Source organism: Oryctolagus cuniculus, chromosome 4, assembly GCF_051225735.1.
Source record: "Oryctolagus cuniculus isolate XC-2025 breed Fujian yellow rabbit chromosome 4, ASM5122573v1, whole genome shotgun sequence".
Taxonomy (NCBI): Eukaryota; Metazoa; Chordata; class Mammalia; order Lagomorpha; family Leporidae; genus Oryctolagus; species Oryctolagus cuniculus.
Window position 1 is genome coordinate 79925077 of NC_142870.1, and position 1146642 is coordinate 81071718.

The 1146642-nt window shown below is 45.8% G+C and overlaps 7 protein-coding genes and 1 pseudogene across 62 annotated transcripts; 3 read left to right on the plus strand and 5 right to left on the minus strand.

Moving 5' to 3' along the window:
• Nucleotides 1-40906: 40906 nt before the first annotated feature.
• CCDC14 (coiled-coil domain containing 14) lies at nucleotides 40907-91005 on the minus strand. Of its 3 annotated transcripts, XM_070072227.2 has the most exons (14): nucleotides 90800-90928; nucleotides 81615-81670; nucleotides 81221-81293; nucleotides 80908-80977; nucleotides 80699-80818; nucleotides 72535-72638; nucleotides 71594-71830; nucleotides 71394-71488; nucleotides 69039-69555; nucleotides 66019-66160; nucleotides 57651-57733; nucleotides 54530-54748; nucleotides 54322-54454; nucleotides 40907-41982 (listed from the first exon to the last, which is right to left on the minus strand). In XM_070072227.2, the coding sequence occupies exons 6-14, from the start codon at nucleotides 72536-72538 to the stop codon at nucleotides 41052-41054; spliced, it is 2361 nt and encodes a 786-aa protein (XP_069928328.1). In that variant the 5' UTR covers nucleotides 72539-72638; nucleotides 80699-80818; nucleotides 80908-80977; nucleotides 81221-81293; nucleotides 81615-81670; nucleotides 90800-90928; the 3' UTR covers nucleotides 40907-41051. The 3 variants fall into 3 exon arrangements, with proteins under 3 accessions (XP_069928328.1, XP_051715211.1, XP_089187951.1); XM_051859251.3 differs by lacking the exon at nucleotides 72535-72638 and having other exon boundaries at nucleotides 90800-91005; XM_089331825.1 differs by lacking the exons at nucleotides 71594-71830; nucleotides 72535-72638.
• A 13162-nt stretch (nucleotides 91006-104167) lies between these two features.
• On the minus strand, nucleotides 104168-157906 carry ROPN1 (rhophilin associated tail protein 1). Of its 5 annotated transcripts, none has more exons than XM_002716547.5 (6): nucleotides 157705-157897; nucleotides 119472-119599; nucleotides 116333-116450; nucleotides 114927-115088; nucleotides 107126-107301; nucleotides 104168-105922 (listed from the first exon to the last, which is right to left on the minus strand). In XM_002716547.5, the coding sequence occupies exons 2-6, from the start codon at nucleotides 119585-119587 to the stop codon at nucleotides 105856-105858; spliced, it is 639 nt and encodes a 212-aa protein (XP_002716593.1). In that variant the 5' UTR covers nucleotides 119588-119599; nucleotides 157705-157897; the 3' UTR covers nucleotides 104168-105855. The 5 variants fall into 5 exon arrangements, with proteins under 5 accessions (XP_002716593.1, XP_089187975.1, XP_089187974.1 ...); XM_089331849.1 differs by lacking the exon at nucleotides 157705-157897 and adding an exon at nucleotides 120460-120935; XM_089331848.1 differs by lacking the exon at nucleotides 157705-157897 and adding an exon at nucleotides 119928-120163.
• Nucleotides 157907-158190: 284 nt separating this feature from the next.
• Nucleotides 158191-936130, plus strand: KALRN (kalirin RhoGEF kinase). Of its 45 annotated transcripts, none has more exons than XM_089331826.1 (61): nucleotides 158191-158484; nucleotides 161596-161703; nucleotides 419788-419862; nucleotides 426317-426431; nucleotides 457631-457823; nucleotides 462931-463443; nucleotides 494911-495033; nucleotides 525121-525312; nucleotides 530021-530152; nucleotides 533148-533378; nucleotides 548528-548650; nucleotides 591268-591459; nucleotides 601912-602120; nucleotides 605355-605529; nucleotides 619998-620193; nucleotides 628346-628512; nucleotides 636858-636977; nucleotides 641638-641856; nucleotides 644899-645048; nucleotides 647344-647458; nucleotides 651552-651667; nucleotides 652169-652291; nucleotides 661126-661308; nucleotides 662550-662668; nucleotides 667025-667091; nucleotides 667676-667785; nucleotides 681716-681785; nucleotides 684051-684140; nucleotides 689265-689357; nucleotides 694145-694256; nucleotides 696673-696863; nucleotides 697301-697402; nucleotides 698023-698165; nucleotides 701091-701193; nucleotides 778949-779195; nucleotides 851587-851870; nucleotides 853085-853189; nucleotides 856817-856912; nucleotides 868271-868401; nucleotides 873055-873121; nucleotides 874601-874704; nucleotides 874894-874963; nucleotides 875667-875753; nucleotides 876996-877088; nucleotides 878168-878218; nucleotides 878961-879038; nucleotides 882424-882609; nucleotides 883682-883853; nucleotides 888385-888623; nucleotides 890257-890516; nucleotides 894252-894375; nucleotides 895489-895548; nucleotides 910144-910171; nucleotides 910603-910774; nucleotides 912259-912380; nucleotides 912821-912952; nucleotides 914436-914600; nucleotides 917125-917203; nucleotides 921885-922085; nucleotides 928744-928882; nucleotides 929387-936130. In XM_089331826.1, the coding sequence occupies exons 1-61, from the start codon at nucleotides 158340-158342 to the stop codon at nucleotides 929930-929932; spliced, it is 9153 nt and encodes a 3050-aa protein (XP_089187952.1). In that variant the 5' UTR covers nucleotides 158191-158339; the 3' UTR covers nucleotides 929933-936130. The 45 variants fall into 45 exon arrangements, with proteins under 45 accessions (XP_089187952.1, XP_089187953.1, XP_089187954.1 ...); XM_089331827.1 differs by having other exon boundaries at nucleotides 890260-890516; XM_089331828.1 differs by having other exon boundaries at nucleotides 853088-853189.
• Nucleotides 715135-727005, minus strand: LOC108177997 (large ribosomal subunit protein eL33 pseudogene; annotated as a pseudogene). The gene has a single exon (XR_016233143.1). The product of XR_016233143.1 is annotated as a large ribosomal subunit protein eL33 pseudogene (transcript).
• Nucleotides 936131-937920: 1790 nt separating the features above from the next.
• UMPS (uridine monophosphate synthetase) lies at nucleotides 937921-956898 on the plus strand. 3 transcript variants are annotated; one of them, XR_016233144.1, is made up of 6 exons: nucleotides 937921-938104; nucleotides 943172-943325; nucleotides 946447-947328; nucleotides 949191-949366; nucleotides 951663-951777; nucleotides 956522-956898. XR_016233144.1 is itself a non-coding variant. In XM_008266762.5 (6 exons), the coding sequence occupies exons 1-6, from the start codon at nucleotides 937949-937951 to the stop codon at nucleotides 956689-956691; spliced, it is 1443 nt and encodes a 480-aa protein (XP_008264984.3). In that variant the 5' UTR covers nucleotides 937921-937948; the 3' UTR covers nucleotides 956692-956898. The 3 variants fall into 3 exon arrangements, 2 of the variants coding, with proteins under 2 accessions (XP_008264984.3, XP_089187978.1); XM_008266762.5 differs by having other exon boundaries at nucleotides 946447-947118; XM_089331852.1 differs by lacking the exon at nucleotides 943172-943325 and having other exon boundaries at nucleotides 946447-947118.
• Nucleotides 956899-965625: 8727 nt separating this feature from the next.
• Nucleotides 965626-1079905, minus strand: ITGB5 (integrin subunit beta 5). 2 transcript variants are annotated; one of them, XM_017347042.4, is made up of 15 exons: nucleotides 1079368-1079905; nucleotides 1066577-1066662; nucleotides 1054319-1054523; nucleotides 1044688-1044937; nucleotides 1035550-1035718; nucleotides 1015448-1015609; nucleotides 1014086-1014181; nucleotides 1012503-1012592; nucleotides 1005124-1005258; nucleotides 994881-995310; nucleotides 973230-973452; nucleotides 969923-970023; nucleotides 967986-968105; nucleotides 966746-966912; nucleotides 965626-966272 (listed from the first exon to the last, which is right to left on the minus strand). In XM_017347042.4, the coding sequence occupies exons 1-15, from the start codon at nucleotides 1079435-1079437 to the stop codon at nucleotides 966177-966179; spliced, it is 2400 nt and encodes a 799-aa protein (XP_017202531.2). In that variant the 5' UTR covers nucleotides 1079438-1079905; the 3' UTR covers nucleotides 965626-966176. The 2 variants fall into 2 exon arrangements, with proteins under 2 accessions (XP_017202531.2, XP_089187979.1); XM_089331853.1 differs by lacking the exons at nucleotides 1035550-1035718; nucleotides 1044688-1044937; nucleotides 1054319-1054523; nucleotides 1066577-1066662; nucleotides 1079368-1079905 and adding an exon at nucleotides 1016443-1016516.
• Nucleotides 1079436-1086209, plus strand: LOC149127021 (uncharacterized). Its single transcript, XM_089331391.1, has 3 exons — nucleotides 1079436-1079444; nucleotides 1079533-1080030; nucleotides 1080720-1086209. Exons 1-3 carry the CDS (start codon nucleotides 1079436-1079438, stop codon nucleotides 1081140-1081142), a joined length of 930 nt encoding a protein of 309 aa, XP_089187517.1. The 3' UTR covers nucleotides 1081143-1086209.
• Nucleotides 1086210-1095539: 9330 nt separating this feature from the next.
• MUC13 (mucin 13, cell surface associated) lies at nucleotides 1095540-1123780 on the minus strand. 2 transcript variants are annotated; one of them, XM_008266761.5, is made up of 12 exons: nucleotides 1123642-1123780; nucleotides 1115429-1117477; nucleotides 1112872-1112994; nucleotides 1110916-1111022; nucleotides 1109596-1109651; nucleotides 1106445-1106611; nucleotides 1104173-1104298; nucleotides 1103737-1103860; nucleotides 1103098-1103135; nucleotides 1101433-1101517; nucleotides 1097737-1097938; nucleotides 1095540-1096677 (listed from the first exon to the last, which is right to left on the minus strand). In XM_008266761.5, exons 1-11 carry the CDS (start codon nucleotides 1123691-1123693, stop codon nucleotides 1097737-1097739), a joined length of 3129 nt encoding a protein of 1042 aa, XP_008264983.4. In that variant the 5' UTR covers nucleotides 1123694-1123780; the 3' UTR covers nucleotides 1095540-1096677. The 2 variants fall into 2 exon arrangements, with proteins under 2 accessions (XP_008264983.4, XP_008264982.4); XM_008266760.5 differs by having other exon boundaries at nucleotides 1095540-1096682.
• Between the last annotated feature and the right edge of the window lie 22862 nt (nucleotides 1123781-1146642).

Here is a 1146642-nt window from a genome sequence, read left to right on the forward strand (position 1 = left end):
CTCCTTTCTTGGGTTTGATAATTTGTTAGAATGGTTCATAGAATTCAGGAACACTCTGAGTCCACATTGACCAGTTTGCTATAAAGGATCAGCCTTTATAAAGTCTGTCATCAGCCTTCATAAAACTCAAGGTTAGCCAAATGGGAGCAATGCACAGGAGGAGGTATGTGAGAAAAGGCATGGCACTTCTAGGCTGTCCCCAGGTGTACCACCTCACCAGTACCTCAGTATGCTCTCCAAACCCGCATTTCAGGGCTCTTATGGAGGTCCCATTACATAGGAACAATTGATTAGATCACCAGCCATTGTTGATTGGCTCAATCTTCAGCTCCTGTCCCTCTCTGGAGGCTTTGGGGGCTGGTGTGGGCTGAAAGTTCCAACTTTCTAATCACATTGTTGGATCCTCCAACAACCAGCTCCCATGCTGAAGGTATGGAGGGATCTATCTGGAGTCCCCTTATCAGCATAAACTCAACTATAGCTGAAAGGGGCTTGTTTTGATCATCAAAGACCCTCCTCTCATTTCTACCACTAAGACAATTTCCTGTTTTAGAAGCTCTGTGCCAAGAACTGGGGCCAAAGACCAAATACACATTTTTATTATATCACAATATCACACTGGCCCTTTACTAGAAAGTTTGCCAATTCATGGATAAAAGAAAAAAATATGATGATCCCAACAGATCCAAAAATGAAAAAACTCACTTGGGAAAAAAATAATTAGCCATTCATGTTTTTTTTTTTTTAAATCCCTTAGCTAACTAAGAGTAGAAAGGAACTTCCTCAACTTGATGAAAGACATCTACAAAAATGCCTACATGACAACAATGATACAAGACTAAATGACTGCCCTGGTATCTATTGCCATCACTCCTGTTTAATTAGAGATCCTAGCCAACACAATAAAGCAAGAAAATGAATAAATACCAAAGAAATTGGTTGGGAATAAAAAGTCTTTATTAAGAGAGGATATTATTATAATCAAAACCTCGAAGAACCTACATAAAAAAGCTACTAGAACTGATCAAATTTAGAAAGGTCACAAGATCTAAGATCAATAAGCAAAAATCAATTGTTTAAAACTTAGAAAAGCTCAGGAAAATAGCTTAAAGACAGATGAGGCTAAAAATTGGTTCTATATAACATCTTCCTAGACTGTTTGACTTACATGTATTTTTTTTGTTAACTACTATTAAATACTAATTATATTACATTTTAAATTCTATAGTTAGATATTTTGCTGTATTTTAATTCTGATTTAGATTTTTTAAAAACATTTATTTATTTATTTGAAAGGCAAAGTTACATAGAGAGAGAAGGAGAGGCAGAGAGAGAAAGAGGTCTTCCATCTGCTGGTTCAACCCCCAAATGGCCGCAATAGCCACAGCTATGCTGATATGAAGCCAGGAAGCTGGAGCTTCTTCCAGGTCTCCCACAAGGGTACAGGGTTCCAAGAACTTGGGCCATCTTCGGCTGCCTTCCCAGGCACATTGGTAGGGAGCTGAATTGGAAGTGGAGCAGCTGGGACCCAAACCAGAACTCATATGGGATGCTGGCACTGCAGGTGGTGGTTTTACCCACTAAGCCACAGCACTGACCCCCTGATTTAGATTTTAAAAGATTAATTAAAAATAATAAATCAATTGTATTCATATATACTAACAAGAAAATAGAAAACAGAATTTTACGAAATGCATTATTTATAATTGCACCAAATATTGAAATTCTTAGAAATCTAATAAAGTATGTTCAATATGTATATGCTAAAAATTATGACACTGATTAAAAAATCAAAATCTAAATTAATGGAGACCTACAGCTTCTTTATGTAACAGAAGACACAATACCAGTAAGACATCAATTTTCCCCAAACTGATCTCTGGATTAAATGCAATGCCAATCAAACTTCCAGTGTAACTGTGCAGAAGCCATCAAAATGATTTTAAAGTTCTATGAAAAGCAAAATATCAAAAGGCAAAAGATTCAAAACAATTTTGAAAAGGAAGAACTAAGTTGAAGGACTCATACTTTCTGGTTCCCAAACTTATGGTAAAGCTACAGCTACAATAATCAACACAATGTGGTATAATTAAAAGGATAAAAACACAAATGAAATAGAATATTCAGAAACAGACTACATGAACATGTTCAATTGATTTCCTTTTTTTTTTCTTTTCTAAGATTTTGTTTATTTATTTGAAAGGTGGAGTTACAGACACAGACAGGGAGAGACAGATAGAAAGGTCTTCTATCTGCTAATTCACTCTCCAATAGGCCACAACGGCCAGATCTGGACCGATCCAAAGCCAGGAGCCAGGAGCCTCTTCTGGGCCTCCCACGTGGGTGCATGGGCCCAAGACTTGAGCCATCTTCCACTGCTTTCCCAGGCACATCACCAGGAGCTGGATCGGAAGTAGAGCAGCCGGGACTGGAACTGGAACTCATATGGGATGCTAGCACTGCAGCAGGCAGTGGTTTTACTCACTATGCCACAGCACCAGCCCCTCAACTGATTTTAAACAAAGGTATAAAGGCAAAACAATAGGGAAAAGTTGGTCTTTTCAGCATCATGTTAGGACAATTGGACCTTCGGAGGCCTCTATCTATACCTTGTACCATGTACAAAAATAAATAAAATTGGATCAGACTCAAATGTAAAACCTAAAACTAAAACATCTAGAAGAAAGCATTGGAGAAACTCTTAATGACCTCATATTAATTAACTAATGACCTCATATTAGGTAAATATTTCATAGGCACAACATCAAAAGTATAATACATTCTTTAAAATTGGTAAATTAGACTTCATCAATATTAAAGATTACTGCTCTGGGGAGGCCAACATTGTGGTATAGCATGTTAAGCTACCACCTGCAACACCCACTGGCATCCCATATGGGTGCTGGTTCATATCCCAGCGGCTCCAGTTCCCTGCTAATGGCTGGGGAAAAGCAGTGGAAGATGGCTCAAGTGCTTGGGTCACTGCTAACTATGTGGGAAACTAGATGAAGCTCCTGGCTTCAGCCTGGCCCAGGGCTAGCCCTTGTAACCATCAGGGGGATGAACCAGCAGACAGATCTCTCTCGTTCTCTCTCTCTGTCTTTCCCTGTCTCTGTAACTTTGACTTTCAAAATAAATAAATCTTTTTTTAACAGAATGAAAAGACAAGCCAGAAAAATTTTAAAAAAGAAAAAGATAAGCCACAGACAGTAAGAAATTATGTGCCAAACATAATTTGGCCTTCCAATATGAGATTAGGTGCCAAACATGAACCTAATAAAAGATTCATGTCCAGAATGTAAAAAGAACTCTTAAATCTCAATCAAAAGAGAACAATCCAATAAAACCTAGGCAAAATACTTAAACCAAAGTAATACTTCATTTGACAAAAAAAAAGTAAAAAGGTGTTCAACAGTATTAGTCATTAACAAAATTCAAGTTAAAACAACAATATGGTGAAATTACATCTATAAAAATGTCTAAGTAAAAAAAAACTGACAATACCAAATGCTGACAAGGATGCAAAAACTATAACTCTCACACTTTATTAGTAGGAATGCAGAACAGAACAGTCACTGTGCAAAAGAGTTTGGCATTTTGTTGTAATACACTTATATGCCACCCAGCAATCCTTCTTCCAGGTATTTACCCAAGTGAAATCTATGTTCATATGAAAACCTGTACACAAACATTCACAGTGAACTTTTCATTAGCACCTCAATCTGGAAACACACGTCCTCCATGAGGGAACAGGAAGACACACTGTGATAGGCCCAAACACTGACATGATAGCAACAAAAAGGAAGGGTGCACTGATGGACCCAACACAGGGGAGAGCCTTCCAGTGCATTATGTTGTGTTCAAGGGGGCACAGGGGAAAAGGCTGCAGAGCACACATTTGCTCCCACATACACGACCTCTGAAAAAGGAGAATCACAGGGACAGAAAACTGATCTGTGACTGCCAAGGCCTGCAGGTGGTGGAAAAGTGAGTTAAAAAGTACAAAAGACAATCCTGGGGGATGATGGAACTGTCCTGTATCTCAACTGTGCTGGTGTTTTGCAACTCTATACTGCTGCATTTCTCAAAACTCACAGTTGTGCATTAAAATGGGTGAATTTTACTTCCATAATTTTTTATCTTTTTAATAAGGAAGGACAAGTCTTCCAAAAAAATTTCAATGATGCATCACTGAAAAGCTATTGTGTAGCCAGAAGAATGCCTAACACCTGTCAAGAAATAACATCAAAAGGCAGTGGAAATTGCTCGATTTATTAGAATAGAGCACAGGCTTTTGAACACTAGGAAAAGTTAATGTGACTGACTCATGACAAACAGATAATTATCTGTGTTCTGAATAATTACTTTTTCAAATCTCCCAGTTAACCTTCAGAAAAAGTTGGTTAACTTTTAGCAATATTATTTACCCATAGAAAAACTGGAACAATAAGAAATGTAGGTAGGCCAGCACCACGGCTCACTAGGCTAATCCTCCGCCTTGCGGCGCTGGCACACTGGGTTCTAGTCCCGGTCGGGGCACCGGATTCTGTCCCGGTTGCCCCTCTTCCAGGCCAGCTCTCTGCTGTGGCCAGGGAGTGCAGTGGAGGATGGCCCAAGTGCTTGGGCCCTGCACCCCATGGGAGACCAGGATAAGTACCTGGCTCCTGCCATCAGATCAGCGCGGTGCGCCGGTCGCAGCGCGCCGGCTGCGGCGCGGCGGCCATTGGAGGGTGAACCAACGGCAAAGGAAGACCTTTCTCTCTGTCTCTCTCTCTCTGTCCACTCTGCCTGTTAAAAAAAAAAAAAAAAAAAAAAAAAAAGAAATGTAGGTAAAGCCCAGCGCATTTCAATATTCCTCAGAATTCATCAGCCACAGGTGCTCAAGGTGCCAATTATGTGGACACAGACAAAACTAGCCAAGGAAAGCCAAGATAACTAATAGAGCTCACTTAGGACTACAGAGGGAAAAGCCCAAATAAAACATTAGAAAACCAAAGCCAGTGGGGTATTTTAAAAGATTATCTATCTATCAACTATCTATTTGGCAGAGTGACACATAGAGAGGGAAAGACAGAGATCTTCCATCCACTAGCTCACTCCCCAGATGGCCGCAATAACCAGGGCTGGGCCAGACGCCAGGAGCTCCATCCAGGTCTCCTGCATGGGTAACAGGAACCCAAGCACTTGAGCTATCATCCACTGCCTTCCTAAGTGCATTAACAGGAAACTGGATAGAAAGCAAAGGAGCTAAGACTTGAACAGGCCTTCCAATATGAGATTGAGGAATCCCAAGTGGCAGCTTAACACACTGTACCACAATGCCCACCCCCAGCAGAGTACTTAAAAAAAAAAAAAAAACTAAACATAATGATGAAGTGTTTATCCAAGGAATACAAAGATGGATCAAAATTTTAAAATCATGAGCACAGGTTATGAAAAATAGTATTTTGTCTTCAAATAGAGTGTAACACTGATAAACAAACCCAGTTTAGAAAGATCTTTATATTTTGATTGTGATAATGATGAATAAACTGGCATGTAATTTTGTGAATAGTGGATAATTAAGAAAAACTTTCTATAATTATGTATATAAACAAGAAGTGTTTTTTTCCTGAAAAACTATAGTGATATGAATCTTATAGCCTATGATAATTTAGAATCAAGAAAATATGAGAATTTCAACATCTTTTACCACACAATTACTACCTTGGCTTTTTCTCTTCAGCTAGCCTGAGCTGGTTTCTGTTAGTTTTGAAGAGTCCTTCTTAATAAACAAGTGAAAGAAATAGTTACATGGTGAAAAAAAATCAACCAAGATTGATTCCGAAATCTGGTTGATGGCAGAGTTTTGTAGAAACAGAATCCCTACCCACACTGAGGCAGGCTGGGCTGGGGCCTGGAGAGCCTGGCTTATTTTTCTTTCTTTCTTTCTTTTTTTTCTTTTCTTTTTTTTTTTTTTTATTTGTCAGGTAGAGTTATAGACAGTGAGAGAGACAGAGAGAAAGGTCTTCCTTCCGTTGGTTCACCCCCCAAATGGCCGCCACGGCTGGTGCTGCGCCAATCCGAAGCCAGGAGCCAGGTGCTTCTTCCAGGTCATCTACGTGGGTGCAGGGGCCCAAGCACTTGGGCCATCCTCCACTGCCCTCTGGGGCCAAAGCAGAGAGCTGGACTGGAAAAGGAGCAACTGGGACTAGAACCCGGAGCCCATATGGGATGCTGGCATCGCAGGCGGAGGATTAACCAAGTGAGCCATGGCGCCGGCCCTGATCCTGGCTTATTTTTCAAACAAGGCTCCCAAATGGAGTTTTATGATCAACTGGTTTTGGACTCACTGCTATAAGGAAATAGAGGCACTAGGCATGTCCTCCATTCAAGTTGTTTCCATGTCATTACAGATATAACTTCTGCATGAGAAGAAATTAAATAAAAGACTGAGACATTCCATTATATATATATGGCTTGTCTCCTTAGAAAGAATTTTACTGGGATTGCTTGCTCTAGAAGTTGAAGCTCAGGAGGTATGAGTCAGCACACCTGTTTGGGGAGCACACCTGACAGGTACCAGGAACTTAACCTGTTCCCTATCCCTGCATCTAAGGTTGGAAGAACTTGCCAAAGAGATAAATGAAGAATGTTCCAGGTGAACGCCCAGTCAAAGCCTGAGATAGGAGGGCATCAGACGGGTTGAGGGACAAGTCTGGCTAGAGGAGTATACTGGTGGCTGCTGTGAGAGTGGGCCTGCAGGTCAGCTGATGGGGGCCCATCAACTTCAGGCCAGGGTTGCCCTGTAAGAAACACAGGCATTGGAGGTTTAGGAAGGTGGAGTGACAGTCAGAGGGTGCTATAAGATTAACAAAGCAATCCAGTGTACAATGTGCTTGGGCCCAGGAGGCCGTGATTAATACTTCCAAGTGTAAGCCACTGAAGGCCTGGTCAGGAGGGATGGCAATGTGAAAGTGAACACCCACACAGGCCTCTACGTGACAAGAAGCCTGCTGGACAGGCCACTGGATAAAGCCGTTAGCCATTCCACTAACTGTATTATGCCCCCCTCCCCACCAAGTCACTACTGAAAAGAAGGAAGCTCTGGTGGCAATCAGGCGCAAGCTGCAAGGTAACCCCTGGGTCCACTCAGGCACACTTGGAAACAATCCGATGCCTCGTCATTAACACACTAATTTCCACAAGGTTAGCAACCAACTGACTGCAAGCAAAAATGATCACGCTACTGGCTCTGACAGGACAATAACGAGCTGGGGACTGAAACCTGGATGATGGGGCAGGTGGAAGCAGCTCTGCTTTAGGCCTGCTGCATCGATAGGCTCAGTTCGGAGCTGGGGAGATGCAGAAAGTTCAGGAGGAAAGTTAGAATGGGGTCATATCTGCCCCTCAGAAGTCATAGCTGAGGAAATGAGATGAATGAGGGAAAGCACCTTCTCAGTGAGCAGAGATACAGATCTCCTAGCATGTTTTCTCCCATCAGCCAGTTCTTCGACTCAGGTGTAGCCGGCACCTGCAGTGGGCTGGCCCAGGCCATGCGTCAGGACACAAAGATGAACATGCCTTTGACCTCCAGGAGCTCATGGCCTGGAGGGACGCCACCTCTTACAATTGTGTTGCAAGTAAAGGTCACTGAGCACTTGTTCACCTCTCCACAGCCTCACCAGATGCACAAGCAGAGACCTGGAATGATGAAGTCATGTAGCAGGGAATAGCTCCGGAGTTGGACCTCGAACCTCAGGCATCCTCCTAGCTTTCCACCCACTTGAGGAAGACATGCAACTTAGTCTGGCTCCAGGAAGGAGAACAGCACCCCCGCCAGGATCAGTAGGCATGGTGAGAGCCCGGAAGTGACCACAAGGGCGAAAATGTCTGTGAAGGATGGTGCGTTCCAGAGGCCGGGCTGAGCCGGAACACAGCATCGGCCACAGGTAGTAAGTCTGGCTATTCAGTGGGATGGGACTTTAAGGGAACATATGTGGGCAGAGACCAGATGCCAGGGCCCTGCCAGCACAGAGGGCATTGCTCATAGTCAGCCCAGATAAAGGAAGGGACACTCACCCTGCTCCCCACGGCAGCCTCAGACTACAGAGGACAGCCTGCAGGGACCAGAGAACAAGATGGAACCAATTTGTATCATTCCATGGCCCAGGTCAGACCATTCACCTCCTCACCCCATGGCCACCCTTGACCAGCACAGGCAGGAGGGAAGAACTCTGGCTGGTTCTGACTCTACTGCCTGGCTTCTTAGGCCAGACTTTCTTCTTTGCACTCAGTCCAGAGCAAAGGTGGACTCGTCTCCTCTGGTCCCAAAGGCCCTGCAATTCCAGAACCAGGAAAATGAGCCACCGCAATGAGACCCAAAGAGAGCACAAAGCCCCAGGAAGCCAACAGCCCTCGCTGGGGACAGGGCTCTCACTCTGGCTGGTGAGTTGTTTCTCATTATTTTTGAGTCAGAATAAAATTTCAACAAATCTGTTCCAGGAATATTCTGGGCAGCAGAGGGAAAACAAACCCAGAGATGAAAGGCACCCCCTAAAAGGTCTCAGGCGAGCAGACCGGCAGGGCTGGGAGTGCAGTACAGGGTCTGAGGTATGCACTGGGTTCCAGCATAGGAGGAGCTGAGAGCCCTGAGGCCAGGAGAGACCTTATTCCATCACTGCAGCCCCCAAATTTCTTGCCACCCTCTTATTCTCTGGAGTCTGTACCACAGGACTTGGGGATTGCGTGCTGTCCCTGTCTTCTAATGTGTTAGTGGTTTCCCCATATAGACCAGTCTCTTGTGTGTAATACCTTTGTTCCCTAACCTTGCACAGAGCTGGGAGGAGAGGAGTCCATCATTAATGTTTCTTGGTGGATGCAAAGGTCATCTCTCAGATGCAGAGAATGCTACCTGATGTGCATAGGAGTAGCTATTCCTTGTTTTCTCCCTACTATTTATAGTCATATCTTCATTTAACTTTTATAGCCACCCTCCTTGTCAGGTGAGCAAACTGAAGCCAGCTCAGGAAGGTTAAGTACCTGCCCAGCACACCCAGCCAATGAGGGAACAGCATGGCTCTGAACCCAAGGTGAACCCCACAGACCACATTTCATCCCACTGCTCCCTCCTGCCAGGAACCTGAAGCCCAGCTGCTCTCTCCCAGAAATGCCCCCTCCTCGGCTAGGAAAGCCCCAGCTGCAGGTGTTTGCTTCCCCAAAGATTCTGAGAAATAACTCACAAGGCCCTAGATTAACACATTAGCATCAGATCTGAGAGCCCAGAGTCAGGAGGGGAAAAAAAAATCAAGCAGCAGATCTGAAAGAAAAGGAAATCCTCTCCTGGGCCCTTTTCTTTTGTCTCCGGAGGGGCTTTCTGTCTCCAGAGAGCTCTGCACTCAAGACCCAGGGGGAGGAGGGAGGGGCATGGGGGAAAGGGGAGGGCAAGGAAGTACCAGCAGTGGGGGGAGGGGCACAACACTGAGAAATTCCCATAGCTCCCTGGTGGGGTGCCCATTGTGAGCACCCCATTGTGAGACACTCTGGGGTGGTGACCAGGACTGGGATGAAGAGGAAACTCAGCCTTCCCCACTCTAGCTACAAACAAGAAACTCTCACCAGTCCCTCTCCTGCCCCAGCCCCATTGGCTGGCTGTGGCAAATTTCACAAAGGCTCTAGCCCTGGTACCCCAGCTGCATGCAACAAGGCAAAAGGGATGCATCTATTGGCCCAGAGTGATAAATGCCAAAGTCCATTCACCTGGAGTGTGTAAGGAGAATGGCCTGGGCTCAACCTTTAGCCTCAAACAGAGGGGAAAAATTGCAGCCAGGGCTAAAGAAAGACACAAGAAAACTGGCCTATGGAATGGCACAGGTGTAAGGGGTGTGGCTCCTAAAGCACACTGCTGCTGGTATGTTCAGCTCTCCATGCTGGTGGAGCAGGAGGCTGGGGATGCACAGAGAAGGGACAGAAGTCCCATGGCATGAGAGCTCACCACGGTGACACTGCTGTGTCCTCACTCAGGATTATTGCTGATGGCTCCTTGATTCCAAGCCCCGTGCCATGCTGTCCACCCATTCTCCATGGAAATGGCCCAGTCCCATGCTGAGCTAGGACAATGTCTCTCTTCTGTTGGGAAAGGTTACTTTTTAAGCATTGTTTCCTAAACTTCACTACATGTGCAGAAAGGATATGGCAGGAAGCTTTTAAGAATGAGCGATTTCACAACCTGTGTGTGTTGGTTTGATTTGGGGGAGTGGCAGCTGGACTGCCAAGTGGCATTGGTGTATATTTTCCAGAACACCAAGGAATGTTCTCAGAAACATACTAAATAAGACTCCCATAGCCACGGAACTCTGGACCCCTACCTCCTGGCAGAGCTGCATTCTCAAATCCCCACCTTAGGCAACTCTTAAAGGCAAAGAGACCATAAACCAACTAATTAGTTGAGTTTCACAGCTTTTAGGCTCATCTTATATTCTGAGGGAAAAAGCAAGGGGTCATTCTCATAGACACTGAGTGCTGGGGGACCCCACTGCAGTAAATCTACGCCTCCAGCGCTAGCTGGTCTCTATCCCTCAAGGTGGGATCAAGACCCCTCCCCTATCTTGGGCCTTGCAAAGGTCGTCCTCCCCTCTGCCTCATCAGGGCCAGCCTCCCTGTAGAACACGCCTTCTGAGCAGACTGCCCCTCGCCACCTGCCATCAGGAAGTCCCAACTCTGTAGTGACTTCAGCTGTCTACCCAGCTCCAGGTTGCTGGTGGGCCCACCTGCCCTTGCCAGTTAGATCAGGAACTTCCCAGCAGCCTGGTCTGCTCTCTCTATGATCTAGACCCTGAGCAAAGAGTCTCCTGCTGAAGGGAGTAGAAAACCTCACAGGAAGAAATTGTACTCCAAGACCTTAGCTACCCCTCCTCTTGCTGGCCAATTATTGCACAAACGAACCTGAGCAGTGGAGGACAGACCAGCAGGAATCCTTCCCCACTGTGGGATGCTTCTCCACTCATGCCTAGTGGTGGATGAAGACCACCATCCTTCTGTCTCATCAGAGAATGAGGGCACAGATCTGACCTCTTGGTGAAAGGCTCTTGTGCATGTTCCCCAGAGGACCCACTACCCAATCCAGCCTCCAGAGCCCAACACTCCCCACCCATGCAGGGCCAACTGCTCAGGCTCCTAGCCACCCTGGCTCGAGGTCTTGGCCCATTGGACATTCTCACCATGGGCAGCACGAGGGAACAGTCTACGCTGGCCTAGGGCACTGCCAGCAGCCTCCCCCTGCACAACCCCTACAGTGTGCAGGCCAAGGTTAACACAGAGCATCAGAGAAGACAGAAGGGAGGGAGGTCAGGAAGTTGAGAACAAAGTCAAGAGATAGTCGAGGGCAAGAAAATGAGAAAAACAAAAGCAGTTCTGGAAGCCAAAATGCCTTTTCAGAACCCAATAAAGTTACTACAATCACCTCCACTTACCCCGGAGAGAACTTGCACGATGGATTCCGGAAGCTTTATAGTGTGTGAGGTTCCCTAAGGGGTCCTCTCAAGCCCCCACCCCACCCCATTTGGCATTAATTTACTGACAGGTTGTGCATTTTGACAAGAAGGACTCCAGACGGCCAGGGAAGATGACAGCCCCACTTGGAAGGGGGCGCAGCTCTAAGGCAGATTCTGGAAGGCGGGAGGCCGGGGACAGTGCAGACACTCTGCTGTTCGCACTTAGGGGAGGACCCATGCTGAGAACCAGTAGCCTGAGCCCTGGCACCATGCCCACTGTCCAGGTGTACCCCATCCCACCCAGCTCCCTGAATCTCAATGGCTAAGTTTACTGCCCCTGGACCCCAAAGGAGTTGAGTGTTTCTCCTTCCTCCCAGGACACAAAAGGTGTCCCGCCCCTGCCTCCCCACGCCCCTCTCCCCAGAGCCTATCTTCCCTTCTGCAATTCCACTCCTAGAAATCCAGCCCTTTGGGTCTCCATGGGCGCTACCTCAATCACTGACAGCTCACGCCTACGGGGAATCAGTTTACCAAAAACTTTGCAACAGCAGCGATCTGCTCACAGGGTCCCTGACAGCGGCACCCCGGTTCAAGGCAAGGAGGCAGCGCGGGCAAGGCTCGGGCCGGGGTGCGCGCTAAGGGCGAGTGTACCAAGCCCGCGCCGCGTCCTGCTGGGGCAGCCAGGCCCCGGCTCCGCGGGCGCTCTCACTGCCCTGCCTTCCCCGGACCGCACTGGGGTGAGAGGGCCCCCTGCCCCGGGCTGGGCGCTGGAAGAAGGGCGCGCTTCTCCTCTTTGGGAGCTAGCGGCGGTTCCCAACTCTCAAGTCAAAGGCACCCCAATCGGACGATTCCTGTAGCTACAGTCGCATCCCTGTCCCCAAGTACCTCACTTGTGGAAAGAAAGCCTGGTTGCCCGGCGTCACAGGGTCGCCCCTTTCTTCCTCAGACTCCTCGCAGCAACTGGGATCCTCTCTCCCACACCGGAGCCTGGGGGCAGCGGCCCTCACCGGGACCCCACCCCCACCCCTCGGACACTGGACTCCGGGGTCCGCGCCGGGACAAAAGCGTCGGGCGGGCTCACTCACCAGCGCAGCGAAAGCGGCCTGGGACCGGGGCACCGGCGCTCAGCGAGGGCGCACCGGCCGCAGGCGCGCGGCGCGGGCTCGGCGCTTGCTGTGCTGCCGGCTGAGGCCCGCGCGGCGCTGGTCAGCCCGCGAGGCGCGGCGAGGCCCGGGCGGGCCGGGTGAGTGACCGGGCGAGAGAGCCTACAAGTGGTCAAGCGAGGAGCGAACCGGCGGGTGAGAGCGAGAGCGCGGCGGCGCTCAGGTCCCTACTCAACCGCGGACTCCGACTCGCACGCGCTTATTTGCATACTATTTGCATAGCGCTCGGGGAATGGACCTGCCGCTCCCTCGCCACGCCCACCGCGCTCGGCCTGGCGCTGCGAGCACTGGACCCGCCGCGCGGCCCTGCGCCAGGCTCCAGTGCACCTGGACCGTCTCCGCGGAGTCCCGGTTTCTCCTCGAGCGCCCCACTGGGTCTGGATCTCGTGGTTTTTAAATTTTATTTTTTATTTTCTACTGAAGACCCGACGAAAGAGGACCACGCGCTGGAAAACCGTGCTCAATTGCAGTGTAAACCTTAAAATTGATTTCTTCTTTAATGTAGCTATCAAACGCAACAACGAGTCCTGAAGATCTCCCCAAATGGTTACCGGTTCTGTTTCCTGGACAAAGCAGAGTAAAAAGCTTGTGGGCCGCCTACAGCACCAGCATCTCGTTATGGGCGCCAGTTCCAGACCCGGCTGCTCTACTTCCGATTCAGCTCCCTGCTAAGGCACCTGGAGAGCAGTGGAGGATGGTCCAAGTGCTTGGGCCCATGTACCTAAGTGGGAGACCCAGAAGAAGCTCCTGGTTCCTGGCTTTGGCCTGGCCCAGCCCTATTTCAGCCTTTTGCAGATGAACCAGAGGATGGAAGATTCTCTGTGTGTGTGTGTGTGTGTCTGCCTCTCCTACTCTGTAACTCTTTCAAATAAATAAAAAAATACTGTTCACATTCAAAATTAAGAATACATACATACAATGTATGAATCCAATTTCTTCTCAACTGAAGAAATATAAAAAATGTATGTGGCCAGGATAATACAGTCCTTAAATAGGGGAGCTCTGGAGGTGAGAACTCTACCCTCTTAGGTTCTAGCTGCAGAACATCAGGCAAGTTCATGGCTTTTTTGGCTCTAAAATGGACATGTCTAAGCAGATCAAGGAATGGGAGGGCTCCGTGCACACAGGATGCGTTACTCTTATATCTGAGATGTGCAGATAGGATCCAAGTCTACCGGAGAGACTTCCCCATCCAGGTGAGGCAGGGGAGGGGCTGCAGCGGGCAGAGGGGGATCACCAAGACAGCAGAGGGCCCCAGAAGGTTGAGACCAGCCTTTCCCACCCAGCCCCACATGCTAACGAGGTCCGGTTCTGTGTTGCCTTTCTCCCCCCAAAAAATTCAACCTTGAATGCCTTCTTTGCAACACTGACTTGGGATGTTCTGGAAAAACAGAACTTGTCCTTGGAAGGAATGAGAGGGAGCGAGAAAGGAAGAGAGTTGAGGTGGGAGGAGGTAGAGTGGGTCACAGTGTAGGAGCTGGAGCTGTTGCTGATGGCGTCTCAGACAGGAGCCTGGGATGTGCAGTGGGTTCTGAGACTATCTTTGTGAGCTGTCATGAGACACTGGGGATCTCCAGGTCTGAGTTCCCCACTGTGTAAAATGACAATGGTCGTGGAGCCAAGAAGCTAAACTTTCCAGAGCTGCAAGATTCTCAATGGATGCTCTTCCAGCATCTTCCAGCTCTGAGACTCGAGTCCCACACTTCCTCTGACATCTTCCCTTTGTTGAGTAACAATTTCTTACTGATTTTGAAGATACCCACATAGTCTTTTTGAAATTCTTTTCTTTTGGGCTTGCCTTATATTGAATTTGCACTTGGTATAAAATATTTGTAATTTCCTGATCTCTTCACTTGGCCCCCCTTTGAACAGCTTACTCAACATTTTTCATATTTATTTAATTATTTTGATGGTAGAGAGATGAAGACAAAAACAGAGTAAGAGCTCCCATCTGTTAGTTAGCTCCCCAAATGCTTGCAACAGCTTAGGCCAGGCCTGGCCATAGTTTGGAGCTGAGAGCTCAGACCAGGTCTCCCATGCTGGGGGTAGAAAGCGGATTCCCGGAGCCATGACTTGTTGACTCTCAGGGTCTGTATTAGCAGGAAGTTGGAGTCAGAAGCCAGAGCCAGGAATCAAACCCAGGCACTGCTTTTCAGGCCTTTTACTATAAAAAAATGTAAGTACATTTCAGGAGATGAAAATGCTAATATGACTTGATAACCACCCACTGAATACATGTATCAAATTATCACACTGTGCTCCATAGATATGAACAACTGAAATAATCTTTTAAATAAACATGAAAGTATAGAAAATCACACAACACAAATATATACACTAGTGAATTACTGTGAAGGAAACACCCTTGTAATCAGTACCCAGGCCAAGAAGCAGACTCTGACATCTACCGCAGAAGTCTTTCCACATGTCCCTTCCCAATCACTGCTCCTTCCTCTTTCCTCTCCAAAGTAGCCACTAACTTGACTTTCATGTAGTCATTTCTGTTAGTTTCTTTACCAGGATTATCCTCATGGGTGCATTGTGTGTGTGTGTGTGTGTGTGTGTGTGTGTGTTTTAACCTGATGTGCCTTTTAAGTCTTTTCCTTACACTTATTTGTTGAAGAACTTAATCCTGTTGACCTGTGGAGTCATCCACTATTTGGGAGTTGCATATTCATGAAGTTCAGCATATTCCTCTGTCCCTTGCATTTACTGAGAATTGGCAGTGGATCCCAAGTCTTCATCTGACCAAGGTTTTGTTTTTTTGTTTTTGTAATATTATAGGTGTAAGTTCTTTCATCAAAAGTCACAACATCTTTGACTTTTGCTCCTCTTTGAGGTTACAGCTATTGATGCTCAATTCCTAGGTCCTTTAATTGAGGGCTTAAAAATGGTGGCACTCTAATCACTTTAGTTTTACTCATTAGGTGAACTAAGTTTATAAGGAGATGTTTCTAATTAACTATGTGATTACTCTGAAATAAGTTCATGTAAGAAAGACAGGATAAATAGTTGGTTCTTTCATTTATCCAGTTTTCAAAATAAGGAATTGGTTCTCTGTCATCCTCAGAAAAATATTTATTGTTTCTTAATGTCATTATAAATTCATGAATTTATATATAGTTGGTGGGTTTTAATCTATAACTCTAATTTTTATTTTCTAACAATTTATTTATTTTAAAGCTAGTGATACAGAAAGATACAGAAATTTACAGAAAGAGGAAGACACACACACACACAGAGATCTTCCATCCACTGGTTCACTCCCTAGATGCTCACAACGGCTGGGGATGGGACAGCCAGGAATAAAATAGTAGATGGAAGATCTCTCTCTCTCTCTCTCTCGGAGTTTCAAATAAATGAAAATAAAGAATAAAATTAAACATACACAGTTTCTTTGGGTGTAATTTTTTTTTGAAATATACAAAATCTAGTGAGGTTCTGGTTCACAGAAGGTAACTTTTCACTCTGCCTAGATCCCTAGAGAACTTTACCTAGTGTTTTGAAATCCAGTAACTACTAGAATGTCTGCTGTCATTCTGGTGTTATTTCTCAGGTACACAGTGTGTTGTTTCAAAATGTAGTTTCAAATACATACATATATTTAATTTCAAGAAAGTTTTCTTCAATTATGGTTTCTAATAATTGTCCTGTTTTAGATTGCTTTAGATTGCTTTCCCTAGAGACTTCTGTTATCTGTCTGTTGGACTCCTTTATCTTCAATATTTAACACTTTTCTGCATATCTTTTAAATCTCATTTCTTGTTGATTTTATAACTTTCCTTCCTCTTTACCTTCTATTTCAAGATTTTTTAAAAAGATGTATTTATTTGTTTATTTGTTTGAAATTCAGAGTGACAAAAGAAGGGAGGAAGGGGGAGAGAGAGAGAGAAAGAGAATGAATCTCCGATTCACTGGTTCAATTCCCAAATGGCAGAAATGGCCAAGGTTGGGCCAGACCAAAACCAGGAGCCTGGAACTGCATCCAGGTCTCCCATACGGGTTATCTTCTGCTACTTTCTAGCAGGGAGCTGGATGTAAGTGGAGAAGCCAGGAACTCAAATCAATGCCCATATGGGGTGCCGACCTTACAGGTGGCGGCTTAACCCACTGTGCCACAATGCTGGCTCCTACTTTTCTCTTATAGTAACTTTGCAAGAAAGTTGACTTCAGTATTTTTCTGTCAATAATTTTTACATGAATTTTGCTTTCCTGAACTTTTAGGTTTGGTTCACATCACAAAGTCCCTGTTTTGTTGTTTCTGAGTAATTATTTTATAAAATATGATGGCTGAATTTCTGAGACCTCCTGTCTGTGCTCTCCTCACCCACTTTCATCCAACCCCTCTTTTCCCTCAACTTTGTCATGAATTTTTCCCACTTTTTTTAATTGTGGCAAAATCTGCATAACCTGGAATTTACCATTTTAATTGATTTTAAGTAAACAATGAAGTGACATTGAGTACATCCACTGTTGTGTAACCATCCCAACCTTTCCTTCCCAGACCTTTCCATTACCCCCAATAGAAACTGCATCCATGAAGCAATAATGCTCATTCCCTCTTTCCTTTACCCCGATAATCTCTATATTATTCATTCTATCAATTTGCCCAATCTAGATAATTATATAAGTATAGTGACACATTTGTCCTTTTATATCTGCCTCATTTCATTAAAAAGCATGTTTTCAAGATTCATTTATATTGTATCAAAACTTTATGTCTGTATAATACTCATGTATAGCACATTTTGTTGATATAGTCACGCATTGATGGACACGTGGGTTACTTTCACCATTTGGCTATTGTGAATAGTGCTATTATGAATGTTGGCATGCATGTATCTGTGGCCATTGGGTATATACCTAGGAGTGGAATTGCTGAATCTTGTCTATTTTTTACTTTTTTGTAAAATAAAATAAACATCTTATAATTCAATTTTTCCATGAACTTAAACATTTTTAAAATTTATTTTTAAGGCAGCAGGGGTGCTGGTGCTGTGGCACAGTGGGTTAAGCTGCCGTCTGCAGTGCCAGCATCCTACATGGGTGCCAGTTTGAGTCCTGGCTGCTCCACTTCCAATCCAGCTCCCTGTGGCTGGGAAAGTAGCAGAGGATGGCCCAAGCACTTGGGCCCTTGCACCCATGGGGGATACCCAGATGAAGCCCCTGGCTCCCAGCTTGGGCCTGGTATAGCCCTAGGCATTGTGGCCATTTGGGGAGTGAACCAGTGGATAGATCTCTCTCTTTGTCTCTCCCTCTAATTCTGACTTTCAAATAAATAAATAACTCTCTTTAAAAAAAATAGATGCAGCAAGACAGATAAGACAAAGAGCTCCCATCTGCTGGTTCACTCTTCAAATGCTGCCTCCTAAGAACCAGGATTCTAATATGGGATGCAGGCGGACCACCTGAAATCATAATTGCCTCCCCCTGTTTTTAAGTTTTTGAGGAACCACCAATCTGTTTTCATAATGACTGTGCCATTTTTACATTCTCACTAGCAATACACAAGTGTTTCAGTTTCTCCACATTCTCATTAATGCTTATTTTCTGCTTTTTGATAATAGCTATCTTAGCTGGTATTCGGCGCTATCTGAGTGATTCTGATTTGCCGTTCCCCGATGACTAAAATTGTTGAGCACCATTTCACATGCTTATTGCTGCATCTTTGGAAAAGTGCTTAATTCCTTGACCCATTTTTTTTTTTTGGCCCATTTTTAAGTTGGGCTGTTTGTTTTTTACTGTTGAGCTGTAGAGTTCTTTATGTATTCTGGATATTAATCCTCTTTGAGATATATGATTTGTAAGGTTTACGTATTTATTTGAATGTCAGATTCACTGAAACAGAGTAGGAGACAGAATCTTCCATCTGCTGGTTCACTCCTCAGATGGCTATAAGAGCCAGGGCCGAGCCAGGTAGAAACCAGGGGTCAGGAGTTTCATCCATGTTTCCCATGTGGGTGGCAGGGACCCAAGCCCTTGGACCATCTTGCACTGCTTTTCCCAGGTGCATCAGCAGGGAGTTGGATCAGAAGTGGAGTAGCTGGGACACAAGCCGGTGCCCACAGGGGATGCCAGTGTTGCAGCCAGGGGCTTTAAGCACTATGCCACAAGGCTGGTCTCTCCTTTTAAAAAAAAAAAATTGGTAAATTCCTTCTTTATTAATACTAGAGCAAGACAGTATTAAGCTAGAAATAGAGGATGTCTGTGACTATCTGCTGATTTTTTAACTTAAAATTTATTTGAGAAGCGGGGAGAGACAAACACAGCTCCCATCTGTTGCTTTAATCTCCAAATGCTCACAATGGCAAGACTGGCCCAGGCTGCCAGGACCTGGGAACTTAATCCAAGTGGATTAAGGAAACCAATTACTTGAACCATCATTACTGCCTCCCAGGGCTTGCATTAGCAGGAAGCTGAAATCAGGAGCCAGGGACTGGATCTGATTTCAAGCACTATGACGTGAGACACAGGTGTCTTAGGACACATGTGTAACCAGGCCATTGGTCCATGTGTCAGTCCTTATGCCAGTATCACATTGTTTTGATTGCTGCATCTGTGTAATAGTTTTTGCATCAGGAGGTATGAGACTTCCACCTTTGTTCTTTTCTAAGATTTGGGGAGAGGGGTACAGCTACTTAAGTCCTTCAAGATTCCATAATTTTAGGATGGGTTTTTCTATTTCTGAAAAACTGCCATTGGATTTTTAATAGGGATTGCATTGAATCTGTGGATCACTTTGGGTAGTATTACAGCTTAGCAACTTAGCAATATTGTCTTTTTTTTTTTTTTTTTCGACAGGCAGAGTGGACAGTGAGAGAGAGAGACAGAGAGAAAGGTCTTCCTTTGCCGTTGGTTCACCCTCCAATGGCCGCTGCAGCTGCGCTGTGGCCGGCGCACCGTGCTGATCCGATGGCAAGAGCCAGGTACTTCTCCTGGTCTCCCATGGGGTGCAGGGCCCAAGCACTTGGGCCATCCTCCACTGAACTCCCTGGCCACAGCAGAGAGCTGGCCTGGAAGAGGAGCAACTGGGACAGAATCCGTTGCCCCGACCGGGACTAGAACCTGGTGTGCCGGCACCACAAGGTGGAGGATTAGCCTAGTGAGCCGCGGCGCCAGCCCGCAATATTGTCTTATAAACCATGAACACAATATGTCTTTTCATTTGTTCAAGTCTCCTCTAATTTCTTTTCAGAAATGTTTTATAGTTTTAGTGTACAAATCTTCCACCTCCTTGGTTAAATTTATTTGCAAGAATTTTGTTACTTTTAGTGCTATTGAAAATGGAATTGTTTTCCTAACTTCTTTTTCAGATTGTCACTGCTACTGTACAGAAATACAGCTGATTTGTATGTGTTGGTTTTGTACCTTTCCATAGTTCATAAATTTTATAGCATTTAAAAAATTTCTCTTTACTGTGAAGTCTTGTCTTGAAAAGGAGCCCTGACTGGTCAGTTTCAAGAGCTCCTGGGGGCTGGATTACACTAGTCCCTTTAAACTCCAGCTAGTGACTAGAGACCAAAAGCATTTACACAGTGTTCCAGGAAATAATAAATTTACCTGGACAAAAATACCGTCAACTTGTGTGTCCAAATTGAAAGTATCTTATATTTAAGACTTTTTATTTATGTAAATTTTACAAACCCAGTTTTCTGCTTAATGATAACCTATAGCCAGATACCATCTATGAAAGATTCCTTGTTTTGCAGAAAAGGAAATGGAAGGTAGAGAGTAAGCTGTACATTTCTACCTCAGGCTCCTTGGGTGGAGCAAGTGCAGTATAGTGGTAAGATCTGCTGAATTAGCCACTTGGTTTGCATTGACACTTTGTCATCAAAGTTGTATGACCTTGGATAAATGACCTAATTTTTTCTGATCTTAATTTCTTAACTTAAAAAAAAGAGATGCAAACAGGATAAATCCAATCCACCCCATAGGGTTGTTTTGAGGGGTGAATAAGAATATACACTGCAAAGTGCATGACATACACAGAGTAGTTGACATACATTTTTATGGAGTATCTCATTAATCAGGCCATGCAAAACTCAATATGTTGGGCCTTGGTGGACTAAAATTCTTTCATTATTCTGTGCTGCCTCTTTTTTGGGAAACTTTACTCATGTGATCTTCATTAAACACCAGGTTGGAGAGCCTGTGAGCTGAGACTCAGGGTCTCAGACCAAGGCAGATTTGATGGGTGGTGGCAGGAGAGGAGAAATAAACCCAGGGGACCCACAGGAGTGGAAGGTTGAGGTGACAGTACAGACTATCTACACCTGCCAGATTCCGATCAGATATGAATGGAGAAATTTAAGTTCAAACCCACAGCACCTGTGAATTTCCCAGTGTTTTTGTGATTTCCTTCATTCATTTTTATAATTATTTATTAAAAAATTCAGAATTTACTTTAAAATATTTTGAGTAGACATGTAAATGGAAAGAACTAGTTTATTAACTTTTCTGATTTTAACACATATTTACTGTTTAATTAGTTTAGATTCCAAATGAAAAACTGAACAGTGGTCCCAAGTGTCATTCTGTTGTAGAAAGCATTCCTCTGTTAGCTTAAGTTGCCCTTGGTAACCGCTGTTGGTTTGGGAGAAGATGAACTAAGCTGTGTATACTCTACTCTTGGATCTACCAATGTCCTAACCTCTCTCACCCACTCACGTGGCTTCAGCTGCCACCACCAATCCCCAAATGTGGATCTCTTGTCTCTCTCTTCCGGGCTCCAGACCCTCACCCAGCTATTGCAGTTCTTTACTTGGAATTCATGTTCAATACTGTCCCCTTCCCCTTGACATGCTCAGCCTTTGGACTCCCAGCTACCCAGGCCAGAAGCCTAAGTCACCTTACTCTCTCTGCCTCATCTGTCGGCCTTCGGATTTCTTACCTCTGCAGATGGCAAACTCTTCTCCCTCAGTTCTCACCTCCACTTGCCTTCGATGTCCATTAGGCTATTGTGGCAGCCTTCCTGTTGGGCTTTCTGCCATCTCTCACCCCTCTAATCCGTAGTCCACAGACAGAGGGACTTCCTCAGCATGATATTGTTACCAGACGTGTCCTCTGGAAACAGCTGCAGTGGTCCAAACTCCTGATCTGTTTCCTGGACTCTTTTCCAGCTACTACTCATAACATCAACTCCAGGGTGTTCCGCATCATCCTCTGCTTGTTCAAGACTCATTAGTCTTTGCTAAGTTCTAATGACCCCTGGTCTGTGAAACTGACTGAATGCCAGCAGTCTGATTTAAATGTCCTCCCTTTGCTCCAACAACCAGTAGTTCATATTAAGCAATGTTTGTGTACCCCAAGCAGACTGCAAGCCTTGAGGACAAAGATTGGGTCTGGCTTTTTCTATATATCCTGACAATGATCTGACAGCTAGACACAAAGAGAGCGAATAAATACATTTATTGTATTAGTTATCTGTGGAAATTACAAAAAATATATTAATTGCAAAAATTTACAACTACCAGACACTATCATAAGAAATCTTTTCTTGTGAAATTTTTGTTCTGGAAGAAATGTTTGCTCTGGATTCCCCCAGCATGTTTTACAATGGTCTCCTATTATCTATGTGCCCACCAGGAAAACTAAGTCAACAGCTCTCATGTGAACAGAAGCCTGACTTGAGGGGCTTGGCTGAAACATCAGTCATCCAGATTCCTCTTTCTCGGGTGTGCCCCAGGGCTCAGCTGGTTCTTGCCCCTCCCTCTCAGCAAGACCACACTTATTACATGGCCACAGGTGCATATCCACCTTTCCTTCCTGGCTGTCCGAGAAGGAGCCTTCAACTCAGTTATGTATTCCAGTGACCCAACAGGGTCTGGAGTGTTCTTTCTCTTGCTTATGGAATTGTGCTGCTAAAAGAAAGTCTATTCAAGTTCTGAAGGTCGCTAGAGGTCTAAGTATTTATAAACATAACAATATAGACTCAGAATCCATATATATATATTATTTTTTGGTGATGTCCCTTGTTAGTGTGCATTTGGCCCAGTGTTTGGAATTGTAGTTAAGATGCCATATTCTACATCACAGTACCTAGATTTATTTATTTATTTATTTTTGACAGGCAGAGTGGATAGTGAGAGAGAGAGAGAGACAAAGAGAAATGTCTTCCTTTTGCCATTGGATCACCCTCCAATGGCTGCCACGGCTGGCGCACCGCGCTGATCCGAAGGCAGGAGCCAGGTGCTTCTCCTGGTTTCCCATGGGGTGCAGGGCCCAAGCACTTGGGCCATCCTCCACTGCCTTCCCGGGCCACAGCAGAGAGCTGGCCTGGAAGAGGGGCAACCAGGAAAGAATCCAGCACCCCGACTGGGACTAGAACCTGATGTGCCGGTGCCGCTAGGTGGAAGATTAGCCTATTGAGCCGCGGCACCGGCCCAGAATCCATATTCTGAAACTAGTAAAAAACTATTTGAGGATACAAAATAGGATTTGAATAAATTGAGAATCATGCAATGTTCCTGGGAGGAAAGACTTAATACTAGGATAAAACTGCTAATTCTAAATTTTAATGTATGAATTTAGTATAGTTCCAATTAGAATTCCAGCAGATTTTTTCTGAGAATTAGATAAAATGAATCTCAAGTTCATATAAAGTATGTAAAACCATAAAAAATGTAAGAAGAGACAGTGTGTGTGTAGGAGAACTTATTAAGGTATCAGTTATACTATGAAGCATGAATTCAAGTCAATATGGTATTGGTAAGGATATACAAAATATACTTGTGGAACAGAATAAACAGTTGATAATTATGTTACAGTGGTTGTTAGAAATGCTTGTGTGCCAAAGTGGTAGTTCAACAGGAAAAAGATTAACTGTTCAAAAAAAATATATGGACACAACTGGTTACCCATCTGAAAGAAAGAAAAGTGACAGATTATTATCTTACAATAAATTAAAAAATAAATGCAAATGAATTAAAGATTTAAATAAAAATAAGGATAATTTTTAAACTTGAAGAAAAATATCTACAACCAATGATTTAGGGAGACTTTCCTTACTAAGAACCAAGGAACTATAAAATAAAAGACAGGCATCTTAGACCATACAAATAAACTTTTTTTTGGGTGGGGGTGTGTCTGGCAAAAATTACCATAAACAATTAGCAAGAGTCAATATGTTTGGAAAAATGTGTGTGCCACTATAATCACACAAAGAATTATTTCAATACAAAACAAACTCAAGGCCGGCGCCATGACTCAATAGGCTAATCCTCCGCCTGTGGCGCCGGCACACCGGGTTCTAGTCCCGGTCAGGGCACTGGATTCTGTCCCGGTCGCTCCTCTTCCTGTCCAGCTCTCTGCTGTGGCCCAGGAGTGCAGTGGAGGATGGCCCAGGTCCTTGGGCCCTGCACCCACATGGGAGACCTGGAGAAGCACCTGGCTCCTGGCTTCGGATCAGCGCGGTGCGCGGGCCGCGGTGCACTAGCCACAGTGCGCCAGCCGCAGCAGCCATTGGGGGGTGAACCAACGGAAAAAGGAAGACCTTTCTCTCTGTCTCTCTCACTGTCCACTCTGCTTGTCAAAAAAACAAAACAAAACAAAACAAAAAACTCAAAATTGATAATGACCAACTACTAGGTAGAAAATCTCACAAAAGATACAAAAACAATTCACCAGGTAGTGCTAACAAATATATGAATATGCTCAGATGCACTAGAAATCAGGGAAATAAAAATTAAAGGAATAAATCACTTGACACCCATCACACTGACAAACATAAGATTTTACTGTAGCAAAATCTCTACTGATCAACCACAGGACACAATACTCATAAGTGTCAATAAAAATCTTGACTGCTGCAGAATGAAATATCAAACAAGTTAAGCCATTACTTCATAGTGATACTAAAAACACAAGCTCCCATTGAAGGAGGCTAAGGAGAGAGTTCATTATTTCAAGGACTTGTAAGTAACAGTGAAGAATCACACATTAGTGTCGCCCTTTATATATATATGAACTGTACCATCAGGTAACCAAATCGTGGAACTGAGGAAGCTTTTCTTTGTAAATACAGCCCACATCACAAATGAAAAGAGGTAGATGGAGACCATCACCACTTTGCAACCCTAGGGAACTAATGGGAATTAGTGGAATGTCTCATAGCACTAAAAAATTAACTCCTTCAACAAATAAATTATGTGGAAAATGATGGATGAAACTACATTAAAAGAGATATTAAAGACTTCAGTTGGGGCTGGTGTTGTGGTGCCATGCATTCAGTCACTGCCTAAGAAGCCAGCATTCCATATTGTAGTACCAGTTAGAGTCCCAGCTGCTCTGCTTCCGATCCAGCTCCCTGCTCACGTGGTCTGGGAAGCAGCAGATGATGGCCCAAGTACTTGGGCCCCTGCCATCAATGTGGGAAATCTGGATGGAGTTCCACACTCCGGGTTTTGGCCTAGCCCAGCGGCCATTTGGAGAGTGAACCAGCAGATGGAAGATCTCTCTCTCATTCTCTGTCTCTCCCTCTCTTGGTCTTTCAAATAAATAATAAATCTTAAAAAAAAACAATAATATGGAGCAGAGAGAAGTGGATAGAGCAGGACTGACCAAGGGTTGAAGATTATTGGATACATGGGAGTTCACTAGATTCTGTTCATTATTTTACACACACACACACACACACACACACACACACAGAGGGAGCCATAGAAACTACTGCTACTTCTGGTGGTTCTTGTGAAAGGAATTCTCACACAGACATCACCTGACTCCTGACAGTTACAAGCTTTTTAGAAGGAAATTTGGCAGGACCTAGTTGTAAAAACACTCATTTCTTGATCCAGCAATCCAACTCCTGGGATTCTATTCCCTAGAAATAGAATCAGAAGCCCCTGAAGCAGTAGACAAGTATGTTTTACACACAGGGGATCTCAAACTGTACATAAAGTGAACCCTCACAGCAGCTTTGGTAGACTGACCCACATCTCTCTGGTGAGGCCCTTTCTGTGTGTTTCTGCAGAGGCTGGGTGCCAAAGACATATTTCTCAGTCTGCCTTGAAGTAGGGGTTCTAGAGTGTGACTGAATTTCAGCAACCAGATGCCCCAGTGCACACCTGACAGCAGATTCAGTGTGGGTCAGGTGTCAAAGATCACCTGCAGCAAAGGTCACATGTTCCAGGAGCCAGCAGCTGGAACAGCCGCTTCCAGGATGTGGCAGAGGTTGCAGTTCTCCCAGGGAACAGGTTCTGCAGGACTGTTGTGGGCATGACTCCTGGAGGCCCAGCCTTAAGCCTGCTACTTGGGCCCTTGCAATGGCTGTGTAAGCCCCAAAGTCCCTACATTAAGTCCCTTTCTAGTTATGGTTACTACTTTGTTCTATAACAGAACTGGACTAAACATGTGAAAAAACCATGCATTCTATTTTCATAGCATGGGATATTAAGCAGCCATTGAAAAGAACAAATTAAATCCACACTAGGTGACTTGCTAAGTCACCCAGAGATTTTCATGAGGTATTTATGAGAAAATAAAAATACAGAAAAGCAAGCATATGATTCTCTTTTTTTGTAAAACAATGACTAGCTTCCTAAAGTTTGATAAATGCACAGATCTAAAAAGGATTTTATGAGTAAGAGAAAATACTGAAATTAACACACTAGATTATGAATCTGGGCTACAGTTCAGTTGTGTGCCTAGGTTGTAGGAAAGGGACTAAGTAGGGGGAGAGAAGGTATAGGGGGAAAGTGCTGATTAAAAAAAAAAGCAATAATTATATGAATCTATATATGTAGAATTACTTATACATGTATGAGGGTACCTCAAAATGTGATTTAAAAGATACATTTATTGATTCAAAAAGTTAATTAAAATCCATTCTAGTTTTTTTTTTAACATTTATTTATTTGAAAGACAGAGTTACAGAGAGGCAGAGGCAGAGAGAGTGAGAGAGACAGAGAGAGATCTTCCATCAACTGGTTCACTCCCCAGATGGCTGCAATGGCTGGAGCTCTGCTGATCCGAAGCCAGGACCCGGGAGCTTCTTCCAGGTCTCCCATAGGGTGCAGAGGCTAAGGACTTGGGTAATCTTCTACCGCTTTCCCAGGCCATAGCAGACAGCTGAATCGGAAGTGGAGCAGCTGGGACTCCAACTGGCGCCCATATGGGATGCCAGCACTGCAGGTGGCAGCTTTACCCACTATACCACAGCGCTGGCCCACCATTCTAGTTTTTTTAAAGGGCATTTTTAAAATAAATTTCTTGAAGATACTTTTATATGTGTTTATTTTAATTTTCTGGCACCAAAATAAACTTATTTATTAATATATTAATTATTTCAGAAGCAGAGAGAGACAGAGAGAAAACACTCCTATTCATTAGTTTACTCCCAAAATGCCTATAACAGCCCAGGCTAGACTAGGTCAAAGCCAGGAGCCAAGAACTCAATTCAGGTCTCCCATGTAGGTGGCAGGGATTCAACTACTTGAGCCATCACCTTATGCCTCCCAGGCTATGCATCAGCAAGAAGCTGGAATTGGGAGCAGAGACTGAACTTGAACTCAGGCACTCTGATATGGGATGCTTTAGAACATCTAACCACTAGGCTAAATGCCCACCCCAAACTTATCTTTTAATCCCATTTTCCACAAATTTTAAAATTTTATTTATTTATTTGAGAGACAAAGAAACAACAATTTTATCCACTGGCTCCCTCCCCAAATATTCCCAATGGCAGGGGCTGGACTGGGCCAAAGGCAGGAGATGAAAACTTAATCCAGGTATCCTATACAGTTAGCAGAAACCCAATCACTTGAGCCCTCACATGGTGCCGCTCAAAGTCTGCACTGCAGGAGGCTGGAGTCAGGAGCCAGAGTTGGATACTGAACCCAGGCACTCCGATAAGACCGGCAGACATCTTAACTGCTAAGCCAAATGCCTGCCCCTCCACAAACTTTCTGAAGTACCTTGTGTAAGGAATGCTTGAAAGAACAACCAATTTGGTAATCTAGGGATGGTGACATTTATTTTTTTATACTTGCATGTTAATATAATGGTCTGATTTTACAAGACCAAGAAGAAAATGAAAGTATTTTCATTGTGGAAAAAGAAAAAAAAAGTTCCTGAAATTTATGATAGTAACAAAAGTGATAGGGTACTTAGGAATAAATTCTATGAAAGTTTAACAAGATCTTTTCAGGCTAAGTAAATGGAGCATTATAAAATATTGATGGATTAGAGGTCTCCAATATAATAAAAATGGCAATTCTCCAAATTAACCTATAAATTCAAGGCAAGCCTAATAAAATCTCAAGAGAACTTTTCACAGAACTTGACAAACTAGTCCCTGAATGCACATAGAAGAGTGAAGGGCTCAACAGACAGGACAATTTCAGAGATGAATAAGGAGAAAAGATGACCCTATCAGATATCAAGATGTTCTAAATCTACAACTCAAACAGTGTGGCTCTGCATAGAAACGGCTAACATACAAGAAACAGACTAGAGAGTGTATAAACAGACCTACAGATACAGGGGAATGTATCTGGTGACAGAGGTGACATCACACATTAGTGGGGGGTGGGCAAGAGAGTAAATGAACATAGCTTGCTGGCCTTCCTTCAGAACCCACTCTGGAAATGCTACACAAGTGACAGGCAGGTGAACAGAAGACAGAATATAATGTAAACACACTGAGGGCAGGCCTTTGGTGTAGTAGTCACGATGCTGCTTGGGACACCCACACACCCTATCAGGGTGCCAGGGTTTGAGTCTTAGCTCCATTCCTGATTCTAGCTTCCCTGCTAATGTGCATCTTGGGAGACACCAGATGATGGTTCTAGGAGTCCTTACCACCCAGGTGCGAGAACCAGACTAGTTCTGGGCTGCCTTTGACCTGCCCTGTCCCAACTATTGAGCACATTGGGAGAGTGAACCAGCAGATGGCAATCTGTTTCCTTGCCTGCCAAATAAAATGAAAGTTGTGAAAATTTTTAATCAAAAAAAAAAAAAAAAAAAAAAAGGTGTTGAGGGGCCAGTGTTTGTGGCCAAGGCTTGTGATGCTGAAATCCTAGGCTGGTTTGAGTCCCAGCTGCTTTCCTTCTGATCTGATTTCCTGCTAATGCGCCTGAGAAGGCAGCAGAGGATGATCTAAGTACTTGGGTCCCTGCCTCCTACATGGGGGACCAGGATGGGCTTCCTGGTTCCTGGCTTTGGCCTGGCCTAGACCTGGCTGTTATGGCTACTTGGGGAGTGAACCAACAGATGGAAGATCTTTCTTTGTTACTCTGCCTTTCAAATACATCAATAAAATAAAAAGCATCGAGAAATCTTTGGGGAGACAGGAAGTAGCCGAGTATCAGTGGATATACAGGAAGTATCAGCATAGAATAGATGGCCATGCATGGGATGGGTTGGCAAGAATGTCTCCTTGTGTTCTCTTTCACATAGGGTTCCAGGTGAGTCACTGCCCACCTCATCTCTGTGGGGCAGAGGCAGAGTACCATCAGCCCTGAGTCACTGAATATAGGAACAGTGTTAGGATAGAACTAGCATCTAGCTGGTAAGGGAGTCAGCTAACAACAGGTACAGACCAGTGTCTTGAACCCTGAACAGTCAGTCCTAACCCCTATTCCAATCCTAAGGGAGAAGTTATGATAAACAGCAGAGCTCAGGAAAAAGATACAGGAAAGCGGGATTGATCAAGCCCTGACTCAAATTACGGAGGTCACCACCCTAAGGAGCAACTCCCACCACTGCAGACATCCCACATCATCACACACTCAATAAACTCATCAGAACAATCTGGATTTCAGTGTCCACTCCTAGGGAGACATTATCTGTGTGGGGAGCTAATACTCCCCAAATCATATGAGCTCACAGGGGGAAGGTGCAATTGTTTAGCAGTCCACACTAAAAGAAGTAGAATCAATGGGCCAGACAGACAGAAATTTAAAGCACATGTAAGAAATGTTTAATAGTATAAGGGAAACAACTGGAAACGTGAAGTAGGAATAAGAAATTATATAGAACAAACAATAATTCAACAGTTGAAATTAAGAACTGAATAAGTGAATATATTAGCAGAATAGATACAGCTGAAGGATAAATTAGTGAGGTGAAAGATCAGATCAAGAAACTTATAGAGGAATTAAGAACAGAAAAAGGAAAAAAATGAAAGTTAAGAGATTAAGCTGAAGTGTAATATAAATCAGAAGGAGAAAAAAACAAATTATAAGGACAAATTTGTAGAAATAATGACTGACAAGTTTCCAGAATTAGACAGAAAAAAACCATTGATTTAAAGAGCTCACAGAGCACTAATAGGAGACATTAGAAACAAACAAACAAAAAACAAAACAAAACCACCTATGCTCCTTAGAGTGAAATTTAAGAGAAATACAGCCAGAAAAGAGTAAAGGCTTCTAGAGAAAACTTGCACCATCTTGAAAGAAACAAGTTTCTGTCTGCTCTAGAAGACTTCACGCCCTGCTGTGAGCTGGAAGACAATGGTACAGAAAATATGGCACAAAAAGAAAACAAATTTGAACCTAGAATGTTAGATGAAAAATACAATTAAATTTGTTTTTGTCTTCCTTTCAGTTTTGCCTTCATGCCTGAGATGGTTCCATTTTTCCTTGTGTTTCTTTCCTAAGCTCTACAGGCTCTTGCTTCACTTCCTCCTCTTACCTCACCGCCTTGTCGCTAAGCTCCTGCTTCTCTGCTCAATGCTTTTGATTTCAATAAATAGCTAGTCATTCAGCTATGAAAATTCCTGGGCATATATTTTGTCACAACTTTCATCTACTCTATGTTAATGTTTCTCTGAAAGTATTTTTTGCATAGTTTTACTTTTCGATTTCTTTCTTCTTTTTCCTCTAAAAATAGTATAGATCTTCTGCTGGTCTTCTTTGATGATTTTTTTTTAAAGCAGATAAGAAAGGTTTTCCTGGCCCAGCTATTTATAGAAGGCTTATGTGTAAGGACTGGAGTTTCCCTTAATATCCAGAGTTGGGCATTAGTATGTTTAATATTTACTTCTCCATGTGACAGTACACCGCTGTGGTCATCTCACCACCACACGAGGTAAAGCCTCTGATCTTCTTCCCAATGTTACAAACTAAGGGTATAAGAAGTTCCCCCTCTGGGTAACCTGCTCATCTTTGAGAACTGAATTATGCTAGTTATTCCTGCTGTCTAGAGCCATAGCATCCCCTCTGTTTTCTCACTTGCACTACTGCTTGCTAAATACTGCTTTTGGCAATCCTTCTAGCTACTTTTTGGCTTGGTTTTAGAGCCACAAATGGAGTTTGTACTCTTTTTGTTGGGTTCTACAAAAGAATGGGGAAAGGGGTAAGTTTATATCTTCACATTGAAAACCAATGTAAACTATCACTTAAGTATGAGGGTGAAATTAAAATATTTAAGTTCTCAGAGGGTTACCACACAAATATATTCTTTGAAATTAACATCAACCAAAAGAAAAAATAAATACAAAAAGGGTATCCAAGATTTAAGTATTAAAAAAAGACAGACAGCAGAAACAGCAATCCAAAGACAGAATTCTGTATGACACCAATGTGGTAGAAGTGTAGGTCAGAGCTATGTGCATCGCTCCTTTGGTGTAGCATTTTGAGCTGGGCAGTCTTTGAGATCATGTCTCCTCACTTGGCAAATGCCGAATCTCTAAGACCCTTAAAAGACCCATTTTGTCTTGTGACTAGATGCTCAGTATGCAGCACACAACAGAAAGCTAAAAAACTGTGAATCAATGAAGGTCACTTCCATATGAAGGCAGAGATTCTTGTTCTTCTGATGCACCAAGTTATTCAAATGAACTTTCCCCTAGACTTAAAACATCAATAACATACCATGACCTTTTCTCAAATTTTGGCCAAAGCCATGAAACTTCAGTTTAAATTCTCATACTCTTCCTGGGTATGTGGTGGTTGAAAGGAGTTGCTTTGCGTGTTCAGCCATCTGTCATTACAAAAATCTGACCAGATTTTTAGACTGGTTGGATGTGGAGGGAAGAGGTGGTAACAATGGACTCTCTGGCAAAAAAACAACACCAAACAAACAAACAAAAAAATCAGTTTATGGTGGGGGAAGGGCAGAGTGGTAGAATAAAGCTCACTGCTCTGAACAGTGAAGACCTACTTATTCAAATTGACTTGCTCTAGTTTCTCTCTCATCTTCCACAACACCATCCAGTCTGATAGTATTGACTGACCTAATAAAAAAAGATTTTTGCTTCATCCACTGAGGTTCTGGGTTTGGAAGTTATTTTCTCTTTTCTCCTTAATTCTCGCCAAACCACAAACAACTACCCTCCAAGAGGGTCTGTTTTTGCTTGTTTTGGAGCTGCACACTTATAAAAATATTTGATTCTGGTCTCCTACCCTACTTTAGACCCAGAGCTCATAGCCAAGTGCAGAATAATCTGGAAGGGATGGTGGGCTGAAAATATGTACCTTGGCTATGTGTTCCCTACTGAGCAGCTGACAACATTCCTTATAAAAGATATGAACAAATGTCAGTCTCCTGGTCCATTTGGGACCAGGCTCTCCTCCCGGATAGTTTGTGATACCTCTGCATGCATGAAGATCTCCCAAGAGAAGGGAGCCCTTTTATCCTTGAGCTGAGCAGAAGATAGCACTGGGGTCCTGAAATTGTCACAATTCACTTTGAATGGTGTCAATGGGAGAAACACACACACACACACACACACACAAAACCCCACATTTTTAGTTTAAAAACAAGTTTCAGGAATGACTTTTGTTGGAACTGGCCAAGTGACAGATGAGAAAGTTGTTTTACTAGCACTATGTCACATGGGAAGTAGAGATGTTAAAAAAATACCATGTGTCTTTCATAAAGCATTCAACAGTGCATGGTACAATGCACATAACACATATATACATAAACCAACTACACATAATTAGTAATCATTATAATCTAGTGTTTATAGCTCACAAAGTATTTTTACATTATCTTATTTAATCTTCACAACAAACCCCAGAGGGAATTTCTTATTAGATCATACTAGTAGAGAGACAATGGCATAGAGCTGGGTTCTGGTGACAGATGTGGGGTTCCAAGAATTCAAGTGGTCATAAGATTTAGCTGTCATCGGGAAGATAATTTAAGAACTGACAAGCACAGTATCTGGTTTTAGGTGTTCAGCTTATTGCCTTGAGCAAGTGTCCTTATTACTTTTTATTTCAGTTTCCACATTCTGGTTTTCTTATTTCCACTGCTAATGGGCTTTAGGAGCAGACCTGGGTTCAAGGAGAAACAATGCTTTTGAGTTGGTGGTAAAATGTGAGCTCCTCCATTAAGGGCAACTGAGACTACTTATTTGGTCAGAACCTTGGTCTTTGAGGAAATGCTCGTGTCCAGCTGGACAGGACCTGAGCTCCTGAGCTGCCCTAAAATGATGCCACTCAACACCAAGAATGACAATGTGAATATTACCTGGAAAGTAACTATAGCCCTAATGTGATCTGTAATATAATATGACGGCAAAGATAGCCAATTCAATCTCGTCCATTTAAAAACAATTATAAAAGATTATAGGAGACAATCTAACTGTATTCTGCTTGATCAGATCACATCTGGAATTCACTGTTCATTGGCATATTTAATTTCAAGACAGTCATTGACAAACTGGCAGCCCTCAGAAGAGAACAATCAGGACTGTGTAGTGCCCTAAGTTTTCAAATGCTCTGCTACATTTATTCCTCCCACAAGATGATGGGATAGATTACTCTGCACTGGTGACTTGGTTTTAAAAAGTTCCTGTCCTGTATTTTTTTTGTTCTACTTAATACCATTGGTTGATCTCTTTAATTAACACACAATTATTCTTAGGCATTTAAATTTAACTGAAAAGTGATCGCTGTTAAATATAAGAGTGGGAATAAGAGAGGGAGGAGATGTACAGTTTGGCACATGCTCACTAGGACTTACCCTTAATGGTTGAGCTAGAAACGTGCCATGGTATACCAAATCCCATTAGTTGCCATGTACCAATGCCATCTTACTAGTCAAAGTGATCAGTTTAAGTTCCTAATTGATCATAATGATAGGATTAAGTGTCAAAGGGATCACATAAACAAGACTAGTGTTTGTTAATACTGATAGAATTAAAAAGGAGAGAATGATCCAACATGGGAAGTGGGATACACAGCAACTCATAGAATGGCAGATGTCCTAAATAGCACTCTGGCCTCAGAATCAGCTCTTAAGGCATTTGGATCTGGCTAAAAAGCCCATGAGCATATTTCAGACATGGAAAGCCAAGACACTGTGGCAAAAAAATAAAAATAAAAAGTGACCTAAATAAAGGATCTCTGTGAGTGAGATCCCAGCGGAAAGAACAGGCCATCAAAGAAGGAGGTACCTTTCTCTGAAGGGAGGAGAGAACTTCCACTTTGACTATGGCCTTGTCTAAATAAGATCAGAGTTGGTGAACTCAAAAGGCTTCCATAGCCTTGGCAGCTCATGATAAGAGCCTCAGGTGATTATTGACGTCATAAATAAGAGTGTCAATTGTTAAATTAACAACAGGAGTCACTGTGCACTTACTCCCTATGTAGGAGTCTGTCCTTAATGTCTTGTACTATGCGAATTAACGGTAAAACTACTACTCAAACAGTACTCTATACTTTGTGTGTCTGTGTGGTGCAGTCTGTTGAAATCTTTACTTAGTATATACTAAGTTGATTTTCTGTATATAAAGATAAATGGATCTTGATGAAGAATGGGATGGGAGAGGGAGTGGGAGATGGGATGGTTGTGGGTGGGAGGGAGTTTATGGGGGGAAAAGCCGCTATAATCCAAATATTGTACTTTGGAAATTTATATTTATTAAATAAAAGTTGGAAAAAGAAGTTCCTGTCCTGTTTCCCTTTCTAAATATTTAATAATCTAAGGTCTATCCAAGCACAAGCAGAAGAGTGTAAATGTCTACTAAAAAAGTGAATTTTGCTCCCAAAATTTGTAAGGAAAAAGACCTGAAGTTGGCACTGTGGCATAGCAGGTTAAGCCAGCTGGCAGCGCTGGCATCCCATATGCATGCAGGATTGAGCCCTGGCTGCTCCACTTCCGATCCAGCTGCCTGTTGATGGCCTGGGAAAGCAATATAAGATGGCCTAAGTGCTTGGGCCCTGCACCCCTGAGGGAGGCCCAGAGAAGGCTTCTGGTTTCCTATCAGCCTAGCTCTAGCCATTGAGCATATTTGGGGAGTGAACCAGCAGATGAAAGACCTCTCTGTCTCTCCCTTTCTGTGCCTGTAACTCTACAGACAATAAATATAAATAAACCTTAAAAAAATAAAATTTATATGGAGGCTAGTACTAGGAACTTAGATATGTGTAATAAAACCATGAAAAAGCTGTTGCATGAACTTCCCAATAACAAGAGAAAATTGAGTGAGGCCTAGATGATCATTTGTCAGAGATTTAGTTAAGTCTACCAATAGTTACTAAGTACTTGCTATGTGATAGCCACCAAGTGTCACAGGTAGAATCAAAGATGAATAAATTCTAGTTCTTGCCTTAAACGCATGCAGGGTAGGAGGAAAGCCTATGTAAACGGATACATGCATCAACAGGGCTATACACAAGGCACAGAGGTAGACCCGTGGGTTTGAAGAATGAGTAAGAATTTGTGAGGAGTAGGACAGGCAAAAGGAATACATGTCGTGTGTTTGTGATCTTACCAGTATTAGGTACTGCTGTGGAAGTGTGTCTCAGGTACAAGAGACGGATGCTTCAGAATTTAACAAGAGTTGAAAATTCAACCTTTAAGACCTTTCACAGCCTCTAATAAGATTGTACAATCTCTGGCGATTCTCTGGAAAGTCCAGCTCAAGCCAACTGCTTTAATAAAATCATGCTCAGTTCTGTACAAATGGAATATTAAAACATCCCAGAAAAATGAGAGACTTTGCAGTTTGTAAGGTGTGCTATAGTCTTAGAAATCACTCGTTTATGCAACATCTAGAAATCATCAGATAAGAAAAATTAACAGTGTTAACCCACAAATCAAATCTATTTTTCCTAGTGGTATGCTTAAATTCTGGACTCCTAATCAGAATTTTTAAGAAGCCTCTTACAATAATAAAACTTAAGCCAATTCTGTCAATAACTCTTCCCTTACCTTGCTTTACTTTTCTTCATAGCATCTATAACTTTATTGTCCCTTGTGTCCCACTGCAAGCTCCTTGAGGACAGAAAATGTCTGTCTTGTTCACTGTTGTATTTTCAAGCCTGTAACAGTCACTATTATGTTAGAGCTTTCATTTCATGTACTGAATGAATGAATGAGTTTTTAGCTGAAGGGCTCACTGTACAATATGTGCATTAGATACATACTTTGTTGTGATTCAGCTGCCATGTCTGTTCTACCTAAGCAGGCTTTGTAATTCTGCCCTTCTTACCATGTAGATGAATCATGGCTTTGTAACTTTCAAAACACTTGACAAAAATAAAATCCCACGACTAATGAAAAGTAAAGATTTTGGGAAGAAGATTATTAATAAATTTCAATGGTAGAAGGAATAAGGGGAAACTGTGTGCCAAGTACTTCTCTGGTTCCTTAACTCAGCCTGTAGGCTCTCTACACCTGGATCAAACAGAATTATCCTTTCATTTTCAATGGTATTCACAGATACAAAACTCATTAAAAAATGTGTGTATCACCTCCATGGACCTGGACAGTAAAATAGTGTCAAAATGCTAGAGCATGGTTCTTTCTCATTCTATACCCAGTATCTATAGGGAGATGTTGAGTTTACTGTGCCAGATATTGGGGATACCCCCCTAATCGGCTTTTCACACTCTGGAACGTCTGGAAGGGCCCCGAGGAGTGGCTGACCTTTGTGACCAGACTGACCCTTCTGAGGCTATGATGAGGCAACAAAACTCCTGGTGTGATGATCTAAAGATTACTGAAAATGGGCACTCTCTCCTCTTTTGATTCCATTCTTCATTATCAGTGCTACTGTCAACCCTTAACTTGGAACTTAATTTAGAAGTCAATCAAGAACTTCATTATGTTTAAAAATTAATTTATTTGAGAGGTAGTAGAGACAAAGAGATAGAAATCAGAGAAATCTCCCATTACTACTTCACTCCCCAAATGAAGCAGGAACCCGTAAAGAACTCAATCCATTTTCCACGTGGCTGTCAGCAACCCAACCTCTTGAGCCATCACCGCTGCTACCCAGGTTGCACATTAGCAGGAAGGTGGAATCTAGAGCAGGGCTGGACTCAGACCCAGGGACTCCAATAGGAGGTGCAGGAGTCCCAAGTGGCTTCTTAACTGCTGTGCCAAATGTTTTCCCTCAGTTTTCATTTCAGACATTGCTCAATCTCTCTCAAACTGGGGATCTTAGTGTCATCTTTAGTTTTTCCTTCTCTTTTATTTCCTATTAACTCATCAGACCTATTTAAAAATGATCTTCAATCTGCCCCTCCTTTTCCACCTTTATTGTCAAAGGATTATCATATGCCTCTCCTAATCCCTCCTATTTATCATCACTCTGAAATTTTAAGAACACCCAATTTCATCTGGTGATCCTTAATTTAAAAACAAAAATCCCAACACCACCACCAAAGATACCCAAACACTTCAACAACTTCCCAGTGTTCAATGGCTATTCCGTGGCACGGAGTTCAAGATATTCTAATTGTGTCATCATTTATTATTACCCCCTCTCCACACCTTTTTTTCAACCAAGGTCACCTATCACCATCCTCTTAATATACCAGACTCAATCAGTCCCCATGTTTTGATCACACTTTCTATGAGGTAAACATTTAAAAATAGTCATTTTTGAAGATTAATTATATTCACATTTGAGGATTATACATTATTCAAGATCAAAATGAAGTTTCTTCCCTTCTAGGTCTTCCTCTACTATTTCTTGGCTTCCTTCTGTTTTAAACTTCCATGAAACTGTCTATTCCATCCATTTGGCCAAGGTCATGCTCTACTTGAAATTTAACCCGATTCTTCCACATTTCTCTTAGGTGTTCATGCCCTGTATCAAATAAACAGTAACTTCCTGGTGAAGGTTACTCAAGGAATTTTTTAGGCTGATTTGTTCTTCAATCAAGTTATTAACTACTAATTAGTCAAACCCATAAGCATGTAAATTTATGTTGCACGGGGCAGACGTTTGGCAGGCATCTTAGGCCTGCATCCCATATTGGAGTGTCTTGGAGTCTCAGTTCCTTCACTTCCTATCCAGCTTCCTGCTAACATGCATCTTGTGGATAGTAGATACTCAAGTGCTTGGGTCCCTGCTACCCACATGGGAGACTCTATTACTAGAGTATAAACTTACTTTATACATAAGATGCCTGTCCTGAATTAACAGGACTATATTCTCCTATTGCTGTTATATTACAATATATGTATGTATTTTGGTTTTGTTCATGCTTCCAGTCTCATAATTCTCATACCCCTTGTTACTGCCTAAATGAAAGCCTATGCCCTTTTGTCCTTGGTTCCTGAAGCAGCTTCAGAGCAATAAAGGTCAAAATATAGTAATGTTGGGGTGCTTTAGGCCTTGGAAGAAAAATCTTCCTGAACCTGTCTTACTCTCAACTGCTTTTTCTTCCCAAGGTAGGTCACAGAAACTAGAATTTCTCTTCCCTAAGGTGTGCCAAAGTATAAAAATATACTCTAATGTCCTCCCACCCCCCTTTCTGTCTTATAGCTGGCCATAAAAAACTTCTATGACCTATCTTGCCTGAAAGTAGATCATGAGACTCCCATTCCAGAAGGGTTCTTGCCCCATACTTAGGAGGAACACATGCTGCACAGAGAGCCCAAGAGGAATCTGGACAGACAGGCCTTGCTGGGTTTTCCCAACCTAGTTCATTAGCATTAGACACACTCCTTCCGTCCAGTCACATTTCTGCACTGTTGTCCAGGCTTCAATCAAATTTATGCAGTGAAGTTTCCATAAAAACCCTGACAGACAGGGTTCTCAGAGCTTCTGGACACTTGAGCCAGAAGTCACCCATATGTACCCCATATGCAACCCAGACCCACAGGGACAGAAGCCCTTGCACTCAGGACCTTTCTAGACCTTGGCCCACATCCCACATCTCTCTTCATCTGGCTGCTTATTTGTACCTTTCAAAATATCCTTTATAATCAACTGGTAAACAGTGTTTCTCTGAGTTCTATGAGCCACTTTGGCAAGTTAATCAAGCCTAAAAAGGGGGCTGTGGGAACCCCAACTGGTAGCCAGCTGGTCAGAAGATCTGCAGGGCTAGACTTACAACTGATGTTTGAAGTAGGGGCAATCTGGTGGGATGGGGTCCTCAAACTTGTGGGATCTGATGTTCCCTTCAAGCAGTGTCAGAATTAACTGGAGAATGCCCAGTGAGGGTCCACTACAGAACTGATCACTTGCTTGCTGGTGGAAACCTCCACATACTTTGGGACCATAGAGTTATCTGTGTTGTGAGTGCATAGCAGAAGAAATTAAATTAGTTTTTCTTCTATAGGCTCAGAATCACCATTTAATAATCTTACGAATTTATTTCTGCATATGAATAACAGTTGCTATTTGGGAGTAGAAAGGTGACATTATTTTCTCCCTTGCTTCATTATTTTCTATTTCTGAACTTAGGAGAGTATGGCCCTATTACCTCAAAATAAAAAGTCAATGAATTAATTTATGAATACTGAAAACAAGAAAATTTTAAATGTCAACGAACAATTCTGTGAAAATACGTTATAATTTATTTTATATTTTTGGACTTCAAAAATCTTTATCTGTAAAACGTGGACATATGAAAGAGAAAGTAACTGGGTCCTTTCAGAAGTTGTGGTACCAGCACCTTAAAAATTAGCTGAAAAAGATCTTAGAACCAGCAGAACACTCATTAATGATGAAATCTGTCCAAGTACTGAATACAAAGACTTAGTGACAGCATAACATTCAGCTTTGCATATGGGTGCTGTTTCGAGTCCCAGCTGCTATACTTCTGATCCAGCTCCCTACTAACAGCCTGAGAAAAGCAGTGGAACATGACCTAAGTATCTGGGTCCCTGCCACATACATAGGATACCTGGATGAAGCTCCTGGCTTGCGGCTATCTGGCGAGTGAACGAGTGGATGGAAGATTTCTGTCTCCCTCTCTCTTTCTAACTTTTTCAAACTAAATAAATAATAAAAATGCCAAAATTTTAAGAAAGTATATGTTAATTTAGGATGTTATGTATATTTTCCTGGACAAATCAGTACTTTTTAAAACTTACTTATTGGAAAGGCACAGTGATAGAGAAAGGTGGGGGGTGGGGGCCTGTGGCATAGTGAGAAAGCCTCTGCCTGCAGTGCCAGCATCCCTTATGGGAACCGGTTCTAGTCCTGGCTGCTCCACTTTGAATCCAGCTCTCTGCTATGGCCTGGGAAAGCAGTGGAAGACGGCCCAAGTCCTTGGGCCCCTGCACTCACATGGGAGACCTAGAAGAAGCTCCAGGCTTCTGGCTTCAGATCAGCTCAGCTCTGGCCATTGCGGGAGTGAATCAGTGGATGGAAGACCTCCCTCTCTCTGACTCTACTTCTCTGAAACTCTGCCTTTCAAATAAATAAATAAATCTTTAAGAGAGTGAGAGAGAGATAAAGACCGATTGTCTATCCACTGACCTCCCCTCAAATGACTGCAACAGACTGATTTGAAGCAGGCCAAAGCCAGGAGCCAAGAACTCCATCCAGGTCTCCAGTATGCATGGCAGGGGCCCAAGTATTTGAGACATCATTTTCTGCCTTCTCAGGCATAAAAGCAGGAAGCTGTATCAGAAATGAAACAGCTGGGACTCAAATCGGCACCCTGATACAGGATGCTGGTGTCACAAGTGGCAATTTAACCTGATGTATAACAACGCTGACCCCCTACCCCTTGCCAATAAACAGTAAATTTTTAAGAGGTAGAGATACTGACATCTTTCAAATGTTTATACATCTCACCCAACATTAGCCTGTAGTACAGAGTAATCCATATAAAAACACAATATTCATTAAGAAACAAATAAGTATCATGAGATAAAAAAACTAGCTTGAATATAATTAACTGAACCCATAGACTATCTTCCTTTATTTGTTAGGACAGCTAAAGAATTTAGGATAGAAACTCTTTTCAACCTATACCCTTAACCCAGCAATTACATTTTAATAAAATAATTCTAATTGCTAAATACTAAATTAAAACATTAGAATACTTTCTTAGTTATCTACAGTTTACTTAAGTTGTTAGTTTCCTAAGCTGATTTGTTTTTGTAAGCTCCACAGTGTCAAAAGAGTTCAATAATAGATTTATTAGTCATATAATTTATACATAATTAATATAAACATTATTTCTCTAAAGAAACTTAAAATATACCTTCAATGTAGCCAAGTTCTAATCTTAAAAAGAGGAAGCACTCAATTAGTTTTCTTCTTAGTTCATTTCTCCAGAAGACCAGACCGTAAGGACTTCTGGAGTCTAGCTATGTTGGCATCCAATGCCGCAAGGCCATTTCTGAAGTCTTGTTCATCAAGAGACGTGAATGTTGAGAAAGAAGAGATGCTCCAGTCAGACATCAAGTCAGAATTGAGAACACTGCCATCACAGGCAGTGCTGCCTTTCACTCGAATGCTGCTTTTGTGACAAGCTGAAGGGCCCTGACAGGTAGCCTCTGGATCCTCCCTGGCAACAGGGATCTTACCAATTGCTTCCTTTATTTTCTTCAGGAGCTGTTTGTCCTCCGTATCAGCTGTTCTGGAAAGTTTTTCATGTGCATCTTCTACTTCTTGTCTTGACGAACAAGTTACTGCATGTGCACACAGTTTCTTTTCTGTTTCAGAGACAAGTCCACTGTTGCCGACGAGTTGTGTGATAGCAACACTCATCTGCGGCTGGGGGGACAGTCTCTTTGAAAGTGGTGAATTCATTTTAGAAGTGCTTCTAACAAAAGGAATGTAAACTGTACTATCCAAGTTACATTCATCTTCTATTACAGTCAAAGTTTCATTCTCTGCATCTGAATCCTGCTTTGAAAGGGCAGAAATAATTCCAGACGCAGGTTCTTCTTCCCTGCCGCTAGTGTTTCTAGGTTGAGGGCCTTTTGATGGCAGAACATTTTCATAAGGTCTATCTGGCTCTGTCGTTTCCTCATTTTTAATTGTAGACAGTGGTTCCAAATGTGCAACACTGTGATTTGTTTCTAACTTATTTAGGTAGCTCATTATGGAAGTGTGAGCAGGGGCTGGATCATGCTGAAGTTGTCTATCATAAATGTTCAGAAGTGATTTGGTGAGGTTATTCCCAGACTTGCAGCGCGCACTGTCCACACTAAGATCTGAGAGCAGCTTGGCCATACTGTTCTGTAAGGTTCTGTTAAGGGAATTTAGCACACCAATTATTTATTTCAACCTGTTTCTTTCATACACACACATTGCTAAAGAAAGGATCTGAGGCAAGTGTCTGGTTCTCAACAAGAAAACAAGCAACTAAAAAAGCAAAACATAACCAAATAAACTTTAGCAAGAGTAAATTAAAAATGACGAATGATTTGGTCTGCATCAAGTTTAATATTATATCTAGAAGTAGAGACTCAGAATGGTCCCTCATCCTCCAGGTATGAAAATGCTTTCTTCTTAGACAACACTACAAAGTGAGTCTTTAAGTGAAAGCCTAATATAGCTAGGGCTAAGATGTAAAGCAAAATGGAAAAGTCTATTAGAAACTAAATCATTTTTTTCTACTCAAAAAATATATGCCAAGAATACTTGAGTGGTTAGCAATAATTATCTTTTTTTTTTTTGAAAGATTTATTTATTTATTTGAAAGTCAGAGTTACACAGAGAAAGAAGGAGAGGCAGAGAGAGGTCTTCCATCCGCTGGTTCACTCCCCAATTGGCTGCAATGGCAGGAGCTGGTCCTACCTGAAGCCAGGAGCCAGGAACCTCCTCCAGGTCTCCCACGTGGGTGCAAGGGCCCAAGGACTTGAGCCATCTTCTACTGCTTTCCCAGGCAACAGCAGAGAACTGTATAGCTAGTGGAGCAGCCGGAACTTGAATAAATGCCCATATGGGATGCTGGCACTGCAGGCGGCAGCCTCACTCGCTACACCACAGCACTGATAATTATCTTTTATAATTAGGTATAAGCAATAGCTCATCACCAGAAGTGTGATAAAAAGAAAACCACAAAAGGTTTGAAAAAAGAAAGAAATGGAAATCTACTGCCAACAACAGCTGTCACCTTGGGTAAGTCATTTAACCTTTCTGAATCCCCATCTCAACCATAAAATGTAGATACTACTTCACACTTAGAATGATTAATTAAGTCAACAAAAGATATAATGGTAAAATGCTTAGCACAGTTTCAGCATAAGCAGGTATTTATTTGATGGCGGTTTTTATGAATGGACTCGTAAAGCCATTTTGCACCAAGTCTTTAGTCTATTTGAATTGAATCATACATGTTCACACAAATTAATGAGAAAAAGATAAATACCAGTTTCTAAAAGATATACAGGGCACCAACAGGTAGTTAATAAAAAATTACAACCAGATACCAGCAGTTTTTAAAAAGATAAATGGAATATCATAGGTAATTAACAAAAAATTACAACCAGAAAATAAGAATGTTTTAAGAATTCAACTTTTAACCAAATAAAATTAAATTTTTTAAAAAATTTTATTTTATTTATTTGAGAGACAGACTTACAGAGAGGGGTAGAGCTAGAGCCAGAGAGAGGGAGAGGTCTTCCATTGGCTAGTTCACTCCCCAAATGACTGCAATGGTCAGAGCTGAGCTGATCTGAAGCCAGGAGCTTCTTCCGGGCCTCCCACGATGGTGCAGGGGCCTAAGGATTTGGGCCATCTTCTATTGCTTTCCCAGGCCACAGCAGAGAGCTGAATCAGAAGTGGAGCAGCCAGGATTCAAACCGGTGCCCATATGGGATGCTGGCACTACAGGCCGGGGCTTTAACCTGCTTTGCCATAGCACTGGTCCCAAGTTAAATTTTAACAACACTTTTTTCCTTCATCAAATTAACATAATAAAATAAGAATAATCTCACTGTTAGGGAAGCTTGGAGATTCGGGTACTGCTAATAGGATTATAAACCAGTATAATTCTTCTAGAGAACAAATGGGCAATTTATGTCAGAAGCCTTAGATTTGCACATTCCACCTCTGTGATCCACCTGTTTTCACTTCTGGGAGTTTATCCTACTGACACACATATATATTTACAAAGATTTTATAATAGAAAATAGATGGACAAATCTTTTTTTTCAAAAAAGTACAATGATCTAGGTAAATTATTGCCTAATAACATCATAGCCATTCAGTCATGTTGCAAAGAATATTTACTGAGGGAAAAATGTTCATTATATACAGACATTAAAAAGAGTAGGCCATAAAGTAATAAGATACGATACTATTTTTGTAATAATACTAGCTTTGTAAAAATGGTAACAGGAAAATACTAAAAGCAAATATCTAAACAGCTAGTAATAATTATATATCTGGTATAGAATTGGGGGAAATTTTACTACCAATCTGGCTTTTACACTGTCACCTTAAACATGCTGTATTCTGATTTCAGATTGCTTTTCAAATGGCAATGGCTCTTCTAATAATGCCTCTCCTACCTCTTTTGAAGAACATAATGAGAATGATATCAGCAAGGTGGCTATACAAGAGTTTCCCAGTTCCTGGCCTCCTCACAGAATTCCAACTAGCAACTATCTTCGAACAAGAATATCTTCATGAACATCCCAGAACTCAGGAATGAGGCTGGGACACTCTTGAACCACAGAACTGAGAAAAGCTGCATTAGAATAAGAGGGGAGCCAGTTCAAGTCCTGGTAGCTCCACTTCTTGTCCAGCTCTCTATGGCCTGGGAAAGCAGTAGAAGATGGACCAAGTCCTTGGGCCCCTGCACCTGCATGGGAGACTGGGAGGAGGCTCTTGGCTCCTGGCTTCGGATAAGTGCAGCTCTGGCCATTCCATCATCTGGGGAGTGAACCAGCAGATAGAAGATCTCTCTCTGTCTGTCTCTGCCTCTCTGTAACTCTGCCTTTGTAATAAATAAATAAATCTAAAAAAAAAAGCAAAGGATAGAAAAATATTCCATATAAATGGAAATCCAAAGAGTGGGGGTACTTACACTTATATCAGACAAAATATATTAAGTGAAAAACCATTAAAAAAGGCCATTATATAAAGTTAACTCATCAAGAGAACATATCTATACATATGTACACCCAACACCAGAGTACCTAAATATATAAAATAATCATTAAATGATCAGAAGAGATAGAATATAACAGAATAAACCTCAATACCCCACTTTCACAATGGACAGATCAGCTAGACATAAAAACAATAAGGAAACATTGGACTTGAATTACACTTTAGATCAAATGGATATAAAAGATATATATATATATAGAACATTCCATCCTACAGCAAGGGTATACACATTCTTCTCTGTGCACACAAAACATTCTCCAGGATAGATCATACATTAGGCCACAAAACACATCATAAGAGGTAGGCATTTGGTGCAGTGGAAAGATGCCAGGTGGGACACCCACATCCCATATTAGAGTGCCTAGTGCTTGGGTTCTAGTCTTGGCTCCACTTCCAACTCCAGCTTCCAGCTAATTTTGCATCCTGGGGGGTACCAAGTGATGGCTCAAGTACTTGGGTCCTTGCCACCCATGCGGGAGGCTAGGATGGAGTTCTCAGCCTCTGGCTTCAGCCAGGCTGAGCCCTGCTATTATAGGCATATGGAAAGTAAATTAGGAGTGAGAAGATAGCTCTTCCTCACTTTCTGCCTCTCATTAAAAAAAAGAAAAAAAAGAAAAATACATGTCTAAGCAAACTTAAGATTGAAATCATATAAAGTATCTTTTCTAATCACGATAAAACTAGAAATCAGCATGAGAATTCTTAGAAAATTTACAGAGATGTGAAAATTAAGCAGCATGATCATGAACAACAAATGGGTAAAAGAGGAAATCAAGGGGGAAATAAGAAATATTTTGTGGCAAATGAAAATATAATAAAACTTATGGGATATAGGAAAGTAACTTAAAGAGGAAAATTTATAGCTATTAAAGAGGAGAAAAATGTTAAATAAGCAATCTAATGTTACACCTCAAGGAACTAGAAAAGTATGAACAAACCAAGCCAAATGTTAGAAGTCAGGAAATAATAAACATCAGAGCAGAAATAAATGAGAGACTAGAAAAACAATAAAAAAGAAATCAACAAAACAGTTTTTTTCCCCACAAAATCAATAAACCTTCAGCTTGATTTAATAGGGCAAAAAATGCAACTAAGGTCAAAAATGAAAGAGAAGACATTATAAGTGACATCATAGCAATGCAAAGGATCATATGAAACTACTATCCACAAACTGGATAAAGTAGAAGAAACAGATAAATTCTATAACACATATTATTTAAAAAGACTCAATCATGAAAAAACAGAAAAGCTGAATAGACCAGATAAGGATACTAAATCAGTAACAAAGTCTCCCACCAAAGAAAAGGATCTGATGGCTTCAGAGCTAAATTCTATCAAACCTTTTAAGAAGAACTAATATTAATATTTCTCAGACTCTTCAAAAAAATTGAAATAGAATTTTTCCAAACTCACTTTATGATATCAGCATTATATCAAGGCCAGAAAGGGGTACAAAAAAATAAAATAAAAAGGCCAATACTCCTAATGAACAATGATGCAAACATCTTCAACAAAATACTAGCAAACTGTACTCAGTAATGCATTTAAAAAAGTCATTCACCATGATCATGTGGTATTTAACTCTGGAATACAAGAATGACTCAATATGGGTAAACCAATGAATGTGATGTCACATTAACAAAATGAAGAATAAGAGCCATATAATCATCTCAATAGATGTAAAACAAGCATTTGACAAAATTCAATAACCTTTCACAACAACAAATAGAGGCTATAGAGGAAATGTACCTAAACAATATAGGCCACACACATATGATAAGCCTAAACATAACATTAAACTTAATGGAGAAAAGCTGAAACTCTTCATCTAGCACCGGGAACAAGAAAAGGATGTCTACTGTCACCACTTCTTTTCATCTCAGGACTAAAAGTTCTAGCCAGAGCAATTCAGCAAGAGAAAAAAAAACACAGGTGCTCCTTGACGTATAATGAGGTTACATCCTGATAAATCTAAGTTGAAAATATCATAAGTTGAAAATACATTTAATACGTCCAACAAATCACATGTGAATCACTGTTAAGCTCAGATGCTCCTCAAGCTAAGATGGAGCTATATGATCATTTTGGAAAAACAATAAAAAAGAAATCAACAATTTTGAGCTATATGCTCAAAAATGTATCATAAAGTCAAAAAATTGTTAAGGTGAACCACTGTAAGTCAGGAACCATTTGTAAAAGGCATCCTAACAGGACTGGAAGAAATGAAATTGTCTCTGCTAAAAATATGACCCTCTCTCTCTATACAGCAAATCCTAAAGATTCCACCAAAAAAAAAGTTGTCAGAATGAATAAACAAAGTCAGTAAAGCTGCAGGATATAAAAAGCCACCTATAAAAAATCAGTAGCTGGGCTGGCGCTGTGGCGTAGTGGGTAAAGCTGCCGCCTGCAGTGGCATCCTATACGGGTGCCAGTTTGAGTCCTGGCTGCTCCACTTTCAATCCAGCTCTCTGCTATAGCCTGGGAAAGCAGTGGAAGATGGCCCAAGTCCTTGGGCCCGGGCACCCACATGGGAGACCTGGAAGAAGCTCCTGGCTCCTGGCTTCGGATTGGCACACCACCGGCCGTAGAGGCCATTTGGGGGGTGAACCTGCAGATGGAAAACCTCTCTTTGTAACTCTGTCTTTCAAATAAATAAAGTAAATCTTAAAAAAAAAAAAAAAATAGAACAGTGGTTACCAGAGGCTAGAGAAGGATGTGTGTGGAGAAGGGAATCAGGAAATGCTGGTATGTTAGTCAAAGGGTATTAAGTTTCAGTAAGATAGGAGAAATATGTTTTGAGTTCTACTGCACAGCAAGGTAACTATTGTAAATTCCAAAATTGCTGAGAAAGTAAATCTCAAATATTTCAACTCTACAAAAAAAGTGAGAGGTGATGGATGCCAATCAGCTTCATTCAATCATCCCATATTATATAAATAAAGCAAAAATCACACTGTATCTCAAAAATATATATAATTATGATTTGTCAATGAAAATAATATTAGTTTTAAGAAAGAAGCTAATAAGCTATCTCAGATAAAAATATGCTAGTGGAACATATCTTCAAAGGAATGCTGTAATGAATAATAACCCACTAATTAATCTGATCAGATTGCCTACTCTAATTTTTTTGCATTAATTTTTTTAAAGATTTTGTTTATTTATTTTGAAAGTCAGAGTTACACAGAGAGAGGAGAGGCAGAGAGAGAGAGAGAGAGAGAGAGATCTCCCATCCACTGGTTCACTCCCCAATTGGCCACAGTGACCGAAGCTGCGCCGATCCGAAGCCGCGCCGATCCGAAGCCAGGAGCCAGAGGCTTCTTCCGGGCCTCCCGTGTGGGTGCAGGGGCCCAAGGACTTGTGCCATCCTTCACTGCTTTCCCAGGCCATAGCAGAGAGCTAGATCGGAAGAGTAGCAGCTGAGACTAGAACTGGCTCCCGTATGGGATGCCGGCACTTCAGGCAGGGTGTTAACCCGCTGCGCCACAGTGCAGACCCCTGCATTAATTTTTTTTTTTTTTTGACAGGCAGAGTGGACAGTGAGAGAGAGAGACAGAGAGAAAGGTCTTCCTTTTGCCATTGGTTCACCCTCCAATGGCCACCGCGGCCGGCACACCGCGCTGATTCGATGGCAGGAGCCAGGTGCTTCTCCTGGTCTCCCATGGGGTGCAGGGCCCAAGCACTTGGGCCATCCTCCACTGCCTGGCCACAGCAGAGAGCTGTCCTGGAAGAGGGGCAACCGGGACAGAATCCAGTGCCCCGACCAGGACTAGAACCCGGTGTGCCGGCGCCGCTAGACGGAGGATTAGCCTAGTGAGCCGCGGTGCCGGCCCCCTGCATTAATTTTTAAAAATAAATATTTATATTGAGGTTTCTTCAAGTCTAACTTCAAGTCTAACAAAACATTACCTTTGCTACAGACAAAATCAGGGACAAGAAAGGAAGGAAGGCACAATAATGCTATTAAGCTTAATCTCTGGAAATGAATATCAATCACTAAGCTTCCAACGACATAAAAACAGAATGTGACTCACCATTGTCTCTGAAATTAAAAGAAAAATCTCTGTAAGCTAAGATATGAGAACATGTTGAAATTTTAAAGAAAGTGTATGTGAGCAATTAACTAGCTACAAAGTAGACATATCTGTATTTCTACTACACAGGATACAGCTCAACACATAATCTGTAATCCTTAGGAAACTGGCACATGTTCATAACAAGAAATACAGGGTCTTTGTAGGCTACTTATAAAAAACAAATTACTTTCAGTAACCATCAGCACATGTAACAGTGGTCTTTGAAGCTATGAAAAAAATTTGCTATTTACTGAAAATGTTAGTTCTCACATTTTAAGCTTATAACATGGTTGCAGTAAAATTTTTAATAAAAGTGATAAAGATGTATTTTAAAATCACTGGCTTGGGAGATGGGAAAGATGGTTTATGATATTTATTTAGGCCTTGTACATGTAACCTCCAGTCAGATATACTCCTCTCTAAAAGTCTGAGTAAGGCATTAAGAAATTAAAAGACACATACAGAGCACATACCTCTATCTGACTAAGGTGTAGGACTGCAGGGAAGGAGGAGGGTGGATAAGCATGCAGGTATCTGTACTGTCAGATGCTGCGCTTTATCCCCTTATTCAAAGTAAAATTAAAGTGGTCACAAGCAGCCTAGCTATAGCACTGGAGATGTACCCAACTGAGTTGTATAGGATGTCACCAAACGTTAACTAGTAATCACTAATGTGGAAGCATTTAGATAAAATTAACAAAAGCTGTTTTAAGTTTTTAATTTAAAAGACAAACCAAGGGGCCTGTGTTGTGGTACCCCATGTGGGCACCGGTTTGAGTCCCAGCTGCTCCACTTCCAATCCAGCTCCCTGCTAATGCACCTGGGAAAGCAGTGGAAGATTTCCCCATTGTTTGGGTCCCTGCACCCATGTGGGAGACCTGGAAGAAGACCCTAGTTCCTGGCTTCTGTCTGGCTCAGCCCTGATGTTGCCACCACTTGGGGAGTGAACCAGTGAATGGAAGATCTCTAACTCTGCTTTTCAAATAAATAAAAATAAATCTTTAAAAAAAATTTTTTTAAAGGACAAACCAAAAATTGACATCAATGAGTATACCTGCATCTTGAAGCTGTTACTGAAACTTCATAAAAGTATATGGCAGACGAACCTCTATAGGAGACACCATGCTAAGCCTGCCCATCATGTTTTTATAATCATTTAAACAGTGCAGTGAATCTAACAGGTGAGCTAGTAGTCATGAGGCAGGATCTGTGTCCAGCATAAAAACTTTAACAGAAATGGGAAAAAGCTGACAGCAAAGTTCTGAGAGTCTTCAGAAACAGAGAGTAAAAAGTCTACATCCAATATTTTTGACATCATCTTTTCTAACTACACATGGTGTTCAAAATTAATAACCTTTTACAGTTCTTATCTACAGCTCTCTACTGGGGTAAATGTTAAAAGGAGGGACCTGAGGCCTGTGCTGTGGTGTAGTAGGTTAAGCATCCACCTGAAACACTGGCATCCCACATGGGTGCCAGTTTGAGTCCCAGCTGTTCCACTTCCGATCCGGTTCCTGTTGGTGGCCTGGTGAAGTAACAGAAGATGGTCTAAGTGCTTGGGCTCTTGAACCCACGTGGGAGACCTGGAGGAAGCTCCTGGTTCCTGGTTGTGGATCAGCCCAAATCTGGCTGTTGTGGCCATTTGGGGAGTGAACTAGCAGATGAAGGACCTCTCTCTGTCTGTAACTCTGGCTCTCAAGTATCTAAAATAAATATATATATATATATTTTTTTTTAAAAAGAACCCTATTACAAGCTAATGCTTTTTAATTCCTATCTATAGTGGAGAAAGTAAGTTTGTGTTACTTTGAAAGAACATGAAAATAAATATGCTATCTGCTACAGAATAGGTAGAATTCCTCAATAATGAGTCATCTTCACTCAAAGAGAAACTATTCAAAACAAGAAGCAGGGGCTAGCACTGTGGTGCACCAGGAAAAGCTGCCATCACCAATGATAGCATCCCATATGGGCACTGGTTTGTGTCCCATCTGCTCCACTTCCAGTCCAGACCACTACTAACCAATGGTCTGGGAAAAGCAGTGGAAGATGGCCCAAGTGCTTAGTCCCCCACCGTCCACATGGGAGACCCACATGGGAGACCCACATGGAGTTCCTGGTCTCAGTCTCTGGCTAATGTGGCCACCTAGAGAGTAAACCAGTGGATGTAAGACCTCGCTCTCTGTCTTTCCCTCTTTCAAATGAATAAGTAGTCTTTAAAACTCACACACACACACACACATACACACACACACATACACACACACACACTCACACGCGCGTGCGTGCCCGCACACACACACAAGAAACAAAGCCGAAGGAATCTGAAATCCTGGCTAAAGTCCCAGCCCAGGTACCAACTAGTTGTGAAAGTTTGGAAGTCAGGTAATTCCCTTTGTTTCTTTGGGCTTCCATTTACATTAACTTCTAGAACTGTTACATGCTGTTTACCTACTCTGGAAGACTATGTTTTTGTTACCAACATTTTTTGGTAAATGCACTGTACATGTTCAATAGTACTTGATCAAGTTTACCCTTAAAAAACGTGATCTCCTTATATACATCATATTCAAGTACTAGAATAAGCCCTCTGCTTGATGATGTGGACATTTTGGCACTAAAATGATTAAATATTTTTATGTGTGCTTTACAAATATGCATTTGTGATATAATATATAATAAATGGTTGCTGAATAAATGAATAAGCAAATAAATTTATTCACTCATCCATTTCTCAGGTAAAACATGTAAAGGTTAACTTAAAATAGGCATGGAGTTGCCACAAGAAATAAAATAGTTTAGCTAAAGCCATACCATGTGATAGAGGGAAAATTCTGGAAGAAATTAAAATACATGAAATCTACTTCAAGCTCCATTATTAATTTTTATTGATACTCATTTTTGTATTTATGAAAATTCAGATAATAAAATCTTCCCTCTTAGGTGAGGACAAGTAAAATGATATGAGAATGAGAAGATTTTGAAAAGAAAATTATTAGGGAACTAGAACTTCCTCTTTGTCAGATTTTCTGTTTGGGGCTGAAACCTTTTAGAATGAGGAAGAGATGCTTGCAGTAATGTCTAACCAACCTCTCACAGCACCTGACCCACTGACCTGCTAACCTCTTTTTCTTTTCTACATGGACTGCAAAGCATACATACTTTCACAAGTTTATTGAGACAGGCTTTGCACACCCTAAAATTGCCCTCCTTTAAGAATACAATTGATAGTATTTGGCATATTCATAGAATTTTATGATAGTCACCATTAGTCACCACTATGTAATTCCAGAATATTTTATGAACTCTAAAAGAAACTTTATTCATGATCATCACTCCCAGTTTCCTTATCCTTCCCTTGAGTCCTTGGCAACCACTAATCTATTTCATGTCTCTATGCATTTGCCTATTCTGGACATTTCATATAAATGATAACACATGGCCCTTTGGTTACTGGTTTCTTTTACCATGAATACTTGATACTAACAAAGTTCTCAACCTCAAATTACTCCTCAGAAAAGAGGTGACACTTTCCTATGGAAATATAACAGGAGCCAGTGCTGCAGTGCAGTGAGTTAAAGTCCTGGCCCGCAGTGCCAGAATCTCATATGGGTGCCATTATGAGTTCTGACTGCTCCACTTCCCATCCAGCTCTCTGCTATGGCCTGGGAAAGTAGTAGAAGATGGCCCAAGTCCTTGGGCCCTGTACCCACGTGGTAGACCTAGCAGAAGCTCCTGGATCCTGGCTTCAGAACAGCTCAGCTCCAGCCATTGCAGCCATCTGGAGAGTGAACCAGCAGATGGGAAGACCTCTTTTTCTCTGTCTCTACCTCTCTCTGTAACTCTTTCAAATAAATAAAATAAATCTTTAATAAAAAAATTACAAAGGTTTTCATAAAGATACTCTACTACTTTATTTTGAACACGAGTGGTACAAGCAATGTTTAGAAACTCAACAAGAGCCTAATAAATTATAATCCTAATTACATACAAAATATATTTTTCTTTCCACATTAAATCAAAGTTTGAAGTTTCTTTGAAAGATAAATGTGAGAAAAAAGCAGTATTTCTATAATAACAAATTAATTTCAAATGTGCTTATAAAATATTATATATATATATTTTGCAACTATTTTCTTAAACATTTATAATTCAAAATGAAGAAAAAAGTTCATAGCTCAAAATGTATCTTCTGAGGCCGGTGCTGTGGCATAGCAAGTAAAGCCACTGCCCACAGTACAGGCATCCCAAGGGTGCCAGTTTGAGTCCCAGCTGTTCTACTTCCAATCCAGTTCTCCGCTATGGCTTGGGAAAGCAGTGGAAGATAGCCCAAGTCCTTGGGCCCCTGCACCTGCATTGGAGACCCAGAAGAAGCTCCTGGCTCCTGGCTTTGGATTGGCTCAGTTCCAGCCGTTGCAGCCATTTGGGGAGTGAACCAGTGGATGGAAGTTGTTCTCTCTCTCTCTCTCCCCGTCTCTGTAACTCTGACTTTCCAGTAAATCAATATTTTTTTTTTAAAAAGTATCTGTTCAGTGGAAATACAAAGGAAACTCTCTCTCTCTCTCTCTCTCCCCGTCTCTGTAACTCTGACTTTCCAGTAAATCAATATTTTTTTTTTTAAAAAGTATCTGTTCAGTGGAAATACTTAGGAAATGTTTTACATTTACAACTATGAATTTCCAAGATCATTCAAAGGCATGATTTTCAGGTTTAAAATAACTAATTTCTCTAGGATTTTAAAAAGCAGTTGAAAATAAAATTCTTAGCAAACATCTCAACAGAAAATTGAACTTCATCAGTGAGTACAGCATAAACATTGAGTGAGGTAATTTTATTTACTGGAGAAAAGACCTGTTAGGAAATGAAGCTTCTTAAGAGCTGCTGTCAGCTCCCTCTCTTTACTGATGAAATGAAGAAAATGAGGCTTATAGAGGCCTAAATGACTTACCAAAGATGATATGGCATGAGGGCTTACCATGCTCAAAGGCTTTTAGTAATTCTTTCTTAGTATCTCTAATAACCTAATTCATTTCTGCACTTCAGGGTAGAGGTTTAGAGAAGTTAAATAATTTGTTCAAAGTTGTTGCACTGATAGTGGCAGAACTGCAATTCCATTAGGGGGCTCTTTGGCTTCAAAGCCAGAGAGCTTAACCATTTGCTAAAGTCTTCAGCTTCTCATCATGGTTTAAAAAACCATTTAGCCAGGTCTGGAATTTCTAAGCTAACTTAACTGGAACAGAAAAAAACACTGTTCAAAATTAGTAAGAACACTGACAATTAGTAAGAACAGGAAAACAATACAAGGTAAAGGTCGGGTCTGACGTTATCTTGGGGTTTATAAGTTCATACAGGAAAAGGTACAGGTAGTATTCAAAGGAAATCAATTTTACCTGGTTAACTCTCTCAGCCGAGCCACCTCGGCATCACGCTGACGTAATGTTATTCCTAGTATCTGATTTTCCTTTTCAGCAGTGTCCAACTTAAATTTGGAGCTTTTCACATCAACTAAGGCTTCCTCTAGTTCTAAAATAACAACAAAAAATCAGTTTCCTTATTCCTTCTAAAAAATGAGACCAGAACTGCAGTTCAAATACATACCAATTTTTATTTTTGTTATCTCAATGTCAAACTGCTGTTTATTTTCAAGTATAGTTTGATCTTTTTCTTTAAATATACTAGTATATTTTTTGTTTTCATCTTTCTGATTTTCAATCACTTTTAGGAGCTCTTCATTTTTACTTTGTAGTAATTCCTGATTCTTCAGTGACTCCTGTAGTTGACTTTGCAGTGACATGTTTAATGACTGAAGAGAAAACACTGTAAGACAAAACGGATAAAACAGTTGCTTCTCAAATTTGAAAAGTACAAACCTAAAATATTTGTTTTTTGTTTTTTTTTAAAAAAGGCTTAGAATTCACTGATTTTGTTAAACGATTATATGTGTGAGCAGTTCTATACAAATACTAAATATATTTTTATAAATCGACTGGCAGAAGACATGCTTTCTTCTCCAATTGATACTAATATCTTTTACCTTTTTAAATGAAAGAATATTACAAACATCACAAAATACCTATGATATCAAATGATTCTTGATGAATGTCTTCCTCTCATCACCTTATCTACTCTCCTACAAGATGCAATCATTATTAATTTTGGCACCTTTCTGGAAAGCACTGCATAAAAGATCTTATAAATAAGTGCTTAAACATAAAACAATCATACTATATCCATGATTTCTAACTTTATGTTCTCCTATGTAAGACTAGATGTATCATAGATTATATTATATTCTTTTTCAAGTCTGTAAAAGTATGTGGCACCACTCATTTAGCAAATGCAGCCTTGAGTGAATGCTTCATATGTGTGGGGCATCCTATATGGGTGCCAGTTGGAGTCCTGGTTGTTCCGCTTCCCATTCAGCTCCCTGCTGATGGGTTGGGAAAACATTGGAGATGGCCCAAGTGCCTGGGCCCTGCACTCATGTGAGAGACCCAGACAAAGTTCCTGGGTTTTGGCTTTGAATCGGCCATCTGGGGAGTGAATCAGTGGATGAAAGATCCCGCTGTCTCTCCTTCTCTGTCTGTAATTCTGCCTCTCAAATAAATAAATAAATCTTAAAAAAATTATCTAGATATACAGCTGTGAACAACACAGTCATGGCCCCTGCTCTCACGGAGCTAACAACAAATACTTTATAAATAGTACGAAATGCTCGCAATGAACAGCAAGATAAACAAACAAATAAAAAAGAAACAATAAAAGAATACAAAGAGAGATGCTACTTAAGAGTGACAACCAGTGATCTCCCTACTTCCCCTACTGGCCTCCTCTCTCTCACCATCCTCCTGTACCCATCTTTTATTCACAGTGGAACCAAAAGTGACCTCTTCAGAAATTCTGGTGAAAGTGAACACTTTTATACAGTGCTTGTAACAGATATTGCTTTGTAACAGATATTCATATAGGAAGAAAAAGCCTTTGGCATGTCATGTAATGTATTGCAAACAATTTTCCTCAGTTTGTTGATATTTTTGAACATATTTAAAATTGTGCTGTGCAGAAATTGAAAACAATTTCTAGGGGCGTATTTTTATCTATCTGTCCCTTTCTGTGGTACTTGAGTTTTTATTAGGCTTAGGAGAAGCTTCTAATAATGCTAAACTTAAAAATCATCTTGCTTTCTAGTACTATTAGTTTTTTTCTATTAAGCTCTGAGATCCATAAAGACAATTTGAAAATAGCTATCGAAATTGCAACTGTATATACTCTGCCTCAGCAATTCTGCTGCTATAAATCTATCCTACAAAAAATGCTTACATACTTGTAAGTGCATAAAGCATGGGTACAAGGAAGTTCAATGCATTGTTTTCACTGGGTAAAAAGACTAAAATACTCAGATATCTATCAGTAGATGACCTTAAATATATTATGGTAGAGCTGCTTAAGCAGAACACCCAAGTGGTTCTTAAAAAGAAATGTTTTAAGTTATTTTGATAGAGAAAAATGTCCACTATATGTTAAATGAATAAATGTAACCTGTGGCAGAGTATGAGGTCTTCAAAAAGTTCATGGAAAGTGGGTGTTGGGCCTAGAGATTCAAACACTGCTGGCAGGGAGTGGGGGCCAGCACTGCAAAGGAGGTTTATGCTACCACTTGGGATGCCTATGTCCTATATTGGAGTGCTTTTTCAAGTCCTGGCTACTCCATTTCCAACGTAGCTTCCTGCTAATTTGCCTGAGAAGACAGCAGATGATGGCCCAAGCACTTGTATACCTATTACCCACTGTAGAAGACCCAGACGGAGTTCCAGGCTCCTGGCTTCTACCTGGCCCAGCTCTAGCTGTTGTGGACATTTGGAGAGTAAACCTGTGGATAGAAGATCAATTTCCCTCTCTGCCTCTCAAGTCAATAAATAAATCTTTTATTTGTTTTAAAGACCCTGAGTGGGATTCCTATATCCCATACCAGAGTGCCTAGGTTCAAGGCTTGACTCTGGCTCCCAGATTCTAGCTTCCCACCAATCAAACCCTGGGAGAAAGCAGGTGATAGCTCAAGTAGTTGGTCCCTGCCACCACATTAAAAACCTGGACTGAGTTCTAGGATCCTGACTCTTGGCTCAGGTTCCAATCCAGCCAGCCATGAGAGATGGCAGCTCTATCTCTCTGTTTCTGTCTAACTGCTTCTCAGAAAAATAAATCAAACAATTTTAAAAGTTTATGGAAAATACATATTATGAAAAGACTATGCATAAATTTAAAAAACTTTTTTTGCTCAAATAAACTTTTAATTCCAGTCCACAAACTTTCTAAGGTACATTGATATAGAACAATCTTACATTTAAAAAGCAAAGTCAATATATAAAAGAATACAAGAAGAGATTACTTGGAGAGCTTCGTACATGGTTGGTTGTTCCTGGTACACAGTATGTACTCGGCATTTGTGAAATTAATCAATTATATATAAAAATTCATATGAACAGAAGATATGCAAAAAGAAAGTCCTTTTTAAAAATAGTATATTATTAGGAAGTGATACTTTCATTTTTGTTACTGTACCATTTTAAATTTTAATAAATAATATTTTTATTTTGTTTAACTTGATTTAAATAAAAAGAAAATCCATTTAGAAACTATAATTAAGAAAGGTCAATTCTTTACCAGCATTTCTAGAACCACAAAGAATTTAATATCAACCCTTAAAAGTCCTTTTACCTACATTCAAGGTTGCATTCCACAGAACCAGTTGTCTTTTTTGTCTTTTCTTGTTCTCTAAGTCTCTGGTTCAAAATTCTCAATTGCCTAAAAATAAATAAATAAATAAATAATAAAATTATGAATGCAAGAATTCTAAGCCCATTTAGCAGTGTACATTTGATAGCACATCAATCAATAAATTACAAATGGCAGAAGTCCATCTTATTCCCCAAAAAAGGACAAAAAATGAAGAAAACCACACTGCTGCTGCTGGGGGCCTGAGGACATTTTTAAAAGATCGTCTGGGACAACACAAAACCTTCCTTCACTTTTCTTTGTTTTCCTTTTTTTGTTTTATCTCCTTTGTTTCTTCCTATCTCTTCTTGCTATTTTCTTCTTCTAACTTCTGTCTCTGTATCTTTGTCATTTAAAAAAGTTTTTTTAAAAAGATTTGGCCGGCACTGTGGCTCACTAGGCTAATCCTCCGCCTGTGGCGCTGGCACCTCAGGTTCTAGTCCCGGTTGGGGTGCCAGATTCTGTCCCAGTTGCTCTTCGTCCAGTCCTGCTCTCTGCTGTGGCCCGGGAAGGCAGTGGAGGATGGCCCGAGTGCTTGGGCCCTGCACCTGCATGGGAGACCAGGAGGAAGCACCTGGTTCCTGGCTTCGGATCAACACGGCACGCTAGCCGCAGCGCGCTGGCCATAGCGGCCATTTGGGGGGTGAATCAATGGAAGGAAGACCTTTCTCTCTGTCTCTCTCTAACTCTGCCTGTCAAAAAAATTTTTTTAAAGATTTATTTATTTATTTGAAAGGCAGTTACAGAGAGGCAGAGAGAGAGAGAGAGAGAGAGAGAAAGAGAGAGATCTTCCATCCACTGGTTCACTCCCCAAATGGCTGCAATGGTTGGAGCTGGGTTGATCCAAAGCCAGGAGCCAGGAGATTCTTCAGAGTCTCCCATGCGGGTACAGAGGCCCAAGGACTTGGGCCATCTTCTACTGCTTTCCCAGGCCACAGCAGAGAGCAGAACAGAGCAGTCAGAACTCCAACTGGTGCCCATAAGGGATGCCAGTACTGCAGGCAGCAGCTTTACCTGCTATACCATAGAGTCAGCCCCTTAATCATTTCTTTATTAGATGGAAAGGTTACTGGCCTCACTTAAATAATGAGAATATTAATAAGCAGCAACTTGTCCCTACAATGAACTTTGTAAAATGTAGGTGCTTTACTACAGACAAAAGTATTTATTTCACTTTTATGAGGTTACTATTAAAAAAAAAGCTTATGTCTGGTATTTTCCCAGAATTATATACCTGAAAATATTCTGCACTGAAATACTTACTTTTGTTACTAAATCTAAAATACTGGCACTTTATCTCACAATATTCACATGTGTTACTTCTGCATGAATTAAAAGTTAAATGTAAGAAATACAAATGAAATCCAACTAAATACCTTTCAAGGAGAAATCTAAATGATCTTAAAGTAAGGAAAGCATTCCTAAGGAAGACTCAAAGTCCACCAGGCAACAAGGAAAAGAGTTAAGGACTTAAGACCATCAAAAGTAGAAACTTGTTCTAGGATTAACAGCGTGGAAAGAAAATACTGACTACATATACAATAAGTAAAGGGTCCAAAACATTTAAAAAGTTCTCACAAATTTAAGTCGACCTAGTAAAAAGTGAGAAAGGATAAGAATGGACAATTCACCTAAGAAATAGAAATGCTCTATATTATATGGAAATACTCAGCTTCACTAACATGAAGAGAACTGTAAACACAAGGATATCTTTTTGCCACAAAATCAACAAAAATAAAATAGCAGTCTTTGTTGGTAAAAATATAAGGAGATGAATTATTTCAATTCATGGGAATCTATTGGTATAACTATTTTGGATAGCAACTTGGCAATATCCAACAAAATAGACAATGTTCATATCTTACAAAAGAATTCTACCTTTGGTTTATCTAGCTTTGGAAACAACTACACATGAGCAAAAGTAATTATAGCTTTGTTTATATACCATGATGTTCACAATAGCTATTACTTAATGATGCTGAATTATAGTACATCTATACTGTGAAGTACCAGTCTACAGGTATTAAAGAGATACTCCTATTTACTGACATAGAAAGCTCTCCAAGACACAATATGAAGTGAGAAAGAACAAACTGAAAAAACAGTATCCATACTATATGAATCCATTTTTTGTTTTGATAAAATTCTTTATTTTCTGAAAGGTCTGCCCAGTATAACAGCACACACATCAAGAAAAGCCAGCATAGTGACCCAGGATTCCAACCAGAATTGCTTTAGTATTTTCCAGAAAAAGAGCAGACTTTTTTCAGAAAAAGAGTAAGCCCTCTTATGCACCAAGTGTGTGACAGAAGTTTCTCTATGGTATAGCAGGTAAAGCTGCTGCCTGCAGTACTGGCATCCCTTATGGGCACCAGTTGGAGTTCTGACTGCTCTGTTCTGCTCTCTGCTGTGGCCTGGGAAAGCAGTAGAAGATGGCCCAAGTCCTTGGGCCTCTGTACCCGCATGGGAGACTCTGAAGAATCTCTTGGCTCCTGGCTTTGGATCAACCCAGCTCCAACCATTGCAGCCATTTGGGGAGTGAACCAGTGGATGGAAGATCTCTCTCTCTCTCTCTCTGCCTCTCTGTAACTGCCTTTCAAATAAATAAATCTTTAAAAAAAATTTTTTTGACAGAGTTAGTGAGAGAGAGAGACAGAGAGAACAGTCTTCCTTCCGTTGATTGCATGTAACAATACTTGCTTTTTACCGTTGAGTAGAATTTACCATCTTTTATTTGTTGACAGACATTTGGGATATTTCCTTTGGGCATTCATGAACAAGTTTTTGTGCATTTCACTTTTCTTGAGTTAATACCTAGGAGTGGAATAGCTGAATCACATGATATGGTTACTGTATGTTTAACTTTTAAAAAAATTTTTTTTAAATTTCCAATGTTTAATTTCTAAAAAACCATCAAACTATTTTCCAAATGAGTCACACCATTTTACATTCCCAAAAGCAGACTATGAAACATTCAGTTCTCCTACATTCTAATACTTGATACGGTTTTCTATTTTATTTTATTCTATTTCTGTTTTATTCTAAATGAGCATACCGTGATATCTCACTATGGCTTTAATTTGCATTTACTGGAAGATAAATGATGACCTTTTTTCATGTTCTTATTTGATATCCTTAAATCTTTTTTTAGTGAATTCTCTGTTCAAATATTTTGCCCATTTTTAAAGTAGAGATTTTAAGAACTGATAGTCTTTATTATTTAGTTGTAATACTTCTTAATGCATTGTAGATACAAGTTCTTTATATGTTTTACAAATATTTTCTCAGACTATTGGTTGCCTCTTCATTTTGAGTAATTATGTCTTTTGAATAGTAAATGTTTTAAATTGTGATGAAGTCTAATTTATTTACTTTTCTAGTTAATTTTTATTTATTCATTTTTAAGAATTATTTGAAAGGTAGAGTGACAGGGAGGGAGGGAGGGAGCTGGGTATCTTTCACCTGCTGGTTTATTCCCTCCCAACTGGCCACCATGGGCAGGCCAGAGCTGGGAGCCAGGAACTCCATCTAGGTTTCCCAGGTGGTTGCAGGGCCCCCAGTACTCAGACCATATTCTGCTTTCCCAGTTTTTTCCCATTAGCAGTGAACTAGATTGGAAGTGGAACAGTCAAAGCCAGTATCACAGGCAGTGGCTTAACCTGCTATGCCACAATACTAGTCCCAGAGGTTCAGCTTTTTTCTTATTGTAGCATTTTAATTGTTCCAGTACTGATTGTTGAAAAAATTCTTGATCCATTTAATACCTATGACATTTTTGTCAAAATTTATTCATCCATGTTTGCTGCTAGATTACTGTGTTTCAATGACCTATTTTTTTGTTTTACACCAATGCCCACACTATCTTGACTGTTTTAACTTTTGTGTCTTGAAATTGGACAGTACCAACTTTGTTCTTTCCCAGAGGTTTTTTTTTTTTTTTTTTTTTTTTTTGGATACTTTAAGCTCCTTGAATTTTCATATGAATTTCAGAACCAGCAATTTACAAAGAAGTCTACTTGGATTTTCCCTGAAATTATATTGAACCTATAGATCAATTTGGGGAGAACTAACACCTTAATAAAAAGCCTTAATCTGTGGATCTGGTTTATCTCACGTATAAGTCTTCGTCTACCAGCAATATTTTGTAGTTTTCAGTGCCTGAGTCTTATGCATCTTTTATCAAATTTATCCCTAAGTTGTTCATAGTTTTGCTGCTACTGTAAATAGTACTTTTTTTTAGATTTTATTTATTTATTTGAGAGGTAGAGTTAGAGACAGAGAAAAAGGTCTTCCATCCGCTAGTTCACTCCCCAAATGGCCACCAATGGCTAGAGCTGAGCCAATCCAAAGCCAAGAGCCAGGAGCCAAGAGCTTCCTCCATATCTCCTACGTAGGTGTAGGGGCCCAACTTGGGTGTCTTCTACTATTTTCCCAGACCATAGCAGAGAGCTGGATCGGAAGAGGAGCACCTGGCACATGAACTGGCACCCCATATGGAATTCTGGTGCCACAGGTAGGGGCTTAGCCCACTATGCTGCAGCACTGGCTCCAGTAGTATTGATTTTAAATTTAATTTTGGGGCCAGCGCTGCGGCGTAGTGGGTAAAGCCGCTGCCTGCAATGCTGGCATCCCATATGTGCACCAGTTCGAGTCCCGGCTGCTCCACTTCCAGTCCAGCTCTCCGCTATGGCCTGGGAAAGCAGTAGAAGATGGTCCAAGTCCTTGGGTCCCTTCACCCACGTGGGAAGACCTGGAGGAGGCTCCTGGCTTTGGATTGGTGCAGCTCCGGCCGTTGTGTCCAACTGGGGAGTGAAACAGCGGATGGAAGACCTCTCTGATTCTTTTTCTCTCTGTAACTCTGACTTTCAAATAAATCAATAAATATTTTAAAAAATTTAATTTCAAATTGTTTACTGCTAGTATATAGAAATACATTTACCTCTTATATACTGATCTTATATCTTGATAACCTCACTTACTAATTCAGCTTTTTGTATAGTCCATATGATTCTTTCTTAAGATTTATTTTATTTATCTGAAACACAGAGTTACAGAGAAAAAGAGAGAATCTTCCATCTGCTCGTTCACTCCCTAAATGGCCTCAATGCCCAGGGCTGGGCCAGGTCAAAGCCAGGAGACAGGAACTTCTTCCAGGTTTCTCAAATGGGGCCCAAGTATTGGTGCCATCCTCTGCGGCTTTCTCAGGTACATTAGCAGAAAGCTGGATCAGAAGTGGAGCAGCCAGGGACTTGAACCAACATCCATATGGGATATAAATATTAAGGAACTGGGTACTTTGATGGTTCTGAACTGGAGGCAACATTACGCTACCCAACCTTCATTCAAGAAATTTGGGCATGTGCCAGGGCTTTAGGCAGTGTCACTGAAAGAGCACTAGATATTTTGTGGCTAGGGACCAGGAAGGCTAAACGTTAGACAGCTCTGTCAGAAGTCTCACATAAAAACTGTCTAGCCAAAAATGTCAAGATGGCATAGAAATATACTAAGCTAGGGACTGGTGCTGTGACATTCCATACAGGTACCAGTTCTAGTCCTGGCTGCTCCTCTTCCCATCCAGCTCCCTGATAATGTACATGGGAAAGCAGTGGAGGATGCCCTACATGCTTGGGCCCCTGCACCCAGATGGGAGACCTGGAAGAAGCTACTGGCTCCTGGCTTTGGATCAGCTCAGCTCTGGCTGCTGCAACCATTTGGGGAGTGAACCAATGGATGGAAAACCTCTCTCTGTCTCTACCTCTCTCCGTAACTCTTCCAAATAAATAAAAATAAATCTTTTTTTTTAAAAAGAAATACACCAAGCTATTTTTTAAGCCACAAGATGGCAATAAGATACTTTTCTGGATAAAAAGAGACATATAGTTTCCAAAGGTATAAACAGGAAAAGAAATTTGATTGAAGATGACAAAAAACTGTTTTGAATGAGCCTATGCACTCCAATTGTTATTTTTAATGGGTGATTCTTTCCAAATATAGATTAAGTGGCATAAAAATTCCTAACTACTGCTAGAAACCTAATTCTGTTAAAAAGAACACATCTGACAACTTGTTCATGTTTCATTAATTTCTTTCAGAAGGTCAAGTAAACATTAGTGGCAAACAGCATGCTATGTAATCATCCTCTTAAGGACAGGCTGATAAAAGAGCTCTGGTGCCAAGTCTGAAGAACTGGATACCAAACTAGTAAGTGCTAACCAATAAAATACTACTTCTCATTTTCTTGAGTGGTTTATAAATTAGCTAAAGCAATTCTAAAATTTCCAAGAAGCGAAATAAATAAGAACTACTGACATTCTCCATGGTGATAATGTTAAAATAGATAACACACTGAGAGGAAGTTCTGATATGCTTAAGAAACCAATTATTTACTAGTCAATACTTTAACTAATATGCTTCTTAATTCTGAAGGGCTTACAGTATTTTCTTTTGTTTCACAAAATATACCTAAATAGTGATGTATAAATAAGTCTCTACTTCCTAAGAGAAACAATGTATAAGTCTACCATTTAGGATCATTCATCCTAAAATCAAATTGCCTAGGTCTGTGTCTGGATTCTGCCAAATCTTAAATATGTGACCTTAGACAAGTTATACAATCTATGTCTTGGTTTCCTCATCTGTAAATGAGAATAATATAATACCTACTTCAAAGGGCTGTTGTAAGGATTTAGAGAGGATATATATAAAATATGCATGGCACAAAATGAATGTTCAATAAATGCTAGTAGCATTTGCTGTTCATTTCCATTATCATTTATTCTTGGTTTTGAAAATTTAATACTGTTAGGGGAATCTCCTAAGTTAAGACCCAGGAAAAAATTACTAGAATTTAAACTCACAACACTATCTGAGAGCATAGTAGCTAAAAATGAATGATTTTGGAGAAATACTGGTAAGCAACTGAATCTCAGTAGTCACACTTCTGCAGGCTCCAGATCTGTAAGCTAAAGCTACTCTCCAGCTAAGAATCCTGTATTTTATTGCATTCCATTTTCTTAAAAAATTCGTCAAAGCCTTATCTTATCATGTCTATAGTTTCTGTAACACTCTTAAGGCACATTGACATTGGAGAGTCACAAGAGCACCTGACACTGTGCTCCAATTCTCTGCAGGCTATTAATAAACAGACACTGAAGTGCTGGCCTTGGTGGTCATCACTGAAATATTCAAAGTTAGTATTGATAATGTAAGAGTGATTTCTTGCATCTTTCAAGATTAGATCCCCTGTTTATAACTTTCCTAAACAAATTAAGAATATGATTCCAGGGGCTGGCATTGTGGCACAACAGATTAAACTGTTGCTTGCAACACTGTCATCTCATATTGCACTACCATTTCAAAGCTTCTGATCCAGCTTCTTGATCATGTGTCTGGGATAGTAACTGATGATGATGCAAGTGCTTTGGCAGGAGGTAGCAGATGACAACCCAAGTATTTGAGCCCTTTCTATACCATGTGGGAAATTCAACTGGAGTTTCTAGTTCCTGGCTTCAGCATGGCTCAGCCCTGGCTATTGTGGCCATTTGGGTAGTGAATCAGCATATGGAAGATACCTCTCTCAGTATCTCCACTTTTCAAATAAAACAAATAAATAAAATCTTTTAAAAAAAATGTATGATTGCGACAAGATGACCAAAATAAAATAAAAACAAAACTGGGAATAAACTGAGGTTTTCTCCTATGTCTACATGTGGTGCAGCTACTACTAGTGCTCATTCACATCAGGTGCTCCTTTCCTTCTTGTATGGAAAACTCTAAGTCTTAGACCTTTATCTTAGGTAGGGCCAGGCGCCTTGTTTTAGCCTTCAAGTATGTAGTACAATGGTCACTTTTGGGCAGGTGAATGTAAGGGTACCCCAATGCTATATCCTGGGGCACACATACTGAGACAGGAGCTTCATAACATGGAGGGAGCCTGGATCCTGAGTCACAGGAGGGGAGAGAGCCTCCAATGAACCACTGTAGTTCTGGCATGAAGGAAAGGCATGTCTGTTACTACAGCATGACCTAGGCTAGCCTGATAAAAACACTGAGTTACTTCACTTTCCTGCCTACACGCTACCAACTAAGCACCAGCAAAGGAAAACGGGTGGAAAAAGAGATGTACTGTGGACAGGAATAATAGAAGTGTTAGGGTATGCTAGAAATCTTTGGAAAACGGGGAAGAAAACACAGAATTACAGTAAGACAGCAAATCTACTTTCCTTTTGAAGTCCTACATATTTTATTTGGTAATTTTCTTCCGGCTATGGGACATCTTTGCATACAGACAAAAATACTTAAAGAGCAACTCTTACCTTCGTAAGTGAGCATTTTCACTTCTTAATGGCTGCATGGCCAATGCTATCTCAACTTGAATATTTGTGTTTCCACTTACAGCTGGAAGCTCAGATACACAGGCCTCCACTTCTGTAATCAACCTCTGAATTTCTGAATCCTCTAAAAAAGGCAGAAAAAATGAGTGAAATTGGCATTGTAAATTGGTTTGGAGCAAGATTATTAGTACATTTTACTGAAAAAGAAAATCTTCATAGATATGTACATACGTGCTATAAATTTAACTCATTTATTTATGAATTTATTATACAAATCCCATTTCCCTCTTTCCTGCTGCCTGCAGGAAAATTCTAAAGAAATTCAATTCAGTAAACAAAAGATAAATTTTAAAAACAGGATTACCGTATTAGTGAGTTTTTGTTTCCATTATGGTCAAGTGGCTTACAATATCAAAGTGGCTTACACATAGCTTCTAGTTCAAATGTATCAAAGGATTACAGTAGACTCCTGTGATTGCTACATGGCTTCCTATACTTCAATACAGTATTAACATTTATAACTTTTGATCCTCACATAAGTAAATATTTATTTAGGTTGATTCATTTGGTAAAATACTGAGTGAAGTCCTATTAAGATAAAATGCTATTAAATTTTATAAAGTAGATTTAATAAAAGCAGCCACACCTCATTTGTTTCAACGTGACATTAACTACAGAGAGTGGATGTTTTTAGAGGCAGGTAGAAAGTAGATACTAGATCTTTTGTTCTTTTATTTTTATCTTCTGGCACCATTCAAATTTTCTGTGGACTATCAGATTACTTAACCCTTTGCTTAAAAATTAACCTTTTTAAATAGTTAACTTTAATTAAATTGATACTATTAAACTTGTATATATTTATTTTGTGTAACATATTGTTTTGAAACACATATATAATGTGGAATGGCTGGATAGAGTTAAACACCTTTTTTTTTGTAGTGAGAACACTTAAAAAATACATTTTTATCAACTAGTCTCCATTTTGTATTGGTACAATAGATCTCCTAAAATTATTACTCTCAGAGTTTCTTCAGTCAAATGGAAATAACAATATCTTATAAGGTTACTGAGAAAAATAAGATACTAGTCTCTAAGTCCCAGTCTCCTCATGTGTAAAATGGGATTAATAATTGTACCTCATGGGGAAGGCATAGTGGGTAAAGCCGCCCCCTGTAGTGCCGGCATCCCATATGGGTACCAGTTCGAATCCCGGCTGCTCTACTTCTGATCCAGCTCTGTTATGGCCTGGGAAAGCAGAAGATGGCCTAAGTCCTGAGGCCCCTGCGCCCATGTGGGAGACCCAGAAGTTGATCCTGGCTTCTGGGTTCGGATCAGCACAGCTCCGGCCACTGCAGCCATCTGAGGACTGAACCAGCAGATGGAAATCTCTCTCTTATCTCTCTCTGCCTCTCTGTAATTCTGCCTTTCAAATAAATAAATAAATCTTTTTAAAAAAACAGTACCTCATTGGGTTGCCACAGGAATTAAATAAACTAATGCATTGAAAATAACACAGTGCTGGGCACATGGTGAGTTTTCAAAAGTGGTAGGGATTATTGTTATTGTTATCATGGTTAAGTATTTGGTTAAGAGAATGGTAACAAGTTGAAGGTGTGAAAACAAAGCAATACTAATACCCTAAATCTTTGTCTTATTGGTACTGTATTCCTATAGCATTTTAAGATTTTTTTTGGCCTGCAAATGTTAGGTATTAAATCATTGCTTCCACAACCAATGACTGTGTTTTCCAAGATGATGGCAAATCTGTAACTCATTCCATGCAAAAGCCATTACTTTAGAATACATGCACGCACGCACGCACACACACACACACAATGGAAACAAATGAACAAAACCTGGCTCAAAAATATTTTTCTTGGGGCCGGCATTGTAGCACAGCAGGTAACACCACTGGCTGTGGTGCCAGCAACCCTTATGGACACTGGCTCAAGTCCTGGCTGCTCCACTTCCGATCCAACTCCTTGTTAATGTGCCTGGGAAAGCAGCAGAAGGCGGCTCAAGTACTTGGGCCCCTGCACCCACATAGGAGACCCAAAAGAAGCTCCTGGCTTCGGACCAGCCCAGCTCTGACTGCTATGGCCATTTCAAGAGTAAACCAGTGGATGGAAGATCTCTTTTCCTATCTCTCTCTAACTCTGCCTTTCAAGTAAATAAATAAATCTTAAAAAAAAAGAGAGATTTTCCTTGATTTAAGGGAGAAGTGGAGAAGTCATAAAAATAAACTGAAAAGCAGACAAGGTTTGAGTTACTTTTTTTTTTTTTTTTTTTACAGGCAGAGTGGACAGTGAAAGAGAGAGAAAGGTCTTCCTTTGCCGTTGGTTTACCCTCCAATGGCCGCCGTGGCTGGTGCACCGCGCTGATCCGAAGGCAGGAGCCAGGTGCTTCTCCTGGTCTCCCATGGGGTGCAGGGCCCAAGCACATGGGCCATCCTCCACTGCACTCCCTGGCCACAGCAGAGAGCTGTCCTGGAAGAGGGGCAACCGGGACAGAATCCGGCGCCCCGACCAGGACTAGAACCCAGTGTGCGGCACCGCTAGGCGGAGGATTAGCCTATTGAGCCGCGGCGCCGGCTTGAGTTACTTCTTAAATTGAGATGTTAAATGTAAACAGTTGGTTATCAGAGAATGATGAGAAGGAAATCTCTGCATTTCCTTAAAATTATCTATTCTAAAGAGTTAATCATCCTTAGGGGTCTTCTAACCACTAAAATTTTCTCTCCACAAATTCTCTTTGAATCCTTTTGAATATACATGCAAGCAAAAGACTAAATATCTGTTATTCCCTAACACATTTCAAAATCACAGGACACAATGAGAGAAAAATCTAAAACATAATACAACAGGCAGGACAATTTTCTATTAGCTCAAGATGCAGTTATATGGAAAACTCCATGTCACTGATTCTGAATTTGCAGGGTGGCTTATGATGTGACACTGCTTTTTAGTGTAACACCACACTATAATAAGAAAGTACTCATCCACCTTGTTCTGCTACCAGGGCCTTGAGCTCTCCCAAAAAATACTTTATAGTTGTAACTTTTTCAGCAGTCTGATTCACATTTTTGGCCTTCTGTACATCCTTGACCATTTTTGCATCTTGTTTATGTATGTTTAAATCCTTTCCTTCACTGGTGGACTCTCCAATTTGTTCTCTGGCATCTTTGTCTTCACTACTTGCCAAGAAAGCTTGTTGTGATCGAGTAGGGCTTTGGTATGTCTGATTGTCAGGATGAGTTTCTTTTCCATGAGATTGAAATAGAGACATATATGTTTGAAAACACTTTAGTAGGTCTGCTTCCTTAGGAACTCCTTGTTGTGGCAGAATCCCATTAGCAAGACCCAGCTGCTGAAATGTTGGAAGAGCTGATCTGTCAGTGAGGGGCAGGCTGCGTGGAAGTGCAGGACTGGTATTCAGTGAATTCCTTGGAACACCACTACAGTTCACAGAAACTGTTCTGCCTTGTGATGTAAACTGGTTGTCACCACAGGTTTGAACTTCCTAAAGAAAGGAAAAGGAAAACAAGTTATCTTTCAAAAGTGTGAGATTTTGCAGGCATTAATAATAAAAATTAATATCAGAAATATCAGCAATATTTAGAAAATAACTGACTTTATACTATTTTTATATTAAAATGAGTAAGCTGGATTTCTCCTAGGCAGAATAAAGATTCTAGTTTTTAAAACCTAGTAAGGCTGGTGTGGCGGCTCAATAGGCTAATCCTCCGCCTGTGGCGCCGGCACACCGGGTTCTAGTCCCGGTTGCCCCTCTTCCAGGCCAGCCCTCTGCTATGGCCCGGGAGTGCAGAGAAGGATGGCCCAAGTCCTTGGGCCCTGTGCCCGCATGGCAGACCAGGAGGAGCACCTGGCTCCTGGCTTCGGATCAGTGTGATGCGCCGGCCGCAGCACGCTGGCCACGGCGGCCATTGGAGGGTGAACCAACGGCAAAAAGGAAGACATCTCTCTCACTGTCCACTCTGCCTGTCAAAAAAAAAAGTTAAAAAAAAAATTAAAAAAAAAGAAAAACCTAGTAAGAGTAAAGCTGCCTGCAAAGCTGACATTCCATATAGGTGCTAGTTTGAGTCCAGCTCTCTGCTATAGCCTGGGAAAGCAGTAGAAGATGGCTCAAGTCTTTGGGCTCCTGCACCCATGTGTGAGACCTGAAAGCTCCACGCTCCTGGCTTTGAATTGACTCAGCTCCATTCATTGTGGCCATCTGGTTCGTTGCGGCCATCTGGGGAATGAACCAGCAGATGGAAGACCTCTCTCCCTCTGCCTCTGTAACTCTGCCTTTCAAATAAATAAATCTTAAAAAAAAAAAAAAAAAAAAAAAAAAAAAAAAAGCCTAATAAGTTGGGTTGGCACTGTGGCCACTGCCTGCAATGCTGGTATCCCTTATAGTTTGTGTCCTGGCTGCACCTCTTCCAATCCAGCTCCCTGATAATAGCCTGGGAAAGCAGCAGAAGATGGCCCAACTACTTGGGCCCCTGCCACCCACATGGGAGGCTCAGAAGAAGCTCCTGGCTCCTGACTCCTGGCATCAGCCTGGCCTATCCCCAGCCATTGCAGCCATTTGGGGAGTGAGTCAGCTGATGGAAAATCTGATTTTCCTTCTCTCTCTCTAACTCTGACTTTCAAATAAATAAATAAATCATTTTTAAAAAATCTAATTAGTTAACTCTGCAATACAGGACCATTAAAAGGCCATGACTAAAACAGAATATTTACAAATACCATACAATGTATAAAGGCATCAACAATTGGTCCACTTTGAGAAACTGCACTGCAAGAAAAGCTCAAACATACAAAAAGCTTTTGAACAAACATACTTTCAGAAAGGGTAGTGAAAAACTGGCTATTATTTCATATCTAGTCATAGAGGAATAGTTACAGACTATGGTATATCCACAAAATACATTACTAACTACTTATTAAAAACTCACCAAAGGTATATATTAATAAATACATTTATAATAAAATGTTAGGTGAAAAATGCAGCATATAAAAAGAAAATTTAACTATAACTCTATTTTAAGAAGAAAGCAGACTTAAAAGTAGAAAACAAAACCCACAGAGAGAACTGAATGACTGAAAAGTGCCCTATGTGTGTGCTTGGGTGGTGGGTATAGTTGATTCATTTTTTTCTACCGATATCTTTTCCTTTTTCTCCCTATTACCTTTACTTAACAAATAGGTAAAATTTTTCTAATAAAAAATAACTTAAGAAACAAGTGGTCTTTATATTCTTGTACACTCAGATACAGTCAGTAAATTTAGTCCTCCTAAGTTGATCATTTCTATCAGCAAATTATTATTGTATAATCTAGAAATTGTACCCACAGCATGAACCACTGAAGGGCATGGTGGCTGCTGAGCTGACCAGACCGGAATGGAGGTACATAAGCCATAATTAGACTGTGATGTTGCCTGGGATTCTAAAAAGAGGAAGAAAAAAATTATTCATATCTCATACTGCTTATACAATCACCAAGTAATTTATGTAGAGCTTATATTCATGCTTTTAAAAACATCATACTAACCAGAACCAGACACAGTATGGCAAGGTACAGCAGGGATTCCTTTTGTGCTGTTCTTTGAGGCCAAATTATTCATCAGTGACATTTGAGTCTGCACATGTTCACAGAGGGCTTGGTATATTATGGGTGAGTATGTTCTATAATGATCCTGCAGTGACCAATTTTGAGGTATGTCTGATGTGTTTCTTTTACTTCCAGCGGAAGCTTCATTGGGTATCTGTTTCTTGTTATTTGAGGATACTAATATGGAAAAAGGAAAAAAAGGTTTTTCCCTTAAAATCTTAGGGGAAAAAGGAATCTTAGAAGTGGTTTAGTTTTTCATATCTTTTACAGAAAGGCTTTATCATTATCACCCTAAAGAAAAGCACTTCAAATTCTTTCTGAAAACAACATTAAATCTTATTTGTAAAATCTCTCTTTTAATCACAATACTTCTGTCAAGGCTACTATAGTTTCCCTATAGTCTAATAAAACTCCTTCACCTTGCCCCTCATCTACTTCAGGCTCTCAGGGGAAAATAGGAAAGATGAATACTTTGCACAACTTCTGAAGCTTTGACAGCTATAATAATACAAAACAAAACAAATCAGAGCTTGAGATCATTACAGAAGTGGACTTAATCTGCACAGGGGACGCTCAGAAATATCTTAGTGTGTCATTTCTTTTTTTTATTGTTTTTTTATGGATTACAATACCTTCCTCCCCACCCCCCCATAACTTCACTCCACCCGCAACCCTCCCCTCTCCTGTTCCCTCTCCCCTTCCATTCATTACTGTGTCATTTTAACTTTTCCAAAGCCCAACCAAAACCTGCTTTTCCAACTGTCTTCCCAGCATCCCCCCAACTCAAACTTTCAGGCTGATTTAGACACCCAACAAGTCTTTCTCACCTTCTTATAGAATTGTGCCTGAGGCACCATTCCTTCAAGTTCAGTTCTACTCACTCATAAAGGCTCATCCTCTGAAAGTTTCTCTCTTCCATGAGGCCTTGTTCCCATCCAATCATTCATTTCCAATGACTGTTCTTTACCATGGCAGAACACACTATCTGTAATAATCATACACTACTGACATACTGCCCTATATAGTTTTTATCTTTCATTCTGTGGTTCTTCTACAAGAACTAAGCTATAAGCTTCTTTATGTAGGACAGTACCTTATATTTTATTATTTTTTCCTCAAGGAGGCTGGTCTACAAAGTAGAAACTGGTAGCAATAAAATAATAAATGAAAAAAAGTGTCTATATAGTACTACCCTATAGATTGTTACAAGGATTTGAATTCTATTTCATTGTCAGATCCTCTTCCTAACCTAAATGTTTTTAAACATTAACAGAAAGGGGAGTGATCTGGAAGATCATAGGTTATCACTGTTCAAAATAAAGTTAGAAACATATATAGCTCTTGGCAGCACCTACCAAAACTAAACATAACATTCTATGACACAATAATTCCACTTCCATGAATATACCTAACACAAATACACATTTGTCTATTTAGAGATGTGTACAATATTCATTTATTAGCTGAGTATCCATGAACAAATTATTGTGCCTCTCTTTTCTCATCAGAAAAATGGTGCTAATGTCTACTTCAAAAGATTGTTGAGAAGTAAATAACACTTGTAAAGTTCTTACATCAATGTCTAGCATACAGGAAAAATAAATAAATGTTCTATCAACAAACAGCAGCAAATTCTTTAAGACAATATTGCATATTCATAAATCTTGCAGAAACTAATATACCTCTATGTCCCCTCTGAGATAATTAAAACAAAAAGCAAAAATAGTTATCTTTGTTATCTGAACAGATGAGTTAATAAATTCTCATAAAGTATTATTTCTTATTGGAAATAGTTTTATAATAAATCAAATAGAATAGTACCTTCTGAAATATTTTAACCCTGAAATCTAAAATGATGGAGTGGGAGATCATTGCTCATGGCCATTCTTTCCTCATCACTCATGCTTTCTTCTCGATTCCTTGGCCTCACTTCTGTTTTTGGATTTCCTTTGGTCCCTTAAGAATTGACTGGTTTGAGGAATTCTCAGATTTCACTTGCAGGTCCCAGGCATTGGGTCTCACTCATCTTCCTTTCAAGGGGTGGTTTTCATGGTCTCTGATAAAGCTGAACTACAATAGTATGCCTCTGCCAGCAGATGTCATCATCCAACATAAATTAACTGAAAACATATTTCTTAAAAGTCAAAGCCGTACAGGACCAACGCTGTAGTGTGGTAGGCTAAACTTCCGCCTGTGGTGCCAGCATCCCACATGGGCACCAGTTCCTGTCCCGGCTACTCCTTTTCCAATCCAGCTCTCCACTATGGCCTGGGAAAGCAGAGGATGATGGCCCAAGTGCTTGGGCTCCTGCATCCACGTGGGAGACCCAGAAGAAACTCCTGGCTCCTGGCTTCAGATCGGCCCCACTCCGGCCACTGGGACCAAATAAGGAGTAAACCAGTAGATAGAAAACCTCTCTCCTGTCTCTCCCTCTGTCTGTAATAACTCTACCTCTCAAATAAATAAAATCTTTAAAAAAAATTAAAATGAGTTATTTTGTTCCTTTATAAAATCAGTCCTTATGACATTCTATTAATGCTTAATATTTATAATTAATGCATAAAGTTTTAAAGCAAATAGTCTAAAACAAATTATAAAAGATTATATTTATATTACTATAATTTTAAAATGATAACATAGTAAGCCTGTGACTATACAAATACAAAAGAATTATATTTTCTTGTTCTTATCAATTATACCAAAGTATCCTACATGAAAATCTTACTTAACAGATCAGGATGGCAATATGTCTAATTGCTGTCAGCTGATAACTAGAATTCATGAAAGAGATGCATTCGTTCAATCAGTCCTCAAGATTTTTTCAGTCCTTGAAGTGTAGCTGCTATATGAGCACTGGCTATTGCTTGGATGTGTAAGCATTGTCTGACAGCTAAGTAATTCCTGCCACCCAAAAGAGAACAAACATCATAGTTCTAAACATATAAGAACACCTGGCCTTGATGGGGGCAACCAAAGCTCAAAGGATTCTGCCTGTAGTGGTTTATTTGCTCAAGGTGAGATTGGCAAAACATATATAGTCCCTATCTTAACTTAGTTGAACTTACAGTTTTTTCATTTGGCAACAGTTCAAAAGACAATATATATTCAATAAATACCATATCTTGTTTTTTTTTATCTTTTCCTGGGTACTCTCTTGTGATGCTGGGCTATAGCCAGCAAGCCACAGATCACAAGAGTAGACACCTGAACTAGATCTAAAGTGTACTATATGTTGCTAAGCCATGGTGTTTGCCAGGCTGGGTATGTTAAATACATTTCTAACAAGATATCTTTAACTTATTGTGGTTCTATCACAAATGTAACCTGCTCATTACTTGAGGAACAGCTGCATATTATCAAAAGCAGAATCCCAAAAGCATTCAACACAGTTATGAAAAAATTGCTTATTTAAAAAAAGTTTCCTGCAGCTGGCGCCGTGGCTCACTTGGTTAATCCTCCGCCTGCAGCGCCAGCATCCCATATGGGCGCCGGGTTCTAGTCCCGGTTGCTCCTCTTCCAGTCCAGCTCTCTGCTGTGGCCTGGGAAGGCAGTAGAGGATGGCCCAAGTGCTTGGGCCCCTGCACCCGTATGGGTGACCAGGAGGAAGCACCTGGCTCCTGGCTTCGGATCAGTGTAGCTCCAGCCATAGCGGCCATTTGGGGGGTGACCCAACGAAAGGAAGACCTTTCTCTCTGTCTCTCTAACTCTGTCAAATAAAAAAAAAAGTTTCCTTTTTTTTTTTTTTTTTGGACAGGCAGAGTGGACAGTGAGAGAGAGAGACAGAGAGAAAGGTCTTCCTTTGCCGTTCGTTCACCCTCCAATGGCCGCCGCGGCCAGCGCGCCGTGGCCGGCGCACCACGCTGATCCGATGGCAGAAGCCAGGTACTTATCCTGGCCTCCCATGGGGTGCAGGGCCCAAGCACTTGGGCCATCCTCCACTGCACTCCCTGGCCACAGCAGAGAGCTGGCCTGGAAGAGGAGCAACTAGGACAGAATCCGGTGCCCCGACCGGGACTAGAACACGGTGTGCTGGCGCCGCAAGGCGGAGGATTAGCCTAGTGAGCCGCGGCGCCGGCCAGTTTCCATTTTTTTAAAGATTTATTTATTTATTTGAAAATGAGAGTTACACAGAGAGAGGAGAGGTAGAGAGAGAGAGAGGTCCTCCATCTGATGGTTCACTCCCCAATTGGCTGCAGCCAATTGTGGGATGCCAGCACTTCAGGCCAAGGCATTAACCCGCTGCGCCACAGCGCCGGCCCCTCCTGTTTTTTCATCTCAGAAACATTCCCAAGTAAGCTCAATGAATATGTTTCTGGAACTGCCTTTCTGCATCCTTACTCCAAAAATGCATCAAGGCAGGCTTATGTAACTCCATAAACATTCAATGAGCAGGTAGGTCCCAGCCAGAAAGTACAATGGAAGTCATGCCTCTGTGGCTGCCACCTGTGGTGCTGGCATCCCATATGGGTGCTGGTTCAAGACCTGGCTGCTCTACTTCCAATCCAGCTCCCTGCTAATATGCCTGGAAAAGCAACAGAAGATGGTCCAAGTACTTGGGGGCCCCTGCACCCACAGGGGAAATCCAGAAGAAGCTCCTTGTTTCGGACCAGCCCAGCCTCAGCAGTTGCGGCCATTTGGGGGGTGAACCAGCGGATGGAAGACCTCTGTCTCTGTTTCTCCCTCTCTCTAACTCTGTCTTTCAAATTAAATAAATAAATCTTGGGGGAAAAAAAAGTCATGCTTCACGCCCCAGAAGACATTTAACAAAAAATAGCAAGAAAATGTGTGTTAAAATTAAAAAATGATACTACATACTAGTTAACATGCTGTAATAGATTCCTTAAAGTTCTATTTATGATTACCTCCCTTGGGAAGAGATGGAAAAGAGAACATGTGCTAAGCATGGGTTTTGTGTATTTTTGAACATTGTGATAACAGGAAAAAAACCTTGTAATCATAAATAGCAGCTAACCACACATACATACAACTAGACAGCAAAATGTTCCATTCTGCATTATTCCGGTGAACTTTTAAAAAAAGAAAAGCAGTTGAACCAAACCTAAAGACCTAAGGGAAGGAGGCTTCTCCTCCAATGAATTAACTTCAGGGAGTAAATAAGCCAGTGATAACTAATTTCTAATATGGCTATCTTATGGCTATCTTAAAGACGACAGTCCTATGGGAATAGGTCTTTCTTTCTGATGATGAAAGTATAGGGGAAAGGACAAAAAGAATATTGTGTCCTGATCACAGGCTGAAACTGCTGATTTGACAATAATCCAAATACAAATTTAGTGCTAGGGATCCAGAATGCCAAATACCTTCCATCTGCCACTCCAAATTCATCCTCTACTGGTCCCCTTGTTCTCACTAGGATGCTGTTCTATGCAATTACATTGTTAAGAGACAGTCCTCCAACAGTCTCTTGCTCCTACACATCTTGTTGTATACCAAGACATAGGCTTTAACCTACATGCTTCCTGGAGCATTTCTCAAGGTTGTTTTTTCGGTTAGCAACTTTGAAGAATGAGGTAATATTTCCCTGAGAAAAGTACAGTCTTGTTTATTATACACTATCAAAACAGCAGACTTCCCAAGGTCAGTATTCCTTAGCTGAAACCTAAACCAACAGTATGCTTAGCATCCCTCTGGGTCCATCACATCAGCCCAAATGCAACTGGGTACAAGGGAGAACCAATGCAAATATACTCTGCTTGCTGTAATATGAATAATTAAGTTCTTTGTCTCTGACCCTGAAATTTTGTGTCTTCTGCCAGCATCAACACAGTATGACCAACTTACTAGCCTGTGAGAATAAAAATCAAATACCAGACCTGATATACATCAATAGGGCTTCAGTTTGTCTTAATCCCATGAGAGTTTTGGCAAATTAAGGAAAGGAAGAAGCATTAAGTCAGAGTATTTATTCCTGCTCCCTATCTATGAGGTCACCTTGGGCTGGCTTTGTCCATTCAATGAAGCTCACTCTTCTCAAGAAAGTCTACAGTATAAAACAGTTTCTATTTCTGAGTCTAGTAACTTCTCCCTCTCCTAATCCCTTAAGCCCTAGTGCTGACAACAGCTCTGCTACTGCTACTAGCACTAGCTAGCACAAACCCTTGTGGTTTTCCTATATCCTATTCATACCTTTGTAATGAATCCCCCCCCCCCTCTCTTTATCTTGAGTAATGCCATCTGTTTCTTCCTGTAACTATAACCGAGGCAGTTCAGTCAGGATCCAGTGAGTTGCTACCATGACACCGTAAGCCATATATATCCCAAATGATAGTTCTCTGAGGAAGGATGCCATGGATAAGAAACTACCTGCCTTGAGACAAAACTGGGAAACTGGAAGGATAGGTGTTACCCCTCATTTATTTGTCTGTTGGGCCCCAATAAACAGGCCTCTGCTTTAAGAGTTAACATCAGGGCTTAGTACACTTCTACTTAAAAGACCAGATAGTAAATATTTTAGGCTTAGCAGGCCAGATGGTCTCTATCACAACTACTCAACACTACCACTGCAGTACAAAAGCAGCTATAGAAAACAGATGAATAAGTTAGTAAAGCTGTATTCTAATAAAACTCTATTTATAAAAGAAAATAACTACACATTATTTATAAAATAAAACTGGCTAATGTGTGCTGACTCCTGGTTCAAACCAATGTTGCTTAATAGAAATACAAACATAATACAAACCACATATGTAATTTTAAACTTCCAGTAGCCATATTAAAAAGTAAAAATAGGTAAACTTATTTTTAAAACATCTTATTTAAAATAATGTTGAAAATATTAGTATCTCAGCATGTAATAAAGATTTGATATTTTTAATATTAAATCTTCTAAATTCAGCATGCATTTTACAGAAAGCACCTCTCAATATGGATGCTAAATTTTCATCAAATACCTCATCTGTATTCAGATTTAACAAAATTTACAATTGAAATTACAGATCTACATATCCCAGTTATTCCAAACACACTTAAAATTTTTATAACTGGATACAGTATCAGTTTTCAAACTTAAATATAAATTCATTAACAATTCAACTCCTGGGTTATGCTAGTCATTTTGAAGTGCTCAATAGCCATATGTGGCTAGAGGCTACCATCCTGAATACTGCAGGTGAGGATGATATGAGGGTAAGTATGATTGGCCCCCAAGATGGGTTATGAAGGACTTAAGTTACGGTCTTAAGTTAGAGAACAATCTCTAGACCTATAAACGCTCTATCCTCATTTTTCTCTTTGCTTGGATCTTGGTCTCTTAATATCCAGGGTTACTGTCCTAGACAATTTTCTAAATCCCATATCTTACCTAAGTGAAATCTAAATATGTACTGTAGTGCTGGCATTTCTGACTCAAATGCACTTTAGAACTAGTCAGTCTAATTCTTGTCTTTCTGAATTTCCACTTGAGCTTTATCTCCATTTGGGTTCATGTTGTTCTACAGGGCCCCTAAAGGGCAACGTTATCAGAACTTGCTTGTTCTAAACTGTTTGCTGAATGATTACATGTAATTACTAGGATGTAAAACATGAACACATTCACTGTCAATCAGGTGCAGGCTCTCTTTCCTTATCTATGCAACTTGAAATTTCACCTTTTGTACCATGTATACCCACTGTATTGTTGAACAAGTGGAATTCCTCAATCAGCTTGGGATATACATAAGGTACTTCAAAGAGTTCAAGGAAAAGCTAAATTAAAAGTAATGTGCATTTTCCACAAACAAAAATCCTTAATTTTATTTGAGAAGTAGAGATAGTTTCCATCTTCCAGTTTCCTCCCCAAAAACCCACAAAGGCTAGGGATTGGGCCAGGGCCAGAGCTAGAAGCCAGGAACTCAAACAGGTCTTCCATATAGGTGACGGGAACCCAATTACTCGATCCACTCTGGCTATTTTCTAGGTCCTGCACTGATGGGAAGCTGGAGTCAGAGCCAGAGCTGTGAATCAAACCCAGGCACACCAATGTGAAGCAAGCACATTCATTTCTGAACCAAAAGCTTGCTCCCCACCACAAACTACTTGAAGTACCCTTGTATGTAAAAATAATTTTAAGGGGCTGGCGTTGTGATGCAGAGGGTAATGCTATTGCCTACAGTGCCAGCATCCCATACGCATGTTGGTTGGAGTCCTGGCTGCTCCACTTCCAAACCAACTCTCTGCTATGATCTGGGAAAGCAGAAGATGGCCCAAGTCCTTGGGTCCCTGCACCCGCGTGAGAGATCCAGAAGAAGCTCCTGGCTCCTGCTTCAGATCAGGCCAGCTTCAGCCACTGTGGTCATTTTGGAAGTGAACCAGCAGATGAAAGATTCTCACTCTCTCTCTCTCTCTGCCTCTCTAACTCTGCATTTCAAATAAATAAGTAAATCTTTAAAACAAATGGCAAAGGAAACAAAAAATAACTAGATACCTCTCAAATGTCATTCTGAGTTTGAACTTTTTCTCAGACAAAACCTCGATATAGTCTCCTTTTCTTCTTAGGAGAGTGATGGTAAACAAAGTGACTATACAGAAAATAGAAGCTGAATACACAAAGAGAAGCCTAGGGGCTTACACTGTGGCATAGTGGGATAAGCTACCACCAGCAATGCCAGCATCCCATACTAGAGCACCAGTTCAAGCTCCGGCTGCTCTGCTTCCAATCCAGCTCCCTGCTAATGTGCCTGGGAAAGCCGCAGAAGATGGCCTGGGTACTTGGGCCCTTGTCACCCACGTGGAAGACCCAGATGGAGTTCTAGGCTCCTGGCTTCGGCCTGGCCCAGTGCCAGCATTGTGGCCATTTGGGAGTGAACCAGCAGGATGAACCTCTCTCCCTCTCCCTCCTAACTATGCCTTTCAAATAAATAAATATTTAAAAAACAAAAGAGAACATAAGCACATATAAAGCCAAATAACCAATATATTAAGAACATAAGCACATACAAAGCCAAATACCCAATACATTATTGAAATGAAAGACAAAAACATAATCTGATAATTCATGAAAGTCCCATAATTAAGAATTATTTTTAAATAAGAAGAAAAAGTACTTACACATTTCTTTCTGGACTAAAGGAATAGTATGTTTGTCCTGTCCTTTTTTTTTAGATCCGCATCTTTTCCCTTCTAAAGTTCTAGAATTATATCTATTTTCTGAATATGCTGTTTCTGTACCTATAATTAAAACAAAATAGTCATTAACATTAAAGAACTACTTAACTGAGAAAAGGTGATCAGTAAAGAAACATCTTAAAAAATAAGACCTGAATCTTCATTTCTCATAATGTCCCGCAGCAAAGAAGCACAGCCGTCAAGCCCTTGTACGGTTTCAGTCTATAAGAAGAAAGTAATTCAAAGTACATTTGCACATAAAATGGGAGTGAAGGGAAAAAATTACTACGGATTTTAAATTTTTTTATACACAAGGAATTTATTGGTAGAAAATGTTTTAAAGCAAATCTTCATATTTCCTTAGGACAATTAATATTTTATCTTTGCATTTTATTCCCATTTCTCAGATTTTACCTGAGGACTAATTAAAATAGTATGCATTCTATCTATTCAATTTAATCTTACCTGACTTTCTGAATCAGAATGGATGGGATAGCCAGAATCTGCATTAAAACGTGCTATTTTTCTTAAATGGGTCCTAAAAAACAAGTTTGTTAATAGTCATGAATACTAATTTTTTTCACAAAATATATTAGTAAGAGATCATCTTCTTTCAAGTAAAGATCAGAAAAGGAAGTTTGTCCAATCATGTATAAGATGGATTTATATAGGACATTATTAAAATTGTTTTAAGACTGTTAAAAACACTAAAATAATTAACATGGATAGATATGAAATATGACTCCCCAGAGCTTGTGAAGGTAAAAGCTCATCTAGTATTCCGGGGTAGGTGAAATGTAGTCCAGCCCAAGGGTCTGAATTGAGATTTCCTTAAGTTACAAACTTTTTGAGTTCTTACCCTTTCCTTCCATTTGTTAATTTAGCAGGTCCAGTGTGCCTTCCTGAAGATGACACCTATGACATAATGTGTTATATTATTGTACAAGTATTTTTCTCATATTTTCTGCATTATCTTGACAAAACATGAAAAGTCATTTTTCCCCCTTCATTTTCTCAACCTGAAACTCTTCATCCCTCAAATGGTAACTTCCTTTACTCCCACCCTCCCTGCTGCTGGTAACACCATTCAACTTTCTATGAATTTATCTACCCTAGGAGACTCATAAGTGGAAGTGCACAGTATTATCCTTTTGTGCCTGGCTGATTTCACTACTAGTGGTGTAGTATGTGTCAAAATTTTCCTTCTTGGGGCCAGCGCAGTGATGCAGCACGTTAGAGCCCCAGCCCGCAGTGGCAGCATCCCATGTGGGCACTGGTTCAAGTCCAGGATACTCCACTTCTGATCCAGCTCTCTGCTATGGCCTGGGAAAACAGTGAAAATGGCCCAAGTCCTTGGGCCCCTGCTCCTGCATGGGAGACCCAGAGGAGGCTCCAGGATCCTGGCTTCAGATTAGCTCAGCTCCAGTCGTGGTAGCCATTTGGGGAGTGAACCAGCAGATGGAAGACCTCTCTGCCTCTGCTTCTGTGTAGCTCTGGCTTTCAAAGAAATAAATAAATCTTAAAAAAAAAGTAGCTTTAGAAAGCAGCATTGCTATATTGAGTTTAAAGAGAAAGTGAGAGTGAAATATAAAGAGGAAAGGTTGAGTTTTTATGTGCTGGTCTTGTCAGACATTCTAAAGAACAAGGATCATTGAAACTGAGTTATGAATTCTTTCCTGTATTTTCAACTGTGTTTCAGAGATTTTGGAGAATATAGAACATGTTTAGGGATCAAATATTATCCAATCTTAATATTAGTAGTTACTTCTGATTTAAAATAATATCTCAATTCCTTTTTCAACTTAAATAGATTTAAGGAACAAATATATATGTTGTTTGCTCAATATTTTATATAGGATAAATTTATTATGAAGGGTTAAATTATAATTGTGGGCTTTAGAATATATCACGTTTATAAAAAATAAACAACATGGTATATACATACAATAGAATAATGCTCAGCCTTAAAAGGAACTGCAGGTGGCAGCTTTACCCACTAAGCCAGAGTGCCGGCCTCACCAATTTTAAAAGTAACCCAAGTTACCTGTTGTGTAGGAAAAAGGAAAAAATATTAATTTGTTCTTAAATACACTCAGTATCTTGGAATTATGGAAGAAACAGTTAAGTGTGCTTGCCTTTGGGGATGGAAAATGACTTCCTGGGGGACAGAGGAAGGCAGCTTTTCCATGGTTTATGTTTTTATATCTAATAATGATACATAAGATAAATATAATCTCTATTCAAAATACAGCTTTTAAAATTTTAAAAAAATATTTATTTATTTATTTGAAAGGCAGAGTTATAGGAAGAGAGGGGGTGAGGTGGGGAAGGGAGAGAGGGAGAGAGGGAGAGAGGGAGAGAGGGAGTGAGGGAGAGAAAGAGAGATTTTCCATCCACTGGTTCACTCCTCAAATGGCTACAATGGCTAGAGCTGGGCCAGTTGGAAGCCAGAAGCTGGAAGCCAAGAGCCAGGAGCTTCCTCCAGGTCTCCCAGATGGGTGCAGGAACCAAGTATTGGGCCATCCTCTGCTGCCCTCCCAGGTACATCAACAGGGAGCTGGATCACAAGTAAAAAAGCCAGGACTTGAACCGGCACCCATTTGGGGTGCTGGCATCACAGGCAGTGGCTTTACCATTTTACCACAATGCTAGCTCCTCAAAATACAGCTTTTTAAAAGACATGATTTCTTCTCAGTAGAACACAGCAAAAATACAGAGTAGAGCAGGCACTAGAATCAGTGTCTCCCTAAACATTTTCAAAAACGTATTTATTCATGCTCCTCTTCCATTTTGCATCATTTTCACCTATTCCAGTTACTCAACAACTTACTAAAATGACTAAGAAAGTTCATCTTTATGGGTTGTTCATAACCTAGCGTCAAAAACAATGGTATCCAAGCAGAGAGAAGTCAATTCATAGGAGTTTGTGGGCTTTAGAATGTGATGGCCCTGGTGTGTGCTCTTGTTCTGCCTTTCACTAGGATTTGAGAAATGCCAAACCTGCTTCTTGAGGCCTCAGCCTTATCATCTGTAAATAGGATTTTATGATTTACGTATGACAGACAGCATTGCATGGGAGCTACCAGGGCAGATTCTGAAACCAGAGTGACTGGAGTTGATTTGCTGCTGCCATTCACAATGCACCTCGGGGAAATTTCCTCCATGACCGCCTCAGTGTTCTCATCTGTAAAGTGGGTCCCTTGGAGGCTTTGCTATGCATTAAATGAGTCAACATTCGTAAAGGACTTCAAATTGTGCCTGGAATAAAGCAAGCGGTCAGTATATTCTAGAAATTAATATGGGCTGATAAATATCTTGACTCCATATCCTTGTGTTAGGATGTGTTGATCTGAACTCAGAGAAATGTCTGTGGCGTAAGGCCCAAAACTAATGAATATTGGTTTACCATCCCCTGAAACTGCTGTGCCAGACAAAAGTTGGATTAACTATGCATAAGCATTGCAGATGATATCTGTGTTTCTAATCCATGATATAAATTGTTGCTCAACCTGCATAAGTGTCTGTTGTGAAGGCCTATGCATTACTATGAGGGTCTTAAGTAACCAAAATGATAGACTTGAGATCCGTGCTCAGCCATAAGGACTAATTCAGTACTAATCTAGTACCTAAAATGTAATGCATTAAAGTGAAATGGACATTTTGAGATTCGATGGTTGTTTATAGCCCTGTCTCTTCCACTGAGGAACAGTGTGTTTTTCTTTTTTTTCTCTCCTTCATACTATTTGTTGAACTCCTACTTAGTGTAAGGTTAACTATACAATCATTAAGTAAACTGAAAATGGATCTGTGTAAAAATTAAGAGTGGGAATGTGGGAGGAAGGAGGAAGAAGGATTGGAGAGTAGGCAGGAGGGTAGGGTGGGAAGTTTCACTGTGTCCCTAAATCTGTATACATGAAATACATGAAGCTTGTATAACTTTAATAAAGTTAAAAAAAAAAGACATGAATTCTCTCTCTGTGTAACTCAAATAAATAAATAAAAAGATGTGAGTTAAAGTCCCCAATCCCTCATTCACATTCCTCTCCAGATGTAGTCAGTATTAGCAGTTTCATTTATGATTTTTCTTCATAGGTTTTACAGATTTCATCCCAAGATAGCTTTTTTACTAACTACTAAAATTTCTGAAATTATGTAACATTCTGTTATTAGCTTGAATAAATACTCCCTTCTTGTAAGAATGATACTGAGAATATGTTTTTAAAAATTGTGTTGGTAAGTGTTATACTTCTTGAGATAACTTGGAATACAATGGAGAGTCATGAAGTCGGAGTAAGAACATAGTAGATATTGTCTAAGATAGTTCCACTGGTCTCTGCACCACATTCTTATGGTCTTTCCCTGTGATATCTTGGTTGGAACCATAATAAAAAATCTAAATCACAGTGCTGATATAACCCAGATTGATCCCCAAAACAACTAGCACGATTACTGTCTTTCAAAAACATTTTCAAAGAAACACTGAGATAAATGCATGGCATGATCATAAGCTTCTAAGGTAGTATTTCCCCAAAAAACATACACATAAGGCACAGAAAATTATCCATGATCAAAGCACCTTGAAATAGTAACTATCATAAAGCAACATTTCCTTCTATTTTTAAAAAATTTTTTGCTTTGAAATAATAGTACAATGAAATCCTGCATATGCTTCATGCAATTTCACAATCCTTGACATTTTATATTTGCCATGTTCTCTCTCAATATATGCTCACAGCGTTATTTTTTGTCTGAACCATTTCAGAATAAGTTTCAGACATAATACTCCTTTACTCCTATATATTTCCTAAGAACAAGGCCATTCTATAAAGTAACATAATTATCAAATCATGAAATTAATACTGATATAGTACTATGATCTATATACAGACCTTATTCATATGTTGTCAATTATCCCAATACTGTCCTTTACAGGAAAAACACTCTAGTCTACGTCCAACCCAGAATCATACACACACTAAGTTGTCAGAGCTCTTTAGTCTCCTTTATTCTGGAACAGCTGTTCAGGCTGCCACTCATTATTTTATAACCCTTACAAATTTAAGGGGTACAGAGTCTATTTAGACTCACATTGCACTTTTGAGGCAGGAATACAAAAACAAGAGATGTTGCGTCCTTCTTAATGAGTAGACACATGATGCCAGCTTGCCCTGTTACTGTACTGGGGATGTAAACTTTCTTATTTAAGGTAGTGTCTGCCAGGTTCTTCACTGTAAGGCTTCTATTTTTATTAAGTATTTTATGGAGACTGCATTATGCAAGATATCCGACTCATCAAACTTTCACTCATGGTTTCAGCATCCACTGATAATTCTTGTCTGAATCAATTCTGTCAAGCGTTGATTGCATTTTTTTTTTTGACAGGCAGAGTGGACAGTGAGGTGGGGGGGTCTTCCTTTTCCGTTGGTTCACCCTCCAATGGCTGCTGTGGCCAGCGCGCTGCAGCCGGCACACCGCGCTGATCCGAAGCCAGGAGCCAGGTGCTTCCTCCTGGTCTCCCATGCGGGTGCAGGGCCCAAGGACTTGGGCCATCCTCCACTGCACTCCCGGGCCAAGCAGAGAGCTGGACTGGAAGACAGAATCCGGCGCCCTGACTGGGACTAGAACCCGGTGTGCCGGCACTGCAAGGCAGAGGTTCAGCCTATTGAGCCGCGGTGCCGGCCCAAGCGTTGGCTTTCTAACTACACCATTCCTTCCATGTTCACATGTTGGCATTCAACTCTAGGAAAGCAATTTCCTTTCTTCCTCATTTATTTATTGGCTTGGATTCACTGTTTTCCAGTTTAAATGCTAATGATCTATTGTTATCACTATTTATTCTGATACTCAAATTGTCTCAGATTTGGTCAGTGGGTGCCCCTTCAAAGTTGGCTCCAGTATCACGTAACATGTTCCTATAATTTTTTGAACTGTTCCTTTCTTCAACAGGTGCTCCAGGAACTTTTTAAATGACGTAAGAATATTTAACATGAGATCTACCTTAACAAAATATAGTATTTACTATAGGCATGATGTTGTACAGTCAGTCTCTATAACTTACTCAGCCTGTATAACTGAAACTTTATTTCCACTGAATGTTTTCCCTCCCCAGCCCTTAGCAATCAACATTCCACTCTTTGCTTCTGAGTTTGACTAGATTAGATATCTCATATAGACAGAATCATGCAGTCTAACTCCTTCTGTGACTAGTTTAGTTAGCATAATATCCTCAAATGGCCCATCCTTGTTGTTAAGGCAGGATTTCCTTATTTTTAAAGGCTGCATAATATTCCACTGTATGTATACATCTATTTTTCTTTATCCATTCATCTGTAGATGAACACTCAGGTTGTTTCCATAGCTTGGCTATTGTGAATAATGCTGCAATGAACATGAGAGTACAAGTATTTCTTTGATCCAGATTTCAATTCTTTGGATAAATACCCAGAATGGTTTGCTGGATCATATATGATAGCTCCAATTTTAGTTTTCTGAAGGGCCTCCACACTATTTTCCATAGCAGCTAATTCTCATTCCCACCAAGGGTTCAGGTGTTTCAATTTTTCTACTCTCATGAAAACTTAAAAAAAAAAAAAAAAAAGGTCATACTAACAGGCATTAGGTGATATCTCACTGTAGTTTTGAGAATTTTTTTCTTATACTTATTGGCTACTTATATGTCTTTTTTGGAGAAATATCTACTCAAATCCTTTGCTCATTTAATTAGGTTATTTTTATTTTGCTATTGAGTTGAGTTTATATATTTTGGATATTAACTACTCTTTCTTATGCTGAGCAGAAACTTTTTAGCTTGATGTATCTGGGCTCATTTTTACAGTTCCCCTGTTTCAGTTTAGGAGTTAGCCATTTTCCCAGGAAGCTATGGTACTTCTAGTGGGCAATGGTATTTAGAAAACAAAATCTAGGCACTGGATACATTTTTTGCTACTACAGCTTCCAATATTTTTACATGCACCTTTTCTACTTAGCCATAATGACTAGTAATTTTGAATACTTATAATTTTGAAACTTGTGGTTTTTTTTTTACTTTTAAATCTTTGTCCACATTAACATTTAAAACTTGTTAATGGCTTCATATTTCATTGGGTGGAATATGCTTCATAATTTTCAAAATTAAACAGTTATGAGCACTTGGTCTACTAATTAAGACATCAGTTAAGACATCTATGTTCCCTACTGGAGTGCCTGGTTTTGATTCCTGGCTCTGCTTCCCATTCCAGCTTCCCACTAATGCAGATCCTGGGAGGCAGCAATAATGGCTCAAAGTAATTGGGTCTGGGCCATCCACATGAGAGACCTGGACTGAGCTTCTGGCTCCAGCCTTGGCTACGGCAGGCAGCTGGGGTATATAACAGCAAATGGGGGTACTTTCTCTCTCTCTGCCTCTTAAAACTAACAACAGACCTGAAACAAACCTTTCTATATACTGAGAACAGCCTTTTCATATCTAGGACTAAATGCACTGGTGAAAGATTATTAACAGTTTAATGGCCATTGATACAAACTATAAAACTTCTCTTCAAATGGAGTATCCCGGGACCAGTGCGCTGTGGCATAGTGGGTAAAGCTGCTGCCTATAGTGCTGGCATCCCATATGGGCACTGGTTCAAGTCCTGGCTGCTCCATTTCTGATCCAGCTCTCTGCTATGGCCTGGGAAAGCAGTAGAAGATGGCCCAAGTCCTTGGACCTTGCCCAGAGGAAGCTCCTGGCTCCTGGCTTTGGATCTGCGTAGCTCCAGCTGTTGAGGCCAACTGGGGAGTGAACCAACAGATGAAGACCTCTCTCTCTGCCTCTCCTTCTCTGACTGACTTTCAAATAAAATAAAAATAAAAAAAAAAAAAAAAAAGGAAGTACCCCAAGGGCTGGCACTGTGATGTAGCAGGTTGTCACTGCCTGTGACATTGCCTTCCCATATTAGCACCAGTTCAAGTCCTGGCTTCTCTACTTCCAATCCAGATCCCTGCTAATGGCCTGGGAAAAGTAGCAGTTGATGGCACAAATATTTAGGCCTCGGCACCCAAGTAGAAGACCCAGATGAAGCTCCAGGCTTCAGCCTGGCCCCGCCCTGGCCATTGCACCCATCTGGGGAGTGAATCAGCGGATGTTCACTCTCTCTTTTCTCTCTCTCTTTCAAATAAATGAATAAAAATCTTTAAAAATACAAAAGGAGTACCCCAGATCATATAAGAATTTGTTTATTTCATACTTCCACTGGGTATTATCCTTAAATTTTGAGTATTGCTATTTAAGAATATAAATACTTCTCAGTAGTGCAAGATATTACTTTTGTACAATTATTTAAATTATACTTAAAGCCTTTCATTTCTAATTAATCTACACCCTTTCAGATGTCATGATTTCTGTGACATGAGAACCTCACAGAAGTCCAAAGAAGGTGGCTTGTGCAAAGTGTTACATTTACTAAGTACGGCAGTGTAGTGTTTAAAAGAAGAATGGACTCCAGGACCAGCTATGTGAGCCTGAATTCTGTTTCTACAGCTAAGCAGCTGTGTAACTTTAAGGAAGCTATTTGAACTCTATATTCCCCAATTTCCCTTTTCATAAAGTGGGAATAGCATTGTTACCTCATAAAGCTACTATTTAGATTAAATGAGTTATTACATGTAATATATTAGAATAGAGTAGTACCTGCCAAACAGTAAGAGCTATCTAAATGTTAGCAGCTATTATTACCATTAGCAGGGTAGCACACTAGCTGTTTCCAAGGGGACTACATTTTGTTGCATGTCTATGCCAGCTGTGTGACAGGCTTTACCAGCTTCTCTCATTTCATCTCCCCAATTCTTGGAGTGAACATTTTATATCTAGTTATACCTATTTTATAGCTGAGGGATGAGTAGTGGTAGAAAGGGAATCTGAACCTGCAGGTGACTGATGACAAAAACCCTGGTTTTCCTCCTTGTTGAATGCACAAATTCTGTTTCACTCAATGGAAGACAAAGATCGGCGAGGGTGGGGTCAGTCTAGAAGTCTTCATGAGGAAAGGAAATATCAAGCCAGGTCATGAAATAACCCCAAGATTCACATTAGTGGAGAAGAGAGCATTACAGATGTGTTGATAAATTAAGGAAGACATGGGAGAGGAGGAGTTGCCCACAGATACGGACAGAAAGACCTCTTGAAGTAGGTCTGTGAGAAATAGTTGATTCATTTATTGAAAATCTATCATGGGCCAGGTGCTTCCCAGGCCTTGAAGATAAGGAGATAAGATAGTCTCCCAGTAGGTAGTTAAATTAAGCAATGTCTCTTGCCTGGAGTGATCTGATAGAGGTTATTACAGGGTGCTAAAAGGGGGAGCACCCAGCCGCTGGAGATGTGAGGGAGCCAGGCAAGCCTTGGAGGGGTGAGCTGGAGAGTGGCGCCATTCGCCATTCGGCACGGAAGGGCACTCCAGGCTGAGCAGAGAGGGAGAAGGCAGGGCAGCAGCAGGGGGCGTGGCACAGCCAGGGCACCTCGAGCAGAGGTGAGCCGTGCTGGGCCTCACTGGAATGGGGCAAGAGCTGACTGTTGTCACGGCTAAGAGCGGGCTTCACCCTGACAAAAGGACGCGTTCCCGTGTCGGATTTTAAGCGGAGCCATTCACTCACAACCGGGGCAAGCATTTGAGAGGGGGATGGATAAATGCAGAGGTACTACCTGGGAGACTTTTAAAAAATGAAACGCAACTGGGGCACCAGTGAGGGCCAAGGCCTGGATCTGACGTATCCGTGTCCTGAAGCCAGCGGTGGATGAGCCACGAGACCCGGTGGCCAAGGCCGGTACTCGAACTCGCGCCTGCCCGAAGGCACCGCTCTGGAGGGCTATGCCGCTTCCAAAATTTGTCCAAGAACAGAGCCAGTATCTTAGAGAGGGAAGATCAAGTGTCTCCTCACGGCCCTGGCCCGGCATTTTCAACGCCGCCGCGTTCGTTTTTATTTTCTCCAAGCAGTTTTAAACGACCCCGGCCCGAGGACTCCCTCAGTCCCTCCCGCACAGAGAGGGCTTCTCGGGCCCGCCGCCCTCACCTGGCCTGCTCGAGTTCCGGACCTGACCATCTCTCGCAGCCTAACAGCAGCCCCGACGCACGGCAGCGAGGACGCACGGCGAAAAGAATTAACCGCCACAGACTCCCGGCCCTCCTCGGCCCGCCCCCCGAGCTTCCGCTTCCGGGAAGGATCCCGCCGCGCTCCGCGCCGCATCTCCTCCCGCGCGACGCCGCCGCCGCCGCCCCCCCCCCCCCCCCCCCCCGGTCTTAGGAGCCGGCCCCGCGCCCGGGCGTGCGCAATAGACGCCTGCGCTCCCTGCCCGTCACACACGGGCCGAGGTGGGAGAAGCCCACCGAGCGTGGGCGGGGCCGGGCGCTAAGGCGTGGGGCTTGGCGGTCGCCGCCTTGTCGCTGAACGCTTGGAAGGAGTGAGTCCGCGGTCCTTGTCCGAGGGCTGGAGGCGGAGGCCCGCTGACTTCCCTCCTCTGGGGATCGGGGGCCGAGGAGGGGAAGGGAGTCCCCGGGCGGATCGGTGTTAAGGAATTGGACGCCAACTCTTGGGCTTTAGCTATTTTGGAGTTTGGATGGCCTTGTTCTTGATACTCCAAGTCGCACCCTGGGGTCCTTTGCGTAATTCCGATGGTGGTTTCACAGTTGTTCACCGTGTCCCCTGGGGCCACACTGCGCTCAGCGGATGGGATTTGGCCGTGCCAGGTGAACCACGCCTCTGCGGAGGTGAGCTGTGTTGGTAAAGAATGACGCTGGCGTCTCTGCTCATCTCATGGGGAGCTGGCGTTGGTTTTCAAGGCACTGAGTTTGAGTTACTGTTTGGGGAGAATTTTTGATTCCACCTTTTTCTTTAAAAAAAAAAAAAGATTTATTTATTTATTTGAAAGGCAGAGTTAGAGAGAGAGAGGGGCCTTTCATCTGCGGATTCACTCCCCAGATGGTCTTAATGGCCAGGGCTGGGCCAGACCAAAACCAGGAGACAGGAGCTTCTTCCAGATCTCTCACGTGGGTGCAGGAACCCAAGCATTTGGGCCATCTTCTGCTGCTTTGCCCAGGCACATCAGCAGGAAGGACCTGAACCAGTGCCCAAATGAATTCCCCTGCTACAGGCTTATTCCTTTACACCACAGCAGCAGCCCCCTATGCTTCCACATTTAAAACAACAATGGAGGAAAAGCTACCTTTCAAGTCCTTATCAAAGACCAGGAACTAAAAATCTGTCTCCCAATGTATTACTCTCAGGTATGGGGTGATTTTAGGAAATTGAATATTTGATAAATCTAGCATTGAATTAGTGAAAACCATCCCATCCTCCCATCCCTCTCATAAGTTTAAGAAATAGTCAACTGGGGCCAGCGCTGTGGCATAGTGGGTTAAAACCCTGGCCTGAGGCGCTGGCATCCCTTATGGGTGCCGGTTAGAGACCTGGCTGCTCCACTTCCGATCCAGCTTTCTGCTATGGCCTGAGCAAGCAGTAGAAAATGGCTCAAGTCCTTGGGCCCCTGCACCCGCGTGGGAAACCTGGAAGAAGCTCCTGCTCCTGGCTTCAGATCAGGGCAGCTCCAGCTGTTGCGGCCAATTGGGGAGTGAACCAGTGGGTGGAAGACTGCTCTCTCTCTCTGTTTGCCTCTCCTCTCTCTGTGTAACTCTGTCAAATAAATAAATAAATATTAAAAAAAAATAGTCAACTGAGATTCCAGGGTTTAACTTCATTTTTTTAGAAGAAATTAGCAATTCCCAACTTGACTCTCGCTGGGATTAAACATGACAATAGGTCTGATCTGATTTCATCATCATTTAAAAAATCATCTATTATTTTTCACTTTATGTTTCTGTGTGGGAGCAAACTGTTGAAATCTTTACTTAATGTATGCTAAACTGATCTTCTGTATATAAAGAGAATTGAAAATGAATCCTCATGTGAATGGAAGGGGAGAGGGAATGGGAAAGGGGAGGGTTGCGGGTGGGAGGGACGTTATGGGGGGGAAGCCTTTGTAATCCATAAGCCGTACTTTGGAAATTTATATTCATTAAATAAAAGTTAAAAAAAAAAGAACCTGGAAATAAACTAAAAAAAAAATGTCTGCCTGATATTCCAGTATCCATTTCTCTACTGTTTGGAATTTTATGTCTCCCCCTCCCCTTTCTTTCTGGTGTGTAATCTGCCAGTATAGATAATGCTGCAGTGAGCAGACATCTGAAAATGAACAGTAGGGAGAGAGTAGAGGGGTGTGTTCCAAACCCATGGGTACAGCGTGATATTGAGTGAGAGGTGTCTATCCAGGGAGAGAGGCCTTTGTGGCTGAGTGTAGATGGTGAGGGTGGAAATGTAGGTAGGGGTCAGACCATGCAGTCCTCATAAGTCACATTAAGAATTTCAGTTATTTCCCCAGGGGGCAATGGGAATGTGTAAAGGTTTAAGGAGGATGCTGTTTCACAAAGATGGCTGGCAGCAGGGTAGAGCAGGAATCTGCAGTCCACCCTACAAAATCCAGTATGCTGCCATTTTGTTGTTGTTGGTATAGCTTGTGGGCAGCCTTGACATTTTTAGTTTTTTTAAAAAATTAGAAAGTGTTCTGTGACATGTGAAGATTACATGGGAATCATCCCAGTGTCTTGAGGTTTTCTTAGAAGACAGTGACACTTGAGTGTTTTTGTATTATTTATGGTTGCCTCTGTAGGACAACTGAAGAATTAAGTCTGTGCAACAGACACCCTGTGGCCTACGAAGCCTAAAACATTTACCATGGGGACCTTTGCTAGGGCGTCTCTGAGAAAGGCAAGCATGGGTGTGGAAAAGTTCTTTATCTGTTTACTCTCTGCTCTTCTTCAGGTCCAGGAACTAACCCCCAAGAACGTCATCACTCAGACTTGCCCTCCAGCATCTGGCTTTGTTCAGCAGATAGCAACTAACCCACAGAAGACAGGAGAGAAGGAGGAGAAAGATTGGGGTGCCCCACCTCAGCAGCATCTGCTTGATAGAATGATAGCTCCGCAGGGGAGCCCCTGCAGCTCCAGTTCTTGCTGAGCTCCAGTAGAATGTTTCTTCCTCTTGAGACTTCAGTCCTGGAGACGATCATGATTTGCTGGTTCCTGAGTTCCTTGTTAGGTTCCTCATCCACATCTCTGTAAATCTTTTAGTTTTCTTCAAGGTCACGGCAGAGTGTCTCCTCCCCACCAGCAGCAGAATGAGAAAAAATCCAGATGAAATATGAGGTGCTGGGGGAAATGAGGGGAGGGCTGGAGACAGTGAGTGAAGACAGACTCAAGAGAGGCATAGGAGGGAAAATGGACAGGACTTGGTGTTATGGGGAAGTAGGGCAAGGGGTTTTATACCTGGAGAAGGGATTAGAGAGGGCAGTGTTTAGGAGGGAAGTTTAAGAATCCCCCCCACAACATTTTGTTATCTAAAAATGAAAACTAGAAAGTCATTTTTTGTCTGTTGAATTAAAGAGTGACTTGGAATCATCTGAGGGAAGAACAAGTCAGCTACTGGGTATTTCAGTCTGTAGCTTGGTGAAGCAACATGGGCTAAGATACACATTTGTAAGTTATCTGTGAAAACCAATGCCATAGGCTTCAGAGTTTGCTCTCAGGTTTCTTCCCCTCAAGAAAGCCTTTACCTTCCGCTTCTCCATCCAACCCCTGCAAGTTAGGCTGTGTGCCTCTAGAGTAAGATGTAGCGCCACTGTTTCTTACAATTACAATACTGTGATTAGTTATGTAACATTTGACCTCTCAAGTAGAATTTAATCTCTGTGAAAGCAAAGACCTTATCTTGTTTAGAGTGGTATTGCCAGTGCCCAGTAAAAGGCCTTGCCCAGAGGAGGAATTTTTAAATTGTTGGGTGAATAAATAAGCCAACCATTGTTTGCTTCAGTGCATTGGAACTCACAGCTACTTGAATGCCTGAGACTGAAGGTTATCCAAGACTAGCACCATGAGCCCAAACTGCAGGTTAGACTCTCTGGTATAATGGGTGCACAACTCTGGTTGGTCCATCCAGTCTTTTGTAATTAGAACATTGGACTGGTGACTTTTTCAATTGACTTACCTTTGAAATAAGACTATCCATCACCGATTATGTTCCACTTCATAGGAAACAACCAAAACTGCAAGTACATAAAGATCTAAATTAAAAGCAGATTAATAGCCAGGGTATAGCATATAAGGCTGTCACATGCAGAAGGCCTCCGCTGAGTTTTGCTTGTAAAGATCTGAGAGGCTGTCCTGTTGCCTTTCCTCAAGACCTTTGGTGCTTTCCAGAGTTACTTCCAAGACAAGGATTCTTGACCTTTTGAGATCCTATGTAACTGAGGATTTTCTAAATTCTGTGTAATTCTAACTCAGAAAAATGCTAATGTGTACATTTCAGAAAAACATTTATAGAACAAATATTGTTTCAGAAGTGTTCAGAGCCCCTCCAAGGATTTCAGGTTAAGATTCCTATTCTAATAATTTAACACCGGCTTCCACTCTGGAGTGTGCAGCTCTTTCTGTTGCAGGAGACTGATCCTGATTCTGGAAGGTGGTGGTCCCCAGTAGAACAGCGCCAAGGAAAGGAAGGGCATGGAGCATAGAGAAAGTGGAAGTAAGCCATGATCTTTGCATTTCCTGCTTAAGCTTTAAATGTAGCTGCAGGCTTTAATCAAAGTAGCTTAATTTAGTAAAGAGCCCACTTTTTTCATGATAAAATCCTGTTTTATTGCTTCCTGAATGTTTCTCTTTTTAAAGGAGAGATACAAACCATATGTTTCAGGAGTCTCAATTAGACAATGTAACTGGGATCATACTAGGACTCAGACATTGCTGGTCATGATAGAAGGCAGTGGGATGGTTTATGCGGTCAGGTGTGGGTTGTAATGCAGCACCGTGTCATTGGCTTACTGCCCTGCAGCTCCCACAGACTTGTGTCTGACCCAAGGAAAGAAACTATAATAGTGATTCAAATATTAAAAATGTGTTTTTATTAAAATCTCGTAAGACATTATGGTAAAGACTGGTGGCTGCTTATTGTGAAGACCTGTGACTTCTTGCCTGAGAACTGTTTTTCTGGAGCAAAAAGAGGGAACTCAGGCAAGCTGCACATGCAGGAGTGGAAGGGCCCCGGAAGCAGCATGTTGCAGGTGGTGATTCCGTGAGGAAGCAGCCCTTAGCCAATGATGGGCAGAGAGATTCCGCACCCCTCCGATTGAGATGACTCTGAGCCGTGTTTTTTGCTGTTCCCCTGAGTTCCCCAGCAGGACTAGGGGCCAAGGGTAACTGGTTGGAGAACACAGCCTTGATTGGCTTTCTTCCTGTCACTGTTCTGCTTTTCCTACTCCCTTTGCACTGTTCTTGGAATTGCACCCCCAAACTGTTGCACTCAAAGCCTTGTCTTGGGAAAAGTTTATACCTACACAAGCATTGATCAGGTTGAGAGTCAGACCTAGATTAAAGTCATTCTCAGTGGTGACACTGAACAATTTTTCCTCTGAGACTGTTGATCTATGAAATGGGGACAGTGGCACTGACTTTATAAAGTCAAGTTGTAAAGAAAAGTTTGATAGGGCATGTAAGGCATGGTGTACCGTGGCTTGCATGTAGTAAGTGCTGATAAATGTTGGCTGTTATTATGAATAGAGTATTTATACTACTACTAACTTGGCATTGCCCTGGTGGACGGCAAAGCTGTTTTCTAGCCCAGGAGTGACTGCTGAAGCAGGTTGCTCTGGCAGGTGTGCTGTGAAGATTTTGTGCCTGCTGAGCATCAGGGCCTTAGCAACTTGGGTAGCTCAGAGGAAGCATTGCCACAGCCAACAGGAGAGGAGAAACATGGTGCTAACCAAGTGGTGGCTTAGAAGATGAACAAATCCCATGCAGTGCTTGTTTTGCTAGCTGTGCTTTGTCTCAACTGGTGGCCACAGTACCATCAATGTCAGTACCCAATGTATGAATACACATTGAAGATCGCAATCTCTTTTAGAAAATGCTTTATTTTTGAATAGTACATAGAGTCATCCCGATATCCAGCCATTCAAAAATATTGCCTTTATTTGGAGAGGAAATATATAGTCACCTTTTAATTGATAAATGCTTTTTTCTAATATATAATATACTTAATATTTATTAAAATAGCTGTGACTTCTTGGAATGTTTTTGTTTCCTAAGCAGTGTTTTAAATTTTTTTAATTTTAATTGACACATAGTAATTGTACATATTTTGGGGACATTTTAATACAAGTATATAATATGTAATGATCAGATAAAAATAATTAGCAAATCTATCATTTCTCTGTTGGGAGCATTCAAAATTCTGCTAGCCGCACCCTTGTACCCGCTAACCATCTCTGTCTATTCCCATTCCCCCCACACTCTTCCTGAGCACTATTTTATTCTTTACTTCTCTGAGAACAATTTTATAGCTTTCACATATAAGTGAGAACATATGTATGTGTCTTTCTGTGCCTGAGTTATTTCACTTAGTGTGATGTCCTTCAGTTTTATTCATGTTACTGCAAGTAACATAATTCAGTTTCTTTAATGACTTATTAATATTCCATTGTGTATATGAGAGAACTTCAAAAGTTAACGGAAAATGGAATTAAAAGATGTGCATTTTGAGGCATTACAGATATGCAGTTTATCTGCATAGAGCGATTCAGTTTTCCCAGTATCATTTATTGAATAGGATTTCTTTTTTTTTGGACAGGAAGAGTTAGACAGTGAGAGAAAGAGAGACAGAGCGAAAGGTTTTCCTTATGTTGGTTCACCCCCCAGATGGCCGCTACAGCAGGCGCCGATCCGAAGCCAGGAGCCAGGTGCTTCCTCCTGGTCTCCCATGCGGGTACAGGGCCCAAGTACAAGTGCTTGGGCCATCCTCCACTGCCTTCCCGGGCCACAGCAGAGAGCTGGATTGGAAGAGGAACAACTGGGACAGAATCCAGCGCCCCGACCGGGACTAGAACCTGGGGTGCCAGCACTGCAGGCAGAGGATTAGTCAAGTGAGCTGCGGCTCCAGCCTGATTAGGATTTCTTTTCTCTAATGTTCTTGGTACCTTTGTAAAAAAAAAAAAAATCAGTTGCTTGTGTGTACATAGATTAATTTCTGAGTTCTATATTCATTTCCATTGGGCTAGTATCTGTTTATGTGCTGATACTGTGCTGTTTTTGTTATTATAGCTTTGTATGTGTTTTGCCTCCAGCTTTCTTATTTTTGCTCAAGATTGCTTTGGCTATTTGAAGTCTTTTGTAAATTGTTCCATACAAATTTTAGGAGTGTTTTTCTGTTTCTGTGAAGAATTTCATTGGTGTTATAACAAGAATTGCGGTAGATCTGTAGATCACTTTGTGTAGCATGGGCAATTTAGCAATATGAATTCTTCTACTTTGTGAACATGGGATGTCTTCATTTTTTATGTTCTCTTCAATTTCTTTTTTTTTAATAATTTTTTTTTGCAAGGCAGAGTTAGACAGTGAGAGAGAGACAGAGAGGGAGTTATAGACAGTGAGAGAGAGACAGAGAGAAAGGTCTTCCTTCTGTTGGTTCACCCCCCAAATGACCGCCACAGCCAGTGCTGCGCTGATCCAAAGCCAGGAGCCGGGTACTTCCTCCCCGTCTCCCATGCCGGTGCAGGGACCCAAGTACCTGGGCCATCCTCTGCTGCCCCCCCCCCCCCCCCCCGGGCCACAGCAGAGAGCTGGACTGGAAGAGAAGCAACTGCGACAAGTACCTGGCGCCCCAACCTGGACCAGAACCCAGGGTGCTGGCGCCGCAGGTGGAGGACCAGCCTAGTTAGTTACGGCGCCAGCCTAAATAAATCTTTAAAGCATTGCTTTTTAAAAAAGATTTATTTATTTATTTGAAAGGCATAGTTACAGAGAGGCAGAGGCAGAGAGACAGAAGTCTTCCATCAACTGGTTCACGCCCCAAATGGCCACAATTGCCAAAGCTGAGCCGATCCAAAGACAGGAGCCAGGAGCTTCTTACTGGTCTCCCATGCTGGTGCAGAGGCCCAAGGACTTGGGCCGTCTTCTACTGCTTTCCCAGGCAGAGATCTAGCAGAGAGCTAGATCGGAAGAGGAGCAGCTGGGACTAGAACCAGTGCCCATATGGGATGTCAGCACTGCAGACGGTGGCTTAGCCAACTATGCCACAGAGCCAACCCCTTCAATTTCTTTACCAATGTTTCACAATCTTTATTGTATAGATCATTTATTTTGTTGATTAAATTTATTCAGAATTTTTTTTTCCCGGCTAGTATGAATGAGATTGCTTTCCTAATTTCTCTATTGCAAAAAGGAATTTCATTATTGGTGTATAAAAATAATGAGTTGTAGGCCAGTGCTGTGGTGTAGTGGGTAAAGCTGCTGCCTGCAGTGCCAACATCCCATATGGGCAACAGTTTGAGTCCCAGCTGCTCCACTTCCAATCCAGCTCTCTGCTGTGGCCTGGGAAAGCAGTAGAAGATGGCCCAAATCCTTGGGCCCCTGCACCCGCGTGTTAGACTCAGAAGTTCCAGGCTCCTGGCTTTGGTTCGGCGCAGCTTCTGCTGCTGTGGTCAATTAGGGAGTGAACCAGCAGATGGAAGACCTCTTTCTGTCTCTGCTTTTTGTTCTCTGTGAAACTCTGATTTTCAAATAAATAAATCTTTTTAAAAAATGAGTTTTATATGTTAATTTTATATCCTGTAATCTTACTAAATTCACTTACCAGGTTTTTATTTATTTATTTATTTTTGTGGGAGTCTGTGGGCTTTTCTGTACTCATATATTAAAATTGTGTCATCTGCAAACTGGGATAATTTGACCTCTTTCTTTCTGGTTTGGATAGCCTTTGTTTCACTTTCCTTATTGATCTGGCTAAGATTCCCAATAGTATATTGCATATGAGTGGTCAAAGTAGACATCCTTGTCTTGTTCCTCATCTTACAGGAAATGATTTCAGCTTTTCCCCATTGAGTATGACATAGGCTGTGTGCTTGTTATAAATGTCTGATATGGTGTTGAGGTATATTCTTTCTAAACTTATTGGGGGTGTTTTTTAATCACAAAGAGATGTTGAAATCTATCAAACGCATTTTCTACATCTATTAAGATGATCACATGATTCTTTCATTTTGTTAATGTGTTATATCACATTTATTGATTTGCCTATGTTGGATCATTCTTACATTCCAGGGATAAATCCAACTTGATAATGATATATAGCTTTTTGAAATACAGTTGGATTTAATTTGCTAGAATTTATTTAAGAATTTCTGCATCTATGTTTGTCAAGGATATTTATAGTATGTGTGTTATGTCGTTGTCTAATTTTTATGTCAGGGTATTGATGGTCTTATAGAATGAATTTGGAGGGATTCCTTCCTTTTCAATTCTTTGAAAGAGCTTGAGAATTGTCATTAGTTCTTAAAGGTTTGATAAAATTTGATATTGAATTCATTCATTCCTGGACATTTGTTTGTTGAGAAATTTTTATTGCTGCTTCAATCTTGTTTCTTGTTACTGAGCTGCTCATGGTTTGTTTTTGATATGTTATATATTTCCAGAATATATCCATTTACTCTAGGTTTTATAATTTGCTTGTATATAATTGGTCACAATGATTCCTAATGATCCTTATATTTCTGTGGTATCAGTTATTACGACTCCTTTTTCATCTTTGGCTTTATTTATTTGGATTTTCTTTCTCTTTTTTTTTGGTTAGTTTAGCTAAAGCTTTGTCAGTTTTGTTTATCTTCATTTCATTGATCTTTTGTATATTTTTTAGTCTCAATCTTGTTTACTTATGCTCTGCTCTTCTTTTCCTCTTGGGATTGGTTTCTTCTTGCATTTCTAGTTCCTGAAGTTGCATAATTAGGTTATTTGAAATGTTTTTTACATGCGCACTTAATGCTATGAACAACCCTCTGAGTAATGCTTTTGTTATACTCCATAAATTTTGGTATGTTGTGTTTTCATTTCCATTTGTTTCAGAAAACTTTTAAATTTTCCTTTGACACACTGGTCATTCAAGAGAATGTTGTGAACTTCATGTATGAGGTACTTCAAAATGTATTTCATGGAAAGTGAAATTAAAATGTTTATTTTGATGCAAAAAGACTTGAAATCTGGGGACAGCACATGGCACAGCAGGTTAAGCTACTTTTGTGAAACCGCATACCATATTGGAATACTAATTCAAGTCCTGGCTCCTCCACTTCTGATCCAGCTCACTGTTAATGTACCTGGGAAGGCAGTAGAAGATGGCCTAGTGCTTGGGTCCCTTCTACCCCCGTGGAAGATCTGGATGGAGTTTCTGGCTCCTGGCTTCAGCTTGGCCCAGCTCTAGCCTTTGTGGCCATTTGGGGATTGAACCATTGAATGGAAGATCTCCGTCTCTCTCTCTCTCTCTGTCTGTCTCTCTCTTTCTCTCTCTCATCCTCTCGCTTCATCACTATACCTTTCAAATAAATTAATCTTTGAAAAATGTTTGAAATCCAGGCATAGTTTTTTCATAACATTCATTATTCATGAAATTTTGAAGACCCTTGTATGCATAGATTTCAGAAATTTTTTATCAAAATAAATTTTTAAATTATATTTTCTATGAACCTTTAAAAGTCTTTTTGTATTTGTATAATTTCTAAATTTTCTCCTATTGATTTCTAGTTTTATTCCATTGTGGTCAGAAAAGATACATGCTATGATTTCAAGTTTCCCCCCTTTTTTTTTTAATTCATTGGAACTTTCTTTGTGGCGTAACATATGGGCTATCCTGGAGAATGGCTCATATGCTGATGAGAAGAATGTGAATTATGCAGCTTTGGTATGAAATGTTATATAAATGTCTATTAGATGTCTTTGGTCTATGGTATAGTTTGACTCCAATGTTTCTTTGTTGGTTTTTTGGTCTGATATTTCCATTGATGAAAGTAGGGTATTGAAACCCCAGTTATTATTGTATTAGAGTCTATTCTCCTTTTAGCTGTAATAATGTTTGCTGTATGTAACTGAGTGCTTCCACATTGCATGTGTGTGTGTGTGTATATATATATATATACACACACATTTACAATTGTTATATCCTATTGAATTGATCCCTTTATCATTATATAGTGACTTTGTCTTTTAGTTATCATCCATTAACTAGTGTAGCACTCCCTTAAATGTTTCTTATAGGGCTGGTCTGGTAGTTGTGAATTCCCTGTTTTTGTTTGTCTTGGAAAGACTATTTCTCCTTAATTTCTGAAGGATAGCTTGGCTGGGTATAATATTCTTGCACTGGATTTTTTTTTTTTTTTTGTCTTCAGCATTTTTAATGCATCATCCCATTCTCTTCTGGCCTGTAAGGTTTTCTCTGAGAAGTCTGCTGTTAGTTTAATAGGGATTCCTTTACATGTGACTTGATGTTTTTAGAGTTGTCTTATATGCTTGAGAGTTTGACCATAATATGCTCTGAGAGGATCTTTTTTGGCCAAAGCTATTAGGGATCCTTTAAACTTCCTGGACCTGGATGTCCATATCTTCCCCTAGATTTGGAAAGTTTTCAGTGGTTATCTCCTTGAATAGGTTTTCCATAGCTTTTCCCTTCTCTTTTCCTTCTTGAATATTCATAATATGAAGGTTTGCCATTTATGATGTACCATACACCTTAAAGGTTTTCTTCATTCTTTTGTCTTACCTTTTAAAAATCTAATTGAGTTGTTTACAAGACCTGTCTTCAAAATCAGAAATTCTTCTGCTGATATATTTTGCAATTGGTGTATTACAGTATATTTTTATTTCATTTATTGAGTTCTTCAATTTCAGGGTTTGATGCTTTTTTTATGATCTCTTTTCTTGCTGAATTTCTCATTCATCTAATGAATTCTCTTCCCAATTTCATTGATTTGTCTGTCTGAATTCTCATATTTCTCATTTCCTTATTATTTTAGTCCTTTTTTCAGACAGTTCACCGTTTTCCTTTTCTTTGGGGCCTGTTGCTAGAGTAATTTTGTTCCTTTGGAGGTGTCATTTTAGCTTGTTTCTTTTAATGCTGATTTTGTCTTTGTGTTGGTATTTGTGCATCTGTTGGGTCATTTGTCTCTACCAATGTTAAAGGATGGCTTTCTTAATAAAAGATTTTCTTTTGACAGTGTAATTAAATAGGCTATGTTGGATTTGGTTCCAGTTAGGTGCTTCACTGTAGCATCTTTGTAGCTTCTTCAGCTACAAAATCGACACTGGCAGTATTTATAGGTGTCTTGGTGGCCTAGGCTTCAGGGATGTGGGACTGCAACACCAGCTGGGATGAAGCCCTCTTAGGCAGGTCAGGTGTACTTATAGCTCAATGTTGTGTGCCCAGCTGCAGATGCAGAGTACTCATTAGTTTCCACAGGTTCTGTGGAGGTAGAGCCAACCCAGTGGGCCCAGATGGATGCATCACAGAATTCCTGGGGCAGAGCAGGGTGCCTATCAGTATCTGGGGGCTGCACAAGGGCCAGGCTGTATCACTGGGCCCTGACAGTTTACCTGTCAGTGTCTCAGATCTGCAGGAGTGGCTTTATGAGGCCTCTATGGGCTGCCCTGCTCAAGGTAGGTTTTCTTTTTTTTTTAGGGTAGGTTTTCTAGTTGCCTTCTAAGTCCCATGCTGGGTAGGTGGGGCTTCCCAGGACTACCTACCTACTTTTAAGGGTCTCAGTTACCCAAATTTTTGAGCTTAGGCTGCTTAGGTGCCTCCTGGAGCTGAGGAGGATGAGCAGGACTACCCAGCAGCTTCCTGGGATTGTAGGTGAGTGGACAGGACCACACTCATCTGCTTCCCAGGCCTTTTGTTGGTCAAGCCAATCAGATCAGGCTGCCCAGGTACTTTTCAGGGCCAGGAATGCATGTGTAAACCTACCTGAATGCTTTCTCAAGGTCTCTGCAGATCAAGCCACTTTGTTTGGGATGCCCAGGTGCTTCCTGGGGCTGTTGAGGGGTGGGTAGGGCCACTTGACTGTTTCACAGGGCTGCTTTGGCCAAGCTTCTGGGGCAGCTGCCCCACTGCTTCACAGGGCCTCAGGTGATGTAGTGTTACGGCACTGTGCAGCAGAAACTTGGGGAGCGGAGAACACAATGTAGGCTGAGCTCTTTCTATAGCAGTGTGGTATCCTGTCAGTTCCACAAACTAGGCTCAGGGCTTGTGAGTGCTGCAGGCTTCGCCAGCAGCAAATGCCTCAGGTGTCTTTGGTGTGAGTGAGGTCTGCTGGGACTCTCCTGCTTACACTTTCCCTGCTGAGTGAAGTTCCCCTTTTCAGGGTTGATTTTGAGAGATGTTGTGTGGCCTTAGAAGGCCGTAATGCATCTCTATACTGTGCAACATCTCTGCCACATCCTGCTGCACACCAGCACTCTGCCTCTAACCCTCCTGTGAAGAGGCTGTCCCCCCCCCCCCTTTTATTTTGTCCTTTTTTTCTGGAGGGAAGTATGCAGGCACTTCTAGTCAGTCATCATGCTTACCTATCTGATGGTTGAAATTTCATTAGCCTTATTCTTGAGAGACCTTGCTTATGGCTAATGAGAATTTGTTTCTGATTTCAATCTGTTTCCCAAAATGCACAGAGGACCCGTTTGCTTTTGTTATGTTTATAGACTTAATTCATTATTAATTTAAGGTCATTCAAATTAGGACTGTTCCCTCTGCCGCCCTTCACACTCCACTCCTAGGCAAGACCATATTTCAATTCTTTGGGCACAGTGAAAGAGAAATTGAGAGGCACCAAGAAACTGAGCATATTGAAGCATTTCATTCATTCTCTAATCCCAATTAATTATAGTGCCAAGTTTCACCTGCAGTGCTGCAGCCTTTTCAAACAGATTCAGGTCCCAGGGTGGATATAAATGAAAGGCCATTTTGGCTGGAAGGGCAGACAGCAGGCAGGTTGACTTGTTATCCAACCCCTGCAGGTGCAACCCAGTGACTGTGGGTGAAGAATTTGTGTCTCCCCTTTTAATGTTTCATTCTAAGCAGAAATCAAGGGCTCAGGGCGACATCCTACCATGATTTCCTTTTGCTTTATTTAGATACTAATGGAAAAATTCTCCCCTTCTTTAAGTAAAGAGCTATGAATGCATACTCATGATTTTTGAATAAAAACAACATTTAAGAAGGAATGGTATTGCAAATAAAAAGGACTAACCCAATGACCTTGGCACACATGGTGTTAAGAACAATAATCATAGCCTGTTAACCTCATCTGTTTCCTTTCAGAGAGAAAATGCTTTAAAATCTTGTCAGAAGGTCTAAGGTTCATGCAGAGGATTTTCCCTTGAAGGTCCCCTTATATCTGTATATGGTTTCAGAAAAATTTGTTGACATCAATATTTGACTCATGAGTTCTGAAACAGTGTTAGTACTTCTCAGGGCTACCTGCATTAAAATGATTTAGGTTCGTGTCATATCTTGATGTTAGACCATGATCTCCTTGAGGACAGAATCCAGGTAAGATTTATTTGTATATGTCCCAAAGCCAGCATAATTGAATGGCTTGGGTTTTCAGGTTTAGCAAAAAAAAAAAAAAAAAAAAAAAAATCGTTGTTTATCTGAAATTCAAATTTAATTGGGCACCCTGTGTTTTATCTGGAAACCTTATTCATTCCTGGCACATAAATATTGTACCAGTTTCCATATTTCTAGCTCCATAAATATTGGAGAGTGAGTGAGTGAATGAATGAATGACTAATATAGTACAAACAAATGGAGAAATGAACTGGTAAACACTTCCATTGACCATATGAAAGATATTCATCCAAGTTATGCCTAATAATCACAAAACATCAACATTATGTCTGGCTAACATCCTGCCTTTTGAAAGAGTCTGACAGAGTAGCTTTGATGTGAGATGCATTTTCTATCCATGCTTTGTCAGCCCGTTTTATTCAGTGTCCATGTGGGAAGAATACTAATCTCCTAGTATTGTAGGTGTTTTGTTCCAGCCATTTTACACCTTAATGCCACACATTTCTGCTTTCATATGTTTGCCTAATTATTTATTAGTGTTTACCAGTTGTACAAGAAAATTGACTTAGGATGGTGTCTGGGATTCAGCCATTCTGAAGCACAATCATCTATGTATCTTCCTCTAAAATGTCAAAATTGTGTCTTTATTCCAGACGAACCCTGGGGTTTTGGGTAAAGTCATTCACCTTGATTAAGCCATCAGGACCGATCCTGTTGGGGAAAAAATATATACCTGGAATTCGTTGTTTAACCTTGAATCTGAAGAAAGGCAATACATAAATAACTCTGTGCCTCCAAATTATTTCTGCTGCCGCAGAATTTTCTCTTAACTTTTGGCTGCTCTTCCTCCTCCCCTATCTCCTCCCTGTACCTCCCTCCTCCTCTTCATCTCCTCTTATTCCTTGTCCCCTTCCATTTCTACTCCACTGATAAAAACTGAGTGTGAATCAGGCACCTTAGGGCTTTCGATCCCAGGGCCCCACTCGCAAAGTTTCTGATTATGTAGGTCCAGGATGCTGCCTGAGACTCTGCATTTCTAACATGTTTCTAGGTGCTGTTGCTGCTGCTGAGGGTCTCAGTAGCACTGTAAGAATCACTGTCATCAGGGCCAGCGCTGTGGCGTAGCAGGTAAGGCTGCCACCTGCAGTGCCGGCATCCCATATGGCACCAGTTCTAGTCCTGGCTGCTCCACTTCCAATCCAGCTTTCTGCTATGGCCTGGGAAAGCAGTAGAAGATGGCCCAAGTCCTTGGGCCCCTGCACCCAGGTAGGAGACCTGGAAGAAGCTCCTGGTTCCTTGGCTTTGGATTGGCACAACTCTGGCCATTGTGGCCAATTGGAGAGTGAGCCAGCGGATGGAAGACCTCTCTCTCTCTCTCTGCCTCTCCTTCTCTGTGTAACTCTTTCAAGTAAAATAAATAAATCTTAAAAAAAAAAAAAAGAATCACTGTCATACATCAGTATCTCCCCTCTCCTTCCCCTTCATTTTCAGGTATGTATTTCATGTTCCTTTCAGTATTTCTTGGTTCTCAGAACAGTGTGATATACAGATGCTCCTTGACCTGTGATGGGGTTTGATCAACCAATCAAAAGTTGCAAATGTTGTGTGTTGAAAGGCATTTAATCCACCTACCCTACCAGACAGTGCAGCTTAGCAGCACAGTCCATCGCAGAGTACTGCAGATGTCTTCCCTAGTGATTGTGGGGCTGAGACAGAGCTTCAGAAGGAATCCACATTTGAAATCCAGATTTGATTTCTACTGCATGCATATCACTTCTGCACCATTGTAAAGATGAAAAACACTAAGTCGATCCATCTAAGTTGGGGACCATCTGTAGTAATTGTACTATATCTCAGCCTGCTACCTTTGTTTTTCCAGTATTCTGTCACCTTCAATTAATAAAATATACTCACACTTCCTGTTCAATGTAGTTTAGCATTCTGCTGACGTGGGATGCCGATATTTCCCCGTCCACTTCAGCAATATATGTGTAGAGAAACTGGAAGGTGCTAAAAGGGATTCGGGGGGGTCCACTGTCACGGTCACATGATAAAACTTCACAGACTATCTCCAGCGTTTTGGCAATGGTCTATAAAACCAGAAGATAAAGTGAGGAGAAAGTCACTCTTTCAAGCTTGACTCCTGAAATCAGTTTAGATATAAGAAAGCAAACAAAAATATTGTTATTCTAAAATGTAGAGGGGATAATTTAAGATTCTAGAAAGCTTGAAGCATTTATACTCAAGCGTCACTTAATTCAACCTGAAAAATATTGAGTATCTACACCAGGTATCTTTATTTTTTCTTCTCTTTCTTAGTTGGAGGGCTATTCTCAAGGAATTAAGTTTATAAAAGTCTAATTTACTTGTTACTTTTTTTCTTTTGACAAGCAGAGACAGAGACAGAGAGATCTTCCATCTCCTGGTTCACTCCCCAAATAGCCACAATGGTGGGGACTGGGTCAGGCCAAAACAAGGAGCTAGGAGTCTCATCCAGGTCTCCAGATGGGTTGCAGGGGCCCAACTACTTGGGCCATCTTCTGCTGCTTTCCCAGGAACATTAGCAGGGAACTGGACCAGAAGTGAAGCAGTCAGGACTCAAACAGGGTCCATGTGGGATTCCAGCATCACTGGCAGCAGCTTAACCCAATGCACCACAATGCTGACCCCATTTGTTACTTTAATCAGAATAACCTTACTAAAGGAGGGGAATTGATTTTTCATTTTACAAAATTGGAATTATCTCTTATTATTATTGCCTTCCAAATCTTATTTCTAAAGGGTTGAGGTAATCAGTTTAGCCTATATACTCCAGCATATACTTGTAGCAATGCCACAGTAGGGGAAGAAAAAGAGACAGGTCATGTCCCTAGGAAGAAAGGAGTCCCAGATGCTGGAAAGATAGACCTTCACATAAAACTCATTCTTCTTTTTTTTTTTTAATTTTTTTTTTTTTTTTTGACAGGCAGAGTGGACAATGAGAGAGAGAGACAGAGGGAAAGGTCTTCCTTTTGCCGTTGGTTCACCTTCCAATGGCCGCTGCGGCCAGCGCGCTGCGGCCGGTGCACTGCGCTGATCCGATGGCAGGAGCCAGGTACTTATCCTGGTCTCCCATGGGGTGCAGGGCCCAAGCACCTGGGCCATCCTCCACTGCACTCCCTGGCCACAGCAGAGAGCTGGCCTGGAAGAGGGACAACCAGGACAGAATCCGGCGCCCCAACCGGGACTAGAACCCGGTGTGCCGGCGCCGCAAGGCGGAGGATTAGCCTAGTGAGCCGCGGCGCTGGCCAAAACTCATTCTTCTAAAACACGTTAATCCATATCATAGATTCATCTAGGACTTTACATTACATAAAACTAATGCTGTTGTTGCTGGGGGAAAATTAACAGATGATGAATGCCAGAAGTTTTAACAGAAAGGTAGCGACAGAAGCAGTCTACAATGAAATTTGAATGTTAAAGGATTGTTAAGGTAGCTAGGTAGATATAAACCTATGTGTATCAGAGAGGTCAAAGAAAATAGGAAGAAAATGAAAATTTTTAAAGAAAATAAATGTATGTGCAATGGAATGAGGAAACAAGCCCTGAAAGCAGAGCAGCAAGCACATCTGAAGTAACCGCTCTTGTTCTACAACCCTATTAGATGGGTTTCAGCCCTCTCCCTGGGGCAGCTCACGGATTCGGGGGCTATTAGGGGCTATTAGGTCCAATAACAACATGCTGATAAGGTCCTGGGAGGATTTTTGGGAACTCCACATCCAGAAATCCCTTATCCACAATTTCTCAGAAAAGGGAGGAGGGGAGAAGAAATGGGGGTCCCACACTGATGTCCATAAAAACTCCAGTCTGAATGCACACCAGGCCCACCTGGTCTGTCCAGTGTACTCTTCGTTATTTCTCTTCATCAAACTTGGCTAGCATGCTGACTACTCTCTGTCTCATGTCTGAATTCTTTCTCGTGCAAAGAGCCCCCGAGCAGCCATCTCCATTAACAGGATCACTTTCAGAACCGAGCCTGTCTTTAAATAAACCTACCCTTTGAATAAATGTCACAAGAGAAAGAGTTGTGGCATAATTGAAGGGAAAGATGGTTTAGTTCTGATTTAGTGAGGATATTTCAGCATAGGCACTTTGGTGGTTTAGAAAAGGGTGATGTGCAGGTCATCCTTACACACCTTCAGGGATCAGTGAAACACTAATCCTGGGTGGTGAACCTGGTGAGGGGGTGAATGAACGAACAGCTACCATATCTTCCCACAACAGAGACCTGTTCTTCCTGTGCCCTTGCGTTTGTTGCTCTGCTGTCGTTCTCTCCACAAATGTAATGGAGGTTGAGATGGTGTCTCCTCACTCATGGTGTGTGTTATCTAGGGGATAGTTCTCCGTCAGGAGGCACGTGAGGAAGTGAACAAACTCAGCCCATCTTCCTGGAGGGACAGGTCTACTTGATGGCAAACAATTTAAACATAATTCACATTAATTATTAACTTGAGTTAATAGTGAAATGTTATTTACAAATTACCAAACATTGACATTTTTGTGAAACAGAATCTTCACTAGTTTTGAAATGATAACATACATGATGCCAAAGAAATATTTGCAGCCAGCCACTTATATTCTCTCCTGTCCCTGGGGCTTCTCTCATGGAAGGCACTGTATGAGGCACTGTTCCAGGGACTCCCACTGAACCAACAGGGGTGAGGGGTCAGTGAGGATAGGAAGGCACACGCATGAAATGCAGCCAGCATGGGAGTGGTTTGGGGTAGATATACAAGCATGAATGTGTGCTGGACTTTATGATTTCCTTCCACAGCTCATCTTCCCTACTTCTCACAAAAAAACCAAACAACAAAAACAAAAACCTACCTCTCCCCCAGTCGCCTTTGTTCTATTGCCCTCTTCCTTGGGGTGCTGTGCTGGGGCTGTATTGTTTCCCTCAAAATTCATATATTGAAGCCCTAAGTCTAGAACCTGATGGTAGGTTTCATTTGGAGACAGAACTTTTAAATGAGTGATTAGGTTAAAATGAGGTCATTCGCATGGGTGATTGCTGTGCCTTGTAAGAAGAGATTACAACCCAGAGAAAGAGACCAGCCATGTCAGCGCTGAGGGACTCAGAAATGGTGGCCACTTATGAGACAAGAAGAGAGGCCTCAGAAGAAACCAACACTGCTGACACCTTGCTGCTGGACTTTGGGCCTGCAGAACTGTGAGACAATAAATTTCCACTGTTTAAGCCGCTCAGTGTGTGGTCCTTTATTCTGGCAATCCTAGCAAACCAATATAGGTGCTTTCGACCCCAAATATCATCTTTTATTGGTCATTCAAACAACAAACATTCAAATTCTACTGCCCTCACATGATCCTTAAACATGTTTAAAGATTGAATATCATGTGTAGGTGAATAGGTTAAGAACTGTTTGCACTGGAGCTTCTTAGGAAACTCAGATAAACCTAAAGTAAACAAAGGATCAGGCATTTGATGCAGCGGCTTAAGTCACTGCTTGAGATGACTGCAATCCCTCTTGCAGTGCCTGGTTTGAGTTCCAGCTACTCTGCTTCCCATCCAGTTCCAGCTAAGGTAGACCATGGGAGCGGGCAGATGATGGCTTAAATACTTGAGTCTCTGCCATGCTTGTGGGAGCCCTGGATGGAGTTCTGAGGTCCTGGCTAGGCCTGGCCCAGTCCTGGATGTTGCAGGCATTTTCAGACAGTGGATGAAACACCTCTCTGTGTTTCTCTTTCTTTTTTTCTTTTAATTCACTTATTTACTTGAAAGGCAGAGTTACGGAGAGAGAGAGAGAGAGAGAGAGAGAGGTCCCCAGATGGCTGCACCAGCCAGAGTAGGGATGGTCCAAAGCCAGGAGCCAGGAGCTTCTTCCAAGTCTCCCATGTGGGTGCATGGGCCCAAGCACTTGGACCATCATCCACTGCTTTTCCAGGCACATTATCAGGGAGCTGGATCAGAAGTGGAGCAGCCAAGACTTGAACTGGTGCCCACATGGGGTGCTGGCACCACAGGCGGCAGCTTTACTAGCCATGTCACAGTGCCAGCCCTCTGGATTAAAAAAAATGAGTAAGAATTTAAACAGATCTTCATTTTTTTGTACAAGGGTTTTGGGTTAGATCAGGATCACAGAGGTTGCTGTAAGTGTCTTACAAGGCTCATTTTCAAAGTTAGAGGTAAAAGGCTCAAACAGTGAATTGTTGCTAAAAAAACATAAGTTTCTTCCAGTGAACATGATTATTTACCAGGTGCACGATCTCTTCCTGTTTACACTCTGGCCCATGGGAACAGCAGTGGGCAGAGGCCAGTGTGAAGGAAGGCAGGCTGAGAGGGAAGAACAGTGCAGGTCTGCATGCTGTGGCATTCTGAATCCTGTGTATTAGATCCAGAGAGCCAGCACAGAGCCAACATGGGATCTGCTGTCAGCTACTGCAGTGAAAGCCACCATAGACCCTTCTCCAAGGAGTAAACTGGCTTTTCTCAACACGGGGATGGTGGCTTGCTTTTGAGCTGGCAAAAGAATGAGGGAATTCCTGGGCTTGCCTCTAAGGCTACATGGAGTAACTGGAATGCAAGGCCTCTGCCAGACGGTGACACCTTGACTGTCTGGGCTGCCACAACAAAGTCTTTAGACTGGGTGAACTACAATCCACAGAAACTCACTGCTCAACGCCCTGGAAGCTGAGAAGCCCAGGGTCAAGTTGCCAGCAGGGTTAAGGTGTGATGAGGGCCCCTTTCTCACAGCGGGTGCCTTCTGTGTGTCCTTATGCAGTAGGGCCTGGAGGCTCCCAGAAGCCTCTTAAGGTCACGAATCCTAATCACCAGAGTGCTACCCTCAAGACCTAGTCACTTCCCAATGGCCCCACTTCCCAGTACCCTCACCTTGGAATCAAAGTTTCAACAACTGGATCTTGAAGGGTTGCAAACATTCAGACTGTAACACTTACCACCTCTGGTATAGGTAGCAGAAAGCAAGCGACGTTGGGTTAGACTTAGGCAGACAGCCAAGGATGGGGGCTACATGGCCAGGAATAAGAGCCAGCTCTTGGGTTACTAAGCAACATGGGGGTGAAAGGAGTCAGAGGGGGAAGGGTTAAAAGGTACAGAGAACAAGGGGCCCCTCGGGTAATGGGGAATATTTTCTTTACCTAGCTGGGAAACAGGCCTGAGCTAGAAAGCAAGTGTGATAATGAAAGAGACAAAGAACTTCGTTGACTAATCAGGAGACAAGCAGGCTCTGCCGCCAAGGTCTTGCAGAAGGCCGAGTGGCTGGAGTTGTCTGTGCCCAGTCTCTCCTGTGTGGTGAAGACAAGGCCCCGAGATAGGACTTTTTGTTCTGTAAAAGTCACAACTAAATGGGAGGAATGGGAGCTAAAAAGGCAGGATGAGCTCACCACACAAGAAACACTTTTCTTAGAAGACTTTGTCCAAACTTTACCACAGGTATAAGACCCTCCCCCCAGACCACTTGCTTTCCTTTTTCCTTCTGAAAAAGCCCCTCTCGCCTGCTTTCTGGGAGCTTTCCCTCTGCTTTTTTAAAATGCCTTTGCTCTTTAAAATAAAACTCATTTGCTAAAAATTGCCTTCTCAGTTTGTTCATCTGTCTTGTACTTCATCACGGATAGAGAAGTCCTGGGGTTCACTATCAGCTGTAACACCCCCACACTGAATTTTCCAGAAACAGTTCAACATGATACAAATGGGCGTACGTAGGTTCCTGGGTCCACACAGCACCTTCTACTTAGAGACCAGATCTCCAGACTGGATTCACCTCTAGGTGTTTTTTGGCATAGGAAGAACGAAGGGCAGAGTCAGATAGAGATCGTGGGATCTCTCAGAGGTACCTGTTATCCAGAGGTAGGCCTGTAGGTGTCTCACTGGCAGCAAAGAAAGGAGAATAAAGTCACAGCCCACGAGAGGTGAAGAAACTCACAGAATTGTTAACCCAGCCCCAGTGTTTTAGAAGCGGAACAGAAAGATACCATTCACTACGCCACAGTTTCCTATGCCAAGCCCAGCAGCTACACAGCAGACTGCGCTGAGGGAAGGTTGGAGTTTGGCTGTCCAAAGCCGCTCTGGACTACCGTGAGGGGTGGGGACGAGGGGAGGGCTCAGACATCCAACATGGAGATCACCCAAGCTGACCAGCAGATGAGGGCCGTGTAGCCGACACTCGGGAGGACGGAGGCGAGCATCACCTATGCCTGGCCCTGGGGAGATGAGAGCGAAGGTTTGTGCTGGAAACAGCTAGTGGCCCCACCCACAGGAGCACTGTCCTGGAGACCAGAGGGGCCATGGAGAACCCAGTGGTGTAGGAACCCCTACTCTTGGCTGCGTTGAGGCCCTCCAGCCACCCCTTTCTCTCTACACTCAACTGCCACCTTGCGGGAGAGACTGGGCAGTTTCCTTGAGGCTGCCCCGTGATTGCATCAGACTAGAACTCCTCGATTGGATCAAATTGGCTTATTTGCTTACTCTGCCCTTTGCTGATAGGGTAGATCAAGAAGACCAAAATGAGCCATAGACAATCAGAAGGTACACTTCTCCAAATCTCCGATTGTGGTATGAATAGATTTGTAAGCCTGCAATAATTTCACAAAATGTGTCAATTTTTATTTTCCCCTTAGTGGTTCCCTCCAAACCTTGAAATCAGCCCTGACAACTCCTCTGGCCTGCTGCCTTCTCTCCTCCTAGGAGGGCAGTAATGTATTCAGCATACAATGGTGCCATAAAGAACAGTGAAGAAAACTAAAACCACACTGACTTGCCCCTTACTCCCACGGTGAACGATGAACGAAGGTTTCTAGGGAAGCCCTGAGGAAAAGCTGGATTATAATATTTCTGCTAAATGTTCTCAGAAACAAAAAAAGTAAAATATGCATTCCAAGCATATTTGAGAGGAAAGAACAAGATCATGTTTAGATATGCTGAGTGATTCAAGCTACCTTTCATACCATTTGGTTTTAGCACAGGCAATGATTCTCATTAAATTTTAAACTTGTATTTATTTCAAAGAATAATTTTTAAAACTGTTTCTGATTCACTTTCCTTTAAGTTACTTAACGTGGGTGAGTGCACATGTAAGATACTTGAGCTTTAAATATATTTTCTGCTTTCAGCATAATTTTCTTCAAAACAAGAAAATGGCTTTCCCAATTGTCATACAAGTCAGAGCTGGAAAAGGCTTGAATCTGTGCAAACCTCCTGCATCCATGGTGATGTCGTGAGTGTAAGTTTAGAAATAACTTCATCTCTCCTTTCTTGGCTTTTGATCTACGATTTTTGTATCCAATTATGTTTATTCAATAGCAGTTTCCTCTTAGGCTGCACCCCTTTCTAAAAGTCTCCATCGGTTTATCTCCAAGTGTTTGAACCCACCAATAAACAAGTCTTATTGACTGTTGGTTATCTCCAGGAGTATGAATGGAGAAAGTGGGGTGAAAATAATTCTGAGGGCAATCAGTGAAACTTACCAATCATCCAAAAACCATATTTGAGTCAATCCTCCCAAGAGCTTGATGAAAATTTCACCCTCTGTCCTCCTAACTCCTGCTTCTGACCCTGGCTGAGAGAGGACCTGCAGCAGAGAGGAAGAGGCCTGCTCCTCACAGGCCCTGGTGAGATGGACTGTCTGTAGAGACCTACTTCCTTTCCAGTCCCAGAGACAGATTTTGCCCTAAGGAGCAAAAATTGCAAAAGCTAACTTACGACTCCAAGGGAGCTGCAGGCAAGGGCTAAGAACTTGAGCCACTCAATCTCCTCTGTGAAGCGCCCCACATTCATCACACTGTTGAACAGGTCTGTGGGGAGATTCAGCACCTTCCATATCTGGGCCAGCTCCTCTGCATGGATGATCAGTCTGCCAGCGACCTACAGGACAGGTGACACACAGCGGGAGGATGAGGGAGTGGATGGAAGAAGGTCTTGATTAACACCAGCCTGGGCCAGGGCCAAGAGAGGGTGTGGGAGAGGTGAGAGAGAACTCTGTCTTAGCAGAGTCTGGGGAAGAGCATGCTGTGTGATTTAATGACTTTTTAACTTCAACTGTCAGAATTATGGGGAAAGATACACATTTATGTGACATTTGAATTTTTTTTTCAGATGCTTCTACTATCTGTTGTTTTATTCCTAGGTTGTCCTTATATGCAGATAAGACAGCCTGAAAATGAGATCAAGGGGCAAGGGACTTGCCTGCAACAACTAATTAGTGGTGAACAAGAGTAATATGTCAGGACTTTTGTTTCCAGATGGCCCAGAGTTCTCTGCACCAGACCTCAAGTACACCCCTTGTACTTTCCCATGAATGATGTGGGGTATGGGGCTGACCTGCAGAGATTTGTTCTGGGTGCCCAATGTTGCTTGAACCCAGGTGCTTTAGAGCTCTGCCATGCTCTGCACAAGGTACTGGGGTGGTTAAAAGGAGGAAATGAATGAATGACTGGCTGTTGGCCAAAACGCAACAGGGGCACTGATGCCCCAAAGCAGTGTTCCAGTACCTTTCCTGACCCTCTTTCTGATCTAGGGAAATGCCAAGCCTCTGGGACCAAGTCAGAATTACTCCAAACCTCTCTGTCCTGCCTCCTAGAGCAGGGCCTGGTGCTGCTACTCTATGCATCCTGGGAGTCAGCCAAAGCACAAACCTGTCAGACCCTCCTCATCTCTCCTGGGTGGCTCTCAGGAGGATGCGGCTCTGAAGAGAGTCAGGGTTAGCCCTAAAAGCCAGGCTATATGTCTCCACCTGGGATAGCAGGGGAACTCTTAGTATGTCTCTCCCCAAACTGTGATTGGCATCCTATTATGGTCTTGATCAGTAAGGGAGACACTTGCTGTCTAAGCCCTATAGACAGAAGGGATTTGCACTGCTCTGGGCCCTGGACATTCTGCCAGCTTTAGGAAATCTGGGATGACTCCCTTGATAGCTCAGCCTGGAGCCTACTTCAAGAGCATTCCTGTTTCCCTAAGGTAAGTTGTACCTTCAGACCACGATGTAGTGAATTTTTGGGTTGTGCCATGTGGCTAGCTGCCTGGCAGGGGCACGCAGTGGGCTTTGGCATGTACCCTGCAGCTTCAACATTGTCCCTTCCCCTCCCTGCTGCCTGCAGTGAGGCCCTTACCCGAGAATGCAGGATCTTTAACAGCTCAGGGGTCAGCTCTGCCCAGTTAGACAAAGAGATTCTCTCAGACGTGTCTCTCACTGGAGGAATGTCTCCACGGGACATAGCCCCGAAATAACTACAAGAAAAACAGTTAGAAGTGGGGGGAGCATCCTGTATTCCAGGGCCCTCCAGCTGCTCTGGGGATCCCCACAACCCTGTTTTTGTTTTGTTTTGTTTTTCTAAGGGAAAGGGGGAAAGAACATTTGTAAGTGGTTTCTGTGTGCCAGACACTGTTTGTTCATTTGCAGGAGAAAAAGTCCGAATGTGTTTGCACACAAGTTTGGTACACAGCTCCTGGGAGCACACTAGGTTCAAGTTTTTGTTTTCTTTCAGTAATCCTTCTAGATATTATAAACATACAAAACACACACACATTTGCATGTACACACCAATATGTATCAAAGGATATATATATATATAAAACAGTGTTTCCCAAAGTTCAGGGCAAATGGAATTAAAAGATAAATTTATTTTGGTATAAAAATTTTGAAATCCATGCACAGGCATGCATATAACTGTATTATGTATAAACATGTATGCATGTGTCCCAGGTAGTAGGCAGGGGTTTGTAAAACTGACAAGAGGAGGTGGCAGAGAACTGAAGGGACTTGAATAGAAAGGGGAAGAGAAGGCAACACCCCAGGGGTGAATCAGGAAGGTTTGTGGCTGGAGGTAGTGAGGCTTGGGGCTTCAAGAAGGAACGGAGAGAAGGTTGGCTGGACACAAATGGAGCTTCAGGAGGGAAAAATAAGACAAAGAGCATTTGAGACCACCTGATAGGGCACTTTGGAAGTTAAACCCAACCCTTCTCAATCTTCTCTCCAAATTCTTGGTACAATCTGCCTGCTCCCCAGGGTTTTGTGAAGTGGATTTTGTTTGGGGGCCATGTGGAGAACAGTCTTAGTTCAGGACTGGCGGCAGATGTAGAGCTTGCTGTAGCTTGCAGCAAGGAGTGGCACTAGCAGCTGACTGTAGGTTACTGATGCGCTATGCCAGCATGTCTCCTTCCAAGGCCTTGGTATCACTAGCTCTGAATTACAAACTCCCACCCTTCCCCACATAACCCTGGCCCCACTCCTTTCTCAGGACTCAGACTCAAGTGCCCCCAAACAAAACAAAACAAAACAAAACAGAAGGAATTTTGTAAAGCTTCATTTTAAGGTCAAGCCAAAACCATGATGGGACCAACCATTGCCCATCTCCAGGCCTCAGAGCAATGCAGAGCTACAGTTATAAGGCCTAAAACAATAGCTTCCTGTCACCCCTGGAGGTCACCAGCTTTGAGGAGGGAAGAAATATCTTTTTGAGCAGGAGAGAAATGTCTGCAGGTCAGCGACAGGATGGCAGTGGGTGCAGCATGGCAGAAGTAGGGTGTGGCCTCTGGGACTTTATGTCCAGACATGGAGCTGGTGTACGTGGCAGGGATGGAGACACACAGCACCTCATTTTACACAAAGCCCGCTGGGATAAGCAAATGACACTCCACCAGCAACGGCACCAGACTTCTTACTGGAATTGGTTAGAGAACATGGAAATGAGGCTGCCATCTGGGATTTAGTCCTCTGGGTTGTGGGGCTTCATTGCAGTGAACAACTGCACAATCATACACATATTTAAAATTTGTGTTCTGTGCACATGCCCACCAGAAGACAAATAAGTGTATGTCCTGTCAATCTGGGTGGTTTCTTCCCTGACAGCACACACGTAGGGGAATTCTTGCTTGAGATGAATTCAACACACACCTCGTCTTGGAAATACGTTGTGGAGTCTTAGCTTCTACAAGGCTACAGGTTGTAAGTGCCATAAAACCATCTGAGAAGTGTTTTCCACGCCTGGTCAGGATGGAGGGTGCTCTTAGGCCATGCTCTTTTTCATTGTAGTTAAACTACAAACTGATTTTTCACGGGTGTCTCAACAATTTATAGCACATCATACAATGTGGGAGCAAGCAGGCTACAACTGTGGAATGTTCTCTGCCATAAACGTCAGGGACAATAGGAGGAAATGTCATTTTTCTTACTACAAAACAGCGGCGCAAGAACAATAAAATGGGGTTTAAAAACTATTGTATGGTATAAAACAAAGTCTGCTCGCCAGTGCCAAAAGAAAATTAGTCTTCTGACGCTGACGCTCAATCTTAGAGGTAATAGGTGGAATTTAGAATGGAAAACGAAGCAAGATTCATCACCAGGCCAAGCCACCCATTCATGTCTCCCAAGCACACTGGCTTCGCTCCTCTCCCGGGAAGCTTGGCGCTCACCTGGCCCGGAAGCACGAGAGCGCGGGCTCAGCGGCCTCAGCGAGGTGAGCCCACCGCCTGCGCAGCGCGCTCTCCACACTCTCGGGCCGGAGGTTCGCCCAGGCCCCGGCCCAGCCCGGCCCGGCCATCGCGAGGTCGGTGGCTCCCGACACCCCCACCCAAACCCCGACTCGGCAGTTCGGCGGCCTCTGGAGGCTTCTCCTGAGGGCCGGGCCCGGCGCGAGGCTCGCGGTCTCCAGCCAGGCCTGCGGGCGCCTCGCCTTAGCATCCTTCCTCGCACGCCACGCGCACGGGGCGGACAACTTTACGTGGCGGGAACAAATCAGTCCCGAGAAACACTAAAGAAGGTAACAATACTTTCCCCCAAGGAACAGATACGGAGTGCCTCTGTTCATTTTAACAGCAGTGAACCCAGGGGTCTCCCCACCGCGCGACCCCGGATCCCGCCTCACGCGCCCAGGCGCCTGCCTCGCCGCCCCAGGTGCGCTGCTGCCACCTGGTGGCGAGACCGTGGGACGCGGCCTCGCGCCGAGCCCGGGTGGACTGCATGTCTCCGGCGGCGGCGCCCACTCTTGCCTCACCTGGGTCGGCGGGGGCGCCGTGCTGGAGTAACTCCTGCCGGGTGCCCCTCCACACGCGACTGTGGCCCTGGCGCCCTCCTGCCTCGGGGAGGGCCCTCATCCCCGCCCAGCTGGATGTCCTTAGGGGCGATTTTAATGTCCCAAAGCAAGGAGAGCTGAAAAGCACACCAGGGTGCTAGTCAGTCTCGCCACCCTGGGTGCAGCCGTGACGACCTCCTGGTGTTCCAGGGCCCTGGCAGGGAGAGGGGACACGTACTCCGAGGCCCACTGGATAAGATCCTGTGGCTGGGTCCGGATGGCGGCTTTGGTGAATTGCTTCAGCAATTCTGGCAGCTCCGGCGGGATGCATATTTGCTTATCTGTCTGAGGCATTGGTTGGTCGACCTATTTGCAGGAAGAAAAAAAGAAAAAAAACACAATCAAGTGGATATCTCCGAATGGTAAAGCAGCGGCTCAGCCTCAACATGGTGATTCCAACGCCGGACAAGCTCCAAAGGTAGAGTGCAGTTTACTAATCCCTGCTTTTTCTTGTAAACAGTTCTTTACATGAATAGCACCTCTTATTCGTTCATTTAAAAGACAGATACAAAAAAGAAGTAAACAAACATATCTCTGAATGGTAACACAAAATATTGACTGTCTGCTTCCAGATTAAGCAAACAAAAGTGTTTTTGAGAGGGAGAGAGCACGTGTGCTCCCATCCCTGATTCACCTGTAGTGGAGCCAGGAGCCAGGAACTCAGTTGAGGTTTCCCTCATGGGTGGCAAGGACCGGCCTACTTGAGCCAGCACTGCTGCCTCCTGAGGCCTACATTGGCAGGAAGCTGAAGTCAGGACTCAAACCCAGGCATTCGATGCCTGCCTCCGGATTCTTTTCAGTATAAATAGATGTGTTTGTATGAATACAAAATGGGCTAATGGAGAACAGCTTGTTTACTCAGCAGCCCATTATGCACATCTTTACAAGCCATGTAACTCTTACCAGTGGATACGAGCTGTAGCAAAATGTACTCTGCCAATCTTCTATGATTTGACATCAAGCTATTTTGAAATAAAAGTAATCATTAAATGGCCATTTGATGAACAGCTTTCTTTATGTCTGCATGTTCTCGTCTACCTAATCGTAACAGAGAGAACTTGTACATTTTCGCTCAAAAAGTTCCAGAACAAGTTAAACAAAACATGAAAATCATAGATAGCGTATACTTCCATGCAAAAATAAGCAACAGCTGAAAAGATTTTTACCTCTTCCAGTGGAGAAAGGGACAGACTAGAAATGCTGAAACACTCTGTTCCCCTCACAGCACCCAGATGTCAGAAAAATTCCAGTTAACAAGCCTTTCCAGTTGCCCTGCTGACCTCTAATAAACGGAGAACTCAAGTGCCAAAGAAAGTGACTGCAGCAGAATCCACAAAGGAGAGCAAATGAAGAAATCAGGGCTGAACCAGAGGCACATGCAGATGCCAGGCACCTGCAATAAATAGGCAGGCAAGGAGCAAAGAGACCAGAGGTCAGGCCCACCAAAACTCTTGAATTCCCTTCTGGCCCAAACTTGAGTCCCTCCTCCCCTACACACCCTGTATCAGAAGCTGGGACAGAACTGTCTGCCTATAAGCAGGCAAAGCAGCAAGGAGGTCTCTCCATTGCCACTTTCTGTTAGCTGAGAAATAGTTCACAGGCTAGGTCCACATGTATACCAGCGTCAGCTTGCTTCAGAAATCCCATGACAAGAAACTATGGTGGCCTCAGATCTGTGTTACTCCATTACCTTTTACTTTGTGTTCTTTTCTTTGGAAGGAGAGGATAAAGATGATGATCAATTTTAGACTTTGTAAAAAGCTGAGTATGCAAAAATTTCATTATACATAGTGACTTTTTTTTAACTAGATATTATAAGATAATCACCAAACTTATAGAGAGGAGAAAAGGAATTTTAAGAACACACACACTCAACAAAAACCCCTTGAGCAATCCAAAAGGTGGGAGGAACAGCATAGTAAAAATGGACAGATAGCGTGATGGAAAACCATCTGTACATATCAGTAATCACAATAAAAGAAATAGACTTAAAAGTGCTTGTTGAAATACAAATGTTGTAGGCTGGAGTTTTAAATCCAGTATATAGACATCTGAAAAAAAAAGAGAGAAAGAAGGGCTGAAGGTAAAAGGATATAACAAGCAAATAGCAACAAAAGGAAAGTTGATGTTGACATGTGAATATCAAAGAGGCCTTAAGGTAAAATTCACTATTAGGAATAAGGAGAGTTACTGTACACACAATGGTGGAAGCCTTTTCATGAAAATAGCAGGTGTGGTAGGTGCTATGGACGTCACCACTGAGGGCTCCCACACCACCGGGTAGAAAAGCAACATACTCTTTAGGGTTACATGTATATGTGTACATGTTGTAGTACATTCATGAAGAGTAAGGGGTGAGCAATGCAAATTCAGAAGGCCGTTATTGCTGGTGAGACGGATGGCATCGGGGAGGTGCAACAGAGGCCTCAGTATTGTTAGTAAGGTGGGTTGTTTTTGTTTTTGTTTTGTTTTGTTTTGTTTTTTTACAGGCAGAGTGGACAGTGAGAGAGAGAGGACAGAGAGAAAGGTCTTCCTTTGCCATTGGTTTACCCTCCAATGGCCGCCGTGGCCGGCACACCACGCTGATCCAAAGGCAGGAGCCAGGTGCTTCTCCTGGTCTCCCATGGGGTGCAGGGCCCAAGGACTTGGGCCATCCTCCACTGCACTCCCTGGCCACAGCAGAGAGCTGGCCTGGAAGAGGGGCAACCGGGACAGAATCCAGCGCCCTGACTGGGACTAGAACCTGGTGTGCCAGCGCCGCAAGGCGGAGGATTAGCCTATTGAGCCACGGCGCCGGCTCCCACTGCCTTTTCTGACAACTGCTCTGTGACTTCTCTTCGTATTGGGGCAAAGAACTTCCAGTAGGTTCTCCAAACCTATTATCTTTTCTCAATTTCAGTCCTTTCCTAACATCTTGTATTTTTTTCTCCTTTTACCATTCAATTGTTTACTTAAAAGTCATCAATTACATCTATTAATTTCTTATATTTGCCAAGTATTGTGCTAAGTATACGAATATACATTTTATCCATTAATCCTCAGAATATCCCAATGAGGTAGACCTGTTTTGTCATCGTTTTCCAGATGATGAAACTAAGAGACCATGGCCAATAAGCGAAAGGGGGAGTTCTTGAACACAGATGGTCTGTTGGGGGAAGTTGGCGTGTTAGATGTGACTGTCTTTTCCCTCTTTAGACTTTCTCCTCCTTTGATGGTGTATACCATTCTTGTGTTTCTATTTTTCCAGGCATCGATCCTCTATCTGCTTATGTAACTCTTCTTTCTCCTGCTAAGCAAGAGTTGGCAATCTTCCCCAAATTCAATCTTCAGCATTCTAAGCTTACGTCTTCCTGTTGCTCTTCTTGGAGTGCTCACCCCTTGCCTCCACCTGGCTTCCTCTGCCACAGAACTTTGCAGATTACACTTGTTGGTCCATCTCTGACCCCTCACCTATGCTTCCACATACTTCCCATTGCCTTCCGGATACTTCTCTACCAAGAGTCATCATCCATCTCTGACAGTCAAGTCTCCTTCACAATTTATTTTCTGAATGATACAACCATTTTCTTCAATCTGTTGAGTCTCACTAAATCATATTAATATTTCCTCTGTGTCTCTGACTCATCCCTTTTTCTTTTTTTTTTTCTTAAAGATTTTGTTTATTTATTTGAGATGTAGAGTTACAGACAGTGAGAGGGAGAGACAGAGAGAAAGGTCTTCCTTCTGTTGGTTCACCCCCAAATGGCTGCTACGGCCGGCACTGTGCCGATCCGAAGCCAGAAGCCAGGTGCTTCCTCCTGGTCTCCCATGAAGGTACAGAGACCCAAGCACTTGGGCCATCTTCCACTGCCTTCCCAGACCAAAGCAGAGAGCTGGATTGGAAGAGGAGCAGCCGGGACTAGAATCCGCACCCATATGGGATGCCAGCGCCGCAGGCAGTCTACTGTGCCATGGTGCCGGCCCCTCATCTCTTTTTCTTATTTCTACTCCTCTTACTGTAATTGAGTTCTGTGTAACCTACTGTGCAGCCTCCTAACTTATAACTGTGTCTGGGGCTACTCTCTGGTCTGTCCTGGCCAGTGTGTCACGCTTTGTCTTCTACACTGCTGTTAACAGGTTAGAGAGCCCTGCTCACAAACTGGAAACCCCATACTGACTTTCCATGACTTGCACACACAATTTTAAACTGTAAATTTTCCATTACTATTTTCCTACACAGTCTACTCTTTATGCTTTCTAAGAATTTACATGTGTATCTTTAATGCTCAACACATTCTATCCATTGTTCATAGTACTCTGTCTTATTTTTCTCTCTGCCTCAGTATGTTGCTAATTCTAGCCAGCCTACTTGAAGATCCTTCATTCTTTTGTCAGTTCAAAATCCCTAAACTGCCAAGGTTTATCTTGAGTACATTCCATGCCATAGGCCAGCCTAGAAAACATAGATATCATCAAATATTGTTTGTAGTGTACATATTACCATTTAAACCTAGCCTGTCTTTTATAACTCTGTTCAGTTGAGCTCTCCATCAGTGGTCACGGCAGAATGGGTTACAGGTGTGCCACGAGACACTGATGGTTGTAAACTTTTAATAGTGATAACAAAGTTTATACCCATTTTACAACTAGTCACAAATTTAAAACAGTTAAAGTTATGTTTGGATACTGTTTGACATAGTCAGTAAACTTCCAGATTTCAGTATTTATTGTTTTTGTGCTTAAGTCTTTATGTATAACACCTGCCACCAAAGATGCTTGTGTAGACTTTCCCTTTCAACTGTCCTGTTAAGGTCATGCCTGGAGTCTGATTGTTGTTTTAATTGCAGTGTATTTATTATCAGTAAACATCTTTGTTTCAAATACTCAGTTATTCCTTTGATTTGATTTGATCTTATTTTTCACACTATTTTCTCACTACAAAGAAGATATATGATTTGTTTCCATCATCATCATCACTTGTACTAATGAAACAACTCATTTTGTTAATTCTTTTTCAATTGTGACTTAATTCATGTGTTTTTTTCTTGGATATCTATGATAGCCAATATTCAAAATCTGGTTCTTAATAGGTGTTTATAATAACTTGTTTATGGTAGCAAAACCCAATGCTTTTAAGAACAAGTAATGAAAAATAATTTAATTCACTAAAGGATATTGTAGGACTTTAATATTTTTAAAACATTTTACTGAAATACATTATACATAACAAGAAATGCACATATGTATACAGAAAAATTGACCATTTTCATCTGGTCACACTCATAACAGACATCCAAAATGAAGAACAGCATTGCTAGTACCCCAAGAGTCTGCTGCTGCCCCCTCGCCATTTCTTTTTTGACATGTGAAATAAGAGTATATTTTCATTTATGTAGCATGATTCAGTGAAGTACTATTTTTAACTATGTAGCAAATGATACTACATGTAATTGTTATACCATATGTATTAATAACCACAAATAAGAGAACACATGATGTTTCTTTTTGGGGGCTGGTTTATTTCACTTAGCATAATGATCTCCAGTTGTACCCATTTGTTGCAAATGTCACTGTTTCATTCTTTTTATGGCTCAATAACTGTCCATCATGTACACATACAACATTTTCTTTATCCAGACATCAGTTGATGGACATCCATGTAGATTTCATATCTTAGCTGTTGTGAATTGAACTGCTATAAACATGAGAGTGCAAGTAACTCTTTCATATGCTGATTTCATTTCCTTTGGATATATTCCCAGGACTGGGATAGCTGGGTCATGTGGTAGATCTATTTTTAGTTTTCTGAGGAATCTCCATACTGTTTTGCATAACAGTTGTACCAGTTTGCAGTCCCACCAACAATGTATTAGGGTATCTTTTTCTCTACAAACTCACCAACATTTGTTACTTTTTTATTTTGGGATGATAGCCATTGTAACTAGGATGAGGTGGTACCTTACTGTGGATTTTAATTTACATTCCCAGATAGCTAGTGACCCTGAGTATCTTTCATGTGTCTGTTGGCCATCCATATTTCATCCTTTGAAAAATACATGTCCATTTCCTCTGCCCATTTTTATTAAAGATTTATTTATTTATTTGAAAGGCAAAGTTACAGAGGTGTGGAGGCAGAGAGAGAGAGAGAGAGAGAGAGAGGTCTTCATACACTGGTTCACTCCCCAGATGGCTGCAACAGGTGGAGGTAGGCCAATCTGAAGCCAGGAGTCAAGAGCCTCCTCCGGATCTCCCACATGGGTGCAAGGACTTGGGACATCTTTCACTGTTTTCCCAGGCTATACTAGAGACCTTTCCCAGGCTATGCTAGAGACTGCTCAGAAGAGAAGCAGCTGTGACTCGAACCAGTGCCCATGTGGGATGCCAGCACTGCAGGTGGTGGCTTTATCCACTATGCCACAGTGCTGGCCACTCCCTGCCCAATTTTTAATTGAATTGCTTGGGTTTTGTTGTTGTTGAGTTTATTGAGTTACTTATATATTCCAGATATTTAGTATCAGATGTATAATTTGCAAATATTTTCTCCCATTTTGTCAGTGCCTCTTCACTTTGTATTATTGTTTCCTTTGCTGTGCAGAATCTTTCTAGCTTATTGCTATCCCATTTGTCTGTTTTTTGCTTTGATTGCCACTGCTTCTTATCCAAGAAGCCTTTGCCTAGCCCAATGTCTCACAGAATTCCCCTTATGTTTTCCTTCAGGAATTTGATGATTTCAGATCTTAAGTTTAGATCCTTGATCCATTGTGAGTTGATTTTTGTTTAGGGTATAAGGTAGGGGTTTCAAACTCCTACATAGGGAAATCCAATTTTTCTAATACCATTTGTTGAAGAGACAGTCCTTTCTCCAGGCAATGATTTTAGCTGCTTTGTCAAAAATTAGTTTGTTGTACATGCATGGGTTAGTTTCTGGAGTTTCTATTCTACTCTGTCCATTGGTCTACGTGTCTATTTTTGTGTCAGTACTAGCCTATTTTGATCATAACAGCTCTATAGTATATCTTGAAATGTGGTATTGTGCTGCCTTTGGGTTTGTATTTATTATTTAAGATTACTTTGGCTATTCAGGGTTTTTGTGTTTCCCAATGAATTTTAGGATTGTTTTTCCTAGATCTGTGAAGACTATCCTTGGAGTTTTGATTGGGATCACACTGAATCTGAAAATCACTTTGGGTAGTGTGAATATTTTGATGGTATTGATTCTTCTAATCCTTGAACATGGAATATTTTTCCAATTTTTATTTGTCTTCTAGTTTTTCATTAATGTTTTAAAATTTTCATTGTAGAGATCGTTTACATCCTTAATTAAATTTGTCCCAAGATATTTAAATTTTTTGTAGCTGTTGTGAATGGGACTGATCTTAGAAGTTCTTTCTTTCTCAGCCAAAGCATTATTGTTGTATAAGAATGTGATTGGGGCTGGTGCTGTGGCACAGTGGGTTAATGCCGTGGCCTGCAGTGCCAGCATCCTATATGGGTGCCAGTTTGAGTTGGGCTGCACTACTTCTGATTCAACTCCCTGCTAATGCGCCTGGGGAGGCAGCAGAGGATTGGAGACCCTGAAGAAATTCTTGGTTCCTGGCTTCAGATTGTCTCAGCTCCAGCCATTCTGGACATTTGAGGAAGGAACCAGTGGATGGAAGATCTCTCTCTGTCTCTCTCTCTGTCTGTCTCTGTCTCTTCCTCTCTCTGCAACTCTTTCAAATAAATAAAAAAAAAACTAAATCTTTTTAAAAAAAGAATGCAAATGATTTTTGTGTGTTGATTTTATATTCTGCTACTTTGCCAAATTCTCTTATGAATTCTAATGGTGTATTAATGAAGTCTTTTGGTTTCCCCTATGTGAAGATCATATCATCTGCAAACAGGGATAATCTGACTTCCTCCTTTATAATTTGTGTCCCCTTGATTTCTTTTTCTTGCCTAATGGCTCTAGCTAAAAACTTCCAGAATTATATTGAATACCAGTGGTGACAGTGGGCATCCCTGACTGCTTTTAGTTCTTAGTGGAAATGCTTCCAGCTTTTCACCCTTGAATATGATGCTGGCTGTAGATTTGTCACATGTTAACTTAATTGTTAGGGTGTGTTCCTTCTATATCTAATTTTTTTTACAGGTCTTGTGTTTTTTATCATGAGAAGAGGTTGTATTTTATCAAGTGCTTCCTTTGCACCTATTGAGATAATTATATGGTTTTTATCCTTCATTTTGTGGACATGAAGTATCGTGTTTATTGATTTGAATATGTTGAACCATCCCTGCACCCCTGGGTCAAATTCCAGTTGGGCTGGGTTGATGATCTTTTTGATGTGTTGTTGGATTCAATTTTCTAGTACTTTGCTGAGATTTTTGCATCTGTGTTCATCAGGGATATTGTTCTATGGTTTCTTTTTTTGTTGTTGTATCCTTTTTTTTTTTATAAGATTTTTTTCATTTTTTCATTTTTTAAAATTTTTTTTGACAGGCAGAGTGGACAGTGAGAGAGAGAGACAGAGAGAAAGGTCTTCCTTTGCCATTGGTTCACCCTCCAATGGCTGACGCGGCCAGCGTGCTGTGGCCGGCACACCGCGCTGATCCGATGGCAGGAGCCAGGTACTTATCCTGGTCTCCCATGGGGTGCAGGGCCCAAGCACTTGGGCCATCCTCCACTGCACTCCCTGGCCACAGCAGAGAGCTGGCCTGGAAGAGGGGCAACCGGGACAGAATCTGGCGCCTGACCGGGACTAGAACCCGGTGTGCCGGCGCCGCAAGGCGGAGGATTAGCCTAGTGAGCCACGGCGCCGGCCTTGTTGTATCTTTCTCTGGTTTTGGAAGAAAGGTATGCTGGTCCCATAGAATGAGTTTGGAAGGGTTCCCTCACTTTTAATTGTTTGAACAGTTTAAGAAGAACTGGGATTGATTCTTCCTTAAAAGTTTGGTAGAATTCAGCAGTGAAGCCTAGCAGTCCTGGGCCTTTCTTTGTTGGGAGGCTCTTTGTTACTGAGTCAGTCTCCATCTTGGTTATTGGTCTATTCAGGTTTTCTATTTTGGTTAACTGTATGGACCCAAAAATGTACCTATTTCTTCTAGATTTTCCAATTTGTTGGTATATAGCTGTTTGTAATAATTCCTAATGAGTCTTTGTATTTCTGTGGTATCAGTTGTACATCTCCTTTTACATCTCTGATTTTATTAATTTGGGTCTTCTTTATTTCATTAGATGGGCCATGGTTTATAAATTTTGCTTATTTTTTTCAATGAACTAGCTCTTCATTTCACTGATTTCTGATTTCTTCTCTAATTTTATTATTTCTTTCCTTCTACTATCTTGGAGTTTGGTTTGTTCTTGTTTTTCTAAACCTTTAGATGTAGTGGTAGGTCATTTATGTGATACCTTTCCAATTTTTTGATGTAGGCACTTATTCCATAAAGTTTCCTCTTAACACTGCTTTTGCTGCTTCCCATAAGTTTTGATACATTATTTGAGTTTTCATTCATTTAAAGGAATTTTTTAAACTCTCTTTTGATTTATTCTATGATCCATTGTTCATTCAGGAAGAATGTTGTTCAATCTATATCTGTTTGTATATTTTCTACAGATCTTTTGTTAATTTCCAGCTTCATTCCACTGTGGTCAAAAAAGATGCATGATATGATTTTTTTTTTTTTTTGACAGGCAGGGTGGATAGTGAGAGAGAGAGACAGAGAGAAAGGTCTTCCTTTTGCCATTGGTTCACCCTCCAATGGCCGCCGCGGCTGGCACGTTGCGGCCAGTGCACCGCACTGATCCAATGGCAGGAGCCAGGTGCTTCTCCTGGTCTCCCATGGGGTGCAGGGCCCAAGCACTTGGGCCATCCTCCACTGCACTCCCTGGCCACAGCAGAGAGCTGGCCTGGAAGAGGGGCAACCGAGACAGAATCCGGCGCCCCGACCGGGACTAGAACCTGGTGTGCCGGCGCCACAAGGCAGAGGATTAACCTAGTGAGCCGTGGCGCCGGCGATATGATTTTAATTTTTTAAAAATTTGATAAAACTTGTTTTATGGTTAGTATATTGTGTATTCTAGAGAGCATACTATTCATTGATGAAAACAAAATGTGTATTCTGCAACTGTGGGATGGAATGTTCTTTTTTTTTTTTTTTTGACAGGCAGAGTTAGAGAGAGAGAGAGAGAGAGAGGTCTTCCTTTCCGTTGGTTCACTCCCCTAATGGCCACTAGGGCCAGTGTGCTGCGCTGATCCGAAGCCAGGAGCCAGGTGCTTCCTCCTGGTCTCCCATGCGGGTGCAGGACCCAAGGACTTGGGCCATCCTCCACTGCACTCCCGGGCCACAGCAGAGAACTGGACTGGAAGAGAAGCAACCGGGACATAATCTGGCACCCCGACCAGGACTAGAACCTGGGGTGCCAGTGCTGCAGGCAGAGGATTAGCCTAGTGAGCCGCGGCGCCGGCATGGAATGTTCTATAGATAACTATTAGGTCCATTTGGTCTGTAGTGTAGATTAGCCCTGTTGTTTCTTTGTTGATTTTTTTGTCTGGTTACTCTGTCCAGTGATGAAAGTAGTGTGTTGAAGTCCTCCACTGTTATTGTATTGGAGCTTATATCTTCCTTTAGATTTACTAACATTTGTTTGATACAACTGAGTGCCCTAGCATTGGGATCATACTCATTTACTATAGTCACATTTACCTGTTGAATTAATCATTACATAATGATCATCTTTGTCTCTTTTAATAGTTTGTGTCTTAAAATCTATTTTGTCTGAGATGGGTATAACTACTCCTGCTCACTTTGATTTCCAGTTGCATGGAATATCTTTTTCCATCATTTTACTTTCCTTCTGTGTATATCTTTATTGCTGAAGTACATTTCTTGTATTCAGCATATAGATTTTTTTAATCCATCCATTCTTATCTTTCAATTGGAAAATTTAGTCCATTTATAATCAAGGTTAATGCTGATGAGTAATGTCTTAGCCCTACCATTTTCCCATAAATATTCCTGTTGTTTGTTTAGAATCTCTTTTGTTGTAGTCGTTTTCTGCCTACATATTCTTTCATGATGCTGGTTGTCTCTGTTTCTGTGTGTATCATTTTTAAGGCTAGCTTAAAAGGTGGTGGCAAATTAATTCAATTTTTGCTTGTCTTGGGAAGTATTTATTTCAGTGTAATTATGAATGAAAGTTTTGTTGGGTAAAGTATTCTAGATGTTGGCAGTTTTTTTTTTTTCTTTTAGGACTTGGATTATATCTCTCTATTCCCCTTGGCCTGTAGGGTTTCTGTTGAGAAATCTGCTGTCAATCTGATGGGAGTCCTATAAAGGTGCCTGGCATTTCCCTGTCGCAAATTTTAGGGTACTCTATGTTTTACTTTTGAAAATTTGACTGTAATGTACTATGGTGAGAATCTTTTCTGATCATGCCTATTTGGAGTTCTGTGTGCTTCCTGTTATTTTAATGTCTGTTTCTTTCTCCAGATAGGGGGAGTTTTCTATTAATTCACTAAACAGGTTTTCTAAGCCATTCTATTTTTCCATGCCTTCAGGAACTCCTAAGGTTTGTATATTTGGTTGCTTGATGGTATCCCATAGAACCCAAACACTGTCTTCCATCTAGCAGATTTCTTATCCTGCTTCCTCTCCCTCTCCTTCTCCTTCTTTGAGATATTTAAAAAGACCTGTATTCTAGATCTGATATTCTTTCTTCTGTTTCACCAAGTCTGTTATTAAGGCTGTCCACTGTGTTTGTTGACTTACTGAATACTTCATTTCTAATATTTCTGTTTTTTAAAGATTTATTATATTTATTTGAAAGGTGAAGTTGGCGAGAGAGAGAAAGAGAGGGAGAGAGGGAAAGAAGGAGAGAGAGATTGATTGATTCTAGCTGCTGGCTCACCCCCTAAATGGCTACAATGGCTGGAAGTGGGCCAGGCTGAAGCCAGGAACCAGGACCTTCTTCCTGATCTCCCACATAGGTTCAGGGGCCCAAGCACTTGGGTCATCCTCCACTGCTTTCCCAACCACATTTGCAGGGAGCTGTATCAGAAGTGGAGCAGCCAGGACTCAAACTGGCACCCATATGGGATGCTGGCATTGCAAGCAGAGGTTTAACCCATTATGCCACAATGCTGGCCTCATGTTCTTTTTTTTAATAGCTCTGTCTCTCAGAATTTCTCATCTGTGTCATGTACTGATAAACTTATTTCATTTAACTGTCTCTGTGTTTTTGAGAACTCTTACAATGATTATTTTTCAGGCATTTTATCAATCTCCCCTTCTTCACAGTCTAATACTAATGAGCTATTGTGTTCCATTTGAGGAAGCATATTGACATGTGTGTGTGTGTGTATGTATGTTTCTACAATGATTTTTCCACATCTTGGGGAATATATTGTTACTATCTCCTCTGGAGGATTTTTTTTTCCAATTGAAGGCTTTATTCCCTGGAAATGTGCATCTGGGGCTGGGTGGAGTGCCTAAGGCCTACACTTGAGTTCCAAGGTTGTATGCTCCTTGGGGCCATATGGACATCAAAATTTTTGGGTGGAGCAAGAGTCTAGAGTAATATCCAAGATGGGCATGGTGGAGCACCTCTGGCTACAGTCAGTGGTGGGAGAGTCTGTTGGAGCTGGCTAGTGTGTTCACAGTCCCAGCCCTTCTCCATGCCAGAGTGAACCAACTGATTCACATCCTAGAGTGAGCTCACAGTGTCAGCACACCCCACCCATGCAGGCATGTACATTGCACAGAGCACTGGCTCACTCCACAGTGTATCTCCCAACCCCTCCATGAGATCCACTCCTAGCGTGAAAGGAGCACTGAGTCTCTGCAGTCGGACTGGGCAAGTGCACAGGAACCAAGCTGCAACCTGTAACCCTTTCAACTCCATGGCTTATGTTTAGAAATCGGGGTCACAGGGTGTGGAGGGACTGCTCTCCAGTCTTCCCTGTTCCTGACCCCAGCAGCCTCTGGCAGTGGCAGAATTTCCCACTGTTCCCCGAGTCAGAACCAGGTTCAGCTGCACCTGCACCTCAGCAGGTTGAGACTGGCACTTTGGTGGGAGAAGGGGAGGGAGGTCATGGTCCCCCCTCCCCCTGCCAGCTTCCCAGCCAGTTTGGACCATGGAGTTCCTGCGCAGTCAAAGCTACCAGTGGCAAGGGCCACAGCAGCCTCCCCTCACCTTACCCTGGGAAGATGGCATGGCCCAGCCAGGAGCCGGCTGTGGAGATGCAGGAGTAGCAGGTGGCAGCATGCCTGTCTTCTCTCCTCACTGTTCCATGGAGTCTATTCTGTTCTGTCAGTTCTTCACTGAAAATTTCTCTCAGTCATGCCCCTGGGAATGTGGCCCTTCCTTTGTTTTCTGATATCTTACTCTAACTGAGGTCAGTGTGGCCTCTTACTATTCAGCTATCTGGAATCCCACTCCTCCTAGGCCTCTAATATCTTTTTTTTTTTTTTTTTTTTTTTGAGATTTGTTTACTTGAAAGGCAGAGTTACAGAGAGGCAGAGGCAGAGAAGGAAAGAGGTCTTCCATCTACTGGTTCACTCCCCAAATGGCCTCAACTGCTGGAGCTGAGCTAATCCGAAGCCAGGAGCCAGGAGCTTGTTCTGGGTCTCCCACAGGGGTGCAGGGGCACAAGCACTTGGGTCATCTTCCAGTGCTTTCCCAGGCCATTAGCAGAGAGCTGGATTGGAAGAGGAGCAGCTGGGACTTGAACTGGTGCCCATAAGGGATGCCAGCACTGCAGGCAGCAGCTCTACCTGCTATGCCACAGCACCTGTCCCAGCCTTTAATATCTTATGAAAAATGTTTTTAAAACATTTTACTTTACTTGAAATGATAATATTTATATTTTATGAAAAATCCAGAATTTTAGTTATTAAATTTAATGATCATATTCTGAAGTTTCCTCCTTTACTTACCTTCAGAAATCCTTGAAACCACACTTGGAAAACCATGGCTTCATGAAACTATTTATAAAAGTACTCATAATTGTGGCTCAATAACAGTTTACATCATTGTTCACTCAAGAAGCTAATTAAAAGTTCACATAATTAAGAACTAAAGCCAAAATGTCTCCCACAATTGCAGAATCACTCATTTTATCAACCTGCCTGCGATATGAACACATGTTGAGAGCCAATGTATCCAAGGACATAAAAAAAGAGCAACTCGGGAATAATGTTATTAGAAAGAGCATTGATGACACACTCCACAGACTAATGAATCACAACATTCCCTCACAGAGTGATGAATCTACAAAAGTAACAGGGTTCAGTTAGACAGAACAACTATTCCTCATATGTCAAGTGTGTTAGAAATCCATTCACATTATTGTAAGAATTTTAGTGATAAAAAGATCAAAATATTCAAATTATGATTAATAGTGAGAAAAGAGTTTCTGTCAACCAGAGAATATGCAGTAAGTATCCTTCCACAATTGGATTTGGTTAAGACTTATCTATGAGGCAAACTTTCTGCCTGATGATAACTATAAGCATTTGAAGAGAACATCATTAAAAATTTTGGCCAATTATTACATGTAGTCATTTTTTTTTTTTTTTGACAGGCAGAGTGGACATTGAGAGAGAGAGACAGAGAAAAAGGTCTTCCTTTTTGCTGTTGGTTCACCCTCCAATGGCCGCCGCTGCTGGTGCGCTGCGGCCGGCGCATCATGCTGATCCGAAGCCAGGAGCCAGGTACTTCTCCTGGTCTCCCATGTGGGGGCAGGCCCAAGGACTTGGGCCATCCTCTACTGCACTTCCGGGCCATAGCAGAGAGCTGGCCTGGAAGAGGGGCAACTGGGACAGAATCCGGCACCCTGACCAGGATTAGAACCCAGTGTGCCAGTGCCGCAAGGCGGAGGATTAGCTTATTGAGCCACGGTGCCAGCCACATGTAGTCATTTCAACACAAAACTTGATATAGAGGTGCCAGCACTGTGACATAGTAGGCTAAGCCTCCGCATATGGCTCTGGCAACCCATATGAGCGCTGGTTCCTATCCTGATTGCTCCTCTTCCCATCTGGCTCTCTGCTTATGGCCTGAAAAAGCAGTGGAGGGTGGCCCTAGTGCTTGGGCCCTTGAACCCATGTGGGAGACCTGGAGGAAGCTCCGGCTCCTGGCTTTTAAACAGCCCAACTTTGGTCATTGTGGACATTTGGGGAGTGAACCAGCAGATGGAAGACCTTTCTCTCTGTCTCTTCCTCTCTCTGTCTGTAACTCTGCCTCTCAAATAAATAAATAAAAATCTTAATAAAAAGATATATAGCAAACTCATAATAAGGAAATAACCTTTATTTTTTTAAAAAAAGTTAAAAATGTTTTATTTGGAAATTTTATTCAAATTAAACATTTAATATCTTCACAATTAGACAGGTAGGTGGAAGAAGCAGTTGCTATCTGAAAAAGGTGGAGTGGAGCCAGGGCTGTGGCATGGCAGGTAAAGCCACCACCTGTGCTGCTGGTATCACATACGGGCGCCAGTTTGAGTTCCAGCTGCTTTGCTTCTGATCCAACTCTCTGCTATGGTCTGGGAAGCTAGTGAGGATGACCCAAGTCCTTAGGCCCCTGTACCCATTGGGAGACCCTGGGGAGGCTCCTGGCTCCTGGCTTCGGATTGGCACAGCTCCAGCCATTGTGGCCAGTTGGGGAGTGAACCAGCAGTTGGAAGACCTCTCTCTCTGCCTCTCCTTCTCTCTCTCTGTAACTCTGCGTTTCAAATAAATCTTTTTTTTTTTTTTTGAAGATAAATGTGGAGTATATGCTATAATTAACAAAACCAGCTGTGGCTATATTAACTCAGGTGCAGTAGAATTAGATATTAAGAAAGTTTATGTCCAAATTAAATGCACACATTCTTGTGGACAAGGGGCACCAACAGCCAACTCCAACTAACAAGTGGCAAAGGATGACCTTCCCTCTATCAGCTGGTTTCTACCTCTCTTAGAACACCTATTGGCTTGTTACTGGTTTTTGGCCCATTTTTAAAACCTTTTTAAGTTTGTTTCCCCTAGAATACAACAATTCCATGTGAAGATGATGGTCATGCAAAGATTCTAACCACTGGCCATTGAGCTGGACCCGATGCCTGACACAACTACTCTACTGCTAGAACCCTCATATTAGGTGTCCAGATAATTCTGTGTCCTGGCTAGGCAGAGATCACAAGTCCGTACACAGCTCTGAAAAATTAAAGCAGATAGACCCTCACCTCTCATCAAACCCTAAGATTAAGGGATGGAATTCTCTGAGGAGGAGAAGAGACAGGGAAATGGATGAAGCAGCTGAGCTGCTTACAGAATGTGGATGTGATTCTCCTTGCCCTGAAGATAAACAGACCCCTGTCTGCACCTGGGTCATACCACTTTAGGGAGTCAAGGCTGACCAAGATCTACCTATAGCTTTTTTTAAAATTTTATTTATTTATTTATTTATTTATTTATTTATTTATTGACAGGCAGAGTGGACAGTGAGAGACAGAGAGAGAGACAGAGAAAAAGGTCTTCCTTTGCCGTTGGTTCACCCTCCAAAGGACGCCGCGGCCGGCGCGCTGCGGCCGGCGCACCGCGCTGATCCGATGGCAGGAGCCAGGTACTTCTCCTGGTCTCCCATGGGGTGCAGGGCCCAAGGACTTGAGCCATCCTCCACTGCACTCCCTGGCCACAGCAGAGAGCTGGCCTGGAAGAGGGGCAACCGGGACAGAATCTGGCGCCCTGACCGGGACTAGAACCTGGTGTGCCGGCGCCGCAAGGCGGAGGATTAGCCTAGAGAGCCATGGTGCCGGCTCCTATAGCTTATTATAATACATTAGCATGCTAAATTACATACCTACCATCCACCATGACAAAATACATTGGACAATATAATGAGCCAAAAGGGACAGGAGCTGGATTCTCGGAAATCTCTATCTACTTCCCAGAAAACCCATGAATATTCCTCCACTTGATTATAGTACACCTCTTCCTTTATTGGAATGTTCCTTCCCTTTATTAAATGACCAGTATAATGTTAAACACAGTTCAGAGACAGGATTACTCCCCTTCAAATAGGCCCCACTTTGTGGAGTCCATGTCATTGCGTTATCAATAAAATATTTGCTGCTTCCTATTAACTGTTCTCTGACTTACTCCTGAATTCTTTCTTGAAGCAAAGTCAAGGACTTGGGTACTGGGCAGGCCCTTGCTGTCTGAAACCAACATTACCCTGTATTTCACTTTTTAAATACTAAATTATTTAATATATAGTCATATACATTGCATTGCATTTCATAAGCCCCATAAAGACCTCCAGTGTTCTCCACAGTTTACTCTGGTGTGTTCTAGAAACATGACATGAAGAAGAGTGTAGAAACTCTGTCCTAAAGTCAAGTATCAAGAACTTCTGCTTAAAAACTCATGTTTGGGACTGGCATTGTGGGGTAGCAGGTAAAGCTGCCACCTGCAACATTGTGTTGTGTCTTGGCTGCTCCACTTCTGATCCAGTTCCTTGCTAATAGCCTGGGAAAAGCAGCAGAGGATGGCCCACATACTTGGGCCCCTGCCACCCACTTGGGAGACCCAGATAAGCTATTGGCTTCAGTCTGTCCCAGCCCTGATCATTGTGGCCATCTGTGGGTGGAAGATCTCTCTGCCTCTTCCTTTCTCTCTGTAACTCTTTAAAGTAAATTAATTAATTAATTAATTAAAAAAAAACCTCATGTTTTGTTTCAGTGTTTTAAAATTATGTATTACATGGGTATTGGTTTGAGTCCTGGCTGCTCAACTTCTGATCCAGCTTTCTGCTAATGCACCTGGGAAAGCAGCAGAGGATGGCCCAAATGCTTCAGCCCCTGCAGGGAGACTCTGATAAAACTTGGCTCCTGGCTTCAGTCTGGCCCATCCCTGGCTGTTGTGGTCATTTGGGGAGTGAACCAGTGGATGGAAGGTATCTCTCTCTGTGTCTCTCCTTCTCTCTCTGTAACTCTGCCAAAGAAATAAATAAATATAAAACAATTATGTGTTACATAAGAGGTTCTGGTGGTTGGTTAGTCGAGGCAATTTACAGTAAAATTAGATTTATATAATCTAAAAATCATGATCATGTTCACTAGACCATTATGCCTGCTTGTGATATTGGAGTACTTTGGTTTGATTCTCAGCTCCATTACTGCTTCTAGCTTCCTACTAATGTGTATCCTGAGAGGCATGAAGTGATGGCCCAAGCCCTTGGGTCTCTGCCACCTATTTAGGAGACCTAAACAGAGTTCCAGGCTTGTGACTTTGGCCTAGACCAGCCCTGACTATTGTGCAGTTTGGGGAGTGAACCAGTGCATGGAAGATCTCTGTCTCCGTCTCTCTGTCTCTGCTTTTCACATAAAAAAGTAAATAATTTTTTTAAGTAAAGTATAGGAGCCAGCATTGTGGTGTGATGGGTAGAGCTGCCATCTGCAATACCAGCATCCCATGTGGATGCCAGTTCGAGTCCCAGCTGCTCCACTTCTGATCCAGCTCCCTGCTAATGTGCTTGGGAAAGCAGCGGAGGATGGCCCAAGTCCTTGTACCCCTGCACCCACATGGTTACCTGTTCAAGCCCCAGTTATTCTACTTTCAATCCAACTCCCTGCTAATGCACCTATAAAGCAGTGGAAGGTGGCCCAAGTACTTGGGCCCTGGTACCCACATGAGAGATCCAGATAAAGCTCCTGGCTCCTGGATGAAACTCTCAAATTAAAAGGTAAAGACTGCCTGAATGCATAAAAGATGACCCATCCATATGCTGCATATAAAAAACACACTTCACCAATAAAAATACACAGAGACTTAAAGGTGAAATGATGAAAAAAGGTATTCTATGCAAATGGAAATCAAAAGTGAGCAGGAGTAGCTATACTCATAAAACACAAAAAAAGACTTTAAGACAAAATTAGTTAAGATGCAAAGAAGATGGGGGCTGGTGCTGTGGCACAGCAGGTTAACGCCCTGGCATGAAGCACTGGCATCCCATATGGGCACCGGTTCGCATCCTGGCTACTCCACTTCTGATCCAGCTCTCTGCTTGGCCTGGGAAGCCAATACAATATGGCCCAAGTCTTTGGGTCCCTGCACCCGCATGGGAGACCCGGAAGAAGATCCTGGCTCCTGGCTTCGTATCAGCACAGCTCTGGCCATTGGCCATTGTGGTCAATTGGGGAGTGAACTATCAGATGGAAGACCTCTCTCTGTGTAACTCTGACTTTTAAATAAATAAATAAATCTTTTAAAAAAGATACAAAGAAGGTCATTATGTAATGATTAAAGGATCAATTCAACAAGAAGCTATGACTAGATTAAGTGTATATGTCAAATACTAGGGCATTCAATTTTCTAAAATATAATGGGTCTAAAGGGATACATAAGCTCCAAAAAAATAATAATGGGGAACTTCAGTACACCATTTTATTCAATGGATGGATCAACCAGACAAAATATAAACAAAGAAACAACAGATCTAATATACCCTATAGACCAAATGGATCTAATAGGTATCTATAGAACATTCCATCCCAGAGCTGCATAATGCACTTTTTAAATCAGTGCATTAGATGTTCTCTAGGATAGAGTATATATTGGGCCATAAAACAAGTCTCAACAAATTTAAAAATTAAATCATATTATGAATCTTTCTGACCAAAATGGTATGAATTCAGAAATCAGCATCAAAAGAAACTCTAGGGTTTCTTTTGGTGTAGAGGGTTAAGCCATATCCTGCAACAATGGCATTCCATATGAGTGCTGGTTCAAGTATCAGTTGCTCCACTTCCAATTCAGCTCCCTAATACACCTGGAAAAGTGGACATGGCCCAGGTATTTATGTCCCTTCCACCCATGTGGGAGACTCAGATGAAATTTCAGGCTCTGGGCTTCAGCCTGGCCCAGCTCTAGCCATTGTAGCTATTTGGGGAGTGAATCAGCAGATGGAAGATCTGTGTGTTTGTGTGTGTGTGTGTGTGTATGTGTTTCCCTTTCACTCTTGTGTGTATTTCAAATAACTAAATCTTTAAAAGAAGAAAAAAGGAAAGAAACTCTAGAAAATATACAAATATATGAACAACATGCTCCTAAATGAATAGTGGATTATAGAAGAAATCAAAAGAGAAATAAAAAAAAATTCCTTTCCTTGAATGAAAATAAAAACATAACGTATCAAAACAGCAAAAGCAGTGTTTAATAGGAAAGTCCCTATAGCAAAAATCTAGAGAGGTATCAAATAAATGATCTAACAGTACATCTCAAGGACCTACAGAAACAAGAAAAAAACAAATCTCAGATTAGTACAAGGAAAGAAATTACAAAAATTAGAGAAGAAATAAACAAATTTGAAATAACAAAGTATACAAAAGAACAGTGAAATAAAGAACTGACTTTTTGAAAAATAAACAAAATTGATAAACTCTTTGACCAACTACCCAAAAAGGGGATAAGACTCAAAATAATAGAGTCAGGGATGAAAAAGGAGATGTTACAACTGACAACACAGAAATACAAAACATCATTAGAAATTATTAAAAACAGCTAAATGCCAACAAATTAGACAATCTAGAATAGATTTCTAGACACATATAATTTACCAAAATTGAAGCATTTAGACATAGAAAACCTAAACAGACAAATAACCAAGATTGAGATTGAATCAGTAAGAAAGAGCCTCCCAACAAAGAAAAGCTAGGACCAGATGGCTTCACTGATGAATTCTACCAAACTTTCAGTAAGGACAAACACCAATTCCTAAACTAGTCAAAGCAATTAAAAGGGAAGGAATCCTTCCAAAGTCATCCTATGAGACCAGCACTACCTTAATTCCCAAACCAGAGAAAAATACAACAAAAAGAGATAACCATAGACCAATATACCTGTTGAACATTGATACAGAAATCCTCAAAAAAATACTAACAAATAGAATCCAACAGCATATCAAAAAGATCATCCACCCATACTAACTGAGATTTATCTCAGGGATTGCAAGGATGGTTCAGTATAATCAAATCAATAAACATGATACACCACATCCACAAAATGATGAGTAAAAACCTTATGATTATATCAATAGATACAGAGAAAGCAGTTGATAAACTACAACATCCTTTCATGATAAAAAGTTACCACAAAATTTTTTACCTTTAAAAAATTGGATATAGAAGCAACATATCTCAACACAATTAAGGCAATATATGACAAACACAAAGCCAGCATCATATTGAACTAGGAAAAGCTGGAACAATTACCACTAAGATTAGAACCAGACAAGGGTGCCCACTCTCATCTTCATTTTTTTTTTTATTTGACAGGTAGTGTCATAGACAGTGAGAGAAAGAGACAGAGAGAAAGGTTTTCCTTCCATTGGTTCACTCCCCAAATGGCCACTATGGCCGGCGCTGCACCGATTTGAAACCAGGAGCCAGGTGCTTCTTCCTTGTCTCCCATATGGGTGCAAGAACCCAAGCACTTGGGTCATCCTCCACTGCCCTCCCGGGCCACAGCAGAGAGCTGGACTGGAAGAGGAGCAACTGGGACAGAATCCGGCACTCATATGGGATGCCGGTGCCGCAGGTGGAGTATTAATCAAGTGAGCCACGGCACCGGCCCCACACTCTCATCTTCATTTATCAGTATAGTTGTGGAAGTTTTAGCTAGAGCTATTTGGCAAGGAAAAGAAATCAAAGGGTTATAAATTGGAAAGGAGGAAGTCAAATTATCTCTGCTTGTAGATGACATGATCCATTATATAGGGGAACCAGAGGACATCACTGAAAGACTATTGGACTCATAAGAGAATTGGGCAAAGATGCAGGATATGAAATCAACACACAAAAGTCAATCACATTCTTATACACCAAAAGTGACCTGCCTAAAAAAAACTTACAAGACCAGTCCCATTCACAATTGGAATAAGAAATTAAATATTTTAGGATAATATCAAGGATGCAAAAGATCTCTACAATGATAATTACAAAACAGTAATGAATGAAATAGAAGAAGGCACACAAAAAAGGAAAAATCTTCCATGTTTATGGATTGAAAGAATCAACATAATCAAAAGCCCAAATGTACCCAAAGCCAATGTACAGATTCAATGCAATCCCACTCAAAATTCCAAGGGTAGTCTTCATAGAATTAGAAAAAAATCCTAAGATTTATTTGGGAACACAAAAGACCCCAATAGCCAAAGCAGTCTTAGACAATAAAAATAAAGCCAGAGGCAGCACAATACCAGATTTCAAGACATACTACAGGGCTCTTAAAATCAAAACAGCCTGGTACTGGCACAAAAATAGACATATTGACCAATGAAATAGAATAGAATAGAAACCCCAAAAATTAACCCATGCATCTATAGCCAACTAATTTTTGACGAAGGAGGTAAAATCATTCCCTGGAAAAAGGATAGTCTCTTCAAATTTACATCTCCACATGTAGGAGTTTGAAACAAAACTCCTACCTTATTTCCCATACAAAAATCAGCTCATAACAGATAAAGGGTCTAAACTTAATAACTGAAACCATCAAATTCCTAGAGGAAAACATAGAGAATATGCTGTGAGACATTGGCCTAGGCAAAGACTTCTTGGATAAGACCTCTGAAGCACAGGCAACCAAAGCAAAAATAGACAAATGGAAGTACATCAAGCTAAGAAGCTTCTACACAGCAAAGGAAACAATTAAACAGAATGGTAGAAAATATTTGCAAACTATGCATCTGGTAAAGGATTAATATCCAAAATATATAAGGAACTCAAGAAACTTAACAACCAACAATTCAGTTAATAGATGGGCAAAGGATATGAATGGGTGTTTTTTCAAAAGATGAAATACAAATGGCCAACAGACACGTGAAAAAAATGCTCAGGATCACTAGCTATCAGGGAATGCAAATTAAAGCCACAGTGAGGTCTCACATCACCACAGTTACATGGCTATCATCCAAAAATAAAAAATAACAAATGCTAGTGAGGATGTGAAGAAAAAAGTACTCTACACACTGCTGGTGGAAGTGAAACTGGTACAAACATTATGGAAGACAGTATGGGGATTCCTTAGAAAACTAAAAATATATATGACCCAGCTATCCCATTCCTAAGAATATATCAAAAGGAAATGAAATGAGCATATGAAAATGTTACTTGCACTCCTGTGTTTATAACAGCTCAATTCACAGTAAGATATGGAATCAAACTATATGTCCATTAGCTAGTGATTGGATAAAGAAAATGTGATATATATACATGATGGAATATTACTCAGTCATTAAAAAAATGAAACCTGACATATGCAACAAAATTTATGCAACTGGAGATCATATGTCAAATGAAATAAGCCAGACCCAGAAAGACTGATGCCACATGTTTTCTCTTATTTATGGAAACTAACATATAAAGAATATAAAGATTGTGTGGGTGGCATATCATTTGTTATTTCATTATAAATATTGCTCCACTGAATCATATCATGCAGATGACAATAATCTCGTCTTTCCCCACATTAAAAGAAAATATGGAGGCAGATAATAGTGCCAACTCTTGGGTTATTAGTAATGGTTTGTTCTTAATTTGGATGTTGGTTATGCTTTTGCTCAGAAGACAAAACACTTATTTACCTGTACAATATATGCATTTTTGATATGTATGCAGTACTTGAATAATATGTTTTAAAACATCAAAGCAAGAACAAATATTGAGATGGTCATGTGATTCTAAGATTAAGCTGAGTGAATTTGAAGAAATGGAATAAGCCTATTAGAGCTAAGCCTACTTATTATATCAATTAGGTTTAGCTCAAGTTAGGGTTAATATAATTGACAATCACATTTTGACACAGGTTATTTCTTAAGCCTCACTCTACTTTTATTTTATAAAACAGTAACAGCATAGCAATCTTTCAACATCATCCACTGCAGCACACTCCAATCTTGTATCACTTCTACTATCTAGCTCCTTTGCTTCTGCCTCTCCTTTAAACTTTGCAACTCCCAAAACAACACTATATTCTGTTCTTATTTAATCTCCAGCCTGCATCCCACCCAACTATAATCCTCAATTTCAGTAGATGAAATTCACTTCCTACCTGAATGAGATCAAGGATGTTGAAATGAATTAACCGTGTCACCCTTTTGCAAATCTCAATGTATGTTTTATTTCATATTCTTTCTTCTGCTCCTTGAACTCCTAGTTCTGGTCCTGTCTCAGAGATGTGGAACATGACTATCCCAAGTATCCTTTAACATTCTCTAGAAAGTTTCCTCTTTGCCACCTCACCAGCACCTTGTTTTCCCTCAAATAGGCAATGCAATCTGCCCTTCTCTCTAAGAACTCTTTATGGTATTGTTACCTTTCCAATAATATAATTCACTTTTCCACTGTCAAACTTTTCAGGTTCTCTAGGGACTGATTCCCTTTTCTCTCCACATGTTGCTTCCTTTAACCTCTTATACAGTATGGATTACATCATGACCATTGCCCTGAATCTACTTCTCAAATACAAGTATCACCAATGTCTCTCTTACTGATAAATCTAGTGATTTTTTTTCCATTATACTTAATTCTTTTTTTCCCAAAGAAACCTTTTATTTAATGAGTACAAATTTCATAAGTACAACTTATATAGTGATTCTTCTCAATATACCTGCCCTCCCGCCCCCACTCCCACCCCACCTCCTCCTCTCTCTGCCATTCCCTGTCCCATTCTCCATTAAGATTCATTTTTAATTAACTTTATACACAGAAGACCAACTCTATACTAAGTAAAGATTTCAAAAATTTGCACACACACACAACTGATAACAAGTTTTACAGTTAATTCTCATAATACAACTTGTTGAGGACAAATGTCCTTCGTGGGAAATAAGTGTATAGTGACTCCTGTTGTTAACTGAACAATTACCACTCTTTTGTATGATGTCAGTGATTACCTGAGGCTCTTGACATGAGCTTCCATGGATATGGAAGTCTTTTGAATCCACAATCTCTGTCAGTATTTAGACAAGGCCATAAGCAAAGTAAAAGTTCTCTCTTCCCTTCAGAGAAAAGTACATCCCTCTTTGATAGCCACTTCTTTCCACTAAGGTCTCACTCACAGAGGTCCTTCATGTAGGACATTTTTTTTTTTTTTTGCCACAGTGTCTTGGCTTTCCATGCCTGAAATGCTATCATGGGCTTTTCATCCAGACCAGAATGCCTTAAGGGCTGATTCTAAAGTCAGAATGCTACTTAGAGCGATTGTCATTCTATGAGTCTGTTGTGTGGACTGCTTCCCATACTGGAACATTTTCTCCTTTTTAATTCTTTCTTTCTATCTATCTATCTATCTATCTATCTATCTATCTATCATTATCAGGCTAATTTTTTTACAGGCAGAGTTAGACAGTGAGAGAGAGAGAGAGACAAAGATCTTCCTTCTGTTGGTTCACTCCCCAAATGGCCACTACAGCTGGCACCAATCTGAAGCCAGGAGCCAGGTGCTTCCTCCTGGTCTCCCATGCGGGTGCAGGGCCCAAGCACTTGGGCCATCCTCAACTGCATTCCCAGGCCACAGCAGAGAGCTGGACTAGAAGAGGAGCAACTGGGACAGAATCTGGCACCCCAACCAGGACTAGAATCTGGGGTGCTGGCGCTGTAGGCGGAGGATTAGCCTAGTGAGCAGCGGCGCCAGCCAAGGCTATTGATTTTTGTGTATTGATTTTATATCCTGCTACTTTTCCAAATGCTTCTATGAGTTTAAATAGTTTCTTGGTGGAGTCTTTTGGATCCTCTATATATAGAATCATGTCATCTGCAAATAGGGATAGTTTGACTTCCTCTTTCCCAATTTGTATCCCTTTGATTTCTTTTTCTTGGCCTAATGTCTCTGGCTAAAACTTCCAGGACGATATTGAATAGCAATGGTGAGAGTGGGCATCCTTCTCTGTTTCCACATCTCAATGGGAATGCTTCCAATTTTTCCTCATTCAATAGGATGCTGGCCATGGGTTTATCATAAATTCCCGTGATTGTGTTGAGGAATGTTCCTTCTATACCCAATTTGTTTAGAGTTTTCATCATGAAAGGGTATTATATTTTATCAAATACATTCTCTGCATCTATTGAGATAATAGTATGGTTTTTGTTTTTCAGTTTGTTAATGTGATGTATCACATTGATTGATTTGCAAATATTGAACCATCCATGCATATCAGGGATAAATCCCACCTGGTCCAGGTGGATGATCTTTCTGATGTGTTGTTGGATTCAATTGGCCAGAATTTTGTTGAGGTCTTTTGCTTCTATGTTCATCATGGAGATTGGTCTGTAGTTCTCTTTCTCTGTTGCATCTTTTCCAGGTTTAGTAATTAAGGTGGTACAGGCCTCATAGAAAGAATTTGGGAGGATTCTCTCCCTGTCAATTATTTTGTAACTTGAGAATAATTGGAGTTAGTCTTTAAATGTCTGGTAGAATTCAGCAGTGAAGTCATCCAATCCTGGGCTTCTCTTTGTTGGGAGGGTCTTTATTAATGATTCAATTTCCATCTTGGTAATGGGTCTGTTTAGGTTTTGTATGTCTTCATGGCTCAATTTAAGTAGGTTGTATGTGTCCAGGAGTCTATCCATTTCTTCTGAGTTTCCCAGTTTGTTGGCATACAGCTCTTTGTAGTAATTTCTGATGATTCTTTTTATTTCTGTGGTGTCTGTTGTTACAGTTCCATTTTCATCTTTAATTTTATTGATTTGGGTCTTTGCTCCTTTTTTTGGTTAGTTGGGCCAATGTTGTTTCAATTTTTTTTATCTTTTCAAAAAACCAACTCTTCATTTGCTGGTCTTTTGTATTGATTTTTGTTTGTTTGCTTGTTTCAATTTTGTTGACTTCTCTTATTTTAATTTTTTTTCTCCTACTAGTTTTGGGTTTGGTTTGCTATTTTTCTAGATCCTTGAGATGCATTGATAGATCATTTATTTGGTGCCTTTCCAATTTCTTGATGTAAGCACCAAATGCTATAAATTTTCCTCTTAACACTGGTTTGTATCCCATAAATTTTGATATGTTGTATTGTCATATTAATTTTTCCAGAATTTTTTGATTACTCTTTTGATTTCTCTGTGACCCACTCCATTACACTTATTCTTCTGTGATGCTGCAGTGCCTTTTAAAACTTGATCATACTTGGGCTGGCGCTGTGGCGCAGCGGATTAATACCCTGGCCTGAAGCACCAGCATCCCATATGGGTGCCGGTTCCAGACCTGGATGCTCTACTTCCCATCCAGCTTTCTGCTATGGCCTGGGAAATCAGTAGAAGATGGCCCAAGTCCTTGGGCCCCTGCACCCACGTGGGAGACCTGGAAGAAGCTCCTGGCTCCTGGCTTTGGATCAGCACAGTTCCAGCCATTGCGGCCAACTGGGGAGTAAACCATCGGATGGAAGACCTCTTTCTCCTTCTCTCTCTCTCTCTCTCTGCCTCTCCTCTCTGTGTGTAACTCTGACTTTCAAATAAATAAATAAATCTTTTAAAATTGATCATATTCTCAAGCTCTATATATGCCAAGAGGTTTACATTGTTCAAACCTCTATATCCTTATTTACTTTTTTGTCTGATTACTGTTAGTCATTAAGAGAGGTGTATTCATGGGAGCCAGTGCTGTGGCTCACTTGGTTAATCTTCTGCCTTGCAGTGCCAGTATCCCATATGGGCACAGGTTTCTAGTCCCGGTTGCTCCTCTTCCAGTCCAGCTCTCTGCTGTGGCCCAGGAAGGCAGTGGAGGATGGCCCAAGTGTTTGGGCCCCTGTACCCACATGGGAGACCAGGAGGAAGCACCTGGCTCCTGGCTTCGGATCAGTGCAGCGCTGGCCGTAGCAGCCATTTGGAGGGTGAACCAACAGTAGGAAGACCTTTCTCTCTGTCTCTCTCTCTCACTGTCTAACTCTATCTGTCAAATAAAAAAAAAAAAAAGCCAGGGTAATGACTCTTGTGCTAGTTTGGTTCAGCTGTAACTGGATAATATAAATCTAAAATACACTGCCTAAAAATAAAAAAGAGGTGGCATTTTAAAAAAAAGAAAAAAGAAAGGTGTATTCAAAATCTGCCTGTGAGGTATTTTTGTCTATTTACTTTTTTAGTTCTGTCAGTTGTTGCTTGATAAATTTTTACTGCAACATGCATACATATTTAGGATTTAAAATTTTTCCTATGAATAGATCCTTATTACTGTGAAATGTTCCTCTTCATGGTTTTTTTTTTTAAAGATCTATTTATTATTTGAAAGGCAGACATAGAAAGAGAAGGAGAGGGAAGGGGAGAGAGACTTTCCATTCACTGGTTCACTTCCCAAATGGCTGTAACATCCAGGGCTGGGCCAGGCTGAAGCCAGGAATCAGGAGATTCTTCCAGGTATCCCCCATGGATGCAAAGGCCCAAGTACTTGGGCCATCTTCTGTTGCCTTCCCAGGTGCATTATCAGGGAGCTGGATCAGAAGTGGAGAAGCTGGGACTTAAACCAGTGCCCATAAGGGATGCTGGCACTGTAGGCAGAGGTTTAACTGTCTACACCACAGCACCGGCCCCCCCTGTTCATTTTTAGTTTATCTCCTATCTTAGAGTCAGTTTGGTCTGCCAATTTTATTTTAATTGTCATAAGATACACACTTTTCCCCCAAACCTTTATTTTCAGTTTTTTGTCCTTTTATTCAAAGTATATCTCCTATAAATAGCTTTAAAATACACTAAAATCTTGTCTACCAATTAGATTATTTTGTCCATTTATATTTAATGAGTATAATTAATGATGTAATATATTTAACATCTTGCTGTTTTATATTTATTTCATCTTTTATTCTTGTCTTACCTTTCTAAAGCAATCAAGCATTTTTAGTATTCTAGTTTTTCTCCTTTATTTTGTAGTTATGCATTATTTTATTATTCCTTTATAATTTACCATGAGGATTATAATGTGCATATTTAGTTCATTAAGTCTATCCTAAATTAAGTTAAGGATAAGGTAAGTACCTTCTAGTAATCTAAATATCTCTCTTCAACCCTTTGCTCTATTACTGTGTATTTTATTTCTACATATATTTTATCAGTATTGACATAAAACATTATTGTTACTTTTAAAGTAGTTGATATTAAATTATTTTATCTATTTATTTACCATTGTGTTCTCCTTTCCCAATGATGGGTACTGTCTCTTTTTTCTTTTCTTGCTTCTTCTTCCTTCCTTTCTTCCTTCCTTTTTCCTCTACCCTCCTCCCTCCCCCCCTTTCTTTTGATTTGTTTATTTATTTGAAAGGCAGTCACAGAGTGAGGTAGAGACAGAGAGAGAGGTCTTCCATCCACTGGTTCACTCCCTAATTGGCCCCAGTGGCCAAGGTGGACCAGACTGAAGCCAGGAGCCCAGAGTTTCTTCCAAGTCTCCCATGTGGGTGCAGGGGCCCAAGTAATCGGGCCATCTTCTGCTGCTTTCCCTGGTGCATTAGCAGGGAGTTAGATTGGAAGTGGGGCAGCCACAACTTGAACCAACACCCATGTGGGATGCTGGCATCGCAGGTGGTGGCTTAACCCACTATGATACAACGCTGGTCCCCTGGGGTTATTTTCATCCAACTTAAAGAACTCTATAAAGTTGAGACCAGTGTTGTGGTGCAGCAGGTTAAACCACCATCTGCAGTGCCAGAATTTCATATGGGTACCAGTTCAAGTCTAGGCTGCCCCACTTCCAATCCAGCCCCCTGCTAAGGTGCTTGGGGAAGCAGCAGAAAATGGCCCAAGTGCTTGCACCCCTGCACCCACATGGGAGATCTGGAAGACGCTCTGGGGTTCCTGGCTTCAGTCTGACCCATGCTGGCCATTGCAGCCATTTGGGAAGTGAACCAGTGGATAGAAGATCTCTGTCTCTCTGTGTCTCCATTCTGTCCCTGTAACTCTGACTTTCAAATAAATAATAAATAAATGTTAAAAAAAACTCTGAAGTTTTCTGTGTTGTAAGTTTGCTGGGTAACAACTCCTTTAATTTTTGCTTGCCTAAATGTATTTGCTTTACCCTATTTTTCAAGCACATATTCACTGTATATAGAATTTCTAGGTTAATTTAGTTTTCTTTTTAATCATTTTAAGAAAGAATCCCATTGTTTTTTGTTTTCTAAAATTTCTGTTAAAAATAAGCAAATTGTCTTGTTATTGTTACTTTGGGGGTAATATATCCTGTTCTCTGCCTGTTTATATGATTTCTCTTTGATTTTTAGAAATTTGATTAATGGTTATGTGTTCAGTATATTATTATTTTATTTATATGCTCAGGATTTACTGAGCTTCTTAGATCTGCAGGTTAATGTCTTTCCTTAATTTTGAAAAGTTTTTGAGCATTACCTCCCTGAATATTAACTCTGCACCATTCTCTCTAGTTCTTGTCTGGACTCTAATTATCCCTATGTTAGGCCATGCAATTTGTTCTGTTTTTTCCATCTGTGATTTACATATTTTCTATAGACCTGCTTCTCCTGCTTTTCTGGCTGCTGTTAAACCTATTCAAAGAATTCTTAATTTCAAATATTGTATTTTGTGTTCTAGACTATCTATTTGATTTGTTAAAAAATTTTATTTAAGGTATACAAATTTCATGTATTTCATATACACAGTTTTAGGAACACAGTGATTCTTCTCACCCTACCCTCCCTTCTGTCTGTGCTCCCACTCTTCCTCCCTCTCATATTCCCACTCATAATTTTTACAAAGATCTATTTTCAGTTTACTTTATACTCATAAGATTAACCTTACAGTAAGTAAGGAATTCAACAAATAGTATGAAGAAAAAACACTGTTCCTCAACAGTAGAGACGAGGGCTGTAAATAATCATCGAATCTCAAAATGTCAATTTAACTCCAATACATTATATTTTAAGTACTTGGATATTAGTTATCATAGATCAGGGAAAATATATGGTATTTGTCTTTTTTGGACTGGCTAATATTACTAAGTGTAATGGTTTCAAGTTGTATCCATTTTTTTTTTTTTTTTTTTGCAAAAGAAATGATTTCTTTCTTTTTGCTGCTGAGTAGTATTCCATAGTGTATGTATATCATAATTTCTTTGGAGATACCTCAGAAAGCTGAAAATAGATCTACCATATGACCCAGCAATCCCACTCTTGGGAATTTACCCAAAGGAAATGAAATCAACATATTAAAGAGTTACCTGTGCCCCCATGTTCATTGCAGCTCAAATCACAATAGCTCAGATATGGAATCAACTCAGATGTCCATCAACTGATGACTGGATAAAGAAACTATTTGATTTTTAATAGATACAATTTCTATGCTGAAATTGTCTTTCACCCATGTTGTCATCTTTCCCTTCACTTTTCCTGATCACATTATTTATATTTATTTTAGAGTCAATGTTTCATGACCTCAAAAGCTGAATCTATCTGCGGATCTGCTCTTTGATATCTATTTTTTTCCTTAATTACTGGAAACATTTTCCTGCTGTTCCCCCACCCCAACCCCACCGAATCAGCCCCAGCTCTTCACATTTCTAATCTGTTCGCCATGGCTGTTCAAATACTAAAAGCCTTGCTGGTTTCTCTTTCTCCTAGTACAGAGACTTTTCAAGGAACAAGCACAATCCTTAGTGCACACCCAGAGTTAGCATATTTCAGGGGAAAAATGGCTTGTGATTAGCTCACCTGGCAGGGATTTTCTCTCCTCCAGGAATTTTAATCAATCCAGTCCAAATTGCTACCAAAGTTCTCTGACACTGTCCCAGTGTTGTTTTTTTAAAGATTTTATTTCTATTTGAAAGGCAGAATTTTACACACACACACACACACAGGGAGATAGAAGAGAGAAGGAGAGAGGTCTTTCATCTGCTGGTTCATTCCCCAAATGGCAGCAACCTCAGGAGCTGGTCTGGTCTGAAGCCAGGAGCTGGGAGCTTCTTCCAGGTCTCTCATGTGGGTGCAGGGGCCCAAGGCCTTGAGCCATACTCCACTGCCATTCCAAGCACATTAGCAGGGAGCTGGATCAGAAGTAGAACGGCTGGGACTTGAACCGGTGCCTATATGGGATGCTGGCATCACAGGCATTGGCTGTATTCACTATGCCACAGTGTACCCCCCAGTGTTTTTAAAAATAGTTTTTCTAGGGGTGGGCAATTGGCACAGTGGTTAAGACTGCCTGGGACACCTGCATCCCATATCAGAATGCCTGGATTTGAGTCCCAGATCTGCTTCCAAATCCAGCTTCCTGTTAATGTAGACTCTGGGTGATAGCAGGTGATGACAGAAGTATTTGGGTCCCTAATCACACGTGTGGGAGACTCTTGAGTTTCTGGTCTAGCCCAGCCCTTGGTGTTACACTAATTTGGACAGTGAACCAGCATATGAAAGATCTCTGTCTCTTCTCTCTCTGTTTCTCTGAACTTCAAATGAAAAAAAAAGAAAATTAAATTTTAAAAAGTGGTAATAGAAATAATTTTTCTAGGTTTCTTTTTTAGTTGTTACAGTGTGAGTCTTGAGTTACTGTAACTTACCATATTCTAGCTTGGAGGTAGATACCTCCTTCTGTGGCTTTAATAGAACTCCATGATGATGACTCCCAACACCAACAGTAAACTCTCAGCCATGCTCCAAGCATATACACAAGTTACCTACTATAAAGTTCCCCCTTCTCATAACAGCAACCAAAACATACTTCTTATATTCTTCAGTTGCCTTATCTGATACATCATGGCCACTGTTGGGTCACCTTTTTCTTCCATTCCTTTCAGTCATTGATAAACTTAATTTTTTTAATTAAGGAATTAAGAGGCACCACATTTTCTATTTTTTTTTTCTTTTTTGACAGGCAGAGTGGACAGTGAGAGAGAGAGACAGAGAGAAAGGTCTTCCTTTGCCGTTGGTTCACCCTCCAATGGACGCTGCGGCCAGTGCGCTGCGACCGGCGCACCGCGCTGATCCGATGGCAGGAGTCAGGTACTTCTCCTGGTCTCCCATGGGGTGCAGGGCCCAAGTACTTGGGCCATCCTCCACTGCACTCCAGGGCCACAGCAGAGAGCTGGCCTGGAAGAGGGGCAACTGGGACAGAATCCGGCACCCCGACTGGGACTAGAACCCGGTGTGCCGGTGCCACAAGGCAGAGGATTAGCCTAGTGAGCCGCGGCGCCTGCCTAGGCACCACATTTTCAAAACAACAACAATGAATGTGACTCATAGCTAAATATCTTCAATTTATAAGTGATAGTCTTGAAGTATAAAGAGGTTAAGTGATTGGCCCAACATAACAGTTTATGTTGGAGCTGAATCAGAAATTTAGGTCTATTTCATTGCTTTTTCTATACTACTCCATACTGCATCCCTCTGAATAAGGCAATTACACATCAAGGATTTTCTCTAGGACAATGCCAATTTCAAGTATTATGTCCTACTGTCCCCATAAATCACTGAAATATCCTGGATATTCCCATTTGCATCATGCAAAATTTATTTTTAGCACCTTGAAATGGAACAAAAATTATTTGTCAGAGTATGTCCTATTTTTTGCCCTGAAATTATGGTCACTGTCTCTTTAACCATATTCTATGAAGTTGGTAAAATTGGGAATGTACACAGCATAAGACAGGCTTAACAGCAGTCATTACACATTCATTATATCATTTATTCCTCACAACAACTTGTAGGGAGATAGATTCTAATATTATAATTGTCTTCCCAATGCCAGCGAATTGAGGCTTAGTTTTGCCAGATAAAATTTCTTAATCAATGATGTTATCATATCACTGTCAAAAATTTTTAATGGTTCTTAAGTTAGTCTTTTTCCTTATCAAAATGCTGCCCTGTTTAACTTTTTTTTCTTAAGATGTATTTATTTGAGAGGCAGAGTTAGAGAGAAAGATACAGAGAGATCTTCCATCTGTTGGTTCATTCCCCAGATGTCCACAACGGCCAAAGCTGGGCCAAGCTGAACCCAGGGGCAGGAGCTTCATCTAGGTCTCTCAAGTGGATAGTACTTGGGCCATCTTCTACTGCTTTTCCCAGGCCATTAACAGGGAGCTGAATCAGAACTGGAGCAGCCAAGACACGAACTTGTGCCAATATGGGATGCTGGTGTTGCTGGTGGCTGCTTTACCCTCTAAGCCACAACACTGGCCCACTGGTTGACTTTTAAGATCTCCACAATTTGTCTTACTCATGTTGGCTTTGCTTCTTCCACTTCATTTCACAGAAGCCTGGATCTTTTTCAGTCCTGAGCCAGATCCACATCACATCAACCCATCACTGGGATGCCAACAGCAGTATTGCTGGGATCAGTCCTACTCAACCTTGTTCTTTTTGTGAGTAGTCATTTTTGGCTATGTTATTAGCAAATTTTCCAAACTTCCTTATAGATCATGTTAGTACCAGCTCTTAGAAGTCATGAGTCCCACACATTTGTTATTTCACAAGTGGACAGATAGTTCTTATTTATCCTAACTTATCCATACTCATATTTCAAGTTTTTTCCACATGTTCACATCACAGTCCACAATCTCAGGGACCTATGGCTTGTTGTTGACCACCACATTGACTCTGCTCTCTAAAGCTGTGCAACGTGGCCTCCTGATTTGGGGATCTGGTGTGTACTCACTTTGAGTCACCTTACTTTTGTCTTGCATAGGTTTATGAAAGTCTTGTCTTTAAAAAAAAATAGCTATTTATTTGAGAGCAGGGAGACAGAGAAACAGAGGCAGACAAATAGACAGAGCTCCAGTCTACCAATTTAGTCCCTAAATGCTCACAATATCTTGGACTGGAAACCAAAACAGGGAACTGGTAACCCAATGTAGGTCTAATATGTGGTGGCAGAGATCCAACTAGCTGAGCCATCATCTGCTTTTTTACAAAGTGTGCATCAGCAAGAAGCTGGAATTGGAAATGGAGTCCAGACTTGAATTCAGGCATTCTCATGTGAGATGCAGGTGACAACCACTAGACCAAATGCCTATGCTCAAAGTGTTTATTTTTTAACAGTGAAAAGTCAGGCCGGCGCCACGGCTCACTAGGCTAATCCTCCACCTTGCGGTGCCGGCACACCGGGTTCTAGTCCCGGTCGGGGCGCCGGATTCTGTCCCGCTTGCCCCTCTTCCAGGCCAGCTCTCTGCTGTGGCCAGGGAGTGCAGTGGAGGATGGCCCAAGTACTTGGGCCCTGCACCCCATGGGAGACCAGGAGAAGTACCTGGCTCCTGCCATCGGATCAGCGCGGTGCGCCAGCCGCAGCGCAAAGGCCGCGGCGGCATTTGGAGGTGAACCAACGGCAAAGGAAGGCCTTTCTCTCTGTCTCTCTCTCTCACTATCCACTCTGCCTGTCAAAAAAAAAAAAAAAAAAAAAAAAAAAAAAAAAAAAAAAAAAAAAAAAGGAGTGAAAAGGTGAAAAGTCAGACTATCCCAAACCACTTTAACCTTTCACTTTTCCTCCCTACTCTGACTTTATTATAGCATTCTTATGATTCATGGAACCAAACAAACAAGGCTCTGAGTGGGTGAATACATCATAGTTTTCAATGCAAGATCAGAGCTAAATTTCTTTCCTGTTTCCATCACCATTCCTGATAATAATCAACACTGCACTGGTCTTCTCCACCACAAAACACTAGGTTGCTGTCCTTCATAGAATAGATGTGATCATTCACCCATCAGGAAGCTGAAGGTCTAGGGAAGAAGAAATGCTCTAAGCTATGAGGCAGGAGACATGGATTCTAGTCTTGGGTCCATCTTTGACTAATTCATATGATCTTGGGAAAATAATTAATGCAATAAAAACCTTTATGTTTTATTGGAGTTGTGCTGAATACTGGAACACAGAAATAAATAAGTCACACATTCTGCCTCCATGGAGTTCACAGGCTAGTGGAAGAGACCGAGAAGAAAAGCAATGACTAAATTAGGGTATAAGTGTCAGGAAGTCTACACTAGATACAGGATCACAGAAGAAAAACTCCTGGAAAAGGCATCTAACTCATCTGGAGGTAGGAGGAGGTGGTCAGAAAAGACTTTCCCAAGAGTGATGATAATCTCCAAAATGAGACCCTGGGGAGCTTGGTTTGTTCATGGCTGTGTTCCCAGCCCCAGGTAGGTCAGGTATTTGCTGAGCATCTGTTAACTGAAGGAGGGAATTCCCTGTGGCCAGGAGGGCTTAGACAAAGGTGTGGAGTTGTCAGAAACATAGGGCTTTGGTGATGGTACTTGAGGCTGGAAATATAGTCCAAGACCAGAATGTAAAGGCATGGTATGTCTGGTAAGACTTTGAACTCAATCTTGAAGACAATAGGAAGCACTAGAGTCACACAATCACTTTTGTTTTTGACCTGATGTGCTCCTTAGCAATAAACCCACCCTGCAGTGCCTCCTCAGCAAAAATGGAACTAGGTCCTGTCAGTGCTTCTCCTTTGCCAGCTGTCTCATGTTGTTCTCAGAGCCGTGCACTGGAGGGACACTGGAGAAGGGAGGGTTTTCTCCTGCACACTCAGGAGCTCTCCCCTTGCTGGACTCCAGGAACTTGCAGTTTCTCCAGCGCTGGAATCCTATAGTGCACAGCTTCTGCAGCAACAGGTCCATACAGGATGTGATCTCTTGTGTACCCAACCGCTGTAGCACATGGTGGTCAGCAGTGCCCAGTGGGTTAACAGCTGGCTGAGGCACCTGTCTTGGGGAGCTCTGTAAGAGAGTTCTGCTAGGGAGTCCCCCTTCTGTGAATGGCTTCCCTGGCATCCTGGAGAGTGAATTCTGCCTCCAGTGGATTGTGGCCATGCCCTGTGCTTCAAGTTCTAGAAACTATCTCACAGGTAGTAATCCTCTGTATCTGTGATTCCCGCACGCCCCTCACATCTCACTAGCCAAACTACCATTATTCTGATTCCATCATTGTTAAAAAAAAATCTTCATATTGAGCCTTCTTTGTTAAAACTTACTAGATGATTTCTTTCTCTTTGTTGGACTTAGACACATACATTAACCGAGCAGGAATGGGGTGGGCTTCAGGCAGTGAGCTCGGCTAGGAGAATGTGGCAGCAGTTTTGGCAACAACTCCTGAGAATTTCATAGCCTTGTACAGTAGTTGCAATAGGGAGGATTAGAAGATAAATATTTAGGCATTTGGACCCACTGGGCTTGGTAAGGAGGAATAGGAAAGAGAAGTCTGGTGTGACTCCCAGTTTTCAAGCTTGGGTGACTGGGAGCATGGTGGTGGCACCATTGTAGAAATGGAAAACACTGAGGAGGGTCAGGTAGAATTCTCCTCCCATGTTCCCATTTACTTCCAGGAGATCCTTGCCACTATTGAGCCAGAAATCTTGGAATCATTTGCATAGAGAAGCACCAAGGCCCAACTTTGCTTGCTCTGGGCAGCACGGTTCATTGGTTCACACCAGATTAAAGAGGGGAGGGCAAGGGCCAGTCTAGTTTAACATTCCGTGATTCCAGTATTTTGTAAAATTCTGTTCCATTCTTAAAGCTCTTGATGTGGTAGGCTGTCTTCAATAATACATCCCGGGGCTCACCTCCACCCTCAACTCTTATAATTCAAAAATTTCCTGAGTAAAATGGAATGGCAAGGCAGCACATGCTTGCTAAGTACTGAAGAACACAGGTCTTATAAAATATACATTATAGGTCTGTTGCTGGCATTTCTCATTTGGTTTTATCGGTGCAGGCTCAGCAGAGCTTGATCATAGTAATGAAAGGCCCCAGCTACATGAACAGATAGCTTCTGTGGAGTGCTTTTGGAACCATCCTTGCTTGGGATTGGCATGGTGGGGTGGAGGGTTTGCACATGTGGCTCCTCTTGCTTGGAATGCACTGCGCCCCCCACCCCGGCTGCCCCAGGTTAATTCTTTTAGAGCTCAGCTTTGCCTGCCCTGACCTCCCTGCCAGTTCCACCATGCCCTTTCAGAGAGACCCCTGTCCACCTTCCCTAGAAGGCATGTAGCTCAGCTCTAGGGTTACATCAGTTGTGTGATTTTTTTTTTTTTATCAACATGTGCCTCTTCCAATACACTGCAGATCCCACTACAGAATTCCAATGCCTAATCCAGCACCTGGAACCCAGCCAGTGTCCAGTAGTTATTAGTAAAAATGACAGACTGACAGCAGTTTCTATGATGCTAGCCATGGCCATTGGTCGTCATGGCAAGCCCCCCAAAGCTATTCTTACACTCACATTACAGATGGAAAAGCAGAAGTCTGGCTCCTCATTGGAGCTCAGATTCCAAGTTCTGCCGTGTTTCCAAATCACTGCCCCTCGTGGAAGAAATCATCAAACAGTAGTTCTGGCTCTGCCCCCGCCCCCCCCCCGCCCCCATATACACAGTTTCTCGGGAAAGCCACACTCCCCACAGTTGGTCAATCCTTTTAAAGATCCCCGCAGTCCCCTTGCTGGGTGAACCAGTAGGGCTGGCCATGCCCGCCCTCCCTCCGCTTCCCCTCTGCGTGCTACCTCAGGCGCGCTCCCCAACTGGCTGGCTGGCTGCAGGCGACACCTCACGCCCGGCCTCAGGCAGCAGGTGTGGGGCGAGCTCCAGCGCCTCGCACCCTTGGCAGGAGAGCAGCGGAACCTGGGCGGGAAGGGCAGCACCGGCCAGGAGGGACCCAAGCGGGGCGCCGCGGGCTTTGTGAGCGCTTCGCCGTCGCCCGGCAACCGGCAGCGCGGCGCGTCACGTCACAGAACCTCCCTCGCCGCCCCTGCGAGCAGAGCTGGGTTTCGGGACCGTGCCAGGGCGGAGCTGCAAGAGACTGAGACCGGATCCGGGTTTTGCGGGCTCAGGATGGGGCGGGGGCGATGGGAACCCAGAGGGACGTGTGGCTATGGACACTGGGCTTCTGTAGGTGAGACGGTGGCGTGGCCGCGCCTCCGAGGATCTTAGGGTTTGGGGCAAGTGGGCAGTTATCTCTGGCGATAACAGCAGCAAACACTTTTTGCATGGTTTTTTGTTTTTTGTTTTGGCGCCAGGAACCTGTCCAAGTGCGTTAGGCATATTAACTGTTTTCAGCAAGTGATAGAGCTGGGATTGGAACCCTGGTTGGGGGTTCCAGATTCTTCACTCCTAATCTTTATAATGCTAAGAAAGGAGGATGGAGCCAAGGTGCATGGGAACAGAGCCCCAGATGCCTGGGGACCACAGGGAAGAAGGAAACTATCCATTGCGTGGAATATGGTCTCTGAGCTGGGACACTATCACAAACACAATGGCATCAAAATCTCCCATTGAGTCTGAAGGTAGGTATTACCTTCATTTACAAATAAGAAACAGGGTCAAAAACTGAGTAACTTGCCTGGGGTCAAACAGCTGGCAGTAGGGGCAAATTGGACTCCAGGTCCTCCAATTTCAAGATAGTTTCTTTTTTTAAGCTCTCAGGGAGGCAAGAAATGCCTCTTCTTGCTTTTCTACATCCACCCCTTGTCAATTCTCAGCCATTCTAACAGTGCCCATTGTACTTTCCATTCTTTCAGTTTATTTACACAGCAGGACGTGTTGGTTAGCTCCTCCCCAGTGCCTCCACCCACACCCTGACCCTGGAGATGAAAGTCATTGTCTCTCCTCAAAGCAATTTCAAGCCTCAGGGAGCAAGCGGGGAGCTGGGTTTTGGTTTGTGTATGCAGAGGGCTTTTCCTAGCCGACTGCCATTCATTTATAATGGTCCACCTGCTAGCATTTGTTAAAGTCCTGCAGGTTCTTATACCCCGGAGAACCCTAGATGACCTGTTAGTAGCCACTTGTCTGTAGTTAAGATCCGGAGCTGAAAGAAAGCTAGTGTGTAGTCATCATTGGCCTTCCTGCTACCTGTGTGGAGGGCCGGCCAGGGAATTGGTGAATAACCTGACAAGCAAGGCTGTGCTTGGCATGGGTGGGGAGGCTGGAGGTGTGAGGGCTGTGGGTGCATCTCCCAGAATGAAAAGAATGCTCTGGCTATGGGGGTCTGTGTATGCACATGGAAAAGTATGCTGGTCTCTTCCTGCTTTCGTGCAGAGTAAATAATACAGAAAGGAATGAATAACAGTAATCTTCATGGAGAAGAAGGTGTTTTCAGGCAAAGCAGTGGTCCTTGAATTTTGGTGTGCAGATCGATTTTAGTGTGGGAAGTTAAATGCAAGACAGAAATTTCATCTCGACTGAGGTGATCTGATGTATGTAGGAGGTTTGGTGGAGAGGCAGAAGTGAAGTTATACTTGATCTTTACGTCAGCGCATAGAACAGGGTACACACAGAAAATAGGACTCCGCAAGGAAATGGTAATCACAAAATCAAGAAAGCAGCTTTCTTCTAAGAGGGTCAGGGTAGGAGAAAGAACATATATGTAGACGTGATTGGAGGTGGTCTTGTTCGCACAGTGGGTGGTGGGTTCGTGAGTGTTCATTATGTTTTAGAATTATCTTTCCTTTTTCTTTTATGCTTAAAATATGACATTAAATGTTTTGAAGTAAATCCATCAAATTCATCATGCTCGTTCCTTCGGTTTTTTTGTGTAATAGAGAGTGGACTGTACCCTTTCCATCATTTCACTTTCTGTTCTCTCCTGTATCATTCCCATCAACACATAAGCCTACTGGCGTTTCTCCCACCTTATTTCCCCCCAGCTCAATCCCACTCCTCTGCTCCCCTGTATTGCAAAAATTCTTTAAAAGAGTTGTCTACACCTAATACTGCTGGTCTCTTTCCTCTCAATCACCCTTGAGTCTACTCAGGTCAGGCTTTCATCCCCATCATACCACTGCAGCTACTCTTGTCCAGGTTGTCATTGACATGTCACTAAATCCAAAGTCATTTTGCTAAACCCAAGGTTATCTTGTCACCTCAGCTCATCCTGTCAGTGGCATTGGACCCTACTGGTCACTTTCATCCTTGAAACATTTTCTTGCCTTGGGTATCAGTTTCTTGTTTTCTCTCCTTCCTCATTGGTTGTTCCTTCTCAGTCTCCTTTGCTGGTTCTTCTTCCTCTTCTTGATACTTCAACCTAGGAGTGCCCTAGGATTTACCCTTGAACTTCTTCTGTAGCTGCACTCACTTTTTTTTTTTTTTCTTCTTAACTCTCAATCAGTCTTGTGTTTTGAATACCAGCCCTAATCCCTACCAAAATGCACCTCAGAGTATCCAACTGTGCTGAATAGTATTGCTGGATGTCTCACAGCCTTCTCAGACTTGATGTGTCCCAATAGTTTCCCCAATATTTATCTGCAAACCAATTCCCAGTCTTTCCCAGATCATCAAATGACAAAAGGATATTTGTAGTGCTCAAGCCAAAAAGCTTGGCAGAATCCCTGGCTGCTTTTTCTCTTACACCATGCATCTGATCAGAGCTTTTGTGTTTTCAAAAGGCATCCAGAATCTGAGTATTTCTCTCCACCTGCAGCTCCAGATGAGAGCAAACCTCATCTCTCAGCTAGACCACTGCAGTGGCTTTCTAACCCCCTTCTGTGTTCCTGCCCTTGCTATCCTGTGGTCTGCCTATTCTCAACACTACTGCCAGACTGACCCTTTGAAAAGTAAGACTGACAGAGGGCTGGTGCTGTGGCACAGTAGGTTAATCCTCTGCCTGTGGCACTGGCATCCCATATGGGTGCCAGTTCTAGTCCCGGCTGCTCCTTTTCCAATCCAGTTCTCTGCTGTGGCCCAGGAGTGCAGTGGAGGATGGCCCAGGTGCTTGGGACCCTGCGCCCAAGTGGGAGACTAGGAAGAAGCACCTGGCTCCTGGCTTCGGATCAGCACAGCTCCAGCTGTTGTGGCCATTTGGGGAGTGAACCAATGTAAGGAAGATCCTTTTCTGTCTCTCCCTCTCACTGTCTGTAATTCTACCTCTCAAATAAATAAATAAAATCTTAAAAAAAAAAGTAAGACTGATCATGCCAGCCCTCCATTTTAGTGACCCCTACCATACTCAGAGTAAAAGTCAGTGACTTGCAAAGCCCTTTTCTCAGCCCATCATTTTCTCCCTTCTCCTTCCTCAGTTCCCACCAGCCACACTGGCTATCTCATTATGCCTCAGTAAGGCCAGGCCCACTCCTGCCTCAGGACATTTGCATTGGCATTTCCTATGCTGGAAATCCCCATTGTTCACTCATCAGCCCTCTCTGACTCTTCTGTTTCGGGTTGTACGCTGGCACCCCTTCCAACTCCTCTGGCTTTACATACTATATATTTTTTGCAAATTTGCTTTATTTCTCAATGGAACACAGGGGTTTGTATCCGTCTTACTCACTGCTGTGTTTTTGGGGCCTTGAAGAGAACTGTGCATGCAATGGGAATCCTAAATGTTTGTTTACTAAATACAGTGCTTGCTTCCTTTTAACTCTCTCCTTCTACTTTTCTTCCTCGTCCTTCTTCCTTTCAAGACGTCCTTCTGAGAAATGACGCTTCCATGTCCATTCAGCTTTGCTGGTTCAGTATCCCAGGTGCCAAAGCTATGTTTGGCGAAGCAACGATGGGCCTGGCGCTAGAGGGTAAGAATTCCACTGGCCCCAGGGCCACTACCGTCTCAGCTGTATTATAAATATCAACCTTTGCACAGCAGCTCTGAGCTCAGAAAGCAAGTTCTGTCCCTCTTCTGTGAAGTTTAGAGTGTGACTCACTTTCCCCAGATCTAAAGGGTGCCCCTTCATAGGAGGAATGGAAGGCGGCCCCATCCTACTGCTGCTTACATCACAGTGAGATGGGACAGAGCACGGGATAATGACCGCACAGTAGTCCAGACTTTGGCTCAAGTGTCAGGTGCTTCTGGTTTGGTTATGAACAGTGTTTGTCCGTGTCCTGGCGGAGCCAATCCACTGTGTATGCACACACTCCCTTCATCTGCGCACCAGTTTTGCTTGCTGCATAGTGAAAGAACACAAGTTTAGCAGCTTAAAACCACACAAATGTGTGATCTAAATTTCCATGAGACAGGAGTCTGGGTGACTGGGTCCTCTGCTAAGGATCCCAGCAGGCTCACACCCGATACCAGCTGGCCTGTGGTCTCATGTGAGGCTTGGGCTCCTCTCCTGTGCTCGCTGGTTGCTGCTGTTGGCAGATCTTGATTCCTTGCTGTTTCAGGGCTGAAGTCCCTTCATACCGACTATTGGCAAGTAACTGCCTTCAGCTCTTGGAAGGCCACCTAGGTCTCAGTTTCATGGCCTTCTCACAGCCATTCTCAACATGCTGTTTTCTTCCACGTCGGCACAGGCACCCACTCCTGCCTCCTACTTGTTTAACAACTTCTGCCGGGGGCAGGTGTTCGGTGCAGAATGCCGTATCAGAGTGCATGAGTTTGAGTCCCAGCTTCACCTCCTGTTCCAGCTTCCTGCGAATCAGTACCCTTGGAGGCGGTGGTGATGGTTCAAGTAGTCTGGTTCTTGCCATCCACGTGGGAGACCTAGATTGAGATCCAGACTCGGCTTCCCCCTGGCATAGGCTTACCTGTTGTCGGCATTTGGGGGATGAACCAATGGATGGAAAAATCTCTCTATCTTCCAAATAGATAAAAAGTAAAGAAATAAAAAATTTCACAAAACATAAAACATTCATCTGATTAGGTCAGACCCACCCAGGATGACCTCCCTTTTGACTGACTCCAGGGTGACTGATTAGGAACCTTAATTGCATCTGAAACTTCTCTTTGCCACATAATCTCCACAAGGGAGTAATCTCCTATCGTATTCACAGTCCCACCCATGCTCTCAGGGAGAGGAACACCAGTGGCGGGAATCTTGAGGGCCACCTGAGAATTCTGCCTCTCGGTGAGAGAAGATGACAGGAAGCTCCATCATCCCTCTGCAGGGAGTCAGAGCCAACGAGACAGCAGCAGCCCTGCTGCCCTTTGTGGAGCTACAGCTCTCCGCTGTCCTGCCTCTGCCAAGAGCCTTTTCTCCAGGGAGCCATGCCTCCTATGATCTCACCTATGAGGGACACGCTGGTTATTCCACATGAGCCAAAGTGTCTGCTTAAGCAGGCTGTTTCTTTAAGGACTCCAGTGACAGCGAAAAGAACCTTAGCCGTTGGGTGGAGGGGTGGGGTGAGGACGAGGCTCCTCCCTTCTTGACACCCCGGTCTTCTGTTGTGCTCTGATGAGCCACAGCCTGTACTCGTGGGGTGCGTCTGTACATGTTGGGAGGCAGCCCTGCGGGACACATACAGCCCTTTGGCTGTGTGGTAGGGCATGTGGTCTGGCAAGTGGGACAGGAGCTGGACTTCAGCCCACTCTCACCCCTCAGAAAACTGCGTGGTTTTCCTGCCTCCAGAGCCTTCTATTTCTATCCCACATTATTCATCTTCTAAATATGTCCAAACTCCCTTCCTCCCCTACCCCCCCCCAGAAAAAAATAAGGAAAGGAAAGAAAAAAAATAAAACCACAGCCCTTGGTTTTCTCTACCTTTCCTTCTGAGTGCTGTCACCCTTCTCTGGGTGGAAGTTTTCCAGCTGGGTCTCTGTGCAGATGACTCAAACCTATGCCTCTAGTCCCAGCCCCTCCTCAACTGCTCTCAGTTTCTGGACTCCCTTCGAGCAAGTTCATGAAAGACACACTGTCTTTTCCCAAGGCCAGCCTCAGGCATTCTTAGTGCTGAGTGTGGAGACAGCCTTCTCCCCGTTATCCTACTGCAAACCCCAAAATCATCCTCAGCCACTGCCCCCGTGTCTCCCCTGCTTCTCATCTGCAGGGTCTATAGCGTGTGTGTCCTTTCCTTGCCACACTCTCTGCTCCACACTGATCGACTCACTTAGCATCAACTGTTTTTCTTTTTTAGTGATTATTTATTTATTTATTTATTTGAAAGCCAGAGTTACAGACAGAGAGGGAGATACAAAGAGAAAAAGAAATCTTCCATCCGATAGTCCACTACCCAAATGGCTATAATGGCCAGGCCTGGGCCAGGCCAAAGCCAGGAGCCTGGAACTCCATCCAGGTCCCCCATGTGGGTGCAGAGGCCGCAGCACTTGGATCATCTTCTGCTGACTTCCTAGGTGCATTAGCAGGAAGCTGGGTCAGGAATGGAGCAACTGGGACTTGAACCAGTACTCATATGGGACGCCAGGGTCTCAGGTGGCAGCTTAACCCACTGCCCCACAAAGTCAGCCCCCTCAGCTATTTTCTGATCATGGTTTCCTTGGGCAGTTTTCACCCTCGGGGGGATATTTGGCAATGTCTGATGATTGTTTTGCTGATCACAAAAGTGGGTTTGCCTCTAGAGCATATATTGGATAGAAGCCAGGGATGCTGCTAAACATCCCCAAAGCAAAGGACAGTGCCCTACCCCCCTCCCCCAAATAATTATCCTACCCAAGATGTCTCTTGTGCCAGAATGGAGAAATTCTGAGCTATGTCTTCTCCTCCAAGCTTCCTGAAAGTGACAGGGTGCCTCTTCTTAAGGACATGCTTTTTGCACAGGTCGCCTCCTTGCTGAAAAAGAATTACTCCTCTTGTCCACTACACACATGTGTGCCTCTGCTGAAGATGATCTCCCCTTTCCTTTTCTGTGCCAATTGGTCTTCCCTTCCTCCTAAGGCCCAGAGCGAGATCTCCAGCCTGTGTGTGGAGCTAGTCTCCATTAGCCCCTTTAGGTCACTCTCTTGTCTCCTCTCTACCTTGTGTATGCCCCAGAATTGTACCTCTTGGGCTCCCTTGCTCTCCCCATCTGGCCAGGTTTGGCCCAAGGGAGGCATGAGCCGGTGATGAGATTGCCTGTTTGCTCCTAACCCCCAGCCTGAGCTTCCTGCCTTGCCTGTACACCTGCTATCATCCCCTCTTCCATGGCGCCAGTTCTCAGGGGGCTCCAGTGACACGGCTCCTTCCCTTGCCCTTTCAGACCTAGGTTCCCAATATTACTCGTTCCAGGGTCATTATTGTGATTAGTTTACTTAACTCTACCCGCACCTCAGTAAATATTCCCTTAGTTACACTCTTGAGTGTGCCGTGTGCTTCCAGCTGGATCCTCAAGGACACTCAGTCCCTTTAATAGACTCGCTTTGCTCCCATGTGGAACTTACCATCGGGAGCACTCCCCTGCCCTTCAGTACATAAGCCCTGCTACTGCTGTGATCTGTTTACATCTAGTACAAGAATACTTGAGACAGTTCATGGACAAGCGGAATTAAAAGAGAAGTTTGTTTTGGTACAAAGAAATTTTGAAATCCGTGTGTCATTTTTTCCTAATAACCTTTTCCATGGATGTTTTGAAAATCTCTCATTTTTCCAATGTTTCCTAATCATTTTGCAAACTCCTGTGGACTGGGTTATTTAGTACTTATTTATACTCTCTTGGAATAGCAGCCATAACACTTATGATTTGTAAGGAAAAGTCACCTGATTTCTTTTTTTTTTTTTAAAGATTTTATTTATTTATTTATTTAAGATGCAGAGTTAAAGAGAGAAGGAGAGGTCTTACATTTGCTGGTTCATGCCCCAAAACAACTGTAATGCCAGAGCTGAGCAGATCCAGGAGCCAGGAGCCTCCTCCAGGTCTCCCACATGGGTGCAGCGGACCAAACACTTGGGCCATCTTCTACTGCTTTCCCAGGCCATCAGCAGGGAGCTGGATTGGAAGTGGAGCAGCTGGGACATGAACTGGTGCCTATATGGGATGCTGGTGCTGCAGGCAGGGTCTTAGCCTGCTACACCACAGCACCAGCCCTATCACCTGATTTTGTAAAGTAAGGGAACTTGGATCATTTTCTCCTGTATCACTGTTATTTGAACTTAGGAACTTTTCCATGATGTTTCAAGACCATCCAAGGCATAGGCTTCATGATTTGAGTTTGGCTGCTGGGGCTGTGGGTTTTGCTCACATCCTGGTTCTTAATGGCATTCTGGGTATTAATGATTGCTGAATAAGGAACTTCAAGTAAAATTGGAGTCTTTTTACAAATATTCTCCCAGGAAATCAATATGCTCTTTTTTTTAAAAAAAGATTTATTTATTTATTTGAAAGTCAGAATTACACAAAGAGAGGAGAGGCAGAGAGAGAGAGAGAGAGAGAGAGAGGTCTTCCATCCAATGTTTCACTCCCCAGTTGGCTGCAATACCCGGAACTGCGCAGATCCAAAGCCAGAAGCCAGGAGCTTCTTCTGGGTCTCCCATGCGGATGCAGGGGCCCAGGGTCTTGGGCCATCTTCCACTGCTATCCCTGGAGATAGCAGAGAGCTGGATCAGAAGTGAAGTAGCCAGGTCTTGAACTGGCGCCTATATGGGATGCCGGCATTTCAGGCCAGGGCATTAACCCGCTGCGCCACAGCTCCAGCCCCCCAGTATGCTTTTATGCCTTTTTTTTTTTTTTTGACAGGCAGAGTGGATAGTGAGAAAGACAGAGAGAAAGGTCTTCCTTTGCCGTTGGTTCACCCTCCAATGGCCGCCGTGGCCGGCGCACTGCAGTCGGCCCACCGTGCTGATCCGATGGCAGGAGCCAGGTACTTATCCTGGTCTCCCATGGGGTGCAGGGCCCAAGCACTTGGGCCATCCTCCACTGCACTCCCTGGCCACAGCAGAGAGCTGGCCTGGAAGAGGGGCAACCGGGACAGAATCCGGCACCCCTACTGGGACTAGAACCTGGTGTGCCGGTGCCGCAAGGCGGAGGATTAGCCTGTTGAGCCGCAGCGCCGGCCCCAATATCCTCTTCATTCAAAACTCTGAGCTGGATTATTCTATTGTAAAAAATATTCTCCTTGCTCCTTAAGTCTAAAGACTTTGCTAAAGTGCGCCCAAATATGTGCTTAAAAATGCCTTTTTTACCCATGATCAGCTTTGATGAGTTTTTATTTTAATATTTAATGATGTAAAAATGGGTGTAAGTACCTCCTTTGGGAATCTTGAGAAAGCATATGGATGTAATCAAATGGTTTGCATACTGTCTTTATTTATTTATAACTCTAATTTCAAAGGACTAGCATTATGAAAGGAGATATTCCCGTTTCACGGAAACCTTTATCCTAAGGAGTGAGGGGGAACCATTCCTAACAAAAGGGACGGCCAAGTCATTTCCTACTTAGTTTCTTGTCCTCTCAATGTTGTAATGGTTATTTACGAGGGCAATTAAAAACACTTTGTTCTGCTGTCTGCTAATCAGGCCTGCATCTGCCAAAGGCTACTGTAGGGGCTCAGTTTAACCTCCTGGCTCTGGCTATGGCCACGCTATCCATGCAGGCCCAAGCTCTTTTCCTCTGTTCAGAATGATGTAGAAGATGAGCAAAAAGGAACCATGGGCATTTTAATCCACAATTCACCTTGATGACTTCAGGGAAGAGCCTGGAAAATATGAAGCTAATACAGGCTCAGGGGTCATGGCTACATTTTGATTTTTGTGGGCCCATGGCACTTTTGCTTCCACAGGTTTCTCCTCCATTAAAAATAGTAAAACAACCAGCGCCGCAGCTCAATAGGCTAATCCTCTGCCTGCGGTGCCGGCACACTGGGTTTTAGTCCTGGTTGGGGTGCCGGATTCTGTCCTGGTTGCCCTTCTTCCAGTCCAGCTCTCTGCTATGGCCCGGGAGTGCAGTGGAGGATGGCCCAAGTGCTTGGGCCCTGCACCCGCATGGGAGACCAGGAGAAGCACCTGGATCCTGGCTTTGGATCAGTGTGATGTGCCGGCCACGGCGGCCTTGGAGGGTGAACCAACGGCAAAGGAAGACCTTTCTCTCTGTCTCTCTCTCTCACTGTCCACTCTGCCTGTCAAAAAAAATAGTAAAACATATTTTCTGACTGTGTCAATATAATGACAAACACATTAGTATCATGTATTAAAGCATTTTTGTGGACCCCTGAAAGTATTTTAGTCCCTGGGCTCCGCATCTCCTATATCTAATGGCTGAGTCAGGCCTGTAAGTGAGCAATGGGAAGAGGCAGCTTGAGGCCGGCACTGTGGCACAATGTGTTGCACAATGTGTGACTATGCCAACATCCTATATGAGTGCTGGTTTGAATACCAGCTGGTCCACTTCTGATCCAGCTCCCTGCTGAAGTGCCCAGGAAAAGCAGCAAGAGATGGCCCAAGTGCTTGGGCCCCTGTCATCCATGTGGGAGAATTAGAAGGAGCTCCAGGCTCCTGGTTTGGTCTGGCCCAGCCCCGGCTATTGTAGCCACCTCGGACATGGACATGGATCATAATATGGAAGATTCTCTCTCTTTCAAATAAATATTTTTTTTTATTTTTTAACAGGCAGAGTGGACAGTGAGAGAGAGACAGAGAGAAAGGTCTTCCTTTGCCGTTGGTTCACTCTCCAATGGCCACTGCAGCTGGCGCACTGCGGCCAGCGCACCGTGCTGATCCGACGGCAGGAGCCAGGTGCTTCTCCTGGTCTCCCATGGGGTGCAGGGCCCAAGGACATGAGCCATCCTCCACTGCACTCCCTGGCCACAGCAGAGAGCTGGCCTGGAAGAGGGGCAACCGGGACAGAATCCGGCGCCTCGACCGGGAGTAGAACCCGGTGTGCTGGCGCCGCAAGGTGGAGGATTAGCCTAGTGAGCCACTGCGCCGGCCCTTCAAATACATCTTAAAAAGAGAGAGAGCAAGCTTACCTCCTTTTTCCAGGTAAAGATACCTCTGTGCCCAAGAATGCCTGGATTCATGATCACAATCAGGTGGGCTGTGGGCCATGAAGCTCATCACCTCCTAGAAAGGTGCTGCTTACCTCTTCACCTTGTGCTTGGGTGATGTCATCCAGCCTCCATTCTGGGAGGGGCCGGGATGAGTGTCCCATTTCACAGACGGGGAGCCTAAGGCATGATGAGATGAACCTGGCGGCCTTCTCCTACAGCTGATTCAGATTCTAGTGCCTTGCTGTTTTCTTGACAACAGAAGGAGGAATGTGTTTGAGGTATTTTTTTCTGGCTCTAAAGGTATACTGGCCTATTATGAAATTTTGGAAGATATAAGAAGCTGAGAGATCTTTTTAAAAAGAAACCTTGTGCTTCCATGGCCTTGGCAGCTCATGACAAGAGCCTTGGGTGATCACTGACATCATAAATAAGAGTGTCAATTGTTAAATCACACTGTGCACTGTGCACATGGAGGACCTCTGTCCTTAATGTGTTGTACTATGAGAATTAATGGTAAAACTAGTCTTCAAACAGTACTTTATACTTTGTGTGTCTGTGTGGGTACAAACTGTTGAAATCTTTACTTAGTATAGAGTTGATCTTCTGTATATAAAGATAATTAAAAATGAATCTTATAAGATTGGGATGAGAGAGGGAGTAGGAGGTGGGATGGTTTGGGGGTGGGAGGGCGGGTATGAGGGGAAGAACTGCTATATTCCAAAAGCTATATGAAATTTATATTTATTAAATAAAAGCTTTTAAAAAAAGAACATATGTTCACAAAAATGTGGAGCTACTGGAGCTCTTCTACACATGCGTTGGGAATGGAAGGTGACCCAGCCACTTTGAAAACCAGTTTTGTAGTTTTGAAAGAAAGAGAGAGAGGGAGGGAGAAAGAAAAAGAAAGATAGAAAGAAAGAGAGGAAGGAAGGAAGGAAGGAAGGAAGAAAGAAAGAAGAAAGAAAGAAAAAACCTTGCTCCCTTAATTCTATGTCCCAGAACCAACTGCTGCCATGAAGTTGTCTAAATGGGTAAATGATATCATCGGGTGAGATAAGAGTATTCAAGCTCCTAGGAGCTATCCTAGTGGCACTTGCTGTTGCTTCCATTCATGCCTAAAGTCTCTTTCAGCTGTGCAATGCTGGATTTTTACCAGAACACCTTCCTCTGAAATGTTTATAAACTACAGTGTTGACTGAAAAGGGCAGATTGCAAAATCTATGAGCAATATGATCTCAATTGTTGAAAAACAAGCATAAAAATTGAGGAAGGCAATAATTATGTCAACAGCAATATGAGTTGACCCACAACATGGCATCTGCTGTGGGAGGAACAGCTTTTTCAGAGAGTAATAGTTTTGCAACCCCGTATAACCCTCCCCTGGAGGGAGTTGTCTCGTCTTCCTCTGACTACATGACTCCTGCTTGCAATCCTCGGCAGAGAGCAAGAGACCATGGTCTCGGCACTCCTAGGCCTAGACCTTTGGAGGTGGTAGTGCTCGCTCATCTCTTCCTGAGCCCACCCATGAAGCAGCGGTTTCTGCAGGATCTTATTTGTATGTCAGGCTGGCAGTGAGTTTTCCCAGCTATCCTCTTGGGAACACGATTCTATTCTCTAGGCAAAAGCAAATATACAATTAAAGCTACGCATCAGAAAGCAATCAGAGGAACCAACAACCCCACATTACCATGGAGAGGATGCTATTGAACTGTGTGATATCAACAAACAGCCTCTTCTTTCCGTTGCCACAAACCCAGAAGAGCTACAACCACTAGAGAGCTGATATCTACAGACAAAACATTTAGCCTTCCTCAGTGGCTTGTCCTTGTCTATTATCAGGGTTCCTTTATTTGTCACTTAAATCTTGCCTGCTAAGATGTAATCCCACATCTATGTTGTAGACACAACCCTGGCTTGTGCATCCTCCTCTGACAACCTTCCAAAGCTTGATGCTGCGTTCCCTCTCAAGTGTCTATAACAAAGCTTGACTATCAGAACAATATCAGGTTAAGAAAGTTTGGGTCTAAATGATATGTTCAATAATTTAATTTAACAAATATTTGTGCTCATACAGTATCCAACAGGAAAGAAATTGTTGAGGGGAACACAGATGGAACCAGGGGTCATCAATATCTATTACCTTAAGTCCTTTTTAGTTTCTATTTTTAAATATTTATTTATTTATTTATTTGAAAGGCAGAGTTAACAGAGAGATAAAGGCAGAGGGAGAGAGAGGAAGAGATCTTCTATCCACTGGTTCACTTCCCAAATGGCTGCAGTGGCCAGAGCTGGGCCTATCCGAAGCCAGGAGTCAGGAGCTTCTTCCAGTTCTTCCATGGAGGTGCAGGGGCCCAGCGACTTGGGCCATCTTCCACTGCTTTCCCAGGCTATAGCAGAGAAGTGGAGCAGTCAAGAATTGAACCGGCACCTATGTGGGATGCCAGCACTGGAGGCAGCAGCTTTACCCACCACACCAAAGCACTGCCCACCCCCTTTTTAGTTTCTAAAGTGAGGTTTGAAGTCAGATAAACTTGGATCAAATCTGTCTTTCCACTTATTGCTTATGTCACCTACACTAAGCTGCTCACCCAAGCCTTAGTTTTTTTTTATTTAAGACTTTCTTTCTTTCTTTCTTTCTTTCTTTCTTTCTTTCTTTCTTTCTTTCTTTCTTTCTTTCTTTCTTTCTTTCTTTCTTTCTTTCTTTCTTTCTTTCTTTCTTTCTTTCTTTCTTTCTTTCTTTCTTTCTTTCTTTCTTTCTTTCTTTCTTTCTTTCTTTCTTTCTTTCTTTCTTTCTTTCTTTCTTTCTTTCTTTCTTTCTTTCTTTCTTTCTTTCTTTCTTTCTTTCTTTCTTTCTTTCTTTCTTTCTTTCTTTCTTTCTTTCTTTCTTTCTTTCTTTCTTTCTTTCTTTCTTTCTTTCTTTCTTTCTTTCTTTCTTTCTTTCTTTCTTTCTTTCTTTCTTTCTTTCTTTCTTTCTTTCTTTCTTTCTTTCTTTCTTTCTTTCTTTCTTTCTTTCTTTCTTTCTTTCTTTCTTTCTTTCTTTCTTTCTTTCTTTCTTTCTTTCTTTCTTTCTTTCTTTCTTTCTTTCTTTCTTTCTTTCTTTCTTTCTTTCTTTCTTTCTTTCTTTCTTTCTTTCTTTCTTTCTTTCTTTCTTTCTTTCTTTCTTTCTTTCTTTCTTTCTTTCTTTCTTTCTTTCTTTCTTTCTTTCTTTCTTTCTTTCTTTCTTTCTTTCTTTCTTTCTTTCTTTCTTTCTTTCTTTCTTTCTTTCTTTCTTTCTTTCTTTCTTTCTTTCTTTCTTTCTTTCTTTCTTTCTTTCTTTCTTTCTTTCTTTCTTTCTTTCTTTCTTTCTTTCTTTCTTTCTTTCTTTCTTTCTTTCTTTCTTTCTTTCACAGATAGACGGTGAGAGAGAGAGAGACAGAGAGAAAGGTCTTTCTTCCGTTAGTTCATCCCCCAAATGGCTGCTACAGCCAGCGCACTGCACTGATCCAAAGCCAGGAGCCAGGTGCTTCCTCCTGGTCTCCCATGTGGGTACAGGGCCCAAACACTTGGCCCATCCTCCACTGCCTTCCAGGGCCACAGCAGAGAGCTGGACTGGAAGAGGACCAACTGGGACTAGAACCCGGCACCCATATGGGATGCCAGCGCTGCAGGCGGAGGATTAACCAAGTGAGCCCTGGCGCCGGCCCAAGCTTCAGTTTTTTTTACCCACAAAATGGGGATGATAATACCCATTTCAGGGGCAGCATTTAAAACGAAATCATGGAAATAAAGCGCAAGTGCTAAAATGGAAGGTAATGTAACTATAATAGTTCTTTCTTGCAAGTTTTATAATGATTTGGTGATATGGACATCAAATATGTTGAATATAATAAGAAATTGATTGTTAAGTTTAAAATGTTAAATTTTTACATGTATTGTTCACTTTGTGGATTAACTATGATTCCAAATTGGCTTCCCACAAACTCAGTTTATGATGCTCCATTTAACATACCAGCATTTATTCATTAACTCATCAAATATTTCTTACATGGCTTTTATGGTACAATGTATGCCTGAGAAATAAAAACAGCCTTTAATAGAAGCTTGGTCCAAACACGATCAGGAAAGGATTGAGCAGGAAGGAAATCCTGTATGAAAGGAGTTTCCGGGACCATGCAGGATGGTTAAGAGGAGCACAGGTGTCAGCAGAGAGTCTCCTCAGCTGCTGGCAGAAGAAACCCTAACAAATGCTCGTCTGCAGAGAATCCTGGGAGCCCGGACTTGCCTTGCATTCTTGAATTGCATTTATTCTGGGAACCAAGCAGAGTGCTGTGTCAATCTGCTACGAAGGAGGCAGCCTTATAAATAGAATATATGCTAGAAATAGGAAATAAGATGAAAGATGGCATTTGGGGCTTTCACGGCTTTCCCCCACTTCAGCAGAGGGATTGAAGCCACCCAGGTCTGGCGGAGGCAAGGCACCCAGGAGCCACCATTCCCAGAGAACTGGAAGGGAGGGGAGCAAGTGGAAAGTATGAAAGTGGAGAGGTGGGGAGAATTGAGTGAGATGTCAACAGAGGGGTGGTAGGGTAAGTAGGCCCCCTGGGCAGATGAGAGGCAACCAGAGAGAGAAAGCAGTGCTGTGACAAAGAGTAAAGATTTACCCAGCTGGAGAGAAACTTGAAATAGCAAGATAGTAATAACATATGGGCAGATAGACTGGGCAGGAAATGAATTAAAAAGCTTAAGCCATAAAAATGGAATTAGGTGGGAAGTCTGGTAAGGACTGTGAGATAAAAGTCCCAGGCCTGAGCCAAGCATTCCCAGGTAGACCCGTGCTGGGACTGCGATGAGGTTTGTCCCCCATGGGTTCATGCATTGGAAGGTGTGCTTAGTGTGGTGGTGCTGTGGTGCCAAAGTTCTCTGACACCATCCCAATGTTGTTTTTTAAAAGATTTATTTTTTATTTGAAAGGCAGAGTTTTACACACACACGCACACACACACACACACAACGCACAGAGAGACAGAGAGACAGAAAGAACTCTACTTTACTAGTTTGCTCTCCAAAGGCCTGCAATGGCAGGGCTGGACCTGTCTGAAGCTGGGAGCTGGGAATTCCATTCGAGTGTTCCACATAGGTGGAAGGGACCCAGTACTTGAGACATCACCACTGCCTCCCAGGGTGTGCATTAGCAGGAAGCTGGAGTCAGGAGCAGAAGTGGGACTTGAACCAGGCACTGAGATGGGATATGGGTGTCCCAAGTGAACACCCACTGAACACCCACTTCAAACCTCTTTATAAAGTACCCAACTTCGGGTATTTTGTGATAGTCACAGAAAGTGGACCCATATGCTCACTCCTTTTGCCCTTTCTTTCAAAGCCCTTGAGGTATCTTTACCCTCAGTCCTTGAGGTATCTTCAGAGGTACTTTTGAATTCATAGTGGCGTACCCTTCCATCAGGTATGAGAAAGAGTATTCTATCTCTGGTTGAGGGATGCTGTGGTGAAAACAAAGTCTTGGAGTAGGAGGTGAGTTCCAGTATGAGTTTTGGCATCAAATAGACATGTCATCTTGATTAATAGACTTGGTCACCTTGAACAAGTGGTCTGACCAACCCCCGTGATCTGGATTTGAATACAGACTTCTGACTGCTTGCTCTATCTTTATCCATATCCTTTTTCTAGACCACATTGCTTATATCGTTACAGCGATGAATATGAGACTCCACGTCTTAAAAAGCTGCTCTCTGGTACAAAATTCTACACTTTACTATGTGGATGAGCACTTAGGGTGGGGGAGAGGAGTGATCACTAATTTAATTCTGTAACAGGGAGCAACTCTCATCCAGCTAGATGCCGGTTGAACTGAGAGCTTCTTGAAGTCCTGGTCCAGCCAGAGTGATGTCTCCTTTTGTATGGCAGAGGTGAATGTCTTCCACCATCTTTCGCCAGTGCAGGGGTGCCAAGTTGGGATCTGTATTGCTTGAGTGGGAGGCCCCAACAGTGTTAGGCCACACATGAGCAGTCTTAGCAGTTACCCACCCACACTAAAGGGGTAAGGAGGCCTGTAGATGACATGAAATGGAGGTTTCTCAAGGAAGCTTCAAAGGAAATGTTATCATAATAGCACTGCCAAGGAAGTGAAATGCATTTAGATGTCATATAGTAAAAAAGGTAGGGAACTTTCTTCCGTTGGTTCACCCCCCAAGTGGCTGCTACGGCCGGTGCCGATCCGAAGCCAGGAGCCAGGTGCTTGCTCCTGGTCTCCCATGTGGGTGCAGGGCCCAAGCACTTGGGCCATCCTCCACTGTGCTCCCGGGCCACAGCATAGAGCTGGACTGGAAGAGGAGCAACGGACAGAATCCAGCACCCCAGCTGGAACTAGAACCCGGGGTGCCAGTGCCACAGGTGGAGGATTAGCCAAGTGAGCTGCGGCGCTGGCCATAAAGGTAGGGAACTTTCAATACGGTTCTGCTTCATCAGTCTTGTTGAGGCCATGACAGGATTTTTTTTTAAAGATTTATTATTTTTTTGAAAGTCAGAGTTACACAGAGGAGAGGCAGAGAGAGAGAGAGGGAGGGAAGGAGAGAGAAGAGAGAGAGAGAGGTCTTCTATCCAATGGTTCACTCCCCAATTGGCTGCCATGGCTGGAGCTTCGCCGATCTGAAGCTGGGAGCCAGGAGCTTCTTCTGGGTCTCCCACATGGGTGCAGGGGCCCAAGGACTTGGGCCATCTTCCACTGCTATCCCAGGCCATTGCAGAGAGCTGGATCGGAAGTGGAACAGCCAGGTCTTGAACTGGCGTCCATATGGGATGCCAGTGCTTCAGGCCAGGGCGTTAGCCCACTGTGCCACAGCACCAGCCCCATGACAGGATTTGGAAAAGTCCTAACTCAGTGTATATCCAAGTTCATCGACGTGCAGATATATACTCTGCTTTTGAGTTTTCTGTCCTAAAAAAAAAAAAAAAAAATTCTTGCCTAGATCAATGTCATGTAGCATTCCTCCTATGTTTTCTTCTAGTAGTTTCATAGTTTTGGCTCTTGCATTTAAGTCTTCAATCCATTTTGAGTTAATTTGTGTGTGTGGTGAGAGACAGGGGTCTATAAATGAAAGATCTCCACGAGTGGGAACCCAGTGGAAAGAACGGGTCATCAAAGAAGGAGGTACCTTTCTCTGAAGGGAGGAGAGAACTTCCACTTTGACTATGACCTTGTCTAAATATGATAAGAGTCGGTGAACTCAAAAGGCGTCCATAGCCTTGGCAACTCATGACTGGAGCCTAGGGAGATTATTGATGCCATAAACAAGAGTGTCAAATTGTTAAGTCAACAACAGGAGTCACTGTGCACTAACTCCTCATGTAGGATCTTGGCCCTTAATGTGCTGTACATTGAGATTTAATGCTATAACTAGTACTCAAACAGTATTTTTCACTTTGTGTTTCTATGTGGGTGCAAACTGTTGAAATCTTTACTTAATATATACTAAACTGATCTTCTGTATATAAGAGAAATGAAAATGAATCTCGATGTGAATGGAAGGGGAGAAGGAGCGAGAAAGGGAAGGGTTGTGGGTGGGAGGGAAGTTATGGGGGCGGGGAGCCATTGTAATCCATAAGCTGTACTTTGGAAATTTATATTCATTAAATAAAAGTTTAAAAAAAAAAGAGAGATAGGGGTCTAGTTTTGTTGTTCTGCATGTAGATAGATATCCATTATTTCCAGCACCATTTGTTTAAGAGATTGTTCTATCCCTATTGTGTGTTCTTGGCACTTTCTCGAAGACCAGCTGGCTGGAAGTGCCTAGGTTTATTTCTGGGCTCTCTATTCTGGTCTATTGGTCTAGGGATCTTTTTTTAATGCCACTAACATGCGGTTTTGATTATAGCTTTGTGTAGTATATTTTGAAGAAATTGTGATATCTCCAGTTTTGCTCTTTTTGCTAGAGATTGATTTGGCTATTTGGGGTCTTTTGTAGTTCCATGTGAATTTTGGAGTCAATCTAAATGCCCACCAGTGGATGAATGAATAAAGGAAATGTGGTATATGTACTCAATGGAATACTATTCTTCCCCACCCCCACCCCCCAAAAAAGGTGAAATACTCTCATTTACAGCAACATAGATGGGTCTGGGGGGAATCACGTTAAGTGAAATAAGCCGGGCATAGAAAGACAAAGAACAACATGATCTTAAACATATGTCTGAGTCAACGAAGAGATGTGAGGAGGTCTAGACAAATCCTTGCTAGCTTTGAATATGGAAGAAAAGAGTCCTGAGATGAAGAAAATCCCAGGAAATAGGTTCTCCCAGAAGTCCTTCAGAGAGAACGCAGTCCTGCCAATGTTTTGACTCTTGCCCAGAGGACATTTGTTAGATGTCTTATCTACAGAGCTGCATGACAATAAATGTACATGGTTTTAAGCCACTAAATTGGTGGTAATTCAGTATAGCAGCAATAGGAAACTAATGTAGCAGGGATCAGTTCATTCTTTCATTTCAAGTTTGAAAAACAGACAAAACACAAGAACTATTTCTAATTTTTTCTCTTTTTTTTTTTGTAATTCATTTGTGAGGGAATTTTTGTAATTCATATGTGAGGGAATCCTGCTCCTTAGTTCATATAAAGCCATCAGCTACCCATGGAAGGATCTCTTTTTAGAAAATGTTTTAAAATGTATTGTTTTTCCTCTTCATTTGTTTTCTAATCCCACTGCTCTCCTCCCATGGGCGTGCTATGGACATCCTACCTGGCCACTCTACTACATTTAATGTACTCCTTCCCATCCTTTCAACAGATGCTTACTTACACAGAATGGCACCCTTACAAAGATATACAAGGCTGTTTTATGTGTGTGTTTAAAATATAAGTGGAATTATGTCATAAGCCATGTTCTGCTTTTGCTTTTTTCTCTCCACTCTGTTTTTGAGATCAACCCAGGTTTCTATGTGGAAATCTAGTTTTCTAGCCTGTTGTATATGTGCATCAATTTTACCTGTACATTCCTTAGAGATGAACGTGTAGGTTGCTCCCAAATAGGGTGGCAGTGAATCTCCTTGCCATACCTCCCTGGGGATATACCCAGGAGTGCTTCCAGGATCTAGGGTACTCACTCGTTCTCAGAATGGTTGCATTAGCAGTGAATGGGGGTCCTCTTTTGCCAATGCATAGTAATTAGTATGTTTGATCCAAAAAAACAATATTTGGGGATTTTGGAATCATGAATAGTTTCTGCATAAAAAGCATTTTCCATGAACTTTTTGAAGATCCTTTGCATGCATGGATTTGAATTTTTTTTTTTTTTTTTTTTTTTTTGACAGGCAGAGTTAGACAGTGAGAGAGAGAGACAGAGAGAAAGGTCTTCCTTCCGTTAGTTCATCCCCCAAATGGCTGCTACGGCCGGTGCACTGCGCTGATCCGAAGCCAGGAGCCAGGTGCTTCCTCCTGGTCTCCCATGCGGGTGCAGGGCCCAAGCACTTGGGCATCCTCCACTGCCTTCCTGGGTCGCAGTAGAGAGCTGGACTGGAAGAGGGGCAACCGGGACAGAATCTGGCGCCCTAACCAGAACTAGAACCCAGGTGCTGGCGCCACAGGCAGAGGATTAGCCTAGTGAGCTGCGGCGCCGGCCAGATTTGCATTTTTTTTTTTACACCAAAATAAGCATCCCATCTTTTGTTAACTTTTTGAAGTACCCTTGTAGCTATGGACAACAGCTACTATGAAAGGAAATGTAGAGAATTTAGTGGAAATCATGTGGCAAATGCAGAATGGGCAGGGATAAGTGAGGAAATAATTTTGGAGGAAGAGTCTTACAAGAAGTGGCAGATGGGACTGGAAGGGGAAAGCCTTCCAGGCTGCAAGGGTGTGTGCAGGGCTCAGAGGAGCCCTCACTGCTCACCCTCTAGGAGGTCCCTTCGGGCAGGAAGATGGCTCTTCTCCTGACGCTTGCTATCAGGTCTCCAGTGAACTCCCTTGGAGAATGGGAGGGACTCTCTTCTTTCTTAACTTCAAACTTCTTATTTTCTTTAACTCCCTCTTTGTCACTTTGCCAATTTGTACAACTTGATGAGTTGGAAATAGTCCTGGGAAACCACCACAATCAAGCACAGGACATTTCCACCATGCCAAGTTACCTTGTATGAGTTTACAGTCCATCTTACCTCTGTCTGTAGCATCACAGAATTACTGATCTGGTCTGCCACTTCAAGTTTGCATTTTCCAGAATTTTACATAGTATATACTACTTCATGTCTGTTTTTTCCACTTAGCATAATTGTTTCTGAAATTCATTAATTTTATTGGCATATCAATAATACATTCTTTTCTTGCTGAATACTATTCCATTGTATAAATATACAGCATTGTATGTATTCACTTTCTGAGGCACATGTAAGTTGTTTTCTGTCTTCAGCTATTTTTGTTAAAACTGCTTTGACTACTCATGTACAAGCTTTTTTGAGGTATATGCTTTAAATTCTGTTGGTTAAATGCTTAAGAGTTCAATGGTAGGTCATCTGACAAGTACGTGTTTGACATTTTAAGAAACTGTCACATTTTTTTTTTTTTCAAAGCAGCTGTACCATTTTACATTCCCAACAGCACTGTAGCAGAGTTCTGGTTGCTTCCACATTCTAGTCAATGATTGATGTAGTTGCTCTTTCACATTTCTTGCCATTCTAATGGGTATATCATGATATTTCATTGTGGTTTTAAGTTGCATAATGACTAATGCTCAACACCAACTAATAATGATAAATATTTTCCAAGTGATTATTAGCCATTCATATATCTTCTTTGGTGAAATATCTCTTCAAATCTTTTACCCACTTTAAAACTGCATTGTATATGTTCTTATTATTGAGTTATAAGTGCTCTTTATATATTCTGAATATGTCCTTTGCCAAATGAATTGTAAATATTTTCCCCTGTGATTTAACTTTTCAGTTTTGAAATTGCATTGTTCAAGGAACATGAAAAAAGTTTGATTAAGTTCAATTTACCAATTTTTTGTTTTATTATCTGGTTTTTTGCATATTGAGAAATTTTTGCCTATCCCTAAATTTCAAAGTTCCTCTTTTATGTTTTCTTCCAGAAATTGTATAGTTTCAGACTTTACATCATTTGTGTATTTTTTAAACTTCTTCCTTTGATCTCTGTAATCCTTGGTTCCACAATTTTTAAAAATAATTTATTTTTATTATATGATAACAGATTTCATGTAGTTCATAGATACAATTGCAACAATATGATGCTTCCCTCCCTTCTCCTTCCTTCCTTCCTTCCTTTCTTCCTTCCTTCTTTAATTTTTGTGATAACATATTTTAAATTTACCTTGTAGATATAGGCTTAATATAAAGGGCTTAACAGGTAAAAAGTAGAAACACCGCTGTTCAGGAGGAATATAGACAAGAATTATAAACAAGAATAAAATTCTAAGATGTTAATTGCACTCTGATACATTAATTTTTTGAACTCTATATTAGCTACCACAAATCAGTGAAAACATGTGATATTTGTCTTTTTGGGTCTGGCTTAATTGGATTTTTTTTCTGGACATGTCAGTAGTATCTGTTTTTAACTGTAATGAGTGTAATTCTTAAGACCTAACTGGAGTCATTTGACTGGGTCATTAGTCAGTTGTGCTCATAACCATATAAACATAGAGAAGAAAACTTTTAACATTTTACAGAGTAGTTTTCTCCTACTTAGGTACTATAATGAAGAATACGGCCAGTTATATCCCATCAGGACCTTGAACGAGATTCATGTGCTTCTGAAGGAAAGTAGGGAGGGATGCTGGGTGCTTACTTGGCTAAGGAAGAGGAGAGGTGTTCTTACTCAGGTGCCTGGGGAGATTACGGGAATCGGGGGGGGGGGGGCAAAGTGTCCGCTCTAGACGTTCATGATGGACCGAGTCATAGTGACTGAAGCAGAAACTGGAGAATGTGCTTTCACAACTGGTGCTGTGAAGCAGAGAGTCACAAACAGACAGGGGAAGAAGATCATTTATCCCCATCACATAGACTCAGCAAGGTTTTCATTGAGGAATTCTAGGGAGTATATGGCCCCAGTAATGCCAAGGGCTCTTGTGGCTCTGGTGGCTGCAAGAGCCACCAACCTTGGTACAGATGTCAGAGTGGTCACAGGAAGAGGAAAAGAGATGAAAAACAAGAGGCGGTTTCTTCAGTGGAAAGAAGATTCTTCTGGGCAACTCTTAGAAATGAAGAAGTAGAGATTATAGCCCAAGTCTGAGTTATTGCTGATAATAAGACACGAGGCCTGAGTAAGCTCTGGGTGCAGTTAGGATGGAAGTGACTGGTGAGTGCTGCTGACTACTTACAGCCACAGGTGCAGGGAGAAGAAAGGCACATCCTCTATTGCAGACATCAAAGAGGAAAGGGCTGCAAAGGCAGCCTTTGAGGCTCTAACTGGTTGGTTGTTATCTTCAGTGCTGCTCTGTATGTGTTGGCTAACTGATTTCATGGCTTGATGGTATTTACAAGGGTATTCTGGTGTCAAAATATCATCTCATAAATTATTTAGGAATTGCAATGACAAATGTAATTTATAATCTAGATATCTGTCAATCCACACTTTAATCAGGTAAGCAAAGTCAGCACCACTAATAGTAGAACAACTAGATATTACATGCCTCTTGCTGTGATACATAATGAAGCACACAAATTCTTACCCAAAGTGTTTAACCTGAATCTAATTAAGCTTCTGGGCAAGAACCGCTCAGTAGAAATATAATGTGAGCCAGATGTAATTCTGAAGTTTTTAGTAGCAACCCAAAGCACAGGAAACAAACAAATGAAAATACAGATAAAGTATACTATATCAAGATTAAAATCTTTGAAGGATGAAATCAAGAGAGAGAAAATGCAAACCTCAGAGTGAGAGAAAATATTTGGAAATTATATATCTGATAAGGGATTGATATCCAGAATATCAGAGTTCCTAGAACCAAACAAAAAAAACTAGACTATCAAAGGTGACAAAGGACTCGAATAGACATTTCTCCAAAGAAAATGTACAAATGATCCATAAGCACATGAGAGATGCTAAACATCATTAATCATTAGGAAAATGCAAGTTAAAACCTCATTAAGATCACACTCACTAGGATGGCTATTATAAAAAAGAAAGAAACAAAATAAATATGGGTGAGAATGTGGGGAAATTGGAATACTTGTAAGTTGCTGGTGGGAATGTAAACTAATGTCACTGTGCAAAAGGGCATGACTATTCCTCAAAAATTATAAGCATAGAATTAACCTATCATCCAGAGATACCATTTCTTCGTATACATTGAAAGAAGTGTAGGCAGAGTTTCAAACAGATATTTGTACACCCTAGTTTATAGCAGCATTATTCACTCTAGCCAAAAGATGGAAACAACTCAAGTGTCCATCAATAGATGAATGGATAAGCAAAATATATTATACACATATAATGAAATACTGTTCAGCATTAAAAAGGGAAGAAATTCTGACACATGTTCAACATGGCTGAACTTTGGAGACATTATAAGTGAAATAAGTCCATCACAAAAGGACAGATATGTGTATTTTCATTTATGTAAGGTACCTAGCCTTGTCAGATTTACAGGAGCAGAAAGTAGGATGATGATTCTCAGAGGCTGGCAGAACAAGGAGATGAAGGGATATCTGAGTATAGAGTTTCACTTAGGATAAATGAAAAAAGTTTTGGAAATGGATGGTGGTAATGGTTGCACAACAGTGTGAGTACACTTAATGTCACTGAACTCTATACTTGAAAATGGTTAAAATGGTAAATTTTGTTATGTATATTTTATCACAATGAAAATGCTACATTCTTGGAACTGAGGATATTTGATATTCTGGAATTATTATTATTTTTCTTAGGTGTTATCGTTTGTATCGTGGACATACAAAAGCAGGACAATATCCATATTCTTAGGAGACACATTCTTAACTATCTGGGGATAAAGAGTCATGATAGTTATGAGTTACTTTCAAATGAGTCAGAACAGTTAAAACAAATAAAAAATCCAAACATACAAGTAAAGCAGATGTAGCAAAAGTTAACAATTAGTGAATTAGATGCAGGGTATACAGCTATTCATTGTTTTATTCTCATAAATTTCTGTGTATTTGAGAATGTTTATAAGGGTAGGAGGGGAGAAAGTGGTCAGGAGACCTCAGGAAATGCCCAAATTCTATCCTTAACCGGGGACATAGTCTTCTCTGTCCTCCTCATAAAGTTCCCACGGATAATACAGGAAGCAATGACAAAGGAAAGTAGCTCTTTTTTATAGAAAGCTTTTATTTAATAAATATAAATTTCAAAAGTACAACTTCTAGATTATAGTGGTTTTCCCCCTATACCTGCCCTCCTACCCCCAAACCATCCCACCTCCTACTCCCTCTCTATCCCATTCTTCATTAAGATTCATTTTTAATTATCTTTATATACAGAAGATCAACTCTATACTGAGTAAAGATTTCAGCAGTTTGCACCCACACAGACACACAAAATATAAAGTACTGTTTGAAGATTAGTTTTACCATTAATTCTCATAGTACAACACATTAAGAACAGAGGTCCTACATAGGGAGCAAGTGTACAGTGACTCCTGTTGTTAACAATTGACACTCACATCAGTGATCACCTGAGGCTCTTGTCGTGAGCTGCCAAGGCGATGGAAGACTCTTGAGTCCACAAACTCCAATATTATTTAGACAAGGCCATAATCAAAGTGGAAGTTCCCTCCTCGCTTCAGAGAAAGATACCTCCTTCTTTGATGGCTCCTTCTTTCCACTGGGGATCTCACTCACAGAGATCTTTTATGTAGGTCATTTTTTTTTTGCCACAGTGTCTTGGCAGGAAAGTAGCTCTTTACTGAGCTTGTATTTGAAAGTAAAAGTACCTCTGTATTTGTCAGGTGGCCTAGAGCAAATGGCCCAAGCCAGAGGCTTACCTGTGTGTCTCCTTCGCCCTGATCGTAAAGTTTGGGACTCTTCACAGAATAAGATCCCAGAGACATGAAAGCACTGTAGCAAATACGAGAGCACAAAACTGAGAATCAGATACTCATTTTCAGCAGTGCAAAGGGAAGAGGAAGAAAGAAGAGAGGTAGAAAAAGGACTACCACCCATTGCCAAGCAATACCCACTCAGTATGTGAAATGTCTCCTTCAAATTGATATGGTGGCTGGTGCCGCGGCTCACTAGGCTAATCCTCCGCCTTGCGGCGCCAGCACACCGGGTTCTAGTCCTGGTCGGGGTGCCGGATTCTGTCCCGGTTGCCCCTCTTCCAGGCCAGCTCTCTGCTGTGGCCAGGGAGTGCAGTGGAGGATGGCCCAGGTGCTTGGGCCCTACACCCCATGGGAGACTAGGAGAAGTACCTGGCTCCTGCCATCGGATCAGCGTGGTGCGCCGGCCACAGCGCGCCGGCCGCGGTGTCCTTTGGAGGGTGAACCAACGGCAAAGGAAGACCTTTCTCTCTGTCTCTCTCTCTCACTGTCCACTCTGCCTGTAAAAAAATAAAAAATAAAATAAAAAATAAATAAAAATAAAATTGATATGGCCTCTTTTTGAGTGAGACACAAAATGAAGAAGGGGAGAAGGGAAGTGGCCTGAGTTTCTTCTCTACCAATGGCAAAGTGGAGGTGGATTGGGGCTGTTGAATAGCCAATCTGTGATGTCTACCCTCCCACCCTGGTAAGTGACTAGCACTGCTGTGAATGTTGTAGAAGACATTGTTTTTAGAAAAGCTGCAAGATGGGCAAGTTCTAACTTGGAGAGGTAAGTAACATGCAAAGCAGGGCTGTTGCTGTATTTTCTGAAGCTGGGTCCAGCAACAAAGACTTCAACCAGAAGAGGAAGTGTTTTGATTTAAATTGCTTAGGAGCTCAGAGAAAACATTATAATTGCCAATAATAGCTTTTACTAGGGGCCAAAGTTAGTAAAAGAAGCTTAACAGGAGTAAGCATTCATGTCTGACTCTCTCAAAGATACTAACTTTCCTTATTTTTAACTGGTTTTCAATAACCTGACAAAATAGTTCAGACCATCAGCATAATTCATAATACTGTGGAGAAAAAATCTGTTTGTTGAAAATTATTTGCATAGTTATTCTCAGTGTAGCCACTTCTGTAAACATTTTATAATAGAAATGAATTCATGAGAAGTTTAACAATAGCCAGTGAGGAAATAAAAGTAGCAATCGCTTGAAAAAAGCTGGGAAACCTCTGACTCCCAGTTTAATTGGGTATTGGATGATAGTCACATGTGGAACCACAATAAATTGAGCCACCTATACATTTTTTTGCAGCTCCCCCTAAATTCTGGTCTTTTGCCAACTTCTTGCAACAATCAAACCATCCTTGGCTCATGGTGAAAATGACTTCCTTTGGTGTTTCATTGTCTTTTGTGAATGTTGAGAGAAGAGGCGATGACTTTAGATGACATAGTTGCTTGTTTCAGAAGATACTGGAATACCTACCTGATTAGAAATTAGCTCATCAGGCTGGCACCACGGCTCACTAGGTTAATCCTCCGCCTGCGGCACCAGGAACCCGAGTTCTAGTCCCAGTTAGGGCACCGGTTCTGTCCTGGTTGCTCCTCTTCCAGGCCAGCTCTCTGCTATGGCCTGGGAGTACAGTGGAGGATGGCCCAAGTGCTTGGGCGCTGCACCCGCATGGGAGACCAGGAGAAGCACCTGGCTCATGGCTTCAGATCGGCGCTGGCTGTAGCGGCCACTTGGAGGGTGAACCAATGGGAGGAAGACCTTTTTCTCTGTCTGTCTCTCTCTCTCTCACTGTCTAACTCTGCCTGTCAAAAGAAAAAAAAAAGAGGAATTAGCTCATCTTGTGTTTCTAAAGCCAGTTTTTATTTAATGAATGCATTTTTTTCATAGATACAACTTTAGGAGTATAGTGCTTCTTTCTTCCATACCCACCCTCCTCCCCAACTCCCATCCCACCTCCCTCTCCCTCTCCCATCTCCTTCTTCATTATGGTTCATTTTTAGTTTGATTTTATATACAGAGGACCAACTCCATGTTTAGCATAGATTTCAACAGTTTGTACCCATGCACACACACAACATGTAGAGTACGGTTTGGGAACAAAATTTGCAGTCGATTCTCATAGGACAACTAATTAGGGAGACAGAGGTCCTACATGGGGAGCAAGTGCACAGTGACTTCTGTTGTTCCTTTAACAATTAACACTCTTATTTATGACATCAGTGATCACCGGAGGCTCTTGCCATGTCTAAAGCCACTCTTTACAATGACTTTGCACCATTGGCCTTGGCATGGGAAGGAAGTGAGACAGGTGTAGAGATTTTAAATATAGACTCTGCTAATTAAGGTCAGAGTTTTTGAACTCAAGAGTCTTCCATAGCCTTGGCAGCTCATGACAAGAGCCTCAGGTGATTACTGATGTCATAAATAAGAGTGTCAATTGTTAAACCAACAACAGAACTCACTGTACACTTGCTCCTCGTATAGGAACTCTGTCCTTAAGGTGTTATAGTATGAGAATTAATGGTAAAACTAATCTTCAAACAGTACTTTATATTTTGTGTGTCTGTGTGGGTGCAAACTGCTGAAATCTTTACTCAGTATAGAGTTGATCTTCTGTATATAAAGATAATTAAAATGAATCTTAATGAAGAATGGGATAGAGAGGGAGTAGGAGGTGGGATGGTTTGGTGGTGGGAGGGCAGGTATGGGGGGAAGAACCACTATAATCTAGAAGTTGTACTTTTGAAATTTATATTTATTAAATAGAAGTTTTCTATTAAAAAATATAGACTCTGGAACCCCTGGATTCTCATGTTTCAACTCTAAGGGAGTGTGATTTCCCCAACATCTTCTCAAAACATTGTTGTGAATCACTGTAGTGAGAAATTTCACTGAGATAGAGCCATAAAACAGTCTGATAGCCGCTATATCAGGAGGATGAGTAAGAGGAGCTGTGTGTGTCCTCAGCTCAGTCATCTTCTGGGCTTGGGGCTATAAACTGAAGTTCACATGCAGCATAGTCCCACGTCTCAGAAATACCTGGGACAGCTGCTCAGGGAATAAAGATGCAACTTCCTTCCAAGTTGTATTTTCACCATCTTGAAATATGGAGCAAGTATGAGAGACATTAAGGCAGACTCATGCACCTTAGGCCTTACTATTTCAGTGTCTTCTAGATGTTCCAACTGCCAGTGCAAGTGTACTTCAAAAAGCATGTGGAAAATGGAATTAAAAGGCAAGTTTATTTTGATGCAGAAAATATTGAAATCCTTGTGTAATTTTTTCACAATGCATGTTTTCCATGAGTTTTTGAAGATGCTTCCTATTTGCATGTTCGTGAGCGAGGACGTTAACTGGAACTCCAAAAGGTCACTAGGCCCAAAGTGCAAGGCAGTTCAGTAGTGCTGGAAAATTAACTACCATATCCCCGAGGGACATCCTTCAACCAATGAATGATGGGAGATGATGTATAAATATCCCAGCAACCTCATCCCTTGGGTGAAATATTTCTGAGGTGTGAGTTTCACACTGTTTCCTAGAATTTCCCTGAAGAATTAAGCTATAGCTTTCCCCTGTGTAGTTGGCTTAATAACTCACTTTTTATTATCTGTCTTCCCCTCCCTGACTCACTTCCTCACTCTCTTGCTGGTATCTCCTTGGATTATCTCCCCAATAAATCACTTGCTCTCAAATCCTTGTTTTAAGCTCAGCTTCTGAAGGACCCCAAACAAAGGCCATCTTCCAGTGTGACTTAGCTTCATGACACATACATTGCCACAGAGCTGCTAAGTCAGACATTTCCCTTTTCTGATCCAAGGAAGAGGGACCTGCCCCTGAGGTCTGTGGACACAAGCCTTGGAGACTCTCCTCACTGTGAATTGTTGAATGGAGGATTATTGATCACAGTGGAGGGGCGGGCTTCATGGGTCAGAGGACCTACCCTGATTGGGTGTGGCATCTCCCAAATTGTGTTCCATGGTGTTCTGGGAGATGCTGATAGAAGGAAATCCAAAGGTAAAGTTCCTGTGATAAAAGTTTGGGAATTGCTAAATTAAGCAGAGATAATTTTATGGTAGAACCAAAGGACTTGTAATAATACCAGGTATACTGTGATTTTCTGAGACAGAGATCCCATATGTGGTATTTTCCAAATCTCTGATCATAGACCTTTGGAGGAAACAGCCTTTAATACCCCCATTGAAGACAATTTCAAATGTGGTGCGAGAGACATACATTTTTCTTCTCCCAAATGCATATCTTTTAGTCAGGAATTTTTGCACTTTTAAAAAACTTATTTGAGAGAGAGAGAGCACACTCCCATCTGCTGTTTCACTACCCAAATGCCTACAATAGCCTGGGTGGGGCTGGAGCTGAATTCAGGAACTGGGAACATAGGCTGGATCTCCCACGTGGGTAATGGGTGCCCAATTACTTGAGCCATCACTGCTGCTTCCCAGGGTGCACATTAAGAAGCTACAGTTAGGAGTCAGAGCTGGGAATCAAACCCAGGTTTTCTGATAATGGACATGGGCATCTTTTTTTCTTTTTAAAGTTTTATTTATTTATTTGAAAGACTGAGTTACAGAGAGGCAGAGAGAGAAAGAGAGAGAGAGAAAGGAAGAGAGAGAGAGAGAGAGAGGAGAGAGAGGTATTCCATCTGCTGGTTTACTCCCAAATGCCTGCAACGGCTGGAACTAAGCTGATCTGAAGCCAGGAGCCAGGAGCTTCTTCCGGGTCTCCCATGTGGGTGTGGGGGCCCAAGGACTTGAGCTATCTTCTGTTGCTTTCCCAAGCCATAATAGAGAGAGCTGGATCGGAAGTGGAGCAGCCAGGACTTGAACCAGCGCCCATATGGGATGCTGGCACTGCAGGCAGTGGCTTTACCTGCTATGCCACAGCACTGGCCCTGGACTTGGGCATCTTAACTGCTAGGCTAAACACCTGCTCCAGTCACAAATGCTTTGAAATGTGTTCTGACTTCTCTCCCTGTGATTGAAATACCTTCTTTCCTCTCTCGTCTCTGTGGAGCTAGATGTTCATTAGTGGAGGCTTTACTCCTCAGAAAACCTAAAGCTCTCAAATCATCGTAAGACTCAGAAATCACCTTATCATTGCAGTGTCCATACTCCTTCCCCACACAGTAACCCTCACAACAACCTCAAAGATAGATCCTTGTTTAATAGGTGAGAAAACAGAAGTTCAGAGAATTCCCCAGGTCATTTGCAGGCCAATTGCGATTCGGAGCAAGTGACGCAAGCTATGGACTCTGATTTTCTCTACAGGGACTGAACTTTGAGTAAAGATATGGTTCAGCCGGCGCCGTGGCTCACTAGGCTAATCCTCTGCCTAGCGGCGCCGGCACACCGGGTTCTAGTCCCGGTCGGGGCGCCGGATTCTGTCCCGCTTGCCCCTCTTCTAGGCCAGCTCTCTGCTGTGGCCAGGGAGTGCAGTGGAGGATGGCCCAGGTGCTTGGGCCCTGCACCCCATGGGAGACCAGGAAAAGCACCTGGCTCCTGGCTCCTGCCATCGGATCAGCGCAGTGCGCCGGCCGCAGCGCGCCGGCCGCGGCGGCCATTGGAGGGTGAACCAACGGCAAAAGGAAGACCTTTCTCTCTGTCTCTCTCTCTCTCTCACTGTCCACTCTGCCTGTCAAAAAAAAAAAAAAAAAAAAAAAAAGATATGGTTCACATAGTAGATGTGTCCAAGGCCTTGCTGTTTGAGAAGGCTAAGAAGAGGAAAGCATGCCAGTCCTTGGAGCATACTGTGTGAGATTCTTCTGGCTGGGCTATAGGCTGGGGCTGCTGCACCATGGGGGTGGGGAGGTGGAGAGGAAGGGGAGCAGGGGTCCTTTATAGGACCAAAGTTTCCAGCAGCAAATTCTGGATTTGAGTTTTGCTGCCCTATTCATCAGCTTTGTGACTTTGGGCTAATTACTCAAACAATCTGAACTTTAGCTTCCTCATCTGTTAAAAATGACACAAGAATAATTTTTCTCATGGGACTGCTGTGAATTAAAATTAGAACATGTATCCAAAGCTCTTTACACAGATGGTGCCCAGTATAGAGTAGGAATGAAGAGGAAAATATAGCTATGATTAGCAGAATGGTATCCCTAACTTTTATTTTTGGTATGAAGTAATAACTGAACAAAACCAGACATAATTTTTGTTGGTGCCTTACTAAAAATAGTTGTATTTTCTAATGACTTCTGGTAGTAGTTTGTTGTTATTTTTCTTTTTGGTTGTATTTTTTGTAAAAATGGGACTAAGATAGGTGTTAGCAATTTTTTACTTTCCAACTAAACAGCTGGCCAGTGCTCCTTGCATCTGACTCGCACCTCGGAAAAAAAAAGGAAAAACAACAGATTGAGAACGTATGGAACCACAGCCTAGAAACTTGAGTATTTTTCATTTTAGCTTTTTTTGGACAATTTTGATGAAAAATCTGCATTGTGGTTTTAAATGGTATTGGGCTGCCCATCTTCTGCCCCTACCTCTCAGCTCCTGAATGTGATTTATATTTCCCAATTTTAAACCAGTGCAGATTTATGGGACTTTAAACACCATAGTTGAAGTTATTGGAGGTTTAAAGGGATTAAGCAGGTCCAACAGCACCTGGAGGTGTATAGTTGTTTAAAAGATTTATCAGCATTTCCATGTTAAAACCCACTTTTCAAGAATTCTCATAGCCTGGATCTGAGTCTATTTATTTTGGGCAGAGGAATGAGTTTTTAGGATTTCTCGTAAATGGAAAAAAAATCCATTCCTCTGTTGCGTCTTGCTTTGTTTTTTGGGCTGCCTCTGCCCCTTGCCTCTCCATCATTCATGTCTTACTAGCTTTGTCTTCCCTGGGATTTTCCTACTCGAAAGCTGGTCCCCTCTGTGTTTGCATATTCACAAAATTCAGCCTCTGACCCTTGAACCTAACTGCAGCTGGAAGGAGCCCAGAGCTTCCCTCCCTGCCCTTGCCTTCTTGCTGTCAGGGAAGGGCAGCCGCGGAGGGGAATGCCTCGTGGCAGCGGGTGACAGAGCTCCATGTTTACACCAGAGGGAGCAGTGACTCCGCGGCTGAGAGGGGCTGGCCAGATAGAGTCCAGAGTTTCCAAAGTGTCCATTCAAGGCAAAGCACCCACAGTTGCCAGACAGTTAGGTTTAGGAGAAGCCCTATTGAGTGTCCTTGAAACTCGGCTCAGGGCACAAGGCGGGTGCCTGCTTTGTCGTGTTCCACCAATGCTGGGAAGAGCCAACATGCTTCTCATTGCGATAATTATGCTCTTCAGCCTCCGCGTCTTGCCTCTCAGGTTTCTTCCAAGTCCCAGCTCTGCCCACCCTGTCAAATCAGCGTGGGTGTAGGGAACATGAACTCATTTTAATATCAGCCTGAACCAGACATCTCTGGGAAGGAAATCAGAGAAGCCATTCCAAAGTCAAGTAAAAATAACTCTTGTGAGTACATGCTCTATAACTCCGTTTAGTGGAAACCCCAGGAAAGACAAATCTAATCTAGAGTGGCTGAAAGCAGCTGGTGGTTGCCTAGGGCCAAGGTGGAGGCAGATGGACTGAGATGTGGCACAAGAACATTTTCTGGGATGCTGGACGTATGCTGTGGGTCTTGACTGAGGTGATGGCAGCACAGATATCTGAAACTGCAAAAGCTTGTTAGAATGTACAGTTAAAATGGGTATAAACTATGCCTTAATTTTTGTGGTGCCCCCACATTCCTCCCTTCTTCCATCAGCGCAAAGACAGCTGACTACGAATCTTAGAAGCCTGCACAATCTGTGGGTGGTTGTTCCAGCAGCCTTTGCTGTGGATCCATATGAAGAATGGATGCTCCAAAGCAGCAGAGCAAACACCTAATCAGTTATGATTGGCTTTGGAATGTTGTCTGTACGTTTCGGTTCCCTGCACACAACCTGACTGACAAGGGCAGGGGGAGCAGGCAGCCAAAAAATGCAGTAGGGGAAGCCAGAACAAATAGCTACAAGGGAGACACCAAGGGGTGACTGACTACACAGATGATCAGGAAAGGCTGGCTTCGTAATGTGAGTGGCGCGTTGTATGAAAGTGCAAAGGGATTGGTGAGGTGGAGCAGATATGCTCGTTAGACATCAAACCGACCACATGGACAGTCCTGCATCTGGACGACAGGAGAGACTCATGAACTCCATCTTCTCCATATCTCTAATTAAAATTCGGATATTACTAAGTCAGGCGTAATGCCCTATTCATTCTGATTTCCAAATATCCATTTTAAAGTTGGCCGGGCTCTCCAAGAGGATGATGTAAATAGATCAGGAGATGCAGTTAAGATTAGAACAGTGAATTTTTGCCTCAGTGTGTGACCTTCTGGAAAGTCACTTCTTTTGTCTCTTGCTTTGTTCCTTTTTTCAATAGAGTTATTAAGCACATACTGTAGGGTGGGCAGTTTGGGAGACTGGGGGTGCATCACCATGGGCTTCACCTTCTCTGTTTGGAAAAGCTCATTCTGGGACCCCCACATCATCCTGACCACTGTGCCTATGGCTGATGTGGACAGTGATGTGGTCAGGCTTTCCAATCTTGAGTGCTATGGCTCAGTGATAACGCTGCCTAGGAGGCGTAACAAAGATAAGACTCCCAACTGATCTGGTCTGTATCTTTCCAAAGGGTAGCTCTGGGCCACTTACAGCGTTTTTGCCATTAAAATTCCATGGAAATGAAATTAAGCGTTTTAGTTTTGTTTGTTGAAAAACTGCCCTTAAAAACCCTTCTAAGGCAGTTTTTAAATTAATTCCTTATTGCTTTCAAGCACAAACTCACATATAGTTATAAATTAAGTTAACATTTGATCTCACGCAGGGCAGTAGACCAAGGATTTTTTTGTGTGTTTGTTTTGTTTTGTTTTTGTCAAACCTTTCTTCCTGGCTTGCAGTATCCCTGTCACACTCACCCCTACCCCAAGCAAAATTAGAAGTCAGTAGACACAAATCTGCCTGTCTTCTTGAAGTTCTCCTCACATCTATCTTCAAATATCCAAGATAAACAGGTTCTTTTCAAGCAGACAAGATCTGTTCCTGCATCAAACCAACTCTCAGAAAATGTCAGAATGGAATTCAAATTCCTACTCATTCATTGATAATGTGTGCCAGAGAAGCTTTCCTAACCTCTCAGACCCTCAGTTTCTTCATCTGGAAGCTGGTATGATAGTATCTACTCTGAGTCGTGCAGCTTAGATAAGATAATGGATATGAAATATCTAGCATGGTCTAGCATGGTGCCTGGTCACCAGCAGAACACCAACTGTGGCTGTTAAAGACTGGCAGAGGTCAAGGCTGGACACTGAAGAGAAAAAGTCCACCATAAACTAGGAATAGTCCACTGGCTGATTCTTGGAATCAAGCACCAGGACTTTCAGCCTTTGTTGAGTCGGTGGATACTGTGGGGAGACAGGACTTTTGGATTATTATTAAAAATAGTTTAAAGCTGTATTTAAAATTTTATTTGAGAGGCAGAGTGACACTAAGTGAACTCCTATCTACTGGATTACTCCCCTAAGTGGTCACAAAGGCAGGGGTTGCCAGGCCAAAGCCAAGAGCTGGGATTTCAGTCCATATTTCCTATGTGTGTGGCAAGAACCCAATTATCTGAGCCATTACCTGCTGCCTCTCATGATCTGCATTAGCAGGAAACTGGAATCAGAGGCTGGAGCTGGACCTTGAACACAGGCACTCTGATGTGGGGCGTGGGAGTCTCAACCAGCATCGAAATCACTGAACCAAACGTCCACCCGAACCATTGGATTATTAGGCTCTGAAATGTGCATTATCTATCTGGGAAAAGTGACATCCTGAGAGGGGAGTTACCCATATGCACTTGACTCAAGAATGGGGAGCTTTTTCTCTTTAACCCAGGGCACCAGATGGGAGCAATGCATATAGAATGATGATGGAGAAAATTCCATGCCCCAGCCAGCTGGGATGAGCACAGTTGGATTATTTCCCCACTTCCCCAGGAAAGGCTGACATCACCTGACCCTTTCCAAAGAAGGCACTGTTCCACCAAACAGGTCAAAACCAGTGTCAGAAAGAGGGCTGAGAACCTGAAGAGGGAGCATGTCCGCTGATCCAAGAACAACAGACAACTGGCTCAGGCTGTGATTCACGCTGGTTGGAATTCACAGTCAGCAGAACAATGACCACATTCATGAACTGAACTCCTGCTTACTCTCCTATTCCAAGTCCTTCATCTTCCCTCCACACAGATGGCCAACTGTGCTGCAAGGCTTGTGTGAGCACCTGCAATTGTTGGATAGACTTGATTACTTTATAATGAAATCTAACATGAATGACTTCAAAGTACAGTTACAGGAAGGAAACCTCTTTGTAATCACTAGGAACACCAAATAAAACCCCATAGAGAGGCAGGCATTGTGGTGCTGTGGGTTAAGCCACTGCCTGCAACACCAGCATGCCATATTAGCGCCAGTTCAAGTCCCTGCTGCTCCAGCTCCTTGCTGATATGCCTGGAAAAGCAGCAGAAGATGGCCCAAGTACTTGGGAACCTGCCACCCAGACCTGGATGAAGTCCTAGGCTCCTGGCTTTTTCCTGAGCCAGCCCTGGGCATTGTGTGACCATTTTGGGAGTGAAGTAACAGATGAAGATTCTCTTCCCTTCTGTAATTCTGCCTTTGAAATAAATTATATATATATATTAAATTCCATTAGATTATAAAGTGAAACGGGAAGAAAGCATGTACGTCTTTTCCATTGCTTTCTATCTAGTGGCAGAAATGGAGTTTCTTGGGTGATCAATCATCATGGCTTACCTAGGATTCTCCTAGTTTTAGCACCAAAAATTCCTGTGTCTCAGGAAACCCCTCAGTCATAGGCAACTTAAACTTGGCGTATAATAAATGGCAAATAAGCCTTTGTAAATCAAAGGAAATACATTCAAAAAGCCAAAGTATAAGTGGAATTATAATGCAATAAATTGGATTAGTTGTCATTGATAGAAGTCTTCCTGTAGGGCTGGCACCGTGGCTCACTTGGTTAATCCTCCACCTGGGATTGCACCAGCATCCCATATGGGTGCTGGATTCTAGTCCCAGTTGCTCCTCTTCCAGTGCAGCTCTCTGCTGTGGCCTAGGAAGGCAGTGCTTGGGCTGCTGTACCCGCATGGGGGACAAAGGAAGAAGCACCTGGCTCCTGGCTTTGGATTGGCACAGCACCGGCCATAATGGCCATTTGGGGGAGTGAACCAACGGAAGGAAGACCTTCTCTCTCTCTCTCTCTCTCTCTCTCTCTCTCTCTCACTGTCTATAACTCTACCTGTCAAATAAAAAAAAAAAAGAAGAAGAAGAAGAAGAAGTCTACCTGTAACTTTTGGTCTGAGATTGAGTTTGGTGAAAACAGTATACTAGTTTGATTATTATAAACTCAGTTTGGGGATATTAATATTTTTCTCATTTCTGTCCCTTCTTTTGACCTCAGTTTACACATTTGGACAATTAGCAACAGGCTGCCCAAATTTTAAAACTGTCAAAACATGACTAGGATTTCTACAGGATATTTTCCTAATTGTTAACTTTCCCATCCCCTCTACACAGGAACCAGGTGTTTTACTATGATCCATAATATACACTTGGGAAGGGGGGAATATTGGTGTAATCAGAGAAATTCAACAATCCTTTATTGAGTGGCTGCTCCTGGCAGTTTGTTGGGTGCTGCAGGGCATTCAAAATGAGTGAAATGGGATCCTTGCCCTTGGCAGTCTCAAGCTGGGTGGGGGGAGGCTAACGTATGAATAAACATACATGAATATTTATGACATGAAGCAGGTTTGATACACATATGCTATTTTAATAATTTTAGTTGTGCCCCATGTGACTGTGGGAGAGATGGAGATTGATTTTCAGATGTTTACAAAAGGTTTTCTTGAAGAAAATGGAATTTAAGGAAGCATAGTTGGCTGTGGGGGTGGAGAGAAGGTGACTTGTCAGGTATAAGAGAGAGAATGGGTGTGGCTGTTAGTTGTCATAGGTCACTTCTTGCATGAAACTAACCACAAGGCCTTAACTAAGCAGAGGCATAATGTGAACAGCAAGAAGTCCAAGGCTGATGGAGCAGCCTCAAGCTTTCTTCAATATCCCATGCTCCTTTTCTCTTTCTGCTACACCATCCTTACTTTTCGGCTTTTTTTTTTGCCTCATGTTACCAAGATAGTTGCTCCGTTTCAAACTTCATGTTTGGACCAGGCAGGAAATAGAAGAAATAAAGAAAGGCATTAAAAAAAGAGGAAGGGTAGGGGAAAGACAGGACCTGTGTGAGGAGGGCAAAGACTGTCCAAATCCCTAGCAGACTTTTTGCTCAGTTCCATTTCATGGCAAGAAATGGGCTACACTGCTGTTTCTAGCTATGAAGGATCCTGGGGAGGTGAGCATTGTACCTGGATCCATTGCCTTCCTGAATAATAGCACAGTTCTCTTAGTGAGGAGGCAGGGAAGAATTGGGCTGGGGACAGGGAGCCAGCAGGGCCTGCCTGTGTACTTGAGCAGAAGCCTAAAGATAGGGAGAGAACCAGCTAGGGATTGCTGGATAAATGAGAGAATAAAGGATATACTTTTGTGGGGCCAGCACTGTGGCATAGCAGGTAAAGCTGCTGCCTGCAGTGCCAGCATCCCATATGGCCACCGGTTTGATTCCTGGCTGCTCCAATTCCAATCCACTCTCTGCTATGGCCTGGGAAAGCAGTAGAAGATGGCCCAAGTGCTTGGGCCCCTGCACCCACATGGGAGACCTGGAAGAGGCTCCTGGCTCCTGGCTTCAGATCGGCGCAGCTCCAGCCCTTATGGACATCTGGGCAGTGAGCCATCACATGGAAGACCCCTCTCTCTTTCTCTCTGCCTCTGCCTCTATGTAACTCTGCCTTTCAAATAAATAAATAAATCTTAAAAAAAAAAGTAAAAGTCATGGCCACAGTTGTTTTTTTTTTTTTTTTTTTTTTTTTAAAGAATAGATTTTTGTGCCTGGAATAAGGTAGGTGTATTACGTGTGTGTGTGGGTGGACTGGCGGGAGTGGGGAGGGAAAGGACAAGATAGTGTGGGTGGCTGAGCTGGTAAGTGCATAGGAGGAGTACTCTGGAGAGGACACTGGGAAATGTGAGCCCATTGCAAGAGGTATGTGGCCTTCACCTGTCTCTGATTCCTCTGCCAAGGTTCCAGAACAGCCTAGCTGACTGTGTTTCACATTCCTCCCCCCACAACACACATTCCTCATCTATAGTATCCTTTTTAAAAACATTTTATTCAAACACGGTACACATACCAAGAAATGCACATAGGAGTGTTTTGGTCATTTGATCACACTCATAATCAACACCCAAATTAACAACAAAGCATTATGAATAACCCAAGAGTTATCACTGTCATCAATATTCCCCTCATTTCTTTTTTTAAACATGAAATAAGAGTATTTTGTCATTTACATGATAGGATTCAGTGAAGCAATATTTATAACCATATATAAAATGATCTAATATCCATACAATTTTTATCTTCTCTTTATACATTAACTACCACAAATAAGAGAAAATATGTAATATTTTTCTTTTTGGGTCTGGCTTATTTCACTAAGCATAATGATCTCTAATTGCATCCATTCTGTTATAAATGTTGGGATTTCATTCTTTTTATGGCTGAATAATATTCCATGCATATATACCACATTTTGTATACCTGATAATTAGTTAATGGTCATTTAGGTTGGTTCCATATTTTAGCAATTGTGAATGGAGCTACTATAAACAAGGGAGTGCAGATAAATCTTTCATATGGTGATTTCATTTCCATTGAATATATTCACAGGAGTGGGACAGCTGGGTCACATTCTAGATATATTTTTAGTTTTCTGAGGAATGTCCATATTGTCTTTTATAATGGTCGTACTTGTTTACATTTCTACCAAGAGTATTAGGGTACCCTTTCAAAACACATCCTAGATGGAATGGGACAAAATATTTGCAAAATATCTATCTGATAAGGGATTAATGTCCAGAATATAGAAAGAGCTCAGGAAATTCAACAACAGCAAAACAAACATTCTGGCTAAGAAATGGGAAAAGAGGGGACCAGCACTGTGGTGTAGCAGGTAAAGCTGCTGCCTATAATGCCACCATCCCATATAGGTGCTGGTTGGAGTCCCATCTACTCCACTTCTGATCCAGCCCTCTGCTAATGTGCCTGGGAAAGCAGTGGAAGATGGATCAAGTGCTTGGGCCTCTGCACCCACATGGGAGACTCAGGAGAAATTCCTGGTTCCTGGCTTTGGATTGGCCCAATTCTAGCCATTGCAGCCATTTGGACAGTATATCAGCACATGGAAGATCTTTCTCTGTCACTCTCCCTTTCTGTCTGTAACTCTACTTTTCAAACAAATGAATAAATCTTTAAAAAAAAAAAAAAAAAAACGGGCAAAGAGGGACCGGCACCATGGCTCACTTGGTTAATCCTCTGCCTGAGGTGCCAGCATCCCATATGGGCACCAGATTCTAGTCCTGGTTGCTCCTCTTCCAGTCCAGCTCTTTGCTGTGGCCCGGGAGGGCAGTGGAGGATGGCCCGGGTGCTTGGGCCCCTTCACCTGCATGGGAGACCAGGAGGAGGCTCCTGGCTCCTGGCTTCGGATCGGTGTAGCTTCAGCTGTGGTGGCCATTTGGGGGGTGGGGGATGAACCAACAGAAGGAAGACCTTTCTTTCTCTCTCTCTCTTTCTCACTATCTAACTTTATCTGTCAAAATAAAAAAAAAAACTAATAAAATAAAATTAAAAAATGGCCAAAGGATATGAACAGACATTTTTCACAGGAAGAAATAAAAATGACCAAAAGACACATGAAAAAATGCTCAGGGTCACCAGCCATAAAGGAAATGCAAATAAAAAACCATAATGAAGTATTACCTCACCCCAGTTAGAATGGTTGTCATCCAAAAAACAAAACAACATAATTGCCTTTTTGACAATCAAGTTTGCTGTTCTTCAGTTTCGTGATTTCTTTTTTGTCTTTGGGAAATTTTATTTTACTCACTCTCAAAGCACTGGTCAGGGTAATTTTCCCATTGCTTAGCTCCAGCCTTGGTTTATTTCAGGGCAATGATTTCTGAAGATATTTTTAAACATAAAGAATAGTTAAAGAACCACGAACACCCTGTTAGTGTTAGAAGTAATAATGTCATTACTCTAAGTTAAGAATCAGCAAACTTTTTTTAAATTTTTATTTGACAGGTAGAGTTATAGACAGAAAGAGACAGAGAGAAAGGTCTTCTTTCCGCTGGTTCATTCCTAATGGCTGCTGTGGCTGGCGCTGCGCTGATCCGAAGCCAGGAGCCTTGTACTTTCTTCCAGTCTCCCATGCGGGCGCAGGGACCCAAGCACTTGGGCCATCCTCCACTGCCCTCCCGGGCCACAGCAGAGAGCTGGACTGGAGGAGGACCAACCGGGACTAGTTCCTGGCACCCGAACCGGGACTAGAATCCAGGATGCCGGCGCTGCAGGCAGAGGATTAGCCAAGTGAGCCATGGCTCCAGCCAGCAAACTTTTTTTTTTTTTAAAGATTTATTTTATTTATTTGAAAGACAGAGTTACAGAGAGAGGTAGAGAAAGAAAGAGATGTCTTCCATCCTCTGGTTCACTCCCCAAATAGCTAAAATGGCCAGAGAGGAGCCGATTGGAAGCCAGGAACCAGAAGCTTCTTCCAGGCCTCCCACATGGGTGCAGGGGTGCAGCAGGCTAGGGCTTTAACCTGCTGTGCCACAGTGCTGGCCCCAGCAGCAAACTTTTTTCAAGTGCCAGATAGAAAAGGTTTTTTTTTTATTTTTATTTTTATTTTTTTACTATACAGGCCATATGGTCTTTGTTCAATGACTCTAGTCTGTCCTTGTATAACTGAAGGAAGCAAAGGCACTAAGTTAGCTAATGAGCATGCCTGAACAGCAGAAAGAGATCCTCTCCTTTGCTCTTCCCCTCCCTTTCCTGCCCTCCCACATACACACATGTACATGTGTATATCTTTGCTCCCTATTTTGTAGTTTTCACTATCTTTCTTCCACTTTTGTCTTCATTCCTTTCTTTTCTAACCTCTCTGTTTCCCACTTTCTTTCCCCATCTTGATTCCTTTCTTGTCACCTGCTGTAACACATATACCTGAGAGTTGCTTAGCAGATCCTCCTAGCTTCTTGAGATGGCATCAGAGAGGAATCCTTATTTTCTTTTGGGCCCACTTGATGGACAATGACAGAGAGGCTCCTGAGCTTGCTGGATTAAGTGTTAAGTACACATAGGTCTTCTTGGATGTCTTTTAGTTTACAAGCTGTGGAATCCCTTCTGGCTCCCTTGGACCTGAACCTCTGAGATGGCTAAAGGTCTTTTTCTTAAAGTGTCAGTGGATGCTGAGGCATATTTGACTTTCCTGTAGTCCTTTTCAGTTTCTCTGTCTTCAGGATGGGTGAAGGTTGACAGGGAATGTGGGTGTGCAGACTCTAGGGGCAACTTCCTCAGGATCTGTAGGAAACCTGTAAGACTGTGTTCCCTGCCACTTTCCTCATGCAGGCAGGTTTTGCGCTCATCACATGCTTCCCCCAAAGACAGGATAAGAGGGAGTGGCTTTCAATGGCAGCAGGAAAGATTAAGAGTAGAGGTCAGAAGGAACTTCGGGGCTGTCCCATCTGTGTATCGAGCAAGGCCAAGACCAGGGGATGTTTTGGTGTGCCTTTGGAACTGTTAAAAGAACAGCACAGATTACTTCCTATCTTCACTCTAAACAGAAAATGGTGTGACAAAGGAAACAGCCTTCTGTTAGAAATTTCCTATGTAGTACGGACTGGGGGTGGAAATGAAGATTTGAAGCTCAAATGTCTTTCATCAGCTTCCTCTATGGAGACTGACCCTTGGGGTGCCAGCTGCTCATGGCATCAGGGAAAGCTGTCCACTGATGACCACCCAGCTTCAGAATTTTCTGTCTGCTGCTTTTTCTCTCTGCTCTGTCTTTCCCACAGCTTTTTAAAAACTATGCACCACTAGCTTCATTTACAAAAACAAAACAGAACAACGTTTGGAAACTTGACCACCCTGTCTAGCTACTGTCTTTTCGTTTTTCTCTGCCAACGCTTTGTGCACAGATGATGCTCTCGGCTGCTCCCTTTCCTCGCTGTAAGCTGGCTCATGTCCTGCCTCCAGCAGGCTTCCATCCTCTGCCTTGCGCCCTCCCCACCTATCCTCTCCTACAATCATGCTTGACTTTACTCTTCCTCTCTTGGAAGTTGCCCATCAACTGTCACTCACCACAATCCTGTCACCATGTCTCAGTTCTCAGTGCTCCTCAGTCCACTGTGGGCCCAGACATTTTGGACCTCCATCTGCCTCCCGACACCCTCTTGTCCGTTCTCCATGGCCAATATGCTTGTTTGGCTTGTTTCTCTGGCCTATCTTTTCTTCCAGTCATTGGCTTCACTTCCTCACCTTGCCTAGGGAGGCCAATTAGCAAGCTGTTGTAGAAATTCCATATCACAGAGCTGAAGACCGGGCTAGGATGGTATTGGTGTTAGAGGGGAAAGAGGGGGGCAAGATGATCTTTCCAAGGAAAACACTGGCTTATCGAGGAATGGGTGTAGGGGGAAGAAGAGGGGGAGGAGTCTAGTAAATCCATCAGGTGAGCTTGGGATAAGGAAGGCAGGAGAGTGGGAAGAGGTGCCGGTTCTAAGGGAAATTTGATTTGGGTAGAAAGCAGGACACAAGAATGGATAATACATTCAAAGAGGAAAGTTAATGGAAATGGACAGAAAACTTGTTATCTCATTTGCTCTTGCTGCCTCAGCCAGCTCCTAGCTCCTTCATCAATATTTCTAGCTTCCAGGCCTCTCCCAGGCTCCATGCTGACAGTTCTAATTGTCGATTGGATGTTAGCACCTGGATGCCCATCAGCAGCACTTCGGACCTTTCAGGTTACAGAGGAAATGAGTGTTGCAGGGAAACAGCATGGAACAGGCCAGGACTCATGAGCTCTGGTGTCTGTGGTGTGACTTTTGGAAGTCACATTACCCTCTGGTTACAGTTCCTCATTGATGAGATGAGGGTCAGATTATATAATAGCTTTAACCACCTTCCCATGTTTCCCCAGATGGGTTTACTCTTCATATTTTATATTCTCCATAGCCCAGGAGTGTCTTGGACTCTGCTCACCACCCTTCCCTCTTTTTTGCCTTTACCTGCTCCACTCCACATGAAAGCCATCAACACGTGCTATTGCTTTTTCCTTCCTGCTGCCTTCCAGAGCTTTTTGTTTCAGTCTACAGCACACCCTCATTTAAATGCTTGAGCACCTACCCCGAGACTATTTCTATGGACGCTGTCTACCAGGTTAAATTGCCTTCCTATACTATCTCCTCTTCCCTTCTTAAATCTTTAAAGAAAGGTTGAGAGAATGGAGTGTCTGCCAAGAATACTTGAGAGCTTTTTCTGAATAATGCACCTGAATGTCTCCCTTCCTCTACCCTGACATCTTTGTAAAAGATTTATTTATTTAATTGAAAGGCATGGCCACAACAACCAGGGCTGGGTCAGGCTGAAGCCAGGAGCTCAGAACTCCGTCAGAATCTCCCATGTGGGTGGCAGGGGCCCAAGTATTTAGGCCATCATCCAGTGCCTTCCCAAGTGGATTAGTAGGAGCTGGATCAGAAAGGGAGCATCCAGGACTCCAACTAGCATTCGAATGGGATGCCAACATTGTAGCCAGCTTAATTTACCCACTGTGCCATAATGCTGGTTCCTATCCTGACATTCTTATGCATCCTGTGAAAAAGTTTCTCCAAGTGATCTCTCTCTCTCTCTCTCTCTATATATATATATATGAATTCACATTATGAAAATTGAAATATTTAAATATTATATATACATTTCACAAGCCATGAAACCCTCCCAAGATAACTGGTATGTTCTTAAAAGTACATGAAGCTTCATCTCATTTATTTAGGAAAATTGTCTTTTTTTAAGATTTATTCATTTATTTGAGAGGCATATTACAGACAGAGAAAGGGAGAGACAGACAGAGAGAGAGAGAGATCTTCTATCTGCTGGTTCACTCCCCAAATGGCTGGCACAGCTAGAGCTGAGTAGATCTGAAGCCAGGAGCAAGGAGCCTCCTCTGGGTCTCCCACATGAATGCAGGGGCCCGAGCACTTGGGCCATCTTCCATTGCTTTCCCAGCCATTAACAGAGAGCTGGGTCAGAGGAGGAACATCAGGACATGAACCGGCCCCATATGAGATGCTGGCACCACAGGCAAAGGCTCAAGCCACTTTATCACAGTGAAGCCACGTATTAATTGTTTTCTCTTTTTAGAAAACAGTTTTATTACCATGTACTTGATATTTGGGAAATTACATGTATCTAAGTGTATAATTTGATTATTTTTGACATAAGCAATTACTCATGAAAACCATCACTATAATCAAGAACATGTCTATTACCTCCAAAAGTTTCCTTGTTCCCATTTGTAATCCCACGTTCTCACCATTTTTTCCCAGTCCCTGACTATGGACACCTCCAGACAACCACTGATCTGCTTTCTGTCAGTATAGATTACATCACACTTCCCAAAATTTTATAAAAATGGAATCACTTAGTATATACTACACTTTGACTTCTTTCTCCACAGAAAATTATTTGAAATTCATCCAAATACTGAGTAGTATTCTGTTATATGGATATATCATAATTTGTTTATCCAATTACTTGATGGATTTTTGGATTGCTTCCTGGTTTTGGCTATTATACACAAAGTTGCTATGAACATTTGTCTTTGTATGCATATGTATGCATATTTTTATTTCTCTTGGGTAAATACCAAGAGTGGAATGGCTGGGTTGCATGGTAGGTGCATCTTTAGCTGTTGAAGAAACTGCCCAACGGTTTTCTGAAGTGGTTGCACCATTTCACATTCTCATCTGAAGTGTAGCAGAATTCCAATTCACGTCCTCCTCCACATCCTCACCAACAAGTTCTGTGTTTAGTCTTCAATTTCAGAGAATGTAATAGATCAAAGTATCTCATGATTCCAATTTGTTTCTCTAATGACTAATAATGTCAAACATTTTCTCATGTGCTTAATTTCTGTCTGTATTCTGCTAAAGTGGATGTCTATTCAAATCATTCACCCAATTTTAAAAAATGAACTGTTTGTTTTCTTATTATGAAGGTTTGAGAGTTCTTTGTACATGCTGGACACAATTCTTCATAAAATATATGATTTTCAAATATTTTCTCCTAGTTTGTATCTTGTTTTGTCACTCTATCAATATGTTTTGAAGGGTAGAATGTCTTAGTTTTGATAAAGTCAAATTTATTGTTCTATTTTGTTTAGGAATTATTCTTTTGGTGTCATATCTAAGAAATCTTTGCTAACCCTACAGCCACAATGATTTTCTTCAATGTCTTCTAGAAATTCTATAATTTTAAGTTTCACTTTTAGGTCTGTGATCTCTTCTGAGTTACATTTTGTTTATGGTGTGAGATCCAGATCTAGGTTCTTTTTTTATACATGGACATTATGATAGGCAGAATAACCGTCTGCTTCTCAGAGATGTTTCTGTTCTAGTCCCCAGAACCTGGACTATATGTGGTCACATGGCAGATGGAATTAAGATTGCTAACCAGCTGACCTTAGGATAGAGGAATTATCCTGGATTTATCTGGATGAGTCCAATGTAATCACAAGGACTCTTAAAAGTGAAAAAGGGAACCTAAGAAAAGAAACAGAAAGGTAGCAGTATAAATGCACTTGACCCATGGCTGCTTGCTTTAAAGGCAGTGGAAGAGAAAAAGAGCCCCAGATTCATGTGGCCTCTAAAATCTGGGAAAAGCAAAGAAAAGGATTCTCTTCTGGATCTTCCAGAAAGAATATTTTGATTCTCTTTGATCTTTTCTTGAAAATCATTTAATGATAAACATGCAGACATGTTTCGGAACTCCTCTATGTTCCATTGATCTATTTTTAAAGATTTATTTATTTATTTGAGTTACAGACAGAGAGAGAGAGAGATCAATCTTCCATCTGCTGGTTCACTCCCCAGTTGGCTGCAACTGCCAGAGCTGCGCTGATCCGAAGCCAGGAGCCAGGTTCTTCTTCCCGGTCTCCCATGCAGGTGCAGGGGCCCAAGGACTTGGGCCGTCTTCTACTGCTTTCCCAGGCCAACAGAGAGCTGGGTCGGAAGTGGAGCAGCTGGGACTTGAACCTGTGCCCATATGGGATGCCAGCACTGCAGGCGGCAGATTTACCCACCATGCCACAGCACCGGCCCCTCCTTTGTCTAGTTTTACATCATTGCCACATCGTCTTGATTACTGTAACTTTATAATTAGTATTGAAATTGGGTAGTGTAAGTCCTCCAGCTTCTTTTTTTGTTAGTTTCAGCTTTTCTGGGTTCTTGCATTGAATCAACTTGATGCTTTTTACAAAAAACCTACTGGAATTTTAAATGGGATTGCAATGAATCCACAATTCGATTTGAGGAAAATTTACACATTATAATTTTGAGTCTCCTGGCCCATGACACAATTTACTTCACCATTTTCTTAGGTCTTTTTACATTTTTTCATAATATACTGTAGTTTACAGTTTATGAGTCTTGAATATTTAAAAATCAATGAGGTCTTCATATTTCATATTTTTTCATGCTAATTTGGTGACGTTTTAAAATTTCAAGTTCTAGATCTTCATTGCTAGCATATAACAAAACAATTTTTAATGTTGAAATCTTGCTAAACTCATTATTACTTCCAGTAGTTTTTTATGTATTTTATGAAAATTTTCTATGATTTGTCTATGAATAAAGACAGTTTTACTTCCTCCTCTCTAAATTGGATGCCTTTTTCTGTTTCTTATTGTGCTGGCTAGAACATCCAGTACACTGTAGAATAGAAGTGAGAGTGAACATCCTTGTATTGATCTCAAGTGGAAAGTACTCAGTCTTTCACTATTAAGTATGTTAATCATAGGTGTTTTGTTCCTCCTGAGTGGAGGAAGCTCCTTCTATCCCTAATTTGCTCAGTTTTGATCAGAGGCAGATGTTGGATTTCGCCACGTTTTCCCTGTGTCTGTCTAGATGATCATATGATTTTTCTTTTTAAATATTGTTTTCCGGGGCCGGCACCGTGGCTCACTTGGTTAATCCTCCACCTGCAGCGCCAGCATCCTATATGGGCGCCAGTTCTAGTCCTGACTGCTCCTCTTCCAGTCCAGCTCTCTGCTGTGGCCCGGGAGTGCAGTGGAGGATGGCCCAAGTGCTTCAGCCCTGCACCCGCATGGGAGACCAGGAGGAAGCACCTGGCTCCTGGCTTCGGATCAGTGGCGCACCAGCCGCAGCGTGCCGGCCGTAGTGGCCATTTGGGGGGTGAACCAATGGAAGGAAGACATTTCTCTCTGTCTCTCTCTCTCTCACTCTTTATAACTCTACCTGTCAAATAAATACAAAAAAAATATTGTTTTCCTATGGCTGCTTGAAAAAAAATACCCCCAATTGGATATCTTAAAATAACAGAAGTTTTTTCTGTCACAGTCCTGGAGTCTGGGTGTCGGCAGGCAATCATGTTGCAGCAGGGCCATGTTCCCTCTGAGACACAGGGTAAAAACTTCCTTCACCTCTTCCCGGCTTCTGGTGGTGACCATCAACCCTTGGCATCCTTAACTTTCAGCTGTATCACTCTAGTCTCCGACTCTAATGTCACGTGGCATTTCCCTGTGTGTGTGTCTGTCTTCACATGGAGTTTACTTCTCTTTATAAGGACAGAAATTGATGTATTGGATTAGAGGCCACGCTTATGACCTCATCCAAACTTGATTACATCCGCAAAGATCTTATTTCCAAATAAAGTTGTAGACTGGGTACCAGGGATTAGGACTTTAACACATCTTTTGGGAAGACACAATTCAACTCATTATATATGGTAAGTTACACTGATAGATTTTCAAATGTTAAACTAGCCATGTATTCTTGGTTTAAACCCAGCTGAGTGTGATGTATTATCCCTTTTATATATTATTCAATTTGATGATTTAAAAGAACTTTGCCTGTGTGCATGAGATAGTGGTCTACAGGTTTTTTTGTTTGCTTGTTTGTTTTAAAAGGCAGAGAGAAAGAGACAAACAGAGAGATCTCCCATCCACTCTTTTACTTCCCAGATGTCTACTGCAGCTGCGGTTGTCTGGCTTAAGCTAGGAGCCAGGAATTCAAGGAGCCAGGTCTCCCATGTGAGTGGCAGGGACCCAGGTCTTCAGCCAGCACCTGATACCTCCCAGGGTGTACATTAGCAGGAAGCTGGATTGGAAGTTGAAGAGGCAGAATTCAACCAGAGCTCCAATGTGGGATGCAGGTTTCCCAAGCGGTGTCTTAACTGCTGTGCCAATGCCTACCAGAGTCCATAGGTTTTTATTCCTTATATGATTTTTGTTCAGTCTTGAAGTCAAAATCATGTTGGGTTCATACAAATAGTTGGAGAGTATTCCCTTTTCTTCACTTTCCTGGAAACATTTTGTGGAATTATTATTAATTCTTCCTTTTATGTTTACTGTGAAGACATCTTGAGAGTGTTTTTCTGGGAAGCTTTTTTTTTTCTTTCTTAAATATTTAGGTTTTCTTTTTTTTAATGTGGAATTACAGAGAGAGAGAGAGAGGGAGAGGGAGAGGAGAGGGAGAGGGAGAGGGAGAGGGAGAGAGAGAGAGAGAGAGATCTTCCATCTGCTGGTTCACTATAATGGTCAGGGCAGTACCAGGCCAAAGCCAGGAGCCAGTAGCTTCTCCTGGGTCTCCCACATGGGTGCAGGGGCCCAAACACTTGCACCACTTCCTGATGCTTTCCCAGGTACATTAGCAGGGAGCTGGATCCTGGACACAGCCTGGCTCCCATATGGGATGCTGGTGTTGTAGAAGATGGTTTTTACCTGCTATGCCACAATGCCAGCCCCCTCTGGGAACTTTTTAAACAGTACATTTGATTTATTTAATAGATACATGGTCATATAAGTTATATAGTTAAGAATTTATATTTTAAATATCATTCAACTATTGAATAAGCTTTATAATTTGTTTTTCTTTAAGGAATTTGATCATTTAATGTAATTTGTCACTTATTGGCATAAAGTTGTACATAACATGTGTTGCCTTACTATTCTTTTTACATTGATGTCACCTCTGTCATTTCTCCTATTTAGTATTTAGATAGTATTTATTATTTAGATAGTAATTTGATTTTTCTCTCTTATTTCTTGATAGGTCTGGATAGAGGTTTACCAATTTTATTGATCTGTTCAAAGAATTCACTTGGTTTTATAGATTTTTCTCTTTGGTTTTCCTATTATCTATTTCATTGCCTTTTTCTGTGCTGTTTTTATACAATGCTTTTTTTAAAAGATTTATTTATTTATTTGAAAGTCAGAGTTACACAGAGGAGAGGCAGAGAGAGAACGAGGTCTTCCGTCCAATGGTTCACTCTCCAGATGGCCGCTCCGGCCAGAGCTGCGCTGATCCGAAGCCAGGAGCCAGGAGCTTCCTCTAGGTCTCCCACTCGGGTGCAGGAGCCCAAGGACCCGGACCATCCTCTACTGCCTTCCCAGGCCATAGCAGAGAGCTGGATTGGAAGAGGAGTAGCTGGAACTAGAACTGGTGTCCATAAGGGATGCCGGTGCTTCAGGCCAGGGCGTTAATCCGCTACGTCACAGTGCCGGCCCCATCTGTGCTGTTTTATTATTTCAGTTCTTCTACTTTGATTTCATTTTCTCTTAAAGTAGATAGAAGGTCACTTATTTGAGGGATTTCTTTTTAAAATAGGTATTTAACACTATAAATTTAATTCTAGGTACTGCTTTGGCTATATCCCATAAATCTTTATATCATGTTCTCATTTTTATTCACTTAAAAATTCTTTCTAGTATCCTCTTTAAGTTCTTAGATGGCCAAAGATAATTTAGTTAATACATAATTTCCAAATATTTGGGTGATTTTGATATTTATAAATTTGTTTCTAATATAATTTTCTCTGGTCATGAAGCAAACTTTGATGCTTATAAAACAATTGAAGTGTAGTTTGTATACCACTTTGAATTATTTTAATCCTTTTAAATTTATTGAGGATCATTTATGGCTCAGTATATGGTTTATCATGATGTTACTTTTGCACCTGGAAAACAAGGGTATCTACTGTTATTGAGTGGTGTATTCTATGCATGTTAGTTGGGTTAAGTTGGTTGATGTCATTGTTTAAATCTTACATATTTTAACTGATTATTTAACTCTTTACTCTATCAATTATTGAGTGGCACAGACATTGAAATCTAACTATAATTATGAATCTGTCTGTCCTTGCAGTCATACCAGTGTTACTTCATGTGTTTTGAAGCTCTCTCATTAGGTGCAGATACACTGATGATTCTTAGGTCCTCTTGATGAATTGAAGAGTTCCTCTCTATCTATGCTAATATTCTTTGCTCTGAGATCTTTGTCTTAATATATTAAGCTATTAATATAGCTATGACCATTTAACACTTTAATAGAAATTGTCACATTTCTTCTAAAAAAAATCTGTATCATCATATGAGGATACTTCAAAAAGTTAATGGAGGGGCTGGCATTGTGGTGTAGTAGGTAAAACTGCCACCTGTGACACTGGCATCCCTTATGGACGCCAGTTCAAGTCCAAGCTGCTTCACTTCCAACCCAGCTCCCTGGTAATGTACCTGGGAAAGCAGTGGAGATTGGCCCAAGTGCTTGGGTCCTTACACCCATGTGGGAGACATGGAAGAAACTTCTTGCTTCTGGCTTTGGTCTGGCCCAGCTCCAGCCATTGTGGCCATTTGGGGAGTGAATCAGCAGATGGAAGATTTTTCTCTGTCTCTCCCTGTGTATCTGTAACTCTGCCTTTCAAATAAATAAATCAATCTCAATACAAAGTTAATGGAACAATGGCATTACAATTAAGTTTATTTTGGAGCAAAAAAAAAAAACCTTTTGAAATCCACAGGGAATTCTTTTTTTGTTGTTGTTGTTGTTTTTAGAATGCTTGAATAAGGTGCTCTCCTGTTCCAGTTCACTCTTGAGATTTTGACAGCAATCTTCCTCTAAAGAAGCTATCACATTGCTGGGCCTCTGGTCCTGCATCTGCACAGTGAGGGTAGTTAACAGCAGCTCTGAGGTCATGCACATGTATGCGTGGGCAGGCCAGGGGCCAGGCATAGGGTTAAGGGGAACACTTAGAAAAGACAGATGAGAAATATTTTCATTGTCAAAGAATGTGGTGGGTAGGGGGCATCAGGCTGCACTGAGCCACTTTAAGAGATCAGGGCCAGGTGAATTAGATCTCACAGCAGTGAATTTGTGAACTACTGGGGTCTGATAGATGTCCCCACAGTGGGAGACAGTAAGTACTTACTATTCTTTTCTTTCCCATGGATGCAAAAGAAAATAGAGCATTTGTGAAATTCAGCAAAGAAAGTGATGAGTACAGGGAGCTAAAAAGCATTCACTAAAAACTTTAGGTGATTCATTTTATTTGCTATTAGGGTTACCCAGCTGATGGATAAAGGTCCTAGATAAAGAAGGATAAAGGCCCCAAAGAAGTTGGCCCCAGTAAGTTGCAGGAGACAAAGAGATTTGGGAGACTGTGACTGAGGGGTTGGGGACCATCAGCCTCTGGCCAACAGGAAACCCACTGGATGTTAGGTCAGACCACCAGCAGGCAGCCCTCAGCACACTGCAGCAGGCGCCCACCTCCAGACCCTCTGTGCGGTGGGCTCCGCACTCACACCGAACTATAAACAGACTCCTGGCTAATTATTGTTTAATGATTGCCTAAAAACCGATTGGCACAATACAATCACTGCATTAATTACCCCATACAGCATCTGCTTTCTCTTCTGCCCTCACCGCCCCCCCCAAAGCCCCTCTCCCCACTTTAATTGAAATTCAGCTTGCTGTAACACCTCCTCCCCGCCCCCTCCCTCCGCCAACTGGATCTCTCCATTCACACGAAGGAGAAGAACAAAACAGAGAAGGCCCCGGGGATTAGGGAGTTTTGACAGCTGTCCAAGGGGAGCGTGAGATACGGGCCAAGTACGGAGCCAGGACAGAGACAAATGAGAGACAGAAGAGGGTGACAGAGGGAGGCAGAGACAGGCAGGGGGGGCTCCCCAGAGGAGGCGGCCGACAAAGAGTGGCAGAGGCGGGCAGAGACGCTTCAAGGGGCGCTCCAGAGGGCAGAAGGAAGGGCAAAGCCAAAAGAAGGGGGAAACTAGCGAGCGACGGTGAGGAAAAATGCCAGAGGCTGTGGAGGGCGAGGAGGTAGGAGAGAACTTGTCAGGAAGGAGGGGAATGAAGTCCAGCCTCTAGAGACGGGGCAGCCCGGCTTGCGGAGCCCGCTGACGGTCTGAAGGCGGCGGGAAGGCGGCGTGGGGTGCCCCTCACACACCTGGGCGCGGGGCGGGGCGGCGGCGGGCGCTGAAGGGACCGCACCGAGCCGGGCCGCGGAGCAGCCCCGGCGAGCCTGGCGTGCGCCCGGCCGCCCCGCCCCCTCCTGGCCGCCTCCTCGGCCCGGGCTTTTCCTGCGGGGCTCAGGAAGCCGGCCTGGCGCAGCCCCGAACAATAGCTCGCGGCTCGGGCTCGGCTCCCCGAGAGCCGGCGCGGGGCCGCCGGGAGCCAGGAGTCGGCGCCGCCCGGGGCCAGCGGCGATTCCTCCGGCCCGCGCCGGAGCTGCAGTTCAGCTCGGAGCTACCCGGGTCATTGTTAGTCAGGACTGAGGGAGCGGGAGCCGGGGGAGGAGCCGGGGAGGCGGCGGCGGCGGCCGCGGCGGCGGGAGCCAGAGGGGGAGCCAGAGAGCGGGCGAGCGAGCGAGGGAGGGAGGCAGCGAGCTAGCGAGCGAGCAGGCGAACGAGGGAGGGAGGGAGGAGGTAGGGAGACAGGGAGGGTGGGAGGGAGGAGGAAAAATAAAGAGGAGAGAGCCGAGCAGGGCTGAACAATAGAGACAGGCGGACGGGCGAGGAGGAGAGCCAGCTGCCGCTGCTGGGGGACAGCGGGCGCCCAGGCAGCCTGGACCCCGGCCCCGGGCCCCGGCCCCGGCCACACAGCAGGCGGCCAGCGCCCTGCGCCCGGGGGAAGGGGTGCCATGGGGGAGCCGGCGGCAGGCGCCCCCAGCCCGCCGCGTGCCTCCGTCTGAGGGAGGCTTGGCGTCCTCTGCCCCAGCCCCGCCGCCCGCCGCCCGCCCTCGAAGCCCCGCGGCCGCCGGTTGTGCGGCCGCGGCCGCTGTGCCCAGCGCCCTCCGCCCACCGGGCGCCGAGCAGCCCTCGGCCCCAGGCTCTGCCGGCCCGCAGCTGCCCGCGGACGCCCGCCCCCAGTCATGAACCCCCCGGAGGGGGCAGCGGAGGAAGGAGGAGCAGCGGACTCGGACGTGGACGCCTTTTTCCGAACAGGTAAGCTGGGCAGGGCGCGGGCGGCCGGCGGTGAGGGCTGCTGCCTGGACGCGGCGTGTCGGACAAGTTTGGGGAAGGAGGGCTGTTGCAGGGGCGTGCGCGTGGAGGGCAGTGCCCCCTCGTCGTCGGGGCTGGAGTTGCCGAGATTCGCGTTGCTACGGCAGTGCTGCCTGCGATCTGGGAAGGGCGTGGGGGCTGGGAGCCGGCGCCCCTCGGCGATCACCCCAGTTGCGGGAGTCTGTGGCGGGGAGGCGGGAGGCAGTCCCCTCGAGCCGCCTTCTGGCGAGCGCGGGGATGGGGCGATGTTGGATCACTTTGCAGCGCGCCGCTCGTGCTACCGGCGTCCCGGCCCCTCCCTGCCCCCCCCCCCCCCCCCGTGCCTGTCAGCGGGGCTCCAGCCGCCCTGGGCCAACAGCCCTCCTCCCGGCCGGGTCCGGAGCCCGGGGGAAGCACCGGCTGCGGGCTGACTGACGGTCAGGAGCGGGGCGGACAGAGGACGATCGTGCCGGGCGCGAGTAGGGAGCAGGCGGCTCGGGCTGGAGAGGCAGACCCGGCACTTGGGCGGTGGGCGCCTCGGACCTCCTCATCATCCTCCTCCTCTCTAGTTCTGGGAACGGATGAGCTTTTCATAGGAATCACTCCTCCCTGGAAGAGTGAGTTAGCGTCCCTCTCACGCACACCCACCAAGTCTTTGCTCGGCCGTGGTGTGTAGAGCTCTGAAGTCTGTCAGCGCTTTGCTGTCCCCGCCACCTCCCTTGCCCCAGGTCTAGCTCCTCCGGGTCACTGGCCACACGGTCTCTTCCCCAGCACAGACCCTGACCACCTCCAGTCTCCAGCCACCTGTGGCCCCCCTGTTTCTCTAATGTCCAAAGAGTCCCCACCTCCCCTGTACTTGTGGCTTCTGCCAGCTCCACAGGTGTAGCTCTGCATCTCCTCACATGCCTGGAACCATTTTGTCTGGAATCTTTGTCCCAAGGAGCCCTATAAGTTATAGGGTCCCAGGCATCTGCCCTCCCTTTTGGAAAAGTTGGGTTAGAAGACATGAACCTGCGGGGTCAGGGGTCAGGTTTGCTGTGGAGGCTTTCTGCACATCCATCTGTTTCCTAACCCGGCTGCCTAGCACTGGAGGTCATCTGTAGGGAAGGAGGCGGGATGCTTTGTTGAGGAGACTGTGGCTGTGGAAATCAAGACTGGATTTGCCCATATATTCATTCTCCAGTTCAGCTACAGGGAAAGGGCTGAAGGACAGGAGCTGACACCAGGGCCTGGGGAAGTGGGAGGGGGCTCTGTCTTCCTGTGCTGCTTCCCCCCCACTCAACCTTCCCAGCCACCCTCCTTCCTCTCCCCAGACATGGATTTTATATACCCTTTCTCTCTCTCTCTCTCTCACACACACACACACACACACACTCACTGCCCAGCATCCAAAGCATGAATTCTAGAGGTGCCTGATCAGAGTTTATAAACTGGAATCTAGGCAAGAGATTCTGGGAGCAAAGTGATACCCCAAGAACACAGCAGGAGGACCCAGCTGGCCAGCCCTGCCCCCCTTGCTTCTCAGCTGAGGCAAAAGTCTGTGTTTTCTTAGCTCTGGAGGAAAGAGTCTTAAAGTATGAGCTTTCCTACCTTCCTTTTCTGGATCCCAACTCATCCTTTGGAGTCTACTTCTTATTTTTTTTCCTACCATCCAAACACTAGGTGCCATCCATTCTCTGTCCCAGGTCCCTGGAGTAGGGCTTGGTTCCTGGAGGTTTGCTTATTTCGGACAAAGAAATTCCCACAGTGTTAATATGTTAATAGCCTTCAATGTCCCAATGTCTCCTTTTCCCTTTCAAAATGCAACCTTTGGCATATATTGTCTAACCCTGGCTCAAGTCACAAAGTAAGCAGCAGATGGGTTCAGTCTCTTGTGGAACTCCTTCCTTCTGGGGATATTCTCCTTCTGCTTGGGCTGCCCTGTTGGGGCTCAGGGGAAGGTCAGTACTGGTGTGCACTTAGACCCAGATAAAAGTGAAATCTTCAATGCATAAACCTTGGAATGACTGATGCCAGGTAACAGGTTGTCAAGAAAGAGTTGATCCAGACCACCACCTACCCTATGGGGTCCCGTGTTCTCTGCTTGGCTCTCTGCTGTTTCCTGATGCTCATCTTAATTTCAATCTCTAGCCTAGGCTCTTGCTGGGGATTCCTAAGCCTGGATGAGCCATGTTTTTGAACCTTCCTCCTTCTGATTCCCCATCTCTGTGGAACATAACAGTAGGCTTGGTAGGATGAGTAGATTATAAATTTATTCAGCTGAACAATTGGGAAGGCGTCAAACAAAGTTTCAAAGTCTCTAGCACCAGGCTTAGTTCCTTCTTTCTGGTGGAAAGTCTTGCATGCATAGAAGTCAGATGGGCAATTGCTTTGTCAAACTCTGGCTAACTGTGCCTCTAATTAGGCATATTTCAAATGATTCTGTCATTCTGCTTCCTCACTTGTACTCTTCTGATTATTTGGCATTTCAGTTTTCTTGACCAAGTGATTAAGCTAGGTTTTCTAAATCTCACTTCCTGAATTCACCTCATTACAGACACACTCACACACCCAATCACTGTTCTTATAGATTGGCAGACTTCAGATCATCTTTCTGGGAATTTTTCTGTTCTAAGCCTGAGAAAGTATGTTATGATAATTTTATTGATCATGATTATAAGGTTGAGGAGGGGGGATAAGGGAATTCAGAACTGGGACTAGAAACCAATTGACCAATTAAGAATGATCTTTCATCCCCTACTAAGACGCTTCTGCTGTCCAGGGTGCTGTGGAATACAAAAGAAATATTCAAAGTGGTCCCTGCTCTAAAAGAACTTTTAGAAGATGAACGATTACTGTTCAATTAGAGATTAAGTAATTGCTAAGCAATATAGTTCCATGAGTTAAAAAGTTGACAAAACTGTAAAGGAAATGAAACCTGGAATGGTCCTTGAAGGGTGGGTTTGGGGGCACTGAGCAGCATGGGGTGACAGAGGGGAAGGTGTAGGTTAGTGAGGAATGGGAAACAGGGATGGATAAGTGTAGGGAAAAACAGGGAGAGTCTTGAAAGCCCAAAAAAGGAATTTGGATTTCACTTGGGGTCAGTAGGGAGTCATGATAGACTCTTGAACAAGGGCACATTATGAAGAAAGTGGTGTTTGGAAGGGGTAATCTGGGGGTAGTATGATTGGTAAATTGTGGAGGAAGAAATAACATTGGAGTCTGAGAAGATGCAAAAGAGATCTAGAGCTGAGGAGGAGGGGGCTTGGTCTGATTGGTGGCAGAAACTCTGAGAGGGCTCTTTAGATGTAGAAATTTTGGGATTTGCTGACATACTAGTTATAGGGGGTAAGACAATGAAGCCCACCAGGAAACTAAAGTAGCTGGGTTGAGCCCCTAGAAGACTGATAATATTCTTACTGACTGATGTGATCTGATTGAGGATGGGAGCTGGTTTGACAAAGCAGGTAATGATGTTAGCTTCGGACATGAAGAATTGGAGGCAACCCAGGGACATCCAGCTATAGTTGATTTGTCAGGAGTTGGAAGTATGGAACTCAAGATAGGAGCATGGGCAGGGAGTGAGGGCTGGCGACGCTGACTCGGAAAGCTGAAAGAAGCTGAGGCTTCATGAGTGGATCAGCTCTAGAGGAAGAAGGGGAAGGACTAAAGTTAGATTTTGGGAGGAGGACTCCTATTTTAGAAGTGATAGCAATGGGGACTTGCTCCTGAAGAACCCAGCGAGTGAGTGTGGGCTCTGTTGTGATGATAGGCTGCAAACAGGTTGAGCAGGAGGAGTCCTAGGGCATCTGTGAAGAAGATCCCTGTGAGCGCCTGGAATCACAGCATTAGAAGAGGCATTAAGAGTAGGGATTTGGGTTGGTGAGTGGGAATCAGTTACTTGAAAAGCTTATCAGTGAAAGGAGAAAGAAGGGTGTGCTAGCCAAAAGGGGTGTTAGAATCAAGGAAAGGAGTTTCTGTTCTTGTTTTTGACAGAGTTAGAACAGCTTTGGAGGGACAGGAAGAAAACTTGTGGAGGGGGAAAAGTGAAGGTACTAGGGTGATTTTTCTTAGATACCTGAAAAGGTGAGATAATAGTGGGTTTCCTAACAAAAGTAACAGCTTAGCTTCGGTGAGCAGAGGAGAAACTTCTTTCTTTAGACTCAAAGGAAAAGAATATCAAGAAGATAAGTAAAAAGAGATTGATGCGGCGAGAACTACTACTGTCTTTCTGGTGAGTTTGGTCCTGTGAATCCAGGCATGTTCAACTGGAATGTTAGCTGTTTCTTGGGCTTTGGCCAAGCTCAAACTCCATTCTGTATGTCTTTCCAGCTCAACTTTTAAAATTCTGTAGGTTGCATTTATTCTCTTCTAGTCATGATATTTCATGTGTATTGTCTGTGAGGAACCTCTCTCTCACAAACCCTGTTTTATCTTTCACAGCTAGCCCTTGTGTTCATCCTCAGTGTCCTGCCACTGTCTCAACATAGACTCCTTTCCTGGCCCTCGTTCTCCCTTGAAATCTCTACTCCATATTGTACATGTAGGAAGATTATACTTCCAACACACTACTTTCATCACATCACTACTTGCTTTATGAATCTAGAGGGACTTCCTGATGCCTTTAGCATCAAGTCTATCCTCCACAGCTCAGCCCCAGGCACACTGCTCTTCTCACCGTCCAAGGACACATTGACTTATATTCTTCTTGAATCATCTGCCTTTGTACTACCATGCTCCAAATCCAACTATTCTTGAGGACTCAAGCCTACCTTCTTTTGGGAGCTTTCAGAGCCTACCAAGACCAAGTCTAAAGCACTCACTGGTGATGAACCTTTAGCCTAAAAGTTCAGATGCAGTTGGGATGCCCACATCTGAGAACCAGATTGGATTCCTAGTTTTGGCCGTGCCCAACCCCAGCCATTGTAGGTGTTTTGGGAAGTGAGCCAGAGATGAGAACTGTCACACCATTTCTCTGTCCTCTCCTTCTGTCTCTCTGCCTCTCAAATAAACAAACAAAAATTTAAATAGCCCACTCACTTTATTCATTTTCTCACTTCATTAGTGGTATTATATTTTTATTTAGCCCTTTTGTATATGTAGGACTTGCCTCCCCCATTGAAGTTATTTGGTCTTTGCAGGTAAGGACAAGGACTTTTAAAAAGATTGTGATTCAGGGTAGGCATTGTGGCGCAGAGGGTTGAACCACTGCATGGGATCCTCACATACCATGTCAGAGTGCCAGTTCAACTCTTGGCTTCTCTGCTTCTTTTCCAGCTCCCTTCTGAAGTATTCTGGGAGACAATATATGATTTGACCCTGCCTGGCCAGGATGGTGTTCTAGGCTCCTGGCTTTGGCGTGGCCCAGTCCTGGCTGTTAGAGAGTGAATCGCTGGATGAAAAGTTGATCTCTCTCCATCTCTTTGCCTTTCAAGTAGATGAAAATAAATAACAAACATTAAAAAGGTTATGATTCATCAAAAATATTCCCAATATAGATAAAGCAAACAAGCAAAACATAAGCAGTTGTTGAATCTAGGTGATGGTATGCGTGTATTCATTGTATGATTCCTTGGATTTTCTTTCAAATAGTGACTCCCATCCCACCTAGACAGGATAATTGAAACTATTGTCATGTACAAATCATAGAGAGGAGAGATATTTGGAATAACAATCTATGCGTGCAATTCTTTGAGTAAATATCACCACCCAGTCTATGCACTGCCGGGTACCTCATGAGCTCTTTTTTGCAGCAAAGGAAAAACATGTCTTTTTGACATTGTGCTTGATGCTCCAGTACATGATACTTAATTCAGTGTTTGTTGTTCCTTCTTGATTCCTCTCTACTTCCACCCATCATTAAATGTGTTTTTGGTTCAACCAATTTCCAGGATCTTGGGGGCGGGTATTGAGTGTACTTTGTGGTTCTAGAGAGGCGTATCTGACATTTGATTTATATAGGCTTTTCTGCATTCATATGTTTTAGAACATATCAGTGGCATCCATCCAGGTCTGCCTTTCTAAGATTTGGGAGGTTTTGCTTCATCCTTGTGTTACCAGTCATTATTAACTTTATTATTGGCACATTCTGCCCATTATATTTGATAACCCTTTGGATGATGAACTGTTATAAAAAACAAACTACAGAAAGAAATTAGGTGAGCAATAAGAAAAATCTTGCTGACTGTAAATATCAATAAAACTTTAGAAAATGTGAGTTAGGGTCCTTCTTAGATGTTGGAGGATGAGCACTTTTACTTTTCAAAATTTTTTCTGGTTCTGATACTTGACAGTTTGCTTTTGGAGGTAGGTAGTATGATATAGCCCAGTGTTCTCAAGAATTGCTCCTGCCCAGAGAACATTTGGCAATGTCTGCAGACATTTTTTGTTTGTCATAACTGGGTGCAGGGGGGTGGGTGTTGTTACTGGCATCTAGTGGGTAGAGGTAAATGGTGATGCTAAACATCTTACCATGCACAGGACAACAAAGTCCCAAAGTGCCAATAGTGGCAAGATTGAGAAATCTTTCTATAGCCAAAAGATTATGGGTTTTGGATCAGATAGGCTCAACACTAACTAGGAATAGGATCTCTCATCCTCAGTCTTCTGCAAAATGGGACTCATAAAGCTTGTTTTCCAGCATGTGAGAAAAAAATGTGTATGAAGTCTCTAGTGGTCTTCAACACACAGTAGGAGCGCAAGGAATCCTAGTCATCCCTGTTGTTTCTGCTTCATTATTAAGTGAAGGTGTTGGCATAGAGGCTGTTGATCTGTGGAAGGGGTGCAGGGCAGGGATTTTGACATGGATGGGAGAAGGAGTCAGAGAGGCATTATGGTAAAGTCAAGGGACCTGAGTGTAGAAGGTTGGGATTTGGGTCTCAGCTTTCTGCCATTCATTTAATCATGTGTTTGATTCACTACTGAGGTAATATACTGTGCTATAGGAGTGTAGGAAACCATTAAAAGAAAGAATATAGAGCAGGAAGGGAAATGGATATAAATATACCCCCTCAGGGAGCACTTGGGTTTAGAAGGAGGAGAAAAAGTCTGTGAAGGAGACTGAGGAGATCAGGCAAGAGAATGAGATGGACACTTCTCTGTGCTTTCCAGGAATGATTTGGATAAGCAACTTTAACAAATAAGATAAGGATAATAGTCTCACTGCACCCCCTTCCCTTATAGAGCTGTGGAGAGACTCAAATAAGACACCGTATGTAAAAAATCTTTGTAAGTTTTTAGTACTGTCCAAATATATGTAGATAGTTCCTTCCAAATAGAACATTCTGTTACTCTAAGTGTCTCTTCTGACAAGTATTATCTTATTTAACCTAACCTTCATGGGACCTTTCCAGTCCAGGAAGAGATGCAGTCCTCATTTTGGTGCCCCAGCACCAAATGGGGTCCCCTCTTACAACAGGTCAGAGCACTCCAGTTCTCTCCTCCTTCACAGAAGTATAAAAATGCCAGCCCTCCCCCACTATATCCCAAGCTGGTCTACATGGCCTGGTGCTATCTGGAGTTGCTTGACCAGAATGGAGTTCTTCCTTCCAATGAGCCTCAGGTGGGTGCAGGGGAGTGCGCCTTCCTGCTCCTTCTCTGCATTCAGTTCAGACTCATTCTGCCACTCCTTTGTGCCTGAATGACTGGCAGCAAAATAACTAGGAAATGACTGACAGCCACAGAGCTGTTGGATCAATAGAGCTGCTTGAAATCGTGTCTGCCAAGATGTGAGGGAACAGAAAGAATCAGCTGGGAAGACAGAGGAATTAATTCAGGAAAGTAAAGTAGAAGCTGTTGGAGAATTAGTATTGTCTCCTCCTTCTACCCATGGCATTATTAAAAGGGGGCTGGACATGAGTAGAGAACATGGATGCAAGCAGAAGATGAAAAGGGGTTCATAAGTGTTCCCCTTAAGGGAGTGGTTACTTCCCCTGGAGTGGGGATTTGAAGGATGGATAGGATTTGGATGGAAAAGACACAAAGTGTTGTGTTCCCAGGTTGGAATAGTGTTAGATGGAGGTATGAACATTCATGGCATGTTTGGAGGCAGTAAACTGTCCAGTTTGTGTGAATCAGAGGATGGAGTTGGAGGATTAATGGGAGATGAGACTCAGGAGGGGGTGGGGGTCAGCTTGACTGATTTCTTCATTTATCAAACATTTACCCAGCTCCTACATCATGAAGGCTTTGAATGGAAGGCCAATGAATTTAGTCTTTCTGCAACTGGCTTTGGGGAACTGCTAAAAGTTTCTAAATAGAGCAGTGACATGATCATGAGGATAAATCTGGCAGCCCTGTGAAGGGTCAGCTGGAGTTGGGGAGGGACTGCTGACCATGGACAGATTAGAAGACCACTGCCATAAGCCAGGGGAGTTTGAACCTGAGTTGCCACAGTAGAAATGGAGAGGAAGTGATGGATATGAGGGAGCTTGTGGAGATCAAGTCTATAGTACATAGTGATCTGAATTCAGAAGTTTCAAGGAAGAGGTAGGAATCCAAGATTATTCCAAAGTTTAGAGCCTAACCTGCTGGGAGGATGGAGGTACCTTTAATGAAAATCAGGAATTGGGAGGAGGAACAGCAGCTGTGGGGAGGCAGGAGGAGAGGAAAGACTTGGAGACTTTGCTTTGGGACATGTTGCTTTTCAGGTGTCAGTGAAAAAGCTAAGGGAGGTGTTGATTCAGTAGGCGGATAGCAGAGGGAGTCTGGAGCGTTGGAGGTAGGCCAGAGCCGGATATATAGATTTGGGAGGTATCTGAAAGAAGTTATGGCTGGAGCTATCAGAATAGATGAGATAATAAATGAAAAACCTATATAGACTTAAGGGCAGAGGGCCAAGGACAGAACTGTAGGTTTAAGTGAAGGGCTGGAGGAGAACCAGGAGACAGCAGTGTGCGGAGAAAAACAGGTGGTCAGCATGTCTAGTGCTGCAGAAGGTAGAGGGAGATGGGGACTGAGCAAATGCCGTTGGTTCTGGAAACTGGAAGATCGTTGGTAACCTTTCAAACGGCAGTTTAAAGTACTTGAACATGGGAGGTGGAATTCAAATTGCTGGAGAATTGAGGAGTGAGTGGATGGGGAGGAAGTGGTGGGAGTGCATATAGATGACTCTTTGAAAAGGTTTGGCTGTGCAGGGGAAATTAAAAATAGTAAGGGAGTTGGAGATGGGGAACAGAGTAGTGGGAAGGTATTTTTTTTGGGTAGGGAAGATATGAGAATACCTAGGAGTGGGGAATAAGCGCAAGCAGGCACAAGAAAGAGAAAGGATATTTAGGAAAGAGAGGAGTAATTGATGGAGGAAGGTCCTGGAAGAGTCTGGGGCAGTGAGTCTCAAGATAAGCTGATGAGTCAGCCTTGAGCCAGGGGAGGATGCTTCTTTCTTGGAGACTAGAGGAACGTGGACCTTAGTGAAGTAGTTGGTAAGGACCTGAGGGTTCAATGTACTTGATTGACAGGTCTAGTAGAGAGCATGTCATCTGGCTAGAAGACTCAGAAATAGTAGTGCCATGCTTGGGGAGGGTAATACAAGATGAGGACAGATAAGAAATGAGTGGGCTGGGTTGGTATGGCCCCAAGGAGGCCCTTGGATGGACAGAGAGGCTGGGAAGCAAAGCTGGGCCATTCAAAATTAGCACTCCTTTTTGAAATGCTGGTAGCTTCCTTTTACAGGCTGAAGTGGAACTGCTCTGGGCTGTGGTGGGGTCTACAGAATCACCTCCTACGAAGTATGAATCAGAAAGGCAAGTGAGGGAGGCAGTGAGGGGGAGGAAAGAGGAAGGGGGACTGAAACTGGAAAGTGTCTGGATAGCTTTCTGAGGAGAGGTCCGTGCCTTGCCATTTAGGTACCAGGGGATAGAACTCGCACAGTCAAGGAACTAGTAAGTCCCTGTTCTAAGATTCTCTGCCTGGGCCCCTCCTAGGAAATTCTCACCTCCTTCTGCTCTAGGGACGATAAGCTCTGTACTCTTATAGCTCACCCTTTAACAGCAAAGCAGTACCTGGGTTCCTACTCCTCACCCTTCCAGAGAGTGGTATGAGGGCCTTGCACAGCCTTTGATGGGATAGGATCTCATTATGAATTTCTGATATCTTTAATGCCCTGGAAACCCTAGAAGAAAGTGGAAGCAGACTAGGGATTATGGGAGAGCTTTTGCCTATTCTTTTCCAGAGAGAGGGGCCCTAAACACAAGAGGGAGGATGTAACCCTCTTTCTGCTGGCCCCAAAGCTCTCCTTCCACCCTTTGTTTTGGGGACAAACCCAGAACTGTCAACAAGTGAAAAACCCCGTTTCATGCAAAGCTTTTCCAGGGCCTCACACAACATAGAGGGGTTGAGAGCAGGATTTTGGAGGCTGCTGCTATGAAAGAATGGGCTGTGGGGACTGGGCCTATCTTCACTAGAGCACAGTGGGAATTTACTGGCAGTGTGATGGAGCAAGTTACAACCTCTCCAAGCTTTAGTTTTTCATTCTGTAAAATGGGTGAAAAGTATTCTTGCCTCTCAGGATTCTTGATGTTTGTAGATATGTTGGTTGTTTGTTATGGTTATAGTTATATTCATATTATAAATAGTAACAGCAATTGAATGATATTACTAGTAATATAATAGAGTTATATTATTACATATGTGACATTATGATTGTATTAATAGTGAATCCCTTTATTTTATAAATTATGAAATTTATGATGCTTAAATAGGTTTTTTTTCCTCACTCCTTCCTCACTTTTTCACATTACAGAATAGGTAGGGTATGATTTTTAAACTTGCAGATACATCTATTCCAGGGCATAATAGGCAGGGACTAAGGATATGGCTAAAATCTGCACCTGTTACATTCTTACCCTGCAGCCTGGAGACAATGGGCATCTATGGGGGAGGGTTGAGTTGCCAGCTGGATAGTGGGCCTAGAAGGAGACCTGGGAGAATGACAGATGGCTAATTGGATATGACAAAAAGGGGCTAGAAGGAGGGGTCTGGGGCTCCTGGGGGATTCCTGTTCTGCCTGCTTACTGTCCTCGAAAGGAGGTTATGGAGAAAGGGAAGAGTTGCTCCAGAAACAATTGTGGAAAAAGTTGGCAGGACTCCACATTGGGAATATGGCAGTGAGAAAGGACAGAATACCATTGGTAGTAATATCAAAATTTTAAATCTCTTTTCTTAGCTCTAGTACAGTGGCACATAGCATTCTCAGATACTTGGATGCAAAGAGATGCTTAACTATGTATTGGAATAATACAAGTTCTAGTAATTCTTTGCGATCTCACCACCAAGTGTTGATAGCCAAGTAGCCTTACTTTTGATGGGACCCAGACAAAGAACTAACTAATTTTAGCAGAGGACTGGATTCCAGTGAGTGATTTTTTTTCCATTTACTTTTACACTCATTCAAATGTGAAACAGAAGTTGTGTACCTAAGTTCTAGACACTCGAGCACACAGACAAACTAGAAATAATCTTTCCCACAGGAGAGTGACCATCTAGTGGGTTTGCTGACCCATAAGTAGGTGACTGCAGTGTAGCATGAAGAGGCTTGTCACTGTTCAATGAGAGTGTGGGGGGAGAATGAACAACCCCACATGGCTAGGTGTAGAGAGGATTTATTAAAGAAAGATGCTGAAATGAATGTGAAGGTGGTGACTGAAAACGAAGTCATGGCGTATAAATCACTGTTCAGGAAGTTTGGTAATAAAAGTAAGGAGAAAAATAAAATGGTAATCAAAAGGACATTTTAAAGATACTGCTAGTGTTCCCTTTCTTGATACTAGGTGTGTTCTGTTTGGGAAATTTCAGTGAGTTGTAGATTTATATGTGTAATTTTATGCATGGATTTTAGACTTCTTGTCCCTGGCTGTTGGGGCCATCTGGGGGAGTGAATCAGCAGATGGAGAAATCTCTCTTTGTCTCTCCTCTCTCTGGGCCACTCTGCCTCTCAAATAAATAAATTAAAAAAATTTAAAAGCTTGTCAGTGAGATTATTGTACCCCTCTTCCCCAGAGAAAGGAACATCTTTGAATGTTTGAAAAAAGTCATAAGAGGAGACAATGATAGAGACTGGAAGGGTTAGGAAGAGGATAATGTGAGTGAGTAGAATACCAGCTTCCTCAGAAGTCAGGAAAAGGTGAAATTCCCAGGCAAAGAGATTACCTACCTCTGGGATGGGTGGTCAGTTCTTCTGTGGCTGTGTGAAAAGACCATGTGGTTTCCAGGTCAGATGCTAGAGCTTTTATTAAGCTGACCACAGTCATCTTAGTGAATGGGAGCCAATATCATCTGCAAGCACTGAGAGATGCTGGGAGCCTGAGAAGATAGAAGATGGACCAGATCCATTTCTGGAGAGTAAGTGAGAATTACATAAAAGAAATCTGTCTAGTTGAGTTAAAATGCGTCTAGAATGCTGGGCGCTGGGTTCTGCATCTTGCTCAGCCCTGGAGGCTCAAGTGAAGTTAAAGTCAATAGGCTTTGCTTTGGACTTGTCTTCATTATCTTCAACACCAGTTCAGTGCCTTACAGATAATACTTACTTGGTTAATATTTATTGTTCATATATATTTTCTCTTTGTAATAAGAACTACTTATTGGTGTAAGGCCATTTGGGAGTTTTATAATGAAACACTGTACTAAGGGAATGAATCATTGTTTGTAGATAGGCAATTATACCTTAAATAAAATAACTTATGAGGTCAACATTGACTGTGAAATATAGCTATCTGTTGAGTCTGGATTAATTCAAAGAGACTCCTGTTCTCATTTGCTTATATGTAGGGTCTTAAAGTTTATGAAAATTTTGCAAAGCCTTTTAATTCTATTTTTCCACAGCTTTATGAAATCTACTTGTAAATATTCACATATCTCATAGGCACTGGAAAAGCAAATAAAGATGTACTCTTACTTTAGAAAAACCCAAATAGGAAAGTTCAAAGATGCAAATTGTCCATCACATCAATATTGAGTGTCTGCCATGTGCCTAATGTTGTACTAGATACCAAAAGTGTTAGTAAAAATGGTCTTGTCTTTGAAGAGTTTAAGGGAGAAAAAAAGGCTATTGGAGGTCAATCAGAAAGGGATTTTCATTCATTCCTAGGCTCATTTAATATGTGTTTATTGTCTAGATGTTAAAAGGTAATTTAAATAAGTGATAAACCAAGGAATCATCATTTAGACAAATTCAATTTTATGTATATCTTTATAGAACATTTGCTTTTTGGGGCTGACATTGTGGTGTAGCAGGTTAAGCCACTGCCTGTTATGCTGGCATCCTGTATGGGTACTGGTTTGTGTCCTGGCTTCTTCACTTCTGATCCAGTTCCCTGCTAATGCACCTGGGAAAGCAGTAGAAAATGGTCAAATCCTTCACCCACGTGGGAGACCCAGGTGAAGCTCCTGACTTCAGCTTGGCCTACCACTGGCCATTCTGGTCATCTGGGGAGGGGAGTGAACCAGTGGGTGGAAGATCTCTCCCTGTCCCTCCCTTTCTATGACTCTGTCATTCAAATAAATACATACATAATAAAAAGGAGTATTTAATTTCATATTGATTTTTATTATAAAGAATTATTGTAATGCTGGTTTATCATAAAGCCCTTGGAAAATATACTGAATTGTCAAGGAAGGAAAAGGCATTGTATCTATATTACCCAGAGAGAACTTCTGTTTGCTGATTTGAGTTATTTCATTTCATCTTTAGTCCTACGTGTACCATATCTCTTGATCCATTGTTTGCTTTTTGATTATTGAGTTAAGGTAAAAAACCAAATGGGGTGTGGGTAAAGTTTTTTCTAAATGAAGCCATGTTTTCCAGTTAATTTAAATGTATAATATACTAGTATACATATATCTTTTGAGCAAAGTAAGACTTGCATATTGGCAAAGTCAGCTGATTAACCTTTATGTGGGTATAATGTAGAAGACATAAGATCCACTGGATACTTACAAGGGTGAGGACATTGACGCTTGTAGAAAATCTTTACACAGAACAGAAGTTCAGTATGTATGATCAAAAGTGAATATTCTTTCTTCCCCTCTCATGTTCAGATAAATACATTAGATATATATACCTTTTGTGTATACAAGTACACTTTCATACAACTGCGTAACTTTCCTATTTTGTTTAACAAGAAGAGAATCATGCTATATCTGTTATTCTGCAACTCGCTTTTATCACTTTTTAATCTTGGACATTTCTCTTTGTCAGTATATATAGCTCTACCTCATTTGTTTTGAGAGTTGTGTTACATCCTGTCATGTGGATGTGCTATATTTTATCCAACCATTCCCCTAGTGATAGACCCAGATTTTCTGTGGACCAGTGTTTGTTCTTGAATGTTATTTGGTCCAAATATTAGCAAGAAGGGCCATTCATTTCTTTGAACCTTTTCAATGGTGACTGTGGGACAACTCTGGGTTCAGGATGTTTCCTCTGTTTTGATCCTCAGGAGAGATGGAGAAAAGCCAATCTCTGCTCTCTGAAGGATAACTTCTATGCAATGAAAGTTTAAGGGCATATTTGTGAGTGCATTTACATAAATGTAGAGGCCACTTTTGGTTCACCTTTAAGTGAATTTGGAGCCAGATTTTCAGTCACAATTAGCCCCCAAATCCACAGGTGTTCTGTGGGCTGGTGCATAAGTTAGTCTGACAGCACAGTTATGTGTGGAAATGCTTTAAGCTGTGTGTGTAAAAGGCATAGAGTGTGCTTGGCTAGAAGAACCCGAGGATGTGATTCAGAAGACCTTGGTTTCCAATTCTACCTAAAACCATAAAGCTCTGTGACTTGGCCAAGCCAGTTACTGTACGTGTTTTTGCAGATGGGGCTTCTCTTTCCCCATCTGAAGAAAGAGGTAGACATACTTGCCCTGCCATACCTCAGAGGAATAGCATAAGATAAAGTGAGATGATAGAAAGAAAACGCTTTAGAAAAACAAAATTGCTGACTAAATGAAAAGGGATTTTGTCAGCTGCTTCTCTGGGGTCTCCTTTGGTTTTGAGTGTGGTTGAAAGCTGAGCTGGAGGACTCAGAGGGGAGTGACAGCCCATATTGCACTTGAGGATGGTGCATTTTTTCGTGTCTGGTAGGAAATCGGCAGCACTGGGGATGGAGTGAAATGGTTCCTGATATGTTCCATTTGCTTTTGGAAGAGACCTGCGAGAGAGTGGAAGAGCAGCTTGTCTAAATGCCCAGAATGGCTGAGGGTTTCCTTTGATGAGTGGCAGTGCAGTTCATTTGTACACTTACTTCTTATTATCCAGATGTGCAAAGAAAATGCAGCTTTTAAGATTTTTCTAAAGTGGAGCTAATCCATTTGGTAAGGACCCCAAATTTTGCTGGTTTATGGTATATTGGTGTTTTTCTTTTCTGGATTAGCCACTTTTAGATGACAACATTTTAGTTTTAGGTGAATTTGTCAGCTTGGATTTTTCTCCTGTTCCCCCACATCACTTTAGAGTGGGGTCTGGAAACGTAGAGATGCTCACATGAACTTGTGGTGGTAGTGGCAGGGAAGAATGAATGGTGTTTCGAATCAAGATGCCATGGTTGGATTCCCTTGGCTTTTGCTTCATGGGAGCTGATCTGGTCTGATACCTTTATGGGTATTGGCAAAGGTTTGGCTAGATCTATTTTGCTTTTTGGAGTATTGTGCTGATACCCAGCTCTAAAATTCATGTTGTCATTATTTTCCTATGAGGTCAAAATCCCTGCACATAGCAACCCCTTTTTCTGACTCCCGGCCTTCGCCTGGTCACTGGCCATCTGGGTACCATCAGCAGGGAGCAAATAGATATGCAGATTCCCAGCTGGCTCAGTGCCAACTGTGAGAAGATAGAACCTCTGCACCTGGCTCTCCTAGCTAGACACTCACACTGGGTAGTGTTGTGTTTTCATCTGCTCACCCCCTTTCTCTGTACCATGTTGCTGGTGATGTTGGATGGAAAGGTAGGCATTTTTCTTTTCTTTCTTTTTTAAAAAAGATTTATTTATTATTTGAAAGGCAGAGTTACAGAGAGGTAGAGGCTGAGAGACTGAGAGAGATCTACTACGTGCTGGCTCACTCCCTAAGTGACCACAATGGCCAGAGCTGGGCTGATCCGAAGCCAGGAGCCAGGATCTTCTTTTGGGTCTCCCATGAGGGTGTAGGGATTCAAGGACTTGGACCATCTTCCACTGCTTTCCCAGGCATATAAGCAGGGAGCTGGATCATAAGTGGAGCAGCCAGGACTCAAACTGACACCTATATGGGATGCCAGGATGCCGGCACTGCAGGTGGTGGCTTTACCCACTGTGCCACTGCGCCAGCCCCAGGTAGGTATTTTTCTAGAATCCTGTAGCACCTCAGGGCTGCCCTTAGGGTTCTCAGGTGTGGTCACTGTCGCTCCCCCTCTTCGTGGAGGAACGACACAGGACCCTGCGCTGTTCTTTCGTCTGCTCGGCCCTCCCCGGGTTTGCTGCTGGTTCTTCCCGGGTTGGCTACTATCCCTTCCACCTCCGTGGAAGGGCAGTTCCCCCTGGCCACATTCCCCACTTCCGCAGGGGAGCGGCACACCGCCGGCCGGCTTTCTCGGGGGCTGCACGGGTTCCCTTAGATGTTCCCCATAGATGTTCCCGGTGCATGCCGTCTCTCTCCTCCTTTATAGTCCTCCTCCGCCAATCCCAACTCGGCTGCCCACACGCCGAGTACGCTGCTCTCCAATCAGGAGCAAGTCCTACAGTTAATTGGTTGAACTGGAGGCAGCTGTGCGGAAGCTGTTTACTTCTCTCCCAGCGCCATATTGTGGGAGAGCAGATGCATAGAATAAGTCTTAATTCCAGTAACAGTCCAGTCCGGTTTGCTCCCCACAGTCACATCTATTGGTGTATTTCTTTTTCTTTTTCTCTTTGACAGGCAGAGTGGACAGTGAGAGAGAGAGACAGAGAGAAAGGTCTTCCTTTGCCGTTGGTTCACCCGCCAATGTCCCCCGCGGCCAGGGCAGGAGCCAGGTACTTATCCTGGTCCCCCATGGGGTGCAGGGCCCAAGCACTTGGGCCATCCTCCACTGCACTCCCGGGCCACAGCAGAGAGCTGGCCTGGAAGAGGGGCAACCGGGACAGAATCCGGCACCCCGACTGGGACTAGAACCCAGTGTGCCAGTGCCGCAAGGCGGAGGATTAGCCTAGTGAGCCGCAACGCCAGCCCTATTGGTGTATTTCTAAAGCTACTCTTCTCAAATTTTGTTTGGGCGTCAGGTGGGAGTACATCTAGTATGAGGCTGAGACCCTGCTCTGGTGTTGATTGAATTTCCTCAGATGCTTGAGGGAGAGGGCTTTCCCTCTTTCTTCTTACACCACAACTTAAGTACACTCTATCTTGGTAATTTTGGTGGTCAAATCTACTCAGCTTGTATCTTGGTATTTTAATGGGAGCTTGAGAATTCAAGTTGCATACTAAAAAAACCCTATCCTGACTGTTAGCAGCTGAACACTGATGCTTTCTCTTTGCTTGGTGTTATAACTATCTTAAACCTTCCTGAGGCAAATAAATGCTTTTTGCAGAGTAAGGAGGAGGTTAAATATATGTAGGGACATATGAAAGAGCAAAGTACATTTTATTTTATTTTATTTCTTTTTCATCTGCTTGAAAGGGTGAGAAAGAGCATGACACATACAGAGAGAAAGATATTTCCATCTGCTGGTTCACTTTCCAAATGCTTGCAGCAGCCAGGACTGAGCCAGGCTGAAGCCAGTAGCCTGGGAGTCCATCTGAGTCTCCCACGTGGGTGGCAGGGGCCCAAGCACTTAAGCCATCATCCATTGTTACCCAAGACACATTAGCAGAGAACTGGATTGAAAGTGGAGCAACCAATTCTTGAACCAGCACTCTGGTATGGGATGCTGGTGTCCTAAGTAATGGCTTAACATACTGCCCCACAGCACCTGCCTTTACAAAGTATTACTGTGGATAAAAAATAATTTTCAGGAGCAAAGGTTTAGAAAGAAGGCTAAGACTGCCTTTCTTGGGATTGCATCTGTATGTGTTTATGTGTGTGTAGATATGTGAGAGCATGGCTTTGTTGATTCTGCTCATAAACATTTTGTGAGTGCTTGTTGCACCATGCACTGAGGTACAGGGGGCTGCAAGGTGATCTCTGTTTTCAAGGAGCTCCTGGTCTTAAGAGGGCAACAGAGTAGATGGATTAATCCAGGCTGCACTGCTGAGCCCTGCTTGCTGAAAGGTTGGCATGTGAGTCTGGTACACTTGACTAAAATGCTTCAGAGAGGGGCCTTTAGTGCATTTGTTTCCCCCTTGACATTGCTAAGATCTCCTTGCTCATTCTCTTTAGCTTCCTAAAATGACGAGTTCTGGTGAGATTTGCTTCTTTCAAATGAAGCTAATTTCTTTACCATCAGTCTAAGTGTCCATAAACATGTATTCTATGGAACATGGGAAATGAGATGAATCTTAATCAGTAACAAATAAGAGAAAAATGAGGCATGAGGGCTGCTCTTCTGCTCCTGTGGTGGAGTTTGTTTGTTGTTTTTAACCAACATTCTTTCAACTTTTTTAACACAGGGAAATGTCTGTGTTCTATACATTGTTTTCACTCCAGGGCTCTGGGCTCCAAACAGTGCTAGGAGCTATGAGCACTGTTTCTGGTTTGTGGGAAATGGGTGTGTACCCCTGGGAAAAGTGGTAGAAATGGGGAGACTGGCAAAACAGGCCGACCAGGTGAGTGGCAGTGTCAGATAGTTGGGTGCAAGTGGAACGAGCAGTGGGCTGTCAGAACAGTGTTGTTATCGCTCAGCTTGGGCAAGTCCCTTTCCCTGCCTGAGGACAATGTGCATGGCGAGCTAGGTGGCCTCTGGTGCCTGTTCCATCTACGTTCAGAGCTGAGTGATAACAGTGGGGAGTGTGGAGACCAAAGGGGAAGAGGAACCAGGTCTCAGGACTTTTGTGTGGCTCTGGAGACTTCTCATCCGTCTGAGGCCTTTTGTCTCTGTGGCTCAAGACTACTTGGTCAGACCCCCTCAAGCGGGAACTCACAGATGATCCAGCATCCTTGTTTGGTCAAGAGGGGCCACTAAGCTTGGGGAGAATCATTCTGAAGGTCGTGAGTTGGCCTCAAACTCTTTTAGCCCTTAGGATCTTTTGAAAGAAGGACCCTGTCTCTGGGATTTCTGTGCCTGTGTTGGAAACCTACACACCCCCAACTTGGGTTATAAATCTGCAATCAGGGATGTATCTGAACACCCTGGATGATGCCGTCATCAGGCACTGCCTCTCTGCCAGCTTTCTTAGGGTCCAGTGAAGACCGATCTTCCTGTCAGCCCATGCCCTTGAACTATTCTTTTTTGTCAGATGAAGAAGATGGTGAAACTTCTTTTCCTAGGGCATGTGGAACCCCAGCCCAACTCCATCATCTCAAAAGGGAAATGGGTTGTCCAACTGCTATCTTGGCTTTCTCCTGCCTTTCATCCACCCAGAACACTATCTGCTTCTTCCCACACTTTCTAGACCTTCAGAGAACTCACATTTTGGTAGAGGGAAGCATTAGACCTATAAAAAGTATACTAAATCATTGCTGGTATATAATAGGACTGCACTAGTTGAATAGCTAGTACATAAACAGGTGAGTGGTGAAGCCTGTTTTGGCAGACTTGGGGTTGGTCATAGGATGGAGATGCCTGAATGACATTTTGAAGATGGGATCGTAATGCAGAGTGGTATGATAGGGAGGGACGTTCCTAGCAGGGGCAGAAGAGTGGCCGAAGGCAGAAAGCTGTATGAAGATCATGGAGAATTAGAGAATTATAAGGTGAGATGGACTGGAGATGCATGTGGGACCTTGGATTTTCATTTGCTAGGATTTGGATTTTATATTCTGGGATTTGGATTTTATCATGTAAGCAGTAGAGAGCTATAAAGGATTGTAAGTATTAAAGTGATGGAATAAAAATTATGATTTAGAAAGGCCAATATTGTGTTGAAAGGGGCAAAATTTGAGAAAGGAATTCTAGTTAGGAAATACTGAACTACATACTTGATGATACAAGACATGTAATGGCATGAGGATCTGTGGGGTTTAATGTCCAGTTGATGCCGGTAGAAGAAGGCAGTTTGAAGTCTCAGATACTCTCCAGGTCATCTTAGGTGGGTGAAGGGTAATGGTGCTTTCACCAAGTCTGATCCCACATAGGACAGAAACAGTTTCATAAGCTTCAATAGCTTTCTGTTGCAAAGGGGTTTAGCATTGCTCTGTTATTCATACTCTTTAAACATTTTGAATACAAAACATGAAAAAGTAGTGACTGATGTCTGGGCAACTGTATACTCAAACAAGTTTTCCCTCAAGAGTGGCAAGTCTGCATAGCTGTGTGTGCATATATGTGCCACATGCATGCATGTAATGTTGCTCATACCTTGGATGCAAAAATATATGTGTTCCTTTTATTGCACTGAATTTTTGACACAGTATCATTTTTCAGCATTAAACTTTCTACTAGCTCCCAGAAGTGCTCCCCTCTAGGATCCATTTCTGCTTGGGTTGGTGAGTGCAGACATTCCAGTGGGATTGATTGCTTGAGTCATATTAATTTTTTTCCTTCTCAGGGAGTGTCTGCCATGTACAAAATGGGGAAATCCTCATGCAAAACTCAGATAGAAGGGTCAAGTAAGGCTTGGGTCAAGAAGTGTCCTAGATAACCCACAGAGCCTGCACCTGAGACTTTAACCTTCATAGCATGCGTCTTGACTGTTCTTAGGGAACAGGAACAGTCAAAGCTGAGTGCAGATGGCTGCCTGTGAGATGCTGGGGTCTTTTCAGCATCAGCTATAGCATCACTTCCTGTTCTATGCCCTGTCTTCCTGTTACTACTTTACTTAAAAGGTCCCAGAAGCCTCTGGAGGCAAATGGAAAACTTGCTGAACACCCTCTTTCCTCACTTGGCTGCTGTGCAAACTTCACAGAGCTCTGGGGTGGTCCCCCCCCCCCCCGCCAGCCTCAGTCCTGATGTGTCCCTGTGGTGAACCATCCAAAGGTAACTCTCAGGTCTTTCCCCCCAGTTTCATGGTGCCCAGTTAGCCAGCACTACCACATTTTCTCTGACTCCAGACAGCAGACAAGGGACCTTCAGACTGTGTTTCCCAAAGCGGGAACTATTGGCCAGCTGGCCCAGGGACAGCAGGGTGGCCTGAACAATACCATCCCTGATGAACTAATTTATATCTTGGCAGTGGGAGCTTTGTGAGCTGTATAATAGCCTCCCTGAGAATAGCTATGTATTCTTTTCCTTTAACCTGAATTTTGGCAAGTCCTGATTAGCATTTATTAACTTTAACTCAGAGTTCAGCTTTGTGGTTTTCAGTTATCAGTGGTTCCAACCAAAGTTTCATTCTGGGTTTATTGCCTATTATCTGGGTGAACACAGTTCTTTAATTGGTGGGGTTATGGCAAATAACTTATTCAGTTAACTGTTAACCTCCAGGGCCTTCGAAACTTTGAGACTAGAGCTGTTGAGTTTCTTATCCCAAAGGGTAAAATGCTGAACTTCCACAGTGCCTGGTGTAATGATTAGTTTTTTGAGGAAGGTGATATGGTCGCATTTTTCAAAACCTTTTATGTAAGTTGATAACAGAAATGATTTTTAGCATTTCCCAACAGATTCTGTAGCACATCACTTCTAGCAGAGGGCATGCATCTGACTAAGTTCCGCAAGCTGATTCTCTGACGGTAAGGTCTGTTTTTTGAGCCAGGACAGCTGTACTGCTGGAGGGGTACAGGGTTCACAGAAGCCTGCTAACTCTTAGAGTGTTTCTGCTTCCTTGCTCCTGGTCTCACCCTCCGTGTCTCTTGAATCTTCTGTCAACCCTGCTGCAGTTTCTAAGCTCTTACAGCCATTCACTCTGTTCTAACAAGTTTGTTTTGATTTGTGGTACGTAAAGATTAAGTCTCCGAGACATATTTTTGGAGCACTTTAATTGTTTCATGTGTCATGATTGTAGGTGTTGAGTAAGTGTGTGATTTTCTCATAGGTTTTGAGTTTACTGTGAGAAAGACCCAGGAAGTTCCTGGGTGAGGGTCTTTCTGGCAGACCCAGGCTGAGTGTGTGATCCAGTGTCATATTACCTTCCCCAGAGGCTCTAGAACTATAAACTGTGGAGCACTACACACACTACAGAGGAGCACCATCCGTGCAGCCCTAAATCTTATCATAGGACACAAGGGCAATCCTGGTACAACTCTGTCAAGTTAACTTCAGTGGATACCATTTTTTCCATGATAAAACTCTTCCATTCTTTTTTTTTTTTTTTTTTTTTTTTTTGACAGGCAGAGTGGACAGTGAGAGAGAGAGACAGAGAGAAAGGTCTTCCTTTGCTGTGGCCAGCGCACTGTGCTGATTTAATGGCAGGAGCCAGGTACTTCTCCTGGTCCCCCATGGGGTGCAGGGCCCAAGCACCTGGGCCATCCTCCACTGCACTCCCTGGCCACAACAGAGAGCTGGCCTGGAAGAGGGGCAACTGGGACAGAATCCAGCGCCCTGACCGGTACTAGAACCCAGTGTGCCAGCGCCGTAAGGCGGAGGATTAGCCTAGTGAGCCGCGGCGCTGGCCCTTTTCCATTCTTAAGCATTGGATTCTGCACCCAGGTATGCCAGGTATCTCATTCCTTCCAGGACCTTCAGAACTGTGTCTTCATTCTCAGGACTTTTCCATTTCTGGACTGTTGGATTCCATTTGACCTTCCCATGTATGGTTGGAATGGTGAGAACTTTGTGAATTCCTGGGGAGTCTTTGTGCAGGTTAAGAACAAAGAAGGCAATTCATCTCTTCCAGTGTAGGATCTTTCTCCCTGTGGTTTCCATTCTCCCTTTCAGGGTTGTTTAACTTGTTTCCAATCCTTTGCCTTTCAGGTCATGTAGATACTGTAGTTGGGGGTTGTACTTTGAAGGTATTGCTCGGTTTTTAAAAGAAAATTTGTGCTTGTCTCTGCTGTTGTTGTTTTTGGTGGTGATGGTGGTGGAGAATTCCCAAAAATATGATAAGTGGAAGTCTGTCCTTCCTTGTTTGTCAGTAGGGACCTTCTCAAGTCTTCTGGCTGACATGTAGGGCAGTCCATGGCTGCTTTGTGGTACAAAGGGGTGAGTCTTCAGTGTCTACACCTGTATGCTGTTCTCAGTTGTGTGCTGGGCTCCTTTCTGGTCTTGGGTAGGCCACTGCATCTCTCTGAACTTGAATTTCTTTACCGTAAAGTGAAGGTGCTGAAATGGAAGGTTGCTGAGTTTCCTTCAAACTCTAAGTAATTTTGAAAGTCTGTACTGCAGGGTCTTTTTGAGAATGTGTTTAGGAGAAAGTCCTCCTCTGCTTATTTTAACTCTAAGAATAAGCCAGTCTTGAAATGATGATACCTGAAGTCCACAATAAACTGCCACTGGCTTGTGTTGGTCCTAAGTCAATAGGCATCCAGGAACACCAGCCTCCGAGTATAGCTGGTCTCTGGAGGAACTGTGCAGGGTAAATTCTGAGTCAGTTATTATATGCTTTGTTTTTACTTTTATTGAACCCGCCAAATAGTTATGGGCTTCCCATGAAAGTGCAGTCGACAATTTTGGGATAGCCATAACCTATATGTAACAACTACTCTTCAACATGATTTGTTTCCTCTCCTGGTCTGTAAAGAGGATTTTTTTGAACAGAGAAAAAGTTTTGTTTGGATTTTCTGAGAGCCTCTAAGTTCTTAAAATTGGATATTTGGCAAATCTTTTTCCCCAGAGTTATCTATCTTGGCCCTGCCAGATCTTTTCCCTCCCGCTTAAAGGGAGTTTTAACTTGCACTGATTTATCCCTCACCACAGTTGGCTTTGTGAAGAGCTGGCGGGGAGGACGAGCCTCAGATGGCCTCTTCCTCTGGAGATTAAGTCTCCAGGACATGTCCTGCCTGTTCTGAGCACCCCCTCCCTCACACACTACCCTCTCTCTGCCACTTTGTCTTCAGGTGTGAGTATCTTGTTTTGGAAGCTAGGCAGAGAGTGAGGACCTGGGAATGAAGAAATAGAAGCAAGATTAAAAGGTTAAGAAATTCTTGGGACTTTTAGAAGGACCAAGAGTCAGAACCAGGAATGGGGGAAGCCAAGCCAGAGTGTACCCCAAGGCCACATTCAGAATCAAGACAAAATGGGACCAGGGATCAGGAGGGTAGATAAAGACCAGAAGATGAAATGGTAAAGGGTCCATCAAATTAGGCTGTGAAAGATACATCCAGGATCCAGGGGGCAGAAGGAGAGAGGGGAAACAGATGTGCAATCTAGTTACTACCGTCTTTGTTGATCATGGTATCTCCTTGCATGGGTTCTGCCACCCGCATTTGCCGATGCCAACTCTCAAGCAGGAGGAGCCTGGAAAGAGCAGCTGGCTGAAGCATAGTTCTTGGTGTTGCCATACCTGTCTTTGGATCAAGTCACCCCATAAGACTCCACTATTTCTGGGGTCCAGAAACCCTCTGTTCTCTCCCTTTAGGAAGCTTGTACATGCCCAGGCTTATTCCCTAAGCCTGGTGTTTCACTGTGAAGGTTCAAGCTATCTCTGTTAAAAAAAAAAAAAAAATAAGAGTGTCCAAAGTCCTTAGATCATTATCCGTTAGCCCTAAGATCTTTATATATGTAAGTCCCTGCTTTGGTTTATGACAATAGAGCTACCTGTATATCTGTCTCTGTCTCTTTGGCTAATGCCACATCTTTGTGTTCTTGAGTCCTTGGGCTATGCTAACATATTTTATTGGGTGAGCCAGATGCTGTTTTTGTCCTCAAATAAAACAGGTTGTAAATTGTAGAGGCCCATTCATCTTTGTGCAATTATTTGTTTTATTTTATTTGAATGATGGAGAGACAGATCTTTCTTCTGCTGGTTCATTTCCCAAATTCCCACCAAGACCAAGGTTGGACTGGAACAAAGCCAGCAGACAGAACTCTATCTTAGTTTCCTATGTGGGTAACAGGGACCCAAGTATACTTGAGCCATCACCTGCTGCCTCGTAGGGTAAGCATTAATAAGAAGCTGGATTAGAAGCAGATTTGGGATTGAACCCAGGCACTCGGATATGAGATGTGTGCATCCCAAGTACTGGCTTACCTTTTTCCCTTTTCTCAGACTTGAAAGTTTTGAAGCTACGTACATCCCTATGGTACCAGAGAGCATCTGGGGCTTGTCTCAGGACTGCAGGCTTCATAGCCTCGACCTAAGAGTGGATTTTTCTGGGAATTTCTTATTAGATCTAGCCCAGTTAACTCAGATAACTTCCCTCTAGTACCTGTCTTTGCATCTTTCACTCCTGGATTTAACATCCCCTTCACCTTTATGCAATCAAAACATTATCCTCCAGGCTGAAGATGAAAGGGTCTAGGTTTATTGTGTGTGTGTGTGTGTGTGTGTGTGTGTGTGTGTGTGTTTATGAATTTTGGAAGTGTCTCCTTAAAATGTAATGTGGCGGCCGGCGCCACTGCTCACTAGGTTAATCCTCCGCCTTGCGGTGCCAGCACACCGAGTTCTAGTCCCGGTCGGGGCGCCGGATTCTGTCCCGGTTGCCCCTCTTCCAGGCCAGCTCTCTGCTGTGGTCAGGGAGTACTTGGGCCCTGCACCCCATGGGAGACCAGGATAAGTACCTGGCTCCTGCCATCGGATCAGCGCGGTGCGCCGGCCACAGTGCGCCGGCCGCAGCGGCCATTGGAGGGTGTACCAATGGCAAAAGGAAGACCTTTCCCTCTGTCTCTCTTTCTCACTGTCCACTCTGCCTGTCAAAAATTTAAAAAAAAGTAATGTGGCATTTTTGTAAAAAGTTTCATGGTTAATCAGTGCTGCTCTGGGGAAATGCTGGTTTATACCTGGTGGAGTCCAGCTCTAGGTATGTGCTTCTTTGTAATCCTCTTCCTTGTTTTCCTCTTCTGAAGCTGTCATCATATGAAAGAAGGGAGCTGTGAGTGCAGAGCTTCCCGAACTTTCTTGGTTCACTATCCTTTAACATCTCTAAAGCTGAACAAAGTACTTAGTCTGTTGAGGTGTGAGGTCCAAATAATGTAATAAGTACTCGTGTCCCAACAATGTAGTAGCCATTTATAAAAATGATACACATAAATTGAAAGAAATTTTTTTCTGCATTTATTTATCTTTTGATAAATATAATTGTATATGTTTATGGTATACAGCCTGCTGTGAAATCTGTATACATTGTAGAATGGCTACATTGAGTTAATTAAAATGTGCTTTACTTCACATATTTGTGGTGGGATTGTCAAATATATTCTCAGCAATTTTCAAGCATATGATACATTGTTATTAACTAAAGTCACAATGTTGTACAATAGGATACTTGAATTTTTTCATCCCGAGATTTTGTATCTTTTGACTGAGATTTTTCCAATGTCCCCCAAGAAAAGTATTTTTATTAAATTCTTATCTAACCACAGTCACTACTAATGAGACCTTTGTGCCTGTTGGGCTGCACAACTTCTTAGATGTTGGAGTCCGATTGGCTTTTGCTCTCCTTATTTCCTGTTCTGTGCAATGCTTGCTTTTTATCACGGCAACTATCCCAAGTCTAGTTTTGCAAAGATGTGATATCATTGAAAGGAATGAAGTATGATTTAACATTTACACTAAGGACTGTCTTGTGCTGGTAGCTCCTGTGGTGACTGACAGATGCTAAGTGTTGATGTGTTTCTCTCACATGTTTAAACATCGACAGAGTTCCTGTGAATTTACTGTAGTGCCCCAGGGCACCTTGGTGTTATAGTCTGGGAACTGTGGGGATAGTGGAATAGATGTTGGGGAATTTTTCTGTTTTTTTTTTTTTAATGTAAAATATTATTTGTTTGTAATTTTATTTGAAAAGGAGAGAGCGAGAACAAGAGCGAGAGCGAGAGAGAAAGATCCTCCATCTGTTGGTTCATTCCCCGATAGCCTGCAATAGCCAGGGCTGCACCAGGATTCTGGAACTCAGTCTGGGTCCTCCACATGGGTGGCAGGGACCTAAGCACTTGCTATCATTTGCTGCCTCCCAGGGTGTGCATCAGCAGAAAGTTAGATCCGAAGTGGAGATGGGACTTGAACCCAGGGACTCTGTTATGAAATGTGGTATTCCTAGCAGTGTCTTAACCACTGTGTCAAATGCCCATTCCAAGGGAAATCTTTCCTTGATGGTAACATTAATTCTTTGTTATCAAGATGTGAGGAAAAGACCTTGCCCTGCTCTAGGTATTTCTCAGCTTCTAGGTGGCCTTGATTACCAAGGGACTTCTCCTCTCCATTATATTCTGTGGCTTTGCTCATTCTTTTTGAGACAAACTAGTCCATTAAGAGTCTGTGTCAGGGATCTGACTGCCCCAGACATGAGGTGAAGGGGAGACTAAAGCAGCACTGAGCAGAACAGTTGAGGTGGGCCTGTTGCTGATGGTCAGGACCAGCCAGTTTACAGGCCTCAGGCCACAAAGAAAATGGGAAGCCTCTTGTTCAGAACTACCAAAAAAAAAAAAAAAAAAAAGTGTTAATATATAGGTAGGTCGCTTGAGTGATTGGATCCCTGCCACCCATGTGGGGGACAAAGATTGAGCTCCAGCCTCCTAACTGCATCTTGGCCCAGCCCCATCTGTTATAGGCATTTAGGGAGTGAACTAGCAAATTGGAAATCTCTTGTCTTTCTGCCCATTTTCCTTTCAAATAAGTAAATAATAAATAAGTTATAAGTTAATTAAAATCTGTTAATATGCAAAGCCTTTTGCTTTCCTCTAAGATTTTTCTCTTGACCTGATAGAATTTTTAATTAGCCATTTACTATTTTTGTGGTGCTTTAGCACAGTCTACTGAGGGCCCAGTGCAGAGCCTCACAAGGGGCTTGTAGGATTCCCTCTCCCACTAGTTGTAGGACTTTCTCTTGGCCAGTGGCAGAGAAGTTGAGGCCTCTCCCTTTCCCAACAGCCCTGAGGGGGTGACCCCAAGGACACTGCAAGCACAGGGGGCATGCTGGCTTCCAGGATTGCAGGCGGCAAGAGGCTGAGCAGGCTGTGGTGTTGCCAGCTGAGGAAAAAGATGGCTGCTACCATGATCTGCCTGGAGACATTGTGGGTGTACATGCCCACCTTCACCTTCCCTGTGTTCCTGTCCATGCCCCTGCCAGGGGACAGGGATGGCAAGGCCAGACAGGGCTTGATACCTCATGGGTGGCAGAATGGTTGGCCCAGAGCTTGTCTCAGGTATGAGGCTGGAGGTAGACTCTACAGGGAGCCAAGGGCTCCAACCCCTAGCACGTGCTACATTGTTCTATCAGATTTCACTGACAAAACACAGATTCAAAGGTTAAATTTCTGAAAATTCTGAGACAGTGAACACAGAGCATTAACTCCTGAATGTAAGGAACAGTGGAGCAGTGGGCAACTATACACCTAGACACTGGCCCTGCTGAGGGGAGGCTTGCCAAGGGCCTGCTAACAAGTCCCCAGGCATGACGGACTGACTTCCCGTGTCCCGTCACATACCATGTTCCCACACTTGACATGCCCCAAGATGCATGGAAGAGACTTTGCCAGTAACTTTGTGTCTTTTCTCCCCCGGAGAAGGCTTGTCTGCCTTGGGGAAGCAGGTACACTAGCGAATTCTACTTCAGTCAAGCTGGGCTTCCTTTGGCTGAGAAATCCCCTAGACTATGGTTCGTTGGCTGCACTCACATCTCTGGAAATACTTACAGCAAATTTGTATTGAGTGTTCTACATGTGTTGGACACCATACTGAGAGTTCTGTCTGTGGTAACTCATTTAACTCTCCCTAGTTTACAGATAGGGAAACTGAGATGCAATAACTTGCCCCAAATCCCATGGCACGTTAGGGGAAAGAACCAAGTTTTGAAGCCAGGCATTGTGGTGCTAGACACCTCCGAGCCAGTGTGCCTTGTTCCTGCTGGGTGCCTACCAGCTTTTCTTTGTAATAATGGCACTAAGTGCATCTTTACTTCCTGGTTCCATATGAAGCCTTTTTGTTTGGTTCCACAAGTATTTCCAGACAAGGACATTTATTTTTTAATTTGAAAGTTTCCTTCAAAATGAAATAATCTAATTTCCTAAAGATTTTTTTTTGGTCTAGAACACTATGTGACTGCAACTTTTTAAATGCCCAGTTCTCATCCTCTCATCACACTTTCTACAGGGAGGTTTCAGTAATAGTTAGAGGCCACAGTTTGAGGCCAGTGAGTGCCCCTGTGTTCCCAGCTCTGCCTCTGCCGCCTGTCATCAGGTGGTTAGTGGGCTGAACCCAGAGGCAGCCAGTCCATTCACTTCACACACAGCCGACTGAGGACACCAGGGATTTTCTGCTTTCTGCCACACAAGTGCTTGTTGTAAAGAAATAGATCATTTATTTAGCACAACAGAAGAGCAGCTTTTTGCTACTCAGTGAGTGGATGATGAACCAGCGGCATCAGCATCACCCAGGAGTTTGTTGGAAATGCAGGATGTCAGGTTCCCTGAATGCTGAGTCAGACTCCATATATTAATAAGAGCCCCAGGGAATTCATTTATACATTAAACTGTCATTTTATACATTAATGTATAAAATTCATTTATACATTAAGCCTGTGAGTGCATGTACATGTGCTTATTTTGTTTACTGTGTCTGTGGACAAAGATCATCCATTTGACTTAAGTTATACATTCTTTTTAAAATTTTTAATTTTTTATTTTTATTTAATTTGAAAAGGAGAAAAAGAGAGAGAAAATATCTTCCATTTGCTGGCTTATTCCCCAAATGCCCATGCAGTGAGGGCTAGGCCAAGCAGAAGCCAGGAGCCAAGAACTCAGTTCAGGTCTCACACATGTGTGCCAGGGCCATCATTTGCTGCCTCTTAATGTGGTATGCATTAGCAGAGAAGGTGACTCAGAAGTGGAGCTGGGACCTGAACACAGACACTCTGATATAGCATGTGGGTATCTCAACTGGTGTCTTAACCACTGTGCCAAATGCCTGCCCCCCAGATTAAACATTCTGCTTTGGGCTTATGTGAGTTAAAGTAGCCAGTTAAACTTTGGGCTTCAGTTTTTTTTTTTTTTTTTTTTCTGTCAAATGAAGAAGTTAGGATAATCTCCATGGTCTATACTGGTTTATGGTTTTATAAAAATCCCTAAGCAACAATGCTTTGTAACAGTTTATTGCTTCTACTTAAAACCACCTTTGGGCATTTACAGTTTTAGCCTTGTCTACTTTATTCTATACCCAATTGCTAAAACCCAGCCTTTCCCAGAATGTGATTTGTGACAACTTGCATCAGAATCACTTGGTGACATTTTAAAAATACCGATTCCTGGGCCCTACCTCAGCCTTCCTGAATTGGAATCTCTAGGGGCAAGTCCTAGAAATCCACGTTTGAAACATCTGCATTATAGTATAGGTGTTAACACTTTCCTGCTACTTTCCAAATACAGATATCTCGCCTCCCGTGTGTGCGTGTGTGTGTGTGTGTGTGTGTGTGTGAAGCATGGAACAGGGGTGGACATGGGGAAAGGAAGCCAATTTGGAGATGGAAAACACTGACTTTCTGCAGATAGCTGGTGATTAAATGCATTTGTCTAGAAAACGTTAGGGGCTGTGGGGCTGAGATACATGATAAACAAGGGGAGTGAGCTGTGATTTTAGGGACCCTGATGTAGGATTGGGAACTCAGTCACTTCAGGGCTTTGAGGGATGTAAAACAGAAAGAATGAGTTAGTTATATTTCCCGGTGTCTTATGTTTCTGAGTGGGAGTGCCTGACGAGTCTGAGAAGGGAGCTGTGTGGAGTTCTTATGGCTTCATTTTGGGGACTGCTCCAAGTGTGTGGGGGTGGGTGAAGAGGCGTCAAGGAGGCATCCCAGGAGAGCCTGCAGAGGTGGGCGAGAGCCAGGACAGCCCAGGGTGAATGCACCAGAAAGAGGAGCGTGAAGGAGGCCGAGCTCTGTGTCCAGAGGGATTTGTGCCCTTGGAATCAGGGTCCAGGGTCTTTAACAATGCCATGCAGGTAGATTTTATGTGATGTAAGAGGGTAATGTGAAGAGCAGCTGATGAGAGGAAGGTGACAGGACCTGACTGCTACGATAGTATTATTGGCACTTCCAAGGGATGGGAGAAACACTGGCTCACTCTGACCTTGGCAAGGAGGTGGGCGTCTGCTCTGGGTGCCTGCACAGTGCTTTCACAATGGTGCCTGTGAAGTCACCAGCTCAGGAAGGAAGTGATGTGGGTGCGATGGGGGAAGACGGTTGGTAAAGAAAGACACAAACATTCTTGGCCAGTTGGCAAACACTGGGAGCAGCAAGATGGAGGCAAACAGATGTCAGTATTTAACAAGATGTTGGGACATTTTGGAAGCAAGAAAGCCCTTTGCTCAGCCCACTCCAGGAGGAATTGGTAATTTTCTTCCTCATTTGAACTTTGTCAGCTACTTAACATAATTCAAACACACTGTAGCTGTATTTGGCAGATGGTCAACTTCTCCAGGGAGCTGGGATCATGGACACCATCAGGTCAATTCAGCAAGCATTTCTCGAGGGTGTGTCATATGTAAAGCACTGACTTTGGTTAGGGAGGCTCAAAAGAGGCGGGCCAACCATGCAGGAGTCATGGTATAAAGGGATTGAAGTACAGAACCTAATACAAGGCAGACTTAAACTCCTTGTGCACACAGACACAAGTTTTTGGGATATATGCTGTTTTCCAGTTAATTCAGTTATCAAGAGAGCTACTGAGAAGCAATGGGGAAATTTTTTTTTTTTTGACAGGCAGAGTTAGACAGTGTGAGAGAGAGAGAGACAGAGAGAGAGAGTTACAGACAGTGAGAGAGAGAGAGACAGAGAGAAAGGTCTTCCTTCCATTGGTTCACTCCACTAATGGCCGCTATGGCCGGCGCTGTGCCGATCCGAAGCCAGGAGCCGTGTACTTCCTCCTGGTCTCCCGTGAGGCTACAGGGACCCAAGCACTTGGGCCATCTTCCGCTGCCCTCCTGGGCCACAGCAGAGAGCTGGACTGGAAGAGGAGCAACCAGGACTAGAACCTGGGGTGCTGGAGCTGCAGGTGGAGGATTAGCCTAGTGAGCCATGGAGCCGGCCAAAAATTTTTGTTTTCTGAAAGAAAAGAAAAAAATAGATACTCCCATTGTTAGAATGACACAGAAGGTAGTTTTGGAAGAAGCGTTAGGGATCATTTTGGCCAGCATTTGTTAAATGACTGATGTTTGGCAGGCCCTGTGTAGAGGGAGGACAATACAGAGATAAGACCTGGTTTTGGCCATGAGGAGCTGGGAGCCTAGCAAGGGAAACCACCAAGGAGATGGGTAATTACAGCTTATCCCAACACATCCTGCAGTTGGACCACCACTGGACGCTAAGGAAGCGTAAGTAAGGAGGTGGTTTCAATTAAGTCTTAAGAAGTAGAAGTTTAAACTGCTGAGACATTTTTGTTTAAATCAGTCGATGATGTGATTCCTCTCTGGCAACCGTACAGAGCCAGGGCCTGTGGCTTTGTTATTTGGAGATCTATTGGAGAATTTCAGTTTCTGAGTAGTAGACACGGCAGCCTTTTGTGACACGGTGCTTTCTTCCTTGTCCCCCTTTGCCTCCGCTTCTCTCTTCATTGTTTTTCTCCTGCATCAGAGTTCTGAAATAGGACGAAGAGCAATGGTCACCACCCATTCTCCTCACTAACCCTGCTGCAAGCACTGCCTCCGGAGGAGGGGGAGAAAACCCAGGGGTTTTCGAGAGGATGCTCAGTGACAACATTTGACCAGGGTAGGAGCTGATTAGCTGGGCACTGAGGACAAGAATGTGGTGTGCTCGTCAGGACTGCTCTACGATTCAAGGTCTATCAGGGTGGAGAATCTTTTTTCTGTCAAATAGCCATTTGGATATCTGTGGGCCATACAAAATTATCAACTTAAAGTTAGCCTGCTAGGAGGTGTAGTGGGTTAAGCCTCCGCCTGCAATGCCGGAATCCCATATAGGCACCAGTTCAAGTCCCAGCAGCTCCTCTTCTGATCCAGCTCTCTGCTATGCCCTGGGAAAGCAGTGGAGGATGGCCCAAGTGCTTGGGTCCCTGCACCCACACAGAAGACCTGGAAGAAGCTCCTGGCTCCTGGCTTCAGATCAGCACAGCTCTGGCTATTGCAGCCAGATGGGGAGTGAACCCAGGATAGAAGACCTTTCTCTTTGTCTCTCCCTCTCTCTCTAACTCTACCTCTCAAATAAATAAATAAAATCTTTAAAAAAAATTGGCCTGCTATAGATTTATTGAATTTAGAGTCCCACCTGATGTTGGCTTGTCAGGACCAGACCAAATGATTTCATGGGCCTCATGCAGCCCATGGGCTGGATGTTGGCCCCACACCCACCCCGGGGAACCTCCAGGGTGGCTCTCTATATCTGGGAAGATCCAGCCTTGCTTTTCTTTTTCAGTGGACACTACTTGAGTTACACACATTACTTCTAGAACAAGAAGGTCTAAGATAAAGACATGGAGTAAATTTGATAGTGCTCTCACCCCAGGAACTCCCCATCCTCCTCTTTGGGGAACTTCCCTCCTTTCTCCTTTCCTTGAGTTGTTCACAGAGGTCTTGTGTGTGTTCTTTACTCTTGTCCCTCACGTAGTTGTGACTGCAGTAGGCTAGTAGTTTTGTTGGGAAGGTGGGTCTTTTCCCCTCGGAAATGACTGGTTTGCATTAGATTTATACCAGACAGAGTGGAAGGGGGATTGGAGTAAGAGGATTTTCTTTTCAAGGACTATTTAAGAAGGAAGAGCACAGCAAGGAGCATAGTGCATAGTGATGCTGGAGGCGGGTTCTGTTGTGGCTTCAGCAGCAGTAGCATATGAACTAACACTGGAACCACATGGACAAAGTCAGCCTGGCTGTGTGCAAGAAGGAGCTGTAAACTTATGAAGGTTCTGTATTTTGGGAGATAGTAGCATAATTTGAATTTAGGCAGGTTATTAGATGCTATTATGGACTTATTATTAGGTATGACAGGGGTATTGTGACCAAGAAAATGCCCTCATATTTAGAAGGTGCATATTGTAATATTTGTAGCAAAGTATCATGAAGTCCATAATACACTTCAAAATATTCCATAAAAATGATGAAATGAATATGACAGAAAGCTACTAATTTCTAAATCTAGGTTATGAATATATAGATAAGTTATTTTATTTTGAAAGGATGATTCTTTCTGTATGATTAAAATGTTTGTGTCTGATTAAAACATTTTCCAGTAAAATATTATAACAAATTGCAGACTTTGGAGCCAGACTGCATGGGCCAGAATCCTGGCATGAGGTTTTGACTTCTGTGTGCCATTTTCTCTATCTTAAAATGGAATGGGATGATAAAATCCTTCTGCGTAGGGTTGTGTGAAGATTGAATTGTGTGGCACATAAGATGCTTAGATTGGCATCTGGTGTATAAACACTCAGCAGCTGTTTTATTCCTATTACTGAAGATAAGTCCCTGTGGGAAGTTGAAATGTCAAGCTTGGACTAGGACTGAGAGAGAAATCACCTCTCCAGGGGACAGAGGCATCCAACTTGGGTTGCCTTCAGTTTGCAGCGCGCCAGCCCAAGGAACAGGGGTAGAGTTGGGCTCAACAGGGAGTGTGGGTTTCTGAGGACACCTGGTTCTCTGGGAGGGTGGCCCTTGGGCTGTCAGGGAGTGGCCTGTGAGTAGGAAGATGCTGCCATGAGGTATGACAGGTCATCTCCAGGGAGAGATGTTGAGTGGCCAGGTTAGGGAGTAGAGGGTACTGGACAATGGCATGAACATGGTGGTGCTCATCCATGTACACAAATGAGGTTTTTATGCTGTTGTGTGTATGTTTAAATGTCAAGAGGAACGGGAAGTTTTGCAGGTAGGTGTGTAGAGGGCTACAGATAAAAGGGACTGTTGGGAATTAAAAAAAAAAAAAAAAAAAAAAGAGAATCTGAAAAGTAAGCTGCCCCAGAGAAATCCCTGAATGTGTTGAGTTACATAGTGCAGACATTTTCAGAGTGAATCATTCAAAGATGGGACTAGGGAGAACATGGGTTCTTTAGATGTACCAGTCAGTTTCAACAGGAGGCAGGTGGCCCAGATGTGTTGGACAACCTGAGGAACGTTGAATAAAGGGAGTCTGTAGAGGTGAGGGCAGGGGTTAGAAGTGGGGGGTTTAGTTTCCCTAGACTCACAAGAGGGAAGGGAGAGTCTGTGCGAGAGCTGCCTCAGGAGCTATGACTTTGCGCTGGCCCATCAGGCCCTACAGGGAACCTGTGGGAGGTAGGGGACATCCTGGGTTTGCACTCCCTGCTTCCTCAGATATCCTGCCAAGGCTTTCTTGGGGCTGAGCTAAGCAGGGAGACAGAGCCCCAGGGAGCCTTGATGTAGCCCATACAAGTGAGCATCCCAGCACAGAGCAGCCTGGAGAGGGAGGGAGGGAGGATGGAGAGAGGTGTAGGGGGCAAACAGGAGACATCTAGTCCACTAGGGAATAGACAGCTTTTAGGAAAAAACGTTTTTCCAACCTCCTTTTCATTTATTTCCCCATGGTTAATGCAGGTTATACATCCTAATTTGAAATCTGAAATGCAAAATGCTATGAAAGCTGAAACTTTCTGAGTGTCTACATGATACTAAAAACTTTTTATATTTCAGAGTATTTTGGAATTTGGATTTTTGGATTAAGGATGCTCAACCAGTAAAGTCTGCACAAATATTCTAAAACCTGACAAACTCTGAAATCTGCAAAATTTTAGGTCCAAAGCATTTTGGATAAGGGATACTCAGTTTGTATGGGAGCCAGGTGACCCCTGTCCTCTCCAGAGCTCCTGGTCTCTGACTTGGCTGGAGATAAGGTCATGATTCAAGCTGAGGTCCAGGGCAATGTGAATGCACACCTCATTTTCTAAGAGTGCAGTGTTCCCGCTAGAAGCAGACTTTAAACACCAAATGGGAGACCCAGAAAGGACACAAGGGATGAATTAGTGGATCTGAGTGGCAGAACTGGAAAGAGTATTCTCATATCCTGGCTCCCAATAGATTGATCTTTCCTTGAGGCCCTAATTCTACTCTGACCTCAGATATGAGAATGACATTTTTCCTCTTTTTACATCCCCAACCTTGACTATTCTTCCCTGTCTTATTCCACCCATCCCAGTTGTGTTGGGAAATTATCTTCATGCCATAGTGTCCCCTAAATATGCTTTACATGTAGTTGGTACCCTCGCCAGAGGTCATGAAGCAGAAAGCTGAGAGCAAAATAGGATGCTCAGGTTACTTAGTTTATTGAATCAATTTCAAGTGTACTGCAAAGAAACAAAAACAAAATGCAAGAGGAAGGATATAGAATAGGTTTATGCACTTAGGAGAGGGTACAAGTAGGTGGGAGGACCATACACTTGATGTCTATGTTATATGCAAGAGTCATTTGTTCTGTCTCTCTGCCACATCAGCTTTGTCTGCCAGTGTTGTGGTTATGGAAACCAGAATTGGCACATGCGTGAAAGGGCACAACAGGCAGTGGGTGCTTGTGGGCAACACATACTTGCTTTTTCAGAGGGATACTGGGGCTGGCGCACCTGGCCAAGAGAGAGTAGTTCACCAGTGTGCCCTATGAACTCCTGTAGACTTTGTGTGCAAGGCTTGGGCAGAGGACTCTTGGGGACTGAATGAGTATCATGAATGTGCAGTTGCCGTCTAGCATGAAAACAGGATGTCTGCTTGGTCCTTTCCTCCCCTCCTAGCTTCTATTCAACACATGCTTGCTCTGCTTGTGCTACCTGTTTCTAATGTGTCTCGTGAGCTACCTGTATCCTTCTTGTCAGTACTTAGTTGTAGCTTCTTTTATTTCAGTTGCTTTCTATATGGAAAAATTGAGCATTCTTTAATAACAGCAAACATGGATCACACCTTCTGTGTATTTAGGCTGAATGTTTATGTTTTGTACCTTATTTTCTCTTCTAGGCTTTGGAGGTTAAGGAAAACATTTTAGGCTCCTTCTTTTCTTTCCAAAGATAAAATGAGCTACAGAGCCCTCGTGTGGCTTTTCCCCACTGAAATTACCCCCATCTGCCCATATCCCTGGATCTCAGCTTGAATCATGAGCTTATCTCCGGTTAACTCAGACACATGAAGACACAGCCTGGGAGGCTCCCAATATAGTCTCCAGCTCCTACCTGCCTCCTGATGTGCTTTACCTGTTTTCTCTAGCCTGCTGCTAGTAGCTCAGCTGATTAGCAATGATCTAAAGGGGGTCCAGCCAGGAGCTGGGTTCCTGTGAGTTCCAGCCAGTGTTGCACTGAGGGAAAAATGACTTATCCTCCACAGACAGTGCCTCCTTTGTACCTGTGTGGCTGTTCTGAAAATCTCTTCCTCAAGGGAGCGTGATGACAAAATTTGGTTAACTCAACACAACCAGACTCCAATTTGAGGACTGACTGGAAGCTGAGACTGGGGACATGGTCTTCTTTACAGAGGGAGACCATTTATCTCCATTGTGGCATTCAGGTGGACTTGCATGGGGTCTGGTCAATCTCCACCTTTCCCTAGGTAGCAGCTTCTGTGATATTTCAGTGAATGGTGGAATAATGAGAATGGACAGAAGCATTTGGGACATTTATTTATTTTTAAATATATTTATTTATTTGAGAGACAAAGTTATAGACAGGGAGAGGGAGAGACAGAAAGATCTTTTATCCACTGGTTCACTCCCCAAATGGCCACAATGGCCTAAGCTGAGCCAATCTGAATCCAGGAGTCAGGAGCTTCTTCTGGGTCTCCCACATGGGTGCAGGGGCCCAAGCTCTTGGGCCATCCTCTGCTGCTTTCCCAGGTACATTAGCATGGAGCTGGATCAGAAGAGGAGCAACCAGGACACGAACTGGTGCCCATATAGCATGCTGGTGCTGCAGGTAGATGCTTAACCTACTATGCAATAGCACTGGCTGCTGCAGTGATGGAGTGGTCAAGGCCATACCTGCTGGTGTCTGTGCTTGTGCATGTGTTGTGTGTGTGTGTGTGTGTGTGTTATTTTTTTAAAAGGAAAAAGAACCATGGCACTTGGAAGAATTGTCAAGGGGTGAAGGAGACCTTGCTGAGTGATGGTCTGAAGAAGCACTCTCCTTATGGATGAGTTAGCAGTGCAATGTGTGCCATGAAAGGGGCCCCCAGTCCCTGGCAGTACCTGTGCTGAGACTGGAGACCAAGGCCATGAAATGGGAGTCCGACCTCCTGCTTTGGTCATCCAGAACAGGGAAATATGGATGACGATGAGGACAGTGATGACTCACACTTGTACCTAGAATGGATTGAGCACTTTTACCTGTTTGCAATGAGGCTGAACATTTTCATACCTACATTATTTTATCTTGAAATAACTATTGTGGTCTTATTTTTAAGGTTAGGAAACTCAGTAATTTGCTTAAAATCACGTAGCTATTAAGTGGCAGAGCTGGGATTTGAGCAAAATGGTCTAGACTTTGTTCAGATACTATGGCCTACTTCCTTAGCCCATGTTCTTTCCATTGCAGCACCCTGGTAGGGGGGATAAATTCATAAAAACCTAGTAGGAGGAAGAAATACAAAGGGGTCTCCCATAGCTGAGTCCATGTGTGTGTCTTCATAGTGTACAGCCCAGGGACAGTGCTGGGGAGGAAAACACAGCATCTTCTCCCTCTTGATTTGTAGCAGGGAATAGGACATGCTTGAAGGAAGCAAGCAGCTTGCAATATTTAGGTGTGTAGGACAAAAATAGGAAAATAAAATAGGGGTGAACTGGAAGTAAAGTGAGAGGGTCCTTCATTGTGCAGCACAGAGCTGTTGAGTGTTTTTGAGTGAGGAACTGACATGATAGGACTGTTTTGCTTCAGCAACATTTATTTTTTAGCAGTACTTAGAGCAGATTGAAATGTGGAATAGGGTGAGTGCTGTAGCTGGAACTCACAGTGGAGGGAAGTGATTGGTTTACTTGGGGAAGTTAGTAGGTTGCTCACAGGAAGGTGACATTTGGCATATGCTTGGAAAGATGAATGGGGAGGGGAGGTCAGTCACAGGAGGCTGATATTCATTGAGAGAGCAGAGAGCTTGTTTTGTCAGGTTGCTCTGCAAAACAGGCTAGAGTAACAGGCATGTATCGCTTCAAGAAGAAATGACAACAACTTATAAAAATATGCCCTAAAACAAGGTAAAATAAGGAAGTGACAAAACAGAGACAGATAAAAAATTAAGGTAGAAAATGTGAGATGAAGGTGGGATTGATATTAGCACAGTTCTGCAGACTTGCTCTCCAAGGCTTACGGACAAAAATTGCTATGCAGCATAGCAGGTGTGGCGTGAAGGCAGAGATTGTGAAGAGGCGGAAGCAATACAGACTTCAGCCCTGTGGGTAGCACCAAGAATAGCTGGGCAAGCTTTTGTGGAGGGTAGGAATGAAGGCTGCTGCAGTGATGGAGTGGTCAAGGCCATACCTGCTGGTGTCTGTGCTTGTGCATGTGTTGTGTGTGTGTGTGTGTGTGTGTGTGTACATAGCTCAGTATCATGGTGCTTGCTGAGAAACTTTGGGAAATCAAGGTCTCTGATGTAAGTTTCAAGCTCTAAGAGGCAAGAGGTCCAGGAAGCGTTCATAGTTAGCCAGGTCTTTAGATAACGTGCCGAAGCTCTCTCTTCACTGACTTGAGAACTTATCATGCTTGGTCTAAACTTGAGTATCTTTTCCAACCTAGACATTGACTACTCTGTCCATTTGTGAGGCTCCAGCATGTCCCACTGCATGTAGGAAAGAGGTCTTTTGTAAACTCACTCTGTTCCCATTGCTGGTCCCAGAGAACATTCCATGGCTTGTTACTATGAGCCTTTCATTATCACTATCTCACCCCCCATCTAAAGGACAGATGAAACTTTTTCTGAGTTTTAGTGTCTATCCCAGTGTTGCTTATACAGTAGTAACTGAATAAACATATGCTTGACTTTCCTTACTTATTGTGTCCATTTCACTGGTTCTGTGCAGTTTTGAACTCAAACCAGTCAGGAGGTCTTGGTTTTTGGGATCTGTTCCTTTTCCTTTCTAGGTCTTTATTTTCTACCAATAAAATGAGTGCTGTACCCATTGATTGCTAAGGTCTCTTCCACGTGTATAATAATTGTACATTTGAAATTGTTTTAATTAAGATGTTTTTTGCCTGTCTTGCCCTCTCCAACTACCTATTTTTTTTCAGGTGCACCAATGTATCCCTTCCTTCCTTCCTTCCTTCCTTCCTTCCTTCCTTCCTTCCTTCCTTCCTTCCTTCCTTCCTTCCTTTCTTTCTTTTATATATTTGAAAGAGTTACAGATAGAGGTAGAGTCAAAGAGAGAGAGACAGAGAGAGACAGACAGACAGAAAGAGAGAGAGGTCTTCTATTCGCCAGTTCACTCCTCAAATGGCTGCAACAGCCAGAGCTGAACTCTGGGTCTCCCATGTAGATACAGGGGACCAAGCATCTTCTGCTGCATTCCCAGGCCACAGCAGAGAGCTGGATTGGAAGTGGAGCAGCTGGAACTTGAACAGGTGCCCATATGGGATGCTGGTGCTGCATGCCAGGGCTTTAACCCTCTGTGCCACAATGCCAGCCCCACCAATGCATTTCAATGAAGTTTCTATTCATATTTGAAAAATGTGTTTAAGATTCAGGAAGACAGCATTCCTTGTGAATGATGATCAGGAAAGGGAGGGAGGCAGTCTTGTGCTTGCTTGGATGTAATGGTTTGCATGATACTCCTGCCAGCTTAGGTGTGCTCGGATGGTTGGTGATCTGAGCCCAGCCAGGTGTGGCCCGTGGGTGACTTCTCTTGTAGATGACAAGTATCTTTTAAATTAACCCATAATAAAAGCAGTACTCAACAAAGAAATTTCTGCATTCCATCCTCCCAACAACTCTGAATGCAGTAGTTACCTTTTATAACTAAGAAAATGGGTTCAAAGAAGTTAAATGATTTGTCAGAAGTGGTCAGAACCAAGGCCCCCAGGTAAGGCTGTCTGGTTCTAAAGCTTGGGCTCTTTCCATTAATATTGCCTTGCAACCCAGGTAAACACAGAATAAGAAAGCAGGAGATATCCATACCACCACTGTGCAGGAAGGCAAGGCTCTCCCAGACGGCAAGGTGTTTCCTTTGCTGAGTTTCTCTCAGGGACATCAGTTCTTGAACCAGAGAGATTATTGAAGTCCTCTTAAAGCTCTCTTCCACCCTAAGCCATCTGACACTTGAGAAATAAGACATAATTCTATGCCAGGTTTCAACTTTCTTTCTCTTGAGGACTAAAGCTGAATGTTCTGCCATGGTATGTTAAGACACCATGAAAGAAAAATAGGATATTGGCCAGGATAAATGTAGTGGGAGAGGAGCTGTTCCCTTTTTAAGTATTGATATCGATTTTCTAAATACAACCCAAGAATATGTTACTTCCTTCTGTAAGTCCTTGTAAAGACAGCCAGTGCACCCTTATTCCTGGACTTGTTCTGTTCTGATCTGCTCCTGAATCTGCTCTCTCTGTCTATTCAGCCAATACTTGAAACATGGTTTCTTCCTATTAATAAAGCAAATCTGAAGTTTCTCCTGCCAAGCTAATGACATTGATAAGGTGCCTACTAGTGAATTCCTATTCTGCTTGCTAAAGGACCATGAAATAAAATAGGAGATGGGGATCCTGTTCTAGGGGGATTTTGCCCATAGAGGTTTCATGTAGGTGAACAGTGAAGCCCATCCCCCACCCACCCCAGGAAACTGGAAATAGAAATGAAGCCTCCTCTGAGGATTAAATCAGGCCCATCCATTCATCCCACATGGATGTGACCTACCATCTGTAGTTGTGGGCAGGAGATGTTCTGCAAATGTGTGAGGGAAGAGAAGAGACTCTGTTAGTGTGACCTGGAAATAATCTGAGGGATGCTGGGTTGGATGTGACTGTCATTCAGTAATATGAAACCTAATTAATTGCCCTGAGTGCAGTCTGGGAAGGCTGTGTATAGAAGGTGCTTGTCAGCCTTTCACACATGCCGCTTCATTTCTGAAAGGCAAATTAAAGAAACAGAAGCTGGCGGTACCTATTCAGGCCACAGACTGGGGCATTTTGGTTTCTGGCAGATTTTGCCCTATTCTTGGGGCAAATACTCAAGCCCATCATGGTCTGCTGCCACTGAGCCATGAATTGCTGTGTGGACTCATTGATCATACGGGCCTGAGTGCTCTAGACTTGTACCAGTTGTGTTTTGTACTCAGTACATAGAGCTTCTGGCTTACACATCAGCCTTCTGAGCTTAATTAATATGAGTCCCCATGCAGTAATGGCTCTCCTCTCAAAGTACTGACAAAGTCTAGTTTGAGAGAGCACGCCTTTTACCTTGGTGGGCTAATCAAAGACAGTGTTGTCTGTGGAGCCTCGAGGAGTTGTTAATCACCCACTCCTGGTAAAACTGCAGGCTTACTGCCTGTGTTCTTGCAGACTTTAATCAAGAACAGGTAGAAATGACATTGGCACATAGAAGGGTCAGCACAGTTTATGAAATGATATACAGACAGGTCTAAGCAAATATTATACAAGACTGTATATAGGAACAGCTGAGAGCCAGGGGTTTGTAGAACAGAGATAGCATCACTTACCTTTTTGAAAAAGTACCTTTAAAAGCTTTATCTAGGGGCCGGCGCTGTGGCGTAGCGGGTAAAGCTGCCGCCTGCAGTGCCGGCATCCCATATGGGCGCCAGTTCGAGTCCCGGCTGCTCCACTTCCCATCCAGCCCTCTGCTATGGCCTGGGAAAGCAGTAGAAGATGGACCAAGTGCTTGGGCCCCTGCACTCATGTGGGAGACCCGGAAGAAGCTCCTGGCTCCTGGCTTCGGATTGGCGTGGCTCTGGCTGTTGTGGCCATCTGAGAAGTGAAACAGTGGATGGAAGACTTCTCTCTCTCTCTGCTTTTGCCTCTCTCTAATTCTGTCTTTCAAATAAATAAATCAATCTTTTAAAAAAGGCTTCATTTAGATTAAGAGAAAACCAAGAAAGGAATAATCTTCTGTTTCATGTGGTGATACTGAGAGAGATACTGTTAGTTCTGGGTAATAGCTACTGATTAGTTTTTATGCACTAAGTACTGTATCAAGCTCTTTATAAACCTTACTGCAATTGATCCCTATAACTGCCAATTGAAGTAAGGAAACATTATTACAGCCATTTAACAAATGAAGATGCCAAGTACAGAGTTCACTTAACTAGTAATTAGAAGAGCCGGCATTTGAGCCTGTGCACATAGCCACTATATTATGTTAGAATAAGCTTTAGCAGGTGACATGAGTTAAAACTCTTTTGTTTCTGTGTTCTTCAACAAGGTACTGATCTCAAGCCTAAAATAATACATTTCAAGGTCCCATGATGATATTGGATGACTGTGGGGATAGGTGATGCTGCTCCTAGTTTTGAAAGTATGAATGGACTTGGATAAGCAGAGATGGATGCTGAGAAAATTTTGTTTGGTCTCTTTCCATGTGGCAGTCACTCATGTCAGAGATGGTGGGAGAAGCAGAATAGGTGGATGGGATAGATTATGCTAAATGGGGGAGAGGGGAAGGTGGGGATGCTGAGCTTACTCAGCTTTGGATTTCTCCAGTCAACTCCCTGCTGTATACCCAAGATAAAGATGCATCTACAAAAAGTAACCAAAAGAATGCATAAATCCAATATTTTTAAGGTTTATTTTATTTATTTGAAAGACAGAGTTACAGAGAGAGGTAGAGACAGAGAGAGAGAGAGAGATCTTCCATCGCTGGTTCGCTCCCCAGATGGCTGCAATGGCCAGAGCTTCGCTGACCCGAAGCCAGGAGCCAGGAGCTTCTTCTAGGTCTCCTATGTGGGTGCAGGGGCCCAAGCACCTGGGCCATCTCCTACTGATTTCCCAGGCCATAGCAGAGAGCTGGATCAGAAGAGGAGAAGCCGGGATTAGAACCAGTGCCCATATGGGATGCCAGCACTTTAGGCCAGGGTGTTAACCTGCTGTGCCACAGCGCCGGCCCCATAAATCCAATTATACTCTCTTGTTCATTCTAGTATTCTTGGGTCATAGCATCAGATTGGCTTTTGTAAGAATGTTTGCCCTGGATTTATAAACCTGGAGTTCCATGTATTGAAATGGGTATTTCATGGGAAGTGAGAAGGGCTGGCTCATGGCAGGCCTGATCAATCAAGGTTTAATAAAATACAATGGACAACCTCCTTGATAGTCTAGTCTGTGAGTTAAATCTGGGTTTGTTTCTATTTTCCTGGTTTTGTTGGTTCTGGAGCCCGCAATCATAAGCTCCCAGTAACAGAGCCCAGAGTTCAACTTACCTGGAAAAAGGAGACTGAGGGACTGTCATGAGATAGATCTCATCACACTGAAACTCAGTTACCTCTTCTACATCAACTCTTAGAACCTGAAGAGACCTCCCTATCGTTTCTCTCAATCAGCATTTCTTTTTCATGCCTGGAAGAGGATAGCTTACTGTTTACTTCCTCCTATAGAATGGAAGGATGTTATGTAAGACCAGCTCTAGTACTGAAGGCTGAAGACCCCACTTTTTAATTATTTGTTTCAAGGAATTTCAGATTATTCTTTCATATTTTTAGTTGGTATTCAAGTCAATCACCTGAAAAAGTGTCTTCGTAAGCATGTGGTTATTTACTTAAAAAAGAAGTCTGTAGTATCTTGCTAATAGTTTCTTGGAAATTTGTGTAAATTATACTCGCACATTCTGTTTAGCTCATTTTCATATTACCCTTTCAAACCCTTCTATGTATATGCTTTGCCTAGAACCAACTCTCTTTTTCTCTGAAAGGTCATGACTGCTTCCATGGCTAGTAGCCCTGTTCCTAATATATTCTGCCCTCTTTCCTGGTATGAAACTGAGAATTCTCTCTGACTCCTTCTTATGAATGGAGGCTACAGGGGCACTTTGCCAATTCTAGAGCATGAGTAACTTTGTAATCAGAGCTCCACAATTTCACCCTTGAATTCCTTTAGGAACTCCCAGGTGGATGCCATATGGACCTGGTGATTTATTTATACCTCATTTGTCACTTAGGTTCCTGCTTTCACCACAAGTTCAATCCTGACTTTTCTCCTATTCATTCTCAAGGGCACCCCTCATACAGGGACTGACTGGTTCTATGATTCCCCATTCCATTGCCTTCCTCTGGTGGAGTGAAATAATCTTTGTGATGGACCTTGGCATTGGCATCCTTCAGTTTTATTTTGGGCCTGATTAATTTCCTAAGTTGTTGTTCCATTTTTATGCCTTTTCTTTCTCATAATCTCTTTGAAATTCCTATCTAGTCATGCAGGGATGCTTTCCTCATTCAGGGTCTGCTGTTTTGGGTCCTGGTCTTACCCTATGCATGCTATAATTGTAATACTGAATTTCAAAATAGTCTCTAGGTTTCTGTGGACTTGTGACTTTATTAACTTTTATTTTGAATCTCATCTTAACAATGTCTCTCTGAAATTTGGTATTTGGCTTTTAGGGCAGAGCTTGGGAGATGGTTTGGATGCAGGAGTAGGCCAGGCTGAGTGAGGGGAGTACTGTGCATTCTTACTGAGGGGCACACTGGCCATGCAGATGGAGATCTGAGCATGCTGTCTGGGTCAGGATGAGTTCCATTCCAAGGCTTATGCTCTGAGTTGGTATTTGTACCAGATGTCCCCAGGCTGCCAGCCTTGTGAATGTACGCCTGTCCCTGCAGTGTGCTTATATGCAGGCTTCCCTTCCACACCTGACTCCAAATGGCCAGGGAAGTGACTGGCTGGAGCATACGGTCCTGAAACACATCCTGTGATGAGGCCAGAAGTGCTGCAGGACACACTGAGAAGAGAATGGGCTGCAGTGGAAGCAAGGAAAACTGATTCTGGGTGCAAGGAGAATGTCTAAGGAGTCCAGTTGGGAGGCCCAAGGAGGGGTGGAAGATATTTAGAGATCTGTGTGGGTAGGAGATGCAAACCCAGGTGAGGCAAGGGCAGCAGGGGTTCTTCTGTAGCTGCTAGGCCAGGGCTGCTTGAACGGGATCACTTCTCTGCCCCAACAGAGAGTTCCTGACCAGGTTCTTAAGCTAATTGTTAAATTAGAGTGGCAGGGGAAGCAAATTGCTTCATGATGGGGTTTCTCTGCCTCTGTCCAAGGCTGATGTCATCTGGCCTTGTGCCTCCTTGTTGGGGGTTGGGGACTGTAGGCAGGTCTGATGCAGGCATTGATGAGCTGCAGCAAGCCCCCTCTTCTCAGAGAAGCCCACACCTCCACTGTGGGGAATTCCCTGCTGCTCCTCTGCGTTTCTGCTTACTGTCCCCAATCCATAAGGCTCCCTATGAAAATATTTTAGATCATCTTCTCCGTGTTGTGAACTCAGGTGCCTACAGGAGCCACACTATTAGTATAAAGATCAAAATGGCCCAGATGTAGATGATGAGTGGTGACTTCCAAGGGGCAGTAGGGAGCAGTGGGGTCTATGGCATAGTAGAGAGCAGTGCCCCATCTAAGGCTGGCAGCAACTACTTGGCTGACACCATGAAGAAATGTTGCTAGGTCCTCCTGTTTCTATAAGGATACGTGCAGATATGTGCTTTGTAAAATGGCCTGATTTTTAAATGTTGAGGGTAATGCAGTTAAAAGGCATTGTGTTGATCAAAGTTCATTTGCAGGATGAGTTACTGCCTCCAGCTTGCAATTTCTGATTCTGGTCCAAACTCATTATTTTACAGATGAGGAAACTGAAATCCAGAGAAGTTCTGGCTCAAGGCCTTAGGGAGTCAGTTGAAGGAGTCAGAGTTCCTACCTGAGGCCTTTAATTCCTATCCAGCACTCTTCCACTTCTTGGTGCTGGTTTGGGATAAGGCATTCTTTGTGCCAGAGCAGGCCAGCCAGGTGAGAGTAGACCTCAGTGGACATGATTGTGTTGCCCCTCTGCTTTTGTGTCGCCAGGACTCAGATGTCCCAAGTGAGTGGTTTCTCAGATGTCCAGGCTGGAGGTTTCTGCAGGAAGCATCAATGTCTAGGCGAAGCATCAATGTCTAGGCGAGGTGGGAGTGAGGAAGAGAGGGGTTAGACTGCCCCCTGGTTTGAAACTCCTGAGAATTTAATGCCATTCCCACTCTTTCCCATGACATGCACACAAGTAGAGCCACTGCCAAATCCTCTCCCTTCCAGTTGATCAGATACACACCTTGGAATTATCCTCAACTGTCCTCACTCTTCTGAAATTTCTCAACTCCAACATCCCTTGTCAGTCCTGCTGCCACTTTCCTGGTTCAAAGGTATCATGATAGAACATATGCAGCAGGCTTCAAGCCTGATCAGCCCCAACCCATTCTCTCTATTGTTACCTGATGAGTCTTTCCAAGCATTAGCTTATTTATTTATTTATTTATTTGACAGGTAGAATTGTAGACAGTGAGAGAGAGACAGAGAGAAAGGTCTTCCTTCCGTTGGTTCACTCCCCAAATGGCCGCGACGGATGGAGCTGCGCCAATCCAAAGCCAGGAGCCAGGTGCTTCTTCCTGGTCTCCCATGTGGGTGCAGGGGCCCAAGCACTTGGGTCATCCTCCACTGCCCTCCCGGGCCACAGCAGAGAGCTGGACTGGAAGAGGAGCAACCGGGACTAGAACCCGGCGCCCATATGGGTTGCTGGTGGCACAGGCAGAGGATTAACCAAGTGAGCCACAGCACTGGCCCCCCAAGCATTAGCTTTGACCATGGCATGCTCCTGCTCAAAGTGGCTCCTTGTTGGACAAAGCTGTACCTCCTTGCTGTTATGGCATCCTATCATGTTGCCGACGTTATTGTCAGGCTAGTCTGGATGTGCTTCCCAGTCCTGGCACTTGGACATTGTGGCACCCTGGGCCACTTTTCTTGACTTCTCTGAACCTGTTTCCTTTTCTGTGACAGGAACATTTTAGGTAGGATTGTTTCAAGGAATAAATGAGATCATAAAGGCAAAGCACTTAGCCTGGGGCATACTGACTATTCAGTTAAAGGTATAATCCAAGAGCCTCCAGGCCATAGCCCTCCTGTTACCTGTCTCATAACCTTAGGCACAGTTACTTGAACTACCTGGTGATCTCTGTGCCTTTCTTTCCATTCTCTAACACCTGTCCTTTTATTGGTGTTTCTGTGTATACTCTGTAACATAGGTACTGGATACTTGTGTTGACTTCTTTTTCCAACTAGTGCTCTTTGAGGGCAGGATCTGGGTTTGACTCATCCTGTACCATACGTGGCAGAAGAGACACTCACAGAATGTTTGTGGAATGGATAGTAACCACAAAGCATAGCTGCCTGAATTTGGGCTCCACATTTATTATTTAATGTATAATGTTTATATTTATCTTACTGATGTTTATTTGGTTCTACTATGTTTAGGGGATTCAGGGTAAAAGCCCCAGGCAGAGCCTAGGCCTTCAGGGATCCCACAGTGTAACAAACGGTCTGGTAAAGCAGTCACTGAGGTGTGTACAGTGAGGACAGTGACGAGGCAGGGGCAGGGCTGTGGCTGGGGAGGTACAGATGCATGACAAGGAAGGTACAGGGTGCTACTGGGGCACACGACAGAAGCAACAAATAGAATCCTAACATCCTGAGGGCTTCCTGGAAGCAGAGGTGTTTCACCTGAGACCTGAAAGATGAGTGAGTAAGACGTTGACACAAGTACGAGGTTTATTATGATGAAGCTGCCTTTATATCTCAAATTTAAAATCTTGTTGTATTTGCATTCAGAAATACAAGGTTTTTTGAAGTGCTCTGTAACCAAGGCAATTGTTACCAGTTGAAGGTTTCTAGGAACTGGGACAAGGGTTGTTGATTGTATTTAAATTTTAAGCAGCACCCAGGCCCACAGCTGTGGCTAGAGTAGGAAGGTTTTTTTTTTTTTATTTAAAAGCTGGGTGGGAGATGATTCTTTTCTATTTGGGAAAAGATAATCATATACTGTCATGCTGTCAGGGTGGGCCTATTCTCTTGTTTGTTGCTTGCTTGTTCTGTGGCTTCAGCTGTATAGATACAGGGCCCAGAAGCTAGAAGCAGGAAATTGGTGGGGTGCTTCTTTGACCCTCTTGATGGGTCTCCTCCTGGGGTTGGGAAGAAAGACTGTAGTAGCAGAGATGGTCTGCAGCTGCAGAGGAAGCCGGGGGAATGTTTTGCACCGAGAGGAGACACAGAGATCAAGAACTGTGTGCAAGTTGGGAAAGTTGACACCTGAAAGAGGCGGCCACAGAAGATAAGGGATCTCAGACCCTGTCTCAAGTGGACTGAGAGTTCTGTTATGGGATAACCAGAAAGATTATGAAGTATGTTCACATATTTCTTTTAAAGGGGTTACATTTTAGCTTGTGTTTTCTTCTTCAAGTTGAATTAGAAAACTGCTGTTTTTTTTTTTGACCACACCTAACAAGTAGGACCCAAAGCCCAAGACATCTACTGCCACCTGGTGGCAGAGTATACCATCTGTGAGATTTGGAGTAGAAAGGGGCATACATATACTGATAGAAAATTGATTCTGCGGCTGAAATATGGAATCATAGGATATTAGTGCTGTTAGAGATCTTAAAACTTACCTGGTTTAGTTTCTTACCTAACTATAACTACCAAATGATACTAGACATTTTTTTCATACCATTTCTTACTTGAATGCCTCCAGTGATCTTACCTGACAGACTATTGTCATTCACTCTTATTGTTAGAATATTTTATTTAATAGAAAAATAATTTGAATTCATTTGTCTTAGCATTCAACTCTGGGAAGACCCATAGTAAGTTTACTGCTTCATCTGCATAACAAGCCTTCTAATATTTGAAGGAACCCATTTGTCTCTCCATGGTCTTCTTGTTTGGATGTTAAGCAGTCACAGGTCCTTCAATCACTGCTCTTATGTCATGATTTTCAGAATGCCCTTGGCCATGTCTTTCCTCTAGTTTTATTCTGTGTTGCCAGTGTTCCTGCCTAATTGTGCTGCCAGAATCGAATCTAATGCAATGCTGCAGGCACAATCAGCTTAGGAACCCTTGCTACTTGCAGGCTGTCTAACCACAGATTTTCTAATGCATTCGAGTACTCTGAGTTAGGTTTCTGCTGTCTTTCCATAATGCTGACTCCTCTCAGCTTTGTGGTGATTGAAAGCTCAAGAATTTGTGACTTCGTCTGTATTTAAGAATTTTTTTAAAGCTAAAATTCAGAGTTTACCTTCAAAGGGCTTAATTACACAAGGTTAACACAAATCCATTTTGAATTTCAGATGTTACAGGTAAAGCCAAAACCCTTTTTGAACTCTGTACCAATTTAGTTTCTCTCTGGAGATAGATCCTAGTATCAGTTTATTAGGAGTCCTTCCAGACCTTTCTGTACCTTTACTTATACGGGTAAATATGCATCTGCAGAAATGTGTGTGTGTGTGTGTGTGCATGTGTGTGTGTCTGAGGTTAACCTATCATGCCTTACATATCTTTTTTCAACTTTTCTTCATGTAGCAGCATGTCCTGGAAATCTTCTGCACAGAGTATTTATCAGTGTCAATAGTCCATAGTTTTCTTAGCAGTCTTCTATTGTTTTTGTTTTAAACCATTATAAACAGTGCTGTAGTGAACAGTTGTGAACATGTATGTCATGTAAAAGACAGGACTTGATAAGTGAGTGATATGCATATTCTGTATTTTAAAAATTTATTTATTTATTTATTTGAAAGGCAGAGTTACAAAGAAATATGGGGAGACAGAGAAGGAGTGGGGTAGAGAGAGTGAGAGAGATCTTTCATCCACTCATTTACTCCCCAAATGGCCACAATGGCTGGGGGTGGGCCTGACTAAAGCCAGGAACATAGAACTCCAAGTACTTAGGCCATCTTCCACTTCTCTCCCAGGTGTGTTAGCTGGGAGCTGGAGTTGCAGGCAGTGGCCTAACCCACTGAACCACAATGCCACCTCACATTCTTAGTTTAAAATGTAGGTCTCAGATATAAAATACGCTCTTGCTAATTTTGACCTAGTGTTCAAATATGCTGAATTTTGGTCATCTTAATTTTACAGCTTAATTTTGGTTATCTATGATAGCAGTAAGTCCACTATTCCAATTTAGTATCATATGCCCATGTTGTAAACATATTTTTGACCTCTTCATCTAGGGAGATTATCTTCAAAGTCAAGCACAACAGTCAATGGGGGAGCTCCGTGGCCATTGCCAGAGATCCACAGCCCACCTGAAGCTTACTTTATTTTCCTAACAAATACTTTTGAGCCATGCAATTTGTGTGTGGCAAGTCCACCCAACTGTTGTCTTATCCCATCCATTTTCCACCATCTTCCTACGAGAATATCCAGAGGATATTTGTCAAAGGTTTAGTGCAAGTCCAGACACATGTCCTGTGACATTGTCCTGCTCTTTCTAGTGGGCTTGTTCTGGAGGGAATGAGGACAGCATATATGGCCCCAGGGCAAGTGTCATTCAAATCAGATCTTGGTACCACATTAATGAACAGCGTGTTGTTATAGCTCTGCACAAGAGAGCATTGAGGCTCAAGGATATCAGAGAAATTAAGCTGTGTGTTTCCAGTTGCCCTTATCTCTATGTTCCCAATCCATTTGATCTCCCAGGGAAACTATGCCTGATGGCTAAGACACAGCTGCTGTAGTGGCCAGTGCCACTGTTACATTTCCATTGTTATTCAGGCAAATTTGTTATGCCTCTGACACACAGACAGAGGTGTATTCACAGCACACCCACAGGCCTTTGTGCATGTATGCACATTGACACATGTTTTTGCTTTTTAGTGCTTGTGGTGAAAGGACACTCTCCCCGCCACAGGCCTTACTATTTTACTTAGCATTTTCTATAAGAAGAATAGAAATCATGGGCAGATAATCTCACATTTATCTGGCATTGAACTCTGTTTAAGGCATACCACAGATGACCTTCAAGATAGTGGTGATGAGGGGACCCAAGTCCTGAAGTGGATGCTGGGGGGTGGAGGCAGTGCAGCCTCCCTTAGTCATCCTCCAGGTCAAGTAGCCGCCACACAGCTGTGACTGCACAGGACAGCATGCTCCCAGTCCCACTGCTCCCCAGTTTTGCTTTGGGAGCCCCACTGCCCTTCTGCAATGTGGCCAAGCTTGGACTTTTAATTGAGGAAAAGATTCTCTGTTCTCTAATTTTTGGGGCAACTGGGATGGAACACATAACCTGAAGTATCTATGATGTAATCTCCAAGGGAAAAGTTGCTTCAGCTTTTCTTACTATAAGTAGAAAGTCTGTTTCCTTTTTTCCCTTCAGTGAGTCTGAGCTATCAGAGGCTCCTGGCAAAGTAACAGCTAAGTAGATCTCAAAACCCCACGGCCAGCTTTATTTGGGGGTGGTGGTGTCATTGTGGTGCCAGTTCTGCTTCAGAGGAGAAATGAAAAAGAAGTAGCAGCTACTCCTTTAACTTCTGACATTTCTTTTTTTTTTTTTAAGGCAAATAAGCAAAATAAATCTAGAAAACACAGGGAAGAATGCAGAAGGGAGTTAGATGATACAAAATGCATGGCTTTGGTTCTGCTTTTGCATTCTGCAGCCTCTCTCTACTTTAGTGTGTTAGGCCCTTGGTGCCCATGGCAGGCCGGGGTGGAGAGGAATATAAAGATGCAAAACTGTGACTTCTGGTGCTAGAAGTTTCCACAATGTGGTGAAAACAGCATAGAGGCAGAGAACGGACCAGGGTTTCTCTTGACACTTGGGTAAATGAATCATTCTTTTTTGTTTTGTTTTGTTGTTGTTGTTGTTGTTGTTTTGACAGGCAGAGTTAGACAGTGAGAGAGAGAGACAGAGAGAAAGGTCTTCCTTCAGCTGGTCACCCCACAAATGGCTGCCATGGCCAGCGCTGTGCCGAAGCCAGGAGCCAGGTACTTCCTCCTGGTCTCCCATGCGGGTGCAGGGCCCACGCACTTGGGCCATCCTCCACTGCCTTCCTGGGCCACAGCAGAGAGCTGGACTGGAAGAGGAGCAACTGGGACAGAATTCGGCACCCCAACCAGGACTAGAACCCCGGGGTGCCGGCGCTGCAGGTCGAGGATTAGCCTAGTGAGCTGTGGCGCCAGCCATGAATCACTCTTAAAAAGAAGAGTCAACTTTTGCTTTTCAGAGGTGCAAAGTTGCATATATTCTTCACACACAGGGGTAATAAACTCAAATCAAAGTGTCTACTGCTTTGTTCAAGTTCAACAGACCCACCCTAGGGAATCCTGTGTTCTCCCCTGAGAGCCATACCTTCCTTCTATATCCTGTTCACCTCTTGCCTTGAGCAGGCCTATATCCATCTTCTTCTTTTTTCTTGAGTTACTGCTGGAAGGCAGAAACTCTGCTCATCAGACTGTGAGCTCTTGCAGAGCAGCCTGGATATTCTGTTCCTTCACATTATTTCCAGGCAGAGTAAGGATGCGAAATAGAATAAGCATCTAGGAATGCTTGTCCAGTAAATGAAAGCTGTCCTTCATTCATTCCCTATTCTTGAGTTCGGTACATATTTTTTGAGTGAGTTCTCTGTGCCAGACACTAGGGATACAGCAGTGAACAGGATCTGGTTGGGGTGACAGATGTATATTATAAACAACTGGAATATAGTATGGCACTGAGGAAGAGCAGAGAGTGATGGGTGCATGGTTGACCTGGGCAGGCTTCCTGGGGAATTGACTCAGCTGAAGGCAGGGAGGGAAGCAGAGTTCCAAAGAGCATATGCAGTAGTCTAAAGGGAATAGACAACTTACCATGGAAAGTGACGGCTGACCACATCATCATAGTCATAATCATAAACGCACATGTAATTCTATATGCCAGATGTTTTCCTGAGACCTTGCCGTTTATTAACTTATTTAAGTGCTCTTATTATGATCATTGTTTTATAGAAAATAGATGCATGGTCTTAGTGTGTATGAGCAGCATTGATTCCCAGTAGGCATCCTGGGATTCCCAGTAGGCATGCTATTGTATAGACATGGGCCCTGATGTTAGTAATCAACTTGGAAGATGTCTAGTAAGACTGACAGAGCTTCCAGTATGCCTTAACAGTATACCTTCATTGAGCAGATGATGCCTTGTCTCAGTGGGTGGTTTTGTTGTGTCTTGCCCTATGTGAATGAATGGCAGAGGACGGGACCTCCAGCTTCCTCCTGGGAATGGAGTTGATATAACAAAGAATGGTTTAACTCTGGGTGACCAGATCACATTCTCCTCTGTAGAGTCCCATCCCTAAATGGGGAGGGGCAGAAGGAGAGAAAATGTTTTAAAGACCACTAACCAGAAACTGGCCAGCTTCTCATGGTGTCTGGCTACTGTGTGTGAAGGTTGGGGACACAGGATGTGAGGGGTGGATGAGGAAGAAGAGTTTGGTTGATTGCCAACTTGGCCCCTAGCCAAAGGGCCTGAAAAGGGGCCTGCTTTCCCTCCCCCCGACTTTGGAAGCAGTTATCCAACCCCAAATAGCCAGGGCCCTCACAGACATGGTGTAGCTCCACCCTGTGGCAGGTCAGGGCTGGGTCTTGGCCCTGCCTTCAAAGGTCCATCCTTCCCCCAAGGCTCACCACCGCCGCCTCCTCTGATCTCCTGTGGCTGCCATGGCAGACCCAGCGCTGAGGGGCCTCCTCAGCAGCTTCCTCACCGCCTGCTGCCGCTCGCTTTGGAAAAGCACACAAGCTGCACATCAGTCTTTGGAAAAATTAATGCTTTCAAGATGAGCTCCACACAGTCTTAGCACGTCTGCCTGCCTCTCTCTCTCTCTTTCGCTTGCTCTCACCAGCTGAAAGAAAAGCATTCTTAGACAATTACTCCCCAAGGGAGCCCAAGAACTGGCTTTGTTTATTGAGTGTTTTTAGTTACAACACGTGAAGTCCTGGAATTCTTTTGGCTTTTTTTTCCTGGTTTTGGTTATAGGGATAGGGAAGATGGGTAAATTCCCAATTATCGGGGCACTTGGAGGTTTCACAATTGTGAAGGAGGTATTCCTACATGAGTACAATTGCTGAGTCTTCAGGATAAATAACTCAGTAATACGTGACATATGGAGCCCAGGCTCAGGGCTCACCTCAAGCCAGCATTGCTCCCAGATGTTCAGATTCTGTCTGTAGCTGTTTGGAACCACATCTCCTCCTGTGAGAGGTCCCTCCCCCTTCCTCAGATTACCCACACCTTCATACTGTCTTATGAGAGATGTACCACGTAATGACACAATCAGCCTTCACCTTCCTTCACCCTGAGCTGCCTCCCACTACCTGCAGCATTGCCCATCTGAAGAGTAACACCCCAGTAGGGATGGCTGATTTTTTACAAAAATATTTATTTCACATATTAAAAAGGCAGAATTTAAGGGAGAGTGAGAGAGCGAGAGCGAGAGCAAGATCTTCCACACATTGGTTTACTCTTCAAATGGCCACAACCACTAGGGTAGAGCCACACGGAAGCCTGGAACTCCATCTGGGTCTCCCCTGTGGGTGGCAGGGACCCAAGTACTTGGGCCATTTGCTGTTTTCCAAGGTGCATTAGCGCAGAGCTGGAATGGAAGCGGAGTAGCTGGAACCTGTGCTCCGATATGGGATGTGTAGCATTGCAGAAGTCTACTTAGCCTGCTCCACCACAATGCCAGCTCCAGGATGGCAGAGTTTAAAGCGTGAGTGCTGGTGGACCCAAGCCCACTTTACAAGGGCTGGAATGGCCAGCTGAAAGCCCAGGTGTTATGGCTCTTCCTGCTGTCTCACTGGCAGATGTCGCTAGTTGATGGTGCTCCTTTTTCCCCACCCCTCCTGCATGTGGCTTCAGAATCTTGAACCGTGAGCTCTGGCCAGTCACTTCCCCTTGGTTAGAACTAGAACTTGAAATGAAACATAGTTGTCATTACTGACCAGAGTCCCATAAGATATCTAAGTGACTGACAGATGAATGGTGTGAGAGGGGTTAAAGTTCTTCCTGAGTGCTCATTGGGTTCATGGAGAATCCATCTGGACTTGGGCAAGTAAGGGGCATGGAGCGAGTTGGTTCTTCTTCCCTGTGGGCTTCCTAAGACTATCTCCCATTCCAGATTCTGCAAATAAGGAGGTAGAGAAGGAAACACCTGCTCTGGCCCATTTATCAGAAAAGATCTGAGCTGCTGCTCCAGTCAGCCTGACTACTTCTATGCATTAAAAATTACTAAAGTAACAAATGCTTATGGTCAAAGTGTATGATGGCCTGAAATTATATTAAACATAGTTCTCTAACTGCCCTCCCCTATCCCCAGGGATAACTATTGTTAACAGTTTGGTGTCTCCTGATTGAAATAAAGTCAATGTGTGTGTGTGTGTGTGTGTGTGCACGCGCACGTGTGCATGCACACACGAGTGTGCATGCATGTGTATAAAAGTTTATTTGGTTTTCATTTGAGAGGCAGGAGAGAGAGAGAGAGAGAGAGAGAGAGAGAGAGAATCTTTCATCTTCTGGTTCACAACCTAAATGCCTATAATAGCCAGGGCTGGGCCAGGCTGAAGCCAGGAGCCACAAACTCCTAGGTTGTTCATGTGGGTGGCAGGGACCCAAGTACCTGAGCCACAGCATCTGCTGCCTTTGAGGGTATGCATTAGCAGGTATCTGGATTGGAAGAGGAGGTGAAACTTGATCCCACAGACACAAATGTGGATGTGGGCATCTCAAGTGGTAGCTTAGCTCACTGTGCCATAATATCTGCTCATATATACTTTTTTTTCACAAAAATGGGATTATGCAAAATATTTCCAATTATTTTGCAAATCATGTTCTCCCATCCAACAATAGATCATGGACATCCTTTCATGTGACTTCATATAAAACATCATGTCTTTGTTAATGGTTTGTAAATGTGCCAGTAATGTAGATTATATCTTAATTTATCTTACTAATTTCTTATTATTGGATGACCTGTACGTAGATGACCTTCAAGGTGTTTTTGTTAGTTTGTTTTTGCTATTAAGAATATACTGCAGGCCGGCGCCGCGGCTCACTAGGCTCCGCTTTGCGTCGCCGGCACACGAGGTTCTAGTCCCAGTCAGGGCGCCGGATTCTGTCCCGGTTGCCCCTCTTCCAGGCCAGCTCTCTGCTGTGGCCCGGGAGTGCAGTGGAGGATGGCCCAAGTGCTTGGGCCCTGCACCCCATGGGAGACCAGGATAAGTGTCTGGCTCCTGCCATCGGATCAGCCCAGTGCGCCGGCTGCGGTGGCCATTGGAGGGTGAACCAACAGCAAAGGAAGACCTTTCTCTCTGTCTCTCTCTCTCACTGTCCACTCTGCCTGTCAAAAAAAAAAAAAAAAAAAAGAATATACTGCAAAGTATGTTTCAGTGTAGGTATTTCAGTAGGTGAGAGTCTTGGAAGTAGACTAGGTTGAAGGCTATGTAGTTTAGAAATAGTATACACAAATATAAAACATATGTATGTTTGTATATGAGTGCTTCAAAAGGTTCACAGAAAACATAGGTGAAAGACAGCTTCATTGCAGTGTCAAAATTTGTGAAATCCATACAGTTTTTTCATATGTATTTCCATGAACTTTCTGAAGACCTTTCTTTTTTTAAAGATTTATTTATTTATTTGAAGGTCAGAGTTACACAGAGAGAGAATGAGAGGCAGAGAGAGAGAGAGAGAGAGGTCTTCCATCTGCTGGCTCACTCCTCAGTTGGCTGCAGTGGCTGGAGCTGAGCCGATTCGAAGCTAGGAGCTAGGAGCTTCTTCCGAATCTCCCATGTGGGTGCAGGGGTCCAAGGACTTGGGCCATCTTCCACTGCTTTCCCAGGCCATAGCAGAGAGCTGGATTGGAAGTAGAGCAGCCAGAACTTGAATCGGCGCCCATATGGGATGCCAGCACTGCAGGTGTTGGCTTTACCCGCTATGCCACAGTGCACAGTGCCGGCCCCTGAAGACCTTTAATATGTATATGTGAATGTACATATATTTTTGGTCAATCTGTGGTATTCTATTGCTTCAGTTTTACAGATCATTTCTAGAAGTCAGTATCTTTTAACTATTTAACCAATTATTTGTGTTTTCTAACTTGTTCATATTCTTTACTTATTTTATTCCAGTTTATTAACTTTGTGTATGTGTGTCCTTTTTATTTATTTTTATTCATTAACATTTTATTAATGGTTTTTAGGAACTCTTTGTAAATTAGAGCTATTAATCATTTGTGTGATGCATTGTTGAAATTTGGCAAATATTTGCATCCAAGATTATCTTTTAACATTGATCATGGTTTTGCAATTTTTGGTGCAGACTTAAAATATATGCAAATGTAATTCACTCAAAAATTAATATAATATAAAGATTTTTATATGACCCCTCTGCCTGTTAAGAAAGCCACATTTCCTATAGATAACCACTAGTATTAGTTTCTTGTGAGTCCCCCCATTGTTTCTATTTTCGAATATAAGGAGATCTGGAACCACACATATTTTAGTCTTTATCAAAAGCAGGTGAATATGAACTATAGTGTTCTCTGCCCTGCATTTTTGAAAAGATTTATTTATTTGTTTTAAAGTCAGAGTTACAGAGAGAGAGGGAGAGATTCAGAATGTGTGTGAGAGAGATCAATCTTCTATCATCTGGTTCACTCCCCTAGTGGCCACAACAGGCAGGGCTGAGCCAGGAGCTTCATCCAGGTCTCCCACGTGGGTGGCAGGGCCCAAGCACTTGGACCATGTTCTGCTGCTTTTCCCAGGCCACTATTGGAGGAGCTGATGGGAAGTAGAGCAGCCGATATATGAACCAGCACCTATACATGATGCTGGTGTTGCTGGCCACGGCTTTATCTGTTACACCATAACATTAGCCCCCATACCTTGCATTTTTATTTTAAATTCCAAATTCTATCTCTCTCTTTTTTAAAAAATGTATTGATTTTATTATTTGAAAGACATGGTTACAGAGAAGCAGAGGCAGAGAGAGAGAAAGAGGTGTTCCATCTGCTGGTTCACTTCCCAAATGGCTGCAAAGGCTGGAGGTGGGCCAATCCAAAGCCAGGAGCCAGGAGCCTCCTCTGGGTCTCCCATGTGGATGCAGAGGCCCAAGGACTTGGGCCATCTTCTGCTTCCCCAGGCCATAGCAGAGAGCTGGATTGGAAGTGGAGCGGTTGGGACACTAACCAGTGCCCATATGGGATGCCGGCACAATACCTTGCATTTTTAACACAACAAGATGTCTTAAAGATCTTGTCAACTCATTGGAAGCCTTGTTCCTTTTTAACAGCTGCATTGTTTTCTGTTTTGACAGTATACCATAATTCAGTGGACTCCATGCTTTTTTTGCTTCTGTATACTCAAAAAGAATATTGATAATTCTGTGCCCCTGCATCATACATTTGACATTTAGCATTTTTAGCGTAAGTTTAAGTGATTTTAAATAATATATTTTATAATATATATATATATAAAGGCTTTAAGCATATTTTCCTCAGAAACTTGGAGTTTCACATTTATATGAATTGGAAAAGACAAGTCTCATTGTCAAAGCAAGCAGCCAGATCAGACAAAAAAAGTCTTGTTTCTTTTTAAAATTCAAGCCAGCATGTTAATTAGACACCCTTTATGACAATTCTAATTCTGAGGTTGGAAGATAGGTAGATAATAGAAGTGGTCCTGAGACTAGCCATGTATTTTGTCACCTAGATGAGACAAGGTGCATCATTCTTGGTCCTTCCCTGGTATTCTCATCCATTCTGTGGCTTTGCCTGCTCTCCATGCACCCATCACTCCTGGTTTCATTTGTCTCTCACATTGTAACAAGAACCTTAAGTTTTAATGGCTTAGGATAATGATTGGTCATTTCTCATGGTTATGAGCATTGACCAGGTAGTGCTTAGACTCCTGCCATGTATCAGCAACCCCGATGGAGTTCCTGGCTCCTGGCTTCAGCCAGGGCCAGCATGACCATTTTGGACATTTGGGGAGTGAATCCATGGATGGATGTTGTCTCTCTCTCTCCGTTTCTCTTTGTTACTCTGCCTTCCTGATAGAAATAAATTGTAAAAATAAAAATACTTAGACCCTTCTTCAATACCTAGAAGGCTTATAAATTAACAGTCTAAACAAGATTATAGAGATTTATAGAGTTTTTTAGTAATAAATTTTTTTTTTTTTTTTTGACAGGTAGAGTGGACAGTGAGAGAGAGAGACAGAGAGAAAGGTCTTCCTTTGCCGTTGGTTCACCCTCCAATGGCCGCCGCTGCAGCCGGCGCACCGCGCTGATCCGATGGCAGGAGCCAGGATCCAGGTGCTTTTTCCTGGTCTCCCATGGGGTGCAGGGCCCAAGCACCTGGGCCATCCTCCACTGCACTCCCTGGCCACAGCAGAGGGCTGGCCTGGAAGAGGGGCATCCGGGACAGAATCCGGCGCCCCGACCGGGACTAGAACCCGGTGTGCCGGCGCCGCTAGGCGGAGGATTAGCCTATTGAGCCGCGGCGCCGGCCTAGTAATAAATTTTTAAGAACCAAAGCAGAATTCATTTGCTGAAGAGTAAAGTAATCATTGCAACTGATTCCTTTGATTTTGAAAGCAAGAGCCAAGGAATAGAGAATTCAAACTGACTAGTGTGCAGCTAATCTTGTTATCCAGGCTGGTATCTGTACATGTACGGGGCATCACGGCATTCAGGTGAATCAAGTATAGTGAGCTGCCTTATGGAACATACACAGATGATCAGTTTTCCAAAAACGGGAAAAATCCCAAGAGAATATAGAAAAAAAGCTCTAATAGACATATATTAACCTAAAACATTTCTTTGATGACAATAGTGGCATCTTTTTGATCCTGGTGAACTTTACATTCATTATTATTGATGCACAGTCTTCATAGTACGGTACCTGGCTTTACTGGACAGTGTGGAGGGTGGCTGTTTAAAAAAGTTCTTGGAGGGAAGGGAGAAGGGCTTGGGTTGGAGAAGAGAGAGATTCTGCACAGGAGGCTCTACTGAGCCTGGCTTGAGTTTCAGCGATGGGGTCTAGCAACTCAGGACTTCCTGACTGTCTGACGGTGAGCTCTGAGGTGAGAGATACAAGGAACGCATAAGAGAAACAAAACCTCTTGGGGATGAGCAGCTCCCTGGTTCCGGGTGTCCTCAGGCCATCGAGTCATGTCACCTCCTTTGATGGGTAAAGAAACCGCTCTTAGTGGAAGTGAGATGGAGAGGCTGCCTTCCTGGCTGTGAGGGGAACAGAGGAATTAGCCATGGGCTCTCTGGAATACAGAGGCCCCTTGGGAGGAGTTCTGAGGTGGTTTCTCCAACTATGTAGCAGCAGTTTTTTCTTCTTTTTTCTTTTTCTTTAAGAACTATTTGGGTGCTCTGGGGAAGGCAGCCAGTCAGCTGGTCATGTTCTGAGCAGTACAGGGGAAGCCAGGAGGATGAGTTAGGGAGGGTGGGTGAAGCATTGTGAGTTGTCATCCTTAGGATGGCCTGACAGGGATATGCCTGTGAAGACCCAGGGAAGAGAGTCACGGACCCTGCTCCTCAAACCCCAATAGCCACCCCACCTCTGCCTACCTAAGGCCTGGTCTTCACTTGCCTTCCTTTGTCCTAAGGCTTTTTTTTTTTTTTTTTTTTTTTAACAATGTGACTGTTTCCTGAGGGTCTAAATATTAAGCTCTCATTATGAATTCCTTATGAGGGGGGATAAGGTTATCATAATATACCATAATACTTTTCTTTTTTTTTTTTTTTTTGACAGGCAGAGTTAGAGACTGAGAGAGAGAGAGACAGAGAGAGAGAGAGAGAGAGTTACAGATAGTGAGAGAGAGACAGAGAGAAAAGTCTTCCTTCCGCTGGTTCACTCCCCTAATGGTCGCCATGGCCGGCGCTGCGTGCCGATCCAAAGCCAGGAGCCGGATGCTTCCTCCCGGTCTCCCATGCCGGTGCAGAGACCCAAGCACTTGGGCCATCCTCCACTGCCCTCCCAGGCCACAGCAGAGAGCTGGACTGGAAGAGGAGCAACTGGGACTAGTACCTGGCGCCCCAACCGGGACTAGAACCTGGGGTGCTGGCACCGCAGGCAGAGGATTAGCCTAGTGAGCCACGGTGCCGGCCATCATAATACATTTCTTTTCTTTTTTTTTTTTAAGATTTTATTTATTTGAGAGGTACAGTTACAGACAGAGAGAGGGAGAGCCAGAGAGAAGTCTTCCATCTGTTGGTTCACTCCCAAATGGCTGCAATGGCTGGAGTCAGGAGCCAGGAGCTTCTTCCAGGTCTCCCATATGGGTGCAGGGGCCCAAGCACTTGGGCCATCTTCCACTGCTTTCCCAGGCCACAGCAGAGAGCTGGATCAGAAGAGTAGCAGCTGGGACTCAAACCGGCACCCACATGGGAGGCCAGCACTGCAGGTGGAGGCTCAGCCCACTACACCAGAGCGCCAGCCCCCATAATATATTTCTTATTCAAAAGAGAATAGAGCCAAGATGGCTGAGCTTTATAAGGTGGAGAAAGAGGGAAGAGGTCTGGTTCTTGGGTGAGGGGGTGTGTGGGGTTGGGATGGCATGCTGTGTGTGGCCAGAGATTCAGTGAAACTTGCGGATTTTGTTGATTGCTAGGAGAGCTAGAAATCTCCAGGGAGGAGGTAAAGTGGGGATTAAGTTCCACCCATTTAACCATATGGCTTCAAGCCCACTGCAGGGAAAGGTGGTGTGAAACCTTTGAGGAACTGGGCCTTTTCATCCAAGGGAGAGTTAAAGATCTCACCAGAGGTCAGAGGTGAGCAAGGATGAAAGCTACACGAAGCCAGAGCAAGGCGTCTAATTAGTTTCTGCCTCTCTCTCCTGCTGCCTGGCCTGGTATTTGAGGTGACATTTAAAGCCATTGTACAGATATACAATGGAACTTCGGTGGACTGAATGCTTTCTGGAGCTTGTGGAGGGGTGAGGCTGATTTCTCGGTCTCTCAGCTGACAGCTTCTCAGCCCCTGTGTATGGGGCCCTCTACTGGGCCTTCCTTTATCTTCCAGGACACCAGAGTCTACTGGGGGACTCAGAGTGCCCTCCCCTATGGAACTCCTAGGGAGTGTGGACAGATGAAGTACACTGTAGAATTCAACTGAAAGAGTTAAATGAAGTTGATGCGGAGGGTGAGAGCAGAGCAGCAGCAGCAGCAGATAGATCAATGTTTCAGAATCTTCTGGGGAGCTTGTTAAAAATGCAGGCCTTCAAGTGAGGCCTGGTTATCTATGTGGGCAAGCAACCCTCTAAGGTGATTCTTCTGCCCATTAAACTTTGAGAGCCTCTGAGATAGAGCATGTGTGATGTTCATTGGGAAAGGCCTCTTGGGAGAAGTGGACTTGAATTTCAGTGACTGGGTGATGCTCGTTTTGGATACTCTCCTCGGGTGTGGGCCTAGGGAGCCTGTTCACCTGGGGACACCAGGCTCTCACAGGAGGTACTGGCAGGTATCCCTCCCATCCCCTGGCTGCCATTGCTGATAATGTGTTGCCACAGGCTTCATTGCACTAGTTGGGTGCCAATCACCAAGGGACAGAAGTGCTGTGGGAGGTGGCTGAGGATGGTGTCTGCCGGAGCGTTTGAATCATGTTGCAACTGAAGCACAGCTTGCAGGGCAAAATGGCAGCCTGGTGGAGCCCACATTCCGAGGTGGGGTGGGAGAGAACACCAGGTCTGTGTTCAGCCTTCCCTGTGGTTTGCAGACACCAGCAGCTGTGCCACATTCTGTGTGGTCCTCACTTTCAGACAGTTCCGCATGTGTCCGCAGGGATGGCCAGTGCTGTGGAGGCAACAGTGGTCACTGTGGTCCGAAGAGGTGAATGGGAAGGATTGGGACGAGACTGGCTCTCTCCTCCCTCAGTGCTGCTTGCCTTCTGCTCCCTACACTTGTGCAGGCTCTATCTGCTTGGGAACACAGTGTTTTCCTGTTGGGGCGGGTTGAGAGAGGGAGAAAGAAATGGTGCCAAAGAAAGAAGAAATAATGAAGAGAAAGGAACACATCTATGTAATGATATTAAGTAAACCAGTGAGCATCTGGATGGGCATTGGCTCTCTGGAGGAGATGGGCTGTTGCTGGCCTGTGGACACTGCCTGTCCCCATTGAATGTTTCTGTGCAGCCAACTGAGTGGGCTGGAGGAACCAGGCCAATGGGAATAGATGTGCTTGCTTTGACCATGATGAAAGAAGGAGCCTCTGTGGATGGTTGTTTAAGGCAAAACAACAACAAAACCTACTAATAAGGCTCTCTGTCCTAGCCAATATCCTGTCTTTTCTAATTGCACTGCCACTAAAAGGCAACTCTATCGGTCTCTTGGAACATTTCATTCAACTTCTAGAAGGACTGCATTTAAACTAAGTCTCAGGAGGCTCTGTGGGAGTCAGAGAAATGAGCAGTGGTAGGCTGGGGAGCTGCAAGGAACACAGCTTGATAGGTTGAAGCCCATCTTGAGTAAGACTCCAGGCTGAATGGGGTCACCCTGGGCCTGACCCAGCGGGTGATGCTTATGTTTTTGGGTTCACTGTGTGTGGAGGAAGTGCCTGCACACATATTGTTCCTTACCAGTCCTTATTCCCTTCCCTCTGGAAATGAGGCTATGTGAAATGTTTCACTCTTGAAACCAAGTGGTATTGGGGGTGAGGGGTGGGGCGGCGGGGAATAGAGGATAGAATGGAGCCGACTTCTTTCTCCAGACCCAAGAATGGGACCTGGATTAGTGGCATTAACACCATCTCCAAACACTGTGGTTTGCATAGGATCCACATGGTCACTGTGACTTTCCGCCTCATAGTCAGGCACTCCTGCAGGGCCTCTCTGTGTAGGTCTCCTGCCCTGGAAGGCCCCCGCCCCCCACCACCAGTTCAGATTTCTCCTGATTTGTGTTAGAAAAAGCTACTTTGGCATTCTTAGGTGGGAATGGACTCTCTCTGAACCCATATCCAGGGACCAGAGTAAAAGATGAAAGGCTCTTAATCAACAAGTGACCACACTCAGACTCTTTTCTCACTCTCTACCATGGCACATCAGCACTGCCTACAGGGGCCTCCTGTGTTTCTCCAGGTCCTGCCTGACTGAAGGCTTCTATCTGTGAAGATGTCACATTTTTCCCAAGAACATTTCAGAAACTCTATTAGGGAGGGAGAAGATTGTGCCTACATGTCACTTGATCTCACCTAAGTTGTTTAACCTCTTAGAATTTGCATTTTCTCCATTATTGACTATGGAAAGTGAGCCCCGTATCACAGACCTTGCAGGGCTGTTATGAGGCATGAAGGAGATGATGGATGTGAAAGTACTTTGTGAACTGAAAAGTACTGGCCACATATGAGCTAGGGATTCTTATTACTCACTATGTAGGAGATGCTGGGTCACGTCTCTCTGGATGGTGAAGAGGGGTTGCATTCTTGTGTTAACTACCTGCTAGAGTCTTGTCCACTTAAGGTCATACAAAGTAATAGTAACAGAGCCTGAGATACAGTGTTGGTGGTGGCTCTGCTGTCCCAAGGCTGCCCTTTAGGAAGGAACCATGAGGCAGCAGTGCTGGGGCAGAAGCTGGTGGGTAGAGATTATAGTTATGCCAAATTTTGCCCTCTTCCTCATAGCTCCTGCCCCTGGACATGCCTCTTTCCCAGTCTTAGCTGTCTAAAAGTCTGTGGCCTGTCTCATCCTGGAGGCCCACATCCCCAGGAGAGCCCGATGCTCAGGGAGGCCTGCTTGCACCTGCTGCTAATGGAGACCAGGAGGCCCTGGCATGTGGGGGGGGGGCATCATTCTGCTAGGACAGTGAGGAGGCATTGCAAGCTTGGCCTGGGATGAACAAGAGCTGTGTGATCAGTGTGCACATGGCTGCTGTATTTCAGCTTAGGGAACATGGCTGTCCTAGACCTGGGGTCCCCTCAGCATTCACTTCTGTGAGTGAAGCACGACCTCAGCATGTGGGTGGCCAGCTCACTGTAAGAGTTTCTGTGCAGGGCAGGGGTTCCCTTGTCATCCTTCTACAGGCTTTAGACAGTGCCCAGGGGCTGAGGTCCCGCAGACTTTCTCACTGCCATAAGGTGAAATTGTGATGGGATATCCAGACCCTTTTGCTCATTCATTTGTCAGTTAATAATTACTCAGGTTCTTGCAAAGTTCAAGCTCCTATATTAGGTACTTTGGGGGACACAAAGGTGATTATAAAGATCTTATCTTCACGGAGTCTATAATTAAGCAAGGGAAAAGGGCCATATAAAAAAGAGAAAACACAAAGGAGAAAACATCAAGGAAAGCTGCCTACCTTGTGGCCCTTGATTAGACACTGGAAAAATTAGGAGGGATTTGGCCATGCTGGGGCTGGGGAGTTGGATGGGAATGCTCTTGGTAGAAAGAGGAGGGGTGAAGACATGGAGGTAGGAAACCATGGATGTATGGGCACATGGGGAGCTGAGGGTTTGGCAGGGGAGAAGGGCAGAAAGGTAAGGGAAAACCCTCCATCTGCCATTGCCTACCAGGTGCTCTGCCAGAAACATTGTATTCCTCTTTGGCTTTGAGCTTCAGAATACCTCTCTGGGCAAATACTCTTCCTGCCCATTTACAAGGCCAGGGAAGTATTGAGTGGTAAACAGGATTTGAACCCATGACATTACTGTGACAGAGAACCTGTGAAGAGACATAGGAAAAAATGGTCTGTGACTTTTTCCTGGTCATGTGGGTCTAGTAGTCTTGGGCAAGAAGAGCATGTGGGCTTCTCGGTGAGTCAGTGAGTCTCCCTGTCTTTTGGATTGGCCTCAGAGGCCAGGGTGGCTGAGCATCTGCCTTCCTACCCCAATCCTATTGGAGGAGGAACTGGCCTCTGCAAAGTGGGAGGCAGGGGAAGCCAGGAAGACGAGAGATACTGGAGTGAAATTTAGGATGTGGCCTTGACTGTGGGTTTTCACTCCCAAGGCCTCTTTGCAAAAGCCCTTCCTGCCTCCCTCCTCTGCACCTCTGACCTCCCCTTGGGTCCAGGCAGGCTCTGTCTGCACACGGCGTTTTTCTGCACTTGCTCCTTTGTTGCTGTGAAACGGGCTCCCAGCACAGTCAGCTTCTGTGTGGGAGGACTGGTGGCTGTCTTTGCAGGCAGGCATTTGCTTAGAGCAGGCTGCGTGTGAGCCCAGCATCGAGTGATTCTGGCCTTCTCGAGTCGGTGACGGCGGTGGGATGAAGCTCTGCCAAGGGGACTGGCTGTGAAGGATGAGTTCAGGGTGGGATGACGGACCGCTTCTGGGACCAGTGGTATCTCTGGTATCTCCGCTTGCTCCGGCTGCTGGATCGAGGTATCCTCAGTGTATGAATGCTTGCTTGTGTGTGTGTTTGCATGTGTGTGTGTATGTGTGTGTGTGTGTTTGAGAGAGACAGAGACAGAGAGACATGAAAACAGACACACACACACACACACACACACACACACACCGAAAGACACAGCAGAGAGAAGAGTAGGAGTAAGAAGGGAGAGAGAGAAGGAGGAAGGAAGGAGATAGAGACGAGTAGCAAACCCATGCAAAGTAATGAATGGCTGCTTGTTTGGGGACATGTGTGACCCAGCTGGGAATCAGGGTACAAGGCCATTTGGGGAGCATCTGTAAAAGAGGATTTCATTTCTTGCTGGATTTTTCATCAAGCTTGGTACTGTAGTCAAAGATAAGTTCAGCTCAGTCTTGCAGGGCTCTCGGTAGAACATCCTGAGAAACGATGTGAGAGGAAGAATAATCCCTGCCGGAGGAAGCTACAGGCTGAAGTCTCAGCTCTGCCACGGCCAGCTCTGTGACCTTAGGCTGATTTATGTGATCTTTCTGAGCTTGTTTCCCCATCTGTAAGATGGGCATGATAAAAACCTATTTGGCATGGTTGTTGTTGTGGAGTTGTTATGTAGCTTATGTATGTGTATAATGTCTCTCTTGGTATGCACAAGTAGGTGCTTAATAAATGATGCACACTTCTCCACAACATAAAACTATAGCACCTTTTGTCAGCTATTTGTAGATTGAGCCAGTAAATTGAGTTGTAAAAGGAAAAGGAAAGTCAGTTTTATTCCTCAGGTTAATCTGACCTTCGTACATTTCACCATCAATTATTAATATGATTAAAATCTCCTGATAATGTGACACGAACTGAGACATCCTATTGTAAAGAAAAGCCACTGTGACTTTGTTCAGTAGTTGATTTTTTGGAATGTTGAATGTTATTTTTAAAAGCTTTGGCTCCTTTAAGAAGTTCTAGCAGGAATGAGATCAAACCCCCAATGAGAAAACTGATCCTGAGGAAGTCCTGCTCCACCAAAGTGTGTTAATCTGCATCAGGGGCTGTCTCAGGTGTGCCAGGAGGTCAGTGGCACTCTATGGAAACAGAGAGCTTCCCAGAGCAGGGGGAACCAGGACCTTTATCCAAGGAGGAATCAAAGATGGAGGAAACCTGACAAGCATATGTGAAGAGCAGTCTCTCGCTGCACTGAGAAACAGACCAGTGGGAGCCCAGACTTCAGATGAGATGAGGATATTAAGGAGGGAGCCAGAACTTCATACTGGTAGAGATCACAGGCTGTGGGAAGGGCAGCGAGATCACCCACCTTCCTGTTTCCTTAGGAAAGTTACCTAGCCTCTCTGTGCCTCCTTTCCATTATTTGTACAAAGTGATGATGATGATGAAGACAACGACAATGATGACAGTACCACCAACTCAGAAGGTGGCTGTAAGGGTTAAGTAAAAGCTATAATTGAAATACTTATCCCAGTGTCTCCCCTGTACAAAGCACCCCTAAATTTTAGTTTTTTGTTACCAAGACAGTTAATTCATACTCTCCTACAAACATCTTGGAAGACAGGAACAGGTGGTATGTAATAACTGGGAACTGGGAAAAGTCCAATTAAGAATTGTTAGAGGCTTAGAGATAATTTATACTTATGGGAATTAAAGCAAGATTCAAACTGGCATGTGATGCTTAATTATAAGAAGAAAGCCTCAATGTTAATGTATGAGCTATAATAATACTAATTTATTTGTTTTTTTTTTTTAATAAAATGCTTGAATCCATGAATTGCAAATTTAGGTTCAAGTTCTGGCTTCATTACTTCCTATCTGTTCTTGAACAAATGATTTGCCCTCAGTTTTCAACCGAAAAATGGGTATTAATAATAATACTACCTATGTAATAGAATCTTGGGGAAATTTATTATGCTAATGTTCATGTAAAATGTCAGGCATAATGAATTTATGGATTGACAGATTAACCTGTGCCCTGAATTGCAAAAGTTTATTACAAGACTTGTCTGTTCTTCCACGCATGTTTGATTACCACATATGGCTGCAATTTGAAAGTTTATGGTCTTTCATAAACAGTGTCTCTCGAGATTTGCTGAATGTGACGCTTTAGATTAGCAGCTCCTGACTGTGGAGGGCATCTGATTTCCAAACCTTTGGGACTTGGGTATTGATTATATTTCCCAGTTGTAGTTAATGGGCAGGACACTGTTATATGAAGGTACTTCAGAAAATTCATGGAAAATGAAATTAAAAAATAAATTTACCTTTGTGCAAAAAAATTGAAATCCACACACAGTTTTTGCACAATACACATTTCTATGAACTTTTTGAAGACTGCTATATGCATGGATTTGAATTTTTTCTGCACCCAAATTAACTTTTATCTCATTACTCACAAACCTGTTGAAGTTCTCTTATACCTCTCCGTATATGAATACTCGCATTCATATTCAAGCAGAATTTGGGGGTATTGCAACTTTAGTAACTAATGTTAGCTAATATTGTATAGAAAATGATATGCTTTAAAGTGGCATGCTAGACTAAGCTGGATAATAGGGGGTGCTCAATAGCTACTTGCTGAATGAATGAATGATGAGGAGCAGTGAACAAATTTTCCTTAGATCTCTCTTTAATATTTCAGAATTTAACATCCTTTATCTGTTTTAAGATTTTATATCACTCTTATCATTGTCATAGCTTGTGTCATCTTGAAAGTTATAGGCCTCAAAAAATGAGGAGGGAGTAAGATAAAAGAAGTGGAAAACGATGAGTTTGGGCTAGGAAATTGAAATAATTAACAAGCCATGTGCTAACCTGAGTCATTTGGTTGGCTGTGACTAGAGGATAAATGAGTCTGATTTGATATACCTAGGAAAATGGAGGAAACATTAGCACACATCGTGAAGCAGAAAATAATCTTTACAAAGAAATAACAGTGCATGCTTGTTGATTGCAGACTAATGGTTGGTCTGTCCCATTGTAGTTCAGCTAAGGGTAAGGATTTAAAAAATAAAATATATTGTTTTCAGGGCTAACCTTAACTCTATGCAGAGATTTATATGATCATGGACAGCCATCTTGCTCACATGTTACATTTTGGTGATTCATTTTCATTGATAGCAGATGCTGTTTTTACAGTGTTTGTTCCTGGGCATTTGTCAGCTCTGCTGATTGCATTCTGTGCTTACAGACGATGACTTAAGGAGATGGTTCCCATGCAGGGGAAGAGCTCATACAGAAAAGGAAAAGGAGGTGTCCATAAAAGAAGTAATACTGTTTTTTTTTGTTGCTGAGTTCTGGTGAATTCATAGGTACCTGAGAAGTAAGGTGTGGTTTACATTCCTTGTTTATGTGTATTTTGGGGAGGCTAGTGAGAGAAATGTGAAAGACTGAGTGAGGCTCTATACTCAATGGGCATCAGGTGGTATTTCCCTGTATGTGGGAATGTCCACCACTGGTAGTAGGCGAGGTGGTTTTAGGTGACTTACAATGTTGCTTGGGCCTTTCTTGCTGATCACTGCTGACTTGGTCAACACCTGTTTCTATTGGGCTGTCCATCTCCTGTCCCCACCCCATCCAGCACAGGTCCTCCTTATCCCCAGCCGTTCTTCAGCTGTCCCTTTGTTCTGACCTCTGACCTCTCTCATACCCTCCTACCAGCCCTGCTTGGGCCTCATGTTTTTCCTTCTTTGCTTCTGGCCCCAGATGTCTCTCCTCCTTGTCCCCTCGGCTCCTATGCCTCATGGTGTTCCTCCTATGCCTGCTGCTCTTCTCAGGGCACAGCCTCATACTGCCTGCTGCTGTCATCTCATTCCCTGGCATTCTTCTACTGTTCTCTAACCCATCTCCAATCTTGTATCTCTTTCCACCTCTTTACTGGGCCAGTGTGCCTTGTGGCTTGTGGGTCTCCAGCTCCACAACCACCCTGTGACTTCCCTGCCTTCTAACCCTGAATTCCTTTTCTCCTGTTGCTCTTACCTCATTATGTCATTACCCCCAGTCCACTATTTTCTTTTAAAAATTAAATTCAAAAAAAAAAAAAAAAGGCAGAGTTGACTTAAAACACTACCAGTAGGCCGGCACCGTGGTGCATTGGATTGATCCTCTGCCTGCGGCACTGGCATCCCATGTGGGTGCCGGTTCTGGTCCTGGTTGCTCCTCTTCCAGTCCAGCTCTCTGCTGTGGCCTGGGATGGCAGTGGAGGATGGCCCAAGTGCTTGGGAGACTGGGAGGAGGAGGCACCTGGCTCCTGGCTTCGGATTGGCATAGCTCTGGCCATTGAAGCCGTTTGGGGAGTGGATCAGCGGAAGGAAGACCTCTCTCTCTGTCTCTCACTGTCTGTGACTCTGCTTGTCAAATAAATAAATAAATAAACACTACCAGTGACATCGCAGTGTGGGAGTTACATGGCGGTGATAGAAGTACAGAAGTGACTGATGTTTGGGGAATGTAGGGGTATGCTGGGTTTACAACACAGGTTTTAGACTGCTGACCTGTTTGGTGCTTTGTCTACATTCCTGTAACTACCAAAAAGTACTTAGGACTTGGGATCAGAAATCAACTGGTTCTCATCCTTCAGTGCATTGGAATCATCTGGGAGCTCTTAGAAAACACAGTGTTCAGTTCCTTCCAACAGTCCCCCCTCCCCAGCCCCCACCCCGCTGAACTAGAACTGCTGGAAAGGGGACAGGATATGGATATTTTTAAGATTCTGTAGGTGATTCTAGTGGCAGCCAGGGTGGGGAGCTGCTCCTTGCTCTCCTTTAGTAAGAAAGCCAGAGCGAACAGGCAGGAACGACTCTTGGGAAATGTAACAAACAAAAGAGACAATAAGTGGATGTAGTAAACACAAGAGTAAACATAAGGATGTACTAAGGTACAGAATGCGAAAGAACACAGTCCTTTGGGAACAGTTCATGTAAACTTCCTTCAGAAACCTCAACTTCAACTGTTTTCTATTACTACCTAAGTAAACCTTGACTTTCCTTCATATTACAAGGGAAAAAAAATTTGCCCATGCTCCAGGAGGTTGTCTGGCCCCAGTTTGCTTTGGGTTTTTCACTTTAAGTTCTAGCTGTATAGAGTTTTGCAGATGGAGATGGTGGTTAGCCACTGTAGGTGTCAAAAACCTTTCCTTGGCACTGGTGCTGTGGCGTAGCACGTAGAGCTGCCACCTGCAGTGCCGGCATCCCATATGGGTGCTGGTTCAAGTCCTGGCTGCTCTACTTCCAATCTAGCTCTCTGCTATGGCCTGGGAGAGCAGTGGAGGCCCAAGTCTTTGGGCCCCTGCACCAGCGTGGGAGACCTGGAGGAAGATCCTGGCTCCTGGCTTCAGATTGGCGCAGCTCCGGCCGTTGTGACCAGTTGGGGAGTGAAAAGATAGAGACTTCTCTCTCTACCTCTCTCTGCCTTTCCTCCCTCTGTGTAACTCTGACTTTCAAATAAATAAACAAATCTTAAAAAAAAAAAAAAAAACAACTTTCCTCACCTGCCTAGTATGACTCATTCTAGACAAGAGACTCTGTCCCATCATCATTAGGGGAAGAAAAATCTCTCTTCCTTAAGGAAAGATGGGAGGGGAGGAGAGTAACTGCCCACCTGCCTTCATGGTGCTGGGCTTTTCACTAAAGTTCACTTCTCCCTGACTGGCCATTCTTTGTTGTCTCACCCTTCAGATTTTCTAAAGCTCCTAATCCAGTGGTTGATTCTGCCCGGGGACAGTGCGGGATCAAGAGGCAGCTGGGCTGTGTGGCCATGGTCATGAGGGTGCCCTAGTCTTTGTGCTTGCTTCCTCTTTGGTCTTAGCCTTAATGATGCCTGCAGCCTTCTTCCTGGCCATTGGCTTCCTGTCAGCAACAGATGTCCTGCCTTTGGCATGTTTGCTGCTCAGTCAGATGTGCTGTCTCTGTGTTTACCATCCACTTGTGGCTGGTCCCCAGCCTGCCGTGGACTCTGGGTACCACCTTTGTGTGGCCTGCCTTGTTCTTGTTAGCTGCCATATATGTGTGCCTTCTGAGGCCAATCTTTATGACTTGTTTCTTCCCTCCTGTAGTCAGTAGCAAAAAGAAGAGAAAAACGCACAGTAGTATGTGTATGGGAAGTATATTGGGAGATTCTCCTGTGCTGGGATTTTTCTAATTAGAGGCGTTTAGGCTGTAATCACCTTCCCATTTGAGCTGAATATTCATTTAGTACATAAAAAAGTCACTTTAACTTAGCCTTTTAAGTCACAAATATATACCTATTATAGCTATTTAATTGACTTTTGGCACAAGATCACTTTCCTGAAGGGACCAGGCTTCTTGTCTAATAAACAGTTTCAGCACAGGACTGCTTGAAACATGATCACAGAACAGTTCCTTGTTGTTCCACACCAGAGCCCTCCCAGCAATCTTCATCTTTTCTGGGTTTCCTCTTCAATTGCCTAAAGCCTCCCTTCTTGCAGTTAATCCACATTCTTCACTTTTCAAACCTCTTGACCCCTATGTCCACTGGAAAAAGCTCCCCTGGCTAATCATACCTGCTTCTGTTCAGGGACACATGGGGACTTAGGTGTTAAGACTAGTGTTAATAGTACACATCTCATGATATTATAAGCATTGAAGGAGTTGGTATGTGTGACTGGTGCCTGGCACCAGTAAGTACTCAGTAAATGTGTGCTTGTCCTCAGGATTTCTGTGGTTATTGGAGAGCTTAGTTGCTTCTGATGGGTCATTTCTTTCTATTTTGAGTGGAACTGCCCTGAGGGCAGGTCCTTTTTCCCACCATCCAATTGTATTCTCACCTAGGAATCTAGTTCAACATTGTATCCTAATAAATGACTTTGGCTAGCAGAGTATCTGAACTCTCCAGGGAAGAAGAGAAATGTAATGATTTGATAACCAAATATCTTACCTGCTTTGGTCCTCATTATGCCTCTCTGAGGTAGGCCACATTAGTTACCATTTCACAGACAGGAAACAGCTACATAGAGGTTAAGTATGCTAAGACAAAAATCAAGATTCAGGACCCTTGGCTCCTGTCTATATGCTGTTTCCTGTTCCTGTCACCATATCAGTGGGGAGACCCCTCATCCCTCTTTTCTGTATATGTGTTAAACTGGGTACCCAGCCACAGTCTCTGCACTCCCTCTCCTCCATGAGCAGACAGTAGAGTGTATCACGGAGGTGTCTTATCTGTAGTGTGAGATCACCAGACAGGATGTATCTAGGCCAAGTCCTGGGGGAAGGACACTGATAGCTGCTCTGTGAGGTCTCGGTGTGGTGTTTCCATCCAGTGGGGTGGAGGTTACAGTGATGTGAGAACAGTAAAGCAGCACTTCCCTGCATGTGGCATGGCCTCCCAGGACCTGTTCTTCTATTGTGACATATTCAGTGATTGCTGAGAGCTGAGGGGCACTGGGACAACTGTGTCCCCGGACAGTCAGAAAGCCAGTTCAGTTCCCAGGATAAGTGAGACGTTTGTTCTTCCTCTTGTTGGTGGAGGTGGCTTGTTACCAAAGAAACTGTCAAAGCATTAAGTTTGTTTGTTATTATTAGAGACGGTAGTGCTAATATCTACTTAAGGCCCAGAAATTGCAGGGAGCATTAAGGGGGTGAGGATAGGATTCTTGCCTGCAGGGGGCTTACAATTCAAACTCCTGAAAGGATCCTGAAACACCAAGAACCAACAGTAACCTCTGATTTCAGTCTCTTTTGGTCCCTCTATTAAATGAGGGAGGACTTAAAAAAACCTATTCTAGCTCTCATTTCATGATTCCATGTAGATAACACCAGCAACACCTACAATATATTAATGTGATGCCACAAGATACTATTACATGTTGAATTGCTAAATGAATGCTATGAATTCACAAGAGGGAGAAATAATTGGGTCGGAATGAAGGAAGAGATAATAATTCAACAAATGTCTTCTGAGGACCTACTCTGGTTTATCCTATTCAGGGCTCTGAGAAGGCTGTACTGAAGAAGAGGGTGTTAATTTGGTGGAGCAAACAGACAAAACCAGGTAATACAATAGATAATACAGTAACCGACTATATAGGATAGAACTGAGTTAAGCTTTAGTAGTACTTAAGAATAGAAGAATAGAAGTCAGACAGTACAGGGTATACTTGGGAAATGATGACTAGATCAGATTTCCTGGAGCATCTTTTGTGGTAAGGGTTAAGTACAGAGAGAAGTTGGGACTGCTTTGTGAAGATTCTTGCTTCTATGTCAGGTTAAAAGCAAATAGTGGCAGGGAAATAGCGCTTAATTTTTAAAAAAGGTAGTGACTAATACCCATAGAGCAGGCAGTATAGTAGGTACTGGGAATACAAAGAAGTATAGTATGAGATGCTTATAAAGAGGACACTCAGATGTATTAAGAAATACAACACAACTGGCAAGTGCAATTACCTAGGGCTGCATCGGATCACATAGGATGGAATACTAATTGCCTGGAGGAGTTGGGAAATTATGTGTATCTTCCCAGAATATCTTATGCGGGATGAACAGGAGTGTGCTTGGAGAAGGAGTTGATATCAGACATTCTAGTAGCTAAGGCAAGTGCAGAGGCACAGAAAGGGTTGAAGGGTATGGGTAGCTAAAGAAGTGGGGTAAGTTCAGTGTATTAGGGAGGTGAGGCACAACAATTGACACTTCCATGCTTAGGTTTTCCTGGAAGAGTAGCAAAGTTACATTAAACGTCTGAAAGGGGGTTGGATTGGGTTTTGTGTGTAAAAGTCTGAAAGGAGGTTGGATTGGGTATTGTGGGTAAAGGGATTTAGAAACTTTGAGGTTTAGATGATCACAAGTGTCCAATTCCTTCCTGCAGCTGAAGCATGTCTATGATCCTAGGGGAAGTGAGGGCAGGAAATGCATGATTTTGGGTCATCTGCCTAGAAGTGATAGTGAAACTGATACTAGCCCAGGGAAGACAGTATAAAGAGAAATGAGAATAGGGTAGACAGTGCTCAGAAAGGGTGACCTAGGGAGACAGGTTCAGAGGGTTGAGAAGAATATCCCAAAGGGTAGGAAAGAGGAGAGCCCCAGGTTATGGTAACTCATGATAACTTCATGGAACAGAGGAGAAGGAACAGTTAGGGATCTCCATCTTTCGGGAGATGGGGCAGTGTTGAGGATTTTGGTGACAGAAGGCATTAGTGACTACTTACAGCATTGTTTCAGTGCCTCAAGGGGAAAGCAGATTGCAGTGGGAGGAGGTGGTGAAGATGAGGCAGCAGCGAGCACATATTGTTTGTTTGAAAAATATGTCAGAAAATGCAAGGTAAAAATAGAATGGTGGTTGGTGAAATCTTAGGGTCAAGTGATTTTGTTAAAGAAGAGAGGCCTGAATGTATCTGAGACTGGGGGAGGGGATCAGGGACAGAAGCTTGAAAATGATCAACAGCAATGGATTTATTAATCTATTCAATAAATATTCATTGGGTGCTGACAACGAATCCAAGCATTCCAGGCACTGTGCTATTTGCTGTGGATACAACATGAATAAGGCATAAAGACTTCATGAAGTTTACATTCTGGAGAGTGAGGCAGACAATACACAAGTCAAGCAACAGTTGATTTATAATAACAGCTTGTGGTAAGTGCTGTAAAGTGCAGCAATGGCCTGGAGGAGGTAGGAATGGTTGAATAAAGAGCACAGATGGAAGTGGTAGACTGGAGGAGGAGGAACACTTCCTCTGTGAGGAGGAAGGAAGGAGGAGTGCTTAGAAAATGATTTGTAAGTAGATACAAAGGCAAAATGAGGAAATACAGTTCAGAAGATCAATGTCATGGGCTGAGACTGAAGGGTGTGATAGTTCAAGACCTTCGCTAGGTCCTCCTCTGCTGTATTCACACTTCCAGACACCTTGTGACGTACAGGGTGATATTCTCATTGATGGATGAGATAATTGAGGGAACAGAGAGGACTCATGATTAGAAAGCACAGGGACAAGAGGGAGGATCATCTGGATATGATCTCACTGACTGCATCACCAAGAGCTACCAAGAGAGGACCAGTCTTTTCTCCCTCATCATAGGCAGAACTGTATGTGGGACCCTGCAAGAGACCCAATTGGAGTGGGCATGACTTTGTAATGCTTTAAGGAATGGTGAGCCAAATGATCGAATGATCAAGGTACGTATTTTTAAGTACACTAACTTTAGGAGTATTGGGATTTTTAAGGATTTATATAAGCAAGAGGAAAGGGCATTCAGAATGAGAGAAAATGCAGTCAATACATTGTAAAGATTCAGAGGAAAGATGTAGTTAAGAGAAGGCTGGGCTTGATCTGGTAAAAGGAGAGTTTACTGGTTCATAAGATAATATTGGGCCCAACAATATTGATGGAAAACAAAGAAGAAGTTTGTGGTTCTTACACTCCTTATCTCAGTCATTGTATCCACAACAAAATAAGAAAGATACATATTTTTAAAAATATTTATTCATTTACTAGAAAGAGTTACACACAGAGAGAAGGAGAGACAGAGAAAGAGAGGTCTTCCATCCGCCGGTTCACTCCCCAATTGGCCACAATGGCTGGAGCTGTGCTAATCTGAAGCCAAGAGCTTCTTCCAGGTCTCCCATATGGGTGCAGGGGCCCAAGGACTTGGGCCATCTTCTATTGCTTTCCCAGGCCATAGCAGAAAGCTGGATTGGAAGTGGAGCGCCAAGACTCAAACTGGTGCCCATATGGGATGCTGGCACTGCTGGCAGCACCTTTACCCGCTATGCCACAGCACCAGTCCCGAAAGATACATATTTATAAGAGACTCTCATTTAAGAGATGAGGAAACTGAAGCCCAAAGAGAGGATATCACTTCCCAATGTCATTCACTTAGGTATTGGCTGAGCCAGATATGAACCCAGAATGAAAAACTCCATGTTTAGGCTGCATCCCATTGTATTCCCCTGTGATTTCAACTCAGTTCTACTTGTTATAATGTGCTCAGCTACTCTGATGAAGTCATTGCATATAGAGGTACGGGCATACAGGAGAATTCAAGGGTTTGAGGGTTGTCTAGTTGGATTCAGCTTTGTAAGGCTCCAAGTAAATTTTCCAAGAAGCCCCCAGCACAGGATTATATTTCTTTCTCCATCTTTCTTTGTTATTGTCATGAAAAATAAATTGTGAAGTTGGAAGTGGCACCTCCTGGCTTCCCTGGGCTACCGTAGAATTGTGCTCTAAGGAACCCAGCCCAGGGTAAAGGTGGAGGAGTGGCTTCCTCATAAACGCAGGCAGAAGAATTGGCATGGGGCTTTTCATCTACATTCATGCTAAATGAAATCTGTTAGATGGAATAATGAGCTCCATATTTTATAGACTATTTTAAGCCTGTCTCAAAATAAAGTGCAGGGCTAGGGGTGGAGGAAGGACGTAAGTCTTGGAGACAAAATGCCATAGCTTACTCATCAGTGTTTTTATTTTAATGATCCCAACCCCAGTACAAGTCCCTCAGTGACACTGTAATGGAAACCACATTTTTTTTTTTCCTGCTGGAAGTTTCAGGATGAACAAGTCAAATACTTCAAGATGTAATTAAGGTTACAAATTCCCATTCCTGGTAATATATAGACCTTTTACCCAGGGGCCCAACTGGAGATAGTGTGGTTGGAAAGCAATTGAGTTTATAGAGACATTTCTTCTGCTAGTCTCTAAGCTTTGCTTCTATGTCCCTTCCCCTGCACCACTGCATCATCCCTAGGAGAAATAAATCAACACATAAATTAGTAAGAACACTGGTGTTGACTCCTTCCATGCCACAGGGAGAGAATCCAAGACGGTTGCTGCTGTGTCTGCAGGAGGCTGGACCAGGCTGGTGGAGGCAGTGCACACAAAGCAGGAAGGGCAGCCAGTGTGCTGGGGATAAGTGCGCAGTGTTATCATTAGGTATGGAAAGAGGCAGGGAATGTTCTTCACGTTACAGGCTGGAAAATCCAGCTCATAGGAAGGTTTTGAGTCCCTAAAAAGCAAGGCAGCCCTTCTGAGTTTGGATGTGATAGGTTGAGAGCTCTTTCAGTTTGGGTCTCCTTTGCCTTGACAGACTTTCTGAACCTGCAGAGATCAAAGTTGAGAAACTTGGCATGGCCAACCTGATTACGTGGGCTTTTTCCCCCCATCTTGAACACCTGGAATACATAAGATAGTGAGGGCCCCTCAAGCATGCATGCACAAACTCTTTCTGACCAATTGTAGTGCAATCTTATGCTTGTAGAGCAGGCTGTAGTTAGGAGATGGAACAAAGGAAAAACCAGGATGTTTGTCTCTGGCTGCTTTGATCCCATACTCTGCCCCTTGGGGTGGTGATGCTGGAATTGACCAGGGTGAGACCCAGCTGGGCACTCCACTTGACTTTTTTTAGCGATCATATCATTGCCACATTTCTCTTCTTACCACCCTACCACCAAGGCCAAATAGTCATGTTAATAATATCTCCTTCAGGAAGATGTATGAGGGAACTTCAAAGAGTCTGTGATAAAATGGAATTAAAATGTAAATTTATGTTGGTGCAAAAAAGTAAAAATCCATGCATAGTTTTTTCATAATACACATTTCCATGAACTTCTGAAGATACCCTTATGTTAGTGCACTTAAAGTTTTTAAAAATTTATTTGGGAGGAAAAGAGGCAGAGAGAGAGCGAGAGCAAGAGCGAGAGCATTCCTTTCTGCTAATTTATTCCCCAAATGCCTGCAACAGTTGGTGCTGAGTTGAAGCTGAAGCTAGGAGCCAGGAACACAATCCAGGTCTCCTATGAGGGTACTGGGAATTCAACTACTCCAGCCATCACTGCTGCCTCACAGGATCTGATTTAGTAGGAAGCTGGAGTTAGGAATCAAAGCTGTGGATTGAACTCGAGTACTCAAGTGGGACACAGACATCTTATCCAATAGGCTAAATACCCACTTCAATTAGTACACTCTTGACTTACCCAGCTAGCAACCAGTTAAATACTTCTTTGAGTCTCAGTTTTCTGGTTCAGAGAGTTAGGGTAATATTTGTCTGTGGTAGTGATTAATGCTATTCAGTACATATTTATAACTCTCTACATTCTGGATACACAGTAAGGTTACACTTTCCTATACCTTTGACCATGTGACTTACTTTGGCCAATAAAATGTGAGCAGACATCAAGCTGTTTCATGTCCAAGTCGAAGCTTTAAAATTTTTAAAGTATGAGAATATGCCATGAAGTAAATAGGAAATGGACATTATGTAAAAATTATACATAGATTTCCAAATTTTTGTACGAAAATAAATGTTTTTAAGATTTATTTATTTGAAAGGCATAGTAACAGAGAAAGCGAGAGGGAAAGGTGGAGAGAGATCTTCCATCCACTGGTTTACTCCCCAAACACCAGCAGTATCCAGGGAGGGGGCCACACCAAAGCCGAGAGCCAGGAAATCCATCTGGGCAGCAGGGACTCAAGCATTGAACCATCATCTGCTGCCTCTCAAGCACATCAGCAGGAAACTGGGATGGAATTGGACTCAATCCCAGGTATTCTGATATAGGATGCAAACATCCCAAGCCACAGGTTAACCATCTTTGCCACAACACCTGCCTTCAAATAAATGCTTTTGAATTTCATTTTCCACAAAATTTTTGAAATGCTTTTTACCATTTAATTTGTTCTTCCACCATTTTATCAATGGTGGAAGCTCTGTTGTAATTAAGCATCCATCAACTCAGAACTCTGAGTGGCTATGCTGATCATTACCCTCTGCTGAACCATGTTGAACGTGTAGCGTAAGCAAGAAATAATCATATTTTCTGTTCAGCTAGTGAGATATTGTGGTGGTTTGTAGCTATAACTTCCCAAGCCTGTTTTGACTGATGTATACTATAATGCTCTGTGGGGAATTACACAAAATTGAAATATATGTACAGTGCATGCCACATAGTAGACACTTAGTAAATGATGCTACTTGATTTTCATCATGAATATTATTTAGGATGCTTTTGACTGCATGAAACTGAATCCAGACTCAAAATGACTTAAACAATAAATACATTTCTCCTCCTCCCCAGCCTCCCACTTCCACTACTCTCCTCCTACTTCTTTCTCTCCTGCATCTCTTAACAAGAAGTTCAGACATTGAGCAGTTAAATCAGAGACTCAACATCATTACCAGGTTCTTATTCATTACATTTCTTACATGTATAAAATGTTGCAGTTATGGGTTTTGAAAAATGCTCAGCTATTATCTCTCTCCTTTCCTTCCCTCCTTTTGGGATGGCAGTTGATTATATGTAGAGATTTCTCACTATTTCTCCTATATTTCTTATTGTTACATCTATGTTTTCCATAATTTTATTTCCATGATGCATTCTAGGTTGTTTCCTCTTATCTATCTGCCTTCTAGTTTATTAATTCTCTATTCAGCTCTGCCTAAAGTGAAATTAAATATGTTCATTGATTCTTAATTCCAATTATTATATTTTCTGGTGCTACAATCTCTATTTAATTCTCTGAATCACATTTTGTGGTTAGTTTCTAGTCTCATGAAAATACTCTCAAGACTTACGTTTTATTTCTTTGAACATAGTAACATATTTGTTTTGTAGTTTGTTTGATAATTCTAATATTTGAAGTCTTTGTGGAGCTATTTATTTTTTCTTCAGAAAATAAATATATTTACCATGTATAACGTGATGTTTTGGTATATAATTAACTCACACATAGGTCTGTTTCTGTTGCCTGCTGTCCCTAATGATTTTGCTCATAGCAGATATTTTCCTTGTGTGTTTGGTTCTCTTTGATTGTGTACTGGTCACTATTTTTGAAAAGTATTTTATGGGAATAAAATCCCTACTGTTTCTTCCATATTGGCAGATGCTCTCAGGGCAGAAGCCACTTTGTGTCTTATGCATGCCTACCTCTGATTTCTCAACTTCTTCTTGGTTTTGGCCTTGGTTTTGTTATCATTTGAGCTTTTTAATACTTTTAAGAAGTTAATCTCAAAATCTCAATTCCTAGAAACCTACAATGACAACTTTCACTTGCAGTGGTTCTCTCTCTCTCTCTCTCGTTCTCTCTCTCTCTCTCTTCTCTCTCTTCTCTCTTCTCTTTCTCTTTCTCAGGCTTATTTATTTGAAAGGCAGAGAGACAGAGAGAGGAAGAGACAGACACATACACACTTTTTCTTCTGCTTTCCCAGGTGTATTAACAGGAATCTGGATTGGAAGTGAGGCAACTGGAACTTGAACCAGTGCTACTAGTGTAGCAAATAGCAACTTAACCTGCTGCGCCACATCCTTGGCCTCCTGATTTTCTCTTAACGGATTCTTGGGGATACTGCCAGTCCAGTTCCACCTTGAGTCAATTTGAATGCTTGATATTTCTTGGAGCCAGATTACAGACAACTGGGTTTCTGATTTGTGGGAGAGTGACTTATTTCTAAGCTACCTTTACCTTGAGGTTAAAGGCTGTTCCCTTTGGGAGGAAGCCTGTCTTAGAGTGGGTATTATTTATGAGAATCTCTTCTTGGGAAAGACTCTAAACTTTGACTTTTTTCTTTACTCCTGCTGGTTGCCAAAAGCACAGCTTAATTTTACTTTTGTTTCTTGCAGGCTGGCAAAATTGTAACTGCTTTGTTTTCTGGGCCTACCTCTGGATTCTCAACTTCTTCTAGGTTTTAGACTAATAATTCTTTGTTATCTTTCTAATGCATTTAAGAAGATAAACACACACCCATTCCCCGCCCCCCCAACACACACACATAAGTTTTCCTCAATGAGAGTGTTGGTCCTAATCACCTAGTCTGTCATTACAAAATGACAGATCAGAGGATCAAAATTCCTTGCATCCTTCCATTTTACCAACCTTATAGTTCCAAATGGCTGCCTTAACTCCCTATGTTACATGCCAACCTGACAACAACTAGATGAGCCTGTTGCTTCGCGCATACTTTTGTACATGTCTATTTAAGATGAAGAAAGCTTTTCCCACATGTCCTTCAGGAGGCGTTTCCTCATGTTTGAAAGGACATAATTTCACCACCAGTTCCTAAATAAGTCATTGGCAGGGGGTGCAATTTCCATGATTGGTGTCATGTAACCAGCATTTACCCTGTAGGGCTGGAATTTGTCTTTGGTTTCCTGGAAGCAAGGAGTGCTTGATTTCTGAACAAAATGTAAGTTCTGTAAGTGAAGACAGGTCACTGGGTAGGTTACCAGTTGTGTTTGTCATACTCTGTGCTCAGCTAGGATTAAGGATTAAGAGGTATAGTCGCTGGCGCCGCGGCTCACTAGGCTAATCCTCCGCCTTGTGGCGCCGGCACACCGGGTTCTAGTCCCGGTCGGGGTGCCGGATTCTGTCCCGGTTGCCCCTCTTCCAGGCCAGCTCTCTGCTGTGGGCTGGGAGTGCAGTGGAGGATGGCCCAAGTCCTTGGGCCCTGCACCCCATGGGAGACCAGGAGAAGCACCTGGCTCCTGCCTTCCGATCAGCACGGTGCACCAGCCACAGCGCGCCAGTCATGGCGGCCATTGGAGGGTGAACCAACGGCAAAAGGAAGACCTTTCTCTCTGTCTCTCTCTCACTGTCCACTCTGCCTGTCAAAAAAAAAAAAAAAAAAAAAAAAAAGAAAAAAAGAAAAAAAGAAAAAAAAAAGGTATAGTCATGGTTCTTGTCCTACTTAGGTACCTAAATACTCTAAATGAAGCAAGAAAATGTAGACCCAAACCTGTCAGTAAGAGTTCAGAAACACAGGGTTATAACTTAAAGGCTAAGAAACTTTGGGAAAACCTGGGATCAAAAGATATTCAATATATTTGATTAAAAATATTAAAAAATGAAATTATATAGTAGAAAGAATGGTCTTATTGGAAATATATTCACAAAACTAAATTATATGACAAATTACTTTTTCTAAGAATGTATATTACATAAAAATGAATGTATCAAAATTAAAAGAAAAATAAGAAAGGAAGCAGGAGGAAGGGTGGGAGTGAGGGTGGGAGGGAGGATGGGGTGGGAAGTGTCATTATGTCCTTAGAACTGTTGTATGAAATATATGAAATTTGTTCCATTTATATAAATAAGCAATAATAAGTAAAAAAACATAAACAAACAAAAACAAATGCATCTGATGGGGTTGTATAGCCCCACCTGGTGAGCTGGGTTCTTCCAAGTATTCACAGCAGAGGTGGGCTTCGGCCTGCCGAAGAAGGACTACTAAAGGCTAAGGCCTTTGAAACATCAGTTTCCCAGTAGGGCTAGAAGGCTGTCCTTGCACTATTATATCTATCCTCGGTACCTAGGAGCACATCCTGCCTTGGGAAAAGAAGCCTCACAGGAAGGAAAATTTATCCTCTGGCCCCTCTATAATATCCACCTGGGGTGAAAAGGTCTGATTGCTGGACAGTAGCCTTCTACAGGGTTGGGATGCATGTTCCCCTTCTCTTTTCCATATCAGTCTGTCATTTGTCACACATTGCTAGTTCTTGGAAGTCCCTCACAGAAGATACTCAAAGAAGAAGGTATGCTAAACAGGTTAAAGATGTGCATGGGGTGATCTAATTGATCATGGTCATCTAACTGTTGCTGAGCTTGAGGGGGGATAAGTGGTAAAAGTAAATTGGAAGGAGAGTTGTAAGCAAATTCTGTCATTCCATCATTCAACCCCACTAGTTAAAGCTATTGATTTACTTGACCTTGTTTCTTTACACCAAAGGAAAAACCTAATAGAGTTTGGTGGCATCAAGCCCAGTAGATAGCTTATTTTTTCTGGTTGACTTACTTATTAGGTGGTGTACTGAATGGCAAAATGTAAGGAGGCTTTGTATCCAAATGGCTTAGTTTACCTCAGAGCTCCACAACATACTACTGTGTGACTTTGGTCTTGTCACTCAGCCTCTCCAAGCTTCGATTTCCTCACTTATAAGTTGCTGGCAATATCGTATTCAACACATAAGTTATTTTTTTTGACAGGCAGAGTGGACAGTGAGAGAGAGACAGAGAGAAAGGTCTTCCTTTTCTGCTGGTTCACCCCCCAATGGCCACTGTGGCTGGCATGCTGTGGCCGGCGCACTGCGCTGATCCAAAGCCAGGAGCCAGGTGCTTCTCCTGGTCTCCCATGCAGGTGCAGGGCCCAAGGACTTGGGCCATCCTCCACTGCACTCCCAGGCCACAGCAGAGAGCTGGACTGGAAGAGGAGCAACTGGGACAGAATCCGGCACCCCGACCGGGACTAGAACCCGGTGTGCTGGCGCCACAGGCAGAGGATTAGCCTACTGAGCTGCGGCGCCAGCCAACACATAAGTTATTATGAGCATTAAGTGATGTTAAATGCTCAAGAAACATTACCTTTTAGTGCTTTACTTGTGTTCCCTAAAATCTAACTTTTGATCCAGAAGAGGAAGATAGAATGATCAGTTGGGGACCTGTGACTTGGGAGTTTAGGAACACAGGTTTTGATGGGGTGGGAGAGACTGGATGTGCATGTGAGGACCTGGGTTTTGATAGAGGAAAGTCAAGTGTTGGGTTAGGGGAAGGGAGTTAAAGACCAGCTTACATCTGCCACGCAGTTTAGCCTAAGGCCCTGAGTAAAACTTCATCTGAGGCTGCCTCATGCACTTGATTGTGACTGGGATGTGTTTCCACCAGGAGTGGAACCACTAGCAGTTCCTTCTAAGGCCTTACCTTCTCACCTCAAGGATATTTGCCAGTTAGCCAAACTGAGCTGCCTCTGAGGGGACAGTTCCACTGCTGGCTCCTACTGGCTCAGTCAGCCAGGCTCAAGGCTTCCAACCTCTCTGGAGTTCTTTCCCCATTATGTAGATTAAGGACTTGAATGATCTAGTCCAGAATAATAGACACAGTAATTGGCATAGATAAATCTGAAGGCCCTGGTCAGTGTCTCCTGAAATCCATTCTTAACAACCACTTTGGAAGAGAAGGATTCAAGGGCAACAGGGAATGTCAGTCTCAACCCAGAGAGTGAGGGGCTGAGGTAGTAGCGTCCTCCAAGTTGCTGGGAGCATAGAGAGTAGGCCCTGGGCAGAAATATTGAAAGAAGGGAGAAGGTTAGAGAAAGGGTTTCCCTCTTTAAATAGAAATAGTGGTTGTAGTCAACTCTTCTGCACCACTTCAGATAGGATGATGGCCCTGGCCTGAAGCAGCAGATTGGAAGAATGGTTATGTCAGAAGTAAAGAAAATGGGGCTGGTGCTGAGATGTAGCAGGATAAGTCACCATCTGCAGTGCTGGCATCCCATATGGGAGCTGGTTCAAGTCCCAGCTGCTCCACTTCCAGTGCAGCTCCCTGCAAATGCACCCGGGAAAGCAGCAGAAGGTGACCCAAGTGCTTGGGTCTCTGCACCCATGTGAGAGACATGGAAGAACTTCCTGGCTCCTGCCTGGCTCACCTCTGGCCACTGCAGCCATTTGGGGAGTGAATCAGCAGATGGGAGATTCTCTCTCTCTCTCTCTCCACCCCCCTCTCCCTCTCTCTCTCTCTCTCTCTCTCTCCCCTTTTCCTCTCCCTCTCTCTCCTCTCTCTCTCTCTCTCCCCCCTCCCTCTCTCTCCCCTTGTAACTCTGCCTTTCAAATAAATACAAAAATCTTGTATTGAAAAAAAAAGAAGTAAAGAAGTATAGCTTCAGTCTTCATAGTAGCCACACTGGGCATTTGTGCATGTCCTGATCATTTTATCAGAGAAGAAAGCACGAATGTTCCTTATTTGTATTATGGATTTGAATGGGAGGAAGGGGAAATGGATATGGAGGAGACCATAAGCCCTCCCTTCTATTCTAGCCAATGCCATGGGGTTGCACCTTTGCCCCACAGAGAGGAACACTGTGCAGAAGTTGCAGGGGCTGTTTTCTTGAGGGCACTGCTTGATGTATGAGCACAGCTGATGGCTGATTTTGTGAACACTCAATGGGGGAAGATGGACTTAATTTCTGTGAGGGTTTGATTCTGGCATAGTGAAGATTCCAGGAACTCAGGCTATTTGGCGCTAGGTATGTGGGGGATTTTAGAGTTTTGGAACAAACAGCCTGGGTTAGATGCTCATGTCCTCACAAGGGCACCTTTGGCTTCTTCCATCAGCAGTGGGCTGCTTGAGCAGGAGAGGGAGGGCAGGTATGGCTGACAGAAAGCTTTGTGAGCAGGGATGAGCACAAGGAAGATGAGAGTGAGGCTCCTGTACATAATGGGTTGAAACTTTTTAAAAAAAGATATATTTATTTATTTGGAAAGCAGAGTGACAGGAACAGAAATCTTCCATTGGCAGTTTCACTCCCTAAATGGCCAAAATTTCTGGGGATAGGCCAGGCAAAGGCAGGAGCCAAGAACTCCATCTAGGTCTCTCACATGGATGGCAGGGGCACAAACACTTAGGCCATCCTTCACCACATCAACAGGGAGCTGAATGAGAAGCAGAGCAGCCGGGACTTGAACTGCCGCTCCAATATGGGATGCCAGTTTTGCAGGCAGTGGCTTAACCCACTGCCCTACAATGCAGGCCTGGGATGAGAATTTTTGGGTCGAGGTGCTACATCAGAGACATCAGGCCAAAGCTTGTGAAATTTGAATTGTCCCTGTTAATGGGGACTTCTGGTCTGGTGAGAACAAGAAAATTCAAGTTACAAAAGGAACTTCTTAGCAGTGGAGCATATTCCTAAGCCTAACAAGTATTTATTGAATACCTACTCCTTGTGAGTAGTATGATGTGTGTGAACAAGACAAGCAGAGTTTTTGTCTTCAAGCAATTACAGGGAAGGGTACTTAGTTAGAAGAGATATGGGAGCAGAGAAGAGGAAGAGAATTGCCTTGAAAGACCATAAGCTTAAGGGATTGGTAGAAACTGGACTTGTGGGATGGAGGAGGGCAGCAGAGGAACGGGCAAGTTGGAGGAAACAGTCTTCATGTGGAGAGCAGGGTGTCTACATGCACTGCAAGGGGATCTGCAACAATGCGAGAGAAAGCTGGAAAGGGAGGCAGGTTGGGCTTCCTGTCTCATGTGACTTACGATTTTATTTCATCATCCACAGGCAGCCACCAGGAGATTTTGAGTAAGGAAAGTAACTTGATCAATCTCTTCCTGTCTCTGGCTGAGGTCACTTAACAGCACTGGCATTAGGCAGGGTTGCAGGCCGTAATTGTTTCAAAATGTTCTCTTCCTGGCCTTCTCACGGGAGCAGTTGCAGTTTTATTTTTACCCACATCACTGTGTTGGGTGTGCGTCAGATTAGCAACCCTGAGCCTGCAGTTGGAAGAGAGCTTCTGTTCAAAGTGCTGTATGGGTGGAGTCTTTCCGCCACTGTCTAAGCCCTGCTGCCCTTCCAGGGTGCTGACCTTGGCGGTAAAGGGTGTGCCCCCTGATTTAATACTATTTGCTTCCCCTACTTTTACAACTCTGTCCTGGTACTTCTGAGTGACCCAGGTTACTGCAGGGAATTTGGGCAAGAGCAGGTGGTGGTTTAGATATTAGCTAAGGACAGCAACTCATAAATGAATGGTCAGTGATCTTGGGAATGTTGGTCTTTGCTTCAGCCAGAATTACTTCTATTTTATCATAAATACCAGAAGCTTCATAAATTTAAATTGGTTTCCAGAAAGAATTCTGGTTCCAGGAACATTTCTCAGTGTAGAAGACAGTGCTGGCAACAAAGACGGGGATATATTTTTTAAGATAAGATCTATTGATCAGAGCATGTAATACAAAGAAGCCAGCTTAGTGACTTAAAATTTCTCTTCTGTATCCAAATGAAGGGGATTGTACAGATTTATCTTAGAGTGACAGTGATGTTTAGAATATGCTTATGGTGCTGTTAGCTTAGTTGGCCTGGGCACTGTGACCCAGCTGTCTTCTCTCTGTGGACAGATATCTTCTCTCTGGTCATTGTTAGTTACAGACCACAACTTTTGTTCCAACAGAAAGTCTCTTAGCATTTTATTAGTCTTGCAAGAACCAACAAAACTGGTATAGACAGAGAACAGAAATATAGTACCACTGGAAAAAGAATCTGCAGAATATGGCCTGTTGATAATGGTTGTATTCTCTTTTAATGTTTTGGGACATTGATTTGTTTACATGTCTTGTGTGCCAGGAACTGTCCTAGGTCCTTATTTCAACCCTCATAATAGTACAGATCCTATTTTTCAGATTAAGAACTGGAAGCTCAGAGAAGTTAAGTGACTTATCCAAGTCATTCAGCTTGTCTAATGGTGTGTATAATCAAGATCTGAACCTAGTAAATCTAGCTTTTCTTTTCTAAACTTCATGTCCTATCCACTCCTTCATTCAGAAACTGTTGAGACCTGTACCCTAGAAGCCTAGAGGCAGAGTCGCATGTTACACTGCTTGATAACATCTTGGGGTCTCCTCTGACCACCAAGTACACCAAAGTGTACTTGGCCATGACTTTAGGCCTCTTTTTTGTTTCAAAACTGAGTTACCTCTATCCCATTTGGAGTCCAAATTAACATCTGTTCATCCCCAAGTGGAGCTCTAGAGACCTCTCTTGTGCTGTCTTCCAGCCCCAGCCCCCTGCTGAACTGGGGAAGCAACAGATGGAAGATCAAGTGGCAGATGGAAGATCAGATTTCAGATATTGTGGACTTAGTTCTGATCTGGTACAGCTCAGAGTCAGGGTGGAGGGCCTGGCTGGTGTGTGGACAAATGTATTCAGTTGACCTGCTGCCCTCAGCTGGGGTCTATGCTCAGGATTTCTTTTATGAGAAACAGTGGTGTTTTTTCCCTTGGGTGGAAAAGAATCTGCAAATTATTTGATATTTTAGTACCAAACATTTAATAGGGGGTCATTTCTGGGGGAGGCATCTTAATTTGAAAGGTGCTTGGAAAGTGTTCTCTTCCCAGAACCATTCTGGCCCTGGCAATGCCTTGGCACATCCAACAGTTCATTCATTCATTCATTCTTCAGGGCTAATGTCACTCAGCTGACTCTGAGTGCTAAAATAATGCACCCTTGTGATAATTTAAGATTCTTGTGGAAGAAGTAGAGGAACACTAAGGAAGTAGGTGTGGGGTGTGGGAGGAGTGGGGTGGTTGGTGTCTGCAGTGAATGGAATGACTCAGACTTGGTGGGAGATATTCTGGGATGGCTTCCTGGAGGAGAGGAGTACTTCGCATAGAGTGGTGGCCAACAGAGCTATTGGCACCGTTGTTTCAGGAGGCATGGAGTGGGACATTTACCATGTTACCGAGCATTAGTTTTCAGTTTCTCAGATAATGGAATTAGCTCTAGTAGTACAAGGTACAAAGCCACTATTAACTTATAAGCCTTTATAATTCCTTTTCAGAGCCCTTTTTGCTTTAGCATAGTAAATCTTTCTACCAGTACCAGGGATTTAAAAATTCTAGCGATGACATTTAATTAATGCAAAAGGTAAAATCCCCTTGGGTTTCAAGCTGTCTTGGAATCCACTTATTCTCCCCTCCCAGAGCTGTCCTGCCTCCTCTTAGGGATCATCCAGGAAGCCAGGGCTGGCATGGGGGTAGATAGAGAGAGGGCCTTCTCTTAGGGTGAATGCTGAATTTTTCAGGCCCCAGAAATGTTCCACAGGGAAACAGGAAAAACTTTCAAGGAGTCTGAGTTGGGGGTCCTCGGCTGGGGGCTGGACAGAGGGAATACAGATGGCAGACGGCTGCCACCTGAGGGGGCCTGTTCTTGGGACTGCACAGCGAGGGTAGCTTAGAGTCCATTCTCTGTGAAGTAAGCAGGGGATGTTTTTCTCAGGGCCTGGGGAAGCTTTAGCAATGACTGAGGGTTACACCGCTTCTGGGGAAGAGACCTTGTTGAGGAGACTGCAGAGGGTCTGTAAATAGGAACAGTTTAAAAGTGTGGCGCACACACACATCCCCAGAACTCCTCTGCCCCTGACATAGGTCCTGGCTACACTTAAGGCCTGTGTATGTCTGCGTACAGGAGTAATGGAAAATGTTCACTTGGGCTACAAGTTAGGCGGTGAGTCCTAAAGAAGTCGTCACTGAGCTGTAATAAAAATAAACAAATTTCATTTATGATATTGTTCTGACTGGCTTATCTGAAAATCTGTTCTGTGCATGCCAAGTTTGTCGTCAACACTGGAAGTATGTCTTACTTAATTTTCACAGCCATGCTGGGAAGTGGTTATAATTCTGCAGCCTGTAAAGCGTGTCCTACTTCTCATTTGAGTCTCACATTTCCCTGTTTTACAAATGAGAAGAGTTCCAGATTAGCGATTTTCTTGAGACTTTCTGTCCATGGAGCAGTGACATTGGAACTTGAACCCAGGACTCTATTTCCACTCCCGTCTCCTTTCACCATGCTGTAATGAGCATATCTCTTGTGCTATGGGGAATTCCTCTGGGATTTTGAGCCTGGGAGAGTGATCTGAGCACATGGGGTTTCTGAGATCTATACAGGGTTGAGAGAAGCAAGGTGAGAGGAGCACAGTGGCGCCTGACCCTCGGGAGCCTGGGGACATGTCAGACAGTGGCATGCGCTCCTCGTGAAGAGGACACTGGAAGGGGAAAATCCCCACTTTGGAGAAGAATGAGACTGTTCCTAGCATCTTCACATCTGTGAGGGGACTGATGATACAAACACTCACTGATGAATGGGCAGAAATTTTCAGATCCAAGAAGATATTAAAATAAATATTTAATTGGAACAAATTATGCTGTGAATCATTAAGACAAACATAAATCTCATGAATAAGGTTTCTCTTATTTCTCTGAATCTCAATGAAATATTTATTGAGGAAAATGAAGTCAGCTCACTGCTTTGCATGACTAAGTGCCCTTGCTGGTTTCCAAGAGCAGATTCTTTGGGACCTGTCCTGGATCATGAGAATGGGGAACAAGACAGGGATACACACAAGCTGACCCAGCATGAGCAGTGACCTGACTGCTCAGATCAGGAAAAACTGATGCAGTCTAGCATTGAATCTGAGATAGAAAAGGGGATTTAATTTTTAGTCATTTAGTGTTGATTTGCGAATACTTTGTAATTTTAGGAGGGGGAAACATAGGCTTCAGGGTAAGTCCCCTGGATTTTCAGATTATGAACCCTGAAGTATCCTTTGAGGATATCCAGAACTTAGAACTCTGGTTCAGATTAATGCCATTGTAGGTGACCACAGATATCTGATGCCATTCCTGGGCTGTTGGCTGAGTGGGCTCTGTCAGTGCTAATGATGTGCTCATCAGTGGTATAGGTGGTAGGACTCACATGTGCCCTTGGGGACTGGGAGAGCATCTTCAATCCACCTGGTTTCTCCTAGGCTGGTAAAGGATATTGCCCCATCTCCTACACTGCCAGCTCTGGCTCACTGACTTCCCTTAGGTGTAGTTATCAGGGCAAAACTGACTATTCCAGAAGGATTACAAGAGAAAGCAAAAGACAGCAGGTGTAGGTACTGGGACAAAGAGTACCATCAAGATCTCTGGCCTCCTTGGGCTAGTTTGGCTGCAGTGTATCCCAGACAGGTTGGGTATCCCAGCCTCCTGGGTTCACAGTCTTTTGCCAGGTAGACCTTCTGTGGGTCACATCACAGGTGTTTCCATGGGTGGTCTTGCTGTCCAAAGTCAGGCTTGCTGCTCCATTTTCATTCTGATTTCCTTCTTGCTGTGCACAGATGGCTTAGGTCAGTCCTCACGAATGAAACATGACTTTATTCTCCCTCACAATTGCAGAGCTGTGGTCGTGGAGAAGGCTTAGCCAGCATGTTAGGGGATTGTTAATTAGGACAGAATATATTGTTTTCCTTGGCCTTAGACTTCTCATTTTTTAAGTCTAGAGTTTGATGAACAGTATTAGAATGGAAGAAAAAACCTCACATTTCTAGGAGAATCACTGAATTCAGCCAAGTCTGTATTGAGAATGAGCAGTGCACCCAGTGCTGTGTTGGATGCTCTGTAAGACACAGAAATGCGAACAGAGAGACACTTGCCTTTGAAGAAACTTAAAGTCCAGATAGAAAAATTAAATATACATAATTTTACTTTCTACATAATTAACTAACTATTCATTCAACATGTATTTACTCAGCACGTACTCTTAACAGTCTGTGAAAGAAATCAGAAATGGTTTTACCTTCAAGCAGCTTAAACAGACCTGCTCATAATTATACTGTGGAGAATAATATGAGTTCTGGGAAAATGTTGTCTGTGAAACACTGTATTGGCTGTGGAGGAATAAACACTACTTTTACGAGTAAATCAGAGGATGGAGCCACCAGAGAGAGATTTTTACTATTCTTATTGTCCTATCCCTACAACCTGGTACAATGTCTGGAACACAACAGATGCTCAATATGTAAATGTTGAGTGAATAAATGATTTTTTCTAGGCTGGAGTGATCAGAGAAAACCTCATGGAAGAAGTCCAGCTTGAGTTAGGTATTTAAAACACTAAAGAGTTTCGGTAGCACTGGAGAAGACATATGAAGTTTTTTCAGGGGAAATCACTGCTATAACTCTGTGATATTTATTTCTTTTTCATGTTTGTAAAATATTGCACAAGCTCCCCATGAGTAATCAGCTATTTCTTACATCCTTTATCAGACCAATAGGTAAGGGTTGACTCTGGGGTCTGTGGCATTTGGTTGTGTGATAAAGTACAAGAAATGGCAATTTATTTCTAGGTTAGCATTTTTATAGTTTGAGGATTCCTTTGGAGCCCTGTTGAAAGAGCTAGTGGATTGGAATTCTCCATAATTACATTAGCTGTTTAATTTACTTTGCTGTAAAACAAAGGGGTTGCTTATAGGTGTCAGCTATTGAAGATGCGGAGTACGTTAGTGTCAGGAGAGTACCCCGAATCACAGGAAGATCTGTGAGCAGAGCTCAGGGAAAAAGACAGGGCACTGTCAGCACCTTGCTGCAGGGAAGATAGGCTATCCATGGCTTCAGGTGTCACTCAGTATCCTTTTCCTTTTGATCTCTTGGGTACTGTCTCTTGAGCAGAGGTTCTAGTTGTGACTGTAAAAACAATTACCAGTGAGAGAATTCTGAGCCTTTCATTGACCAAATGATGAGAGGAGTGGGCTGCAGTAGTTATGAAAGAGGTTCTGCAGGTGGTGGAGCTGAAGAGAAACAATGCCTGGCTGTCGCAGGAGATATTTGCCTCCTGGGAGATGTGGAGTACCAGTGTGCTCTGCTGCCATGACTTTGTCCTTCAGCAGGCTCAGGGGTCCTCATCTGCTCTCCTGTCTTATGTCTAGGAGGGCACAGGGCCAGGCTGCAGGGGCTCTCTTGGGGGGCTTCCTTATAATGATGCACATAGAACCTTGCTGACTTCTCAGTGTGCATGGTAAAGCTTGGGAGAGTCTCTGCTTAGCATTGTAGGAACGAAGAGGGCATTCAGTTGACATTCAACTGAATCTTGTTGGACCTGTGGAGGGGGCTCAAGCATAGTTCAGATCTGGAGTATAAGGAAGAGACATGGTCTCTGTACCAACAACAACAGAAACTGGGTGCTTTACAATTTCCAAAAAGCTTTCATGTGGGTATCTCATGTGAAATAGGATAGGTAGGCCAAGGATAGCATCACCCTTTCACAGATGTGGAAACTAAAGCTTAGATAGAGGAAGAGATTTGCTCAAGGCTGCCTGGGAACTTGGGTTTTAAGTCTCCTGCTCTGTTCTGTTGTTTCCTATCAGTTCCTAAATATGTGAACATATAGAGACACATGACATGACTCAAAGATGTCAATACTGTGATGACAGGAGTATGTGAGAGAAAGGGGAGGCACAGGTCAGAGAGTAAGCAGGAGCCTCTGGAGCTGATGGCCTTGAGATGTCCTGCAAAGGCAAGGGAGTCACGATGTGGTGGGCAGAGGGCCTTGTGCTGCAATCCTGGCAGTGCTGGCGGACACTGTTATTCAGGCCCACTCTCCGTTATTCCTGGACATGCGAGGGAGGCTGGGGCACATTGGTAGGAAACATGAAAACCTCCCTTTAACTTTCAGAACAATCTTCATTTCCTAGAAATACCTTCAACATAATTGTCCGCAGAAAGCAAAGTGACTTGGAGAGAATTTCTTCTCTCACCCTTGATTCCCTGGCAACAGGGAAATATGTAGGAGGAGAAATGAGATGTCAGGAGCCTGGGTGAGTCACATTATGTCAGTTAGGACTGCGCTGTTCTGATCTGGTGTTTCTACCCTGAGCAGTGGTGGCTCTGTGAATCAGAGGCCCCTTTTGGTTTCAGTCTTGACTCTAAGGCAGGTGTGGAGGAAAAGAAGATGATGCTACCGTTAAACCAAGAAAACCTCAACAGCTCACTGCGGGCTCGTCCTGCGAGGCCCACACTGTTGGAATGGTGGGACAACGGCGTTTTTTGACAAGAAGCACCAGAGACAAGTTTCAGTGAACATATCCATTTATTAACAATCAATCACAAGCTTTTAAAGGGCAGGCAAGGAGGAGTAGCTAGTTCAGGGTAACACTAATTCTATAAGATAAAGCCAATACTGGCACCTCTATGCTTTTCCAATCAGCTTGAAGGTCATGTAGCCTATGTAGCCTTCCAGGGGGTCTTTAAGGGTTTGGGCCACATCAGGGAACTGTTTACCTTATTGACAATTACAAGGCCCTTCAATAGGAAGCAGGGGTTGTGGGGGTGGGGGAAATGTGCCTGGGGCTCTTGCCGCCAGCCAGCAATCAGGTCATGTGTGGCTCTCTGTGTGCCTGAGCCCATGACCAGGGTCTTTCCCTGGAGGTATGGTGTGCCATGCCCTCTTAACCTCCTGTACGGGATAGGCAGGCAGTCTCCCAGCCAGGCACAGGATTGCCCACAGCTTACCTACAAACATTGCCTTCTAATGCTAGTCTGCCCTTCAGCAACATCCCTTCTGCCTTCATGTTGAATTTGATGGTCACTATAGAAATGGCTAAAAGAGAATCCTGGTTTTGGAAATTTCTGGTTAACAATTAGGAGAGACTTCCTTGCCTCAAATTAATGACTCTGTTTTTATTCTCTCTCTTTATATATAAAAAATGAAAATATCCAAGCTTCAAAAATAGACATTAGTCAGAAGGATTTTTTTTAACAAAGCCCTTTTATGTTTTCTTCAATATGTTATGTTAAGAAATAATCCACTATTACCCCAACTGTTTTCCCAGCCACTGTTGGTTAGGGTTCTTTCCTTTAACTATTGAACTGTTTCCAAAGTCTGAGCAAAAATATGTGATCCCTTCATGCCACCCTTCCCCCACTGCTGCATCTTTGGAGAGCTAGACAGTGGAACTTTGCCTATTGTCTCAGGATATATCCTGACTACTACTTCCCTTGAGGTGATTTGCCTCCCTGTTCCAAACCCAAGATGGCAGACAAGGATGACATCCAGTCAGACCTTTCCCTTTCTATTTTTTTTTTTTTACAGGCAGAGTGGACAGTGAGAGAGAGACAGAGAGAAAGGTCTTCCTTGGCCGTTGGTTCACCCTCCAATGGCCGCTGTGGCCGGCATGCTACGGCCGGCGCACCACGCTGATCTGAAGGCAGGAGCCAGGTGCTTCTTCTGGTCTCCCATGGGGTGCAGGGCCATCCTCCACTGCACTCCCTGGCCACAGCAGAGAGCTGGCCTGGAAGAGGGCAACTGGGATAGAATCCGGCGCCCCGACTGGGACTAGAACCCGGTGTGCTGGCGCCGCAGGTGGAGGATGAGCCTATTGAGCTGCGGTGCCAGCCTTCCTTTCTAATTTGGGGCATAAAACCAGATTCTCCTAACACAAAGTTGCATGTGTGTAAGAATTTCTCATGATGTAACACAAGACGTAAAGGCTACTTCCTTGCTATGAGTTATGTAAATTTTCTTTTGGAAATGGAACAGCCCATGTCCTGCTATACCATGCTCTGCAAGTGGCAGTTTCATCAAGTCCATATGTTCACACATGAAGGAATCATTGTCATATGGCAAATGGCCAAGGAAGTCCCTAGCCCACTTCTGCATGATTGTCCAAGAGTGCCTGGCACATTCCACCCCTCAATTATTCCCATCAATTGTGAACAGATGGGCACACTACTCTTTTTAAGTCATAGTAAAGTGACTTGTATTTGGCCATTATCCAAGTGAAATGAAAGAAGGTGCTGTTGTCCGTCTGGCTCAGCTACAATATAAGGATTCATAAAATAATGACCCCTGGTTCAGTAGTGACAAGAATCCAAGGCTGTCAGGATGGGCACTTTTATGGCGGCAGCTCAGAGACCGCCATTTGCAAGTTTCAAATTGGTTACAGGTTTGTGGACTAGATTTGCCTTGTTGTTGGCTTCCTTTAATTTCTAGCTCTGTGGCTTCTTTATCTGCATCAACTTGTTATAATATCTGACAAGACCTTCCCATTTCAGTTTGATCTAGGTTAGGATTGTTTACCAACTTAGGAAGACTCTATTTTACTATAAATAGATGGTTCTGAGAATAATGCTGTTGAACTTTAAAGGGTCCCTGATACAATTATAGTTAATTGATTTTTCTGATCCTCCTCCTTCTTATTCTCCTTCTCCTCTTCCCCTCATTAGTGAGGTTTCTGGGTCACACACTCCAATATGTACTCATATGTTAACCTAGGCAAATTTGACATTCTATATCACCTCCTTCCCAATGGGACCCCAAACTCTTCTCTTGCAGGGAGTCTACTTTGCTTACTTCTGTCCACTTTGACCACAGAGTTCTAAATGAGTAGATGAGATCAGAGTCTTTTACCCAATGTTCCACTAGTGGCAGATCCTCTAGAGGATCTCTGATTGGTGGCAGTTCACATAGTCAGTGACAAGGTACTCACAACCCCAAAGACAACTCAGTGCATTATTGAACTGATCAAGTTGTTAGTAAATTACTTTATGTAATTGAAATCTGACTTTCTCTGATTTAGGTACATTGATCTTAGTCTAGAGTAATGCTGCTGCACAATTTCATTTCTACTTGAAGTCCTTCAGATAATTGAGGACAGCAGTTATTACCAGCTCACAGTCTTTTTGGCAATATGTTATACTTTTTGCTTGATCCTTGTGTCTCTAATTTTTTTCTTCCTCTTATGCAACATTTATCTTATTAGATCTATTCCGTGGTTGTAGAGGCTGAACCTCTCCATTATTTTGTGTCTTTTAAGAATTTGTCTTTGATGTGTGCAATATGTTTTAAATTACTCAGTTATTACCTTCATTCATGTATTGCCTCAATTAATATTTATTAAATGCTTTTGTGTGTGGCAGGTCTAAGATAGTTGTCAGGGAGAAAGCAATGACTACGGCCAACTCCCTACTCTCAAGAAATACACTTTCTATTAGGTCATGCTTTTTTTTTAAAGATTTATTTTATTTATTTGAAAGGCAGAGTTACATGAGAGAGGGGGAGAGACAGAGCACATGAGAGAGAGAGAGAGAGAGGAAGAGAGGGAGGAGGGAGAAAGAGAGAGAGAGAGAGAGAGAAATATTTTCACTTGCTGATTCACTCCCCAGATGGCCTCAGTGCAATTCCATTTGGATCTCCCATGTGAGTGACAGGGGCCCAAGTACTTGGACCATCTTCTGTTGCTTTCCCAGGTGCATTAGCCCGGAGCTGGATTGGAAATAGAGCAGCCTGGACTGGAACCTACTCTCACAGGATGCTGACATCACAGGTGGCAGCTTAACTTGCTGCATCACAATGCTGGTCCCATGCTTTAACTTTTGTTAAGTTATTTATTGTACCTGTGGTCATGATCATCGATGCAACAAGATCAGTTCATGAATACAGAGAAGCAGAAGACTGAGATGTTGAAACGTAGATGGTCTCAATTGTTTTGCTTGTTTGGTGGCTGTTCCCATCCTTCACTTAACTTGTTTCTTTTTGTATATTAAACAGTGTTTATCCAGGAGGCAGATGATTTCCTATAGAAATGATTTAGATAACAAACACTAAAGAAGACGGAAACTTCAACTTTCATCCTAAGCCCATTTTACTGATTGGTCATTCAAAGATGGTAGTTTTACTTTGCCGTATCAGGAGGAGAAGGAGCTATTTCCTCTGAGTTAATACTGGAAAGTGGAAAAGCCAAATGTGAATTTAAAACATCTACAATAAGTTAAGGTCCTTCAGGATAGAACAAGTGTACAATGACCCCCCCTAAAAATAAAGCCCTAAATGATATCTGGAGAAGAAATGATCTTGGTAGAGGGGAAAAATGTGATTCCAGCGCTGTCTTTATGTGGATGGCTGCAGTTTGGTAGTGGGGTGTTCTCTCATGGTGCCTACTCAGATGCTGTCTGTGCCTTCTTTAGGTGGTCCTGGGAGGTTTGGGACCTTGTCACTTCATGGTTCTGACTCTTGTGTGCCTATTCCCTGTCCCTTATCCCAGCCACTAATGCTAGCTACGCTGTCAACTTAGTTACATCTCATATTCTGTCAGAAGCAGGTTTCCCATCCAGAAAAGCCATGAAGTTGTTCTCATTCATTTGCATTTGATGTGTAGAGGGTCAAGCCAGAAACTATGAATTGTAAAATTGAGGGTTGTACATGCTAATGTGGAAAAAAAAATTGTGTACAGCCTCATCTAGCCTGCTCATGTGAGAGTGTTCTTAAGAAAAATCCTAGCGGCCGGCGCTGTGACACAGTGAGTTAACGCCCTAGCCTGAAGCTCCATCATCCCATATGGGCACCAGTTCAAGACCTGGCTGCTCCTCTTCTGATCCCGCTCTCTGCTATGGCCTGGGAAAGCAGTAGAAGATGGCCCAAGTCCTTGGGCCCCTGTACCCATGTGGGAGACCCGGAAGAAGCTCCTGGCTCCTGGCTTCGGACTGGTGTAGTTCCGGCTGTTGCGGCCAGTTGGGGAGTGAACCAGTGGATGGAAGACCTCTCTCTCTCTCTCTCTCTCTCTCTGCCCCTCCTCTCTCTATGTAACTGACTTTCAAATAAATAAAAATGTGATTTTACAACTTTGGTCTTCTTTTAGAACAGAACACCAAGCTCTACCTTATTTCTTCTTCCTCCTGTCTCCACCTACCACCACCTTCTTTAAATCTTTAAGATTCTTTGAATTTTTAAAATTAAAAAGATATCTCAGCATCATTGTGGCATGGAAAGCCATTGAGATAGGCTTGTCCTGTCTATTCACAGACCTTGAGAAGGTTTTTACTCTTGTCTTTTGCTCTGATTGGGTACAAGGCACTCTACCACTGCCTCACTGTTGTCTGTCTTATGTCTGATCTCTTTTATGGACAAATTCAAGCCCTCCGTTAGAAGGCACCTTGCATCTGGTGATCCCCATAGATGTGTTCTCTATGACTGATATGTTCTTCAAGGTCAAGGAATATGTCTTGTCTTGGGGACCGCACTTGGTGGTTAGGTGTGATATGTTGCACTCTGCTTCAGTCACTTGGACAGTGACACCAAATAAGGAGTGGCTGGGGAGAAGGAAGGTGGTGGTAGGTGGAGACAGGAGGAAGAAGAAATAAGGTAGAGCTTGGTGTTCTGTTCTAAAAGAAGACCAAGGTTGTAAAATCACATTACCTTCACCCATCCATTAACCTTGCTCCCTTTGGCCCTACAGGCAGGGTTTTGTCCCTGTCTTCCCTTTACATTCCTTCTGGAAGTCATTTAGGACTTACTTTGCTCTCCATGATCAAGGTCATTATTAATATTTCTTTTCTATTTAAAATATTATTTATTCAAGAGGAGGGAGAAAAATAAAGGGAGAAGAACCTCCATCTGATGATTTCTCCTCAAATGCCCACAACAAATTGGCCTGGATCAGACCAAAGCCAGGAGCCAAGAACTTCATCTAGGCCGACCACATGGGTAGCAGGAGCTCAAGTACTGTAGCCATCACTGCTGCCTGCCGGGTAGGATGCCCGAATCAGGAGCCAGAGATGGGAATTAAACCCAAGCACTCCAGTGTGAAATGTGGGCATCTTAATTGGTGTCTTAACCAGGAGGACAAATGCCTGCCTCTTTTTTTTTTTTAAGCAAACTTTTATTTAATAAATATAAATTTTGAAAGTCCAACTTTTGGATTATAGTGGTTTTTTCCCCCATAACCACCCTCACACCTGCGAACCATCCCATCTCCTACTACTTCTCCCATCCCACTCTTCATTAAGATTCATTTTTAATTATCTTTATATACAGAAGATCAACTTAGTATATACTAAGTAATGATTTCAACAGACTGCACCCACACAGACACACAAAGTATAAAGTGCTGCTTGAATACTAGTTTTACCATTAATTTGCATAGTACAACACATTAAGGACGGAGATACTACATGGGGAGTAAGTGCATAGTGACTCCTGTTGTTGATTTAACAATTGACAATCTTGCTTATGACATCAGTAATCACCCGAGGCTCTTGTCATGAGCTGCCAAGGCTATGGAAGCCTCTTGAGTTCACAAACTTTGACCTTATTTAGACAAGGCCATAATCAAAGTGGAAGTTCTCTCCTCCCTTCAGAGAAAGGTACCTCCTTCTTTGATGGCCCATTCTTTCCACTGGGACCTCACTCACAGAGATCTTTCATTTAGGTCATTTTTTGCCACAGTGTCTTGACTTTCCATGCTTGAGAAACTCTCATGGGATTTTAGCCAGCTCTGAATGCCTTAAGGGATGATTCTGAGGCCAGAGTGCTGTTTAGGGCTTTTGCCATTCTATGGGTCTGCTGTGTATCCTGCTTCCCATGTTGGGTCATTCTCTCCTTTTTAATTCTATCAATTATTATTAGCAGACACTGGTCATATTTATGTGATTCCTTTGACACTTAATCCGATCATTATGATGAATTAGGAACTTAAATTGATCACTTTAACTAGTAAGATTGCATTGGTACATGCCAACTTAATGGGATTTGGAGTCCCATGGCACGTTTCTAGCTCTACCATTAGGGGTAAGTCCGAGTGAGCATGTGCCGAACTGTACATCACCCCCCTCTCTTATTTCCACTTTTATTTTTAACAGGTGTCAATTTTCAGTTAACTTTAAACACCTAAGAATAATTGTGTGTTAATTAAAGAGTTCAACAGATGGTATTAAGTAGAAAAAGAAAATACTAAAAAGTATAAAATAGTAAGATGTTCCTCAACAGGACAAGGGCTTATCAAGTCATTGTTTCTCATAGTGTCAGTTTCACTTATACAGGTTTCCTTTTAGGTACTCAGTTGTCACGGATCAGGGAGAACATATGATATTTGTCCCTTTGGGACTGGCTTATTTCACTCAGCATGATGATTTCCAGATTTCTCCGGAGATTTTGTTGCAAATGACTGGATTACATTTTTTTTTACTGCTGTATAGTATTCTATAGAGTACATATCCCATAATTTCTTTTTTTAAATTTTTTTGACAGGCAGACTTAGACAGTGAGAGACGGAGACAGAGAGAGAGTTATAGACAGTGAGAGAGAGACAGAGAGAAAGGTCTTCCTTCCGTTGATTCACTCCCCTAATGGGTGCCACGGCTGACATTGCGCCAATCCAAAGCCAGGAGCTGGGTGTTTCCTCCTGGTCTCCCATGCGGGTGCGGGGACCCACGCACTTGGGCCATCCTCCAGTACCTTCCTGGGTCACAGCAAAGAGCTGGACTGGAAGAGGAGCAACCAGGACTAGTACCTGGTGCCCCAACCAGGACTAGAACCTGGGTTACTGGCGCCGCAGGCAGAGGATTAGCCAGTCTTCTGTTGATGGGCATTTAGGTTGACTCCATGTGTTAGCTATTGTGAATTGAGCTGCAATAAACATTGAGCTGCAGACAGCTCTTTTATTTGCCAATTTGATTTCCCTTAGGTAAATTCCAAGGAGTGGGATGGCTGGGTCATGAGGTAGGACTATATTCAGGTTTCTGAGGAATCTCCAAACTGTCTTCCATAGTATGCCTGCCTCTTAGTGCTTGTTTTAAGCTTACTTCATTTGTGAAAGAGGTTGGGTAGGTAGTGAGAAGAGGAAGGCAGATGATTTATCCTACTTCTCTGACTCCTCAAGGGAAGCCTTGGTGATTATCTGTGTGACTTCCAGAATATCTAACTTAGTAACAGAGTATGTGTTTTATAAATGTGTGTTGGTTGTTTGATAACTCAGTAACATTTGCCAAGCCACATAGAAGCAAATGAAATGAGTAATAACTCATTTATTTATAGACTGACCTTCACCATTCAGGACATAGAAATTGCCTTTCAGAAGCAAGGAAGCACATGCACAACAGAACTTATTAACTGGTGCTAGTCTGTAAATCAGGATTCCCAACTGGGCCATCTTCAGTACTCCTCATAGAAAGACTTGCTGATACCTTAGTGGCATCTACCCATGAAGGATGAGATGGTGAAATCCCCTAAAACTTACTATATGTGCAGAAAGTTCTTTACACATCTCAGTGTGGCCTTGAAGGGTTAGGGTGGTTTACTCTGTTCAAGAAATGAAATTTAAAAGTAAAATTATTAGAAATTTTAAAAAGCTGCTTAAAGATGAATAAACTATCTGGAAATATTCCTGGGACATCTTGTTCCTCAGTGATAGTTTAAACAGTAGTCTCAGGGTAGACATTTGACACAGCTGTTAACTTACCATTTGGAATGCCTGCTGCCTATATTGGAATGTCTGGTTTGAGTCCTAGCAGCAGGAAATGGCCCAAGTATTTGGGCCCTGCCAGCCATGTAGAAGTTCTGGATTGTGTTTCAGGTTCTTAGCTTTGGCCTGGCCAAGTCTTAGAGGTTACAGGTATTTGGGGAGTGAACCAGCAGATGAAAGATCTCTGTCTACCTGTTTCTTTGTGTTTCTCTACTTTTCAAATAAAGTGAAAATAATTAAGAAATTTGAAAAGGAGTCATGGAGCGGACATTTATCCTAGCAATTAAGATGCCTGTATCCCACATCAGAATACCTGGATTTGACTCCTGGCTCTGGATCCTGACTCTGACTCCCTGCCAATGCTAACCTTTGGAGGTCATGGTGATGTCTTAAGTAATTGGGTTCCTACCACCCACATGGAAGACTTGGATTGAGTTCCTGGCCCTTGGATTTTGGCATGGCTCAGTCCTGCCTATTACAAGCATTTGAAGAATGAACAAACAGATGGGGGAGCAAGGTCTCTCTCTTTCTCTCTCTCTCTCTCTCTCTCTCTTTCTGTCTTTGTCTTTCTCTCTCTCTCTCTCTCTCTCTCTCATTCTCAAATAAATAAAAATTTTAAAAGTCTTTACAAGCAATATCAATTGTTATTGAGGACATGGAGTTCCCAGAACTCTCCTTGCTGTTGGGAGTGTATGTTTTTACAATCACTTTGAAAAATTTTTGTGACATCCATTATGCATACCTCATGACTACACAATTCTATACCTGGATATACCCAATAGATAGGAGTGTCTGTGTTCATCAAAATGTGTTCGAGAATGTTCATATCAGCTCAAGCCAGAAACAGTCAAAACATTGTTGCTATCAATAGTAGAATAGGTAAGTTCATTAAATATTGACACAAAAGAGTGCTATACAACAAAGGGAGACAACACACTATTGGCACAACATCAGGATAGAGGAATCTTAGGAGACTGAGCAAAAGAAGCCAGACATAAGAGGATACACATTATGTACGCCCATTTATATGCAGAGACAAACCTAATATGTGGAGCGGAGGTTGGAATAATGGCTATTCTTCACTGGCAGGTAGCTTGAGGGAACTTTCTGAGTGGCTCTAAGTGTTCTGAGCCTTGGTCTGGATGGTGGTTATGTTAGTGTGCACATATGTAAAAATTCACCAGGCTGTTCCCTTAAGATTTGTATGCTTTATGCAAGTTATGCTTTAATAAGGAACAAGGGAAAGGAGATATTGCTGAAGTGATGCTAAGTGATTTGGCCCAGACCTTTGTATCTTCTGTTTGCTTGAAGGTTAGCAGACAGAATACTTACAGTTCTTGCCCCTGAAGCTTCTTCTGAATTTTAGCTTTCAACTCCTGCTTCCAGCTTGTTCTAGAAAGAGCTCAGGTCTGGAAGCCAGGAGGCATCTGCTATAATTTCTTAGCTATTTACTTACAGGTTAAGTTCATCAGGGAACTATGTTATAGACACCTCAATCTCTTCTGTAGCTAAGACCCCTGGGGTTTGATGACCATAGATGTAAGTGAATATAAGATATCAGAATTCTGTAAGAAATCAAAAGGACTACCTAAATACCAAAAATTAATATTGTACTTGAACTAGATGAAATTGATAGCCATTACTGATTTGAATTAAAGACCATGCTGTGGTTTCAAATAAGAGGGCAGTGATTTATGGACCATTTTGGTGCCTGGCCTCAGGGTGCAGGAGACATGAGATAGCCACTGCCAGGAGACCTGCAGGATCCATGTGACATACTGATTGCTACCAAAGGAGGGGGTACTCCCTTCAAGCCAGAGTCAACATCAGGTGTTCAGCATGAGGGTTCTCTTCAAGGTAAAGTCATGTGGCCAAGTGAGCAGTGCTCTGTTCAGACAATCAGGTCTAGTTCTAGTGCTTCCACCACATGACCTTGTGGTAAGAGGAGATCCCTTGGCTTCTCTGGGCCTTCATTCCCCACCTGTAAAGTAGGGGACTAGATGATGTTTCAGGTCTCCCTCAGCTCTAACTTCCTATGCACCTCTCCCATTTAGTCGAATCTCAATTATTTCTACAAGTGTATTATGGGGTTAGTTTTAAATCTGGAATCGACTTCCTCTCTCATGTGGCTGTTTCTCCCCCAGCTCTGAGTTTTTAAGCTGAGGAAATGCAAATACAACCTTAAGAAGGCAATTCTGCTGCCAAGAATCATGTTGTCTCTTAACAAACAGTCTCCTTTATTCCGATGATTGATTATCCATCATTTTAATGACCTAGTATCTCTTTCTACCATGAGGTGGTCAGATGACTGACCACTGCCTGGATTACACCACCATTTCCCTGTCCTTCCAGCTTCCTTCTACCCCACTGGAACCAATATGCATTGACAGGCTCATTATGCGTTGACGGGCAAAGTTGTGTGTTGGTAAATAGCCAGTTTTTGGCCGAATTTTCCTAAGAACAGTGAGGGCAGCTTAATCAGCACTTCTTGAGCCCTGGGTCTGGCATCTGAGCCAGCACAAATATGGGTGAGTAGAGGAGAAATTCAGTGAGGGAGAGCTGCCAGCACCAAGAGGTGAGCACAGAGGACCACATCTCTCTCTTTCCTCTCTCTCTCTCTCTCTCTCTCTCTCTCTCTCTCACACACACACACACACACACACACACACACCAGTTTTTGCCTGGCCTGAGGTTGTTAAGGATGAAGGAGAAAGCAGAGCCGAGGAGTCTCTTGCTCTCCTCTGGCCAGCCTAGGCAGAGGTCTTACTTTGCACATGACAGGAGTTGAGGAAGGAATTGGGGTGGGCCCAGAGAGGGTGACTTTGTGGTGTTTCCAAAGGAATCAGGGGCTTGTAGCTCAGAGAATCAGGGACATTTCATGTCACTTTATTTTTCCTCTTCCTTCACGATTGTCTCTGCAGGAATTTTTGCTCCTGTCTCAACGTTTCAAACTCTTCTATGAGCAATTCCTAGATCAGAGGCAGGCAACTAGGCCAGGACTTGGCCTCTGAAGGTGCCAGTTCTCCCTTGGCAATCCCTGACTCTCTGTAGGATTAGTTGTCCTGGCTCCTGCCACTCCTGTGCCCAAACCCTTCTGAGATCAAATCCATTCTCTTCTCTGACCTGTGTCCCGACCTCCAATTGGTGGAATTTGGTTTCTGAGGCCGTGGTGTGATTTCTTCACTGGCCACTGCCAAGTCAGAGGCTGTTCCCTTCATACAGTTCCCAGGGTGCCACCTACATTCTGACTGTGCGGGACCTGTGTTCTGGGGACTGTTTTTCAATCTGGAGGTATTTTGTTTTTTATATTTTATACTTCTCATTTTTTTTTCTTTTTTAAAAATTTGTTTTATTTATCTGAAAGAGTTACAGAGACAGGTAGAGACAGAGAGATAGAGGTCTTTCATCTGCTGGTTCACTCCCCAGATGGCCACAATGGCACTGATCCGAAGCCAGGAGCCAGGAGCTTCTTCCAGGTCTCCCACATGGGTTCAGGGGCCCAAGGAGTTGGGCCATCTTCTGCTGCTTTCCATTTTTAAAAATTATACTTAGTGGTGATAAAACTTTGCTCTTTGAATGCTAATTTGGTTTTTGGAAACAGCCCAGCTTCATTTGGGGGAAATTTGGAGAAGAGAAACTAAATCTGTGTGAGCTGAGTGATAGTGTTTTAGTTAAAAAAAAAAAAAAAGAAAATACACAAACATTTCCCTATAAAGTAATGACACAATTTTGCTTGTTTTTTATTTTCAAATGACAGCGAAGACTGTTCTCAGAAGGAGGTCAGAAATGAACTTAACCTCTGCTGGGATAAACACAGAGCCCCAGGAGGTAGCTACCAAGGACAATCCCATTTTAATGTTCAATTCAGGAGGCTTTGTGGCAGTGTGGTGGGCCACCCAGGGTACCCCCTGTGCCTTAGGGGAAAGGAGAGGCTAGATGAATTTGGGGCTATTGCCAAGTCCTTTATAGTTCACATGTTGCTGGGGAGGGAGGATGAAATACAGATTCCTCATCAAGGATGTTCTCCTGATGTGCAGAGATCTCACCCTGAGCCAGGCGGCTTGCCTGGAGCTACAGGCACAATGTTTAAGAAGGGGCAGGAATAGGACAACATGTCCCTAGCACAACTACGTAATTCAAGTGGCCATTATCAAATTGTTTTAAAGAGGTTGCAAAGTTTCAGAGGGCCTGGGTCTGCACTGTGAGCTGCCTCTGGGGACTGTCTGGTTTCCAGGGACCCAGACTGTCTTTCATGACATTGACTGGGAATGCTGGGAATATTGAGTTGGTTGCTGAAGACAACTCTTTCCCAAGCTATGAATGGAATGACCGTGAGGTCTGTACTTGGAAGAAAGCGTTCCTTGATAGTGGACTTGTATAGGAAGTATTCTAAACACATCAGCACAGCTGCTCACTCAGTCAACAAGGGCCTCTGTCTGGGGAGAGGAGTGAACTGATGTGGACCCGGCATCTACTAGGTACTAGGCATTTCCATACCTGTTGCACTCCCTATTGCACAGATGAGACAATGGAGGTACAGACAGTGAAACTAACCTCCCCAGTCTCACTGCAGTTTCCCTTCTCAGTTGCCTCTGCTCTTTGCATAATCTTTGTACTCAGCACATTGCATTGGGATGGTTTACCCACTCCCAGAAGTTCTAATGGAATTGGTCTGGGATGGGGTCCAGACTTTGGGATTATTTTAAAAGCTCCCTGGGTGATTGTAATGTGCAGTCAGGGATAAGAACTGTTGTTTTAGATTGTGGGTTTTTCATTTTTTGTATCCCCAGGGCCTAAATAAATGGTTCTCAAACTTGAGCATGCATCAGAATCTCTAGGAGGCTCCTTAAAACACAGGTTGCTGGCCCTACCCTCAGATCTGATTCAGCAGGTCTAGGGTAGGCTCAAGAATTTATCCTTCTCATTAGTTGTCAAGGTGATGCTGGTGCTGCTGGTCTGGGGCCCTCACTAGGAGCAGCATTGGTCCCTGAGAATTAGAGTTGGCACTTAATAAATGCTGACTGAATCTCACCAAATTGCCAAGGTCACCAGTGAGAATGGAATCAGGATTTGAATCCTTTCCTACTTGGGAACAAAGTCTACCTTCTTACCTTGGCACTGGGAGGTAAAGTGGGGTGGGCTTGATATCTGCTTAACCTCTGGGAGGGGTGTGGAGTTTGTTAGTATTTGGGATCTCCTCACAGGAAAAAGACAACACCAGTTTCCTGCCAGGCACTCTAGAGGCTGTTGAAAGAAATTCTGGGTAGAGATTCAAAGGCAACAGGGGCCCAGATTCCTGGTGCAGAGGTTGACCTGGGAAGAGATGGTCACAGATGAAAGCCAGTGACACTGCTCTTTAACATTATGCCTCATTTGTACCCCACAGGAAATTCAGGAGATGCTAGTGATGGAAACATGGCTTAGTGATTTCAAAGTCAGGAACGAAGACCCAAGCCATCCTGGATGAGTTGGAGAAAGGGTGGTGGGGCCAAACAGCTGTGAGAGTTTGGGCGACTTGAAAGAATGTTCAGGTCACAGCACAAAATGGTGTGTCTAGGAGAGGAGGAGGTGGTACTGGTACATAAAGCAGAGAACAGAGAACGGTGGATTATCACTCAAGAGGGAAGAGGTTAGACCACTGGACATTTGCATCTACTCTTTCTGCTGGATAGTGGATTGAAAAAACAAATCCTAAATAAATACTCACTTAAATGCCCAGTATGTACTCAACCTTGTTTTAGATGCCCTTGGGCCACCAAAAAATAAAATGCGGAGTACAGGAAGCATTGAATGATTGGTGCAGACAGTAGATCTTCAAGAGCAGAGAGAAGAGTCCTATTGGTTGCATGACTGGAGAAGGCTTCAGGAAGGGAGAATCTGCTGGTCCCAGCAGCAGAGCAAGAGTGAGATGCACAGGAAGAATGGTGTGAGCAGGTGGGTGGGGCCTCCTAATTAGGGTCTAGCTCACTCTGGGTGCAATGTGGAGTCTGAGGGGAAGAACGGCCAGGATATGGCTGGAAGGGGAAGTGAGTGTAACCTGCCCTGTTGCTCTACCTCTCTGAACGTGGAACCATGCTGGAGACACAGCTGGCCTTGCAGCGAGGCTGCTGCACCTGACTACTACTTTTTTTTTTTTAAATTACTTTTGTTCTTTTTCTTAACTTGAAAGTCAGAGTTACATAGACGGAGGGAGAGAGAGAGAAAGAGAGATCGAGATCGAGATCTTCTATTCGCTATACTACTCCCCAGTTGGCTGCATCAGCCAGGGCTGGACCAGGCTGGAGCCAGGAGCCAGGAGCTTCTTCCAGGTCTCCCACGTCGATGCAAGGGCCCAAACACTTGGGCCATCTCCTGCTGCTTTTCCCAGGCCATTAGCAGGGTGCTGGAGCAGAAGTGGAGCAGCTAGGACATGAACTGGCACTTATGTGGGATGTTGGCATTGAAGGCAGTGGCTTTACTCACTATGCTAGAACGCTGGACCCCAGACCACATCTTTTTTTTTTTTTTTTTTTTTTTTTTAGATTTATTGATTTGAGAGAGGGAGAGAGAGAGGGAGAGAAAGGTCTTCCATCCGATGGTTCACCCCCAGATGGCTGCAACGGCTGGAGCTACGCTAATCTGAAGCCAGGAGCCAGGTGCCTCTTCCTGGTCTCCCATGTGGGTGCAGGGGCCCAAGAACTTGGGCCATCCTCCACTGCTTTACTGGGCCACAGCAAGAGCTAGACTGGAAGAGGAGCAACCGGGACTAGAACCCGGTGTCCATATGGGATGCAGGCACCGCAGGCGGAGGATTTACCTAGTGCGCCATGGCGCCGGTTTCTCAAGAGTCTTCATGGGCACATTTTATGTTATTTTTTTACCCTTTCCAGAAATATTGGAAGTTGTCCAGAGAAGGGAAAGGCTAACAGTGATGCTGTGAGTCGGAGGTGGGGTTTGGGGGGATGGCTGAGATGGCCACCTAACTGTCTGCTGGGGCAGGGCTAGGAGCACAGTCTTCCCTCACCAGCACTGGGATGTGCTTGCTGGGTCTTTAGGGTCTTCTGGTATTTTTATTTTTGTGGGTCTGGAAGGAGAACAAGCCGGAGGCTAAGGCCCTGGACATCCCCATGGGCCTCAGTAACTCTCAGCAACCTCCAGGTTCACAGAGCTTGTCCTGGGTGCCGCGTGGTGGCAGTGTGTCTTCAGGAGTCCAGTCCCACAGTGCATCCCCCAAGCTGCAGCCTACTCATAGACTCCTGCCCCCACTTCTGGGCTTGCTGGGAGAACTGCAAAACCTTCTCTCCCCGCTGGATCACCCATTAGACAGCAACTTAGCTGGCCTTTGGAGGTAGATGGTTTTCTACTACCCATGTCAGAACAAGTCCTGGCTTCCTCACCTTTGGAGTCAGCCAGATCTGAATAAGGATGGGGAGGATGTCTGCTTTCCCATCCACCCATGAGTACTTAGACCTAAAAAGAGTTTTCTGTTGCCTTGGCAACTTTCCTGCATGGGGCCTGGTGCTCAGAATATCTGACAAATCTCAATGTTTCATGCTCAGTGGACAGAGATGGATGATCAGATCAAAGGGTAAATCAACCGTCAGTGCCAGGGCCAAAGATCAGAATGGTGACTTGGGGGAGGGGGGCAGAATGTAAGACAGCCACGGAGGCCCCAAAGGATTCGCTCAGATCCTTCCCCTCTTTTGTCTTCTCTTCCTCTACCCCTCCTTGTCCATTGTCACCTCTCCCTCCAATGAAGTTTCTGGGGCCTTTGGATCCTCTTTGTGTATCCCCAGTCACCAGCATATGGAAGTGCATGAGCGCTGTGTTCCCTGGTTACTGGCTACAGAGGGAGAAAGAGTCAAAGGCCCAACCTGTGGCTCCTAGTCACGGCGTGGGTCTGCAGAGAGCTTCCAGCTCACTGAGGGAGAGCACCTTATTCATCTCCATGGCACTTCTGCTGTTGGGAGAGAGGAAAGAGATTAACGTGGGGACTCCAGAGGCTGGGAGTGCAGTGTTCAGTGTGTGTGTTAAACGGTCCGTGTAATACACATGAGAGACGGCGGAAAGAGCCTGTCACAAAGATAATTGGTACGGGGTAGGGGTCAGGGGACTGCTGGAGGGCTTGCAGCAGGAGGCTGGGGAAAGCCGTCCCTAGGAGAAAAGTCCTTTGCAGCAGAGAAAACCTCTCCATCCTCTCAGGTTCCATCCTCAGGGCCTGGATCCTTTCCTTTTTCCTATGGTGATGTGGTCCTTTGTGAGAACTGGATCTCCTGGGATACGAAAGACCAGAGTAATGAGGAAGCCCAGAGACTCTGAGGTTGACAACACTCCCTTTCAGTTGTGCTCTGGGGAAAACATGCTGAATGGGTGCTTGTGTGTCAGAGTCAGGGTGTATATGTTGAGTAAGGGAAGCCTCTTCAGGAAGAGAACAAAGTACAGTGCCTTCTGTGGCTTCTTAAGACGTGCTCTGCTTGAGTCACAGCAGGACCAGCATTTTAATGCACCAGCTTCCTTTATTCCATCTGCAACTTCTTATGTGCCAGCCTTGTGCCAGGCCCTGAATGGTAGACTCTTTGGAACCACTCCTTCCTGCTTTGCTGAGAACTGCTGGACAGTGGCCTCTCTGCCTTACTAGGGATAGGAGACTGCACACACAGGAGAGAGAACCTCAGGAGGAGAGTGAGAAATGAGTACACAGACAGGTAGGGAAACCAGGACACTGGATGTTTCCTCCCTCTTGCAGGGCATTCAAAGAAGGTGATGGCATCAGAGCCAAGGTGTGGGGAATAAGATAGAACCCTGGGGCTTGGATGTTAGGAGATTGTGGCCATCTCTGAAGCAGCAGTTTCAAGAGTGTGGGGTAAAAGGAAAGCCTTGGTAGGCAACAGAGGATCTCTGCATTATCTGGAAGTGCTTCCTGGTTTCTGACCTCAGTCTCTCCTGGGGCACCTTGATCTTTTATTGTACTTCACGGAAGGTGGAAAAGGCTTTTCTGCTGCATTTTGCAGTGCTCTCTGGTGATACCTACCCCCCTGTACCCTGAAGGTCCTGCATTGTCACATGGTACATCTAATCAGCAGGGTTCTCACTGCTGGGACTGCTTTCCTCTGCTGGCTGGGACTCAACCACAGTGCAGCTGTGACACTTGCTCTTCCCTTTGACCCTCTGGTTCTTTAGTCGCCTCAATGATGCCAGCACCAACATGTCCCTGTCCTTCCTCCTCTCCAAAGCATCAAAATCCTTGCTCACCTAGGCAGCTGATAAATTAACTCATACTCTAATACTTATGATTGCTAACTGCTATAATTTAAAAGGAGCATGTTACATTAAAGAAATTTCTGGGGCTAGCATTGTTGCATAGCAGGTTAAGCCTCTGCCTGTGATGCTGGCATTCCATATGGGCACCGGTTTGAGACCTGGCTGCTCCACTTATGATCCAGCTCCCTGATAATGTGCCTGGGAAAGCAATGGAGGATGTGGGGCTGAGCTTCTGCCTGTGGTGCCGGCATTACATGTGGGTTCTTTTTCTTGTCCCGGTTGTTCCTCTTCCGATCCAGCTCTCTGCTTGTGGCCTGGGAAAGCAGTAGAAGATGGCAGCCCAAGTGCTTAAGTCCCTGCACCCATGTGGAAGAAGCTCCTGGCTCCTGTCTTTGGATTGGCCCAGCTCCAGACATTGCAGCCATTTAGAGAGTGAACCAGTGGGTGGAAGATCTCTCTTTGTATCGTTCACTCTCTGTATCTGTAACTCTACCTTTCAAATAAATAAATCTTAAAAAAAGAAAAGAAAAGAAAAAGAAAGCAGTAGAGGATGGCCCAAGTACTTGGGCCCCTGCACTCATGTGGGAGATCTGGAAGAATCTCTGGGCTCCTGGCTCCTGGCTTTAGCCTGGCTCAGCCCTGGCTGTTGCAGCCATTTGGGGAGTGAACCAGTGAGTGGAAGATCTCTGTCTCTCCACCTCTCTCTGTAGCACTACCTTTCAATTAAATACAAAATAAATCTTAAAAATAAACCAAAACCCACATCTCTAATGGTAGAATTTCTGCTGCCACTGGCAGGCAAGTACAGATATTTTGTGGTCTGTGGGCTGCATTTGCAGAAGAGCTCTTCTCTTTCCCAGTCAGACCTTATCGTTAGGTGGAATGCAGTTCAGGGTGACCTGAACCAGTGTCAGGGAAAACATGGTCAGCATTTAGCAGGTAGGATGGGAGCCTGACTACTTCTTTGTATTCTCTGAGAGCGTAACTGGGCTTTCTGAGAAGAGGTGGAGTGACGAATTGCATCCGTGAGAACTGAGGAGAAATGGAAGGTCCTGCTATGGTTGGGGCAGGAGGTAAATGACGTTTAACTGATGCTGTTGTTATGCCCTGTACTGTTCCAGGCATTTGACACCAGTCTTCTTTACTCTTTAGAAAGGTTGGGTAACTTGCCCACACTCACTCAGATGAAGTGACTCCAAATCTTATCCTTGGTCTTTGCACGGAGATGCGGGGTGAGATTGCCTGTGATCTGATCCCCTGTCCCTGGCAAGGCTAGTCTACCCATCACTGGAACAGAGAGGCTCCTCACTCACACTGTTGATGGGAACAATTAAGTATTGGCTCTGGGATTCTGTTCCATTCTCTTGTGACCTCTCTTATTGGGCCATACAGTGTCCAATTCACAGAGCAGGTGCCCTGCATTCAGGGGGTGACTTGAGCAAGAGAGGGATGCGTCTCACCCTGGGTTAGGGTGACCCCATCCCTTCTCCCTCAACCTTGAGTTTCTTTTCCTGAGTTTGTCATTCATGATTATATTTTTTTGCATATCCTAAGGGAACTATAAGCAGAGAGAGTAAAATGAAACTAATCTGCCTCGTTATTATCACTTTCTGTTTTTTCCCTGGACTTCTCTAATTCTTAATGTGGCATCATTCTCTTGGTTTGAAGCTTGGGTTAGCTTTGAGTCCTTCCTTCTGTAGCTCCCTAGTCACCAGGGCTTGTCTGTGTGTCTTTGGAGAGCCCAGGGAAGCAGCCCTTCCTCACCACCTCGGTGCTGCCCCCCAGGTGAAACTCCATCCCACCCTACTCGTCCCTCCCCTGCTGTCTGAGCACCATGGTTTCTTCACTTCAACTGGTATTTAAACCATCCCTCTCCTTGGCTCAAACACAGTCACTGGTTCTCACTGCTTCTGTTTGAAGATGGGAGTCCTTGCTCTATCAGTCAAGTCTAGCTTTGCCCAACACAGCATTTCTTTTTCTTTTCTTTTTTTTTTTTTTTAAAGATTTTTTTTATTTGAAAGACAGAGTTACATAGAAAGACAGAGACAGAGAGAGAGGTCTTCTATCCCCTGGTTCACTCCCCAAATGGCTGCAATGGCCAGAGCTGAACCAAAACAAAGCCAGGAGCCGGAAGCTTCTTCTGGATCTCCCACAAGGGTGCAGGGGCCCAAGCGCTTGGGCCATCTTCTACTGCTTTCCCAGGCATATTAGCAGGGAGCTGGATCAGAAGCCAAGCAGCCAGAACTCAAACCGGTACCCATATGGGATGCTGGCTCTGTAGGCCAGGGCTTTAACCCGATGTGTCACAGCGCAGGCATTTCTATCCTGCCTCCCACCAGCCCTTGCTACTAAACAAAGTGGTCTTCCACAAAGGGCATATTTTCTCTTTTCTCTTTTGGATGAGATTTTTCCCTTCCTACATGTCCTGACCTCTCTTCCCCTCTCCTCACTCATCCTCCCACTGAATCTTAAAGCTCAAATGCAATCTCCTCCCTACACTGCATCTCCCTTGGCCACCCCAGTTGGAAGCAGCCTTTCCCTTATCTATATTACACTGTGGTTTATTTTTGTATGCCTTGTTTGGCAGTTTCTGTAGCATTTCACTAATTGTTAATTTTCACATTTTGTTTCCTTGGTTGCAAATTAATTCAAGACCCAAACTGTTTTATAGACCATTGTGTTTTGTGTAGCGCTTCGTGCAGAGAAGGGTGTTGGTTGGTGACTGCGTGGTTCTCCCTCTTTCTGCTCACCACCTTATCCTTTCAGTCACAGGTCCTTGACCCAGGAGTCTTCCTGTGGTGAGTACTGGCTGTTTTTAGCCCATCGGTATCACTGCCTGTGTCATTTCTCTCAGACCTCCTACACTCCCCTTTCCTATCCAAATCTTACCATCTTAGAGAAGTGAGGTGGGCCAGAGGAAAGGGGCTTTGGGGCCAGGCAGATCTGGGTTTGAATCTCAGTTCTGCTGTGTAAGCTGTATCTTGGCATTTTCAACTCTGAAAATAGAGAAATTATTCTTTACCACTAGGTGAAAGTACATGAAGGACCCTCGGGAAACCTGTCTTCCTCCTGCACTCGATTCTCAAATCTGCCCTTCTCCATTCCAGTTGATACTCCATGCTGCTCCCACTGAAACTCCATGGTATTTCTATCAAAGATGCAGGATGTGTTGGGACTGGAAAAATTGCTGAGGTTAAAGTCTCTCAATTTTGAGCTCCATTGCCCAGTGTCCTGGAGATATGGAGTGACTTGCCACAGGCTCCTGGAGCAGGCAAGCTGCTGAAACACAGATACCTGCATCCCAGGCAGATATCCATCAGCACCTTGCTGGCTTATCCAAACCCAGCCAGCCAGCCAGGGCTGCCTCTGCCCCACAGCATCCCTCACAGTGCCAAGCAGTCCTGGAGGAGGTGCTTAGTAAAGAATTTTTGGTCCACTGTGTTTTTTTTTTTTTTTTTTTTTTTTTTAACATGTGCCTCCTGCTCCCCTGAAGCGCTATTTTGTTTGGCCTTTATGCTATTCTTTGTCCCTTTTTGGTATTCAGTGCAGGCCTGGTTATAATATCTGCAGGTTAATTTCAGGCCCCAGAACAAGGGTTCTTTAGCTGCTCTTTGTAGGACTGTCCCCACGTACTCTGGCTGTGAAGCATCCATTTGAGCTCAGCTCCATGGGGAGAGCCTGTGTGTAGCCTGGGTGCCGCTGTACACCACTTTGCCTCCCTGCTCCTGCCTCTACCCCCCACCTCCCACCCACTCCCTGCACCATGCTGTTGCTCTCCGTTCTCTGGCTAAGAATAAATCATCATGGTTGCATAGCAACGAGTTTGGTTTCCTTTCCTCCTCCTTCTCATCCTCCTCCCACAAAAGTGCCTCAGCTCTAATTTAAGGTAGTGTGTCAGGAGATGCCACTACCCCACAAATATACCTCTGAGTCCCAGTGTCATCCCCTGTTGCTGATAGCTTTGCAACTGCTTTGTTCACTTTTCTCTTCCCAGCACCTTGCACAGTTCTTAGTATTAGACCACATAGTGGATGTTCTTTGAATATCTATTGGGTGATGAATGATTGAATGGTTGTTTCAGAATCCATACAGTACAGTTGAGAGGTGCTTCTGGGAATGGGGAATGTTATTATGAACTCTGGGATGGTCCATAATTCATCTCTCTTGGCGGAATGCTCCCTCCTGTCTTTTCCCCAGCCACCTAAGAAGCTGACGTAGCAAGAGAAGGCACGTATTTCTTCACATCTCACTGCCATGTGTTTGCCTCTGTTTTGTCTGGAAGCTGACAGTTCAGACAATCCACAAAGTTTATTGAGCCCAGTGGGAAGTATCAGTCTAGAGGGACTTCATGATTCCTGCCCTAGAAATCTCATAGTCCAAAGGGAGGAGGACAGGCAGATGGCTCCTGTGGGTGACAGGAGTAGAAAGGTTGCTTTCTGGATAAGATGAACCTCTGTGAGATGTGGAGTCACGAAGACCTAAGTTTGAATCCCAGTTCTGCAACTTGCAAGCTGTATGATCTTGGGCAGGTCCCTTAACTTAGTATCTGGGTTCTAAGACTGATCTGTTGAATATTTTGAATAGAGTCCAACAGACTACCAGGAAAAACATTCCTGAATAGCATGTTTCCCTTTCCCCTTTAAGTAGGGAGACAGACCCTTAACAGAGAATGCCTATTAGTGCTAGTGATGGGATACCATCCATATGAAGGCAGGCATGGGAAATAAATAAAAGTAAACCAAGTAAAATATAACAATTTTGATGTCCTAAAACCTTCCAAAAAAGACTGAAAAGCCTCTAATATGTATTTGTTCAAAAATAAGACAGTGGCTTAAAATTCTTTTTGGAAATTGGGCATATATTCTAAATAAATACAAAAGGAAGTTTTCATTGTAGAACAAAATAATCTGAGCAGTTGGAAGGTATTAGCCAGGCAGGATGGGGGGGGGGGTGTTGCCAAGGAGTATCTCTTTTGGGGCCAGAGGGAGTACTCTGCCTAGACTTAATGTATTTCTTTTTTTTTTCTTTTTGTGACTGAAAAAATAAGTGTCAGATTTCACAATTGACTCCCCAGCTACCCTGTCTTCATATCCTTCCGTACATCCCTGCAGAGCATCCCAAATTGGCTCAGTGCGAACCTCAAGGAGTAGGAGGCTTAGGTCCAGTGGCAGAATGACAAGTTCAGCTGCTCCTCCAGATCATGGAAATACAGGCTGGGGAGGGGCCTCTGTTCAGCTAAAAATAGCAGAGGCAGTGGCAGCAGCAGCTAATGGAGCAGCCAGAGGTCAGAGGCTAGAGCAGCCCCAGGCACACATTCCTGGCAGAGAATGTGGACCTCAGTTAGGTTGTTCCACATCCCTTGGGACAAAGCAGTGGATGCTGCCTAATGCTGCATGTCACACAGGCCTGCCCACAGTGGGCAGCAGCATCTCCCCTCCCCTCTAGTCACCTTGTCCTCCTTAGCTTCCCCTCCCTCACATCCTTCCTCGGCATGATCACAGCAGTATCCATTTACTAAACTTTTCACAAAGCAGTCCCTTGGACATGATGTCCTTGGGCCGCTGTCCTCTGGAAGTCTGTAGTTTGAGATAGCATCCTGGACTCATAGACCTCCAGAAAAACAATCGAAGAGAAACCATTAAATAAAAACAGAATAGATGAGATAAAGTATTCCCATCCTGTATGAGCAGAGGCCTGTGGGATTTGTGTGGACTTCTGGGTCTGTTTTTAGAGAAATCCCAAGAATTTTTGGCTTGAAAAAAGTGAAGATGAACTAAGTTGGTGCTTACCCATGAACTAATACTCTAGGGGAGAAGCAATTCCTCCTCTTTATTGGCAAGAGGGTGGAAGAAGGATGCTTTCTATATAGAGCCAGAGGTGAGGGTTCTAAGGAGATGGGAGTCAAGATTATTTCCACATTTGCCTCAGACCCATTCTCACCCATGGGCCATTCATCCTTTGACTCATGATCCATCTACTCAACAAACATTTAAGGAATTCTGCGAAGTACACTGAGGATAGGAGGTATTATAAGCAGAGGTTTCTCCTCCTAGCCACACACTGGAATTGCCTATGGCATTCATAGAATACTGATGTCTAGGCGTCACCCCCGGTCGATTATATGAAAATGTCTGAGTCTGAGAAGCAGGCTTGAGTATTTTTTTAAAGTTCCTTACGTTCATCCAAGATAGACAACTACTGTCTCACTGACCCCTGAGGCTCCTTATCATAACACTGCTCCTGGTGGCCCCTCTTTGGTCACCAGCTGCTCTTACCTTCCAAGTGACCTGACTGAAGATAGGACTTGCAGTCACTATAGCTTAGCTGGCACTCTCTGTCCACTTCACACAAATGTTTATTGAGTGCATATCATGTGTTCAGCATTGGAGAGACACAGGGATGAGGCTAACAGCATCCTCAGGAAGTAAATTAATATAAGCACTCTATTTCCTTGAATGTTTATCTGGTGAACCAGCAGCCAGCATTTCTGATGAATGGGATTTTCTGCAATTTGTCCTGTCTTCTTCAAGAGAAGAGAAACAGTGACAATATCTGGTGCTTTCCAGATAAGTGGAGGTGAAACAAGTGGTAAAAAAGACACACAGAAATAAATGGGACAAAGAGGAATCCTAAAGGGACAAAATATTCTCATCAGGCATATTTTTACAACTACACAATCACATTGTGTAGATCATGAAAATGTAAGAGTAAATAATATGCCTGTTAAACTAGATTATCAGGAAGTAATTGAGCCCTTCTGACAGTAGACATGTCCCTGGCACTCAGAGAACATGCAATCTAGCTGGGGAATTAAAATAAATATGCAAAACATAGAGATCTTAAGACTCAATTATGTTTTACTAATTATCAGGTTGTTAGGAGCTTGGGGAAAGAAGGTACTGAACAGCATTCCCTAAAGTGTGGTCCAGGGCATGATTCTGCCAACTACTTGTCAGTAGGTAATGAGGAGTGTAGAAACGGGAGAGAAGCATTGAGAAATTTTGTAGCAGTTTGCCAGAGTAATTTTGTGTACTGAACCTAAATTGTTTTTAAAAATTGGGGCTCATATTTTGTTTTTTAAATTGTACATCTGTAGCAATTCATTTTTATTTTTATTTTACTAAAGTATGCAACTATGATAAATTGGAATAAATAAGGCAAAAAAAAATCAAACCAGTCTTTCACTTCAGATAGTTTGAGAAGTACAGAACTAGAGTGGGTGGAACTCTAAGATATCTAGAAAAATGTCCTAGAGTGGACCCAGAACCTGGGGAAGGGCAGCTGTTCTATCTGAAAAGGGGGTGAGGGAATGTCCTGGAAACCTAGGCCGTCTTTATGCAGGATGTTCTAAGAGCACAGGCATTTGTGGAGTTTTTGGTGGCTGCTGGCACTGTACCACGTGCTTTATAGGAATTGTTGCACTGACTTCCCCCACAGCACCGTGATAATAGTTCTTGTCACATATCCATGTTGCAGAGACTTGAAGTTACACTGGGCCTGCATTTTAAAACCTGGTGTGTAGGACCTAACTGTTGATAACTCCTCACCCTAGGCATCTCTCCAGGGTGACAGGGACGCAGATTCTGTCCATTCAGATGCTCAGAATAGGAATGAGGAGAAGACCCTACAGATTCAGGTCCTAGAGCTCAGGGTTGTGCTTACAGAAAGATGCTCTGCCATCTATCGAGGGGGTAGACCATGGACCTTTGTCTGGCAGGTCCTGCCATCTCTTCTCTGTGCTTACTCTCAGAAGCATTGGAGTAGGTAGAACCACCCTAGTTAGGGCCTTTTATTTGACTTTGAACTGTCCTGTAAGCAGCTTTTGTCAGTGACATCTCACTCATCTGTTTTATTAACTTTTAATTCTAAATATAGCTTCATAGGAGGTTTCAAAGAAGCATGCAAGGAGGTCTTGTGTACCCTTCACCCAGTATTTTCCCACTATTAATGTCTGGCACAGCTCTAGCACAATATCAAAACTAGGAAATCGGGGCCATTGTTGTAGCTTGCTGGGTTAAGCCACTGCCTGTGATGCCAGCATGCCTTATGAGTGCCGGTTCCAGTATTGGTTGCTCAATTTCTGATCCAGCTCCCTGCTGATGCACCTGGGAAGGTAGCAAAAGATGGCCCAAGTACTTGGGTTCCTACCACCCACATGGGAGACCTGAATGGGGTTGCAGGTTCCTAGATTTGGCCTGACCAAGTCCTGGCCATTGTGGTGATTTGTGGAGTGAATCAGCAGATGGAAGCTCTCTCTCTGTGTGTGTCTTTCTCTCTCTCTCTCTCTCTCTTTCTCTCAGTATCTCTGCCTTTTAAATACATAAATAAATCTTTAAAAACCTATGAAATCGAAAGTTCTATAATCCATAGAATTACCTGTCCATTTTTTCTTCCATATCCTAGGCACCGTGTTTTAAGAGTAGCATCAACAATCCATGGTGTATTTGGAGGAGAGAGGGTGGATTGGTCTAGAAGCCACGTCATATCCAAAAGTTCTGTCTAGTGTGAGCTTCATGTGTGTAGATGCCATTTATTATTTAAGTCTCCTGTCTTAGCACCTAATGCAATGTGAGGCACATAACTGATCATTAACAAAGGGGTTTTTTGGACTGAATGTTTAATTCAAAGCATAACTTGTGTGTGCAAACATAATGGCTGCCTTCCATGTTGCTGGGCCTCCAGTGTGGGCAAGGGTTAGATGCATCCATTCCGTTTTAGAGAGCAATGCTAGAACTGGTGACTGGAGGAAGCCAGTAAAGGGAAGTATCCCAGCTGGATTCCTGGAAGTTCTGGACCCATAATGGGAAGAGTACAGCAGGGACCTAGTTGTCTCCCCTATGCTGCAGGTGTTTAGTCAGTAGCAAGCCATAAGGGATACAGTGGAAATGATTCCTGCATTTTTTGATACTCTGCCAGATGGCTTTAAGGGAAGTCTTTTCCAGTTTGTTTGTGAGATCCTGAAAACATGCACTCAGGGACAGAAACAGGACAGTTGGCAAGGGGGACCAATTTATGGATGGAAGATATTTGTAGAATCTGAGATAACAGTGAAAAAATTTTCAGGGAAAAACACCTGTAGATTTTGGAAAGACTGTATTTGTTTTTAGAAGGAAAGTTGCAGGCAGCCAGATATACGGCCCTTTCTCTGTGTTACCTGTGGAATTTATGCTGGGGAACATCTGGAGTTAACATGGCAATCAGATACTCATCTTTCCTTTCAGATAGCATTTGGCAACATCAGTCCTAGAGAAAATTGTGGGCACTGACTTCTGACTATAGGTGACAAATTTTGTCATGTTAATCAATTATTGAAATTGAGGAGAAGATTACTGTAATTTCTGTTCCAGGAAATGAGACATGCACTGAGTTAATCAGATTACTTCCAGGTGAAAAAAAGAAAAAAAAGTAGGTCAAGGTTCTTAAATCAGGCCATCTGAGAAGGTTATTATGTATTCGTATATGATTATTCTGTAGTTATGAATTTAAGTAATTTATGTTTTTGTTTTTTCTAGCTGGCAGGAAAGATATAAACTATTTCATGTTGTATGTTTTATAAAAATCACAAAAAGAAAGCCCATTTATTTATTTTTTTTTAGTTGGGGAATGCAGAAAGGAATTAAAATTTATTGTCTCTTATGTGCTAGGAACTTTACCTATATTGTTTCACAGTGATTCTGATGGGTTGATATTATCATTAATATCTATTTTATTGCCAAGGATACTGAAGCCCAGAGCAGGTAAATAACTTTTTCTGGGGTCCACATCAAGCAAAAAAATAAAATAAAATACAGCTAGAATTCCAAGCCAGGTCTGTTGGACTCCAAAGCGTCCTTATGCTGTTTAGTGTTGGCATACCATCTCTAGCAGAATCAGAGCCTCTTGTATTCCTGAAAGGGTTTCAGAGCTGTGTCTTGTATGTCTCCGGCACACAGGTGTCAGTTCCTTGTCTACAGGAAAGCCTGAACATGCAGACGTCTTTATCATTGTTGATGACCTTTCCGTAATAAAGTCAGACCCAGCATGCAAACATTGCTACACTCAACAGCTGATCATCTCTAGTCCTGGCTCCTACCCACGCTCCCTCCTCCCTCTGTGATATGTGATCCTAGAGAACACTGCCCTTGGACCATGGCGTTTTCCAGCCTGTCTGCTGCCCAATGCTAATAGTCCTAGCCTGATTTTTTTCCAAGTGTTGGGATTGTGTTCTCATCCTTATAAGCAGTTTGGAGAAAAGACAGGGACCTCATGGTACAGGGGACAGAGCACTATGCTGAATAGGCCCTGTCCTTGCCATGTGACCTCACAACTGTGTGTTTTTAATGAATATCTTGACTGTCAGAGCCTCAGTTCCTTCAGCGAGAAAAGGGGATAATAATAACTATCCCTGTTTCCTAAAAAGGGCTGGCATGAGACTCAGATATTAGTATCTAGAAAACTTTGTAAACCATAAGCATATGCAAATGTACAAAAATGATCCTGTCCACTGGAAAAGCTTTCCAGAAGGAGTGAAAGCCAGCACACATGTCAGGCTAGAGAAACATCAGGTCTTTTTGGCCAGCCAGGCTCTGTTTCACTAGAGGCAGACTTGGTCTCTGCGGTCCTTTTTTCCCCCTAAATAGCATGGTTGTGTTTCTTGGCATGGATTCTTGAGATAATTGTTCCCAATCTTCCTTTTCCAATGAGCATGAGGCTGTTAGATCTGAACTACAGCCACTGGCTGTAGTCTTCCAAAGATCCTGATAGGGTGGACTGCATTCGCTTAGCTTAATTTCCTTGCTGGTTATGTAAATATTAGGATTGTTAATCTTCATTAGATGGTGTTAGCCAAGAAAAATGGTATTTTTAAAAACCTATGTACTAACAAGGGAAAAAAAGTAAATGTAAACCAAGCAGCATTGAACACTTTTGATGTCGTAAAAGCTTCCAATGGAAACTAAAAAGCCTCTAATGTGATGTGTTCAATAAATAAAACCATGACTTCAAATTCTTTTGGAAAGTGGGACATAATATCCTAAATAAATGAATGAGCACATTTTTACTTCAGAGCAGTATAACCTGAACAATTAGAAGCTATCAATTTTGTTTTCATTTAATAGGTTTGGATTTGCAAGACAGTTTTCATGTTTTTTTTCCCTCATATAAGCTTGATTTCTAGGCCTTATTTTATGTTTGTATTTTCTTAGTATAAACTTTTTGCTGAAATATAACATAGTACAGAAAAGTGCACAAATTCTAAGTGTTCAGCTCAATGAATTTTCATCCAGTGAATACATCTGTGTGACTAGCACACAGATCAAGAAACAGAACATAGCCAACACCCAGAACCTCCATCTACTGGTCCACTTCTCAAATGGCTACAATGGGCAAGGCTGGACCAGGCTGAAGCCAAGAGCCTGGAACCCCTTCTGCACCTTCCATGTGTGTGGCAGGGGCCCAAATGCCCAAGTACCTGGACCATCACCCACTGCCTTCCCAGCCACATAGTAGGTAGCTGTATCAGAAGCAGAGCAGTGATGACATGAAACAGTACTCCAATGTGGGATGCCAACATGGTAGGAGGCAGCTCAACTGGCTGCTCCACAGTGCTGGCCACAATATACCACAATTTATATATCCATTTTATTGTACAAGATATCTGCATTGTTTCCATCTTGGAGCAACTAAAAATAAAGGCTGCTGTAGACCCTCCTGTTGTATCTATGAAGAATGTGAAGAACACATATGCTCAGTTTTGTGGAATATATATGCCTAAGAGGAATTCTTACTTATAGAGTATGAGTAGCTTTAGTTAAAAAAACAACACCCTGCCAAATAGTTTCCAAAATGGTTGTAATGATTGATTATCTGTCAGCAGATAGGAGGCTTTCTTTTGCTCCACATTTTTGCCAGTTGGGTATTATCTTTTTCATTTTGGGTCTCCTGCTAGGTATGGATATGCATATATAAAATATATTTATAATATTTGCATATATAAACCACAAACATAAATTTATAATATTTTAATATATAAAAATGGATATTAAACATATGTTTATATATAAATATATATATTTTACATTTCTCTAGCAACTAATGCAATCAAGAACTTTTTTTCATGTGTTTGTTGGCCATTTGGATATACTCTTTTGTGATGTGACTTCACATTTTGCCTTATCTTTGCTATTTGCATTTCTGCTTTTTCTTATGGGGTTGCAGGAGTTCTTTTTATATTCTGGCTACAGGTCCTCTGTGGAACATGTATGCTGCAAATATCTCCTTCCAGTCCATGGCTTGCCTCTTTACACGTTTTGGTATATTTTGATGAACACTACATTATTAATTTTAATATAGCTTGATTTATCAATTTTCATTTTATAATTAATGCCCTTTTATCATATTTAAGAAATCTGTCTACCTTCTACTGAAAACTTTGTTTCCCTTTTCACATTTGGATCAGTTATCTATTAGGACTTTTTTTTTGTAAACTAGGTATTTTTGTTTTCCTCTTCCTGTTTGACCATCAAGTGACTTAAAGACATTTGTTGAAAAGACCATCCTTGCCCCACAGCATTGCAACGTCACCCTTGTCATAAATGAATCAAGTAACTATTTATGCATAGATCTGTTTCCATCATTAAAATTTGGAGATGCCACTGGGTAATTGATACTACCTGAGTTTGGTCATTCCAAACAAGTGGTTAGTCTCTTGGCACAATGACTTAAGAAAGGCCAGGGTAGGATCTGAGGCACAGAAAGTTTCCTGATGTACGATCCATCAACTCACAGACTTTATTTAGATGTGCTTCTCCAAGTAAAATGATTTGAATAGAATCGTGTGAACACATAAACAGCTAACAAGCTAGACAGCTAACAAATTTCTCCTCTCTATTATTAGAAGATGGATATATCATGATAAATGGAGTTAAAAGAAATGCAATACATACTTTCAAATTAAATATACTTTTTCCCAAAAATCAACTGAAAGTGACTGTTACTTTGCCTAATGCCAATTCCCATAAGAGGGGAAAGCTTTCTCAGTAAACAGGCTTGGCTTATGCCCATTTTTTGGAGTTGATCATATCTGCCTGGTCTGAGCACTTGGGAAGTTGAAGAGCCTTTCATCTCTTGCTTATTTTAATTGCTGAGTGGAGGGCTTTTGGTTGTGTCAGTCTCTTCTAGCAACCTGAGATCCTCCAGGTTTTCTGAGATTCTAAGGCACCTGAGTCTAGGATGCTGTGAGAGTAGGCTTTCCTTCTGGCTGAAAAGCCCATGAGAGTATTACAGGCATGGAAAGCCAAAACACTCTGGCAAAACAAAAACAAAAACAAAAAACAAAACCCTACATGAAAGATCTCCGCGAGTGAGATCCCAGTGAAAAGAACAGGTCATCAAAGAAGGAGGTACCTTTCTCTGGAGGGAGGAGAGAACTTCCACTTTGACTACGACCTTGTCTAAATATGATCAGAGTCGGTGAACTCAAAAGGCTTCCATAGCCTTGGCGATTCATGACAAGAGCCTAGGGTGATTACTGATGCCATAAATAAGAGTGTCAATTTGTTAAGTCAACAATAGGAGTCACTGTGCACTTACTCCTCGTGTAGGATCTCTGTCCTTAGTGTGCTGTACATTGTGATTTAATGCTATAACTAGTTCTTAAACAGTATTTTTCACTTTGTGTTTCTATGGGGGTGCAAACTGTTGAAATCTTTACTTAATATATGCTAAACTGATCTTCTGTATATAAAGAGAATTGAAAATGAATCTTGATGTGAATGGAAGCGGGGAGGGAGAGGGAAAAGGGAGGGTTGCGGGTGGGAGGGCAGTTATGGGGGGGCGGGGAAGCCATTGTAATCCATAAGCTGTACTTTTGAAATTTATATTCATTAAATAAAAGTTTAAAAAAAAAGAAAGTAGGCTTTCCTCAGGCGGCTCCGCTTTCCCAAGAGCCACATCCAACTTGAACTAGAAGGGCATCCACTCAGGCAGAGCCCTAATCCATGTGCATAACACGGCTCCTTTCTCCTGGTGACATCCAGGCTGGTGGGTGAAATGGAGCCCTCCCTCCTAAGAGACATGAGCCCTGTCCACACCTCCAAGCGCAGAGAGTTGTGCTCTATCCCACTGTCTTCTCCTGAGATGACCTGGCAGTCTGAGCTGCCATGAAAGGGAAACCTCGTTCAGCAAACACCTCATTGGGGTGATGGTTTCTTTTTAAGTTTCCATTCATTTGGTCAACAACTGAAGTTAGGCCCCTTTTATATACCAGCACTCAAGATTTTTTCCCAGTCCTTGAGGGGCTTGCTTTTACTTCTGACATGGTTAAATGACAGTCTCTACTTACATCTAGGGCCTATTGGGAAACTTACCAATGTCTGATTGCCTGAACTCAATGCTTGCTCATATCCATTCTTTGCCATCTTAGATTAGTATTTTGTGATGAATCTTGCCTCCCTGTCCATGTATTATAGCCCACTTTGGACCTGCTTTGTGATTTGAGCTAATCGGTGCTCACTTAACCGGATGACTCCAACTTGGATGGCAGGTTTTGCATAGTTATAACTGGGCACACGTTGAACCCTAGTTGTACTACTCTTGCTTCCAAATATCTTTGTTTTTTAAAGATTTATTTATTTATTTATTTATTTTTTGACAGGCAGAGTGGACAGTGAGAGAGAGAGACAGAGAGAAAGGTCCTCCTTTGCCGTTGGTTCACCCTCCAATGGCCGCCGCGGCTGGCGCGCTGCGGCCAGCGCACCGCGCTGATCCGATGGCAGGAGCCAGGAGCCAGGTGCTTTTCCTGGTCTCCCATGGGGTGCAGGGCCCAAGCACCTGGGCCATCCTCCACTGCACTCCCTGGCCACAGCAGAGGGCTGGCCTGGAAGAGGGGCAACCGGGACAGAATCCGGCGCCCCGACCGGGACTAGAACCCGGTGTGCCAGCGCCGCTAGGCGGAGGATTAGCCTAGTGAGCCGCAGCGCCGGCCTTATTTATTTATTTGAAAGGTGGAGTTACAGAGAGGGAGACACAGAAGCAGAGAGAGAAGTCTTCCATCTACTGGTTTACTCCCCAAATGGCTGCAATGGCTGGGGCTGGGCCAGGCTGAAACCAGGAGCCAGAAGCTTCATTTGGGTCTTCCACGTGGGTGCAGGGGCCCAAAGACTTGAGCCATCTTCTGCTGCTTTCCCAGGCTCATCGGCAGGGAGCCGGATCAGAAGAGGAGCAGCTGGGACACCACGGCCCTTAAGGGACACCGGCACTGCAGATGGTGGCTTACCCTATTACACCACAGCGCCAGCCCCTCAGATATCTTGAGATGCTCCTGAGCTGCCCTGTGGTCTGCTGTTGAGCTCAGGGTAGAGTGGTGCCCCTGTCAGGAGAGAATTTGTCTTTCTCATGTAATTTCATTTACATGTTGGGGTCCTGGGTTCTCCCTCTGTCCAATGACAAAACTTGTAACAGTGACCTGGAGTTGGAACTGTGGTGTCGTGGCCGCATAGTTATCCTAACTTGTTTTAGTCAGGCAAGAATCCTAATCACAAGTCTTTGCAACCCCAGATGTTGCATAACTTTCTTAGTATTTACTCATTGGGATGAGAAGTTAAATAGATTCTATTATTAACACAGAATGGCTAGAGATTTGATTTTAGCTCTTTAATGTCTGTTCTTTCAAAACAGACATTTTAAAAATCTCTTCTGTTTTGTTTCAATTTTTAATTTATCTCTGTACATTTAAAAACCATCATATATTGTAGAAGCACAGATTTTCAGAACCCAGATACTAGCTATCATCTGTACAATCTTATGACTAAATTATATTGTAAGATTTCTCTCACTGAAGATATTTTAAAAAATATTTTACAATCACAGGAAGTCAGAGCTGGAAGAGAACTGAGGACTGTGCAAGGCCAGCAATCTCATTCTATAGACAAGCAGCCTGGGGCCCTGGGAGGCCAGTGCAGAATCACACAGGCAGAGGTGTGCTAAGATCCTGTGTCTCTAGACCCCAGTCCAGGGATCCTTGCACATATAGGCAAGGCTGTGTCTCACTTCTAATTTTATTTCATAATCATTACCCAAAGAAAACCAGGAGTGTCTGCTGGAATCTGTGCATGTGCTTGCCATGAAACATTAATCAGTGCAGGGATTTAAGTAACTTAGAATTGCCAAAATGTCCTTTGGGCTAGAGCCATGAATTCCATTGGGAGTGGGCTGGGATAAGTAGTTATGTTAATAAAACCTTTCCACATCAAAAGTGTGAGTCAGATTCAATATATAAATACCAGTAAGAAGCTAGAGAGAGAGAGAGAGAGAGAGAGAAAGAGAGTTTAATTTTAGTCCAAACAGCTCATCTATTTGCACCCATTCAGAAATGAAGGGGGTGGACATTGTTGTGTCTTTCACATTACACTGATGATCAAAAATGGGAGCAATCTGGAGGTGGGTCATTTTCCTCTTGGACGGTGTCCTTGGACTCTGTCTCTGCCAGACTTGAATTTCCATTGCAATAGAAGGTGTGGAGATGGTGCCTTTTGTCCCTTTTGCTTCACTGCCCTCAGGAAATCCCATTTCTCCCGCCACCCTGGCTCTTTCTTGAGGCCAGCTGCTCTGGACTGAGCTACAGCAGGCAGCACTGGCTGTGGATTTGGGGTCTTTGGGAGCTCCCTGTGACTGCACAAACACTTTTAAGGAGAAGGCAAACATAAGACTCAGCCATTTCTTGCCCCTTGGAGCTACTCTTCTGCTTCTGTTTTTCTTAGGATGACCTGAGGTAAGAAAAGAGGCTCAGAGATATGCCTTGTGGACTTCAAAAATTATTCTACCCATCATACTCTGGGCTTGTTCCTGCCCCCACCCCCTCTTGTCAGCTCCACTTCTTCCTCTGCTCCTTAGGGTCCTGCATAGAGATGCTTGTGGCCAAATGAGGAGGGTGGGGCTGGGGTGCAGGTCTGAGTGTGCTACGGCCTCTGCTGGGTTTGAATCTGGTAGCTGGACGGGCTGGAAGGGGAGCCCACAGGAGAGATGGCCCCACCTCTTCCAGGAAGCTCCCAGTCTGAGGGGGAGATGATAATCATTTGTCTGTGGGGTCTCTTGGTGGCCTCTACCCTGCTAATGGCAGTCCTTGGCTAGTTCACCATGTAGAGAGAGTCTGAGTTCAGATGGTGGATTCTGTCCTCTCTGGACCAGCCATTGTCCTTAAGAGGCATTCGTGTGTTGATTGCAAAGCACTCCTGAGGGCCTCCCTGTGTGTTGGGGGATTTTTGTGCAAAGGGGATCTCCATTCCTGGAATTCACTGAAAGCTCTCCCTGACATGCCCTATGGACTCATCACATTAATGGGAATACAGGGCTGGAGGCCAGCCAGGGTGCCTCCACCCCTAGCTCTGTTGGGATGGCTGTATTGATTGCAGAGTCTGACAGAAGGTTACAGCAACGGATGGGGATTCACTTGGCTTTTCCAAAGCCACTGGTAGTGAAGAGATCAAGCTCTGACACTGGAGCTTGTCTTCCTGACTGGACTGCCAGCCAAGGCTTCCCTGCTGGCCCCTTCTCATCCCCCCCACCCCCAGCCTATCATGCATACTGGACCAGATCTGGCTTCCCCAAACACCACTTAGTCAAACTCCCCAATTGCTTAGAAACCCTCCATAGGCTATCCGCCATATCTTCTGAACTTTCCTCCACCTTCTCAAATCCAGTCTCTCCTGGAGTACCTGGCTCATGCCTCTCCTCCCTTACCATTTGCCCACAGGCTCTTTCACTTTTTGAGTGAAAAGCAATAGGACTTTCCCTTTGGAAGACATTTAGACACACTTTGAAGTCTGTATTCCTCTAGCTGTGCCATAACCTACTTCCTTAAGCCTCCTGAGGGCCAGAGGCCCTGTAACTTCATTCCAGTGCTGAATGTGAGATGAGCCATCGTTGCTTTTTAAATGAGTGGGGAGAGCTAGATACTTGAAATAGTGAACTCTCTGGGAAATTTAGCATTATTTCCTTCTTGACTTGGTATTCATGCATATATTTTATTTTTTAAACATTTATTTATTTATTTGAAAGGAAGTTACAGAGAGGCAGAGACAGAGAGAAAGAAAGAGAGAGAGATCTTCCATCCACTGGTTCACTCCCCAAATGACCCCCACAGCTGGAACTGGGATGGTCTGAAGCCAAAATCCAGGAGATTCTTCCTGGTCTCTCATGTGGGTGCAGGGGCCCACATACTTGGCCATCTTCCACTGCTTTCCCAAGCATATTAGCAGGGAGTTGGATCAGAAGTGGAGCAGTCGGGACTCGAACCGGTGCCTAAATGGGATGCTGGCACTGCAGATGGCAGCTTTACCTGCTATGCCACAGCACCACCCTCATATATAGCTTTTAAAGTAAGGTCCAGAAGTTTTTAATGGAGAAGATGGGAGGTGGGGAGAATGGAAGATGCCTTAGAAAGGTTTCCATTGTGGCAGTGGTCAAGAACAAGCTCAAAATGGAGCAGATGCTAGAGGCAAAAACAAGACCCCCTGTCGCTCCCCGTCTTCGTGGAGGAACGACCCTGCGTTGTTCTTTCGTCTGCTCGGCCCTCCCCGGGTTTGCTGCTGGTTCTTCCCGGGTTGGCTACCGTCCCTCCATCTCCGTGGAGGGGCGGTTCCCCTGCCACATTCCCCACTTCCGCGGGGGAGCGGCACACCGCCGGCTGGCTCTCTTGGGGGCTGCACAGGTGTTCCTTCAGATAGATGTTCCTTGGTGCATGTTGTCTCTCTCCTCCTTTATAGTCCTCTTCCACCAATCCCAACTCTGCTACCCACACGCCGAGTACGCTGCTCTCCTCCAATCAGGAGCAGGATCAGCTCCTGGAGGTCATCACTCAAGTTGGCAAGAGGCAGCTGCGTAGAAGTTGTTACTCCCTTCTCAGCGCCATATTGTGGGAGAGCAGATGCATAGAATAAGTCTTAATTCGAGTAACAGTCTAATCCGAGTTGCTCCCAGTTGCTCCCAGTTGCTCCCCACAACCCCCCCCAAAAAAAAGCACACAACAACAACAAAAAACCCTAAAGAAAATAATAAATTGAATTTGAAATTGATGTACCTTGAGGATGAAAGGTATATGTACTGGCTTGAATTAATGTCTCCCCACAAGTTCATATTTACATAGAACATTGGACTGTGATCTTAATTGGAAATAAGATTCTTGTGATTAAAATTATTAAGGTAGGATGAACTCGTACTGGATCAGGGTGGGCCCTAAATTCAAGGAGTAGTGACCTAGGAAGAAGAGCATATAGAAAAGCATGGGAAGATGGAGGCAGACAGGAGTGACAGGCCAAGGCTACACACCAAGATGGCCAGGAGACTCAGAAGCCAAGAAGAGGCAAATAAGGACTCTTCCCTCAAGTTACTGACACTTTGATTTTGGACTCTGGCCTGAGATGTGAGAGTATAAATTTCTGTTGTTTTAAGCCACCCATGTCATGTTATGGTAATTTGTTGTGACAGCCTTAGGAAATCAATACAGTGAAGTCCAATATACATTTAGGGCATATATATCAGAAATTCAGAGAAAATAAAATGCTTGTATGGCTGTGCATCTCTCTCTCTTTAAAAGATTTATTTATTTATTTATTTGAAAGTCACTGTTACAGAGAGGAAAAGGCAGAAACAGAAAAAAAAAGAGATCTATCCACTGGTTCACTCCCCATATGGCCACAATGGCCAGGGCCAGGCCAGCTGAAGACAGGAGCCAGAAGCTAGGAGGGCCCAAGGACTTGGACCATCTTTCACTGCTTTTCCCGGTGCATTAGCAGGGAGCTGGATTGGAAATGGAGCATCCGAGACTTGAATCTGCACCCACATGGGATGTTGGCACTGCAAGCAGCAGCTTAGCCCACTACACCACAGCACTGGCCCCCAACTGTGCATCTGTGTGTTCATTGCTGAGATTAGCATTGTATTCCTAATTGTGATACGAAATCTAAGCTTGTCCTTCATGTTGCAATTTTGAGAAGTACACGGCAGCAAGCTCCTCTCTGTCACCTGGAAGGAGGTGCCTGTCAAGCACTTGGGCAGTCTGAGCATTGTGAGAAAGCTTGGATAGAGAAAGCCACCTCTTTAACACACGGGGAGGAGAATTCATGCCAGACATGATCTCTTGCATGCCCATGTTATGCAGAAGACATCTTATTAGAATGATCATCATGAATAAAGGACGTGTGTGTAAGGGAGACGCTGATGGGGGAGCGTGCTGGGATATTTGTGGCAAAGTGGATGGGATGTGGGTTTGCTTTGATATGAGTGGAAGCAGAGGAGGGCAGACTGCTAAGCAACCCAGTTGCTTTTCACTTTCCAAGAAAACTGCCATCTTTTTCTGTGTCACCAGGTAGCACTGACTACCTACAGCAGAGGGTGGGGCAGGGGGGACAAGAGACAGTGTGGCCTTTGGAGGACTGCCTCAGGTGCAAGTCCAGAGCTGCCTCTCTCCTGCTCAGCAGCTCAGGTGGTCAGGCATACTGGGATGCAGGCTGGGAGGCTCCCCTGGTGCTACCCATTGTTAACTTCTGTTGGAGCCAGTCCATCCCCTCCCTTTCTGAGCCTTGGTCTACTCCCTTTGACAGGAGGCTTATGAGCTTCTTGTGAGCATGTAAACCCTAAAATGCTGTATAACATTTTATTTTATGGAATTCCCAGGACTGAATAGGAAGATATGTGGAGTCCTAATGCTCTGAGTCTGGGGAGGGCTCACCTAATGTATGAATAGTAATGCAGATTTCAGAGTGAAGTAATAAAGGACTTCTGGAGGTGGAGGGTGGTGATGATTGTACACAACGTGAACCTAATTCCATTGAACTGTACACTTAAAAAATGGTTACAATGGTAAACTTTATGTTTTATGTATTTTTAGAACCACAGAAAAATTACAAGAACTTACCCCCAAAAAAACTGATATTCAAGACAATTTAGCATCCCAGGTATTACAGTGTCATTATTAACAGTTTGTGGAGAATGCAGAGAATGCTTGTATTTGCAGTCATTGTAAGGAGTTAGACCTGTTTACCAGGATTCAATTAACACAGTAGATTATTGTTATTGCTTTTGAATGCTCTAGAAGTTGCCTAGAGAGGGAGTGAATTAGATTGTAATAGAAATAGAAATGAACTGTAAACTGTAATTGACATGTGATCTGAGATCTCTTTGCTAGCTCTACCTGTGTCCTTAAAGTTAGTCTCCTTCCTAGGCACTGTTTTTCTTCATTCCTTCCCTTTGTTTCCCAGTTTATTCTTTATCCCACTAAGTCAGGATGGAAATGGATTTGCATCTGTACCACATAAAAGTGTGAGTCTCATGGGCCTTGTGTACATCACCAAAATAGGTCGCATGTTATTACAGACCTGCTCCTTTGGCTGAGAGTTCACTCCCAGAAGTAAAAGCCATTTGCACATCTCCCAGAGCACTTCATTCCCCAGGCTTGTGGGCATCTACTTCAAAGGCTTACAGGATCACCTCAATTTTCTCCTTCCTCTGGCACCAAGCTTCCTTTGAAGATCAGAGCCACAGGTGTATATGTACTGCCTGATGTGTTCTCTGTTCTTGGAGAATCTACTATAGGCTGAAGGCTCAGAAGAGAACTCAGAAATGGGTTGAAAAGTGGACATATTTTGGATTAAGAAATTGTTCCATTCTAGCAACAAATGAAGTATTTAAAGTTTAATGTTTTAATATGAGAACATGTGTTGGGCCTCCTTTAAACCATCCCTGAGAGTGATTCAGAAGAATATTGTTAAATGTAGAATTGTCCATGGTGCCAGATGATTTTGAATCATAGACAGAGCCAGGCATATCTCTCAAATGTGATGCTTTTTTATTTTTGATGACAGTGAGTGTCCTATGATGGCATTGGAGTTTAGGAAAAATTCAGTACCTTCCTTGTAGGCTGCTGGTTGTTGAATTTTGCTCCATAGGTTGGAGGACAAGTTCTAGTCCTCCTAACTAGGCTTTAAATATCTGAGTGGAGTAGACATCTTCTGGAGCCTGGGAAGATTGTGAAACAAAGAGCTCACAGCCTTATGTGGCCAGAAGAGGCAGCAGGAGGAGCCAGTATGAAGGTGTGAGAGTTGGAAGCAACTTAAAACTCAGTCTTTTTAAAAGAAACATGGTTTACTTGCACAAAACTGATCAGTTTTGAGAGATCGTTAATGCCCTTGAAGTGGTTTTTGTGGGTGTGAAACAAATGGTGAGAATTTGAATTGGTCCCTCTTATTATAGTATTGAAATTAAGTCTACTTAATTTATCAAGTCATGTTCATGCCCTGATTTTATATACTTGTATCTATCAATAAACATTGTGATACTTGAAAAAAAAAAAAAAACTCAGTTCCCTGTGGCTCTTCAATTTGAGATTCACAAAGAAAAAAAATCCGTATCTCCTCTTTGACAGGTCATCTTAACTCTGAATATTATAGTCCATTGTAGCTCCAGCGGCATACTTCCATAATATATTTGTTTGAATTCTCATGAATACAGCCTCTCAGGTAGAGGTAAACAGTCAGTCTTAGTCCTGAGGTGGGGCATTTGGAGCTGGAATGCTGCTTTGTGACCTCTGAAGGGACTATGATCAGACTTTTATACAACGGAGAAGATTATCTAGAACCTAGAGAGGCACAAACTGCAGTCTTACTATTTTTCTCCTTATCAAAATTGACCACTTTCCTACACATGGAAGCCCTTCTCATGTAGGTTATTCCAAGGGAGAAGAACAGGCATAACTTCCAAATATCATCCAGGGATGCATGCATGTTTAAAGGACAGGGGTACCCTAATGAGTTTTCTTGTGTGGCAAGTGTCTGCTGACATTAAATAGCTCTTCATGAGGGAGAGGATGTCCATGATGGGGGTTACACCAGGATCTCCTCTTGGCATTGCAGACTCCTAGTCCGTACTACTGCTGCCTGACACTACAGCATCTTCACCAGGACCACAGAGGGAATAAATGCAAACCACCTCAAGTCCTTGTAGCTGTATTCACACCATGCACTTCATGAAGTTGGTGACATCTAAAGATGAGAAGAAATTTTTAAAGATTTATTTATTCATTTGAAAGGCAGAGTTATAAAGAAAGAGATGGAAGGATAGATAAAGAGATATCTTCCACCTATTTATTCATTCCCCAAAGGGCCACAGCTGCGGCCGGGCCAGGCTCAAGCTAGGAGCCTAGAACACCATCTGGGTCTCCCACATGAGTGGCAGGAGCCCAAGCACTTGAGTCATCTTCCACAGCTTTCCCATGTGTCCTAGCAGGGAACTGGATGAGAAGTAGAGGAGCTAGGACTTGAACTAGTGCCATATGGGATGTTGGTGTTGCAGGCAGCAGCATAACCCACTGTGCCAAAACACCAACCCTGAGAAGAATTTATTTTAAGACATCCTGTTCTCCTGGAGGGCTTGAAAGTTGGCCAGAAGGTTTCCTGTGAGTATCAGTCCTGGGTCTCTGGAAGACACTCTTGGCAAACCTCTTGAGAGTGAGGATGCTGAACAAGCAGTAGAAACATTCCTGAAGGGAAGGCAGGTGCTATAGGATTTGCCAACAGAGCATTGGAAGGAATCATAATTTCCATTATAATGACACTTGAGTTAGTTTTTGTGTTTCCAGGAGCATTGAAAATAGAGGGGACTCACCACATGTAGAGTATATGAAGTCTTACAAAGAGGAGAAAAGTATTTGTTTTGACAGGTTACCCTGCAAGTAGTGTGTGAGCAGACTGGAGGAAGTTGTCTTCATCTAATGCTGCATTAGGGCAGGCATTCCCATTGGCTGAATCAGTTGATGACCTGAAAATGTATTTTTTGTCCAAGTTCTTTACAGATGTTTATAAGCTTCATGCCTTCCAGAGAATAGCTAGCAGAGAAAAATGGGTTCTAAAACACGTACCAGGCTCTAGAATTGGATCTGCATAAAGAAGTAAGAACAAATGCTATAAAGGTAGAAGAAGGAATGTATAAATATTACAAGAGGGTGCTGAGCTATTTTTGGACCCTGACACAGGGATTGAAAAAATGGTTAAGTATAAAAATGCTGAGAGACTGGAGAAAAACTGGGTGTTATAGTGTAGTGATGTCCCTTGGGAAGCTTAAGATAACATTAAATTATTCAAGAAAGAGTAACATCTGAGTACCTTAAATGACTACAAAATATAATTTCACAGGTTAGAAAGGTAACCCCGCAGTGGGAGCTCTTATCTCTTATAGAAAATGGTAGAGTTCTGGCCTGTTTTAGAAAGTCCCGAACAATTTCAGAGGATTTCTGGCTGAAGAAAGCTACTGATGACTGTTGTGATGAGCTTTGCCTCATTAAAGTCAGATGTGATCACTGCTGGGCTAGGTGCCCCCTGACTATGCACCTCATATTTCTCATATGCAGGCTTGCTCTGGGCCAACTTCCAAGTTCTGTCTTCCCCAGTTTCCCTGTGTATAATCTTGCTGTTGGGCTGCCTCACTGATTTTTGATGCCTGGTGATTTGCTTCCACCTCTGAATGACCAAGTATTGGCCAAGTCTGTTTCTGTTACACAGTTTCAACATCTGTCCCTGCTGGGGCTGTCACAGCTTTCATAGCTGACAAACTGTCCAGCTTGGACCTACCTTATTCTGTGGTCATTCTGGGCAGCAGGAAGCACTGTCTTTTGGATTTACTGAGAAATGCTAATGTACAAAGTCAGTTCCTGTAGCCATCACTGCATCCAGATTGGACAGTGACCTTGGCTGAGACATCCCTTATCTCTGCTTCAGATACATTCAGCTGGTATTTGATCCCTCCATGCACTCCCCCTAACTTGTCCAGAAGATAATAAAGTGAAAGACTTCATCAAGAAATGGAGAAGAGCCACATTGTTGGCTACTGCTGCTGCATGAATCTTGGCTGCACGAATCGTGGCTCAATGGTGGCAGAATAAATGCAGATGGCACTGCTGCTACATTTGCCTGGCATACCTTTAAGCAGCATATTTCAAGTCTCCAGTGTTGGAATGGTATTTCCAAATATAGTCTCAAAAAGTCCTCAGGTGTCTGACTCTAGAATAGAGCCATGGATTCTGTTCTGCAGATGCCTTCTGGAGCACAGGAGCAGATCGCATCCTACGTGTCTCTTGCTTCCAACTCTTCCATTTTCTGGAAGCTGGAGAATGGTGTGGGTTTACACCTTGAAATTCATGCATTGAATGAGAATTTTGACCTGTAGAAAACTTGTTTTGAGCAAACTCTCAGTTTATAGAAACCTATGGAAATGTCAAAATAAATCATTAAAAGAAGCAGTGACCATAAAGGTCACTAGCTAACCTGAAAAATAAAGTTCTATGTGCCAAAAACTGTGCTTGATTGTGACTTCTTCCTCCCCCATCCTTTTCCTCTTTTATATTTCTATTCTAAAATTAAGTGATCTTTAACTGTCTGCTTCATATTGTAAAAAATGCCAAGTCCAGAAATTAGAATGGCTTTTCTTATTTGAGTAATAAACAAAAAGCAGCACAGTGTGGTGGGAAGCACTTGGGTTCCAGCCCTGCCTCTGCTACTCTCCCCAGGTAATCTTGTCCTCATCATGGCACCTCTCTGTATTTATCTTTTCACATCTAAAATAAAGGGGCTTCCTGGAGTTCCCTTCTGGCTGTAAAATTCATCAGCTCTGTGTTTCTGATGGCTTCTTCTGTTTGTAGTTTTTAGGTTTTAGGAGGAATGGAAATTTATAGCCCCATTTGTAGCAATGTTCAAAACTTTTCAATGCAAATGTATGTAATTAATTTGTCATCATTGCTTGAATATATTATACTTTAAAATACTGCATTATAAAATAAAATCTTTAGAAAAACAAATTTGTTATGGAAAATAAATAATTATTACAACTTGTCTAAAATATTCAGGGTTCCTCAAACCATCACCTACAGTGGTAGTTATCAACCCTGGCAATGATTAACATCACTTAGCTTATCGATATGCCAATATCTGCCCTCCTTTGAAGTTTTTATCTGATTGGCCAGGTATGGGGCCTGGATGCCAGTATTTTTAAGAATCAAAATTGAGAACTAGTGACCTACAAAATGCATTTGGTCCCTAAGGCTGGCGTGTAAGGCCATCTCACACATAGCTCATGCCTACCTGCTCTTCATGCTGACCTCATGTAATCCCCTCCAGTGTACCATCCTGTTTTTGCACATGCTATTTCACTCTCTGCACCTTGTCTTATAGCCCAGAATGCTGCTGCCCAGGAAACCTAGTTTTCTTGACCCTCAGCCTGCAGGGTATGTTTCTTTATTAGCATAGTTCTTATAATACATTATGATAGCCTGTTTTGTACTCATTCTTTCTGTTTTATAAATATTTGATCCATGAATTATAGAATTATATTCATAAATCTGATCATATCACTTTCAGGCTTAATACTCCCTTGCCACCATCTCAGTGCTTTCCAATGGCACTAAGAACATTATTCACCCCTCTTTTTTTAGATTTTTATTTATTTATTTGAGAGGTAGAGTTACAGACAATGAGAGGGAAATACAGAGAGAAAGGTCTTCCGGCCGCTGGTTCATTCCCTAAATGGCCACAATGACCAGAGCTGAGCCGATCCAAAGCCAGGAGCCAGGAGCTTCTTTTGGTCTCCCACGCTGGTACAGGGGCCCAAGGACTTGGGCCATCTTCTACTGCTTTCCCAGGCCATAGCAGAGAGCTGGATTGGAAGAGGAGCAGCTGGGACTAGAACCGCTGCTGTAGGCAGAGAATTAACCTACTGTGCCACGGCGCTGGCTCCAGTATTCACCCCTCTTACCTTGGCATACAAGGCCCCATGCTATCTTGAACCTGCCTCTTTCTCAGGTCTTTCCTCCTCAGACGTCTCACCTGTTCACTTCACTTCAGCCTTCCTGGGCTTCTGTCCCTGAAACACACCACATACACTGCCATCTCAGGGCCTTTGCATGTGCTGCTCCTCTGCTTGGGGTGTCTTTACCCATTATTTTATTTGTCGCCTTCCCAAAATTCAGACCCTAACACAAATATCATATCTTCAGAGCAACCCTCCCAACCACCTTCCAGTAACACACATCCACCCCCGCCCCCATACCATTCCACCATCAAACACAATTCTACTGCTTTTACTTTCTTTACAGGACTTGTATTATCAGAGGTGATATTGCTGTTTTGTACAGCAATTATGATTACTGTACACCTCCTGTTACTGGAATGTTAGTTCTATGAAGATATGGACTTTTGACTGTCTAGTAGGGGCTCAATAAATATTGAACAAATGAATTCTGTCTCCTGTGTAATAAAATATTCTGCCCAGTGTAATGACTAGAAAGTGTTCAATAAGTGATGAATGAATGGTTGTATTTCACAGATGTCTGTTCTAGCAAACAGGATGACCAAAGAACTCTAAACAACTAATAAAAATTAGGCTGGTATACATTTACTTTTTAAAAAATTTCTAGTTTTAAAAAAATAGAGAAAATAGATATAATTTTCTTTTTACAAAAAAATGATATTTTATTTCTCCATAACTGAAAAATCTTCATTTTTAGGATCCACACCGATGGGGGCCATGTCTCTTCAGGCTTCCATTCAGCAAATAACAAAGGGAGAGAGTATTCTGAAAATAGTTTTGCCTAAAAGCTCTAATTTTAAACTGATACCGCTGCTCTGAGCTAATATGAGAAGAAAATAGATGTTTTTCTGAACATCTAAATTTGGAAGATTTCCAAGTAGGTGGCTGAACAGATGAGGAAGATGGGAGTGGGGATGGAATGAGGGTGTGAACTCTGTGTCCTAACAGGGCTCTGCATGAGAGCCTGCACTTAAGGTTCCCTTAACTTTTGCCCTGTACTTTACCTCTGACCTATGTGCCCTTGTGAAATCTTAGAGGAGACTCTGGTTACTAGTGATGATAGCGGTTCTTGTAATTTTCTCTGCTCAGCTTGGCTCTTGTCCTGGGATACCTAGGATGTAGGGAATAGCTGGGAGGTTGTTAGAGACTTGGTGAACAAGTATGGAACAGCATTGGAGTCTATAGACAACATGGAATCTGCCTGCTGTAACTGAATAGGAAGGTATAGGGAGCCTGTTTTCCTATCTGTAAAGTGAAGGAGTTGAGCTAGATGCTCTTTAGTAGCTCCTCTGTTTCTAACCTGCTCAGTCTGTAAGAATTGGGAAGCATTTTGTTACTGATGTGATCAACATCCCAACCTTGGGCTAAAGATAATCGTGTTAGCCTTTTCATCACATAGTTCTTTCAGCACATATACTAGGCATACTCTGTGTAAAATTCTCTTTGCTCAGTGGGACACCATATAGCACATTGAGGGAGGAAGCAGATTACTATTGCAGCAAGGTCAGATTGCGATGCTATAGAACTGCATTGTGCCGTACAATAACTACTAACTACATGTGGCTATTAACATTACAGTTAGTTAAAATTTAATAAAGAATTCAGCTTCTCAATTGAGTTGGCTGCATTTCAAGTGATTATAATGTACATATCTGTCTGATACCATTCCCAATTGGGCAGAGCAGACATGTGTTTTTCTTTCTTTCTTTTTTTTAAGATTTATTTATTTATTTGAAAGACAGAGTTACAGAGAGGCAGAGGAAGAGAGAGCGAGCGAGCGAGCGAGAGAGATATCTTCCATATGCTGGTTCACTCCCCAGATGGCCGCAATTATGGCTTTCCCAGGCCCTAGCAGAGAGCTGGATCAGTAGTAGAGCAGCCAGGACTTGAACCAGTGCCCACATGGGATGCTGGCATTTCAAGTAGCAGCCTTACCTGCTATGCCACAGCACCAGCCCCAAGACATATGTTTTTCTGACACCACAGGCAAAAAAGTTACATTGCACAGTTCAGGTTTAGAGGGTATCCCTGATCTTAGGCAAGAGATGCACATGTTAATTCAAGGGCTGCCAAGAGCCATACATCTGTGAGGCTGGGAGATTCTGTGGCTTTGTATTAGGAAGATCATATTCCTACTTTTTCTCTGCTAAAATCTTTTAGTCTCAAAAGGTGCTAATGCTGGTGGACAGGAACAAAATAAAACTCTCTGCAGAGAGTTCCTGTCTGCTTGAAGACATTGTTATTAACTGTTAAGAACTGCAGTGAGGCTAAGACAGAATGAGATGATACTGGAATGGTCTGAGAAAGATTGAGGAATTACTGAGCATAAGGCATGATGATTGTTAGCATAGTGTTAAGTGCAACTTGGTCTTGGCTTCTCTTGACTCCATCCCTCCAAGTCAATCAATGTGAAGTTGGATTTGAAGTGGTAGAGTTTGATTTTCATTGGCAACAGATTGTCTCCTTTGTCTAAGCTCTGTGAACCTGGGTTAGAGAGAATGTGGGAGAGTTCAGGGAAGAGCAAGGAGTGCTAGCTTCTGCTAGCATGAGTCATGTTTACCTTGGCTTCAAGGGAGAACCCAGAGTTGTGGTGAGACTTACAAGGAGAGCCTAGACTAAGGTCTCAGCCAAGTTTGAAAACTAGGGAAAGTCCCTTGGGGGAGATGCTTACTGGTGCCACCTTCTTTCCCAGGTGATTACCCATCTCATAGTAAAGGTGACTATCCTTTCTGCATGTCTCCGGGCCAGCTTTCCCTCTACTTCTCATATTTTTCATCATGATTTTAACTCCCATCACAACAACTTGTATTGTAGAAGACATGTGGCAACTACAGGTGCATACCTCTTGTTTATGTTGGGTCTCAGTGGGTCCCTGAGAAAGAAGATTTAGGGACATTTGGAACCCTATTTGTCATCAATGTTAATACTACCTTCAAGTAATTGGCACTGTTGGGAGCTCTAGGAACCAGAGACAAAGACCCAAGTTCTGCCCAAATGCAGGCAGTTATAGTTATAATACATACTAAGAGAGTACAATGCTAAATGTTGATTTGTGGGTTTTGAGCCACATGCACCTTGATCTAAATCCTATTTATTGATTGATATCTTGGGCCCTATCAGCCTCTGTTTACTCACATGCAACCTGGAAATAATGATACCTTACTCATAAGGATGTTTTGTGAATGAAATGATCAACATATACTTAAAAGGATCAAAGTGGAAGACTTTGCACATTGGATCACTTAACAAATTAGTTCATTTCTTTTATGAAGTCAGTACTGTGATTTGGATGGGAATAATAGAGCAACTATTGAGAATCTTTGCTTTCAGATTGGGAATCACTGTATTTACTAAGCTTGTGGGATCTCTGGGCTGTTCAAATGACCGGGTAGGGTTATGGGTAGATTTGGTTTACTGAGTCAGGGAGATTCTCCATGTAGGTTAAGGGCTCACGGGTATGAAGGAACCTATTTCTCTTCAATATTGAGACCGTGTTTGACATTTTTAGCTTCTTTACATTCTTCCCAGATGTGGGCTGTTATTGCACAGATGTTGATACTTGTGGATTATCTACAACTTCTGGTGCAGTGAAATCCTAGGGATTGATGGAAGGGCAGCTTGTATACTTTTAGAGACAGGGGAGGAGGGTCTGTGTTTTCCTGGCGCCGCACATTCAGTGAAGTGTTCCAATCAATGGTATTGACTGATCTCTGATGGAGATTTAGTTCTTTTAGTTCAGTTTCAGAATGTGAGTATATGCATGTATGAGAGAGACAGGGAAGGAGTTATGTTCGGTAGTGGATAATAAGGGAGTAGGTAGGGGAAGAGATGAGGGACAATTCTCTCTGGAACCCTTAGTTTACTTGGATATGAGAGAGTGCCTAGCTGTAGTGGGACTAAGGAAATTAGGATTAGAGAACTTTTGCCACTAAAGAAACTGGAGAAGGAGATAAGAGCAGTTCTTAATGTATGACCAGTGTTCTGAGTATAAGAGCAAATGCCATTGTTGTGCATGGAGATGTAAGGTAGGGAGGAGGGTTGGGTTGCTTAAAAAATCAACTAAGAGCATTTCAGCATCCTTTTCACAGGATATATTATGATAAAGCCTTAGTTGTTTGATTGGTGTGTAGATGTACTTGGGATGTGCATTAAAAAAAAATGACCCGAAGACCTGCTCCATCACTCTGGCCCATTGCCAACCATGTCAAGTTTCAAGATATGCTTTCTTTTTTCCTAAAGATTTATTTATTTGAAAGAGTTACACAGAGAGAGGAGAGGCAGAGAGAGAGAGAGAGAGAGAGAGAGAGAGAGAGAGAGGTCCTCCATCCTTTGGTTCACTTCCCAGATGGCTACAACGGCCAGAGCTGTGCCAATCCAAAGCCAGGAGCCAGGAGCTTCCTCTGGGTCTCCCACATGGGTGCAGGGGCCCAAGGACTTGGGCCATCTTCCACTACTTTCCCAGACCATAGCTGAGAGCTGGATTGGAAGTGGAGCAGCCGAGACTAGAACTGGCGCCCATATGGGATGCCGGCACTTCAAGCCAGGGCTTTAACCCACTGTGCCATAGCACCAGCCCCTCAAGATATGCTTTTATATTAGTTAACTATTAGCTCCTTTCTGGCACCCCAACAAACTTTTTCTTGAAGGGAACTCTTTTCTCTGAGAGTGCTGGAGGGTATTGAGCTGATGGGAGGGAATTTTACCCTTAGTCAACATCCAGTGTGTGCCACCATGTTGTGCCATTTTATTTTTCATAATACTTTATGAATACCCCAGTGTTACAGATAAAGAGATTGAGATCCAAAGATGTGAAGTGTCTTTCCCAGGGCCACATAGCTGGTGAATACTTGGCAGTTTGGGGATTAGAATCCCAGATCTGACTTTAGCACCAGATCACTTAGAGTCCCTAATGGGCAGGTTAAGGAGTATGGAATTCTTTTAAAAGGCAACAGGGAGTTGCTGACTATGACCAACAGCTTGATATATGACAGAAGACATTTTCCTCTTGAGTACATACAGAGAAGTTGTAGACCAATAAAAGCAAGCTCTAAACCTCTCCCATTTTTATGGCCCTTAGGAAACCTCTGGGCTTGGTTCTTTATGCAATCAAAGCTGTGTTTCCTGTTTGGCTTCAGTGTTGGGGTTTCTTGGAGCCAGCAGAGTCTCAGGGCATGAGCAACACCAGATGCCTTGCTTGAGATATAATATATAATCATCCTTACTTCTCACATTCTCTGTGCCACCCCTGTTTTCAGAAGCGATGGATTTGTGTATTGAAGTTATCCTCTGTAAGGTGATTTGGGGCACTGGACCCCAAACCACTTTTTCCGTGCTGGCCATTTCTCACTTCTGCTCACAAGATACATGCTGTTGGTACCCAGCTCAATTGCCCTGTGTTGCCACTCTTTTGAGGATTGGCTTATTGATGTCTCAAAGAGTGTGTTCATTGAGGATAGAGCCCTCAACTTACACATCTGTGAATACCGTTTGCCTGCCAGCACAGTTCTGGGCTGCACATATATATTTGGTACTTCAAAAAGTTCATGGAAGATGGAATAACAAATAAGTTTATTTTGGTGCAAAAAATTGAAATCCACACACACTTTTTTTATTTTTATTTTTTTATTTTTGACAGGCAGAGCTAGACAGTGAGAGAGAGACATAGAGAAAGGTCCTCCTTCCATTGGTTCACCCTCCAAATGGCCTCCACAGCTGGTGCACTGCGCGGATCCAAAGCCAAGAGCCAGGTGCTTCCTCCTGGTCTCCCATGCGGGTGCAGGGCCCAAGCACCTGGGCCATCCTCCACTGCCTTCTGGGGCCACAGCAGAGAGCTGAACTGGAAGAGGAGCAACCGGGACAGAACAAGTGCCCCAACCGGGACTAGAACCCGTTGTGCCAGCGCTGCAGGTGGAGGATTAGCCTAGTGAGCTGCAGCGCCAGCCAACACTTTTTTAATAATATACATTTTTCTTGAACTTTTCGAAGACCTCTCATATAAACAGAATAAAAGTGATGTTGGTAAGAATCTTCTAAGAAAAATGCTTCTCAGGGGTGCCTTAGAACCAAAAGAGACACCTCAGCTGGGTAAGTGGGTGGGCATTGCCTAGAGGAGTTGTTTAGGGTAGGCAGAGGGAAGGTTGGATCTGTTATCTATTGCTATGTAACAAAATGCCCAAGTTAAGTTTAAAACAACTGTTTATTTGCTTACAGTGAGTCAGCAATTTGGGTTGGGATCTGTTGGGCAGTCATGCTGCTGATTTCTGCTGGAGACACTCCTGTAACTATATAATTTGGCAGCTCGATTGAGACTGGATTGCTTCAAGTGGTTTCACACATGTGCCTGTCAGTTGGAGCAGGCTGTCAGCTGAGTGCCTCTGTGTTCATCCCATTGTGGAATCTCATGCCCTATAAGACTGGGTTCCTCATTGGCTGAAGTGTTCCAAGGGCATGAGAGCAGAAGGTCAAGATCATTTAATATTGAGGCCTGGAAGTCACACATGTTTCTTCTGCATTCTGTTGGTCAAAGCAAGTCACAGCCTAACCCAGATTCAGGGAATAGAAAAGTAGACTGTTCCCCTGGGTAGGAGAAGGGAAGCACATCGTAAAGGAGTGTGCACACAAGGATGGAAGGAGTTAATGCGGCCATCTTTGTAATGGACCTGCCAAAGAAAGACTTCTGTTTTCCCGATCTGTAATTCAGTGTGACCCAAAAGGTTCTCTGAGGGATTCCTGCCTGTGGAGAAGGAATTTGAATTTGGATTCTCAGGCAAATGATTTCATAACTGCAAGCAATTTCCATCATAGTCCCTGAATAAAATCATCTTCCTGGGGGTTCTGAGAAAGGCTTTGATAGGCATTCTAAATAGTCCTTCCCCAAACCTTGTACTACCCCCATAGGTTTGGGATATTTGATGAGAAAGGTAGCTTAGTGGAATGGAAAAGCATGGGTTTGTGAGTTGAACAGTCAGTTCAGCTTTACTCTGACTGGCTATGTGGCTTCGGGTAAGTTACTTGACTTCTCTGGATCTTATTTTCCTCTCCTATAAAATGGGTATATCTATTTTCTATGATCAGTTGGTGGAGTCATTCATTTAGCAATGGATGATGATAGTAATTAAAATCAACTTCAAGGGTAGCATGAACTCAATGCCTCTCATTCACAACTCCTAAATCAAGCCTGTCCCACCCCCATGCCACTCCCTTTCAGAGAAGGTCAGGATGAGTCCCCCAAGATTATCATGGCCCCTGCAGTGAGCAAGTGAAGAAATTTGAGAAAGTAAGCAGGAAAAACTATACCAAATGACAACAGATTCTGCTGGAGTGCTAGGTAGAACAGCTGGAAATGATATGCATAGCGTTTGGCCACTGCTTAGGACAATGAAGTAGGATTTAGGAGTAGAAGACCCATGCCCCAGGCCTTTTAACTCTGAGGTCTTGGGCAAGTGTTTTAACTTCAGGAGCCTAGCTTTTCTGAACTGTACAATGGGGAGCAGAATTTTGTTTTGCAAGTTTTTTGAGAATAGGAAAAACGTATTTGTTTGTTTTTTGTTTGTTTGCCAAGAGCCTAGAAGAATTACTTGAACAAAGTATGTGCATAGTCAGTGGGAGCTTTTGATTATTCTCAGCCCTTTTAATGCCATATATCTCTGCTCCCCGTGAGCTGGGGCTGTACTATTTACAGGCATTTTTGGGGTAAGACAATTCAGTGTTTCAAATGGCCTACCTCCTGAGACACCCTAACTGTGTTTCTGAGAAGTTGTGTGTCATATAAATTTTTACAAATTGAATCCTATTTCTGTATTGACTGATCTGATTATTGATCTCAGTGATAGAGTTTATTGGAAAGCAGATGTAACAGGAATGAACAGACCTGTCAGCAGCTTCCATTGTCAGATGCAGAACCAGACTATGTGATCTAAATTTGAAAAAGAAAGAAAGGAAAGATGCATAGCAAGTAGACTAGAAGAAAATACATAAAAATATTAAAGTTAACATATGGGAGATGGGATGAGGTTGAGACATTAGATTATTTTATTTCCTATGTTCTTCAAAATTTCTGAACCTGTGTTTCTTTTATAACAGCTAAAATAAGTTTAATATAGAAAAAATAAATATAAAAAGAAAAATGATGGGAGAGCAGACCGCTGTAGTGGCCTGTGTATAGGTTGTGGACCTGGGTTTCCCTGATTGAGAGGGAATGTAGTACACAAAGGGCAGGCAGAGCTGGGAGCAGGCACTGGCCTCTCAGACTTTGAGATGGAACTATCTTGCACAAGTGATGCTCAGGTTGATTTTAAGTTGGTTGGGGCCAGAGATGAGTGTGAGAGGTCAAAAACCACTGCACTAAAGTTTCCTCCACTTAATTTGTCTTTTGCCTTGGCCTCCTCACCTAGCAATAATTGGGGGAGGAGGGATTATGAAGGAAGTTTTTCCATCCTTTTGATAAGGCCATGTGTCAAGGCCAACTTGATGTGGAGAGACCATGGTAAGGCCTTAGAAATCCCCAACAGGACAGATAAGAGGGTTCACTCCAGGAGCACTGGAAGCAAACATGTAATGCTTGTTATTGTTACTGTGAAATGCCAAATGTCCCACCACTCACTGTCACCAAGGAGCTCCTGATGTTCCCAAAGACTTTCTGCAGCAATGAGGTGGGAACTGTTGGCGTGTTTTATGCACAAGGCTTACTTGCTTGTCAGTTGCCGCCATTCTCTCCTTTGCTTTAGACCCTTCCACCTGAAGCTCCTAATTCAAGCTCCTTTCTTGGAGCCAGCTGGGCCACTCCTCCACCCCCAGGATATCAGGACTTTGGGCAATTTGCCCAAAAGTCCAGAATTATAGCTGTCTCCCTAGAGAAGGGCATAAGTGCAGGATTCTCCCCCAGGCCCCTATGCATGTGGCCTGGAGGTATGTCTCTGCCAGATCCCCGCCCTCCCCTACCCCCAATCCTTGCCCACATAGTAGGCCTTACCTGATGAGGCCCTGTACCAGAGTGTGTCCAGAGGAGAGCTTTCCCACAGGAGGAGGAAGGGGGTGGCCTGCAAGTGTGCAGGAGGTTTCCAACTGGTGGACCTGGCAACAGAGTCATGGGAAGGAATGGAGGATACCATTGGTGAGGTCTGTTCCAGAGCTCAGGCTCATCTCGCCAGATGGCTGGGAAGATTGGTTCAGATTTTGCTATTCCTCTTACAGGATCAGACATGGGAAAGTGGATAATGGAACTTTGCAATGAGGTCCTAGGAGAGATAGAAGAAGTACATGATTGGGAAACAGGTGGGTGTTGGCTCATGGGAGATGTTTGTGTGTGGCCTCACCTGCGTTTAGAAGGGTTTGTGGGCAGAGATGTACTCACAAGTCTCTGGAGCCTGGATGATTCTTTGCTTCCCCTGTCTATCAGAGCTTTTCCTTTCTTAGTTTTAACTCTTAACAATCCTTGGCAAGGAATGATGGCTGTGGATGGCTTGGGTCCTGTGAGCTAGACACCATCTTCAGAACTGAAAAAACAGTAACAAGACTTAAATCACAGAGGGATTTCCTTTTCTGCCCAATGAACCTTGTGTTATCCTCCCAAGAGAAGGTGGCAGCTGGCAGGACCAGTGCCCCTTGATTCTGGGCCAGCTTGACTTCGGTTGTCATGAAGATTAGTGTGGAGAATGAAGCAATTTGTGTGGCCCTGTATCTGGCAGGCACAGCCCAGTTTTGGTTTGCATGTGCAGCCATGGCTTCCCCTGTGCCTTGTGTTGTGTTTGGTGAGGCACTGGGAATAATATATATCAAATTTTCAGCTCCCAAGATGCCTACTGAACATTAGAGATGTTAGATACACATTCCTGGAGAGAATGCCCTGCTGAGTGTCCAACCCCAATCTCCAGGCCCACTGTGGATAAGGCCTCCTTCATCATATCTTTTAGATTTCAGTGTTATTACCAAGCTCTGTGACCCTATGTGAATATTCTATTCTATATGTTTAAACTCAAACTCAATATTATCTCCCCAGATAACATTTCTCCTCTTCCTCAAGATTGAAAACTTTGCATTTCTTCATTGAAAACTTTGCTTTCTTTCTCCCATGGATGATTCATGTTAGTATTTAGATCCAGGTCTTTTAATTTGTTGCTTCTTGTCTGCATCCCTTCCTTTCTACCCATTGCTTCCTTTCTTTTTTTTTTTTTTTTTTTTTTTTGACAGGCAGAGTGGACAGTGAGAGAGAGAGACAGAGAGAAAGGTCTTCCTTTGCCGCTGGTTCACCCTCCAATGGCCGCCGCTGCAGCCGGCGCACCGCGCTGATCCTGGCAGGAGCCAGGAGCCAGGTGCTTTTCCTGGTCTCCCATGGGGTGCAGGGCCCAAGCACCTGGGCCATCCTCCACTGCACTCCCTGGCCATAGCAGAGAGCTGGCCTGGAAGAGGGGCAACCGGGACAGAATCCGGCGCCCCAACCGGGACTAGAACCCGGTGTGCCGGCGCCGCAAGGTGGAGGATTAGCCTATTGCCATTGCTTCCTTTCTTACTTCACTTCTAGGTGCCTTCAGAAGCCCCCGATCAGCTTCTGTGGTTCTGCATTGCTACTTTCTAGCTCCCCAGATCAATCTCCCTAAAGCAGCAAATAGCTTCAGTCGCTCTTTGTTTCTTACAGCCATGACTTAGCCCAGGATTGCGTCAAGATCCCTGGAGAAAATGGAGTGGAATGATTGGAGTTCCAGGAAGCCACCTAGTAGAGTTCAGTGAAGTAGTCATTTCAATACTCAGAAATCTCTTTGTTGATTATACACAGTATGATTTATTTTTGGTAGACTGTAAAATCTTGGGCTGTTTTCTTTCTGCTGCCCAACTGTGGCCATGGCCCTTGTCCTCACCATCTGACTGGTGTATGCTCTATATTTTGACTCTTTAGGATTGTAATTAAATACCTATAAGAATGTGAAGTAGCTTCTGTCACTGAAAGTTGAGCCATATGCCAGTAAGCCAAAGGTAGCTGGTGTGGACTGTGGAGAGAGGTGAACACGAGATGCTAAGAGCCATGGCTCTAACCCAAGCTTAACCCCAGCTGTATCATCCTCTGTGGAAGTTATTTTCCCAGTCTGCCCCCGGTTTCTTAAGATGCATGAGAAGGCCCAATTCCATGATCTGTTTGGAGTACTCAGATCACCGCTTCTCTCTGTTTCTAAGGATATTTGGGAGCTAATTGTATTTTCTCACTTTAGATCAGTTCTCTGCTTGCCTCATGCCGAAGAGGCATCCTTAGTTCTTAGCCAAAAGGAATTACAGTGTTCTTGTTAGGAAGAATGTTGGAGATCAGCTCAACTGCCTTCCTGATGGGCATCCACAACATTTCTTTTCTTTTTTTTTTTTAAGATTTATTTATTTACTTGAAAGTCACAGTTACAGAGAGGAGATGCAGAAAATGAGAGAGAGAGAGAGAGAGAGAGAGAGAGAGAGAGAGGTCTTTCATCTGCTGGTCCACTCCCCAGATGGCCACAATGGCTGGAGCTGCACCGGTCCAAAATCAGGAACCAGGAGCTTCTTCCGGGTCTCCCACACGGGTGCAGGGACCCAAGGACTTGGGCCATCTTCTACTGCTTTCCCAGACCATAGCAGAGAGCTGGATCGGAAGTGGAGCAGCTGGGTCTTGAATCAGTGCCCATATGGGATGCCAGCACCGCAGGCAGCGGCTTTACCTGCTACGCCATAGCACTGGCCCCGCATCCACAACATTTCCAATGCAAAGGAGACAGAAGATTGATTTCCTGTCAGAGTCCTGGGCAGAGAGGCCTGCTGGGTCTCAAGGGTTCAGAGCACTGACTGACTTTCCCTGAGAAGAGACTGAGTGCCTCCATCTTGTTAGAGATGGACAGTATGCCTGAGTGGGCACCATTGCCTGAGGCGGGTGAACTATGGGCTGCCTTTGTTCCCTCTCCCTCTATTTCCATGGGATCCAGGAGTCTGAGGGCTCTGCTTTGGGTAGGATGGAGACCTTTGCATGTGTGCTCTCTAGGGGAAGACCAGCCACCTCTTCGTTGCCTCCCTGAAGCATTTTGAACACCATGAGTATTGAGGGCAACCTTGACAACACCCATAGTCTCTTGGCATCAGGAGTGACAGTTAATTGGAAGCAGTAATCATGAGTCAAGGGTCTCAAATAAGTCAGAAGCTGGGAAAGGGGTCATATGGAGTCACTGAGGAGATGGTTGTGAAGTGCTGGCAAGGGGTAGGTTTGTAGTATGTTAGAAATCATTGTATTTTGGGGGCCATAGCCCAGAAGTTTCTTCTTATCCTTTGCAGTTTTCCTAAATTCTGATTCTGGAGAGCAGCCTCAATCTAATCTGTGTGTTGCTTGGTAATAGGTGTATTTTTCCTGTTTACATTTAGCTATTCAGTCCAAGCCAATGTTTCCTGAAGTGGAGTCTGGCTCACTTGTGTCAGCACCATTTGGGGGACTCTTTCATGGGCAGAATCCTGAGCTCCACCTAGACTTACAGGTCCATGCAGTGGCTGCTAGTACTTCCCTGGGTTAAGAGGTGAGCACGTTTCACAGCCCTCAGACCCAAAATATCTTTCTTTAGTAAAAAGGTGATATTCAAGCAATAAACAAGGGTTCAAAGGAAGGTGATTCTTTCAGAGCAAACATTTTAAAGAAACAAATGTCCAAGAGGTGTAGCCATGTATCCCTCCTTAAGCCTTGATTCCCCTTTGAGAATTTCTCCTATTCGTATCACACAAATTTTGATGAGCATGACACCGAGTTTGAGTTTGGGGTAACTGGTAGTGGTAGCGTGGTCAGGCTTTCCTGGTTCAGCTGCTGACCTTGCCCTTGCACTTCTACCAGGACTGTTCTACTTCTTACCTTCTTTTTGGATGGAGGGCCCTAACTTTCTCTTTTGTACCCTTGAGCAGCTCCAGACCCAGGGACTCCAGCCCTCCAGCTCCTATGTGGAAGGTCATAGAGTTTCTCATGAGTTTCTTCCAGTTTACTTCCCCAGAATTTCTCTACCAGTTTACTCTTGTGATTTGGCCTTGCCTTCCCTCCACTCTCATCAAGAAGAATAGAATACATTCATCCCTCTTTTTCCTAACCTAGAAAAAGATGAGTGTACAGGGAAGTGGCAAGATGGCTGCCTTTTCAGAGAGAGGGGGTCAGACTCTCAGCCCTACTGCTTCTAAGTTGTTTGACCTCCATATAAACCCCCTTAAGAATCAGTTTCTATCTCTGTAAAATGGCAAGTGAAGCTGATCTCCCCTGTGGGACTCATGTGAAGATCCAATATAAAAACATGAGAAGGGGTGGGGATTGTGTCTCAGCAGGTAAGCTGCTATTGGGACACCTGCATTCCATACCCAAGTGCCAGTTTGAGTCTTAGCTACTGCACTTCCAATCCAGTCTTCTGCTAATGCATCCTCAAAGGCAACAGATGATGGCCTAAATGCTTGGGCCCCTGCCACCTATGTGTGACATCAGGATGGAGTTCTGGGCTCCTGGCTTCATTCTGGCCCAGCTGTGGTTGTTGTGGGCATTTGGAGAGTGAACAAACTAGTGGATGCACAATTTTCCTCTCTCTTTTTCTCTCACTTGTACAGAAATAAATGAACATTTAGACCTAAGTGAAAGATCTCTGTGAGTGAGATCCCAGTGGAAAGAATGGGCCATCAAAGAAGGAGGTACCTTTCTCTGAAGGGAGGAGAGAACTTCCACTTTGATTATGGCCGTGTCTAAATAAGATCAGAGTTTGTGAACTCAAGAGGCTTCCATAGCCTTGGCAGCTCATGACAAGAGCCTCAGGTGATTACTGATGTCATAAATAAGGGTGTCAGTTGTTAAATCAACAAAGGAGTCACTGTGCACATAACTCCCCATGTAGGATCTCTGTCCTTAATGTGTTGTACTATGGGAATTAACAATATAACTAGTATTTAAGCAGTACTTTATACTTTGTGTGTCTGTAATCTATTGAAATTGCTACTTAGTATATACTAAGTTGATCCTCTGCATATGAAGATAATTAAAAATGAATCTTAATGAAGAATGGGATGGGAGGGGGAGTAGGAGGTGGGAGGGTGGGTATGGGGGGAAGAACCGCTATAATCTAAAAGTTGTACTTTTGAAATTTATATATATTAAATAAAAGTTTTCTAAAAAAAAAGAAATTTTACCTCTAATTTCTTGGAGAGCCCTGTAGTAATTAAGCAGTAGTTGTGCTGCTTCTTGCTTTGGGCTTGCTCTTTCTTCCACCAAAATAAATACATAAATAAATAAACAAACATTTAAAAAAAGAGAAAGTCTAACTCAGTCACCTCACATTTTTAGTTACTCAAAAAATAATGTCCCTCCACACCCCTGCTATGGCTCTTTTCACTTCCCTCTTTTCTTTCTTTTCTTGTTTTGCAGGACATTACCGTCTCTCATCTCACTTCTCATAGTCTGTCTGTATCTATGACCCCCAATTACAGGGCATTATGTCCAAAATTTCACTAATAAGTCAGATTTCAGAGTTTGTGCTTTTCTAAAAAAATCCACATTTATACATAATGGTTTAACATTCCCAGGCTAGCCCCCAAACAGTTTAACTCATCACATATCATACATTTCCAATGAAGAAGAAAAAACAACAGTTTTAATAGTGAGTGTAGCAAAACCACAGACAATTACAGTCCTAGTCTATTTTATCTGGAAAGCTACTCATGATCAAAAATAGGATAAATTAAATTAGAAGATGAGGAGGTGGAAGGTAGGAGATTTTGTAGAGCTCTGACGTTGAAATTGGGGTGCTTCTAAGGACTTTCTAGTTGCTGACGTTGGTTCTCTATTAGCTCTAATTTCCTTCAGAATGCATGGCTCTCCCTTTTACTTGATGCAGGGTAAATCCAAGGCACTAATCTTGCACTTCTCAGCCATGATTAGGATTATTTTTCGCTCAAAATGGAACAGGGCAAGTAGGAGAGAGTAGAGGGGAGGGAAATAAAATCTTTTTCCAAGGCAGTTTGGGAAGAATTGTAAGTGAAGAAGGAGGGCAGTTAGGAAGGATTTGAATGTGCTGTGCAAACAGCTCCTAGGATGGATACAGGACACAGCATCTTTCCTCTAATATGGAAGAAAGGAGGAAGTAGAAAAGAGAAACCAAGTCTGGTAGGACACTGAGTTCTCTCAAGGGTTTTAGTGCAGGGTACAATGACCTTGTGACAGCAACTCAGTGATGAAACTTTTTATCAACCAAAGTTGGGGTATTTTCATATTGGCTTTTATTATCTTAGGAGTATCTTTATAGTGACTCTATCACAATAGGCAAAGTCAATCTGATGAAAATTATATATAAGGTAAAATTATTCTAAGGGAAATAAGTACATATATATGATGGAAGATATTAGGTGGACAGAAGTAAAAATTGGGCAACAAATATCTGGAGATTTTTAGTGCAGTATACTAATTATCTATTGCTATGTAACAAATTACTCTACAACTTAATGTCTTAAAACAATACACATTTATAGTCTCATGTTTTCTGTGGGACAGGAATCCAGATACAACTTACTGGGTCCTCTGATTCCTACTCTCTCATGAGGCTACAATCAAAGTGTCAGCCAGGACTAGGGTATTGTGTGAAGACTTGACTAGAGATGGACCAACTTTTTTTTGGAAGTGTATTTATTTATTTATTAAGTTATTTCTATTTATTTGAAAGGCAGAGCAAAGATCTCCCATCCACTGGTTCACTTACCAAATGCCTAATACAAATAGAAGTGGGCTGGCCTGAAGCTAGAAGTCAGCAATTCATCCAGGTATCCCATGTGGGTAGCAGAAATCCAAGTACTTGGGCCTTCCAGAGTGTGCATGAGCAATAACCTAGTTTAGAAGTAGAGGTAGGACTTGAACCAGGCACTCAGATATGGGATGTTGGCATCCTAAGCAGTGGCTTAACTCACTGCACCATAGCATCTATCCCCAGACCCATTTTTGGAACTCACATGGTTGTTAGAAGTCCCCTGAGGATTTTTAGATTGAGGGCCTCAGTTCCTTACTATGAGGGCCTTTCTCACATGGTGGCTTGTTTCATCAAAGCCAGTGAGAGAGAGAGCCAGCAAGATGGAAGTTACAATCTTTGTGGCTTAATCACAGAAGGTACACCTTTGCCATATTCCATGGGTTAAGAAAGCAAGTCACTGGGCCAAGTGTACACTCTAGAACAGGGGCCATTCCGAAGTCACCTTGCCATAGTCAGGGAGCAATAGCCAAGATAAGACTCGGGATTGAGGGCTCTGGTTGCATCTAGTGCCTCTTTAATCATCTTGCTGTCAGCCTCCAGTTCTGAAAGGTGTGCATGCTGCCTGGATTCCTTGTGCTTCTCATCCATCCATCCTGGTCAAAGCAACAGCTTCACTATGTTTGTAAAAGATTTTCACGTGGGGAATGGGCTTTTGGCCTAGCAGGTAAGATACTAGTTGGGATACCCACATCCCATAGCAGAGTTCCTGGGTTTGAGTCCTGATTCCATTCCTGATTCCAGCTCCGGGCTAATGTGCACCCTGGGAGACAGTAGTTGATGGCTCAAGAGGTAAGGTTTTGCTCCCTATGTGGGAGACTTAGATTGCATTCCAGGCTTGTGGCTTTGGGCCTGTATCCCTGGTCATTGCAGTCTTTTGGAGGAGTGAACCAGTGGATGGGAGCTGTTGTCTGCTTGTTTTCTCTTTCTCTGGCTCTCAAACAGAAAAAATAAATACGTTTTTAAAAATTAAAAAAGGATATTCATACTGAATATAAAATATATAGGAAGAAAATAAAGTGATGGGAAAGAGGAGCAAGAAGGTTCAAAGTATTAAGTATTTATATATGCAGAGTATTTAGGCTCAATTGTAGCCTCCCCAAATTCTTATATTAATGTCTGAACTCCTTGGTATCCCCAGATTGTGACAGCATTTAGTGATAAAGCCTTTCAAGAGTGATGAAGTTAAAACGGGGTGATAGAGTAGACCCCACTCCAATCTGGCCAATGGCCTTATACACAGAGGAGATTAGAAAAGATGCCTTAGGCTCACAGAGGGAGGGCCGTATAAGAAGGCAGTGAGAGAGGCATCCTCTGCAAGCTAAGGAGAGAGAGAGACCTCAGAGGAATCCAACTCTGCCTACACTTCAATTTTGAACTTTCAGCTTCCAGAGCAGTGAGAAAATAAATTTTTGTTGTTTAAGACCCTCAGTTTGTGATATTTTAGTATTTTGTTATAGTAATCCTAGCAAACTAGTACACAGGACATCTTTGTTTTAAAATGTTCATTCATTGTGTGTACATTTAATAAATACCTTGTTTGTTCCTAGAACTGTGCTAGGGGGAATTGAGGACTTAAAACATGGATCTGCTCCCTCAGGATCTTACATCCTGTAAGTCAAGAAAGGCACATACAGATAAGAATGTAGTGATTAACAACACAGTTGCTATGCACAGGGAGGGACATTTGTGTTGAATAAATTGTGGAAATGACAGATGAGCTGCTTCTTAAAGATGGGATGAGCTCTCAGGTGGAGAAGGCGGAAAGGTGTTCCAGTCTAGACAGATTAGACAGGCGTGGAGGCTGGAAATGCTGTGTGAGCCCCTGCATTCTACGGTCAGGTTCATCTGGATTTGAATCTGTCTCCACCATTTAGGAGCTCTGTGCCCTTGTGCAAGCCATTTAACCTCTCTGTGCCTATATGTCTTAATTTGTAAAATTAAGTGAATGATAATGCTACCTCACAAAGTTGTAAGGATTGGATGAATTAATATGGATGAAGAGCTTAGAAGAATGTAAGGACTATATAAGCATTAGTTATTACAATTGCTTCCAAAATGCAAATCTTCTAAGTCCTTCCTTTGGGTTAAATTCCTCAGTGATTCTGTAGTGAGTCTGTAGAATAAATTCCAAGCTCCTTAGCACAGCCCTGCCTAGCATCCCCACCCCCACCTCTCTGTCTTGCAGAAGGACAGCAGTGCCTAGATCACCTTCCAATCTATTCCCTCCATAGTACTGGAGGGAAAAAAAGCTGCACATTTGTGGATACAGGCCGATTTTCAACTCCTCTTTGAAGCATTATTGACCCTCCTACTCTCACTTCTATGGCAATATTATTTGCAGCACTTATGTTTACATTCTAGTTCTTTTATTTATTTGTCCCAATAGACCAGAGATACCTTGAAGGCTGGAACTCTATTTCCTCCCACTCTGATTTTGTACCCTGAGCATGTGGCATATATTGGGTATTCAGTAAGTGGCTATTGAATGAGTGAACAAATAGTAATTTGTATGTAATGATAGTATGTGTTAGACGTGGGTAGATGTTCTTCACAAACCTGAAGGGTTGTGAAGAACAGATCTGTATGAATGTATTTAAATAAGGAGGAGGAGCTAGTTGGCTATGTCTAGCAGCCATCTTCATGTTCTCATCGATGGAATCTTAAAAAATGCTTCAAAACTCATTCTAGGGAATCCTGCTAACTCTAGATTCCTTGAATTTCTTTGCCTTTCAATTTGGAAAAGAGGCTTTGTTGGGTTACATTTCTTCCTGCTACCTTTGCATCTTAAAGTTCTAATTAAATCTACTTGTGGGACTTCTATGCCAGGTCTTTCACCATCAGTCTCTCGGGCTGAGGGCTGACCCTCCTTGGCAGACCCAATGGGCTCTTGGGTGAGCAGTAGTTGCTCAAATGTTTGTTCTTTCTAGTTCCTGTAGTCAGGTTGTCACCAGGCATAGATGGCACCAGATTCCTTCTGCCTAGCTCTGGCAAACAGTCTCATAAACCCACAGGGCAGGCTAAAGTGAAAAAGAGGAGCATCTGAGGAAGACCAGGATGACCCATGGATCATGAGTCAGCCCCCAGCACTTAGATAGTGGCAGTACCCCATCCCCCTACCCCCGCCTGCCCTCAGCTGTCCTTCTACCTTTCACTGTCAAGGTCACTGGTATACTCATTGTGAGCTGGTATATAAGCAGGTCAATGCCTCAAACAGGTGCTGGGTAGTGCTATTTGTTGTGAGATGGAGGTGAGATGTAGATGTGAGTTGCCCTAGAAGTCATCTAGGAGAGGCAGAGGCAAAGCCTTGCATTGTTAGAGTCACACTGCAGCAGTGACCTAGAATCAACAGTTACATGGTTGAGGGCTGAGCTTATTTATCATGGTTGCTTCATCAGAGGAAAACTATATGCTCAGTGGAGGATATCTGTAAGACTCTGAGAAGTTCCTAAAGAGAAAATACAAGACACACTTCAACAATAGCAATATCATTGCAATAATGCTGCCTTTCAAGGAGTTGCCAATGAGAAGGACAATACTCAAGGGTATTTTGTACTATTGGTCTCTTGAAGACATTTGCTGTAGTGGGTAAGCACATGGGTTCAGTCTTGATCCTTGGTGTGGTTTGCGTGTGTCCCCTAAAAGTTCACGTGTTCAAACTTAATACCCCAAATCATGTTGACAATATTGGGAGATAGAGGTCTTTAGGGTTAGATGAGGTCATGGGGTGAGGCCTCCTTGATGACATTAGTGACTTCATAAGACAGATTTGAGCTGGCAAGCTTGCCCTCCACCATGTTACAATGCAGCAAAAAGGCCATTGCTAAGTGCTGGACATCCCAGACTCCAAAACTGTGAGCCAAATAAATCTCTATTCTTGGTAATTTCCCCAGTGTGTAGTATTTTGTTATAGCAACAGACAATGGATGAGACGGGTCCTTTACTTCCTTTCTCTGTTCCTCTATGTTTCCAACCAACCCTAACATGGGAGTGAAGTGGTGGCAGACTCCATAGGGTTGTAGTTAGGATTAAATGGCTTAGTGTTTAAAGATGATTACAAGTGTGCTTTGCAAATGAGTAAGGTATTATTTTAACACTCTTCTTAATGTGCAACTGCCTTATATGGTAGCTTCTGGAGGAGAGACCTTGTCAAGTATACCACTGAATCCACACAGTGTCCAGTTACTGACTGAATGAAATGTGAGCTCTCTAATGACTTTCCACAGCTTATAGTAGGGTACTTCAGAAAGTTTATGAAAACATGGAATTAAAAGATAGGTTTATTTTGATGCAAAAAAATTGAAAATTCATGCATATGAATTTCAATCTCTGCATGAATTTAAAGCTTTTTTTTTTTGTACCAAAAGAAATTTATCTTTTAATTCCATTCTTCCACAGACTTTTCTGAAGTATCCTCATATGTCCATTTAGCTGGGGCTGAGCCTAATAACCTTGTTCCTTTTCCCTTAGTAAAACCTTCTTACAGTCCCTTAGAGAATCTCTCTGTCCAGGCTTCAACCATGAAACTCACTTCCTTGACAAGATGTTACCCTCTTGAGGCCTTATCAGTCCTCCAAGCCTGAGTGTGTCAGATTCCTCCTCCTCCTCCTCAGTAGGGGTTTTGACAGAAGTGACTGTGGAGAGATTATGAGGACATTCTTCTGGGGGGTGGTGAGGGAGAGACAGAAGAAGGGAATGATACTCTCAAGAGACGGCTGGCAGCTTTTTTCAACATGGCTCTTGAAGGCTTAGCAGCATTGCCTGTATAGCTCACCTTGGAGAGGGTAGGGGGTATCTTTCTGGAGGATATGACAATTAGGACGCAGGGTATGTAAATTTTGCTATCTTTAAAGACAAATTCTGGCTTCCGCGATGTGAGAAAGACTCTGTATCATCTTCCTATTAATCATTATCATCAAGAACAGAGAAAGAGGGGGAGGCAAAACTTCCACATGAGACCTGCTGAACTGAATAACTAAATAGAAGCTTTGGCAGTGCCCTCATCACCCTTCTAGACACAAGGAATGAGTGGGGAAGGTGAGACAAGCACCTGCAACAGCTAGTCATACTCTACTCCATTGGCAAATATCCATAAGCCTCTTATATGAAAGGGTAGCTTCACCTAGGCTTCTGTTCCCCCTGGAGATTTGGATGTTAGGGCTTGGGAGCAGAGGTGAGGGGGGCTATGGATGACAAAGTAATAAGCCAGGAGAAACCCGGTTGTATCTTAAGTTATCTTTAGCAAGGCACATCTGGATTGATGGATAGATGAACTCTAATTGAATTAATTACAGTGCCAACAAGGAGCAAAAGAAAGAGAATAGGCCAATTAAGTCTACACATCAGGGTAGCTTTCTATTTTAGGTGAGTTTTAGAGAATTACAAGGTGGGGGAGTTCTTAAGATTTATATTTGAAAGGAGAAGAACTAAATGACTTTGTTGAAGGACACTAGGGCATTGGAGCAGGGGATAGTAGGGAAAGATCCTAAATATATACATTTTTACCTGGTTTTTGTTTCCAAGGGGATAGATAGATTAGAGGTCCTCAACCCAGACTGTGAATGTAATCTCCTGGGAAAGTGTTAAAAAACAAGAAACAAAAAAAAAGCAAGAATAAAACAAAGCAATAACAACAAGCAAGCACTCAAAGAATCTCATGCTTGGGTCCCTCAAGACAATTGGTGAGACTCTCCTGGCTGGAGTCTGGGCCTAATATTTTCCTGTGCAGCCAGGGTTGAGCCAACGAGATTGAGAACAAATTTTGGCATATGGAGGAATCACTTGGGACACTTTTAAAAATGCAGATTGCTGAGCCTCCCTTCTCATTAAAAGTTCTGTGATGGGGAGAAATCTGCACATTTTAAATGCTCCCCCAAATCACTGAGATTATGCAGTAGAGTTACTGTGTTGGAGAATGTGGGCATTCCAGACAGCAAGAAAATGGTCATAAGGGGGCAGAGGTGGGGCAGGAGAAAAGCTTGGTAGGGAAGAAGATGTTTCTGAAAAGATTTCCCTTCAGAGCAAAAGCTACTGTAGTTAATATCACTATCCCCTCAGCAGGACTGGTTCTGACAGAAATTGGTGTCTAGCTCTTGGCTTAGTCACTTAATTACATTTACCTTCAGCTTTTTCTCAGATTGTGCCTGCACAGGCAGTGAGTTTTATAATTAAGGGTTTGAGGGAAGGAAGTGCTTTGGACAGGACAATGAGAGTCTGGAGCAGGTGTTTCAGAGGGGAAGGCCAAATTCTCTTATGTGGTGTTAGGGACTTAGAAGTGTGAAGGTCTGAAGTTTTACCTACATGCAGGCTGCCTGCTGCAATTCCATGCATGATGGTAGAAGATATGAAACTCCTGGATCAGAGATCAAGGGCTGAAATACTCGTGGCAAAGCAGACAGCATGAGCATCAGAGCTTTTGTGTTGGTATCCGCTACCTCCAAGTCCCACAACGGCGGTATACAGGAACACAGGTGGATGCTGCACACATATTGGGTTTGCATCATAACTGAGGAACCCTGAGTTTAGGGCCTGCCAATCTTTTAAAGGGGTCACAAGCAGATCTGCTCTACCTTTGTCCCAGAAAATAACTTGTCAGTAAAAAAAAAAAAAAAAAAAAAAAATTTACCCTCTGCCTCAGAGGGAAGAAATATATACCTCTTCTAAGACTAGTGACTATTTGAGTATCCTTGAAAAGATAATCTGAAACAAAAGTCAGAGTCTCTGCTTATAAGATGTATGAAAATGTGAGAAAGCTTGGGGAATTGTTTACCAATACCTAATACCTAAGATCTCCCAGCAATGGAAGCTATTAAGACTTTTTACTGTCTATCATATCTTCCAAGCCAGACTGAACATACACTTAGCCTTGGTCTGGAGTGGAGAGTGTTCTGAGACATTAATCAAGTACCTATAAATGTTGAAGTCTGAAAGTATTGCTCTTGTAGGTGTTGTCAGCTCATGCCTTCAGAGCATGCAATAGATTCCAGCAGTTTTGAAAAAGTGACATGATGACAGGAAGCAGAAAATCTCCCTGTGACCACCCAGTTCATGACTCTGGAAAAGTCATATATGGAAGATTGTGTAAAAAGCAATGTACACGCAAGACCATATAAATCAAGCCTTAAATCCCAGTTTTTAGTTTGCAAAGTACTTTCCCAGCTACCTTATTTTCATGTTTTCTATGCTGAGGCACTGCAGAGATGCAGGAAATGTGAATAATTACAACCAGGTCAGTTCCCACTTATTCCAGAAAGCATCTTTTGATCAGAGCTGGAAGGTGGCAAAGGACTAGGATGAAGAAGAGAAGGAAAGGGAAGAGCCAAGGGCCTCCAGGTAGGCAAGAAGATGTATAAAAGCCTAGGAACTGATAAAAGCAGGAAGCTCAATGTGGTTGGCTTTTCCACTGTTCCTCTGAACCCTGCCAGGACCTCTGACGTTCTCCCCAGTGGAGTTATATGTATGAGCATCCCCATTTCTCTTCAGTATTCTGCCTGCCCCTCTTCCCATCATCCTCAGCCCTGCTCATCATCTGTAGGCAGGTTACTGGGAGCACAGTCCTACTTGAGACTGTGGATTGGCCAGATTACTCCGAAGACTGCCCAAACAACTTCTCATTTATCTATTGCTGACACTGACACAACCACCATTTCATTATACTCATGATTCTATGTTCAACAATTCAGGCAGAGCACAGAAGGGATTGCTCATCTCTGCTCCACAGGCCTTGGATCCCAGGTAGGGGCTCCAGCAGTTGAGGAAGGACGGGCTAGTTAACCTAGGGCCATGTGATTGGGGTTTCAGTTCTGCTATTGCTGTAATTGAGACAGGAATAAACCAAAGTGTTTTTCCTACTCTCAAGCAGACATTCAGTATCTCTGGTCTCCAAAATATGTGGGGATTTCTTCTCACCAGCAACCAATAAATTCTGTTCTGAAGGAGACATTAACTGATGTTCAATAGTAGAATTAAATTCTGCTTTGCTTGTAGATGGTGTCAGATCCTACCAGTTGAGATCTCGATCCCATAAAGACCACCCCCTTCCACCCCTCACTGTGTCTGCTGGGACTTGAAAGTCTAAAATGTTTTTTGAAACCACATCTAAAGCCTGGGCTGGAAGAGTTGGGTAGAATGGTCATTCTTTCCTCTTCCTGTTGTCTCCCCACCTGGCTAGCCTGGGCTTCTTTACAACTTGGAGGTCGTAGTAAGTCAGACTTTGTACATGGTGGTTGGCATGTGAAACTGTATCTCCAGGTAAGTAGCCTGAGAACCTATGTGTGACAAGTGACCTCAAGGGACTTTTGTCCCCAAGAGAATGGGAAACACTGGTTTTTAGGACCTAAATTTTGTCTCTGTCAAAATTCATATATTGAAGTCATAATCCCCAGTACCTCAGGATGTAACTGAACTTGGAGATGGGGATTTTCAAGAGGCAAGTAAGTAAAGTGGTGCTAAAATGGGCCTAATTCATTATGACTGGTGTCCTTATAAGTAGAGGAACCTGAATGTTCAGTGAGATACCAGGGATGGGTGTGTACAGAGGAAACACCATGTGAGGACACAAGAAGGTGGCCATCTGCAAACCTCAGAAGAAACCCAACCTGCTGACACCTTGATTTTGGACTTCTAACCTCCAGGATTGTATGAAAATATATTCCTATTGTTTATGTCATCAAGTCTGTAGTCTCTTGTTATGGCAGCTCTAGCAATCTTATTGAGAGCTGACTGTTTAAGCAGACATTGTATTTGCCTTGAATTAATTGTTTATGTGTCTTATTTTCTTCATGTTAGATGAAATACATGATGCAAGCTAACTATGTGAAGGAAAGAGATTTATTTTGGCTCACAATTCCAGAGAGGTGAGATCTATGGGCCTCATCTGTCACTGGCCTTTTTGCTGGCAGAGGCCCAAAGTGGCACACAGTATCACTTGTCAAGAGACAGTGAGTGCATGTCTATTGTCTCTAACTCCTTATAAAGAAGTCAGGATTCAATCATGGGGCTCACCCGATTAACCTACTCTAATCTAGTCACGTTCCAAAGACCTTACCTCTAAACATAATTGGATTAAGTTTTCACCCTCTTAGTACCATTAATCTGTGACTTTGGGGATTAAACTCCTGCCTGAGTTCATAGGGGCAAATATTCAAATCATGGCACTGTTATGAAACTTGTCTTTTCCATAACATTGCCAACCTGTATACATGCATTTTTATTGACCTGTCCTAGAATCTATTCAATATTTGATCTAATATTTACCTCTTCATGCTGATCCTGGGCCAGATTGTCTTCAGATCCATGCTTCCAACTTTTGCCTTGCTCTCATTTCCAAGGCTCCTCACAGTTGGCTTGTGGTTGAGTTTGTCCAGTGGAGGGCACTGGCTGGAGACTGAAGGATGGAAAGAAAGGGAAGCTGGAGTACCTCTCTCCACCCTTTCTGACTCGCACATTTTCTGGGTGAGGAAACGAGGCTCAGCTCTCCTGGTTCCGACGTCCAGTGTGGCCCTGGTTCCTGGTGATCTGTGGGTTTCCTTTCTATCTGTCACCTGAGTAACCAATTTCCTGCTTTGAATTTCCTCTATTTTTAATTCCTAGAGTGATTTTTGTTTTCCTGGTTGGACACTGATTGATGTACTCTTTTAATGTTTTCTCCAAATTTAACCACGTACGCCTCTCCATTCCCAAGTTTACACCCACTGCCTCTGCTTTACAAATAGATTCCAATTTAACATTCATTCCAGATTTCCATTAAGATGCAATTTTTGGTGTTTCTGAAAGACAGACAGAAAATTAAATGAAAAAAAAATCAGTCTTTTGTAGTCTGACCTTCCAATGATAACCCATCTTTAACCTTTGATATATTTCCTTCTAGCCTTTATTTTTCTTTTTTGTTTGGTATATTTTCCTCCAGTATTTTATGCTATTTTACATAGTTGAGCTCACAAAGTATATCTATTTTTCATTATATCTCTTTTAACTTGATTCTTTATCATATGCATTTCTCATTTCTTTAGAACTTTCCATAAGCATCACTTTTTAAAAAAAGCTTTCATTTAATGAATGCAAATTTTATAGATACAACTTTAGGAATATAGTGGTTCTTCCCCCAATACCCATCCTCCCACCCCCACTCCCATCCCACCTCCCACTCCCTCTCCCATTCCATTCTTCATTAAGATTCATTTTTAATTAACTTTATGTACAAATCTAAACTAAATAAAGATTTTAACAGTTTGCCCCCCCCACACACACCGTATAAAGTACTGTTTGAGAATAAGTTTTGCAGTTAATTCTTATAGTAAAACTCATTAAGGACAGAAGTCCTACATGGGAAGTAAATGCACAGTGACTTCTGTTGCTAATTTAACAATTAACACTCTTATTTATGATGTCAGTGATCACCCAAGGCTCCTGACATGAGCTGCCAAGGCTATAAAAGCCTTTTGTGACCACAAACTGTATTTAGACAACACCATAAACAAAGTAGAAGTTCTCTCCTCCCTTCAGAGAAAAGTACATCCTTCTTTGGCCCTTTTTTTCCACTGGAATATCACTCACAGAGATCCTTCATGTAGGATTTTTTTTTTCCACAGTGTCTTGACTTTCCATGCCTGAAATTCTCTCACAGGCTTTTTTTTAAGGTTTTTATTTAATGAATACAAATTTTCATATATGCAGCTTTTAGGGATATAGTGTTTCTTCCCCCCATTCACACCCTTCCACCTGCACTCCCATCCCACCTGTCACTCCCTCTCCCATTCCATTTTCCATTAAGATTCATTTTTAATTGACTTTATATACAGAAGACCAACTTTTTACTAAAGAGGGATTTCAACTATTTTTACCCACACAGTCACACAAAGTATAAAGTACAGTTTGAAGACAAGTTTTACTATTAGTTCTCATAGTACAACTCATTAAGGACAGAGTTCCAGCATGGGGAGCAAGTGCACAGTGACTCTTATTGTCAATTTAACAACTGACCCTCTTATTTATGATGTCAGTAATCATCCAAGGCTCTTGACATGAGCTGTCAAGGCTATGGAAGCCTTTTGAGTTCACAAACTCCGTCAGTTTTTAGATAGGGCCATATGCAAAGTGGAAGTTCTCTCCTCCCTTCAGAGAAAAGTACATCCTTCTTTGATGGCTCCTTCTTTCCACTGGGGTCTCACTCACAGAGATCCTTCATGCAGCACCATTTTTACCACTATGTCTTGGCTTTCCATACCTGAAATGCTCTCATGGTGTTTTCAGTCAAGCCTTAGGGGCTGATTCTGAGGTCGGAGTGCTGTTTAGCATGTTTGTCATTCTATGAGTCTGCTGTGTGGACTGCTTCCCATGTTGGAACTTTCTCTCCTTTGTAATTCTATCTATTGTTATTACCAGGCACTTGGTCTTACTTATATGATCCCTTTGACTGATGGTCCTATGTATATGATCAATTCCATACTTAGTATGATCACTTTATCATATAAGATGGGATTAGTGCCACCCAGTTAAATGGGATTTGCAATCCCCTGGCAAGTTTTTAGCTTCACCCTTAAGGGTAGGTCTGTGGGAATGTGTACTGATCTGTACAGCTCCTCCCTCTCTCATTCCCACTCTTATTTTTAACTGGGATCTATTTTTAGTTGACATATTCTCATAGGCTTTTTAGCCACATCTGAACGCCTTAAGGGCTGATTCTGAGGTCAGAATCATTTAAAGTGATTGTCTTTCTATGAGTCTGCTGTGTGGACTGCTTTCCATGTTGGACATTTACTGCTTTTTAATTCTGTCTATTATTATTATCAGGCACTTGATGCTATTTATATGATCTCTTTAACACTTAATCCTATCTATATGTTCACTTTAATACTTATTATGATCACTTTAACCATGAAGATGGCATTTTTACTCCCAGTTTTAATGGGATTTAGAGTCCCATGACAAGTTTTTAAACTGCACCCTTAGAAGTAAGTCCATAAGACTGTATCATAAGCATCACTTTTAAATTGTGAAAGGGACCAAAATGCTAGAATTAAGGGAAGATTTTGACTTATGAAATTCTGCACTCCAAAAAGAGTGTGCCAACTAGATTTTGCTTGTGTATCTCTCAAACAAGTTGCTCAACAGGCATCACTAAATGTTTATAGTGGTCTTGATGTTGTGAAGAAGTAAGAGAAGGAAATCCCTTGGAGCATGCAGTAGTTGGGAGGCTGAGAAGATACTCATGAGGCAATTAGAAAGCGATGGAAGATAAAAAGAATCAATTGCTAGGCAGAGTACTCCAGGCTATGAGTATAATACAAAAGCAGAGGAAGGAGAGATATGTGCTCACCTGGTCCCCCAAAGTCTCTTCCTCTGATGTGTTCTGAATAGTGTGATCTGAAGGAAAGGGAAGGAATCCCAGGGAAAGGAGGGTATACATCAGGAGCTTTGGAGTCATGTGGCCCTGGCTGTTGCTTCTGGATGTCTCATCTTTACTGGCTGTATGATGACAGGCAGGTTCCTTAAACTTTTACTTCTTGGTGGTAGTGATGGTACTACCCATTTCATAGAATGAGATGCAGTATCCAAAAGAGTTACAATCTTATTTTTTTCTGATCACAGTTTTAAATACTCCCCAGTGAGCATGGGAAGTGAATAATCTTTATGTAAGCACTTGTCATGGATTGCTACCTGTACTTAAAATTCCCTCTCCATGTTACTGAAAGCATACGCAGCCTGTCCTACAAGATCTGGGGAAGTCACTGTCTGAGTTGAGTTTGGAGATGTACTTTTCCTGGTGCAGATGCACCTTCTGGTGTGCCCTCCCCTACTGCCCCTTGTCAGATTTCAGCCTAGTCCTATACTCTTTCTTGGTGGATCCTTACCTGCAGCTCTGTGGAAAGAGGGTTGTGTGTTGGGGATAAACGAGTTATATTTGCTAACAGTGTGTGTCTGAGGACCCTGAGCTGGTATATCTGAATTTTAGGGAGAGATGTTGTAATGGTTAGGTTGGGGATTGGGAAGTGACAAGTATAAGAACATGTGTATGAGGACACTTCAAAAAATTCATGGGAATAGAATTAAAAAATAGATTTATTTTAGCACATTTAAAAATCTTTTTGCAGTTTTTTCATTATATTCATTTTCCATAAACTTTTTTTTTTTTGACAGGCAGAATTAGACAGTGAGAGAGAGAGAGACAGAGAGAAAGGTCTTCCTTTTTCCATTGGTTCACCCCCCACCCAAATGGCTGCCACAGCCAGCGTGCTGCGCCGATCCAAAGCCAGGAGCCAGGTGCTTCTTCCTGGTCTCCCATGCGGGTGCAGGGCCCAAGCACTTGGGCCATCCTCCACTGCCTTCCTGGGCCACAGCAGAGAGCTGGACTGAAAGAGGAACAACTGGGACAGAATCCGGCACCCCAACCTGGACTAGACCCCAGGGTGCCAGCACCGCAGGCGGAGGATTAGCCAAGTGAGCCACGGCACCAGCCTTCCATAAACTTTTTAAAGATCCCTTGTATGGCCAGGAAAAGCACCTGGCTCCTGGCTCCTGCCATCCGATCAGCGTGGTGCGCCGGCTGCAGCGCGCTGGCTGCGGCGGCCATTGGAGGGTGAACCAACAGCAAAGGAAGACCTTTCTCTCTGTCTCTCTCTCTCACTGTCCACTCTGCCTGTCAAAAAAAAAAAAAAATCCCTTGTATGTATGGAGTTTAAAATTTTTTGCAGCCAAATAATCTTTCCATTTCATTTTCCATGAACTTTTTGAAGTACACTTATATGTGGTTATTACAAAAATTGCTGACTTGTGCAAATATCTGTGGCCTCAAATTCCTTTGGAATCTGTTTGCAAAGTTGGCTTAGTACTGCCTGCAGAAACTCAGTGAAAATTAGTGAGAAGGTCAAGATTTAGAGAAAAATCACATACACCCTCTCAGAAGGTGTGAAACTCCATATCAATGAACTTCTTTCCTGGAGCTTAGCCAAGCCTGTGAAGACTTGCTAGACCTCACAGAGCCTCATTCTTCTTCCTGCAGATGAACTATGACTCCAGACCTCTTATGCTACCTGCCTCTTGGGCTGCTGCTGGCTCTAAGCTGATAGACTACCCAGCTCCCATGTTGGAAAGATCAAAGAATGGCATAAACAGAAGTGCTTTTTCGTTGGTGGGAAGCGGGTCCTGGGACTGTGGCCCTGACTTTCTATGAATGGTAGTAAAACACTTAGACATTTTATGGCACCTTGTCCTGGTCTCCCCTGAGTGGGCAGGGTGGGAGGATGGAAGAAATCTTTACCTCCTCCACTCCACAGACCAGAAAGGATGACCCACCTTGCCCTCCCTGCCCCGAAAGGGGAAAGTAAAAATGCAGAGCCTCACTGAGTCACCTCCCCTAGATGTATTATTCCTGGGCACAGAATCAGTTCTACAGGAACCCTTCTTTGCCTCCAGTCTCATCAACCTCTTGACTCCATTGTTTGGATAACAATAAAGAGCCCAGTTTAGCAGCAGATCGTGGGGTGCTTTGTCCATGTCTATACACAAAAGGAGAGTTGTTGTAGGCCATAAAGACCTGCCTACCTGCCAGAAATCTAATTCCAGACACTGGCATCAAAATGACTTGCACTCTTGTGCACTCCTATACTTGTTTTGGGTTTTGTCAAAAGAGTCCTTTTATCTTGGATGGAGGAAGAGCACAGAGTGGAGTCTAGGCCTCGAGGGAACCAGGTTTGTTCTCAGGCTTGGCAGGCTTGGAATTTTTCACCAGCTGCCCACTCTGAAATATGGGAGTAAATAGGAAAGGATTGAGATATTTTTCTTGACTCTGCATGTCTTCACCAAGAACCCCTGGAATCTCTCCTCAGTACTGTCTGCACAGTGATGTGCCCCCTCCCAATGAGCATGATAGAAGCCAACAACCTGCCTTCTCCATTTCTGACCCTTGTGAGACTGGGCATCTCAGACTGAGACAGCTGTGCGGGGGTCCTTCTTGTGGTGGGGGAATTGTTTTAGGTACATGAAGACTTCCTGCAACAGGTCTTGCTGCTGTTATTATTGCTAATAACGGAGACTACTGTTCCTGTCTCTAAGACTGGGAAGGCTCAATCCTCATTCTTGGATGGAAGATGAGAAAGAAGGTCAGAGTGGAGGTGGGGATGGCAATGACAGCCAGGAAAGTTCACATCAAAGGAATTCCTCAGGAGCACATTCCCCTTGGAGCGCTCTCTCTCTCTCTCTCTCTCTCTTTGGGGGGGGATGCTGTATTGAAGTTGGTTTTTCTTTTCCTTTCTGAGGATGTAAGTAATTTCTTATTCTTTGTGCCTATTTATTTCTAAATCTTCATCTTGTATTCTCAATCATCTAAATACATACACCTATAAAATCTACATAAATATAAATATACAAATGCATGTATGACAAAAATTAAGCAATACCCTTAATAATCTTTTAAAAACCTATACATGGGCTGGGAGTTGTGATGCAGCAGCCTAAGCCTCTGCTTAGAACACTCGCATCCCTTATCCAAATGCTAGTTTGAGTACTGACACCTCTGTTTCCAACTTAGCTTCCTGCTAATTCATCCTTGGAGGCAGTAGATGATTGTTCAAGTGCTTGGGCCTCTGCCACCCATGTGGGAGACCCAGATGGAGTTCCAGCGCCCACCTTCATCCTGGCCCAGCCCTGGCTGTTTGGGCATTTGGGAAGTGAACAAGTGGATGGAAGATTACTCTGTCTGCCTCTGGCTCTGTCTCTTTCTGTTACTCTGCCTTTCAAGTAGATGAAAACAAATACTTTTAAAAAGATAAAAACCTAAATACTTTATCTGCAAACATCTTTCAACACTATTATATTTTTTATTTGAAAGATACAGAGAAAGAGGGAGGGGGTGGGAGGGAGAGAGGATGGGAGAGAGAGAGAGAGAGAAAGAGAGAGACAGAGAGAGAGAGAGAGAGACTGATAGCTCTCATCTGCTGGTTCACTCTCCAAATACCTAAAATAGCTGGGGCCAGGCCAAAGCCAGGAAACATGAACTCCAGATCTCCCAGGTGGCCAGCGGGAACACAGCTAATTACTTGTACCATCACTGCTGTCCCTCAGGATCTGAATTAGCTGGAAGTTGAAGTCAGGAGCTAGAATTGGGTATCAAACCCAGGTATTTTGATGTGGGATGCAGACATCTTAACCAGCGTCTTAATTGCTAAGTGAAATGCCCATATCTAGAAATTAATTTTAATGACTCAATAGTATTTTATCTGATGGATGTCTTGATAGTGACAACAATACTACTAGCTAATGTTTATTATATGATTTCTTGCTTTATAGTCATCTAGGAATATATCAAGTACTGTGCTAAGTGATAATAGTATGAGGCAGGGTCTGTCTTATGCCCGTTTATAGATGAGGAAATGGAGGCTTAAAGAATTCAAGTGATTTCCTAAAGATCACAAAATTCTAGAGTAACAAAATCAAAATTTAACCTAAGCTTTCTGATTTCACATCCAACACACCTAGCAATTATAATGTGCTTAGGGCTGGACAATTAGGATTTTTAAGGGGAAAAGTTATAAACTCTTGCATTTATCTTTGCCTGTGTCCATAATGATTTTCTTTACCAGATTTGCCTTAAATTGTTCTAATGTCTTTGAAACACATGGTATCCTGCACACTGATGGCATGTAAGTTTTTTCTTAATGTTCAATGTTAAGTATTTGTTTGGCTTCCTGAGTATCCATGGTGCTGAAGGAAGCATCACCACCTTCTCCAAGTCCTTTATTCTGGTCCATACCTATTGCTCATCAGCCCCTTGCCTCTGGCTTCTCAAAGTTAGCCCTGCCTGCTGGTTGTAAACAAATACTCAGAGCACAATCTTCTGCTTCATCTTGGTTGACCTGAACCTGCTTTCACTTGACTTTGGCATGTGAATTCCAGATTCTACTAAACCACATCTCAACTTCATACCCAGCCCTGACCCCACCCCAGCCATGCCACACTTGCAGTATAGGTGACATCTTTCCTGCATGCTCTCTGCCTGGCTCACTGTTCAGCCTGGCCTCAGCATCTCTCATGGTCATCTTGAGAAGAAAGTCTATTTTAATGCCATTTCCAAAGACCCATCCCTTACTCCAGCGTTTCAGCAGGGACCTAATAGGGCAAGGCTTGTCCTCTGCCCTGACCCTTTCCCTCGGATTTCTATGTATAGCAATTTATCAGGAGCCTTCTTATCTATTTTTCTTGCTGTACAGTTTATCTAGGAAGGTTCCTCACCTGCAGGCCAGGTTTTCAGAGTTGTGCCCCGTCTGCCATTCTACCCCCACTCCAAGCTTTAGCTGCTCTCTTGTTTCCTATTGCAGTGCTACCTACAGCGCCCCCTGGCTGACACTTACGGACTCAGGTGACGGTTTCATGGATTCATTCCCTGCACCTAAAATCACTTTGTGGACACTGTATGATTTTAAAACTACATGTTTTTACAGACCTAAAGAAACAGACACTTAGCAATGAGGCATTGCTTCTCTTTTTAGTTAGTTTTCTGACTGCGGAATTAAAGATTTTGTGCTACATGGAGGGAGAAGGGTAGATTTTGGATGACAAGGGAAGCTTTCCCTTGCTTATTCCTGTAGTTAACCTCACCTTGGAAAGTTTCTAAGAGCGGTGTTGAGAGAAGCAGGCATAGGCCTTGGAGAAGCTGGGCATGAATTTGCACTCTCTAACTCACTCTTTGTGCACCCACAGTCAAGTTCCTTAACTTCTTTAAGCCTGGTTTTTCTCATCTGAAGTGGGGATAATACCTACTTAACAAGTTTATTGTGAAGATTAGATTTCCAGAAAATGTAAATCAAATCCTTTGGCTTTCCACTGCACAGTAAGTGCTCATTTTCCTTCCTTCCTTCCTTCCTTCCTTCCTTCCTTCCTTCCTTCCTTCCTTCCTTCCTTCCTTGAAAACCTTCTGAAGTGGGAAGGATCAAAGACACATTTAGTGTTCTCACTGTCCTAAATGTTTCCCAGAGGGAGGACAAGTTGGGCATTGCCAAGCTAAGCTACCCAGGTCTTCTCCTAGGAGGACAACAACATTAAAACAAAAGTACATGGCCCCCTCTGGGCCAGGAGTTCATATGAGTGGGCCCCATAAGTCTATGAATGGGCTCTTTGAAAGTCTATCCAGATCCCATAATTGCATAGAAATTTTGTGGATGTATCTGTCATACAATTTACTGGGACAAAAGTCTATGCTTTCAACAGATGCTCAGAGAGGTTAGGAATTGCTGCTCTACAGACTCCCTGGGCTTCTGCATTCCCTTCCTCCATCAACAGTGGCTATGAGGTATAGTGGACAGGACTGAAGTCCCAAAACAGGTCTTTGGAATAGACTGTGGGGCTGCATCTAGACTCAGAAAGTCAGAGGTCAGGATTGTATAATGGGTTGAGACAAGGAGAGAGTCAGGGGCAAGGATGATTCAGGTTCCAGAAGTCAAGGTAAGGTCTGAGGCAGACCTAAGGAAGCTGAGGAAGGGCTTTAAAGGAAGGCCAGAGGCTGGGAGACTCTGAAAGCAGGGCCAGCTGTGTGACTGCTGCACTGATATCCTGAGTGCAGGTCCCATGGCCGTGCATCAACACCACAGTGCATGCCTCGCATTCACTCTCACTGCTCCCAGACTGGGCTTCTTCCCACTTCCATCCTTTGCTTTCTTTGCACCAGGAGTCTGGCCTGCCAGAGTTCAGAGCCAGTTCTGTGTTCGCCTCACACATACCCTAGAAATGCAGAATGATCTCCCCCAGTGCTCAGGCCTTTAATTCCATGAACTCTTGCATCTTAAGGAGTTTCTAGTCTTATGCTAAATGCCCTAAATTCTACTATCTCTAGGATCTGTGCATTCCCACTTGGGCCCCCAAGGAATGACTAGTTATTTTCCCCTACTCTGGAGGGGACAAAAAAGTATATAGGTACCATAATAAGAAGGATTGATGTTTCGCATTCTTTATTCAAATACTGCTTATTAAGAACTTACCACATGCTGGGCACCATGCCAGATGCTGACAAAACAATATGGAATTAGACGCAATCCTTTTTTCTTAAGGAGCAAAGAATCTTGTGCAGAAGTCAGAGCAGTGGCCAAGCAGTTACCATGCAGCAGTGTAAATGCTTTGTTGGAGGAGAGTGTGGCTGGCTGGAGCAACATGAGCCGGTGCTGCAGCATGCTTCGGGGTGATTGCAGAGGTTCCAGGGAATGTCAAGTTCAGCTTTGGCTGTTTGCGGTAGGTGGAGAGGAGTGGCTGGAAAAGATGAGCCCTGGGAGGCAACTTCTGTTCTTGAATTTGTTTATTCAGTACCTTTTCTGGGTGAGTTTTGGGAGAACGTCCTTACATCATGCATATTCTGTTGGCAAGAGTAAGAGGTTCTTGATCCTTTTAAACCTTTTTTTTTTTTTTGTACTTTGCAGACTTTTCATGACCTGTCTTCCCTTTCTGCATATGTCTTGGTTTTAAATGGGAAAGAAGCATCACAAACAGGAGGTGGGGGTGGGGTAGGATTGCAGCAGTAGCAGCAATAGTCAGGTATGTAGTATGACGAGAATGACCATTGATGTGCCAGAAAGTCTTGGACTGAGGCTAGACAACTGTGTTCAGAACCTGCTTCTTCTGCTTACAAGCTGTGGGGCATTTGACAAGGAGCTTAACCCCTCTGAGTCTCTCCCTCTTTACCTATAAAAGCAGGATAGGCTGTCCCTGATGTATTAGTCTATCCAAACTTCTATAACAAAACTACCATAGACTGGATAGCTTATAAGCAACAACCATTTATTTCTCACAATCCTGGAGGCTGGCATCATGGCACCTTGCAGAGAGTGGGTGTGGTGAGGGACCACTTCCTCATGGATGGCACCTTCTGTGTGACCTCATGTGGTAGGAGAGGCAGGTGAGTTCTCTGAAGTCTCTCATCAAAGGGCATTAATCTTATTCATGAACACAAAGCCTCATTACTTCCCAGTGTCTCCACTTTCAAATATCACACTGGGGGTTTGGATTTCAGTATATGGATCTTGAGGGGATGCAAGGATTCAGTCTCCAGCACATATCCTAGAGAATTGTGAAAATGCATGAGAGAACTCACATAAAAGTGACTTCGTGTGTTAAATGGGAACTTTTCTGAATGCGGGATATATTTTTTTGCAGCTGTTCACATTCAAAGAGCAGAAAATCAAGAACCATCTGACACTATCTCTCCTGGGAGAGTGTGAGGGTCCTTTTGCTTTGTGGGTCTGTGTGTTTGACATATACTGAAGTTTGGTTTACTTAGTATCTATCCCAAAGACCTCCCTTTCTTGCCCTTACTATAAAAGGTAGGAAATGAAATACTTCAATTCCTAGCTTCCCTTGCCATTAGGGAAGGCCTTATGGCAGTTCTGACTATTGACTTATGGGTAGAGATCAATGGGAAAGTCTTGCTCTTTGCCCTTCTTTCTTCCTGCAATGGGGTTACGATGTCAGGAGGCACTATAGTCATGACCAAGAGTCAAAGGTCACCTGAAGAGATGGTGGATCACAAAGACAGCCACCTCTGGGGCAGCCCAGGATGGCCAGCTCCAGACTTCTTGTGACTAAAGGCAAATAAGCACCTTACTTGTTTTAGCCATTATAATAGAACTCACTGTGACTCTCAGCCAAACATAAACCTAACTAATGCAGGATTCTGAGGTCTAGGAAGTCCCTTCGGAACTTGGGCTCAGAGGGTGGTAGAGGCACTGATGGTGTAGACCATGCCTTCCTAGCAGGGAGAACAATGGCTCCCCTTGACTCTGTCTGGCTCAACTCCTGGTCTCTCCAGTGTCTTGGCACTTCCCGGAAGGACTAGAGTCTGCATCTGTTTTCCTTGTTAGCAGATAGCATCAATTTTCAGAATTTACAGCCTCTTGAAGGAGAATCCTCTGGAAAAAAAAAAGAGATTTAAAATGTCAGCCTCATCAAAAAGCATTTACCAAGTCTTGGGGTATAAAGGTTCTGCTGGGGTCTGGACTGATTAATGGATCTGATCTCTACTTTCCCAAAGCTGCGAGAAGGAAAGGAGAGGTGTCGGCTTGCCCCTGGGAGCTCCTAAGCTAATGGAGGACATCAAATACGAACAAGTGATAGACTTGGGAGTGTTTGCTTTTGTTTAACTTTTAAAAATAAGTGAATTAATTGGATATAAATCGAATCCATAAATGCAGCCAAGGGACTTGCCACTCTAATATGGCTCCTGTTTTGAGGGAGAAGTGGCTTTTACTCAGGCCATATCCTCATTTCCATTTGGCCCTTGAAGCTGGGACCAGGAGCTGTTGGAAATGAGGCTCCTGCGGTGAGCTGCTGGGGCCAGCTGGAGCCTGGCAATGGGGCCCGACTGAGCCAGGTGCTGGGGCGGAGTGGGAAGCATTTCCTGTCACATCTCATCAGTGCCACCCCTTCTCCAACTTCTCCCTCCCGACACTTGCAGGGGAAAACACAGCAGCTTCAGAACTAGCTCAAGTGGGAAGTGTGAAATCCCATGTGTTTGGCATGTTTCATCTACATGGAAGCTATTTGGAAATTTTAAATTAGGGAAAAAATATCAGCATGAAGATCTGGAAATTTCCCTCTCTCTTTTAAATTTTAAATTGGTTGGGGGGGTGGAATATCAGCATGAAGAGCTGGAAACCTCTCTCTCTCTCTCTCTCTCTTCTCACCAAGGAGTGACAGCCACTCTACCCCAGTCTTTTAATGAGAGGTTGGGTGACCTAATTTTCCCTGTACTGTCCTTCCCTCCACCCTCTCCCCTCCACTCACCTTTCTTTTGAGCTATATTTTCTTTCTTTTTAAAAAAGATTTATTTGAAAGGAAGAGAGAGAGAGAAAGAGAGAGAGCGAGAGAGAGAGAGAGAGAGAATGAATGAATCCTCTATCTGCTGGTTCACTCCCCAAATGGCCGCAGCAGCCAGGCTGGACCAGGCTGAAGCCAGGAGCCTGGACCCCTGCCTGGGTCTCCCATGTGGGTGGCGGGGGCCCAAGCATTTGGGCCATCTGCTGCTGCCTTCTTAGGCACATTAGCAACAAGTTGGATTGGAGGCAGAGCAGCAGGACTTGAACTGGCACTCCGAAATAGAGCAGTGACTTAACCTGCTGCGTGACACTGGCCCCTGAGCTACATTTTCACAGACCCAGGTACCATTCCTCCCTTCACAAACCTGTCTTCTCCACTTGTTTCATTTTTTGGTGTCTCCTATGATTATTTTTTGTACTAGATATTAGGGTACTTCAAACAGGTCAGAAAAATGCAATTAAGAGCTACGTTTATTTTGGTACAAACTTTTTTGAAATCTCTACTTTTTTTTATACTAGATATTTTTCATGAATTTTTTTGGAGACTTCAGTACAATTGGGACCCTTCCTCCATACTTTTTCCTCATTGCCTTTTCCACAGGATACCCCTTTCCCCTCTGGTAGAGAGTACCTTGCTGTTCCCTTAAGTCCTGCTGCTGCTCTGGTCCCCCACGGCTGTCCTGCTGCAGTATGGCTGGCCACATCTCCTTTCCAGTGTGTTGTGCCAGCTGGCAGCTGGGCCAGCAGCACTTTCTACTCGTAGCTTTGCTTGTTTCCTTTACTCCCTGACATGTTCTGGTGGTGGCTCAAGTGCCATTAATGTTTTATGCACTGCCCCCAGGAACCTTGGTTGCCATCTCTCTGGGGGAAATTTCACATCCTCCCTCTCCCTCACTGCAGAACTCTGGAGCTGAAGAGATCATTTTGTTTCCTGGAAACCTGGTGTCGTCTGTCATCCAGCCTCCAATTAGCTGACACTCAGCGCAGCTGTTTAGGGGTGCCAATATGCTCCCTGACCAGGGAGGTGACAATGACAAGCTGGCTTGTTATCTGTGAGCCTAGTGTCAACCTTCTCATTAACCTGTTCTTCTGAGCTCTTCATTAGAGCTCTGGCCAGTACAGGCTCTGTGTGTGCCCATTTGGCAGGGCTGCAGAATAAGACCATGGGCAGCAGCAAGCTCATTCAGAGTCATGTGGTGAGATGACGGCAGAGCCAAACTACAGCTGAGATCTTGCTTTCTGTCCACTGGTGCAGTGATTAGCTTCTTCTGCTGTCCTCAGGGGATTGCTAGAGACTGCAATAAGTTGCTGCTGGAGATGGTTGGAGGGGCCCAGGTAGCAGTTTCTGTAGCTGTGTGTGCATTGGCTTGGGGTAATGTTCCCAAAGCAGAGAGGAAAAGAAGAAACATGATAGTAGGACAGTAACTAATGATGACTTCCTCCATGCGGATAAGTGTGTTCCATCTTCTGATAGCCTGGCAAAATTTTTTAAAAGATTTTATTTATTTATTTGAGAGGTAGAGTTACAGACAGAGAGAGGGATAGACAGAGAGAAAAGGTCTTCCATTCACTGGTTCATTCCCCAGTGGCCACAAAACAGCCAGAGCTGGGCCAATCCAAAGCCAGGAGCCAGGAGCTTCTTTTGGGTCTCTCATGCGGGTATAGGGGCCCAGATGCTTGGGCCATCTTCTGCTTTCCCAGGCCATAGCAGAGCGCTGGATTGGAAGAGGAGCAGCCGGGGCACAAACCGGCGCTCATATGGGATGCCAGCACTGCAAGCAGAGACTCAGCCTGCTATGCCACAGGCTCTGGCCCCAGCCTGGCAATTTGTGAGTCTCCCCATTTTACAGATGAGGATTCTGAGGATCAGAAAGTTGAATAACTTGCCTTCAAACATAGCTAATACATAGTACTTAGTCTTTCTCTACATTCTGAGTCCTGCTGGATCTAATTGCAACATTTTCAAACATGGAATCACTTAGAGACTCTCTGTCCTGTTTTTCTCTTGCCTGGCTATACTTGGGTCTCTTGGTTAACATCCTTTAATTGTCATAATTATTGTTTTGCTCTGATACTTTTATGGGTCTTTCACTTCAATTCTGGCAAACACACACATTTCTTAGACTCATTAAATCTAAATCTAAATATAGACACCCTCTTCTGTATTTTAAAAAATCTTCTCAACCAAATCTGATGATCAGCCAGGGTTGGGAATAACTGCTGGGCCACAAGTTAAAGCACGGATTTCTCTATTTTTCACGTGAGGATTATTTTCTATACATGGAATGTTTACTTAAAAAGTAAAGGCTGGGGGCTGGCGTGTGGACGAAGCCACCTCCTGCAATGCCAGTATCCCGTATGGATGCCAGTTCATGTGTGTGTCTCTCTCTATGACTCTGACTTCCAAATAAATATAAATGAATCTTAAAAAAAAAAAAAAAAAGTAAAGGCTGACCGCCTATAACCACTGCAGACTTCTATAGTTCTTTCCCCAAGTATCAGATTGGTATATGTTCATCTGATTAAGATACACTTTGATTCAAAAATGTAAATCTTGTGAAGCTGATCAAAGAAAAAATTCCTATCATTTTTCTTTGGGTTTAGAATGCATCATGTGATTTTAACTTATGCTTTGGATTATCTGTGCCACTGCGTTAGTATGCTAACTACATGTTCTTTTTCTTTCTTTTTTTTTTTTTTAATTTTGTGACCCCTGTTTTAGAACTTACCTCCAGAGGCCTATGAAACCTTTCTCATCCCTTAGCTTAAAACAAATTCTATAAGTTGTTTTTATCCATGATAGTTCTCCACACTGCTCCAGAACCTAACTGCCTCCCCATCTAAAACTAATATTGTCCTTCTTGATTATTTTTAACAACTTATTTGGAAAGATCCTTATGGAAATGTCAGAAGCTTGAGCCATGTTAAGGCAAACAGACTTCTTCCTCATTCCTTTGTGTCTTTGTAACATTTGTCTTCTTTTGTAAGTTTTTATTCCCCAGATCTGCAATCCAGGGATATTTGCTTCTACTTAATATTCCTGAAATTTCAACAGAACACCATTAGGACAGTGTTACCACACTGGTACAAATAGGAAGGTGTAGCCAATGATGCAATGTTTCCAAAAAGGAACAGAAGACCTGCTTGTAGCATTCGCTGATTTGCATATGTAAATACTCCTATCAACTAATTTTTTAAAGACTTATTTTTATTTATTTGATAGAGTTACAGAGAGTGGTAGAGACAGAGAGAGAGTGGTAGAGACAGAGAGAGAGAGAGAAAGAGAGAGAGAGAGAAAGAGCGATCTTCCATCCACTGGTTCATTCCCCAGATGACCACAACGGCCAGAGCTGAGATGACCCAAAGCTAGGAGCCAAGAAATTCCTCCAGGCCTCCCAAGAAGATGCAGGGACCCAAGGACCTGGGCCATCTTACGCTGCTTTCCCAGGCCATAGCAGAGAGCTGGATAGGAGGTGGAACAGCCAGGACCTGAACCAGCGCCTACATGGGTGGTGGTGATGGTGATGCTTTAACCCACTGCACCACAGTGCAGGCCTCTCAGCAGATTTTTAAACTACCAACCTGTTCAACAACCAGCTGCAAAAGTCCTAAAGATCTCAGGAGCCAGAACAAGCAGGCTCCAGCACACCACTAGGTGTAGCTAACTGTTTAAGGGAGCACTCCAATCATTTATGGTGTTTATACAAATGAAAGATCATCACAGCTCATCCTAACCATTTGTGTGGCCTCGGGCAAATCACTTGATCCTAACTTTCCATGTCTGTGAAATGGAGTTAATTATGTCTATCTCAAGAAAGAATGTGAAGGCATTTAATGAAACTGTTATAATGGGCCTGATCTGTGATAGGTGTGAAGGAAATGGTTATTCCATTCTCTGACATGATGGTGATACAACTAAAGGACAACAAATGAGTTTTAAACTTTGGGTGTCATCTAAATGGCACCTACTGGGGGCTGGAGATGCAACTGGAATAGGGCTTGGTAAGCAACAAGAACAAGGATTTAGGTTTGGGAGTCACAAAAATTAATAGTGCTTTGTGTTCAGATGGCTCCTAAAATTTACCTGGCACTTTCATATGTCAGGGGTATGATGAGGGATGGGCTCATTTAGGAGGACTGGATAGCTGGTAGCTGAGTCCTTCTCAAATTTTCCCTTCCCTGTGTTTGTTGTCTTTCTCTTTAGGTTTTACTGCAGTTTTTGTGCCTCAATCACTGATATTCCTGTTATTACTTCTAAAGAGGTTATAGCCCTTTATAGAATACATTAACAGTAGACATAGACTTTGAGATAGAGATGAAAAGTAATTTCTTCAGAGCCTCCACAATTTGCAGCCTTCATATTTCACTAAAAATTATGTCCATGGCAGTACTCTCTGCTTATTAGTCAGCATAGCTTGATGGCTGTAATGACCCACACGTATGAGGAATAAAATAATGGAAGTTTGTTTCTTGCTCAGGTCAAAGTCTACTACAGATGTTCCTAATTGGTGACAACCCAAGACCCAAGATCCTTCCATCCAGTGGCTTTGCTATTATTTAGGGCCTTGGAGTCCTCTACTGGAACCTTTGCATCCAGACATCCAAGGATGGGAGAGTGTGGAGGGTACAGATGTGGAATGATTTCACAGGCCTCTTCCGGTAGTGGCGTCTAACATTCCTTTGGCTAGAGCTCAGTCACATGGCTGCACCTAACTGCAAGGACAGCTGGGAAATGTAGCAGAGCTGTGGGCATCAGGAGAGGGAATGGGCCTGGTGAGCATCTGGCTATCTCCGCCCTAACCTTATCTGGATTGATGGGAATAGTCATCATCATGCATAGATGTCAGTCCAGGTCCCCAGGGCAGACTTGTGCTTTAGCCCCCAGGATCTTCTGGGTAGTGTGGCATTTTGAGAAGTACAACTTTATCCCCACAGATTTCATCTAAGTTGAATTTATAGTTGTTGGATTTGCTGTGCTACATAAGTTCCCAAAACTTTCCAGGACCACCGTGTTTTACTGAGCATACAGGCTGGATTCAAGTCAACACTTGAAGCAGATAATAACGTTCACTCTTGTGTTTATAATTACCATGCCATTTCCAGTCAATGGGGTGGGGAGTTTCATGGGACTTTTCATTTCAATTTAGCCACTTCTGTTGTTGTCTGAAATGCTTCAAACAGTCTTGTATGGATTGTTTTAGTCATTTTCCTACGTGAAGAAAACTGACTCCGCACTTCAAAACAAGATTGGCATTGGCAGTTTCAAAGGGGTTGGCAGAATGCCAGGCTGAGAGCTGAGATAGGGTTGTGCTGGCCTGGCAGAGGTCAGTAGTCAGCAGTGAAATGCACAGGGTTTAAGGGAGCATCACTAGAGCACGTTTCCTTTAGTTCAGCATCACCATCCTAAATGAGGGGTTGGGTGAGGGAGCTGTTGCCAGAACCACAGTGGGAGAGATACTCAGGTCTAGGCAAGTCTGTGGTTCTAAACTGCTGGACTTTCACTGCATTCCTGCAGGCCCCCAGCAGTGACTGGGGGTGCAGGGACTAAGACATCCTTCCCTCTGTCCCCTGCCAGGAAAGGAGCATAGTAAGGGATGGGCAAGGCCTAAATGGATGTGGGGTTTTAGAGCACATATCTACGTGCAGAGTGATAACCACAGATCTCAGTAGTAAACTGAGGCAGGAACCCTGGGGGCTGGCTGCCCTGTGATTCCAAAGAAACCCAGGGGTTGAGGCTCATCCCGGACATATCAAATACTGTGTTTGAGGCTGAACCAAACATGGCCAGATCTGGCCCTACCTTAATCTGACTGAACTCGGAACTGGAGGAGATAGCCACATGTGTGAGGCTCCAGGTAACAACAGGCTTTGGAAAGGGATACACTTGAGTTCCGATTCTGAATTAATCCTTTCCTAGTTTGAGTCAATTACTTGATTTCTCTAATGCTCACTTTTGCATCCATAAAATGTGGAAAATAATATGGACGCCTTCAGGTAGGTGGGAGAATTAAACTACATAAGATATGTAGAGCACTTATGGAGGCTGAGCCTAGGCAGTAACTTTTAACAAATAGTAGCACGCATCTACCACAAAGTTCCACAAAACCTATGAGAACAAAGCAAAAGCCAAAATCAGGAGCTGAAATTTGGCCTCTTGGGAGGTCTGATTTACCAAGGATACATTTTGGGATGTGAGCTGTCACCCAGGGCATGTACTTTGGTTATGCCTGCTGGCTTTATTGGCTGGGCCTTCTACAGACATGGCTTACTGTGAAGCTGGGTACATGCTTTCCCCCAGTTAGCTATATTTAAAATGGAAAGAAGGACTATTAAACCATCCCATACCATGGCTTCTCAGCTCCTTTAGTGCTTTCCACTTCCCAGCTTGAAGGCCTACACTTTCTGCTGGTAGCCTGCAACATAATTGTTTCACATTGTCTTCTAACATGTATGCAATTTGAAGCACAAAGATCCCTGAAATGGTAGGAAGGAGATTTTCCTATACTAGCACTCATACCTTAATGGCTGGAAGGTTGAACATAAATTGCTTTGACCTTGAGCTTCAAATGCTGTGAAGTCTGGAGGACTGCCCATACCTTGGAAGCGTGAATGAATTATGAAAGGAAAGCGACTTCTTCAAGAAGCTTGGTTTTTAAAGGCCTTATGCAAAAAGCCAGTGGTAGGGTAGGTAACTGGACTAAAGCCAGCATGAGGCAAGCTTGTGAATAGTAATGATGGAAGAGGGTTTAGGTTCTCTGCTTAGAGAGAATGGTCTATTGTAAAGAGAGAAGGAAGAGAGGCAAGCATGCAGGTCTGTCCTTCTTCCACTGCTCCCAACCAAGAGAATGCACTTCATATTAGAAAATGTAAAATAGATTGTTCATATAAGAACCAACGGCAGGCCGGCGCCGCGGCTCACTAGGCTAATCCTTTGCCTGCAGCGCTGGCACCCCAGGTTCCAGTCCCAGTTGGGGCACCAGATTCTGTCCCGGTTGCTCCTCTTCCAGTCCAGCTCTCTGCTGTGGCCCAGGAGGGCAGTGGAGGATGGCCCAAGTGCTTGGGCCCTGCACCTGCATGGGAGACCAGGAGGAAGCACCTGGCTCCTGGGTTCAGATCGGCGCTGTGCACCGGCCATAGCAGCCATTTGGGGGGTGAGCCAACGGAAGGAAGACCTTTCTCTCTGTCTCTCTCTCTCTCACTGTCTAACTCTGCCTGTCAAACAAACAAACAAACAAACACCAATGGCCATGAAACGTGAAGGGATAGTAAGATCCCTATGTTAATGTATTTTCTGCTATAACAAAATACCCAATGCTAAGTACTTTATAAAGAAAAGAAGTTTATTTAACTAACAGTTTTAGAGGTTGAAAGTCCAAGATTGGATGGCTGCAAAGTTCAGCCTCCAGTGAGAATCTACACTAAATAGTATAGGGGGAGGAGGGTGTTGAGGGCAGAGATCATGTGGCAAGACAGGAAACCAGAGATCTAGGAGGACCTGGTCTTGTCTTTTTGTAACTTATTCTTGCAGAAATGAGTTTATTCATTGAGACCAGCATTAATCTCTTCCAAGAGCAATGCCCCAAATGACCTAATTACCCACATTAGGCCCTATCTGTTAAAAGTTGTAGCACCTCTCACATTGCCACATTGAGGATCAAACTTCCAGCACGTGGATCTGTGGGGGACACACTTAAACCATATGCAGACATAAGCTCCTTCAAAAGTTATAGCCAAAATAGCACCACCGATTGTCCACTTACTATATGCCATTGTCTCTCTGTGAGGTTGATGTTATTAAACTTATTTTACAAGTGAATGAGCAAAGCACACAGAGATTAAGCATGCTGAGTTCTTAAAGCTAGAAGGATAGGAGCCCAGGTCCAACAGTTCTGTCTACTTCCTCTCACTACTCTGAGAATGCATGCATCTCAGACTTCAGGAATCTGCAATGCTGAAAGAACTTACCTGGCGTGGTCACAGAGAAACTATGAGGAAGTAATATCATGCACAGAGATGGGAGAGTGAAAATATAGGAATGGGCAGATTCTGGAAACTATAGTCTTGCAAGCTTCACCTTATTATCTAGCATGACTCTAGCATCCTAACTTTTGAACCAATTGGCTGTGTAGCTTTGGGCAGATCAGATAACACCTCTGGACTTCTTTGTAAAGTATATGTTGATATATTACATTACCTCTAAGGTCCCTTCTAGTTAAAGCATGTCACTCTGCTGAGTTCCTTTAATGTATTCTGGCAGTTGTAGTGTTTCAGTTGTATCTCTATCAGATAACTCATATTTTACTCTCTGTCAAATACCCCAACCTTGTCTTCAAAGGGTAAAGGGTTAAGAAGATGGAAGTTGGAGTGAGTAGTTACAGACCCAAATCTCACCTCTTCTAACCTACTGGTTAGATGACCTTAAGAAAATTATGTAGAGTCTCTGTAGCCTCACTTTTCACCCAAGTAAAATGCCAGTCTTTCAGACAGTTTTGTTTATATCACAGGGTTGTTTTATGGTTAAATGAAGTAATATGTATAAAACATTTAGCTCGGTGCTTAAAACATAATGAATATCCAGTAAATGCTAGTTCTCTCTCTCTCTCTTATAAAATGCTCTTTTCTTTCCACATTTTGCCATCTATGAAGTCAGGATACATCTTATAGTTTATGGTGTGTAGTAGTTTAATTGGCAGCAGTTTTTTTTTTCCCTTTCCTAGTGGCATGTAAACTAATGATGCATTTTACAACTCATCAAATATGGTATTTCCCCAGCCTGATTCTCATCCCTGAGGTTCTCACTTCTTGTCTGAGATGCTTTCTTCTCTAATCCTTGTTGGCTGTTATCTCTTTTATAGCAAAGCTGAGTTGGGGAATGAAATAGCTGTGGAGAGGACAACCTCAGCCATCAATTTGGCTTGTTTATGTTATGGGTGTTTAAAGGAAGTTCAAAAAATGAAGAAAAACAAGAAAAGGCCACCAGGGGAACTCCAGTCTGCAAACTGCTAGTCCAGTTCCCTTTCTCAGGTCAATAATGTCATTAAAATGGAGCAAGACCGCAGCAAGGACTCAGTTGCTCCATAGATACCTGGGCTCCCTTTTGGTGGTGAACACTTCCAAATCCGCATCTGGATTTTGCTGGAAAGATTTCAATCCTAGAACTCCAAACCTGAAACGATTTGATTATTGACTACTCTTCCCTACTGCACAAACACAGAATCGTAAAATTTTAGAGTTAAAGGAAAGATTTTTTTTTCCTGTGGGAACTATAATGTTCTCACCTTTGTGGTGTCTGAATCTGCAAGGTATGCTCTCCGGAGGCAGCATGTTTCCACGCATTTATTGTGTCTACAATTTCTGTAGCAGATAGCATGAGAATGATTGTGTCTCAGATTGTGAACAGTTGCTGCAGTTTGGCTGCTCCCTGGTTTGTACAGATGAGCCTGGTGGTGAATCAATCTCATGATCCAGACATTTTATCGATTCATTCATTCACTCCATCACCCGACACATATTGGACACCTGCCATCTACCAGCCACAATTTTGTCCACTCATAATTTCAGCCAATTCTCACATTAACTATGAAGTTGATCTCACTCACACTTTGCAGATGGAAAAGCTGAGGAACAATGATACAAAGTTACATTTGGCTTTTTTGAGCTGGACATTGCAAGAGATAATTTTATTGCCATAAGAAAAATATCTTAAAATTGAAATAGTGGTAGGAATTGTTTTATACTACAAGATGTGAAAAAATATACAAATATACCCATAGTTTAGAGAAAAGAAACAGAGTGTTCACTGTGTATTCAGTTTGTTCTAAATACTAATTCTGTCAGCCACTTTTAAATGAGCCAACGGGACTCACAGTAGTTCTTTTCCTTGTCTCATGTACTGTTCAGAAATTCCAGGGGTTGAAAATATCCAGGGGGCCTGGTCTTTTTCTGGCCTCTGTAAGCAGCTAATTTCTCTCCCCTGTGGTCTCATTTTAATGAATGATCCTTGATATGAAAAGAATATCTTTATTGGAGGCTTTATAACCAGAACTTTCTAAAACTCATTTTTATTGGTGGGAATGTTCTTGATCAGGTCATTATTGAGGATTCTGAGTATGTAGAGCAGAATAAAAGCAAACCTGTCCGCAAAGGCTTTCTTGCTTGATGGGAATGTGCACCCAGTCTTTTGGATGACTTCTCACCTTGCCGTGTGTTTGGCTGTGGGCTTCAAAAGCCGCTGGACAGGATGACTCTTTGTGGCTCAGCAGCTGCAGGTATGGTCACTCAACTTTTCATTGGGTTGATAGAGGGACACTATGAGGTAAGCATATGTGCGAGTTTTGAACTATTCTCTGAAAACATTAGGTCTGCTAGCTTTGTGAAGATTTTTCCCCCGTGAGAGAACCTGAAGATTTTGCTTCTCATTTACGCTTCTCACTTAGGCTTCTTGTCCCTCTGGCACAGGCTTCCTCCCAAAGTGACTGAGGCTCAAGGGCAGCTACCGGAGGCTTGGGAGTGAGTAATGAACGCTTTGGTTCCCAGTGGAAAGACTGGTCGTATTTTAAAAATTTATAATCAAATATATATGTATTTAAAAAGGTGAGGAAGGGACCAGCACTGTGGCATGGTAGGCTAAGTCTCTGCAAGCAGCACCAGCATCCTGTGTGGGTACTGGTTCAAGGCCCGGCTGCTCCACTTCCAGTCTAGCTCCCTGCTAATGTACCTGGGAAAGCAGTGGAAGATGGCCCAAGTGCTTGGGCACCTGCACCCACATGGGAGACCTGAAAGAAGCTCATGGATCATGGCTTCAAATCAGCTCAGCTCCGGCTGTTCTGTACATTTGGGGAGTGAACCCATGGATGGATGACCTCTCTATCTCTCTTTTGCTCTGTCAGTAACGCTGTCTCTCAACTAAATAAGTAAAATAAATCTTAAAAAATGGTGAGGAAACAGAAGTCAGTTTTTTCTTTTTATTCTTATTTTTTGAAAGGTTTATTTATTCATTTGAAAGATGGAATTGCAGAGAGGGAGAGGCAGAAACAGAGACACAGAAGTCATCTACCAGCTTGTTCACTCCCCAAAGGGCAGCAATGGCCAGGGCTTTGCCAGGCCAAAGCCAGGATCGATCCAGGAGCTTCATCCAGGTCTCCTATGTGGGTGCAGGGCCCCAAGCACCTGGGCCATCTTCCACTGCTTTCCCAGGAACATTAATAGGTAGCAGCCAGGACATGAACAGGCACCTATATGGGATGCTGGAGATGCAGGCAGTGGCTTAAGTTGCTACACCACAGCACCTATCCCCAGTTGTTTCTTTTTAATAAAAAAAGATTTATTTATTTATTTATTTGAAAGTCAGAGTTACATAGAGAGAGAAGGAGAGGCAGAGAGAGAGGGAGAGAGGTCTTCCATCTGCTGGTTCACTCCCCAGTTGGCTGCAATGGCTGGAGCTACATCAATCTGAAGCCAGGAGCTTCTTCCTGTTTCTCACATGGGTGCAGGGACCCAAGGACTTGGGCTATCCTCTACTGCCTTCTCAGGCCATAGCAGAGAGCTAGACCGGAAGTGGAGCAGCTGGAACTTGAACCAACACCTATATGGGATGCCAGCACCACAGGCAGCAATTTGAATCTTAATATGCATGCACCTGCAGTGGGGTACTCTTTAGACCATGTGGCATAGAGCAGAGAACACTTGACTGAGATTAGAGTGCTCTACTCATCATGTGCCTTTGAGCCCCTCTTTCCACTTCTCTCAATTTCCCATTCCCTGGAATGGCTCTTTGTAAAGCTCTTTGTAAAGCTGTTGGAAATGTTTAGGTGTAATGGGAGAAGGTGCTGAAAGGGGGAAATATTTTCCACTGGGAGGCTGGTTACGTGGCATTTGAAGGCTCTGTCCCCTTCCCAGATGACTTCCTGGATCACTCTAGGTTAAGGACATTCCAAGGATACATTAAGTTGACAGAAGAGAAAAAAATGGGCAGAGGCAGCAGCATGCTACTGGGGCTAGTGTTTCCTGAACCAAAAATGTCTTCTTGGGTCTGGTCTGCCTGAGTGCCCTAGTAGGTATGCTGAGATGGTTTCAGGCATGGAGGTTAAGGGAGCTGCTTGGGTATTCTGACACAGATGTCAGCCACGATGGGAGCCACTCTCCCTATATTTCCCAGCTTATCTTTGAGAAGAGTTCAGGGTTGCAGTCAGCACATTTATATCTTCATATCTGAGACACCAGGATGATCCAAGTAGGAGTGGGAAGACCCAGGCATTCTCTTATCACAGATGCGGAGAACTACCTTTTCCCCGAAGTCAATGGGACTTGGGGTAGAAGGGATTTAGCCAGAGCCTATAATCTCAAGATCTAAAAGTCATAAAACCCATAATGGCTTTCACAAAAAGGCTACAATACAAGGCATCATGGCTAAAACCTTAATTTTATATACAGCTTGGCAGTTTGCAAACTGCTTTTCCTTGAGTTTATTTTATCCTTATTGGGGCAAGGTGGAAATGCCCATGTGCACTTGAGGAAGCTCAGGGTGGAGAGGATGAGTATCCTCCCCAAAGCCTCCGAGTCAGTGCTGGCACTGCAAGGCTGTTCTTTCTGCCTAGAAGTCTGGGAGCTTCATGAAGTGTCCAGACAAGGAGTATTAGGAGGGGACATGTCAACAAGAGGTATGAGTCCTCATTATGTCACTGACTGGAACTCCAACAAACGTGCATCAAGAATGTAGGGCACACAGGGAAGTTAGACTGGGGCAGCTGGAATTACCCTCACAGTCAGCTGTTGCAGGGGGCTGGTAGCCACCCTCTCCCGAGCCCATGGGCCTGTCTTTTCACATGTGAGCCTACCTTGGGACAGGGACAGGAATGCCAGTCTTAGTGTTAGGGGAGTGAGAGCAGCACAAGTGTGCAGGAGGCTGCCTGCCCTGCCATTTCTGTGGCACTTCTACTGAATGAAAGGGTCAGGGCCCTCTCTGGGCACTGAAAATCTCAGGACTCTTGTGTCTTCTGGGAAGGTGTCCTGGAGAAAGAGGGACTGACACCCATATCAGACCCTTTCTAGAGCCCTGCTTCTTATTCTGGGGATTAACTGCAATGAGCAAATTACAGAACATGCAAATGAGTTGAAGAACACACAAGAGGAAGAAGGGCATAGAGATTAAGGGCTCAAAAAGGCATAGGGTTATAAAATCCAGAAAAAGTGGGGAGAGAAGTAGTTTAACATATATTTGAATTTTGAGTGTTTCTTTATATGGCCTCATGTACTTTTTAACAACATTATAATTTTAATACATATTCATGGTAGAAAGTTTGAAAACTATAGAAAAGTTTAAGGAGGAAAGTGAATAGCTTCATAATATCACAACCCAGAAATATATCGTGTATGTACATATTTGAGATCATGCCAAATAACTATTTCAGAAGGTGAAAAAAAAGCAGTTGTGCCTCAGTAATTTCATATGATTCAGCCTAACATATATAGTGCATGTATCGTTAGTATCCTGTTGTGAGCATTCTTCCATGAAATTAAAAATTACTCAATAAAACATTGTAATGGCTGATTGGTTTTCTATTTATACCTGTCTCAAGTTTATCTAAGTTTCCCCCTTCTGTTGGACCTCTAGGCTGTTTGCAGTTTGGGACCTCAGCAAAAAGTGCTGCATGAAATCCCTTGTCTTCAAATATTATTCTCATTTTCCTTTGCTCCCTAGGATAGACATGCAGAAGGGGAATTGCTAGGTCATTTGCTGTACACAGTGTTATTATTATGATTCACACTGCCAAATTGCTTTCTGGAAAGGCTGTAGCGATTTTACTTGTTCTAACAAGGGTATGGGCACTGAGGGGTAACATTAAGCCTTTGCCAACAGTGAGGATTATTCCCTTTTCAAAAGCTTTGAAATTTAATGGATTTTAAAATCTCTCATTGTTTAGTTTGCATTTTTTTGATTCCTAATTTAGTGGACTACTTTTCCTTATGTTTATTAGCTATTTTCCTTCTCTTTCAGAATATATATTTATATTCTTAGCTTGTGTTTTAAATATGGAGTAGTGTTAATATTTCCTCTGTCATATTTGTTATAAGTATGTTCCCCAGATTGTCATTTGCCTTTCTAATTCTGTTTATAATCTGATGTATATTTAAACATTTTATATAGACAAAGCCACCAATATTTTCCTTTCTGATTTCTTCCAAGGCTTTCATGTTTAGAGAACTCTTATTCAGGGATCAAATACTTATATTTTTCTTCAGATTTTTTTTTAAAGATTCATTTATTTATTTGAAAGCAAAGCTACAGAGAGAGAGAGAGAAAAACACGGAGAAAGAGAGATCTCCCATCTGCTGGTTCACTTTCCAAATGGCTGCAACAGCTGGGGCTGGATCAGGCTAAAGCTAGGAGCCAGGAATTCTATCCAGGTCTCCCATGTGGGAGACAAGGGCCCGAGTACTTGGGTCATCTGCTGCTTTCCCAGTTGCATTACTAGGGAACTGGGTGGGAAGTAGAAGAGCTAGGATCCATATGAGAGGTCAGGGTTGTAGGCAGTGGTTTAATCTGCTGTGTCACAACGCTGGCCTGCCTCTCTCTCTCTCTCTCTCAGATTTATTTATTTACTTGAAAGGCACAGTTATAGAGAAGCAGAGAGAGAGAGAGACAGACAGACAGAGTCTTCCATCTACTGGTTCACTCCCCAGATAGAAGCAACGGCCAGAGCTGGGCCAATCTAAAGCCAAGAGCCAGAAGCTTCTTCTGGTTCTCCCATGTGGGTTCAATAGCAGGAAGTTGGATCAGAAGTGGAGCAGCCGGAACTTGAATCAGGGCCCATTTGGGATGCCAGCACTGCAGGCAGCAGCTTTACCCACTATGCCACAGTACCGGCCCCACCAGCCCTGCCAGCCCCTCTCTTAAAAAAAAATTTTAATGCCTTTTTTTAAGTTTGGGTTTCTAAACCATCTAAAATTTATTTTGGTGTATGAGATGAGGTTGTAAAGATTAGATTATTTTTCTTTTCCAATTAGTCCATTTTCTGGTGCTATTTATTGGATATTTCATCTTTTCTCCATTGCTTTATATTCTCTTATTAGATATTTTATAATATGGCAGATCTTTAGGTGACATTTAATGAAAAAAATGGGAACTTTTTTCTACAGTTCATTTGGACTATGGTTCTTTTAGTTGTAAAACAACTTTATCCATGATAAATGATGGTCATTTTTTATTTGTCACAGAATCACATCAGTTAATGAAAAGCTGCATTACACAGTTGTCCTAAATTTTTCAAAAGCTTGTTTTAAAAATAGTGTTTACAGATAGTATCATAACCACAACCTAATTATTAAAAATTTTAAGTGCATAGATGTTTTATAATGTCTTGTACATGAAGGATTAATATAAAAAGGAATGAATTTACTTTTCTCCAATTATTTTGAGAATAAATAAGAAAAATTTGACTTAGAAAAACATTAAGAAATTCAGCCCACTTTCCTGAGATAACCACTGTGTGAATGTATGTATGAATACACTTTTTTTTTTTGACAGGCAGATGGACAGTGAGAGAGAGAGACAGAGAGAAAGGTCTTCCTTTGCCGTTGGTTCACCCTCCAATGGCCGCTGCGGCCGGCATGCTGCAGCCGGCGTACCACGCTGATCTGATGGCAGGAGCCAGGTACTTATCCTGGTCTCCCATGGGGTGCAGGGCCCAAGTACTTGGGCCATCCTCCACTGCACTCCCTGGCCACAGCAGAGAGCTGGCCTGGAAGAGGGGCAACCGGGACAGAATCTGGCGCCCTGACCGGGACTAGAACCCGGTGTGCTGGTGCCACAAGGCAGAGGATTAGCCTAGTGAGCCGCGGCGCCGGCCAATATGAATACACTTTTAAAAGTTCATGGAAAAATTCAACTAAAAGACAATGCATGTTTTCCATGAACTTTCTGAAGCTACTTAATATGTGGTTTTTACACCTACACATACATGCCTACAGACACATACCAGTATGTGTATAATTGGGATGAAGAAGTAGCACTTATTATTTTATAACCTGTTTTGCCTGCTTCACAATCAATTAAATTTCCTAAGGAACTATTCTTTGTTTTTGTCATATGTAATGGCTGCCTTGTGTGGATATATCATGTTTTATTTCACTAGTCCCTGGTGGTTGAACATTGAAATTATTTCTGAGTGTTCACTTATATAAGCCTAAGATAAATGTGTTTACTCCCTAACTTATGTTATTCTGGTGTTAGCATATAAGCTGCGTTCTGAGCACACATGCAAATTCAGCCATGTATAAGGCACCTTCATGGCTCCCTGGTCATGGCAAGACCTCCTCGTTTTCTGGGAGCTAGAAGAGAACAAAGTAGACCAGCTATTTCAGGTTCTTTGAGGTCTTCTGCTCAGAATACTGGGGGAAATGTGAAAACAGTTTCAGAGAGCATGAAGTAGAGAACCTTAGCAGCCTAGGGACATTTATTGTACAAGTAGCAGGTAGATTGTAGGTCTGATTCACCTGGATTTGTATTTACCCTTCCTCTGTACCTCTTTACCTGCTCAGGTGTGTGAAGGGCATTTAACTTCCCTTGCTTTTCTTTCTGTGAACTTCCTGTTTACCACAGCCTAACAATTCCAAGCCAGCCAAAGACAAGACTCACAGAGCATGGAGTCCCCTCAGGCCTCTTATCCTTTCTCCCTGCAGGCAGCCATGGCTCCCCATGGGGCTCTGAAGTCATCTATAGGTAGAGGTTGAAACTGTCTCATCTCAGATGATGGCCCTACTCTTAGGAGGGGTTTTCAGTGCCATACTTCCAGAAATGCCCCCTGGACCTGTATGTCTTTGTGTAAAATCAGTACTCCTAAGGACTGGGAGAGAGATGTTGAGAAAAGAAGGAATGAGGGTGGCAGCTCCTAGCAGAAGCACATATAGACAGGTATGGGAGGGATACCCATGACCGAGCCCTCTCCACATAGGAGGTGGGGCAAGTAGTCAATCTGCTTTGTGAACAGGAAGCTTTCCTTTACCTCCAGGGAACCCGGAGTCGTTGGAATATTCACCAAGCAACACAGATTGTGTAGCAGAGGGAAACAATAAAAATTCAGGGGAATCACACAGATGGGTGCCAGCAGTGTGCCTTACAGGTGTGCAGTTGGAAGGTGAGGAGGCAGTTCTAAGCAGCCATTTTCTGAGTTTATTCTATCCACTTACTCATTCCCTCACTTACTCGTTTATTCACATAATCAGTACTTGTTACTGAGCATCTACTTTGTGCCAGTCCCCATAATGAAGATCTCAAAATGAATAAGGAAGATAGAAGGAATATTAAATTTCTTTATCATCAACTGTGTACCTGGTACCTTCAAATGGATTTTCTCCCTTAATCACTACAACACTGTGTAAAGTATTCTTAACTCAAACAAGGAAACAGGTGCAGAGAGGTTAAGTCAGTTGTCTAAGGGCACACAGCAAACAAGTGCTGGAGCTGGGAATGTGAAACCTGTGCTTGATTCAGGGCTGTAAGCTACCTCTGGGGTGTGTGTGCTTGTCCTGAAGTTACTTGTCATCTCATGCAGAAAATGGCTTGTTGAGGATATAATGGCCAAGCATTCCTTACTGTAGTTGAAACCGACCTCCTTATTAATATTTTCCAAAATTAATAAGCTTTGTGAGTTCTTGCCATGTATTCAGAGAAGAATTCTGAATACTGGCTCAAATAGAACAGACAACATGGTAAGTCTTAAGGATTGTATTCAGTGAGACAAGTGCATAGGAGAGTGAGGGCTTTATCTAGGGGAGAAAGACAAGTCTAGAGGCTAAGTTGGGGTCCATACAAAGAAGAAAGCAGGCCAGGAGCCAGCCGTGTGCAGCAAGCATGCAGGCAGGAAAGCAAGGAGTGAGTGGCTCACAAGCCATGTGCCCCGAAGGCATGAGCAGCAAGGGCAACAAAGGGCAATAAGGGAGAAAAAGGGAAGGGCCCACCCTCACCGTGCTCCAGGCCTTTTATCCACTTCCAAAGGGGAGTGGTTACGTAGCCTGATTGGCAGGTGGGCATATAGGTGAGAGATATCTTCCGTCTGTTGGTTCACTCCCCAGATAGCTACAATGGCTGGGGCTGGGCCACTTTGAAGCCAGGAACCAGGAGCTTCATCCATGTCTCTCACATGGATGTAGGGGCCCAAGTACCTAGGCTATTTTCCATTGCCTTGCCAGACCATTAGTAGGGAGCTGGATTGGAAGAGAAGCTGGGGCTTGAACTGAAACCCATATAGGATGATGGCATTGCAGGCATCCAACCAGGCATCTTCTTAAGTAAGTTTGCAAACTCCCTCTGCTGGCTCTGACCTTGACCTAGAGTCGTGGAGCAAGTTGCCATCATATTCTAACAGGTATATCTTTAAGTTGGGAGGCTTCCAGGAAAGGCACTGTATAAGTGTTTATAAAACTCATTTCATGTATAACCTCAATTCTTCTGGCCTTCAGAAGCTCTATCATGAGAGAGAACCACTTCTGATAAGGGTTGTCCTCAGGGCACAGGTTCCTCAGATAGCTTTCACCTCCTACCATCAGTTTCAGCTTCCTTTTATCCAAGTCAAGGAATTGAAATAATTTCATTGATTTTTTTTTTTTGCAAGCTCAACCACAATCTTGGGTCTCATCTATGCTATGAGAGTGAGAAAGTGGGCATATGAGAGGCAGAGGATGGTGATAGGATCTAGGATCTAGTGGTTAGAATTCAAGGTAACTGGACTAATTTTGGCTTGATCTTAGACCAGTGATTCTCTATTCTTTGGGGGAACCATAGACCCCTGGGAAAATCTGATGAAAATTGAACTTACATTTGTGCTCTTTCAGAAAAATGGATACATATGAATACAGATGCAACAATTTTCATACAGTTTTATGAGATTCCTGGCCCTCCCCTATCACACATAATTGTGAGGCAGAGTTCAGAGGCCTGCCACTGTTTAACAGGTGCTCCAAAAAGAAGTGTGTGGCTTAGCCTGTCCTCCGGGGAGCAGCATAGAGGATTACATAGCCTGCCCTATGCAGATACCTCCCAGCTCCTTGTTGTTTTCCATACTGCTAGGGCAGGACTGGAGCATTATAAGATATTCAGATTGCCACTGGTTTCTCTTTAGCACTTGACATTGTTAGGCTTCTTTCTAAAAAAAAAATAGCAGCATTGTGAGTCAGACTCTTTCCTAATCTTGGCTACTTCTCAGCTTATGCTGAGTCTTGGTTATGCTAGCTTCATGGGAGAAATTTGTTGCTTGTCTCTGAAAAACATTAACTCACCTCTCTCTTGCTCTGGAGAGAGACTAGGTGCTAGGAAACAAACTCACCGTGTTTTAACTACTCTCCTCTGTTCCCGTAGACCGTCCAGGCAGACCTCAGAACCTACCACTATTTTGTCCAGTCCATGACCTTGCTGATGATCCCATAACCTTTTGCTCTTTACCAGTTACTGATCTTTTCACTTTCTAGGTACTTTGTTAAACTGGAGTTTTATGAACTCTTTGGGATTTTCTGTATGTTTTCCCCCAAATGTCCCTCTATATTGTGTTTCTTATATGATATTGAAAGTATATGTTGGCCCGCGCCACAGCTCACTAGGCTAATCCTCCACCTTGCGGCGCCAGCACACCGGGTTCTAGTTCCGGTCAGGGCGCTGGATTCTTTCCCGGTTGCCCCTCTTCCAGGACAGCTCTCTGCTGTGGCCCGGGAGTGCAGTGGAGGATGGCCCGAGTACTTGGGCCCTGCACCCCATGGGAGACCAGGAGAAGCACCTGGCTCCTGCCATCGGATCAGCATGGTGCACCGGCTGCAGCGCGCTGGCCGCGGCGGCCATTGGAGGGTGAACCAATGGCAAAAGGAAGACCTTTCTCTCTGTCTCTCTCTCTCACTGTCCACTCTGCCTGTCAAAAAATAAAAAAAAATAAGAAAGTCTATGTTGATGTATCTGACACACTCCCTAAACTAAGCTTTCAATAAGGTAAGGAACTCTACATTATTTATCTTCATACCCACATGATTGGAACTTTTCCTGGCACATAAGGTACCCAATAAATTTTATTGAGTTGGGTGAATTTAGATACCAAATAATTACACAAGATTCTAGGAATCTTCCCACAGCCATCCCACCCATGTAAGATTTGGCTAGCTAGAAATCTAAGCATGAACTAGAGGAATACAGGGTTAATGACATCTAATTTCCATGGCTGTTATATGTTCTTGTGTGTGAGGGTATGTGCACAGACCTTTCTTTCTTGGTTACAGCAATTGTGTGAGAACAATATCAAACCAAGTCTTTTTATTCCCTTCAGCAACCTCCCCATGTCGATGTCCTCCAGTGCTTCTTTACATGGTTTTTCTCCCTGATACATCTTAACATTGCTTTCTTCTCTTCCTGTTTCTCATCTGGTTTACAGGTACTCTGAGTGACAGTTATGCCCAAGTTCAGGACCAAGGACAGCCGCATGCGTGCCTTTGAAGGGGGAGAGAATGCTTTAGTTTGCTAGTTTATTCCTAACATGACCTTTGGGTGTGTCCCTTCTCACCTGTCAGGCTGAACTTGCAATTTTGCACACCTGGTTATTGCCTTGGCCTTGGTTGGTCCATGTCTTTGGTTGATGGGTATCTGTCCAGTCTGTGTTCAGTATGTCCCTATGGCATTGCTTCTACCAATGGTTATAGCTGCGGCAGGAATGACACAGTTGTGGAATTAGTGGTAGATATGGGTTTAGGGAGAAACCTTGAGGTAGGGTGAGAGGGGCTGCTCCAGCAGCTGCCCATGAGTGTTTCTTGCCCTGAACTGCATCATCAGCCATTGCTGCTTTACTGCCATCCATGCCTCAATTTCAGGTCATGGGAAAGGGGTTGGGGAATAGAGAGGAGAGGTATTGGGGAGATGCCAGATGCCTGTCAGAGTGCCTTCAATAATGGTAGGGCCCAATGCCAGCTTCTCAGGTCAGCAATTTCATCCTAACTAAAGTCTGCATGCACTCATTAAATTAAGTACTATTGATATGCATCTGGGGAAGAGGGCGAGGAACAGAGTGAGGGTCCCAGGAAGGGAGCCTTTTATAAGTCTGAACTTCATAACCCATACCTTCTGCCTCTCAGTACTTCTGTAACTCTCTAATAGCAAATATATTCCTGATGTTCAGCAGTTGACTCAAACTCATCTCTGACAAGCTGTTGTTCTGTGTTACTTAGAAAATTCATCCAAGAGTTATGTTCAATATAATACACAAACTAACAAAAACCCAAATGCATCACCATCACCACCACCCACCAGGCACAGTCACTTTAAATAAACTGATCAATTAGAAAAGAATTAGTTGAAAGAAAAACTGTGGGCAGATGTTGTCCCCTGTGAAGTGGTCACTTTCCTGTGTCTGCATTGCACTCAATGCTGCCAGATTTTCAGGGGAAGGAGGTAGAGAGTGAGTGAATAAGCCTGTGTATATCACAGCTGAGGTCTCAACTTGAGCTAATATTAAATCTTGTGAAGAATAAACAGAAATGGTCTGCTCATTAGCTGGGCTTAGAGAGGTGTTACCCACACGTTTAAAGTGCTAATTATTAGCAATCTTTAATGGAGCTAACTTAACAATGGCAAGTATTACAAATGTCTGCTCTTCAAAAGTAGCCCATTAGCCAGGCCTTTGTATCTAATATTGACTTTAGAAGGTAAATATTGAAATTGGCCACAATTAGAGTTCATATGGAAGCATGATAGAGGGAGAAAGATGAAGATGGAGGTAGAAATATGGAGGAAGAGACACAACAGCTATTAAGCACCACTATTAGTCAATTTTTTTTCATTACAACAAAATACCTGGGGCATCTTAACTTTAAAAGGAAAAAAGATTTATGTTGGTTCATGATTTTGAAGGGTTAAGTCCAAGATCAAGTGGGCCTATTAGCCTGGTCTCTGATGAGGACTGTGGATGGCACTGGTGGAGCAGGGTCACTTGCCAAGCCAGACCCTCTCATGAAAACTACTTTCCAAGGACACATCCCTGGCGACCTAAGGATACCCCACCAGGTCCTACCTCCTAAACACTCACTTAGAATCTTTAACCTATGACTTTGGGTTTTAAATGCCTGCATGAGATTGGGTTCCAATTTGTATTCAAGTTATAGCAGGAAGGAGCCATCACTGTGGATGTCCCTTGCTCACTCATTAAGCACTCATTATGCATTGGAGATTCCCAGATAATAAGCACCTAGTCCCTGCCTCAAGGAGCTCAGAGTATAGTGAGGAAGCCAGTTGTGGCAGTGGACAATAACCCACAGTGAGGAATGTGCTGTGTAATATACAGGGAAGGAGAAACCTGGCCTGGTGGTGATGGATCAATTAGGGAAGGTGCCCTGGGGACTCACTACAGTACAGTTAAGAGAATGCCCACTTTGGGGTGAAGTTCACATGCACATTATTAGAGTCAAGAGAAGTGTAACCTTGCTTATTTGTGGTGTAAAGACTGCCCAACCTGGCTATCATCTCAAGTACCCAGCTTCTGCCTCATGTTGCACAAAAATCTGATGTTTGGTCTGTTGCTTAGGAAAGCTCAGCATTTAGCAGCTGCCAAAAGAGGATCTTCGGGTTTTTTCTCTCCTCTATTATATTTAAATAAGGTTAGGTTACAGAAGCTCCTGAATGTTCCTCATTTAGAAATCCCAGGCCAGGAAGGAAAACTGTTCGGTCTGCATACCTGCCGCCTGGGGAGAAGGATGCTACCAGACCCATTTGAGGCTTATGAGTGGCACTGAAGAGGGACAGGGGTTGTGGAGGAGTGGCCTCAATGTGAGCAGATGGATTCCGAGGTTCAGGAGACACATGTGGGTCTCTGCACTGTGTAGTGTATTCTCTTGCTGTCACTAAGCAGCCCTGTCTGTCTGCCAAATTTATTCCTTCTCTCAGCACACACTTCCTGTCTTGGTGGTGGTTTTAAGGAGAGCTCCAAGGAACATATTATAATTGCTGGAGGAGTTTCCCAGCTGGCAGTTTCCTCAGTAACTCATTAGCGTTTCTGTAAAGAGAGGCGATATTCTCCTCCACTTCTGCACTAACTTGTGTGTGTGTGTATCTTTCTGTCCAGCTTTCTCTCTCATTCTCACCTCTTTTTCTTGTCATTTTCTTCCAGTCTTGCCATCTCCTTCTCCTCCTTTTTTGTTAACATGGCAGGGAAGGAGGAGAGAAGGGGAAATGAGGGTCTCACGTTTCCCCACTCATAGGTTCCCTGGCATCCCCGGTTACACTGACTGTCTTCTCCCAAGGGCTTTGCCCATCTATTCCCTACACAGAAGAGATCATGTCCTAAAGTCTCTTTCATTTATGACTCAGTTCTATATTCTATCTTCTTGGGATTTCACACAAACTACTGCCTGCCTGCCACTGACCTGCCACTACCACTGGCCTGGCAGGCTCCCAGGAGGTAACTCAAAGACATTTTTCTGGATTTAGGAAGAGTCAAAAGAGACAACATTCCAGTGGCTCCTGCCCCCATATTCCACCAGCAGCCTCAGGAGGGGTCGTGTATCCCAACCTCACCTATCCTCAGAGATAGAGCAGAATATCACCTGGATGTTAGAGTCAGAACCTGCCAGACTCCCCTCTGTTCTGAGCCACAGCATTCTCCTAGGACCAGCCAGATTGCCCCCAGCTCTGCCCCTTATTGCAGGCAGCCCTGGCTCTCTGCATCTCCAAAGGCACCTGTAGCCATGTCTACCTACCCAGGAGTCATCATCTTATGGGAAATCAGATGACAGAGCCCACTACCACTTCCACACTCTCTCCTGTTCCTGCCAACTCTGCTTTGTTCAGCCAGTAAGTGCTCTCCATCTGAGGCATGTGGTCTGCTGACCTATTCTTGATACTTTCCACCTTTCCTTGGTACTTCACACCTTTCCTTGGCCCTTCGTTAATCAAAACCTAGATCAAAGATCACCTCTCCTGCCCAGATAAATTACCTCTAATGCACCACACTTACTCTGTGTCTTAGTACCTGTATGTGCTGTTTCAGTATTTCTGGATCCCCTTTTATGTGACATGCACCTGGTAAGTGCTAGAGTAGAGCAATGTGACATGGTCCCTACCCTTAAGGTGTCAGGACCAGTTAACGGGGAGTAATATGAAAACACATAAATACCATCTAGGAGTGACAGAGCATAGGGTACAACCAAGGACAGCTCAACTTGATGCAGAGATCAGGGGAGCTGCACAGAGGAAATCATGGATTTGAGAGAGATTTAAGAGGCAGAATCAACAGAACCCAAAGTCTGAGTCAATATTGTGATGGAGGAAGTGGGGAGAGTCTAGAATGCCTTCAAGATTTCTATTGGCATAATTCAATGGGTGGTGGCACCATCAGGATGTGGTAGATGTAGGATGGTCTTTTTTTGAATCTTAGAATCTTTTATACAGGGTAGTAGCTTTCTGATGTCAGGGGAAATAGGCACTGGGTATTTTATGAGGCTGAAAATTCCCCTCCAAGGGAGAGAACTGCCTGAGATAAGCACTGTGTGCTCATCAAATGTGGAGCTCCACAGAGTGGGGCTGCTTTCCTTCCTCTGCACTTGTCCAGTATTCTCCAATATTCAGGGCCTTGCAACTGTGGGTATGGGATGAAGGGGGGATAAACAGACATAAGTTTGCTTCTCTGTCCTCAAAGCTCATCTCAGAGATGATATCTTGGTCTTTAAATATGATCCATAGCAGCATTTATGGTACTGAGTGTGATTAGAGAAGGCAGAACTCTGAGGGTAGGGAGGAAGATGTGTGATAAAATTAAAGCATCTGATGTATCAAGGAATGGTTTAAGTTACCAAAATTCTGAGCAGCTTGGACATGTGTTATTGATAAACACTCTAACTACCAAAAAAAAAAAAAAAAAAGAAAGAAAAAAGAAAAAAAAACCCAAACAAACAAAAAAACGTGGTCCAATCTCAGTGCCCTCTAGAGGAAAATTCTGTATCTCCTGAATGTCCTTTTCATTCCAGAACTGAATTTGAATGATGGATTGTAGGGTAATAGCTGAATGTCTAGGAAAAAAAAAATCCTGAGCAGTGGTGAGGAGTCTTTCCATGGTGGGGATAGGAGATAGGAGCTAGATGAGGTTCTAAATGTCCTGTTTAGAACAGGCTAAAAGCTGCTTATCTTTCTTTCTGCGCCCCCCGCCCCCCGAAGGCAACTCTGGACTACTAAAGTATACTTTAGTACAGTGCTTTCCAATAAATAATGTGCCTGTGAATCCCCTGGGATTCTTGTGAAAATGCAGAGTCTGATTCTATAGGTCTAGTTTGGGACCCAAGAGTCTATGTTTCCAGCAGGTATCTAGGTGGTAGGTGATGCTTATTAATTTTCCTATGTAGGCTTTAAGACACCCTTTTGGAAGACTTTCCTTGAGCCCCTCTGTGTTCTGCATAGATGCCCTGTCCCATTTACATCCCTGTATATCTCTGCTTAGAAATTCCCTAGAGAGCTGGATCCATTTCTCATTTGTCTTAATTGTCGCTAAAGCCTAACCTAAGGTCTAGCATCTAATAAGTGCTTAATAAAGAACTGATTCAAGAATGACTTCAGGAATAGTAAAATGTCAAAATTATACCCAAACCAAGGTTTAACCAAATGAGCTATCGGAACTTTCAATTGCAAGCCAAATCTTATCAGTCAGTGATTTAGTGATGCTTTGATCAAGGCTTTCAAGCCGGACACCATAGAGATGGAGTAGAAAGAGGAGGCACAACCCAAGCAGTAGGAAATTGGTGTCTTACTGGTAAAACAGTCATTTCTCATAAGTGCAAATTAAGGGGGTGTGACTCAGAGCCAAAGGAAAGAGCAATCTATGGGTACCTTGTCAGCTTAGACCTCCAACAGCTCAATAGATGCTTATTCAGTTCTTTGTTACTTTGCTTGTCTAAGAATCGCTTGTTGGAAGATAGCATACAGCACAAGGTACCCAGCTGCCCTAGGGGATTTATAGTTATCCCAGGTCCACAGAACCATGGACAGGGTCTGCGGCCCAAGGTCCAGTCCTGCTGTTGTCGTATGAGACCCATGGAGGCTGGGAGCCAGAGTGAGAATGATTGGCAATGTCCAATACAGAAAGTGGTGACCAGGAGAAGGGGCTGAGGAACAGAGAGCAGCAGTGTAAGCATTCACATTTGGAGCAAGGAGGAGCAAAAGTGGGGCTTGTAGAAGACTCATGCTGGAGAATCCTGGGGAGATGGCAGTGGCAATTTTTACTTCCCTAATCGAGGCAGAGCATTTAAGCTTTGCTAATTAACGGAACAGCAGGCTTGTAATTCTGACAGCAGCAGGACATGAGTGGGGTTGGGTTAGCACTGAATGCCGACAAAGCATGCCTTTGTCCTTAAGAGGAGGCACAACACCCACGTTGGGTCAGGTCTTTGAGGATGCCGTGTTTTTTACTCCTCCTGCAGCAATTCCAAAGGCTTAGGGTTCTTATTTCTTTTCAGGTTTTCTTTGGAGGTAGAAAAGGGCCTACTGTTTCAATAGGCTTTTCTGTTAAAGGAGGAAGCTGGTCTATGATTGGTCTAGAGTTTATAGTCTAATAATGCTATCAAATGTACCTTGTATCAGAACTTTGATTGCAGAGTAAGCATGTCTCCTTTGAAGTGTGGGTAGCCCACAGAAGTTCTTCCATCACTTATCTCTAACTTTGCTTGGGCTACCTGCAAAATGGGGTGACTTACCCTGATTATTCCAATACCTAAACTGATTCCAGGAAAAGAGTTATTAGGAATTCAGGGAAGTGTTGTTTTATCTTCCTAGGGTTTGCTGAATCTTGTTGGGGAATTTGTTCCCAATTCTTCCATTCAAAGCACATTGATTTGATAATCTGAAAATCATAAAAGTTTATAAATAAGAAGAAAAGGTTCAGAAAGTCAGAATATTGGAACTTAGTGGTACCCTGGGGATTATCTACTCAGATCACCAGTGTGTTGGGTAACAGGTGAGGCTTCTGATCTTGTGTAAATCACTTTAAGAAGGGTTAACATTTCATTCACTCATTTTTTCTTTGATTAAATATTTATTGAACATTTACTATGAGTCTACAGAGACATGTACCTGATAGTGAAAACATGAGACATGTTGCTATTTCATTGGTCCTGTTTGAGTTGGTGTTCAATGAAGTTATTCCTTATTATGTATTCCAACAGCTGTTTTCTCAAAGGCCCCCAGGGAAGTGAGACCTAGGATCTGCAGCCAGTACAAATAGGTTTTATATGCAAGGTCACCCATTTTGGAGCTGCTGAGCTAATTAGTTTAGCTCTACTTGGCTTTACATAATATATATATTGTTGAAAAGTTATTTGCAATTCAATTTTTGGCAAATGAAAAACTAATTCAAACCACTAAGGGAACTTTATTTAAAGAGACTGTGGAGCAAGTCCTTTTATAACATAAAAGTCTTATTGTTGTTGTTGTTGGAAATGACTATCCCCTCATTATGCATTTTATAAATCTGGACATTTTGGGTTTTCTTTATGGTAGGCACACAGCCAAGCAGATAGCCCAACAGTGATCTGCACTGGGTGGGGAGGACTCTGGCCCTGAAAATGGAAGCCCTGGGAGTCTTAGAACAGTTGAGCCCAAGATCCTGACATTTAGTGCAGCCTGTGATTGCAAGGTGCATGGACAAGCTGCCTGGCTTCACTCAGGTCCTTGGCCCTGGATGACAGAGGAAGAAGTGAGTCATGAGGAGTGGAGTGTGAAGGGCAAGATTTGGAGTCCCTCTTCCTCTCCATGGGCAGGAGCAGGGAAGCGATAGGATGCGGAATCTTTGCTCCCATTATAGCAAATTCAAAACTGCTCCTTGAGGTCTAGTGACTGGAATTAGGACTCTTGTATATTTTAACACAGTAGGGTAGGAGAGGGAGAGAAGTGGAAGAAATAGGACAGAAGTTTAGGAGAAAAGACTTACATGAATTCTTGTTATACAATGAAATCTCATTAGGTTGGGATTTGCTGTTTTTTAAAGATTTATTTATTCATTTGAGAGTTAAAATGAGATAGAGGGAGATTGATCTTCTATCTGTGGATTCATTCCCCAAAATGGCTGGGGCTGTTCCAGTCCGCAGCCTGGAGCCCTGCACTCCATCCAGGTCTTCCACATGGGTGACATCTTTCACTGCCCTCCCAGGCACATAACCAGGGAATTGGATCAGAAGCAAGCAGTTGGAACTCAAACCAGTGCCCCTCTATGGGATGCTGGCATTAAGGGCAGCAACTCAGCTCACTGCGCTTCATCACCAGCCCTGGGCCTTGTTAATCTTGAACTTATAAATCATATGAAAGAAGATAGATCTGAAACTTAGCTTCTCATGGTAAAGTTTTTTTTTCTATATAAATTAGTAGTGTGTGTAGTGATATAAAGCTATTTTGATGCAGAAGCATCATTTTACACAAACAACTCATATATTAGTTAAGGGTGATCTTTGACTAGTTGCAAAAAGCCTAATAGGATTCTTCCCTGCCAAGAATATGGGAAAGTTTCCTTGTTGCATGATGGGAAAAAAAACCCTATATATCTATTTGTCAATTCTTTGATAATTTATATTTCTAATTAATCTCCATTAGTAGATTAATTTTTCTATGTTGAAGATAAAGTTAGAGCATAAGTAGCTGTAGAATCTAAGGATAGTCTGTATGAGGCTTATGGTCTTTTAAGTTAGGGCTTTCTTTTTCATGGTGCTGCTCTTTCCTTCTGTTACCCACCTGGTCTTCTCAAAGTGAGCCTCACAGCTGATTACACCAGCATCAGGTACTACGTGTCAATCGTTAAGAGAATCAGTTGATGAATAAAGGACTTACTATCTTCATTTGGTGTAAAATGAAAAGGAAGAGATGATGGGAAGGAAACTGTTTGGGGTTAGGGTTTGCACTCTGAACAAGGGCACTGGCATTTCAGGAACACCTCTATCTCCTTCCTTGGTTGAGTGTCCATTTCCCATCCCAAACCAGTGATCTTAGTCCTGAGTTGCAGTTCAAATTCCAAGGAGGGCCTCTGGAAGCAGTCAATGATTGGAGATTGAGGGGTTGTATGGGAACATCGTGTCCAGCATGCTGCTCTCCTTTGGGGTTTGTCAGATTCGTATGCCAAGAGAGTAGGCCAAATGGAGAAAGGCACTGGATGGGGTCTCCATGGTTTTGTGTTGTCTCACTGAGCTGACACAGAACCCCTTGCCTTCTGGGGTCCACCTGTGTCGAATCCCTGTGTTGATTCACAGCAGAAACACCAGTTACAACTGGGAGGGTGGGTGGATCTCCCCAAGAACACTGTGGAGTACTAAGGCTAAATGATAGGGGTATAGTGAACCAGTCTGGGGCTTTGTGTGTGAGGAGAAGCTATGTCCTCCCTTCCCACACCTCCCACTTGGGGCCAGGTTGTCCTTTGCCTCCTGAAGCTTCTGTTTCTCCAAACATATCTTTATTTCCCATTCTTTGTGAGCCCCAGTACTAGACCAGAAGCCCCCTAACAGGAACTCATCAAGGCCCTAGAGAGGACTTCACAACTGAACAGCAAGCTTAGATGAAGAATGAGTTAAATAGGCAAGTGCATTTCCTTTGTGGGAGATTCCTCTCCCCACCTCCTGTCTACTGTGGCCTGAATATGATGATGATGACATTGAGGAGGAGGAAGAGTAAGGGTGGGGAATGGTAAATGTCATCAACTTTGCTTCCGACTGTGGGACTCCTGTGTTTTATGTTTTCCATTTGTAAAATGAAGACCAACAGTTGTTGTGCCACTCAGAAGAAACGCAAGAAGAATTTAGGTCGTTGTAATCCACCTTGATAGCATCTGACTTATTTGACAGATATTTACTGAGTGCTGGTGCTTACTGAGTACCAAACTCTGTGTTGGACACCAGCAGAGCAAAAACGACTTCCAAAGTTCCCCATCTTCAGACTGCTCAGCAGCACCACGTCTGTCATGGCTGCTTCCAGAACATGGCACTTTGTTCATGGGGTGGGGGTACCTTGTTTTTGAAAAGGGCCAGGAGAGTTGTACCCCTGGTTTCTGTGTGGTCTGACATCATGGGAAGTGTCCTTTCTGTTGTACACCTCTCCTGCCTGGTCCTCAAGGCTGGGCTGTAGGGTCTGAACAAGACAGAACCTGCTGACTGATGTCGGGGTTGGCTGATGGAGGGTGGGAGCTCCAGTTCAGCCTCCTGGCGCCTTTAACCCTCATTCCTTCTGTCTCATTGTCTCACAGGGTCTTTTCGGAATGATGGTTTGAAAGCTTCTGATGTCCTTCCCATCCTAAAGGAAAAAGTGGCCTTCGTGTCTGGTGAGTATTTGTGGAACTTTGCTTTGTAATGGACCTAGGGAGTTTTTAGGGTGCATGTGTGTCCAGACATTCACTGCCTTGGGTTAGTGAGCAAACAATGGAGGTGGATGTTTGTCTTGGAGTGGCTGCTTCCTTTCTGCAGAGGCAGGCAGAGGAGGAAGGAGAATTCCGTCCCAGCTGGAGGTGCTGGAGGACGTTTGCAACCACAGGTGGAATCTTCACGTCCTCCTCACACCCACCTCCTAAATACTCCCTCCCTCGCCCTCCTTGGTGGGACAGGAGCCACCGAGGCCCTGTGAGAGATGCTCCAGCTGCAAGAGTCTGGCCACCTCACATGTTCCCCAAGGTCTCATGTAGGTCACGGACAAGCGATTAAAATGTTATTCAATGACTCCTTATCTCTGCTGGCAAAGGAAACTCAAGTGAGTGTTTATATTTAGGTGGATTTTTTTTTTCCTAAATAATGACTTGCAAATATTGTCCCTGACTTCTCCCCCAACCTCGTCATGCACACCTGGACTTCTTGTGTCTAATTCAGGGGTTTGAAATACGCAGCATTTGGAACAGCCCCTGGTTTATGTAAATAAAGTTTTATTGCAATGTAGTCATGTGTATTTAGGTAGTATATGCATTTCCTATGGTGCCACAACAAATGGCCACAAACTTGTTCCATATAACAGAAATTTATTCCCTCATAGTTTTGAAAGCCAAAAATAAGTTTTACAGGGCTGGAATCAAAGTATGCGCAGGGGCTTTGTGACCACCCAAGTCTGTAAGGGAGATCTGCTCCTTGTCCCACCAGCTGACATTTCTTGGCTTGTGGCTGCATCATTTCCTTCTGTGCCTCTGTGAATGTTGCCTTCTCCTCTGGCTGTGTCAGATCTCCCTGTGTCACTCTCTTAAGCACATCTATAACTGCATTTAAGGCCTACCTGGCTAATCTAAAGCAGTCTCTCTAGCCCAAGGTGGTTAAATTAATCATATTTACATTTTTTTTCCATATAAAGTAACATTTGTGGTTTTGGGATTAGGACCTAATTTGGGGGCCATTCAGCCTACATCACATGCTGTTGATGGCTGCTTTCTCACTGTAACTAAGTAGATGGCCCATGAGCCAAAGATATCTTTGGCCCTTTAAGAAAGGGTGTGGTGTCTCGTTATAATTGAAGCAAGTGATTGTCTGGAGAGAGATGCTAGGGCAACCCTCAAACAATAAGGTGTCCCAGAGTCATTCTGAAGCCCAGAATAGGGCTCTACTGACTTATTTTTTATTTCATTTTAATCTCACTTCCTTTATTGCTAATGTTCATAGTTATTATTTTATTTTTATTGACAAATTACAGATTGGCTTCCTGCTTCAGCATCTCTGGCAGGTCCTGAAATAGGGGCTGGGATAAAGGCAACATGAGTATTCAGGGGTTGCCTCTGGAGAAACACCCAGGCGCCCACGCCTTTTGAGCTGAGCCTTCACTTCTGGGTGGTGTCTACAAAGAGTTGCAGTGAAGTGGTAGAACAGCAACCAGTATGGCCAGTACAGTTCCATGGTGCAGGGGTTCACACCATGGACACTTCTGGCCCAGCTGATGGGTGACTGCCAAAATGGTGAGATGGGGAGAAGGGCACCAGGCTGCAGTGGGAGGACTTCAGGGAAGGGAGGTAAAGTAACGTTTGTCTCCCACCTCCTCAGAGGGCAGTGAGGGAGTACAGGTGTGGTTAGGACAGGCAGGCAATAGGCGTATGTGAAGCCTTTGTTAAGGTCTGAAGTGCTATCTGTACTATAAGTCATAGTAGTAGAAGTAGAGTTTCATTATTACTGTTGCTATTAGACAAAAGTGACCAGGAAGCTGCCTATCCCCATTGGTGCTAGCAGCTGAAGCTCTTGTTGGGTACTGAGCCTCCTATCAGTGAAGAAGTTGATGCCCAGGATGACCAAACCCTTGGCAGCATCAATAGCACCACTTTCAATACAGGGGGGCATAGGTGAGACCAGCCTCCAAGCCTGTGTAAGCTTGCATTCTGGGTGCTTGCTGAGCGGAGGGAAGACCTCCTGCAAAACACTGGACACAGCAAGGCCTCTGACTTCTGCTTCTCAGTGCTTGGCTCCAGGGAAATGACCCACAGGACTCCAGGGAGTCCACTCAGATCTTTCCTCCTTTTTTTAGTCTGATCACCTGGTACCCTTCCTGTCCCCTGGGTTTACTGCCCTTCCTCCCGTTTCACATATGCCTGATGTTTCCTCCCTTGCATGCCTTCCCCATACACTCTGCTAGTTTGAGTCTCTCCTCTCCTTGCTGAGACAGTTTCCATTCTGCCTCCTCCATGAAGCCTATCTGAATTAGATACATCCCTTCTGAGCACCCTTCTATTCCGCATCAATTTGGGGCACGTGAGGACAGACTAAGCACACTCTGACACCGAGACCCTTGTTTGATGGTTCATGTTTTATTTTTCCCTATGTGAATTTAGCTGGAGCCCAGAGGTACAGCTGAGTCAGCTCTAGGAAAGCCCTTCCAAGTGGTAGGGAATGGTTCCTAATGAAGCACACAAGAGCTTTGTTCTTGGAGAGAAACCAGGGATGAGGCAGGGAGGAAGTGTCCAGAGTGAAATGAAAGCCATGCTGTCATAGGACCAGCAGTGTGGACTCACCCAGGGCAGGTCAACAGCTTCGGCACGTGAGCACGTGCACATGTGTGACACAGGATCTGAGGTCAAGGGTGTGCAGCCATTTTCATGTGCTGATATGAGCCCAGGAAGCCTCAACTGGGTGCACCTGGGGTGCCAGGAGCTTTGGGGGTTGGGGAACATTGCCCTTCCATGCTGGGGAAAGACACTGAGGCTGCCAGGGAGATAATGATGGGCTGCATCTAAAAAAAACCCCAGAAACAATCCAAAAACAACCCCTTATATCCTGAGCTTTCAAAAGACAAAAACAGAAATAAAATGAAGAAACTCAGAATTAAAGAATGCAATATACCAGCTGCATTTCTTTCAGAGAAGAAAACACTGCTGAGAGGGTGGTGAGGAGAAAAACTGAACTTTGATGGAGCTGCCCTCCTCTGTTCTCCCCTCGGATTGCCAGGTGAAATGAAAGCCATGCTGCCATAGGACCAGCAGCGTGTACTCACCCAGGGCAGGTCAACAGCTTCGGCACGTGGGCACGTGCACGTGTGTGACACAGGATCTGAGACTGAGCCTCCATTCTTCCAGCCCTGCCCTGCCCCGTGGTACACAACCCATGGACTCCTCCTGGCCTCTCTGGCTCCCTTTGTGCTGCTAAAGCCTCCCACTCATCACACTCATTGTCCCTTTTGTTCAGCCCTTTCATGCAGCGCCCTGTCTACCCCTGTTTCTTTGTGGGCATACATATCTTCCTTTTGGCTACCTCCTGAGGATTCCTCTATGCCTCCTTTAGCTCCCCAACTTCATTTTCTGCTGTCTGCAGGAAAATTCTATGCCACTGGGGTACAGCCTTTTGTACTCTGGACCCACGTTTCTCAAGATGCATTCCATAGAACATCTCTTCAAAAAGAGATTCTACTCTCAAATAAGTTTGGAAAAAGCTGTGTATTGTTGCCCTCACTTGCAACATCTGTTAAAGCACATTAACCTTTTAAGGCTTGGGAGGTCCTGCAATAGAGAGCTCTATGTTTGTTTAATCTGGCATTTCGCAAACTACAGAATAATCTCACTACCCTTAAGAATGTGTGTGTGTGTGTATGTGTGCGTGTGTGTGTGCGTGCGCGTGCGCACACGTTCATGCATGTATTAGAATCTAGGAGAAATATTGTTACATGTACCAAACTCCTGCCATGTTGTTTTTCTTGTCCTTTCTGCAATGCCCCTAATCTTCTTGCCCTAAAGGGGGTCTAACCCCACAAAATATTATCATCATTCCCTCTCCACTCCAGGCAAGAAGCATCAGCTTCTCCCAATTTTGGCCTCATCTCCTCCACCAGCCCTTCCATGCCCTGTCTCCACAGAAGGGGAACACTGCCATTTCTAGAACATCTAACAATATCTCTGTTCCCCCTTCTACTCTTTATGCTCCTATCCCGTAGTTCCTAGCACTGAAGCCTTGCACAGGTAGGCAAATAGCAAGTGTTTGAGCATATGGGTGGTGATTTTGCAGGTCATGCTGTCGTCTCTGTCATGTTCTCAGATCCTGGCTACTTGGCCTGCCACCCTCTGGGATCCTTTTCCACAATGCACACTGACTCTAGCAGGGGATTCTCATTCTTCATCTCTGCTCTCATCTCCTGTTGCCCCTAAGGAGCGGTGTCCCTCAGAAAGGCTGAACTAATCTCCACATACTTTGTCTCTGGTTCCTCTCCCTCTTTGGGTCCTACACCCAGTCTCAGGGAAAGGGGAGCCCCCAGCCTGTGGGATGAACCCTCTCCATGTATCTGCTCTGAGGCTTCACTCCATCCATTATCCCTTCCCTTTCCAGCATCATGATTCTCTTCCTCTCTGCTGATCCCTCCTCTTCTTCCTATAGACTTGCAAGTCTTTTCCTTTCTGGAAAATGCATAACTCAGTCCTACTGCTTCTTCTTGATCCCTTATCCACACTTCCTGAAAGAAGATAATGACTCTTCCCCAGGCTTTCTCATCTCACTCCTCCTCCCCTGCCATCCCTAACCTTCTCCAGACATCTGGAACCTTTCCCAGCCACAATTCTGAAATTGGTGTCTCCAAGGTCAGCACTGACTCCAGCTGGGGAGGGACAGTGTCATCCAGTCCTCCAGGTCTACTCGGCTTGGCAGGTCAGACCATGCTTGGCTCCCCACGTTCCCATGGCTCTACTTGTAAGGTGTCAGTGGAAGCTTAGGAAGAAAACAAACAGCTGTGGGGAAAAAACCACTGAAGAGTAAAAATGTTTATGGTGAAGTCAAGGCTAATGGGCAAGGGTAAGAGTGTTGGAGGGCATCTCAGCTTTGGGGAAGTTTTCTATTTAATATTTTCCTCCTTCAGAAGGCAGTGGGGAGATGGGGACCATTTCCAGGACAGGTGGGATGAGGGTAGTTATCAGTATAAGAATGAGGACTGGTTGTTTACAAGGTCTGGAGCTGGAGTCCAGGGGCCAATTCTGAGGTCAGTCTGTACAAATCTGCCCAGATGGGGCTGGGGCAGGAGGGGTGAGCAAACAGACTTTCATCAGGACAAAATCTCTCAGTGGCCTTGGTTTTCTTTGATCCTCTTCTCTTTGCAGCCTCCTTATTTCCTCTTCAGAAGGATCCTGGATTGATTGATTGACAAGTCTCCCCTCTGACTATAAGGCTTCTGGAACCCACAATCAGAGGAAACATTATTCATGAACTTACACTTGGGTGGAGTCCTGGGAGGGTCTGCCTTCTTTATAAGAGATTCTTCTTCTGATAACTGAGCTTTAAGTTGCTTTTCGGGCATTGGTGGTGGCTTTGCTGACCCCTCCTACCTCCTTAGATGCTGAGGGTTCCCAGGGGTTGTCAAATGGCTGCCTCAAATCATGACACAGAGCTGTTCTTTGTACAATAATAGCCAGTGCCATGGAGGGTCAGAGTTACTACACCTTAGCTTCATCTCTGTCTAATCCTCCTGGGAAACTCAGTTCTGCTTCCTAGTATAGTGTTCACTACTGAGTACATTTTGAAATCATATAATAACTAGTGAGTAGAAAGTCTGGAAAATAGAGAGGGGAAAGCAGCCATCTGAAATCCCAGCCATCTAATAACAGTGAATGCCATTTTGGTGCACCCCTTCTGGCCTTATTAAACATGATGTTTAGAAAATGTGTAATGCTAGCACGTGTACTTAAGCTTTGCAGTGATTAAGACCTTGAGCATCCTTATTTCTGATGAGATTCATGAGCTCCTCCAGCAGGAGTGACAGGTGGCTCCTCAGGCAGGCAGGCTGGGCTGGCCTCTTGTCTGTGTGGAAAACACTTACTGTCTTCTCTATGGGTCTGAAAACCTCGCGGCACTTCTGTCCCCACATGGACAGACACCTTAAAGCCTTCTCAGCATGGTCAACAGTTCATCACAGACACTGCCACCTCACAGAGAGCTGCAAAGAGAAGGGAATTGGGGATTAAATATCCAGAGGACACAGTACTTTCCATCAGCTTGTTTTCTACCAAGAGCAGTTACCACCACCTCCTTTGTTATCTCCCATTTGTAGAGAGCTTTGCTTTCCAAGTGTTCCCCATGTGTCCTCCCATCATTCCTGTAATGGGCTAAAATGCACCCACTGCATTTTCATCTGACTTTTATGGAGAAGGAATCGGTGAAGTCAAAAGACTTGTCCAAGGTCACATGTGCTATGTGTGGCCAGCCCCCTGCCTTGTCCTAAAAAGTGGCCAGATTTCTCTGGGCACTGTATTGCTTCCTGTTCTTCCAGTATTCAGACAGAATTCTTTTTCCTCTGCAGCTGACTTTCCTGGCTGATTTTCTTAAACTCCCTCTTCTTGCTCCCTGCAGGGGGCCGTGATAAGCGAGGGGGACCCATCCTGACCTTCCCTGCTCGCAGCAATCATGACAGAATAAGACAGGAAGACCTGCGGAAACTCGTGACGTATTTGGCCAGTGTGCCAAGGTAAGGTGAAGGGGAATGGCCTGCAGGGAGAGGGGGGCTGGACTGATGCCAAGAGTTGGAAGCAGCCTCTATCTCTGTCAGGGGCCTGGGTGGTTTCTGCCCTTGGAGTGAGTTCTAATTATTCCTGGAATATCACCACCCATTGTTTGCCAAATTCCCATCATTCCCATTGTTACTGCTGGGATTCATGTGAATGGAATGGGAGCTGTGGGCAGAGGTGGTGTCTCAGGCTAAGGTGACCAGCACTGACTGTGCAACAGGAGACAGGGAGGAGGGATGGGAAGCTATTTCCTAGCAAATAGTTCCACTTTGGCTCCCATAATGGAGTATTTTCAAAACCTCTGGCTTGTGAATAAATTTGTGGCTCTTGGAGTTAGGGGTAAATAGCGCCACTAGAATTACTCAGCTAGTGGTGGCCCTTGGCTCAAGATAGGTCATACATTTTCAGTGGGGGTAATATTGCCCCTAAGTGGAGTAAAAACTTGTTCTGGGCAGGTGCAAAAGAGCCTCACTGCTTTCTGTGTTAGCCACCGAAGTATCTATGGTATTGGTGGGCTGTGTTTGTGTGGTATTAGAATTTCACTGAGTGAGGCAATTGGCAGTGGGGGTGGCTCTAAAAAGTCTCTTTTGGTTGGGGGAGGAGCATTTGACACAGCAGTTTCATCACCTGCTGCTTGGGATGTTTGCATCCCTTATCAGAATGCCTGGTTCAAGTCCTGGCTTCCACTTCTGATCTGGCTTCCTGCTAATGGCACTCTGGGAGGCAGCAGATGATGACTCCTTGGAACCCACTTGGAACCCTGCCACCCTTGTGGGAGACCCATACAGAGTTCCAGGCCCCTAGACTCAGCCTGGCCAAGTCTTGGTTGTTGTAGGCCTTTGAGGGAGGGATGATCTCTCTTCATCTCTCTCTCTCTGCCAATAAAATGAAAATAAATGCAAATTTAAAAAACAGAAAGTTTCCTTCAGGTCAGAAGGCAGTAATGAAAGATTGAGAAACCATTCTAGGTGATGCTGGCCCTGTAAGTGGATAGAGGGGAAATGCCAAGAACATGATTTATATCTTTTGAGATGAGAGGGAAGATGCCTTTGCCCAGCCAAAGAATTCTAGAATGTGAGAGCCAAGAAGAGACCACTGAAGCAGTTTAGGCAAGCATGTGTCAAGTTCTGCTTGGGGAATGGGGCTTATTTGGGACTTGAACATTTTGCAGGGATCAGTGGTGGAACTTGGCTTGGAACTCAGTCCTCCTGGCTCTTGCCCCGATCCTTGCTTCTGACCAGCAAGGGTGCTGCTCTGTCTCTTAAAGGAGCTGAAGCCTGTGAAGTGTTTGTTGTGGCAGATAAGAAGTGGAGTTGTGTGCTTGCATAGCATTTGGCTTGTCTGTGTGCATTTTATAGGAAGATTATTGAATTACATAGATGAGCTATATAACTGGCTCTGCCTTTGCCGGGAGACCTGCGATAATTTTTGAATGTGCTGATTAAGTTCTTGAGGCAGGTGTCGAAGGAGGCAAGCACACTTTCCAGGGAGCTATAGGGGAGACAAATATAAAGGGATTGGTGGCTGGTGATGGGCAGGTGGTAAAGTGGATTTCAAGAGTGGTCATCAAATGCTTGGGAGGATACTGAATGGAATGATAAGCCCAAAAGGGCTCCAAGCAAAAGGCTGTGAACAAACAGACGTTGGATTGTGTCTGGTTTATTTTTTCTTTATGATATCCACTGGGGACCAGAAAAAAGATAGAGGGCCTTAAGCTCCAGTGAAAGGGATTTGGGTTATGTCCAAAGACCTTCTAAACTTTGTGTGCATGAGATGATGAACTGAACAAAAGAGAAGAAGGTTTGCTCCCCCCACCCCCAGAGACCTTTGTAGAGAAGAAATATTCCTATCTGTCTCAGAGGCAAGGAGACAGACTAAATAACCTATGATTGATCTGGGTAATTTAGCCATTTAGCCATGTAGGGGCTAAGCAGTTTTTAAAAGTGTCATTTCCAAGTACACTACTAACAGGCATAAAGCCGGGCGCTTTCTGAAGCAATTTACAAAGGAACTTTTCCGAGGGATCCATCACGAACTCTCAGTTCTTTCAGAATCAGAGGTAATTTGGATCCTAGGAGATGTGAAGGGGCACATTTTTCTTTCTTGTATGTTCATTCCTGCAGCTAATAAAGGCTCATCTTTTCTTTAGGAAAAATTGCAGGAATACTTTTCTGCATTCTGACTTGTTAAATGAAGATTGGGACAAAACTGATAGGAAGCAACTTAAAAAGAAAAGATTTCTGGTAGAGTGAAGGGGAATGAAACTCAAGAGGGGTTTGGGGAAAGAAGTGAGGAAGAAGGAGAAACAATACATTATCAATGAAAGAAAATACTAGATAGAGGATCTCTGCCTCTCAGAAGGTGGGCACAAACATTGCATCCTGTGCTCTTGAGAACACAGAAGGTTCTTCATGGGTACTGGCAGGTGTCAGGCAAGAGTCCTGTTGTCATCTTCAGGGGGAAGAACTGATCTGTGATATCAGCTGCCTTCTCCCTATGGACCCAAGGTCACTGGGAGTGTGAGTACTTGGCCGACTGCAGAGTCCACCAATTAGTCTTGTACACTAACCACTTCCTAATTCTGTTGGCTTCAAGCTCACATGTGACAACTGTTAGAATCTGGAACAGAACTGTTCTAACGACAGTTAGCTTGGGTGGGAATACTAAAGAACTTAATGGGTCAGATAGGGTTTGCCACTTTTCAGCCTAACCATAGCTTTGGGAGAAAAGAAGAACTATGAAAAATGAACATATAGATTAGGCAGATGATACTGACAAGAAGAAATTGTTTATTCTGAGTCATGGTCAATGATGCTAACAGGCCAGATTCTAATGGCAATGGAGTCTTCACTACAGACTGGTGTGGTCAAGTTTGCAAGTAACATTTAATATTCATGCATTTATTCATGGCTTACTTGAAAAATATTTAGAACTTCTAAATGTCAGGAAAATTAAGGGTTCATGGTGAGCAGGAACAGACACTGTGAAGAAGTTAGGGAGAACTTGGCTATTTTCCTATCTAGGACTAAATCAGTAACAGTAAAGGCAGCATGAGATATGACTGGACTGGTAGGTAGCATAGGAGTTGCACCAGCCAGAGGAAGACAGACAAAGAGCAAGCAAGTGATGCAAGAGGACCTTGGGACCTAAGGTACCAGCCAGTTTGGTGGCCATTTTTGGGGGGTACCAATCTAGAAACAAATGGTTGTGATAATTTAGAAATGAATAGGAAGAAATAGTCCTCTGTGCAGGGAAGGCCACATCTGGACCACTGCATTCCATTCTGCAGCATTCAACTTGCCAGCCTCGTTTTAAGAATCCAGAGACCGGTGAGAGTGCCACTGGGACCAGCACATTGAGGCACCCACAGGATGTATGCCTGTGGTTGAAGGAATGTTTGCTGGCAGGAGAGAAGTGATTCGTGACCTCAGATTTAGGAGTGCTGCCCCATGGAGGAGGCAACAGGCATGGTCTCTGTTACCCATGGGTAGAAATTAGAGATCAGGACTCAGAAGTGAAGAAAGAACCTGCCCACGGGGAGCTGTCCAACAGTGACTTCTGCCTCTAGAGAAAGATCCGGTGACCCTGTGTCAGTGATGCTGTAGAAAGAATTCCTGCACTGGGGTGGGAGCAGGGTTCAATCATTCTAGATTAGATTCAATCATTCTAGATTAGATTCAATCATTCTAAGACTCTTTCCGGCCCTGAACAACACTAGGATTCTGTGATATTGCAAAGAACATTTATCATAAAATCCAGGATCTCAAAAACAGTTTTACCACTGTGAAAAACAGTCTCACCTGTCCGCTCAAAGGATGGACTTAGACTCGATGTGCAGCAAAAGCAAGACTTGATTGATTACTTTGCAAGACCAGGTGCCTGGTGGGCCAGCACACTTGGGGTAGTTTGCAGCAAGCTATTTATTTTCTAGCACACAGGTCCCTCCCCCAGTTTCTCAATGGCTGAATAATTATGGGTTACAATCGTCCCGTCATTTGTTTCAGCTGTTTTGGCCACTAACATCCTGTGTACCTAAGTACTTTCAGGTGCATGTAACCCAACAGTTGTACCAGCTAGTGGTCTACTCACAAGTAATCATCTTTGAAAATGTACCAAATGTTTGCTTCTCACACTACCACCCCACCAACATACATAATTCCTTCTCAGGCTCCCTGAGTAAGTTAAGGATTTCCCTTGAGATCTTGTCTACCCCTTAAGTCATAAGAATCCCCTTGGACTCTGGGCAGGGATTTGGGGGTGTTAGCAGAGAATAGGGACCATGCTAGGGTGTGACAGTTTAGGCCCATGCTGAGTTATTCTTTAGGAACCCCTCTTTGTCTGAGGTGGAACCCTTCCTCTTATCTTGCTCCTGATGACTTTGATTATCACCTTCTGAGTCTCCCCAGGCCTTTGTCATCTTATTCTGAGAAATCAGAATATCAGGATAGGAAGAGACCTTTAAAGTCCTATAATTTAACCTCCCAGGAACTCCATTCAGTCATTCAAGAAATATTTATTGAGTGTCAGGTCGTGGATATGGGTCTTGCTCTGTTCTCCTATTGTCTTTGTGGACTGTCATCCATCTTACACTTATCTAGCCTTTTTGTCTTCTGGTGTGTTCTCTGCTTGCAGGTATTCGTATGTAAAAGGAGTAGAAAGGAAATACTTAGATATGATCAGCTGATGAAATTCCCTAGACATGAAGAGATAAGGTGGAAAATTCAGGGGCTGGAGCTGTGCTGTAGAGGGTAAAGTTGCTGCCTGTTACACCAACATCCCATATAGGTGCCTGTTTTTGTCCCTGCTACTCCACTTCCAATTCAGCTCCCTGATAGTGGCCTAAGAAAATCAGTGGAAGATGGCCCAATTGTTTGCGCCTCTGCACCCACATGGGAGACCCAGATGAAGCTTCTGGCTTTGGTCTGGTCCAGTCCTGGCCATTGTGGTCATGTGAGGAGTGAACCAGAGGATGGAAGATGTCCCTCTCTGTCTATCTGTCTCTCTCTCTCTCTCTGTACTCTGCCTTTCAAATAAATAAGTATTTTTAAAATGTATAATATTTAGCCTAAGAGCAAGCCAGTACCCAAGCCCAGCCTATAGCATGGATAATCTACCCATTGTAATTTGGGATTTGACCATATGCTTGAAATAGGAGTTTCTAAGTACTACATCTGGAAAGGAAATCCTGGATTATTTTTATCGCATTAAATTCTTCCTTCACATCATCAGTGCCATCCTGCTTTGTCACAATCATCTTTGTGCTGCTCCTAAGGGCACCAGTTGATGTATCTGCCACTTAGGTCTGCTCTTCGCTGTGCCTCTGAGATGCTGAGTGTTCTGTCAAGGAGTGCAGGTGTCATATTGGTGAGAAAAGATGACAAGAAATTAGGATAGGTTATTCTGTAATGCCAGTCAAACCAAGGTGCTTGTATTTGCAGCTTATTATTTGATAACATTTGCTCTTGTTCTACTGATTTCAGCAAAAGATAAGTTAGGCTTATAGCTGGCACTGTCTTTGTGGAACATCACCAGGACCAGAAAATATGAATAAGCAAAGAAGGAGAGAGAGCCAGAAAGACAGTTAATAGAAAGACAAAGTGAAAACTGCAGAGTTTTTCTCCTATTATTTTCAGCAAGAGAGGGTCTGAGCTATCCAAACTGTGTTTTGTTGTTACCATCTTTGAAATGTGCTGTTGGTGCCTTGCCTTTTGTTCTGGGATCACCAATTAAAGGAGGAAGGGGAAAAATCAGGTGATGGAAGGACCAGAAAATAGGGCCAGTGAGTACAGTGAGGTTACATTGTTGTATTTACATTGATTTAACATTTATCCTTTTAGAATCAATTTTAATTTCTTTGGTTGCCTATATAGAGAGGGTTTATCATTTTTATTACAGCTTTCACCTTTAACACACTTTTTTCAGTAATAGAAGCTAAGCACCCCTATTGTTAGTTGTCTGTAATACCAGCTCTGAAGAGCAAATAGTATTCTACTATGCTGCTAAGGAACACCCAAATCACAGTGGCAAGTACCATTGTTAGTAATCACCTTCCTTTGAGTTGCAGGAAAGGGTGGAGAGGCAGCTTCAGACACTGGGCTTTGGGCCCCAGCTTCACCACTTTGCAATCAGGAAACACGTGGCTGCTCAACCAGGGTTGTTTGAGAAGACTTTCACCAAGAACAATTTATAAAGATGTGGGTAGAGAACAGGGCAGCCAGAAAGGTTTGAAACAGCAGAGAAGGGAGACATGACCACTTCTGGAAGGCAAGGGATAGTCCCTTAAGAGAGAGAAGAGAGAAGAGAGAAGAGAGCTGAGTGAGAAGCAACTGACAGGGGCCGTGGGCTTCAGCAGGAGATGCCACCAGCTCAAGGTGACTCCCTGCATGTCACCCTCCTCCCCTTAGCTGATTTCTTGTGGTTTGTTATGGACTGGATGCACCCATTAGCCTCCCAGAGCACCAGGGAGTGGGAGACGATGGAGAATGATTTCAGAGGCATTTTTAAGTGGAGGACACTTAGCACAGGGTGGGACTTTGGACATATAGTGCAACATTTCTCAATCCGCTCTTGTAAGTGTGAATTTGAAAAAGGAATGTCCAGCTCATGAGGGTGTTGTGAAGATATCATCCAGTGATATCGCTGAAGACACTCAGTAATTGTCCATTCCCTTCAGAAGCTTAATAATAGAAATAATAATAATAATGACAGTATGAGAATAAAATGAGCAGTCTAGAGCCCCGCCCCTAATTTGAGGAGTAGACCGTCACCTCTACCCTGAGACACCACCTGAGACTCCCACCACCTGACTGCCCTAGCGACAGTCACTATCCTGAGCTTCATGTTTATTCTTCTGCCTTTTTTTTGGTCTAGTTTAGCACATGTTTTTATTAACAATATATTATTTAGCTTTGCTTGATTTTGAGGTTTATAAAATGGTATTATACCATATGTAGTTTTGTTTTAAAAAATGTTTATTATTTTCATCTGCTTGAAAGGCAGCAAGATAGAAGAGAGAGAGAGTGATCTTTTATCCAGCGGTTTACTCCCTGAACGCCCACAACAGCCATGACTGAATCAAGTTGAAGCCAGGAATCAGGAACTCCATCTGTAACTCCCATGTGGGAGTTAGGGACCCAGGCATCTGAGCCATCATCTGCTGCTTCCCAGGCTCATTAGCAGAAAGCTGGATCAGAAAGAGTAGCCAGGAAGTAAACTGGCCTCTGATATGGGACAGTTAACCTGCTGTTCCACAACACTGGCCCACACATGTGGCTTTCTGTGGCTAGCTGTTTTGAAATATTGTGATGTGCAACAACATAGATGTGTTCAAACATGAATTTGAATGAAAAAGAAGCTTAGCTTTTTTGCTGAAGGCTCATAACCACATTATTAATAGGCTAATGTTTACTAAACTCTCTCTTGAGAAGTTTCTTTTAGCTGACATGAGGAAAATCAGTAGTGATTATTTTCTCAGTACTTTATAATAGGCATCTTAATTGACACCAGTATCAAAGAACAAATGAAATTCTTTCCATTTGTTAATGATTGGTATGAAGGATGTCAAGTCCTTACACAGTACCAGGTGCACTGTAGATTCTCCATCTGTGGTCTGGGGGAGTTTGTCATGCACGTGATTGAGGTAACACCCTCAGATGAGCACTGAACTAGGACTGACTTGTGGACTCACATATCTATGTTGTTGCATATCACAATACTTTAAAACAGCTAGCCACAGAAAACCACATGTGTGGGCCAGTGTTGTGGAATGGCAGGTTAATCATCCCATATCAGAGGTCAGTTCACGTCCTGGCTACTCTTTCTGATCCAGTTTCCAATGCTGTGGACTCACAGTATGAGAAACATCCAGTACCGCTGCTGCCCAGGAATGATAGGGCCTCAAAAGGCAACCACTCTGAGCATTAAAGAAGCCAAAAACACAAGACACAAGGAGTAGGGGCGGTCATAGAAGAGGGAAGGGCTCAAGGAAAGGTAGGGCAAGCATTTGTGATTCCCTGGAGAACAATCGTCTGGGCAATCAGAGGCGGAAACCCATGAAGTAACTCTGTGAAGCAGCCCTGTTTGTCCCAGGCACCAGTAAATGACCACAGGTGATAAATCAAGGTCCCAACCCTGGACAGAGGGAGTCCTGGTACACAGGGAATTGTTTCTCCTTCACATGTGTCTTCCATGCGTCGTCTCAGAGGAGACCTAGGGCATTGCCATGGACTTGGTGGGAGTGGGACATGGACTAGCAGAGAGGGGAAGGATGGGTTTGAGGAAAAATACGGACACCTGAGAATTATGCAGGGAATTCCAGCCCAGGAAGAACGAATCTCCTCTGGGAGGAGAAATTTACAGGCTTTCTGACACATTTCTTCACCTGTAGAATAGGTATAAAGAGGTTACCAAATGTTATCAGTAGTGAGAATTACATGGGATACTGCATATAAGGATTCCAGCCAAGGTCTTAGTGCACTGCAGGGGCTGATGACAAGTGGAAGTTGCCTTCCCTTGAAAGTAGGGATGTTGTTTTTATCATTTGTCCTTCATTGTTCTTCATACTGCTTTGTGTAGTGTTAGGGTTATGCTTAAATTTAGGATTATATCTAAAAGTTTTAGCAGTAATAGCCATAAGGTCCATAACAGTAGGCTTGTGATAAATACTGAATGAAAATGTGTCTATTAGTCTTGGCCTATATTTCAAATTAGAAAATACATTTTTTAAAGATTTATTTATTTGAAAGTTAGAGTTACACAGAGAAAGAAGGAGAGGTGGGGGTGGGTGAAGGGGGAGTCTTCCATCTGCTGGTTCACTCCCCAATTGGCCACAATGGCCAGAGCTGTGCCAATCTGAAGCCAGGAGCCTCTTCTGGGTCTCCCATGAGGGTGCAGGGGCTCACAGACTTGGGCCATCTTCTATTGCTTTCCCAGGCCATAGCAGAGAGTTGGATGGGAAGTGGAGCAGCCGGGACTCCAACTGGCACCTATATGGGATGCTGTCACTGCAGGTGGTGGCTTTACCCACTAGGCCACAGCGTTGGCCCCAGAAAATACATATTTTGTGGAAGATAAGTGCAGAAAAGTATAATAAATTTCTTGTAAAGTATTTGCAGCTCTATTACCTAGAAATAATAATCATATTGATGTATTTCATTCCTGTCTCTTTTTAAAAATCCTTTAAAAACAGAATTGAATCATATTATTTGTTCAATTTTGCTTTTTGTCTTTTTCCACTTAGCATTATACCATAAGGATATTTTCAAAGCACTAAAGACTTTTCATGTATAACAGTGTGTCTTGGGATGCATCATATTTTAATTAACCCTACCATTAGACAACCTAGTAATTTCCAGAACTTCACTGTTATAAATAACCCTCAATAAACATCTTTGTGTATAAACCATTGTCTACATCTTAAGTGGTTTCTTTGGGATAGATTTGTAGATTTGTGGCATTTGTGGACTTTTTTTAAGTCATGTGAAATAAATCACCTCGCTTTCCAAATATCCCAATTTATGCCCCAAGTATGACTTGTCTTAGATTTCCAGTGCTTTATATTTCTCCCAATTTAGGTTTGTTTATTCACCATTTCTCAGGAACCACTGTGCAAACATTGTTATTAACATCATCCAGAAGCCCTAAATTAGGGCCATGTATTATGCACCTAAGGCTGATACTGGCTTTGGAAAGACTAAAGGAATTGATTACAAGGCCTGCTCTCCCACTAGGATTCTTTTGGTTTTTTTTAAATGTCTTTTTAAAAAAAGTTTATATATTTATTTCTATTTTTTAAAAAAAGATTAAATTGTTTTTTGAAAGGCAGAACTAGAGAGAAAGGGAAAGACAGAGAGAGAGAGAGAGAGAGAGAGAGAGAGAGATCTGCCCCCAGTGGCTGCAGGGCTAGGCCAGGCTGAAGCAAGGAGCCTGAAACTCCATCTGGGTCTCCAATGTGGATGGCAGGGGCCCGAGTACTTGGGACAACTTCTAATGCTTTCCCAGGCGCATTAGCTGGGAGCTGGATTGGAAGTGGAACAGTTGGGACTTGAACTAGCACTCTGATGGGATGCCAATATTGCAGGTGATGCCTTAAGTCACCATGCCAGCTGCTATGTATTTATTTTTACTTATTATTCAAAAGGCAGAGCAAAAGAGAGACAGAGAGAGAGAGAGAGAGAGAGAGAAAGAGAGAGAGACGGGAGAGAGAGAGGGGAGAGAGAGAGAAAGAGAGAGAGAGAGAGAGACCTTACACTTGCTAGTTCATTCCCCAAAAGCTCAACACCTGGAACTAGGCCAAACTGAAGCAGGAAGCCAAAACCTCCATCATGTTTCCCATAAACATGGGACCCAAGTGGCAGGGACCCAAGTACTTGAGCCATTATCTGTTGCCTCCCAGGGTGCACATTAGCAGGAAGCTGTGTCAGAAGCAGTGGCAGGGCTTGATCCCAGGTACTCTGGTATGGGATATGGGCACCCTAAGAGACAGTTTAACCTGCTGTGCCACCATGCCCCACAGGCTAGGATTCTTCTGTGAATATTTCCCTAAAGTAATGTGGCCCCTTAACAAGAACTACACATTAGTGTCCAGTTCTGATATGAAATCTAGAAAGTGTTTGGTTGTTTTTCAGCTTTGTTGAATCTTCAGTTTTGCTTCTATACATGTTTCAGCTCCTTGTTCAGCTGTGCAGTCAGTCCCTGGCTTGGCTCCAAGCGTTTGTTAACCTCCTTCTTGCAAAGTTGAATTATAGTCCTTATCTGCCTTTCCTCTAAGCAAGTTAGGCCTTTTGGAAGTTTGTCTCTGGACAGCAGCTATGAATGAGCTTCTAAAGCTTGGGTGTAGTTATTGAATTTCTCTTTTAGGCTGCTGGATTCTGTGGCTTACTGAGAGCAGACTTATTAGGAAGTTGAATGTGTTACCTTGATTGGGTAAAATTCAATATGTCAGGTGAAATACGATACAATGCATTCAGGTTTTTCTGAAGTTCATGTAGGTAATCAGGGTGATCTAAATGTAACTGGGATTAATTTGGCTGGAATGTTAGATATATATACGGGAGTTCCTTGAATATAAATGCTGGAGAGATAGACTAGCATTGGGGAAAATGGATGTTTTTTCACTTAGTGTGTTCCAGCACTTAGTGTGCTCCTTCTCCTCCCATTATATGATCATTTCCAGCATTTTTTGTGTTTCTTTCCTCACCTAAGCTTGGTTAGGTCTTATTGTATGCCTTTCAATAGTACTTGGGGTTGTGTTTATTTTTCAGACACATAACGTTTTAGATACTGACACTTCATGTTATGCCACTTCAGTTTTGTAGTGACTGCCTTCATTGTATACCCTTCTGGCAATTTAGGAACCCTGCCACCAACTAGTAGACTACCTGAGCTAGGCTGCCCAGGAACAACTAGATGAGTTTTGTCAGAGGCTCAAAATGGTAATATTTTGTTTTCCCCTCATTAAATCTTGGTTTTTCCAAGCATTGATTTTTTTTAAGTTTATTTTCATCTACTTGAATGGAAGAATGTCACATACCACATAAACACATAGACACACAGATACACACACACACACACACACACACACACAGATATCTTCCATCTGCTGGTTCATTCTCTAAATGTTCACACCAGCAAGGGCTAGGCCAGGCTGAAGCCAGGATCTCAGAACTCCATCTGGGTCTCCCATGTAGGTGGCAGGGTCCCAAGAATTTAAGCTATCATCCAATGCCTCTCAGGATGCATTAGCAAGAAACTGGGTTGGTAGCAGAGTGGCTGGGACTAGAGCCGGCACTCTGATATGGGATGCAGATGTCCCAAGTTTAACCTGCTGCACCACAATGCCTGTCTCCAGGCTTTAAGTTTTTATAATTATTATTATTATTGAAACACTGACATTTAAGTATGTAGTAAGCAATGATTTTCCTCACCTACAAAATGGATTTAATACTGTCTTTCTCAGAGAACTGTGATAAATATTAAGTAAAATAATGTTTGTGAACATGTTATACCTAGGCATGTAATGATGTCCAGTTGATGCTACTTTGGGGAAAAACAAAATGCCCAAATATTGTGGTGTGTCCATAACAACTCTTAACCTTCTTTTATAAAATCAAATATTTTTAAAAAATGAAAACAAAAAACACCCTTCCCATCTGTTTGTCTTCAGTCTTATGTAGATTTGAAGTTGTAGTGTCCACGTATACCTAAGTCTTGGAACTCCCACTGTCTCCCTCACCATTTCCATCAGCCACAGACATTGAAGATAAAAGTCCTAATCTGTCTTTTCAAACCTTCTCTTTCCAAACTCTATATTCTTTCTCAGAACACAGAAGATGAGAATAAGAGAAACATCACTACCTAGGGCTTTTTGTTGCTGAGAGTATAACTGGTGAATATGCTCACTGGCTGTTGATAATTCCTGAACCAATCTACCACTGTCACTTTTACTGAAAGGGGAATGCCTCCCCCCTGCCTTCTCTACCCCTTCTCAGCTCTTCTTGGATTGCTTTGGAGAAAAAAGCTTTCTTCAGAATGTCTTTCTTAAAAATCTGACATTTCCCAGGCAGAACAAATAATTTAAACAAAATTTGAAAAAAGGCTTTTGAGTCTACAGAACTCTTCATCTGGTGGGGATCGGTTGTACCTGTTGGACAAGATCTCTGATAAGCAGTAAGCCCTTTAGAGGAAGAACTGGGAATCTGGCTTCCTCCCTCTGAGGTTGTGCAGTACCACCTTGTGAATCGGCTGAGTTCTAGTAGACTGGTAGCTCCCCAGGGAGCAAGGCAGGGCCTCACCACCCAGGCTCCTTGGGGCCAATGCCAGGGTCTCCCTTTCAGACATGAAGTCCCTGGGGCCAGAGCTGGATCTTTTTCAGGGAGTCTACAGTCCTACTTGGGGGCTGTCCCTCAAGGGTGGGTGGACTGACTTTTTTTAGGGAGGGAGGTTGAGCCCTCAGCTGGCGGCTGAAGAATGCAGGGGCATGGGAGCAAGCCAACAGTGGACCATCTCACCAAGGCTGTGTGTTCATTTCTAAATTGGGCATGTATGACAGCCAGTTCTCCCGGAACTCAGACGGGAGCGCTGTGTCAGCCGCAGTGACTCAGCAAAGACTAATGTGTTTCTGGAGAATTTACTGACGTAACCCAAGCCCGTGTCTTTATGACCCTGGTCCTTTTTCCCTTTTGTCTCAGCTCTTCCTCCTCTCCCCAGCCCCTACTTGTTCTAGTTCACATAACAACCAGCCATGGGTTTGAGAACCACTCAAAAACTCTAAAGCTGGTATGTTTTTCTCCCTTTCATCTCTCAGGCTGTTCTGTCCTCAGCTGGAATTTTATCTGTTCCCATCGCTAGTAATTCACATGCAGGTCTTGGCCTGGTGCCTGAGACAAGGTCTGAACCTGGTGCTGTGACATGCCCATCCCTAGTTCCTGGTACAGGAAGACAATGTTCTCCAGCTCCCGGCTGTGGACTGTTTTCCTTTGCAGGGAATTCAGACTTCAAACTCATTTGCTGAGGGAAACTCCTTGTTTTGCACTTAGGATGAGGCAAGCCTTTGGTCACTCTGACCAAGCTCTGACCCTGATGGAGCGTTCCTTAGGACAATGAAAGTTGGTCCAGATTTAATTCTCTGGACATACCTGGTTGGTCTCACATGCATACCAACTGGATCCTTTGGCTTTTTCAGGCTACCTCTGAACTTGCTGACTAATGGAGGTGGGAAGACCCAGTTCTTACCTTCAGGAAGGCTTGAGGTCTTGCTGAAGTTCCAGTATCCACAAGACAAAACCAAGGTAGCAGTCAAGCAGGCATACTATGTAGTGGACTAAATCAGAGATACTTAATGGGAGGCAAAATCTGCCCTGGATTGTAGAGGAGTTAGAATCTTGGAACTTAAGGCACAGAAGGGTTGTAGAGGTCAACTGCCTCCCTTTAAAAAGGGCAGAGTCCTGTCCTGAGGGATGTGATGATGTGCCTTGGGCCCCCCAGCTACCTAATGGTGTTGCTGGGGCCAGGCTCACTGCAACCTCACATTGCCCTTTGCATGAGTAGAGCCTGTAGGCCTGCAGGGTCTCCATGGCAGCACGCACAGGCTCAGGGCCCCTGGCCTCAGGAGCAGAGGGATGCTTCTGCCTACACATGAGCTCTCAGCCTCTGAGGTATCTGCACAAAGCCCATTTTATTTTGACTTTGTACAAGTAGCCAGAGACCCCTGGTGCTGACCCATCCCATTCAGTTTCAAGTTCTGAACATACTCCCTTTATAAAAAATTATTTATTTATTTATTGACAGGCAGAGTTAGACAGTGAGAGAGAGAGAGAGAGACAGAGAGAAACATCTTCTTTTTTCCTTTGGTTCACTCCCCCAATGGCCGCTATGGCTGGCACACTGCAGCCAGCGCGCCACGCGGATCCAAAGCCAGGAGCCAGGTGCTTCTCCTGGTCTCCCATGCAGGTGCAGGGCCCAAGCACTTGGGCCATCCTCCACTGCCTTCCCGAGCCACAGCAGAGAGCTGGCCTGGAAGAGGGGCAACCGGGACAGAATCCGGCGCCCCGACCAGGACTAGAACCTGGGGTGCTGGCGCTGTAGGCGGAGGATTAGCAAATTGAGCCACGGCGCCGGCCTGAACATACTCCTATCCCCACCATTGGGGTCTTCATCCTGGCTCTTCTTGACCTCCCCCTGCTCCCAGGTTCCCACTGATGCCTGAGCTGTCACAGGATTGTTTTCTCCACTTAACCAATGAGGACCTCAGCAGTTCCCTTTGCCTGGGCCACCCTGGCCAGGTGTCAAGGAGAAGGCAGGCTGCCTGCAGGGCGAGGCCTGCCTGCCCTGCAGGAAATGGAGCTCCTGCCCTGTTTGTCAAGCTCAGTGGGCGTGGCTTGGAGAGTGACCTCGTGCAAGGAGTGGATTGTCTGTGTAGGTGGGGATGTTCGTGTATGTGCCTGTGTGAGCTGTGGGCAAAGAGTTCTGGGCTTTCAAGGAAGTTTTGACTTTGTAAGGTAAAAGAAAGAGGAGGAGGGGAGGAAAGGAATATACAGGCCACATGGAGGGCTACTTCCTGGAGGAAACGTGTGCTTTGTTAAGGGGGATCCCACCTGCTCCACCCGGAAACCAGAGCCCAGCTGGAGAGTGGGGAATCCTTGTTAGAGCTGGAAGAGGTGGGATGTGGTAAGAGGAGGAGGAGTGGTAATGACAATGGGAGTGGGCAGAGCCCAGGAAAGTTACTGCTGTGGCTCCTGGCCAGGTTATGGGCAGTCTCCCAGCCAGGAGTGTTTGCAGTTGCACCATTGCAGCCCTCTGGGGGGCCCATCAGCTTTCTGCTCTTTCTCTTAGATCATGTAAGGATGGCCAAGGCACGGGCTTGGACAGGTTATGGTCTATGCTGTGTGGACTTTTGATCTCCACACATGTATGAGCAGCGATCACAATGGCACATCTTTTTTAAAGTTAGAAGATGAGTTGCTTTTCACCCAGCCAGATGCTGGGAGGAAGAAGGAGTGAATGCAGAAGGCCAGAGTAAGGTGGCTCTGGTTTGTTCAAGGTGGACCAAGGAAGGTGGGGGTGCTATGTGGGGAGTTTGTTCTTTTCCTTGGTTGCATTGGTTTCCATTTCATTTCTGCTTCATGTACTGAGTGGACCAGAAGGAAAGGGTAACAGCTATGTGAGGGAGGATGGGAAATAGGACAGGAAGCTGCTGTCCTAAAATAGATCTGTCAATTCCATCTCACCTCCACCTGACCCCACCCCTCTGCCACCCTCCCTGTCAGTCTAGCCAGTGCCAGACTTCTCGGAGCAATGGTTCTAGCCCTTAGAGTTCCCATTATTGTCTCGTCTTGTCTAAACGTGGCTCCTTCTGATTGCTGTGCCCCCAGGCCGCTCTCAGGCAGCAAGGGGATTTCTTCCTTTGGTGAAAGAAGTTGTGTTTCAGAGTCTGGAATGCTGAAGGATGACCTTGCTGCTTGACAGACCCAAGCTGGATCCTCTGAGAGGGTTCATCCTTTGGAAGGCTATGCTTTCGCCCCAGGCTTGCTGTCACCATGCCATCCCTGGAATCCTCTGTGGCGTGCTCTTTATCTACAAGATTCCACATCTTTGTCCTTTCTAAGCATATTTTATTTTTAAAATGTGTTTTGTTTAAGAGGAGCATTGAAGACAAGTTAGTATGTGGCTGCAGAGGTCCTGCAGGGTGATTTTCAGTCCCTGGAGCTGTCACCTTGTGGCCACATTTGAAAATGCTGGCCATAACTTTGGTGCCTGAGTCTGTGCTATTTATGCCACATCTTTTTCAGGGGAGAACAAGAGAAAGGGCCACATCCCTGCTTCTTGCATTTGCAGTCAGCCTCATTTGGGTGGGATTGGGTAGTGGATTCTAAAGTGCTGGACATAGCAAGTTCCCTCACTTGGTTTCCAGTTGGGACTTCCCTGGGACCCTGGCTGGGGCAAAGTTGGGTTTGCTTCTGGCACACTTGAGGGTGGGGAATGACCAAGTGGTAGTTTCCAGGTGTGGAAATGGGCAAACGGATCTCTACAACCCTACCTTTAATACACTGCCCCATGGCTGTGCATTACGGCCACTAGGGGAACTTTGAACTTCCCCACTTTAATGGGAGGAATTGAAGGGTAGATTTAAGATAGGCCACCTGGCCCTGACTTCCCAGGTCAGAAGTGCAGAGGCAAAAGAAGGGGTTGTTAAATGGGTAGAAAAGACAGCAACTTTTTGGATAAATAATGACTTATGAAAGGAGCAGCGGGTGTCTTCCATAAAACAAAGCAAAACACATCTTTGGATGAATTAGCATAGATCCTGAGGAGGTTTGGTGGCTGCTGAATCAGAGAGGCACATGATGGGCCAAGGGAGCTTTCCCAACTCCTCCTGCCTTTTGGACATCCAGCCATGCTGGAGACCTCCCCATTATGAAAGACAAGATTGAGAACTGCTTATGCAAGCAATGTTCATTCTTCATCCGTAATACTGCATTCCCTAGAGAGCGGCTCATTTCTCTGTAAGGCATTACCTCCTCCAATGTTCTTTTCACTACTTCTGATTGTACCAATTAGAAAGCTTAAAGCAGGTGCTAATGTGTCTTTAACACTTTTCCTTCGCACTACTGATTTCTGGTGGTTTAAGAAAACAGGTGTGGTCTGGTTTGGGGCTATCAGCAGAGAACTTCCAATGCTTTCAGAATAGCAGTGAGAAGTAGAAAGCAGGATAACACAGATCAGGTGATGGGCAAAGGTTTGGGAAAATTTGAGATCCTGCAGCCCAAGAACGGCATGAAAATCCCCACAGAAATGGGTCAGTGGAATAGTTTTTTCTTCAGGACTCTAGGGACCTTTCTTTTGCCTCAAATTCTGAACTGAGAATTCAGCTCATGAAGCTTTAAGGGAGACCTGGGTCCTGAAACGGTCCTGGCGCAGACTGTGGTGCAGATGGCTTGTCCTGCCTCCCTTTTCTAGTTTCTGTCTACTTGTAGCAAATAGTATGGAGATATTAAATACTGTCCAGGCCCCAAGGCAGACCTTCTCCACATGATTCTTGCAAATTATCCTGCATTCTCAGTCCTGCCTGCACCTGTAGGACCAGAGTTGTGTGGTGGCAAAGCTGGTGCCTCATTAAACAGATGATCCTTAACTCCCAGTGTACTCCTGTCACCTGTTCCTCAGTGAGCAGTCTAGTTCTCTACCCCATTGTTTGATTTGCCACTTTCCCTGAACAACTTGGTGAAGAGATCTGGTTTAAAGGTTAGTTGTGCTCCACCGTGGCCCAGGCACTGGGACTTCCAGGGTTCCCCTGCTGACACCCTGCACCCTACACTAGCAGCCTCCAGAAGCAGCTCCCAGCAGCACACACTGAGGAGGTAAGCAGAGGCCCTCGTCTCCTTGACTGGCTGCTGAAGTGGTGCTCACTGCAGATGCCCTGTCCCTGCCTACCATCAGCATGATTGGTGGTGTATTGATTCCACCAGCTGTTTCAGGAGAGTGTCTGCAAGACAGTGACAGAAATGGGGTAAATCTCAGGTAGCATCCCAGAAGCTAGGGCAAACAGGATCAGACCTTCTCTCTGCTGTCAGAGCCCAGAGGAAACTTTGAGCAGAGTCGTCCTCATTCCTGAGTCTGGGACTTTTATACTCATGCAGGATACCCTGTGCCTCCAAGACAGACTATTTGATGTCTTATTTCTCAAGGTATGATTTTTCCTTACTGTAAATTCTAGGGACCAGCATTGTGACGTAGTGGGTAAAGCTGCCACCTGCAGCACTGGAATCCCATATGGGCAGTGGTTCGTGTCCTAGCTGCTCCATTTCTGAATCAGCTCCCTGCTGAAGGCTTTGGGAAAGCACTGGAAGATGGCCCAAGTGCTTGAGCCCCTACCATTCACTCAGGAGACCCAGAAGAAGCTCCTGGCTCCTGCCTAGCCCACTCTTGGCTGTTGTAGCCATCTGGGGAGTGAACCAGCAGATGGAAGACATCTCTCTGTCTCTTCCTCTATTTCTGTAGCTCTTTCAAATATACAAATAAATCAATGAAAGACCCACAGTGAGACAGTGAAACCTGGCTCAGATGACCCAGACGTCCACCTAGCAGTGTGACCTTGAGCAAGGCAATTCTGCTGAAGCTTGCTGTCACCTGAGGGCCTAGCAAGAACAAGCATAAAGGGTTCTTCAAGCTCCAGTGCTCTGTGCTTTGTGAGGCGAGACAGAAGGGGCTTTCATGCCTAAAGGTTGCCAACAGATCTGGGTTCCACCCCAATATTACCACTGCTTGAAGCAACCTCTCTGAACCTCAGTTTCCTCACTGTAGTGATCAGCACAGTGACTTTTGAGTTTCGTATGAGGAATAAATTAGATAATGCATGTAGAATACTTAGCAAAGAACTTTATGACACAGTAAAAGTTAGCTTTTAACATTAATATGTGAATATGTCCATTTTGCCAAGAGCAGCAGCTCCAAGCTTCAGGAGCTTGGCTCTCCTGTATGTCTCTCCAACTGGAGGATTTGAGGTCCTCAGGATGCAGAGCTTCAGCCCAGCCTGAGCGATGCTTTGCTGTTTTCCTGCTGAACTTCACTGTCTCTGCTTCCTCCTTGCTGTGGAGGCACGGCCAGACACGGGCTCCTTCGCACGGCCTGTGCCTGCTACCTGAGTTATTCCTTCAGGGCTCTCTTAAAGTTCCTTCTCTTGATTTAGGGCCATGTCTGATGCAAATTGAAATGAAGAGGGTAGCCAAGAGAGGCAGGGAAAATAGGGTCTTTTAGTGAGGAGGTCACTCTGACAGAGGGATCAGAGAAGGTAAGGAAGATCAGAGAGGAGAGGGTAGCATATTAATCTGACTTTTTGGTCAGATGATAATGGTAAGTATCCAGGGTGATTCACTAATGTACCAGACCTGAACAAGGACCTGGGGAGGAGTCCAGAGAGCAAGGATTTGAGGTGAGCTGAGAGGAAGTAGTGCTTGGCTCCCAGAAGCCAGACTAACCCAGGGTAAAGTCCTATGCTGGGACTGACCTGGTCCCAAAGCAATCTGTGGCTTGAGGCACTGGTATCCTCAACAGAAACACTGAGTCTTCTAGTACATGAACCAGGACTGGGATAATAATAGTAGCTAAGACAGAGAAAGCAAATCCAAAGGCATACAAACAAGTAGGTCAAATAATCTGTGAATGAGCTGGGAGTGGTTTGAAGAATGAAAGATTTAAGCCTCCTCCCAAAGACACGCGGAAGTGCTAGGAACAAAACAGCAGCAACTGTGCCTAAGAAAACCACTGTGGGAGATGGGGCTGCTAAACTGTGATCTCTGCCAGGCTTAGCAGGCTACCTTGAGTGAAAAGGTCAGTTGTGATGTGCCTGTCCATTCATCTGTTATCCACCTGCTGTGGCCAGCACAACTGGGTTCACAGACCGGGAGCACAGCCCAGTGGGTCAAGAGATAACATTGAGGACATCACATATGGGCAGGACCTAAGAAGTACCTAGAGAGACACCATGAGTTTCTTAGAAGAATGAGGTGAGGCTACTAGGTCAGGCATAGGATAAGAAGCAGTAACTCCATTTTCCAGTGGCCATTTAGAAGTATAAAGGGAAGCCTGAAAAGCAGATCTGCAGTTGCCAAGGCCTCTGGGAGAGGCTCCACAGGCTGAAAGAGGAGGAGCTCAGTTTTTGCTTGGAGACTTACTCCAAGGGCAGAAATCCTCCCAGGGCTATGCTTTCAATGAATAACTTCATTCTGGAGAGTGTGCAACCTTGACAAGAGAAATTCACCAACATTTTCAACAGGCTCCTCCTGTATAGCGTGGCTGTTGGCTCAACTTGCCAGTGTGTTTCTGACTGTGTTTCATTGTTGCTCTGAGATGGCTATGTGTTAGCTGCTATTTATTAATGCATATCCTAATATCTGACTCAGGCAAGGTGAGGCTTCATCATTAAATGCCTAAAAGAGTCATTGTTGTCCTTGGATCACTGGAGGAGTCTCCTGGGTCTCGTCCCATACGTACTTTCATCAGAATATCTGAGAGGTGTCCCCACCATTTTAAAATAAGCATCCTGCGCGATAATGAAAGTCACTAACGTTTGAAAAGCATTGGCATAAAGTGGTGAAAATGCTTTTCTGAGATCGCAGACTTGCTGAGAGCAAACAGCCTCAGTGACATTTACTGAACAAAAGGGTAAATGGTGTAGAATTGAGCACAAGAAACAGCTGATCAATCATCTGGTCATTCATTATGACTCCTGGGCCCTAGAGCCCTAGTTCATGGCTCAGTTTGGAGGGGATGTGATTTATCACACAAGGTAAGGAGCTGACCAAGAGGGACCAAAGGGGGCCTGTGCCCCAGATGGGAAGATTGTGGGGCCAAGTAGGAGTAGAAGGATGGAGCAGTAGCTGCCTTCTCCTTCTCAGGAGTGGGTTTGGGAGATGGGACCAGGGCATCTAAGATGCTAAAAGTGGTAGTTCTGGTCCCAGTTAATGTAGCATTTCACATTGTGGTTCCTTCCTTATTTCTTGGACCTCATTTCTCTCCTGGCTCTCTCTTACCTCTGCGTGTTTTCTTAAGCTCATCTTTCTTCACTCATGTCTTGAATATTGATATTCCTGCCAGTTCTATCCTTGACTCAGAAGATGACTCTTTTCCTCTTCCTGGTTTCTCTTGAATCATCTTATGCACTTGTGTGCATATCAACTCCCACAGGTTCATGGATTTATTCACTGAGCAAATGATCTGAACACTTACTATGTGCAAAGTATAATGTGACTCCCAAATCAGAATTGCCAGCTCAGGTTTCTCTTTTCATCTCCAGACAGTATATCAAATTGTCTTCAGAATTTTGCATATATATGAGATATATATCACTTCTATTTACATATTATTCATAACAATAATAAAAATAACTGTCTTAGGGTATGTTTTGTAGATAGAGATTTAGGTGCAAGTGATTTGGGAAGGGTGTGCTTTTCAGAGAATACTCAAAAAGGAGTGACTGAGGATTGGAAAGGGGAAGAGGCAAGAAAAGATGTGGTCTCAGTTAAAGCCTCCTTGAGTGGGAGCCTGGGAGGGCTCTGGGGCAGCTACTCTCCTGTGAAGTAAAGGAACCAGGCTTTGGCGCACCACACCTGTGTAAGCGAGGTACTGGCCTGCCCTGGGGTGGGGATATAATGCCCAGCTTTCTCTTGGAGACGTGGTACCCATCAGTCAAACACAGTCTCCAGAGATGGTCACAGGCATAAGCATCCCTCAGTGTTGGAGGATGGGCATCCTGGCTGGGGCCCCAACAGCATCTCCTACAGCAGCTGAGGCTGACGTAGGATGGACAATGTGGCTGGCACCATCATGAGTGCCTTACGTGTACTGACGAACTAAAGTGTAAGACAGCCCTGGCATGTAAGCACTTATTGGGCATGTTTTACAGGGAGGGCACTGAGGCACAGGGAGGCTGAAAGTAACTTGCCCAGGGTTCCACAAGAAGTAAATGATGGATCTAGTATTCAAAATCCATCTTAACTGCTTCGTCTACTTCCTCAATTTATTTTGTCTTCGTAAGCATCAGGGTTTTTATTAGGCATGGGGATTCCAACAGTAAAAGAAATATACAAATTCTGGCCCTCATTGAGGTTACTTTCTAGTGAGGGAAGATGAACAATAAATAAATAAAATATATTAACCAGATGGTGAAAATTTCTGAGGAGAAGAGTGAATCAGGGGAGGACCCAGGGACAGTTTCCATTTTAAATAGAGTCATTTTAGCAAGGACCTGCTTCTCTCATCCCAATTTACTCTTCTCTATGGCTGCAGTGTAATCTTTCTGAGTCATCTGAGCATGTTTCTTCTGTGAGTGATACCTGTCAGGGGTTCCTCTCCACCTGTAGGATGCATGCAATCCTTGGCATGTGACTGCGTCCTAATTTGAAGCCTGCTGCCACTGCAGCCTTTTCTCCTGCAAAGCCTAATTCTAACATTATGGTGCCCAAGGCAAGAGTATAAATGGAAGTCCACCAACTGTTTGTCTAGATATTTTAACTTACTGTTATAAGCCAAGAAACTGTGTTATAAAGCATGCTGTGTCCTTCCACCTTAACAAATGTGTCTTCACAGTCACCTAGGAGGCCAGCTTCAAATGTCTGCTTATTACATTCCTCTGAGTCCCATGCTGAACCACAAAGCAGCAGAGGGAGCCCATCCCCCAGCACAGGCTCTGCCTCCCTTTTCTATCTACTTTTCTATCTACTCTGCAGTTGAGCCTGTGTGGCAGGGGGCCTCATGACTACATGTGGACACCTCAGCTCACATATCTATGTTCTGGCCACATACTTGGAAACAGCAACCTTTTGCCACTCCTCAGGCCTAGAGGGGCACGCAGTGGTGGTGTGAATTGACCTTGGGGAAATGACCTTGGGAATAGGTTCCCATAGACCTAGGAAGTAGGTGAAGTGCACTTTGGGTAGAGAGTTTTAGGATTTCAGGTACCAGGAACTTCGTCTAGAAGAGGGGAGGAGTGCATAGCATGGACTCTACAAAGTCCATGGGCCCTGTTGAGGATGATATGCAAGAAGAGGGACGGAGCCCAAAACAGCACTGCATGAGGCCCTCAGAGTAGTGCTGTCTATTGTGCTGCTGCCTCTTGCTCCTGGAAATAAGTGAATTTCTTGAAATTTCTCAATATGGCATTGCTGATGCTTCTTTGGTTTTGTGATCCTTCACTGACTGCAGATGGAAGTCGTCCGGTTAGACTCCTTGTCCTAATTTCCCTTCTTTTGTGAGCTCCCTGACCTAATCCTCTTGTCACTGATCCCCAACTCCTGTCTTCAAGCACAAAAACACCCTCTCCTAATGTCAGTGGGGCAGATTATGGTGTGGTATAATAACCGGGGCAGACTTTCAAGCTGACAGTCCTAGTATTTTTGCTTAACCACTTACTAGGCATGGAACCTTAGGCAAATCCTGTGCCTTGGTGTTATCTTGTCTTAAATGGAGACAACCACACCTAGTTTATAAGGTCATTGTGAAGATGGAGCGAAATAATGCACAGCAAGTGCTAAATACAGTCCTTGGCACAGAAACCAGAAAAACAGCACCTTTGGAGATCAGGCTGTTTTCACGGAAAGATGCCAATTAGATTACTTCTCAGCATCCAGCCCTTGGGCCTTCTTCCTCCTCTCCTGAGTTAGCCAGAACTTCCTAGAGGATGTTAGTGCCTGATTTCTATGTTTAGTTGTCAGGAATTATTAGTTAATAATGTGTAACCTGCTACTGACTGCCACATGGAGATGCTGGGATTGTCAGCCTCCAGCTCGTGGCAACAACACTGAATATTTGTTGTTATGGACAGAGATTTCCCATGTCAGCATTATTGTGACAATAGGGATGGAGCATGGAAAGCAGGATAAAGAGGAAGACTATCCTCCCGGAGCAAAGGCCACTTCCCTTGCAGTGGCTGAGATAGGAGGTGCAAGACAAACAGTCATGCTAAGCTAAGCTGCGCACAATGAGAACACTGATGGAACCCCAATAGAATAGAAGCCCTCATGAGTTAATGCACACAAGAAATATTTATGGGCTGATAAGCTATAGATAATAATCAAAGAAATATGAATTTAGACAAAGATTTCAAAATCCAAACACTGGTGCTGGTGAGGATACAGTAAGCGGCTACTTTAGTACATTGCTGCTGGGCATGTATGGCAAGATACCTTTTTTCTTTTCATTTTCAAATAACTTTATATGCAGAAGACCAATTCTATACTAAATAAATATTTCAACAATTTGCACACAGCACACACACACACACACACAAACTCACACACAACTGTTTGGGAACAAGTTTTACAGTTAATTATCATAATACAAATCATTGAGGAGAGAAGTTCTGCAGGAAAGTAAGCGCACAGAGACTCCAGATATTAATTTAACAGTTAACACTCTTATGTATGACATCAGTGATCACCTGAGGCTCTTGACATGAGCTGCCAAGGATATGAAAGCCTTTGGAATCCACAATCTCCGACAGTATTTAAACAAGGCTATAAGCAAAGTAGACGTTTTCTCTTCCTTCAGAGAAAAGTACATCCTTCTTTGATGGCCACTTCTTCCCACTGGGGTCTCTCTCACAGAGGTCCTTCATGTAGGACATTTATTTCGCCACAGTGTCTTGGCTTTCTATGCCTGAAATACTCTCACGTGCTTTTCAGCCAAACCGGAATGCCTTAAGGGCTAATTCTGAGGTCAGACTGCTATTTAGAGTGATTTTCATTCTATGAGTCTACTGTGTGGACTGCTTCCCACGTTGGATCATTCTCTCCTTTTTAATTCTATCTGTTATTATTACCAGACAATTGATCTTGTTTATGTGATCCCTTTAACATTTAATCTTATCTATATGATCACTTTAACACTTAATCCTATCTATATGATCACTCCAACACTTAAGATGGCATTTTTAACCTCCAGCTTAATGGGATTTGGAGTCCCAGGGCAGATTTTTAAACTGTATCCTAAGAAGTAAGTCCATAAGGATGTATATAGCTACAAACTTCCTCCTCCTTCTCTTATTTCCACTCTTATTTTTTACGGAGATCTATTTTCAATTGACTTTATACACATATGATTAACTCTATGTCAAGTAAAGAGTTAAGCAGTTAGTATTAAGAAGAAAAAAAAACTGTCCCTTGACAGTCAAGACAAGGGCTGTTCAAGTAATTGCTTCTCAAAGTGTCAATTTCACTTCTACAGATTTCCTTTTAGGTGGTTTATGCATTCTCACAAGTCAGGGAGAATATATGATATTTGTCCCTTTGGGACTGTCTTATATCAGTATGATGTTTTCCAGATACATCCATTTTGTCGTAAATGACCAGATTTCATTTTTTTTACTGCTGTGTAGTATTCCATAGAGTACATATTCCATAATTCCTTTATCCAGTCTTCAGTCGTTGCACATTTAGGTTGATTCCATGTCTTAGCTATTGTGAATTGAGATGAAATAAACATGGTGGTGCAGATAATTTGATTTGTTGATTTCATTTCCCTTGGGTAAATTCCGGGGAGTGGGATGGCTAGGTCATATGGTAGATCTATATTCAGATTTCTGAGGTATCTCCAAATTGTCTTCCATAGTGGTTTACATTCCCACCAATAGAGGATTAGGGTACGTTTTTCTCCAAATCCTCGCCAGCTTTTGTTTGTTGATTTCTGTATGAAAGCCATTCTAACTAGGGTGAAGTGAAACCTCATTGTGGTTTTGATTTGCATTGCCCTGACAGCTAGTGATCCTCAACATCTTTTCATGTGTCCGTTGGCCATTTGGATTTCCTCTTTTGAAAAATGTCTGTTTAAGTCCTTTGCCCATTTCTTAACTGGGTTGTTTGTTTTGTTGTTTTGGAGTTTCTTGATCTCTTTATATATTCTGGTTGTTAATATGTTACCAGTTGTATAGTTTGCAAATAATTTCTGACATTCTGTTGGTTGCCTCTTCACTTTCCTGAGTGTTTCTTTTGCAGTACAGAAGCTTCTCAATTTGATGTAATCCCATTTGTTAATTTTGGCTTTAGTTGCCAGTGTCTCTGGGGTCTTTTCCAAGAAACTTGGAAATTTGCCTGTGCCAATGTCTTACAGAGTTTCTCCAATGTTCCCTAATAATTTGATGGCATCAGGTCATAGATTTAGATCTTTAATCCACTTTGGATGGATTTTTTTTGTAATGTGCAAGGTAGGGGTTGGGAAGGCCTTTATTACTGATTTATTACTGATCCAATTTTTGTCTTGGTAATGGGTCTGTTTAGGTTTTCTATGTCTTTATGGCTCAATTTATGTTGGTTGTATGTGTCCAGGAATCTATCCATTTCTTCTAGGTTTCCCAGTTTGTTGGCATACAGCTTTTTGTAGTAATTTCTGATGATTCTTTTTATTTCTGTGGTGTGTATTGTTACATTTCCTTTTTCTTCTCTAATTTTATTGATTTGGATATTCTCTCTCCTTTTTTCGGTTTATTGGACCAATGGTGTGTCAATTTTTTTTTTTTTCAAAAAAACAGTTCTTTGTTTTTCTGATCTTTGTATTTTTTTGGTTTCAATTTTGTTGATTTCTTCTCTAATTTTAATTATTTGTTTTCTCCTACTAGTTTTAGGTTTGGTTTGCTGTTGTTTTTCTAGATCCTTGAGATGCATTGATAGTTCATTTATTTGGTGCCTTTCCAATTTTTGATGTAGGCATCAATTGCTATAAACTTTCCTCTTCACACTGCTTTTGCTATATCCCATAAGTTTTGATATGTTGTATTGTCATCTTAATTTTTTCCAGAAATTTTTTGATTTCTCTTTTGGTTTCTTTTAAATATGCAGGTGCCCTGTAATTAGGTGCATATGCATTTATAATAGTCACACCTTCCTGTTGAATTGATCCTTTAATCATTACATAGTGTCCTGCTTTGTCTCTTTTAATAGTTTTTATGTTAAAGTCTATTTTGTCTGATATTAGGATGGCTACACCAGCTCTTTTTTGGTTTCTGTTAGCATAGTTTATTTTATTCTATCCTTTCATTTTCATTCTGTATGCATCTTTTTGTTAAGATGTGTTTCTTGGAGTCAGCAAATAGATGGATTTTCTTTTTAAATTTATTCAGCCACTCTGTCTCTTTTAACTGGGGAGTTGAGACCATTTACATTTAGGGTGACTATTGTTAAGTACCCACTTTGCCATGACATATTCCCATTAATAGTTCCAATGTTTTACTTTGGGTTTCCTTTGTACTTTTACTGGATCATTTTCTGCATTCATCTTCTTTTGTAGTGATGTTCCTGTTTCTGTGTTTCTCTGTGTAGCACATCCTTGAGTATCTTTTGTAGGATTGGGTGGGTAGTTATAAATTCTTTCAATTTCTGTTTGTTGTGGAAGATATTTATTTTTCCTTCATTCATAAATGAGAGCTTTGCAGGGTACAGTATTCTGGGTTGACAGTTTTTTTCCCTTAAGACTTGGAATATATCTTGATATTCTCTTCTTGCCTGTAGGGTTTCTGATGTGATGTCTGCAGTGAGTTTAATTGTGGTTCCTCTGAATGTGTTTTGGTGTTTCTCTCATGCACATTTTAAGATCTTTTCTTTATGTTTTGTTATGGAGAGTTTTACTACAGTGTGTCCTGGTGAAGATATTTTCTGGTCATGTCTATTCAGAGTTCTGTGTACTTCCTATACTTGGATGTCTCTTTGTTTCTCCAGATTGTGGAAGTTTTCTGTAATTATTTAATTAAGAAGACCTTCTAATCCTTTCTTTCTTTCCACACCTTCCAGAACTTCTAGGATCCATATGTTGTGTCATTTGATAGTATCTTATAAATCTCCAACAGTGTTTTTTAGTTTTCTAATTTTTTCTTCTTTTGGTCTGACTGTAATATTTCCAGAAATTTGCCTTCTTGTTCTGATATTCTCTCTTCTTTCTCACCTATTCTGTTGTTAAGGCTTTCTACTGCATTTTTTATTTGATCTATTAAATTCTTCATTTCTAATACTTGATTCTGACTTCTCTTTACTATCTCAGTTTCTTGGGAGAACTTTTCATTTAGATTGTGAATTTGTTTCTGATTGCTTCTAAGTAATCTGACAATTAATTTTCTGAATTAGAGTTCTGGCATATCCTCAATCTCTTCATCTTCACCTTCTATTATTGAAGTATTGTAGTGTTCCTTTGGGAGGCTCATAGTGTCTTACTTATTCTTATTTAGGATTTTTCCTTTGTTTTTAGGCATTTGTATATTTTTTTCTTTTTTTTTTTGTTTGGTTGCTTCTCTTTTTAATTGTGTCTGTACTTTCAGTGAGTTCCAAGAGGTGTGTGCTGGATGTGGCCTGGGTGCTCTGTTCAGTATTCCATGGTGGAGCAGGTATCCAGTGTAAGACCCTGTGGGGCTTTGTAGTTTTCCTCTGGTTTTTTGGTTAGAGGAGGTTGTGCACTTCTGTTGGTGTGACCCATCCTTTCCCTCACAGTTGTGGGATGCCCCAGAGTTAGTCTCAGGTGTGTTCAGGGTTATATTGTCCTGCTTAATGAACTGTACCTCTAATCTGTGGAGATTTTCTTGTGGTGAGGTTTCCCCCTGTATGAGCTGCTATGGGTCTGTGCATTGCAAGTGGAATCATGGAGCCCCCACCTACTGGAGCCCTCACTCACTTCTCAATTGTGGTGGAAGTGGATACAAGCTCTGGTACATGGAACCCCGCCCATTGGAGCCTGGCTCACTTCTCAGTGGTGGATGGAGCAGGCTCGAGTTTTCAATATTCATTACTTTTCCTTGTACAGCTTGTGTGATGGGGAAGAAATTCTTCTGAAATGATGTGGTCCTTGTTCCCGGGTGAGGGGTGTGCTGGAGTGGCCCCTACTATTGATGTTTGTGTGTGCAGGAGGCATAGGCATCAGTCCCCTTCTTATGTTTGAAAATGTGAACAAAGTGGCTTCTCTCAGCTGGCTGCAGAGCTGGGTGGGGAGAAGAGGGAAGGGGTAGGGAGATGGGCAGGGGGTTGCCCAACCATTCTGTTCATTCCTCTATACCTTATTTTTTTCCCCATATGAGACTTAAAATGCAATTTGCCAAGCTCTCCCTCCTATTGCTATTTGCAGTTCCATGGACCCATGATTTCCCATCTCACCTGGTCCACTGTCCACTGGGGGCTTGCACTGACCTCCCTGGTCCAATCCTCTGTGTATTTTCTCCTCTTTTTAACTATCTATTTTTGCCAGTGTGACTCAGATCATCCTGTTGCTATAACACCATCTTGGGATCCTTCAAGATACCTTTTTTTAAAAAAAAAGATTTTATTTAATGAATGCAAATTTCATAGGTACAACTATAGGAATATAATGGTAAAGATAGCTTTTGGTAAAGTATTAATGACAGTGATTCAATTGTGGTATAGGCATATGGTGGATCATGTATCATTAAATATAATAGTTGCAAGGAAATTTTAGATGTGAGAAAAATACAGTTGAAAGTAGAACACTATATGATATGTAAAGTATATGCACACAAAAAAAGATTGAAAGGAAATAGGCCAGAGTATAATAAACTCCTACCTTTAGCATCTCTTATATAGATGTTTCAATATTTCAGCTTTCTTGTAGTTAACAGGTTATCCTTTTATAAAGGGAAATAAATCCTATAAGTTAAGCAAAAGTCACATTGCTATTGGTTAATAGGGCAGAGAAACTATATGGAAGACCCTGGCCATTTAATTCAATCACTGCTGGAGAAGAGGCAGCTCTTTTCTTTTAGGATGCAAAATTTGGGAGGAAAATGAAGACAGCCTGCCTCCCACACTGCACAGAGTCCCTGGTCTAGAGAATTTCTCATGTAACTGGGAGGCTATGGAATTCTGTTGCCTTATGCTTGAGACCCTCACACAGTCACCTGAGCTGAGCTGTGGTGTCTTCACAGGGCTGTGACATGCTCATCACCGGTTGAGATTTGAGAATGAAGCCTGAAAGGGAGTTTTTCTTCCTTTTGTGACCTAAATCCCCAGTGGTGGTCTTCCCATCAGTAGCTATAAGTGACTGATAAGTAGCAGGCGTGTCTGATGGTCACATACCATTCATAGTGGCTTAAACAAGTACAATCTGGGAATCAGGAAACCGAAGTCATTTTGTGTTATAAAATAAAGATAGATTAAGTAAACCACAAATAAGAGAAGACTCCTAACTACCAAAACAGACTTTCTGCCAAACTGAGATGTTATAACTATTTAACTTTAGTTTTTTCTTTCTATTCTTAGTGTTTAAATAATTTTTTTTCTTAAAAAGTTATATAGCAACATCTTGATTCACTTAGCCTGTTTATTTCTTGGTTTGCAAGATGGTCACTGTCACTTCAATTGGCCTTGATTTCAAGAGTTCCTCTCTTCCATCCCCCTCAACATCCTGAAACGTGCACTTTCTCGAGCCAGCTCTTACAATGGAGGTGCATGAGACAGCTGGACTGCATCCACTGTTCCAACCAGTCCCACCCTTGGGACTGAGTGATCAACGTGATTCAGCAACCTAATATTTCACGATTGACATACATTTTGGGCTACAAGTAATGCATCTTAAATATGGTGGTGGCAAACATGTGTTATTAATTGGCTGTGTACTATCTCTAACCAGTTGGTAGACCTGGCCTAGAACCCTTTGTTGAGAAGGATTCTTTGGTCCAGTCTGGGGTCAGCTGTGACATGTACTGGTGACTGTCACTGATGCTGGCATAGGGAAGAACAGCATTCCTGCCAAGGACTTTCCATCTCAGATTTAAGGGATAACAAGGCCCCTATCTTTAGAGAGCTTCAATTCAAATGAGGAAAACATGACTCATTGTAGGAGCAAGAAAGGGAGACAACAGTTAAAAGAGAAATCAAATACAACTGTGAGTACCCAAAAGGTAAATACCCTGAATACAGTTGTCTGCGAGGAAAGTCAAGCTATTTGCTAAGTGCTGGGAGAAGACAGAATGCCATAGCCCTAGCTCAGATGGGGTTAATCTAGAGAGGTTTTCTGAGGCAGTACCTTTTGAATTGGGTTGGAAGGCGGCTAGGAGATCTGGCGTGAAGTTGGAAGGGTGGTGCAAGTCAAGGGGAAGGCAGGGTTCCAGTGCTTTTTGACTGTGTTCCCCAAAGTCTCAGCTGCCTGCAAGGACTGTGCATGATCTCTGACCTCCCCACAGTGAGGACGTGTGCAAACGTGGCTTCACCGTCATCATCGACATGCGGGGCTCCAAGTGGGACCTCATCAAGCCCCTGCTCAAAACGCTGCAGGAAGCCTTTCCCGCCGAGATCCATGTGGCCCTCATCATCAAACCCGACAACTTCTGGCAGAAGCAGAAGACTAACTTCGGCAGCTCCAAATTCATCTTTGAGGTGAGCCAGACTTCTCTGTTAACACCTGCTTTCCCTTCACCTCTGCCACTCACACATTTCTCATTTCCTCTTCATCTATCTGCATTACAATATGCAACATGTCAAGGGCTGAAATTTTAGGATTCCTTGGCCACCATGACCTTATCAGTTAGAGCCTGGGAAGAATGAGAAGCTCGAGAGATGATTCCTGGGGCCAGCGCTGTGGCTTAGTGGTTTAAGCTGCTGCCTGTAGTGCTGTCATCCAATATGGGTGCCGGTTCGAGTCCCAGCTGTTCCACTTCCCATCTCTGCTAATGTGCCTGGGATGGCAGCAGAGAATGGTCCAAGAACTTGAACTCCTGTACTAACACAGGAGACCTGGGTGAAGCTCCTGGCTTCAGCCCAGCCCCAACCATTGTGGCCATTTGCAGAGTGAACCAGCAGGTGGAAGATCTCTCTCTCTCTCTCTCTCTCTGCCTGCCTCTTTCACTGTAACTCTGCCTTTCAAATAAATAAATCTTTTTTTTTTAAAAAAAAGAGATGATTCCAAATGTACAGCGTCATCAGACAATCCTACACTGTTGGAGCAGTGTAAGTTCAGGGAGCAACTTTACAGTTAGTATCAAAAGCCTTAAAAAGAGTTTGCGTCCACTGATCTAAAATTTCATGTCCTAGGTAAATATTAATACAAGTGCTGAACCAAAAGAAGGCAAAAAGTAACTTAAAATTATAAACACAATGACAAGGATGTTCATCACAATGTCTTTTATGATAGCACATATCACATATGAGTGTACTTCAAAAATTAACAGAAAATGTAATTAAAAGATGAGCTTATTTTGGTGCAAAAATATTGAAATCTCATGCATTTTTTAAATAATACACATTTTCCATGAACTTTTTGAAGACTGCTCCTATGTACATACATATATATGTGTGTATATGTGTATGTGTATGTGTGTGAGTATAAATATAGATATAGATATATGTTGTATCCTAGTTACCCATTCATTTTGGGTACATTAATATAAAAGGAGTCATTAAAGGAGTCATTAAAAGGAGTCATTAAAAATTGCATTAGTAAAAGAGTATCTTCCAAAAATGTTCGTGATGGTACAGTGGTTAAGTCATGGCTTTGGATGCCTATATCACATATTAGAGTACCTAGTTCAAGTCCCAGCTGTAATTCCAACCCAGCTTCCTAGTAGATAATAGCTCAAGTACTTGAGTCCCTGCCAGCCACATGGGAGCCCTGGATTGAATTCTAGGGACCCAGCCTCAGCTGTTGTGGGCATCTCGGGAGTGACCCAGTGGATGGGAAATCTCTCTCTCTCTTTGTCTCTCTGTTGCTCTGCCTTCCAAATAAGCATAAACAAATAAATGATTTTTTTAAATGTTAATGTATTATTTACAGAAAGGCAGGTTATAAAACAAAATAAGAAGTGTAATCTTGAATTTTCAAATTTTTTTGTTTTCATTTTATTTGAAAGTCAACAATACAGAGGGTAAGATAGAGACATACAGAGATCTTCCATCTACTGGATGCAACAGGAAGTCTAGGCTAGGCTGAAGCTAAGAGTTCAGAACTCAATCTGGGTCTCACATGTGGGTGGCCAAAATCCAAGCCATCGCCTGCTGCCTCCCAGGGTATACATTAGCAGGAAGCTGGATTGGAAGCAGAGCTGGGACTCAAACAAGGCACTCCAGTATGGGATGTAGTTGTCCCAAGCATTATCTTAACTGCTGTACCAAATTCCTGGCCCTGGAATTTGCTTTTAAGCACTGAGAAACACAAGAAAATACTAGAAATGGTTTACTCTAAGTGGTTGGATTATGAGTGATTTTTATTTTCTTTGTATTTCTATTTTCTTTCAAGAATGATATATTACTTTTATAATCAGGAAAAACATGTTGTTTTTAAACTGAATTCCAGAGGGCAAACGAGTCCCTGGAGAAGCTTTAAGACAACACATCAGATTTTATCAATGACTTAAACATATTTTCTAGCCAAATTTGAGCTGTTTGCTTTCTCAGAATTCTGGCCCTCATCTGCAGGGGGATGAAGTGGGGGTGGGGTGCCGGGAATGGGAGGCAGAGAAGGAGTACTTAAAAGCAGTGCTGCTTCCCATTACAGACTTGTGTTTCCCAGAGGCCAGCAGCACCTGTGTGTGGGGTGATGGTCCTGGGAGGCTGGGATCTGAGTACAGTGACCTGACCCCTGACGGGGCAGTTCTCACTGTATGTAAATAACACAAGAAATAAGGCTTGGTAGAAAAACTCTCGCAGTCTCCTAGCACCCCTGTGGAACACTGGGAACCCTGTATGGAAATGCTGTCTGTAGTTTTGGTTTCTTTGTGCAGAGGTGGTGACAGGGGGTTATGCATTTGTAACCTGAAGAGACTGCAAAGAGTATTTCCAATAAGTCTTGAGACATCTGCTTCAGTGTAGCTGCCCTGCACATCCCATCGGCCTGTACCTGCCCTCACTCCAGGTTCAGCAAACTTGTCTCTGCCTCCTGAACCTCTTGTTCAGGATGAGAGCTGGGGGCTCCTACTCAGGAGAATATCTTACCAACAGCAAGCTTAATACCACTACAGACTGAGGCAATCGTGAGGCTGGGAGGAGGATGCAGGCTTGTTCAGCAACACATACTTAATGAATAATTGGTGAGTCTAATCAAAGAAGACTTCCTAGAAGTGGTAAATTTGGAGCCAGATTTGAGGGGATTAGTACTCAAGTACTTCACAAAGTTTATTGCATATGAGTTGCCTAGGAATCCTGTAAGTGCAGATTCTTTTTTATTTTATAAAAATTTATTTTATTTATTTGAAAGGTAGAGTTAGAGAGAGAGAGAGACAGAGACAGAGATCTTCCATCAACTGGCTCACTCCCCATATGCCCACCACGGCCAGCGTGTCAAGCCAGGCCAAAGCCAAGAACCAGGAGCTGCTTCTTGGTCTCCCACGTGGTTGCAGTGGCCCAAGCACTTTCCCAGGCATATCAGCAGGGCACTGGATCAGAAGTGGAACAGCTGGGACTGTTACTGATTTGCTTATTAATAATCTGAAATATTAATAAACCATGTGGGGTTTTGCCACATATTCAGAAAAGAATTCTGAATACTGGTACAAATAAACCAGGCAACATGATAAGTTTTAAGCTTTTTATTTAGTGAGACAAATGCATAGGAGAGTGAGGGCATTAATCTAATCTAAGGGAGAAAGGAAAGTCTGGAAATTAACTTGGAATCCATACCAAGCAGAAAGCAATCCAAAAGCCATGTGCAGCAAGTGTTTGATTTTGAGCAGCTATTAACAGTTTATCATGAGCAGCGAAGCAAAGGCAGAGAGCGTGGGCAGCCCAAAGGCGTGGACCAACCAGGGTCCATAATGGCGAAAAAGGGTGAAAAGGGCTGGGCTCACCATGTTTCAGGCCTTTAATCCACTTCCAAAGGGGAGTGATTAATTAGTCTTATTGGCAGGTGGACGCACAGGTGTGGCCAGGTAGGGGCATGAGATCACAGGGGCCGTGGTGAAAACGGGTCTTCCAGCTCACAAATCTAATCAGTTTTATCCTATATGCCTGCCTACATCAGAAACAGTACCCATATGGAAGATGGTGCTGCAGACAACAGCTTAACTTGCTGCTCCACAATGTGGGCCCCTGTAAGTGCAGATCTGACTCATGTAGGGCTAGAGTGGGGCATCAGTTCTGCTCCTGGTGAAGCCAGTGCTGCTGGCCCAAGTGGCAAGGATCGAGAGTGCAGGACTTTGTAGCTGCACATTAGAATTTCCTGGAGAGCTTTTAAACCAGCCCAGGCCCAAGCTCTAGTTCAGGCCAATTAAAGCAGAATTTTTAGGGATGAGTTTTTGTTTGTAAACTCCCCAGGGGGTTCTAAGGAGCAGTCAAGTTTGAGAAAGTTTGAGAACCACTTCTCTTCCCATGCCAGCTCCTTCTTGCATCTTGGGGCAGGGGTGGGGGTGGGGGTGGTACAAGAAAGAAGGAAAAGAGGAGATGATCAAAAAGTAGCAAGACAGACAAACTGATTTTAAGGGTTCAAGTAATGATGCAGCTTTCAGATCATTATGGTGAGCTGTGCTAGGGACTGAACATACACTCAGTGCTAGCACCCTATGTGCTTTAATATGCACTGACACACTTAATCCCAGCAAGCACTAGGAGAACAGTACTATGATCTCTGTCATATAGAGGAGGATATTGAAATTCTAAGACCTTAGACAGGTTACATAATTAGTAAGTAGGGCTGAGACCCAAATCAGATATATCTTGGATAGCCTCTCCTTTAGGAGACAGTGGAGAAGCCTAAGTCCCATGGAAAGGAAAAGCTGCTTGTTGAGATACTGGCAGGGTCGTGGGCATCACCAGTTGCCAGGCATAGTCTGCTTCCTTAAGTCAACCCTTCTCACTCAACTCTGCCTCCAGGAGATTGTAAAGGCCTCACTGAGAAAATAGAAAGCCCGGATTACCTATTGCCTGGTTCTGGTTCAGTTCTCTGTATCACGCAAGAGCATCTGCCACCAGGGAGAGCCTCAGAGCTGGGCTGGAGCTGGCTCAGCTTGAGGCAAGCAGACAGACTAAGAAATCCTAGCTGCCCAAGTATTGACCTACAGTGCCTAATGCAGCCATGGTACTTGGGCCCGTGGGCCTGGGTTTTACAGCTATGGAAAACTGGCCTTCCAGGCACTAGGTCAGTTTTCCTCCCAGCTTCTGCTTCTGGCATCTAGAGCCCTGTTGTGGTGGACCTGGGTTAGGGAAGAGGGAAGGTCAGGGATCAGAGACACAAACGCAGTCTTTCCTTCACTTTGATTTTAGTCAAAAGGCCGAGAAGTGATAAAAGCCGTCTTTCCTTAGATGGTAAGTGGTAGGCAGGTGGAGACGCTTGTTGAAGCAGTCTGCATTCTCTTAAAGCTGCTGAGCCTGGCTGATTGGTGACTCCTGGCTCATGAGGCCCGTGGTCTCCCACTCACCCTTTCCTAGGCAGGCTGAGTTCATTATCATGTGGACTTGTCCCGTCGCTTGCCTTCCCTGCCTCCTGGCCTCCTTCCTGTTTCTGCCCTCCTCCCCCCGCCCCTTTCACTAACTCCCTCTCTCTGTCTGCCCTTTCCAGACGAGCATGGTGTCCGTGGAGGGTCTCACCAAGCTGGTGGACCCTTCCCAGTTGACAGAGGAGTTTGATGGCTCCCTGGACTACAACCATGAGGAGTGGATTGAGCTGCGGCTCTCCCTGGAGGAGTTCTTCAACAGTGCCGTGCACCTGCTCTCGCGCCTTGAGGACCTGCAGGAGATGCTGGCCCGGAAGGAGTTCCCCGTGGATGTGGAGGGCTCTCGGCGGCTCATCGACGAGCACACACAGCTCAAGAAAAAGGTGCTCAAGGCCCCTGTGGAGGAGCTGGACCGGGAGGGGCAGAGGCTACTGCAGTGCATTCGCTGCAGTGATGGCTTCTCAGGGCGCAACTGCATCCCAGGCAGCGCTGACTTCCAGAGCCTGGTGCCCAAGATCACCAGCCTCCTGGACAAGCTGCACTCCACCCGGCAGCACCTGCACCAGATGTGGCATGTGCGCAAGCTCAAGCTGGACCAGTGCTTCCAGCTGCGGCTCTTCGAGCAGGATGCTGAGAAGGTAGGAAGACAGCAGGCCAAACCTGAGCTGGGGTGACCTGAGGGGCATGGCTTTATAAGCAAACTGATAGAGGTTGCTAATGCAACTTTCTGAATAGTGCTCATAGTACTTTCTTTGAAAAAAAGTTTCTTATGTGCCCACTAGTTTTAACTAGTACAATTTTATTTCATTCTTACATTTGGCTGATTACTGTTTTTAAATCTTATTCTTATGTAATTACATTCTTATATATTCTTATGTATTTGTTATGTGCTAGGCATTGTTTTAAGCATTGAGTGTAAATTAGCTCATTTGAATCTTCTTACAAATCCTAAGAGGTAATTGAACTCGTTAGCCCATTTTACAGGTGAAGAAACTGACAAGTTCAATAACTTGGCAAGCTAGTAAGTGCGACCTTGCCCTAGAGTCCATGCTTGACACCAGTCTTGGGCATTGTGCGTTTAAGTGCCTGCAATGAGTAGCTCAAGCCAGCTAACAACAAATGCCATTAGCAGCCACTAGCACATTAATGATTGATTATTGCCCTGCAATACACATTACTGTTGACAAAGTATTTTCACATGTAGAGTCTTACTTAGCTTCCTTCTACCCTTAAAAGGTGGGGGTGTCTCTCTTGACATGCAGGGAAACTGACGCTCCTGCTCTTGGATCTACAATAGCAGGGCTCACATCTGAGTCCCATTTTTCTAAGTCTGGACTTTTTTTTTTTTTTTTTTTTTTGCTGCACCTTTTTTCCTGGAGGTTTCTCCTCAGCTGCTGGGTACTTTCTTGAGTAAAGCACCATTTTTCCGATGGTGAATTTTCAAAGCTTTCACCTTATCAGGGAAAAGTGAGAATGATAAAGTGAAAAATTAAAACCCCTGATATGTGGTGTCTCTTTGTTGACACAAAAGTATCTTCTTTGGATTCTTTTCAAGCTGAAGAGGAGCAAGAATAGAGTTTGCTATTATATGCACTTTAAGAAAAGTAAAGCGGATTCTCCTATCAGTTTTCTGAATATGATTTGCATATTTAAATACAAATGCTATCCCTGAGAATGCCATGACATCTCCCAGTAAATGTACATTTTACAAGCAATGTCTGATACAATGATTCTGTGCTGTTTAAGAGCCCATGCTGAAGACATAGCTAGGCTTTAAGTGATGAAGTTGAGATTAAAAACTCTCAGATCTGACACTGTGGCACTGTGGGTTAAACCACTACCTGCAGTGCCGGCATCCCACATGGGCACCAGTTCAAGAGCTGACTGCCCCACTTCTGCTGCAACTCTGTGCTAATGTACCTGGGAAAGCAGCAAAAGATGGTCTAAGTATTTTGGCCCCTGCACCCATGTGGGAAACCCAGAAGAAGCTCCTGGCTCCTGGCTTTGGCCTGGCTCAGCCCAGGCCGTTGTGGCCATCTAGGCAGTGAACCAGATGATGGATGATATCTCTCTCTCTCTCTCTCTCTCTCTCTCTCTCTCTCTCTCCCTCCTCTCTCTCTCTCTCCTCTCTCTCTCAGCTCTGCCTTTCAAATAAATGTCTTTTTTAAAAAGAATTTATTTAAAAACAGTAAAATCTCTCTTTAATTATGATCTCAGTTTATGTATAACTGGAAGAAAATTACCTCAGTGCTAATACTTTTTATTTCGTTTTAAGGTTTTATTTATTATTTTGAGAGGCAGAGCTATAGAGCAGGAGAGACAAAGAGAAATGCCTTCCATCTGCTGGTTCACTACCCATTGGCCACAATGGCCATTGCTGGACTGATCCAAAGCCAGGAGCTAGGAGCTTTTTCTGGGTCTCCCACATGAATGCAGGGGCCCAAGCACTTGGGCCATCTTCCACTGCTTTCCCAGGCCATAAGTGGAGAGCTGGATTGGAAGAGGAGCAGCCAGGACATGAACTGGCACCCATATGAAATGCCAGCACTGGCCCCAATGCTAATACTTTTGGTTTCTACAAGCCAGGCTTATGGTTAGGTTTTCCGTATAAATTTTCCATTTTCTAATCTTTTATAGTCAAAAAGAAAATGAATATATGTAGTTTATAAAGAATGTGTGTCCCTTTCGATGACTGAATGTTGTTTAAGCAGGTTTTTGTAAAAGATATGTAAAAGGGGTTCCTTGACTTTCCTTGGGAAGCTTGGCCCAGTGGCCTGCCAGCCTGGTCTGACCCCACCCTGGCCTACTCTGGGAGAGGAAACTTGAATAACAGATCCCTGCCTCACTCACCAAGTTGTGAGTTACCAAGTCAGCTGCCAGCCACTTTGTGAAGCCAGAGACAGGCACTTTGGCTCCTGTGGCCAGTGTTGGGAAGGTTTGGAACAGCTCCTTTTTAACCTGGGGTCCTTTGTGCTATGGGATATGGAATCTTCCATAAAATCTGGCCTGGCCTGGGGAACCTATTTCCATGAGCCAAGGACAAGAACAGAGACAAGGCTCCTAGATCTGTGTAGTCATGATTTAAGATTTAGAACATTTCATGGTATCCCTGACACCCAAGGATGTAGGAATCCTGTATAGGGCATACAGAGTGCCTGTCTACAAAATGAAACAGTGTTCTGTAGCTCAGAGGTCCTGAGGCAGGGAAAGCTGCCTTTCTGTAGCCAGTCAGGTTCTGTTCAACTGCATGGTAAATTGCTGCTGTTCTTTCATGCTCACAAGAATTGTATAGCATGTCAGTGTTCCTGTTTTATAGCTGAGTGAACTCAGGTGAAGTGGCTTACCCAAGGTCATACTGCTGCTTAGACAAAGTCAGTATTGTAGTCTGTCTCCAAAGGCCACCCAGACTCTTATCCAGTAGCCTGCTTGTCCATCTGCTCCTGGGACCTGCCTTGCAATACCACTAAGAATCCCTGTGAGCCTGTAAACTCCCTGGCCACACCCTGGTGACCCTACAGAAGATCTGAAATTTCATCTTCCAATGCTCCCTCTACAGCAGGAGCTCTTAACTTTTCTATGCTATTAACCCTTTGTCTAGTGAAACCTATAGGCATCTTCTCAAAATTTATAAGTATACAAAAAATATACATAGGCTTGGAAAGCAATTATTGACAGTTATTAGATTTTCTAAAAGTAGAAGTTATATATATATATTTCTTAACATGTTAAGTACTGAGATCTACTTGAAGTCTAATAACTATCATAATTTTAATCATGATGAGTATAAATGATACTTGAAGACATACTTGAAAATGTATGTTTCCACTGATGCCAAATGTACTGGCATTGCTAACACTAATATAGTCTATTGCCTCTGTTCACATGAATGGGCATGCTCTATTTTTGTTGGAGGTGAGGGAAGATAAAGGCAGGCTTTCTCTCCCTACAAAGTGCATGATCCCTAAAGTCTATCCACGGACTCTAACTGTAGAACCTCTGTTCTTTGGTGTGCTCATGCTTAAAAAAGAAGTGCATATGTGTATGCATGTACTCCTGTGTTTTTTGTGTATGCACATGTGTGTGAGCGATGGGGAAGAGAGGGAGAGATTATAACAAGACAGTGGGAATGAGAAGGATGATTAGAAGAGGGCAGCCCAGGAATAGTTTGATATTGAGTCAGTGGTGAAAAGCCTCAACCCAGCTGCTGCAGTGTGGGGCAGAGAGGAAAACAGGCCTTTTAAGTTGCTTCAGGATTAATTTAAAATATCTGTGCAGCACTAAGAGCCTCAGCCTTTGACTTATTTGGTGTTTTTAGAAGAGGTCAGGAGGGTGATAGTCTAGAATAAGGGTTGGTGTGCAGATCCACATCTAAACAAGGGTGTGAGGGAATAGTTGCTGCGTGAGCTGCGTCTCAGCCTCCTTTCTGGGGGGAGGCTTGTCGGCTGAGACCTCTAATTCCAGAACTGGGAAGCTCTTGGCAATCAGGGGAGTCTGGTGATCACTTAGCTTCTATTTTTGTAAAGGGGGTGGGTGCATAATGTCCCCTCCGGTCCTGTGGGGTGGCAGCTTGTTCCCCAGAATTTGAAAAATGAGTTGGTGTTCCCCATTAAGCAGCTGACCTTGGGGAGTGACACCACCTCTCACCACCTTACCCTGACCCCTGTGATGACCCCTGCATTCCCCATCCTGGAGGAGTGGGAAGGGAGCCATGCTCTCCCTAACTGAACAGCGAGGGATGGGGGACTGTGTTCCACAGGTCATTCATAAAGCAAGTCACCCATTCATTTAATAATGAATGTTGAGTAGCTGTCAGGGGCCCAGATAATCACTTCAATAAAGATGAATAATACAGAAATTCTGCTCCACAGCAGCTTGCCATCTAATAAGGGGGATGCGTAAATGCCTATTTATTTACTGCCTTACTTTTAATTTTTAAAGCGGACATTGAAGTAAAACTGGTACATAATAAATGTCACATATTTACTGTACACAATCTGATGAGTTTGGACATGGGCATTCATGTGTGAGACCATCACCATGATCAATATAACAGACTTTCCACACCTCCAAATGTGGCCTCATTTCCCTTTGCATAAACTCTTGTTTATTAAATTTCCAATGTGTACCTTGCACCATGCTAGGCACAGCCCCTGTGCTTAGGGAGTTTTCAAGAAGTGAGGACACTGCAACTCAGGAGTGGCAGAGGAGCCTTGATGAGCAATTTCTTTGGTAATTTCTCTGGGTAATTCAGAGGTGATTTCAGTAATGCATGGCCCTGTGCCCTCTGGTCTATAAGTAATAGTCCTGTCCTCTACCGTGTTCACAGAACAGGGGCTGGTCACTCATTGGCTGGGTGCAGATCACAGCTCTCTGCAGCCTTGTTTCATAGTGCCCCCTCCCCAGAAACAATGCATCCTGTGCGACAAAGGTGTCTGCCCTGTAACCATAGCCCTTTACCAAGGAGAAGGGAAGGGCCTCTTCCCCACTGGAGGTCCATGTGTGTTATTGAAGGTCATCAGATAGACACAGCTCATGTGCCTTTGGCAACAGGAAGGGTGAGTGCTGCTCAGTGGAGGATCCTTCCCACAACCCCCTTCTTCCCAGGTGCCTTGAGCACCATCTTCAAATGGTAAAGCTAGAAGGGACCTTGACATCAAAAAGTTGAGCTCTCTCACCCTGTAGAAATCCTATCCTGGACATCTAATGACAGCAGTAGAGTCCTCATCATGTCTTCCATATGCTGATGTCATGCAAGGCACCAGAAAAACACTGCCAAACCACCTGCCTTCAGATGTGGGTGTGCCCCACCATTTTCCAGCCTTTTTTGGGGAAGGAGCTATGCTTTGAAGAGCTCTGGTGCTGATTGAGAAACTTTTGCCTACCTCATTTCTGAACAAAGAAGCCTATGCTGATTTCTCCCCAGGAGGCCCATTTTTGGTTTTGTCCAAAGCTTTTCTGGAAAGGAGGATGATATTAATGTGGGGAAAACCCCCAAAGATACCCAGCGGGGCTTCCAGTGTTGGGATCATGCTGATTACTAGTTTATGCTGCCTGTTGCATTTGTTTTCTGAGTAAGTGCAGGTCTGGGAACCAGCTGAGACAAGGTCTCTATGACCATACTTGACAGGGTTCTTTGGCACTCATCTCCTTCATGACCAAAGCATCCTGGGAATATGGAAACCTCTCATTTGTTTTAGGTGCTCAGAGGAGGCTATAGCCTCAGTGGCTGCCTGTACCTGCCCTTACCACATCTCCAAAGGAGAACCTAACTTTTAAATGCCTTCCTGCATATTCATTTTTGCATACTGAACTTCTGTTCATATCCCTGGGTACCACATCCTTGCTGAAAATGGGGGTGTGCTAAGTGCACCTTAGGATTTGACCCCCAGTCGTGTTACTAACAAAACAAAGATATGGACTTTGGACTGGCTCAGTTTCTTCTGACTTTCCTTCTGCCTGCACACTGCACTGTTCTCATGCATAGTACTCATCCTGTATGAGAACATCTTTCAGCAGGAGAAGTGGGGTGGCCATGGCCATGGTAGTGGTAGGTTGTGGTGATAGAGAATACATCCCTAAGAAAGCATATCAGAATCTCCAGAGTCCCTTGATGAAGCTTCCTGCCCCCAATCCAAATGCCTACTGTTCTTTCTCCTTTGAGACCTGCTACACTAAATACCCATGTCCTTTTTTAAATTTTTTTAATTTTATTTTTTTTAAGATTTATTTTTACTTATTTCATAAGACAGAGTTACAGAGAGAGGTAGAGACAGAGAGAAGTCTTCCATCCGCTGGTTCACTCCCCAGCTAGTCGCAACGGCTGGAGCTGCGCTGATCTGAAGCCAGGAGCTTCTTCCTGGTCCCCGACATGAGTGCAGGGGCCCAAAGACTTGGGTCATCTTCCACTGCTATCCCAGGCCATAGCAGAGAGCTGGATCAGAAGAGGAACAGCCAAGACTAGAACCAGCGCCCGTATGGGATGCTGGCGCTTTAGGCCTGGGCTTTAACCTGCTGCGCTAAAGTGCCGGCCGCCACCCCCCACCATGCCCTTTTATAGCTTAACAATTCCATAGTAATTTTTGCTTTTTGCTACTTATTCTCCCCTCACACATCTATAGTGGGTTCTTTTCAGGACTATTGCCTTGTGTGATTATGAAAAATAAGAAACTTTCCTCAGCAAATAAAACCATAATCTCTTGAGTTTTCTTGCTTAAAGAAAAAAGAACTCAACAAGCTGCTGCCCTGGGTTGTTTTGAGAATTAAATGGGATGATGCATGTGGAGGTACCCGGCCCGGTGCCTGTGTAGCTGCTCTTCTGATGTCATCTTCCCCTCCTCCTGCCTACGCTGTTTCACTTGTGAGTTACTCTTCAGTCATCCGGTGCCTGCTGAGACCACACATAGTGTCACTGGTGCTCCCTTTCAATGATCTTGCCCCAAATCATTTTCAATTATTCCTAATGGAACAAAATTAGAAATTGATTTTTGAGAGAAGTTGGACATTATGATATGGATTCATGGGAGCCCTTCAGGTCACCAGGCTATGCAGTGGCCCTGGGCAAGGCACAAAAGAGGAACTTGCAGGTCACACACAGGGTCATCCTTGATGGACCAGGGTTGGGGGAGCCTCTACAGGGAAAGGTCTCTGCAGTGTCTGGCCTTGAAGCAGCCACAGAGGAAAGTGACTCTTCCTGGTGCCCAGGGGAGGTGATTGCTCCTCCCATGCACATCTCTGGCCATGCATTGAAGTTAACAATATGTTTGTTTATTCCACTGCAAACTTCGAGACAGAAATACTACAATCCATCCATGACATATATGTATGCACTTTAATATCCTCAGAAGATTATGCCACCCAGTGCTGTTGCTTTCATGTTAATCACCGTGAGGAAATATACACAAAGCAGCTCTGGGTGAAGGGCCTCATGGTAAGCAGCTGGCTACTGTGCCAGGGGTTGGGTGCTTATTGTGTTTTTGAGGCTTGCATGTCCTGTTAGCCACATTAGCTTTTCAGGACATCCCCAGGATGCCCTATCGCAGGGCAAGGTATCCACTGCTGTTTCCTGCCCTCTGCTTCCAAAGTATAAACAGTTTGGAACACTCCCATTACAGTACCCAAAGTCCCATCACTCTTAGAGTGACCAGAACTGGCTGTGGCAGAGGGGGAGTGGCTAGTTGTAGAGAGATTCTGTGGCCTCTGCTTCTACCCTGGACACTTGCCTACTGTGTCTCCTCTTCCCTATACCTCCAACCCCATGCTCTGTGAGCCAACAGTAAGTGCAACGCCAAGTCATTTGTCAAAGTGAAGTGCCTTTGTAGTTATTACAATACATAATACTCTTTTGAATGTCAGTCTCCAGAGTGTTCTCACACCCATGACCTTAGAGGTTTTCTGGTCCAGCCCTTCCTTTCACATAGAAAAAGTTGACCCTAAGCAGAGACCCACCCAAAGTCATCCAGTCAGTGGTTCATCATTTGGGTCTTCTGTTTTACGTGGCAGGTAGGGTTGGGGGGTGTACCTATGACTATCATCTTTCAAACTCGGGAAGGTTTAGAGTTTTGCCTGGATAGAGGCAGGTAGGCAGCATCAGAAGGTAGACCCTCTGCCCTGAGGCTGGTGGCGTCCCAGTTTGCTCAGTATACACATCCCATCTTTGGAGGCATTTAACCTTACCATAATGTGGTAAAAGGACAGGCACTGAGCAGGCCTCCAGAGGGTTGTACCAAGTTTCTGTGTGATTCAGTGACCTGAGCACTTCTTGTTGAGAGGGAGGCTTCAAAGAGCTGTAACCCTCAGAGCAGCCAGAAGGGCAAGGTCGTTGTTGGGTAGTGTGTAATTTCCTGCTTTTTCTGAAGAGAGGCTCCAGTGCCCTCTTGTTCCTGGCTTCTCAATCCTGCTGAGGGCCTAAGCCTCCGAGCCCCTGCACCTCCTGTTGACTGGGCTCTGGGCAAGGAAGTGTGTCTGTATCCCGCCCCTCTGACACAGAACACAGTGTCCTGAATTATTTCCAGCATGCTGGTCCTGGGAATCTCTACTTACTTTTTCTCATTTCCTCCCTTGAACATTAGAAACATTAGATTCCAAAAATAATCCAAGTCACAATGTTCTGCAGGCTGCCTGTGTGAGTGTTTTCTCCCAAAGCTGTTTTCTCCCTCTTACATCCTTTCTCCCTCTCCTTTCTTCCTGCTCCTGCATTTTCAGCCTCACTTGTGTCTTGAGATCAGCAGCCTGCATGTGGAGTGTAGGTGTGGAGAACAGAGCGGAGGGAGGGCTGGGGGGGATATGCAGGCATGGGAGGCTTGGCTCCCTGCCAAGGTTCTCCCAAGAGGGCTGGAAGGTGAATTTCTGTGTATGAAGAGTCTGCTTATGTGGCCTCTACATATGAATGGACCCCAGAGTGACCCCTGGGAACTACAGTACTTTTCAGAATCCAGATGGTCATACTGATTTTGTCTACAGCAATTTAGCTGAACTAGGGAAAGAAGGTCTGATCAGAGATTAAATGTGTGTGTGTTGGGGGGGGGGGGTGTATGGGAGAGAGATAGAGAGGGGAGGCAGGAATAGAATAGAAACTAAGAAATGTCCACTGGTTCATTTATTCATTAGCATTGTTTGCTTGGTGCTAGGGGCTACAACTCTCCACTCTCACCCCAGGTTTTACATGAGAGGTAGTGTAGGTTTGGCAATGATACGATTTTTAATACCGTCTAAGAAAAAAATGGTTTAGAAATAGAACCTACTCCGGTGATTAGAACTTAGATGAGTTAAGATATCAAGGTCTCTGCTGTCCACTGGGCTGGGTGGGCTGGGCTAGGGGCACTGTGCACGGGCAGGTCGTCTAGGAAGAAAGAAAACACATCAGTTCTGCCCCCTAGGGAAAGTGGAGGAAATGTCTTAAGTACCCTTTTATTTAGTAAAATAAATCAACTAACTGGAGAGGGACGTTTTTCAGGGTTTCTTTCCAGGCATTTCACTTTGAAGAACCCACTCTCCCTCCTTTTCTTCACCTTCTACCCTATTCTCCTTCTACTTCCTTTCCTATTTGAGGATTTTCTCATCCTGCCTGTTCTGCCCTACTCATTCTGTGCATCTTCCCTCTGCACTTACTGCTCTGCTTCTCTTTTGTATTCCTGCTTCCTTTTTTGGCCAGAGGTAGTTAGGCCTCCTGTAGAGGTCAGAGAGAGACCACAGGCCAGAAGACCCAGTTTTTCCAGAAAGAACACGGGCTTTTGGCATCAGGGAGACCTGAGTTTGAATCCTAGCTTGGCCACTCACCATGTGGCCATTCACCCTCTCTTAGCATATCTGCTTACCTAAAATATTTTAATACATGCCTTAGGATTATTATATGTACTAAAATATATGTATATAAAGCATCTGGTATGCTCAGAGCCTAGTAGATGCTCAACACATGGTGGGTTTGTGGAGAGAGATGTGAGCTGGTCCATGCAGGTGAGCAGGGTCAGGAGCAGGAGAGGCACAGTCAGGGAAGTGGGTGAGTACAGCCTCATTCACAACAAGGATATCAGAGCAGACAGTGGGTGGTTCATGGAAGCAGAGCATGGATGTAAGGATGGGGCTTGGTAACTGGAGAAACCAGGAAGAGATCTTGAGTAGGAGCTAGTCATTGAGAATTAGACACGATGTGTGCTGCTGGCAGAGGGAAAGGGGAATGAAAACTTGTGACCAGGCAGCCAGGATTGATGTTGAGCCATTTAAATAAGTACTAAGCACTGAGCTGGGGAAGGGAAAGTAGACAATGAACTAGAGTCAGGCTTTACTTTATTAGAGCAGAGTGCACCAGCAAACAAGTAGCTGTTGTATGGGTGAGTTCACAAAGTACTTATCATTGCTCTGGGAACATAAATGGGGGTGCATTCAGCCAAGGTTGGGGTACAGCGGGAGGGGGGAGTGTGAGCAATCTCAGCAGCCTCAAGATGCAGACTGGGTTCTAGGAACATCCACAGACAAGTGTGGCTGGAACTCGAACTGCCCCAGGGGTATGCAGGAGGTCATGTGCCTTCCCTGCCAGTTACCAGGAGTCAGAGCACAGCACAGGGTTAGCAGTCTGCTGTGTAGCCAGGGGCCACGAGAACAACTAGATTCTGATGAATGGTTCTGGCCCTGCCAGGAGCACCTGAGAATCCTGCAGTCTTTGGATCTGGTTCAATTCTCTACCCAGGGCAGACCTCCCTTCCAGCCTCCCTGACTGATACATGTTGCTACAGACTGCTGAGCATTTACAGGGCTGAGGAGGCCACAGCTTTTTGAGGTAGCCTGTGTCACTTCCACCATCCCCAGCTGTTAGAATGGCCTCCGTCTGCAACTCTCCTGGAGCTTTCACCAGTAGCCCATCTCTGCCCCCTCCACTTGCTTCCTCCACAGGATAGCCCTCCGACAACTCCAGGACGATGTCCTTTCTGCTCATAAAGAACCATGCATTCTTTTAGATTATTTTTGACTTGATGTGGGCTGTGACTCTTCAATGTGGCCTTCCTGGGACCCATTTTTCAAATATAAGACAGGGGGTACAGCTCTTGGTCCCACTTGTACAGGTTAGAAAAAGAGATTTTGTGTATGTTTGTACTTGGCTTTTTGTAGTTGAAGTTAGTCATTCTGAAACCCAAAGAGTCCACTTACCCAGAGAATAGTGATTTCTCAAACAGATACACGGAGAGAGACCATCTCAGACATAAACACAAGAAAATGCCTTGTCACGCATAAGCACAGGGAGCTATACTGATGTTCAAGTCCTTGGTTTCACTATTTCTTAGATAAGATCCCAGTTCAAGAGTATCTTTAGTTCTGGCCCTATCCCTGTGTCTCATTGATCTCCCAAAGCCATTTCCAAGCAGAGCCACAGCCTTGAGGTCTTGTCTTAGAAGCAGTCAGAAAATTTGCAGTAAAGTACTCAGAGGCATATTAGTTCCTGTGGAGGAAATCTGCCTCCAGCTAGAATCCCAGGAGGGTTCTGCCCCTGTGCAGGCCATTCCATGTTCCCCAGGAAATCCTTTGCTCTTCCTGCTCTTTTACTCACCTCCAGCCCCTCCTTGGCAGCCTTTTCTGGAATAGCAAAGACCCTGCCGTGTGTGTGTACAATGTGGTGAGAGAAAGCATGCCCTTCCCTGGCACAGAGGGAAGGGGAATGTGGTTTTCTGCACACAGATCGGGTAGACTTGCTGTCCCTGCTTCAGGGTGCTTGCCCTGCCCTAAGAGATTTCCCTGGGGCACTGACCTTGTCATGAGGTTTCAGGAAGGGAAACAAACCAGAAGGGCTTAGACTGCATTTGGACATTGAGCTCCCATCCCTATGGAAGCCCTCTACTGTACTATGTCCCATCTTTTGCTAAGCCAACACCCTCCCTCTGGGAATGCCTAGTCCATTATCACTGCCTATTAGTACCCCACACTAGCTGAAGGCCTGGCTCAAATGCTACTCTCTCTTTTTACTCTATTGGAGGAGGTCTTTCTGTGCTCTGGGTGTCTTCCTGCAGCCTTTATCCACCAGCCTCATGCTGGCCCTGATCCACTCCCTCTAGTAGTATAAGATACATGCTCAAAAATCTCATTTCCCCAGTTAGGTTGCAAATTCCTGGAGGTCAGGACCAGTGCCTTCCATAACTCTGTGTTTTCCAGAGGCCCACAGTCAATGCCAAACAAATAGTGGACCACAGCACAGTCTGTCCTCTCTGGTCTGCCTGATGGAACAAACTTTCTGAGTTGGCCCAAGAGCACCACCTACTGCTGAATAACTTGTTTCAAGGGGCACTACCCTGATGCTGTCACTGTTGAAAACTGAGAGTCAGCAAGTTCCCTCTTGCAATGAAGAGAGTGATTTGGAGGCAGGAAATCAGTTCTGGTCCTTTTACCTAATCTAACTGAGAGTAGATGACACTGAGGGGATACTATCAAACCCTGCAGGCACTCAAGGAAAGACAAATGGATGACCAACTGGATGTTGGAGAGGAAGGCGAGCCAGATAATGCCAAAGTCTTCATGTTGGGGTGGTGGTAGCAGGATGAGAATGGAAGTGACCCCAAGAACATTTCACAAGAAGCGTGATAACTAAATGAAACTCAAATTAATTTCTTCTAAATCACAGGCCAGGGAGAGAGGTGGTGATGTTGGTTCCTAAAAGCATGTGTGTTATCTGGTTGTTGGGTTTCTACCCTACCATGTGGGTCAACAGACATTATCTAAACTCGGGAATTCACCTCAGTTATCTGAATATGACTGTTAAAGGAATGGACAGCTTTGACAAGTGATTGAGCCCTCCACTCAGGAAATCCTGTCTGAGATCTGTGTGGCGTTTTCTGCCAACTGGGGTCTGGAAGCACCTTTTACTGGATGCTTGGCTCCTTGCATGGCCCCTCATCTGCCCAAACTCCATTGCTGTGGCCGCCATTGGGAGAGGGAAGAAGGGGGAAAGGAAGGTGGAGGACCCTTTTCCTCAGCTCTTCAAAATCAAGCCCGCCCAGCATAGACCCCTCCTGCACAGTGTGTCCCTCTTCCCAGAGAGAGGCTCTGAAGGGAGGGCTGCCTCCTTCTCAGCTCATGTGGAGTTTTGTTCCCAGATGTGCAAGTGATTGGCACAGCTGATTTTAGGATGCGTGGGAGGACTGTATGAGAACATCCAACAGACACTCCATTTTTGCAATAACAATAATGGTTACCGTTTACTGAGTGTATCCTGTATGCCAGGAACAAGCATTAGCTCATCTAAATTAACTTGCCAAGGGCCAGATCTCAGTTCATGCCTAAATTTAGCTCTGGGATAAAGTTGGGCACTATTTTCTCAGCTTGGATTAAATAGAGTTTGACCTCTTTAGTTCTACATTTTGGGAAGTGGATAAAGTACATTCCCTCATTCTGCTCCTGAAAATATTTTATCAGCATTTGTGGTTCAGATGGAAAGAATTTGGCCTTTCAGAATCAATATCCTGGGGCTGCCTGGACTGACTCCTGGCTTGGTGGGTCCTGTTTCTCATCTGCTTGACTTGCTGGCTCCTGGATGACCATTCCTTCCCTACAGGAGGGTAAAAACAGTGTTGCCAGTGCTGCAGGGAATTCAACCCATCCAAGCAAACAGGCTGGAAGTAAAACACACCAAAAAACCCTTTCTTAAATTCTGAAAATATTTTTATTAATAACTCACTTGGTGAGAATTTTCATTACATCACTTAGCATGAGGAGGGCAAGAACAAGAAGAGTGGCCTTTAAAGGTTTAGCATGACCATGTGCTTCTCCAGGAGGAGCTAATCTGTGGCTGATCTGTCAAAAACAGTGTGTGATTTTAGTGCGAAGTTTTGCAGCCTGGATTTCTCTAATCAGAAAGCAACTACTTTCTGTGACTGCCAGTTTATTCTGTCTGAACCCAAGAGAAGTGAGAAGGAGCTAGCATGCATTCTTATCTGCTATGCATCATATGCTACACTCAGCACCTTTCATATATTATCATCCTTATTTCTTTGACCCAGACATTGAAGGATTTTCAAGAAGAAGATGAGGAGGGGGGAAGCAGAGGCAGAGACCATCAATTCTTGAGACATCTACAAGATGCTAGTTGATTTTGTTTGGGAGATCAGTGCTAGCTTGTAGCCACTTTTGCAATGAGGTAAAAGCCTGTGTATTTGTGGAGGAGAATCCCAGTGTAGACACTAATTTAGGGTTAAAAGCAAATCTACCTCGGGGCCAGGACTGTGGCACAGTGAGTTAAAGCCCCCAGCCTGCAGCGCTAGCATCCCATATGGTTGCCAATTCGAGTCCCGGCTACTCCTCTTCCAGTCCAGCTCTCTGCTATGGCCTAGGAAAGCAGTGGAAGATGGTCCAAGTGCTTGGGCCCTGCACCGCATGGGAGACCTGGAAGAGGCTTCTGGCTCCTGGCTTCGGATCAGCTCAGCTCTGGCCGTTGTGGTCATTTGAGGAGTGAACCAGTGGAATGGAAGATCTCTCTCTCTCTATCTCTATCTCTGCCTCTCCATTTCTCTCTGTGTAACTCTGACTTTCAAATAAATAAATAAATTTTTTTTAAAAAAGCAAATCTACCTTACCACTCCCCTTCAGAGGTTCCGTACAGCTGCTGAATAAAAGCCCAGTCCCTTTATCTTGCATCCTTCGCCGCTTTATGGTCTGGCCTCTCCCTATATTGTCTCTTCTCACTACCTCTCACTTCATGCTGATGTCTTAAGCTTCTAGATCTTTGCTTATGCTACTTTCTTCTGTTAAGATACGCTTCTGTACCTTCCTCACCCAGACAAATCCTGTGGCCTTTCAAGTGGTGTTCAGGAAGCCATCCATGTTTTTCCCTACCTCTTCTTCTGCCAAAATAGACCCCTCTGCTGTCCGCCATGTATATCCCTTTCATAGCACTTTTTATGTTCTGTGGAAATTAACAAAACATTGAATGCATTCATCTCTCTTGCTAGACTATGACCTTGATTTTTTAAATTATGGTCTTTAATCCATTGTCTGGAGTATAGTGGATAATCAAGTGAATTAAATATACTAAACATATGAGCAAATGACTATCAGGATGCTTCTGACTGCAAGACAGAAAACTGAACTGAACCTGGTTTAAATATCAAGGAACTAAATTATTTCACAGTTTAAGTGGACCTTCAGATATAACGTGAGCTTTAAGACTGATAAATCAATGCTGTGGTCTCATCAAGAACCCAGGATCTTTCTATTTCACTGTTCTGCTGAGGCCTCACAGTTTTGCCCAAGGCTGTTTACCCTCAGGGTTGTGAATTGGCTGCCAGTGGTAGCTGAGCAATGAGCTTCATTATTTCACCCCATGATGGAGGCGGGAAGAGAGGGCGATAAAAGGAAGGTGGTTCCCACTATACCTGCCCTCCCACCCACAGAAAGAAAGGAAAAACACCAGAATGGAATAAAAAAACTAAGAACTGTTCCTCAACAGTCTAGACAAGGGGTGTTCTGTTACTGCTTCTCAAAGGTGATTTCGCTTTTTTCCTCCTTCCTCTTTTCCCTTCCTTCCTCCCCCTTCTTTCCTTTTAGAAACTTAATTGTGTTTAAAGAAGAACCCAAGGATGGTGCATATCTTGTGAGCTTGTAGACATAACTTCAAATTATGAGACAAAAGAGAAATGATGTCCTTGCCAATATTCTGACCATTTTTCTATCATTCTCCCTACTTTGGAAATAATGTGTTTTTTTTTTTTTTTAATTATTTATGTGATAGAGAGAGAAACAGAGAAAAAGGTCTTACTTCCTTTGGTTCACCCCCCCAAATGGCCACACTGGCCGGAGCTACACTGATACAAAGCCAGGAGCCAGGTGCTTCCTCTCGGTCTCCCATGCGGATGCAGGGCCCAAGCACTTGGGCCATCCTCCACTGCCCTCCCGGGCCACAGCAAAGAGCAGGGCTGGAAGAGGAGCAACTGGGACTAGAACTCGGTGCCCATATGGGATGCCGGCACCGCAAGCGGAGGATTAACCAAGTGAGCCACGGCTCCGGCCCTGGAAATAATGTATTTTAAACATAAATGTGGCTTATTTGCACATTAAATTTGACATTTCTTTATATGTGAGCAATGAAAACTATAAAATGCTTTTGGCTTTTCTTTTTTGTTAAAAAAGGAAGGTGAGAGAAAGAGATAGTTAACCTCTTTTCCCAGGAGCCCCCAAGCAAACCTCCCTTCAATTTTATTGGTTTGTACCAAATAATACCTGCCAATCTCTGAACCAGTAAATTACAAGGAGAGTGAAATACACATAATTGGTTGCGGTGAGATGGAATCAATGTCCGATATACTAAGTTTGCCCCATTTTCTCTTTTTTTCTCTGTGACTCTAATAATAATATTATATTCATATTTTCCAACATGCGACTAATTAAATTTTAAATTAATTAAAAACAAAACAATTTAAAACTTAATTTTCTCACTTGCCCTTGCCACATTTCAAATGTTGAACAGACACATGTACCTAATGGCAACCATGCTGGATAGCACAGGTACAGAACATGTTAGCCATCATGGAAAGTTTAGCTGTACTACACCTTTTAGCTGTCCCATGTTTCTTCTGCTCTGTTCTGCACTTCATTTTTATTATTCTCTGTATGCATCAGTGTGCTATTTTCTGTTGTTTGTCTTCATGTTCATTAATCCTGTTTTCTGCTGTATCTATTATGCTATCAGACACAACCAAGAAGGTTTTCCATACATATATTCTATTTTACTTTTCTAGAGTATCCGTATCATTCTTTGTAAAGATTCTTATTCTCTATTGCAGTGTTCCATCTTTTAATCCATTTTTCCATTTCTCTTCTATTTTCTTAAAGATATTAATAATAGTTATTTTGAAGGCCTTGTCAGCTGATTCATGTCAGAACCATCTCTGAGTCTGCTTCTGTTGACTACTTATCACTTTTTCATGTCTTTCTTTATATGTCTATTAATTTATATTAGATATTGAACATTATAGATGAAACACTATAGAGGCACTTGATTGAGCTTTCTTCCTATAAACATTGTTAATTTTTATCTTAGGATGCAGTGAAACTCCCAGCAGATTATATTAACCCTGTTGGGCCCTGTAATAGCCTCTGCTGTGATAGGTCTACTTTCATCTTTTCATTCATCCTAGGGTATAGCCCTTATTCTGGAGCTTTGGCCTTCTACAGTATGGGTTTTCGGGGGTCCCACCTGAATGTCCAGAGTGTTCATCAATGTCTCTTCACATTGCTTGAATTAGAACTCCAAGCATACCTCCTTTAAATATGGACTCTAAAGTTTCCTTCCAGCTCTCAATTTATACCAGTTTCCCATAGCTGTTGCCTCCCATAGTTCCTGCAGTCTTGTCCTGCATGTGCATTGCTTAGGATTTGGCCAGAGCTCCCTCTCTGCAGCTCCCTCTTCTTTAATGTCGTGGCACCAAAGTCCAACTCTGAACTGTCATCTGTTTTTTACATCTATCAAGACTATTGCTGGTCTCTGTTCAAGTCCCATTTTTCTATTCCGCAGGCTGGAAAATACCCTTAGAGAGAAAGATGAGGTGAATATCATACTTAATAGTGTATTTCCCTTCCTTTGAGGATCATTGGTCTATGTTGGTTGTTGACTGATGCCTTCAAACAGTTTATAGATGTAAGGTCAAATCTGAGTCCAGCTACCATACAGTGGTCAGTAAGTTGGCACCTGAACATTTAAAATAAAAATACAAGGACATCAGATCACCTGGAGAGTTCCTATTGAATCAAAAACTCCAGGGTAAAGCCTAGAAAGCTATTTAGAAATATTTTAGATACTTCTGAATTAAGGCTAGGTTTGTAAACTATGATGGTAGATATAAGAGAAATAAGTTTAGAGAGAAGGTATGTCAATATGTGCTCTTTTAGTCAAGCAAGGCATTGAGGGGGCTGGTGCACTTCCATTTTTTTTAAAAGCTTTATTTTTTATTTATTTGAAAGAGTTAAAGAGAGCGGTAGAGACAAAGAGAAAGAGATCTTTATCTGCCTATTCACTACCCGAATGGCCGGAGCTGAGCCAACATGAAGCCAGGAGGCAGGAGTTTCTTCTGGGTCTCGCGTGTGGGTGCAGGGGCCCAAGGACTTGGACCACCCTCCACTGTTTTCCCAGGCACATTAGCAGGAAGCTGGATCAGAACAGGAGCAGCTGAGACTTGAACCAGTGCCCACTTGAGATGCCAGCACTATAGGCTGGGGCTTTAACCCACTGTGCCAGTGTGCCAGCCCTGACACTTCCGTTTTGAAGGATGGGAATGATCTGGAGATTTGGGCATAGAGCATTCCATGAGAGGAAAGATGTGAGCACAGATATAGGGTGGAGTGAGCAATACAGGGTGTGTTTGGATAGCAGTAAACAAAGCAACCTGGCTGAAAAGGATGCCTGATGTAGGACAGTGGTGTGAAACAAAAGGGTTAGGCAGATTTGGACCAGTCCTAGGAGGCAAGGAAGTCCTGAATGCTGGGCTAAGGAGATGGGATTTTGCATGTGGATACAAGCAACAATAGGTTGTTGATTTCTTGTTTTTGTTATGGCTAAGGTAATGACATGGTAAAAACAATGTTTTAGAGCAGTGAACCTGGTGGGAGCAGTAGCTTGGTATAAGGGATGGAATGGAGTCAGGGAGACCAACACAGAAGCAATCGCAATGATCCAGCAGGAGGGGCTGCAGAATGGGTAACAAAGGGCATATTCCAAAGCTTTTTAAGAAAAGAAAGAACAAGATTGGCCCTGGGGATTGGGTTGAAGATGCAGGAAATCAGAAGAAGGTGATGGTGTGTATAGAAAAGACATAGTTTTAGATGTTGTTGGACTACCAGGAAGATATTTATGCTGAGTCCATGGGTACTATGTATTCATAATAAATCCACAAATACCATGTGACAGAAACGGTCTGAGGTTTAGGTGCATATTTGTGAGGCAGTTTAATAGTGTGTGAAAGGCATGTATTTTGAAGGCATGCAGACCGAGATTTGAGTCTTCATTATGCCACCTTGACTCTGTGATTGAATCTGAATCTGTTCCTTTACCTAGAAAAAGGGTGCATTGATGGTATCTGTTACCCCATAGAGCTCTTATGAGGATTGACAGAATGTGTGTAAATCTCATTGTAGAGATCCTAGCACAGTTTTATTCTTGTCGATTATCTGGGAAGTTACGGTTAGAGAGCATCCTGGAACAGAGGAAATTGCATGGATTTCGGTTCAGATGGGCACTAGATTCTAAATTTATCTTCATCACTTAGAAGCCGTGTGATCTTAGGCAATTTACTTCAGCTCTTAATATAGTCATTCCTCAGTACCCATGGGGAATTTATTCCAGGATGCCCTGTGAACACCAGAATCTGAGATATTTAAGTCCTTTATGTAAAATGGCATAGTATTTGCCTACACACATATCCTGTCATATACTTTAACTCATTCCTAGTTATATCTAATACAATGTAAATGCTTTGTAAATAGTTGTTATACTATAATATTTAGGAAATAATGACAAGAAAATAAAAATCTGTACCTATTCAATATAGATGTAATTTTCTTTTCAAAGATTTTCATTTTTATGGTTTATTTATTTTAGAGACAGAGTTACAGAGAGAAAGGGAGAGAAAGACACACACACACACACAGAGAGAGAGAGAGAGAGAGAGAGCGAGAGAGAGAGAGAGAGAGGTCTTTCATCCACTGATTCATCTTCCAGATGGCTGCAACAGCTTGTAGCCAGGAGCCAGGAGCCTGGAGCTTCATCCGGGTCTCCCATGTGGGTGGCAGGGGCCCAAGCACTTGGGTCATCTTTCATTGCTTTTCCCAGGCCATTAGGAGCTGGATTGGAAGTGGAACAGCCACAACTCCCAACTGGCTCCCATATGGGATGCCAGCATTGCAGGTAGCAGCTTTATTCACTGTGCCACAATGCTGGCCCCCAAATATTTTCTTTTTTTAAAAAGATTTTATTTTATTTATTTGAAAGATAGAGTTACAGAGAGAGGTAGAGAGAGTGAGAGAGAAGTTTTCCATCCGCTGGTTCACTCCCCAGATGGCCACAACGGCCAGAGCTGCGCCAGTTCAAAGCCAGGAGCCAGGAGCTTCTTCTGGGTCTCCCATGTGAGTGCAAGGGCCCAAGGACTTGGGACTTGGGCCATCTTCTACTGCTTTCCCAGGCCATAGCAGAGAGCTGGATCAGAAGCGGAGCAGCCAGGACTAGAACTGGCACCCATATGGGATGCCAGCACTTCAGGCCAGGGCGTTAACCCACTGCGCCACAGTGCCGGCCCCCAAATATTTTCAAACTGCAGGAGTGGAGTCTATGTATGCAGAACCTGCAGAAACAGAAGGCTGATTCTACTGAGATTTCATCATGTTTCAAACGGAAATAACAGTACCTTCTTTGTAGCATTGTTAAAAGGACTACATGAGATACACTATGGAGATGCTTAGTATAGGGTTTGGCACATGAAATAGAAAATACTGTTAAGTGTTGTTGAAGTTGTGAACTGGATGAATTTTCACATGGACAGGGTCTGATGAATTAAGGGCAGAAGCCCTAGGTGTGGTCTTTACATTGTCACAGTAAGGGTGTGAAAAACACAAAAGGAAGCCACGGAGAGATAGCCTTGGAAGTGGGAGGCAAGTTTGGATAAGTTAATGTAAGAATAGAGGGTTGGTGGGCTTTCAGAATTAGGATGTTCCTCTCATTTTTGTCATGCTGAATCTAGACATGATGTGTCAAGGAAGATAATTCAAGTGTGTGGTTCTGAAAGAATTTGGTGTTAGCCAGAGACTTGTGAAATCAGGGGAAGTCTATTCTGTTTGCAGCCAGATAGCTTGCCACCAAAATGACCTGGTTTAGAAGGCCAGACAGGGTGGAGTGTGAGAAATGACTGCATCCAATTCTAACGTGAGATCAAAGGGAATGAGAACTGATGGAATAAAGAATGCAGAAACCAGGAGGTAACTGGTTTTCATTGTGGGTAGACTCAGGAAAGCAGTGAAGGCCAAGTCATGTTACAAGGGCTTAAGGGTGGTGATGGGGAGATAGATGGAGGAAAACAAATGCAACAGCAGCAGAACACAATTCTGAACACTTGACGATCAGGGGCAGGAAAGACCAATTGAAGCTTGAGCTCATGGGACAGGATAGCATCAAGGGTAAGAGCATCAACACTGGAACTAGGCTTCCTGGATTTGAATTATGGATCTGCCACTTAATAGTTGTGTGGGTTTGGACAAGTTGGTTCTGTACCTTAGTTTCCTAATCTATAAAATGGAGATAATGGTACTGGGGAGATGATTGTGATGTTAGTGAGAGGATTGAGTTAAAATATGAGGGAATTTTTAAGAGGTTTGTGGGAAAATAGAATTAAAAGTTTATTATGGTGAAAAAAACTTTTAAAATCTATGCATAGTTTACGTAGCATGCATTTTTCCTGAACTTTTTGAAGACCCCTTGTATATATGGATTTCAGAAATAATTCTGCACCAAAGTAAACTTAACTTTTAATTCAGTTTTCTAAAAGGTTTTTGAAGACCTATCATAAGTTCTTAGAATAGGGCCTGGTACTTAGTGTTTAATAAATGTCAAGAGAATCTGCGCTGGTTTGTGAGCTGCCCAAAGGGTGAACCATATATGGGTTTCTTGGACTTTGCTTTATTTTGCTTTGCTTTAGTCAAATAAATTACCCCCCCCCCCCCACCAAATTGTCAGTTGCTCTGGTTGTTATTGTTATCCTTACCATTATTGCTGTCATGGATAGAAGTTGAAAATGAAAAAGGAGGTTGGAGAAAGGACATGGTACAGTACTATTGTGAGTTATAGTTGCCTGTGAAATATGGGGGTAACAGCTACCAGAGTCTTCTTAGGCTCCACTAAGTGTTCACACTTCCAAGTCAACCGTGGGCTGTCTTTGGCCCTGGGAACCATAGAAGAGGGGGACCAGAGCTTGGCAGCTGAGCTACCCTTGCAGCACTAGCTCAGAAATCCAGCTGAGGTGGAAGGAGACCAAAATCTACACTGGGCAACTTTGGGAGCTGCCATGGCTTAAAATCTCCATGCCCAGTATGACATCTAACAGCTCTGTGGGCACAGCTTCCAGAGTCCTTGCAATGTTCATGCCAGTTTACAAAAGTCACCACACTTGGGGAGCCCCCAATCAGGTATTTAACTCCACTTGGAGTTCCTCCCAACCAAGGTACTGTTTGCTGGTCAAGAGGTATTTTACTGTAAGAAACGAGATTGAGTAGCCTGTTGGCACCCCTCTCTATCTATTGTCAGGGATCCAGAATTTGGATGTCAACTGAAGTCAGATTGCAGTGCAAAAGGAGAAAAGGTTTTGTTAACCCTGTGTTTGCTGTGGGACATTTGGCTGTTTTGCAGAGAATCAGGACTGTTCCACATGATAAACGGGATTGGGGACTTAAAGAATGTGGATATGTGAGGTGTAAGAAATGTGTGACGGGTCAATGGCACATCTCCAGGTCAGAGACACGGCCTGATGGATAAAATTGTTTGTCGTCCTGGCTGATTCTGAGGGTACAGTGATGGTGTCCCCCAGTAACCAGGCTGAGCTCTTCTTTCTGAAATTATGGCAAAAAGCAAAAGTGGCTTCTCTTTTATACAATATATAAAAGTATACAATATATAAAAGTATTCCAACCAACATGCCAAAAACGTAGCAGCAAACACACCGGGCTGAGAGTGCCTTCTCCTTCATAGGTACTGATTTCACCGACAGCCTCTCAGGACCATGTCCCAGCTGCCTCCCCTGTAATGAGTAATGATGATCTCTTCAGAACCTTGAGTCTTCTGTGTCCATGGCAGAGATGAGCTGTCAAACTCTCCACAGCGGGAAATTCTTGGAACTTGGAAACTAGTTCCACATTGTGGAACTTTTATTTTGGTCTCTTTCTCTTTGCCTTGTTTCAAGAAAATAGGAAAGCTCAATCTTGGGTGATGGGTAATTGAAAGCCAAACTGAAGGGTCTTAACAGTGCTGGTCACACACACAGGAGGCCTGTGTGTTGCCCTATTTGTACAAAACATGTGTGCCAGCGTCAGCCAGAATTCCTGTGAAAACAGAGCTTAAGGTGGGGGAAATTTGCCTTTGGCTCCCACCTAATTCTGTTTTAGGGTCTCTCCTTTTCTGTATAGGGCCCCTCACTTCAGGATCTCATCCCTGGGTTGAGCTCACAAAGAACCTTGCTTTCTTTCTGTGTCAGCATACACTAACTCCTGCTGGGGTAACAGGATAAATTGCATTTTAATGGGTGTCTCTCCTATGTGAAAAACTGCTAAGAATCTAAAGGACTGAGTCTCTACTAGAAAGGATTAGGGTGCAGTGGAGAGGGCAGGGAAGGAGGCGTCTAGAAGCAAGGCAGGAGGAAATGGGGTCCCCGGTCAAGTCACCCTGGGACAGCAGGAAGGCACCAGCACCCTCAGGCAGGATCCTGGAGACTGTTTGGGTCTCCAAGGCCTATGTAAGCAAGGACACTGCAAATGTGTGTGGAGGTGAAGGCAGTAGGAAGATGGGTGGGGGTCTCTGGGCTGTGTATGTGCAGCATCCTGTGGTCACAATGGGGTGCATCTCTGGGTGGTGGGCTGTGGACATGTTTGTGTATGAGCTGGAGGTGTGATTCCCATTAGCCCATGGTTATCTTGCAGTAAGGTGAACCCATTGTGATTTTAATTTTTTTTTTTTTTTTTTGATAGGCAGAGTGGACAGTGAGAGAGAGAGACAGAGAGAAAGGTCTTCCTTTTGCCGTTGGTTCACCCTCCAATGGCCGCCGCGGCTGGTGCGCTGCGGCCGGCGCACCGCGCCGATCCGATGGCAGGAGCCAGGAGCCAGGTGCTTTTTCCTGGTCTCCCATGGGGTGCAGGGCCCAAGGACTTGGGCCATCCTCCACTGCACTCCCTGGCCACAGCAGAGAGCTGGCCTGGAAGAGGGGCAACCGGGACAGAATCCGGCGCCCCAACCGGGACTAGAACCCGGTGTGCCAGCGCCGCTAGGCGGAGGATTAGCCTAGTGAGCCGCGGCGCCGGCAATCCAAATCCTTTCCTCTGTTTTGGAAAATGCATGCAACAGAATATAAGCGTTCTATAGATTTAAAAATATATCATAGATGTGACATTTATCAAAGAATTTTCCTATCCATCATTTTATCTGAAACTCCCTGTTATTCTAAACTTAAGTTGTGTAAATTGTTAATCCTGTTTTCCATCAGGAACTAAGGTTCAGACCAGTGATAAACCTTGTCAAAATTTACATAGCAGTCTACAATGATTTGAAATCTCTGTTCTTTGCCCTCTAACACACATAAGGTTTTATTTATTTGGAATGGACTAGATACTCAGTTTCCCTTACGTAAGGTTCACCTGTAAGGAGGCTGTTAGTGCTCTCCAGGGCACAAGCCTTTACTGACGGGTCATGGCAATATACAGCCACAGTGTTGCAGACACAATGGATACTGGGAGGCCCTGTTTAGGCAAAGAAAATCTGTTGTCTTCTATCCTCTTGCTCAGCTCTCCAAAGCTGAATATGAACACTTTTAATACCAATGTAATCTATAATTAGAGACAGTATTAAATGCTAGCAATAGATAGTAAGGTGATTTGAAAGTTAAAACTAAATCAGATGCTATTGCTAAATTTGGCAAGTGAAGGAAAATAAACACAGAATCCTTACATAATATCCTTGCCCTATGAAACAGTTTCTGCTTCATTGAAAACAGAACAATAATAACCTTTTAGCTATCCACATCTTTAAAATGAGAGGAGAAAAATGTTTCTGTTTATTTTCCTAATTTTCATTTAAATAGATTCCTTTTACATTTACTATTTATTAAGAACCAGATTTGTGTATTTTCATTGAATTTTAGCCAGCTTTAAAAAAATACTTTGCTTACCTAAAAACAAAATACCTAAAGAAAAAATGCCCAAGTAGCTTATGTTATGTCTCATTAAAGACAAAACTAAGTTGGTTTCAGGCAAAAGGATAAAATTTCATTATTTATACATGAACTTTCCTCATGGGGGCATTTTTTGATATATTACATTTTTATTGAACCCACCATTTGTAACTTCTCAAAAAAAGAAAGACATATCCAAAAGTTGAGACCATTATTGAGATATTTCTTTAGGGTTTTGTTTTTGTTGTTTTCTTTACATCTTCGGGTCAGTTTACTTCAAGAGCCTTCCAGAGACCAAATCTAAGCAGATAAAGTCACAAAATGCCCTGGCTGTAGGAAAGCTTAGAAAGGGTCCATTTGACTGGAGATGAGCAACCCTAGATCCTAAGGCCAACTTACACATTCGTTTATTCATTTAGTATGTGTTTGTTGATGGAAGTGGAGGTTCGTGGATCAGCTGTCCCTGGGCCTTGTACTCCTTCCCGATGGGGCAGGCACTGGGAATGGAGGAGGCTGGGTATTGGTGAGTGAATGGCCCCACGTGAGGGATAGCACCTTACCTTGGCTAGAGCACCACAGTGCCTTGGCAGCTGCCTCTTGGGGTCTAGCTGTCCTGCGGAACCTAGAAAGAGGGGGTCTTACATCCATAGAAACAGGAGGCATGGCAGTGCTCCACGATCCTGCCTTATGGATACTCAGTGAACATGGCACTGGGTAGAAAGAATGAATTCTAGACACTGGGTTTCAATTCGCTGAACCTGTTTCCCTCTCTGTGAGGTGGGCCTGATGACAGCACTTGTGGGGCTGTTTAGAGGATGCAATGGGGTGATTCATGAGAAATGGCAGTTTTAATTCAAAAGCATCAATCACTGGGCCAGCATTGTGGCAAAGAGGGTAAAGCCACCACCTGCAGTGCCAGCATCCCATATGGGTACAGGTTCGAGTCCTGGCTGCCCCACTTTCGATCCAACTCCATGCTAATGTGCCTGGGAAAGTAGTGGAAGATGGTCCAAGTGCTTGGGCCCCTGCACCCATGTGGGAGACCTGGATGAAGCTCCTGGCTCCTGGCTTCTGCCTGGCCCAGCCCTGGCTATGGTGGCCATTTAGGGAAGTGAACCAGTGGATGGAAGGTGTCTGTCTGTCTGTCTCTCTCTCTCTCTCTCCTCTGCCACTCTTTCAGATAAATAAATAAATCTTAAAAAAAAAAAAAAGCAACAATCACATGTTAGGGCTGAAATGCCATCTTTTTCTGGCTATTTAATTGTGCCAGTTTTCTCTTTCCTTTCTTCAAAAACTTGTAGCTTCTGATTCAGGAAACTCAATAAAACTATTTCTTATCTGAATGGGAAACAATGCATTCCATAAGTTTCTGAATTGAGTCTATTGTAAACCAAGATGCTTACCTCCATTCTAGGAACCACTGCCTTGCAAATGAGTAGAAACTCAGAAATGAGGTGAACTGTTCGTGGTCTCATGGGGAGTTAGTGACACAGCCAGGCTTGGAACCAGCCCAGTCTACTTGACTGCACCCACACCTGCGTGCTCACGCGCACATGCATGGGTGCACATTCACATTCTGTCTCTGCAGCCAGTTCCACTGAATGCAACAGAAATGACTCACCCTCGTAGACAGTCAGCCTTGCAAGGGGGAGGATTTTACGTAAGCAGGCAGCAAGTTTAGACTCAGAGAAGACTTGTGATTATCTTTTAGAAAACAGCCATCTGGGAGAAATTTTGGCTTTCGATATTACATGGGACCATTTAGACTACAGAGCAGATTTTTATCTGCCTGTCCTGGGACATCCATCATCTCTTTGGAACACTGCCTCCAGCACAAGCTGAGCCTTCCCGGAGTGCCACAGCCACTAGAGAGCAACTCATGTGCTCCCAATGCAGAACGTAGCAGCAGGAAGGAAGGCACAAGTGCATACCTCATTCTGCAAGAAGCAGCTGCAGTCATATGTAGAGTTCCTGCCACACTCTACTCTCGCCTGCCTTTTAACTTGATTTTGTATTGCTGTCCACCCTTGTTGGCATCGTTCAGCTTTCCTTGCTCTCAAGAGGGGACCTGGTGTAGAGCAATCTAATCACTCTGGTGCTAGCACATAACTCAGCTGCTCATTTGCATATCTAAACAGTCATTTAACATAAAGTACAGGGAAGGTCACTTCTTGGCCACTGAGATATCCCAGAAAGTGTCTGGAGTGAGAGCTTTTCTCCCCAAGTTCCAAGGACTCTAAGCATTTCCGATTTTCATTAACTTTATTGATTCTTTTGTCAATAAGGAAAGATGAGAAATTACTTTAACATGGAGTTGAGAGAGAGAATTTTAAAGATCAAAAATTATAGAATGAGAATCCTCAAAACTCTTGAGACACCTGTCCCCCCCCCCCTTGTCCTCAACAATAATTTGAAAGAAAGAGGAGTCCTGAGCAAATGCCTAAGAACTGGGGCTGGCTGTGGCTGGTGACACAGGATGGTACACACCACACAGATATCGACCCAGCCTCTACCAGAGCCCCAGCCTGAAATTAACCCTCTGACACTCTGAAGTGAAGAATGATACTTTCGTCCTTTCTGTATTGTCAGTGTGGTTAGATGGCAGTGACCAGATAATTCAAAGGGAAGAACAATCTCCAAATCATGCATGTTTGTCCTCGGAAGGTATTGCTCTTATACTTAGATATGAGCTGTTACAGCCCTGTTGCCTCTCTCCTGACTTCCAGATGCATAAAGCTAACTGCCCACAGGACACCTCACCTGAAACCCTCATCAGCCTCTCAAACCCAGCACGTCTAGAGTGGAATGCACTGTTTCCCCACTCCCAGTTCAGCTCCCTGCCCTCCTTTGGAAGCCATACCTTTTGTATGCACTCAGGGTACATGCCAGAAACCTGGCTGTTCTCCTAGGTCTTCCTCACCACTCCTCACCAATTCCTTCCTTAATCCTGTACCTAGTAGTTCTCAAATCTGTCCATTTCTTGAGGGTGGCATTGTGGCACAGCAGGTTAAACTGCCGCCTGTGACACGGGATATCAGTGGAAGATGGCCCAAGTACTTGGGTGCCTGCCACCTATGTGGGAGACTTTGAGGGAGTTTCAGGCTCCTGGCTTCAGCCTGGTCCAGCCATTTGAATTGGTTGTAGTCATTTGGGGAATGAACCAGCAGATGGAAGCTCTCCCCTGCCCATGTCCTGTAACTCTACCATTCAAATAGTAAGTCTTAAAAAAAAAAAAATCTGCCTACTTCTTAGGCCTTCTACATGCAGGTTTCCAGGTTCTCACATTCCCAGGATTATTGCACCAACCTCCTAATCAGTGCTTCTGCCCCATCTCACTCCCTCCCATTCACAGCCCATGCTGCTGCCAAAAGCTCACTTCACAACTCAGCCTAAGACTCCACTGACAACTGATGGCCAGCAGGGTGTGGTTTGAGTCCTTGGAAGCCTGTGCACAGACTCTACAAGATCAGTGCATCCCACCTGCCTCCCCAGCCATATCTTCTGTCTGTTAGGAGGCTCTAGGAGCCTGAGTGCTTTCAGTGCCCTCAACACACTGGGCTTGCCCTCTGCCCCTGCCCCAGCCCCTGCTTTTGCCCCTTTGCTCACCCTTCTTTGCCTTGAGCATGTATCCCGCTGTCCTTCACCTGGCTGATTCCCTGGAGTCAAGTGCTCACCTTCCCTGAGAAGCCTTCTCTGCTCTTTGCTACCCCCATGCCATCAAAGGTAGATGAGGTCCATTTCTCTGTGCCCCTTCCATAGCCCATATTGGCCTCTTTTGCATTTTTTAGAGAGATTTATTTATTATTTGAAAGGCCAAGTTATAGAGGGAGAAGGAGATCTTCTATCCTCTAGCTCACTACCAAAATGTCTGCAAAAGCCAGGGCTAGACCAGACTAAAGCCAGGAGCCAGAGACTCCATCTGTGTCTCCCACGTGGATATCAGGGACCCAGCTATTTGAGTCATCATCTGCTGCCACCAAGAAACATTAAAAGGAAGCTGAATTAGAAATGCAAATAGGGGCCAGCACTGTGGCATAGTGGGTAAGGCCACTGCCTGCAGTGCGGCATTCCATGTGGGCATGGGTTTGAGTCCCAGATGCTCCACTTCTGATCCAGCTCTCTGGTATGGCCTGGGAAAGCAGTAGAAGATGGCCCAAGGGACCGGTGCCATGGTGTAGTGAGTTAATCCTCTGCCTTCGGCGCCAGCATCCCATATGGGCGACTGTTCTAGTCTCGACTGCTCCTCTTCCAATCCAGCTCTCTGCTATGGCCTAGGAAAGCAGTAGAAGCTGGCCTAAGTGCTTGGGCCCCTGCACCCACGTGGGAGTCCTGGAGGAAGCTCCTAGCTCCTGGCTTTGGATCAGCGCAGCTCCATCTAGGGAGTGAACCAATGGAAGGAAGATCTTTCTCTCTCTCTCTTTCCTTCTCAGTGTCTATAGCTCTACCTGTCAAATAAATAAATAAAATCTTAAAAAAAAAATAAGAAGATGGCCCCTGCATCCACGTGGGAGACCAGAGAAAGCTCCTGGCTTCAGATCAGCTCAGCTCTTGCCATTGTGGCCATTTTGGGGGGGTAAACCAGCAGATGGAAGATCTCTCTCTCTCCCTGTCTCTGCTTCTCTGTAACTTTGCCTTTCAAATTAAAATAAATAAGATCTTTTTTAAAACAAGAAATACAGGGTAGCAGGATTTGAAACAGCATGGGTATATGGGACATAGGTGCCCCAAGTGGTGGCTTAACCCTCTGCATTGTCACACCTGCCCCTGTTTTTCCTTAGCTGTAATTTTAATCATGTTGTATGCCAGGTTGTACTAAAGTTGTATCTGAGTCCATGTTAGCTTCCTATGCTGGCTTTTAAGCCACTTCATCTTGAGAACTACATTTTAGTTGTTTTTGCCTGTTACCTCAGACAGTGTCTGGCACCTAGTAGGTATCCCACAAACGCTGGCTGAATATAAGTGAAAAAGCAAATTCACTCTTAGTGTAAAGAGAAATAGTGGGAAGAGGCTGTGGTTCTGCCTCTAGGAAAGCTGGCATTGTCGTTGCAGCTTCCCCGCCTGCTCCTGTGCTCAGTTCCTGCCTTTCCACCCTGCAGCTGTGTTATGGAAGTGTCAGACCCCAGCAGAGCAGTCCTCTTCTCCAGATGTATCAATTCACACCTTTCCGTTTGACTGCTCTGGGAGGAACACTACAGAACATCCAAGTTAAACCAGCTTTAATGATAAAGAGAGGAGTGGCACACGTGACACAGTGGGTTAAATCTCCACCTGTGGCGCTGGCATCCCATATGGGCACCGGTTCTAGCCCCCACTGCTCTACTTCCAATCAGCTCTCTTCTATGGCCTGGGAAAGCAGTAGAAGATGGCACAGGCGCTTGGGCCCCTGCGCCCATGTGGGAGACCCAGAAGACACTCCTGGCTTCCGATCGGCGCAGCTCTGGCTGTTGTGGCCATTTGGGAGGGAACCAGCAGAAAGAAGGCCTTTCTCTCTGTCTCTCCCTCTCCTTGTATGTGATTCTACCTCTCAAATAAATAAATAGATCTTTTTTTAACTTTTATTTAATGAATATAAATTTCCAAAAATAATAAAGAGAATTTCTTGGCTCAGGTCGTAAGGAAGTATGCAGGGACAAAGTGGAGATCAGATAAGGCTGAGACAGGACTTTGCCTTTTTTCTGCAGTTGCCTTGTCTCTGTTCTTTCTCCTGCCCATTGGTTTCGCCCTTGTGCTTCTAGCAGAATGGCTGCAGCAACTTGAGATCAAGGCCATCCAGGATCAGAGGAAGAGAAGCCATATCTAAAGACTGGAGTTCTGTTTTCCCAGAAGTTTCCAGTGAACTTCTCCTCATATATTATTATATCATACTGAGTCATTTTGTGATTCTGAGAGAATCCCTTTGCTTGGGAAATGTCATGCTATGATTGCATCAGGTCTCCTGAAGAACCAGGGGACAACCCCACCCTCTAACACAAACACACACACACACACACACACATACACACACCCCACCTCCCTCAAAGTCAACTCCCCTAGAAATGTGTGGGTTGCCTGGGGGAGGGGTGGATATTCAAATAAGATCCAAGTTCAGAGATAAGAGATGAAAAATGGCAGAATACCCACTGTACCAGCACAAGGCAGTACTTACTGTACCTTCAAAATCCTCCTCTGGCTCTAGGTGGGTTACAAAAGAAACCTGCGAATTGTGAGGTTATGGAGAAAAGCTGATTCGGTTCAAAACCTTGGTGCAGCGCCATGTGTGACTGGGCAGTATCTAAGCGGGGCAGGGATGTGTAAGGAAGGATGCTTCTGTTCCTAAGAGTGTCTCTCTTCTAAGAGCTCCAATAGCAGTGCATTAGGCCTCTCAGCTTGTCTCCTCAGCTCTTGTCCCTATGGCAAGCATGGAGCCTGTTTGAGGATCTCAAAAGGATTTTACAAATGGGTGACGTAGCTAGGGATATTAGGCAGCTTCCTTCCCCTGTCTCCCTGATTCACTAACTTATTTTCTCTTTTTCTCTTAGGACAGGGCTATTGGTGGGTCCTTAGGCTAAAAGTGAGGACTCTCCTGAGAAACAGATTGTAGCCCACCCAACTCTCAGAACAATGGTGGGTTCTCACCGGGCACCAGCAGGAGGGCTTTCCTTCTCTTCCCCATCTCTGAATATCTTGCCCTTTTAGACTCATGGCCCTCCTGATTGTTCTGTACCTTCTTGTCTCTTCTAGATGTTCGACTGGATAAGCCACAATAAGGAGTTATTTCTGCAGAGCCACACGGAGATCGGTGTCAGCTACCAGCATGCCATAGACCTCCAGACACAGCACAATCACTTTGCCATGAACTCCATGGTGAGTAGAGGGACTTCTCTCAGCCCCACTTCTGGGAGAAGGAGGCTGCTGGAATAGAGGAGGAGAAGCAGAGGCAAACTTGAGTGAGAATGAGAGACTGCACATGCACACCCATGGGCTCTCGTTTGCCAGAGTGGGGACATGTGCAGGGCTCATGGCCAGCTAATTGTTCCTGGAGCAGCAGACTGTGGCTCCATTTCTGCCGCCAGACCCTGCTTTACTTCATCGAAGGAGCATGCTCAGGGTCGCAGGAGGCCTTAGCTTAGCCCCAGACTAGAAGCAGGGCGAGTCACCAGTTCCACTTCGCTGACTTCCACTGACATTGTTTGGTCCCCAGCATGTATGAGTCACTGCACTGTGATGGCGAGGGGCCTCAAGCTATGGCACATTGGAAATGGTTGAGTGAACTGGGGCTGTTTAGACTGGGGAAGAGGAACCCTAAGGGACGCATGACTGCTGCCTTCAAATGTTTGAAGGCCTGCCTTGGAGAGAAGTGAGTAAAATCACTCTGTGTTGGTCTAAGAGGCAGCAATGTGCAGGGGATGACAGTTTGAGGGGAAGGCAGCACATGGCTGGTGGGGGTGGGAGTGGGGTGGTATGCAGTGGGAGTTAATGAGCTCCCCATGATAGAGAGTGTTCAAGCAGATGCTGAATTCAAAGAGGGCTATTTTCTAGCTGTTTAGCCAAAGGGAGTTTACATTACTTCTCTGTGCTGCAGCTTCTTCATCATATAACCGAAGTAATAATAGCTACCTTATAAGGTTATTGTGAAAGCTTGATGAGTTATTTGAAAAGCAGTTGGAATTGTGCCAATCATGTGATAAGTCATCACTGAGTGCTGGTACTGTGTTAACAATGAGGATGTAGGCGTCTAGCGCAGATGACACCTGTGATCTCCCATAAACTGAACACTTTGGGTTATTATTTTTCCCATATGTTTGCCCCAGGGCTTTGTTTTGGAATCCTGTTGGCTCCTTAAAGCTATTGTATTCTGAATGTCTGCAGCATAAGGATGCTGCAACAGCTCTCTCTCTCTCTCTCCCTCTGCCAGCCCTTCTTTCTTACTCTATTGGTCTGAAGAGTAACTCCACCATGCGCTATATATCTGAAACCAAAGACATTTTGTCATTGCAGCTGATGATGCTGGGAGTCAGCTAGTGTAAGAAAAGCATAAACCTGGAGGATCACAGGGGCCACGGAAGAGGATTTCATTTTATACCAGATTGTTTAAGATATGTTATGTGCATATTTAAGAGTTAATACCCTGAAAGAGAAATAATTTTGGCCTTGGGTTGTTCTGGTCTAATTGGAGAGATGAAAACCCAGATAATCATGCTGTGGCAGTAGAGATTTATATCTTTATCCTACCACCACTCATCCTCAGTTTGTGAGACCCCTGCTCATCATAGTAACCCAAAGATGGGAGCTGCTGGAGCAGCCACCAACTGAGATACTGCCAATTGCCTTGCCAGACGAGTGGAGTGAAACACACACTGAGAAGCCTTCCACCTAGAAATGACACAGCCACTCATGTTTCATTGGCCATTGCAATCACATCTCTGCGTCTAGCTTCAAGTGGTGAAAGGAGAGAGCAGGATGGTTGTGAGTAGCCCTGGTGACTGTCACAGACAGAAAGGAACACAGTGAGATTAGTGCAGAAAGATCACCCTGGCTTCTGCAGAGTGGAAGATTGGGAGACCAGGCAGGGGAGTCATCAAAACTGATGCTATCACCAGTTTTGGCCCCAATAGTCATGTGTCCTCATTGAAATGTAAAGACTCATTCCCTTCCAACTGGTCTCCTATAGTTATTCTCATCTCTGGCTCACTTTTGTCCTGGAGGAGCAAAGCAGTTGATCACTGGTGATTAAGAAGTTGAACTCACATCTAGTCAAGTTTTATTATCTGTGTGCCTTGTGGCTTTTCCCTGGTGAATGTTAAAATTCTGAGCCAGAATCTTTACATCACCCAACTGCCTGGCCGTAAGGCAGACAACCTCATTTTAATAAGCAACAAAAACAAACATAATTATGGAGATAAGTCTGCCACTAAGCTTCTTGAAACAATGCACTACAAAGCTAAAATGGAAGAGCCTTTGGCTTTGAACTATCTGCCCTACTGCTCTTCTCTATCAGTATGGATAACTGAGAGTTAATGGCACATCAAAAGCCTTCTCTCTGCCACATTTCCTGTTGAAGTCCCCAATTTTGGGACAAAAATAAGGGAGGGAATTTACTGAAGGGGAGTGTCCTCTGGAGCTGAAAAGAAAGAGAGGGAGAGATTTCATATATGACAGCCAGTTAGTGTGTTCTGGCCCGTCCTGCAGCACTCCCTGCGAACGCACCAGCCTCAGAGGCCTCTTTAGCCTGATGAGGTTGGACCTCCTCCCTGACCACAGGGCAAGGAAAGAAAAGCCCAGGGTTGTTTGATCCAGTTGCCTGAGCACTTGTGCATTATAAATTGCTCTGTGCCTTTGTTAACTGGGAGGTTCACAGGTTTGTTATTAAAAGGAACTAGGGATGCCAGCTTCCTGAAAAGGTGAAAGGAGGGAATTGCTGACTACCCCCTCCCCAGCCCACCCCTGCCCCACCTGTGTGATGGATGTCGCTGCCAAGAAACAGATGAATGCTGGCGGCCACTACTCTAGCCCTGTGACTATAGAAATGATCAGTTACTCAGGGGAATCAGGAATGTGGATTGCTCTGTAAATCCATTGCAGCGTCTGTTTCTGTTCTTGGAAATCACACATACATATATTCATACATCCACACATGTGCCCATGTAAATATGCACGTAGCATACCTTATTTCAACCTACAGCTGAGTTCTTTGGCATTGGATCTTTGTTTCTATTAGCTCAGTGATTCCTTATTTTAGGGGGAGGTCACAGACTCCTTTGGAACTTAATGAAGGTTGTGTGTCCCCTCTCCAGAGAAGTGTATACCTGAACAAACTTCTAAAGACAGTTTCAGGAGATTCAAGGAAATCACAAGGCCCATCAGTCAACCTCCCTGGTTTAAGTCCCCGATAACCTCATGACTTCTCTGTTCATTCATTGAACATATACTGAAAGACTTGATGTTATGTCAGATGTTGGGCATATGCTGGTGAATAAAACAGAGGTAGCCATGTCCTCTCCCCCTCTCCCCCTCTCTCCCTCTCTCCCCCTCTCCCCCTCTCCCCCTCTCCCTCTCTCCCTCTCTCCCTCTCTCCCTCTCTCCCCACTTTCGGAGGGGAGACAGATCTGAAATATATAATGTCACAAATATATAATTACAATTCAGTAAGTCTTACATTGAAAGAGTAAAGAATGCTATGAAAGTATAATAAAAGGGGCCAATTTGGATGAGGGAGAGGGATTGGGTATAATTTTCAATCAACAATAGTATAGGGGTATCAATTTGTAAGTCACAAGGATTGACCCATGCCTTACCTGTTAGGTTTTGTTCTACCTGTCTAGTGTTTACACACTGGTTAAAAACCCAGCTTCAAGAAAGATGTCTATTCCTGAGTGCTGAGTTTTCCAGGGCTGCCATAACAGAGTGCCACAGCCTGGGTGCCTTAAGCAATGGAAATTTATTTGCTTACTGTTCTGAAGGCTGGCAGTGTAAGGTCAAGGTGTTGGAGATTTCTCCCAAGGCCTGTTGTCTTGGCTTGCAGATGGCCACCTTCTCCCTGTTCCCTCACATGGCTTTTCTCTGTCTCTCTCTGTCTTAATCACCTTCATTCTAGGAAGATGCCAGTTATATTGGATGAGGGCCACCCCACAGGCTTCTCTTTAACTGAATTACCCCTTCAATGACTATCTCCAAGAGCCATTACATTTTAGGTATAAGGGTTAGAGCTTCAACATAGGAATTGTGGGTTGATGCGATTCAGTCCATAACAGAAAAATAATTACATATCATTAAACCATGGAAGAAAAATTCGAAGTTTCCTCAATCTGATTTGTGAATTGGTACCAGTAAAGCCCACCAATTATAAACAGTGTGTGGGAGTGAGGCCATAAGTGTGGTATACAAGCAGTTCTGAAAAGGAAAAGTTAAAATTGGTTAATCTTTAGCTTTTTGTCATAACATGCTTTTGCAGTTCCCCCTGGGGAATCCTGTTCTTTTGATCTTTAATAATAATAATAAAACCCACCTACTAAACCCAGTAGGGAAATATTCTCTGGCTTCTTACATGCCTCAGATGGCCAGGTTTCTGGAGCTCTCTGGGACCTGCCTCTATATTAATTCTGCCTTCTGTGGTGGACACCCTTTTCATACATTCTCCTTTCCCTGAGTACGACCTTTTCCCCTGATGGGAGTGCAGGCAGCAAGAAGTAGAATCAGGTTGTAACACTTAGGCAGCCACATTCAGACTCTTCATGAGCGACAGAGGTATGCACAAACATTACACAGCCTTATTTACAATTTTAATTAGCTAATTCTTTGGGAAAAATAAATTGCTAATAGCGTCTAGAGTTTTAAAATATGAAACTGTATTCATTTTCTGCTCTTAGAACTGTAAGGATGCACATTAGTGATAACAATGTGCAGCTGGGTGCTGGGAGGCCTCCCTGCTGCAGCTTGCTGGATAGCTGCTTTAATCCTATTATTCGCTCACCAGAGGCGTATATCACCGCTCGATGGTGTGCAAATCAGGCCAGTTGCAGCAGAGCCTGTGGTGTCCTCTCTTTGTTTGAAGTAAGGTTCCAAATGGCAACACCAAGGCAAGGTCAGATTGATGCAAGAGCAATAAAGGTTCTGAGGCAGGTGGTCTCCTACCACCCATCTGAGAATCCTTGCCCTGCGGTCTCGTGTCCCCTTTGGTTCTTGACCAGCCCGAATCATGATTCTGCAGCACCTCCCTGCCTCCAAACAGGCTGCACTTTCTTTAATGACAGGATTTCTAGATTTTGCTATAAACACACACACACACACACACACACACACACTTTCTATTGTAATGTTTCTGGAGCTAGTGTTTGACTATACCATTGGGGCAAGGACCCTTACTTAGTAGACACAGAATCTGTTTTTTTGTTTGTTTTGTTTTGCTTCATTTTTTAAAAAAAAAGGAAGACAAGGAGACAGCAGAGAAGAAATAAGTCTTCTTTGGTATTCATTAGTCCTTTTAGTACATTTTTTTCCAAAAAATATTATGTAGGGGGCCAGTGTTAATGGCGTAGTGGGTAAAGCATCCGCCTAAGACATGGGCATCCCATATACATGGCAGCTTGTGTCCTGGCTGCTGCACTTCAGATCCAACTCCCTGTTAAAGGCCTTGGAAAAGCAGTAGAAGATGGTCCAAATGTCTGGTCCACCTTAGAGACCTGGGTGAAACCCTTGGTGGCTCCTGGCTTCAGCCTGGCCCAGTGCTGGCCATTTTGGCCAACTGGAGAGTGAACCAGAGGATGGAAGTTGTAACTATTTCAAATAACTAAATAAATCATTTAAAAAATTAAGTAGAGACCTTGTTAAAAATGGAGATTTCTTTTTAACTTCCAACCCAGTCCTAGAAAATCAGTCTCTGAGAATGGAGCACCAGGAATCTGTGGTTTTAAGAAGTTCCCTACGTGATTTATATGTATATTCAGGTTAGGATGGTCATTCTGTGGAAATCTATATGTATCACATTCACTCCCTAAAACAAAACATCACAAGTTCTGAAAGACAGTGGGCTTCCAGCCTATCATCAGGAGGAGTTTTGCAGATAGGCCACTGAAGCTAGTGAGAGTAATTCAAAAATAACCCTTTAAAGTCTCTAGGAATGGGGGTGGATATTGTGGTATAGCATGTTAAGCTGCCACTTGGGACACCCACATCGTATATTGGAGTGCTGTTTCAAATCTTGGCTCCTCTACTTCTGATCCAGCTTTCTGCCAGTGCATCCTGGGATGCAACAGATGATGGCTCAAGTGCTTAGGCCCTTGCCATCCATGTGAGAGACCCAGATAAAATTCCTGGCTCCTGGCTTTGGCCTGGTCCAGCCATACCTATTGTGGGCATTTGGGGAGTGAATCAATGGCTGGAAGATCTCTCTCTGCTCTCTCTCTTGCTCTTGGTCTGTTACTCTGCCTTTAAAATAAATTTTTTAAAATAAAATCTACCATAACTTGATAAGGGCAGTGAGTCTGTGGTGTTTGAAACAAGACTTGCTTGCTCTCTCTACTCTCCTAGCTCAGTAACATAGAAATTCTACTCCAGACTACTGGAACCAAGGACATAGAGCTTCCTTTCTCCCCAGCTCCCTGTTGAAGGACTACCTTCCCAGATAGGGCATTTCTTATCCTGCCCCAAGCTATCTGTTGAGGCTAAGTTCTAGCTGAGCGTAGCCAGAGATGGAGATTCCCTTCTTTTGGCTAGACCTCACCCAAGCAACAGCAGTTGTACCACAGGTACAATACTTCTGAGACTATTAGGGCCCCAATCACCCCTGATTTAGCTCATGAGGCAGTTTCCATGCTGAGAAAGGCAAGCCAAGAAGACCTGAGACTGTTCACCCCATTGCACTGAATGTTCAGCTGCTAAGATGGGGGTGCCACTTAGGAGAGCAAGCATACTATCACTCCCAATTCCAGCTCCAGAGCTGTGCCTCAGAGACTTTGCTTGGGGATAGAAGCAAACTGTAAAAGAGGATACTCCAAACCTTTTCCCAAAAGAAATGACTTACTTGCAACAGAGAGTAGAGAAGTTTGAGCCATCAGTGCTCTCAAAAATGTCCTTACAGAGGGGCAGATATTTAGTCAGCAATTAAGATGCCACATGGGATGCCATATCACATGTCTCAGTGCCTGGATTCTATGCCTGGCTGATTCCAACTGCCTGCTGGTGCGTACCCAGGGAGGCAGCAGGTGGTGACTCGAGTACTTGGGTCCCTGTCACCCACATGGGAGAGAGATTGAGTTTCTAGCTCCCAGTTTTGGCTTGACCTAGTCATGGTTATTGTGAGCATTTGGGGAATCAACCAACAGATAGAAGATCTCTCTCCCTTCTTCCCTCCCTCCCTCTCTCAGATAAATAAAAAAGTAAATAGATTTTTATTTTCTTATTTTCTTTTTTAATTTATTTTTTATTTAGTAAATATAAATTTCCAAAGTACAGTTAATGGATTACAATGGCTCCCCCCCATAATTTCCTTCCCACTCACACCCCTCCCATCTCCTGCTCCCTCTCCCATTCCATTCACATCAAGATTCATTTTCAATTATCTTTATATACAGAAGATCAATTTAGTATATATTAAAGATTTCATCAGTTTGCACCCACACAGAAACACAAAGTGTAAAATACTGTTTCAGTACTAGTTATAGCATTACTTCACATTGGACAACACACTAAGGACAGATCCCACATGAGAAGTAAGTACACAGTGACTCCTGTTGTTGACTTAACAATTTGACACTCCTGTTTATGGCGTCAGTAACCTCTCTAGGCTCTAGTCATGAGTTGCCAAGGCTATGGAAGCCTTTTGAGTTCGCTGACTTCAATCTTATTCTGACAGGGTCATAGTCAAAGTGGAAGTTCTTTCCTCCCTTCAGAGAAAGGTATCTCCTTCTTTGATGGCCCCGTTCATTCCACTGGGATCTCACTCGCAGAGATCTTTCATTTAGGTCTTCTTTTTTTTTTCCCCCAGGGTGTCTTGGCTTTCCATGCCTAAAATACTCTCATGGGCTCTTCAGCCATATCCGAATGCCTTAAGGGCTGATTCTGAGGCCAGAGTGCTATTTAGGACATCTGCCATTCTATGAGTCTGCTGTGTATCCCGCTTCCCATGATGGATCGTTCTCTCCCTTTTTGATTCTACCAGTTGGTATTAGCAGACACTAGACTTGTTTGTGTGATCCCTTTGACTGTTAGACCTACCAGTGTGATCAATTGTGAACTGAAATTGATCACTTGAACTAGTGAGATGGCATTGGTACCTGCCACCTTGATGGGATTGTATTGGGATCCTCTGGCATGATTCTAACTCCACCATTTGGGGCAAGTCCCATTGAGTATGTCCCAAATTGTACATCTCCTCCCTCTCTTATTCCCACTGTTATATTTAACAGGGATCACTTTTCAGTTAAAATTTAAACACCTAAGAATAATTGTGTGTTAATTACAGAGTTCAACCAATAGTACTAGAACAAAACAAAACAAATACTAAAATGGATAAAGTATTACATTGTACATCAACAGTCAGGACAAGAGCTGATTAAGTCACTGTTTCTCATAGTGTCCATTTCACTTCAACAGGTTTCCCCTTTGGTGCTCAGTTAGTTGTTGCCAATCAGGGAGAACATATGATATTTGTCCCTTTGGGACTGGCTTAATTCACTCAGCATAATGTTTTCCAGATTCCTCCATCTTGTTGCAAATGACCGGATTTCGTTGTTTTTGACTGCTGTATAGTATTCTATAGAGTACATGTCCCATAATTTCTTTATCCAGTCTACTGTTGATGGGCATTTGGGTTGGTTCCAGGTCTTAGCTATTGTGAATTGAGCTGCAATAAACATTAATGTGCAGACAGCTTTTTTATTTGCCAATTTAATTTCCTTTGGGTAAATTCCAAGGAGTGGTATGGCTGGGTTGTATGGTAGGGTTATATTCAGGTTTCTGAGGAATCTCCAGACTGACTTCCATAGTGGCTTAACCAGTTTGCATTCCCACCAACAGTGGGTTAGTGTCCCTTTTTCCCCACATCCTCGCCAGTATCTATTGTTGGTACATTTCTGAATGTGAGCCATTCTAACTGGAGTGAGGTGAAACCTCATTTCCCTGATCACTAGTGATCTTGAACATTTTTTCATGTATCTGTTGGCCATTTGGATTTCCTCTTTTGAAAAATGTCTATTGAGGTCCTTGGCCCATCTCTTACGTGGGTTGTTTGTTTTGTTGTTGTGGAGTTTCTTGATTTCTTTGTAGATTCTGGTTATTAATCCTTTATCTGTTGCATAGTTTGCAAATATTTTTTCCCATTCTGTCGGTTGCCTCTTCACTCTCCTGATTGTTTCTTTTGCTGTACAGAAACTTCTCAATTTGATGCAATCCCAACAGTTAATTTTGGCTTTGACTGCCTGCATCTCCAGGGTCTTTTCTAGGAAGTCTTTGCCGGTACCTATTTCTTGCAGGGTTTCTCCAATGCTCTCTAATAATTTGATGGTGTCAGGTCGTAGATTTAAGTCTTTCATCCATATTGAGTGGATTTTTGTGTAAGGTGAAAGGTAGAGGTCTTGCTTCATGATTCTGCACGTGGAAATCCAATTTTCCCAGCACCATTTATTGAATAGACTGTCCTTGCTCCAGGAATTAGTTTTAGATACTTGATCAAATATAAGTTGGCTGTAGATGTTTGGGTTGATTTCTGGTGTTTCTATTCTGTTCCATTGGTCTATCCATCTGTTTCTGTACCAGTACCATGCTGTTTTGATAACAACTGCCCTGTAGTATGTCCTGAAATCTGGTATTGTGATGCCTCCGGCTTTATTTTTGTTGTACAAGATTGCTTTAGCTATTCGAGGTCTCCTGTGTCTCCATATGAATTTCAGCATCATTTTTTCCAGATCTGAGAAGAATGTCTTCGGTATTTTGATTGGGATTGCATTGAATCTATAAATTGCTTTTGGGAGAATGGACATTTTGATGATGTTGATTCTTCCAATCCATGAGCATGGAAGATTTTTCCATTTTTTGGTATCCTCTTCTATTTCTTTAAGGTTTTGTAATTTTCATCGTAGAGATCCTTAATGTCCTTGGTTAAGTTTATTCCAAGGTATTTGATTGTTTTTGTAGCTATTGTGAATGGGATTGATCTTAGAAGTTCTTTCTCAGCCGTGGCATTGCCTGTGTATACAAAGGCTGTTGATTTTTGTGCATTGATTTTATATCCTGCTACTTTGCCAAACTCTTCTATGAGTTCCAATAGTCTCTTAGTAGAGTTCTTTGGATCCCCTAAATAAAGAATCATATCATCTGCAAACAGGGATAGTTTGACTTCTTCCTTCCCAATTCGTATCCCTTTAATTTCTTTTTCTTGCCTAATAGCTCTGGCTAATTTGGGAAGTTCTGGTAAAAGATAATTGGGAGTAAATTGGTAGACTCATTGGAGATATAAGTTAAACTTTAGGTTGGTTAGTTTGCCAAAAAGACTGTGGAAAGAGAATAATAAAGGAAGTTCTTTAGGCAAAAAGCAAGTGAATCCAACAGAAATTTGAGTGCACACTAAAAGCACTAGTAAAGGTAATTATGTTACTACAAAAGACAGAATAAATAAATGGATATTTCTTCCCCTCTCTTCTCTGATATCAAAAGCAATTGAATAGAACAATATGTAATATATTATTAGGCCTATAACATATAGAAATATAATATGTTTGCCATTAACAGCAGGTGGGAGCAAATCTGTATTGGAAACTACTCCAGATGGTAACTTGAATCCACAGGAACAAATGAAGCAATCCAGAAATGATAAATAAAGAGGTTAATATAACAAAAAAGCTATAAATACATACCAACTCTCCTTTATTGTTTCAGCTTCTTTAAAAGACAAAGTGATAATTATAATGTTATGTTTGTAACATTTATAGATATATTATATATAACAACAATATCACACCAAAAAAGTAGAGCAAGGAAATAAAGCTCTCTAGGAGTTACATTTTTAAAAGTGTATTTATTTTATTTATTTGAAAGAGAGAGAAAGAGATAGATCTCCTATCAACTGGTTCACTCCAGAAACACCCATAGCAACCCAGGTTGGGCCAAGCCAGAGCCAGGAGCCAGCAACTCAATCCTAGTCTCCCATGGGTGTGGCAGGGCCCTAACCACTTGAACCATCACCTGCTGGGGCTCACACCCAGGCATTCTGACATGGGTTGTGAACATTCCAGGTAGACTCTTAATGCACTATGCAAAATGCCCTTTCCTAGAAGTAACATTTTTATGTCTCTTAGGAGTTGTTAGTATAAATTAGAAACTGATAGTGAGAAGTTAAGCCCTACAGCAGTAGTTGAAAAGTTGAAAAAAATTGTAAAGTTATTAAAAATGCTGCATTAGAAAGCTTAAACTTAATTCAATAGAAACCAGTATAAGAGGAATGGAGGTATAAAAAAAAAATACAACATATAGAAAAAAAAGTAAAACGGCAGACATAAATCCAACTGTGTCAATAATGACATTAAATGTAAAAGGATTAAACAATCCAACCAAAGGCAGATAGTGTGAGTGGATTACAAAACAAGATCTTGGGGGCAGGTATTATGCTGTGAGTTAAGCTACCACTTGGGATGCCCTCATCCTATATCATCAGAGCCTGGTTTGAGTCCTGGCTCTTCCACTTCCAATCTGCTAATGTGCAGATGGATTCTGGGAAACAACAGATTATGGCTTAAGTACATGGTTCCCTGCCACCCAAAGGGAGACCTGGATAGAGTTCCTGGCTCCTGTCTTCTGCTTGGCCCAGCCATAGCTGTGGAAGGCACGTGGGGAGTGAACCAGAGGACGGAAGGTCTTGATCTCAGGTTCGCTCACACTCGTTCTCTTTCACTGTCTGTGACTTTCAAATAAACAAAAATAAACTTTTAAAAATAAAAAGATCTGGCCGGCGCCGCAGCTCACTAGGCTAATCCTCCATCCGCAGCCCCGGCACAGGGGGTTCTAGTCTTGGTTGGGGCGCCGGATTCTGTCCCGGTTGCTCCTCTTCCAGTCCAGCTCTCTGCTGTGGCCCGGGAAGGCAATGGAGGATGGCCCAAGTGCTTGGGCCCTGCACCCATGTGGGAGACCAGGAGGAAGCACATGGCTCCTGGCTTTGGATTGACGCAACACGCCGGCTGCAATGCACCAGCCGTAGCGGCCACTTGGGGGGTGAACCAATGGAAAAAGGAAGACCTTTCTGTCTGTCTCTCTCACTGTCTAACTCTGCCTGTCAAAAAAAATAATAATAATAAAATAAAAATAAAAAATAAAAATAAAAGGATCCAAGCGTATGCTGTCTTCAGGAGGCACACTTTAGATTCAAAGACACAAATAAGTTGGAAATAAAAGGATGGATAAAACTGTATTATGCAAACAGCAACCACAAAAAAAACCAGAGCATTGCTACACTAATAATAAACTTTTAAGTGGACTTATAAAAAGTTACTAGAGATAAAAAGGACTTTTTTAAATGACAAAAGGATCACTCTACCAGGAATATGTAATAATTATAAGTGTAACACACCCAATAACAGAGTACCAAAATCTGTGAAGCAAAAATTGACCAAAATAATGGGAAAAATAGTTAGACGTTAACAGAGACTTCAGCACTTCACTTTTAATAATGGATACAACAACTTAGCAGGAGATCTGCTTAAGTCTTTTTTTTTTTTTTCCTTGTAGAAGACTATAAACCAAATTTACTAAATAGACATCTTTAGAACATTCCTCTAAGAACAGCAGACTACACATTTCCTAAAGAGCACAAAACATTGTCCAGGATAGGCCATATGCTAGACCATAGAACCATGTCAATATATATAAAAAGGACAAAAATAGACGAAGCGTGTTCTCTGACCACAATGCAATAAAATTTGAAATCTGTAATAGAATTTTTGAAATTCACAAAGTTGTAGAAATTAATATACTCCTAAGCACCAAATAGAGTAAAGAATAAAAGCAAAATTGGAAAATACTTTATAATCAATGAAAATGAAAACACACATAACAAGACTTATGGGATGCTACAAAATTAGTGCTTAGAGACAAATTAATGCCTCCAAATACATGTATTAAAAAAGAGAAAAGAATCTAAAGTTAAGAATTCAAATTTCTACTCTAAGACATTAAAAAAAAGAGTTAACTAAAAGTAAGTAAAAGGAAGGCAATAATAAAGATTAGGAAATTAATGAATCAGAATTAACAAAAGAAAAATTCAATTAAACCAAAAGTTGATTATTTGATATGATCAACAAAATTAACATTTAGCTAGAATGACCAGAGAAAAGAGAACTTACTGGACTCAGAAATGAAAAAGGTGGCATGACTACTAGCCATGCAGAAATATAAAGGGTTGTAAAGGAATATTACAAATCCTTGCAAGTCGTCAAGGTAGAGGGATAAATTCTTAGATACAAACTACTGCAACTTCTATTCAAGAAGGAATAGATAATTTTCATAGACCTATAACAAAGAAATTAACTTAGTAATAAAAGAAACACAAGAGAAGCCCCAGGTCCAGACAGCTTCACCACTAGATCCCACCAAACATTTAAAAAAGAATTATTAATAATTCTTCATAAGCAATTACAAAAAAAGGAAGAGGAAGGAACACTTCCCACCAATATTAACCTGATACCAAAACCAGATAAAGTTATCACACAAGAAAAGAAAGCCAGTATGTCATGAATATGAATGCAAGAATTCCCAATAAAATACTATGAAACCAAATCCAGGAACATATAGAAAAAAACCACATACCATGACCAAGGAGCAGTCATTCCAGGATTCTGAGCCTGGTTTAACAGCAACAGAATAAAAAACTACACACGTAATTATTCAATAGACATAGAAAAAAGCATTTAACAAAATCTTTTTTCCTTTCATAATAACCACACAAGGAATAGAAGACAGCTTCCTCAGTCTGATAAAAAGCATCCACCAAAACCTCACAGCTAACATTGTGGTTAGGGTGAAAGACCGGATACCTCCCCCTTAACAACTCAAACAGGACAAGGATACCCTTGCTACTTCTACTAGGATATTTGAGGGCTTAGCAAAGACAGTTATTCAGGAAAAGGAAACAAAGGGCATCTGAATGGGAAAGAGGTAAGAAAACTGTCTGTTACCAGATGACATGATCATGTGTATGGAAAATTCTAAAGTATCCACTAAAAACTAATACAGCTAGTAAGGGAGTTCAGGAAGGTTGCAGAGTACAAAATCCATATACAAATATCAACTGTATTTCTATATACTTACAATGAGCAATGTAAAATGAAATTAAGAAAACAACTTAATAAGGTCAAAAAGACAAATATTTGGGAATAAATCGAACAAAAAACTATAAAATTTGTATTCTAAAAACTATGAAACATTATGGTAGGGCTGGCGCTGTGGCACAGTGGGTTAACACCCTGGCCTGAAGCACCAGCATCCCATGTGGGTGCCAGTTCAAGACCCAGCTGCTCTGCTTCCTGTCCAGCTCTCTGCTGTGGCCCGGGAAAGCAGTAGAGGATGGCCCAAGTCCTTGGGCCCCTGCACCCACGTGGGAGACCCTGAAGAAGCTCCTGGCTCCTGGCTTCGGATCTGCACAGCTCCGGCCGTTGTGGCCATCTGGGGAGTGAACCATCGGATGGAAGACCTCTCTCTTTCTCTCTCTCTCTCTCTCTCTCTCACTCACTCTGTGTGTGTGTGTGTGTGTCTGCCTGCCTCTCCTTTCTCTGTGTAACTCTGACTTTCAAATAAATAAATAAATCTTTTAAAATTATGGTAAAAATCAAAAATATAAAAAAAGGAAAACCTCACCTGTTCATGGATTAGAAGACTTAATATTGTTAAAATGGCAGTACTCTCCAGATTGATCTACAAATTCAGTGCATCTCTTTCATAATCCAGAATGTCTTTTTGGAAATTGACAAACTGATTCTAAAATCCAAATGGAATTGCAAAGGACCCAGAAGAGTGAAAAAAATCTTGAAAATGGCAAAATTGGAGGACTTACACTACTCAGTTTCAAACCTTCCCACAAAGTAGTAGTAATTAAGACAGTATGGTACTGGCATAAAGATAGATGTAAAGATCAATGGAGTAGAATTAAGAGTCCATAAACAAACCCATGTGTCTGTGGTCAGCTAATTTTTGACAAGAGCACCAAGAGCATTCAATGTGTGAAGAATCATCTTTTCAACAAATGGTGCCGGGACAACTAAGTAGTCCTACTAGATAGTAAGAGTGGAGGTTGGACTCTTAACTTACATTAAATTAAAAATAGGTAAGTTGGGCTTCATCAAAATTTAAAACTTTTGTACATCAAAAGAAATTCAAGAAATTGGAAAGACAAACCACAGAATGGGAGAAAATATCTGTAAATCATTTATCTGATAAGGGGCTTTTATCTGCAGTATATTAACCCTTAAATGCAGTAATAAATAGACATAATCCAATTTAAAATTGAGCAAAAAATTGAAATAGATATCTTCCAAGAAGATATACAAGTGGTCAATAAACACATAAAAAGATGCTGGACATCATTAGTCATCAGAAATATAAACCAACAATGAAATACCACTTTCTACCCGCCAGGATAGTCATAATTTAAAGCTCTGATAATAATAAACAATGTTGGTGAAATTGGAACCTTAAACATAGCTGATAAGAGTATAAAATAGTGTGACTACTTTGGAAAATAGTTTGCTAGTTCCTCAAACAGTTAAACATAAAGTTTCTATGTGACCTTAGTGATTCAACTCCGGGATATGTACCCAAGATAAACAAAAACATATGTCTACACACAGTGTCCATACATTGTATGTGGGTGTTTATAGCAACGTTACTGATAATAGCCAAAAAGTGGAAACAACCCAAATATCTATCAATTGATGAATAAACAAATATGACATACATATGATGAAATATAATTTATTTCACCATAAATAAAAAACCAGTCACCCAAAACTATGAATTATATGATTCCATTTATATGAAAAGACCAGAACAGGAAACTTAGAGTCAAAAAGTAGATTATTTTTTGTTGCCTAGGATTGGGATGGATGGGAATGGAGAGATGATGACTAAAAGGTACAGGGTTTCTTTTTGAGATGATGCAAATGTAAAAATAACCATAGTTTTGATTGTATGCATCTGTATACTAAATACAGTCATGTGCCACATAATGATGTTTTGCCAACAATAGGCCATATATATGATGGTGGCCTCTAAGATTATATTACCTAGTGACATTGTAGCTATCTTAGTTTGTGTAAGTACACTCTATGATGTATGCACAGTGACAAGAGCACCTAATACATTTCTCAGAACATAGCCCTATCATTAAATTATACCTCAATGTGCTACTATTCTAAAAATCAAGGAGGTGGGGAGGGAGGAAAGGAATATCATTATATTCTTAGAATTGTATCTATAAACTACACTGAATCTGTTCTCTTTGTATTAATATTACATTAACATGAAAAAAAGTATCAGAAAAAATAATTTATTTGTATAGATTTTTTAAAATCTCTAAAAATTCTAAAAATCATTGAATTAACTAGAGGTAAGTTGTATGGTATATGAAAAACTATTAGAAAGAGAAAAAACAGGTGGAGAGTGTCTTGTGAATGAGTTCTCACTAGCTTGATGTATAACCTTCTGTGTGATTAAAGAGAGAGACTGTGACAGGGTACAGATACCAACCCTGGTGGTATGGGTGAAGCTGGAGAACCTGTGTGCACCACTCAGCATTCACTCATTTCTGTATTCAACATACTTTTGCTATTTGTATTCTCTTTGCCTTTCATAGACACTGAGAACACAAGAGTCACAAAACACAAAGGCATCTCAAGGAGCTTGCCATTTAGCCATGCTCAAATTCATGGACCTAATTTTGCCTGGTAGAATAGAAGCTCCTCAAGGTAGAGGCTTGTCTGTTTCTTTTAGGGCTGTATCCCCAGGTCATATAACAATGTTTGGTCCCTAGTAGATGCCTAATAAACTGTTGTTGAATTAATAAGGAAATTAAGCATGACACAACATCTGTTACCAATCTTGAACAGTGTGGGCAGCAGAGACACAGAACTGATAAGGCAAAGTATTTTTGAGGAACCCAAGAGGGCATGATACCAGCAGAAACTGAACAACCACCAGTTAGCCAGGGAATGAGAGCACTGGTTTCCTTCAGGGGTGTTCCTGGGAACCAGGACGCTTACAAGGCCCCCAGGTGATGCATGCTAATGTCCAGAGCCTTGAGGACTGGATGCTATCTCAAGTTCCCCCTGAAAAAAAAGAGAAAGAGGCCAGCGCCGTGGCTCACTTGGTTAATTCTCCACCTGCGGGGCGGGCATCTCATATGGGCACCGGGTTCTAGTCTCAGTTGCTCCTCCTCTAGTCCAGCTCTCTGCTGTGGCCCGGGAAGGCAATGGAGGATGGCCCAAGTGCTTGGGCCTTTGCACCCGCATGGGAGACCAGGAGGAAGCACCTGGCTTCTGGCTTCGGATCGGCATAGTTTCAGCCATAGCGGCCATTTGGGGGGTGAACCAACGGAAGGAAGAGCTTGCTGTCTCTCTCTCTCACTGTCTAACTCTAACCAAAAAAAAAAAAAAAAAAAAATGTTACCGCTGACTCAGGGCATCTTTGTTTCTAATAATCTCATCCTCAAGATGGAGGTAAAGCCCTACAAAGTGCCTCTCTCTGACAAGAATAAATGTAACCCAGAGGTTGCTGTGAACACTGGGGTTCCTAAGGCAGATCTAGAGAAAACTGATTGCAAAGTACTGCGCATCTCACCAACCAGAACCAACCTGACCAGTCAAGTTGAACAGTATGCAGCTTTTGTACCTCTAACAGCCTGGTGTGCGGAACTTCTTTCTTTCAACCCAGTAGGAGAAGTAGGTTTTTATTTTCTGATCTGCTCAGGATCCATTTATGACCCTTGCTCTTGGCACCATGGTCAACTTTAGACACAAAAGGGAGGGAAGAGTATGCTTTGTGTTCAGCTGTAGTGAAGCTGGGGCATGTGGCTAAGGCAGAAGACCTCCACTTGGGTTGCCTACTGGAGCCACCTGGGAGCTTTTAAAAAACATCACAGCTAGGCCTCTTGGCCCTAGATTCTAATGTAATTTATTTTACTGTGGTTGGACTCAGGACATCTGTACAAAGCTGAGAACCAGCTTAAGACTCACAGGTCCAGGCTGAAAAAAAAATCAGCCAACTGATGTTAGTGCTGGTATCAAATGTGAAAGCTACCGAATAATCAGCCTGTGGAGATAGTGGTTGAGGACTTCTCTCAATGCTGGGCCTATCCAGGGAGAAAGAGTGCCTATCTTCATTCCCTGCTCTACCCCTTCCCCATACTCCCTGAATGCCACGCTTGGCTTTACCCACTGGTCTCTAATTAGCCACGTTGGGGGATTGACTCCTATTCAAATAGGGAACACACAGAAGCTCCCTGGCTTAGGAAGAGCCTTCTTAGTATCACTCTCCTGTGCTGTGCTGCCCCGCTTTGCCCGCTACCCAGTCATCCGGTCTGGGTCCTTTCTGAAAGGCTTCTCTGAAACCACCCGCAGGGCTCGGCCAAGGGGTCAGGCTTCTGACTTGTGGTCGACACTGGTGTGCTCAGCCTTCTCTCTTGATCATCCACCCCTATCTAGGCCCGATTTCCATTGTCTTCTCTCTCACCCCTGGGTCTCTGTCCACAACTATGGCACCTCTTTTCCGGCTCCCATGTATTGCCCTCTGGGTCCTTCTGTCAACGTGTACCTTACCCCAGGCTATTTGCTCTGCTTTGCAGCTTAGTTTACCCACACACTTGTACATATTCATCCATAGCTACTGCCTGCTCTCTGCCAGTCCTATAGATGCCAAGAATTTAATTTGTCTGAAACTGAGCCAATGCTGACTCATGTCTCTTCCTTGACATCTCCTGGAGTACAATGAAAGGCAGGAAATGACCCATGAAACCTAATGTGCTGGATGAGATAGTGTGCATGAAAGGTCTTAAACTGTAAAGCAGGACACAAGTACAAAGTATTGATAATAATCAGCAGCAGCATTGCATGTACATTTGGAGATGTGGGTGGTAGCCAGCCAGGAGTACCAGAGAGGGACAGAGACCGACCAAGGACAAGGTGTGTGAAAATCAGGGGATAGAGGTGTGAGTGGTCAGGCTTATAAGGGGCCAATGGCAAGTGAGCAGTATAAAAAATAGAGGTCAGAATTCATGATATAACCAGAGGCCTGAAAATGAGGAAGAACTAAAGGATTTCCTTCACCAAGTCCTTTCAGCTGTACTTTCAAGATACACTTTCACAGCCACCAACCTGGTCCAAACTGTCATCAGCTCCTACCCAAACTTGTACAGTTGCTCCCACCTGGTCTCCCTAGTTCCACTTTTGCCCCTCTTCAATTCAATCTCAACACAACAGCCTGGGTGATCCTGCCAAAAGGTAAGAAACATCACACGATGTCATTCCTCTGCTCAAAATGCTCCATCTCCCCATCATTCACAGGGCAAAAGCTCTAGTCTGCGCACCTGTAACCTCTCCCACCTCATCCTCTACAGCTCACTCATTGCCCCAGTCATCCTGGGTTTCTTGCTGTTTCTTGACCCACCTTGTGCCCTTCGCCTTGCTGTGGCCCTCTACTCTGAAACTCTTCCTCCAGGAGCTCCACGGCTCCCTTTCTCACCTCATGCAAAGTCACACTCAGATGTTACCCTCAGAGAAACCTTCCCTGGCTTGTCTATCTTATGTAGTCATATCCCCCAACCCTACCATGCTCTATCCTTTTCCTAGCTGAATTTTATACTGCACTCAAACACATATATGATATATATTTATTAATTTATTGTCTGACTCTTCTACTAAAATGTAAGCCCATGAACAGGAATTCGTCTGTCTCTTTCTCTGCTTGCATAGTACCTTGCATTTTGAATCAATGGATGGATGGATGAATAAATATATGAGAAAACAGAGTTAAGACTTCAGCAATAAAGCAAAATATTGATTAAAAGGGCAACAAGTTGCCTCAATCCTGAGCTTCCCAGGGTTTGCAGTTAGAGATTCTTGCTCCAAGGAGAGAGAGGTAAAGATTAGTCTACCTTCTAAGTCCTTGCTTATTCCAGACCCGGACTATTCTGCAAATTCCAAGAGCAACACAGGAGCCCATTGGGGAGGCATCAGAAATGGAGACTTTTTTATTGACTTATCCCTCCAAGGGCCTTTTTTTAGGGAATGTATTTCTTTGGGAGAAATCTCTTCATCATCTCCCCTCTACCCTGAGAGACATCTTTGGTCAGCCCAACTGCTTTCACATTTATGGCAAGGTAGATGAGCCTGATGGGTAAGAACATGGGTGATAGGTACTAGCTGTGGCTCTGTATTTCCTCCCCAGTTGAGTCATCTTAGACAAGTTATTTAAATTTCCCAGAGCCTCACCACATCATCTGTAAATGGGTATAATGGTCATGCCTCTGTCAGGGATGTACTAAAGATGAGATGTGTTTTAGGCACAACAATTGGTATGATGTTATACTTGGCAAATGTTTAGCTATTCTTGTTGTCAGAGCCAAGAGTACTAGAAAAAAATAATGTTCCTTGTTTGGGGCATCTTCTTAGAGCTCCCAGCTACAGAGCTTCCCAAATGTTAAATGTGCGTACCCAACAGCTGGGACAATTCTGTTGAAATATAGATTCTGATTCAGAAGGTTAGGAAGAGCCCAAGATTCTGCATTTCTGATTAAGCGATGCTGACACCACATACCAAACTCTGAGTGGCAAAGCCTTATAGAAGAAAGGGCGTGATGTTAAAATACTGATGATTGTGCTTCCCTGAAGTCTTATATGTTCTGATCATAACCAAAAAGGCAACCTACCTTACTCCTAACCCAGACGAGCTGCAGTGTTTCTAAGTCACTCCCCATTGGTGTTCCCAAATCTTATTCCAGCTGTACCCACACTATTCTACCATTTTAATCCTGCAGCCATGCCTCATACGGACACCCACCCTTCCAAGGAAGTTCCACTCAGAGTTGAGAAAGGGGAGAGAGGATGGGTTCTGTTTTCTAAAATCTGCTCCTGGGTTTCCTGTGGCCTTGGACATATGGCCAGGCGCTTGTTTTCATCACTGCTTAATGGTTTGTAAAGCAATTGCTGGAGGAAACATTGCTATAGCAAGCCAGGCCAGAGGAACAGAAGGACTCATGAGCCAATGTTATCTTTGCTGAGCACCGGAGCTATTCCAGGTCCTTTCCTGTCTCTGCCTGACAGTGACAGATGGCTTCCACATGGTATGACCTACTGTTCGGCCAGACTTGACCACACAGTCATTCATCAGTTGCCCTGTTTAGCCCCCCAGAGGGCATCCTGCAATTTGTGGGAGGCACAAGTTGGAGTTTTCGTTCAGAACTCATTACATCTCAGAGCTGTTGTGGTCAAGTCTCAAGCCTGGACAGCTCTACTCCAGATGTTACTATCCCTGTGTCCATATGTTTTGAGGTGGGATCAGCAGGTTTACATGGTAACATTAAACTAATTAATCATAAGATGATACTTTAACAGCTTCAGGACCCTAAGTGGGTCCTTGACTAGCAAAGATATTAGTAATGCATGTGGGATTATTAAGTGAGAGAAAGAAGGTGAGGTTGAGCTTTTTCCACTGCTTTGGCAAAGTTTCTATTTTCTTACTGATATTGAATGTTACTTGCAAAGCCTCTGAAAGCTGTATGGGAAAATCTCCAAATACTTCCCTTATGGCTCTCCTTGAGTGTGACAACATAAAAATGTAATATAAGCTGCCGGGCACAGGAAGAACAGTGGTAATTGTCGCTCCCCCTCTTCGTGGAGGAGCAACACAGGACCCTGCGCTGTTCTTTCCTCTGCTCGGCCCTCCCCGGGTTTGCTGCTGGTTCTTCCCGAGTTGGCTACTATCCCTTCCACCTCCGTGGAAGGGCAGTTCCCCCTGGCCACATTCCCCACTTCCGCAGGGGAGCAGCACACCGCCGGCCGGCTCTCTTCTCGGGGGCTGCACAGGTGTTCCCCTTAGATGTTCCCCATAGATGTTCCTCGTGCATGCCGTTTCTCTCCTCCTTTATAGTCCTCCTCCGCCAATCCCAACTCGGCTGCCCACACGCCGAGTACGCTGCTCTCCAATCAGGAGCAAGTCCTACAGTTAATTGGTTGAACTGGAGGCAGCTGCGCGGAAGCTGTTTTCTCTCCCAGCGCCATATTGTGGGAGAGCAGATGCATAGAATAAGTCTTAATTCCAGTAACTCAGTCTAGTCCGAATTGCTCCCCACAGTAATAACAGAGGGGTTGGGGATGGCGCTGTGGTGTAGTAGGCTGAGCTTCTGCCTTGGCACCAGCATTCCATATCAGCGCCAGTTCATGTCTTAGCTGCTTTTCTTCCAATCCAGCTCTTTATGTGTAGCCTGGGAAAGCAGTAGAAGATGGCCCAACTGCTTGGGCCCCTACACCCATCTGGGAGACCTGGAAGAAGTGCCTGGCTCCTGTTTTCAGATGGGCCCAGCTCCAGCTGTTGTGGCCATTTGGGGAGTGAACCAGCGGATGAAAGACCTTTGTTTCTGTTTCACCCTGTCTGTAACTCTGCCTCTCAAATAAATAAATAAACAATCTTTAGAAAAAAAGCCAGGGGGTTGTACAATGCAGGGATCAGGAAGCCTGGGTTCTGTCCCCTTCTGCCTCTTTCTCTGTGACTTTAAGCATGTCACTTGATGGAGCAACATTATTATTATTATTATTCTTTGACAGGCAGAGCTAGACAGTGAGAGAGAGAGAAAGGTCTTCCTTTGTGTTGGTTCACCCTCCAAATGGCCGCTACAGCCAGTGCGCTGTGGCCGGTGCACTGCACCGATCTGAAACCAGGAGCCAGGTGCTTCCTCCTGGTCTCCCATACGGGTGCAGGGGCTCAAACACTTGGGCCATCCTCCACTGCCTTCCCGGGCCACAGCAGAGAGCTGGACTGGAAGAGGAGCAACCGGGACAGAATCCGGCGCTCCAACTGGGACTAGAACCTGGGGTGCCGGCGCCGCAGGCAGAGGATTAGCCAAGTGAGCTGCAGCGCCAGGCATTGAGCAACATTTTTAAGTACTTAGTGTATTCAAGAAATGTCTGGGTTCCTTTTAACTATAAATTGAGATTGTCAGATGAACTTGGCTTCTAAAAAACTTTAGGTAGTTTTATATACTTTTCCTTAGAAATGCAGTATTTGTTCATTAAAATCTTTTTTCACCCTATGTAAATTGTACTTGTTTATAGAAAAGCTTTACCAAAGTCAAAAGAGATTGGGAAACTTGAATATTTATAGCTTTTACAGAGTACAACCTAGAAAATTCTATTAAAGATATATTAAACATTGTAAATTAAAATTAAAAATATCAAATATATTAAAATTAAAAATACCTAGGAATATTTACCATTATTTATGGAAGGTAAGAAACTAGAGTAACCTTTGTGCCTCAATAAATGAATTGCATTGGATAAAAATAGGAGATTGGACATAAATTCCCTTAGCTCATAGATGTCACCTGTAGACAACTGATGTTTTCTTTATAAATTCAGTGGGAAGTTAATATTATCCTTTCTATAGTTTTAAGAGCACTGTTCCCACTGCTTAATAAAAAGATATATGCCATTTCTTACTCTTTACTATGCACAAAAGAATAAAGATGACAAAAAGACCCTCAAGAAAAGTTCCCACCATATTGCATTCTTGGCACAAAGTAAACATTCAATAGTTGGTAACAGTTGGATGTGCTTGCCTGTTATGTTCAGCTTTCTGATTTAACATTCGGTTTTCTTCTGACCTTAGTGATTTTGCTGAGTCCAGTGGCCCTTGGCCCATTGTTTGCCTGGCCTTCCTCCTTTGACTTTTGGATTTGGAGAGTCCAAGTCTGGAGGGCTTGTGGAGAGGACTCAGCCAGCCCCATTTAGAGAAGTAACCCTAAGTGGTAGGCCTCACCTCCTGTGTTGCTCTGACAGGCAGATCACAACTTTCACTGTGATAAGAATGGTTCAAAAGCTGTCGCCCAGCTAACCGGCATGGAATTGAGAACCCTGTGCTCAGGAGTCATTCTGTGCAGGGTTGACACAGTTCTTTGGTGACTTCTCTCTGCCTTGCTGGGTGTGAAGACAAGTCACATGACCCCTAGACCATGAAGTAAAGAGCCCCCACACCCAGCATGGGGAGGAGGCCTCTGTACCCCCTTGCAGTACAGTCCATGGTGAGCAGAAGGATCTGTCCCCTTGTATGGGGATAAGATGTTCCCACTTCTGAGTGCTCTGGGTGTGGCTCACACACCCGGTGGCAGTGGGGGTGCCTTGGGAAGCATGCCCCAGGAGAAAGGTACAGAAGGACACTGTGTGAAAAGAGCTGGAAAGGGGCATCATAAGCTGATTGTGAATTCTCTGGTTGCTCTCGGTCAAAGAAAAACTTGCAAGACAACTCAGGTCACCACACCCTTAACTTCTGGGGCAAGTGTGTCTGCTTGCTGAAGTGTGTAGTGTGTAGGGCACGGCCTATCAAGCAGCTAGGGCAGTTTTGACAGCTGTTGGGCTGGGAAATGTGGCAGACACCTGTGGAAAAGGCCTGCTCCCAGGACTGGTAGGGGTCTTTGTGGCATGTTCTCTGTGCAATGCAATGCAACTTTGCACTACTTATTTTGCTTCTTGTTGGAATAGCTGCTTTTTCATTTTGATACACTTTTCACTAATACTTTGATTTGGTTTGCACAACTTAGGGAACTCTTACCTATCTGCTAGAACCAGATGAAGAAAAAGATGTGGCATTCATTTCACAGTTGATTTAATGCCAGACAACTAGCTGGATGCATTATGTTATCTCATCTACCCACAGAATTTTGATTCGGAGTGGGGAACCAATGACCACAGGAGAGTAAAGTTCACCCTAGCTTTCAGGAGTAAAGTTAATGGGATTCAAATAATGCACACAGTTGACAATTATCTTCTCTTAAATCATCCCTTGACCCAGAGTTTAATGCTACCAAAATGATAGCTTGCATCAAATAACCATTTCTAGAAGAACCAGTATCTTTTCCAGAATATACCACACATACACAGAAAAAACTTTATTTAAAGGAAAACTTAGCTGATTTTCTTATTTGAAAATTATCATGATCTTACAAGAAACTTTGCATGTAGTCATAAGTCTGGAGCCAGGTTCAAAGTGGGAGCACTTTTGGTAGAGCTGAAAACTTTCATCAGGATTCTGCCAAGCAGTTTTTTCAGGAGAATGACTCTGTGCTATGGATGTCAGTTAATCACAGCAGGAGATGAGGCCTCAGGGAAAGGGACCCTCTGTCCTGCAGTCTCCAATGAATGACTCAGAAAATTAACAAGAAAATGGGGAATTTTTGTAGGTAGCAAAAGTGGGGACAGGGTGTCAATTTAGAGAATTGTTTAGTTTGTGAGGTTTTGCTGGAATTTGTTCTTTTTCCTATTTGTGATCAAACAAGATGGGAGGACAGGCTTTAAGGGGAGGTAGGACAGGATGGATGATGCAAAATACCATTCCACAGGCAGGTTGCATTCTGAGAGTTGAATATTTCACACCTTGGACCATGCCATGCTTTGAACAATGATAGTAATAGCAGCACTGTATATACATGGAGCTTAAACTGAATAAATTTGAGGTAGGGATTTAAGAACATACTTCTCAAATCAGAATTATTGAGCAAGTTAGTGCCTTCTGGCCAGGAAGCTGCTTAGTCTGGGCCACTCAGCCCAGGGGGTGGGGCTAAAGAGGAGAAGGGAAGAAGAGCAGCTGGCCCATGGCACCAGGAGCCTGAAGAACTCAGGGTATCCAGCTCCAGCTTTGCTGTGAAACTACAGGGTAATGAGCACAGCCTGGATAAGGTGCGGGGCCCATTGGCATCGCAGCTTAGCTATGCGTGCCTCTGGGCTGGTCAGTACTCCTCTCTTGGCCTCCCAGAACCAATACGGCTCACTCAGAAATGGAAAGTCTGAGGTCACTTAGTTCAGCTCCCTCATTTTACAGGTGAGAAAACAGGTACAGAAGAGTCAAGTGACATCTTAAGTGAGTACCAGAGCTTATGTGTCCTAACTCCTGGCCCAGTTTCTTGGATGTCTGTGACTGACTGACAGCTCTGCAGATGGAAAGGCATTTAAGGCTAGCTGGAAGAATGATAGATCCAGGCATATGGGAGAGGGTGGATGGGGCAGCTGGTGGGAAATAGAAAGGCTATAAAGAGCCAAAATACCCATTCCTGCTGGCCATGTCCCCAGGACAAGCATGACTCCAAATGTTCCTTAGGCATTAGTAGTCACACAAGAAAAACCACACATGGACTGACCAAGGCCATGAAATATCATTAGTGCCTAACGACCAAGCACCCCAAGTTTTAAGACTCTTAAAAATGTATTTATTTTAAAGAGGGAAGGGAAAGGAAAGGAAAGGAAAGGAAAGGAAAGGAAAGGAAAGGAAAGGAAAGGAAAGGAAAGGAAAGGAAAGGAAAGGAAAGGAAAGGAAAGGAAAGGAAAGGAAAGGAAAGGAAAGGAAAGGAAAGGAAAGGAAAGGAAAGGAAAAAAGAGGAGAAGAGATCATACCCCAAATGCCCACAACAGTCAGGGCTAGGTCAATACTGAAGCAGGAAGCTAGGAACGCAATACAGGCAACTCATGCAAGTGGCAGAAACTCAATTATTTGAACTATCACCACTGCCTCCCATGTTCTGCATTAGCTCAAGTGCTAGAATCAGGAACCCAAGCACTCCAGTGCGGGACACTGACATGTTAACTACTAGGCTAAAATGCTTGCCCATAATCAGACTCTTAATCCAGCTTTGGTTTTAACCTCGCCCTTTCCGTTTAAGTTATTGGAGACCTTCCCTGCTATCCCTCACTGCTCATTCGGTTTGTGCCGACCCTTGTAGCCAGGGACAGCTGTAGTTTAGACTCTGCTCATTTCTCTCACTTCTAGTATAAAGGAAAATAAGAAAGATGATGGTGAACTTGGACAGTGTGACCTGCCTGGGTGGTTTGATATTCCAAAAATGGGCTTTTGGAAGAACAAAGAGCAAGTTCATGAGTCAACATTGTATTTATCCCTGTATTGTGAGGAACACTGCCTCTACCTCTTTTGTGAAACACAGTCATTTGTTTTAGTAAGACATTTCTCTGCCCACTGATAAGGAAACATAAAAGCATTTATTTTGCTAATCTCTAGAATGTGAAATGTAAGCTGTGGTCTTTTTTTCGTTTGTTTTTATTTTTCATCTGTGATCACAGGCTTAAGGGTTGAAGGGGACCTTGGAAGGCTGCCAGTCTTCCCACTCTTGAGCAGGAAGCCCCCTTCCAACATCCCTGCCAGTGGTTCAGACCCTCCCTCTGAATCCCCACAGTGAGTTGCTTCTACCTCTTTAGAAGCACTTATTCCATTTTGCTTTAAATTATAGTTATTTGAGGACTTGTCTTATGTCTCAGCTGTGAGCCCCTGAGGACAGGGGGTGGGTAGGCAGGATTCCTGTCTCCTTCCCCTTTGATCTTCCACAGCCCCCAACACAGAGCCTGGCCCATTCTCCATAAATATTTGAATGAGTGACAAGCTGTTAATATTTCCAGAGGCGGCTGCCGTGGGACATCTCTAATAACTAGAACATTCTTCCTAAAAGTAAGCAGGAATGTGCCTCCCCATGCTCCCTGGGTAGGAGGAAAAGTAAACAATTGGTGATGACAAAGAGCTAGGTATCCATAGGAGGTACCTGGGGCCAGGGTAATGCCCTGCTGCTGTTGCCTTTTTTGCATCTCAGAGCCTTTCTTCAGGACAGGAAAAGTCAATATCCTAGATAGATCTGAATAAATTGGGGATGGAGAAGCATGCAGATTGCAGGCTTTGTATCCAGTTTGGAATGACAGCTCTATCAGACATTGTCAATGTCCCACCAGTAACCCCTCAGCCTGCCCTGGGCATCATCTGCAGATGATTCCCATACAAAATGACAACTTTCTGTATCTCTGCCAGGCTCACTCTGGCCTCGGGAGTATTCTTAGCCTGTGTGTGGGTCAGGCTGGAAGTGCCAAGGAGCAATGAGATGTAATGCATAAGTAGCCCAGATTCCTCACTTCTCAGTAGGACAGCTTGAAGGTGTGTTTATATCTTAGAGTCTTCCAGAAGGTATCAGGAAGGATTGAACTCCAGTTGCTCATAGCACTAACCCATCTATCAACACATTCTTTATTTCCTCTCTTTCCTCTTTGATTTCCCTTCTCCCCACTCTGCTTCCTGGTAACATACCCAAATTAACTCTCTGTCTCAAATCCTTGTCTCAGGTCTGCTTTATAGAGAACCCAAATTAAGACAATGACATGAGCAATCAGTTGTGGGGGGGGGGGGGAGGTCTCCATGTTATTCCCTTCAAAAGCAAAACTGTCAAAATATAGTACATGCTTTTCTTCCTCTTTCTATCTTCTTTTTCTCTAAGTTCAAAGTTGTGGGGGTTTTTTCTACCAGTTCTATAAATAGAGCTTAATTTTAAGCAGAATCTGAGTCCTAACTCAGAAAAAAGGGCTAGTAATGGTTCTGAAATCTTTGAAGGATAGTTGTTTCACATGACAGCGGTCAGTAACATTCTAGCTCTATTAAGGAAATGTACTTTGTCAGAAAGGTCTGGGGCCAGACTGAAAACAGAGATGATGCATGCAAGTCATTAGCCATCAGGATGGATTTGTGTTCAAGTACTTCACTTAACCTTTTAAACTTCCACAGAGACCTTTCAAATTAAGAGAGAACTTATCAGCTGGCCCAGGTTTGGGCTGGGAGTGCATGGAGGTTGGGCACAGCCAAGATGAATGGGACCATGAGGGAAACAGGAGAGGCAAATAAAGGACTTTCATTAAATCTATCTAGTATTAATGAGCTACACCTGAGCTAATAGAACCCAGGGAAATGCTGTTGCTGAAGGATATGTATTACCATTTGAGAAGGTTTCTAACAAAGAAAGATGATGTGTAAACGACCTGCCTCCTGAGTCCTTCAGGCAGACTCCATGTGATTCAGAAGACAACCCGTGGATGCCACAATATTACTTGATTGTTTTGACACCTGAGACAATTAATAGGAGGTAGCGGCTAAAAATAATCATCACTGCTGTATTATGTTTGTGGGGTTTGTCGTTTGTCTTGTTCCTTCCTGGAGGGATTTCTGCTGGGCTGGTAGGAAATAACATACATGTTCATGAATTTTTAATTGACAACCAAAGATGGGAATGAATGTAAACAACAGAAGATGAAAGGAGACAGGGGGGCCAAGCGAGCTCCCACAGATGCCTTCTGGGGTCAGGTGGGGAAATGTTCCTAAGTCAAGCAGAGATAAGAAGAGTTCCATTAAGACCTTATTTTTAGCACGGAGAAATGTAGTGGCTTCTAGTATTCTCTTTATTTAAGCCTGATGGATGGTCAGTGCCACAGTTCCTTTGGCATGGGGAAGATGGGTGGGAGGACAGAGGGACTTCTTCATTACATGACAGGAATGTGGAATTATTGTCTTCTTTGCCTTCTTTGGTGCACTTGCACCTGTTGTAGCGGCAGCAATGCCTAGCTCTTTGCTGAGCAAGACAGACATACTTGCCTCCTCTATCTTGTGCCCTAGTCTGAGCCATTGCTTCTTCAAAAACACACATGTATTTGAAAGGCAGAGTTACGGAGAAAGAGATCTTGCATCCTCTGGTTCACTCCCCAAATGGCTGCCCTGATCAGGGGTAGGCCAGGTCAAAGCCAGGAGCCACTAACTCCATTCAGGTCTCCTATGTGTGTGCAGGAGTCCAAGTACTTGGGCCAGGCACATTAGCTGGAAGCAGAGCAGTACTCTGATGTGGGATCCAGCATCACAAAGGGGAGCTTAACCTGCTGTGCCACATCCCTGGCTGGAGCTGTTGCTTCTAACAAGTGCTCTTGGGAGTAGTGCCATCCCCCTGGAATAACCTCTAAGATGCTTGTTAGGATGGTCCATGTAATGTGACTATATTAATGCACAACAATAGTTGGCACAAGGGGTGCGAGTCGTGGCACATTAGCTAAGACTCCACTTGAGACACCCATATTGGAGTGCCTGGGTTCAAGTTCTCTTTTCTGTTTCTGTTTCAGCTTCTTGCTAATGGATGCCCCAGGAGGCATCAGATGATGGTTCTCTCTTTTTCTTTCTCTCTGCCACTCTGTCTTTCAAATACATAAATAGTTGGTACAAAAATCTATGCTGGTTCCCACAATGCAAGCTCTCACTACTGTTCCTGTTATCTGTCATGATTTTGTGTTGCAGATAACAGACAGACTTCCTTTGGGCTGAGAGCAGATCCCAGCCCCCATCCCAAATATCTTGCCCAAAGTGAATTCCTTTTTAGCCTGCCACAGTAAGCAATCACTATCCTTTGCTTCCTAGAATGCCTATGTCAACATCAACCGTATAATGTCGGTGGCTTCCCGTCTCTCCGAGGCTGGCCATTACGCCTCTCAGCAAATCAAGCAGATCTCCACGCAGCTGGACCAGGAGTGGAAGAGCTTCGCTGCTGCCCTGGACGAACGCAGCACCATCCTTGCCATGTCCGCAGTGTTCCACCAGAAAGCCGAGCAGGTGAGCTCCAGTATGTGTTATAGCTGCCAGTGGTGGGAAAGCAAGGGGCTGCGGCCTCGTGGGAGCACACACTCTCTACGGAGAGCACCCGTTATGCTTTGAAAATACCAAAGACCATGCTGAGAAGCGGCAACAGTAACCCATGTTCCACCAGTTTCAGAGCCCCTGTGTACACAAAGGAACAGGCTTTGCTTGTAATGCAAAGAAGAGAGGACCCAGAACCTGTTTATATTCTGCTAGCTAGTGTATTGGTGGGTAGGTGTGTGCATGCTTAGTGTGCGTTCTGTGAGCAAAGACGAAAAGGGTGAGAATGAAGGGGTGGATAACTCGGAGAGCAGAGCAAGCAAATTTTACATGAAGCCCTTGCTATGGATAATAATATTGTGATAATACCACAAGTAGAGATGATGATCGCTTGTTGCCATTTACTAAGTGGCCAGGCATTGGTAAGTGACATTACCAACCCATTTTATAGAGAGGAGCATCGCATCTCAGAGAGATGGGTTAACCTGCCTAAGATCTCAAGGAGTGTTGCAGCCTGGCTTGGACTAGCTCATGGAGGGCTAGTTCTTAAATTTTCGGGAATTTTGTGAGCTGGTTGTCAAATATAATCATTACCTAAATATAATAATTACCTAAAACTCAACTATATACATTTATAATTAAATATGTTGTAGTAAAAACAAAAGTGGTATAGTTGGTTCTCTGCATCTGTTGGTTGTGCTTCCACAGATTCAGTCAACTGTGGATTGGAAATTTATTTTTTAAATCTGCTTCTATACAGAACATGCACAGACTTTTTCTTGTTATTCTCTCCACAACATAGTATAACTATAGCATTTATTTGGTTGTATTAGATATTATAGGTTATCTAGAGATAAATTAAAGTGTATGGGAAGGGTGGTGAATTTTCATATGGAGGTTCCATTTCAAGTGCAGGCTCAATTACCAACTGCTTTGCCTCAGATCCAGTTCCCTGCTAATGTGCTTAGGAGGCAGTGGATGATGGCCCAAGTGCTTCAACCCTTGCCACCCGTGTGGGAGACTTGAATGGAGTTTCTTGCTCCCAGCCTCAGTGTGGCCCAGCCCTGGCTGTTGTGACCCTTTAGGGAGTGAACCAGCAGATGGAAGATCTCTTACCACCTCCTCCCCTCCCCTGCCCCATCATTCTGCTGCCTTTCAAATAAATAAGTCTTTTAAAAAACTATAAAGCCTATGGGATGTACATAATTTATATGCAAATTACATCATTTTATATAAGGGACTTGAGAATCCACAGGGGATCCTGGAACCAAACCCTTTGAAAGGCAGAGAGACACCATACTCAAAAATCATTAATTCCTGACTATATTCCTGTATTTTATTATTATCTACATTCTTGAGATTATTTTTGCCTTTTTTAACATGGTGGGCATACTATACAATTGTGTGCTACTGATTATCTCTTCCCAACTCCTTATTTGGTGATGTCACATTGTAGCTTGAAATAGACCAAGATAGGAATTTTACTCAATGGAAATCATCAAATGCTATGAACGTTCAATTATTGTTTAATTGATTGTCTAAGTCTTAAGAAAATGAGAAAGAAAATGTAGACTAAACTTTAAAAAGAGTCATATCTGTACCTATTACATTGTAAAAAGCACATAACATTGAGGGAATGATATTGTAGTAATCAAAAGCTAGTATTTGATCCAGCAAAGAAGGCACTCACATTACTGATGAATAAATGATGTTCCAACATTAAGCCTTCAGGTGTTTTTCACTTTTATTTTATTCCTTAACATAAGAGAAAATATCAACAGGATTTGTGTCAAAACTGTGCCTATTTGTCGATTTCAACCATAGATTGACTGTGGATTCAAGACTTCAACAAAAGCACCCTGTGAGAATCAACTTGCTATATGTTACTCTTTGTGTTACATACCTTTTATATCAGTAAAATTTATAATGCACTTGTGCATATGTAAGATATACATACATATACATACATACACACTCATTTGTATATCCATAAACACACACACACATATATATATATATATACACACACACACACACACACATATATATATATATATATACACACATATATATGCTGGTTGTTAAATACTTACTAACACCACTCTCTGTTACCCACTCTTACATGGAAGGAAGCATGGGATAACTGAAAAGAGCCTAGACTTTGAAGCCAGATGTGTGAGTTCTATTCTCAGCTCCACTGTTCATTAAGTTCGGCAAGTCACCTCAGCATTCTGAGCTTGTTTGCTCTCTCTCTAATGTGCAGCCAATCATAAACATCACAGGGCTGTTTTAAGAATTAAACATTCGCAATGGCACACATGAGGTGCCCAGTGTGCTTACCAAGTGGTAAACATGTGAGTTATTTGTTCAACACACTATCTTGATATCTTTTATTCTCTTCACCTGTGTTTTTTTCCACTTGCCATCTTCCAATGTTCTACAATAAATGCTTGAATCACAGGTGAACCACAGTCCTACACTTTGACTTTTTGTGGAGATTTTTTGTTTGCTTTTAAGGAGGTTGGTGGTAGTGACTGATTTTTTTTTTGAAAGAGAGAGAACCCCCATCCACTGGTTTACTCAATCCAAGTCTCCCACATGTATGGCAGGAAGCCAATGACTTGGGCCATCATTGTGGAGCCTCCCAGGATCTGCATTAGCAGAATCTGGAGTCAGGAGCCTGAGGTAAGTATTGAACCCAGGCACTCCAGTATGAGATGTGGGCATCTTAACCACTAGGCCAAATGCCCACCTCTGGTTCTTTCATAGGTCTATGAGAATGTTGAACCTCCTGCTCTCTCTTCAACCTTGTCATTTGTTTATTTTATTCAAGATTTATCCACATTGGCATAGAAGATAGTGCTTCTCTTTGTCTCCCTGGCTTTCTTTCCTTGAGCTGTGGGACTCCTCTTAGAGAATTACAGAGAAATTCCAAAGGTCTAGAAGAGATGCTTCTCCCATGACTGATACAAGAAAGTTGGGTTGTTCCCCTGTTCCTCTGTAAAGTAGTTGTTGGCAGAGTAAAGAGGCTTCTGGGATATCAGCAAGTGTGTGCACTCTGATACTGGGTGACACCTGGCATTCTTCCAGAGCCCCTGGGAGCTGGCTTCATGAGTTAGAAAAAACATACAGAACGAAAAACCATCCACAACAGCCAACAGGCAGGGATTAAAAGCTGACAGTGCCGGCGCCGTGGCTCAATAGGCTAATCCTCCACCTTGCGGCGCCGGCACACCGGGTTCTAGTCCCGGTCGGGGCGCCGGATTCTGTCCCAGTTGCCCCTCTTCCAGGCCAGCTCTCTGCTATGGCCAGGGAGTGCAGTGGAGGATGGCCCAGGTGCTTGGGCCCTGCACCCCATGGGAGACCAGGAGAAGCACCTGGATCCTGGCTCCTGCCATCGGATCAGCGCGGTGCGCCGGCTGCAGCGGCGGCCATTGGAGGGTGAACCAACGGCAAGGGAAGACCTTTCTCTCTCTGTCTCTCTCACTGTCCACTCTGCCTGTCAAAAAAAAAAAAAAAAAAAAAAGCTGACAGTGACTCTAAGACAAGCTGTCAAACAACTTGAGAAGGCTACTCAGTGCTAGAACTCAGGATAGCTGGAGGAGTTAACCTTTTCTTGATGTTTCCTGACTTTGATTGGTTTGAATCAGAAGCAATTTTATTTGTATCAATTTTTAAATGTGATTTCCTCAGGTATTACCTGTCCTTCAGGAAACTCATAAACCATACTTCCTTTTAGCTGGAGAAAGAAAATACTGGTCCAGGACTATTCTTTTGCATTTATTTAGGCAGCTCTTTATTGCTCTCCTATGGGCTATTCTCAGTAATGGGTTAAAAAGGTAGTTAGGCCATTAATTGAAATGGAGCAGTGCATCCAGGCAAGAGGAATCACAGACAGACTATTCCAGATTGTTGGTGAAGAATTATTTGCATTTTAAAGGTGTATTTTTCCACTCAGTAAATCAGAGTGATTTCAGATCGCTCACCCTTTGTGCATGGAGACCCATAGTCTTCCACAGCTGTTAATTTTAATTTTCAAATAATTTGATGTGTGTAAAGGTGTGTATCTACATAGCTCATCCCAGGAGCCACTGACAGTATAGGCATAGCAGTCTGTTCCTCTCTGCTGTCCCTCCTACTGCCACATCTCAGGACTCAGTGGGAGTCCTGCTGAGCGCTCACCTCCTTATGCTGTGGGAATGGTCTCCACAGGTTGCCTGAGGCTCCTGATGGCCCTGTGTGGGATGTCCTTTGCTCCTCTTCCCAGCTTAGTGTACGCATCATAAAGCACACGTGGAAATGTCTCATGCCTGTGAGTGTGGGTAGGGCAGGAAGCTCTAAACTGTCCATGGGATAGATTGAGCTGTTTCTATTCCTATACTTTACCATCCACTTGTGGGTGTAACCTGCTGAATATCCAGGAGCCTCACCCTGCCCCCACCCCCCGGGGTTTCAGAATGGTGGCCATTATGAAAACTGCACTTCCTAAACAGATGCCTGGGTCAGACTTCTTGCAAGGGGTTAGTGTTGTAGAAATAAAGGGGGAAACCCCACCTTCTATAGAGGTCTCTGAGAGCCTGCGGAAGTCTTCATGCTTCTTCTAAAGATACGTGACCCTTCATATAACCCACCCTTTCCCCAGCTCGAGAGCTCCCACACTGACCCACCCAGCCTCTTTTTCTAGTTCCTGTCGGGAGTGGATGCCTGGTGCAAGATGTGCAGTGAAGGTGGCCTGCCGTCCGAGATGCAGGACCTGGAGCTGGCGATCCACCACCACCAGTCCCTGTATGAACAAGTGACCCAGGCCTACACAGAGGTGAGAACTGAGCAGGGCAGCCAGGGGTCTTGGGCATGGCTGCATAAGGGAAAGTGGCGAGAGTTCACTGTACACTGTGAAATATGAAATAGCCTGGGTTGGACTGGGAAGAAGAAAACTGACTGTTTTCCCCTTTTTATGGCATTTTTAGGAACTTTGATCTGAATTTGTCTCCAGCTAGGAAGAAGAAAAAATTGGGGCCGTTAGCAGCATCACCTTCTTGCACACATATGTTGTGTGTGTATCTCTGTCTTCCTCTCTCTCTCTCTCTCTCACACACACACACACACACACACATACCCCTACACACTGGTCTCACTGTGTGTGTGAGGATCGCACTTTCTACTCAGGGGAGAGGAGTATAGTGAAGAAAGGCTGTGCCCCTCTGCAGTTTGTTTCTCTGGCTTGATGAGTGGATGTGTACATATTAGTCCTGCCATCCCATTTATGAAGCAGCTAATCAGAAAGTCAAGGTTTCTTGCTAGAAGATTCAGAGGAAGACACACAGGGCATAGATAAGTGTGCAGGAGTGACAAGCTGCCATGGCTGTGAAGGACAAACTAAAAGGCTCTTCCACAGAGAAATCAAGCCCAGTGTCGGGGGACATACTGCAGCACTGCTTAGTTAAGGAGGATTGAAGCTTCCTGACACTGCTCGAGGGGCATCTGTGTAGACATGCACGTGTGAGCAGGTTGGCCAATTGGCATGAGTTCTGAGGGAGTGGGGCTGAGATGGGAAGAGATGGCTGATGAAGGAAGCTGGGTGAAGAAGGGAAAGTGTATGCACAGCCAGCCCATGTACGTCCTCTGGAATAAGGTTAGTTAGAGAAGCATTTGTCCAGGTGAGTTTCTGGACTGCCCGAATGGACCATCAGGGTGGTCCAAGGGGATGAAAACACAGTTGAAGATACAGATTCCTGAGTTCTACCCCTACTGATCTAAATGTCGAGAAGGAAGCCTAAAACCTCCATTTTAATACCTATTGTTCCATGTGAGTCTGTTGCATGTTGAAATCTAAGAACAAATAAGCTTGTTTGTAAAAAGTAAAGGTTTTTGCCATAGTAAAAACCAAATTTGAGGGTCTAGTGTTGTGGCATAGCAGCTAAAGCTGCCACCTACAATGCCAGCATCCCATGTAGGCACCGGTTCATGTATCAATTGTTCCACTTCCAATCCAGCTCCCTGCTAATGGCCTAGGAAAGCAGTGAAAGATGGCCCAAATGTTTTGGCCCCTGTATCCATGTGGGAGACTCAGATGAAGCTCCTGGCTTTGGCCTGGCACAGCCCTGGCCTTTGCAGACATCTGGGGAGTGGCAGTATAATTATACATCTTGCAGTATAATTATACACATAGGCATAGTATTTCCCCCAGTTTATCCTCGAGCCCTAGCATCGTGGGACTTAGATCTTTCCTCTCGGCTCACTGCAGAGGACAGGGGCTGTCCCTACCTCCTACAAATGTAGAGACAAAGGCAGAGGCTGGAAACTCAAGTCGACTAGGATTTCTGGGACTGGGTGCTTCATCTCTAACTGCCCTACCCTGAACACAGCATGATGCAAAAGTCAGCATTTGCTCATCTCTCAATAAATTATGGGAGATGGGGATAGCAGGATCGAGTTGGGGGTGGTGGTGGTTTCCTTTCCAACCTCAGCCATACTCTACCTCAGCACTCCTCTTTATCGTGCCCCAGGCTGAGAGCCTTTCTGCAGGGCTCCCACCCCCCAGCAGGACTATCTGCTGCCTCTCTATTCCCAGACCCCCAGCTGAGCCACTGTCAGGGCCTGAGGGAAGGGTTGGGGCTTCAAGCCCACAAAGGGTGCCTCCCTCATCCTGGTGGGGATGGAGGTGGAAGCACAGCTGCTTCCCTGCCTTGCTGGCTGGAAAATGAGATGTTTCAACTCAAGCCAACTTTGATTTCATTGTGAACCAAGTTAATGTAGGGTCCTAAAATTTCTTTCGATTCCCTGATCACCACTGTTTTAGGTTGGGAAGGTGCATGCCCTATTGGGTTCTCTGCCAAGCACTACAGAGCCACAGGTGTCAGTCCTACCATGCCACTTTCTAGAATTGTTGGTGCCTTTGTGCCAGGTTTCCAGAGAGAGGAATGATAGGATATCAGCCCCACCCCAGCCCCAGTCTCAGCACTGAGTGTTGGGGAGCCTGGGAGCATGGGTGGCATAGGCAGAATCTGAGGATCCCTGCCTTACTCTGCTTGTTCCTGATCTTCATGAGAAAGAAGGGGATTGTATTAAGGAAGAGCAGAATGTTAAAAAAAAATAAAAGAGCATACAGGAGAATAAAGAAGATGGAAGGCAGGAATGATGGTGGAGGAAGGGAAGGTAGTAGGCAGAAGAAAATCCCAGCAGCCACTACTATGTGCTAGGTCCTATTCTACGTGCGCTCCAAGGGTTAGCTCATATCATACCCACCATGACTCTGAGGGACGTACCACTAATCTCTTCCTTTTATAGACAAAGGATTGATGCTCAGAGAGATTACGTAACTTGCCTTTGATCATATAGCTGAAGGTTTGGGGCCAGGTAGAGAAAGTTGAGGAAGAAAGAGTGGTAAAGGCTGATGGTATAGGTGGCTTCCTTTCTGAAATGAAGTTCTGCTGACTGATCTAGTCCATGAGTAAGTAAAAATATTCAGCAGGTGCCTACTGCTTGCCAGATGCTGTGGAGAATTAGCTATATCCTCTGTGGAGAGAGCTATGAGCAAGGCAGAGTCCCTAGTCCTTATGAAGCTAAAATTCAAGAGGAGAGAGAGAATGTCCAGCCATTCTTCTCCCCCAGGTTTCCAGGATGCTCAGCCCTCCCCAAGGCTGCATGCAGGACACTGGGGCACTCTGGCCAGCACATTTCTTGGTTGTGACCGGCCTTGGGAGGATTGAGATACTCAGGCCTAACCACAGACCCAGGGCATACTCTCCTAGCCTCTCTCTGAGCCCTACATGCCTCTCCCCCCTTTGACCAAGGTTCTTTCCTTCCTGCAGGTTAGCCAGGATGGCAAGGCACTGCTGGATGTGCTACAGCGTCCCCTGAGTCCTGGCAACTCTGAGTCCCTCACAGCCACAGCCAACTACTCCAAGGCAGTGCACCAGGTCCTGGATGTGGTCCATGAGGTGCTGCACCACCAGCGGCGGCTTGAGAGCATCTGGCAGCACCGCAAGGTGCGGCTCCACCAGCGGCTGCAGCTCTGCGTCTTCCAGCAGGATGTCCAGCAGGTAAACTGCTCTGCTTCCCTATTCCTTCCCATGAGGCAGGCTGAGCTCGAGGCCCTGACCTGGGCAATGAGACCTTGGAAAGCCTAGGTTTATACAAGGAAGATGGCATTTCAGTCCCCAGCAACTCCCCCATGCTGCAAAAACCTGGACTTGTTATTTGCACCCTACTTGCTTAAGCAGCTTGATTGACAGGACCTTCATAGTATGTGGAGCTGGGAAGGGAGATTCCATCTCAGGAACAGCAGTGACCAGTAGTCATGCAATGCATTTTTCTTTTCCTGAGCTTGACCTTTGGCAGTGAGATTGTTAGGCAATTCAGGGGGTTGGGGGAGTGATCTGAGCACCACAGTTGGGCCCCACAGAAAGTGGGATCACTTTTCAATAAGGGATAAGGTGGCCTGCCAGAGAGCTGTGGGTTGGAAACAGGATTCCTTGGCAAGGTAAGACCTGTGAAGCCAGATTAAAAACATGGGCTATTTATTGTTTACTGTGTGTTCCATGATGAGATGTGATTTCTGGATTCGTCTGACTTTTTGCATGTCAGTCATGGCTTTTTCCTCTACCACAAATAATAAAGAAATGGTTATGTTTCTGACCATAAAAGACAGCCTCACCACATGTGCCCTTGCACATGAAGTAGCCCTGTCTCCCCTTGTACTTTCCCTGTTTCTGTCTTCCTGGGTTCTGCTGGGAAACTTGGCTGGGAGGATGGATAGATTGGTGGGGGTGAGAGTGGCTGGCTGGCTGGGAGCTAGGGTCTGAAATCAAGGCGGAGGTTACCTCCTTCTGAGTTCACTGTGGGAGGCAGGGGTGGGGTGCTTGTGCTCAAATACCAGTTTTCAAGCATTTCTGTGGCCACTGTAATTTCAGCATTACACATAAAGAAACAGTTTACTCTACTTCTGTTCTTCTGCACAGTTGAACAGGTATAATCCCAGAGTGTGGTAAAATGTGCATGGAAGATTGAGAATTAGCTATCCATGTCTCTCTGGGCACACCCTTCCTACCTGTTATTGATAGGACCCCTAGTGCTTGTTGCCTGAGGTGGAGAGACCAGACGAAGGGGTCATCCTTATCACTGACTTTGACATGTAAGGGTCTCTCACTGTGCAGTTAATCCCAAGAGCACAGGGGCCTTCAGGCAATGCCCCCTTCTTGAGCTGCTCTAATTCCCTTGCAGTGCCTTCTCCCAGCTGGCTATCAGTTGAATCCTAGAGGAACAGACACCCCTGCCCCAGGACAGATGGGGACTATTGATGTGCCAGCCCAGCTCGGGGCCTGCCAGGATGGAAAAGCAAATGAATCAGTTGGTTGCCTGCTCCTGCCATCTGGAGCCATCCACATCCTTATATTGTACCCTAACTCAGGAAAACTGGGAGGCAGCCTATGAATGACATACACAGAGTACCACACTCCAAAGCACAAAAGAGTGGACATGGCTGTTTCAGTGAACTCACAGAGATCATGGGAGATGATGAGGGTTGCAGCTTGCACAGCCCCTTGGTATCCTCCTCACTGTCCCACTGTTTTACTTTATAGCTATGCAGCTAGGGTAGACTCTGGAGAGCTGCCAAAGGGCTGCAAGGAGGGTGGCTGGCCAGACTCGACTATTGGGGGGCTGCTGTGGTCACACTTTTCTGTAGTCCCCATGATATTAAAACTAAAATGAACAAAAAGTATACTAAAATGGTGCCTCTGTCTATTCTGCATCCTACTCTTGAAAATGAGAGTCCTTCTGAAATTTAAGACTCTATCCGTTCGCCATGTTGTTTGCATTGTGTAAAAGCACATGGAAGATTATGAGATGGATGTGGTGGGGGCTTGGGTTTTCCTGGAGAACTGGATTCTCAGGAGGGTTAGCTCCATTGTTCTTTTCAGGATATGTGACAGGAGGACCACTGTCTCAATCACTCACTCACTTGCTGGAACAGATGCAAGGAAATCTGTGGAAAAATTAGGAATCTTAAACTCAATGAGGGTCTCAACTGTTTACCTGAGGCCAAGACAACCTATTTAGTTCTGGTGCTTCAGAACACTTGAGGGCTAGAGTAGAGGAAGGACTTGATCTCTGATCTTCTGACTCCCAGCCATACTTGAGTCTGTCCTAGTTTTCAGGATCACACTGGACAAGTAATTTCATGCTCCCACAGTTATATATAAGTGTGTGTATATATAACTTCAATAACATTTTCACCTTTGCATTACATTAAATTTTAAAATTTTGCATGTCTCATCTATTCCAGTAGATGAGAGCAGAAACCATCATTTTCTCTTCTGAATCTTACAGCTCTGTGTCTGGCACGAAACTGGGGTTTTCTTTATATTTGCTGAATTGTGTTGAAATTAGCTGACTCCCAGTTTCTGCTTCTGTGAAGTGCATCTCATGCCATCCTGCTTCCCAACCCATCCAGCAGTTACTTTGCTAGGAAGTAGCTGGAGTCTTCCCATGGGGATTGTGATGTGAGTCTTGAGACTCTGGGTGTTTACAGCCCAGGCCGTGGATGAAAGAACATAACCTCAGAGCTCATGAAGTATCATGGTGCTCGTCAGTTACTCAACAAAGTTGGGCCTCAACCATGGGTACAGCACTGTACTAGATACTGGCAAGATGCCTGCTGGTTAGAACAACACAAGATGTGCACATTGAAAATATACTACCAGAAAACGGAAGACTACCAGAACATGACAGCCTCTGTGCAAGGCAATAGAGTATTGATGGAGTTGTTATAGCAGTTGCTGTCCTGGTGAAGGAGAAAATTGATTGAACCATGTAGTCTGTGTCTAAGACCCCAGATGCACATTTGGGACCCAGTAGCACACATGGGGAGCTTATGAGGGCGCATCGATGGCCAGGATAGTACACATCCCTGGATACAAGCATGGGCTTGGTGTCAGATGGTCTGAGTGTAAATCCTGCTCTGGCATGTCTTGTCGATGTGGCCTTGTGAATCTTCACCTCCTGCTGCTCATCTCTTTTCCTCTAAAACAGGAAGGATAATAATAGGAATTGTCTCATCAGACTGCATGAAATACCAGGACAGTGCTTTGCACCCTGCTGCCTTGTACAGGGTAGAGCCTCAGTCAATATTGGGTTGACAGTCACAACCTCTTTGAGTGGTCCTCGGGCGCCCTCTGGTGCTTGGTGCATTTAGGAGCTCCCAGTCTGATTCTTTATGGCAGCAACTGCTCCTGGGTCAGCTGATTCCACTTCATTCAGTGATAGAATCTCAGAGCTGTCAAAGACCTGGAAAACGCGTCCAATTCAAGGTTAGAGATATAAAGTAGCTTTGCCATGAGTATACTGCTGGTTAATGGTAGTGGTAGAACCAGAAGCTAGCTCTTCTCACTTCCAAGTGTCCTATGGAAAGGCCATTGTGAGAGAGGAGCCAGGGAGACAGAGAGAGAGAGAAGACAAATAGACACTCTCTGCCTCAAACAAGAAGGGGCAGGGAAAGCCAAGTGAGAAAGAGACAGAAACCGGTGCTGCAAATGGAGAGCAAGCCAGCCTTTGCCTGGCTGACTTCTTACCCCTTTGCCATTTCTGGGGTGGCATTTTCCCAAGTCTAAGTCCTTTGCCCTTTAAGGGTCCAAAACACAGTAAAGCAGAAAGATGTAAACCAAATATGGGTGCCAGCGACAGGTTGCATTTGCACCCCTGCAGCTAGAGCTGGCTTGGCATGTCATCTCTGTGGTTCCCTTGGGTCCCAAGAGGGTAACTCAGCTCCCCCCTCCTCCACCGAGCTAGGGGACAGTAGGAAAAAGCCTTAAGGATAAAACTAGATATAGATTCATTGATCTGAAGAAAGGAGTGGATAGGACATACCTGTCATACTACTGCTAATGAGTAATTTTCAGCACTATTATTTTTGCAGTTTAATATAGGATAGTACTGAGGAAAAGCCCAAAAAAAGCACTCCTTATCAGCATCAGCCAATCTCAACTTAATTTTCCCCCAACTCCTCTGATTTCCCACATATGTAAAAAAGTTAATTCCAGGTCCAGATAGACTTGACTTGTGGTCAGAGCAAGATTCTTGTCCTTTCTGGGAAATGCATCTTCCATTCTATTTTATTGTAACCAGAGTGACTGTTTTCAGGAAGCCCCATGCAGGCCATCTTGTTCTTGCCTTCTCTTGCCCTCACATGTTTGCCAGAATAAACCATTAAAGTGTTTTGGAGCACCTACTGTATACAAACAGCTGTGCGAGGAGTTTGAGGTCTCTGCCCTTGATAGGAGGCATATATACTAAGGCTATTTTAATGGCATCCAGTTGTCTGGGTTCAGAGTCAAGAAAGCAAAATAGCAATGAGCTAGTGGAATCAACATAAAGCATCCCCTCTGGTGGGTATGGGATTTGTGCTGGTCCTAGAAGCACAGGCAGAGGATGGGGTGGTGGTATTCTGATGGGAAGTCAAAGAGCAGAGAGCTAAGTTGTACGTGGGGCACAGGAAAGAGGAAGTTGAAATAGACACTCATGAATGGCAGAGGTAGTGGGAGTGAGGCTGGAGGGGCTGGGTGAGCTCTATTAGGTTGAGTGGTGGTAGTGGAGGTGAGGCTGGAGAGGCTGCATGGGCTCTAGTAGGGGTGAGTGGTGGTGGAAGTGAGGCTGGAGGGGCTTGGTGTGCCTCAGCAGGGGTGAGTGGTGGTGGTGGGAGGTGAGGCTGGAGGAACTGGTGTGCTGTAGTAGTCATGAGTGGAACAGTGACACATTTGAGGCTTCTGTATCTTCCCTTGAAAACTATGTCTTGTTTTTAAGCCATCCAGTCAGGGAAAATCACAAGTGCCATGATGGCAGAATTTCTCTGGCTTGGTGAGTTTCCATTATGAATTAATGACAATTAATGTTAATTTAAAATGAATCTCATCTGCTTCCATCAGTTTTTCTGGAGCCTTGTGAGGAAAATTATAGCTTTTACCATGTCAGCTGTTGCTTGCCAAAGAATGTCTGAAAGAGATTTGGGAATAATTTTTTTTTTAACTCCAGGTAATCAATCTTTTACTAGCAGTAGTGACTGTATCCCCTTAATCATACTAAACCAGTTTAGTCATTGTATAATCCAATTGTCAGCTTTATATAATAAAAAATGAGCACTTCAAATTGTTCTCTGAATGCTGTTATTTAAAAAGTGACCAGAATGATGATGGGTCTGGAATTTGTGTCTTTCCATATGAAAGAAGGATTAAAGCATTAGGAGGGAAAGACTCAGAGCATACTCTGCATCCACTTACATTAGGAAAGCACAGATCAGGGAACCATTTTCAAAATTGGAAAGAGACTGGATACTTGGTGGGTCCATCAGAGAGGGGATTTAAACATCAGAAAGATGGTTGGTTCCAACCCTGAGACTCTGTTACTGGAAGTAAATGTGTCTATAAAAGCAGTATCATTCAAGGCCCAAGATTCATCATCTTTATGAGTGTATGTAGTTGAGCATCTAATCCCTTCACTTACCTTTTCTTACTTAAGCTTCCAACAGGATGAGGCAGGTGACAGCTCAGTCCCCAGTTTTCTGAAGAGTAAATTGAAGCTTAGACTAGGTAAACTTGCTGATACATTCCAAAGCCCACCTAATAAGAAAGTCCATTCTCTGGATCTTGCTGTTATTCCCCAGGAATTATGCTGGATAATGGGAATAAAATACATAGCCCTTGACCTTGAGAGATCTATAGTTTAGTTAGAATATCACTGATCAAAGAGTTCTGATAGATACTTGTCTCAAAGGATGGGACTTAGCATCATATAGCCACTGACAGATATGATGGATCCTCAAACTATCTTCCGTTAAGAACCACAAAGACCATCATACCCAAACACCACTTTCTTTATGTCTCACCGCTTTAAAATTGACCTCTACAGCTATTTCTCTCTAATAAAAATTTCCCTGAAACAGACACTATCAATTCTCATTTATTTTTTTCACAATCCTAATTATGTTAGCTCAGCATTGCTGGAGCTGTCCTTTGTGGCATGCATCTTGAAGAATATCCGTTTGCCCATGGTAGTAATTAGCAGTTTAAAGTTCTCAATTAAGTTTGTTCATGGTGATAATCCAATCATCCAAATGTTTTCAAGTGGATAATAGATGATTCTTTGTGTAGGGTGAATGCCTGGAAAGATTGCAGGGTTGAGGCTCAGCTAAGTAGGGGGAGGTAGGGAGGGAATGAAAGAAGGGAGGTGCCTGCTTATCAGGGTGGCTTTCTGATAAGTCTCTTTGGCCTTTTTGGTGTCCCTGATCTGAGAGGGAGCACTCTGTCCCTCTCCCTGTATTAGGAGGCTAGTACTGAAGGCTCGAAGTTCCAGTCCTTGCTCTTTGTTCTTTAGCCTCTACAGGGTTGGGGGTTGAGCTAGAGTCTTGCCTCTGGCATGCTCCCACCCTTCCTACCTGGGCACTCCATGGACTCCTAGTACCTTCTGCTTCCCGATTCCCCATTTCCCACCCTCTTCCCATGCCCACTGTTCACTGCTCTGCTTTCCTGCCTGCCTCTCTTCCCTTCCCCACCGGGACACCATCTCTTGGTGTTTACATTGGTCTTTTCTTGGTTTTCTGAATGCCAACTCTGGTGGCTGAAGAGCCCTTCCGTGATGAACACCTGTCAAGGAAGCATGTGGATACTTCCATTCTGCAGGGGTGGGAGAAAAGTGAGTTCCTGTGAGGCAGTAAGAGAAGAGAGTTCCTTTCCAAGAGTCCTAGGGCCTGAAGGCTTTCTTGATCCATGGCAATTTTTCACATCTTTAATGTCCAAATTCCCTTTTACTTTTTATGTGAACAAGAGTCAGTCACCATTCAGAGCCCCTTTTTTGGATAACCCCTGTACTTAGCATGTTCTTCACCTCAGCCCCTTAATTCTGAAGACCTGAATACCAGCTAAGGGGTAAAGAATTCACACATTGTCACTAGTGGGGAGCTACAGGAGGATTTTAAGCAAACGACATGTGATCAGCGTGGATGGGCTGGGTGGGAGTGGGAAGAGCCTGGAAACATTGTCATGTGGTATATCCATGGGTCATGAACTACCTGGGGCAACTGTAGACTTGAGAGGATTTATGAAAAATAGTCATTAAAAATTGCTGGCCATTTTGTTGTAGAAAACAAAGAAGGTATCAAGTGTTTATATGAAACTGTATTTCTCAAAGTGTGGTTGTTGGCCCTGGGATTAAAATCATATGGGCGAGCCTGCACCATGGCGCAGTAGGCTAATCCTCCACCTGCAACACCAGCATCCCACATGGGCGCTGGTTTTAGTCCCGGCTGCTCCTCTTCCAATCCAGCTCTCTGCTGTGGCCTGGGAGAACAGTGGAAGATGGTCCAAGTCCTTGGGCCCCTGTACCCATGTGGGAGACCAGGAAGAAGCTCCTGGCTCCTGGCTTCAGATCAGCACAACTCCGGCCGTTGCGGTCATTTGGGGAGTGAACCAGTGGACGGAAGACCTTTCTCTCTGTTTCTCCCTCTCACTGTCTGTAACTCTACCTCTCAAATAAATAAATAAAATCTAAAAAAAAAAAAACCCTATGGGCAGAGTAGAGGACTTATGAAAAACACAGACCATCAAGACCCATTCCACACTTTTTGATGCAGAATCTGAGGATGAAGTGATACCTGTAATTTAAAAAGAACCCCAGGTGATTGTTCTTATGCAATGTGAAGTTGGGGAGACTCTGACTTATGAGTGGCACTCAATCACCAGGCATCAAGGCACCTGACTGAGGAACAGACTCAGGAAGCAGCAGCTTACTAGAGCCTCCAGTCTGTTGGGAAGGGGCCAGGGTGGTGGCAGCTCAGACTTCAGGTCTTCTGGACCATCAGGGAGCTTCTACTCAGCCTTGCGTCTGTCAGGAGGCAAGAAAGGAGAGTCTGTACACCTGCTAATGAGTTTCAGCTCAGCTCCCAGAAAAATGATGGCTTCTCCTTCCATAGCAAGACATTTATTTTGATCATACTTGTTCCAAAGAGGGGACAGAAAATGAGTTGCTGGTAATTGGGCATTTCAAGTGGAACCTGTGTGCTCTCTAGTTGCTACTCGACAGGGAGCTGGGGGTACTGGCTGTTCCCTGCAGAACCAATGCTCAGTGTTCTGGGCAAGGAGACAGAAATAATGATTTGATGGACTCTCCTGGGTGCTCTTACACATTGCATGTACTTGAGCTTTAACAGCAAAATGTGTTACAGACACTGGATGGCATGTAAACACTCATCCATGCGCCTCAGAGTAATGACTTTCTAAATAGTGGGGTTGGGAGGGGAGGGGAGCTGAGGGCTAGGAGGTAGGAGTGGAGAGGGAGGAGTTCTTTAGTTTACTTAAAATATCAAATGTCTTTCTGGATCAAATTATGACACAAACTTAATGACCTGTTTTCAACAAGATGATTTATCAGAAAGAGCCAGATAAGGGAATCAGAAGATCGAGATTCTGATTTCATAATTTATTTGCAAATAGTCTCCATTTCCTTTCATATTTTTTTTGGCCACATATGGTACAGAAAGTTCTTAAATCAGATTTGTTGGGCTTGTTCACTCAAATGTTTGTTGAGAACACAACAGTGAATCATATGGGCCCTGCCCGCATGGAGCTTACATTCAGAATGTAGAGATAAAACAACACCAAACAAATATGCAATGTGTCATATAGCAATAGCCAGAGCTGTGCAAATAAAGAGGTGAGTGAAGAAGCCATGGAATATTTCTAAGAAGAGATTCCAGGCTTGTGCAATGGGAACTGCAAAGTCCTTGAAACGAGACTAGTCTCCCATGACCAGTTGGGTTCATGGCTGCTATTCAGAGCTTCTCAATAGCCCTCTTCAAAAGGACTTTCCCCCTTCTTCTTGGCAGCTGGGAAAGACAGTCTCCTGCCCTGAAAGCATTCCATCTTGATTGTATGCTGGTTGGAATAAACACAATTAGATGAGGAAGAAAGGGGGTGATTAAGAAATTATGCATAATGGCTGTTAGATTGCTTTCCAAATCTGGTTCGGGATGTGAGTATCTGTCTTGGAAAAGGCTGTCTGGGAAAGGACTGATTCTGGTTGAAAAGTCAGGGCAGGAGGAAGCCAGGAAAGCTTTACACGTTGGTACGGACCACCTGCCTGCTGTAGCGTCAGGGACCCAGGCTTCCCTGTGCTGTTACTCCCAAAGGTAGGGCAGGTTGAGGCCCCTTCCTCAATAGGGTGGCACAACCTCTCTCAGTGTGAGTGAGGCAGCAAGCCACATGAGGGTACTTCAGATAGACAGATAGGATGCAGTGATGAAACCTTATTTTCCTCTAATTCCCCTAAGAGCGAACTGCTTTCCAGGTGAGGCAGTGGAAAGGGAGGAGATGCACAAAGAGAGAACTTCAAATGCAGACAGCAAGAGGAGCTAAGATAGAGTTACAGTGGGAATGTGGAGCAGGAGCTGTTCACCCACACTGGAGGACCAGTCAGTTCTTGAACACGTATGGAGCAGCTGCTCTCTGCCGAGTACCACACTGTGTCGTGGGGTTACAAAGAGTCAGAGTCTAGTGGAGAGTCAGGCCTGCGGACAATAGTTGTTGATTTGTACAGAATCAGAGAAGAGTAACAGTCATCCTAGCCTGATTGGGTTATTAAAGAATTCAGGATGTCTGTGGCTTAAAAGATGAAGAGGAAAAAAAAAAAAAAAAAAAAAAAAAAAAAGATGAAGAGGAGGCAACCTGGGAAATAAGTACAGGGAGGAAAAGGGTATGGATAGTTCACACAAAGGGAAAATAGTGAGAATAGAGCTCAGAAGAGGAGGAGCTGATGTTCAAGGGTCAAGGACTGAGGTGGGAAAGCCTCCAGGATGGGGTTGAGAGTGTGAGGGGCTGCAGAAGACTTGTTGCTGCGGCAATGGCACCTTACAAGCTACGTTCCACTTTGCAAAATGTGTGGGTAAATTCCATTTAAATTTTAGATTGTGCTTTTTCAATGGATTTGGTGTACCCTCATTTTTCTTTTTTATTATTAGGATACAGCCAGATTAACAGTTTATAGTTGATTTTTTATTTTTTTAAAAAAGATGTATTTGAAAGGCAGAGTTACAGAGAGGCAGAGAGAGAGAGAGAGGTCTTCCATCCACTGGTTCACTCCCCAGATGTGCTCAACAGCTGGAGCTGGACCCATCTGAAGCCAGGAGCTTCTTCTGGCTCTCTAGTGCAGGTGCAGGGGCCCAAAGACTTGGGTCATTTTCTAGTGCTTTCCTAGGCCATAGCAGAGAGCTGGATCATAAGTGGAGCAGCTAGGTAACTGGTGCCCATATGGGATTGCTGGCACTTCAGGCAGCAGCTTTACCCCCTAGGCCACAATGCCAGCCCCTATAGTTTATTTTTAAACCTCAGTATATAAATTACTTCTTTGAAATCAAAGGCACATCTTGCCATGATCAGATTGACAACTATCATTGAGAGTTACTTCCCATTCAAGTATAGAGGCACAACCATTATTTATGAAAACCGGAGCATGAGTATGAAAAGAGAAAGAAATCTTAAGAAAAATCTGTCATCCCTGGCACTTCTCATAACTCATTTGCTTCTGTACCAGCAACAGGCTCCACCTCCTGCCCAGTCATTCAAACCATGTGCCTGGGCATCAGCCTTGCCACCTGCCTCTCTCTCACTAGCACACCCAATCACTGAATCCTCATAGCTCTTTCCCCAATCTGGCCTTGTCTGAGCCACCATCACCTGTTCTCAGAATTTCTGCAGCCTCCTTTTTCACCCATGCTTCCTTTCCTCATTGATTCTCCATAAAGCAGTCAGAGCATGTGTATTAAATACAGATTCGATGATCTCCTTCTCCTCCTTACAACCCTCCTGTGGCTCTTAGGAGGAATGCTGGAATCTCTCATTTGTACGCAAGGGCTCGCCCTGATCTGGGGCCTGCCATCTCCAGGCCCATTTCCTACTTACATTCTGCTCAGGCCATGCTAATCTTTTCAGTATCTAACTTTCCTTAAATCCTACTGTCTCTCAGTCTCACCTAGACCTCATTTTTCACCTTTGCAATTAATAATGACTTGTTTGGATGACAGTGCTTGTTATCCTCATAGGCAGGTCTCCGAGTCAAGGCCACATCTGCCTGTTTTCTGCTGCACCCCACCCCCATGGGCTGTAGTAAGGACTGACACTAGGGTGCAAGAAGAGTAATAAATAAATATATGAATATGTGAATATTCACATTCCACACATGCTTCTTTACTGCCCAAGAACCCTTAGACAAAAACAAAAAAACAAGACCTCCACTGTTGGAAATGCTTAAATGCCAACTCAAAGCCATCAGTAGGTATATGAATAGCTATCATCTTGTACTACTCTGACTATAACTGGTAATTGAGTATGTTAAGTATAATCTTGTAGATGTGAGAACTAAACAGGAAAACATTACAAAGCATTCTTTGATGGGTACTTGTGCTTACATAGGGTTCAAGAGCTGACTAGAAAGTTAATTTATTCTTCAGCCAGTGATATGCAGATTCTGAATCCTGGCTCACATTAACCTGCTCACCAGAAACTGACAGATACTGAGAATTCCAAGGCTGCACATGACTGTATGATGTTCAGGTCATTGCCAGGCACAGAAGTACATTTCCCTGCCCTGCAGAATCTATCTGGGGAGCTGGGTTGTACTCCAGGGTTGGAGAATCTGGAAACAGGGTCAGGAGAGGAGGTGGCCTAAGTGTGTGCCTCAGGCAACAAGGCTCTACCAGTAGATGAACCATCCAAAACAAGGTAGTCAGAATACAGCATTTCCACAATTCCTCAGTGATTCTGTGGCTCTCTCCTCGGGTACCTTTTCAGTCTTTATGTCTTACTAAAGAAAATTTACTCACTTCTTAAATGATTTGCTATTTTTACTTGTTAAATTGATTTCCACACAGTCCCTGAGTCCCGTTCGAGGTTGTGCATGTTTTCCCCACAGCTTCAATTCTGCTGGCAAAGATTGGACTAAACATTGGCAACATAACTTCATAAAACAATCACGGTTGTGTTTAAACCAAGTAAAATATGAAATAAATAGGTTTGTAAGTGGTGAAGGCATAGCTAATTAAGTAAGCTGAGTGTTGCTAAATGAAAATAATTGAAATGTTAAAGAAAACAAAATTAAAAAGAAGCAAAAGGCTTTTCGAATAGTATTGAAAGTTGTGATATCACTTCATGTAGTGCAAAAACTTACCAGGTATGAACAAGTGGATGAAAAATATCCTTTTTCAAACCAATATACTTTAGAATAACCAATTTCCTTAAATCTTGAGCTAAAAATGAAATAAAATGCATGGAAATGTTGCCAGATAAGCAGTTCACACTTAATTGCTTGAAACTAAATAGTAATAAAAGTTATAGTATGAACAATCTGTTGTAAATTCCTAATCATTTTTGAAAGGTTATAAGGCAGCTCTTTTATGTACAGAATATTATCTTAATACTTCAATTCAGGGATGAACATTTGTCCTAGTGGTTAAAATGCAGATTGGGATGTCCATGTCAGAATTCCTGGGTTCCACTCCAGGCTCCCTCTTCTAAGTTTCTGCTAGTGCACACCCTGGGAGGCAGCGGTGATGGCTTAAGTAGTTGGGTCCCTGCCATCCATGTGAGAGACATAGATTGAAGTCCTGGCTCCCAGCTGTTGCAGGAGTTTGGATAGTGAACCAGTGGATGATTGATATCTCTGCCTCTCAAATAAATAAATAAATCTTAAAAGATACAATCTCAGTTCATTCTCAAAAAGGATTAATAAAATATTAAGTAAAAATTCTAAAACATCACTACAGTTGGTACACAGTATATGGGAAACTTTGTGACCAAAGATATTTATGTTTGAAATCACATGCTCATAATCCTTTTTTATGACACAGAACTCTGGGATCTACTTGTGGCAAGCCAAGTAAAAATATACTCTCTTGATTATTTTGGTTGAAATTTCATCTTAAGTAATTCTAAAATCATGCAAAAGGAACATTTTGAGTTCTTGCTGCCTTTCAGAGTTTGCAAAAGATAAAATTCCAATCTTAATATAATTTCTTTTCATAAGTGTGCCTTCAGAATATTTTTAAAATAAATATTGCATAACAGTATATATAGTGTTTAAAATCCCCATGCATAATGTTTAGATAAACATTTTGCAGAAAAGACTTATTTTCTTCATTGTAATAGACAAGTACCTGGCCTTCAATTTAAACTAAGTGGATGTTTGTTAAACTCATTTTTATGTTCCTGGGCATCTTTCTCTGAATACCACTGTTTTGGTGTGGGCTTTATGATACTTTCATCAGAGACTCTGGAGATGTCCATACTTTGAACACTACAGGCATGAACATACCCCAAATGTCCCAGGAAGTGAGTGGATTTCCTCGAGTGAGAACTCCCATGCCTGCAGTTTGTGGAGTGATTGGGTTGCTCTACCTCCGCTTACTACAGGGCAAACCTATGATAAAAAACAAACAAACAAAAAAAACCAAGATAAATTAAAATGCTCTTTTAATCAAACCTCATTCATCTAAGCCATTTTCCAAAATGTGCTTTTGGACTCTGTTTAGCTAATGATTAGTGTAGCAGGAGTGGAGTAGGCTCATCTGAGTCACGGGAGGATCTATAACAGGGTTGTCCATGCTGTAATTCTGATTTAATTGTGACCACTGATTTATTGAGTGCCAGCTCTTCAAAGATCAAAGGATAAACTGCTCCCCATCCCCCTCAAATGCACTCATTTATGTTAAGCCACCTGCAAGAATACAAAATGGACATTAAAGGCTTTGGTCCACCCTGCATTTCAGGGCTCTTACTAAGGGGTTTCCACTCTGCCTCTCAAGTTCCCCTCAGGAAAACATTATGCTCTCACTTTGTCAGCATCCTCCACTCATCCCTCTCCTGCCCCATTTACTTCTGTTCCAAATTCTCTAAACATCAAGGAAAATGTCTTCAGGCCAAATCACTAGATAGATGTTAATCTGTTGCAGTTGATTTCTCAACAATGTTGCAGTGGATTCGTTTCTGAGAGGAGGAGCGTGGTGGGGGCAAGAGGCATGGAGTCACCACACAGACCCCGGGAGTCAGTGAAAGTGGGCTTGAGGCGAGGAGCCTGCAGACTCGTTTATTTCAGTTGGTACAATAGCTTATATAGTCAAGACCAGCCAATCCGGTCAAGGGGCAGTTTATTCCCCAACCAATCACAGCCTGTTGCCAGGCAGTTTCCAAAGCCATCCAATCACAGCCTGTTGCCAGTCAGGCTCTTGTTGCCAGGCAGTTTCTGAGACCAACCAATCATGGCCTGCCGTCAGTCAGGCTCTGTTGTCATGTGGTTTCCTCTGTTATGTGGTTTCTGAAGCCATCCAATCACGGCCTGTTGCCAGGCAGTTTCTGTTGTCAGTGGCCATCTTGGCATGACCTTTTCACCTCAGTGGCCATCTTGGCATGAACTTTTCACTTCAGCGGTCATCTTGATATGACCTTTTCACCTCATCCCACCACATTAACCCAGGAAAAACATGAAGTCTCTACTGCTTCCCAAGAGAATCATAGATACTAAAGGCCTTTGGATGAAAAGACCTTAGTTTGGTTGGTTGGTGTTGCTAGTTGAAGGAGAGTAGTAAGAAGCCAGAGGAGGCTGTTGTCCCAGTGATGGGCTATCTCAACCACCCACTTTGGGATTGACTACTCTGGACTTTGCTCCTACGATTAAGAAGAGAGTCCCAGGGGCATGATGAGTCAGGATCCCAAGACTGGTCACCCCTTCTTGAGCATTTGTACAGTAAAGTGCATGGTGAATGGTAAGGGCCATTGCACTGCCTGGCCTGCCACTAACCTAATTCCTGGCAACATGTCTGATTTTATATGGCTGTTGTACAGGTAGTAAAGGGGGAATGATAGTCTGTGTATCTTGTTTGAAATAATGAACTTGTAAGACAATTAAGACAAAGAAAACTGGAAAAGTACTAGGAGATCATGCAGGAGATTAAAGGGCGTGAGTCAGATTTAGTTAAGGGTGGGACTTTGATCATGCAGAGACAATAATGGAATCTCTTGTATTCACAATGGGTTGGACATTTCCACCTGGACTGCTGTTCAGTGATTGCAATGTAGGGGAGGGACAGGATGCTTGCATTTGTACATGTTGCATATCTTCTGCCTGGAAGTCATTGTTTTTGTCTTCCCTCTCCTGCCAGGTGCTGGACTGGATTGAAAACCATGGCGAGGCCTTTCTGAGCAAACACACTGGGGTTGGGAAGTCCCTGCATCGAGCCCGAGCCCTGCAGAAGAGGCATGATGACTTTGAAGAGGTGGCTCAGGTAAGATGCTATGTATGGGGGGGGGGGGGGGGAGGATGGCCATGACATATTGGATTGATATCTTGTGACTGCTGGGCTGTATTGCGAAGAGACATTTGTCTTCTCTTAGATCACTAGATGAGTGATACACAGATTCCCAAGTTTATGGTCTTCAAAGAAAATCTTCCTGTCAACATGAGCCAAAAATGCCTTGTCCACAAGGTGGCAGTGGTGAGAGAGAATGACATTAGCGCTATCATCAACCCAGGGCTATCACTTATGGTTGTAACCACCAGGGGCTGGAAGCTGAAAATGAGCCCCAGCTCTGCTTGCATGCTGTTTACTTTCTAGGACCTGGAGAAAGAGATGGCACCCATTCACCAGGCATGTACCCACAGGGTTAAATGTACCCAGAGACTGCCTTGATAAAATTTGCACAACATTCAATCTTTGAGCTGAGCTGTATACCCAATCCAAAAGGGCATCATTTTCTGATCTGCATAGATTCTGGATAAGGAGTTCTGACCATTTGTCTAATGATAAAATTATATAAAAGGGTTTTTGTTAAGAGCCTCCACCTGAAAAAAGCTTAGTCTAACTCTGTTATATTTCTCTCTGGGAGAGTTTTCCAAATGGACCCTGAAAAATCTTTGTCTTCCAGTTGAAATACTGCTATCCAGTAGTTTTGTCAGGTGTTATTAGTGTCAGTTGACTATAAAACTCTTAAGGATAAAGCCGGGAGGGAATCCATATGACAGAGGGGTAGGTGCCATGTGACAGTGTTGGCCAGGGCTGGCTCTGATCCCACCATGCAGGCAGCCCTCAATATAGTTATCACTCTGGGCCTTGTTCACAGTCCCAGCCCCCACCCCAGAAGGCAACCTGCCCCGGACAAGGGTGTGCCATGGGTTCAAAAAGAAAAGACCTGCCAAGAACAAAATGAGGACATAAAAATTTGTGGTGCATAGACACATCTTTAGGGGATTTATGGGAGCCAGAAAGACCATCAGCAGTGACCCACACCCAGGGGATGAGGGTGGATTGGACTCTACCTGTGGAGTAAAGAAAGCCTCCTATGGAACCCATAAAGATTGCTGCTGGGAAAATAAGATGGTGCAGTGAAAAGTGGTGAGAAGATTCCTCAAAAAGCCAAAAACAGGATTACTGTAACATTCAGCAATGCTACTTCTGGGTTTATTCCCAAAAGAATGGAAAAGACTTGAACAGATATTTGTATACCCATGTTCATAGCAGCTTAATTCATAATAGCCAAAAGGTAAAAGCAACCCCAGTATCCACTGATGGTTGAACAAAATGTGGCATACCCATACAATGGAATATTATTCAGCCTTAAAAAGGAGGGGAATTCTAACATGAGCTACAGCATGGGTGAACCTTGAAGACATGCTAAGTGAAAGAAACCAGCCAGAAGAGAACAAATATTATGATTCCCTTTATACTGAGAGTACCAAGAGTAGCCAAATTTGTATATATAGAGAAATTGAATGGTGATTGTCAGGGGTTAGGGGGAGGAGAAAATGGGGAGTTATTGTTTAATGGGTACAGAGTTTCAGGTTTGTAAGGTGAAGAATTTGGGAGGTAGATGCTAGTGATGCTTGCACAGCAGTGTGAAGCTAATTGATGCCACAGAGTTGCACACTTAAAAATAGTTAAAATGGTTTTATGTTGTGCATGTTTTACCACAATAAAAAAGGACATCGCATAGCCATATAAGCACCTTCTGCAGAATGAGCTGGACTTTGCCACATGGTATAGACATAGGGCCCAATATTTCCTCTAAAGGATGAGAAGAAGCCCAAATCTAACAAATATAGGTAGCCATGTACCCTAGGTGCCTCTCCAGCATGCTAAGCGCAGAGGATGGGAGAGGACTGCAAGCATCTTCTGCCTGCTGGGAGTGGAGCTGTGGTGCCTGCGATGATCACTTGGTGCACATAGCTTTGGTGCTTCTGCCTCCAAGCTGTCCTGTGGTTCAGTCCCTCTTCAGCTAGGAGGACATCTCCAAAGCCATCCACATCCCTGACCCAGCTCATCCCTCCAAGCTCTTTTCCTGTTGTAGCCTCATGGGCATCACCAGCCTTGGTTCTAGGCCCATGAGGGACCAATAGCTTTTGTCTGTTGTTACAGCCAAGCAAACATCTTGGCCACTCCAACCTGCTTTGCCCAACAGCCCTCCACCTTCTCTATTCCATTCACGTGGAACAATGCCTCTCATTTAGCCATGGAGACACAGCTAACATTCATACTAAAGAAAGAAGGGACACATTTTGGAAACTTTGTGGCTCCAGCCTATATTTTGTCTCCTGCCACTCTGAATAATAATGGTGCCAGGCTTGTTTCGTAGAAGACAGCCTTGAGGCTCTTCAGTGTGCCCAAGTCATCCAGCTTGCCAGTAGCTCTGCTGGGACCCAAACCCAAGTTTTCATACTCCAGACTCACATTCCTATTCCAATTCTGTGCCATCTCCTTATTGAGATGTAGGAACTGGGTATAAAATTCATTTCTAAATGTTTTTTCATGGAAAGTGCAGGACAAAGAGCAATAATGGGTGACAGACCAGTTCTGCCATCCCTGTGACATTTGTTCAACTTTCTGGCCCTGCCAACAAGTGTATGCGGTGATATAATCCAAATCCTCCTGCCTGTGTTTTCTGATAAGACTTTATCTTTTTTAGAGAGAAAAAAGATTTATGACTTTGAAATGACTTAGGCATTTAAAATGTTACGTCTGGAATGGAAAATAGCAGATGTGGACTGAAAAAGGAGCATTTTAGCCAGGGGTCATGAGGCCTTTGCTTCACCCAGTACAAGGCCTCTAGCAATGGATCTTGAGTATGGAGACTAATCCTAACTTGTTCCCTCATACCCACTCAGGTATGGGAATGGGAGAGGACTGCAAGCATCTTCTGTCTGCTGGGAGTGGGGCTGTGGTGCCTGGGATGATCGCTTGGTGCACAACTGTCCCATAGCTTTGGTGCTTCTGCCTCCAAGCTGTCCTGTGGTTCAGTCCCTCTGCAGCTAGGAGGACTTCTCCAAAGCCATCCACATCCCTGACCCAGCTCATCCCTCCAAGCTTTTTTCCTGTTGTAGCCTCATGGGCATCACCAGCCTTGGTTCTAGGCCCATGAGGGACCAATAGCTTTTGTCTGTTGTTACAGCCAAGCAAACATCTTGGCCACTCCAACCTGCTTTGCCCAACAGCCCTCCACCTTCTCTATTCCACTCACATGGAACAATGCCTTTCATTTAGCCATGGAGACACAGCTAACATTCATACTAAAGAAAGAAGGGACACATTTTGGAAACTTTGTGGCTCCAGCCTATATTTTGTCTCCTGCCACTCCGAATAATAATGGTGCCAGGCTTGTTTCGTAGAAGACAGCCTTGAGGCTCTTCAGTGTGCCCAAGTCATCCAGCTTGCCAGTAGCTCTGCTGGGAGCTGCCCAGCACTGTGAAATTATTGTTCCACCCACCCCTAACCACAGTGAAGGGAGAGTGACTGTCAGTAGCAGCCTGCCTGAGACCTGCGTTGTTGTGTGCAGCACAATGGTATACCCAGATGGTAAGAACGTGGCCTGCTCAGAATCAGCCCTTTAGGCATTCAGATCTGGCTAAAAAGCCCATGAGAATTTCTCAGGCATGGAAAGCCAAGACACTGTGGCAAAATAAATAAATAAATAAATAAATAACTGACCTAAATGACAGATCTCTGTGAGTGAGATCCCAGTGGAAAGAACAGGCCATCAAAGAAGGAGGTACCTTTCTCTGAAGGGAGGAGAGAACTTCCACTTTGACTATGGTCTTGTCTAAGTAAGATCAGAGTTGGTGAACTCACTCAAGAGGCTTCCATAACCTTGGCAGCTTGTGACAAGAGCCTTGGGTGATTACTGACGTCATCAATAAGAGTGTCAATTGTTAACAACGGAAGTCACTGTGTACCTATTCCCCACGTAGGATCTCTGTCCTTAATGTGTTGTACTATGCAAATTAACAGTAAAGCTACTACTCAAACAGTACTCTATACTTTGTGTGTCTGTGTGGGTGCAGTCTGTTGAAATCTTTACTTAGTATATACTAAGTTGATCTTCTGTATATAAAGATAATTGAAAATGAATCTTGATGTAAATGGGATGGGAGAGGGAGTGGGAGATGGGATGGTTGCAGGTGGGAGGGAGGTTATGGGGGAAAAGGTGCTATAATCCAAAAGTTGTACTTTGGAAATTTACATTTATTAAATAAATGTTGGGAAAAAAGAACACGGCCTGGTCAGGCTGGAAAGGGCTCTTCTCTTTCTCTCTTGCTGCTGCTCTCCATTACTCAAAGGCCACTGGGAGAAGAGGAGTGGATTTAATCAAGAATCAGAAAATTCTAGCACAATGACAGAGAGCCAACGTATGGACACTTGTTCCTTGTTGCTTAGGGTTGCAGTTGTTGAGATGTAGTCGTGTGTGTTGTGCAGAAGGAGGCTGGGGGCTGCTTTTGAGCAATATTGTAGAGAGTCCTGACTCAGTGAAGGAGCCTGTTTCAACATTAGCATTTTATGATTCTTGAGGTCAATATGAGAAAGGAGTTCTGAGCACTAGTTCTCTGCATTTAGGTTCAAAGCCCTGTCTTGAATCAAAGCAGAGAGAGAGCTATTGCAGCTGTCTCTGCTCCTGGGAATCTGCCTTTCTGTGAGAGAGCAAGCCGTCAAGCGGAGGAAATGATCACCAACCAGAGAGGGGTTGGTGGGAAGCCCCTGAACAAGCAGATCTCCAGTCTTGGGATAGTGGGGAACCTGTGTGATCTTTGAGGTAAAGATCTTTAAGACAGCTATTAAATTAGATATAAATGACATGTGCAGAATTATTGCAGCAGTCTGTTATCTGCCATTTAACTTAAATTTTGTGCTTAATAAGTTGAATACATCTTAAGCCAATTCTCTAAATGTTATTTGGAAGATATGAATTAAGTATGAGTCCTCAGCTCATCCTGCAGATGGCACTCTTTGAATAGCCTATCTACCAGCTGAGCTGCCCCAGAAAGGCACCAGTCCTGCCTCCTCACTAAGGAGGCACCCAACATGTGCTAGCTGAGCTCTAGGGGTAGGGGTGAACCAGAGCCAGAGGTCTTTCTAGTCCAAGCTGCCGAAGTTGCGTGTGAACAAACAGAAGACTGGGCACTGCTGGGACCCCTCCCGGTCCTGGTAAATAATTGACTCAATTTGCCTTAGAAACTCACCAAACAGCAGGTTTTAAGAGGCACTTACATATTTTTTTGTGACACATTGAATGTCATCCACAGTATAAACAAGCGTAAGACAGAGTTGCTGCCTGTAATAGCATAGCTATCAGGGGATAGATGTGTTCATATCTGTGCAGGTGGTGGAATAGAATCTAGTACTGTTAAATTGTCCTGAGATATTTACTATTACTTGGTAGAAGAGTACTCAAGTGTCTGTGGTTTAGTTAGCAGCTGTGACTGCTCTGTTAGTGGTCTGCTTTATGGCCTCATTATCTGAAATGCCAGACTTTCTGTAAGCTAAGTTGGTAAAAATGAGCAAGCATTTACATTCAAATATATATTATCTAAAGTCTCAAAGCACCAAATCACATTTAAGCAGCTAAGAATATTAAGTAGCATTAGTGCAACATTTTTGAAAGAGCAGACAATTTAAAGAAATCCAAAAGCATAGACACGGTTAAGTACTTCATTCAATAATCTCTGGTTGGTTCTTTCCCTGTATGGTCCTTGAATACAATGCACTAAAATAATTATTCTGAGTCTTGGGATCAAAGTAGATGAAAATGGAAGAAAAGCACTTTAGTGGACCTATCAGTGACCTTGCCTTCCAAAGATATTCAAAGTGTAATCAGCAAATGAACCTACCCTAGTTCTAAAGACAAATGGAATAGGATAATCCATAAAGAAGGGAACCCTATGCTCTCAGAGCTGGACAATAGCCCTCATCAGTTCTCATGTCCCATCAAGTGTCTGTGTTGGTCACTGTGGGAAATGAAAGAGATGCATGGTTTCTGTCTTAAGGAAATCCCAATCAAATGAAAATGTGTATCAAACATATCCTACCCCTCTAATGAATTCCATAGTAAGAGAGGAAAAATAACCTTTACTCCTTAGGGTTTTCTATGAGAACTCTAGCAGCATTTCTAGGGAAAGTGAGGAAAAAAACATGTTTTCTTCACCTGGTGATCCAATCAATTCGCCTGCCTCAGGGATGGTCCATTGACCTTTGGAGTAAGTTGTCTTTCTCTTCTTGCCTGAGTTGATGACCATCTATAGCTGCAAGTGCAAGCAAAGGGAAAAGGTGGGAAAGCTTGAATAGATACTTTTTCATACCCCAGCCTCCTAGTAATGATGAGAGGTGCTTAGGCAGATGAAAAAAAATAGTAAGGAAGAAAGCCTGGAAAATGTAGAAAAAATAATGTCATAAAGTAGACAAGTGGAAGAAAGTGTAGCAGCAGAGAAATAAGACAGTCTTGGCCTCTGGATCTCAAATGACACATTTTCTTTCGGGATGGATTCAGGACATTTTTTCCAGGGAGCACTGGAGAGAAGTCACTGGCATGAGCTGATGGGAGATGTGTCCTGTGACCACTCTCAGAAAGAAGAACTACAGTTTATCTGCTGTGGAAAACTCCCAAACAAAGGGTTTGAGGGTCACTTTGTGTAGATCTGACGTGGAAAACTAGGAAGGAGTAGGAGCCAACATCTAAGGTATTGTACAGAGCCCACTACAAGCCCATGAACTGCCCCTCACCTTTGCTGCCTCCTGCAGGGAACAAACGATACCTTCAGAGGAAATCAGGGCTATATTCCTAATGATTCTATAGCTCTGGGTAAGAAACTGAGAGATTGAAAAAGGACAGGTGTGTTTTTGTCTCTTGTTCCCTGTGATGGCACTCACTATGGAAAAGGAGGGAAGCTTTGAGAATAATGGTCTACTGCTATGGAGAGTAGGTTTTTCTGAACTGTGTCCTACAGGGCCATGATGATGGATGTCTGGTAGGGGGGTAGAATGCTTCTTATAGAAGTTGGGAAGAATGTACATTGGCAGAAAACCTTGTTAGTCCCTATAGAAGTATTTGAATGAATTTTGAAGTGGAGGGAAAACCTTGTTGCAGTAAAGCCAAAATCAGACACAGCAGATGACATACAGATGACAGAGAAGGAACACCATGTGAAGGAAATATCCTTAGATCACCTTAGGTTAAAAACAATAAAAACCAATGTTACAAATTGCAAAACAGGTTCATAGCCTCATTTTCCCATAAACCAACAAAGGGCAAGTGTGACAAGTAAACTTTTGACCAAGAAGCTGAATATCATAAATAGTCCTGCAACCTTAGGGTACTAAGCTCACAACTAGAAAACAGCAGAAGAGGATTCTTTGTTTAAAGAAGCTGTTCTGGGGTCTGTATAAAGCCATTGCCTATAACACTGGCATCCCATATAATGGCTGGCTCATGTCCTGGCTGCTCCACTTCCAATCCAGCTCCCTGCTAATGGTCTGGGGAAAGCAGCGGAAGATACCCAGGTGTTTGGGCCCCTGCCATCCACGTAGAAGACTCTGATGAAGTTCCAGGGCTCCAGCCTGGCTCAGCTCTAGCCATTGCCGTCATCCTCAGGAGTGAAGCAGCAGATGGAAGAGTGAGCTCCCCTGACCCCTCTTTCTCTTTCTTTCTGTCTCTTCCTCTCCTGTAACTTTGACTTTCAAACAAATAAATAAATAAATCTTTTTAAAAAGTTGTTCTATAGAAGGGGTAAAGCTTCACAACTCTATAAATTCTCTCTTTTTTTTTTTGACAGGCAGAGTGGACAGTGAGAGAGACAGACAGAGAGAAAGGTCTTCCTTTGCCGTTGGTTCACCCTCCAATGGCCGCCGCGGTCGGCGCGCTGCGGCCGGCGCACCGCGCTGATCCGATGGCAGGAGCCAGGAGCCAGGTGCTTTTCCTGGTCTCCCATGGGGTGCAGGGCCCAAGCACCTGGGCCATCCTCCACTGCACTCCCTGGCCACAGCAGAGAGCTGGCCTGGAAGAGGGGCAACCGGGACAGAATCCGGCGCCCCGACCGGGACTAGAACCTGGTGTGCCGGCGCCGCTAGGCGGAGGATTAGCCTAGTGAGCCGCGGCGCCGGCTAGGACAACTCTATAAATTCTACGAACTTAATACAGTAAGCAATATGGATGAATAGTATGAAGACGACAAAAAAGGCATCATATTATTAGAAAGGACCACAGTCTACTCTCTCACATGGAGGAAATAGAAAATACTATTCTGATATGAGGGATCTTCATAACATTTTTGGAAAGTACATATGATGAAAAATACTATGTATAGATTTCAAATTTTTATACCAAAATAAGCTCATTTTTAATTCTATTTTCTACATTTAAAAAATTTTTATGTTTAAAATTTATTTGAAAAGCAGAAAGAGACAGGCAGACAGAGCTCCCATATTCTTATCCACTCATCGAATGCCCACAGTGAGTGGGACTGGGCCAGATTGAAGCTAGGAGCCAGGAACTCAATCCACATCTTCCATGGAGGTGAAGGGGCCCAACCAGTTTAGGCATCACCTGCTACCTCCCAGGGAATGCATTACCAGAAAGCTGGAATTGGGAGCTGGAGCCAGGAATCAAACCCAGGCTTTCTGATATGAAGCATAAGCCTGTTAACCAGCATCTTCACTGCTGGGTCAAATGCCTGTCCCTTGTGAAGTTTTCCAAAGCTCTTTGTATGATTTCAGTTCTGACTTAAGGGAAATTATCATGAGGATAAGAAGCCTCAAAGTTCTTGGCATCTTCAGGAGATTTTATGACACTATAAATAAAATTAATTAAGTTGGTGAGAGCAGAGTTTTATGTGATGGAAAATGAATCACTGCAGAAAAGCTCAAAAAGTATAGGTTGTGTCTAAATTCTCAAGAACCTTGACCTGTAGATGCAAAGATTTAGACATTATTTTTAGGATAGAGGAACGTTAAAGATATTTGAGTAAATATAAGTTGAAATATAATCTCTAAACTAGAGATAAAAGAATTTCTCTGTACTCTGGCTGTTTAGATCACATATGAAATATTGTGCCTAATTCCGGAAAATATATTTTCAGATAGATACTGACAAAACACACTGTGATTGTTAGAGGCTGCCAGGATGGTGACGTTGCAGTAACTGGATATGTTCCGTTGTGAGTAAATAATGTTTTCTGGAAGGAAGGAGTGGTTGATGTGATTGTGGAAAGCTTTTAGAAGAGATAAAAATGGAAAGTACAGTGAAACCGATTTTAGCTTAATTCAGGTATAACTTTTAGCCCATGGATTGCTTTTTTATTAGCAAAACCAAAATGCAATACCTTGTGGTAACTTCTGCTTCTGGTTCCTGGGGTTTCCCAATAGAGACAATCTTTTTTCTTTAAGAGTTAACATTCCTGGGGTCGGCACTGTGCATAGTAGGCTAAGCCTCCACCTGTGGCACCAACATCCTATATGGACACTGGTCCGTGTCCTGGTTGCTCCTCTTCTAATCCAGCTCTGCTATGGCCTGTGGAAGCAGTAGAAGATGGCCCCAGTGCTTGGTTCCCTGTACCAGCATGGGAGACCTGGAAGAAGCGCTTGGCTCCTGCACAGCTGCAACCATTGAGGCCATTTAGGGAGTGAACCAGCAGATGGAAGACCTTTCTCTCTGTCTCTCCCTCTGTCTGTAACTCTGCCTATGAAGTAAATAAATAAAATCTTTAAAAAAAAAGTTAACATTTTATATCTTAAAAACAAATAAAAATAAAAGTCCCCATAAACCACCTTCTCTAGACCCAGCATTCCCTCTGTGTCTGCTTCCTTTCATATCCCAAGTCCGTGAGAGAAAAAGGAGAAAAAGTCCTATTTGCCATCTCTCCTTCCTCACCTGCTTGTTACCCTTTAAACCCTGGCATTAGGCTTTTGCCCCCTTGCTCCCCCCCCTCACCGAGGTTGGTGTTATGGAACCCTCAACAAGACATTTTTCTTGTTAAATTCAAAGGGCACTTTACATATCTTACTTAGCCCTTCTGAAGCATTTAAGTCTGTCAACCACTTCCTCTTTTTTAAATTTTCTCTTCTTCTCAGCCTTTAGTGTCCTCCTGGTTACCTCATTCCTTTCTGTCAACTCTTCTTAGACTTTTTTTAAGGTCCCCTTACTTTTTTTTCTTTTTGAAATATTTATTTATTTATTTGAAAGGAAGAGTTACAGAAAAAGAGAAGGAAAAGGGGGGGGGGGAGATCGAGAGATCAATCGATCTTCCATTTTCTGATTCACTGCCCAGATAGCCACAATGGCCTGGACTGGGACAGCAAAAGCCAGGAGCTTCTTCCACATCTCCCACGTGAGCGGCAGGGCCCACAGACTTGGGCCATCTTCCACTGCTTTCCCAGGCACATTCTCAGGAGCATCCAGGAGTCGAACTGACATCCATATGGGATGCTGGTGCTGCAGGAACCTACAACACCATAACACTGGCCCCTCTTCTTAGACTGTTCTCCCTTTTCCCCAGTATTTGTTCCGTAGAGCTTTTTTCTCATTTTATACACACTCCATGGATGATTTCTGTTGTATCCCAGCCTCACCTGCCACCACTATTATAGTTCACAAATCCCTGTCTCATCTCTGATCTCACCACTGAGCTGCATATTCTTAAAACTCATTGTCTTTCTGTATACCTCCACTTTAACTTCTCATCAGGTTCTAAAACTCACTGTGCCCAAAGTTTATTATATCATCTCCTTTCCACTTTTTCAGAATATGCTTTTACTGCTATATTCCTCATTACCAGTTGAAGGGCACCTACCAGCCAGTTCCTCGAACCAGAAAGTTTGCAGTCATTCTTGACTCCTACCTTACTCATACTCCTCACTGAGTCCATTGTAAAGTCCTGGTGATTCTAGCCCTTTAATATGTCTCTGTCCCCAACTGCCATTGCCTGGATCAGAGTCTCATTATCTCTTGCTTGGGCTACTACAGTATCCTCCTCTTTTCTCTGATTCTAGTCATCCTTTCCTTAAATCCATCCCCGCCTTGATACATGTCTGATTTTCCTAAAATGCACCACTCATCATGCTACTTGATTGATTGTAGAATCCATAGAGGGCTTCCCATCAGGATAAAGTTTAAATCCTTGATATTGTAAATTCACAAATCCCATGACTTGGCCACTATTTTGTCTCTTTCCCTTTACCCCTCCTGTGTTCCCTCTCCCTCACTCTGTATTTCTGCTGTCTAAAGTTTTCTGGAATATGCCACATTCTCAAGACTCAATGCTGTTTCCTTAATTCTTCATACCCACTTAACTAACCACTTCCTACTCGTCTTTGAACACTCATCTCAAGTATCATCTCTTCCAGGAAGCCTTTGGTGGCTTCGCTGATTTGGATTGGGTGTCCCTTTTCTTTCTCTAGCACCCTCTTACTCTAGTCACAGCCCTATTATTGCAGTTATCATATGATGTCATAATCAGTTTTTAAGAAATATTTATTTATTTGAAAGGCATAGTTACAGAAGAGAGAGAGAAATCATCCACTCCCTGGTTCATTCCCCAAATGGCTGCAGTTGAGAGTTGAGAGCCTGGAACTCCATCCAGGTCTCCCACATGGGTGGTAGGGGCCCAAACAGTTGGGCCATCTTTTACTACCTTCCTGGGTATATTAGCAGGGAGCTGGATCACACGTGGGGCAGCCAGGACTTACCCAGCACATATATGAGATGATGGCAATGCAGACAGCTGCTTAACCTGCTGTGCCACAATGCAGGCCCCATCATAATCAATTTTATGCTATCCTCACTCCCTGGTTGGACTTAGACCTTCCTCAGAGCAGGAATTTTATCTCACTAGTCTTTTTAAACCCAATGCCTAGCATAACAAGTCTGACATGCAGTTGCCACTTAAAAAAAATAAATGAATGTGTTGTATAGAGGAGATTCTGAGGTGAGTATCAGATCAGGTGTTCTTGGAAGTAACCTTCTAATTCTAAAAATAATAAATAGAAGAAAAGTGGATTAGATGAATGTAGGAACATAGGTCCCAGAACCATGTAGCCTAGAACCTAAATAAATCCCATCCTGATAGTTAGTGAGAATGCCCTGAGCTGGAGTCAGCCCAGACAGCCCCAGCCTAGCATCTGGAACCTTGGAAGAAGCATCTTTTGAGTTACATTTTGAATTATTTGGATTATTTTGTATCTTTTAATTTAGAAAACCTAAAAATTAGTTTTAATGAGGCCATAGCAAACATGTCCATGTTCCCAGCTCCAATGAGTTTCCATGATCTTCCAGCTGGGATGGTCACCATCACACCAAGTTTGACCATCAAGGGTGGAGAGGAGCTTTAATTCTATTAGGTAAAATGTGGAGAAGTTCTTTTTTCTTTTTAAAAACTCTCATTTGTTATAAGTAAATAAGATTGGCCTTTTCCCAAGAGGTCTAAAAAGGCAACAACAAAGCAAAATCAGACAAAAGAAGTATACAGTATACAGTCCTGATTTCATATTCAGCATGTTGATTTTGAATCCAAAACAGCTCATCTAGTCATAGACTTCTTTTGATTCAGTCTATTGTGTCCACTGATTGCCATTTTTTTCTTCTCTTTATTGAGGTAACGAAGAGCAGCAACAATAATAATGATCCCATAACACTTGCAAGTACTTCCTTTGTGCTAGGCACTGTTTTATTTTTCTTATTTTAACTCATTTAATCTACACAACATTTCATGCTTCAGGTATTTCTCATTCCTTTTACAGATTAAGAATCTAAAGCATAGAGGTTAAATAGTTGCCTGCAGTTGGCAGAGCTAGGGAGTGGGGGAACTGGCATCCAAGCTTTCGTAGTTTGGCTCCAGATCCCAGGCTCTCAAGCACCTGGCTATAGAGTACCTCCACTCAAAAAAAAATTTGAATATTTCTGGGATCAGGCCTGGTGGGATACTCAGTTCTATTCCAGAGGCAGTTCCTATTTCTCTGTGTGTGTTCCTGATTCATCCTTCAGATAGCTGGCTGCATGTTAGCACTTTGGCCACAGGACTGCTAACTTGTGGCCTAACTTCTCCTAACTTGTTTCTGAAAATTTTTTGGACTATAGGGCCACATTCTTGATCCCCTATGATGCCTTTCAATTTTTAAAGTTTTTATTTTATTTTGGCTTATACATAATAACTATATGTACCTATTGATGGGTATAATGTGATATTCCCATATGCGTGTATGCATTATATGTAGATTGAATCAGGGTAATAGCATATCCCCACCTTAAATACGTATCATTTCTTTGAGAACTTTCAAAATCCTCTCTTTTAGCTACTTGGAAATATATGCTACATTATTGACAATGACAGTTACTAACTCTATAATAGAATGCCAGAATTTGCTCTGACCAATTTGTTGACCAGTCTTTCCCTATGACTCCTCCTCTACCTTCTCCACTGATCTATGTGTGTGTTTTTATGCCAGTACTATTCTTTTTTGGTTACTATAACTTTGTACAATACTTTTGAAGTCAAGATTGTATGATTCCTTACATTTTCTCCTTTTTGCTCAAGATTTTTTTGTTTTTTCAATGTCTTTTTAGTTCAATATGAATTTTAGAATTGTTTTCTATTTCTTGAAGAATATCATTGGTATTTTATAGTAATTGCATTGAATCTATAAATTATTTTGGACAATATGAATATTTTAATATTAATTCTTCCAGGCCAAAAAAAATAAGATAGCTTCCATTTATTTGTGTCTTCTTCAATTTCTTTCATCTGTGTTTTACAGTTTGCTTTGTAATGCTATTTCACCTCCATGGTTAAGTTTATTTCTAGGTATTTTTCTTTGTAGCTGTTTAAGTGGGATTATTTTCTTGATTTGTATTTCAGATAGTTGACTATTAGCATATAAAAATGATACTAATGATACTGGTTTTTGTATGTTAATGTTATAACTTGCAACTGTGCTGAATTCACTTATTAATTTTAACAGGTTTTTTGTACGTGGAGTCTTTAGGTTTTCTAAATATAAGATCATGTTGTCTACAAACAGGGACAGTTTAACATCTCCATTTCCAATTTGATGCCTTTTATTTCTTTCTTTTGTATGGTTGTGCTGGCTATGACTTCCAGATCCTTGTTTTGTTTAGATTTTAAAGGGAAAGCTTTCAACTTTTCCCCATTCAGTAAGATGTTAGTTGTGGATTTTATAGCCTCTGTTGTGTTGAAATACATTCCTTCTACATCTAATTTGTTGAGAATTTTTATCATGAAAGGATGTTGAGTCTTGCCTAGTGCTTTTTCTGCATCTATTGAAATGATCATTTGGTTTTTGTCTATTATTCTGTTAAGGTGGTGTATCATGTTTATTGATTTATATATGTTAAACTGTCCTTTGTATCCTTGGGATGAATCCCACTTGGGCATGGTACCTAATCTTTTTATTGTGCTGTTTGAATTTGGTTTTGTGGGGAGATTTTTACATGTATGTTCATCAGAGATACTAGCCTGTATGTTTTTAAAGATTATATTTATTTGAGAAGTAGAGTTAGAAACAGAAAGGGAGAGACGGGGAGCGGGGGAAGAGATCATCCTTCCGCTGATTCACTCTCCAGGTGGCCATAACAGCTGGAGCTGAACTGATCTAAGACCAGGAGCCAGGAATTTTTTCAAGTCTCCCACAGGGGTACAGGGGCACAAGCACTTAGACCATCTTCTGCTGCTTTACCAGGCCATTGCAGAGAGCTGGATTGGAAGAGAAGCAGCCAGGACACAAACCAGTGCCCATATGGAATGCCGGCGCCACAAGCAAAAGCTTAGCCTACCATACCATAGCACTGGCCCCTGTCGTTTCTGTAGTTTTTTTTTTTTTAATTATTCACTTACTTAAGAGGCAGAGAGCGCGTGTGTGTACACACTCCAATCTGCTGGCTCACTCCCTAAATGCCCACAACAATTGGGGATAGGAGAGGATAAATGAAACCAGGAGCTAGGAACCTAATTCAGGTCTCCTGCATGGGTAACCGAAACCCAATTACCTGAGCTATCACTTGCTACCTTCCAAGCATGCATGCTAGCAGGAAGGTGGCATTGGGATTAGAGCTTTCTTTCTTATTGTGTCATTGTCCAGTTTGGGTGTCAGGGTAATGCTGACTTCGTATAATTTATTTGGAAGAATTCTCCTTCTTCAATTGAAAATAGTTTGAGAGGAATTGGTGTTAGTTCTTCTTAAATGATTGGTAGAATTTATCAGGAAAGCCATCAGATCATAGGCTTTTCATTGATGGGACACTTTGCTATTGATTCAATCTCCTCACTTCAATTTTTGTCTGTTCAGATTTTCTATTTCTTCATGTGTCCAGGAATTTACCCATTTCTACCATATTATCGAATTTGTTGGCATTTATTGTTCCAAATAGTCTCTTGTGATCATTTGTATTCTATGGTTTCTGTTGTAATGTTTCCAATTTTACTTCTTATTTTATATATTTGAATCTTCTCTATTTTTTCCTAGTTAGCCTAGCTAAGGGTTTATCAATTTTATCTATTAAAAATAAACCTACTTGTTTTGATTTTTTTTTTAGATTTCTGCTTCATTTCTGCTATGATTTTTTTTTGGAAGCTTTATTTATTTATTTGAAAGTCAGAGAGATAGAGAAATTTCCCATCCACTGGCCCATTCCCCAGATGACTGAAACAGTCAAAACTTAACCAGGCTGAAGCCAGGAGCAAGGAGCCTCTTTCAGGTCTCCCAAACAGGTGGCAGGGGCCCAAGCACTTGGGACATCCTCCGCTGCCCCTCCCAGGCCATTAGCAGGGAGCTGGATTGGAAGTAGAAAAGGCGGGACATGAACTAGCACCCATATGGAGTGCCAGCATCACAGGCAGCGGCTTCACTCTCTATGCCACAATGCAGGGCCATTCTGGTTTTTATCATTTCCTTCATTCTACTAATTTTGGGTTTAGTCTTTTCTAGTTTTTGTTTTTGTTTTGTTGTGTGTGTGTGTGTGTGTGTGTGTGTTTGGACTGGCAGAGTTAGACAGTGAGAGAGAGAGAGAAAGGTCTTCCTTTTTCTGTTGGTTCACCTCCCAAATGGCCCCTACGGCCGGTGCACTGCGCAGATCTGAAGCCAGGAGCCAGGTGCTTCTTCCTGGTCTCCCATGCGGGTGCAGGGCCCAAGCACTTGGGCCATCCTCCACTGCCCTCCCGGGCCACAGCAGAGAGCTGGACTGGAGGAGGAGCAACCAGAACAGAATCCGGCGCCCCATCCAGGACTAGAACCCCGGGGTGCCGGTGCCGCAGGCAGAGGATTAGCCTAATGAGCACACAGCGCTGGCCTCTTTTTTTCTTATTCATAGGAGTACAACATTAAATTCTTTATTTGTGATCTTTCTTCATTTTGATGTAGGTGTGTAGTAATATAAACTTCCTTCCTAGAACTGATTTTTTTCATGGTATCCCATAGGTTTGGATAATCTGTTTTCATTTTCATTTGTCTCAAAAAAGGTTATAATTTTCCTTTTATTTGTTGACCTATTGGTTGTTCAGAAGCACATTGTTTAGTTTCCTTGTGTTTGTAAAGTCTCTGAAATTCCTCCTGGTGTTGATTTGTTGTTTTATACTTTTGTAGTCAAAAAAGATACTAGAAACATTTTCCATGCTCTTAAATTTCTTAAGATTTGTTTTTCAGCCTAACATGTGATTTCTTTTGGAGAATGTTCCATGTGCAGTAGAGAAGAACGTTGGATGGAATGTTCTGTAAATGCCTGGTTTAGAACGCATTTAGTTGAACTCCAATGTTTCTTTTTCTTTGGGGTGAGGCTGTCCTGGATGATATGTATTGCTGAAAGTAGAGTATTGAAGTCACCTACTATTTGCTGTATTTTAGTTTATTTCTCCATTTAGACCTAATAAATATTTGCTTTATATATTCTGTGCTCTGGTGTTGGGTACATATATATTTATAATTATTATATCCTCTTGCTGCAATAATCCCCTTCTTATTATATAATGACCTTCTTCATCTCTTTTCACAGTTTTTTACTTAACATTCTACTGCATATGATATATGTGTAGCTACTCCTGTTCTCGAACATGACATATCTTTTTATGTCCCTTCATTTTCAATTTATATGTGTCCTTAACAGATGAGGTGAGACTCTTGTAGGCAGCATATAGTCAGATCTTTTTTTCCCAAGCATTCAGCCTCTTTTTATCTTTTAAGTGGAGAATTCAATCCATTACATTCAAGGGTACTGCTGATAGATAAGGACTTAGTCCTGCCATGTTGTTAACATGACATTTTTTTAATCCAGGAGGTCTGTGTGGCTTCAGATTTCTGGGATCCCTAATGATTGCCTTTCACCTTTCTCAGCCTATCTTCCGGCTTCTCTGACACACAGGTACCAATGGTTAATGACAGTTGGCTCTGCTGTCTGCTGGAGCTTGACCTATTTAATAATCAACTTAGCCAGTATCCAGCCTGAGCCTTCATTTTCATGTTCTAACACAAAATGCTGAACTGCATGTGGCCCATCCCAGGAGGTTATTTCATCCCTTTCCTTTCACCTTTTGGTAAGCACAAGCTATCACTGAGTAGACTTACTAGTTTTCAGAAGTCCATCCTTCTTGCCTTCCCTCCTCCCCTGCTACATCTCCAAAAGCCCATTTGAGACATCCCCCTTAACTCTGATTTACCATCTATTGGGATATGTGGTGCAGTGAAGAAAAGCATCGCATTAGGAATCTGGCCTTTCCATTTTTGCCATGTGTCTTGTCATAATTACTCAACTTTTCTGAGACTCAGTGACCTTCTCTCTAAAGTGGAGATAGTGACACTTCCCCTGAAGGGCGATATGAGGGTTAGAAATAATACACGTTAAGTGCCAGATAGAGAATTTTGTTCCTAGGAGATGTTTGATGAATGGCGGCTTCTGTGGCAGAATATTGTGACCATGGTGGTGCCAGTGGCTGGTGATGGAATGCATCTAAACACTGTCAGACTCAGCTTGCTTGGCATGTGTGCTTAGCTATGTGAGAGAGAATGGGCTTATCCTTTGAGATGGCTATATGCCAAGAGGGCAGATCAACCACACGTACTAACAAGCATGGCCCAAGGGTTAAGCGTTACAGAAGAGGAGGTTACCCAGTTTGACCAGACAGAACTGAGGAAAGGTGATAGAGCAATGCTGTATCCTGCCTGGAGAAGGTGGAAGGGGTGCCGCGAGGGGAGGGGGGCAAGCAGCTGGGCCTCTGGGAACTAATGGTGTTCAGAGATCCAAGGGGCAGGATGGGTAGTTTGCAGTGGTAAGATTCTTAGCAGGTTGCAGGGCTCTGACTTCTGGGCTGCAATTCAGAGGCAGCATTCCTGGGGCACCAGGTAAGGAAACGGCTAGCTCTTAGGAATTGGACAAAATTCTAATTGTCAGAACTGGTCAGCAGGGTAGGGCTGGTGTGGCTGTCAGTGGGATCTGATATGGAAGATCCATCAGTCAGTGAGACATGTGATTCCATTTGACTCTATTCCATTTGACTGGAACTGAGCCCATGATAGGGCCCCAGAAAAAAGAAGAGAAAGAGTTTGTCGGCCGGTGCCACAGCTCACTAGACTAATCCTCCACCTTGCGGCGCCGGTACACCAGGTTCTAGTCCCGGTCGGGGCGCCAGATTCTGTCCCAGTTGCCCCTCTTCCAGGCCAGCTCTCTGCTGTGGCCAGGGAGTGCAGTGGAGGATGGCCCAAGTACTTGGGCCTTGCACCCCATGGGAGACCAGGATAAGTACCTGGCTCCTGGCTTCGGATCAGCGCGGTGCGCCGGCTGCAGTGCACCGGCCGCGGCGGCCATTGGAGGGTGAACCAACGGCAAAAGGAAGACCTTTCTCTCTGTCTCTCTCTCTCACTGTCCACTCTGCCTGTCCAAAAAAAAAAAAAAAAGAGTTTGTGAGCCCAGGAAGAACAAACTCTCCCTTCTGAAGGATTCTCTAAGTGCCCCTCCTTAGAGGATTCCCAAAGGTGTGACCCCTAGAGTTTCACAATGTGACAACATGTTTACCTTGCACAGTGAGAGGAGTATACAGATGGAAAGAATAAAGTCACTGTCTCAGAGAGCATTAGCATGATCTAGAAAAGAAATGGGGAAAGTTGTTTCAGAGGAGAACGTTCTAATCTGCCCAATATTGATTCTGAAAACAAGCCCATTCATTACCATGCCACCCAATAATTAGTTTCAACACAGGTCAGCCTGCACAGATTAAGAGAAACAGGACTGAAGTCCTTTCTCTTCCTCTTGTTTTGATACTTTGCCAGCAGGATGAGCCTCAGGAGTGTGCTTGGTGCTGTGGAAGGCAGCATTTATCTAAGGTGAAATAAGAGGGAGTACATGATGAATTTGCTTACAAGGAGACTATATGCAAATTCTACAACAAAGCTATTTTTTCTGCATACAAAGATTTTGAAAACTATTTGTGACGTTTTAGTCCTGTGTTGTAAATATGAGGGTACTTCAGAAATTTCATGGAAAATGGAATAAGAAATAAGCTTATAATGGTGCAAAAAAATTGAAATCCATGCACAGTTTTTTTCATAATATATATTTTCCATGAACTACTTGACCTCTCAAATGGAATGCATGGATTTCAAGGTTTTTTTCACTTTTAATTCCATTTTCTATGAACGTTTTGAAGCACCTGTATACCAGGAATATGTGATAATAACCACCATTTATTGAAACTCTACTTCTACAGTCACTATCTCACTGCTCCTTAAAACAACTCCATAAAGTTAGTATGAATATTTTTCACAGTTTCCAGATGAGAATCAGTCAAGAGGAGGAGGCAAGACCTGAACCCAGGCCGTCTGGCCCCAGACCCACGCTTCCAGCACACAGACTTTCAGGGTAAAGGGAAAACCCAGGCTTAGGCAACTCCCCTTTTGATTTTTTTCTAAAGGAAGTCTCTGGTTCTTTTAACGTTAATTATGAAGCTACATGTTTCCAATATGGGAAATACACAGGCAAATAAAACAGAACAGGAAAATCCACCCACTAAGTTGTCTAACAGTGGCTAATGCTTAGTGTTTATTCTTCTAGATATTTCTGTTTATGTGTATATGTATTTGCTTGGTAACCAACTTTTCTCATTTACTCGTGTATCCATGGTGATAAATACATATCTACAATGTCATTTTTTATTTGCTGTAGAGTCTTTAATATTAAGACTTCTCATTCTTTCTCCGATTCTAGCAACTTACAGGCTATTAAAACCAAATACAGTTATAAGTGTGTAAAGAGAAGCCAACTAAGCATTGAAAACAGAGGGCTGAGTTAAAGCCAAGCGTTCAGATCTGTTCTCAAGGGAAAGCATCAGAGAAAGGCGATTTACAAGTAACCTCTCAAGCCTGCCAGTTCCTCACTGTAGGTGTGCATGTGTGAGCCAGCCCTGAGGGCCTCCTGAGTTCCTAAAATTGGCTGGGGTGGGAGCAGTGAGTAGATGGAATGAGAGGGGAGAGGGCTTTAAAACAATAACATTTATAGTCTATCCCCCCAACCCTACACACACACACACCTCCTTCCTTCTCTCCTCTTCCTTTTCCCTTTCATCTCTGTCCCATCTCCTCCCAGGAAATCCCCTCCAGAAATAGGGGCTCTAGTCAGGGTCCCAGGTGCAGCCCTTGGCTCTGGTCCAAATGTGTTTCCATGTGGTCAGTGTTTCTCAAGACCCTGGAGATTTTGTAAGGCAAGTCCTTCCTAACAGAACATGTGGGGTGCTAGGGGTGATTCAAGAGGGCCTGGGCTGAAAGGTAAGGGCTTTTGAGAAATGTGGGTGATGAGGCAGCTGATGCAGCTCAGAGTACATGGAACCAGCACCATGGAGCCCTGAGTGAGAGCTCCAGGCAGTATCCTAAGCAAACCAAAAAATAAATACACACAACCAGCAAGAACAACCCAAACAGGCAGATCTGTGTCCTTTTTCTCTGCCAATGAGGAACTGGAGGCGTTTTCATGAACCGGTTTTGTTTGGCATACATTTTGAACAGAAGACAAACCCACTGCCAGGTTCTGACAGGAACAAATCATCCCACCTGAGTTATTCCACCTGGAAAGGGAGCCAGGTTTGCGGCAGAGGAAGCTGGGCTCTTAGGCCCTCCTGCAGGTACCAGGGGACAACCAAGTCTCATCAGGATTAGTACCCTCATTTGTCTTGGGATTCACAAAGAAAATGTCCAGCTAGCCAAAGGTGCTGCTTTTTTGGGTTTAAGTATAGATTGTTACAGCTGTCCTTCTACATAAAAAAGCCAACAACACAAAACATTGGCAGCCTTCACTGCAATTACATATCTCCATGGTGTTTCACACTGTGGCTATTTTGTATGATATATCTGAGCCTCCCTGTGCCAAACACAGATTGAAATAGCTCCTGTGGACTTTGGTCCTTCACATGCCTAGAATTTGAAAATATCGTGACGGGAAGGAGGCAGTGAGAAGCGCTAAAAAGAGAAATCCAAATCAATATGATGGATGTGTTTCATTCCTCTTCTTCACAAGGTTCAGACTCTGCCTAAAATTATGGTCTCTTTAGTGTTTTGGAGATTCCCAAGGTCAGCCTCTTTTGCTTAAAAGAATGCAGCTAATGAGGATAGGGTTTTGGAATGTAGACCCTGGGATTGGTTCACCAGCTATAGCTGTCACTCAGGTGGATGTTTTACAGGTTTATAAAATTGAAAGGTTTGGGATTTATCCCAAGAAATCACATTGCACCATGGCGTCAGAGTGCCAGACAATATGGCATTGGACAATCTGGACATAGAACAATTTCCTAAATCCTTGTTTTCCTTATTCTGCGTGTCCCATGAAGGCCACTTGAAAAGTTAGTGCCGCAGTTTCCCCATCAACAAAATGGAAGCTATAGATCCTTCCTGCCTTGTTCCTTATAGGAGCAACAAGATCCAGTAAAATGGATACAGAGATTGGACGTCTGGGTGTGAGGTCCAGAGCAACCTCATCTGTATGTACAGGTCACCTAACCTTGCCAAATCTCAGTTTTTACATCTATAAAATGGGAACAATATCTATTATAGTTAAAGTAGGCATTAAGATACTGTATTTAAAGTACTTTCAGTGTGAAGCAAGGGGGAAATATAAATTCTCGTTATTCAAGGGATAGGGTGGTAGTGGATGAGATCATGTTTGGAACATACTTGGAAAAGAGGAACTAAAGATACAGAAGAGATTGATGATATTGCTCCACACCAGGAGTTTCCCAAGAGAGGGAATGTGCTGACCAATCACTTCGTTTAACTGATCTCTTGATGCCCTGGGCTTCCAACACTGTTTGAGGGCCAGATTCCCATGCATTGCAGGATTAGTCAGGAGACGTTCTGCATTCTAAAGCTAACCCTAATGATTTCATGAGCAAGGCTCTCCCTTGTTCTGATGTTTATGTAACTTTAGGTCAGTAAGACTTTGGGCCAAAAGTGGCTGTAAATGATGCTTTGTATTTAGAGCTTTCTGTCCACTTACTTACATACCCTTCTAACAAGAAGGAATCGGGTAGCCGACCCACAATGACCTGCTCAAGAGTAAGCAGAGTTATCCCAGCCCGTGTCCAGCCCTTCAAGACAGCACTGGAGGTGGGGGTTGGGGAACTGCAGTGGCTCTTGCATCATCTTTATGGAGTTCTCCTGCTTCCTAATCAGCTTGCGTTTACTCAGTGTGTCACCATTCACATTGCCCTGCTGCTTAATTTTGCTTGTCTAGTATTAAGGTGGATTTGTATGGAATTATTATGGCTCTTGTCCAGGCTTTCATGACTTTGAGGATTATGAGTACAGTCATGGAAGATTCAAGAGCTGCAGATAACGAGGCGAATGATGAGATGCAAGCCTGAGCCCCATGACCCTTCTCTGTCTCATGATCCAGCCTCTAACCATTTGGATTTTGCCTTTTCATTTAAGGACCTTAGGTGGGGAGACATCTTCTGTAACTTCTCAGCTCTGAGAAAATGCTCCAGTGGTTAATCCCTAAAGAAGGGAAACAGAAAGAACACATTTTTCAAAGTGTGGATCCTGCCATCTCAGAGAGCCCAGAGTCCTGGCTGACAGTCTTGGTGGCTATATGTTGTCTTTTCTCTGGATCCAGCCCTGCTGAAGAAGGGTGTGCAAACGGCCCAATTCTTAGTGTAGGTTTGCATCCTCTGTCTCTTGTCTGCCTCCCTCACGCCTCTTCCCATTAACCTTCCATACCATGTAAACCCTGTTTGGGGCTTGTCTCACAGTGGGGACTAGAACTGGGCTCTCAGACTCCTATACTGAAGACTGATGAGCCATTGTTTCTGAAGAGCCATCAGCCATCCCCAAGCTTTTCATCACCAGCTCCTGCTTGAAGGAGAAACCCTGCTACTGTACTTCTCTGGGTCCCTTACCAAGGCCCCACCTGTCTTCCTGACTTCCATATCTACACCTTTGCCTGGGCCCGTCTCTTGTTGGCAGATGACTGCCTTTGGTTCACAGTTTAGACTTTAAAGTTGGCTCAGAAATTCATCTTCTGAAAATATCTCCAGGCTTATCCATCCTGCTTGTTTGCCTAGTTGTGCCCTCCGCACTGTGTTACCAATTTGTATGACTGTCATACCTCATTTCTTACATAGCCTTGGAGACTGAACTGTTCTACATAATTTAATTTTGTAGAGACCAAGATTTAACCCTGAGTACTTCATGCTGAGCCTTTTCAAATGTCATTTTTATTGACAGCAAACTCTGAAGTACAGTTTACATTTTCCATACCTTGTGTACAGAGCATTCTGGACATGGCTCACCCGCAGGGCCCACAGCAGTGTTCACTAATTCCAGTGATGAATGGAGATGCCCCCAGGGCCACTGCAGAGGTAAGCTTGTCCTCTCCCTTCACTGAGGGTCTGGCCCAACACAGCAGTGTGATTTAACGGCTGGCCTGCACCCAGGGGGAGCTGATCAGGGTCAAAGTCCAAAAAGCAGAATATATTCCTTACCCCTGTGGGCCCCAGAACTATCATTTGCCTAGAAGCCACATTTCTCTTGGGTGATGATGATGACTTTAACAGCATACCTGGGGAAGGTTAAATGTAAGTGAACCTGGCTTTTGAAAGCTACATGGAGACGCCAGTTCCAGAGTGAACCAGCAAGCCTGGAGAAGGGAGTATGGTTCCCCTAGAACCAGATCACTCCTATTAGCCCTTTCACTTTTGCATCACTCTATGGTGATTTTGCTAATTTTATTTAAAGGGCCTTAGGCATTTCCTTCCATGTCAGCTTGTCAGTTTCATCCATGGGGCTGCCTGAGGACTGGACTCGTGCCTGTCACTCTGTGCTGCTGTCAGCTGTATGCCATGGGCATTAAGCTTTTGATGTTTATAGGATGATGATAGGGAAGCCTTTCTACCAAAACTTACAGCCCATCTCAGACACAGGCTCCAGGGGAGTTGTCTGAGAGCCTGCCTCACTTTTAAATATTTTCAGACTTGACAGATCTCTTACTCTGACTGCTGGGGAAGACACCTCAGAGTCATGAGTGTGTGATGCTGGCATTATGCCCAGTGAGAATAATTTCTAGGATTTCACAAGTGATTATTTTTAACTAGATTTTGTTTTGCATATACTTGTCATACCAAAATCATGTTTCTTGTTTCTTCTAAGCTGTGATGAGCAATGTCATGAAGTCCAAATGGAGAAAGGTGAAGTGTCTGATTGGGGCTACAGAGGGATTATTCATGTTTCCTGATTGTATATTTCACTGTGGTTGATCTGATTCTAGTTTCTTCATGATGAGCAGAACTAAGAAATATATCCATCTCTGAGATAAATACATTTGTAATAAAATTTGTTTGTATTTCTAAATGCAATCACATTCTTGCCTGTCAATTGAGAAAACTATATTGAATTCTTTTAAATTTTCTCTTATTAGTATTTTTCAATTTTTAGAGAAATTCCGATTTGTTATAGTAACAAGAGAAACACTACAAATTATGTAAATAAAAATGCTGGAGCAGATATTGTGCAGTGAGTTAAAAAGCTGCTCGGGACATCCACATTCATCTGAAGTGCTGTTCAAGTCCTGGCTTCTCTGCTTGTAATCTAGCCCCCTGCTATTGTGCCAGGGAATCAACAGATGATGACTCAAATGACTGAGTTCCTGTCACCCCTGGGTGACAACCCAGATGGAGTTCCTGGCTCCTGGCTTCAGCCTGACCTGGCCCTAGCTGTTGTGGCTGTTTGGGGAGGAAAGTGGTAGACAGATGGAATATCTCTGCTTCCTTCAGTCCCTCTCTCTGTCACTCTGCCTTTTAAATAAATAAATAAATCTTTTAAAATGCAAATTATTTCTCCACTCGCATTCCTCAAGCCCACCCTCCCAAGGTTGATAACCTTGGAGCTTTAAAATGCAGTGGTGGCAGGAGCCCTGTTACTGGGCCATCACTGCTTCTTCCCCGGATCTGCATTAGAAGGAAGCTGGAGCCAGGACTGAGACTCAAACCCAAGTGCTCCAATATGGAACGCAGGCAACCTAACTGGCCACTTAACCACTAGGCCAAATGTCCACTCCTATAATGTATATACTTTAAGTGATTTTTATAAATTTTTTCTGAAGTAAAAGTAATATATATTCACCATAGAAGAAATGGAAAATAAAAAAGTGGTAGAAAAGAAAATTCATCCCTAATATTACTTAGAGATAACTAATATTAATATTTATTTACTTTTTAGAATTTTTTTTTAATTTGAGTGGTAGAGTTAGAGAGAGAGTGAGGGAGAGACAGAGAGAGGTCTTCCATCCATTCGTTCACTCCCAAAATGGCCACAATAGCTGGAGCTAAGGCGATCTGAAACCAGGAGCCAGGAGCTTTTTCCAGGTCTCCCATGTGACTGCAGGGACCCGAGCACTTGGGACATCTTTTAGTGCTTTCTCAAGCCATAAGCAAAAATCTAGATCAGAAGAGGAGCAACCAGGACATGATCCGGTACCCATATGGGATGCTGATGCTGCAGGCAGAGGCTTAGCCTACTATGCCACAGTGCTGACCCCAATTTTAATATTTTTTGAAAATTTTTTGTTCAGCACAGAATACTAAGAATATTTTGCTTGGATCAAACAAACGTGAATGCCAGAGTGACATCCACTCTTTACTAGTTACGTGAGCTGCTCAAGTTCTTTTACTTTCTTATCTGTAACATGGTATAAAAGCATAATCTACTACATGTAATATTTGTGAGTTAATCCAAAACTGGCAGCCGTCAGTATCTAGTAGTTTTTTTGATAGAAATAAAATTAAAATGATACTATTGTTTATCCTGATTTCTTCATTTAACATTACATTAGGAGTATTCCCTCATTTACTAACTATTCTTTGAAAACATAATTGTAGTGAATGCATGATACTTTATGATGAGGATATGCCACAGTGTAGTGAAGCGTTTCCCTACTGTTAAACGTTTTAGTTGTTTCCAGTTTTTCACTTTTATAAACCATGGTCAGTGTATTTAAACTACTGAGTACAGTGACTAATTCACCACAGGCCTTAGTTCTGAAGTTTGCTGGTCTTCAGGACCAGTGCCATTCATTCAATAACTGTATACATTTTAAGGCAAAAGACTAGATTTCTGTTGCCTCCTAAGTTGAGCCCTGTGTTGAGCCCTGCCTGTGGATGTGTAGTTTGGAGGATAGATGAGTAGCTACAACTTCTTCTGACTCTTAAAGCCCTGAGCTGCGAGACAACACATTTCTGTTAATGGACCCAGTTTGTGGTTCTTCTGGAGAGCTTCTGCAGCGTGTGGCTGCCAACTGCTCCTCTAGTGCCTCCACCAGCACTTCCTGATTTAGAACTCCTGGGGTAGGGCCTGAGCACTGTATTTTCCCCACAAGCTCCTTCTCCATCCCACTCTCACCCCGTTAACATCTGTACCTAGTCCTGTGAGAGTCACAGAATTAGATTGTTCTTTGAGGCTACTGCCATTGGAAGGATTATAAGGAAGATGCTTCAAGCTGAAAGGGTTGTGCTGTCTCCTTCACTGTGCTTCCTGTATGGTCATATGGTCTGGAACATTGGCTCTCCACTGGAAGGCAGTTTGGCTAGCTCCCCACCTCTCAATAATATTGGCATCTGGGGACATTTTTAGTGATGATATCTGGGGCAGGAGTTGTTTTGGGCATCCTATGGAGAAGGCTAGGGATGCTGCTAAACCTCCTCCAATGCACAGGACAAGTCCTGCCTTTGTTTCCTAGGGCTGCTGTAACTAAGAACCACAAACGGGGTCCATTAAGATAACAGAAATGTGTTGTCTCGCAGTTCAGGGCTTTAAGAGTCAGAGTCCTTCTCAGGGCCGTGCAGGTGTCTGATCCAGGCCTACCCTCTAATTTCTGGTGGTTTTTGCTAGCAGCCTTGGCCATCCTTAGCAGGTAGCAATGTCACCCAGTCTCAGTCTTCATGTCACATGATGTTCTCCTTGAGTATGTGTCTTCACCTGGCCATCTTTTTATATGAACATCAGTCATATTACATTATGGGTCTATCCTATTCCAGAATGTTATCTTTTTAATTACATCTATAACGATACCATTTCCAAATAAGATGCCATTCTGAGATGCTGTGGGTTAGAGCTTCCATGTTATCTGGGGGACCACAATTCAGTCCATAAGAGTACCCCAGACAAAAAATTATCCAGCCCAAAATGTTAACAGTATTGCTGTTGAGAAACTCTGTCCCACACAGTATGTAGGTCAAACTGAGGAAGGTTAGCTAAGGTTAATACAGGGGCAGGGAACAGTATGTGCTAAATGTTTGTGTCTCACCCAAACTCATATGTTGAAACCTAATCCCCAGTGGGATTGTATTCAGAGGGAGAGCCTTTGGGAGGTGATTGGGTCATCAGGGAAGAGCCCTCATGAGTGAGATTGGTGCCTTTATAAAAGAGACCCCAGAGAGCCAGCTCGATCCTCCCACTGTAAGAGAACACAGCAAAGGGGCACCATCTGTGCTAGGAAGCAGGCCCCCACCAGATGCTGAATCTGCCAACACCTTGACCTTAAACTTGGAGCAATAAATTTCTGTTATTTATAAGCTACCCACTCAAAGGCATTGTGCTGTAGGAACATAAATGGGATAAGACAGATTGGAAGACTCCAGCATCTGGAAAGGTGGAAAATGATCAGGAACATCATCATTGAGTGGACCAGCGGCCTCTGCTCTTAGCTGAGAGGTGGTGGGTTCCCTACAGAGCCCTCTAGATTGTGGGCAGCCCTGGATCCACAGGGCTGTTTGTGATAAGAACTGGAAGCACTTGAAGGAACACTATGTATCTTGGAATGGAAACATAAGTGTGGGTTTGGCCCACACTTTGCTTTGGTCACATCTGACCCATGCTTCCCAGGGTCAGGCACAGCCTTTTCCTTTCTGTGCCCCCTTAAGGAGTGAAACAGAGGAGAAAAATACATCCGCAAGCCCCAGTTTTCAGCAGTAATTTCAAGCCAACTGTCTTCTCTCTCCCAAGTCTTGCCTTCTCCCTCTCACACCCACTGCCTCCCACTTGGAGCCAAACTTAGAATATGGAAAACAGGAAAAACAGCAACACTGCAAAGTTAGATCTTTTGAGACAGAACATTGCTTTGGGTACATTTCCCCCCCTTATCTCTGGAATTGCCAAAGCCTGCAGCAGGTGGCCTTGTTCTGTTCTGTGGAGATGCTGTCTTACCAGCTGCTTGTTTCCTTGGCTTCCAGAATTCCAGGTGAGAATGGATTTCTGCAGGGCCAAGACCACTGGGCATTCTATGTCTCTGTGACTGAACACTCAGGTCTCTCTTTTTTCATTTCTACAATGGTGTTGTCCACTTTCTTCTCCATGTTCCTCTTTGTTCTTTGTCGATTTAAGGAGAGTGAGGCAGCTGTAGCCAGAGGAGGGGAGATGTGTGTTATCAGCTTCTGGCATGGCAGGTGCTTCCCAGCAGCGGTGTTAATGCCAGCTGGCTACGTCTGGGGCCCACCCAGCGGGAGGGGGATAAGACACTTCCTTCTTCAGTTTCAGAGCTTTGTGTCTCTGCATGGTGCTCTCCAGGTTAAGCTCTCCTCCTTTCTCAACTCTCTTTGCTCTCTACTTGTTCCCCCTGCTTTGTCCTCAGTGTTGGCCTCTAGTCCCCTTCCTGTCTGCGCCATGTTTTTTGTGCTCCAGTCTAAGTGTCAGCCTCGACTCTCCTGGGCTGCCCTATGCAGCTCCTCTTGCCATGGAGGGGTAGCTGGGGAGGGGTCAAGGAAAAAGTTCTCCACGGCTTTGATTCTCAGTCTCCAGAGGGTGTTCATATTTTCTGTACTCTGGGCTGACCTTTTCTTAACTGGCTGGACCTGGCATTTTTGATCAAGTCATAACTTGTAGCCTGTATTTGCAAACTCTAGGATTGCAAATTATAGGAACAAGGCTTCATTGTTGTTATTTTATTCAGCAGAAAGCATAGTAACAGTTAATTCTCATTATTTATTTTGTTCTCTTACCTGATAATGACTAGATATTCAGCTTTCAGACTATAGCCAAGAGGAAATACATTGAATTTCCTTTAAAGCACAATATGTAAATGAAGGTTAATGCATACTAGAAAGAAAAGGAATCCATGAAAGTGGGAACACCCCTTCAAAGAACAACTGCTTTTCTCAGAATTTCCAGGCCTAGGAATATTCTACTAGTTCATTTCCCAAATGGCTGCAATGGCTGGAACTTGGCTGATCTAAAGCTAGGAGCCAGGATCTTTCTCCAGTCTCCCACATGGGCCCAGGCACTTGGGCCATCTTCCGCTGCTTTCCTAGGCCATCAGCAGGGAGCTGGATCGGAAGTGGAGCATCTGGGACTGGAATTGGTGCCCATGAAGGATTCCAGCACTGCAAGCAGAGGCTTAACCTACTATACCACAGTGCCAGCCCCAGGAATATTCTTAAACACAGAAAGTTAGTGCATTGGGTGGATTGTCTCCTTCAAAATTGAAATTCAATTTGGAATTTAATTCCCATTGTATCAGTATGAAGAGGTGGTACACTGAGTAAGTGATTAGACTATGAGGTCTCCACTTTAATAGCAGTTGGTGCCATATAAGGAGGCAACTTTAGACTTCTCTTGGCCCTTTCATCTTCTGCCATGGTCCTCACTAGGAGCAAGTGGTTAGCTTAGTGGTTAAGACATCCCTGTTCCACATCAGAGTCCTTGAGTCAATTCCCAGCTCTCACTCCTGACCCCTGACTCCCACTTCTGCTAATGCAGTCCCTGGGAGTAAGTGGTGATGGCTCAAGTACTTAGGTTCCTGCTGCCCATGTGGGATACCTGGATTGAGTTCCTGGTTCCCAGCTTGGGCTCTGGCCCATCCCTAGCAAATGCAGGCATTTTGGGAGTGAGCCAGTGGATGGGAATGCTCTCTCACTCTCTATCTTGCAAATAAGTAAATTTCTAAAAACTAAGAAAAATACAAGGTCCTCACTCGATTTGGGTATCTCCATCTTGGATATCCAAGCCTCTAGAACCATGAGTCAATAGATTTCTGTTAGATAAAAATTACCTAGTTTCAGATGCTATGTTATAGATACAAAAACAGACTAAGATAGTTAGACCATAGGAACATAAAACTACTTTACCAATGTGGAGTTATGAAAATATGCCATTTATAGGGAAAGGTGCTGAAACGTTTTACATATAAGGAAGAAAACACTTTTCCACAAGTAGAGCTGAGCATGAGAAGAAACAGGGTGATGTTTCATATGAAAATGTGATAAAGTTGGTGTTTAGGTTCCCAGAAATAAGCTCAGCACCCTATTTGTGTTGGGAGGTGTTGTCTACATTAGTTATTTTTGGAACCAATCCCAATTATAACTGAAGATTTGCACAGAGTCTCTAGCTTAAGGAGCATCTGATGAGGACTATTCATTAGATACTCCTTATTGAGACATAAAAGTATACTTCAAAAAGCTTTTGGAAAATGCCCATTATAAAAAAAAACTATGTATTTTTTTTAAATCTTGCACCAAAATAAATTCATCTTTTAACTCCACTTTTCCCACAAGGTTTTTGAAGTGCTCTTTTGTAAATTACCCTAATGGAAGCAACTGCTGTTCCATTATTCAGGGCTCCTAGCATGATGTTGTCCTTCCTACAGATGTCACACGGTGGACAAATCTATCACCGATGCACAGAGAGGTTCCCCCCCCCTTTCCTTCCTACTGCCTTCCACCAAAGACCACTTTCCTACCGCTGGAGTCGACCCCCTCCTTCCTGCCAGGACCAACAGATGGAGGAGAATGTGTTCCTGGTGCTCCAGCATGAAAACTGAAAAGCATTTTCTATATCACCTTCATGGATTCTAGACAATTCACTATATCAGTACTTTATTTTTTATGTTTATTTATTTTCATCTACTTGAAAGGCAGAGAGAGAGAAAGATCTTACATCTGCTGGTTCACTTCCCAAATGCCTGCAAAAGTTGGCTGGGCCAAGCCGAAGCCAGGAACCTAGAACTCCATCCAGACCTCCCTCATGAGTAACAGGAATCCAGCTACTTGAATCATCCCCTGCTGCTTCTCAGGACGCATTAGCAGAAACTGGGTCAGAAGTGGAGCAGCCAGGACTCTAATTGGCATTCTGATAGGGGATGTGGGTGTCATGGGGGGTGGATTAACCCACTGAACCGTAATGCTCACCCCTGTACTGTACCTTAAACATAATATGTGCTCCATTAATTTTCTTTATATTGGGAAGATAACTTACAAAGGAACTTTTGGATCACTATTCATTTTTAACTGGGGACTGCCTACATTATGAGACGAGAAAAACATTCTCATCAAAGCCTTATGATGACAAGCTGCTGGGCCATAGAGTTTTGGGGTTGAGTGAATGATGAAAGGAGAGCACCACACCCACTAGGTACATTGATGAGTGGTTGAGGTAGAAAAAGTGAATACAATAGGATTCTTGTTGAAAGAGAATGCAATTCTTTCTGAAAAACAACGTGTACAAATTGGACGTGTATTGTTCACCATACCCATTAAAAAATGGAAGTAACAAATGACCAATTACAATGTGGTGATTTAAAATCCAAGCCTCAGGAGTGAGTATAGTACAATGTAATAGATTCACAAAAAAGATGGAGATTTTGTATTGGGTGTTATAGAAGCATATGATTCAGTGAAAAATATTTGGAGATTACAGTTAGACTTGGCTTACCATCTTCTAGCTATGTAACATCTCCTACGTTATTTTTGTTTATTTGAAAGGCAAATGTAGAGAGATGGATAAATAGAGAAAGAGAAAGAAGAAATACCTTCCATTTGCTTGTTCACTCCCTAAATGCCTACAATAGCCAGAACTGGGTCAGGCTGAAGCCAAGAGCTCAGAACTCCACTCAGGTCTCCCGAATGGGTGGCAGGGGCTCACACACTTGAACCTTTCTCTTCCATCTCCCAATATACATCAGCAGGAAGCTAAATTGGAAGCACAGTAGCTAGAATATGAACTAGTGCTGCAATATGGGATGTGGGTTTATCCTAAGCAGTACCTTAACCTACTGTGCCATATTGCTCACCCCTTTGTAACATTCTTTAAGTTATCTTACCTCTTTGATCATGAGGGTTTTTTGTTTGTAAAGTGAAATTAATAATACCTAATATATGCTTTTTAGCCATAAAACTTGAAGATAATGTACATAAAGAACCTAACAGAATCTGTTGCATTTTGTAGCCCCCTGGTTAGCTGATACTGCCTTCTCTGAACTGTGGGCTATTTCGACTAGAGTTGTTTAACTTCTAATAATTTGAGTATTTTCCAGATATACTTCCATCATTAGCTTCTAATGTAATTACATTATAGTCAGAGAGAATATTAAATATTTCATATGACTTGCATCCCTTTATTTTTTTGACAGGCAGAGTGGACAGTGAGAGAGAGAGACAGAGAGAAAGGTCTTCTTTTACCGTTGGTTCACCCTCCAATGGTCACCGCAGCCGGCGCTCTGCGGCCAGCGCACCGCGCTGATCCGATGGTAGGAGCCAGGTACTTATCCTGGTCTCCCATGGGGTGCAGGGCCCAAGGACTTGGGCCATCCTCCACTGCACTCCCTGGCCACAGCAGAGAGCGGGCCTGGAAGAGTGGCAACCAGGACAGAATCTGGCGCGCCAACCGGGACTAGAACCCGGTGTGCCGGTGCCGCAAGGCGGAGGATTAGCCTAGTGAGCCACAGTGCCGGCCTTGCATCCCTTTAAATGTGTTGGGATTTGGTTTATGACCCAGAATATGCTTTATAATTGGTATAAAAGAAAAGTACCATACTACCATTGTTGGGTAGTATGTCCTATACAAATTAGGTCAAGTTGGTTGAGATTGTTACAATCTATATCCTTACTAATTTCCCATCGACTTGTTTCATTAATAATTGAGAGCACACATTGAAATCTGACTATAATTGTGGATTTGTCCATTGTTCCTTGCAGGTTTATAAATTTTTGCTTCATATATATTGAAATGTAGATACATACGTGTTTAGGATTATTTTTTTAACTTTTATTTAATGAATATAAATTTCCAAAGTACAGCTTATAGATTACAATGGCTTCCCCCCATAACTTCCCTCCAACCCGCAACCCTCCCCTTTTCCGCTCCCTCTCCCCTTCCATTCACATCAAGATTCATTTTCAATTCTCTTTATATACAGAAGATCAGTTTAGCATATGTTAAGTAAAGAGTTCAACAGTTTGCATCTACATAGAAACACAAAGTGAAAAATACTGTTTGAGTACTAGTTATAGCATTAAATCACAATGTACAGCACACTAAGGACAGAGATCCTACATGAGGAGTAAGTGCACAGTGACTCCTGTTGTTGACTTTACAAATTGACACTCCTGTTTATGGCATCAGTAATCTCCCTATGCTCCAGTCATGAGATTCCAAGGCTATGGAAGCCTTTTGAGTTCACCGACTCTGATCATATTTAGACAAGGTCATAGTCAGAGTGGAAGTTCTCTCCTCCCTTCAGAGAAAGATACCTCCTTCTTTGATGACCTGTTCTTTCCACTGGGATCTCACTTGCAGAGATCTTTCATTTAGGTGGTTTTTGTTTGTTTGTTTGGTTTTGGTTTTGGTTTTTTTGCCAGAGTGTCTTGGCTTTCCATGCCTGAAATACTCTCATGGGCTTTTCAGCTGGATCTGCATGCCTTAAGGGCTGATTCTGAGGCCAGAGTGCTGTTTAGGACATCTGCCATTCTATGGGTCTGCTGTGTATCTCGCTTCCCATGTTGGATCATTCTCTCCCTTTTATATTCTATCAGTTAGTATTTGCAGACACTAGTCTTGTTTATGTGATCCCTTTGGCTCTTAGTCCTATCATTATGGTCTATTGTGAACTGAAATTGATCACTTGGACTAGTGAGATGGCATTGGTACATGCCACCTTGATGGGATTGAATTGGAATCCCCTGGTATGTCTCTAACTCTACCGTTTGGGGCAAGTCAGCTTGAGCATGTCCCAAATTGCAAAATATTCTTGATAAATTGACTCACTGGTCATTATCAAATGGCCTTCTTTGTACTTGGTAATGTTATTTGGTTTGAAATCTACTGTGTTTGATATTGATATAGCCACTCAGCTTTTGTTTCTTTTGATTGGTTCTATTATGCTATACTGTTTTCTTTTAAATTTTTTCAAAAAATCATTTACTTATTGATTTGAAAGGCAGAGTGATGGCTGGAGGGTGAGGGAGAGAGAGAGAGATTGACTGATTGATCGATTTTGATCTGTTTTCCTTGTGCTGGTTCATTCCCCAAATGGTAGCAATAGCCAGGGCTGAGCAAGGCTGAAGCCAAGAACCAGGAGCTTCATCCAGTTCTCCCACATGGGTGCAGGGACCCAAGCATTTGGGCCATCATCTATTGTCTTCCCAGGTACATTAGCTGAGAGCTGGAGCAGAAGTGGAGCAGCAGGACTTGAACCCACACTCTAATATGGAATACTGACATCATAGCAGCTGAAACCACTGTATCAAAACACCAGCCTCTCCATGCTTTTGGTTTTAACCTGCTGTGTCTTTATATTTAAGATGTATCTTTTGTAGCAACATATAATTCAGACTTTTTTTCCTCCAATCTGAAAATCTCTGCCTTTGGACTGTGATATTTAAATAATTTATGTTTAATGTGGTTATTGATATATTTTTGTTACCAGCTTGTTACTTTTTCCTATTTGTTTCACCTGTTTTTTGCTGCTTTTTCACCCTCTTTTTTTTTTTTTTTTGGTTAATTGCATTTTTGTGATTCCATTTTCTCTCTTTTCTCGACTTATTACCTATAACTTTGTTATTTTAATGGTTATAGTATCTTAACTTACCACAATTTACCTTCAGTAATATTATACTTCTTTGCATATAGTATAAGAGTCTTATAATAGTATACTTCCATTTCTACCTTTCTGAAATTTGTGCTTTTGACATATATTTTACTTATGCATGTGCTATAAGCCACACACTACATTGTCATTATTTGTTGTTTAAACAGTCAATTATCTCTTAATGATATTTAAATAATAAGACAAAACACTTATGTACTTACCCATATAGTTAGCATTTCCAGGATTCTTTATTTCTGTGTGTGGATCTGCATTTCTACTGCTACCATGTTCTTCCTCCCTGAAGGAAGCACCACTTTTAACATTTCTTCCATTAACATTTCATGCAAATGTATTGGTGAAAAATTCTTTCAGCTTTGAACACTTTAAAAATTGTTTATTTTCACCTTTGCTTTTGAAAAATATTTGTGCTGGGCCTGGATTTTAGTTCAACACTTTACTTTAAGTACTGTAAAGATGTCTCACTGGCTTTTTTTTTTTTAAAGATTTATTTGAGAGGCAGAGTTATAGAGAGAGAGGAAGAGATAGAGAAATAGGTCTTCCCTCCACTGGTTCACTTCCCAAAAGTCTGCAACAGCGGATCTGGGCTGATCCAAAGCCAGGTGCCAGGAGCTTCTTCCAGGTCTCCCACGTGGGTGCAGGGGCCCAACGACTGGGCCATTTTTCACTGCTTGGACACAAACCAGCACCCATATGGGATCTTGATGCTGCAGGTTAAAGCTCAACCTATTGTGCCACAGTGCCAGCCCCTTCACTGCCTTTTTGCTTGTGCTGTTTCTGATGAAATGCCTGCTGCGATCCTTACTTGTATGCAGCATGTCTTTTTACTTCTGGCTACTTTTAAGATTGTCTTTTTACATTCTCCCCAACACACACTTTGATTTTTATGTGCCTTGGTATCATTTTCTTCATATTTCTTGTATTGAGGGTCTGTTGAGTTCTCAGATCTGTGGATTTGTAGTTTGTGTTAAATTTGTAAATTTTTTGGTCATTATTTCTTGAAATACCTTTTCCTTCTCTTTTCCTCTAGGAATTTTATGTACATGAATAATAACCTGCATGAAGTTGTCCCAAGCTCACTGATGCTTTGTTTTGAAAAATTTTTTTTCCTCTCAAGATTTTAGTTTGAGTGATTTCTGTCACTATGTATCCAAGTTCAGTAATCTTTTCTTCTCAATATTCAAGTGCTATTAACACCATCCAGTGTATTTTTCATCTCTAGAAGTGCAAGGATTTTTTAATGCCTTCTAATTCTCTTTTTTCAATTATCGTGTTTATTAATCTTTCATTTTAATTTTATTAGAAAGGCAGAGGGATAGATACCTTACATCTACTGGCCCACCCTCTAAATGCCCGCAACAGCCAGGGCTAGTCCAAGCCAAAGCCAGGAATGTAGAATTCAGTCTAGTTCTCCCACATGGGTGGCAGGGACCCAAGCACTCGCGCTATCACCTGCTGTGTCTCAGGGTATACATCAGCAGGATACTGGATTCAGGAACAGAGTAGGGACTTGAACTGAGGCCCTCTGATGTGGTATGCAAGCATCCCAAATGATGTCTAAACCTCTGTACCACACACTAGCATCTCTACTTTACTCCCAAGCATATGAAATACCACTATAGTAACCATTTTTAAATCCTAGTCTGCTATTCTTAGCACACAAATATAAAAGATTTGATTGATTGATTTTCTCCTTGTCATAAGTTGTATTTTCTTACTATTTAGCATACATGATAATTTTATTAGATATCAGACATTGTGAATTTTACTTTGTCATGGATATTTCTGTATTCTTATAAATATGTCCAAGATTTTTCTGTGACTTGGCTAATTTCCTTGGGAAATTTTTAATCCTTTCAGGTTTTTCTCTCAAAATCTCCTGGGTAGGATGACAGCAGTGCTCAGTCTGGGGCTCTTTACCACTGCCTAGGCAAGACCCTTCTGAGTGCTCTACCCATGCTTCATGAACTGTGAGGCTTTTCGGGCTGACTGGTGGGAATGGGTGTTACTCTTAGTCCTGTGTGGGTGCTGGGCACCACCACCTTCAGACCTTGCAGGTGCCTCTGGTCACTTCCTCACATAGGGGTGATTCTCTTCAAATCTGTCCCAGAGAGGGTAAGAAGAAATGTAAGAGATTTTGGATATTATTTTGATTGTGCCACTCATCAACATCAAGATCTGGAGACAAGTCTGTGCTCTTCCAATACCAGTGCTTCCATTTCTCCTTTGCCTTTAATGCTTCTGTTCCTTTTGCCCCTTGTCCTTTACGACCTCTTGTTCCGATCCTGCGGGCCTTGGGAGGAGGTTAGCTCCTGCTCCTCTGATAGCCCTATTCTCCAGTCCAAACTGACTCTTGAATAACAAGTGTGGGTTCTGGGCCTCATCCTTTCCTTACCCCAGGGCACAGGGCCAAGGTGCTGACACCTTTTACCAAGCTGACTCTGGACTCCAGAGATGTTTTTATTCACTTTTTCTCCCACCCTTGCCTTTAAATAGCCTGCTCCCTGCCCCTCTGATCCCGCTCTGGGAGTCTGAAATCATACCTATGTTGCTGGGATTCCTATATTTTTAGAGACAAGTTATCCTAGAATGTTCTCCTTTTTCCCTGAGGAGAAAACAAACAAACAAAAAAAGCAATATCTTAAGGCTACCATGGGAGGTTGAAGTTAAACTTACAGCCCAGATTATCTAGGACATCTCCACTGCTTGGCACAGGGGTGTGGCGTACAGGAGGGAATAACAGGAGCTGCAGTCCACATTTCTGATTCTGGAGCTCTGGCTATTGTAGGTCTTGCCTAAAAACCCCAGTGGCAGAAATGTCACTATCCCAGCACTCATAACCCATTTTTGGCATTTCAGTTGGGAAATAGAAGGGTACTTCAAAAAGAAAAAAAATTAAAAGGTACATTTATTCTGGTGTAAAATTTTTGAAATCCATGCATAATTTTTCAGAACATGCATTTTCCATGAATTTATTGAAGATTTCTCATATAGCTAAGAGCCCAAAGTCCATGGCAGGGTCTAAGAGGCTGGGAAACCAATGAATGCCTAAGAATGATACTCAGAATGAGGTCAGACTCTGGCCCTGCGACAGAAGCCATTATTGGTTTGGTGAGAAGATGAGAAGTCTGTTATGATCCTTGCCCAAATTTAGTAGCAGTGACAGAGGTCAACAAATTGCTTTGGTAATAGGTAGTTGATATTCTCTAAGCACATTCTTATTTTAAGGATATGCCAGGAGATAGGATAAATCAAATGGGACTGAATGTGAATTCCAGCATGTAAGGTCTTGTACTGGGTAGTTGATGAGGACCAAGAGTTGAATATTAGGATTAGTGAGGATTGATGTATTATTTAATTTATTAATTCATTCATTAAATATTTATAGAGCACTACTTGGTGCCAGGCACTCAGAGAAAGAGGTTAATAGAACATGGATGAGAAAAGCAAACATTTACTTTAGAATATGACAAGTGTCATGGAGGGGTCAGTAAAGACCACTCTGGGATCCTTGGAAGAGAAGGGAGCATAAGAGTGGACTTCCTGAAGGAGGTGATGCCAGGACTGGTCTTAAAAGTTGTTTTTCAGTCAATCAAGTATACAAGTGCAGGGAAGGGCAACCCAGACAGAAGGAAGTATGTGCAGTGGCACAGAGGCAAGGTTCAGTGCAATGAGTTTCTGGGAATGTAAGTGATTTACTTCACACGCTGTTTGTAGGGGAGCAATGTGAGGCTGAAGTGTAAAATCAGAAGTGCCTTGCATGGTATGTTCATGCATTTTTCCCTCAAAGGAGTGGGAAGTTGCAGAACAGGTTTAAGTAGTAGAGAGATGTGACTGGTTCTGAGTTTTAAAGAAACCTTCCTGATAGTAATAGGAGGAAAGCTTGGCAATAGATGGAGCAGGGACCCCAGACCCTCCCACCTATCTTTATTATACCTTTATCGCTATAAAATCTATCATTAATTCTTCCCTTCCTTATCCAACCTGATTTCTTTCCACTTTACAAGTTCAGGTTGGCTCAACTAATCCAGACATGCCATGCTCATTCTCTTCTCTGTATCTTGTTCCTTCAATCCACATGTAGAGAGCCTGTGGTGCCCCAGCCACAATTTCTACCAAGAAAGAACCAAAAAGATGAATGAGACATAGAACCTACCTTAAAGGAGCTCCTAGACCAATAGGGAGAACCCATGGACACACATGGTTACTGTGAGGTTGTGGTAGTGGCTGTAGTCTGATCTCGACACTGAGTACTCTGAGCGCAAAAAAAATGAGAGTCCTGTACTCCTACTGTTTTGCTAAACCCTACCCATCCTCAGGCCTATATCCTGGAAAATGAAAGGCAGTGTAATGGCTTGGAGCTTGAGTTCTGAAGTTGGACAATAAAGCTTTAATGCTGGTTCTACCATTTATCCAACACAGGGTCTTGACCAGAAATTCTTTGTCCCTCTATTTCTTCATCTATAAAATGGGTTAAATGTCTGCATCTACTTCATAGGGTTATTGTGAGGAAAAAAGTGATAATAGACATAAAAGCCTTTAGAAGAGTCCTTGGTATATGAAACTTCAGTAATTTTTGGCCATTATTATATCCAGTTCTATTCATTTTCTTCTGAGCAGCTATATCATGTCAAGAAACTTTAACCTTTCATCATCTATTATTGTGTTGCATACCCATTTCATGTGTCATTATGTTAACTCCCTCAAGGATGACTGTTCCCTTTGGGACAGAATCTGTTTTATACGTGGTGAGTCTACATTAGGGGGAACATTCATCCCAACTTTCCCAGAACTGGAAGGGTTTATGGGATACAGGACTTGCTGTGCTAACCCAGGAAAATCTAGAATGGGACAAATTGGGCACCTTAGATGTAGTAGGCGTTTCAGTTTTGCTTTGAATTTATCTCTTATTGGACTCAAACCTAACTTGAAGCAAGCCCACATTTACTTTAGCACAAATTGTCTAGAAAATAAGAAGACAACCAGTGATTTTCTTTGAGGATTCCTGAGATTCCTTAGAGTATAAAGTGGAAGATTTGAGGGATTCCTAATGAGTTTTCTCCCATCAGCTATGGGTATGTTTACTAGAAATTACAAACAATCCCTAACCTGGCCCTCAACCCTTCAAGCCCATCTTGCCAGCACTGGGACAGTGTTTGCCTTGGACAGCTGCATTTCAGGCAGCATTCCTTAGGGATCTCCTGTGGCATCTCTCAGGATTCCTCAAGGCCCTGGACAAGTGTTTGCTGACCACCTGCCCATGATCTCCAGGTCTGTGCTAGTACCATCAAGAGGCTGTGTGAGCAGAAAGGCTCAACCCCAGGGTTTTCCTTCCCCAGGTCTGCTGTAACGAAGTACTGTAGACTGGGTGGCTTCAACAACAGATGTATTGTCTCACTGTTCTGAAGGCTGGTTAGTGCAGGATCAAGGCTTCATCAGGGTTGCTTCTGTCAGAGGGATATGAAAGAGAAGTCTGCTCCATGCCTTTTCTTAACTTCTGGCAGTTTGTTGGCCATGTTTGGCCTCCTTTAGCTTGTAGATACATCTCTCAATCACTGTCTTCACCTTCACATGTTGTTGTTCTGTGTGTGGCTGTCTCTTCACATGGTATTCTTTATATAAGGACATTGGTCACCGTCGATTTGAGGTCTGCCTTTTTCCAATTTAACTTAATAATGTAATTATGTCTGCGGTGACCCTATATACAAAAAGCTCATATTCTGAGATATTGGGGATTAGTACTTTAAAATGTGAATGTGGGGGGTGGAAACAATTTAGCCTCTAAAACCCGTCTTCAGGTAAATCCCCAAAACTACGTGGAGATATCTCCATGGACGAAACAAAGCACTGTGCAGCCACTGGCCACAAATCCATTTTATTTCTCCACTCACTTTGTATTTGATACTGACTTCTTCTGCTTCTGGGGTCCTAGCCTCAACACCAAGCACTTGTTCACCACTGTGTAGGGTGCTCTGCTGACTTTAGGGATATCAAGACATATATGAACACTAGCATCACCAGCTCTAAGATAGGATATGTCAGGAGATATTTTTTTAAAGAGAAGCCTGCTGGGACTGGCACTGTGGCGCAGGGGGTTAATCCTCCACCTGTGGCATCAGCATCCCATATGGATACCATTTCTAGTCCTGGCTGCTCCTCTTCCAATCCAGCTCTCTGCTATGGCCTGGGAAAGCAGTAGAAGATGGCCCAAGTCCTTGGGCCCCTGCACCCACATGGGAGACCCCAAAGAAACTCCTGGCTCCTGGCTTTGGATCAGCACAGCTCCAGCCATTGTGGCCTTTGGAGAGTGAACCAGCAGATGGAAGACCTTTCTCTCTGTCTCCCCTTCTCACTGTCTGTAACTCTCCTCTCAAATACATAAATAAATATTTTTTAAAAATTAAAAAAAGAGAAGCCTGCTAAGGAAAAATTATAACCATGACATATAATGTAATAACTATTATAATGATAGTGAGTCCCATCCTGATGCATAGTAATTGCAAGTTAGTTTCCTTTTAAAATGTTCTAGAGAATACCACAGTGTGTATAGCAGAGGTTGGAGACTGTGTGTGTGTATGTGTGTGTGCATGTTCATGTGTGTGGGCACCAGACTCCTCCCCAATCTCCCTGAAGGCATTTAGCCCTCACTGGTCTCTGGGGGAATAGCATGCGTCACCTCCCTCTGGCTGTGGCCACTTCCTGTGTCAGCTCCATGGAGTGGCTGACCCCTTCCCCCTCCAGAGATAGCTCTGCTCCAAAAGATAAACACCAGCGGTGATGGGACTTGGGAAAAGCAAAGTCTCTCAGTTAGTCTCCCCGGTGTGCTCACACAGAAGCCAGCCCTCCGTGTGGATGTGCTGTTTCCCACTCCGGCAGTTGCAGCCTGAGATGTGAGGGCAATGATGGTTCCTCTTCAGGGTTGGGGACAGGCAGCAGACGGGGCATGGAGCTTCTCGCAGACCTGCCTGCTTCTTCCCAGGCACATTGCGCCTCTGAGAAGTCCCTGGAGGAGCCAAGGCAACTGGCTAGTGCCCGCTTGTGCCGAGCAGCCGGGCAGGCTGCGAGCTTGCTGCGAGGCATTGTGCCAGCCCTGCGTGCAGTGCCTCGGTGCCAGACCAGGGAACTGTCGGCTTCGCGCCCACGCCCCTCTGCGCCAACCCGGGGGAGCCCCAGGGTGGGCTGCGGGAAGGCGCGAAGCTCGTTTCCTGACTGCAAGTTGACGTTGCCTCACTGTTGTTGCTGGCAGAATACCTACACCAACGCGGACAAGCTCCTAGAAGCAGCAGAGCAGCTGGCTCAGACGGGGGAATGTGACCCGGAGGAGATCTACAAGGCAGCTCGACACCTGGAGGTGCGCATCCAAGACTTTGTACGCCGGGTGGAGCAGCGCAAGGTTCTCCTGGACATGTCCGTCTCCTTCCACACGCACACCAAGGAGGTAAGGGCTGGGGAGAGGGCGTTGGGCCCTGGCAGAGGTCAGGTTAACCTTTTGGTATAATGGTCCCCATGCCTGACCCCATCCTGGGACTGGATGTCACTCACCTCCTGAAGCTGTGATCCTAACAGTCAGCTCCCCAAAACTGCATGATCTCTATCAGAATGGGAAGGAATTCCCTGCCATAATCCCTAGTGGGGACAGGGGCCATGAGAGCAGGTGGTGGTGGTATGGGGGAGGTTGGGGGGTCTGGAAGAGCATTTTGTCTGCAGCTGGAGAAATCTTGGAGCCCCTGTCTTAGAAATAGTCAATGCAAGAGGAAATAGAAAAACACTGACTCTTTCCACCCCGCACCTAGTTTCTCCCAATTTCAGTGCCCTAGAACTTTAATCAGCTATCTTTGCTACCAGCAAGGGGCACACAGAGTTTACAAATGTGTTCTATGTTTTGTTTTTTCAGTGGGGGATTCTGCTGTCTTAATGGTGGTCTACAGCAGAGTGATGTTACAGATAGTCTTCACCTTGCCTGGTTCGGGGGTAGGGACAGGGAAGGAAGAGGTTGGAGGTTTCTCCCTACCCCATGAGGGCGCAGGTCAGCTGGATTTCAATCCCTGTCTGAATTGTTCTCCAAGTGGCAACAGCAAGGAGGATGGGTGATACTGCATGTCCAGCAGGGCAAAGGGCTATGGAGAGGTGGAGGATGCAGACCCGTGGTTGCTTTCCAACTCTGATGAACATAGGCACTGAAATGGAGTGTGTGGCCAGTGAGGGGCCCATTTAACAGCCTCTGTAATAACGCCCTTGGCAGAGGAACTCATTAGGTGTGTGCATGCTTCTGTTCCCCCTAGAATTCATTTTAATAGAGTATTAATTAAAGTGTGATTGCTGCTCAGGAAAAAAAATAACCCTACTTAATTAAGTTGATTTTTGATATTGGGAATGCATTAAGAAGCCTGGTTATTACCACTTCACAGGCTTTTCTGACACTTTGTGGGAATGAATGTGAATCATCACAGTGCCTATCAGAGAAAAGATAATGTTCCCTAAGCTGAGATTCCCCAGGCAGATGAAGCGCTGGCGAGCTCCCTGAGGCTGGCTCAGGTTCCTCTTCCCGGGACCCACAGCATTCTCTGAGGAGTGTCTGTAGAGCAAGGGGCTTAGCAGTAATCCAGGGTTTCCTGCTTGCTTGCCTGCTTGCTTGTGGCTCACTGGATTCTTAATGATGGTCTCAGAAACCAAAGGCATATCTCTTCCCTTTTAATTACGAGCCTGTGGATGACGGAGCAGAGCACCAAAGAACAGGAGTCACACTCCTCTTGAGGGCTGGGGCGGGGTGGGATGGGGTGCTGACTGCCTGAGGTGGTGGTGGGCAAGGTCAGTTCTCATGGAATTACCCCTCCCACAACATCCAGGAACCCTTTCTACCTACATCTCCTACCTCCTGTACCTGGGAATCTAGTCTGGATACTGCTAAGAGCCAAATGATCCTGTGCAAATCACTTCATCCCTGTGGCTGTCGGTTCTTGCATCTGTAAGATTATGCAGTTTGACTTGGCAGTTCTAAGGCCCTTAATGATTCTAACGTGAATTCAAGATTCTTCTCTTTTCCTTCTCTTCTTCTTTATTTGATGTTGATAATGATTAATAATAATGAAAATTAAGCCTAAAGTGGTATAGATTATCAACCTAGAATAACATATGGCTTCTTGTAGCCACTCAGCACATGTTAAGTATATTTTCTTTATCAAGTACCTACTACTTGCCAGGCTCTTACATGTGTTATCTCATGTAATCTGCATGATAATCTTATGATATGGATTTCATTAAGCATGTATTCCATTGAGGAAACTTCAGAAAATAACTTGTCTAAGATTATAGATTTATAGGTACAGGTAAGATTTTACCTGTCTTCCTAAATACTACATGTATACTCTTTCTTAATTTTTAAAATTTTTTTTTATTTGAAAGGCAGAGAGAAATGGAGAGAGAGAGAGATTCAGAAACTCCTACCCACTGGATCACATCCCCAAATGCCCACAACAGCACAACCATCGGGGCTGAGCCAGACCAAAACCAGGAGTTGGAATTTGAATCCAGGTCTCATGTGGATAGCACGTACTCAGCTACTTGATTCATCACTGCTGCCTCCCAGGGTGCATGTTTAGCAGGAAGGTAGAATTGGGAGCGGAGCCAGGACTTGAACCCAGGTTCTCTGATATGGGTGGCTGGTACCCCAAGCAGCAGCCTAGCCACTATAGCAAATACTTTCTCCTACACTCATACTCTTAACTGCTACCCATATTCTGTCCTTTTTTTGTGTTTTTCCTCTTCTCTCTTGTTCTTCTTCCTCCTTCTCTTGCCTTTTTACATTTTTAAGCCCTAAAGCAGGGCTTGATGGAGAGTTGGCTTTTAGCTGAGAAACACAAAGTGTTTCCAGGGTTACTTGACTATAAGAAGCTGTGGTCTCTCCTAAGAAAAATAAAACAGAAAAAAGCAGTGGAGAAGAAAGAGAGGAAAGCCCATTCAGCCACATCATCCACCATATTCCGTGACTCCAACTTGCAGACAAAGTAAATAAAGGGGATGGGGTGGGGGAACTGGATGCTGGTGGGAGCTTTCCTCTAATTCCTGCATAGCGAGAAGAAATGGATTATTAGGGGGGCAGAAGTGAGCAATCCTTGAAGGCTCTAATGAAAGAACTCCTGTGGCTTGATTTTCTCCATATTCTGTTTAATACCTCTCAAGACTTGCCACCTCACAAACCTGGCTAAGTGTGACTCCTATGTGATCCTGAGTCCATTAAGTCTTGACTCTGTAGGCAAACTTCTGGCTTTTTATTTAAGGAGGATTAGTAGTCAAGTCTACTAGTCTATAAATCTGTTAGGGAATTCTTTGAATTGCAGTGGTTGCTTTTTCCTCTTCACAGTGAATTGAGTGAATAGCAGGAAAATCTCAGCTTTGCTTAAATGACCTTGGCTGTTGCTGATAAAGCTGTTTGACATCCTTCTTGCCTAAGTATTGCTAGCTTCCTCCTCCTCCTTTCCTCCTTTTCTTGCTTCCTTTCTACTATAATTTGATGAGTTTTTGCCTTAGTGCCACTGCATAATAGCATGTCATCATAGGACAGAATTTTCAGGGAATGAAAGCTGCCATTATAGGAGATTTCTGAGTAGGAACTGAATATCCATCTTCATAAATGATTTAACCTAGACTTCCAATGACTCCCTAGGCTGAAGTTCATAATTTTAATTTTGCCCACTTCCCACATCAAAAGGTTTACTCTAATTAGGATCAGAGAGGAAACAGAAGAACATATGAAAAAGATAACCTCGAGGCTCATTTCTTCTGCAGACTGAAGAGTCTGTTTAATCCTATTGGTCCTGCTTTGTGAATTCTTCATAACGATGGGAGTCTGGAGGGTTAAAACAGTCTAGCGATTTCATTACATTGCTATTCACAATATTGAATGATTAGAGACCCTCTTAAATGATCTACATTGGATGATTCATGAAATAGACAATAGGACTTCTATATGGTGAAATATTACACATTTGAAATCAATTTGCCAAAGATCATGAATGACATGAAGAAGGTCATGTGTGGTAGTATGTACATAAAGACTGTATGCCCTGCATTACTGCAATTTTGATCATATATTAGCATAAAAAATAGAAGTAAATATACTAAAAAGTTAAGATTGTCATGCATGTTTTTGCATATTTTTCTGTTGTACAAGTTTCCTTAAAGCATTTCCAATTTATAATCAGAAATAATACTAACAAATATCATTTTTCATAAATAACATTTGACATCCCTATCTAGAGAGAAGAGCTACTAAATAAAGAGAGGTGACAAACATGTGCCTGTGGCTGTCTTATGCATCCAGAGCCTCAGCTACTGGTACAAATTGTGGTCAACTTTGAAATGTCCTCTTTTTGCTTGAGGCCAAAAGGGCACCCACTCTGTTTGCTGGCCTGCAGGACTAGAAAAAGTGTCAGGAGATGCACTGACCTAAGTCTTCATTCTCTTTGTCCAGGGACAAGGCCTTTGTAGCAGGTGTCATCTGCTATGCAGAGATTGCCCAGACGGAATTTTATTTCCTTGCTGTGTTTCCATGGAAATGCTGCATTCACTGCACTTTCAAAATATCCATTTTTAGGTATTCTTGTAGTAAGAATATAAGAGTCATATTAGCTAAGGAACATGGCCAAAGTAACCAACCTCAGCTCTTTATTAGGTAGCTTAATTAAATGCCCATTTCTATTTGTTTCTCACCTTGAAGAATCATTCTGTCATACCATTTCCTGCTCAAATAGGTGCACATATACTCACACCCCATGAAACACATCTCTATATGTGCTCCTCTACCCCACCCACCCCAGAGCCAAAGCTAAATTGGTCTTCAAAAAGGATGACACTCTCCAGAACAAAACAGTTCCATTTTCTATTTTGATCTCCAAATTCTCATGGTAGTTATTTAAGAAATGAAAGCTGGTGGTCAGTGCTGAAGAAATTTGATCTCTTCCAAATGAGGGAAGGAGAAATTCACTCTGTGAAAACGGTGCTCCATGCAACATCTCTAGGGGATCAATCAATGGTACTAGCACAGTGGCTGCCAGAGTTTTGCAAACAGAATAGCCAATCAGCAGGAGAAAACGGTGAGGTAAAATGACCTCTTTCTTTAACCACTTATCCACAAGCTGCATTATATCTGCAGAGTTATATTCTCCCTTCTTTTTCCCCTCCCTGCCTGCATTTCCTGCTGCCTTTTTTCCAGGTTGCTCTACTATGCAAACAGTAGAGGGTTTGTGGGCTGGCCTTTCCTGGTTTTACTCTTGGGGCTAATCTTATGTAGGTCATCTAAAGGCTTCCATAGGGGCCAGCGGTGTGGCAAAGCAGGTAAAGCTGCCGCCTGCAATGCTGGCGGCCCAAGTCCTTGGGCCCCTGCACCCAAATGGGAGACCTGGAAGAAGCTCCTGGCTCCTGGCTTCGTATCAGCGCAGCTCTGGCCATTGCGTCCAGTTGGGGAGTGAGCCATCAGATGGAAGACCTCTCCTCTCTCTCTCTGTGCCTCTCCTTCTCTGTGTAACTCTGACTTTCCAATAAATAAATAAATAAATATTTTTTTAAGGAAAAAACTTCTATAATTCCTAAGGTTTTGAGAATTCACAATTTGGGCCCATTGTTTGGATGTAGATCTTTCAGGCCACAGCCAAATATGTTCTCTGAGAGAAAGAATGCACAAAACAGGACTAAGCCGGCGCCGTGATCACTAGGCTAATCCTCCGCCTTGCGGCACCGGCACACCAGGTTCTAGTCCCGGTCGGGGCACCGGATTCTGTCCCGGTTGCCCCTCTTCCAGGCCAGCTTTCTGCTGTGGCCAGGGAGTGCAGTGGAGGATGGCCCAAGTGCTTGGGCCCTGCACCCCATGGGAGACCAGGATAAGCACCTGGCTCCTGCCATCGGATCAGCATGGTGCGCCAGTCGCAGCAGGTTGGCCGCAGCGGCCATTGGAGGGTGAACCAACAGCAAAAGGAAGACCTTTCTCTCTGTCTCTCTCACTGTCCACTCTGTCCAAAAAAAAAAAAAATGGACTAAATAATCACCATGCCATAGAGAACAGGACCCTAAAAGTATGTATCACATTATAGGTGCATCCTCTCTGGCTTGAGAGGAGAGGGCCTGGAAATGAATGAACCATGAGATTCTTTCTGGGGTAGCAACAGATTGATGGAGAAGGCACAGTGCTAACAGTTGCACTCTAGACAAGCAGAGGAAAAAGAAGACTCCTCAAAGGGAAAGAAACCAAAATGGAGAGCAGTAAGAAGGAAACATAACTTGTGGCTGCTGCAAAGCTCACTCACTCTCTCTTTTGTATTACCTAATTAGTTCTGGCAATCGTTGGCTTGTGGCAGTTTGAAGTGAGAGACCATAATTACAGGGTCTCAGTGGCTGCCAGGTCATGCATAATTTACTAATAGAAGCACCTCTCCAATTTGGACTCTTTTCAAATTCATCTAGGCATGTTCTTCAGGACTCAATCAGATGGACACATAGAGGACCACCTGTGGGACATTCAGATAGTAGGAAAATTACAGCCCAAGAAGTGGAATTTTGACCCTTAGCAATACCCATATCTATTTCTGTCTACTTTATGGTACAAATTTATGCAATTTAAGTTTGCCTCCACCACTTCCATGAAGTGGTAACTGAGTGTGTGTGTAATTTCATGGAATTTCAACCAGCTCTCTACTCAAGCTTTCTAGGTCTTAAATAGGATCTTGACTTGCTATTACAGCTGGCCTCGAACTGTTGTGAAACTCTGTGGATTTTGGTGTCAAAGTCACACTTGCAATTTTTCAGCATAGAGAAGCGTTTCCATTATTATCCTTTTCTTTACATCAGCTTCCAAAGAAAAACCATGGCATTTTAGTACCAGGAAGATCTCAGAGACAAGCTAGAGAAACCACACACATGCACACACATGCACGCATGCACACGCACACAGAGGTATGCACACACATTCATCTTAAATGTGCAGCAGTTGCAATAAGGTAATTTTTCCAAAGCCATAGAGCTAGCCAGACAAGGGAAGGATTGAGATTTATCACCAATAAGTTTCAATTCCACTGAAAATCTCCTACCCTTCTTGGTGGTGTCACCATCCCTTTGTCTCCAGTGCTATAATCCTATCTCAAAGTCTTCTTTTCAATCACCAGCCAGTTTTATTTGACTTCTTGAAGGTAAAGTGACTTTCTTCCTTTCCTAATCAGGCTGTAACAACTAGACCAAAGCAGCATCTCGTGTGTATTTGTGCATCTCTTAGCTGATTTTCCCTAGCTGTAGGTTCTGATTCTACCTTAGTAAGAATTTCTTTGTAATAAAGTAGGCTATGTGAACTGAAATCTGTGAAACCATGTTTCAATTTATTAATCAAAGAACATCTTGGAGGAGGGCATACTGACTTCAGAGGTGAGTGTGTATCTTCAGATGCCCGTGGTCTTTCTTAACAAAGTTCATTTTTCTTGGCAGTTCTGTCTGTGACTGTCCCTACCATTTAGCCACCTGACCACCTCAGAAAGGAGAGATGTTGGAGCTGGTGCTGTGACATAGCAGGTAAAGCCATTACCTGCAGTGCTGGCATCCTATATGGGTCCCGGCTGCTCCTCTTCCAATCCAGCTCTCTGCTATGGGCTGGGAAAGCAGTAGAAGATGGCCTAAATCCTTGGACCCCCACACCCATGTGAGAGACCTGGAAGAATCTCCTGGCTCCTGACTTCTGATTGGCCCAGCTCTGGCCCTTGTGGCCATTTAGGGAGTAAACCAATGGATGGAAGATCCTCTTTGTCTCTCTTTCTCTCTCTTTTTCTCTCTGCCTCTCTAACTGTGCCTTCCAAATAAATAAATGAATCTTTAAAAAAAAAAAAAAAAGAAAGAAAGAAAAAGAGAGATGCTGCCTTTCTTCCCTATACCTACACCAGAGATGTTCGTGTTTTGATTAAGAGAAAGAGGAAAGACACCCTCCAACCTATGAAGGCATTAAAGCAGCATAAGGGTTGTACTGAAAACAAAAATATTTTACATAAAGTGAAATCTTTAAAATACCTGTAAGCCCCTTTTCTGTCTCTGTTATTCCCATAACATATGAGTGTCAGCCACACTCTGTCTCCAGTCTCAGTGCCTCCCAATACCTATCCTCAATTAAGTCTTCGAGTTTAATTTTCTTCTCTTAAGTTAAAACTTTCATATCTCTCTCTCTTTCTTTCTTATTTTAGAAATATCTATACTTTCCAGTCTCTAGGCTGTCCTCAAATATCTACAACAAAGTTGCAAAAACAGAAAAGAAATTATCAACCCAGTGTCTTGAAGGACCAAATGCAAATTTTATATATACACATATACTTATTTGTATATGCACGCATATATATTAACTTATTTATAATCTTTTCAACAACTATGTGGGAGTGCTATTATTATGCCCATGTTACTGATAAGGAAAGTGAGATCCAGGAAGAATAGATAATTTATCCAGAGTTATACAAGTATATCTAATAAGTGGTTGAATTAGGGTTTAAAGCTCTAAACCAATAGGCTATATTGCCTCCTCTCTACGCTATAATTTTCCAAAAAAATCCATCATCTTTTACTCAAAGACTATCACACTGGGAAAATGATTTTTCTTTGTAGGCAAAATTACTGCCAGGAAGTATGAAATGATACTGAGCTACCCTGTACTTCCTAGCTTCATATTGATTTGAAATAAATACATTCATACCTTTAGGAACATATATCCCAATTTATATGGTCTGCATAATTTGTTGAGGTTTTTAACAAAATGCTTATTTGGAAATGAGATAAAGGGAACTAATTACAAGTAGATTTGCAAGCTAAGTGACAAAAACACTGAATGATAATAATTTGTATTTCCAGTGGTAATCAGCAAAATGCTATAGACTTATTAATAATGCTTTAAGTTTATTTAAAGCATGAGTGATGAGTCATTTAAGTTTTCTAGTGTTTGACTTGAGGAAGGCAAATCCCATTGTTCTTATTCTGTATATCAGAAAACTGAGGTTCGAGAGGTTTCTCACCTGTACAAGAAAGATGCTCTTTATACTTTCTTACCACCTACCTACAGGGCCTATTCATCTTCTTGATAATGCCCTTCTGCCATGTCTAGGGCCTCTGTTGTCTAAAGAACAAAGAATAACTTGTTCAAAATCTTGAAGACGATCTCTTTGCTCTTTCTTTTGTTTATCCCTTACTGTGAAGGCCATTTTATGAATTTATCATACTAAGAACCAACTAGATGAAATAATGTTATTGAGGTAAATAAGTATCTGTGTTTTTATTGTGGAAGACATAAAGATATTAGAATCAGCAGGAAACTATTGTATTTTGTACTTTTTCCAGCATAAAATATAGTGATGATTTGCCCTAAGGTGCTGAAAATTATAGGAGGAACAGGAGCCCACGCCCACAGCTCTGACTCTGCCAATGTCCTGTCTCTATTGTCTTTCTCCTGAAAGAGCCTTGAGCTTATCCTTCCTTCCCTCTAGGTGAAAATTCCTGGCTTCAGAGAAAATACCACACTCATCTTTCTTTCCATCATTTATGAAAATCCTAAATAAAAATAGTCAAAAGTGGAGCCCTTCTGCAGGCCACTGGAGATATATTTTAAATATGAGGAACAGCTATAATAGTTTTCAGTAATTCAGTTCATCATTTCCAGTGCTCATTCTATTAAGAACATTGTATTTCACTCTTTTAAAGTGGTCTTACCAGAAATATCATCCTTGTTGCACTTCATCATCTCGAATATCAGGGGGAAATACCTTGTACTTTTAGTGAAATTAAGATTAGTGACATCATGGGGCCGGCATTGTGGAATAGTAGGTAAAGCCACTACCTGTGACACTGGCATCCCAGATGAGCACCAGTTCAAGTCCTGGCTCCTCCACTTCCAATCCAGCTCCCTGCTAATATGCCTGGGAAAGCAGTGGAGGATGTCCCAAGTCCTTGGGGCCCTGTACCCACATGGGAGATCTGGAAGAAAATCCTGGCACCTGGCTTCAGTCTAGCCCAATCTGACCATCATGGCCATTTGGGGAGTGAACCAGCAGATGGAAGATTTCTCTCTTTCTGTGTCTCCTTCTTTCTCTGTAACTCTGCCTTCCAAATAAATAAATCTTTTTTAAATAATTCATTTATTTAAAAAAAGATAAGTTACATCTGTAGCATTCAACTTTCTAACCAACCTAACAACCCTGAAAAAGAACAAAATAGTTTTGCATAGTGTAGACTATGCTTAATTAATGTGATTAATCTTCATTTGGTTCTCATTATATCACATTCTTTTTTGCATATTTGCAATATCAAGATAAATTTTTAGGAATCAATATCTAGTTGCCTAATGGAAGTACACAGTCTTCCATTTCTTCTTTTCTGAAAGGTTAAATAATATTTGTCCATTCAGATGTCCTGTTCTCCCTCTCAATCGTAAGGGATCACCCTATTAAGACCACATCTGGGGGTCGGCGCCATGGCTCACTTGGTTAATCCTCTGCCTGCAGCACCGGCATCCCATATAGGCGCCAGGTACTAGTCCCGGTTGCTCCTCTTCCAGTCCAGCTCTCTGCTGTGCCCCGGGAAGGCAGTGGAGGATGGCCCAAGTGCTTGGGCCCTGCACCAGCATAGGAGACCAGGAGGAAGCACCTGGCTCCTGGCTTCAGATTGGCGCAGTGCGCCGGCAATACAATACAATACAAATATAATACAAAATACAATACAAATACAAAACACAAACTGACCACTGGGTGTGCTGAGGAGGACAATCTGATGTTGCTACTGGATGCTTAAGGGTAGGTAGTGGCTCAGGTCTGTCTTTCTTGTCCTCGCCCCATCCCTGACCTTTCCTGCCATGCCCTGAGCAGAGTGTGTGCTGTCTCTCCAACAGTTGTGGACATGGATGGAAGACCTGCAGAAGGAGATGCTGGAGGATGTTTGTGCAGACTCTGTGGATGCGGTCCAGGAACTGATCAAGCAGTTCCAGCAGCAGCAAACCGCCACCCTGGATGCCACACTCAATGTCATCAAGGAAGGCGAAGACCTTATCCAGCAGCTCAGGTCAGCGCCTCCCTCCCTGGGGGAGCCCAGCGAGGCCAGGTCAGCATGGGCAGTGCTTCCCAGTGGGAAATACCTCGGGCTAGATGCAGATAAGTCATGTCCCCCCAGTCTTGACTCAGCCACAGCCCACTTTGTTGTGTTATGTGAACTTCAGTCTCTTCGTCTATAAGACATAAAAATGCCTGCACCATACCCAATTTGAGTTTAGAATAAAATAATAAGTGGAAAAGCTCTGATGTTTCAAAACATCCTTTATCATTCAAGATGTTATCTGACAATCAATAAGTAGCATAAATATAAGAAAAATGAACAAAATTCAATAGCAAAAATTTTTCAATAAGAATATGCATATTTGGCCATGTGAAAAAATTCATATTATGGAATATAGTGTTACTTGGAATGGGATCCTGGACTGAACTCTGAGTTCCAGTGCCCTACTGCTCCCATTTGTTAACATTTGGCTTTGGTCCAGAGAGGATGTGGAGAATATGTGATATCATCCTGCCCAGTTGTCCGGGACTCACTGAGGACTTTTGCACTACTCCTGCTGCCCTCTGTGTCCATGTAAACGAATGTAACTATAAAGAAAAATTCCACCTAAAACCTTTCATTCATTTAGAATTGCCTACACTGTTGCCTCCTTTCTATTGGCATCAATGTCTAGCTTCTAGCACTGGCACTAGCTCCTCAGATAAAGTGTCATAAAGCCTTGGGCAAGCCCTCAGCAACCAGTCCAGTGCCCAGGTACTGTGTAAATAGGATTTGATGCTGCTAATGATATCTTCCTGCAGGAACTTGTTCCTATCCTAAAATCACTGAGTGCTGGGACCTCTGCCAACTTGACAGAAATAATCTCATCAGCAAGTCCCAAACTAACTTGGGGCCTAGGGGAATTATTTCAGTTGGAGAGGACTTCCCCCACGTACACCAGTTGTCCAATTAAATAAACGATGAGAAATTACCTTGAGAAGGCTCTGGCATCCTATTCTGTTGGAAATTAATAATTTCTATTCTAAACATACTCATGAGGTGTTCTGAGTCCTCCTGTTACATACTAACAAGACAGTCTCTTTCCCATCTTCCCTCAATTCATCTTCATGAATATGTAATGCATGACAGTTTTGTCTAGTTTCCCAGGAAACTCCACTGTCATTTGCTTCTGTAAAATCCCAAATCACGGGCAGTCACTTCACCTCTCTGGGCCTTAGCTGCTTTGTCATGTAATTAAGGAGTTCACTCTAGGAGCCCTGTCAGCTCTAGAACTTTGCCATGACTTTGTGCTATCTCTTCAAATACTTTTCATAGGATTGCTGGCTTCATTCTCCATGGGGCTGGGCCTGTGGAGATGCCATTTGCTCTTAACAGCTGCCAACCTTGCACAGTCCTTTCTAAAGGCTTAAGACTACTTGGTGATGGTGAAGGCAACAATGTGGGTGATGATTGTTCTTCGTTTAAGTTCCACAGAATTTAAAGGGTCACATGAACTTGTGATAAACAGCTGCCTGTGACCACTCATGTCTCAACTAGCCTGACTTCTCCAGGCTCCCTTCCCTCACATAAAGGTGAACAGAGGAAGAGCTTAGTGCACATGGGTAGGATGCCTCACATGCACCTGAAACATACCTTCACTAGGTTTCCGTGGCACTGGTCCCTAGAGCATCTAGCGCTGTTTCTGCATCATCTACGTGATTCCTAGTTAGTGTTCTGCTGACACCAAATGATCAGAAATAGTTCCCTTCCTCCTGGGATCTGTGTGATGGAGAAAGATTAAGGGAGCAGTCTGAGATAACAGTCATCCTCTAGCAGCAAACTAATCCTCAACAAGTACATAATGGATGGTGTTGCGTATGTCTCTTACGTCCTTTTTATGATAAGGGGTGTCAGTGCAATAATGTGAGTAGGAATCATGCTTGTTTCCTGCTCAGAGAACTGAGAGCTCTCTGAATTGTAGAGGGAGAGATGCTTGACAAACTGCCCCTTTCCTGTCTTCAGAAAGAGACCTTGTGAGCTCAGATACCATTGTTTCTGAAATAAGCACAGGCTAAAACTACTTGGCTTTCAGAAAGCTTACTGAAGAAAGAAGTCAAAACTAATGTTTTTTGCCTTTTCCTCTGACTTATTAAATTATATAAGAAATCAAGATGTCACAAGGTAATGAATATGCAAGTTTATTTCAAGTTTTAGGGCTCTAGCATACTCATGGCCCCATAGAATCTAAACTTCATAGTCTTTGTAGTTTCCCTATCACAGTGATCTCTCTGCATGTTTGATAACCACCTCACTTCTCTGAACAAGTCAGCATGATGTGTCATCCTCCCCCCACTAAGAGAGCACACTCCTTTCATCTACTTGACTGTATACATGAGTTTCTCCAAATGCCCAAATCAGATCTCACCCTCTGTGAAGCCTTTGTTGGTTGCTCCAACCCTCCAACCTCTTGTGACCTCATCTTCACTCTTCCAAGTTGGGCCTATGCCCCACTTAGCACTTGACACTTCCCTTGTCTCTTTTCAGGATTAATTGTTCCTAGAGCACATTACAAGTCGCAGTTTACAGGCAGTATCTTATTTAACAGCAAACTGTGGAGTGAACAATGTAGGATGGTAAAATCCAGTTTGCAAATGAGACAGCCAGGGCTCAGGGAGCTGATTTCCCAGGGCCCGCAGCTCCTATATTGTTGAGTGGAGATCTAATCCAGGCTTGCAGACTCCAGATTGCATGCTTTCCAAGCTACAGCTTGAAGCCCCTTTAATAACACATGACTTTGCCATAACCTTGACATAGCATTGTAAAATAGATGAATAATTTTTACCACAATGACAGAATCTAATTTTAATAATCCTGCAAGGTAAAACTATGAAGGTTATCTTTATATGCCTTTGTCTACCCTTATGTGTTCTATGTATGTGTATTAAAATTATGCATGTTAGACTATATATATATTCACTTAATATTGTATTTTTGTACAGACCTTTCCCATATGTTATTTCCTTTGTCTTCTTTGATTACTTTCACAGTTCTGTCCAAGAAATAAGAGAGCAACTAGTCTTGGAAATACAGAGTTGTGAACCCAAAAGGGGATGCATGTATCTTTGGTTCACCTACTAAACAGAAAGTGTCAGACTCATAAGAGGAGTCTGATAAATTTCTGTTGAATGAATGGTGTACCTGGTTAATGCCCACCTTGTTCAGGTGAGGAAGACCCGTCTTTTTCTGTCACTTTTAACACGACAAGACCTCTCCTCCCCTTCTTTCTCCCCTGCTCCATCACAGGGACTCTGCTGTGTCCAACAACAAGACGCCCCACAGTAGCTCTATCAGCCACATCGAGTCGGTCCTACAGCAGTTGGACGATGCCCAGGTGCAGATGGAGGAGCTGTTCCACGAGCGAAAGATCAAACTAGACATCTTCCTGCAGCTGCGCATCTTTGAGCAGTACACCATTGAGGTAGAGGAGGAGGGGCAGGGAAGGCAGGGGGCAGTGCCAAAAACAAAAGACAGTGTCCTAAGGGAGACCAAAGGAATTATGCATGATGGATTCAATTTTCAGAACTCAAGAAAGTGTCTACCATGATATACTTTTTTTTTTTTTTTTTTTTTTTTTGACAGGCAGAGTGGACAGTGAGAGAGAGAGACAGAGAGAAAGGTCTTCTTTTGCCGTTGGTTCACCCTCCAATAGCTGCCGCGGCCAGCGCACCGCGCTGATCCGATGGCAGGAGCCAGGTACTTATCCTGGTCTCCCATGGGGTGCAGGGCCCAAGCACTTGGGCCATCCTCCACTGCCCTCCCTGGCCGCAGCAGAGAGCTGGCCTGGAAGAGGGGCAACCAGGACAGAATTTGGCGCCCCGACCGGGACTAGAACTTGGTGTGCCGGCGCCGCAAGGCGGAGGATTAGCCTAGTGAGCCATGGCGCCAGCTTGTGATATACTCCTTCCAGTCCCTCTTATCTCCTCTGCTAAGCAGAGCCCTCTGTGTTACATCCTGTCTTTGGGCTACTCCATTGAGAAGGTTTTGTTGCTGCTCATTGGACTCTTACATTGTTCTTTGGTTTCTTGGAAGACTGTGGAGTTGGATGTTTGGTGATCTAGGTAGAGTCACTAAATTCCATGGCTTCGTGATTGCAATTAGGTAGCCTCCTCAACTGATGAATATGAATCAGAGATTAGAAGAAATCATTTACCAGCTAAGAATCCAGGAGCCACAGGCAGGAAGACTGTCCTTAGTTTGACCTTGACATGTTAGAGAGTCAGTCCTTGCGAAAGCCTTTTGTTGATTCCTCTCATAGAGTCGTTAGTTCATGTCTGAGAAGGTCAGAATCATATGTTCTGATATATTTATGTCCTCTGTCCCCATTTGTGATACCAAATAATAATGTCTGCCACACATCATGTCCACCTTTTATTATTTAATACTTTTAAACTGTAACTAAATCCAGGCCTTTAGAATTTCTGGAGTATAAAACTTATCTAGCACATAAGTCACTCTTTTTGTAGGTGTGGCAAAAGGTCAAATGAAAGTCATTGTCTTCTTTTTGCTCCTGCCTAATATTATAGGAGAGAAAGCCAGTTTTCCTTCTACTATTTCTTTTTAACTTTATTTTGCACTCTAAACACCTATTTTTAATGTATACTCAAAATTATTTAGTGTGGCAAGCAATCAGAAAAACATTTTGGAAGAACAATTAAGATACCAGTGGAAAATGAAATATTGTTATGTCATAAAAAGTATCTGATGAACTTCGTAAAGGTGAGGTGACAAAAAACGTTAAGAGAAGAGAGAAAAGGTGAGAGTCATTATTCTCTAGTAATTGGGAGTGAAGTTCACTAAAATAAATAAGGGTTATTACATTTTATTAAAGAAATGTAGGCTCCAGGAACTCCTGCAATCCTTTCCCAGCTCCATTTCACCTACTGGGAATTAATATATTCTTGGAAAAAATTATGATGGCAGATGAGGTGATTTTGTTCTTGTATATTTATTCTCCTGTTATTTCAGACCCACATCAAAAAATGCTCAAGGGGAAAGAAATAACCTGAAGATTTCTGTGTTTCAGTTTTATTTAATTAGGTGGATATGGTTTGGAGGGATCAAGATTGCTGGTTTAGACCCAGAATGGGTCAGTTAGCTTACTTTCAAAATCGACTGCACCCCTGACGTCAACTGGGGATATCACTGGCATGTATTTGTCTGCAGTGATTCTGAGCAAATCGAATCTCACTCCTGAAAACCAACCCAGAGCCTGTACAGAAAATATCCTTTAAAAATATGAGTGTAAATCAAATACTTTAAAACTGGATCCTATTTAAATGTTGCCATAGAAAAGCATGATATTTAAAGGTAGGATTTGCATTCTGCAGCCTTTCTATGTATAAAAATTCTTCTTCCCACCCTGAGAACTGGACAACAACTTGGACAATTTGGTATAAAGTGGAGCAAAAGTGGGGAATTACTCATACAGCAAGGAAGATAAAAATAGTGATTTGCTTGTATGTCCTCTGGTTTGGTTATGATGTCCAGGTATCAGAAGAGATCTTGTTCCTCATTTGGGGAGGCTTAAAGTTTGGGGAAAATGATGAATCTAATTTTAGATAGAAATGGAAATCGTGCCAAATCTATGGAAAAGCTCTGCTTCAAGTCATATTGTCAGAAGTTAATTTTGAGGGTGATGAGATTATTTCATATACCAGCTATGGTTCACTGTGAGGATGAAGAGCAAACTTTTAGAGACGCTTCAGAGTGTGAGACTGAGGGTGGTTTCTGTCATGAGAGACATGTCAGAGCTGACATAAGCCAGGCAGGCCCTGTGCTTGCAGGACCAACAGCTGTGGTTCTTGTCTTAAAGGAAGGCATTTGATGGACATACTCCAAATTCCTAGGGATTACTGAAAACCAAAGCAGGCCTACCGCCTAGACAGTTGGGAGTCTAAGAATGACTTCTTAACCATGTCACCAATGGCTGAGGTGAGCCAACTAATTTAAAAATTAGGATAGCAGGAGTTGTTGCACAAGTCTTCTTTTACTCAATAAAAATGGTGTATATATGGCTCCCACATTATAACCTAAAATGAGATCATCCCCACATAAAGTGAAACTTATCCCAAATTTATTTGGCAGATGTTTAAATCCAGGACCATGGCTGCATTCTTGACATAGCTCTTGAACATTTGGATACTAGACACAGTGACCCAGAGGGGAACGTGGCATTCTAGAGAGTTTTCCCTTTTTTCTCGTAGGTTCAGCTTCTTTCTCTGACAGTCATTTTAGATGAACTGGTTGTGATAGAAGAGATACTTCACCAAATGCTAATAATGTCTATGTTGTGATGGTAAGAATGTGGGTGATTCTTTTTTCTTTTTTTTTTTTTAAGATTTATTTATTTGTTTGAAAAACATAGTTACAGAGAGAGAGAGAGGGTGAGAGAGAGGTATCTTATCTTCTATCCACTGGTTCACTCCCTAAATAGTCACAATGACAGAAGCTGGGCTGATCAGAAGCCAGGAGCCTCTTCCAGGTCTTCCATGTGGTGCAGGGGCCCAAGCACTTGGACCAACATCCACGGCTTTCCAGAGCACATTAACAGGAAGCTAGACTGGAAGTGGAGTAGCCAGGAGTGGAACAAATGCCCATATGGGATGCTGGCACCACAGGCAGTGTGGCTTGACCTGCTATGCTACATCATTGGCCCCTTTTCCTTATTTTTGATACTTTCTTACATTTCCAAGTTTTCTATGGTAATAATGATTAAAAAGAAATAAAAAGTATTTTGGAAGCAAATACAGACTCCTTTTTGACTATGTAGCCTTTCAACAAAATAATTTTGAACTTGAAGCCATACACACACACACATCTATTTGTTCATAGATTATTAAAATGTTCACTAGCTAATAATCTCAAAACTCAATATGCCCTTCAGACCAAATTTAGCTTTTTCATTATAAGCTGTGGTTCTGTGTTTTACATAGTTTTCAGATAATTTTCATTTTTTTTTTCTTTTTTTGACCTGGCTTCTTGACAGAAGTGATTAGATTGTCATTGTTTTCTTACCCCCACAGTGTGGCTGACAGAATTCAAAATTTGCTTTTGCTTTTGTTACTAGTATAATCTTCAAGCTGAAATTCCTTTGTAAAAAACTTACTAAGCCACGTGTCTTTTTGTTTAAAAGATCAGTTTAAACTTCATAATAGATAAATCCATTTAACAAGACACATGAAAAGAGCAGTAATTAACAATATGCTGACAGTGATGAAGAAACAATCCACAGTCAACCCCTCTGAATTTTGGCACTCCTTCCTTCCCTAAGGAGCCCTCTGCAACCACACACTGCACAAAACCATCTGCCATATGGCCAGAGTGAGACTCCAACATGAATCTACTAACAAAAGTTTAGGGAAACTTCATATGGCTTTTATCTGATTAAATGATTTATGAGGGTATTTCAAAAAGTTTGTAGAATTAAAAGATAAGTTTAGGGGCAGGCATTTGGCCTACCAGTTAAGTTACCAGTTAGGATGTCCCCAGCATTGGAGTGCCTGAGTTCCATATCTACTCTGGCTCTTGATTCCAACTTCCTGCCAATATGCACCCTGGGAGGCAGCAGCTGCCACCTGTCTGGGAGACCTGAACTGAGTTTCTGACCCCCAGCTTCAACTTCCAGTTTTGCTGTCATGGATATTGTGGGCATTCGCAGAGTGACCTAGAAAATTGGAGCAAATTTCTCTCTCTCTCTCTCTCTCTCTCTGTTTGTGTGTGTGTGTGTGTGTGTGCCTTTCAAGAGATAAGTTTATTTTTATGTAAATATTTTTGAAATTCATGCATAGTTTTTTCTAACACACATTTTCCATGAGCTTCTTAAAGACCCCTTAAATGCCTGTTTATACAGGAAGAACTTTTCTGTCTTTTCAATAAATGATCTTGGGTACCTCTTGAGGTGGGCATACTCCTGTTGGAGAGTCCTAGAAATGATGCTGAGAAAGGTACTACATAGACTTTATGAAAAATATGGGCCACATTTATGGTTTTGCCTTTAAACTACTCTGTAATGGCAAACAAAGTTTGCTTGATGCACCTGAAAGTTTGTGAGTAATTAACCTGAGCAAGGAATGGAACAACCAACTCTAAATTATGGGATTCATATTATGACAAGTTGGGTCAGGTAAGGCAAGGAAGAAATGAAATTCAAGGAGGAAATTTCCGCCTAGAGAAGGGAGAGCTGACTGTAACTTACTGGTGGTCTCAACTCTTCAGCTGGTAGTGTGCAGAGTCCCTTAGCATTTTATATTAGAGATTGTTTAGTCAGCCTTCTACTTGTTTAAAAACTGAATGGAGTAAACATTTATTGAGCACCTGCTATGTACCAAAAACTTTGCTGGGCATTAAGGATACAACAGTCCAAGCAATTAGCAGCCTAGTTGTAGAGAAACATCTTCAGAAAACCATCAGGCAATGTGATAATTCTATGACAGAGGCTCACGTTACATATATGTGTGTATGTATGTATTTATTTATTTGAAAGGCAGAGTGACAGGGGAGAGAGTACACAAGAGATCTTCTATCCACTGGTTCACTCCACAAATGGCCACAATGGCTGGAACTGGGCCAGGCTGAAGCCAGTAGCCCAGACCTCCATTGGTCTTCCACATGGATGGCAGGGAACCAAGCACTTGAGCCATCCTCTGCTACCTTGCCAGGCACATTAGCAGGGAGATGAACTGGAAGCAGAGCAGCTGGGACTCAAATCAGTGCTCTGATACAAGTGGCAGCTTAATCCACTGCACCACAAAATCAGCTCCAAGTCTCACATTTTGTTTTTGTTTTTTTGTTGTTGTTGTTGGTTCTTTCTATTGTTATTTATTTAAAAGGCAGAGTTATAGAGAGAGAGAGAGAGGAAGAGGCAGATCTTCCATCTAATCTGCTTGTTCACTCCCCAAATGGCCAGAACAGCTATGGCTGGGCCAGACCAAATCCAGGAGACAGGAGTTTCTTCTGGGTCTCTCACACGGGTGCAGGGACCCAAGCACTTGGGCATCTTCTGCTTTCGTAGGCACATTAGCAGGGAGCTGGTTCAGAAGTGGAGCAGCTGGGACTTGAACTGGCACCCACATGAGATGCTGGTGTTGCAAGCAGCAGCTTTACCTGCTACGCACGGAGCTGGCCCCAAGGTTCACATTTTGATGAGAACACCGAATGGAGAATTCTTTATTCAGTCAGCTGCCCATGGAAGATTTTTCAGTGGGATTATACCTAGAAGATAGGTAAAAGTTGGTAGCCAGGATTTGGCATCCCTGAAAGGTACTCTGCACCCCCTTTTGGGATATCCACAGAGCCCAGATGCAGACGTGAGGGGGAAGGGAGAGATAAAGAGACACTTGGGATTCACTATTGTGTTGAACCAGTCTCCACCTTTTTATACTTTAATTGTTGTTCCGTTTCAGGAGTGGAAGTGGGAGTGGGATTCTGTCCCTTCTTTTGTTTAGAAGCCTTAAAAATATCTGAAAATATTTATCAGAGTCCTTTTTTCCTTTATCTGAAAAATCATGAAATTATAAGAAGATTATGTGTGTGAATTCTGCAGTCCCCTCCAACTTCAAAAGTCCTCTGACTACTTCTGTTCATTGTCGGCCCTGCTCTGTAGTATGCATCCTCAGTATAACCAGCAGGATTGGTCTCTAACTAGTGTCTTGGTCTCCCTGTGGTGAAGGGACTCTAGTTGGCTGTGCTCAGCTTACATGCACACACCATGGATGTTTCCTGTTCAGGGTTGTGGTGCTGTCTCAAGGCAGCCCAAGATAGGTGCCTTTTCAATGAATTCATCACCTCTGTCTGGTCTATGTTTGTGGTCACTTTAAAGCCCCTGGTATTTTCAAGGTAAGTACATCCAATACATTGACTTTTTAAATTTTATTTAATTTTCCCCTCAATTTTTACTTTTTTTTTGGCATAGTTATTCATCCTATGAAAGTAAATTTATATTATTACCAACCGTTCAAAATGTTGGCCAGGTCAAGGATATATGGTGATTCACTGGAGGTTCTCCTCTGGATGTCGCAGCCCTGAGGCTGCACAGTCTTTGTCTGCTGTGAGTTGTCTTCCAGCCCAACTTCATCACTGTTTCTCCTGTAGGTACAGAGTGAGATTCTGCAAAGCTTTGCCATTTTCCATGTTTGCAAGTTGCCATATCCTCCTACAGAATAACTATATCAAGAAAGAAAATAAGATCTATTTGAGATAATACGTGTGGATTCTTCCTGGTGATCAGTGTAACATTTTCTAAATGTACCCAGTTCCTTTGAGAAGGAAATACAGGATAAATGTAATGAAGTAAACCTAATTCCCCACAAAATAATTATTTGACACAGTCTTCCGCTAAACATTTTTCAAATTGATTTCAGAATCATTGTGATGTTTCATCTTCCTTTAAAAACTCCTTTCGCAATTATTTACACAGCTTTATTATTCTAGCAAGCCATCTGTTTTCAGGAAATCAAGGATCTCTAACAGACACTTTCCGGTCATTCTATATTGGGCTGGGTCTGAGCCTGTGGGCCTGAATTCAGGTAGCATTGTCAAGGTTCAAATGCTGTGTGGTCCTCCTTTCTGGTAACTATGCAGAAGGGAGCATGTAAAGGAACAACACTATTATTTAGCTTGCAAGGAGAAAAGGACATTCCAGCACTCAAGCATTTCGGGTACTAGAATGAATGGCAGCATATGTGGTAGGAACTCTTCAACAAAGGGAGGCACTTTTGAAAACAGAATAGAATTCCATAAGTCTCAAATTGATGAGGTAAAGTTATAGACTGAATTCCTCCTCAGGATACCCTCCAATGCTGTTTACAAAGCCATGGTCATATCAAAGACTTCAGTATTAATCATAATGATGCTGAAGAAAAGAACTTGAAATTGGCAATAAAAATGATACAGTTATCCAAATTATCCAGTTGGAATATAAATTATTTAATTGAACATTGGAACTAATCAATTATAACATCTTGCAATTTGTTCTTACATTATTTTGCCAAAAATTTGAAACTGGAGTGGATTTCTTTACTGCCCTGTTCCTTGGATTTTCCAGAAAATGCTTGCAATATCCTCAAAAGTCTTGATATAGCTGTTTAAATATTTTAACTCTTCAGACAGATTATATGTTTCTGAAATGGAAGGAAATGATATGATGCCTTTAAAATAATCTGTTTTAGAATTCACAAATCTCATCATTTTATAAATTGGCTAACAAAAAGGAATTTAACACTATACTGGACAAGAAGCATAAGTGACCATGGTAATTTAACTTACTTTAGTTTCAAAGTAAGAGATATAGATATATCATACAAATCCATATATATAAACATACAAACAAATTATAGAGAAAATAGCTCTTTCCAATGCAATGGAATAGTCTTTTCAGCTACAGTTTATTTTTCCCTCTCAGCTAGCTCTTATAGGCCAATGGAGAATATTTAGCTTTCACTTTTCTCATTTAATAAAAACAATGACATCATAACATAAAAAGATACTCATTGTGTAATAGGCAACCCATGCATTTCTGCAGCATTCCATCACTATGAAGTGTCAAGGGTCCTAGTTCCCCACTGTTGCTAGGAATGGGATTGAACCTTAATATATGCAACATGTGTAATGTTGCTTAATCTATATAGTCACCTGCTGAGGGCAGGAGTGCCATCTTCAAAACTGCAAAGTTTAGGGCTACATTTCCTGGGCTTGAAACCTGTGTCACTAACTTTACTCATCACTTAACCATAAGCAGTTACTTAAGGTCTTGAAATCTGTTTTGTCATCTGAGAAATGAGGGTGAGAATAGTATTTCCCGGTTGTGAAGATTTCGTGTGTGTGTGTGTGTATGACATTTTTAAGCAAAGCTCTTGGCACTTAATTAGCACTTAATAACTTATTGCATTAGAGTCACCATTATTATTATTCAGAACATACTTTTATATATAAATGTGCTTCCATGTTTTAAGCAATTAAGCACCCATCATTTTCTTTCCGTTTTCTCATCTGTTACTGATTAGTATGAGAGGACCCCTAGGGTTCATGTAGAGCCCTGCTGTGGGAACTGAAGGCATTTGGTGCTGCCATTTGGAGAACCTGCCTGTGTAGGGAGCAGGTGACACATCTCTGCTGTAGCTGTAATCCTTCTGATCATACCCAAGACCAGATTACAATGTGTCTGCTGTTCCTGACAGAGAAACCAGAGAATCCCAGATTGATAACATTGCCCTTATACTGAGCAATCAGTCTATTTTTTAAAAAAAAAGTATTATTGGAGTTTAAAATTTGAGGGATGTCATTGTGTTTTCTTATAAGGGTAAATTATGCCAGATGTTGATATAAGGCCACAACCACACAATTAATCTATTGATTTGATCAAAAACACATGATTAATTTAAAAAGTTCATGTGGAGTGAGGAAGGATAAACTGGCACTTCTCTCTCCAGTCAGCTCTCAGAGCAGTCTTGTTGATGTAATGCCAGGCTTAGGAACATTTCACTTCATTGTTAAATGCAGCTCTGCCGCCACCAGCATAGACCATGCCGAGACAATGCAAAAAACTAAATTCTCTGTGCGTTCATTTCCTCCTCAAGTTGATAGGTCAAATGCTTAACTCACTATTCCGTAATGAATGCACAATGCAAAGTAAAGTATCTTCTTTAGCCGTATCATCATCTTCATCACAGTCATCAACATCTAAAAATGATCTGAAGGAAAGAACAGCACAGGGAGATTTCCAACTCTGTGTTAATGAAGAACTGAGTTGTTGAGAATAGGCCACAGGAAGTGGAAGAGAAAGAGGCAAGTGAATTTTGATTCAGGCAGATAGAGAATGAAACACTTAGGGAAAGGAGTTAAAGGTATTTGTATGCATAAACACGAGAAAGACCCAGAGAACTGGAAGATGCCTTTTGAGAGAGCTCTGTGTGAACTGAGATCAAAGTGGCTGCTAACTAACTCATCTCTGATGGATCGATTTTTGGCAGCCGAATACTGAATTTGGTGACTCTTATCTGGCAGGAAAGCCTTGGAATTTTTTTCTGAATGAGCCTTCTAATTTCCTCTTACCTTGTCCTTTTTTTTTTTTTTTTTAAGTTTCTCCTCTGATATCCCGTATTTCTGTATCTAGAGTACACAATTGTGGACTAGAAATATTGCCAATGTATCCCTCAAAGAAGTCATCATATCCTAACCCTGCAATTAATTCAGGACAGTGAGGGGCCAGAGGCCACCAGAGCCAAGAGGGAAACTGAGCAGGCCAAGAGCTGAGAGGGAGGTAATTGAGTGGAGGAGAAAGCAAAATAGGTTGACTGAAAGCCGTTTGCCCCCTGGGGACATTGAATTCCACCTTTCATTCATTTGGTCCAGGCCCTAGTTTCTGGCCTGAACTAATTCTCTCTAAATGCAGTTAAATAACCACATTCATTCCCTGTGAAAGTTTTTCTTTTTGCAGCCTTGTGTCTGTGTTAGCAAACGAACCCACATTCCATGTTAGAAGATGAGCCAAAGGAAAACATCTGGGCCTGGGAGTTTTCATGAAATTCTTCATGCCAGAGGACTTGTTTTGAAGCATGGTCAGGACTTAAACATACTGAGAGAAGGGACGAGCATTTCAGGGCTATTGGATCAGGGAAGGAGGCTGTAAGGGGTAGGACTCACTCTCAAGATTGACAGTAAACTCACTAGTTCATGACAGAAGTGCTTGAGGTAAGCGTGGAAAGAGAGATGTGTCCATTAGCAGTAAGGTAAGCTGCACCTTTAAAAACAGATTTTTCTTTAAAAAATAAATAAAAAGCATCTAATATGCCAGCCTTGTACCCCAGAAGGAAGGTGGGGAGGAGGAACCCCATAGGAGAATATTCTTTGAGGAAGCAGAATTCACTCAGGGAAGAGAATAAACTCCAGCAAAGATTAAAAATGTGCCGGTCAGACTAAATGAAGACTGTGGGCACCAGTGCTTGGGAGGAACAGGAGGAAGGTCATGTAGATCCACGAAGGTTTGAGTCAGGCTGTTCTGTTGGGTAGCCCCTTGAAATCATCATTTTTCAATCATGATAGACTTTTGCTCTTGTCAGGTGAGGAGGGAGGAGGAAGGAAAGGAGAGGGAAGAAGAGAAAGTAGAAACGCTGGAGTAGAATCCTGGACACATTGCACATTCGATTTAGATTCCAGTTCCCAAGACACCAGACGTCTAAGCCTCATTCTTCTAACGCACCTCAGCCTTCCCCTGCTTTCCGCACCTGAACTCTTCCCACACCTTTCCTTGCCTTGGGACCACTTTGATATCTTTCTGCAAAGAAGAAAACATTCATCATAGAGTCAGTTTCATGGAAACAAAACAAAAACTAAAATGGAAAGGAAAGGCAGACTTTCTTTTCAAGCTTGTTTTCTGAGGTTTTTTTCGGTCCCCTAATTTCCCATAGTTACTAGGCAAGGAATGAACTAGAAATTGTGGTTTGAGCCATTTTCAGTATATCACCTCTTAAACAGATTATGTCTACAATATATGAAGTACTCTTACAAATCTATAATAAAATATAATTAACCCAGGGGCAGACATTTAGCCTAGCAGTTAAGATGCCATCAGGATACTCGAGTCCCAAATCAAAGTACCTGGGTTCCCTTCCCGGTCCTGGCTCCTGATTCCAGCTTCCTGATACTGCAGGCCCTGGGAGGCAGTAGCAATAGCTCAAATTTCTGCCAACTACATGATAGACCTGGATTGAGTTCCTTGTTCCCAGTTCCATATTAGTAGATGGGATCTCTTTCTCTCTGTGTGTCTGTCCCTAAAATAATAAATTAATAAATATGATGAACCTAGTTTTTAAAAGGCAAAAGGCTTGAAAAGAATTATCTTACATGTACAGAGGACCAATAAACATCGGAAAATGTGTTTGACATCATTAGTCATCAGGGCAACATGAGTCCATAATGAGCTAGCATCTCATGCCCACTAGCGTAGATGAAGTTAAATAGACTGATAATGCCAAATAATGAAGATGTAGAGAAACTGGAACTTTCATACATTGCTACTGAGAATGTAAACTGTCACAATAACTTTAAAAAACTCTCTGACAGTTTCCTATAAAGTTAAATATATACCTGCCCTTTGACCCTATAATTCCATTCCTAGGTAATCACTGAAGAACAGTGATTTCTATGCTCACAGAAAGATCTGTAGAAAAATTGTCACCTCAACATTATTCTCAATAGACAAATACTGGAAACGACCAAAAAGTTAATCAGCAGGAGAATAGATAAACAAATTATAGTTATCTATACCATGGAATATCATTCAACTATAGCAAGGAATCAAAAGTTGATACAACATGAATGAATTTCAAATACATCATGTTGAACAAAAGAGGCCAAACATAAAAGAGTGCATACTGTATGATTTCAATCATACGGAATCCAAGAATAGGCAAAGCTGTATCTATGATGTTAGAAATCAGGAAGTGGTCCCTGGAGTGGGGGTTGAGGGAGGGCAGAAACTGACTGGAAGGGACATGAATAGAGTCTCAGGGTCACACACAAACAGAGAGAGAGAGAGAGAGAGGTGATAGCTACACAGGCATATAAAATTATAAAAATTCAGAGCTGAATCCTTAAAATTTGTATATAAATTATATTTATTTTTTAAATATAAGAAGTAAAAGCATTGGCCTATTAATCTTGTAAATTCTCTCATAAATTGCAAATCAATTTTCTTCTCTATTTAACCCCTCTCTAGTTAGAGAATAAAGTACTTTCCAAAAATGAGGCTATAACAGAAACATGTTTCTGCTACCAATCTATAGTTCCCAGATCTACCAAGAACTTCCTACAATGAGTAGATACTATGTCTTCCTGTCGAACTTAGTGAATCCCGGAGTTAAAAAGATATAGGGGCAAGAGGTGGGATCGCAGGGCAGTGAGGGTGGTATTTTTACAGTTCTCCCATATCTTCTTCAAAGAGAGCAACTACACTTTCATGTGTTTCTATTTTGCTTGAAGAAAGGTCTTACTGTTAGACGACAAATGGAATCCTGTGACGCAGACAGCAGCCCCTGTGAAGCACTGCCTGGTGTTCCCATTCCAGCGAGCGTAGTCCCCACACAGAATGAAGAACGCCTCTCCCACTGGCCTCAGGCTGGGCTTTCTTTTCCCTGTGCTCCAGTGCCCCTGCAGCAGCAGCACTTAGTAACTGGGAAGGAGATATCAAGGCTCCTGGTGCTGCAGAGACAATGGAAGAACCAATTATGGATATCAGCAAAACTTTTTTTTTTTGACAGGCAGAGTGGACAGTGAGAGAGAGAGACAGAGAGAAAGGTCTTCCTTTGCCATTGGTTCACCCTCCAATGGCCGCCACGGCTGGCGCGCTGCAGCCGGCACACCGCAGCCAGCGCACCGCGCTGATCCGATGGCAGGAGCCAGGTACTTATCCTGGTCTCCCATGGGGTGCAGGGCCCAAGCACTTGGGCCATCCTCCACTGCACTCCCTGGCCACAGCAGAGAGCTGGCCTGGAAGAGGGGCAACCGGAACAGAATCCGGCACCCCGACCGGGACTAGAACCCGGTGTGCCGGCACCACTAGGTGGAGGATTAGCCTAGTGAGCCGCGGCGCCGGCCTTCAGCAAAACTTTTAAAAGGTGGCAAAACAAAAGTAGCCAGACACTACATGCAAGTTACATTCAACTGTGTGGCTGCCTCTTACCCTGCAACCTAGCAGAAATGAGATTCACCATAACAAAGTCTGCTGAACCAGGGGTATATGCTTAGACTGCTTGAGCAGACTGCAAATGTGTAACCTGGGTGAGACTTTATTTGAAAAAGATGATGAGTACCTATGCTATTGCCTTCACAGAGCTACTGTGGGGGAGAAGGGGATATGAGATAACAGATCTGAAAACCACATTTAAGAAGTTTTAATTTTGATTCAAGTATCAGGAGGAATGATTATCTAATTCTGTATCGCTAAGATCCTATTCTGTGGATGACCACGTAGATCGTAAAAGAGCTAAACTGGACTTAGTCTTGTGTGCAGAGCTGAAAGTAGAGTAAGTGAAATCATGTGAGTTAGGGGGTGGAGCAATAAAACCTTAGCAAATTCACAGGAGGACAAGTTTTCCATTTATTACATGGCTCAGTCCTTATTAAAATCATTAATGTCTTTCAATTGATTAACATCTGCTTCAATTTTCAGAGACAGCACACTTACACGTTATGTAGTTGCTATTTCCAGGCATCAGCTTTTGTAATAAAGGGAGAGGATACTGCACAATGGAACACAGGGACCATGAGGGAACCCTTGGGTTAGCTCTACACCAACTCATTAACCAATTGTGTCACCTTGGGCCATTCCCCAGGCTTCTCTAGCCTTGGCTTCTGAATAGACGCTCCACTGTTTAACTTCTGAGAACCTCTTCATTTGGGAAAAATTTTTAGATCAATAGTTGTGAGAAGGTGTGCAAAGTGTTTGCAGTCAGTTGAAGAACTGAACCACATCTGAAACTTTGCTCCTTGCCAGCAAGGTGAACTTTGGGCAGATCACTTCATCCATCTGAGAGGAAGTCAACAAGATGGACCTGGAGCTTTCTGGCTGCCTGCCTCATTGGGTCATGGGGGCTTTGAATGAGATGGCGTATACAAATCATTAGAAACCACCATTCAAAATACATGTATTAGCTACTATTCCTTTGCTGTTGCTATAGACATCGAAACATGCAGAGAATATTTTAAATCCACCTATCTATGATTGTGTGGCAGTGTTGCTTAAATATATTCTAAGGGTCAAAGAGATTTGACACCTCTCTTCAGAAGGGTGGATTAGTTATTAAGACATGGAGTGAGCTTCAACTTAGCACAGCCTAGAAGTCTCTCATGAACCCAGTGAGCCTGAACAAAATGATGGTGGTTCCCACACAGGTGACTGCAGAGCTAGATGCCTGGAATGAGGACCTGCTCCGGCAGATGAATGACTTCAACACGGAGGATCTGACCTTGGCAGAACAGCGGCTACAGCGGCACACAGAGCGGAAACTGGCCATGAACAACATGACCTTTGAGGTCATCCAGCAGGGCCAGGATCTACACCAGTACATCATGGAGGTCCAGGCATCAGGTAGGCACTCTACCATTCTTCTGGGGGCAGGGGGGATGATATAAGCAAGAATACAAGTTTGCCTCCCGGGATCATTTCCATGCTATTTTTCATTTTATTCCTACAAAGAACAGAAAAAATTTACCCCTGTGTAAGAATGAAATTGAAACCATGAGAGCTGAAGAAGCTTGTCCAAGATTATCCTATTAGGCTGTAGTAGAGATAGGAATAGGGCCAGGGTCACCCAGCACTACAGAGAGAATGGGGGAACCAGCGACTGAAATGAGCAAAAATTTTTTAAAAATAGCTTGAAAAAAATCACAGGCAGCCAGACACACATGCAAATTGTATTCAGGTGCATAGTTGCCTCCTAGTCTGCTCCCTGCTCCATCCCCGAAGGGAGTCTCCTGCCCTGCCCTCCACTACCAGATGGCCTCCTAGTCTCCATGCTTTGGAGTCCTCAATTTTTATCATTGGTTTGTGGATGAAGGTAAGTACTGCTGATAAAAAATTTATGGCAGCATCATATAATTTTATACCTTCTCAGAGACGTGGCTGTTACCCAGATTTAACTTCTTTTCCTGCTCAAGGTTTACTCAAAATTTATCTGACAAGTGCATGATACTTTATGTTCTGCCTGCTGCTCTCCAAGATGACCTTTGAGGTTAGAACTAGAGAGAACCTTTAGTGATCCCCAAGTACAGCTAGGCCACAAGGAAAGAAGCCACGCACCTTGTTGCGTATTGGTGGCATGCTGAAACCAAGGTCTTCCACTATCCACCCACCGTGTTGCCCTCCCTCCCAGAGCCTTATGGCTCAAGCTCCTCATTCTCCAATATGAAGTGGACAGTTGAGACCATCAAGTCTTAAAAACACAGTTGGGGGGTGGGCTTTTGGCACTTAGTTAAGTCACCACTAGGGATGCCTGCATCCCCTATCAGAGCGCCTGGTTCAAAACATTTCTACTTACTATTCTCCTGATTCCAACTTCCTGCTGAAACACACCTGGGAATGGTGTTGGCTCAATACTTGGATCCCTGACACCCACATGGGAACCCTGGATTGAGTTCTGGGCTCCTGGCTTTGGCCTGGCCCAACTCTGACTGTTGCAGGGTATCTGGGGAGTGAATCATCAAATGGAAGATCTATTATCTCTCTCCCCTACTCCCTCTCCCTCTCTGCCTGTCAAATTAAAATTAAAATAGATACATAAAATTTCAAAAAAAAAAAAACAACACAGTTGGGCCATGTCCCTGCTTACTGTTAAGAATATTAACAGTCATGAGATTTTCAGGGGACCTTGGCAGAGTTACTGGACTTTAGGATACTTGTGTTTTATTTTGCTGTGTAGTTGTTAGTAACCCAAAAAGCTAAATATTTTACCAGCATTCAAAGGAACTTCACTTTAAACCAAAGGAGAGAAAAACCAGAAAATTCTGTTCACTTTTGTCTGCATGGTGTTTCCTTGAGTTTTCATTTGTGTTATAAAGAGATTACAGCTGTCTATAATATCTGGACCCAGAAGATCTGGGCCAGGAAGGGCCACTCACCTTTTAGCTTGGGGATTTTTTTTTTAAATGCAGTGCCCGGGCCTCATGCCCAGATATTCTGATTTAACTCTCTCTGAGTGAGACTTGGACATCAGCAAAAAACTCCTTCAGTGATTCACCTGTGCAGCCAGGCTGTGACCCAATGCTTTTCATGACAAATCAAAACAGCTACTGTCTGTAGATTGACCTAGGACACTGGCTCTCAAGGCGTGGTCTCCAGTTCAGCAGTGTCAGCAGAACATGAGAACATGTTTGAAAATGCAAGTTCAAAGGTGCATCCCTAAAACCCATCACATCAAAGTATCTTTGGATAGGGCCCGAAATTCTCTGCTTCCACAATCCCTCCAGGTGGTTCTGCTGCACCAGACCTTCTACTCAGGATGAGCCCTGGACAAGCAGCACTGCCTGGCAGCTGCATTGCTAAAGTGTGGACTCACAGGCTTTATCCAAGACTTGTGAGTCTGAGTCTGTATGTTGACAAAACTTCCAGGTAAACCATGTGCAATGTAAAATTTAAGAAGCAGTGTTCTAGGACACAGATTGTACTTTTGGGGGACTTATTAGGAAAGGTGGAAGCAGTAGTATGCCCTCCCTGTGATTGAGAATCTTGTCTGGACTCAGGGCCTCACCTTCTGGCTTGCCCTTGTGATGCACACTATCGCTGTCTGTCTGGGGAAGACTATACCCCTTGAGAAAATGCCTAGAAGACACAGTGCTGAGGACGGATTCTGGGCAGAGAGCTATGCAACAAGGTTCACCTTTCACCCCTCAGAATGTATGTGGCAGACAAAGAGCTTTGTCTGCTTGCAGAGCTGCACCAGGGTGCAGACATGACCTTGGCAAGCCAACCTCTATCTCCGAGAGCCAAGTATCCATGGTAACAGAAAGACTGCTGGGAGCTGGCAGTCTCCAAGGACTGCTTGTGACGGGGGTTGGCTGAGTTTGGTGTCCACCTTAGCCATGAGGGCTGAGTGGGTGAAAATACCCCAGGCAAATTGTCTGCCCATCCCCACAGTTTCCTGTCCTAGAAATGAGCTTCTTTATTTTTTTTTAACTTTTATTTAATGAATATAAATTTCCAAAGTACGACTTATGGATTACAATGGCTTCCCCCCCATACCGTCCCTCCCACCCACAACCCTCCCCTTTCCCACTCCCTCTCCCCTTCCATTCACATCAAGATGAAATGAGCTTCTTTAAATGTGGCTTGATTGGCCCCTCCACCCTCCTTGCTGATGCTAGCTGTTCTCTCCACTGCCACAGCTACTTTTCAATCTGGATTGCCCCATGAGGCTTCAAAGGGGATGAATCCAGGGATTTCAGGACACTCACTCCCTGTCAATGTCTGCCTGCTCCTGCAAAGAAGACGTCTATCTCACCTCTGGGCTTGCAGTGGGGTGCGGGTGGGGATTAGAGTAACAACAGAGCATGGCGGAGGTGAAGTTAGAACGGGGGTGAAACACAGCTGAGCCCAACTCCCCAACCATGACCTAGAAATGAGGACTTCAGAGACATAGAACTGAGGCAATAAATGGCTCAGGCATTTACAGTGTTTGTCTAATGAACTACATTTGGATTAAAGGTAACATAAACTGTTGTCCTAGAAAAAGGACAGTTAACAAAATAAGACTTTGTTTTTAGACCACCATGGTAAATTAATTAATGATTTATATTTTGATTTGTAAATTTACAGTAAATGCAACTTGGGATGTTGCAAACATTTCTTTTCTAAGATTTATTTACTTATAAGTCATAATTACAGATAAAGAGAGAGAGAATTTTGATTGATCTTCCATCTGCTGGTCTACTCCCCAAATGGCTACAACAGCTATGGCTAGGCAAGGTTGAAACTGGGACCCAGGAGCCTCCTCCAGGTCTCCCATGTGGGTGTAGGGGCCCAAGCACTGGGGCTATCATTTGCTGCTTTCCCAGGTGCATTATCAGGAAGCTGGATCAGAAGTGGAGCAGCTGGGACTCGAACCAGAGCCCAAGTGGCATGCTGGCACCGCAGACAGTGGCTTAACCCACTGCACCACATTGCTGGCCCCAGTGAACACTTAGTTTCAAATGTGAGGTTTGTAACATTGAGCCAGGCTCTACTGAATCCTTCTGATGTACCAACAGTTCCAACCAAAGCAAAAGCACTAGATTAAGTCAATATCAATAGAGATGAAGGCAAATAGAAACAACTTCTTAATTTATTCAAGTTTTTACCTCGCTGTAGCTTTATCTGTTTCAGCCTCAGGTTGGGAGGTGGTAGGTTTTGCTGGGAAGAACTAAGTTTGGGAGAATGTGCTAGATGAATTCAAGAGCCTCTTGCACTCCCCGTGAGCAGCCTGGAAGTCCCTTTCCTTTCTCGTTAGACCTCAGTCTCCTCTGTCCAGTGCAGCAGGTGGGCCTTCCAGCTTTCACCTGTATGACTCAGCCAAACCCCCCCCCCATTATGCCACAGGTTTTCCTTCTCTCTGATGAGATTGACCACATGTTTGTATCCTCCTTAGGAATAAGACAAATGCTGCATGTCCTGTAGATATATTGCCTTTGTGGTTTAATCAAAGCATCAAGTTCTCTCTTTTTGTAAGATTTTTAAATCTTACAAAATCTTTGGACTCTATGGCAATGATGCTTAAAATTTACTGTGCCTGAGAAGAATCCAGCTCCAGCATTTGCAAATACTGCAAATAAATTGTTAAATAATGTTTTGTGAGGATCACTCTTCTCCCTGAGCAGAGATTAAGAGCACAGGCATGAGAGGAAATCCTGAGTTGAAATCTCAGCCACAGCTTTCATTAGTGGGATGTCTTTGGGCATGGTACTCAGTCCCAGGAAGCCTTCCCTTCCCCTGAAAACTGGTGATCACCAGAGTACCTGCCACCTGGAGTCTCTGTGAGGGGCCTGTGGGATAATACAAGAGCATGCATAGGGTTCAGGAAGGCCCAACTACTGTCCTTACACACGCTGGGGCCTCTGAGTTATTGACATTCCTGTAGCTTTTCCAGTGGCTCCAGAGTAGGACCCTTTTTTCTCTTGACCTTCCCAGCATCCAGCAGAGTGGTTACATCTTGCACACAGCAAACTCTCAATAACAACATTTGCTGAATTAATCACAGGTGAACCTCAGTGTAGGTGGAAGGGTGAAACAGATGTAGGTAAAAATAATGGACCACAAGTATCTTATTTGTGTTGTAAAAGGAGAGGCCTATATTTTTTCAAAATGGATGCTACTCTGAGGGTAATAGGAATGTGGATGTGGTGGGGGCTGAGTGCAGGAGAAGAGAACTTTGATGTGAAACAGTGGTTCTCAGCCTGGCTGTGGATTTAGAATCACCTAGTGGACTTCTTTTAAAAAGTAGTGTCTGGGCCCCACCCCTCAGGGAGTCTTAACAAGTGGTCTAGGGCAGGCCCAGATATTTTTAAACTCCCAGGTGATTCTGTGGTACAGCCAGGGTTGAGAACACTGCTCTAAAAACCTGATTAAAGGACTTCGTAATCTCTGACTTGGGTGTTGTATACAGAAGAAGTGACACAGAAAGAGTAGGGAGAGGAGGAGAAAAGAGAAAAGATGTTCTTTATGAGACAGACACAGAAATTTCAACACACTGACAACTAAAAGCCATGCTTACAGGATGGACCATGTGGCCAGGAATATAAATTCTGACCCATGAACTATAGCCATGTCTCTCCTGGAAATTATCTCAAATGTCCCAGTCATGGGGTCTGCCCAGGACGTGGTGGGTTTTTTTTTTCTCCCCAGAAACCCTTTAGTTAAGGAATACAGACTTCATACATTTCACAATTACAACTTCAGGAGCATGGTGATTCTTTTTTAAAGTTCTCCAATTGACTCTAACATGAGCCAGGGTTGAGAGTACTGGTCTAATAGCATTCAAACCACCATAGTTTTTTTTAATATTTATTTATTTGAAAGTCAGAATTACAGAAAGAGAGAGATCTTCCATCTGTTGGGTCATTCCCCAAATGGCTGCAATGGCCAAGGCTGGCCAGTATGTTTGGGAGGTGTAAGAGAGAGGGTTAATATTTATTAGGTCCATCTAGAGTAAGTCTTCTTGCGTTGTTGAAGAGTGGCAGGAGCAGTGGGCATCATCTTCATCATTTTACTCCTTGTGTTCATCTCACATAAAATAATACCACGTGATAGATGAACATACAGGGGCTGGGTCTCAGGGAAGCAGAGAACCTGTCCTGGAAGAAGTTCTAACCCGGTGGCAGGCCTCTTTAATGAGTTACCACGCTTAGAGAGCCTATTTGCATGCAGGTGGCAGGGGTGAGCCAAGAGCTTCACAGAGAAAGATACTTTGCCCAGGCCTGGCATACTAAACACTGGACACACACACAGAATGGAAACGAGCTGGAATAAATCTGCATTGTGACTGCAAGTGAGGAAGAGCTTCTACTTCTGTTGATAGACCTTAAACTTCATTTCCAGAAAGTAAACATGGGGGTCAGGAGTCATCCCACCTTTCCTAGCACTGCAGTGGTAGAATTTTTTCTTTCTTGTTTTTTATTTCAGTAAAGGAGAAGGTCTACCTCATCCTTTTGGTGACTGAAAATAGTAACTTGAGGGAGTTGGCTGGCAAAAGCACAATCAGTTCTTTTCTGTCTCCAGGAGATATTTCAGGATCTGGGACTTGGAATTATGAAATGACAGAAAAAATAAACATGAAAAGCTTCTGAAATTATTATCATGTAGCACCAGAAAAAAAAAACTTCTTCCCACTCTCCCATATTGTCCTTATATAAAACACTATTTTTGCCTCCAGAAATGAATCTCCCTTGGTGTGTACAGACTTTCCTTACACTCCTCCAACTGTGCTGCAGGTGTATTTGTGGCAGCAGTGATGAATTTCTGATTGTGTGAGTCAGCAGGATGGGGAAATCTCCAAAAGGAGGCTTATTTTTTAGGTGCCTATATATTCAGATTGGTGGGTTGCTCTGCGTTTGATCCCCATGGAAGTACACTTCCCTCTGGTGACTTCACTGCTGGTCTTTTGAGCCTGAACTCTCATACTCTTTGGCTCTCTATTCTTCAGCTTCTCAGACCAGGTGTCAGCATCAGGACCACAGCTACAATGGGTCGTAGATTATAGGATGAGGAACCAGGAAAAGGATTTGGACTGAACAAAGAGGATACAGAGCCAGATGGAGTCAGGGATCAGAATAAGCAAGTAATCCAAAGTTAGAATTTTCCCAAGGCTTAGAATCTGAGCAAACAAGTAGACTATCAGAATTGTTTTAGGTAAGAGTTAGGAACCCAGAAAATCATGTGACTATAATAATCTATATTTATTGTTTGCATGTGTCATGTGTGTGTGTGTGTGTAAGAGAGAGAGATGCTTCACATGCATTATCTCATTGAATCCTACCAACAAATTTAGGAGGTAGGTAACTTATGAAGTAGGTAGATATGTAAAATCCTATTTACATACAAGGAAAATGAAGCTTTTGAGAGAATAGGTAACTTGTGCAAGATCAAGATTCTAACCCAGGACTGATTCCAAAGCTAGTATACTTTTCATGTAGTCTTCAAGAACCAAGTAAGACATCAAATTCAAGTCACAAGCAGACAAAAGAACTTCGATAACTAGGGAGTCCCTTTGCTCCATCTCAGAGATGATTACACTTCCAAAGGCAGAAATCCACTGGAGGAGTTTCTGCCTGGGGCCTGCTGGTGGTAGGGTATGAGTAGGAGCCATGTGTGATGGGGAGGAAAGTTTGTGCACACCTGTGCTCATGTACTGGGAGAGGTATATAGAAAAGCAAGACAGGAGGTTGGCATGGAATGGAGCCACAGCTCCCGACAGGCAGATAGTGACTCAAAACAAGTCAGGCAGTTGGCAGTTTATTAATGTTGGGTGGTTTTTCCATAAATATTGATAACACTTGTCAGTGACTGACTGGGGTTGCTAATTGCTTTAAATCAATAGAAAAAAATGAGCATACTTTCCTCGTGTGTTCACAACTTCAGTGTAACGGCTTTTCCAAATGGATAACATTCAGTCTCCCTGTGGCACTGTGGCCGTAGTTTATTATGTGTGTTTGAGAGCTAGCAGGTATTTCTAAGAGCTGCTTTATTAGTAGTTGGCTAATAAAATCATCACTACCCAGCTGCTCTCATCAGAGTGGACTTACCATCTAGTGGTAAATTATTTCTGACATGGTAACAGAGAATGTGCCTTTGGCAGCAGTTTCTGAAGCAAGGTCTCTTGGAGTTGGCGTTGCAGTTTCCAGTGTGATCCAGAGGCTTGCTCATGAATCATCCAGGTGTAAGCACATCCCCCAGCAAGGCCTGCTGGCCACTGTCTTGTCTAAGGATGGACTTCCAGAGAAACAATCTCTAACTCCCGTTGATAATGAGGAGCTGACCATCTGTTGCAAAGCAGTTCCCAGGCAAACGGTCATCCATTTCTCCTACAGAGATGGCATGGTTTGAGTATCGTAAACAAGGGCTATGAAGATTGTCTAGTTTCATGGAGGGACAGGTAGAGTTTGGAAGGGGATTGACAACAGCTATTTCCAAACTCCAATTTTCCTATGCTTATTGAAGGAAATGTAGTATTCACAGTACTATCTGGTTTTTAATTGTTTACTTTTTTGAAAATCAGGAATTGAGTTAATCTGTGAAAAAGACATTGATCTGGCAGCCCAGGTGCAAGAACTACTGGAGTTTCTCCATGAGAAGCAACATGAATTGGAGCTCAACGCCGAGCAGACCCATAAGCGGCTAGAACAGTGCCTCCAACTACGGCACCTCCAGGCCGAGGTCAAACAGGTGAGCCTGGCCCTTCGGTGCAGCCTGTGCTTACTGGCTAGTTGAGCCTGGCCTGAGGCCTGCACTTGGTAGGGAAGTAAAGCATACAGAGCCACTGGTGTATCCCTTAAGTATCTGGAAGTTAGGAAATCGGTAAGTTAAGACCACCTGTATTAACTTCTGAAAGTCTGACTGCTGGTAACAAATAGACCCAACAGTGCAAAGGTTCAAAGTATAAATGCACTCTCTCACACAGCCATCTAGGAGATACTAGGTTTCTCAAGTTGTCCTCAGTCAGTGAATCTATTCTCTTCCTTTCTGTCACATAGACCATGTGAAATACAAATTTATCAACAAGGATATTCAGGCTTTAAAGCAAGGCTGATCCATTAGGGTGCAGATATGCTGTTACGGTATCTGACACATAGTCGTGGACAGTGAGCGGCAGCAATCACCATCGTTATTTCTAGTGTGTGTATGATTCTTAGAAGAACATTACCATTCTCAAATCAATGTCAAAAAGAAAAAATTCTTATCTGCGGGAGGCATTATATTGGGCGTTTTACCCAAAAGCACACCCAGATCTCCAGGAACCTCTAGGAACACACAATGACTGCTGACACAGTATAAAATATTACATTCTTATATTATGAAGAAATTAATTTGGTAATTATTGTAGCCATAATGAATAGAGATCTCTTGTTTGGACAAAGTCAGGTTGAAGTAGAAGTATTAATAATAGTTCCACTTCCATGTGCCATTTGTATATCAATCAGTCCTCACAATCACCTTCTGAAGCAGATATTATTCCTATTTTACAGATGAGGGCACTGAAGCTTAGTGAGGCCACCAGACAATGGTCACATTGGTGGAAAATCACCGCCACCCTCCACTGGGCCTGTAGGGCTCCCCAGCAGGGCAGGCGCCCTGTCATTTCCATAGGTGCTCCTTTCAGCTCCACGTTCTCCAAAACAATCCCTATCCCCCTGCTTCTCCTAGGCAGAGCGCTGCCCAAATTATGCTAATGTGAGAAACATGTTCCTCTTTTATTTTTTTTTCTTGTCAACTCTCCTTTTACTTTTTTTTTTAAACTTTTATTTAATGAATATAAATTTCCAAAGTACAGCTTATGGATTACAATGGCTTCCCCCCCATAACGGCCCTCCCACCCGCAACCCTCCTCTTTCGAACTCCCTCTCCCCTTCCATTCACATCAAGATTCATTTTCGTTTCTCTTTACATACAGAAGATCAGTTTAGCATATATTAAGTAAAGAGTTCAACAGTTTGCTCCCACACAGAAACATAAAGTGAACAATACTGTTTGAGTACTCGTTATAGCATTAAATCACAATGTACAGCACACTAAGGACAGAGATCCTACATGAGGAGTAAGTGCACAGTGACTCCTGTTGTTGACTTAACAAATTGACACTCTTGTTTATGGCATCAGTAATCACCCTAGGCTCTTGTCATGAGCTGCCAAAGCTATGGAAGCCCCCTGAGTTCACTGACTCTGATCATATTTAGACAAAGCCATGGTCAAAGTGGAAGTTCTCTCCTCCCTTCAGAGAAAGGTACCTCCTTCTTTGATGGCCCATTCTTTCCACTGGGATCTCACTCACGGAGATCTTTCATTTAGGTCCCCCCCCCCCCCCGCCCCAGAGTGTCTTGGCTTTCCATGCCTGAAATACTCTCATGGGCTTTTCAGCTGGATCTGCATGCCTTAAGGGCTGATTCTGAGGCCAGAGTGCTGTTTAGGACATCTGCCATTCTATGGGTCTGCTGTGTATCTCACTTCCCATGTTGGATCATTCTCTCCCTTTTTTATTCTATCAGCTAGTATTTGCAGACACTAGTCTTGTTTATGTGATCCCTTTGGTTCTTAGTCCTATCATTATGATCAATTGTGAACAGAAATTGATCACTGGGACTAGTGAGATGGCATTGGTACATGCCGCCTTGATGGGATTGAATTGGAATCCCCTGGTGTGTTTCTAACTCTACCGTTTGAGGTAAGTCAGCTTGAGCATGTCCCGAATTGCACATCTCTTCCCTCTCTTATTCCCACTCTTATATTTAACAGTGATCACTTTTCAATTAAGTTTCAGCACTTAAGACGAATTGTGTATTGATTACAGTATTCAACCAAAAGTATTAAGTAGAACAAACAAACAAAAAAATACTAAGAGGGATAACATATTAAGCTGCTCATCAATAGTCAGAGTAAGGGCTGATCAAGTCACCATTTCTCATAGTGTTCATTTCACTTTAACAGGTTTCCTTTTTGGTGCTCAGTCAGTTGTCACCTATCAAGGAGAACAAGTGGTATTTGTCCCTTTGGGATTGGCTTATTTCACTCAGCATAATGTTTTCCAAATTCCTAACAGGGATCACTTTTCAGTTAAAATTTAAACACCTAAGAATAATTGTGTTCCTCTTTTAAACACTTTTTTCTTGTGTATAAGTGGCTGCTGGAGCTTTTTAGATTTAAGTCTATATAACACAAGGGACAAAAGCATCATATTTTTTTAACTATTGCTAGGAGCCTTATTTTCAGGGTATTCTCTGCTAATGCCTGGGTCATAGTTATTATATCGTTATTTGTTAGAACGGGCAAAATTATCTTCTCTATTTCCCTTTTCTTTCAATTGGTGTTCATCCAGCACCCATATTCAGCTGCTATGCAGATGAAGTCCCTGAACCCCATGCAAAGTCAGATCACAATGCTGTCATCAGGTTGTTTTCTGCTTAATTACACTGGGATCACACTTGAATCTCTAGACACATTGTGGACAAGGATGTGGTAGAAATCCTAGCAGGCTGAGAGCAGTAATGAATACACAAATTTTGTGACTTTCAATAGTAATTGTAATATTTTCTTTTCATATGAGAAGTAGTTTTTCATTTATGTTTTCATTTTAAGAGAACAAGCCCATGGGGAAAGTGGTGTTATGCTTACTTTACAAATGAGGAAATGGAAGTACATCAGATGAGTGCTCCCAGGGCTTCCTGGTAAGTTAACTCAGACTTGAGCCCAGGCATCGCAAGGACAGGTTCCTGCAGTTTACCTCTATGGGCCTCACTCCCACCCAGGGTTTCAGGAAGAATAGAAAGGAGCCCTTTGGCAGAACACAGTCTGAGGTGTCCTGGCCTCACCAGCAGCATGTCTAAGAAGACAGAGGCCTCGGCTTGACAGAGAAGGTGGCACCTGCCTGAGGTCAACAGGGCTTCTACAGGTCTGCAGATTCTTCCTGTGCTTTTATACCTGGTTATTTCCATCATTTGAACGTGGTAGAAATGACCATCTCAACAAAACAGATAACAGGAAAATAATTCCTATTTGATTTTTTTTTTTTTTGACAGGCAGAGTGGATAGTGAGAGAAAGAGGCAGAGAGAAAGGTCTTCCTTTTGCCGTTGGTTCACCCTCCAATGGCCGCCATGGCTGGCGTGCTGTGGCTGGTGCACCGTGCTGATCTGAAGGCAGGAGCCAGATGCTTCTTCTGGTCTCCCATGGGGTACAGGGCCCAAGCCATCCTCCACTGCCTTCCCGGGCCACAGCAGAGAGCTGGCCTGGAAGAGGGGCAACCGGGAAAGAATCTGGCGCCCCGACTGGGACTAGAACCCAGTGTGCCGGCGCCGCTAGGTGGAGGATTAGCCTATTGAGCCGTGGCGCCGGCCCCTATTTGATTTTTAAAATGAAACTTATAGTTTTGCTTCTGTTCCTAGTTTCTATTTTTTGTCCTAGTATCATTGGTAAGTTCTACAATTGTGTTTTTTTAGAATAGTAAAATGGAAATGAATTTTCATTCTCCAAGTATACATTCTGTAAAGGATGTTAGATGGACTAATATCTATATACATTCCCATTCATTCTTGTATCAGTTACATGAAAGAAAAAGCTCTTCTGCAGAGTTAGGAAAATCCCTTCTCCCCACCATGGTGAAAATGATTCATTGTGGGATTGTAGCTTGAGATTGCTGAAGTCAGACTGAGGAAACCTACCAAGGCCTTTGCAGAGGACAGCAGCCCTTTGAGGCGCTAAGGGACAGCTGCTTGGTTAAGCCACCATGCCTCATTAGACAGACTTGTTTTCCTTGTCAATGTGGGCTCTTTCTTTAGGGAATCATCTGATCCAGTTTCAGAGAAGGCGTTTGTGTTTGATAGAAATTGGTGGAGCAGGAAATATTGATTTGGAAGCTGTTGACACTTGGAAAGGGGGAGTTAATTTAGATGTCAGTATTGATTAGTGAGGCTAAATTTAGATACTAGCTTAAGAGTTTCTCTGTTGAATATACTCTCAAAAAAGAAAAAGGACACCTTAATTGAAATGTCATTAATGGGGACAGAAAGGGAGAGAACAATAGTGTGTTATGATACAGCTCTGTTGTTAGAGCTCATCGATTAAAGATTTAGATTTGATCATTTGGCCATCATAACCTGAAGATTAGTTACATCAAAAGTATATTAAACTGAAGCTTTGATGAGTGAAGAAGGCAAAGCTGTTAGACTGAAATTATTTTCAAGTATACAGAACAAATGAAATAGATCAATGCCACTGATTTTCTTTCTGAGGGTTTACAGAGGGCTTGATGTCTAAGATAGATAACCCAAACATCTCGGGAGAGGTGTGAACCCTTCCCCTTATTGCAGCCTACAGCCTAGGCTCCTTGGGCCCCCAGATGTCCCTCACAGGACTCTCCCAACCCCACAGTAGGCTCTGTTTGCTTCCAGGAAGATGACTACTCTGGTGAAGATGAGCTTACATTTATTAGATAATTCAGAAAGATTTTAAAAGCTACATAATGTGCAGGAAAATAAATGAATTTCCATATGTATTCCTGCAAAGCAGTGTATTTAGCAGAAAATAAGCTGGTGTGGATGTTGGGTCCCTAACCTATGGAGAAAAAAATCACCCGTATTTGACTACTAAAGACAGAGTGGCTTAATTTGCTTCCTTGAACGAAATGCTGGCCAAAATTTGCATATGATCAAGATAGACATTCAAAATAAAAGAAAAAATTTTAACCTGTCTTTATACTCCCAAAGAGAATACTGTGTTCAGTTTGGTGCTTTTGAGTGTATATAAAAGTTAGAACAGAGGTGGAATAGAGCCAAGGAGGGGCAACCAAAGGAACAAGTGCATCCTTTTGTTTCAGAATGGAGATAATTAAGAGGAAACATGGTCAGTCTGTAAAACTATGAAGGATGAGCATGTGCATTCTTACAGATCCTGAGTTTTTAAAACTGCAAAACATCACAAACACGACAGGCTCACTGCTGCCATCTGAGGAACTGGTGTTTTTTTCCTGAAGCTAGTTTCAGAAATAACTATCCCTTATAAGTCATTTTCAGTAGCAGTCCTTCAAATCATTTGCCCTAAGTGCAGTGCACCTCATAGCTGTATTGTAGGTTTGACCTCAAGAACACAGCCATCTATAAGCAGCTTCCCCAGCCTGGGTAGTTACAAGGTCCAGCTTGTTCACGGAGGTGGAATCATCATTTGTAGATATCTACACCTGGTTGCCCAAATCCACCCCTCTCCTGACTTGGACTTATCTGAGTTTCCTTGGCCTGAGGAAACAGTAGATCTGTATTCTCAGTTTCCCTCTAAGTTCAGAATTCTTGCTCTAGTCCTGCACACCAGTACTCTTCCCATCCTTCATTGCTAATTAACTAATTTTCTTTGGTATCCTATGGATGTAGAGGCACTCTTCGAGATTTTAAAGCAGTGTGGAATGTTCTTTAAAGATCATCTGGAAATGATCTTTAAAGATCATCTCACCTGTTAGGTAAATTGTGGCCTATGATGATTGATCAATTTAAAATATTTACTTTATGGCTTGAAAAATGCTATTTTATATCAGTTATTTCTCCACTCTGTGCCTTAGGCAAGGAAAGTATTCACTATTTACAGATGGGAAACTGAGTACTGGAGAAATTAGATGGTGTTTCCAAGATCACACACGCTCAAGATAGTAGAACCAATATTTTCTCATTCTAGTTACAGTATTCCTCACATATATTTGTATACTCACAGAACTAACCAGTTTTAATCACAGCATTATCCAGCTTTGCTCCAAACTAACAATTGCCACCAACACTACAACCACCTTCTCCATTAGAATTTATATTTTTCATATGTGACTTCAACCCTGTAATGCAGAAAGAGAAGGTACAACTATTCTTATTTTAAACAGGAGAAAACTGAGGCTCAGAGGGGTTAAGTGATGGTTCCAGGTAAGTAACAGAGCCAGGTATTCTGACTTCAAATATTATGCTTTTTCTGTACAAATTCAGCTCTATGTCTAGGATAGTCTGATTCATGGGGATCAATCTTACCCTTGACCAAAGCCACGGATATAAACACATGCATTTTTATCTTACAGAAATTACATCTCCACTTTAAATTCCTGGTCTGCTGTCATAACCAGCATTTGGGACATTAAAATGAGCAAGGGTATGGCATCATTTAATAAAAGAAGGACTGAATCCCATGATATTCATATTTCTAAGTGGAAAGCTGGTAAATGGGTACCCCTAGCACCAGGCTATTTTCCTGTCGGCTGAAACTAGAGAAAAAAGTATTCTTGCAAGATCCAGAAGGCCCAGAGGGAATCAAATTACCCTGCAAGCATTGATTTGTGATGCACGTGGAGAACATATAATTCTGACACCTTCAAATGAATCTCCTAACCAAGCAAAATGCAGTGAATCACAGCAAGGGGACATAGTTCAAAATTTACATTGTCGGCTGCATTTTCCCAAAGAGATGACACATTTGGGCATGGAATCTGTGACTTGCAGGGATCCAAACTCACAGGCAGCTTCTCAAAATTATTAGCCCCTCTAGCCAGCCAGCTGCAGTCCTTCAGTGACTACAAACATTTCACACGTACACTCAAAGCAGTCATTTCCTGCAACTAATTGCTTTGCAGACTGGCATCTCATCCACAATCTGCCAGCCTGGCCATGAATTAACATGAGTCCAAATAGCCCAACTTCATTGGAATTTATGCCCCTATATTATCCATGCACAATAAGGCATCGGTCATTTTATGCCCAGGGATGACAATTGAGAGATGCCTAAGAGAGTTATGGGGCACGGGACAGGAGTTGGAGTTTTCTAGTTGTTCAACATGAGGAAGTTAAGTGGAAAAAATCTGAAAGCAAATCTCAAACAGATTGTCGTGTCTTCTTCTTTGATTTGAGGTGATGGATGGTATTTACTGATCTTGAAATTTCAGAAGAATTTTTATGTTCTCACCAAGCAAATTCTCAGACTCCCTAATAAAGAGAACATCTGGGAATGTTCTGTTGACCAGACAGCAGGTAGATTTTCAGAGCCTAACTCTTCCAGTTGTATTATTTACACTGAGTATGTTAGCTGGATAATTGCCACATCTCCATTTCACCTAGGACTTAGTGCCAGCTGTTTCTTCTTCCATCCTAATATTTCCCAGCTGAGTTTTCTTTCCCTCACTACTCACTAAGTTCACCTAGAAAATGATTGCAGCCTAACCACAGCCTCTAAGTAATTTAAGCCAATTATAATTTACTCTCCCTTGTTCTGATGATCTAGTATATAAATTATTGATGTTTTTTGGCCTGTTTTCTTTCCCCATCCTGCTTTCTTTGGATAGTTTATCTGTGAAAGCTCATATTTGTCTGTTGTTGGACCTACTACTCAGGTGTGACTTGGGTGTTCACCACTACTTTCAAAATATTACTACATCACCCCCATTATATGCACGGTACTGGGCTAGGCACTATGTTAGATTAAAATATGGCTAATATATTGCCCCAGATGTCAAAAAGTTTACACTTCAAAGAGGAGATGGAGTATAAAGTTGAGATAACAGAACAAGGCAGTCTGTGCTGAATGCTGTTAAGGTGGTACATAAGAAATAGTATGGTTGTACTAGATAAGGAAGAGGGTTTTTCTAATGGGAGGTATGGAAGAGTACAAGACGTTGTTATGCTTTAAATTGGGCCTTTTAAAAAGAAAAGACTCCCAACAGATGGAATTTATTTATTTGTGTTCCATAAGGAACTCAGAAATACACATGCAGTACAACCAGATTAAGTAATGTTTAAGTGAGTAAGGACATTGGGACAGAAGGATGATGAAGGGAGGAAATAATAAGTGGATCTGGAAGAGAAGCAGGTACATGAAATAAGTATTTTTATGGCACAGGTGCTAGATAAGACTGGGGAGATGACCATTTCCATTGTTTTAGTCTTCCTGTCCTCTCTGCTATGGTGAAAAAAGTGAACTTCCTGACTCATCTACCCATCAGAGAAAGCAGCAGCTCTGGGGAGGCTATGGGAGGTCATTCACCTGTGTGCTTGTCCTCACTCCCTAGGTCCTGGGATGGATCCGCAACGGAGAGTCCATGCTCAACGCCAGCCTGGTCAATGCCAGCTCTTTGTCTGAAGCAGAGCAGCTGCAGCGAGAGCACGAGCAGTTCCAGCTGGCCATTGAGGTAACACCCACATCTGGCTGCACTGCCCTCGCTTCCCTTTTCTGCTGTGTGCCTCAAGCAGGGGGGCTCCCTAAGGTGTGGCTGTTCTTTCAGGTGGGGAAGCCTTGACTCTGAACTGGTTCAGGGAGCCTTCTTATTACCCAGGGGTTGAGGGGGAGCAGATGCAGAGGCCCATGCTGCTGAGGAGGCCTCGTTTTAGAAGACAGGCGTTCATCTTCACATGAGAATCTTTGTTGCTCATTGGTACCTTCAACTTTTAAGGCCCATGGTACACTGAGAATTTTACACGTTATAGACTCTGTACCATGTGGAAATAAAAGTAAAAGGTTAGAGACAACTTTCAGTGGATCACTCAGAATTGAGGGTAAACAAGTGCAAAAGTGATTAGTAAATTAAGATCCGGTTTCTAAACCTTTGGTTTACAAGTAGCACCAAATACTATTGTCAGCGTGCCTGTGAGGAAGGACAGTAATTATTGGAGCTGTTGCCTCAGCCTGCCTTCCCAGCAAGAGAAGCATTCTGTCAAGAATGCTGACAGAAGTCATATTTAAAGAATAAACTGCAATCAGAAGAAGTTCACCAATGCGGACTTTTTAAAAGCCTATTTTAAAATAAAGCTCCATTTATAATCTAATATAAATTTTGTCTTACTTTAAATAATACCCTTAATTATCCTTTCCACTAGGACATTCTCCTTCCCAAAGAGACTTAAGCTGATTGTTTTACAATGATATGGCAGGGAAAGAGTAGAAAATGGGACAGGGGAACTATATTAAAATAAGTTCAGTACCATTGGGAAACAAGATAAAGAGCAGAAACTTTAAAGACACTGGTTACTCATGTCCAGAGTAAAATTTAGCCTAATTTAACAATTATGAAGCTGTTATCTTCTCAGATTTTTACACAAGGATGGCAAAAATAAAATTTTAATCATCTGATCCCACAAGTCCTTAAATACAATAACTCAACTTAAATACAATAAATACAAACTGCTAGCCATTTTTAAACTAGCATTGATAAAATTCAGTCATTTAATTTTCCAGAAACCAACTAGGATGTGTAAACATACCATTAAGATGAAGGAAATGTTTCTATAAGATGCTTGATATGTTTTAGGAACCATTACTAGTACTAGAAGTTCTGTCTGGGAGTTGAGATTTAAAAATAACCTATATATTGTGAACCTATATATTGCTCATTGTGAAGACACAATGAGCAAAACATTTTCTAGAGAGTAATTAACCAGAGGAGAGAAGTTTTATTATCATTAGCTGTCTCTGTTTTATCTATTGGCATGCAATAGTATTAGGTCTCTTCGCTGTGAGGTCAAACCAGGTTCTGTTCAAGAATCAGACACCCAGTGGTCAGTTTCCCATGGGCATAGGCAGCAACAAAAGTTGGGTAATCAGATTAGAAGCATGGCACGAAGCTGTGAGGGATGCTAAGCAGAAAAGACAGCCCTTTGCTGTACTCCTTATTCATCTTGAATAAAAAGGCTTACATGCCCTGTGTCAGGGAATTAAATTGCCAGTCCTCTAATGAATGTTGGGCAAGTAAGACTGAGTGTCATGACACAAAACTGAGATCTCAATGAACTGGTGGAAGAGTGGGTAAATCATTCCCCTGGTATTGAAGCAGCTACATTCCACATGACTGTATATGCAGTATTAATTCATATCAGATGCTGCTGCAGCCCTACAGAATAGAGGCTTCCTCAGCATAACTGTCTACTGGTAGTCCTGAGTGTCTGAGCACAACGTGGTCAAACATTCCTGCATGTGGTATTCCGAGATAAACAACTCTAGGATCTGTGTCTGTGGTCTCAAGAGGGCATGCCAGAGTAGACAGGGGTTCTAGAAGGTCTTAGAAATGGAGGCAGACAGGGTCTGTGGCATGGACAGCTTGATGAAGAATTTCAGCATATTCTCTTTCTCTGGTTGGCTGTGTTTCTCTCTAACTGTGTTTGTAGACCAGGTTCTACCTCAAGGGAGAAATATGCCAGGCAGGATTTAAGCCATTAGAAAGGAGATGTAAGTCATCTGGTCTGACTTACCCTATTTAGAAGTTGTTACTTTACAATGGTTGCTGACTGGGGGCATAGTTTGGCTCCTCCATCCTAAGAAATATCATAGGTATAGGTAGGTGGTCATATAATTTATTGTCTAGACTGAGATGCTCTTAACAGTGAAGGAGGGAATAATTAATAACTAAGTCAGAAAAAATAAACATTTTATCATGGTAAAGCTCTACCGGCCGGCCCTGGGTTGAGTGGCCTCATTGGGTTAAAGGTTTTGTCTTCCTAGGGAAGCTTAGAAGTTTCACCTTAAAGTAACCTTTGCTTTAGGAAAACTTCCCAGGAGCCATTCAGAATGGAGAGCAGTACATGGCACCTAGAAGGAGCATAGCTTATCAAGTGAACTTTATTATTGTTTTCTAGTGCCCAAGATGCCACTACTAAATCTTTAGGAAATGTGAACTTTATAAAGATAAGCTCAATTTTAAAATCCATTAGTTATTTTAAATCCTCTTATGCATTTTAAACACAAGTATTATACCAGAAGAAGTAGTTAAAACTGGATAATAAATTCAATTGATTTTGTTCAATTTTCTTCTGTGTACTCCTACTAAATATGAATGTCCTTGATAATCTGTGTCTTAAATATATAAAACTCAATAGGATTAGATAATGGAGAATAGAAATAAATGCAAAGTAATGATTTAAGCTTAGCAAAGCAAAGATTATGTCCAATGGTTAAGAGTTTATCACTTAGGAAATTAAAGAAGAATGGGGTTCCCGGGACTTAATGATGATAACTAAATGCTGCTTTTCTATATTAAAGGAGGCCATACAATTATCATAATCCCTAATGTTGATTTGGTGAATGCTTTTTCTGAGTGAGATACTATATACTGTTCTGATTGCTAGTGATAAATTGATGTGGTGTGATATAGTGGAAAGAATGTAGATTTGGGGATAGGTCAAAACAGTCCTGTTCCTGATCTCATCACTCTTTAGATTGTGTGTTTTGGAACAGCTCACTTAACCAACTGAGCCCTGGTTGCTTAATCTGTAGAATGGGAATAGTATATTTATCTTGTAATAGTTTTGGGAGAACTAGAAAATATATGCATATGCACAGTGTTGAGCACAAAATGTAACACGGGATGAATGACTGCTGTTCAAATGATTTTTTCAAGCTATCTTTGCCTTGAGAGTTTCACAGTCTGGGAAGACTCAGCCAAATATTAAATGACTAGCTTGGGAGTTCAGAGGAAGGTGGTCTTCAGTGAGACTCAGGCTGTTCAAAGAGGCTTCTCAAAGGAGAGGAGACTTGAGCTGAGTCTCAAAGGCAAGCTGGAACGCCCATGGGAAGAGGAGGAGGCTTAATCAGAGTCAGGAAAGATAAAGGCAGCAAAGGCATGAATGTGTATGACGTGTTTTCCAAGGGGTTTTAGGAGGAAGTAGTAGGTGATGATGTCATGGAATTGGTCTGAAACCACAGTGTGAAGGGTTTCTGATGACAACCTACAAAGTCTGGATGTAGCGTCATAGCAGTAGAGGAACCACTGGAGGCTTTTGAACTGAGAAAAGGGTGGGATATTTAGAGCATAAAATGAAAGTTTTCAAAAATATGTTAGAAGTCGCTTAATGCAAGCACTTTCTAATCCTTTCCTGTTCACTGTCAGCTGAGCTACACTTTCCTAAAAGTACACAGACCAAATTATTACTACACCATTAGGCTGGGACAGCCCCACAAGTTAGGGTTGGAATATCAGCTCTTGCAAGTCAGTGGTCTCTAATGTTCTAATTTGGGTCATCTGTATCAATACTTTGTCTAAGGGAACTTGAATCCCGTTTGATTCTCTCTGTGCTATGCAGTCCTACAGCCTGGTCTCCTGACCTCCTGCAATGAATGTGAGCTCAGAGAATGCAAAGCACATACAGCCTGGATCAGACAGCATTAAGAAAACAAGCTTTCTACAAATGCAAAGATGTATGCTTATCGTCTAAAAGCAAACATAAATTTTGTGGGGATTGTGTGTTGAGCTGAATTACCTAGCATACTGCTCCACTCCCTTGGTGAAGGTGCTACAGGATGATGTGAGAGGTTACATTTTAGTTTTTCTAACTTGCTAAATGTATTCCTTCTACTGGAACCCTTTTCGAATGCTTATTAACCTGTAAAATGATTGCATTGTTATTTTAGATTTGTATTATGTGAAGTTTTAAAATTATGCTTGAGGACTTTATCTGTAAAATGGGACTGCATCAACAACCTCCTTTGAGAATTTACTGATTAACAATTTAATGAATAGATTTGAAAAGGCAAATTTATGAACCAATCAGGGAGCCGATTTATACACAACTTTTGTTTCTCAACCAGAGAAACAGAAATGTCCTTAAAATATAGTGATACAAATAGAAAGAGAGGAGGGGCTCAGAAGTCAGGGCCCTGAATGATAAGAGAAAATATGTGATATTCTTGGCTTTAAAATATGCTTTAAAAACATGAATGTATTGATCATCATGACAAAAACAGATCAGTCATTTAAAGCTCTTTAACTTTTCTGCATCTTTCCACTCACGCCTCACTCCACCCCCTCCCATACCACGCCTGGGTTGTTCCCACGGACCTCTCTTTCCTCCCCTCGTACCCAGTCCCTCTTTCATGCCACTTCCTTGCAGAAGACACACCAGAGCGCCCTGCAGGTACAGCAGAAAGCTGAGGCACTGCTCCAGGCTGGCCACTACGATGCCGACGCCATCCGAGAATGTGCTGAGAAGGTGGCCCTCCACTGGCAGCAGCTCATGCTGAAGATGGAAGACCGGCTAAAACTGGTCAATGCCTCTGTGGCCTTTTACAAAACTTCCGAACAGGTGAGAGAAGAGGACATGGGACATGCTGGGTTGAGGTTAACACAGAGCTGTTTCCTGCCTCACATTGCAATTCTGCAGTACAAACTACTTCAGCAAGACGCCAGTCCGTAGTGCTAGCCTTTGACTGGAATAGGAGAATGGTTTATAAAAACATCACAGTTGGTTTGCTTATCACCTATTAGAGCAGTGGATCATTTATTTCATTTCTCATAAATTTCTCAAACTCATCAATTCCATATGGGGTGTTGGATTAGAAATCATGCATATGCTGAATACCAGATTTGAGAAACATATCTCTTAGCTATTGACACAATAATGCTGTATAACAAACCACCCCAAAACACAGTGATATAAAATGGTACATATTTGGTTTTTTGTTTGTTTGTTTGTTTGCTTAAATATATGGGACTGAGTTGATCTCAGCTTATTTTGGTAGAACCAGGCTTCAGGCTGTGGACTGAGTCTAGATCTGCTCCCATGTCTCTTGTCCTCTTTAACCAGCAACTGCTTAAGGCACATTTATAATTAAAGGTGAGAGTGCAAGAATCCAAAATCTACTGTATGAGTGAATTTCAAGTCTTGGCTTACATCACATTGTCTAATATCCACTTGGCCGAAACAAGTCAATGAGGCCGCAGTGCCTCCTATGAGAGTTGAGAGGAGAGGCTGAATATTTGCTGAACAATAACACAGTCTATCACAGTTAGGTATTATGCAGTGCTTGAAAAACATGCTGCTATTTCATTCAGGGGCTCCCAATCTAATACAGGAAAACACAGCCCTCTGTATGTAGGGAGCTATGAGCCTAACTGATAAAATGGTGCAGCTGTGAGAGAAAAGGCAGGAGATACGTATAACAGGGTCATAAAGAAGCAGAGACATTACCATTACATCTGTACAACAATATGTCCAAGTGCTAAGAGGACTTTTTAAATGATTTGGGTGGTGTTAGAGAGCTCTTTATTTTTTTCAAATCAGGGCTTAAAGCAGAGTAATTTTATTTGGTGTATAATAACTTCCTCATTTGATTTGCTCCCTGGTAGAAATAGATCAAAGAAACATTTCCCTCTGCTTGACTTACAGAGACCATGGGAAAGTCTGTCTTGGAGCAAATATAACATGCCCATCAGAGGGCCCTGAAACCTGCATTACAGTCTCCACATCTCTCAGTCCTTCTTCCTATTGTTTCAGAAAAATGATGCCTTTGATAGCCACAGAAGTAGGAGCAGCAGACTAACATAATAAAGAGCTTCCCCAGTTGACCTATACATTCCACACAATCCCATTCAAATACCAACAGGAGTTTTTATAGAAACTGATACACTGGTTCTAAGCTTTATATGGAAATAAAATGCAAAGAACTTAGAATAGACAAAGCAATTCTGAAAAGGAAGAATAAAGTTGGAAGGGCAACATTACCTGATTTAAAGACTTACTCTAAAGCCACAGTGATGAGAACAGAATGGTACCAGTGTTAAGAATAGGCACCATGGAACAGAATGATGTCATAGAAGGAGACTCACATGTGTACTCACATGTGTACAGTCACTAGGTTTCTGTCAAAGAAATTCAGTGAATGAAGAAAAGTATTTTCAACAAATAGTGCCAGATAACTAAAATCCATATGGAAAAAATGAGGCTTAATCCCTGTCTAATATCATACACAAATTTCCATTTGAGACAGATCAAGATGGTGATAACGATAGAGCACTGGATTAAAAGTCAGAAAATATGACCCTGAGCTGACCTTGCCAAAAGTTACTTTATCTCTTTGGATTTCTGTTTCTTCACCTATTAAGTTAAAGGATTTACACTTTATAATCTTCTCATTTCTTTTTACTCTCAAGTTGATTTGTTCTAAGTCCAGTCCTAACATAGGACAGATCTCAAGTACTCCTTTATTTAAAACATTTTCATGTCCATACTCTGTTTCATTTCAAGACATGAGCCTGCCTGCACCTTTTCTTGCTTTGCATGAAGAGATGTGGTGCTGAAGGTGGGGCTTGAGAAGTCATTGGAGTTCAGGGACAGACCTCAGGATGTGGGAAGCCTGTCTGGCTGCGTGGGTGTGCTGCCTGGGACGTCTTTCAGCTCCGCTCTCACCTCAGTTCCTAACTCAATGAGCAGCCTGTCCAAGGACACCTCCTTCATGAGATGGGATGACTTCCTCAGAGGAGGGCTGCTCCCCTGCTGCCATATCTAAACAAGTAATCCATCCTCCCCTAGCTCCTGATAGTAGGCTGCCATGGGTCTTCTACTGCAGGACCTGACCTAAGTTTCCCTCCTAACCTTCTTCAAAATGCTTCCGCTCTTTTCTGAGTTCATTTATAAAGTCATTTAGCATGGCCTATGAGCATTGTTAGAACTTCTTACCTATTTTTTAGTTTAACCTAAATTTGTCTTCCCCCATAAGGTAATGTGTATTTTATAATAGAGGGCCTGGAAATGTAATTGCCTTATGGTAGGATTTTGAGACATTTTAGCCAGGACATTTTTCCCCAGCATAGGGGAAAGATTTATGACCCATAAACCACACAACAAGCAACTTCCTCCTTTACGGCTGCTTGTGGCTACTTAACTTTGGGACAGATGCAGATGATTGGGCAAGTCAAATGGCTTCTCCACATCTCATTTCCTGTTCTACCTGATTCAGGACTGTCATGAGGTTATACCAGTGTAATATATGGGAAGTTACAACACTTTGAAATTCAGACAAATGCTTGTCCTTTTTTTTCTCACTTTGCCTACCACTCCTAGGTGATCTCATCAATCCTCATAGCCTCAGCTTCAGCCATGAACTATAAGAAGATAATTTCCAAACTTGTAACTCCAGTTGTAATCTGTCTCCTGAGCCCTGGACACAGGATTCTTATTGCCTCCTGGCTTTCTGTTAGATGTCCCAAGGGCATTACATACTCCAACTCTACAAATTGAACTTTTAATAACAAGTGTCACCTGTGGAGAGTTCTGTGGGCTGAAGGTCCTCAGAGGATACTTCCTGACCAATTAACTCACTGATTCTTTTCCTCCATGATTCATTAGGTGTGCAGTGTCCTGGAGAGTTTAGAACAAGAATACCGGAGAGATGAGGACTGGTGCGGTGGACGAGATAAACTGGGGCCAGCAACAGAGATGGACCACGTCATCCCACTTATCAGCAAACATTTGGAACAAAAGGAGGCCTTTCTTAAGGTCAGAGGACATTGTCATGCAAGGTCTCAGACTCCAACCTTATTCTTTTGTCTCTGTCTCTCTGACTTTCAAATAAGTAAGCAGATACTTAAAAGAAATAGAATTAAATGGGGCCAGTGTTATGGAGCCACTTGGAACACCTGCATCCCATAGGAGCACTGTTAGAGTCTAGGCTGCTCCACTTGCGATCCAGCTCCCTGCTAATGCATTTGGGAATGCAGTGGAAAATGGCCCAAGTACTTGGGCCCTGCCACCCATGTGAGAGATGGAATTCCAGACTCCTGGCTTCATTCTGACTCAACTCCTGGCCATTACAGCCAGTTGGTGGAGTGAACCAATGAATGTACAACCTCTCTCTTCCTCTCTCTCCCTCTCAAGTCTACGTTTCAAGTAAAATACATCTTTAAAAAATAGAATTAAAAGAGTAATTTTATATACCCTATTTATTCATCTAGACATTATCAATTACCAATAAACTATTCTTATGTGTTGAGATGGAAATGCCCCCTGGGGGTTTTGCGAAAACCCTTGCTTCTGGGGAGAGGGTGAGGAGTGGAGTCCTGACCCATGCAGGCTGTCTGGGTTGTAGGAAGTGCTGCGAGCCTCCTCCCCAGCCTTTGATCCTCTCTGTCAGAGGATTCCTGTTCAAGCTTATCTGAAGGCTCCATTTGCCCTTAAATTTCTTGGTTTTTGTTCTGCTTCCTCTGAGGTTTCTGAAAGTATAAAAGAGAATTTTTATACCCTGATATGTTGCCACTAAATTTATACAATTCCATAATTAACTGCCTTTCTTTTATTAGGGATTTTCTCTATTTGACCACCTCTTTGAGTTTCAGTTTTATTGTTTTTTTACGATGTCCTCTCCCTGCCCTCCTCCCATATATCTGGTGTCTGCACTGGTATTGGTTAGAACCCTTAGTAATGAGCTCTTACTAATAACATCAAATAGAAATTTTTCTGTACAGGGATTTAGAAAGCCTTTCCTAGTGCACAAATGAAGCTTAAAACAAAGTGTGATTTAAGTAGAGAACATTAATGGTTTTAAATAGAGGCATCAAGATATTTCTTCATAAAAGTAAAAGAAAATGTTTCTTTTGAAGAAGGAAAAAAGCAAGCCCTCTGGCCTGATGTTTTCCATATGCTCCTACAACCACGGAGAACAACTCCCCATCACTGTGGGAGTTGCAGAATGCCAGGCTCCGCATGTGTGTGCACTAGTTGGTCCATTTTAGATTCCTCGGCACTGGACTGCCATCAGGCTGTTGCGTTCACGAGCCTCAGAGTTCATGGACCCCAGCAGGCTTTCTGCCAGAGATCCTAAAGCCTTTGTTGCTCATTTTCATTAATAAAATTATGTAGTTTTATAATTCCATGACATTAACTATATAATAATTTCAGTTATGTAATTTGCAGGAACAGAGGCAAAGTATTAAAAGGTTTTAAAATTTAAGTTTTGTCTAGAGATCATTTAATTCTGAAAGCCATATATTAAAGATTGGAGTACTATCAAAAGGGAAAGGAGGGGGACTTACTTTTTTGGAGAAATCCAGAAACTTTGTGGGCTTGAGAGACTCTAGAAATATTCTCAGTAGACCCAGACTCCAGATCCAAGCTGTTCCCGGGCCCTGCCCCTGTGGCACCCACAGCCTTCTTCACCACCGTTACAACAGGGGGATGTGACCTGTCCTGTCTGTAGTCCAAGCTGATGAGAATCTTACTTCTTCATGTAGATCATTATTCCCCAATGTAGGATGCTTGTGAGTGTTACTTAGGTGAGGAGGGCTCGGTGGGAAGGCAAATAAGTTTGCAAAACGTTGGAAATTTTCATTTAGATTTAGAAAGTATGGTTAATAAGTATGTTTGCCTAATTTCCTTGCTCAAGTCTAAATCAAACTAATGTTAAACAGGTTTATATCTCCTGGGCTTACACCAGTGGTCACAGAAGGGATGTTCTTGTGACAGAAGAAAGCCAGCCCAAGAGTGACCATCAGCAATGGCAAATCAACACATAGGGAGTCATAGGGAGTCAGGGCACAGCGGGTGTCTGACTTTTCTCTAAGGAGAGAGGAGAGGCCCAAGACACAAGGAAGGCTCAGACGTGTGAGCCTCTTAAACTGGAATAGGAGCGTCCATGGACCAGAAGTGACTGCCATGGCTCTTCCCCTCCAGGTTCCTCCAGGACCCTCATCACTGCTAAGTCCTTGAGCCTCCTACAGAGTGAAAGGAGGCCCCCCTGGGGTCTTGGCTCCTATACACCTAGAGGGGACAAGGACCTCACGCCTTTGTTTCCCTCAGGCCTGCACCCTGGCACGGCGGAACGCTGAGGTGTTTCTCAAGTACATCCACAGGAACAACGTCAGCATGCCCAGTGTCGCCAGCCACACCCGGGGACCTGAGCAGCAAGTGAAAGGTCAGTGAGACACCTGCCGGGCCACAAGCCACTTCAGCAGCATGCACTGGAAGCCAGCCCCTCCCTTCCGTGCACTGCACACCCAGCCTTCAGCAGGCCCAGATGTCCTCCTCCTCCTCCCTGAAGAAGAAAAGTAGAATGTGGGACAATGTGGGTAACAGTGATTCATGGTCAGTTTGTAAACATGCATCAAGACTTGACATGGAGAAATAAGGACAAAATTTCTCAAGATTTTTCATCTTTCTTAGAGTCTGGAGCCTCACTGCCTAATAGTTTTAAGATAATGGGAACGGATGGTCTGTATCTACATGGTTCAATATAGTAGCACTAGTCACATGTGGCTATTGAGCACTTGATATGTGGTTAATGCAACTGAGGAACTAAATTTTTACTTTTAATTAATGTAAAAAGAAATAGTTAAATATAGTTCATGGCTAACAGGTTGAACAGCACAAGGCTAAGGTATCTTATAGCCTGGGAAGAAGACATTGACTGAGAATCATGAAGCCAAGTACTAATCCTAGAGCTGTCACCTATTGTCTAAGCTTTTAAAACTTCAGTCTTCTTATTTTAAAAAGAGGTGCTTGTCTAGACCCTTGCTACTCAGAATGTAGTCCCCAGACCAGCAGTCCTGACATCACTTGGGAGCTTGTAACAAACATAGAATCTTAGCCCACCACCCAAAATACAGTGTCAGTATCTGCATTTTGATGAGACCCCCCATGCTTATCCCACCAACCAGGTGGAGTAGGTGCACATAAAGTTTAGATAAGTCTATTCTAAATAATCTTTAATATCTCTCTGAATTCTGTTAAGTTCATGATTATATGAAAAAAATGCAAACTTTAAGTTATTATTCATGGAGTTACCATGTCCATGCACAAATTAACCTTTGAGTTAGGTGAAGAGTTTAGCAGATGTCATCATGACAAAGCAGAAAAATACAACCTTGGAGACTGAGGCTAGGGAGGGAACCCAAGCTGACGTGGAGCAAGGGCTGGGACAGGCTTGGAGACACTGTGGACAGAGTGGAGGTCCAATGGTCTGCTTTAGGAAGAGCTTCTGCCTCCTGCTCAGAAAGCTTAAGAGTTGGGAAGATCAGAGGTCCCTGGAAAGACTTAAAGTTAGGAATCAAAGTTCCCCGCAGAGAGGAAGGTAGTAGGGTTCCTGTTCCAGATGTGCTGCTCTGTTTTTGATTGAGGTACCCTGTGGGTGGCTGTCATTATGTCACCCTCTCCTCCACATTTCAGAGCATATGCTCTGACTTCCAACACAGGTGGCAGCCTGGGTGAGGCCGCCCACACCTGTGTTTGTTAAAGAGTAGCAGGCTCTCAGAGAGGAGATGCTTGCTTCTTGGGGACAAGGGCAGGTTGTTGTCTTTGTAAAAGCTTTCAAAGAGAAAAATGACACCTGACCTCCTTCAGGATGTTTTCTTGATTTCTGTTGATTCTTGTAGAGGGAGCTGCAATGAGCAAAGCGGGGACATAGAAACTAAAGACCACAGGTTCTCACCCCATCTTTACCCAGTGAAAGCTTCCACCTGGGCAGGGACTTACGATCCATTCTAGTCTCTTCTGTATCTGTTTCCTTTTCACCTGCTGCCTGGACCCAAAACCAGTGCCACATAGATTTTTGTTATGGGAGCAACTATTACTACATAACAACCAAAAAAAAAAAAAATTCAGAAGCATACAACTGTAACCATGTGTTGTTTGAGAGGCTACGTGGCTGGGGGTTAGCTATCGTGGCTGGGCTCAGCAATGCACTGTGCTTCAGCTCCAAGTCTGCCTGGCTTGGCTGCCTCACTACAGGTAAGGGTCTCGTCTGTTCCATGTATATTCATTCTGAGTCCCGGATTAAAGGGGAAGTGGATACCCAGAGGTTCTTATAGGGGTGATGGCAGGGGTGCAGGAGGCAAGGTCAAGTCCACAGCACATTTTTCAAGCCCCTGCTTGTGTCATATCTGTTAACAACCAATTTGTCAAAGCAAGTCATGTGGATGAGCCGGAGGTCAGTAAGAGAGTAAGGAAGTATACTTTGCCTTTTAAGGAAAGAAGTAAAAAGTTGCAAGATAAAAAATAGATTAGGGGGCCAGTATTGAGAGGTAGTTGGTGAAGCCACTGCCTGTGTTGCTGACATCTTATATGGGTACTGGTTTGTGTCCCAGTTGCTCCATTTCTTTTTTTTTTTTAATGATTTATTTATTTATTTGAAAGGCAGAGCTACAGAGAGGCAGGGAGGGAGGGAGGGAGGTCCTCCATCCATTGGTCCACTCCCCAGATGGCCACAATTACCGGAGCTGTACTGATCCAAAGACAGGAGCCAGGAGCTTTCTCCAGGTCTCCCATGTGGGTGCAGGGGCCCAAGGATTTGGGCCATCTTCTACTGCTTTCCCAGGTCACAGGAAAGAACTGGATGGGAGTGGAGCAGCTGGAACTCGAACCACCGCCCAAATGGGATGCTGGCACCATAGGCGGCCGCTTTATCTGCTACTCCACAGCAACGGGCCCCCAGCTGCTCCACTTATGATCCAGCTCCCTGCCAATGGCCTGGAAAAGGCAGCGGAGGATGTGGTTGGGCCCCTGCTACCTATATGGGAGACCCAAATGAAGCTTCTGGCTCCTGACTTGGCCTGGCTCAGCCCTAGCCATTGCAGCCATCTAGGAAGTGAGCCAGCATATGGAAGATCTTTCTCTGTCTCTCTGTAACTCTGATTTTCAAAGAAATAAATAAATTTTTATATAAAAAAGGAATAGATCAAGCAGGGATGAATAATTGGGACTCAGAAACACTCTCAGCCTAAGAGAATAGAGACAGCAACAATCCTTAGAGCCAAACCTTCAGCGAGGAATGTAAAGTACATAAAAATCAAAAAAATGTCTAAGTACAAGGCCTGTGACTTGAGTTATGTCATCTTTGTAAAAAATAGTAATGTGCTCTTTGCCCTAGTCACCTAGGAACCATGGTGGCTAAGATTCTGAACAGACTCTGAACAGACCTGACCCAAATTCTGATTCTACCCCTTCCTACCTGAATGACTATGTACAACTTACCAATTTTCTGTAAACCTCAGTTTCCTCATCTGCAAAATGAGGCTAGTAATAGTGTAGTATGCCCCGAGCTATCATGAAAATATGTGCCTGTCGCATAGTGAGTGTCACATAAATATTAATTATCCATGTCATCATTATTGTGTATTTTATTAATATCTGATATAGTGAATAGAAAGCAGGAGGCGAATCAAAATAAATTTGATCACTCGAGTGTGGAGCATACTAGTTAAAACACTTAGGAAATCTGTCCATGCAGCCAGTCACTCCTGCAGTGAGAGAAGAAGTAGGGTGGGGAGTATCATGGACTGAATGCATGCCATGGCCCTCTTGTGGTGCCACACACTGTGTGTGTAGCCTCTCATTTGGCATCTCTAGAGATAATGTGAGCATAGCTTTCAGCTTTTCTTATGATCAGGTCCAAAACAAGGTGGAAATTTGCTCCTAGAAACTACGTGTAGACCGGATTCCAACACAGCTTCCCTGTGTTCACTGTTTAGAAGTGCTTAAATCAACACACTTGTGCAGGACTGAGAGTGTGGCTCATGACAAGGGCTGTCCGTGCAGCTACACCTGACCTCACTCCATGCTCACCTCCTGACTCCCTTCCAGCAGCTCCACCAGACCTTCCCAGATTATCAAAGTCCATCCATGCTCAGTAAACTCTAGGGACTGACCGAGTTAGTTTCTGTGTTGGGGGCTGACACCTCCCAGGGTCCCTTACAACCACAGACTAACTTGTGTGTGAAGAGAATGAGAACCACTGGTAAGTCCACTGTGTCATATCCTTCTCCCATTAATTGACAGAACTCTTGTCAACAGGCTGTCTCACCCCAGACTCCCAAGTCTTGCTTTCTAATGGGAGAACTTCTGGGAAATTCTCTCTGTCCCCAGAGTTTTCTCCCTTTCTTCTGACGCTAGGTGAGTCCTCTGGGGAGGCTTGAAAGTCACAGGCACATGACACATGGGCTGTGGGGCTGAAGTGCTTGGTGGGGTCTGCTCAGAGCCTTCCTGTGACTGGTGTGGTCTCCTCTGCCCTGCAGCCATCTTGAGTGAGCTCTTACAGAGGGAGAACCGTGTCCTGCACTTCTGGACTTTGAAGAAGCGGCGGTTAGACCAGTGCCAGCAATATGTGGTGTTTGAGCGCAGCGCCAAGCAGGTATGTCCAGTGCTTCTCCAGGATTTGCCTCAGTTCTGGGCAGTAATCAGAGGCCCAGCTGACCAGAGCTTGTGACAGTGCAGAGGAAGTCCACAGCAGTAGGCAGAGTGGAAATGGGAGGTGGGGATGAAGAGAGGAAGGAGAATAGGTTGTAACCTGTGTCACCTGACTGGCTGAGCATTTACCACACTCTGTTCTGAGTTCAATATGAGGAGATGCTAGGGCACCCAGTGTGCCCCAAGGCCCTGGAAGCTCCTGGGCCTGGCCTGGAAGACTCTGTGGTCTACTAGAGCAGACACTCTCCTCACTGGAGAGAAGTTTTAAATTGGAGATTGGCTCATTCATAACAACAACTTCAGAGCTACGTGCTGAGCAAATTGTGTCAGTGTCTCCTGTATTCATCCTGTGTCCCCAGTGGTAAACTTTCACTGTGGCATGGTGGCATGACTTCCTACTGATAGCTGCCTTTCAGGGAACTGGCTGTGTTGTTTTCTCCCACAGGCACTGGACTGGATTCAAGAAACAGGTGAATATTACCTCTCAACACATACCTCCACTGGAGAGACCACAGAGGAGACTCAGGAACTGCTGAAAGAATATGGGGAATTCAGGGTACCTGCCAAGGTAGGAGACTTCCCAAGCCCCTCCCCAAATCCATCTGGCATGCCCCACTCTGACTAGTTTCATATTAAAGAAGCAAAAGGCCATTTGTGAGGGGAAATACTTGGCCACAGTGGCAAGGAGGAAAACATGTTTAGGATTGTCTCCTTTGAAACCTGTATGCCCAAAGATTGCAGCTGCTGGGTAAAACAGTTATAGGAGGTCAACTACTAACCCCATGCTCCCAAATACTAGGCTTCATGCTCCACATTCTAGAATCTGCAATGTTCTTTTAGACCAAATTTGACAAATGTGTACTCATACAAAAATTTGCACATATCCATATATTCTTGATATTTGAATGGCTTGAGAAGTCCACCTTTGTTGGGGTCTTAAGCCTGAGGCTGGCCCCTGACCAGCAGGGGACAGTACAAGCACTCCCCGACAAGGCGAACGGGAGAGGTAAAGTCGACAGGTCAAGCACACTGCAGCAAGCACCCGTGAGTTCTGTTGAAGCAGAAACTACTTTATGAGGAAGTGTACAGGCTTATAAAGCTTATGAAAGACATGCGCAGTAGGGGAGCCAATCAGCGAAAAGGTCATGCAGGCATGGGTGGACCATGCACAGGGGCATATAGGGCTCATGCACTGTCCCTGTGTCTGGAACTGAAGTGGACCTATCCCTGCAGGTGGTCCGATCTCGCGTGACTTAAGCGCAGTGGCCGCAAACACACTCCCCGAACATCTGCCAGGCGCCATGTTGTAGGAACTATTGTAGGCAATGCCCAATACACCTTAAGGGAAAGGCTGATGATTATGGGTGGGTTCATAAAGCAGGTGTGAGTTTCTTATTTCCTGAGCTGACTATTTCTATCGGGCCTCACACCTGCTTCTGAGCCAATCTGGATCTCCAGGGAGCAAAACATGCATGGGTACACATACCCCCCAACACACACACACACTCACAGCCTCTTTCAAGCTGGGTTGCTGGGAGAGAGGTGCTATCATAATAAGAAATCTGGTCACCTGTTGTCACAGCCAGAATTTCAGTTTGATCTGAGAAGCCATGGGTTTGAATGAAACTCTGGTCTCAACTGCCTTCTTGCAGCACCTTCATCCCTCACACTGTGCTCCCTGCTTTGTAGGAGCCTTTCTTGGCTTCACATGCACCCTTGCAGCTGCTCTTCCAAGGTGGAAAGAGCTGCTTCCATGGAGGCCAAGGAGGAGAGTGTGTTACTTCTCCCATCCTACCAGAGATACTTCTGGCACTAGTGCCCCTCTAGTTTGCTGTGGCAAAATTAGGCCCTATCCTCATTCATTCCTGAACTGATATTTGAGAAGTGGCCGTGTACTTTATGAACCCTATCAGAACTCTCAATATTAGGGAGCCTTCTCCTGCATGCTTGTGGGTATTTGGGCTTTTTTGCCCAATATGAAAAATGGGGAGTTCAGCTAAGAGACTGTTTTCAATACTAACTGGAGCAAGTAGCATAAAGAAGGTGGCAGATGCTTAGAACCCTTTTCAAATACAAATGAAAATGGCTTTTGAATTAATTTGAGTTTATCTGCCTCTCTCCAAATAGTGTCAGTAATTAACTACTCACTGACCGAATCCCATCTGATCTCTTGGTGTTTCTACCTACATAGGATGGGTCATGGCAGATACCCAAAAGCTTCCTAGGATCAGAATCTGTCCAAATGCTAAGTGCAAATTGGGAGAATTGCTCAGTTTAGCTCATCCTTCCTTTACAACCTTCCTCCAATCTTTCCCTTCTTTTCCATTCACGTCGGTAGCACCCTAAGCAGCAACAGCTTCCTAACTAGGTCCCATGCTTGTGACCTTTCCTTCCTTCCAATCTATTCTTGGTGTTCATCTTTAAAGCAACTTCCACAACTGTACCACCCTATCACCCCCCCCCCCACAGAATTACTTTCATCCATCTCTTATGAAAGCTCTGTGCTCCAGCTAAGTGGATGTATTTTCTTACCTCTGAGAAATACCTCATGTATTACTTTTTGCCTCTGCACATTTCCCATTCCATTTTCCTGCCCAAAATGTCCTTCCCTTCCCTCTAGTGTATACTTTTTTTTTTTGACAGGAAGAGTTAGACAGAGACAGAAAGGTCTTCCTTTTCCATTGGTTCACCCCCTAAATGGCCGCTGCGGTCAGTGCGCTGTACCGATCCGAAGCCAGGAGCCAGGTGCTTCCTCCTGGTCTCCCATGCGGGTGCAGGGCCCAAGCACTTGGGCCATCCTCCACTGCCTTCCCTGGCCACAGCAGAGAGCTGGACTGGAAGAGGGGCAACCAGGACAGAATCCAACGCCCCAACCAGGACTAGAACCCAGGGTGTCGGCTCTGTAGGCGGAGGATCAGCCAAGTGAGCAGTGGCGCCGGCCTGTAGTGTATACTTTTTAACAGATGCTCATCTTTCCAATGCAATGCCTGCTCCTCTGTTCTCCTGCTGCATGTCAGGGTATTATCTGACCCATCCCTGCACACACCCTTGTCTTTATAATCATAAGGCACCTGTCATGGATTGTCTGCTCTTCAGTAATCTGTGTACAATGGGATTCCATTTGTCAGCCAGCGAGATCTCCATGGATGAGAACCACACGTTGTTCATGCTTTGTTCCTCAGGCTGCCTGACTGTGTCTTACACATTGAAGGGAGGCCACAATATGTTCAAGAACATAAGGAGGGAAAAGGAAGTTTGGGTAGATTTCAACAATGCCCCAATCTATATTTAATATGATTCTGCTACTTTGGTTCTCAATGTTCTCTCTCCCTTTCAACATAACTACTTCTACTACTGTCTTTATATCTACCATGCCCTAGAGCTCAATGCTGTTTGTGTCAGTAGCTAAAGAGTCCTAAGTCCAGCTGAGGAGTTTCTGGGAAAAGCAATAGCCTCCTGCCCTACCTCAGTCCCACTTCCCAGAGGATAGCCTCTGTTAACCAGCCATCATTGCTTTTTTAAAAAAAGATTTATTTTATTTATTTGAAAGGCAGAGTTACAGAGAGGCAGAGGCAGAGAGAGGGAGGTCTTCCATCCACTGGTTCACTCCCCAGGTGGCCTCAATGGCCAGAGCTGTCCCAATCTGAAGCTGGGAGCTAGGAGCTTCTTCTGGGTCTCCCAAGTGGGTGCAAAGTGGCTGCAGGCGCCCAAGGACTTGAGCCATCTTCTACTGCTTTTCCAGGCCATAGCAGAGAGCTGGATCAGAAGAGGAGCAGCCGAGACTTGTACCGGCATCCATATGGGATGCCGGCACTTCAGGCGGCGGCTTTTACCCACTACGCCACAGTACCAGCCCACCACCATTGCTTTTAATCTTTATAACCACTAAAAAAAATCTGAAATAGAAACCAAATTGACCTTGGACCACAAAAGAATGAATACAGTGGCTCTTGTGATTGAATGAGGCAATAGAGTATATTGTATTATTATACTCTGCTCCAAAGAAACAGATCAAGTAGAAGAAACACTGAATATAAAAAGATACTTTCTCTATAAAACCCACCAATGTAAGAATCAAAGTGAGGCAGAGAGTTTGGGTGAAGATAAGAGGAAAACAAAATTTCTATGTTGTGGTATGCCCCTAGACAATCTAATTAGGAGGATACAAATGACATTTTCCTATTGTGGGTTTCAAAATATAGAAGGAGTCAAGGCACACAGTATTAGGTTTAATCGTCATGACATCTGGGAGAACTCTGTTTCTTCTAGAAACAAAACTTTTTAAGATTCTTTTTTTTTCTACAATTCAGTGTTTTTCAGTATAGTATATTCATGAGACTACACAACCATTGGCACTATTTTTTCCAAAATAGTTTCATGACCCCCACAGAAAAACCCCATACCTATTACCAGTCACTTCCCGTTCTCCCCTTCCCCCCAGTCCCTAGCAACCACTGTTTTACTTTCTGTCTTCATGGATTTGCCTGCTCTGGACATTTCATATAAATGGTGTTATGTCATATGTAGGGTTTTTTCTGACTAGCTTCTTCCTCTTAGCATATATTTTAGGATTTATCTGTGTTGTAACATTTATGAGTATCTGGCTCCTTGTTATGGCTGAATAATATTCCATTGTATGGGCACACTACTTTTTGTTTACCCTTCATCAGTTGATGGACATTTGGGCTGTTTTGAATTTTTGAGTATTATGAATAATGTTGCTATGAACATTCATGTTTTGATGTGAATTTGTGTTTTCAGTTCTATTGTGTGAATACCTTGAAGTAGAATGTCAGGGTTATACGGTGCCTTTGTATTTAACATTTTCCAAAGTGGCTGTACCATTTTACACTCTTATCAGATAGCAGCATATATATAAGGGTTCCAGTGTCTCCACATCCTGACCAACACAAAGTCCATGTTTGTCTCTTTGATACAGCTATCCAAGAAAGTATGAAGGAGTATCCATAGTGGTTTTGACTAGCCCATGCCAATGACCAATTATATTGAGATAACACTTTTTTAAACTGATGATCTTTATCTCTGAAAGTGAAGGAAGTCATAAGATATACTGGACTTCCTTCTTCTTAACAAAAGAGAATTAAGCAGTAGTGAAAGTGACTGGATCCTTGACCCAACTAAATTATGTCTGCTTGGAATTCAGGCAGCAAGGAAAGGGGATAACAGGGACAGTCAGACAAAGAAAAGTCTAAAAGGTTCAGATAGAAGACAGCATGATTCAGTTTCTGGATCTCCTAAGAGGAATATAGCTTATATGTGATGGAATTTTAGTTTTTCATGTATAGTAACAAATGATCCCCTGTGCAGTGAATATGAAGATGTATCTTAAGAAGCTGTTACCTACACAAGGAGCATGATAATTTCATAGCTACAAAAAATACATACAATAAATACCAGGACTATCAATATTGAAAGTCAACTATCAAAGATTATCAGAGTATAATAATATCAAGAAGGCTAAATCTTAAAGAATTATAAAATATGTTAAAGGCAAAGGGCTTCTAAAAACTTTATTCAAAGTAAGAATCACTGATTAGGGAAAGATGGTAAATATTAACTGATCAAAGAAGAAAGAAAGGAAGAAGAAAAGGGAGATAGAGAAGAAAATATACTACTGAACTCATTTTTCCTTAACATCTGTCTTTTCCTGCAGTTCACATGGAATTCGAAATGGAAAGGATAGAACATACATTAGGACACAATGAAACCCAAGATAAGTGAGTTGTCAGTTCAGATTTCCAGCTCTAGACGAGTTTAGTCTCCGAAGTCTCCCTTTTGCTCACAGATCACGTCTATATTTCTAAACCTGTCATTCAAGAGCCACTACAATGTGACCCCTACTTTATCATTCTATATGAGTTACCTTGGTAGCAAGGTGTGAGTTTCAAAATGGCTTCAGTTATGAAGGAGAAAAGGTACTGTGCACCTGTTTGTGGCAACAAAGAAGATAGAAGCTCTGTGGCTGGACCACCCAGCATGCAGGAAAAGCTGGATGACTCAGCCCTATGTGCACAGCCTTACCATTGGAGATGGCAACTGGGGTGTCACCCGAGACCGGCAGCAGCTCAAGTAGCCGTGTGATCTGGTCATCTTCCCAGAGCAGGGAATAGGGGCTCTCTGAGATGTTCCTCCATTGCTATGATTCAGTTTTCCTGTATTCTATTTGTATGTTCACTTCTGCTTTGCAGCCAACCTCTCAGATCCCTGTCTGCAATTCAAATCCCAGGGAAACAACCTCAGTTGACCCAGTACATTGCTACTGTCACTGTCTTGACAGAGCTTTCAGGCCAGGACACCTTAGAAGTCACTGGTCAAGTGTTTACCTCTGATCTCATCAGCTGAGACCAGGCATGTGGCAGGTTACATGGTACCGTCATGATCACAAGTGCAGAAGAAACCATTTCAGGCTGCTCTCATGGGGGCCATGACCCTGGTTGGCAGCTTAGTGGGCTTGTCTACTTGATGGGCCAAACTTATCATCTAACTCTTCCAAAACAAACATCCAACTCTTGCTGGTCTAGCTTACCTTGCCCTTAACCACAAGATTTGCTCATCCATTTCCTTATTACTCCATTCAACATGTATGGTGTGCCTACTATTTTCTGGTCTGGAAATATATAAATGAATATAATGTAATACTTACCTTTTAGGAATGTCTAATGAAAGAGGCACATAAATAACTCATATGGACGCATGCCTATGGTACTGTGGAACACTGGGAAGGGCATCACCCTCTCTTCTCGAGGGGAGGAAAGCTAGAGAGCCATTGGATTCAGGTGGGGATGAGTAGGTTCCCTCCACCCACTCCCTCACATATATGCTCAGCATAGCAGGAGGGGCATGCAGCACTAAACATGGCTGCAGTTAGGGACACAGAAAGCAGTAAGATGTGTAGCACCACACAAGGATGGGCTTGTCTACTCGGCTCATTTCACCATTTGCTCTCCCACGTGCCACACATCCCTAGAATTCTCCTTATGAACTCCAAATGACTGTTTTGATGCTTCAGGATAAAATATTTGATACAGCTACCCTGGTGGGCTGCTGCCACCAGCTAGCTATAAAACTTCCATAGGTGAAGATATCTTACCAAAGCAGAAAATATAGACAAGGTAGGGGGAGCTTCAAAAAAATTCATGGAAAATGCATATTATGGCAAAATGTTACATGGATTTCAAAATTTGTGCACCAAAATAAACTTGTCTATTCCATTTTTCCTGCAAATTTTTACCCTTGTATTTCCAAGACTTTTACATGAAAATGGATTTTTTATTATAACAAAGTTCCTTCTAAGGCAATAGGAAACCTAAGCAAAGTTGTTCTCATGGAGAAAAACTCTACATGCAATAAACTACACATTTTTAGGACACCAGGAATCTTTTCTTCCTAAATGCTGAATTGTTTACTCCTTGTCTTTCCTCTATTGTCCCCACACCACTTCCTTTCCTTCACTCCAAATCTCTGAGGTCTCTATCTCCTAATCCTGGGCGTGAGCCTGCTGTCCTGAGATAGGAGAGGCTTGAGTGTATTGAGTGAGCTATGAGAGTTGGAGCCATAATCTCCCTGGCCATGTAGCAGGCAAAGCACTTTCTGCTTGCTGGAAACTCTCCTCTCCCTCTCTCCCTCTGCCTCTTCTTCTCCCTCTCCCAGTTCTCTTAGTTTTTTTTATTCCATTCTTTATTTTTTTTCTTTTGCTTTTGCTTTCTTGGATAAAAAAGGAGAGTGAGGAAAAGTTGGGGGGGAGAATGGATGGGAGGGTGGGTATGGTGAGAATAATTACTATATTCCTAATGTTGTATTTATGAGATACATACAAATTTTTTTAAAAAAAGATTGATTTACTTGAAAGTCAGAGTTACACATGCAGAGGGGGAAAGATAGCTCATCCATCCACTGGTTCACTTCCCGATGGTCACAATAGCCTAGGCTGGGCCAAGCCAAAGCCAGGAGCTTCCTCTGTGTCTCCCACATGGACAGTAGGGACCCAAGCACTTAGGCCATCTTCTGCTGCTTTTCTCAGGCCATTGCAGTGAGCTGCATTGTAAGTGGAGCAGCCTGGACATGAACTGGCACCCGTTGCAGGTAGTGGCTTTACCTGATGAAGCACAATGCTGACCCAAAGAATAGGAAAATTAAGGTAGTTTCTCAGCTGTCTTCTGAGAAAAATTTGTGAGTCTTTTAAAAATATGTTGATATATTTATTAAGAAAAAACAGCAATAAACCCATTACTGTTTCTAATGAAGGCTGCATAAGTAATATTGATTTGTTACTTAATATGTATTGCTAATGAACATGAAAAGCAATATAAATTATTTAGTTTTTCAAAAAATTCTTGTTGAGGAGCAGAGACATTGGCATAGCCATTAATATGCCATTTGGGATGATGGTTTAGGTAGTTGGGTCCCTGCTACCCTCTTGGACAACCTGGATTCAGTTCCTGGCTCCCAGCTTTGTTGAGGGCATTTTGGGAATGAACTAGTAGATGAGAAATCTTTCTCTATTTCTCTCTGTATCTGTCTTTCAAATAAATAAAATAGATGTGTTAACTATATATACTTCTCATTTCTACATTCAATTATATAATGCCCTGAGTTATTTAGTAGTTTCTGAGACTATCATATGTGAAGTCTTTCTGCTCTAGAGATTATAAACTTTGGATGAAGTGATATTTTCCCCCTTTTTTTGTATACTCCCAAGCTCAGGGCTGTGGACAGAGGAGGTGCTGGACAGACTCTTGCTAGACATGAAATTCAGCCAGTACATGGCAGTAGTTCTGCCTTCCTTAGTCCTTTGGGCACTAACTTCATTAGCCCCTTTCTCCCTCTGTCTGGTGGAAACTAAAGACACAGTGCTGTGGTGAAAGGAACACAGTTCAGTCCTGCTAATTGGACTTCTTTGGAGCCTAACACCTGTCAATTTATGTGGTATTTAGAACCTACTTCAGGCCAGTACAGTCAAGAGAGAAAACCAGGACAAAGAATCAGAGGCAAACAGGTTCTTTGATGTACTGGTAGTATGCACTCAGACCTCTCTGTGTGTGGGTTTTCTTCCTGGATGATTAAAAGAGACCTGCACCATCTGCCTCTATCTACTCCCTAAGGATGCTTTACGAGTCAAATGAACCTCAGATGTGATGTTGGCCTACTCTGTAAACTGGTAAAACTCTTATTAATTTAAGAGATTCTCATATCAATAACAATAATAATGGCTGACATTTGTGACTCCTGAGTTCCTGCTGTAATTGAGTGCTTACTGTATTTCAGGCACTGTTCTAAACATGCTTCCTGATCAGCCCATTTATACTCACAGCATCCCTGCAATGCAGGCACTATTATGAGAGTAAACGTGATTCAGTAACTTAAGACCATTTTTTGGGGCAGCAAACCAAGGAGAAGGTGAAGCTTCTGGTTCAGCTGGCAGATAGCTTTGTGGAGAAAGGCCACATCCATGCCACGGAGATAAGGAAGTGGGTGACCACGGTGGACAAGCACTACAGAGACTTCTCCTTGAGGATGGGGAAATACCGACACTCCCTAGAGAAAGCCCTAGGAGTCAACACAGAGGTAGGTGTGGGGTATTTCCACCTGGGAGGACCTCCTTTCTCATGACCCACGATTCCATTGCCCTCGAGCCGTCCCTCTGAGCTCCTGATCCCTGGAACACTCGCCTTGTGTGGGTTTTTTTAGTGAGGGTAGAGGGATCTTGCTGTTCCCTTCATTTCCAGGTCCCCATGCTTAGCACTCTGTATCTTGCAAAATGGGCTGACCAGGAATGGGACTGATGGCTGCAGAACAGAGCTTCTCTCTGTGCAGATTTAACCGTTGGCTTTGAGGACTAAACCTGCTATCTTGGCTTCATCAGTACCATCTTCCAGCCAATTATGTTAATCAGCAAATGATTAGCATCCTCAGCAAATGATTAGAGTCCCAAGTATGAACAATAGTACTCTTTCAAGAATAGGGGGTACCATTTGCACAAAGGTTATTTGGCATTTCGACTGAAAAGAGGTAGTTTTTGCCATGAAGGAAAAGAAGGCTGACTTTTAATCTCTTCTTCATAATAGGGGTCAGTAACCTATGAATTAAGAGCTAAATACAGCTTGGCAGCTTAATTCTAGGATTTCTAATTCTTAACTCTTTAAATAGACCCATGCTTTGAAGCAGAGCAGCCTAGAGAGTGAAGTGGTCAAACCACTAGGAATTGAGTCAGTTAATGTCTCCCCCAGGCTTTCATCTGTGAGGTTTTCTTTTTTCCCTACAGGATCCTATCATTTATAAATATCAAATGGTGATTCAAATAAAGAGCGATGAGCAATTAGAAAATTCAGTCATTGTTCAATCATTTAGCATTCTATTTCCAAGGGAAATTGCTTATTTAAATAAAAATATTTAGTTTTACTGTTTTCTTTTGAAAATGAAAGGGGTTTTTAATGTCTGTGTGTGTTTCTGTTCCACATTTATTTTAATGGTTAAGAATCAATCTTAAGCTAATTTGTGTGTGTGTTTAGAGTTAATCAGAACCAAAAGCCTCAGGGAAATAGAGGCATAATTATCAAATGTGTTCATTGTTTTTTCTTGCTGCAGATATCAGCCTTGAACATTAGACCTGAAAGTTGTATATATTTCTGACTTGAAAAAAAAAAGTATGCCTTGAAGAAGTGTGATTGTGGATGAACTCTATAGAGTCCCCTATCTTTTTCTCTTTTTCTGATACTTTTCTCTATTATCCCCCTTGCCACCTCCCCCAACTTGGATGAGCTGATTCCCAAAGCCTCTTCAAGGTGACCTCTGTGATCCCTCTGTAGGATAACAAGGACCTGGAGCTGGACATCATCCCAGCAAGCCTTTCCGATCGTGAGGTCAAGCTACGGGATGCCAACCACGAAATCAATGAAGAGAAGCGGAAGTCAGCCCGGAAGAAAGAGTACGTGTTGGGGAGCTCCCACTCCAACTAGCAGGCTCCTTGTGACTGTTTTTGGCCTTCACTGCCACCTTTTGACAGCTTATTGTATATTCGTGACTACCTGTGAGACTGGAGTACACAGACATGATGCTCCCATTGAGAATAGGGTTCACTCTGAAAATGTTTAAGTCTCTCCTATCTGTCCTTCAGCTGAGTACTCCTCATCTATCAGTAGCTTCCTAAAGAAAACCATTTTGGACTATCACATTTCATTTCACAATCTCAAAACTCAACATGGACCAATTTAAATTTTTTATCCCCTTTCAAACTTAGTTTTCCCTTCTGGTTTCCTAATTTTAGTTTTGTAGCCTTAAGGCTCTGAAGGATGCTTCAGCTTAACTCTTTGTTCTTTGTGTCAGTCCTTTTTTCGAAGTTTCTGTGTCTCTGCCATTTTTCCCATTTGTGGCCCTTGTCACCAGAAGTCTAGATTATTTGCCAAAACTGCCCCGGCCTTCCCGCTGCCTGTCCCTGACAGTTCACCTGCACAGTGATGCCAGATTTATCCTTGTGATGTTGTGTTTCATCATTGCTAATACTGATACTCTGCCTACCACCACCCCAGTACCACCCAACTGCTGTTTGTGTTGAACACCCTCTCAGTGCCGTTCACACATCTTCTCATTTGCTCTTCCTAAGCAACTTTCCCCAAGCCACACAGACAATAAGCAGTGAAGCCAGAATTTACTTTAAAATTTATTTATTTATTTAAAGGCAGAGTTAGAGCATGCAATCTTGAGATCTTCCATTCACTGGTTTACTTTCCAAATAGCTGTGAGGGCCAGGAGCCAGGAGCTTCATCTGGGTCTCCCACATGGGTGGCAGGATCCCATATACTTGTGTCATCTTCTGCTGTGTACTCAGGCACATGAGCAGGAAATCTTACAGGAAGTAGGACAGCCAGGACTCAAACCTGTACTCGTTTGGGATGCTAGTGTCACAGATGGTGACTCAACCCACTGTGCCATAAGGTTGTCCCCAGAGGCAGAATTTAAACCAGCTCCATGTGACTCTTTACCACTCTGTATACTGTGATTCATTTCCATGTGTCTCTTACCAGCTCCAAATTAGCTCCAAATTTTAAATGGCTTTATACTGCTTTATCCACACTCCCTGAGGTGCTACCATTTGGCCTCATCTAAGTCAATCTTTTTAAAGTACTTTCCAGTTCAAATGACATGCTTCAGTCAGATCACTTCATCAGCTCCTTTCCAGTGTACATTGTACATAGTTGTTCGTGTAACATTCTTAACCTGGAATCCTCTCCTTTTTGTTTATTCCTTTTCCTTCCCTGTCCTTCCTTCCTCTTCCCTTCCTTTTGTTCTTTTTTTTTTTTTTTGTCTGTTTGATTCTATTTTCTCCTGTCTGTATCCTATTGGTTATTTACAATCCAGCTCATACTCTATGCCTCTATGAATTCTTTATCTACAGCATCTACTGTCATCAGTCCATTCTTTTCTGAACCCCTGCACTTATTTTTTGTCTACAGTGATTCACATTTTACTTATTCAGCTGATTCCTTGGTATATTTCTCTAACTATTAGACTCCTTGAGGTCAAAAAAGTATTTTATATGATGTTGTATGAACCAAGGGCTAAGGGAGTGATGAATATAACATCATTAATTGAGAAAAACGTGCAGAAGTTAACAAAATAAGGACTGGTATGCAAAGTCAGAAGCTGTGTCCCTGGGGGATTCTATTTGTTCATTAGGATCACTGTGACCAGGTGCCACAGTTGACAGCAATGTGCTGCCTGATAGTCTGAAATAAAGGTATCTACGTCGTTGGTTCCTTCTGAGGCTATGAGGGACAGTCAGTTTTCAGGCCTCTCTTCTTGTTCGTAGATGGCTGTTTTCCTGTTCGCATGGTGTTCTGCCTGACTGTGTGTGTGTGTGTGTGTGTGTGTGTGTGTGTAAAAAAAATGCTGCATCCAAAGTCTCCCCTTTTGTAAAGATGCCAATTATGTTAGGGCCCACCCTATTCCTATTCCACGGTGATTCTGTTTCCAAATAAGTCAAAACTAGGGTGTTGTGGGTAAGGCCACACAGCTCAACACATGATAGGAAGGGGAATGTGGATCCTACACTTAGCTAAGTCCTCCTCCTGGGCTACTTCTGGGGCACCAAATATCTGGAAGAGGGTAAAGGAGGTATGGGGAGAGCACAAAATGGGAGTGGAGGGTAGTGGAGATGGAGTGTAAAGACAGGTGAAACTGCAGGAGGCAGATGTGAGACAAAGAACAATGCTGGAGAACCCTCAGCGATGGCATCAAAGGGAATATTTCAAGGCCCAGCAATTCATGTTCCTTCTGATCTTCCTTCTTTCCTAGTTTCGTAACCATTTATGGGCCGTTTAATCACTGAGTGTTTAACCAGCACCTACCATGTGGTGGGCACTTTGCTTACACGTTCCTGTTTAATCCTTGCGGCAGTTCTGCGTGATCAGCTATTTCATAAGTAAGGTGTTAGAGGCTTGGAGCGGCAAATCCTACCTCTAGTAAATGAGAAAGCATAATTCAGCTGCTGTTGGAAGCTTTTGCACTTTCCACCCTACCAGTGGAGAAGAATAGGAAGATAGCAGCTAATTAACTCCTGCAGAAGAAAACTTTTTGAATCACTACTTAAAATCTTAATAGGCTTGTGCTAGAACAATTTATTGCTTTAAGGAAAAATCCCACTACATAAGGGTCCAGGAAATGGTGCTCCTTGTTTAATATTTCTTGTGAAATTTCCAGCAGAGGACATTCTCGGATACTGTTTCTCAAAACTTTCCTGTGATAGAACACTTGGAAATAGGGATTCTCGTTATGAACTCCATGAAAACTGATATAGAAAATATAAATGTATAAATATATGGTTTGTGCTAAATTAGATACCATATGCCAACTAGGAAGCACCATTTCTAATAAAAATTTGTGGAAGAAAAATATGAAGTAGCTAATCCTACAACGAAGCCACACAGTGTAAGTTGAACAGGTGCTCAGGGAGACTGCTATTTGGGGACCCAAGGAGGGAAAGAACCCCTAGCACTCAAAGATGTGTATCACACACTACTCTGTATGGGAGACTGAAGATCAGCAACTTAGCATTGTTAATTTATGCTGTGCTTGTGATATGCCCTATGCACATTGGTTTGTGATATAAATAGACCCCATTAGAAAGAGTGCCTGGGGACAGGTATTTTGGCCTGGTGGTTAAGATACCACTTGGAATTCCCACATCCCCTGTCAGAGTGCCTGGGTTCAAGTACTGGATCCACTCTTGATTCCAGCTGCCTGATAACATACACCCTAGAAGGCAATAAGTAATGACTCAAATAGTTGGATCCCTGCCATCCACATGAGAAACATGGATTGAGTTCCCAGATATTGGCTTTATCCTGGCCCAGCCCCAGCTATTGACAGCATTTGGGGAGTAAACCAACAGATGGGAGCTCTCTGTCCCTCTGCCTCTCTAATAAATATATAGGTTTTAAAAATAAGTTCTATAATGGATATTTTGTAAAGAAAAAAGTATAATCTAGGGCAGAAGTCAGCAAATGCAGGTCAAATTTGAGCCATTAATTGTTTTATATAGTCTAGAAGCTACGAATGATTTTTTTTCCATTTCTGAATTGTTGAAAAAATTATGACACAGAAATCAGATGAAATTAAAATTTCAGAGTCCATTAATAGTTTTATTGGAACACAGCCATACTTATTTTTGCTTAAACATTGTCTATGAATCCTCTTGTGCCACAGCAACACAGTTGAGTGATTATGTCAGAGACTGAATGGCCTACACATCTTTCCCATCTGGCTCTTCACAGAAAAAGTTGGTAACCCCTGATGTTGGTGATAATGTTGGGATCTTTTCCTGGCTTTAAAACCTGGTTTCACTTAGAATACTGGGAATTATTTAAGTCTACGAACTGTACTGAACAGATACTGTCATTCTGGGAGCTGTAAGAGGAATGGAGGCCGCTAAGACGCAAGCTCTCCAGTTGCTGAGATCTCAAGTGAATAGTCCTGCATCTTGTGCACACAGGCAAGTGCACATGTGCAAGTGAGGGCTCCTGTCTAGCAGCACAGAATCACAGAAAGGTAGGACCAGGATGAAAAAGGTAGAGAGAACATGGAAGTGGCTGAGCATAGACTTGTTTCAGGGGATGCTAAGCAAGTGATCAAGGTGAGAATGACTCAATAACAGAGGGAGGAGTTTGAAAGAAGGGAGAAAACAGGACATCCAAGAATATCATAAATGCTGTGGAAGGGAAGTGAGGTGGAAGGAAAGGGGGTAATACACCTGTGACCAACTCTCAGTCCCTGTGTTGCCTTCTAGGTTCATCATGGCTGAACTACTCCAAACAGAGAAGGCTTACGTGAGGGACTTGCACGAGTGCCTGGAGGTAAGTCCTGTGGTCATCAGTTCACAGCTGTCTTAGAACAATGACTTCCTTGCCCGTGCCTGGTGCTTGAGCAGAGCTCATCACTCTTGCTTTCCTCTGAAAGAGTAATGAATGAAAAGCCAGCCAGAGGAAATCTGTCTCCCAGCATCAACAGTAACTGCATGAGAGTTTAAAGTGTTTTTGAAAAGAAAGTTTAAACTTTTCTCAGACTATAGTTAGACCAAACAAACAAACAAAAAAAGTATATAGGTACATCAATTCAAAAATAAAAACCAGTGAGCTCAGATTGGATCTGACCTACCATGTATGCACACTTATACACACTCACACTCACATACACACACTCAAGCCCAAGCACATTTAGTAAATAACAAGAGTGTTAACAGGGTTTGTGTTCTTGGTAAAGTTTGGGATGATGAAACGTTCAGATTTTATTTCCTTCTGTTCTGCTTGATTAACATTTATTTTTCTAAGCTCTATAAGCATTTCTGGTCTGAGTGTCACCCACAAGCGTGAGGCTGCTTGTGCTGTCAGTATTGCATGTGGCACTGCTTGCCAATGACCACACTGTTGCTGTCTTACAGACCTACCTGTGGGAAATGACCAGTGGTGTGGAGGAGATCCCCCCTGGGATCCTCAATAAAGAGCACATCATCTTTGGAAACATCCAGGAGATCTACGATTTTCACAACAAGTAGGTTGGTGCAAGGTTGCAGGGCCATAAATACAGAGAACAGGCTTCTCAACAAGCGATCCAAGCTACTTGGTAAACCGCGCCCGAGGAAGACTTGTCTGGTCAGTTTTCTTAGGCAGCTGCTTTCTCACTGTTGTCCAGACTTCCTAGTGGGGGATGATGTCAAGTATCCCTCAATGTCCCTCTCCAGTTCTCTGCAGAGACTAGACTGGCAGCATTCTTACATCCCCAATCAGAAAAGTTACCAGTAAACAAACGTAGCTTGCCCTCACTAAAGCTTATGGGAAACCCACACATTACAATTCATCTGAAGTTAATGTTTCTACCTTGTGGTAGAAGTTTTTTGTCAACCTAAATAGTTCCTCCATCCTCAACTATCCTATCATTCTGACCTTTAATTAAACAACAACGATTAAAATAAATAAATAATCAGAGTTCTTAGCAAAACAAATATCTTTACAGCATATAGAGGAGAACCTAATTGACACTCTGTGTTTTGTGGAAATAAATAGAGTCACAGAGCCCTAAAGCCTTACAACTCATTTTTTCCCACCTCTAATTTGATTTAGGAATCTTTTTCACAGTATACAAAACACATTTATTGCTAGTAGAGAGTCAACAAGGGCATTTATAAGATTTATTATGGAAACAACCAAAGATGACAACCTAGTTTCCAAAATACAAATAAAGGGACTCTCAAGACAGGAGGCAGAATACTGGCATAAAGTCCTCAAGCTCCCTCAGGATCCTGTTGCAAAGAGGCACCAAGCCAGGCTAATCATGTTTTTTTTTTTTTTCTGAGCTAAGTGGAAACCCAGGAGATAGAACAGTCAGCTTTGAGAAGTCGCGAGGAGGCCATGTGCAGAGGGGTGGCAGCCACCTTGCACAAGTCCCTGGCACAGCTCTGTCTGAGGGAGCTCTCTACAACGAAAGCAGTGTTCTTCTTCTGCACTGTCCCATTCAGCAGCCACTATGTATCTGATGCTGCTGAACACTTGAAATGTGAATAATGAAGGACTGAGTTTTTAATTTATTTAATTTTTATAAATTTAGATTTAAATGTCCACGAATGGTGAGTGGCCACCATATTAGACAGCCTAGCTCTGGAAAATCAGACCTCAGTATATCCCAGTGCTGAGAGTGACCAAGAGGCAAAGGAAAGTTGAGTGTAAAAAGATCCTGGGCTCTGAGAGGTCCAAATATGGCACAGAAAGTCACTGCTCTCATCGACTCCTGATGACTAAATCCCTGCTGTATCATCAAATTACATCAACCTAAAGACAAAAGAAAATCTGTGTCTCCCATGTATGCTAACCCTGTCAGATCAAGGAATGATCTATTATAAAGGGGGTAAAAAGACCCTTCTGACCTTCTTGGATAGTTAATAAAAGTTCATGGTCCTTTTTTTTTTATCACAAATTTAACACTCCTTATTTGGTTTGTCTGGAATCTCCAGACATAAAAACAATCTGTCCACATGCCTATCTTTAATACAATCCCAATAAAGCCATTCTTGACCATGGATCCCAGGTTCTATGACCTGAGCCCAGCTCAATCTATCCCATCCCCCGAGGATATCTGAGAAGACATTGCGCTGGCAAACAGCAAGTCGTGTTACTTTACTTCTCTGACTTACAATCTTTTGGCTTAGTCAATCCCCATATTCTTACATATTGACTAAGCATGGAATTCAGGCACTGCCTGCTACTTTTGCCAAATCCATTTATAAAGGGAAAAAGTGAAGATTACCACCCATCTTACTCTGGCTTCGTGTTATACTCTAGCAAACCAAGGCAAACAGCTCTGAAGTTTTATGAAGAGCTAAAAATCCACCCATCACTTACAAAATATTTTTTAAGAAACCCTTTAAAAGATGAAATTTAACCTATAGAATGCTGGGTTCTATAAATGGAGGAATACATTTAGCTCTCAGAACACAGCTACCTAGCCCATTAACTATTTAGGGCATCATGAAGAAACAAGATAAAAATATAAGCTAACCTCTTAGCAACAAAAGAGATGTCACAAAGGTAAAGTTCTTGTCTTTTCACAGTTGCGTCTTTCTGTCCTGTAACAGACCCTTTCCCTGTTGGTTATATGGTTTCCATGCCCATAGCAATACAGAAGTAGCAAATAAGAATTGGTAAGTTTAGCAAATAGTTTGATATCAGCAACATAAAGAAAAAACCTGAGAAGAAAGAAGACATAAACCACACACACACACAAAAAGTAGTCAATAAAACCAAAGAAATCCTAGTGGTCAGAGACTGCTCAGTATTGATGCAAACCATGTTCCATCTGTCCTACGGTAGGGCCCAGTAGAGCTACAGTATTACAATATAGCATAATTATATTTAAGACTTCGACTATATCTTGCCATTCTCTCCTAGCCTGTAGGGTTTCTGATGAGAAGTCTGCTGTGAGTCTAATTGGAGATCCTCTGAAAATAATCTGCTGTTTCTCTTGTGCACATTTTTTTTTAACTTTTATTTAATGAATATAGATTTCCAAAGTACAGCTTATGGATTACATTGGCTCCCCCCCCCAATGACTTCCCTCCCACCTGCAACCCTCCCCTTTCCCGCTCTTTCTCCCCTTCCATTCATATCAAGATTCATTTTCAATTTTCTATATATACAGAAGATCAGTTTAGTATACATTAAGTAAAGATTTCAACAGTTTGCACCCACATAGAAACACAAAGTGAAAAATACTGTTTGAGTACTCGTTATAGCATTAAATCTCAATGTACAGCACATTAAGGACAGAGATCCTACATGAGGAGTAAGTGCACAGTGACTCCTGTTGTTGACTTTACAAATTGACACTCCTGTTTATGGAATCACTAATCTCCCTATGCTCCAGTCATGAGTTTCCAAGGCTATGGAAGCCTTTTGAGTTCACCAACTCTGATCATATTTAGACAAGGTCATAGTCAAAGTGGACGTTCTCTCCTCCCTGGGATCTCACTCACAGAGATCTTTCATTTAGGTGGTTTTTTGTTGTTGTTGTTGTTGTTGTTGTTGTTGTGTTGTTTGCCAGAGTGTCTTGGCTTTCCATGCCTGAAATACTCTCATGGGCTTTTCAGCTGGATCTGAATTACTTTGGGGCTGATTCTGAGGCCAGAGTGCTGTTTAGGACATCCGCCATTCTATGAGTCTGCTGTGTATCTCGCTTCCCATGTTGCATCACTCTCCCCTTTATTTATTCTATCGGTTAGTATTAGCAGGCACTAGACTTGTTTATGTGATCCCTTTGACTCTTAGTCCTATCATTATGATCAATTGTGAACTGAAATTGATCACTTGGACTAGTGAGATGGCATTGGTACATGCCACCTTGATGGGATTGAATTGGAATCCCCTGGTATGTTTCTAACTCTACCATTTGGGGCAAGTCAGCTTGAGCATGTCCCAAATTGTACATCTCTTCCCACTCTTATTCCCACTCTTATATTTAACAGGGATCACATTTCAGTTAAATTTCAACACTTAAGAATAACTGTGTGTTAATTACAGAATTAAATCAGTAGTATTAAGTAGAACAGACAAAAAAAATACTAAGAGGGATAACGTATTAAATTGTTCATTAACAGTCAGGGCTATGCTGATCAAGTCACCGTTTCTCATAGTGTCCATTTCACTTCAACAGGTTTCCTTTTTGGTGTTCAGTCTTGTGCACATTTTAGAATCTTTTCTTTATGTTTTACTGTGGAGAGTTTGATTACAGTGTGTTATGGTGAAGATATTTTCTGATCATGTCTCAGGAATTTTATGTGCTCCCTGTATATGGATGTCCCTTTCTTTCTCCAAATTGGGGAAATTTTCTGTTATTATTTCACTAAAAAGGCTTTCTAATTTTTACTCTCTTTCCACATCTTCAGGAACTCCTAGAACCCATATGTTGGGTCATTTGATAGTACCCTGTAGATTCCCAACAGTGTTTTTTAGTTTTCCAATTTCTTATTCTTGTGTTTGGTCTGACTGTAGAATTTCCTGTGCTTTGTCTTCTAAGTGGGATATTTTTTCTTCTCCTTTGTCGATTCTATTGTTAAGACTCTCCACTGTATTTTTTATTTGTTCTATTGAATTCTTCTTTTCCAAGATTTCATTTTGATTTCTCTTTAAAATCTCAACTTCATGTGAAAAATTTTCTTTCATGTCATGTAAGGATTTCATTACTTCGTGCATTTGCTTCTGATTATTTCTAAGTAATTCTGTGATCAATTTTTTGAATTCCATTTCTGGCATTCAAGCTCATCATCTTCACAATCTAGTATTGCAGTGTTGTGTTCTTTTGGGTGTGTCATGTTGTCTTCCTTGTTCTTGCTTCTTGGATTGGTGCATTTGTTATTTGGCATTTGTGGGGGTACTCATTGGTTTCTTTGATTTTTTTGCTGTGGTGGCTTTTATCTTTGCACTTCATCTGATTGGATTATCATAGTGTCTGCTTTCAGAGAATTCCTAGAGGCATGTGGTGGGAGTAGCAAGGGAGCTCTGTTCAGTGCTCTAGGATGAAGGGCATGTCTGAAGTGACACACCGAGGTTTGGGATGGTAAATCTCCCTTTTTTTTTTTTTAATCAGAGGGGATGTTTCTTCTTGTCTTTTGGCATAGACTCAGCTGAGCTCCTGTCCTCAAAGGAGACCAGTGCCTGGGTGCTAGCCCCAGTGAGTATATTGTCTTCTCTGACACAAGGACCACACAAAGGATCTGTACAGTCCTCAGTATAAGCTCAGATCCCCTAGAAATGTCTCTCGCCAGGTAACCAGGGGGCCTTGATCATGTGGAGCCTCCCACAGTGAATGCCCAGTGCCCACATCACACCCTAAGTCCTCCCATGCAGCCTCAGTGTTTCCACAGTCCTGGCACACAAACCTCCCACAGTCACGAGCACCCAGCACCCTGTCTATTCTCCCCACCAGACTCAGGAGTCTCTGCTTGGCTGGTTGCTGGGTGCGGACACGAGCTGGTGCAGCTGTTAGGTATGTCCAAAATGGCACCTGCTCTCTGTCAGCTTGTTACAGGATGCCTTTGCAGGATGATCGGGGAAAGAGAAAACGTGGCCCTCCTTGGTTTTTTCTCTAGTTTGGTGGGTACACTGTCCCCTATGGGGTTCCAAGCTGGATTCCCTCTAGGCTCTTCCTGAAGCTTTTTCGCCAGTGGCTTGGGCTGCTGCAATCTGGTCTCACCTTGCTCTCCAACGCTGGTGCAGAGGTTCTCAGCTGGTGGGATCTTAAGTTGTGTGAGTCTTCACCCTCCACTTGGGTCTACTGTGTTTCTCCAATTTATGTAGAGTTTTCTCTGCTGTTTCTCCCTAACTCTTCCCTGAGACTGTACTCTTCTCACTTTTTTAAAACTGTTTTCTCCTTGACTCGAACAGCAAGCTCCCTCCCAATTCTGCTATCTTAATCTACCCCCTAAATGGTCACGTTTTAGTCTGAAAATATCAAAGTGTTATTTTTAAAAAAGATAGATTAGTTTTTATTTATTTGAAAGACAGAGTGATAGAGAGAGGAAGAGAGACAAAGAGAGAAATCTTCTATCTGCTGGTTCATTCCCACAATAGACGGACTGTGAAGCCAAGAGACAGTAATACCATCCAGGTCTCCTACTTGGGTGGCAGGGGACCAAGTACTTAGACTGTCTTCTGCTGCTGTGGCAAGTGCGTTAGCAGGGAGCTGGATAGGAAGCAGAACAGCCAGGACTCCAACATGGGTTGCCAGCATTGCAGCTGGCAACTCATCCACCATGCCACAACGTCTGCCCCAAATGATTCTTTTTAACCCCAGTTGTTCAGATGTTTCTGAAGTTTCAGTTAAGTACTATTCAACAGAGAAACATACTCCTCTCATTTCTAATGCATAACTCAGGTTATCCAAGATACAATTTTATTACAGATAAAGTGTATTAGAGACTGAAAGATTGAAGGTGGGGGGCAGACTAAGTAACACTACCTAGATAACCTAATTAGTTCAGTCCCTAGGAAATTAGTACCTACACCAAAAGTTGATTGGTAGATATGTTACATACCTCTGCTAGGTAGTATTTATCCATCTAAATGGTACCATTTTGAAAAATGGCATCTAAATCGAGTGTACGTGATCTGTTTGTCTTTGTAGATATTGAATGGATGGTGTGAGTGTTTAGCCTAGCAGTTAAGATGCCTGTGATCCATATCTGAGTACCTGGGTTTGATTCCCTGCTCTAGCTCCTGATTCCAGCTTTCTGCTAATGCAAACCCTCTGAGGTAGAAGAAGTTGGGTTCCTGCCACCCAAGTAGAAGACCTGGATTGAGCCTAGCCCCTGCTGTTGCGGGTATTTGGGGGAGCAAACTAGCAAGTGGGAGCTCTGTCTCTATCTCTGTGTCTCTCAAATAAATAACATCTTAAAAGATGTAAAGCATAAATATTGAATGGAGAAATTCTCAAGCACCAAGAGTTCTATATATAACAATTCAGTGTATAGAATTTAATATCTATAAACAGTGATTTTACTGCAGAGTGGAGGTTTAAGTGGAATGATCCTTAGTTTTGCCTTCCACCCTCCCCATTTTATGCACATCTCTTTCCTACAGACCTGAATAAAAAGATCATGAAATTTGTTTATCCTCAGAAGAACTAGACTCATTTCTATTGCATTTTGCTAAATGTTCCTGGAGCACTCAGAAAAATATTTATTTCATAAAGAGACCCCGCAAATGGTAATGGTTTTGTTGATGCAGTCTTGCAGTCTTCCCATTTTACCTAAATTAGAACTTTTAAGTCAAGGAAATCCTTAAGTTCCATTGTTAGATATGCAGCTTTGGTAAGGACATCCTTTTGTTTAAAATGCACACTGCCTTCAGTTAAATCTGAATTGCTTCCTTTTTAGTTATTTGGAAAAATGATCATATATAAGTCTAAGTAAGTAATAACGTTTTCATAAAATCTCCACTAAGATTTAGAGGGTCCTCTTAACCATCATATTAAACCCTCTGTATCTCACCAGGAGGGGGCCGAGCCTCTGGTCTGTTGTTGAAGGGCCAGTTATATTTCTGTTTTGGGGAATCCTGTGCTTGCTTCATTTTTCTACTGAGTTGTTGATTTTTTATGCAATTACTAGGAGCTCTTTGTAGTGGGGGGGGGTAGTTCTTTGTTGATAATATGAGATGTAAATATTTGTTTCCAGTTGTCTTTTAACTTTGGTTGTGGTACAATTTTTTAAAATATTTATTTATTTATTTATTTATTTGAAAGGCAGAGTTGTAGAGAGGCAGAGAGAGAGAGAGGTTTTCCATCCACTGGTTCACTTGAGCCGATCAGAAGCCAGGAGCCAGTAGCTTCTTCTGTGTCTCCCACGTGGGTGCAGGGACCCAAGGACTTGGGCCATCTTCTACTGCTTTCTCAGGCCATGACAGAGAGCTGGATAGGAAGTGGAGCAGTGAGGACTCGAACTGGCACCCATATGGGATGCTGGCACTGCATTTCTATCCCAGACTAACATTTTTGGTGTGAAATGAAGGGACAGAACCAAGTGATTTCCATGGCTCAGCCCAGTTGATCAAACTGTGCTGGAACTGTCCCAAGAGTAATCTAACACCTTCTGCGTGCACGTGACTTTCCATTAGCTTGGTTTCTGCTGCAGTGTGCTAACCAGCTGCCTTAGTCTCTGCAATCTAAGGCCACTTATATTCTAAGGCCTGAATATGCCTGTTCATTAATGGATTCTTTCAAACTAGTCACTAGCTCTCTTGTATGAAAGCAGTAACCCAGCCCTGATTGGTCAGGAGGCAATGTTCTGGACCTACTGAAAGTAAGTGAGCATGGTACCTTCCTCCCCACCCTACTTCTCACCTTAAATGTTCTGTCTGCTCCTCGTTGTTCCTCTTTCACCCCTTTCTTTGGCCCCCATCCTTCCGCTTCTCACCACTGCTGACATTCCAACACGCCTGTGCACACACAAGATCATCCAATGGGAGGTCCCCTTTAGTTCCAGATATATCCTGGATGTAAAGATTGTCTACTGGAGGGTTGTGAGCCCCCCTGGAAGCCACGAAACTATAGACCTAATTTACAAAGTGAGTCAGAGTACATTTGGAATGTGCTGTCTCCATAATACTCAGCGACAAAACTCAGAAAAGTTTGTATCAAGACATGCTTCTTTTCCCAGGATTCTGTACAAAGCCAGAGGGAAGCATTTTCCACATAAAGTAACTGTATAATATATTGCATCATAATGACTTAATGGGCTAATGGCATTGATTAGATTTAATGTTTCTTTAAAAGTTGTGTTCATCTCTGCAGGAACCCCATTCATAGAGATTACTTACTTAGCTTGTTTTTCCACAATGTTTTACATGTAATTATTGAAATAGTGAGGGTTGAGGAATCCCTGTAGAACAGCTGAGGTGGAACATTTTGTTATATGTGGAGAGTGTTGTGACATTGCGCTTTAATTTAAGCTCATCATGCATTTTTGAAGTTTGGTGGAATGAGGTTGATCAGGCTCATCCAGGCTGTCATTTTCATAAGCTTCAGACTAAAAAGCAAAATAGAATTTATTATCACCACTTACCTTCAACAGTGACATTCAAAAGGTAGTGAATATCTTCCTCAAACTTGTGAATTGATATGCCCAACACACACTAAATATTTATTTTAGCTCTTAGTTATTTCCCCCTAAGTGAAATCCTTTAGAGAAGATGTAGGGTTTGCCAGCCAGGAACATGCTGGAATCTGGAGCATCTGCCCTGAGATGCCCAGGTAAGAACCAAACACATTAGAATTACCTAGGAAGCTTTTCTCCCAGTGCAGATGCCCAGATCCTAACCTCAAGGGAAATGCACAGGCAGGTGTAGCGAGTACTCAATAGGGTTTTCCAAGAATGTTCCTTGAGACAAAGTCTGATGGTTGCCCAGAGATGTTGCAGCTGCAAAGAAGTTCAGAAGCATCATATGCTGTGTCTGCCGCAGAGGTTCACAAGGTACCTCATTATGTTGTAACATTTTGGAAGTGCTACAGTAAAGAACCCAGCTTAACCCAGGGTTTCCAGAACTTAAATGATAGGTGATCTTGGAATTGAAGTCTTGTATAAACACCCAACCAAGATGTGTGCTGAGATTTGGTTTAGGAGAAGGGAACCTACTATAGACTTTTCAACAGGGGCTTGGTGAGGGAAGCCCCTAAGGTGTAAATGAACAGGATTTGGGAAGAGTGTGTGATATGTGTGTTTATCTAAGAAAAGATGAGTTCATTATGACTGAGAAGCAATAGATCCTGAAGAACAATTGTTTATTTAGTTCCTACTGTTGCACAAAGCCCTCAACTGGGATCTTTAACAGTGTGTATATATTAAATCTTCATAACTGCACAAGGTAGTTACTTAAATATGAGGAAAATGAGGCATTGGGAGACCCCTATAGCTGTGAGCTCATGTGAAGTGTGGTTCTTCACCTCGGGCTTGGTTGTAGGAGCAAATGAAGGTGAGATCTGGGATAGCGGGAAGGTGAACTCTCAGTGGCTATTGGTAAAATCTTCGTTGTATAGAAAGGCCTTAAGCCATGCATTTAATTCAATTTGTAGTGTTTTCATTTCCTGAGAATTTTAAGCTAAGCATTTTCCCATGAGTTTTTGGTAACTGCTATCACAAGTCATGGTGTTACTCTAAGTCACCAGCATGGTTAGGAAAATTGCTAGCACTGTCTTCCTATACATGGATTATCAATTCTGTAGCTATAAGGACCACTGTTTGTTTAAAATTTATGTGAAGTGATCAGGCCAGTTGACTGTTGAGTCATAAGTCATGGAAACAGTAAAACTCTCTGAGACATCATAGATGACCTTGGAACATCTGACCCAAAAACTGCGATTTTATATCCTTTGTGCAGAGTCACAATCCAAGCTGTTTTACCTTTAATTTGACTATTTTCAAAGGAGAATGACCTGTATTGCATTTGAGTCAGTGTTCAGGGGAGTGAAGATGTCCTGACACCCTACAAGCTGAGAACATTTATCTTCAGGGCCTGGGGCCTCCAGCTTGTCCCCTTTCTCCTCACCATCTCATCCAAGATCTCTCTCCTCTTGGTCCTCTTTCCTTTAAAACTCTGTGTTCTCCCACCAGTCTGTGTCCTGTAATGGCTCATCACATTTTGTAGCCCCACTTGCCAGCCAGCTGAGTCTGTCCCTCAGGTGCTGCTCAGCCCATCCTGGCTCAGAACTGGGTCTCCGTGCAGTGTCTTTACAGAGATTCATGTTGAAGGCTGGTGTGAGAAATATGAAGGATAAAGGATATCTCATTCATTCTGAAAAGCTGCTTCAGATTACGTTGCATATTATGTAATTTAGTGTTCCTTATAAAAAAAAAAAGACTAAGTAGAATTTAGGTCCAGGTGGTGAAAAAGTTAAATATATTATTATATGTATATATATATACACATATGAATCCATATGTATATACATATATATGTAGGTATATGTATACACAATATATATATCTCCTCTGTGTATGTGGTGATGAACCGGATTGTTTTCTTTGAAACAAAAAAGTATATCTCCTTTTGGGACTTGAACCAAGCTTGATCCTCAGTTATTACATTTATATTTTAGAAGGTATATTAAATACATATTAAATTGTGTTACCTGCAGTGCTTTTCAAAGTATCAGTTAATGTAATGCCTTTTAACACTAAATTTGCCCTACAAGTTAGCATTTCTAAGCCTCACATTGCATTTTTAATTACTCCTGCTCCATGATTCAGGTCAACATACTCTAAAATTTACACATTAGGGGAAGGATGACTGCTATCAAATATATAGTTTTAAAGATTTACTAATTTATATGAAAGGCAGTGAGAGGGAGGCAGGGAAGAAGACAGAGAGAGGAATTTAGATGTTTCATCTGCTGGTTTACTCTCCAAGAAGCCGCAACAGCAGGGGCTGGACAAGGACGACGCCAGGATCCGGGAACTCCATCCTGGTCTCCCACTTGGGTGGCAGGGACTCAAGTACTCGGACTACTATCTGCTGCTTCCCAGGTGCATTAGCGGGGAGCTGCATTGTAAACAGAGGAGCCAAGACGTAAACTTGTCTCTCTAATATGGGATGCCAGCATCACAAGTAGTGGCTTAACCCACTGTCCCACAACACAGCCCCAAAACCAAATATTTTAAATGACTTTTATCTTATTAATAAAATAATGCCAATTTATTATAGAAATATTTAAATTACAGAGGAACAAAGAAAAACTTCATCTATGATCCCGCCAAATAGAACTTTCCAAATATTTTTAATGATGTGTATATCCTTTTTAAACTCCAAAATAACATCTTACTATGTCACTGGAGGGAAGCATAAGCAATACATAAATAAAATTTATAATACTTGTAATTAATTACAAGATATGCCTAAGTGTGTGGACAATAGGAGCCAAGCAAAATAAGCCAAATAAAATTTATGTTTTTCCTATGGCAGCATTAAGCAGTGGAATAATGCAGAACCACTTTATATGTTTTAATTTTTGTAGGTAATTCATTCACATGATTGTAAAAATAGAAATTAAATAGAAAAAGTAAACCTTGATAAATCTTCCCTACCAATATCTTCTGCTCTGTTCCTTCTCTAGTTCTATGGTAATGATTTTTATTGGTTTCTTGGATTGGAAATAATAATGTATATTCCTTTATAAGAGGTAACATATGATGGACAATCTTCTATACCTTGCATTTTTTTTAAAGAATATTTCTTTTTTTTGTTTTTTTTTTTTTATTTTTTTTATTTTTTGACAGGCAGAGTGGACAGTGAGAGAGAGAGACAGAGAGAAAGGTCTTCGTTTGCCGTTGGTTCACCCTCCAATGGCCGCCGCGGCCGGTGCGCTGCGGCCGGTGCACCACACTGATCCAATGGCAGGAGCCAGGTACTTCTCCTGGTCTCCCAGTGGTGCAGGGCCCAAGGACTTGGGCCATCCTCCACTGCCTTCCCTGGCCACAGCAGAGAGCTGGCCTGGAAGAGGGGCAACTGGGACAGAATCCAGAGCCCCAACCAGGACTAGAACCCGGTGTGCCGGTGCCGCAAGGCAGAGGATTAGCCTAGTGAGCTGTGGCGCCGGCTATACCTTGCTTTCTGTACACTAGCTTGCTCTGGAGACCTTCCCCAGGAAAACAGAGAATGTGGCCATTTTTTTAAATAGCTACACAGTATTCAGTTCAGTAGATGTACTACAGTGTAAATACTTTGTTCATATACACCATCTTTTGCCATTATGAACATTGTCACTGTTGATATTCATATGAATGCTATCTTACAAGTGTAGATGTAACTATAGGAAATTTTCTAGAATTAAAATTTTGGAATTGGGGGCCAGTATCATGGCACAGTGGCTTAAGCCACTGCTGCATGACACCAACATCCCATATTAGCACCAGTTCGAGTCCCAGCTATTCTGCTTCCAATCCAACTCCTGCTAATGTGCCTGGAAAAGTAGTAGAAGATGACCCAAGTGTTTGGCCCCCAAATGGGAGACCTGGATGGAGTTCCAGGCCCCTGGCTTCCAACTGGTCCAGCCCTAACTGTTATGGCCATTTAGAGAGTGAACCAACAGATGGAAAATAGATTCTCTGTCCACTCCTCCTTCTGTCTTTCCCTCTATCTATAACTCTGCCTTTCAAATAAATAAATAAGTCTTTAAAAATTGCGCAGTCAAAATATAAGAACAGTTGTGGTTTTCATAATGTCAAATTCCTTTTTGTAAAGATTATAGCATTTTCCATTTCTATCAGTATGAGTCCCCAAAACTTCAAGTTATTTTTTATTTGAAAAACTTTGTGCAATTTTTAAAAAGCAGGTTTCATTCCAGTAATGCTGGCTTCTTAGCATCTTATATCCTCCAAACTCAAATCAATTGTTTAATACATTAATTTGAAGTCATTAGAATTATTTCTCCATGGCCTAGATATCCACCCTGGAAGATAATTCAGCAGTAATTCAACTCAGCTTTGGGGTATTTTATGACTTTTTCCTCCATTAAATTTCCTTTCTTATTGATGTCTTTATTATAAAGCATTAAATTGAATTCTTAGTTTTTAGCATAAACTGTGTATGAGTGGAAGAAGAAGGCTAAGAACTAGAAATAATCCAATGTAAAAGTAAATTTTCTTCTACTTTATCTCTCAGATTGTGGATGTTATTTTATTCTTTTTGGTATCTCTATTATTTAAAATATTTACCATGTGCTTAGATTACTTGTCTAAAAAATTAGGTTCATAGTTTCTGATAAAAATGGAAGGCCTAACACTAGTACAGTATTTCATTATTTTCATCCAAGAAGTGTTGAGTCCCTAAGGTAAATAATATTACTTTAAGTAGCATTAATTAATCAATTAATGTACATTTTAATGAAATTCATCCTAACATATTAAAAATGATACCTTGCCACATGTCAGTTATAGAATGAAAAAGCCACATGTAAATAATTGAAAGTTTACAGTAGTATTATTCTTAGACCCATGCCCCCCCCCACCTGTGGTCTCACTTTCCATGGTTTCGGTGGTTTCAGAAATAATTCATGTTTTAAATTGTGTGCTGTTCTGAACAGCGTGGTGAAATCTTGACCTGTCCCTCTTTGTCCTGCCCAGTATGTCATCATATATACACACTATATATGCTACCCATCCCATGGCATTTGAGAAAGGAAAAGAGAGGCCACATTTTCATAGCTTGTATCAGAATGCTTTGTTAGAATTGTTCTCTTTTATCTTTAGTTGTTGATTTCTTACTGTCTGTCTAGTTTCTAAATTAAACTGTATCATAGATATGTATGTATAGGAAACAGTATAGCATATACAGCATTCAGTGCTACCTGCACTTCAGGCCTCTGCTGGAGGTCCTGGGATGTATCTGCCAAGGGTAAGGGGCCAGTGTGCAGAGGGCTCTGATGCAGCCTTTCTCTCTCCTTGCAGCATCTTCCTCAAAGAGCTGGAGAAGTACGAGCAGCTGCCTGAGGATGTGGGACACTGCTTCGTTACCTGGGTAACCAACCTGAACTCCTCCTCCATTATCCATGCTTCCAGGGGCACACATGGTACCACTACTCTGGGTCTGGACTGAATATTGGTGTCACTGGTGGTCTCACACAGGGCAAGCAGCTGCAAAGGGGATTACAAGTAAATCTGCGAGAAATGACCCATCCCTCTGGGGTCCAGCCCTTAGATGTTATGTTTAAGCTCCACCTTGCATTCTCTAAGAACTTTCTAAAATTGTTTAGGACAGTGGAACAAGACTACCACCCATGGTAGAAGAACCAAACTGGCTCAGTCCACTAGTTATACTCATTATTCTTTCTGGATGTGGAGTAGTGAATTAGAACTCTTGGAAGCCACCTAACCACTGGTTATATGTTCTTCCTTAACAGGGAACAGACTCCTAGGGTATCCCAATTCTGACCTACAAAATTGGTGTCCACTACCCTCATTGTTGGCACTGTTGTCATGGGTACCAGGTGCTAATCGTGTAAACTGAAGCATTAATCTTCATTAGCATCTCCAGTGCACATTACTGATCTTCAGGGAAGTCCATTCGGGACACTGAGGACAACTGAACATGGAACTGTGTGCCCAGGGACAGGAATTGTACTTTTTAATAATTACCTAATTATAACTTCCTTTCCAAGTGTACTGATTCCCTTTCAAAATGTGCTCACAACTCAGAGTTTGTGCTGTCACCACCTTTATGGGGTAGGCAGGGCTCTGGTTCGGTTTTGTATTTTAAAGATGAGAATATCCCAGATGAGATAGAAGGTTAACTAGTCCACTGACAGGTAATAAACATCACTACAAGTCCTGCAGACTAAGGACTGACTCCCAGACACACATTGTCTACATGAGATCTTGATGATTGCTTCAAACATACTTTCGTTTCTTCAGGAAGTCTCATTCTGGCATTTACTTTGTTCTGTGTTCCACCTCTAAATACATGAGTCAGTGCCCAGCTTATATGAATGCTAACCAATAGTTTATGATCCCTTGCACAGCCAGAGGAAAACAAGATTGACCATTAAGTAATTTTTAAAGATCCTGTTTCATACGATTTGGAGATTTTCTTTATAATCAACGTTAAGTGTGATTTATGGTCATCTCTTAGAATGAGGAATAACCTCCTACGTAGTATATAGCCCCTAAAATTGTTGTCATAAAACCCTGGGTGACTACACAAAATAAACACCTTTTGCCAAGAATTACCCCAGGGTGACTTTCTTAAGTCTCATCATTTTAAAATATGAGTGCTGTACAAGAATGAAGGTAGAGGGAGTTTTTGGTAATGTACTAAAAAGCAATGGTTAAGACCAAGAAGCCTAAAGTCACGATGCCTGGGCTCCACCACCTTCTAACAGTGGAAATTTAAAGTCATTGAACCAGTTTGTGCCATAGTTTTCCCATCTGTGGGACAAGGATAGAGATGGCTTTCACTGCAGAGGGGTCTGTGAGAACCAAGTGAGTTAATCTGTGTGTGTCAGCACGGAGCTCACTGCCAACATAAATGAAACCGTTCAGAAGAGGACGTCATGCCAAATGTCCAAAGACTGAGAAGGGTAGCATTTTGCCAATGAGGAAAGCACTTGGTGACCAAAATATACACATCTTTCCCAGGGGAAAGTGTGTGAGGACCAAACTGGAGGTCCTTCAAAATAAGCAGTAAATTCTCACGCAATCATGAGGTTCTTGGCTTTAAGTAACAGCATGGTTAGGAGTCAGTATCCAGACCCTGCCCAGGGGGATCTCCCTACTTTCTTCTCTCATCATTGCTTCTGGGAAGCTGGCAATGATGGTACAGTTGTCTGACGTGTTCCCACAAACTCCCTCTAATGGAGACACTTGGATAACAAGTGGATCTGCCTCTGAGATCATATGTTATTTTCACCTTTGATTTTTGTTTTTAGAAAAAGTGCTGTGTTTTTTCAAGATGGGCAGCACAATCCTAGATAATGTTAAAAAGGAGAAAATTTCTAAATTCTGCAAAAGAATGCATTATGATGTATCACTGGTTTTTCGATTTATTTCTGGCACAGACTACTATTAGAATGAGCTCATTTTCAGCCAGCTTTATCTACCTACCAAAAGGAAAACAGCATCCTAAAGTCTGGCAGCAGACCATGGGCTAGATACACACAGAACATTTGCCACAGAAAACCCAGGCACCACCTTGAGGGTTTGATTGTATATCAGTTGCCAGGCCCAAGGCAGAGTGGACAGAAGGGAGCAATAGATGCTTATCTATTACTGTCTTTGTTCTTTGTAGGCAGATAAATTTCAGATGTATGTCACCTACTGTAAAAACAAGCCTGATTCCAACCAGCTGATCCTGGAGCACGCAGGCACCTTCTTTGATGTAAGCTGTGGTTTTCCATTCTTGAGCAATTGATGACCAGGTGGAAATGCTTCTTTGCTTTGGATAATGGGTATTTAACTTTGTTTCTCAATTTTCTTTGCTGGTCACTCCAAACCTTTATCTTATAGATAAAAAAAACCTATGGTGTTTTTGCCTTTTGAAGTGTTTTTCTTAATTTTGATGAATATGTATAATTTGCACATTTTTATGGAATATAGTTGAAAAACTGATCCAGTGAGGCAATTAGCATTTCTCTTTCTTTATCTTTAAAGCTTCCAGTGCTTCTCTTCCAGTTGTGTATACAGAATACATTATTTGTTTACCTTTTGTTTTTACCTATTCATTTCAACTGCTGTGATTTGGATAAGGCAAATTTGCTTCCATGCCTCATCATCAAACCTAGTTATCATATATCCCATGACCAGAGGAGGACTACGGTGATGCAGCTGTTGATTAAGATGTTTCTGTTCTTCATACCTCCCTCCCTCAAATTAATGGTTCTCAAAATGTGGTCGGAGGTCCACCCACATCAACCTCACCTGGGAATGAGAAATGTGAATTTGTGGGCCCTATTCCTGATCTACAGAATCAGTGTCTGGAATGGGACCCAATCATCTGAGTTTCAAGATGTCCACTGGACACCCACTGAAGTTTGAAAATCACTTTTCAAATGCAATTGTTTCAACGTTAGAATCACCTGGGAGCTTTGAAAACTGATACCTGATCCCATGCCCCAGATTTTCATGTGGTTGGCCTGGATATGCCTTAAGCATTGGGAATCTTTAAAAACTTCTGGTGAGAGAAACATACAGACAGGCTTTGGCATTTCTGCTACAATGGAAGCCAAGAGAAGAGAGTGGGCTATTTTCTTTATTGGATTTTGGGGGCTTTGTTTTGTTTCCATTAATTTTTTGATCAATCATGTTTGCATATATTTATGAAGTATAGTGTGATATTTGCATTCTTATAGGAGCATTGGCTTCCAAATCTTCCACCAAAACAAACTGATTCTTAATTCTATTTTTCCATGAACTTTCTGAAATGACCTCATATATATTGGGTAATGAGTAAGTGAGCATAATTAGCATATTCATCACCTTTAACTTTTCTCATTTTTTTTGTGGTGATTAATTACTTCAGATAGTTAGAAGAGAGGATGTTGAATGATTCTTTAGTTTTCATTGAGAACATATTCCTTTTGATGAATGGGGGGATACATCTATTTAGAACTGGTCCCCAAAGGGTGTAACTCTTGGCTATAAAGTGAATGGAATCAAATGAGTCATTGCAGGATTTAGGAATGAACAAAAGGGAAAGATGAAATTAGGAAAAAGGGAAAGGTCAGTGACAGATTAGAGCAGTGATGGCTACTCTGATAGTCATAGCAGAAGTGACCAAAGCTTGAAATTCATTAGTTTTCAAAGACTATCAGTTTGCCTTTCTGCCTGACTTTCATACCTTCCATATGTGGGTATCTACTGTAGACAAGATGGTATACTAAGCCCCCTAGAGAATACAGACATTTAAACATGATTCTGGCACTCAAGTTTACAGAATAAACCTCTAAGCATATTTCTAGCCTGACAGGGCTATAACAGAAATGACACTACATGGCTCTTGTTCCTTGGTGACAGGATGGCACCTGACTGGGAGAAGCTCCACTAGGAATAAACATACACAATACTTTTTAATGGAGCATTAATATGGAAATGACTCTAGGTGTTCTGAACTGGAATTTCTGGGGCTAGATTTGCTAAAACAGAAGAACCCTAAGGAAAGTGCTTCTCCAAACTAGCATCAGAATTTATTGGGTATCATATCAGCTGCTCTATACCACTAATTTCTGATTGATAATGTATTTCCCTTCAGGTGTTTCTGTTCGATTATTCAGCAACAGTATCCTGAGAGGCCTTCTCATGTCCTATGCTCTGAGCATGCCTCAGACACTTGTGCTTCCTTATCTGTCCTCACACTGTTCTGTGACTCCTACACACAAACACTCACGGTCTACTCTCCTATCCTTCAAAGGTCAAATGGTGCTTCCTGCACAAATCCTTTCCATGCATTGTACCCTGATAACATTTGTAATGATTTGCCTTTGGCGATTAACAGTGTTGCTTTCTGTTATACACACAGCCAGCCCTCCACTATGAGGCCCTGGTGCTCTGATGGATGCCTGATGCATCTTACACCAAGCACACATCTTAGTGCCAGGCACTAAGCTGTATTTCCTTTAATCATATGTTCTTTATGCCGCTATTTCAAGCCAATTTCTAAACGTTGATAACTCAAATATACCTCAACTCTCTCACCCCATTTCCGATGAAGTGCCTAATGAGTCCCCGGTTTAATTGAGAAGGCTAAGGGAAACCAGAAAACTAGCACAAGTTCATCAAGTCTGGCCTGGAAGTGGGGAGGGAAAGCAGCAAACTTTCCTACTTGTTCCCAAAGCTTTCCAGAAAGGTAATCTTGGTAGTTGCTTATTTCTATTCCATTAAATATACTATAGATATTCTATACGTGGGAACCATCTATTCCAGGCTCTCAATCTATAAAAGAGATAAAAACTTAATAAAGGCAGTCTCTCTTTATCCATTTTTATAAAGAGAACACAAAAAACTGAGATCCTAGATAGGCCCACACATTCGCATGATCCAGAATGTGATCTCGTGTTTTGACATGAAACAATATGGGTGCGGCATCTGCTGCCCTGTTGATTGCTGAGGCTGGGTTGGTCTAGCTCCTGGGCACAGTCCCTTCCTCACCGCTTCGCGTACAGAACAGTGTTCCTAGAGCCAATTTAAGGCAGAGAGAAGAACATCCAAAGTGTGTTACTGCCTGTGATCTCCTAGTCCTGGAACCATGTTTCAATCTCTGCATTCTCTTGGTATTCTCCATGAGATCCAAAGCTCCCAAATAAATTTAAAAGGCTCGTTTGTCCCAAGAGACAAGTTGCCAGCTGTTTTTGCCCATCATCCTGAACAAGTCCTGCTGTAACCACACACCACTAGGGAAGAGGTAAATGAGTGGGGAAAATACTACTCTCTGGGACAGTTGACAGAAAATGGGGTGAATTTTAAATTATTCCCTCTCCTTCACCCTTTTCCATAACCCCATAGCAAGTCTTGTACATTCTAACTTTAAAATATTTCTTGTATTCCTCCTAATGTGTTGCTCTTACTAATTCTAGCTGAGGGCAATTCCCCACATTACATATCTGAGATTTTTAAAATTAGTGACTATGTTCATAGAGAACATAGACACATAGATACATAGAGAACTCAGATACATGTCAGTGTATAATTCAGTGTTTTCTGGTGTGCTCACAAATTGGTTTAACAATCCTTACAGTTAATCTTAGAACCGTTTCATCACATCAGAAAGCAAGCCTGCGTTATTTAGATATCACTTCCCATCCCCCCACCATAAACCTCCAGCCTGAAGCAACATTTATCTACTTTCTGTCTCTACATGTCATAAAAATTGAATCATATAATCATCTTTTTTGACTGATTTCTTTCACTTAGCACTAGGATTTCAAAGTTTATGTTGTTTCATGCACCAGTACCTCTTTCCTTTTTGTGGCTAAATACTATTATGTTGTATGGACATGCCACATTTTGTTTTTAAATTCATGAGCTTGTGTACAATTGGGTTTTCCATATGTAAAAATATATTTTCATTTATCTTGTATATATGCTTAGGAGTAGAACTGCTGAATCACATGGTTATTTTCCATTACACACTTGGCTTTTATAATAACCTCCTAGTTTGCCTCTCCATCTCTATTCCCTCAACTTCCTACCCAGTGTTGCTATTAGGTGCATATTATTCTTTCTGAAACATTGTTTTCCCCGTGTCTTCCTAAAACTCACTGTCAAATCCTAACTCCTTTTTCTCGAACTCAGCCCCATCAATGAATAACTAATCTTGCTTATCTAACTTTTTATTTTGTTTTGTTTTTACTTTTTCTAGACTCTAGGTATACATTCTCTGTACTTTTCAGACATGCTCCTCATTATCATCGAAACATAAAATGGGTATTTCAGCCTGTGTATTTTGTGTTTGATGCTTTCCCTTTAGAGAATGTTCTACCTTCAGCTTTCTACTTCACAATCCCATGCCCCTCCTCTAAGCCCCAGATGAGGCATTGTCTCTGCTAAGCACCCAGACCACTCCCAATCCCAGTAATTCTTAAGTTCTCACTGACTGGGACAAATGCTCTGTCATTCTTTATTGTTCTCTAGTTTCAATGGATTGAGTATTCTTAGCTAGATTCTAAGTCTTTTGAAGGCAGAGACTAATATGTACCATTTTCTGACCCTATATATCCCATAGATTTTGGGAAGCAGATCATTTTTGAGGTAGAATACAGAATGGATTAAAAGGAGAGGCTAGAGGCACAAACATGAGTTGGTGGCCATGGCCTTAGCCTAATCATGAGTGATGAAGGTGGTATCCCTGGAAATGTAAAGATTTATCACCAGGAATAACAGAGGAAGAGCTAAAAATAACTCTATGGCTTCTAGCTCAGGAGACCTAAGGAACAAGGGAGGTGCCATTGATTGCAAGGAAAAGTGTATAAGAAATGAAACAATGACCCAAAGTTGTGATCTGTTAAACCTAAAGGGAAGGGATGATGAAAGAGAGATGTCCTTGTGCTATTGACAGAGACCTAGAGCAGAGAAAGACTTAGAGTTACCAGAACAGAAGTCACTGCTTCATCCTTTGCCTTCCCTCTACTCCTATCTTCCTTTGTCCCTCTTTCTTTTCCCCCATCTTTGGGCTATTTTCTTTCACTCTACTTCTTCACCTCTCCTTTACCCTTCTGCTTTAGCCTTTTCTACTTTTTCTACTTATGTCTTTCCCCATTTATGCTTAATTTCCATTTGTTTCACAAATCTAACTCATTCCTAAACCTTCCCCCTTTTTGCCATGTCTCTTATTCTTTCTCTACATGTGCACTTTGGTCTCTCTTTCTACTCCTATCTCCCTATCCAAGAGCATTTTCTCATATTTGTCCATCTTTTCTCCTCTGTTCTTACCCCTTACCTAATCCCTCCCAGGGCACACACATACACAGGCTCCTCCATGTCTAACTGTGCCTTGTTCTCATCCTTATAGGAGATACAGCAGCGGCATGGTCTGGCCAACTCCATCTCGTCCTACCTAATTAAGCCTGTCCAGAGGATCACCAAGTACCAACTACTCCTAAAGGTATCTCCCTGCCCTATCTCATCCTCTTCTGCACTACTGACCAGGTCAAGGGAGTCCAGTTTTTCACTTAAGGATGGTAAATCTTCCAGCTGAAGACCTATTTCTGCCTAGAACAAAAGCTCAGAGCTGAGCTCACACTGGCTTTGCAGGCTCCAAACTTAATCTCCTATCCTATGGAATTCTAGATGCTTGTTTGGGGTGGAACAAGGTAAAATGGGAGCAAGAATAAGTTGTGACTATTTTCACATCCACCCACCACTGCACCACTTTTAGTGATTGTCACCCTTAGGCACTGACAGGCTGTTAGGTATTTTTTGTTCCTGTTCCCTGAATGGATTCCTCCTGGTGTCCTTTGCTCTAAGTAGAATCCAGGGTCAGAATGTCAAGGGAAATAGCACTTCATGAATAATAGAGGCCATGTTGGCATCTACCAATGCTTTAATCTCTGTTTGTCAAGAGTAGGAGATTTTTGAGGGAAAAATTGTTGGGTTAATATTAAAATGCAGTGATGAGGCAGGCATTTGGTGCAGTGGTTAGGATGCCACTTGGGACACCCTCATTCCATAATGGAGTGCCTTGGTTCAAGTCTCAGCTCTGTTCCCAATTCCAGCTTCCTGCTATTATACAACATTGGAGGCAGCAGGTGATGACTCAAGTAGTTGGCTCCCTTTTACTCATATGGGATTCCCAGATTGGTTCTCAGCTCCTAGCTTTGACCTGGGCCAGCTCTAGCTGTTGTGGGTATTTGGGAAGTGACCAGGGGATGAAGATATCTCTATCTGTCTATCTATCACTGCCTTTCAAATAAAATTAAAATATTGTTTTAAATGGCACTGTTATATCTGTAGGATCCCATATGTTAGGAGTTCTTTTGGAACCAGCCAAGAGATTTGGATTTTCTTCCAAAGTCTTTACAAGTCAAATAACCAAATTATGTAAAACACTAAGTACTTTCAGTTTATCCTTCTCAGATAAAGGTACATTGATACTCTGAAAACAGCAATTTCCCCCAGAAAATCTGGGAAATTGATATAAGAGGCAGTTAGATATTTAATATAAGTTTATATTCATTCATAAAGTGTGTGGGTTTTCTTCCTCAGTTTGAATATTTTGCTGATTGCTCTTCAAATGCAAAGGAAAAAGGAATGGTGAGGACATGTTATAAGTTGTATAATTTCTGAGAAATGATGAAATTCAACTCATATCTGGATATGCTGGTTGAATCTCCATATTCTAGGTTCGTTAAACCTGCAGAACGGTTGGATTCAAATCTTGGACTGTAGTTGTGTAGCCCATTTCCAGCCCATGAGGTCCCCCTGGCTTCTCAGTTGTGGCTCTGTGATGAGAGTTATGGGGAGTAGAAGTGGAGGGGCAGAGCGCCTGTGTGCTCCTCACCCCTCTGTCCTCCATCTGGGCCGGGGCTGGCCCCTACATCCATGTGTCCCTCAGCCTCCTTCCTGCCAGCCTTCTTTGCCTCATCTCCTAGAAGAGCCTTTGTGCTTCTAGTTCCTGCACCAGAAATGACTTGGAGAATCGCACGCCCGCAGCCTTCACTGAGGGCGGTGTGAAAAGTGACCATGTGCAGAACAGCTTGGCTGTTTTGGCAAGACTGCTTTTCTTCTTTGTTTTTTGAAGTTTCTTATATAAAGAGTAAGATGCTCATAAGAGCTTGAGATGCGAGGTGGGGAAGTCTCTCCTGAAAGGTTGGTGCTCTTTCTACTTTCCAACTAAAAAGGTGCCATTTATCCACCAGTGCATCTACTGCCTGGTTACCTACATGACAGTCTCCTTAGCCTTGATTTCTGGGAATAATTATCTGGTCCTTCCCTATCCCACTTGATACTTAACTTGTATAAATTGTTTTTCTTGTGCTGATAGACTTTTTAAATTGATTTTTGTGGTCTTTAATTTATGTATCCCAAAACCCTTGTAGGAATTGGTGGGGTTGTGAATTTTAAAAATCCGATACCAACTCACCCATCTGTACTATCAGTGTATTAAATCAATTAAGATGCAGTCCTAAGAGAAATATAGCTTTCTTCTCTCCCTCTGAATTCCATAAGGCTGAAGTTTCCTAGGATGAACTGTGTGAGGATGGAATAGGCCACAGTGCATTTTGCGTAAGCACATGGAGAGGTGGGCTCTGCAATTCGATGTAGTAAGAGATGCCTGTGCAGGGAACTGAGAGGTGAAAAAAATAATGTAGTGGGAATTTGATTATGGGGAGGTTGTAAAATTATTGGCAAAAACATGAAGATAATTTTAACTTTTTTGAAGTATGCTGATGGCAGAATACCTGCTGAATAAATGAAAAATAGTTTGCTGAGCTTTTACTATAAATAAATGGGGTTTATCTTCTCCTTCAAGTCAATTTTATTCCAAATAAATTGATATTTAATTACCATATCCTCCGGGGCTCATCACTTTAGGTGTTTGTGTGAAAGTCGAAACTACCTGTCAGAGCGGTCGATATTCCTCGTGTAAATCTGCTCAGACTGTCCTCTTGGAGTCTACATTAAATATAGTGCCTTCTCTTTATCATAAACTATACTGAGGCCCCAAGGAGAATTTATTGGCTCTCCTGGTAGATTGGAGACTTACTAAATTGCTTTGGATGATTAGACTCATTGGCGTTTCCTGTTGCAAACCAAAGCATGTTTCTTGTTTCTCTCTTACGCTCTGCCTCAGGAGTTCCTTTGATGGTGTGTTTGAGAACAAGGTTGGAGGTTAAAATTAGGAAAGGGTTAGGGGCATCAGAGAGCTTTAGGTTAGCAGAAATAAGTACAGCATTCTGAACAGTAATGACCTGGAACCAGGAAGACAGCTGAGGACCAATCACTTCTACCTCTCAGTGTGTGTTCCAGGCAGCTCACCTCTTCCTGGACACTCAGAGTTTCCTTGTTCATGTGGGAACATACCCAAGATAGCAAATGGGTTGGGTTTTCATATCAGACTCCCACTAAGCATATATCTTGGTACAAATAATCTCAAGGCAGAAGTGAGACAGGGACAAGTCCAGCACCATCAGTGCAGCTCCAATTGCTGTCTTGAAGCATCAGGATGTATGTTGGCCCAGCTGAGCTTACAATGTCTTTAAATGATGTGTCACATTGTATCACTTTCCCAAATGAGAGCCATTCTGGTCTGAAATGTTCTTAATTTTTACTTGATAGTTTCATAGCTTATGTGACACTTTCCAGAGGGCCATGCCCCTAAAGTCACAGATTCTAGGTTTGTTTACCATAAGAAGCCCTGGACAGTCCAACTATATCCTGATAAAAACATTCCATAGATAAGTACTGTCCTTCTAGTAAGTTTCATTTGTTTATTTTCCAGGAGGTCTGTCATTTATGCGTTTACAAGATTTGATCGGTTGAGCTGCTTTCTTTCCTGGAAGTGCATCCCACCCAACCATCCACCCCGTCCCTTAAAGGAGACAACATAGATTGTAGATACATTGCCTTATCATTTATTTCCCAGTGTCAAAAGTGAGCAAGATCAGTAACTCTCATAGGAAAAAAAAAGTCATCAACTCTCTCGTTTGAGCAAATAGTCTTAGGATTCCTAAGATGGTTGGGAATGATCTTTTCTCTGTCAGCCAGACACTGTATATCTTTTATGGGAATGGTGATGACTAAGTCTCCAATAAGGACATGAAAAAGAGGATATTTTCCCCAGCTCCCCAGGAGGTAAAATAGGGGAAAGTACACTCTGAGAAGTCTCAGTGTGATAGAGGATGTAGGGAGATAGGGTCAGTGTAGTGGGTGGACTGCTGGACTTCCACCCAGTCTGAGACCTAGATTCAAACCCCTGCATGGCTTCAAGCGAATTATATATCCTAAGGAAATCAGTTCATCCGTCTTTCTCATAGTTTCCTCATCTGACCAATGAAGACTAGTCCAGATTTCTATTCCCAGCTTAGGAACTCCTGATCCATATAACCTGAAATCTTTTATAACTCTGCAATGTTATAAACCTATCATGTCTCTAAACTCAGATTGCTCTGAGTACAGTGGAAATCAACATCCCAGGCAGCAAGGGCTTGAAAACAGTCATAAAAATTATGTTAGCAGGTATCATGCAGGGGTTTGTCAGTGCTGGATGTTCTGTGGTACACCCTCCATCACCTCTTAGACTTGATTCCACGATGTTGCACCTCTGTTCATGTGCTCTGCAGGGGTGTTCCCTTCTCCAGGAGCATCCTAGTTGCTGACTTCTCGTTCCAGTCATTGGGGAATTTGTTTGGACTAGTTTGGGCTGAAGAAGCTCAGTGTGGGGAAAAAATGAGACTTGGGGCCAGCACTGCAGTTCACTGGGCTAATCCTCCACCTGCAGCACCGGCACCCCGGGTTCTAGTCCTGGTTGGGGTGCCAGATTCTGTCCCGGTTGCTCCTCTTCCAGAACAGCTCTCTGCTGTGGCCCAGGAAGGCAGTGGAGGATGGCCCAAGTGCTTGGGCCCCGCACCCACATGGGAGACCAGGAGGAAGCACCTGGCTCCTGGCTTTGGATCGGCGCAACACGCCGGCTGTAGTGGCCATTTGGGGGGTGAACCAACGGAAGGAAGATCTTTCTCTCTGTCTCTCTCTCTCTCTCACTGTCTAACTCTGCCTGTCAAAAAGAGAGAGAGAGAGAGAGAGACAGACTGACTTGGATTCCTTGGAGATTACTCTCATTTTCCTAAACTAGTGCAGAGACCAAACTGGTATATAATTTCCTTGATGCTGTAAAGAGCGGGAGAGTTGGGAAGCTGAGTTGTCCCAATTGTGTCTGTACTTTTTCTTCTCTAGGAACTTTTAACTTGCTGTGAAGAAGGGAAAGGGGAGCTCAAAGAAGGCCTGGAGGTGATGCTCAGTGTCCCAAAGAAAGCCAACGATGCCATGCATGTCAGCATGCTGGAAGGTAGCTGCCCTTCTGGGGAAGCCTCCCCATGCCTAAGACCAGGGAGTGGGCTTCATGGGGCAGGGGAGGTCACATGCAGTCCAACAAGGGGCAAGGCTGTAGGAGGAGAAGTGGCCATTTTCATGTGGGTCCTTGGCCTGTGAGAGGGGCTCCATGGAGACCAACTGCAGGGATGATCAAGTATAAATCATTTAAGGTGTGTGGACACCTGGCTGCACATGAGCTAGCCCAGGAGAGACCACCATCCATATGTAAATGTGCCCGAGCCCTGACTCACAGCGGTCCTGTGAGCCTTTGCCCTGCCTTAACATCAGAATGGGCCGGCGCCGCGGCTCACTAGGCTAATCCTCCACCTAGCGGCGCCGGCACACCGGGTTCTAGTCCCGGTCGGGGCGCTGGATTCTGTCCCGGTTGCCCCTCTTCCAGGCCAGCCCTCTGCTGTGGCCAGGGAGTGCAGTGGAGGATGGCCCAGGTACTTGGGCCCTGCACCCCATGGGGAGACCAGGAAAAGCACCTGGCTCCTGGCTCCTGACATCGGATCAGCGCGGTGTGCCAGCCGCAGCGCGCCGGCCGCGGCGGCCATTGGAGGGTGAACCAACGGCAAAGGAAGACCTTTCTCTCTGTCTCTCTCTCTCACTGTCCACTCTGCCTGTCAAAAAATAAATAAATAAATAAAAAATAAAATAAAATAAAAAATAAAAAATTCTAAAAAAAAAAAAAATCAGAATGAGCAGAAATCCTGAGTACACATAAACACACCACCGTCTTCAGCCTTACACTCTTCTTGCTCTTTATCATGGTAAAATGTGAATCACATAAATTTGCCTTGGTAACTGTTTGAGCATGCAGTTCGGTGACATCATGTGCATTCATATGCTTGTGCAGCCAGGTTTTCTTCCTTCCTAAAAGGTTAGAAAAGCCCAGCCAGATATCCCCAACTGGACTTCAGTCAGCTGGAACTCCGGCCTTGGCATCAAGAATCATTCTGGAGCAGGACTCCAAGAAAGTGGTCTCAGTGGTGCCAAGCAGTCGGGCAGAGCAGCTAGATAGGGTGGACTGTATAGATGAGTTAAGGCTAAACATTCTGGGGGCCGGTGCCGTGACTCACTTGGTTGATCCTCCCCCTGCGACACCGGCATCCCATATGGGCGCTGGTTCTAGTCCTGGTTGCTCCTCTTCCAGTCTAGCTCTCTGCTGTGGCCCTGGAGGGCAGTGGAGGATGGCCCAAGTGCTTGGGCCCCTGCACCCACATGGGAGACCAGGCAGAAACTCCTGGCTCCAGGCTTTGGATTGGTGTAGCTCCGGCCATAGCGGCCATTTGGGGAGTGAACCAACAGAAGGAAGACCTTTGTCTCTGTCTCTCACACTCTCTGTAACTCTACCTGTGAAATAAAATTAAAAAAAAAAAAAGACTAAACATTCCATTCGAAGCTGGCAAACAGGTACGAGAGGAAATAGATATAGCCTCTTGCCATTATGTAAGCAAATGTACCCTCCTGCCCTGCCACCCCACAATCCATACCACTTATAAAACTTGGTCTGGTCTGGGTACTTTCTGGACTATCCTTAGCAGGGAATATCCCAGTTCTTAGAGCAGAGATCCTGGTTATCTTCTCCAGGCCAAACCCTAACCTTCAGATATATTCCTGTTATCACAACTTCTGCACCTCTGCTTTTCTAATTTATGTATGCCTGCATCCTATCCTCCACCCCAGTGTCCTTCTCAATAAGGACTTAGCTCCCGCAGCCTCTTTCCGACCTGTGCTGTGGACCATCAGCAGCACCTGGGAGCTTGTCAGAAATGCAGATTCAGGCACTACCTCTCCCCTACTGAAGCAGAATCTCCTACTAGGCAGGAATCTGTGTTCTCACAAGCTCTTCAGGTGACCCTTATGCACACTAAAATCTGAAACTCTCTCTTAAAGTGGTATAAATATGACTGTTGAAGGCTTGTAACTGTACTGTATGGGAACAATCCAAAGAAACGGTCCTTATAAGAAACAGGTGATAACAAGTGGAGCCAAGGCCCTTCCATCAGGCAGTGTTTATCCTCAGCCCCCTCAGAGCTCCAAGTTGCACATGGTGGTAAGCTGTGGAGGAAGAAGGAGCTGTGGGATTTCCCTTGCAGAAGGTCCCAGGCTGACAGCAAGTGTGGGAGAGGGGAGGTTGCAAAGAGACCCTTGCCAGGGGTCCTGCTAATATTAGTTATGTATATAAGACACCCCAGGACGGGGAGGGAGGGACTGGAATACAGTTCTATGGAGATGTCTCTGTAAGAGCCCAGGAGTTTCTAGAGCCTGCAGAAAGGGGAAAACCCTGTGGGCACGGGGGACTAACAATGAAAGAAGACCTTGTCTGAGAGGGGAGTGGACTGTGGCAGCACAGACTCCACTGGGTGGAAATGGGTATTTTTCAGGGTTCGACGAGAACTTGGACGTGCAGGGCGAGTTGATTCTCCAGGATGCCTTTCAAGTGTGGGACCCGAAGTCGCTGATCCGGAAGGGCCGGGAGCGGCACTTGTTCCTCTTTGAGATCTCCTTGGTTTTTAGCAAGGAGATCAAAGACTCTTCAGGACACACGAAATATGTTTACAAGAACAAGCTACTGGTAGGTGGGACAGGTGGGGTGAAACAAGACTCTGCTTGCATAGAACCCTCGGGCAGGAAGGGATCTTGAACCACACAGCTCATCTCTTCCCCTGCCTCCACACCAGAACCGTCCTGGACAAATGCCACTGTTTCCCATTTGGAAAGCTCCCACCCTCACCTTCCACTTCTGCACTTTAGCGTTCACAGTACTTCTTTCTGTTTGCTTTTAGCGCCTCCCTCTTCACCTTCCCTCCCTGGTACCTGCTAATCAGGCACATGCCTGTAGGTCCTCTCATCCTGGGTAGATGAACAAAATATCCAGTCTGTTGAAGTTTGATTGACAGAAGCCCCTCCCTCGGTCCTCTCCTCTTTGTTGCCCTTCCCTTCCCACCCCAGCCCTAAGTTTCCCCACTGCCCTCCCCTTCCCCGCCTCTCACAGGCATTTCCTGTCTACAGACCTCAGAGCTGGGTGTGACCGAGCACGTAGAGGGCGACCCCTGCAAATTTGCCTTGTGGTCTGGGCGCACCCCATCCTCAGACAATAAAACAGTGCTAAAAGTAAGTACCATTCTCTGCTGGGTGCAAGACCACGGTGGGGAGGTAGACGGGGTAGGCATGGCCCAACCCCAACAACAGTGTTATGTTTGTTCACCTGTCAGGAAGCAGAATTACCTGCAAAAATTTCAGTAAGACAAATGGGATTTAGCACTGCCTTCAGTGAGCAGGTTTGTGCTGACTTCCAGTTGGGTCAGTATGGGCCTCTATGGCCACACTAGTGCTGAGCATCATGACCTATGTATAGGCTGATTGGTAAATAAACTGCTTCAAATGCCAGCTTGTCACCCCTCCTAGCGCTCCTCCCCCATACCTCCCCAGGGCCTAGCAGCTCAGTATTAATCCCTCACCCAATTGCAGCCTCCAGGTATACTGTGTCAGCCCCTTTGCAAGTGTCAGGATTGGCCCAATTATGAAATTCATTGAAAATTGCCCCTGTCCAAGTATACAATGAGTTTTGAAGTCACAGCCCTGTTTTAGGAGTTAGAGAAGCAGATCACAAGTATCGAGTGAGAAATAAACTCTCCAAGCCCTTGGTATCCTTGAAAATAGCAGACAAAATCTGTAGGAGGGCAGGGTGGAGGGAATTGGGTTTCTCAGTTTTTCTTCTTGTGGCACTTCAGGCCTCCAACATTGAAACCAAGCAGGAGTGGATCAAGAACATTCGAGAGGTGATTCAAGAGAGGATCATTCACCTGAAAGGAGCTTTAAAAGAGCCAATTCAGCTCCCCAAAACACCAGCCAAACAGAGGAACAATAGTAAGAGGTAACCAGCACTGCCTGCCACCGTGTGCTTCCAGAAGTGGGGGCGGGGTGCCCTTTGCTCCTGCAGGGTGGTGCCCTCTGCAGGTGAGGCTGTCTCCAGGAAAGCTCCCAAGATCCACAAAAGGCAAGCAGTTCTTCCTTAAGCATCTCACCAGTTGCTGTCAATTAAATTCAGCAGGGCTTGCTGGAGCACTTCTCATCTGGTACACACTGCTGGGTGCTACATGAAGATGAAAGGACACACAAGATGAGTAGGTTCCCTCAAGGACTACTGGACAGTTATGTCTCACACATGGACCAGTTAGACAAGGACACGGATAGTAACATCTGTAGGGATAATGCATAGTTTAAGACTTAAAAGAACGGGGACTTTAGATGGCCCTAGAGTGGAGCATCTAGAGAAGGCACTGGAAGGAGCTGAGCTGTGAGTGGAGAGCTCAGACAGTGAAGGGCCTTGTGTTCCATGGCTGTGGGCTGGTAAGTGGCTGTTACTATCACAGCTCCTGCTGCAGCCTCCATCCCCCTGAGGAGGACCGGTTTCTTATGTCCTCTGGGCCCTTCTAAATCCCAGTTTCCTTTGAACAGTGAATGACTTGCTAAGCATGCCTCAGTTGAGTCTCCACGTGCCATCCATGTGTACAATGGCTCCCTTTGAGGGTACTTTAACAGAAAGCATATGCAACTTCACATTGCAGTTTGCAAGTCAATATCATAAAACAGCATTCTGGGTTGTTGGGAAAGAGAGGATAAGGGAAAGAAGTCCTCCCCTCTTCATGAATAGGATAAACCTAGAGAGGTTAGTGGACCCTTTGGCACCAAACAGGATCAGCAGGATGGGGGAGCCACTCCAGGAACTATGAAGTCACACTAGTCCTGGATGAGGTGGTTATCAAAGCAGCCAAAGCAGGATGTGACAAAGCCACCAGACCTTCAAGGCTGCCAGGACAATGTCAACCCCGGTACTGGAGAGATGTTGGATTGTATTGGGGAGGGATCACTTTGACTCCAGTGACCTGTGTCTGGAGTCCAGGTAAGTGGTAGATTTAGGTTAGCACTGGGGATAGACCTTGCTTCAGGAGCCCCCATTTTAATAAGGATGATAGAAGGGACGTATTGGTAAGAACAGGTTGTCCAGGCCCATGATGAGAGAGGACACTCAGGTGAGGTAGCCCCTCTTCCTAGAGTAGGAGAGTTTGAGCATTTCTATAGCATGGGAAGGGCATATCTTGGAAATGTCCCCAGCTCTTCTCTGGTCCTGTGAGAGGAGCGGAGGAAACCTTAGAAACTAGACAGAGAATAGCCAGGCGATCTGTAATCCCATTAGCCTGGCTCTGCACATAGGCACAGAGCTTATGGAGGAGTGGCTTGGCTAGGGACATTCCACCTCCACTCCTGGTTGGGCCCTAAACCTCCCTCCACCCCAGAACTGGCTTCGTCTACAGCAGACCAGAAGGGCCCCAAGTGGGCCAGAACAGCAGGAAGCACAAAGTATAGCCAGCTCTCAACTCTGCAAATGGTGGGGGCTGGAGCCCAGATAATCCAAAGCACCAGATGATCTAAAAGTCTTTTATTTTTGGTTTTGAAATGTGTCGCATAATTTCTTTTACAGCAGATTTTCCTTCCTACGAATGTGTAGCTTAAGCTATTAAAATAGGTTGGCATTTCCCAAACCCACAGTGGTGGTGAGAGATCAGGCAAGTTAGGAATGTTCTGGTTGGGAGAAAATACTTTTGATGATGAGTCAACATGGTGTGTGCACATAGGCACACACGTGGATACCTGCATGCACACACATGTCTACATACATTGACACATATACCTGATTTATAGTTGTTTATGCTCCTGAGGTTGAGTCATTATTTGTGGTATTTTGCCCATGTGGCAAGAGTCTCAGGCATCAAGTTCCCTATTTCCACATACCATTGCTTTTCCACAAGCAGCATCAGGGCTGTGATGGTCACACAAGCACCCGTGAGAAGAGCTGTCATTTCCTGTGCTGATCTAGCCTACCTGTACCCCTCCCCTCCCCTCGTTCTTCCTGACACAGGCTATTCAGCATTTCCCAAGCACCCATCCCTTTTGGCCCTGGCTGTGGGCTTCCTACAGGGTTGGGATATGGTTCTAAAGCTGGACATCTGAAAAAACTTGTGATTGGCACAGCTGCCTGGTCCAGGTGCTGAGAAAGGGGTCCAGAGACCAGCAGTGTGTCAGACACCTGGGAACACAGCTGGCTCAAAAGCTGCTGTGGAATCTGCAGCCTCCAGTCTTTGAGAAAATGTCTCGGCCTTCTGACCTGATAATAAATCATCACAAATAAGCATGAGATCAGTAAGATCCATGAAAACAAGGGCAATAAGCTCCTGCATACCCAGGAGGTGAGGATTCAACATTAGGAACTTCCCAAAGTTAGTCTCTCCTGGAGAAAAATCCTACTGCATTTTCTTGAGTAAAAGGAGCACAAGTCAAAAAAATTGTATCAGTTCTGTTTTCTTTGTAGGCCAGCATTAAACCAACCCCCATCCTAGTTACAGTATGCATAAAATCTCTTTGAATACCCTGAACTCTTGAGATTATTGTAAATGACCCAGTCAGCTGGGCAGAAGCCTAGGTAGACACATCCCCTGGCACTGCGAATTTTAGACCCATTATCAGTTAAAAAAAAATAATAAAGGCACCCTTTGCAGCATGGGCCAGAGGAAGGGCTCATTTTGCAACCATTTGTCAACATGATTATGTGTTTACTGAGTATAAGAGAGAACAGCACTGAGAATGATCCTGCTCCCTTTATCGAGATAATTTTAGACAAATCCCTGCTGGAAAGTGCCGAGGCTCTACTCTGCCAACCCAGCTGGAAATGCTTGTGTGCTCTAAACCCACAGTGGTTCCTCCCACCCCCACCCCTGTTTTTTCTCTCTTCTTCCTGCAGGGATGGAGTGGAGGATATTGACAGCCAGGGGGATGGCAGCAGCCAGCCTGACACCATCTCCATTGCCTCTAGGACGTCTCAGAACACAGTGGACAGTGACAAGGTAGGACAGAGTCCCAGCTTCCTTCCCCCAGATGCTGCTTGTGGTTTACCGACCCCTGGAGAGTTGCCCTTCCCCTGTGGTGCCTAACCACAGCAGCCAGTGGTCTCTTTATGGCAACCACAGAGGAAAGAACAGGTGGAGAGGTTGAGTGTGACCTCTCATGATGGGAGAGTTGAACATAAGTGTCAACAGTGCTAGATTGCTTCTCTTCTGGAGGTGCCCCATGTGGGTGGTTTGGGCTTCTCTGCCTGCTGGGCGCATGGACCTCAGAGAGGCTGAGGTTGGAAGAGTTTCCTGAGACCTTAATGACTGTGATTGGCTCCTACTTACAATGATTTGACGGGGGCCCATCCCTAAGTTAAACCAAGACTGGTGATTCGGGAAACAGCCACAAAGGGGCTGCTTGGTAGAGGCCTCTTATCCAAAGGGACTCTAGTGGACATGATGTCCTCCTCTGGCCAAATTACTGGGGCTCAGTTCCTGAGGGGCAGGAGGAACAGAAAATGCTGTATGAGGCACCATGTAAGGGTGTAGTAATCTTGTAAGAAAGCCTAGTCACCTGCTGTCCTACATCTTGGAGCAAGTAACCAAAAGTTAGGAGATCTTAAGGAAGAAAGATGACCGCAGCAAAGACACCGTGCATTTGCTCAGGCTTGCCGAGGAATACAACCATTGGAACTTGCAGTGGAGGGAGGAAAGTGCCTGTGTCCGAGCCTACACTCATTTACCTACCCCAGGATCCATAGAGTAGCAGGTGATCTCTTGCTGCATATTAGTGATTTCTTAATGAAGTTATGGATTTTCAGACTCTACCTGGCCCTAGTTTATTCAGGTCTACTATTTGGCCTGCTCCTTCAGCCTCAGGGAGCAGAATATTCCCTGCTTCATTTCATTTTCTAGGTTATGGGTATTTATTTTTAAACATTCTACATTCACTAGGCTTTTTCCTAAATTTTTCCTACTAAGGCCTTAGTGTAGGGATTGTACCCTAAAACCTACCCACATTATGGGGAGCAAATTACCCTAATCATTCCTTAGATGAGTGTGCAGGGATATTCAAGATGATTCTATCTGACAGCTGCCTTCAAGATGTTAAGCCATTTTTGGACTGAATATTAGAGTAGGTGGAAAATTGGAGTTTTTTTCCCCCACTTGTAGAAAAAAGCACTCTTTCTGTGCTTTCCTGTCTCCTCTGATCAATTGTCTAAAAATATAATCTGGAATGCCCCATGAATAAAAGTATTGCCTTTTAAGCTGTCTGTGGGTACCCATGTTCACACATAGACTATTAGTTTCATGGTCCAGGAGATGCATCCCTTCCAGCTGCTACTCTGTCATCCCAGCAACCTTACTTAGACATCCCTAAGCTAGAATCACCTGACTTGGGAAGACCTTGGCTCCAGCCATTCCTTGTTTTTCTGGTATGATAACTGAGGTTAGATTGGAAGACCTCTGACAACACCCATTGCATAATTAATGAGTAATCCTGGTTTATTCTACCAGGAAAGAAACTGAGTGACCACTGTAAGAAACTTCTAGCAGTGAGTGGAAGAGTAGGAACTGGATAGAACCTGGATCTCCTGATTCACTGCCATGTCCCTGCCCCCTTCCTCGCTCTGAAAGTCAAAGCAGTGAACTCTGAATGCTAAGGTTAACTCAGCTGTTCAGTCTTTCTGCACATTCCACAAAAAGAAAAAAAATCATCCAGATATTCACATAAAAACTCCCACCACGTGCCATGCTCTGTGCTGGCTCTTCTAGAGAGATGTGGACTATTTGTTGAGTGTGAATCACTATTTGTGCAATTTTCCGTTTCCTGTTTGTCTCTATAGCCAGCCATGGGGCCCCTGAGGGATGGGGCTGTGTCTGTCTGTTTGGCTATGGTACTCTTGGCATGCACCACACACTTCAGTGCTCAGGAGACACAGGAGGGGGAATGACGGAGGGGGCGCTGTGCCTGGTCTCAGGGAACTCCAGGCTTAAGAGTCTGAAAGCAGCTGAATTTATAAACATTGTACTCTTAAGTATGCTAGAGAAGCTTAGGTATTTCCTAACCTGCAAGCCAGAAGGTTTACTGAAGTGGAGAAGCTGGCCTGTTGGAAATATTAACCCCCAAGTATGTGCTCTGACATGAGGAGACCTGGGCTGAGGATTAAGAGATGACATGAAACTCAATGTTCGTATACAAAATCTAGAAAATTCACTTAGAGATAGTCACACTTCCAAAATACCACGGAAAGCCTGTGACTGTGCCCTGTAATTTAGAATGCTCCTACCCTCCCAACACGGAACAACAGGACGCCACGTGTCCTCCATGATCCCTAATTCCTGTCAGCCATCAAATCAGTCACTCGGGTCGCTGAATTCATAGATTTTATCAGCAGTATCAGATTTCTCCTGCCTCTTCTAGAAGACTAGGGACTCCTAGTGTCTGAGGGAGCAGTTGAACAGACTCTGGAGAAGAGAAAGAGCACAAAGTACATGGGCAGATATGGGCATCTTAGGAGACAGGGCAGAGACAGCCACAGAAATCAGCATCATTCCCATCATGGATTTCTAGAAAGTTGTTCCTGTCTTCCTCTTTGGAGTCAGATGATTGACAGTGGCACTGTTGGGCTAGGTGGATAAGGTAGATATAACCATGAAAGGGCCATGAGGAGCTTTGGGGCCACTGGGTACCCTGCCAATCACTTTGTGTGTAGTTTGTATGCCGTGGTGTAGCAGGAGTTTGGTTTGAAACAGGTTCAGATTCCAGCTCTGACTCTTATTCTGCCACATTGGAAGCGTTGCTGAGTCATTAAGATGGTTAAGTAAAATATATTGACATGGTAACTGTTAGACATTCAATAAAGGGTCTATCTAATAAATTCTCTCATAGAGAGAAAACAAAGATTTAGATCCTGTGAATAAAAGTGTACAATTTTTTGCAGAATGTGAAGACCTTTGAAACTTCTTGAGTAGAATTCTTCTGTCTGGTTTCATCATTTACTCACTAATAGTCAGCAGGTTCTGCTCTGTACTATACCTAAAATGATGTAGCCTTGACTCACCAGTCTATAATGATTTTGCTGTCCTTTCCTTTTGATAGCCCTTAGAATCTCCGGCTTAGATATTTGTTGTTAGCATTGGATTATATGTTATTTTATTATTTAATGTGTTATAATCTATTACTCTCAGGCATTCATTTAAAACTCAAAAGTTTCCCATGTTTGGCCAGTGGAAGCCTCCAAGGCTTTAGGTATTTGAAGAAACTTGTTACATCTTTTTTCCTAATTTTCTCTGTTTAGAATTCTCCAGTTGTTCCTTATTGATATATTCTCAGACCCTTATATATCCTGTGCACCCTCCTCTGGATTTCCTGCAGCGTGTAATTTCTATATAAACTGAGCCATTGAGAATGGTGCACAATGTGTGATGTAAGTAGTGTGAACACAGCTCCTCAATCCAGGGCTACTGAGTACAGTGTTCTCCCCAGGGTGGTGCACCATTTCCAGTAGGTGTGTCCAGTGTGGGCTCAGCCAATTCCCATGCCTTCTTTCATGGACTGATCTTAGTTGAGCAGGTGACTAAGTAGCCTGAGCAGAGGACTGCTTTGTGTCTGTTAGATCTTCTCTTGTTCAGTTCCATCCCAGTTTTGGATAGCAGTGTTTTTGGATATGAATTATTTGGTCCAGTTTGTTAGCTACGTCTTTCAGCATTATTGGATGAGCATACTTTCTGTGGCATCATCCAAGTTCTCACGAAAAGAAGATTGAGGACAGAAGACCAATACACAGCCCACCTCTCCTTTCTCACCTATGGCTTGTCACTTGGAAACCTCCTTGTCTGACTCCTTTTTAAGATCTCCACAGAAGGAAACTGTACCCCTTTTGTCACTAGCATGGGAACTAGGACTGTTTCTGTTGTAATCCCACCTGGACGAGAAAGCAGTCTGTTAACTTATCATTCTACATTATACACTGACAAAGCCATTATGGGGGCCTCAGACACTAATAGCTTTACCGTGGTTGCTTTTGTTTAACCTTTAACTGAATCTGCATAATTAGGTTCTGCCTTGCACCTGTCCTAGGCAAAAGTGTTTTTTCCCTAAAGGTCGATGTGTGCCTACTTTTTTGTGTTGTGTAGTAGTTCAAGCTCCTCCCTAATTCTCCCACGAAGATATTTGTACTATTCTGAGTAGAATATACCATGGTAAAGATGTGTTTTCCTGCGTGTGTATTATTAAATGATGGGACTTTACAACCACATTTCAAAGATATTTAGAGTTACCGAATTCTAGTCAAGCAAGGCTGAGTGACGAGGTGGCAGCATAGAAGAATCTTGTTGTTTATCATGATGAAAGTCTGCCAGATAATTGCCAGCTAATGGTATAAAAGCAGCCATCTGCACTCTGATGTCCCAGTACTTGCTAGAAGCATTCAACAAATGCTTATTGAATTGAACATTACAAACCCATCCTAATAGGAATATTCTCCTGCCAAAAATCACTATGAATTTCTGGGCATGCCCAGGTTAGCTGGAGACAAAGAAATTGAAGTGAAATTGGGTTGCAGGTTCTGTTTTCTGCAAAAAATTGTAAGGGAAAGAATGCTGCTAGAACAACCCAGGGCAGGTATGTGATTTGAATGAGAAACTTCAGTAACTAGCTGATATGATCTAAAAAACAAGGTGGGCTGATACTGCTGATGAGCTAAAGGGGGACAGGAAAATGTCTGGAGAAACTTAGAGATTTTGGGACCTAACTCAATGATTTTGAAATTCTGAATTGTCAGATTAATGAGTGGGTCATGACCAAAATTCTGTTTTACTGATTGAGAAGGAAAACTGGATCAGAAACAGTAAGGACCTAACTAAAGGGAAAGTTGAAGAATTTCTACAGTGTCCCTATTGCCCTGATAATGGCCTATAAAATGATGCCTATTACAAGAGGCCCATAGCCAGGCCAGGGGAACCTTCTGAGACCAATCTTCCTGCAAGACCTCACCTGCTTCATCAGAACCTGACAGTTCCATTGCCTGCACACTGAGTGCATAGCAGGCCACTAGGTGCAAGGGCTGTAGTCAGAGGGCTCGGTCGCTGCACAGGTGGGGGCCTTGCCCCTGCACTGATATGTTGCCAAGGGCTTGCATTGGCATATTCCCACTCTCTTCATTCATGAACTGGGATGAACCCATACTTGCTCTGTAGCGGGTGATTCTCCATGCTGAGATAAAGCAGTGAGTGAAGCAAGGCCCCACCACCCTCCAGCTTAACAGTTGGTGGGTAGAAAAAACAAACATCTGCAAAGACAAAGCATGCCATTCCTAGTTTTCTTTTTTTATTATTTATTTATTTGACAGGTAGAGTTTACAGACAGTGAGAGAGAGAGAGACAGAGAGAAAGGTCTTCCTTCCGTTGGTTCACTCTCCAAATAGTTACAACGGCTGGAGCTGCGCCGATCCGAAGCCAAGAGCCAGGAGTCTCCTCCTGGTCTCCCATGTGGGTGCAGGGACCCAAGCACTTGGGCCATCCTCCACTGCCATCCCAGGCCACAGCAGAGAGCTGGACTGGAAGAGGAGCAACCAGGACTAGAACCCGGCACCCATATGGGATGCCGGCACCACAGGTGAAGGATTAACCCAGTGCACCATGGCGCCAGCCCCGGCATTCCTAGTTTTCTAATAATAGCATCAGAGATAAAAGGCTTTAGGGTTTTCTCCTAAGGGGGGAAAAAAAAGGCTAATGCTACAACTGAAAGACTTGAATTAAATTACTTTACCTGGAGGATTAGTGTTTTAGGGGGGCAGATGACTACAAGACAAATGGAATCTTTTCATTTCATAAATACAAAATGACAGCTCCAGAAAATAAAGATGGAGGTAGGCTACTGGGAGGAGAGCAGCCTAGTTTGAGTTCCCTAGAAGCAGAATCTAACTGAGGTCCTGGGTGTGGGATCCCCTTGAGAGTGTGCCCAGGGCTTGGAGAGAGGGGGAGGGGAAGAAAGCAGGGCTCAGGGAGGGAGTAGCTAAGGCAAATATGCATGTGGCTTCTGCTGGAGTCCAGCTCCATCGGATCCCTCCAGGAGCTCCGAGGCAGAAATCATGCTGAGTTTGTCCACCTTGAATCAAAAGTGCTGGCCTTTCGTGTCCACCCTGAGCAGTACACAGCCAACAGGTACAAGAGCCAGAATGTGAGTGCACTGGCAGGAAAAGGGGTGTTGGGAGAGGGTGGCCCAAAACATCTTCTGCAGGGAGGAGCCGCCATGCAGCAGAAGAGGGGTTGTTTTCAAAATCAGGTACAGATCCAGTCACTGAGTGTAACACTAGCTACATGACCAGAGGTGGGCATTCCACTGGCTCACTGCACCTCCTCCTCTGTACGATGAAGGCAGTGGTTTCTACTGCCCAGGGTTTTGAAGACTCACCTGAGCTCCTGGGAGGACACATGTCTGTGGCACAGGAGACCTGGGGGAGCTTGATGTTCTGGTGGCCACAGGACACTCCTGCCTGGAAGAGAGCAGGCGGCGTGTTCCTGCAGTTCTCAGGCGCGACGGACCACCGGGAAATGTGAGCCCTCTGCAGTGCCAGGACGGGATGGGGCTGAGCCCTTATCACTAAGTCCTATTTTCCACTTGACAGAGCCTTAAAAACCATCCAGATGGTCTGCCCATGTGGTTGTAGAAGCATGTTAGGCTTAGCTCTGAGCCCCTGGCAGCAGTACCACCCACAGGGGAGCCAGCCCTTCCACAGCACGGTACCAAAAGCAGAAGAAATCATGGTGGTCTCCAGAAAAGATTCCTCAGCACTCCCATGGCTCTGCCCTTTGTCTCTGTGGGCCGAAGGGCCCATAAAATGCTTGTAGCCAGGAGAGATTGTGCTACCTCCCATTCAGTGCCCAAACGCTTTCTCACCCTGAAACATGTACCTGGAAAAGCAGGTAATTGCCTTCCTGTCACCATCTTGCGTCTCATTCACACCCCATGGCCGACAGTGCATTGGATCATTATTGCTATGTCAATCCCATAAAGAAGCATCTGAGTTTTCTCAATGACTTAGTAGCTACTCCAAAGTAGGAAAAATGCCATTTCTGTTTTAAGATTTGAAGCCTACATTACATTTTGCTTTGTTTTTAGTTGTCTTAGTAATTTGAGTTCAGGATTAGTTACTTTTTTTTCCTGGTGTGGTTCTGTTGTTACTTTACTTGTGTGGGACAAGTGGCTGGAGGAAGTGGATAGCCATGGTGGGCAGCAGAGAGGCCAGGAGCCTAAGATCTTCAGGTGTCTGCAGTGTCCTCTCCCTGGCTGCTCTGTCACCTCCCAGAAGCATCCACTCCTCTGACATTTGACATGGTGTAAATGTGCTGGCTTTTTGGAGCAAATGGAGTATGAGGAGTATGGTCACAGGCTTTCTCTAAATGAGAACTTCCTCAAATTACTAACCAGCTTGCAGCCGTCACATCTCACCACAGGGCAGGAAACACACTTTGCTAAAAAATACAACCCAGGTTCCATGCAGAATATCTCATAATGACATTGTTTTTACTTAACATTTTGATTTACATTCTGGAGCCGGTAAACTTCCTTCAGGAAACCTGTTGTTAAAATTGCCAATCATCTGAAACAGCAAATAAGTTTCATAAAATACAGCAGCCAATGATTAGTTTGCTGAACATGGGCAGATTGCAGGAAACCCCGAGAGTGCTCTCATGATGCTCGGCGCGTTGGGCCTGCACAAACCTGTCTTTGCGTCGGGTGCCAGCCCTGGTCAGGGATCTGTTCCAGAAATAAGGAAACTGGGAAAGGTGACCTGCTGGGATATTAGATCTCTGTGAGAGCTGCATGGGTGGCCAGATGCAAAATTTGATTCAGGGAGAATTTGGAATTTGGGATCATAGAATCTTAGGGAAAAAAGGAAGCTCGGATATTGCCCAGCACTCTCCCTTCATCCTATTGAAAAGGAACAAAGTGCCTTGCTCAGAGTCACAAAGCCAGTTAATGGCAGACTTAAAATTCAAACCCAAGTTGGTCTCCTGCTTGTTGCATTAGATTAAAAACAGCACTTTGTAGCAACCCTGCTATTTCAGCTTGTTGATCCTTGAAGCAAAAAAACAAACACTATCGTTATTACCACTCCCAGCTACATCCCACTCTGCCTCAGCAAATCCAGTCCCCAGAATAAATTACACCATGATTCTGTAGCCTAGCCCAGTGTCTCCAAGGCTGGCATGTGCAAGTATTAATGCCTATCGCAGACTCCTTGATACTAAATACTTTGTGACTCACATCGTGGCCTTGGAGGGAATGTGCTTCTGCCCTAGACAGTCTTCCAACTTCTCAGGCAGGTTCCCGCTGGACTCTGAGAGCTTGGCAGTGAGCACCGGGATATGGTAAGGCTGATCCCTGCCTTGGAGCTGCCTGGTGGAAGGAGTGAGTTTCCAGAACCAGCTCAGCTTCTGCTGTAACCCATCTCAAATTGAAATTCTGCTTTATTGTTAAAAATTTTGGTGGAAAGAGAAAGCAAACCTGAGAGAAAACCGAGATGTTAAAGTGGATTAGCTGGCGCCAGTCCAAGGCAAACAAGATCCAAGTGAGTACACCTCCAGCCCAGTGTGTTCTGCTGGGGAGATGGCGTGGATGGAGGGAGGGAGGGAAGCACAAGGCTTAGAGGCTGGAGGCAGAGAGACAGTAGCAGCCTTCAGGGTAAGGTTTTCCTACAGTGCTCGGCATAGACCTTGGACATATCATTTACCTCTTTCTCCTGTGTCAGTTAAAAAGACTTTCCTACAGAACGAAATGACTGCCTCTACCTTGAGAAAGCTACCAGTAGAGGGGCCAGGCTGTGGGAAATGTTGTTCTTTAAAAATTGAGTCCCTGGGTGACTAGAAGGGGTAATATAAGTGTGCTACCTGCAGGTGAGCTCTTCTGGGAGATAGGAAAATTAACTCTTTCAGAAACATCAAGCAGGAATTCTGCTAGACAGATGCTTGTGGAGCCAGAGCAAATGGAACAGGCTGAAGGGGCTGTGAAGCTACAGTTGTGCCCCAGCCAGTGCCCCCTTCACCTATACGTGCTACAGTGGAAAACATGACCTGTGCTGTCAGTGGCCATAGATAGAGAAAAGCCCATTGGGCAGACAGGAGGGTAATTCTAACCCTGTTTCTTGATTTTGAGCCTAGGTGAACAATTCTTGCTTAGTTTTAACTGCCTGTCACTCTGTTTCCATTTCTTCTTAAAGTTACTGCCAACCTGTGAGCTGTGATGCGGGTAGTACATCGATAACAGGAATGGTGGGTTTGAGGGTGTGTGGCATTGGTGTGCACTGATGGGATCCCTATTGCTAGAAAGCAGGGCTTTGTCAAAGGAAACACCATTCAACGTTTCCCATGGTGGCCCTCTACAAGGAGCAACCAGGGCCTCTCCCAGCAGCAGTAAGTAGCAGCAGCAGCCAGCTGAGGGGCAGCTGCCTCTGGCCTGGTAGCTGTTCCTTTGGAGAGCAGATTCCTAGAAGATGTAGAACTGTGCAGATCAGACCATTACACATAGCTCCTCCTGTTTAAGCCAGAGCTTTGCCCCAGTGCTGCTCAGTCTTTTAATTCTTCTCCTGCCATGTTCCATGTGGATATGGGTCTGGTTGGATTGGAACAGTCATTTCCCTGTTGCAGGAAATGCACAATCAGTTTGCAGGCTCCCCAAGTAGAGAGGCTTAAAGTTGAATCTTACAGGTTCAGAATCTTCATGTATAATCTTGTTTGTAATACTCTATTTGGTTCTGTTTGAAATTGCTGACTGCAGAGACATGTGTACATTGAGTAGAATTTCAGGAGAACTGTTTCTCTAGGCTGCATGGCTCCTGCTGAGACTACCTGTAGATTGTTTGGTGAGTGCTCGTGTACATGTGGCTTTCTGCCTGAACTTTGTGATGTACTCAGGGGAAAGCAGGCTCCACCTTTTCCTACAAGTGGCTGTCTTTTTAGCTGCAGGAATGGGCTTTTGAAAGTTTGGCTTACTGTTTGCTGTTGTTCACCCACGGAAAAACCAATAGGCTTAGTGAATAATAATAGGGGATATCAAAAATTAATTTTCCAGGAGAGTTGACATATGCTAGTTATCTCTCATTTGTTAATTCTCCAAATTTTTATTGAGCTACTGGGTGCCAGGCACTATATGCCAGACACAAGGCAGATCTCAGTGAACAAAGTGGACAAAGCACCTTGATTACCTGCGTAGACCTTTTTCTGCTGTGCTGATGTTGCCTAAATATGCTCAACTTTGAGATATTTGGAGTTGTTAGAAAATGAGGAAAACTGTTATATAAAAAATGATTTTAAGGGATGTTGAACTGGGGATATTTTGTTAAGGTGGAACTGTGTTTGTAGAATCAGATCTGTAGTGCGGACTCTAATTCTTCTCACCTCCCCACCCCACTCCATTCCTCTCATCACCCCACCAAAATAACAACAGTCACAATTAGTTTGCCTCTTTCCACACAGGCTATTAAAGGGAAACTTTTATTGCATTTATGAAAATTTTCATGGAAAATGCCAAGGAGAAATATTTTAGGGTGTGTTCTCTAACATTTAAATTTAAGACAATACTACTAACCAAAGGAACATGAAGTCCAAACCACTAAATTTATTGTGCTATTTAGAGGACACACTGCTAGGAACTACCACTAATACATGACTTCACAGAAAAATCTGCTAAGGGAGAAAAATGAAATGAGAGGTAGAATAGAAGACTGTTCCAAAAATATTGCTACACTAGATTCATTCTCTTATGCAGCAAGATGTATTATGTTCCTCAATGACCAGTTACCAGAGAGATTGTGAATATATAAAAAATCATCTCTGCCCTTGCCAGAGTCTTCTGAACTCACCCTCGAGTGTGTTGTATGTGATAAAAGGACAGCTACAGCAGTTATGTTCCATGTCTTATTGAATGAGACAGTTAGTTGTATTTAGTGCTTCCTTTAGTCCAGTTTCTGTGTGGGCACCAGGGAACTTGCAAAAATGAACAGGTCAGAGGAGATACATACCTACCACACAGTGTGCCATGTTTTCTATCATAAAGATGTCCACTTTGAAGGAATAATTTAGTCTGGGAACCCGGAAGATTTTTACACCAGAAGTGAAAGTTGAGTCTGGCCTTGAAGTTCATCTTCCTTTCTATTTTTCTTCCTTTGTATCAATTTTGGCCCCAAAATAATTATTCTAATCATGGACAGTGTGTAAAAGAGCAGTGCCACTGATACATGTGTATCAAAAGAAGTATTTTGTGCTGATGTAGAATTAGATTTTTTTAAATGGGCTGTTAGCTCTGTGCATGGGAACTCTGCAGAAGTTCCCTTAGAATCCTTACCAAACCTTCTTTTTATTTACTTATGGTTGTCTAATTAAACATGCTTTCCTATAACATATGCACTCAGGGCTTTTTAAATGGACTTTAAAAAATATTTATTTATTTGAAAAGCAGAGTGTCAGGGAAAGAAGGAGAGAGGGGAGGGGGTAGCAGGGAGGGTGGAAAGAGATCTTTTCCATTTGCTTGTTCATTCCCTAAGTGGCTACAACGGCCCATGGCTGGGCCATGACAGAAGCCAGGAGCCTAGAACTCTATCTAGATCTCCCATGTACGAGGCAGGGGTCCAGGCACTTGGGCCTTTGCTTTCCCAGGTACATTAGCAAAGAGCTGAACCAGAAGCAGAGCAGTCTGATAAGGGATGGTGGCATTGCAAGCAACAGCTTAATCTGCTGTGCCTCAAGACTGGCCCCCTTAAATGAACTTTTGAAGCAATAATACAGTACAAAAAGGTAGACAGTCTTCTAGAGACGTTCTTTAAAAATATTCATCTAAACTCTCGTGTACATTTATTCTTTCCAAAAAAAATTTAAGACAGGTAAAAGCATACAATAAGTGCCATCTTACACTTTTCCATCACAAATGTTGGTAGTCAGTTCAGGGGGGACATAGAGCTGCTTCATTCTTTGTGATGAACATTGGTCCCTTAGAAGATTACAGTACCATAATTCATTTACCGTCTCCTCTATTGATAGGTACATGGGATCTTTCCAATCTTTTGATGTTGTTAACAAGGCTAAAATTAATATCCTTGTACAGATACAGTTTCTCACACTCATAAGGATATTAACAGGATAATAAGATAATTTCCTAGAAATAGAATTAGTTCATTAAAGGAAATATGCATTTTTACTTGTGAAAGACATGTCTGATAACACTCTGCGGAGGTGACAACACTCTGTAATGCTCTGGTTGTGTATGTAAGTGCCAGCTTTGCAATCTAATGTATCATCAGTATTTTTTATTTTTCAATATGATATCACATACTTTAAAATTAATCCTTATTCATTAATGTCCTATGTTTTAATTGCCAATATTGCAACTATATCATCTATTATTTTATTGAAATGTATGTGTTTAGTATATACTGTTACCCAAATTACAGTTATGAACTGATTAGCTCTTTTTCATTATATTAATCATATTAATTTTGTTATATTATAATTATAATATAATTATAGTAATTTTGTTATATTAATTAAACCACATTCCTAATTATAAACATCTGATTTATATTAAACTTAAAAATATTTCCAACACACATGCTGAAATGCACAAGCAGAACTGAATAATGGCTAATTATAAAGTGACCATACAAGTAATAGCCATGCAGGCTATGAAATAGTACATTGCCAGCTCTTCAGAGTCCCCCTGTCTGCCTCTCCATGGCCACAACCACATGCTTCTCCCCTGGAGGTAACCACTCTCCTAATATTTATAAAAAAGTCTTCTTTTCTTTATAATTTTACCTGCTGTGTAAGTGCTCCTAAACAATTTAGTTTAAATGTGGCCATTTTTGTATGACTAGATTCATATACATAGATATATATTCTTTTGTTGTTCAACACTTTTTCCAAAATATTTATTATTTGAAAGTCAGAATTACACAGAGAAAGGGAGAGAGGGAAGGAGGGAGAGAGAGAGAGACAGAGGGAGGCAGACCCTTTCAATACTCTGGTTCACTCCCCAGATAAGCACAATGACCAGGGCTGGGCCAGGCTGAAGCCAGGAGCTTCTTCCAGTTCTCTCACATAGGTGGCAGGGATTCAAGTATTTGGGCCATCTTCCGCTGCTTATCCCAGACCATTAGCAATGACCTGGATCAGAGATGGAGGAGCTGGGACACAAACCAGCACCCATGTGGGATGCTGGCATCACAGGCAGTGGCTTCACCCACTATACCACAATGCCAGCCCAGCTAAACACTTTTTTTTTTATGGGATTCATGCATGCTGATGCATATAGTTGTTCATTCATTGTCACTGTTGTGTATTATTTCATTGTATGAATATGCCACAATTTATTTATCCATTATGTATATGGAATGTCTAGAGCTATGGTAAACAGTGCTGCTATGCCATGGATATTCTTTTGTGTGTGAGCATGTATGTGTGTGTCCTATACACAGTTAAGTTTCTCTAGGATGTAAAACTAGGAGTGAAGTTGCTAGATGGATGATAGGATGTACATGTGCATGTTCAACTTTGCTACATGGTGCCAACACATTTTCGAAGTACTGGTACTAAATATATACTCTGACCAGTATATATGAGATTTCTATTACTCTATATCCTTGCTAGTGTTTAATATTGTTAGACTTCAAAATTCATGCAGATATGGCTGGTATGAAGTGATATCTGTGTATAATTTTTTAATGCTTCATCTGTTTATTTAATTTGAAAGGCAAGGAGACAGGCAGTGATCTCATGTCCACTAATTTACTCCTCAAATGCCCACAGTAGCCTGGGCTGGGCCAGGCCAAATCTGTGAACTGAAAACTCAATCCAGGTCTCCAATGTGGGTGGCAGGGACACAAGTACTTGAGCCATCATCTGGCTCCCAGGGTGCCCATGCCAAGGAAGCTGGAATCAGGAGCAGGGCTACAACTTGACCCCAGGTACTCTGACATGGAATGCAGTCATCTCAAGTGGCATCTTATCCTCTCCACCAAATGCCCACCCTTGCTTAGGGTTTCAGCTGTCATTCCTCTGATTATAATGGGGTTGAATGCCTTTTCATCTTACGGATTTTCTGTTTTGCAACATTCTTGTCCAGACCTTTTACTTATGTATCTAACGGGCTATATGGGTATTTTTATTTCACTTTTAAAAGTTCATATGTTCTGGATATTAATCCTTTGTTAGTTAAACGTATAATATCTGTGCTCACTCTGTGGCTAGTCTTTCCATTCTCTTTATTGTCTTTTGATTAACATGTCACAGTTTGAAGGTGATGCATGGGTAAGTTAGAGGCTCATGTGATATGACATATGAAGCATTTTTTACATTTACTATTTTAGAATACAGTTCACCATTTATTTCTCCACAGAAGAGTGTACCAACATTGAAATTTAATGCAGAATTTAGATTTGTTCAATCTTTAAATATACCTCTATTTTATTGAAAGAATAAGAACTATTTGGATTTTAACCATGTGTCTGTTATATCTAACACTGTCCATTATATGACAGGTAATAGAGTTAAAATGATGAAATATGTCAGAAAAAAAGATGTCAGCAAATGGGCTTGGCACCCAGCTGTCTGATAAACAGGCCCAGGTTGAGGAAGGAAGTCTTTACATGCAAAACAGCTCAGCTTACAGGAAAACCTCTTAAGTCTTAATTTTATTTAAATTTTTAAAATAAACTTATCTTTATTAAAATGTTTTATTTACTTGAGAAACAGAAAGACAGAGAGGTCTCCTATCTACTGGTTTACTTCCCAAATGCCTGCAGTAGTCAGAGCTGGGTCAGGCTAATGCTGGGATCCAGGAATTCTATTCCTGTGGGTCCCCTACAGGGTTGGCAGGGACCCAAGTACTTGCTGCTTCCCGGGGTGTACATTATCAGTAAGCTAGAATTGGGAGAAGAGCTTAAACTTGACCCCAGGAGCCTTTTTTTTTTTTTTTTAATATTTATTTATTTACTTGAAAGTCAGAGTTACACAGAGAGAGGTCTTCCATCTGCTGGTTCACTCCCCAAATGGCTGCAATAGTCGGAGCTGAGCTAATCCAAAGCCAGGAGCCAGGAGCCTCCTCTGAGTCTCCCATGTGGGTGCAGGGGCCCAAGGACTTGGGCCATCTTCCACTGCTTTCCCAGGCCATAGCAGAGAGCTGGATCAGAAGTGGAGCAGCCAGGACTCAAACTGGCACCCATATGGCATGCTAGCACTGCAGGCAGTGGCTTTACCTGCTATGCCACAGCGCCAGCCCTGACCCCAGAACTTTGACATGGGATGCAGTTGTCCCAAGTAGCATTTTAATTGCTAGGCCAAACACCCTCACTTGAAGTCTTAATTTTATATATAATCTTTGACACTGGCCCTCTACTTAGCTCACAAGAGAATTAGAAAAGGACAAAGTTCTTTGTATATAGACATGCTAATTGCCACAGAGGCTAAGCTATGAGAAGACATTAAAGTGAAAGCTGACAGTGGAATTAAAGCCCCAACATCTCTCTTTCTATGCTTGTACGATTTTTTCTTGGTACCTGTCACCATTCGTAATTATATGAGTATGGCTGTACAATCGCCTCCTCCACCACACTTGACGTGCACAGGGGTGGAAACATGTCTGTGTTCTACCCTGCCTACATCACTGAGTGAGATAAACTATTAATGCATACAAGGGACTTGGTAAATGCTTGTTCAATGAGTAAATGAAGAACAGATATGCAAATGCAAGGTAATGTGTTTGACATTGTGGGAAAGAGAGAGTCTAGAAATTGGGGCCAAATAGAATTTTAAAACTCGAAGTTTCTCCTTTGGGAATATCAGAGTCAGCTTGGCATCAGAGTTTGTTAAATGTATGGAATTCTTCTAGGCAGCATTAATGCTGTGAGTGGGGAGGGAGGTCATTCCAAATGGGTCAAACAGAAAGAGCAAGATAAGGAAGGAGGGAAAACAACAACAAAAATAAAACACAGGCTAAGGGTGGGTCAGGATAAGGGAGAAAGTACAGTACAGGATCAGTTTGGGGCACAGAGACCAAGTAAACCTGGTTGAAGTTCAGGATCTGTGAGGTGGACTGTGAGAAAGAAGGCTGGAAGGGTTCATGGGCCGGATGTCAGCATAACATCTCTCAGCATGGCAGATGCCAAACACCATTCAAAGGAATTCAGACTTTGCTGAGTAGCAGTGGAGAAACACTGAGTGTTTTCTTAGCATGATGGTTACAGAATTACTTCTGTCTTTACCTGGCTGTATCACTGTCCTTTTAGCCTCTCATTCTTCGTCAAGGTTCAGAAAGAGCCGAATGTCAGCCTACCCATCTTGTGCTAATCTGCAGTGTATCCATTCAGCACCTCTTCTTCTCATAGCACCCTGTTCCTCTGCCATCTCACACTCAGTGGGTCGTGCTCCCAGCGACCACTGAACCTCAACTCCTCCCGCTGGTTCTTCTTCCACTAGGCCTTCCACTACTGTTGCTTCAATTCTGATGTCCAGCATCAAAAATTCCAAGAAAGGATCTCTGAGTGACTTTTCTCTTAACAGCGCTTTCATACTCATTCACTCTTTCATCTACCACATTTCTTCTGGGTTCCTACTGTGTACCAGCTACTGTTTCTAGGAAGGAAAAGCAGCCATGAAACACAACAGGCCACTCCTCGGCCCTGTGAACACTGTTCTGCCGAGGAAGCTGACGACTCCCGAGTACATATAAGGGCAAACGGCGGCCGTAGTGAGCATTGCTGTGCTAGAGGCTTCCAACTTGATGCCTTGCTCTTCCTCAATCTCAGCACCAGAAAACTACTTCCTCTTCTCTCAAACTAGTAGCCTGATTTGACTTCCCTGTTTGGGGCAGGAGCAGCATCACTTCCCCAGATCCCAGACTGTATATGTGTACTCACTTTCTGCCTGTTCCTCGATAGCCAGTCTGTTACCCGGACCTGAGAGTGACTCCCTCCAAGTTTCTGACACATTACTCCTGTCAGGTTTTGGTTACCCTGTTTTTTAAAAGGCATTTATTTATTTGAAAAGCAGCGTTATAGGGAGGAAGATCTCCCCTCACCTGGTTCACTCCCCAAATGGCCTCAACATCCTAAGCTTGGCCTGGCCAAAGCCAGAATTTTCTTCCAGGTCTCCCATGTGGGTGACAGGGACCCAAGCACTTGGCCATCTTCTGCTGATTTCCCAGGCACATTAGCAGGGAACAGAAGGGGAGCAGCCAGGACTCAAACAGGGCCCGTATGGGATGCTGGCATCACAGGAGATGGCTTAACCTACTGCACCACAACACCAGCCCTTGGTTACCTTTTGCTTAAATTCTTTCAGTATCCTTCAAAGAGGCCTCCCTGCTCTCTGGGACTTTGTCTCTGCATTTTGTCTTTTCTCTTGACATCAGGTTCATCTTTCTAAAGCACATTTTTCAGTATCTCTCTTGTTTGTTAAAAACCTTCAGTAGCACATTTACTCCAAAGACATTTATGTAGTTTTTCCTCCTATGAATCATCCCCAAGAGATCCTTATCTGTTACACACACTTTAATGCACCTAGTTTAGATTGAATCATATGAAACTGCCACTTCTGTGGGTCTAAAGTGGTTGAAGTTCACAGTTTATACATTTCAATCTAATTGCATTTACCAATCAACTGGTTGCCTGTTTGTCTTTTCCTGTGTTACATCATAGGTTCCTAGAAAGGCACAGTCTTTTTTAAATATTTATTTTATTTATTTGAAAGGCAGAGTGATAAAGAGAGAGAGATCTTCCATCTACTGGTTCACTCCCCAAATGGCCACAATAGCCAGGACTTGGCCAGGCTGAAGCCAGGAGCCTAAATCTCCACTCAGGTCTCCTATGTGAGTGGCAGAGACCCAAGCACTTGGGTCATCTTTTGCAGCTTTCCTAGAAGCATTACCAGGGAGCAGGACCCAAATGGTGCAGCCGGGACTCAAACCAGGGCTCAGATATGGGATGCCAGTATCACAGGTGGCAACTTAACCCACTGTGTTGCAACTCCAGCCCCACTTGTTGGTCTTAATGATGTCTGCTTCTTCACAGTCTCCCGTTGCATCTGAGACAGATTAAAGGGTGCTATTGACTGCCCCAATGTGGTGCTTTGTTTTTGCTGCCTCCATCTCCCGTAAGACCTATATTGACTTTGCCCAGTCATATCCAGTCCACCTTCACTGCCAGCCTCACTCACACGTCCTTCATTCCTGGAAATTTTTACTTCTGCAAATACTGACTGCTTCTCCATGTTAATCAATGCCCTCTACCCAATAGAGGGTACCACCTAAACCAATGTTGCCCTTCTCTTCTTTAAAATCAAAGATATTCTTTTTCAAATTTTTATTTATTTATTTGAGAGGCAGAGACAGACAAACAGAGAGCGAGAGAGGACACTTCCACCTGCTGACTCACTCCCCAGATACCTGCAATGGTTGGGGCCGGGTTGGGCCAGACCAAAGCTGAGAGTCAGAAACTCAGTCTACGTCTCCCATGGAGATAGCAGGGATGCAATTACTTGAGCCATCACCACTGCCTCCCAGAGTCTGCATTTGCAGGAAGCTGGTGTCAGGAGCCAGAGCTGGGTACTGAACCTGGATACTCTGATATGGGACATGGACGTCTTAACCAGCAACTTAGCTGATAAGCCAAATGCCTGTCTCGAAGACATTCTTTAATATTCAGGGCATTTTTGTGATTTATGTTTTATTTGCCATACTGTTTATCATAAACCTATGCTTTTTTTGGCAAGAAAACAAATCCATTTTTATTTACTTTTCAATAGTTTAAATCCTGAGGAGTACAGCATCATATGGATTCTGTGTCCAGTGGCCTTCGCAGGAAGGTTGCTTTGGAATTTGGCATGAACCATGCCACTGTTTCCATGAGCATGAGTTACCTTTCCCCAGATTACTCTGGTTATGTTAGGTCTACTGCCAGGAGTCACTGTGTTGTTCTTTGCTTTGTACCCACAAGCACACCTCTTGCCCAAGTAGAACTCAATTTCATCCTGAGCATAAACACGTTCAATTTTAAGAAGCACAGTGTGTTCTCTTTGGTTCCGGAGACCTCGCTTATAGCCAGCAAAAATGGCCTTGCACCACAGTCTTCCAAACACAGTTGCCATTTAAAAGTCCTCTTCCCAGCAAGCCTCCGCAGGCTTGGAGATGATGGAAAGGGTAAGCCTAGGCTCTTAACAATGGGTTGAATAGTCTCTGTTCCTAGCCCTAATCTTTCACTTGAGATCCAGCACTGTATTTCTAACTATGCATGTCATAACTACCCTGAGTGCACTCTACTCAATGTAACTAAGACTGTGGCACCAAGGTCATAGCACAGTGGGTTAAGCCACCACCTGCAATGCTAGCATCCCATTTGAGTGCTGGTTCAAGCCCTGGCTATCCCACTTCTGATTCAACTCTGGCTAGTGCACCTGAAAAATTGGCAGAAGATGGCCTGAGTGCTTGGGCTCCTACCATCCACATGGGAGACCTGGATGGAGTTCCAGGCTCCTGGCTTTGGTCCCAGGCCAGATCACTGTGGCCATTTAGGGAATGAACCAGTGGATAGAAGATTCCCCCTACCCTTACTCCATAACTCTGCCTTTGAAGTGAATATATAAAACTGGGACTAAACTCTTCATCTGCCTTCTCACTGATCTGCTCCTCCCCTGAGACCTCCATCCACAATTCACCTTAAAGCCATCATGACTCTCCTTCATCCCTGTCCTCACCCCTTCCAGATAAAATACAACGTCTGTCCCTGGGAGGGTCAGGAGGAGAACTATCTCCTCCAAGCCACAACAAAATTTTTTAGGACATGGAGCCTCCTGCAATGCAGGGCATTTCTTTCTGGCCCTGCCCGTCTCGTGGGTCCTTTCCTTTCTTATGTTTTCTGGTACATCTGCAATTATCTTCTCTAGAAGATTAAGATCTTTCAGGTCATAATCCCCTGTGTCTAGCAACCTGTACTGCAAGACTGTCTTTCCAAATTATTTCTCAATCCTAATAAAGAAGTTTCTGACCTCAGGGAGGGTGTTTTTGGAACACATCTGCTTCATTATTACAGTGGTCGCTGCCATCCCCTCCCTCAGCACTTTGTAAGTCAATATCTTCTAACAGTTTGCTCTTGTTTCCCATGGGTTGGTCTTTGTTTCAGCAATGAATCATATGCTCTGTGAAGCCGATATTTGTATTTGATACCTTGTATTACCTGCAACACATTGAGGCAGAGTTTCGCATTAACAGAAAGTGCTTGAAAATTGTTCAGATGATTTATGTGTATCTCTTCTGTTTGTATATAGTTATGAATTGGTGTGTGTCCTCAAATGCCTTTCCCATATACTCACTAAGAATTATTCCTCTGTGAGGCAGGGGTGGCTGGACTCTCCCTGGCCATCAGGCCTGTGACATTTGTAAACTAGTAAGTCATGTGTGCTGCAAAAGCTCATGACTGTGGCTGGCACGGGTGATGGCTTCCCTGAGCTGTGGGTACTGTGCTTTCCCACCTACTTGGGGTCTTCTTTTTCTTCTCTCAATTTGAAGGACCAATTTTACTGTTAAATATTAAATGAGAACATGTATTTGTGTACATGTGTGTATTTGTCTTTATGTTTGCCTATATACATATATGTGTGTGCATGTATATATGCATATATGTATATATGAAAGAAATATACCAATTATAAATGATGGTTATTTCTGGACGATGGCTTTTCATTTGTCTACAATAAGATATAAGACTCTTTCACTAACAAAAACTCCTAATGGTGGTTATTTTTTTAAGTACAAAGAAAAACAAGATTGTTAGATTGCTGCTAAGGTCCATTGTATTTTTACACTGAGCTTGAGGGGGCAAGCAGGTGCCTAGAAGGGAACAGGGTGACCCACTTCTCTATATCTTAATATTCTAGGAAACAGCCACTGAGTGAACTTGGGCTGACTTGCAGAATGGGCCAAGGTCGTAAGCTGAAAAACTGACAATAGTTTTGGGTTGTGAGGTTAGGAACCTTGGACTGTGACAGAAAAGAGAAGGAATACCCAGCTGGTGGGGTGATGGGGTGGGAGAAGGCCAACATACTTTTCAGGGCTTTCCCCCAAACTCAGATCTTTAGAGATGCATGGGAAAGGTGGGGAAAATAGTCCCCCCTTACCCATGGCAGATACAGCCCAAGGCTCCCAGGGGAGGCCTGACAGTACAGATAGCATAGCCCCCGTATGTACCACATTTTTCCTATATATACCCCCCTGTGATGTATTAGGCACAGTGAGATAGTAATAACTATCAAACACAACAATTGCAACAATATATCATAACTGATGTTATGAATGTGGTCCCTCTCTTTCAAAACAGTCAAGACAAATTGATCTTTGGACTGTGGTGGACCACAGATAACTCAAAGTAAGGAAAAGAAAACTGCAGAGAATGGGCACCACTGGCCTTCCAGGTTCACGAAGCAGTTTCCCAAAGATATTCACAGAGGGAGAGAGAAGGCAGTCCTATTCACAGCCCTGGGATTTCCCAGTGAGGGCTTCCCAGGGTGACTCAGCATGAGACGCGGGAACCCAGGTCAGGAGGACACGGAGAACAGTTGTTAGAGAATCAGTTGCTACTGCGGGGGCAGCAAACTCCAAACTGGGGAGGCTCACCAGCAAATCAAGGCAGCTCCCCTGATGGCCTCCCTCGGGATTTGAAGACAGAAGGAACTCTTTTTTCTGGTAAAGAGGATCTTTCTAGAACCATTTTTGCACATGGAACAACAAGAACAAAAGAACATGCAACAGGTGTTTCCAAGGCCATCTCTCCCACACTGCCTAGGCCCGGTGTTCCTTCAGAGGGCCACCTGCACAGAGGGCAAGAGGCAGGGAGACTAAGCATCGCCCACTTGGCTGATCTCTGTGAAGGGGTGTGCTGGGGGCTGCAGCTCCTGGCCTGTCACTCCAGAGCCCGCGTCATGGAGAAACAACTCCCCTCTCCCCTCCTGAGGCCTCCTGCTCATTGCCAGGCTGCCCAGACAGCTGTTCCTTGTCAGGGAGCTCCTCACAGTGCGTGGGGTGAAGAGCCCAGGATTCCTGTGAGCAGTGAGCACAGGTATCCAGCTCTAAAATGAGAACTTCAGGCAGCGTAGGCAGCATGAGGGAGCAAACAGGAAGGTCACAAAAATCCATCCTGAATAAAGCTACCGTGAAAATATGTTTCTTGGTGCATTGTGTGTGTGTGTGTGTGTGTGTGTGTGTCTTCTCTCTGTGCAGTATTCAGTATTCTACAGCTGTGTATCTCAGTTTTTAATTCTGATGGCTACATCAAGGAAAATGTCCCATCTGAGCTGGAGAAAGGCTCTTTGAAACCAGTTAATAACATATTTGCAGAGCTCCTGTGTGTAATAGAAGAACGCAGAGCACTTAAAGTCCCCACAAGGACACAACGCCACCACCCCTCCCCCCCCAGCCACCACCCATGTAATGGCAGAGACAAAATCCTTTCTTCAGAAGGCATTGCTGTCACTGGGCAGGCAGAGGAGAGCACAGGGCTGCCTGCAAGAAAGGCAGAGGCCCAGCAACTGACCGTCACAGCTGCCTTTCTTGCTGAACTCCTAAACTGTCCTCTGATTGTCACAATTCTTCAAGGGTATCATCATCCTCATTTTGCAGATAAGGAGACGGCCACTCAAACAGGTTAACTTACCCAGGTCACATAACCAGAAGGTGGTAGAGCTGAGGTGTGAACCCAGGTCGTTCTAATATGTAATGTGCACACTCTCTTCCACTGGCAAATCCAAGAAAGGAAGTTACTGGATGATTCAGACAGAAACACAGAAAACAACATTTTGCTCCAAATAGTGCAAATTCTATCATTTATGCCTCCTGATCAACTGTTTGAAACATGCCCGAATTAACAACCAAGAACATCCCGTGTTCCATGTATTGTTTGTGTCAGTGGCTCATCATCTTCTATGCCTACCAGAGCATGGATGAGTCAGGATTATAAAGGAAGCTGTTTGTTAGGTCTCAGCCACAGCAGTGGCAGTCAGGCACCTCCCTGCCCCAGTAGCTTCCTAATGCATCAGACACAGCTCTGGGAACATACACAGTCAACTGAAGAGGCCTTTAAAAATCCGTTGCAAAATAGCTGTTTCACATTCTTTGTGGAACAAGAAAGGATATACATCTATCATACAGGAAACACGTTGCCCATTTGTAGCTAATTTTTATCTCACTGATGTCAAGCGCTATCTCCTGTGTCCTGTGCACCTGGTGATTTTAGAACATCACACAACAGCTTAGAAAGCTCTTATTGTGAGAATTAGTGTTAGCATGGGACTTCTAGTATGGCAAATAAAAAGTTCATAGGAAGAGTTCTATATCTGAATGAGGGGAGATGGGGAAATTTCAATATACTCCACCAAAAAAGTGAAAAAGAAATGCTCAGGAGATCTGTTTAATAAAAGTCACTGTCTCTTAAAGTGATCTCACTAATTCTTAGCCCTTGTGGAAGATGTCAAAGTGTTCCTGGAAGTGAAAATGCAGTTGAAATACTGCATAACTCAGGTTTTCCAGCAATGAAGTTACTGAGGCTTAGAAGAAGCCTGAACTTTGGACCAGGTGACCTCCTTGTGATAAAGTTTAATTCCTGAATTAGGCACAGTAATTCCAAACCAGATTACCCTTAGGATTACCAGGGAAATATTTCAAAAAACTGATCCCAAGCCCTGTGCTGACCTATGTAGTCAAAAAGCCAAAGGCATTGGCTTTGGAATGTGTGTGTGAATTCTAAGCTGTGCACTATTTCCCAAATAAGAAGGATCTTTAGCATTTCTTTAAAAAAAAAAAAAAAGCACTAAGTTCTTGTTCACACTTCCATTTAAGTTTACCCACTAGTCTTTGCCCTAGGTGAGATTTTGAGAAAAAAAAAAAAAATCTCAGTGAGGTCATGAATGGCTGCCATTTTTAAAGTTAAAAGGTTTGCATTGGTACTAACTACTTTTTTAAGGTGTCTGGTGGACTATATAAAATAATGGCTCCCTGCATTGATGTACATGTATTTTTGGGGGATTTTGAGGAACAAATATTCAGTTTACCTTCAATGGTGCATCCCACATCAGACCATCAACAGACAGATTTGCAGGTGCACAGACACAATTACAACTTGAAGTTTAAAAGGGCATAAGAAATGTTCTGTAAAATCTAAATGACACATATAGTGAGGTAACCCAAACCATCTCAAGTTAGGTCCTAAAGGTATGATAGATTCTTAAGCAAGGGGCACTTTCTAAGCCCTTGGGAATCAACAAGCACATAATGCACAAATACCAGGTAGCAGGTGGGTTCTCCTTAAGAAGCAGCACATACCCATGGTGAAGAGAAGCATGTCAAACCTTGGTTCAGATCTCACCCCTCCACTTGCCAGTTGTATAAGGGGACTTCAAAAAGTCTGTAGAAAAATGAAAAGATAAATTTATTTTGGTTCAAAACATGAAATCCAAGTTTTTTTTTACAGTATGAATTGTCCATGAAATTTTTGAAGAGGCCGGCGCCGCGGCTCACTAGGCTAATCCTCCGCCTAGCGGCGCCGGCACACCGGGTTCTAGTCCCGGTCGGGGCGCCGGATTCTGTCCCGGTTGCCCCTCTTCCAGGCCAGCTCTCTGCTGTGGCCAGGGAATGCAGTGGAGGATGGCCTAGGTGCTTGGGCCCTGCACCCCATGGGAGACCAGGAAAAGCACCTGGCTCCTGGCTCCTGCCATCGGATCAGCGCGGTGCGCCGGCCGCAGCGCGCCGACCGCGGCGGCCATTGGAGGGTGAACCAACGGCAAAGGAAGACCTTTCTCTCTGTGTCTCTCTCTCTCACTGTCCACTCTGTCTGTCAAAAAAAAAAAAAAAATTTTTGAAGACCCCTCATATGGTCCTGGGCAGGACATCCCTAGACCTCAGTCTGCAAAATGAAGTTGATGGCATTGCCCACTCCCGAAGGTTGAGATGAGATGACCTGAAACAGTGAGTGTAGAACACTCAGCATCCTGCCTGGCATGAGGCAGGCACTCAGTCGATACCAGCTGTGAAGAATGAATAACAATATTTTTAAAACTGTTCTCCCCTTCAGAGTCTTAATGACTGTATAAAGAACAGGGTGTCAAATTCAGCATTTATAACACTATTATATTCTGCCAGTAAAATAAATTCTATACACCGTATAGCATATCTATAAAAAAATAAGCAATGATATTGAATTATGGTGTGGGGACTAGCTAATCCAGATAGGTGATGCTATCTCCCATTACTGTGATTCTATGAAAATAAAAATGAGATTTAAACTTCTTGAACCCTTGTACCTAACAAAGGCGAGCTCATTGGACACACCAGTGCCTTCACTGTGAGTTACTTCACAAATGCACGTGCCCAACACCTGACTTTCTTCAGAATTTCATCTCCTTTATGAATCCTAAGTATCCCCTGTCTTCCTTGCAGCTCAGGGTAACTACATTTCAGCTTAATGCTGAAGTCTGTTTTCTCCACCTAGTGAACAGTGTGTGCCAGGCTGCAGTTCTTACTAAGAGATATGGCAAGTATGCTGGAGCTGAGCCAGTCAAATGCGAGGTCATTCTCCTTTAACTCTGAGCTCTCCTCTTGGCCAAGAACACTTGCGCTATTTAGAATATCTCACTCCTGCAATAGCACTAAAAGTTGACCTTCTTTGGGGGACCATTTTTGTTAACAAAACTGTGATTTGTTATTCTGGATGGCCCAACAGAAATGGGATGAGCCACACTGGAATGTGGAAGCTGGGTCTCTGGCATGGCTCGCTCTCTTGCTCACTCGCTAATTCACTCCCTCAGCCAGCCTTGCAGTCTGCCCGAATCAACCGCATGTCTGGAAAAATTACAGATTGCCACATGTCATCGATCGTGGAAACACTTGAAATCACGAATTTTAAGTCCATTACTGCCAAAGATCAACTACATAAATGGGTAAACTTTTCTCAGTTTCTTTTCCCCAATTGAATTATTATGGCCAGACTTGTTGGTAAGGCATAGGGACCGTGAAAGAGTTTAAGCCAGAAAACAAAACAGAAAGGGTATGAGATAAATGATCACTGTCACTGGGGCCTTATTCTGTTTGTTTATGTATGTATGTATTACTAATGAGGCAGGGAGAGAGAGAGCATGCTCCCATTTGCTGGTTCACTCCCCAGATACCCAGACAGCCAATACTGGGCCAGGCCAAAACCAGGAGCCAGGAACTCAATCCAGGTCTCCCACATGGGTGGCAGGAATCCAATTACTTGAGCCATCACCACTGCCTCCTAGAGTCTGCATTAGCAGGAAGCTGGAGTCAGGATCCAAAGGCAGGTGTTTAATCCAGGTGCTCCAATGTGGGATGAGGGCATCTTAACTGGCAACTTAACTGCTAAGCCAAATGCTGCCCCAGGACCTCATACTAAATGCATCCCTATTTATATTATTCCTGGCTCTACTCCTCCTTATGTGTCTGGAACACTGGGAAGCCACTGCAGGACTAGTCTGCAGGGGGCTAATAGGGTAGAAGCATATAGACTTGAATTCTGACAAAGTTAGAAAACGCCGATCAGTGATCCTCACCTGGATCCTGGACCTGGTTGGCTTCCTATGAAACTTCAGACCAAGGAATGTCTGAAACAGCACTCATCTTCTCCCACCTCTTCAGAAAGGATTGTGTGCTTGTTAGGCTGCACTCTGTGCATTGTGTTACTAGAAATACAGTAGGTTGCACTGATGATTTAACTCTGTTTTCTATAAAGGGCTATGGGATCTCATGCAGATTTTTGCAAAGTCATATGCAAATCACAGAGCCCAGCCCTTTTCTTAACAGGATGGCAACCTTGTTCCTCGGTGGCACCTGGGACCTGGAGATCCTTTCTCCACTTACGTTTAGCGCGCAGCCTGGGACTTGTCCCTGCAGCTCACCGGGTTAGCCGTGGCGCCGTTGGGACCTCCCACCAGGACTCCAATCACCCACCTCTCTTGAAATCGCTCTGGCAGGGCTGGTGTGGGGTACAGCCTTTGATCAGAGGGGCACCATGTTCCAAGCAAAATCTGCCCACCTGGGCCATGGGCTCACCCCTCGGGGTTCCCTGCTTCTCTACTGGGTGCAATTCGAGGTTGCTGAGCTTCTCTCCGAAGTCTAAAATGGTAGGGCAGTAGGAACCTGAGAGAGGCTCCATGGCCCAATGTACTTTCCCCAGCTACCAGTCTAAACACCAGGTACGCTCCATGCCCTAGAAGTCTGCACCAAGAGTGGACAGATTAGTTAGAGGGTCATGCTTGTCTCTGGAGTTTTTGTCCAGGTTGAACATTTCCATTTGCACAACCCCCAAAACCTATCATTCATCTCTGGCTTGCCTCCCCCACATCAGGGGAAAGAGGGAGGAAGAAGAGATGGTGTATGGTAGAGAAGAAGATGGCTAACTCTAGCCTTGCCCACATCCCCAACACACGTTCTACTTGCTTTAACCTACCCAGGTTTTATCATGTTTTTCTAACTCCCTCCTAACCTCACTCCCTCCTGAGGCCTCTGGTTCAAAGACCACCCTCCCAGCCTCCATTTGCTTCAAATGAACCTGTTGGGGGGTCAGTGTGAAGTATGAGAAGACACAAACAGACTGGCCACATGTTAATCATTGTTGAAACTACATAATGGGTACTGGTTGTTCATTCTACCATTCTCTCCACTTTTGTTAAGTTTGCCATTTTTCATAATAAAAAATATTTTTAAAGTCCGCCAGCTTCTAAGACATTCAAGAGAGAGTCCCAACCCCTAACACAGAATTTCATGGAAACCCCACACCACACCAAGGCAAAAGGCAGAGGTGGTTCCATTTCATAGATACACTTATTTTCTAACTTTTTTTTAAAGCCCACTGCTCTATTTTCAGTAGACTAAATCTGATTTCTAAGAAGTCCTAAAGTTGGGCTTACTTCCCTCACTGGGTTTGGGGGAGGGCTGGGCGAGGGCTCCTTAAAAGTTTACTCTCCCGTGTACCTCACAATCTCATTGTGAGGATGTGATTTGTTCAGTGTTCTGAACTTTGCGAAGGATTCGTGCTCTGAATGCAAAGTGTCATTCTCTGGAATTGCACCTGGCTCAGGAAAGGACTGTCTTTGTACTTGAACTTAAATCCAATGGAGAACTTTAACATGGGCATTTGCATGACTGAGAATTGCTGCTGTCTTTTTCCCATATGTCACTTTCTTGAATGTGTTCTAATAAAATGATTCTAAAGCAGGCTGTTGATATACAGTGATTTATAAATACTTTCCGTTGAATGCTGAGGCCCTTAACTCTCTCCAGCCATCCACCCATCCCACTTTCCGGAAAGATCTGTCAAGCTGGGGACAGATGCAATGAGCGCGTGTCCAGCGTGGTGGGGGCACCACTGCACTTGCAGTCACTGATAAGAATCATGTCAACCACAGCAGTTTTGTCTTCTGGTTACCTGGCAACAGAATTTATTTTCCAGAATAAAGATGATCAGACGTAGATGAGTGGGGGCAGGGCAGAGGGGCAGGACAGGAACAGGACTATAATTCACTCTACCAGGGAACAGAGTGAGAGGCAAGGTGGAGAGAGAGACCAAGGTGGCCAAAAAGGGATACAGCAAAAATTCAGACTCATCCTGTTCAGCGACAGGCCTCAGCATGTTCGAATGATAATGAATTACCAAATTTTATTTTCAAAATTGTGCATTTTGCTGTCAAGCCATAGCAAGCTACAAATCTAAATAGGCAAACATATACATCCAAAGGTAGATATTTTGAGAAAGAGTTTTTATCCCAATCTGTATCTCCCTTCAGCCAAGGTTAGCTAGGGAACTTCGGGGAGCTGATAACAAGCATTCTTTGAGAAAGGAGGCGGTGTGTGTGACCTCATGGCTTAAAGACTACATAAGCAGGAGGACGGCAGACCCAGACAAGGTTTCCTGCCTTACACCAGATACTGGGATGGCCCTTGATTTACTCCAGTTTTCACAATCATTCTGAGAGGCAGACGTTGCTGTCTTCATTTTCCAAATGAACAGACTCATATGAACATAACTCGTATAAACCCATATAGCTGGGAAATGACAGATCTGCTATCAAATTCAGGGATTGCTTTTCTAAACTGCAGAGTTGGTGGCCCAGGTGCCCCACCTGGGCCATCTCTCTTTCACACCCCCAGACTTGTTCAGACCAGTGAAGTGGGCGGCTGCTGTGTGCCTATGGGGTACAGACTGGCATGCTGCCCTTCCTATGCGATGGGAGAGCCCTCCCAGGCCAGGGTCTTTGCAACCCACATCCCTGTGCCTGTGATTTGGCTGCATGGAGTATAGACTGATGAGGCTAAAATCACCCTTTGCTTGTCATAGGGATTTGTCTACTCAGCAAATATTTATCAAATGCCTCCAAGTGCTGGGCATCATGAAATAGGTGAGCAAATTTCCCTGTTCTCATGAAGCTTACCAGTGCACAGGAGATAGACATTAATCAAGTAACACATGGAGGTATATATAATTACAATTAGAAGAGACCTTGAAGACCTTGAGATCAACAGATGAAACAGACCCAGAAGTGCTGTTTGGGCCAAGACCATAGAGCAAATTAGGGGCAAAAAAGGATGAGAACTAAGAGCTCCTGATTTTAATTCTTAGCCAACTTTTCCCCCTACACATTGCACTCTGTTCTGTCACATATGCACCAGCTCCCCTTAACTCCAGCCAGCCACATAAACACATTGATCAGTCAGGATACCATTCCCATTCCCAGAGAAACCAGAGGATACATTCTGAAAGGCTAATCAAACTGGATAGTGAACTAAAGCCCTGTGGATGGCACTGACCAACACCTTGTTGGCAGAGCTGTCTCAGGGCCCAGAACAGGAAGAGAGAGGGGGAATGCTGTTGTGCTGGACAACATTGCCTACGAGGGGGATGTAGAGACACTTTCAGTCTGACCCCGATGTTTCCCTGTCTCCCAGATTCAGCAGTCAATCACTTACTAATTCAACAAATCCTTTTTGAGTACCTACTGGGTGTCAGGCACAGTTCTCAGAGCTGGGGGTGCAGCAGTGAACCCAACATACTGCCCTCATGGAGGGCATCTTCTAGCTGGGAGAGAGAGGAATAAAATCAATAAGAAAATAACACAGCATATTAACTGATAAGTGCTACAAGGAAAACTAAGGAAGGTAGACTGTGTCACAAGATCAGGATGAATTTTTAGTAGGTGGTTGGGAAAAAGACCTGAGAAAAGTGTGTACCAAGTCATCATTCTATGCATGCATGTGTGTAAATGTGCACATATGGTACATATGGAGGTCACACATCTCTTGTGAAGTGGAAAAGTACACTTATCATGGTTCAGCATGTCGCTTTGGGCCCTCATCTGAATAGCCAGTTATACTAGTACAGTGTGATTTGAAAAACCCAACAGGCTGCCTCCTGTCTCCTTCAGATAAAGAAGGCTTCTCATGGCATTCCCAGTGCCCAATTCCCAGTTTTCCTTTTTCTCCAGTGAGCTAAAGCTGCGGATCTCCAACTTGAGTGTATATTGGGTCTGGGATGACCACACAAATTTACATTTCTAATAAATCCCAAGGTAACGCTGCAATGTTGGTCTCAGGACCACACTTTGAGAAACACTAGTTTAGGTTGTTATAGATGGAAAGTTCCAGTTAAAATGAAACCATTACCTGAGAAAGAATTCATACATTCCTTAGGATACTGAATCTTGTCAAAGTATCTATCCTTGAAAAGCAGGATCCTAAAGAAACAAAACTGTTTTTTTTTTAACTAGGATAAGTTTCAAAAGCTACAGTCCAGTACTCTGAGTGCTGAGGAGTTAGGGCAAGGAGCATGACCTAAAAGGAGGTGCCAACAATATTTCATTATTGGCTTTATATTATCTTGCAATGCTTTGCCTTTTCATAACATGTAATACTTTTTCAAGCCCATTTGCCCATTACTTTCTATTGACTAGTAACCTACTGGGTGTGTAAAATAGGTGTCATTGTTACATTTTATAGAGAAGAGAATTGAGACACAAGGAGGTTAATTAGGGCTTCCTTTGGGCTATCAAGTGTGAGCATCCCAACTACTTTACTCCCAGACCAGCGTTCTTTCTCCTTAACACTCTGATAACACCAAGCATAGCACTCTTCTGGGGGCATGTATCTACCCCCAGATCATTAAAATCCAGGACATAAAATTGCTCTTTGCCTTTTGCTCTATTCAAAATCCCATTCGCTGCAAGTCAATTACCCATGTAGGTGATTAGCTAGCAAGTCCTAGGCCTTACACGAGTTTGCTCTGCCGTAAACACATTTCTCCTACCAGGTGTTGTACAGAGAAAATGCTAGCTCATTTTATTATTAGCCTAAGCTAGAACTAATCATTGTAAAAGCAAACCTGCTGGGGAAAAGCACACATAATACTTTCCAAAGGCAAATAGCAATGACATTTTGATTATATGTTCCATTGCTTCCATTCCATTAGTAGCAATAATTGAGAGTTTTCTATATCACTAAAGCACACAGAGAGATGAGAATGGATTTTGCAAAATCTGATGACTGATGAATCACATCCTCTGATATTTAAACATAGCTCCTCCCCCAAAGATGGAAATGAAAGATGAAATCCTCCTTCCCAGTACTTGCCCTTCTGATCATTTTCTCTTCTTCTTGCACTGATTCCTCCTTGTGAGAGAGTGAAGGCTCCCACTGAATCTCACAAATGATGACCCTATTGGTCACGGGATGCTGTCTCTCCTCAGTGTCCAGGCTGTCTTTGAAGAGCCCAAGGGTTCAGAAGTTTAATTTCTAAAACTGCCCTCACCTGTTTCCCAAACCACACCATTCCAATATCATTATCCTCTCCTCCCATTGGGACCACTCATTTAGTCAATAAATATCTATTAAATGTTTCTTATGCATCAGACACTAGATGACTCACTGACCAGTTTCCAAAAATCATTTATAAATAAGCTTGTCCTCAAAGAACACAGCATATCATCAAACCATTCTCTAAATCATGTAAAACTATCAGCATTCATGTATGTTCTAGATGTGAGTTATCGTTCCTTGTTAGCTGCTTCTATTTTCATTTTCAATACTCACTGTAGGCTCCCAAATAAGTTAATTAGTGGGTTGTTTCAGCTTCAACATATAATAGGTATCATTGGGAAAACAAAATATACCTGGGGAAGAGAAAAGCATGCCAAGGAAAGAACACTAGTCTGTTTGGATCACACACAGAGATAAGTATGTTCCAACAGTCCAAAAACATAATAACCAGGAAGCAGGAGAGCATCTAATATCTGTTCTAGATATCCCACATGTATACCATGGAAAATTGAATATGTGCAGATCATAAAACTTGGATAATTAGACATTCCATACTGATACAAGATACAATGTGAATATACTTTTGCTGATCTTTAGGACCAAAGTGTGCAATGAAAATGGCTATTACTTTAAAAAGAAACAGAAGAATTGAGCATAGAAGAAAACAGATTGGGTTGGGGGAGAGAGAATGGGGCTCAGTTAGCTGGGTCAGTATTAGAGGATCCATGAGAAGAGATTCATACTATAATCCAACAGTGTGTGTGTGTGCATGTGTGTGTATACAAATAAACATACACAGAAAAGGTAAAGAATAAGGATTTTATGAAGATGTGAATCTTTAAACAAATTCAGATTCAGAAAGGAAAATAAGTTCAGAAAACCAAAAGTGTAGTCAGAAGTTAGGGTAAGATTGTCGTTACAGTGAACTGGCCCAAGGAGTACCCCTAACACACCTCTCTTCTGTTCACGTGGGGCCACCTGTGTGTGTAGCAGTGTTCACTCTCTCAGCAGCTAGAAGTAGCTGCCAGGCTCTGAGACCTCTCTTTAGGTTTGACTTTGTAAAAAGTGTAATTAATCCCAAGTCAGGTGTTCAGGCTATGTATGCAACCAGTTCTCAGATCCTTCCTTGGAAACCTGTTTCTACAACATCCACATCCCTATTCTGTCCCTAGAGGGAATTTTGCTATATTCAATCTCACCAGTGGCCATCAAAGGTACCAGTGGCACAATACATCCAGGCCTTCTATGGGTGGGCTTGGTCATGGAAAGCAGTAGCTGCAGGGAGAATTTTTAGAGTCCTGAAATGGCAGTGACAGGGGATGGGGCTCCTATGTATCTCTGTAAAGGTTTCCGCAGATTGTATTCCCTGCCAATGTGACCTTTTAATGGGCCTTATACCCAAGCATATTGTGGAGTTCGTAGATAAGGCTATGCTGAGTTCTGATAGATGATGGCTATGACACATATCAGGGTAAACGAAAATACCAGGGCTGGGGTGGGGATTAAACCAGAGTTGGTATAGAATAGGAGTGGGGAACATCTAGCCCATGAGTAGTGTAAGGCCCATGAAATCATTTGGTCTGGCCCTGCCAAGACAACCACAGGTGGGGCTCTAAATTCAATGAATCTATATAGCAGCGAGTTTTTAACTGATAATTTTGTATGTCTCACAAATAATTTTATAAATATCCAAAATGCCCTTGGCAGAAAAAAAGAGTCCCTACTCCTGGAAAGAGGCAGGGTTAGACCTTATTAGTGTGACATTCTTACTCTACGAGGATGGCACTCCTAGGTGTTGCTCTGGTTTCTCACAGTCTCCTAAGAACTTTGACACTGAAAGGAACAAGTTAGTGATAAAATTGAGCTACACAATGGAGTTCCTCCAAGCCCAGCTAGAAGTTAGCAATGGAAATAGGAGATTTTGTATGTCTTTAATTCTTCCTGCATTCTCATTTGGTGTTAAGATGCTGACAGGGTGCTTTATTTGTTAGTATTTCTGAGACAATTCAACCAACAAACTTATTGGAGAGCCACAGATACAAGTCATAAAACGAGGTCGTAAACAAACTAGGTGCTCTCTCGTTCTCCTTACAAGACCACACAGGCAGTCTTCAAGTAAGTCTTTAAAGAGGAAGACTCTTGCAATCTGCAAGTGACTGATGTTGCAGAATGGAAGTCGTGATGATTCCAGCATAATATCTCAGCAAAGGTTGCTTGTAGGACCAGACAGGTGCACAGCCTTCTAGAGGAGGCCATCAAGGCATTAATCTAGTATTTCTGCCTTCTGAGGAGTGAATGATTCAGAAATTTAAGTGGAGTCTGATGGTGTTACAAGGATGATTGTGTCACCATGTACCAATTTCCCATCATGCCCTTGACCTTAACAATCTAGATAGCTGATTCCTTCTTGATGAAATGTCTTATAAAAGAATGTGTATGGGAGCAGGAGTGGTAGTAGGGAGGAGACATGTGTAGGACTGAGATTGGATAGCACCAATAGTTAGGTTGGATTCACTGGTCTCTTTGGCAAATGCTTGATGTGGGTAGGGGTGCCAAGGGTTTTTTTGCCCAAAGTAATGTATTGATTTGTATTCTGGAGAATCCCTCAACTATTGTACACCACAAGAATTGCTAATATTTCCTCCAGAGGTCAATGAGGGGGTCATTTGTCCAAAAAACAAGTGAAGTATTGGGTACCCATAATGTTCGTTATTTTATTCATCAAATGAATATTTATGAAATATCTATTACCTGCCAGGCACCATTCCAGGCAGGAGAAACAAAAAGAAACTACAGGCCGGCGCCACGGCTCACTAGGCTAATCCTCCGCCTAGCGGCGCCGGCACACCGGGTTCTAGTCCCGGTCGGGGCACCGGATTCTGTCCCGGTTGCCCCTCTTCCAGGCCAGCTCTCTGCTGTGGCCCGGGAGTGCAGTGGAGGATGGCCCAGGTGCTTGGGCCCTGCACCCCATGGGAGACCAGGAAAAGCACCTGGCTCCTGGCTCCTGCCATCGGATCAGCGCGGTGCGCCGGCCGCAGCGCGCCGACCGCGGCAGCCATTGGAGGGTGAACCAACGGCAAAGGAAGACCTTTCTCTCTGTCTCTCTCTCTCACTGTCCACTCTGCCTGTCAAAAAAAAAAAAAAAAAAAAAAAAAAAAAAAAACTACAACAACCAAAAGTAAGCACCAAAGATAAAAATTCCTGGCCATAGAGTTTGCATTATGGTGGTAATAGAGACAAATAAGTAAAATATATAATATGCCAGATGGTGATATACTATGGAGAAAAATACAGTTGCAAATGGGTGTGGGGAGTACAGGGGATAAGGGAAAGAATGAGAAGAGGACCTGAGAGAGTCAGGAATACAGAGTCTAATGAAATCAGTCCAGATGGTCTAAAAGCAGATAGAGGTAATGGGGAGGTGAATTTAGAGGAGAGGAAAGGAGGAGAGTTTTGCTAGAAGCACACACAAGATTTTAGAAATCTCTCTTCATTACTCACACACAAAAACATGAAGACTTGGGGGAGGGGAGCAGAGTTATCTAGGAGCAGGTAGGAATTCTCAGGTAAGATAGCCCTCCCTCAGTATCATGCCTCCATTCAAACCAAGAGGATGCCCGGGAATGTGCCCCAGAAGTCAAGTGGGAACTACTCCAGCAGGGGTCAAGGGAGCCCTTCTGGTGTGACATTCGCTTAGGTAAGAGCTGCTTGAATTACACTCAAAGTGATGAGGACCTCACCTAAGGTGCAGTTAAACATCCCTCAGGTTCACATGGTGAGAGTGAGAGCCTTGAAAATAAATCAAGATATGGTCCAAGTTCTTCATGAATCAGGGGTCCAAAAGCTTGTGGAACACACTGTTCATAAATACCTTGGAAACTCAAAAGGCCATTGCATATTCTGAGAAGTGCGATAAAACTTTGGTTTTTACCTTAGTAAGTTTAAAATTGTATTTCCCTTTGGTTACTTCCCTTGGTGGCCTGCACACTACAAGGTCCTCCAGTCTAGCCCGTTAAATGTTCAGCAGCAGCAGGAGGAGTTCCCAACCATGCCTGGGTGGAGATTCACCCCAGTCACTATAACATACTAAGAGAAAATCCAGTGCTGCCTTACCACAAATAGAATAGACTCCCAGGATACTCAGCCATACAGAGTCTGTTACGGCCCAAGTAACAGATACTCTCAATCCATGTCTGAGTGCCAGCAGGGAGACAGCTCAGTCACAGTTGTGGTACAAACATAGCTTCCTCATTTCTTCTCCCCAAACTCCACTTGGTACTAAGGAGAGTTAAGGAGGGCTCCCTCCTCCTAGCTGCATCAGTTTGTCTCCAAGAGACAAGCTTTTGAGGTTCAAGCCAAATGGGAAGGGAACTCAGGGTGCCAGCCCACATCTACCCCCAGTCATCCCGTGAGAGCTCTCATCTAATGCTATTATCTCTAGATATATGTGGCAAGACTGCATTCAGGAGGTTGTCTGTATAGAACAAGGAGACACAGGTGGCACTGGTTAGCCTCTCCAGATAATGGCCCAATTTCATTTCAACTTGGGTCTTGGTACTTGAGCCAAAGGGTTGGTATAATGGCAAATAACATCATATTCTCCAAGTAGCTATGAGAAATCAAATGTAACATGAAGTTGTTTTCTTGGATCAACACATGTGCTCAGCAGAGAAATTCTAACCATACCTGGTATGGATCAACCATCTTTTGTTCTGTCCTGATAAAAATTTCACTTGGAAGATGACTCAGACCTCATTTATGGAATACAGAACTTCCTAATTGTAAAACACGCAGACCCTAAGCTAGGTGAAGAACCAATAGCGTCTCACAGGGTCCATGTCAAATCATTCTCATAATTGGATTGTGATCATTACAGAGTAGGTTCTGTGGGAGCAGGAATTCTTCTTTCTTCATTGCTGTATCTTCAGTGACTATATTAGTGACTAGCATATTGTAGGCACTGCCAGTACAATTACATAATATGTGGAGCAAATGCAATTTTAGTGAGCAGAAATACAAGGCAGACTTCTCCATCTTCAGTACCTCCAGACTGGCAAGTGAGTGCCTCTTTTGCATCATAGAGGAATAGGAGGAGTTCAGCAGAAAAATGTCATTCTTGGCAAACATGAGAAGCACGCAGCTTGAGTCCCAGATAATGTGGGAGTAGAAGACGGATTTGGTGCTTGATCTGGAAGGCAGAGCTAAAATCGGGACTAAGGGCCAGGATATATAAAACGGGTGGGCAATTGTAAAACCTAGCAAAACAGTTCCAAGGCCATAATTCCAGGATCAAGTGGAGGATGGAAGCCCAAGTGTATAGCCAAGTATGGGAAACTATGGTGTGGTTTGGTCACTGACATTTCAAAGAATTCTAATAACATGCTAACTCTTTTTCCAATAATTTTTATTACATTACCCATAAGGTCTTTTTAGTTATTTGTTTATTTATTCAAGAGAGAGAGAGAGAATGTTCCTCTCCCATCCACTGCTTCACTTCCCAAATGTCATCAACAGCCATGGCCAGGCCTGGCTGAGGCCAGGAGCCTCAAGTTTCCATCACTCAAGTTTCCCACCTGGGTGGCAGCAACCTAAGTACCTAAGCCGTCATCTGGTACCTGCCAGCCAGGTGAGCAGGACGCTGGATAGGAAGCAAAGTAGCTGGGACTTGAACCAGGCACTGTGATACGGGATGCAGACATCCCAACTGGGGTCTTAACTGGCTGTGTCATAATACCTGCCCTACCCATGCAGTTTGAAATGTACCACTTGGAGCCGATGTAATGGCACAGTGGTTAACCCAGTGCCTGAAATTCTAGCATCCCATTTGGGTGCTGGTTTGAGTCCCAGCTGCTCTGCTTCCAATTCAGCTCCCTGCTAATGCACCTGAGAAAGAAGTGGAGGATGACCCAAGTACTTGGGCCCCTAACACCTATGTGAGAAACCCAAATGAAGTTCCTGGTCCCTTGCTTTGGCCTGGCCCAGCCCTTTGGGGAGTGAACCAGTGAATAGAAGATCTTTATATCTCCCCCCTCTCTCTCCCTCTTTCTCTCTGTAATTCTGCCTTTCAAATAAATAGATAAATAAATAAATCTTTTTCAAAAAAAATAAATATACCACTTCTGGGGCTCTGTGGATCATTTCTAATGAAGAATGGAAAATGGAAAGATTGAAAAAGTAAAGGCATCAAGGTCCAGGAGCAATGAACAGGAAAATAAACCCAACAGAGCACATGTCCCCAAAAAAAGGAAGCAACTGTAATGAGAAGTCAAATTTGAAAAATGTCCCTCATTTGGTTTCATTTACTGAGTTGGTTGCCAATGAGAAGGACTTCCATTGCAAAGACAGTGTTGATTGAAAATGCACTTCTCCCTCCACCTGCACCATCCCCACACTCATGATTCTCATTACACATTCCTGAAGCTCCAGGAAATGAAGATGTGAGAATCCATCCATCTGCTGTGAGTCAGCTCAAGAAATGGTCAACAATGAGTCTCCTGCCAACTCCCATATAGCAAGGGAAACTGGGCTTCAGCTTGATGTTATCAGGCTTAGGGCTGTTCCAAAAGTACAATAGGGGAATATAAATATGACCCTTAACTAGAATTGTCGGTCCATTTGCAAGGTAAACAGTGTAAATACTCAGAGAAAAAAATCACCCTGTGTAGAATCAGAACAGCTATCACATTAGTCTGACCTGTTGCATTAGAATGATCTACCTTCCCTGAGACTCTCTCTCTGACCTCCAGGAAGAGTCCTGGCAGGCAAAGGCAGGAATCTTCAGGTTGTTTTAAAAACAAATAATATTCACAGTGGTAGTGGTAGCAATAAGCAGTAATAAAATCCAGTAAGCCAGCCAAAGTTGCATTCCATCTGTATTCCTTAGTAAGGCCCCATTACATCTCTTTCCCTCTCTTATCTTGATCTTTCCTGCCACTCTTTTAGTGTTCCTAGATTCCTACCAATGCTCATTCCTCAGACAGTTCCATTGAGAAGGGGAGAAGGGTACATGAATCCGTTAGCATAAGCCATTTTATGCTATGGTAAGGAATAAATCGAAATTTGGGTGGCATGTCTTGCTGACAGTATGTCCTAACATGTTGGCAGGGACTGTGTTCCTTTCAGGCAGTCAGGGAATCTGGCTGATAAACCAGCTTCTAAAGTTTCTGATTCCAGAGAGAGAGTGAGCTCCAGGCAGGAAATGACTCAATGTCAGTGGCCAGAACTAAGCACATGGTTCTACTCAACAACAAGGAAGCCAGGAAAAACAACTTATTTATGTATGTGGAGGATGCAGGGCTAGAGGGATTTGCTGAACATCAGAATGAACACCTCAGCAGTAAACTTGTGGCCATATTTGCACATAATTTATATTCTGTCTCTAGCTTAATATTTACACTTTGAATCTAACTCAGATTTTAAAATTTTGGCTCTACTCAACAGATTTGGGTGGTATATGGGGGTGGGTGAGGGTGAGGGAGAGAGAGAGAGAATTTCAAAGTTATACATGGACATAATTCATGCTTATTCATGCTTAGCTCATTGTTTGCTTGCTGTCACTCCAACTATACCTAATTTCCACTAGCCCACATTCATGAGCATTAGGTCCTACATATACAGTGAGTCAGCGCTAATGCCATTGTCTAGTCAGAGCATAAAAATGAGAAAACTCCTTATTCTTCCTGCAACTTGTTCTAGACATAGGGATGCAGGTTTTAGGGTACAATGTCCTGATGGGCCCTTATGTATTTTAGAGCTGATTTGATGACATTATCCATACACTAACCTTGGAGTTCTCTATTGGCCTAAGATTCTACATCTACATAGTAGAAAAGTAAACATGCTGAATCACCTAACAATAGCAAAGTCACTGACTAATCTTTCAAAGGATGTTTTACTTAAGTGTAAAAATAAGGCCCAACTGTCGTGTTGTCCCTATTGTAAGTACTCCTATAATGTTATGTGACCTTGTTCTAGAAATCACATGGTTACTCTATTATTTAAAATCATTTGCTATCACTGGAAAGTCAGGACAAACTCAGGGTTTGGTGTTTGGCACAGTTATTAAGTCACTACTTGAGGGTACCTGTATCCCATAGTAGAGTGCCTGGTTTCAGTCCTGGCTACTCCACTTCTTATCCAGCTTCCTGCTCGTGTGTACCCTGGGAGGCAGTGATGGTTCAAGTACTTGGGTTCATCCTACCCATATGGGAGACCCAGTTGGAGTTCCAGATTCTTGGCTTCAGCTTGGATGTTGTGGGCATTTGGGTAATGAACTAGTAGATGGAAGATTGATCGATCTCTCTCACTTGCTCTCTATATTTCTCTCTCTTTCTCTCCCGCCTCCCTCTCTACCTCCCTTTCAAATAAAATGAGGATAAATTAATTTAAACTTTTTTTTTTAAAAGATTGATTTATTTTTTCTAAATTCAGAGTTACACACACACAAAAATAGAGGAGGGTGGGTAGAGATTCCATCTGCTGGTTCACTCCCCAGGTAGCTACAATCAGCTTGGGCTGGGCCAAACTGAAGCCAGGAGCCAAGAGTTTCATCCAGGTCTCCCACATGGGTACAGGGGCCCAGGGATTTGGGCTATCTTTTGCTGCTTTTCCCAGGCCATTAGCATGGAGCTGGGTCAGAAGTGGAGGAGCCAGGACTTGAACCAGTGCCTGTATGGGATGCCAGGATCACAGGCAGCAGCTATATCTGCTCCACCACAATGCTGGTCCCAACTAGAACTTTTAAAAACACACTCAGCTTGTATGTAAACAGAGCGGACACAAGCAGACCTGGGCAGGAAAACATAGCACTTAAGTGGTGCAGTAGGAAAACTGGATTGAAACTAGGAAATTTAGTTTTGGCACTAATTCTGAAGTTGACCAGCTTATATGAGCTTTGAAAAATATTTTAACCAAATCGCCTATCACGTCAAAACCTGTTTCCTCATCTGTAAAATTAGAAATTAATAGGAATTGATCTATAAATTTCCTTCTTGTTTAAACATTGTATTTTTCTGTAAATTCATTACTCTTACTGGGAAAAATCAGTAAGTATACATCGTACTATAGAGTTAGAAATCATATTTGTATCTATATATCTATGTGTATATATATATAAGATAATTAATTTTATATTTAACTGTTACCTGTACTGTGCTGATAAAAGATACAAAGTTACTGTGAAACAGTGATTTTCAAAGTTGTTTAGCTGTGAACTCTAGGCAAAGAGGTTCTCAGAAGAAATTAGCTGAATATATGTTCCATTTTTCCATTCACTTATTCATTCATTTAAAAATACATGGTGCATCTTCCATGCAGTCTGCTGTACTAAATGAGCAGGGAGGAGTAAGGGAATTGAGGACATCAGCAGAAGCATTACTGAGACACTGGGTCATGAACTCTAAGATCCGTAAGAAGCAAAGTGAGGAAGGGAGAGGATTGGTGGGTGGCAGAAAGTAAAAGGCTCCATGGGCCGGCGCCGCGGCTCACTAGGCTAATCCTCCGCCTAGCGGCGCCGGCACACCGGGTTCTAGTCCCGGTTGGGGCGCCGGATTCTGTCCTGTTGCCCCTCTTCCAGGCCAGCTCTCTGCTGTGGCCAGGGAATGCAGTGGAGGATGGCCCAGGTGCTTGGGCCCTGCACCCCATGGGAGACCAGGAAAAGCACCTGGCTCCTGGCTCCTGCCATCGGATCAGCGCGGTGCGCCGGCCGCGGCGGCCATTGGAGGGTGAACCAACGGCAAAGGAAGACCTTTCTCTCTGTCTCTCTCTCTCACTGTCCACTCTGCCTGTCAAAAAAAAAAAAAAAAAAAAAAAACCATGAAGCAAAGGTGCCGGTGCAATTAAAGAAAGATTATCATACAGGTGTGTTTCCCATATCAAACTGCTTGAGACCAGATGTGTTTCAGATTTTAGAATACTTGCATAAGCTTTACCAGTTGAGCATCTGTAATGTACAAATCCAAAGTCCAAAATGCTCTGAGATCTGAAACTTTTGAATGTTATATTGGTGCTCAAAACATTCAGATTTCAGAGCATTTCAGATTAGGAGCACTCAACCTATACAAGTAGTTGAATAAGCAAGTTGGAAGGAGAGGAAGTTATGGTCACAAAGGAAGATCTGAGACTTCTACTTCTGACCAAGATAGGGAAGCAAGGACGAGATTGACTTCTCTGCCTGAAACAATTTTTTTAATGGGCAAAATATAAGAAACAATAATTTTGAAGACACTGGAAATCAGGCCATGAGGACAGTGTGATACCTGAGAGACAGGAAACAGAGTGAGTCCTACTAATACCCCAGCTCACTGCGTTGAGTTTCCAGGGTTCAGGACAGGGAAAGATGTAGTGCTTGTTCCCACCAGTTTGAATAAAAGCCGCGCAAAGTCCTGGGACATCAGGTAGAGCAATCAGAAGGGTCTTACTTACAGTAGATAATAATAAGCCCTAGACTAAACATGGCTCTGGTTCTGCTTGCAGATTTAAAGGCTCAAGTTGTTCCCAGTTAACTTTATCATGGAACAAAGCTCAAGAATATTTATAGGAATACAGAAATGTTGATCGCCTAATAAGATAAAATCCACAATGCCTGGCACCCCATCAAAAATTAGCAGGCATGTAAGAAAGCAAGATGAAGCAGGGGGGTGGAGGGTGGAAATTAACCAATTGAAACTAACCCAGAATGAGGCAGATATGAGAATAAGCAGACATGAACATAAAACGGTTATAATAGCCCATATGTTCAAAACATTGAATATAGGCATAGAATATATTTTAAAAGGTCCATGTTGAACTTACAGAGATGAAAACTACAATATCTGAGGTTTAAAAAAATGCCCGTATTGGATTAACATTAGATCAGACAATGCAAAAGAAAAAGATAAGTGTATTTGAAAGCATAGTAATAGAAACTATTTGAAATGTAACTAACAGAGAGAAAAATGTCCTCCACCACCTGGATTAAAAGAGAATGGAATAAGAGCATCAGTGCTATAATGAACATTCTTTGTGACCTAGAATTACATGCCCAACTGAGATATAAGAAAAGTGAGGGGAGAATAAGGATATTTTCAGACATACACAAACTTAGAAATTTTAGTAATCATAATGCTGCTCACTTTAAAAAAAAAAGTAAATTGAATCCAGAAGGAAAGAATTATATGCAACAAGATATGGTAAATATAAGAAATACTAAAACATTATGGTAAATAGAATTTAATACTGAGTATAAATAATAATAGTAAAGAGAATAAGCCTCTAAAATAAAATGGAGGGGCAGCCATTTGCCTAGTGGTTGAGACACCAGCTAAGACACCTCCATCCCACATTGGAGTTCCTGGATTTGATGCTCAGCTCTAGCTCCCAATTCCAGCTTCCTGCTAAGGCAGACCCTGGGGTGCAGTAGGTGATGCCTCAAATACTTGGGTTCCTGCAACCCATGTGGGGGATCTGGATTAAGATCCTTGCTCCTGGCTTCCACCTGGCCCAGCCCCAACTATTGCAGGAATTTGGGTAGTGAACCAGCAAATGGGAGCCCTCTCTCTCTCTCTCTCTCTCTCTCTCTCTCTCTTTCTCTCCCCATATAGAGAGATTAGATACACAAACAGATAAATAAATAAATTAATCTTTTAAAGAAAAGGCAGACATCTGACCTAGTGTTAAGGCACCTCTTAGGATGCCCACAGCAGGTGATGCCAGGAGCGAGGAAGTCCCTTCAGTCTCCCACAGAAGTGGCAGAGGCCCAAGTAATTGGGCCGTCTTCTGTTGCCTTTCCTGGCACATTAGCAGTGAGTGAGCTGAATCACCAGTGGAGCAGCCAGGACTCCAGTTGGCACCCATGTGGGATGCAGGCGGTGGCTGAACCCATTGTGCTACAACACTGGTTCCCTGGGAACACATTTAAATAAGTATTTTCACCCAACCTGAAAGAAAGCTGGATAAAGAAGACTGGTGGAAGTCAGGGCCTGTCTTCTAAGTTGATTGACATTTATCACTACTAAATGGACTCAGAGGCTCCTGACCAGTCCTGTGAATGTTAATTATTCCCTCCTTGACACTTCACCTGCAGTTTTTGTAGCTCCTGCCAGGGGACTATTTGGGTCTTTAAACAAGTGAAAGTTCTTGAGTCTCCTCCGGAATGTAATTGAAAAATAAAAATCAATTCATAATTTTGGGTTAATTAGGTAGTTAGGAGGCAATTTCATATAAAGGTCTATAAAAAATATAAACTTGCAAACATGCTTGTAAATATTCCAGTTTATAAGATAAAATGAATTTGGACCATAGGGAGATTATGTTCAGGTATTCTCACAAAGGCTCAGTCACTGTCACTGTCGCTCTGAGATTGCCCTGTATGTATTCTTATGCTGATTTACACTCTTTTCATTAGGCAGAGACTTTGTGGGCTCTGCAATACTTTACCAAGAACACTGCAGCACAGCCTGTTGTGAAAACTGACCCTTGAGTCCATTTCAGTTGTGTGGTCCCCTGGGACTGGGAGCAGTGGCGTCTCAGGCATTGCTGTCAGCTGAGCTCTCATAATTAGCTCCAGGGCATCCCGATCACTTTCTTTCTCTTTTGTCAGTGAGATGTGGTTCTTTCATCCAAGCTGCTTTTCAGTTTACTTTTCTCTCCTGATTGGAATAGAAAAACACTGGAGAGTTAAAAGCATTTCTAACCTTCCCCTATCCACTTTCATAGATCCCATTGTCTATATCAGTTAGGATTAGAAGGCTTGGCAATGTATAAGAGAAAAGCCTCCAACAGACACTAGCTTAAATCAGAGAGAAATTCATTTTCCCTTCACCTAATAGGCATCTGGATATCTCCTGGTAGCCTAGGACAGATAAAAAAAGATCCACAAAGCCAGCAGGTACTCAGACTCCGAGTCTATTCCAACCACATTTCCTTTGGTTTAGTCCAATACTCATAGTCCAACGTGGATGCTATTCCAGGGAGAAAGTTGAGCAAAAGGGAAGAAATGTCACCCCCCCATATTTAGGAGTTTGGTTGCAACCAACGCTAAGGGTTACACCTCATTGGCCAAGGCTTGGGAATATGGCTATCCTAGCTGCAAGGTAGCCTGGGGAATATGTCCTCTTACTGGGAGCAATGTGTCCCCCTAAAAAATATAATTATTACTGAGATATAATGGCAGAATATAGTTTGGAAGGTGCCTGGAAGTCTTTGCCAGTCCCCTGGCAGGAGCTACAGTCTTTGTCTCTTATTGGAAAAATGACTGTGTCCATCCATTATATACCTCCTCCACATTTTTTTAAGATTTATTTTATTTATTTGAAAGGCAGAGTTACAGAAAGAGAGGGAGAGAAAGAGATCTTCCCTCTGCTGGTTCTTTCCAAATGGCCGCACCAGCCAGGGCTGAGCTAGGAAGTGGAGCAGCCAGGACTCAAACAGACGCTCATATGGGATGCCTGCCTTGCAGGCAGCAGCATAACCTGCTGCACCACAACACCAGCCCTGTTGTACATATTTGGTACAGAAAGTTTTGCAGATTTTGTTTAGAAAAGTATCATTGTGTATCAGTGAGACTCACTACTCCTAACTCATTCCATATATCATAAAGGAGCACTGCTTTTTCCCCCTTAACCCTTAAAATAAATTTTAGAACAGATAAATTTTGAAGAATTATAGGACATTTTCTTCAGAATTGATGATGGTACATTGGAAAACCCAAAGTGAAAGCCATGCACTGCCTGTTCCAAAAGGACTTGAGAGAGTTTAATTAAAACACAAAGATGTGAAATTTAAAAAATAAACATAAGGGGGCCAGCGCTGCGGCGCAGCAGTTAAAGCCCTGGTCTGCAGCATTGGCATCTGATGTGGGCATGGGTTCCTATGCCAGGTGCTTCTCTTCCAATTCAACTCCCTGCTAACATACCTGGGAAAGCAGTGGAAGATGCTTCAAGTCCTTGGGCCCCTGCAGCCACATAGGAGACCCAGAGGAAGCTCTTGGCTCCTGGCTTCAGGGTTGGCCCAGCTCCAGCCATTGTGATCATCTGGGGAGTGAGCCAGTGGATGGAAGACCTATCTCTCTCTCTCTCTCTCTCTCCTCTCTCTCCTCTCTCCCTTCTCTCTCCTCTCTCTCCTCTCTCTCCTCTCTCTCCTCTCTCTCTCTCTCTCTCTCTTTCTTTCTCTTTCTCTCTCTCTTTCTCTCTCTCTCTCTTTTCTCTCCCACTCTGTAACTGTCTTTCAAATAAATAAAGTAAATCTTAAAAAAAAAAAAAGTAAACATAAGAGAATACATATGAAAGAGGCAGGGGTATAGAAGTTTTAAAAAATATGACAAAGCAAAGTACAGAACTTTCTCATCAACAATAATTGAAAATCTACTCTATTGAGACATTTTAAAACCACACAGGCTCTAGTAACAAGGCACTTTTTAATTTTATTAAGATGTTATTTGTTTATTTGAGAGGTAGAGTTACAGAGAGAGAGAGAGACAGAGAGTAAGGTCTGCTGGTTCACTCCTCAAATGGCCGCAATGGCCAGAGCTGAGCCAGTCCAAAGCCAGGAGCTGCTTCTGGGTCTCTCCACTGCATTCCCAGGTCACCAGCAAGGAGCAGGATCAGAAGAGCAGCAAGGGACATGAACCAACATCAAATGGGATGCCAGTGCCACAGGTGGAGGCTTAGCCTACCACGCCACAGTGCCAGCCTTCATGGCACTTTACATCCAGTGAAAGACTGGCATATAGACACTTCGGATCAAAGGCAAAGACATGGGGCGCGAGAGCATTCGGCTGTAATGAAAAGTTAGGTGGGAATTACTGGGCACTGCTGCTGGCACTGGCATGGATGGGAGGTGCCTGTGGAGAGTTCTTGGATGAGGAGGCTGCATTGGGCTGGGCTGGATGGTGGAAGAGGTTTCCAGAAGAGGCCAGGAGAAGAAGGCAGTGCCTACCACAGCCTGAGGAAACAACAAAGTCAGGGAGCTGGAGAAGTGTTGGGTGTGTCTGGGAATCAGCAGTGTGGGTATGACTTGGAGTGCAGGGGTCACTCCTGGCAGTAGCTGAGTTGGAAATATTGAGAGAGTGGATGTGCAAGGCCTTCAATTACGTGCTCTGGGATTTGGACCTGCTTCTATAGGCAGTAGAAGAACTGAGAAGGAAGGTGAACATGTTCGCATTTTGGTGACCTCTATTTGGTGACCTCAGGGAACTGTGAGCGTGGGTCCTGTTGGTGAGGAATTTCTTAGTTTGCAATGGATGTGAAGGGTTTAGAAGAGGAAGCAAAGAGGAACCAGGCAAAGGGGTTGTGAGAAAGCTCATCGTCCCGCTAAGGTGCTGCAGGTCATTTTGTTGTCACGTTTTCTGACAGCCAGAGCAAAAGGCAAGCATGTTAGGTTAAATGCAGGTCTACCACCTCTGCCTTCATTTGGCACCGTGGGATAGTTTTCAGTGACCTTGATATGACATTGAACAGCTGACATGTAGGGAGTGAGAAAGAGAGATTGCAAGAACAAGAGGGAGGGGAGAGGAGTGCTATTTGTCTCTTAGTTGAGTAAATGGCCACTGGGTCTGCAGGGGAGTATGATATGTGTGTGCATCATGGATGGGCTGGCTGACATCTGGCATGTGTTCTTAAAGCAAGACCAAATATTCTGGAGCACAGTGACACTACGAGCAGGGAATTGTCCATAAAGAACCTTTGAATAGGAGAAACTCAAAGGAGCACTAAGAAACAGTGTGTGGTGCAGCCAGAGGGAAACAGACCTTTCCCCTCACTTCTTCCAGAAGGGCCTTGTCATGCCAGAGCTAAAAGTGGAGACTTAGGCAGAAAACCTTTCAAAAGGACAACCCAGCCACAGGGCAGATGGTGGGGCCCCAGAAGGCTGCAGAGCTCAGAGCACTGAACGAGCTCCCCCAGACCACTCCATCTCTACCACGTCATCCTGCTGGGAGCCAGTGGGGACTCAAAGCTAGAGCTTAGGGATGCTCTCAGATCTTCCTGCCAAGTGCCCAGTGCTCTGGTTCTGTAGATGCCAGAATAGTCCAGGTAGACCCAGTGTCTTACCCAAGACCACCATCACTTAGAGGCACAACCAAACGGCTGCCCAGGACTCAACTGTCAGCCCAGTGCTCCCCTGACCCAGCCATCTGCACTGTGCTGTCCCTGAGGGTCTGAGGGCTGCTGGAATCCACCACGACAGTGCCCTGAGATATGTGCAGCTGGACGTGTCATCCCCAGAGAAGAGTGAAATTGCGCATACATGATCAGTAGCCTGCAGATGAGAAGCCAAGGGAAGCCAGCAGATGGATATTAGGAACGATTCTGCAACAGTTTCAGAGGCTTTTGGATGGGAGAAATCTCTTTCCTGCTATGTTTCAGTGATATTAAAGGGCAGGGCAGACCTCCCTCCTGCATTTGAGCTTTCTATGCCTTCTCTAAAATGAGTTGATCTTCTGAGGAAACAGGCTAAAAGTTCCAAATCCTCTCCCAGCTGAGAGGTGGAGACTGGAAGCCTTGAAACACTGCATGCTGTGCCATTAGGCACGGTGAGCATGGCAATAGCATTATGACCATCTTTTCCACACGGATCATCCATCTCATGAGCTCCCCCAGGACCAGATGCACCTGCCTACCATCCAACAGGCACAAGCTTTAGGGCTTAGCACAAAGCAAAACTGGAGAGAAACAGAAATGTGGCAGGGGGTCTTCAAAAAGTTTGTGGAAATGCTTATTATGGAAAAATGGTATCAATTTCAAACATTTTTGTATCAAAATAAGTTTATCTTCTAATTTCATTTTTCCACGAGCTTTTTAAAGTCCCCTTGCACTTTGCCCAGAGGTTGAATGAGGTGCTGAGTAAGAAGGGGGTGTGATCCCTGGTGTTTTTGTAGGAAAACCTGAATGAAGGAAACTAGACAAGGCTCTGTGTTTCAAGATTCTTTTAAAAGGAAATAAGGCAGAAAAAACAGCAAGTGTCAAAGTTGTGTAACTTGTTATACAATTTGATCTTGTTATTTTTTGTAGATGAGATAAGAAATGAACCACATAAAGAAACTACTTTTATTTTTAGTCACCTATTTGGGACCTTGTAGAAGAATAGTCACCTGCATGGCTGTGTGCCAAGGTCCATACATAGTTTGTGAACAATTCTGATTTTTTAAAAAGATTCATTCATTCATTCATTTGAATGGCAGAGTGACAGAGAGAAGGACAGACAGAGAGATCTCCCATCCACTGATTCACTCCCCAAATGGCCTCCAAGGCTGGGACTTAAGCCAGAGGCCTGGAACTCCATCCAGGTCTCCCACATGAATGACAAGGGCCCAAGTACTAGGGCCATCTTCTGCCGTTTTCCTGGGTGCATTAGCAGAGAGCTGGCTCAGAAATAGAGCAGTCTTTTCTCAAACTGTAATTCTGACATAGGATGCCAGCATTGCAAGCAGTGGCTTAGCCCACTGTACCACGGTGCCACCCCACAATTCTGATTTTAAAGATCTATTTCATAGCCAGGCTACATGTCCTGGTGTTGTGTTTGTTAAGGTTTTAAGCATTAGATGGTAATGTGGTTACCTCTTGTGCAAAGTGAATGATTAGTTGATGGCTAGCTGTGCACGGGAATTTGAAACTCAGAATTGCATCTCTACAATTTTAGAGCTAGAATGGACCTCCAAGAACTTTGAGTTCAACACTTTTGATTTCTAGATGACGCAGAATGTTGAAGGTGCTTGCCCAAGCCACAGAACTTGGAACCATAGCCAAGGCCTCTTCATTTTCAGTCCAGAAATCTTGACACTATATCTCTCTGTCCTGATGCTATGAAGGTCAACATTTTGTCAGGTCATGGGCCACCCAGTGGGCACCATTCAACAAACTTCAGGCTTCAAAGGACACTAGTTTGTGTCTGTCATAATTAACAATTAAGGGTTCACAGGTTTGTCACCTAATTGAATGCCAATTAAACTCCTACAGGAAAGCTTAGGACCTCTGTGTGTTTTAATTGGTCATTGTATTGCTCTGTGTGTTTTAATTGGTCATTGTATTGCTCTGGGCTGTCACCCCTTTAGCATAGTGAGAGGCAACTTCCTAAAGATTGAAAGGAATTGGTTAGTTCCCAGGCACAGCTTGGTCTATGAGGGAATAGAGCTCATTTCCTGAGTCCTGGTGCCATGAAATCCAAGCAGTCTTTGGTGTTAGAGTGTTTTTGTGGTTTAACTGTCAGAATACACAGAGGTCTTCGTGTGTTAGAAAAACCCTTATGGGTTCCTGGAATTGTGTAACCACACAGTTTTATGTTTTGTATATTACATCAACCAGGCCAGCTGTAATTAAATTCATTTAGTTGCTAGGAAAAGAGCTCTCTCAGGATAGCTCAAGGAAGGGTGGATATTACCAGGAATTCGTGAACAAGATGGGATCTCCTAAGAATGAGTGCTGAGAGCCAGAGTAGATCTGCCATGAAGGGCCTGGGTGCATAGGCTGGTCTAGAACCAGGGTGTAACGTTATAGGGGACTTCCCAGGCCCACACTAGCCCCTCCTCCTACCACCAGTCTTCACACACACTGTGTGCAAGGGGGTTTCAAAAAGCCCATGGAAAAATGGAATTAAGATGTTTATTCTAGTGCAAAAAAGTTGGAAATCCATGCATAGCTTTCCTGCAATATGCATTTTTACAGACCTTTTGAAGACCCCTCTTAGACCTTTTCTTCACCTTATGGCCACTGCCAACTCCAAGTTCCTGTTCCCTCCTTACTTGGCTGGCCTGTATGTAGTCCACTGTGTCCCCTCTGACCTTTCTCCCCCTCATCAAAACCTTCACCATCCTCAAGTGAGTGCATCCTTCTCTGCTGTTCCCTTGTGCACATTCTTTTTTTTTCTCTCTTTAATATTTATTTATTTGAGAAGCAGAGTTATACGGGGGGCGGGGAGGGGGCTCCCATCTGCTGCTTCACTCCTCAAATGACCATAACAGCCAGAGCTGGGCCAACCCGAAGCCAGGAGCCAAGAGCTTCCTCTGGGTCTCCCACGTGGGTGCAGGGGCCCAAAGATTTCAAGCATCTTCCATTGCTTTCCCAGGTGCATTAGCAGGGAGTTGGATTGGAAGAGAAGCAGCCAGGATAAAAAAAACTGCACCCACATGGGATGCTGGCACCACAGGCAGAGGCTGAACCTACTATACCACAGTGCTGGCCCCGTGCACATTCTTGACATGTGGGATTGAACTGGCCCTGCTCAGATTTGTTTGTTTTGTTTACTTGTTGCAAACGCCATGCCATTTGTCCATGGTCAGCCTTTCAGTAGCTGTCTGTGGTCCAGGTGCCTGCCCCGGTCCAGTCCTCTGTGGACACAGGAGAAGATGTTGCTGCCCAAGGCCTGCCCTACCAAGAAGCTGTAAGCAGGGCAGCTTCCCCTGCAAGGAGTTTCAGCCATGTCAGGCAATGTCCTTGGCCTGTTTAATAAAATCCACAGTCAGGGTTAGTTAAGTAAATCATCAGGGAGGCCACTGAAAGGAATGGAAGTGTCATTTAGCAACAAAGAGTCTGCGATTCAGTTCTCAATTCTGGAACTTAGTAGCTCTGCAACTTTGAACAAGTTACCCAAACTCTATGAGCCTCAACTTCTTATTTGTAAATGGGGATTTGTGGGGAATAATGAATACACTTGAATTAATATTATATAAAATATTTGAATTAATATTGTAGTAAATGAATATACTTGAAAACACTTTGTCAACTAGGAAGCACCACATCCAAATAAAGGATATTATTATCCCTTTTAAGCCCCTCCTAACCATAGTATTTTCTGTTTACGGGATTTTTGTGTGTCCCTTTCTAAGCTGAATATCACCTCCCCGGGCAGAACTTATACCTCTTGGTTTGGATGATGGCCCCATGTTATCTGAATCTGCAGAAGCAGCCAAGAGAGAACCAGGTTTTCACTCTGCACACACAGCTGACCCCAGTGACATGACTCCTGGGGTGCTGTGCAGACAGCCTAGGATGGTGGAGCTGGTAGCAGAGTCTTGTGACCCAAACCTCCTTCATCTGCAGATACAAACTAAGGCTTAGGGAGGAATTGACTTCCTCAGTGTCAGTGATAGAACCAGCCCATAATTCACTTGGCTATAGCAAGATACCACAAAACTTAGACACTTAGTTCAACAGACATGTGTTATCTAGCAGGGTCATCTTAGCCTGGTGTTCTGGCTCAGAGATTCTCGCGAGGTTACAGTTAAGATGTCGGCTGGGGCTGCAGCATCTACAGGCTGGACTGGGGCTGGGAAATCTGCTTCCAAGATGCCTGCTCCCAGCCTTGTGGACCTCTCTCAGGGGCTGCTCAGGTCTCCGCATGACGTGACAGCTTGGTTTCACCCAAAGTAGGTGACCCAGAAGAGCAAGGAGGAAGCTGTCATGCCCTCGGTTTCCTAGCCACCGCAGTCGCACACCAGCACGTCCACCAGAGTCTGCACGTTAGATGTAGTCACGGAGTCCAGCCCTGCTCGAGTGGATGGAGGGGAATGAAACCCACCACCCACTGAAGGGTGAAGTAGTGAAGAATTCATGGGCATGCTTTTAAAACACCACTGAAAGTCTCCTTTAATGTATTTTCTCTGACAATGAATTTATATTGAGATCGGCTCTTTTTTTCCAATTACTTGACGAAAGAGAATTCTCAATGTGAAGTAATTAGTAGGAGGGAAATTAATTTCTGAGGATACTTTCTCAGTAGAGTATTAAGAAAACCTCTGGAGAATGGTGTAAACTAGCAGTTAAGACACTCATGCCCCATACCAGAGTCCCTGGTTCAAGTCCTGGCTGCACTCCTGGTTCCAGCTTCCTGCTAATAAAGACCCTGGGAGGCAGAAGGTTGTGGCCCTGCCACCCATGTGGGAGACCTGGATTGAGAGGTCTGGCACCCAGGCTTGGTCTGGCCCAACCCTGATCATTGCAGGCATTTGACAAGTGAACCAGGGGATGGAATTCTCTCTCTCTCTTTCTGTCTGTCTGTCTGTCTCTCCCTCCCTCTTTCCCTCCCTCTCTCTCTCTCTCATTTTCTCACTGCCTCTCAAATAAATAAATAAAATTTAAAAACAAAAGACAACCTCCATTGCAAGCAAAAGAATAAAATTAGGAAAGGCATAGGAAAAAAAATCCAAAGGGGGTAGCACATTAGACTCTGAATTTTGTACAGTTTTCTGTCAATTAAGGAAGCACTCAGTGAAAATATGCTACACATGAGCTGTGTCCCAGGGCAGGGGTTTGATGTTGCAAAGTATCTAGGGACCTTGATCACAGGTGAAGAGTGTGGCCCATAGTCATTTAAACTGCAGAAATAGAAATAGCAAGGAAGGTTACATTTAATAATTTAAAATTGGCACCTAAACTTATGTCAAAAACTATACTAAAGGTACTTAGAATGTGCATTGGGAGCACGTAGGAAAGAGGCAATTCTGCAGTAGCTGAAGAAGTGCAAACCACCCCCACCATCACACACACACGCCCATGTACACATGCCAGCACCTCATACCCTTTCCTTGCTTTATTTTTCCTTTTAGCACTTATCGCTAACATTTCACTTGTTTTCTCTGTTTCTCTTGCCTCCTGCCTGCTTCCCCCTCATGAATGCAAATTTCTTACAAACAGAAGTGTGTGTTTGATTCAGCACTGCATTGCTAGCGGAACTGCAATGCAGGAGTGACTGGCCCAAAGTCAATGAATAAATGAGAACTCGATTCTTCAGGAACAGGACAGCCTGGCAGATGGGGGCCAATGGGAAGGGAGTTCCAGGCAGAAGGGACGGCTGACCAAAGACACTCGGATGTCCAGGGCCTGGCTGTCTCTGTGCTGGGCTGGTAGATTGTAGTTGCTGTGGCAGAAGGTAAGATCAAGGCTGCAGAGGATATTCATGAGGCGGTTGGGATTTTCTTTTGCAGAAAAGAAATCCACTTAAGCTTTAAGGCTAGGAGTGATGTCTGCTTTTCTCTGTGGTCTCACTGCAATTAAGCATACATGATGCAGGCCAGTGCTGTGGTGTAGTAGGTTGAGCCTCCGCCTGTGGCACTTGCAGTTCAAGTCCTGGCTGTTCCTTTTCCAATCTGGCTCTCTGCTTATGGCCTGGGAAAGCAGTGGAAGATGGCCCAAATGCTTGGCTCCCAGCACCCACATGGGAGACCTAGAGGACACTCCTGTCTCCTGGCTTTGGATCAGCCTACCTCTGGCTGTTGCAGCCATTTGAGGAGTGAATCAGCGGATGGAAGACCTCTCTCTGTCTTTCCCTCTCTCTGTAACTCTGCCTTTCAAATAAATAAATAAATCTTAAAAAAATAAAAAAGGATATGTGACACTAGGAGGGCCTTCCAATTCCTGTATTATATAGCATTGGATTTGCCTCAAATTGATCAGCAATCCTATCCCTCTTATAGTAGCAACTAGCTTTTTACTCTTCATTTCTCTGTCTTGTATGGGACGGGTAGAGCTTGGTAAATATTGGGGTCTCTTATGTTGGCCCTCCTTTCCTGGTGAGCCTGGGGTCAACATTAGGCCCAGGAAAATTCACTGGCATTGGTGGCAGGTGGGAGACAGTAGTGAATGACAGTAGGGAGACAGTAGTGAATGATAGGGGATGAATCATGAGTTTCCTGCTATAATTTTCAGCTTCCCTGATGTGTAGAATGCTTTTCTTTTCGCAAACTTCGTGAGCTGAGTTTTTTTTTTTTTTAATCTACCTTTTAGCTGCTAGTAGCAGCTGTGTGGAAGGGTAGGAACCTGACAGAGAGACACAAGGCCATTCTGCAAGCCCACTGGGTGAGGGACCTCTGCTTCCTGCCGCTTGCCAGAGGCGAAACAGCCCCCACTGGGTTCCCAGTGGCCTCTGCCCAGAGGCGGGGCGGGAGGCTGGGCTCCACCTGCTGTGAAGCAACTGTCTCACCTTAATCAGGGATGTGTCCTGTAATCTCTGAGCAGCCAGCACATTAAAGCAGGTATGGGATCCTGGCTGAGACTCTCTCTCTCTCTCTCTCTCTCTCTCTCTCTCTCTCTCACACACACACACACACACACACACACCATGGAGCTTTGGTGCTCTAGAGAGACCAGACCCCTTTTTTTCTTTTTTTTTTTTTTTAATATTTATTTATTTACTGAAAGAGTTACACAGAGAGAGAAGGAGAGGCAGAGAGAGAGAGGTCTTCCATCCGATGGTTCACTCCCCAGTTGGCTGCAACGGCCGGAGCTGCACTGATCCGAAGCCAGGAGCCAGGAGCTTCCTCCAGGTCTCCCACGTGGGTGCAGGGGCCCAAGGACTTGGGCCATCCTCTACTGCTTTCCCAGGCAGTAGCAGAGAACTCAATAAGAAGTGGAGCAGCCAGGTCTCAAACAACCAGTGACCATATGGGTTGCCAACACTGCAGGCCAGGGTTTTAACCCACTGGGCCACAGCACCAGCCCTGACTAGATCTCTTTAAAGGAGTTATTTTCTATTAGGATGGCAATGGTTCATGTAAACCCTCCCAACCCAAGTTCAGAACATAGCCCCACCCACACCTGACTTTGAGAAAAGAGATACCCTGTGGTGGAGGAGGCAGAGACTATGCACAAAAGAGTCTTCATCCTAAAGTATCTTCTTTGTTCCATTTTCTTTCATGTAAATGAAAAAGTGACCACAAAGGCAGCCTAGCAGACAGTACATATCGGCAACTAATCTCATTTAAAAAAAAAAAAAAAATGGTGTCCTGAGATATTTAAAGTTCCATGTCTCTTTTGTTTGTTTGTTTGTTTGTTTGTTTTGACAGGCAGAGTAGACAGTGAGAGAGAGAGACAGAGAGAAAGGTCTTCCTTTTTTGCCGTTGGTTCACCCTCCAATGGCCGCTGCGGCCAGAGCACCGCGCTGATCCAAAGCCAGGAGCCAGGTGCTTCTCCTGGTCTCCCATGGGGTGCAGGGCCCAAGCACTTGGGCCATCCTCCACTGCTCTCCTGGGCCACAGCAGAGAGCTGGCCTGGAAGAGGGGCAACCGGGACAGAATCCGGCACCCCGACCGGGACTAGAACCCGGTGTGCCGGCGCCACAGGCGAAGGATTAGCCTATTGAGCTGTGGCACCGGCCTCCATGTCATTTTCAAGAGGAGATCACCTCCATTGTTGTCCTTGCCACAGACAACTCTGTTGTGTCCTCCAAGTGCAGAGGGATTGAAAATCAGTGGTGATTTTAAGCAGTAGCTTCACTTGGGCTCCTGTGTCAAAGAAGAGGTTGTTATGAAAGTCGTAGGGGTATAGAGACAGGAGAGCACAAGCCTCCTTCACCATGGACACCCCGTGCCCTCACCATGCCAGGGAATGGTCCCAGAGCCAGAAGCTCCCCATAAGAATCCAGCTTGGACCCAGCAGAGAGGAGGCATGAAAGGTCTTGGAAGGAGCCCTTGTTGGACTCAGAGCCTAGTGAATGAAGCCTTTCTCAGGGAGATAGGAAGCAGGTGGGGAAGTTGGTGGAAGTGCAGTTTGGGAAGGATTTATCCATGTGAGGAGCCCCACCAATGTGAAGTCATCCTTGCCTAGATCTGCTGGGATGGTTGCCTGCGGGAGGGGGCAGGCACCTGGAGGTTGCATTCTACCCTGGCTGTGACTCCAGAGCAGGGAGTCATGACACAGACATGTTGAGTGAATGAATGAGTGAATGAATGAATGAACAAAGAACTTGAGGTCAGCCTTAAAGAGAAGAACTACCTAAGTAGTCTCTTCCCTTCAGAAACCAATTTGGTGTAAAATTGCCCAAGACCTCTAGAAGGAGTGTCCAAGCACTCTTCACGTCCGGAGCAAGAAGTGACTGTTGCCACTGGAATGCAGTGCTTGCCTGTAGCTGAAGTCCAGGAGAGGGGAGGGGTATCTGACAGACACAGGGTGGCTCCCCTAGGGTGCTTGTTGATCATGGATGTTCTGCTTAGCTCAAGCAAGACGCTCCTTTTTCTCTGATCTGTGCCAAACGAATTCAGAGATGGACACCACCAACCATCTCCATAGCTGAGAGCTCGTCCTGGGGGGCTCTGCGGCTCCCCACCGAGCGGTTTGCAGGCTTTCTATGCCCAGCCCAAGGCCACCCCTGGATATGGATTCTGTCTACATCTAAGAATCCGAAGCATCTGCATCCAAGTGGGGCACCAGAACCCACAGCTCGGGTGGTGGGTGCTCCCAGAGGCCGTCAGCCTCTGTCACGGAGTCCGCATTGGCTTCCTTTGTTACTCTGTCCAGGTTGTGTTTCAAGTCAGGCTGGCCCCTGTCTACCTACTGAACCCTTGACAGGGAAAGAACTACCGGAAAAAACAACTGTCAAATTTTAAGATACCTTGTAGACTTTTCTCTGCTTTCTCTGAAGCTAACTGGCTGTTCTTACACCTATTGGGTATGGTTGATTTATTTAAAGGAGAATAAAAGTCCTATATCTCTAGATCTTAGAGGGGCTGCAGCTTTGACTTTGCATTTTGTCATTGCTGTTAAAACAAATCTAGCTCGGCCGGCGCCACAGCTCACTAGGCTAATCCTCTGCCTGTGGCACTGGTACTCCGGATTCTAGTCCCGGTTGGGGTGTCAGATTCTGTCCCAGTTGCTCCTCTTCCAGTCCAGCTCTCTGCTGTGGCTTGGGAAGGCAGTGGAGGATGGCCCAAGTGCTTGGGCCCTGCAACTGCATGGGAGACCAGGAGGAAGCACCCAGCTCCTGGCTTTGGATAGGCGCAGCGTGCCAGCCATAGCGGCCATTTGGGGGGTGAACCAACGGAAGGAAGACCTTTTTTCTCTGTCTCTCTCTCTCTCACTGTCTAACTCTGCCTGTCAAAAAAATAAAAAATAAATAATTAAAAATCTAGCTCAAATTTTCTAAATGGACCTACAGTTTAATTATCTCCCATAATGTCTAGTCCCACCTCCTGCTATCAGAGAAAAGGCAAAACTGTCCGATTCTGATGAACCTCTGTGCTCAGCACCAAAGAAGCCTTCACCAGGACAGCAAGCCACAAAAGTGACAGAAGGAATGCTCCGGGCACTTTGGTAACTTACCCAATCACATCAAATAACTACAATATTAATCATATGAACTGGACTTTTTACATACATCATAATTTTTTAAAGATTATTTATTTATTTATTTAAAAGACAGAGTGAGAAAGAGAGAGGCTCTTCTACCCAGTAGCTCACTCCCCAGATGCCCAAAACAGGCAGGGCTGGCCCAGGCTGAAGTCAGGATTCTGGAACTTCATCCTGGAACTCCATCCTAGTCACCCATGTGGGGTTCAGGGGCTCAAGGACTTGGACCATAATCTGCTGCTTTCCTAGGTGCATTAACAGAGAGCCAGCCAGAGCCGCAGCTCAATAGGCTAATCCTCCGCCTGCGGCGCTGGCACACCAGGTTCTAGTCCCGGCTGGGATGCCGGATTCTGTCCCGGTTGCCCCTCTTCCAGGCCAGCTCTCTGCTGTGGCCCAGGAGAGCAGTGGAGGATGGCCCAAGTGCTTGGGCCCTGCACCCCATGGGAGACCAGGAGAAGCACCTGGCTCCTGGCTTTGGATCAGCGTGGTGTGCCAGCCGTAGCAGCCATTGTGGGGTGAACCAACGGTAAAGGAAGACCTTTCTCTCTGTTTCTCTCTCGCTGTCCACTCTGCCTGTCAAAAAAAAAAATTATCAAAGCCCTCTCTGCATGTCTGTTAAAATGTACAGGAAGGGAAGTCCCACTGTGGAGGCTCCTGTCTATGAATGTAAGAGAGGTGGGGAATTGAGAGTCGTGCTTGGCCTCCAACGTCTGTCTCTCTCCGGGGTCTAAAGGAGTAAGAAAATCACAGATGCTCCTCCTTACGATGGGCCTACATCCTAGTGAGCCCACTGTAAGCTGACAGTACCCTGAGTCACAAATGCATTTGCAGGGTAGTGACTGGCCTTGCAGCCAAGACATCCATATGCCACATCAGAGTACCTGACTTCCATACCCACCTCTGGTTCCTGACTTTGATTTCCTGCTAATGTGGGCCCCAGGAGGCATAGATGATAGCCAAAGCAGTGTATCCCTGCCACTCAGGTGGGAGACATGGATGAGATCCTGGCTCCTAGCCTTGGCCCAGCCCAGCCCCAGGTTTGGCAGGCATTTGGGCAGTGAACCAGCATATGGAAGCGCGCTCACACTTGCTCGCTCTCTCTCTCTCTCTCCCCCTACTCCCCTCCCTCTCACATATATATGTATTCACATATGTATGTAGATAATTTTTAAGAAAAAAGAAAATGAATTTAATGTACCTAATATACTGAACATGATCTTAGACTAGTCTCCCCTAAACATTCCCAGAATACTTACAATAGCCTATAGTTGGGCAAAATCATCTAACAGAAAGCCAAGTGTAGTAAAGAAGTGGATATCGCATGTACACACAGAGACAGGCATTTTTTACACATGATGGGATGAAAAACATAAAGCAATATATCCCCAAATTGCTGGCAGCACAGCACACTATCAAGTATCAGTGTGTGCCCTGTGGTCAGGTGGCTGACAGGGACCTTCAGCTCACTGCTACCACCCAGCATCACAAGAGAGTATTGCACAGAGTATCACAAGCCTGGAGAAACCAAAATTCAAAGTACACTTTCCAGTGAATGTATGTCACTTTTGCACAGTGATAAAATTGAGAAATCACAAGTTGAGCCATTGGAAGTTGGGAACATCCTGTATTTGACTTGAAATATCACCCATCTGTACAAATTCAGAGGCAGAAATGACCAGGACATGTTCAGGACACCAAAAAGAGAAGCCATAAGGGCAAATAGGGGGTTGAACTTGTGAGATGGGAAGTATTGTAAAGGACTTTGAATCCTAGAACGAGGCTAGTAGAGTTTGAAGGGGCAAGCACAGCAGGGCCTGTGATGTGCATTCTGAAGTGAGAGAGTGTGGAGCTGAGGATAGAGAATGGAAGAGAATGCCTGGTGAGGAGACACCTGCAGAAATGCAGAGGTGAGTGATGAGAGCCTGGGTTGGCATGGAGGCCAAAAGACAAGGCAAAGATTGTTAATGACTTGGCAGGACTGTCACAGATCAGCCATAAGGACTAGAGAAGAGTCTCGAATCACTGTCATTTGTCCAAAAATGTTTTGAGATTTGGGTGGACACATAGTTCCTCTGGGCTGAACCGCAGTGGCGGGAGCAGGGAAGGAGGAGGAGGAGAGGACCTGGTACACAGTGTGCTGAAAAGGCACGTGGGGAGACCAGCAAGCCTGGGCCCTGACACTAACTGGTTTTAGGTTCAGATCTCACAATTTGCCCTGGTCTCTGTTTTAGGAATTTCACCCAGGAAACATAAATTGAAAACACTATGCACCATCTTCTATACGCAGCCATCTGTCTTGGGCTTTCCTTGTGGGCTGCTGATCCACCAGCTGATTTCTATGGGACCAGCCTTCTGTTCAAGCAAGGGAACTACATTCTTCCTTTAGTAAAATCTAGCTGCTGCTTCCCTCTAGTGGCCACTCAGGGCCACTGGAACAGTGCCTTTGCTCTTTGTCCCTGGAGTGCTGGTCTGAATTGGGAAGCCAAGATGTTAGGATGGACGGGGATCATAAACCGTGCCTTCCGCCAAGGGAACACTATCCGTCTTGTCCAGAGGGCATGTGGTGGTAATTGTAACAGAGAGGGTGTGGGAGGTGGTGATCAGAAAGGCATGATGCCACAAACATGGGAGATATGGGGTAGCAGTCAGTCCCAGGGCAAAACCAACAGCAGATATGAGCAAAAATCAAATTAGGACCCACCCAATAAATGGGTTAACCTTCTAAAGGCCATTCTTCACACTGAAGGGAGGGTGGGATCAGGGATAGGGAAATCCTAGCAGTAATTCACCAGGAAAGACCGTAAAACATCAGGACCCTTTTGGTCGCTGCTGCCTCTCCTACCCATTGCTGGGCACCTGTTCTGGCTCAGGTGGGATCAGTACAGTTGGAGAGGCCTTGTGGTGATGGAGCTGAGCAGGCCGCTGGCCCAAGACAGAGGCAAGCGCTCTGGGCTCTCTCTGGTTTGTAGCTAAGCAGGAATAGATGTCACAGCCAAAGGAGGGCTCAGACACTGATAACATCAACAGCTCTGAGGAGACACGGTCATAGCAGTGTCACGTGGAGCACTGGGCGAGGCGGCACTGCTAGGAGCAAATCACTTTTCAGGGGACCCCATTGCTCATCCCCGGGGCCAGCGGCCTATGCTCCTCCTGTTGTCATGTTCAGCACACTTGGGTGATGTATGTTCCCAGTCAACTGTGGCAAGGGGGTGGCCATCACGGCTGTCAGCCTCACGGTTCTGTGCCCCAGGCCCAGCATTAGTGGCTGGCTGGTGAAGAGGCCAGCGAGTGCACGGATGAGAGAGCTGGGCTTGGAGCCTTGCCTCTGCTGTCTGTCGTTAACACGGCCTTTAACAAGTCATGGCGCTCTCTGAGCCCCAGCTTCTCCATCTGTCAATGACCAGATGACCATGCCAACCTCATGGGATCCGTGAGAATTAGATAAAGTCTGCAAGAGATATTATGAGCTGTGTAAAGGGCCAATCCCATGTTCGTTACTCTCTCATTCTGCCTGAAGACTAAAAATTAGTAAGATGTCCACGGGCATTTCCCCTGGCCTGGGAAGCAGTGACTAGAGATATTTGCTTTCTGAATCAGAGTATTTAGAATGTGCTGCTTGTCCTGCATGTGAATCTGTAATTCTCGCCCCAGCCTGCCAGCAGCCACTGCCCCCCTTAACTGAGCCGGGGCCCCTCAACTGTCCCCTGATCGCCCTCCTCCCGCCCCGGTCTTGGCAGACATGCTGCCTGTGCTTGGATACCCGATGCCCAGCCACACTGACTAACCAGTGTTTCCTGATGGACCTCAGGGGAGCGTGGCCCCTTTCCAGGGTCATTTTGCCAAGCCTCTGCGAGCGACAGGATTCCTTGACCACAGTGTGAATATGCTATCCACTCTCCATTAGCAACAAGTGCTTTCTCTTCCCAGTCTGATGCTGCTCTGTTACTTCTCTAGGAAGTCTGGGGTAGAAAGAGAAGTCACATTCATGGCCCTACAAAGGGAAATTGTAAACCACGTCATACCCTTCAGCCCTTTAACCTTGGGCTTGAGAATGTACATTCGGCTAGGACGGAGGCTCTTGTCTTCTAGTGAGAGAATTGAGACGTGAGACAGAGTAAGCAAGACTGTGGTAAGCACGGTATCAAGGTTTAATGGGCTAGGGCGTGCACCAGAAGGAGCAGGCACCTCTCTAGATAGCATCTGAGAGAGACAGCCTCATCATTCCATCGGGGTAAGCCGGGTTACATAGTTCAATGGAGAGACTACACTGGACAGATGAGGCAGGCATCTCAGCAAAGACCTGAGAGCTGAGAGAAATATACCAGATAGACCAGGCGGGCATCCCAGGGAGGAGCTCAGAGTCTGCATTCAGACTGGGGCTTATAAGGGAGTGGGGTCCAGTTCTTCCCAGTTTCTCTCGCTCCACCCACTTCTCCTGGACAAAGGGATTGCTCGGTGTGAAACAGGTGAAATTCCTCCCATGGTTTTATTACCCAGTGTTCTCAGGCTGGGTCGCCCACATGGTGCTGGGCAGAGAAGATTCTCCTAATTCTAGCTGGGACACCTACAAAAGTTATTGGGGCATGGACAGGACTTTGTAGAGGATACTGGGCGGCTTTCAAGGCGTGCCTCCGAGGCTGCTGGAGGCCGCTCCCTTCCTTCCCATGGGTGCTTTGTTTTCCTTAGGCCCCCTCACACATGGGCTAATTCCTATCCTCCTGCCTGACATGGTTATTTCTAACTTTTCTCCCAGTCTACCGGTTTACCTCAGTATGTACCTTTAGGGGTGCTTTGGAAATGAGCTTCTGCTCCTTAGATGCTGTATCAGTGTAGGAAAACATGTCTCACTTAAGTGCTAGATCGTGATTACTAGGTAAACAATAGCTAACAGTTATTGAGCACATGATGCATATCAGGGGTTGCCTGTGTTAGTTCATGCAGTCCTCACAATAACGCTGTATGGTCAGAGCTGATATGATCTCTATTTTAGCGATAAGGAAAATGAGCCAAGGAGAGGCTAATTAACTGGTCCGAGGTTATACAGGTACTGACAACAGAGATGTATTCCAATAAGCAGTCTAGTTCCAGACCCAAAAACAACAAATTGGGAAATAGTGACCCACATCTGAGTCATTGAGACTCGATAGCTTGTTGCACTACTGTGAAGGTTGTCTCCCGTCTTTGGCCTGGTACCTCTGAAGCTCAGCTTTGCCCAGCTGCACAGCCCACACAGTGGACACATGCCAGGGGCGCCTGGCAACATTCAGAGGAGCCAACTAGAGAGCAGCTCTTTGTCATCTCAGATTTCTCCCAGCCGCCTCTCCTCCCTCTCCTACAGTTGCCATTGGGGTTTTCAGAGCATTCCCATGGGCTCTGTCCTCTCTCTCTCAGTCCTGGGCCCTGTTGTAGGAAAACCAACTGCAATCAGAACCACAGTAAAGACAGCATAGGTCAAGCCCAATGGAGTCAGGGGATACCACCTCTGGGCAGGGCAGTGACCTCCAGGCCAAGGGGCAGAGTTGCAAAGGCCTCCTCATCTCTGTTGACAGTTCATAGGGGTTCCTCAGAGCCAATGAGATGAAGACAGAACTAACACTTGCTATCCTGCTTCTTCGTTCCCCTCTTCTGCAAGGAGTCTGCCCAGCACAGGCCCAGCAGTGTCTAGTCTGCATGTTCTTAGAAACCTGGGTAGGGAGTGCAGGAATAAGTAGCACACGGAGCTGTCTTTTAGTTTGCATTTCCATCCTCCTTGCTAGAGAGCTCTACCTGTGTTTGATAATTTCATGTTGAATGAAGAAATGAACATTAAATGGAGCCAAATCTGAAACACCCTAACTTTGACTGCTGGCATTAATTATGACCCCTGGGCACACCGAGCAAGTCTAGCTCCTCCCCCTGGTGGATCTGAGAAGCCTACAGCACAATATCTGTGAGCTCTGTCCTCATTCCTCCTCCATTTTTCTCCCACACCTGGATGAACACGTGGAAAACACTTCAGTTTTGCAGATGACACAAAGCCAAGGAATCATTACGGTGATCGCTGAGACTAAACAACACTGTGCCTTGGCTAGGAAGTTCTTGAACAGTGATGAATAGAAGGGTCTCTGGGTCAAAAGCTTCAGTAGCCCAAATACAGAAGGCAGGCAGCTGGCCTGAGAAGCAGCTATGAATCCAGGTGGGCTTTGGTGGGCAGGTGCAGTGGAAACCAAAGCACGACTTAGCACAAGGCCTTCTGACCACACTCCTGGGAGTGTGGTGCCTAGCCCAGGAATGGGTCCACCTGCTGTGCCTATGCCAACCACATCTCAGCAACCAGGCACAGCTCGGGGTGGCCCCTATTAGGAGAGACAATGACATGCTGACATTTATCCCGAAGAATAAAAGAATTTGGTGAAAATGTTGAAAGTCACACATTTGAAATCCATTTAAACGGACGTTTTGAAAAAGAGAAGACTTAAAGAATTCTTGCTCTTGCTTTCCCACAAAAAGCTCAGTGGAAGAAAGATTTCTGTATCACCCTAGATAGCAGACTAAGAACAGTGGAGGGAGAGTGCCCTGTAATCGGAGGGAACAGTTTCATAAAGTACAGAGTGTTGGAAAGAGCCCTTGAGCAGGAGGGTAAATGAGAAACTCAGTAAGGCCCAGGACAATGTTGGGGTTCCCACGATCTCCAATCTCAGCTGCCTTCCTCAGCCGTGTGTCCTCTACAGCTTTGTCAAGCATGACTTTGGAAGTCCCCTTTCCACACACACGCCAATCTATATATCCATGCACGCATAAGGTGCAAGCATGTACCCAGAGCCTCCTGGACTCTGTAGTCATAATCCAGCAAGGCTTACTAAAAGGAATCCCAACCCTAGAATGTGAAAACTTGAATCTAGTCCTGGCTTTGCAGCCAATAGGCTTAAGCCCCCAGTTTCCCTACTTATGAGTTAAGATACTCTTATTTACTTATTCATGCATTCAACAAATATTTATTATCTACTATCTTCAAGACACCATTTTCCCTTCTCTTTCAGGGATTCCTTTTGCTTATGTAAAATAAGGGAATTAGACTAGATGAGTCTCTACTAGGCCCTGGGTCCACCTTGAAGAACCATCATCACAGCCCCATTGTGTTGTGTTGGCTAAGGTTTAGATGGATGCTTTGCTAAAATAAAAAATCCCTGGTCGTTGAAGTGTTTCTCAAATCTATTAAGTGAATGAAGAGATCAATTTTAATTATGTCTATGAAAGGCATATTATATAAAGAGAAACAAAAATGAATAAAAGAGAAAGATGGTAGCAAATATGAGTGATAATTGTTAATGCTAATGAAATGCTTATTGAGTCAAACTTGTGAGATTTTGAAAGTCTGAAAATGCCTTTGGTATATCCTCACTCTCAATTGATAGTTTGGGTATAGATTTCTGTGTTGGAAGTAACTTCCACTCAGAATTTTAAGGAATTGCTCCATTCTTTTTTATGTTCCAGTGTTACTGTTGATCTCTGCTGTCATTGTGATTCTTGGGTCTAGAAGCTCTTAGAATGCCCTTTTATCTGCCAGTGTGCCCTAATACTGCTTTAGAATTAGCCTTTTAAAAAAATTTTCTTTTACTTATTTGAAAGACAGAGTTACAGAGAGAGATAGAGACTGAGACAGAGAGATCTTCCATCCACTGGTTCACTCCCCAGATGGCTGCAATGGCCAGCCAGAGCTGAGCCAATCTGAAGCCAGGAGCCAGGAGCTTCTGCTGGGTCTCCCACACAGGTGCAGGGACCCAAGCACTTGAGCCATCTTCCACTGCTTTTCAAGACCATAGCAGAGAGCTGAATAGGAAGTGTAGCAGGACTAGAACCAGAACCCATATGGGACGCCAGCACTGCAGGCTATGGTTTTAACCCACTGCACTACAGCGCCAGCCTCTAGAATTAGTGTTTCTAAATTCATTACACCAAGCGCTTGGAACATTGTATCCATTGGGCAATTCCTGCCCTTCAATCCTGGGAATTTTTCTTTACAATTCATTCTTTTCCATTCTGTTTAGAACTTATGAAATCAACTCTCATTTTCTTTTAGTTTCTCTTTTATTTTCCTCTCTTGGTGTTCTTGTTCTACTTTCTGGAAAATTTCTTTGACATTCTCTTCCCTCTGTGGAAAGCTTCATTTCTGCTGTATTAATTCTAAGTTTTAAGAGTTCTTCTCCTTCTGCAACTTTTTCATTTTCTCAACAGCTTGTTCTTTTTCTTCTCTTAGTTCTAGGTTTCGTTTTATTGTCCTACTTGCATTTTGTTTCCTCTGAGTTGCTGGTCCTGTCTATTGATTTTGGCCTCTGATGAAGAGGCTTTTCTGCAAAGTCTGGTAATCTATAGCATAATATTACATTTTTGACTATGTAAGGGAGGAGTCTGGTTGGCAGTGGGATTATACTGTGATACCATCTGACAGGGTCTAGACAGTTTGGTAGGAATAGATATCCAAGCATCAATATTTGAGTTTCTCTACATCTTTTTGGTTTCCCCAAAGAAGGATTTCAAATCTGCCTAGCATGTGGCTCCCAGAATCCTGGGAGCCCAGGGTACAAGGGTGGTGGCCATCTCCCCCTTCTGTAGGTCAACCGTCCTTAAATTTCAGTGTTTCAGGCAAGTGCACAGAGAAGGGACCTGAGGCTCTTGATCAAAGCATCTTCCCATTTCATGCCCACCCTCCATGCTGCCTAGTGCTTCCACTCTCTGAGTCTGTGGGCTGTACAGAGCTAATTGAATCTCATCCTGTCAGTTCTACCATTTCAGATGCCACTCTTGCATCTGCTTTCTGTCATTCAAAAAAAAAAGTGTTGGCTTGTGTTATCCACTTTTATTTCCCATTGTCTTTGTTTTTGTGGGTTTATGTCCTCCCCTTCTGATGTCATTTTTGCCAGGTTTAGAATTCGTGGCAATGTAGTCAAATGATTAAAGAGCAAGGAGATTTTTATTTGAAAAGGGGCTCAGAACAAATCAAATGTGGGACCTCTCCTGTTAGACCCTGATAGGAATAGAGGAAGCCAATGAGCAAGACTTCTCAGGCATTGTGGCTGGACTTATCAGTTATATGCCAGGGGACGATTTATGGAGTTTAGTTACTGGAGTGTTCACCAGGTACTTATTCGTCACCTGCTAAATATCAGGTATCACTGCAGACTCAGGACAAGAGCAAGACAGAGATGCTCCTGCTCTTTGGGGTCTGAAATTATGAAGTGTGATGTGAGCAACACATACACTAACAAGTAAACAATACCACAAAATGATAAGTGCCTAAGACAGGTAAATCAGGCGATGTATTAGAGAGTGGACACAGAGACTACTCCACGCACATCTGGAAAGGCCCTGAACTCCAAGTCCCCCATCCTAAGAAAGAGGAAATTCAGGCGTGGGGAGGGAAGGGATGTGTCCAGTGTCACATACAGGTGAGCCCACACCAGCACCAAGGCTTGCTGACCCCCATTGCTGCCTTCTTCTCACTGTTAAGTACTGAGCAAGGCACAAGATCTAGGAGACCATGAGACCACAGTGCTCATTTAAGCACCCTGGAAAACAACTTAACCAAACAGCTCCTTCAGCTCTAGTCAGCAGCAGCCTCCCCAGCTCCAGCAAACAAAATAAAGCAAACTGTAAGCTTTAGACTTTAATTGGACCTGGCAGCTCCATGGGCTACCAACACACAAACCAAAGAAATCTCAGAGTTCCACAGCAATATTCCTAAGTACCCATATGTTGCTTTACATGTTTGCTTCTAAAATTGTAAGCAATTTGAGATAAAAGCCCCGTGCTAAACTCATCCAAAGGGACCTACTTTCTGAAGAACTTATCTGAGCTTCACAGTAATGTGGGGACAGAGGGTTAGTGGGGGTGGATTTTGAGTCTGCTTCGCTGAGCCATCATCAGTAACTTAGGGCTGGGCTGTCCTGAAGCTTCCACAGAGGCCCAGCTGGAAACCACCCATCAACTCCCCCGCAGCCCCCACTCACCACTGCCATTTTTTTTCTCTCAAAATATTATGCCTCCTTGGAATATTTGCATTTTTCCTATTACATTCACTTTAGAGAATGCCATTGTTAATGCTACGGTTATTTCATTATAAAATAACGCTTATGTGAAAAACATTGGGCAAAACTTGGAATTAGAAAGGAGGGGGAAATTACCCAGAATCTACCACCCAACAAAACCAAAGTTAGCTTTCTGATGAATTTCCTTCCTGTTTGTTTCCTGTGAATAAAGTCATTAAGTTGTTGATGGTACTCTTCACATATGAGTCATAAAATATATAATTTACATCCTAATTTTTAATTTTTTTATTTTGTATGAGATAAGCAGCTTTAAACTTTTATAAAGCTTTATAAATATCTAGTGGCTGCATAATTAAGCATTCACCTAGTGGGTATATTGTAATTATTTAACCATCCCCTTCTTGTTTGGTTCTGATGTGTTAGCTTTAAGGACTTTTTATGATAATTATTATAAATTGTCCTCACGTAAGAAAACTGCTGTTGTGAACACTTTACTGCTTAAAACCCTGTCAGTGCAGCTGCATATCACCCCTGGGCCGCATCTCAGCTTTTCCAGAGGGAGAAAAGTATAGAATGCCCTGTTGCCAGGCATTTCACCTAATTAAATGAAGTTACTCTTCTTATACTTTTAATTTTTATTTATTTATTTGAAAGACAGTTACAGAGAGGCAGAGGCAGAGAGAGAGAGAGAAGTCTTCCATCTACTGGTTCACTCCCCAAATGGCCGCAATGGCCAGAGCTGGGCCAATCTGAAGCCAGGAGCCAGGAGCTTCTTCCAGGTCTCCCATGCGAGTGCAGAGGCCCAAGGACCCGGGCTGTCTCCTACTGCTTTCCCAAGCCATGGCAGAGAGCTGGATTGGAAGTGGAATAGCTGGGACTTGAACCACCATCCAAATGGGATGCCAGCACAGCAGGTAGCAGCTTTACCCACTACGCCACAGCACCGGCCCCAATGAAGTTACGTTTTAGCAGTGGAATTCCAGGCAGGAACAGCAGGTGCAGAGTGTAAGGGGGAGAAGAAAAGGATAGTGTTTGCACGGGAGTTAGCAGGACTTCTCAGTGCCCTTGAAACTGTGCCAAGAAGACACACCCTAACTTTACATTGTGTAACTGCCAGTCCTGGCCTCCTGTGTGGCCATTGGTGCATAGACGTTGATGCACCTGTGAACACTGTGGCTAGGAGATGTGGAAGAAAAAGGTAGAGGGAGTTAGGAGGGGGCAGCCAGGAGAACAGGAGGAAGAAGTGTGACTCATCTGATGGGTACCCTTGAACCTGATTTTCCATCAGTGTCAGATCCAAGCACGCGGGCAAGCAATGTGAGAAACTGACACTCACAGTTACCAGTGGGCTCAGCCTGCAGGAATTGAGGGCAGTCAGCAGACTCCTGGAAATAAGGACTTCTTTACATAGAAGCTTCCCAGAAAGCCATGCAGAACAGAGAGACAGTGATCCTCATTTTCCAGAAAGGGATCCTGGGCCCCACTGTCCCCATGTTGTAGTCAGGAAAAGCATATGCTGACCTGGCAACTTTTAAAGTGTCCAAGTCGGCTTCCCTAGGCAGCCCTAGGGCCAGTGCCTCTGATTGGCCTGTGTTAGGACAAGACTCCATTAAGATATTTTTTGAGACTTATTTATTTGAAAGACAGAATTACAGAGAGAGGGAAAGATAGAGAAAAAACTATCTTCCATCCGCTGGTTTAATCACCAAATGGCCGCAACAGTCAGCTGGGCCAGGCCAAGGCCAGGAGCCAGGCTTCTTCCTGGTCTTCCACGTGGGTGCAGGGGCCCAAACACTTGGGCCATCCTCCACTGCTTTCCCAGGTGCATTAGCAGGGAGCTGGATCAGAAGTGGAGCATCTAGGACTCAAACCGGCACCCATATGGGATGCTAACATCACAGGCGGCAGCTTTACCTGCTGTGCCACAATGCCAGCCCCAAGATTATTAGACAGGAAAAATATTGGGTTCATTTATGTAATTGACACACATACAGTTGATTTAATCTATTCACAGCCAGCATGCCATCAAAACTGATACCGATTTTTTTATTTCTTCTCTACTCGTTCCCCCCTAAATTTAAATAATAACAATTAACACCTCCAGAGCTTATTTTTACAGCACTTAGGGTGCTAACTCTTCTCACGATGTCTTACATGCTTTAAAATTATTACCTCATTTATTCTTCATCACAGCTTAAAAAGTTGGTACTGTTATTCTCCCCATTCTTCAGATGAAGAAACTGAGACAGAGGTTATGTAGCTCTCCCCCGATCACACAGTTGGTGAGGAACTCCAGAGCTCACACCCTTAACCACTAGGCCGTGCTGCCTCTGGGGACCCAGGTGGAGACATGGAGACACACAGGAGCTGAGACTGAAATAGCAACTGTAGGATGCTGGGTGGGGTGTTATCACAGGTCTCCAGATGCGCTTGAGAAACTGTCAAGGAATAGTGTGTTCTTTTTCCATACCACAAGGATGCTCATAGGGGCAAACTAGCTTGCATGGCTTACACAGGAAGGGGTTGGTTCAGCTGATCTCCAAATACTAACCGAGCAAAAGGAGACCCAAAGTGAAGTGACTGTTTCTGGTGACTATGAGTAGGAATGGAAAATGCAGACAGGGCTACCAAGAGTGGCTTCAAAGCCTGTCCCGTGTGGGTAGCAGTCAGTGTTGGAAATAAGGCCACACAGCTATCGCTGGGGAGCAGGAAGAATGTGAGGCTGGGAGGAGCTCCTTCTGCCCCTCTAGAAAGCCCCACAGGGGAAGGAGGAGGCCGGGGGTTGGTCAACAGGGACCCAGAAAGGAGAGACTGGGCAAGGAAAGGCAAGGAGTTAAATGGCAGCTGGCAGCTGGGGGATACCTAAGTAGACAGCATTGGCAAGGCTCAGCTGGTCTTCCTGGGTCCTGAGAACTAGGCAGAGCAGGTATGAGAAGCTCCCAGAAATGGGCTCAAGGCTCAGGCACAGAAGGCCAGACAGAAACTCGCTGCTGGATAGGGGAGACAGTAACAGAACAAGAACAGGGAAGATTCCAGAGACAGGGGAACAAGCTCAGAAGAGAACTGAAAACATACTTCCTGCTGAGATTCTGTGTTCCTATATCAGCTCCCAGCATTTCCCTGAGTAGAAGTCAGTTTGGTCTTAGACACTGGAGTCAAACAGAACTGATGCTGAAAGTTAGGCCCCATAGCAGGTGGCAAAACACGCACAGTGAAAATACATGGCCTCCAAGTTTTCAACAGAGTGTGCCAGGTCTTCCCACTGCCCAGGGAGTTGTGCCTGACTGCAGGGGAGATGGCCAGGCACTCCCACCGCAACACCTCGGCTCAGCCAGAGGATGCCCACCATTTGGGAACGCCATGTAGGGAGAGGCTGGACCCAGTGTGTAGCATGAGGGAAGAGAAAGAAGGCTCCTGGCTAGGGGACCTGAGAGAAATCCAGGATGTGGCTCAAGAGTTTGTACATCTTGGTGGGTGTGCAGGCCTGCTTTGCTCCTGAGAAGCAGTTACAGGAACACAGGACGGGGCTGGCTCCCAGTGTGTTGTTTCTCAAGTACCATCATTAATCAGCTCGATAGTGAGTAGGAAGCAGGCAATCAGCACGTTGCCTGTGCATAAAATCTGCATGGGATGACGGAGGTGAAATCTGCAGGTCAGAAGGGGGAGGCTGGGCCCAGGCAATGCTGTGGGCAGAACACTGGAGCAAGAGGGTGAGCAAGCGGTTAAAGTGTGCAGAGAGGGGCCAGAGGCACTGGGGAAACCATGAACATCAAATTCAGAGCCAGGAAAATGAGTGAAGGGGCAGGGGCGGTGGGAGGGAAGAAGCATCAGAGAAGGGAGACTGGTGATGCAAACGGCTTTCTATATGCAGGAGCAAGTGCATGTTTAAGGAAATGACTATTTTTTTAAAAACTGTCATCTTTAAGACAAGTCAACATGTGGGCAACGTAGAGCAGTCTGAAACCAAGGGGCTCTGTGCTGCCTCGGCTGTGGCTGGTTCTACCCAAGGAAGGATTGAACTGTCCAAGGAGAAACCCCGAAGAATGGCAGGGTAGGTCGGTGAGGGCTGCTTTCAGAGTGCCGTGCCCACGTCTCAGCTGTCAGTAAGTCAGGAGGGGAAACTTTCACATGAGCCCCTGCAGGCGACCCAGGGAAAGAAGACTCTGAGGAAAAGGAAAATTGGAACACACAGAGGGGTCATCTCTGTTGAAAATGGATCCAAATGCAAAGTATGTTCTCTGGGACCAGAAAAGGAAATTAGAAAACAAACAAGCCAGGAACTATAAAATAAAAAGCAAACCATGGGCAGAGGAAGATGTTGAGCCCATTCTTAAGAGGCTGTGGGAAAGAAAAGAATTAGGACCAAGCGGAGATGTCCTTTGCGACATGTTCTACTATGGGCTGTCAGATAAAACCAACTTAAATTCTTGGGACCAGGGATTTAGGCCAGGGAGAGAAAGGAGAGCTTTCTAGGCTGGTGCCGTGGCTCACTAGGCTAATCCTCTGCCTGCGGCGCCGGTACTCCAGGTTCTAGTCCCGGTTGGGGTGCCGGTTCTGTCCCAGTTGCTCCTCGTCCAGTCCAGCTCTCTGCTGTGGCCCAGGAGTGCAGTGGAGGATGGCCCAAGTGCTTGGGCCCTGCACCAAATAGAAGGCCAGGAGGAAGCACCTGGCTCCTGGCTTCAGATCGGCGCAGCACCTTGGTGGGTGAACCAACAGTAAAGGAAGACTTTTCTCTCTGTCTCTCTCTCTCACTGTAAAAAAAAAAAAAAAGAGCTTTCTGAGTGTGCTCCTGCCAGGGACAGGGTAGGTATGACCCAAAGGAATGGGAAGAAGAGAAAATAGTGACTCTGGGTTTGTGTGGCTGGCCCCTGTGACACACACCAGGGCTAGAACTAGCCAGAAACAGAAGTGGGAAGGTGCGTTTCTAAGGAACTGGTCCTTTGGTCCCTTTGTTTGGCAGCCGTGTGTCATTAACTTCTGTTGGGCGTCGACTTGCACAGTCCAGAAGGCTTACAGCAGGTCGCATGAATGAGCCACATGTAAGGGCTGCAAGGAAAGGAGTTTCAAGTGGGCAGAGGTCCCTCAAAGGCCCTTGGCCCTCCGCCCTTGACCTCTACCCTGCCCAGCAGGGAGTGGCTCCTGGAACCTTCTGATGCTGCTTCCAGCCCTGGGCTTCCTGAAGCAGTGCTTCTCAAGTGTGAAACTCAAATCCTTGCTCCGGGAAGAGGGTGAGGAGGGACTGTTTTAGGGGCAGCCCTGACCTCTGACATCCATTTCTCCCTTGCCTGCGACTCTGAGGACTTCCCTTCCTGCCACATGATGGGGGCCTGGTATACCAATCTTTTTGACGAAGCTGATGAGGTTTGGTGCACCAGGACGCTCATTCTGTTTTTGAACGTAATGGGTTTTTGAGTAGACCTAAAGTTCGAATGCAGTTACGCGTCAGGTGTGAGTTCCAAAGACATTGCCCATTAAATGGCTTTCCCACTTCCTCCTTTGTATGGACAGGGAAGCCCACAGGGTGCAAATACCGCCACCCAGTGGTGCATACGGGCTTAGCTCCTGGAAGTGGAATTTTTTTTTTTTTTTTTTTTTTTTTTTAAGAGTTACAGAGAAAGGGAGCTGGCGCCGTGGCTCACTTGGTTAATCCTCCGCCTGCAGCTCTGGCATCCCATATGGGCGCCGGTTCTAGTCCCAGTTGTTCCTCTTCCAGTCCGGCTCTCTGCTGTGGCCCGGGATAGCGTGGAAGATGGCCCGAGTGCTTGGGCCCCTGCACCCGCGTGGGAGACCAGGAGGAAGCACCTGGCTCCTTGCTTCAGATGGGCGCAGTTCCAGCCGTTGTGGCCATTTGGGGAGTGAACCAACGGAAGGAAGACCTTTCTCTGTCTGTCTGTAACTCTACCTGTCAAATAAATAAATAAAATCTTAAAAAAAAAAAAAAGAGTTACAGAGAAAGAGAAGGAGAGATGGGAAGAGAGAGATCTTCCATCCATTGGTTCACTCCCCAAATGGCCTGGCCAAAGCCAGGAGCCTAGAACTCCATCCGGGTCTCCCACATGCACATGAGCAGCAGGGGCCCAAGCATTTGGGCCATCCTCTGCTGCTCTCCCAGGCTCATTAGCAGGGAGCTGGATCAGAAGTGGGACTCACAGTGGAACTCGTATGAGATGCCAGCGTCACAGTCGACAGCTTAACCTGCTGTGCTACAACACCAGCTCTAGAACTGGATTTTGAGTGGCAGGCACTCAGCTTTCATAATCTACATGATCTACCCCCTCCTCCACATCCCACTTCACCACAGGTAAGCTTGTAACTTGCCCCAGGAGGCCCTGGGCTTTGTGTCTGGGTGGCACCTGGGTGTTTGCCCTCAGAGCCTCAGGCCTCATCTGCTCTGCCTCAAGTCTGCCAAAGGGCTGCATCCTCTCTGACCTGAAAGGGGTGCAAGTTGCCTCTCCAACCATGTGCGTGCTTGACCTCGGGAAAGAACCTGGAGTACCTGGTGTTGGCACAGAGGCACAGCTCCCCTGAGGAACAAGAAGCCCAGCAGTTGTCATTCCAGTCAAGGGGACTTCCATGGTCACACAGGCCAGCGTTCCACAAAGGGTCCACTAGTGGAAGTTGGAATCAACTTAGTGAGATGTCACCAACAATTGAGAAAAAAATGAAATCAAATAGGAGAGTGAAACTTGTGTCTCGATAATGTATCTACTCGTGTAGTGTGCATTGGTCAAAACATAAAATGCATTTCCTACAGAGGACTACAGTCTAAAAAGTTTATGAACCCTGCTGGAAGCCAAGCTCAGGCCACTGCTTCCCACCCCCTTCTCCCATGAACAGACCTAAGAATATATACATAATTTGCCCTGTCATCAAGATCTGGGTTCAAGTCCAGCAGAGTGACAATGGGAAAACCATCTAGCCAGCCTTTCTCAGAATCATGACAGGGCAATGTCCCTGTTAAAAATATACATCCTGGGGATGGCATATGGCCGAGTACTTACGGTGCCAGTCAAGAAGCCCAAGTTCCATATCAGAGAACCTTAGATGCCCAGCTCTGGCTCCCAATCCCAACTTCCTGCCAATGCAGACCTGAGAGGTAGCAAGTGATGACTCAGTAGTTGGTCTCTGCTGCCCATGTAGGAGACCTGGATTGCGTTCCCAGCTTCCAGCTTTGGGGTACACCTGGCCTGGACCTGGTCATTGCAGGTGCTTGAGGAGTGAGTCAGCAGTTAGGAGCTTTCTGTCTGTCTCTGTCTCTCTGCTCTTGGATAAAAATTTTTTTAAAGATTTTATTTATTTACTTGAAAGGCAGCATTACAGAAGCTGGTATTGTTGCTCTGACCTGCAACACCAGCGTCCCATATGGGCACTTGTTCAAGTCCTGGCTGCCCTACTTCTGATCAAGCTCCCTGATAATCGCCCAGGAAAAGCAGTGGAGGATGGCTCAGGTGGTTCAGTCCCTATACCCACATGTGAGACCCAGAAGAAGCCCCTGGCTCCTGGCTTCAGCCTGGCTCAGAACTGGCCATTGCAGCCATGTGGGGAATGAACCAGTGGATGGAAGATCTTTCCCTCTCTTTGTAATTCTGACTTTCCAATAAATCTTAAAAAAGAAAAGAAAAAAGCAAGGCAGAATTACAGAGAGAGAGGGAGAGACAGAGGCCTTCCATCCACTAGTTCTCTCCCCAGATGGCCACAATCCCAGCTCCTGGATCAACCTGTGGTCTGGAGCAATGGAGGAGCAGCTGGAGAATCTGTATTTTCACAAACTCCCAAGGTGATTTTTATGCACCTTTAATGTCCAACCTCTGGCCTCAACACCACTGAGCTTGCATTTCCTGATGGGTGCAATGGAGATAACAGTCCCACCTGACTGGTAAGGGCACTTGGCTAACTGTGAGACACGTCACAGAGGTGAGGGGTGTCAACCAGCATCCTTCTCTAAATGATGTTTTGGGGAAGACAGCACCAGGCAGGTTAGAGAAGGAGGACTGTGCATTTAATGGGAATGGGAAAGTGAAATGGAAAAACGGAGCCAACAAGCATATTTTTTTCTTCTGCCTCCGTGCCCCTCCATCCTACAGATTTCCCTTACAGATGTCATGCCGAGGGCAGTGCCACGGCCAGTGCTCGCACAGCTGTCTCCCCGCCATGCCTGGGTGGGGACGTGCACTGCAGCATCCGTCGACCTTTCCAGGCCCACCCTGGCATTCCAGCCCCTTCAGTGGGGCTTGCTAGCAGTCCTGAAGGCTGAGCTTTTGCTCTTGGCTCGCTGTTTCCCAGGCAATGGCTGCACAACACATTAGGGCTGGAGCTTTAGCGGGGCTGCTGGTGCGGGCTTCAAGCAGAGGTGCATGGGCTGAGGTCGAGTTCCCCGGAGGTGCTCCTCTGACCTGCTGTTTGGGGTGAACCTTAGTGGATGACAGACTGGCAAGCGGGGCCTCTCGACTTTCTCATTCCTTCCTTTCCCTTCCTGCTACTCTGCCCCTAAGTGCAGCTGCTGTGCTGAGAGGGAGGTTGGCCCTGTGCTCAGTTCTCTGAGACATCTGGACAGCCCAGTCAGTCCCATGGCGAAGGAAGGTCTGGGACAGCTGGGGAGAGGACCGAAACCCAAAGAGGAAAAGTAAAAAGTCTCTGTGTGCAGCTGGGAGGGCTTCCTCCTGCCTCCATGCTCTCCTGAGAACTTGTGTTATTGGTTCCGGGCAGTAGGGAAGCGCAGGTCTGGAGGGAAGGTGCATGGAGCATCAGTGCAGGCGTATGTTTCAAGATAAATTTGCCCTCCTCTCCTCTTCCCTTCCCGTGCAGGATTCCCCCTGGTCCCAGAGGGCTGAGCCTGTGTAGAGCAAGTCTCTGTCCTCCCAGATAGACGGTGTTCTGCCCCATTCTTTTTACTCACAGCCCTTCTTTTAGACCAGTGGCTCTGGTATGGGGTAGGGATGGTGAGGGTGGCAGGGGTCAATGTTCTCTTCTGTTATTCGCAAACATCAACTACAGTGCATTAGAAACAAACCCAGCAAGGTGGGAGGAAGTGGGGGGCCTCATGTTAAGTGAAATAAACCAGGCAGAGAAAGACTGATACTGCAAGTCCTTGCTCATATATAGAGGCTCAATCAGAAGATCTCAGAGAAGAAGAGCCCAGACCCGTGGGCACCAGTTGCTAGGAAGGGTTGGGGGGACGGAGGGAGAGAGGATTAGCTAGGAGGAACGCTCTCTGGTGCTCTACAGTGCAGTGGGGGCACAGGGTACAGCAATCTATGATGTATTTCTCAAAGAACCAGAAGAGAGGAGTCTGTAGTTTCCCGACACCAAGAAATGGAAACTGTTTAAGGAATTAGAGTTGCTAATTACCCTGACTCTATCACTATACATATGTGAATCATCACACTGCGCTCCATAAATATGTGCAATTATGTGCCCATTAACATCTCAAAATCAAAAATAATTCATAAGTAGCAACAGATGGCATCCCAGTTAGAGTCCGAGGGGTGGCACTGAGGGACGGGGACAGGCCGGGAGAGCCTCAGAAGGAGCCAAGCGGACATGCAGGGGAAGAGATTGAAAGGCTAGGTTGGCGGCGAGCTTGGTAAAGGCCTAGTGGAAGGAGCCCTAGGGAGGCCGGGAGGGTTAGACCCAGAGCTCTGGGCTGGGCAGCTCCGGGCCACGGCTGGGCTGGGTCGTCAGGCTAAGCAACAGAACTGGGCTAACGACTCGTTTTTTTCTTGTTTTGTTTCCTCTTCCTCCTGCCTTCCCCCACCCTGAATCCCATCTCTCCTTCTGGTCCCTCCTCCCCTCTGCCCTCCTGCATCCACCGCCCCCTTCCTGCCCCCTCCCTCCTGCACGCCCCCCTGCCACCGCCACAGCTCTCAGGCGGGTGCGAGTTGACCGTGGTCCTCCAGGACTTCAGCGCCGGCCACAGCAGCGAGCTGAGCATCCAGGTGGGGCAGACGGTGGAGCTGCTGGAGCGGCCCAGCGAGCGGCCCGGCTGGTGTCTGGTCCGCACCACGGAGCGGAGCCCCCCGCAGGAGGGCCTGGTCCCCAGCAGCGTCCTGTGCGTCTCCCACTCGCGCAGCAGCGTGGAGATGGACTGCTTCTTCCCCTTGGTGAAAGGTAGGGGCGGCGCGGCGCCGGCCCGCGAAGGCGCGTTCTCGCCTGTGGCGGGCACCCGCCGCGACCCTTTGGGGTTTCCCGGGGACCTGGTCGTGGCCAGAGTGGGTTGGGGACTTGAGAAAGAGCACCCAGGTGGCTGGGCGCCTTCAGTAAGGCCGCGTGACCTTTCTGAGTCGCTTTGCTCTTGAGAAGGCAGGCTGGATGAGCTGGCCCTCCCACGCTGTTGCCCTCATTCAGAACAGTCCTCTTCTGCCTGAGGCCACCCGGTGGCCTCGACACCCCATTTCTCCCCTGGCCCCCTCCCCCAACGCAGCAACTGCTGGCTCTCAGACCCCCACCAGGGCCTCCTGCTGACCCCAGGCTCCGAGCAAAGCCCAGAGTGAGCCTAGGCTGAACCAGGACCAGCTCTCCCCAAAGCCTTGCCCGCGCCTCACGGTGTGCCCTCGACGGATGGGTTATTTGGGCCTGGGCTTCTGTTTCGGGTTGCTCTGTGCTGCCGGGCACAGCACAGCGCCTCCTGCGAGCTCCCTGTGCGCCTCTGGCAACCCCTGCCTGACAGCCGGGGGGCTTAACCAGCCCTCCGGGTGACGCACACTACAGCTCCTGACCTGGGCTGCCAGGGCTTTGACGCCACGCATTGTGCATCGTGCGACACAGAGGCATGGCCTAGCTCTCAGCTTGTTTTTGTAACCGCTCAGATCGTCAGCCTCCGGGACCCCTCCAGGCAGATCTCTGCTAGATATGTATGGCAAAGGAAGAAGGAAGGCATCTGGCTGTGCCAGGAGGCAGGGACAGAGGTCACCATGGAGACCTGCAGCGGGTTTCCTGATGATGACTGTGAGCTTGTTACGTGTTCCTGCAAGTTCATCGGCTTTATCTCCTCGACCTGCATTCCTCCCTTCGGCCACTAGATGGCGGTGGCAGGTGCAGTATTTGCACTGCTTTAGTGCATCCAGTCTTCTTGGGTTTTACCCCTGGGGAGAAAAACCCAAACACAGCTCCCCAAATCTCCTGCTCACGCACACTGGGCCACCCCCTGTCATTTCTCTGTCACCCGTGGAGGCGATGTGTCAGGGAGCTGAGGACTTATAATTGCAGTGAGTCCTCTGAAGTGGACTGCGGGCTGCACACCCTCCAGGTACTGTAACAGGACACCGGGAACTTGGGAACACAGGTCAGTGTGGAGTCCACCTAGGGCAAAGTGGAGCCCATGCAGGTGGATTCCTGCAGGCTCAAACAAGGTATCAGATACAAAGCACACCTGTGCCTGGCACTCAGTGCCCAGTGACTGTCCTGGTGAATTATTGTCATTGTATCCTTTATCATGGATGATCCAACCAAATATGACAAATTCCCGCAGGTTCAGTCTAGAGACCCTGTGTGTAGAGGCAAAACCAGGGACAGTGGCCCATTTGCTGGGAAAGGCTGTGTGTGTGTGTGTGTGTGTGTGTGTATGACAGGCAGAGTTAGACAGTGAGAGAGACAGAGAGAAAGGTCTTCCTTCCGTTGGTTCACCCCCCAAATGGCTGCTATGGCGCTGCACCAATCTGAAGCTAGGAGCCAGGCACTTCCTCCTGGTCTGCCATGTGGGTGCAGGGCCCAAGCACTTGGGCCATCCTCCACTGCCTTCCCAGGCCACAGCAGAGAGCTGGACTGGAAGAGGAGCAACCAGGACAGAACCAGCGCCCCAACCAGGACTAGAACCCGGGGTGCCAGCGCCACAGGCGAAGGATTAGCCTAGTGAGCTGCAGCACCAGTGGGAAAGGCTAACTTACCATGGCTTCCTGTGTGGGGGTGGTTTTCTTCAGAAGGGGCTCAGTCTCCAGGGGAGACTGGAGACTTCCTGACCTTGACCTGACCTCCTGGGCCTATAGCTGGGAGAAATGAGCACCGCCTCCTTGCCCCTGCCTAACTGGACCCACTGCATGTGCACCCTGGCAGGAGCAAACCCAAGGCAGAGGATCAAAGAGCACTGTCAGAATGGCTGTGTGACCAGAGACTTCTCACCACCCTCTCACCCATGTGCGCTCAGAGTCCAGAGGTGCCCGAGTCCCAGTGGTTAGTGCCTCAGTCCCTGCTCTCCACAGAGCGTCCCGTCTACCCTGGACAAGGCCCCATTTGAAAGTCCATGCATGTGTACACATGCCCTGGCTTGGAAAAACCCCTCCTCTCTCCAGGGCCTGCCCAAAGCATTGGCCTCCTGGCAGAGCCCCAGTAAGCTGTACCTGCTCCCATTCCAGCTGGCTGCCTGGGGTGAGCTGGCCTGTTCTCTCAGCGGTGACCTGTGCTGCCTTATAAGCTTATAACTGCATGGGAATAAAACACTCTCTGGGGCTGTGCAACACGACCTTATCTGGTATCCTGGAGGTCAGGACCAGGTTCTTGTTCAATTCCTAGGAGGGAACTGGTCCTTTTAACCTTGTAGAGAGCAACAAATCCACACTGCCAAGGGCTGTGAGGAGCGGGAAATATCTGCATGACGTCCTCAGTGCCACGTGCATGCTCAGGCCACAGAAATGGGCAGAAGGACCACAGAACGTTAGCACCAAGGAGGAGCTTGGAGAGCCACTTGGTCAGACTCCGTACCCCTAGCTGCACATTAGAAGCACCTGGGAGCTTTCCAAATGACAGAGCCCAGTCTCCATCTGGAACAACTGGAACCACCATCTTCATGGTGGAGCCGGATGATGAGCATTTTTTAAAAGCTCCATGGATGAATCTAAGGAACAGCTTGGGTTGAGAACCAGTCTCCTCTCTTGCAGGGGTCTCTCAGGCACAGGAGAGTAAGGTGACTTTCCTGAAGCCTTGGGGATGTCGGTGGCCAAGCCACAGCAAGAGCAGGGCTCCCCGCTCCATGCCCAGGCTCTGAGCACATGCGCCGTTCCCGCTGAGCTTCCAGGCGCTCAGGGGCTACTCCGCTCTCCCCCGCACCCCAGGCTTTCTCTGGAAGTCTGGGCGGCTCCTTTCCTCCTGCTCCGTCTGTGGCTTGACTCGTGATGGGGTTGGTGAGAAAGAACAGGGCCGTGTGACAAAGCTGGGGTAGAGCCTGCCTTTCATATGACGTTACCGCCACCCTGACGTCTCGGGGCTGGGCCCTCTGAGGTCTAGTCATTCCATTTCTTGATTTCCTCAGAAGGAGGTAGTGAAGGGCAGCACCTCCCAGGGGACAGAGGCTCTGCAGCAGTGACTTTCCACTCCGGAGGCTTCTTAGAGCCTCTTAGAGGAAATTTTTTTTGATGTTTGTTTTTCTTTTTTTTGTTGTTGTTGTTGTTGGAAAGGCAGAGAAATAGAGACAGACAGATAGTGATCTCCCATTCCTGGTTCGCTCCTCAAATATCCACAACAGCTGGGACTGGGCCAGGCCAAAGCCAAGAGCCAGGAATTCAATCCAGGCCTCCCACATGAGCAGCAAGGACCCAAGTTCTTGAGCCATCACCTGCTGCCTCCCAGGGTGTGCATGAGGAAGCTGGAATTGGAAGCAGAGCCAACACTCAAATCCAGGCACTGCAACATGGGACATGGGCATAATGCCAAGTGCCTGCCCCTAGAGGAAAGTTTTTAAAACACTGATGCTCCCTACCCTACCCCACACCAATTAATTCAGAGCCCACAAGGGCCTGCACATTAATATGTTTGTTTTATTTTGCCTTATGTATGTAATTTATTTGAAAGAGAGAGAGAGGAGAAAAGCAGACAGAAAGAGAGAAAAAGACACAATCTTGTGGCTCACTCTTCAAGTGTCTGCAACAGCCAGGGTGTCGCTCCCCCTCTTCGTGGAGGAACGACACTAAACCCTGCCTAGGCTTCATATCCGAGTCACGGCACCATTATGTCGCTCCCCCTCTTCGTGGAGGAACGACACAGGACCCTGCACTGTTCTTTCGTCTGCTCGGCCCTCCCCGGGTTTGCTGCCGGTTCTTCCCGGGTTGGCTACTATCCCTTCCACCTCCGTGGAAGGGCAGTTCCCCCTGGCCACATTCCCCACTTCCGCAGGGGAGCGGCACACCGCCGGCCGGCTCGTCTCAGGGGCTGCACAGGTGTTCCCCTTAGATGTTCCCCTTAGATGTTCCTGGTGCATGCCGTCTCTCTCCTCCTTTATAGTCCTCCTCCGCCAATCCTAACTCGGCTGCCCACACGCCGAGTACGCTGCTCTCCAATCAGGAGCAAGTCCTACAGTTTATTGGTTGAACTGGAGGCAGCTGTGCGGAAGCTGTTTACTTCTCTCCCAGCGCCATATTGTGGGAGAGCAGATGCATAGAATAAGTCTTAATTCCAGTAACTCAGTCCAGTCCGGATTGCTCCCCACAGATCCCCCTTTCTTTTTATTTTTTTGGCGTTGATACGCGCCTGTCTTCGGTGTCCCGCGGCACACACTCTGCTCTGCTTGCTAGAGTTGCCACAGGTTCTTACAAGTCCTATCAATCAGGCAAACCGAATCCGGGTCCTCTCTTCGCCATGTTGTGAGGAGGTTTTTAGGCGCTGATGCGTGCCTGTGTTCGGTGCCCTGCAGCACATGCTCTGCTCTGCCTGCAGGGGCTTACAAGCCCTAACAATCAGGCAAACCGAATCCAAGCCTTCTCATTGCCGTATTGTGGGGGAGACTTATTAGTGTTGGTTCGTGCCTATCTTCGGTGACCTGCAGCTCATACTCTGGTCGAGCTGCTTGCTGGTGCTTACCGCCTTAATCAGGCAGACCGAATCCAAGCCTCCTAATTGCTGTATTGTGGGGAGGCCTTACTGATGTTAATTCGTGCCTGTCTTCGGTGACCTGCGGCGCATAAGCTGCTAGCCGCCCGCAGGTGCTCATCGCCTCACTTAATCAGGCAGACCGAATCCAAGCTCTCACATTGCAGTGTTGTAGGGAGGCCTTTCTATTTCTCTATTTCTCTATCTCCGGGCATTCCTATTTCTCCCATTTTACTTCTATCTTCCAGCATTCCTATTTCTCTCATTTTACTTCTAAACTTCTGTTTCTTTTATCCCCGCGGCTTCCCGGCGGCGCTCGCCCCGAGGCTGCTTCTCGGCACCTCGCCCCGCGGCAGCTTCACGGCTCTGCGCGGCTTCCCGGCGCCTCGCCCCGCCAGCGGGCTCCCGGCTCTGCGCGGCTCGGCTTCGCGCGCACACTCCGCGGTCTCCACGCCCCTTCGCGTCTGGACCACGGCCTCGCGCCAGCCCCGCGTTCCCTATCTATTCACGCCCCGTGCTCTCTCTGCACGCGGCGGCTTCCGCGAATGTTTCCGCCACCACCGGCATTCAGTCCAAGTTCCCCGGACTTACCTGGCGAATTTCAACCTGGCGGCCCACGTCTCTGCCTCTGGTTCCAGATCTTCGCCTCTTGCTCCCCGGGGTGACTTGAAGAATTCCAAGGTGGCTTATATCTCCGCCTTGGCCTGCACTCGCGGCTTCATCCTCCCTAACATTTTTCTCTACCCGGTATGTTTCCTTAAGTTTTCTTCCAACAATATTCCTCTCATTTCTCCTGGCTACTCCCCACAGTCCATATCCGAGTCCAAGCCTCCTCCAGGTTTCACTTTCGCTTTCAGTCTCCTAGCTTCCCCGCCATAGTCCGCATCCGAGTCTATGAAAGCTTTCACTTTCGCTTTCAATCCTAACTTCTTTCCCACAGTCCATATCCGAGTCTATGCCTAGGCTTTCAATAGCTTCTTCCGGCACCTTTTCCATCCAGCTTTTCCCTAGGCTGTTTGCTAGTCTCTCTCTCTGGTATTTTCCACTTCTTCCCTCCTAGGTTTCCTATCCGTCCTAGGTTTCCTATCCGAGTCACGGCACCATTATGTCGCTCCCCCTCTTCGTGGAGGAACGACACTAAACCCTGCCTAGGCTTCATATCCGAGTCACGGCACCATTATGTCGCTCCCCCTCTTCGTGGAGGAACGACACAGGACCCTGCACTGTTCTTTCGTCTGCTCGGCCCTCCCCGGGTTTGCTGCCGGTTCTTCCCGGGTTGGCTACTATCCCTTCCACCTCCGTGGAAGGGCAGTTCCCCCTGGCCACATTCCCCACTTCCGCAGGGGAGCGGCACACCGCCGGCCGGCTCTTCTCGGGGGCTGCACAGGTGTTCCCCTTAGATGTTCCCCATAGATGTTCCTGGTGCATGCCGTCTCTCTCCTCCTTTATAGTCCTCCTCCGCCAATCCTAACTCGGCTGCCCACACGCCGAGTACGCTGCTCTCCAATCAGGAGCAAGTCCTACAGTTTATTGGTTGAACTGGAGGCAGCTGTGCGGAAGCTGTTTACTTCTCTCCCAGCGCCATATTGTGGGAGAGCAGATGCATAGAATAAGTCTTAATTCCAGTAACTCAGTCCAGTCCGGATTGCTCCCCACAGAGGGTTGGGCCAGATCAAAGCTGGGAGCCAGGAACTCAATCCAGGTCTCTCATGTGGGTGGCGGGAACCCAGTGACTTGAGCCCTTACTGCTGCCTCCCAGGGTCTGCATTAACAGGAAACTGGAAACAAAAGCCAGAATGCAACGTGGGCATTTTAACTGCTAGGCTAAACACCTACCCCAGCATCAGTGTGTTTTTAAGTTCTCTGGTGATTTTTATGTTCTGTGAGGATCAAGAATCACTGTTTAATGGGCTTGGCACCCACAGAGTGTCAAGCTTAAGAAATAATTAACAGTCGTTGGAAGGGGTTAAAGGTTGATATCTAGATTAAATAAAAAATTCTTGGAACTCAACAACAAAAAAATTGGCTTAACAGCTTAACAAGTGGACAAAGGAGTTGACTAGACATTTCTCCAAAGACAATATAAAAATGGCCAATATGCACATGAAAAGATCAGTAATATCACTAATTACTAAGGAAGTTCAAATCAAAACCATGAACTATACTTCACACTCATCGTGATGACTTTTATATAACACAGAGAGAGAGAGAGAGAGAGAGAGAAAACAAGAGTTGATGAAGATGTACAGAAATGAGAATCCTTATGCACTGCTATTGGGAATGTAAAATGATGCAACCACTGTGGAGAGCAGTCTGGCAGCTCCTCAAAATAGTAAAAACAGTGGAGTGAGCATTTGGCCTAGTGGTTTAAGACACCACTTTGGATGCCCACATCCCATATTGAAGTCCCTGGGTTCAAGTGCCAGTTCTGCTCCTGATTCCAGCTTCCAGCTGATGCAGACCCTAGGAGACAGCAGTACCCAGTGAGGTTTATATAAGATAGATGTACAAAGAAGGAGGTACCTTTCTCTGAAGGGAGGGGAGAACTTCCACTTTGGCTATGACCTTGTCTAAATAAGATCAGAGTTGGTGAACTCAAAAGGCTTCCATAGCCTTGGCAACTCATGACAAGAGCCTAGGGTGATTACTGATGCCATAAACAAGAGTGTCAATTGTTAAGTTAACAACAGGAGTCACTGTGACTCACTCCTCATGTAGGATCTCTGTCCTTAATGTGTTGTACAATGTGAATTAATGCTATAACTAGTATTCAAACAGTACTTTACACTGTGTGTTTCTGTGTGGGTGCAAACTGTTGAAATCTTTACTTAATATATACTAAATTGATCTGTATATAAAGATAATTGAAAATGAAAAAAGATAGATGTAGATATTATATATTATATATGGATAAGACATATATACCCAGTGAGCTAAGTATATATGATATATTACATATAGGTAAGATATATGTATACAATGTATATTATATATGCACAAGATATATAATATATATTATATATAAGATATATAAAATCTGTCTCTGAAATACATAAATAAATTTTTAATTAAAAATAGAATTACCTATCATGTGATCCCAAAATTCTGCTTCTGGGTATGTTTCCAAAATAACAGAAATCAGGGACATGAACAGGTATCTGTATACCCATGTTCATAGCAGCGTTATTCACAATAGCCAAAAGGTGGCAGCAACCTCAATGTCTGGCAACAGATGAGTGGATAAACAATATGTGATACACACACACACACACACACACACACAGGAATGTGATTCAGCCATAAAAGGAAGCTCTGACGTATGCTACAACATACATGAACCTTGAGGACATCAAGCTCAGTGAAATATTTCTGTTATATGGGATATTTTGAGTCATCAACTTTATATAAAGAGAGAGTGGAGGCCGGGGCCACGGCTTAATAGGCTAATCCTCCACCTAGCGGCGCCAGCACACCGGGTTCTAGTCCTCGTCGGGGCGCCGGATTCTGTCCCAGTTGCCCCTCTTCCAGGCCAGCTCTCTGCTGTGGCCAAGGAGTGCAGTGGAGGATGGCCCAAGTGCTTGGGCCCTGCGCCCCATGGGAGACCAGGAGAAGCACCTGGCTCCTGCCTTTGAATCAGCGCGGTGTGCCGGCCGCAGCGCGCCGGCTGTGGCGGCCATTGGAGGGTGAACCAATGGCAAAAGGAAGACCTTTCTCTGTCTCTCTCTCTCACTATCCACTCTGCCTGTCAAAAAAAAAAGAGAGAGAGAGAGAGAGAGAGAGTGGAATGGTGACTTCCAGGTATGGGGAGAGAGAGAATGGCCTCTAATGGGTCCAGTTTCAGTTTGACAAGATGAAGAAAGTTCTAGACAAGGATGGTGGTGACAGTTACAAAACCCTGTGAATGTACCTAATGCCACTGAACTGTGCTCTAAAACAGCATAAAGGTGAGTGCTAAAAGAAAAACTTGGTCCTGGTTACTTCTGCCCAAGCTCCAAACACCAGTCTGGGTTTTTCTCCGCCCAGCTACCTAGGACATCTGTGCCATTTCTCTTTCCTGTGTGATCTCTTCCCCACCTGGGGCCGAGGGTCTGGAGAAGCCGTAAGCAGCACCTCTTTGCTTAGTGAAGCCAAGCCCTGGGCATCACTGTGACCCTGGCAGCAGGTGTGCGGGAGGAAAGTGGCAGGGGCCATGGCAGTCCCTGCAGTCCTCGCCCTAGGGCTCTCCTGGCGATTTCTGCTGTCCCACCCACCTGGACTCAGGCAGTGGAGGGTGGTCTAGAACAATGGACAAAGCTTGAGCTCTGGAGCCTGAGAATGCTGAAGCAAGTCTGTGATGCTGTTCATTTAGGATTTATATGAAGTTTGCAGGCGGCTCACAAAAACATCTTACTGACCCTTACTATGGACCGATTCTAGATCAGTGCTTTACTACTACAACAATAATGTTGCCCTCATTTAACAAGGAAACTGAGTGTTAGACTAGGTAACTTGCTCAATGTCACTTAAGTTAAAAGTGGCAGAACCAAGTCCTTTACTTTACTTGTCTGCCCTCCCAAGTCTTAAGGTGTTGAGACAGGTACTTTAGCTCATCCTTCCCTCAGCCCACGCTCTCCTTAACATTTCAGGAACAGGAGCCCCTCGGCAGATGGCTTCGCACACCCCTCCCACTCTGCCTCCCGCCTCTGGCTGCAGATGCTTCTCTCCCTAAGGCTAGGAGAAGCCATCACTAACAATTTTGTCCTGTGAGTGTTTTGCCTGCTCAAGAGTTCCTGATGTCCCAGGCTGGGGCTGGGCAGCAGGCTGAGCTTGGTCCAGCTCTGATAGGGGCCAGCCAACGCCTGGAGCTAGTCCAGCCTTGTCCAACAGATTTTCCCAGGATATGAGCTCCCTGCACTTTCTGTTGCCAGGCACCAAAATTCCAAAAAGTTCAGGCTCCCTCTGCTACGAAGTTCAGAGACTTCAGCCTCCTCTGGCTACCAGGAGAGCCCTCCAATTTCAGTATAATTCTGCATTGGGAGCAACTAATCTCAAGTTTCTAGATTACTTCATAGTGCCCAACACTATAAGAAGCTAAAAAAAATTTGGAGAGTGAATATTCCCAGAACGCTTCCTTTCAGTTATGAAGTGACATGTTACAAAGTGCAGCTTGCTCGCTCATATTCCCACTGCATTTATACAAGATTGTGTCTGTAATACCAGAGGTGAGGTAGCCACTTGAAATTCAGAACTAAGAGCTGGCACTGGGATGCAGCAGGTTAAGCCACCGGCAGCTCCACTTTCAGTTCAGCTCCCTGCTAATGCACCTAGGAAACCAGTGGTGATGGCCCAAATACTTGGGCCTCTGCATCCATGTGGGAGACACTGGATGTAGTTCTAGGCTCCTGGCTTCAGCCTGGCCCATCCCTGGTCATTGTAGCCAATTGAGGAGTGGACTAGCAGATGGAAGATCTCTCTCTCTCTCTCTTCCTCTCTCCCTCTCTCCGCCTCTCACTCTCTCCCTCTCTCCCTCTCTCCACCTCTCACTCTCTCCTCCTCCCTCTATCACTCTGCCTTTCAAATGCAATTTTTAAAAACACAAATCTTAAAAAATAACATTTTTTAACAAAACTCAAGGGTCATTGATCACCCATCTGTCCATGATGCTTTAAAAAAGAAAGAAAAATTCAGAACTCCCTCCCTTGTAGAGTATATAGAGTATGATCAGTGAGAGTGAGAGTAGTTTTCCATGCTAGCCCACACAATTTTATCTGATAATAGCTTAGCTAAATTATAGTATGTTTACAATGAAAAGTGGTGGTAAGGTGTTTTTTAAAATCACAATACCGGTAGATGAGAAACACCAAAACATGATAAAACATGAATAAGAAATGCTGTAATTGACTTGAGTGTTGATACTTCTTGAAAAATGTGTGTTTAAGGATAGATGAAGACGTATTCATGGAGATTCTAAAAGCAGCTGCTAGTCATTTTTCAGAATTTAAAAAAGAATTGGAACTTTCTCTCTTCATGATTGAGTGAAAGTGGTCTTTGATGAGGTTTCATCTCACCTCTGTCCTATGTTGAATGGCATATTGGCTCATGCAGTCTCAGAGTGGAAGAGCGCTGGTCTCTGGCTCATCCTCTCTTCTCACAGAGTAACTGCTTCTGCAGTGTCACCAGCAGGTGGGTGGCTAAACATCACCCAGGCACCCCAGGGACTGGGACCTCCGTCCTTCCGCAGGAAGCCTGTGGGCTTTAGTGTGTTCTGAAGACTAGAACATTCCTCGTGCCTGGTGCTGAAATGCAGACACTTGCTGCCCATTGCTCCTCTGTTCTCCCCTCACCAGCCCCGCTCCACTAGCCCTTGCTCTCATTTGCAGTCTGATCTTAACTACCACAATGTAACAGGACTTGCATACATAGCACTAGATGCCTTAAGGTGTAAGAGCCTAGCAATTTCTCCATAAATCCTTTTATTAAATGCCGAGCAGAGGAAAACATTTTAATTAAATTCAATTTGAACTTGCTTAGAGTTCTACTTGTGCTTGTGGTTGAGTAGTCTCTGTAAACACCCTGGGTTTAGGAACTCCCACAGTCCAGCTTCACCCCTGGACTCTGGGCACTGTCTGGTCTCTCGCTCACAGGCCTCTTCTCCAGTGCCCTCTCTGGGCTCAGGACTTAGAGGGAAGCACTGTCCACTCAGGGGCTCTCGACAGCCTGGGCTTTTTTTCCTGGCTGTTCCCTACAGTCATTTGTGTTGCTGTCTGCTCTCCAATAGCATTTTTATTACCTTTCATCCATGGCTCCCTGAATTTCCTCAGGATCCCTCCATGTCTAAAATTACCTGCTTTTCTCTCTCCACATCAGTGAGTACTTGTGGTGATCTAAAATGATGAACTTAAGTGTCCTATCTTGAATGCATCTACCACACATTCATTCTGGGGTCCAGTGTCTTAGGCTGGACTGCATGAGATTTCCACTTTGGTGATCAAAATGGTTGAATATCAGCAATTTCTAATGCTTCAACCTACTGTGTTATAATCGAATGTCTTTCCCTTAGAAAGGTACTGGCCAGTCTTCCTGAAAACAGGGAAGTGTTTTCTCAGGGAGCCAGAGGGGCTGGGAAGAGGACAAGATGTGGAATGAAAAACCACTTTTATTTTAAATAAGTGTAGAAAACATGATGTAGTGTTTTCATTGTGTTTTTGTATATTTTTTTATTTATTTATTTGAAAGAGTTGGCCGGCGCCACGGCTCACTTGGCTAATCCTCCCCCTGCAGCACCGGCACCCCAGGTTCTAGTGCTGGTCAGGGCACCAGATTCTGTCCCGGTTGCTCCTCTTCCAGTCCAGCTCTCTGCCGTGGCCCAGGAAGGCAGTGGAGGATGGCCCAAGTGCTTGGGCCCTGCACCTGCATGGGAGACCAAGAGGAAGCACCTGGCTCCTGGCTTCGGATTGGCGCAGCGCGCCAGCCGTAGCGGCTATTTGGGGGCTGAAACAATGGAAGGAAGACCTTTCTCTCGGTCTCTCTCTCTCACTAACTCTGCCTGTCAAAAAAAAAAAAAAAAAAAAGAACCTAAATTGGTGCAAATGCTGTGGGGAGATGAAAAAAGAGATTAAAAAAAGTCAGAGTTACACACAGAGAGAAGGACAGGCAGAGAGAGAGAGAGAGGGAGAGAGAGAGAGAGAGGTCTTCCATCCGCTGGTTCACTCCTCAATTGGCCGCAAAGGCTGGAGCTGGGATGATCCGAAGCCAGGAGCCAGGAGCCTCCTCCGGGTCTCCCACGCAGGTGCAGGGGCTCAAGGACTTGGGCCATCTTCCACTGCCTTCCCAGACCATAGCAGAGAGTTGGATTGGAAGTAGAGCAGCTGGGACTCGAACTGGTGCCCACATGGGATACCAGCACTGCAGGCAGCAGCTCTACTCACTGCGCCACAGTGCCAGCCCCAAACTACTTGTTTTGAGTGGAAAATCAGCCTTAGGTTTTATTTCCACAAATATGCAAAAGGAGACCAATAAAAACTCCTATTTTGGAGAAGGTGTTAGGCATAACAGTTAAGACGCTGCTTAGGAAGTCTGCATCCCATATTGGAGGGTCTGGATTTGAGTCCAGGCTCTGATTCCCATCCCAGTTTTCTGCTATTGCACACCCTGGAAGGCTGCAGTGATGCCTCAAGTAGTTGGGTCCCAGCCACCCATGAGAGAGACCTGTATTGAGTTCCCAGCTCCTGTGTTCAGCCTGGCCCAGCCCTGGTTGTTGAAGGCGTTTGGGGAGTGAACCAGCTGATAGGAATGCACTCTTGCTGTCACTCTTGCTCTTGAATACAGTTTTAAAATTCCCATCTCACAGAGTCACCAAGAGGCTCAAGAGCTGTGATGTTAAGTAAAAGAGCTCTGATATTAAGTAAAAGTGCCACTTCTTGCTGATGAACTTGGACAAGACACTTAGTGCCTACCAAATGGGTTAATAGCACTTTCCAAGGAGGACTTCCCTGCCCAAGTGTGCCACAGCACAGGTGTCGAGTTGGTGCTAGTCTCCCTGCCTGCCCTGCATCCCAGTTCTGGCACTTCTGTAGGGCTGAGTCAGGGTGTCCAGCCCGAGTCCTCACCAGGGCTGTTCAAGGGATCAAGGTTCTGTTTTAGTTCCATGTGCAGGTTTTTCAGATGCCTTAAATGGTCTTCAGTCTGCGCTCTCTCCATTCCCGCAGTCTCTATTCCTGGCCTACTCTAAGCCCTTTCCCCAGTCCACCAACAGCAGGTATACCTAGTACGATAATTTCCCAAGAAAAAAATGGCTTATCCTCCTCTACAAACTCTTCTGCCTTCTCCTCAGAGGACCGAAACCACATGTGCCATAAGCAGGAAATTCGAAGTTCTCTCCCTGGCTTGCCGTCCCCTCCCCTCCCCATGCCCCTCGAAAAGACCTGCTCTCTGAGTTATTAATTCTGATCACTGGGGTATCATTGCAACCACAGCCCCATGGAGCTGAGCTGCCCTGTGAGCTGGAGGGCTGCGCTGAGACTGTAGGTGCTGCCGAGCATAGGAGGGTCTCACTCACTCTTCAGATCAAAGAAGAGTAGTGCGAAGCTTTGTGAAAATTGCCTTCTTTATTTCTAACTGACTTTCTTCCACTTGCTTGTCTATGTTAGGGTGGCCCCCAAATGACAGACTAGGAACCCTCCCGGGATGCATCTTCATGAAGAGGGAGATGGAGGTGCCACGCAGTCCACACTGTTGTTTAAGGGAGCAGAACAGGCAGTCGGAAGGTGTGCCTCAGACCTTTGCTCTGGGTGAGATGTTCGGATATTGTTTAGGACACAAAGGGGCATGGCTTGGAAGTCGCAGATAGGAGCCTGTGAGGCCAGGCAGCATCCTCCTCCCTGTACCCACAGGGTGCTGCTGCCTCCAAGGAGAACTTAGCAACAGAAGACCCAAGCTGCCAAGGGAAGGAGCTGGCCTCCTGGGGACCCACTGTGGAGAGCTGAGTTTTTCCTTTTTGTCACCAGCCTGCTGGGACTTAGCTTTGGCCACGTGCCAATGTCAACAGTGTATTTTCATGCCCCTGGTGCTCACTGCAGATCTGTGAAATCCCCTGTATGATGACCCCCCTCATCCTCCACAGGGGAGGGAGGAGGAGGCCTGAACATGATCCTTGGAGCCCCAGGGTCAGCTGACGGAGCTCAGAGCTCTCAAATGGGAGCCTCAGAGAAGAAAGGCTGCCACTGAGTGTGCTTTCTGAGAAGAGGGAGCTGGTGGAGAGGAGGTCCCCCCAGCAAACAGAATGTCCCCCGAAGAGAAGGTGTGCGATTCTGTCTTACCCAGAGCTAGCTAAGCTGAAACCACTTTCCCCCCAGTGGAACCCAGCGCCCCAGGAATGACAGGCACTGAATGGGGCTTGAGCAAAAGGCCTGGCCGCAGTGCCAGCTGCTGGGGGTGTGCCCACCCTGTCTGCCCAGGAACATCTGAAAGGCCTTCAAGGGCAACCCTGAGAGGCCCCAGCTGTGAGTGCTCTCTGCAGCAGGATTCTGATGTGCTGGGCACCCTCCTCTGGCCGCCTCGCTGCTTGTGTCTGAGGGAGGACCAGGGTAGGAAGGGAACTGCAGCCTTCACTCAGACCCTGCAGATGCTTGGGAAGTCTTCCAGGTTGCAACTGCGGCCATTCTCAATGCCAGCCTTCTGCCCCCTAGGCAGTCCTTGCACAGCCTGCCCCTTCCTTGGTCCTTGGCCTTGTGGTAACACTGGGTTGGTCAGACCGTGTTGTCTCATTTTCTGACCATGGTCCCCAGCCACCAACTTGCCTCCTGATGTTATGCCCATTTGCTTTGCTCTCCACATGGCCCTGGATGCCACAGGAAGTATGGATGCTTACCTTTGCCTACAAGTGGGCAAATAGGTCATTCCCATGGCTGGCTCTTAGCTGCAGGGAGGAGGCCCCAGCTGAAGACCCTCCTCAGCTCCAAGTGTCCCCGTCTCACTTGAGTAAAGCAAACTCCTTTCTACATCTGCAGAGAAGCTCCAAAGGCCTGTCCCAGAGCCTGTTCTCTGGCTTTGTCTCCTATGTGTTTGTTTCTTGTTGCTGCTGTAACAAAGCACCATGAACTTGGTGGATTTCAACAACTCACTGATGGGAGCAGGCATTCAGCCTAGCTGTTAAGATGCCTGCATCCTATATCAGAGTATCTGGGTTTGACTCCCAGCTCCAGCTCCAGATCCCAGCTGTCTGTCCATAGACATCTTGAGGGCAGCAGTGATGGCTAAAGTAATTGGGTTTCTACCACCCCACATGGGAGAGCTGGGTTATGTTCCTGGCTCATTGCTCTGATCCTAGAGCAGTCTTGGCCCAGTCCCAGCCTTTGTGGGCATTTGGGGAATGAACCAGTGGATGAGAGCTCTCTGCCTCTCACACACACACACTACTTATTGTCTTACAGTTCTCTCAGACAGAAGTCCAACATGAGTTTCCATGGGCTAAAATCAAGGCTAGTTGCATTATCTAAAAGATAAGCTACTTCTTTTTCTGCTTCTAGAGGCCACAGACATTCCTTGGCTCATGTTCCATTCCTCTGCCTCCAAAGCCATCAATGTTATGCTCTCCCTGATCCTCTTCCATAGTCGTGTCTCCCTTGGTCCACAGTGAGAGAGGCTCTCTGCTTTGTAAGGACCCCCGTGAATGCATCATGCACACCCAGATACTCCAAGATAGCCTCCCCGTGTCCAAGTCCTTAACTGAGTCACATCAGCAAAGTCCCTTTTGCCACACAAGATAAGATATTCACAGGCTATAGGAATTAGGGTGTGGACATCCTTGGGCGGAGTGGAGGGCGCTGTTATTCTGCCACTCCCCTCACCAGCAGCCTGATGGAGCTGTCACCCACCAGCCCATGTGGTTCCCACCCCAGGGCCCAGCCAGTTGCTCCCTCTACCTGGAGAACTTCAGATCCTCGGACACCTGGGCGACCTGCTGCTAGCCTTCCTTCCCGGCACCTCATCAGAGACTTCCCTAACTCCCCCTCTCCCATCACTCTGTATACCCTCTTCTCTGCTTTATTTCTCTTCCTTGCATTCATCATTAGTTGTTACTTCCCCCCAAAAGTACAGGGATTTTGTCTGTTTTGTTCATTGCTCTATCCTCAGCATCCAGAAGTGGCTGGCAGATTAGAAGTTCTCAGTAAATATTTGTAGGAAGGAGCATGAATCATGGACCGTTATCAAGACCTTGCAGGGTTCTGGTTTGTAAGGACACCAAGCGCGGGCATTTACCGTCACTTGGGAACTGTAGAGGAAACTGGCCGAAGCTTCAGCACGAAGGCCTACAGATGAGACCAGAGAATAATGTTTTGATGCTAGGAGTTCTGACTGAGTAGGTCTTCTCTGGGGACACGTGGGCCTCATTTATCTCGAATGGCAGAAAACGGAGAAATAGAACAGGCAGTATCTTCTGCACCCTCCTGTTGTTGGAAATATTCAGTAAACTGAGCTGAGTACATCGAGGCATATACACTCCCCAGGATGCGTGTTGTGGCACAGCAGTTTAGGCGGCCACTGGGATACTTGCGTCCCATACTGGAGTGCTGGTCCAAGTCCCAGCTCTGCTGCTTCCTATCCAGCTTCCTGCCAATGCTTCCTAGGAGGCAGCAGGTGATGGCTGAAGTGCTTTGGTCCTTGCCACCCATATGGGAGACCTGGATGGAGTTCCTGGCTCCAGACTTCAGCCTGGCCCAGCCCTGGCTATTGCAGGCATTTGGGGCAAGTGAATCAGTGGGTGGAAGATCTCTCCCTCTCTTTCCTTCTCTCTTTCTCTCGTGCTCTGCTTTTCAAGTAGGTGAAAGTAAACATTTTTTTAAATCTACTTTCCATTTAATGCCTCAGAAACCTCCTCACGGGGTCTCATGAAGCCACATGCTGCTGCAGCTGCTCCTTCTGTCTGTGGGAGGGCAGGTGGCCATGGCAGTCAGAATTAAAATACCATCCCTTATAGTGGACACTTAGCAATCATAAACCTGGCTGAATGGAAACACAGAGTGATAGACTGGCACTTCTCACTGCCCTCCTTTGGGAACACTTTGACCTACTTAGAGGCAAACGTTTTTGGAAGTGGAGAGAACCTGGAGTGGTTTGTTTTTAGCAACTCCAGCTGTAGCCATCTTTCATGTTGATAAATAGCTCATCTCCTCCTGAGCTCAGACAGCCATGCAGTGCAGATCTGCAGGAAGTGGTTCTGGCTGCCAGGGGCTCTGCCTCCGTGCCCTTCCGTGTGATCCCACATCTTCATCTGTATTGTGTGGACCACCTCGGCCTCAGGCCTGACTCAGGCCAGAGGGTGATCAGTGATGCTTTCCTGAGAAAAAGAGGGTGATTGATGGGTTAAGTGAGACAGCCAGAAAGAAGCAGACAGGTATCAGGTGGGCAGGTGCAGAGAGCCACATTATAGGGCAGCTTTATCCAATTTATAGTTTCCATATACATTCCCATATATGGGTTAGCTTAGTGACTTACAGATAGTAGATGTTCAAACACAGACTACTTGAAGACAGCAGTTAAGATGCCCTGGGATCCCTGCAGACCATATCAGAGAGCCTGGGTTCAAGTCCAGGCTCTGATCTTGACTCCAGCTTCCTGCTAATTTGTACGCTAGGAGGTAGCAGGTGATGGCTCAAGTATTTGGGTCCTTGCCACCCACAAGGGAGACCTGGATTAAATTCTGGGCTCCTAGCTTCTGCCTAGCCTAGGCCCAGCTGTTACAGTCTTTTGGGGAGTGAACCAGCATCGAGATTTCTTCATAAGATTTTCTTCTTACGATTTTATGTATTTGTTTGAAAGGTAGAGTTACAGAGAGAGAGGGAGGGAGAGAGAAAGGTCTTCCATCCATTGGCCACAATGGCTGGAGCTGGGCTGATCTGAAGCCAGAAGCCAGGAGTTTCTTCCGGGTCTCCCTTGTGGATACAGGGGCCTAAGCACTTAGACCATCTTCCACTGCTTTCCCAGGCCATAGCAGAGAGCTGGATGGGAAGAGGAGCCGCCAGAACTAGAACCAGTGTGTATATGAGATGCCAGTGCCGCAGGCAGAGGCTTAGCCCACTATGCCACAGTGCCAGCCCCTGGATGGGAGATTTCTCATCTCTCTGTTTCTCTCTCTCTTTCTCTCCTCTACCTTTCAAAAACCAAACAAACAAAAAACCTTTTTTAGAAACTCAGAATTTTGAGCCAGCCATGCTTGGAGACCAGGACTAGGTAATTTGGGAAAAATGATGAACCATCCTGATACCAGCAATCAGGCACTTCATGGGTTGTTAATGCACACTGGAAAGATAAGAACTAAGGAACATGTACTTAGCAACCAGAGAAGGGCTGGCCAAGGAAGCAGGGGTCAGAGTTTGAGAAGGTGAAACATGTGTGTCCAGGTGCTCCCTAAACACTCCCTGTCAAGCAGAAATTCGCCCCAAAGAGGGGGCAGCTTAAGCACCCAAGGCCATTGGTTACAGCCCTGACCTCACATGGAAATTCCCTGCAAGACCAGGAGAAGCACCTGGCTCCTGGCTTCAGATCAGCGCGATGCGCCAGTCGCGGCAGCCATTGGAGGGTAAACCAACGGCAAAAGGAAGACCTTTCTCTCTGTCTCTCTCTCTCTCACTGTCCACTCTGCCTGTCAAAATAAATAAATAAATAAATAAATAAATAAATAAATACATAAATAAAAGAAATTCCCTGCAGAGCTCGAGAAAAACTAGAGAGGAGAATCTAGGAGTGAGTGCTCCAGGTGACAGCCCTGCTGGGAAAGGGGAGGGCGTGGGGACCAGGCAAGCAGGGACCCATGCTCACAGCTCCCGCTAAGCCTGTGAGCCACTGCAGGGGTGAGGGGTGTTCTAGAAAAGCCATACTGCACTGGTCACAGTGAGAAGGCTCTCCCGTGAGTCTCAAGGCCCACGTTGGGGCACTGTGGCTATTCCTCATGTCCCTGGCCTGGGCGCTCACTCTGAAACGGGAAGAGGTATTGCCATTTAGAAACTCTCTGTCCCTGTGACCCTGAAGAGACTGAGCATCATGACGGGAAAAGCAGACACCTGTCTGTGGATGGAAAGGACAGACACCAGAGGTCCTGATCCAGTGTTACTGACAGCTGGAGCTAACCAGGGAGATAGGCAGTGAGTCTCCAAGGCCTGCATTGTAGTGTACCTGGCCCAGCACGGCTGCAGGCTGAAACTAAGTCTTGGGGGTTCACTGTTGTGGGAAATGGGGGTGAGACATGAAATGGACTCATAGGTAGGTAGTAAACCCAGTTCATGAAAAAATAGGCTTAAACTGTAGGCATTGCAGAAGAAAAATACTGCCAAAAACAAGAATGAGACTCAGCCACCTGCTGGGAAATGAAGAACTCTCTAAAGACATCGGTGTTGCTCAAGTGTTTTAGCCTGCACTTCGGGAGTGGGTGGAAAGGACTTGAAAATCCTGAAATTATAGACATTCAGGTGACTTACACAGAAAGAAGAATATTGGGAAGCACAAGTCTGGGGAGAGGTGAGGCTTTTGAGAAGAGCCTATTTAGTTATGATAATACTAGAAACCTTGTTCCTGTGTGTTAGCCTCATTCCTCTTCCTACCTGCTTATGACAAGTTGCCTCCAGCTGCTTTAGACCAACATTCTAACAATCTGACTCCAGTTATAACTCCATATGTGGAGTTATAATCTTATGGAAAGAGGTTGCTGTTTTCCCACTGGTGTCTGCTAAGTAAGGTCTCACCGTTCATGCTTGTTGCCTGAAAATGGGTCATGTGATAAGTCTGAACCAGTCTCTGTGACTGGCCAAGCCCAGGTCACGGGCTCATCATTGAAGCAGAGGGTGGGCAGGGAAAGATGTCAACCACACCCCAAATTGTGGTCTGAAAATCGAGGAGGCTGGATCCTCACCGAAGAGTAAGGGTGGGATTACAAAATAGAGAAAGCATGGATGGTGAATAGGCAGGGAAGATGACTCCATGACTGGTTCTCAAAGTGTGGTCCCTGTATCACACAACAGCACCACCAGGGAACTTGTAGCCATGCGATGTCTCAGGTCCCACCCCAGACTTACTAAATCAGAGCCAAATAATCTGAGTTTTAACACCCCACCACCACCACCTTGCCATACCAGTGATTCTCAAACAATGCTGCATAATACGGACACCCAGGAAACTTTTCAAACTATACTAATGCCAGGGTGGGCATTTGTCCAACAGGTTAGGACACCATTGGAAAGACCCACATCTCATTTTGGAGTGCCTGAATTCGTGTCCTGAACTGTTCTTAATTCCAGCTTCCAACAGGTGCATTTCCTGAGAGGCAGCAGGTGATGGGTGGCAGTTGGGCCCCTGCCACCCACATGGGAAACCTGGCTTGAGTCCCCCACTTTGATCTCCCCTAGCCCCATCCATTGTGGGCATTTGGGGACTGAGTCAGACAATGAAAGTGCTCTTCTCTCTCTCTCTCTCTCTCTCTCTCTCACACACACACACACACACACACACACACACACAAATAAATAAAAATTTAAAACCACTGATGCCCAGCTGCAGTAGTTCTCAAACTTGCTTCCACTCTGGAACCACTGAGGAATCTGAAAAATATGCCTAGAATTTTAAAAAGCTTTCCTTTAGTACCAGTGTTTAAAAAACAATTGCCTTTTACCACCTCTCCTAAATTTTCTTCAAAACATGAACTTAAAACATCTGGATACAGGCTAAAAGATCTAGGTGCCTGTTTTCTTAATTTTATCATCTCAGATGTTTATTTTCATTGACTTGAAAGAGAAAGAAAAAAGGAGGGGGTCCCACTATCTGCAGTTTGGGCATCCCATATACGGGTACTGGTTCGGGACCTGGTTGCTCCACTTCCAATCCAGCTCTCTGCTATGGCCTGGGAAAGCAGTGCAGGATGGCCCAAGTCCTTGGGTCCTTGCACCTGTGTGGGAGATCCAGAGGAAGCTCCTGGCTTCTGGCTTCGGATCAGAGCAGCTCCAGCCATTGCAGCCATCTGGGAAGTGAATCAGCAGATGGAAGACCTCTCTCTCTCTCTCTCTCTCTCTCTCTCTCTCTCTCTCTGCCTCTCTGTACCTCCGCCTTTCAAATAAATAGATAAATCTTTAAAAAAAAAAAAAAAAGCACGCGAGAGAGATTCCATCTGCTTGTTCACTCTCCAAATGTCCACAGTAGCCAGGGATGGGACAGACTGAAGCCAGAAGCCCAAAATTCTATCCTGCTCTCCCATGTGAGTGGTAGGGGCCCAAGCACTTGAGCCATCACCCTCTGCCTCCCAGGTTGCATAAGCAGGAAAACTGGATCAGAAGTGGAGATGAGACAAGTCCAGGCACTCCAATACAGGATGCAGGCATCCCAAGCGGCAGCCTAACCCACTGCACCACAACACCTGCCCCAATAAACCTGATCATTTATCTGACATCGATTCACTTTCCTTTCTTATCCTTGGTGACACTATCCTAGTGCTAGTTCTATAAGGACTAGAATTGGTTTTGTTCACTAATGTAGACCCAGTGCCTAGAACACAGCCTGCACATAGTAGGCACTTAAAATAAGCATGTGCTAAATTGATGAATAAATCTGGAATCAGTTAACATCCCAATGGTATTCAGACGTCCTTGTCAGATTGTAGACATTGGCTAGTCTCGTTCTGGAAAGCACGTGAGGATGGTAGTGGGACACTTGGCTTATCAGTGTCTAACCCCAGAGCTAGTCTCTAACATAACCAAAAATGTGCTGACCCTGTCAGCTTAGGGTGCAGAGATCTTCCAATGGGTTTTCTGCCTTTAAGCTGAGAGTAGGACGGATTTCTGGATTAGAAGGACGGGTGGGAACACGCCTGATGGGTCCCTTCTGTATGTCCAGGCCTACGTGAGGGTCTGCAGGTTCTCTGATCTCTGAAATAATGGCTGAGTATTCCTCCAGCATTTAACAGAAGCCAGCTCCTGCAAGATGATGACATCCACCCCTGGCAAAGAACTGTGACAGAAAAGTGATCCAGTGTCACCCAAACACAAAGACCCAGAAGGAAGATTTAAGTTAAAAAAAAAAAAAAAAGGACCTGATTACTCACCAAGGAATTCTGAAGCAGCTTGAACTACTATCAGGATGCTCAAAAAGGGCCACGAGAGGCGAATAGGGTACAGAGCAAATGCTGATGCTTGAACCACAGTACCCAAACTGTGGAGCATGAGAAGATGCAGTGAACTTCCAGAAAGGCCGAGCAAACAGGGCATTTTTTAATCTGGGCTCTTAAGAAAAACGAGACGAGTGTTGTCCTCGGTGATAAAGTTAAACAGGAGTGTTGCTGGGAGTCAGAACCGGAACCTGGGCCCCAGGATTATCGCAGGGGATTAAGAACCCTGGGTAGTGCCAGGCAGCACGATGAGACTGACCAGCAGGATGGTCCGTGAGTCAGGGGTCTTGGGAGTGGGCCACAGGAACAGGCTGCACTTGGACGTCTCCATTTCCCGATGTGGCAGAAGGAGCACCAGGGACACAGTCCCTGCTCAGCAGGACAGTCTCTGGCGCTTCTCACCACAGAGGCCGTCAGGGACTTGGCAGTGGTGGAAGGGAAGGTTTCCTCTGACTTGAGGTCCCACCGTTCCTTTGGGGGGAAGCTTTTTAGTGTTTTTCTTTAAAGTCAAACCATTGAGATCCCATCGTACTTCGTTCACTTGGTTTCCTCAAATGTAGCAGGGAGCCCTGTTTAGTACGCGTTTTTTGCTCAGCACCCTTAAGTCCTCTGTGCAGGTTCGCTATTGTGACTCAGGACATTGTGGTACTGTCACTGACCCAGCAGCTCCTGCATGTGAACTGCACGGCAGATGCCGCGGGCACAAACCCAAGCAGGGCTCAGACAGTGAAAGGAAGCCCCCCACACCTGGTGGCTCCTGAAAGCTCTGTCCCCTGGGGGCAATGGGTTACCCGAGTGACCCACCTCCTGTTTCTCCCAAACTTCCTGATGACTATGATAGCTGTGTTTCCAGCAGGCCCTCTCCCCTCAAGCTGGACGCAAGGAAGCGGGAGAGATGCCTGTGGGTGAGCCACGCAGTGGCTCATGGGAGTCTAGTGGTCCAGGTGGACTTGGGGGGGGGGGGGGAGGCTTGTGGAAAGTAAGCGTAGCGGCGAAACATGGGGAAGACTTAAAGAAGAAAGGGTAGGGATGCGAGTATAGGGAGGGTAGATCCACTGGGTGTATCTGGGAGAGGATGGCAGTGGAATTCTTCCACCGGAGGTCAGGCCCTGGGAGTTCCTGAGGCATTCATTCACCCGGAACTGTTAAACGTCACTTCTGCCGCAGGTATGTCCATGACATGTCTTCTAAAGTTCTGTTTGCAATCCTGTACTCCTGTGTGGAGGAGTTTTTTCTTCTTAATGAGGAAACTTAAGATCAAAGGTGAAGTGACTTGCCTGAGGTCAAACAGCTCAAAGGCAGCAAAATTGAGCTTTGAGCTTTGGTTTTATAGTGCCAAGCCCACGGTGCTTTTGCACGACTTCAGTGAAGTTGGAGAGCTGCTATTCGCCCATTTCTGTAAGGCGCTATCCTCGTTTTTTTAGTAAGCCTGAGGGGCGGGGCGCGTCGCTGCCTCTGTGCAGAGGGCTGAGCCCCTGCTGGAGAGAAAAGCCCTTACTTTACCGAGTCCCAGTCCGCTCCTCTCCCACCTGTCTCGCTTAGTCGTGTATTTTCAACCCAACCTGACTGTGATGGACTTTGTGGGGAGCCAGCGGCATACGGCAGCAGCAGCAGTTACCGTGTTCCCGCGGCTTTGCGACCACCAGGCTCCCCGCATCCGTAGGCGGATGCGCACGATCACAGCCGTCGCTCGGGCCCCGGGCTGCAGCCCACAGCTGGACTCGGAGCTCCGCCCCTGGCCGCCCTGCCCGCCTCCGCAAGGTGGCTCTGGCGCCCAGTAAGTCGGAGCCGCGGCTACCCAGCCGGCACTGGACAGCCGGGGGCGCGGGCGGCAGCTGGCTCCCCGGCGGCAGCGGCGGCGACGCTGAAGTTTTCTCCACTGCGCCCTTGTTCCCGGCTAGCGCCCCGTGCCATGCGGGAGCCCTGGGGCCGCGCGGCAGCATGAAGAGCGGCGACCGGCCTTACACCCGCGGTCCCTCTCTGGGCTGGTTCTTGGCTAAGTGCTGCTGCTGCTTCCCGTGCAGAGGTGAGGGGCTGTCGGCGTGGCTGCCTCCTCCCCGCGGTACCGGTGGGGCTGCACGCAGGGGAGAGAGGGCGGGCTGGGGGCGACAGGGGCGCGGGACTGGCGGGGGGAACGGCGGGCTTCCCCCAGTCTTCCGGGCAGCGCGCGCTTGCTGGCGCTCTGTCTCCGGGAGACGAGGGCTTGGATGCGGAGCTGCAGTTGGCAACTCAGTTACTTGCCAGCGACTTCGGATGCCCGGGTGCCGGCCTGCTGGGGGGTGGGGAGGGGGACCAGAGCTGCGGGTGTCCCTTCGCTGCTCATTGACATCGGAATCTCAGCCGCGGGATTAACGTATGACTCGTGCCTGTAGGAATGTGTTTGACACTTGCCTTTACGCCAGGAACTATTTTTGCCAAGGGACAATTTTCTTATGGGACAGGAGCGCTCGGATCTCTGCCTGGGCTTTCTCAGGCCAGCGTGGATTTACAGCTCTGAACTGGAGCTCGTTAATTAACCAAGAACTCTCCTTGTACCCAATTAGGACTGTATTTAATTATTCTGCTAATTTTAATGTTGTTGAGACATTCAGGAAGTAACCGATTTCTCCCCAAGCAGCCTACAAAACAGGAGGGTGAGAAAGATCACAACTGTGTGGCCTCTCCTGAGAAAGAAATCGCGACCTTCCTAGCCAGAGCAGCCGTCCCTAGCACCGCTCACCTCACCCCAACACTGCAGCTGGGAGAGTAGGGGGAGGAAAGCCGGGTGTGGCTGGAAGTGAGGACAGAGCCCTCTCTGTGACATTTGCTCTTTTGTAAAGCCCACCTATTGAGTCTAGCCTTCACCCCCCATTTACAGTGCTGGGGGGGGGGTCCTCCTCCACCCAAAATCCCCATAAACCTTTGAGTACGGGTGAATAAACTTCATCCAAGCGACCCTTCATCATCCTCTGTGACATCCACACAACACAGCCCGGACAAATGCTCTCTACTGCTAGGAAAACTAATTAAATCTGCAGGACCTTAATGCAGGTCATTAAGGTTCCTAATCCCAGCATTAGAGCCTCTCGGTCCCTGCGTTAATTAGGACAGCCTGGACATACTGGTGTCCAGCGCTGCAAGGCAGACTCAGGGCACCCGGGACCCTCCAAGCCTGGTTCCCAAGATTCAGAAGCAAGGCTGGGAACTGAAGGAAGGGGGCATTGGAGAGGGGAGGAAGCCGGAAATGGCCTTCGGGAATCTGAGTGGGTGGGTTTGCTTCTTTCTCCGTGCAGGGTTTCCAGCAGGATTTCTTGGAGTCCGTTTCCGGTCGGGGTGGAATGTGGGGGACTGGGCGGTGTTTATCCGAAGCCCCTGCAGCTGCCTCCTTGAGTCCAGATGTGCGGTAGCCGCGCTTCCCTACTGGGTGATTCTCCCAGGGGTCTTTCCCAGCTTTGTTTGTGAATTGCCTTGGCTGTCCCACCCGCTGTGGTGCAGGGGAGGGGACTGGTGCCTCCCGCCTGGGGACTGGAAGACTAGGAGCCCTCGGCTAGAGGCAAAATGTCCGATTCACCAAAGCAGCATAAAAGGGACAGGCAGTGGGGGGGAGAAGGGGGTGACTCTTTGCCATCTCTCATTCTCCTCCTTCCTCTTTCCTGGATCTGAAACACCTGCAGATGGAAAACGGTCTCAAGTCTGAGGAACAGGGTGGGGGCTGGGCACACTGATGGAGACTGAGATGCTGAGCCATCACCTTGGGACCCTACCCTCTTCCACCACCCCGACCACCCCCAAGCTAGCTCTGAAAAGAGAGATGGGGGTCTCCACCTGGCCTGCAGGCATCCATTCAGAAGCTGAGTGAAAAGCTAAGGCCTCGGTTGAACCTGAGTGCTTGCCGGGAGCCCCAGGACTCAATAGGGAGAGGTTTGCCCAACAGCAACCCTGAGAAGGGCGGGGTGAGGCCAGGAGGCCATGCACAGCAGGGAACCGCTGCCTCCCTCCCAGGGAAACCAGTTTCTCTGGTCTCACCGACTCACTACAGCTGAAGGGCTGCCGGGAGAGAACTTGGCTCTCCCTGCTGCCCGAGTAGCTCCACTCTGAAGCTCCAGGGCTGAACCCCTGTGGAGATTCTCTCGTCCAGGGGCCTCCCCAGAAAACTGAAAATTATAGTAAGGAAAAAAGAGAGATGAGGTGAGAAGGAAGAATGGCGGCCAGTACGTTTATAACTGCCTTTTTTTGAAAGTGAAAAGCAACCCAGTATGAGGTAGTGGCTTGCATGCGTCTGCAGGGTGATAAATCATGGACATCACCCTGTAAGGAGTTTTGGGATTGCCTTGGCCAGTTAGACTGTCCTCTGGCCTGAACAAATAGGTCAGTTCTGGAGACGTCTTCAGGAGTTAAAACTTTTGAAGAACAATTTGTTGGGCCTAGAGGTGCAGATACCTCCCACGGAGCAGTTCCTGGGTTCCACACCTGGCTCCACTCCAATTCCAGCTTCCTGCTGATGTGCACCCTGGGAGGCAGAAGGTGATGGCTTAAGTACTTGGGTCCCTGCCACCCATGTGGGAGACCTAGATTAAGTTTCTAAGTTTCTAACCTTCTGCTGCAGCCCTAGGTGTTGTAGCCATTTGGGGAGTGAACCAGCAGATAGGAGATCCCTCTCTTTCTCTCTGTTTCTCTCTCCTTGTAATTAAATAATTTAGGAAAAAAAAAGAAACTTGTTTCACAGAGACAAAAAGGATTTCACATTACCATGGAAGTTGCTAAGTTATGTGTTGCCCTGGAATTTGTGACTTCTTATATCCAGGAACCTGGAGATTTTTCTGACCTTTAAGGGCAAAGCAATTTTAGAGTCTTTAATTTTGTAGTCACCTTGTAATTATCACTGGATATGTAGACAAAGTACCACCTTGAGTGCTTTTTCTCCTTACTGTGCTTCTCTGCTTCTCTGTCGCATGGATTTTATGTCTACTTATTTACTGCGGTATCCGTGTCCTGCACGGCAGCCCCTGTGCCAGTGTGTCTTTCCTTCGAGACTGACATGGTTCAGCAGGGTGAGCATCCCAGAGGGGAGGAGTAGGGGTTGGTGACTTACCCAAGCTGGAAGGTTCACTGGGAGGTGTTCCCAGGGTCCTTTTTTTATTATTAAATATTTGTTTATTTATTTGAAAGGCAGAGTTACAGAGAGGCAAAGGCAGAGGCAAAGAGAGAGAGAGGGGGGGGGAGAGAGACCTTCCATCCGCTGGTTTACTCCCCAGATGGCCACAATGGCCAGAGCTGTGCCAATCCAAAGCTAGGAGCCAGGAGCTTCCTCTGGGTGTCCCACGCAGGTGCAGGGGCCCAAGGACTTGGGCCATCCTGCACTGCTTTCCCAGGCCATAGCAAGAGCTGGATTGGAAGTGCAGCAGCTGGGACTGGAACCAGTGCCCACAAGGGATGCGGCGCTGCAGGTGGTGGCTTTATCCACTATGCCACAGTACCGGCCCCTCCCAGGTCCTTTCACAGCATTGGTAGTTAGGTTCCTGCCTGACTCTGTGCCATGGAGGTGTGGGTAAGGGTTGTGGGTGTTCAAAGGGTATCAAAAGCCATCCTCATGTATAATTCTCTCTTCTTCTCCTACCTTTTCTCAGAATCCTTCACTAGGAACATAATAATTAGATGTGAATGTTTCTTTCTTGACCTTAAATTAATACTGCTGGACCGGCGCTGCAGCTCACTTGGCTAATCCTCCCCCTGCAGCGCCGGCACCCTGGGTTCTAGTCCCGGTTGGGGTGCCGGATTCTGTCCCGGTTGCTCCTCTTCCAGTCCAGCTCTCTGCTGTGGCCCAGGAAGGCAGTGGAGGATGGCCCAAGTGTTTGGGCCCTGCACCCGCATGGGAGACCAGGAGAGGCACCTGGCTCCTGGCTTCAGATCGTCGCAGCACACAGGCCACAGCGCACCGGCCATAGCAGCCATTTGGGGAGTGAACCAACGGAAGGAAGACCTTTGTCTCTCTCTCTCTCTCTCTCTCTCTCACTGTCTAACTCTGCCTGTCAAAAAAAATTAATACTGCTTATGTTATAAATGGAATTTAATTTGTGAAGCCATGATACCACATTCCTTCAGAAAGTACAGGTAACCTGCAAAAGGCACCCTGTGACATTCACTATTGCTGACTTTAAGTCACCACCCAAGGGACAAAATCCTTGGGACCTCGACGCATATGCTTTTATTTCTTCATCTTCCAGAAAGTGGCTTTACCACGGAGATAGCGTAATTGACCATTTAGTACGTATGCGTTTTGCCAGTGTCACTGCTGGTTTTCTTTGCCCCCTGGGGATATAACCTGATCTGGGCAGGTGTGCCTCACCCACACACTGTCCCCAACTCATATCCTGTGCTCCTTTCCCATATCTGATTCTCCGACATAGAAAGTAGTAACATGATAATTCATTACCCAGATAGCAGCACTGACTGCCTGGCAGACACAGGGCTGTATGATTTGTGTGGGGTGAGGCAGGCATGGGAAGCTGTGTCCTTGGATCGCTGACAAGCTTGTACACGTGTTGCCCCGATAGGTCCATGGGCTATGTACTTTCAAGTCCTACCTTTGCAATATCATAAAAATTCAGACTCTTTTTTTTTTCAATGCAAGATAACTTAAAAAGCCAACAACAACAACAAAACCACACATGACCGTTGGGCATTTTACTCCTGACCCAGGCCAGGGATGCCATGGGCGTGCCATGTTGGAGCAGTGTTATTAGTGTTCTGGTTTGTTGTAATCCTTTTGAGAACCTGGATACTAATCTCTCCTGCCCTAAAAGCATGCCCCATCTGTTAGAAGTGCTGCTTCCCCTTGGTGAGTGAAGGAGCGCACAGCCTGCCTGTTCTTGACACAAACTCTAGGCTTTCCCTGCAGGAGGGCTCTGAAGAAGCCGGGGGTCTGAAGCCTGAGTGAGCTTCTCAAGCAGAAGGACCCACATCCTGGAAAGCTGGGGCCTCAGGGACCACCTCATCACATCACCTCCTTCCCCACGGGAGGGGCCATCTCATCACATCACCTCCTTCCCCACGGGAGGAGTCTTAGGGACCACCTCATCACATCACCTCCTTCCCCACGGGAGGAGCCTCAGGGACCACCTCATCACATCACCTCCTTCCCCACAGGAGGAGTCTCAGGGACCATATCATCACAGCACCTCCTTCCCCACGGGAGGGGCCTCAGAGATCATCACATCACCTCCTTCCCCACAGGAGGGGCCTCAGGACCACTTCATCACATCACCTCCTTCCCCACGGGAGGGGTCTCAGGGACCACCTCATCACGTCACCTCCTTCCCCACGGGAGGGGCCTCAGGGACCACCTCATCACATCACCTCCTTCCCCACAGGAGGGGCCTCAGGGACCACCTCATCACATCACCTCCTTCCCCACAGGAGGGGCCTCAGGGACCACCTCATCACATCACCTCCTTCCCCACAGGAGGGGTCTCAGGGACCACCTCATCACATCACCTCCTTCCCCACGGGAGGGGTCTCAGGGACCACCTCATCACATCACCTCCTTCCCCACAGGAGGAGTCTCAGGGACCACCTCATCACATCACCTCCTTCCCCACGGGAGGGGTCTCAGGGACCACCTCATCACATCATCTTCTTCCCCACGGGAGGGGCCTCAGGGACCACCTCATCACATCACCTCCTTCCCCACAGGAGGGGTCTCAGGGACCACCTCATCACATCACCTCCTTCCCCACGGGAGGGAGCCGTTCTGTGGCAGGATTGGAACCGGCCCTCTGCCAGGGCTCTTCCCTTGCTGCACCCCACTGTTCCTGCACAGGTGGCTTCAGAGGTGGGGCTGACCCGACAGAGAAGGGCCGACCTCGTGTCCACGCTGCAGTGTGGGTGTTGACGGGGCGGTGATGTGGTCTTGGGGTGCCTGCACCGCCTGGAGCTGTGTTGGAACTGGGCCTGCCTGGTCTGCTTTGCGGGACTCTTCCGTCCCAAGACCACAGGAGGCAGCACACACACTAGAGCCGCTTGTGCATTCTTGTTAATAGCTGTGTGTGTGTTTCCTCCTGTTTCAGTTCTTTTTTAAAAAAAGATTTATTTTTTATTTGAAAGAGTTATAGAGAAAGAGGGAGAGACATAGAGAAGAGAGATGTTCCATCCTCTGGTTCACTCCCCAGTTTGCTGCAAACTGGGCTGGCCCAGGCCAAAGCCCCAAGCTTCATCTGGTCTCCTACATGGGTGAAGGGGCCTAATCACTTGGACCATCTTCTGCTGCTTTCCCCAAGCCCTTAGCAGGGAGCTGGATTGGAAGTGGAGCAGCCTGGACACAAACCAGCACCCATGTGGGATGCCGGCATCACAGGCTACAGCTTTACCTGCTACACCACAATGCCAGCCCCTTCTGATTCATTTAATTCAGAAGGTCCCTTTCCCCCTTTCTCTGTTATTCCTGTACTGAAATAAATCAGTGAAATGCATTCCTATCGTTCCATCTTTGCACACCTCTCATTTTTATGTAACATGGTGTTTTAATTCACTTGGCGATGTTCAGGTGCCAGTGACATGCCAGCCCTGTGCTGAGTACCTGGGAGAATGGCTGGGCATCAAAATGATGCTTACCCCACTGGGTGGCTGGGAGGAGTGGTTAAGATAGTGTACAGAGCTCAGCATGGCCCAAGCATAGAAAGGTCTGCTATTAATGATAATAGTATTTATAACACTGTAGACACAGACTCCCTTCCCCATAGGATTCGCTGGATCCACTAGGTGGTACCGCTGTAATCTTAAATTCCTCAGCATTTTCTGGTCTTGGCCCAACCCATTGTCACTGTGGCTCAGTGCTCTGGAGTTGTTGCCATGGGGAAAGAAAGCTTGTCCTCTCCTTTCTTTTTTTAAATATTTATTTTAAAAGACAGTTACAGAAAGGCAGAGGCAGAGGGATTTTCTATCCGCTGGTTCACTCTCCAAATGGCAGCAATGGCCAGAGCTGCGCCAATCTGATGCCAGGAGCCAGAGCTTCTTCTGGGTCTTCCATGTGGGTTCAGGGGCCCAAAGACTTGGGCCATCCTTCACTGCTTTCCTAGGCCATAGCAAAGAGCTGGATTGGAAGTGGAGCAGCCGGGACTCAAACTGGTGCCCATATGGGATGCTATCCCTGCAGGCAGCAGCTTTACCTACTACACCACCATGCCAGCCCCTCACCCAATACATTTGCCATGTTTCCTTTTATTTTCTTTCTACTTATAAGGAAACCCAGGACATTTACGTGAAACAAAGTAAAAACATTCAACCAATCAAACTGTCCTCTCCTTTTTAAAATTTTGTTAATCCAGTAAAAAATGTGTAACACTTCTAATGGTCTCCTCACTGTGTACCACAGACAAGAAGCTTCAGTAAATGATATGGCAGGACACCTAAGCATCCCCAAATGATCCTTCTCTTGGGGAATCGGGAGAATCAGCTTGAAGTTCCATCCCGAGAGCCCATGTGGTACAAACAGAAGAGGCAAATCCCTCACGTAGCCTGCACCTTGACTTCGCCTAGCAGTCTGGTTAGAAACAATCTTCTGTCATGGTGCAGCCAACACTCACTGCACATCATTTACGTGTCAGGCTTGGCTGGTTCTTCATCAGGCTGCCTTTGCTTACACAAAAGTCACCACCCACCGCCCACAGGCCGTTATCCCAACCCCGAGGATGCAGACATTTGGCTGAGATTGGCCCCGTATCTTCAGTATCCCATGCAGACGAGGGGCACAGATGGTTTGGCTCCCTGCCTGGTCTAGTCCGTGACTAATGGAGGCTGTCTTCTCACCTGTTGAGGTCAGCAAACCTTCTATATTATATATTATACTTCCTGGAAGGAGGGGAGTGCTGGCTACACCTGCAAGGCAGCTGAGAGGCTGCCAGGTGGCTTGTGCCAAGTAAAAGAGCAAAGATCAGAGTTATGGAGCTGGTTGCTCCACATTCTTCTGGCTTTCCTACAGAAAGGAAGGGAGAGCCCACGTGCTGCTGGGTAGCTACAGCCCAGGCAACTGCTGCTCCCCGAGCTGGGTAGCCATGCACATGTGTTCTTTTCTAATGCCAGCTGATGTGTGATAGGCCCTCAGATCATCCTCAGCTTCTCCTCTCCCTCCCTAGGAATCTAAATATTGCTCCCATCTACAAAGGGGTGTTTCCCACCCCCAACACACAAAGGCAGACTGAGGCTTGCAGCCAAAAAGAATCACAAGGACTCCACGTGTGCTCCAAGCTCACACCTGTGTGTTGCTCTTGTCTTCTCTCTTTCCTCGCCGACCGAATGACTTAGAGCATAAGTTGCCATGGTGTGCTAATCCAGGAAACTGGCAGAAATGCAGATTCACAGGCCCCATGGACCAGAGCTTTCCGGGGTGGGAGGGTCTGGCCCTCCCGCTGGTTCTAGGGCTGGTTCTGGGGCATGCTCAAGTGTGAGCCCACAGAGGTGGTCCCGCTGGCTGGGAGTCAAAGGGGAGATTCTCTGCAGGCTTTCCAATTTCTTTTTCATTTGTTCTCTGCTTTCTCTACCTTTCCTTCCCCAGCTCCAGCAGAAGCATTCTGTAAGGAAGGGTTGCCTGCCCCTCTGGGGAACCCTTACTTTGAAAAGCTGCAGAGGCCCCTCTGCCGCCCACTTTCCCCAGGCTGGGGCTGGGAGTAGGAGTCGGGAATTTCTGCCTGGAGGCTGCTGCATCTTCTCTGCTCACTGGAGATTATGTTGCTTTCACTTTGTTTTCCTCATTACTCTTAACACTCCTCACAGAACAAATCCAAAGTTAGGCAAACACAAAGACTGAAATAGCATAATCCTAACCACTCAGAGACAACCACTCCTGAACCACTCACCGGCTCCTGTTCTGTTGTATATAAATGGGTTGGTACTTTATATGCTTTCTACTGTGCTCTTATTAATCTTCTGAGCATCCTTCCATGTAGATACATTTCCAGGATGTTTCTCATGTCTGTAAAGTGTTTCCTCGCAGACCAGACTTGAACTTGACAACTGTTAGTATTGGTTTCACTTAGTGGTTAAATGTTGGTGGGAGGGTAAAAGGAGGCGTCTGGGATTAGGAAGTAGATCTGTCCAGGGTCAGACGGTACAGACAGGCCGATTCTTGTCTGGGTGTTTGCACACCTCTGCTCCCACTGCCTGCCTGTCCTATCTTAGGGTGTCTGATTTCCCACTTGCCCCTTTCTTCCTTAGAAGAGCGGTGTGCACTGGGGCTGGAGCTGGGGGCTTGCCTCTCTTGCACATGTGGTGTGAGGACTTCTCAATCCACAGCCTTCCTCGTGCAGCCGATCTCAGTGAGCAGGTTCAGAGTTTTTCTCTGTTTTTCTCCTTTTCTGAGACATACCTTGAGAGGGATTTCATTTTTAAGTTATTGTAACTGGGAAACAGAGCCTTGATTAATTTTTTCTGTCTAGAAAAATCATGTGAGTAAAAAAAACTTAAATATACAGATAAACAAAGACACCATTCCATCACCTAGAGACAACTAGAATTAACACTTTGATTTTTTCCTTTCCTTCTTGTGTGTGTGTGTATATTTTTCTCAGAAATATGATATACAAGTATCATAAACTTTTTTCACTGAACATATTGAATCACTTCTACAATGCTCTTATGATGCATTTGGTGTAATATTGTGGAGCCAGGTCAGGCCAGGGAGAGGTTTGCTAAGTATTCAGGATTTTTAGAGCAGATTATTAAACCTTTGCTAGCTTGAGATCTGCCACGGTGGTGATATTTATACTAGAGAAGTTTCCAGATACCTCGATGCAGAGGTTTTTGTTTTGTTCAGAGAGAGTTTATCAGCACACAACTAGATGCACATTTTACCATGTGTAGGCATGACTTGTTTTTATTTAAACAATCTTCCTGTTTTCAGGTCTCTAATTTTTGCCATTATAACCAATATTGTAATGACCATTCTCATGGTAATCTTGACACATATCTGTAATTAGTTATTGAAGAAAAGTTCCTAGAAAAGGAGTTCCTGAATTAAAAGGCATTTAGGGTTTCAAGTTTCTGGTCACTCCTGGTCTGAGCCCTTTGGAAGGAGTGTGCTGTTTTGTTTTAGGAAGTTTTATGAGAGACATTTCCTGTGGCTAGGAATTTCCAGTCTCTCCTGCTGTTTGCCTCTGCTTACGTTGCCTAGGTTAACTTAATTCTCTTTATAAAAGGAAGTAAGCTGGTTGACACTATGCTAAGCTATGTACTGATGTACATGATGTAAAGAATATATCTTATGGTTGTTCTGGATTTAGAGCAATATGTCATGAAAATGAAGAGCTTAGACTCAGGAGCCAAAATGAATTTGAATCCCAGTTTTGCTGCTTACCTGTTGTGACCTTGTGCAGGTTACAGAAGCTCTTTGCCTGAGTTTTCTCATCTGGCAAACAGAGATGGCGTGGGGTCTATTCGTGGGGTTTTTGGTTAGCTGTGTTCACATATGTAAATCTCTTAGACCTGGCATATGGTAAGTGCTAGGGAAGGAAGGGATTATTATCATCACTATGAGGACCTAGAAGTGTTTGTGGACCTGTGCCAACTGTCCCATTCAAATGGTTTCATTAGTTTCTTAATCATATTAGAAACTGAACAATGTCCAGATATGTGAGTGCTGTCTCTCGGATATTGGGCCAGTGGTCATAGAACATTATAGATGCTTCCCTGCCTCCAGGGATCTTGAAGCCCAACTTGGGAGCTGCTCCATAAGTGTGAAGTGGTAATAATACATAAACAAAAAAGAAGTAGAGCAGTTGCTAAAAACAGTAAGAGCACCACTGCTCGAGGACCTTACATGATTGCTGGCTAAAGCAGTTACGTGTTGGGAGCAGAGTGGGATGGCGTCATCAGGAGAACTTCTCAGGGGATGTAGGGTTCTCCTTACACACTAAATGGCAGACAGGGTTCTTAAAGGGTAAACCTGCCTTCTAGAGCCACACCATCCAGTCCTATAGCCAGTAGCCACATGGGTTATTGAGGACTTGCATTGAGGCTAGTCCAAACTGGATGTGCTCTAGTGTAAAGTATGTTCCAGATTTCAAAGATGTGCTACCAAAAAATTATAAAATATCAATTTTTATATTGATTATATACTGAAATGTTAATATGGTTCAATGTAATATATTAAAACTAGTTTCACCTATTTGTTTCTAGTTTGAATGGTAGTGAAGTGTTATCATGCTACCTGTATGTAGTAAATTGCTTATATTTTTGTAGAGAAGATAGTGAAATACAGAATGGTCCTGCTCTTTTGTTTGGAAAGGATGGGGAGAATGAAAGGATTGGATCTGGCTAAGGGAGACGCAGCTCTTTGGTAAGAATCTAGAGGGCCAAGGACCCCAGTGTATTGGAAATCGCTCCCGGGTTCCTAGAATTATTTCTTAGGCACTTGTTCCATATTTGACCCCATAGAAATCTATCCTACAGTAGCCACTTATATGTGGTGTTTACAGATGTTCAGAGGGACTCTGGGGGAGCCTGTCTCACTCTGTAAGCGCAAGTCTACCTGAAATCACAGCTTGATTTCCAGAACATAGAGCTGAGAGCTCTGTACAGCCAGTCCTGATGGAATCTGCCCTCCCGATTTTGGCCTGGAATCTCCAAATAAGGCCAAAAGAGTTTCCTGAGACAGCCCAAGGGGCTCCCTGTGACCCTCCAGGCCAGAGAGAAGGTCAAAGCTGAGCTGAAGCTAGGCTTGGATAGTCACTGAGCTCTGTTCTAATTCAGGTCCCGTGAAGCCCTCCCAGAGCCTTCTGCCTCCTGGTCATTCATGGCTCCTCCAAGGACTGGGGGATAATCAGAAATCAAACATAGCAAGGCACTGTCATCCTGGATTTATGCTTAGAGGAGGCCATAGACTGCTTCTCTCTCTCTCTCTCTCTCTCTCTCTCTCTCTCTCTCTCTCTCAAGTTAAAGGACAGGGTGCTGTGAGAACATCTGGTGGTGAGGGAGGAGATGGGATTTACTTTGAGCAATGGGGATCCTGTCTGAGGAACAGCCATGGGTACCAGGAGTCTTGATACCATCACTCTCCTGGCTCCAAGTGGTTTTGGGTACAGTTTGTACCAAAATTAAACAGTCTTTCCAAAAGATCTTGCTAAACGTTGCGGGAGGACATAGAGTAGTAGAGTGAGAAGCAAAAAGTCAGGCAGCTTTGTAGAGCTCACCTAACTTGAAGCTGGCTTGCTTCAAGAGCTCACAGCCATTTCTTGGTCTACAAGCATCTGAGGAGGCTCTGGCCACAAGGGATGATTGCTGGGGCCCTTCCTTCCTGATTCATGAGCTGGCGCCCTGTGGAGCTGTCATCATCTGGTGACATGAACTGCTTTCCAGATATCTTGATCCTGGGCTCCAGATTAAAAGGGCTGGATTCCCATCACCACTGTCCACCTTGGCCTTTGCACCTGGGCTCGTGTTCCTGTCAGGTATTGCCATCCACAGCTGCTGCCCCCTGCAGCGACACACCACTAATTACGACCTGATGACAGGTGTCAGCTGGATCTGATGCCCCTCTCCAGGCAGTGGGGTAGACCTGCTTCCGTTAATACGTGGAGCACTGTGTTCAGTCACCTCTAGAATTTTTCCCAATTCCCATTCTGCAAAGGGATTTAAGAAACAAAGATAATCTTGTTTACTTGGTTCTGCTTGAAAGCAGAAGAGGGCCTTAAACTTTTAAGGTCTCTTCCAACCTTTCTAATTTTTTAAATTCTCACTTTTTTGTGCTTTGTTTTAGAAGTCCCACCCCCTTCCCAAATTTCACTTCCAACCCAATCACCACACCCACACCATGCTTCCCGTGAGGACGTCCACGGCCAACCACCAGAGCAGCCATGAATTTCCTCACATAGCCTGTGTCCCCACTCATCCCCAGTGGTCAGCTCTAAATTTAACTGTGACCCCTCTGCCAGAATATGTGAGCCAGGGCTGCAAGCGCAAAACCAGAGCTGGGCTGTTCTCAGAGGGGCGTGTACGCGCACACTGAGTGTGCCCTAGGGGAAGAATAGTCATCCCTAGGGACTGCTGGCATTCATCCTGGCCAGGCTGTGGAGAATGCTCCACCCACTCAGCTTCCTCCCACTGTGAAGTATCAGTGACAGAGCTCGCCTGGAGTTGTAGTTTCCATGGCTTCGTGCCAGGCATTCTGCCACAATCGTGTGCTCACCTTTGTCTCCTATTCCAAAGTCACCGACCCCAGGTTGATGAGCTTCAGACTGCACATTGTGTTATATTGATTTCAGCTCTTGTTCAATTGCCTGGCGTGCATCTTTGTTTAGCTGGCATCGTTTTCTCTATCAATGGGTATGCATTTCAGAAAGGATGAGGGCAGGGTCTGAAGTTCTGTGTGTGAAACAACTTTGCCAAGTCAAGTACTAAAAACTCTAAAGCGTGAAAACTGATTTAGTTTGCAAAATTTAGTTCATTATGACTTAGTTATACCTCAAATTTGTGTTTGTAGTCATAATTATCATCATATACCGTGAAATTGTTATATATGACATTTGGAGAGTGGCACCAAATCATGACTCAGATGAGACCATCTGCGTTTCCCTGTTGATCTCTAGTATTTCAGAAGTATCTAGAGGCAGGTTTGGAGAGGCTGCCATGAGTGTGTGTGTGTGTTACCAAAATGCCTGAGTGGACAGGAAAAGCAGACCACATGGCCTTGGAAGCTAGGGCTCTAGTGCTTCTTGGAAGTGCCCAGGTTAGGTCACCAAGAGGGTCTCTGCTCAGAAGGGAACATGGGCCAGTGGACTTCCTTGTGCTTATATGTCACCTTTTGTAAGTAAATTAGAGCTGATTTTGGGCAGTTCTTTCTCCAGGTCTGGTGTCTACAGACACAGCATGTTCTGGGAGTCCCCATCCTAGCACTGGAGCCTACTAATGGTATGGCCTTAATCTAGCTGCTAACATTGTTCTGCTGATTTCCTCACCTGCATACCTGGCAGATTCAGGTATCCATACCATAAGGTGGTCGTAAAGATTCAAGTGTGTGTCCTGGCTGTGCTGCATGGAAAAAGCACTCAGTAAATGCTACCTTGGGAATAATGACATTCCACCCATTATCAGACATTTATCTGACTTATGGCACAACGTTTTTAGATGAACCATTAAGTGGGATGGAGGCAGCTAAGTGAATATTTCTCAATGCTTTCAAGGAAAACAGACTTGTAACCTAGGGAACAAACTACTGGCCTCTTGCCCAGTTTTTGAAACCTGGGAGTGTCCCTGTTCCAAACACGTTGCTGACCTGGGACATTATAGTGCAGTGATGCAGGTGACAGTTTTTATTTAGAGATCCAAGTTCTCCTCCCGCTCCTGGAGGGTAGCGTGTTGGATTCTTGAACAGCCCTTCAACAGGTCACGACCAAGGGCCTTTATATTTATTTATTGATTTAGTATGCACCATTATCCTGTATTTATGTTCAAAGTTAATCATTTTGGATGGGCTACTTTTTTTTTTTTAAGATTTATTTATTTGAGAGGCAGAGTTACAGACAGAGACAGGGAGAGACAGAGAGAGATCTTCCAGCCACTGATTCACTCCCTAAATGGCCACAAGGGCCAGAACTGGGCTGATCTAAGCCAAGAGCCAGAACCAGGAGCTTCTTTCAGGTCTCCCACATGGGTGCAGGGGGCCCAAGCACTGAGCTATCTCCCACTGCTCTCCCAGGCCATTAACAGGGAGCTGAATCAGAAGTGGAGCAGCCAGGACTCCACCTGGCATGGATAGGCTCCTTTAATTACTACAGTAATTTTCTTTACTCTGGTAAATATCTGATCTGTCATTTGCGGTTTGGACATGTCTGTTCTGTTATCAGTAACCCACTGGAGCTTCCTTTTTAAAAAGATTTATATGTCTTTATTTGAAAGGCAGAGTAGGCCGGCTCACTAAGCTAATCCTCTGCCTGTGGCGCCAGCACCCCGGGTTCTAGTCCCAGTCGGGGCGCCAGATTCTGTCCCGGTTGCTCCTCTTCCAGTCCAGCTCTCTGCTGTGGCCCAGGAGTGCAGTGGAGGATAGCCCAGGTCCTTGGGCCCTGCACCCCATGGGAGACCAGGAGGAACCTGGGTCCTGGCTTCGGATCAGCGCAGCACGCCAGCTGTAGCGGCCCCTTGGGGGGTGAACCAAGGGAAAAAGGAAGACCTTTCTCTCTGTCTCTCTCTCTCTCTCTCTCACTATCTAACTCTGCCTGTCAAAAAAAAAAAAAAAAGGCAGAGTAATAATAAGAGAAAGAGAGAGATTTTCCATCTGCTTGCTTACTCCCCAAATGGTCACAACTGTTGTGGCTAGGCCAGACTGAAGCTAGGAGCCAGGAATTCCATCCAAGTCTCCCGTGTAGGTAGCAGGAACCCAAGTGCTTGAACATCCTCTATTGCTTTTCCAGATGCATTAGAAGGGAACTGGATTGGAAGTGGAACAGCTAGGATTCAAACCAGCACTCTGATGGTGGGATGCAGGCATCCCCAGTGGTGGCTGAACCCACTGTACCACAACAGCAGCTCCCCATCAGAACTTCTTGGATTCAGTATTCACATTCACCACTTTTAAACAGAAACAAGACAACTTGATATTTGGTTAAATGCACCATGGATTTGATTTTTTTAAAAGATGTATTTATTTTGAAAGGCAGAGTTACAGAGAAGCAGAGCAGAGCAAGAGCAAGAGTGAGAGCAAGAGCGAGAGCGAGAGTGAGAGAGAGAGAGAGAGACTCTTCCATCTGCTTGTTTACTCCCCAAATGACCACAATGGCCAGAGCTCGGCCAGTCCGAAGCCAGGAGTCAGGAGCTTCTTCCAGGTCTCCCACACGAGTGCAGGGGCCCAAGGTCTTGGCCCATCTTCTACCACTTTCCCAGGCCATAGCAGAGAGCCGGATTGGAAGTGGAACAGCCGGGACTCAAACCAGCAGCCATATGGGATGCTGGCCCTACAGGCAGCAGCTTTACCTGCTACACTACAATGCCGCCCCCGTTGGTTAGATTTAGAATGTATGCTTTTTGCAAAAATGAACTTCACTTACAGACCTTCATGTTCAGTGCAAATAAGGAAATCAGAAGTCCTCTACACTGACTTTTCTTTTGGGCTGCCTATGCAGACTCAAGTCAGATGCCTTGAGTAAATCCCCATGGTCCTGGGACTGAAGTAGGAGGTTGCTTCAAAAAGTTTGTGGAAAGTAGAACTAAAAGACAAGGTTTTGTTGCTGCAAAAAAATTTCAAAATCTGTACATAGTGGGGTCTTCAAAAAGTTCATAGAAATGTGTATTATGAAGAAGCTATACGTGGGACTCAAAAATATTTGTCACCAAAATAAACTCTTTTAGTTACATTTTCCAAGAACTTTTTGAAGTATCCTCTATTTCAGTTATTGAAGAGATCTTAAATCTATACCCCTGGGGGTATAGATTGAGCAGGGACAGAACTTCAGCTCACAAGGCTGTGACATCTGGGTGGTCTTATGGGCACCAGCAGAGGTTCTCGCTGGTGAGTGTTGACCTAGGACATGCAGTCTACTGAGAAGCTATGGTAAGTTTAAGAACCACCAGAATCCCCATACTTGTCCTGTTGGATGTGCTCAGCTGTTATAGAGGGGTGAGGAGGAAGTGTCCAGGTGAGGCCTTGTGAAGAAATGATCCACGCTGGGATTTGAGGAGTCAGTGGGGACATTCTCCATCTTAGAAGCTGGGCAAAGGAAGTAACACAGGGATGGACATGAGCCCGGGTGGGAGCAGAGTGAGTATGACAGTGATAGATAGCAATTGATGCTGTGTGGCCACAGTGTCTTCTGGTCTTCGGCTTTAGGGAGTGAACCTACACAGCTCCCAGATGAGAAAACTGAGACACAAAGATTACATCATTTTCCCAAGAGTGTGTGTGAATAAGTTGAATTCTAATTTCTTCTCAATAGTCTACTCTCTCCTCCCACCTACTCTGCTGTCCAACTTAATTTCAGTCTTCCAGCATATATGTGTGTGTGTGTGTGTGTGTGTGTGTGTGTGTGTTTTGCATGTTTTGGGTTTGTTTTGTTTTTAAAGTACTTCAGTGAAATCTAGTCTGGTTTCATATTGTGTATCCCTGAAACCAGGAGATGGTTTAGTTCCAGAAGCAGCCTTTTCTTTTTGGGGTGTTATTTTTTATTCGCACATATAAACCCAGTGCCACTGAAGCTCTTAATATAAGCATTGCCTGGCATACGCACACACTTTTATACTCTAAATAGCAGAGGCCCAGAAATGTTTGTCTACTTTTGCCAACATCTGACTGTGATTATCTTTAACCAGAGTCACACTTGTTTATCTCTTAAAATAGTATTAACTCTCCAGAGGAGGCTGTTTCCAAGTCATCACACTCTTCCCAGACCCCTATCTGTTCCACCTGCCTTCTTCTGGTAGCCTTGGCAACCCATGACTGACAGTTTCTCTGCTCCCTTGTATCAAAACTCATGAATCCTTCCTCAGGATTCTCAGACTTATTGTAGTAAGTGTGTTGGGTTTGCTTAGAGCCCACTGCAGACTTAGGGAACTGAGGGTATAGCTGTCCTTGAGATGTTGGTCAGCCCTCCTTCCATCCTCTCCTTTTCTGTGCCAATGGGCCAGACCAATATGCAGGAGTTGATTTCCCTCATGGGGAGTTGCCTAAGGCCAAGCCAGGTCTGATCTGTGGGGGCAAACCCAGCCAGTTTTTGAAATGCTGTGTCTCTTTTCCCACTCCTGCTAGCACAGGTGTTAAAAAGGTGTCACCATGGGGCCAAAGCCTTGCACTAGGCTCAGTTACTGCTTGTGATGCCAGCATCCCATATTGGAGCACCAATTCCAGTCCTGGCTGCTCTGCTTCTGGTCCAGTTTCCTGCTAATGTGCCTGGGAAACAGCAGAAGATGCCCCAAGTGCTTGGGCCCCTGCTATCCATGTGGGAGACCAGGTTGGGGTTCCTAGTTCCTGGTTCCAGCCTGGACTAGCCCTAGATATCACAGCCATCTGGGGAGTGAACCAGCAATGAAAGATTCTCTCTCTCTCTCTCTCTCTCTCTCTCTCTCTCTCATTCTTTCAAATAAATAAATCTTAAAAACTAAAGATGTATGCTTGCTTTGGGGTTCTCTCTCAGCTCAGAGGAAGGCCCTGTTCCTATATGCTAGTCTGTTGGGCTCCTTTGCTTTAAAGTTGCCTCATGACTTTGAACTTGATGGGGGTAAAGGAAGGGAATGAAGGTGATTTTGCCTTACAGATTCTATCCACATCCACCCTCACTCTGTAGAATCCAACCAAGCTGGGGAAAGCTGCGGCCGCTCAGAGCCTGGTGGTCTTATCTGAGAAGATCTCTCTCAGTCATCACTAGGATGAAGGAATGAGCATCAGCTCTCACGTGTGATTTAGACTTGCATTCTAGCGAGAGTCCTTTTCCAAAACAGTTAGGGAGATGCTCTGAATAGATGATCAGGATTGCTTTCCCATTTTTCACATTTGGCCTGTGACTCGAGCACTTGTGTTCTCCAAAGTGGGGGCGTGGAGGCCACAACCTCTAAGCCCTGCTAGGATCCATTCTCAGAGCCACCATTGGATTCTATAGCTCTTCCCAAACCACCACGGTTGTTTCTGCACAGCCTTGTGACAGCAGAATTGAAACTTGAAGTGCTTAATGGTAGAAAATAGGTTTGGGAGATGAAGGTTGCCAATGAGCTCTTGAAAGCACTATAAATATTTTTATGATCCTTAAAATAAATTATCCTATGAGATAAAAGGGAGTATTGTGCAATTTCCATTCTATTAGGCTAGAAATATTTCAGACTTTTTCCTAACATAGAATATGAACTAGATGTTGTTCAATTATTTTATGTGTTTGCAGATGAGAAGTCCATTACCACACTTTCTTCCCCTGTAGTCTGCCACTCCAGTGGGACTCAGAACTGTAAAAGCTGTGTGAGAGCACAGACTACGAGGCCCCACAGACCTTCCCTGAATACCGGCTCTGTCACTCACCAACTCCGTGATTTCCCCAAGGGACTTAGCCCCTTGATGTCACATTCTCGGAGGTAAAATGGGAGTAATAATGACACCTGGGTACTTGGAGCATAGCAACTGAAGCATGAAAATGGCAGTGGAAGGCTTAGCATATGTGCTATGTTATACGTTCTCAGTGACGCACATTATCTCCAAGGTCAGTGTAGATAGTAGTGGTGGTTATACAACATTATGAATACACTTAGTGCCACTATACTGTGCATGTAAAATTGGTAAATTATGCATATTTGCCACAGCTTAAACATCTTTAGAATTATACCGAAAAAGATATGTGTATTTGGAAGAGACAAATTTCTTAATTTGTAAAAGATCAGAAGGAAGTTCACAAAAAACATGATTTTTTTTATTGACTTCTTTAAACATTTTTGGTTTTCCAACATTCTTTCAATCATGATTGCTTTTATGTCCAGGGAGGAAATTAACAAGTTATGACAAAAGCCTGCATGGACACAACTATAACCGAGGGAAACCACAAGGCCCAGGGCTCTTCCACCTCCCCCTTCCCTCACCTTTCTCAGGGTTGATGCGTGCAGGGTCACAGGTGCAGCTCCTCCCTCTCCAGGCCCCATGCCGACCCTTTCCTTAGCTTTCTGCCTTTCCTGCAGCCACCAAGCCAAAGGAGCTGGATGGGACGTGCAAGTGGTTCCTCGTGGTTCCACCCTTGTGGGCTACAGTGACTGTCGGTGCCCTGTCAGTTTTTGACTCCTGATTATGAAGTTTCAGTCCCTTATGTTAAGTGTGTACTTAATAAAGACATGTGTGCACACAGTGTGCCTGAACCGTGGCAGTGTGATTTAGAACACCCAAGGGCAAAGTGGCAATTAGATCTGCCTCCAAGGCCATCCCTTCCATTACATATGAGTAGATCTCCCCGCCAAACACACAAACATAGTGTTATACTTGCCAGGGCTTCTAGCTCCTCTCCCAAGGCCTTATTGGAAAACCTGCTTCTGGTTGATTACCACCCATACCCTCATTTACCATCTCAGTTCCCACCTGGCTCCTTCTCATTAGTCCCGTCATGAATGGTTTAAATATTTGGCTTAATTTATTCATGCATTTGTTCAGCAAATAGAGATTAAGCCTAAATATATTGAAACTTAAGTTCACACTTGTAGAAAACACATAGATCAATAAAATCACATTGGTTGGCGTTTGTGTCCAAGGGGAATTGTGCTTTGGAGTTGTTACTATGTTGTCCTCTTTGTGGGCATTCCTAGATCCTTCAGCTTTGGCCTTAAAGGAAATTTAGACTGAAGTGTCTCCTCTTTTAGATTGGTTGGGGGATCAGAGGAGCAGAGAACCTACCCAAAAGCCAGAGCACAAGGTCTACTCCTCCCATTTGCCCAGCTTGGTAGCCATACAACTCAGTGCATTTGCTGAACTAGGAAAATGCCCAGGCTTGGGACACCCTCATCCCACTGTGAAGTGCCTGGGCTTATGTCTGCGTCTGCTTCTGATCCAGCATCCTACTAATGTACCTCACAGGCTGTAGATGATGGCCCAAGAACTTGGGTCCCTGCCATCCATTTGGTAGACCCAGATGGAATTCCTGGCTCCTGGTTGCAGCATGGCCCAGCCTTGGCATTTGGGAAGGGAACCAATGGGTGAAAAATCTGTCTATCTCTCCCTCTCTCTCTGTCACTCTGCTTGTCAAATAAACAGATTTTTAAGACAAAATAAACAAGAGGTTCTTTGAAGTTTCTACTTTAAAATATTTTCCCTAACATTCAAGTCAAGTAAATTATGTCCCCACATTACATTATAACTAAAAAATAAATTCTAGGTGTATTTCAGGCAAATGTAATCAATACTGTAAAGAAAGTTAATACAAATGAAAGACTTGCAACCTACAAAATGCGAAAAAGAGTAATAACCAGGATGTGTTAGGAGTTTGTCTAAGTCAATCAAAAGAAAGCCAACAATCCAATGTAGAAAATGAGCAAAGGTTATTAAGCAAGATTTTAAAAAAAAATGCAACACATTTTTGAAAACATAGTATCAGTAGTAATAAAAAGTACAAGTAATGCACCAATGTTGTGATGCAGCAGGTTAAACTGTTGCCTGTAACACCAGTATCCCATTTGAGCACTGATTCAGTTTGGGTCTTAACTGCTCCACTTCCAACTCCCTGCTAAGACACCTGGGAAAGCAGCAGATGATGGCGGAAGGGCTTGGGCCCCTGCCATCTGCATGGGGGACCTGGATGGTATTCCAGGCTCTTGGCTTCTGCTTGACCCAACCCAAGCCTTTGCAGCCATGTGGGGAGATGGATGATCTCTCTCTCTCTCTCTCTCTCTCTCTCTCCCCCTCCCTCTCTCTCTCTCCGTCTCCCTCTCCCTCTCCCTCTCCTTCTCTCTTCTGTCTCTCCTTAATTTTGCCTTTCAAATAAACAAATAAATCTTTTTAAAATGCAAATAAAAACAGTAAAATAATTTTTTACTCTTTAGATTGGCAACATTTTTGGCAAGGAGATTAGAGAAACAGACATCCATACACCAGTAGGAATATAAGTTGATAGAGTCTTTTAGGAGGGCCAGAATCTATAAAAATTATCCCGAGATGTCTGTCATCTGGCCCATCGGTGCCACCTCTTGGACTATACCCGACAGAAATTCTCCATTTGCCTCGTGTTTCAGTGACAGGGTTTCTAACCGTAAACAGGAAGATGGGCAGCAGCATCGCTTCCACGGGGGAATGATTGTGGTATTTCAGTTCTACTGTGAAATACTATGCAGCCATCTGGAACAAACAACGAAAAAGAGAACACAGACACACGAAGATCTCTCACTTGTTAGCTTGGGAAAATAAATCCATAGGACCATCTAGCTGTATAGTATGAATGGTTGCGGCAAGAAAAAACCATTGTGTGGGAGGGGGAGGGGTGTGAGTGTGTGGGAAATGCTGGAGAGGCACTCCTCCAACTCTGAGGTTGCTTCAAGGTGGGAGAGTAGAACTGGAATCTGGGAAGAAGTTGGAAGGAATGGACTTTTTAACCCCATAAACTTTTAATGTGTTATATGAAGTTTGTGGCCATGTATTTATGTTCGATATACTTTTCAATGTAATATATATTTGTAGCAGATACTTTGTAACATAATAGGTAAAAATACAGAAAAGATATCACCTATAATCCTAGAAACCTTGACCATAGTGACTTATCTCCCAGCCGTTTTTCTGTGGGTACATTATGTAGAAACCTCTACAAGGGAGTCTTCAAAAAGTTCACAGAAAATGCAGATTGTTAGGAAACTATGCATGAATTTCAAGATTTTTTTGTACCAAACTAATTTTAAAATTTTTAAAAATTATTTATTAGGCCGGCACCGTGGCTCACTAGGCTAATCCTCCGCCTTGCGGCACCGGCACACCGGGTTCTAGTCCCGGTCGGGGCGCCGGATTCTGTCCCGGTTGCCCCTCTTCCAGGCCAGCTCTCTGCTGTGGCCTGGGAGTGCAGTGGAGGATGGCCCAGGTGCTTGGGCCCTGCACCACATGGGAGACCAGGAGAAGCACCTGGCTCCTGGCATCGGATCAGCGTGGTGCGCCGGCCGCAGCGCACCGGCCGCAGCAGCCATTGGAGGGTGAACCAACGGCAAAGGAAGACCTTTCTCTCTGTCTCTCTCTCTCTCACTGTCCACTCTGCCTGTCAAAAAAAAATTATTTATTAATTAATTTGAGAGATAAAGAAAGCTCCCCTCCATTTGCTCACTCCCCAAATGCCTACAAAAGTCCAGACTGTCCCCAGGCCAAAGCCAGGTCCTGGGAAGTCAATTCAGGTCTGTCACATGGGTGGCAGGAACCCAATTACTTGATCCTTCAGCACTGTCTTGCAGGTTCTGCCTTATCAACAGACCAGAATTAGGAGCCAGAGCTGGGCATCGAAACCAGGTACTCCAGTGTGTGATGCAGGCATTTTAACTGGTATCTTCATCACTCAGCTAAATGCTTGTAATTCTATGTTCGACACACATTTTGAAGTCCTGTGTGTGCATATGTCTGTGTATACACGTTTTAGCTTAGCTGGTCCAGTTTTTAGATTCAACATTGTATCCTACTCTTTTCACTAAATGTTATATAAGCATTTCCTACAGTTTTACAAACAATCTCTCATACAACCTTTAAATGTTTACTATAAATTCACATTTTAATGCTCTAGACTAGGTGGTGGGTTTTTCAAGAGCAACAAAGAACAGATACCTGGAACCTGAATCTTTGCCCTGGCTGCCTGCCACGGGTGGTACTAAGTAGAGGGTGGCTGAGGTGAGGCCCAAGTAACCAAAGCCTGAAAGTCAGTGGAAGCTATCCAGCATCCTACCTGATCCCCACAGTTTTTGCTTCTCTCCAGCTCAGATCTTTCTGATTTCAGGGAGCTGTCTTCTCTGCTATGAGCCTGCCTGATGGTCAGATTCAAAGAACAGGAGTTCAGATGGTCTCTGAACGTGCCCAGAATAAAGATTTGAACCTTCTCAATCTCCGAGACTCCAAGATGAAAAGGCGGGGAGAAAAGATCTAGAATTGTTATTTTAAAAAAAAAAAAAAGATTTATTTTATTTATTTTAAAGATGGAGTTACAAAGAGAGGTAAAGACAGAGAGAGAGGTCTTCCATCTGCTGGTTCACTCCCCAGTTGGCCGCAATGGCCGGAGCTGTACCAATCCGAAGCCAGGAGCTTCTTCTGGGTCTCCCACGTGGGTGCGGGGGCCCAAGGACTTGGGCCATCTTCCACTGCTTTCCCAGGCCATAGCAGAGAGCTGGATTGGAAGTGGAGCAGCGGGGTCTCAAACCAGCACCCACATGGGATGCCAGTGCTTCAGGCCAGGGTGTTAACCTGCTGCACCACAGCGCTGACCCCTAGAATTGTTCTTAACTGGACAGAGTAGTCAGTTGAGAGCCATTGAGGTTGGGTGTTACCTAAGATCATGCAGCCGGTTAGCAGTAAGGCTGGAAACCACGTGTGAGGCTCCCGGTATGGCCCAGGGATCCTTTTCTGTACCACACTCTGCTTTTCTTAGGGAGTTGGAAGCCAACCCCTTGGCCTAGCACCGAGTATACCAGGAAAAGTACCCACACAGCAATCAGGCTGCCTGGAGCCCTGAAAATTAGCCAGTGGGTCAGAGAGCTGAGGAAGGACCGTCTGGGTTCAGTGTTAGTTCACTCACTCAGCAAATATCCAGCTCAACATTAGTTCACTCACTGAACAATAATCAGCTCAACACACACACCCCAAAAACACGTAGTAAATGTTCTAAAGTGTTAAAGTGTACTTGTCATAAGGTGGTAAGATTACAGAAGCTTTTCATTTTCTGTCTTTCCTGTAATAACTACATACTGCTTTTAAAATTTTTACTACTTTTTAGTCTTCCTGTTCATGTAAGTATTTTTAAATGTTGAGGTCATGAAGGGGAGTAAGAAACAAGCGGGAAATGTTATAAACTGGATAAATCCCATCTTCCCTGTGTGCCTGCTATTTCTCTGAGCTGAGTTCAAGTGAGCCCTCAGTGTGTCATGCACCTCACGTGTTCACACTTGCGGGGCACGCCTCTGAGTGTGTGTGTATTTGCACTAGCTAGGGTCTACTTCTGCATCTGATGAATAGGGAGCAGCAGGTCAAAAGGGAATAAGGGGCAATGGGCTGCTTGGAGGAAGGCTGTGCATTCTCCTGTTGCTATCCTGTGAAAGAACATGAGAGAGGACCAGCTCCAGTGGGTGACTCAAAGCACTGAGCTCGTGGGCTGCCTGTCCTGCAGGCCTGAGGCCCACAGACACAATACTGTTTATTGTCCTTCAGCAGTCAGCATTGTCACTACTGTTTATTGTCATATACTATCTCCACTGTTGCCTTAAGTATTGTTTTCTCACTCATAGGTGGTAGTTATCCTCATTTTATGGATGAGAAACTAAGGTTCAGGAAAGTTAAGAAATAGGAGCTGGAACTTGAATTCCAAGGTCATAGCACTCTACCACTTGGCTTCTGTATTCATCCATGTACACATGTACACGCACCAGGCACCTTGGCTTCCATTTCATTAATTTGATATTTAGAACATATTGATGGAGAATTTTATAGATCATTTTCCCCCAGCAGTGTTAACTGAATGCTTTAGCTCTGTGTCAAATACTCTTCTAAGTGCCAACAGCACCACAGTGAACCAAGGCAGACAAAAAAGCTCTCCCTCAGGGGCTTATATTTGAATGGTGGGAGTAGGAGAGACAAATAATAAATAAGTAAAATCTATAGTAGATATCCTAAAATGTAGTCTATTAATAGAAACATTTGAGATTCAGGAATGACAACAAATCAGGAGATGATTGCTGTTGAAAACACAGTTTACTACTCACAGTTTCCAAAAGAAGGCTCGCCACACTGGGCCACAGCAGAAAACGTTGAGGTTGGCGGCAGGCAGGGGGAGAGGAATTAGTGGGCTGAAGCCTTTTAAGAAATGAGGCAGGGTAAGCAGTTTAGGATTGGCTGGCTTGCATACTTTCAGAGGGCTCTGGAGTAGATGGAGTGTGCCTGATTGTCTGGCATCACCCTGGGGTGATGAGGACAAGTGGATAGAGGCTGGGAAGGTGAGAGCCTAAGCAAGGTGGCTGGGGGTAAGGGCTCTGGATTGTGGGCTTGCCTATGAAAAGCAAAGTCTTCTCTAGGAATTAGCTAGTCCTGGGAAGGGCTGTCCTAGCTGTCAACAAGGCCCCAGACATCGAAGCGAAGAATACAGGGGCAGGTGTGGCAGTGCAGCAGGTTAAGTCACTGCTGGGAGCGTTCACATCTTGTATCAGAGTGCCACTTTGAGTTCCATTGGCTCCATTTCAGATTCAGTGTCCTGCTAATGCATTCTGGGTGTTAGGGCCCCTCACACCCACATGGGAGACCAAGATGGAGTTCCTGGCCCAGCCTTGACTGTTGCAGGCATTTGGGAAGTGAACCACTGGCTGTAAGCACTATCTTTCTCTCTCTCTCTCCCTCCCTCTCTCTCACTCTCTCTCCCTCCCTCCCTGCCTGCCTCCCTCCCTTTCAAATAGATGCAAATAAATAAATGAATAAATAAATACTTTTTAAAAAGTGAAGAATAAAGGAAATAATTACTGGGAAAGGGAATCACCAGCAGGGAGGGGCACGCTATTGCAGCTGTGAACAAGGTAGGCAGGGAGGGCAGCATGTCAGAAACTACCTGAACGAAGAATGGGAAGGAGCTATGTGGGATCTGGGGGAAGAATGTTCTAGGCAGAGAGAGAAGCAAAATCCAAGGTGGGAGCGCACTATATGCCACCTAAAGCTGTAGCAGTATGCCTTCTACCATAGCAGCAAGAACCAAGCTGAGACATCAGGTGACACACGGATGTCTGAAACTCAGATGGCAGTAGAAGGAATAGGCTGGCCTTATGTGTGTGAATTGAGGGTGGAGCGTTTTGTCCAGAGATCAGATGTGGATATCCTGATCCTTCCTATTCATCCATATTTAGTAGATGCTTCTCCCCATATTCTTTAATGTTCACTCATTGAACAGGTGATTCTTGGAGGAGAGGTGATTCTAATTCAGAAGAAATATATCTGGCTGTTCGACAAGGAAGAGTCAGAAATTAAAGATCATCAAGTAAAATGAATCGTATCTCATGACCCTAACCCCTTTTGAAACATTCCTGTGGCTTCCCATTGCGTGTGGGGTGCAGTTCCAACTCCCTGCCTTGGCCCGCAGGACACTGGTCTGCTTCCTGTCTATGTTTCCAGCTTCAGCTTCATTTCATGTTCTCCCACTGACCAAGCGCACTCCAGCCACAGAACTTCCTGCAGATAATTCAAACCTCCCATACTCGTTCCTGTCTTAAGACCTTTGCACCATCTGCCCTGGGCAGAATGCCTTAGCCCTGTCCTCACACAGCTCGTTTCTTCCTTCCTGCGCCTCAGCTTATAGCTTAAGTGTCACTTCTCAGAGAGACTGGCACCAACTGCTCATTCTGAAGCAGTAATTCTGGCCTGCTCCAGACCATTGGCCCATTTAATTCTCTAAATATCACTTGACACTGGACATTCTTCTTTCGTGATTATTTATTATCTGAGTCCATACTGACCTTTTCCCTAATTAGAATGTCAACTTCCCGATGTCAGGGATTTTGTCTCTTCTACTGCTATAGCCCAGCATCACAAACAGCTGCACCACATAGAGGGCACTCGGTAAACATGTTGCTGTATGAATGAGTGGGTAATAATGGAGTATCTTCAGATGTGAAATGTCATGTAAACTGAGCCTGTGGGGACCCTGCACTTACATGATAAAGGAGCTGTCATAATGGGCAGGGTCTAGACAGGCTCTGGGAAGGGGGCATTCTTGTGGAAATAGTCTAATTGTGAATTTCCTCTGCCAAGGCCATCTGTGATGCTGGATGACATTCCTTCCCAGTCACTGCTGATCACAGAGCTAGGAGTTCCTGTTATAATAAAGAGGAGACAGGGCCGGTGCCATGGCACACTCTGTTAATCCTCCACCTGTGGCGCCGGCATCCTTTGTGGGCGCCGGTTCTGGTCCTGGTTGCTCCTCTTCCATTCCAGCTCTCTGCTGTGGCCTGGGATAGCAATGGAGGATGGCCCAAGTCCTTGGGCCCCTGCATCCGCATGGGGTACCCGGAGGAAGCTCCTGGCTTCTGGCTTCAGATTGGCACAGCTCCGGCCACTGCGGCCAATTGGGGAGTGAACCAGCGGATAGAAGACCTCTCTCTGTGTCTCTGCCTCTCTCTGTAACTCTACCTCTCAAGTAAATAAAATAAAATCTTAAAAAAAAAGAGGAGATGGCCTTGCCTCCTTGGGGTAGGCAAGGCAATGCAGCATCCCTTGGGCCTTTGGTTGGCAGCAGAAAGTTTGGATCCTTTTTAAAGTATCAGTGTCTTGAGCAGATTTGCAGTCTCCATTTGGCCAAAGCCCATGCATCTCCTGGTTACCCAATATTCATTCACCTTCTCATGTTTGCCTTACCAGTTGGTTGCTGAAGACATTTGAGCTTTGACCCTTGCACTAGGTAAATAAATGCTCTATTTCCTAGCAGCTCAGTAAGTACTTTGGATATTTTTCCTGGCTGAAAGAAAGCAGAAATGCTGCTAATAAGCCAGGAACTGACTCGTGGCTGTGGGACAAGGTATCAGCTTGTCTTAGCTGCCCAAGGGCAGGGATGCTTGCTGAAGGGAGTTCCTGGTTCCCATTATGCAGGTAACCTGCTTGTTATTACTGGGAAGTGACCTTTCTGGGGTTTTGTGGCATCTTCCTAATCTGGCCTCTCCACCTAGCTGTAGTGACCAAGGGTTCTTTGCTAGAACAGTTAGGTAACTTGATTCAGTGCTTTCTAAATTAGAAGCCAGCATTTGAACTTCTAAGATTCTAACTGATCTGCTCTCTCATCACCTACTTGCTGTTTCCTCCACCTTGAACACTGCCCAACTGGACTTGTGAGACCGGAAGCTCTTCATTGTCTGCCAGCACCTTGGAACCCTGTTTCCCTTCTTCACCCAGGACTTTTTCAGTGGGCCAGCCCCACCCTCAAGACTCAAGAGCCATCAGTGTTCTTTGTCATGATGAACTTTCTGAGTTCATTAGTAAAATACTGTAAATGCTTGCCAGAGTCAGCCAGAACTTTGTTTCTCCGTGAAAGCTTCAACACTACTTTCAGAGCCGATTTCAAGACCTGTGGACGAGCCTCACTGACGCCAGAACAGATTTCACAATTGCCATTTAGAAATTGTGTGTTTCATGTGGAACCTTCAGCTTGACACACTTTATGTACCCACAATGCTAAAATTAATTTAAGTAGAATGATAAAACACAACCTAGGGCCGGTGCCGCGGCTCAACAGGCTAATCCTCTGCCTGCGGCACCGGCACACCGGGTTCTAGTCCCGGTCTGGGCGCCGGATTCTGTCCCGGTTGCCCCTCTTCCAGGCCAGCTCTCTGCTGTGGCCCAGGAGTGCAGTGGAGGATGGCCCAAGTCCTTGGGCCCTGCACCCCATGGGAGACCAGGATAAGCACCTGGCTCCTGCCTTCGGATCAGCGTGGTACGCCGGCCGCAGCGCACTAGCCGCGGCAGCCATTGGAGGGTGAACCAATGGCAAAAAGAAGACCTTTCTCTCTTTCTCTCTCACTGTCCACTCTGCCTGTCAAAAAGAAAAAAAAAGAAAGAAAAACACAACCTATAAAATTTTAACAAAATGTAGTTCCAGCCTTTAGTATAATCACCATATTCATTATACTTTGTTCAGTCTGTCTTCAGTGGAGAGGAAAATTATTCTCATAATTGTGATCGGGACACTGTTTCATGAGTGGGATTGAGTATTTTACGTAGGAGGCTTATTTAAACATCACGTGCAGTTACTTTGTCATATGTATGCTGAAGGTTAGGCAAACCGAAATTATACTAGAATTATAAAATTCCAAGGCTGAGCAAGTTTGCAGTTTAACATGGTGGGTTATTGCACCAATGACAGACACTGCCTCAACCAGGGCATCAAAGTTGACAACAGGAGACCCGGATCTAATCTGTATTGTGTGCCTCCTGCTGGGACACAGCACCCCTGCAGAAATGCATGCCCCAGATAGAATCATAAGGAAACATCTGGCCCCCCAAATTGAGGGGCATTCTATAAATACCTACACAGGACTCAAAGGATGTACAAATCATGAAGGCTCCTTTTCTATAAAGGACAGTATTGGAATTAGTGGCAATGTTTGAATAAAGTATCAGTGTTACATTTTTTATTTTGCTCATGGTACTATGGCTATATATTTGTTGTAAGGAAACATACATGAATATATGTGAGGATGAAAGGGAAACTTCTTTGTAACCTATTCTCCATTCACACAGAGAGAGGAGAGAAAGGGAAGAAAAAAGAAAGTGCTAAAATATCAACATTTGAGGAATCTGGGTAAAGAGTCTATAGGCATTCTTTATATTAGCCAAGCAACTTTTCTCTAAATTCAGAATTTTGTCAAAATAAAAAGTTTTAAAGGACTGTTGTCAGTGGGATCACACTTGTGAATCCCACCCCCAGGTGGGCCAGGCAGTGGGTTTTCCTTAAAGTCGTGTACCCTCAGTATTGGATCTGAAGCAAGGGGGCCAGAGAGGAGAGCCACAGGTGCACGTTTGTGTGAAGGGTGCTGAGTTGAAATGCAATGTCCTGCTTGTTCATGAGGCACAGGCTGCATTCTATCTTCTTTGCCTGCTATTTGTCTCCAAGTCAGGTAGTGAGGACCTAGAAGAAAACCCATTTGAGTACAGGTGTTTGAGAGAAGGAGGGCCAGATCAAGACTGAGAGTCTCAACTCATGTTAAACCCAAGAGGTCCTAATCACTCACATTTTATACCCCACTCCACACAAGTACTGTTGTTTACCAAAAAATGATGCAGAAAGGAAGCAGCCATTGACCTTCCTCCAAATAAGCAGTTTCCTCTTCTTCCTTCAACCCTCAGTTTCCCTGGGAGAGTTTCCATCACAACGTTTCCAGCTAAGTAGCCTGTAATTACAGCCTTGAGCTCTCCAGTGTCCCCGCTCAGCTCTTCTCAGCCTCTGTAATAAGCCTATCATGGTCACCTTTGGTTAAGGTTACTGCTGAAGGGCATGTTATCAGTTAAGTCCAGGTCAGGCCTCCCCGTGGCTTCTGGGTAGACTTTGATGTGACAGCGCATAGGCCTAAAATAACTGGACTGGACTGTAACTTATCTTCCACTTTGGCATCCATAGTAGGTTTTGAGTTTGACGGACGACCCTGCTGTAGCATCCTCAGGAGTCTGACTCACCTTCTGTGTTCCTCACTTGGGTGGAATAATAGCCAAGATCAGTGTTAACCACACTGGTTTCTATAATGTAGCATAGGAGTTTGGTCAATGCTACCTGTTCCCTCTGGAGTCATCATCTACATTAACATATTAAAGACTCTGACAAGTCCTGCAGTAATAAAATAAGTCACTTTGTTGAATCCATATTGATTGACTGGGCAACACTTAGAACATCTTAAGAATAACAGGGAATACTAAGCCTGGATTTTTTAAAAATTTTATTTAAGGTATACAAATTTTATGTATTTCATATATACAAATTCAGGAACATAGTGATACTTCCTACTCTATTGTCCCTCCCACCCACAGTCCCACCCTGCTTCCTCCTCTCTCTCCTATTCCCACTCTTAATTTTTACAAAGATCTACTTTCAGTTTACTTTATACTCAGAAGATTAACCCTCCACTAAGTAAAGAGTTCAACAAATAGTACAAAGAAAAAAATCACTGTTCCTCAACAGCAGAGACAAGGGCTGTAAACAGTCATCAAATCTCAAAATGTCAATTTTGCTCCTATATATTACCTTTTTGGTACTCTATTAGTTACCACAAATCAGGGAAAATACATGGCATTTGTGTTTTAGGGACTGGCTTATTTCACTAAGTGTGATGGTTTCCAGTTGCATTCATTTTGTTGAAAAAGACAGGATTTCACTTTTGTTTTTTACCACTGAGTAGTATTCCATAGTGTATTTATACTATAATTTCTTTTTTTAAAAAATATTTATTTCTTTATTTGAGAGGCAGAGAGAGGGAAAGACAGAGAAGTGTTCTATCCACTGGTTTACTCCCAAATGGCCACAATGGCCAGAGCTGGACACATCCAAAGCCAGGAGCTAGGAGCTTCTTCTGGACTTCCCATGGGGTTCAGGGGCCCAAGTACTTGGCCCATCCTCTACTGCTTTCCCAGGTGTATTATCAGGGAGCTGTATTAGAAGTGGAGAGTCTGGGACTCTAACCTGTGCCTATATGGGGTGCCGGTGTCTCAGACAGAAACTTAACCTACTATACCACAGTCATTAGTTGATGGACATCTTGGTTGATTCCATATCTTAGCTATTGTGAATTGAGCTCTAATAAGCATGGGGTACATCTCTCTTTCATAGGCTGTGGGGAGCAATTCGGACTAGACTAAGTTACTGGAATTAAGACTTATTCTATGCATCTGCTCTCCCACAATATGGCGCTGGGAGAGGAGAAAACAGCTTCTACGCAGCTGCCTCCAGTTCAGCCAATAAACTGTAGGACTTGCTCCTGATTGGAGAGCAGCATACTCGGCGTGTGGGCAGCCGAGTTGGGATTGGCGGAGGAGGACTATAAAGGAGGAGAGAGACGGCATGCACCAGGAACATCTAAGGGGAACATCTAGCTGAAGGAACACCTGTGCAGCCCCCGAGAAGAGCCGGCCGGCGGTGTGCCGCTCCCCTGCGGAAGTGGGGAATGTGGCCAGGGGGAACTGCCCTTCCACGGAGGTGGAAGGGATAGTAGCCAACCCGGGAAGAACCAGCAGCAAACCCAGGGAGGGCCGAGCAGACGAAAGAACAGCGCAGGGTCCTGTGTCGTTCCTCCATGAAGAGGGGGAGCGACATAATGGTGCCGTGACTCGGATATGAAGCCTAGGCAAGGTCCTGTGTTGCTCCTCCATGAAGAGGGGGAGCAACATAATGGTGCCGTGACTCGGATAGGAAACTTAGGAGGGAAGAAATGGGAAAATACCGGAGAGAGAGACTAGCAAAGAGCCTAGGGGAAAGCCGGACGAAAAAGGTGCCGGAAGAAGTTATTGAAAGCCTAGGCATAGACTCGGATATGGACTGTGGGAAAGAAGTTAGGATTTGAAAGCGAAAGTGAAAGCTTTCATAGACTCGGATGTGGACTATGGCGGGGAAGCTAGGAGACTGAAAGCGAAAGTGAAACCTGGAGGAGGCTTGGACTCGGATACGGACTGTGGGGAGAAGCCAGGAGAAATGAGAGGAATATTGTTGGAAGAAAACTTAAGGAAACATACCGGGTAGAGAAAAATGTTAGGGAGGATGAAGCCGCGAGTGCAGGCCAAGGCGGAGACATAAGCCACCTTGGAATTCTTCAAGTCACCCCGGGGAGCAAGAGGCGAAGATCTGGAACCAGAGGCAGAGACGTGGGCCGCCAGGTTGAAATTCGCCAGGTTAGTCCGGGGAACTTGGACTGAATGCCGGTGGTGGCAGAAACATTCGCGGAAGCCGCCGCGTGCAGAGAGAGCACGGGGCGTGAATAGATAGAGAACGCAGGGCTGGCGCGAGGCCGTGGTGCGGGCGCGAAGTGCGTGGAGACCGCGGAGTGTGCGCGCAAAGCCGAGCCGCGCAGATGAGAGAAGCGCGGGCTGAAGCGGCGCAGAGCCGTGAAGCCGCCGCGGGGCGGGCGCCGGCGGGGCGAGGCGCCGGGAAGCCGCGCAGAGCCGTGAAGCTGCTGCGGGGTGAGGTGCCGAGAAGCAGCCTCAGGCGGGCGCCGGGAAACCGCGGGGATAAGAGAAGCCGCGGGAAGTTTAGAAGTAAAGTGAGAGAAATAGGAATGCTGGAAGATAGAAGTAAAATAGGAGAGATAGGAATGCCTGGAGATAGAGAAATGGAGAGAGGTGAGGCCTCCCCTCAACATGGCAATGAGAGAGCTTGGATTTGGTCTGCCTGATTAGGGAAGTGGTGAGCACCTGCGGGCGGCTAGCAGCTTATGCGCCGCAGGTCACCGAAGACAGGCACGTTATCAACACCAATAAGTCACCCCACAACATGGCAATGAGAGAGCTTGGATTCGGTCTGCCTGATTAGGGCGATAAGCACCAGCAGGCAGCTCGACCAGAGTATGAGCTGCAGGTCACCGAAGATAGGCACAAACCAACACTAATAAGTCTCCCCCACAATACGGCAATGAGAAAGCTTGGATTCGGTCTGCCTGATTAAGGCGGTAAGCGCCAGCAGGCGGCTCGACCAGAGTGTGAGCCGCAGGTCACCGAACACAGGCACGCATCAGCGCCAAAAAACCTCCTCACAACATGGCGAAGAGAGGACCCGGATTCGGTTTGCCTGATTGATAGGACTTGTAAGAACCTGTGGCAACTCTAGCAAGCAGAGCAGAGTGTGTGCTGCGGGACACCGAAGACAGGCGCGTATCAACGCCAAAAAATAAAAAGAAAGGGGGATCTGTGGGGAGCAATTCGGACTAGACTAAGTTACTGGAATTAAGACTTATTCTATGCATCTGCTCTCCCACAATATGGCGCTGGGAGAGGAGAAAACAGCTTCTACGCAGCTGCCTCCAGTTCAGCCAATAAACTGTAGGACTTGCTCCTGATTGGAGAGCAGCGTACTCGGCGTGTGGGCAGCCGAGTTGGGATTGGCGGAGGAGGACTATAAAGGAGGAGAGAGACGGCATGCACCAGGAACATCTAAGGGGAACATCTAGCTGAAGGAACACCTGTGCAGCCCCCGAGAAGAGCCGGCCGGCGGTGTGCCGCTCCCCTGCGGAAGTGGGGAATGTGGCCAGGGGGAACTGCCCTTCCACGGAGGTGGAAGGGATAGTAGCCAACCCGGGAAGAACCAGCAGCAAACCCAGGGAGGGCCGAGCAGACGAAAGAACAGCGCAGGGTCCTGTGTCGTTCCTCCATGAAGAGGGGGAGCGACATAATGGTGCCGTGACTCGGATATGAAGCCTAGGCAAGGTCCTGTGTTGCTCCTCCATGAAGAGGGGGAGCAACAATAGGCTGATTTCATTTTGTTTGGGTAAATTCCCAGGAGTGGGATGGCTGGGTCACATGGTAGATCTATATTCAGATTTCTGAGGTATCTCCATACTGTCTTCCACAATGTAAGCCTAGATTGACAATCACATTACTAGGTTTGAAAGATGTGTACCTCAACAACCTTGACTTTTCCTTAGAGATCTCTGTGCCTAAAAATACTCAGACTCCAATAATTCATCTTTTTTGTCCTTACCTATTCATCCATTTTATGACCAAAGAATTTTTGCTGGAATGTGAAGATGGAGGATGTCTCTGTCCTCAAGGACTTTCCTTAGGGGAGTAAATATATAAACAAGCGTTTATCAATGCCACATGAGTGATGCAAAGGTCCTCTCAGAGAAACAGAACATGCTGGGTGTGGTTGCTTCAGAAGTCCTCGGTGGGCTCCAGACAAGTGGAGAGGATAAAGTGTGTGTGGGCAAGGAGGAGTGCAGCAGGGTTGCTCAGTGAGTAGAACAATTAGGGCAGCTACAATCTACTAGCTTAGCAGAAATCCCAAACACAATGCATTTCTACTGAGTATAGTCCTGGTGTTGTCTATTAGATTTCTAAACTGCTTCATCTTGGGTATCTGTCACTGTCTATCATGCCTACATCTCCCCATCCTCCCCAACCCTACTCTGACCTCCTGGTAACCATTGCTTTATTCTCTGCCTCACTAGATGTGACTTTTTTATTAAAAAGTTTCCATAAAAAAGTGAGGGCATGAAATATTTTTCTTTCAGTGTCTGGCTTATTGCACGGAACTTAATGCCCTCCAGGTTCACTCATCTTCTGGCAAATGGTGGGATCTCTTCTTTAAGGCTAAATAACCTTCCATTGTGTATATACACCCATTTCTTTATCCACTTACTCTTACTACCTTGGTTAGTGTGAATAATGGTGCAATGAACATGGATGTACTGGTTATCTTTATGATGTAATAATTTCATTTCCTTTGGGTGTCTACCCAAAAGAGGAATTTCTTTATCATATGGGAGTTGTATATTTATTTCCTTTAGGAACCTCCATAAAGTTGTCCATACAGCTGTACCCATCTACATTCCCACAAACAGTGTACCCAACAGTGTGCAAGGGTCCCTTTTTCTCCACCCCATCCCCACCAATTGGTATCTCTTAACTTTTTGATAATAGCTGTCCTAACAAGTATGAAGTCATATCTGATAGAGTAACCATTTTTCACAGTAAAAATTCTGTTTAGGTTTTGTACTTAACATAATGTATCCTTTATTAAGTCTTACATTGTGAAGGCTTGCCATGTTCTTTTGGCAGTTACATTTTGGATGGTTTAGAGGTCTTTGGGGAAAGTTTTCTCTGCCACAGTTTGGGAGGAAGTGTTTCTGCTCCAGAGATTGTGGTCAAGTCTAGGAGAATGAAATATGTGTACAAATCGAAATAATTTCAAGAATATTTACTCTTAAGGGAATAGCAGAGCTGTTTGCACTTCTTTCACTGACTTGCCTGGTCTGATATGTCCAGAATCTACCCTGGTGAAATACGGAGATCATTTTCCAACCCTCAGCTTCCAAAGGCAACTGGACAGGAAGCCATTGAAGTGAATTGGTATAGCAATGGATCAGTCTGTCCCTGTGTTTCTAGGATGTGCTTATCTGGGGATGAGGAATTGGTGCTGGTGCCCTTTGAGGGTTCTCCTCCCTGTGTCTCTGACTCAGATATAGGGGAAACTGAGGCCAGGGGGACTCTGAGGCCAAGAAGCTTGGAGCATCATCATTTTTCCCTCTGATTCCAGTAGCATCCTGGCAGGAGTCGAAGCATGGGGCAGGGGTGGGGAGATTAGTACTGAAGGAGTCAGAAGTGGTTGAGGGAGATCTGGACTGAATTAGAACAAAATTTAGGGATGTAATCTAGAGTGAAGCCAGGGGTGCTGACTCTTGACTGAGGGATTGTTTTGTCTATTGGAGATTTCCTCTTAAAGGCTAGTGTCCCAAAGTTCTCTGAGGATGAAAGGATCCCTGCCCTACATGGATGCCACTGGATTTCAAGTTATTTCTGTGGCATGGATTTTGGTGCACATTCTGCCGTGACAGGAACAGCCATGAAGGGGAAAGAAGGAGGTTGCTAAGTAGAAACAAAGAGATCTAGCCTAATACCGAGCACTTTCAAGGTTCAGAGTGGGCCTCGATTTTGTACTCTTGGTCTAATATGAAAAATCAGACACTGATATCCTAAACGCACAGAGATTCAGAGGTACAAAAATTATAAAAACACATAAAGTTAAATTTGAGTAGATTGCTGAGGTACAGGATGTTGAGTTGGGTAAGGGCTTTCTGGAAAAGAGATTCCTGAATGAAGTATAAAAGCTTTGGCATAATAAGCAGGAGGCTGGGGCTTGTGCTGTTCCGTTTGAGATTTGAGTGTGACTAAGACATGGGAGAAGGAGTATCCTGAGCCAAGAGCCTTTGCCAAATTTAGTCTAAAATCGTGGTAGGCGTACTGGAAAGGGCAACAAGTTTCCTAGTGTTAAGAAACAGTGTTTCTCCCCCTCCTGCATTTCCTGTCACTGTCACTGTAGCAACTTTCTGCTTTTCTCCAGCACCAAGTAGCCCAGGCAACAAGGTGGCCAACCAGATGGTTTGCTGGGAAGTCAGCCATCCTAGAAGCTGGTAGTCCATAGTCTCAGGACCTCAGCCAAAATGCAAAAAACAGGAGCTTGGCTGTCATAGCATTTAGCTAGAAGACCTGCCAGTGTCATTATTGTATGCCATGCAGGACCTATTAATTCATTGTGGGTCTTGTGTGTCCATGCTTACAAGCACACATGGACTTATTCTTTTATCACCCAAAGAATTTTCACCATTGGCCTTCCCCTTATATACCCTTTCTTTATATGTACAATTTCCAGAATGAAATATTATATATATGTATAGTTCTATAATTTTTATACTAAGCAAGTTATTTCCAGAAAGCCAGGCAAACAGGAATGTTTGAGTATGTAATCTCTGCAGACAAATATATTGAAAAGCATTGGCCTTATACAGCTTAAGCCATGTAAAGCAATAAGAATGAGTTTATAATTATTCCTTTACCACTGGAACTAAAGTGAAACAAAAGAACAAAAGATTATAGGACTCATATGTGAATATCTAGTGGATATTAGAAATCTTTGTGAGGCCGGTGCCACAGCTCAATAGGCTAATCCTCTGCCTGCGGCACCGGCACACCGGATTCTAGTCCCGGTCGGGGCGCCGGATTCTGTCCCGGTTGCCCCTCTTCCAGGCCAGCTCTCTGCTGTGGCCCAGGAGTGCAGTGGAGGATGGCCCAGGTGCTTGGGCCCTGCACCTGTGTGGGAGACCAGGATAAGCACCTGGCTCCTGGCTTCGGATCAGCGTGGTGCGCCGGCCGCAGCAGCCATTGAGAGGTGAACCAACGGTAAAGGAAGACCTTTCTCTCTCTCTCTCTCACTGTCCACTCTGCCTGTCAAAAAAAAAAAAAGAAGAAAGAAATCTTTGTGGTTTCTTTTTATTTCGTCCATTGAAATCAACATTTTTAATATGATGATGAATACCAGAGAGATATTTACAGACCCATTGACCAGGTAGATAAAATAAGTATGATTAGTGTAGAACTAGAGCTCACGTCTTTCAGCAGTGACATAATATATTGTTTGGAAGACATGCCTTTTGAGTGTGATTGAATGCCATCTGTGAACTCCAGAAGAGTGCAGTGAAAACGAGTTCCATTTTTGATCTGTGTGATTCAAGGCAGCATGGAAAATGGTGGGCCAGCTTAGTGAGGTGTACAACCAGGATGCTACAGTCCTCCAAACCCTTAGATGTCTGTACACAGACATACTGTGACATTTTAAAATATATATTTGATCTTGTGTTTCCTGGCATACAATGCCTAGAATTCTTTGATTTTCCAAGGTGATGAGGTTTTTTTTTGTGTTTGTTTGTTTTATGGTATGCTACTGAGTTGACTGACAGCAGCCCCCAGCTAGCTTCAGGTTAGGAGTTGAGTGGGGCTGGTCACGTAGAAGACCAAGGCAGAGTTAGGAGGTTGAGATCTGCAACCCCACTCCTAACCTTGGGAAGGAAGGAGAAGCTGAAGGTTAAATTGGCCAATGATTTAATCAATCATGCTTATATAAAGAAGCCTCCATAAAGAAGGACAGGGTTCAGAGAGCTTCCAGAGAACTGAACTTGTAGGAGTTCCTAGAGAGGATGTGCCCAGGGAGGGCATGCAAACTCCACCACTCTCCCTGCATGCCTTGTATGACACATCTCTTCATCTGCATCCTTTGTAACTTCCTTTATAATAGACCAATTATATTAATCAGCTTTTTGTTACCGTAAGGAAATACCCAAGGCACCTAGCTTAAAAGACAAAGGATTTATTTAGCTCACAGATTTGAAGGTTCAAGTCCCTGATTTGGGGTGGGGGAGGTCCATCAGTTTTGCCTCTGATGAGGGCAGCAGATGGCAATGGTGAATGCTTATGAAGGATCCCATGGTAAGCCAGGATGCAGAGGTTGGGTCCAACCTCAGGCTTTCATAAATCCTCGCCTGAGACTACCTTCCAAGGACACACTCCCAGTAACCCAAGGATCTTCCACAAGGCTCCACTTCCTCCCAACAGCACCTCCCTAGGGATCAAGCCTTTAACATATGGGCCTTTGGAGGTTATTTAATATCCAAACCATAGCACCAGGAAATATGAGTGGTTCTGTGGGTTGCTGTAGCAAATTAACTGAACCCAAGATGGGAGGTGAGGGAACCTTGGTTTTTAGCTGGTTGATCAGACGCTCAGGAAATGATAGCTGGCCTTTGTGGCTGGCCTCTGAAGCAGGAGTGCAGTCTTGGCGACTGAGCCCCCAGCCTGTGGGATCCGACTCTGTCTCCAGGTAGACAGTGTCAGAGCTGAGTGGCATTGCAGGGCATCCCACTGGTTTCCACTGAAACACTGGTGCTTGCTTGGTGTGTGGAGGAAACCCCCACGTGTGTGGTATCAGAGGTGTGCTGTGAGAGTACAGGAGAAACCAAGTCTGTAACCTACCTCTTTCTAGGACCCTGCTGCTGATCTTTAGAGGTACTCTTCCCACAAAACTAATAGAACTGTCTTGGCTTTTTGTCAAGGAGGTATACTCCTGCTTCACTTTCTTTATTTTTTTTTTTAAGATTTATTTTATTTATTTGAAAGACAGAGTTACAGAGAGAGGTAGAGACAGAGAGAGAGGTCTTCCATCCGCTGGTTCACTCCCCAATAGGCTGCAACGGCCGGAGCTGCACCGATCTAAAGCCAGGAGCTTCCCCTGGGTCTCCCACACAGGTGAAGGACCCAAGGACTTGGGCCATCTTCCACTGCTTTCCCAGGCCATAGCAGAAAGCTGGATCAGAAGAGGAGCAGCTGGGACTAGAACCGGCGTCCATATGGGATGCCAGCACTTCAGGCCAGGGCTTTAACTCGCTACACCACAGCACCAGCCCCAATCCTGCTTTGCTTTCAACTCACTTTGAGGTCCATGGAAATAAGGTTAAATCAATATTTTGTGATTAGAAAAATGGTGAATGACTGTCTGTAGATGTAGCCCCAAGTCATTTGCCAGATCCTACATTTGCCTGCTTTGAGGACTGATGCACAATGTATTTTGCTTTCAGAATAGTTTTGCAAATTTTACACCAGACAATTTGGGCAGAGACCTTTTTTAAGGTGTAATATAAAAGGGAAATAAGTATGGTTTGAAACTTTTTAAGCAGGAAATTTAACTTCTTTAAAAAATAAAAAAAAGATTTGAGAGAGAGAGATACCTTCCACCCACTAGTTCACTCCCCAAGTAGCCACAATGGCCAGGACTGGGTTAGGCTGAAGCCAGGAGCCAGGAGCTTCTTCCAAGTCTCCCATATTGGCACAGGGGTCCAAGCACTTGGGCCATCTTCCACTGTTTTCCCAAGCATATCAGCAGGGAGCAGTATTAGAAGTGGAGCAGCAGGCCTCTAACCAGTTCCTATATGGGATGCCAGCATCACAGGCAGAGGCTTAACATGCTACAGCACAGCACTGGCCCCTGGAAATTGAATTTCAAAATGAGCTCTATTCAGATGTACACGTTTCCAGTATATTCAGTTATTCCCTGCGCTTATGTAGGTATCTTCTTCTTTTGTTGCTAATGAAGAGCTACTCAAGTAAAAGAAAGACACTGACACAGACAATGGACTTGTTAGGATGTGGTCACTGAGCAGGCTTTCTTAGACTTTGTTTCAATTTTCATCAGGGAAGGTGCTGTAGCACAGTGGGTTAAGCTGCGGCTTGTGACACTGACATCCCATATCAGAGTGTCGTTTCAAGTCCTGGCTGCTCTGATTCTGATTCAGCTCCTTGCTAATGCACCTGAGAAAGCAGCAGATTATGGCCCAAGTGCTTGGGGCCCTGCCAGCCATGTGGAAAACCTGGATGAAATTCCTGACTCCTGGCTTCTGCCTGGCCTAGCCCTGACTATAGTGGCCATCTGTGGGGTTGAACCAGCAGATGTAAGCTCGCTTGCTTTGCTTGCTCTCTCTCTCTCCTCTCTCTCTCTTGCTCTTTCTTTCAAATAAATAAGTACAATGATCTTTAAAAAACATTTTCCAAATGAAGCAGATAGCACTCATTTCCTGTGCTGCTAATGTAACAAAAACAGCTGAACTGAAGAAGCCCTCGCTCCAAGGCTTAGGCTAGTAACACTGACAGGTTCATTCTCCCAGACTGGGAGCCAAGATCTTAAACTCAGCAGTTATTCCATTGCCTCATCCTGATGTCTATTGGCAGCTGCCATTCTGAGAAGATGAGGAGGCTGTGTCATCTCCAGGGAGTTGAACTTGATAGCCGTGGGGGTAGGGGCAGTGTCAATTGTCTGGGAGCTGAAGGATATGGCTCCCTTGTTTCTAGGAAGGGATTTCAGAGATCGGTCCCAAGTGTGGTTAAAGAGCTATCTGTTGTTACCTAGCAGACTTAGGGGAGAACAATGACTCAGGACAGTAACTGATGGCATTCATCATTTCTTCGCTTTCCTGAAACATAGAACTTTGAAGCTAAAAGTGGTCTCAGAGTATCCAGTCTAGCCCATGGCAGAGCACACGGACATTGAATTAGGGGAGGCGCCTATGGTTTTATTGATCTTTATTTAGCAAATACTTAGATGGTGCTTCCCATAGATCTAGACAGTATTCTAAGCACTTCACAAATACTAATTCCTTAATGCTAGTAACAACCTGATGGAGTGTCACCTTCATTTACTGATGAAGAAACAGATACAGAAGTTAAGCAACTGGCCTGCTCACACAGCTAGTCATGCTGGAGCCAGGCATTCCACCTTGAGGTTTATGCTTTGGAGTTGAGAGCCATGCCACTCTGTGTGATCTGCAGACAACACAAGTTTAGGAACTGTATTTCCTATCCACATCAAGATAAGCTTGGAAAATGGGAGTGTTTTCATTACAGCCTTTATAGAAATTTGACATTTCTACAACGTGCAAAAGTGTGACTTTGTATTTTTACAAGTATTGGTTCAAAACAGATTGGAAATAAGAAAAACGAGTCCTCAACAACAAATGGTTTGGGAAAGATAGCCCTCGAATAATTATCATGCAAATAGGCATGTATAGTGTACCATCCCGAATGTCTATCATTAGGCAAAGGATTTACAAATGTCACATGTGAAAGAGTACAAGGGGTCTTCAGGAAGCTCATGGAAAATGCCTACTATGAAAAAGACTATGCATGGATTTCATAGGTATGCATGGATTTCAAAAAAATGTTGTGCCAAAATAAACAAATTTAACTTCATTTTTCCATGAACTTGTTGAGGTCCCCAGTTATAACGGATGATGGAGCAGGCATTTGGCACAGCAGTTAAGTCGCCACATCCCATTTCGAGTGCCTGGTTCAAGGCCTGGCTTCTTCACTTTTTGCTAATGTGTACTGTGAGAGGCAACAGATGATACCTCAAGCACTTGGGTCCTTGCTGGAGACCCAGACTGAGTTCCCAGCTCTTGGTTTCAGCCTGACCCATCCCCAGACGTTGCAGGTGTTTGGGGGAGTGAATTAGCAGATGGAAGACCTCTCTGTCTGTCCACCTTTCAAATATGATGAAAATAAATAAAAATTTATGAAAACAATTGAAGTAGATCTTCATGTCCAAACATGGAGAAATTAAATAATTTTGAATAAATGAGCAAAACTGCAGAAATAGCACCTGTATTATAATTTATAAAATATAAATCAAAATAATACTACATTTGCATATAAAGTAAATGTGTAGCAACATGGATAATAAAGGTGCACTCCAGCTTCAAAAGAGAAGCTGGGGAATAGAACACCAACTGGCAAAAGGGCTTCAGTTATATCTGTAATCCTCTATTAAAAAAAAAGCTAAAGCAAATTTGGCAGAAATGTGCACACTTTTGCTATATGTAGGTGGTTGTCATTTTATGTCTGTATTCTTCTGTATCTTAAGACTATTTCATAGTAAAATTAGCCTCAGAAAATTATTTGTAATCTAGAAATCCAGTTGTACATACCAGAACATTAGGGGTTCTTTATTACCTGCAGTGTTTGGGGATATATTTCTCTTCCCATTTAGTGAAAACCTGCTGTTGGAAGTTTCTAAGGCCCTGGCTAAATAGGATGCTTTGTTTCGGAGTCTTTGAGCTGGGGGAGGGGTGCCTGGATCCTGGTCTAGCTCTGGTGCTAATTTATGACAATAACCTTCCCCTGTGTAAACCTTCACTGTCTTATCTGTAAAACTAGTAAGGTAAATGAGACTCTTTTCAGCAATGACATTTTGTAATTTCTATACATTGTATATAAATTTGTGTTTGCAATGTTTGCATAGACTAGTAACTTGATCCTCCTTCTTATAATCATTGTAGAGACCAAAGCATGGAATGAACATAAATATGTGTCCAGTGGAGTTAGATCTCGGTTTAATTCTTCTCTGCCGCTGTGGGCCTCAGTCTCCTGACTTGCTCTCATTTTGTCTCATAAGATGAGAATCATAATAAACAGTACCTATCTTGACTTGGAACTTGATGAGAAAATAATGTCATCGTTGTAGTTCTTACAAATCAGTTTCTTAGCTGGAAAAATAATAGCATAAATTCTCAAACAGCTACCGGCAGTCATTTTCCAAAGATGGCATGAGTACAATGTGCTAATCCTTCTCTTGAGAAGCAATTAAGTAAGTAGATAACTTCTATTCTAAATGATACCACATTCTTTTACAGTCATGCATTTAAAGCGATTTGGAAATGGTCCTGTCCCAAGACAGAACACTTAACTAAATGATGAATTATAAAATGTTTCCAACTTTTATATTCCCCTTACTTGGACCATGGTTGAATGACTCCCATTGTTCGTATGAGATAAACTTGAAACAATAAGTGAGAATACTCTTGATTTATAATTTTGTACTGTTTGTACTCTTGCCATTAATCTATACAGAAAGCACAAAAGTAGACCAGATCACAACAGGGGAAGAGGAATGGTCATTCCAAAGTTACATTTGTGAATCTTTTAAAGCCAGGCTGCGATTTGCCATGGAAGAAACAAAACAAAACTTGGACAGTCGTCTGTCTTGCCTACTGGGTCTCTAGTTCTGCTGACACAGTCTGTGTTGATAAATCTAAGCTTTGAAGGCTTGGACTCAGCAGAGCCACATGGCATCCGAGGGGTCTGGTGCAGGAGCAGCAGCTCTGTACCTTATCAGCTGAAGACAACAGAGAGGCCCTGCTTCTGCTTCTAGTGCTCTAGGAGATGTTTATCACCCAGGCTTCTGAGAACAGGAGTTTGACCCACACCAAACACTTAAGAAATAATGTCAACAGACCCCAGACTGCAGCCAACAAAGAATTTTCTGAGATAAGATTACAACTTTGTCCTTACAGGGATGCCAACCAGGTCAGTTGATCTCCAAATAGTCCCTGAGCAGAGCAGCCCTGTACGTTGTCCTTCATACCACAGAACGTTAGGATCTCATTCTTTGTGAGTCTTTCTAAATGCAAATGTTCTGCTGTTTTTTTCCAAAATATGCCCCAGACTCTAGCAATGTCTAAGAAAATCCCAGCAAGGTCAAGGCCCAGCAAGCCTGAGCTTGGTACCCACAAGATCAGCCAGTGGTAGAAGCTGGAAGCAGCGCTCTATTGGTAAAAATCATTCATTCACCTCATTTCAGGATTTTATTTCTTCTCTATTGGCTTCATCCAAGCTAGAGAGCCTCCAGGGTCAGATTAGGACTAGGGCAAAGCCATTATAGGAAAAGGTGATTCAACCATTGAGTATGTGTGAAAAACTGTGATAATTTCTTTAAATACCTAGTCATGTGTTTGGTTTAAATATCAGTGTGCAAACTGGCACTGTCGGGTGGGGTGAGGTAGGTGGCTGGTGGCAGGCAGGCAGTTGCAGTTTGAGCTGGTCAGGCATTACTCTCCCAAGACCTATTGGTGATGAGTCGAGGAGCACGCATAGAGAGGACTCGCCTTTGATTTGTCTTCCACATGTTCACCGTATCATTTCCTTGGACATGCCTCCCATTCACCCCCTTGCCATCCCTGTGTAAGTCCCATAGGGTGACCTTCTGGATTCTAATCCCTCCTTCCCAGGGCTGTGCTACATACAGTTGCCAGATTAATTATAAACACACACACACACACACACACACACACACCTTTTTATCATGTCATTTCCCAGTAGTCTGAAAATGAACTCCAGACTCCTCCAGTTTATTATTGAATGTCCTCACCAACCCTTCAAGTTCAATCTTCCACTGTCTCCTTCTTCATCAATCTTTATTTCATCCAAAGAATCTATTATGAGCTATGAGAGTTTATTCTTTCATTTGCCTGCCCCTATGCTTTTGTTCCTGCTGTCTCCCTCTTTTGGAATTCTTTCCCCCTACTCTTCCATTAAACCTTTTCAGACCAATCCTGCCTACACGAAGCTGACCCTCCTCTGAACCAGCTTTCGTACCAGTCCTTGGGCAATTAATCACATACCGTCACAAGAATTCATCTTTATTTTGTGTGCTGTGTTGTCCTCTTTCACTCTTTCTCCTTGCTGTCTCTACTGTTGTGTGTGGATGATGTGTGTAGCTAGAGGAGAGGTCTCTGAAAATAAATTCCATGTCTTATGTATCTTTAGATTTGTGCACTACCATATAGGTGCTCCATGACATTGTTAATGCTTAGTCATTCTTGCTCGGGGTCTTGGTTTGTACGCTGTGGCTCCTGTGTTGCTGGGCCACTTTGGAAAGTCTGGGGACCTGTGCTTTCTCAACACTACTACAGCCCAGAACAGCCTCCCTGAGCAGTAGGGGCAGGGATGCTGTTCTGAAGGGGGCTTAAAGAGGTTTCTTTTGAATAACTCAAAGCTTTCTCGAAAGCCAAAGTCACAGGGTTCTAATATTGATCTCAGAGTTTTACAGGGGTTCGGGTGTCAAGGATTTGAGGCCATTAAATAAGGTTTGCCTGATATGGGTATCAGTGCCCACGTCAGCTATTCTGGCCCCTCTGTGATGTGGCACAGGGTGGCTTCCTCTGGACATGCTCTTCCTCCAGCCTTATCCTTAGCCCCACATTCGGAGGGAACCTGGGGAGCTGGGCAGACACTAAGGGCCCAGTGTCTGGCTGTGTGGAATTCAGCTCTCTCCTGTCCTTAGGAGCTGTATGTCCTTAGGCAGATTGACTGGTGCCTCTAAGCCTGCAGTTTCCTCCTCTGTAATAGAACCTACCTCACATGGTGGTTATGAGAAGGAAATAATATAGTCAATGTCAAATACAGAGGCTCGTGCAACTACATTCTGACGTTGCAAATAGTCAATAAAGGACATACCATTTACAAACAATATGCTCATTTCTCTCATTTAAATAAACAAAGCCAAACAAAGTCTCTTGATCTCCAATCACTATCTCTTTAAAGCCAAACAAGAATTTTCCATTGCGCTGTGTTTTGCTGCTCTCTCCCATTCTCTGGCACCCTCTCTAATCAGGCTTTGGCCCCCTCCATTCCATGACAGCTGCTTTTCTCAAAGTCACCAATGACTCTAGTGTTGCTAAGTAAGCTCAACACTTGTTTCTCGGGTCAGCCAAGCTGCCTGACCTATCGAGTAGCATTTGATACAGCTGATTTCTCCCCTCTGCCACACACTTGACATGGAGTCTCCGGGAGGCCCGTTCTCTGCTTCTCCTACCTCTCTGGCTGCTTCCTTGTCCTCTCATACCTGTTTCTGGCTCAGTCCTTGGACTTCTTCCCTGTCCGTATCTGTGCCCCTGGGTGATCTCACCCACTTCAAAGCTTCCATTGCCATCTGTACACTCCCTGGCTATCGCCAGCTCACCAGCACTTTCTCCCCTGAACTCAGACTTGATAGCCAACTGCCGTAAAGCTTCTGCACTCAGGCCTCCAGTGGGCATCTCCAGGATATCCAACACTGAACTGCCCCCCCTCTTCCCCACGCCTGCTGCTCTCCCACCTTCCCCGTCTCAGGAATCTCTAAGTATTCTCACTTACTCTTTCAAGTTCATCTCACGTGAGCAATAGGAACCATTCCACCATGGTCCAAGTTTTGCAGGCCAACATCCCAAGTCATCCTTGACCCCCTGTTATCATATCCTCTGCCCGATCATCAGCAAATTCTGTGGGGTCTACCATCAAAACACACCCAGAAACATGCCTTTCTAACAACCACAGGCGCCACCATCCTTTGCAAGTCACCAACATCCTTCACCTGGAAGAGCATCCTGGTCTCCTAGCCAGTCTCCCTACTTCTACGGCCCTTACATGTAGGGAAGGATGTGTCACTCTGCCTCAGCCTTGTGGTGGATTTTCACGCCAGGTGACAGCCGAAGGCCTCGCACCGGCCCCCTGTCCCCAGACCACTCAGTCCCCTGCTGCCTCTCTGACCTTTCTTACTGCTCTTGCCTTGCCTGCTCCGCCGAAGCCGCCCCTGGCGCACCCCAGGTCTGGCCTCTGCATTTGGCTCCTTTTCTGACTGCCTGGAATACCCTTCCCCAGGTGGCCACATGGCCCGCCCCCTCCCTACCTTCAGGTTTTTGCTCAGATGCCCGTGTCAAGAGGCCTTCTCTGACCCGCGGTTTAATTTGCATGCCCTATGCCACCTTGGTATTTCTACTCCCTTCCCCTACTCTATTTTTCAGTATAGAACTTCTCACCATCTGCCTTGCTTTACCTTGCAATTATTTTGTTCTTGTCATAATATATTTTATGTGTTCACCATAAGAATAGAACCTCCATGAAGGTGGGTGTGTGTCTTCTGCCCACTCCTCTATCCATGACACCGGGCATGGTGCCTTCATGTTCAAAACTGACTGAGGGTCAGCTGTCACTGCAGGTCCCGAGTGGGCTCCCTGACTCAGTTCTGCAGCTGGCCGTGACATTCCACCTGGTATCCTAGCTGCCGGAGAAGGGCACTGTCTTACTGCCGGCTTGAGGGCCTACCGTAGCTGCCTCTAATGTGGCTGTGTCTGTCTGTCCTTTTTCCTCAGATGCATACTCTCATTCCTCCAGTGAAAACGGAGGCAAGTCTGAGTCCGTGGCCAACCTGCAGGCTCAGCCCTCCCTGAACTCCATCCACAGCTCCCCTGGTCCCAAGCGCTCCACCAACACCCTGAAGAAGTGGCTGACCAGTCCCGTGCGCCGGCTCAACAGCGGGAAGGCGGATGGCAACATCAAGAAGCAGAAGAAAGTGCGGGATGGTCGGAAGAGCTTTGATCTGGGGTCTCCGAAGCCTGGGGAGGAGACGACCCCACAGGGAGACAGCGCCGATGAGGTACTTGCCAGGGCCTGGAGACCCCCGCAGGCAGGGACTTCTCATGGGTCCCCCTCCGCGGGCTCTGTATGCCAGCGAGCTTCCGCTCACTGAGAGTTGTCATTTGGAGCCCAAGTGACTTCAGTTCTTTTTATCCTCAAGATGTGCCCAGCTCCAGAGGCTGACCAGCGCCTAGAATATCCTGCAGACAGAAACCATTTTGCCGGATTTGGGAGGCAGACGTCTGGGCCTGATGGGAGGCAGTTGATTACCTGGTTCCCTGCCTCTGCTGAGGACTACATCAAAACTGGCCAGACCTTTAGACCAAGAATCAGAGAATGGAGACCATTTTCCTTTGGAAAGAAAGACTGGGCTGGGAGATTACAGCTGCATCCAAGTATCTTGAGCAGTGCTGTATATAAAAGAGAACAGACGATTCCAGATTGCTGCAGGGGGAGAACCGTGTTTAACATACAGCGGTTACAACAGACAGGGATTCAGTCCAGAGAGGGACTTTGCAGGGATGGGATCAACCAGTGACGAAGTGGCCTTGACGGCAACTAATGAGAGCCCACACTGGAAGCAATTGCGGGACAGTATGGCCTACATAACAGTCAGGGAGATCTCTCTGTTAGCCGAGAGATTAGGCTGGATGATCACTGAGGTCTTAGAAAGATTCCATCCTCAAAATACACTACATGCAAAAAAAAAAAAAAAATACACTAGATGCATTTGGGTTGGGGGAATGAGATCTGATCTGGCAAACTGATCTACCCCCATCACTGATGTGGCTAAAAACTCTTCCCATGTACAGCCAGGCTCCTTCTTATTCTGTCTGCAGTCCTCCCTTTCTCTGGAAAGGGCAATGGAGCCTGGTAACATTCCAGTCAGGGTTTAACTAAAGGTCCTTCCAAAATGTGGGAAGTTAGGCTCTCTCTGAGTATTGTTTTTCTGTCTCTCTTGCTGACTACTCAGTAGGATAGCTTTCTGTTTTATCTGGGTTTTGTGGGGTGTGTGTGTGTGTGTGTGTGTGTTTTCTCCCTTGGGCCTCATTCTCCTTTGCGATAAGCAGATGGATCTGTATTACAGAGAGGGAAACTGCCCCTGCAAAGATAGGGGTGTGGTGAGAGAGAAACTGACCTCTCATGTTTTGTTTTTTTTACGAACATCAAGTTCTGAGCTGTCGGCGACTTTGGCTATATGAAATGGTAGCTAATGCCGCTCTTTTGTTCTAGAAGAGCAAGAAAGGTTGGGGAGAAGATGAGCCAGATGAAGAGTCCCACACCCCACTCCCTCCGCCTATGAAGATCTTTGACAACGACCCCACGCAGGACGAGATGGTAGGCCCTCATGCTTTCTTCCTTGAAAGAGCAATGCGCCCTGCTCATGATTTGTTTGTGTGTGTGTGTGTGTGTGTATGTGTGTATGATGGGTCACCTCTTACCTCCCGTGAATCCTTGGTGATCTAGATCCGTCTGGGATCTGGCAGATGTCCGAGAGGACTGACTTCACTCTGGGCAGTGTAGGGGTGTGCACAGGATTCTCACAACGGGAATCTGCCGGACCGCTTGTCCTGCTGACGAAGGGCAATGGTTTGTCTGACTTTAGAGGCAGCAGATCCTAAAAGGGTCAAAAAGGAAACTGTGGCGGCTCCAGGTCACAGCCATTTTGTTGTATCTGACTGTATAACCTATGTTTTGATTGCTTCCCGTATCCTCCACTCTAAAATCTCAATAATGGTCAGTTCTACCGCGGCCCAGTGCTGTTAACATGAGGGTTGGGGATGCAGCTAAGAGGAGGCTGTTAGAACGCCAGCCTGCCCAAGTCCTTCACATCACAAAATCCCCAGCTCACTGGCCTGCAGAGGCACCCTCATGTCTGAAATGCCCGTGTCCACTGTGCCTCTGGTGATGCAGCGGCCATCCAGGTGCCCTGGAGCAGCGGCTCGACAGGGATATGCTCGCAAGAACTAAGCCGAGTTACAGGGGTGTTTCAATGGTCTTATCCATCATTCACTTTCCTTACAGCCATGCTTCCACTTCGCTGTGATTTTTTTTCTTTTCTTTTTCTTTTCCATTTATTTTTATCTACTGTTTTAATTTTTATTTATTTGAAAACCAGATACTCGGAGAGAGAGCTATACAGAGAGATCTATCTGCTGGTTCATTCCTTAAATGCCTGCAATAGCCAGGGATGGTACAGTCTAAAGCTAGGAGCTAAGAACTCAATCCAGGTCTCCCAAGTGGGTGGCAGGGACTAAGTACTTGACCCATCACCTACTGCCACCAAGAGTGCACAGTAGGAGGAAGCTGGAGTCAGAAGCAGAGCCAGGACTCAAATCCAAGCACTCTGATATGGCATGCAGGCTTCCCTAGAGACGTCTTACCCTTGGTGACAGATGCCTGACTTCATTGTTTTCCTTGTCTGCTCTCTGTGTTGTCCATCCTCCTGGACTTGGACATGGTGATAGCAGTTTCCGGTTTCAGGTGTACTCTCCATTTGCTTTTCAGAGTGGTGGCAGTTGCAGTTGGTAGCCTAGCTGTCCCTACTTCAGGGTCTTGTGTTTACGAGTGCTCTGCCTTGCAGCAGGGCGGCCTCCTTTGCAGTGGGGACCCTGCGTGCCTCAGCAGGAAGCACACTTCTGTAAGGCTGGCCTAGGATGCAGCTCAGAAGTACGATCTACAGACGCTTCCGATCCCTGTGATATTCCAGTTCTTGTTTTCATTCTCTCTGCTTTGCATTTGGCTTGTTAACCCACATTAATTGAGGCCTTCATCTGTGCTGGGCTAGAGGATAGGATGAGGACTGAGATGTGGTAGCTGTCCCCATGGCATCCACCCATGGGAAGTGCACAGCAGTCACCCCCTGAGGTGATGTTCATGGCCCTGCTCTCAAGGGCCAGCTCTCTGACTCTAGATTGTGGGGAAGGAAGGTAGTTGGAAGCTTGGCATTGTGCCCATCTAGGATTCCCAGGGGCAGAAATGCCTGTGCCTCACTTTGAGATGGAAATGGAACCAGCCTGCCGGGTTCCCAGGGGCCCACCATTGTAGAGTATTTTGCCAACAGTGCTGGTGTTTGAGAGGGTGGAGTGGAGCTGTCCCATTACCTGCCATCCCACACAGCCCTCCACACAAGTCCCCAGCTTGTGCAAGATAAGGGAAGGTCATGAACCCTCCCCCTCCAACTCTCCCAAACAGAATGTTTGAGGGAGGTGGATGCAATGTTGTTTCTGGATAATTTTTAACTGAGTGTGAGGACGTACACTGGCCATTTGTGGAGTCCTTTTCTTAGCTAGCAATAGGGCAGATGGCAATGTTGAGACACATTAACTCCTCTTAGTGTACAAATGTTTCTCTGGAATATTTGGGATTGGGATGAGCCTCAGAACTTCTAGTAAATGAAGTTGGATTTATCCAGACAATTTTTACAACGAGTTAGAAGTTCACCTGTTGGAATGTTGTGTGATTATTTTAATTCTCCATGTTTCCTTTTGATCTTTGTTCCTATGCATGGATGTTTTCCGTTTCTGTGTGTGATGCATTCTTGTTTTATTTATTACCATATTCTATCCTCTTACTCGTTTTACCCCTGTAACTGTAATTTGATAGCTGGAGAGTGTTTTCTGTATTTGAAGTTCCATAATTTGTTAAGCAGCCCCCATTAGAGACATCCTGGCAGGGTGTTTCCAGCCCTGCTGCTCTGGATGGTTCCTCACCGACCACGGTGTCCACACAGCCTTTGTTCTTTTGACTTCTGTCCTTAGGGTAAGTTCCCAGGAGTAGGAGTTGTAGATGGAAGAGACAGTAACTTGGCAGTCCAACCAGATTCAGCTTTTTCCTGCATTCCCCATTCCCCAGGAGAGGAAAAAGAGTATTGCTATATCTTCTTTAATTACATTTATTTGCTTTTTCCCCCCTTATCTCAGGAGCAAAGACTTAAGGTAACTGTGAGAGTAGTGGGAAGCTTCCCTTTTGAAGCTCTTCCCCTAGCTGAGGAGGAAACTTGAAGCCAAGCCATTGCACTCTCTGTGCCCTCTGTCCTTACTGTTGAAGACTGTGGGAGCCTGCGGCCTGGCCTGGAACAGCACTGCCTTCGGCTCTGACATGCTGGGGGCAACGCACATGCATGCAGGGTTAACCTTTTGTCTCCCAGTTTCTTCTCAGGTAGAATAAGGAAGAAACAAGTAAGAAACCACCATCCCTCAGCAAGCAGGAATCCCTAAACCACTGGCCAAACAGCCACATGAGCAAGTCCTCATTACTGGTGCAAGGAAAAGAGACACAAGGAGGCCCTGGGCGGAGCCTCCTGTTACTGTGGACTGAGTGGTCTCCAGCCCACGACATGCAACTCCTGCCAAAGCCCTTTCTTACTATTTGGCCCTAGTGTTCCAGCTCCTGGGCCTTACTAGAACCAGCCTTTTTCTGGGAGAGCGTGTCCAGCTTGCTGATCCCAAAGTGCCCTGTCCGTAGCATTTTTGCATGACACACAATGCGAATCTTTATCTAAGGCAAGGACTATTTCTTTGGACACACCTGAGGCTGGATTTATGACTCCTTTCTTACTTTGAAACAGCCACAGGCAGTTTTAGTAGCCAAAGCCCCATTTGCCCTCAGAGTAGTCATCCCCAACCCCCACGCCAGCCCGCCAGCCCTTGTCCAGTGTTGTCAGTAGGACCTGCCCTAGCCTGTTGGCCTCCTGGGAGCTCAGCAGCCCCTCCTCTCAGCTCCTTTGGAGTCAAGGAGGGCCTGGTCTGATCCATGCTTTGATGTTGGCCAGATGCCTGACAAGGAGTAGGCAGACCCGTCCCACGCCCATACTGCCCTTCATCTCCTGCTGTCATCTCTTCCTTCTAAGCAAAGCTTTGCCTCCCCTGCCTGCTGTGAGCTTTGGACTTCTGTTTTGCTTCCTAACTGCTGTTCCTCATTCCTCGCTAATCTGCTCTCCCTTTGCTGCCCGATGTCTTGCAGTCCTCCTCTTTGCTAGCAGCTCGGCAGGCTGCCACTGAAGTTCCTACTGCTGCAGACCTTGTCAGTGCAATAGAAAAGTTGGTCAAAAGCAAGCTGGTAAGTGGGGGTCCTGAGGAGCTCCATGTGTGTCCCTGCCTCTGTGAAACTCCTGGGGTCTTGCACAACCTCCTGCCGTGTTCTCCACTGCACCTGTCTTCATTCCCCCAATAGGATCATTTCCAGTAATGGTGGCTTCTAAAAAGCTGTGCCCCACAGCCCTTTGTGGCTCAGGGAATTAACAGGTCCTTTTGGTGTTGGGTTGTTGATGAGAGGTGAACAGGGTCCCAGGAGGACCAACCTCCCTGTAAGCTTGACCCAGTGGCTGCAGGCAAGTGGCATTCAGTCAGTTTCACATGTGCTCTGAGTAGCCGCGCAGCTAATACACTGTGTTGCCAACACAAAGAACATGGGCTGGGTCTTGGCAACCTTATTTGGGGACCTCAGATAACTTTCTAGCTTGCAAAGTCTTATAGCAGTGGATTGCTGACAACCAAGGTGAATGGGTGAAAGTGTGTGGATACCTCACCACAACAAACTAAGGGAACTGATGCATGTCCCCATCCAGGGGGGAGAGCTAAGGACAAGCCACCAGTGACTGGTCTAACCTTGTCACCTGGACCGCCCAAACTGGTAGACAAGGAAGTGTGATGAGTTGGAGCTACTTTGGGACTTTTGGCATAATGCCAAAATTGTCAAAGAGCTCTTGTTTCCATTAGGACAGAACTGTCCCTCTCCTCCACCCCGGCCATGATTTTACATTTAAGTGGACACCCTGGGACTGTGTTGTGGTACGGTAGATTAAGCTGTGACCTGAGACACCAGTATCTGATATCAGAGTGCCAGTTAGAGTCCCAGGTGCACCACATCCAATCCAGATTCCTGCTAATATGCCTGGGAAGGCAGCGAAAAAGATGGCTCAAGTACTTGGGCCCCTGCCATCCATGTGGGAGACCCAGATGGAGTTCCTGGTTCCTGGTTTCAGCCTGGCCCAGCCCCACCTGTTGTAGCCATTTGGGGAGTGAACCAGTGGAGAGACCATCTCTCTCTCCTCTCTCCCCACCCCCCTCTCTGTCTCTCTCTCTTTCTCTGTAATTCTACCTTTCAAATAAATAAATCTTTTTAAAAAGTGTATCAGTGTAGGATAACACTTTGAAGTATTTTTCCTGTCTTTCTTAACTGTGCCACCCATTTGACTTTTCCTGCAATTCTCATTTAGGAAAAATGTCAGCTTCTACCAGACTTCTCTTGGGCAGTTGTGTTAATCAACCTTTCTCTTCTTGGCCCAGGAATTAGAGGAAAATGACAGATGCTCTCCAGAGAGAGTTGCCTGACCATTTTGATCACAGTAACACCTTTTTCAGATACCCCAGGATAGAGCGCACAAATGAAATGAACACATCTGACTTTGTTCTTTACCTTTTAAATCTCCCTTCCTAATTAAAACACAAAATTGGCGATTGTAGTACCTGGGGCCAAGCTCTTGAAGCTTTTCTGTTTGCCTCCCGTCTCTTGCTTTCCCGCTGGTAGCAGCTAAGCACTCTTGAGAGTACTGCCCTGGCTTTTCAAAGAGTGCCCTCTGACCGCCCCTGGCTTGCTCTTCCTCCTCTCCACACCAACCCATCCATCCTACTCGTTCTGCAGAGGCCATCCTTTGTTTTTTGTCTCAAAAATCACTCTTCCTGTTGCGTCCCCTCTTTCGCCATCGGAGTCTGGGTTGCGCTCTCGTGCCTAAGCTTGCAGCAGCCATTGCAGTCTCTCCCCACCCACTCCGCTGTGCATGTCACTGTCCTATGCACTCCCACACGCACTGCTCGCCACCTCCCTCCTGTCCACGCAAGCAGCTGTCTCCAGTGGGGGCCACCTTCAGGTTCACAAGACAGTTTACTGGAGTAGGGAAGAAAGTACTAGAATTTCTACCTCATCATTTTAAAATAATTCTTCATTTTTTGTTATGTATGCAGTGATAGTACAGTTTACAAATAGGCGATTTATAAATAAGTCACATGTAAGAGGAATATCATCACAGTTCGGAAGTCACTGGCTTATAGATAGAGCCCACTCTCACCCAATATTCTAATGATGTGCAGCCTGGTCTCCGGCCTGCATTTCCGACATCCACTTCTTTTTTTTTATTTTTGACAGGCAGAGTGGACAGTGAGAGAGAGAGACAGAGAGAAAGGTCTTCCTTTGCCATTGGTTCACCCTCCAATGGCCGCCGAGGCCGGCGCGCTGCGGCAATCCGATGGCAGGAGCCAGGAGCCAGGTGCTTTTCCTGGTCTCCCATGGGGTGCAGGGCCCAAGCACCTGGGCCATCCTCCACTGCACTCCCTGGCCACAGCAGAGAGCTGGCCTGGAAGAGGGGCAACCGGGACAGAATCCGGCGCCCCGACCGGGACTAGAACCCGGTGTGCCGGTGCCGCTAGGAGGAGGATTAGCCTAGTGAGCCGTGGCGCTGGCCCCCCGACATCCACTTCTTAATTCCAGTGATGAACTCTGCTCCAGTCAAATTGTTTTCCTCACTATTCCCCAACACAAGCTTGGCTGCTGCTTCCTGTCCCCAGCTTTTGTTCCTACTGCTTGCCTCTCTGGGATGTGTTCTCTCTAATTTGTGCTTCTCCTGAGCATAATGGTCCTTCAAGCCTGTGCTCAAACCTCAACTCTCCAGAAGGGCCTCCCTGAGCAGCTCAGGCCAAATTTCCTCTGAAATCCCAAGGCAGTGACTAGAGTCACACGCTGCTGGGGACAGCTCTTGGAGGGCCCTGTTGTGATGTTGTTAAAGCATCTTCATGCTTTCCCTTTGCAGCTCACGTCTGCAGTCGATGACAAGCCACTTAGGACGTGATTATTGTTTCCTCCATTAGTATTCAGCAGTCTTTATCCTTAAAGGGTTCTTTGGGACTGTTTGTCTCCAGAAGCCTGTTTGCTAATGTTGTGTGTTACCTTTCCCCCTCCTGTTACTACTGACCTTTGAGTCTCTTTAGGCCTCTAGTTTGTGTGGTCATCGGGTCTGGTGTTAAACATGTAAGTGAGGGTATTGAGAACTCCCATGAGCACAGACTTCCCAGAGGAGAATGGGCTGGTATTGGAGCTGATTGGCCCATAAATGTCTACTGAATGAATGTCTTTTCTGTGGCTTCACCCATCATTAACTACTTCTTTCAGACCCACAGCCCAGAATTATAGAGATGCATCTTAACATATAGAACCAAGCCTGTATCACAGGAAGGAGTGAGGGAGCAGCAGTTTGGTTTCTTAAAACATTCTCGCTAAAACTTGATTCTCTGTTCTTTCCTGTACTTCCTCTTCTCATGCCACTGTGATGTAGTGATGGAGCAATGATAGGTTCAGGATATTCCAGCCATGTCTGAGAACATTAAGTTGCAATTTCATCATCAAGACTCTTATTCCTATTTCTCATCAGCTCTTTAGCTTAGAAGAAAATATGGAGCGCCTATAAAAGTTCTGGAATATTTATTTGACTGAATTCAATAGTGTGACACCTGCCAAAATAGCCAGTATGATCTCAGGCTGGGTTAATGAAACAATGTACAGATCAAGAGAAGTAGTAGTCCCATTGTACTCACAGCCATTTAGCCCACACCTGTGTGTGTGGTATGTGAATGACACCTTGTATTCTACGTAAAGCATTCAAAAATGTTCTTGAAGGAACTGGAAGGGCCTGGAGGGGTAACCAGTATCATGTGGTCCATGTCATTAGAGTGAAAGCTGCAGAAGCTGAGATTAAGTTTGGGAAGAAGCTGAGGGCTGCTCTCTTCCAGGAATTGAAGTGTGATCATGGGAATAGAGGCTAGAAATGACTTTGTCATCGAGAGGGCAGAATCTAGATCTGTGGATGGGAGTTGTCTCTTCTCAGTATAAGGAAGAACTAATAGAATCCTTTCCAGTGAACAGAGTCTGATTCCATTGTACAGGGATTCTTGAATCTTAGAGTCTTTGAGGTTTTTTTATTGGTTCTCAAGGGATGACACCAAATTCTGCACTTGGAATCCATTTGGCCCCAACCCTCCTCAAAAGGCCATGAGACCCTCTCATCCCTTTGGCCAAGAGCTATCCCTGGCGCTTTGTGGCCACACTGTCATTATTGACCCAAGACTTCTGCCTCTGTGCTGCCCAAGAGCTACTATCAGGGAAGGAAGGCAGGGTTCTAGGCCCATCTGCAGTGCAGGTAAAACCCCTGGAGACGCCCCGTTGGTGAGGCCTTCTGGACACTAATGGACCTTCCAAGATTTCACTGCCAGCCCTGGCCTTTAATCAGTGCTTTCGTTTACCAAGAGAGGATGCTCACCACCTCCCCCCAAAAGTTAACATACTTTTTCTAGTTTTGAGACATTGTCTTTTTTATAAGATTTATTTATTTATTTGAAAGTCAGAGTTACACAGAGAGAGGGAGAGGCAGAGAGAGAAAGAGAGGTCTTCCATCTGATGGTTTACTCCCCAGTTGGCCGCAATAGCCGGAGCTGTGCCAATCTGAAGCCAGGAGCCAGGAGCTTCTTCCAGGTCTCCCACGTGGGTGCAGGGGCCCAAAGAGTTAGGCCATCTTCCACTGCTTTCCCAGGCCACAGCAGAGAGCTGAATTGGAAGTGGAGCAGCCAGGACTCAAACCACTATGCCACAGTGCCAGCCCAGAGGCATCTTTAATGTAAGCCAAGAATAAGGACTCCCTGTGCTTTCCCTGAGTGACTTAAAAAATTGTTTTAGTTAATTTATTTTTATTTTGAAGGCAGAGAGACAGAGAGAGAGGACTGTCCCATCTACTGGCTTACTCCACCAGTCCCCATAATCGCTGGGGCTGAGCCCAGCTGAAGCCAGAGGCTGGGAGCTGGGAGCTCAGTCCTGGTCTCATGTGGGTAGCAGGAACCTTCCCAGGTGCAGGAAGCAGAGCTGGAACATAGACCTGGGCACTCTGATATGAGACCCAAGTGTCTCAAGCTGCATCTTTACTGCGCCTAACAGCCACCCATATCCCTGTGTTACTTTTAATAAAACTTTCTGGACCTGTGGATGGCTGCTGTGTGTCTAAGAAATTGGAAGATCAGGTTTTAGTCCTGTCTCTGCTACTTATTGTATGGCCCTGGGATAATGACTTAGTCTGCTTGGGCCTGTCTTTATTTTGCCTATCAGTGATGATGATTCTGTCCACCTGAATCTAATCTCAAGCACATAATGATGACGATGGAGTAGGAGTGGACGCACTTTGTAATCTGATTAGCCAGCATCTGCGAATGTTAGCTGTCAGCCCCCTGCCCCCGGCTGCCTTGTGAAGGGCAGGGAAAGGGAACTGTGTCATCCTTATCTTCAGTGACCCAGTGTGGTGCTGGGCACGTGGCAGCTTGGTGTTTGTCAGCTGATAGATGGGTGAATGTTGCAAGGTAGTGGCCTAACAGTCTATATGATTTGGCTTTATTCCTCAAGTGTGAGGAGCAAGAGTTTCCTGGCCATAGGAGAATCCGGTGTGTCTCTGAGTGCTAGTCCTGGGGCCCCAGGTTCTGATTACCTACCTGGCATGGAAGATGAAGCCTCAATAAAGGAAGTCCCTCCTGAGCTCTCACCAGGTGGCACAGCCGAAGTTCGTGGAGCCTGGCCAATAATCCCTAGCCTTTAGGGAGGGAGCTGGCATCTCTGAGCCTCGATTCAGCCAACCTGCTGACCTGGCATCCTGAGAATGTGCCCTGCCTGCTGCAGCCAGACTTCCAGCGCTTTGGTTCTCCTGCTTGGCTGGCAGTCACTTCCCTGGGCTAGCTCTGGGCCAGCCCCCCACCCCCGGAGAACACAGCTAGGGCCAGGCTGTCGCTTTGTCTCCTTTCAATGAATCGGCCAGGTGGAGTTAGCAGCAAGTCAGAATCCAGATGGAAGGAAACAGTGACCCCTTCAGAACCACCGTCGGGGTGTGTGTGTTTCAGGAGCTGGGTTTACCTGGTACCTCTCTGGCCACGGGAGTCCCAAGACTCTAGTCAACATAGAAAAGTTTAGGTTTTTACCTACCATTGTCAACCCAGTGTTGCTATTTGCCACACTTCAGTTTTCCCACGGTGTAGCTGTAAGATCCAGTGTTGTTTGTCCAGAGACAGGCACACAAATTACAATTAACTATAGGTCTCATGTTGTTCAGGAAATCTCTAGATTTGTTCATTCACTTATCTCTGACTTTGCATCCTCTGACCTTTATTGCCCCATTTCTTCCCCTGCCTGGCTCCCAGTAACCACTGCGGTTTCTTTGCTCTATCTTTGTGTATTTGATTTTTGTTTGTTTGTTTGTTTAAGGATTCCACATATAAGTGAGATCATGAGATATTTTTCTCTCTGTGTCTGGCTTATTTCACTTACTGTAATGTTCTCCAGTTTCCAGTGTAGCAAATGGTGGGATCTCCTGAATTGAAGACAACAGTATTACATTGTACGTGTACCACAGTTTCTTTATCTACTTGTCTATTGACAGACATGTTTCCATATCTTCCCTTATAAATAATGTTTCAGTGAACAAAGGAGTGCAGAAGTATTTACAAGGTACTGATTTCATTGCCTCTGGGTATTCAAGTGTATTTCAAAAAGTTAATGGAAAAATTGAATCAAAAGAAGTTTATTTTGGTGCAAGATATTTTGAAATTGGAGCATACAAGGGATCTTCAAAAGGTTCATGAAAAATGCATATCATGAAAAAACTATGCATAGGTTTCACAATAGTCAAGACTTGTAAATAGCATTAGTGTCCATCAAGTGATGACTGGATAAAAAAAAATGTGGTACATATGCACAATGGAATGCTAGGCAGCCATAAAAAAGCATGATATGTTATTTGCAATAACATTGACAGAACTGCAGGTCATTATGCTACGTGAAATAAGCCAAGCACGATCTCACTCATATGTAGAGTCTAAGAAATTTGATCTGATAGTGGTTACCAGAGGCTGGGGAGTAGCGGGGAGGGTGGGATGAGGAAAGATAATTTAGGGGCCGGCACCATGGCTCACTTGGTTAATCCTCCACCTGCGGCATCCCATATAGGCACCAGTTCTAGTCCCGGTTGCTTCTCTTCCAGTCCAACTCTCTGCTGTGGCTGGGAAGGCAGTGGAGGATGGCCCAAGTGCTTGGGCGCCTGCACCTGCATGGGAAACCAGGAAGAAGCACCTGACTCCTGGCTTTGCATCGACATAGTTCTAGCCGTAGCGGCCATTTGGGGGGTGAACCTACAGAAGGAAGACCTTTGTCTCTGTCTCTCTCTCTCTCATTGTCTAACTCTATCTGTCAAATAAAAAAAGAAAAAAGAAGAAAAAAGATGATTTAATGAGTACTAAATTATAGTTACCTAGAAGTAAGAAGTTCTGTCATTCTGTTGCACAGGAGGGTGACTGTAGATAGTGGTAATGCACTGTATATTTTTGTTAAAATTTTTGTTTAAGATTTCTTTATTTATTTGAGAGGTAGAGTTACAGAGAGAGAGAGAGAAAGGTCTTTCATTCACTGGTTCACTCCCCAAATGGCCACAACAGCTGGAGTTGGGCTGATCTGAAGCCAGGAGCTAGGAACTTCTTCCAGGTCTCCTACACGGGTGCAGGGGCCTAGGCACTTGGGCCATCCTCCACTGCTTTCCCAGGTCATAGCAGAGAGCCAAATTGGAAGAGGAGCAGCCAGGACACAAATCAGTGTCCATATGGGATGCCAGAGCCATAGGTGGAAGCTTAGCCTACTATGCCACAGTGCCAGCCCCTCAAAAAAACTTTTGTGGTGAATGTTTTCATGATTAATAAAATGATAAATGTTTTGAGAAAAAGATGTGTTTACCCTGATTGGACATTGCACAATGTAACATGTATTGAAATGTCACATGAAGAATGTAATTTTTATGTGTCAGTTAAAATTTTTTGAGTATTTAAAATAAATCAACAAATAGTGGATGAATGCCCTTCCCTCAAAAATGAAGTCTGTAGAAGGATCTATGTGGCTTATTTGTAAATACTGTATAATTTTATGTGAGGAACTTGATGTGGATTTTGGTACCCACAGGGGATCCTGAAACCAGTCCCCCAGGACACCAAGGGACAACTGTCCTCGGTTCAAGTGTTGACTCTTCTGTTAAGTCTTTCCCTTCCCTCTTCTGCCTGTTCCTATTCCTCTTCCTTGATCTCCCTTCCGTCTGGAAGAGGAGCCACTGCAGCTCAGGTTTCAAAGGGCGAGGAGTTTCTCCAACACTTTGCACATATTCAGCATGTAGTATGTGCTCCATAAAACTTGCCTGAATACAAAGGAGTGCTTACAGGAACCTAGAGGAAGGATATTTTTATGGGTATGTGATCTAAGATCCAGCACACAGGAAATATGTTCATTTTAGACGTGGGAATGGCCTTCTTCTACACTTAATCACCTATTTGAAGCCTACTTGCAATTATTTCCCCTGAGCTTGGACTTATGATAGAACATTTGTTGCTCCCTCTTGATGCACCTTTTTCTTCACCTGTTAAGACGTGGGGGCCCGCACTGTGGTGTAGCGGGTGAAGCCACCACCTGCAGTACCAGCATCCTGTGTGGGCGCCAGTTTGAGTCCTAGCTACTCCACTTTCAATCCAGCTCTCTGCTATGGCCTGGAAAAACAGTACAAGGTGGTCTAAGTCCTTGGGCCCCTGCATCTGCATGGAAGACATGGAGGAAGCTCCTGGCACCTGGCTCCAGATCAGCCCAGCTCTGGCCATTATGGCCACTTGGGGAGTGAACCAGTGGATGGAAGACCTCTCTCTCTCTCTCTCTCTCTCTCTCTCTCTCTCTCTCTCTGCCTCTCTGTAACTCTGCCTTTCAAATAAATAAAAATAAATCTTAAAAAAAAAAAAAACTCCACAAAAAAAAAGAGTGTTGTGGCTCAGAGTCCCAGGTGGGGCAGAAGTCCTCACCGTGTTAGAAAATTAGCCACCACTGCCTGTTTTCTCCTAGGAGCAACACAGTTAGAAGTCACCGCTGCTTGCCCTTGGCTGGGACCCAGTGTGGCGAGGTCTTCAGAGAGAATTCCTCTCGAATTACTATAAACCTTCTTGGCAATCCCATCATTTGGGGCTTTACCTGGTTTATGGCTTAGCCTACCTTCCAGCTCCCTCTTCCGCTCACTGCTTCCATCCTTCTGATTGGCTCCGGAGGGTCCTGCCTTAGAAATAACTTGGATTTCTTTGCTCATAGACTAGGTCAGGCAGGAGGAGAGGAGGCGCATTTCTTTGGGTGACACATTGGACTTTTCAGATGTCCTTCATTGTGTGGAAGAGTTGAGCGGGGACCACACCAAGCTGGTCGGGCCATGGGAGCACCTTGTGGGCAGAGAGATAGGCTTCTGACTGGGTCCTGGTAGTCACCATCCTGCTTGCCAACAGGCCACAGGACAAGGGCACCAAAGGCACAGTGGGGAAGGTGGGAGGGGGACGCAAAAGGCACTAATCAGATCAATCCCCAGCTGGGTCTGTCTGCTGGAGCGCCTGTCTCTGGTGATGGCACCAGGGGACATGTCACTGGAAAGCCTGCCTGTCCTCTGGCTTGTCAAGCCTCAGCACCAGACACTCTCATTTCCTTAATAACAGGCTGCAGATGCTGTGTCTATAAATGTAGCCAAACCCTGCTTGACCTTTTTGTATTTTTAGCCTATACTGCTGCTCTGGATGTAACAACTTCCCTGGCTTGTTACTGGTTCTGTAAGTACCTTTAGGTCAAGTTAAAAGAAATTCTCTCGGGCTTGAAGACTCTGTACTCTTCGTTCTAATTTCTGGCGTTGGTAACAGATTAATAGTTAGCACTTGGCACATTTTGTCTGTTGCAGAAGAGGAGAGTTTATAGCTCTTCTCAGCATTAAGCTTTGCAGATTCAAGTTTTAGTATTCTCCATCTTCTCTCATATAATGGACCATCAGGTGCCTTGTTCACTTTTTGTTCATTTCTCTGGACTGTTTCTTTTTTTTAATATTTATTTATTTGAAAGGCAGAGTTACATAGAGAGAGGAGAGGCACAGAGAGAGAGAGAGAGGTCTTCCATCCACTGGTTCACTCCCCAAGTGGCCACAACAGCTGGAGCTGGGCCAGTCTGAAGCCAGGAGCCAGGAGCTTCTTCCAGGTCTCCCACATGGGTACAGGGGCCCAAGGACTTAGACCATCTTCTACTGCTTTCCCAGCCCATAGCAGAGAGCTGGATCAAAAGTGGAGCAGCCGGGACTCAACCCAGCACCCATTTGGATGCCGGCACTGCAGGCCAGGGCTTTAACTGATATGCCACAGCACCAACCCCTGGCCTATTCTTTCCTACCTCCATTTGGCCTGTGTTAAAATACAGCAGCTAAGTTAGTTAGTGATGGATACTCCAAGTGCAGACCATTTAAGAATAACATCTTTTATTCCTCCTGCCTTTTTGTACAGCACTTTTTTAACTTTGTGGCTTTAACCTTAGGGCTCCTGTGTTCAGAGGCTAGTAAGTGGAACCTTTCCAGTGCTAGGTATAGACAAGTATCTAATAGGAATATGACCATGATCTCTAGTCTTACTGTTTATCCACATCACTTCTGCTGATTTGCGTAATCAAATGATAAGTGTCACTGGGTGATCCTTTGTCCAGGACGTTGAAAATTGTCAACACTGACACCATTGTGAGTGTCATTAATAGTGTTATCAATGGGGGTAATATAACTCAACACTGTAGAGCATTTTTAGCTTTTCAAAGAGCTGTACAACTATTTTCTCTGTCTCTGCCTTAGATCTGTAGAGAGGGCAGATGTGACATGAACACTGAGAAAACCTGACCCTAGAACAGTTTCAGCCATCCCGTGTAAGATCACCTGGCAACTAGCAGAGCTGGGCTTTGGATCTTGTTTCCTTTACTGTTAGCTCCTTCTATGGAACTGTACTAACCCTTTTAATTTGTTCGTTCTTAAAAATCCTATAGTACCTTAATTCAGTGAAAAGGATTAAGAAGTGAAAGAAAGCTCTCCATAACTAACCGTAGCAAAGGTGACTAGGAACGGTTAACTCTGTTGACTCTCCATCCACACGTGGATATCTTCAAAAGAGTGGTAGCGGATTTAACAAAGCTCTGCTTCTCCCCTTATCAATTAGCTTTTGATGGTTGGTCCTACAACTGGTGTTCTTTTCTAATTCCTTATTAGGGTAGAATCACAACAACTAGCTTTGCTTCTGCATCCCTCACCCAGACAGCTGTGTTCTATTTGGGAGATGGCGGCACACACATGCCAAGTGGGTCCCGATTGCCTGGGACGGAGGCGGTTCTAGGCCTCCTGCTGCTGGAGGAGGGGAGCCTCTGATCGCCAGCTTCCCTGTCATTCACTGAGGACAGCCTCAGCTGCTTGTGTTCCAAGTTGGTGGTGGCTCATCTGGGGGACACCGGTGTACGCTGCTCCACGGCTGTTTATTCTCTTTTCAGAGTCTAGAAGGAGGCTCATACCGGGGGGCCTTGAAAGACCCTGCAGGCTGCCTGAATGAGGGGATGACCCCACCCACACCTCCTAGGAACCTGGAAGAAGAACAGAAAGCCAAGGCCCTGAGAGGCAGGATGTAAGTGTCTCACCCAGATTCCACCTGCTGCAGGTGTGTGTGCAAGGGTTGGGGGAGAGTGATGGAGGAATTCCCCACACTGTGCTTCCACTGATGGGCTTCATGCTGTGTAAAGGTCACACAGATCGTAACAGTGTAACATTACAAATAAGGAGCTACTAGAGCTGTGACTTGAACTTTAGGTGAAGTATGTTTTGTGAAATAGCAGCCATTATTGACAAAGTGTGGTTAGCACCAAGGTCTCTTAGAAATTTAAAGCATGCTGGTAAAAAGAAAACCACAACGTTCAGGGAAGTGTGGGATAATTACTATGGGCTGTAGAATCAGAGAATCCCTAACCCTGGCAGAAAGCCTAATCTTCGATGTTTCCCATATGTAGGGAAGTGATATGTGTAGAAAGAGGGAGGCATTAGCCACGTGAGTATGTATGTTGGGCCATTGGCAGTGGAGACAGTATATGGAGGTCTGGTGTCCCCGTTCCTTCTGCCAAGGCTTTGTTTTGCTTCCATTTGTGGGTTTAGAGAACCTTTTCTTTACTTTTTGAATGGTTGGGGTAAATCACAATCCACATTGCAGGCCATTTCACAAAAACCCATGGCTAAGGCAAACTTGAAGTTGTCTACCTTGGTGTAAAGGGTCAGTCTTCTATTATTTGAGATGATCAAGAAGATACCAGATACCACTGGTACAAAACCATAACTTCAAAACTTTGGTTTTGTTGTTTGGGGCTTGACTCTGTTGGAAGCAGGACTGTAATGAGTGCTGGACAAAGCTCAACATGTGAGAGCATACAAGCGGCAGTGACAATTGGGCAGGCAGGTGTGAAGTCCCTCCCTGTTGTTGATATGCCCTTCTCTCTCAAACTCATCTCACCTTTAGCTTGATAAGAGACATAAAAATTAGCAAAAATAAGGCCAGGTCTATTGCATGGAAATTTGCAAAGTGGACATTTATGACCGGAGATAAATAGTGAGGGCTTGGTGTCACAACAGGGCTGCCATCTCATAGGGGAGATGAGCAAGAGGTACATGAGCCCTGTAATTCTGTACTTACCCCATCATCTTTGTGGTATTCAGGGGGAGCCCCAAGAAGTTGGTGAATGGACTAGAAGCCAAGAAAAACCACCCCAAAGGGAAACTTTTCAGGGCATGCACAAAGCCGATTCTCCTTAGCGTGTCGGGCTGTTGTTACACGGCTGAGGCAGCACTGGGGCTGAGGTCCAGTCTTGTCAACAGAAGCAAAGGCGGTAGCCCGGGAGGTGGCAGTCACTACTTTCTCCACTTGGGTTGCATGGGCCTGGGGCCAATCATCTAAGCCATTGTCCAGGCGTGCATGCTACTGTCTGGTTTTGGTACAACAGGCAATAAAACTTCACTACCGTTTTCCCCCGGCTCTCCTCCCTCAACTCACATCCTGAGCTCACCTGAAAATCCGGCTGATAGAACGCTCCCTCCTCTTACTGTCTATCACTCTTAGGCTAGCCTGCTGTACCTTGGGGCCCTGAGGAAAGGCAGGAGAGTTGGGCGTTTAATTATAACCCTGTGGGAGGCCATTGGCTGAGGGGTATTGAGAACTGAGACTCCATCCAGAGGTTGGCAGCAGGACATCAAAGGGTCAAGTAAGGACTTCAGGGAGGAAAGTTGAAAATGAGTTATTTGTCCAGGAGAAGGAGAAAGCTGAGAGTGGTCTTTACTTGCCTTCCAGTGTTAGGCACACGTTTATTCACCAGATATTTGTTGAACACCTATTATGTACCATAGGTGGGATGCATCCGTGAATAAGACAAACAGTCACAACAAATGGATGATCTTTGCTCTCGTGGCAGGTTTATATTCCAATAAGAGAAATCAGACAATAAACAATAAATTATGTAGTATGGTAGAAGCTGGAGAAAGAAAAATGAGAGCAGCATTCAGAGAGATGGGAGTTTGGATGAGGCCATGCTGCAGTTCTAAAAGGTTTTAGCATTTGCCCAAAGGCCAGGTGGAGGAAAGGAGCAGCCATGGAGGAAAAAGAGTTCTCCCAGAGGGAGCTGCCACTGGGAAGCCCTGAGAGTCCACTCCCTACTGTTGTGAATGAAAGGGTAAGAGAGCATCTGCCCCATAGCTGGAAGATTGTAGTTGGGCCAGATAACAACATTTCTTCTTAAACAACCTACTGTGGGTTCTACTAATAAGAACTGAACATAAAAAAATTGCTTTATGACTGATTCCGTTTATTTGGCAATGAATGATGCATTGCCTTGAGATGTATGTCGTTTCAGTCATTGCAGTAACATCTTTTAATGTGATGTGACCTGCCCAGGTACTTCCTCAGCCCTTCAAGGGAAGAGGTGCAAGGTCCACCAGCAGCACCGTCTATGATCCCTTAGCACAGCTCCCTGAGAAGCCTAAGACAGCCCCCCTCTGCCAGCAAATAGCTGAGGATAAAAATATCGCCTGGAGACAGCGTGCTGCACTTCATCTCCAGAGGGCCCTCCCAGCCCCAGATTCCCACTCTAATTTTCCTGTGGCTTTTTTTTTAAAACCACTCTCTTCCAAGCTCTAACTTGGGCCATGCTAAAGATACATCTAAATGCTTTCATTTGGCCTTGCCAGTTCCTTCCTGTGGCTAAAACACATGCTTGTACCAGAGAGAGGGAGCTGGTTGGAAGTGCTGGGCAGTCTGATAAAGAAATGTGTGTTCCTTTGCTTCCTTCCCACTGCCCTGAGACTCCAGACCCAGGAATTCAGTGCCGTCTCGGTGCCTAGGGAATAAGCATTGCAGAATTGCTTCCCGGGGTCAAAACGGTTAGGACCCTTGAGCAGGGGCCCTACTTTGACATCTCAGAGCTTTATCCCTTTGGCCACTTGAACCAAAAATGAAGCTGTGCAGTTCTAGGCAAACTGCTTTCTTTTCTTCCTTTTTTTTTTTTTTTAATTTATTTATTTATCTGAAATGCAGAGTTACAGAGAGGCAGAAACAGAGGCAGAGAGAGTGAGAGACAGAGAGGTCTTCCATCCACTGGTTCACTCCCCAAGTGGCCACAATGGCTGGAGCTGCACCGATCTGAAGCCAGGAGCCAGGAGCTTCTTCCAGGTCTCCCATGCGGGTGCAGGGGCCCAAGCACTTGGGCCATTTTCCACTGCTTTCCCAGCCCATAGCAGAGAGCTGGATTGGAAGTAGAGCAGCCGAGACTCAAACCAGCACACATATGGGATGCCGGCACTACACCACAGTGCCAGCCCCACAAACTGCTTTCAAATTAGATAATAGGAATCAGAGCCCAGGAGCCTGCACGGCACCCACCCTACCCTGGGCACAACTGTAAGCATTTTTTTAAAATTATTTATTTGAGCCAAATTACAGAGAGGGAAGGAAAGATGGAAAGAGAAAGAGATCTTCCATCCTCTGGTTCACTCCCAACATGGCCACAACAGCTGGGACTGGGCCAGGCTAAGGCCAGGAGCCTGGAACTCCATCCAGATCTCTCATGTGGGTGGCAGGAGCCCAAGTACTTGGGCCATCTTCCACTGCTTTCCCAGGCTCATGGCAGGAAGCTGGATAGGAAGTGGAGTGGGGGAACTCGAACTAACACTCATAGGGGATGCTGGCTTGGCAGGCTGAGGCTTAGCCCACTGTGCCACAATGCTGACCCCTAACCATGAGCATTTATGTGTAGTTTTTACTGCCTGCATGTAAGAAAAAAGAAGGAGGAGTATGTGAGGTCGAGGCCTCGAGGACTCCAGAATCCATCTTAGTCATTTACCAGGCAGGGAAAAAGCACAGTCTGGACTCTCGTAGGATTGGATCCAAATCCCACTTCTGTCACTCACTGTGTCATCTTGGGCAAGTTACCTTTCTGTCTCGATATTTTCATATAAATTAGGGCTTTACAGCATGTACCTTGTAATAAGCATGGAAAAACCCAAGTGAAGTACCTGTGTGCGGTAAATACTCTACAAGATAGAAATAATGAACAGGAAAAAGCAAACAAGAAAGCAAACAGCCTTGTGATCTGCTGACTCCCATGCCGTGGGTCCCGGAGTGCTGCGTTCAGGGCTGAGCTGTGGCCGTCAGCAGTCCATCTTCCTGGCCTGGCCTGGGGTTTTTCCAGGCCGGTCACCCTGGGCACCTCTCTGAATAATTTTTAACTTCTGTATCTTAAAAGCTTCACTTGATGTCTATGTCTCTGAAGCCAGAAAGGTTCACCGTCAGACAAATGTCTCTCCTTTTGTTTAGCAAAAAAAAAAAAAAAAAAAAAAAAAAAAAAAGGAGCTGAAATACAGCAATAAAATCCTCATGTTGATCCTTTGGCCTCAAAGCTTTTATAACCCAGTTTTGTCAAAATGGTTGTCATTCTTTCTGCCCTGCACCTGTGCAATTGCTCGGTTATGGATGAGGGAGGGAGACGCATGAAGGGGGAAAGAATGCTGGGTGACAAGTGTCGTCCTCCATCTGATGATTTTATGTCATCAGGGAAAGCTTCTCTGGTCGCACCTGAATGGGGGCCTCGTGCAGGGAGGGCATCGCTCAGCACCTTCCGGGGTGCTAAGTGCAGGTCTTTTTGGTGGACTTTGGTGGACCAAGGTAACTGTCCTATGAACTTAAGAGTGGAAACTTCTTGCTTACCATAAAGAAGAACCCTCATTGTTCTTCTTAATCTGCTCTCAGGTTTGTCCTGAATGAGCTGGTGCAGACAGAGAAGGACTATGTCAAGGACCTGGGAATCGTGGTGGAGGTGAGTGGATGGCTTAGGTGGACCTGCAGCTGGAACATAATGGACCCTGTTTTTACCTAAAGCTTACGTGTATTTTACTGTGAATATCTGCAGAAGTGATCATTAAAGTGGCAATAAGTCAAATAAAAGGTATGCAGATGTTTTTCTTTTTTTTATTGAGGCAGGAACCTGGAACTCTATCTGGGTCTCCCACATGGGTAGCAGTGACCTAAGCCATAATCTGCTGCTTCCCAGGTGTGCGTTAGCAGGAGGCTGAGTAACTGAGACTCGAACAAGGCCCTCTGATCTGTGATTTTGTTGTCCCAAGTGATGACTTGACCACTGGGCCACATGCCTACCCTGGATGTTTTTCTTTTTCCCTTGAAATATCATAAGCTACTTGGATGGAAATAGGAGCCCAACCAGTACAGCATTTTGGGAGCCTTTTGGAAAAAGCTAAGTCCATTTCATTTTGGTTTTGGTGACCAAGCAGTTATAGCCAGAGCATGAAGCAGGTCACCCTAGTAAAATCACGGGGCATATATCATTTCCTCAGATTCTAAAGTCAGCATTGTAGCTGCAAGGAAGACAAAGAAAAACCCCCAGTAAGTATGATTGATGGGGCCACAGTTAAGAGTCAACTTATCTCCAGAGGGATTCATTTTAAAGGGACTTAGACACTTGCATGAAAGCAAATGGACAGTTGAGATGGCTTTGAGCCCTTTTGTTAATCACCTTAAGTGAAAGAATATGAAGTCTAAAAATTGAGTGCCTTATTTCCACATTTCCTACTGGTTCCTAACACCTGACCCGTAAGTCCCAGTTCTATGAAATCAGCTGACATTGAACTTGTATTTGCCTCTCCTGAACCTTGTGTGAACAGACTAACCTGGCACATAGAGGAGCTGACTTCCGAGTTACAGAAGGGCATTCTCGTCATCAAGGGGTGCACCAGCCTCCATGTGCAGCTCAGCCCAGGCATGGAAGTGGAGGGCTTGGGAATCAGGAGACTGAGGGGCTGAGGCCCAGGAAGTCAGACAGGCTGTGTGACGTCCGGGCACCTGGACTTCCTCGCCTGTCTGACGGGGATACATGCCGCCTGTACGACCCCGAAACCTGACTTTAATGCTGAATGAGATGACACATGATTGCATTTTACAGAGTCTGAAGTATTAACACTCATTTCTAAACCAGATGTGTCCAATTCTCAGACTTAAAAATGTGAAGAACTTGGATTGGCAGAAAGGAGAGGAAAGAATAGTTGTTGTCTGTTTGTTCTGCTTTCTCAAAGGGACTGGACACAAAGACAGAGACCCAGAAGCTCCATAAACACTTGCCTGTCATTTTTCCCAGGGTGAAGTCCTGGGTGAATAATGGGAACTGCAGAAGCACTTGACCTTGAGCTCAAGTGTGCACTTACATGGGGGCTGCAGCGTGGGGCTTGGCCCAGAAAGCCTTCTTGTGGAAATCCTCTACTAACCATTGCCTTTGCCGCTCCAGGGCTTCATGAAGAGAATAGAAGAAAAGGGTGTCCCCGAGGATATGCGAGGGAAGGATAAAATCGTGTTTGGGAATATTCACCAGATCTATGACTGGCATAAGGAGTAAGTGTTCGTGCTGCCCTGAGGATCGGGGTGGCCTGGGGACCTGGGACTCTCAAGTCCTCCTCTTGCACCTGACCTGTGGCGGAAGGTTTGGGAAGGAGTCTGCTGTCATTTCTGTCATCGTCGGGAAATAGTACACTGCTGAAGAGTGTGGCTTCCTTCTCTGATCCTCCCTGTCTCTCCTTTTAGTTTTTTCCTGGCTGAACTGGAAAAATGTATCCAAGAGCAGGACAGACTGGCCCAGCTCTTTATTAAACACGTGAGTCTCTCCCTTCACCTTCTCCCCCGCCCAACAGTAGGCTCCGGTGTGTTCATTTGAAAGTTCCATCTCTCCGCCCTCCCACGCTGCGCCCCCTGCTCATGCCCTCTGAGTTTTTGGTGGTGGTCGTGGTGGTTTAAAAACTTCTTAGCAGTTTGGAAGGTGGCATCTTTCCTGCCACCTTTACTTTTATTCCCTTGATACTTACTGCCTTGATGTGTGTAGTAGTCCATCTTTTGCTACTGTGACAAAGTACCTAAAGCTGGGTAACTTTATAAAGGGAAGAGAAGTATGTCACTCACGGCTTTAGAAGCTGACAATCCACGATCGGGAAGCCTGGTTGACTTGGTCTCTGGAGAAAGCCTCCCTGGGTGTGGCGTCACGGCTGGAGTGTGTGTGAGCAGATCACTCGGCAAGGCAGGAAGCCTTCTCTTGTGAGAACTACCTGGGGGTCCCCTGAGGTCGACCTTAATCTCTGCCATGGGCAGCACCTCCAGGGACCCCTCACTAGGCCCCTTCTCTTCAAGGTCCTGCCACACTGAGGCCCTCAACACGGGAACCCTTGGGGGACAAACCACATCCATACCAAAGCAGTGTGTCCCCAAGTGTGAGCGACACCTTTGTCCCCAACACAGTACCCTGAGAGGACGCAGAAGGCACGGGATGCCTGACAGCCCGCATGTCTCTCCCTCTGCTCTTGCAGGAGCGGAAGCTGCACATCTACGTGTGGTACTGCCAGAATAAGCCACGCTCCGAGTACATCGTTGCAGAGTACGACGCCTACTTTGAGGTTAGGTGCTTAGCTTTACTAACCCAGAGTGGTCCGGGGGGGAGGGACCTCGGGCCACAACAGCCACATTCAGAAATGCCAGACACCGTCATCTATAAGTGACCCCCCCACCCCAGCCAGCACTGCTGACCCCGTCATAACAGCCTTGGCACAACCATTAGCTTTGCAACTGAATTCCCACGGGCGCCTTTGCTCGAGAGAACAGAGGCAGCCCCGTCTATGGACCACTTTGAGAAGCCTCCATGTACAGAGCAATTCTGTAACACCGACTGTGTTAGAAGCCCAGTGCAGATTGTACCCACACTCTTCCCCAACAGGGACCCTCCCCTGATCGACGGCTTTGCAGTCACTTCGTAGCCCTGCTCCTATTTCCAGAAGTGGCATGAAGCCCCTCAAGTGTGTGTTTTGGCCCTACCTTGAGGATTTATTTTGCCAGTGGAAAGGCTGCGCTATTACTTAGAAGTAGCCCCGAACACTGTTTAGAAATTGAGTTCAGAGCCTTGGTCCCTAGGCCTGCTGCATCCTGGGAGGAACTCCCTTTCCTGACTTCGCCCAGGAATAGTAGAGACTATAACACCCATTCTGGCCACCTCCCAGGATTGGGTGAGGCCTGACATGTGAGGGTGTCTGCCAGGGAGGCGTGGCAAGAAGGCGCTGGTGGTGTGTCATGTGTTGTTCACAGCAATGAGCCATCATGTAAGCAAAGCTGCCCCTCACATAGTTTGAAGAGGCTACATCTGTGATGATTGTCTACAACCCTTGTCTCTACTGTTGAGCAACAGTGTTTTTTCCTTCATGCTATTTGTTGAATTCTTTCCTTAGTGTAGGGGCATAAGTTTACAGCAAACTGAAAATAGATCTTTGTAAAAATTAAGAGTGGGAATAGGAGAGGAAGGAGGAAGAAACCTGGGAGCATGGGTGGGACGGATGGTAGGGTGGGAAGTATCACTGTGTTCCTAAATCTGCATATAGGAAATACATGACATTTATATACTTTAAATAAAATTTTTAAAATAAACAGCATCTAGCATATATAAAATGCTCTATATATGTGTTAAATGAAATAGCATGCTTTTCAGTTTTTAATAATCTTAAGCTTCAGTATAAAAAGAAAGTACAATAAATGATTTCTAAAGATTAAAAAAGAAAACAAGAAGAGCTGGCATCCAGGCCTTTGAACCCTGATCCAGAGCACCCGGATCTTTGGTTCCTTGTCTCTAACGTAGCTCCCTCGTGTTTCAGGAGGTGAAACAGGAGATCAGTCAAAGGCTGACGCTCAGTGACTTCCTCATCAAGCCCATTCAGAGAATAACGAAATACCAGTTGCTGCTGAAGGTGAGAAGCGGGGAGCCTGGGTCAGGGCTGCACAGGGGTCCCGCAGGCTGGGGCTGGCCTGGTTCTGTCTCCAGCACACTGCGCCTAAGGACTGTGAACTGCTGGAGGCACAGGTGGGCTCTCGCCTGTCTGCTGCTCACTCCATCAGCCTCGGCCCACATCGCACAGCTGCTGTTCCTGCCCTTGGGGTCGGTGGTTTCTTGATTTTAGTTCCTCAGTTCACTTTCTTGCTTTGTCACAATCACTGACTTGATACTTTTAACAAATAATTAGAGCCCCAAATCAGAGTGGAATATAAGAGAGAAAGGTAAGGCTCTAGAGTAATACCTAAAATTTGACCTTTTTTTTAATATTTTATTTGTTTATTTGAGTGGCAGAATTATAGACAGAGAGAGGGGGAGACAGAGAAAAAGGTCTTCCATCCGCTGGTTCAATCCCAAAATGACCACAAAAGCTGGAGCTGAGTGGATCCAAAACCAGGAGCCAGGAGCTTCTTCCAGGTCTCCCCTGTGGGTACAGGGACCCAAGCACTTGGGCCATCTTCCACTGCTTTCCCAGGCCATAAACAGAGAGCTGGATCAGAAGAGGAGTAGCCAGGACATGAATCAACACCCATATGGGATGCCAGCACTGCAGGAGGAGGCTTAGCCTACCATGCCACAGCGCCAGCCCCGTATTTTGTTTTGAACAATAACTTGACTTGATTCATCCCATGGACACACACAAGGTTGAGTGGGGGAGAGAGACTTAACTTTCCTTCTTGTCATAATCGCCCTGCCCTTCTTTCTCCCTCCTGCCACCTCTCCTTTTAGCCATAGCTTTGAAACTTGGGCTATTCTAGGTAATATTCTATAATATGTATATATATATATATATAAAACATAGAATACAATAAGATATTCTGTGTTATTATGTCTAACATGATTATGATTCTTAACCACTAGAAACTGGAGCCACCTCTGCTGGGCAGGAAAGTCCAGGGTGTTAGCGTATTTTTATGATAAGTTTTTTATAGTTCTCTGTTTCCCTAACTGATTTCACCCTTCCCCACACCCTTCCTTGCTTCCCGTCATTGCCAGGACTTCCTGAGATACAGCGAGAAGGCTGGCTTGGAGTGTTCCGATATCGAGGTGAGTTTTCTGCTTGTAATACTTGCTGTTCTTAGGGACCATATTAGTTGTCTGCGTGTCAAGGGAAAAGATCCCTTCAGAAGGTCCAGGCCAACTCCTGTCCTTTGCAGCAGGATGAGGACTGGCAAGTGTTCATGAACATGGTATTTTCTAGAACTCAAGAATCCTGTCCTGCGCCAAACCAGAGCTTAGTCCTGCCATGTTCTTGTGGCTCCCAGTGACACATAGTGGGAAAAGGTAGTATTTGACCCCTTAATGTCCTTCAGAGATTGGGTGTCTATTGCATGGTGATTCAATATGCAGCTTTACCCACGAATCCAAGTATAAAGTATTCCATTTTCATTCCAGTCCCAGCCAGAGGATTACCCCCAAGCGAAGTCCTTTGAAATAGTGTCACCATGGGGATTACTTTAAGCCAGAGAGGTTACAGACCATTCAGGCAGGTTATTTTAGATTTAAACCCCTAGCATTTTACAAGCCAGGCAAAGCTGTTGCTTCAGCATCCAGGAAGCAACAGAGAGAAGAAAGAAAATATGAGGAGGCAAGGAAATCAGTCATCAGAAGTGGGCAGGGAGGAAAAGAATGGGCTGAGTGAGGTCGACTTCACACACAGCCCCTGATTGATGTGGCTCCTCGGGCTGGTGGGCACCGCTGTTCTTCTCTGTCTCCCAGCCCTGACTCACCCCGAGCATCCTGTCTGGGTGCTGTCCTGCCCCTGAGCAACTCTTGTTCTCTCCCGCAGAAAGCAGTGGAGTTAATGTGCCTTGTTCCCAAACGCTGCAATGACATGATGAACCTGGGACGCCTGCAAGGCTTCGAGGTGAGCCCCGAGGAATGCTTTGAGTCCTGTCCTCTGAGCAGCAGGAGCCTGAGAAGTCCTGTTGCTCTGCCTTCCTCACTTCTGTGGACCCCTTTGAGCCCCGGCCCCCACCGTTCACAGGCCTACAAGATGCGTCTGTTTAGGAAGTCCGGTGAGAGGGAAGAAATAAGAAGTCACACAGCAGTTGGCCAGGCTGGAGTTAGAATTCCAAGGTGGAAAGGCTCAAAGTTCCTCATGACTGAACCTCGCACCGGCCTCTGCCCTTTCCTTTCTTATTTGAGAAATGCTAGGAATGTGAGGGGCAGCAGGACCGTGTGAGGGCACTGGGACCTGTGTGGGAAAAGCAGATGCTCTCCTGTCGTTTTTGTTTGTCGTTGATGTCCCAGGATGTCAGCTGAAGAGAATGTGCTAGTTTGCCAGTGCCGCCATAACAAAGTCCCAAGAACTGGGTGGCTGAACAACAGAATGTACTGCCTCCTGGTTCTGGCAGCTCAAGGTGTAAGACCAAGTTGCTGGCGGCATGGCTCCTTCTGAGGGATGGGAGGGAGGCATCTGTTCCAGGTGTCTGCCCTTGGCCTGTGTGTGTCCACCTTCATGTACACTTGGCTTCTCCCTGTGGACTTCACATCGCCTTCCTTCCATCCATGACTGCGTGTCCAGATTCCCCCTTTTTGTAGAGACATTGGTCACACTGTGTTAGGACTCACCCTGATGACCTCACTTTAACCTGATTGCCTCTATAAAGACCCCACCTCCCAATCAGTTACATTCTGAGATACTAGTTTCAGACTTCAACATTTGCATTGGAAGAGGGAGAAACGCTTCAACCCGTAACAGCAAACCTTGGAAGAGCAAACTGACTTTCCTAATTGACACTTAATAAATGGCTGTTATTAGTTTGCATCCAAACCTCATGAATTAAATAAACATGATCCATTTTGAATATTAATGTGATAAAATTGAAACTGATGCATTTATTGACCGGATCCTTGTAGTTGGTGATTCCCTTAGAGAAGGATGTAGATCTTCTAATCCTGTTTCCCAGTAATATTGCAACCTAAGATGTCATTGTTTCTTTTTAGGAAAATGAATTCCTAGCAGTTGAGATAATTAAGAAAGAAACGGTTCCCCAGCCAAAGCAGAATGAACTAGAATAGGCTAGTTATAAAGGAGATGGGTGGCATAAGTAAATGTAGGAGATGTATATTCAGGTTTGACCTAACGAGTTGGAGTCATGACATTCTCTTGTCCTCCTTGTCCTTCCAGCCTGTCCTGTGTGTCCTTGTCTGGTTTCCATGCCTTATTGTGACAGCAGCTAGACAGCAGCTGTTGGGGCTTTGTGTTAATTCTTCACAAGTTCTCAGATCTCCAAGGCAGACCTCAAGCGTGCTCAGCAGAAATATACCTGAGTTTCTATGTGGCTTGTCTAACTGTGCTGGTGGAGTTTTACACTTTCCCCCCTGGTGTTCACCAGGTCGAAGGCTTTCTGAGCAAACCAAGTAGTCTCTTGTGCTTTTAAGCCTTGAAGTCCCCTTATCTTCTGAGCAGGGATCTGGCTTGGCTTCCTCAGGGCCTCTGGAGGAACTGACCATTGGCAGGAGGAATGGCATCTGGTTGTGCTCTCTGGCCCAAGTCAGACCTCACAGGAAATGCGTTGTACGTGTGCAGTTCTTTTCTCTCTCTTTTTTTTTATTTTATTTTTTTTATTTTTTGACAGGCAGAGTGGACAGTGAGAGAGAGAGACAGAGAGAAAGGTCTTCCTTTGCCATTGGTTCACCCTCCAAAGGCCGCCGTGGCCGGCGCACCACGCTGATCCGATGGCAGGAGCCAGGTGCTTCTCCTGGTCTCCCATGCAGGTGCAGGGCCCAAGTACTTGGGCCATCCTCCACTGCACTCCCAGGCCACAGCAGAGAGCTGGCCTGGAAGAGGGGCAACTGGGACAGAATCCGGCGCCCCGACCGGGACTAGAACCTGGTGTGCCGGTGCCGCAAGGCGGAGGATTAGCCTAGTGAGCCGTGAGGCCGGCCTCTTTTCTCTTTTAAATCAGGCACTAGCATCTTCTGTTTTCATCAGGCTGCAGAGAATCTGTTCTGCATTCCTTCCCCTACTGGGAAGGACAGTGAACAAACGTCTAGTCCCCATGTCTGTGGCTTTGGGTCTGGGAGAAGTTAGAGCTGCCTCCTTTTAATTCTCTCCTTCTCAAATCCTCTGGCTCTCCCTTTAGTGTGGGCTGGGTTGTACCCATGATCAAGACTTTGTATAATATTAAGAGAGCTTTTAGAGCTCTCCTGGCGAGCTGGCCACTGGCTTAATATTAACTTTGGACCAGGGTAGAGATAAGCCTGTTTGGCTGCTGACCTTGAGAGTGAGGAGCCCGTGAGCCAAGCGGAGGGCAGGCGTCTCTCAGGAACGCAAAAGAAACATGACCCCCCCTGCTGGGTGATGTTTAAAACAAAGCATCACGTGAAAGGAATGGGCCCTGTGGGCACTAAAGGGCCAAAGTCACCACCTGAGAAAGCACGTCCCAGACGAGGCCTCTGACAACCGTCCCAGATGCCAGAGTCTGGTTGTTGCAGAGCCGTAGAAAAAGCCAGGCTCCCTGACCGCTTTCTGAAGACTTACTGGGCAGGCCGTATCCCCTTTAAGATGCAGACACGTGTCTGAAAATCTCACGAGAAACTGGTGAACCAGATAGGCTCCACCTCCTCAGCGGGGTGGCCTGGGAGCTGGAGTCATTTTCATAAGGACAACAGGATGCAGAAAAATATCTACTGGACTATAAAATATGAGGACCTGTCATATTCACCTCCTGTTCACCTTTCGACTAGAGAGACTAAGGCTTCCAAATTTCCCCATCCTATGATAAGAGAAGCGAGGAACCCAACTCACCCAGTAATCTGTGGTCTCGCCTACCTTGCTTCTCCTGGCCAAGGGTCAGCTCTAGGTGCGTGGCCGTAAGGGTGTCCCAGGCCCTCTACCCATGCTGCAGGGAAGGCACACAGGCACAGTTCTCAGAGCTCCATGTACAAAACGACCAGTTCCAGCTCCGTGTGTCACCAACTTTCTATTCTCTTTTTCATAAAATACAAGAAGGGCCAGGATTATTCACGAACCTCTTTTTAGTTACTAATTCTACCTTCCTTCTGGCATTTTCCTGGAGTTGTTTTTTAGTGACTCCATAGGCTTCCTTTTTTTTCTTTTTAAGGCCTTTGTGTCAAGAGGAAAGTGTCAAGACTCTGCCCTGCATGAGTGTGTGGGTCCTAATTCAGTCTCTTCCTAGAGCCCTGAACCTTCGGGGATCAGGCCTGTCTGTGGTCCTGGCCCCAGGGGGCTGTGGCCGTCTCCCCGCCCTCACTCATTCCATCCTGGCCTCTCTCTCTGCCAGGGCACCCTGACCGCGCAAGGGAAGCTGCTACAACAGGACACCTTCTACGTGATCGAGCTGGACGCAGGCATGCAGTCCCGGACCAAGGAGAGACGTGTGTTCCTCTTCGAACAGATCGTCATCTTCAGTGAGCTGCTCAGGAAGGGCTCCCTGACCCCAGGCTACATGTTCAAAAGGAGCATCAAGGTGAGGCTTGCAGGGGGAGGAGGAGAAGCAAGGAGGAGCCAGATTCGTGGGAGTTGCTTTCCTAAGTGCAGGCTCTGGGTGGTGAGGATACAGAACCTGGGAGATCTTTCAGCCCATCCTTCAGCCTTAGAGGTCATTGCTAACTTTAAATTTTAGTAGTACAGGTTGAGCATTCTTAATCCAAAAATCCAAAACAAGGCTGGTACTGTGGCAAAGCACATTAAGCTGCTGCCTATGAGGCCAGCATCTGATATGAACATGAGTTTTAGTCCCAGCTGCTCCACTTCCCATCCAGCTCCCTGCCAATGCACCTGGGAAAGCAGCCAATTGCTTAAGCCATCACATAGGAGACCTTGATGGAGCTCCTGGCTTTGGTCTGGCTGTTGTGGCTGTTTGGGGAATGAACCAGTATATACAAGATCTCTCCCTGTCTCTCCCCCTCTTTCTCTGTCACCCTGCCTTTCAAATAAATAAAATAAATCATTTAAAAAAAGAAAATCCCCAAAATGCAACTGCTTGAAGGAAAGACAGTGAAAAAGAAGGGATGGGCCGAGGACCAGTCTCCAGCACAATCCTACGTCTTCCCTGGGAACATGTTGTTCACCAAAGGCAGAAACCAAAGTATTTCCCTATATCCAGGGGAAAGTTTGGAAACTTCTCCTGACATAAAATCCTGGCAGAGGGGCTGGCACTATGGCGGAGTGGTCCAAAGCCTCTGCCTGCAGTGCCAGTGTCCCATATGGGAGTCCCGGCTGCTCCTCTTCCTATCCAGCTCTCTACTATGGCCTGGGAAAGAGGTGGAGAATGGCCCAAGTGCTTGGGTCCCTGCACCTGCATGAGAGACCTAGAGGAAGCTCCTGACTCCTGGCTTCGGATTAGCTCAGTTCTGGCCGTTACAGCCATTTGGGGAATGAACCAGTGAATGGAAGACCTTTATCTCTCCCTCTCTCTGTCTGTAACTCTCAAATAAATAAATAAATAATTAAAAAAAAAACAACTGGCAGAATAGTAATATGTCACTGATTTTTTCAAACCACATACATATGAAAAGGATCAACTTGTTTTCTTCCAGATGAATTACTTGGTCCTGGAGGAGGATGTGGACAATGACCCCTGCAAGTTTGCACTCATCAACAGGGAGACTTCCGAGAGGGTCATTCTGCAAGCCGCCAACGCAGACATCCAGCAGGCCTGGGTGCAGGACATCAACCAAGTCCTGGAAACACAGCGCGACTTCTTAAATGGTATGTACCTGGCTTCTATTGGGGCCACTTCAGGGGACACCACACCCTGGGGCTTCTTGGGTCTGAGCTCATGTTGAGCCATGAGACCAGATCATGTTTTGTATGGACACCAGTTTACAGTCTGCAGAGCACTGTAGAATTCTTCTGAACTTGAATATGCACATGGAGCAGATGAGATGTGCAGAAAGCCCTGCCTTGGCACTAGAAGGGACATCCCCCAGAGCATGTAGCATGTGTGCCCTGTGGCTCCCTCCACCAGGTAGAGTCACTGGAGCAGAAGTCTAAGGTGAACACGTGCTTGCATGTCAGGGGCAATGACGTGTGTTCTTCCCCCGGGTGGGTGAGGGCTGATGTTCTCACGGGCTCTCTAGAGGATCCTGGAGATAACTGAGAGTTTGACTCATCAGTCCAGATTCCTCCTGCACTCCCAATTGTGCAAGATCCTGCGTAAGCCACATTGCTAGCTGACCGTGCCTCCTTCAAAGCAGAGGCGATTGCTAACTCCAGTTCTCAGTGGTGTGCGGGTGGAGCATCTTTAATCCAGAACTCCAAACGCAAATGCTCTGAATTCCAAAACATCTTGAGCTCTGACTTGATGCTTAAAGCGTTTTGGGCTGTGGAGCATTGCAGATTTCTGATTTCCAGATTAGGGATGCTTGACTGATAAAGTCTCCGCAAACATTCCATAATTTGAAAAACTGAACTCCCAGTCTGTCCCCAAGCATTTTGAATAAGAGATGCTTACTCTCTACCTGAAAGCTTCCTGGAAGAAATTGGTGATTCCACAGAGCGTGTAGTGCTCTGTGGGCCCTGCAGGAGGCCCCTGGGGTGAACTGAAGTGGAGTTACCTCCTTGTTTGTGTGTCTTTGTTTCTTCTCTGCTGGCATGTTCTTCACATCGAGCCTGGCTCATGACGGGGTTTATAGCCTTAACATACTGATGATCTGCCATTGAGCTGGTGCACTTAGAAGTCTCTTGAGCAGGGATGGATTCTGAAGCTGAAAGGAAATTGGAAGCCGGCGCCGCGGCTCACCAGGCTAATCCTCCGCCTTACGGCGCCAGCACACCGGGTTCTAGTTCCGGTCGGGGCGCCGGATTCTGTCCCAGTTGCCCCTCTTCCAGACCAGCTCTCTGCTGTGGCCTGGGAGTGCAGTGGAGGATGGCTCAGGTGCTTGGGCCCTGCACCCCATGGGAGACCAGGAGAAGCACCTGGCTCCTGGCTCCTGCCATCGGATCAGCGCGGTGCGCCGGCCGCAGCGCGCCAGCCGCGGCGGCCATTGGAGGGTGAACCAACGGCAAAGGAAGATCTTTCTCTCTGTCTCTCTCTCTCTCACTGTCCACTCTGCCTGTAAAAAAAAAAAAAGAAGAAGAAGAAGAAGAAGAAGAAGAAGAAGAAGAAGAAAGAAAGGAAATTGGAACCAGTAACAAAGTAAACCTGGAGATTCAGCAAGCACATATGAAACCACCCCTAGGTGTGCTGTGTCTTCTTATCAGTACAATGCTGAGAAGTCCGTGTGTGTGCCTGCACACCCCAGTGTGCGCACACACACATGTGTTCCCAGAACCACCTTCGGATGTACCACTTGCTTGTTGCCTACCTGAGATCTGCACTCCATGGCCGCATGTGCTCATGTGTGTAGACATGTGTGTACACACACACACACATGCCCTTGGGTATGTCACCTCTTCTTGCCAGTACTGGGATGTGGAGTCTTTCCAATGATGCCAGTCCAGCTCTTGACCAGTATCCAGCATGGAACTAAAAGTCCAGGGAAAGGCAGAAGGTGGCATGCCGGCTGGGGGTGCTGGGCAGATGGTGACATTTCTGAGTCCTGCTTGGCTCGTTTTGTGAAAAGGAGAGTCAGTGGTAGCTCTCACAATTTTTTTATGTTTAAAGAAATAAGAGTTTTTATACAAGTACACCTTGACTGTTTAAGATAGAACATGAGATTTCAAAGCAGTTTCATGCACAAAGTATTTGGGGGCTGGGGCCCCCTATGTTCCAGTCATAGAAAAGTTTGGCAACGATAGTATGCTAAGTGATCTGTGAGGTTCTTTTTCATTCTGAAAACTCTGTAGTTAAGCACCAGCCCAGCTTTGAGGGGTGGTTATGAAAGTTGTATATGATATCTGAATGTTCAACTTTGAATAAACACTGTTATTAGTAGGATAATTTTAAACAAAAATATGTACATGTATAAAATACATCCATTTAAATTGTTTTCTATTAGAAATTTCTTATAGATTCTAAATTGGAATGAGGATTTTAAGTTCATCAATTCAAGATGAAGAACAATAAGATAGAGTAATAGTTGAAACCAGAAATAATTAAAGTGACAATACTGGCTTCCGTGGATCAAGCTCCTTACTCTATGCCAGGCACTGTGCTAAACGTTCCACATGTTTATTCACATTTAATCCTCAGGTCAACATGGAAAGGTAAATAAGGAAAAGAGAGGTTAAGAAATGTGTTCAATGTCACAGATAGAGCAAGGACTTGAACCTAGAGCTGTAGAACTTCAAGTGAGGCTTTTAACCACAAAACTACAGTATAATTGCTAATGAATGGACACACATTGATTTATGAGCTCCCTAACGAACAAAGCAAAGAAAGAAACAGGATCAGGCATATGACTGTACCCTTGGGGCTGGCATTGTGGCATAGAGGGTTAAGCCGCTGCTTGGGACACCAACATCTCATATTGGAGCGCCAATTCGAGTCCAGGCTGTTCTACTTCAGATTCAACTCCCTGCTGATGCACCTGGGAAAGCAGCAGAAGATGGCCCAAGTCCTTGGGCCCCTGCCGCACACACAGGAGATCTGGATGGGGTTTCAGGCTCCTGGCTTTGGCCTGACCCAGTGCTGGCCATTGCGACCATTTGGGGAGTCCAGTGGCAGATGTGAGATCCATACCCCCCCGCCGTCACTCTGCCTTTTGAATGCAATGCCAGAACCAAACTTGGTCAGAGATGCACAGCTTTCCTTATCATAAGACCTTTGTTAAGCAAATTGAATGAATGCTGGTCTTCCATGCAGCTTAGGAGGATTAAGAAGGCAGACTATTTTCAAATGCTTTAGCAAGGTTAAGGCATAGAATCAGATAGTACCCCTGTTCCCCATGATGGCTATTGGCTGATTCATGAAGTCAGTTTGATAGAACCTAGTTCATAGCTCCTCACTGTGTACTTAAAACTTGGAACTGCATTTCCGTAGGCAGAGCCAGTGATTCAACTCCTACACGGTTCCAAGAGCAAATTGTGAAGATGTTACTGAACTAGGTTATCGTTCCCTAAACATTGAATGCCCACAGAAAGCTCCCCAGGCGGGGAGGCTGAGCTCCCAGGCCTGTTGGATACTTTGACACACTCCAGGGACAAGGAGGTGTTGAGGGACCAGGGCCAGGCTCTTACCTACAAAGATGCATGCAGGCAGCTCCAACCCAGTGCTCCCCTCCTGAGACCTCAGGTGGAAAGGAAGTGTGACCCTGTGTTGAGTCCATTGAAGTATATATGTATCACTGTAGAAATGCTGTTACAACTGAAAGGTCTCTGGGTCCCGGCTGGTAACCCACTTAAATAGCTGTTACCATGACTACTGATAAAAGCGACGTAATCAGGCCAACCCTTGAAGTCGTTCTTACAGAATTTGACCTGTGGCATTTGCCTGGCTGTACCTCTTTAGTTTTCAGATCCTGGAACTTTGTTATCTTAGACTCAGTAAAACAAAGTTCACGTGCTTCCCACCCAATCAGCCGTTCTCCTGTCGTCTGCGTCCTGCTGCCCACACTTCTCCCTCTTCCATTCCTGCTTCTTTGTCCCAGCTAGGCAGGCAGTGTCGTGAATTCCCTTGCCCTGGCACACTCTCAGGAGCCCTGCTCCGGGGAGACCCTCTGCCCAGGACCAGAAGCCTTTCATCTCTTCCTTTCCTCCGAACTGCGACCAAATGAGGTCCCTCAACTGTGGCTCTGATGACAGAATCGCATTTGAAAGTTTCAAGTTCATTGAATCTAGCCACTCTTTATGATCGTCAGCAAGTCCAGCCCCCTCGGCCTGCTTTTCTAGATCTTTCATACCATGGCACTCAAACACCCCTTAACTGTTTCATCTCCTCTTCCTCTGTGGAGACCTGTGGCCCCTGCCCAGGTAATCTGACTGCATCCTGCCCCCCACAGGCGCGCCGCACTTGCTTCCTTCCTGGGCCCACCTCCAGTCCGGCTGTCCTCAGCCCGCCTCTGAAGCTCTTTCTCAGCACCCCCACGACCACCCACACCCGCTCACCTACACAGCCCCATCCTGCAGCGCCTTCTCTCCCTCCTTACCTACAGCACTGCACCTTGAATGGAACTTGTTTTTGTATTTCATATTTTCATGATTTAGCTAGGTGTCCTCATTCTCACAGTTCCTTAAAAACAAGGGTAGTGTCTTCCGCACATATCCACATTAGCCCAGCACAAAGCCTTGAACCTCACAGATCTCCAAATCCTTGTGGGATTCCCGGAGCTTAGAGTGACCATCTGCTCTCACCCTGCAGCGCTCCAGTCGCCCATTGAGTATCAGCGGAAGGAGAGGAGCACAGCCGTGATGAGGTCCCAGCCTGCGAGGGCGCCCCAAGCCAGCCCCAGGCCCTACTCCTCTGTCCCTGTGGGCTCTGAGAAGCCCCCAAAGGGCTCCAGCTATAACCCACCTCTGCCACCCCTGAAGATATCTACCTCCAATGGCAGTCCAGGGTTCGACTACCACCAGCCTGGGGACAAGTTCGAGGGCAGCAAGGTGAGTGACAGCTGACTATTCCCACCCTGGTCACACTGAGGACACAGCCTCAGAGGTCACTTTAGGGAACAGCATTTTTGTGTGCTGTTTTAGCAGGAGCAGTCCACTAAATACTCTCGATTATTTCTCTGTCTTCCCCTGTAAGTTGAGTGAGTTAAACCCATCCCCTCAGGCACAGCACAATGTGTTAAGCAGCTAGCATCATCTACAGAAACGTTAAAGATGAAAGCATTATTATGATGGCACTCATGAAAATGGACGATGTGGACCATGCGGAGAAGCTGTAGTGTAGATCATCTAAAAGTCACAACTCTAGCGTGATTTAAAAAGAGATTGCCTGCCTGCTGAAGTCACCTCACGACTCCTCCCCGTCTGTTGGCTGATATGGAAGGGGAAGCTGATCATCCACGTGTGAATGGGAAATGCCAGTCTCGGGTTAAACAGTTATCATGGGTAATCCACCGTTCAAACATCACCACGGGATACTCATGGACTTTCCATAGATCTAATCTACCTAGCTCCTTTTGACCCTACAAGATAGTAGGGACAGGAGAGGATGGGAAGAGTGCTAGGTTAGGAACCAGGCAATCTAATTTCTATTTGAAATTCTGCAACTCGCTGTAGAACCTTAGCAAGTTAGTTAGCTTCATCAGGCCTCAGTTTCTTCTAGAACTCAGTAGATTAGTAGGAACACCTATGTTTTTGACTTACTTATTCTGATTTTGTATTTTTATTATTTTCTCCTAAATTATTAGTTGATACTGATTTATGAAAACTAGTTCATGTCCAAGTCCAGTTCCGTATTGGAGTATCTGTACCAACCTGTTTCATCTTATCACCAGAAATGCTCTTCCACTGTGAAACCCTCTGCCCCCTGTGAACAAGCTGAAGTCATTTTGGCATTTTGCCAAACATATTGAAGCAATTTGGGCTCTGCCATGTTCTAGGAGGCAGCCAGGCCTCCGTAGGAGTCACAGGTCTGTCTAGGAGCAGCTACGCTGGTGCAGACTCCTGTATAAAGGCAGCCCCGCCCCCTGACAGCAAGTTCAGGGCAGGAGGCTGTGACTTCTAGGGTTCTCTTCCCACAGGGAGGCAGGGCAGGGCAGGTCACCGTGTTGTCTTTCAGTTGGGCAGCGGTGTCATTCTTACTTTTTTCTTACGGAAGATTAGAATATAGAGTAAGGCCAATGGTTTTTCAAAAGAAAAAAAAAAACTGTTGTATCAAAGTCTGTGTATTTCCATTGGAGGATTATGATGCCTGACCGGACTTTACCCTGACCTTACTCTGCCCAGGTGCACAGGCATCCCTATGCCAGTGCCAGGTTGTTCTTTCCATTAGTGAGAGGATGTTGGCTGGGAGGTCACATGCTAGAAGTGGGTTTGTGCCTTTGCCCAGCCTGAGGCTGGGGCAGTATCTCTACATATTCAGCCCTGATTATAATAGTGTATGAGACATTGCTATAAAGAGGACTCGTCCAGAGCATTCATGAATACACTGTCACTGCCCAAGAGTCAGCCCGTGTTCACCCTGCTGCTGGATGAGATTCGGCCTTTAGCTGTGCAGCCAGATGCAGAGCAAGCCCACGTGAACCAGCCTCCTTCTGTTTGTGTCCCTCTCACCCTCACCTCCTAGCAGGCTGACGTGGGAAGCTGCAACGGGAGCTCATCCATGGCTGTGATCAAAGATTACTATGCACTGAAGGAGAATGAAATTTGTGTGAGCCAAGGTGAGGTGGTCCAGGTCCTCACCGTCAACCAGCAGAACATGTGCCTGGTGTACCAGCCCGCCAGCGACCAATCCCCTGCGGCCGAGGGCTGGGTCCCGGGCAGCATCCTGGCGCCCCTCACCAAAGCCTCAGCAGCCGCAGCAGAAAATAGTGACGGGAGCATCAAGTAAGTGCCTCGTTGGCTTGCCCGGGAAAGGAGTATGTGGATTTTATAAAGTCAGAAACAAACAGCAGAACACATAGTAGGGAATTACTGCTGCTTACTCTCGACAGTGCCACTGGAGTCAAGGTTTGAATGCCGGACCCCATGTGTGGGCATCCAGGCTGAATCGTTCCGGTGTCTGGTTGGTGGTGGTGGCGGTGGTTTGTCTTTCCTTTTCGTTTATAATTTTCTGTTCATTTTTTTCTCTTTTTTTTCTCCCCAACTTGCTAAGAAAAGAACCCTACTGAAACCCTAGGTGACACAAGGCATGCCTTCCATTGCTACCTTTGCCCCACCACAGGACTCACTGGACTGGACTTCTATTTATATTGTATGAAGTTATGGATATATATATATTTTTTTTTGATTGACACCAAAAATTTACCTTAGCACAAACGCCAGACCTGTCTTGGTCAGAGGCCTGCTGCTTCTCCCAGGAGAAAGGGAACTTTTTGGTCGTCTGTGGCAATTCCTCCGTGTACAGATTGTAACTTTTTTAATGTCCCTCTCCCCTGTCACTTTAATATATGTTCATGGTCATTTGTAAGATATTTCTTCTCCTTCATTTGGTTGTGAAGACCCTTCTGAACACATTCCTGTATAAAGTGTTTTGCACTATTTAAAGAGACCCATTTGGATGAAGTCAGGCTGTGCAATACGGTGGAGAGTCACAATGTTCATCATTGTACCTGTAATGTAACTAGTAATTTTAAATGTACTATTTTAAATATGTAAAATAAATCTGCACCATGAGCATGTTTTAATGAGCTGAACACTAGCTGACCCTTTTTCCCCATCTCACTATTCTCGGATTCCTTTTTTTTTTTTTACCCCCCTTTTCTGTATTTTAGGAGTCGGTTGAACACACGGGCAGCTTTTCCTACGCAGAAGGTGCCTCTGTCACCAGAGCTCTGACCCTGGTGTTCCCTTTCAAGCGGCCCCCTGTTGGTGTTCTCTAGCCTCTGAGATGAGGAATGATGCAGGTTGGATGCTGTCCAGAGCGTCCCAGCAACTGGGCAACCTTGAGGTGCTGACGTCAGTGAACAACTGAAGAGTAGGGGCCAGGTTTGGCTCGCACTCGCAGCCGCCCTCCACTCTGCCCGCTCACCCGTGGAAGGTGGTCACCCAGGGTGGAGGAGGCTCCTGCAGGACCCTGAGCAGTGGCACCAGCAGAGCGTTACTGCCTTGGCCCATTCTCTGGGTCAGGGACATAGAGGCTACTGACAGCACCCTGGCCTCGCCAGCTAACCATAGGCCCAGCTGGAAATGCGTGGTGGCCCCTAAGGTGTAATGGGCCAACTAATTTTATTCTAAGGACTTGTTGGGGGGGGGGGGTGTCTTTTAAGAAGCCCTGGGAATAAAGGCCCTCAAAGCACTGAAGTTCTTATTAATCAAGACCCTTGCAGAGCTAACTCTTACTGATTCATGCTCTAACGATCCAGGCAGTAAGCCCTTCCTCCTCCTTACTTTCGGGTCTGCTGGCCACTTATTTGTACCTTCCACGGGAAGAGAGGTCGGAGGGTGCCAAGCTGGGGAAAAAGCACAGATGAAAATGCACATTGGTCATCTTGGTTTCTTGTCAGCCACTCTTTCCCAAGTGGCTGTCATGTTTATCAAGGAAGCACACTCAGCACACTCTCCACAGAGGCCTGCTGTGACCACAGGGGTCAGAGTTGGTTATGATGCCTACGGGATAAATGTCACTGAAGCCGTGTGTCCACATCAGTCCCCAGGCTGTGGCCAAGAGATGGAGGCTCCCCAAACCATGATGATGAGCTCTTCTGGGAACAAGGATCTGAAATTGAACCTTTCCTGCCACTTACCATGCTCTGAGCCTTCCTCCTGAATGCTATTTTTAACACCTCTCATTTCTCACCAAGCATACGGAATGGCCCAGAAGGTTTCAATAAATATGGGAACAGCCCATCCCCCCCAACCCCCCAACCCCCCCCCCCACACACACACACAGGCATGCTGTGCTGTCTGTGCTAAGGGTCTTTTTGACAGGTGCTGACTTGACTGGAGCAAGAGACAGGGATTTGAGGTTACAGATGGGTGATGGAAGTTAGAAGTTAACAGAGTGGTAACATCAAAGGTTAGCTTCCATGACTGATTCTCAGACACAGCAGTTGCAGAAGGTGCTGGGTTGTAGGGGTCCCTGACAGCCGGCCCACCTTGCAGGCACAGAGAAGGCCCGGCCTGAAGGAGCCCTGTTTCCAAACACCCGAGAACATGGCCATGATTGCTTTGTCCTTCCAGGTCACCTCTCGAGCTTGTGTGTTAGGTGATAATGTGTTTTTGGGACACCTTCCTCAGGAGATCCTGGAAGTCCTGACATAGTGGAGACGGGTGGTGGAGCTAGTCCGTATCTTGGAGTATTCTCCTTTTTCCTAAATTGCCTAGGGCTCTCCCTTTAATGACGGCTCTTGTCATGGAGCCCTGTCCGCATAGGCCTACATTTGAGAACCAAGGGGAAGCCAGACAATCCTTAAAGCTTCATCCAAATCCGGTGACCACACTCGGAATTGGTAGTGCCTGCTCCGAGCCACCAGTGCTGTTTGTGACTGGGCTTTTGCTGACTGAGTCCTGATGTATATGGAACTCAGGAGCTTTACTTTGAGCTTCTCTTTTACGTATATGTGTGCAACTTTTTAAAAACATTTATTTATTTAAAAGGCAGAGTGACAGAGAGCTCTTCCATTCACTGATTCACTCCCCAAATGTCTGCAACAACTCGATCTGGGGCCAGGCCAAAGCCAGGAGCTAGGAAATCCATTCTGGTTTCTGACATATGAGTGGCAGAGGCCCAATTACATGGACTGTCTTCCACTGTCTTCCCAAGCTTATTAACAGGAAGCTACATTGGAAGCAGAGCAGCAAGGACACAAACTAGCACTCCAATAAGAGATGAGGGTATCACAAGCAGCGACTTAACCTGCAGCACCACAACACTGGTCCCTCTTAGCTTCCGTCTTTCTTTGAAGAAGTAGCTCCCAAATCATTTGTGGGAAGAAAGAAGCCAAGATGGTGTGAAAGGGCATCACCACTCCCACCTCCCTGGGAGCACGTATAGGGTCTTGTCCCAACTTGGAAGTTCCAGGCCTTCTAGGGTATAGTCTGGGGAACCCTTTACCCTAAAATGTCCAGATAAATGAGTAGTGTTCAACTGTCTATGAAGTCATATGCACCAGAAAAGTCCTTCTGTCCTGCAGTGTTTGGGAGTGCTCATGCTGTAACACGAGTAATGAGCTGGAAACCTCAAAGTCAGACTTCTGGGTCTGTGTGTCTGGTCATGGGAAAGCACCGTGGCCTATCCAGTGTAGCACAGACTTCCCCTGCATTTCCTGCTCCAGCCCTGACCCTGCTCTTCCCCCATCCACCATGCCATCAGAGGGGATCTCCTTAGTGCTATCAGGCGTGGCCAGTATCCTCTGCCTCCCACTGGGGAGGGTTTTGAGGAACCTGGTACTCACCATGTCTTCAAATGCTGCAGTCCCCCGTGTGCATCTGTTAGGAGGGATCCGAGTTCATCCGCGGTCACTCACCGTCGGCGGTGAAGTCAGGCTCTGCAGGAGCTGGCATGCAGGTTGGGGGCTCTGAAGCCGGGCTTGACGGAAGCGCCTCACCTGCTGACTCAACCCCACCACCTCACTTTGCCCTGAGCTGCCATTTTGATTGGTGCATTTTTTGGTACAACAGGAAGTCATGTTCATGGCATACTCTACGCATGAGAAAGCGGGCGGAAGTGGAGAACACGGGTAAAAATGAAGCCACAGGGCCTCGTAAACCCAAGGATATTCTGGGCAACAAAGTCTCTGTTAAAGTGAGTAAGGAGTTCCGGAGCTGTGTCCCACCTCTCATCCACTCCCACCCTGCAGCATTCTCACGAGGCAGTTTGGGTGGATGGGGATCTTTATTTGTCCCGGTTCGGGAAGGAAAGGGGAAGTAGTTTAGCAGGAATTTGCATGCAAGATCAATTTATTTTTCATTTTTTGTTTCTCCTGGCTACTTCGATTCAAGTAAGTACCTCCTTTGTTTTCTTTTATACCTGTCTCTTTTACTGTGCAGATGTTTTATAGTGAAATTATCTGCAGCATTCTTCTCTTAGACATGCGAGATGCTTGGTTCATATTCAGTCCCTCAGCGCTGCCTACACGGTAGCCTAGGTTTGAGAACACATACAGCTTACAGAGATTAGGGGTGCCTTCCAAACCCCCAACCCGGTGAAGGCTGAGGTTTGGAATCTGAGGGCCACTGTGTCCTTGGCAAAGTTTCATTTCTTTTCCCCAGAGTTCAGACGACATCGACTCTAGGCCACTTCTCTTGCCTCCCCCACATTGGTGATGCCCTCCGCTTGGTAATAACCCATCCATTACTTTGAACTCGCTGATTGAGTCTACACTGGGCAGACCTTGATTTCCCTCATCCTGAACAATAAAAATCTGTTTTCTGTAAACTCAGCCCTCTGGAAAGATCTGCCTCTAGACAATGGAAATTAGGCACTGATTTTTTCGTGCTGTTGTAATACGTGATTATCCGCCTGGCGCTTTGTTTGCTGAACAAAGTAAGAACAACTGAAACCATTCAAACGTCCTTCTTGGGGAAAAGAAATTCTCGCCCCCTTCACCCTCACCCAGGACATCCAGCCTCACAGAAGACAGCAGTTTAAGTCCCACGGCACTCCTGCTCCATTCGGTTGCTTCCATTGCTATTTCATACCGTGATCCGCGGTCACACACAGTCCCAGCCCCGCTCATGACAAGAGCATGCTGCTGCCCTCGGCGACTGGCGCCCTCACCTGAAAAGCACCCGGTTTTCTCTCTGCCCAGTTTCCCCTTGCCCATGCTGCTCTGAAGTGCTCCTCTGTCTCCACCAAAAGCTGCTTGTGTTCTAACTGTGTTCTCTTTCTTCCCCCTTCCTCATGCTGCCAACCAAGGAGACGAACAGTTCCGAGGAGTCTGAGTGTGATGATCTTGACCCTAATACTAGCATGGAGGTAGAAGCAGCTATTGTTGTCCTCTTTTGCTCACTGATTGCCTTTGTTGATGTATTCTGTAACAGTGACCGCGCCACAGTGACTAACCATGCCAGGATACGTTGGGGCATCAGGCACATCTGGCTGTCCCATCACAATTTCTTAAAAAATCAAAAAACTTAGTCGATTTGGGGGAGGGGTGGCGAGCAACTCTAGATATATTTTTAAAAACAGAGAAGTTGACGTTTTCACTGATGTTTGCTGAAAGTTTTCTTTGTTGGTGTTTGGCTTTGTGTAGAGAATGTCCTACTTCAGTATTTGAAACTCGGAAGCCGTGTGCATGGAAAGCAGCACTATAAAGGGCGATTGGCTTCCAGCTAGAAGCAAGCACCTCGTTAGTTTCTCCCTCTGTGCTTCCCTCCCCCTTCCCCTGTTTTCCTTCCTTCCACTGCTGGCCACTGTCCCCCACCCCCCACCCATGGTTTCTGTGCGGCTGCGGCTATTGATCTGTCACTGTGTGTAGCCAGCTGGTAGCAAAGCAGGCATGTTTGTGCAGCCTGAGAGCATACCTTGATCCAGTCCCCAGGGCTCATTTGCAGTGGCTGTGCCCACCTTGCAGAAGAAAAGAAGCCCTGGGGAAGGCTGCCATCGCGGAGCCTTGGCAGAGGCCTCTCTGGAGAGGCTGAGACTGGGCCACACAGAGGCCTTACCCACGCTCCAGGAGGGAATGTGGGAGTGGTAGCAGCGCCTCTACCAACATGGAACCTCCAGTCCACTGCCCACTCCTCTTAGCCCCCTGGCTTCTCAGAAGTGTGGCCTTTACTTGGTTTGCCAGTGAGAGACATCATCAAACATTTATAGGCCCTAGAGAATTAGAGCAAACCTGGAGCTGACTTTCTTTGCCACTCTGCCTTGCAGGGTAAATTGTAATGCCCTCCTCCAAATTAGGACCCCTACCCCCAAGCATGGATTACAGTTTGGAAATTTCATCTAAGCACAAAACAGAACATGTTTTTAAAACCGTTCCTTTGTATAGCCCTTGGCTTTTTGCTTAACTAGGTGAACATTTATTGTTCTTATTCCAATTTGACCTAATCCCAAAGAAATCTGTCACCATGTAATGACAGCCACCACAATACCCAAGAGAGACCACAAGGCCTAAGAACCGGTAAGTCAGCTGGGAAGAAGCCAACTGGATTGGATCAGGTCAGAGGCAAGTGGCTGAAAGTGGGAGTTACCCCAGAATAAAAATGGTCTCTTGTGACTGTTGGTGTAGCTGGGTGTCACAGAGCTCGGCCTGGCAGGTGTGGATCCACACAGTGCTCCACTGAGGAAAGAGGCGGATATGACATCCATTGCCTAAATGTACCTGAGAGAACAAGGAAGCCGAGGGAAATGTGTGGCTCTCCGTTGCTTGCAGTTCGTAGAGTAGGCACCTGCTCCCGTGGAGCCCCCACCTGTCAGCTTGTAGATGCTACATGCATCTGTATGTGCAGGCATATCCTGCGTTTGTCAGCTGCAAGTAGAGGAACGTTGGAGAGAGGGAGCGAGAAGACCAGGGGTGTGTGCTCTGGAAGGCAATGGGGACCTTGTCCACCCCTGGTAGACCGAGGGGAGACCAATGAGTATCCCACTCTGCTCTGTAAAGGAAGAAGTGACCACAGAGGGATATGGGATCAAGTGATCAGCACACATGGATGTAGCCAGATGTTCCATGCTACATATGGATAAGAAAAAGCATGTGCACACACACACACACTCAGCCCTGCTTCGTGAATTGGACACATTTTTAAGGTTCTTAGTCATCTGAGCCTTGTGCAGGCTGAGTGAGATGGGTCCCCACAAGGTGCTGTGGGATGCACGAGCAGACATTAGGATGTTCATGCTGACGAGAGGAAAACCAAAATTTGCTGGTGCATGTCCATGTGGACATGTAGAGTGGAGGCTTCGAATTTCCTTTAGGCAGAGATTTCAATTAACCAGAACTCTCGAGAGGACGTGTGGCTGGCAGCTGCAAATATCCTGCTTAACCCAAGGTTTTGGTAACAGGTGTGCTTGCAGCCCTGTGCGTTCTGTGGGACCCTTCTAACCTCCAGTGAGTTGTCCTTTTGAAATTAATTTGGAGCACATGAGCAGGGGCAGAGGGAAAGCAGGCATCTTGGCCCTGCTAGCTCAGCATTTGCAGACATGAATACTATGGAGAAAACACACAGGTTAGAGAATGACAACCTGTTCAGCGTGGGAATTTTCTCAAGCGGAGCGTGAGTGCGACACCGTAGAAGAAAACGGCTTGCCGAAGTGCATCCTGAAGGCAGCTACACCCTAAAGGCCCAGTCTGCAATACAAGAGGGAGGCTCTTGCTATTCACTGCCAGTGTGATCACTTTCCCAGACTCCAGCTGGCCGCCAACCACACCCCTGTCTTGAGAACTTGATGCGGCCATAGGTGTCGTCTCGTTGGGAGCGTGTCCTGTGCTCTGAACGAGCTGAGCTGCAGCTCCCCTGGCCTGTGCGACCTGCAACCCAGCTGCCATCCTGGCACTGCACACCCTGCACGCTCAGCGCGGGCCAGGTATGAGTGTGAAAGCTGCCCCGCTGACTGGCGCTGTTGACCTCACGCCGGTGTGTTGGCTCCAGTGCCAGCTGTGGTGGGCTCTCCTCTCTGCCTCTGCAGGAGCCACGTCAGTTTGGGTTCCTGTAAGGGGCAATCTTGGGCAGTCTCTCTCATAACACACCAGCTTCTTGCTACCCTCAGGGGTGGCCTATGTCCCTGCCCCATCCTAGTGTTTTGGGGAGAAAGGCACATCCTTGAAAGCTACATAAAAGGAGAATGAAACACCTTGAACCCTGGGAAGCCAAGCTTTCCCACATCACTGATTGAAGTAAAGGGAGATGAGTCTGCTCTAACACCCACGTCCTCCTTCCTCCCCTGGAGAGACAGACTTGTGACTTCTCACGTACAGCCCCACTCCCAGCCTCAGCACCGCCAGCCATGCGGGATTGGCTCTAGGTCTGTACCATCCCCTTGTGGCCACGCCTCAGGGAGAACTCTTCCAGAAATGATGAGTGTCTGTCCACACAGTTCAGCTTTACCTTGCACTGGTTAAACTTTGAGGGTGGGAGCGAGGGGCAGGAATTGTTTGTGAGACATGTTTCTTTATGGAAGAGGAGCCAAATAAGGCTAAAAGTGAAACACGACAGTTCCTTGGGAACAAGTTGAGATTTGTTTTCTTTCCAGTACGGCAGAGGCTGCTGATTGCCTTTTACTGGGCTGGGAAGCACATGCCAGCCTGCCAGCTGCCTCACTCCCACCCCTGCCCCCGTGTCTTCATTAAGACCCCAGGCCGGAGCCAGGGCTTGACCCAGGGTCAGCATCTGCCCTCACTCAGTCCATGTCCATCTGTAAGAAGTCTGGCTCCTTCCTGGACTCTACTGGGTTTCTCTTCCTGCCCAGGCGAGGCAGCTTCCCACACCCATACCACCTCTGAAAAGTTGAGGATTGTCAGTTCTTGCCTTCTTGCACCCCATCCCCAGGGCAGCCACCTGCCTACCTCTCACAACAGGGTCAAAAGGCCTGCACCAGCCACCCAGTCTTAGGTCTTTGTCTTGGAGGATAAGGACTCTCAGGCCAGCTTTTATGTCAAGTCTGGTTAGCTGCACACATGCAAGCTTATTTTTTAAAGCCCAGTACTCCTTGCAGCAGAGAAAGTCAGTGCATCAGAGTAAGAGGTTGTTGTGATCCCAAGAAGACTCCGCCTCTGCCCTGGCTGTTCCGCGTGCACCTGCTCCATGACACAGACCAACTCTAGACATTACCCTGTCATAGGCCAGCTTGGGAGTGAGAATGGGGAGGGGGTCCTGTAGGAGGAGGTTCTGAAAGGTGAGTGAGAGCAAGCACTTGGGAAGGTGAAGCTGATTTTGTAGGAAATTTCCAATTGGGATACAAATCAGACTTTCCAAATGCAGGCATCACCATCCGCTTCCAGAACTTTCTCATCATCTCAAACGAAACTCTGTGCTCACTGGACAATAGCTCCCTATTCCCTTCCACCGCCCCCCCCCCATGCCTTCACCCTTGCAAGAGGAAACAGCTGCAGAAAGATAGAGCTTTCTGTGCCGAAACCAGAAGGCAAGGTGGTTTGGGGTCTTCCCTGGCCACTGCTTCCTCTCCCACACCATCCTACAGCACTTGGAGCTCCCCCTCCAGGTGGGTTTCAATCTGATGCACAGATCCTGGCAGGGGAGAAGACCCGGCCTCGGGTGGCAGCTTCCTTGTGTGTGAATGTGGTGCTCCGTCTTCCAGTTCAACATATGTCTACCCATCCTGGCTTTCCAAGGCTGAAGTGTGATGCAAACAGAAATCACAGAGGCAGTGTCGCATGGAAAGAATACTGGAACAGGAATCAGAAAACCAGCTTCTGATGTGGATGCTGTCAGCCGTGTGACCCGGGGCCTGTTAACCCCTCTGAGCCTTGGGTTTCTCTATGGTGGCAGCACAGCGCCAAGGGTAACCCACTGGGGACCACGCGGGTCTGAAGTATGCCAGCAAAGACCTTGTTCTCCTAGCGTTTCTGACTCGGAAAACAGAGACCCAGACAGAAGAGGAAGCAGAAGACTCAATGACTTTGTGCTTTGCCCAAAACTTGCTTTTCAGGGAGGGTGGTAGGAGTGGCCTGGGCAGATTTCTTCCTGAGGCCTGACTGGCATAACCACTCCTGGCAGGGGAAGGGTTTGAGTGGCCAGCACTGGCTGCTGTTCCTTCCTCAAGCCCACGATTCCCCTGCCCCGGCCTGCAGCTCCCACCTCCATTGCCCTGGCCTCCTCCTTGCAGATTCCAAGCTTCAAAATGACCTGGCCAGATGGGCTGAAGGAAACTTTTACCCCCCTAGTCAGGTGGCTGGCCTGGCATCACCAGAGTGTTTCCACCAACGCCTGTGTCTGCATTTTACAAAAAGAATTTTTATGCAAAGAACCCTTTGGAGGAAAAGGAGGTGAAGCATTACTTTCCCCCTGCTGTGTTTTGACAGAATATTTTCTTTGTAACATATCTGATGGGTTTGGCTAGCAGACCCTCCCTGTCTGGCTTTGCCCTGACTCCCCAAGCAGGCTGATTTATATTCCACCGCTGAGAGCAGGGAACTTAGCACGCTGGAGCCAGCCTTCCCTCTCCTGGGAGCACTGTAAGAAGATCTCCCTCTGCACAACCAAATCTGCGCTGCTGTTTGTCCCTTTCAGTCACCCTCCTAGAGGAAGCAGGGTCAGGAGCTCCTGGGCCTACAACCACAAACAAGAACAGATCTCCATCGTGGTGGTGGCCAGGCCAGCCTGGCACCTGACTTGGAGGAAGTCGGCTTGCTCACAAAGGCCCAGGTCCTTTCCTAAGAAGGGCCAGGCTCAGGCCCTCCCTTGTTGCACCTCAGCTGTGGGAGGAGACTTTCTTCCCAGACCACTTTTTAAATCCCTTGACAGCTGGGTGGACGATTTGGCCTCGCCCACGCCCTTTCCCAGTGACTCAGGAGCCCAGCCAGAGCAGCCAACAAAGAAAGTCCAGTTGCACAGGCTGGAAATATCTAACCTGTTTTCTCAGGGCAACAGTCATCCAGCACACCCTCGGCTGTGCACGTCCTGTGTCACCCTCACCCTAGTGTGGAGCCCAAGCCCATTTACACTAGTGACATTATAAGGCGTCATTGCCCAGGAGAAGTTGCTTTAAGAGCAAAGGCCACTGCCTCCCACCTTCCATGCTGTCAAGGTTCACCTGAAGGCTCACCCACTGCAAGTTCCTACTCACTCCAATTTAACACAACTTGGTTAACACAGGGCATTGCAGTGAGTACCGTGGCCGGCCAACACATTATGTAAGACTGGGTTCTAAGCTTAATCGTACAGTAGAGGGAAGCAGGCTTGACTAAGTGTCTCTATTGCATAGCAAACTGCAAAACTTGCTCTGGCCGAGTCAGGGGGAGGAACTGATCATTCATTCATTCATCCAGTAGATATTTACATGCTCACTCTGTGCTAGGCTTACAGTAATAGAAGCTACTGTTTGGCAGTCTTCCCTGTGTAACTGGCTCTGTGCTGAGTGCTCTCCTCCCAACATCATCACGATGAGGGCACTGTTAGCACTATTCCCACTGTATAGATAAGAAGATTGGAGCACAGGGGGGCTACCTAGTTACCTCCAAGTTGTATATTCCCAGGAAGCCTATGAGCCTGGGCACTGAGTCGCACACCAGCAGTTGTATGGGTTGTAGGGACTAAGGGGACACAGGCCGTCTTAGGGAAGGGCAATAGGTGAGGAAAGAGCGTGAACAAAGGCCCTGAAGAAGGAAGGATCCTGGCACATGTTGAGAAGGTTCATAGCCCGGGTACCTGGGGGAAACATCGTGGGAGATAAAGCCTGGCAGACGAGTTGAGACCAGACTTCAGGGGCCTACACAGACTGGTTAGGCAGCAGGACTTGATCCAAAGAACAGCAAGAGGTTTTTAGGCCGAGTTGGTGTAATTTGTTCTCTGTTGGAGGAAGGTAGCTGGCATCTCTGTAAACAATGGTGGGAAGCTGGAAATGTCTACGGGGCGGGCAGGGAGAAGAATGAGAGCCAGGGAAGGTCAGGGAAGAGCAGGGGGGAGGCTGAGCGTGGAGTGGGAGGCCGGGAAGGGGCATCAGGCGACGGGCACTCCCACCTGGGGGCTCCCAAGGAGCCAAGGTCAACCTCTCCCTTGTCAACCTGTTCTGGCTCCAGAGACTCAACATTGTTTCACCCATTGAAAGACGTTTTGAGGGCTGGAGAATAATTGGCCTAATCACGAAGCGGTGAGACCCCAGTGCACTCATGCACAAAGACTCCAGAGTCAAGATGCTGGCTGTCAAGCTGGACGTGTGATTTATGAAGAAGAAGCGGCAGCACCCCCACTGCAGCATCCTGGGTCCTGATTGGCTGCCGAGACCACCTGGACACCGGGACCCACCAGCGATGAACTCCCTTTTTGGTGTTCACATTTTTTTTTTTTTCATTTTTTGTTAAAAGTCATGTTTTTGCCCTTTTCTTTCTGGGGACACACTAAACGTGATCTAACCAAGATACCAAGGGGTAAAGGAGTGGAATTCGGACTAGAAATACCCATAAAACAATTACTGTGCTTGACGTGTAGACATGTATAGAGACCTGACTCAGCAATTCGTGATTATAGACTTCTCTCAGAAATACACGGAACTTTGTCCAGTTGACCGTAATAATTGATCACAGAGCAAACCTCAACCAAAGCCAAGGAATCGATATCATATAGACCAAACTCACCAACTACAGTTAATTATACAATTAAAAGACTTTTTAAAATATCATACATTTATGAATTTTAAGCATTTCTATTACAATTGGGTGCAGAACGAAAGTTGAAAAAAAGAACTGAATGATAATGGAAATACTTGAAGATAAGGAAATACTTTGAAGACAATTCAGTTGCTATTTGGAATCGTGTTGAAATTACAATTTTTAAATTGCAGCTTGTTTTCCATTCACTTAGAAATGAACAGAGATAGGAATGTTTGCGAAAAATTAAGAAGATTGTGTCTGATTTGGATAGATTAAAAATATGAACAGTTAAGTCTCCAAACCAGAAATGATACCTAAATTTCTAGAAATTCTTTTTCTGGTATCTGGTTGTATCTCCACGACTCATTACCTAATTTTCTCCCTTCCTCTGGTGCCCAGGGCACAAGCACAGGGGGTGAGAGAGGAGAGGAGAGGAGAGGAGAGCGTAGCCCCTTTGGCTGTGAGTTTCTCTCCGGCCACTTTCACCTCCTCAGGACTCTCACTGCGTCGTTTGGAGCTGTGCTTTGTGATGGTGATGAGGGATTTGGAAAGAATGGGTCAGGGGATTCTCTGGGAGTCAGCTGACAAGGGCTTTTCTAGACAGCGTCACCCTCACTCTCACAGTCTGGGCAAGAAGCACAGCATCCCTCAAGCTCGGGCTGGGCTCCTCAGCGCTGGGCGCTTTACCTCTGAGTCTCTCCTCTTACCTCACTGCTCCAAAATCAAGAGAACGGTGGGGTTTCGCTCCCGGAGAACGAAGCTGGGTTGCGTGGAGCAAGCACTGCCAGCTGCCGCCCCCTGCTGTCCAGGCCCAGCCAGCTCCCCAGGGCGCTTTCCCGCCGTGCGCCAGCCTCCTTCCTCCTGGACGCTGCCTGCCTGCTCTTGTGCTGGCCCCCAGGGACAGCACGTGTGCATTGTACATGGACAGCGTCATGTGCCCTCCCCTTCCACTGCTAGTTCAGATTCCAGTTCTCTGCTCCTTCCCATCTGCCACTGTACATGGACCCCCAAGACGTTTCTAAAACAGGAACACATTTGATTTCAAGAAACCCGTGAAGCTCAGGTCTCGGGTGGACACCTCAAGTCCCTGCACTCCCGAACAATGATCACTAGACCCGCTGGTCCAGACACCTTATTTCTAGCGACCTCAGTTCATCTGCTACAACAAATATTTGATCTCCTGTGCAAGATGCCGTATTCAACACCATCGTGATGGTGCATAAAACGTGAAGAGGTTGCTTCTTCAGAGGGTATGCAGATCTGGTCGGGCAAGTAAAGTACAGGTGAGATCATGAGATGGGAGATGGAAGGTGTTCACAGAGCCGTGCAGGTGCTGCCTCTAGAAGAGTTCGTTGACTGAACCAGTGGGGGTGCTGCAGCTTCTTCTTCATAAATCACATGTCCATGGGAAGCACTCCAAGTTCACAGCAAACCGTTTTTCAGCTCTCCTTCCAAACTCAGGAGCCCAGCACCTTACTGTTTCATTGGTTTGACAACTCTCAACGGAGCACTTGTGTGCCAGCTATTGTGCTGGGCCTGGAGGCAATGATAGTGAACAAGACAGCAAGATCTTCATGAACCCAGGAGCCTTGCAGGCTGTCCCTGGGAAGCCCTAGATGGCTACATAGGTAATGAGAACCCAGTGAAAAGGGTGCCACGACCCTCCTCCAGTCCACACGCTGATTTGCTTCTAAGTAGGAAGAGGAGAGGTAAGGGAGAAACCTTCGATGGGCATGACCTGCAGTCAAAGTTAGCCTGAGTCCTGCACAGGCTCTTGGTCCTTGTTGAAGGAGCTTAAAGGGGAAGGCTAGGTAGCCATGGAATGGAGAGGGAGGCAGGAGGCAAAGCTGAGCAGGCCTCCGGGGTCAATGACAAATCCCCACAGAGCTTTCCCCAAGAGGCTCCCACTGCACTGAAGGCAATGATGGGAAGAGTGTTGGCTGCAAAAGCTCCGGTGCCACTCTCTGCCACCCTCTGTGATCCCACACTTCACTCCTCTGTCTCCAGGGTGAAACAGGGGTGCAGAACACCTGCTCTGCCCTTCCTCCAGGTTTGGAGGGCAAATGGGGAGTTTGTGGGTGCTTTATGACTGCCAGGTGATGCTGCACTATTCAGTGATGGCATTGCCATTGTGAACAGCACCTGGGCTAGCCCAGTGGTGAGGAATGAAGCCGATGGCCTCCACCAGACCCTTCCAGTGGAGAACCTGCAATCGAGCTCTGCTGGCATCCTTTCTCTCCAATGTCCCTCTTTATGTCCACATCCAAATTAGGAATACTTGCTTTCTGGACAGCACATGTATTCAGTGGTAGCATAATTGGTGTCTGTGATGAGAAAGAGGAGGAAGGCAAGAAATTCTCGAACTGGCAGTTTGAGATGTTTTCTTGTAAAAGTACTGCCATAGTGCAGGTTTCTGACGCCCTACCTGAGCTTTTACGGTGTGTGAACCTGCTTCTGGTCTCTTGGCTTGCCGTTCATGTCCGCTGTAAGTTGCAATCTCTTGGGGCCAGCGCTGTGGCACAGCGGGTTAACACCCTGGCCGGAAGCGCCAGCAGCCCATATGGGCGCCGGTTCTAGTCCTGGCTGCTCCTCTTCCGATCCAGCTCTCTGCTATGGCCTGGGAAAGCAGTGGAAGATGGCCCAAGTCCTTGGGTCCCTGTACCCATGTGGGAGACCTGGAAGAAGCTCCTGGCTCCTGGCTTCAGATTGGCACAGCTCCGGCCATTGCAGCCAACTGGGGAGTGAACCACCGGATGGAAGACTTCTCTCTCTCTGCCTCTCCTCTCTCTGTGTAACTCTGACTTTCAAATAAATAAATAAATCTTAAAAAAAAAAAAAAAGACGCAATCTCTTGCTGCTGTGGATGCCTCTCCTGATGGGAGACAAGGTCATTGAACCAAGTCGGCAGCATTATCAAATTGTTCTACTCTAGAGTCCTTTTTCAAAATTATTTGAGAGAGAGAGAGAGCGCGCACACTCACATCCACTGGGTCACTTTACAAATGTCCACAACGATGGGCTGGCCTGGGCCTCGGAGCCAGAAATCCAAGTACTTGGGCCATCACTGCTTTCCCCCTGGGCTCACACCAGCAGGAAGCAGAGTCAAGAGCCACAGTGGGAACTGAACCCAAATACCCCAGTGTAGGATATGGGCATCTTTACTGCAGGGGCACATGCCAGCCCCTCGGAGCCCTTCTGTATGAGTATGGGCAGAGGTCGGGTAGAGGAGGGTGCAGGCAGCTTGTGAACATCAGGCATTGAATCAAATGCAAGCAGCACTGAATTCTGTCTTCGTTGGCAGACCACTGGCCCACTGAGGGTGTAAGTGTGTCGGCCTTGCTCCCTGCCCAGATGCGACCACCCAAGTGTCAGCTCAAGAAACAGTCATCAAGGAAACTGAATCCTTGCATCAAACAGCCATTCCATGTGGGCACTAGTACCCCCACTCCCAGAGCAACTGAGTCCCATGTTGCTTAAGAATATTGGCCTAGGTAAGAGAATGGCCTGGGAGCCGGCATTGTGGCCGAATGGATTAAAGAGGCGCCTGCAGTGCCAGCATCCCATGTGGGCGCCAGTTCGAGTCCTGGCTGCTCCGCTTCCGATCCAGCTCTCTGCTGTGTCCTGGGAAAGCAGTGGAAGATGGCCCAAGTCCTTGGGCCCCTGCACCTGCGTGGGAGACCTGGAAGAAGCTCCTGGCTCCTGGCTTGGGCCTAGCCCCCCAAGTCCTGGCCGTTGAAGCCATTTGGGTAGTGAACAAGAAGACAGAAGATCTCTCTCTCCCTATCTCTCTGTAACTCTGCCTTTCAAATAAATAAAATAAATCTTCATTAAAGGGAGAGGGGCTGGCTGCGTGCTGTCAGCTGTCAGCTCCCGGAGTCTGCCGTGCTGCACAGCGGGCTGTCAGGCCCTCTCTCAGAGGCCGCAGATGCTATGATCTTCGATCATTTCCCGGCATGCATGCAGCCCGTCTGTGTCCCAGGCAGGCTCTAGTCACGTACTACTTTTCCTATACCTTCCTGCACAGATGATTGTATAGATCTTTCGGTCCTATTTTGAGATTCTGTCTGTGAACCAGTCCTAAATTCTTGGGAGAACTGGGATGAGGTCAAAGGTCAAATACACTTCATCAACATGTATTAAATGCCCGTCACACCCGTGACCCTGGTGTAGGGCCCTGAGGTTTCTGTCCTTGAAGAATTTGCCATCCAATAGGGCTCACTCAGTCTTTTTTCTTTAAAATGCAAATTACTGTAAAAGTGAAACATGCCTATTGCAGGATATTTGGAAAGCCCAGGTAAGAGAAAACAGGAAAAAGTCACCCCACCCAAACCTCAGATAACTTTCTGCAAACCCTAAGGGCAGGGCTATCAGTATTCCTGTATCCACAAAACCATGCACAGTCATAGAGCAGAAGAGGAACTTAGTCAATGTTTTTTGAATTGGGGCAAGAGCTATTTAAAAAAAAAAATTAGAGGGCTTTTATTTAATGAATACAAATTTCATAGGTGCAGCTTTTAGGAATATAGAGGTTCTTCCCCCATGCCCACCCTCCCACCCCCACTCCCATCCCACCTCCTACTCCTTCTCCCATCCCAGTCTTCATTAAGATTCGTTTTTAATTAACATTATATACAGAAGACCAACTCTATACTAAGTAAAGATTTCAACAGTTTGTACACACACACACACACACACACACACACACCAGGTATAAAGTACAGATAGCAAGTTTTACAGTTATTTCTCATAGTACAACTCATTAAGGACAGAGGTACCACATGGGGAGTAAGTGCACAGTGACTCCTATTGTTTACTTAACAATTAACACTCTTATTTTTGATGTCAGCGACCACCTGATGCTCTTGACTTGAGCTGCCAAGGCTATGGAAGCCTTTTGAGTCCACAAACCCCGTTGGTATTTAGACAGGGCCATAAGCAAAGTGGAAGTTCTCTCCTCCCTTCAGAGAAAAGTACCTCCTTCTTTGATGGCCACTTCTGGGAAAGCTATTCTTAATCCCACTACCCTGGGGTAGCCACTATGACCATTTAAAACATATTCTCTTTTTTTAAAAAAATGATTCACTTATTTATTTGAAAGGCAAAGTGACAGGGAGAAGCAAAGAGAAATCTTCCATCTGCTGGTTCACTCCCCAAACGCCCAGAACAGCCAAGGCAGAGCCAGGAGCCAGGAGCTCCATCCAGATCTCCCTTGCGGGTGAGAGGAACTCAGGTCCTCAGGCCGTCGTCTGCTGCCTGCCAGACACACGGGCAGGAAGCTGGATCAGAAGAGACGGCTCGATTGCAGGCACTCCAAAACCGGATGCGGGTGTCCCAAGTGGCAGCTGTGCCACAACGCCCACCCCAAAATTATTCTCAGACTCCTTTTCTTTAGGAATTGGCCAGCTCTGGTTCTCCCAAGCCGCCTAAGCCAGATAAAGGCAGGGCCTCTCTAGCGCCCCCTGCAGGTGACACGGTGCCCTGACCGCGTTTACTGCTAGCTGCTCAACTAGAGCAGCCCTTTGCATCCCTCGCTCTGCTGTGCGCCAGGATCTCCTCACACAGAGGGATCTCTTGGGTGTGGGGAAAGCAGCAGCTCTCACCAAACACCACCATGTGATCCCATCCCCCACCACCACCCCAGGAGAGCCTCAGGGCCGGAAGCCGGTTTATCCAAGGGCAGTTCCCTCGGACAGAGCGCAGCTTCCGGCAACACTCCTAAGGGCTGCGTGTGGATTCACCTGCCGCGCTCTCAAAGTCCCGACGCCTAGGGCCCCACTTCCCGCCAGGGGAAGCAGAATCTCCCAGCACGAGGCCCGGCATTGATCTCTTGCGCTTTCAGAGCTGCTCGGACCAGGGGTTTAAAGCCACTGATTTAAAGGAGGGCTGGGCAGCGGTGTCGGTGGCTTTTTGAGGCTAGCAGAGGGCACTGCAGTGGCCAGAGTCGGGACGGTCACCCCTAGGACTTGGCATGGCAGCCTGCTCCAAGAAGGACCTGGGTGGTGGAATACGTGAGCTTGTGAAGGGGAGCCCAAAGCAGGAGACAACACCTCCATTCCAAAGGCTCGCCTGAGCCCTGGCATGGAGAGGCCTCACAGAAACCGTGCGTGTTCACATGAGATGCGAGGAAACACGGGAAGGCAGGCATGATGGCGCTGACCAGGCTGCTTTGCAGGGCACACAAGTTTTCTTATGAAGGAAAGAAGAATGTTCCCAGGCAAACTATTAGAGATAAGCATCTTTAATAATGGGCTCCTGAGCAGATTAACATGACATCAGGGTTAGTTAAATACAGGTTGAGCACGTGGCAAGCCTCATGCTTCACACTTGACATGATTTTGTTTATTATTTGCGGGCACACAGCAGTAGGTTTTGTTTATTCCATCCCATAGTGGAGGAGATGGGTGCCAATCCGTGCTGAGTAACTGAGCTATGATGACCCTAAACAAAGCAGGTGACCCCAGCCTCTCTGACGCCGAAGCCCAAGCTTTTATCACCATGTCAGGATCTATGACCTGGACTTGAACTTGCAGGATTAGAGGAAATGGGGTAGGGAGTGGATCAAAGGACCATTCTCAAGAACAGCTGGTCGCCAGGAGTGCTGTCCCTGGTGTGAAAGATCCGGGCCTCTCCCTGGATCAGCTGTGCGACCAGGACGAGTCAGTCCATCGACCTTGGTCTCTGCTCTGTCACCTCTTCAGCAGAAAGGTCGGAACGGTTGGCCGAGTGGGTCTCAAGGTGCCCTGTGGAGGCCTGGGCGACAGAACCGTGCTGTAGGCAGGGTGGACACACAGGCCTTCTCCTGCTCCCCTTCAGCCAGAGAAGCCCTGTGTGTAGCTGCTGGAAGACAAGTTCTGTCTGCCTGGGAATAGGGGGAGGGGGAGAGGGAGAGGGAGGACATCTGGACGGAGCCCCCCGGCTTGGTGCATTGCAGTGAGCCTTCCACTTTGACAGGCATTTGGTCCTCCGAGTCTGAAGATTCCGATCCTGGGAAGAATGAGTGCCATGCGTTGCTGAGTGCCTGGGCGGGGGTGGGGGGGGTGCGTGTGAAGGGAAGAGGGGCAGCTGAGGCGAGGGCGGGCAGGAAGGCCAGCCGCCAAGCCGAGGAGCACCAGCCCCACCTGGCGCTGTGAGCCACTGGTGCAGGTGCTCCTTGGTGGAGGAGCCTGCAGCGGAACCCAGGGAGAGCCTGCACGCCAGGCCCCGCCCACCTCAGCGAGCTCTCCTCACTCAGTAGGGAACAAGTCTCTGGCTCTCTCTTGGTAGCTTAGGATTCAAGCAACTTTCTGTTTCTTTGTGTCTTTCAGATCTTAAATCCAAATTTCATCCAAGAAGGTGAGTTACGGTAGATATGAGTAAGAGCCGCGAAAGAATGGCGGTGCAGTTCTGTGCCTGTGGGCGAGGAGAGGTCTTTGTGGTTAGCTATTAGGTGCAAAAGCCTACCGCCTGCAGTGAAGATGGTGCGACTCAAGGCGGTAGGAAGTGTGCTTTTAGAAAGCCCAAAGGATGCGCCAGAACGTTCTCTGATGGTGTCTGGATTGTTACATCAGGGAGGTTTTTCTTCTTTTTGCTTCTCAGTATTTCCTATGAACATTTATTATTTTAAAATACTTTGTGAAGGGGCGCAGACGACTCAGCCGTGTCAGGTGGAAGGACATTGAATGGGCACACAACACGGGTGGGGAATGAGAGTGTCGCGTGGAAACACGGCCGTGTTGTCCTGAGTTTGTCCTGAGTGATGTGCTTGTGTGTTGATTTGATTGCAGTGGCCCCAGAATTCCTTGTGCCCTTAGTGGACGTGACCTGCTTGCTTGGGGACACAGTGCTACTGCAGTGCAAAGTGTGCGGGCGGCCGAAGCCCACCGTCACCTGGAAGGGGCCCGACCAGAACATCCTCGACACGGACAGCAGCACAGCCGCCTACACCATCTCCTCCTGGTAAGCCGGTGGCCCCGACGTCTGCACCTCCCGCTCCGTAGCCAAGAAGCCACGTCTGGGTAGCTGACCAATCTCCTGGGAGCCTGTTCTAGAATCTACCTGGGAGCCTGTCCTAGAGCCAACTCTTGGCCTAGATTAGGAGAGAGATTGAGTCCAAAGCCCAGGGTGGCTCATCCCCACGATGACAGAGCCCTCAGTGACGCCACCTCTACACGCAGCCTCAGCCACTCCCCCTGCAGCGTGCCAGCAGGGCGGCGCCAGCGCACGGGCACACGCCGCTCCGCTCCATGCAGACCAACACGGCAGTTTGCAAAGTCTGTGTCTGGACCCCCATTAAGCATACAAAGGTCAAGCATGAATCACGCGTGTGAAGAGCCTTTGCGGCAGCCCTGCCTCGCAGTCACGCCGTCAGATGACCTTCCCCAAGCTGCCAGGGATCTCCAAGTCAGGAGGAGCGGTGGAGGCTCCAGCTCTGTGTAGGAATGGGGTCCTCACATCTGAGCACCCTGGTAGCTTCGTGCCCTTCAGGCTGCTGTGAAATGGTGACAGGTTTAATTCCTTACTAAGAGCAATTTCCGTAGAGGGGGGAGAAATGGCTCATTCCAAAACGTGCCGTAGGAAACCAAGCTTGCAAGCATGCTTCCATGCAGAGAGGCTGTTGAACAGGACTTGGTGGACCCCTCCCAGTCATTCCGTTAACGTGTACTACGGTGGGCCAGCAGCAGCAAGCTGTCACCGCTCACACACCTGGCCAAGGAACCCCCAGAATCAAGGAGCTTCCATGCCCTAAATGGTGTGCACGTGAAACGGGAAAGTCCATCCTTCCGCGGCGTTCCCGGCCGGGTTATAGAATCAATGGGCCAAGGAGCTTAGTGTGGGAGACAGAGCTTGGTGAGCATCATGGAGACCCCAGAACACGTCACAGCCAAACATGGCTTCTGCATTAAACCCCTTCAGAGCAGTTCTTCCCCTCACTGCGATGAGTGGGGAAGTTAGCATTTAGGTGGAGGGTTGTACCTTTCTGAATTTCTTTAGCTATTTTTGGAGGTCCCATACGTAGAATTTTAAACACTTGAACATTTTTGCTCTTTACTCTCCCTGTTTTTGCAGCATTGATTATTGATCTGTGAAGCTGAGGCTATTTTGGGACAAAGTTGCTGGTCCTTATACTAATACTATTGCCAACCAGTATTTATATAGATCTTCATGGATTTCAAACCGTGTTCTAATTCTGACCTCATTGTATTCCTTATTTTCTCTCTCACGTATATGTAAACTTGAGGGCTGGGCACGGGCAGACGTGTTTTCCCCACATAGGGAGCTGGGGTATTGAGAGGCCAGGTGTGTAGGTAGATAAGGGGCGGGAGCTAGACCCCGGGCCTGACAGCTCTGAGCCCAGCATGCCCTGTGTGCGCCCTAGATCTTGCCCACCAGTGGGCTGTCTCAGGCCTGGACGCTGTAAGGCCTCCTTTCCGTGCCCCTAGTGATTCTGGGGAGATCACCCTGAAGATCTGCAACCTCATGCCCCAGGACAGCGGGATTTATACCTGCATAGCCACCAACGACCACGGGACCGCGTCCACGTCGGCCACAGTTAAGGTGCAAGGTATGGTCGCTTTGTTAGCGGGACCATCCACATCCAGTATAAAATTTACTGTCACGATCACACTGAAGCACGCACGCCAGCGGCATTAAGTCCATTCACCTGTTTCTGCTGCCATCACCACCATCCAGCCACAGAATTCCCTTATTTTCCCAAACTGACACTTTGGTTGTACCTCTGAACAGTAACTATCCTTCCTCCCCAACCCGTGACCACCAGCAGGATGTCACGGAGATCAAAGATGCCATGAGCACCATAGTGTTGGCGTGCCTACCGTGATCCCCCCACCACCACCCCCTGATCACACTGTGTTGCCTGGGGGGCCTGGCGGAGAAGGTTCCCAGGAAGACCGCTGGGGCTTCAGGCTCATTGCCTGGGTGGTAGCTCTAGCTTGGTGTCAGAGGCCCAGATGTGCAGAAGTAGCCCTGGTCCTGTCTCCACAGGTGTCCCCGCAGCCCCCAATCGGCCCATTGCCCAGGAGAGGAGCTGCACCTCGGTGATCCTCCGCTGGCTGCCTCCGTCCAGCACGGGAAACTGCACTATTTCCGGTTACACCGTGGAGTACAGAGAGGAAGGTGCGCTCCCTCCTCCTGCTCTACTCTCTCTGTCTCCCTCTTAAGGAGGTCTTTCAGGGCTCTGTACCTGCAGCTTCCTCATCTGCGGGGTGCTCTTCCTTCGTGGGTCCCCCAGATGCGTTGGTGTCCGACAGCCGCCACCATCTCATCCCAGACATGGAGCAGCTGCTTTTGCTAGGACCGTGTTAACCTCTATGGCACGCTGATGACCCAGGGTGGGTCTCAAAGTGCCCCATAGGAAGGATCAGACCCGTTTCACAGAGGAGGAGACTGAGGCCGAATGGAAGTCAAGGCACGTGGCTGGCGCCGTGGCTCACTAGGCTAATCCTCCGCCTTGCAGCGCCAGCACACCGGGTTCTAGTGCCGGTCGGGGCGCCGGATTCTGTCCCGGTTGCTCCTCTTCCAGGCCAGCTCTCTGGCGGCCATTGGAGGGTGAATCAATGGCAAAGGAAGACCTTTCTCTCTGTCTCTCTCTCTCACTGTCCACTCTGCCTGTCAAAAAAAAAAAAAAGAAAAGAAAAGAAAAGAAAAAGAAAGTCAAGGCACGCAAGGTCGTGGTCAGTGAGAGGCACAGCTAGCACCGGAGCCCAGCTCTCCAGTTTTTAATGAGAGCTGTCTTCCAGGGTAGTAGGGGGTAGGAGGACCCGAGTCCCCAGCCCTGCCGCCCCTAGAGGGAACACAGTGAGCACATACACACGCGTGGGTGCAGGACTGTAAGTAGTGCAGCTGTACACCTGCCTGAATCTGCTCCGTCGCACGCCAGCAGTGCCCGTCTCCTTCAGCAGTCAGAACCCCTGCGCCTGCGTCCGGGTATCAGGCAGAGCCGGGAGCTGCCAGACAGCTGAACTGTTACCAAGACATCTCTGCACCGCAGTAGGCAGTGCACAATCAACTTGAGAGCAGCACCATATATTTTACTCCGATTATCGGAACTCGCTCACCCTGTGAATTCCACTCTCCTGGGCAAACTGCATAGCATTTCTGAGGCTCACTGTGTTCAGCTGCGACGTGGGAGGACTGCTTCCCACCCATCAGATGGCTGTGGATTTAAGTGAGCACATACTTGACACGTGCACAGGACTCAGTGCCTGTCGGTTTTCCTCTGTTTCCATTCCCAGTGCATACTTTCTCTTAATCTGTTGTTAATGTATAATATTTTCCTCTGGCCTTATAAGCATGTAGCACATCCCCTATACATTCTAGAGGAGCAAGGCTTTTCACTCTCCCACGGTGTCTCTGAAAGTAGACAGCATCCAAGGCCAGTAACTTCGCAGCCCCCTGACTGGTGCAGTCGGCTTGGGAACTTGAACCCCAGCCGGCCGCCTTGGTCCCACCGGCTTCCTTCCAGAGCCCGCCCCGCAGCCGCAGCTGGCCCTTGAATGGGATGTGTCGCTCGCTGTTCCTTGCTTTGTGTGCTGAAGGCCTTTGAAACAATGCTGCTTGGCTCTGTCTTTTCTGCCTCTCCTCTGCCACTGCACACCAGGGTCCCAGGTCTGGCAGCAGTCGGTCGCTTCGACGCTGGACACGTACCTCGTCATCGAAGACCTTAGTCCTGGCTGTCCTTACCAGTTCCGAGTCAGCGCCAGTAACCCCTGGGGAATCAGCCTCCCCAGCGAGCCCTCGGAGTTCGTGCGGCTTCCAGAATACGGTGAGTCCCAGGCGGCGGAGCAGGGCCCCGGCTGCTGGCGGGCATGGGGGCTGCTGCAGGCAGCACTTGGGAGGCCACCGAACGGTGTTTCCCTCCAGCGTGCGGCTCCAGCCTCTTGGGGCAAACACTGCGTCTGCCTCTCGGGCCTAACCCTGGGCCTGTGACCTCCCCGGGAGCCCAGGTGGGACTCCAGGCACAGAGAGACCAGCAGGAGTCACGTACCACACAGGTGCTGTCTGTCCCTCTTCTGTGAATCCCACTGCAGGCTCTTGCCTTGCACAGGGAAAGCATTCGAAGGGCAGACACGTACAAGGTGCACAAAGCAATAGCAAAATGGATTCCAAAGGTGAGAAAGTGAGCACACATACACGCGTGGGCATGGGCTGCCCACCGGGAGAAATGCCCGGTACGAGCGGGCAGTGGGCCGGGGGACTGCCTGAAGGGAGGAGGGCGGGGGAGGACAGAGAGAAAGGGCACCCATACAGCACCTCCAGCTGTGGGCAAAAAAGAGAGAGAGCTGCCCCTCAGTTGTCGGCCTGTCTTTTGAGGTAGGGGGTGGTGCCTCTATGGGCGCGAAGCCACTTGGGAATTTTATGGCTCCTCCACTGTCCCCCTCCCCCTCAATGAAGCAGGTGCATCCTGGGAAAGGGGGCGTTATGACTGACAAGTGGGAGGATAGAAAGAGACCTCCAGCTCCGCAGACCTAAACTAGCTACCTAGTTACACTGCATCACTTCCCCCTGGTCCCCCTGCCAGGCACAAAGGCACCTCACAGCACAGGGACAGCTCCTCTCCCCAGCTAAAGGGCGAGAGGAGAGCCAACAAGTTGAAGGATTTCACTCCACAGTGCACATTTGATAGTTTCCTCTTCTCCCAGAATTCCTTTTCTCATTTGGTTCACTCCCCAAATGGCCCCAGCAGTGGAGCTGAGTCATTCCAAAGCCAGGAGCCTGGAGCTTCCTCCAGGTTTGGGTGCGGGGCTGCTGCTTTTCCAGGCACATTAGCAGGAGCTGGATTGGAAGCGGAGCAGCCGGGACTCGAACAGGCGCCCATATGAGATGCTGGCGCTGCAGACAGTGGTTTTACCCATTACGCCACAGAACTCTCCAAATACTGACACTTCCAGGCTGTGCCAGGGCGTGGCCTGAGTGTAGGGGCGGGGCCTGTGCACAGGCCTTTGGGTCCAAGCAGAGCCCCTGGTTCAGGCTACGCCCATCCAGCTGAATCAGGAAATGCGCCCCAGCCCCCGCCTCCTCCGCCCCTACCACCAGCTTTTCCCAGTGACCTTGTGTTCCCAGGGGCCTGTGATTAACTGGGAAACCTTGGCCTTGGGTCACTGCCTGCTCAGAATTCACCATGGAAAAGCCATGGACAGCATCAGCCAGGGCGCGCCCTGCCCTGAGGAAGCCTGGCGTGACAGGCTGGGGGCTCACAGGATCCCAGCCACAAACCCAGACCGGCCCTGGGATGACCACTGCGAGTCTGAGTCCCCAGCTGACAGCACAAGTGTGTGCTGGTGTGTGTGTGTGTTTGTGTGTGTGTGTGATGTGAGGCTGGGGCGTGTGTGTGTGTGTGTGAGAGACGTGAGGCTGGGGTGTGTGTGTGTGTGTGATGTGAGGCTGGGATGTGTGTGTGTGTGTGATGTGAGGCTGGGGTGTGTGTGTGTGATGTGAGGCTGGGGTGTGTGTGTGTGATATGAGGATGGAGTGTGTGTATGTGATGTGAGGCTGGGATGTATGTGTGTGTGTGTGATGTGAGGCTGGGGTGTGTGTGTGTGTGTGATGTGAGGCTGGGGTGTGTGTGTGTGATATGAGGATGGAGTGTGTGTATGTGATGTGAGGCTGGGATGTATGTGTGTGTGTGTGATGTGAGGCTGGGGTGTGTGTGTGTGTGTGATGTGAGGCTGGGGTGTGTGCGTGTGATGTGAGGCTGGGGTGTGTGTGTGTGTGTGTGTGTAATGTGAGGCTGGGGTTGTGTGTGTGTGATGTGAGGCTGGGGTGTGTGTGTGTGTGTGTGATGTGAGGCACTGCCCGGGAGTTAACAACCATGCGAGGTGAAGCTCCCAGATGGGCTCAGGCCTGTGCTGCGGGCTGGGTGCTCTCAGCGGGTGGGAAGGAAGGCCGGGTTGCAGAGCAGCCCTTCCTTGCCTGCTTTCCCGATGTGTGTAGTAATCTCCCGCTGCTCTCCCGACAGCCCTGATTCTCCCTGGCTTTTCCAGGCCTCAGCAGCTTCTCTCCCAGCCTTTTCATTTTCCCTATCAAGTTACTATTTTTAAAACATCCCCAAGCCACATTTCAGATTTCTGCCCCGGGTAAGCAGATGACAGAGGGAGTCTGGCTGTCATGTCGGTTTCCTCTCGGGTGATCTTTTTAAAGTAACCGCCCAGAGCCCGGTGGCATTTTCCCACGGAGTTTGCATATTTGCTCATGGGAACTGCTCAGGGGGTTATGTCCGCTCTCCTGTTAGCCCTGTCGCATCCGTGTGCGACATCCTCAATGTCACAAGTGGGTTCTCTCTCCCCAAGATGCGGCTGCTGACGGTGCCACCATTTCTTGGAAGGAAAATTTTGATGCTGCGTATACCGAGCTGAATGAAATCGGCAGGTAAGGCGCAGCTTTCTCCTCCTCTCGCGTGAGTGCCCGACGGCGTGGCGACAATGGCTTGTCTTGTTGTTTCTGTCTGTCTTTCATAAGTGCATCCTCTCTATGGGAGAGAGAACTCTAGCATGTGTGTGTCTGTTTCTACCATCCTTTTCCTTCTTCCCTAATCGACTCTCGGCCTTTCTTCTTTCCTAATATAAGAATTTAAGATTCAAAATGTTCTTCAAAGTACAGTTTCAGCTACGTTTCCCGCGTTTTGATGTGTGGTATTTTCAGTATTTTTCAGTGCTATGTACTGTGTCTTAAACTCTGCCTTTTTTTTCTTTGACACAATTATAATGCAAACCTGTTTTCATATGTATGAGATTTTTAGAAATTCTATTTGTCATTGATTTCTAACGGAACTGAATATGGGTAGGAAACTTTGTATGATATTGATTCCTTGTTTGTTGCGGGGAGTCACCTTGCAAATGGTGTAAATTGTCGTAAAACGTTCGTGTGCTCTTGGAAAGACACTTACTAATTGCTGTGTACAGGTCTCCGTGTGTCCATGTGTCAGGGACATTGTGTCACGGGCATCTCCATCCCACGTGCCTCCCCTTCCCCCAACACACACCTGCCCATCTCCCTCTGCCCCTCCCCTGCCCTCCCCCCCCCCTCCTCTGTCGCCTCTCAGTATTTTGATCGGGGAACACTTACTATGCCCTCAAAAATAAAAAGAATAAAAAGGAAGACTCTTAGCAGAAAAAAAAAAAATCTGTTACCCAAGCCCCAAAATAGCTGATGGGCCAGGAAGAGAAGATGCTCGTCCGCGCGCCGGCAGTGGGCTCCAGGTGCTCAGGGGGCCGCACCCCGGGCTCTGGGGGCCTGGCCTCTCATCCCGCGCTGACTGAGCTCCCGTGGGGCGGTGTGACAGAGGCTGCAGAGGGAGCCGAAGTGTTCCTGGTGTCTGATTTTTGGGTGGAGGTCACCGTTTCGTTGCCTTTCCTAAAGTATATCTCATCAGAAACAAACTTTGTCTACTGTCCTGTCTTCTTTGTGCGGCCAAAAAGAAAAAGGAGGTCAGAGAAATCCTGTAGTGATGGTGGCGGTGGTGGTGTGGCGGTGGTGGTGGTGTGGCGGTGGTGGTGGTGGTGTGGTGGTGGTGGTGGTGGTGGTGGCAATGACAATTCTCTAGGTATTTTATACCTCCCACTGATTACAGTTGGGATCCCTGGACAAAGTGCAGAAGCAGTAACCTGAGCATTCCGAAAAGCGTGTAATAGGGAGACTGGAGAGGGAAACCAGAGTTTTTGTTTTGTTTTTATTTTTTGACAGGCAGAGTGGACAGTGAGAGAGAGAGACAGAGAGAAAGGTCTTCCTTTGCCGTTGGTTCACCCTCCAATGGCAGTGTGCCGGCGCCGCAAGGTGGAGGATTAGCCTAGTGAGCCGCGGCACCGGCCTGAAATCAGAGTTTGAGGAGCGACAGGGCAGTGGCCCGGGCTTTTCTGTCTTGCTTCTTCCCTTTTTCCCCTCTCTCCCTCCCTTCCTCCTGTTTCCCCTCAAATCAGGGTTGATTCAAGGGCAGGCCATCCAGAGAACTGTGCAGGTACACGGCGAGCAGAAACTCCAAGAAAACCCCGTAGGTCTCATGCGAAGGGGCTGCCTACAAGCTGGGCAGGGCCAAAGACTCCTCGCTGCTTCTCCCTGCCTCACCGCGGGGCAGTCCCGTGGAACTGCTGGGCACTGCAGGAAGCAGAGGCTCTGAGGGACCCCATCTTTCTGGCCAGACAACCACAAAAGGGACCTTGGGAACCAAAGAACATAGGGGAAACTCCAGGAGGAGAAAGTAAGAGAAAGGGTCCCTTGGTTCGGTCTATCAAAAAATACAAATCCTGGGCTGCTTCCGAGTTGTGCGGGTGTAGAAGACACCCTAGCAAGGCTCGGAGACCTCAGCTCTGATTTAACCACTGCTCAGCTTCCCCTCGAGGGTGAGGGCAGGCCTAAGTAGCACAGCAAAACTGGGGAAGCTGCACGGAGCTACCTCCCACAGGAGGGGAGACAGACCTTCAGTCTGTACTGAACCAAGTAGGTTAAAAAGTAGTTTTGTCTATTTGAAAGGCAGAGTGTAAGAGAGAGGAGTAAAGAGAGCGAGTGAGCAAGAGAGAGAGAGCACTTCCATTCACTGGTTCACTCCCCAAATGCCTGCAACAGCCAGGGGTAGGACATTCCAAAGCCAGGAGCCGGGAGCTCCATCCGGGTCTTCCGTGGGTGTGGTGGAAACCCAAGTACTTGAAGCATCTTCCGCTGCCTCCCAGGTGCATTAGCAGGAAGCTGGATCGGAAGCACGGAGCAGTGAAGACTTGAAGGAGACACTGCAATGTGCGATGCAGGCATCCCAAGCTGGGACTGCATCCACTGTGCCGTAATACTCTCCCCATTTTGGTACAATAAAATTTTGAAATCCATGCACCAATATCTTTTTTTTTTTTTTTTGACAGGCAGAGTGGACAGTGAGAGAGAGACAGAGAAAAGGTCTTCCTTTGCCATTGGTTCACCCTCCAATGGCTGCCGCAGCTGGTGCGCTGCGGCTAGCGCACCACGCTGATCCGATGGCAGGAGCCAGGTGCTTCTCCTGGTCTCCCATGGGTGCAGGGCCCAAGGACTTGGGCCATCCTCCACTGCACTCCCAGGCCACAGCAGAGAGCTGGCCTGGAAGAGGGGCAACCGGGACAGAATCCGGTGCCCCAACCGGGACTAGAACCCGGTGTGCCGGCTACACAAGGCGGAGGATTAGCCTAGTGAGCCACGGCGCCGGCCTCCAATATTTTCTTAATATGCATTTTTTTCATGATCTTTTTGAAGACCAGTACTATTTAGAATCAAAGAAGTAAATGCATAAGCAATCAGCTAAAATATGTTAAACTAAATTAACTGCTCCTATGGGAGGTGAAAGGGCACAGGTGGGAGGGTAGAATTACTATTGTTTCTTACAACAAACCTATAGGGGTGGGTGTTGTGGCACAGTGGCTTCAGCCGTCACTTGGGGCACCCACATCCCATATCCGAGTGCCTGGTTCCTGTCCCGGCTCCCCCACTGATACTCCAGCTTCCTATGAATGTGTCCTGGGAGGCAGCAGATGAAAGTTCAAGTGCTTGAGTCCCTGCCGGCCATGTGTGACCCAGACCTAGTACCAGGCTCCTGGCTTTGGCCTGGCCCAGGTCTAGCTGTTACAGGCATTTGGGGAGTGAACCAGCAGATGGAAGATTCCCTCCCCCTCCCCCCCTCTCTCTCTTCTCCCTGTCTCTCTTCTCATATTGCTCTGCCTTTCAAATAAATATTTTTTAAAGGCAAGGGACTAATATGTCAATGTTTTAAATAAATAACCTACAAAGATGATTGACTTTTTAAATCATGGAGATATATAACTTCCATAAACACAAAAAGTTTAAAAAAGATTAAGCCAGCAGTACCTTGACATGACCGCTAGATTCTGGAGAACCTGCACTCCGCATTCAGATGTTTTTGTCAGAGTGATGTGCAGTTATCAAACTGACAAGGTAGCACTGTTAAAAAACCAGAATGTCAGTGTGTACAGAACTGTCGGTTTGAACAACTGCTTGTTCACTGTGCCAAATATGAAGTCCAGGAGACAGCAGGCGCTCCGTTAATATTTGTCCAGTGTTGGTCTCACTGACGGGCGCTCCCTTTCTCTCAGGTGAGTATGTAATGGAAAAGCAGGAGTGCTCCGAGCCTGCTCAGAGAGCACAGAGCTGCATCAGGGAGTCACTGGGCTGATTCTAGGGGCGGCCAGGGGCCTGGCGTGTCGCTGTCTGTTGAGGAAGGGGCTGTCCCTCACACTGTTCACGCCCGCTTGAGGCTGTGGCACCTCCTGGACATGGCTCGGGCGGCACCGCCTCGTCACCTCCGTGGCCTTCCATCTCTGCTTCTGTGCTAAGCAGTGCCCCTTCCATCTACCTCTCTTCCTGTCCGCCCAGGGCTGCAGCCGCACCCGGAGCCATTCTGTCTATTTAAGGTGGTGGGGAGGTAAAGGCAGGTGTTTGTGTCTTGCTAAATGCCCTGGTCAATGGAGGTAAGTATTTATGGGTGGAATGACACAGTGCACTTAAAATACTCCCGGGGCGGGGGGGTGGGGGGGAGCGGGTGGGTAGAACTTGGAGTAGAAGAGGAATGGTTGAGATAAGACTGATCGAATGTCGCAGATTGGTGACACAGGGTGCCCAGGGGAGATTTCCTTTACTGCTGTGCACAGCAGGAATCTTCCCTAATAAACAGGTGATAAACCTAAAGTACAATGGAAAAAGATCTCTTTAAAAATGTTTTTAAAATCGAGTGGAATTCCTCCTCCTTTAATGTTGCTGCTGTTGTTACATCTTATATCTGCATAAAAAAAAAGAAATCAAACCTGTGGGTTCATGTTTTAAATAACAGAGAAATATGTTGGCTTAAAAATGATATCATTTAGCTTTTGCATATCAAAACTGCTAAAATGTTTAGGCAGGAAAAATAAGTTTTCTGAATACTAACGTTGACCCCATGATTAAAAATGTAGAAAAGTGAGATCCTCAACCAAAGGTTCCTGTGTGAGCAGCTGGCCCCCAGCCCCTTGCAGCCCCTGGGCACCGCCATGCCGATGCTGGCTGCCGGCCGAGCTGTGAGGCGCTCTCTCCCCCTGTGTTCCAGAGGCCGTTTCTCCATCGTGAAGAAGTGCGTCCACAAGGCCACGCGCAGAGACGTTGCTGTGAAGTTCGTGAGCAAGAAGCTGAAGAAGAAGGAGCAGGCAGCGCACGAGGCGGCCCTGTTGCAACACCTGCAGCACCCCCAGTACATCACTCTCCACGACACCTACGAGTCCCCCACCTCCTACATCCTGATCCTGGAGCTGTGAGTGCCGCCGTCCTCTCCGAAATGCCCCCTTCAATGAAGAAAAACCGTGGCATTTTAGCTCATTATTGTTTACAAACCATGGCCTGTAACATGCCCCGCATCTTATATGGTAACCCCATTTCACAGATTAGCAAACCAAGGATGGGGAAGATCTTTAAAACCAGGAGGCAGAGAAGCTGAAACCTGAATCTCGCACTCCAGTTCTCATTGTCTTTCTATTGCGGACTCCTGGGCTGAGCAGGGGCCCAGGGAGAGCTTACTGAGAGCAGGCTGATGGACAGGGGGAGAGCTGAAATAAGAGGCAGGGGCTTGTGCATCGATCCGCCGCCCCAGCAGCCCAGTCTCCACCCAAGAAACTCTACCACAGTGAACATCCCAGTCCCTGCAGATTTTCTCTTTTTTTTTCTTTAAAGATTTTATTTATTTATTTGAAAGACAGAGTTACAGACAGTGAGAGGGAGAGACAGAGAGAAAGGTCTTCCATCTGTTAGTTCACTGCCCAGGTGGCAGAAAGGGCCAGAGCTGCGCCAGTCCAAAGCCAGGATCCAGGAGCTTCTTCCAGGTCTCCCATGTGGGTGCAGGGCCCAAGGACTTGGGCCATCCTCCACTGCACTCCCGGGCCATAGCAGAGAGCTGGACTGGAAGAGGAGCAGCCGGGACTAGAACTGGCACCCATATGGGATGCCGGTGCTGCAGTTGGAGGATTAACCTACTGTGCCGCAGCACTGGCCCCTCCCTGTAGATTTTCTAGGGACACAGGCAACCATGTACTCGAACCCTAGATTAGATCAAATAGAACAGTAACGTCACACTCCCCTGCTGCTACCCCAGACTAACAGCAGAAAGCCTGCCCTGCGGTTTGGGGAAATCCCACAGAGGCTGCAGAGATGGAATCTTGTCAGCAGTAATAGAAAGAGTGCAGAATTGTTATCAGGTAGTGCTCATGGGGCCATCACCCTGAACAGACAACAGGCCTGGACAGAGACCCAGATTAGGGAAGGAGTGTGTGCATTCACACTTTCAACTGTCATTTTAGTCTCTTGCTCTCGTGGGCTGGCACATCCAGGTGTGTGTGAGAAGGTCCTTGAAGAAGTAGCTTGTCATAAATTAAAGACGAAAAAGGAGGGGGCTGGCACCGTGACTTAGTGGGCTAAGCCGCTGTTTGTCATGATGGCATCTCATGTGGGTGCCAGTTCAGCCCCAGCTGCTCCACTTCTGGTCCAGCTCCTTGCTAATGTGCCTGGGAAAGCAGTGGAGGATGGCCCAAGTGCTTGGGCCCCTGCACCCACATGCAAGATCCAGATGGAGTTTCAGGCTCCTGGCTTTGGCCTGACCCAACCCTGGCTATTGTGGCCATTTGGGGAGTGAAGCAGCAAATGGAAGATCTCATTGTCTCTCTCCCTCTCCCTCCCTCCCTCTCTCCTTCCTCCTCTCCCTCCCCCTCCCCCTTTCTCTCACCCTCCTTCTCTCCCTCTCCCTCACCCTCCCTCTCTCCCCATAACTCTATCTTTAAAAATAAACAAATATTTTTAAAAAGTCAGTTGAAACAAAACAAAAGGAGACAAAACCAGAACTGGTGGCCTTTGTAATCCTTTTATAAAACTTAACCCTGCATGCTTGGTAGTTTGTTGCTGTGGACTTCTTTTTTTAAGATTTATTTATGTATTTAAAAGGCAGAGTTACAGAGAGAGACAGAGGGGTACAGTGGTATCTCCCATCACTGGTTTATTCCCAAAACAGCCATAATAGCTGGAGCTGGGCCAATCCAAAGCCAAGAGCCAAATGAATAAATACCTTTTTTAAATGTTCATTTATTTGTTTTTGTTTTTGTTTTGTTTGTTTGTTTGTTTTGACAGGCAGAGTGGACAGTGAGAGAGAGAGACAGAGAGAAAGGTCTTCCTTTGCCGTTGGTTCACCCTCCAATGGCCGCCACGGCCAGCGCTGCGGCCGGCGCACCGCGCTGATCCAATGGCAGGAGCCAGGAGCCAGGTGCTTTTCCTGGTCTCCCATGGGGTGCAGGGCCCAAGCACTTGGGCCATCCTCCACTGCACTCCCGGGCCACAGCAGAGAGCTGGCCTGGAAGAGGAGCAACCGGGACAGAATCCGGCGCCCCGACCGGGACTAGAACCTGGTGTGCCGGCGCCGCAAGGCGGAGGATTAGCCTAGTGAGCCACGGCGCCGGCCTATCATTTATTTATTTTAAAGGCAGAGTGACAGAGGGAGAGAGAGAGAGATCTTCTGTCTGCTGGTGGACTCCCCAGATGGCTGCATGAGTCAGGGCTGGGCCACAGTGAATCCAGGAGCCTGGGTCTCCCATGCAGGTGCGGAGAGCTGGACTGGAAATGGACTAGCCAGGATGCCCACGCCTCTGAGCCACACATCAGCCCTGGCTGTGGACTTACACAAACAGACTTCCAGTCTTTTTTTTTTTTTTTTTTTTTTTTTTTTTTTTTTGACAGGCAGAGTGGACAGTGAGAGAGAGACAGAGAGAAAGGTCTTCCTTTGCCGTTGGTTCACCCTCCAATGGCCGCCACGGCCGGCGCACCGCGCTGATCCAATGGCAGGAGCCAGGTGCTTCTCCTGGTCTCCCATGGGGTGCAGGGCCCAAGCACTTGGGCCATCCTCCACTGCACTCCCTGGCCACAGCAGAGAGCTGGCCTGGAAGAGGGGCAACCGGGACAGAATCTGGTGCCCCGACCAGGACTAGAACCTGGTGTGCCGGCGCCGCAGGCAGAGGATTAGCCTGTTGAGCCATGGGGCCAGCCTGTCTTTTACAGCCTAACATGTTTGCTGGGAGCTTTCTAATTCAGTGGCATATTCTGCTGGTCTTCATTTACAAGTAGCAATGTCTTATGCTTGATTCCTAATGAAAGGCACTGTCGCTTGCCTACCAGGACAGTTCAGTGACTCCAGAACCTTTGCTGGCTATCATTCTAAGGGCAGCTGTTGGTTTTTGGGCTGCCACAGTGCAATGCAGATGTTCTTTCAAAAAAAAAACAGGAGCTTCTTCTGGATCTCCCACGTGGATGACAGGGGTCCAAGCACTTGGGCCATCCTCTGCTGCTTTTCCCAGGCCATAGCAGGGAGCTGGATTGGAAGTAGAGCAACCGGTGCTCATATGGGATGCCAGTGTCACAGGCGGCAGCTTACCCCGGCACACCACAAAGTCGGCCCCAAAGATGCTCTTGGAGTGAAGAATCTGGGCTCAGGTCCAGCCTGTGATTTGGAGCAGACCACTCGGCTTCCTGGGCCTCTGGGTGCTCACGTGTGGGCACCTGCTTCCTCCCACTTCACAAGGTGGTTGCAGGGATTAAAGTAGATGAATGTTGGGTTAAACTGGCTGTGTGCCAGCCGTGGGGCAGGTTGATGGGACTGGGGTGGGGGGAACGGAAGTTCTGCTGGGGGACCGACAGATGACCGGGAACCTCAGCATGGCAGCCTGAGTACCGGGAAGAAAGGCCTGGTTTGCAGAGGGCTGCCTGAGAGCATGGTTGGAGCTGAGGGCCAGGAGAGACTGTGAGGAGGCCGCGTCTGAGCTGCACCTGGGGCTGAATCGTGGCTGTGCTGTCGCCCCTTTGGTGCCATCAAACTGCTACTGATCCTGTGTTGGGACATGGGCACCCGCATACCCAGAGTTCAGTGGCTGAACTTGGTGGCTGAGACCTCCTGTTCCGGGAGCTGTGTTACTGTAAATGTCTCCCACACCAAGAAGTTCAGGGGTTACACTTTTTTTTTTTTTTTTGACAGGCAGAGTGGACAGTGAGAGAGAGAGACAGAGAGAAAGGTCTTCCTTTGCCGTTGGTTCACCCTCCAATGGCCGCCGCGGCCAGCGCGCTGCAGCCGGCGCACCGCACTGATCCGATGGCAGGAGCCAGGAGCCAGGTGCTTTTCCTGGTCTCCCATGGGGTGCAGGGCCCAAGCACCTGGGCCATCCTCCACTGCACTCCCTGGCCACAGCAGAGGGCTGGCCTGGAAGAGGGGCAACCAGGACAGAATCCGGCGCCCCGACCGGGACTAGAACCCGGTGTGCCGGCGCCGCTAGGTTGAGGATTAGCCTAGTGAGCCGCGGCACCGGCCTAGGGGTTACACTTAACAAGCCCAATCCTGCTTTACTCTATTCTTCCCACTTTTTAAAAAAAGATTTATTTTATTTATTTAAAAGACAGAGTTACAGAGAGAGGTAGAGCCAGAAAGAGAGGTCTTCCATCTGATGGTTCACTCCCCAGATGGCCACAACAGCTGGAGCTGCCCCGATCCGAATCCAGGAGCCAGGAGCTTCTTCCAGGTCTCCCACGTGGGTGCAGGGGCTCCAGGACTTGGGCCATCCTTCACTGCTATCCCAGGCCACAGCAGGGAGCTGGATCAGAAGAGGAGCAGCCGGGTCTCGAACAGGCGCCCATATGGGATGCCAGCACTTCAGGCCAGGGCTTTAACCTGCTGCGCCACAGCGCCGACACCCCCACTTTTTTTTTAAGATTTATTTATTTTTATTTGAAAGGCAGAATCGCAGAAGGGGATGGAGAGGGCTAGAGAGAGACTGATCTTCCATTCGCTGGTTCAGGCAGTCTTCAGATGTGCTGTGAGGACTCCGCGAGCCTGCGAGCAACTGCCCTTCACTGAGCACGTGCCTGTGCTACCATTGTGCTGCCGGGCTCCTGTCTCACCGGGTCCCTGCACTATCCTCAGACAGTGGCTGTTGGCATTTTGCAATTGTTATTATCATTCCCACTTAAAAGGAGGCACACTTCTGGGAAGAAAAACACAAAAGTTTAAATGACTTGCCCCAGTCAGTAGGTGGCAGAATGAGAATTCAAATCCAGGCCCTTTTAAAAAAAAATGGGGCTGGCGCTATGGCATAGCAGTAATATGTAGTGCCAAAATCCCATGTGGGTGCCGGTTCAAGACCCAGCTGCTCCACTTCCGATCTGGCTCTCTGTCGTGACCTGAGAAAGCAGTAGAAGATGGCCCAAGTCCTTGGGTCCCTGCACCTGCGTGGGAGTCCCAGAAGAAGCTCCTGGCTCCTGGCTTTGGATCGGCCCAGCTCTGGCCATTGCAGCCATCTGGGGAGTGAACCATCAGATGGAAGACCACTCTCTCTGTCTCTCCTTCTCTCTGTATGTAACTCTGCCTCTCAAATAAATAAATCTTTAAAAAAAAAAAAAAAATCCACGCCTGGTTGGCTCCACATATCATGTTCTCAGTGGCGGTCTTTAAGGCTAGAAAGGCCGAAGATTCAGAATGGCTTCAAGGTTGCTGAGGACGGAGCAGGCCTCTGGTGCAGCAGGGGCCCCCACATCTGCTGTTTCAGGGCCCACTGTGCTGATTCCAGCTCCTTGCTGAATCGCACCCTGGGAGGCAACGGGCAATGGCTCAAGGAGCTGGCTTCCTGCCGCCCATGTGGGGGACACGGACTGAACTTCCGGCTCCTGGTTTTGGCCTGTCCAGGCCCAGCCCCTCCCTGGCTGTTGCTGGCACTTGGGGAGTGAACTAGCAGATGGGAGATTTCTCTGTCTCTCTGCCTCTCCAGTAAATAAATAATTTTAAAAAAAAGTTTTAATGAATGCCAAGAACAAACTTTGTCTACCTTCTATTTTCCCCAAAGAAAAATTGGCCAAGAAAAGCACTTGGCAAAACAAATGTGGGCCTGCTTGCGGCCACCAGGTTCCAGTTACTCCGAATGACGATGTCCGTCTTGGTGAAAGCTGTCTGAAGTCCGTGGTCTTACCTCTTAAAGCAGCCGTGCTACTCGGGAGGAGCTTCTTGGGCAGGAAAAGGTTTATTTGGGACCCAGTGCCCCCTTCCTTAGTCTGCAGGAGCAGAGAGGAGCGGCCCCGGGGTGAGATGTAGAGCAGAGAGAAGCCCGGCTGAAATCGCCAGCCTTCTGAGGGCACGCCCCCAGCGGCCAGGCGCTCTCACAGCCACGGCCACCTCTCAGGGGCGACGCCCTTGATTGCTCAGCCACTGACTGCAGGATTGGAACACCTGTGTGAGCCTGGGGGTCAGTCCCATCAGGACCCTCGCAGGGGGAGCAGAGCTTTTTCCCTTTGAACAGTCTCCACGTCGATCAAAGAGACGCTTCCTTTAAGGAGAGTGTGCACTACAGATTTCATCCCTGATGCACACCAGTGCTCACTTCTTTCTTCTAGTTCTGAGCATTACACTAACTTTGGACTCTAACTGAAGTATGCATGTGTTTCAACACTGATCTTTATTTGGAGTGAGAGGGGCCATGAGAGGGGTGAGAGGGGCCATGCTGTAGTATAGTGGGTAAAGCAGCTATCTGCAACACCAGCATCCCATATGGGCACCGGTTCAAGTCCCAGCCGCTCCACTTCTGATCCAGCTCCCTGCTAATGCACCTGGGAAAGCAGAGGAGGATGGTCCAAGTGCCTGGGCCTCTGCACCCTTGGGGGAGACCTGGAAGAAGCTCCTAGCCCTAGCCAGTGCAGCCATTTGGGGAGTGAAACAGTGGATGGAAGATTTCTTGTGCACTCGCTTGCTCTCTCTCTCTCTCTAACTCTGCCTTTCAAAGAAATAAAAATCTTATAAAAAAAAAAAAAAGAGAGCGAGTGAGCCATCTTGCAGCTTTGACCACGTGTAAATTTCCTGTTCCTTCACAAATGTATTTCCTTTGCCCTGTCCCCCTGACCCCCAGGATGGATGACGGCCGGCTCTTAGACTACCTTATGAACCACGACGAGCTGATGGAGGAAAAAGTCGCCTTCTACATCCGGGACATCATGGAGGCCCTGCAGTACCTTCACAACTGCAGGGTGGCCCACCTGGACATAAAGGTAACCGGGAGCGACCACTCTCGCTGGGCGTCAGTTACCACCTTCAATCTCAGATTAGAAAACTGACGGCTATTAAACAGAAATGAGGTGGGCACAATGCAAGTGACTTGTTCGTGGGTGAATGAGAACGCACCAGTCTCGGTGCCGTTGGGGCGAGGGTCACAGCTTCAACTACCTGGTCTAAGTGCATAGAAAGATCCAGTAAGTGTCTTTCATGCCGCTCAAAAAGAAGTCTCTGTTCTCTGGAACACCCAATTGATAGGACTTTAGTCTCTTCTTGATTCCATACAGAAGCAAAGGGTAGTCATGGCCACCCTATTTTCAGTGTTGGCGTCTTTAAAAGACCACCACACTCAGAGTTTAGCGGGTTCACAGCACAGTTGGAAGCCTCCATTGCGCCCCACATAGGGCATTTCCCATTTGCCGTAAGCTTCACCAAAGAGCAGGAGACCCAGTGGCAGTGAAAACAGAGTTCTGAAGCTGCCTTCTCTCCTCCGTCTGCAGCCTGAAAACCTGCTCATTGACCTGCGGATTCCAGTGCCTCGAGTCAAGCTCATTGACCTGGAGGACGCTGTCCAGATCTCGGGTCACTTCCACATCCACCAGCTGCTGGGGAACCCCGAGTTTGCTGCCCCGGAAGTGATCCAAGGCATCCCCGTCTCCCTGGGCACGGACATCTGGAGCATCGGGGTTCTGACGTACGTCATGCTGAGCGGGGTCTCCCCCTTCTTGGACGAGAGCAAAGAGGAGACCTGCATCAACGTGTGCAGGGTGGACTTCAGCTTCCCCCAGGAGTACTTCTGCGGCGTGAGCAGCGCAGCCCGAGACTTCATCAAAGTGATCTTACAGGAAGACTTTCGGAGGCGGCCCACGGCCGCCACCTGCCTGCAGCACCCGTGGCTGCAGCCCCACAACGGCAGCTACTCCAAGATCCCCCTGGACACCTCCCGCCTGGCATGCTTCATAGAACGTCGCAAGCACCAGCACGACGTGCGGCCCGTCCCCGACGTCAAGAGCTACATCATCAGCCGGGCGAGCCAGGGCACGTAGCTGTCCGCCAGCCCCGAGGTTTCACATACAGTGAGTGTGAGCCAAAGCGAGACTGAACGTGGCTGTAAATACTTCTGTTCATTCTCCCACTCCACGCGGTTCTCTGGATTGCGAGACGTACCTCTTAGACCTCGCCAGTGGTCATTCAGGGTCCGAGCAGTGGCAGATGTCACCCTAAATCCAGGGGCTTTCCACACAGTCATTCCGGAGAAATAAAGAGGCAGAGTATTCGAAGGAAGGGCATGGCTGACACGAATAGTAGCTTGATGAAATGTTAATTGCACATTCCAAAATGAGTGGTTAAGCAGGCCAGCCTCATGCTTACAGTGAACATAAAAGGCTCCTGCCTTTGCTGGAATTCTAAGCAAAGAGTTTATTTCACAGAGGTGTCATGTAGTCAAGTCTTCTGGCTTAGATATAGTTTCTTAATAGGATACATGCGCACATGCAGTGTAATATATCCCATTCAGGTTTCAGAGTTTTATAATATAGAGTTATATATGAAATCAATCCCAAGTAACCTTGAGTGCTCCAGTTAAGACAGTCATTTATTTCCCGAAGCATTGTTTTGACGAAGCACAATTAGATGACGAGTTTTTTAGACCATTTTATAAATCTTGTATAGAAATCTTTTACCAGAACCTGTGCATCAAGAGAAAGCAATGTTACCCTTTTGCAGCCTGTGAACGAGAGGTTTCTTTCTCTCGGTTACAGGTTGTTTGATGAAAATCGGTTCTGTATATGAAATGCTACCCCCAATTTCACTGGCAGCTCAGAGTTCATCTGGCAGGAAAGCCTGCCAGGAAGTAAGTCCAAAGTAGGAGCAGGAGTTGTGGGGCTGTTTTTGTGTCTTCACCTGGTTTGAAATAGGTAAATGAATACAACAGGTTCCTACAAAAGGGCAAACGGAAACCTTTCCTGTAGTTCCAGTGAACAACACACCGATGCTTTCTGATTTCTTCTACAGCCGTAGAACGCCATCTTCAGAAAGCTGGCTTGCTTTATTAACAGCCCCTTAGGGAAGCCAAGGGGTGCTCACCAAAAGGAGGCAGCCATAGAGGCCTTTAAAAGGCCTGGTCTCAAGTCCTTTTTTGAAGCCATGGAGCAAAACCTGACACATCTCTGCACCAGGGCCTTGAGTTTCCCTGAGACTGTAATACCTGTCACCGCTCAGCCACCGCTGTGTCTCTGGGCTGTTGTGCTGGGAGGCCAGTGCTGCTTTCGGGTGCACATTCTCCAGACAAGATTACTCTTAACTGCCCGTCTTCCCTCTCGTGGGGGAACAAAGAAAGAAACCTGGGAATTTCACTCCTTTTCTGTTGGTTTGTTTTGGGGGAGGAGCTTTTGTTTGTGTGTGTGTGTGTGTTTGGACATGATATACCCTTTGTTTCCTAGAATGTGATTTGAAAATTGCTATTATGCAAATAATATTTGAAAATGTACTCCAATGTTTGTTCACATCAAGTTTAATGGCATTCCTTCTCTCCTTAATGGGATTGAGAATGTGAAACCCACGCAGCACGGAAGGGCAAGCAGAGAGTCCCAGAAAGATGAGCAGAACTACAAACCCATCTACATGCAGAAGTGAGGGTGGCAACCAAGCCTGAACTTTAATATATCACAACACATATTCCCTCAGCAGATATATAGAATTAAAAAATATGCATCAGTCTTTTCCAATGGTTTCCAAGTCAATTTTCTCACCCACTCCACCTTATCCTGTCCAAGATTAGAGATTAATAAATTAGTAGAGAGTTCAAGCAATAAGACTAGATAGCACTTAGTATTTGGGGGATTAACCAAATATGTGGAAACCGACTCTGACTGTATTTGTTTCTGGGTTTCCCAATGGCTCTGGGTCATGGAGTCTCAGGCACTCAACTCTCTCTTGACTAACCCTCCAGAGCCATCATATATACAAACACTATCTGGTACAATATGTTAGCATTTAAAACATGCTTCTAAAAACCTTTTCAGTAAGCACGTCACCATGACGGCATACAGCCTGACAGAGGAATGCCTGTCCACATGGATAGACTGTAGATCCTCAATGCTTCACATCTCCAGAAAGGATGGCGGGCGAATTCCGCTCTCTCCACCGCTGGGGATGCCTTGCACAAACAGCCTCCTGCTGAGGAATTTTGAATTGTTAAGGCAAGTTGAATTTCTGGTCACCTACAGTGGTGCACAGACCTCAGCAGGGGGGCATTATTGAACAGTAGAATGTCAGACAGAGCCAAAGCTTTTCTGTCAGAGTCGAGATGATCCAGATGTGGGGGTGCATGGAATCCCCCAAGCACACATTGAGGAAGACAGGAGACAAGGACCACAGAGATAAAAAGGAGGATGATTCTGTTAAGCGGAGCCAAAGTACAATGGTTAGAATAGAAGGAACATTAAATAGAAGCCCAAAGAGAAAGGGGTAGATTTTGTATAGTTTGACAGTTGAAAAAGCTAAGAGGAAGGCTCCCTGTGCGCAAAGCTCTCCCAACAGGGAAAAGACAGCAGTCTTGGTTCAAGAATTCTCCAAGCATGTTGGAAATAACAAGGAGTCCCAGAGGATGGGGCTGCGAAGTTACCTTAGGTTGCTCTGTGGGCAACTGTGGCAAGCAAAGGAGGATCGGGGCCACTGCCTTATCCTTGTTTGGACGGAGAGATTTGTTACTTGGTAGAAGAGAAGAGGGGAGCAAAGAGAAAATAGTCCACTTCTATAATAATTACGGTAGTTCTTAGCGTGTGTGAACTTCTGGCTGAAATGGGACAAATGTTGGTTAAATTCACACGTTTCTTGCTTGGCTTGCACCCATTGCCAGTTGAGTGGTTGTTTCTGGGCAGGGGTGGGGGCAGGGGTGGAAGGCGATTGGGTTCTTTTATAAGAGTGGGATACAGAAAGGAAGCAAAGATCAGGGACCGCACCTAACTTTTTAAGTACGATGATTCCCTGCATTTTTTACTTTTGTTCCAAGTTAAATAGATTTATATCCACTTACAGGTGAATGTGGAAAAATTTTAGGAAAAAAACCTGTCACATTGGAGGCGTCCTTCAGTTCTCTCTTAGCCTTAGCAGTCTAAGGGGGAGTAAAGGAGGTGGAGGGAGAGCTGGCTTCAGCGCTTTGTGGTCCACAAAGCCTTTATAAACAGTAGTGCCTTTCAGAGGGGAGGATGGGAGAGGAAAAGGTGATTGCAGTTAGATGTACTGATAGTGCCGCATTTTTTCTTTATTTACAAAGCTCTTTTAGACGAAAACATCTGAATTATCAGGGTGGGACTAGGAATTCTTGAATTTCAACCTCAGCAATTCCTGATTCAGCCTTTCTTACAGAAAGTCTTTGTGTTTTTCGGCCCCAACTGTCCCCATTGGTAAAATGGGAGCTGGGGAGGGAAAGAGGGGGACAGAAATCTCATAGGAATGTTAAGAAAATACCATAGTTGGGATGTCTATAGAATATTTTGATTTTTTTTTAAAAAAGTGCTATACACTGCCAGTGCTGAGAATTTATGATAGTCACTTTGAACATTCCAAGTTTTCAATATTCATGTCGTTAGGTACCGTTTACAAACTCACGAGCTTACATTCTGTAAATTACTTTTTACTGGAAGTCCGAGGTGCTCTTTGTCTAGTTGTCACTTGGTCTTAGCCTGTAATTTCAACAGTTTATGAGCTTCTCTACAGACAAGGGTCGGCAGAGTGCTGGCGAGTCCGGGGTCCCTTCAGTGCCCTCTCCGGGACTTCTTGCGCAGACGCGAAGAGTAAGCTGCCCTCCAAAGCAACGCCACCTTCTCTCCTCAAGCTTCATGCTTTGGGAAGATGGACAGAGAACGCAGAGAGCCACTCGCCTTCCTGCGAGGGCAGACGTGAGGATAAGGTATCTCCCCATCCCACAGTTCCTTTCTGCAGTCTCACAGGAGTCTTCATAAGAGGCAAATGAAATGCATAGGTGTGCAGATGAATCGGCCTGTTTTAGGAGGGAAAGCTTTGGTACCTTCTTACACGATTAAGCCTTTCAGGAGTAGTATTTTTTTGTTCCCTAGCCACCACGATTCAGTGCCCATGAGCTAGTCATGACTGTTTTCTTGCCTATGGAAGAGCATGGAAATTTAGACTTGTGAGAATTTGGGATGAGGGAGTGAATATGACATAAACCAAATGGTGATTATTTCTGTGCATTAATTAGAATTTTGTCCCATGAGCTTAACAAAGGAGGAAATATTTTATATGTAAGGGGTCTCTGTAGTAGGCAAAAGTACACACTCACCATGTTCTTATTCCCGGTGGCCAATGGATCATACTGGATGGATTCTGAGGAATGTAGACTTTATTATTTTCTGGGTAGCATCTCTGTGGAGTCTCGACTGGGCAAACACGAAATGGGAGCTGTCGATGGCTTTGTTTGTAAAACTGCATCAGGATTTTTCTTCACCATTTAAAATCTAGGGATCATCCAGAAATGAACAGTGGCTCTGGGAAGACAGAGCTCACACATGCACCGTCAGGAAAGGGAAGCAACCACGTCAGCACTTACTTCCTAGGCACAGTGAGGCTCTCGAGTGCTCCCTCAGTTCTAGAGGGTTGGACAGGGCTGAGGTTTGTCGACAGCAGATGATTTTCATAGGAAATAGTATTCACCTGGAAAAACCTATACAGAAATAGAACACAGAGCTATCACAGGGCCATGTTTTCTACGGAAGATATTTCTTCCTCACTTTCAGTATACACAGAAGTTAGAGGAGAGGAGAAGGCAATCACTCTGATATATTTCATCTTAACACTTGTGGAAAGCTTGAAATTGACACTCACAGGCTGTTGCATCTTTCCTGTCAGATTCTGGTAGATTCTAAAACGTGATCAGATTTAGTTTACATTCAAATGATCAAGGTGGCGGTGCAGTCACATCACCATTATTTCAGAGTGAGTTTAGCTGAGGAGAGGGAGAGTGGTGGAAAAGTGCAAATGCTTCTTGGAATGCCAGCTCCTGAGGCCTAGTTTAACCAAGTGCATTTGCTAGCCTGAGGAGAGCCAGCACACAATTCCATCATTACCTGACTTCCATCAGGGACTGGAGTACCATGGAGACCATGGTCGTGAGCTCGAAGACTGTGGTTATGAATCTGAAGTTAACAAAACATACAGCTTCTCTTACTAACTTAAGCCATATCTACCATCTCTGTCTTTGAGTTTTTTTTGACCCTGGTGCTTTTACTTCTGTTTCTGCCAAACTGCAGCCTACTCTATGGGGAAGGGGAATCAACTAGAAGTTAGGACAAATACAGAGACTGTGAAATGACAACATAACTCTCCAGAATGAGATCTATCGAAAGAACAGTAGTGATCCGAGTGCAGACTGTTGGAAAATGCGGATATATGTACCTCTGTACATGTATATAGTGTATAATATGTGTGTATGTTATTGCTCATATGCAGAAATCTATCCATTGGCAGGCAGCCCAGGTGGGTCAGTCTTTCTATTGGAAAACCACTTTCAGTCACTCAAAGCCATTAGGGCTGCCTTGGGAAAGCCAACTCTGCTCATTTGGGAATGAGTTTGCTGTCTTTTGCAGTCCACAAAGCCAAACCAAGATGGTGTGAGATAGAATGAGGCCACCACCCAGGTGTTTCAGTTTACTTGAGCTCAGCAGTTAATCTCTATCTGGTTCACACTGGCACCTCTTGGTTTTGAGTGACCCCTTCTGCCCAACCAAATCTTTTGAGAATTTGGGGTGGGCTTCTCTGGCCATTCAGATAAAGGGCCTTATCCATAAGTGGACAGGTTTCCCCATAGGGACCATTACACATATACATATAAGTGCATACTTCCATCAGCTTGTAACAATTGGTTTAAAATCACTCCACAGTATTGAAAAATAGCTCTATATTTTCAAGGTGCAGAAAAATTCCACAGCCTTAATTATTTCAGTGTCTTGCTGGTCTGCCTTAAGTGTATCTTCTGGGTTTTTTGGTTTTATTATTTTTTAATTTTTTCTGCAGTTGTTCGTTTTTGTATGCACACAATGTCGTTTTGTAAAGGTAGGTTGTAAATATTTTATTTGTAAGTCAAAATCACTCATGTGTAATGTTGTAAAGTGATAACCTGCTGTCTCGTTATTATTACTACCGTAAATGTTGTAAGTTATGGATGAAACTTCAAAATGTACATCTCACATGTTATGCATTCCTATAAATATACTATGCTAAAGAAACTATTTCTGGCTTGTCTTTTTTCTTCCTAATTACAATCTTTATTCAAAGAAAACAATAATATTTTTCTTTCTTCCCTAAATATGTGAAAGCTTTTTGACAAGGTGAAAATATTGATTATTGAAACTTTTTTGCCCAGCATTTTAGAAAGAAAGCAACAGTTTGCTGCCCTAGAGAAGTATTCTAAGTCATTTCTCTTTCCCAAAATGCTGGGGAAGCCTCACTTGTACTGCAGATTTCTTTTTGGTGTTTCTTGTAACATTCTTGGCAAGTCAGCAGGACACCTGGGCTGCCCCTCCCAAGTTTCTGCATACTTGTGCAGACTCAAGTGTAGTTGAGGGACAGGCGCTGTGGTGTAGCGGGTAAAGCCGCCGCCTGCCACGCGGGCATCCCATATGAGCACCAGTTCGAGTCCTGCCTGTTCCTCTTCCGATCCAGCTCTCTGCTATGGCCTGGGAAAGCAGTAGAAGATGGCCCAAGTCCTTGGGCCCCTGCACCTGCGTGGCAGACAGAGCAGAAGCTCCTGGCTCCTGGTTTCAGATCAGCGCAGCTCCAGCAGTTGCAGCCAACTGGGGAGTGAACCAGCAAATGGAAGACCTCTCTCTGTCTCTCCTTCTCTCTCTGTGTAATTCTGACTTTCAAATAAATAAATAAATAAACCTTTTAAAAAAACTGTAGCTGAGACTGATTCAGAGGACACTGTCAGTTATCCAATATTGGAGAGTTTTGATCAGCTTATTTCACCAACAAAGGCAAAAATATTTTTACATTTGGCTCCATTTAATCTAGATTTTGCCACATTTATTTGAAATGAGGAAAAAAATACTGTCCAAAGGATGGGCCCTTCACACAGTTCAGTAAGCACCCATCTCTTCAGAGGAAAATTAAAGACAACAGAAGTGCCTAGACGAAATCAGCGTCAGTTTGATGAATCAGAATCACGAACCCTATGGTTTTCAGGGTTATTTTCATGAAACCAGGATAAAGTATTCCTTCTAGCAGAATGCAGAACTCTAAGTGATTGACTTCTAAAATCCAAACAGGGTACTTCAAAAGTCTGAGGAAAATGGAATTAAAAGATAAGTCTGGTGCAAAAAAATTGAAAGGCCTGCATGAGAGGTCTTCAATAATTCCATAAAAAATGCATATTGTGAAAAAAGATGTGGATATAAGAAAACCTATGCTCCATAATAAGCTTACCTATTATAATAAACTTCCCATTTTCCCAAGCACTTTTTGAAGTCCCCTGGATTTTCCCGTTGGATAGCAATATGGTCCTCCCGCCCCCTGACTCTCCCTCCCTGCTCCGGGACACGGGAGGAAATGAGCTCGCCTGCCAAGCACTTCATACACACTTTATTGTGCAAACTGCGAGGAAACCGTCCTGTGCCAGACGCTGTGAAGTTCATAAGAGAATTGCGAAAGGGTCCCGTCTTCGAAGACCGAAACTCTATACTTGGAGAAACGCGGTGGGGAGAGTAGTGGCTAATAACTGGCCAATGAGGACATGCTAGGCCAAGGAGTTGAGGTCATTCAAGAACCGGCCTAGAGGACGTGCGGCTGCGAAAACTGGGCAGGACTTAGACTAACTCTCTTGAGGGCTGGGCTTCAAGCTCTCCGAGTTGGTCGGGCTGTTCGGGGCTCTGAGTCCCATCCAGCCGGTGCAGTGTAAAGCAGCGCGACCTCGCTCCCGCGGCTCAACCCTGGCCTCCTGGCCGCCAAGCGGCCGGAAAGCGAGGCGGAAGAGGCGGGGCTTCGCGGCGACGTCATCGGGGCGCCGGAGCCCGGGCCCGCGTTGCGGATCGGAGCTGGCTGAGGCGATGGCGGCTTCCGAAGCGGCGTTGGCGCGGTTGGTGACGGGTCTGTACGACGTGCAGGCTTTCAAGTTTGGAGACTTCGTGTTGAAGAGCGGCCTCTCGTCCCCCGTGTACATCGATCTGCGGGGCATCGTGTCTCGACCGCGCCTTCTGAGTCAGGTGCCAGCCCGGCGAGGGGAAGGACGGGGCTGGGTGGCGGGAAAGGGGACCCGCGGCTGGAGAGTGGGGGTCGGAGCTGGGTTGCGGGTGAGGCAGAAGAGCCGCGCTGACAGCCCGACCCTACCTGCGGAGTACGTCTGAGCAGCTCGGAGGGCCCAGGGTACACCTCTAAGGGACCTTGGCAGCCTGTTCCTTGACACGTGCGTTGCAAGTCGGCAAACCCAGCTCGGGCGCCGCTTGCAGCAGAAGTACTCGGATGAGGTGTGTGCGTTTAGATTCGGGGCAGAAAGAAGAAAGGTGGGTGGGGGTAGCCGGCCAGCGCTTTGGCAGGGCTGCTGCTTGCCACGGGAAATTGTTTTTGCCTTGTGCGGCCAGGAACAAGAATGAAGGTGGGCGTTCGGGGAGGCAGGTTTTTGGTCAGTATCAGGGAAAACCTGGCGCAGATGAGGGGATTCTGCACGCTGCTTCTCAGACTGAGGGTACATGTGAATCGCCTGGCAATCGTGGGTGAGTGGCAGGATCTGGTTGCGCGCCTCGAGGCGGGGTCTAACAGTTAATTAAGCTGCCGCCCGATGGGGTAGACCCCTAGGAGTAGAAAGCTCTGGATGTGCGAGCCAAGAGATGCCAGCCTCGTGTGAATACTGAGCCCCTATGGGTTTTTGAATTTAGCTAGACACAAGTGGCTAGCGTCTCAGTCCAGCCAGGGACAGAACATTCCCGTCTTCGCAGAAGGTGCTGTCTAGAGGACTTCCCAGGGCGCTTCATGACGTTTCTGTTTTATTCGTAGTACACACTTTTCACTTTGAAAGGGGGCTTTTCCAAGACTGCTTGTGCCCATGATTTCAAAACTGCACCAAAATTAACCACCTTTTCGCTGCCGTTTTCACAAACCTTTTCAAGTGTCCTTGAATTTAAGTTCCTTCCACCCACTTAAGGATTTGTGCTTGTCTGGCATCTACTCTGTGTAAAAAGAAGGAAGTACTGGGGGAGGTGGATTGAGCTGTTAACTTCTCACCATTCAGAATCGCTGTGTGTAGAAAAAAAATCAGATTGGTTTAGGAGGGCATCCATCTATAGATGAGTAAGTTATTTTTGGGACGGCGCCATGGCTCACTTGGTTAATCCTCCGCCTGCGGCACCCGCATTCCATATGGACACCAGGTTCTAGTCCCGGTTGCTCCTCTTCCAGTCCAGCTCTCTGCTGTGGCCCGGAAAGGCAGTGGAGGATGGCCCAAGTGCTTGGGCCCTGCACCCGCATGGGAGACCAGGAGGAAGCTCCTGGCTTCGGATCAGTGCAGCGCTGGCTATAGCAGTCATTTGGGGGGTGAACCAACGGAAGGAAGACCTTTCTCTGTCTCTCTCTCACTGTCTATCACTCTACCTGTCAAATGTTTTTAAAAAACGTATTTTTTAAAAGACTTATTTATTTGAAAGGCAGGGCCCTGGTTGCTGCCCAGCAGGTTAAACCACTGCCTGCGTTCAGTGTGGGCACCAGGTGGTGTCCCACCAGCTGCACTCCCTGCTGATGCCTCTAGGGAAAGCAGCAGAGGATGGCCCGAGTGCCTGTTCTCCTGCCACGCAAGCCAGAGGCCCAGATGGAGCTCCTGGCTTCTGGTTTTGGCCTGGCCCAGCCCCTACATTGTGTCCATTGCGGGTGTGAACTAGCGGATGGAAGGGCTGTCTCCCTCCCTCTCTGTAACCCTTTCACATAATTTTTTTTTTAATTTAAAAAAAAAAAAGAAAAGAAAGGTAGAGTAACAGAGATCTCTTCCATCTGCTGATTCACCCCCAAAATGGCTGCAGTGGCTGGTGCTGGGCCAAGCTGGAGCTAGGAGCTTCTTCAGGGTCTCCCATGTTGGTGGCAGGAACTCAAGCACTTGGGCCATCCTCTGCTTCTTTCCCAGGCACATTAGCAGGGAGTTGGTTGTTTTGTTTTGTTTTGTTTTTAAAAATTTATTTATTTGAAAGAGTTACACAGAGAGAGAAGGGGAGGCAGAGACAGAGAGAGAGAGAGGTCTTCCATCTACTGGTTCACTCCCTAATTAGCCACAAATGGCCAGAGCTGCGCTGATCCAAAGCCAGGAGTCTCTTCCTGGTCTCCCATGCAGGTGCAGGGGCCCAAGGACTTGGACCATCTTGCACCGCTTTCCCAGGCCATAGCAGAGAGCTGGACTGGAAGTGGAGCATCCAGGAGTTGAACCAGCACCCACATGGAAGGCACTGCGAGCAGTGGCTTTACCCACTATGCCACAATGCCAGCCCCACTAGTTATTTTTTGAAGGTAGATTATGTTGTATGTGATTTTTGACGGTAAACTGGGGAGGAGTTCAAAACATGGAGAGATCTGATTATAACAAAACTTCTCTTCACCTCTACTTATTTATGCAAGTAGGATTTCTCAGTATTTACACCCCTGAAAAGCAATTTATGCTAAACTCTGAATCCCAAGTAAGAAGTCATGTTTGGCTACAGTATTATGTGTACATAAACTAACTGGAGGAGGGGCCTACACTGTGCTGTAGTGGGTAAAGACTGCATTGCTGGCATCCCATGTGGACGCCAGTTCAAGTCCCAGCTGCTCCATTTCTGATCCAGCTCCCTGCTGGGAAAACAGGGGAAGATGGCCCACATGTTTGGGCCCCTGCACCCACATGGAGACCAGAAGAGGCTCCTGGCTTTGAATCACCTCAGCTCCAGTATGTTGTGGTCATTTGGGGAGTGAACCAGTGGATGGAAGATATCTCTCTCTCTCTTCTCGTACCTCTGCCTTTCAAATAAATAAATAAACCTTTAAACAAATAAATTAAAAATCTTGCCCAGGCTATGTGATACAGCAGTGCCTCCGATGGCCTGGGATAGCTGTCCCCTGCCGTTCCACTGGCCGGCCGGTGGCTGCACGCTGGGGCCCGGGGCCGGTGCAGAGAACCCTTCTTCCTGGGGAACAGGGAATGGCCGGAAAGGGGGCCGCTCTGTCACCCATCACACAGCACACATTCATGGAGAACCAGTTGTAGCCGACCTGCTTCTGGGTTGGGGTTTCGTCCATAGCAGAGCGGCTCCTTCGCTGTGATCTATTGAAAGTCAGCCCTTGACACAAGGGTTTGAAAAAAATTAAAAAAAAAAAAAAAAAAAAAAAAAAGACTAACTGGAGGAGAAAGTACCATTGATCTCACTAAGTACATTTCTAAAATCTTTTTATATTCTATCAATTTGCAAATTTTTAAAAAAGATTTATTTGAGAGGCAGATTTATAGATAGAGAGGAGAGATAAAGATCTTCCGAGCACTGGTTGACTCCCCAAATGGCCACAATGGCTAGAGTTGGGCTGACCTGGAGCCAGGAGCTTCCTCCGAGTCCCCCACTTTGGGGCAGGGGTCCAAGGACTTGGGCTATCTTCCACTGCTTTCCCAGGCCATAGAAGAGAGCTGGATGGGAAGTGGAACAGCCAGGCCAGAAACCAGCACCCATATAGGATGCCAGCACTGCAGGTGGAGGCTTAGCCTACTATACCACATTGCTGGCCCCAAATTATGTCTTAACGTTAACGTTCATAATAATTGTGATGATAAGCTTAGAGACTAATAATCAAGGACATTTCTTTTAATTTACAATTTTAATTTTCACTTTACGCCCATTTCAGTTTACATTCATACTGAGAAAAGTGGTGAAGGGATTGATAAAGCTTTTCAAGCATAAATATGTATTACATGAGAAAAAGTGGACACAGTGGAGTGAAAATATGAATATAAAAAAATAAAAAATTTTCCAACTTTCAGTGAAATAGTAGGTAGCAAATCGCTTTAGCATTTGGATTCCATTGTATTCATTTAAAAGAGTGATAGAACAGTTCTAGGATATGTTAGTATTTTTAGAAATAGAAATTACATCCTTTGCAGCTTAGAAAATTCAAAGGTTTTAAAATATTTAGAAGTACAAGAATACAAACTTTTTAAAAAAGATTTATTTATTTATTTGAAAGTCAGTTACACAGAGAAGGAGAGGCAGAGAGAGAGATGGGTGGGGGTGTCTTCCATCCGCTGGTTCATTCTCCAACTGGCCACAACAGCCGGGGCTGGACTGATCTGAAGCCAGGGGTCAGGAGCCTCTTCTGGGTCTCCCACGTGGGTGCAGGGGCCCAAGGGCCCAAGGACTTGGGCCATCTTCTATTGCTTTCTTAGGCCATAGCAGATAACTGGATTGGAAGTGGAGCAGCTATGACTCGGAACTGGCACCCACGATGCCACAGCACCAGCCCCAAGAATACAAACTTCTAAGAGATTAGTTCACAAAGCAACTGATTGCTTTTGTTTTGTTTTGTTTTTAAAATAAGATGGTGTTGGGTAAAAATAAGCATTGCAGCATTAAAATGTGATGGTATATGTGGGAAGGAGATTACAAAATAGTGCTTCATACCGTAAGCTAGTTCTTTAAGATGGCGTTCACTAGCAGGTGATGTAGAATACCAAGGGGACCCAGCCTCGCAGCCTTCCCTAGCATGTTATGCTATGCTGCCCGCAGAGTCGGGTCGGCTCAGCCTCATGTCTTTATATTTGTATATTTGGCTTCAGGCAAATGGTCATTTAATGAAAAGGCTTTTTTTTTTTTTTTTTTTTTTTTAGATTTATTTATTTGTTTGAAAGTCAGAGTGATAGAGAGGCAGAGGGAGAGAGAGAGAGAGAGAGAGGTCTTCCATCCAATGGTTCACTCCCCAAATGGCCACAATGTCTGAAACTGCACTGATCCGAAGCCAGGAGCTTCCTCTAGTTCCCCGACCTGGGTGCAGGGGCCCAAGCACTTGGGCCATCTTCCACTGCTTTCCCAGGCCATAGCAGAGAGCTGGATTGGAAGTGGAGCAGCCAGGACTCAAACTGGCACCCTTTGGGCTGCCGGCACTGCAGGTGGCGGCCTTACCTGCTACACCACAGCGCCAGCCCCTGAAAGGCGTTTCTCCCCCATCAGATTTGAGAGTAACCCCTACTATGTTAATACTGTCTTTAATGTTTTGTTGTTACATGATTGATGCACCATTTAAAATAGTGATAATAGTTTGTGTTCATTTTCTTACAGGTTGCAGACATTTTATTCCAAACTGCCCAAAATGCAGGAATCAGTTTTGACACTGTGTGTGGAGTACCTTATACAGCTTTGCCGCTGGCTACAGTTATCTGCTCAACCAATCAAATTCCAATGCTTATTAGAAGGAAGGAAACAAAGGATTATGGTAAAAGTCAAAGCATAAGCACTAGGTTAATATGTAACCTGATACTGTTAGAGTTTCTTCTTCCAGGCACTGATGTTTTACCAGGGTTGCCTGGAATATACTTTGTGTCTTTAAAGATTTTATCAAAATTTATTAACTGTCACTACAGATTCCCTCCCCCCCCCCATCTCTCTTTCCTGCATAGTCGGGGGCTGACATGCTTTGTATTGAGGAGAGAGTGATAAAAGGTGCTTCATGTATCTGTGAAACCCTAAACTTGTGTGCGGGTCCTTTCCTCTGAGCCCAGTGTTCTGGGAACACTTCCTTTGCCAGTGTGTTTGTATTTAAACTCCATGAAGAGTACTGCATGAATAAAACCACTCCTATAGAGCAATGTAACATTTCACGGAGAGCTTTTTGGTGTGCTTGATTCACAGCCTGAAAATCAGTATTGTAACTAAATTCCTATTTAATGATAAGGAGTTACTGAGCTTTTTGTTTTTTATGTTGGTATGGTAATGTTTTGTTTTTTAGAGTCCCTGCCTATTGCAGATACATTCTAAAAATTTTTTAAAAGAGATTTATTTGTTAATGTGAAAGGCAGATGGCACACAGAGAGATCTTCCATCTTGGTTCACTCCCCAAACATCCACAGTGTTTGGGCTGGGGCTCAGGCTGGTTCAGGCCAAAGCCCATAGCCTGGCCCTCCAGGTCTCCTACCTGGGTGGTGGGGTCCCAAGTACTTGGGCATCATCTGTTGTTTTCCCAGGTCCATTAGCAGGGAGCTGGATTGGAAGCAAAGCAGCTGATACTTGAACCTGTGCTCCATGCCGCTGTCACAAGTGCTGGCTTAATTTGCTATACCACAATACCAGCCCCTAGACATTTTTTCAAAAGGTTTATTCGAAAGGCAGAGTAATAGAGAGTGAGAGACATAGAGACCTTATCTATTAGTTCACTCCCCCAAACAGCCACAACAGCCAGGCTGAAGCCAGGAGCCAAAAACACCATCCAAGGCTCCCATTGGTGGCAAGGGCCCAAGTAACTGGGCCATCATTGGCTGCTTTCCCAGGTGCATTAGCAGGGAGCTGGATCAGAAACAGAGCAGCCAAGAACTGGCACTCTTAACCTGCTGTGCCACAATGCTAGCCCCTCTAAATATTTTTATGGTGAAATCATATGCTATCTGGGATTTGCTCCTAAAAATTATGGAGGGAGAGAGGATACAAAAGAAATCAGATTGAGTTGTTAGGTGGTGTTTGAAATTATTATAAGAAGTTTTTTATTACTACTTAAAGCCACAGTGTTCCATTTTTTTGAGCTAAAAAAAAATCTTCATGAATCTGCTCGAAAGGATGCTATTATTTCTATTTCTTATGATTTAGAAAATGTTTCTAGGATGAAGTCATTCATTTTTAAATACACCTGTAAGTGCTTAGAGCTGGTGGTCTAGTCTGTGTTGATTCAGTTGGATTTTCCAGTTCTTCATGGAGAGAAAAGGAATATGAAAGGTCAAAGACAATACTTATGGTAAAACTCAAGAAGTGGGCGAAATGTCCACTAATTTTATTATTTTTATTTATTTATTTCTTTTTCAAAATGAAAATGAGCCTGAAGTCTGCAGCTGTAGTCTGCGTTCGTAGATTACCTCAGAATAGCCTCTAATGCAGCTTGGGTTAGGGAGGTGAACTGAGTCACACTGATTATGTAACTCAGGAGACTGTGGTAATAGATCTAAATGATTGTTGAATATTTTCCCTCCTGAATTTATAGCTTCACAAAGCCAATTTGATCTTGAGTGATGAACGTTTGATAGAAAAAAGGAAAGATTTCATTGATGATATTGAGGTATTCTGTATCTTTTTTTTCTTCAATTTACTTATTTGAAAGGCAAAGTTACAGAGAGGCGGCGGGGGGAGGGGTTGGTCTTCCATCCGCTAGTTCACTCTCCAAATGGCCACAATGGCAGGAGCTGGGCTGATCCAAAGCCAGGAGCCAGGAACTTCCTCTAGGTCTCCCATGCAGGTACAAGGGCCCAAGGACTTGGGCCATCATCTGCTGTTTTTCCCAGGCCATAGCAGAGAGCTGGATCTGACGTAGAGCAGCTGGGACTCGAACCGGCACCCAAATAGGGTGCCAGCACTGCAGGTGGCAGCTTTAACCACTATGCCACAGCACTGGTCCTATTCTGTATCTTAACTTTCCTGACCTTGCTTTAAGAAATTAGTTTTTGTTTTATTTGAGAGTTGGAGAGAGAACGAGCAAGCTTCCCTCTACTGGTTCACTCCCCAGATGGACACAATGGTCGGCTGGGCCAGGCCAAAGCCAGGAGCTTTCTCGGATTTTCCTTGTGGGTACAGGAGCCCAGGTACTTGGGCCATCTGCTGCTGCTCTTCCCAGGCACATTAGCAGGGAGATGGATCAGAAGTGGAGGAGCCAGGACACTAGCCTTTGCCCATATCAGATGTCGGTGTCCCGGGTGGTGGCCCCAAGAAATTCCATTTTTGAAAATGTGACGAGGGACTGATGCTGTGCTGTGGCAGGTAAAGCCACCACCTGCAGGGCCAGCATCCCATATGGGCACCAGTTCAAGTCCTGGCTGCTCACTTCTGATCCAGCTCCCTGCTAATGGCCTGGGAAAGCAGCAGAGGAAGGTCCAAGTCCTTTGGCCTCTGCACCCACGTAGGAGACCTGGAAGTTCATGGCTCCTGGCTCTGGATCAGCCCAGCTCGTGCGGTTGCAGCCATCTGGGGAGTGAAGCAGCAGATGGAAGAAGTCTCTCTCTGTCTCTGCCTCTCTCTTTCTATAACTCTCTTTCAAATAAATAAATAAATCTTCAAAAAATGTGATTGTGAAACATTAAGTGCTGTTTGTTTACACTGTAAGATAATTTACTAGTGTTACTATAAATATGCTGTATGTGTAACTGACAGGGAACATGGAGACAGTGAACAGAGTGGTCCTCATTGCACACTGCAGACTGATCAGAAGTAAGGAAAAGGAGCTCCCGAGTGCTTTACAGACAGACTTAGATCATCAGCTCTGCATGAGTACTGCCACATTTATACTGCAGGATACATCTTGAGTTGACAAAAGTGTGTGTGTATTTTTAAGTTGAACTCAACAGAATTTTTTCTTTTAGGCACTAAGCGCCTTGTGGAAGGAGCAATTAATCCGGGAGAAACGTGTTTGATCATTGAAGATGTCGTCACCAGTGGATCTAGCGTTTTGGAGACCGTGGAGGTTCTTCAGAGGGAGGGCTTGAAGGTCACTGACGCCATCGTGCTGTTGGACAGAGAGCAAGGTGGCAAGGACAAGTTGCAGGCACATGGCATCCGTCTCCACTCTGTGTGCACGTTGTCCACAATGCTGGAGATTCTTGAGCAGCAGAAAAAAATTGATGCGGAGATGGTTGGGAGAGTGAAGAGATTTATCCAGGAGAATGTTTTCCTGACAGCTAACCATAATGGTTCTCCCCCTCCTGTGAAGCAAGCACCCAAAGAACTCAGCTTTGGTGCACGTGCTGAGCTTCCCAGGGCCCACCCAGTGGCAGCGAAGCTTTTCAGGCTTATGCAGAAGAAGGAGACCAACCTGTGTCTCTCTGCTGATGTTTCCGCGGCTAGAGAACTGTTGCAGCTGGCAGATGCCTTAGGACCCAGCATTTGCATGCTCAAAACTCACGTGGATATTCTGAATGATTTTACTCTGGATGTCATGAAGGAGTTGACAGCTCTGGCAAAACGCCATGAATTCTTAATATTTGAAGACCGGAAATTTGCGGATATAGGAAACACCGTAAAAAAGCAGTATGAAGGTAAGTGTATATGAGGAGTGTGCAAGAATCAGAAACCCAGCTTAAAGCGGCTGAAGATGAACAGGAAATATCTTGCCTCCTATACCTGGAAGTCCAGCACTAAAGCGGTTGTCCAGCGTGTTTGGATCCAGGAGCTCAAGTGATGTCTTCTGGACTTGTTTTCTCTCCATCTGTCAACTCTGCTTTCTACTCTGTTGACTGCTTTCTCAGGTAGGCACAATCCACATGCCCGCCCCAAACCACTGGCTGTGGCTAGGGTGGAGAAGACCTTATTAACCGCCCTGGGTAGTAAACCTGCAAGTGTGAAGTGGTTACTCCATTTCAACTTGGTTTATTGCAAATCCAGCAGGAATAGTTACTTTAAGGAAAAGGGAGGTGCTGAAACCAGAAGGAGAGGTACACGGATTCTGGGCAGGCAGAAGTGACAGACAGTGCCCTTGCAGAACATACTGAGTTTTGAATGAAAATTACAGGTACAGGAAATGAGAGGGCAGAACAAAATGTGAAGATTTTCAGCCAAAAAAGATCTGTTGCTATACATTTTTTTTAATGTCAAATAGGAACTCAAAGTTGAGTGTGCTCAGTTCTATCATTCTGTGCAAGTTTCTTTGTACAAAGATGTGATCTATATATAATACTTTTTTACTTGATATTGTAACAAGTATTTTGTCATATTTTTTAACTTATCTTTGAGGTGCTTAATTTTTCTTAAACTAATGCATGCATATTGCTAAGCTATTTCTTCTGGAATAGTCTCTGACTTTCTTGGCCTAAGGTGTGCTACCATCACCACATTGCTTAGCTTATAGATTGACTTATTGATTGGTGTATAAAACCTTTCTTCATTCAAGTTGGCATGCAGTCTTTTCAGAAATCAGTTAAGGTTTTACTGTCAGCTCTTTTTTTTTTTTTAAAGAAGATTTATTTATTTGAAAGTCAGAGTTACACAGAGGGAGAAGGAGAGGCAGAGAGAGAGGTCTTCCATCCGCTGGTTCACTCCCTAATTGGCTGCAATGGCCAGAGCTGGGCCGATCTGATCTGAAGCCAGGAGCCAGGAGCTTCCTCTGGGTCTCCCACGTGGGTGCAGGGGCCCAAAGATTTTGGCCATCTTCTACTGCTTTCCTAGGCCACAACAGAGCTGGATGGGAAGTGGAGCAGCTGGGACTCGAACTGGCACCCATATGGGATGCCAGCACTGCAAGTGGTGGCTTTACCCACTGTGCCACAGCGCCGGCTCCTACCATCAGCTTTTTTTTTTTTTTTTTTTTTTTGACAGGCAGAGTGGACAGTGAGAGAGAGAGAGAGACAGAGAAAGGTCTTCCTTTTGCTGTTGGTTCACCCTCCAATGGCTGGCACACTAGGGCCGGCGCACCGCACTGATCTGAAGGCAGGAGCCAAGTGCTTCTCCTGGTCTCCCATGGGGTGCAGGGCACAAGGACTTGGGCCATCCTCCACTGCACTCCCTGGCCACAGCAGAGAGCTGGCCTGGAAGAGGGGCAACCGGGACAGAATCTGGCGCCCCGGCCGGGACTAGAACCCGGTGTCCTGGTGCCGCAAGGCGGAGGATTAGCCTAGTGAGCCACGGCGCCGGCCTACCATCAGCTTTTAAAATGAACAGTTGCCTACTGAAATCTGAATAAGGAAATCTAGGAACACATGGAAATGTTGAGAGAATAAAGTTGCTGATGGGTCAATCGCTGCAGAGTGGCAACTTGTCACCTTCAGGATGAGTTGCAGAGCGCTGATGTCCTTGCCCCCAGTACATGCCTGTCTTCCCTGGACTCTGTTTCTGATTGCATGAGTTTATTGGTGATTGTAAGCTCTGCCTTCCAGGGAAAACAGTCTTAGTGTTCCTGGAGAACTTGCGAGTTTTCCCCACTGTGAGTTTTCACCAGCTTCCAGCTGGACAGAGGCAGTCTTCACATCCGTGATGTCCCTAGAATTATTGAAGTGTGCTGCTCTTTCAGTAACATGTTATTGAGAGATTGTCCCCTGCCGTAGTTGCGTGGGCAAAAAGAGTAGAGGTTTTTGTTTGAAACTTGGAAAATATCTTCTTTTCCACTTCCTCCTAGGTGGTGTTTTTAAAATAGCTTCCTGGGCAGACCTCGTCAATGCCCACGTGGTGCCTGGCTCAGGAGTCGTGAAGGGCCTGCAAGAAGTGGGGCTGCCTCTGCACCGGGGGTGCCTGCTCATTGCAGAAATGAGTTCCGCGGGCTCCCTGGCCACTGGGAACTACACTAAAGCAGCGGTAAGTGACCCGAGGGCTGCGGAGAGGGAAGGCAGGGCTGTCAAGCTGCATGTTCTTGGGTGAGACAGTACCTTCCTCTGGGATCTGTGGCGCCTCTGCCAAAGAGTCCGCTGTCGGTAGGGTAACAGTGTGTTAATCCTGCTTGTGTAGAATGCCTCGATTGTTAGTACTTTTTTTTTTTTAAAGATTGATATATTTTGAAAGAGGGAGAGAGAGAGCTTCCATCTGCTGGTTTACTCCCCCAAATGGTTGCAATGGTCAGGGCTGGACCAGGCCAAAGCCAGGGGCCTGGAACTCAATCCAGGTCTCTCTCAGGGTGGCAAGGGCCCAAGAACTCGTGCCATCTTCTGCTTTCCCAGGCACGTTAGCAGGGAGCTGATGGGAAGTGGAGCAGCTGGGACTCAAACCAGTGTTCATATGGGATGCCAGTGTCACAGGCAGTAGCTTAACCCACTGTACCATGTTGCCAGTCCTGATAGTTAAAATATATGTATTTATATATAAAATGCTATTGAGATTTTTATTTGAGAGAGAGAAAGGTCTTCCATCTGCGCATTCACTTCTCAAATAGCCACAATGGCCAGAGCTGGGCCAGTCCAGACCCAGGAGCTTCCTTCAGGTCTCCCACGTGGGGTCAGGGGTGCACCTTCTACTGCTTTCCCAGGCCGTAGAGACAACTGGATCAGAAGAGGAGCCGCCGGGACTAGAGCTGGTCCCCACATGGGATGCCAGTATTACAGGTAGAGGCTTAGCCCACTGTGCCACGCACTGGCCCCACATTTTATGCCTTGCAGGAGGAACTTAAGAGATTTGAATTATATTTGAGAAGCATTAAAACACAGTAAGTAGGCCGGCGCTGTGGTTCACTAGGCTAATCCTCTGCCTGCGGCGCCGGCACTCTGGGTTCTAGTCCCGGCTGCTCCTCTTCCAGTCCAGCTCTGCTGTGGCCCGGGAAGGCAGTGGAGGATGGCCCAAGTGCTTGGGCCCTGCACCCACATGGGAGACCAGGACGAAGCACCTGGCTCCTGGCTTCAGATCGGCCCAGCGCACCAGCCGTGGCGGCCATTTGGGGAGTGAACCAACGGAAGGAAGACCTTTCTCTCTGTCTCTCTCTCGCTCACTGTCTAATTCTGCCTGTCAAAAATAAATAAGTAAATAAATAAGTAAGTAAACATCCACCTATACTTATGTGGCCTTTAAGAGAGTTCTTTTTCATTTCACTGTGAATTGAAAGTAAAGAGATTCCTAGACACACAGTTTCTTCTCAGGTTCTCATGAAAGGAGCCCTCGTGGAATGACTTCCTCCTTTTGTCTTTGATGTTGGTGGGTGTTATGTGAGAAAAGCTATCTGCTGGGTCACTCCTCAAATGGCTGCAATGGCCAGATCTGGGCCAGGCTGTAGCCAGGTGCCTGGAACTTCATCCAGATTCCCCCATGGGTGCAGGGGCCCAGCACTTGGGCCATCTTCCCCAGCTTTTCCAGGCACATTAGCAAGGAGCTGGGTCAGAAGTACAGCAGCTGGGACTTGAACCAGCGCCCAAATGGGATGCTAGCATTGCAGGTGGCAGTTTAACCTGTTAAGCCACAATGCTGGTCCTACAGATATTTTAAAGAAAATTTTTAAAGTGCCATGGGGATTTTTATTTCCTATTTTTTCAAAGACTATAATATAGTTGCTAAGAACCACGTGGCCCTAGGGTCAGGATTTAACCTCTGATTTCCAAGAATGTGGGTCTGGCTTGTTGGTGGTAGGACTTGTAACCCTGTGAGCCTCAGGGAAGAGCCAAGTCAGAAAGGCAGGCCTGCTAAAGAAACCTCTTTAAATGAGAGGTAACAGAAAAAGCAGGGAGACCAGTGAATAGTAAACGCTGGAGAAGAGGGAACCCAGCGAAGGGGAGAGATTTCTTTAGCTCTCAAGAACGTAGCTGAGTGCATGATGGCTGTACTTCTGTACAGCGTCCCGTACCCAGGCAGGCAGCAGTCCTGGTGGTATCACACCAACATAACGTCCTTTCTGGAGTGGATTTTCAGATGTAAACACTGAAGGTTTGATGTTTCCCAGTAGGTTTATCTCAGAGTCTTATTGAAGCAATATGTTTGACCATCTTGGTTCATATGTAGGATGACCTGTTATAGATATTAGTTTATACTTATATGTTTAATATGAAATGAAAAAGTTGTCAGTAATACAGCAAAGTTTGTAATAACTAGCTTAGAAATTTTTTTTTTACTTTTGTACAGCTATTCTGTGTGATGAACTGTTTTCTTGCAATATGTCCTGTTACATTACATTTAGGTTAGAATGGCTGAGGAACACTCTGAATTTGTGATTGGTTTTATTTCCGGCTCCCGTGTAAGCATGAAACCAGAATTTCTTCACTTAACTCCAGGAGTTCAGTTAGAAGCGGGTGGTAAGTGCATTCATTGATAAGAGAAGCCTTCTTAATGTTTGCAGAATAACTGCAGCCTGATTTTAGGATAAAAATTTAGAAAAGCACTTTGATTGAAAACTAATACCTTACTGTTCTGAATGAATATGCTACCAAAAGAAGGTAATTCTGTGCTCAAGGCAGTTTGGATAAACCCATGGCTAACCAGAATGACTGTCCACTTGAGCTCTGGGACACTTCCAGTTCTCAGAAAGAAACACGGGTGTAATGACTAAGTAGCACGCGTTTTCTGATCGTCCATTCACTAAAGGAACAAACCAGGTTAGAAAAACACGTATTTAAATGTCCTGTAAGACTCAGGTAAGGTGTGTGAGTTTTCAGTGAGGAAGTGGTAATCTGGGGACATTCTTTCTAGAACTGGTAGTTGTGCAAGAAAGGTTGCCCATGATGGTTACTGGAATGTACTCTGGGTTAGACTTCAGGAGATGGAGCTGAGAGCTGAATGTTAAGGTTCTCAGGTTGTGATTCTGTTTGTCAGCTCTGGTTTTGTCTGCCATGGCAGAGTTCCAAAGATACCTTTAAAAATAGAGAAAAATAGATTTTGTGTTAGTCATTCTAACCTACTTCTCTCCAGAGATAACCGCTAACTGGTGTGGTGTAATGTGAATATTTCCAGACCAGTGCAGGGTTTGCAGAATGTGGTGTGAAGATGCAATCTGCATATCTAGAATTACCTCACTTTTTAACAACTAATTGTATGACCACTCCCTGTGATTGTGTATAAATAGGCTTCATTTTTATGTTTTTGTCACAGTATTTCTTCTATACCAGAAGCTTTTTGAGGGTAATGGCATATGTCCCCCAGCAATAGAAAGAATGTGACAGTATGTCCTACAGAGACAAAGAGTTAAACACCAAGAATTAATGATTGAGGGTATAAGCTTGATGAACCTTAGTTTCCCTTTAATTTTTTATCTATTTGAAAGATCTTCCATCTGCAGATTCACTTCCCCAAACGGCTGTAACAGCCAGGTCCAAACCAAAGCTTCTTCCAGGTCGCCCATTTGGGTGTAGGAGCCCAGGCAAGTGAGTCATCTTTCCCAGGCGCATTAGCAGGGAGCTGGGTTGGAAGTGGAACAGCTGGGACGCAAACCAGTGCTCACAGGTGATGTCTTAACCTTTTGCCAGCCCTTTAGTTTCCCTTTTAAACCTTGAAGGAAATGTATATAGCCCACATAACTATTCAAATAAAATTAATGGATGTCCCTCTAGAAGCAAAGAATGTTATAGGTTCCTATGTTCAGATTTCACATACACAAGTCATTCTTCTGAGGCCTATCTAAGCCTTCAGAATAATTGCCTTAGTATTGAACCCTTCTGGCATTTTTCAAAACTCTACATTTTTGCCAAATGTTTTATGGATCAAAGGAGCAAATGTTTAGATATTAGTTTATACTTATATGTTTAATATGAAATGGAGAATGAACCAATGGATGGAGGACTTCTCTCTCTGCCTTTGCCTCCCTGTAACTCTGCCTTTTAAATAAATGAATCTCTTTTTTAAAAAAGTACCTAACCTTTTTTTTTTTTTTTTTTTTTTGACAGGCAGAGTGGACAGTGAGAGAGAGAGACAGAGAGAAAGGTCTTCCTTTGCCGTTGGTTCACCCTCCAATGGCCGCCGCGGCCGGCGCGCTGCGGCCAGCACACCATGCTGATCCGATGGCAGGAGCCAGGAGCCAGGTGCTTTTCCTGGTCTCCCATGGGGTGCAGGGCCCAAGCACCTGGGCCATCCTCCACTGCACTCCCTGGCCACAGCAGAGAGCTGGCCTGGAAGAGGGGCAACCGGGACAGAATCCGGCGCCCCAACCGGGACTAGAACCCGGTGTGCCGGCGCCGCTAGGCGGAGGATTAGCCTAGTGAGCCGCGGCGCCGGCCATAAAAGTACCTAACCTTAATACTTGGCTTCAGCTTCAGCTTCCTGTGTGTGCAGACTGGGGGAGACAGCAGTGATGACTCAACTGCTGGGTAGTAGGAAACCTGGATTACATTCTTGGCTCCTGGCTTCAGCCTGGCCCAGCAGCTCTAGGCATTCAGGGCATGAATCAGCCTGACCTATCAGTTAATCAAAAATTTTGAAGAGATCCAGGGATATACTACCTACAAGAAATTAATTTCACTTAGTAAGGGCACAGACTGAAAACAGCAGGATGGAAAAAGATATTCTATGCAAGTAGAAGCCAAGAATGAACAGGAGTAGTTGTTTAAGTTAGAATAGATTTTAGGGCAAAAACTTAACAGACAAAATCACTGTACAGTGATGAAGAGATCAACAAGATACAAGTGTCAATATATATATATACTTCTAATGATAGAGCACCCAGTTTTATAAAACAAACATTACTAGACCTAAAGGGAGACAGGCCATAAGCAATAAGAGACTTCAACATCTCACATTCATCAGTGGACAGATCAGCCAGGAGCTTAAAAAAAAATGGACCTGACAGACATTAATGGAACATTTCATCCAAAAGCTGCAGAATCCATGTTCTTCATTAGCACAGAGAGCATCCTCTAGGACAGATCATATATTGGGCCACAGATAAAACAGATTTTAAAAAATTAAAATCATCTTTCTCACCAAAATGGGATATAGGTATCAATCAACAAAAGAAGCTGGGAATCACACAGATACACAGAGTCTGTACAATGGGTCACTGAAGCCATCAAGAGGGAGCATTTTAAAATCCCTTGAAGCAAATGAAAATAAAGACAACACACCCAAAACGTTAACAACCTAGTGATAATGTCTTAAGGATCTAGAAAATAATAGCCCAACCAGTTGAACTCATTTCTGTTCTGATCTTTAGTTTTAAAAAAAAGACCTGTGAAACAGTTGGCATTTGAAAAAGGGGGGAAAAAACTTTAATCAGACTAACCAAGGAAAAAGAGAAAACTCAAATCAGAAAAAGGAAACATTACAACTGATAATGCAGAAATCCAAAGATCATTAGAGACTATTAATTGAAAAACCTAAAGGAAATGGATAAATTTCTGGACATATAACTTACCAAAATTGAGCCTCATGGCTCAGAAAAACTGGACAGACCAATAATAATGAGATTGAATCAATAATTTAAAGAGGCAGCAAAGAAAAGCCTAGGATTAATTGGTTTCATTTGCTGAATTCTTAACTTGGGAGAACGGATACCAGTTCTCAGACTACTCTACAAATTGTAAAGAGGGAACCCTTCTGAATCATTGCCTTCGTTCCTAAACCAGAAAAGGGCATACAGTGAACTAGAGGTCAGTATCCCTGATGAACATGGATGCAGATTCTCGACAAAGTACTCCCCGAACAAATGCAGCAACAGAGTGAAAAGATCATCCTCCATGAAAAAGTGGAATTTATCCCAGGTATAGTTCAAAATATGCAAATCATAAATACATAAACAAAATGAAGGCTAAACATCATATGATCTTCTCAATAGAGGCAGAAAAAGTACTGATAAAATTCAACTTCTAATCATGACAAAAACTGAACAAATTAGGTAAGTATAATAATAAAGGCTATGTATAACAGACTCAATAGCCAGCATATTGAATGAAGAAAAACTGAAATAATTTCCTCATAAGATCTGGAACTAGACAAGGATTTCACTCTTACCACTGTTATTCAATATAGTACTAGAAGTTACAGCCAGTGCATTTAGGCAAGAGGAAGAAATAAAAGACATACACATAGGAAAGAAATCAAATTATCCCAGTTGCAGGTAATACCATTCTATATGTGAAGAAACCTGAACACTCTACCAAGAGATATTAAAACTAATAAATTCAATAAAGTTGCAGGATACATAATCAACACAAAAATCACTAGCATTCTTATATACCAACAATGAACTTGCTAGCAAGAGCAGTCACATTCAACTGGAAAAAAAAAAAAGATTGTGGAATAAATTTAACCAAGGATGAGAAAGACCTCTACAATGAAAATTATAAAACACTGATGAGAGAAACTGAAGGACAAAAAAATGGACAAACCTCCCATTCTTCATGGAATGGGCGAATTAATATTAAAATGTTCACACTACCCAAACTGAGTTTGAGATTCAGTGAAATCCTCATAAAGTACAAATGACATTCTTGATGTAACTAGGAAAAAATCCTAACATTCGTACTGTTCTGCAGCCCAGTGGGGTGACTAGTTCACAGTCATGTGTTAAAGGACAGAGAGGAACTGGTAGGCTGCGAATACAAAGAAAATTCCTGCTGCCCAATTTGATCAGTTTAGGCCATGTACATGTGTGCAATATCGTGCAGCATCCTAAAAACATACAAGTATTACATGCTAAAATGTTTTGCAAATAGACGTAATTTCATTTTCCATGATTTTTTTTGAGAACTCTATGTAATAGTGGTCAAGTTAAATGCTTTAGGATGATATATTACTAAGACTTTAATCATGAGGCTAGTCCTTGTTTATTTGGATGGTGTGAACCTTTCTTGGCGACACAGGGGATCTACTTTTGGTTGTTCAACTCTGAATGCCTAAAATTAAACATCGAGAAGGAGTCAATTGGCATCTTCCCCTGATGCACAGGTTGGGTCTGTCTAGCAGATTTCTCCAGCTCCTGCTTTGACCCACATGCAGTACAGAATGGGAATGGAAAGCAAGGGCATATTTTTATTTAAAGTGGTTGCTTTCAGAAAACATGTGACAGGGTTTTTGATTTTTATGTTAACAGTATCTTTCATGTTTTTACAGGGGACAGTCTTGGCCAACAGTACAACAGCCCACAAGAAGTTATTGGCAAGCGAGGTTCTGATATCATCATTGTAGGCCGGGGCATAGTAGCAGCAGCTGACTATCTGGAAGCAGCTGAGATGTACAGAAAAGCCGCTTGGGAAGCTTACTTGAGTAGACTCGATGCGTGAGCCCCGTGGATAAGGACGTGTGAAGGCGTTGAGGATGCCTGGTCTCCTGAAAGCTACTGGCTTGGAGTCACCTGCAGCCCTTAATCCTGCTTCAGTTCTTCCACAGGGCCCGTGGGCACTGATTGCTGAGTTCTTAATGGTCTTTAAGAAAGAGAATGACTTGTAATGGTGTGCGTTGTGACTGTAATAAAGTCGTTTTCAAGCCTGCTTTGTGGAGACTGACGTTTGTTAGGCTCCGACACACCTGCACATCCCTCCCGTCTGTTCTAGTTACAGTGACAGGAACAGTTTAGGACATCAAGAGATTACAACCAGTGCACACAGCACTTCTTGTATCCTTTGTTCTGTCTAAGGTGTTGCCCAAATACTCTCTACAGGTTAGCCTTCGTCCTGCTTAGTAGTGACCATCTAGGTATTCACGTGGTGCTAGCTCCCAGAACTAGGTGGGGAAGAGGAAGATGATCCTAGCTGAGCCCCAAAGCTAATAGCTGGCTGTCATTTCAACAAAAGAACAGGGAATCCTGGCTTGTTTCTGCCTCTAGGCAATGGCTGTGTCCACAGTTATAGTGCCTGCCTTTTTGGATTAGAAGTAGACAAGCCATTCACTTATTTAAAAAAGACAGCAGTATTGGGAGGTCTCAGATTCCATTGGGGATTTATTTGAAGGTCACACTGTTCACTAACAAGTCAGCCTTCACTAATGTTAAATGGGAAAATTCCTTAGGGCAGTTATGTCACAAAGTTTACTTGAGGAAAGAAAAGCAAAGCATGATTCACACAAATCAAGCAGGTTCTGAGAATACCAATCAGTGATGTGGCCTGACAGCATTTATGGAAAAACAGAGCGAGGTCTAGAAGACAACTTGATTGGCCGCAGCTTAGCTAGTCGGGTACAGCTTAACTCTTAACTGGCCACAGAGCCCCCTGCATCCACCTAAAGCCTCAGTTTGGGGTCAGGAAGGTGCTTAGTCCAAATCCATGGCTGCCCTTGAGTGTTTAGCAACCTTCCCCTTTGGGTCAGGCCCTCCCCCTGGGAGACTGACCAAACTAGACATCACCACCACTCAGTCACCAGCATTCTGGGGTTCCAGTCTTGATACATCATCCATAGGTTACAGTATCCATTTAAGTTCTTAACCCCAACTGAAGAGAAGCCATTTTAAATTTGGATGGCTGCATATAGACTCCTAAGATGGCATACCACCAAGGCTACTATAATAACAGAATAAATAGTACCAAGAGTTTGGAGCATGCTCCTCAGCCAGGATCCCCACAAAACAAACCCACCAAAAGTCACATGGTTGAAGAATGAGCTAAATGAGAGGTCTGTCATTAACCAGGTTCAACCAACTAGCTTGCTGATTTTCTTGTAGCCAAGTCTCTGATACCTATATGCATCAAAAAAGAAATATAACCAACTGCATAGACTCCTTCCTGCTCAGCTGGTAGGCTAGCACCCATAACCAGGTTAGGACAATGTGTGTCTGGAAGGGTGTAGCAGTTACAGCATCATCTCGTTACGCTAGCAAGGATGGCCTAACAGTGTCGAGGGAAACCTGTCCTCCTCTTAAGATGTCACTTTGCCGGCCCTTCCCCGCCCTCCGGCACTGGCACAGACGCCCCCATGGTCACATCGCTCTGGGCGCCTAGGGTCACCCTTGAAGGCAGGAGAGCAAAGGGGCGCCCGCTCCGCTCCGCATACCAAGGCGGGAAGCCTGGACCTGGGCTCTGTTGCCCCGCCCTCCCCTCTGGTGCTCACTGCAGGCAGCGACCCCTGGTTTCCCACTGCATCCACTGTTCACACCCCACACCCCACACCCCCTACCCTGCCGCAGCCCACCCCACCCCACCCTTCTCTATGCTGAGTGCCTGCAGTTCCAGCTCAGGTTTTTGCTCCTATTCCCCCAAGAAGTTTTCATTTCAAGAGCTTCTGTTCTTTTTTTTAATTTTTATTTATTTTTTTATTTTTGACAGGCAGAGTGGACAGTGAGAGAGAGAGAGACAGAGAGAAAGGTCTTCCTTTTGCCGTCGGTTCAACTTCCAATGGCTGCCGCAGCCGGCGCATCGCGCTGATCCGAAGCCAGGAGCCAGGTGCTTTTCCTGGTCTCCAATCTCCAATGCGGGTGCAGGGCCCAAGCACTTGGGCCATCCTCCACTGCACTCCCGGGCCACAGCAGAGAGCTGGCCTGGAAGAGGGGCACCCGGGACAGAATCCGGCACCCCGACCGGGACTAGAACCCGGTATGCCGGCGCCGCAAGGCAGAGGATTAGCCTAGTGAGCCACGGCGCCGGCCAAGAGCTTCTGTTCTTAACTTTTTTTTTTTTTTTTTTTTTTTAATTAAAAAAGGTTTTGTTTGAAAGGTAGAGAGGTCTTTCATCTGCTGGTTCACTCCACAAAATGCCCACAAACACCAGAATGAGGCTGGGCTGAAGCCTAGAACCAGGAACTCAGTCCCCCATCTCCCACATGAGTGGCAGGGACCCAACTATTTGGCCTGCTGTCTCCCAGGGTGCACTTCGGCAGGAAGCTGGATGGGGAGCAGAGGTCACGCTGGAACCCAGGGGCTCCCACCTGGGATGCAGGCGCCCCAAGCAGTGCCTTACCTGCAGAGCCACGCGCCCACCCCTGGAGAGCTGCTCACAAAGCTGTCATGAGCTTCCAGTCCCCAGCGCTGCATCTCAGAGAAATCCCCTCTGCTGGGAGGGGACAAATGACTAAGGAATTAAAAGGCCAGAGGAAGAGGATGGGGCTCTGCCCTCAGGGCTCCCCGGTGCACACAGTCTCAAGTGCCTGCTTTACTGAGGGCTTGGGCCAGTGCTCCCTGCTCTGAGCACTGCCCTCTCCCCACCCAGGGGGTGAGCCTGACAAATGCACTTCCAACGCGTTCCCAGGGGTTGCCGAAGCCACGGGCCCAGGGACCGCCTCCGAGAAGCACGGCCTGGGTCGTCACGTTTGCCTGTGCAGAAAGCTGAGCCAGCCTGGGGTCTGCCTCCCTCTCCTGCTGAGTGTCACGCGCTCCTGTCCCCCCTTCAGGAGCACGGGCTCCTGCTGCCCCAGGGTGCTGGCACATTCGGCTGTTCTGGTCATTGGTGCTCACTGGCCCCCTGCTGGGTGATGGGAAATCAGGGGAACCTGCGGATCCCCCAGCCCCTGCACTTAAAAAGCAGACCCCCCACCCACACACACACATGCACGTACACACACCCGACCCCACCCCCATCAGAGTCCGCCTTAGCAGATTCGGGACCAGGCCTGGGCACCTCCCTGTCCTGGGGATGCCCCAGGCGATGCTGCTGCTTCTTCAAGGTGAGCCCAGTGCTGCAAGCCCGGTTCAGAGTCCTGAAACTCTGGAGCAGCCACTGATTCCGACGGAGGGAAGAAGAGGGCTGTCTCGGGCCAAGTGGGGCTGCTCCCCAGTGCCATCATCCGGAGGTGACGATGGCTCAGCCCTTGCTCACCTGAGCCTTGGGCCCAGCAACACCTGCTCCTGGTGGGAAAACAGGTGCGGCCCGAAATCTGTTAGACCAATGAGGCCTCATCCACTATTGGAGGCTTCTTATTGAGCATCAGCCAGAGCTCTGTAGCGCTGGAGGGACCTAGGAAACCATCAGGTCCCGCCCCTCTTAGAGCTACAGAGATGCAGGCCGGGAGGAGCATAGGCACACTCAGTCTCAGCCGGCCTGCTGCCGACACAGGCCAGCGGGCGCCAGCCCCACTAACGCTGCTGAGCCAGCCCTGCAGCTACAGCTGCCCGACGTGGCCCCGGGGCCTGGCTAAGGCAAGGCGCTGGAGGGTGGAAACGGCAGCCCAAGGGTATTGTATTTTTGAGAGGCAGAGACAGAAAGTTCCCATCTTCCGATCCACCCCCACCCCGTCTACCCTCAAAAGCCTGCCGTGGCTAGGGCTGGGTCAAGCCAAAGTTGGGAGCCAGGAAATCAGTGGAGGAGGTCTTCCACAGGTGGTCATTCTTTGCTGCCTGCCTGCCAGCAGGAAGCTGGACTCAGAAATGAGCCGGGACTTGGCACCGCGGCTCACTAGGCTAATCTTCCGCCTTGCGGCGCCGGCACACCGGGTTCTAGTCCCGGTCGGGGCGCTGGATTCTGTCCCGGTTGCCCCTCTTCCAGGCCAGCTCTCTGTTGTGGCCAGGGAGTGCAGTGGAGGATGGCCCAAGTGCTTGGGCCCTGCACCCACATGGGGGACCAGGAGAAGCACCTGGTTCCCGGTTTCGGCTCAGCGTGATGCACTGGCCGCAGCATGCTGGCCGCGGCGGCCATTGGAGGGTGGACCAGCGGCAAAAGGAAGACCTTTCTCTCTATCTCTCTCTCTCACTGTCCACTCTGCCTGTCAAAAAAAAAAAAAAAAAAAAAAAGAAGTGAGCCGGGACTCAGACGTGGGACGCAGGCGTCCCAAACTTTGCCTTAACAGCTGCCCCCAGACGCCCATGCCCTGAGACTATTTTTCATGTTCTTTTCTCCCAGCTCCCCTTCACCTGCCTCTCCTGGGCAAAATGGCTGCTGAGACCCGCACGTAGACAGGCCTACACTGTCCACACGCACAGAGGCTCCTTCAAGCTGTGTGGGCGCAGGGGGCAAAAGCGGGGAGACTCAGCACAGGGGGAGGTGTCCCTGTGCGCATCTGTGCCCGCTCCCCAGAAGCCAGCCGCATCTTCCCGGCCCTGGAGCCTGGCAGCTTCGTGACAGGCTCAGTAGAGGGTGGCAGCCTCCCGGCTGACACAGTGGGTCACCGGCCGCACCGGCCCGGCAGCCTGGTTCCCAGCTGTCCCTGGCACAGACGCTTGAAGCAGAGCGGTGCAGAGTTGAAGCAGAGAAAGCACGACTGTGTCTGCCGTCTGCATAGACGGCCTGAACACTCGCATCTGCCCCGCGGAATTTGCTCAGGGAAAAGCAGCATCAGCAATGGCCCCTCAGGTCACCGTTCTTCTTTCTGCAGCTTCTGTCACCGGGGATCCACTGTCGTTTGAAAACACTACATGGAAAACTCCAGAAGTAAACAATTCAGGATGTTTTTTTGTTTTGATTGAAGAGGCAGAGTTCCAGAGAGAGAGTGAGAGACAGGGAGAGAGGTCTTCCATCCGCCGGTTCACCCCCCAGCTGGAGCTGGGCCGATCCAAAGCCAGGAGCCAGCAGCTTCTTCTGGGTCTCTCACAGGTAGAGGGGCCCAAGCACTTGGGCCATCCTCCACTGCTTTCCCAGGCCACAGCAGAGAGCTAGACTGGAAGAGGGGCAACCGGGACTCGAACCAGTTGAAGCTCCTGGCTGCTGGCTTTGGCCTGGCCCAGTCCCGGCTGTTGTGACCATGTGGGGAGTGAACCAGCAGATGGACGATCTCTATCTCTCCGCTCTCTCTCTCTCTAACTCTGACTTTCAAATAAAAAAATCTTTGAAAGGTGGAGGGCAGGGAGAGAGAGGATATACCTTCCATCCACCGGTCCACTCCCCAGATGGCCGCAATAACCAGGGCTGGGCCAGGCCAAAGCCAGGAGCTGGGAACCCCATCTGGTCTTTCATGTGGGGGGCAGGGACCCAGTTACTTGGGTCATCTTCCACTGCTTCCTAGGTGCACGGTCAGGAAGCCGGGTTGGCAGCAGAGGAGCTGGGACTCACACCAGGCACTCCAGTGTGGGATGTGGGCATCCCCAGTGGTGCTTAACCCATCGCACCACGCCGACCCCCTCCCTCGTTTATAAAAATACGTCAGGTTCCCTGGGGGCGGGCATTGTGGTGGTGGAGTGGGTTAAGCTGCCACTTAGTACACCTTCATCCCAGATTGCAGGGCCTGACTCAAGTCCCAGCTCCTCTGCTTCCAACCCTGCTAATGGGCCTGGGAAGGCAGCAGAGGATGGCCCAAGTCTGGGCCCCTGCCACCCCCATGGGAGACCCAGATGGAGTTCTTGGCTTCTGGCTTCAGCCTGGCCCAGACCTGGCTTTGTGGCCATTTGGTGACTGAACCAGTGGATGGAAGCTCTGTGTGTGTGTATTTGTGTGTGTTACTGTGCCTTTCAAAAAATAGATGACTGATAAGTAGATATAGAGACAGATAGACGATATATAGGTTACAGATAGATGATAGACAGATACAACTTTAACAGAAGAGCCCAAGGTTCTTTCTCCCACTTCCAACATGGCAAGGGTCCCTGGTACCCCGAAGGCACTGAGTTCAGTTTCCCAGTAATGCAGGCACCCAGACAGGCTGCAGAGCTCGGGCTCGTGCCTGGCAACACAGAGCATCTGCTCCGGCCTCAGCCCCCCACAGAAACAAGTGGAGCAGGCAGACCTCGCTGCCACGGCCACTCAGCCATCTGGGGCGGCGCTGAGGGGGTCTCCCTCGGGAGTGCAGGGGCCCAAGTTCTGGAGGCACCATCCGTCCCCTCCCCAGGATGTGCATTAGCAGGAAGCTGGATCAGAAGCGGAGCAGGGACTCGAACCAGGCACTGTGATACGGGCAGCAGGTGTGCAGAGCAGCAACTTCAGTGGCCGTGCCAGATGCCTGCCCTGATTCATACCTCACAGACTGGCTCCCCAAAGACCACCACCCCGTGGGGAAGGCTTCAGTATATGAATCGGGGGCCACAGTTCAGTCCATGAAGTGGCCGAGTATCCCAGGCTGCCCTCGGAGGCCAGCAGGCGCCCTGCAGAGAGGGAGGAGTCGGCCAACTTGCTTGATGCTGGACAAGCCACTTCCCCTCTGTGGGTTTATTCGCAACTGAAGTGCGTTCCAAGAGTTTCATGATAATCATCTTAAACTTTGACTCCGATTTTAAGGTTTTAAAAATTCATCTGTCCCCCAGAAGAGGTGGCTACAGGTTATTTTAGTTTGACAGAGTACTAGTCAATCAAGCTAAGTGAGAAGTTCCTGTCCTTTTAAGGAGTGACAGTATAATCCTAATTTGGTTAAAATGACACATATGTAGATACAGAAAAGATGGAGGAGGCTGGCACTGTGGCGCAGTGGGTTCATAAGCTGCCTCCTGCTATGCCTGCATCCTACAGCCAAGCACTGGTTCAAGTCCTGCTGCTCCACTTCGATCTGGCTTCCTGCTAATGTGCCTGGGAAAGCAGTGGGCAGTGGTCCAGGTACCTGGGTCCCTGCCACCCATGTGAGACACCAGGATGGAGTTCCTGGCTCCTGGCTTTGGCCCGGCCCAGCCCTGGTTGTGTGCCATTTGGGGAGTGAAACAGTGGATGGAAGGCCTCTCTTTCTGTTGCTCTGCCTTTCATATAAATAAATATTTTTTAAAAAGACTGAGTAGGCCTACACCAATAAGTTGCACCTATAAGTGGTGCAGTTTTTCCTTTTTTAGAATTTTATGTTTTGGGGCCAGCACAGTGGTGCAGCGGGTTAAGCTGCTGTCTTCAGTGCCAGCATCCTATGTGGTCACCAGTTTGAGTCCCTGCTGCTCTGCTTCTGATCCAGCTCCCTGCTAATGGCCTGGGAAATCAGTGGAAGATGGCCCAAGTGCTTGGGCCCCTGCACTCACAGAGCAGACCCAGATGAAGCTCCTGGCTCCTGGCTTTGGCCTGACCTAGAGCCAGGAGAGTAAACCAGCAGATAGAAGATTTCTCTCTCTCTTTCCTCTCTCTAACTCTGAATTTCAAAGTAAGTAAAAATTTTAAAACAAACAAAACCAAGGGACTCATTAGGTGTCGGGACAGAATCTCAGGAGTTGGATCTGCAAACAGCTTGTGCCATGAGCTTCCAGCAGAGGGCGCAAGTGTGCTGTGAGCAGCTGCCTCCAACAGCACAGCCTCTAGGGTCACAGATGGACAGCCTCTAACTTCCCATCAGGTGGAAACCAGGAGCAAATCATCCTTTGGAGTCTATGGCTCAAGAACAGACAGCGCTGAGGCTTTGAACACCTTACTAATCTGTCTCTAGGAAACCTAAATTAAATGGGAGAGAAGCCTGAAGCTTCTTCCAAAATCCTTTCTTCTCAACCTAGAAATCCTCAAAGCCACAGCTTACATATACATCCCAAAAAGGTTTCAGGGCCACTCAGGCCAGTCGGCCAGCTGATGCCTGAGACAAGTGCCAAGGATGAAGGGGGCTGTCGGGGTCAGAGCGGGGGTGGCCTCTCCGGGTGGCCGTCAGCAAGGCAGAGGGCTGGGGAGGGCGGGTCCCAGTGGGCCAGGAAGCAGGCCTTGCCCAGCAGCCCTGTCCTGACCTGCCTTTCAAGGTCACGCCCTGGATCCCTCCCACCCTCTTCCGGTCACTCTCAGGCCCTTGGCGCTGAGCACCTGCATGGGTCGCGAAGTCCACATCAGAATCTGCTGGCACTCGTCCCAGCTAACAGCCCCGATTCGTGGACGGGCATTTGTCTCAGTGTTCGCCAAAATGGAGGACGAGGAGCAGTCTCTTCCCTGGCCACGATGAAGGCACAGCGGCGTTGAGGTGACGCCAACAGCACGCCATGAGCAGTGGGAGGTGTCGCGGAGCAGACGGGCTCTCGGATGCCAGCGCCGAGACCCGGCTCTCAGCGCCAGTTTGTCATGAGCTTGCTTGATGCTGGGCAAGCCACTTGCCCTCTGTGAAAATCAGCAAATAAAGGGGTGGGGTCAGACACCCTCTGGGGACTTCCAGCTCAGGCACAGGAACCCAAGGGGCATCACGGCCCTGCAGGAGAAAGAGCTGGGCTGATGGCTGTGCTCTGGGCCCGTGTGGGGCACAGGAGGCCCGTGGAAGCCGCGTGGATGCCACAGAGCAACCCTCCCTCATGGGCCCCATCCCTCTCCAGCCCAGCACCTCTACCGGGGAGGTGCCCCGGGGTGGTCTTCACGGCCCCTGCCAGTCAGCCCCACTGTCCAGCACTGGACCGGCCCAGCAGGCACGCGGCCGCTCCCACCGCCCCGGGCACCACTCGAGACCACACAGAAAGGACCCCACCCCTGCAGAGAGCTCCAGGCAAACACAAACTCTTTAGGTTTCAGTCTTTACTTCCAGTCCCAAACAATCTCTCCTGCACAATACAGACGCGCTCGGCACCCACGGCGGTGGGAGGAGCCCGACATGGGCAAAGCCCGCGCCCCTCCAGCAGCTCCACAGTCCCGCCCGGCACTGCCCCGCCGTCAGCCTCCAGTCCCATGCTGTAAATACACCATCACTTTATTTCACACGGAAACCATCAACATGGAACAAGGCAGACTGAGTGTCGCCTCCTGACCCCTCCCAACGGCCTTTGCAGTCAGCCAGGCCGAAAGCCGAGCCCCATCTCAGCGGTCGGTGGGGATCCCCAGAGCGCCAGGTCCCCTCGCGATCCCCGGGCCGCCTGGCGAGGCGCTGGCCCAGCAGTGCACACAGTGGGTGTGCGTCCTCCTGTGCACGCAGTAGGTGCTCTTCTGTGCTCGCCCAGTCTCCCTGGCAGGTGCCTCCATGCTCGCCTGTCTGGGGAGCCACGACAAGGGGCGCAGCTGCCCAAGGCGCGTCAGTCTCTTTCATGAGTCCCCTGGGCCCTCCAGGGCGGGAGGCATCAGTCAATGGTGCCGTTGTAGGACTTGTTGAGCTTGTTGAAGGTGAAATCCACAGTGTGTGTGGAGATGGGCTTTCTGTACAGAGGGTTTGAAGCCTGCAGCACGGGAAGAGGGCACGAGTTAGTTCACTCATCCCACCCAGCACACGCGGGTCTGCACGCCCTTCCTCGGCCGGGACAGTGCACGCAAAGGGGCGCCAACAGCCTGTGCTCCAGGACTGGCTCTGCCTCCAGCTCTGTGTCCCCGGGCAAGTCCCTCAAACAGGGGCTCTCTGGGCGCCGACGGTGCCTGGCAGACAAGCCCTACCTACGCATGCCGGGACAGCCCCTGAGAACTGCGCTGCCTCCACGCACCTGCCGACTCTCCGGGCTGGGATAGCCCTCCCCGCCAAGGCCGTGACTGATGCCTCCGGCTCACGGCACTCCGGGCCCGGGCCTGCTGTGGGGCTGTGTGCAGGGCACTCTGTGCTCAGCGGTCATGCGACTCCCGCTACCCAGACCTGGGTGCACCTTCTTTGTGGTCAACGCCAGGGATCGGGCCTGGAGTTTCCCATTTCCTGCCGGCTTACCATTTCGTAGCGGGCCCTGGAGCGCTCGCTCTGGAACTTTGCAAACTCTCTGCGGTCGTGGATGGTGACGAGCAGCTTCCAGATGGCCAAGAGCGCGATGCCGACCAGGAGGATGCTGCCCACCACGGCCAGGAGGATGGTCATGGCGTTCGGGGCCGTCCCACACTCTGCAGGGAGCAAAGCGCCAGCCTCAGGCACGTCTGAGACAAAGGCCTTCCCCTGCTCTGAGGTCCTTACAGCGCTTCGAGGAGACGGGTGGCGGAGAGCCGAAGGCGGCCCCCACACCAGGCAGCCGCCGGCAACGTGCAGCCTGTCCCCCGTGGGCCTCCAGGGCGGGATGCTGAGCCAGCTCAGCTTTCAGCTCAGTGGTTTCCTGAGCGGGGCGGGCAGGCGGGAGGGGGCGGGAACCGCTTCCCCGAGGGCCGGGCTGGGGGCCAGCCAACATGTGTAAGCCCTGAGTGTGGAGCCCGCTGGAGCGAAAGTGCTTATTTGCAAAGAACCACAGACAGCGCTTGGAAAGAAAGCCTCATTCTCGCAGGCCTGCGTCCTGGGCTGGCACCGCGCTCCCCTCTGCCTCGGTGCAGGCAAGGCGCCGTATGTGGTCTGGCTCAATTGGGAAAAAGAGTTTGCTGCTCTGTGAATTAGAGAGAGCAAATCCTCTGCCGCCTCCCCCTCCAGAGAACAGAAATGGTGAGCGACACTAGAAACCCCGCTTCCGCCGGGCAAAGGCTGCTGGGCCCCTCCCCCGGAACACAAGGCAGCGTTGCTGGCGTAGGGGTTGAGGCTTGGCCTCCTCAGTCACCCTGGGGGTCGAGCAGAGCAGCAGGCAGGAATGCTGGGCCCAGGATCTGTCCGAGACAGCAGCCGCTGCAGCCAGGGGCCATGTGTGCCTGGATGGTCCCCAGCCCTGGCGGCCAGGTGCCCTGCACTGTCCCTGCAGAGCACAGGAGCTCCTGCAGGCAGAGGGTGCTCTGTGGTTACTGCCACCCACGGCCATTTCCTCCAAGGTGAGTCCCCCCCGGGGGGGCAGGGCCCTGCCACTCACCTGTCCCAGCCCCACCCTGCCCCGGCCATGGGTCCCCAGCCCCACCATCATCATCTTCTAATCTGGAGAGCATGGTAGCAGTGGCCTGAGATCCTCATCTGTGTGAGCATCATAGCAAGGACAGGGCCGGTCACTCCAGGGCAGGGCCGACACCAGGAACCAGGGTGGGGCGGGCCCCTCCCAGCTTTCACGCACCTGGCTCCCTCAGGACGGTCAGGTTGGACTTCCCGCTGGGGAGCTCCGTGTAGGTGAACATCATGACGCAGTCCTGGGCAGTTTTGTAGAAGCAAAGCACAGCCTCCTGGTCGTCTTTCGCTGGAAGAGAACCCACAGGGACGTCCTCAGCGAGCGTCTCTGGGCTGCCCAGGGCACTGGGAGCCGAGCGCTTCAAAGAGAGGGTGGGACACAGGGTCCGAGAGAGGAGGCCGGGCCCTTGCAAATGAGTTCAGAGGCCAGTGTTGAGTCTGGCTGCTCCGCTTCCGATCCAGCTCCCTGCTAGTGCGCCTGAGAAAGCAGCAGGGGATGTCCCAGTCCCAGGGCCCCTGCACTTGTGTGGGAGACCTGGATGGAGCTCCTGGCTCCTTGCTTTGGCCTAGGCCAGTCCTAGCACTGTGGCCATTTGGGGAGTAAACCAGTGGGTAGAAGATTCTCCCCCACCACTCTGCCTTTCAAATAAAGAAATCTTTCAAAATAAACACACTAAACATGGGTTCAGGCTTCTCACATCAAGCTCGCAGGCCCGGGGCTGAGTGTAGACTGCTCTGGGACTCGGGGACCCCTCAGAGTGCTGCTGGCTGGGGTGACGTGAAAGAAGCGGAGCCCTGGCTGGAGCGGGGCCGGGTGAACGGAGGGGCCACCTGTGTGACAGGCGAGAAGGAAGAAGGAGCTATTCTGACCCCTGAGGGGCCTGGGTGAGGGCCACAGCCCGGTCGGCTCAGGACTGATGTGGCTGCACAGGCCGCAAGGACGCAGCCCTGTCCTGGGGTACAAAGACAGAAAGAACCCACACAGTGTGCCGGTCCGGGAGGCAGAGCAAGCGGGAGCTGCCAATCAGGCTGTCAGCCGCTGGGGCAGGACTGGGCCAGCCGGAGGGGAGGTGCCACAATCCCAGCCCTACACTCCCCGCATTTCAAGGCACGGGCCCGGAGACTGAGCTGAGGAGGACAAGGAACGAGGTCCTGCACGGCCACTGCATGTCACGGCTGCGACCCGAGACGCTTTCTCCGCTCTCGTTCTCTAACTTGGTTTCTCAAAGGAGTGTTATCCTGACAGCAGATTAATTAGTGCCATCACCAAACCTCTCAGCTCCTCGTCAGGAGTGAGCGTGTGTGCACCTGTGTGTGTGCATGCACGTGTGTGCGTGTGTGCATGTGTGCAAGTCCGCCAAGCAGAAGGAAGGGAAGAGCACATGATGAATTAGAGCGCCCCCTCTCGCTGCGATTCATCTCTCAGGGCTGGATGGGGAGGCAGCCGTACGCAGCTGAGTCCCCCTGCGGGCATGGGGCAGCATCTTTTTGTTTTCTGCCCATGTGTGCCCAGGTCTGCAGGCAGAACTTCCGTAAGCCAGGCCCTGGGTAGCAAGACAGGAAACCGAACACTGGAGACGGACGGGGGTATCCGGCCTGCTGCCTCCCCGGGGGACAGCACGGCGCCTGGCACGCGGTAGGTGCTCAGGGAGTATGTACAGGATGAGGACATGACTGACCACACTCACCAGCATGGTGTGGGCAAGTCATCCAAACCAGGGAGTGGAACAAACAAGTGCCCGGCCAGGCCAGGCCAGGCCAGACAGGGGCCGGCAGCCAGGACACAGCAGACACAGGAGGGCAAGGCAGGGGGCAGACCCACCCAAGGGCGGCCTGGGACGCACGGTCCCCCACCTTGCCCCCAGCATGGCCTCTTCTTCTTCCTCTTCTCCTCTTTGTGAGTGCACAACGTCATGTGACCATTTCACACAAACCTCAAACAGCAACATGCACCTGTAAGCAGTCCATCCCAGTTCTCCCTACCCAGCCCGGCAACCACCGATCTGCGCTCCAGCTGAGACTGCCGGTGCGATGGCCCCTGGCGAGGAAGCCTGGGCTGAGCCTCCTGACCTGGAGGCGCGGGCCACGACCCCAGGGGGCACTCACCGATGGCATCCACGCGAGTGATCACCTCGTCCCTGCACCGGTGGTGGCAGCTCTGGTTGTCAGGCTTCCCCGAGTGAAGCAGCAAGCACTCGACACAGTCTCTGGAAAGGGGACACACGTGTGGGCGTCAGACGCCGTGCAGCATTCACACCCCTGTACCGGAGCCCCCCGCCCACCTTGCGGGGACTCAGCAACCTTGGGTGCTCAGCCCTGGGCTCTTGGAGGAGCAGGAGGGGGCTGAGGGCTGTGGCTGGTTCCGCAGGCCGACCTGCAGGTCACAGAGCCTTTGGGTTCTGCCACCAGGAGCCATATGCACCTGCATTCTACGACCTCGAGGGCCTGGCTGGGGAATCCAACACAAGCAGCAGGCTTTGGAGTGATAAAAAACAACTTCCCGTCCCTGGCCAACTCGGGGGCTCCTCAGACTACGTAGCCAGAGCCTGATGCCCATGCCCTTCCCCAGTGACCAGGCTCCTGCCTCTCTCCATCCCCCCCCCCCCTCACTTGACTCCCCAGAGGGCTTTCAGGACAAAATATCAAATCGTGGCCCACCCACACCTCGGGGGCTGGGACACCCGGAGGCAGCTGAGAGCCACTGTCCTCAGAATCCCGGGCTCCACCCCCTTTCTCTCTCCCGGCAGAGCCCACCTGCCATTGCTAAGGGCCCTGATGTCCATGTGCCTGGTCCCAGGCCTCCACTCCTGGCACAAGCTACAGGGCGATGATGCCCCTCCCCCACAAAAAAAAAAAACCCTGGTTCTACGACGGGGGCCTTCCCCAGCACTGGGTCCTTCCACCGCAGGCTGACAGCTCAAATGCTTCCCCGCGGCATTTGGTGGCAGTCAGAACTCGGTCCCCGATGTTCCCCCTGCCTCGGAGTTGCCATCTAGGAGAAGAGGGAGGGTACTGAGGACACCGGGCCGGAGCTCAGCTTCGGCTGAGGGCCTGGGAAGCCCGTGGTGGGAGTAGAGGCACAGGAGCTCCTGGGCTGGGCTGCCAGACCGGGGGCAGGGCTGAGCGTGTGCAGGAAAGGGAGCACCAAACTCCAGGGAGAAGGCACTCGCTGCTCCCTGGGGCAGATCAACGTCGGGGACCCTGTGATGCAACAGTGCTGGGGAGCTGCAGGGACATGAGAGCCCCCAGGGGCTCCGGGCAGGAAATGGGGTCAGGACTCCAAGCCAGGTGTGCTGGGGAGGCCGCTGTGTCTCCAAGGCCGTGACCTCACAGAACCTCAGCTCCAGGGGAGCCCGCCGCCTTGCTCACCGCCCAGGCCCTTGCTGATCAAAGGGGCCGTGTCTGCAGAGCTCTCTGCACGGCTCTGGGGGCTGAGCCACCAGGAGGGGTTGCCGGCATTATCCTCTGCTTAACCCCTGGGCGCAGAGAGGCCTGGGAACAGGGCATCCCCAGGGCAGAAGCTGCAACAGGGACTATCGGAATGGGACGGGAGCTTGGGGGCCCTTGCACTAAGAACCCTGACTTTCCAGAGGAAAAGGGCCAGGCCCCCCACCAGCCTCCTGGGCTCACACACGGCAGGCAGCATGGCCCCACCTGGAACCTCGGCTCCTGCCACTTCCTGCACAGGGAGCCGAGGATCCACATGGCCATGCCTGTGTAACCTACGTACTGCACGACTTGGGGGAAACTTGTCATGCGCTGCAGTCCTGTATTCCAATCAGCCTGGACCTGAAAAGACCATGTTGCCCAGAGGCTTTGCCCGGGACACCTGTTCATTGAAATCAGCTGGGCTGACTCACCAACATGAAGGGTGCATTTGGTGAGGTCTGGAAGGTGAGGATCAGCTGCCCAGAGACCCCAGGACTAAGAGGACCTGGGACATCCAAAACCTGGTGGCTCTCAGCCAAGCCGCGAGCCTTGTGGGCTCTAGATTCAGGGCGCCAGCCTCCCCGTTCCCCCCTGGCTGTCTCTTTGGGCGTCTGTTGCTTCTTTCTGAGCAGGTCTAAAACACAGCCACTGTCTCTCCCTTTCTCTCATCCCTCCCAATTAAACGGCATAAAGCTGGCCCCAACCATCTCTGCACCTGCAGCCAGCTGTCGGGGCCCACCTGAGTTCTCTGTGGCCAAACTCCGAGCAGGGGTTCCGCCACCAGCACTTTTCTGAGCACAGCTGGACCAGCAGCCGCGGCAGGCCCAGGGAGCATGAACTCACTGCATTATCAGCCCCAGCCAGACACTCGCGAGGGAACGCTGCCAAAGGACAATCGCACAGCTGCCTCCCGGCCCTTGGGAAGCGACTGTGTGCTGGTGCTGGCCTGGGAGCACCAGTGCCCTGCTGTGCCCTGCCCGGTTCCCCGTGCGCAGAGCAGTGCCCAGCTGTCTCTCCAGCAGTCAACACTCCCACTTCCTGGACGGCGCCATGGCTTGGTCTCTGCGCTGCTCCCTCCTCTGTGCTCTGCTGGGGTGTGAAGGGCACAGCCACGGGGAGGGTGGCTGGGCCAGCGAAGGTGCCCTCTGCACCCAGCAGCAGAGCCGAGCTGCATCGTCAGGATAAATGGAGCAGAAAATTCCAAGCCATCGCACTTGCGCCTGGCACGCCTTATTTAGGTCGGTGCCTTTCTATCCAGTTTGCTCTGGGATTGGGCTTTGCTTACAGTGGCTTCCCCACGTGGGCGTTCTGAGAAACATGGCTGGGGAGACAGCAATGTGGAGGGGAGGCAAATCCATTCGACGAGATGCAAACTGTATCTCAAAAACGCGCAGCAGCACAGGGAAGGCTCTGCGCTTGGTACCAACACCAGTTTAATTTCACTCCGCGATCCCGCAGTCTCTGAACTTGCTTAGGGGTGGAACAGCAGTTGCATTTTTGTATTTGGTTTTTGTTTCCTCTCAAAATCCCCGGCCGGCACCGCGGCTCACTAGGCTAATCCTCCGCCTTGCGGCGCTGGCACACCGGGTTCTAGTCCCGGTCAGGGCGCCGGATTCTGTCCCGGTTGCCCCTCTTCCAGGCCAGCTCTCTGCTATGGCCAGGGAGTGCAGTGGAGGATGGCCCAGGTGCTTGGGCCCTGCACCCCATGGGAGACCAGGAAAAGCACCTGGCTCCTGCCATCGGATCAGCGCGGTGCGCCGGCCGCAGCGCACCAGCCGTGGTGGCCATTGGAGGGTGAACCAACAGCAAAAGGAAGACCTTTCTCTCTGTCTGTCTCTCTCACTGTCCACTCTGCCTGTCAAAAAAAAAAAAATCCCCAAGGAGCCGGTGTTTCGAAGCCCCTAGGTTAGTGACTGCTGGTAAGGGGTGGGCTGGAAGCCAGGCCAGGGTGGGGTCAGGCCAGGGAGGGCAGTGGGGCCGTTACCTCTTGGTGCTGCAAGCATCCGGGCAGGTGGGGCACTTCTCGCACGTCTCCCCAAAGGCTCCCGGCTCCGTGCACTGGCACTGCCCGCAGAGGCAGTGCCCGCGGTCGCTGCAGATCTGCCCGTCTTTGGCCCGGCACGTGCTGATGTCTGTGGAGCAGTTGCAGTTGTCGCCGATGTAGCCCGCATGGCACTTGCACTCGCCGCAGTGACACTCGCCGTGGCCTGCAGGGCACATGTGGAGGGTCAGGGCCTGCCCGCCTCTGCCCGTGATGCCTGCTGGGCGCTAGGCTCTGGGGACCCCAGAGGGAACGCGGCACCGACTGCCCTCAGAGCCTGGCTGGGAACAGTGGGGCCTCTGGCAGGGGTGGGATCTGGGCTGGTGCTCCCAGTGCTGGTCCAGGACTTGGGCCAGGCGTGCCACAGGACAAAGACCCAGGGCAGCTTCTTCCCGCCTCAGTTCCTGCCTCAGCTGTATGAACAGAGGCCCCCAAACACAGTCCCACCCTAATCCCCGGGACCTGTGCCTGCTGCTCTGCAGTTGTGAGGAACTTAAGGATTCTGAGGTCAGGACTGCTGGGCAGTGAATGCAGTCCCAAGGGCCTTCACAAGATGCAATGGGACAGCAGAAGCCAGGCGTGGAGACAGAGGCAGAGGCCGAGGGCCAAGGCACGTGGACAAGACGGAATGGTGGGCAGTGACTCCCCAGTGCCCCCAGGGGCGGGTGGCCCTGTGCAGCCTTGACCACAGCTCAGGGGAAATTGATTATCTAGTTATTTGAAAGGGAGAGAGAGAGAGAGAGAGAGAGAGAGAGAGAGAGAGAGAACTGCTAGTTTCATCTGCTGGCTCACTCCCCAGATGGCTGCAATGGCCAGGGCTGGGCCAGGCTGAAGCCAGGATTCAGGAGCTTCTTCCAGGTCTCCCACATGGGTGCAGGGGCCCCAGGACTTGGGCCATCTTCCACTGCTTTCCCAGGGACAATAACAGGGAGCCGGATTGGAAGCAGAGCAGCCGGGACTCAGACTGGCATCCATGTGGGATGCCGGCACTATAGGCAGCTGGCTAACCCGCTAGGCCGCAGCATCGGCCCCTGATCTGACCTGTGACCTCCACAACTGGGAGACTCCACCTGTGCTGCTTTAAGCCATGTGTGCTGGTCTGTGACAGCACAGCAAACTCCCTCAGTTGTTCTCCTGGGGTCCCCATGAGGCTGGATTCTCGCCCTGGCCTTGGGACCCACAGCCCAGAGAGGGAGCGAACTTGGGAGCCGCGGCAGAGTGAGTGGCACTTGCTGTGAGTGTACGTGAGTCACCACTGCAGGCCCTCACAGACAGCCGCGTGATGGTGCCAGCTCTGCCCTCCGCCTGTGAGTGACAGAGCCGAGACACACACAGGTGCAGCAGCTCAGGGAAAGTCTCACAGCTGCTGGGCCCAGAGCCAGGACTCGAACCCAGGGAGCCTGCTTGCAGAGTCCACAATCTAACTCCAGGCTCCCCTGCCTCTCTCGACCAGGCCCTGACCAAGACGAGGCCCCGCTGAGGGACACCTTGGCTCTGCCTGCACGAGGGGCCTTTCCAAGCCTGCAGGAGGAGAAGCCGGCCATTGCCCCAAGGTTCCGTCCATTCTTTATATCACCAAGAGGAATGTTGGCTGCAAACGATGACCCCCCAAAAAAAAATCCACCATGCACTATGTATCCTCCCCAGTGCCATTTTCTAAGAGCTTGCACTTACTGAGTACCCACCCATACCCAGAGGGAGACTGGAGCAGCAGAGTGGGGAATCAGAGAGGGAAAGGGGGGATTCCTGCCTTTTACTCCCACAGCCAAGCTCATTATCTGGGAAGCTGGAGCCAGCACCCTCCCTGAGACCGCCAATGAGCATGCCCACGACGCAGGGCAGGACACCGCCAGTGGCCCTCTCCAGCTGCCACTCACTTCCTGCCTGCTTCCCAGCCTTTGTCCACTGTGTGTGCCCGGCCATGCCTCCCAACCCAGACACCAGGCTCTGTGCTGGTGCAGGGGCTCAGAGTAGCTGCAGCAGTGCCTGCCCAGGCCCAGGCAGTGCGTGGAGAGCCCTCAGGGACAGGAGGCGGAGCGGGGAGCCAGACGGGTCAGGAGGCGGCCATGGAATGCAGTTGCACTGCGTCAGGGCTGGCATGCGATGGAGTCGGATTGGAAGCAGAGCAGCTGGGACTCAGACTGGCATCCACGTGGGATGCCGGCACTATAGGCACAGGGGAGAGCAGCAGCCAGCTGCTCAGGGGTACGGGGACTTCCGGGGCCTCGGGAGCCACAGCAGCAGGAGACACCCGTGTCCTCCCAAGTGACCCAGAGTCCATCTGGAGTCTCCCTCAGTCTCCAGCCACAGGGACCCAGATGGATTGCAAGGGGTAATCCCTCCATCCCTGATTTATTATGGAAATTTGTAAATCTGCCACAAAGTCGAAAGGACTGTGCACACCCATATAGTCCTCACCTAGACCTTACCCCGGAACATTCTTTTTTTTTTTTTAATGGATTTTTAAAATTCTTTTTATTTATTTTTTGACAGGCAGAGTTAGACAGTGACAGAGAGAGAGAGAGACAGAGAGACAGAGAGAGACAGAGACAGAGACAGAAAAGTCTTCCTTTTTCCATTGGTTCACCCCCCAAGTGGCCGCTACGGCCAGTGCGCTGAGGCCGGTGCTGCGCCGATCCGAAGCCAGGAGCCAGGCGCTTCCTCCTGGTCTCCCAGGCGGGTGCAGGGCCCAAGGACCTGGGCCATCCTCCACTGCCTTCCCGGGCCACAGCAGAGAGCTAGACTGGAAGAGGAGCAACCGGAACAGAACTGGTGCCCCAACCGGGACCAGAACCCGGGGTGCTGGCACCGCAGGTGGAGGATTAGCCTAGTGAGCCACGGCACCGGCCATACCCTGGAATATTCTGTGTTGTTCTGTGGCACACTTCCCCGTCTATCTGTCCATCTGCCAATCCCCACTTTCTAAAAGTGCATTTCAAAGTGAGATGCATCTTGCTAACACGCCTGGAAAAGTAGCAGAGGACCCAAGTGCTTGGGCCCCTGCACCCACATGGAGACCCAGAAAAAGTTCCAGGCTCCTGGCTCTGGCCTGGCCCACTCCTGGCTGTTGCAGCTGCTTGGGGAGTGAACCAGTGGGTGGAAGTTCCCTCTTTCTCTCTGTGCAACTATGCATTTCAAATAAATAAAGCAAAACCTTTAAAACAGCAACAAGGTGAGCTGCAGAGGTCATGTGCGTCAAGGGTGGGTTTCGCATGTGGCTCCTCCAGCAGTGTCCCATGTGCCTCATGCCACCCCATAAAGCAAAAGTTCAAAAAGTAAGAGGCGGGACAGCGCTGTAGCACAGTGAGTTAAGTCTCTGCCTCCGGTGCTGGCATCCACATGGGTACCAGGTTCTAGTCCCGGCTGCTCTTCCCATCCAGCTCTCTGCTGTGACCTGGGAAAGCAGAAGATGGCCCAGGCGCTTGGGCCCCTGCATCTGCGTGGGAGACCTGGAAGAAGCTCCTGACTCCTGGCTTCAGGACAGCACAGCTCTGGCCATTGCAGCCATTTGGGGAGTGAACCAGCAATCGGAAGACCTCTCTCTCTCCGTCTCTCCCTCTCACTCTCTGTAACTCTACCTCTCAAATAAATACAGAAATATTAAAAAAAAAAAAAAAAAGTAAGAGGCATACTCAGTGTTGTATCTGCAAGCAATGAAGGCGGCCCGACCAGAGGGAATGTTGGCCTGAGATTGTGAGCGGTGCTTTCTCTCTGGCTCTAATTGTTTTTGGCAGCAACAGTAAATTATCCAAATAAATATGACACAATATCCCACAAAGATGCAGAGGGAAGACTGCATGGTACAGTGTGGGAGGGTCTGGGCTGGAGCCTGCATGTGAGGATGGGAGCATCGCTCCACGCCGGCCGGCCAGCCTGTGCACCTGTATGGGGACAGCCCGCACTTGCTTTCCAAGTGGCAAGCAAGCCAGACACTTCATGGCCAACACCTCGCAGGCCTGAGCACTGTGCAGTTCAGCCTAAGCCCCTCGTGCCCTGAGCAGGAAGAGGGTCGGAGCCAGCGACTGGCCAGAGGTCATCACGGCTGCAGAGGCAAATAACCCACTGCCACACACACTCAGCTGTTCCCGACAGCCCCCTCCAACCCTGGAGCAAGGTGAGGACGCCAGGGCACTGTTGCAGCTCAGGCCGCCAGGCCCATGTCCATGCAGGTGGGTCAACAGGAGCAGCGGAGGAGGCAGGGGTATCAGGGAAGCCTCAGCTGTGGCCTCTGAGGCAGAGTCCTAGCAAGCCACGGTGGGGAAGGGTCCCAGGCTCCGTGCCTGGTGAACCCGCAGGCGGAATAGCTCCTCAGTGCCCCTCCCCGGAAAGCCTGCTTTCCGTCAGGTGGGGAAGCACCACCTTTCAGAGAGAAGCCTGAGGAGGCGATGGCCGCGCCCTGGAACGAGCCCCTGTGTCTTTCACACTGGGAGCCCACACTGCTGTCCGTTCAAGGGGTTCCTTTCCAGGGAGCCTGGGCTTGGCCTCAGAGGCCTCTGCAACACAGCACTCCTCAAGGGTCTACCAACAGGTAGGAGCTGGCACACAAGATACGGTGATGGGGCAGGCGTTGGGGCAGTGGCTTCAGCTGCCTCTTGCGATGCCCGCACCCCCTGTCAGTGCCGGCTTCAAGTCCCGGCTCCTCTGCTTCCAATCTAGCTTCCTGCTAATGCACGTGTCGGGAGGCAGATGATGGCTCAAGTCCTTGAATTCCTGCTGCCTACGTGGGAGACCCAGATGGAGTTCTGGACTTCTGGCTTCAGCCTGGACCAGGCCTGGGCATGGTAGGTATTTGGAAAGTGAACTAGCACACAGATGATCTCTGTCTCTCTGCCTTTCACATGAAGTGAAAATCGAAAAAAGAGAACCAAAGCTTCCACGTCTCCTTTAGAAAGTGTGACTCCTACAGCGTGCCACAGCCCGCCTAGATCCGATCACATTTGATCAGAGTCCAGATGTCTCGGAGGCTGCAGCCGGGCCTCGGCCTGCCTTCCCTTCAACCTGCAGGCTCAGAAGTGCCGCACGTCTCTGGTCAGCCCTGGCTACGCCCAATGCCCTAGCAGGAACACAGGTCACCGAAAGCCAAGGGGGCAGTCAGCCTGGTCCCGAGGAGCGACAACCCATAGACCCAGACGCATAGGGACTGGGAACAGCATCCTGGCCAACAACGCCCAGGGCGCGTCATGAAAACAAAGCAAACTCCTAGCGCAGCCTGGCCAAGTGTGCTGCATCGGCCGGTGCCCCTTCGACACGGTGCACACACAGAACTCTTCTCATGGTGCTCGGAAGGGGCCAGGGAAGGGCACGCGGAGGGACCGCGCGCGCATGGGATCGCTGCACGTGCAAGTCATTATCAGCACCACCCTGTCTGGATGATTGATGGCTAAATGGACAGGAAGTTGTAAATGTGCCTATTTATATGGAATTGCAGCTCTCCAGAATTCAGCAGCTTTCCATCAGCAAACAGCACTCTCATGGGCTGCGGGCCAAGCCTCCATGCCTCCTTGTATAAGCCAGAATGCCGGCTATTCAGACAGGCTGCAGGCGGGGAGGGAGCTGCGGGAGGTGGGTGAGGGGGGCCAGGGGCCTGGAAGCCAAGGGGGACGTGGAGAGAAGCCCCATCCCCAAAGCTCTGGCTACCGGGTTGGCCACAGACAGGTGGGGACTGAACACAGCCTGCAGGGAGGCAAGGAAGCATCGCGCGGCTCAGGCACCCGGCCGCCTGGGAAGGGAGAAGCCAGGGAGCAGGAGGGTGGGGGTTTGGCGATGGGCGGCACCAGAGCATTCTTCTGGCAAAGGACAAAGATTGGGGGGGGGGGGGATGAAGACCAAAGGAGATGCAAATGCTGGAGAGACGTGGGGGAGGGAGGGCGAGGAGGAGCTGAGGGCGCAGTGATCAGTGGACTGAGGCAAGCCCAGGTCCTTTGTCCATCACTCTCGTGTGGCCCCAGACAAGTCCTGCAACGCTTGCTTCCCTCTATCAGTGAGGGTCACGCCTTTCCTGAGGTAGCATCGGCAGTAGCATCAGGGCCGCTGCAACAATGCAACGCAGTCGGCGGCACACGGGGCACACGGGGCTCCCAGGACACGAGGGCTGGAGCTGCTGTGATGGCCACTGGAGCTCAGCACTCAAGCACTCAGAGAACAAACCCCTCCACGCCCCCAGGGAAACGCAAGGAGCCAGGACGGCAGGATGTGGGGCGGAGGGGTGAGGCGGGGAACGCAGCCGGGTGAGCAGCAGGTCAGTGGTGGGAAAAGTCACTGGTCAGACATTGTGGGATGGCACAGTGCAGAGTAGGAGAGGGGTCGAGGGCCCAGCCAGGAGCTGAAGGCCCTGGTGAGGTGCGCCCCATCCCACGCCCTCAGGGACCCCCAGTTTTCAGGACCAGTGTCTGGGTGAGGCTGAGGATGAAGAGGAACCTGCTGACCATGGAACAGCGTGATGGTGATGGAGAGCTGAGCCGTGTGGAGAGAGGGGTGCAGCAGGCGGCACGTGGATCCCGCACTCGGCTGCCTGCGCTGCCCCCGGAGCCTGCTCTTTCGCCCTGCGGGTCTCAGTTTCCTCATTTCCAAGTGCAGCTAATAACAGTCGTGGGGACTGTGAGTCGGGCCACTCGACCTGTATGAAGCACTTAGAACGGTGTTCAATGTACAGTAAGTGCTCAGTAGATGCTGTCTTCATCCCTGCTGTCACAACGGTGGCGAGACAGGGCCGGGGGCTTTTATCAGCTTGCCCCAGACTTCCGGGGTGCAGAGCTGCCACAAGGCCCCCAGCCCGCCACGGTTGGGATGCACTTTGCGTCGGCCTCCAAGGGCTTGCGTGTTGAGATTTGTTCCCGGGGGGAGATACCAGGAAGGTGGAAACTGAATCCAACGACGGTGCTCACAGATGGGGCCCTCGGGAGATGCCTGGGGAACCCCACACTTGAATGGCGGTCGCTTTACAAGAAGAGAGATGCAGACCGGAGGGGGCACTCGCCTGTGCCATCCCAGGACTCCACCAGCAAGAAGGCCACACCAGATGCAGCCCCTCCACCTTGGACCAGGGCCAAGCGCCAAAACAAACCTCCCTTCCTCATAGCTCCCAGCCTCGGCCTCTTCCTTACGGTAACGAACAGCCGACTGAGTCTCGGTCTGAAAGAAGCACGCCTGGGACCAAGCACCCTCGCTGCCTGCAGAACACCCAGGCCATGGGCCAGTGCCACGGCTCAGTAGGCTAATCCTCCGCCTTGCGGCACCGGCCACTGGGTTCTAGTCCCAGTCGGGGCACCGGATTCTGTCCCTGTTGCCCCTCTTCCAGGCCAGCTCTCTGCTGTGGCCCAGGAATGCAGTGGAGGATGGCCCAAGCACTTGGGCCCTGCACCCACGTGGGAGACCAGAAGTACCTGGCTCCTGCCATCGGATCAGCGTGGTGCGCCAAGAGCAGCACGCCGGCTGCAGCGGCCATTGGAGGGTGAACCAACGGCAAAGGAAGACCTTTCTCTCTGTCTCTCTCTCACTGTCCACTCTGCCTGTCAAAAAAAAAAAAAAAAAAAAAAAAAAAGACACAGAACACCCAGGCCCGACATGCCCAGGACCAAGCACCCTCGCCGCCTGCAGAACACCCAGGCCCGAGGGAGCGGGGCTGGCACCGAAAGCCCAGCTGAGGTCCTGTGTGGCCTGTTCCCAGGTGCGCCAGCACAACTTTGTTTTGATAAAGAAGGGATACGGGCCTGGCCCTTGACTGGACTCCTGAGGCAGCACTTGGGGGACCCTCGGCTCCACCTCACCCCTGAGCCCCACGCCGGGTCTGCAGAGGCTGGGGCGGCCATGGGGTGACCGCAGAGGGCTTGGGGGGCAGTGAGGCTGCAGGAAGAAAGGAGCCTCGGCACGGACGGAGCAGAACAGGGAAGTGATTCTCTTCTCCCCGTCCTCAACCGGCTCAGAGTGGGGGGTCACGGTGGGCTGACCTCTGACCCTCAGCTCAGACGCAGCTCCCACCCCTCTGGGGTCCACTCTGGCAGCAGGCCAAGGGGCAGACAGGAAGGGCACCCCCCCCTTGTCTACCACAGCCCCTCCTCCTCCCTCCCTCCCTCAGGCGTTTCTGCCTCTCCCAGTGTCCCCCTTGCAGGTTCGCCCTCCCTCTCCCAGCTCCGGGCCCCTCCCTCACCTATCCCTCCCCTCTTCTCAGAATGGGAAGCGGCTGAAGAACTCTTTGAAGGGGCGTGTGCTAGAGGCCTGTGCCTGTTGGAGGAGCAGTCAAGTCTGTGTGTCCTGCTCGTCCCTGTGAGACTCTGGCCCAGCTTCTGGAACTTTGACAACTGTCATCAGAGGGCAGGGCACCAGCTCCACTGGGCTACCGGCTTCAAGTCACTGTGCCTGCGCCCCAGGCCCTGCACTGCCCTGAGGCAGACCTACAGCCAGCCCTGCCCTGTGCCCCGTGCCAGGTGTGGCAGAGGAGTGGGTTCTGGGCACGTGGACAACCTGGGTGCTCCCACGCCAGGCCAGCACAGTCCCCCCACGGCCCCGGGGTCAGAGTGGCCGGAAGCAAACACAGTTTCCAAGGTACATGACTGGGCCTCGGACAGGAAGGGGAAGTCTCTGTGTTGACAAACAGGTTGGAGTTACATAAGGGACCGCCGGCCCCGTGACCTCGGGTGTCCCCGCCCCGCCTGGCTGCCTGGAGTGCTCAGTGTGCCTCCCACTCTGCTGGGGGGGGGGGGGGAATGAGCCCAGCCCAACACTTTAACTCTCCCCTCCATGCACTGGCCATGCTTCCAGAAAAACAAAAAAATAAAAAGCAGGAATTTCTGAAATGCAAGGGGTCTCGGCGTGCCTCCAGGGACCTCAGAAGCAACCAAATAAACCTCAGGGGCCAGGGAGACATCGCTCTCCTCGGCTCAGCTTCCACAGCCAAGGGCAGAACCTGCCAGCCAGGGCGGGGCCCTTCCCCGAGAAAGCACACAGCGCTCCTTGCACTCAGCTCCGCCCCCACCTCACGCTCCTCCCAGACCCAGGAACCGCTCAGCCGGGAGGTGTGTGAGGAACCCGACTGCAGCTGCTGTGTGGCCTCTGTTGCCTCCGTGCCGGCTCTGTGCAGCGGTGCAGTCTCCTTAGCAGAGAGGGGGGCAGTGCCCTGACTGTCCCATGGTCTTGGGGGCGTTCTTCATAAACATGCAGAGAAACACATGGCGGCCTCTCATGCTCACTGCCTTCCAGAACTTCGAGCTCCCTTCAGATGTCAATCTCTGCAGAGCCCTGTGGCACGCTCACAACAGGCCAGGCTCTGTTCTAGGCACTTCCATGGATGACATCATCACCCACCCACCCCCAGGCACTCAGGGTGGCAGGCACAGCTGTTGGCCCAATTTTCACAGAGGCAGAAAATGAGGCATAGTGAGACCAGGGGACTGGTCACAGGGCAGGCAGGTGGCCAGGCTGGGATGTGAACCACACTTGTTTGACGTGGGAGCCCTCATTCCTAACCACTGACTAGAGTTGCCTCCCCAGCACAATCCAGTCACGGTTAAGAGAAACATTCAAGGTGATTGACACAGGGCGAGATGCGGCGCCCATGCACAGTGCCGGCCCCATCACACCTTCCTCTTCTGCCAGGTAAGCGCACTGGCCCGGGGAACCCCCTTCCTGGGCTGCTGACACAAGACTCCTCAGGGCAAGTCCCCAGGTTAAGCCATGGGGTTTGCAACAGAGCACAGAGGGCGTGTGGAGGTGCACACACTAACGAGAGCTCTGTGGTGCATCTGTGAGACTGCACGCAGCCCGGAGGGAGCGTTTGCACAGGAGGTGAGAGAGACAGAATGGGCATGCTGGGGCTGGACCCAGGCTCCTCACCAACGTGGCTGGGAAAGAGGCTGTGGAGGAGAAAGGGCCTGAGTGTCAAGCTTCCTCTGGGTCTCCCACGTGGGTGCAGGGGTCCAAGCACTTGGGCCATCTTCTACTGCTTTCCCAGGCCATAGCAGAGAGCTAGATTGGAAGAGGAGCAGCCGGGACTAGAACCGGCACCCATATGGGATGCCAGTGCTTCAGGCCAGGGTGTTAACTCACTGCGCCACAGCGCCGGCCCCCTGCTCTTCTTTCGAGCCAACTCTCTGTTTGCGGCCTGGAAAAGCAGTAGAAGATGGCCCAAGCCCTTGGGCCCCTGTACCCCTGTAGGAGATCCGGAAGAGGCTCTTGGCTCCTGGCTTCAGATCAGCCCAGTTAGGGCCGTTGCAGCCATCTGGGGAACAAACCAGCAGATGAAAGACCTCTCTCTGTCTCTCCCTCTCTCTCTCTGTAACTCTACCTCCCAAATAAATAAATAAAAATTTAAAAACAATTTACAGAAAGAGTCCATGGACAAGGCTTGGTGGCAGATGGGCACAGGCACCAAGGAGAAGGGGAGCCAGGACGGTTCCCGGGCCCCCAGCTCTTACAGCTGCATGTAAGGAGGAGAAAAGGAGAACTGGAGAGAACTGTGGCTGGGAGGGAAAACCCCAGTGCAGTGCCAAACGCACTGGGACTGAAAAGCTCCTAGGACACCAGGAGGAGAGGGCAAAGAGGACAGAGGCGGCAGGGAGCTCAGAGCCACACGAGCAGGGGCCACAGCTCTGTGCACGATCCGATTCCCTAGACAGAGACGACGGCTGAGAGGAAGGCTGTGACCGAGCCGTGGGCCGAAGGCCGTGGGCCGTGGGCCGAGGGCCGTGGACCGTGCGCCGTGGGCCGCTACCGCACCGAGCAGCTAGAGACAGAACTGTTGTCCAGAGTGGGCAGCCAGTCTCCAGGAAGAGGCCGTGCCAAAGGCGTCCACCGTGGCTCCAACGCCCAGTAAGAGGTGGGCCGAAGGTCTGGAAGATCCAGCAAGGCAAGGCCCCGGGGAGCTGGGAAGACTTAGGTGGTGGGATCACAGGCGTGCATCCAACTGGACGGTGCTGAGGCCTGGGCGGGAGGTGACCGGTGAAGACAGTGCAGTGGGTGACAACTGTTTGGGAAATGGGGCTGTGAGGGAAGAAGCTGGCGGGAGTGCGGTGAGGGCTGATGGGAACGTTTGTCTTCTGTTCATTCATTTTCTCTTTCTCTCTCTATAGACACACACACACACACACACACACACACACACACAAACAGACCCGAGCATGGGCAAAGCCAGAAGAACTAGCTAAGAGGGAGGGTGCAGGGTGCAGACACATGATTCCCGTGTGCACACGTTCACCCCATCTCATCAGCTGCAACCCACACAAAGACTGTTTGTCTTTGGGTGCCCAGTGCCGTGTGGCACACAGGAGACGGGTGTGAACATCACCATGCCCTGGGGGAAGACACCAACGCTGGAAGTCAGGAAAGGATCAGGAATAAGTGGATTCCTCTGGAACGTAAATGTGACTCTCGAGGTATTTCACATCCTTAACTAACATCCAAGAAATCCCCAGGCATCAGGGCGACAGGAGGACAAGAGGGTTAAGAATTCTCCTTGTGACCAGGAAGAAGCACCTGGCTCCTGGCTTCGGATCGTAGTGGCCATTTGGGGAGTGAACCAATGGAGGGAAGACCTTTCTCTCTGTCTCTCTCTCACTGTAACTCTACCAGTCAAATAAATTAAAAAAAAAAAAAAAAAAAAAAAAAAAAGAATTCTCCTTGTTTTGGCAGGACAGGCACAGGGCCCTGGTCAGGTAGGAAGCATAGACCTTGCACCCACACTCGCCCTGCACATTGCTCAGGGTCCTCTGACACAGGGCTCTGCGGCGGGGCACACACGATGGCACCCTCAGTCCCCAGGCATGCAGCTCCTCTGTCCTTGCTTGTCAAGGAATCAGCCCCAGCACAGTCAGCTGCAGGTGTTTCCCTGACAGACAACGGCCCTTGAGCTCCTCGCCTGTCTCCCTACAGCCGCTGGAGCACCTGTCGCCTTCTGCACCTGAGCAGTGACACGTGACAGCCAGAAACACCAGGGGATACTGTTTCAAGCCAAGCGTCTCCAAACCTCAACAGGACCTTCTGAGAAGACAGCCCTGGCTGGAAAGCCGGGACTCCACTGTCAGAGGCGACACTGCCTCTGCCTGGGAGATCTCTGCCTCCCTGGTCTTAGCACCTGTTTCTCACTGCTGCCGCCCAGCTGCCAAGTCCTGTCCGGTTCCTGGGCATTCCACATGAAGGCAGCTGGGAAGGCACTTGGTCTCTGACCCAACTCCGTCAGCCAGAGAAACGCAGGTAATGCAGGGAAGATGGAAAAACCCCATGTTCTTTAATGAACTCCCTGTTCCAGGCTCAGGCCTGAGAAGAGTTGAGTGAAATGAACCATAAGCTCTTCCAGGACCCTGAAAACGCTGACTCAGGAAGAAAAACAGAGGCTGGAGCCAAGAGACGCAGCGGTACCTCAGGTCAACACCTTGGGTTTGGCTCAACCTGCCCAGCCCGCCTGGCAGCCACTTCTGGGGCCACGCCAGCCCCCTGCACGGTGTGAATTCACCGCCCTCTTGGTCACTGCCACAGGACGAGAGGGCTATGATTTTCAGACTGGAAGCTGTCATGTTGTTGTGGTCACCTAACGGTTTCCCCGCTCCACCCAGCCTGGCTGCTGCATCCTCCGCGGGCACAGCTGCCTGGAACATCACACGTGCAGGCTACGCTGAAGCGGAGGTGAGCAGCCCCTGCAGTTAGGGGAGGGGCCTCTTCTCGGGTGGAGGCTCTAGGCCGGTACCAGAGGGCAGTGTGGCCACCTGCCAATCTTGGCACAGCCTCCCTACACGGCAGGATGAGCAACAGCATATCAGCTTCCGGGGGAAGCAGTCCCAACATCAAGTAGAAGAGGCTAACAAAGGCTCACTTAAGGGAAGCAGGTTCAGCGACAGCAGCCAGATCCCCACCGAACACCAAGAGGATACTCTGTGCCTTTCATCAAGTAGCAGTCACAAGACGATGGGCCCTGCGGCCAGTGCCCAGGGCCACGCGTGTCTTCAGGCTTGGTCCGCTGAGTCTGGCAACTCCTTATGTAACTCAGACACTCACTGAGCAAAACAGAGACTAGAGTTTTCCGAAAAACTCGATGCAAATCAAGAGCACTTATTAGGTAAGACTTGGACAATGTGGGCTATTTGGGAGAGAGGTGGCGGGGAGGGCTGAGGGTAATGGAGGGGTCTGGGCAGGGACTCCAGCTCACCAAAATAGGGAAACTCAGGTAGAAATGAGCTAATGAGCTTATGCAAAAGCCAGTGCAAGGTGCTCCTGGTCTGAATCGGTAATCAAGAATCACAAAGAGCTTCAGTCTAGGTGTTGGGCCTCAGTTTCCCCAAATGTAAACACTGGAAGCAGGTAACAAGAAGTTGCCCCACTGCGTGTGAGTGCACGGTTAGGAAAGGCAAGGGTTGCAAAAATCCTGTTTAATTCTTGTTTACAATGAATGCCGAAACCTACAAATTAGCCTGTTTCCAAGGAAAGAATCTCAATATAGTAAGACGGGCATTAAAACGGATTGTCTGCATTATGATAATGCTTGCCCGTGGCTAACGGCCAACGTTGTGATGTCAAACGTCCCAACCTGGGAAGCACATTTCTTTAGCTTAAGGACCAGTGGGCTCACCTGGTGGACTCTGCAGGGCAGCAGTTGTGGGATGGGGCAGAGGGCAACAGTCACAGCTCAGGATGGTGTCCCAGAAAGAGGAAGGAAGACCTCCAGGGGTGAGATTCAGTAACTTCCAGGCTGAAGGGAGCATCTGGATCCGGGTGGGGCACTCACTCCAAAGGACAGCAGGGCTCCAAGCAATCCTGACCCCCCACCCCCACCCCATGATAGGCACCAAGCAGCCGACAACCAACTATGATCAAGAATCCAAAAATCAACACCTAACTCAAAGTGCTAGCTCAACCTCTAAGAAACAGAACAAAAGGAGCCTTAAGAGTAACTATTTGGGCCACCGGAGGTCTCTCATAATTTTAAATTTAAGAATGGAAAAGTTTTCTACCACTTTTATCCTGTAATATCAAAAAGGTCAATCACCCAGACCTACCGGACTCAGAGCTTGCCTTTGGCATTGGCACGCTCCTCCTAGGAGTGTCCTGTTTTCTAAGTCTCATCGTTGCCCTCTCAAGGCAAACATCGGGGCTTTAAGGATCAGGCCTGAAGTTCAAAGGCACACATAGAATCCTGGTCCCAGGTCCCCCAGCGGCAATGCTGATGCTCCCCTTTCTAAGTCAAGGGAGGACGGCATGCACATCAGTGCCTTGGCCATTCCCCTTCCAGAACCACTGAGCTGCCACTTACGGCATTCCTGGAAACAGGAGCGAGTGGTGAGCCAGGGCAGTGGGACCACTCCATTCCCAGAACTAAGAGGGGCTGATGAAATGCATCCAAACACACTCTGCTCCTCGTCTGTCTTTTTTTTTTTTTTTTTTGACAGGCAGAGTGGACAGTGAGAGAGAGAGAGACAGAGAGAAAGGTCTTCCTTTTGCCGTTGGTTCACCCTCCAATGGCCGCTGCTGCCGGCGCACTGTGGCCGGCGCTTCGCGCTGATCCGAAGCCAGGAGCCAGGTGCTTCTCCTGGTCTCCCATGGGGTGCAGGGCCCAAGGACTTGGGCCATCCTCCACTGCACTCCAGGGCCATAGCAGAGAGCTGGCTGGAAGAGGGACAACCGGGACAGAATCCGGCACCCCGACCGGGACTAGAACCTGGTGTGCCGGCGCCGCAAGGTGGAGGATTAGCCTATTGAACCACAGCGCCGGCCCCTTGTCTTTCAAGATTCCAAATAAGTACGGACGGTGAAGGCAGAAGCTTAAGACGAAGCACACTGCCACTCCTCAATCCCAGGAAGCTGCTAAGAACAAGTGGGAAATTCCAGGGATAGCAACAAAGCAATGCATTCAAGACTGCAGGCAATTCCAGTGCTATACCGTAGGCACGGAGGAACGTACGATAAGCTCCTGTAGAATGGGATGGGCACAGCCACGGGCTTAAAACAGAACCTCCGTGAGTGATCAGGCGAGCCATCACTGCTCCTGGCTCTGTAGCCGCAATGCCCAAGATCAGACACTTGTTCAGCTCCAGGTTTTCCAAAGAGCATCCTCTAACCACGTGTTGCAAGAGGTGGGCGGCCTCCACAGAGCAGCTCTGCCCACCGGCTCCCGGGACTAGTCCAAAGGACGCAGCTTGACACCTTGCTGTCCCCCTGGTCAGTGTGAGTAACGGCCGGACACAGATGGGATTCCTAGAATGCCCCTGAGCGTGGGATGCCTGCTGAGAACCTCCTGAGAGCAGCCTGCTTTGATGCCATGGATGTTTCAGATGCTTATCACCATGGAAAAACATGTCCCTCCAGAGTGGCGAGGCCAGGGAGTGACTCCTTCACTGTCCCTGCTGGGGAGGCACCATCCAAGGGGCCTTACAAAGCCCTGTCTGATCCTTCCAACACCCCTCTGCAGTAGGAATGCTTCCTCTGAATTGGACGGATACGAAAGACGGGGCGCAGAGAGGCTAAGTGAAGAGCCAGGGTCCCAGGGACGGGAAGGGCCAGCACCAGGTTAGAAGCCAGGGTTGTCTTCCTCCAAAAGCTCTGACGGTGACCCTGGAGGGGACAGGAGAAACAGCTCTATGCTGACCGATGACACGGTTTCTGGCGGCTCTGCCTCTGTGAACACTACAATCGGCAGGAACACGCCTGGCCCTGGACCACCCTGGCCAGTGGTGGCCTGTGGCAGAGGCTTCACGGACAAGGCATGCACCCTCCCTCCTTACAGCCCTGGCTCTGAAGAATCTCCTAACAGATCCTCTCATCACAGCCCTCAGGCCCTGGGAACTCCAGAATGGAACAGGGCTCTCCCGGCCTGCACTGCTGAGAGCATACAGGCAGGATTTATGATTATAGAGTATCTACAGGGTTCCTGGAGCCGTCCGGGGATGCCTCTGGGGAAAGGAAGTTTTCTTCAAAAGGCAGACACATGATGGTGGGTCACAGAAAGGAAGGAAGGAGATAATCCGTGGATAGATATCGATGGTGGACAGATATTTCTGTACTTGCCAAAGGCGTCTGAGTAACTATCCGCAGATTGAGTAGAGATTAATACATGTGTGGAAGAAGATTATTCTAGGCATTCCATCTGGGGCACACAGAAGTGGCAGCCCCACCAAGAGGCCTCCTCCCGGAAATTAAATATTTCTAGCCTCCGTTCATTCAAAGGTACCTTTGGAGACCTTTGTCGTGGAAGCCCTTTATAAAATACGCAGATGTCTGTGCAATGACACAAAAGCACAGCAATGAGAAGAACCCCAGGAACAGTCAACCAGACCACCAAATCTATGTAAAATGACAGTGCTAAAGAAAACACTATACAGGGGCTGGTGTTGTGGCGTAGTGGGTCAAGTCGGCAGCCCACATGGCAGCAGGTTCGAGTCCCAGCTGCCTGCTAATGCACCCGGGAAAAACAGCAGAAGATGGCCCAAGTGTTTGGGTCCTTGCACCCACGTGGGACATCCAGAAGCTCCTGGCTCCTGGCTTCAGCCTGGCCCAGTGCTGGCTGTTGCGGCCACCTGAGTAATGAATTGGCAGATGGAAGATTCTCTCTCTCCCTCTCTCTCTGTAACTCTTTCAAAACATAATAATAAAAAAGTAAAGTAACCCTATAAATGGCAGGAAGTACTTTTACAAACACATCTGGGTGACGGCTGCCATGGCAGGCGTCTCATTTGCTGAGGACGACGACGCCTACAACCAGGCCTTGCTTGGTCTCTGGAACAGCTTTGGAGCAGATGCGTAACAGAACCTTGTGGGTCTGCTGGGACCTTCCAGGCCAGACCAGAGCCCCTGCCTGGACCCTCACTCTGGCCTGTGAGGAATGAAGTTACGCGTGTTCTGCACCACGTTTTCACGTGGAGGACAGAACCATGGATGGATGCCCTTGACCTCTGATTGCCTGCCACGTAACAAAGGTGATGAGATCCTACTCGGACCCCACAGTCACAAGACCAACAGGCTTCTGTTCAAAACCCCACGTATCCCATTTGATTGAAACTGTCTCCGTGAAACCCCAGAAGTCGGCAGGCCCCTGGCCGGTTACTCAGGCTGCTCCCACGTAGTCACTTGAAGGCAGAGACTGACCTCGACAGCGTGCCTCAGGGAAGTAGCTCAAATCCTGGCAGACACTCTGCCTGGGCACAGAGAACCCAGGATGACGGCGAAGACTGAGCAGGAGTCCTCCAATACATCGAAACCGACTGAGCAGACCACGTCCTATCTCTCGTGCTCCATCAGTGAAAGCGCTCTGAGGAGTTGACGCTTCACGAGACGGACAAAAACACAGAACCTCACGGCGATCCCGGAAACCCTCCTGATCCACACAGAACACGAGGGCGCCTCAGGACGTTCAGAGAATGGGAGTTAAAAGTTGGCTCTGGTGCAAACCACACACTGACAGCCATCCTTGTGTAGTCTGTGGACAGACCATTCTCTTCGTGATGCTGCTTCTAGAAATCGGTGGGAGACACACATTCCCACAACAGTGTGTCACAGCAGCCCTAACAGCTGTCCAATTGCTTCCAGACCTCAGGCGCGCCAGCGTCACTACTTATTTTTACGATGGAAAACATATTCCAAACCTGCAATCTCCTGCATTTCCCCCCCAGGCCAGTCTTTCGGCAGCAGCAAGGACTATAAGCCTGCTACAGACGAAAGACCAGGGAAAGGAAGGAGCCTCTCTGCCGGTGTCCCCGCCGACTGCGGTGCTGGCTCCGTCCTCACTACTTCCCCACGTGCCCTCGCAGTCCCCGTCTGAGGGCAGACCACAGGGTCCCCTCCGAGGACAGGCTGCGGGAGAATGCGGCGAGAACACTGAGCAAGAAACCCTGAAGTCAGCTGCTTGCGAGTCTCCGAGTCAGCAGCTTCGAGAGCAGAGTGGCGACTGGGAAACAGGCCTCTCTCCCACACAAACCTCACAGGCAACACAACCCAGGAGCTCAAAACCAACAAGCCACACTCCGGAGCAGGAGCCCCAGGCTGCCTACAGGTGCCAAGGGCCTGCGGGCGGGAATTCCTCACCCACGTTCACAGCTGCCGTCCGCTGGGGCTGCAGGGTTTGAGGCGAGAAGCGCTGGGCCCCAGAGCCCTGCGGAAGGGGCTGCGCATGGACGCGTGTTGTCAAGCCCTGCCTGGAACTGGGCTCAGTTTTTAGGTCTCTCCTAAATCATCAAACACAACAATGACCTCATTCCAGAAACGATTTTCTGCACGAAGACTTGGACAGCTTCATATTTCAGCCAGTTGTTGCTCTCAGAGTAAAGGGGTGGAGGCAGCCAGCCCAGAGCGCAGTGCCAGAGCCAGAAGGTCCGAATCAGCGACTGAGCACAGTCATTCAACCTCGAGTGCTTCTTAGGTCAGGAAACCACACAAAAAAGCAAGATGCAGCATTGTACGCAGCTATAAACACACACCCACAGGTGTGCTTAGAAAAAAGTTTAAGACAGAAATTAATCTCTTAAAAGGTGTGTGATAAAATTATGAACGATTAGGGGCCAGTGCTGTGACGTAGCGGGTGGGGCTGCCATCTGCAGTGCCCGCATCCAGTGTGGGCTCCGATTCGAGTCCCGGCTGCTCCACTTCTGATCCAGCTCTCTGCTCTGGCCTGGGAAAGCAGCTGAAGATGGCTGAAGTCCTTGGGCCCCTGCACCCACATGGGAGACCCAGAAGAAGCTCCTGGCTCCTGGCTTTAGATCGGCATGGCTCTGGTTGTTGCGGCCATCTGGAGAGTGAACCAGCAGATGGAAGACACCTCTCTCCTCTCTGCCTCTGCCTCTCTGTAACTCTGCCTTTCAAGTGAATAAATAAATCTTTAAAAAAAAATTACAGACGATTTTAGAAATTTCTTCTCTCTTCAGAATCCTCTAGACCTACGGATGACCAGGCAGCTCTGTGGGAGGGCCACTGCCTTGGCTGCGTGCGCACAGCGCTGGGAGGCAAGTGGGTGAAAGAGTGAAGTGAGAAGAGTTCCTGGTCTGGGTTGCTGGGTAGTGCCAATCAGTGTGGTCACTGGGAGGAGGTGGCAAAGACTGGCACACGGCCATCTGAAATGGAAGAATGAAGACTGCACCACAGCTCACACCCTCCGAGGACGCGGCGGCCCAAGGTGTCACTCGTCCAGCAGCCAAGCACTTGGCCAACCTCGGTTTCTCTACCCTGAGATTTGTGAGGGTTTCTGGACACTGCAGGATTGCGTGTGGTGGAAGAAGGGTGAGGAGGGAGCACCCAGGGGCTTTGGAGTACAAGGTCTGGCAGGATTCTGGTGGTTCAACGAAAAAACTGTGTGCTCACTCAGCTACAGGATATTCCTTCCTCAAAATGACAAGCGTTCCCTCGCACCTCATCTACCACTCACCCTGTGGCTCCCAGGCTCTGAGCTCAGTTCAAGAAATGTAACACCTGAGAGAGAGAGAGAGAGACAGAGAGACAGAGAAGTGGCGGGCAGAGAAGGGAGGCGTCTCACACACGCTGGGCCTATTCTCTGCCAAGCACTGAACCAGGCCCTTTGCCTATCTATCCTTCAATTCTCCAAGGGCTACACACCCAAGTGTAGGGACAGGAAAAACAAAGGTAGAAGACAATCAGTCAGGGTCACGGGCTGATGAACTGTGGCCATGGAATCCGCGCAGGCAAATCTGCTTGCAAGCAGCCTCCAGGGTGCAAATGGGGCAGAGGAACACAGAGGCAACTTGCTGAAGACAAGCACGGCTGAAGTCAACCACAGACGCTGCCGGCTGCTGGGAGCCTTCGTTGAGGCTGCCGGGCTCGGGTTCACAGAGGTATGGCTGGCACTGCCTGCACACCAGGAGCCAGCCACAGTTCCCCAGAGAGGGACGGCGCTGGGTCATAAAGGAGCCAGCACTGGAGGCTGGCATCAGGGCACAGGTTACACTGCTGCTTGCAATACCCACATCCCATTTCAGAGCGCCAGTTCAAGTCCTGGCTGCTCCACTTCCAATCCAGTTCCCTATAATGCGCCTGGGAGAGCAGCAGCAGGTGGCCCAAGGGCTCGGGCCCCTGCCGTCTGCACAGGAGACCTGGACGGAATTTCCAGTTCCTGGCTTCCGCCTGAATCAGATGCAGCCACTGCAGTCGTTTGGGAAGTGAACCGGCAGATGGAAGATCTCTCTTTGTCTCTCCTTCTCTCTCTCCCTCCCTCTGCCTTTCAAATGAATAATAAATCTTAAACACATACACATACAGAGAGAGAGAGGAGCCAGCGTTGGCTGCGTGCTCCTTTTGTGCCAACGACATGCAGGTGCTTCACACAGATTCTCTTATTGCTCCCAGCAGCTCTGTACTCAAGTTCAGACAACCTACATCAGGTGCGACAGGATTCAGGCCCAAACCTGACTGCTCTAGAGCCCGCGCGTCTGCAAACCAACACAGAACCGCCTGGCTAACACCAATCTACCGTCACTCTGATGGAGGAAGACTCAGTCCCGGGTCAGTCCCCACCCTTCTCTGGGAGCCTACCCTTCTGTGACAGCCACATGCCCTGCCCTCTCCAGGGCAATTTCAGTTGTGAACACTGCGGCGGCCCCACCCACCCACCCATGGGTGCACGCATCCTGGTCTCATGGGGAGGTCTGCTCCAGGAAGCCTCCCCGGCTGGCCCACGGGCGTGCAACCCTCAGCACAGAGGCACAGTGACTCCTGCGAGGACTCCACGTGCAGGACCCCAATCTGCCTCCCATGCACCTGCAGCTTTAGCCTCCTGGCACACCCTCCCTTTCCCATCAGCCCTTCCCGACTAAACACCAATCTTCCTCAAGGCGGGGATTGTAGAGGCCATGGAACAATCCGTAGAAGAGACTACCACTGTGCCCACGACTGTTCTGCCGACCGTATCTGCAAGTTCTGCAAGGGCCCCTCTGAGACTCAGCTTTACGGCGTCTTGCAGTGGGCGGCTCCCGGACAAGAACTGCCGGCTGCGGTTCCACAGGAACCACCGTGACGTCCCGGGCGGAGACTGAAGGCGGCAAGTGCTGGAGCCCGACACGGTAAGTCAGAAAACTCAGAAGTTAAAAGCCTGCTCGCGAGTGTGAGTGCTGAACAGAAAAGTGAGGGGCTTGTTGGGCAGCTTCAAAAGCAGGGGCCATGCCGACCACAGGCTGTGGAGCGCTCAGCTGAACCCTGAGTCAGCCTCTGCCACCCAGGATGAGCACCGTACTAGATTCTGTAGGCCACGCATAGCCAAGGAAAGGGCCCTCTGAGAGGGAGGAGATGCCACGTCTCCAGCCTGGATGGAAAGAGAGAACAGGGGCTGGTGCTGTGGCATAGCAGGTAAAGCCACCTCCGGCAGTGCTAGCATCCCATACGGGAGCCGGTTCAAGACTCAGCGGCTCCATTTCTGAACCAGCTCTCTGCTATGGCCTGGGAAAGCAGTGGGAGATGGCCCAAGTCCTTGGGCCCCTGCACCCGTGTGAGAGACCCAGATGAAGCTCCTGGCTCCTGGCTTTGGTTTGGCCCTACCCTGGCTATTGAAGCCATTTGGGGAGTGAACCATCAATGGAAGACCTCTATCTCTGTAACATTACTTTCAAATAAAGATGTCCTTCCTAGAGGCACCTGAGCCAAGGTGGGCCCGAGGCACATGTGCTCAGCAGGGACACCTACCTGAGCAGAGGACGCCCTTGTTCCGGGCGCAGGAGAAGTTGTCGCACTCGCAGAAGGGCCCGTAGATCTTGCCGAACTCGCTCTCGAAGCAGGAGCACTGGTTGCAGCTGCACTCCCCACGCCCGCTGCACAGCGGCTTGCCCTCGGCCTCGCGGCACAGGTTCTGGTACACGCTCGGGTTCTCCCCCTCCTGGCACTCGCAGCGGGTGCCCAAGTAGCCGGGGTTGCACTCACACAGGCCGCAGATGTAGGTGCCGTTCCCGCTGCACCGGCTGCTGTCGGGCTCCAGCCCCGCGCTGCAGCCACACGTGCAGTTGTAGGTGACCCGCACCTGCAGGCTGTCCCGGAACCCCACTGGCCGCAGTGTGAACGCGTGCTCCGTGTGTCTGCCAGGGCAGCTCCGGGCCTCCACCGACACCTCAAAGGACGCCTGGCAGAAGGAACAGAGGGAACATTGCTGCTGCAGCAAGCCAGGGCCTGTGGGTGTCTGCAGGGGCCCTAGACACCCTGGCTTGGCCCAGCCCCCTCCACACACCATCACTGAGGTGGCCCAAGCAGAGAGAAACCCCAGGGTCAGCAAGCCCAGGCCTTGGCGGGGGACGGCAGGTCAGGGTGCTGACACCTGCCAGGCACTGTGCTTGGCTCTCTGCCTCACGATCCCAGGCCTCCACAGAAAGGGGTAAAGTTGTGCTTTGATTGACAGCTCCTCTCCCCACCGCACTGTGAAACACTCACTCAACAGACATCCACCAGACACCGGGTAGCGTATAGGGGTTCGGGGCCACTCCCTGCTCAAGAGGCCCTGGAATACTGATGCCCATCCATCCCCTGCTGGAGAAGCAAGGAGCTGACAGAGGACTGAGAGCAGGCACTCAGGTCTGTGCAGGCAGAGCCCCTGGGCCCCAACTCCCCTGTGCCAGGGGTCTTCATAGCTCCTCATTCCCATCAGCCCCACCCTGAGGTCATCATTGGATGACCATGCACACGTGAACACACGTCTTCTTTTGGAACAAAACATGTAGGGAAGTGCTTCTAACGTCCCAGCTCCCCATGGGTCGCCTTGGAAACAGACAGAAAAGGGAGGGTCTGGGGGGCATTTCGGGGGGCAGGGGCAATGCCTGTCAGCTGCCCACAGGGCTGCAATGGCAGAAAAGCAGGATGTGTCTTGCTGTGATTCTTCTAGAACTGGACCAGGCTGCCCCACCCAGCATTCCTGAGAAGCGCGGCTCCCCCTGGACAGAGCCCCGCCCACCCCAGCCAACTCCCAGGACCAGCACAGAGGTCCTCACCCCTCAGAAGGCTACTCAGATCACTTGCAAGCCCTTCCAGCTATTGCTATTCTTTTTTTTTTTAACTCCTTTTCCTTAAAGATTCATTTATTTATTTGAAAGGCAGAGTGACAGAGAGGAAGAGAGAAAAAGATAGAGAGAAAAGACATCTTCTATCTGCTCATTCATTCCCCAAATGGTTGTAATGGCCAAGGCTGGCCCAAGCCAAAGCCAAGAGTCCAGACCTCCCGCGGGACCTCCCATGTGGGTGCAGGGCCCAAGCACTTGGGCTATCTTCCGCTGTTCTCCCAGGCACATTAGCAAGGAGCTGGACTGGAAGGCAAGCAGCCAGCACTTGAACTGGCACTCATTCAGGATGCTGGCACCACAAATGGAGGCTTAACCCCCTGCACCACAACACCACCGGCCCCACTACTGTTACTCTCAGGTCTATTACCGGAATCGGAATAAAGCCGAGTACTGGAAAGTCATCAGTAACCTGCTCTCCTGGGTACTCCACTGGCTGTTTTTTAAGAATGCTAACAAATATCTGTTGCTGCGGTTCTGTAGAACTCTAGCACGTGGAGATCTTTACTGCTTCCGAAACACTCAGATTCCGTGACATCTGGGAACACCCAGGAGAGCTAAGGCGGACAGGCCCAGCTCTCTCAGTCCTGGACAAAGTCTTGCTCGGTGGCTAACTAGATTCAGAGGACCTGACAGCAGACACCAGGGCTCAGCACTGGCCACGGGGCACATCAGGAGCTGCCTGTGGACAGGACAATGGCCAGAGGCACTGGAGAACGAGGCCCACCGCACAGAGAGATGGACAGAAGCAAGCTCGAGGCTAAATTCCAAGGCCACGAGGGCCAGGAGGAGCTCAAGGAAACAGAGCAAAGCAGGGGCCCCTGGGTGCCGATATCTGTCCACAGCAGCCGCAGCCCTGAGCAGCCATCCCTCGCCTCGTGGCTGTGCCTGAGAGGAGGCGCCCTGCTTTTCCCTGAGAGAGTGCTGAACTGAGTCCTGGTCACACAGCGGGGGAGGCTGGGGCCCGGCCTGTCATCTCCACGGCTCAGCACCTCCCAGAAGAGGGGAGCAAGGTGGATGCCCTGTGTCCAGAGGGAAAGAGTCAGCCTGGCCACTGCAGGCCTGATGTGACCCCCAAAGTCGTGGCCTGAGGCTTCTCCAAACCTTCCTGCCACGGGTTGGGAGTGCTCTCAGCCTGCAGATGGGACAGGGCTGGGGGCAGGGTCCGCGCAAAGCCATCCATGGAGCCAGCAAGAACACACAGGTAAACGGAACCTCTGAGGGGGACATGCTGCCCCCTGGGCTGGGGCTCAGAGAGAAGTGGGTCTTGCCTGAAGCCACCACTTTCTAGGGTGACAACTTGCTGGGCCTCTTAGATGAAAGGCCCATACCCCACAGAGGCATCTGAAGGTCAGAAGTGGAATAAAGCACAGAGCAACAATGGGGACCATGAGCCAAAGGCATCTGATGGCTGGAAGCCCGTGGGAGTGTCCATCTGTGATGACGGTGACATCGCTGCTCCCAGCATCGCTGCCCTGGGGGAGTGGACATGGCTGGAGGCTGGAGCATTGGTGCTGGCTCCGGCACGTCCTGGGACACAGAAACACTGAGCACTGGCTGGCTGGCTCCACAGTGGGCACTGGTGGCCTTTCTCCGCCCAGAGTGTTTGCAGGGGCGCTGCTCCATCTGGCCCTGGGCTCCTGGCCTGCAGCCAGATAACCAGAGGACGGCTCTGTCCATTTCTGCCACTGGATCTCAGCTCTTGCTGGCAATGGGGAGGCTATAAAAAGCACTCTGTGAATAGCAAGTCAATCTGTGGCTGACCCCTCCTTTCAGAGTCTGCTCTCCCGACCGGATGTGGACAGGACCCAGCAAGATGGGGAGGCGTCCCTGGTGACTGAGGACTTCCCATGATACCCATGGCTCCCAGGTCCTGGAGCCTTTCTACCCCCCGACCCTGAGGCCCAGAGCAAGGCCAGAAGTAGCAGCACCCCAGCCGCCACTAACCTGACCTGTGGTCTGAACCTCACTGAGATGTTCCTGGCTCCCCGGGAGCAGCTGGTCTGGGCCATCCTCACAAAAGGAATGCCCAGCCCCCACCCAAACCTGCTACCCCCAGGGCTATATGGATGCCAAGTCCACTCAGATCTCAACTAAACAAAGAGCTGGGCTGGGCATGGCGTACAGAGCCTGGAGGAGTGGACAGGAGCTGGGGGTGTCGTGGGAAACCCAAGATGCGGTCACTGGTCCTTTGTGTTGGGTATTAGTGTGAGCTGCACAGCCAGCCACTTGCATACTGATCTGTCAAAGCCAGGAAATGGCAAAACCATCCCCCAGGGGCCGGGACCACCCATCAGTTCTTGGGGTTATGATGAGAGGAGGGTTAGGGAAACAAGTCCCTGGGGAAGAGGAGCCCTGGGATTGGTCCATTTAAGGGGTGTTTCTCTTCACCCCCTGCCACCTCTTCTGCTTCTTCCTGGACAGATGTCTTAGCCAAGAGGACAAATGACCACTGCCTTCAATGGGAGTCACCAGAGAGCCGCTGCCTGCCCCTCGTCCACCTCTGCAGGAAGGTGAGATCTGTCTGGATGCCACTCACCTTAGCTGTGCCAAGGCTGTCTCTCACCTGGGTGATGTCCCAGACCACAGGCCTGACATACCTAATGACAGCTGAGCCCTGGCTGTGTTTCTTATCCCTCTCTCCCAGTCCATCAGCTGTGCTAGCCCCTGCCTGGCCCCTGCCATCCTGTGGCACCAGAGAACAAAACTCACCTACCAAACAGTGGCCAGACCGCTTGGCTTGGCACATACTAGAGTGTTCCAAAAAGCCACGGAGGGGCTGCTGTTGTAGTGCAGTGGGTTAAGCCACCCACTGCCATGCCAGCACCCCACAGTGGAGTGCTGGTTTGAGTCCCTACTGCTCTACTCCAATCCAGCTCTCTGCTAACATATCTGGAAAAACACCGGAAAATGGCCCAAACACCTGGGCCCCTGCCACCCATGCAGGAGATCCGGATGGAGTTTTGGGCTCTGGCTGCGGCAGCCATTTGGTAACTGAACCGTGGATGGAAGATCTGTTTCTCCCTCTTTCTGTCATTCTGCTTTTTATATAAATAAATCGTTTTTTTAAATCCATGAAAAATGGAATGGAAAGCTTATTTGCAGGGCCCAGTGCAGGTGTGCCAGCCTCATCAAGGGCGACCAGCGCCGTGATGGCTGGGTGTGCACTGTGGGAGCCCCGGGGAAGGGGGCCTGGCCTTGCCGAGGGTGCAGCTTGCACTGAGGATTGCAGGATGAGTGGGGGTTTTCTGGACAGAGAGGAGGGTGGGATGGGCCCACCAGAGCAGCCAGGGGTCTGCTGGGTTGTGGCAAGCACCTGAGGGTGACAGCCCTGGAGGTGACAGGAGCAGCCTGGGGACTGAAGGGAGAGTGACTGGCTCGGGGCACACAGGCAGGACATTCCAGAGCCGTAGGGCTGCCGCCTTCCCACAGGGCCATGCCCACTTCCCAAGGTAGGGCTGTCCACGGCTGTCCACGTTGGGAGAAGCAGCCTTCTTGCTGCTGTTTCAATGCCCAGCCTGAGTGGCAGATCAGCCCCAGCGGCAGAGATCGCCCACTTTCGTGAAAAGCTGCCATTCATGATGCTTTTTTAAAACTTATTTCTGGTCTTCTCCCTACTTTCTGGGGTAGCGCACTCATGTGCAATCAGCACGCACCTTGAAGCCTTTATTTTCAAAGTGCGTGAGGCCTTGTGAAAATCAAAGAAAATCAAAGGAAAACCACCATGAAAGCAACCTGGAAGAGCTTTTCCAGACAGGGCCAGGAGGTCAGCTGGAACCAGAGCTCGGGCACGATTCTGGCTGGACACAGACACTTGGTCCCCTCTAACCTTTTGACCTCACACATCTGGAATGACTCAACTTACACTCCGCCAGTGGCTCAAGATGCTCCTGCTCTATGGACAGATCTATTTTGTTTCTAAGTTCTTTATCTTCTCCATGTGCAAGAGCCCGTACAGGGTGCTTCAAGAAGTCCGTGGAAAACATGCAACACGACACGCACCATCGGTGTGCAGTCCCTGCCCACGCAACCCAGCAAGACACTCAGTGACTGCCAGGCAGCACCTCCCTTCCTTACCACCCGGCCAGTAAGCCTGCATCCTTATGCACCAGAACAAACTCCCTGTAACTCCGTTTTCCTTGAACTTCCCGAAGCGTTCCCACTTTCCCTGCCGTGCTCAGAACACGCATACAGAGCTATCTGAACCGTGAACTGCAATTCCTAAAATCCCAAAGCCCCTTTTGCATTTCTGGTTTGAGTTTGGATGGATGGACAGCCCAAGGGCAGACTGGGGATGGTGCATCAGTGGCCTCCAATCCTACTAATGTACATGGTTCACCGGCAAGAGAGCATCTGGGGGCCGGCACTGTGGCACAGCGGGTGAAGCCGCTGCGTGCAGTGCTGGTATCCCATGTGAGCGCCGGTTCAAGTCCTGGCTGCTCCTCTTCTAAACCAGCTCTGTGCTATGGCCTGGGAACAAAGTAAAAGATGGCCCAGGTCCTTGGGCCCCTGCACCCATGTGGGAGATTCGGAAGAAGCTGCTGGCTCCTGGCTTTGGATCGGTGCAGCTCTGGCTGTTGTGGCCAATTGGGGAGTGAGCCAGCAATGGAAAACCTCTCTCTCTGTCTCTCCCTGACTCTCCTTCTCTCTCTGTGTAACTCTGACTTGCAAATAAATAAGTCATTTAAAAAAGATAAAGAGAGAGCATCTGGCAAGATTCTCAGGCCCCTTTGAGCCTCGGGCTTTGGCACATAAAATGAGAGAGTAACGGCTACCATACAGGGCTGCTGTGAGAAGCAGAGAAAGCAACAGCAAAGCCCTGTGCTACCATGGTTTGCAGAACCTTCTGAGTTCCCATTAAGTGGTAACTAAAATAGTCCCCTCTGCAATGGGGAGGCTACAATCCATGAGCTGAGTAGGCTCGAGGTACAAAGCCCCTGGGTTGGCTTGTGAGTTCACCACTTCTGAGTGGGGTGAGCCTGGGCAGGCCACGTACATCCCCAGGCCTCACGCTGGCTATCAGCAAGAAGAGCAGCACGTCACCCCACCGCAGGCCGCACGGTGTGTGAACCAAACGTCAGCAGGGACACAGAGCCGCTCAGGGAACTGCTCTCTCTCTGGAGGTGACTGTCCTCACTATCAGAGCAGAGGGATACTGCGGCACTTCTAAAAGTTCATGGAAAATGGAATGAAAAGTATTTTGGTATGAGAATGCTTGAAAGGCATGCATAGTTTTCTCATGATGCACTTTTCCATGAACGTTCTGAAGATTCCCCTTAGGTACAGCAGAGCAGATTCATAGGCACCAGAGTCTGGCTACAGAACCAGAGAGCTGGGGCCAGCGTGGTGGCGCAGCGGGTTACACCGCAGTGTGCCACGCCGGCATTCCACAGGAGCACCAGTTCAACTGGATGGCGCTCCTGGCTCCTGGGTTTGGCCTAGCCCAGTCCCGGCCATTGCGGCCATTTGGGGAGTGAACTAACAGATGGATGACATCCCTGTCTCTGTCCCTGTCTCAGTCTCTCTCCTTCACTCTCTTCTGTAATGCTGCCTTTCAAATACATTAATTAGTTCATTAAAAATAAGAAACTAAAAACAACCAGACAGCCCTGGGTTTGAACTTTCATGTCACTAGTGTGCAGTCCTGGACAATTTATTAAATCCCTGAGCCTCGGTTTTTCTCACACACCAGCATGACATCCTCCTCAGAGGGAGCAGGTGGGAGTGCAGAGAGACTCACCCCCTGTCTTTTTTTTTTTTTTAAAGATTTATTTTATTTATTTGAAAGGCAGAGTTATAGAGAGGCAGTGGAAGAGAGAGAGAAAGAGGTCTTCCATCTGCTGGTTCACTCCCCAGATGGCCGCACAGCTGAAGCTGAGCCGATTCGAAGCCAGGAGTAGGAATTTCTTCCAGGTCTCCCACATGAGTGCAGGGGCCCAAAGACTTGGGCCATCTACTGCTTTCTCAGGCCATAGAAGAGAGCTGGATCGGAAAAGGAACAGCCAGGACTCGAACCTGCGCCTATATGGGATGCCAGAGCCGTAGGCAGAGATTTAACACACTGTGCCACAGCACTGCTCAGATCTTTTTCTTAAAAACTACAGTCAAGGGGCTGGCACTGTGGCATAGTGGATGGGCTGCCACCGGCAGCACCGGCATCCCATACGGGCACTGGTTCATGTCCTGACTGCTCTTCTTCTGATCCAGCTCTTTGCTGCAGCCTGAGAAAGAAGTGAAGGACAGCCCAAGTGCTTGGGCCCTTGCACCCACATGGGGGACCTGGGGGAAGCTCCTGGCTTCAGATCGGCACAGCTCCAGCTATTGCAGCTGTCTGGGGAGTGAACCAGCAGGTGGAAGACCTTTCTACCTCTCCCTCTCTCTTGTCTGTAATTTTACCTCTCAAATAAATAAATAAATAAATAATCTTAAAACAAACAAAAAACTACGGTCAAGGGGCCGGTGCTGTGGCAGAGTAGGTAAAGCTGCCGGTTGTGATGTCAGCATCGCATACGGGCGCTGATTCAAGACGCGGCTGCTCTGCTTCCAATACAGCTCCCTGCTAACATGCCTGGGAAAGCAGAGAAAGATGGCCCAGGTGCTCGGGCCCCTGCACCCATGTAGGAGATCTGCAGGAAGCTCCTGGCTCCTGGCTTTAGTCTGGTCCAGCCCTAGCCACTGCGGCCATTTGGAGAGTAACCAGCGGATGAAAGATCTCCCTCTTTTTCTGTCTCTCCTCCTCTCTAACTCTGCCTTTCAAATAAATAAATAAATAAATCTTTAAAGAAAAAGCTACAGCCAAACCAAATTCCATCCTCCGCTTAATATCCTGAACAAAATGCAAGAGATTGGTCCTGATGATTGCAGCCCACTTCCCTCTGGAGGAGCATTCCTAACGTGGGTTTTCCTGCTTTATAAGATAAGCAGTTCTGTCCAGCGCTGGGACCTTCCCAGAGCTGATAAGACAGTCTGGTGAGTGCAACCCCAGCCAGTAGTAAACAGCCAGAGGAGACATCTGCGACCCAGTCAAGCCTCCCCCGGTCGACATAATCAACACTGGCAGGAAGTGTTTGCTCAGCTGCAAATCTGCCTGACTGCGCCGTCACCGTCTGCATCATCTGTCTTATTCCTGAGGATGTCACCAGCAGCTTCCAGAGCCTTCCCGAGACCCCGGGTCTCCTGCGCACTGTCAATCTCTGATTAGAGAGCCCAGCCCTCTTTCCTAAGGCACCCACTTGTCCAGGAAAGGGCTTGTGTTTATCTCCTGCATAATTTTTTAGCGTTCCTGACACTCTGCACCCAGTGTTGTACACACAGATCTTCCCACACTGTTTTTCTGGATATTTCTGCCTCCTCCCATTTTTTCTTTGTAACCCTTGCAATTACAGGACTCTAGTAGTTTTTTTTAAATTAATCTAGATTGAGTAACCATCATAATTCATGAAACAAGATGAATATAATGCAACTCCTGACAGCTGTTAAACATAGAAAGTAAAATTTTTGGATATGCCCTTTAACACTTCCTGCCAGTGTTGATTATGTCGACCGGGGGAGGCTTGACTGGGTCACAGATGTCTCCTCTGGCTGTTTACTACTGGCTGGGGTTGCACTCACCAGACTGTCTTATCAGCTCTGGGAAGGTCCCAACGCTGGACAGAACTGCTTATCTTATAAAGCAGGAAAGCCCATGTTAGGAATGCTCCTCCAGAGGGAAGTGGGCTGCAATCATCAGGACCAATCTCTTGCATTTTGTTCAGGATATTAAGCGGAGGATGGAATTTGGTTTGGCTGTAGCTTTTTCTTTAAAGATTTATTTATTTATTTATTTGAAAGGCAAATAGTTCACACCCATGTCAAATAAAATCACTTACTGCTGAGCAAGACAGGGATGCGCGTCAATTCTGTTTCTACGTCTCTTTGCTGAGTTTCAAGCACAAAAACTTACATAACCAGGAAGATGGGAATGGAAGGAGTAGTGTTACAGTGACACCATCTTGTTCTGCGAATGTCTTCAGAGTTAAATGCCATAAATAATCATTTGTAATGGCTTATCTGACAACTCAATAGGGCTCCTTTCAAGTTTGTTAAACAAGCTATCTTGGAAGGAATGTGCTTCTCGGTCAGTGCAGTCCTTCGCTTGCTCACCTTTGTCCGAGGTCTGGACTGTCCCTTTATTGCTGGGGCAAGGCCCCACTGGAGCACGTGTTGTGGGTGAGAGGGTCGCCCGTGCGATGTAAGGTGAGCACAGGGCCACTGTGAAAGGGGCGGGAAAAGATCTGCAGGGGAGGTCAGAGGACCACGGCTGAGAGGCAGCTGGCCGTGCTGCTACACCTGCTGGGCTCTCCCCTGCAGCCCAGGGCGCAGCCAGCTCCTGTCCACGCCGGCTGTGTGCCCACAGGACACGGTCATCTATTTTTAAGGTCCCTATAATTTGGTTTCCAACCAGATTCTTTATGGAAAAGAACGCTCCCTCACTGCCTTTGTCGCTTCCTAGCAACAGCACCGTAAGCAAAGGGAGGAGGAGCACGGCCTGCTCCCGGGGCAGAGCCCTCCAGTGAGGCACGGACAGCTCCCACCCCACGTGCCGGCCTCTGCGCGGGTGCTGGGCCCCATGCTCCTGTCACCCACGCATCCTCCCAGCCGTCAGTCCCTGGCCCGGCACAGAGGTGGCCATCTTCACTTCCACTCATCTGGACAAGGCAGAGACACTCACTTAGCGCATCACATGGGACACGTGATCAGCTTTCTGCATATCTCACAGAAAGGAACAGTGGGAGGCCTCTACAGCACGCTGTGGAAGACCAGGCAGGAGAGCCAGGTCTCTTAGATTAACTGCAGGGCAGAACCCGAACTCCCAGAGGGCTCTGTGTGAGCCAGGGCCCAGGACTCACCGTGTCCCCAATCTTCAGGCCCTCGCACTTCCTCTGACCCGGGTAGGATGCACCATCTTGGCAGGTAGCAGTGAAGACGAGATTGAGATCTTCGGGCTGATCCCAGACAGACAGCTCTACTTTAGACCGGATACTCTGAACAGAGGGAAAACAAAAGCCAAATCTCTCAGTGAGGGCCAGCGCAGAGGTGCTCCCCACGCTGGCTTTCTGATGCCCACATGACTTTCTCTAACACAGGAGCCTCTGGCCAAGGAGAGCCCCGTGGGCTTGGTTCCCCGGCCCCTCCCTACCCTTCTCCTTCTCTGCAACCCACACACCATCCTTGCAGACCTGGCACGGGCTCCCTCTGAGCGTGGAGAGCTGATGACCTACAACTGCTTTCAGGGCCATGCTCTACCCCCTGTGCGCCCTTCCAAAGTCAGCTCTTATCCCCTCAGGTGCAGCTCCTCAAACCTCGCCTTCACACGCCCGGGATAACACTCCCTTGTCCAGTGGCTTTCTCTCCTCCCTTGCCTTGGCCAGCTCTTTGGGGTCCTTCAAAGCCAGCCCAGCAGCCTCCTCTCCAGGAACCCACCCTACTGTTCTTATGCTCGAGCCCAACCCGCAAGAAGTGATGTCCACATTAATGACTTTGAAACCTACATCTCACAGGTGGCTTATGTTCTCTAGACAGCGGACGAAACAGAAATCAAGTCAAAGTTATCCATCAGAATAGAGGATGCGAGGGCTCTCATACCCTGCTAGCGGGAGCTCAGGCGGTTATAACCCCTTAGGAAACTGCCAGGCAGCATCTGCTGAGGCTTAGGCGACCCACATGTGGTGCCCCTACAGTAGGAACCAGAATCTGGCACCACTCGGATGTCCTTTACCAACAGAACGCAGGGCTGGCACTGTGGTGCAGCAGGCTGCGTACCACCTGTAACTCTGGCATCCCACACTGGAGTGCTGGTTCCAAAGCCAATTGCTCCGCTTCTGATCCAGGCCCCTAATACACCCGGGAAGGCAGCAGAAGATAGCCCAAGTACTTGGGCCCCTGCCACCCACGTGGGAGAGACCTAGATGGCGTTCTGGCTCCTGGCTTCACCCTGGCTCAGTCTGTTTCTACACACTTAGTACAGCAGGCCACATGTACTCAGAAACACAGAGAACCCCAATGGCCTGCCTTCCCTGGGGCCCCTCCCTCCCGCCCAGGCGCACTCAGGAAACACAGGCGCGGAGCGGCAGGCAGGCAGAAGTGCTGCACACTCTCGTGAGGTTTCCTCTTTTTCTTTTTTGCTGACTATGTAGTGCTAAACTTGAAGAAGTGAAATATGCAGTTTTCCCAACAAATTAACAGCCTGTTGGAAGCTCTCTGCAAAAAAAAAAAAAAAAAAAAAAAAAGGTCTCTCCTTGGCTGCTTCCACAGCCCTCTCAGATATACTTCTAAGTGCCACTCGACGCATGCCGTGCCCGGCTGGATGCAAAGGGCCATCTCGTGTTTCTCTCTGGGGCTTGGCCCAGACTCCTGTTGGATGAATGGATGGATGATGGAAGGAGGAACATTTTACCAACAGCTATGCTAAGGGGCTCAGGCCAGGTCGGTAGATAGGTAGATAGGAAGCCGCCTAACAAATTACTTGGACACAGAGGGGCCCTGTGGCTCACAACAGGGGAAGGAGGCACCAGTTCTCCCGAGTGGGATCTGCCGAGGCTGCCACTTGGAATGTGAGTGGAGGGTTTGGAAGAGGCACAGTGAGCCCAAGGGATGGGGACTCTGTCACTCTGGTCACTCCAAAGGCAGGAAGGACCCACTCAGGCCGACCCAACACACTTCCAGGCCCACATTTTCTTTTTAAAGATTTATTTTATTTATTTGAGAGTCAGAGTTACAGAATAAGGTAGAGCCAGAGAGAGGTCTTCCATCTACTGGTTTACTCCCCAACTGACAGCAATGGCCATCTTCTACTGCTTTCCCAGGCCATAGCAGAGAGCTGGATTGAAAGAGGAGCAGCTGAGACTTGAACTGGCATCCATATGGGATGCCAGAGTTGTAGGCTGAGGCTTTCACCCACTGAGCCACAGCACTGGCCCCTCCAGGCCCATTTCTGATCCCCGCAGTGACACACACAGCTCTCTTTGGACACTGGCTCTCTAACTTTGCAGGGTACAGCTCATCACGCTGGATCCTGGTCGGAAGGGTCAGTCTCCCCAGGAGACCATGGACTTCTGGAGGCAGAACCGTGTTGGTTCGCTGTTCTACTCCGAGGCATAGCGTGATGCCTGCCACACACCAGGCTGTTAGCATCTGTGTGTTAAGTGAACGGAGTGCAAGCTATAACAGAGATCAAAGCCACGGGCAATCAGTTCTCACATGAAGGCTTTTATGTGGGACTCCTGAACTCAATGAACTCCTACCAGACTCACCCCTGAAGACGACTCCTTACGGTTCACCCTGGGCAAAGGAGACAATGTCAAGAACGTTAGCGGCTTAAAAGCCGTTCTGTTACATACTCCTCGGTCAGGCCACATCTGCAACTGCTTTAAGCCAGGCCAGCTGTGCAGCGGGTGGCGCAGACTTTATGGCAACAACAAAAAGAGAAACATGTGTTCTGCTGGGGGAACAACACAGCAGGCCTCTGAAGTTGGCCTCCACATGCGGCTGCAGCGGTTCCAGCTCACTCTGTCCTTCCCCACTCAGAAACGAGGCCGCCGTGACTGCCCCCCGAGCCCCTCCCCTCTCCAGCAAGTGCGATGCCGGGGTCCCCTCCTCCCCTGCGTGCCACTGCTGGGTGCTGGAAGGGGACTGCTCCCCACTGCCCACCACAGAGCAGTTGCCAAAGTCCTTAGGGAGGACGTGGTGATTTCTCACAACGAAAAACTTGGCACAGCAAGAAAAAAATCGAACAGTCAAATGTTTTGCACTCCGCCAGACTCTACCAGACATGAAATCAAACACACGCTTCCCATGCGCTCCAACCAAGCGCATCACAGGACGTCCCCTGGAGCGAGTGCCAGCCCTTCAGGGGGGCAAAAGTCAACAGCATGCAGTACCCAGTGCTGTGTCGCAAGACTCAACGTGAGATCCAACACAACCCGCTCAGTCGGCAAGGCGACCAGTCCACGTCAGGCTGTAACTGGACCTTGGCCAGAGAGAGGAGCAGGTGGAAGTGTAACCTCTGCTGCTGGTCAACACCGCCCCCAACCCCCCCCCCCAACACCAGAGACCCGCACTGGACTCAAATCCAGGAAAGGTGCAGGGAGCCCACAGCCTTCAACTCGGCCGGAAACGCAGCAGCCAGTGAGACGGGAGCGCTGCAGAAGGCGGCAAGCCAGTCCTTCGTACCCACTGCTCTCACACACCACTGCTGACGGCAGAAGTGGGGTCCCCCCCACACCTAGCACTCTCCAGCAGGCCATCTAGGGTCCTCCAACTCAGTTCTGACACCGTCTTTACCCAGAGACAGGGTCAGGGTCAGGGTTCAAGGCTCAGCCCCACAAGACTCTGCCCCTCTCTCAGAGGCTGCCACCAACACTTGTGAACCACCGGCTCCAAACCTGGGCTCCTGAGGCCCCGGCCTCATGTAAGATTCATTTGCCAGGGCAGCTAACACAGCTCAGGGGTCGTTCCTTAGGTTTACTCGTGTATTAATAAATGGAGGGTACAGATGAGTAGCCAGGCCAGGGCATGTGGGAAGGAGCGCTGAGTGTCCGTGTCCCCTCCGAGTGCACTACACTCCAGGTGCCTCCATGTGGTCAGCTGTCTAGAGGGCTCCCAACCCAGTCCTCTGGGGGTTTTCTGGAGGCTTCACTACACAGACATGGCTCACTGCCTCGCTGGCCATCAGTGACCAATTCCAACTTCAGGCCCTCTCTCGTCCCAGGAGGTCAGCGGAAGAGTGGAAGGTCCAACCCTCTAACCACGTGCGTGGCTTCCCTGGCAAGCAGCCCCCATTCTGAGACCATCCAGAGCCACCTAGGTCATAGCATTAGAACCAGCGCTGTGCCCATTACTACAAAGTGTGTCAGGAACAAGAGTCAAGACAAAATCCTGGGGCCGGCACTGAGGCACAGTGGGCTAAACCATGCCGGCATCCCATATGGGTGCTGGTTTGAGTCCCGGCTGCTCCATTTCCAATCCAGCTCCTCACTAATGCACCTGGGAAAGCAGTGAAGGATGGCCCGAGTGCTTGGGCCCCTGCACCCATGTGGGAGATCTAGAAGAAGCTCCTGGCTTTGGCCTGATTTAGCCCTGATACGTACAGCCATTTGGAGAGTGTCCCAGCGGATGGAAACATCTCTGTCTCTCCCTCTCTGTATAACTCTGCCTTTGAAATAAATAAATAAATCTTTAAAAAAAAAAAAAAGGACAAAGTACAACAACAAAAGACGCTCCTTGTGCCCATATCCATGAGGGTTTTCAGAGATTTATGTCAGGAACCAGGAGCAGATACCAATACGTGCATTCCGCCCCACACCACAGTAGCAGGAGCACTAACCCAGACCCCTGACACGGCCTCAACCACGAGGTTCTGCTCAGATCCTTAAAGTGGCACCTTCTATATTTATCACCTGCTTTAAATTTTGACTGACGGGAAGGGTACAAGCAGGCAATCACCAAGGATCACAACTTTTTGTTTAATATATTGATGGGAGTGATGGTTTTACAGGTGTATATGATTAAAACTCAGCGGGCTGGCACTGTGGCGCACTAGGGTAATCCTCTGCCTGCAGTGCTGGAATCCCATATGGGTGCCAGGTTCTAGTCCCAGTTGCTCCTCTTCCAGTCCAGCTCTCTGCTGTGGCCCAGGAGTGCAGTGGAGGATGGCCCAAGTGCTTGGGCCTTTGCACCCGCCTGGGAGACCAGGAAGAAGCACCTGGCTCCTGGCTTCATATCGGAGTAGCTCCAGCCGTAGCAGCCATTTGGGGGGTGAACCAACGGAAGGAAGACCTTTCTCTCTGTCTCTCTCTCACTGTCTAATTCTATCTATCAAATAAAAAAAAAAAACTTATGAAGTCATATACTTTAAATCCATATAATCTTGGATGCTCATAATATCTCAGTAAGGCCTTAACATTTTTAAATATTTAATTAAATTTATTTACTTGAAAGGCAGAGCATCAGAGAGAGAAAGTGAGAGGGAGGGAGACAGAGATCTTCCATCTGCTGGTTCACTTCCTAAATGACTACAATAGCCAGGCTAGGCCAGGAGCCTGGAATGCCATTCTGGTCTCCTATGTGGGTAGCTGTTTCCCCAGGAGCATCAGGAGGGAGCTGGATTAGAAGTGGCGCAGCCAAGACTTAAACTTGCGCTCATATGGGATGGGATGCTGGCATTGCAGGGGGCAGCTTAACCTGCTGAGCCACAACACTGGCCCTAGACGCCTTCAATTCTTTTCTGCTGAATTTGAATCATTATTGTTGATAGTATTCTAGTAAGCATACATTTTTAAAAAGTTGAGTTTCAAATGTTCGTTCATAAGCTATGTCTTGTTTCATGATGTGTGTTCTTAATCAACTCAGTCAAAGTGAAGGTTCACTCTTTCTCAAGGGATTGCACCCCAGGTTCCCATCATGGAAAGACCACGTTCTCCTCTCATCCCCTGGCCTGGTGCCTCTGCTGACCTCTGCTCACAACATAGAGAATGCTTCGCCATCTCGCTCCCTGACACTCGGGGTCCCTGGATCTCCACTGAGAAAATGAATTTATAAATCACAAACCATGTTCAGGTCCAATGCCACCCATCTCACAGACACAGCATGACAGCACTTGTGCTCCTCAGATTCCTGTGGTCCCTACATAGGCAAGGACCACAGAACCAGCCGGCCACATCGGACATAGACGGAGTGGGGAGCTCAACCCGTTCTCCGGGGCTGCGTGTCGTTACGCCTCCCTTTATTGAAGCCGCGAGGGCCTCAGAGGGAAACGCTGGGCGGCGGCCTTCTCCCAACACCCCACAAGCCCAGCCACTTCTCCCCAGAGGCTCCGACTCAGCAGGAAGCCGGCCTTGGTCACCTTCCTCTGCACATGAGCCCAGCGGCAGTGCCCTGGCTGCCCCACGGGGTCTCAGAGAGGGGACTTGCGGCACAGGGCAGGGTGTTCCTTTAGCTCAGCGTCCAGGGCCCCAGACCCAGGAGGCTCCCGGGGCAGAGCATGCCGGCGCCCCTCGCACGCATGCCCACACGCAAACCCTCTCTGGGCACGTCCCATTGCAGCAGACCCGGCCAGGCTGAGCTCCCCTCTCCTGAAATGCAGACCTAATGACTCAGCGTGGAAATCTGCAAACCACGTAAGCTGCTTTGGAAAGCCTGCCTCGCTGGGCTCTGGGTTCCGGGCTGGTTCCCAGATCCGGCGAGGATTTAAAGGTCAGAGAGATCAGAAAAACGGATGTTTGTGTGCTGGGGGTAGGGCAGGAGGGGAGGAGGAAACCTTTAGTTTCTCTTAACAGGAAGTTTCAGGGAGTGAGGAGGTGTCGATTCTGTGAGAAGATCCTTAATCACAAGTGAAGTGGGGGGCGGGGGGAGCGAGGAGGGCGGGGGGGGGCAACCAGCCAGGAATCCTCCCAGCTGCCCAACTCACTGCCTCTAGGACAACTCACTGCAGGACTGGCTGCACCCCAAGCTCTGGGGCGCCCCCTGTGGCCAGGGCATCAACAGAGGGATGGAACCCACACAGGAGCAGGCAGGATGCTAAAGTCTCATCTGCAAACCAGGTCCTGCTGGGACGGCCAGCTGAGCGAGTGGGGGGCGCCCTGGTTGGTCAGGCCCCCTGAGAGTCTACAAAAGCCCCTCTTCTGTGAGTTTAGGACTGGCAGTGCTCCTGAGACCACACCTAGTCTACGGGTAACTTCAGCAGGGGCGGGCAACTCCCATAAGGCACTACCACACTGGCGCCTCCTCCCAACCTGGGAGACAGTGCCTGCCACTCCCGAGAGAAGGCGGGTCTGGCTTCAGGGCTTCTTGGGCGGTGAACATCGAGGGAAAGGAGGGAAGAAGGCAGGAGAAGTCTGGGGAACAACTCCCCGGGGTGAGGAGGTGACTGGGGAGTCTGTAAGTGCCAAGGTCCCCTGCGGAGAGACAGCAGCACAGAATCTCCCAGACCCACTCAAGGTCCTGAAAAGACCTGACCACAGTCAGACCTGAAGCACGGAGGCCAAACCCCACGTCCAGTCTTCCCTCCCACGTGACTGTGCGGCCCCTGCCCAGCTCCGCGGGATCAGCCGAGGACGAGGGTCGAGACCACAGAGGGGCAGGGGGAAGGACACAGCAGTCAGGGTCCCGGGACCCTGGGCAAAGGACAGGGAGCAGAGCCAGGTCCCCAAGCACAGTGTGCTGCCTGCCTGCAACTGTAAGCCCCAGGGCCTCAGGCCGGAAAGGCGTTGGGGAGAAGTCGGTGACTTACGCTGTATGCGTTGATAATGAGCTGAATAATATTTTTGGAGTCTCCATGTAAAATCTCCACTGTGGTTCCCGGTATCAGGGCTGTAAAATTCTTGGAAAAGAAAAGAAAAGATATAAGCCCACTTTGCCCTTCTGTCCCATCAAAGAGCAAACCCCGCCCCATGCAGAACAACACTGGAGGCTCAGCCCTGGACTTGGCCACTCAGGCTGCAAAAGATGCCCAAGGAAAGGCGACAGGACTTGCACGGGGACGGACCCAGAGGAAAGCGGCTGACCACCTCTGTCCCTGAAGCATGAAGGCTCGGAGGTCCCTGCCCTCCAGCCCGCATGCCCGACGTGCTCTTGATGACTGCTTGGCACGGCTCCCCTGGCCCACACAGGTACGGGGGCAGCTTCCAGGAGCGAAGCAGGCAGCTTCTCCAAGGGTCTCCAGTCCACCCCTTCTTCGCGGTGGGGGGACCGAGACCTGGCCAGTGCCCTACCAGCCACCCTAGTTAACTCTGCAAGAGGTCCTTCCATCTTCTGCCTGTACTCATTCCTGACCGTGCCACTGGTTGCAGAGAGACCCCCCTCTCCTCAGCCTGCCCTGGCCTGCACGGGCCACCCCTGAGACGGTGGATTTTGGTCTGGAGGAAGGACAGCAGCAGCCGAGGTGGGTGGAAGCCCAGCCCAGTCGGCGCCAAAGATGCCTCTGAGACGTGATCTGCAGATGGACAGGTGTGGCCCTGCTATCTTCTGCTCCACAGCCGCAAATCCCTCTTCTGAAACAGAGGCTGGCAGAAGATGCAACTGGTGTTTTATCAGCAGCGATCCCGGGCAGGCGAGAGCAGTGGAAAATACACAGGACAGACGCATATGCATCGGGTTGTGGACATTTCACAGCAATGAGGAGACGGAAGCAGGCTGGCTGTCCCGGAGGTAGCAATGGGTGGCCGGAGGATTCCTGGAGAAGCTCTCACAGTCCCTCCACTCAAAGGACGCCAGAGGGACCTTGAGCTCAGGCGGGCACCCCGTGCACCCCAGAGGAGCCTCTAGGGCTGATGGTGACGCCCAGGGACTGTGCAGACACAAACTCCTTGTTAGAAGCTGGCTTGTTCCCTTTGGGAATTCCTGGCTCCTGCCCTCCGTGGGTGAAGCCTACAGCCCTGCATGCTGGGATTAGCCACGTAGCCTGCATCCTTGGATGACTCAGCTTCCTTTTTGTGCATTTCCATGTTGCATTTTCTACCCCACTAAAGTGTGCCTCTCTGTGTTTCCACTTCACCACCTGGAAAATGGGGATGCAGATTGTTTTCAAGGTTTTTCTCAGGATCAAATCAGATATTACTGTGCATGTTTGAATTCCTTATAAAGGTATTCACTGCTGTGAACACCTGACAGTTGCATTCATAACATGATTTTCCACTAGGCTGCGACAGGGCTCCGTTCTACCCAACCTTTGGTCTCCCCCACATACAGCGGGGCTGCAACCACTCCTTACTCCCTTCATGCCCCGCCCCCAAGCCCCCCTTCACCCGAGGATCAGCAGGGCCCCAGGATGAGACTCCCACCCCACCTCCGCCGCCCTCTCCTCTCCAAGTATACCTTGTAGAGCATGTAGTGGTTCTTTGTCACTGCAAAGATGAGGTTGATGTTGTTCTCGGCCAACTTCTCTCCAAGTAAAGCAAGGGATGGATAGTCCTAGGGCCAAGGCAAAGTCCAGGCTGTCACGTCTCTGAGACGCTGAGATACCAGCACCTGGCTGCACAGCATACCAGGCCACTCACACTCGCCACAGAAAGCACCCTCCCTCAGGGGACCCCGAAAGCCCCCAGATCAGCAGTCTGAGGAAAGGCCCCTCTGGCACCCACCTAACCAGATCCCCCTCTCCCACCCACAGTGGGGCTTCCCCACCCTTGGTCTGTAACCCCCCCCCCCCCCCCGCCAGCAGCAACGCAGACGTGTGGTGAGGCCCTGAGAGAGCAGCCACCAACGCCAGCAGCACCTGCTGTCTCCTCCGCTCCCTGGGACTCCCCTCTTATCTCCCTGCCCTACTTTCCCTTTCCTGTGCCTGATGATTAGGCTGCCACTGTCCCCCAGGGGCCCTGCTCTGTCCTGCTCACAGCTCAGAATGGGCAGGGGCTGCTCCTGACCTCTGGACTGAAAGCTGGGCTGTGGGGCAGGAAATGGGGTGGGGGCAAAGGTAGGGAACCCACCCTGGTTCCCCCTCCTCACTGCTCTTAAATACCCACAGTCCACATTGCCCGCTGTTTTCTACTGCTCTTGCCAGGACTATCACTGATCCTACCCGCCAGGGCTGACGGCGGGTGTGGCTCCAGGAAGGTCCTACGGTTACAAGTCCTCGTCCCAGATTCCACTATTCTAGATTACACGGAAGGCTTGGGTACTGACCACCTCTTGAAAATGGAAAACACAGGTTTGTCCAATAAAGAACAGTGGGAAGAGCTCCGCTCTGGCCAGACACACCACTGGATTTTGGAAAGAAGAGGGTGTCCATGTGTGAGATAAAACTGCATACGTGGTCAGAGACTATTCCACATGGGCTGCCTGCTGCTCACTCCTGCCGCTAGGAGAGAACTCGCTACCTCGAGAGCCCATCCCAGAAGTCAGGCCATCCTGCCCGTGACATCCATCCCGACTGTGACTTCTGTAGGGCTGCAGTCCCCTCTCCCCTTTCAGATCACCTCCCCGCTAGGAGATGTACCTCTGGTCCCCCAAGCCACTTCTTCCTCCAACTAAACACTCCCCACCCGGGTTCACAGCGGCAGGAAGATGAACCAGCTACCCTGCAGAAGTCTGAGAGACACCCCACGTTACAGAGGAGTTCTGGTGACTCAGCCGGAGGAGATGGAATAACAAGACCCAGCGCCAAGAATGGACCGGCAGTCGGCGAGGCATTCGGGCCGGGTCACGGGACAGGCACGGGGAGCCCGGCCCCCTCCTCACCATCTGGTCGGACGCAGTGTACTCGTTGGCCTCGTTCAGGTGGCACTGGCCGTCGTGCGGCTGCACCAGGCCCCCCAGTTTTCCATCCAGTGCAATGTGGGGCACATCGTCCGTGGTGAAGAGCAGCAAGTGCAGCGCGTCCTTCCGCCAGCCGATCTTCTCCTGGGAGACAGAGGGCGGTGAGGGCAACAGCCGTCCTGCCCGAGCCTGCCCATCTCCACGGCTGAAGGCAGAGACACTCCTGGAACACACTCACTCACCCGCTGGGGAGCGGCGCTGCAGAAGCTTGGAAGACACACGGCCAGGACTGGGCAAGCCTCCATGCACCGAGACAAACCTCCAGGCCTGGCCACACGAGCCCACGTGCCTAGAACCCTCTCCCTGCAGCCTCTCTGCTGTCCCCTGCCCCTGCCGACTGTGCCTGAGGGCTGAGCTTCAGTGTCACCCTCACCTATCACCCCCTCGCCAGAACCGCCTTCAGCCCAGCCCAACCTCCCACCTGTGCACTCTGGCTGGCTGGGTAGGTTCAGTGAGCACTTGGGTCTGCCCACAAGGTATGAACCGCTCAGAACACGAGGCTCAAATGACCACAGGTGAGGCTGTCTTGCAGGGATTTGGTAAACACCGCCATCTGTCAGGCAGCACAACCTTCGGGGGCACCTCCGTGGTGCTTCACGTCCGTCACGGCAGCCCCTCCCCCCCTTCACCGCTTTGCCGGAGCGGCTGTGTCCAGTCTGCGAGGCGAGGCACAGCTAAAGTCATTCTGCACTGCAAAAGGACGTGGTGTTTTCCACATTCAGCCACTGCGGCCCCAACAAGACCCAAGAGCACTCATTTGAGGCATGGCTGGGTCCTGATACAGAGCAACACCAGCTGAGATAGCTTGTAGGGCTGCCTTCTTAGTGAAGGCGAGGGCACCCAAAAGGGGTAAAAATCAGAGACCCAAACAAATGGCCAGAGAAGTAATTTCTGTTAGTAAAATGGCGCAGTCTTACCTGTGGCATGATCTACACCCCAGACACCATCCTAGGCTCTAGCCCTCTAGCGGCCAGGGCTGGAAGCCAGGTGACCTCATGGCCCAATCACAGTTGTCAGCTCCACCCCCCCCCCAATGGGATTCGCTGCCCCTACTTCCCTGCCCCCCCCCAAACATACACACGCAAGGGTTTAACAGGAGCTGTTTCTTTCTCTATTACATTCTCTTATGCCCTCTCCCTCTGCCCCGGGTCCATCGGGCTTCTCAGACCGACAATAAACATTCCTCTAACTCCGGTGTTCGGTGTGATTTGTGGTGGCCTTAAAATTTCCACCCTAATTGGTAGACCCATCAATAATAATATTCATGTCATTTCTCTACAAATCGACCTGCAGAGACAATGAGAGGCTGACTCTAAAATTCATGGGGTTGGGAAGAGTGGTGTTGTGATGCAGAGCTAAGCTGCCACTCACAACGCCAAGCATCCCATACTGGAGTGGTATTCAAGTCCTGGCTGCTACGCGTCCAATCCAGCTCCAGCCCTGACCCGCCCTGGCCATGGCAGCCGTCTGGGGCGTGAACCCGTGGATCTAAGATCTCTCTTTTCGTGTCTCCCTGTCTCTTTCAAATAAATCAATCCTTATGAAATAAATAAAATAAAATTCATAAGGAACTATAAACAATGGATATTAGCCAAACAATTTTGGAAAAGGATGACAAAGTGGGAGGACTTACATAAGGTCAAGACTTACTACAAACCTACTGTTACGGCTCAGATGTAGTTTGAGCATCCAACAAGGCTCTGTGTGTTGGCATGTAATCCCCATTGTGAGTAACAGGAGGGTGGGATCTTAATCTCTGATGTTTAGAGGTGGGGCACTTGGGAAGTGATGAGGAGTAGGTAAAGTCTTTAGGATGGACCCCCCAGGATTGAATTCTATTGGCTCCTTAGAAGATACACAGGGGCCAGAGTTGTATCCCATATGGGTTCTGGTTCAAGTCTCAGTTGCTCCACTTCCAATCCAGCTCCCTGCTAATGCACCTGGCAAAGCAATGGAAGATGACCCAAGTGTTTAGGCCCCTGCACCCATATATGAGACCAGGAAGAAGTCCTTGGCTCCTGGCTTCAGCATGGCCCAGCCCCAGCCATTGCGGCTATTGGGAAATGAACCAGCAGATGGAGGATCTTTCTTTGTAACTCTGCCTTTCAAATAAATAAAATAAATCTTAAAAAAAGAAAGGGAGACACACACAAACACAGACCCCCAGAGACACGCACGCTCCCTCTTTCTTGCCAGGTAAATGCTCTGTACCACCTTGGGACTCTGCCAGCAAGGCCCTCACCTGAAGAGGCCCCTCCGCCTCGCACCTGCAAAACCACAGCCGTAGCACTTCTTCCATTACAAAGAAGCCTGCCTCAGGGATTTCATCACAGTAACAATAACAATAACGAAAACCAACCAGATTCATACAGTCACAGCATTCAAGATACTGTTCAGAGGGCAAAACGTTAGACACAGATCAGTGGGAGAGGACAGAGACCAGAAATAGATCCACACATACGCAGCAAAATTGACAGAGGACAACGGGAACTGGACAGCCATATGCAAACAATGAGGGTCAACCCAACCCTCTCGCCAACACAGAAATCCATGCAAGTGGATCGCAGACATAAATGCAGACCTAAGGTGTGTGAGACTCCTGAAGCAGACACAGAAGAAAACCTCTGTGGTTCTGGAATCAGCAAAGGTTTCATAGAGAAGATGATCTTCAGTATAATAAAATTGATTAATTAGATCAAAATTTAAAACTTCTGCTCTTGGAAATACACAGCTAAGAAAATGAAATAAGGGGCCAGAGCTGTGGAGTAAAGCCGCTGCCTGCAGTGCTGGCATCCCATATGGGCGCCAGTTCAAGTACCGGCTGCTCCACTTCTGATCCAGCTCTCTGCTATGGCCTGGGAAAGCAGTGGAGGATGGCCCAAGTCCTTGGGGCCCTGCACCTGTGTAGGAGACCCGGAAGAAGTTCCTGGCTCCCAGCTCTGGCCATTGCTGCCACTTGGGGAGTGAACCAGCGGAAGGAAGACCTCTCTCTCTCTCTCTCTGTGCCTCTGCCTCTCTGTAACTCTGCCTTTCAAATAAATAAATAAATCTTTTTAAAAAACAAATAGCAAGGCACAGACTAGGAGAAAATATTTGCAAAAAATAAAAATCTGGTGAAAGATTTAGCATTCCATAGCTGTTAGGAGGGCAAACAATGCTGGTAACCACATGGAACTGGAGCTCTCATAACTGCTGGTAAGAACACAAGGTTTTGGGGCCAGCGCAGAGGGTTAAATCCCTGGCCTGAAGCACCAGCATCCCTTATGGGTGCCAGCTCTAGTCCCAGCTGCTCCTCTTCCAGGCCAGCTCTCTGCTATGGCCTGGGAAAGCAGTGGAGGATGGCCCAAGTCCTGGGGCCCCTGCACCCATGTGGGAGACCTGGAAGAAGCTCCTGGATCCTGGCTTCAGATCAGCCCAGCTCCAGCCACTGCAGCCATCTGGGGAGTGAACCAGTGGATGGAAGACCTCTCTCTGTCTCTACCTCTCTCTGTAACTCTTTCAAATAAATAAAATAAATCTTTAAAAAAGAACACAAGGTTTCTACAACTTGGGACAAGTTCAGCAGATTCTGATAAAGTTAAATATACACTTAGAAGCAATCCACCCAACAATCTCACTCTGGTATTTATCCAAGGAAAAATGAATATTCCTGCTTACATAAAAACATCTATGCAGATACCTACAGCATTTTTATGTATATTCACTAAAACTTGGAACAACCCAAAAGTCCATTAAATGGAAAACAGAGAAGCATATTGCAGTACATCCATGCAATGAATTTTACTCAGCAAAGAAGACAACAGCTGCCACTCAGCATCATGGGTGAACCCCAAAATCATTCGGTTGAGAAACAAGCCTGACTCAATGGCAGCCTCCTGTCTAAGTCAGCAACAGATGAAAACACAGACAGAACACAGATCGGCGGCTGCCAATGGCTGCCAGGAAAGCCCCCTGGGGTGACAGAAATAAGCCGCATCTTCACTGTGGCTGCTCAACTAAAACCAGTGAGCTGTACTCCAGAGAAATTACCCCGCAACAAAGCTGACTTCATTTTTTAAAATTAATTTATTTATTTGAAAGGCAGAGTTCTAGATAGGCAGAGGCAGAGAGAGAGAGAGAGAGAGAGAGAGAGAGTGTCTTTCATCCACTGGTTTACTCCCCAGATTGCTGCAATAGCTGGAGCTGAGCCAATCTGAAGCCAGGAGCCAGGAGCTGCTTCCAGGTCTCCCACGTAGGTGTTGGGGCCCAAGAACTTGGGCCATCCTCTACTGCTTTCCCAGGTCATAGTAGCTGGATGGGAAGAGGAGCAGCTGGGACTTAAACCAGTGCTCAAATGGGATGCCGGCACTGCAGGCACCAGCCTTACCCACTACGCCACCCCCTAGAGCTGACTTTAAAACAACAAGGGTGGGCATCTCGCCTAGCGGTTAAGACTTCCTTGTCCCACGTCACAGTGCCTGGGTTCAATGCCCAGCTCTGGCTCCTGACTCCGGCTCCCTGCCAACGCACACCCTGGAATGAGCAGTGATAGCTCAGTAATTGAGTTCCTGCCACCCACCAGGGAGACTTGGATTGCAGCCCTTGCCCAGCCCCCGTCCAGCCATCACGGTCATTTGGGGGTGTGAACCCGTAGAGGAGGTTCTCTCTCTCTGCCTTTCAAATAAAAAACTTTTTTTAAAGATTTTATTTATTGATTTGAGATGCAGAGTTACAGAGAGAGGGAGAAACAGAAAGAGAAGTCTTCCATCCACTGATTCACTCCCCAAATGGCCACAATGGCCAGAGCTGGGCCAATCCAAAGCCAGGAGCCAGGAGCTTCCTCTGGGTCTCCCATGTGGGTGCAGGGGTCCAAGCACTTGGGACATCTTCCACTGCTTTCCTAGGCCACCAGCAGAGAGCTGGATTGGAAAGGAGCAGCAGGGACATAAACCAGTGGCCATATGGGATGTCGGTGCCACAGGCGGAGGCTTAGCCTACTACATCACAGTGCTGGCCCCAAAAAACACTTTTAAAATGCTTTCACATGTCTGTGTCTTTTGACTCAGCATTTCGATCTTTGGGAAATTCACTCACAAGAGGGATTCTGAAACACATACAAAGGTACTTGCATTACAGCAGTGAGGAAAAGGGAACGTTGAGACCAGTGCTGGAGAACAGGTGTGTACACTGACATACTCCCTCTACAGCCACAGGAACTGTGTGCATTCATAGTAAGAAAGTACATGTAGGCCGGTGCCGTGGCTCACTAGGCTAATCCTCTGCCTTGTGGCGCCGGCACACCAGGTTCTAGTCCTGGTTGGGGCGCTGGATTCTGTCCTGGTTGCCCCTCTTCCAGGCCAGCTCTCTGCTGTGGCCCGGGAGTGCAGTGGAGGATGGCCCAAGTCCTTGGGCCCTGCACCGCATGGGAGACCAGGATAAGTACCTGGCTCCTGCCTTCGGATCAGCGAGGTGCACCGGCTGCAGCGCGCCGGCCACGGCGGCCATTGGAGGGTGAACCAACAGCAAAAGGAAGACCTTTCTCTCTGTCTCTCTCTCACTGTCCACTCTGCCTGTCCAAAAAAAAAAAAAAAAAAAAAAAGTACATGTAAGCATGCCTACTGCAAAGTTAAAACAAGAAATAGAGCAATTATAAACTATGTAAAGAACAAACAATTTTTACTGAAAAGAGAGTAAGAAAGAAAAACAAAATATAGCATAATGTGGTTGGGGTTAATAGACAACTTTTCCTTTTTTCCACTATTTTCCAAACTGTCTTTAATAAAAAAGTGCTACTTTCTACAAGACTGAGCTTTGCATGCTGGCTCTGCCGTTCACCTCCGTCTCCCTTTCTTCCAGGCCAGCTTCTCAAGGGTCTGTAAGGACATAAAGGGTGTGGTGGTGAGCAGACAAGCAGGTGGAACTTGGTGCCTTAGGACAGACATCTGAATTTTGTTGCTGTCCCTAATTTCCTATGTGACTTTGACCAAATTATGTTTAAAGCTTGTTTTCTTGACAATAAAAGGCAAGCAGTATCTAAAACCATTAAATGCATCAATTAAGTGCCTGCATTTCCTCTTCGGTACCTGCCCCTGTGAAGCAGGCACTGGATCACTGCCTTGTAGAGCAGGAGACCAGGGTTCCGAGAGAGAGAGAGGGAGGACCCAGCCCACCAGCACCATGGTCTGAAGGCAGACCCAGAGGACTGGCTGTCTCCTGCCCACAAAACCGCACTCCCAGTCGCACAGGGAGGAGAGGCTGTGCATGTGCACAACACATGAGAAAATTCCCCGGGGAGCCTGGTCGGCGGGGGGCCCCCACCAATGCTGCTGGACCCAGAACAGACAGTTTTTGGATGGAAGTCTGCATCTGAAGTGGAAATTGCCCCTCAAGTGATGAGAGTGGTGCAGCAGCAGCAGCATCCTGATGGTTCTGTTTTTTCCAAGCTGGGCCCTGGTTATGTAAACAGCACTAACAACCTCAGCCCAGAGGTGGGGCTGTGGGGAGTGAGTCAGGGCTGTTACGCATGCACCCAGGCTCTCTGGTTTGGAGATGTTATGAATGGTGACTCCACAGAGTGTTTACCCTGGAAATAACCCCCTCACTGTGTGCTCCACTCACACAGTTCTCTCTTCTAAAGACCTAAGTTCTGGGTTCTAGGTTTGGGGCAAGGAGCAGGCAAGGAGCAACAGTGGGAAAGGTGATTTTTTTTTTTCATGGAAAAACTGAACTACAAAAGGGAACAAGGTATAGGAACCAAAATATGAGGGCTCGGAACAGATGAGTCTGGGTTCAGAAGTTCTCTTACTCCAACTGCGGGACCCCAAGTGAGCCCCTTCACCCTCTCAGCCTCAATATCTTCATCTGTAAAATGGAAACAAGCTTTTGCAAACTGGTGCTAGGTTTGGACAACGTATTAAAAACACCCAGAAAAAGGGGCTATAAATGGCCCTTTAATTATGATTGTACGACCAATAATAATGCTTACATTTCTTCTCATTTTATGACTTGGATGTGTAAGTCCACACAACTGTTTTAAGAAATATAAATTATCACTGAGGCTGGTGCCGTGGTTTAGCAGGTAAAGCCACAGCCTGCACTGCCAGCATCCCATATGGGCACCGGTTCTAGTCCCGGCTGCTCCACTTCCGATCCTGCTCTCTGCTATGGCCTGGGAAAGCAGTACAAGATGGCCCAAGTCCTTGGGCCCCTGCACCTGCGTTGGAGACCTGGAAGAAGCTCCTGGCTCCTGGCTTCAGATCGGTGCAGCTCTGGCCATTGCGGCGATCTGGGGAGTGAACCAGTGGATGGAAGACCTCTCTCTCTGCTTCTCCTTCTCTCTCTCTGTAACTCTTTCAAATAAATCTTAAAAAAAAAAAGAAAGGAATATAACTTATCACATACCACAACACCTTAGAAGCCCTGCAGTAACTAAAAATCACAGTGAGATTCTGCCAGGCACCAGATGAAGGCGCACAGGAACTGGAGCCCTCACACGCTGCTGCTGGGAACATGACGCAACACCTGTGCTCTGGAAAATGGTTTGGCAGTTGCTTATAAAGCTGGCCACCCCTGCCCCAGCCATCCCTGGGAAAGCAAAGTCCACATGCATACAAGGACATGGACGTGAGCACGCATGGACGCCCTCTTGCAGCAAGCACTAACCAGAAACAAGGCAACTGTGCACGCACCGGCACGTGAACAAAGAACTACATACAAGAAAGCACAGCCTGCACACAGAAACGTCTAGCAAACGCAGGCCAATGTGAAGTGACAGCGCATGCATGACTTGGGGGAGTGACAAAGGGGCACAGATATGTCCATTATCCTGAGTGTGGTGATTTATGTGTGTGTCAAAATTTGTCAAACTACACTTTAGGTTAAGTGTAGTTTATTGCACATCCATTATGCTTCAATAAGGCTGCTTTTTAGAGAAGTCTTGCTTCATTCACATGAATATCCTGACGGCAGGATCGTGCTGGGAAGGCACTTGCCAGTCCTCCTGCTTTGGTGGCCGCGTGCGCACAGCATCTGCCTCGTCCCTGCTCCACGGCCTGGGACCGGCTCCTTACTCTCTCCCAGTGTCAGCCTCCTTGTGTGCAAGAGGGAAACGGTAACAATACTAACACAGCAGGGTTGTTGAGAGGAGCAAACCAAACGACAGCCGGTCCCCGCCAGCGCCCTCCCGGCTGTAACCCAGCAGGGCACAGTCCTGCGCTGGGGTCGCAGGGCTCTGGGAGCTGCGTGCCTCCCCTCTGCCTGTCACTCCTCCATCTCCATAGCAACATATTCTTTTTATAAAACTGGAATTTCTAAAAGAAAAAACCCATTTATTTAGCTAAACTTCTCCCCATGTCTCTGAGTAAAAGCAGCATGTCAACAAAAGCAACTGCATCTAACGGGACAGAGGTCAGGCCTCGGCAGACAACGTCGAGGGCGGGCAGGATGGAGACATTCTGGACTCTGAGTCAAGCAATGGGGCGTCTGGCCAAGGCTGCAGGTCATTCAACCCCTCTCTGTCTGTCGGTCAAGTCCGTATCAGATTCACCACTGGGCCCACTTGGGCCTTCACACTGCTGCTTGTACTTTCCTCGCTGGAAAGAGTGGAACCGGAGCCCCCCTCCTCTATTCCCAACGTCTCCCGTGCAGCCACAGCTCCCTGCACCCTGCATAAGCCCTGCCTTCCTCCCGGCCTCTCCCCTGATCTCATCGTCCCAAAGGAAGGAGCGCTCCTCCCTCCCTAAGCAGACACAGGCCCAGACGGCCACGCTCTTTGGAGGAGCTGTCCGTTGGTCAGTCACTCTCTCTCTCAGATCCCCCCGCAAGTGCCTAGCCCACTCCAGAAGCCCTTCCCCTGGCCTGCTTCCGCGCCGGCCCTCATCACTCCCCCCCCCCATCCCCATCTAGGAGTCTTTCTGCTCCCACTTCCTCCCCTTGCCTTCTACACTCTGACCTCTTTCCCAGTCGTCCATAAGAAAGGGGAAGCAGGAACGGAGAGGGAAGCCCAGGAAGCCCAGCCCTCCCCTGCCTCTGAGAATCTTAATAAATATGCCAGGCGTGAAGGCAGCCTCGCCGGCTCACTCACCCCAGCACGCGGCCCAGGCAAGCCTTGGGACCAGGGGAGAGAGGAGCACGCGGTAGGGCACGGAGGACTGTGCCTGCAGTCTGGGGCCCGAGCTTGCAGCCTGAGTGAGGCACTGTGGTTTCCTGGGGCTGGAAGGGGGCACACCCAGTGGCTGCCTGGGCTGCCAAAGGAGGAAGGTCACCCAAAGGGCCAAGACCAGCCCCCCCAGACACACCATCTGTCCCCGGGTCCCCCTGAGTGTGCTCCCACCCCGCCTGAACCTTCACCCCTACAGGAAGGTACAGAGATTTTCTAGACAGCAGCTCCGAATAAGCTGTGCTTTGCAAACAAGAGGAGCATAAGGGGCAGAGTTCACGATCACGGTTAGAGGGCGCACTGCTGAGAAGCACGGAAGACCGGCTCAGGGGGCCTACACGGGACAATGGCACAGGGCGACCTGGAGGAAGCGTGGACCCCCGAGGTCTGGGAGGGGCCCGGAGGCTCTGGAGCAACCTCCCAGCCACTGAGCCATCTTTCGCTGGCACCCACCAGGTAGGTACAGAGCCCTGCCCCTGCACACACTCACTGCCACATCCAGTAGCCTGCTCGTCTGCTGAGCGGCTCCCCACATCAGAAAATTCTTCCAGACCTTGGACTTGGCCAGAGGGTTGGTTCCTCCTTCTACACTGATAGCCAGGGTTGGTTACCTGGTGAGGGTATGAGCCGTCCACGGTGTCGCTCCTCAGAGGACAAGGTCTGGATACCTGGCACCACCCACTCCCCCTCCCCAACTCTCCACCAGCCCCCTCACTGTCAACATCTGGCTTAAACACAGCTGCCCAGGCCTGTGGTCCAGCTAGCGCAGAGAAAAGTGGAGCTGGGACAGCCGCCCCCAGGGCTCTGAATCCGTCCTGGAGCACAGGGCCGTGTGTGGCCGCCGAATCTTCCAGTGGGTACCCAGATCCAGCTCCCAGTGACTATGCACACACACAGCTTGCACAGCGTGAGACAGACAGACTCAAGGACAGTGGTGCAGAGTAGGGGGAGGGCCTGGCCCACCAGCCCCAGGGCATCGGAGAAAGCTGCTGCCCCTCTGCTGCACCTGCTCAGACACAGGCGGCTCACTGGCCTTGGCGTGCTCAGGCAGCAAAGACACTCAAATCCTCTCTCTGCAAACAGGGTTCAAACACAAGCCTGTCCTACGACGAAGAAGCCGTCCCATGTTGCGCTTTCAATGAGGCCAGAAGTATCAGCTTTAAATGACCAGGTTCTCTGATCTTGAGGCCAGCCTGTGTCATTAAAACCAGCAGTCACCCAAATAAAAGGTCCTCAACTGGGAGCAACACAGCCCATGGGCCCTGGCTGCCAATGAGGAGTCACCAGGCCCATACTCCCCGTGCACAGGAAAAGTGGCATCTCAATACGACGCCATCTGCAAGAGCAGAGCCCTGGTTCGAGACACCCTCTGAATCGGAGTTCCCATTTCACAGATAGGCAAGACAAGCCTGCTTACTCAAGGGCTGGGCTGACCTCGGGGTGGGACTAGTGGTCTCCCTGGAAACCCCAAGGGCTGTCATCCCATAACTCCTTTATTTTTATTTTTATTTTTTTAGATTTTATTTATTTTGAAAGAGTTACAGAGAGAAGTAGAGAGAGAGAGAGAGAGAGAGAGAATCTTTCATCTGCTGGTTCACTCCCAAAATGGCCGCAAGGCTGGAGCTGAGCTGATCTGAAGCTGGGAGTTTCCTCTGGGTCTCCCATGTGGGTGCAGGGGCCCAAGGACTTGGGCCATCTTCTACTGCTTTCCCAGACCATAGCAGAGAGCTGGATCAGAAGTGGAGCAGCCAGGACTCGAACCGGCACCCATATGGAATGCTAGTGCTGCAGGCCAGGTCTTTAACCCACTGTGCCACAGCACCGGCCCCCATAACTCCTTCTGATAAACAGGACGCTCATAGCTCCACTGGAGAGCAGCTCACACAGCAATCTACCCCAGAAGGGATCAAGCCCAGTTCTAACGCTGGAGACGGGCCAGGCAGGAAACTGTAGGGGTCGCTTAGATGGAGTCTGTGCTCTCTGGAAACCCACCCCTTCCACTTCTCTGATCCTGTGTGACTTCCAAAGACAGCAGGTGCTCTAGCGTTGAGGTTAAGCATGCTGGCACAGGGGTACCATTTGTATAGCTGGCTCTGCCATTTCTAGTTGTAAGGCCTTTGAGAGGTGACTCCATCTTTCCAGCCCTGTCCCCTCATTCCAAGGAGTGGGACAAGACCTTTGGGGGGCAGCGTGTGAAGTAAGCCCTGTTGAGCACTTCGCACAGAGCCTGGCTCTCACAAGCATGGAGCCAATCAATGGTGATCAATAGCATGCTTAGCATCAGCGCCCCACAGGGAAGCAGAGACACCACGGGGAACCTGGGGGTTAGGCGGGAGATGAAGGTTGCAATTGCACCCCCAGCCTGAGAAGGAGCCTGCACCCCTGCTACGCACGCATCAGTCTCCTGACTGCAGTGATGTTCCTGGAGCCAGGAGCAGCTATTTCAACCGTGGCTATTTCCCACACAGCACTCAGGGGGGTGGGGGTGGGGGTCTCGCGCACTGTAAGGACCTAACATGTGCAAGTGTAACGACAGAACGCTTTGTCCATCAACCTTTTAGGTAAGTGAAGAGAGAGACAGACACCAGATTTTGGGGAGGAGGGAGGCCAGGAAAGGGGCCAACTCACCAGCCAGCGGGCAATTCATAACAGATCTGAGCCGGGGACAAAGGAGTCTTAATTCCAACGTGGCACGTAAGGAAAGCAAAGCCAGCGACACTGGAGCACAGCCCCACCACTCCACAACAATAAACATGTCCTCATTAGTAGCTTGTTTTTCCTGCTTCAACCCATACTTTGCAATGAAAAAGCTTTTAAAAAAATCAGTTCTGTGGTTAAACTTAATGAGGCCAAAAAGTGTAGTATTTCTTTCCTTGGGAAAAAGAAAACTTAGCCTCTGACTCAGGACACAGACATGCACCTCCAGCCGAAACCCCACAACGTGCTCGCTGCATGGGTCCCATCTGAACTGAAGCAAATTCTGGAATGCATGAGGCTGAACCACGTGAGCTTTCATCTTTACAGGAGGAAACCTCACTAGTCAAACCTGAAATATCACGGAGAGCTAAGTGTCGGGAATCCATGCGGCTCAATCTCAGGTGTCCCAGGAGGCTGCTCTATCTACCTCCCGCTAGATCTGCAGACACAAACAAGTCCCTGAAGGCGGAGGCTTTTTCTCAGCTTTCTTTAGTTTTCTCTGCCACACTTGCTGCATCGGTTCATTTTTTGTTATGACAGCCAAAATCCAGGGCTGGGTGCTTTACACAGAAAAGAGGTGACTCACGCCGCTGTTCCACAGGGGCCGGGGCCCTGCACCAGCATCAGCCTGGCTCTGGCGAGGACTTCGTGGCGGTCAGTGACATGGCCGGAGCACACAGTGGGTGGGGGGCTGCGACAGGAAGCTGCCAGAGACAGCGACGCAGGGCCCCGGTGACCTGGGATCTCCCACTAGGCCTCACTTCTGAAAGGCTCTGTCACTCCCCCATCACCACATCAGGGGCCAAGCTTCCAACATACGAATGAACCACACCCAAACCACAGCGTCTGCTGGGCACCCCACAAACACGCTCCGACTTGCGAAGCATTACCAAGTAAACTATCTCAGGTGCTGCTTCACAAAAAATGTTTAAATTTATTTGAAAGGCAGAGAGGAAGAGTGGGGGGACACAGAGAAAGAAACAGACAGCTCTCCCACCCATTAGCCCACTCCCCAAATGCCTACCACAAGTGGGCCAGGTTGAACCCAGGAGCCCGGAACTCCGTCCAGGTCTGCCATGTGGGTGGCAAGGGCTCCAAGTCCTTGAGCCATCACTTGCTGCCTCCCAGGTGTGCATTAGCAGTAAGGTGGATCAGATGCAGAGCCAGGACTAGAACCCAGGCACCCCTATATGGGGGGGGTCAGCAAAGCGTCTTAACCCTGGCCCCAACACTCGCCCCAGGACTGCAGTAATGGACATGTCGCAGGAAGCACTGTAAATGCCACGAGGCAGCCTGGTCTAACGGAGGGTGGGTGGGCTTGGGTGTGGGGACTGGGGTGTTCCTGAATTCAGAGCATGTTTGTTCGCCAGGTGTTTAACAATGAGCTGCTCAGTGCCGGGTGGTGAGCGTGGCACGGGGGCCATGCAGCCGTGAGGAAGAAGCCTTGGCCCCTGTCTTCAGAGGCATCGACACACTAAAGAGGAGGCAGAGACATCACTCGAGTAACGCGGCTGCTCTGACGGGGCCCCAGGCCTGGTGCCGGGGGCCACGACCTGGGCAGGAAGGTTGGTCGGGGAGGCGTCCCTTACAGATGGGAAGAGGCGTGGACAGGAAAGCCAGGTGGGGGGGAGTGAAAAGAGGAAGATGGGACAGGGGGGAGGGAGGGCTTCTGCATAGCGCACCACACAGCGGACGCCGGGGAGCACAGGACGCACACCACCGAGACGCAGCCCCGGTGGGACCCGCGGACCACGGCGGGCTGCGGCCAACACTGGCTCGCCGACTGGCTGTGGGATGTGGACGGACGGTGGGGGAGACTGCGTGCTGGGGCGGGCTGGGAGGTGGTGAGCTCTGTGCTTTCTGTCCAATCTCGCCGTGAACCAAAAATGGCTCTAAAAAACAAAGTCTATTAATAAAAAGAAAGAAAACCAGGGATACGGGGGAGGGGTGTCCCAGCAGAGCAAACAGTGCGGGCAAAGGGCCGTGCTGAGTCAGAGTGGCTGATTCAAGGTCACAGAGGCGGAGACAGGGCAGTGCCAGGGTGGCGCAGGAGAAAGGCCCTGTCTTGTCTCCTCTCTGCCACGTCGGCATCCCAAGCTAGCAGGGGCCCCTAGCCTGGCGTGAGAGACGGATACCCCACCTCAGTCACCGCAGAGGTCATGACAGCGGTCACTACAGTGGCCTCCTGGTCTTCCCCAGAGACACTTCCCGAGAGCAGAGGGGGAGGGCAGGCCCTGGCGGGTTCACACTGGAGGGTATGGCGGGATGCATATTCTCACCCGTGCCCTCCTGACTGTGTCCAGCTGGAAGCCGGCCAGCATCTCCTCATCTCGGCACAGCAGCTGCTGGCGGGGCAGTGACACCCATGGCACAGCAGGCCGTGGCTAGTGGAAACCCAGCCAGTGGAGAGATCCAAAGTGCACATTAAACCCCAATTACCTGTAACCCAGACAGCTGCGGACAACCTTCGGTCACCCCACCTGACAATAATGCATGCCCAGATGGAACCCGATACTTGCACAGGGCTTCCGGAAGGCACTGGGGCGGTGGGGGGGGGGGGGGGGCCGGGCAGGCAGCCTAGGATCCAGTCCCAGAAACCCAACGTGCAATCAGCTGGCAGACAGGGAGCCCAGGCAATACCCACGGGTGACACGGAGCACAGGGGAGGGGCTGCCTTCCTCAAGGGAAGACCAAGTTGTCCTTGGAAAAACAACAAAAGTCTGAGGTCTAAAAGCAACCAGGGCAGGTCAGCAGAAAGCAAAGCCTCGATGAGGGGCGGGGAGCGGGGGAGGCAGAGACGGAGCTCCTCCTGTGGGACCGGGGCACCGTGCACCTCCTACAGGCTGCAGCAGCCCCTGCTGGGCCTCGCTCACGCAGAACCAGGAGGGAGACGAAGGCGGAATCGAGGGCCCTGAGAGCAGACGGACGATGGGTGAGACCAAGTCCTGGAGGGAAAGGAACGGGCAGGCGCAGCTGGAAGCGTGCCAGCGCTCCTCCCCTCCAACCCCGGCCCCAGCATGGGCATTCTGGACAACAGGATCCCGAATCCACAGCCCCTCTCTCCTCACTGCCCTGTGGCCGCTGTCCAAAGCACCCAGTCACTGGGCGTGGGCTTTAGGCTCCGCCAAACCCTGGCTCCACTCCTTGCTAAGAAAAGGCGTCATTAATCACCGACATACTCGGCTGCCTCACCTCCAAAATGGGAGCCACTGCCAATACTCCGTGGGGTTCTTAGAGGAACCAAGACACTGGACCCAAAACATCTGGCCCGTGGAGGATGCCAGGCCCGGGGCAGGCCGTTCTCAGTCTCCAGGGGGCCACAGGTTCCATGTTCCTGAGACAGCCGAGGGGAAGCACCATGGTCTCCTCTTTGACCAGCAAGTCCCAGCCAGCAAGACTCGATCCAAACCAAACAGTGCATTCGCCCACAAACTCACTGTGTTGACTGTTGGGCTTAGTCACCCACCTGTCTCTGAGAGGACAGAAATGCTGTGAAGATGTCACCCACACAAAGCAAAATTCGAGAATCAGGATGAAGGGGAAGGGGGAGAGCGCCGTAGGCAGGACTGTGTGGGCAGCCAAGGTGCAAACCAGCAGATGGGCGCTCCCTCTCTCTCAAAAAACAACTCCCCAAGCCAGAGTCTGCCTGAGTCTGCCTGAAGGGTCTGATGACAAACGCTAGGGCGCTAGGAGGCACGCGGGGCCCCACAGACCTCATTGCCTGCTGCCTGCGAGAAGCCGCTCGCAGCATTACTGTGCAGCCAGCAGGTACCAGCCATGCCCAAGCACAGAGACGCTCCTCTGACCTGCCAGCCGAGTGCTGACAGGCAGCAGGGAGCCCAGAGGCCCCTCTGTCCACCCAAGGCCAAGGACGCTCCCTGTTTCAGGAGAATAGGGATGCAGCCGCAGTTCCAGCCTGGATCACTCGGCACCCTTCCACCCGCACAATTGCAGGACAAACACCTCAGAGTCAGCTTCCAGAGAGCCCTGGGAGAGCAATCAAAGTGGTAATGGGAGAACCCATTATGCAGACCAAGGAAAAGCATAGAATGGGTTCAGTCACTGGCTTCCAGATAAAGATAAGCAATTAAAGGCAGGCACATTCTCCAATTGCAGTCCAGCTGGGAACAGTATCTTGGAAAAAAAAAATGCCTGCAGTGATGAGAGAGGCGCTCCCTTAGCTGTGAATGCTGTGAACTTGCCTCCATAGCAGGAAAGAACACAACTCGAAACTTCCACTCACAGAAGCAGGGTCCTAATCCTAAAGAGGAACAGTTTCCTTCTCTTTGCAAAACACCAGGTCCTGAGAAACACAAGCAAGCAGCACAGGCCACAGACAGAGGTGGGACCGTGAGTCATCCGTGAGATGACGCCACAGCCCCAGTCCCACACACTGGTGACTTCCAGTCCTACCCCGGGGAACCAGGGTGAGAAGGAATCCAAGGAGCTGCCCAGGTGCTGTGAGGAGCATGTTATCAGCTCCATCGCCAAGGGCGCAGGGTCAGAGGAAGCAGAGCATGCAGCCTGGGGGGAACTGCCAGGCTCCCCTCGTCTCTCCGTCACGCTCAGCTGGAAGGACTCATTGGAAGGGACTTTAATTGAACAAAGCAGCAGGCCGAAAACTCAATAAACAAAGCAGGGAGGGCTCAGGACTTACAAGTGCCATCTGAGGTTTGCTGCAAACAGTGAGGCTAAGACAGCTGGGAACACGACTGGCCATGAGTGGGTACTGGTTAGGGCTCAACAATATACGCACAGGGCCTAATTTCACTATTCTACTTTGAATGTGTTAAATGTTCCATATTTTAAAGAAAAAGACATATTCATTGAATAAATTAAGGTAAATATGAAAGTAAAACAACCAAAAAGTAAAAAATAAAAACTATATATGTTAAGAGTACTTCTAAATGTTTGTGGAAAAAGAATTATTTTGGAACCAAAAAAAAAAAATCACAAAAATCCATGCATATGAGGAGGACTTCAAAGAGTTCATGGAAAAAGTGCAGCATAAAAAAAGTGCATGGATTTCAAAATTGTTTTGTGTTAAAAGAAACTTTTTTTTTTTTTTGACAGGCAGAGTGGACAGTGAGAGATACAGAGAGAAAGGTCTTCCTTTTACCCGTTGGTTCACCCTCCAATGGCCGCTGCGGCTGGCACGCTGATCCAAAGCCAAGAGCCAGGTGCTTCTCCTGGTCTCCCATGCGGGTGCAGGGCCCAAGCACTTGGGCCATCCTCCACTGCACTCCTGAGCCACAGCAGAGAGCTGGCCTGGAAGAGCGGCAACCGGGAGGGACAGAATCCGGCGCCCCGACCGGGACTAGAACCTGGTGTGCCGGTGCCGCAGGCGGAGGATTAGCCTACTGAGCCACGGCGCTGGCCTCTTAGAAAGTTTCTTTTAGGTCAGTGCCGAGGCTCACTTGGTTAATCCTCCGCCTGCAGTGCCGGCACCCCATATGGGCACCTGTTCTAGTCCTAGCTGCTCCTCTTCCCATCCAGCTCTCTGCTATGGCCTGGGAGAGCAGTAGAAGATGGCCCAGGTCCTTGGGCCCCTGCACCCACGTGGGAGACCTGGAAGAAGCTCCTGCCTCCTGGCTTTGGATCAGCACAGCTCCGGCCGTTGCGGCCATTTGGGGAGTGAACCAATGGAAAGAAGACCTGTTTCTCCCTCTCACTGTCTGTAACTCTACCTCTCAAATAAATAAATAAATCTTAAGAAAGAAATAAACTTTCTAAATTCCATTTCCTAGGAACTCTTTAAAGTACCCTTGTATTTCTATCACCTACAATAACTACCATGATCACTTTGGTCTCCAATTTTGGATTGTACAGTAACTACTGTATTATAATCCATTTTCCACCACCATTTTAATTTCTCTGAGGTATTATGTACTACTCATGTTACTAAACATTTTTAAATGGTATCACTATTGCATAGTCTTTTTTTTTAATTTTTTTTTTATTTTTTGACAGGCAGAGTGGACAGTGAGAAAGAGAGACAGAGAGAAAGGTCTTCCTTTGCCGTCGGTTCACCCTCCAATGGCCGCTGCGGCTGGCGCGCTGCAGCCGGCGCACCACACTGATCCGATGGCAGGAGCCAGGTACTTATCCTGGTCTCCCATGCGGTGCAGGGCCCAAGCACTTGGGTCATCCTCCACTGCACTCCCGGGCCACAGCAGAGAGCTGGCCTGGAAGAGGGGCAACCGGGACAGAAACCAGTGCCCCGACTGGGACTAGAACCCGGAGTGCCGGCACTGCAAGGCGGATTAGCCCAGTGAGCCGAGGTGCCGGCCTGCATAGTCTTTCATCAAAAGATAGTCCCTAGTTCTAATTTTTTGCTACTCCAAGTTTGTGGTGAACCAGTTAGGATATTGATTACAAATAGGTGGTTTCTAGTAGAAAGACATTGCTTGATACATAGCTAACACAAACTGACAGCACAAAGGGAAGAAAATGGTGAATAAAGAAGCCGCCGCTTCACAGAGCCACACAATTCTGAGCAATCACTGACTTTCCAGGCCATGGCAGGGAATGAAGAGGGAACTGCCACAGGAACAGGCTGCAGCACGCACGCGAAGTGCGGCCCGGCCAGCAGCCACTCACGGGCCCAGGCAACGACTCGGGGAGCCTTCCAGAACCTCCCTGAAAATGCTGGAGTCTTGAAACACCAAGTTTTCAAAAGGCAGTGTGTTCCACCCCTGCGAGACGGCACACAAAGGCTCTGTAGGCAGAAGAGTGGACCGGCCTTCCAAAGACCACCGTGGCTCGGGCATTTGGTCAGGCCACTCCAATCCATCTAACAACGCAGGTAACTGAACACTACCTAAGCCTGCAGCTGGGCCTCCCCTTCTCCCCAAGCTTTAAACATGACTCCCTCCCCTGAAAAGAAAATCCACAGAACCCACCAAGTGGGGCGACACAGGGTGCCCTCCGTCTTCTCTGGACTGTTTCCTGCCAAGGAGAGGAATCGTGCTAAACATCTGTGAAGATAATTCAGCAGCTGAATGCTGGTCAAAAATAATTTTTCTTTCTGATTCAATTCATAAACTATTTTGTGCAGCATTTGGAAGGTTTAAAGCGGAACACGTTCTCACTGTGTTCCATCTGGCTCTCGCACTGCTGGCCAACACCAGGAGCCACGTGGCCCTGGCCAGCAGCCATGTGGATGGGCAGGCACTGCCACCTTGCCCTCCAGGAGGGGCCATGAGTCAGCGCTGGGCAGAGCCCCAGAGGCAGCAGGTGGGGGCCGCAGCGAGCGTGCTGACACCCCACACCCTGCCTGCCCTGCATCCACCTGTCTACCATTTCCCTCCTTCGGTTCATAAAGGGAAGGTATCTGTGGCTCTCCTCCCGCCAAGGATGGGGCTCCCCAGTGAGCAACTCGGCTGCACGCAGCCTCTCCAAACCAAGTCCTAACCTCTCACACCTGTCCCCGCCCTAGCACCCCCTACTCCTGCCCGACCTGCCGGAGCCTTGAGACCGCGTCACCGCCGACACGCGCTCTCCGCCGAACACTGGAAAAACGCTAAACGCACACAGAGACTGCGAGGATAAACAAACATCTAACAAGCATGTGTTGTGGTAGCGAATCCAAAGAGTGATTTTTATTTTTATCATTTGTCGCTACTGCACTGTTTGACAGTGGGAGCTTATGTTAAGAGTAAGTTATGGCCAACATTCCATTTATGTACTTCGCAGAGACTGGAACTCTCAGATCATGAGTTCATTTCTGACCTAAGTCTGTGTCCTCTCCCTGGGTCCATCTATCACGGGGAAGCAGGAGAAAAAGTCCACAGAAACGCAGCCAGAGATGCCACACGACTCTCCTCACTGCATCCCTGGGAGAGGCCAAGAAAGCTCCACCAGCTTCTATGCTCACGGCTTGACCCCCCCCCCCCCCCCCAGGAAAAGCAGCATTTAAAAAGCCCAGTGTACAACACAGAACAGCTGTCTTCTGGCAAAGACGGACCCGCCGCACTCAGCCTCAGCCACGCCCGACACACAGAGGCACCCAAGCCCAGCCCAGCCCGGGCCCCTGTCCTTCTGCTCACAGCAGATCTCCCCGAGGCACCACGGAGCTCAGCCTCAGATGGAAGCGTGGGCGGGAGCCACAGGTGGGGGCGGGGTGGCCTCCTGCGCCACACCTAGGCCTCCCCAGGCAGGGACAGGACAGGGAGCGGGGACGGCTACCAACCTTGCAGACGGCCGCCTGGAGGACTGCGTCAAAGCCGCCCTCGGGGGCATCGCGGTTCCGGGACACCCTCTGCTTCCGAACCTCCTCATTGAAGCTGTCGACTCTGTCGGTGAGGGGCAGCAGGTGGCGGAACCCAAAGGAGGGCACGCAGTTGGGGAACAACTTGTAACTAGAGAGAACGAGGAGGACAGTCAGTCACCTGTCTGTCGTCGGCTGTAAACTTTACCCAGGGGCCCTGGGCACGTACCTAGAGTCCAGAGAGCCCCGAGAGCCCCGAAGGCCCTGAGAGGCACCCGGAGGTATTTATCCAGCGCCGAGGACGGGGTGACCTGGGACAGGCGCGGAGGAGAGGGCTGAGGTCACGAACCTGGCCCCACCTCTGGGCTCCAGGCAGGGCAGCAGACACCCAGCAGGGAGTGAGCACGAGGTTTGAACAGGGCAAGGAAGCCCAGTGGCAGCAGGGAGACTTGCCATGGCCTGGATAGATGTGTGGTAAGGGCCGGCTGTGGCAGAGGGGAGGCAAGGCAGACGCTGTCCAGAGTGAGACCAAGCCCCTCCACAGTGCCTTCGACGCAGACAGCAGACAGCATCAGGCCCTGGTCTCCTGTGCACTCTCGACTCCCTCCCTCAGCTTCAAGTCTCCTCGCCAGCTTCTCTGGTTGCAAATCAACCCCTCGCCAGAACTGGCTCCGAAAATCAAAGGAGTGCCCTCGCCAGCCCCACATGGTGCCTGAGCACAAGACTCAGGGGTCATGTATACCCTCTGCTGATAACGTCCTGGTGTCTGGTCCCCTCCCAAAGGCCTATGCAGGAAGCGCAAGTCTGAGCAAAAAGTAGCTACCAGTGGACAGACTGATGCCCGCATTTTTACCCTCAAAATTCCCAAAACATGCAAAACCGACCAATCACGGGAGGACATGAGCACTGTGGGCCAACCAGAGACATGGACATGAGTCAAACACGCACCTCTCAACTCCAATTTCGATCTGTAAGATTCTTTCCTCCGAACCCCCTAAGAAGCCTGGCAACCATGAAACGGGGGCCAGCCCCTTGCTCTGAGTGTCTATTTTCCACCACCAATGTCAGGAACCGGCTTTGCTGCACATTGGGTGAGTGGATAGGCTCTGGGCTGGGGAAGCAGAGTTACTCTATCCACCAGCTGCTGCCACTCGACAAAGGAGCCCCTGAGCCCCACCTGTCAGCCACCCCAGTGACCGCCAGGATGCACGGCCATGAGCAAATGATCATGGAACAGCAACCAGAATGTTCTCTCTGAAACGGTGCAAAGATAAACCACCAGCTCTCCCAGATGCAATGGACATCATGAACAGACTCCTCAAATGGAGAATTTTATCTGGAAATCTGGGAAGAAGGAAGCACTGGCAGCCAATAGTAGGTTCAGAGCAGGTCTTTCTCCTGAAAGAGCAGGCCGTCTCCCTTCACTGCCCTGTGGCGAGCCCAAGGGGCCGCATTTCAGGAGGAAGTCAGCTCCCAGCGGCAGTTCTAAGAGTCTGGCTTGAGGCACAGCTAATGAAAGAGGAAGAGTGTCCTCACAGAGGGGGAGAGAGAAGAGTGTCGCAGGCAGGCAAAGAGAACACATGCAAGGGTCCTGTGGTAGGACGCAGAGAGGCCCACGGACAGAGGAAGCCACGCAGCAGCAGACAGCAGGAGACAGGCTGGCCCTCCTCGCAGGGCCCTGCTACAGAAGGCTCTCTTCCAGAACAAAAGATGACAAACAAGCAGTAGCAGGGAGGCCTGCTTCAGACGCACGCGCGGGATGGAAAACAGGCTCAGCCACCGCTAGCAGGACCCTGCCTTCAGGCTGCCAAGGAGCACCTCCCAGGGACAGGTCCAGGCAGGTGCAGCTCCGCACAGAGGCAGGCGTGGCTCTGTAAGGGCTGTTCCCTCCCCTGCAGACCTGCAGTGCCTGCTGCATCCACCACAGGCCCACGACAGGCCCAGGGGCCCTCCCGGGCAGCCTGCTCCCGTGGTGGCCGCGGTCCTCTGTGGACCTGCCTGCCTTGCCCGTCATTGCTCTTCTCCCTGTTCCTGCCCCCACATCTCCCGGTGCTGGACAGGTCAACCTCTGTCTAAGTGCATGCCTCTGGACCCCAAACCTTCACAACCTCCTCAACGGAACAGGAGTGGAGGTCCCCATCTGTAGCCAGGTAACAAACACAGAGGCCGGTACAAGTCAGCGCCCCTGACTCCCACTTCCAGTCTTTTTTTTTTTAATTTATTTATTTCAAAGACAAAGTTACAGAGAGAGGTAGAGAGAGAGAGAGAGAGAGAGAGAGATCTTCCATCCACTGGTTCACTCCCCAGATGGGCGCAACAGCCAGAGTTGCACCAATCTGAAGCCAGGAGCCAGGAGCTTCTTCCGTGTCTCCCACACACGTGCAGGGCCCCAAGGACTTGGGCCATCTTGTACTGCTTTCCCAGGCCATAGCAGAGAGCTGGATTGGAAGAGGAGCAGCTGGGACTAGAACCAGCGCCCATATGGGATGCCGGCGCTCCAGGCTAGAGCGCTAACCTGCTGCGCCACAGCACCGGTCCCCACTCCCTAGTCTTGCTCTTGGCCCTGGCCCACCACCCAGGACTCCAGCTGCGCAGGCGCCCACAGGTGGTCGGGCTGCTGGTGGAGAGGCAGGACGGAAATGGAATCACGACTGCGGTTCCGTGAGAAAACTGCAAGAGCTGTGCAGAACTCAAACGAAGCTCAGCGGTTTTTTAACCTTTCCCCTCTGGCTCTTGCAGACAGCAATAAGCAGTGACGTTCTTAACCGTGGAGAATCACTATTGTGTAATCAGGAACTAGCACACGTGTTTGCCAGAGAGAACCCTTCCCTGCTGAGTATGCACTGCAACCGAATCACAGCCGCAGCTGCCCGAGAACACAGCTCTGTCCCACGGCCCCGGGGCTGTCTCCACTGTCACTGGAACGGGATGTCGCCTGAGACGAGTTACATCAGCTCACCCCCAAGACGTGCCTGAGTAGCCTGAAGACTGGAGGGTCTGGAGACCCTCTGTCTGGGCTATGGGGCCCCAGTTTAGGGCCATGCACAAGCACTTACTGAACTAAGGATTATTAGCCAGGAAGACTGAAAAATAAAATATACATGGTGAGGGGGCCGGCCCTGTGGCATAGTAGGTTAAGCCTCCACCTGTGGCACCAGCATCCCATATGGGCACCAGTTTGTGTCTAGCTGCTGCTCTTCCAATCCAGCTCCCTGCTATGGCCTGGAAAAGCAGTAGAAGATGGCTCAAGTGCTTGGGCCCACATGCAGGACCTGGAAGAAGTCCAGGTACCTGGCTTCAGACTGGCTAAGTTCCAGCTGCTGTGGCCATTTGGGGAGTGAACCAGTGGATGGAAGACTCTCTCTCGCTCTCTCTCTCTCTGTAGCTCTACCTTTCAGGTAAATAAAAATTTTTTAAAAAATAAAGTGAATCCAAGGGCTGGCACTGTGGCTTATCAGGATAAAGCCGCTGTCTGCAGTGCCGGCATCCCATATGGGCACCCGTCAAGTACCGGTTGCTCCACTTTGGATCCAGCTCTCCGCTATGGCCTGGGAACAGCAGAGGATGGCTCAAGTCCTTGGGTCCCTGCACGCACGAGGGAGACCCAGAAAAAGCTCCAGGTTCCTGGCTTCAGATTGTCCCAGCGCTAACCTTTGTAGCCATTTGAGGAGAGAACACGCAGACAGAAGCTCTCTCTCTGCCTCTGCCTCTCTCTAACTCTCTCTTTCAAATAAATAAATCTTAATAAATAAATAATAAACATTTAAAAAAGAAGTGAATCCAATTAGAAGACACTGGATCTACACAAATCAAAAAATAATCTTTAAATTTTTTGAAAATTTATTTTTTTGAAAGGCAGAGCAAGAAAGATATCTCTCATCTGCCCACAACAGCTGAGGCTGTGCTAAGACAAAGTCAGGAGCCAAGAACTCAATTCAGGTCTCCTACCCAGTAGCAGGGACCCAAGTACTAGAGCTGCCACCTGCTGCCTCCCAGGGTTCCACCAGCAGGAAGATAGATCAGGAACAGTCTAATGCTTCAGGACAACAGTGTTCACCAACCGGACAAGGAAAGGCTCCCCACTTACTCTAAACACATAAAATTGTTGGATAAAATATAACAAAAGCAGGGGCGGGGGCAGCACTGCAGCATAGTGGGTTCAGCTGCTTCCTGCGACACCGGCATCCCATAATGACAACATCCCATATGGATCTCATATTTCCTGGCTGCTGCACTTCCAATCCTCTCAGTGGCCTGGGAAAAAGCAGCAGAAAATGGCCCAAGTGTTTGGGCCACTGCCACCCAACATGGGAGACCTGGAGGAAGCTCCTGGCTCTGAGCTTCCGCCTGGCTCAGCCCCAGCCGTTGTGGCTATCTGGGGAGTGAACCAGCAGACAGAAGATCTCTCTCTCTCTCTCTAACTCTCTTTCAAATAAATAAATAAATCTTAAAAAAAAAAAAAAATCAAATGCACAGCCAAGTCTGGAAGTTTAGAAGGGAAATCCTAGGTGCAAGAAGTAAAGAGGAAGCCATCCAACAAACGAACGGACAGAAGGTAACGGCTGGGGAACGAGCAGGGATTCGTGCAGAGGGGCTCCCCAACGCGTCAGAACTCGACTGAGGCCCGGAAGGCATGCAGCAGGAATCTACCAGGAACAGACGATGAGTCTCAGGCCCGTGCAGAGCCTCTGCGTGGAGCCGAGTGCCACAAACAGCCGCGGTACCACTCAAACGAGAAACAGGAAGACTCCAGCTGCTGGCCTAGGAAAGCAGCAAGGAAGCTAACGGGCACTGCAGCCACCAGCCAGAAGAATCACCCACAGAACCTGCAGCTCCGGGCCCAGGCGGTCAGAACTGGGTGCTTTTACGGTAAAGGAGCCCCCAGCTGAGAAACGAACAGGACGACGATCCCGCAGCGCAGCCTCGAGGCTTCTGGCCAGAGCAAACGTTAACCTGCTCCTCAAACACGCCAGCACAGCCAGGGCACGAGCTCTTCGCGTGCAACACGCCAAAGGTGGTGGGCCCCACGAGAAACAGGCCGCCAGAAAGGAATACCAGGAAACCCAACGCACAGAACGACCTGTGACTCAAAAAATACAACAGGTTTTAAATACTGCAAAACAAAGACATTTAAAACATTCAAAGTACAAGGAACAGAAAGCAAAGTCCAGACAGGATATTATGAGAAAAACAGAACAAAACAGAAGGATCTGGAGGGAAAAAAACTCAAAAATTATGGAAATGAAAAATACACACACTTATTAAAGTGAATTAAAGTGAAGCTGCAGGGCCCACTGCTGTGGCACGGCAGGTGAAGCTGCTGCTTGCCTGTGATACCAGCATCCTGTACTGGAGTGCTGGTCTGAGTCCTGCCTGCGCCACTTCCCCTCTAGCTTCCTACTAATGTATCTGGGAAAACAACAGAATAGCACCCAAATACTCGGGTCCCTACCACTCAAACTGGAGGCCTAGATAGAGTTCCTAGCTCCCGGCTTCAGCCTGCCACAACCCTGGCTGTTACAGCCATCCACCTGTGAACCAGGAAGATCTCTCTCTGTATGCCACCACCCCCACTGTTGCTTTGCCTTTCAAATAAATAAATAAACCTTTTAGAAAAACAAAACTGAAATTTCACTGTCTGGATCAAACAGGTGAAAAGCAAACTGGAAAACTGGAAGAGATTTCCCATTATGCGGCTAAGAGAGGGGCGAGTAAGAGATAGAAATTATGGGAGAAAAATTAGGAAACACGAAGTTTGGAATGAGAGCTCCAACCTAATAGCATTCAAAGGAAAATAGAGGAGACGATACCTGAGAATTTTCAATAAAGATAATACTCGTAGATTGAACACACACAAATGAAGTTCTGAGCAAGGTGGACAAAAGCAAAGCCAACCCAGATACACTGGTGTGCACATCCCTGTAGAACAGGAAAAGCATGGAGAATAATAAAAACCACCAGGGAGAAAATGGTCGGACAGACAGCAGACCTCACATCAGCCACAAGAAATGCCAGAAGACAATGGAATAATGCCTTCAGGTGGGCGAGGAAGGCTATGACTTCTTGGGAGAAATACACAAAGGGTAAGAAAAAAATATAAGCAATGAAGGACGACACGCATTACCTCACTTGCCAGTATTTTTACAGGATGTGCACTTGAGCAAGAGCCCAATACCTCCAAAGAAAGGAAGCATTTAGAACTGGAAACACCACGGCAGATCAGGGTCCCAGCACTGTATCAGCGAATACTCTTCCAGCAAAACCCCTCCTGCGGCTCCCCACATCAACTGAACAGCCCTTTAACACGATGACTAAGTTACCCTGCCTTTCTCTTCCCACAGCAGCCCTGGAACTTCTCATTTCTGCCACATTCTCAGATGGTTACCAGTGAGTCTGGGACTTGGAGCAGAGAGGAAGGGACGAACTTCAGGTCCTCAAATCACCTCTCCTGACTTCCCATCTCCCCACACTTCCTGGGGGCGGCTGCTGCTGCTGCTCCCACCACCACAGCAGAGAAGAACCTAACTGAAGGTTCCACCGGAGCCCAAGGAGCCTTCTGTGGCTTTCCTCTCCACCAGAGCCAGAGAGGTGGACAGTTAGACAAGCACAAAGACCAAGCTCAGGCTCGTCTGTAACAACACCGAGGAAACGGGCCAGCTGCAAGACAAAAGGGCGTGGCAGGGACTGCGGCATCCAACCAACCTGTGGTACAAAGCCCAGCTTTGCCAGACCACCCAGTTTTTCAAGAAAATCTAGAAATTCTAGAGTCCTACAGTGCCATTCACACAGAAAGGCAAAGCACACACAGAATGGTCCGGCAGGGAACAGCCACCCGAGCTTGTGCCGTGCCTCAGGGGAGGAGGGGGGCACCTCCGGGGAGATGCAGGATGCTGCACTGTCGGGGTGGGGAGACGGATGGCGGCTGCTCACCGCGTCTCAGGAGGACTCCCTGCAGTCCTGCCCAGCTTAGAGGTAAGACTGACAGCACTCAGGCCTGGCATGTCTTCACACTCCGCGTCCCCCAGGGCAGCCCTGGCAGCACTCTGTCTGCAGCAGGATGTGCCTTCGAGGGTGCAGGGAACCAACTCTGGGCAAGTAACGTGCCAGAGCCCCGAGTAGCCACACGCTGAGTGCCCATGGCCCGTCCTTGGTCCTCTGACAGCTTCCAATCTAGGGGCTCCCTTGGTGGACGAGCCTGGGAGAAGCCGACGTGGAGACACACCCAGTTGGGGCAGGGGTGAAAAGCAGTGCACAGAATCGCCACTCCCAGAGAACTCAGGAGCTCTCTGGCCGAGATGTCCCTGCTCCTGGTGAGTGGCAGAACTCTGACCGGGGCGGGGCATTAGGCGCTGGGACTCAGTTGGAAAGATCCAAGGAGTAACGGCCCCAGAGGCCACCTGAAACCAGAAGGCAGCTCGACCGCAGATCATTGACGACACTTACTTCCTTTTCATGCTTGAGGAACCTAGAGTCTCATTTGTCCTTAAGCCTCTTATCTTACTGGTTTTCCATCGCCGGGTGGTTCCCAATGCCTGGTCTACACCAGCTCCAGGACAGCGCACAAAAGGAGCAGGAAGGATTCAGAAGGACAGGCGCCACCCCCACAGCACCACCACCCAGCCTGGCTCGGAGTCAGGAGCTGCAGAGGCTGGAAAGCTAAGCTGTGGGAGAGAGGCAGGCTCAGAGCCTTACCAGCAGAACTGAAAATGAGACCTCACGACGCAAGGAGCCTGGATCCGAGTCACCACACAGAGCAGAGCTGCCAAGGAAAGCAGCTCAACCCCACCGCATCACACACACAAGAAAACCCGCTGGTCGTGTTGACCGAGGCTTGGAGACTGCTCACGACAGCACAGCCCAGCTCTGCTCTCGGGTGCACCCCAGGGGCCACAGTAGGAGGGTCAGCGGTGGGCGGTGGTTATCATCACCAGCCCCAGGTCAGGGGTCTGTCCTGGGTGTGGCCTGGCTGTATTACCGGGAGTGCAGATTCTGAAAGTAGGCTGTCTGGATTTGTCCCCCAGGTGAGCCCGTCACTACTGGTAAGGGGAAGTTGCTCGCTCTCATCTTTAAAATCTGGCACACAACCGCCTACCTTAGAGATCTCAGGAAGTTGTTCTGAGATTTAAATGACATGGTCCATGCTGAGTATGGGACCTGACGCTGCGGCCTTCTATCCCACAGCCTCGCGGAAGTGGACGTGGAGAGGAGACAAGAGAGGGTCGGAAGTCCTCACTCACTGTAGTCACACCGCATAACCCGGACAGAGCTGGTGTGGGGGCACCTCGGCCTGCTCCTGACACGCACACACACGCCTTAAGGCAGACCGCCACCCTTCTGGTTTCCTCTCAGTCCTGGGCGTACAGCTAAACAGTGTCTAGAGCCTTGCTGGAATCCTGCTCTGATAGGATGTGGGAACAGAGGTAACAAGGACCGCAAGGAGCCACAATGACCCTCCCAAACATACTCCTCCAGGCGGGACGATTTGGGAAGCCATGTGTGGAGACAGCACCGCTAGAATATGGAAGAACCTGGGTCCCTGGGTCAATGCATGGAGGGGAGGCGTCCAGAGACCCAGCTGGACTCAGGTATGCGGAAGAAACAGGGAACGGTGAGTCATCACACACTTCGGGATTTGCTTCGCTGCAGCAGTTAGAAACTCCTCTTCTCCAATAACTAATCAAACACTTGCTAATGCAGGTACTTGGCGTATGCTGAAACAGACTCACGCCTTTATAAAACACAAGGTTTTTATTGTGTTTCATCAAGGTCAGTTCTGGTTATTTATATAAACAACAGGAACAAACTGAATCATTCATAAGCACCCGGTCACTCCGAGCAGGGGGAGAGTTTACGCTGTCCTGCCCACTCCCCTCCCCGCTCCCCCAGACCCCCAACTCCCTGAGCACATCCTTTAACTTCTGCTCAGGTGGGAGAGCAGTGCTAGGTGTGGCAGGCAGCAACACAAACGGGCTACAATCATTCTACCTTGCTCACTCCGTCTCAGGGTGGGGCAGAACTTGGCCAGCATCCAGCAAAGTGAACGCCTACCAGCTCACTCCTCCTCCAAGCTAAGCTCCGCCCCAGCCTTAGGCACCCAGCAGAAGGATGACGGTCACTCACCCAATGCACGGATTGGTCTGGTACCTCGGCGCCGTGTAGGAGAAGGGAGAGATGTCTTTGTCGACAAAAGACCCGAACCCCAACCGGAAGTTGCTGGTGAGCTTCCTCATCTCTTCGGCGAGCTTGGTGCCCAGGTTCCGGATGCTGTCCAGGTCATCCTTCATGGACAGGGAGAGGTCCATCAGGTAGTACAAGTCCACGGGATAATCCTCCACCTGGCGCACCTGCAGCTGGAAGGAAGTCTTGTCGCCTGTGCCAACAGAGAGATCGTGTACGTCAGGGGCTGGGCAACTCAGCGGGGGCAGGCCGGAGGCATCCTGCTTTCAAAGCTGGCCCACCTCTGGCTTTTCTTTAGTGACTGTGCGTCTCTCACAAGAGATGTTTTCTTTGGTAGCAGAGTCCCTGAAGGGACTAGGGTGCTGGACGGAGTCTGGGGTTCTACTTCCCAAACACTCAGTGTTTCTAAGCAACTGAAAGGCCCCTTGGGTTATTGGTGGGCAGTGACCAGACAACTGCACGGACACAAACCAGGTAGAAGGTAGCCCCTCAAGGAGACACTAACTCCAGAACAAGACCCAGCTACGGCGAGAACGTGCATGTGAAACAGAAAGCAGGAAGACTAGCAAAAGCAGGGCACGGGCGTGAGTAAGAACTCGGCGAGGAACAGGAACTGTGCAAGGCAAAGGAGGCAAAGAAAGTCACTTAATATACCCCAAAGGGCAAAGATACTTATGGCTGTGCCACGCCCTGTTTCTATTTCTCTTTTCATAGCCATTTACCAGACAACAGTGGTAGTTCTTAGGCATCTTTGACATTTTGGGATATCACAGACACAACTCATTACATCAGAAATCACACAAGCAGCCTTCAGAAAGTTCAGGGAAGCGGAGGGCATTGTGGGTGTCCACATCCCATATCTAAGTGTCTGGTTCAAGCCTGGGTACTGGGGCTGGTGCTGTGGCAAAGCGGGTAAGGCCACCACCTGCAGTGCCAGCATCCCATATGGGCGCTGGTTTGAGTCCTGGCAGCTCCACTTCAGATCCAGCTCTCTGCTATGGCCTGGGAAAGCAGTGGAAGATGGTCCAAGTCTTTGGGCCCCTGCACCCACATGGGAGACCTGGAAGAAGCTCCTGGCTCCTGGCTTCGGATTGGTGCAGCTCCAGCCATTGTAGCCATTTGGGGAATGAATCAGCATATGGAAGACCCCCGCCCCCCAACACACCTCTGTCTGTGTGTAACTCTGACTTTCCAATGAATAAAAATTTTTTTTAATTAAAAAAATTTTTTCCTGGCTACTCTGACTTCCAATCCAGCTTCTTGCTAACGTGGGAGGCAGTGGATGATGGCTCAAGTATGTGGCTCCTTCCACCCACAGAGGAAACACAGATGATGGAGTTCCTGTTTTCTGCTATGAGCTGGCTGTTATGCACATTTCGGGGGTAAACAGTGGGTAGAATCTTTCTCTCTCTGTCTCTCCTTCTCTTTTACTCCTTCCAAATAAATAAACCTTTTTAAATTTTGTTAAACCTCATGGAAAATTTGAGTTACCTTTTGATTTTTCCATCAATTTTTGAAGCTCTCTCAAATACATAAATATAGGCAGCCTGCAAACTTTGGCCTCACTGCCTTTTTTTCTTTTTTTAAAGAGTGGGATTTGGCCATCAAGACACCTGTATCCCACATCAGCCTGGGTTCAATACCTAGCTCTGGTTTCCAATGCAGCTTTCTGCTAATGCAGACCCTAGGAGACAGCATTTATCACTCAACTACTTGGGTCCCCATTAACCATGCAGTAGCCCTGGCTGGAATTCCTGGTTCTCAGGTTCAGCTTGGCCCAGCCCCAGCCGTTGCAGGCATATGGGGGGTGAACCAGCAGATATGAGCTCTGTCTCTCTGCCTCTCAGATAAAGAAGAAAAGACAAGACACCACTAGCACTGTCTACCAGCTACAAAAAGCAGAAGATACCTGGGCCTCACAGTAAGCAGCCAGCAGCAGAAAGGGGAGTTTCCCAGAAGGGAGCAGTGGTAGTGTCCAGGGAGGCGGCCTTTGGTATCAGCCCCTTCAGAGTTGACAGAGAGGCCCAAGTCCAGGCAATCACCAGAGGACTCACGCCAGGATCATGATCCCTGTCATTTCATAATTGCTAAAGACAAGTCACTCACAAAGAACTTCAAAGCTCAATGCATACAGAGGAATTCCACCTGCCCTGGGCTCAGCAGCCTCCCAGGAGCAGCGAGGTGTGCTGCTCTCACCCCAGACCAGAAGTGTCCGCATGCATTTGAAAGCTGGGCCTATTCCTTGTGTGTGTGGAGCAGCAGCAAGGCAGCCTCCCCACCTCTGCTCCAGGGGCCCACACCTGCCTTGCCAGCAGCTGAGCCTCAGAGCAACCCATCACTCATCGGCCGCTGACAACCAGCAAAGAAAAGCCTTCTTGAGCTCACAGGAAGGGGACGGAAGCCTCCAGGCCCTCTCTCCTGCTCTCACCCCAAACACGGTCTGCCATGAAGAAGCAAACGATTGAAGGATCACTTCAGCTTCCAGCTCTGTCTCTCAAGTAGGCGGCACCCTGAGCCCCGGCTGCAGCAATGCCAACAGCGGAGATCAAGGCTACGAGGCGCTCCCGTGGGAGAGAAGTGTTTGATAGCGGCAGAGGCTTGCACAGATGAAGTATGATTATTATAATTACTGTTTGGAGTCAGGGCAGCAGCCCAGAGCCCGCCTCCCCTGACCTGTCTCAGCTTGCACTGTTGCAGTTGTCCCAGGATTGATGTAGTTTGGGTTGCCTGTTGGTTTGAGCCTATTTTTAAAAACCGTCAGTCTGACTCAAACAGTGGAATGTTCCAGATTTCTTCCAGAATGAATTCCAGACTGCTGCAGCGTCCCTCTCTGGTTTCCATCAGGCAGACAGCAGGGCCCTCCCAAGGGCCCCTAGGAGGCCACATCGCAGCGGGAGAGGGATGGGCAGGAGGGAGAACTTGGAGAAGGACTGACCCCCCTCTTTGGCCCTTGCATGGACTCAGCCTGCAATCCTGCCTCCTCTGCCGAATCCCATGACGTCAGCAAGACTTCTGCATTTCCCGCCACCTGTCCACCTTGCCCCCTCTTCCCAGCTGTGTCTGCTTCTATCCAGCATCTTTTTGGTAGCTTATGAGTAGCTGACAGACAGCTCAATTCATGAGTAAATGACAGATGGGTGCTTTAGGACCAGGAAATGGAGAACTGGCTGGGACCCAGGGAGGCTGGGAGGCAGCCGGGGGACTGAAGCAGGCACGAGGCTGGGAAACAGGAGAGCTGAGAGCTGGGCTTGAATCCTGACCTGGTCACCCATCACTCGGGGATGGCAGGACCCTTTAAACCTGCGGCTCAGCCCCCACAGCAGTGACTGCGGGGATCACAGACACAATGCGGATGAACCCCACATGTGTTCCTGTGCACGGAAGGCTCTGACCTCCGCACCCCCAAAAGTCCATTATTAAAGCAATTTCCTGTAGGGATAAAAAGAGAGCGAATTCTGCCAGAAACTTGAGTTTGAAGGGCTATAGCCTCGGGCATATTAATTCAGCTCCAAATTTTTCAGACATGAAGTCAAAGAGGGAAATGAGAGAGGATACAGAGGCCCTGTGGGTGCTGAGAAGGTGTCTCTTCTGAAGTGAGAAATCCCTGGGTGTCAAATTCTGAGAAAAACTGACCACTAAGCAAACATATGCAAGGCTTCCCGGGAGCAGGCTGCAAACACTCCAAGGACGTGTGTCTACCAGCCTTGCCCAAAGGGAGAAGGAAAGAAAGAGGGTAGCAGTGTCCATGCTCAGAGTCAAAGCTCCTTGCCACTGCTGATCCACGCATGCCTGGTTTTAAATGCCACACGCTCCTGAGCAGGCCTTGGCAATACGGGACGTGGGTTCTGTCGGCGGGCTTCGGAGGGCCGACACTCCCGTCGCATTCTCAGTGTGGGTGTCAAGTTGCTGCAGCACCAATGCCCCAGCAAGGGCAGCCTACAGAGCAAGTGGACCTAGGGCGCACACCCGCAGCCAGGAGCTCCGAGGCCCGGGGCACTGGCCCTGTCTGGGGTCCACCTCCAGCACCATGTACGTCAGACACATCCCTCAGCCCACCTTGCTCCCAGCCACGCTGCTCTCCTGTGCACCTGAGACTTCCAGCTGCCCCTTCCTGCTGGGCTGCTCTGCAGATCTGTGGGGTACCATCCTCGCAACATGTGCCTGGATTCGTCAGCCCCTGCTTCCTCGCACTCCACATGGGATCCCTGCGGGCTCAGTTCCCCTGTGGCTGTGCCCCTTCTCTCTCTAACCCCGGCCTCAGGACCAGCGTGAGATCAGAGCAACAGGATAAAGCAAACTCAAAAGAGAAGCGGGGCACTGGGCACCCGCGAGGACGGAGCCATGCCCGCAAGCAGCCCTCTCAGCTCCTCCTGGGTCTTCCTGTTTGCAGGCACCCAGCTCCAGCCCACATTGGCACAGAATTCCTTCCACTGCTCAGTCCCTAACTCCCCACCCCCGGAATTAAGCGGCCACCAGCACCGCACCTGAAACAGTTTAACAGCTCTCTCCTCTCTGCCCTCCTTTTAACAAAAAGTGAGATGTGAGCTTGCTCCAGGGACACGCATCAAATGATGAACACTTCCAGAGAGTGGAGAATTCTGCAAGAACCGTCCAGCCTGGCTTCTGCCAAGCAAGGGGACAAAGCAGTCTCAGCAGGTGAAGACTCACCGTCCCAGTGGCAGCTGAGTGGCGGTTTTCAGTTCCCTGCAATTACCTCTCTGTGCTAGGAATTCAGAGAAGGAAAACATGAAATCAACTGCATTCTAACAGGGAGTGAGGCCCCAGGGCACACCTTAGAAGACAGACACCCAGCTCTCAGTCCGCCCCAGCAGGAGGTGATCTGCGTCCCAGAACTAAGTCAGATCTAGAACAAAGAATCGCCTCCCTGCTCAGAACTGGGCCTCTCAACAGACGGAGCCAGGGGGCGAACATCTGCAGATGTGGAGGCCCCCAGGGTCTGCCTCCAAGCTTACAGTTCTAGGAGGCCAGTTTCCTGTAAAGTTGCCCTTTCTCCACGCAGCAACAAAAACCCCTTTCTCTCTCTTTGGAAAAAAAAAAAAAGATTTTTTTATTTATTTGAAAGTCGGAGTTATGGGGGAGGGGGTGGAGGGCAGTGAAGCAGAGAGAGAGGTCTTCCATCTGCTGGTTCACTCCCCAAATGGCCACAACGGCCAGCGGGGCCAGGCCGAAACCAGGAGCTTCTTCCAGGTCTCCCAGGTGGGCACAGAGGGCCAGGACCTTGTGCCATCCTCCACTGCTTTCCCAGGCCACGCCGGCAGCGGCTTAACCCGCTACTGCCACAACGCCAGCCCAGTCTCTCTTTTTTTAAGCATGTACCTAGTCAGTCTGGATGACAACACTGCAGATGTAACCCCTAAACCAAAACCAACACTCCAAACCAGAAAGAAAGGGGAGAAAAAAATCCCTAAGCAGGGGCTGGCAGGAAGCCCCCATCCAAAGCAACCGATCGTCTGCAGCGCAGTGAACACTGCTGCGCTGCGGTCTCCTGCCTGGGCGGGACACGCTCCGGTTACGTAAGACGTGTCCCTGGGGACAACCAGTACATAGGAAATCTCTGAGATTTTTGCAACCTCTTGTGAGTCTAAAACTATTTCTAAGTAAAGCATTTAAAATGGAAAAAAAAAAAAAAAAGATAGCCACCAGCCGAGTCATTTTGTAAGAAGCTAAGCCGTGGAGGCAACAACTGTAAGCAACCGTTTCTAATCACTCCAGTGCTTGCAAACCTCCTCTAGTCTTCGCCCACCCCAGTGAGATGTACTTCGAGGTTTGAGCCCTTTCCTAAGGATTTATGTCCTTTCTTAACGGTTTTTTAAGGTCCTTATCCTGACGTACAGTTTCCCGTACTGGAATAAAATGGAAAACATGATCCTGTGTTTACCCAAAATCCCACTTAAAGTTTGGCAGTTCTTCAAGAAGTGAAACATAGAATTACCACATGAGCAGCCATTCCATTCCTAACTATGTGCCCACGGTTATTAAAAACACATGTTTACCCCAAAGCTTGCCCATGAACGTTCACAGCAGCAGCAGTCACAATGGCCCCAAAGTAGAAACGTCCCACTATTCAGGATACCCTAAATGTCCATCAACCAAAATATGGCATATCCACACACACGGTGGAATATTATTTGGCCATGAAAAGGAACGCAGCACCTGCCACAACATGAATGAACCTTGAAAACATGTGGCTGGGGAAAGAAACCAGGTCTCAACGGCCATACATCATGTCTGACAGGTAATGTGCAGACCAGGCACACCCACAGAGCCAGCAGATCAGCGGCCGCCAGGGACTGAGTGAGTCAGCGGTGGGAGGGCGGGGTAAGGCGTCAAGGCAGAGGGTGTGAGGTTTCTTCTGGGGGTTATGAAGATGTTCTGGAGCATGGTGAAGGTCATACAACTTGGCAAATATTTTAGGAAGCACTGGACTGTATACTCCAGAGCAGTAAAGCTTACAGTACACAGATTTTAACCTCAAGACAAAGCAACATCTTCTTAACGGAGCAGGAAATTCTCACCCATTTTACGCTAGGTCACTTAACTCTGCCTTCAAGAGTGTCTTTGAGGGGCCGGCTCTGTGGCATAGCAGGTTAAGCCTCACCTGCAGTGCTGGCAGCCCATACAGACACCAGTTTGAGCCTTGGCTACTCCACTTCCAATCCAACTCCCTGCTAATGTGCCTAGGAAAGCAGTGGAAGATGGCCCAAGTGTTTGGGGTTCTATAGCCATGTGGGAAACCTGGAAGAAGCTCCTGGTTTTTCCTGGCTTCAGCTTGGCCCAGCCCCAGCCATTGCAGCCATTTGGGGAGTGAACTAGCAGATGGAAGATCTGTCTCTCCCTCTCTTGCTTGCTCACTCTCTCTTTCCCCCTCTCTCCCTTTCTCTCTGTAACTCTGCCTTTCAAATAAATAAACTTTTTTTAAAAAATTAAATAAATTTTTTAAAAAGAATGAGGATTTTCTACCATGAAGGATACTTCTCAGAACATTGGCGATTCTGAGAACCATTCTGATGAGTTTTAAATATACAAGTTAGGGGTCAGTGTTATGGTACAGCAGGTTAAGCCACTACTTGTAACACTGGCATCACCTGTGAGCACTGGTTCAAGTCCTGGCTGCTCCACTTCAGAGTCTGAGAAAGCAGATCCAAATACTTGGGCCACTGCCACCCATGTGGGAAGACCTGGTTGGCGTTCCAGGCTCCTGGCTTCCAACTGGCCCAGCCTTGGCTGTTGCACTGTTGCAGCAGATGGAAGATCTCTCTCTCTTTCTCTCTCTCTCTCTCTCTTCCACCCTGCCCCCCACTTCTCTATAACTCTGCCTTTCAAATAAATAAACAAATCCTTTAAAACAAAAAAAACCTACCTTGATGACAACTCCAAAACTATAAACTTTTCTGGAGAAATGAGTTTGGGTCCTTGTTTTTGAAGATGATAGAGTGAAAACAGTACACAATTACAAACACATTATAGGTGTCTGACAAACAGAAACACCTGAATAAAAACAAAGGTAAACAGTGGAAGAGCTTCTTCCTGCTACACCATTACTCCTAACACACAGCATTCACAATACCAGCAACCACTCTTAAACCACCCAGCGTCTCACTGTCTACCGTGACTGCCACAGCCCCTCCCGGGCCAGGGCCCTGACCCTGAGCCTGCCTGCACAGAAGACAACTAACTTGCCTCAGGACATCACCCAACAGCTGTCCGTGGAAGTTGCTTGGCTGGGCCTTTGCTCCCCACTCACACAGTGCTATAAGGGCCCCCCCCCCTTCCCTCTCAGCCCAGGGTCTCACAAATACAAGGGCCAAGTGTCACAGTGAGACAACTCCAGAGAACTGTAACTTAGTACATGAGCAATGTAAATCGTAGGGCGCCTCTACCCCACTGGGCCTGGATACAATGTTCTTCAGCTTCTTGTATTCATGACAACAGAACCCAAGTACATGGGGGCTCTGGCATCTGTCTAGAATGCGCACGGTGCAGAATTCTACAACACTGACATCAACAGTGGCAAGCCCTGTCGAGTGCCGGCCACGTGCAGCACACAGCCAAGTCCCCTTCTGAGGCACTGAGCATCCCTCCTCACACCTATACCTGGCACCTTTGGCCACTGCTCTTTAAAAATAATAACAACTTCAACTTTTTAAAGTGCATTTACCAAAAGAATCACTTAAGCCTCTCAACACCCCCGTGTGGAATGAAGCGGCAGAGACACTGAGAGGTGAGGTGACCAGCCCCGGGCCTCCGAGCCTCCAAGCAAGGGCAGCGTCGGAGCCAGAACCCAGAGCAGCCCAACAGATGCACGATCTTTCCACTGCTCTATGCTGCCCTGAAGTCCAAATAAACCACCAAGAAATGGTGATTGCCACTGGCTTCCTGGACTATGAGATAGGAGGGAAAGGATTAAAGAAACAGTGATGAAATTTGGAAAACCCTGCCCCCCTCAACAACGTGACGCCCTCCAGTTGTGCTACGTGCACATTGAATCTGTGACACTGCAAGGATTCTTCTCAGCAGAACAGCAGATGACAACTGTGGTGGACGAGGGACAACCGTGGGTGTGCAGGCCCAAAACCTGGGACTGAATCACACCCAGCACCTGCTCAGAGACCTGCAACAGGCTGCTGCCTCCTGGGAAAATGACATCAGCTGCCTCAGCGTTGGGCAGGTGTGGAGCCCACAGTAGCTGTGCAAACACTGCTCAGTTCCTCGTTTTCCCTCACCCCCAGGGCTCCCAGAGCCACCAGGGTCACAGAGCATCTCTACTTGAGAAGTCTGTCCCTTCGGGAGGCCAAGGACTCAAAGGGCAGGTGCTGAGAAGAGCTACTTTTCCCTAGAAGCAGCACTGTCGTTAGCAACTTGCAGTAACGGGAGCAAATGTACCAGCATCCTCCTGGGAGAAAAACCAGCCCAAAGGCCTGCTGACCGATGACCCTGCAAGCAATGGTCCACACATACAGCCCAACACCATTCAGTCTCCAAAACATGTGCTGTGAAAACAGTATGCCAAGTAAGGCAGGCAGACCCCAAAGGACAAGCGCCGCCCGCCTGGCTACACTCACAGGAGGTACCCGAGACAGTCGGATTTACAGAGGGAGCAAGCACAACCGAGGCCATGGGGCGGGGAGGGAGCAGGGAGGGAGGGGCCACAGCTTCTGCTGGGGTGCTGGGGAGTTCTGGCACGGGGCAGCAGTGACGGCCACACAACCTGATGAACTACACGCTTAACCACGGCTACAGTGCCAAGTTCCATGTCCTAGGCAAGGATCTCAGCATTAGTGCCCACCAAAATAAACTTTTAAATCCATTTTCCAAGAACTGATTGAGGCGCCCCGGTCTGCTTTATCGCCATTTAAAAAAAAATGGCAAAGAGGTTCCATCCGCCCACCAGGGGGTTTTGTGCTCGGCTTCCTGGGGGCTGAGCCTGGCCTCCCCAGGACCCTCCCCTGCCTGCGACCTCAGCCCTGCCCCTCTGACTGTCCTCACCCTCTCCCACCCCTCCCGAGGGCCTTGCGGAGCCCAGGCCACCCAGCTCACCCCAGGGACAACTCACCGGGCCGAAGGTTCACGGTGACCTCCTGCGGAGTCATCTGAATGACGTCGGCGCCCATGGGGCCGGAGCCCTTGCTGCTGAGGGGCAGGCTCCGCAGGACGTGGGTGCTGCTGGCCGGGCTCTCGACCTCGCCGCCACAGCCATTTCTGACCAGGTTCTCCCTCAGGTCACATCGGGAGGTGACGGAGCGCGGGCTGCCGAAGTCCTAGGGAGGCAAACAGAGGAAGAGAGAGCAGGGTTGGTCAGGCTGCTCCCGCCACGTCTCGGCTCACGCCCTCGCCACTGGGCCACTGACCCAAACCCCCTCTGAAAATAAGCACATGATCGCTCCTGTCCCAAATGCCTAGCCGGGTATCACCAGGCCTGAGGCCCAAAGACAGGAAAACATCCCCCAAACTATAAACGCACGATAAACATGATTGGATTCATTGTGATTTCTTTTTTTTTTTTTTTTAAGATTTATTTATTTGAACGGCAAAGTTACAGAGAAACAGAGGCTAAGAGAGAGAGACAGAGGTCTTCCATCTGCTGGTTCACCCCCCAGATGGTTGCAATAGCCACAGCTGCGCCAATCTGAAGCCAGGAGCCTGGAGCTTCTTCCAGGTCTCCCATGTGGGTGCAGGGGCCCAAGGACTTAAGACTATCTTCCACTGCTTTCCCAGGCCATAGCAGAGAGCTGGATCAGAAGTGGAACAGCGGGGACTTGAACCAGTGCCCACATGGGATGCCGGCACTGCAGGTGGCGCTTTACCCGCTAAGCCACAATGCCAACCCCTCGTTGTGATTTTGATGGTCAGAGTTCCTACTTGCCTATGTGATTAGCAACAAAGAAACTGAAACGGTCAAAAGTTGTATAGCTATTTTTTTTTCCAATTTTTATTTGTTTTTATTTTATCTGAAAGGAAGAGTAAGGACTAGAGACGGAGACACAGAGATCCTCCACGAACTGGTTCACTCCCCAAATGCTCACAACAGTCAGGGTTGGGCCAGGCCAAAGACTAGAGCTGGGAGTTCCTTCCAGGTCTCCCAAGTGAGTAGCAGGGACCCAAGAACTTAAGCCATCACCTGCTGCCTCCCAGGGTGTGCACTGGCAGGGAGTTGGATCCAAAGCAGACCAGGACTGAAATTCAGGCACTCCAATATGGGATGCAAGCATTTCAAGTGATGACTTAACTTCTGTGCCAAATGCATGCCTGACAAAAGATGACATATGACTGGCTGAGAGGTCCTCATTCAGGCATTCAAGAGTTAACTTTTGAGCTGTTCATACATTGACTTTCCCCCCCCCAAGATTTATTTATTTATTTGAAAGGCAGAGTTAAGACAGAGAGGGGAAGAGACAGAGAGAGATCTTCCATCCGCTGACTCACTGCCAAATGGCCACAACAGCTGGGACTGAATCAGGCTGAAGCCAGGAACCAGGAGCTTCATCTAGGTCTCCCATGCAGTTGCAGGGACCCAAGCACTTGGGCCATCTTCTACTGCCTTCCCAGGTACTTCAGCAGGGAGCTGGATCAGAAGTGGAGCAGCCGGGATTTGAACTGGCGCCAATATGGGATGCCAGCACTACAGGCAGCAGCTTAACACATTGTACCACAGTGCCAGCCCCCACACAGCAACTTTGCAGACACTGGACACTGCACAACCACTCAGGAGAACCCAGCCATCCACTGGGAAGAAAGGGGAAACTATAATAATTATACCAAGCCTACATCTACGTATAATATTTCTCATATCATAATCTTTTAACTTTATAAGCCTAAATCCCTAAGCATAAGAAAAATACAGTCCATCACTTCGGTAGGTGACACAGTCACTATAATTAATCCTGGGAATTAAAGAGCTCAAAACATTTATACTATGAAAAAAAAAACCAGAATTCTGTATAGGATTTGAAAGAAAACTTAAAAATGCACTATTACAGCAGAGGGACGACAATATTTTCATGTCTCTTGTTGTTTGCATGACACAGACGTGCCGGCAAGAGAGGTCTTTGCTTCTCTCGAGCAGGATTTGGCCATTGGAATGATCCACGCTAACCTGGGGTACTCGGAGTTGGAGGTGTTCATTTTAAAATGAGTCACACACTTTCTCATAGCATGGGGTGCCTCTAAGTGTTTATCCTTTTCCAGGATTAAAGGGGTTTTTAATGGCAAAGCAAGCCCAGGCTTTTCTCTGAACGTTCCTCCCCCTCCCCCACGGATGGGGAAAATAAAACCCCCTCCCCCTACTGGCTGGATGCCAGAGCTGTCCTGTGTGCCTAATCCTCTTAATGGCTGAGGAATTAGGTCGCAGATCTCCTCTTCTCCCCTCTGCAACACTTTGCCAGAGGGCCTCAGAGGAGGCAGGGTCCCCCGGATGCTGTATTAGAAGCCAGACTGACGGCAGAGGCACAAAAATCAGAGGGCACAGCCCTCTGATGTCCCAGGACTTGTCAATGCTCTTCCGAATCTTTACAAAATTTAAGACTGGAGAAGTTAAGCCGCCTTTGTTGCATTTTTAAATGAGTAAAACCAGATGGATTGTCCTAGGCCTGTATGATAGTTTTTGTTTGCTATGGGCGTTTTTTAAATAGGTGAATGATGTTTTTGTTTTGTGCATTGAAAGTCTGGTGATCTTACCTGTCAACAACCTTGGGGACGACACTGTAGGGAGCTCCATAAACACTTGTGGAACAAAGTGAGGAAAATGACTGTGCTGGGCCTGGATTTCAAACAAGGGTTTCCAAACTGGGTTCCAGGCAGTCCAGCCCGGCTCGGATGGGAACCTGAGAAACACGGTGAGGGGAAGGAACGGTGACTAGCAGAGGGCCCTGCGGGTGCTGCTCTGCCTCCTGCGCTGCCTGAAGCAGAGCTCTCGGTAGCTGCCCAGAGCTTAGAAGGCTCAAGGAGGGGCTGGTGCCGTGGTGTAGTGGGCAAAGCCACCACCTGCAGTGCCCGCATCTCACATGGGTGCCGATTTAAATCCCAGCTGCTCCACTTCTGATCCAGCTCTCTGCTATGGCCTGGGAAAGCAGTGGAAGATGGCCCAAGTCCTTGGGCCCCTGCACTTGCATGGGAGACCTGGAAGAAGCTCCAGGCTCCTGGCTTCAGATCGGCCCAGCTCCGGCCACTGTGGCTTTTTGGAGAGTGAACCAGCGGATGGAAAACCTCTCTCTCTCTCTCTCTCTCTCTCTGCCTCTCTGTAACTCTGCCTTTCAAATAAAGAAAGATACAGAAAATAAATCTTTTTTTTTATTTGACAGGTAGAGTTATAGACAGTGAGAGAGAGACAGAGAGAAAGGTCTTCCTTCCGTTGGTTCACTCCCCAAATGGCCGCTATGGCCGGTGCTGCACAGATCCGAAGTCAGGAACTGGGTGCTTCCTCCCAGTCTCCCATGCGGGTGCAGGGACTCAAGCACTTGGGCCATCCTCCACTGCCTTCCCTGGCCACAGAGCAGAGAGCTGGACTGGAAAAGTAGCAACTGGGATTAGTACCCGGTGCCCCAACCAGGACTAGAACCCGGGGTGCCAGCGCCGCAGGTGGAGGATTAGCCAAGTGAGCCACGGCACAGGCCAGAAAAAAATAAAACTTTAAAAATAAATAAATAAAAGGCTCAAGAGCTCGCCTGCCCAGAGCTCACACAGCTACAGATGTTCTGAACTCCTTGCCGGCAAACTGGGCCTCAATTCTCAGCTCCTCCAACTCTGAAAACCTGGCTGTACGTGGACCAGTTCCGTCAAGGTGCACCTGTCTTGATCAGCCCTACCATGGAATCAGCAACGAAAGCATCTTCAGTCTCCTCAGAGACAAGAACTAACGCTCTCCCAGCAGTCTGCACCAGCGTCCACTCTGGAACGGACCAGATCTGCAGCCCACGGGCCAGGGGCAGGTGCATGATTCCTCATCCACAGCCTTGCAACTTGCTTAGGAACGGTCACTGAAATTGCCCCCTTTTCCCGGATGCCTGCTCCGGCAGTGGACTTCACCGGAGCTCCCGAGTCATGCTGTCCCAAGGGATTTTGGATCCACCCTCAGACCACAGTGGGGGATGTGTACAGGACCGCCAGCTGGTCAGGGAAGATGGACCTGCTGGCATCAACAGGAGACAAAGTCCAGATAACACTTGCCAGGCCTGAAGAAATCTGAGGCAGCCAGGTCCATGCCAGCTACACCTGTGGTAGCGTGACCACCTTCCCTCTTTCCAGCCAGTCTGGGGCTCCCTCATTCTCCAGGTGTCTGCAGCAAAGCCCTCTGCGTGTCCCTGATTGGCAGCTGTTTCCCCTTTTCCCCTTAATGAACTCCCTGGGCTGTGATGAATCTCACGGCTTCCCTGAAGGTGGCTGTACCAGCAGTGAGGACCACAGCAGAGAGCTGGCCTGAGAACCACCATGGAGGACACTGAAGCTGCAAATTACAAGGTGACACTGCAAGCACCAGCCAGGCCAGCCACGCGTCGGTGCAGGGGAACCCCCTTCTCAGCAGCTCCAGCTTCACAGACAGCAAGGGACACCCTCCTGTGCCACTCAAAGTCACATCTACTCTCAGCGCCACCCATCTCCATCATCCGCTTGTCAATCTTCTTCTCTTCCAAAGGTTCAGTTGCTGCTACTCGGGGCAGGTCCAGTGGTTTTACTGATGTGTTCTGCAGCCTTTGAGACATCTTTACTTACATGCTGAGTCCCACCACTGTGCTAGAGCTCCAGGGCCTCAGAGCCACCAGCTCAGGCACCACCGGGCATGGCAGGGAGTCAGGCAGCTAGCTCACCAAGGCGATCCCCCCACCCCCAGATCGAAGACATCTCTTCTGGCCTGGAGCCCAAAAATAGCCCTGGGCAACTTCCAGCCCCAGGTTCTTGCTGCTGCAGAGAGGAAGAGAGAGTGCCGCAGAGCCCTGTGTTAACCCACAGCCCAGGGGCTGCTCCTCTGCTCCCTGGGGCTCCTTTGTAGACAAGTTTAACTCTGAACAAGGACAAGTGCATATTTAAAGACAGGAAACCACAACCACAGAGACCAGGGGTGTATCTCATGATGGCTATGACCTTCCAGGTACACAAACATTGTAAATCAAGAAAATGTCTCAACATCTACATTTTCAAGCTGCAAATTCAATGAACAGCAGTGTCTCAAGTTATAAACCCTCCTCGTGGATAAGAAAACCCTCCTTGGGGTAGGTGCTTGCGGCAGCAGTTAAGCTGCCTTTTAGGAACCTACACCCTTATCAAAGTACCTGGTCCCAGTCCTGGCTACTCTGCTTCTGATCCAGCTTCCCACGGATGCACATACAGGGAGGCAGCAGGTAGTGGCTCAAGCACCTGGTCCCTGCCACCCATGTGGGAGGCTCCCACTGAACTCCAGGCTCCTGGCCCAGCCCTGGCAGTTACAAACATTTGGGTAGTGAACCGTGTGGAAGAATTTCAGACAACCTCCCTCTCTCCCTCTCTTTCTCTTTGTCTATCCAGCTTTCAAATAAAATGAAAATAACTAAGTTTTAAATTTAAGAAAATTCACCTCACATGGGCAACATCCTGATGTCTGACGTTCAGAGCCCAGGCGGTCAGACTCTGCGCACGTTCCAAGACGAAGGCCCCTGAATGCATACCACCCAGTACCCTCCCTGTTCCATGTGGGGTCAGAGGCCCATATGCCTCAGTTTACCTAAGAAGTTTGAGCTCACCTGGTCCCAGCTCCCTGGGCCCAAGTTCAGCGTTCTATGTAGCATCTCCCTCCTATTTCAGCCAAGGCTGCAGGAAACCAACTCTGGGTCCCCAGACTCCACTCTATGAATGCAGCATTTGTTTGTTGCCCCAAATGTGGAAACCTTTTTTTTTTAAGATTTATTTTATTTATTTGAAAGGTAGAGTTACAGAGAGAGGTAGAACCAGAGAGAGAGGTCTTCTATTTGCTGGTTCACTCCCCAAATGGCTGCAACAACTGGGGCTGGGCCAGGCCAAAGCCAGGAGCCAGGAGCCAGGAGCTAGGAGCTTCTTCCGGGTCTCCCATGTGGGTATAGGGGCCCAACCACTTGGGCCATCTTCTACTGCTTTCTCATGTGCATTAGCAGGGAGCTGTATCAGAAGTGGAGCAGCCAGGACTCAAACCAGTGCCCATATGGGATGCCAGTGTCGCACGCTGGGGGCTTTAACCCACTGTGCCACAGTGCCAGTCCTCCAAATGTGGAAATCTTGTCACCTATCAAACTTTTGGGATAAATAGCCTCCTCCTGCAAGGAAACAGGCATGGAGGGGTGGAGCCCCAGTCCCTTATGAATGGGGAAGAAGATCTTTATCTCAATGCAGAAAAAACTGAAGCTAGCTTGGGGATATGGGGGTCCCTGCTGGCAGGTGCTCTGTGTTCCATGCTGGAGCAAAACACCTGTCTGAGGTCTTTACAAATACTGTCAAGCTCTCCAAATGCCTCATAGAGGGTAATTACATTATTGGGAAGTGGCCAAGAGAAGCAATAAAATAGAAACAGGAACCTGAAGTAGCCTTTGTGGCTTTTAGGCATTACATGGAGCTAATGCAGACGAGAAAAAGATGATATTCCAAATTTAGAGAGTGTCTACCTCGTCCCAACACTGGTGTTGGTTTGCTGTAAGGTATCTGGCTCTATGGCCTCCATCCTGTTACCCAGAGGCAAGCTTGCTGTTTGCTGCGACACTGTAACACCCACCTCCCTATACACCCGGTCAGTCACCGGTCAGTGCTGGAGCACCCAGTGTCCTGCATTGCAGCCTGTGCTTGCAGGCTCCTTTGCGTGGGCCACACCACTCGTGACGTGTCTACTGCTGCTGAAGGTCAGAACACTAAAATGATGTGGGTGGTGGTTTAAGAGGAAGGAGGAGTTTAATCCCCCCAACAGGGTGGAAGGGGTAAGAGACTACAAGCTCTGAGTCCAGCACTGTGGCACAGCAGAGAAAGCCACCACCTACAACGCCAGCATCCCGTAATGGGCGCCGGTTCGTGTCCCCGCTGCTCCTCTTCTGACCCAGTTCCCTGCTATTGCACCTGGGAAAAGCAGCGGAAGATGGCCCAGGTGCTTGGGCCCCTGCCATCCACACGGGAGACCCAAGTGAAGCTCCTGACTCCTGGCTTTGGCCTGGCCCAGCCCTGGCTGTTGCAGCCATCCGGGGAGTGAACCAGCAGATGGAAGACCTTTCTCCCTCTCTCTCCCTGTAACTGTGCCTTTCAAATTAAATAAACAAATCTTTTAGAAAGAGAGAAGAAAGAAGAAAACAAAACTGCAAGCCCTGGAAGAGAAGGAGCTCCCGCAGGAAAGGAGGCAGCAGGGCCAATTTGGGGATGAGGAGGAAAGAATCTGGAAACAGGCAGAGAGCCCAGGCAGGGCGCTGGCCGCCCTGGGATGCGGCAGCCCCAGACGGAGCCCTCGTGGATTTAAGGGGAAGGGAACTGGTGACAAAAACCAAAATCAGCGCTGTGTGGCAGCAGCGTGGACTGCCGGCCTGCGGCACAGCCAGACCAGGCCCCGGTCAGCTCAGGGAATCCACCGAACAGGTGTCAATGAGGCACCAACAGACCAGGACGCTTCCGTCATTCAGTCCGAGCGTGAAGGGATGGTCTCAAAAAGAATCTGTGCTACAGCGAGCAGGACTGAACGCTGGTTTGTCCTCCCTTCCCCGGCTCAAAGGAAACACAGCATCTCTGTACCTTCCCCCAACCGGGAGGCCAACCGTGCCTCCCAGCCTCTCCTCCAGCCCTGCGGGTGCCCTCACTCCCTCTCCACCCCGGAGCTGAGCCTCACTAGTCTTCTCCCATGGCCGCCCCCGTTCCCACCCAGCCAAACGTCATGAGCCCTCGGTTCTCTGGTTCCCTGGCAGGACTTCAGCTCAAGGTGGGGCCTTGCCTGAGGGTCGGTGGTCCTCTCTCCTCCCGGATTTCAGAGCAGCCCGGGGCCATACCACCTGGTGGAGTCTCACTTCCACACCTTCACAACCAGGCCCCCGCCCCCAGACCACAGCCCCTGGGGGCCCACACTGGCCTCCCGGGCTCCCGCACCAGCTGCCAGCTCAGCAAACCCAAACCACCACTGACCCTGGACACACAGTTACAGCAAGTGTCCTGCTGGCTGCAGTTAGGGGTAGGGAGGTGGCTGGATTTAAGACACGGAACCCAGTGGGAAGAATGTGACCTGACCCAGGAAGCTGCCACGCCTGCTTCCACGCACATTCCTCAGGGCAGCCCGAGACTTACAGTCCTAGAGGAGAGGTTTACACTCCAGAGATGATGGACAGGGGGGCTGGCGTTGTAGAGTACAGGAGAAAACCACCGCCTGTGATGCCAGCCTCCCACATGGGCGCCAGCTCACATCCTGGCTGCTCCTCTTCCAATCCAGCTCTCTGCTGTGGCCTGGGAAAGCAGTGGAAGATGGTCCAAGTGCTTGGGCCCCTGCACCCGTGTGGGAGACCCAGATAAAGATCCTGGCTCCTGGCTTCAGCCTGGCCCAGCCCTGGCCGTTGCAACCATCTGGGGAGTGAACTAACAAATGAAATGAAAGACCTCTTTCTCTCTGTCTCTCCCTCCCTGTAACTCTGACTTTCAAATAAATAAATAAATATTTTAAAAAGAAAGAAATGATGGCCACAGTCAATAATAAACTGCTGGGGTGTGTGTTTCCTTTTTTTTTTTTTTTTCTTAAAATTTTTTTATTTGAAAGTCAGAGTTACAGAGAGAGAGAGAGAGAGAGAGAGCACGTTTCCATCCCCTGTTCACTCCCCAAATGGCTACAATGGCCAGGGCTGCAGGCCAAAGCCAGGAGCCAAGATCTTCATCTGGGTCTCCCATGTAGATGCAGGGACCTAAGCACTTGGATTATGTTACAGTGCTTTCCCAGGTGCATTAGCAAGGAGCTGCATCAGATGTGGAGTAGCCATGTAACCAAGACTCAAACCAGTGTCCATAGGGGATGCTGGCACTACAGACAGTGGCTTAACCAGCAACACCGGCCCCTGGAACACCACTGGCTGGGAAGCGAGGGGCCCAGGCTTGGAGGCGTCACAAGGGCAGGGGCGGTGGGGTCCAGCGAGATCAGGAGCAGCCCACACATCCTGGGCTGAGAGCTGGGCAGGGTCTAGAGCCTCTGGGTGAACCAGGCAGGAAACACAGGCAATAGAGCTAGGGCCATGCTGCAAACTGGACAGAGGTAGGAAGGAAGGACCCACGGACAGTGCAGGAGCCTGAAATGCAGAGAGGAGTCCTCCCCCACCTCCAGGGAACTAAGAAGTCACCACCGGCTCAGAGCTGGGGAATCCCTGCGGGACGTGTTCAGGATTCAACCTCAGCAACGCGGGCCAGTTAGGGGCTAGGCTCTCCCTGGGCACCAGCCCTCGGGGCATTCAGACTTCCAGCTCGGGCAGTTTCCCGGGAATGTCCCAGGATGTGTGGTTAAGAGGGCATCCGGCCACTCTTGGCCTGGCTAAGGGGCAGGGTGGATCAAAACCATTCCTGAACTCTCCAAACCCAACTCCCCAGAACACACTCATGCCCTGGGGAAGGGCGCCAGCATCACAGGAAGCTCTTCAGCCGTGAATGGGGTCTCATTAAGCAGAGGGAGTGCCATGGGCTGGGACGACAATGCACACAGCCTGGAGAACTGTACACCCTACCAAACCCAGACATCGGGCTGCTGGGAGGACCAGCACAACAAAGGAAGAAACGTACAGCAGACACTCAGCTTGGCTTCCGGAGCCCACTGCCCACATCCCACCAGAAAATACCCCGGGGGTGACAGCAGCAGCTCGCCAGACAACTCCTGCATCACCCGGCCGCTCAGTTATCAGCTGTCCCATCCCCAAGCCCACACGCATGGATCTCATGGTGTCTTCCCAGTGCCACCGTCATCTTCATCTCACATGAGAAGAAACAGCAAATCACGGCAGAGCCGAGATTCAAACTTGGCTTTCCTACCTCTGTGTCCCTTTAACAGGTCTCTTACGAAATAAGAATTCCTGCCAGATTCTTGGCTTCAGGCTGGGTATGCCAAGGTGAGTAAGACAATGTGGTGGCACAGAGAGGATGACTTAGCAGCTAACAGCAAGGAAAACATAATGAACACAGTAAGAAGCTATTGCTATAGAAACAGTGGAGCAGATGGGGAGACAGAGATGTCACAGCCTGGGCGCAGCAGACACACAGCCGACAATCACCCCCGTGAACTCTGCCAATCAATGGCACTGGGGACACAGCCATGAAGGAAGCAGGCAAAACCCCAGCCCTAACATCCCAGGGCAGGAAGCTTATGGTCTCACCCCAAATGGATGGATGGGTGGATGGACAGAGGGACAGAACATCGTGTCTGTGGTGAAACCATGAAAGGCTTGACGGAGACGATGAGGCCTGCATTCATCCTAAAAACTAGAAGACAGGGAGCTGGTCGGGGAGAAGGGGAGGGCAAAAGGCCCTGTGGCACAGGAAATGGTGAGGCAAAATGTATCGTGAGTGGAAAAGGGATGAAAGTGGGCAGGCAGGGGCCACAGCACGTGGATCAGACCTGCAAGCCACCAGGAACCAACGAGAGGTTTTCAAAGGAGGCTCATAACAAAGACACTACAACTACTTACAAATACAATTAAGGTTTACATCCTGGGGAGATTCCCCTCTCAAAGCACCCACTTGGTCATCTTGCTAAAGTCCTGGACAGGGGCCGGCACTGTGATGCAGTGGGTTATGTGGTTGCCTGTGGCACCAGCATCCCATGTGGCGCCAGGTTGGAGTCCGAGCTGCTCCACTTCCAATCCAGCTCCCTGCTAATGGTCTGGTGCTTGGATCCCTGCACTCATGTGGGAGATGTGAGAAGCTCCTGGCTTTGGACTGGCCCAGCCCCCGCCATTGTGGCCATTTGGGGAGTGAACTAGTGGATGGAAAATATCTCTGTCTCTTCCTCTCTTTCTCTGTAACTCTGCCTTTCAAGTAGATCATCTTTTTTTTTTTTTTCGACAGGCAGAGTGGACAGTGAGAGAGAGAGACAGAGAGGAAGGTCTTCCTTTTGCTGTTGGTTCACCCTCCAGTGGCCACCGCGGCTGGTGCGCTGCGGCCGGTGCACTGTGCTGATCCGATGGCAGGAGCCAGGTACTTATCCTGGTCTCCCATGGGGTGCAGGGCCCAAGCACTTGGGCCATCCTCCACTGCACTCCCGGGCCACAGCAGAGAGCTGGCCTGGAAGAGGGGCAACCGGGACAGAATCTGGCGCCCCGACTGGGACTAGAACCCGGTGTGCTGGCGCCGCAGGTGGAGGATTAGCCTAGTGAGCTGCGGCGCTGGCCCTCAAGTAAATCATCTTTTAAAAACAATAAGAAGAAAAAGAAGTAGTCCCAGACAATCTGTGTGCTATCATGCAGTATAATCCAGAGAAAAGTAGCCAGGTTCAAACCTCAGCCTCAGCACACCTCATGCGGCCTTGAACTAGGAGTTTTACTTCACCAGGCCTCAGGGGAATGGGCGTAATCACCCCATCTGACAGAGATGTGGAGCGGAGCAGGGACACTGGGTACCAAGTAGGCGGCACGGCCATCTGCAGCTTATGGGTCAGTGAGATCCCTGGGCCTCTCGGGCTGTCACAACATAGAACCAGCCCGGTCCCAGCAGCCATGCCATGGCCCTGCGGACGGGGACTGCTCCCAGAGCCAGGGCCAGGCCAAAGCAGTGAGCCTTGGGTTCTTTCACAAACAACCCCAGCAGCACGCTGGTGCAGGAAGAGGCCGTTCCTCCGCGGTTCTAACAATAGTTTACGAAAGTGACCCAGAAGTCAATCATTTCCTGATTGGCACACTGAGCCATGAAATCTGCACTGCTTTATGAAAGCAAAGTATCTCACATCCCCCAAACTTACATCCCCTCCGCAAGGGCTTCCAGAAGCGCCAAGCTCAGTTCTAAATAGAGTCATCCCCTGGAGACCCAGCCTTAAAATCCATGCTCACAAAAGCCACACTGAAAGGACTGGCGACACCAGCACCAACAGGCCGGCCATCCAGGCGCGTCTGGAAGAGTTACGCAAGACTCACTTCCCAGGCTCAGCTAGAGAGACCAGAAACCATGAGAAGAACCCTAACTGGCTCCCACACAAAAGGGTGGGAAAGCCTTGTTTCCCTAAAACGGGACCCAACTCAGCTTATTATCTCGTAAACTTGCACTTGCCATCAGCCTGGGTGGCGGCAGATGAGGCGGCTTACAGTCTGCACACACAGCCGCTGTGCAGTGAGCCCCTCCCCAGCCCCACCCCCACAGTGCCCCTTCCTCTTCCTCCCCTCCCCCACCAGCATACCTCTCTGGAGCACCAGGCACATTTTGGGTGGATTAGCAGACACTCTTCACAGGAGGTGGCACTTCCACTGGTGCATATGTTGAGACCTTCAAAGCAAGATAAAGATGCACCAATTAGTTCTGGGCTATAAACCTTATTAAAGAGGCCTTGGAATGGGTGGGGGCGGGGAACAGTATTTTTTTTCCCCTGAGGGGGGGGGGTCTCTAGGAGGTTAAAGGGTACAAGTCCTGGTGCTAATTGCAAGTTAAGGCTTCTTGGCTGAGGCCAAGCCCTGAGTTCCTGAAGCATCTGCCAAGCGTGCACACTTGTAAGAGCAGCTCCCGTTTCTCCCGCTGTAACTCAGCAAATCTTCCCTCACTGAGGAGGAACAAGACCCTCTCACACTTAGGCCTTCCAAAATGACAAAAATACTACCCAAAACAGGAAAGGAAAAAGAAAGATTGGTTTCATTGAGGCATTAAAAAAGAAAATCCTAAATCAGCTATTATTACATCAAAATCCACGGCATTCCAGAAGTCAGCATACTCCTTAAAGAATCTCCCAGAGAGGCTGCTGTCGTGGCACAGGGGATTCAGCTGCCATTTGCAATGCTCAGCATTTCATATGAATATGATACTGTTCAAATCCCGGCTGCTCCACTTCTGATCTAGCTCCCTGCTAATGTGCCTGGGAAAAGAGGGGAAGATGGCCCAAGCCCTTGGGAACCTGCACTCACGTGGAGACGAGTGGAATCATAGACGCCTGGTTTTGGTCTGGCCCAGTCCCAGCCATTGTGGCTATTTGAGGGGTAAACCAGAGGATGAAAGATCTCTCTCTCTCTCCCTCTCTCCTTTCTTCCCTCCCTCCCTTCCTCTCTGCCTTTCAAATAAACAAATCTTAAAGAATGTATCCAGGAATAGTGTTGGGTAAAGGAAATACATTGCTTCAATGTATCTAATAATAGGTCAAATAAGATAAACCACGCATTCCTTCAGTAGAGAAAGAAAACAATTTTGATAAAACTAAAAACCCTGACTTAAAAAAAAAACTAGAAACTAGGGTGAAAACTACACTGCTTTATCATTGTAAAGATTACTTATTTCAAACTCAGGCTAGTCCTACCTCCCCCCGCCCAAGTAATCTGAGGTGGAGGCCATGCTATGCCCCTGCACCACAGTTTCCCACGCCCACCCTTCCTCCTCACCTGCCCAGCCTACCAACTGCACAGATATCCCCGGAGAAGCTGATCTTCCTCTTCCTCCCTCTCTGTAGTATCAGGACAGATTATTCTGACCAAGGGCAAAATTCTGGTCATGTATTTGCTGAGTGACAGTGATGCTACTTGGTCCTCACAGACCTAAAAGACCCACTGGTCTTTCCTGGTGGTGCCCTAAATGTAGAGAAGGAAAGAGAGGCACTTTGAACTGACAGGAACAAGAGAAACCCACAGCTACACGCCCTAGGAAGAAGGTTCAGATCTTATACACACACACACACACACACACACAGAAGTGAAGGAGAAAATGTAGGGAGATAGGAGACTGCTCCCTAGTTGTACTAAACATCATAGAAACTTTTATTATAAGACAATCATTTTGAACTAGAAAGCAATCCCATTCACAATAGCTAGAGAGAACACAAACAAAAGCTTAAGAATAAATCTAAGGAAGGAAGTAAAAGACCTACACGCTAAAAATTATAAAACATTAATGAAAGAAACTAAAGACAACAAAAAATGGAAAGATATTTTCTGCTCATGGTTTAAAAGAATACTGTTTAAATGTCCCTGCTGCTCAAAGTAATCTACAGACTTAAGGAATCCCTACCAAAATTCTAATGGCATTTTTCACAAAAATAGCAAGGAAAAAAATCCTAAAGTTGTTTGGAACCACAAAAGACTTAAAATAGTCAAAGCAAGATTGAGCAAAAAGAACAAAGCTAGAGACATCATTCTATCTCATTTCCAAATATACTACAAAGCTAATGTAATCAAACAGCACAGTACTGGTATAAAAACAGCCACACAGACCACAGAATAGAGAGCCAGAAACAAATCCATGCATGTGTGGTTAGCTGTCTCCATCAAAGATGCCAAGAACACACAATGACAAAGGCTAGCATGCTGGGACAACTGGACACATGGGCAGAAGAATAAACTGTGACCCTTAACTCACACCGTACACAAAAATCTACTCAATATGGATTATAGACTTCAATGTAGGACCTGAAAATGTGAAACTACTAGAAGAAAACACAAGGAAAATCTTCCTGACAATGATCTGGGCAATTATTATTATTATTTTTTTGGATAGTACCTAAAAAGTACAGGCAACAAAACCAAGAACAGAGAAGTGGGATTGTATCAAACTACAAAGTTCCTCCACAATAAAGGAGGCCAATCAACAGAGTGAGGAGACGACGTGTGGCATTGGAGAAAATACTGCAAACCATACCCACACATCTGGAAAGGGTTTACTATCCAAAATATGTAAGTCCATATTAGTAAGAACATAGCACAATAAAACTGAGAAGGAAACTGCTTTATTTCTTTTTAAAAGCAGAAAGATAAAGAGAGAGAGAGACAAGAGATCTTTCATCTTCCCAAATGGCTGCAACAGCTAGGCTGGGCCAGGCAAAAGCCAGGAGCCAGGAGCTTCATCCAGGTCTCCCATATGGGTGCAGGGTCCCAAGCACTTGGGCAATCCTCAGCTGCTTTCCAAGGTGTATTAACAGGGAGATGAATCGGAAGTGGAGCTTCTGGGACTTGAATCAGCGCCTGCACCACAGGCGGCGGCTTAACCTTCTATGCCACAGTGCCGCAGATTGCTTTACTATTCAGGGGTCAGCAATGTGGCTTAGTGGGTAAAGCCAGCACTTGCAACACCCACATCCTATATGCGTGCAGATTCATGTCTCACCTGCTCCATTCCCATCCAGCTCCCTGCTAATTCGTCTGGGGAAACCAGCAGAACAAGGCCTGAGTTTTGGGGCCCCTACCACCCACATCAGGGACCTAACTGAAGCTCCTGGCTTTGACCTGGGCCAGACCTAGCCACTGCAGCCTCTTGGGGAGTGAACCAGTGGATGGAAAATCTTCTCTGTCTCTCTCTCTCTCTCTGTGTAACTCTACCTTTCAAATAAATAAATAAATAAAAGAAAAGAAAAACAAGCCCATCTGTAAAATGGGCAAAGGACCTAAACAAACAGCTCTAAAAAGAAAACACATGCATGGCTAAGGAGCATAGGAAAAATGTCCCATATCACAGACAATCAAGGAAATGCAAATTAAAACCACAGTGGGCTGCAGTCTCACATTTACTAGAATGGCTGTCATCAAAGCAACAAGAGGTGAGTGTCGCCAGGGCGTGGGGAAAGGGAATCCTCGCATTGCTTGTGATGAAATCAAGGTGGATGTTCCTCAAACAGCTGAAAAAGAGAACCATATGATCCAGCCACCCGCCTCTGGGTATGCAGCATCGAAAGGAAGGAAGCCAGCATGCTCTGGTTCTGACACCATCACAGCATTGCTTCCACAAGCAGATGAACAGATACGGAAAATGTGCAATATTCAGAGTATTATTTTGACTTAAAAAAAGGACGGGAATTCGGTCACTTGCAACAACACAGATGCGCCTGGAGGACATTATGCTAGGTGAAATAAACCAGGCTCAGAAAGCCAAATACCACATGACCTCACTCGTTGGGAATCTAAAAAAGTCCAACTCCCAGAAACAGAGCAGGAGGACGATTGCCAGGGGCCGGTGGGGTGGGGTGACAGGGGGATGGGGAGATGTCAGTCAAAGGATACAGAGCGTTTGTTAGATGGGGTAAGCTCTGGAGCCCCACCACACAGGATGGCGACTACAGTTAACAACAACATATTGCAGACTTGAAAACTGAAGACAGGAGGTCCTAAACGTTCTCACCACACACCCAAAGTAACTCCAGGAGGGGATGGAGAGCTCCCCTCGCACCACGTGTACATCACACTGTGCACTATAAGTATGCGTATATATGTCAATTATACCTCCAAAACTAGAAAAATAAAACATTTAAAAGTGAAGGGGGGCAGCGCTGTGGTGTAGTAGGTAAAGCTGCCATCTGCAGAGCCAGCATCCCATATGGGCACCAGTTCGAGTCCTGGCTGCTCCACTTCAGATCCAGCTCTCTGCTGTGGCCTGGGAAAGCAGTGGAAGATGGCCCAAGTGCCTGGGCCCATGCACCTGTGTGGGAGACCCAGAGGAAGCTCCTGACTCCTGGCTTCGGATTGGCACATCTCTGGCCGTTGTGGCCATCTGGGGAGTGAACTAGCAGATGGAAGACCCCCCCACTTCTCTGTGTGTGTGTGTCTGTCTGTCTGTCTGTCTGTCTTTCTGTCTGTGTAACTCTGCCTTTCAAATAAATAAATAAATACATAATCTTAAAAGACAAAGTCTGTAAAAAAATAAAAGAGATATTAAAAAAAATCAATTCCATTTTTTGGTCAAATCCCCTCATGTGTCAGAAAGTCCAATGTGAGGAGAAAACAGCCAAACCTAGCACAAAAGTTACTTCCTCCTCCTGGCCGCAACATGATCAAACACAAGCTCAAGCCCTCTCATTTCCTGTGATACAGAAAATCACTGCCATAAGTCACGGGGTTAAAGGTGTTTTACAACAAGCTAGCCAAGTCACTTCACTCTGTAGAAACCGTGAGCAAACAGAGCAAGCAACCCGCAACAAGGAGCCGAGGCTACAAAGCGAGGTCAGAAGCGTCTTGGCCAGCAAGGACCCTGGGGGCTGCCTGTCTGTGGTCCTCGGACCCTCCCAGATGCAGGGCCAACGTGCCCCTTGAACTCCAGGGTCCTCTACAGCACCTCGGTCATTAAAAAATCAGAGGTCAGAGGCCTCACACAGGATTCTGCTCAAAGCCACATCAACGCACAAACAGCGCTTTCCGATTCCCAGTCATCACTGCGCAGGGGACACTGGGGCCAGGGCAGCAAGGGCTCAGGACAGTGAGCGAGAGCTCCTCGGCTCTGACCGAGCCAGACTGGGCTCTGATCAGCCTCAGAGACCCTGCACACAGCACTGAAGAGGCTCCACGGCTGTGCCGCACAGCTGATATGAACGCATACTGAACCAAGCACAAGAAGTTTAAGTCACACAGCACCAGCCGTTATTCATAACATCATTAAATACTCAAAGGCAACACTAATGTAGTGTTACTACATTCAAAATGATTGCCTAAAATTTAGGTTGCTGTCAGGACAAATTCAGATCCAAGAAACCCTACATTAGGCACACTCCCAAACCGAACATTGGACTGGGGGTGCGAGACACAGCACAGGCAAACGACTCCTAGGCCCTGCTCCCCAGGAGCGCACAGTATGCCAGGTAGCAGACTGGAGCCAGGATCCAAACCCGCAGCCACAGCGCCCGAGGTACGCCCTCTGGCAGCCCTCCTCTCCCCACCTGTTCATATTTCAGAGTTTGGATTTGGCTGCATGAGTCACTGGGCACCAATAAGCTTTCTGAAAAGGAAGGAAGCAATGAACACCAAGCCAGCTGGAGCTCACGAATGTCAGAGGGCTGTGTCCAGGTCACGGGCGGAGGCGCTAGCAGACCAGACGTGCGCCACAACCTTTGCTGCTTGCTGTGCGCAGGGTGGCTATCCCCAGCTCAACTTCAGCTCCCTGCAGCCCTGTGCCTGAATGTCTCTGAAGCCCAGGGCTTACTGAAACCATAAAAGCATGTTGTCCTTCCGAAACACACTCACCCACTCCCTCTTTCATCCGTCATACCCAGGCAGCCGGCGCTTCCGGACAACCATTCATGATGTATGAAATGTTTCCCCTAATCCAATTCTTCCTGCCTGGCCCCCTCCAGCCTCAACAGCCCAAGCCAGGCCCTTTGGTCTAGATTCCTACAGTAGCTGCCTGGCTGGCCTCTCTCCACTCAGCCTCTCCCCACTTCTGTCCACCCTACACGTTCAAGGTCAGACAACTACTCCAGCATACTTCCAGCAGTTGGAATTTCCTGATCCAAATAAAATACACAGTAGGATAACAGAAGTGAGTAGCAAGCTGGGATTGCCTAACTGGATTGAAGGGGCAAGGCACTGGCGTGTTTCTCCCCATACCTTGATCTATGCCCCACAAATCTGTCACACAACAGACAAAAGATTTCTGGTACAAGGGGCTGGCGTTGTGGTGCAGCAGATTAAGTCACTGCTTGGGAGGCTGGCATGCCATACTTATCACCGGTGCACCAGTTCAAGTCCCAGCTGCTCTGCTTCTGATCCAGCTTCCTGCTAATGTGCCTGGGAAAGGAGCAGAGAATGGTCCAAGTGCTTGGGCCCCCACCATCCATCTGGGAGATGGGATGGAGGTCCTGGCTCCTGGCTTCAGCCTGGAACAACCCTGGCTTTGCAGTCACTAGGGAATGAACCAGTGGACAGCAGGTTAAGCCACCATCTGCAGCACAGGCATCCGATATGGGCGCCAGTTTAAGTCCCGGCTGCTCCACTTACAATCCAGCTCCCTGCTAAGGCACCTACGAAAGCAGCATATAGCCCAAGTGAATGGGCCCCTGCACCCACATAGGAGACTCAGATGAAGATCCTAGCTCCTGGGCCGGCGCCGCAGCTCACTAGGCTAATCCTCCACCTGCGGCGCCGGCACACCGGGTTCTAGTCACGGTCGGGGATTCTGTCCTGGTCGCTCCTCTTCCAGGCCAGCTCTCTGCTGTGGCCCGGGAGTGCAGTGGAGGATGGCCCAAGTGCTTGGCCCCTGCACCCCATGGGAGACCAGGAGAAGCACCTGGCTCCTGGCTTCAGATCAGTATGGTGCGCCGGCCGCGGCGGCCATTGGAGGGTGAACCAACGGAAGGAAGACCTTTCTCTCTGTCTCTCTCTCTTACTGTCTAACTCTGCCTGTCAAAAAAAAAAAAAAAAAAAAAAAAAGATCCTAGCTCCTGGCTTTGGCCTGGCTCAGCCCTGGCCATTGCGGCCATTTGGAGAGTGAACCAGACGATGGAAGATCTCTCTCTATCTTTGTCTCTCTCTCTCTCTCTCTCTCTCTCTCTCTCTCTCTCTGTGTGTGTGTGTGTGTCTCTCATACTGACTTTCAAATAAATCTTTGGAAAAAAAATTTTTTTAATTACCAGCAAAAAATCTAGTGACTCACCATGTGCCTTAAATGTTACCACAGGATGCAAATGAGCCCTGGGAAGGTTCTACCTCAGTCGGCACTCGTGCTGGACTGCCTTTCTGAACGTCAGACTTGTGCAGAAAACCCAACAAGATCAGCGTTACAGATACGGCTATGGAATACTACGCAGCTGTAAGAAAGAATGAACACACCCTGAGGAGCCGTTAAGCATTAATGAAAACACAGCAAAAAGGTTCCCTAATGGTAACACACCTACCATGCTAAGACATTAATAGGCAAAACTAGGTGTGGTGTATATGGGAAATCCCTGGATTATCTTCTCGATTTTTCTGTAAATTTATCACTGTTCTAAATGTTTAGAAAAGTTCTTTTAAAAGGTCATTGACCTGGCCGGCGCCGCGGCTCACTAGGCTAATCCTCCGCCTAGCGGCGCTGGCACACCGGGTTCTAGTCCCAGTTGGGGCGCCGGATTCTGTCCCGGTTGCCCCTCTTCCAGGCCAGCTCTCTGCTGTGGCCCGGAAAGACAGTGGAGGATGGCCCAAGTGCTTGGGCCCTGCACCCCATGGGAGACCAGGAGAAGCACCTGGCTCCTGCCATCGGATCAGCGCGGTGCGCCGGCTGCAGCGCGCTGGCCACGGCGGCCATTGGAGGGTGAACCAACGGCAAAAGGAAGACCTTTCTCTCTGTCTCTCTCTCTCACTGTCCACTCTGCCTGTCAAAAAAAAAAAAAAAAAAAAAAAAAAAAAAAAGTCATTGACTCCTGAGGCTGGCGCTATGACACAGCAGGTTAAAGCCCTGGCCTGTAGTGCCGGCATCCCATGTGGGCGCTGGTTCGAGTCCTGTCTGCTCCACTTCTTTTTTAAAAAAAAAAATATTTATTTCATTTATTTTAAATACAGAGTCACAGAGAGAAGTAGAGACAGAGAGAGAGGTCCTCCATCTGCCAGCTGACTCCCCAGATGGCCACAACAGCTGGAGCTGCGCTGATTTGAAGCCAGGAGCCAGGAGCCACTTCTGGGTCTCCCATGTGGGTGCAGAGACCCAAGGACTTGAGCCATCCTCCACTGCCATCCCAGACCACAGCAGAGAGCCGGACCTGAAGAGGAGCAGCCAGGACCAGAACTACTAGCCATATGGGATGCCAGCACTCCAGGCCAGCGCTTTAGCCTGCAGCGCCACAGTGCCAGCCCCACTGCTCCACTTCTGATCCAGCTCCCTGCTGATGCACCTGGGAAAGCAGCAGAGGATGATCCAAGCGCTTGAGCCCCTGCACCCATGTGAGAGACCTGGAAGAAGCTCCTGGCTCCGGATCAGTCCAGCTCTTGCCGTTGTGGCCATTTAGGGAGTGAACCAGCAAATGGAAGACCTCTTTCTCTTTCTCTGCCTCTTTCTATGACTCTGTATTTCAAATAAATAAATCTTAAAAAAATACAAAAAATAAAAGGTCATTGACCCCACTGGGGGAAGGGAAGGATCAGTCCACGCCCTGTGTTCATGTCAGGAACTCAAACAAGACTAGGTAGCAAGTGAGACAGACCCGTTGCTGTCCCCAGACTGTACCTGGGAGCAAGGGAGGGAGGGGCCAGTTCTGCCCCACCCAAGGGCTGCAGGGAAGGCCGGGACTATGGGATGAGGGCAGGAAATCCTGGGCCTCAAAGATCCAAGGACTCACTCTGTGGCTTGCCGACCATAGATGACCTTGGGCAAATCATTTAACTTCCAGGCCTCAGCTTCCCCGTGCAGACAAGTCAAGAGCATCGATTTCCACTCAATAAACCTTGATGCATTCCAGTGGGGTCTGTCTGTCTCCCAGAACGGTTCTTCCAGGAGAGCTCCACACACAGTCCGGGACTCTAAAGCTGGGATGACTGTGAGGGGGTGAGGCTGGAACGCACCCTCTCCCCTTGATTAGCAAGGCTCACGGTCACCAGATAGGCACTCGGCAGTGCCAGGCACCGTTCCAGGCACAGAGGATGCAGGGATGAACACACTCGGCCAACTTCCCTGCACTCACATCCCGGCTGGGGCACAAGCCTAGCTGGCAGAGATGGGCCAGAACGAGAGGAGGAGGTGCCCTCGATGATGGTGAGTGCCAAGGGGAGAAATCAAGGATAGCAAGGAGCTGGGAAGAACACAGGGCAGGAGGCGCCGACTTCAGCGGGGAGCAGCCAGGGCCACGACAGGGCTGTGTGGGAGATACTGAAAAAAAGCTTGCAGCTGCACAGAAGGGGCCAGCCACAGTGGAGGGTAGTGGGGGCGAGGCCTGGCTGGCAGTAGTGACGTGGGTAAGGGGAGGTGGTGACACAAAGGGAGGTAGGGAGAGGAGGGCAGCACAGGGTCAGAGCTGCCAGGGAGGTTGTAAACAGAGGGACAGTGGGAGGTGTGAACATCCAAGGAGGTGCAGGAGTAGGTCCCAACTCCCTAAGACAAAACCACACCTCTGGAAGATGCTGGGGGTAGGGGGTGGAGAGAGGCGGGCGGCAGCCACAAGAAGCACCCTCCACGTTTCCGCCCCAGGCAAGAGTCCAGTCTGTTCTGGAGCAAACATTTCACCACGGAGCCCGGGAACCAAACCCTGCATTGAATGCACACAATGCAGACAGCCTCACACACAAACGGGTGCCCACAGAGAAAGCGTTCCTCTACCTCTGTAAGGGCCATTAATCCCAGTCCAACTAGGAAACAGGAAAACAAACCAGGGCAGTGAGCTCAGCAAAGCCCTCAGCCGCAGCCAGCTGAGCATACCTGTGAAAAGGGACCGCAGCCATTAGCCCCGCCGCACATGCCCGCGTGAAAGGGACCCCACTATTTAAGCCCTGTGTAATTGTCGCACACTGCCAATGTCGTGAAAACTTCCCAGAATCTTTCCATGATCAGGCTAAGGAAGAAAAAGCAGTTACCAGGGCAGGCGGACACAAAGGGCCTTTTGCCAAACTACTCAGATATTTTAATTCTCTGTTGCCTCAGTAGCTAAATAAGCATGGAGAACGAGCAGGAGAGGAATACTAATTAGAGCTAATTAGACTCTGCCCTCTTCTGCCTCAATCCCCTTTATAAAAAGCCCCCCTGACTCCAGGATGATGGGGTTAACATGTGAATCCATAAGGTAAACAGTAGTGGAACAGGCAGGCCCACTGCTGGCATTTAGGGGCCCTGTGGTTGCTAAACCTGTGCCTAGTTAACCGAAGAGAGCTCAGTGCCAGCCAACTCCACAGCCCTGGCCCACAGCAGGAAAAAGTGGGGGGTGGGAAGAAGGGAGCTGCCTGCAGGAGTGGCCGGGACAAGGTCACGGTTCTCAGGATTTGGAGCTTTCCGATTTGCAGGGCATCCACGGAAAAGACATTTGGCGGTTTGTTTGTTATTAACCAACTTTGATAGCAAGCATGAGCAAGACCAAGCTCCTCCCCCATCTTAGACTACACCGAAAGGCCTTCCCGAAGAAGATCCTTCTCCCCCCGTTTTGTGGGAAGGCCAGATAGATGCCAGGGTGCCGCCCGGATGCTCTTGGCCATAGGACAAGAGAGAGAGCAGGAGTTAAGCCTGGAATAGGGCGCACAGGGGACAGCGGGGTGAAGGCGTGGGGGAGCTGCCAGCCTGCCAAGGACTTGTTTGCAAGGAGCCCCTTAAATGGAAGACCAGCTTCCTGCTGCGTCTGCCCCCTGGTCTAGGAACACCTAGGCAGAGGGCTCTGCAGTCACCTCTTTTCTGTTTTTTATCTCAAATCCCAATCCTGGTGGCAAGGCAGAACCAAACTCTGCAGAAAGGACGTGCAAGCTTCGGCAGAAAGCAAAACAGAAGGAAATGAAGGAAAAGGAAAAACAGAACTTGACATTGACCGAGCAACACTGGGAATGCAGGAGAAATCCCACAGCTGAGTGGGCCCCTCTGAACTGTGACCCGCTCCGGGGCACTGAGTAGCTGGGGCCAGCTCCCACAGGATCACAGAGATGGGGGCAGGAGGGACCCGGAGGCAAGGGGCACTGGGCCAAAACGCCGGGGTCCCTGGGCCACCACTCCCACCCCAAGGAGGGAAGAACTCTGAGAAAGAAGGAGTTGCCAGGCAAATGGAAACAATGCGCTTTCAAGTTCTTTGCGACTGGAAATATCTGAGTTTTTATTAGAATCACAGCATGTCAAGCTGGAAGGGCACTGAGAAACCATCACCTTTAGCAGCTCCCACACTTGGATTTCAGGGGATACTAAGATTTAAAAACAAGAGAGAAGGGGAAATTGATATAGGAATGCTGCTGTCCTTTATTTTGCCAGGAATTTCAAAAGCGACCATCTATTATCACTTAAAAGTAGGAAAAATCCCCCCTCCAAAATAGGGCAGAATTTCAAATTAAAAAAGGCCCTGCTCGCACCTTCCGGAAACTTTCTGAAGCCCTTCCCACAGACCCCCGTGAGCACAGGCCAAGTCTCCCAGCCTTTGCGTTTTCCCCGGGGAACCCATGAAACCACCAGTGCCCCGCATGAGGAGACAGACCGGTGTCTGCAATCCACTGACCCACTCCAAACTCGGGTGCGCGGATTTTCCCCTACAAGGAACGTAGCTACAGTACTAAGCTTGAATGGGAGCCTGAACGAAGTTTTTGTCTGCTCAGTCCCCTCCTCCGCTCTCAGACGGAAACCTCCAGGGCTTCCATGTAAATAAGCCGCCGTAGGGGGACAGTCCCGCACCAAGCGATCCAGCATCGCGGCCATGCGAGTGAATGGAGCACCCCACACGCGGCGGCCAGGGCTTCCTAAGGGGAAGGGGAAAGCTTGGAGCTTCCTGCCTCCTTTCTTTGCTTGCGGAGGAGGAGGAAACAGCTTATCTTTGGGCAGCCCCAGTGCGCAACAGGGGACTCTAGCCTGGGCCTCCCGGCTGCAGGTCCAGCCCTCTCCCAGCTGCGAGAACCGACGCAGGTACCCCAGGGTTCTCCAGCGGGCCGCCAGCCACCGCAGTGCCGAGCCGGGCCGCCACAACAGCCCCCGCACAGAGAGGCGTGTGAGGCCCGCAGGACTGGTCCATCGCGGCACAAAGCCCGGCAGAAGGAATGAGATCGGTCAGGCCCCGCGCGGCCCTGGCTCGGGACCAGGGTCTCCCCTCGGATGTGCGGCGGCCTAGGCGAGGCAGTGCTGAGAGGCGGAGACCGCAGGTGGCCCGGACGCGGTGAAACCCCGGGACTCGTCGTAAGGGTCCGGTACCCCGCGTGCCAGGACCCGAGTCCTCCGGAACGCTGGCTTTGGCTCCGGGCGTCGCGTCCCGCGCTCCGCGCCGTCCTTCGCCTCCCCGGGCCCAGGCAGCATCACTCCGCGCCTCCCGCAGCCCGCCCGCCCCTGGCCGGCTACAAGGGCCGCTTTGTGCGCGCGGCTGGAGCACCCCGGCCCCAACGCTGGGCTGGCCCTGCGCGCGGGCGCTCGCGGGCTGGGTCAGCAGACGGGCCGGGCTGTTTACACAGGAAGGGAGGGCTCCTCCTCCGCCCGGCACGGCACTAGAGGCCGACGACAACCTGGCGGAGCTGCACGAACCGGGTGGCGCAAGTACCTCGGCAGCCCCCCGCCGGCTGTGCCACCTGGGCGTGCCCCGAAGGCGCCCTCCACTCGAAGGCAACGCCTCCCGGCCCGGCCCCCGAGCGCGACAAAGTTTCTTTCCGCGCGGCCGGCGGCGCGGCTTACCTGGGAGCCGGGGCACCAGCGCGCAGAGCACGAGCAGGCAGGCGTACAGGGGCGCCAGCGCCCGCGGCATGGTGGGCGCCCGGCTCAGGGGCGGCGCGGGCGGCGGGCTCCACGGGGGCGGGTGTCCAGGGCCGAAGCGCGGGGGCCTAGGGCCGGGGGCCGCAGCTGCATACCCCGCGCGCAGCTCGGGCTCACGGCGTTCGCGGCCCGGCGGGGGCTGGTGGCGGCTACGCTGGCCGGAGCCCGGCCGCCGCCACCAGCCCTCCCGCAGCCCTCGCAGCCAAGGTCCGGGGCCGCCGCGGACCTGGCCGACCGGACGCCGGGTGGTCGCCGCTCAGGACGGTCCCGGCGGGCTGCTTTGAGCAGAGCCTAGGAGGGCAGGGACCGGACCGGCGGCGGCCGCGACTGGGCTCCGGGACGCGCCGGCCGCTGAGGCTGCCCGCACGCCGGCACGCTCCGGCCCTCGCCTCCGCCCCTGCCTTTCCTCCCTCCGGCCCGCCAGGCTCCACTTTCCTCCTCTCCTCTCTCCTCTCTCTCTCCCCCGCCCGGCCGCCGCACGGTCAGTTTACAGCCAGGCGGGACGGGGCGGAGCGAGCTCCAGGGCCAAGTCGGCTCCGCCCTGCGGGGGACCCGCCCGGGACGCCGAGGCCCCAGGGCGCCCAGGTGGGAGCCCCTTCTGGCGCGCGTGGGGCGGAGGGTGCTCTAAACCCCCGGGAAGAGGCTCGAGCGCTTTCTAAGGCGGTCGCTCGGATTAGGGTGCGGGACGCGCTCCTGGAGCGAGCAGGGGCGACCAGGGCTAGGCCGGGCGAGACCTGAGGAGGGAGGGCAGGTGGGGCGGGGCTGGGGGGTCGTGCAGCGCCGCCTCGGGGACACGGGACGTAGAGAGCGCATGGGCAGCGCCAGGTGTCGCGCTGGGAAAGCAAGGGAAGCCTGCGCGCATGGAGGCCCCGGGGGAAGCCAGTTCACTTATACTGACGTGTTGCCTCTCTCCAGGATTCCAGACAGCCAGTGTGCCTCCAGCTTTGATGTCCCTCACCTGGATAGCTGGTAGTTTTGGATACATGCCAAAGGCCACGCTCAGGCTGGAGTCTTAACATTTACGTTTGAGCTGGGCCTGTGCTTGCCAGTAAAGGGTGAGCTGGGACCTCATCCAGCTCCTGCAAAGGGCACGAGAGTCGTGGTGGGACCAGGACAAATGGGTTGGGACTGGAATGGTTTACAGGCATGCGAAGAGGTGGCATTCCCGTAGAAGAAGTGGTTTTGGGTCTCTAGCGTGCAGACAGAGCTCCATGCTCCCCAGGCCCTGTGCCAAACACTTGGACCCATGCTAACTCACTGAATCCTCACCACAGCGCTGCCGAGCGAGTAGCAGCTGGCATCCCTTTCCCAAAAGTTCGGAACGACTCGACCAAAACCAGAAACAGCAAGGAGCAAAGTGGTCACATCTTTGCAAGTCGACAGCAAGGGAAAGAAGGCTTGCCAAGGCCACCCGGGGAACTGTCCCAACCGCCCAGCTTCAAGACTCTGGATCTGAATCTTCAGGCCCCTCCCCACCTGAGCCAAGGAGGGGCCCCATAAGGCTAGAAGAAGCAAACTTACTGCAGCCCACAGCAACCCCTACCTCTCACCCACAAACTGCATGCAAATTGTTGAATACACCATATTATCCACATGTTTGTCCTGAAACACTTTCCGGAAAAACCGGCCCCAGATTTACCTTGGGACTCCCTGCCCCTCTGGGCAGTGGCCTTGGGGCTACTCCCATCCAAGCTTGAGAGGCAGTGATAATAAATAATGGGAAGCTCGGGGAAGAGTTTGAACTGGGAGATATCTAGCCAAGTGGCAGAGATGAGTAGGATGGAGTCGATGGAATGAGAGCTGAGTCCCAGAAGCTGGGTAGATAATGTGTGAACAGGTCTAAGAATAGCTTGCATTTATGAAGCATTCTAAAAACTTGGCCAGTGGGGTCACTCTTCTCTACCCTTACTCGAGTGCTTGCCTAACTTGAAATATCCCAGTACAGACCACCACATACCTGGGCTGCACCTGGAAAGTGCTGTGCTCAAACCTGCCCCGCTCTCACCTGCCCAGACCTGCCAGAAGCCACTGAATCCCGAGCGATCCCTGCCCCATTATCTTAGCGCTGGCTTAGAGATGCTGCTGTAATTCCTCTGAAGCTTTTGCTTTCTGGTGCCTGCCTGCCTTTGTCCTGTGTGAGAACCCATGACTGTTTATTAAGCTGCTGCAGATCAGAGGTGCCCCTCAGGGCCTGCCTTCCTCCTGCTCAGTACTGGCTCCCCTGGGGCAGGGGGCAAAGGGAGTCCTTTCTGATGGCCCTTGAACCAGTCTCCACGCTGGCCCCTTCAGGAACATTCCATGCCTGAAGGAGGCTGCTAGTGGCATCAGTTTGACTCCCAGGGTTGAACCTGGATATTAAAGACATTGTTGTTATTGTTTTAAAACAGCATTAGTGGGGCAGGAGTTGTGGGATAGCAGGTACAGCCACTGCCTGTGATGCTGGCATCCCATATGGACACTGGGTTCTGCCCCAGCTGCTCCACTTCTGATATAGCTCCCTGCTAATGGCCTGTTAAAAGCAGCAGAAGATGGTCCAAGTGGTTGGGGCCCTGCCATCCATATAAAACAGCTGGCTGAAGCCCCTGGCTCCTGACTTCAGCCTGGCCCTGTAGTGGCCATGGCAGCCATCTGAGGAGTGAACCGGTGGATGGAAGATCTCCCTCTCCCTCTCTGTATCTCTGCCTCTCTCTCTCTCTCTCTCTCTCTCTCTCTCTCTCTCTCCCCCTCTTTCTCTATAACTCTGGCTTTCAAGATAAATAATAAAACAAATCTTTAAAAAATAAAATAAGGGGCTGGCATTGTGGCATAGCAGATAAAGCTACCACCTGCAACATCAGCATCCCTTATGGGTGCCAGTTCAAGTCCCAGCTGCTCCACTCTGATCCAGTGCCAGTTCCAAACCCAGCTGCTCCACTCTTGATCCAACTCCCTGTTAATGCAGCTGGGAAAGCAGTAGAAGATGGCCCAAATGCTTGAGTCCCTGTCTCCCATGTGAGAGACCTGGATGAAACTCCTGGCTCATCCCTGGCCATTGCAGCTACTTGGGGAGTAGACCAGCAAATGGGAGGCCTTTCTCTCTGTAAAGTCTTTCAAAATGAATAATAAAATAGCTTTAGTGGGGCCAGTGCTTTGGTGTAATGGGTAAAGCTGCCACCTGCAGTGCTAGCATCCCATATGGGCACCGGATCGAGTCCTGGCTGCCTCACTTCCAATCCAGTTCTCTGCTATGGTCTGGGAAAGCAGTAGAAGACAGCCCAAGTCCTTGGGCCCCTGCACCTGCATGGGTGACCCGGAAGAAGCTCCTGGCTCCTGGCTTCGGATCGGTGCAGCTCTGGCTGTTGCGGCCATCTTGGGGAGTGAACCATTGGATGGAAGACTTCTCTCTCTCTCTCTCTCTCTCTCTCTCTCTCTCTCTCTCTTTCTCTGTGTGTGTGTGTGTGTGTGTGTGTAACTCTGACTTTCAAGTAAATAACTAAATCTTTTTAAAAAATAATAAAATAGCATTAGTTCCCCAAGAATTAAATGTAGAGTTACCATATGATCCAACAACTCCAGTTCTAGATATGTATTGGAAGGAAATGAAAGCAGGAATTCAAACAGGCATTTGTACACCGGTGTTCCTAGCAGCTTTCCTCATGATAGCCAAAAGGTGGGAACAACCCGAATGTCCACCAACAGATGAACGGAAAACAAAATGGAGTGTGCACATACGATGGAGTACTGTTCAGCCTGCCACACGCTGCCACATGGGCCTGGAAAACATTATGCTAGGTGAAACAGACCAGACACGAAAAGGCAAACATAGCATGCCACTTACAACAGGTCCCTAGAGTAGGCAAACTGATAGAAACAGACGGTAGAAAGGGGTTACCAGGAGCTACAGAGGGGAGGATGGGGAGTTCTCGATTGCTAGGAGCAGAGGTGCAGTTTGGGATGCTGGGAAACTTCTAGAAATGGATGGTGTTGATGGTTGCAGAACTTGGTGAATATATTTAATGACACTGAAAGGTATGCTTAAAATGGCATATTTTTTCATTTAAAAAACACTTAAAATCAAATTAAAGTTTCCTATTTCACAATTCAAAAATGCATGCTAACACAATCCTACAGTAAGTTGTCATATTTCACAATTCAATGTATAATCCAGGTTTAAAAAATTGCCAATACTAGTTGTAGTTTAATACGCAGGGGGAAAGTTCAAGGTGGGAGGGAAAACAATGACCCTGCGATATTTACTTTAGGCCAGGCACTAGCTGATTCTGCTTTTCAGAGTCATGCCTGGGACTTGTCACAGTGCAAGAAGTGAGTGATCCTAGGGACACGATGTGACAAAATTCTTTTGTAGAGATTGATGGGCTTATGAAACGTGCACAGTTTTCCTTAATGTTAGACTTTTTTGTTTGAAAAATGCCCAATTAGATTCGTTCTTATAGGGAAATATTCTGCCCTAGGTTTTTCTCTCCCAATGCACCATGGTATTGATTAAAAAAATTAATAATCCCCTGCCAGCTCTCCAAGTCCACAATCCCTACAGAACTACTGAAGACAGACCTAAATGTTAGTGCTGAATAATGGATGAACCCAGGGGACAGGCAGACAACAAGCCCTGGCAGGATGAAGGTTTCCCTCATGGTAAGAAGAGTCTATGATATTGACTGGTACACAGGGATTTTTGTTTGTGTGTTTGTTTTTAGGTTAAGCATGCACACTTTGGTTATGCCAAGTGTGAGGTGGGTAAAATTCCACACTGAGAAATACAATACCAAACAGGTGGGTGGAGATTTTCAGCATAGGGAAAGGATTCCACTTGTTGTTGTTTTTGGTATGTAAACATAGCTGTAAGTCATAGAATGTCCTGTTTCTCTGGAGCTGTTAAAAAGCACACACACAAGTGCTTTAAACTTACTTGTGGAGTGGCTAGCACACCTTCAGATAAATCACATGTTTTCCTAAACCCAAGACTGGAAACCATCACATTACTAAAGGAAAAAATAGGAGAAATGCTGTAAGACATTGGCCTAGGCAAAGACTTTTTGGATAAGACCCTAGAAAGCAAAAATAGACAAGTGGGATTACAGCAAGCTAAGAAGTTTCTGCACAGCAAAGGAAATAACTAACAAGTGAAGAGACTTGGACAGAATGGGAGAAAATATTCGCAAATTATGCATCCAACAATGGATTAATATCCAGACTAAATAAGGAACTCAAGAAACTGGACAACAACAAAACAATCCAGTAAAGAAATGGGCAAAGGACGTGAACAGGCATTTTTCAAAGGATGAAATGCAAATGGCCAACAGACTCTTGAAAAGATGTTCAGGATCACTAGTTATCAGGGAAATGCAAAAAAAAAAAAAAAAAAACCACACAATGAGGTTTCTTTTCACCCCAGTTAAAATAGCTGTGTCATCCAAAGATCAAAAAACAACAAATGCTAGTGTGTATGTGGAGAAAAAGGAACTCTAATACATTGTTAGAATGAATGTAAACTAGCACAACCATTATGGAAGACAGTATGAGGATTCCTCAGAAATCTGAAACTAGATCTACTTTATGATCCAGTCACTCCACTCCTGATAATTTATTAAATCAGCATATGAAAGACTTATCTATACCGCTAAGTTTAAAGCAGCTCAAATCACAATAGCTAAGATATAGAATCAATCTGGATGTCCATCAGCTGATGATTACATAAAGAAAATGTAGTATGTATACATGATGAAATACTACTTAGCCATGAAAACCTGTCTTTTGCAACAAAATGGATATAACTAGAGACCATTATGCTTACTGAATAAGCCAGATCCAAAAAGACAAATATCATATTTTTCTGATTTGTGTAGTAGCTAAATATAGAGTACCTAAAAATGTAATGTATTATCTTTTTTTATAAATTCTTTTTTTATTTGACAGATAGAGTTAGACAATGAGAGAGAGAGAGACAGAGAGAAAGGTCTTCCTTCCGTTGGTCCACCCCCCAAATGGCCACTATGGCTGGAGCTATGCCAATCCGAAGCCAGGAGCCAGGTGCTTCCTCCTGGTCTCCCATGCAGGTGCAGGGGCCCAAGCACTTGGGTCATGCTCCACTGCCTTCCCGGGCCAGAGCAGAGAGCTGGACTGGAAGAGGAGCAGCCGGTACTAGAACCCCGCACCCATTTGGGATGCCAGCACCGCAGGTGGAGGATTAACCAAGTGAGCCACGGCACCGGCCCCTGTATTATCTTTTTTTTTTTTTTTAAAGTTTTATTTATATGAGAGGCAGCACCACAGACAGTGAGAGGGAGAGACACAGAGAGAGGTATTTCATCAGCTGGCTCACTCCCTAAATGGCTGCAACCACCAGAGCTGGGCCAATCTGAAGGCAGGAGCCAGGAGCTTCTTCTGAGTCTCCTACATGGGTGCAAGGGCAGGGGCCCAAGCACTTGGGCCATTTTCCACTGCTTTTCCAGGCCATCAGCAGGGAGCTGGATTGGAAGTTGAGCAGCCAGGACACAAACTGGTGCCCTTGTGGGATGCCAGTGCCACAGGTGGAGGCTTAACCTAACTACACCACAGTGCTGGACTCCAAAATGTAATGAATATGAATGAAATTGACATCTTGAGATTTCACTATTTCTTATAGCCCTTGTCTATACTCCTGGGGAACAGTGATCTGTCTAGTTTCTACTTGTTGAGTTCTTGAATTAGCAGAGGATTAAGCCCGTGGTTGTAAAGTAAATTGAAAGTATATTGTCACAAAAATCAAAAGGAAAATAAGGAGGGAGGAAGGATGGAAAGTATCATTATGTGCTTAAAATTGTATATATTGGATACATGAGATCTTTTCTCTATATAATTTTAAAAACATTTTCTATCAAAAAATAAATCATGTGTTTTCAACGTCTCTGTTCATATAATTGTCAGTTCGATAAATAGTCATTAATTATTATATTTTTCTGAGACCAACTTTCCAAAGGTTAATCAAATAAATATTTTAAGATCATATATTCCAAAGGGATCATATTTTCCAGCTTTCACCAAATAAAATATTTTAAAACAATATCCACTAGTAAAATTACTAATAAAGGCTGTGATTTTTTTTTCAATTAATTTTGGTATGCTTGTTTTCTTTTTGGAATCAATGTCTTTAAAAATTTCAGCAGGACTTAATCCCAGAGAAAGTCCCCTGGAGTCTTTCTCTAATTGTTCCTTTTCCACTCTAGGAAAGTAATCACAATTTATTTCTCTTTTCCTACAAGTTTTCTCGCAGCACCCAAAGGGCATGGATTCTTTTCTTTTTAGTAAAACATACAACAAATGAACACACCCACACAGTTCAAATCAATCATATTTATAGATTTCTTAAGTAAATGCAAGAGATGGGGAAGGGTCACAGAACAGGTATGGTCCAGGCACATGTGGCCTGGAAAAAGATGCCACAGGAGTGGAGTGACAGGACAGAGGGCCCTGACCACCACAGCCAAGGGCAGAAAGATATCTGAAGACCAGATGGCCAGTCGATCCAAACTTAGAAACTGTGAAAGAACTGACTTGCAGTCTTCAAAACTGTGACATAGGAAACAGATTCAGATAGTGGCGTGAAGAGGGCAGGGAAGGTGGGAGCTTGTATGAGCAAGCTGTGTTGTTTCATTAGAAGCAGTAAAAATTGCTTTGTGGGGATGTGTGACAGGGGCCATCTGACCAATAGAAGATAAAGAAAAGAATGTATAGGCTTAGTGAAAACGTCTGTAAGACAAGAATCCAGTCACCTCCCGACAGGTATCTTGAGCAGCTGTGCACAGTGTAGTTACCTGTCCTAGACCTGCAGCTAGAAAGTAACCAGAGTTCACGTTCCGAAGCAGCCGCTTACAGGGGCCTAAGTCCTACTTCCCTAATGGCCTTTGGACTTCATTTTTGAAAAAGTTTTTTCAGTGGCTGGTGTTGTTGCACAGTGGGTTAAGATGTCGCCTGCAATGCCAATGATCCGTATGTCCCAGCTGCTGCGCTTCCAATCCAGCTCCCTGCTAATTTGCCTGGGAGGCAGCAAAAGGTGGCCAAAGTGCTTGGGCTTTCACCACCCATGGGGGAGACCTGGATGGGGATCCCAGGATCCTGGCTTCAGCCTGGCCCAGCCCTGGCCATTGAGGCCACTTGGAGAGTGAACAAGAGGATGGAAGATTCATTCTCTCTCTCTCTCGTCTCTATCTATAACTCTGCCTTTCAAAAATAAATAAAGCTTTTCCTTTTTTTTTTTTTAAGAAAAAAACTGTTTCAATGTTGTTTTCATCCTGATGTTTATTCTCAGGAAAGAAAGAAGACAGTGTGTAGGCATGCTCTTGGAAGCTGGGCCAGTGCTGTCCCTCGGCCACCTCAGCACTGCTTTCTTTTTGTCCCCCTCCTACCTATCTTCCCCTCCCTTCCTTTCCCATCCGCCTTCTTGCTTCTCTCCTTGCCTTGTCCTGGGTCTAGCAGTGGCCCCTCCACAGCACTCACAAGATCAGCAGCTTCTCAGAAGGCCAGGTGAGCACTTCCTGGGGGGCAGGAAGGGAATGATGGCCACACAGCTGCTTGAGGGCCTGCGCTGCAAGAAGCCGAGTCGGCTGCTGCCGCCAGCCTGGAGCCCACCTTTGGCCTGTTTGTAGGACATGGCCTCTTGTGTTTGGTTGCTCGTGGAGGAAACCAGAAATCTAGTTCCTGTCCCCAGTGCCATCAGCGAGCTGAGCAGCCTTGCTGCTGGTCCTGCCGGAGCTGGCTCTGTGATCACCGCTTGTAAAATCAAGTGCATGCAGCACTTGGCAGCAGGCTGTGGCTTATGTAATGTGCTCTACCAAACTGAGACTCATTCTTCAAAAACCACTGCCCCTCCATAGAGGGTGCAAGCTGTTTGAGCACCTTCTCTGTTTGGAAAACTCTGAGCCCCCTCTGAAATGATCACCCTTCCTCTTTAACAGGTGTCCCACGGGGCTGCCACCAGCTCCCCAGCTAGTTCACTGCAATCATTTCCCATCACTCACAGCAAGTTCTGCACACCACGTAACCCAGCGTCTGCTCGTAGCTTCCTCTGCTCCCAGCTTCTGTCCTCTCCACATTTCAGAGACCGTAAAGTAAAACGTGATGCCTGCAGTGCTCACCGGAGGCTCTCCTTAGGTTCGAGTTCACAGCCAGAGTCACAAGTCTTCTAGAGATCACATCTGGCTTCGGTCAAAAATGTAGGGGGAGTTGTAGCTGGCCAGCCCGGCAGCATCAAGAGGTCAACGTTTCATGGGAGCCCTGTACAGCACTCAGTTCAGATGCAAAGAACGAAATCCATGGGCACGTGTAGGCTTCCCGCTGGCTTAGAAGCCGACGTCTTCTGTAATGACTGCACGGGTCTAGTTTCCACGTCCCTCACAAAAGATAAGCACAGTTCAAAGTCGCCATGCTCTGGGAGGACCAACGGTGAGCCTCCAACAGGTATTCCCAGTCCATGCAGCTCCACAAGGTAACACGTGGCTTCTTCTCCCTTGTGGACACTGGGACCCAAAGAAGTGAGGCAGATCCAAGCTCTCCTGACTCCCTGCTGTTTCTCCTATTTCCCAGCTGCCTCATTTTGAACAGAATTTCTTATTTGTGTGTGTGTGTGTGTGTGACTATGAAAATACTTCAATTAACATACTTTGAGTACATTTAAAAAATATATCCTAATATATTTCTAAAGTACAATACCATCTTTCCTCTAATAATCGGTTCTCTTTGTGTGATTATTTCAGAATATTTATCTGCAGGTTAAATGAGCCAATATACCTGAAAATACCTGGCACATAGTAGTCATTTGATAGATAATACTGGGACAAATGTTCATTGAATCTGCCTTGTATTCACTGAGTTGGAAGGTGGACCCAAATGGCTTCTTAGGGTCAACGCTTTGACCACTAACCTTCTAAGTCACAGGAGGCCTCTTGTGATACAGGATCCATGCTTTATAGCTGACCTCACAGCATTCATTGCCAAACTCCATTGAAATTATCACAGACAGCAAACACAATTCAGCCTTAGATCAATAGACAAAAATAGAGTGAGCTGCAGGGATTTCTGGCTCCCAACCCAGACTATCCAAGCCACCATTTTCCAAATGCAGCTAAGGACAGAGCCAAGCCAGATGTGAGGCAGGAGCTTACAAGCCGTGACTTGGCTTCTTCACCAACATCCTCCCAGAAGTACTACCCAGGGGGTTCTCTCCTGGAAGACAGGGCTTGGGTAAGTGCCTTACTAATTATAGCTGTTCAGCCTCCCAGTTAGAAAAAGCAGGGAGGGCACCTAGTGGTGTAATTGATGGGGAATCAGGTGAAGGCGTGCCTGACAGGGCCCTCCCTCCCAGACACGTGCCCACCTTTACACACTGGGTCTCTTCTCCACAGAAGGCCCTCTCCCTGCTCTCCGTGGACTGGTAAACTCTCCTCATCTGTTCATGCCAAGCTCAAACATTGCCTCCTGGGTGAAGCCTTCCAGATCCCCCATGGACAGAATGCTTCCCTTCGGGTCCTCAAGAGCCACGGCCCCGCCTCCGCTGAAACTGTTAAGGTTGAAGTCGCTTGCTCCTGGCATGACCATCTTTTTATCAACTGCTTGAGAGTGGGCACTTGAAAAAGTATCTGTGGAGTGACTCATTAACTCAACAAATACTTACTGAGTGTGTGTCATGTGCCACATTCTAGGATTAGGGATAGGACAGTGCTGGTTATGCTGAGTCCCAAAAGGATGAGAACATTTTGTAAGGTGAAGACGTGGGGAAGAACAGATGAGAAGGCTTTTAACAAACCACCCACACCCTCATCGTGCAGACAGAGAGCTCTGCGGCGTTCCTCTGTCTGCCTGGGCGTACTGGGCATGGTTATATGGCAGAGTCTAAGCAGGGGTGAGGGAGGGAAAATCAGGGGCATTCATACCAGAACTGACCCTTAGAAGTCTCTCTTGGAAGAGCCTCCATACTCTTGCTTTTGACTGGATTGATGCAAATGAGTAGAAACCTTGAGAGCAAAACAAGAAGGAGCCAGAATAACGTGTGTGTGTGTGTGTGTGTGTGTCGGGGGTTGACCAGGAAGATGCACAAACAACAAGATGTTGCTTGATTATAATATTCAGGTGGGGTCCACCATCCAAATGTCTATATTGACAGAGTCTTTAAAATCTGAGACTTCAGATACTAATGGAAAATGAAAAGAATTAGGTAAAAGTGGCAGATGCTCAATTACAAAATGAGACCTATGGACCATTGAGAGTGCCCTGTATAAGTTAATTCTCCTAAGAAAATGGCAAAGACTCTGCTGGCTAACATGCTTGGCCCTAATTCTGTTGCCTTGCTTGTTGAGAAGCTTCTCTATGCATAGCAGAGAGTGGGGCACAGGGTTTGCCCTAGGAAGCCCAGTGACAGTGAGGACACTGGCTGATGAAGGTAGCATGGACAATCAGTAGCGCATTCAATGCCAGCCCAGGGGGACTCGTTTTTGGCTTGGAGATTTCAGGAAGTTATGACTCCCTCCAAAAGGAAAGACACTTCAAAGATTCTTGCAATCACCACCTAAGGGCAGGACAGCACAGCCCTGAGAGAGGAAAGTGGGGGGCCCCAGGCAGGGAGGGAAGCCAGGCTTGGAGCAGGAACAAGCAGCCCAGGTGCTGCAGGCGAATTGCTTTAGTGGGGAGAATCCTTTACACTTGAACACGATGTAAAGAAAGAAAGAAAAAATGCCTGACTTTGCTCATAAAGGCCTGTGAGCTCCAGGATGATCAACTCCGCTTCCCCTTGGTCATTATGGGACACACTCAGTTTCAGACATGTGTCTCAGTCCCTACCGCCCATTGAAGTAGCCTGCCAGGGTTGACGGGCCTGTGTGAAACAACAGAGAGGGAGAGTGAGATCGCTGGGCTCGAATCCCGGCTGTGCCACTTCCTAGCAAGTGGCTTTGAGCGAGCTCCTTCCCTGCCCTGCCCCCACTAGTGAACAGGGCAAATGACAGGACCTGCTTCACAGCCACTGTGAGATGCAGAGGGCGGGCGGCGTTCCAAGTGCTTCCTAACATCCTGCCTATGCCTCTGGTCGTTTTCCAGGCCCACCCGCTCGTCTGGAGGCAGCGGAGGATTCCATTCATTACTGGCCCACGTGTCATAATCGTGGGCTCAGAAAATATGTCAGCAGGCCTGCAGGCATGAGGAGGCCTTTGATGGTTTGCCCCAGGCTTCTGTCTTGGGATGTGGAGAAGACCCCCACACCCGCTCCAGGCTCTCCCCAACCTCATTCTCTATCCTCGCTTTGGCACCTTGGGTTGTCAGTTAATGACGAACCCAAACTATCAGAGAGTGCTTGGGGAAAAGACCCCCACAGACCTTGCTCACCTCATAAAAAGTGATGAAAAGCAGAAACCTCTCACCGGTGGCATTTTGTTTCCATCTTAACTGAAGAATTTTTCAGTGGAAATGGATTCAGCTCCTTTTTCATTCTGTAAAATCAGCCACTAAATAAAAATTATGCCAAATACTTAGGTACCATTAACAAGACATTAACATTCCTGCAGTAAAGGGGACAATGTGTGGGCTCCAGGAAAATGATGCAAATATTTCCACAAGAGTGAGCTGACATGCATGTCTTTCTGGCACAGAGCAAGAACTGAAGTGACTGGAGGAATGTCAATGGGGAAAATTATTCAGAATTAGTGCATTGAAAGTTACAAATTCCTAGCAGGTCTGCTGAAAGAGCAGCCCCACCAGAAGTTGAGTTTCCTGCAAGCAGAAGGATATAGCGCCACCTACTGGTTGCATACATTGCCCAGTAGCTAGGAGCGGACCAGAGTAGGAGGATTCAGGGGCAGAGCTACCCCAAAGATTTAAGTCCTAAGAGGTTTAGTGTTGATGCCACATGGACGCCTGAGCACTTCTCCATAGGGAGGGTTAGAAGACATTGAATCATCCCGTGCCCAGTGGACTGCTGGTTTCTAAATTCGGGGAAGTGTGGAAAAATGACGTGACCTGAAATTTGACCACTGACCTAGAGCACTAGCATTGCTGCAAAGCTGAAGCCCCAGGCTCAGGCCTGTCCAACACCCATGAAGTGTTCTGGGACGGGGGCCAGCCAGCCTTGCACAACCCCAACGGGCAACTGAGCTTTGCTGCAGTCAGGGCAGCACCCCATCCCCAGCTGGCTTCACCCACAGTGGGCCCGAGGATTCTGTCTGTGGAGAGCCAGCAGGATGACATTACAGGCTTCTGTCCTATGCTAGCTTGCGCCTAGAAGGGGTAGCCCCCAGGGTTGGAGGAGCCCCTGTAGGAGAGTCCACTTCCTTTGAAAAACCCAGCTTTACTGAGATATAATTGACACGCGATGAGCAGTACCTGTGCACAGTGTACCATTCGACAAGTTCTGGTGTCTGTGTACACCGATGAGACCATTGTCACACAACAGGCAATGAGTGGATCCTCCACAGATGAGCTGAACAGGCCCGTTTCACATCCCCGTTTCTCATTCACTTAATACTCATTCTACGCCAGCCCTGTGCTAGGTGAAGAGGAGCAGGCTCTTCTCCAGGTAACCTGTGACAGGACCCTGCTGGCACTTCTGCTCAGAGCACTGGGGGGAGAGGAGAGGGATTCGGGAAGGCTGGCTGGAGGAGGTGACAGTCCAGCTGACCTAGACAGACGGAGGCGTTTATGAGGTGCTGTGGTCTAAATGTGTGGGGGCCCCCAGGTTTCACCATAACACCCCTGTGATGGTGTGGGAGGCGGGGCCTTGGGGGACATGAGTACGGAGCCCTCCGGGGTGAGATTCGTGCCCTTAAAACAGAGGCCCTGAGAGACCCCGTACCCCTCCAACCTGCGTGACTGCATGGACAGGAATGGGTCTTCGCTAGACACCAGACTTGTTGCAGCCTGACCTTGGCCCCCACGGCCTCCAGAACTGCAAGAAGTCAACTTCTGCTGTCTGGAGGCCCCCAAAGCCACAGTGGTTTGTGGGTGCCGCCCGTGCTGACCGGAGCAATGGCAGCTGAGGGAAAGGCATGGTCCACGTGGAGGGAGACATAGAGGTGGTGGTGCTTGGGGAACAGCAGGTCTGGCCAGCGTGTTAGTAGGGGCAGGAGGCAGCAGCCATGTGAGCAGGGATGATTACGTATCAAGGAATCTGGCTTCAGAATATAAGCCCCATTCTTTCAGGGGAGAACCCCTTAGAGCATTTCAACAAGGGAGTCCCATGATCAGATTTCGTCTTTTAAGTTCACCCTGACAGCCCTCCAGAGGTTCCTGGACAGTCGGCTAGAAAATCTTTGCACAGCTACCCACCACCGGCATCCTGCTGGTTCAAGTCTCAGCTTCTCCACATTCAATCCAGCTCCCTGCTAATGCACCTGGAAAAACAGCAGACGATGGCCCAAGTACTTGGGTCCCTGCCACCCAAGTGGGAGACCTTGGTTCCTGGGTTTGGCCTGGTTCAGCCCCAATCATTATAGCCATTTGGGGAGTAAACCAGCTAGTGGAATATCTCTCTCAGTATGTCTCTCCCTCTCTCTGTCACTCTGCCTTTCAAATAACAATGAATAAATCTTTTTTTAAAAAAAATATTTGCATAGGTATCAACAAACAGAAATGAACGGGTCCCAGGCCATATTACAGGAAACTCCAAAGCAGCTTTGAATGCAACAGCCCTTTCCTTCAATATCTCACAAGAACGTGTTTAGGAGACGTCCTGTTATCCTACCAATAGCAATGGAAGTCTCTGAAGAATGGCTCAGGACTTTCGATAGGAGCTGGAATGCTGAGGCTCAGAGGGGCACCATGGCTGTGGGGCTCCATGGAAACACGGTTCAAATAGCCCACTGCTAGTACGGGATCCACACCATCTATAAGTAGAAGGCAGTAGCATGCAGGGCAGAAACGAGGTACAGTGGGAATGGAACTCTGCAGCCGTTCACTAATCAGTTGATGGCTGTTGTCTTTCCTGTCGGCATAAACAGCTCACAAAAGTGTGTTTCTTTTATACTATTTACCTCCTGGCCTTGAGAACACAAGTGTAGGCATGAACAGCCTCAGTGTGGGTGATTTCAGCTGCAAATAACAGGGAACAAACAGCAAAGGCAAGTCCAGAGGCTTCTGGGCGGATCTGATGGAGGCTCCAGCTCTGTAACTCTGGGATTGACTCGGCTCTGCCTTCCTCCACGTGTCAGCTCTGTCCTCAGGAAAACTGAAGCAATTCAAGGGCATAGCATCCCCAAGATCTTTCCAGGAGGCTTTCTTCCCTCAAGCCTCCTACCAAAGTGTGGGCTTTATTTTTATTGTAGCCACTTAGTTCATGTGCATCACCTTAAGTCACTCAGGGCTGCAAGGGCAGATGGGAGTGCACTGACCAGCATGGGCCAACCCAAGCCAACCTTGGAAACTAGGAGTTGGATCAGTCTCATCCAAAATGCTTAGCTGCTTCCTAGGAGAGGTGTTGGCCAGAGTCCCACAGAAAGACACAATGGATAGGCGATGCCTACAGATAGACAAAGGGGGAGGGGGTTGTCAATGTGCTTATGGCAGAAGTCCCACAGTGAGCCGTGTGCACATCAGACACCTGGGGATGCTGGCAGAGCGACTTCCAGGCCAAGTCCAAACGCCTCAGAAGCAAAGAAGCCCAGGTGGGCAGCTGCTGGCCTGAGCCAAAGACCAGCTCCGGAGTCCCAACGTCCAACACAGCCATCAGACACATCCCAGCTCTCAGAGCGGGGGACCAATTCACCTTCCCTATTCATTCTCTGCAGGCCCCCAGCTGATTGGAAGGCAGGGCTCACCCTGCCCCGCCCACCCACTCAGGTGCACACACTAACCTTGCTTGGACACACCGTCACAGATATACCCAATAGAGCGTTTTTTCAGGTTTCCACGCATTCCTGAATCTTGTCAAGTTCACACCCAAAGTTAACCATTACACAGGAGGAGGGGGACATGAGTAGCGGGAGGGAAGAGGTGCCTACCATTGTGGGTGATCCAGCAGCCCCCCCACGAGGACAGCAGATGCCAGTCACTTGGGTGTGTCACATGTCATGTGCTAACTGAAATAAGACTCACTGCTATGTGCGCTACCAAAAGCTCCCAACATGAGAAGGGACACCATCTATCAAAGACATTTTATTGCATTCACATCCAAGAACACATAACAATGGCAATGAATAAAAATATCTTGCACAGGGACCAGACATTAGGCGTAAACAAGGACACTCATAACATTTTGTAAAGCATGTGCTGGGCGTGGTTGCCCCCACTCTTGGGTGGGTGTGGTGGGGGAGTTACAATGAAGCCTCTGTCTCCAGGGGAGGCTGGGCCCCAGTGACGCCCCTCTGGAAGCAGCCTGCTGAGCTTGGACACCGGGACACCTCCCTTCTCCTTCCTCCCCACACCCGGCACTCACTCCCTCTCCCACCCTCGGCCAAAGGGAACATCAGCAACGTCAAAGGTGCCGAAGGAGCTCCTGGCTGGAGTTCCTGCTTGCACAGCTTCTCCCAGGCCCCGAGTCCTGAGGAGGGCATGAATCAGAAGAAAGGCCTGCCCGCTCCTGGGAGAAGGGTCAACGCAGGGGAGGAGGTGGACCCCGGCGGCTGCCCCCTCTCCTCATCCTGCCCCTCCCATGGACCAGCACTTTAAGCCTATCTAGTACCAGATGCCTAATTAACATCAAAAAGTTCCTGGCCGTCCAGTCGGTGCTCCTACAAAGGCTGTCTCTAGGGTGAGGCTAGGTTGCAAGCTCCTGGCAGTATCAGGGTAGCCAAAATCCCTTGACCGGAGGGCTAGACGTAGGAGCCCTACCTTACCTTATCACAGTGAGCCATGGAAGAAGATGGCAATTCTTGTCCCCGCGGCACTCTGGGCCGCTCACCCGTGGGCTATCAATGTGGGTCAGGCACAGGCTCCTCCCAGGAGTGACCCACACCAAGGCCTGTCCTCTGGACGGGACATGGTTACCGCAGCCCAGTAGGAGGAAAGACCAAAGCACTGTCTCAGGAGTCCACACAGACTGGAGAAAAGCAGCGACCTCACAAGTGCTGAGAGTGTCCATGTGCCTTTAATTCTGCAGATTCTTATTCGGGAAGCATTCGGGAAGCAAGCCATACTCCTAGCGCTCACAACTTCCATTCAGAGAGGCTGGCGGACGGGGTGGGAGAGAGATCCTGCAGGCCACGATTCACCAGGTCTCACCTCTCCACCAAACAGCAGCTCAGGCACTGGGCCAGGTACATGGACGACTCCAAAGTTCTACTGTTCTAGACAGAGAGAGCAAGCGAGCGAGAAGACTGTTAGAAAAGAAATATTCCAACAGAAACCTATGAGAAAACTTAGATCCCTAAGTTATTAACATTACTTAGTTAACACAATGTGCTTTCTTCGGCTTTCCCCCTTACTCTCCCTTGCCTGGCCTCTCTGCTGTTTCTGACCTGGCCACTTTCTCCCCTGGCCTCTCCTTCAGCCACCTCTCACCGGCTCCCTCTTCTCAACACCGGCCTACATGATCCAGTAAGAACCTGCTGAGTGGAAGCTTTTTCCCCTGAAAGTCCTCGGAGTGAAATAAAGCGTTACCAGCCTCACTTGCTTTATCTCTTGAGAAACTGGCCGAGTTACCCTGCAGTCTGGCTGTGCCTTTACGCAGCCCCACTGGGAAGGAGGCCACAGAGACCTGGTCACATTCTGCATCCTTCCTTGGGCCTGGCCCCTTAAACAGCCTGGGAATTGTCATCACAGTCACTGGGGTCCTATTCCTAGAGGCCTGCAATTTAAGGAACCTTAAGGGCACATAAAGCAAGCTGATCTTTCTGCAGACAGGAAGCAGAAGGCCAGGGAGAGGAAGTGATGCGTCTAAAGTCACCCTGGGGGCCGGCACCATGGAACCGCGGGTTAAAGCCCTGACCTTCAGCGCACGCAGGCACCCCATATGGGCACCGGTTTAAGTCCCAGCTGCTCCACTTCTGACCCAGCGTCCTGCTGATGGCCTGGGAAAGCAGCAGAGGATGACCCAAGTGCTTGAGCCCCTGCACCCACGTGGGAGGCCCAGAAGAAGTTCCTGGTTCCTGGCTTTGGCCTGGCCCTGTCCCAGCCATTGTGGCCATTTGGGGAGCAAACCTGCGGATGGAAGACCTCTCTCACCCTCCTCCTTCATCTTTCTCTTTTGTTTAAAAAGCAAAGACGCCTATGCAGCCTGGAGAAGCTACAGGAGCTGAGGTCCCCAGCCCACCCTGAAGAGCTAACTGGAGGCCCACGGTAGTTCGAGCAGGGTAACCTCTCGGGTCTGCACAGGGCTTCTGGGACAGGCCCATGGCTCACCTAGTAGTCGGGGAAGGGTAGGCCCCTCTGGTTTGCGTAGGGGTTTTGTGGCTGAACGCTGCGGGGGGGCCCTGTCCTGGCTTTGGGGAACAGACTCCCATCAGCACCCATGTTGATGAACCCCGTCTGCTGCAGCTTCAGGCTCTGAAAGTCGTTGTCAATCAGATTCTGCTCTTCTATGTTCTTCCTTTTGTTCTTGGATCTGTAACCAGGAACAGGAATTAGGATCTGACAGCGACACCCATTTTCCCCGATACAAATGTTCATGTTCTTTTTAAAAATGTTTTCAAATGTAAGCCATTTCAAATTTACAGGTAAGTTAACAAAAAACATTACACACAGAGCTCCCACGAACCCATCACACAGAGTCCAAACCAGTTAAGCAGAAGTTGCAGATTGATGCGCCATTACCCATAATACGTCATGATGCCACGCAGGGTAGTTGCCCTGAATTTCAGGACAGTCTCCTCATAAGCTCTGTGCGACCACAGGACCAGGATATGAATGCTGACCCAGCGTTACCATCCATCCCACAGCCTCGCTGAACTTTTGCTAGTAATGTTAGTATTGCATTCTTTTTATTCATTTTTTGATGTTCTTTTAAAAAATTGATTTTCATTTTATTTGAAAGGCAGAGATTGAGATCACCCATCGACTCACTTACTTCCTAAATGCTTGCAACTGCTGGGGCAAGGCCAGGCTGAAGCCAAGAGCCAGGAAGTCTGCCTGGGTCTCCCATGAAGCCGGCAGGGATCAAATATTTGAGCCCTCACCTGCTGCCTCTCAGGGTGTGCACTAGTAGGAAGCTGGAGAGGGAGTGGAGCTGGGACTTGCACTGGGTGTCCCATGCCATCTTAACCACTACCCAAACGCCTGCCCCAGTGTTGTATTCTCAGGTGTGCTTTTGAATTTTTTTTATGAGAGACAACAGAAGTCAGGGAGAAAGATGATTGATGACACAGTTTTTCACTCGCGCCAAGTCAATGTCTACAGAAGCACCCCCGTGTGTAAAATGAGTCCAGGGCACAAAGGCCTCGGAAGAAGAAACAGGGTTCCCGGGCTTTGCTGTGCCCCCGCCAGGGTCCCGAGCCTATTCAAAGCCAAGGGGGAAGTGCTACAGACAAGAGAGGGAGGGACGCATCTCCCCAGGGAGGTCTGCTGCTGATGTTGCCTGGCCCCAGACAAGGTCCTGGGTGGTGGCTGTGGGGGTGGGCCAGCCCCAGGGTGCCAGTTACTGTGCCTGAGTCACACTGGGGCTGTCACTCATGCTGTGACCCTGATGGCCAGTACAGCCCATGACAGCACTCTTGCCCAAGGTCATTGAGGAGAGACTTCCTTACCCTTTGACCTGGGCGAGAAAATTAAAATTCCTCATTTATTCCCAGAGTCCCAAACTGGGCTGGGCTAAGGGCAGACCTGGCTCAAGATCCCACAGCAACGCCTGAGGCCCCTGAAGTCCCGGGACCACGAGCCAGTCCCCCCGAGAGCAGAGGGCACAGCCCTGCCCCACGGCCAGGCACGTTCTGGCTCCCCGTCCCAGAAAGTGGGAAATCAGGGGCCAAGGGTGCTCACACACCCATTTCTTGCCTTTGCTTCCTCACAATTAAGTCTGGGGACAAAGTTAGGATGAAAATGCAGTAAAAGGAAAAAAAGAAGACTAAGCAAAATAGTTTAGGAGCTGAAAATCTGTTTATCTTCTCACATTATAGAGAGAAAATACCCATTTTGCCAAAAGATAAGGCATGAGCTAAATGTTAGAAAGAGCAGCTTGTTGGGGCTGGCATTTGGGCACAGCAGAGTAAGCTACCACCTCAACCGCCTGCAATGCCGGCATCTCACATGGGCACTGGTTTGAGTCTTAGCTGCTCCACTTCTGATCCAGCTGCCTGCTAATACTCCTTGGAAAGCAGCAGAGGATGGCCCAAGTCTTTGGGCCCCTGCACTCATGAGGGAGACCCAGAGAAGTTCCTGGCTCCTGGCTTTGGAGTGGCTCAGCTCTGACCATTGTGGCCATTTGGGGAGTGAATCAGTGGATGGAAGACCTCTATTACTGTTTCTCACTATTTCTATCTCTCTCTGTAACTCTTTCAAATAAATAAGATAAATATTTAAAAAAAGAAAGAAAACACTTTAAAAAAGAAAGAAAACAAAAGGAAAAGCAGCTTGTTTTTATCGAAGTGGAACCCCATTGGCACCTGTAGAATGGAAAAGAGATGCCAGCATTCCTGTCCCTGGTAATGGGAAGCACTCTGACACAGCTAATATCTGATGAAAAAATAAGTCTTCCTCCCTTAAGAGAGGAGAACTTAAAGCACCCAGCCGAGAAATAGTCATGTTTTAGGGGTGGTATTGTGGCATAGTAGGTAAAACCACCGCCTGCAACTCTGGCTTCCCATATGCCTACTGGTTCTAATCCCAGATGCTCCACTTCCGATGCAGCTCCCTGCTCCTGGCTGGGAAAGCAGTGGAAGATGGTACAAGTGCTTGGGCCCCTGCCACCCGTGTAGGAGACCCAGATGAAGCTCCTGGCTTCAGCCTGCCTCAGCCCCGGCCGTTAAGGCCATCTGGGAAGTAAACCAGTGGATGGAAGAGCTCTCTCTCCCCCTCTCTCTGTAATTCTTTCAAATAAATAAATAAATCTTTAATTTTTTTTTTAATCTAGAGGTTGGTTTTAGACCTCTTGTAGCAGCGGCACAGGCAGACAAGTAGCTGGAGGAGATTATGTTTGACGGAGCCAGTGGAGTTCAACACTGCCAACCAGGCGTTTGCAACCAGAAGCCAGCAGCAGTCACACAGCAGAGCTCAGCAAAGGTGAATGTCGGCACAAGCGTTTAAGACAAGGACACACACGTTATGTCTATACTATCATTCAAAGAGCCAGAAAATAATCTGGGACGATATGTTCCTGAAAACTGAATTAAAAGGTGTTAGTTTTGGTGGAAAAATGTTTGAAATCCATGCAAACCTGGGGTCTTCACAAAGTTTGTGGGAAATCCGTATTGTGGCATAATCAGACACGGGATTTCAAACTATTTTTGCACCAAAATACTTTTTTTTTTTAATTTGACAGGTAGAGTTATAGACAGTGAGAGAGAGAGACAGAGAGAGGTCTTCTGTCCGCTGGTTCACTCCCCAAATGGCTGCAACAGCTGGAGCTGCACCGATCCAAAGCCAGGAGTCAGGAGCTTCTTCCTGGTCTCCCATGTGGGTGCAGGGGCCCAAGCATTTGGGACATCCTCCGCTGCCCTCCTGGGCCACAGCAGATAGCTGGACTGGAAGAGGAACAACTGAGACTAGAACCCGCACCCATATGGGATGCTGGCGCCACAGGGAGAGGATTAACCAAGTGAGCCACAGTGCCAGTCCCAAATACGTTTATGTTTTAACTCTATTTTTCCATGAGTTTTTTGAAGCACCCTCATATATGCCAAAAGTGTTAGTTGCTTCAACATGGTAAGTTTTGTAGGTGATTTCACATTCTTTATCATTCCACATCTCTCCATTTCGTCCACCACTGTGTCCAGCTCATATAATCACAAGACAAGGAATGCAAGAAAAAACATCAATGTAACGTTACTAAAGGGGCCTCCTCTATGTCCCCAGTCCTGTCCAGGAGTGGCTGGGTGCATCTGGAAACTAAAACATCTTGCTGGCCGTGCTGTGCCCCAGGAAGGGGCCCCTTTTCCCACTGCGTACCTTGTGCAGCAGATCACCGCGACCACCAGGCTGAGGATGAGGACAGCGGCAATGGTGCCCACGATAGTGAGAACCAGCTGAAACGCTAGGAGAGAAAAGAGTCGGAATGGCTCTAGTGCACAGGTGCGTGCGTCCCCAGTGACTCCTGGCTCTCTGGATGATCAGCTCTGGCCGCTGCTCCCTCTGGGGCCAGGCGAGGTACCAGGGTCTACTACTAACTGAGTCTCTAGATGTCAGTGAGAAGCAGCAGCCTCAGATAAAAGATGCCAACTGGGGGCGGGGTGGGGCTACGCAGCAGGGTCTGTCTTGGCTATGTGAGGACTGGGATCTCCGCCAAGGACCTCAGCTGCCTTGACTGCCTTCCACGTCTTACCTTCCTGATAAACTAGAGGAGCCAGGCTGCCGCTCACTTTGTCTCTAAGGATGTGGAGACCCACTCTGCCCCGCCCAGCACTGCTGACACTGACATGTAGCTCTGAGGTGCCCGTCAGTGTGACCCACACACGGAATTCCAAACACCGGGAGGAAGAACAAAGTGACCTAGCTCAGTAACAATTCTTCTATCGAATTTTACCTGTGGAAATGACATTTTGGATGCATTGGGTTAAATAAAATGTTATTAAAGTCAAGGTTCCTATTTCTTTTTACTTTTAGAATTTGCTTTTCTAAAATGTACCATGGACCACACAGCTCACACTAGTCTTCCATTGCACAACACTGCTGTGGATGAGAACGCCACAAATGCCTCCTCCAACCTGGGTGCAGGAGACCACAGTCCATTAGGTCTGGGAAACACTTGCGAGGTCATCTGTTCCCGACCTCTCGTTTTACAGGTGTGGAAACTCAGCAGCTCCATCCTCGCGACAAGTCACAGCGGAAACCACGAGCGTCTCTCCTTACTGTCTGGGTGGCCAGAGGCTGACTGTATTGCTTCCTTTTAGTTTACTATATAGATTTTTGAAATATAGAATTATCTACAATTTAAAGTTAATATTATCCCAGTCTGGTGTGGATGGGATATGGGATGGGACAAAGAACCTAAATTTGCAACAACACATCCTAAACCAGGAAACGGCTCTTAGATTTTAGTATGAGGGAAATTTCAAAAAGTTCATAAAAAATGGAATTAGAATATATGCTTATTTTGGTGCAAAAAACTTTGAAATTCATGCTCATGTAGGGTCTTCAAAATTCATGGAATATGTGTATTATGGATAAGCTATGTATAAATTTAGAAATTTTTTTCACCAAAATAAGCTTATTTTTTCATTCAATTTTTCCAGGAAACTTTTGAAGTACTCTTGTATTTAAATGTCCGGTTTCTACATCTGCTCTCCATAATCATCTAACTCCTTTTTTATACTTTCTAGTAGCAGGGAATGCATATTTCAGCCAATGTAGAAAATCAATGTTAGGGCACCCGGCCCATTCCTTGGGCTGAGTTTCGTTGTGTTTGATGCCAGAGCTGCTGCTGCTATGGGCATGAGATGGCCTGACCCAGAAGACAAATCGCAAGTACATGTTCTGTCTTTATGATGGAAGACAGAGACTTTGGGTGAGGGTAGGGGGTAGGGGTGGAAACTAGACAGGATTTTCAGTGTGGCCACTGTTTAACATTCTCCCATGTTTCACAACTTGTTTATAAAACAAGACTTTGATACTCACGGTCCTTGCAGTCCACTCCGCTGTAGCCAAATGCACACCTAAAACACAGCGAGCAGGAGGTCGTGTCACAGAGCCCCTGCACGGGGCAGGTCGAGTTCCCGCCCCACCTCCCTTCTGTCTCCATCCCCCTTCCTTCCTGCCCTCCCTGGCTCCTGCTCCTGTTTCCTGTGCTCCTTACACTCCCGTTGTCCCAGGAGAGCAGCTTCCAGTGGCTCTGGAAGGCTGGGAAGGTTTACGGTCCCAACAGCTCTCGTTGGCCACTGCCAGAACACTGCAGCCTCCGAGCTCCTGGAAGATCTGGCAGCTCAGGGCGAAGATGAACCCAAGAGGTGTGGAGCCGAGCAGGACCCTTCTCAGCGGGTGACGCCACACAGCTCTGCCACTTGTTTGCCACCCTGTTCCCTCAATGGAACATGGGAGCTAATAGGCACCCCATAGTGTCATTGCATGATAGGTGTTACCTAATAGTGTTCCTGGGACCTGGAGATTGCTCAGACTGTCAAAGGTGGTGCGGAAGAGGAGGGAGAGGAGGAGCTACCCCTCCTGACCCATGCCAGCCGACCAACCTCCTCACTCTAAACCTGTCTATGTGTGGCAAGCTCCAGCTGGGGCGAGACAAACACGGAGTGGCATCCTTACTTTTCACAGCTCCCTCTGCCATCATCCTTGTAGCCCGGCAGGCAGGTGCAGCTGGGGCTCTGGTCCTCCTGGGTCATTAAGCATTGCTTATTGTTCTCAGCATTGCAGTCGTCGGGACACTTCGCTTTAAAACAGAGTGATTGCTCAGTCATTTTCAGAAACAACCTCTCCAACCCCAAAGGGACACATGACAGAAGGCCATTTTTGTCACATTGCTATCCCTAAGAGAAATGTGGCGCTCACTGGCTCCACAAATGACACCTGCATTGAAGTTGTCTACCCAGCCCTGGTCAGGGTCCGATCCCCCCATTGTACGGGTTAAGCCAAGATCTACAGCACTCAGGTTCGTGGAAACTGGAGCAGGAGAGTTTGCATCTTACTTAGGCAGAAGGTGTGGGAGTTCTAACGAACATTCAGCAGCAGGTGGAACACTTACCAAGACAAAAACCCACGAGAGGGTTGGGTCTGCCCAGTCCATCTTTACATACACATGACAAGCCATCACTGCAATCATCTTGATCATTTTGCTTTACACAGCCATAATAGTCACAGAGATCTTGCCCTAAGTGAGGCACAAAGAGTTCAAGAACACATTCAGCAAGACAATGTGCGTGAGGTAATTTGTGAAAGCAACTGCTCCATTGTTATTCTACTGCCTTTCAATATGTGTTTTAACAAAAGAGAATGGGGAAAGGGGGCACTGTGGTATAGTGGGCTAAGTCTCTGCCTTGGCACTGGCATCCCATATGGGCGCCAGTTCTAGTCCTGGCTGCTCCTCTTCCAATCCAGCTCTCTGCTATGGCCTAGGAAAGCAGTAGAAGATGGCCCAATTGCTTGGGCCCCTGCACCTGTGTGGGAGACCTGGAAGAAGCTCCTGGCTTCAGATTGGCACAGCAATGGCCATTGCAGCCATTTGGGGAGTGAACCAGCAAATAGAAGATCTTTCTCTCCGTCTCTCCCTCTCTTTGTCTGTAACTCTACCTCTCAAATAAACAAAACCTTTTTTTTAAAAAAAGAGAAAATCTGGGATTCTGAAATCAAGTTCTCCAATCCTCTCTTCAATGACTATTTCTTTATTCAGCTGATTCAGTGCAATTAGATTCAAGTTCAAGATCCCTCTTGGGTTAAAGCCCTGGCCTGCAGTGTTGGCATCCCATATGGGCGCCAGTTCGAGTTCCGGCTGTTCTACTTCCGATCCAGTTCTCTGCCATGGCCTGGGAAAGCAGCAGAAGATGGCCCAAGTCCTTGGGCCCCTGCACCCACGTGGGAAACCTGGGAGAAGCTTCTGGCTCCTGGCTTCAGATCAGCTCAGCTCTGGCCGCCATTGCGGTCATTTGGGGAATGAAACAGTGGGTGGAAGACCTCTTTCTCTCTCTCTCTCTCTCTGGGTCTACCTCTCTCTTTAACTCTGTCTTTCAAATAAATAAAATGAATCTTTAAAAAAGAAAAGAAAAAAAAAAGATCCCTCTTGTACCTGTCTCTGTGCTATATTACAAGTGACTTAGAAACTGTATCACTTTTGGGTATTCTCTTTGTAGAGTTATAGCAACCAAATCACAATTCAGCACAAGATTTGTGGTCCAGACTCAAAAAACAATGAAAATTCAGTGCCCCACGTAGCTAAAGATAGGTGGGTGTCGGGCACAGTAGACTAAGCCACCACCGGCAACACCAGCATCCCATAGGGTTGCTGGTTCAAGTCCAGGTGCTCCATTTCTGATCCAGCTCCCTGCTAATGGCCTGAGAAAGCAGTGGAAGCGCCCTCATAAACTGTGGCTCAACAGAGACTTCCGGATTTGGCAACCAGGATGGAATACCAGCTGTGCCACACCTCCACCCAAACAGTCCCTGCTGGTCACCTCTGGGGTGAGTGGCGTCTGATGCTGGTGGTGGAGGGTTGACGGAGGTCATGGCATCAATGTATTCACGAGTCTCTGGGTCCATGGTCTTTGGTGGGGCCTAGCCACCCCGTGCTACGTCACACAAGTCGCCGCAGCTTCCAGGACACTTGTAAATACAACCTAAGCAGAGACTTGAGAAGCCCTTGTGCACTGGACCACACCCTCTTGCTGCCCCTGAAACTCTTTAGGCTGGTCTGCTGCAGGGGGAGACTCGGTGGGGCAGAGACCACCCATCCAGCTGTGCTGTCCCCAGGGACCCAGCAGATGCGGGCAGCACTTAAGCCAGTCCAGCAGGAGTCAGGCAAGCCTGGCCTAGGCTGCTAGAATTTACCAGCTAAGCCCAGTCCAAACTTACAGAATTATGAGGTGGAAATAAATAAGCTGTAGCAGTTTTAGGCCACTAGGTTTCCGGATGCTTTGCAAGACTGCAAACACCAATTGTTGCAGCTACAGGCAGGCTTGTGCATCAGGCTGCAGAGCAGGCAGCACAGCTGAAGCCTTCTATAATCACTTGCAAAGCTGTGACTTGGTGCAAAGCCCTCCTTTCCTCGTCTTTGTGCAGAAATGATTGGTTTGATCATCTACATTTTCCAAGAGAGGAACAAACTGATCAGTTTGATGATTTGGAAGGTGGCTGGAAAGGAGGAGAAGGCAGGTGGGGAAGGAAAGAGAAGAACAAATTCTCTAAAAGGAAAGCTGAAGACAGCTGCCCACTCAATTCTGCAGTTATTGCTCCCTTCCATATAATTGGGAGGTTTTTTAAAAGCAGGTAGTTTAGGTAACCCTTGAGTAAAATTTAATACTTACCACTATATGTCGCAATGATATCTGAGTTGGCAATTGCGGCTTCAATTGCATTGGACACAGTACTTGCATTTGCGCTTGAATTTTGAGAGAAAATGTTTATTACTTTCACATGGACAGCGTCGTTACCAGCACGCACCTCAGATCTTGCTGACAGAGAAGGGGATGTGCTAAAAATAAAAATGAATGTGTCACTTGATGAGCTGAACTGAAGGGTCAACAGATACACATTCCAGCAGTCACTCAGCAGATCTCCCAGCTCTAGTCCTGCCCCCGACCCTCTGCCCCATCTCCACAGCTGAGGTCCAAATATGGAGGCCAGGGCTGCAGGAAGGTCTCTGGGGACTGAGTTAGCAGATGGAAGATCTCTCTTCTCTCTCTTCCTGTCACTCTGCCTTACAAATAAATGCATCTTTTAAGAAGTATAGAAGGGACCGGCGCTGTGGCTCAGTGGGTTAAAGCCCTGGCCTGAGTGCCAGCATCCCATATGGGCACTGGTTCTAGTCCCTGCTGCTCCTCTTCCCATCCAGCTCTCTGCTATGGCCTGGGAAAGCAGTAGAAGATGGTCCAAGTGCTTGGGCCCCTGCACCTGTGAGGGAGACCCAGAAGAAGCTCCTGGCTTCGGATCGGCTCAGCTCTGGCCATTACGGCCATCTAGGGAGTGAACCAGTAGATGGAAGACCTCTTTCTCTGTCTCTACCTCTCTCTCTGTAACTCTGCCTTTCAAATAAATAAATAAATCTTAAAAAAAAAAAAGAGGTACAGAAGCTTGAAAATATAGCTGGCTATTAAAGAAATGCTTATAGCCATGTTGGGTCCTCAGAGCAATCAAGAAAATCCAAAACAAGAGCCAAACTCCATTCCTAGGAACAATCACCTCAAAAGGGAGTCTGAAAAGTGAAATGGGATTTTAGAATTTTCATTTAAAATTCTCTATCATAATTAATTCATGCTAGGGTTTGGGGAGTGGCAATGGAATGGATAAGGCAGTGAGAAAAGGGTACACAATACATATTTTTCTATATTGGTTAAAAAAATATCCAGAATTCTATAGGACAATTTGGCACTGGGGCTACCAAATAAAATGCCATCCATAATGCATTCCTTCACTCAGTCAAAGAAACCACCAGCTTGCACTCTACTTTGGGAAGCAAGGAAAGGATGGTGCCACAGTGTACTTGCGTGTAAATGACCTCAACGCTAGAGTCGGAGTCAGAGAGACCCAAGCCAGACACTGATCATCTCTACCTATCTTTTTGTGGCCCACGACCAGTCATGGTTTCTCCAAGCCTGACTTTCCTCTTCTGCCCAATTAGAGGTTCGGGAGAGAGAAATTCCGAGGACCCTTCTAATTCCAGCACTTGTGCAGCAGGGAGAGAGTTGGGGACTAGGAGGAGGGAGAGAAGCTCCGCGGGAACCTCGGAAGCGTCCTGCTAGGTGGGAGCCGAGCCCATCTGCCCTGCAGCGGCCCCGCCCCGGAGCTAGGGAGGCACTTCCCCTCCCTGCCCTGGGCACACAGGGACTGGTTTGCTGCAAACACCCTTGGCTCCCTTCTAGGAGGAACTCTTTAAGAATAAAAGGAGACCACGGTTTTGGGGACCCCCACAGCCAGCTCTCCATCACTCTGCGGGTCCCAGAATCTGGAAAGGAACAGACTGGTGTTGAAGTCCACAATGTCCTGGGGAATTTCACAAACAAGATCTCATTGGCTCCTTCATGGGTTCCGAGGAAGTTGGCCAGATCACCCCACTACTCAGACGGAGCACCAAGTGTCCAGAGAGGTTAGCGCTCCTCTCTGGCCACACAGCAAAGAGGTGCCAAGGCCAGGGCTGAAGCACGGCTTTGCCTGGCTTCTCTGCAACCTGCACAGTATCCCCTGTGCACCGACTGGCTGTTGTCCATGAAACCAAACCTAAAACCTTGAAATCACTCACAGTCCTCCAGCCACTCTCTGCTGCATCCCTCCAGCTCTGGAGCCTCTGAGCTTGGGGCCAGGCTGCTGCTTGCCGCCTACCCCTCACCATGCAGGTACCTCCTGGCTGCCAATCAGACTTGCCCCTCATTCAAGACCAAGTTGGGAACTCACCACCTCTAGGACATCATCTATGACATTTTATACAGCTACAAACACACATGCACACACACACACACACACACACAGAGCCATCCCTGGGTATCCATGAGAGATTGGTTCTAGAACCCCCATGGCCAACAAAATCTCAACATCTTTATAAAGTGTCACAGTATTTGCATATAGCCTACTCAGTCCTCCTGGATTGCTTACAATATCAGATGCAGCCTGAAGGCTATGGGAACAGTCGTTACACTGTATCGTTAGCAGATAATGACAAGGGGAAAAGTCTGCATGCATGTGTTCAGTACAGACATAGTTGCTTTTAAAAAATTTTTTTTGATGCATGGTTGTTAAGTCCATGGCTGCAGAACCCATGGATGTGGAAGGCTGACTATGCAGGCATGTAGCTAATCTTACTCCACAAAGGACTTAATGTGCCATGGCAAAACTCACAACATAAATATTGCCTTAGGCTACACCTCCGCCCATCTAGTGCATTCTTTCCTCAGGCGGAGAACCTGCATGTTAACCTGCTTCAGAGAGGGCTGAGGAGGAGGAGCCTCTGTGTCCCTAAGTAGCACCCATGCTTGTCACTGCATGGAGAATAGCTCAATTAGTGGTGTTCTGACTGCACCAGGAGCTCTCCTGGCCTGCGGCAGCCAGGTGCGGGTGTTCTTTTTCCCTCACTCCCTGCCCTGAGGCAAGGAATGGCTATGAGCCCTTCTTTTTCCTTTTGCCCCACGATATATATATTCTAGGAGTTGGCGGCAGTGTGGTTCGCAGCCAAGGAATCAGCCAAAACCCCGACCCAGACGCCACGCTGGACCACACGCACGAGCTGCTGAGTAGCCAACCACAGCCCACAGCTGGCCATCCCCAGGCCACACCCTGCCCAGCCAGGCTGAAGTGCTTGTGCCAGCAGAGGCAGGCCCAGGCGCACAGTCCCCTCTCAAAGCTCAGAACGGCCACCTCTTCCGGACTTGGGAATGCTACAGCAGGGCTTGGTGTTCCTCAGGCGACCCAGAAGTTAGACAAACATGCCAGGCCTCCAAAGCACCCCGCCAGCCCGAGTCAACTCACCTTACTTTCAGAATTACAGTCTGTCCATAATCAGCATTGGTGAACACATCTCGAAACTGTGGAGGAGAAAAGATTTCGTAACACGTTGAAAAAAACTTTTTAAAGGTGATTTTCTAGGTTTCAGCATGAATTTCTAACCTCATTTATTAAATACACACGATATATTACAACAAATTATTCGTTCTTCACATGCATTCTAATGCTTTTCAGTACTCTCTGCCGGGACATATTAGGAGTTGGATGGTAGAAGTCAGAGTTGTCCAGGAAAAGGAAGGAAGCTTAAAACGCTCAGCCCACCCATGATCATGTTCTTAAAAATAAGGTGATACAGCTTCTTAAGTTTGGCCTCAAACAGATAAATCTTTAAAAGAAAAATCCTTAAACTTTCTTGTCCATTTTAAACCATGTTAATAGCATTATATAGGGGCCAGCATCCTATATGGGTGCCAGTTCGAGTTCTGGCTGCTCCACTTCAGATCCAGCTCCCGGCTAACGCACCTGAGGAAGCAGCAGAAAGATGGCCCAACCAATGGGCTCCTGCACCCTTGTCAGAAGCTCCTGGCTCTTGGCTCTGGTCTGGCCCAGCTGTGATCATGGTGGCTATTTGAGGAGTGAACCAGCAAATGAAAGACCTCTCTCTCTTTCCTTTTCTCCCTGTATCTCTAATAATCTTAAAAAATAATAATAATAACAGCCGGTGCCGCAGCTCACTTGGCTAATCCTCTGCCTGAGGTACCAGCACATCGGGTTCTAGTCTCAGTTGGGGCGCCGGATTCTGTCCCAGCTGCTTCTCTTCCAGTCCAGCTCTCTGCTGTGGCCTGGGAACGCAGTGGAGGATGGCCCAAGTCCTTGGGCCCTGCACCCGCATGGGAGACCAGGAAGAAGCACCTGGTTCCTGGCTTCTGATTGGCACAGTGCACTGGCCTTAGCGGCCATTTGGGGGGTGAACCAACGGAAGGAAGACCTTTCTCTCTGTCTCTCTCTCTCTCTCTCACTGTCTAAATCTGCCTGTCAAAAATAAATAAATATAAATAACATGTAACAATGGGCACAGGGAGAGGCAAAGAATGACAGGGCCCTCTGCCATGCCAGGAGCTCTGCCTCCAGGTGCAAGCCCACAGGAATGTACAGGGTACCAGGGAAGGAGGCTGGGCATTTGGGAAGACCCGGGTCCAGGGGGCTCAAGGTAGCTATTGTCTACCACACTGTAGGGCTGCATTTCACTATGTGAACACCTGGTACTTCCCAGCCAGGGTGCACCACACTGCAGCTCAGTGGGACAAGATGTCGATTCCAAAAGGAAGGAAGGGGAATACTTACAAACTCGGTAACAGTGGCGTGTAAGTTTTGATACGCTGCAGAGTTCTTATCTTCAAAGTCAGGTGTGTTTGCGACATTTACCGTGACCTCTCCAGGGAATGTTTTTCCTGAAAAGTCAAGCAGAATCTTTTTGTACAATTTCATGTAAAGAGGATCATTTCCATTTTGTTCTAAAAGAGATCATTGTTTTAAAGTTCTCAACATTGTACGATTATAAAAGACTAGAAATACAACAAATCATTACCCATAATCCACCCAACCTTTTTGACATTGGTTTATTTCTCTGTCTTTGCTCTCTGTTCATAGCTTACACTGTTAAAACTCTGCTTATATCACGTATCTTTTTATTCACTATTACATGATAAGCATTTTGCCAAATCATTGCCTACTCTTTATAACCATCATTTTTGAAGGTTGCACAATATTAAATGAAGTAAACATCCCTTTGTTGACAGAATCATTTTTTGTTGTTGGACTTACTACTTCCAATGACTTAAAAGGTAGAGAATTCTAGTTCTGTACTTGGGATCATCTACTTAGGGTGGATCCTCAAAAAAGAGAGTATTAGTGCTGGGAATATGAACTTTTCATTAAGCCCTAACCCCTGTGGGCAATGGAACGCATCCATTTCCTGTACAATTAGTCTGCTCCGGCACAGCATTCATCAGGGGAAAAGTGTGGATTTCAGAATCACAGAGGCCCCGGACCTGCACAGCAGCCACATGATCTGATGGGAAAAGCTTCATGCTGCAAGGGATAACTTCATTGCGACAAAACAGCACAGTTGCTGTGTGCTTAGTAAACATTTATAAAATTTGAAATAAAACAAAATTAGAAAATGATACTTTATCTTATGATTTTAACTTTTTTTTTTTTTGACAGGCAGAGTTAGTGAGAGAGAAAGAGAAAGGTTTTCCTTTTCCATTGGTTCACCCCACAAATGGCCACTACGGCTGGTGCCTGCGCCCATCCGAAGCCAAGAGCCAGGTGCTTCCTCTTGGTCTCCCGTGTGGGTGCAGGGCCCAAGGACTTGGGCCATCCTTCACTGCGTTCCCAGGCCACAGCAGAGAGCTGGCCTGGAAGAGGAGCAGCTGGGACAGAACCGGGGCCCCAACCGGGACTAGAACCCAGAGTGCCGGCGCTGCAGGTGGAGAATTAGCCTAGTGAGCTGCGGTACTGGCACGATTTTAACTTTGTAATAGCCCTTTGAATAAGAAATAATGCCAGGGCTGGTGCTGTGGCATAGCTGGAAAGTTGCTGCCTACAGTGCCAGCATTCCATATTGGTGCCAGTTCAAGTCCCAGCTGCTTGTCTTCCAATCTAGCTCTCTGCTAGTGCACCTGGGACAGCAGAAGATGGTGCAAATACTTGGGCCCCTGCACCTGCGTGGGAGACCCTGGAGAAGCTCCTGGCTCCTGGCTTTGGATCAGCCCAGTTTCAGCTATTGTGGCTATCTGGGGAGTGAACCAGCAGATGGAAGACCTTTCCCTCTGTCTCTCCCTCTCTCTGTCTATAACTCTACCTCTCAAATAAATAAGTAACTCTTTAAAAAATAAAAAAAAAGAAAGTGTATCTTTAAAAAAAAAAAAGAAAGAAAGCAGGGTGTGCTATTAATGTGGGCACATCCCCTGAGGGAGAAGTGCACCCAGGGCGGAAGACCAGGTCCCCAGCACATCACCCTTGGTCGCAGCGTCTCCTGTCTCCTGACTCCTCTGTGTGGTTCTCAGGTGCACGCAGCCTCTCTACACCCTCAGGACTCGCTCACAAACTGGCCCCCCCTCCTCGCGCCTGAGGCTTCAGCGGGACAAAGGCAGAGACTTTTCAACACCTCATTGCACTACGCTGCCCCAACTTCCCTCCTAATAATCTGCAGTTTCTTTTTGCCATCATTTTCGGTTTCTCCTCCCCTTTAGATGTGAGAGACAGCTCTGTCATGGTTCATCCCGTGTCACTCACCTTTCATGCATGTTGGTGAGTGATAGTAATATCCTTCAGGACACAGGCAAAAATGCCTATCATACAAGGCCACACATGAAGAACTACCATCACAGGGATTGTCTCTGCAAGGATTTCTAGGACCTTAGGTGGGGCAAAAAGAGATTATAAATTTGCAGAAATGACAACACCTGGAAGCATATTTTTCAATGGGGCCCCTCCAACCCCCCAGGTTGTGTTACTCCACAGTGTGCCCTAAGAACTAGAAACCAACACACACTTTCATATGTCTTAGGGAGTTTGTTGCAGAAATTCTAGAGCTGAGTCTCTTTCAACAGTAGAGGTCAGAGCTGGGTGGACGAGAACCCGCTCAGGGGAAAAAAAATGTGGAGGCCTCTGATTCCATGGAGTCAGGAATCTTCCAACCCCCAAGGACCCTCCATAACCTTGATGGCTGGTCTTCTAACACCACTGGAGAGAAGGTCTTATTTTTTCTTATAAGAAGTTCTGAATAATGTTCCTAGACAGAAGGGCAGCTAAGAAGCACCTCAAAGAAAGGAGATGTCACTTTCTGGTTGCCATGCACAGAATACTCATTCCTGAAGAAAGGGGAAAGCTTAGCAAAAAACAGAATGTGGATTAGCCCCACAAGGGCAGAGAGGAGGTCATGGGGGTCACTGTAGCCTCTGGCTTTCTGAGTGATCGAGTTGAACAGGGAAAATAAAACTGCAATGGCTGCCACATCACCGGCTGAGACTCCTGGGGCGGACAGAGTTCAGCATCTTCCCTCTCCAAGAGCTGACGGGACTGGGGGAGGGAAGTTCAGGGCTGGAGCCTGCTGAGTCATTTGCTTCAGCTCCGTCAAATGAAGTGGTTTTGAGTCTTGATTCCAGAGTTGCTTAAGTGGGTGACCACCTTAAGAGTTATCTTAAGAGTCTTACAAACCTAGATGTAGACCCCGATGATCTGGAAAATTCTAGAGAAGAAATTGAGTGCAGCTTCCCTCTGGAAGACACCAAAGAACTCTTGGTGTGCTTTCCCTTGAGCAATGAAGAACAGGCTCACAGCTCACTGCAGCCGGGAACTGGTTAACAGGATATCACAGCTGGAAGGGATTTGCTGATCTGCCCCATGCCCCACAGCTGGTGGTAGGGCCAGGCCTCGGGAAGGCGGCCTTATTCTGAGAGTGTCTGGGAGGCAGCCGTGACCTGGACACGCTCCCTTTCCTGGTGCTAGTGGAGCTGATTGTGTAACTGCATCCGTCTGACCGAGGCTTCAGAGCGGTCCCTTCAGATTTGAAAGAAGATTTGACACAGGCTTTGGGCTATTTGCTTAACCGTGTATTTCTAAGATCTGTCCAAGAACACTGGGGCAGAGCTCAGAGGTGTGTGTGAGAGACACCAGCTCCATCTCACTGCCCTCACCTCCTCGTCTGAGCAGGACCTGTGTTATCTACATTCCCAAGCTCTTAGGTTTGAGGATTCTTCTAGACCAGGGATTGGCAAACCGTGGCTCATGCATATCTAACCAAACTTCTGTTTCTGTAAATAAAGTTTTATTGGAACACAGCCAGGTTCATTCATTTGTATGTTGACGATGGCTGCTATTAAAAAATGACAGTAGATCACTGGCAACAGACTCTAAGTAGCCCGTAAGACCTGAGATAGTATTCAGTCTCCACTGATAAAGTTTGCGGGGCTCTGTTTTAGAACAGACTTAGGGAAAAGACACAACTGGTTTGTGTTTCAATAACTCAACTCGAGATTAATTGTTTTTAGATAATATTCCCAAAAGATGTGTCCTTTGGACAATGGCCCTTGTCCTGCCTAGGACCGGCTTGAGCACTGCTATTGTTTGGTTTTTGTTCCTTCAGGCCTGAATTCCATGAGTTGGTTCATGTTCCAAACTGTGATCAGCCATCGTCTTAACCTTAGGGTAGACCAGGGAGCTGGGCCAGTCGAGTGGAGAGTCAGTGCTCAGTTAGACCTGTTCTCAGAGACACTGACCTATTTCTAGAAGTCCGCTAGTTAGAGGGAAGAGAGAAAAGGTGGCGCTCACAAAATGAACACTGGGGAATAGTTTGGGGTGGGATGGGTGGGAAGGAAAGGAGAGCAGAACTGAAGTAATGGTTCAAGGTCATTGCCACCACTGCTAGCCTTTGTGACTCAGAGTGTAAGTCCACCATACACATCCATGAACTCCTCTCCTATTGCACCGGAACACCCCCACCTGCTGGCCTGCACTTGGTGAGCAACCTGAGGAACCGCCTCTCACCTGTGGTTCCGCTGTTTGGGCTGCTGGCAGTCACTGACGTCACAGGGCCCAGCAGAGGTAGGGAACTTTCTTTTCTGCCAAGGGCCATTTGAGTTTAAAAGTGGGCCATTCAAAATTATCAACTTAAAAATCAGAGGGCTCCAGACTTACTGAATTTGGAATCCCACCCGAGCCTGCCTTGGCAAGACCGCACCAAATGATTGCCTGGGCTGCATGTTCGCCACCCGGGTACAGTCCCCTGAGGAATGTGCTTTGCTGATGTGAGTACTGGGAGGTGGGGAAACAGTTGTGGTTGATACATTACCAGCAGTTGTGCTGCTAACAGTTGTAGCCTTTGTGGAGTTGTCGGGGTTCGTGGGGTTGCCGGGGCCTGGGACCGGAGGAGCGGGGTTTGTGGTGTTGTCGGGGTTCGTGGTGTTGTCGGGATTGGTGGAGTTGTCAGGGTCTGGTACCGGAGGAGCAGGGTTTGTGGTGTTGTCAGGGTTCGTGGTGTTGTCGGGATTGGTGGAGTTGTCGGGGTTTGTGGGGTTGCCGGGGCCTGGGACCGGAGGAGCGGGGTTTGTGGTGTTGTCGGGGTTCGTGGTGTTGTCGGGGTTTGTGGAGTTGTCAGGGTCTGGTACCGGAGGAGCGGGGTTTGTGGTGTTGTCAGGGTTCGTGGTGTTGTCGGGGTTTGTGGGATTGTCAGGGTCTGGTACCGGAGGAGCGGGGTTTGTGGTGTTGTCGGGGTTCGTGGTGTTGTCGGGGTTTGTGGGGTTGTCAGGGTCTGGTACCGGAGGAGCAGGGTTTGTGGTGTTGTCAGGATTTGTGGTGTTGTCGGGATTGGTGGAGTTGTCGGGGTTTGTGGGGTTGCCGGGGCCTGGGACCGGAGGAGCGGGGTTTGTGGTGTTGTCGGGGTTCGTGGTGTTGTCGGGGTTTGTGGGGTTGTCAGGGTCTGGTACCGGAGGAGCAGGGTTTGTGGTGTTGTCAGGGTTCGTAGTGTTGTCGGGATTGGTGGAGTTGTCGGGGTTTGTGGGGTTGCCGGGGCCTGGGACCGGAGGAGCGGGGTTTGTGGTGTTGTCGGGGTTCGTGGGGTTGTCGGGGTTTGTGGGATTGTCAGGGTCTGGTACCGGAGGAGCAGGGTTTGTGGTGTTGTCAGGATTTGTGGTGTTGTCGGGATTGGTGGAGTTGTCGGGGTTTGTGGGGTTGCCGGGGCCTGGGACCGGAGGAGCGGGGTTTGTGGTGTTGTCAGGGTTTGTGGAGTTGTCAGGGTTTGTGGGGTTGTCGGGGTTTGTGGGGTTGTCAGGGTCTGGTACCGGAGGAGCAGGGTTTGTGGTGTTGTCAGGGTTCGTGGTGTTGTCGGGATTGGTGGAGTTGTCGGGGTTTGTGGGGTTGCCGGGGCCTGGGACCGGAGGAGCAGGGTTTGTGGTGTTGTCAGGGTTTGTGGAGTTGTCAGGGTTTGTGGGGTTGTCGGGGTTTGTGGGGTTGTCAGGGTCTGGTACCGGAGGAGCAGGGTTTGTGGTGTTGTCAGGGTTCGTGGTGTTGTCGGGGTTGGTGGAGTTGTCGGGGTTCGTGGAGCTGCTGGGGCCTGGGACCGGAGGAGTGGGGTTGGTGGTGTTGTCGGGGTTGGTGGAGTTGTCGGGGTTTGTGGGATTGTCAGGGTCTGGTACCGGAGGAGCGGGGTTTGTGGTGTTGTCGGGGTTCGTGGTGTTGTCGGGGTTTGTGGGATTGTCAGGGTCTGGTACCGGAGGAGCGGGGTTTGTGGTGTTGTCGGGATTGGTGGAGTTGTCGGGGTTTGTGGGGTTGTCAGGGTCTGGTACCGGAGGAGCGGGGTTTGTGGTGTTGTCAGGATTTGTGGTGTTGTCGGGATTGGTGGAGTTGGGGTTTGTGGGGTTGCCGGGGCCTGGGACCGGAGGAGCGGGGTTTGTGGTGTTGTCAGGGTTTGTGGAGTTGTCAGGGTTTGTGGGGTTGTCGGGGTTTGTGGGGTTGTCAGGGTCTGGTACCGGAGGAGCAGGGTTTGTGGTGTTGTCAGGGTTCGTGGTGTTGTCGGGATTGGTGGAGTTGTCGGGGTTTGTGGGGTTGCCGGGGCCTGGGACCGGAGGAGCGGGGTTCGTGGAGTTGTCAGGGTTCGTGGTGTTGTCGGGGTTTGTGGGGTTGTCAGGGTCTGGTACCGGAGGAGAGGGGTTTGTGGTGTTGTTGGGGTTTTTGGTGTTGTCAGGGTTCGTGGTGTTGTCGGGGTCCGTGGAGTTGCCAGGATCTCTGGTGTTGCCGGGGCCCAGGCCAGAAGGAGAGGAGTCCATGATGACAGCCATGGAGTTTCGGGAACCAGCTATACTTGTTGGGTTGCTAGCTGCAGCCATGCTGTTTTGGTTGATGGCTGGAAAAACAAAGATACCAAGTTTCAGAAGGCAATACCTTGAATAAATAGTGTCAGTTACTATTACTTAACACCAACTAGTAATCAACTGAGTCAAATGAATGTATATGACTTTTTAAAAAGATTTATTTATTTATTTATTTGAAAGGCAGAGAGTCAGAGACTGGGGCGGGGTCCATCTATTGATGCGCTCCCTAAATGGCCACAACAGCTGGGGCTGCGCCATGCTGAAGCCAGGAGCCTGGAACTCCAACCTTGTCTCCCACCTGGGTGGAAGGGGCTCAAGCACTTGGACCACCTTCCCCTGCTTTCCCAAGTGCCTTAGCAAGGAGCTGGATCAGAAGTGGAGCGGCTGGGACTCAAATCAGTGGCGCCACAATGCTGGCCCTTATGACTATCTTAAAAATGAAAACACATGACTACTGCAAAACATACACAGAAAAACCTGCAACAAATAAAACTAAAAATTAAACAGATAAAACTGAAGGGTGTTTATTGAGAAACATGAGAAATAGAGTTAATGCTTATTAAGATAAGTACCAAGACTGAGACGAGTGCCTCCAGTTGCAGAGCTGCAGGTCTAGACTTCCTGTTCCTTAGAGGAGACAACGGGGCGACGCCACAAAGCGAGACTGGTGCCCGTGCTGCAGTTAAGATGCTGCTTGGGGCGCCCACATCCCCAGTCAGAGCACATGGGTTCTCCCACGCCAGCTTCCTGCCCACGCACTCCCTGTGAGGAAGCAGGTCGGGGTCCAAATACTGGGGTCACTCCCACCCACGTGGGAGACCAGATTGAGTCTGGGCCTCTGACTTCTGACTTGTGGCCCAGTCCTGGCTGTTGGGGGCACTTGGGGAATGAACCAGCAAACTGGAAACCTCTGCCTCTCTGCCCTTCAAATAGTAAAAGTAAATAAATAAAATTAAATGCCACAAGGTGGTGCTATTACCACCAGAAAGCAGATTCCTTTGGTCTCTACACCGTAAGACATCGGCCTCGATTTTCCATTAAATGTCAGTTGTTTCTGTTGCTGGATTGAGGGAGGAGAAGATTAGGGGTAATAGTTTAAGGAATGATGAACTAAAAATACTTCACTAAGGGCTTATTAAACTTTTTCCAAAACTGTTTTTCTAGTAGCTTCCACCCACTAACAATTCTCAACATGCGGGCTTTTAAAAGAAGATAAATTATTGTCGTCCTAAGTCTGACGGTGTCATCCAAGCTGCATTTTCACAACTCCTAGGACACACAGAGCAGAAAAATCTTAACTGATCCAGTGACCCACTGTCTAGAATCCTTAATTGTCTCTGAGAGTTCTGACACTGACAAATGGTTTAAAACCAAATATTAAAATATTGTAGACAGGAAGCAATTCATAAACACAGGGTACCACGGACTGCTGAAGAAGCTGGCTGGTCTCCCTAGAGGCCTGGGTCCCTTACGGGCGGAGTGGGGTTGCCTAGCATTCAGAGGTGTGGAAGAGACACACAGGGCTCTGCTGGGCTGCAAAACAGTCCCCCAGCTGCAAGCATTGACTACTGCAACCGCTCTTCTGCTGTGGTTCTCCTTGGCCAAAGCGCTTACCCTGTAGCCCACAGCACCTGTGCAAGAGACATGAGCACCCACAGTTGAAGGGGGGAGTCCGCCAATACTCAGATTGAAGGATCTGTCCAGAAGCAAAGTCAAGACTGTGCAATGCCAGTGTTTTAACTGCAGCTCGGGTAGGGAGCTGTGGAGGAGGCCAGAGGAGCTAACTCAGAAAGCACAGGGTTGTGGGTTCAGAATGAGGCCGTGGAAGCAGGAGTCACCTCCACGGTGTCTTCTATCATGGGGGCCACACTCAGGGCAGCCAGAGGCTGACCCAAGCCATAGAAAATCCTGGACAGAAGAAGGCCTGGCAGGACATGAGTGCAAATGTCCTTGACCCACCCAACTTTGAGTTTCCTGCTTCATCTCTGCTGTTGCCACATAACCCACAGAATCCTGTAGATACAAACACAGCTAACTGGGACTTCTGAACAGTTTTAATGTAGGCCGCTGGGATCGATCTTGGACCTGATGGCTTGTCTACCTTGCTTTCTGGATTTCTTTTTTTTTTAAGATTTTATTTTATTTATTGGAAAGTCAGAGTTACACAAAGAGACAAGGAGAGGCAGAGAGAGAGAGAGGTCTTCCATCTGCTGGTTCACTCCCCAAATGGCTGCAATGGTCAAGGATGAGCCAGGATGGAGACAGGAGCCAGGAGTTTCTTCCAGGTCTCCCACGTGGGTGCAGGGGCCCAAGGACTTGGGCCATCTTCCACTGCTTTCCCAGGCCATAGCAAAGAGCTGGATAGGAAGTAGAGCAGCTAGGACTCGAACTGGCGCCCATATGGGATGCCAGCGCTGTGTGCAGCAGCTTTACCTGCTAAGCCACAGCACTGGGCCCTGGATTTCTGTTTGCTAGGGAGATTGCATTCAAGAATGCTTACTTTGGGGGGCTGTCATTGTGGCGTAACAGGTTAAGCGCCATACAGGAGCCAGTTCCAGTCTCGGCTACTGTACTTTGAATCTAGCTCCCCGTTAACGTGCCTGGCAGATTTGGCCTGCCCCAGTCCCAGCTGCTGCAGCCAGGAAGTAAACCAGCAGATGGAAGATCTTTCTCTTTCTCTCTCTCTCTCTCTCTAAGTCTGCCTTTGAAATAAATAAATACCTTTATTTATTTATTTTTAAAATTTATTTGACAGAGTTAGACAGTGAGAGAGAGAGACAAAGGTCTTCCTTCTGTTGGTTCACCTCCCAAATGGCCGCTACGCCGATCCAAAGCCAGGAGCCAGGTACTTCTTCCTGGTTTCTGACGTGGGTGCAGGAGCCCAAGCAGTTGGGCTACCCTCCACTGCCTTCCCGGGCCACAGCAGAGAGCTGGACTGGGAGAGGAGCAACCGGGGTTAGAACCCAGTGCCCATATGGGATGCCGCCGCCGCAGGAAGGATTCACCAAGTGAGCCACAGCGCCGGCCCCAATAAATATTTTTAAAAAGTGATTACTTTGGGCTAGTGTTGTGGTGCAGCAGGTTAAGCTGCTGCCTGCAATGCTAGTATCCTGACTGCTCCACTTCTGATCCAGCTCCCTGCTAATGCATGTGGGAAGGCAGTGGAAGATGGTTCAAGTGCTTGGGCCCCTGCACCCTTGTGGGAGACTGGGATTGGATGGAATTTCAGGCTCCTGGCTTTGGCTTGGCCCAGCCCTGGCTGTTGCAGCTATTTGGGGGTGAACCAGATATCCCTCCCTCTCTTTCTCTCTCTCCCCATTTCTTTCCTTTTTTTTTTCTTTCTTTTTGACAGGTAGAGTTAGTGAGAGAGAGACAGAGAGAAAGGTCTTCCTTTTTCCGTTGGTTCACCCCTCAATGGCCGCTGTGGCCAGCGCACTGCGCTGATCTGAAGCTAGGAGCCAGGTGCTTCTCCAGGTCTCCCACATGGGTGCAGGGCCCAAGCACTTGGGCCATCCTCCACTGCACTCCCTGGCCACAGCAGAGAGCTGGACTGGAAGAGGGGCAACCGGGACAGAATCTGGTGCCCCAACTGGGACTAAAACCCGGTGTGCCCGCGCCACAGGCAGAGGATTAGCCTAGTGAGCCATGGTGCCGGCTCTCCCCCTTTCAAGTAAATAAATTAACAGTTTTTTAAAAATTTAAAAAGAATGCTTACTTCATTTGAATAAATGGGACACATCCCAAGCTGACAGTGATTCATTGCTGTGAATGGTACAATTTGGTTTTATTTTCCTTAAGATTTTTTTTCTTTATTTGAGAGAGAGTTATAGACAGAGAGGAAGACAGAGAGAGATCTTCTATCCACTGTTCATTCCCCAAATGGACGCAATGGCCGAAATTGTGCTAATCTGAAGTTGGGAGCCGGGAGCTTCTTCTGGGTCTCCCACGTGGGTGCAGAGGCCCAAGGACTTCTGCTGCTTTCTCAGGCCACAATAGAGAGCTGGATCGGAAGTGGAGCAGCCAGGACACAGACAGGCACCCGTATGGGATGCTGGCCCCACAGGTGGAGGCTAGCCTACTATGCCACAGTGCGGGCCCCAGTTTGTTTTTTAAAAACTAAAATATAGATGTGTGAGCATGCATGTGTGTGTGTGTCCCTGTCTGTGTTATCTGAGGGTTGTACCGATTTCAGGGAAGACAATTTATAGCAGATTTTCAGGGCTTACATCATGTAGTAAAAAGGCCCGGAGGAATTATAATTTAGTCTGTTCAATTTATAGTCCACAGAAATATATTAAGGCATCAGAATAGTGAAAACAGCTCTAAGGCCTTTGTTTCCACAAGCCTTGGGCTTCTAAACAACGCAGGGGTGTGGGGGACATCCAGGAGGGGCACCCATGGCGGGTAGGAACCATGGGCTCAAGTGGGAAGAAAAGGCCGTGGTCTGCCTGCTTTCTGGACACCGGGCCTGGCCAGAGAGCATCGGGAGCTGCTCTGATCAAAGCTAGCTGAGGGCCACAGTGGAACGCCTGTGTTCAGGTCTACACTCTTCAATATCATGAGATGGTTCGCAAAGGAAGCCATCGGCTGCTGCAGAATAGAGTGGCCCTCACCTCAGACAAAGGAAGAACAACCTGGAGGTTTTGCTTGTGAAAGCGACTGAACGCCACCTGCACATTTTCCATTTTTTCCCAGCAAACACCTATGAGGAATGATATACAGCCCGGTGCTATGCAAGCCAGGAGGGGGAGTGCACGTACACATGTACCAAGCACACTCCTGCCCTGGTTCTAAGACCCTGAAATGGAACTTGGTTTTGAAACAGTCCTTCCTTACACACACCTGAACAACTCCTAAAATTCCACAGGAAAAGACCCCCCCCCCCCCAAAAAAAAAAAAAAAAAAAAAAGAACAAAACCAAAAAGGAGACCTCGCTAGCCACCAACCTGCGGGAGCAGTCCCTCTGGGAGGGGCTGCTAGGACGGGGGCGGGGGGGGGGTGCTCCCACTTATTTCTCACACATCTGTACTGTTTGCATCTGTTACAAAGGGTCTGCATTCCTTGTAAAACTTTTTTAAACAAAGGAGAACAAAAGAAAACGGAAGTGTAAAAATTGGACACAAGTGCAGACAAAGAACAAGGCGTTGAGGGAAAGCCATTTTTGAACTCCAGCTACGAGGTGCCAGGCCAGAGCCCACTTGGTCTCATTTACTCCTCGATCACTCATCAGCTGCACTATTGGCACAAAGGGGGAAACTGAGGCTCAGAGTCCCCCCTCGGCCACGGCCTGATGACACAGTACTTGAGCCAAGGCATGAGCTCGGCCGCCTGCTCCCCACTGAGTAGCTTGCCTCCCCCCTGGGTTTCCTGGGACAGGAGACAGCCTCCTCACTTCCCTAAGGTACCCAGAGGCTCTGTGAGTCCCGATTTCCAGGTCTCCGTCCACCTCCCTGTCCTCTTCCAGTCAAATCTTCGCTTCCCAGCAACCCTTCTTGTCTTGGATCTCACAGAACTCTTTCTCAGCAGTGGCTCCTGAAAGCCACACCAACCTCACCAATGCTGACTTGCAGCTGAAGGTCTGGCCATGACCCCTGCTCCCAGGGTTGACAGGGGAGAGCTGGCGAGCCCCACCCCCACTGTAAGGGCAGTCTTCTCTGACCCTCCCTCTAGTAGGAACTAAAAGCCATTTTTCAAAAACTCAAGTCCCCACCTCCCCCACTCTGGTTCTATAAATGGCTTCTCTTTCTCTGTACATCTGTCTTATCAAAAACTTCATTCCTTTCTGTAGACAACTTCCACTTTGCAGCTCAAAGGCCTTCACTTATACAGATGACCTTACCCCAGGCACTCCCGAGACAGCACAGGGCTGAGGAGCTTCACGACCAATCCTCAATTCAAGTGCCTGACCTAAAGGAGAGCTTTGTCCCGAGGCCAGTTCTCTGGTTTTCACAAGGAGAGGTCCAGAACTCTATGGTCCCTATTCGATCTTAGGAACCTTCCAAGGCAAACCTTGGAAACCTTGGGTTTGCTGAACCCCCACGTCTTGGTCCACAGACCTCTTTATCTCCCCCGTCCCAGACAAAAATGCATGCATCCTCATGCTAAGTTGGAGGATATACCTGATTTGTCCACGTCAGGCCATGTCTCAAAGACAACAAACACAAGCAGAACAATGAAAGTTAAAAGTGCTGCTTACCCACGCTTGCAAAAAGGAGAGCGAGAAGAGGAAGAAGAATAAAGGCTTTCATCTCTGTCGCTCTTGCTGGGAAATCCAAGGAGGAAATGACTTCCTTCCCTCACTGCATTTGGCTTTAACTCTCCTTCAGGTTCAAAGTCCAGCCATTCATGACGTCAAAATTGCCAAAGGCAATTAGTAGTTAGGATTGGGCCCTACACTGGGACTTTCCCCAGCTGTTCATCTGGAAGTTGGCCTAATGGATTATTTTTCTGGCTCAAAGTCCAGAATAACTCCAGATATCTCAAGTATCCTCATGAGGTTGTTTGTGGGTGAGCTTGGCTAATCTCTTTATTTCCCGGATGTCCCCAGGCTACTACCTTCCCTGTAAATGCTCAGTGACATCGTCTGTACTCCGCGTACCCACAGTGGAGCCACGGAAACCCAGCCACCTGCAGCTGATCTGAGCACCCCTGGGAGTCCTCACCTGTGTCCTTAGACTGTTTGCTGCTTGGCTGCGTCTCCTTGTGCTGGGACCCCCCGGGGACTCTCTGATGGTCATTCCCAGCAGCTCTGCACTCACAGCTCCAGGCTTCCATGGCTCGCCACATAGCAGCGCACATAGACACAGCCAGAGAACCACCACCACCACCCCCCCGCCGACTGTAAACATCAAATCACAGAATTTAACCTCATTGTACTAAAGGCTGTGGGAGACTGGTGAAAATACAACATAGAAAATGGGGAGACTAAAGTGGGGCTGGTGCTGTGGCATAGTAAGCCTAGCCTCTGTCTGCGGTGCCGGCATCCCAGAGGGGTGCTGGTTTGAGTCCCAGCTGCTCCTCGTCCCATCGCACTCTCTGCTAATGGACTGGGAAAGCAGCAGAAGATGACCCAAGTGCTTGGGCCCCTGCACCCCTGTGGGAGACTCAGAAGAAGCTCCTGGCTTTGGATCAGCCCAGCCCTGGCCATTGTAGCCATTTGGGGAGTGAACCAGCAAATGAAAGACCTTTCTTTCTGTCTGTCTCTCTCACATTACCTCTCCAATAAATAAATAAAATCTTTTTTAAAAAATAAAAAAAGAGGGGTGGGTGGGGAAAAGACTTTTTTAAGGAAAACAGTTACTTGAAAGGCAGAGCAAACAGAGGGAAAGACAGAAGCAGAGAGACAGACACAGAGAAGTATCTTCCATTTGCTGGTTCATTCCCCAAATGGTGGCAACCAACTAGTGCTGCACCAGGCCAAAGCCAGGAGGCTGGAACTCCATGTGGGTCTTCCCTGTGGATGGCAGGGGCCCAAGTTCTTGGGTCGTCTCCTGGTGCTTTCCCAGATACGTTGACATGGATCTGAAACAGAGCAGCCAGGGCTTGAGCTGGCACTCCAGTAGGGATGCTGGCATGGCAAACAGCGACCTAACCTGCTGGCCCACAGTACCAGGCAACATGGGAAGACTCAAAACGGCTATTTGATCTACTTCTGGCTGTTCACTGCTATGCTCTGCTTCTCAGTCCCCCACCCCCCGGCCCCTCGTTGCTCAGCGCCTGACCTCTCTGTTTCAGGAAACAGCTTCATCACTTGGTTAGGGTCTTCTCCATTAAAACATTATTTGAGAGGCTGAGAGACAGAGAGGGAAAGACCCACCTCATCTGCTAGTTGACTCCCCGCATATCTGCAATGGACCCAGGAGAGGGTCCAAAGCCAGGACCTAGGAACTCCACCCAGGTGGAGTGGGTGGCGGGACCCAGCTGTCTGAGGCATGACCTATTGCCTCCTTGGGGGTGTAGTAGCAGGAAGCTGGATTGGAAGGGAAGCCAGGACTTGCACCCAGAGCTCATGCATGGGATGTGGGCCTTCTAACCTGAGTTCTTCACTTCTGGGCCAAATTCCAGTCCCTGGGTTAGGTTCTTCTCAACGAAGTCCTTCCCCTTCGAGTCCAGACCCAGCCAGAGACATAGCAAGCAATAATACTGTGTGAATTTTAGCCATGATGTTAACTCTGACTTTAGGAATCACAATTTTGTTTTCTTATAGTATTACCCAGAAAGTTAGCTCCTTATTGTTCCAAAGTCTCCATTCAAGAGTAGGAGTAGGGATTTGTTATTTTACAGCTGAGAAGCCTATTTTCACTTTTTCCAAAGCAAAGACACTTTCAAGGCCCATTATACTGTGCTGTGCTATTCTTAGCTTGAATGACTCCTGGCTCCAGGATTTAAATAAAGGCCTGTTTTATTCATTATTTTTTAATTTTATTGAGATATGATTTATATCAATAAACTACCATACAATTCAACAGCTTTCAATGGCTCGTTTAGACATGTGAAAACACTGTTACAATCATTACATTCCCGCCACACCCAAAAGTTTCTCCTGGATGTGGTGGTCCATCCCTCCCATCACTCCCAATCCTGGGCAGCCAGTGGCCCACTTTTGGTCACTACAAGTTAGTTCCAATTTTCTAGAATGTTATATAAGTGCAATCACACAAATGTCCTGTGTTTTGCTTGCTTTGGTTTGGGGTAGTTTTGGTCTGGTTTCTTTTATTCAGCATGATCATTTTGAGATTCACTGATGTGTGTATTAGAATTCTGTTTCTGAATAGTATTCCATTGTATAAATGTATCAGTGTAGGGCTTGGTGTTGGGATGCAGTGGGTTGGATTGCTGCTTGAGAGACTGGCATCCCAAATCAGGGTGTTGGTTTGAGTCCTGGCTGCTCCACTTCTGACCCAGCTCCCTGCTAATGCTCCTGGGAAGGCAGTGGATGCTGGCCCATGTGGGAGACCACAAGGGAGTCTTGGCTCCTGGCTTCTGCCTGGCCCAGCCTGGGCTGTTACAGCCATTAGAGTGAACCAGCAGGGGTGGAAAATCTCTCTCTTTCTCTCTCTCTGCCTTTCAAATAAATAATAAATAAAACAATTAAAACATAAATGTACTGATGTATAAAATATTTATCAATTCATCTATTGAAGAACATTTGAATTTTTCTGTTTCTTACCACAAAAAGAAGTGTAATCAGGGCCGGTGTTGTGGTGTAGCAGGTTAAACTAACACCTGTGATGCCAGCATCCCATATGGGCACTGGTTTGAGTCCCAGCTGCTCCATTTCTCATTCAGCTCCCTGCTCATGCACCTGGGAAAGCAGTAGAAGATGGCCTAAGTACTTGGGTCCCTGTACCCACGTGGGAAATCCCGAAGAACCTCCTGGCTCCTGAATCCTGGCTTCAGATCAGCTCAGCTCCAGCAGTTGCGGCCATTTGGGGAGTGAACCAGCAGATGGAAAACTCTATCTCTCTCCCTCTTTCCCTCTCTCTCTCTCTTTTTGCCTTTCAAATAAATAAATAAATCTTTTAAAAAAAGGAGTATAATGAATGCTTGTATGGAAGTCTTTGTGTGGACATAGCTTTCATTTCCCTTGGGTAACTATGTAGAGTAGAACAGCTATATTGATGTTAGGTGTATGTTTCACATTTGAGTAAACTACCAGTTGTTTTCCTAAGTTGTTGTACCATTTACACGAATGAGAGTTCTGCTTATTCTCCATCCTTCGCCAACAGATGTTGTCAGTTTGTGTCATGTTAGCCATTCCCACTGGTACATAGTGGTATTTCTGTTTTAAGTTGAATCTCCTGATGGCATACAGTGTTGAACATCTTTTCATATGCTTATCAGCCAGACATATCTCTTGCTTTGTAAAGTATCTGTTCAAATAATTTACCCACTATAGAATTCAGTTACTTGGAACCAGCATTGTGGTTAGTGGGTTAAGCTGCCGCCTGTGATGCCGGCATCCCATATGGGCACCAGTTCAAGTCCCAGATGTTCCACTTTTGATCCAGCACCCTGCTAATGTGCTTGGGATAGCAGTAAAAGATGGCCCAAGTCCTTGGGCCCCTGCACCCATGTTGGAGACCTGGAGGAAGCTCCTGGCTTCAATCTGGCCCAGCCCTGATCACTGTAGCCATTTGGAGAGTGAACCAGCAGATGGAAGCTCTCTCTCTGTAACTATGCCTTTCAAACAAATCTTTTTTAAAAATTCAGTTAGTTGTCTTCATGTTTTTGAGCTAAAAAAGTTCTTTAAACATGCATTGCAAACATTTTCTTCCTTTTTACTTTATAAATGTTTAGCCAGGAATCTAGCAAAACTGAAAAAGTGGCCTGAGGTCACAGAATCAGGTGTACAATATCAGATGCAGGATTCCCAAGTCCTATCTCCTAAACCAGCAAGGGCCCACTGCTGGATCCCGGGTTGGGCCTGAGACATCAAGGGCACAATGCTGTCATGGACATCTGCTAATGACACCGCCTTGCCACCACGTCAGTGTTTACCATAGCTTTCTAGTCCACTCACCTGCTGATTGTGGATGGGAGATCACGGCCAGGGAGGGGTGAAGGATGGTCACGCACCTGGCTTCCTGACTTGTCTCTGGCCTTATCTGAAAACCCCAGGGACAAACAAGGAAGTCTGGCCGTCCTCAAAGCATGAGGCAGCCCCGCTCTCTCTCGTGCCCTCTGCTCTCTCTGCCCCTGCTGGCCCCCAGCATTCCAGCACCGCCGGGACAGTGGACACCGCACTTCTTGGTGCTTCCAAGAAGTTTAGCGTGACCATGTAAATGCTTCCCTCCCTGCTGCCATGCGCCTGGGCTCTCCACACATCCTCTGGTTCTGCCTGAGTGACGTGGGGTGAGTTAGCCCAGGAGAGTTAAACGGGAACGCTCACCGCAGAGACCCCGGGCGCAGGACTGCTGATTGTGCCCAGGAAGGTAAGGATTCCTCCATCTTGGGAAGCCCCAGGCCATGCAGTCCAAATGAGCTTCTTAATAACCGTGATGTTTTGGCTCTATCTGTCACATTCTCTGTCCTGCTTCTCATGGGACTCGAACCCTGCACAGGAAAAAGGATATTTACTTGTTTCATAGTTAGACTCTAAATGCAATCAAGAGTGCAGATCCTTTTCCCACAGAAAGAATGCTACCCTTGGACATAGGTGAGCTTGTCCTGGAGTCAGCTCAAAGGAGCCACGCTTACCCACCGTTCTCTGGTCATGACGCTGGCTACGAAGAGGAACACGGGATGCCCGTTCAGTGTCCGGACCTACAGTGAACACAACCGCGCGTGCGGCACTGATGCCATCTGGAACGAGGCCGGACCTGTGCGAGCCCCGCGAACTGCTTGGATTCTGCAACACAGCAGCACCACTAAGCCACCCTGGATGAGCCTTAGAAACCGAACATCTCCGTCAAGGTCAGGTCGTTAGAGCCACGGAGTGTTTTCTGTCTGCAGGACCGAACGTTGCACCCCATTTCAAGCCCTTAGCTGCCTGCCCCTGATTCTAACCCCTCGACAGAGGTGTTAGTTGAGTTTCCAGATCCACTATGTATCAACTGCATCCTGAGACAACCAAACGAGGCTGACCAGCATCGCTCTAATTCAGAAAACCATTCCTGAGAAATTGCTTGTGGAAAAACAAAATCCCCAGCTCAGACAAACTCATTCCAATCCTGGTATTTGCTGTCTACTGAAATTAGGTGTCCGCTAACGGTTACCTTACATGAATACAGTTTAAGTGGCTGTTTAGTGGATACCAGAGCTGGAGGCAGCTCCGTGCAGCCATCAGGTGAGTCTTGTCACGACAAAGCCGGTGAAGAGATCTACTTTCCTGGAGCTTCCATACGCTGATGCGTAGTCCCCAGAAACCAAATCATTAAATTCGATGATTTCACAGAGTGCTAAATGCTATGAAGAAGATAAAACACAACAATAGGATGAGGAGGTGCTACCTGAAATAGGACGGTCAACCGAATCTTGTGGGAACTGATACCTGAACTGAAGGAGTCTGCTATTCAAACAAGGGAGAAGAGTACTCCAGGCTGCAGGAACAGTGTGTGCAAAGGCCCTGGGGCTGGGACAAGTCTGGTGTTTTTGAGGAGCACCACGATTGAGGAGAGTGGGAGGAGGAGCTATCAGAGATGAACTGGGATCTGACCCCACAAGGGATTCCAGGCCTTGAAACGGACTGTGGAGGTTACTGCAAGTGCAGTAACAAGAAGTCATAGGAACGTCCACGTGGGAAAATGACTGGAGTGGTCTTCCCTGGGGGTCTTACCCAAGGGCGCTGCTCTGCCCACCTGACCCTACCCAACCTCAGTTACTTTCCTCTATAGGCTGCAGCTCAAACGTGCAATTGCTTCGCTTCTCTGTCGGTTCAGCCGCGTGCTGCCTGTCGAGTCTCCCCGCCTTGTTTGCTCCTCTGTCTCCAGCATTGCAAACAGCTGGCATACAGTAGGTTCCCGGTAAATATTTATGGAATAACAGAATGAGTGGATGCTGCTGTGTTTGTTCTAGGTGCAGAGAACAGGGAGGGCAAACAGGACATGCTCCCGGGTCTTCAGACTCGCAGTGCGTTTGGAAAATTTATTTCCCACAACTTGTTTAGCGAGACCAAATGAATACTCAATTTTCCTTTCATTTTAAAGACATGTTAATACTGAAACAAAACAAAACAACAGAGATATTATCGTCATCTTTTAAAATGTGCACATTGGTAACATCCAGTTCTGACGAGGGTGCCCGTGGACAACTCTTTACTCTGTCACTTCAAGGGCAATTTGGTGACAAATGTCAGGGGCGTAAAAAAAAAAAAAAATTCATGCCTAGTACCAAGAAGCTGGGGATTTGCTCAAAGGGGATCATTTCAAAGGATGGGAAAATTCTACGTACAAATGTTGGCCGCAGTATTATGTATAGTATAAAAAATTAAAAAGCACCCAACAGCAGCAGGTTGTGCGGGGGGGGGGGGGGGGGAGAGGTGTGACAGTGTAACAGGAAGCTCAATGCCGCGGTTACTGGCAGCAATCAGGGGAGGGTTTTAAACTATGTTCTTACGTTGCACTTTATAAAAATGTGCCCCGTAAAGATAGGTGTGGGGAGGAAGTGTGGCCAGCACGTAGGGTAGGGTTGGTTTTGGTTGAGCTTTCTCATGCGACTTCCTCTCTCTCTCTCTCTCTCTCACACACACACACACACACACTACACACACACACACTACACACACACACACACACTACACACACACACACACACACACACACACGGCTGTTTTGATCCTGGAGATGTGTTCCGAGACGCCTCCACTTTTAGAAGCAGCAGGCACTGGCTTTTCGGATTCACTTGTAAAATTTCACAATCGCTTATCTAGCTTAGTCAGCTCTCTCCAAGTAAATACTTCTCCCCAGGACAGATTTGTGTCCCCATCTGAATGGCATTTTATTATCCAGTTTCCTGGAACGAAGCCCTGGGGGAAGGTGCCCCAACGGGCTGTCCCACAGGCATCTGACTTCTCACCCCCTTCCTCCTCCACTCACCATGGGGAATTACGGCCAGGCGGCTGATGCGAGAAGGTTCTCTCCTGGGGGCCACAGCCCTAGCTCAGATCTCACAGAGGTAGCAGCGGTTCTGCAGATGTCAGCACTGCCCCCGGGGACGCCAGCACCGGCCGGAGCTCTGGGAGGAGAGTGGAAGCCCCGTGCACCTGCTTGGGCATCGCAGGCATTTCTGGTTTGCACCTGTCCACCTTCCTCAGCTCTCCCACTGTGTCTGCAGCAGCAGCTCGCGGAAAATGCACAGAATGAAAAAAAAATAGCAAATATTTCAAAAATCTTTTTTGCATCAAAATGAACTTATCTTTTAATTCCATTTTCCGACAAGCTTCTTGAAGCCTCCTCACAGGGTTTGTCAAGAACCTTGAGGAGGGTAGGATGAGTGTTTGGCCTGGCAGCTGGGACAGCTACATTCCGTATCAGACAGCCTGGGTCTGACAGCTGACTCCACTTCTGACCTCAGCCGCTTGCTGACGCCGACCCTGGGTGACCACATGATGGTGCAAGTGCTTGGGTCTCTGTCACCCACATGGGAGACCTGGATTGATATCCTGGTTCTCAGCTTTGGTCCTACACAGGGACCATTATGGGCATTTGTGGAGTGAACCAGTGGATGGAAGCACCTTCTCTGTGTTTGTTTGTTTGTTTAAGATTTACTTATTTATTTGAAAGGCAGAGCTACAGAGAGGCAGAGAGAGAGAGAGAGAGAGAGAGAGAGAGAGAGAGAGAGGTCTTCCATCTGCTGCTTCACTCCCCAAATTGCTGCAATGGCCAGAGTTGAGCCAATCTAAAGCCAGGAGCCAGGAGCTTCCTCTGGGTCTCCCACACCGGTGCAGGGGCCCAAGGACTTGGGCCATTTTCTACTGCTTTCCCAGGCCATAGCAGACAGCTGGATTGGAAATGGAACAGCTGGGATGTTGGCCCCACAGGCAGTGGCTTTACCCACTACACCACAGTGCCGGCCCCCCTCTCTGTGTTTTTGCACCTCGAATAAATAAATATTTTTTTAAAAAGATACACACACACAAATCTTGAGGGTGATGTGGAATCAACTGGAACATGCGAAACACTGTGCAATAGAGCTTTCACAGGGGAGCCTCCAAAAGTGTGGCAGCAAACAGCAGCACATTAACCAAGAGAAAACCAGGAATTTCAGCAGCATGAGTGTCATAACAGTCTAGTAAGAGAAGACTGAATGAAGCTGAACTCTGAACGATTTCTGATCTATCCTTAATCCTGGAAAATGCCTCTCCTCGAAGTTGCCAATCATGGGAAACATAGTGGTATTCAAGTCAACATTCAAGGCTTGAATTCAGTTTGCAACTATCTCAATAATCTTTAACCAGATGTTACGATTTTTCTCGGTCACCTATAAAATGTCCCTTCTAAGAGGAAGTCTTTTGGTTTGGCCTTTCCAGAGATTTTTCTCCTTATGCAAATTTGAAATAAACTTTGGCATGTTCCCATAAACAATTCTCTGAGAGGTTGCTTTAGCACCAGGAATTAATTAGGTGCCCAGATGTTGACATATGTAACTGGCAAAGACTAAGAGACTGCTCACGCTTGCAGTTGGCCACAGGGTGTGAAAAATAGGCTTCATACACAGCAGTGGGGAAGGCAGCCTTTGGGGGGGGGGGAGATTTGGCAACATGTACCACTGACCCTTAAAACTGGACCTAGCCCTGGACCTAGCAGTTGTATTCTGGGCATTTATCCTATGGAAATAGACACGTGTTCAAAGGTATTTGTATACATGTTTCATTAATATTTTCATAGTTTATTTCTTAAACATTTATTTATTTGAAAGGCAGGTGACCGAGGAGAGAGAGGAAGATCCATATTACATTTGCTAGTTCACTCAAAAGCCCATAATGGCCAGGGATGGGCCAGGTTGAAGCCAGGAACCTGGAACTCCATCCAGTTCTCCCACATGGGTGCAGAGCCCAAAGGCCTGGGCCATCTTCCACTACTTTCCCAGGCACATTAGCAGGGAGCTGGATCAGAAGTGGAGCATCTGAAACTCCAGGTGGCACTCATATGGGATGCTGGTGTCACCGGCCACAGCTTAACCTGCATGCCAGAAGGCCAGCTCCCATAAAAAGCAATTTAACTGCATAACTACCTAGATAGCGGAGCTTAGGACAAACTTGCTGAGTTCCTGAGAGGGATATGGAGGTATATGAACTAAGAAGCACTATCAAAACTTCAAAATAAAGATCATTTCCAAAGCCATTCAATATTTGACATGAGTGGTTGAGAGATGTTGCTTTCAACCAGAAAATTTTCATCTCAGCCCTGTGCACAAAAACTTGCCATAAAATGTGATCACTGTTAGCCATCAAACTGCCGTAGAGTAGTGTAAGGGAGGATATTCATCTTCTATACCTAACAAGAAACCGTGGAGCCAATGATGGTTAGGCCAACTAAGAGTGAATAAAGTTCACAACTGACACTTCGGTTTAAATAACATGATACACTCAGATTTGTTCTGCGAAATACTGGCTCACGAATTCCACGGTGAATATTCATAAGAAATGCCTCACTTTTTCTTTGTAGACAAGTCTGGCTACAGATTTTTCTGCCCCAACATATTTCTACCATTGGCAGTTGTAACCCACTTCAGTTTATACCAAAAGAATGTTTTCTCAACTTCTCTGAAAATATTCTTGGGGCCAACATTGTGGCACAGCAAGTTGAGCCACTGCCTGTGACACGCACATCTCATATGGGCACCGGTTCAAGTCCCGGCTTCTCCACCTCCGATCCAGCTCCCTACTAATGGCCTGGGAAAGCAGTGGAAGACGACTCAAGTACTTGAGACCTGGATGGAGCTCCTGGCTCCTGACTTCTGCCTGGCCCAGCCCCGGCTGTTGCGGGCATTTGGGGAGTCAACCAGCAGGTGGGAGATCTCCCTCTGTATGTCTGTCTCTCTTTCAAATAAATAAAAAGTAATTTAAAAAAACCTTGTCACTGAGTCCTTGCATAAACAACTGAAGAGCATTAATAACAATGGTCAGTTCTCCAAAATCCAAGGAAAAACCATCCAAAATCGCTGGCATTGTCTTGTAATTGGCTATTTGATACCGTTCCCAGTGTTCTCAGCGCCCCCCCCCCCCCCCTCGAGCAGCCCTTCTTGACCAGTCTTAACGTGGTTTTGAATAGTCTTTAGCAAGTTTCTTTCCTCTGGACACATTTCTTTGGATGCAATAAAACACAATTTAATAATCAACTCTTCCGTGCTTGGATAACAAATGAGCCACTTGGAAACATTTTGGTTGCAGCCTCATTTTTGTTAATTATTTTTTTTTAAAAGGATTTATTTATTTATTTATTTGAAAGAGTTACACAGAGAGGAGAGGCAGAGAGAGAGAGAGAGAGAGAGAGGTCTTCCATCCACTAGTTCACTCTCCAATTGGCCGCAAGGGTTGGAGCTGTGCCGATCTGAAGGCAGGAGCCAGGAGCTTCTTCTGGGTCTCCCATGTGGGTGCAGGGGCCCAAGGACTTAGGCCATCCTCTACTGCTTTCCCAAGCCACAACAGAGAGCTGGATTCGAAGTGGAACAGCTAGGTCTCGAACCAGTGCCCATATGGGATGCCAGCACTGCAGGTGGTGGCTTTACCCACTATGCCACCGCGCTGGTCCCTTTGTTGTTTAATTATATGAAGAAATCCTACTATAAGGAGATATTCAGTTTTCAATTTTCTAGGTTTTTATTTCTGATATTTTCTTTCCTATAGGTTGGAAACACTGTGGTTATGCTTAGTGTAGTGATATTAATATAATATTTTATTTTAGTCCAGCTATCAGGTCAGTACACAATACATGCAATCCTTTGCCATATAATTTGATAACAAAGTAATTCATATGCCACACCCTGAAATAACATATTGTGACTTAAAAGCATGATATTTAAAGTCCATCTTTCTCTTCCTTTCTTGTTTTCACATGGTGGGTATCCATTGACTATTAAAAAAAAACAGAAAATTTTATGGTATGGTCATATATGTGGCACTTGACATACTGTTGAGTTATAACTGCACCACCGTGATGTGTACTACGCCAAGTCTCAGTGTGAGAAGATGAGAACATCACATAGACTCTGTCCAAAACTTACAGTACGCCAGCAGCTGTAGACCATACACAGAGTGGCTGCTTCCCAATGAAATCTCACTTATAAACACTAAAGTTTGGATCCTATAGAATTCTCCCATTTTACAAAATACAATTCTTCCTATTTATTTGGTGATTTAAACGATATAAAAATTCCCCTTAGCTTATTATACCCAAAACAGGCAGCTGGCTGAATCTAACCCCTGGGATGCTGTTGGCCAACCCCTCATCTAGAAGCTAACAGGTGGTGAGCACAGGTCCTCTCGCCCCAATATAAGAGCTCATCAAAGCCTGCAGTATCCTAAGGATGGACAGGGGAACGGGTGCTCACTTTCAGCCTCCTAGCACGACGGCGAACTTGACCTCCATGAGGGTTTCACAAGCCACCGTCTCCCAGGGCTCCTTCCTGGCACTGAGGTGAATGTTCCAGATACCACTGTCTCCGAGCAGTCAGTCTTAAAACTCGGGGCCAGAGAGAAAGTTAAGCAGCAGGGGCGAGGTGGTCGGCCTGGGACTGGGCTCCACGCTCTGCTCTGCACAGCACGGTGTGGTTTTGCCTCCCCGCTTGTCTAGGCCTGCCCTGCACCCCGGGGACGCGCCCCCGCCAGCTCTTCTCCCAGAAGCCTCGGTGACACGGCCGTCATCACGGCTGGGCCTCGCGGCCTGCTCTCCCTCCTGCACTCTCCCATAGCTCAGTACTTTTATGAAACAGCTTTAATGCTAACACATGCTCTGGAAGGCGTGACAAACCCGGTGCCTGGGCCTGGACTCTTCCAGTCTTTCCATGAACTGCTGCAGAAGCCTGGGAAGCTCCGACTTTGGTTTCCTCGTCTGGGAATGGGCATGGGGGCTGAGTGGCGTTCCAGCACTTCCTGAGCTGCTTTCCATTTTTAGCCTTCCCTGAGTCAACTGATTCCCTACTGGGTTTTATCACCCACATATTTTCACATTGATAGTTTCAAAGTAATTAGTAAGAGCTCTGGAAATTATTACTGCTGATAGGGCCAGAGAGCCCTGGACATGAACCTTGCTCTGAGGTATGACACAATAGTCTATAATAAGCACAGCACCCCTGAAGTACCTCTGGGTGTCATACTCACAAGGACGTTTAAGAATAAATTAACCAGGTCGGCGCCACGGCTCACTAGGCTAATCCTCCGCCTGTGGCGCCGGCACACCGGGTTCTAGTCCCGGTCGGGGCGCCGGATTCTGTCCCGGATGCCCCTCTTCCAGGCCAGCTCTCTGCTGTGGCCCGGGAGTGCAGTGGAGGATGGCCCAAGTCCTTGGGCCCTGCACCTGCATGGGAGACCAGGAGAAGCACCTGGCTCCTAGCTTCAGATCAGCCAGCGGTGTGCTGGCCGCAGCGTGCCGCCGGAGCGGCCACTGTGGGGGTGAACCAATGGTAAAGGAAGACCTTTCTCTCTGTCTCTCTCTCACTGTCCACTCTGCCTGTCAAAAAAAAAAAAAAAAAAAAAAGAATCAATTAACCAAAGAGGCCAGTTTGATTTCCAGCCAACTGCCAGCGAGAGGGGGCAGAGAACGGAGCATACGGCGTCGATATGAAAGCCAATTTTACAAATATTTATTAAGCATTTGCTATGTGTGAACAGAAGGAAGTGGGTTTTGACTCCAAAACAAAAAGCTGAATGAAGCCGAGGTCTCTGCTTATAGCCTAATGGGTGATGACACGGGAGCTAGCAGGAAGTTAGGAATCATGGAAATGTGGGAGTCACCGGCGTGGAAGCCAGAGTGCTTTTTGACCTACTTCCCACTGAAGAGGAGAAGAGAAAACTGCCAATCAGGAGACACTAACAGCCTCGATGTGCCAATGTTCCTGCAGGTGAGCCCAGATTAGCTCTCTGGACAAGAGCATAGGATTGTGGGGCAAGGGCGCCAAAAGCAGTGTGCCCTCCTTGCTATAATGTGAGTTTCAGCTTGTTGGCAAAGGTTAGGGGATCGTCAGGAACAGGACAAAAACGAATCACGGCACTACGTGGAATCAGCTACAAAAACCCAACTCACAGTTCAGTCCTTGTCTTAGTCCTCTCTTGGGCATGGGCTTATCCCGGAGAATGGGGCAAGTGGCTCCCTATGGCTCCCCCTCGCAAACCCCAATGCCCTATGTCCTTTCATGCTAAGGGTCACTTCCAATACCTTGGCCTTCTTATCACATCTAGGTCAATACCAGTGGCTGATGATTCTGCTTGTTATTACCACCTGTCATGGATTTCCAAGAAGCTGATCACTCAAGAACTTCTCGGGCCCAGGGCTTCAGAGGGAGAGTCCTGAGGGCAGGTGCAGTGAACGTGTGCAGACTTAGGAGCCAGACGGGTCTAAGCGCACTCGAGACCCAGCTCCGGGGGCTGGCAAATTCCTCAGCCCCCTGGACCTTCCCCTTATGCATAGTGATACCCAGGTCACAGTGACCTCCCAGGGAACATAAACTGCTATCACTGCAACTCGGTAAAAACTGGAACTGTATTTTAATTTTAGAAGGATACATTTTCTATTGAAAAAAAATGTATTGGGGGCTGGCACTGTGGCATAGCAGGTAAAGCCACTGCCTGCGATGCCAGCATTCCAAAGGATACAGGTTCGTGTCCCAGCTGTTCCACTTCTGATCTAGCTCCCTGCTAATGGCCTGGGAAAAGCAACAAAAGATGGCCCAAATAGTTGGACCCCTGCTACCTAAATGGGAGACCTGGATGAAGCTCCTGGTTTCCGACCGGCCCAGCCCCAGCTGTTGTGGTTAGCTAGGGAGTGAACCAACCAAACAGCAGGTGTAATCTTTCCTGCCTTTCGAGTAGATAAATAAATCTTTTTAAAAAGTTTTGTAAAATAATTTTTAGCTACATATTACAAAGAAAATCTGAAAGTGAAGAAAGAGGGATAAATCTTTCTACCCTGGAATTGTCAGTGTTTCGGTGAGTTTATTTTCAAGCTTTTATCTTGCCCATTTTTTCTTATTTTCTGAAATTATAAAACATTTATAAAAAATTTCCAGGAATACAGAAATATGAAAAGTGAAAGTTCTCTTCACTCCTTAACCCTGCCACCCACAGGACTGCCCTCACACACTTTTTTTTTTTTTTTTTTTTTTGACAGGCAGAGTGGACAGTGAGAGAGAGAGAGACAGAGAGAAAGGTCTTCCTTTGCCATTGGTTCACCCTCCAATGGCTGGTGTGCTGTGGCCGGCGCACCGCACTGATCCGAAGCCAGGAGCCAGGTGCTTCTCCTGGTCTCCCATGCAGGTGCAGGGCCCAAGCACTTGAGCCATCCTCCACTGCCTTCCCGGGCCATAGCAGAGAGCTGGCCTGGAAGAGGGGCAACTGGGACAGAATCCAGCGCCCCAACCAGGACTAGAACCCGGTGTGCCAGAGCCGCAGGCAAAGGATTAGCCTAATGAGCTGCAGTGCCGGCCAAAAAATTTCCAGGAATACAGAAATATGAAAAGTGAAAGCTCTCTTCACTCCTTAACCCTGCCACCCACAGGACTGCCCTCACACACTTTTTAACAACAAACTCTTTAAGATCTTTTCTCTGTTTATTACATGATAGTTATAACAAATAGCGACATACAAGTATACTTCTAAAAGCTTGTGGAAAATGGAATTAAATGGTAAGCTCATTCTGGTGTAAAACATTTTAAATGTATGCAGTTGTTTTCTTAATAGTCATTTTCCATGAGCTTTGTGACGACCCCTCATAATATCCTTTGAAGGGGAGATTAGGCATGTGCCAATCTGGCTAGGCAATTCGAGACAGCAGCCGGCACAGCTCTAAATCCACCAGGAATATCTTCTTGCCCATAACTGCTGCCATGTATGAATTATTCCTTTAGAGAATATTCTTCCAGAGTAGAGTTAATAGGTCAGTGGAAATCAACATTTTTTATGGCTCTTAATAAGCAGTGATAGGGGCCAGCGCCGTAGCTCACTTGGTTAATCCTCTGCCTGCGGCGCCAGCATCCCATAAGGGCACTGGGTTCTAGTCCCGGTTGCTCCTCTTCCAGTCCAGCTCTCTGCTGTGGCCCGGGAGGGCAGTGCAGGATGGCCCAGGTGCTTGGGCCCTGCACCCACATGGGAGACCAGGAGGAAGCACCTGGCTCCTGGCTTCAGATCGGCGCAGCACCGGCCATAGCGGTCATTTGGGGAGTGAACCAGCGGAAGGAAGACCTTTCTCTCTGTCTCTCTCTCTCACTGTCTATATCTCTACCTGTCAAAAAATAAGCTTAAAAAAAAAAAGCAGTGATAGATCTCAAATGTTTGATTAATTTACTCACCACCCACATAGTCTCTTGAGATTTTTCTCCTGCTCTCTCATCAACGCTGGGTTTTGGTAACAGGTGAAGAGCATTTGGTTTGGTTCATCCCTGTGACTAGACAGGCAGCTTGGGGGCTGGAAGGACCCAGATCCCTGGGGCCTGACAGTCTCGTGTTCAGTTTCTGCTTTGCCAAGAGGTGATGGTCAACAAGCCCCAGCCCTTCTCACACTTCACGTCCTCACTTAGGAAGTGGGGACTCTGAGCCTGCCATGAAGAGGCACACAAGATGCTTGGCCCCCAACGACAGTCCCCCTCCCTCCCCAGCATGAGGACACACTGCCCATCGCAGCTGTCCTCCTGCGTCTCTCCCCGACAATCACGCCCGTCTGCATCCTTTGCCCATGGACTGACTGGGTTCTTGTGGTTTTCTCTTCTTTCTAACGTTACTTCACATGAGTTCCCGGAACACTGAGATAAATTAACCCTCTGTATGGCATTTGCTATGAATCCTTAGTTTTTTAAATTTTCCTTTACAGTTTTTGTTTAAATAACATTAACTCAATCCCTCTTTCAGCTAAGATTTAAGAGGTCTCTGATAACGCAGTCACGTTGCAGGAGGGCTCTTTCTCTGAGATCTTGGAATATTATGCAAATACAGTCAATCTGGTATCCACGTGAGGCTGGCTCCACGATCCTCTGCAGCTCCCCAAACCCTGTCTGCAAAACCTACACAATCCTCCTGTGTATTCTCAATCATCTCCGATTACACATAACACCCAATACAGCATGGACGTCATGTAAATACAGGCTATTCCGTGCTGGGTAGGGAATAAAAAACAGCCTGCACATGCCCAGTACTGATGAAACTTTTCTTTTCCTGAATATTTTTGATCCCTGATTGGCTGAATCCACAGATATGGACCCCACAGTCGTGAATGAGTAAAGTGCTTTGGGGATCCTTTTGGTGTTTGGATCGCTGAGCTTTGTAAGGTCTATTCAGTGGCTAGGGCTGCCTCGCGTGAGGCTGCTCAGCATCTGTGCCTGCCTTTCCTATGGCTGAAGGTCCGTCCACACAGCAGGAGTGCAGCCTCTGCAAGCAGAAGCCAGCACCTTGCTTTTGCAGTCTCTCTGGTCTCTGAGTGCTGTAAATGGACTCAAATCAGAGACACCTGCACAGGGCTTGGATTTAGAACAGAGAAACCAAGGTAAGCTGGGCAGAGGCGGCGTCCACTTTTCTGGCTTTCCAGGGCAGTGGAGCCTGGGGTGCCAGCATCCTGCCTGGGGCCAGTTGGAGGGGTGCAGGGTCTGTGCCCTGTGGCGGCGGCAGTGGGGCTGTCTTCAGAGCAGTATCCCCCGCTGGGTGAGCTGGCCACTGCTCCCATCTGGGGATCTTCCAAGTGCCCCCTGGAGAATGTGTCAGCCACCTGATATCCTTCAGTAACCCACACAGATTGGGGTGCATCTCTGCAACACAGAACCCCAACTCATAAAGTGCTGGGGTCTAAAGCTTATTCTCTCCCACAAGAAAGCAAGAATACCCCTAGCATCTGCGCATGCCTACACTGTGCGAGGACCTGTGCTGGGCCATATCTATTTAAAAAATAATTATTTGTATATTGTCAGGGTTTTATAACACAGTCAGGCTACCACACCTGTGGGCTCTGCCTCCATAGATTCAACCAACTGTGCACAGAAATTTCTTTTTAATTGCATCTGCACTGAATGTGAACAGACTTTTTCTTGTCATTATTCCCAAACAATACAGAATAACAATTTATATTGTATTAGGTATTAGAAGTAAGCTAGAGGGGTCGGCACTGTGATGTAGCAGGTAAAGCCACCGCCTGCAGTGCTGGCATCCCATATTGGCACCGGTTCGAGTCCCAGCTGCTCCACTTCCAATCCAGCTCTCTGCTGTGGCCCGGGAGTGCAGTGGAGGATGGCCCAAGTGCTTGGGCCCTGCACCTGCATGGGAGACCAGGAGAAGTAACTGGCTCCTGCCATCGGATCAGCGCAGTGCGCCGGCCACGGCGGCCATTGGAGGGTGAACCAACGGCAAAGGAAGACCTTTCTGTCTCTCTCTCACTGTCCACTCTGCCTGTCAAAAAAATAAATAAATAAAGCGTGCAATTCAAAAGTTTAGACTGGGGTCTTCCTCTCTTGGAGCCTCCTGCTGGCTGCTGCAGCAGGAGGGTTCTGACTTAAATAAATTTTGCTTTGCTAAAAAAAAAAAAAGTTTTGATTGATGTGTTTTCTCATAATATTATATTTCCAAATCTTAATTTTTTTCTATTTTTAGCATTCATTCTTTTCCATGCCCACATTGTTCTGCTTCCTCCCCTAGTCAGCAACACTTCGCATGGAGCGTTTTTCCTTGGGAGTCAGGTTCCCCAGAATCTTTTCTGTTGAACAAGGTCTGCCTGTTGCCTTCATGAATGAATGAAGCATCTCATTCGTTGCTTCTGGCTTGCTGTGTTGCTGTGCAGAAGTCTACAATCAGCCCAATTCTGCCCTTGAAAAGGGGACTTCTTTTTTATGCCAGAACTACCCTAGTTTTTTTTTTTAATTAATTAATTTATTTAAAAGACAGAGTTACAGAGAGGTAGAGAGAGAGAGAGAATATTCCATCTGTTGGTTCACTCCCAAAATGGCCGCAACAGCCAGAGTTGAGTTGATCTGGAACCAGGAGCCAGGAGCTGTTTCTGGATCTCCCACACAGATGCAGGGGCCCAAGGTCTTGGGCCATCCTCTACTGCTTTCCCAGGCCACAGCAGAGAGCTGGATCAGAAGTTGGAGCAGCCGGGACTTGAACCGGTGCCCATATGGGATGCCAGCACTGCAGGTGGCGGCTTTACCCCTAAGCCACAGTGCCGGCCCCATCCTAGTTTTCAAAGCAGAAAGCAATAACAGAGATCTGAGGGCTGTCATGGCCTTACCAAGTCCCTATCCCAGGAAGGAAGGGCCTCGTGTGGGCCCAGAATTCGCAGCCATATCTGTCTCTGAAGCCTGCACCCCAACCCACCGCACGATGCTGCTTCCGTCTGCTGGGGAAAGCACGAGCAGGCACGTTCGGAAATTGGGGAAAAGTAACCCAGCCTCGCTGCTGCTCCATTTCCTCTCGTAAACCAGCAGCGTTAGACCACAGCAGTGGCTCACGGATTCCAACTAGCGATGTGTCAAAAAGAAAAAGCAAGCGAGCAACCAAAACACCCTGATTCTGGAGGGGACGGACCAGATCTGGGAACCACAGGACAGAGACTCTGTCTTCTATCTCCACTATTCCACAAAATAAAGAGGATTTTATATCTAAAAAAACAGAAAGGTCTTTATCTCGAGTGACAGCATTTAAATTGAGTAAACCTCACTTTTTTGAAAAACGCCTGGCTCGTTTTCTGCATTCGTCCTCAGCCCAGTGTGCCAGCCTCCCCCTCACCCAGCATCCCCACCTCCACAGGCAGGCAGGTCTCCCCTTCCACGCTGCCAGGCGCGTGGGTGTCAGCTGCTCTCGTTTTCCCGGTGAGGACGACTGCAGCCCAGCCCACAGCCCAGTGCCTCGGTGTGCAGGGAGGAGTCGGCTGGATGCGTGCTAGGAAGGGAGCGCTACACCAGCCCGTGTCGGGAATAGCGGGCGTGGAAGATGGAAAAGACGGACCTTGCTCCCTGACGAGCTGCCATCACCAGGCTAACCATAGACAGCGTTCCGTGCAGATTACAGATTTATGGTGGACTGTCCAACAGGACGCTTGTCCTACTGGTGTTAATGACACCTCAGGGATAATGTCTCATAGTGGGACTTGCATAACGGCGCAGCAAGGAGGGAAGGGTGGAGTAATTAGTCTTCTAGCTGTTTTTTTTTTTTTTAGTCTAAATTGCAAAACAGCTGCTTCAAGTGTGGAGCCTCTGATGCATTTACATGTATTCTGCGGCTGCTTCATCGCAGGCCCAGAGCCTTGGCTGCATTCTGCCTACCCCGAATATGCTGTCAACTGTAGACGAATCCTATAATCCAGTCCCTCAACAGCCCTCTGAATTAGGTATGATCATTACCTGTACCTTGAAGAGGGGAAAGCTAATGTTTGGATTAGCTGGGAAATTTACAAAGCACCTGCAGTTAACAAGCAAGGACGGGAGTTTCAAACGAGGTCATTCTGGATCACAAGCCCATCCATAACACAAAGTGTCACATAGCAGGTTCCCCAAATGGGACCCATTCGCTCGGTGTTTCTGATTTGAACACTTGTTAAAAAAAAAAATTCAAACAACCTAGTGGCAGAATTCCCACCAGAATCATAAACGACCCATGGCATGGGCGCAGGAGGCATGCGGTCATGTTGAGCTGCACGAGCACTGCCGTGCTACTCCTGGAGAGATGTGCTCCTCCGAGGGGCTCAGAAATGTTGCGTTCACAACACAGCACCTAAACCTCAGGGCCTGTGCGGGAGCCCGGGACTAGAAGCAGGCCAGACTAACTCCAGCCCACAGCTCCTTGCCAGCACCTACACACCAGACAAAACAGGACAAAAGTCCATCCTAACAAACATTTGTCGAAGGACAAGATTTAGGTTTTGACTAAAAACAAATTAGCAAGGGCTCCATTAAGACTGCACCTGCCTTCGCGGTAGCTAATGTATAACCACTACATCTGCTCTTCGGAGATGACGTGTTAAAGACATACAAACACCCCTAGACCGTGAGACCTCAGGGGTTTGGCCTGTCTCCACCAGCGCCCCACCCCCCAACTTGCTCAGAGCTTCTCTGTCTTCCATTCCAGTAAAACTCCGCTTCTTCTCTTCTCACCGTTGTGTCCAGTCTCACAAACTGTCATGGGCACAGGACACCAAGCCCGACTCATCTCACCAGCTTTCCCGCGACACCTCATCACAGCCAAAGTCTGCTTCCGCTCCCTTATGTCCATCCCGAGCAGGAAGGGGCTGTGTCCACCTTGGGCGCTCGGGGTCCCAGCCCACAGCGGTGCCATCCCAACACCCATTCCCCATGACTGTGGTGGGGAAAGCCGGCAGCTCCACACACTCTCCTCCCCAAAGTGACAAACTGCACTTCCACTCCCACTTCTTTGTGCAAGGCAAGTCCCATGGCCACACTTCAGAGGGCTGGGGAGCTAGAGCCGACCTTGTGCGAGCCGAGCCGGAGGAAGGCAGAACACACCCGGAGGACAGTAACTATCCCCCCCGCCTCAGCCTCCAGGCAAGCGCTCCCGGTTTCCTGTCTCTGTGGATCTCCTTTCAGGAACATATTAGACCTGGAGCCACACAGGCCGCAGCCTTTGGCGCCCACCGATTTTTCACTTAGCGCGCTGTTTGTGGGATGCGCCCACGCTTAAGTCTGCCGCAGTGGGTCTCTTGCAACCGCTGAGTTGTATCCCATTCCACAGCTGCTCCACGCAGAAGGGCTTCCTAGTACATCTTTAAAGCCGCCTCCCCACAGATGCCCACCTGAGCTCGGCTACACGCGATCTTTGCTAAGGGCCCCCGTTCAGCGTCATAGCCTGTGAGTGTATGAGGGGCCGAAGAAAACGGGAAGAAGGTGAGGACTTTTTAAGAAAATGAATTTGTGTGCAATGAGACGAAGAAACAAGCCCTGGGAGCAGAGCAGCGAGTACACCTGTGCCAACAGCTCTTGCTCCGGAACCCTGGCCGGGTGGCTGCCACCCTCTCCCTGGGGCCAGCTCTGAGGAATGCCCATTGCCCTGCCCAAGGAACCTATTAGGTCCGATAACACTGTGCTGATAACACCTGGGAGGATTCTGGAACTCCACATCCAGGAAGCCCTACCCGCAACTTCCCAGAAGAGGAACAGGGCCCCACACTCACGTCCATAGAAAGTCCCTTCTGAGGGCAGGCTGTACTCTCAGCCCTCGCCTGAGACGGCCGCCTGGCCTATCAGGGGCGCTCCCTTCATTATCCACTTCGCCGCCTGCCTGACCGCTTCTCGCGGCGGTCTCGCGTCTGAATTCTTTCTTATGCGGAAGACAAGAACCCCTGAGCAGCCCACCTCTCGCCCAGCTCTACTCGGATTCCTCGGCTATCAGCCAGCCAACAGCCTGCAGCCACTAGGGGCGCTAGATCTCCAGAACCTTTCACTTTTACGCATGTATTCTGAGGGATGATTAACGCGCCTGCGTCGTTTTAGTGAAAGCCTGTGGGGTGCCGGGCACTGAACATGCAATGTCTCACATGATAGTGCTGATTCCTGTCCCTACAGAGTTAGGATTTTGAGCCCATTAATGCCCCCACCGCCTTCAGGTGGTTGGAGGAGTGTGTGTGTGTGTGGGGGGGGGGGGGGTTGAATGCAGACGCTCGGACAAGCCAAGGTCCTGGGCAGTACTACTGATTAGCAGCAGAATGACCCATCACTCCTGCAACCGCTTTTCCTTCTGTTGGTGACGAGAGGGTCCTATTGAAGAGAACGAACGTGAGCCGCGTCTTCATAGTTAACAAAATGCTTCCATTTCCCCTTGTGATCTTCACCACTCTGCAAGGCAATAATTATCATCCCTACTTTCCCGACCAGGATGCTGAGGCTGAGAGAGCGCAACAGATTCTTAGTCCTGACATCATGAGCTGGGAAAAGCAGCTGAGGGTGTCTTGTACCAGCAGTGTTTTGTTTTTTAGATTTATTTATTTGAAAGGCAGAGTTACAGAGAGGGAGAGGGAGAGGGAGAGGGGGAGGGGGAGGGGGAGGGGGAGGGGGAGGGGGAGGGGGAGGGGGAGAGGGAGAGGGAGAGAGGGGTCTTCTATCCGCTGGTTCACTCCCCAGATGGCTGCAATGGCCAGAGCTGGGCCAATCCGAAGCGAGGAGTCAGGAGCTTCTTCCAGGTCTCCCACACAGGTGCAGGTACCCAAGCACTTGGGCCATCTTCTACTGCTTTCCCAGGCCATAGCAGAGTGGGATTGGAAAAGGAGCAGCTGGGACTAGAACCAGCATCCATATGGGATGTTGGCCCAGCCGGCAGCAGTTTTACCCGCTATACCACAGTGCCAGCCCCATTACTACAAGTTTTAATTCTGAACCTGGAGGGCAGTAAAAATCAACACGAGAACCTTTATTCCTGGTGTCTCACCCCCTGCAGTCCCCACTGGCTGTGTGGCTGGCTGCCCGATGCCGAAGTCCAGTTCTGGGATCTGAAAGCTGCCCTGTGGCCTCTTCCCCGGGTCAGGAGGATGCCCCTACCTGCATGCTGTCTCCACTGCGCCCCCTTGCTGCTTCTCGCTGGAAAATGGCTCACAGCCCACCGTGAATGTCTTTGGTGTCC

What these genes read in the sequence shown, in the direction of transcription:
- CCDC14 (XM_051859251.3), bottom strand. Translation starts at nt 90,973, where the DNA reads ATGCGGCGCGGAGCGCGGCGGGATCCTTCCCGGAAGCGGAAGCTCGGG. An exon ending in GGCCCTGGTAGCAGAACAAG is followed by an intron (nt 66,161 to 69,038) that starts GTGGATGAGTAC and finishes TGCCTTTTTTAG; the next exon opens with AGGATTCAGAAATTCAGAGG. An exon ending in GAAAATGCTCACTTACGAAG is followed by an intron (nt 57,734 to 66,018) that starts GTAAGAGTTGCT and finishes ATTTATTTTTAG; the next exon opens with GCAATTGAGAATTTTGAACC.
- ROPN1 (XM_002716547.5), bottom strand. Translation starts at nt 119,587, where the DNA reads ATGCCTCAGACAGATAAGCAAATATGCATCCCGCCGGAGCTGCCAGAA. An exon ending in CTTATCCAGTGGGCCTCGGA is followed by an intron (nt 116,451 to 119,471) that starts GTACGTGTCCCC and finishes TTTTTCTTGTAG; the next exon opens with TTATTTCGGGGCTATGTCCC. An exon ending in AACTACATTGAACAGGAAGT is followed by an intron (nt 105,923 to 107,125) that starts GTGAGTATATTT and finishes TTTCCCCAACAG; the next exon opens with GATCGGTCCTGATGGCTTAA.
- KALRN (XM_089331826.1), top strand. Translation starts at nt 158,340, where the DNA reads ATGGAGCCAAGGTGCATGGGAACAGAGCCCCAGATGCCTGGGGACCAC. An exon ending in AAAAGGAGGCCTTTCTTAAG is followed by an intron (nt 645,049 to 647,343) that starts GTCAGAGGACAT and finishes TGTTTCCCTCAG; the next exon opens with GCCTGCACCCTGGCACGGCG. An exon ending in ACACAGTGGACAGTGACAAG is followed by an intron (nt 701,194 to 778,948) that starts GTAGGACAGAGT and finishes CCACCGCCACAG; the next exon opens with CTCTCAGGCGGGTGCGAGTT.
- UMPS (XM_008266762.5), top strand. Translation starts at nt 937,949, where the DNA reads ATGGCGGCTTCCGAAGCGGCGTTGGCGCGGTTGGTGACGGGTCTGTAC. An exon ending in GACCGCGCCTTCTGAGTCAG is followed by an intron (nt 938,105 to 943,171) that starts GTGCCAGCCCGG and finishes ATTTTCTTACAG; the next exon opens with GTTGCAGACATTTTATTCCA. An exon ending in GAAGGAAACAAAGGATTATG is followed by an intron (nt 943,326 to 946,446) that starts GTAAAAGTCAAA and finishes TTTTTCTTTTAG; the next exon opens with GCACTAAGCGCCTTGTGGAA.
- LOC149127021 (XM_089331391.1), top strand. An exon ending in CGAGGCCCCAGGGCGCCCAG is followed by an intron (nt 1,080,031 to 1,080,719) that starts GTGGGAGCCCCT and finishes TCCTCACCACAG; the next exon opens with CGCTGCCGAGCGAGTAGCAG.
- ITGB5 (XM_017347042.4), bottom strand. Translation starts at nt 1,079,437, where the DNA reads ATGCCGCGGGCGCTGGCGCCCCTGTACGCCTGCCTGCTCGTGCTCTGC. An exon ending in ACCACTACATGCTCTACAAG is followed by an intron (nt 1,012,593 to 1,014,085) that starts GTATACTTGGAG and finishes TTCTTTTCCAAG; the next exon opens with AATTTTACAGCCCTGATACC. An exon ending in TCATTATCAACGCATACAGC is followed by an intron (nt 1,005,259 to 1,012,502) that starts GTAAGTCACCGA and finishes CCCTCTGTTCAG; the next exon opens with AGTATCCGGTCTAAAGTAGA.
- MUC13 (XM_008266761.5), bottom strand. Translation starts at nt 1,123,693, where the DNA reads ATGAAAGCCTTTATTCTTCTTCCTCTTCTCGCTCTCCTTTTTGCAAGC. An exon ending in CTCACCAACATGCATGAAAG is followed by an intron (nt 1,111,023 to 1,112,871) that starts GTGAGTGACACG and finishes TTGACTTTTCAG; the next exon opens with GAAAAACATTCCCTGGAGAG. An exon ending in GGCAGAGGGAGCTGTGAAAA is followed by an intron (nt 1,103,136 to 1,103,736) that starts GTAAGGATGCCA and finishes GCTGTGTTTTAG; the next exon opens with GTGTGCATTTGGCTACAGCG.